This window comes from Schistocerca serialis, chromosome 9 (genome assembly GCF_023864345.2).
Source record: "Schistocerca serialis cubense isolate TAMUIC-IGC-003099 chromosome 9, iqSchSeri2.2, whole genome shotgun sequence".
Taxonomy (NCBI): domain Eukaryota; kingdom Metazoa; phylum Arthropoda; class Insecta; order Orthoptera; family Acrididae; genus Schistocerca; species Schistocerca serialis.
Window position 1 is genome coordinate 275,363,699 of NC_064646.1, and position 1,153,433 is coordinate 276,517,131.

A 1,153,433-nucleotide genomic window follows, 5' to 3' on the forward strand; every position below is an offset into this window, starting at 1 on the left:
CATTTGAACAATGACTTCGGCCCAGCGCCTAAAGCTGGATTTTGTGATTGACATGAATCGTATTGTGGGTGATGTACACCTGCCAGGACTGCAACACAATGCCTCTCACTCGACAATTACACCGATTTTGCAAGATGTTTTCGAGCCTGCAACAATAAGTGAGGTTAGGAGTGTGCATGACTCCAGCTATCAAATGCCTTTGTTCCCACCACATGTGTTCTTCCTCATCAACTGTGTAGTTACCTCTTACAGATCTCCGTGCAGTGCGGGACCTTTGCTGATTTCTGCAAATGCTTTGTTGGACAACCTACCACCGCCAGGACAACGATTTGCTACTCCGCAATCCGTGCAGTACCACACAGACACCTGCCACATGGCCGGAACTACTTTGTTCACAGGTCTACCTCCTCAGCATCCGACCACACCCACACCTTCCTCGGTTCAGCATCAGCACATGCCTTCCTCCTTCGATACCCCGGCCTGCAACAGGAACAATAATTTGTTATCTGTGCCTGACCTCCATCCCTCTGCTACGCCTCAGTGTTTTTTGCCATGGCATTCACCTTATCCGCACACTGTTTTGAGTGGAGTGACTATGAACAGTGAACATTCACACATTCCATCCCACGTTCGACATCATTTCCGACACTGTGCTTCCAGACAGCCAACACCTCCACAGCCTCCCTGTAACACAGGTGGCCCCGGCTCTGATCATACGTTGAGCTTTCCGCAGACTAACACGAGTTCTCAAACTTTGAACTTTTTCTCACCTGTCGCCCTCATGCCGGCTCCACTCGAGCTTCCGCTACCGTTCTTGACACATCTCAGTGCCTCATCCGCATTGGTCTTCTGTGACGCATCAATCCAAACACACCCGCAACATGTTGAGCTTCCGCAACCACAATCGACACATTACGGTGTCTCACCCGCTTCGGACTTCCATGTCGCAATGGATCGCGCTCAACCACAATGTGTCACCTTTATGCTGCCACGTGAACAGCCGTCATTGCCACATCCCCTGGAGGCACACACTCCTGGAATACTACAGCAACAACAGCTCGATTCAGGCAGTGCCCTGACGAACTCAACTCAACCTGTTCTTCCGAACATTCTACAATGCTTACCGACGCTGCCACCATTTAATCCCAACAGAGCAATAACCTGGTTCAAAATTGTGGACAAAGTGTTTGACCATTACAAACTCGACAAGTCGTCCAGGTTTCTGTGCCTCATCATCCACCTGCATGACCAGGAGGACTTGATTACTGACCTGGTTGATGCCCCGGACTCATCTAACCGGTACACTCTAGCCGAAAAGACAGTTCTACGTCGGCTTGCATGCTCAACTGAGGCAGCAATACGGCAAGTGCTCCACATCGAGCAACTAGGCAATCATAAACCTTCACAGCTCTGGAGACAGATACGTGCCCTGGTCAGCGCTGATCTATTCTCTGACACAGCTCTCCTCGCCATCTGGTCAGATAAACTATGTCCTCACATCCCCTTTGCTCTGGCTCAAAGGTCTCCTGAACCTGTCGAGCAAAGAATGACAATTGCTGACAAGCTACACGATGCATCATTGCTCTATTTCGCCGGCCAATGCCTACCTGACAAGTCTCAGGTTCAGGCTCATCGCTCTGCGGCTGTATGCGGCTGGGGCCGTACTGTGCTGACCGTTCCGCTTGCTCTGGGAAGCAGTAAACAAGCACCAGGGACGTCACCGGCTCGACCCATGGTCACGCCCCCTCCTGCAACCAAACCTGCTGCGGCCACTGAACCTTGGCCACCGACACTGGCAACAAACTTTCTGTAGGAAATGCAACCGCACTACCTGAACTGTTACTTCCACACACTGTTTGATGAGGCTGCACGGTACTGCAGACCACCCTGCTACTTCCCAAACGCCAATTGCAGGTAGGTCCAGGTGCTGCCTCCTGCACACAACATGACAGAGACCCCCAGTGCTCAATTCTGTCTGGGAACGACCAGATAATCGCGGACGACTTCACATTAAAGACATTTCGTCAGGATACCTTTTCCTAGTGGACACAGGCACCGATGTTTCGCTGCTGCCTACGTCCTTAGCATCGTCAAGCATCCACCCTCATCATATTCCACTGCAAGCCATGAATTCAACTAAACTCTGCAAACTGCAAACTCGAGTGGACTTTTTAAGTGTGCGAAATTGACAAACCTATACTAGACATTGATTTCTTGCGACACCACAAACTTTCACTGGACCTTGTGCGAAACACCGTGTTTCATCATCCGTCCAAGACTCACTTCCCCTGTGCTCCTTCGAGCAACCCCCACCCCAACTCATCAGTCTGGGCTCATCTCATCCGTACATGCTCGTGTCTGTCGACGACTTTACAAGAAACCACGCACAAGTGCCTTGTCGAGCTTGAACACGTCACTCGCCTACTCAAGGAAAACTTCAAGCTCTCCCTCTGGCTCCACAAAACACAGCTCCAGCTCTCCGATGCAGCAAAGGAATTACAGACACTACAGCAAGGACAAAGTAAGGTCAGTATGTGCGCCGAATCTGCTTGCAATCTCAGCAATCGAGCCTCCATGTGTTTACCTCCCGCTACCCCTCGCAACTGTGCTATCAAGACTGCCATAATGTGTACTGACAGTTCCGCAGGGACACACCCTCCTAAAACGGCAGCGTTTGACACTCAGCTGGACACAAGCGCGCATGCGTGACGAGCCTCACGTGTTCCCAAACTGACGGCTCCTACCCCGCCCCTCGGGGCCAGCACCTCAAACTATGCAACTGCAGCTCCTGCGCGCCACTGTGCGACTGCCCTTTACAACACAAACATTGCACTTGCACCAAGTGTTTTGGCCGCGACCATGCTGCCGCAGGCCGCACCCTTGGACAATGGACTCACTAATGGCTCACAAGCTCTACCGAGCTCACCCGACCACGGTGCCACTGCTTCGGGCTGGCGGCCATCTTGTCGCATTGACTCCTGGGACACTTTGCCACCTCGGCTCCTGTTGGATCCGCCAAGTGGCTCTGAACTCCACAAGCATGCCTCGCCTGCCCCACCCGCCACACATTGTAAACAAACCACCTCCCGTGCCGCCGGCATCATTTCCTTTGTCGCCACTGACACGGTTCACAAGCTTCACCTCATGCCAGGCCTCCCGATCTCCAGTAAACCACGTCGACTTTGTCCCGAGCACCTCTCCGACCTTAAAAATTAGATTTCTGAACTACTAAGCTCTGGCGTCATTGAACCCTCTGCCAGGAGCTGGTCTACGCCCATACATATGACACCCAAGAAAGACGGGTCCTGGCGCATGTGTGGAGACTACCGTCAACTAAACACACGAACAATTATGGACACCTACCCCATACCCAACATTGCCGACTTTACCAATTCCCTCACAGGTGCGACCACGTTCTCTGTCATTGATTGCAAACGGGCCTACCACCAGATCCCCATGGCACATAGACATAGAGAAGACAGCAATCACCACCCCAATTGGGTTATTTCAGTTTAGATTCATGCCCTTTGGTCTGAGAAACGCAACCCAGACCTGGCAACACTTTATCAACAAAGTGCTATTCGACCTAAAATTCTGCTTTGCATATCTTGATGACATTCTTGTGTTCAGCTCCTCCGTCGAGGACAACATTCTACATGTGAAAACTGTTATGAACACTCTCGCAGCAGCAGGCATCGAGACCAACCAGGACAAATTGCAGCTACATCAACCCGCTGTCACTTTTCTTGGTTTTCGGGTCTCTGCCGATGGCATTTCACCGCCCCCCTGAGAAGGTACAAACAATACTAAACCTACCCAGACCTTCATCATTCAAAGAGCTCCGGCACTTCCTGGGGACGGTTAATTATTATCGCCAACATCTACCTCGGGCTGCGGAGATTCAGGCTCCACTGACGGACACCTTGGCAGGCACCAACACTTCTGGATCTAGGCCCGTTCCATGGACCCCTGCTATGACTGAGTCTTTCACTGCCCTCAAAAATCTTCTCGCCGAGGCCTGAACCATCGCGCATCCTCATCCCAATGTGCAGCTTTTCATCACCACAGACGCGAGCGACACCGCCATCGGCGCTGTCCTTAGCCAGACAATCGATGGCCAAACTTCGTCTCTGCAGTTCTTCTCACGCAAGCTCACCAATGCACAACGGAAATATTCCGCTGTCAGCTGGCGGGTTTGTAATGGCTGCGGCCATTACAAACCCGCCAGCTGACCCACCTCCTCGCTGCTTCAGATACATGGACTTCATATCTCAGTTCACCACCGATGTCAGACACATAAAGGGTGCTGACAATATAGTTGCTGATTTCCATTCACGAGTCGATGCCGTCTATTCGCATTTAGACCTCTCTGAACTGCCTAACCTCCAACCTGCTGACGAGGAAACACAAAACCTGATTTCAGACTCTACTTCTTCACTACACTTCGTCCGCACCACCTTCCCTGGCATTTCTGGTGAGATCTGGTAGGACAACAGTACGGGCGCGTTACGCCCCCTCATCCCAACCACGCTCCGTCCAGCTGTCTTCAACGCATTGCATAATTTAGCCCCCTCTGGTGTTCGTGCATCCGCTGCCTCGTAGCGGAGCGCTCTGTGTAGAGTAACGTCAAGAAGGACTGCCAGCAATGCGCTCGCTCCTGCGTCACGTGCCAACGCTGCAAAGTACATAAGCACACTTCACCCCCCCTCGGCACCTTTTCAATCCCTCCTGGGCATTTCCAGCATATTCATATTGACATTGTTGGCCCTCTCTCCCCCTCTAACGGCTTTCGTTATGTTCTCTCGTCTGTCGACCGAACAACTTACTGGGTCGAGGCTGTCCCCCTCCCCAATATTACGGCAGAAACCGTTGCTCTAGCTTTCGTCGAATCATGGGTATCGTGTTTCACGAGTCGACGCCGTCCATTCACATCACGACTGACCAGGGCAGACAATTTGAGTCGGCCCTGTTCAACGATATTTTTAATATTTGCGGCATCTGGTGCATCCATATCACAGCATATCACCCGCAAAGTAACGGGCTAGTCGAGCGCTGGCGCCGCACTTTCAAGGCGGCTCTTCGATGCCACGACTCTCTATCGACAGAGGCCCTTCCCGTTGTGCTACTCGGCATTCGTGCGATTTGTAAGGAAGACCTTAAAGGCACAATAGCCGAGTTCGTATACGGCCAGAACATTGTTCTCCCTGGCAAACTTGTGAGTCCTTCCGCTTCTCTCCCTCAGTTTGACTTATCTTCCTTTATGGACCGCATCAGACACCACTTCATCAACCTCCATATCCCTCCACCTGCCAGCCATTCCCGTCCTAAGGTTCACGTCCCGAAATCTCTGGACAATTGCGAGTACGTCACGTTCCGAGATGACACTGTCCATGCTCCCCTCCAACCTCCATATACCGGCCCATACTGAGTTCTCCGGAGCTCAGCCAACACCTGTGACATCCAGATGAAAGATTCAGCTGTTACAGTCTCTCTTAACAGACTTAAGCCTGCTCATGTCGAGCCTTCTTCTATCCCCCTTCAGGCCACCCAGATGAAAGATTCAGCTGTTACAGTCTCTCTTAACAGACTTAAGCCTGCTCATGTCGAGCCTTCTTCTATCCCCCTTCAGGCCACCCAGATGAAAGATTCAGCTGTTACAGTCTCTCTTAACAGACTTAAGCCTGCTCATGTCGAGCCTTCTTCTGTCCCCCTTCAGGCCACAACCATGCCACTCACTGTCGTGGCTCACGACGCTCTGACCACTCCCTCCACGTCGGACTTACACACTCGATCGAGTGACTTCCAGTTCCAATTGTCGAGCTCTCCTCTGACCTCGCCCTCTACTCTGGCCTCACACAGTCCATCGAGTGACCACATGCTCCCCACGTCGAGCTTACCTACGATAATGCCCTCACCACTGGGCCCTTCGCCGGTCCCTTCGACCTCTCCACTGTCGCCTGCCTGGCCCTGTTAAGGCTTCTCATGCCCCCCCATCTTGAACGTGCCCTCGCTCGAGGTGTTTGTGCCTGTCCCCCCGGACATAATCCACATCATCTCAGTAATGCTGCGCAATTATACACTGTTCGTTGCACGTTTCTCTCCATCCAGTGCTCATGACACAACCTCCTCCATTCCCTGCCACCTGGTGAAATGTGTTCCCCTCCCACCAAACTTCGACCTGGACATGCTTCATGTGTTCGCCACGCCCACCGGAAACATCGTCGTCGTCGCTCCGTTCCACCCACAAACGCCGGCCTACCTGTCGCCGCACGACCAGCATGCCCAGTACGACGCCTGGCTCGCTTCGACGACTTCCAGGTTCGGTGGCTGAACCTTCCTTCACGACATCTACTCACACAGCTTATGTGGCGCCAATAAGGTCGACACCAGCATCGATATGCGTTCGTCTTTAGACTCTGAGCATTGTCTTTGGACTCCGAGCATTGTCTTTGGGCTGTTCCGCCATGTTCAGTTCTTTGTGAGCCTTTGATGTGTTCAGGTGAATAAATGAACTACTGTTAAATGGGTGTTGTTTGGTGTAACCAACCCAAACTTCCACCTCAATAGTATGAGGATTGAGCACTGTGTAGTCTGTAGTCTTTGTCAGGACAGGTTTTATAGGTGAGGCCAAGGGGCTGTGTGAGAGGTGAAAGACACCTGACTCTAGAAGGTCATTGGTCACTGTCTTGGTCACTTGCAGTAGAGAAGGAGCTAAGTGGTATGACTTACGGGGCACTGGTGAACTGGGAGAAGTAATGATATGATGTGTTGGGCTGTTACAGATGGCATGTTGGTGGGTGGTGTTTGTGCATGATATAGAGAAGGTGCAATATAAGGTCAATGGACTGAATGCTTAGGTCAAAGTCACAGGTTGGTACCTGTGGTTGCGGTGCTGTGTTCGAATGAGTCAGTGGCATACCTTTCTGGTGACAGGTTGGTGGGATACATTCGTCACATGTGTTGGTGACTACCATCTTCTTGTACTGTTCAAACACGTGAGCAAGATCTCTGAAAGCATTCTGAATACGGAGATACAGGTTTCTGTTATCTGTATGATGCATATACAATTCCTGATGAGTGTTATGGTAATGCTGACACATCATTGTGATTGTCTCAATGAGTGTCATGCATTCTTGAATGGTGGCCAAGCATTCATTATTGACAATGTTAGTTGGTCCAGAGGTGCGCACTGGGCTGGAGTGAAAAGTCCTGGAATGTGGTGTCAGCTCACATGGTGTCTAACAACTGCTTGCATGAATTGTGGTGAGAGACAAAAGTGACAGAGAAAGTTGATCCTCCACGAGTGGTCTGCTTACGTCAGTTGTGAGGAAGGCCCACGAACAGTGCAGATTTTTACTGATTTGCAACACATGATCAACCTTTCCATATGCTGATATTACAGAGTTGTTGGCAGCTCAGAGTTGCATCAGTGGTGTGTGGTTAAACTTTGTGAACATGTCTTTGGACACCATACTAACATTGGAAGAGGTCCATTAATAAGAACAAATTGAGCAGTTTTACCTACTCCCCGTACTTCGTTCTTTTTCCCCTTAGAAGAAGATGTCGATGCACCAAGAGTGCCGTCCACATTTACAAGTCCACCCTGGGATGCTCTCTGGGTTCTCTGGGAGCTCAATAGATGGCAGCACAGTAAGTCACGTGACCCAGTTGCGCGTGACCTTGAGTGTGCGAGAGAGAGCGCTTGAGTTGTGATCAAGGATATACATTCTGCCGTGTGACTGATCATCCATCACCGAAGACATACATCTGATACAATGCATGAAAAGGCAGCTTATCAACTGTGTACCAGCTGATGTGCCTAAGGTGGTCTGCCCTTGGCAATTGGGAACCCACAGGGAGGCTGGCAGTTGTGTGCAGTGTCACCGAATTATGCGTGGTGCATCGAGGTCAGGAATTATAGTGTTCTGTGCTGTATAAGAGATGCTGTACATATCTTGCTGGACCGTACCCTAGGTTACAGCGGAGTCAGCTGTTCTTGGCTTCATTTGGCACAACATGACACGTGCTTTTGGATACTGCACTCTCATGTAGTGTAACATTACAGTGTTGTTGAAGTTCATATGGTGGCAGTGTTGTAGCACTATGAACAAGCTATCCTCTTCGCTGAGTTTTATGCCTAGCAGTTTAGGTTCATGTGTGATTATAGCTAGTTGCAGTTGCAGAAGCAGCTTAACATGATGCAGAGTGGCAAGAATATATTATCTGGCATGAGGTTTGTGTCTAGTAAAGCTCGTCATCAGTTCCACAATTGTGGGAGAGTTTTGTCATGTAACAGTTTGTTGTATGTGGCCTGTCACAACTGTTGTCCTGTAGCATGGGCCAGGCATTGCAGTAAGGCAGATATAGCTGTTGTATATTTATTATGCGTGGGGGGGGGGGGGGGGGTGCAAGCATGGTATTGCTAATGATGTCAGTATGTTAAGCCAGGTAACAGATCAAAGTGACAAATCCGATAACTGACAAACGAATTCCCATTGATGCAAACACAAATTCCGCTTATGCAAACAACAGGACTGACTACTGGAGACACAACAGGGACAGTTTAGGTTGGTTAGAAAGTCTCCAGAGGATAGACATCTTGACTGACTGTGATGGTCTGGAAAGTGCATTAAGGATACGATAGCAGAAGTTCTTGCAATACTTGTGCCATAGATGCTGAACACGTAATTACTTCTGGTAGATGAGGAGACCAGCATCTTAAATCATCTGAGGTGGCAGCTTTGCAGCTATAGATTATGATGCAGCTTGTGTGGTTGATGCAATAATCCTGGAATGTTTGAAACTCAAGTATCAAGCCAGGGAGGAATATGTTGGTGCTGCATCTTGTTCAAAGTCTAATAAAAAATCAGACAATGATGGCCATTGTTGTGGTGCGGCAGTTGCAACAGCTTTAGGCTGCATTGCTTGCACACATTAGCATGATTCAGGTCTAGTCACTGTAAGTCGATTAAAGCACTAATAGCACTGACAGTGCACATAGGAGATGGAATCCATACAGCATCATCATGTGAAGCAGTTGATGTGTCCAGCATAGGAGATGGTTGCATTGTTTATGCATAATGGAACAAAATGAGTAAAATTCCATCCAGCACAGTTGTTGCATGAGTCATGGATCACCAATGAGGTAGATCTCCACTTTCCCTTTTTAATCACTACTGCTCTAGCAGTTTTCCATATTGCAGGAAACCTACCTATTCGCAAAGCCTCATTTAGTAATGGCACTGTGAGTGCACCTACCAGCCACATGACCTCAGAGTAAACACCATCCAGACTAGGTGCCTTTGTAGTTTTGAGCATGGAAATGGCAATAGCAACTTTTTCTTGAGCAAAAAGTGTCACCAACATCTGATAGTCATATTCATTATCTAGTACACTTCTAAGTTATGCATGAATTTCAGTCTCTATGTTAGTGTTATCATCAGGAAGTAGGGTGGTTAGTAGATACTCTGTTGTTTCATTCCATCCAACAGCCATTGAGCCATCCTCTGTACAAACTGTGAACATGACAGTAGGTTCTGTAATCTTTTCAGTCAATAGCTTATATGGTCTTCCCCATACATAAAATTGCAGTTGCCTTGCAGAAACTTCTTCCAGTATATTCTTTTAGTTTCCTGAAGCAATATTTTGTAGCACATCTTAATTGCCTTGTATTCATGGAGCCTCTCAGTACGCTCCGATTGTCCTGCAGCACAATGATACGGTCTTCTTCTTGATATTATCCTTTGCCTCAATTTGGGGCTCCATGGGAATGTAGCCTTACTTTTTATGATTTTATTAGGGATGTTAATGTCTTGTGCTCTTTGCAAGAGTTCAGTTAGTAGCTGTGCACCCAAGTCTACGTGTACCAGCCATCCAGTCCATTTTCCTGATGTCTAACCCAATCGTGCTTTCCTCCACTTGTGTCCCTCTGTTACTGCCACTTTCCCCTTTGATGACAATTGCATTATGTTCACTGGATGTTATGTACTGGAGCACTTGCCAATTTTTAATCTTAGCTGCTGCCATGCGGTTTGCTACAGGGACATCTATGTTAGTGGCTACACCTACTCATCCCTCGAATATACTCGGCTGGCCTTCTAGATTTACAACAATGAGCTCCAGTTCCTGTATTGCACCCTCTAATATCTCACCTCATTTGTCAGTTTGCCTACTGTGCCACAGAGAAGATTTTGCATTCGCATCTGTTGCCACAAGGAGACATGCACCTTGGCCACATAGAGCTACCGCTCTGAGTTTATCTACATAAGGTCAGTGGGATGAGAATACAGCATGTATATGCTTACTATAATCCACTTTGTCTGTGTGTTCTTCACTTCTACTGTGACCATGTGCTTGTCACATAGCTGAGCCTCCTTAGTCACAGTGAATTTCCTACCTGTGATAACAATGGTAGACATTGCCTCATAGTGCACAGCAACTGTTAACATATCTGCAGATAAAAGTGGGAGTCTATAGTTTCTACAGTATATTATACCAACACTCAGCTCATCAATTAGTTTTCGTATTTCAGTCACAGCCAGTTCACTTCTCACAGTATTTATCTGTAGTATCTGCATCCTTCTGTGTGTTTCAAGTGTAAACACAGCACTTTGGAGAGGGGAGGGCCGGGTCAAAGAAAACATGTCCATATGATTTTACAAAATCCATCTGTAAATGCTCAATGTTGAATTGTTCATTTCTGCTGTGAACACCTGCCAAAGAAGGTTACATAATGGTTTAAACTTTGTTGGAAGATTATTTACTCTCAAAAGAATCCTCTCCAATGGTCCAGATATCGGATACGTAACGGATTTCCCTTTGTGATGTCAAGCTCTGATAACAAGTGAGAGAGCAACCTGCAGTACACTGGGATCCTCCAAACGACTTAACTTCTAAATTATTAAAAATAAAGTTAATGATAAGGACCCAGCATTGCCAAAAAGCTATAGACCTATTTGCTTACTAAACATCTTCCCCAAAGTTCAGGAGCATCTGCTCTGTCACTGGTTGCAGGAGCACAGGGAGCTCTTGAGTCTAGGCCAGTGTCAATATGGACTCAAAAAAAGGGAAGTGTATAGCTGATGCAGTTAACAGAGCTCTTCATATTGCAGAAAATATGAAAGTGAAGTATGCAGTTGTGCTCATGATTGACATTTCAGGCACATTCAATAATCTTTGGTGGCCTATGATGTTTGCATGCCTCCAGGATCTTGGTGTCCCCAAATGCCTATATAACAGTAGATTATTGTAGCAGATGTATTGTGCAGTGGACTGCAGGGAAGAACAACGTAATCAGAAAAGTTACCAAGAGCTGACCTCAAGGTTCCTTAAGTGGTCCACTATTCTGAGTTCTTATTAAGAAACCCCTATTACATCTGTTAGATCGGGCAGATGCTGTGGAAGGCGGTGTTGCGTATGCAGATAATATCCTAGTAGTTGTGTTGGCAGACACCAGTGTGAGACTTGAGGAAAATGTGAATGACATGCTTGCACAAAAACAGCATTGGTGCAAGGGCAATGAACATACTATAGCTGTTCATAAAGCAACATGCGTACTTCTGAAGGGAAGACCTTCTCCTGCCAGAAATCCCCAAGGCTTGAAGGAATTCCTGTAAAATGCAGCACTGCTTATGGATATTCAGGAATTCTTCTAGATGAGAAAAGAAACTTTCCAGAACATGAAAATACGTCACTCAGAAAGTGGCTAAAATTATGCATAAGACTGCCCATGCTGGCACTTCTTTTAATGCAGTCATATCACAATGCTATCTTCAGTGCCACAGTGGGCTTTGCTGCCAGCATCTGGGCACATCGCCTTTGACTAAGCAGCTACAAAACAATGCTCCGACGAATTCAGCAGAGCACACTTCTGAAGCTCACTGGGACCTCTAGCACTACTCCTGACAAGGATTACTGGTGATTCTCAGGATATGTCTGATGTGTATTGTGGTACATTACAGGACAGCACTGTATTGGTTGGGGCATGGACAATGTGATCGTGTGTACAAGACCATAGGAACTTGCATTACTGATAAGACATTTACAAGCCTGGACAGTAGATGAATTGCAGTTTGACTGGGACACTAGAAACACTGCAAGGTAGGTTTACAATATATTCCCAAGCATCAGGGACACGCTCAAACTGCATGACTTCGCCCCTACTCTAGGTATGGTGCACCTATTAACAGGTCACGGTCCATATCCCAGACATTTGCATCAAATGGGATGTAGTAAACCAGTCTATGAATGTGGAGAGGAAGGCTCTGCTGATCATGTCATTCTCAGATGCCCCTTTTTTGGGTAGAGAGAGACTGCAGACAGTTTGACTATGATCTGCAAACAATTGTAAGTGACCAAAGTTTGTAGACTACAGTTAATACGATTCCACATAGAATATCTAAATGGCAGCTGCTAACTTTCTGTCTATAAGATAAAGTGGACAATCTGAATATCAAAACAATGTCAACAGATCACAAAAAGCATTTCCTCTATTATAGATAATAACAAGCACATATAAATTTAATCAAGAGAAATTTTGATACACAGATATAAATAAATAAAGAACATTTTTTTAAAAAAAAAGGTAAGAGAAAAGAAAGAATGCTACTGCCGCCCATACAGGTGTGCATAGACTGAGGATTGCTGACACTCGCAAATAACAGCGTAGGCAATGCACAGTGTTGTAGCAATACTGGGTTTAGAAGTAGGTGTAGTTGTAGTTTAGTTAGTTGGCAAACCTCGAGTTATTCTGAGGCTGCCATTAATATATCTAGTAATAGGAGCTGGAAATTATTCGCTTGGAACTAGAGTTAATTCCTTTTATTTTATTTTTCTTGTCTTTTAATTGATTTTTATTTTCAATTTTCTGTTGTTGTTTTTTTTACATTAATATTAAAAATGGTTCTGTAACATAATTTATATACAAATATAAATCATTGTATGTCACCATGGTTATTGAACATGTACAACCCATTTAGAGTTTCCATATAACACGTCAAAAGTTTTTAGCAATAAATTATTTTGAAAGATCTCCACTGTGTAAGAGATTCACTAATAACATAGGTGACATGGTTATGATTAATAATGCTTTACTCTGACTGAGTACAGTACAACTATACAGTGCAATGTTTTACACCAAACTGTCCTCATGTCTGCCTCTTGCAAATATCCCACTGTGTGGCTAAGGCTCCTTGGTCAGCAATATCGTTGGCATTGCCATCCCCACTTATACACCGAGGCAGTAGGATACACTAGACTTCACCTGGATAATGAGATTTCCAGACCTTAAACTGGAGTCCAGCAAGGAGATGATATAAAATCAAAGTTGTTATAGCACCCCTGGAGAAAGTCTTCAGCTCCTTAAACTGAGGAAAAATAAGAATAAATACATGTTAACGTCACATACCTAAGCTTCCTTAAAAGAAGTCTCTGCTGCATGTGTTGTTATCTACTTTACACAATACTCCCACTGCTTACTTCTGCTGAATAAATACGTTCTGCTTTAGGTGCACTGCCCCAAATAACAAGGAGTGACAATACACAAAATAAGCTAACGCTCGATGCCCCAGCAATATGGTTTTTCGTAACTTTCATTCCTTTCACTATAAATACGAGTTTTTGTGCGATTAAGACTTAAACTGTTTTCTATAAATCAATTGTAGGCTTGTTCAACTGTCATTTGAGCTTTATCTGGTAATATTTTGATTAGTATGTTTGTATCATAAGGAAACACATTTATTAATCCTTAAAAGTCATTAACTGAATTGACTGACAATGTACTTGTATGTGAGTAGAGTAGACTCAATAATGATCCTCGTGGATATTACACAGTATTTTCACCCTATGACATAGTCTGTCAATGTGACTCTCTACTTTGTTATGTGATTATGATCTTATCTGTAAAAGAGGGATGCTATTAATGCCATACCATTTTGGTTTTACAAATCGACTTTTGTCCATCCACATAGGCAAACACTTCAAGTCATAGTATATACCAACAGAATATTTTTTCTTGTGTAGATCTGCCATGATTGAATCTGTGAGGTCTTGCACTGCTTCCTCTGTGGATAATCCTTTATAAAAGCCAAACTAGTAGGTAGTTAACAAGTTTAAGTGTAAAAGTATAGTTGACAATGCACTTGATAAATATGTACCTATTACAACAGTTCATGATGGGAGGGACTCTCCAAGTTATTCAGTAACTGTAAAGAAACCTCTAATGAAATGGCAACTACTCCACAACAGTTGTTAAATAAAGCACAGAGCTATATTGCACTACAGCTGTTAAACAAAGCACAAGGCTATAGACAGAGATATGCTGAATGGAAGTCATCTGGTAGTCAAGAAGGTGATTCTTGAAGCTTTCAATGACTGCTCTCATAAAACCAAAAGAAATTCTGGGAAACTGTAAAGACTCTCAGTGGTATACATATTAAATGTCAGTGGCATCATTAAAGAGATAAAGTCATTAAACATGGCTCCAGACCCACCAAAGTTAATGTCCAGAGCCTCCTCACTGATGAGACAACAACTGAAATTGAGATTAGTTGTTCTGGAGGAATTGGAATGAGGAAAAATCCCGACTCCTACTTTAGAACAGTGCTGGAGACTAGTGCTCATTATGTTTGCAATGAGGTAATTTGAACAGAACTACCTCTTCTATGCTAAAAAGCATGTATTCTGAAAACATTCATCATGCAAAACTCATCCTGCCAGGCGATATCCCAAAAAGCCATGGCTCAATGTAATCAGGTATATGCACAATTTCTTGCCTCCTGAAAAGAATTTGGTTCAGTACCACAGTGATGTTTATTCATGAAAGTATGTTTATATAAGTGTAGCAAAACAAAGTTTATGACTGGATCAACAGTTTCTTGTAGGGAGGATCCATCATGTAGTTTTGAATGGAGGATCAACAATAAAAGCAGAAATAACTGCATGTGTGCCCCAGAGAAGTGTATTGGGATCCTTGCTGTTCATACAGTATATAAATGACCCGAAACACTATTAATAGTGCCCTTAGATGTTTTCCAAATGAAGTAATTATTTATAAAGAAATAATATCTAAAAAAAGAATCGCGAATATTCAGTAAGATTTTGATAAAATTTCGAAGTAGTGCAAATAATAGCAAGTTGTTTTGAATGTTCAGAAATACAAATGATGCCTGTCATCTGGGATCCAAGGTCATAATTGGGTCACTCCAGCAACTGGCAGAGACATTTGAGAAGACCAGCCTTGCATATGGAGTTTCAACGAAGCTGACAATGCACACCATTGTCCACAGAACTGATCATGTCCTCTGGTTCTGAGTCGAGTGGAAGGATTGAACCAGAAACTTCGAAGGTTCTGTGACAAGCTAGACTGCAACTTTTTGGACTTGTGGCATAGGGTTGAGAACTGTAGGGTGCCCATAAATAGCTCATCTTCATCATTTGTGAGTGGCTAGATTGGACTGAGGAAAAAATGGACTTTGTGACAATTGGAGTTTGTACAGGCACTGATGACTGCACAGTTGAGTGCCCCACAGGCTGCTACTCAAGCAGCTAACGTCCACAGCTTGTGTTCTAGTGGCTAGCTTTGCTGCCTGTGGATCATGGGGTCCCAGGTTCGATTTCCGTCCGGGTTGGGGGATTTTCTCTGCCCTGGGACTGGGTGTTTGTGTTGTCCTCATCATTTCATCCTCCTCCTCCTTCTCATCTTCATCATTTGTGAGAGTGGCTAGACTGGACTGTGAAAAAAACTGGACTCTGTAACAATTGGAGTTTGTACAGGCACTGATGACCACACAGTTGAGTGCCCCACAAACCAATCATCATCATCATCATCATCATCATCATCATCAGGTAGCTGATTGTGTGAGGGGTGCACACAAGGTTTTTTTTTTTTAGATTAGGTGATTCTCCATCCAATCCAGATAATGATAGCAGTATGAAACCTGGAAGAATCAGTGTAAGATTAAAACAAGTGCCTCCCACAGGTAAGAGTATTAAAATCCTAATGGTAAACTGATGAATCTTTTGCAACACAGTGCCAGAGTTTGAAGTGCTTATGAAAAGCAATGAAGCTCACATAATACTAGGTGCAGAAAGCTGGTTGTAACTCAAAATTGTTAGCAGTGAGATTTTTGGGGAAAATTTAAGTTTATGTTGAAAGAATGGGCAAATGGGGAATGGGGGTGTAGCATGTGGTGCATTTGTCGCAGTAGACAAGAAACACACACTCACAAAGATAAACATTGAAGCTGCATGTGAGATTGCTAGTGCAAGAGTCAGTATCAGGGGTGGACATAAGATGATAATTGGATCCTTCTATCACCAGCAGGCTCATCTTCTGATGTAACCTAAAACTTCAGAGAAAATCTGTTCACTTGTAGGTAAGTTCCACAGTCACACTGTAATCATTGGTGGAGACTTAAATCAGCTACAGTTTTGTTAGTGATGGGTGTGATAAACATCCTGTGAAACTTTACTAAACGCCTTCTCTGAAAACTGGCTACAGCAGATAGAACCCCAGTCATGATGTAAAAATATATTTCATCTATTGGCAACACGCAGATTGGTTGGTTGGTTTAAAATGAGGGAAAGGGACAAAACTGCTTGGTCATCAATCCAACAAACAGACCTGACCTCTTGGAGGATGTCCACAGGGCAAGAGCATGTAGAGGAACTCTGGCTCAAGTTTAAAAGAATAGTTGATCATGCACTAGACAGATATGTACCCAGTAGAACAGTTCATAGTGACAGGGAAAATCCTTCGTATACAGTCACCATAAAGAAACTTCTAAAGAGAGAGAGATCAGAGCATAATAGGTGTAAAATGAAGTGTAGGGCTATAGATAAGGATATGATGAGTGAAACTCATTTGGCTGTCAAGAGAGCAATGCATGATGCCTTCAGTGACTACCATTGAAGAATATTGTCAAGTGATCTTTCATAGAACCCCAAGAAATTCTGGACATACGTAAAGGCTGTTAGTGGCACCGAAGTTAGTTTCCAGTCCCTAGCGAATGAGACAGGAACTGAAATGGAGGGTAGTAACACAAAAGCTGAAATGCGTAATTCTTTTTCAAATCTTCCTTTATGGAGGAAAACCCAGGACAATTGCCCCAATGTCATCCCCAAACTACTGAGGAGATGAATGAAATAAATATTAGTGTCAGTGCTGTTGAGAAACAGGTAAAATTGTTAAAATTGAACTAAGCTCTAGGGCCCAATGGAATCCCTGTCAGATTCTATAGCAAATTTGCAGCTGAGGTAGCTCCTCTTAAACTATAATCTATCATAGACTCCGTGGCCAAAAAGTCATGGCCAGTTCTTGGAAAAAAGTACAGGTCACACCAGCCTACAAGAAGGGCAGTAGAAGTGATGCACTGAACTACCATCCAGTATTCTTCACATTGATTTATTGTAGAACCTTAGAACATATTCTGAGTTCAAAACATAATGAGGTATCTTAAATAGTATGACCTTCACAATGCCAACCAACAAGGATTTTGAAAACATCAATCAAGTGAAACGCAACTCACGCTTTTCTCACGATATACGGAAAGCTTTGTATCAGAGGAATCGGGCAGATGCAGTATTTCTTGATCTCTGAAAGGAATTTGACTCAGTACCACACCTACGCTTATCATCAAAAGTACAATCATATTGGAGTATCAAGTGAAATTTGTGACTAGATTGAGGACTTTTGATCTCTGAAACGAATTTGACTCGTTACCACACCTACGCTTACTATCAATAGTACAATCAAACTGGAGTATCAAGTGAAATTTGTGACTAGATTAAGGACTTTTTGGTAGGAAGGATGCAGCATGTTATCTTGGATGAACAGTTATTGTCAGCTGTAGAAGTAACTTCGGGTATGCCCCAGGGAAGTGTGTTGGGACCCTTGCTGTTCATGTTATATATTCCTGACCTTGCAGACAATATTAATAGTAAAATTAGGCTTTTTGCAGATAATGCAGTTATGTATAATGAAGTACTATCTGAAAGAAGTTGCATAAATATGCAGTCAGATCTTTATAAGATTTCAAAGTGGTGAAGACACTGGCATGTTGTTCTAAATTTTCAGAGATGTAAAATTTTGCACTTCACAGAACAAAAAAAATGTAGTATCCTATGACTATAATATCTATGAGTCACTGCTGAAATCAGCCAATGTAAGAGGGTGTAACACTTTATAGGAATATAAAATGGAGTGATCACGAGTTCAATTGGGGGTAAAGGTGGTAGCAAGACTTCAGTTTGCTGGTAAAATACTTGGGAAGTCCAATCAGTCTACAAAGGAGATTGCTTACAAATCACTCATGTGACTGGTTCTAGAACATTGCTCAAATGTGTGGAACCTGCAACTGACAGAACTAATAGGTGATACTGAATGTATATAGTGAAGGGTAGTATAAATGGTCACAGGTTTGTTTAATCCATGGGAGAGATACTGAAGGAACAGAACTGGAAGACTCTTGAAGACTGACGTAAACTATCCTGAGAAAGTCTACTAAAACATTTCATGAACTGGCTTATATGATTACGAATAAAGTACAATCTCCTATGTATTGCTCACATAGAGATCAAGCATGGGAAATCTAGAATGGAATGTAGCAAAATTATTCACCATATAGTGGAGATGTTGAGTCGCAGGTAGGCACAACAAAAAGACTGTCACAAATAAAGCTTTTGGCAAGTAAGGCCTTTGCAAAAAAAAAAAAAAATCACACACACACACACACACACACACACACACACACACACACAGAAACACAAATGCAACTCACAAACGACTGCAGTCTCTGGCAGCTGAAGCCACACTGTCAATATATATGTGTGTGTTTCTATTTTTGACGTAGGCCTTACTGGCTCAAAGCTGTATATGTGACAGCCTTTTTGTTGCACCTATCTGCAACTCAGCATCTCAGTGAACAGTGTGAATATGTCAGCCAGTATGACGCTGTGAAACTTGTTTTTCTTGTCTTAATTAAACCTCATTAATGAGGATACTTCATCTGGCCATCACAGTCATAGAAATAATTCCTTATGGGGCCCAGTTGAGTAAGGAACATTCAAATGAAAGGGTATGAAATGTCATAACAACCAAAGTGATTGAAATTTGCAGATGCCAACTTGGGTGAAGTAGTGAGACACGTAGGGATGTGAACGCAGTGTCCGTCTTGCTTATGCACATGACGCAGGGCAAAAGCAGGCAGTTGTGTGTTCAATGTGTGAGGTCCAATACCCATCAAATTCCTTGAGCATGGAAAAACCATTAACAGTGACATGTACTGTATGACACTCTACATCGTATGCAATTCCATTAAGACCAAACGCCCTGGACTCCTCACAGAGGGTGTGATTCTGATCAACAATAACACATCTCCAAGGTCACACAAAGTGTAATGGCTACGTACGAGTGGGATAAGTCTGAGCATCCATCCTACAGCCCGGACATGTTGCACTGTGACTTCTATGTGTCTGGGACACCATAAACATCTCAAAGGGAAGCACTTCAAGTTGGATGATGAACTGGACACAGTGGAGGACTGGCTCCTATCACAAGGGAATTTTGAGGCTGGTGAAACATTGGGGCAATTGTGCTCAGGCCTCTAGTGATTACTTTTGAATAAAAACTTCAATTATATCCACAGTGTCATTTCGTACCTTTTCTTTTGAGCACTCCCCATATTTCAGTAAAAACAGTTGGATTTATAAATGAATTATCAATCAGTATCTGAATATGTTTTGTATTCAAGTTGAAAAATAGATGATAGACCTGGCTGATTCCTTTGGAAAATATTCTGTTTATTTTTCAACCAAGTCTTGCTTCTCTGTCCAAGATTGCTCACTATGTGTAAGCCTAATACTGTTTTTAACTACTTTGCTTATAAAGGAGCCTACATGTGAGTTTTTTCTCTGTTCTATTTGTCTGTAATAAAATGGTACTTTATTTTTCAATTTGATCTTATTTAACTTACCTTCCAACTCAACTAACATATCTTTGGGTCTGAAAGTGCCATAATTTATTGTTCCTATGTAAGACATGGTAGAAGCAGCTGGGTGCATTAAGTCTAAACCATTGTTTATTTAACTAAATTTTGTATGGCAATGCACAGGTGCAGAAGAGTAGCAGACTGTGCCCCGTGCCCTAAAGCCATTTCCCAAGTTGTCAGTCTATTATTCCCAATTTTTTCCACCTGGGAAGGAATGCCAATGTTACAGAAACTCTTGTGGGGCAGTATGGGTTCAGACAGCCATTCCCTTGGTTCACTGGCTTGACAGAGGCTGAACTGTTTAGATCTACACTCCTGGAAATGGAAAAAAGAACACATTGACACTGGTGTGTCAGACCCACCATACTTGCTCCGGACACTGCGAGAGGGCTGTACAAGCAATGATCACATGCACGGCACAGCGGACACACCAGGAACCGCGGTGTTGGCCGTCGAATGGCGCTAGCTGCGCAGCATTTGTGCACCGCCGCCGTCAGTGTCAGCCAGTTTGCCGTGGCATACGGAGCTCCATCGCAGTCTTTAACACTGGTAGCATGCTGCGACAGCGTGGACGTGAACCGTATGTGCAGTTGACGGACTTTGAGCGAGGGCGTATAGTGGGCATGCGGGAGGCCGGGTGGACGTACCGCCGAATTGCTCAACACGTGGGGCGTGAGGTCTCCACAGTACATCGATGTTGTCGCCAGTGGTCGGCGGAAGGTGCACGTGCCCGTCGACCTGGGACCGGACCGCAGCGACGCACGGATGCACGCCAAGACCGTAGGTTCCTACGCAGTGCCGTAGGGGACCGCACCGCCACTTCCCAGCAAATTAGGGACACAGTTGCTCCTGGGGTATCGGCGAGGACCATTCGCAACCGTCTCCATGAAGCTGGGCTACGGTCCCGCACACCGTTAGGCCGTCTTCCGCTCACGCCCCAACATCGTGCAGCCCACCTCCAGTGGTGTCGCGACAGGCGTGAATGGAGGAACGAATGGAGACGTGTCGTCTTCAGCGATGAGAGTCGCTTCTGCCTTGGTGCCAATGATGGTCGTATGCGTGTTTGGCGCCGTGCAGGTGAGCGCCACAATCAGGACTGCATACGACCGAGGCACACAGGGCCAACAACCGGCATCATGGTGTGGGGAGCGATCTCCTACACTGGCCGTACACCACTGCTGATCGTCGAGGGGACACTGAATAGTGCACGGTACATCCAAACCGTCATCGAACCCATCGTTCTACCATTCCTAGACCGGCAAGGGAACTTGCTGTTCCAACAGGACAATGCACGTCCGCATGTATCCCGTGCCACCCAACATGCTCTAGAAGGTGTAAGTCAACTACCCTGGCCAGCAAGATCTCCGGATCTGTCCCCCATTGAGCATGTTTGGGACTGGATGAAGCGTCGTCTCACGCGGTCTGCACGTCCAGCACGAACGCTGGTCCAACTGAGGCGCCAGGTGGAAATGGCATGGCAAGCCGTTCCACAGGACTGCATCCAGCATCTCTACGATCGTCTCCATGGGAGAATAGCAGCCTGCATTGCTGCGAAAGGTGGATATACACTGTACTAGTGCCGACATTGTGCATGCTCTGTTGCCTGTGTCTATGTGCCTGTGGTTCTGTCAGTGTGATCATGTGATGTATCTGACCCCAGGAATGTGTCAATAAAGTTTCCCCTTCCTGGGACAATGAATTCACGGTGTTCTTATTTCAATTTCCAGGAGTGTATATGCAAACAGTGCACACCTTGGCTTGCAGCAGTCCCCAACCTGGCTTAAATGCTTCTAAATCTCATAAATTGCAATAAAAATGATCAGTTTGCATGCTGATCACGTGCTAGTAGTGAACAATATTATCATTTAGCAGTCAGCCTGTATGTCATCCATTCAGTCCAGAGGGTAACAGACTTTGAATTACAACTCATCATCCCATCTGTAGTGGAAGTTGTTGATTAGCAAACAATAGTAACAGGAACTGCAAAGACAGTGGAAGGAGAATATATTTAATTGTGAAGTTCTTAAAGTAAAACAAAGGGGTTAATTTGAGAAAATGTTATGCACCTTTCCTAAAAGCTCAAAATTTGCAAATGACAAATGACTGTTTCTAGTTATCAAATGTGTCATTAACATCAAAGCACTAGAAAGCATGCAGTGGTATGTGAATTGCATTGACTATGCAGCCTGCTAGGATTACACAAAAATACAAGTCTTCTATGAAATAATTACATCATACACTTTTCAATCATATTTCTTGTTGAAATACGAAATTGTTCATTCTGTTTGAGGATGCTTCTGTTAATTTTTCTTTGGATTTTATTAGTTACAAGTACCTGCAGAAACCAACTTCCTGGTGAGGACAGGCAGGAAGAGCAATAGCAATGATAAGAATAGAAGAGTGCACACACGCTCTGTCTCTATATACATGAATTGAAGTCACTGCTCTTCCATCTAAACATTTGGTCTTATCTCAGGAACTGATGTACAGATTCTGGCTAATAGAAACATTGATTCGTGAGGGAGGTTAGTGTACTTAATTTACAAATATTTTGAGGAAATTTTCTGAATTATGATGAACTGAAGTCCCTGCTTGCTGTGAAAACGGTGCCATTGCCACCTACCATTACATTCACAAGCCTAGAGAGTGGCAACAGCTTGAAGACAGCAACAAAGCTTGACCGAATTCCACACCAGGCCTCGTGCTCTAGTGGTGAAATGCATGCCTGGAAGTGAAAGGTTGTGGGATCAAATCCCAGCTGCACTTTTTTTCCCACACTACCTTTTAACTTAGCATTCACCTCTCAAATTTGTGGAGATCTGCCAGAAATGCACGTTAAACTATAAGTCCCGTTCCCTGGCCGGATAACTAGTTACAGACATGAAAGTTGCCTTAGTGAAATCTGGTCGATTGTAATCATTTAAGAACAACTGCTTAGTGAAAAATGATGTCAATTCTAAATCTGTGGTTTTCAATTTTTTATGTGGAAAGTAAAACATTTTCAAAAAAAACTGCAGGATCAGATGCGGTTTTGCTTCATTTATGTAAAAAAAAGTTTTTCAGTAGTACAGCAGATGACTCAACTTTCAGCTTTCTTTGAATAAACATAGACTTAAACATAATTATTTGTGTGGTAGGGTGACTATGTCTGCCATAAAAGGTCTGTGATAAAGAATTGCACAGTGAGTCTCACCAATGCATCAGTGCATATTAAGCTTTGCAACAGGGGAGCTGTCATGGGCTGTCTCTTTCTTTATTTTACTCACACACGCACGCGCGCGCACCTGCTGTGAAAATGGTGCCATTGCCACCTACCATTGCACACACACACACACACACACACACACACACACACACACACTCTTTTGCATCCATGATTCACATAGATTATTCACCCTGTATTAATCAGAGAATCAGAGTAATTACATAATGATGTGCTCCTGTAACTGCTATGAGACGTAACGCCAAATGCCAATTAAATATCAAGCAGATAACATTCATGCCCCCTGAGAACTTAACTGGCATCTGCTGTTTAAATCATTTAAGTTATATGAAAGTGATAATATTCAGTTAACTACAGTTGTTTTGCAAAGTCAAACAATGGAAAACCCAAACTGGAATACCAACAATATTACAAAAAGGATAGACTGTTACTCACCTTAAAGATGAAAAGAAAAGGAAACACACACACACACACACACACACACACACACACACACACACACACACACATATTCATACAAGCAGGCGCACCTCATGCATACACCTCTCTAGCTGCTGCAGCCAGAATGCAGTGTCATCATGTCGAGTGGAAGCAGCAGTCTGGAGTTGGGGGCAGGGAAGGGAGAGGGACAGCACGTTACGGGTTGGGGGAGAGGTGTCAGCACTGCCTGAAGGAGTGTGCAGGAGCTATATGGTGTCCAGACAAGGTTATGGCTCGCGTCGAGAGGCTGTGGGGCAAATAAGGGTGTGAGGGGGAGGCATGGGGAGCAGAAAAGGAGAGCAGCAGAGAGGCAAAAAGACCAATGGTGCTGGCACAGAGCAGAAAGCTATGAGGGTGGGGGACATGAATTTGGAGGAGGCGATAGGACAGAGGGGTTGGAAACTACTGGGTGAAGGATGAGGCCTTAGGTCAAGGCCACGGTGATTTCAGGAGTGGAGAATGTGTCATAAGGATAACTCCCACTGCGCAGTTCAGAGAAGCTGGTGGTACAGTACAGGATTCAGATAATCTGGATTGTGAAGCAGCCATTAAAATCGAGCATGTTATGTTCTGCTGCATTTTGTGCCACAGGATGGTCCACTCTTCTCTTGGTCACAGTTTGGCAATGGGTGTTCCTGGTAGACAGAAAGTTGGTAGTCCTACTAATATAAAAAGCTGTGCAATAATTGCAGCAGAGTTGGTATATGACATGGCTGCTTTCACAGGTGGCTGAGCCTCTGACATGGTTTGATAAGTATGAGAGGATAGGAATAGGAAGTGCTGGGTGTACGGATTGGGCAGGTCTTGCACCTGGAACTTCCACAGGGATGTGATCACTGTGGCAAGGGGTTGGGACTGGGAATGGCACAGGGGTGGATGGGCAATGAAATATCACTTTAGAGTGGCTGCGAGAATCTTGGTTAGGATGTCCCTTATTATCAGGGCATCAATGTAGATAATCGAAGCCCTGACAAAGGGTGTGGTTCAGTTGTTCCTTTCTGATGTGGTATTGGGTAAAAAAGAGGGGGGGAGGGAGGGGGAGTGCTCCTTTGTAGCTGTTCCTGTGGTAGCACCTGTCTGTGAAGGCCTTTGTGAGACTTCCAGCATATTGGGCAATGGAGTTTTTGTCACTGCAAATATGCCATCCATGGGGGACCATACTGTATCGGAAGGATTTTTGATGTGGGAGGGATTGTACCTGTCAAAATGCAGGTACTGTTGGTGGTTGATGGGTTTAATTTGGGCAGAGGCATGGATGGAACTATCACAGAGGAGGAGGTCAACACTCAATAAGGTGGCACTTTGGATTGTGGGGAATCAGGTGGAGTGGATCAGAGAGAAGGTATTGAGGCTGTGAAGGAATGAGAAAGGATTGTCTTGGCCCTGAATCTAGATAATAATGATATTGTCAATGAATGTGAACAAGACCAGGGGACCGGGATTTTGGGAGGCTAGGAAGGCTTCCTCTAGATGATCCAGAACATAAGCTGCCATGTTGGTGCCCATGGCTGTGCCACGGATTTGTTTGTATACCTTCCCAACATGCAGCATCCTGGAAATAAAATTACACTACACAAGTCATCCAGCCATAGATAATTTGTGCTACACAAGTGAAGCTGGAGTGTGTCACTAGCAAGAAACTAAATACAAGTTTTTGTGCTATGTATTATGCATAATTGGTTAAATATCAGTGCTTTCAGTCTACACACAATTTATTTCCCTGTGTTTCTGCATCATGGTTTATCTATGTTTACAATTTGTTTATTTTGTTTTTAGGTTTATAAGTATGATTTTGAAATTCCTAGCACTACTCTATACCATTATTCAAGCAGAAACAAATCTACTAATGTTGCTATTCTAAAACAGAAAATGACATTCCTAACCAGCATATGTCCAAAATATTGTAATTATCTGTAACAATCCACTTAGTATTTTAATAGTTGCTACTTTACCTTTATTGTGAATTTATTTTGATTTATCTGAAATGGTAGAGAACCTGAAAGACCACATTAAAATGTTGCTGTTTTATTTGTTTTCACACAGAAAATATTACTGAAATGCATATTTAGTATAACAAATTTATTCACATTGTTAGTAGCTAACAGTGAACTTTCCAGTAAATAACAGAGTGAGACAAAGACGACAAATCAACTGCACTGTACACTTTCAAATAAAATTTTAAGTACATTAACAATGTTAAAGTTTAATGAAACACAACTTTAAGCAGTATACAGTAACAACCTGTTTACTTAAAAACAAGGAAAATACAGAAAAAGAAAATAATTTATAAATGTATTAAATTCATAAGATTTTATTTACACTCAGTTGTTATTTTCTAGAGTTTTGTGCAGTTACCAATATGGTATATTCTAACAGCAAACACTGTTGCAAAGCTCTTCGGTGTGAACTATTCTGAACCACAACACTGTGCTCTTGGTAGCAAAACAGGAAGATGTCAAAAGGAAGTAGATGAATTATCATCAGTTATGCATAAGTTTCCTTGAATCAAGCTTTAATTTATCTCCCACTTCTATGAAATACATGCTGCTCTTGCTAATGTGAGAGTAAGTACACATGTGACACCAGAAGCAACTTCAGCCGTGGAGTGCAGATCACAATGAATGCTAGTGGTACAGTCTGCACGGTATGAAGAACAATCCTACACATATGCTGTACCTTCCATGACTGCTACGTAGCAATATTTAATGAAATTGTTGTCTTTATGGGGTCTACTTTCCCCACCTGCTATCATTTGTATTCATCACTCTCACACATCTCATATGTGCAATATATTTTAAGTGAAGGAAGACATTAAGTACAAGAAACACAACAATCATTTTTCTGCAGATGGTAGCAGGAGAGATTCCAAGCGAATTTTCTTAGATGTCGAGCAGTGTTGGTTTTGTTTCACGAGCACATTTTGTCACGGACTGTATGAGTTTTACAAATCCAGTGTCCTTTGGTTTTTCAAGACCTCTGAGAAGCCTGTTCTTCATCACAGAGACAAACTCACGGTTACTCAGTTGACCATCCACTGTAAAAAAATAGGTGAAATCACTTTTAGAGTTTTTTGTTTTTACAAGTAATATTGTATTACAACGATCACATAACAGTAGAGGTATTCAAATCATAAACAATGAACAAAACAATTCTTAAAAGCTTTCCCAGCAATCCTGTGACATACTGGGTTGTTGGGTATCTTGCTGGATATCAGCGTCATTCAAGCACAATGTGTGACTCGAGATCTTCATGATGAAAGAGCAATTTAAAATGGAAGGGGAAGGCTGTAGGTAAAAATACTGGACCCGAACACTCGATGAGCATCTGATGAAGGTAATAAGTCACACTGCCGAAATACTGTGCATGAATGATGGTGAAATCTGGCATAATACCTAACACCTCACGATATCAATGAATAACACACATTTATATCAAGTTTTTTACTATGGTGTTTTGATAATAAAGAACAGTTCATTTATCCAATTAGAATCATTTTATTTTCATAGCTGTTCACTTGAAAAATTAAGTCACTGATTCTAGCAAGGACTGTGATACATAATTGTGTTACTGAACAAAGCTAGACAACCCAAAACCCAAAATTTTGAAATTATGTATATTAATTACAGAAGACCCTTAAGCATGTGTTTTCCTTCAACACTGTAGGTGCAAAGAAAATAAAAGATGATCTGCATCTACTGCTTTCACTATCTTCAGCCTATCAAAATTTTTTATAGTGATGGTAGTAGTTTTATTTTCAATGAAAAACATTTGCTACCATAAAATAGTTTAATTGTGAGGGCAGACAATGAGCAGTGGGAGTATTTGAAAGTTTATTGGCACAGAAAGTTTTATGTGATTGTATGCAACCACACGAGGTACTAATTTTTCTTTTATGAAGTTTACATTAAAATACCATCAATTACATGATGAAACTATGAAAGGCTCTTTTTTAACACGACCAGATAACCCTACTTCCCTATTATTTTCACTATCAATTTCCTTCTACTATAAAAGTTCCTTGTCTTGAAGCAGGTAGGAGAAAGCAGAATGAAGAGGAAAATGGAATGAAGGGGAAGAGACAGAAGGAGTTTTGTGGCAGACAGAGTTCATCCATGTGCAGCCCAAGGTAGCTGCAAGTTGTGTCCGCGGTTAGAGAGTAGGGGTGTGTTTAGGGATTTTTTTTGGGGGGGGGGGGGGGGGGGAGGGGGCGCAAAGAGAGAGAACTGTGGAGATGGTAAGGAGGCGGCTTATCGTCTACATATAGTAACTGTAAAGCAGGGAGAAATATGAAGCTGCTGGTTGAGGGGGAAGCAATCTGGAAAAGAACAGTGCAGGGCACTAGGAAAGGGGAAGAGATTGATGGAAGGCATTTACAAGGTAGCACCCATCTGTGATAGCCTTGGCAGTCTCATTATCTTATTGGTTATTGGGAGAGGAATTGCCTAATTGCTTACGACTGCACAAGCCCTCTCTGCAGATGGAAAATGGTAGTGTAGAGTAAGCGGGAGAGAGAGAGAGAGAGAGAGAGAGAGAGAGAGAGAGAGAGAGAGAGAGAGTTGAAGCAGACAGAACAGGATGTGTTGACATTTTAGATGGTTGTGGACTGAGGATATTGACTCTAAGGTCAAAGCATTAAAACCTCATCAAGGAATCGAACACAGCTGAGAGATTTAGGAATTTGGGTGGCTACAAAGGGCTCCTCCAAGGGGTCATAATGTGAGCTGACATTTGCAGTGCTGCCCTTCACAGGAAAGTGCTTTTGGGTGAGGATACAATTGTTCATGCATACGTGGAATTATGCAGAATCTTGCAGCAAGCAGGATATCAGAAAAGTTCATGGTCAGCCAATTACTAACTATGCTACAGAGGTCTATTTTTTGTTCATTTCATTATGATTTATTAATAAAGCATAGGCAACACAACTTCAGTGTCCTATGATTTCTGAAAATCATCAAGATTCAGATGTGCGATTTATTTCATCTCACTAAATTACTTATGTATTCCAGTTATTAAAGGCACTCATGAATACAGCTGTAACCATTGTCTATGTTAGCATAGAAGTTTTTCGCTATCATCAACTCCTTCAGATTTCATCTTGTTTCCTCCTTTTGCATCCATTTTATACTTCCTGGGTTTTTCACACACATGTGGATGTATTTTTGCAATTTTTTTTGGACGTAATTCTATGTTATTTACGTAATTTTTCACATTTTTTCCACCACCATGGATCCTTGCTCCTTCCATCTGCATCAATACAGAAAAATTTCCTTATTCCTAGCCAGAACCCAGTCCCATATACTGTTCCTGCACTTTTGCTTGGCTTGTGGAATCCCCCCAAATGACCTTACGATCAAATTACCCATCTCTACCTCCTTCCACAATGATCTGCATCTGTCCAGTTTCCGCCAATCCTTAGCCCTCACCAACACAGTCCTGCAAAACCATATCTGCCAAGCCTACAAAACCATATCTACCAAGCCTAAACCTTATTGCAGTACCTTCTGTCCACCCGTAAAATTATCCTGCTATGCCATCCCAAATTCCTTGAATCCATAACACACATTGAAGCTCTTGCCCCACAGGAACTAGAGCAACATACACACCACTACCTTAAAAAGCTCTCCACCCTGCTCACTTCCTCATGCCTTGGAGTACCATTGTCCACCAGCTCTACAATAACCTCTAAACCTCCACAACGTCCCCTCATAGCTGACAAACTTTGTCTTGCAGACCTACTACATTTACCTCCAAAACTCCCTCCCACCACCACACAGAATCAGAACCTAACCACAGCCACAATACAGTTGTGAACCTTTCCTCCACAAGTCTTAGCCCCACAAAAATATCAGTTCTTTCCATAGAACTCACCTTTTGCCCCACTCCCAAATTCAATCATGCAGGACCTGCTAAAGACCTCCTTTCCTTCTCCTGGTCCCTACAATGGAAACAAAGACCATGGTTGAACCCTGCCTAACTCAGTTCACTCCTCCATCCAACCATGATCCACCCCCACTGCCCCCAAATCACCCCTGTTAACTTTCCAGGATTTCTTAATCTTGAGCCTTGCCTCACCATCATTCTGGAAAACCCTCAACATGCAGACAAACCTTACATCTGCAGAAAGAACCGCAGTCCACCATTTCAAACCTGATCCCGACATTATAATCCTACCTGTGGACCAACTCTCCACCACTGTTGTTTTGAACTGCAAGGATTACCTGGTGGGATTACATGGCAGAAGGACTCTGCCAGCTGTCAGATATGTCCACCTACAAATCTTGCCACAGTGACACTATTCCACAAATCCAGCAGGATCTCCAGTCACTCTTCAAATCCTAAGGTCCATCCCAGAACCCCTCCATGGAGTCCATCTCTCAGCTCACCCCTACCACTCCCTGCAATGCTACCTCCTACAAGCTTCTGTAAGTCCATAAACCCACCGAGCGAGGTGGCGCAGTGGTTAGACACTGGACTCGCATTCGGGAGGACGATGGTTCAATCCCGTGTCCGGCCATCCTGATTTAGGTTTTCCGTGATTTCCCTAAATCGCTCCAGGCAAATGCCGGGATGGTTCCTTTGAAAGGGCACGGCCAACTTCCTTCCCCATCCTTCCCTAATCCGATGAGACCGATGACCTCGCTGTCTGGTCTCCTTCCGAAAACAACCCAACCCCCATAAACCCAACCAACCAGGATGCCCTATTGTGGCTGGTTACTGTGCCCCCACTGAGAGAATCTCTGCTCTCATAGACCAACATCTTTCAACCTGTTAACCAAAACCTACCCTCCTCTATACAAGGTACCAACCATTTTCTCCACCGACTCTCCAAATTTCCTGTCCCGTTACCACATGTTCATCAGTATTGATGCCACCTCCCTTTACACTAACATCCCTAATGCCCACGGCCTTACCACAATTGAACACTACCTTTCCCAATGCCCAAAGGATTCCAAAACAACAACCTCCTTCCTAGTCACCTTGACCAACTATATCCTCAACCATAATTACTTTTCCTTTGAAGGCATTACCTACAAACAAATCTGGGGTACCGCAATGGGCACCCACATGGCACCATCCTATGTCAACCTATTCATGGGCCATCTGGAGGAATCCTTCCTAAACAACCAGTATCCTAAACCCCTCACCTGGTTTTGATTCACTGACAACATCTTTGCGATCTGGATCGAGGTAGAGGACATCCTATCCACATTCCTCCATAACCTCAACAACTTCTCCCTCATTTGCTTCAACTGGTCCTACTCAACCCAACAAGCCAGCCTCCTAGATGTTGCCCTCCACCTCAAAGATGGCTACATCAGTACCTCCGCCCATATCAAACCTACTAACCACCAGCAATACCTCCACTTCGACAGCTGCCAGCTTCCATACCAAGAAGTCGCTTCCACACAGTGTAGCCACTCATGGTATCACATCTGCAGTGATGAGTGGTCCCTCTCGAAATATACCAAGGGCCTCACTGGCTCATTGAAGCTTTCACAAACTGTAATTATCCTCCCAACCTTGCACAAAACAAATGTCCCGTGCCTTATCTTTCCAGTCTCCCATTATCTCCCAAAGTCCCACCGTCTGGCTACAAGGGAGCATTCCTCATAATTCAGTACCACCCAGGACTGGAGCAACTGAAACACATTCTGCGCCACTGTTTTGACTACCTCTTGTCGTGCCTTGAAATAAGAAATGTCCTGCCCACTATCCTTCACACCCCTCCCACAGTGGTATTGCACCATCCACTAAACCTACACAACATACTTGTCCATCCCTACACAACCCCTGCTCCCAACACTTTACCTCATGGCTCATACCCCTGTAATAGATCTAGGTGCAAGACCTGTCCCATACACCCTCCCACCCCCACCTACTCCAGTCCAGTCACAAACATCACCTATCCCATCAAAGGCAGGACTACCTGTGAAACAAGTCATGTGATCGACAAGCTAAGCTGTAACCACTGTGCTGCACTGTATGTGGGCATGGCAACCAACAAGCTGTCTGTCCGCATGAATGCCCACCAACTAACTGTGGCCAAGAAACAAGTGGACCACCTTGTTGCTGGGAATGCTGCCAATTATGATGTTCTTCATTTCAATGACTGCTTCACAGCCTGTGCCATATGGATCCTTCCCACCAACACCAGCTTTTCTGAATTGTGCAGATGGCAACTTTCCCAGCAATATATCCTACATTCCCGTAAACCTCCTGGTCTCAACCTTCATTAGTCATTGTCCTCACCCATCCAGCTCCTCCCCTGTTCCCATTCCAGCACTACACAGCCCTCATTCCACCATCATACCCAGTCTTTTTACTTATCTCCCTTTCCATTTCGCCTCAGCCCCCTCCTCCCTCTTCCATACCTGTCTCCTGTCCTCCATCTAACCTCCTGATTGCACAAGCTACCCTCCTTCTCCACCTCGTCCCTGCACACTCCTCAGGAGAACTTCACTGTCAGCCATCCCTACCCTACTATCCCTCCCCCTCCACACCCCAGCCTCCTCCTTACCCCCACCAAGTTGCCACTACCATGATGCACTGTTGCTGCTGCTCACAGTGTGGCTTCAGTTACCTGGGACTGCAGTCGTGTGTGTGTGTGTGTGTGTGTGTGTGTGTGTGTGTGTGTGTGTGTGTGTGTGTGTGAATTACAAAAACAACTGTTTCCATTTTAATGCACATAGCTATATTATTGTATTTGATGGAAATATTTAAAACATTATGGAAGATCAATTAAAAATTAATACAGTCATTATACTGTGTCTCATCCTGAAGCAAAGCACACTGCACAAAAAATTAGTCTGCCTGAGAGACATCATGCTAATACCACGTAACACTAATTTTAACATTGATATTAGCCTCAACTTGGCAAGGAAGAGAGTCTATAAGGTTTTTCAGGGTCATATAACTGGCTACAGCCATTCACTGATGTGCCATAGAGTACCTTTGTGTTCATCAAGTGCATATATGATGCAGCCCTGTGAAGACGGATGCTGTCATCATGGAAGAAGAGTGTCTACAGCATACTCCTCATGAAGATTTAGAACAAAGGGCAACATTTGGTCACTGAGAATGCTTAAATAAATATCCTGATTTATGTTGACACAAGCCTGAATGAATAGGAACAAATCATGGTACAAGAAACAGCCCCTAACCATCACAGAACCACCTCCTCCCTCAACTATGGCCTTAACAAAATTCTAATTCAACAGCCCTTTGGGTCTTTGGTGAACTTGATGCCTTGTACCATTTGAAAATAAACTACTACTTATCAGAAAACACAGTATGCCTCCAGTCTGTTACTGTCCAGTGTGGGCCATTTAGGGTGTGGAGGGTTATGTGCCACTGTGAGCAATATGTTTTTAGAGGTACTTGACTCCAAATGTCCAGTCACACAGTTCCCTTTTAAATGTTCCAGGAACTGATGGCAGTAATTCCTGTTGGTTTTGAAATACTGTGACTGGTAATGTGTGACACTCATCTGCAGCCCTATCAGTTAGGACAGGGTTTCATGGTTGTGAGTGGTACACTACTACTTGTAGACATGCTGGACAGTCCACATTGATACATCAATAAATCAGGCAACTTAATTCACAGTGTGGTCATGGGCACATCCAAACAGAAGTGCTCCTTTCTGCCACTCTGCCACATTGTCGACCCATCTTACTGCGCTGATTGCATACCACTGACTGGCACATACACCCATCACAGTCGCAACATCGATCAGCGATGCTTCACATGTCCACTTGGTACCAGTCTTACAACAACTACAACCTTACAAACTTTCAACTGAAACTTGTTTTTATCCTGTTACTAGAAGGCGCTGAACCCAGTTAACAAAGGATAAGTTTAAACAAAAAAAGAAAGAAAAAAAATTGGTACCCCAATTGCAATTCTGAGCAACGATTCTAGATGCAAACCCATAAAAAATGTCATTGGTCATCCATGAGCAATTCACTTTTCTGGAAACGTTTAATAAGGAAAATTTTGTACATTTCCCTGGTTTCTGTTTTTTTTCATGCCATTCAGAATAAAAGCAGTAACATTTCGTACTTCTTAATATCCAAAACACCTGAAATTAATCAAACCACAACCTGTTCAAATAACCAAACAATCTCACTCCAGTTGCAAGATTTTGGTACAATGATGATTGATGATGATCATGTCTCTCAACCCTTCCATAATTTCTGTTTCCTGCATCAGACTTTCTTGCTTGAGCAGTTTACGCTGGTGGAAGTAATTTTGTGCCACAAAGTGTAACAGTTTAGCAGAGAATCCCAAAAGTTGTATTTGTTCTCCATGACACGTATGAATGTGGAAGTTAGTGAGGTGTCAATCTGGCAAATAGTGTACATGTTCTAAAAATTCATACTTTTATTTTTATCATCTAATTGGTACAGGATACTTGCATTATTTGGCAGTTATTTTTCAACCTTTACAAAGTAATAAATAAGTAGAATCCCTTTCATATTCTGGAAAATTGTGTCCATAACCTTTCCAATAAAATCAACCTCATATGTTTCGGAGTAGGCTCATCATGTTTTAGCCGATTATGATTTAATTTCTTCTTCTTCTTCCTTGGCATTTGTCCTGCATGCTCGTGGGGTCCACTGTATTGGCTCGTTGTCGCCACTTCTTGCGATCTTGTGCCTGATCAGGGTGAAGGCCTGAGACCTTGAGGTCTTCATGCAGGTTGTCAAGCTATCACTGCCTTGGTCATCCTGCTGGCCATTTCCCATTTACATTTAGGTTGAAACTAGTCTTTGTCACTGTTTTCTCGTCTGCTCTAAGGACAAGCCTGTACCAATGTAGGTGGCTTTCTTTCATTTTGTCTACTATTGGTGCACCACTGTACAGCTTGCGAACTTCATTATTTGTGACGTGGTCATGCAATGTTAATCCCGATGTCCACCTAAGCATTTTCATCTCCATCACATCAAGTCTTTGCTCTAATTCCTTTGTTGAAGGCCAGCATTCAGCCTCATACAGTGCAACTGGATGGATTACCGATCGATGTACTTTTGATTTGAGCCTGTTTCGTGTTGCATAGTACTGCAGTAACAGAAAACCATTTGAGCCACGCGCAGCCAAGGCAGTTAGAGATTTCTGCAGTGAGATTTCCATCGGCAGCAATTGTCGAGCCCAGGTACTTAAAAGTCTTTGCTGTTGGGAGGTCAATACCATTGATTCTGATGGTTATAGAATCATTTAAATATGTGAAAAGGTAATATGTTTTCAACACATTGAGCTGTGGTCCTACATCTGGAAGGTGGTCATTCCGGGCTTGAACTTGAAGTTGTAAATCATTCTTATCTTCACTGGCCAGTAGCACATCATCAGCATACAGTAACATCCAGGGTGAGGTTTCCCGCAGATTTTTTGTGATGGTATCTATGACAGTTTTAAAGAGTAGCAGGGAGAGAGTAGATTCCTGATGAACTCCCTTGGAAATAGGGAAGTCATCAGATAGTCTGGCAGCTGACTGTATCCGGCTCCTCGGGTTCTGGTAGAGTAGTCTGACCCACCCAACGAGCTCTTCAGGTACTCCATGCTTTCAAAGGGCAATTATGATTTAATGTCTGATTGACAAAAAGGTAATTAGAAACTGAGGCCAAGCCTGGCTGGGTTGAGGACAGGGGAGGAAATCAGTTTCCTCCTTTTCTTGGTGGAAACTGTAAGAAACTTAAATCTGTATGGTATACAAAGATTTGAGCCCAGTTCCTTGACAATCTAAGTCTTATGGCTCTAACACTATGCCACCTCACCCAGTTTCAATGATTGGTTTCATTGCTACTTCATTCTTCGTGGGAAGGGGTGGACCCCACTACTGATACACAATAGCAAATTGCAAGGCAATCAGCTGACTTCTTTTTAAAATGGTTCATACATTGTCAAATAATGAAGTTTTTAAATTTGATAGCTGTTCACATTTAACAAATTCTGAAGCCATATTTCACAAATTTTTTGTATTTAATTGTTCAAATAGCAAATGCTGAATTCTTTCTTCAGATGTCTATGGCACCCAGTCATTTCATATTAGTTCCTCACTGAAACTTTTCAGCATACCCTCATATGCTCTTGGCATAGTCTAAGAAACACTACTGTTTGCAGACGTATCACATCTGTGAGCTCACAGTTGACTTAATGAACTAAGATAAAGCTAGACAAAAATTTTGAAGCCAGCAAATGAACCATATTGTCATTTTTTTATGTGAGCAGTTTCTTAGCACACTTGTTAAATATGGAAATGAGAAGTTATTACATTCCAGCTACCAACTTCAACTTCACTGTCATGATTAATTTCAATTAATCACTGCAACTATGAAACCTGAGTTTCAATGTCACCCACTGTGTGGGTTGTGAGGCTGCGGCTGTTATTTCTTGGATACAGGAAGGAGGTGGTGGAGATAAGACAGCGGGTAGGAGGATGTGAACAGAGAGAGGGGAGAGTGGGTGATGGACAAAGAGAGAGGGGAAAGAGAAAATGGACAAAGTAAGGGGGGAGATGGAGAGTAAGATGTATATCCAATTCCCATACACATTAAGCAATTGCAAAACTTTGCCAGGTTCACTAGTAGTAGTAGTAGTAGTAGTAGTAGCATCAAAACGAAAATTCTTTCAAGTAAACTAGAAAATTATAAAACAGAATAACTGGCCAGCACTACCTTCCGGACAAGTGTCAAAATGCTGATAGACACACATAAAAGTACACACTTTATCCCAGTTTTCAAAACTAATAATTCCTTCCCTGTGGAGCAAAGTACGATAAACTGTAGAAAGCCCCATCTATAGTGATAACAAAGGTTAACAGTTTGACATTCAGATTTCTTTTCCTTTTTGTAAATTCTGTGTATGTTATAATTTTCTGTGATCAAGTGTCATTACTGAAAAGAACCAAATCAATAAAAAATAACTGGTATCAATGTATTTAAGTCATAGGGAAAATTCAATACTTATGCAGCAAACACCCATCATAGGTAACAAGAAGAGACTCTTATCTTCTTAACTCATATTTTAAAATAGTTGATACTTACAGTTTTCATCAAAAATAGTAAATACCACATCTATAACATGGTCAGACAGGTCAACATGTGCAACAGTTTTGGCCACATGTTTTAGAGTTGCTGTGAAATGGAAAGACATTCATTAGCATTTGATTTTAGAGTTCTATACTTTATAACTGGTAAAGTTAGACACTTGAATTAAGGTTCTAAGGAGCTTATATTAGAAATGTTTATAAACTGTGAAAAGTATAATAGTATCTCTCCTCTAACAACATTGATGCTGTTTGGTTTTAATCAATAATTCATTAATGAAAAGTTAAAGTTACATATTTTGAAGATCTTAACGGAAACGAATGTTCAATCTCAAGATAGAATAAGATTGTAGCTCTCTATACCAAACACTATTAGCATTTTTGCTACACTTGCATGTTAAGATACAAATCTCTGTCAGTTACCTTGGTCAATTGAGGCACCAGCAATGTGATAGAAAGTTAGTGCAGTGTCCACATCATTTATATTATTCAAGAAATGGAAAAACTTGAGATAATCATCTTTGCTTATGCCTTTTGCATTTTCTTTGAACCTGTAATGAACAACAGTACTATGAAACATCAGTATAAACAATGATTTTTATCATTACATAATTCATGATTGAAAACATCAAATATTTGGAATGAAGTTAACAAGTGTGTTCTTACGCTTTTTTAACCCTTTTCAGCATTCTTGTTTTCTTTTTTTGGGGATAACCAGCATACGCCAAAAGTAATTCAGTGAAATCAGCCTCAGATATGTTGCCGTTTTCATCAGGACCTTTCCTTAGAAACTGAAAGCGAACATAAACTAATGAGTACTTCATGCTGGTAGATAGATGGAACTTTCACTGCATATTTAAATATTGCTGCACTCTCCACTGAAGATTTTAAACTTAACACCAAACCAAAAGGAAATAAGCTGAGGTCCAAATCACCGATTATGATAAAACTGTCTACATTACTATGTAAAAAGAACCCAGGTAAATGCATAACAATACAACAGAAGGTTGAAGCACTAGAATTAATTAGAATTTTTATGAGATAGTGTAAGATCAACATGTATCTTTCTGTTCTGAGATGCCTTTTGATATTCACAAACACTGCAGGTGGAATATGAAAAACGTGCTTCACGACACAAAAAATGCATGGCTTGTATTATTTCTAAAAGCAGGTACTGGCTTGTTAGGATTTGAGGTTTGTTTCCAAAATTTATGAGTATTATACATGTACAAAATAAAGGTAAACCCACAGCTGAGAGAGAGCAGCAACTATTTAATTGAAAATAGAGTACTGTAAATCTTATTTATGATGTCCTGCTTCTGACAGTGGGTAAAATATTTCTGAATAACGAGGCACACTACATTTATCTTTTCCTTTAAAATGAATCTTTTGATGAATAAAACACTATGCCTACAGTTATCTTTAAAGAAACATTTTAATGATAAGCTATAAAACTGAGCACCTGTATCAGCTGCTGATAGCAATGTATTTCATTTTATTAGCAGAAGAGGCATATTAATATGAAGTATTACATTTTTGCTACTTTTTAAGATCTTAATTTCATCTTCAAATTAATGTAGAGTGACTAAATATCTCTTGTCTGAGCTGTCACATAAGTGTTGGGCAAAAATCACTGTGCAAGTTTAAGTGTAATATATCAGTTTCCATTGGACAGGCCAGTACACTATGAATAATAAAACATGTAATGTTATCAATATAATAGAGGGAAACATTCCACGTGGGAAAAATTATATATAAAAACAAAGATGAGGTGACTTACCGAACGAAAGCGCTGGCAGGTCGATAGACACACAAACAAACACAAACATACACACAAAATTCAAGCTTTCGCAACAAACTGTTGCCTCATCAGGAAAGAGGGAAGGAGAGGGGAAGACGAAAGGAAGTGGGTTTTAAGGGAGAGGGTAAGGAGTCATTCCAATCCCGGGAGCAGAAAGACTTACCTTAGGAGGAAAAAAGGACAGGTATACACTCGCACACATGCACAAATCCATCCACACATACAGTCTGTATGTGTGGATGGATATCTGCGTGTGTGCGAGTGTATACCTGTCCTTTTTTCCCCCTAAGGTAAGTCTTTCCGCTCCCGGGATTGGAATGACTCCTTACCCTCTCCCTTAAAACCCACTTCCTTTCGTCTTCCCCTCTCCTTCCCTCTTTCCTGATGAGGCAACAGTTTGTTGCGAAAGCTTGAATTTTGTGTGTATGTTTGTGTTTGTTTGTGTGTCTATCGACCTGCCAGCGCTTTCGTTCGGTAAGTCACCTCATCTTTGTTTTTATATATAAAAAACATGTAATGTGTAACCCAACTGATATAAAATTGTCTGAATATTTGCAAACGTTTGGCTCCAGAGCAATAATTGTAATTTGTATAATACTGAACTGACTTCATCGAAACAACTGCAACTAAAATCACACAGGCACCTGAAAATTCACAGAAGCATGAGAAGAAAAACAAGAACAGAAAACCAGGCAGGTGCAACTATTTGCTCAATATAATATGAAATACTTTTCATAATGCTTTATGAACTCTTATCGCATATTTGAATCAATTCATCAAACTAAAATTGATAATACATATATCCCTACATGCATAACACACTGAACATACTGTGCACATAACAACATACTTCTGCACTTTCTCCCATTATGGAACAATAACCTGATGCAAAGCAGCAGCTCAGGATGATCAAGCACTCATTCTATAGAAAGAGGCAAAGAATGGTAAACCCACTCCATCTACGAAAAGGTCTTTAGAGGCAGAACATAAGCACTGCACTGCTTTGTTCAGAAGAAATAAATAACATAAAATAAAGTTGGTAATAGAATATAATAGTTACATTTTTAAGAGGAACTTCGCAATTTTCACTCAAGCTACTTCTTTAAATGGAATTTATGTCTCCTTTTTCTGCCTTTTCACATTCTGATCTGTAGTGTAACAGGGCATTTTATCAAATATTCTGGTCAACTATGGGTATTTGTATCAGCTAAAGATGACTGTGATAGTGGGCATTTGTTATGTAATGTATAAAACAGGAGCAGATACTGTGCACTCCGGTCTGTGTTAGTACACAGGGTGCATGCAGTGGAACAATGAGGGCAGTGGTGAGCAGTCACACAATGCACGGTGTTCACTTGCTGTACAATGCTACATGTATGCTTTGGCACTTAGGTGGTGTTATGGATGGCTCCGAGTAAGAGGGCTGTCGACAATGTCAACATTTGTGAATATCCAGATTATTTAGTATCAGCTGGGTTACACATTACATGTTTTAATTTTCATAGTGCACTAGCCTGTCCAATAAAAACAAATGAATCACCTTTCTATTAAAAAATAACTTTGATGAACGGCCTTTGTTAATGTTTGGTTAAATTATTTTGAGTAACCATCGTTGGGATCTGTCATTGTTAGACTCAAAGACTTTAAATACAGACGAGTGCAAATTAGAATTGGGAGTTTATTTACACTCCTGGAAATGGAAAAAAGAACACATTGACACCGGTGTGTCAGACCCACCATACTTGCTCCGGACACTGCAAGAGGGCTGTACAAGCAATGATCACACGCACGGCACAGCGGACACACCAGGAACCGCGGTGTTGGCCGTCGAATGGCGCTAGCTGCGCAGCATTTGTGCAACGCCACCATCAGTGTCAGCCAGTTTGCCGTGGCATACGGAGCTCCATCGCAGTCTTTAACACTGGTAGCATGCCGCGACAGCGTGGACGTGAACCGTATGTGCAGTTGACGGACTTTGAGCGAGGGCGTATAGTGGGCATGTGGGAGGCCGGGTGGACGTACCGCCGAATTGCTCAACACGTGGGGCGTGAGGTCTCCACAGTACATCGATGTTGTCGCCAGTGGTCGGCGGGAGGTGCATGTGCCCGTTGACCTGGGACCGGACCGCAGCGACGCACGGATGCACGCCAAGACCGTAGGATCCTACGCAGTGCCGTAGGGGACCGCACCGCCACTTCCCAGCAAATTAGGGACACTGTTGCTCCTGGGGTATCGACGAGGACCATTCGCAACCGTCTCCATGAAGCTGGGCTACGGTCCCGCACACTGTTAGGCCGTCTTCCGCTCACGCCCCAACATCGTGCAGCCCGCCTCCAGTGGTGTCGCGACAGGCGTGAATGGAGGGACGAATGGAGACGTGTCGTCTTCAGCGATGAGAGTCGCTTCTGCCTTGGTGCCAATGATGGTCGTATGCGTGTTTGGCGCCGTGCAGGTGAGCGCCACAATCAGGACTGCATACGGCCGAGGCGCACAGGGCCAACACCCGGCATCATGGTGTGGGGAGCGATCTCCTACACTGGCCGTACAACACTGGTGATCGTCGAGGGGACACTGAATAGTGCACGGTACATCCAAACCGTCATCGAACCCATCGTTCTACCATTCCTAGACCGGCAAGGGAACTTGCTGTTCCAACAGGACAACGCACGTCCGCATGTATCCCGTGCCACCCAACGTGCTCTAGAAAGTGTAGGTCAACTACCCTGGCCAGCAAGATCTCCGGATCTGTCCCCCATTGAACATGTTTGGGACTGGATGAAGCGTCGTCTCACGCGGTCTGCACGTCCAGCACGAACGCTGGTCCAACTGAGGCGCCAGGTGGAAATGGCATGGCAAGCCGTTCCACAGGACTACATCCAGCATCTCTACGATCGTCTCCATGGGAGAATAGCAGCCTGCATTGCTGCGAAAGGTGGATATACACTGTACTAGTGCCGACATTGTGCATGCTCTGTTGCCTGTGTCTATGTGCCTGTGGTTCTGTCAGTGTGATCATGTGATGTATCTGACCCCAGGAATGTGTCAATAAAGTTTCCCCTTCCTGGGACAATGAATTCACGGCTTTCTTATTTCAATTTCCAGGAGTGTAGTAGCTTGAAGTAGTTTTCATGATCTAATATTTCAACATCACCGAGTGAGGATCGAAGTCTAGAAGAAAAGGAAGTTTACAAAATGTGGTGGGATGGAGTAGCTGGACCACCAGAACAATTTCTAAGGACAACTGTTCATCTGTAAGATATATAACAGGTAATTGACAGGTCTAACATGGTGATAACGTACCAAGCACAGACAGCAACTCAAATGTGACACTGCAAACCCATCTTTTTCACCAGAGATCATCATTAAACTACACTGTCCTTGGTACTGAGAAACTAATGACAAAAATAAATTTGAAGTAAAATCCGAAATACACAAATGATGCAAGCGACAATACTAGTGTCCAAATGGACTCTTCACATCCATAAATGAGCTTACAAATTATCAGTGCACCTTCCTTGTGATGTTCACTGGATATACAACCAATAATTACAGACAGAGGAAATGTTAATCCTTTCAACAGCCTCATACAATTTGCAAAAAATAGTTTATGATTCTGCTAGCTCTTTCACACTTTACAGTTATACCCCTTTAAAAAGTTACTTTTGGCAGTGTATTTCCACATGCTTAATGATAATCAGGATGACAATGAAATATAGAATCTTAAGGCTATTCATTCTTATCAGTGCCTCAGTTGAAAAAAAAATTACTATAATCTTTACCATTTCTTAACCTTCTTTAAATTGTTATCTTGACTGTTGCTAATGATGTCACCAACTGTGTGACAATTACCATTTATCTTTGACTGGTGATCAACTTCCATATGTAATACATGATAACTAACATTATATTAAATTAGCTGGAAGGTAGGACACAACTTTAGCCTGAGTGCCAAATGGCTCTGAGCACTATGGGACTTAACATCTGAGGTCATCAGTCCCCTAGAATTACTAAAACCTAACAAACCTAACTAACCTAAAGGCATCACACACATCCATGCCCATGGCAGGATTCGAACCTGCGACTGTAGCGGTCGCATGGTTCCAAACTGAAGCACCTAGAACCGCTCGGCCACACCGGCCGGCCTTTAGCTTGATTTTCATTACACATAAACAGCAGTCAGTAGGACCAAACAACATATAGGACGGGGAGGGGAGCCAAGGCAGCAGAGAGAGGTAGGTGAAAATGATCAACTTTGGCTTCATACTATCTTCTTCTTTTTCCTCCTCCTCTTCTATAAGGAGCAGAATTGTTCACCTACCAAAGTGTTGTGGTACAGTTTGAGTAAATTGAAAGAGGCATAGAATGTCATAAATAATGAACATGTTCTTTCATCTATTAAAGAGAGCAGCAATTTGAAAACTGATACTTCCACTTTCTTTTACTAATAGCACTAAACTTAAGGAGCCACTGTGATGATTAGGTACTTACCTCAAGACTCAGTATCTCTCTCTGTAATTGTTGTTGGAACTCGAGAAATTTCTCAATAGTCAATTTCTGGTCATGGTTTGGTCCAAAGAAATATGTTGTCAGTGCAGAATTCACACCCTACAAATGAATTTCATGACCATAAGTAAAATGGATCAAAAAATTTTATTTTGTGAAAATGAATAGGAAATTATGACTGGCTTAACTTTTTATTAAATTTTAAACTTATAAAAATTCAAATTAACATTACCAAACAAACATGACTGTGTTGTTGATGGTTTATTTGATGCACTCTGCATTAGTTATTAAAACAATTAGAGGTTTGATTTCCGAATTACAAATCCATATCATGCCTTCTACAGCAAAGGCAACAATAAGAAGGAAGGAGGTATAGAGTTTATAATGTCCTGTCAATGACAAGATTGCTAGAGACAGAGAGCACACCTAGATTAGGGACGATGAAGGATATCAGTATATCCTGACATTTGTGTTAACAGGCTTAGGTAAATCAAGGAAAACCAAACCTGGAGGGCCAGATGACAATTTGAACTACCTTCCTATGAAATGAGAGACCACTGTATGAGACCAATATGAAATTGACATCTGGTATTAACAACTCGGCTTATCTTCAGGCTACGTACAACAAGCATTATGCATGTGCATTTGAGTACTTTAAATTAGCTAAGCTGCTTTCAAATAATACAAACAATAACAACATAATGATATAGTAGTATCAGATTACACAATTTGAAAACATCTGGTCAAGCTGTATATTCCTTCTACAGATTAGCCATCACAGTTCATACCAGGTATCTGTACAGGCCAGGTGTAAACATAGCATGAAAGTGCCATGATGCTGAAGAAATGATGTTGAGTGCATCCATGACTTTATGACTTAAATGACTGATCAAATGTTTAAAATAACTAATAAAAAAAGTCTTGGAAATTTATGCTGAAATCTGAGAGCTGTATGCAGGCAGCAAGGTGAGTTAAGTGACTCATTTCTTAACAGAGGCTAGCAGGAGATAGCATAGGTCAATTGTATATGTGTGCACACATATGTACGTATATGCATGAGAGAGAGAGGGGGGGGGGAGAGAGGGGGGGGAGGGAGAGAAAGAGAGGGAGGGAGAGAAGGGGGGGGGGAGAGAGTGAGAGAGAGAGAGAGAGAGAGAGAGAGAGAGAGAGAGAGAGAGGGGGGGGGGGTCTGCAAAATCACTGTTTCATGAAAGAAAAGTTCACCGTGACTAAGCATGAAAATAAATATGATGAACAGGGCACAGCTCGTATGATCTGATCCAAGTTATTTCTGTTTGAACAATGGAAAGTCCATGTCGGAATATCAAAAATATTATGAAAAGGATAGACTGTTACTCACCATAAAGATGACATGCTGAGTCGCAACACACACACACACACACACAAGGAAGCACATCTCATGGACACATGAGCACTATCTCCCACTGCTCCAGCTCACATATAAGTCTTTTCATTATGCCTGTCTGCAACTCAATGTGTAATCTTTACAGTGAGCACAAATCTGGCCTTTTCATAATACTGTTGTTTCTATCTGCACTACTAAGAAGAAACTACAATCATGTACCATTAAAGGTAAGAATATTAGTTTATTACTGTTGTCATACACACATAAATAAAACAATTTACCAATTAGGAACCAACATGCATTATTTATCTCAGTGCAGTTTGTTTCTAGTCTAATATGTATAAACAGAGGGTGACAATATTTTCTACTGGGAAGAAACAAATACAATTTACTTAATGCTTAACATATCATGAAAAGTACAAACGTATAATCATATAACCTTGAAAGTGTTTCCAGTGTTGGCATGATCCCTATGTCGGCTGCCAATGCTCGTCTGCTGTCGAATGAGTGTAGCCACCTTTTCAAATTCTTCTGAATCAACATCCCCATCACCATTCAGATCGAACATACGGAAGGCAATCTCAAAATGTCGCCGTGATGCTGCACGATAAGAAAATTATAGTGTAAGCATAGAATAAAGCATGTAACAAGTAACCAATCACTATGCAACCCAGTCATAGTGAGAGACTGTGTTGACAATTGTACTGTACTGTAAGGATACCCACAGATGCTTAGACTTAAACCCTGCTCACAACACACACACACATACTATGACATTCTCAGTACATAATATTCTTTTATTTTTTTATAGCAAACTAGCAACAAACATGATGAATATAATGATTAGTAGATATTCTTCCCAATTCATTGGATATGTCAGGATTTAATATATGTCACTGCGAGGCAACTTGATTGTTGCTGAAAAAAGAATAAAAAAAGGGGGGGGGGGGGCAATTTCACCTAATATCTGAAGAGAAGAAGAAGAAGAAGAAGAAGAAGAAGAAGAAGGAGATGAAGAAGGGGAAAAATCTGAATGAATATTTTTCAGGTATAGCAAATAAAAGAAAAAGAACAAAAAAAAATTCACTAGATCAAATGTTACGGTGTTCTGGCAAAAAAATTATATGGCACGTACAATGGTGGTGGTACCCATCACATAGTATAAATATCAGGAAAACAGGACACAAACATTAATAAATATGTAGATGAAGTGCTAGTCTGCACACTTAAAGAATGTATAAGCAGTTAAAAAGCCCCATTAACTGACATAATTATTTTTGATACCATCAATGACTTTCCACAAAAAGTGAGACATGGGAGAAAATTGTTTTTGCTGATTACAACACTCCAGAAGTCTTAATAGAGAAAGACAATAAAACCCTACAGGTTGTTTATAATTAGTCACCATCATGCAATAAAGTTACACTGAATATAAAAATCAGACAGGGTGAATTTCTGCTTATATGTGGAAAATAATTCTGTAAAATGAAATGTAGATGAAAATTTCATACACTACATAACAAAAGTTTTAGGAATTAACACTCACTGTCACCTGAAATGGAATGAACACACAAGTACATGAGCAAAGAAGATGTCAGCAGTATGCTATCCTCTTATATTTTTGTGATCACTGTGTAACAGACAACACTTTATAGTTACATACTATTCCTAACCACACTCCACGTTTAGCTATGGAATCATTTTTTGGAGTCCCATACACAAAACATGCAGAGTGTCTTCAAAACGACAGTAAACGGCCATTAGAATAATAACTAAAATTAGTAACTGAACTCACTCTAAAGATATGTTCTAACAGCTGCAGTTCTCCCTGCACCATGTGAGTATATCTACGAATTCGTTATGTACATCAAGAAGAACATCCATAATTATCTCACAAAGAGCAGCATTCATGAACAAGAGCCAGACTAAAATTGTACAATAAACTGTCCAAGGAGTTTAAAGAGAGAAATAAAATTTAATTACTTGAAAATCAGTAAAAGCTTACCTCTTAAATAATCCCTACTAAAAAAAAATCAAGGATTATTTAGATAATACAGAACAGAAAACGATAAAAATTAACACTATTTACTAATGAACAACTGTCATTTTATAGTAAACTGTCATAGTTTAATGATTCTTACTGTAAAATCATATGCTTAGCGTCTGTGATGGACTGTTCTAAACCTTTTCCATTTTCTGGAGCTCAAAATTTAAGTCACTGTGGTGAGATAGGTGACGTACTGACTCAGCTTTTTCAGATGGGTGAAAGGGACAACATGAAGAATTCAGTAGAGTGGCAGAAGTATCATCAGCGTCCTGATGCCAGCTGACAAAGTTTGTGTGTGTGTGTGTCACGGACAGTTGTGTGAGGTAATAAAATGAATAGTGTTACAAGTATTTTTATTTTTGCAAGATGAATGTATATAATAATTTTGTAAATGATCTGTGGAGGAATAAACAACTATCTACTTGATTAACTAACTAAATCACTTCGTTCTGTATGAAAATTTGCACAGGACAGCAACGTATTTTTTGAATCCTAATCACACTCTTGAGATTTTACACAGTTTATTAATATTCTGCAGATTTAATCTCTTGGCAAATGGTAGATAGAAGTATCTCATTTGTTTATGTATTTAAGAATCAATGAATGTGGCATTTGCACTGAAAAATAAGAAAGATCAAGGATTAATGCTCCATTGGTGATGAGACTACAATAGAGCAAATATCAGCTCTAAATTCACAAGGATGGGGAAGAAAATTGGCTGTGTGTTTGTCAAATGAATCTCCCCAGTATTTGCCTTCACTGATTTGCGGAAACCACAGAAAACATAAATGTATAAGGAGGAGGAGAGAGTTTGAGCCCTAGTCATCCCAAATGGGAGCCCAGTGTCTTAAGTGCTGCACCTCTTCATTCAGTTTGACCTGCTGAATAAAGACTGTATGCAAAGTTGTAAATTACTAAACAAGAGTAGAGGACCTTCTGCCCATGATTATTCTTGAGAAGTAGACTAGCCTGGTAGGAGGCTATCCTGACTGTGTAACATCCCACCAGCTAGTGAGAAGTTAAAAATGGTTTAAATACCTGAGAATATCTTGCCTTCGGTGTCCCTCCACGACTGCGTACATGAGCTAAAATATGCTTGTTCAATAATTACAGGATACCATAATGGATTTCACTACAATGATGTAGTGCTCAACTGAAGTAAAGTAAGTACATAGATTTATTCACTTCAAAACCTGTATCTTATGAGCTCATGATCAATCTTCGATGTAATAAGTCTTCTTGTTACTACTAGAGCTTACCGATGGTAGCACATACTACACTGGCGATATTAAATAGTCTAGTCGCAGTAATTTGATAGAAATACATGTGTGAGGTCCACTGCATTGTTCAACACTAATACTCAACACAGTATGAATATAAAGTCACATATCATTCTGCCTTTTGCGATATTAAGTCAAACTGTTTAACACTCTGAAATAATCTGTCACTGCACTGTTCTAATATGCTGTTTTAAACAATGTCCAACACACGAGTTGCTCTATTGTAAATCCAAATTCGAATCATGCACAAAGAACGTATCTGAACTGTATGCACAGATCTGTCCTCTAGTGGGTCCTACACTCATCTGCCCCAACAATACTCGAGGTCGAATATTTATACTCTTCCTACAAAGTTGTTGTTGTGGTCTTCAGTCCTGAGACTGGTTTGATGCAGCTCTCCATGCTACTCTATCCTGTGCAAGCTTCTTCATCTCCCAGTACCTACTGCAACCTACATCCTTCTGAATCTGCTTAGTGTATTGATCTCTTGGTCTCCCTCTAAGATTTTTACCCTCCACGCTGCCCTCCAATGCTAAATTTGTGATCCCTTGATGCCTCAAAACATGTCCTACCAACCGATCCCTTCTTCTAGTCAATTTGTGCCACAAACTTCTCTTATCCCCAATCCTATTCAATACCTCCTCATTAGTTACGTGATCTACCCACCTTATCTTCAGCATTCTTCTGTAGCACCACATTTCGAAAGCTTCTATTCTCTTCTTGTCCAAACTGGTTATTGTCCATGTTTCACTTCCATACATGGCTACACTCCATACAAATACTTTCAGAAACGACTTCCTGACACTTAAATCTATACTCGATGTTAACAAATTTCTCTTCTTCAGAAACGATTTCCTTGCCATTGCCAGTCTACATTTTACATCCTCTCTACTTCGACCATCATCTGTTATTTTACTCCCTAAATAGCAAAACTCCTTTACTACTTTAAGTGTCTCATTTCCTAATCTAATCCCCTCAGCATCACCCGATTTAATTTGACTACATTCCATTATCCTCGTTTTGCTTTTGTTGATGTTCATCTTATATCCTCCTTTCAAGACACTGTCCATTCCGTTCAACTGCTCTTCCAAGTCCTTTGCTGTCACTGACAGAATTACAATGTCATCGGCGAACCTCAAAGTTTTTACTTCTTCTCCATGAATTTTAACACCTACTCCGAATTTTTCTTTTGTTTCCTTTACCGCTTGCTCAATATACAGATTGAATAACATCGGGGAGAGGCTACAACCCTGTCTCACTCCTTTCCCAACCACTGCTTCTCTTTCATGCCCCTCGACTCTTATAACTGCCATCTGGTTTCTGTACAAATTGTAAATAGCCTTTCGCTCCCTGTATTTTACCCCTGCCACCTTCAGAATTTGAAAGAGAGTATTCCAGTTAATGTTGTCAAAAGCTTTCTCTAAGTCTACAAATGCTAGAAACGTAGGTTTGCCTTTTCTTAATCTTTCTTCTAAGATAAGTCGTAAGGTTAGTATTGCCTCACGTGTTCCAACATTTCTACGGAATCCAAACTGATCTTCCCCGAGGTCCGCTTCTACCAGTTTTTCCATTCGTCTGTAAAGAATTCGAGTTAGTATTTTGCAGCTGTGATTTATTAAACTGATAGTTCGGTAATTTTCACATCTGTCAACACCTGCTTTCTTTGGGATTGGAATTATTATATTCTTCTTGAAGTCTGTGGGTATTTCGCCTGTTTCATACATCTTGCTCACCAGATGGTAGAGTTTTGTCATGACTGGCTCTCCCAAGGCCATCAGTAGTTCTAATGGAATGTTGTCTACTCCCGGGGCCTTGTTTCGACTCAGTTCTTTCAGTGCTCTGTCAAACTCTTCACGCAGTATCTTATCTCCCATTTCATCTTCATCTACATCCTCTTCCATTTCCATAATATTGTCCTCAAGTACATCGCCCTTGTATAAACCCTCTATATACTCCTTCCACCTTTCTGCCTTCCCTTCTTTGCTTAGAACTGGGTTGCCATCTGAGCTCTTGATATTCATACAAGTTGTTCTCTTCTCTCCAAAGGTCTCTTTAATTTTCCTGTAGGCAGTATCTATCTTACCCCTAGTGAGACAAGCCTCTACATCCTTACATTTGTCCTCTAGCCATCCCTGGTTAGCCATTTTGCACTTCCTGTCGATCTCATTTTTGAGACGTTTGTATTCCTTTTTGCCTGCTTCATTTACTGCATTTTTATATTTTCTCCTTTCATCAATTAAATTCAATATTTCTTCTGTTACCCAAGGATTTCTATTAGCCCTCGTCTTTTTACCTACTTGATCCTCTGCTGCCTTCACTACTTCATCCCTCAGAGCTACCCATTCTTCTTCTACTGTATTTCTTTCCCCCATTCCTGTCAATTGTTCCCTTATGCTCTCCCTGAAACTCTCTACAACCTCTGGTTCTTTCAGTTTATCCAGGTCCCATCTCCTTAAATTTCCACCTTTTTGCAGTTTCTTCAGTTTCAATCTGCAGTTCATAACCAATAGATTGTGGTCAGAATCCACATCTGCCCCTGGAAATGTCTTACAATTTAAAACCTGGTTCCTAAATCTCTGTCTTACCATTATGTAATCTATCTGATACCTTTTAGTATCTCCAGGATTCTTCCAGGTATACAACCTTCTTTCATGATTCTTGAACCAAGTGTTAGCTATGATTAAGTTATGCTTATAGTATAATAAAATAATGGAATAGATGATAATAAAATGCGTGGCTTTTTAAAATGTATTGAATTAATGAGATTAATTTTTCGGCGTGAATGACAAGCACAATAAGCTGAGCTATGCCTGGAAATAAGTCCGTATTAGTTCATATTATTTTGCAGGGCGGAGTAGTTTCTTTCTCCGCTGTAGATTTGTGCTTACCATTCTTTATAATACTACGTTTGGTCACCGCGTTCACCTTTGAAGTCTTGACCGTGTTCCTATTAAGCTTATCGGATCTTCGTAATTTTCCAAAGTACACAGGTGGGCTTCAGTTATTGTAATTATTGTACTATTTGAAATAACAACTCACACGACCTTTCTGTTAATAAAACAATACTGTATTTTTCTAAACGGTGCACATATGAAATCCACACTCCTCACTTATTCATAGCGACCCCAAAATGGCGGTCTACAATTACTCGCTAAAAAATTGACGTGCTTCTCACTCTTTCACTAGCTGAGCGCGAATCCCTCCTTCCTCCTACCAGAAAAAATCCTCTGTTTATTAACAACTGAAAGTCAAAAAATACATGACGGTAGGCATAGGCTCTATGATGGGCTACCGCTTCATCTTGTCTCTTTGCCTTTAAGGAAGACGAAAACATAAAGGAAATGCAAAAGGTTTATCACATGCTCTGTGCAAAATTCTATAAGGCGGCTTCCTCTTTCATTTCTTCCCCCCAATCCATATCCACCTACTATGTTTCCTTCTCTCCCTTTTCCTACAGACGAATTCCAGTCACCCATGACTATTAAATTTTCATCTCCCTTCACTACCTGAATAATTTCTTTTATCTCGTCATACATTTCATCAATTTCTTCATCATCTGCAGAGCTAGTTGGCATATAAACTTGTACTACTGTAGTAGGCATGGGCTTTGTGTCTATCTTGGCCACAATAATGCGTTCACTATGCTGTTTGTAGTAGCTAACCCGCACTCCTATTTTTTTATTCATTATTAAACCTACTCCTGCATTACCCCTATTTGATTTTGTATTTATAACCCTGTAATCACCTGACCAAAAGTCTTGTTCCTCCTGCCACCGAACTTCACTAATTCCCACTATATCTAACTTTAACCTATCCATTTCCCTTTTTAAATTTTCTAACCTACCTGCCTGATTAAGGGATCTGACATTCCACGCTCCGATCCGTAGAATGCCAGTTTCCTTTCTCCTGATAACGACGTCCTCTTGAGTAGTCCCTGCCCGGAGATCCGAAAGGGGGACTATTTTACCTCTGGAATATTTTACCCAAGAGGACGCCATCATCATTTAATCATACAGTAAAGCTGCATGTCCTCGGGAGAAATTACGGCTGTAGTTTCCCCTTGCTTTCAGCCGTTCGCAGTACCAGCACAGCAAGGCCGTTTTGGTTAATGTTACAAGGCCAGATCAGTCAATCATCCAGACTGTTGCCCCTGCAACTACTGTAAAAGCTGCTGCCCCTCTTCAGGAACCACATGTTTGTCTGGCCTCTCAACAGATACCCCTCCGTTGTGGTTGCACCTACGGTACGGCCCTCTGTATCGCTGAGGCACGCAAGCCTCCCCACCAACGGCAAGGTCTATGGTTCATGGGGGGAGGTCCTACAAAGTAATACTGGTTATAATAATGCAAAACATAATTTATAATATGAAATAGTTTAACAACATTATCAAACACTTTATAACATTCCCTACTTTGCTAGAACAAGTTTAACACATGTTCTAAACACGTAAAAAATCACATTAATATTGAAATTGCAGAAATAAGCATTCTAACAATGCTGAACAATCAATTATCTATATTTCGTTGATTAGTCTCGAGATTTAATTCCTACTATTTACAGATGATGAGAACGAAATATATTATTCTTTTATCTACACATTTTCCATATATTAATTTCCTGAATCTGATTGTTTATGGTACAAAGGGTATTGTAACTACTATTGTTTTGTACTGCTATTATTCTTCTAAAAGCCTTTTTCCTATTATCGAAAAGTAATTGAATTTAATTATAGCTGGAGATATAAGGGTATTGACCTCGTAATACATAATGCAGGGGTGGTAACCATAAGCCTGGAATGTTACAACACGAAGGCAAGTTGAATGAACAACAAGTGTTATTTGTTCAAAGTGTTGAAGAAAATATGTGACATTATGATTTTTAAAAAAACTATTAAGGTGATACTACAGTGTCACATATTTGCAAATATATCAACAACTGAAAATCTTTATTCTTTTACATTGACTTGAGATGCCATTACATACAGCACAAATATCAGTAAAAGTTAATTAAAGGCACTGTCTAAATTGACTGGTCACAACGGAGAAAGGGAAAATACTGTAGTTATCCTTGTAGTCAAGAAAATGTACAAACTGCAGTTTATAAACAATTCACGTTATATTTGCTTCCACGAAAGGAACTGCTTACTGAGTTTTCATCAGTTTGGCTTTCAGAAATGGCAATGTATAAATCAGGCCTTGTGTATAGTTTTATATGAAATCTATAATGCATTCAATGAAAGAAAACACACAACACTAGTATTCTTTCATACAGGCCTTTGACCTCATCAACCAAGCACTACTTCTAGGGGAAAGAAAACAGAACTAGACAAACAATGCAATGGGTGGGTTAAATGGTATCTTTTGGACAGAGTTACAAGAAGTCATATTTACCTTACAAATGGTGAAAGTACTTAGTCAAACGACTAAGTACTAAGACAAAGAACTAACCAAGGTTCTATACTCAATGCAGTTCTGTTAATTACATTTATAAATGAACTGCAGGAAGGCTTGGTAACCAGCTACAATGGGGCGGCCGGGATGATTGGGTTTGTGAATTTTAGGAAGAAGGTAGAAGGTAGGGGTGCAGGGTGTCGGTGGGGTCAGGAGGTTGATGGAGTCAGGTGAAAGGTTTTGTAGGGGGCTTAAGGTTCTGAGGATTCCTTGAAGCTCCGCCTGGACATCAGGAATGGGATTACCTTGGCAAACTTTGTATGTGGTGTTGTCTGAAAGTTGACGCAGTCCCTCAGCCACATACTCCCGACGATCAAGTACCACGATCGTGGAACCCTTGTCCGCCGGAAGAATGACGATGGATCGGTCAGCCTTCAGCAGTGGTGATGTTGGGAGTAGGATTAAGGTTTTTTAAGAAGGATTGAGAAGCAAGGCTGGAAGTCAGAAATTCCTGGAAGGTTTGGAGAGGGTGATTTTGAGGAAGAGGGAGTGGGTCCCGCTGTGACGGAGGAGGGAACTGTTCCAGGCAGGGTTCAATTTGGATAGTGTCTTGGGGAGTTGGATCATTAGGAGTAGGATTAGGATCATTTTTCTTCGTGGCAAAGTGATATTTCCAGCAGAGAGTCCGAGTGTAGGACAGTATTGACGAGGGCTGTTTGGTTGAATCTGGGAGTGGGGCTGAAGGTGAAGCCTTTGGATAGGACAGAGGTTTTGGATTGGGAGAGAGGTTTGGAGGAAAGGTTAACCATTGATGCCACTTCCTTATACACAAATATTCCGCACGTCCAGGGCCTCGCTGCGATGGAGCACTTCCTTTCACGCCAATCACTTGCCACCCTACCTAAAACCTCTTTCCTCATTACCTTAGCCAGCTTCATCCTGACCCACAACTTCTTCACTTTTGAAGGCCAGACATACCAACAATTAAAGGGAACAGCCATGGGTACCAGGATGGCCCCCTCGTACGTCAACCTATTCATGGGTCGCTTAGAGGAAGCCTTCTTGGTTACCCAGGCCTGCCAACCCAAAGTTTGGTACAGATTTATTGATGACATCTTCATGATCTGGACTCACAGTGAAGAAGAACTCCAGAATTTCCTCTCCAACCTCAACTCCTTTGGTTCCATCAGATTCACCTGGTCCTACTCCAAATCCCATGCCACTTTCCTTGATGTTGACCTCCACCTGTCCAATGGCCAGCTTCACACGTCTGTCCACATCAAACCCACCAACAAGCAACAGTACCTCCATTACGACAGCTGCCACCCATTCCACATCATACGGTCCCTTCCCTACAGCCTAGGTCTTCGTGGCAAACGAATCTGTTCCAGTCTGGAATCCCTGAACCATTACACCAACAACTTGACAACAGCTTTCACATCCCGCAACTACCCTCCCGACCTGGTACAGAAGCAAATAACCAGAGCCACTTCCTCGTCCCCTAAAACCCAGAACCTCCCACAGAAGAACCACAAAAGTGCCCCACTTGTGACAGGATACTTTCCGGGACTGGATCAGACTCTGAATGTGGCTCTCCAGCAGGGATACGACTTCCTGAAATCCTGCCCTGAAATGAGATCCATCCTTCATGAAATCCTCCCCACTCCACCAAGAGTGTCTTTCCACCGTCCACCTAACCTTCGTAACCTCTTAGTTCATCCCTATGAAATCCCCAAACCACCTTCCTTACCCTCTGGCTCCTACCCTTGTAACTGCCCCCGGTGTAAAACCTGTCAAATGCACCCTCCCACCACCACCTACTCCAGTCCTGTAACCCGTAAGGTGTACACGATCAAAGGCAGAGCCACGTGTGAAAGCACCCACGTGATTTACCAACTGACCTGCCTACACTGTGAAGCTTTCTATGTGGGAATGACCAGCAACAAACGGTCCATTCGCATGAATGGACACAGGCAGACAGTGTTTGTTGGTAATGAGGATCACCCTGTGGCTAAACATGCCTTGGTGCACGGCCAGCACATCTTGGCACAGTGTTACACCGTCCGGGTTATCTGGATACTTCCCACTAACAGAGATGGGAACTTGCCCTTCAGTATATCCTCTCTTCTCGTTATCCGCCAGGCCTCAACCTCCCCTAATTTCAAGTTGCCGCCGCTCATACCTCACCTGTCTTTCAACAACATCTTTGCCTCTGTACTTCCGCCTCGACTGACATCTCTGCCCAAACTCTTTGCCTTTACAAATGTCTGCTTGTGTCTTTGTATGTGCGGATGGATATGTGTGTGTGTGAGTGTGCGTGAGTGTATACCTGTCATTTTTTCCCCCTAAGATAAGTCTTTCCGCTCCCGGGATTGGAATGACTCCTTACCCTCTCCCTTAAAACCCACATCCTTTCGTCTTTCCCTCTCCTTCCCTCTTTCCTGACGAAGCAACCATTGGTTGCGAAAGCTAGAATTTTGTGTGTATGTATGTATTTGTTTGTGTTTCTATCAACCTGCCAGCGCTTTCGTATGGTAAGTCACATCATCTTTGTTTTTAAACATATTTTTCCCTTCTTTTTTTAAAAAAAGAGGCTTGCAACTATCTCTTGTTCTTTGGTTTCCAATTATTCTAATTGCTCTCTTTTGTAATTTGAATATTTTAATTGCCTCAGTCGAGTAGCCTCAAATTTCTATACCATAGCTCAATATAGCATTGAAGTATGAAAAATACACCATGCACACATCATCTTCAGTTATTAGTGGCTTAATTTGTCTCAGAGCAAAAACAGCACTGCTAAGTTTATTGCTTATATTGGAAATATGATCTTTCCATCCTAAACAACTGTCCACAGTGATCCCTAAAAATTTAGCACTTTCAACTACTCTTACATCTAGCTCTTGCAAGAGAAAAGGAGAGGGATAAGAGGCAGAAGAAACAAGGTGCAAAAGGAAAAGAATCAGAAAAAGATAGAAAAGGAGAAGGTAGGTGCAAATGACGAACAACAAAGTGGAAGAAACGAAGTTATCAAAAGAACAAGAAAACAAAAAAGAAGAAGATATCTTGTTCAACAAATAGTGCGTACAACTAAATGCAGCAGAGGTCACATGCAATATACTTGAAGAACCATACAGCACATATGTGAAAAATATCAAGAAATATTATCAACATGAGTGATTGGATCATTGGAATGTATATAGCAAGATTTTATAATAGTATCAACAGAACTAAATAATGTGCAGTGACATGAAGATTTTAGTATTAAAATGTAGAAACAGTTTCTTAGGAGTAAATAGTAATGGATGAGAACATAAATTATTTTGCACACCAGTTTTTTGTACAATTGCTGTGAGACTTGTGTGGAACATTGAATGCATATTATAGTGAACAGTGATGTGCATAATGTAAATGAATTAATGGAGATTTCTGAAATGAACAGCAGTGCAGTTAACACTCTAGAATGTCGTACTTAGTATTAAATATGTAAACAGTAAAATGTAAGTAGTGAATGAACTTCAATGCACTAGATGCAGCAATGATGTGTGTACATTTCATATTTCCCATTTGGCCCTATGTTTACACATAAGAATATCAAGTGTCATTTTGCCTGTGTTTTGCAAGGACTTTTGCAAATTTTGATTCAAGATATCAGTCCTAAGCTTTAAACATCAGCCTTTATGAAAGTTGGAGCTACAGAGGAGACACTGTGTTATAATGTGCTATGGTATGTGACATATCCTTGGACAGTGCACCTGACTTGCGTCATAGCATTGCCAAGACTCTAGGCCACAAATATTTGTTCAGCATCTCCATGCACCAGCCTGTATCACATCATATCATTTTAATCCACTCAGCTGACAACACAGATTGGCATGCAGACTGATTTATTTTGTCCTTTACTGGGCAGGGAATAAATTTTCTATGAGTATAATATTATAATCAAGAGTAATATGCCACTGGGTGCTTGAAAAAGTATGATGCTGAAAATCTCCAAATATTCAAAGACGTCAGTGCATAGTTTTTAATGCAGACAATTATTCCATACCCTCTTAGCTGTTGTAGTGAACAGTGTAAGAAATTGGGGGGTGAGGAGGAGGCAACAAAAATGGTAAATATTTGTGATCCGTAAAGTTATTGCTAACAAATGAGCATATGCTGCATTTTATTATTTAAATATATTCATAAACCATACTGTGACTCAAAATAGAGATTGTAAGAAATTTTTCACAGAATAACAAATGACCTACTGATGCCCATAGCCAATGACACTTTCTGAGAAGCTCACATGCACAGATTTCAATCAATAGCCTGAGAATCATGTAGCTGTATTCCCTGAAATGTTGTTACATAATAACACTTACAAAAATTACAAATAAATTATATCATTCGGGCTCTTGAAAGGAAAATGCATAAGACTGGAACAATTAAGTAACTCGACATATAATTTTATGTGAATGTAGTTCATAGATCATTTCAGCAAATTAAAATATGAAATAAAGAGCTACCAGTAACAACCCCCATCAACTGCCGGCTGGGCTCTTTATTTATCAACATTTTCTAGCAGGAGCACCAAGGGAGTTACTACTACCCCTCCCCCTGGGGAGGAAAAAATTACTACTTCCTGCAGATAAATGGTGCTGCTTTTATCACAGACAATCCTCTGTGGGTTATTCTTCTCTGTGGCACGAGTTCTGTGTAGCTGAGGAATAAATCAGTTTTATCACTGCAGGTCAGTTATCTTACTTGGAAGACACTATTTTCACAAGTCACTTCAAATTAAAACAGCAGAAGAAAGCAATTTATAACTGCCATTTAATACTGTTTTGTCTTGAGGAAATTTTATTTAATGAAGCAATCGATCTGAAACAAATGGCTACACTCATCACTTCACAAAGCAATGTTTTCTGATATGTACTAAAGCAAAACAAGTATATATTTTTTAAAGAGATGCCTTCCAAGAATGGTCAGTAAGAATGCTACTATAATATATACAAACACTGCAATAAACATCACAATTTAAGCTGTAGTGTATTACTGCAGATCTACTAGTTTTTCTGTTACCTACACAAATTCATTTTATGCTGAAAATCCAAAAATATTGAAGAAAAGTTTATCTTTTTCATTTGGACAAATGTGTAATCTTACTAATTGAAGTACATAATGGACAGGAATATAATGACACAGAACAACATAAATTATGTTTGTAAATTCAGTAAAGTAATTGTAGTTTCCAACATAGGCATGTTTGTAGTACTATGCCACACAAAACCAATATATTGCAAGAATGCTTGGAATCACCAATTTCTTTCCTTCTTTCTTTCTTTCTTTCTTTGTACCTGTGAAGACCATTTCCACTCAAGACAGCAATGCCGTAATCATGGCAGTCTGATCACACCAGTCACATTGTCACAGTGTTCAATAATTTTTTGGAATGAGAAGATGACACTGTTTAGCACAGAAATTACAAGATGGAAAACAGTGGAGTTATGGTACAAAATATGTAAACTACTCATTCTTAAAAATAGAATTGAAAACATACATTTTCTTATTGTAACATTTATTTACCACAGATTAAAGCCAAAATTACAATCTGCCCATAAGATTCAGTCTTGTAAGTAATGAAAAGGAAAAAGAAATATGAAAGATAAAAAAGAAAAGGCCAATGAAATGACTAAAATGAGAATCATTATTTCAGATTTTATATAAAATATGCCAATACAGAGCCTGGTTCAGAATCTTAGATTAACAAAATAAATACAGGATGATGTTCCTCTGAGCATTTAGTTAATTTCATATTCCACTACGGTTCATTAAGTGCATTCTGACTGTCCATACTTCCATTAGTAAATGGAACTTTCAAACTTTTGTTTAGTGGTGTAGTTAATTGCGGAAATAACTGACAATATTTAGGAAAACCATTGCCATGATTCATTTTGGTCAATAGGCGTTTTCCACCCACTACAGGATCAAACCAACCACTGCAGTATCAAACAGTGGTATCAATCGACAGATGGATCACAAAGAGGTCACATTGAAAAATGTTGTATGGTCAGCCTCATTGTCTACAGGTTAACTGCTTATTGTTTGGGAAATAAGCAGCTGACAGGTATGGTTACACTCAGTTAACAGAACAGAGAATTTTATTTTCTGTGACGTGTTTGTAAATAATTTGCCGCTAAAAAGGGACACTCCAAAGTTAGTTGTTCGCATGTACATAAATTCACAATGAAGTGCTATGACAAATACATGTTTTTCCCCCAGATACCAAAAACACATTATATTACTGAGCAGGCTGACCCTCCCCCTTCCCCTTTACTAGCAGTAACATCTGGTAAAGTTGAAAATATGTTGACACATAGGTGTTAATCAGCTCTTCAATCAGAGAAAACCTATTACCATAAAATTATGGGACAGAATTGCTGCCATATTTACCTTCAAGAGAACTGTTAGTTCTGCTGACATACACCTATAAAAGCATTTACATTATCAAAGCTTTTGGAACTAATAGTTCCTTCCTCAGGAGAATTACAGAAGGTTAAAAAGGTCACTCAAATTCTGATATGAGGGGGGATATATATAGGGAAACATTCCACACGGTAAAAATATATTTAAAAACAAAGATGATGTGACTTACCATACGAAAGCGCTGGCAGGTCGATAGAAACACAAACAGACACATACATACACACAAAATTCAAGCTTTCGCAACAAACTGTTGCCTCATCAGGAAAGAGGGAAGTAGAGGGAAAGACGAAACGAAGTGGGTGGATATCTGTGTGTGTGTGTGTGTGTGTGTGTGTGTGTGTGTGTGTGTGTGCGAGTGTATACCTGTCCTTTTTTCCCCCTAAGGTAAGTCTTTCCACTCCCGGGATTGGAATGACTCCTTACCCTCTCCCTTAAAACCCACTTCCTTTCGTCTTTCCCTCTCCTTCCCTCTTTCCTGATGAGGCAACAGTTTGTTGCAAAAGCTTGAATTTTGTGTGTATGTATGTGTCTGTTAGTGTTTCTATCGACCTGCCAGCGCTTTCGTATGGTAAGTCACATAATCTTTGTATATATATATATATATATATATATATATATATATATATATATATATATATATATATATATATATATATATATATATATATATATATACACACACACACATAATAGAAGGAAACATTCCACGTGGGAAAAATTATATATAAAAACAAAGATGAGGTGACTTACCGAACAAAAGCGCTGGCAGGTCGATAGACACACAAACAAACACAAACATACACACAAAATTCAAGCTTTTGCAACAAACTGTTGCCTCATCAGGAAAGAGGGAAGGAGAGGGGAAGACGAAAGGAAGTGGGTTTTAAGGGAGAGGGTAAGGAGTCATTCCAATCCCGGGAGCGGAAAGACTTACCTTAGGGGGAAAAAAGGACAGGTATACACTCGCACACACGCACATATCCATCCACACATACAGACACAGACACAAGCAGACATATTTCAATATATGTCTGCTTGTGTCTGTATGTGTGGATGGATATGTGCGTGTGTGCGAGTGTATACCTGTCCTTTTTTCCCCCTAAGGTAAGTCTTTCCGCTCCCGGGATTGGAATGACTCCTTACCCTCTCCCTTAAAACCCACTTCCTTTCGTCTTCCCCTCTCCTTCCCTCTTTCCTGATGAGGCAACTGTTTGTTGCAAAAGCTTGAATTTTGTGTGTATGTTTGTGTTTGTTTGTGTGTCTATCGACCTGCCAGCGCTTTTGTTCGGTAAGTCACCTCATCTTTGTTTTATATATATATATATATATACACACACACACACACACACACACACACTGAAGTTTCATCTGGAGGCCAACAATTCTGTCTCATACTTTTCTTGTCTTCTTGAGAGAATTTTCATTTTGAAACAAAACCTAATACCATTCTCTCTTTCTTTCATTCATCTTGTTATATGAAGAATCTACAGAAATGTGGACAGTGTCATAATACATAAATTAATGAAGAAAAGTTGATTTTAAGAACTGCATTTATGATGAATTGCCGTCAAACTGTTATAAACTACTTATGCTCAACAGACTACATGTTTCATAGGAAAATTTGAAAGAAACCCACAACGTTTTAGATTCTACTTCCTTAGTTTTAGTAATCAGTTGCTGTTTATCTGCTATTGGCTGCTTATTACTTCTATGGCTACACTGATATTTACTGGGTATAGCTGTTCCCCACAGACAGTAAGAACAGTAATCTGCTTGTAATGAACATCGTTAATTATACAGCTATTCAAAGTCTTAAATTCCACATTCTAAATCATTAAATAATTTGTAGGAGAGCATAATACAAAATAGTTTTACTTTCCTTTTGAATTTATGGGGATTTCCAATTTATTACGTTATGAGTGATGAGAGCATTTTATGAGCTTTACATTAAACACAGTGCATCATGTGAAACCTACACAATGAGGCCAGGTCTATATGAAATTTGTTTTCAAGTCCAGTGTTAAGGCTGTGGAAATCACAGATAATCTGAAACTACTTTTTTTACATCCCAAAAAGAGCTATGAAGGAGCAAATGTACTACGAAATTAGTATATTAATTCCAAAATAGCTGTAGAGGTCCCAGTACAATGTTGGGTTACCTTCTCTACAAAGTATTCTTACTGTTAATATTTGCTGAGTCAGACTTTTGCTTATATTAGCTGCACTGTTCCAGAAGATAATTTCATGTGGTGACAGGTACTGAAAATATGCAAAATAAGCTGGTCTCCTGATGTTCAAGTCAACACAATGAGATAAACTTCAAGTGCAAAAATGACAAATTGGCTTTGTTATTAATTAATTGCCCCCCCCCCCCTCTCTTTTTCTTTGTTCCAGCTTCCCCTCCACCTACTACCACTTTCAGACAGGTGCTCACAGCCTCCACCCCTCCTCTTCCACAATTCTCCCTCTCAGGCAGGCAGACAGTCAGTAATCAATACTGGCAGTTTCCCCCACCACCACACTTGAAACAGGGCAGGGCAATGGCTGCCTCACAACAGTGCATCTACAGATATGTGTCATGTCAGTCTCTGAATAACTGTGTATGTGAACAGCAAAGTACATTGACTGCCAAGTTTGCTTTGTGGAGCAGTTAACACTTAATTAGCTACACCCTGTTACTGTGCAAACTTCCTTATTCCCCTTGTCCAAGTGTGTGGTAGGGTTTTGAAAGTGGGAGAGCAGAGAAGTGTAAGTGGTTTGCAAGAGATGAGAAGAATTCACTAAATTTTCAGCAAAGTTTTGTCATGCACACCCTGTTATGGTTTTCAACAAATAACACATGGTACAATTGAAAAGAAGTGATACTACTGTGTTTTTATGATAGGGACTGTACTTGATTAAAAAGAAATGGACTGAGAAGAAAAGTGAGGAGTAGGTGGGAGGGAATACAACAGTGCTCAACTTAAAGAGTTCCCACTACATCGCCACCCTGACACAATAAATATGTGACAGCACATCACAGGTACTGCCCACAGTAGAATTTAACAACAGTAATGTCATACATCTTTATGAAGTCAACTACCAGAATTACGTAAGTATGTTTCCTATATTCTGAATCCTTTTGCTATCTTCATCATATAACTGGAGGCTATCTGCACACATCAATCTTTACACTTAATATTCAATTTTATGCAGGAAATTTATTAATTGCTACAGACCTATACAGAAGATATATAAGATAATATTATTTCACAATATTTATGATTATTATTATTATTATTTTCTATTATTCCCATTTAAAGAGAGCGTTTGTACTTGAAATCCTTTATGATGATTGTTTATGTTTTTTCTGTTTTTATTATTATTATTATTATTATTACTGTTTCTTTATTTTGGCTAGCTGCAGACAATGTTGCTTCAACCATCTCTTTCCTTAAGGTTTAACTAGCACTCTGTATTCTCGTATTTGTTTTTTGTGAGTCTCCTTTTTATTCATTATATTAAAGATCAAAGAACACACTGAAATTAATGTTATACACAAAATATTTTTTTTATTTATAATTACAGAGTGTTGCCTTAAATGGAATACCTTGTCAGTGCCCACATAAACTGTTCACAATTGTTTTTGTCCCTTGGCACTTAGAAGGCAAGGTAGAGTCAGTAATTCAGTTACTGAAAGAAAGAACCATTAAAATTCTAACACACAAGTCAAAGTTATTAGATGAACGTATCTAAGAATCAGTTTTTTTCCTGTGGAATTCAGGCAACTATGTATGATGAAAACAGCAAAAGTTGACTGTCCTAAAGTACATTGACAGTTTAAAAAAGTAAAATAATTACTTCATTGCTTTTCTTATGTCCCAACACCATTTGTTCAGCAGCACAGCCATCATACAATCATTATGGAGAGAATAAAACAAATATGTTTCATAAGAAATGTACAAAACTTTAAATCAACAGAAATACACAGACTGGTATCTTCTTGAAAGATCACACTGTTGCAATAGATTTGTGTTAGTAACAGTGAATAATTATGAAAACTGTTGCCAACAATGTGGCACAGTAGATCACACAAACCATACAAGTTACTATAGTCATACTTAAGTTAGCAAGATCACTTTTAACTTCATACTTAATAACGACTATAGCAGGAGAGTTCTAGCAGAATGCTTCTATTTTTTGGTGAGTGATCTCCTTTACTCTTAAAATACTTGATAATGAGTAGTTGTAGGAAGGGGAAAAATCTCTTGATCAATGGCACTAGATTTGGCTAACAACTTTCAATTACGTGAACCTCTACCTGACCTGACAACACAAAATTTTCTTAACTGTTGTCATGTGCATTGAGGAAAACAATGACAAATTGAGAACAATGATGTGACAAAAGCAACTAACAGTCAGCCAGCTGTTTACATGTTAGGTTTATCCTTCCTTTTCATGCTGTGTACAAGGCTTCATTTTAAAATCTGCAGTTATAGATAAATTTTTGACGAAAAATGAGCTACCAGCTAGGAGCTACCAGAATAATTAGATTTTATCATAGTGGATTTTCTTCATCCAAATATCACATCTCTAATTCCACATACAGATTAACTGATAATTGGAAGTTTTGGGAAAAATCTTGTACTGAAGGACACTTTTTCCTTCTGTTTTAAAATGTGTAAGATTGCCAATATTAACTTACAATTTTTCTTGAAGCAATAATTCAATACTGTCATAGTCATTAGGTTAATTGCAAAGGCCTGATTATAAAGGATATCAAAGCCACATTTGCTGAGTTTCAACCGAAAATTTCTGAATGACATAAATAGTTAAATGATATTTCAGATATTGCTCATAATTTTAATTTTTATGGTATCGAATTACTGGAGACTTATGACCAAGAAATGTATTCTTATTGGCTATATGAAATTTTTCATGGACAATTAGGAACAAGGGTAACACAAAATTCAAGAAAAGATAAGGATGAAGTAAAGAAAAAGTTATGACTGCTTAAAACAAAAGTATTTTGGGAACAGAGAGGGGAAGTCCAAAATGTGGCTATTACATGGGACCCAAACAAATCACAGATTATCTGAATAACATATATGTATAATGAAAGTAAAAAAGGAGGCAGAAGCAACAATTTCAACTCATTTTCAACAGGCTTGCCTATCATGAAATGGGCCAAACCTCTCGGTGAAGACTGACAGTTACAACTGTTTTCATGAACAGTTTTATGATAATCTTTGTAGACACACAATAAACAATATTCAGTGTATCTGCAGGACAATTTAAATGAGTTTTATTTGTACTTCTTTACACATATTATAATTAATGGGTTGAATACACACAAAAAGGATCATTAAGATTCATGTCCCATAGACGACGATGTCATTAGAGATGGAGCATAAGCTTGGATTGAGGAGGAATGGGAAAAGAAATTGTGTGTGTTCTTTTCAAAGTAACCATCCCAGAATTTGCCTCAGGCAATTTAGTGCATGAAGATCTGAACTGCCACTCTCCTGAATGTGAGTACACTGTCTTACCATCTCACCACATTGCTCACTGGGTGATATGACTGAACAAATTTATCAGTTTTCAGTTAAATAATACAGGGAACTGCACCTTGGATATTGATGGCTGAAGTTAATAGCTGGAACCTTATAATAGATAGTCATTGTTCACCAGGCTACAAGTGTGCCTGTAACTACTGGCATAATGCAGTAGCGTAACAGTTGCTACCTCATGATATACTCTGTAAGTGTACATCCCAGATATCATAGAAAATTAAGTCACAGTAAGAAAAATAAAAGTCTCAGTTAAATACATGAGTACAACAGGTAAAACTGAACATAATTTGTGGTATGAGAAAATAACATTTTGGTGAAAAGTCTCATAAAAAATCTCTAAAATACATACTATCAAGTCTAACAAAGTTCGGTTTTCACAAATAACTATTCTACGTATATTGTGTTTGAATCACCTGCTGCATCTGATTCAATTTGTCTCAAAACACAGCATGTGATCAGTTCTTGCAAATAGCAATGTATACAGGGTGTTACAAACAGGGTGTTACAAAAAGGTACGGCCAAACTTTCAGGAAACATTACTCAAACACAAAGAAAGAAAATATGTTATGTGGACATGTGTCCAGAAATGCTTACTTTCCATGTTAGAGCTCATTTTATTACTTCTCTTCAAATCACATTAATCATGGAATGGAAACACACAGCAACAGAACGTACCAGTGTGACTTCAAACACTTTGTTACAGGAAATGTTCAAAATATCCCCTGTTAGCGCAGATACATGCATCCACCCTCCGTCGCATGGAATCCCTGATGCGCTGATGCAGCCCTGGAGAATGGCGTATTGTATCACAGCCGTCCACAACTCGAGCATGAAGAGTCTCTACATTTGGTTCCGGGGTTGCGTAGACAAGAGCTTTCAAATGCCGCCATAAATGAAAGTCAAGAGGGTTGAGGTCAAGAGAGCGTGGAGGCCATGGAATTGGTCCGCCTTTGCCAATCCATCGGTCACCGAATCTGTTGTTGAGAAGCGTACGAACACTTCGACCGAAATGTGCAGGAGCTCCATCGTACATGAACCACATGTTGTGTCGTACTTGTAAAGGCACATGATCTAGCAGCACAGGTAGAGTATCCTGTATGAAATCATGATAATGTGCTCCATTGAGCGTAGGTGGAAGAACATGTGGCCCAATCAAGACATCACCAACAATGCCTGCCCAAATGTTCACAGAAAATCTGTGTTGATGACGTGATTGCACAATTGCGTGCGGATTCTCGTCAGCCCACACATGTTGATTGATAAAATTTACAATTTGATCACATTGGAATGAAACCTCATTCGTAAAGAGAACATTTGCACTGAAATGAGGATTGACACATTGTTGGATGAACCATTCACAGAAGGAGGCCAATCAGCTGCTGATAGTGCCTGCACATGCTGTACATGGTATGGAAACAACTGGTTCTCCTGTAGCACTCTCCATACAGTGACGTGGTCAACGTTACCTTGTACAGCAGCAACTTCTCTGACGCTGACATTAGGGTTTTCGTCAACTGCACGAAGAATTGCCTCGTCCATTGCAGGTGTCCTTGTCATTCTAGGTCTTCCCCAGTTGCGAGTCATAGGCTGGAATGTTCGGTGCTCCCTAAGACGCCGATCAATTGCTTCAAACGTACCTTCGTTATGAAAATCTGTCTCGATACAAACGTACCGCGCCACGGCTATTGCCCCGTGCTAATTCATACATCAAATGGGCACCTGCCAACTCCGCATTTGTAAACATTGCACTGACTGCAAAACCATGTTCGTGATGAACACTAACCTGTTAATGCTACATACTGATGTGCTTGATGCTAGTACTGTAGAGCAATGAGTCGCATGTCAACACAAGCACCAAAGTCAACATTACCTTCCTTCAATTGGGCCAACTGGCAGTGAATCGAGGAAGTACAGTACATACTGACGAAACTAAAATGAGCTCTAACATGGAAATTAAGCGTTTCCGGACACATGTCCACATAACATCTTTTCTTTATTTGTGTGTGAGGAACGTTTCCTGAAAGTTTGGCCGTACCTTTTTGTAACACCCTGTATGAGAAAGCATGGTGTTTGAAGGATTCATGGAGAGGAATTTCAAAAACAAAACATACATGATGATAATTCAACAATGAGATTTTCAGATGATGAATTCACTGCTCTTGAAATCGGCACCAGTGACTACCAAAATTTCCAATATCTGATACAAGCAATAACTAACTTGAACGTATCATAGGTCGGTTCCAAACACAAGTGACTTCCAGTGTGGCACAATTATTGGGGCATAATTGATTTTTTTTTATCCTGTGAACAGTTTATAGCATTGATGTGGCAAGTGATTAGAGCGATAAGACAGATATATGGATTCATGTAACTAATGAGGAAGTACAGATTAGAAATGGGAAGACAAGAAATTTGTGGCACAACTTGACCTATAGAAGGGATCGGTTGATAGGACCCATTCTGAGACATCAAGGGATCACAAATTTAGAATTTGAGGGAAGCGTGGGTGATAAAAATCATACAGAGAGATCAAGACATGAATACAGTAAGCAGATTCAGAAATATGTAGGTTGCAGTAGTTATTTGGAGATGAAGAGGCTTGCACAAGATAGAGTAACACAGAGAGCTGCATCAAACCAGTTTATGGACCGAAGACCAGAACAACAATGACAACATGGATTCAGCAGTCAGCTAAGTGCATGGTTCACTGAATAAGTATGAGAAAGCCTCACAGTCTCACAACTGAAACAAAGGATAAATACTTCTTGAACATAGGTGACACTGACCACTCAACAAGAACCACTTTTTAGCACAACAGTATCCTATAAATGAAGAATTTACACCAGCAAGGTACTGCCGCAAAACATGCTGTGTCTGACAGCACTGTTCAGAATGACTCCACGTAAAATAACTTCTATGTTTCTCATTCACTATGGCAGCTATCATTATTAATCAATGACAGAAACCTTCCTCCCAATGACACATCATCGTAAATGGAGACGGACGAATGCCAAAGGTAACAATATGTTATTCACTTCAAATTGTGAAATCATCAAGGTCCAATGTAGTGATATTTAACCTGTGCACTGTAGCGCCCTGGTGTGCCATGACTGACCACCTGGGGTGCCATCGATTTGCTTCATAGTTCGTGGCATAGAAGACAGTTGATGAAAATTTCATTTCTGGTGTCCATCTGTGTGGCATCAGAGGAATTCCTTTTTAGATGCTGATCAGCCTGCGTAAGCAGTCATAACATAGAAGCTGAACTATTGCGTGTTATACTTAGCACCTAAACACAAGTACAGAAAATACAATGGTAGCTACTTAGATTTTGGTTTTGCATGCACTGCTGTGAACAATGAAGGGCATCCTCAGTGTGTTTTGTGTTTGAAAATTACTTTCTGTTCAATGTATGCTACCTAGCAAATTAAAGCATCATTCAAAAAATGTTCATAAGAATGACATGGTCAAACCAATAGAATATTTTTCTAGAAAACTGAGTCAAATGAAAGAATAAGAATCATCATTTTCTAAGCAGATAGGAATATCGATTAAAGCACGTCTAGTGTCCTACAAAGTAGCTTAGCGGGTAGCAAAATGTAAGAAAGTCTACTTGATTGAAGAACTAATTCTACAGTGTGCTACTGAGAAAGTGTCCATTATGCTTGGAGAGTCCATGGCAAAACAGCTTTTGTCCATTCCTTTGTCTGGCACTACAATTAACCATCAAATTCAAGATTCAGGAGAGGTTATTCGTGAACAAGTTATAGAAAAAATTAGAGGCTGGAATTTTGGTATGCAGCTTGATGAGGCCACTGATAGCAATAGAGATACTCACTTAATTTGCTAGGTGCATTTTAAGGTGATTTTTAAGACAACTTTTTTTTTTGTACAGATAACCAAATTAACTGGGCTCTCTGTGTTGATGTGTGTACTAATAATGTGTGGTCCATGTTGGTTGGGGGGGGGGGGGGGGGGGGTTTAGAGTGGTCTACAAGCAATTATTTGCAACACTGCTCCCAATATTATGAGAACCCATTACACCATCCATAAAGAAACACTTACTTCGCAACACATGAGTGCTGACCTGAATCAAATACAGTACTGAAAACTGTCATAAATGTGGTGAACTTTATTACAACTTGTCCACAGAAAGCTTGATTTTTTTGGACAATTAGTCACAGTATGGGCAATGAACATACATCTCTCTTCTTTTATAGCAGCATTCATTGGCTTTCCAGGGGAAATGTATTGTCATGCTTTTTTTAAGTTAGTCAAGATGTTTGTTCTTGCCTGGCAGAAGAAAATCATATCAGCACTAAGGGTTTTTTAGACACTGACTCAACTAAAGTTTGGATGCTTATGTGATATATTTGATCAGTTAGACTAACTGAAGAAGTCTCTGGAAGTGAAACTCATTTCATTCGGGTTATTGACATAATTTCAGCCTTCAGAAAGAAGCTGGTTGTTTGAGAAAGAAGAGTGAACGATGGAGGAGAAATGAAATAGGTTTCAGTGGGTTCAAAATTCCTTCACAGTACTGCAGAAGAGTAACAGTTGGTAGAACTTTCAGAGATTCTTCACTAGAAATGAAGATTTCACAAGTGACATTGCAAACATTTTGATATTCAGTAAGAAAAGAGTTTCCAAGCTTGAGTATGAAAGTATTGAAGGTATGAATTCCTCTTGCAACCTCCTATCTTTGTGAGAGTGAATTTTTGGGAGTTACAGTCATTAAAACTAAGTACAGATCAAAACTTTGTGTGGAGAAGGAAATGAAGATAGCTGTATCTCATTTGATGCTAAGATTTGACAAGTTGGGGAACAAGAAGCAAGCTCAAGCATTGCACTGAGATGAGTAGTATTTTATTCACAACATTTTTTATTAATTTTTCCAGTTTTTACACAGTAACCTATAGGGGAACCATGGATACAACATAACTGGTCAAGGGAACCACAAATTCAAAAAGGTTGAAAAACCATGGGTACAATGTAATGGAAAATGAAAACTACAGATATCCATTTGGCAGTGCCATGATGCAGTAAGGTGGTATCTATAACCCACCACGACACACACTGCTGCATCTCTCATTGTGTGATACATACTGCAGTAAATTGCTTACTCCAAAGCAGTCCTAGCACAACACTGACATTTGACAATGACCAAACCTCATTTTCCAGACTGTTCACAACACCTACAGATCATTCTCTAGCCTTCACACTGACTAGTTAAATTCCAAAATGAATAATTGCGCTGTTTGCTTGTCACTTAAACATGAACCTGTACAGAGTCAACAAGACAATCCTCTCTACCAAAAGCAGATTCTTTCTTGGTAATGTCTTGCAATGAGAAAACTCTTTGGCAAAGTCTTTACCAGTAACTAACTACTCCATCAATGCAATAGTGAAAATAAATTAAAAATGATTGACAAGTTTAATAACTACAACTATATGATTCCATTCTTTGGGAGTTGGAGTGCTGGACTAGCACACAGTTTGAATCTATTAAAGGACTTGTATATATAAAATTCCCATTTCTAAACAACCTAAAATTTTCATGGCTTATTTCACACAAACGAGGGAAGCAAATGTGAATAAATTACTTTTTTCTTTAACTTTCTTCTTTCAAATTTCAGTTGGTGCACAAGCATAAACAAAATGCAATACTGAATGAGTTGTAGACTGTTGAGTAGGTCCTTCCTCTACGTACTCCCCTAATGCACTCTATTCCTGCAAGTGTTATGGTGCAACAAAAGTAGAAACATACCTGATACCACTGAGTCCACTTCAGCTTGTGAAATATGCACTGTTATGAACTTTCACCAATACTATAGCAAACTCACTGTCAGTTGATTGGTGTATACTGTACTTCACATGCAACAGTTACGTGCAAGAACGATGCCATAAATCCATAATGAAGACTGTTATGGAAGAAAGACCTACTGCAATTTTGCTCACTTAGTCAGCTTGGACATAAGAAAAAAAGGAAGAACGGGTAGGAGGGTAGAGAATTTTAGAATTCCACAGCCAACAAGTAGCTCCTCAGGTGATTAAAAATCAATCACATTGTTATGGAGAACCTAGGACCAAGCAGTGTGCATGAAAAGTGTGTCCCAAAGATGGTTACAAATCTGCAACAGAGTAAATAAATACAGATTTAAAATTTTGTTCGTGCTCTCAGTATCAAGTACTGACTTCTTGAAAAATCATGAGAGCGGAAGGAATGTGGAGCCAACTCAGCAGTAAGAAAACAAAACAGCAGTCAAAATAGCAAACTGGCATTAAATTGCACCTTGTTTGGCTCCTATATGGCCCGGGAATGTTCTGGTAGCCTTCTCAGCTCCTCAAATAGGCTTAATTACACATACACACACTGAAATTTTGTAACTTCATGTAAGGTGTAGTCCTCTACAATAATCTTAAGACACACAAAGCAGCATCAACATGCAGCTAATCCATTGGCTCACATGAAACATGTCTAATCATCTCATCTATAATTGAGACATAGCAGTCAGAAACTTCCATCCAAATATTGTTGTGATGAAGAGGAAAGTATTTCACATAAATTGTGCAGTTGTAAGAAAGTGTGACATGGTAAAAGACATCTACCATGAATATGAGAAAATATAATTTCACTCTGTAGTTCACTGTTGAAAAAATAAATAAGTTTTCTCAACAATTTTGTACTAACTTGTCAGCCAATCACACACTGAAAGACACACATCAGTAATAGAAATAATAATAGCAATAGTCCATTTGATATTGTGCACTACATAACTACAGTAACAACAAAACAAATGAAATTATGTATCTATGGGAGTGTTCACAACTGTTCTAGCAGCTGGCACATCTAGATCAGTTCATAATAGGAAACACCAATATGCATAATACAAAGAAATGCAGTATTAGTATAATGTACCTCATAAATAAAAGTAAACACTGTATTAAATAACTGTAAATGCCCCAATTTTTTTGTGTAAAATGCAATTTAGGTAAGCCTTTAGGCATTAACTGTATTCAGGTCATCAAGGGGATCGAAATGATTCAAAACTGGAACAAATGGAAACAACTTCAGAATTTAAAATGTGACAGTAGTAAATATGTAGTGGCACTGAAGAGAATTCTCGAAACTAAGCAATTTTTACCCATAATATTTTGGTATATTGCTCTGATTCACCGTACATGCTAAAACTCAACCTAGTACTAACAAACTGTCAATTTCTTAAGGTAAGAAACAGAACTTTTTCAGTATGATGATAGTGCTTAAATATGTCCATTTAATTTTTTACAGTGAAAATTAATTTTTAGCTACCCTGATTTAATAAATAAATACAGTTTTTGTCATTTCAGCAGTTGAAAGTTACCAACTTTAAAACTTTTGTTTAAAAAAAGATTAGAAACGAACACATTTACTTCTTAATCAATAGCTTATCCTAGTAATTTATCCTAAGTAACTAGGTGTACTTACAAGAAAAACAACTACTACCATAATAATAATAATAACATAATTCTGATCAAATGCTGTGGAGACAGAATCCAGCCTTAACTCTACTTGACTGATTTTTGGAGACATATCAGTGACAGTGTGTCAGTAATATTCTAAAAGGGGAGATTAAATGAAAGATTGCATTTAATTCACTGTTTACTTTTATTTATGAGGTACATTATACTAATACTGCATTTCTTTGAATTATGCATGTCAGTGTTTCCTATTAGAACTGATCTAGATACTGGTTACTGATGGCTGCAGAAAGACTTTAGTGTACCCAAAGTTCATGAAAACAAAGCACAATTGTAATTAGGATGAGGCAGAAAACATTTTTCACATATTTCACAGTAAATCAAATGGGTGAATGTGCTCTCTTCTAATGTTTTTTAAGCAAAAAGTAGTTTCTAAATGAGTTATCAATATCCACTGCGAAAATAGCAAATGATTAGTTTACTTAAAATTGAAATTGGAAGGAACAGTTACTTCTTCGCTAGAAAACAGGGTAATTTTAATCACATCCATAATATTACAAAGAGGCCATTTCTTTCTTTTGAAACCATTCCATTTCTCACTGTCAGCAAGATTTTTTGGTGATACAGAATCAGTTCCACTAACTGACACGAATTTTATATCATCTGTCCACTTGATTTTAACCCATTTAACTTTCTTCCAGCTTTCAGCAGATTCCAAGGAATGTGAGATTCAATATTCAACCTGTCATTAATGGCTGCTCTAAACCCATTTCTCTAAAAAAAATCTCAGATATAACATTTTCAATAAAAGAGCTGGTGTGTTAAATATAAATTGTAATCAAATTTTTGTCAATGTGCACAATATAATACTGATTGTGTATTCATTCCATAGACATAAAATTAACTAAAGAATAAAATGTAACTTTAGAATGGACTATTCCTTGCACTAGGATATATATATTTACCAACATATGATGGAGACATAAAAGAACATGTCTGTTAATGTGTCCACTGTCATACATACCAGGTGTCTCCCCTAAGAGTCGCCATGCTTTTTTTCTCTGCTGTTTTGGCACACACTTGCAATTTCATTTTTACAATGTACTGCTGGAGTCAGCCCAAACAAATATTGCTCATTGCATGAATGTGATGCCTAGTGTCAACAAAAAGTCTTATCTTTCTTTCCCATTACAAACAAAATTATTTTTAAAAGTTGAATTTTATGCGAGCATTTGACTGAGCAGTGCCAAATTAGTCTAGCATGATATTTTTTCATCATTATGTATTAAGAGTGACAATAAACTAAAAAGAATAACCAGTGCTCCAACAGCGACAGCACTGCTCTGGTCCGCGCTGCCTGCTCAGTCACTGTCGTTTTACTGGTTATCCTTCCTGGTTTACTGTCTCTGATAACACATTTTGATAAAACAAGTATCACACTAGAGTAATTTGGGTATGTAAAATTCCACTGTAAAAAAATTTTGTATGTAATGGGAAACAAACTATCACTTTTCATTGAAAATGGGCTTCACAATGAAGATACGATAACTGGTGTTTGTTTGGGCTGATTCCAGCTACACATTGCAAACATGAAATTGTGGATATCTGCTGAAATACCAGCAAAAACTTGCCTGATGACTCTTAGGAAAGACTCTCTCTCTCTCTCTCTCTCTCTCTCTCTCTCTCTGTGTGTGTGTGTGTGTGTGTGTGTGTGTGTGTGTGTGTGTGTGTGTGTGGTTTATTTGTCCTTATAAGATTTTTCCAATTTGTCCTTATTCTATAAACCAAGGAAAACTAACAACGTTTGCGTACTTGTTTGTCTCAATAGGATGTCATGAGATGCACCTGTGGCTGCACTGGACGACCAGCACAACGCTGCTTCTCTCGCTATCGCAGCACACTGCAAATGGCGAGTGTAGCAGCAGCTGTTGTGACCTATTGTTTTGTTCTGGGTTCTTTTGCAGTGGCCAAACTTCGTGCAGCTGATGCTCGGTTTTCTCTAACTTATCTGAATGTAACAATAGATGAACCAAAACTACAAGTAAGTAAAGAAATGTTACTACTCAACATGACATTCACAATCTTTAAATGCTGATAAAGAGTTTTCTGCTAATTCTCACAGTTGACACTATAAAATACCATACTGTGAATATTCCAATAGTTTTCTCCCCTTTGTGGGCAAGGTACATAAGAAAGTAAAGATGATTTAATTAGGAAAAAAAGAGCCCATAGAGTAATTGCCATCAGTCAGTCTGATGGATACTGTAATAATGTCTTTCTTGTTAAAGAGTACTCTGGCACAATATCATTGTGTTGCAGTTTCCAAACCACCAGAAGGCAACAGTATTGTCAACTTCTGTCTCTCAATGCACAGTAATTTGTTACCAAAAGAAGAGCAATACAAAAATTGATATCAACATTTAGATGTCTCCTGTTCATCATAGCACCATTGAGGAAGCTGAACAGTAATCATTTGACCCTGCATATTGGGCAATTTACTGGCAACTAATGAGTCAGTGCAGTTCAGTTTGACATCAACACAATCTAAATATCACCAGAATACAAATCATAACAGAGTGAACAAAGAATACAATTTCGGTGTTGTTTCTCATATTGATGTACAAGATATACGAGACAGCTGAAATACTCTCAAACTTCAAGCAAAATGAAATAATTCCAATTCCAGTGAAGGCAAGTGCTGGCAGGCGTGAATATTATCTAACCATCATTTAATAAATCATGGTAAGAAAACAATGATATAAATTAGCTACAGAAGAATAGAAAACCTATAGAAGCCAACTTCAGGGACTTTTAATTTCAGTTCTGGAGAAATGTAGCAATACGAGACAATACTGCTCCAAAAACTTATCTTAGAAGGTAAACTGAAAAAAATCAAATCTGCATTTATAGTTTTTGTGGACTCTGGTAATGTTTTCAACACTCTTCGAAATTCTGAAGGTAGATGAGGTAAAACACAGGTTACATAAAGTTATCTACATCTTGTACGGAAACCAGAGTAGAGACATTAGAGTCAAAGGACATGAAACGAAATCAGTAGTTGAGATGGGAGTGAGGCAGGGCTACATGAGTAAAACAAGGGTAATGGAATGTAATAGAAGAAAATCAGGTGACACTGATAGAATTGGATTAGGAAATGAGACACTGAAACTAGTCTATGAGTTTTGATATTTGGGTAGCACAATAACTTATGACAGTTGAATCAAAGTGTGTATAAAATGCAGACTGGCATTTCTGAGAAAGATGAATCTGTTGACTTTAATATAAAGATTTTTCTGATAATATTTGCATGGGATGTACAGAAGTGAAATGTGGATGATAAATAGTTCAGACAAGAACAGAACTGAAGCTTTTGAAAAGGTGTGCTGTAGGAGAATGCTGAAGCTCGAATAACAAATGAGGAGGTACTGAAATGAAGTGAGGAAAAAGAAATTTATTGCATAGCTCAACTAAACAAAGGGACTGATTGATAGCACACATTCTGAGTCATCAGGAAGTTATCACTTTGGTAATAAAGAGAAGATTTGTGGGTAAAAATTGAAGATGGAAACCAAGGCTTCAATAACCTAACCAGGTTCAAGCAGATGTAGGTTGCAGTAGCTATCCAGAGATAATGAGCCTTGCACATGATACACTACCGTGAAGGGCTGCAGCAAACTGTTCTTCTGACTAAAGAAGTTATTATCATCATCATCATCATCATCATCATCAAAAACAACAACAGATGAATTCCTATGTAACTGCATCTACAACATACGTAGAGGCCTTCAGATATGACACACAACTAATGTACATGTTTAATACCTTAGTGGCAGACTGTAGCTGTACAACATAGTGACATTAATAGCATCATCAGGAGAATGCAAAATAAGCTTGAATGAAGAATAAGTAATTTTATTTAGATAAACAGCAGGGCAATGAAAAAATGGTTTAAATGGCTCTGAGCACTATGGGATTTAACTTCTCAGGTCATCAGCCCCCTAGAACTCAGAACTACTTAAACCTAACTAACCTAAGGACATCACACACATCCTTGCCCGAGGCAGGATTCGAACCTGCGGCCATAGCAGTCGCGTGGTTCCAGACTGTAGTGCCTAGAACCGCACGGCCACACCAGGGCAATGAACAAATTATGACAGACAAGGCACTGTTGGCAATCCAGTTTCATTTCTCTGGGAAACATATCACCTGTTGTAACTACCATAATACTATACTGAGAAAAATAGGCAGCTTATATAGATGAAATGTTATGGAACCATATAAACGACTGTTAGGTGGAAGGCTTCAAATGCATTACAACAAGTTGTTTAACATTAAATGACTATATATAATCTTCACTTCAATTATGTTCTACTCTTCATGCCCCCCACTTTAAGTTTTGGTTTTGTGCAGCCTATGCATGTGTGATTATGGCTGATTAATGTTAGTGGACAAATACATATTTTTAGAAAGATTTTGGTCAGAATCACTGACAACAAGTCTAGTCAATGTTGTAAATGTTGGTTTTGATTTTATGTGGAAACATTTCACCAGCATAACACACTTTTCACTACAGGACACAAATGCAGTTTGGGAAACAGAAAATTACAACTATAATTATGACCCAGGGTATTTGGAAGAAATATATGAGATGAGACGTGAACGTGTATGGGAAGTATGTGTCGACAAAGGATTGAACACCAGAGGACAGCCAAATGCCTGGGAATTTTTCATTGACAAGGATCACCATCTGGTCTGGTGTAGTATCTTCAAGGCTGCTAGTTCAACATGGATGTATCATTTCAATATATTAGGTGGGTACAGAAAAGTATAAGTCACATCCATTATTTTGACTGAAAACTAAATGACTTGGTGAGAAATTTAGCATGTAGTTGTACCACTAACTGCTCTAATTCAAAATTATAGGTACTTACTTTATCTTCATGTATTTTTTTTCATTTTTGTCATTAAGAGAGAGCGACTGGGGGGGTTTGCAGGTGAGGGAGGGGGGGGGGGGGGCACGAGAGAGGGGGACACAGTATTTTCTGCCCCCCTCTATTGTAGTGGTCTGAGCCACCATGTAATCTTTAGGTTGTACTCAAGTTTCCATAGGCCAGCCTATAACCCAAGAGTTTGTTAACACTTTACTTACAGACTGTAAACACGAATGACTTTAGTTCTCCAAACATCTGACCATAGGTCTTTGTAGTCAGTTGAGGGATCAGTAAAACATGATTTTGTTATTTTTTGAAACAGCTGTTACATGATCTACACATGGCTGAATAATCTGGGAATCAAAGAGGACGAATGATCTGGGAATCAAAGAGGCTGACATGACTAGCGTTTTTACTGATCTACTTTCACTTAAACACGAACTGTTTTTGCAAAAGGACAAACTCAGCTCTATTTGGCTTCAGATACCATGTTCAACCAATCTTACAGACACCGTCAGTATAATTTTTATTCACTGGCATGCAGAGTTCTCTGTATAACTAATAGCTGATACGTATGAAATATCTATAGCATATTTAGAATACAGCACTCACAATGCCTTGTCATGACAAACAACTTACATATAATACTGATCTCAGCACAGGCATTGTATTACTTCTGCTGACAACAATGTTTTAAATGCAATGCGCTTTATGACAGTGTCTAATGTGGATTGTAGAAACTTGAGTTTAGCTTTGATGTAAGAACATTGATGGTTTTAGTGACAAAATGGTACAATAGTGGAACCATCGAATCATCCCAAGAGTTGATCCCTTTTACAAGCAAAAGAATTAAAGATGTTTTATTTTATCATATTATTTTGTCCTTCATTGAATACCTATAAGATAAATAAATTCCCTGGAAATGTAAATTGTAATTACTTTTGAAGGTAGTTTTTGAGTCAGAGGCAGAAATTTGCAGTACTATTATTTGAAATAACAGGAACATAAATAACAATATGAAAAATGCTCTCTAAAATGTTGTAAGTGTGTATACAACACTAAAGAAACATTCCTTTTTTTATCTAGCTGGCTACAATGAGAGATTTCTAAGGCGAACACGCAAAACACCAATGAGCCTTGCACGTGCTCGCTTTCCACGACCATCTGTTCAGCAATTGCAAGAGACACTTCCACACGCACTTTCATTCCTGATTGTCAGAGAGCCTTATGAACGCTTGCTTTCTGCTTATCGTAACAAGATAGAGGGGGCAAAGAATCCTTACTACCGAAAACTTTCAAAACATATTGCTCAGCACTATCGGTACAAGCAAGATCCGATGACAGATGTGCCAGAAAGTGTAAGGTGAGTAGCAGCATAAAGTTATCCTTACAAAATAATAACTAATAACAAAATGTATACAACAGCCTCCTAGTGCAACACATTAAAAAAGACGTTTAGTCCACTAAATTGCTTGTCTTCAATGCACTTTTTAAAAATAAATAAGTAAATAAATTAAAATATTCACAAAATAAAGATCAAAAGCAACAAAGAACTCCTGCTAGGTGATTAATTGACGAAACATACTAGAAACTTTGTATTTAGTGGAGATGATAAACAGAAGTATAAATGTGAAAACTCAGAAATTTGAAACATTTTGATTACAGGTCAGGTCCCACATTTCCAGAATTTGTTGATTACATCATCAACAGCAAAAAGTTTGATGAACATTGGGCACCTTATCATTCATTCTGTACTCCATGCCATGTAAACTTTACAGTTATTGCAAAAATGGAAACACTAGATCGAGATGAGGAGTATATCATCCATAAGGCTGGTCTACAAAGACTGCTGTTACCTTCCCACTACCGTTATAAGCCAAGAACTGCAATCAACAAGGCAAGGTATGTACATCCATTGTTCACTAAATCATTGCATAAAATCTGCAGTGGAACATTTTAACAGGGAATTTTCTATTTCATTTGTTACTTTTAATAGAAAAATTTGTTAAATAGGTCTTACAAACATTATTTTACATGACACATTATTATTTCTGATTGAATCAGTGAGATACAAACATCACTTGAATGTAAGCTGAACCTTTGTGCTGTACATTCAAGAGGAAAAGCTATTCTTCTAATATTTTTAAAAACATCTAATTTGGAGAACATACATGGATGGGAGTGATGCTAGTTCCCCCTCCATCATCCCATCTTTCTCTTGGTAGTAGCACAATGTGGAAACAAGAGGCACCTTCACTTACTATGCAAAATATTATCATTTCATTTCTTAACTACAGGTGTTCAGAAAGCTGAAATTTTGAAAACACTCTAGACACAAAAACTAGCCAAGTGCAAGTAGGACTCACACATTGACAGTTATGTACAAACTTAATTATGTATCATATAGTTCATCCATCGAGGTCTCAACAATTTTTGGCTGTTATCAATATTGATAATGCCACGATATTAGTGCCAGGAATTCCAAGACTGTGTCAAAATATCTACAGCAGTTCCTCACTCTAGCCCGGACGTAACTTCAGTTTATATATGTAGAGAGAGAAGATTTTATAAAATATCTTTTATTTAATTACTGAAACATGACTACAACTTACATTTTATGTTTGCATGCAGTGATGTCTATCTATTGTGCTTTTGACAGACGATGAGTGCCATGTATGTTCAAATTGCAAAAGATATTTTTTACTTGATACAATTACAATTTAAAAAGTTTCAGATTCTTTACTTTACATGTACTGTGATATTTTGCTTCTTGCCGAATTTCATGTTTCTAAGTTAACGGGAAGTACCCTATAGGTTTTGATGATCGTTTTCAAGTATCAAAATATTTTACATAAATGGTCATATCTTTTGACTGAAATGACTTAGAAGCTTACAATTTTTACACCGCCAAGGGACCATAGACATTAGTATGTGTCATAAATTTGAACTAGTTATGAATCCTCATTCCTGAGGAAAAGCGTTGTTAACAGGCAGGCACGCAAGCAGACAGACAGACACACAGAGGGACAACAAAGTGATCCTATAAGGGTTCCCTTTTTACAGACTGAGGCATGGAACCTAGAAACAAGTGTATGTGGATTCCAAAACATTTTGATAAAGAAGGTGAAGCATTTTTAAGATAACTGTAACTTATAATGAGGCCATGATACAGCACTACATCCTGGAGAACAAATTGGAGTTGAGATGTACAAGAAAAGACGCCAAAATCATGGCTAGAATTTGCCTATTATCAGAGAAAGTTCTCAGAATTGTCTTTGACATTTAAAAGATGTGTCGGTGATTTTTTTCCAAGACAGAGGGATGACGAATTTAGTGTTCTACTGATAACTGCTTACTGGTATGAGAAATACTTACTGCAGCAAGTAACACTAACAACTTATTCTCATTTCTTGATAATTGTCTCCACATAAATCTGTGGTCCCAAAAAAAACCACAAACTTGGGTGAAATTAATTGGATACCTTGCATACCACCTTGGCTTACTCCCATGTGACTAACAGAAGTTTGGACGCCTTAAAGGAGTATGAAAGGGAAATAAGTTAACGATCCAGTAGTAGAGCAATACAGCAGTAAGTGAATGTTAGAGTGTTCTCTACAGAAGTATCTCCAGTGGAGACATTATATGAGAATAAATTATGTGAACAGCCCTTATGCTTTAGAGGTATTAGTTAGGAAGAGTATCACACAAATTTTTCATACTTTATGCCAACATCCATTCGTTTCCTGAATTTCAGGACTACCATATATATTTAGGGCTGTGACACACACTCTAATACCACCTTTCCACACAATGGGCATAGTATTTTCACAAAACAAACGGACCAAGATCTGGTAGAGGAGAATGTCTGCTGCATAGCATAAATAGTATTCAACTGCAGAGCAGCATTAGTTTACAGTACTGGTACTGTTTGGAATGAAGATGTTGCAGGAAGTACTCTTAATATCATTTTAACAATTTTTAGATTCTCTCTGTCACACTCATGATATTCATGAAACACCTGGTTAACTCACAAGAAATTAAAATGGAGACACTAAGTATGTGAAGGAAAAAGGCAGCAGAGTTCTTTAGGAGAAGAGTCTTTCAAGAATCCAGTTACAAGTTACAAATTTATAATGTACTTTCTCTCAGAACAAATGTAAATAAAAATTGTTCCATACACCTGAGGTAACAAACTGCTGTGCTGGTAAAGAAGATAATACCAACTAAACTAAATTCTTTAGCATTAATGGCATTCCAAATAAAGTAAATCATATTTCTTTCTTGCAGGGATGGGAAAGCTACAGCTGCACTAGTGGAAAAGTACTACTCACAACTGACAAAAAAACAAATGGAGAAGTTACACAAAATCTATGGTACTGATTTTGAAATGTTTGATTACAATGCAACGAAGTACTTCACTTTTACACAATCTGAACTATAGTTATGTGTCTACTGCATTACATCAAATCATGGAATTAATAAGAAGAGACACTTTGCTTCTTGCTTTCTAAATTATTAATCATTTACGGGAAATTAGGTAAATATTACTGTTACAGATGCTATTCACAATATTTGTACACTATACACCCCAAATCAAAAGTAAATAACCATGTTATTAATATTTGTGCCTGTTATACTATAAAAATTATTGAAAAGTTGAAAGTCGTCATTAATGTTTTCAGTCTAATATATGAACAACTTCACTATGTTGCAATATATTTATGAACACTAGAAGAGCAGAGTCAGTTTGTCAATAAGATGACTGCACCACATTAATGATTACTTCAGCTTTAATTTGTCTTTGTGTCTTTTGTAAAATAGTTGAGTCACATGGAGAGCAAATACTTGGATTAACCATTCCAATCCTTTTGGACCAAATCACAGCAATTACGTTTGCAATAAAAATAAAATGATGATGAGATAGATTAAAATAACAACACTACATTTTTAAATGATAAAAGAAGTAAAATAGTTTTCAGAACTGGTTATTGTGAGTGTAACACCTTCTAAGACAGCCCACCACTTAATTCTTACAGTATGACTGAAATTTTTTCAGCTGAACAATGTTCAGCAATTTATGTTCATATTACAAAACAATTAAAATTAGTGAAGTGTGGCAACATTAAAATGTCCAAAATGTAAATGAAGAGGTCTACAGTATGGCATTTTGAGAGATTCATCCATGATTACAAAGGAAGATAATATCGGTCCCTTACTCCTGCTGAATTAGTTATATACAGTACAAACCATTTTAAAGTTTGTTAAGTGCTTAATGGTTTAAGCATATGCAGTACTTCAATTCCTTTGATACTGCACCACATTAATAATTACTTCTGCTTTCAGTGATGATTGTTGTTTGCAAGCACTATGCAGTCCTTGCGAGTTTGACCGACAATTTTCATGGGTTATTATAGATAAAATATTCCCTACATTTAAAAAAAAAACATAATAATAGAAGTGAGTAACAAAAAATTTTGGATTATTTTGCTCCCTCCAGCCATCAGTTATTTACACTATTGCTAGCCACTTTGCAGTATGTGGAGGAGGAGAGGTTACTTCAGGTATCATTGTCATTTCCCTTTCTTTCTCTTCCCTTTGCAAATAGTGGGTGGGAAGAAAGACAGTTAAGCGTATAAGACAGATAAGCATATAAGAGCTTGAATTTCTCTTGTTGCCTTTTACATTCTTCAGACAATATTATACATTTCAGCATATAGTACACTAAAGAAATGTAAAATATTTGTGATAATATGAATATCATCATCTAAATAACAGTGCTTGTTCCTGAATATTCATTTTGTGTAGCTACAGAAAAAAGACAGGCAAATTTAAAACACAGTTATGGAAACAGTGCAGCTAATTCAAGAGTTTATCCAATGACTTTACCCAATATCTTCTACTACATGTGCATTTTTCCTTTATTGCTTTGTTCTGTATGCTTTCTTCATAGCGCAAAAAGTGTAATTGTGTAGACAGTGCATGACATTTTTGATATAACACTGATACAAAGTAATGGAATTTTGCTTCCAATTTGACACTGTTACACTGTAGTTATTTGAAAGGGGCTTACTAAAACATACATTTAACAATATAATTTTGTTGTCAGTGTAAACCACTCCTCTATATTGTTTATCTTAAACTAATTTCTAAGTTTTCAACTTCCTCCCTAATACTACCTAAGTATATTGTGCCGTGGAAAAAAAACGTATTGTACCGGATGTTTTTCAACAATTAAACCATTACATTAAGCTAAAATAGAGATAGTAGCATATTTTTATCTCAAACTGGTATTTCCCACTATAATGCAAGATGATAATGCACTTAGATTCGCTGTTTCCGATAACCTTGGATACTGGTGATGATAGATATGTTAGTCTGTGGTGCACATCAGTTCAACATCTCATTAATTGATATGTGACATACACATTCTTTACACTGGAAACTGAACAGCAAACATGCCCAAAAGAATAATATATGATGACTGTTCCTCAAAATGTACACACAATGCAGCAACATTCTGAAAACTATATTACTTCCAGTTAGAGAAAAATCTTGTCCATCTATTGTAAAAGCATTTGAAAGCCACAACTATATACAAGAACTGCATAAAAATGTAACACAAACTGTCACTGTTTAGTAATGATATTATCTAGTATTCTAACAAAAATAATTCAATAAGTATTTTAGAAAAAAACTTTGATATTTTGGTGTACCAAAACTTTGTTTAAAAACATTTCTACATTTTATATCTGAATGTACTAAAAGCTCAAATGGAGGCAATAAAATTGTTTTAATCACTGAAAAATCTACTTTATGGTAGTGAAAAAATTAACAAACTTCAATAACTTGAAATGTTTCCAAACTTTTTGTTATAGGATGATACGCACAAACACAGGGGGAAAAAGAAATATATGGAAACTCAAATCTGTATTTTATTTGTATTGTATGGTGTTTGGTGGTAGGCAGCAATAAGGTTAATTCAAGTAAAGATCATATGAACCACATGGTAAAAATGTTTGGTACAGTATAAATGTATCCATTAAAATTCATTTAATTGTGTACATGAGAACTGATCATCACTCAACAAATAGAAGAGATGCTATGCTACCAAGTACATAACTACATCACCTTCTGGATTTTCAATTAATCTGTGGAAGTTCAGTAGTGAACATGAATGATAGTGTTGATTATATATGAATGTCAGCACTATGGGGTTCAGGGTGTTTAGAAATGAGATGACCATGTTACTTAACAAAATAACAAAACTCCTTTCTGATGTGACTTTTGGGGAAACAAACATGAATGAATAGATGGCCAAGGCAGCAACAAGATTCAGAAGAAAAATGCACAAAGTGTGACTGGCTAGGCTACTGACAAGAATAATACATGAAAGAGGGACACGGATTGGATGCATGCACAAGCTGTAATTGTGAGTTTAGTCATTATTAGAATAACTGCTTTCTACAAAGCTCTAAAGTCACATGAGATATGTGAAACAAGACCCTTGTCACCTAATTAAGGATCAAGTTGCATAATTACCCTTCAGTATATCTGGATGTCTTTGGGGTTGGGTATATGAATGTAACTACATTTATTAGGGAAAGAGCAAGAGCTCAAAAGCTGGTGTGAATGCTCTTTTCTTTTATATGTGTTTCTGTGACAAACAAATTAGTTTGCTATAAAAGAATCATTGCCTTTCCCTTATTTTACATGTTGTTCCATTCAGGAATTTCCATTATTATTTTACTGTAAATGAGAATGGTGTAAAATGTGGATAATAGCACTCATACATGAGATGGACCTCACTGTGCTTTGATGATATATACATCATCAACCATAAATGTGGTTGATCACCAGAGCCACAGCAGTCTCATGAAATCTATCATCATCATCATCAGTCTGTTACCTTCATCATAGAGTAAAACAACTATAGCAATTTCTTCTACTATGACTCCACAGCTTCTAATGCCAATTATAGCATTGTTTCAGTTTTGGAGAATTGTCTTCCTCTGAATACTTTCTAATTTTCCAAGTTCCTTTTGTATCACTTATCCTTGAACTTCAAACAGCCCTATTGAAATCCCAAAGAGGTTTTTCTCTTTCTTTCCAACAATGGAAAATCCAGGATGGAATGTAATAATACTATGAAGAGGAAAGTTGCTTCTTACATCTCCACTACATAATGGGTAGCAATCTTTCCTTTTCATAACATTATCGTTATTCCATCCTGGATTTTCCTTCATTTGATTTTAATTATCAGTTCCTGTTTTATTTTCTTAACACTTTAGTGTTTATTTGTTCAATCAAATTTCCACTGCATCTTCCCACATCCCCACAAAGACATTTTCAAATAGGCTAATTTTGTTTATTTCAGCATTTTTCTAAATTTTTTTTTTTGCTTAAAACTGTCACTTTCTCTTCAGTAGTTGCACTGTTCCAAGATTTTCCTTCCATTTACTTTCTTCATGCCAACAGTTGCCTAACTATCTGTGTTAAATAGTTGTTCCTTTTAGCCACGTTTGCATAACTTCCTTTTGTCTAAGATGCTAAACCAGTTTCTTAATTTTCTGGTATATCTCCCAATTCTATAATAAACTGTTACAATATACATTTCTTTCACTAGCGAAAAAGAGTGAACTATGTGTGAGAATGCAAATTCAGGCTGCACAGAGCTCTGTGGCAGACTAAATGAATCTGTATGCAGTAACTCATCTAGAAGTTGCACAAGGTCATTGCAGAATTATTGAATTAACATGAAGACAACAGCAGCATCTGTCAATGGATACAAAACTGCATGTTACCGGTTCTCTTTAGCAAGATGGTGACAAGCATTGCAGGATCATCTAATGTCTAAGGGAGGGCAACTGTCATATCATCTAAATAGAATATGCTTTAAATGGGATATGCAATGAAAAGGTGCCATCATCAGAGTCATGAATGATCTATAATTCAATACAAAAATTTAGTATGCCATTATAAGTAGACATCATCTTCCTTGACACTCTTGACACTTTGCTTTAATATTTCTTATCTGAAGTTTTGTAACATTGGAATAAAATACAAATATTAACGAGGCTTTGTCTACTGGGGAGTTAAAAGCACAGTGACACTCTAGCAATGATATTTCAGAGCTGTCTAACAATTAAGTTCTTTTCATTTTTATTTTGTGGTCAACTGACCAAATGTATATACTTCAAATATTACAGAAAAATACTACTGAAACAATATTTTAACTGAAAGTATGGAGAAACTGGTTCTTTCTTTTATAGCAATATATGAACAACACTACATCTTCAATGTGTTCAAATATATTTCTCTGTTTTTTACATTTATTGTAGCTGAAGAACATAGAAACTAAAGTTTTATTTCTACTCTTCCAATAACAAATTGTGAAAATCTGCAATTCTCAGCATCTCACTTACCAGTGGCAATGTTAAAAAATGGCAACCTGAAGTAAAAATACACAGAAAAGGTGAGTAATAAAAATATATATATATATTTAAAAACAAAGATGATGTGACTTACCATACGAAAGCGCTGGCAGGTGTTTCTATCAACCTGCCAGCACTTTCGTATGGTAAGTCACATCATCTTTGTTTTATATATATATATATATATATATATATATATATATATATATATATAAAAATCCTGCCCTGAAATGAGATCCAACCTTCATGAAATCCTCCCCACCCCACCAAGAGTGTCTTTCCACCATCCACCTAACCTTCGTAACCTGTTAGTTCATCCCTATGAAATCCCCAAACCACCTTCCCTACCCTCTGGCTCCTATCCTTGTAACCGCCCCCGGGTCAAAACCTGTCCCATGCACCCTCCTACCACCACCTACTCCAGTCCTGTAACCCGGAAGGTGTACACGATCAAAGGCAGAGCCACAAGTGAAAGCACCCACGTAATTTACCAACTGACCTGCCTACACTGTGATGGATTCTATGTGGGAATGACCAGCAACAAACTGTCCATTCGCATGAATGGACACAGGCAGACAGTGTTTGTTGGTAATGAGGATCACCCAGTGGCTAAACATGCCTTGGTGCACGGCCAGCACATCTTGGCACAGTGTTACACCGTCCGGGTTATCTGGATACTTCCCACCAACACCAACCTATCCGAACTCCGAAGATGGGAACTTGCTCTTCAATATATCCTCTCTTCCCGTTACCCACCAGGCCTCAATCTCCGCTAATTTCAAGTTGCCGCCACTCACACCTCACCTGTCATTCAACATCATCTTTGCCTCTGCACTTCCGCCTCGTCGGACATCTCTGCCCAAACTCTTTGTCTTTAAATATGTCTGCTTGTGTCTGTATATGTGTGGATGGATATGTGTGTGTGTGCGAGTGTATACCCGTCCTTTTTTCCCCCTAAGGTAAGTCTTTCCGCTCCCGGGATTGGAATGATTCCTTACCCTCTCCCTTAAAACCCACTTCCTTTCGTCTTTCCCTCTCCTTCCCTCTTGGAATGACTCCTTACCCTCTCCCTTAAAACCCATATCCTTTTGTCTTTCCTTCTCCTTCCCTCTTTCCTGACGAGGCAACCATTGGTTGCGAAAGCTAGAATTTTGTGTGTATGTTTGTGTGTCTATCGACCTGCCAGCGCTTTTGTTTGGTAAGTTTCATCATCTTTCTTTTTAGATATATTTTTCCCACGTGGAATGTTTCCCTCTATTATATATATATATATATATATATATATATATATATATATATATATATATTACTGAAATCATGGACAGAATAATCTGAGCATATCCTCTCTCTCTTTGACAGAACATTGTGGTCCACCTGTGTAGCAATGAGATACTTAGCCAATCACAGTGTGGATTTCAAAAGCACAACTCTACTGAGTCATTTATACAATTTACTGAGTACATATAAAAATCTTGAAATGATAAAGTCTCATCAGTTGGGATTTTCTGTGGCTTCCTGATGGCATTTATTGCACCAATCATTATATTCCATTAGATAAGTAAATTTTTTATGCAATACATAGTTCAGCACAAGTTTGGTACAGTCATTACTTAAGAAACAATGTAGAAAGTTACCCTACATTCTTTGAGTAATACAAAGAGAGATGCCACATCATACTCATATGGAGAAAATGTAATGGGAGACCCACAGAGGGCAATCATTGGTGCAAGCTAATTTTGTGTTAATGATCTGCCATCTTATTTAAATCAGGAGACAGAATTAGTTCTGTTTGTAAGTAATATAAGCATTATTTTGAACCTGAGCAAAGAAGCATCAAGATGAAAAATAAATGATACTTTTGTGAAAGTTACTAACTGGATTCGCACAAATGGGCTAACTTTAAACTTTGGAAAAAAAGAAAAAAAAAACAAAAAAGAAAACAGTTCATCCAGTTTTGTGCTGCCAAAAACATCCCTTTTGCTTTTAACCTAGAGCATCCACAAGAAATAATAAGCAGGGTGGAAAATACTACATCCTTCTGTGTGCATATTCAGGGGAATTTAAAAGTGAAAAAAGTGTACAGCAGACTCACTAATATGTTAAGGTTTGGCTACTTTTGCAGCAAGAATAATTGTCATCTTCAGAGATTTAGAAGTCAAAGTTACCATATTTTGCATATTTTCATGCACTGATTTCTTATGGGATAATATTCTGGAAAAACTCCTCACATTCACAAAAAGTATTAATTGTGCAAAGGAAAGTAATTAGAACAATGGGTGGAGTTCATACAAATACATTTTCCAGGTATCTCTCTAAGCAAGTGGGAACATTAACCTCAGCCTCATAGTACATCCATTCACTTACAAAATTCTTTTTATCAACAAGCCATCTGAAGTTGAAAGTAACAGAGATATTCACACATACAACATTGCAAAGAAAACTGATGTGAATTACCCTTTAATGCAACTAACTTTGGCACAGAAAGCTGTAAAACTGACAATCTAGCCATGGGAATAAAAGTCTAACGATCAGCAGAAGTCTTTTCAAATGTGGATTAAAGATGTTTTTCCTTAAAAACTTCTCCTACATCGTAGATGAATATCTAAACAGAAAGAGTCATTTATACAGAAAAAGCCTCTAAATGTCTAGTATGTAGAAGAAACAAATATTTTAAAAAAGTAGGTAATGTACAGGTCTATGATGGAATAACAGCAATATGAAAAGGATAGATTATTACTCAGCACATAGAGGAGACATTGAGTCAGACACAGTCACAAAGAAAAAGAACACCAGAAATATTTTCAGTTTTCAGACAGAGTCCTTCTTCAGATATAAAATTCACACACATTCACAAGGCTCATACATTTGTACAACAAATGAGTTGTTTAAATGCGACAGTCTACTACTGATGAAGGACTTTGTCTGAAAGCTGAATATATTTCTAGTGTTCTTTTTCATTGTGCCTGTCAGTGACTCAACACCTCTTCTATGTGGTGAGTAGCAATGTATCCTTTCCATATTATTTTTATTCCAGTATGGGTTTTCTTGCCATATTTTTCTGTCTATATATGAAGGCTAATGCCAGGAACTACTGACACAGTTTTTCACTAATAAATAGACTTATACAGAAGAAAAGTTTATGTATATAATTTATTACTAATACACCATTAAGTAACTAACTAACTTGCAGTTCCTTGTACAAGTGAACCACACAGAGTTTAAGGATACACTGAACTGTTTGCTGATGTTTCTAAAGATGAACAGAATTAAAATAGTCACAGTACAAAATAAGGACCATGATTCATTATTCCAACACACAAAACACGACAGTAGCACATATTAATGACAGCGAAAAGCCGAGGAAAGAATCTACAATTCACAGACAGGTGTATATTTTCAATTCAGAACATGAGCTTATGTAAAAATCAATACACGCAGACACTAAAAGTGACTCACAATTGATGTGAAAGGATGGGGGAATGATTTGAAATAACAGACTGCAGAAACATTACATTTGACACCTTAGGTTTCTGACATATCACAAACACTTCCACATGGAAATATCACTGTCAGACATTAAGAAAGAAGGAAGGTAGATTGGGATTTAATCTTCCATTGACAATGAGGTCATTACAGACAGGGCACAAGATCATACTGGGGAAGGAAACCAACTTCGACTATATCCTTTATAAAGGTACAATCCCCACATTTGCCTTAAGTGATTCATGAAAATCCCAGAAGTATAAATATGAATGGCTAGATGGGAATATGAAAACCAATGTTCCTAATTGTAAGTCCTATGCTTTATCACAATGACATCTTGTTTAGAGTGCCAGACTGAAATATTGTAATACGTGTATCTGATGGGAGTCAATGATGACAATATAGCAATGGAAATAAAATATCAGTGTGCTTCATTACGCTGTCTGCTACAACTGAGAGCTGCACAAGTTGCCTCTCCTGGGAAATGGCAACAATTTAAAAAAATTAACTTCTTTCAGCAAACATAAATTTTCACCTTAGTTCCTTTGCCTTTTTTCTTTGAAGTTCCAGTATCATTCTTTCTCTTGTTTCCATGTATTTAAGAAACCTATTCAATATTCTTCATCATCTGATCATTTCTCATTATTTCCCCAGTGAACATACTGTTTTGTCTACCTGTCTCCTAAACTTTATCATTCTGCATTTCTGTATTTTATTCTCTTAGTCAGTGCAATTGGCGCAGCAGTAGGAATTATTTATACACCTAACCACTCATAAATATACTTAAGGCTATTTGCAAAATTCATAGTGAGCATTTCGTATTGCTGCTCTAGCTATAGACTCACCTGAATACAGAAGATAAGCTCACTTGCTTCCATAGCAGTTTCTCAAGCAGACACACACAAAAATAAACATTTACATATCACAACACTAGGGAATTTATTTACAAACAAGACAGCACTTACTTGATAGGACAGTAAGCAGAAATATGTAGTCAGAGAATGTGATCAGACCAGCACTTCCAAGCTTGTAAAAAATGCTGTCCTCATCTAAGGCAAGTTCCAGTTTCATATGGACATTCTGTGAAAGATATTTGCTATTAATACTCCATACTGTGACAAATTCACAGTGTATATCATTTCTGCAGAACAAAAATGAAGCTGTCTACATATAAAGTTCAACTCAAATTTCCTCACAGCAGAGAAATTTGGCACGTTAACTGTATGAAAAAAAATTCCAAAGGTGCCTATGATTAAACAATATTCCAAATGTTTTACAATGAAGCACAATGTTCAATAGTGATAACATCGCATAATGTGTCATGCTCATATACGACACTGCAAAAAATGTAATGTGGAAGTTGATTCTTTCATAAAAGCAGTTTCTGGGTCCACCAGTTCATTATCTATTACTTAAATTATCATTTTCTTAATCAATAAAACCCAATTATTAAACAATGCACAAAAGAGCTGAGCTTTATTGAGAACATGAAGAATTATTAAGCCTCATTAAATTTTTGACTGCTTATTGTGATGTTGCTAAACTATAAGACAGAATTGTTGGCCAATACTTATTTTCAGGACACGAAAAATGTAATACTGCTGATAGACACATCTACAAGTAAAAGTGATGCCTGAAGATGAGGCCCCACTACAAGTGGGTGGGTGTCAATCCTGTGTTCTGAGTGACTTGTCGTTCCTTTTTAACATTGCCCAAAATATCCCACTCTCCTCCCCAATGGAGTAATTATTAGTTCTGAAAGTCCTTTTACTTTTATGGGTGTTTATTGCACCACTGTACATTTTGCTTCTTCAAGGTAACTAAAGGAGAGAAATTCTGTCTCCTTGCTCATTAGCTTCCTAGTTTGAACTTTGCAATTAACGTTAAAAGTTTTATACAAAGAGTCAAGTATGAATTGTCATTTAAATTGGAGACCTCATTGATGCATATTTTTTATAGCATCCTGCTTAATAGCTGCTAATACTTCTTGGAATTTTCATTTGGAATACAGCATCTGAAGATTTATTCTCAACATCTGGTGCTGTTTACAGGCATCATTTGAACAAACAATATGAAGAAATTCTAAGATACACTGTTCAGCCACAAGCACCTTTCCCCATTAGAGCACGCCCTCTGTGACAAGAGCAAAAAGATGCAATAGCAAAACTGTAATGTAATGATACTGTCCAAAGCAATTATAAGAATGAGATAAAAATAGCTGTCATTAAATGTCATCAAAAAAGCTTATCAGTATACACACCTTATGCCACACACAGTACAAAGATGGGAATTATGTACTTGCTCCTATTTGCCACTTAATCACTACTCCCTTTCACTGATTTTTACCAGTAAGGTATTTGACCTAAAATGTTTATTAAGAATTTACTGGGACCTTCTACAATTAATCCGTTTAAGACAGTACTCATTTCACTCTACATCTATACTCTGCAAACCACCGTGAGGTGCATGGCAGGATGATTTGATGTGTGTTTCTAAAAAAATAATTTTGGGTGGTTTATAGAGTAAACTATAATCATAAACTTTCCAGTTCATCCTCAGCAGCAGCAATTAGCAAACTCAAAATTATGAAACTGTATTTTCTTCAATTTCACCTCTAAGGAAATAACTTTCAACAATCCAGCATAACTATGGCAACACAATGAAGTAGTGTAGCCAAAAACTTAGGTATGTTTAAGAACTTGTAGCTGAAAAATTCAGTCGCACTGTTGACATTTCACAAAACCCTTGTATGAAGGCTTATATTGTGGCATTTTGTTATTATACACAGGTGATTTCACACTATTACAGATAATTGCTTCTCTCTATTTGATGACAAATTGCACAATTGTTGCACCTTTTACAGAACATGAAGTGAGAAATGCATTTGTGCATCGCAATTTTCATTATCTTATTATGTCATTGTTAGACTTGTCATGGCTTGCTTTTGCATAAGAATTTTGGGAAATAGCAACGGTTTGAATAATTTCAGCACAAACTATGTAATTTTTTTTCCAAATTCAGGAAACACACATTTCTAGTATTTAACATACTCACACACTGCCAATTTGAACATTTATGTGCCACTCTACCACTTACGTACTAGCAACCTGAACAACTATGATCACTTCAGATGAAAAAGTTTACAAACCCAAACACATTAATTTCATCCCCTATGTAGTTGAATCACTTATTTGACTGACATCACTTTCTGTGCTTGTTTCAGTTTCAATAGTGTTCTGTTCAAATTTGAACTCATAAAATTTTAAGAGCATGAACTGTTGTCCAAATTGAATTAGATATCCTATTAACAACAAAAGTTGATCTTTGTATTAAAGATACAATGAATTTTGGAGAGATACTTCTACAACTATACCTTTTAACATAAACTGACCCTTCAATGGATCTCAAGTACACAATTTTCTCTTTTGCAAATCATTTTCCGTGAACAAATGCAAAGAAAGTATTATCTCACTAACCTGCTCACATTAAAAATACTCTAAATAACACTAAATTGCTGTTGCAGCATTGATATCTATTTGTATGTCATTTTATTGAAAATATAAATGTATTTTATATGAGGGAAAGGAGGGTAAGAAAGTGATGGAACAGAAAACAAACAAAAATTCACATGAATATGTTAGCCTCTTACATTCAGTCACAGCATTAAATATCTGCTGATACTCACCAGCATTCATTATGATACATTATCCAATTATGGGCTTTATGTTAGTGCACACACATTAAAGATGATACTGATAAGGCAAAGTGACATAAACTCATCAAGGATGAATTACTCCTCCATTATGTAGAAATGTGTAATACAACTAAATATGTGCTTCCTGCAGCTTCAAGAGTTATGGTGGTTATGATAAGAATGATCATTAAAGAAGAGTAATAAGTGCACTGCTAATAACACAGACACACTGTGGTTTACTACAAATTTTATTATTTCATGATTTATGCACAGCTGTTATTTTCTCAGCAACTGTTTTATATATTTCAGAATAAAATTCAGTCATCACTTGTGAAATACATTTTCTAATTGTGCAAATGATGACTGAAGTTTATTATTTCAATTAGAGAAGCTATTATGTTATTTTAGTATGTATGCTTAGACATTACACTGCTTTGATAATAATTTGTTATTTACTGAATTTTATTAAGAAATGCTACAAGGTTTGATAGATGCCTAAAGAAAATGCACAAAATTTATGACTGTAGAAATAACTAACTATAGAAAGCAAGTCAGAGTGAATTTGCTACCAGAAGCATTTCTACAAGCATCCATATCATTCTTATAGGAAAATGCAATTCTTGAATGAGTGACAATGAGGGTGTCATACGAGGAAATATAGTTGTGACAGATCTAATGCAAGGAATATAATCTGTGAGACTTCCAATTTGACAAGTGTTTGATAGTATTGAAACCTGAGATTAAATTAGGTTTGATGTTACTGAATAGCCCATGCAAATAAATAAGCTTTGTCATGCTGTTTAATGAGAATGAATTGTATAGATGAGTAAATTATATCAAGCACAAAATTTTCAATCAATCATCATTTTATTCTTTTCATAACTTTAAAATTTTGTATCTAAAAGGTTAAAATATTTATGACAAGTGTCACAAGAGCAGAGGACACACAAAATCATAGTATTTATAATCCAAACTGAGTCAGTGATATGGACATTATCAGTTTTTAAAACATACTGAGGAAGGAAACAACTCAAAATTCTGAATACACATCAATTGTAAAAGGCTGACTATGCACTCCAAAGCTATGATGATTTCTCTGTGCATGGAGTTATGTGAACATGCATTGGCTTCCTTGTAGTGCACAACTAATTTCAGTGAATATTCAGACATAGTTTGCTTCCACAAAAGCATAATTAAATCTGGAGCATTGGTAATGTCCAAGTACGGAAACATTTTAGGGGACACCACCAGATACCTACTATTGTTTCTGTAGGTAATTCTGCAAACATTTTGTCCAATCTTGGTTGGTTAATTATTTGTAAGTTCCACACATCAAAACTGTGACCTCCCACTATGATGTAGAATAAGTACATTAGCACACTGCACTTCAGGGAACTCTTTTTAGTTACTTTACCACATATATTAATCTGATTTTAAACAGAAATCAGTCATCAGTCTAAGGATTCATATGAACATAATAATCTTTACTGGGCATTGTGCTAATGGAGGTGGTGAGCTACTGCCAACTTCTCATCTGAAAATCAGCTCACCCAGCCAGTTAGGGGGGCTTAAATTTGAACATGTCACTTAAAGTGCCAGAGAATACTCCTACGCATAACATCAAACTTTGATTACTAAACTGGTACATCACTAAGCTAATCAAAACAATGGACTTGCAGTTTTAATTGTAATGGCAAAATACTTTCCACTCAGAAATCACTTGCAGATATGAACCAGAGTATATTACATTTCTTTTAATTATATCTTGCTAACTTTGCATAATGGATCCAAGCAATATATTTCTGTAACTTCATTATTCATTCTACATATGAGTAACATTAAGGCTATATGGAAAAGTACTAACAGAGGGAGAAATTGTCTATTCTAGAGTCTAATTTGCCAGATGACCAATTTTCTCTTCCCCCACCTAATCGGCAACGGGAACAGAGGCAACTTCAAATAAAAAGCTACTTAAATGTAAAGAACCATTTGATCAGAGTTGCATTACAAACTCTGGTAGGTTTAAGTAGTACTCATGCTACATAACTAGAACTCAACATCATGTTTTTCTTGCAAGTTTGTCTTTTGCTCTTCCCAAAATCTCAATTAAATAATTACCTTTGTTTGATGCTATGCATCTATAAACAAGACACCCATCTCTACTTATTCAATCAGTCTCCAAAATTTGGACAGTAAGTAAATGAATTATGCCATTACCACAAGCCACATTTTTCTCCTCAGAAAGTTTTATGTAAAAAGATTTCAAGTTCTCATTTATTACTGAAAGATAAACCAGAATTGATTGATAACATCAACAACATATCAAGAGTCTCTGCTGATGCACCATGGACATGTGACATCAGCTGCTCAAGTAATTAACACTGAAATTCACCAACAGCTGTGTACTTAAAATGTTATTTTAAATTATTTTGACTACCAGTTTCGGCATTCCACTATGCCATCTTCAGGTCCCATATGCATCTCTCAAAAATAAATGATATTATCATACAGTGCCATATATTCATGGATGTCTTGAAGTCAAAACCATATCCCAGATGCTTCATTCGAAGCACTTGAGTTGCACTCAAGTCTTCGAATAAAGAACTTGGAATTTGGTTTTCAATTTACTATGTCCAGTAACATATGGCACTGTATGACAATATTGTTTATTTTTGAAAGATGCATATGGGGCCTGAAGATGGCATAGTGGAATGCTGAAATTGGTAGTCAAAATAAAATAAAATAACATCTTAATTACAAAGCTGTTGGCAAATTTCATTGATAATTACATACCAAGAGGGTTTTTTGTGGTAAAAAGAAACACATACTGAATATCTTCCTGGAATCCAATGATATATAAGAGTTATGTTTTCATCATTTTTAACTATATCATATTCTCAGTTATAAATTGCAACAGGTCATCTTTTGCTTTAAAATAGCTATCCCCAAAGCCACCCACACACTCCACCAATGTTTACTCAAAAACTGATTGACATGGACCTGCATTCGCTGATAGACACTTGTCTCTCAGCCCCATCAGTTAGGATCATTATCCAAATGCATTTCTTACGCCAAGTTAAATGGCTGCAAGTGGTACACCAAGCCTTGTAGACACATTGCACAGTTTTCATGTATACAGCAACAAATCAAGCAACTTCAGCTACAGTGTGTTCATGGACACGTCCAAAGCCAATATGACCTTTCTGATATTCAGTAGTGTCTCCATGTTAAACTATTTTACTGTGGTGATTTCATACAAACGTCTGGTGCACTTATGTGCGTGTGCATACTTGCATGCACCCACATACACTCCTGGAAATTGAAATAAGAACACCGTGAATTCATTGTCCCAGGAAGGGGAAACTTTATTGACACATTCCTGGGGTCAGATACATCACATGATCACACTGACAGAACCACAGGAACATAGACACAGGCAACAGAGCATGCACAATGTCGGCACTAGTACAGTGTATATTCACCTTTCGCAGCAATGCAGGCTGCTATTCTCCCATGGAGACGATCGTAGAGATGCTGGATGTAATCCTGTGGAACGGCTTGCCATGCCATTTCCACCTGGCGCCTCAGTTGGACCAGCGTTCGTGCTGGACGTGCAGACCGCGTGAGACGACGCTTCATCCAGTCCCAAACATGCTCAATGGGGAACAGATCCGGAGATCTTGCTGGCCAGGGTAGTTGACCTACACCTTCTAGAGCACGTTGGGTGGCACGGGATACATGCGGACGTGCATTGTCCTGTTGGAACAGCAAGTTCCCTTGCCGGTCTAGGAATGGTAGAACGATGGGTTCGATGACGGTTTGGATGTACCGTGCACTATTCAGTGTCCCCTCGACGATCACCAGTGGTGTACGGCCAGTGTAGGAGATCGCTCCCCACACCATGATGCCGGGTGTTGGCCCTGTGTGCCTCGGTCGTATGCAGTCCTGATTGTGGCGCTCACCTGCACTGTGCCAAACATGCATACGACCATCATTGGCACCAAGGCAGAAGCGACTCTCATCGCTGAAGACGACACGTCTCCATTCGTCCCTCCATTCACGCCTGTCGCGACACCACTGGAGGCGTGCTGCACGATGTTGGGGCGTGAGCGGAAGACGGCCTAACGGTGTGCGGGACCGTAGCCCAGCTTCATGGAGACGGTGCGAATGGTCCTCGCCGATACCCTAGGAGCAACAGTGTCCCTAATTTGCTGGGAAGTGGCGGTGCGGTCCCCTACGGCACTGCGTAGGATCCTACGGTCTTGGCGTGCATCCGTGCGTCGCTGCGGTCCGGTCCCAGGTCGACGGGCACTTGCACCTTCCGCCGACCACTGGCGACAACATCGATGTACTGTGGAGACCTCACGCCCCACGTGTTGAGCAATTCGGCGGTACGTCCACCCGGCCTCCCGCATGCCCACTATACGCCCTCGCTCAAAGTCCGTCAACTGCACATACGGTTCACGTCCACGCTGTCGCGGCATGCTACCAGTGTTAAAGACTGCGATGGAGCTCCGTATGCCACGGCAAACTGGCTGATACTGACGGCGGCGGTGCACAAATGCTGCGCAGCTAGCGCCATTCGACGGCCAACACCGCGGTTCCTGGTGTGTCCGCTGTGCCGTGCGTGTGATCATTGCTTGTACAGCCCTCTCGCAGTGTCCGGAGCAAGTATGGTGGGTCTGACACACCGGTGTCAATGTGTTCTTTTTTCCATTTCCAGGAGTGTATACATGCACTCCAGTTCACTGCAAAAGGACACATGTCTATTTGGTATCAGTTTTACACTATCTATATTGCTCCAAAGTAACCACTGTGCTTTTTTAAAGGGGTTGTTAAAACACACATCAAAAACAGTTTTGCATCACCCCGGTTCCCAGAACTCCTGAAGATAGACGTTGACTGTGGATACTGTATCACAGACATAGTCCCTCTGACTATTCAGAGATGTCACTAAACCCGCTCAAGGATGTAAACAACCACATATGAGCAGCACCTATTAGATGGAAGGGATCTGGCCGATGATCAGTTCCAGTTATTCTACCAGAAAGGAGGTGCTCGGCTCATGTTGTCTGTAGTTCAGCCATGCCTAGATGGTAAAAACCGCAGTTGGATCGTGCCCTCATTGTTACTTTGGGTGGGGAAGGGCTCTCAACAAGGAAAATGTCCAGGTGTCTCCGAGTGAACCAAAGCGATGCTGTTCAGACATGGAGGAGATACAGAGAGACAGGAACTGTCAATGACATGTCTCTCTCTCTCTCTCTCTCTCTCTCTCTCTCTCTCTCAGGTGCCCACGGCCTACTATTGCAGAGGATGACCACTATCTACGGATTATGGCTTGAAGGAACCCTGACAGCAATGCCATCATGTTGAATAATGCTTTTCATGCAGCCACAGATGTTGTCTTATGACTCAAACTGTACGCAATAGGCTGCATGGTGTGCAACTTCACTCCTGATGTCCATGATGAGGTCCACCTTTGCAACCACAACACCATGCAGCACGGTACAGATGGACCCGTCAACATGCCGAACGGACTGCTCAGGATTGGCATCACATTCTCTTCATCAACGAGTGTCACATGCGCCTTCAACCAGACAATCATCGGAAACATGTTTGGAGGCAATCCAGTCAGGCTGAACGCCTTAGGCACACTGTCCAGTGAGTACAGCAAGGTGAAGGTTCCCTGCTGCTTTGGGGTGGCATTATGTGGGGCCGACGTACACCACTGGTGGTCATGGAAGGCGCCGTAATGCCTGGAACTCTTGGAACAAAGGTGATGCAATAATTTTTTTTGATGTGTGTATTTTAATGTGGTGAAATTTGATTGAACAATGCAAACTCCAGGTAGGAACAGGAATCAACTTTCCTAGCTCTGAAATGTTTTCCTACAATTTTCCACTGCTCTTCTCTTTACAGTCGTCTTAACAAAATGTTTAGTGATGAACTACTGTGTCTGTAAAACAGGAAGTTGAAAATCCCTTAGCCTAGTAATGAGAGAGCATTTTCTCAGTCAAACTCATGCCGCTTCTTCAACATAGTTCAGTTTCAGTCCATTGCATGTAGTCATATGTTTTTCCTGTGAGTAGATTCCATTCACGAAGTGTGCTTTTAAAGAGTCAGAAAAAACACCTATCTATCTACATTTACATCTCTTCTGCACAAACCACTCTTCAGTGTTTGGTGGAGAGTACCTTGTGTTCCAGTGTCACCTCCTCCTTTTCCTGTTTGCGGGAAGAAAGATTACTTGTAAGCCTCCATGTTGGCTCAAATCTCTCTCTGTTTTCAGGTCTTTTCATAAAATATGCATAGGAGGGAGAAATATAATGCTTGACTCTTCTAGGAATTTGAACTTTAATAGTAAACCACACCATGATGCAGGTAGCACCTGCAACTGGAGTTGGTTCAGCAATTATGTGATGCTTTCGTGCTTACTACATGAACATGTATTGAAATTCATTGCTCATCTTTGGATCTTTGCTATTTCCTCTATCAATTCTATCTGATGCAGATGACAGACTGACAAGCAATATCCAACTCATTAGTCACACAAGCTTTTTTTTAAGCAACCTCTTTTGTTGATGGACCTCATTTCTTGAGGATTCTTCGAATGAACCTCAGTCTGGCATCTGCCTTAATTGGGATTAGTTTTACATGGTTGTCCCACTTTAAATAGTTCAGTACACATAACTCTAGTTATTTTATGGAAGTAACTGCTTCCAGTGATTGTTTTGCAGTCGGGAAAACATATAATAATGGGCTTTTCTATCTATGCATGCACAATACATTACATTTGTTTAAACTGAGTGTCAACTGCCACTCTGCCTCATGGAACTTTTGACATTGTCTGCAGGGTTATTTAAATTAATTGTGAATAGTAATGGTCCTCTAACACTCCCTTGGGGTATGCTCCAAGTTACTCTTATGTCTCAAGACTTATCTCCATTGAGAATTAAGTGGTGTATTCTGTTTGCTAGAAACTCTTGAATCCAATTACACAGTTGGCCTGATATTCCATAAGTCCATATTTTGTTCATTTGTTGCCCATGTGGAACAGTGTCAAATGCCTTCTGGAAGTAAAGGAACACAGTACTGCCTGGGCACCTTTATCTGCTTCTTTCTGGGTCTTGTGGACGATCAAAGTGAGCTGGGTTTCACACAACTGCTTTTTAGAACCTATGTTGATTGCTAAATAGCAGATTTTTGGTCCTCAGGAATGTCATAATACCCAAGCATAGCCTTTAAACCTGTCCTTTGGCCTCAAAAGGACTTCCAACCAAGTATTTATTTGGGTTCAGAATAGATGGAAGTCAATGGGTATCAAATCTGGTGAATGTGCAGATGTTATTCAATTCGTATTTCTGATTCATCAGTTTTCTCATAACCAAAGCACCTTTGTGGGCAGTTGCATTGTCCTAACAACAAATATTTTTTGTTTTTGCTTTTCGTTTCAATACAACCACTGCTCACACATTTTTGCATCCAACAGATTGACAACATTTGTGCAGCATTCATCAATTATAGTTTTATCCTTCGCAAGGAAATTAGTACAAGCAATTATGTTAGGTTTCCAACAAAAACTGACTGTAACTTATTCAGTAGAGGATAAACACTATCTTTTGTGGTGAAAGATCACCAGCTTCACATCAGTTACATAATTTTTAAAATAAATATTTAGCTTTTACTGGGTGCTTTTATAGTTTGAATCTTAAATTAGTAGTAGTAGTAAGGATGGATGGAGTGTGTGAATGCAGGGGAGCTGACTAAGGTTCGCAAACAGCTGAAAAGAGCATTGGCTGAGGTCAGTTGTCTGCAGGCTGCTGCCTTGGGGTGTAGTGGTGGCAGAAAATCTGGTGTGTCACATACGACATCTCAGGTGTCACTTGTTTCCTCCACAGGCTCTGCTACCATTCACCCTGTGAATGGACAAGTAGTTGCTCCTTCAGCAGGATACAGGTGCATGGGAGAGGGATTTGCTACTTTTTGGGATCTCCAACTTTAGGCACATTTGGAGCCCCTTAAAGAAATAGTATCCAGGGCTGGGAAGAAATCCCATGTGTACACTGTATGTTTGACATGGGATCCGATCTGAAATGAGGAGGTGGCACCGCCCATAACTATCAAAGGTGCAGGATGCAATTATCTGCACACTGTGGCTCATGTTGGCACCAATGATTCCTGTTGCTTGGATTCTGAGGCCCTTATCAGCTCAAATGGGCAGATAGGGGAGGTGGTGTCGTGTGCATCGTGTGTGTGTGTGTGTGTGTGTGTGTGTGTGTGTGTGTGTGTGTGTGTGTGTGTGTGTGTGTAGAGGGGGGATGGGGAGGGGGTGGGGGAGGAAGAGTTAGGCAAAAGTTTGATGTCCTCTCATGAATACTCACCAGTTCAAAAAGAGGGAGCAAAATCAGATCATGTACAAAATAAAGGCATTTAGACTGTCAAAATTTTATCCCTACCTGAATTTACTGGCCTCCAGGAAAATTGTCAAGCTCAAATTATTCTCAAAACTGAAAGATGGGCAAAACTTGAAGTAGAAAACTCTAAAATATTTAATGAGGCATGGAACATACATCAGAAAGAAGACAATTAAAAGCCACAGAAGTGTTCATTATCTGGACACAAGCAACCAGCCCAGGTGAACTCAAGTTAACCTTTGTATGTTTATACCAGCTACCTAATTCTGTGGTAGCAGTTGTAGAGTCATTCAAAGAAAGTCTACACTCAGTAGTGTGGAAGCACCCCAATCATGCAATATTAGTTGTAAATGACTTTAATCTACCGGGTATAAGGTGGGACATATACGATCTCATTGCATGTAGAACAGACAGAAGCAGGTAGAACAGACAGAAGTAGTTCTGAACATGTTTCCTAAAATTTGCTTTCAACAGCTAGTTCGACAACCCATGCACAATGAAAATATTGTAGACTTCATAGCTACAAACATTCCTGACCCTATTGATGATATTAGTATAGAGATAGGGATTAGTGATCATGATGATATAGCAATGAGGGACATAAAAGTTAATACACCCATCCAGAAGGCTATAAGAGTATTTACAATGGAAAGAGCAGATAAGCAGTGTTAGCATCCTACTTAGAAAATGAAAGGACATCATTTAGTTTCAGCATGATGGGCACAGAGGAAATGTGGGCAAAGTTTCAACAGGCTGTAAATCAAGCTCTGGAGAAGTATGTTCCAAATAAGTGAGTTAAGGGATGGAAAAAACCCACCACAATTTAATAACAAAATTCAGAAAATGGTGGAGAAGATGAGGTTGTTTCACTCTTGGTTCAAAAAAAGGATGTAGAAATATCAACATCTGAATATTAGCAGAAATTTGTACACCTATAAAAAGGTCAATGCAAAAAGCATACAACTGCCACCATCATATTTCAACAAAAGATCTTGCTGAGAACCCAAGAATAATCTAGTCCTACATAACATCACTAACTGGGTTGAAGGCTTCTGTCCAGTCACATGTCAACTAGTCTGGTGTGGCAATAAAAGAAACCAAAATGAAAGCTGAAGTTTTAAATTTCACGTTTAAGATATCATTCACACAGGGGCATCATACAGGCATACCATCGTTTGACCTTTTCACAGACTACTATTGGACGACATATTAATAAGTGTCCCTGGTATAAAGAAGCAACTATAGGAATTCTTGTTGTATATGTTCGAGAATTAACCATGAATGAACGTCCTGCACAGACATCTACACTGCTGGCCATTAAAATTGCTACACCATGAAGATGACGTGCTACAGACACGAAATTTAACCAACAGGAAGAAGATGCTATGATATGCAAATGATTAGCTTTTCAGAGCATTCACACAAGGTTGGCGCTGGTGGTGACACCTACAACGTGCTGACATGAGGAAAGTTTCCAACCGATTTCTCATACACAAACAGCAGTTGACCGGCGTTGCCTTGTGAAACGTTGTTGTGATGCCTCATGTAAGGAGGAGAAATGCGTACCATCACGTTTCCAACTTTGATAAAGGTCGGATTGTAGCCTATCGCGATTGCGATTTATCGTATCGCAACACAGCTGCTCGCGTTGGTCAAGATCCAGATGAGTGTTAACAGGATATGGAATCGGTGGGTTCAGGAGGGTAATGCAGAACGCCGTGCTGGATCCCAACGGCCTCGTATCACTAGCAGTCGAGATGACAGGCATCTTATCCGCATGGCTGTAATGGATTGTGCAGCCACTTCTCGATCCCTGAGTCAACAGAGGGGGACGCTTGCAAGATAACAACCATCTGCACGAACAGTTCGACGACGTTTGCAGCAGCATGGACTATCAGCTTGGAGACCATGGCTGTGGTTACCCTTGACACTGCATCACAGACAGGAGCGCCTGCGATGGTGTACTCAACGACAAACTTGGGTGCACGAATGGTAAAACACCGTTTTTTTGGATGAATCCAGCTGTTTACAGCATCATGATGGTTGCATGCGTGTTTGGCGACATCGCGGTGAACGCACATTGGAAGTGTGTATTTGTCATCGCCATACTGGTGTATCACCCGGTGTGATGGTATGGGGTGCCAATGGTTACACGTCTTGGTCACCTCTTGTTCACATTGACGGCATTTTGAACAGTGGACGTTACATTTCAGATGTGTTACAACCCGTGACTCTACCGTTCATCTGATCCCTGCGAAACCCTACATTTCAGCAGGACAATGCACGACCGCATGTTGCAGGTCCTATATGGGCCTTTCTAAATACAGAAAATGTTCAACTGCTGCCCTGGCCAGCACATTCTCTAGATCTCTCACCAACTGAAAACGTGTGGTCAATGGTGGCCGAGCAACTGGCTCATCACAATACGCCAGTCACTACTCTTGATGAACTGTGTATCGTGTTGAAGCTGCATGGGCAGCTGTACCCGTACACGCTATCCAAGCTCTGTTTGACTCAATGCCCAGGCGTATCAAGGCTGTTATTACGGCCAGAGATGGTTGTTCTGGGTACTGATTTCTCAGGATCTATGCACCCAAATTGTGTGAAAATGTAATCACATGACAGTTCTAGTATAACATATATGTCCAATGAATACCCATTTATCATCTGAATTTCTTCTTGGTGTAGCAATTTTCATGGCCAGTAGTGTAGAATTCAGGACAGCTGTTACAGCTTAGCCTGTAGACCATATGACTGGTTTCACAGGTAGCCCTGCCTTTGATGGGATAGGTGACGTTAGTAACCGGACTGATGTAGGTGGCGGTGCGAGGATGTATGGGACAGGTCTTGTATCTAGATCTATTACAGGGGTATGAGCTATGAGGTAAGGGATTGAGAGCAGGGGTTCTGTAAGAATGAACAAGTATGTTGTGTAGGTTCGGTGGATGGAATACCACTGTGGGAGGGGTGGTAAGGGTAGCGGGCAGTCACCACAACCATCATGCTGTGGTACTGCTGCTCGCAGTGCGGTTTCAGTTGCCCGAGACTGCAGTCATGTGTGTGAGTTGCTTTTGCGTGTGTGTGCGCGTGTGTGTCTATTGTTGACGAAGGCCAATGGCCGAAATCTTTAATTGTGAAAGTCTTTTGTAGTGCCTATCTGCAACTCAGCACATCCGCTACATGGTGAGTAGCAACTTTGTTTCTCATAATATTGTTACATCACAGACAAAGGTATCATCAGGAATGCTCCAGAGAAGAGTGACAGGACTGCTCCATTCTGTACATACATAAATGATATAAAGGACAGGATGAGTAGAAATTTGTAGCTGCTGCTGATGCTATTGTATGTGAGGAAGTGTTATTGTTGAGTGACTACAGGAGCATGCAGCATGACTTATAAATTCTATTTGGTGTGGTGAATGGCAGCTTGCTCAAAATGCAGAAAAATGTGAGTTAATGCAGACAAGTATGACACAGTCATGTTGATTAAATGGCCAGGTTCAAGTTTGTAAAAGTGATATGAGATGGAATGAGCACATAAATACATTAGCAGGGTAGGTAAATGGGTTATCAGAAGAATTTTAGGAAGGTGTAGTTCATCTATGAAGGAGGCCACATATAAAACTCTAGTGCGACCTATTCTTGATGAACTCAAATGTGAATCACTGGATGGAAGATGACATTCTATTCATGAAACACTATTGACAAAATTTAGAGAACTGATATTTGCAGCCAAATGAAGAATGATTCTACTGCTGCTAAAGTACATTTCACCTAAGGATCACAAGGACAAGATAAGAGAAAGTAAGGATTGCATGGAGGCATGTAGACAGTCATCTTTCCCGCACTCAATTTGCAAATGGAACAGGAAAGGGAATTACCTACAACATCCCCCCTGCCATCCACCATACATTGGCTTGTCAAGTATGTATGTAGTGACAGACGTAATTTATTGAGACATTACTTAGATGAGAGCTTCATTTTCACATTTGCTTTTATCCAGCAGTCAACAAATTCAGTGCCCATCTTCTACTGTCTTCGCATAATTAATACTTAATGTAAAATATGCTATTCTCTCTCCTGATTTTATTATGCTATTACATATTTCATACACATTTAACTGCTAACTATACAACTAAGCCTGTGGTTGCAGTTACAGGGCCATCTTTGCATCAATCATCTCCAAGTACTGCCGCATTGAATACATATGCTCATATTTTTAATGCTCAGAAATGAAGCAGCACATTCTTTACAAACCTTCCCCAGCTTACGATGAATTTCTATTGGTGAGAAACCACACAAAACTAAGAATTTTATCATGGCAGAGCATTCCAGTTCATTATTTTGAATGAAATAATGCAACATGACTAATTAAAAAGTGAGAGCAACAAACTGTTCCACAAATCAAGCTTTAATTTACTTACCCTGTTGTGCAACATGTGCCAACATAACAAAATTAAAATTTTATGGGTTTGAATGCCATCTCTGAAAGTCCAAGAATTTTTCGTCTTATCCTCATGAACACTTGTTCTTTGTATGCAGCATTTATTTCAATTCCACATGAACTATTTCTGGTATCAGATGCCATGAAGGTTGAATGGTCGCGGAAGAAGATGGGCTTAGATGACCTTTCGGGGGCATCATCATGGCCACCCAATACTGTCATTGCATGGCAAATGCACTGCTGTCTCCCACCATGTGAATACGGCAGCCTGTAGCATTCCACACAGCCTGTATATAAGTGGCCATCTGGTGCACAGCTAGTTAGTTCCATGCTCACATCTGAGATTGTTGGATCTAACTTCAGTGTTCTAGGACTGCTTGATAACCGTGCTGTTTTTTCACTTGGTTACCCTCTTTGGTTGTGTTGAAGCCTTAGTTTAGTGCATCATTGTCATTTAGGTTGTTTGTCCTTGTCCAGGTCTGCTGTTTGTCCGTAGTCTAAATGTTGCATTTCACTTGCCTGCCATTAGTCTGAGTTACTCTTCTGCAGGTGCTTCTCCTGCCCTGTGGCTCTTCCGTTTCTTCCAGAACTACAAAGTGCATATCGATATCTGCTACCCATGGATACAGCACTATTTGCCTTCATAATTTACAAGAAAAATAATCATAATCTGCATGTCTGACTTTCTGCATGATGAATTTGTTTCTTCCTGTCTATGTACCTGTTTTTACCCTTCAACTTGCAGCTCTATTATCACTTACAACATAAAGGTTTTTTTTTTTTTTTTTTTTTTTTTTGAGTGATATTTTGCAGTTCCTTTAGTATTTTACAAAATGCAGCCATTCTCATTTTTAGTTCCATTTTCTATTTGTGTTTTTGCTGGAAGAATGTGTTATGGACAAACACACTGCTGTTCTCAACAAATTTTTTAAACATGAGTCTCCTGAAAAATTGTCTTACTTTTGCATTAAAATTTCTTTTTAATCTGTAATAGTGACATCTGCAGTCATTTATCAGCTTTTGCAATTCTTAACAGAGGCCTGCAACCTAATAATTAAAATGTGAGCATGTTGATGCACAGACTTTAAAGATTTATATGTACATGTTAAAAAATCTGCCTACAATATGTAGTTTAAAATGAGGCGGGTGGAAAATAGTGGTGAATAGCAGGGTATGAGAATAAATGTTTAAAAAATGAAGGCAACAATATTCACAATGGAAATGGGTAATAATGTGAGGAATGGCAGATAAGAAAGATTTTATGATGCAGAATTAGTCATGTCATCATATGTGATGAAGTGTGAGGAGGGGGGCACAGCAGATTGGTAGAAGATGAGGAAACTATACCTACATTTTTTAGTACGCAGTTATGGGAAATATTGGAAAGCTTTGCAGCCTTACATGGTGCTACAACAACAGCAAAATATGAAATGTTTACTAGCTTTTTAAATGCTGGTCTGGAGAAATGCAAATAGACTACACTAAAAAATGAGGCTGCCTAAAAATGGCATATGGATCGAGACAAATACTAAAAAAGATTGAGAGGTTGGAATGAAGTTGGTTTGGGAGCTGTTTGGGGGCATAATGGCAATTAAAGATGCTTCAATAGGCAACCTGAATTGACAAAAGGGAAGATAATGGCTAACAGTTTATATCAAGATAAATTCAAACAATGAGTTGCAGAAAAAAGGCCTGCTTTGCTGGCAAAATAACTTGGAAGCAGACAAGGTGAGGTAATGCAGCACATCTCCAACTGTAAATTAAAGACACTGGAAAATACAAAAGAACACCCTTTTCAGACACTGGATTTGCCATTTCATTACACTACTTATCTTCTAATAATTCCCTTTGGAGATATTCACAAGGAGTGGTAATTGTTGCTAATAATAACAATCAGTTTCGACTGAATTGTGATGTATATAATCACAACAGATGATAGGAAAGTAATTTCCAAGTACATTTTCCCTCATTTTTTAGGACTCAACATGGGTTCTGTATTCTGGTGTGTAGGTCTTCAGCAACCTCCCATCTCATAAAACAAGAAACTGAGAATACCTATAAATGCAAAAGAACATTTGGAACATAAATTATTAGCCACAATGTTCACAAATAATCTGATTATTTAGATTCAAGGAATGACGATTCCTGTTGACTGCATCACAAGCATTTTAAAAAAGTGTCCATATGGAATACAGACAACAGCTGTTCTATAATAAATATCAATTTGTTCAATCAGACATTAGGTTGTAAGTATGAGATATACAGCAGCTACTCATATAAATAAAGAAGCAGTGTGTGTTTTATTTTTTTAAAGCGCGATCTGTTTATGAAAATTTAATGGTACTTAATAATTTACACAGTTTCTAACAGCTGCTCTACCTTTTTAACAAGTAACTTGACTCATTATACATCCCTGAACCCTGAAGGTTCTCCTTCATGATGGGATCTACAGTACATTATGAAGGACTGACTGCATCAATGAAGAAGTAGAAGAAATCAAATAAGAGAAACACATCACAAAACTTCAAATGTTCACAAACATAAGAAACAAAAAGTGAGTGCCAGTGTGAAAAGGATGGAAAATAGTTATAGCATTACACAGATGATTTCTCATCTTCCTGCATCATGTATTCCACTTTATTCCCCAGTACAATCTTTGTGGCTCTAATTGCAATGTTCTCTCAACTCTAAGCAGCTTTAAATACAGTATTATGTTTTTCAAGCACAAATTTTCTCTGTCACACAGGGCAGGCATTTATCATCCACTTGTACCAATTTCCTTCTTCCCACAAACATTTCTCTTGGATGACTCAGTAAGAATACAATTTACAGGACCAATAAGAAGAAAATTTTTGAACAATTAAAAGACAGATTACCTTATACGCTATCAGTAAGAAATGATCCATTAGTTTGATGTGCTGTTCTAGATGATGAGTTGAATCAATGAAGTAATGTTTTACATTTGTTTGTATACTGTATACAAAAAATTTATTCTACTTCATCTGCAGAATAAGTTTTTTTTACGTGGTTTTTTTTCAGACAATCATATTATCTGTGTTTCATTTGAAGAGAGAATTTTGAACACTTTATCACAACAAAAGTCTTCGGTGAACCATGTAAAAGACTGCCAGAAGTTTATGAAATATCTGACACTAAATCAAGAAAGTGACAATGTGGCATTGCAAGATCAACTACTAAAAGTTTATGAAATATCTGACACTAAGAAAATAGCAAAATGAATAATACGATCAATTTTTGCAAAATAATTTAATGGGATAGATAGAAAATCTACTCAACAAGCGGCAGTAGAACACACACATAAAGAAAGGTTGTAATTAGGCAAGCTTTTGGAGCCAGCACCTCTTTCCTTAAGTCAGAAAGGTTGAAGGATGGAAGAGGGCTGGAGGAAAAGAACCAGAGAGGTCTAGGAAAAAAGTAAATGCGAAAACAAATTTGTCAGTAATTTCTGGATAAGAACTGAAACAAGTTTGTGCACCACTTTCTGACTGTTACATAGGTTTACCATTTCACTTCAGGAGTGAAACAGCAACACAAACTGTGAATGAATGACAATGGCCCTGCACCAATGAAAGAGAAGTCGGTTTAATCTGTTGGAAATATTAGTCAGTTGCAGATGCTGGAGGGGAGGGTGGGGGATGCTGATGGAAACTAACCAAACCTTCTGACTGAGACAAAAGTCATCTTCCATCAGGACTATGCAAATGCTCACAAAGAGGCCCTTCAGAAAAGGGAAAACTGAGGAGCACCCATCCCATTCACCAGATTTAGCACGGAATGAAATTTTCACTCAGCAGCAAAGTATGCACTTATATGAAACTTCCTGGCAGATTAAAACTGTGTGTCAGACCGAGACTCGAACTCAGGACCTATGCCTCCCGCGGGCAAGTGCTCTGCCAACTGAGCTACTAATGCATGACTCATGACCCGTTCTAACAGCTTTACTTTCGCCAGTACCTCGTCTCCTACCTTCCAAACTTCAAAGAAGCTCTTCTGCAAAACTTGCAGAACTAGCACTCCTTGAAAAAAGGATATTGTGGAGACATGTCTTTGCCACACCCTGGGGGATGTTTCCAGAATGAAATTTTCAGTCTGCATTGGAGTGTACACTCATATGAAACTTCCTGGCAGTAACTGTGTGTTGGACTGAAACTCTGGACTTTTGCCTCACACAGGCAAGTGCTACAAAGGCAAAGATCCCGAGTTCAAGTCTCAGTCTGGCATAGAGTATTAATCTGCCAGGAAGTTTCAGATTTAGCACACTTTGATATCCACATGACTGGAAAAGTCTCGAATTCAATGTGGATATTATGTAGTTGTAAATGAGTATTTTGCAGACCTTTGAGAATTGCATTTTCACTGTGGAGGAAACTGTGTACAGATTGCACTGGCCTGAAAGATGGATATATTGGAGCAACAAGCCAATTTTAAAACACAGTTCTCATTGCTATGACAAGAGCTTTTCACACTGCCTTTGTACTGTTTGGATTCAATTAGGATCTCCAACAGAGAATTGGTAATACTTTGAAGTACCTGTTCAACAGTGAAATATTTCTTCCCTTAACAGCTCTTTGCAAGCTTTCTATTTAATTTTTTCTGTATTCAGAGCAGAGCAGAGCAGAGCAGACTGCCATATGTAGCAGAGCAGACTGCCATATGTATGTTCTCCCTTTCTCTCTCTCTTTCAGTTTCCCAACACCGGATACACATTGACTTACATTTTGTGTTACATAAATGCTTTCATGAGTTTATTGCAAGTTTTATTATTCTTAGTATGTCATTTTATGGTAGCTTTAAAAAGCAGTAATGTGTTAGATTGACAGAACATTATGTCATATGTTGTTAAACTACCAAACTACAGTTTAGAATCCAATTTTTTGTTCTCAAGTAATGTATTTTCATAACGTTTGTAATAGTGTAACAGATCTCGAATGAAGCAGCTCTAGGGTCTTTATAGTTACTAAACTTAATTAAAATATAAATACTTAATGGCAGTAGATTTTGTATAAATGCCAATAGTACAGCAATCTGACTAAGATATGCAGGGAACTGTTAGCAAAAATATGTCCAAATGCTGTACAAATGAAAGCTAGAAGTGCACTTTAAACAGAAGCCTATTGCACTCAGGTTACATTGGAATTAATCATAATTACATCATGCCTAGGAAGAGTGTCTTCAGTGTGCTCAAAGCTGCAGGTTGATCTGTGCTTTGGGATGACAGTCTAGTTTCCTAGCAGAAACCTACAGCTAACCTCGCATATGGTTTTGTGGACTATCAACTATATAGACTCAGCAAGCAACACTAGTCTGTGAGAAACCATGACAAAAGGGATATATCATCAGAAAGATTGTGCAAGCATTATGCTAAGTAATCATTAAATGGAAGAGCTTACCTTAAAATCCTAGCAAGAAAATTTAAAAGTTTTAACAGCTTTTGAACAATGTTTTCAGTGGGTGAAGTACTGATGCCAAAGTTAAATTAATTCGTGTCTGAAACTGATGAGAGAGTTGTCTGCTATGTTCACGTGTTTATGTTAAATTGTTTAATGCTAATAAAGTAATAAAGGAAAAAGCCATTCCTGAGCATGCAAAGAAAATAATGAAATGTGAGTTCTTTTCAATAAATACCTCATCATGGTTCTGGAAAGATACAAAGAAAAGGTAAAAGACTCATTACACTGACAGAGAGAAAGAAGTTAGAATAAAACAAAGTTGCAGACACATCAAGAGATATAGGTAGGTTTTTACTGTGACACACAGATGAGAAATAAAAGTGAACCACATTATATGAGTCAAGCAGTAAAATAGAAAAAGAACAGAGGATCATTCATTACAAAGACACTTAACTGAACATGTGTCAAACAAAATACGTTAAGACCAAAATGTTGTCCATAAAACAATCAATTAGAAAACATATTACTAACTGCAAATATAAAATGTATTTAGAGCCCAGCCAGAGAACTAGACTGAAAATGATAAATAATCAAGCCCAAACTCAGAACTACATTATTTTCTTTCCTGTGGTCTGCAGTTTCATCTTACAGATATTGGCCAATTCTTGTTTCCACTTAACTGAGTTATTGCTCAAGGCATTCACAGATAGCAAAATTGGCCAATTTATTTTACATAATCTCAGGAGTATAATAGTAAAAAAGAATTTTTTCTTTGGCAGTGCAATTATTCTGTCTCCAGGCAGCAGAATAAGGACCCCCCCCCCCCCCTCCCGCCCTCTGTCGCACCCCCCCCCCCCTTCTGACACACACACACACACACACACACACACACACACACACACACACACACACACACACACACACACACAAGTTAACCCACTGAACAATTAAAATACATGAAACGTGCATTTATTTCAATAACAGAATATTCTATATGGAAACAAGCAACTCATTTTGTTGCCTAAGGGTGGGCAGAAACATGTTGCTTAACATTAAGAATGTTCAAATACATACACGAACACACACTCCTGGTAATGTTGTGCTGTTAGTGCATGTTGTCATCTGTACTGACAATGGCAGGATAGGTTTGGAAGAACAATGTTGTGGAAGAAGGCATAGAGCCAGGGTAGGAAGATGAAACAGGACAGCATGTAGGAATGCCGGGATGACTCTTAGATGTGAATGGTGGCACAGGCGTGGTCACGCATGGAGGGGGGCCCAAGTAGGAAAAATAACCACAAAAATGTAAATGGAAGGATGGGATATCTGGCATGGTGGATTTTGCTCCTTTATTAGTACACTGTAACAGCAAACATTCCAGTTTTGAACAGTTCTTCAAAGTGAGGAGAAGTACATTTAAACAGGTTAAGCCCCAGAGTGAACCTAGAACTGAAGCCTGCAAGAGTCAGTACGTACAGTCTACCTCACCTTGTCTTGATCACAGAATAAACCAAAAGAATAAGTTTTCTTGTGTAACTCTGAAAGAGCATAACGTGTGAGCTCATTTATGGCTTTCTCCATAGAGAATTCTTTGCAAAAGCCAAACTGAGATGCACTGGTACTACATATTTGAGTCTGCCAGAAAATGTCCTGACTAATTTTACAAATGGCTCAAGGACACACTTACCAAGTCAGCATAAGATTTTAATCCTCAATTACAAACACCAACATAGCCAAACTAGTGTCCACTTCTTAATTCATATTGGTTTTTATAACTGCCTTAATGGTTGTATTGTTTAACTGGTGTCTCTCTGCAGTGTAAAAGGTGTCTGACATAGAAAATTTAATGTATTGGTTGTTTATTACTAGAAACAACGTTTGGTAGCACTGTGCAGAAATAAAAATTTAATTTGGTGATCAATGGCTTCAATGTGTCGTCACTGTTGCCACAGTTACCATCTGGAGTTTAGTTATGTTTTCCAATTTGTTTCCTACTAATTATTCTATAGGTGTTCTACTGCAATCATATTTTTCTTCCTTTTATTCTCTTTAGTACCTCAACACACAATGGTAATTGGTCTAACAGGTGTCCATCAGAATTAGACAACACAACACCACACACACACAAATGCAACTTGCACATAAATGACCACAGTCTCTGGCTGATAAGGCCCTGCGGCCAGAGAGCAGTCTTTCATCAGAATTCACACACACACACACACACACACACACACACACACACACTGCTACACAAATGCAGCTCTCGCACACGTGGCCATAGTCTCTGGCCGCAGGGCCTTATCAGCCAGAGACTGTGGCCATTTATGTGCAAGTTGCATTTGTGTGTGTGTGTGTGTGTGTGTGTGTGTGTGTGTGTGTGTGTGTGAATTCTGATGAAGGCCTGCTTGCCCGAAAGCTTTTGTTTGACAATCTTTTTATTGTATCTATCTGCAAATCAGCATCTCTGCTATATGGTGAACAGAAACTCTCCTTTTCATAATACTGTCATTATTCCATCCTGGATTTCCATTATAACTGGTGTTACGCAACTCATGAAATAAAGTTTCTATATGATGATCGGTCTTACTGATCACTCTGATTTATTCAGACCTATATTGGCTAGGTTTGTGTGAACAATGCTTCCCAGAATGGTGTGGCATACATTACAGATGTAAACAAAACTGCCAATTGGGTACCCTATGCCAAACTGTCACCTTTCTTTTAAAGACTTTCCTTGCATTTACTTCCCTTTCAGAATTTTAGATGCTAGAATACAGTCCATCTTCACCTCAAGCTATTTTTCATGGTCACAGTGCTAGACTATGATTTCACATTTAAATATCTTGCTCTGTAAATGTAAGGCACATATTTGGGTATTGCTGGGGCTAGGCTTCAGGCATTTAGTTTTACATTGAGTACATGGTTCTCTAAACGATTTATCTAGTCTTTTTATCTTCTTCAAAACTCCTTCCTTTGGCAATGGTAGTGCTGCCAGTTTACATAAATCTTCTTTCTTGTATCTATTTTGGCTGTGGATTGGTAAAAATGTTTTGCAAAATGGATAAAAAAGAAATCCCTGAGGCAGACCATTCTTTTTATCTTTTAATTTATACAAATGATTATTCACCTCCTGTCTCCTCTCCCTTTTTTCTGTTTTTCCCATTTCTTCCCTAGACTAGCACTTTCACCAATCACACGACAATGGCAGCAACATATGTTTGTGTGTTTATATCTTCCTGTTCTAAAGAATAGCACCAGTAAAAGACATGGTCATACAATCAACTCTTACTCTTTTTTGTGGCTTCATACCACACAGCATCAGGTCTGAAATATGAGCGCAGGCTTGCCATCTTAATTACACACATATGTGTGTATTTTTGTAAGTTTCGTATTAAAATTCTCCTCTTCTTCACTGTATGCTGAGCATAAGTTAAGCCAGGAACCCCCTCCACTGTGGTAATATAGTTGACCTGCACTCTTAATATAAGTCTGTACAGAGATATCATTCTACTACCAGATGGTTTGTAGAACTCCCACTAATTTCATCTCTTCTGGTTACAATTTTTCAGTGGTGTCAGAATCAAAAGCAGAAATTTATTCACAAAATGTTCATTGGCATTTGAACTGTTTATTCTTTCCAGATGCTTCACAGTCTCACTCGCTGTTGTTGCTTTCTCAAAGATTACGTAGGTCATCGTCAAGACCAAAAATGAAAAACTCCAGATATCACGTATTTGCATTTCTGTTCTTAGTGTATGTATGATGAAACTACATGGTAAAAGCTTCCTGCTGATCATTAATCGTTTTGCATGGGATTTTTGTTGTTTTCAATTTTTGAAGTAAAATATCAAATTAGAACATGGTTTACAGGATTATTTATCAATCAAGAGTGGTGTCACTGAATTTTACACATTTTCTGGAGGAAATTCTTCCACATATCTTCAACTTTCGCAGAAGTTTGAATTTTTGGACTTTCTCCCCAAATGTATTTCTGATTGCTATTTCACTGTGAAATCTTTTTTAAAGCAAAAATTACAATATGGATACAAAATTGAGACAAGACAGGAGTATGAATGGTTTGTAATAGTGGAATGGCATGTAATAAGACACTTGTGATGGGGAAAGCGCAAGAGACAAGTGCTGTGGTAAATATACAAGCAACACAAGTTTGAAAGGCTGTTGTGATCTCATGTGCCAGTGACAGTGAAGGTGGGAGTGAATATGCCTCGGAAATTTTACTGAATTGTGCTCGAAGTGTTTATGTGATTTACAGGTACCAGCAATTGCAAATATGTGAGTGGATGCTCTATAGTTAATGTACAAGCTGTAAGTGTATGCAAGAAATATGACAGATGAAGGAGAACGCTTGCACATTGTGTAGCTTTTGCACAGTGGTTCTAGAAATGTGAAGCAACATTAAAGAGTATTAAAATTTTATTGGGTGACTAATTTGTAGTGTCTGTGAAATTTTCTACAGTGAGGCAGTGTATTTCTCAGCATTCACTTTTTCGTCATTTTTCAAGAATGATATCAACAATACACCATTAAGCCATCATAATGTTCCTTTGGTAGGGGATCACTGTTAGCACATGGCAATATAATATCAGTTACTTATCACCATTCATCACCCTGTCTTAGAAATAAAATATCCTGTCCCTTGGAAGCATAGAAAGGCATGCTTTGAGAAAATGCACCATAAGTTGCTCAGTAAGCTCAACATGCTTCAAATAATGAAAATCAAATGTTGTGTGCTATGACCTTGAGGAACAGTGTATGTCAGATACAGCAACTTCTCATGGTTTATTACTGTAACTGTATCATAATGCATTTCCATGTGATTCCTTTCAGCAGTCATATACAATCACATCAAAAATTTCTTGAACGATACTTTACTTACTGTGTCATTTCCATGTAGTCTGCTGAGGTTTCTGGCTGCTTTGTAGTCATGTTTAACCTAGTACAAAAAAGTAGACATTTTTGGCTTATGTCCGTGATGTGTGTGTATGATCACATGGTATGCTAGCACCTACTGACTCCTTATATGTAGGGAAATGGCCCTGTTACTTTCCAATGCAACCACATTATTGGAAAATATCCAGCTTATGCCATTTACAAATCATACATTTCATGGGCAGTGACCTGATGTCAAAAAGTTTATCTTTATAGAGTGTACTGCCATTCCTTTTGACAGGAAAAACAGAAGCAACACTTTTTATGTTAGTATCAGAGTTGTGATATGTCATGTACATGGAAATGTAACACTTCATAATCAAGCACAAAATTTTAGATTTATTACGACATATTGTACAGAAAACATAAATAATAAAACAAATTGACTTTTATATTGGGTTAACTGAATTTGTCATTGGTGATTGACAGATCGTGGCAATAATATCAAATAGGAAACACTTTTCTAATGTTCTGCAAAAATTGTATTTATTTGACCACAAACTCATAGGTCACAACTGGATATCACAACCACAGATTAAATGACATGTGACTTAAACAGATAAATAAAAAGATGAGATACAGACTATTTACAACAGAAAGTATTACTTTCTTATGTTATGCAGAAGCAGTCATGTTTAAGAAAGCACTACAAATATTTTTTTTTTTTGTTATGTGAACATTATGTGTAACAAAAGATGAAAAAATTGAATTTACTATTATATTTAAACATGTGTAATTAAACTTAGTTTAACAGAGAGGAAAAAGGAAATCGTGATTCATCACTTACAACTAAGCTGGCATTCTGTGTAGTATGTTTTTTATTCCAAGTGTCTCCAGTAGGATCATATTTTCTTAACAAAATGTAAAATGTTACAATAAACCATTAAAAAAACTGTTATAAAAGTGTGGGCTTCGATGAGCAGTGAGTTAAAAAATGTTATTTTTAATATGCTACTCACCATATGGCGGAGATGCTGAGTCGCAATAGGCACAACAAAAAGATTCATACAATTATAGCTTTCGGCCATTAAGGCCTTTGTCAGCAGTAGACACACATACTCACACGCACATACACAAACTCACGCAAACGCAACTTGCACACGTCTTCAGTCTCAGAGAGCTGAAACCACACTGTGAGCAGCAGCACCAGTGCATGATGGGAGTTGCGACTGGGTGGGGGTAAGGAGGAGGCTGGGGCAGGGAGGGGGAGGGACAGTATGGTGGGAGTGGTGGACAGTGAAGTGTTGCAGTTTAGACGGAGGGCAGGAGAGAAGGTGCAGAGGGGGCAGGGGGCAAGTAGCAGAAAGGATAGAAATAAAAGAAATTAAAAGACTGGGTGTGGCGGTGAAATGACAGCTGTGTAGTGCTGGAATGGGAACAGGAGGGGGCTGGATGGGTGAGGACAGTGACTAACGAGGGTTGAGGCCAGGAGGGTTATGGGAACATAGCTTGTTGGTTGTCATGCCTGCATAGAATGCAGAACAGTGGTTGCAGCTTAGCTTGTCAATCATATGACTGGTTTCACAGGTAGCCCTGCCTTTGATGGGATAGGTGATGTTAGTGACCGGAATGGAGTAGGTGGTGGTAGGAGGATGTATGGGACAGGTCTTGCATCTAGGTATATTACAGGGGTATGAGCCATGAGGTAAGGGATTGGGAGCAGGGGTTGTGTAAGGATGGACGAGTATATAGTGAGGTTCGGTGGACAGCGGAATACCACAGTAGGAGGGATGGGAAGGATAGTGGGCAGGACATTTCTCAATTCAGGGCACGACAAGAGGTAATCGAAACCCTGGCGGAGAATGTAATTCAGTTGCTACAGTCCAGGATGGTATTGAGTTATGAGGGGAATGCTCCTCTGTGGCTGGACTGTGGGACTTTGGGAGGTGGTGGGAGACTGGAAAGATAAGGCACAGGAGATTTGTTTTTGTACAAGGTTGGGAGATAATTAGGGTTCATGAAGACTTCAGTGAGATTGTCGGTATATTTCAAGAGGGACTGCTCGTCACTGCAGATGCGACGACCATGCGTGGCTAGGCTGTACGGAAAGGACTTCTTGGTATGGAACGGGTGGCAGTTGTCGAAGTGTAGATATTGCTGGTGGTTAGTAGGTTTGATATAGACGGAGGTACTAATGTAGCCATCTCTACATCTACATCTACATCTACATCTACATTTATACTCCGCAAGCCACCCAACGGTGTGTGGCGGAGGGCACTTTACGTGCCACTTCATTACCTCCCTTTCCTGTTCCAGTCGCGTATGGTTCGCGGGAAGAATGACTGTCTGAAAGCCTCCGTGCGTGCTCTAATCTCTCTAATTTTACATTCGTGATCTCCTCGGGAGGTATAAGTAGGGGGAAGCAATATATTCGATACCTCATCCAGAAACGCACCCTCTCGAAACCTGGCGAGCAAGCTACACCACGATGCAGAGCGCCTCTCTTGCAGAGTCTGCCACTTGAGTTTATTAAACATCTCCGTAACGCTATCACGCTTACCAAATAACGCTGTGACGAAATGCGCCGCTCTTCTTTGGATCTTCTCTATCTCCTCCGTCAAACCGATCTGGTACGGATCCCACACTAATGAGCAATACTCAAGTATAGGTCGAACGAGTGTTTTGTAAGCCACCTCCTTTGTTGATGGACTACATTTTCTAAGCACTCTCCCAATGAATCTCAACCTGGTACCCGCCTTACCAACAATTAATTTTATATGATCATTCCACTTCAAATCGTTCCGCACGCATACTGCCAGATATTTTACAGAAGTAACTGCTACCAGTGTTTGTTCCACTATCATATAATCATACAATAAAGGATCCTTCTTTCTATGTATTCGCAATACATTACATTTGTCTATGTTAAGGGTCAGTTGCCACTCCCCGCACCAAGTGCCTATCCGCTGCAGATCTTCCTGCATTTCGCTACAATTTTCTAATGCTGCAACTTCTCTGTATACTACAGCATCATCCGCGAAAAGCCGCATGGAACTTCCGACACTATCTACTAGGTCATTTATATATATTGTGAAAAGCAATGGTCCCATAACATTCCCCTGTGGCACGCCAGAGGTTACTTTAACGTCTGTAGACGTCTCTCCATTGATAACAACATGCTGTGTTCTGTTTGCTAAAAACTCTTCAATCCAGCCACACAGCTGGTCTGATATTCCATAGGCTCTTACTTTGTTTATCAGGCGACAGTGCGGAACTGTATCGAACGCCTTCTGCAAGTCAAGGATAATAGCATCTACCTGGGAGCCTGTATCTAATATTTTCTGGGTCTCATGAACAAATAAAGCAAGTTGGGTCTCACACGATCGCTGTTTCCGGAATCCATGTTGATTCCTACATAGTAGATTCTGGGTTTCCAAAAATGACATGATACTCGAGCAAAAAACGTGTTCTAAAATTCTACAACAGATCGACGTCAGAGATATAGGTCTATAGTTTTGCGCATCTGCTCGACGACCCTTCTTGAAGACTGGGACTATCTGTGCTCTTTTCCAATCATTTGGAACCCTCCGTTCCTCTAGAGACTTGCGGTACACGGCTGTTAGAAGGGGGGCAAGTTCTTTCGCGTACTCTGTGTAGAATCGAATTGGTATCCCGACAGGTCCAGTGGACTTTCCTCTATTTAGTGATTCCAGTTGCTTTTCTATTCCTTGGACACTTATTTCGATGTCAGCCATTTTTTCGTTTGTGCGAGGATTTAGAGAAGGAACTGCAGTGCGGTCTTCCTCTGTGAAACAGCTTTGGAAAAAGGTGTTTAGTATTTCAGCTTTACGCGTGTCATCCTCTGTTTCAATGCCATCATCATCCCATAGTGTCTGGATATGCTGTTTCGAGCCACTTACTGATTTAATGTAAGACCAGAACTTCCTAGGATTTTCTGTCAAGTCGGTACATAGAATTTTACTTTCGAATTCACTGAACGCTTCACGCATAGCCCTCCTTACGCTAACTTTGACATCGTTTAGCTTCTGTTTGTCTGAGAGGTTTTGGCTGCGTTTAAACTTGGAGTGGAGCTCTCTTTGCTTTCGCAGTAGTTTCCTAACTTTGTTGTTGTACCACGGTGGGTTTTTCCCGTCCCTCACAGTTTTACTCGGCACGTACCTGTCTAAAACGCATTTTACGATTGCCTTGAACTTTTTCCATAAACACTCAACATTGTCAATGTCGGAACAGAAATTTTCGTTTTGATCTGTTAGGTAGCCTGAAATCTGCCTTCTATTACTCTTGCTAAACAGATAAACCTTCCTCCCTTTTTTTATATTCCTATTAACTTCCATATTCAGGGATGCTGCAATGGCCTTATGATCACTGATTCCCTGTTCTGTACATACAGAGTCGAAAAGTTCGGGTCTGTTTGTTATCAGTAGGTCCAAGATGTTATCTCCACGAGTCGGTTCTCTGTTTAATTGCTCGAGGTAATTTTCGGATAGTGCACTCAGTATAATGTCACTCGATGCTCTGTCCCTACCACCCGTCCTAAACATCTGAGTGTCCCAGTCTATATCTGGTAAATTGAAATCTCCACCTAAGACTATAACATGCTGAGAAAATTTATGTGAAAGGTATTCCAAATTTTCTCTCAGTTGTTCTGCCACTAATGCTGCTGAGTTGGGAGGTCGGTAAAAGGAGCCAATTATTAACCTAGTTCAGTTGTTGAGTGTAACCTCCACCCATAATAATTCACAGGAACTATCCACTTCTACTTCACTACAGGATAAACTACTACTAACAGCGACGAACACTCCACCACCGGTTGCATGCAATCTATCCTTTCTAAACACCGTCTGTACCTTTGTAAAAATTTCGGCAGAATTTATCTCTGGCTTAAGCCAGCTTTCTGTACCTATAACGGTTTCAGCTTCGGTGCTTTCTATCAGCGCTTGAAGTTCTGGTACTTTAACAACGCAGCTTCGACAGTTGACAATTACAATACCGATTGCTGTTTGGTCCCCGCATGTCCTGACTTTGCCCCGCACCCGTTGAGGCTGTTGCCTTTTCTGTACTTGCCCAAGGCCATCTAACCTAAAAAACCGCCCAGCCCATGCCACACAACCCCTGCTACCCGTGTAGCCGCTTGTTGCGTGTAGTGGACTCCTGACCTATCCAGCGGAACCCGAAACCCCACCACCCTATGGCGCAAGTCGAGGAATCTGCAGCCCACACGGTCGCAGAACCGTCTCAGCCTCTGATTCAGACCTTCCACTCGGCTCTGTACCAAAGGTCCACAGTCAGTCCTGTCGACGATGCTGCAGATGGTGAGCTCTGCTTTCGTCCCGCTAGCGAGACTGGCAGTCTTCACCAAATCAGATAGCCACCGGAAGCCAGAGAGGATTTCCTCCAATCCATAGCGACACACATCATTGGTGCCGACATGAGCGACCACCTGCAGATGGGTGCACCCTATACCCTGCATGGCATCCGGAAGGACCCTTTCCACATCTGGAATGACTCCCCCCGGTATGCACACGGAGTGCACATTGGTTTTCTTCCCCTCTCTTGCTGCCATTTCCCTAAGGGGCCCCATTACGCGCCTGACGTTGGAGCTCCCAACTACCAGTAAGCCCACCCTCTGCGACTGCCCGGATCTTGCAGACTGAGGGGCAACCTCTGGAACAGGACAAGCAGCCATGTCAGGCCGAAGATCAGTATCAGCCTGAGACAGAGCCTGAAACCAGTTCGTCAGACAAACTGGAGAGGCTTTCCGTTCAGCCCTCCGGAATGTCTTTCGCCCCCTGCCACACCTTGAGACGACCTCCCACTCTACCACAGGTGAGGGATCAGCCTCAATGCGGGCAGTATCCCGGACAACCACAGTCGTAGTCCAATCAGGGGATGCGTGGGACGAGCTGGCCGTCCCCGACAAACCCCCATCCGGACCCCCACAGTGATGCCCATTGGCAACAGCCTCAAGCTGTGTGACCGAAGCCAACACTGCCTGAAGCTGGGAGCGAAGGGATGCCAACTCAGCCTGCATCCGAACACAGCAATTGCAGTCCCTATCCATGCTAAAAACTGTTTTGCAAAGAACGTCTGAACTAATCTACAGAGAGCGCAAACAAATCGACAAAATTTAAACGGTTATTAAAATACAAGATTGCCTAGTAAATGCAGTAATGCTGCTACTTGCGTACTGCTGACACTGCTCGGCGGCGGAAGGAGACTACGCGAATTTACACTATTCAGGTACTAAAACGCGATGCTACACTCTCAAATACTATAATACGCCCGAAATTTATGAATTCAACAATGCAAGTACCAAAAACACGCAAAGAAATTAAGAATTAAACTATGTAACAAATGAGTGAGCTAGGAGTATACGACTTGCTGCTGCAGCTGCTTATCCAACGGCGGCAGGGAGCACACTGATTGTGACAAACCGACACTGGCCATTCAAAACAAAAACAGAAGACAAACGACTACGCGAATTTACACTATTTAGGTACTAAAACGCGATGCTACAACTCTCAAATACTATAATGCGCCCGAAATTTATGAATTAAACAATGCAAGTACCAAAAACACGCAAAGAAATTAAGAATTAAACTATGTAACAAATGAGTGAGCTAGGAGTATACGACTTGCTGCTGCAGCTGCTTATCCAACGGCGGCAGGGAGCACACTGACTGTGACCAACCGACACTGGCCGTTCAAAACAAAAACAGAAGACAAACGACTACGCGAATTTACACTATTCAGGTACTAAAACGCGATGCTACAACTCTCAAATACTATAATACGCCCGAAATTTATGAATTAAACAATGCAAGTACCAAAAACACACAAAGAAATTAAGAATTAAACTATGTAACAAATTAGTGAGCTAGGAGTATACGACTTGCTGCTGCAGCTGCTTATCCAACGGCGACAGGGAGCACACTCTGAGGTGAAGGTCAACACCTAGGAAGGTGGCTTGTTGGGTTGAGTAGGACCAGGTGAAGTAAATGGGGGAGAAGTTGTTGAGGTTATGGAGGAATGTGAATAAGGTGTCCTCACCTTCAATCCAGATAGCAAAGATGTCATCAATAAATCTGAACCAGGTGAGGGGTTTAGGATTCTGGGTTTTATAGAAAGGATTCCTCTAGATGGACCATGAATAGGTTAGCATGGAATGGTGCCATGCGGTGCCCACAGCTGTACCGCAGATTTGTTTGTAGGTAATGCCTTCAAAGCAGAAGTAATTGTGGGTGAGGATATAGTTGGTCATGGAGACTAGGAAGGAGGTTGTTGGTTTGGAATCCATAAGGCATCTGGAAAGGTAGTGTTCGATAGCAGTAAGGCCATGGGCATTAGGAATGTTAGTGTACAGGGAGGTGGCTGGCATCAATAGTGATGAGCAGGGCACCATGTCGTAAAGGAACAGGAACTGTGGAGAGTTGGTCGAGGAAATGGTTGGTATCTTTCTTTTTGTTGTGTCTATCACGACTCAGCATCTCCGCTATATGGTGAGTAGCAACTTTCCTTCTCTGGTATTGTTACATTCCATCCTGGATTTTCCATGGTTTGATTTTATTTTTAATAAGAAGTTAAATGCGAAAATTTATGCATAACATAAAAAATTGATGCCTTCTTTCATAAACACACTGTATTTGTATGATACACGTTATTTTATCTGTGGTTGCAACATTCAGTTCCCACCTAATGATAACTTGAGAAGTCAAAAGCCAGTTCACAATCATAGAAACATTATTTTGCAGAACATCAGGAAAATGTATCTATTTAATAACTTTATATATGTATATGTTAGGGATGTGTGTAAAGACTGATTACCATTGTTGAAGCAGGAGAAGGTAGGCCACAGCCTACAATAATGAAAAATAATAAAAGTAATGTAATGAGTTTATGAAATAAATTAAATGAGGTGGCACAGTCATAACACACTCCACTTACATTCAGGAGATCGATGGTTCAAATTCTTGTTCACTTAACCAGATTTAGGTTTTCAATTATTTCCGTTCATCGCTTGACACAAATACCAGTCTTGTTCCTCTGAAAAGGGGTATGTGCTCCATCTATTATGACATTGTTGGTGGGACACTACATCCTAATTTTACTTTCTTCTTTTCAATGAAATGCACAGAACATGAGGGAAGGCAACCCTTCACCTGCAGATGAATGATGTAGGTATCAGGTCCAGTATATCCTTAATACTGCAATGTTACAGCTTGTGTGGGTGGTACAAAGGCATTAAGTCTTGAGAAACTGTGTGTACTGAAGATTATATTGGATGATCTGCTGGCAGAAACAATCAATAGTGTAATTTACACTTATGTGATCACAGGATTTGTCAGGTTTTCTCACTAGACTGCCGCACTGTTATCCTAGGACCAAAACCGGTAAGACCAATAATCAGGTACACACAAACTTATAGTTTCTTAACACTAATGCGTCCCTACCATCCACTCACATTGATGCTGCTGCAATGTGAAAATTGGAAAGAAGACATTCTTACACTAACAGTAGATATAGAACTCCGAAACCAATCTCCTTCACAAGCAATGTGTTGCTGTAGAGAAGATTAAGCTTTAGTTTAAGAATAGCTCATTAATTCACTACGAACATGAAACCAATTAACTGTCACACATCTTGTAATGCAATAATAACAACATTCATCTGCATGTTATTGGCTGCCTTTCCTCGTTTCTTGTTTGTTGTTGCCATCTTGGAATTTTCATTGTCATGCTATTCTTTGGAAACTCACAAAAAATTGTTGCTGATACTGTTAGGAAGAAGGAAATGGACAGAAATGAGCAAATGTAGCAAACGTAGGCAAAAGTCTTTCAGAGCACAATATAAAGACATTTACCATATGACTACAAGCGCAAGGAGAACCTTTTTTTTTTTTTTTTTCCCTGGCAAAGAGATTGTACTGATAACGATGAAATTTCATTGTTACGCAATAATCTAAGAAAACTGTTAACTCAATACAAGAATGTATTTCCTTATACTATTTTTTAAAGTAATCATTATGTTTATTTAGTTCAAATGAGTGAAGAGAAAAAACAGCACAGTCTGACATTCTTTGTTTTGAACAAACTGTCATAAACAGAAATTAAAGCAAACTTGGTGAAGTTTTATAAGGAGTAAACTTTTTCATTTTCAACAGTTGTCAAGTAGGTTGCTGAATTCAAAATTTCTTTTGAACATAACACATGTAAATGGCATTCTAAAATAGCAACCATAGATGAAAATGTTGTGACTCGCCGATCTTTCAAAGTGCCGCCGCGCAGTTACGCACGTCCCCTACATGAGGCGCTGTCTGTGGGCCATGCAGCAGCAGCGCCACCTAAGCGGCCAGCCAGCCAGCCAGTGGCCGCTAGACTTGGACTCAGTTATAATTTGACTGTTAAAGTGTATACACGTCTCACTCTGTTTACTTGATCTGTGACTTTCATGTATTGCGTCTTCCTTGAAATATATTTGTTCCACTTGAAGTTATTACAATTGGCGACAAGGTAGTGATTTTTCTTTTCCATCATTCACCCACATGTTTCCATGGCTACTTCAGAGCAACTATTGCAAGGTCTCATAGAACAGCAAACACTTCTCACAAATGTGATTTGTGATTTTGTCGCAGCATCAAATGCGGGGCGTCTCTCGTCGTTGTCTCTACCTACTTTTCCTCCTTACAACGAGACGATGGAAGACTGGTCTGATTACGAAAAAAGTCTTCGGCAGCACTTCTTGGCATTTCATGTTGCAGACGAACAAACATGTAAGTCTTTGCAGACGGACAAACATGTAAGTCTCTGTTCCTTTCATGGATTTCACCTCAAATGTATCGGTTGTTGTCGCAATTGGCTCCTTTGAAAGATCCTGCGTCTTTGTCCTTTGCTGAAATGTGCTCACTTCTGTCTTCTGTCTTTCAAAACAAACGCATGTGATAGCCTCTTGTGTTGCCTTTTATCATCGTCAAAAACAACCAAATCAAACCTATCGCACCTGCGCTGCTGAACTTCATGGCCTCAGTAGAAAGTGTCAATTTGTTACTGAAGTTCACAAAGAATCCTACGCCGATTCCATGGTACGGGATGCTATTATCCGATCGGCGCCCGACAAAGAAGTTAGGCAACATGCCCTTCAGTTGGCAAATCCGACTCTAGATGAAGTCCTATCCACTGCTCAGTCTTTTGAAATTTCTCACACCGCTGGAGCGCAAATAGAGGCATGGGGCGACGTTGGGGAAATACAACTTCTGTGCGATGTTGACGAAATGTGTGGCGTGTCCCTGCCGGCCGACATGGCCGCAGTACGCTCCCAGGCACAGCCTCGGCCTAACCGTAAACAAACCTCTAAGAAACTGCAGCAAAACCCACGGCAACTTCCTTCATGTCCGCAGTGTTTTACGAAACATTCACGAGAAGATTGTCCACAACGTTGGGCCGTGTGTCACAAATGCATAAAAAAGGGTCATTTGTCATCCATTTCCAAATCCGACTGCATACATGATGTTCATGAACACGATGCTGATTCTGATTCTGTGTTGTCTGTCAATTGTACTTCTTCCCTTTCAGGGAAGTTATTCCTCACTGTCCAAATACTTGGTCGAGATGTTCGCATGCAGATGGATACTGGTTCTGCTGCCACTATCATCAATTCCCAGACGTATCTTCAGTTGGGTTCTCCAATCCTGTCACCTCTCACTAGGCAATTACGAACTTACAATAAACAGAAGATGTTTCTCTGGGGACAATTTGATGCTGAGGTATCTTACAAATCTGTTGCTCGCACTGTTCCCATATTTGTGGTCAACCATAGATACGCACAGAATCTTTTTGGTTTCGATGCCTTTCACGTTTTTGGGTTCTCCATAGATGACTGTCAATATCGTCTCTGATGCTATTCCTTATGCTCAATTGGATTCCTTGTCGACGACATTTTCGTCCCTTTTTTCTCCTGGGTTAGGCCGTGCAAACGACTTTGAAGCTCATATCACACAAACCCACTGCTCGGCCTAAGTTTTTTCGGGCTCGGCCCATTCCTGTGGCCCTTCGTGATCAGGTCAAACGGGAGCTGAATCGTCTCACTGCTTCAGGGGTCTTGCTTCCTGTCACTTCCAGTGAGTGGGCCCCTCCTGTCCTTGTCGTTGCTAAGCCAAATGGTGATACTCATCTCTGTGGCGATTTCAAAGCAACTGCAAATGCTCAATGCCTTATCAACACTTACCCTATGCCTCGACCTGAATAATTGTTCACAAAACTTGCTGGAGGTCAGTATTTTTCTAAACTTGACCTGTCAGAAGCTTCTCATCAACTTCCTCTCGAAGCTGTTTGTCGGCAGTTTCTGGTCCTTAACACGCCTTTCGGCCTCTACCAATACCAACAATTGCCATTCAGGGCTACCAGTGTCCCTGCTCTCTTTCAGCAATTCTTGGAACAATTATTGCTCACTGTCCCTGGGTGTATAAATTACCAGGATGGCATTGTTGTCACTAGCTCCACCACTGATGAACATCTTCAAACTCTCCACACACTTTTTCATGTCTTACAGACTGCTGGTCTTAAGTGTAATCTTCAGAAATCAAAATTTTTTCAGGCATCTATCACGTACTTGGGGTTTCAACTCTCTCGGGATGGTATTCGGCCACTTCAGCAAACTGTCACTGCGATCAATGCCCTTCCTCGCCCTACATCTGTTAAGGAACTGCAGGTCTTCATGGGGAAGATAGCATACTATCACAAGTTTTTACCATCTGCTGCTTCGGTGGCTCAGCCGTTGCATCACCTGTTGCATAAAAATGTGGCTTTTCACTGGTCCGTGTCATGTGATGCGGCTTTCCAGAAATTGAAGACTATGCTGAAACAGGCCCCGTGCCTGGCTACTTATTCATCTGGCCAACATCTTGTTCTTGCCATGGATGCCTCTCAATATGGGGTCGGTGCAGTCCTTGCGCACCATTTTCCTGATGGTTCTGAACAACCCATTGCGTATGCCTCCAAAACGCTCACGGATGCCCAACAAAAGTATTCTCAAATTGAAAAAGAAGCTTTGGCCATTATTTATGCTCTTCATAAGTTTGGTGTTTTTCTCTATGGATTCAAATTTCATCTTGTTACGGATCACAAACCACTTGTTTCCTTGTTCCATCCATCAACGTCACTTCCCGACGAGGCTGCACATAGCCTCCAGCATTGGGCTCTTTACTTGTCTTGTTTCAATTATGAGATTCATTTCCAGCCGACGGGTCAACATGCGATTGCTGATGCACTGTCTCGCCTTCTGGCATTCGATAGGGACGAACTTTTGTGTTTCCACCTGGATGTTGCCGAGCAGCGGGTTGTGGATGGGTTCCCCATACCGGGGATCGGCTGGCGGCTGCTATAGGTTCTGACCCTACCCTCTCCTGGGTTTTCTGCTGTATTCAGAAGGGTTGGCCAGATTGTCCGTCGACTAAGACTTCTGATCCGTTTCGGAACTACTACGCTTTGCGTTACTGCCTCACGGCTAGGGATGGTGTTATCCTACTTTCCACCGAAAATGCTTTGCCGCATGTTGTGGTACCTGCATCTTTGCGTGCTTCGGTCTTGCGCCTCCTTCACCAAGGGCACTGGGGTGTCTCTCGCACAAAATCTGTGGCGTGCTGTAATGTGTACTGGTCCGGCATCAACTCTGAAATCGCACACATGGCCACTGCCTGCGGCCCTTGTGTGTCACAGGCCGCCGCCCCGAAGTCATCTTTGTCACTGTGGCCTTCGCCTGAGAAGCCCTGGGAGCGTATTCATGCTGACTTCGGGGGACCTTTTTTAGGTACTTATTGGCTACTCGTAATTGACCCCTACTCTAACTTTCCTTTCATTGTCCGTTGCACGTTGCCTACCACCGCGGCAACCACGAATGCTCTAGCTCGCATTTGCTCTTTGGAAGGCCGTCCCTCTACTCTTGTTACTGATAATGGTCCGTAATTTGCCTCTTCCGATTTTGCAGATTTTTGTGCCCGTCATAGCGTCATGCATGTCATGGCCCCTCCGTTCCATCCACAGTCAAACGGTGAGGCTGAACGTCTGGTCCGCACATTTAAGGCTCAGATGAGGAAACTCCTGACTTCTTCTGCTGATGATGCGCTTCTCCAATTTCTGGCTTCTAACTGTTTCACCCCCACGGACGACCACAGGCCGGCTGAGCTCTTACATGGCCGACAGCCCCGCACGCTACTTCATCTTCTGCGGCCTTCTACCTCACGGCCGCGGGTGCCTTCGCTTGGCCGGTTCACCGCCAATGACCTTGTATGGGTACGGGGATATGGCAGGCGGCCAAAATGGAGTCCTGGCCGCATCTTACGACACTGTGGCCAACGCCTGTATGAAATCCAGACAGACACGGGTGTTGCAGTGCCTCATTCGGACCAGCTTCGGCCTCATGTGCCGGCAACGCCTGTTCCAGATGCCGCTACACCACCGTCGGGTCTACCTGACACTCGGGATACTGGAATTTCTCATTACTCACCATCATATCGGTGCCAGCACAAGAACTGACGCCACCAGGAGACGTGCCCATGCAGGAACCAGACGACCATCATCTGTCGGAGCAATGCTACTTGCCTCCTTCTCCTACAGACACGGACACATCGCCCATGTCTCCTGTTATAACAACCGGACTTGCCGCAACGGGCAGAGTGGTGCACGAGGCCCCAGCATATTCGACCCCCACGTTTCCTGTCATCTCGACTCGTTATCATTGGGGACACTTCCGTCCGTGCGGGAAGCCGCCTCCTCGGGACTTTACGGCCAGTCAAACAATACCTATGGGCATTAGCAATCTACAGGCCACCTCCATCAAGACCTGTGCAAAAAATTCAAAGGGGGGAAAAGTGTTGTGACTCGCCGATCTTTCAAAGTGCCGCCGCGCAGTTATGCGCGTCCTCTACATGCGGCGCTGTCTGTCAGCCATGCAGCAGCAGCGTCACCTAAGCGGCCAGCCAGCCAGCCAGCGGCCGCTAGACTTGGACTCAGTTATGATTTGACTGTTAAAGTGTATACACGTCTTACCCTGTTTACTTGATCTGTGACTTTCATGTATTGCATCTTCCTTGAAATATATTTGTTCCACTTGAAGTTATTACAGAAAAAATCAAGAAATTCCATAGTTTAGTACTGAATAATACCAAATGTACATATGGAGATAGATGACAGAGCATTTTACATGAATAATCAACTATGAGAAAGCTCTCTGGAACTCCTGTTGCATTTCTTAAATGCAGACCAAAAGCAATTGCGAAAACATTTTTGTCAAAAATGTTTGCACTGTTTTAAGATGAATCAAACTAATCTTGTGTTCTGGTTTGTTGCTTTTTGCCATGAGTTAGATGCAGACCTATTAGTCCGCACTGCAAAAAAAAAAAAAAAGGGGGTAATCAAATCAGAGTATGGAAGCTGGTAGCTCTTAATGAAAAAGGCAAAACTGATTTTCCCATCAATATAAAAGTATGCAGAAAAGGACATTTTTTATGGTACCATTTAATATGGTTTCTTCACATTCCGTTCATGGATGGACTAGGGGAAGAATGTTTGCTGGTACGTCTCTGTGTGAGCTGCTGTAAATATAATTTTATATTCAGAATATCTGTGTTGTCAATACTTAGGGGCCGAAGGATATTCAGAGTTCACACATTTAAGCAATAGTCTGATGTGGGCCACGTAAGTGTTTTTAAGTTATCTATTTCATAGACAAATAGCAGTTTCCCTGTTCCTACCAGTAGAATGAAGCCTGCTATTTGCGTTATCTAAATCTGAGTTTATATACCGTATAATTATTCCACTTCATGCATCTACATATTTTTACTTCCTGGTGTATTATGACATGACCGACTACCTGTGACTCATTTATTATGCAGTAAAAGGCTATTACACACTATTTGTTATTTTGTGAGTAATACAATGTTTCTAAACATTAATAGCTGATAATTCTCACTTCAAACTGATTTTTTGTCACAGTCTCACTACATATTATCACAAGTTTTAAAATTTGAAACTTCCCCGTACATAGCTCCATCAGCTTTAAAAAGTCAGAGTACAACAAATACTTTTCACTATGTTATTAACGTACAACATGAAAAGTAATGGTCCTTTCACACTGCCATGGGACATATTACATATTATTACATAGAGATCTCCTTTTCCAGAAACAAGTGCTGCATTCTGCTTTTAGTTAGTATTCAGTTCAACTGAAAACCTATATTTTTTTAGTTGAAGTCAGTGCAGTAGAGATTCAAAAGTGTAGACACACGGTTTCTAGCATTAAGAGTGCAGTGTGACTTACATATGATCAATGTTTTCAGACTCCACGCTTTCTTCCATGGAACAGCTCAGTTTGTTCAAGATAGATCATTATGTTTAAACTTGGACTATGTTCTACAAACTCGCTACAAAGAGAAAGAAGTGATATTGAATAATAATCAACTGATCAGTTTACCTGTCCCTTGTTTTATACATGGGTATGACCTGCACCCTTTTCTAATTGGAGACAAAACTGTTCTGTTCAAGGCAAATCTATACACTGTGGCCAAGAGGAACTAATTAACTAAAAAAAATTATTTAGTACCTAGTGGAGATTCCATCAGATAATGAGGCCTCGTTGAGAACAGAAGGGTTGCACTGGGAAAATGAAAGAATACAGGAAAATTACATAGCTGCCAGACAGATATAGTCATCTGCCGAATGCCTTTATCTGCTGGTTGCAAGGAGTTTGCTTTCTATCTGCAACACATGCTCATTTCTCTGCCTTCTGTGATGATCCAAAGAGAGTTTCATTACATTTGTCATCCATGAGTATAGCATTTGTATCTAGCATATGAGGCTATTATTTGGTATGCAGAACTATTACGAAAATGTAATTTAACTGTTTAAGAGATAGAGGGGCTGGCCAGTACTTACCTCAGCTCAGTACAGCCAATAGATACACATAAAACAGAACTGAAAATTTACATTCCTAGCTCTCGGAACTTTGTTCCTTCATCAGGGAGGAGAGAGGGGAAAAAAGGGAAGAAGGGAAAGTGGATTCAGTTACTCACAACCCAGGTTATGAAGCAACAGGGAAAGGTAAACAGGGAGGGTAGCAAGGAAGGAGGCATGGTTGTCAGAGGGAAGCCAAAGATATTCTACTGTAAGTACTGTGCCAGCTTCAAACCAAAGAGGATGCATACAGAAGTAAAGAGGTATATAGTATAAAGATAAACACAACTATGTACGATGAAAAGATGCGTGAATGGCTAAAGAGGAAAGGGAAAGAGGAGAAGACTGAAGAGTGAATGGGAATGAGGTTGTTTAACGTAGGTTCAGTCCAGGGGGATGGCGGGATGAAAGGATGTGTTGGAGTGCAAGTTCCCATCTCCGCAGTTCAGAGGGACTGGTGTTGGGTGGGAGAAGCCAAATGGCACATACGGTGTAGCAGGTTCCTAGGTCCCTAGAATTATGCTGGAGGGCATGCTCCGCTACTGGGTATTGGGCATCTCCTAGGCGGACAGTTCATCTGTGTCCGTTCATGCGCTCAGCCAGTTTGGTTGTTGTCATGCCGATGTAAAAGGCTGTGCAGTGCAGGCATGTCAGTTGATAAATGACATGTGTAGTTTCACACGTAACCCTGCCTTGAATTGTGTATGTTTTACCAGTAGCGGGGCTGGAGTAGGTGGTTGTGGGGAGATACATGGGGCAGGTTTTGCAGCGGGGTCGGTTACAGGGGTAGGAACCGCTGGGTAGAGAAGGTAGTCTGGGAATATTGTAGGGTTTGACAAGGATGTTACGGAGATTAGGGGGGCGACGAAAGGCAACTCTGGGTGGTGTGGGGAGTATTTTGTCAAGGGATGATCTCATTTCAGGGGTTGACTTGAGAAAGTCATATCCCTGGCGGAGTAATTTGTTGATGTTTTCGAGGCCAGGATAATATTGGGTGACAAGGGGGATGCTTCTGTGTGGTCTGGGGGTAGGAACATTGTTGTTGGACGGGGAGGAATGTATTGCTCGGGAAATCTGTTTGTGGACAAGGTCTGCAGGATAGTTGCGGGAGAGGAAAGCACTGGTCAGGTTATTGGTGTAGTTGTTGAGGGATTCGTCACTGGAGCAGATACGTTTGCCACGAATACCTAGGCTGTAGGGAAGGGAGCGTTTGATGTGGAAAGGATGGCAGCTATCAAAGTGAAGGTACTGTTGTTTGTTTGTGGGTTTGATATGGACAGAGGTGTGGATGTGAGCTTCAACAAGATGAAGGTCAACATCCAGGAAGGTGGCTTGGGTTTTGGAGAAGGACCAGGTGAAATTCAGATTCGAAAAGGAGTTGAGGTTATGGAGGAAATTAACCATGCCTCCTTCCTTGCTACCCTCCCTGTTTACCTTTCCCTGTTGCTTCATAACCTGGGTTGTGAGTAACTGAATCCACTTTCCCTTCTTCCCTTTTTTCCCCTCTCTCCTCCCTGATGAAGGAACAAAGTTCCGAAAGCTAGGAATGTAAATTTTCAGTTCTGTTTTATGTGTATCTATCGGCTGTACTGAGCTGAGGTAAGTACTGGCCAGCCCCTCTATCTCTTTGTTAGTATTTGTTTCACATCTTATATGAGATTTTCCATTAATCATTTAGATCACCTATATGGTCCACATCCTTCATTGTTTTGTCCCTTTTGTTAGCTATCACTTACGTCTGTCATCTTAACACTTACTCTTCTTCAGTGTTTTATATATACATAAATAAATATTTTCGTCACCAACTGTGCTAGTTTCATCTTCCTCCTATTATCTTGTTCCGTTTATAGTCCTCTTCTCTTTTTTATTTATTGATTTATTTATTCAACATTCCATAGTTTTAACGTTCGTTATTCGCTGTTTCCCAGCCAACAATCACTGCCAACAATCTCTTCCACACCTACCAGTAACATCCATTTCCGTCGATTTCTTGTTGCTGGCGATATTTTTGTGCCATTGGCTATCTTTCTCTGCCACAAGAAAAATTTTTTGGGACATTTCTGCCCCACCCGCGATCTTTTTTGCGGCACGCGCGATCTCTTTTGCGGCACGCGCGATCGCTTTTGCGGCACGCGCGATCGCTTTTGCGGCGCACGCGATCTTTTTTCGCCACTCGCTATCTCTGTTTTTGAGCTACGTGTTTTTTCCCCTGATCTGGACATACTTGCTTGGTCTGCTCAACTTTTTCCGTAATTTTCTTATTTAGTGGTCTTCCTTTGGTATTGAACATTACCAACACAATTTCTTTCCTTCTCGTCCTTCCCTCTGTGTTTTACGCCTTCTTATGATTACTATTTCAACTTTAGTTATTTAATTTCCCTACCCACCACTTACCCACTATGTACCCTAATCCTATACCACATTATTTACATTCACTCCGGAAACATGCATTCACCGTAGCCAAACTGCAATCCCACATACTTTTCCTCCAGTCCTGCTTAACCTTTGGAATTACCCCTAAAGGGCTTACCTTAAAAGTTCCCATCTCCGGGTGCAATTCCTCCTTCCACCAGTCTCTCCTGGACTTCCAGAACCTTCAATCCTTAGCCCTTACCCAACTTGTCCTGAATCTCTACACTACTTCATGTAACCACCACTCCCAACAGCTCCTATCTCTCTTCAAAGTCCTCCACCTCTCAAACCCTTGCTTGGAGAACACACTGAGGAACATCATCCTAGAAGCCAGCTGCAAACTTGAGTTCCATGCCACACACCACCTGAAAAAACTATCCACAGTGCTAGTGCAACACCTAAGAAGTGGGGTCCCTCTCCCTATCCCTCACAAACACCAACCACAACAGAACCTTCAACAAACCCCCCCTCATAGCCAACAAACCTAGCCTAGCCACCCTACTCAATCTCCCCATCCCAGCACATACCCCACACAGACCAAATCTCAACTATAACCACAGTCAAGTGCCACATATCACCAGTCCCAATTCAGTCCTAAACCTCTCATCCAGATCCCTCTCTCCTCCAGAGACATCTGTTCTATCAAAAGGCTTAACCTTTAGCCCCACACCTAAATTCAACCACACTGCCCTGGTTAAAGATCTCCTCTCATTCACCCGGAACCTCAACTGGAAATATCACTTCACTACCCAAACACAGCCCCCAAGTACTAGACCCAGTGTTGAACCCTGTCTAGAACAGTTCCAACTGCCTTCTCAAAGGGATCCTCCTCCCCTCCCCCAAAACCATCCCTTGCAGACATTTCAGGAATTCCTCACATCCAGTGTTGCCTCCCAGTCCTTCTTGAAGAACATCCCGACAACCCCCAACATCACCCCAGCTGAATCCCGTGCCATTAAGGAGCTGAAAATAGACCGCTCTATTGTCATCCTCCCGGCGGATAAAGGCTCCACAACTGTCGTACTTGACCGTGTGGAGTATGTGGCAGAAGGACTGCATCAACTCTCTGACACCTCAACCTACAAAGCTGTTACCCAGGATCCCATTCCCTCCATCCAGACTGAGCTGCAAAAAATCCTAAAAATCCAAGGTCCCTCACAAGGCCTCACAACGGCTTCCATAGACTTACTCACTCCACCTGAGCCACGTACCCCTACCTTCTACCTATTAGCCAAAATCCACAAAGAGAACCATCCTGGCCGTCCCATCGTAGCAGGCTTCAAATCCCCAACCGAACGTATCTCAGCTCTGGTAGACCAGCACCTACAACCTATCACCCGCAGACTCCCATCCTACATCAATGACACAAACCACTTCCTTGAACGCCTCAAATACATTCCCACTCCTCTTCCACCTGAAACCTTTCTTGTCACCATAGATGCTACATCCCTTTACACAAACATCCCACATACCCATGGTCTCTCTGCCCTTGAGCACTACCTCTCCCAACGCCCACCCGAAGATCTTCCAAAAACCTCGTTCCTTATCACACTTACCAACTTCATCCTCACCCATAATTACTTCACTTTTGAAGGCCAGACCTACAAACAAATCAGGGGAACGGCCATGGGAACCAGGATGGCTCCCTCCTATACCAACCTCTTCATGGGCCGCATGGAGGAGGCTTTCCTGAAAACCCAACAGCTGCTTCCCCTGGCCTGGTATAGGTTTATAGATGACATCTTTGTGGTCTGGACTCATGGTGAAGAAACACTCCTTAATTTCCTCCATAACCTCAACTCCTTTTCGAATCTGAATTTCACCTGGTCCTTCTCCAAAACCCAAGCCACCTTCCTGGATGTTGACCTTCATCTTGTTGAAGCTCACATCCACACCTCTGTCCATATCAAACCCACAAACAAACAACAGTACCTTCACTTTGATAGCTGCCATCCTTTCCACATCAAACGCTCCCTTCCCTACAGCCTAGGTATTCGTGGCAAACGTATCTGCTCCAGTGACGAATCCCTCAACAACTACACCAATAACCTGACCAGTGCTTTCCTCTCCCGCAACTATCCTGCAGACCTTGTCCACAAACAGATTTCCCGAGCAATACATTCCTCCCCGTCCAACAACAATGTTCCTACCCCCAGACCACACAGAAGCATCCCCCTTGTCACCCAATATCATCCTGGCCTCGAAAACATCAACAAATTACTCCGCCAGGGATATGACTTTCTCAAGTCAACCCCTGAAATGAGATCATCCCTTGACAAAATTCTCCCCACACCACCCAGAGTTGCCTTTCGTCGCCCCCCTAACATCCGTAACATCCTTGTTAAACCCTACAATATTCCCAGACTACCTTCTCTACCCAGCGGTTCCTATCCCTGTAACCGACCCCGCTGCAAAACCTACCCCATGTATCTCCCCACAACCACCTACTCCAGCCCCGCTACTGGTAAAACATACACAATTCAAGGCAGGGTTACGTGTGAAACTACACATGTCATTTATCAACTGACATGCCTGCACTGCACAGCCTTTTACATCAGCATGACAACAACCAAACTGGCTGAGCGCATGAACGGACACAGACGAACTGTCCGCCTAGGAGATGCCCAATACCCAGTAGCGGAGCATGCCCTCCAGCATAATTCTAGGGACCTAGGAACCTGCTACACCGTATGTGCCATTTGGCTTCTCCCACCCAACACCAGTCCCTCTGAACTGCGGAGATGGGAACTTGCACTCCAACACATCCTTTCATCCCGCCATCCCCCTGGACTGAACCTACGTTAAACAACCTCATTCCCATTCACTCTTCAGTCTTCTCCTCTTTCCCTTTCCTCTTTAGCCATTCACGCATCTTTTCATCGTACATAGTTGTGTTTATCTTTATACTATATACCTCTTTACTTCTGTATGCATCCTCTTTGGTTTGAAGCTGGCACAGTACTTACAGTAGAACATCTTTGGCTTCCCTCTGACAACCATGCCTCCTTCCTTGCTACCCTCCCTGTTTACCTTTCCCTGTTGCTTCATAACCTGGGTTGTGAGTAACTGAATCCACTTTCCCTTCTTCCCTTTTTTCCCCTCTCTCCTCCCTGATGAAGGAACAAAGTTCCGAAAGCTAGGAATGTAAATTTTCAGTTCTGTTTTATGTGTATCTATTGGCTGTACTGAGCTGAGGTAAGTACTGGCCAGCCCCTCTATCTCTTTGTTAGTATTTGTTTCACATCTTATATGAGATTTTCCATTAATCATTTAATTTAACTGTTTGTAAAATAAACAAATAACCACAGTAAAATTACTTCACATTTTGTGAGAAACAATGTTTTTGGGGACAAGGTGATCATCCTGAAATTGGGAAATGAAACTTCTCCTTGAACCAAGCACAGCCCTTTGACAACCAGCCGAGGAAGAAGTTGAAAATGATATGCATTGGGCCGTAGAGAAAATATTGCACCAATGAAGTGTTCATCCATGTGAAGTGAAGCAAGTCACTTATAAAAAAGGACAGTCATGAGCATAGTTTATTACTCTACTGAGTTAGTCTAGTCTGATTAACAAATTCTGGTGACAGGTACTGCAATCACTGAATGATAATGTAGGAACACACAGAAAATGCTTCCATTTCAAAGAAAAAGTTGGAAGCTGCTAATCTATTTTATTGTTATAATTTGTGGATATTTTAACAATAGGAGAGAATGAGTAGTCAGAGATACAGTTCAAGGGAAACTTTCTTTAAAACTTATTTTTCATTGTTTTTTGTTTTCTGTTATAGTTGGGCTCACACTCAAATTAAATGGTGATTATTTTTGAACACAATAACAATTTTCGAAAGACTGACAATATCATGTTAGAACGCCATAGAGATATTTTTGTTTATAAGTGGATATCAGTTGTATCAAGTCGGAACATTTTTAAGTGGGTTTAGATTTGTAGAGCACAGGCCACATGGTGGAGCCTGAAACATCAAGTTGTTCAGTATTCTCTTCTGCAGAAAACTGTATCTTTTCTGGAAAAGGAAACAGCAGTGTGAAGCAACGTTTAAAAACAACTTCGAGTGTTTTTAGTCGGAGCATAGAATATTTAGAAAAAGACCTCTCAAGTTAAATGGAGTTTTGTGGTTGGAGTGATATAGAATACATGTGTTCCATTAAAGCAGTACCTAGTTCAGAGGTAAATGAGAATACTTTTTGTAAGACTATTAGTGTGTCAGCTCATAATTACTCAAATTTTTGCTGCAGAGGAAAATTAATTAATGAAAAGATAAATAAAAAGTTTAAAGTGAGAGCAGTACTCTACAACTTCAACAAGCAGAGAAGAAATAGATGCTAATTTTAAATGGAACAGTGGTTTCATAAATTTTGAAGATTTTGTGTTATTTAAAATTCGTAACAAAAGTATGATCACTGCAATAATCTCTTATTACAAAAGATAAATGTAACTGGATAGATAAAAAAAACTACTCACCACACGGTGGCAGGAGAACACACACATAGAAAAAGGTTTTATTTATGCAAGCTTTCAGAGCCAGTGGCTCCGTCTTCTGGCAGGAGGGTTGAAGAGGAAGGGAGAGGGGTGAAGAAAAAGGACAGGAGAGGTTTACAAATTTGGGTGGAGTTCAGAAAAGTCACTCAGGAAGGGTTCTGGTGACTTTTCTGAACTCTACCCATTTTCCTTAACCTCTCCGGTCCTTTTCCTTCACCCCTCTTCCTTCCCCTTCAACCCTTCTGCCCGAAGAAGAAGCCACTGGCTCTGAAACCTTACAAAAGTAAAACCCTTTTTTTATGTGTATGTTCTCCTGCTGCCACTTGGTGAGTAGCTCTTTTATCTATCCCATTACATACAGTGTCAGAAACAGATTTTTTCATTGCTGTCCTCTTACAATAGGACAGTTTTGCGTAGAGCATAAAAGTTATTTTAAATATTATATTTACAATTCCCAACAAAAATAGTGAAGCACACTGGAGAGGAAGAGGAGGAGCTTCAGAGGAAGAGAAGGAGCTTCAGAGGGAGAGGGAGAGGGGGAGGGAGAGGGGGAGGGGTAGGGAGAGGGGTAGGGAGAGAGGGAGGGAGGCGGAGGGGGAGGCAGAGGGGATAGCAGAGGGGTAGGGGGAGGGAGAGAGATGGAGAGGGGGAGGGAGATGGAGAGGGGTAGGGAGATGGAGAGGGGTAGGGAGATGGAGAGGGGTAGGGAGATGGAGAGGGGTAGGGGTAGGGAGAGGGAGAGGGAGAGGGAGAGGGAAGAGGATAAGAAATGAAACTTGATGGGTTATTACAAATTCGAGCAAATTTTACAAGGAACTTGGCAGTTAAGCCCACTTATCAGTATGATATTGCACTCCTCTGGCCTGGATCATGCACTGATTAAGTTGGGAAGGATGTAATAAAGACAAGGTATTCTCTCTCAAGTCTCACAACTGTTATAACCGGTCCTTGATATCCTGGATACTGGCACTGGGTTGGAGCTGACATTCCAACTGGTCCCACACACATTCTATTGGAGATGGATACAGGGATTTTGCTGGCCATGAGAATACATCAACATCATGTAGATAGTTCATAGACACATGTGCTGTGAGGATGAACATTGTTCTGTTGAAAAATGGCACCACAATATTGTCATATAAGAGATAACACAAGAGGCGCACAATGTCTGTGGTGTACCATTGTGTCTTCAGAACTCCCTCAATCATTACCAGCTGTGACCTGCTCTCATCACCAATGGCTCAAGAGTAAAGCCTTTGCATCTCTTTGAAACATTGGAAGAATGGGACCTCCCTGCCAGATGCCACCATACTCACTGATGATGATGATCAACTGAGGTAGTGCAGATCCACAATTATTTGCAGGCTACAACCCAATTCTACTTATCAGCAAGCTGCGCTTCTCTGTCATAACATCACTCCAAAAGCACCCATTTGTGTTTACAGATGGCTGACGCAGATGTGAAGGGGTTATGATGTTTGTGTATAATATGCCAATCACCCCGTGTAGTGGTCAGAAATGGTTGACTGGAGCCTTGATGATGAGTATGCCTTCCCTCACATTCCATGCAGTACAATATCAGCCCCTGTCACATCTGAATGCCCCACAAATTCAGATACGACACAATTTCAGCAGTTGGCCAAATAAAGACCCACAATGGTTCCTTTCAAACACATCAGGTGCTTATAAAAGTGTGTCATATGAGCATGCAGCATCTCCATGTCCTCTTATATGCCGTACCAGGACCAGTAACAACACTAACCACGAACAACATTAAAGCACTCTGAGGATAATTCTGTCACAAGGATTGTAACTCTCTATCATTTACATACTTGCTGATGGCATGTATGCACATGAATTTACATTAACATCTGACCATGTCTTCTGGATGCTTTACTTTTTTGCCAGGCAGTGTATTTTTAAATGATATGTTGTTTCTGAAAAAAATCTGTCTGCCATAATGAACATAGTGCAACAGAGAATCAATCTTGTATCACTGTCCAGCCATTATTGCTTATCAAATTTTCTTAATTCTGTGTCTAAGACCAGAATAATGATCGAAGTATTACAATTAATATAAAATTATCTAGAGCACATTGAATTTCTTGTTGTTAATAGAAATACAATTTAAAAGTAAAAGAAACAGAGGAATCTCCTTATATGACTTCTACTAAACACAACCAAGTGCTTCTTATATTATGAAATTAACAGAGATTAAATTGAAAGAATCAAACAATATAGGAAAATATAGATTGCTACTTACCTTAAAGACGACATGTTAACTGCAGACAGGCACAATTAAAAAGACACTTACACATTAGCTTTAGGCAACAGTCTTCATCAGAGAAAGAAAGAGAAATACACACCATTCATTCACACAAACAAGCACACCTCATGCACACACGAGTGCCAACTCCAGCAGCTCAGACCTGAATCTGCAACTTAATGTGTCATCTCCACAGTAAGTAGCAATCTAACTTTTCCTACCTAGTTATTAAACTGGAAGAGGTGAACAAAAGGTAATCAATCACGCTGGGGTCAATCATACAAGAATAAAAAATTATAAAATGAAACCCATAATTTTTTGTTCCATATTTTTACTGAGGTTGTTAGGATGTAAAAAGGAACCCAACACTTCCCACCCTCTTATCTCACCTACAGCAACAAACGTTAAAAATATGTTTGCTGGTCAGTTTTCTCGAAATTAATCATTCATTTCTGTAGGCCTTAGTTAAAGTACTGCTTCAACACTTGGTAGTCTCAGTCTTTTCATCTCGTAGATCCTCCCATATAAGAGTTATTTTGTTTTATTATTTGTGTATATGTGTTTGCTTATATTATATCTCTATGATAACCATCATCTTTTATATTCTCAAAACAATACACATCTTCATAAACAATATGGCAACTACCACTTAATAATATTATAATTTATCCTGTTAACATTGCAAAAAACTAAATAGTAAACCATTTATGGTGACCTAGAGCTGAGTTGTGAAAGATTTAACAGTAATCACACACTTTTGCTCAGACAATATGAGGATAGTTTAAATGAAAACCTTAAAAATTTAAAACAAAAATATAGAAAATGATGCAAAAGTTTCAGAAATGTTAACAGCAGTACCCATTGTTTGAGAATGATAGATGGAAGTAAGATACATTGGAAGTACACCAAGTAGCAAGGACAGTGCAAAGATGAAACTTCCATTGCTGATATACATCAATGAAACAGAAATGTGCTGCACACTTTAAGTAGTGATTGCATAAAAATATCTGAAATCCATTGCAGAATGGGTATGCCATGTGGTGATACATGTCTGCCACTGCAGCAGTAGAACTATGAGTACATCAAGCTTAAAAAACAATGACCATGTCTGTACACCTGATGCTTCATGACAATGCCGCACTTATACAACAGTGATGTCATAGAGCAAGACATTATCAAAGACAATTGGCATTTAACTGTGAAGGAAATAGTTATGCATTTGTGACTCTTAAGAAACCTTTCCACAATATAAGATGAAATACAATGTGTGTATGGTGAGATGAAGGGGGTAAAGTAAAAGACAGATGAGTAATTCACATCTACAGAACTCATTTCAAGTAATGAAAATGAAATGTCATGAATGACAAGCTTGTGTTGAGAAAAGTGTAGGACAGGCTTGCTACTTATTACCACTGTTATTAACTTGTATATTGAAGGAGTAATGATGCAAGCAAACTTTGAAAGAACAATAGAAGTTTATGCGAAATAGTTACCACTGCTAAAATTAATTGAGGATGGAGAAAAGAGGGAACACGTCAGCTGTCAATTGGCATATGGAAAGAAAGTTCCTTTCAACAAAAGAATTCTATTAGTATGGAACTGAGAAAGGAGTCCCTGTAACTGTATGTCTGGAGCCCTGCATATAATAAAATAATGCTGTGCAACCTAACATCAGCAAGAAAACTTATGGTGACAGCTCATTCTTTTTCTGATAATGATGGTAAATTTTTGAACCCCTTATGTATGGGGACCAGTGGTGAAAAGTGTTATGTACACAGATCTACATAAAGAGTTCATTCTATCTCTTAACTAGAGCGAAACAATAATGACCTCTGAGTTCAGATAATGGCCTGTGCATGATCATTGGCATCATACTGTCAGTCATCTGTTGATATCATCCAGCATATGAAATCTAACATTCTGTTGTACATCCCCTACCTGACAGAAATGTTCATATCTACGAGTCACTGTCAAAGGCAATGGAGCGAAACATTATTGACTGATGAAGAAATGTAAAAATGTGTTCATACAAAAGACACTTTTAACAAGCTACTGCCATACTTTGAAACTAACGAAATGTGTGTATAATGCCTTGTAATGTTGTAATTAGTTCTCTGAACCAAAAAAATGCAGATAAAAAAATTAAGGATTCATTTGAACCAGTGTATATTTGACATCACTGTCTCGTAAAACTGCAACTATTCCTCACAAAGATGGAAAATTTCAGTGCTTGTAACTGCCTAAATATGGATTAGTTTTAAAAAATCTAAATATTAAAGACACATTTTTACTTTAATCAGGGCAGACTCATGTCTCATGCTCTTAATATTTACTCTGTGTCCTTAGCTTCTCAGATATTCTTTGATCCTTAATCAGCAGGATTCCTCCAACCAAAATTTACCTCCAGAGACAGAATAATTATTCTGCAAATAGTTGTATGATGAATGATCCAGACAAAGAGGGGCAAGAGACTGAAAATTAGTAAACAGTAAGTAGAGACAAAACTGACTACTTTAGAAGAAAATCAATTGTAAGTTAATGAAAATCAAGTTTTTAAAAAGAATGCTTCAGTGCTACACTACGTGATACAAGGAAATTTAATTACATTTTATGAGTTAGTATTTATCTTCTGTATTAGTTATGAATATTTAATAAACAAAGATGAAGGTAAAAAGTAGTAAGGATTTTGAATGCTGTCAACTCTGATTCAGGTGACTTACCTTGGGGTCATACCTCTTATATTGGTCAAGGCCCAATCCTATGAACAAAACAAAGATAAGAAAAGTTTGAGTGATCACAATATTTGAAGTACAAATATAAAAGATAAGTACATTACAGGTAACACTCTCATTTACTGAGAAGAAAGGAAACTTCAAATAACAAAAGCTACAAGCTTTTTTAAGGAGTGGGTAAAATTAATTAGGCTAGCTAACAAAATTTGATAACTTCCATCTCCTTCAAAATGTAGTTTTCTTAAATTTTATGAATAACATTGTTTCAAATTTTAAATATCTTATATGGAAAGTTATAAAACTTGGATGTAAAATGCAAAACACACACACACACACACACACACACACACACACACACAGAAGGGTCATTCTCCACCAAGTGGCCTAATTTGAGGAATCAATGACCACATAGATCTTCCCTTTGTAATAACAAGTAAGCTACACAAAATTTGGAGCTCAAGATACACAAAAATTCAAGGTTGTGGATGACTTCTGATGGATAACTGCACATTGACATGTGAGCTCTATGACAGTTTTGTTTATATTTAAGATAGTTTAAAACTGAAACTAATTGTAACCACAGAGATGCTACTTGTTATCAGTTCAACGTAGTTGTAGCAGTTATCTGTGAGTATTTTAGAAGTAATCAACGTGCCATTACATATTTTTGCATCAAATTTGTGCCTCCTTTGATGTTACAATGCTAAAAATTATTATTTCATATTTTCTTTGTTATTGTTCTTTACAAATTGCAGGTTTTATGTACTGTAAAAGATTTAATTTGTTTTGAAGATCCACTAAACAAAGTTTAAAAAATGAGCTAGAAACTTCTACTGTCAAACATTTGCAAACTTATTATTTCATTTAATGTTTGATAGATTTCATTGTTGATTAGTTCTTTAATATTTTAATTCATCATCTATATCTAATCATAACCAATAAATTATTACAATAGAGACCCAGGATAGAAATAATTCAAAAAGGAGACTCTATACATGATGATTACAAATTTACTTTTTTACACATTACAATTTTGGAAGAGCCCCCACCTAGGTGGCAGATAAGGGAATGCTCATCAGTAGCTCCTAACAGTTGATGGGTACAATAAGTGCACCAAAAAGGCATGAGGGGGGGTGGAGAGGAGGGGGGGGGGGGAGAACAGATATCAAATGCAACTACGGAAATCCCAGCAAGCCGGTAGTGGATAAACCACAAGATTTCAGACATGGAACAAGCATAGGAAAAAATTTATATAGTGGAATACTACATAACTCTCACAAGGACTAAGATCTAATACACTGAATGTACACATGCTGACAGGAAAGGTGGGGCAAATGGTGGACTTGATGGTTAGTAGGAGACTGGATACTTTAGGATTCTCAAAGACCAGATGGAAGGATAGTGGAAACAGAATTAAGGAACATGTAGAGTCTCTATTGAAGTGGGAATGAGGAAGAAGGAAGAAATGGAGTGGCAGTAGTTACCATATAGTGGTGAAAAGAGAAGGTTAATAGAGTAAGTGACAGGGTGATGAAGGTCTATATGACAGGGTCATGAAGGTCAAAGTGAAAGAACAAGAAATGGGTATGGAAATTCTGGAAGGATATGCACCACAAGTTGAAGGTCCTGCTGAAGAGGAGGAGTACTTTGAAGAAGAACTGCAGACAACTAACTGGACAGAAGATCAGGGCAATTAATGGGAGATCTATATGCACACATGGGAAGGAACGAGAAGCATATGGAGGAGCAAAGGGGGTGGAAGGGTGAGGAAGGTGAAATGAGGAAGGATGAAAATTAAGACTTTTGTAAAAGAAATGGACTAGCAGGTAACAAAATCTGATTTAAGAAGAAGGAAAGTCTAAAGATAACATGGTAAATATGCAATAAACTACATGATATGTGACCAACCAGGCTGAGAGGGGGGGAGGGGGGGGGAGGGGAAGAGGGGAGGGGTGGTCATGGTAATATATTCTGTAACCTTAGGTAGTGATATGTCTTTTAGTTGTGACAAAACAATTAATGAGGAGAAGGCACCAGAAAGACAGGAAAATGGGATAAGAATATGGAAGTTGAATAAAGAGGAATAGTGCAAAGAAGAATGTCAGAAAACAGTAAAGAGAAACACACTAAGATATGATATGCACTCAGCAGAGAGCAAATGGGGAAGATGTGAAACACTGATGGTGAAAGCAGTAAAAAAGGTGTGTAGAAGAATAGGTAATAAGAAAAGGTAGAAATAAAAACACTGGTGGAATGAGAGAGTAAGAAAGGAAAATGCAAAGAAAAACAAAGCATTATGTTTATGGTTTCTAGAGAGAACAGAGAAAGCAAGAAAGGAATACACTGAGAAGTAGAAGAAAAGAAGAAGAAGAAGGAGGTGGCTGAGAGATTGGTAGCAGTGGAGGAGAGAGAACGGATGGAAGAGTGGACAAAAATGACAAAGAGGACAGTGAGGGGAGTAAGAAGGTTCTCTATGGAACAGTTAAGATTAAGAAGAGAAGTGTGATGGAAAATGTCAGGGCGATAAATAAAGAAGGAAATGGAGGAGGAGTTGGTGCAACAGATGGAAGAGAGACTGGGGAAGGGGGGAGGTGAGAGTAATGATAGAACCAGAAGGCAGGTGTTAGGGCAACAGTGGTGGGGGTGGGGGTTGGCAGGAGTATGAGAGTGGTGGTGTGTGTGGTGGGTGACTTTGATAGGAAGGGGGGATTATGATGATGACAGGGGGAGAGTACGAGGGTGACAGGAGGAGGGCAGTATAACAGTGATTTGGGGGGGGGGGGGCGGGAGGGGTTAGATGGTGGGCGACGGGAGGGTGTCAGAGTGGCGGCGGGGCGCGAGCTTAGAGTGGCGGCGGGGCGCGAGCTTAGAGTGGCGGCGGGGAAGGGAGCTGCGAGGGCGACGGGGCAGGAGCTGCGAGGGCGACAGAGGGTGCTGCGAGGGCGACAGAGGGTGCTGCGAGGGCGACAGAGGGTGCTGCGAGGGCGACAGAGGGTGCTGCGAGGGCGACAGAGGGTGCTGCGAGGGCGACAGAGGGTGCTGCGAGGGCGACAGAGGGTGCTGCGAGGGCGACAGAGGGTGCTGCGAGGGCGACAGAGGGTGCTGCGAGGGCGACAGAGGGTGCTGCGAGGGCGACAGAGGGTGCTGCGAGGGCGACAGAGGGTGCTGCGAGGGCGACAGAGGGTGCTGCGAGGGCGACAGAGGGTGCTGCGAGGGCGACACATGGGGAGTACAATGAAACAGTAGGCGCGGAAGGGAGATGGTTGTGTAAGAATCATGCAGTAGAGTAAAGGGGTACATGGAGGTTTAAGAATGATACCGAAGAGCATGAAGATAATGGTGGAGAGTATAAACATTACAGGGAAGAGTATAAGAATCCCAGATGAGAGAAAAAGGATTTGTGAGAGAATATACACATGTTCAGAGGAAAGTGAAGATAACGTGAGGAGTAGTTGTTGTTGATGTTATTGTTGTGGTCTTCAGCCCAAAGACTGGTTTGATGCAGCTCCCAATGCTATTCTACCCTGTGGAAGCATCTTTATCTCCAATTAATTACTGCAACCTACATCCTTCTGAATCTGCTTAGTCTCTTGGTCTCCCTTTACAATTTTTACCCACCATGCCTCCCGTCAATACTAAATTGGTGACTCCTAGATGCCTCAGAACATGTCCCACCAACCAATCCCTTCTTGTAGTCAAGTTGTGCCACAAATTTCTCTTCTCCACAGTTCAATTCAGTACTTCCTCATTAGTTACGTGATCGACCCATCTAAGCTTCACCATTCTTCTGTAGCACCACATTTCTAAAGCTCCTATTCTCTTCTCCTCTAAACTGTTTATCATCCATGTTTCACTTCCACACATGGCTACACTGCATACAAATACTTTCAGAAAAGACTACCTGACCCTTAAATCTATACTCGATATTAACAAATTTATCTTCTTCAGAAACGCTATTCTTGCCATCACCGATCTGCATTTTTTTTATCCTCTTTACTTCGACCTCCATCAGTTATTTTGCTTCCCAAAAAGCAAAACTTATCTACTACTTTAAGCATTTTATTTTATAATAAAATTCCTTGTGCATCACCTGATTTAATGCAACTACATTACATTATCCTTCTTTTGCTTTCATTAATGTAGATCATATATCCTCCTTTCAAGACACTGTCCATTCCATTCAACTGCTCTTCCAAGATCTTTCCCATCTCTGACAGATATACAATGTCATTGGCAAACCTCAAGGTTTTTATCTCTTCTCCCTGAATTTTAGCTCCTTCTCCATTTTTTTCTTTATTTCCTTCACAGTCTGCTCAAAATATAGATTGAACACTCCCTTCTCAACCACCGCTTCCCTCACTGCCCCTAGACTCCTGTAACTGCCATCTGATTTCTGCAGAAATTGTAAATAGTCTTTCGCTCTCTTTATTTGATCCCTGCTACCTTCAGAATTTGAAAGAAATTATTCCAGTTGAACATTATCAAAAGCATTTTGTGAGTCTAAAAATGCTGTAAACTTAGGTTTGTCTTTCCTTAACCAACCTTCTCTAAGATCAGTCGTACGGTCAGTACTGCCTTGTGTGTTCCTTCTTTTCTATGGAATCTTCCCAGAGGGTGGCTTCTACCAGTTTTTCCTTATATCTATAGAATTTGTATTAGTATTTTGCAACCGTGTCTTATTCGACTGATAGTTTGGTAATTCTCATACCTGCCAGCACCTGCTTTCTTTGGAATTGGAATTGCCATATTCTTCCTGAAGTCTGAGGGTATTTTGCCTGTCTCATACATTTTGCTCATCAGATGGAAGAGTTTTGTTATGTCTGGCTCTCCCAAGGCTATCAGTAGTCCTAACAGAATGTTTTTTACTCCCATGCTCTGTCAAATTCTTCACTAAGCATCATATACCCATCTCATCTTCATCTATGTCCTCTTCCATTTCCATAATAATGCCATCACGTACACTCCCCTTGTATAGACCCTCTATACCTCCTTCCACCATTCAGCTTTCCCTTCTTTCCTTAGGACTTGTTTACCATCTGAGCTCTTTATATTCAAACAGGTGGTTCTTTTCTCTCCAAAGGTATCTTTAACTTTCCTGTAGGCACTGTCTATCTTACCCCTAGTGACACATTCTTCTACATCCGTACATTTGTCCTCTAGCCACTCCTGCTTAGCCATTTTGCACTTCTTGTTGATCTCATTTTTTAGACTTTTTTATTCCTTTTTGCCAGCTTCATTTACAGCATTTTTATATTTTCTTCTTTCATCATTTAATTTCAATATCTCATGTGTTACCCAAGTATTTCTACTAGCCTTCATCTTTTTACCTACTTGATCCTCTGCTGCCGTCACTATTTCATCTCTCAAAGCTACCCATTCTTCTTCTATGTATTCCTTTCCCCTGTTCTTGTCAATTGTTCCCTAACACTCCCTCTGAAACTCTCTACAACCTCTGGTTCTTTCAGTTTATCCATGCCCCATCTCCTTAAAGTCCCACCTTTTTGCAGTTTCTTCAGTTTTAATCTACAGTTCATAACCAATAAACTGTGGTCAGAGTCCACATCTGGCACTGGAAATGTCTTACAATTTAAAACCTGGTTCCTAAATCTCCGTCTTACCATTATATAATCAATCTGAAACCTTCCGGTGTCTCCAGGTCTCTTCCATGTACACAGACTTCTTTCTTCTGCACATGCCTCACACCATTACAGAGCCTCCACCAGCTTGAATAGTCAATTGCTGACATGCAGGGTCCATGGATCTATGAGGTTGTCTCCATACCCATACACGTCGATCCACTCGATACAAAATGGAATGAGACTCGTCAGACCAGGCAACATGTTTTCAGTCATCAACAGTCCAATGTCGGTGTTGACAGGCCAGGCGAAGTGTAAAGCTTTGTATCGTGCAGTCATTTAAGGGTACACAAGTGGGTCTTTCACTCTGAAAGCCCATATTGACGATGTTTCATTGAATGGTTCAGATGCTGACACTTACTGATGGCCCAGCATTGAAATCTACAACAATTTGCAGAACGGTTGCACTTCTGTCTCATTGAACAATTCTCTCCAGTCATCATTGGTCCTGCTCTTGCAGGATCTTTTATTGGCCGCAGCAATGTCGGAGATTTGATGTTTTACAAGATTCCTGATACTTACAGTACATGAGTGAAATGGTCACACGGGAAAAAACCCACTTCTTCACTACCTCGGAGATGCAGTGTCCCATCGCTCGGGTGCTGACTATAACACCATGGTCAAACTCACTTAAATCTTGATAACATGCCATTATAGCAGCAGTAACCGATCTAACAACTGCGCCACACACTTTTCATCTTATATGAGCGTTGCCAACTGCAGTGTCATATTCTGCCTGTTTACATCTCTGTATTTGAATATACATGCCGATACCAGTTTCTCTGGCACTTCAGCGTATTTCTTCGATCTCTTCATCATCTATGGAGCTATTTGCCATATAAACTTGTACTATTGTGGTAGGCGTGGGTTTTGTGGCTATCTTGGCTACAATAATACAGTAACTATGCTGTCCATAGCAGCTTATCCGCGTTCCTACTTTTTATTCATTATTACACCTACTCCTACATTACCCCTACTGGATTTTGTATTTATAAACGTGTACTCAGCTGACCAGAAGTCCCTTTCCTCCTGCACTGGACTTCATTAATTCCCACTATATCTAACTGTAACCTAACCATTTCCCTTTTTAAATTTTCTAACCTATCTGTCCAGTTAAGGGATCTGACAGTCCACACTCCGATCTGTAGAACACCAACTATGTTTCTCCTGATAATGACATACTCCTGAGTAGATCCCACCCAGAAATCCAAATGGGGGACTATTTTATCTCTGGAATATTTTACCCAAGAGGATGCCATCATCATTTAACCATAGAGTAAAGCTCCGTATCCTCGGGAAGAATTATGGCTGTAGTCTCCCCTTGCTTTCAGGTGTTCACAGTACCAGCACAGCAACGCAGTTGTTTTGGTTGATATTATAAGGCCAGTTCCATCAATCATCCAGACTGTTGTCCCTGGAACTACTGGAAAGGCTTCTGCCCCTCTTCAGGAACCACACATTTGTCTGGCCTCTCAACAGTACCCCTCCATTGTGGTTGCACCTATGGTACTGCAATCTGTATTGCTCTGGCACCAACAGCAAGGGTCCATGGTTCATGGGAGGGGACAGGGTGGGGGCTGGGACATGAGGAGTATGACGATAATTTAGAGGTATTAGGGGGATTTGCAGACACTATGAGAATGACAGGATGGAGTTCAAGTATGAGGGGTATGTGAAACAGCATGAGGGTGACAGGAGGAGAACGTATGCAGATGACAAGAGTTTATGATGAACAGAGGAAGAGGATGAATACAACAAGAGTGAGGATGAATCTGATCGAGTTAGAGAATAAGGGCTTGGGACACTACGAGATGACGCTTCCAAAGGGAGAGAATATTGGGACAGGGTGGAGTGGGTGGGGGGTGGGAGAGTGGAGGATGAGGATGCTGCATGGGGAGGGAGAATGAGTATTACAGTGAGGAAAATATGTCAGTGGTGAGAGAGAGATGGTGCGGATGTAGAGGGACAAGCAAGAAGTTGACAGGTCCAGTTGCTGTGATGTCAGAGAAGAGAGAGACAGTGACAGAGAGAGAGAGGGGTTGGGGGGGGGGGGGGGGGGAGTGCAATAAAGAAGAGAGAATGGATGGAAAAATCAGGATTACAGGGACATGAGGTTTGAGAAGATTCGGAAAGAAGCAATAGAGTTTTCCAAGCGACTTGAATGGGATTGAAAGATAAGAGGGAAGAAGATTGGTGAACAGACAGAGGCTCAAAAATGATGCAGGCAGTAGTGGGGACTATGTTTGACGGACGGAGAAGGAGAGTAAGTGATATGCAACCCTTCTTTAAATTCTGTATTTTTATCAATTGTGAATGCAGGTACATATTACAGAAAACTTCCATGTTTCTTGGATGGGTTAAAAACAATACTTTGTACAGAAAATATAAGTACATTTAATCTTTGTGGCAACCTTTCAGAAAAACTACATAGTCTGTTGAATGATTGGGTCTTCTGCCATTTGATGGTGTCATTGCAGGGAGCACCTGAAGAAGACATTAAGTCACACTGTCAAAACATCATGAGGGATGATGCTAATGACCAGCAGAAGACCAAATAATTCAACACATCATCTATTGCCTGGAAAGCCTACAGAATTACAATTTTACAGTAATTACAATAGTGATCCTGCATTATGTTTTACTCATCTTTCACATCCCTGTAACAAGAATAGAATGGAATGGACATGTCTTGAAAGGAGCATATAAGATGAGCATCAACAAAAGCAAAACAAGAATAATAGAATGTAGTCTAATGAAATCAGGTGATGCTGAGGGAATTAGATTAGAAAATGAGATACTTAATAAAAGTACACAGGTTTTGCTATATGAGCAGCAAAATAACTGATGATGGCTAAAATACAGAGGATATAAAATGTAGATGCAATGGCTAGAAAAGCGTTTCTGGAAAAGAGAAGTTTGTTAACATCGAGTATAGATTTAAATGTCAGGAAGGAATATGTTGCAGTAGTTACTAAGGGGCTAGCACAGAATAGAGTAACATGGAGAGTTGCATCGAACCAATCTTCAGACTGAACACCACAACGCCGACGAAAACGCCGACGATCATCGCTCCATATTAATTACACAGGCCAATGAAAAAATTTTTTTAAAAACCTTTTTTTTACTTTGATAGCTGATCTTCATAGATTTTTATGAGGTGAATCCAAATCTAGCCTTAGTTTTTTTGTATCACCCATAGTTTTTGAGCAATATTCTTTTTATTATATAGTATAAAAATCCTATGCTATACGGTGAATGGGGAAATTAATGAAAAGCTTTGTTACAAGATAAGCATGGTTTGTATTTACAGTAAGCTACTTAAAACAATGATATGTGTTAATAGAGGTTTCACTTGTCAGCCGGAATTGGTTTGTATTTTCTTTCTCTTTTTTCTTTGAAGCTTCTTTTGTAGCTTTTTCTACGATCGGTCGCTTGCTGAACTTCTCGGAGAAGTGATCAACAGTAGTCCCCCATCATGTTGGTGTTTCAGCGGCCTTGGTAGCGTTTTTCCATCACTTTAATGTCCTGTTGAAAATGCTCTCCTTGCTCCTCACTAACATCTCCCATATTGTACGGGAAGTAATCAAGGTGACTGTTCAAAAAGTGAACTTTCAGGCCCATTAAACATCCTAAAGTTTTAAACTCCTTTAACACTGTAACACTGTAGCTATAATAGTAACATATTCTGGGTCTCTTTCATGTCCTAAGAACTTTGTAACAACTTGTTTGAATGATACCCATGCTTCTTTCTCATTTAAGGTCATTGTGGATTCAAAGTTACCATCAATTTTCTAATGTCAGGTACGACAAAGATGCCTTCTTTTAGATGCATACATGTTACCATTGTGTAATAAAACAACCTTTAAACTAGTTTTGGACGAATCAATAAACAGCCTCCAGTCTTCCTTTTTGTATTCAATACCAAACTCATTCATCAGACTGGGAATGTCTGAGCAGTTCACTAAATCAGCTTCTTGTTGAAAAAGCTTGGAAAATTGCTGCTCTCTCTTCCTATACAAGTATATGCTGGTTCCAACTGCCAATAAGTTCTCTTCTTTAAATCTAGAGCCAAGAAATTCAGCTTTTCTTTGGTTAAGTGCAGATCCCTAATCAAATCGTTAAGCTCTATCTGAGTAAACAATTTGGGCTCTAGACTTTCTGTACTACAATGGAATTCATCATCATCTGTTTCATCTAAATCAGATTGTACATCAGAAAATACTTCTGTTGGAATAGAATTTATATCATCTGGTGGTTCAGGAAATGGCAAATCTACACCATGCCTTACAGGCCAGATGGCAGGTGGAAGGTTAGGGTAGCTTATCACCTTCTTGTTTTTTGAATTATGGCCAATAATATCAACACTGCAAAAGTAGCAATCACTGGAATGATTTCTTGGCTCCCTCCATATCATAGGAACAGCAAATCTAAAGGCTTTTTTTCTCCTTTTTGGACCATTTTCTCAGATCTTCAACACATACATAACATACCTTATGTGGTACCCAAGATTTATCTTGATCACCATGTTTAGATCCAAAGTACGATAGATAAACCTTTTTCACAAAGTCTGTAATGTTTCTTTGGTGTTTTTTAACCACAAATTCACCACAAATATAACAAAAACTGTCAGCAGAGTTTTTACAAGCATTATTAGACATTGTACTGAGCACATGTACAGGAAACGGGAACGTGAGGTTAGGCTGACAGTAAACAAAACCCCATCTGTTAACACAAAAATCGAATCCCCCTTTTTTGCCAGCAAATGTTTTTCAACAGTCCCACCAACATCATCTACATTCATTACGCCTCCTTTTTAAATTATTTTAACTATATAAAAGCTGTTAAATTCTTTAAACAACACTTAATTTAATAAATTTAACTATAAAATGTGAAGAAACGGTGGGTGACACTGTTTTTTAAGTATCATATTTGGATTTCCAACCCTAAAAACATAAGAATAAGGTATTTTCAGCAAAAAAGTTTTTCCATCATTGGCCTGTGTTATTTTTTGGAGTTGTGATTCTTTTTCGTCAGTGTATTAGGAAATTGCAACATTGGTATATAAACAACAAAGCTGTAATTTTGCACATGTAGCTCTTCCAAATTTCTGTAAAACATTGCTAACCTATTAAGAAGCAGAAAAGCAAAAGCCAAATGGAATAAAACCACATATAATAAATAAGCATGGAAAAGCCACACTGTTAACAATACAACAGGATTTATACTACAGTAGTCACAGTAACTGAAAAGTAAACACAGAGTCATCCCAGTTTTTCAAAAGTTAACTTTTCCCTCAAGTGGAAAGCAGAAGCAGAGAATTAATAATCTGCTGGAAACATTTTGATGAAAAGGCATCTCTCCCAGGGTTTAACAATGAGGGGGAAGAGGAGGAGAAGGATGCAGGTAAGATACAAAGCAAGTTCATCTGATAACTTACATGATTCAGTGACTCTTATTTCAGAAAGATAACTGAAGCAATCAGATGTCATTATGCATAAACCATCAACTTCATTCCAGTGATTTAGATATGAAGCAGAAAGATTGAAACATGAAAAACAAAGCCGGCCGGAGTGACCAAGTGGTTCTAGGCGCTACAGTCTGGAACCGCGCGACCGCTACGGTCGCAGGTTCGAATCCTGCCTCGGGCATGGATGTGTGTGATGTCTTTAGGTTAGTTAGGTTTAAGTAGTTCTAAGTTCTAGGGGACTGATGACCTCAGATGTTTAGTCCCATAGTGCTCAGAGCCAGGAAACACAAGCATAAACTATTTCTCTATTCTTACACTACTGTGTCTCAAATCCACTGTTTTTCCTTACTTATGCTCTTTTCACTTCCTTTGGTACATATTGTTAAGTGATTTCCTTGATATTCAGCCATTATTTTGACATTACCAATAGATGAATACGGAAGAGAAATTTTATCAATTGAGCATCTATTTTCCAAAATATTCAAATGTTTAAAAGGTAAGCAATAAATATTAAGGGGTAAAATTTGTAAGAACACAGAATGGACTGATCATATAACCTCATGTGCAAGTAAAGCTGTTGGCAACTTTGGTTCATTGACACTGGGAAAATATGACACCAAAAAAGACTACTTACAAAAAAACTGGAGTGACCAATCCTAGAATACTGCTCAAGTTTGTGGGATCATTGCAAATAGTACTAGCAGGAGATATTGAACATATAACAGGAAGGTAATACAAATGCTCACAGGTTTGTTTGATCAATATAAAAGCTGTAAAAACCTGAGCTGGTAGAAAGGGACCATGAAGACAAGTTCAGACTAATTACAGCACATATTCGTATTTAAGCAATCCTCCTCTGCGCACTACATATGAAAATGGAATGGGAAGAAAGATAATTGGTACAATGGAAGGTACCTTCTGCTATGCAATTCAAAGTGGTTTACAGAGTGTATATTGGTAGATAGTTGTTAGTCACCATAAGCTGAGTTGCAGATAGACACTACAAAAATGTTGTCACGTATATAGATTTCAGCCAGTAAGGCCTTTGTCAAAATTAGATCTCTCTCTCTCTCTCTCTCTCTCTCTCTCTCTCTCTCACACACACACACACACACACACACACACACACACACACACACACACACACACACACACCTGCAGTCTCAGTCAACTAAGGCTAAAAGTGAAGTGCTGCTGGGGAGCAGGCAAGGACAAGGTGAAGAGAGGGTACAGCAGCTATGTGCAGTCAGGAGGTTAGACAGAGGGCAGCAGTGGGGGGGGGGGGGGGGGGGGGGGGGGGGGGGGATCGTGGAATAGGACAGAAGTAAAAAGACTAGGTGCTATGGAGGAATGAGGGCAGTGTAGTGCTGGAATGGGAACAGAGAAGGGGCTAGATGGGAGAGGACAATGACTAACAAAGGCTAAGGCCAGGAGGGTTATAGGAATGTAGGATATATTGCAAGGAAAGTTCCCACATATGCAATTCAGAAAAGCTGTTGTTGGTGGGAATTATTCATATGGCATAAGCTGTGAAGCAGTAACTGAAATGAAGGATGTCATGTTCGGCAGCATGCTCGGCAACAGGGTGGTTGATTTGTTTCTTGGCCCCAGTTTGTCAGTGGCCATTCATGCAGACAGACAGCTTTTGGTTGTCATGTCCACATAGAATACAGCACAGTAGTTGCAGCTTAGCTTGTCGATCACATGACTTGTTTCACAGGTAGCCCTGCCTTTGATGCAATAGGCAATGTTTGTGACCGGGCTGGAGTAGGTGGTGATGGGAGGATGTGCGGGACAGGTCTTGCATCTAGGTCTATAGGTCTATTACATGGGTATGAGCCATGAGGTACGGGGTTGGGAGCATGGGTTGTGTAGGGATGGATGAGTATATTGTGTAGGTTTGGTGGACAGTGGAATACCACTGTGAGAGGGGTGGGAAGGGTAGTGGGCAGAACATTTCTCATTTCACAGCTTGACGAGAGGTAGTTGAAACCCTGGCAGAGAATGTCTTTTAGTTGCTCCATCCCTAGGTTGTACTGACTTATGAGGATGCTCCTTATGAGGAGGCCAGACAGTGGAACTTTGGGATATGGTGGGAGACTGGAAAGATAAGGCACAGGAGATTTGTTTTTGTACAAGGTTGGGAGGATAATTATGGTTCCTGAAGACTTCAGTGAGATCCTCAGTATATTTGAGAGGGGACTGCTCGTCGCTACAGATGTGACGACCATGGGTGGTTAGTCTGTATGGAAGGGACTTCTTGATATGGAACTGGTGGCAACTGTTGAAGTGGAGGTATTGCTGTTTGTTAGTCAGTTTGATAGGGATGAGGTACTGATGTAGCCATCTTGAGGTGGACGACACCATCTAGGAAGGTAGCTTGTTGGGATGAGTAGGACCAGGTGAAGCAACTGGGAGAGAAATTGTTGAGGCTCTGGAGGAATGTGGATAAGGTGTCCTCACCCTTGATCCAAATCGCTAAGATGTCATTAATGAATCTGACACAGATGAGGGGGTTTAGGATTCTGGATGTTTAGGAAGGATTTCTCTAGATGGCTCACGAATAGGTTGGTATATGACAGCACCATGTGAGTGCCCATAGCAGTATCCTGGATTTGTTTGTAGGTAATGTCTTCAAAGGAAAAGTAACTGTGGGTGAGGGTATAGTTGGTCATGGCGACTAGGAAGGAGATAATTAGTTTGGAATCTGTTAGGCACTGCGAATGGTGGTGTTCAATAGTGATAAGGCCATGGGCATTACGGTTGTTAGTGTAAAGGGAGGTGACATCAATAGTGATGAGCAGGGCAAAGTGTGGCAGGGGGACAGGAATTGTGGAGAATCAGTGGAGGAAATGGTTGGTATCTTTTATATAGGAGGATAGGTTCCGGATAATTGGTTGAAAGTGTTGGTCTATGAAAGCAGAAATTCCCTCAGTGGGGGCACAACAACTGGCCAAAATGGGGCATCCTGGGTGGTTTGGTTTCTGGACTTTAGGAAGTATATAAAAGGCAGGAGTGTGGAGAATGGTATGGGTGAGCAGAGAGATGGACTCCGGGGAGGTATTCTGTGATGGGCCTAACAATACCAACTTCATAGATGTAGCCTTAAAAATACTTTGGTAGCTGTTCAGTAATTTTTTTTTTTTTTTTTAAAGCAATCACCGACTATTTTATCCCCTTTATGGTGGAATTACCAGAAATGCTGAAACACAGTTTTTATTTTCTGACTAAGAAACCAAATACCAGTTTTTGAAGTTCCAGCTTCAAAATTCCCTTAATAGCGACATACTTTCAAAAAGTCTTTCATTCTCTATTTCACCCCCTTAGGAGTGGAATTTCAGAAATTCCTTCTTAAATGATGCCTTCAGTATAAAATCTACAGCCTCTCCAAACTCCAAGTTTCTATCCTTAGGAGGATTGGGCTGGGCAGTGACGAGTCAGTGAATCAGTCTGAGCCTATTTCACCCCCCTCAGGGGTTAAGCTTCCAACAACAGTGAACTCATATTTTTTTCATCTCGAACCATGAAGCCAAACATCAACTTCAAAGATATTGCTTTAAAAATGCATCCACAATGGAACACTGGGTGTTCCACTTATCTTATGACTGCCTGTGCAACGCGGTAGATGCCTGGCAGTGAGCGCTCCATTGACTGGTGATCAGATGCCGTGTCGCCCGTCTACTGCTGCAGTACCACTTGACTACATTTAAACCATACACAAACAAATTTTGTACTCACCCATGTCACATATGAAGATGCTGAAACTGCCTGCCATTATTTTCCACACATTTCTGACATCTACTCAAGAAATTATTAATCAACGATGTAATTCTCTCTGAGATATTGAATTAATTGATTCATAGATACTATACTTGAGCTCCTTTATCGCGTGAGGATTTGTTGTGTATGCTTTGTCCTTCAGAGCACCCCATAAATAAAAATCGCACAGAGTTAAATCAGGACTTCTAGTGGGCCAGATTTTGTTACTAATCACTGGTTCATCAAACACATTACGAATTGTGTGCAAAGAAACACTGGGCATATGAGCCCTAGCCAAATTCTGTTGAAAAAAATGCGAAGCTTCATTCTCTTTCAATCAGTTCATTAAAAACACTGGCAAAATGTTTTGGTCATTAAAAAAATTGAGCCTATTATTCTGTCATCACTAACTGTGCACCACACCCCTATTTTCTGATCATGAAGGGGCTCCTCATGAAGCACTATAGGTCTATCGGTGCTCCAATGTTGACAGTTTTTGGAATTAACATACCCAGGTAAATGGAACCAAGCCTCGTCTGAAAACAGAATGAGGTTCGAATCCATTTCACCACCATGCACTTGTTTTAAAACCCATTTGCAAAACTTAAACCCATGCACAGGATGACTAGGTCGAAGTTCTTGAGCTACTGATACTTTATAGGGTCTTACCCCATGCAGCTTAGCACCTCTTTGTACAGGGGTGTAGGAAATTTGTGTTTGCTGCAAAAGACATCCAAGACATTTTAGGTGAATTTTCCAGGTGGTACACAGTGTCACTGAGATGAGTTTCTATGAGCACTAAATGTCATCATTTATACTTGTTATCTTGAATGCTTTCCGTTTTATGAAATTTATTCACTAATTTGAGAACTGCATACGACTCTGAACTCTGACACCTGGATCCTTTGTTTATACTATCTCCAAACAGTACAAGTGGACTCTGTACGCACATTCGAATCATAAATAAGCACTGCTAGAACTGAATAATTTGCTCTTGCCATAGCTGCATTCGCAAACTTCAGTGTTACACTCATGATGCCTGTTTCACTGCTCGAATGACACAAGCTGACAAGGAGCATATGCCTGTACGGCCTTCAGGCTCCCCCCCACCACCTTTCAGCCCCCTCCCAAAAAAAAAATTTAAAAAAAATTAGGGGTGGGGGAGGCATACTGCAGTTCTGTGGGATCCATTCGACTGGCAGGCACATCTTCCATGGCCGGCCTGGGCAGGCAGTCATCAGATAAATGAAATGCCTTGTATTTTCATAAAATATTTCACCCCCTTAGGGTCTGAGCTTCCAAGAACAGTGACATGCACATGTTTTATTTCTAACAGAGAAGCAAAATACAAATTTTGATAGACTTAGCTTCAAAAATGCTTGCACAATGAAATATTTCCATAAAGGACTTTCACTCATCATTTCATCTCACAGGGTTAAATTTACAAAAATGCTGAAACACATATTTCTTTACTTCTGACCAAGAAACCAAATACAATTTTTATAGGTCTAGCTTCAAAATTGCATTAATAGCAACATTTTTGACAAAAAACCCTCCTTCCCCTATTTCACCCCTTCGGGTTGGAATTTCAGAAAATCTCTTCTGAAACACCTACGTCATAAGATCCACAACTTCTCCAAACTTCATGCTTCTACACCTAGTGGTTTGGGCTTGGTGGTGGTCAGTGAGTGAGTCCGTTTCCTTTTATATATAGAGATTTCACTAATGAGTATTTAAATCTGTAAGGAAACTGACCACACCTGAAAGACACACTGCTAAGTGACTGTGTATGTATGGTATTCTGTCTTACGGCAGGTCTTGTTATGGGTTAAGCCTCTTCCACTTTTGTCTGTCCATAGCCAGTCTTTTCATTTCTGAATATTTGCCTCCTTGTCCAGCTTTTTGATATCTTCTTTTTCCTCTTCCCCTTTTTCACTCCATCATTTTTTTCTATTCCTTCCTTCAATAAACAGTCCCTCCTCAAATAATGTCCAATCCAGTTCCATTTTCCCTTTCTGATGACTTTCAGCATCTTTCTTTCTTCTCCAACTCTTCGTAATACTTCTTCATTCCTTACTCGGTCTTCCCATTTCACTTTTTCCCTTCTTCTCCATATCCACATCTCTAGTGTCTCCAATCTTCTTTCATCTTCCTTCCTCAATGTCCTGGTCTCCGCACCATATAGTGCAATGCTCCAGATGTAACATTTGGCAAGTCTTTTCCTCAGATCTTTGTTTCGTGGCCAACAAAGTAATTTCCGTTTCCTCTTGAATCCTTCTTTTGCCATTGCAATTCTTTTCCTAATTTCTGTTGATGGGATGGATCTCTGAATTAATGCATGGTGCACTGATCTCCACAATTCTTCTTTATAATTCATCATAGTCAACTGCTAAGGAACAGAGAGACTGTTGGACAGGAATAATGACAGGCAATGATGGACAACATGAGACACAGTACATACATAACAGAGGTGGAATGGTGTATTTATAACTAAAGTTGGTACAGATTTCACCACAAGGAAAAGCAAGATAGCAGATATAAACATCATTTATGTCTGACACAGTCAGGTTGATATTGGACTCTCAGTAAGGAATATGCCCTCCTCAGGCACTAATGCACATTTAGTACCTGTTATTTCATGCTTGCTACCAAACTGTTGAGAAGCTCTTGGAGTGGGGGTATTGCCCACTCCTCTCTCAAGGCTCAAGGAATTGTTCAGTTCTTGCAGTTTGGGGAGGGGGTGTACATTGAGAAACACATCTGCCAAGAGCATCTCAGGCATGCTCTATAGGGTTAGGTCCGGAGAGCATGCAGGCCATTCCATACGTTCAATATCTTCACCTTCCAGTGTGTGACACCTCAGCTGTCCTGTTTGGGCAGGCACTGTTATTCATAAAAAGAAATTTGGGTTCCACCACACCCATAAAGACATGGACAATGTATGTCAGTGTTTGGTCATTGTGCATGATGCCTGCCCATATCATAACACCTAGGCCATACTGATAACATTCATGAACATTCTGTGGTATATAACATGTGCTTCTCTCTCTCTCTCTCTCTCTCTCTCTCTCTCTCTCTCTCTCTCTCTCTCTCTCTCCACACTAACTAAGGGGCACATGACACAGTAAACTGGGATTCATTGAAGAACATCACTCTGGACCATTGTTGCTGTTCCTAACCAACATGCTCCTTACATCAATGGTCGCTTTCTCGACAGTAGCAGGGTTGAAGTGGGATGCATTTAATAAGTTTATGAGCATACAAATCAACCTGCTTTAATAGCCCTGAAATGGTTCTGGCAGAGACAAGTGTACCAACAGTGGTCACAAGTTATGCAGCAATCTGCCTAAGAGTGATATGCCCATTCCTTAATGCAACTGATCCTCTTACAGTGCGGTAGTCCATATTTGACCACTGGCATGCTTTTGCATAGCATTTCCACTTTCGGCAGTTTTTTTAAATCATGACATGACGCTTCTGGGCACACCAATATGGTGTCAACGTTAGTGACACTTTGACTGGCTTTATCTGCGCTACTGTTTATCTACAATCATAAGCATGCAAATGACATCTTGCGGATATGACACTGTACCACACGGAATGTTGCACTAATTGATTCTACAAAAACCTTCACCAGACACCGTACTGCATGAACTGTTGAATGCAAACAGAGTGTTTGTGCACAGGCTCTGCTGCAGTTTAACACATCCCACCCTACACATTTCCTTTCAATTTCATTGGTCAAGTATTCTCAGCAATTGGCAGCTGTTGGCAGCTGTTCTGCATCTGCGGGAACTGGCAGCAGTTCTGCAGCAATTGTCAGCTTTTCTGTAGCAACTGGCATTGTTCCCTAACAATTGTCAAGCAGTGTATTTACTGACTTAATAACAGACACAATTTCACTTTGCTCTTAACAGTGGTCTCCCTCTGCCAATACACTACCCTCTCCCAAGCAGATACTTGCTTTCTACCCCACAATGTGCAACATCACTACTCGGCCAACATCAGGACGAGATACGTATAATCCTTGCTGTCCATGCCTCTCGTTGTCCTTGCTCTCCCTTTCCCCTCACCTCGTCTTAGTCCATCATTTACTCCACCAACCCCCCCCCCCCCCCCCCACACACACACACACACACCACCACCAACAGACAAACCTGCACTTAATTTAAAGTGCAGTGCGCAGGCAGGGTAGTTGCATGTGTATGGAACTGTCTGTGTGCTCTGAATAATTGAAGTTTGTCAGTTGAGCAACCAAGTTCCAGTTTCCAGTGCCTCCCCCATATGGAGATTGGTTACATGCCCTTATTTGTATCGCAAACTGAATTCTGCCTAAGAGAGAGCCATCAATTACAGAACTCAGCTCTTCATCAGAGTTCGTATATGACTCGAACTCATGACCAAGTCGATGAGAGCTTCATCTTCCCACGTTTTTAAAATGAAATACACATTTGGCAGGAAGGAGTAAGTGTATTGACATAATGCCACACAAAATGTGGTATTTAAACTTGACGCATAAGGTGTATATGAGTAGAATTTAAGGACTTCAAATTTGGAATAATACACTTGGAGAAAGAAGAAGACCAAGTCTTTGGCTGAGTCACTGATTGTGACTGTTGTCCGAAAGAAACAAACAAGTCTACAAAATCAGTTGTTTGAAAATACCGAGTCATTGACAATGATAGTTACGTGAAGCTAATAAGCAGAGGATAACACACTAGGTGGTCTATCAACATGGAAGACATTTGCAGATGGTCACATCATTATTTTATATTTTGTGTCAAATTCTCTTTTTTGACAATTTTTCAATAGCAAGGAGAGGATTACATTTACAAACTACTGGTTTCGGCCTTTTCCAAACAAACAGCTCCGGCAGTACTTTTTCTGGTGAGCTATCATTTTCTTTCAAGGATGCTATAAAATCCACTGCCTCATGTTTGCATTTAGCAGTGGCAGCTTGTGCAAAATTTTGCCAATGTGCTACAATATTACAAAAATAAGCAGACTGTGTTTCATTAGGTCATCATGATAGGTGTGACTAAATACTGTTGCAATATTAGCTTACATAATGTACTAAGATCATGTATACTGTTGATATATTTACAACTTCCACTATGTTTTTTATTACAGCATTAATATGTACTAGAACTTTCACTCCTCCAGTACACGATGCATCACAGTTCCTGAATAACAAACATTATGGAATTATGGAAATCAGTGCGCCACACGTTAATTCAGAAGTCAGTCACTCGGCAATGTGTCTTTCAGGTGTAGCCAGTTTCCTTACAGACTGAAACACTCATAGGATTACAAACATCACATCTGCAGATCCAACTCTTTTTGGACACTTTCATACTAAACTTCCTCGTGTACCCCCTTATGCTACCGCATATAGCCTTTTGACTGGCAAGGGTAGTAATCGTAAATAAATCTAAATTTTATAATGAATAGTTTAACATTATAAGGGAAAAAAAGGGGAGGAGGGTTATAGTAGTGGAATTAAAACCTGAGCCAACATATTGCCAATCTATGCTCTTGAGCATTGTAATGACATGTAAAATGCTACTAAAAAGATTCGTCACACTCTATTTGTATTTCTTCAGTGTTTTACCTTTTCATATGGCCTACTCACATATAATATTCAAGAAATTAAAGCTCTCATTTTTCTCCTCAAAAAATCTACTGGAAAAGGCCCTCTTTGCAGACCATCTACAGAATTTTTCACTTATGCTGGCACAAAGCTTTACACACACTTCCAAAGCAAATTACTGGTGTGGTACTGAAGCAAAGTAACACCCTAGTGCCAGCCGAGATGATGTTCCGTCAGAGCACGTACAGTTAAAAACAGACGGCTGCTACCTTTCTCCGAGATCTTCATAGTGGGACTCGCACCATTTCCACACTTGACAATGGTATATAGTTATCACAGAGAGAGCGCTACAAAATGTTTTCCTCTGTTTTATTTGCATAACATCATGCATTCGAACAGAAATGGCAAAATTTGTGTGTGTTTCCGGCTTGCATTCAAAGATACATGGCATGATTTTAGTGCAATATTTACAGTGTACAGCAGCACATTAACATATGATCACTCGCCACCACTGGCATTTAGTATTTCATCTTTAACATGTGGTTATTCATTCCTCTAACACTGGAAATATGTTAACATTTAGCCAATTTTTCAGAATTTTTTCAAATGTTGAAATGATGATGTGTAAGGAGTAAATGCTCTGGTTTCACTGCCGATGTGCAACAAAAATAGAAAATTCGACAATACAGGGTGGCACAGGGAAATGGGAAATTTTGAAGTAATGTAATTTGCTGTAATAAACACAGGAAAAACATTTTTCTTTTGACAAAAGTGCATTTATGCAGTATTTAATATATGTTTTCATTATGAAATGCACAAACTGTCTCTTCACTTTTTAAAGATATCAAAAAGATGTGCTCCCTTTGGTGTTCGCATTCTAATACGCTGTTATGGAAACTCTGGGATGCTCAGTGGGTATGGTAGTGATGCCTTGGGGTATGGTAGTGATGCTTTGGGGTATGGTAGCGATTTCATCTTCAATCTTGTTTCAGTTCATGAATAGTTGCATGATATGTGCGCTTCTTTGGTTTTAAGATGTCTCCACAGGAAGAAATTAGACACACTATGATCAGGGGATCTCGCAGGCCATGAAATGTCACTATTACATGAAATTACATGCCTTTCACTGATTGTTGGGCAGTATGTGCCTTGGCTCCATCCAGCTGAAAATATGTTTTCAATGTCTCGATGTACAGAATATCAGTGTACAGAATGTCTCAAAAGCATATCAACGTACTGAGCGGATGTTACGTATTGCTGCAACACTATCCTACACTCAAAAAGGCTACAACACCATGACATGATACAGCACACCATACTGCAACCTTGGCACTGTGTAATGAAGCTTGTGAAACTCTCAAAGATTTTCCTGTGGCCACAAAGAGAAATTCTGTTTGTTAATGTATCCATTACAGCGGAAGTGGGCTTTATCTCACTTCCGTATGTTGTTAAGAAAATTGGCAGACTCAATGATTTTAGCTAACAGCCATTCACTAAATTCTGTATGTGACACAGGGTCCTGTACATTTAATTGCTACCCAGTCTTTAATGTGTAGAGTATTACTTGTACTCTTCATCATCCAATCACTAGCAGGCATGCATGATGTTGAACATAGTGGCAAGAGCTCCTCTCAATGGAAACAGCTGCAAAGTTCTCTGGGGTATGTACTGTCCAAATTCTGCCTGAAGGCTTCTTTTTCAAGGTTGAATCAGTTTCTTCAAAATTATGCCCCCCTCATTGTATTTGCATGAGCAAATGGGCCATGTCCAAGATGAACTAGCTGGTAACACTGTCGAAATACCTTCTGGGCAGTAGTCACATTATCATGTTGCTTGTAAAATCCTTTCACAGCGATAAAATGTTTTGTGCCATTCCACTGCTGCATGCTTATTTAATGGCAACATACTTACAATTACATATTAGTTCCAAACAACTTTCAGTGCTAGTGTTGACAACACTAATGTTCAAAATTTCTACTTTTCCTGTGCCACCTTATATATTAAGTTTAAACATCAGATGCACAAAGAGAAAGTATGAAACATAGAATGCAAGAAGTATGTGTAAAATGAATCGGGAAGATATTTTTGTATTAAAATTTCCATACATTATGAAGACTAATGATACGCGGTTAGATGCAAGGACACAGTGAACCATATCAAACAACACAAGAGAGTTGGTTTTTTTTCTGCTTAGCAACTACATTCATCTGTTCATGAACAGTCATAAATATTACTGGGAAACACTGTTTCTCTTTTGGACTGTTGGCCTGTCATCAGAGCTCTTGGTACATGGCGTGGTGGCAGTAGGTTAGAAGCACTGTATGAAAAAATATATTTATATAATAGAAGGAAACATTCCACGTGGGAAAAATTATATAAAAAATATATTTACATCCACAATAGCTTTAGCATTCACAATATTCACCATTTCATTCAACAATAATAATCGAAAATTTGCCTTGGGAGTAAAATTTGCCTTGGGAGTAAAATTTGCCTTGGGAGTAAAATCTGCCTTGGGAGTAAAATCTGCCTTGGGAGTAAAGCAATATATGAAGGAAAACTGGAAAAAAATGGTTCAAATGGCTCTGAGAACTATGGGACTTAACATCTGAGGTCATCAGTCCCTAGAACTTAGAACTATTTAAACCTAACTAACCTAAGGACTTCACACACATCCATGTCCCAGGCAGGATTCGAACCTGCGACCGTAGCGGTCGCGCGGTTCCAGACTAAAGAGCCTAGAACCGCTCGGCCACTGCCGCCGGCGAAAACTGGAAAGTAGCGCACAATAATTTTATAACCAAAATGTTTAATAGGTAACAAAACAAAACTCATAAGTGAACTTACATCTTTTATCTACTTTTCTACATAGTCACCAATGTTCTGAACACATTTCTCCCATTGTGGTAACAATTTGAATATGCCCTGTTTGTAGAAGTCTGTTTGGTTGGAGTATAGATATCTGAGGACTGCTGATTTCACTTCTGCATCTGTTGCAAATCGTTGGCCGGCCAGAAATATCATCATGGGACCAAACAGATGAAAGTCTGACAGTGCAAGGTCTGGACTGTAAGGCGGAAGCTGGAGCACCTCCCACCCAAATTTGGTGATTTTCTCATGAATAGGAGCAGTAACATGTGGCCAAGCACTGCCACAAAGAAGTTTGACATTGTCAGCTTTACTGTTTTATTTATCATGAAGGAGATAATGCAACTTAACTAAAGTTTTAATGTAGGCTGCAGCATTTGTAGTGGTCCTGTGTTCAGCAAAACCCACCACTAATACACCATGCATATCCCAGAACATTGTCACAAGCACTTTCCTGGCAGACTGAATTGCTCTGAATTTTTTTCATACATACTGGCCCAGATCACAGAATAAATAGACTGACTGTCCTTTACGGTGTAATAGTCAACTGCATATATAGTTTTTCCATCAGACAACAGGTGCCGCAGGCAGAGCTATGGTGGTCACTGACTGATACATGTCACAGAGCTAGTAATGCTATTTCTACAGTGAAGTGTTTGAGGATGGATTTGTTGGCATTTAGCAGAAGGCCAGTGCACTGCAAGCTGAGTGCATTTACCCCAAAGCTGACTGTAATTGAAGAATGAAAGTCACCGATTAACTTTTGTAACTCTACAGTCAAAAATTATTTCTGCTGTAGGGATACTTCTTACAGTTATGTGTGGAATAAATAAATGAAATGAACAGAAAGTGGATGCTTATAAACATTTCCACTGATGCAGTGCTTGTGTGCAAGTTGCACTGCCATAAAGGCTTTCTGATAAATTGTCACATTTATGCAGTTTCATGGTTTACACATTTGTCACCCTGGATTATGGGGGTAAAAGTATCTCCATGTGCTATATTACACTAAAAGCTCTCAAATTCTTCTCAACTTCTTAGAATTTTGTGCTGATGCTAGTATAAACAAAGAACAGGTAACTGTCAGAAGCCAACTGGTTTTCAGTTCGAAGTCCTATAAAACATTTGTTACAGGTGTCTCAGTAATTTGTTTCTTGCTTCACTCTTTACTGTTGTTAATCACTTGCCAATAAGATCATAGTGATTCTCGGTGATTCCTGTTTATCAGATTTTAGGAACAGTATGAATAAATTTATCTGAATACAAGCAATCATCCATGAGCTGCAGTGCTACACAACTGTGGATGGTCCAACTATACAGGCACCCACCACTGTTTTGTTTCCTGTGTTTTACATCCGACTGTTCCTGCCTGACATTAAAATGAACATCTACAACACCACACACTGATTTCACTGCACCATATAAAAATTAAATTTATGAGTAATATGTGCAGACAGCTCATTACAACTGCTATTCATGTAAATGATTTGAGCACAGTTCCAGTAGTAAGTACAATGTGAGTACAATTGCGTGTCTGTCCTGACACTATCAACATTAGCCTCTATTGTGCATAGTGGATGTATTGGCATTAACTAAATTATAATGACCATAAGTTTTCTCACTTAGGCAGTAAACAAGCTCAAGAAAAAGTTTTGGCTTCCTTTGTAACTATTTCTTTAGCCATTTTTAACCACATTTTGCATCTGATTACAATTGGATGTAAATGCCAGTAATTTCATCTATGCACTGAACATCTGTGTATTCAAGAATGCAATTTAAAAAATTATTGTGATACTTTAAACATCTTCAATATACTGTCAACACATCTACTACTGTCACGAACAGTACTGTTTTGCTCAGATTAAACACGTTATCTCCTTTGAGTTAAATGGGGCAGAATGATGAAGGAAATACAATGAACTGGATTAGTGTAGTGTACTGATTTTTTATTTGTCACTTCAACACAATGTCAACAAACCACACAGCTTTTCATATCTTAAGTTCTGAGAAAGTTTTAAGAAACTTGTCTTTGAATATAGTTCTGCAACTTTAACATAATTTGCATTTAGCAAATTGATTTAAAATCCTCAGTTAAAGAAAAATTCTTCCCAGCAAGCCAAAGTTAGGAAACAGGGGCTATGTCTGGTGAATAGGGTTGGTGGAGAGATAATGCAAAGCCCAATCCATGCACTTTCACCACTGCTATCACTGATGTGTGGAATGATGCATTATCCTGGTGAAACAGCCCATTTTTGCATGAGGACCTTGGTCTTTCTTCAGCTTCAGACTATCCAATAATTCAGCATGATAGGGTCCAGTTATGATTCTGCCTTTTTCCAAGTAATCTAGGAGGATTATTCCTTGGGAATCTGAAAAAACAGTGGCCATCAACTAACCAACTGACAAAATGGTCTTTGCCTTCTTTGGTGCACTTTCACCAGCCTTGGTCCATTGATCTGACAGCCATTTTGACTCTGGTGTGAAATGATGGAGCCAACAGCAGTCACAAATCAGTGCAAGAAGTCTTGAACATAGTGATTAGACACAGCCAGACATGAATGAAATGTTGTGTTGGATGCACTTTTAGTTGACTGTGAGCATTTGCGGCACCCGCCTCACATACAGCTTCTCCATAGGCACTTCTTCTAGCAGGACATTATGCACTCACTTAGCTGACATGCCTACAGTCTCAGCAATATCACGAATTTTTATTCAGTGCCCTTGCATTACCATATTATGGATTTTGTCGATGGTTTCCTATGTGGCCAATACAGACACCTTTACGCTGACATCACTGAAATTCTTGGTATGATCCTCGGAATATTCAAACTTACCAAAATTTAAGATGCAACAAAATTTCTTTTGTGGGAATTTACCAGACTCATCAAACCACCCTTGTAACTGTCTCTCAGAGAAAATGCAAATTATATATTCATATTTCATTAATAACCTTGATAGTTTAAGCAGCATTAGTTTTATAAAAAGTAATTTTTCGTCAAGGGTTTGCAAACAGATCTCTATACTTTCAAACTTTTTGCACTATTCTAAATACTTTCATTTTCAGATCGTTACATAAATTAGCATGCATACAAGAGGCTGTTCTACATTAAATATCAGTCCTTAAATTCTGAGAATGTTGTGTCTATGCCTGGTTGATACTAAGCAAACAAACATTAGCGCAAACCGCATTCTCTCATCTGTAAATGGTAGGTAAGTTTGAGCAAATGACATTCAGTCGTGTTTGAGTCATAGTTCACTCACTATCCACAATGCTTCCAATTTTCTAGAAAACATTCAGAATCAACCAATTTTTAATCTCTTCCTTTAAGGTAACGTTTTTGCTTTTTAAGTGAAACAAATCCTGTCTAAAATGTTATTTTCCCTTTAGTGCAAGAAACAACTTAAAAGTGAATGCATTATTTCAATGTTTGCAAGTCTGTGCATAATGAAATTCTCATTCTGTCATGTTCCTTCCATTAATTATCATGTAAATGCTCATCAGACAGACACCGCATAATAGAAGAAATGGCAGAGAGCACTAATGAATTGCTTCCTTGAGCCTGGTTTTCACCAGAGTGAGGTGTAAATGGTGGGTGATCACAAGAAAATATTCAATTATGTTCAATTCGCATTCATTTGCTGGTGGTCAGCTAGTTGCTGGTCTTTTAGTGAAGCATCAAAGGAAACTCGTGTCTTCTCTGCTTTGGTGCTAGCATTTTCCACTGTTTTGTTTGTGAACAGCTTTTTGGTGATTTATCAGCAATTAATGCTCTGATTTTAAATTTCCTCCTCGAGTGTAATGAGGAACAGGTGAAAAGCTTCGACTGATGTATGTGCAAAGATTCAGAGTTATGCTAAACAAGGCTGGAGCTGCAATTCAGCTTTAAGTGTGCTATCTTCACACAATTCGCAATTACGTAAGAATTCATACACCTACATACTTATTTAACTACTCCTTTTTGCTTCCTTCATCAAAAGCAGCACGCAAAATAATCGTTCCTCTACATAAAAGATTCACATCTTTTTTATAACTAGTGCTGTTATTGTGCAAAATGTGAGAGGGTTATTAAAAAAATATGTACAGTTAGCAGGTTTGGCAAGTTATGCTCGTCCTCTTGTGTTATATCCTGTGAACAGTGGTGATCTGTCTAAATGCTAGTTCACTTTTGTTCACTTCCATATGCTGCTGTGTATACCAGGCTTTACGCTAGTTCACTCATGTTCACTTTCTTTCACTGTAGTATGTACCAGGCTTTAGAACAAGGAAATGATTTCATATGATGATTTTTCCTTAACTAGGAACAACAGTCATAATACACGTTTAAATAAAATCATTGCCACCATTAATCAGACTAAGATTTTATCATTCATTTGTTTTACTATCGCAGTTTCAGCTGTGGAGCTATTTTAAGGTGCAAGGTCACAACTAAATACTACTACTTAAACTGTATTGTTTATTAAATATTTTACATTATGCCTCGCACTTCATTAGCCATATGTTTCATAGGTTTCAATTTTCACCCTGCACTTGAAAATGTCCTTACAGCTGAAATCGCAACAGTGAAATAAATGTCAAATGGCAGCAATGATTTCAGTTAAAAGTATCATATGGCTTTTGTGCAGCATGTACAGTTGCCGCATTATATAATCATGTAATTTCAATAAAATTTGAGCAGTATTGAGTCAAAATCCACTTCTGAACTCTTTCTTCATCTTTGACGGTAAATCTGAATTTTTTAGTTCATGACTTGTCTGCCTGTTCCTTCCATGATTGATGTATTAGCAGGTACTTGGTAAGGTAACTTGATCTGCTAGTGACTCAGAAACTAGCCAGTAAAAAGTGACTTGCGGCTGCTTGCAGTCGGCCAAGGTTGCCACAAATTTCATTGAGTGGAGTGCCATCTAGCAGTTGATGCCACAAGGCTGTCACTGCCTGGTGGCTGTTCCCTGATGAGGGTTGCCTGCCAGAGTGCACATTCAGTCAATCTGTATTTTGTGTGATCTGGGGTACTGGAGAACCAGCATGTTTTCACTCCATTGAAGCCTGCTTGGTTTCTGACATGTAGTGGGATGCTCACGACTCATCAGTGACTATTCCCTTCAGAAAGTCATGCCCTCCTGCAGCATAATGTGTTAAGTGACCCAACCCTGTCGTAATTCACTGGCGCTTCTGGTTGTCTGTCAGGTTCTTAGGCACCAACAAGAACTAACTTCATGAGACTTCAACATGTCATGAACAATAGCGTACACCACACGATAGGAAATATTGAACTGCTGTGATAATGTTCGCAGTTTCACATGCCAGTCATTCAAAACTGCTGCCTCAATAGCTCCAACATTTCACAGGGTTGCAGCTATTACCAGCTGCCAGACTGGGCAAATCACTATGGTTCACGCGGCCCTCTTGGAAGAATGCACATCACCTATAGACACTGCTGAGGTCCATACAGTTACCCCCTTTGCGAATTTCACTCGGTTTATGCCTTTTGGCCTACAAATATTGAACTACACTTCGCTGCTCTTCACAAATGGATGACAGTAACAAGTGTGCCATGTATGTTTTGTAGCCCAGGCTTCTCTTGCTAGAGTTGCAAATGAAATAAAAACACCCTCTGCAGCAAAAATTTCAAACTGTATCATCATGAAATTTCAACATTCCAGCTGCAATGCCATGAGAGAAAAAAAATTATTGAATAAGACTTTCCGATCTTGCCTTGTATTACACTGTTGTAAACTTATACAGACAGCACACACAATTAAACAGCATATGGCTCCACGGCCTGCCTAAAGAACCCACACACACTGGCACAGATGGCACAGCAAGTACTGCACCATGTGCCAAACAGCTGTATATAAGCCAGCACACCAGGGCTCTTGCCAGACTAATGTTTATTCGACAGATGTACGCTCCATGCTAGACTGTGCATTAATGTACTTCTTGATTAAGTGTGTTAAGCACTAAGTACTACTTCATTCGGTGTCTTAGGATATCCCTCAAGTGGAAACTGAATAAAGTTACAGTCTGAAATTCTGATACTGTGTTTGTGCAACATTACAATACACACCATTCAGATTATCTGTAATTACATGCAGTTTCTAGAATGTTAAACCACTAACACAAACATGGTAGCCCTGACAATCAGATGCCGTTGACAGGAGGAGGAGATATGAATCAATGAACTACAGAATTAAAATAAAGTTTAATGAAGAGCATCTACAAAGAAGGGAGCAGAACATTTTCTGTTTAACTCAACATTACAAAATGGATTTGGAATGCAAAACTTAACTCACATGCAACAGAAGTTTGTGAACACCGATGAAAACATCGGCAGTGCTTGTGCAAATATGCTACCAGCTTTTTTTCTTTTTTAATGCTAATTTTCATTGCAATACTGAAGATGCCGTATTTCTTTTTTACCTATTCACTCAAGTTTCTGACTTTCCAGTGCTTAACTGTGTCTGTCTAAATAAAGTTTTATTAGAGTGCGCATGACTGGTGGAGATTTGCACCACACTGCCTGTCAGGTACAAGATTTAAATTGTTTCATATTATGTCTAATTTTCCTTGTAAATTGATTTTGAAATTCTTTTTTAATAATTATTTATTGTATAAAGTTTAATTATATATTGGGATGCTCCAAAAATTAACTTTATTTTGTAAAAATTAGTTTAACTGTCGATAAATTTATCACACAATATGAAAATGGGTATTATTCTATTACAGTATATAATTTCCTCTTCAGGCTCAGATGTGGTATGGGCCGAACAGATGAGGCAACAGCAAAACTTATTTCTACAACTAATGAACATCTTAATCAAGTTTGTCTGAACTCATCAGATGATGAAGAGGAAATTATAATTCAAGATGATGTAATTCATAATTTGGATTCTGAACATGATTTCAGTGACAATGAATGTGATTTAGAAGACCATGCAAATTTTTTTGTGAGGACAGATGGTATCACTCTGGAGCAAAAATTCCATACAAAGGTCAGTAAAAAACACCGAAAAAGAATATCCTAAAAATTTTTCCTGGTCCAAAACGGAACACCAGGGGTTCGAGGTCAGAGAAGCAATGTGTCTCATTCATGATAGATGATAACATGATTGATGAAGTAATTATATGAACTAACTTATATATAATTCAGAGCACAGCTGACACTAATTATTCCACATACAGTAACCACAGAGAAGTAACGAAAGGGAAAATTATGGCACTATTGGGTTTACTCTATACTGGGGAGGAGGGGGGGGGGGGGGGGGGGGAGCAAAATAAGCTAACACCCACAAGAAAAATCCTTGATTTACACAAAATTGTTCAAATTACTACAACCCTAGTGAATATATAACAACTATGAAAAGCTAGAAAAATTCCAAGGCAGATGCAGCTTCATGTCTTACGTCCCAAACAAACCTGTCAAGTTTGGCATGAAAAATTATGTTCTATGTGATGCTTGTGAAGCTGAAACTTTCTGTACTTCCAACTTACAAGACTGCTTTGGGAAACAATCATATGGGCCTGTCTGTCAATCAAATAAACCCACTCATGTTCCAAACAGATTGACAGAGCCAGTTTCAGGATCACACAGAAATCTGACAACTGATAATCGATACACCAATTACTCGTTAACATTCTCTCTCCTCCAGAAAAGTATCACTACTATTGGTATACTGCCTAAGAATAAAAGAAAAGTGCCTAGACAGTTTCTACCACACAATCAGCATGCAGTTGCTTGTAACATTTAACATTTGTGCCTTTCAAAAAGCTTTAACTCTTGTCTCACACGTAAAAAAAAAAAAAAAAAAAATTTGTTGCTACTTTCAACAGTGCATGGTGGAGCTTGGATGAAAAGAAAGGGAAGCCTATGATAATTTTAGATTATAATATGACAAAAGGAGAAGCAGACACCGCGGATGAGTTATGTGGCACATACACCATTTCCAAGTGACAAGGAAATGACCATTGGCTTTGTTTTAAGCATTACTCAACATAGCAACAATAAATGCATTCCTAATTTACAAAGCCAATCATCAAACAGTCAGTAGAAGAACATTTTTGAAGAATTTGGCTAATCAGATGAAGAAACCATACCTAATTAACCTAATTATTGAATCAACTACTGTGTCACTGCCACTACACTTGAAGACTTTTTGAGGAGGTGTAGCCCACAAGAGTGGGAACTAAAAGAACTTCATCAGCAAGAAAGAGAGGAAAATGTGCACTTTGTGGAGGAGCTAAGAACAAATTTACATCTACAAAATTCAGTACCTGCCATTGTTTTGTGTGTGCAGATCACTAACACCACAATTGTATGTCAGAGTCGTGAATGTGGAAGCAAATACCATTATTATGAATAAAATCAATGTATGTGACAAAATGTGTAAGAAGTAAATATATATTTCCGTTCATTTTATGGGTTAGATGGTTTTGTCACACGCAGGCCTACTAAAAATTATAATAGTTCTGTTTTTCTTAGCAGTAAATACTATGACCTTCAGCTACATTCATTCAAGAAAGAGTAGGCAGGCTCAGTTGCAAAATGGTTTTCTATTTACTTAATTTGTGATGCATTTCCCTATCACAGGAGCATTATCAGACATCTGGGGGAAAAACATGTTTTCTCAGTACAAATTTATGAGCCAGGAATAAACTATAAAGCTGCATAGTCACTTAAATAAAGCTGATTTCTGGCTCATAAATTTGTACTGAAGAAACTTTTTTTTCTTCAAGATGTCTGATATTCTTTTGAGAATGAAGTGCATCACAAAATAAATAAATAAAAAACAATTTTGCGACTGTAACTGCCTGTTTCTTCTTGAACATCTCAAGATATTGCTGTACCATTAGCGAAAAGATGGAGTGGTGTGATTTTTTGTTACATTTTCTGCTTTATTGTGTTTTGAAATTTACTTAAGTATCTTATATGTAAAGATTACTGTTCAATCTCAAAATAATGTTACATTTCTTTTCTTTATAGGCCTAAAATAATTTTTGTAACAATGCAGACACCATTAAATGTTAAGTGTCTACCTTTATACTAAACATTTTTATGACAACGTTCAGTTTTTAGCTACTGTCTAGGTTTATAATTCAGAAAATACAGTGGTACCAAATCTGCAGCACATTGCTGTCAAAAGTCTTAATAATTGGTGCCAATGCATGAGCATTAAATACAATGATTAAAAAGGCATAATTATTATGATCACAAGCTAGGCAGGCTTTAATATTTCAGGAAAGAAATGTGTTTTTGCCTACCTGAAACATTTCACTAGGAGAGCAAATGCAGTTAGTTTCCCGGAATTAACGTACAACACAATATAAAAATTAAAAACATTCTTCTAGTTAGAAGGGAAGGAAACAAAACAAAACTGTCACTTTATTTCCCCTTCCTCCTGACACCAATCCCAGTGCTTAGTGTAATTTTGTTTATCAGGTACATAACATTGACATTTCTTTCCTGTATTCTAGTTGGCTAAATACGTGTGATTTGTAAGGATGTATGTGGCAGGACTACATCACAAACTAACATCAAAAAGCTACAGGATAAATGCAATAGCTTCATTTCACAACTTCCATTTTTTACCATCGGGCTGTTTGAGGCCAGGAGTCATCGATCTCAAGAAATCATCTGGTGTCATGTAGATTTCATGATTTTCTCCACTGGGATGAACCACCTGGAGGGTAGCAAAATAACGAAACACCTTGTCCGGAGTGGAGTACTGCCGTATGCGATTCTCATATTCCATAATCTGCAGACACATCAAGGCAGGGAGGAACCGTGGGTTGGTTAGGAAGCCAGAAAGCAAAATCAGTCAAGTTTAGTATTTGCTGAACTTCAGTAAATAAGCTATGAAGGTAAGTCACAACACAGGATGAAAACTCATATACAGCAGTTAAAAACACCACTTACTGGCATCCAAAAGTGTCATTACATGCCACACAAAATTCCACATTATGTTTGCTTTGGACACAAATAGATCTGTACATTTCACATATTTCAAAATCATTTTTCTTCAAGCAGACACAAATATATAACAGTTTTAAAGGGGGAAGGGGAGGAGAAACTGTTTTCTGGAAAAGAAGACGCAAAATAAAACACAATGTTTACAATGATACCGCTTTGTAGTTTATCACTGTAGGAATGGACCCATAAATTTTCTTGAGAGTCCTTTATAAACTGTTAAGTGAAGCTGATGCAATACTGCTTCTAATAAAAAATGCAACTGTACATTGTGTTATTTACAGCAGGCTTGATTCTTTTAACGACCAATAAACTTCATTATTCTGCAGTTCCTGCAAGTAACCCATGAAATGGGTATATGAAGAGTTGACAGAAGGTACAGGTGAACCGAACAACTAGCACAGATATTTCTGTAACACCCAACTTTTCATCTTAAATTAGCACCAGAAATAGTCATTTGTTCACAGGAAATTAAATGATTATACAATAGTCTCCTGAGTGCTAGATTGTTTGTTGTGACATCTCTTCATGGTGTAGTATTAAGTAATTAATAATAGCAGAAGTACAGAAACAGCAAAGAGTTTTAAGTGTAGAAAGAAATACTTGTAAATGCAAACACAAATTACTCATATTCAAACTTCATTTCTGAAATAATGTTTCATTCTACTTAAGGAGATAGAGGCGAGGAAGGACAAAAGCATTCCCAATTTTCTGTGTTTAATGCTCATTAGTAGACTAGACAAAATTGTGTGCAGAACACCCAGATACTTTCTAAACTGTAAAACATTATCCATTTATTAGGTATTGCAATCATTCATTCATGTCTTTAGCTGTTATGAATTTATACTGCGAAGGGTGAAATGTGACTGGAATAAAAAAATACCAAGCAAAATCACAAACTTCAATGGCATTACCCATCACTCACTATGGAATGCAGTTACAATATTTATGGAGCAAACTACCAACAAAATAAGCTTTATGAATCCCCAGGTTTTGGCTACATCAACTTAATAAACATTTAGTATAACAAGAATGCATACATGCACACTACATAATACAATTTCATGGCCACACATTTTCAATAAAGCAAAAATAACACAAACAACAGAGATTTTAATGTAATGCCAAGAGGTATAATTATATTCAATAACTGGAACAGAAGATTCAGGTGAAGTTTAGTTGCTGCTTGGAAAAGTACAGTTTCTTTTTCTTTTCTTCATACTGTTCCCCTTCAATAACAGTAAAGATGAGAAAGATAAGCAGTATTTATTTATATCTGCACTAAATTAGGAATCACCACAATTTCTATTTTCTAAATTACTGGAACTCATGTCGTCATGTCATCATTGTGTACCTACTTTTTGCCACATTTTGTAAATGAATTATAGTTTGTACGTCAATGAACACTTTGCCTTATGGAACCCAAACTGCCAAAACAAGCAATGGTTCAATTCCAGAGTAGTTCCAGAAGGACATGTTTCAGCTCTCATGTACTGCTGGAGAGAGAATTCCTAAAAAATTGTGAGACACTTAAAAAATAGCAGTAGTAACTCATTATGAAGTTTGATGAATGTTAATTTTGCTTCAATGAAATCAAAAAGAAAGGTTGCTTCCCCCAGTATCTCAAAAGTCAATTTCTTTCTCTGGAATACTGAAGACTATATTTATATTCTCCAATTAGTCACAATGTTTTTGTGACTCCGCTGTGGGGTTAGACAAAGAGTGAGGTATAGAAAATTTGCCATGGAAAAGAGCAGGTGAAACATACTCCACATCTTACAAGTTATACTATTACTTGCAGTATCAGACAACTGTCTTTACTTGTAGAGTCAGACAACTGTCTAGGCAGACCCCCCACCCATTCATTCAAAATAAGCAGAAAAAACTATTAGCTCAATATCTCAAGTAAATCTGGGAGAGAAAGGATGAATTAAATATGGGAGCATGTTCATGACGCCTAATTCATGGGGCTTTCTGAGAATATTTCCCTCTGAAGTTGTTTTATTTTTATTATTATTATCATCATCATCATCATCATCACACACACACACACACACACACATTATTTACAATAATAAACACAGCAACTGTGTTCAACAGCTTGGATTTCTTATTTTAACACAAGTCAGACACTTCCCAACCATCTAGAACAGTGTGATGTATAGGTGGAGAATTCGTGCAGATCCCAGTAAAGTGGCTTTTTGTAGTTGGCAGATGGATATTTTGTCAATACCAATGGTTTTCAAGAACCCACTAAAATCTTATGGTGCTGTTCCCATGTGTTGAAAACCACTGGGACCATCGCGTTCACTGGTTTACACCTGAGTTGCTGTAGTTCAATTTTCAATTCCCCATACCAGCTTTTATGAGTTGTTTTTCACTGATGGTGCTATCACTGATATGGTAATGTCAATGATCCCTCCTTCTTCACTTCTCCACAGTTGTGATGTCTGGTGTTACTGCTGTTGTTATTATTATTACACACGTTACAGGACTTTTATCAGACCACGCGTTTACATTCATGACTACTTGTTCTTTCTGTTCTTCCAGTACTCCTTCATTCGTTCACTAAAGGCTCTCTTCCTTTCTTCCGTCCCCGGGCTTTAGGTGCTGTTTTCTCTGACATCACATTTTCCATTGTACACCTTGTATCTATAGATGCCTTTGTCCATGACATCCACTAGATCTATCTGAGCTCTTTCCAGCTCAACTTTGACTTGTGTCATCCACAGTGTAGTGGTCTTGAGTCTCTGGATGTACCTGAGGATTCTGTTAGTGAGTCTGGTCTGTGGGAGTCTGCTTATGTGTCCATAAAACTTTAGTCACCTCTTTCTAATGTCGGCTGCGATGTTGGAGAACTTCTCTGGGGTGTCCCTGGAGTGAAGCCTATATCCATCGTCCATGAGTTTTGGCCCAACAATGTTCCTAATGATTTTTCTTTCTCGTGTGATAATGTTCTCAAGGTCGGCCTTTGTGTGTAACATCAGTGTCTCACTGGCGTATAGCACCTCAGGTTTAATTACAGTGTCGTAGTGATGAATTTTGGTGCAGGTGGACAAACATTTCTTGTAGTATATACCTTGTGTTCTGTATAAGGCTCTCTTCATTTTCAATAACCTAGTGTTCTGGGCAATTTTCTCCTTTCCTGTTGGTTCGAGTACTTCACCTAGGTACATAAAACTGTGTGACCCTGTTGATCTTGCCATACTTTGTGTTCAAGTCTGGAATGTTTAATTTTGTACAGAAGAACTCAATTTTATGGAAGTAAATCTGTAGTCCTACTTTTTCTGTGCACCCTTTGAGTACTTCTATCAGTCTGATTGCTGTAGTTTTGTTATCTATGAGTAGTGCCAGATCCTCTTTGAAGGCTAGACAGCCGACTTCCAGCTTGTCCTTGGGTCATCCAAGTCACACTGGCTTCCAATGGCCTTGCATTTGCAGCTCTTTCTCCCATTCCTTGATGACCTTATCCAGCACTAGGTTGCAGCTCTTTCTCCCATTCCTTGATGACCTTATCTAGCACTAGGTTGAAGAGGAGTGGTGAGAGTCCGTCACCTTAGCGAACGCCTGTCTTGATCTCAAAGGGTTTGCAGACTTTCCCCTTGAACTTCACCTTGGATATCGTGTCTGTCAGTGTCTGATCAGTCGCAGCGTCTTGCCGTCCAAACCTTGTTCATGTAGAATGTTGAACAATCACTGGTGGTCGATGGAGTCATATGCCTTCTTGATGTCAACAAAGGTGCATATGACTGGAATGTTCCTGAGGGCTTTGATTTTCAGGGTAGTCTTCAGACTGAAGATTTGTTCTGCACAGGAGCGACCAGGGCGGAAGCCTGCCTGGTACTCGCCAATCTTATGTTCCAGTTGGTTCCGTGTTCTTTAGAGTAGGTACGCTGAGAGTACCTTGTGTGTGACTTGTATTTGTGAGATTCCCCTGTAATTGTTCACATCTGTGGGGTCACCCTTTTTGTGCAGAGGGTGGATCAGTGCGCATTTCCAGTCGTCTGGCAACTTTTCTGATGTCCATACACCTGTGATGATCTGTGTAAGTTTTCTGAGTGAGTTTGGTCTGAGGTTTTTCAGTAGTTCGGCCACTACGCTGTCTTCACCAGATGTCCTGTTGTTTTTGAGGCTGAGGATGTGCCTGTGGACTTCCTCTTGTGTCGGGGGTAGTGAGTCTGTGTGTCTGTCTGTAAGTTCTTCCTCTGGAAATCTCTCTGTGGGTTCTGGACAATTGAGAAGTTCTGAGAAGTACTGTGCCAGCACCTTACAGTTCTCCTTATTTGTCAGTGCCAATTTTCCATCACTATTTCTAAAGCAGAGGTTCGGTGGTGTGTATCCTCGGATGTGCCCTGCAAACGTCCTGTAGAAGTATCTTGCGTTGTAGTTGCAGAAGTTGTCCTCTATAGCTGTTTCTTCGGGTATTTCCTCTTGGATTGTCTAATAATTTTTGCTGTTATCGTTTGTGTTTCATTGAACACCTGTAAATTTTCTGGGGACTTGTTACTATTGTATTTCTGGTATGCCAATTTCCTGGTGACAAGTGCATTCTCCACAATCAGTGTCCCATGATGGATGCTTGGTGTTCTTCTTCAGAGGAATGAGGGCTTGTGCTTTTTCTGTGATTTTTTTTTGTGGAAGTTTTTCCAGTTGTTTTTCCCAAGCCTCTTTCACTCCAGAGTCAGAGCTCTTTTTTGTGTCAAATTTCAGTAGGGGAGTTTTCTTACAGAAAACTCTCTTGGGGGTGAACTTGACTTTGATGCGTGTTAGGTAATAGTCAGAATCAACGTTGTCTCCCCTGCATACCTGTACGTCATGGACCTCTTTCTGTCCTGGGTGTGAGATTGCCACATGGTCTTTTATAATTGCAATGACACAATATCCCCAGAACCTACAGTCTAAATTATTAATGATCTTAATAACTTACAAGTACAGCTGACAACTCACCAATTAGTAAAGACATTTGGTCATCAAAAGGCACAAAAACAAGACTGACAACTGACTAAAAAGCATAACAGCACTGCAGTTCTCCAGCTTGGCTTGAGTGAGGGGTTGTATTGGGTGGAATCAGAGAGAACAAGGCCCACTGGGGCACCTTGAAGCATGATGTTTGCCAATGATGTTGTAATCTGTGAACCCACCCAGGAGGCACTTCAAGACAAGCTTGAACAGTGGAGACCTATAGAGGAAAGGGGAATGAGAATTAGCAGGATGAAAACATGAATATATGTGTACCAAGGACGCCAAAGATACATACATTAACCTGCAAGGAGAACAACCAACGCTGGTCAAGAAATCTAAATACCTAGGGTCTTACATGCAAAGTGATGGAGGGCTGGAGGCCGAAATACAGCACAGAATAAATAGTGGATGGATGAACTGGAGGAAACTGAAGCAGAGTCCTGTGTGATAAGAAGGTTAGCTGCAGAATGAAAGGAAAGCTTTACAAGTTTGTGGTGAGGCCTGCGATGCTGTATAGCGCAGAAACTTGGCCAATTACAAAAGCCCAAGAGAAAAAGATGGAAGTGGCAGAAATGAGAATGTTAAGGTGGATGAGTGTGGTGACACAAAAGGATAGACTAAGGAATGAGTACATCAGGGGAACAGTGAAAGTGGGGCCCATAGGGAAGACGATCCAAGAAAGTAGGCTAAGATGGTATGGACATGTGCAGAGAAGAGGGGAGTACTATGTAGGAAGAAGAACTGAAGACCTAGAAATCGTAGGACCAAGGAGAAGAGGAAGACTGAAACTGAGATGGAAAGACAATGTAGCAGGGGACCTACGGGAGAAAGGATGACTCAGAGAAGAAGCACTGGATAGGCATTTATGGAAGAGAAGGATCCAGCAAAGCAATGCCGACCCCACGAGTGAAAAGAGGCTGAGATGATGATGATGATGATGATGATGATGTGATGATAAAGCACACTGGGGGCTGGAGGGGGGGTTAGGAAAGGCTGGCTGATGACTGCAAGTGAGAGGCTGAAGGTACATGGCACAGGAATGTGGCACAGGTACCTGCACCAGTGAGTTCATGTAATGCATGATGATGATGATGATGATGATGATGATGATGATGATGACGACGACGACGACGACGACGACGACGACGACAATGATGTAGAGGAGTGACTTTAGAGGGGGAGACTGAACAGAGGAAGGGGAGACTGAACAGAGGAAGGGGAGACTGAACAGAGGAAGGGGAGACTGAACAGAGGAAGGGGAGACTGAACAGAGGAAGGGGAGACTGTAGGGATTAGGGTGTATGTGCAGTAGGAGTGAAGTTAGGGCCCTAGGGCAGGAGTAGAAGTGGGTATGGGGGCATTGGGGATTCAGAAACTGATGCCAACAGGAGTCTGGAATTAAAGGATGCGTTGCAACTGTTCTCAATCTCTGCAAGACCCCTGCCCCACAGTCATCTCTACTTCTGCCCTGGATCCTACGTTCAACTCAGTCGACAACTGTGTACGTGTAAATGTAAAAAGGATTCATTCAAAAACTAGCAACATTTTCAGTCTTGTTTGTATGCTTTTCAATGACTCAGCACCTATACTATTCAGTGAGTTGTAATCTTCACTCCATCAACTATTTACATTCCACCATGACTTCACATTGCCATATTTATTAATGTAATGATCTTCCTAGATTTTATAGCTGACACTTCACCAGATGACTGCCCACACAACAGCTTTCCCTTCATAGGTGTGAAGTGTAATATTAAAACAATAAATGTGGAAAATATAGTTGTTCAAAAGTTTCAATACTGAATAATTTCCGCAAATCCAAAAACTACAGGGTGCAGCAAAATATCCTCCCTTATTTAAAGTTCAAATAAAAAAACAGAGGGATCAAAACAAAGAAACTGTATTAACATGAACAATGTCTGTGGAGTGGGAAGTTTTGTTTACGTGCACTGTGACAGCTAAATACTGGCATAGTGATATTAAAACAATGAAGACTGAATAAAACATTGAAAACACAGAACTGATGTTCGATTAGTGTAAATTGTAATCTATAATGAATTACAAACATGTTGTGGATGGGTGAAGAGCATGTTACACTGTTGAATAACTTCTGTTCGACAGTCATTCCACTGTTCCTGCCAAGTGTGCTTATAGAGACACTTGCTGATTTCCCTTTATGGGACAGTTCCAGCTCAGAAAACCATTAGCTTATGGTTAGCAAACTTTGGAAGTAGTGGTGACATGATTAAAAAAAGAGGAGGAAGTCCAAGCAATGTTCGAAATACAGAAAACATTAACACAGTGCTCATTTTAACAGTCTCCAAAGAGATCAGCTTGGGAACATGCTAGAGCTCTTCATTTATCTCATCGAAGTGAGAGTAAAATTTTTCAACAGGACTTGCGCACTTTCATCTCTACAACATGTTTGTTATTCAACAACTGTTTGAAGGTGATTTTGACAATCACATGAGATCATGTGCAAACATCCTTGGAAGTAAACTTGAAAATGCTGCAGTCCTTTACAGTGATGAAGCACATTTTTATTGACTGTGACATGTTAACTGTCAAAATTTCCAGTATCTGAGTGGACAGAAACCTCATGAGCTGCATGAAAATGCATAGCATAATGACTAAGTAACTGCAACATGCGCAGTTGAAGAGTCAGGACAAATGGACCTTACTTTTTTAAGAGGATGATGCTACTGGGACAGTAAACTCTCAACTATAACATGATCAACACTTTTTTCACACCAAGACCCAATGCATTCCAGACTGACTAGGTATGTTATCAGTAGGGCAGAGACACTGCTCACATAGCTGAAATTACTCTCCAAGTGCTAAGACAGACGATTCCCACATGTGGTGATGTCCCCTCGACAACATGATCATTGGACCTTACACCCAGCATTTTTTTTTTTTTTTTTTTTTTCTATACAGGTATCTTAAATCTGAAGAGTTCAAACATCAGCTGAAGACTTTGCCAGCCCTAAGAAATGTTACACGAAAAAATTGGTCTTATTCCTTAAGCAACACTCATTACAGTGATGTAGAATTTCTGAAGTCACATACAACAATGCAATGATTGTGGAAGATATCACATGATTAACACACTGCTTAAAAACTGATCAATTCTCACTGTATAGACATCACTCATGTTAATACAATTTCTTTATTTCTATTCATGTTTTTTATTTGAATTTTAAATTAGAGAAGATGTTTTCACATAACTGTCCTTTGGTTTCCCACATCATGTCAAAAATAATATTAGCAGCACAAGTTGTAATGTGCCATTATGTATCTTCACCTGACCGGGTGATGCATCATAAGTACCATACACGTAAAAGCTGTGACAAAGCAAATTGGTAACTTTTCCCACCTTTGTTTATTTTTCAGATCTTGTGCATTTTGTAAGTATTGTACATTTTGGAAGTATTGTACATGTAGGAAGTGTTTCAATACATCAAAACATCAGCAAAACTGTTTCCCACTTAGATTCATTATCCAATGTAATGTTTCTGATGTGCTGATTCTAATGGTGCATTTAGTTTTACTGAGAAATGAGTTAATCAGAAATTACACCTAACTGCAGATTCTAGCACAATACATAATAAAATGAACTGTACTGTGATTTCTGATCATAGTGATACCACTACTTATTAAGACTGTTCATTCAACATACAAATAATGTACTCCAAATTCTCTGAAACTAATTAATTTACAAATTCAATTTACATATTCAATTTAAAAAGTAGCTGCATTTTCCACTGCAGATTTCGTCTCAGTGCTTGTTAGATTCTGACCGTCACCATTATAATTTTCTCGACCTGATTTTTATGCACCCTGTGATGTACTTCATTATCTGATTGAGCCATTAATTAGGATTTCTGAATAACTTGCAATAATTTTTATGTGATGCTTGTACCCTTAAGTAAGATATTCCCAATGCAGATGCATGAAGTGATTCCACAAATTTTCTAAATTCTTAAATTACCACAATTTGTAAATCAAATTTTTATCAATACTTATAATCCATTTTGAGTAACAAAATTTAACCTGGCCATTTTTGGAGGAAATAATTGTGGAGTTTCTGAAATAACAATCTGTTCAAATGCTAGTCTTTTAAACAGTCGGATGTCACTCGAGATCAGCAGTCAATGCCTCCTGATTGAGGTTGCAAACAGGAAACATTTACATCTACTCCAGGAATTTACTCATGCAATAGCTATGCACTTGTTGTTCACAGAAACATGTACTGGCAACTGCAAAAACTCAGTAATATCAATGTGCAAAAACTTTCAAGTGATTTTTGTAACTCAAATTAATGGATATTTTGTCTGAATTGTATTTTGGTTATTAGTAGGCTTGAACTGTCATTGTCATTTGTACAAGCTCTTGTTGAGTGTGGTGAGGAACTGAGCTAAGTAAATTATTGTAATGTACTTTTACCTGAAGAATTACTATATGTCGATACTGTATGTGAACTGTAACGTTTGAGGTAAATATGAATCATGTTCTGTGCTAAACTTAAATATTTGGTTAGTGATATTTTAGGACTACTACTGCTTATCAGACAGTGTTTCATTAACTTATGCTGCAGTGACCTCACAATTTATCTGAGTAATTCTCCCATTGGACTCTTGGTTGTTTGCGAGTGCTGACCTGATTGTAAGTGTTAACAATTTCATGAAGTTGAAAAACTGCTGATCGTCCCACCAATATGGCCTTTGAGGATTATAAAATTTGTGAAAAAGTGAAGCTAAAATTGCGGTGGTGGTTTTTTTCCCGCAAACACTGTCAAATACTGAATAAGATTTTGAGCTTCAAGACAACAGACTGACATGCAACCAGACAGAGACTACAGAAAATCTGGTCTGTGCTTACAGACCCAAACCCCATACAGCAAATGGATTGTCGTAAGTGCAACTGTTGGTTGAACTGAAGTTTCAACTCATCTCCCCATCTCAGTGCTCATTCTTTTGAAATGAAGACCAGAATACCAACATACAGCAGAAATTATTCTGACTAATATATCACTATTTTCTGGTCTATTCAGTAGGATTAACATGAAAAGTTCAGTTGTTCATTATAACAGTAATTGAATGCTTTGACTTTCTCCCTGAAATCCTCCTCATGGTCTCCAATAAAGCTGCAGAGTTTGTGGAGCATTTATGATATTCAGATATGGCTCCCACAGTCTGTTCCCTCTTCCGTAATAAGATGGCTGTGGACATTATTCCAGCCAGTAAGTGCAATTCCAGCCATCAATAATGACTATGTAATGTCCTCAACAGCTTACACAAAAAAATTAAACAACAGATTCATAAAAATAAAAAATTATGCATGAAACGGTAGCTTGTGTTGGTAATTCCAAAGTAGCAGTACTCATTAAGTCTTGCTTCTGTGATCCATGGGTTAGCATTAGTGTGACTGGCATGGGAATTCCTAGATGTTTCTTGAAGAGCAACACACAAATTTCCTCATTACTAAGGTCTGACAGGAAGCTCAGAGGGCTGAATGAGGAGTTGTCTGGATGCATAGACATAGACAGTGACAGTGACACTGACACAGGACTGTACAAAGAACAGTCACATCAAAATACATGCACCACACTTAGAAGACACAAAGTTTTATTTATTTAGTACATATGATAAACGTAATTCCTTCTTTTTACAATTTGGTTGGCCCTACTGCCTAATGAAGACATATAAAAACATTTTTGATTTTACATGGGATGGTAGTAAGTGTTTATAAAATTCAGTGTATTATCAGTGGTTCAGTGGCTACATTAGCACTTCAATCTCATGATGTGTGTGTTCCCAACTATACTGAAACCTTTGACATCAACGACTTCTTAACAGCCTCTGTTCTCTGAAGTCTTCTCACCAATTCCAGTTGTTTACTGAATTGTGCAAGTGAGAACCCTCACTGCAACATACTCTTTGTCCCCGTAACACCCCTGACCTCAGCCTCTACTGGTCACCATCTTCCACCTGTTGCTACGCCCTTCCCTACTCCCGCTCCAGCCTCATACATGCCTTCTAAACCCTCAGCAAACATACATAGTCATTTCCCATCTCTGCTTCTCTTCTCCACCTCCACCCTTCCCCAGCACAGCCTCTAATACTGCACCTCACAGACCACCATCCTGTCCCCACCATATCTCTGTTCACATCATCACAGGCAGCACTAGAGTATTTTCCTCATCCCTATCCTTCTAGTGTGTGTGTGTGTGTGTGTGTGTGTGTGTGTGTGTGTGTGTGTGTGTGTGTGTGTGTGTGTGTGTGTGAGAGAGAGAGAGAGAGAGAGAGAGAGAGAGAGAGTTAGCTGAGGAAGAACACTGTTCAAAACCTTAGTGATAATTTAAATCTTGTTTGTGGGCCTATCGACTGCTCAATGCTGCAACTGTACCTTGTGTGGTTACCTTTATTTCTCCCATTCCACTCAACATTTTATTAACTTTCACTACCATGAACAGACTGAAGCTACTATTGTTTGCAAAATGTTTCTGAACTGTACACACTGAAACGTCTGCACAGAAGATAGCTGCACACAAATGTATCATCAGTTGCAGACTTTACAGGGCAGTTTGCCTCTGATTAAAAAATACTTTTCTGTTTTCTCTCTTTTCCATATAATGACCTACTTCAAAGAGGACATTGTAGTATTTACGATGCAATACAAAATTGTGACACACTGAAATGATATGCTGACTGGAAACAATGACCTACATAAGCATGCCCACCAGTCAAATTCATAGCTCCTAAATGCTACACAGGTTCTGTTTTTCTCATTATAAAAGGCTAGCACTAATCAGACACAACAACATGATGGAGAAAGATAACTTAGAATGGTGGCTATGGGAGACAGAGAGAGCTGAGAATTATTAAATTTCAGGTGTGCAGCCTCCTAAACCCTCTTCCTTCTCATAATATTTCAGTACATTCCTGTTGGTCACCTTGAGAGTGGGCCAACATGTAGAAGATGGCCAAAAGAGAATACAGTCAAAATATTAGAAAAAAAAAAATAGGGTTCATGTTGGTTCGCACCTGTATTTTAATGATTCAATTACTGTGCCATGAAAACATGAAGATACACACAAAGAGAGCTGTGTTTAAGATGAGATAAGCATACACTGTAGTATCAATTGGACAAAAGAACTCAGACAAACCTGATGGATAGAATTTCATTTTTGACACATGTTGTCTTTTTCGCAGAGTTTTTACTTCACAAATAATCAGAAACATCATATTTAAATAATTGTTATGAAGTAGGTTTGCATATACTTTTACCATGAAAGTTGAAGGCTGGACTACAAATCTTCCTGATAAATATCAATGATACATTAAAAGTAACAGAAAGTTAGAAGTTCAGCTGAAAGTATAGCCATTTCCATAAGTTAGCATAAATTGCAAGCACTTGTGAAAATATAAAAGAAAACAGTTATAAAAACAAGCCTCTGCATATTTCACAAACCAGGTATGACCCTAAGTTTTATGTTATTATTACCAAAAATGACCTCAAACAATAATGTATATGATACTAACATAAGCTCATCAGTGATTTTCCCCTTGAAAATGTAAACAAGAGCTCTGTTAATAAGCATAAGACAAACTGCCAGCTGACATATTCTAATGAACACATTGATACTTGTTAAGACAACTGAGAAATCCATTCTTGAAAATAAGTCAAAAAAGTGATGAGATTAAAAAAACTTTTCACTAGAATTAAAAGAATGGGATGAGAATCATGCAGATTAAAATACCCAATGTGCAATGTTTTGATGACTCAATTGACTGACAATCATAAATTGTGGACTGCTGTTAACTTATGTTGTCCACTCAATATTTTCAATGAAAGATGTATCTGCAGTAATCTTTTGGGAATATAAATTCAAATAAAGAAGGGCTGATCATTAATATGCCTCAATGAGACAGAGAAGAGTAAAATCTGAATGTTATAAAATGAATGGGTGCACAACACACGGAGATATTCTTACACATGGTTAGTGATACCATTACCTTCAGGCTGCTTTGCACCTGGACAGATGGATCGCATGAAATCATCTGGGGTCATGTAGATCTCCACAACATCACCTTTTATGACTTTAACTGTTGCAAAGTATCGGAAAATTTTGTCTGGCGTTGAGAAGTTACGTATCCTGTTCTCATATTCAATTATCTGTGAACATTTGATAGTGTAATGTACCAACATTTTGCGCCCAATTTTTTTCTGTATAGTGAAACCTAATCCATATTATGACAATAACTTTGGGGTATTCCAAACACGAACAAACTATCATCAGCAAGGAAAAACACTCTACACATCAAGCAATGTGAAACTTCATAAGTCACTGTTTAAGTAGATAAACTACTTGGTATCAGTAAATACATTGGACCTAATGTACAGAGACACAGTGCTGTATCAGAAGGAACACTAAAAAGTTACAAACAGTGATTACAGACTACAGTGATTACAGCTACTGCATGCACAAATGCTCCAAATAATGACATGTGAGCACTGAATGACAACACAATATTCAGTATTGCTCCAACACAGAGCTACAAACAAAATGATCTACAGCAAAAATTACACAGACAAGTTTTACAACAGTGTAATTAATACACATTAATAAGCACCCATGATCAAAGATCTACAGCACTACACAGATAATTTTTACAACAGTAAAAGTAATACATATTAAAAAGCAGCATATGATTTCTTTTTAAGTACAGCTTGACAGATTTATAACACACAGAATCATAGTATGAAACAATGGAAAGTCCAGGATGGAATAACTACAACATTGTGAAAAGGATAGGTTGGTACTAACCATACTTTGGAGACAGTGAGTTGCAGACAGGCACAATGAAAACACTGCTATACATTTATCTTTCAGCCAAAAGGCCTTCTTCTGAAGTAGAAAATGCACACACATTCACACAACACAAAAACACAAACTTTAACATGACCATTGTCTACGACCACGACAGCCAGAGATAGTGGTCATTGTGTGTGTGTGTGTGTGTGTGTGTGTGTGTGTGAGAGAGAGAGAGAGAGAGAGAGAGAGAGAGAGTTGAGTGAATGTGCATGGGAGAAGGCCTTCTGACTGGAAGCTAAATGTAAAACTGTCTTTTCGTTGTGCCAGTCTGTAACTCAATTCTCCTCTATATGGTGAGTAGCAGTCTCTCCTTCGCACAATACTGTTGATTCCTAGTATAAAATTAATTGAGAAGAAAATTTACTTGAGAAAATTATGAGACAGGGTGGGCTTCAGGGAAAAATTCTTGCTACAGTGGACAGGCACACACAGAAGTACATACTCTTACCCTAACTTTCAGAACTTGGTTACTTTCTCACGAACGAAAGAGGAATAGGTTGGGTACAATTAGAAGGAAAGGGCACGCCACTTACATGTCGAGATGGGAGGGTCCTACCTGTTGTGAGGATGAGGAAAGACCATAGCCCAAGTGATCTGCCCTTTGTTTCTAACCTTACACAAGCAATTCCTTCCTCCCTGAGAAAGGAACTAAGTTCTGAAAGCTAGTATAGTTTCTTGTACATTTATATGTATCTATTATCAGTACTAAAAATTTCACCTTCTGGAAATAAAGACTAGCCAATCATAATGTCAAATGAGTAAATCAAGGCACTTAAGATAAAATTGTCTTAATATATTATGAAGTTCAATACACGGAGGACAAGGACAAGCACTTATGAATAAAACTATGGCAAAAGGATCAGTTTGGCAACATTTCTTTGTATGTATTGAGTTTCACTGCAGTTACTGCTGTTTCCCTCTTCTACATCTATATATATACTCTGCAAGACACTGTATGGTCCATGGCTAAGGGTGCCTCGAACCACTAATAGTCATTTACTTCTCCCACTCACAAATGAAGTGAGGGAAAAATTACAATCTGTATCCCCCTCTAAATTTCTCTTAACTTGTATTCGCTGTCTTTAAAAGGAAATGTTTGTTCGTGGCAGTAGAAGCATCCTGCAGTCAGCTGCAAATGCTGGTTCTCTTAATTTTTTCAAAAATGTTTGGTGAAAAGAACATCACCTTCCCTCCAGGGATTCCCACTTGAGATCACAAAGCATCTCTATTCTGTAACACTTGTGTGTTGACCAAACCTACCAGTAATAAACCTATCAGCCTGCCTCTAAATTGCTTCAGTGTATTTCTTTAATGTGACCTGGTGAGGATTTCAAAAACTTGAACAGTACTCAGGAACTGACCATAGTGGTATTCTACATGTGGTCTCCTTTGGGTGATTTCATCTTAAATCATACAGTTCATGTCAATGCGAGGTCATGAATCTGTCTGGGGAAAATATATATTACACCTCCACACCATAAGTGTTAAGAAATAAAGTATTTCCATTTTATCTTGATTTCGGTAAAGGGTACAGCCCTTTGAAAAATGATTATTTTGTAAATAACTGTTACAACAGTAGAGGGAAAAAAAACATAAGTAATAAACCAGAAGTGCTGGAGAACTGGAAGATGTTTTGTGTTAAAGCTCGTCTTAGTGTGTTGAAATTCCACTGACACCCACACACTTATGGGCTTCATTTAACTTACAAATTTAAGATGAAAATATGAAATTTAATTTAACTTTTCCTAATATATATATATATATATATATATATATATATATATATATATATATATATATATATATATATTTTCTAATTTGGAAAGTCACAGAACACTATCTTTTGTGTCATATTACCAGATGGTACTGATGTAATTACAAACAGTATCTTCTCTGTTCCAGCTATCTGTATGATGTAAATATTTATTGCTAAAAATGTAAAAAAATTGCATTTTTACAAGTTTTTATGAATTATTTACTCAGAAACCCAAACCTGTAAACTTTTAAGAGTTACACAAAATATTGTTTGGTTGATATGTTAGCAGTCAGTGTGAACACAGGGTGCAATATATTTCTGCGTAAAGTGTTAAAAAAGTTTTCAACATTCTATATATTTCGCATCACTGAATTTCTAGTGTAAAATATGCTTGTTGGCAACACTGTTTCCAGTGTTCTTCTGTTTAAAACAAATGAGTGAGAACTTGCACACAAACCATTCTGCATCAAGTTTTGGGTCTGGTTTGAACTTTTTGTTAGATGCAATGTCAGTGAGGAAATACAGTAGTGAAAGAGTGAGGTGGTTGGACTATGAAAAAGAGACTCAAGAAGGTGGTGTTTAAAAAAAATGAAAAACATTTCACAGTTGTTGGAAATCTGTCAGAGTTATTGCTAAAATATCTTGGTCCGAAAAAGCAATGGTATCAGCATCACATCCATTGTTCAGCAATTGCTACACCCGCTACAAGAAGAAATTTAGTGAGAACCGACCTGAACGATCAGCATCACCTGACAGTGAAACTGAAGAAGACAGAGCAGATGTTCACATTCCTGAGTGTGAAGTTGTCGATGCACTGAATGTTAGCATTTCTGCTGTAGCCTCTACTATATGCCCCCTTAAATGTCCAGGAAAGGTAACAAGCACAAAAAGAAAACAATAAATAAAAAGAAAAGTGGAAGAAATTGAAACAGGTTTTACACAAGCAACATCTTCAAAATTTTGTGAAGCGTATAATGTAGTTGCACTTGGTGCAGAACCTGAAGAAAGTGATATGTGCACAAAATGTGATAAGTGGTATCAAAACTTAACCTATACTGAGAAAGTACAGACACTGATACCAGGTAGCTACTTTACGCACTAGATACTGAAATACATACCCACCTCACATTTGATTTCAAAAGCTCAAAAAATAAAGAATGAGAAAGGTATTTGGGCATGCCCAGATTCTTACTGTGGGCATCCATTGCTGGATGATGTTCTTACTGTTGCTCTGGAATATTACCTAAGTGATGACAAAGATTACAGCGAGCGAAGCCCTAATCAAGCTGATGTTATCTCTAATAGTGAAAACGATAAAAAAGATTAAAAGGTAAACAGATATATGACAAGTTCAATAAGAGAAGTATATCTCCTAATGATAAAGTAGAACTGAAATTTAAAAATTAGTCACACAAAATTCTACTCCTTATGACCAAAACGGGTAAAATGCCAGCCAGTGAAGGACGTAGGCACATGTATTTACTGCACTAATTTCAAACTTGTTTCTTTCACCATAAGAAGTATCACAGGAAAGAAGTACACAAAGATGGACCTGATGCTTTTGGGTATGTGTCATGAGCTGCAAGATAAATGTTGGTGTGTAATGTGTCCTAGTGCTGAAGTGATGACTGTTGAAGCATTCCACCTTCAGGATACTGACAATGATGTAACCTATGCATTGTGGGAGGGAGGAGAGTTGGTGAAGAAGACAGTAGAGCCACAGAAGTTTGTTAAAGAGGTTAGGCATTGGGCCATGGAAGGAAAAACTCAACATCATATCTGAAGGATTCAGAGAGAGCCCATAGCAGAAGTAAAATCATCCACATCTCAGAATACTGACACATTGGACCTTCATTTCGACTTTGCTGTGAACTGGTTTGTTGCTTTGCAGAACAAAATTCAAATTTAGCACTGGCAGACATCGCAGGTACCAATATTCACATGTCGCTCACTTCCTCGGAACATCACACTGTTTTGCTTTTGTCAGGAATGATCTCATTCATGACAATGCACATGCACGCTACACTGTCAACATGATAGTTGATGACATAGCATCTAGAGGCCATGCATTTCCTAAACATGTGTATATGACTGATGGCACAGCATCTCATTTTAAAAACCGCTTTCAGCTTTATGAGCTTTGTCAGCACTGTTGTACACGAATTAAGACAAAAAAAGGGTTATTTTCAGCAACAGGTCATGGAAAAAATGTATGTGATGGGGTATGAGGTCTCTGTAAACATCTTGCAACAAGATTTAATCTCCAGCATGAAGTTCTTGATGTTATAGCGATACTACTGGATTTACACACACCATATCAACATTAGTAACAAACATGAAACTCTTAATTCTAAATAAAAGTACGTTATGGGGATTTTGTTTAATAAAAGACAGAAGGGTAGTCTGCTACAAAGCTAATGTTCAGAATTCAATCAAGTCACTACTGGATTGCATCCCGGAGTGGCATATACATTGCAAGAATGGTTCTCCATGAAATGCAGTCTGTTACTGTGTGTGAAATGCAGAGACATTAGAAAACTCTGTAGTGAGCCACTTCATTTCTTATGTGTATGACAATCGGTGGTGGGTGGGACAGATAACTGTGTCATGAGCTGCAAGATATAACTGTCTCCTTTATGACACCTCACGGCCCTGCGAATGCTTTCAAATGACCATCACCAAAATGTCAGTGTGCAGTTCCCATTTTCCATGTACTCCTCTTGTTGAATCATCCTTGTCTGAGTGCAAATTCAGCTTGGCTATACAAGTTTGGTGGGCAGCAGATGAAAAAAAAACAACTCTTTTCAACAGTGCAGTGTTAATTGTTACATTGTAAGCAATTTTAATGCATGGGAAGTCATGAAGAAGTAAAATCATGACAGAAGACAATAATAATTTGTAAATAATATCATAAAAAGAGAAATGGATATAAATATTATATACGTCACATATGATATAAAATGCTTTCGAACAAAATTATGAATTGTTTTTGCACTCACTTATAATGTTGTAAAGTAATTTTTTATTCAGAAATATCTGTTTTGCATGACATTTACTTAAAATCAGTGATCAATTTAAATAGATTTTTTGACCTTGAGAGCAGAGTTAAGTCTACCTAAAAAATTTCTTACATTTTGTGATTGTGTATTCCCGAAGTACAATGACCGACAAACATAACATGAAACTTTTAGAACATATAGGATGGGGATTTTGGAGAAAATTTCTAAATACACAAAAAATTTCAGAGTCTTTCATCTTTCTGTACAAATAGTTTGACAGTTTGAGAATTTCATGCATTAATGTCATAACTGACATATAGCAGCCCCTCCACTTCATCATTTCTCAAGACAGTTAACATCCTGTGACTATTCATACTTTCAAAACATAATTTAAAATAAATAAATAAAAAAGAGGTGGAGCAGGGAGGGGGCAAGCAAGCTCTGCAGTGTGTATGTGTTAATCATGTCTCATAGTATTGGGAACAAAGTATTTATTGAAAATAAATTCAGTTCTCTATAACTTTTGGTTTCTTTATTACAGTTTTTCAATTTTCCCTTTCATTACAACATTTTCACAAATACTATCATTTAGAGAAGTCTGTAGCGTTTTAACAAATCATCAGAAAATCAAAATATTGTAGTTTTGTAGATGTATCATGTGGATCTTCCACTACATATATTTTTTTCAGCAAACTTCGAAATAATGATGCGACACACTCGTTTTTGACCTGTATGATTTGAGATGAAATCGCCCCTTAGCAAATGAGCTACACTTTCCTTTACAAAAAAAAAAAAAAAAGTCAAATTCAACCATTTGCCTTCCCTACTATGACCTTGTGTGCTAATTCCATTTCATATTGCTTTGCAACATTTCACTTGGATATTTAATCGAAGTGATTGTGCCAAGCTGCTCAACATTAACACTTTATTAAAAAATTACAGTATGTTTTTTCCTATGCATCTTCATTAACATACATACATTTTTCTACATCTAGAGCTAGCTGCCATTCATCACACCAAATAGAAATTCTGTATTCTGCTACAGTCACTCAATAATGATACTTTCCCGTATGCCACAGTGTCAGCTGCAAACAGTCACAGATTACTGCTCACCCTATCCATCAGGTCATTTATTTATATAGCAAACAAGAACAGAACTATTACAGTTTCCTGGGGCACTCATTATAATACCCTTGTCTCTGATGAATACTCGTCATCAAGAAGAACCAACTGTGCTCCATTACTTAAGAAGTCTTCAAGTCACTCATACATGTATCTGGGAATCTATTCCATATGCTTAGACCTTTGTTAACAATCTTCAGTAGAGCACTGTATCAAATGTTGTCTGCAAACCTAGTAATATGAACCTGACTGTAGCCTTCATTCATGATCTGCAAGATACCATGTGAGTAAAGGGCAAGCTGTGATTTGGATGAGTGATACTTTCTAAATCTTAAATGCTCACAGCACAGTCATTTTTACAGAGACACTTTTCTATTCAGTTTTAAAAAGTCATTCCCTTTTGTTTACCAAACAGATATTCTTCCTTCAAGTGTTTACTCCAAATATGGCACACCCAATTACATTATACTGTACAGAATGTACTTCCACATTTACAGCAATACTGATTATAAAAACTACTCTGTATCTGATCAGAAGGTACTGAATTTTCAAGTTTACATTTAAACGGAAGTTAATTGAAATAAGTATAGTAAATAAAAGTTTAAGTTGATACTGCAGTTATTCTACAATTTTAAGTGTTTGATGTTTGATTGTTTCCCCAAATTCAAAGTTCAACAATATAGGAAAAGACAAATTGCTACTTACCATAAAGACAAACATTACGTTTCAGACAAGCACAATTAAAGGACATTTACACATAAGCTTTCAGCCACAGCCTCCATCACAAAAAGAGAAACACACACCATTCACTCATACGAGCAATCACGCCTCATGCACACATGACCACCAACTCTGACAACTCATGCCAGAATTGTGTGAATGAATCATGTGTGTTTCTCTTTACCAATGAAGGCTATGGCCAAAAGCTTATGTGTAAGTGTCTTAATTGTGCCTGTCTGCAACTTAACATGTCATCTTTATGGTAAGAAGCAATTTTTCTTTCCCCCTACATTGTTGATATTCCTATCTGGAGTTTCCATTGTCCAATCAAATTTCACCACATTAAAATACACACACCAAAAAAAGGTTTACATGACCTTGGTTCCGAGAGTTCTGGAACCTGTACAGGAAAATTGGAATAGAGATTAACATAAACATCATTTCCACTCTTTTTATTGTTCATGAAAACCACACATTGCATGCTGTACCACCGTATAGCAAGACCTTCAGAGGTGGTGGTCCAGACTGCTGTACACACCAGTACCTCTAATATCCAGTAGCACATCCTTCTGCACTGATGCATGCCTATATTCGTCATGGCATACTATCCACATTTTCATCAAGGCAATGTTGGTCCAGATTGTCCCACTCCTCAATGGCAATTCAGTGTAGATCCCTCAGAGTGGTTGGTGGGTCACATTGTCCATAAACATCCCTTTTCAATCTATCCCAGCCATGTTCAATAGGGTTCATGTCTGGAGAACGTGCAGGCCACTCTAGTCGAGCAATGTCGTTATCCTGAAGGAAGTCATTCACAAGATGTGCACGATGGGGGCGCGAATTGTCATCCATGAAGATGAATGCCTCACCAATATGCTGCTGATATGGTTGCACTATCGGTCGGAGGATGGTATCCACATATTGTACAGCCATTACGGCGCCTTCCATGACCACAGGCATATGTTGGCCCCACATAATGCCACCCCAAAACAGCAGGAAATCTCCACCTTTCTGCACTCGCTGGACAGTGTGGCCAAGGCATTCCGCCTGACCAGGTTGCTTCCGAACACGTCTCCGACCATTGTCTGGTTGAAGGAATATGTGACATTCATCAGTGAAGAGAATGTGATGCCAATCCTTAGTGGTTCATTCGGCATGTTGTTGGGCCCATCAGTATTGCACTGCATGGTGTTGTGGTTGCAAAGATGGACCTCGCTATGGATGTCAGGAGTGAAGTTGTGAATCATGCAGCCTATTGCGCACAGTTTTAGTCATAACACGACATCCTGTGGCTGCATGAAAAGCATTATTCAACAAGGTGGTGTTGCTGTCAAGGTTCCTCCGAGCCATAATCCATAGGTAGCAGTAATCCACTGCAGTAATAGCCCTTGGGCGGCCTGAGTGAGGCATGTCATCGACCGTTCCTGTCTCTCTGTATCTCCTCCATGCCCGAACAAAATTGCTTTGGTTCACTCCGAGACGCCTGGACAGTTCCCTTGTTGAGAGCCCTTCCTGGCATAAAGTAACAATATGGATGCAATAGAACCACGGTACTGACAGTCTAGGCATGGTTGAACTACAGACAACATGAGCCGTGTACCTCCTTCTTGGTGGAATGACTGGAACTGATCGGATGACGGGCCCCCTCGGTCTAATAGGTGCTGCTCATGCATGGCTGTTTACTTCTTTGGGCGGGTTTAATGACATCTCTGAACAGTCAAAGGGACTGTGTCTGTGATACAGTATCCACAGTCAATGTCTATCTGGGAACCGGGGTGATGCAAAACTTTTTTTGATGTGTGTATGTTCTCCCCTTTAAGTTTCTTTCGAAGTCACAGACTTAAACAGTTATTGGATTCATTTTCTGGCTATTTATAATATAGACAGTAGTATGAATCTGCACCACATTTGTGTTTATATTGCTTGTAGACACTCCATTGTGTATACATTATGCCACAGTTTTTATTTCATCTTTGAGGAACTCCACATTCTGAACAAGTGAAATGGGAACAACAATATAAATTAATTTACTTCAGAGATGCACTACACTGCAACCATAAATGAACATTCATACAACTCTTATCTTTCTTTTGACTTCTCTGAAATATTTTAATTACTTAATTTCTTTTTTATAAGTAGATGAAAAGATGTGTAATAAATACTTCCAGGAAATAATTTAAGACTACTGTTGCACCTGTCAGCTGTAAGACTACTTATAATAAAAAAAAGTAAATTACAAGCTTCATGCCATTAACACTGAAAACATTTTTACAAATATTAAATTAAAAAATAACTAGTTCTCACTGTTGGGGATCTTTCTCTCAAAAGTACACAGTACAGATCAAGAGGAAAATTACTAAAAGAAGCAGGAGTAGGATTTAGGCATCAGACATAGAGCATAAGGTTGGATCCGACCAGATGGGCAAAGGAAATGTTTCTAAGAAGTTTTCAAAGGAATCATCCTAGTATTCATTATCAGTGATTTAGAGAGCCCATGGAAAACTAAAACTGAATGGTCACAAAAGGATTTGACCTCCATTCAGCCTAAATGAGAGTCCACACGTCTGAGAAGAAGATTTAACTGATCATAATATGCCAGGAAATTCAGTAAAAAATGAATGTTTTTCTCAAGACGGTCTTCCACTAGCTGACATTTCAAATGAAACTGACAGCTCTGGAGTAGTTGTATGTATTTCCTTATAAATATTGAGCAATGAGGCATTAAGAATTGCTTGTCTACCCTGAATTAGTTACCATAAATGTGTATGAAAACTAATGCAACCATGAATATCACAAAGGAAGAAAAATATAATAACTACCAACAATGAATCATTGTTATGAAACAACATAATCATGGTTCACTATAATAAGGAAGCTGGTAAAACAGAGAGGGGTGAGAATGCAAGAACCTTTTAAAGGTGACTTAAGGCCCAACAAATCAGCCAAATTATAATGTATCTGGAAGGAATGACACCTTATCTGAACATGAATTTCAACTTGGTGCAACAAAATTTTTATTGAAAAACTGTCCAACCTCAATGATCCTGTGCCTGCAGCAATCTTAATTGATGAAATGTAAACTTCAAAACTCCTTCACCTGTCTACATTTTGAAGGCCATTCAAAATATAGACGGCTGAAGGTGATTTTACATTGCATATCTGAAGTCCCTCAACCATCTTGTACAAAGACTTAAGTGATGATGTCAGTGGGTCAACACAGTGACACAAAGGGATCATCTGTTGCAGAGCCATTCAGCAATGCGCACTGAACAGTGTGCTCACAAAATATCTGAGCCTGAACCAGCACTGTATTCTGTCACCAGATCTGCCACAGATTGCCACCTATCCTGCTTTCCAGTATAGTCAATAAAATCAGTTGTACACACACTTGTTTATTTTCAAACGATGAGTGTACAGAAAATTTTGCACATCTAATGCATATGGCAAAAGTCCCAAATTTAGTTGTGCCAACTTATGTACCCTCACAATATCCCTCAGTTAGAGAGCTGTTCTATAGCAAAATAGTGTCTTATACCTCACCCAGCAAAGTCTACAAGGGCTGGGAAGCAAAAAAAGAAGTTTATTGAGAATTACAGTGTTGTGGTATTGTGGCACATTTGATCCTTGTGGCAGGTGTATGAACTGTCCAACAGCACAGTAAATGCATGAAAAACTCCTTGGGGTAGAACAGTTAGGACAGGAGCAAGTGTAGAGCCTGATTCTCCTGAATAGCACCAAGGCAGCCACTGAGATTAACATACCTGTCCAAAGGACAGATCCCCATGAACAGTGTTACATACCCTCACTATACAATACACTGTGGAGAGGCTTAACATTTAATGCAAGACAATGTTGTGAAGTCTGATGATTAGGAACTTACTTACTACTAGTATTACTACCACTACACCACACCACCACCACCACCACCACCCCCCCCCCACCACCACCACCACCACCACCACCACCACCACCACCACCACCACCACCACCTTTCCTCTGCTTGACAGCCAAATACTTGAGATCATGTTTTTCCCATTACCAGAATTCAACTGGCTACTTCCAAGTCAAGCATGGACACAGAACTGTGCATCAATGACCTTAGCTATATAAGTCAATAGAGATCATGTTTTCTGATAACGCTCTAATAAATGGCAGGAATATAGTGGCCACATTCTTGCTCGTTCCTTAGTCTTAGCTCAGGCCCTACTTCTGACATGAAGAGTGTAACACCCATTCTTTACAAATACATCATTGAAATGTTCAGTTTTGTATTTAGATCTCTAGAACAAACAGAATGTGTGTCCAGTTTAAAGTCATTTCAGGAAACTCATTTGGCTGTAGATTATATAGAAGCATATGTATATTTTAGTTATCTAGTGGAAAACAAATTGCTCTAAGCATAACAAGCCTCTCTCTTCACTGAATCATACAGCAACGGTAGCTCTCTAGGTCTAGTTTAACAGCAGAAGTCTTTTAATTGGAATGTGTGTTGGTGAAACTGCTGCAAGATATCTTTCACGGATAATCATATCACATGGCTGTCAATGGAACAACAGCAAAAAATATGACAGTTATGGACATCAAATATCAGCATTTCATTCCCAAAACAGCAACATACACCGAAGAGAGAGAACCTGTAGTAATATCCATTTTTTCTCCTTTGCACAAAATTGACTGGTGGTCTAATTTTTAATTTGGGGCACCTGTGAGCTTCAACTTCTCATGAAGGATGCAATCAGATTTAACTATTTACCAGGTATTTCACCAATTTTATGCAGCACACTACATGTAGAGTCTTAATAGTTGGGGGGGGGGGGGGGGGGGGGGGGGAGGCATAACAACGAAAGGTGTACGCTCAACAGGATTTCAGGTCATCAGAGTAACTGATAATGGTGACTTTATTTGTTAGCAGAGAGCTTGCACTTAATGGACATGACAATGTGGCAAAATAGACAATAGTGCTATTCTGTTACTGATTTGTGCTGATACGAGGTCATGAATGCATTTTTCTTTCCCCCGTCTAGATCTGTCCTTTAAAGATAAGAAAGAGTAAATTTTATACATCATTATTTGTAAACTGAAATACTTAAAAAAAAATTCCAAAATTTGAAGAGAAAATGTTGTGAAATGAGGATCCCACTGAAATACTGTATACTTTAGTCTTTGCTGATGACCAGATGCTGACAGCTTAAGACAAAGACCATTCCAATTACACATTGAGGAATCTGCACAAAGAATGCTCACAATGAGATACAACAATAAATACAAAAGAGACAGAGTAGATGGTAGTGGTGAAAAAGACCAAGGATTCTGCAAAATTAAAAATTTCTGGACATTTAAATACCTGCATGTAGCTTATACAATAAATAGAAGAAGCACACAAGACTTCACAAATGAAACTGAGCAAGGAAAAAAAAGTAATTGGCCAACTTAACTCCTTGCTAAGGAGTGACAAAATTACAAAGAGAATGAAGATCTTACTGTACAGTCAATCATAGATAGTATTATTACATATAACACTGACATATGGGAGCTAACCAGAAAAGAGAAAAATAAATTGATGTTCCTTTAGCTGGATTTTTGATGAAGAAGTTGTCATCTCTCTAGAATGTAACATGACAGAAATGATATGACAAGGAATTACAAGAGAGCTCATTACCTTCAACAAATGGATGATAACTGATGGTCAAAAACAATCTATGAATTCACATCAACTGAGTGAAGAAAATTTGGAAAACCAACTACCAGATGGATGCAAGATGTTTAAAATGCATTGAATCCAAGGGGTCTTCAGGAAGAAGATTACATCTTTGCAGTTACAGCTGGAACAAAAGGATTCCCAATACTGTTCTTCCCAAACAGTTTTGCTCTGGAGATTATGAAGATGTCAGTTTTGTTTTTGGAAATGTATAAGTGGAATCAGCCTAAACAAATACTACTACTGAAGGTGTTTTATGTAATGGGCACCATCAACAGGATATATCATTTTGGTTCTCATTAAAACAAAATGTTGCTTGAAGTATAATTTTATGTGACCATTCAATACAGCCCTCAAATCTGTCTGGTGAAACAAACAATATACATATAGAGACTGCAAAGCATAAATAATCAATATTTCCACCTCAGTATGGCTGCTTGTGATGGAATTTTAAATATCTTACTCAGTTCCTTATGGATACACCAATTAAACTTCATGTTTTGATGTTACTTTGACTTAAATCTAAGGTTGAAAGTTGTATCAGAATTACTTCAGATTGCTTGATTGACTTAATAAATACAATTACACTTGGCACAGCATTTAGTTTAGCCAAATATAATTTTCTGTTGAAATTGCACAAAATGTCATGTGATTTTATACTTTACATCTTCAGAACTCAATACTAAGAAAAGATTTTTGGTAAATGCAGTACACATTAATGTGTATGGATTGGGGTGATATTTCATAATGTTTCTATGATGAGTAGTCAACTTCACACTTTTTTACCTTGAATCATTATTCTGTTAATGGAAGTCCCTTCTAAAGAACTCTATTGCAGCCAAATGAGCAGAGAATGAGGTGTAGAAATATTGGTGAAATATTCTCTATTTATCAGCCAAGTCATGGCATCATGCTGTCATAATATTTCGAGGTGATTTCTAGAAATCACCCCCATGCGAAGTGTCAGGTTCACATCCACCTGCTGCTGCTCAACCACAGACTGCTCTGTCAATGGCGCAAGGGGTGGATCAGTTGCATGCCTCCAGAAGAATTTTCATGGCTGGTAGTAAGGATGTCCCTAGCAAGGTGGACAGAGGGTCCAGGTATTGAGTCCTGGTGCTGCCAGTCTTTTCTGCCCACTGCCTACATCACTTTCCTGACATATTTTTTTAACGCCACATCCCATACAAAAGCTCAGTTGAAAACCACTGTCCTGGTTTACACATCATCATGTACTGTTATGTCTACTGCCTTTTTGCTGAGTCCTCTCCATTTGGCTCATTCCTCCCACCACTCTTCTTCCTCCACTTGCTGCCAGGTCACACATCTCCTTTCCACAGATATTCTCACTCCCATTTTCCACCGTATTCTTTGGCACCGTCTAGGTCTTTTTCCATCCATCTTTAATTCTCCCTCCCTGCCAGAAAATTTTTAAAAGTAGAAACTTGACTTAGGCCCTAAATGTTAGACTTCAAACATTTTCTGAGCCTAAATAAAGAGGATATATTTAATTGAACATATATTCATTTTTATTTTCATATTAAAACTAATCCAAATTATCATTTTCAATAACTAAAACTACTTCATGCTCAATGTCACTCACACACATTTACCACTGACTGCTGCCTCCTACATACATTCATTTCTGCCTCATAGAAAATGTCGTAATTCTATTTTCTGTTGTCACTTCCCTTCAGTATGGTGGCAGCTCAGGTAATTTGCTGACGACAAATTTTTACAAAGTCGGATATCACATCCTGTACTCATTATTGTTGCTGCTACAAAAAATGGGAGACTTAGTTTTTTTTATCTATGTCACTGTCAGTGGTGCAAACCAATGCAGCAATTTCTTGTAGGGATTCATGCTTCTGTTTAGTATTTTGGTAACTATGACTCCGAACATTCCAGAGGCACTCTCATGCCTCAGAGAGTGATGAATTCATAAATTTTGCTTCTTGTCCGCTCACATTTCGCAAAGAGACACGCATAAAGACAACATTCATAACATGCACAAACAAACACTAGTGCTGGCATTTAGTAGTAGCAGATCAGGAACAATGTTCCTTTGATCTATATAATCACAGTCGTGGAACACTGGTTTTGCATTGTCAAGATTTTGACAACATGCTGCAAAGATTGGTAGTCCAGTACTAGCTGCAAACAATGTTGCAGAACATGTTTTGAACTCATTATAAACATGTATTTAGAAAGCCATGGTGATGAAATCACCCATAGACAGGTAAACTGCATATTCAAGAAGGAAATCATTACAAATCTGTAAAACATTTTACTACCATACCATCAGCAAAATGTAAACAGTGCCTTTTTCAATTTTTTTTAACTTCAATTGTAAAATACCTATCTCTGTAATTTTATTAGCTTTCTGTGTATCCATAATTAAAGTGATAAATCCATAAGAGTTACTGACAATCTGTAAGAGATGGCAGCCATGTGGATGTGAAATACACAAAAATACACCAGGAAAGCTCAGACATAAAAGAGGAGGCAGTGGGCAGGACTGACAGACAGAATGAGCACTTGACACCCAGACCCCCCTCCACCCCACTGGGGGCGAGGGGGGGGGGGGGGTACTTCTACCAGCCACAACAACTCTTCTAGAGGCAAACAATGGACTTTCAGCAGGAGTCTGCTGCCCAGTGGATATATCTGAACAAATTTGATATGAAGCTGAGAAGCTGATATTTCATCTGAAGATGATAATTAAAAAACTCGTTGAAACATTGCAACAGCATGATACCATGACTCAGCTGGTAAGATGAGAATGTTTCTTCAATGGAATTCACTGAGAAAGCCTTCATTCCCACACTGCATAAGTATTATCCATACTCTCCCATCAGCAAAACGATGATGTGTTTAAAAATGCATCTTACAAGCTGGCAAGTAGAGCAAACATTCAAAGACCCCAGGATAATTGTTCATAAAAATAGTAAAATCTGTGAACTATTAATCAGTTAGCAGCCATCTAAAATGTACATCTTTTCTAAAAACTAACTATTCTGTCAAAATGCACAGTAAAAAGATAAGTGCTCATGTTCTGCTAGCATACAAGAGGAATACAAAAATGAATTACTTTTTTACCTTGCGATCTCTAAATCCAACTTTGGCCTTCTTCTTTTTCTTTTTAGCCTCATCATCATCCTCCTCTTCACTTTCTTCAGTTTCACTATCCTGCTTCTCCGAAAGGGCATTGTTGGACTTTTTGTCTTCACTAAGAATGGATTCTGCTTTAACTTCAGGAAATACCATTTTTTTTAGTCTGTAAAGTACAATGAAACAGAGCTGAATCAGTTAAAACACATTTCAGGAAAAAACTCAACAAATTTATATTTCTAAACCATTCTTCCAATGTGCCAGTCAATTTCAGTGGCCCTGACAAAATAAAATGCATGTTATAACTACTGAAATAACTTTGACTCAGAAACATTGTTTATATTATTTTGCAGCCATATCTGAATGAATGACATGCATACACAATTTAAATCTGAAATGTGTTTTACCCTACAGCTAAAAAATTTTAGAAAATAGGTCAGCAGCAATTTAATAAATTAATGTAAAGTATGGAGAATCATTCTTTCCAGTATTTCAGAAAATTTCTTCCAATACAGGGGTCTGCATCAAAGAAGTTGATATCATGTCCAATATAAAGAGTCAAAACATAAACAATCAAGATAGTGAAGTATAGGACAAATATGAGGACTGAGATAGGGACATAGTTAAGGTTTATGAATAAAATACCTCAGACCGACTCAATAGCTGTTTTTTTCCTAGAATTAGCTGTTGTTTCATAAAAGCCAAGTATGTGTTAGGAAATTATGTCTCACAGGCGTTACGTAATTGATGTCATTATGAAACTCAGCTTGTGTGGAAGTCACAAAACAGTGGACTGAACTAGGGAGAATAAGAGTTACAGATTGAGCTAGTGTAAAGGAATGAAGGAATTGGCTATATTATCTCAAGTTTGTCAAAATTGGTGGAAAGCTTTCAGTGAATATTAAACTTCATTGTAGTGGCAGAAAAAGGTACACCACACTCGTTAGTTCCCAGCCTGGCCTCAGATGAGCAAGCAGCAATTTACAAAATTTTCAGACTGCAAAACATTAACATTACTTTCACAACACACAAACTGCAACATACACTGAGGGAAATGAAATGATCGTGTGGCATTGATGGCCAGAAGGCTCCATCCAAGAAAAGTTCGGCCACTGGATGCAGGTCTTATTTTGAGTGACACAACATTGGGCGACTTGTGCATCAGTGATGATAAAATGATGGGACGGACACACACACACACACACACACACACACACACACACACACACACACACACACACAAATCAGGCTTTTACAAAAACAAAAAATTGTATGTTGTACACACAAAGACCTCTATGTATCCCAAACTCAGGGCAGCTAAAAAAATGCCAACCACAAATACAAATATACTGAATCAGCAACGGCTACCCACATAAAGAATGCTGGCCACTCATTCCACGATATAGTGAATGATTTTTATACATTACATAAAATGGACAAGGGACACCAAACTGACTTACATGAAGAATTAGATATTTTCATTCACCGCATAGTACCCAGCAACAGATTACTAAATGATAGGCTAGAAAGTAACAACATTAATTTCTTTAAAAAACATCTCAATAGCTGATTGATTATTTTATTGGGAGAAAAATATCTTTACCTATTAATCACACACATTTCACTGATGGGAAAAAGATCGCAACACCAAGGAGGAGTTGTGCAACATAAATGTAAGTTGGTAGGCATTTCTACTTCTGAATAATGATGTCTATTAAAATTTCAGGCCTGCCGTGTAAGAATGGCACTTGATGTGTCACTATGAGGCTGCAAACCAGGTTTGCTTTATATACACACTGTAACAGCCATGAGTGTTAGGTATGTTTGAGATTGGACATGGTGAGTTGATGTTAGTCAACAATGTCTTTCAGGCAAGACACCATTATCAAAACCTTACTGAGGTTGCACAAGGTCATATAATAAGAGCTATGAGAAGCTGGATGTTATGTCTATGATACTGCACAAAGACTTGACAGCAATGTAACAACTGTACATCATTGCTGGTGGCGATGGTAATGAAAATGTACAGTCACAAGAAGACTGGGTTTTGGTTGCAACAAGACTGGTTTCCAGATGGTCATCTGACACTACTGAAAGGAAAGACCATGGTGTTTGGTGTATGGCTCTCTGGCTCTCACGCATCATTCTGGATCTGCAGTAGCAATCTGAGCAGCAGTTGGTACCACAGTGAAACAATGAACTGTCACAAATTGGTTACTTCAAGGACAGCTCCGAGCCAGATGCCTTGTAGCATGCATTCCACTCAACCCAAACTGCCACCATTTGTGACTTCAGTAGTGTCAAGCAAGAACCCACTGGAGTGTTGTGTTTTCTGATGAAAGATGGTTCTGCTTTGGTGCTAGTGATGGCTGTATGTTGGTTAGAAGCTGGTCAATTGAGGGCCTGCTGGACACACTTGGCCTACACCAGTAGTTATGGTCTTGGATAAGATCAATCTGGTGATACAGCTAGCTGTGCTGCCATTCATTAACATCATTCCAGGGGTGTCTTCCAACAGGATAATGCTTCCCCCACACACCACTGTTGTAACCCAACATGGTCCACAGTGTGTCAACACATTGCCTTGGCCTGCTCAATTACCACATCTGGCTCCAACTAAGCACATATAGAACATCATCAAACGACAACTCCAGCGTCATCCATAAACAGCATTAACCGTCCCTGTATTGATGACCAAGTGCAACAAGCACGGAACTCCATCCCACAAACTAACATCCGAGACCTACACAACGCAATGCTTGCATGTTTGCATACAACATTCTGGTGGTTACATTAGTATTTAATGTACCAGTGATCTGGGATGTGGGAACAGGGATCCAAACAGGAATGGGAATAGAGATCAGGAGATGGTGTCAGCAGATTCACTGAGAAGTTGATTGAGAGAGAAGTGGGGTGAAGGTTGGTGTGAGTTGTGGGACAATACTTGGGGATAGTGATACGGAGAGAGGGAAAGGAAGGGAGAATAGGCGAGTAAGCAGAGAGGAGAGGGGAAATGGAAGTGAAGAGGGTACATGAGTGAAAATGGGTAGGCGGGGGGGGGGGGGGGGGGGGGATAGGTGTGAGGAAATGCTGACAGAAAAGAGAATGTGGTGAGGAAAAGGATACAGGGACAACACAGAGGGGGGGAGGGAGGTGGGTAACAGTGAGAAATGGAAAGAGAAGAGAAGTGAGGGGATGAATATTGAGAGGTGGAAGAACTAAGGGTGGGGGAAGGGCTGCAAGAGGTGGTCAGAAGTAAGGGAGTAGGCAAAAGTTACAATGGCAGTAAGGCTGCTGCTGCTGAAGAATAGTAATCATTGGCTGCAGTAGTAGTAACAGTAGTAGTAGTAGAAGATTATGTTGTAGTAGTACTAACTGACAGCATAAATTGTAAAAACTGGCACTATAGGAATACTCTTCTGGTAGTAAAGAATTTGGAGTTGTCATTTCTGATGACATATATTTCTGAACTATATGAGTCAAGTGTAGGAAAAAGGGACAAAAACCTCTGTGTATTATTTTTGTATTTTGTGCAAGATTTAAGTGCCTCTGGAATGTCAACTTGTATTCCCACTGATGCACTGGCCTTGAAAAAAGATTTTTAGAGTGAAACTTATCCAACAATATCAAGTTGTTTTAACAGAAAATGGCAGTGCTGAATAAAACTACTGAACCTTTCTCACCAATATTTCCATTCCACAATCAAAGCACTGATGGCTCAAAATGTGAGACTTATTTTTTCCCATTCTCTACGTTCTTTTTAATGGTTTTGGATGATTATATGTGGTAAAACATCACTATAAACACTAACAAAGGAATCAATTGATCAGTCACTTAAGTACTGGTATCTTATGAAAAGTTTTAAGTTACAAAAGTCATATGGCACTTACTTTTTGTAGTCAAGCAGTGTCAAAAAGAAACTGACTCCAATGAATGTAGCAAATATCTTTGTGGCCAGGGGTTCTGGAGTTGGACGGTGTCCAAAATCTTTGTAACCTCTCTTTTGTTGTTCATGGCCTTCTACTTGTGAGATGCACAATGATCGTGGACCTAGGTCTTCAGAGGACTGCAACAGGCGATGACTGTAGGTGCGAGCAACACGCACTGCTCGCCACATCCTAGATTACATACAAACATAGAATTAGGGCAACATAAAATATGTATGGAGTTCAACATCCTTTGACTTTGAAAGTGATTATTATTATTATTATTATTATTATTATTATTATTATTATTATTATTATTACTCCAAGGCTACAGATTCCAATGTGCAAGTATTCTGCTGTGATGCTACTTCAGATAATCATTAACAAGTTAAAAGTAACTTGTGTATAAAAGACTGTTGTCTAGAAATATACATCACCCTCACAATTGTTAGCTATAATAGTAATGGTAGCTGAAAAGATGGAACATATTGTGCTATTATGCCATCACACATCTGGAATGCAGTTATTGAAACTGATGTTCTTGTGGTCTTCAGTGCAAAGACTGGTTTTCTGAACCTGCCCAAGCCCCTTCACCTCTGAGTAACTACTACATCCTTCTGAATCTGCTTAATGTATTCATCTCTTGGTCTGCCTCTACAATTTTTACCCACCATGCTTTCCTCCAGTACTAAATTGGTGATTCCTTGATGCCTCAGTATGTGTCCTACCAAGCACTCCCTTCTTCTGGTCAGGTTGTGCAACAAATTTCTCTTCTCCCCAATTATATTCAGTACCTCATCATTAGCTACATGATCTACCCATCTAATCTTCAGTATTCTTCTGTACCACCACATTTCAAAAGCTTCTATTCTCTTCTTGCCTAAACTGTTCATCGTCCATGTTTCACTTCCATACATGGTTACACTCCATATCAAATATGTTCAGAAAGGCCTTTGTGATACTTAAATCTAAACTCGATGTTAACAAATTTCTCTTCTTCAGAAATGCTTTTCTTGCCATTGTCAGTCTACATTTTATATCTTCCCTACTTCGACCACCATCAGTTAAGTTTGCTTCCCAAATAGCAAAACTCATCTTCTACTTTAAGTGTAATTCCCTAGCATCACCTGTTGTAATTTGACTACATTCCATTATCCTCATTTTGCTTTGATTGATGTTCATCTCATATCCTCCTTTCAAGACATTGTCCATGCCAACTGCTCTTCCAAGTCCTTTGCTGTCTGACAGAATTACAATGTCCTCAGCAAACCTCTGAGTTTTGATTCTTCTCCCTGGACTTCAGTTCCTCCTCAAATTTTTTCTTTTGTTTCCTTTACTGCCTGATCAGTATAAACATTGAATAACATCGGGAATAGGCTACAACCCTGTCTCACTCCCTTCTCCACCACTGCTTCCCTTTCATGACCCTCAACTCATACAACTGCCATCTGGTTTCTGTATGAATTTTAAATAGCCTTTCAATCCCTGTATTTTAACCCTGCCACATTTAGAATTTGAAGGAGAGTATTCCAGTCTCGCAGGGTCAGTTTCGTCACACCTGTACCAATATTTCTCTGGAATCCAAATTGATCTTCCACAGGGTTGGCTTCTATCAGTTTTTCCATTATTCTGTAAAGCGTCTGTGCTAGTATTTTGCAACTGTAAATAATTAAACTGATAGTTCGGTAAGTTTCACGCCTGTCAGCACCTGCTTTCTTTGCAATTGGTATTATTATATTCTTTTTGAAGTCTGAGGGCATTTCACCCACTCACACATTGTGCTCACCAGATGGAAGAATTTTATCATGGCTGGCTCTCCTAAGGCTATCAGCAGCTCTAACAGAATGTTGTCTCCTCTCAGGGCCTTGTTTCGACTTGGAGGTCTTTCAGCACCCAGTCAAATTTTTCATGCAGTATCACATCTCCCTTCTCATCTTCATCTACATCCTCTTCCATTTCCATGATATTGCCCTCAACTACATCTCCATTGTACAGACCTTCTATATACTCCTTCCACCTTTATGTTTTTCTTTCTTTGCTTAGGACTGGTTTTTCCATCTGAGCTCTTGAGATTCATATAGGTGGTTCTCTTTTCTCCACAGGTCTCTTTAATTTTCCTGTAGGCAGTATTGATCTTATGCCTAGTGATATATGCTTCTACATCCTTACATTTGTCCTCTAGCCATTCCCACTTAGCCATTCTGCACTTCCTGTCGATCTCATTTTTAGGCGCTTGTATTCTCTTTTGCCTGCTTCATTTATTGCATTTTTATATTTCCTTCTTTCATCGATTAAATTCAATATCTCTTGTGTTACCAAGGACTTCTACTAGCCCTCATCTTTTTACCTACTTGATCCTCCACTGCCTTCTCTCAAAGCTACCCATTCTTCTTCTAATGTATTCCTTTCCCCTGTTCTTGTCAATTGTTCCCTAATGGTCCCTGTGAAACTCTCTACATCCTCTGGTTCTTTCAGTTTATCCATGTCCCATCTCCTTAAATTCCCACCATTTTGCAGTTTCTTCAATTTTAATCTGCAGTTCATAACCAAAAAAATGTGGTCAGAATCCACATCTGGCACAGGAAACATCTTGCAATTTAAAATCTGGCTCCGAAATCTCTGTCTTACCCTTGTATAAATCAATCTGAAATCTTGCGGTGTCTCCAGGTCTCTTCCAAGTACACAATATTCTCCCATGATCCGTAAACCAAGAGTTAGCGACGATTAAATTATGTTGTACAAAATTCTGCCAGGCAGCTTCCTCTTTATTCCTTTCCCCCTAGTCCATATTCACCTATTACTTTTCCTTCTTTTCCTTTTTCTACTATCGAATTCCAGTACCCCATGAATACATCGTCTCCCTTAACTATATGAATAATTTCTTTTATCTCATCATACATTTCCTCAATCTGTTTCTCACCTGAAAAACTAGCTGGCATATAAACTTGTACTACTGTGGGGATGTGGGCTTCATGTCTATCTTGACTACTATAATGCATTCACTGTGCTGTTCATAGAATAGACTCAGATAAGCTACTTTTATTCATTATTAAACCTGCTCCTGCATTAACCCTATTTGATTTTGTACTTATAACCCTGTATTCACCTGACCAGAAGTCATGTTCCTCTTGCCACCAAACTTCACTAATTCTCATTATAGCTAACTTTAACCTATTCATTTCCCTTTTTAAATTTTCTAACCTACCTGCCCAATTAAGGGAGCTGACATTCCACGTTCCAGTCCATTCAATGCCAGTTTTGTTCCTCTGATAATGACGTCCTTCTGAGTAGTCCTGCCTGGAGATCCAAATGGGAGACCATTTTATCACCAGAATATTTTACCCAAGCAGATACCATATACTAAAGCTGCATGCCCTCGGAAAAAATTGTGACTGTAGTTTCCCCTTGCTTCCAGCCGTTCACAGTACCAGCACAGCGAGGCCATTTTGGTTAATGTTACAAGGCCTGATCAATCAATCATCCAGACTGTTGCCATTGCAACAACTGAAAAGGCTGCTGCCCCTCTTCAAGAACCACATTTTAGTCTGACCTCTCAACAGATACTGCTCTGTTGTGGTTGCGCATATGGTGCGGTTAGATGTATCACTGAGGCATGCAAGCCTCCCCACTAACAGCAAGGTCCATGGTTAATGGGGAAGGGTGATGTTGAAATTGATATGGACCATGAAATCGAAAGCAAAAGAAGTTGTAAAAACTTCACAGATGATTATAATGGAATGGAGTGTAGGACCAGAAATGGCATCAAAAAACTAAAATTAAATCTTCTACAGAAGAAGATGCTACACAGATGATTATTATGGAATGGAGTGTAGGACCAGAAATGGCATCAAAAAACTAAAATTAAATCTTCTACAGAAGAAGATGCTAAGTAATATATTTCAAAGATTAACTGGAGGATAAAAGTAAAAAATTGAAGATTTTCTGGAAGAGGACAAGAGGCTGGCTACATGGCATTACGTTTCACATGATGCACAGATGGCAAAAAGGGGTCAACTGACAAACAATATTACATGTCGTACTGTAATCATGAAGTGGTATGTGATATCACATATGCCCAAACAAAAAGATACAACAATGACAACATTTGTTTTGCATCTATATTGTTTTCTGGAATGTAGGATGTGGTGAAAGACTGATCTGCAGCACAGCCTGATGTCTAGATTAGGTTGAATGGTGACAAGTTAAGAATAGGCGAAGTGGTATTGAAAGCTTCAGTCAATCTGCCAAATCTGTAGAAATTGGAAAAGAACAAAGTGTGGATTTCTTGAATACAAAATTCATAGTTTGTGCTTCCCTCAGTTAACCCTTAAAGGCCCTCTGGCTGCAATTGTGTACATTAACTTTTACTATGTCTTAACTCAAACGGGAGTATTTTTCCCCAGGTATACATTTGTAAATGTTCAAAGTTTTCATCATGTGAAATTGCTGCCAACTGCTGGGTATCACAGTGAAAATATTAGCAAATCAATGTTGCAATGTGTGACAGCTTGTGGCCCTGGCCCACAGAACACGTGAGTGTGGTTGGTTTGCTATATTCCACTGTATAATTGAACACTGTTATAGTTATTTTGCATGGTAATTATTGAATGATCATTTTATTTATTATGCTAGAGAATACTTTCTGATTAGTTATTTTAGTCCATAAGATGAAGCCAAGTGTAAAAGTATATTTTGAAAATGGCTACATATTTTTGTATAAATCTTGCATCAAGAGTCATTAAAAAATCACCTAAGAGATTACCGCATAAAAAAATGTTCCTTGCTCTAGAAAAAAAATCAGGTCTGAAAGGTTTAAAATGAGTGTATAGTGATAGTAATTTGTATGCCACAGGCATCACAGATGACACCGGTGGGAGGGGGGGGTCCCCTCTCCTCTTGTAGTATGAGGTATGAGGACCAAACATAGTGACAGAGCCCAATTTGGAGGAGGGACAGGGTCCCGCCAGAGTGACCAGTATGAGGAATGTCACAGACAGATGGTTCACTCCACTGACTGCAGCTTACTGCCCCTCCTCTCAACCATTCCTCCTCCCGCAAAGCTGCACGACTCTCTGGCACAACAGCAAAATAACATCCTGCAGGAGAATGGCGCATTGTGTCACATCATGTCTCCTGCAGGTCTCCCCGGCTGTTGGTCGTTTTCCCAGACTCTCATATGACCTGGTAACAATGCAGAATGATACAGGCTTCCCTTGCTGCTGAAGATGCAAGTTAGCCCAAACTGTTTGTCTCATTTTCCCTGCTGTGTACTTTTGTTACAATGTTTGTAGCGCATTAATGGAACTGTAGCAGATGAGAAACTTTAAGCTCTGAAGCTGCTGCATCATCTCCAGTGCCTTCAGAATTGCATGGAGCTCTATGGCAAATAAGGTGCTTTCATTGGAGAAACAAATTCTGAGGACTTGGTTGGGGAAACACTACTAAACAGCCAATGGAGCACTTTTGCTTTGAGCACAGCGTACACAGCTTTAAAACCATGATGTCAATCTACAGTGTTATAAAACAAAGGTTAAAACATAAAATCTGGTGTGCTATCTTTCTTAAAATTTGTTAAATTGAAAACAATTCTGGCCCTGTTTAGGACCCAGGTGGAAATCTGCTCCAAGCTTGATGTAACACCTTCAAATCAGACACAAATCCCATAGGGCCTCATTGTTTGCTGTTGATTATCAAAGAGTCTTTCCATTGGTGGACAAGCAACAGTATGCCTGTAGTGTAGATATTGCCTTATGGGCCTATCACATCATGAGGAGTTGTACCTGATGTTGAGCTGCGGCACAGCAGCCTCAGTGCAGAGGCTTGGTATGGGACTGTTTCTAAAGATGGCCAACTTATTTCCTTCATGGTGCTGCATGTCCAACATTTTTTTAATATGACTGTCTTGCAAATCCATATGTTACATACACATAATCGAGCTGTGATTGCACAAAGGCTCTGTAAAACTGGAGCAGACAGGTTTGGACTGCCATCCATAAACTATGGCTGATACATTTTAAAATATTTTCAGCTCTTAGTGACTGAAGTTTTCAGGTCCCTAAGTTCTGGTAATCAGTCAATCTCGAAATCAAATGTGAGGCACAGAAACCTCAACATTTCTTAAAATTAAAAACAATGTCCATTTTCAAATCAAAAGTTAAAAACAGAATGTGAAGGTTAAAATAAAATACACAAACTTCTCAGTTTAGATATTATTTTCATCTCTGCCCATTCCTTCAACCTTCTTACAGTCAACTGCAGTTGAGGAGTTGTCGTTGATAGGCTACAGCAAGAACAAAAGATGGACCAGTTGTCCAAAATATACATTAGACAAGACTTTTAACTGTCAACAGTACACTGTTAATAACAGCTCTGACTCTACCTTGAGGGACCCTGTTCTCTTGTTCAAAGCTGTGAGAGAGGACAACATCAATTCAACATTTAAAACAGTTTGGTGGGAGGAAGACTCACACAAAAATAAGAGAATGTCCTCGAAAGTTCCTTTCATGGAGCTGCCCAAGGATAATTTAAAATTAGTCTCTTACACACACACACACACACACACACACACACACACACACACACTGATCTTCCCTTGGCTAGAAGTGTTAATTCCTCCACATGTCTTCTGAAAGCACTGATGTTACACAGCAGTATGGAAACAATCATACTGATGAGCTTTTAATTTGCCTTTCACCTGGTCATTTCTCCATGATGGGGAGTTTTTAGCAGAGGGGCTTGCGGGTTACCTCACATAATATTCATACCAACAATAGTATGGTCATCATATGAAATATCAGATAGACTGACAGTTCTCGATCTGCTCTTTTCGGCCTGTTATTTTTGTCCCCAGCTTGGATTTTGGCAATACTGGAAACGTTTTTTTAACAGAAGAAATTTTCTTGTTCTCTTTTTCTGTCTGCCACGAGCGTTTATTCTTCTTCTCGACAGCACGTTCTGCCACGACAAATTGTTTTGGTTTTGGTAGTAGGCAAAGTTGTTTGTGTAACCACTGGTGCAGGTTTGCAGCCAGATTTACAGCTGCAAGTTGTTGTACACTGTTCAACTGTCACTGTCTTAGTACCAGCATCAGTCTTTGGTACTAGCTGCTTTAAGGCTGATGAGAATGATTTGACGGATAGAGGTGACTCTGTGGCCGGAAATGGCTTTTCACTTCAGTGTAGTAGGTATATTGGGTAACCCTGATCTACTGGATTTTTTTTCTCTTACTGGAATACAGGATATTCTTTACTCAAAACAGTCACTTTGGAACAATTGACACACATGGCTGAGGCAAATGCACTGAGCACCTGGTTCACTGACAGTTGAACCACATCATCTGCATGTAGCCTAACCTTTGCATATCATGGTGGTGTGCCAAAAGAGCTGACAAATTAAGCAGGTCATAGAGCCTAACTTAGAGGTGGGCAAAACCTGTAATGTAGTTGGGCTACTTCGAAGGTCAAAAATCAGAATCAAAGATGGTGTCTTCTCAAACTCAATATTAGTCTGTTTCATGAAATTTCTTGACTTTGATGACGTCTTTGCTTTGTCATTCCTACTGCAGTTCCTCGGCACCAATATCCATGATATCCTTAGAGGTTACAGCTCCCTTACAACAATTTAGTGCAGTATACAGCTCACTTTTGATAGCACACTCCCCCAGTGATTTAGCATTTAGTAGCTTTTTTAGTTGGCTACTCATTATTGTTTCAACCAAGAATCTTCTATTATGCAGCCTCTTGATAGATTTAAGTTATTGTTCACGTCTCTCTGAGGCTTTATAGACATTCCATGAATAGCTATCAAAACAACAGTCCACCCAGACAGAGGCCCACTTGCCTGTGTAAGCCTCATACAACTGTGGAACACGCAACAGATTCGCTTTTCAAGAACCATGCACCTCAATGCAGAACACCCTGATAGAATATACCTGTCCTTGCAATCTGGGTAGTTCAGCCAAGAGCTCCACTACCTGTGACACACAACGTTCCACCACAGGGCTATGCTGTCCAGTTGTATGCCCACAGCTTACAGTTACAAAAGACTGGTGACAGTCCTGAGCCCTAGATCAGGAAACACAAGCTAGCCAAACATGTACCCAGCTGATGAAGGCTAAGCTTCCTGAGGTGAAAAAATGGCTCTGAGCACTATGGGACTCAACTGCTGTGGTCATTAGTCCCCTAGAACTTAGAACTAGTTAAACCTAACTAACCTAAGGACATCACAAACATCCATGCCCGAGGCAGGATTCGAACCTGCGACCGTAGCGGTCTTGCGGTTCCAGACTGCAGCGCCTTTAACCGCACGGCGCTTCCTGAGGTGATTCCCATTTAAAACAACCTGGATGGTGGAAGGGGAAGGAGGAGGAAACATGAGGTTTTTCTGAAAATAACATGGACACGATGAGTATCACCTGGTGACAGTGATGGATGATGATGATGATGATGATGATGATGATGATGATGATGATTATGGGTTTAAAGGGGGTGAACATCTTGATAATCAGTTCCTAGTTGCAACTGAAATTCACGAAAAAAAAAAAAAAAAAAAGTGGAACAAGAAAGAAAGAACTGTCTACTTGTAATAAATCTTTCAATGAGAAAAGAAAAAGTCTATATGGAATAAATATGCCGAGTAGTGGCAAAGAATTAATTTATATACATTTGATAGGCATAAGAAATAATACCTCTGATTATTTTTGTTTCTAAAACAAAAGACAAAATCTTTCAATTATTATTACTTTGTTCTATCAGAGCTTTCAGAGGAATGTCTTTTAAAATGACAGTATACTGAACCTAATTGCTTTTATCATAAACAATTTATATTTGTGTAGTAATATTTTGCAGCAATTACCACTAAGATAATTGACAAAGGATAATGGTCATTAACTAACTTTTTATTAGAATTCTCACATTATAATATGTACCCTTTCAGACCAGCAACCCATCTGTTTTAAATGTCGAAGTCTGATGTTTCCTTGTCCAGTGACCATAAGTTACAAAATGACATTTTAATTATTATAATGACAAGAGTCATTATTCCTTTGAGGCTTTGCAAAAATTATTAAAAAGAAAGAAACCATAAAAGTACCAAGTCACATTAATATTAAAACTGAAATTCTATTTGAGAGACCACAACTCAAACCTGTAATAGGAATATTTATCTCATTTCACGAATGAGCCAACCTTTAAACTCCAGTGTTTATAACCTTGCCATCATAGATGAAAATTTTCATGGCCGTAGCTAAAGTAAAATGGTTAAAAGTGAGATACAACAACACAAGCAGTTAAAAACTTTAGCTGGTCACCAAATGAAGCTGCATGAAGGTTCATCATAATACTACTAAAATGAGGTGAAAATATTAATACTGCACAGACTAGAGAGTCAGTTAGCATCAACTGTTAGATAAATGACATACATACATAAGAAACTTAAAATGCATGCCGGTACAGAGGTAGACAATAGCTGGAGGCCACTCTGGGGCACACACTGCAGTGACAGCCAATCCTCACACATCCACCCAAAGACCAAATATTGAGGTGCATTAAATTTTACTATAAAATCCACTTACACTAAAGAAATGTTGTGAGGGTTGTGGTAGCCTGCCATTCCATGTGTATGCAGAAGCACATCCAACACTGTTGTTGACTTTCAATCAATCTGTGTAGATCAATGGTTTCCAACCTTTCTGAGACCATTACCTCTGAGTTAAACAGATATTAGGTAGTACCCAACCACCCCTGGTTTTCAACACCAACATTAGCGCATAATCAAACTTCATAGTACAATAATTTTTCTTTGAATACATTTGTTTTTAAGATGATGGAGATAAATCATATTTATTTTTTGTAAGTATTTCATTAAACCGTGAACTAATATGGTAATGAGACAATTGGTACTGCTTAGTTCTAACAAGAAATTTGTAGAATAATGTAGCAATTCTCAGCGCATTGTGAATACCACCTGCAACTCATCCTTGGAAAAGAATACTAACTATCCACATCAAGGGTACACACTTGTTACAAATCATGCTCTCTCTGCATCACTCCTCTACCTATCAATATCTGCTTGACCCACATCCTGCACCCCCAATTTCAAAGCCACCACAGTTAAAAAATGTGTGCACTGTGCACTACATTCTTACTGTTCCTAAATCACATGGCTGCTGCACTTCTTTTTTGTGAACTGGTAGAAACTAGAATACTTCATAAAGCTAATACTTTACATCTGTCCACTGCTACTTGAATGTAGTAGCCATTACTTAGTGTCGCTTTGTGCTTTCAATTAGTTTCTTTACATGTTGCAAAGTGAATAATGAAACAACTTCTGGTCCTTGCAGGAACTACATGCACCTCGGAGAAGGCACTTTCATGAGGTATCCAAGTGTATTTCATGTATACTGTGTACCTCAATTTTACTGTCACAGATGCATGAATCATGGTCCTTGCCATTGGTTGGGAGACTTGGATGTCTCAGCAATACATCTAGCCACACCATACGTGCAACCACAACGGAGGGGTATCTGCTGAGAGGCCAGACAAACGTGTGGTTCCTGAAGAGGGGCAGCAGCCTTTTCAGTAGTTGCAGGGGCAACAGTCTGGATGATTGACTGATCTGGCCTTGTAACAGTAACCAAAACTGACTCACTGTGCTGGTACTGCGAACGGCTGAAAGCAAAGGGAAACTACAGCCGTAATTTTTCCCAAGGGCATGCAGATTTACTGTATGGCTAAAAGATGATGGTGTCCTCTTGGGTAAAATATTCCAGAGGTAAAATAGTCTCCCATTTAGATCTCCGGGCGGGGACCACTCAGGAGGAAATTGTTATCAGGAGAAACAAAACTGGCGTCCTATGAATTGGAGTGTGCAAGGTCGATCCCTTAATCGGGCAGGTAGGTTAGAAAGTTTAAAAAGGGAACTGGATATGTTAGAGTTAGATACAGTGGGAATTAGTGAAGTTCGATGCCAGGAGGAACAAGACTTCTGGTCAGGTGACTACAGGGTTATAAGTACAAAATCAAATAGGGGTAATGCAGGAGTATGTTTAATAATGTATTTAAAAAATAGGAACATGAGTAAGTCACTATGAGCAGCATAGTGAACGCATTATTGTAGCCAAGATAGACACAAAGCCCACTCTTACCATATTAGTACATGTTTATATGCCAACTAGCTCCACAGATGAAGAAGAGATTGAAGAAATGTATGATGAGAAAAGAAATTATTCAGATAGTTAAGGGAGATGAAAATTTAATAGTCATGGGGGACTGGAATTAGATAGTAGGAAAAGGAAGAGAAGGGAAAATAGTAGGTGAATATGGAATGGGGGTAAGGAATGAATGAGGAAGGGGTAAGGAATGAATGAGGAAGCTGCCTGGTAGAATTTTGCACGAAACATAACTTAATCATAGCTAACACTTGGTTTAAGAATCATGAAAGAAGGCTGTATACATGTAAGGGGCCTGGAGACACTGGAAGGTTTCAGATAGATTATATAATAGTAAGACAGAGATTTAGGAACCAAGTTATAAATTGTAAGGTATTTCCAGGGGCAGATGTGGACTCTGATCACAATCTATTGGTTATTAACTGTAGATTAAAACTGAAGAAACTGCAAAAAGGTGGGAATTTAAGGATATGGGACCTGGATAAACTGAAAGAACCTGAGGTTGCAGAGAGTTTCAGTAAGAGCATTAGGCAATGATTGACAAGAATGGGGGAAAGAAATACGGTAGAAGAAGAATGGGTAACTTTGAGAGATGAAATAGTGAAGGCAGCAGAGGATCAAGTAAGTAACAAGATGAGAGCTAGTAGAAATCCTTGGGTAACAGAATAGATATTGAATTTAATTGATGAAAGCATCAAGGATATGAGACACTTCAAGTAGTCAATGAGTTTTGCTATTTGTGCAGCAAAATAACTGATTATGGCTAAAGTAGAGAGGATATAAAATGCAGACTGGCAATGACAAGGAAAGTGTTTCTGAAGAAGAGAAATTTGTTAACATCGGGTATACGTTTAAGTGTCAGGAAGTCTTTTCTGAAAATATTTGTATGGAAGTGAAACATGGCCAATAAATAGTTTAGACCAGAAGAGAATAGAAGCTTTCGAAACAGGGTGCTATAGAAGCATGCTGAAGATTAGATGGGTAGGTCATGTAAATAATGAGTCAGTACTGATTAGAATTGTGGAGAAGGGGAATTTGTGGCACAACTTTACTGGAAGAAGGGATCGTTTTCCAGGACATGTTCTGAGCCATCAAGGGATCACCAATTTAGTATTCGAGGGCAGTGTGGAGGGTAAAAATCACAGAGGAAGACCAACACATGAATTCACTAAGCAGATTCAGAAGGATGTGGGTTGCAGTAATTACTTGGAGATGAAGAAGTTTGCACAGGTTAGAGTAGCATGGAGAGCTGCATCAAACCAGTCTTTTGGACTGAAGACGACGACGACAACGACAACAGATGCACAGTACAAAGCATATCTGTAATAGATGGAGCTGGTGAGGAAGAATATGTTCATACATTCACTTCACGAGCTGTAATCTACACTTCATTGTGTCATGCATTACTGCCGGTATTTGAAAAAAATATATAATTATTGGTAACTTATGAAATCAGTATCACAGCCTTAAGAAATAGTAATAACAACAATTATTGTCTTTTAAAAGTAATTTAGTTTTTATGACAAAGCAAGCTGGGATCTCTTTACTTCCTGTCTTGTTTTGCCACCTGCCTCCTTAAATTATTTTTTTCTTTTTTGACTACTTACCATTAACATACATGAGTATAATCTGCATTTTCATAAAAGAGAAATGTTGGCTCTCAGTCTTAAGAAATATAGCACCAGACCTAATTTTGTGCTTCGTTTTGCGTACGTAATTAATTTCCTAATTTATTTTGACTATTCCTAGTTAATATCTTTTGTTATCCGGTGAAATCGGTAATTATTTCATAACTTAAATTCTATTGTTGACTTACAAACAAACATAAATTCTGTACTTATTATAAACATTTGGAAGAACCACACTAGGATTCTTTAGGTGTTTATTTGGCTCTATTCAAAACATGTTAGCAAAGCCAGCCCTTAATTAATTCCAAAATAATTACCTGTTTTATCAAAAGCATTATTTTGCATAACTACTGTATATCTGTTAATTTCATTATTTAAACAAATAATATGGCCTAGCCTTTACGATAGAAGGAACCGCTAAGGAGGACGAATGTTTCGATATCTTCAGTTAATTGAGTGAGTTATGTCATAGTTGTAATTTCTGTAAATTAAACATCAAACAATGTATATTTTCAGTACCTGTTATTGTGAGGAAATATAAAGGCCCGATTTTTGGTCCTGAGACAGTCCGTCCACAGCCGATTTTCAGACAAAAACCCTGTATTGGTTACATCAACAACAATGCATCAACTTAACTGTGTTAAAATAATGACAGTGTCTTTTCAATAGTCTCACACGTACCGTATTATTCTGCAAGAACTGTGTGGTTAGGTTTTTACTGATCATAAATGTTCAACAGTAAACTGTTGTAGCAGTATGCTGACGTTTGCCTGCAAACTACTAATGAGGCTATTCAAAAGTTAACCAATAGTGAACTGGCCATATAACTGTGTAATATTGTGGGGTTGTGAACAGTGAAAGTAAAGAACTGTGAAATGCAACTGTGTAACTGTCAGCTACATCATTTACAGTAGTCAGTGTTGAACTTCCACCCCCCATTTTTCAACCCCAGCCCGTATAACAACACAGTATCGACACCAAGGACTATCAATGAAGAAATAAAGCAGGCAAACATCACAGTAAGCAAAACACAGTCAAACAATTTTGTTTTCATCCCTCAGAAAATTTTGTTTTACCCATGAGAGGGTAATTACCCCCAGGGTTGGAAACCGCCAGTGCAGACGCATGTCGACTTTGGACTGTCGTGGAGAACCAAACAGAACGATGTCTGAGAATGGTGGTGTCAGCAGTTTCCTTAGGGCTGCAGAAGAGGCCCATCAGAATCATAGGGCTGGATACATATCATGGGGGTGCCAAGAGGGTACTCCATTAACATGAGTATCAGTGGTAGTTTGAGGTCTTGCATAAAACCTCCAATCATATCCAAGCTGGTCTATCCATTTTTGGGCGATTCTTAAACAGCCAGAACTCTTGTTTGTGAAACAGTTGAGTAACATGGATGTGTAGGCACCTGACACATTGTGACCACATAGTTTGCCAACAGTTGCTGACATCTGGCCTTCAGTGGTGGGCTACCAACTTCCAATAGGAGGTGGTTTTATAGAGCTCGTACAGGAATCTCCAGTTACTAACTTACGCACATTGCTGGCAGAGAGTACAAGCTCTGTACTGACAATGCTGCTCACCCATAGGCAACACATCCACCGTCCAAGTGGGATAACATCAAAGCTTTGCATAACCCCAGAGGAACAGTGTAGTCTGTGCCCAGGAGGAGCTGCTGAGAAATTTGAGAGTATCAAGTTTCCCCATGTGACTTGCCCAGAGCTGGTGTACATGTGGCAAACATGTTAACTTATTGTCGAATAAAAGGCCTAAAAATTTGAAAGTTTCCACAACTACAAGTAACTGATTACCACAGCTAAGTTCTGGATGTGGATGTGGTCCTGGATTGACAACCCAAGTTTTCATGGTAGAAAATTTATATCCATGACTCACGCCCCAGTTATGTACTTGCTGTACAGCCTCCTGAAGTTGGCACACAGTCACATTGAGACTGTGGGTCCCACTGCAGTCACAATACCATTGATTGTGATGGTGAAGAGAGTTACACTCAGGACTGATCTCTGAGGTACCCCAGTTTCCTGTAAACAGTGATTGCTGAATGTTCAACCCATCTGGAATTGAACGTAGGGTTAGGAAATTCTGAATAAAGACCCACTCACGCAATGTAGACAACATCTGATGGTGCCAGATAATATAGTAAGCCTTCTGCAGATCAAAAATGCAGCAATTAGGCATTGGCAAGGTTCAAAAGCATTGCGCACTACAGATTACAGTGAATCTATTAGTCTGTGGTGGAGCGGAATGCCTGAAAGCCACTTTGAAATTGCAATAAATGTTCTCTAGGTCCCAGGCACCAACACAGTCGTCAGTTGGTCATTCTTTTGGATAATTTGCACAGCCCATTTCATTGACGGATTGGTCAATAATGAGTCAAAATTTGAGGGCCTTTTCCCAGTTTCAGGATTGGCATAATTGTACCATCCCACTACTGGAAAGGTAACTCCCTTTCCCAAAAAAACAATTGAAAACCCTGAGCATTTGTTTTATGCTGTTGCGTTTAAGCATTTGATTTTGGATTTTATCACGTCCAGGTGTTGTCTCCAAACAATCAGCTAAAGTGCTGCAGAACTCCCAGTCACTAAATAGGACAATGTGCGATTTGAAGCCTTTTGCAAGGGGGATTAAATAGTTCTGATCCACCTGGCATTTCCAGGTCCGGAGGTTAGGATGGTAGCTATTGCATGCAGACACTTCAGCAAAGTGTGCCACGAAACACTCAGCAATGACCTCAGTATCAGCACAGATGTTGCCACAGAGGGAGGTGCCATGAACTACTATGGATGGTGAGCAGCCACAAATGAGGTAGATTTTGGTCCATCTTCAGACAGTGGGGTGTTGGCAATTAAAGATAATACATACAGTTCCCAACACTTTCTTGTTTTTATTAAAAATTGTGCTTTCACTTAAAATCTCCTAAATGCTGGCAAGTGTTCTGAGGGGAACATCTGTGTCACTAAAGTGATAGCTGCAGCTTTATCTTCAGACCACTATGGCACACATTTCTGGAAGGGAGAGACCAATGGATAGGGTATCATTGCTTTTGCAGTGTGTGTAACTCTGTCAATAGTACCTTGTACCACTCCCTTGATATGCTTATCTTGGCTGGTTTCAAAAATTGCTTTGGATGTGAAAGCTTGCCAGTTGGCCTTCTAAAGTGACCAATGTAGTGCATGTTCTATTGGTCAGTGGTTTGTGAATAGAGTGGTGGCACCTGGTAGTAGTTGCAGCAGTCGCTATGGACATACCACTGGATCAAAGGTGAGATGCTCGAGCTGCAAACTGTAATATCTGTGGCTGATTATGTTCCTTGGACCATACTGAAGGGTGTTATGTAGCCAGACTTCCAGGTCTGAAATTACTTGCTCTATTACTTGGCACCTGCTAGATGTAGTTTGGCCACCTCAAAGAGGCTTAGGGCACTGAAGTCACCCAGCAGGAGTAAGGATGGAGGCAGCTGTCCCATTAGCTCCACCAGCTCGTGATACTGTATAGATGAATGGCTACAGTTCTAAGGCAGTGGTTAATGACATTGGTTCACTGATGTTTACAGTAGGATTTTTTATTCTAAATCTACTTCTACATATACATAACTACTCTGCAAAACAGAATTAAGTGCCTGGCAGAGGGTTCTTCAGACCACCTTCAGACTATTTCTCTACAGTTTCGTTCTCGTAACAGCTCATGAAAAAAAATTAACACACTTTCCTTAGCACCTTCGATTTTTCTTTCTTATTTTATGATGATGATCATCATTTCTCCCTATGTAGGCTGGTGCCAACAAAATACTTTTACATTCAGAGGGGAAAATTCATGAAAAGTTCCTCTGCACACTGTAAATGCCAACCTGTTCCCTTATCGTACTCTTGACACACTTACTATTTTATGGTAATACAAAAGAAGCAGCCCTTGCTGGACTTTTTTGACATCCTCTGTCAATTCTATCTGGTAAAGATCCCACACCACACAGCAATACTCTAGCAGAGAACAGAGAATGTGCAGTGTAGGTGGTCTCTATAGTAGATTTATTGCTTCTTCTAAATGTTCTGCCAACTTAATTCAGTCTTGTGCTTGCGTTCCCTACAACATTATCTATGTGATAGCCCCAATCCAAATTGTTTGTAATTGTAATTCCTAGGTATTAGTTGAATTGACAGCTATCAGGTTTGTGCAATTTATTGTGCAACTGAATCAACGTATTTCTTTTAGTACTCATCTGAATGACCTCACACTTTTCCTTACTCAGAGCCAACTGCACTTTCTACACCACACAGATATCATGTCTAAGTCATTTTGCAATTGGTTTTGATCTTTTGTTGATTTCACTACATGATAAATGACAGCATTATCTGCATTAGGAACAGCACAGGCCCTGTAACACTTCATTGGGGAATGCCAGATACAATTTCTGCTTTGCTCCACGACTTTCCATCTATTACCGTGTACTGTGACCTTTCTGGCATGAAATCATGAATCTATTCACAGAACAGATGCGATACTCATCAGGAACGTAATCTGGTTGGAAGTCTCTTTTGAGGACCAGTGTCAAAAGCCTTCTGAAAATCTAGAAATATGGAACCAATTTGAGATTCACTGCGACAGCATCTACTACTTCATGTGTATAAAGAGTAGTTGTGTTTCATGACAATTTTTTTTCTGATTCTGTGCAGACTATTTGTCAACAGACCATTTTGTTTAAAGTATTTCACAATGTTTGAATGTAGTATATGCTCCAAAATCATACTGCAAATCGATGTCCATGATTTGGGTCTATAATTCATAAGATTATGCCTACTACCCCTCTTGACTATTGGTGTGACCTATGCAACTCCAGTCTTTTGTTGTGGATCTTTTGTCGAGCGAGCAGTTTTATATGATAGCTAAGTATGGAATTACTGTACCAGCATACTCTGAAAGGAACCTAACTGGTATACAACCTCAACCAAAAGACTTGCCATTACTAAGTGACTTAAGCTGCTTCACTACACCTAGGATATTTACTTCTAAGTTACTCATGTCGACAGCTGTTCTTGAGTCGAGCTCTGGAATATTTACTTCATCTTCTTTAGTGAAGGAATTTGGAAAACTGTATTTAGTAGCTCTTCTTTCGTGGCACTGTCAATGGTAATATTACCATTGCTATCATCCAGTGAAGTTATTGGTTGTCTCTTCCAGCTGGTGTACTTTATACATAATCAGAATCTCTTACAATTTTCTGGTACATTTTGAGACAGCGCTTTGGGACTATTAAATGCATCCTTCATAGAAGTCCATGTTAAGTTTCAGGCTTTAGTAAAACATCATCAGTCTTGGAAATTTTGTGTTCTTTTAAATTTGGCATACTTTTCTCATTGTTTTTGCAACAGTGTTTTGACCTGTTTTGCATACCATACGGGTTCAGTGCCATCTTTTATGACTTTATTCGCAATAATCTCTCAATTTCTGTTAATATTATTTCTTGGAGTGTAAGCCACATCTGGTCTACAATTACATAGTTAGTTTGCAATGAGTGGAGGCTGTCTGTTAGAAAGAGTCAAGTAAATTTTTATATGCTTTCTAAATAGATATATTTTGTGTTCATTTTTGGTTGATTTGGATGTTGGGATATTAGTCCCATTATCATGATCACATGGTCACTAATCCCTGCATCCCTCATGAAGTTCCCTATTTGCTCAGAATTATTAGTCGCTAAGAGGTCAAGAACATTTTCGCAACCATTTACAGTTTGAGTGGGCTCCTGAACTAATTGTTCAAAATAATTTTCAGAGAAAGAATTTAGAACAATATCTGACAAGGACTTATTCCTATCACTAGAATTGAACACACATTTTTGCCAACAAACAGAGAGTAGACTGAAATCACCACCAAATATATGTGTATGAGTGGGGCACATATTTGATGTGATACTCAGGTTTTCTTTGAACTGTTCAGTAACTGAATCATCCGATTTGTGGGGAGGGGGGTTAAAAGGAACCAATTATTACTTACTCCAGCTGTCAAGTCCCATACTAGCTCAAGGAGCTATGTACATAAAGTTCAATACAAGATAAACTACTTCTAACTGCAACAAACACATCATAACAGCTGTATTTAATCTATACTTTCTGACTACCCTTAGGCCCAAGGTAAAAACTTCAGCTGAACTTATCTCCAGCTTTAGCCAGCTTTCAGTTCTGATAATGATTTGAGCTTCAGTGCTTTCTATTAGTGCTAGGAGCTGTGGTTTTTTCCCAACACGGCTACCACAATTTACAGCTATAATGAAACTTCCTGGCAGATTAAAACTGTGTGTCGGACTGAGACTTGAACTCGGGACCTTTGCCTTTCACGGGCAAGTGCTCTACCAACTGAGCTACCCAAGCATGACTCACGCCCCGTCCTCACAGCTTTACTTCTGCCAGTACCTCGTCTCCTACCTTTCAAACTTTACAGTAGCTCTCCTGCGAACCCTGCAGAACTAGCACTCCTGAAAGAAAGGATATTGTGGAGACATGGCTTAGCTACAGCCTGGGGGATGTTTCCAGAATGAGATTTTCACTCTGCAGCAGAGTGTGCGCTGATATGAAACTTCCTGGCAGGGTTCGCAGGAGAGCTTCTGTAAAGTTTGGAAGGTAGGAGATGAGGTACTGGCAGAAGTAAAGCTGTGAGGATGGGGCGTGAGTCATGCTTGGGTAGCTCAGTTGGTAGAGCACTTGCCTGCGAAAGGCAAAGGTCCCGAGTTCGAGTCCCGATCCGGTACACAGTTTTAATCTGCCAGGAAGTTTCATATCAGTGCGCACTCCGCTGCAGAGTGAAAATCTCATTCTGGATACAGCTATAATACTTATTGTTGCTATGTCTACCCACACCCTGCGTTTGTCCTCCATCTTTCAAGACAGAACCCCTTTCTTTTGCTTTTCCAAAACCCTCTAACCTAAAAAAACTGCCCAGTGCATTCTATACAGCCCCCATTACCAATGCAGCTGCCTTCTGTATGGAGTTGACTCTTGACCTATTAATTGGAACCTGAACCCCACCACCGTATGTTGCAAGACCACAAATCTGCACCCTGCACAGTCAGAGAACCATCTGAGCCTCTGACTCAGACTCTCCACTCGGCTCTGCACTGAAGGCCCACAATCAGTCCTGTTAACAATGCTATGTTAACGTAGCTACAGATGGTCAGTTATGCTTTCATCTGCCCAACATGACCAGCAGTATTTACCACTTCAGCTAACAACCTGAAACCAGACAATCTCTTATGATCCAAAGCAACACACACTGTTGGGACCAACTTGAGCCACTACCTGCAGTAGGCTGCATGCTGTGTTCTTAACGGCATCCAGGAACACCCTTTCCACATCCAGAATGACTCCGCCCATTATGCACGTAGAGTGCAAACTGCATTTCTTCCACTCCTTGGTAGTCCTATCCATAAAGGGCCCCATTACATGCTTAACATTGGAGCTCCCATCCACTAGTAATCCTACCCTCTACGAATGGCCATACCTTGCAGGCCAGACGCTGCCTCTGACACTGGGCAAGCAACTGCATTTGGCTCAGGATCTTGATCAGCCACAGACAGCACTTGAAACCTGTTTGTCAGATGAACAGGGGAGGCCTTTCTACAGGTCCCCCAGAAAGTCATTTGCTGCATGCCACACTGAAATGAAATCCCACTTGGTCGTGGGTTCATGGTCATTCTCAATGTGGGCAGTAACACGAAGAGTCACAGTCCTGGACCAACAGGGTGATACATGCATGCACTGTTAGTACCATGGATCCCCAGATCTGGTCCCTTAAGAGTGATGCCCATAGGCAACAGTCTCACGCTGTATAACTGAAGCCAGCAGTATCTGGAGCTGCAAACTAAAAGTCACCAAATCAGCTCACATCTGACTACAGCAGTCACAGTATCTATCCCTACTAAAGGTGGTGGAACTAAACTGACATGCAAAAGTCGTGGGGTAGTGATATGCACATATACCAGTGATGCTAATATCATATACACAGGCTATAAAAGTACAGTGATTTGGTGGAGCCGTCATTTGTACTCGGGCGAGTCATGTGAAAAGGTTTCTGACATGATTATGGCTGCACAACAGGAATTAACAGATTTTGAATGCGGAGTGGTGGTTGGATCTAGTAATACGGGGCGTTCCATTTCTGAAAGCGTATGGGAATTCAATATTTCAAGATCCACAGTGTCGACAGTGTGCCAGGAATACCCTGTTTCAGGCATTACCTCTCACCACCAACAACACAGTGGCCGATGGCCTTCACTTAATGTCTGAGAGCAGCGGCATTTGCATTAAGTTGTCAGTGTTAGCAGACAAGTAACACTGCACGAAATAATCGCAGATATCACTGCAGGATGCTCAATGAACGTATCCATTAGGATAGTGTGGTAAAAGTTAGCTTTAATGGGCTATGGCAGCAGACAACCAACACAAATGCCTTTGCTTACAGCAGGACATCATCTGCAGTGTCTCTCCTTGGCAAGTGAGCATATCGGTTGGGTCCTAGATGACTGGGAAACTAAGGCCTGGTCAGATGAGTCCCAATTTCAGATGGTTAGAGCTGATAGTACAGTTCAAATGGTTGATTTAGGGAAGGAGACCAAACAGCGAGGTCATCGGTCCCATCGGATAAGGGAAGGAAGTCAGCCATGCCCATTCAAAGAAAACATCCAGGCATCTGCCTGAAGCAATTTAAGGAAATCACGGAATATCTAAATCAGCATAGCTGGGACAGGTTTGAACCATCATCCTCTCAAATGCGAGTCCAATGTGCTAAAAGGTAGTGTTTGAGTGTGGTGTAGGGCCCACAAAGACGTGGACCCAAGTTGTCAACAAGGCACTGTGCTAGCTAGTGGCGGCTCCATAATGATGTGGTCTGTGTTTACATGGAATGGAGTGGGTCCTATGATCCCATTGAACAGATCATTCACTGCAACTGATTGTGTTCGGCTAATTGGAGATCATTCACGGATTTCATGTTCCCAAACAATGACAGAATTTTTATGGGTGAGATTGCCATGTCACCAGCTTGAACGTTCTGGAAAATTCAAGTGAAAGATTTGGTCATCCAGACTGCCTGACGTAAATTTCATCAAACATTTATGCAACATAATCAAGAGGCCAGTTTGTGCAAAAAATCCTGCACTGGTAACACTTTCACAATCATGGATGGCTATAGAGGCAGCATGGCTCAGTGTTTCTGCAGAGGACTTCCAATAACTTGTCAAGTCCTCAGAACATCAAGTTGCTACACTATTCTGGGCAAAAGTAGGTCCAACATGACATTACGAGGTATCCCATGACTTTAGTCACCTCACTGTGTAGCCTAGACAGTTATTGAAGCCCCCACTCTGGTCACCAAAACACTACTGCACAACAAGCAAGATCTACAACTGTAATGGCTGTTCACACAAAAACAAATGCCTGTTGCAACACAAGCAGCAAAGATACACAAAACACAGTTATTAAAATGCAGAACTGTGACTGCTAGATTCACAAATACACAAGAAATTTAAGAATTTAAACAAAAATGCATACAGTTTAATGGGGTTTCTGAGAACCAGTCTCTTGAGTAGCCACTCCAACTGTGCACTAAGAAGCAATAAATAGTTGGAGCTGGACCAGATGGTGATGGTAGTCATTAAAGTTCTGATATTGCAGTGCCTGTTTAATTCCGAAGGAATGGGCACTGTTGTGATAAAGCCGTTATGAAATACACGAAATGTATTTGCAGTTGCAAATATGGACAACCATCAGCTGTACAATGGAATGATGACAATGAAAATTTGTGCCAGGCTGGGATTTAAACCTCATTTTCCACTTATTGCAAGTGGTCGCCTTACCATTTAGCTACCCCAACATGACTTGTGGCCAGACAAAAACTTCCATATGTCAGCCATGCATCTACAACCTGTACTCCAACAACCATTACATATATTCCCTGTACGGGAGACATTTTACTCGAAACCCACTCGCCCAGCATCAGTGGATAAATACAATGTTGCAGTGCCTGTATTATTCTGAATTATGATGCAATGTTCCTTTGCATATGCACAAGTTTGGACAGATAAATGGTATGGCGACCACTCGCAATAGGCAGAAAACCCAGGTTCAAGTCCCAGTTTGGCACAGATCTCATTGCGGTGGTGGTGGTGGTGGTGGTGGTTAGTGTTTAACGTGCCGTCGACAACGAGGTCATTAGAGACGGAGCGCAAGCTCGGGTTAGGGAAGGATTGGGAAGGAAATTGGCCGTGCCCTTTCAAAGGAACCATCCCGGCATTTGCCTGAAACGATTTAGGGAAATCACGGAAAACCTAAATCAGGACGGCCGAAGACGTGATTGAACCGTCGTCCTCCTGGATCTCATTGCCATCATTCCATTATACAGCTGATATTCCAACTGTGAATACATTTCATGCATTAAAACTCCACTGGATGGCCTGAGCAAGCAGTGAAGGGGAAAGAGGGGCTGAATAATGCTCCTTATGAATGTGAGGTTCTCCTTCAAGATTCATAGTTTCAACCTTGGGGAGGGTGGGAACTGGATCAACAGGAGTTGCAGAATTCAGTTGAACTTTGGAATTTTCCCTTCTTGCCCCTGTAAGTTTTCAGCCTCTGTGAGAATTTTCCTATCTTGAGTTCTGGGAAAGAAGAGGACTGTTCTTTTCTATGACCTGCTGAGGAGGGGGGGGGGGGGGGGGGGGGGGTTGAGTGAGCTGATATCACCTCCCCCAACAGAGGAAACAGTTGCCTAGGGCCAGGAGTTGCTCTTTGACACCTTGTCATCATGAAAGGTGTGAATTTTGACACAATGTTAGCAAAGTTTGACATCATATCAATTGAGTGGAGTCATTTAAACTTTTTCTCTGCATCGTGATAAGACAGGTGAGCATTTGTTTTACATCCCTTCATTTTCTTCTCCCACCTGACAACTTTAACATGTCCGTGAATGACAGATGTGGTGTTCTGGTTGTTTGCAAGGCTGCTCTCATGCATTGTCCTTCCATATGTTCCACAAGTAGCCTTGTTAGTACCGTGGGAGAATGTGTCTAAATCTCTAAACATCTCATAGGAGGAGTAAAATAGTGTCTGACGTCATACCTATACATTATGACCTTAACTTCCTTACATAAAACATGTTCACTGAAATGTAGGACAAAAGCTCCACAGTCCATCCTATTACCCTTAGATCCTCTCTCAAAGTGACAAACAAAATGTATTCCATAGCATTCCAAGTCAGCATGCAGTTCTTAATCTATTTGTAGTATTAGGTAGCAATGGAAGATGACACCTTGAATCCCACCGAGTTTGTTATGAGATGAGATGGCAAAAGATTTTCTACCAGTTCTAGAGCATACCAAGAACTGGGCAAACTGTCAGCCTCCATTTCCCCTTGTCTGACTTTCACCTTGTGGTGTGGCGAAAGGTGGAAACACCATGGAGTTGTAAGCCTCTGTACTAGTATCTTGCTCTCTATCTACCAAGACAGCTGTGTTGGCATAGTCACAGTGAAGGTGAGTTTGACCCATTTCATTGCAGTTCTTCTGTCATGATGCCACACATTTTGATCAGAGGCTCTCCCCACAGATTCCACACCACCACGTCGAAGGCTACCTGGCATAGTAGAGGTTGGGCATCTCAGTGCCCCAGATTGGCAAGACACCTATTCTTTGGCATATATGGGGATGTTACAGCTCGGGCATTATCAGTACAAACTCTGTGTTGTCAGGAGGGGCTACAACCATAAGGGTAAGTGACAAATCCCCTATGATGCATTAGCTAACACACTGGATTTTGGGTGCAAATATTAATCCACTCTAATAGTAGGTGCAGATCATAGCACACGGTGGATAGTTTATACTCCTGATAAGGTGTCCTGCAACCAATCCACACTTCCATGAAATTTAGAAAAGTAGAGGTCAAAGCCAAAAAGATCATAAATAATTATGGCAAAAAGATTGAGGGAAAGGTGCTAAAACTGACAGGTGTCTTACTAATAGCTGAATAATCAATATAAGAGCTTTACTAGGTGTAAGACTTAGTTTAGTTGCCTGTTGCAACAGGCACGAAATTACCAAATAGTCTATACCAGCCCCTGACACCACAGGTGGAATTATCCTTCAGGAACATGCTCCCATTTAGAGGGTGCATCACATTTATTAAGGAATGCTACCAGTTCCCAAGCAGTCTGTCAGCTGAGCTCGATGCCAAGATCAGTGGAACCAGTTCCACGCAAAGCTGACACCCTACACAGGTTTGGTATTGCTAACTGCAAGAAACTGATCACTGAATTTGGGGGTTGGTGATTTCAACGTGTCATTTTCTCCACAGTTAATTTCCGCGGCCACAGTTCCATATGCAGTGTTATTTTGCTATTCCCTTTAGAAGTAACAGAGTGAATGATTTAACAGTATTTGTGCTACTGAACAGTCAACTCTTGACTACAGCTTGTCCTCTAAATTAGAAAGAGCTCTTTTGTTTAATCACTAGATACTTTAATCCCTGGAGTTATTGATCACCTTTCATTGCTTTTGTTCAATTTTACACAGTCTCTTTGATTCTTTTAGTGGAAAATGACATAAAATGCTGGAAAAGTATGGTTCAGAAAGAGTTAATTGTTTGTATACACCATGTGCTTTGTAGATTTCTCCTCCGCAATTTCTTTCCAAACACTGTGATCAATTCATTATGTATAATTCTGCGAGGTAATTCTTTTTCCCTATGATTCGAACCTAAGTGGCCAGTATATTCTATTGTTAAGATCTGTTAATAATGGCCAGAATTTAAAGCACTCGTGGGACACTGATACTCACTTCCTTCTGAGGGGTCACCTGATATTAATGCATGACACAGCCGACAGATGCGAATAATTTTAATCATTGCCTGCATTGAAAGTGAAGATTCGAAGCCATGCAATAAGACCACAGGTAGCATCTGCATAAAAATAAATTTAACATACCAGACGATACACGTGTTCCTCTAATTCTTTTGAACACTGTACTACTAACCTGGTAATCATTTTACAAAGAGTTCTGTATCAGTTTACACATTCCCCTTCCATGACTTGAACTTCTTTACACTTTCCTTTCTGCCCTTAGTTTGCACTTTACATCTGCCCTATCGGCTGCTTCTGAACTTGTTGGGTTGGCTTTAAGCTTGTAGCATCTCGTGGATCATTTCACTGGTTTGCAAGAGTTGACTGTAATTCAGTCTAGTGGTCTAGCCTGAACTTGCTGAATCTGTTTGAAGTTGTGTAGCTACATTGAAAATTATGGTATCTCTATAACAGCCAGTATCATTCCTCATGTAATTTATATAACACCCTCATGAAAATAATGTTGACATTCCTCACATCAATCTCCATTCCTGATGTGGCACTTAGAACACTTGTCCATTTTGACAATAAAATTTTGCTTTGTGTATCTAGTTATATTTTTGTTCAAAGAAAGACAATAATAAAGGGATTTCTAAAATTGCGTTTTGATAAAGTAGTTTGTACATGAGGACTGATGAGTACCTATTTAATTATGACACTTAAATGTATTTTTAAGCATAACTACTTCAAGTAGTGAAATTTACTTACAAGAGATTTGTGAATACTACTGTACATAAAGAAAATAAAACTAATTGATAAAAGATAAAGTTCACATGATTTGTAAGAGCATGTCATTTGATCTAAATAATAGACTAAAGAAGATTATTACATATATCACACTGTATTGCAAAAAATAAATTTAAGTTTTGTCTAAAGGAAAACTTGCTCTACTTGTAGTAACAGAGTTTGCATTCTTTGGTTCATAGTGTCTTTATTCCATGTGACCTAAAAGTTCTCCTACTGAATAAAAGCATTAACCACACAAGAATTCCCTAACAGTTTTATTAAACAGTGACAATAAAGTAATAACTTTTATGTTATTTAGAAGAATATTGTAAATTTATACAGCATAATTAGTTGTACAGTATTGGATAAACACACGAGACTGTGTAAAGTACAGTACTGTGTAAAGTACAGTACTAATTAGCATAGCAGAACGCCAATCTCTGCCTTTATTTACTTTCATTATCTTTATTCTATGTGTACTACTTATAGCTTTTCATTAGATCATTACACATGTCTCGTGTTTGGGGAAATGAGGGGCAACAATGCTACTGGACACAAATAAGGAGCTTCTGAAAAGAAAAACAAAAAATTGCTGATTTCCATATTGGTCTCTCATTCTTGGCAGGCAATGACATGCATCACTTTCTCCCTTGTACTTCATGAACCTTTGCTACTTTATTTTTCAAATATGGGTCTTAAACCTCACTAAATAGCAATGCTGTTATATATTACACACTTGATCAGGTAACAAACATTATAGGAACTGATTGCTGTCTCATTTGAGGAACCATTTTTTGTTATCATCCAAAACAGATCTATTGAGAAAAACCACTGAATGTCTACATCTGTGTTCAATTCACATTTCTGCCATTTAAAATTCCAGCACATTTTACTATTGTGCTGAACTATTTGTTTCAATAGTGCATTAAAACTTCAATGAAAATGTCAATAGACAATATTTTAATCAAGCATCAACTTACAAATACCAATTGCTGACTGGCTAACACACATTTTATATAATTAACTAACTTCAATATCACAACATTTTCTTAACTGGAAACATAGCCCACTGTCTAATTCAACTGGATATGATTTAATTTTCTGTAACTTTCTGAATTTTCATAATTACGCTCTGTAAACAGGATACACAAATCTGAAATTTACAATGGAGTCTTTTACAAAACAGATCCCCCCCTATGATCAAGGCACACATGCTATTTAAATTTTATAGGAGAAATGCTGCTAGCTCTTTTTACACACTTTCAAAAACATGGTCATTAAAGTCTTCAGGCTTTCAAATGCTTCTATTGTGTCCCCACCTCTTTCTCTAACACATGTTCCTTCCTTTATTTCTGAAAATTTGCTACAATCTATACATGCAAGTGAAATTTGGTATCAACATTGTGTCTATACAGCTAACACTACCCTACAATTTCCAAACATATTTTGCATAAACACTTTGAAAATGAGATACTTGCTGTTAGCACCTAATTTATTCCTGTCGTCAAGCTGGCCTCAAATGATAGAATTTTCCTATCCCCAGCTATCTCACTTTCATTTCTTTGTATTCTATGACTTCTTACACATTTTCTTTTCTTATCGTGCTTCTTTCCACTTCCTTCGTTGCTGCTCCTTTTTGACTATTTTGTTCTTTAATTTCAGCCAGACTTTTCTTTACCTTTAACCTGGAAACTTCTCTCTGCATTCCATCTTTAATTTCCAAATCTCACCTGTCACTAACATTTCTTTGCATATTTGCATCTTGTCCTGGTCTCTACGTCTGTTTCTTACTCTAAGTTGATGGCAAGATCTAGAGGACATAATATATAAATGAATGACTTCAGTATTGTTTAAGTGAAATCCCTGGATGGAACAGTATGTAAAATAACGGAAAGGCAAAAACTCATCTATAGTGGACTGATGTGTGGAGCCTAGAACCACGTAATAGGAAACACTGTACAGGGTATCTTTTGACTCCTGCACTTTTTCTAGTAAAAGTACACACATAACCACACAGACACCCAAACAAACACTCCTGTGGCTGCCACAAGACATTATTGAAAGCTAGTGCCTGGGCTGAAGGAGAGAAGAGCATAGGAAAGAAAGGAGGAGGGGTTGCAGGAAAGAGAGACTAATTCTGATAGGTGACTCAGTGGTTGAACATAAAACTAAAGGGGTACAGAAGGTAGAGCATAAAAGAGATATAGAAAGAGGGAGGGAGGAAGGGGGAGTGGGAAGGGCATGGGAAAAAGGATAGGAAAGCGGTGATGAAGAGAGAGAGACTGGAAGGGGGGGAGAGAGGGAGAAGGGTGGAGGCCATATTGGGGGGGGGGGGGGGGGAGAAGAGTGGTGGGATAAGGCAGTATACAACCTGGATGGGGATGGGGAGAAGAGAGATGGAAAAGGTAAGGTGGTGCAATAGGAAATAGTTCAAAGGAGATTTAGGCCAGGGGAAATGCCAAAGTGCAGGGCAATTCCCGCCTGTTTTGTTTAGAGAAAATTATGTTGGAAAGAAATATCAAAACTGTCATTATAGTGAAGCAATTGTTGAAATAAAACTTCTTGTGGTATGCAGCAAGTTCCCCCATTGGATGGTAAAATTTGCAGTTTCTGACAGTCTGGCAGAGAACGATCATCCACATAGACAGTTGGATAGTTGTCATGTCCACATAGAATGATGTACAGTAATTCCAGCATAGTTGATACATAACATGGCTGCTTTCATATATGGCCTTTCCTTTAATTGAGTAAGAAATGCCTGGGACTGGATTGAGGTGGATGGGTGGGTAAGTGTATGGGGCAGGTCTTACACCTGGGCCAGCCACAATGGACTAATCCATGGGATGCAAGGTTTGGAACAGGATTGGAATACAAACAGACAATGACATTCTGTAAGTTGGGCGGGCAATGGAAAACTACTCACGGTGATGGGCGTGGAGTATTACAGGACATGAAGAGTCAGTTTAGGCCGTGGCGAAGAATGTGGACGAGCTTTTCCAGGTCGGTTGATCAGAAGAGTGCTGGTAAGTGGGTGGTTAACAGAATTACTGGTGCCAAGGGAGGAGATAGCATGGGGGTTCCCCCCCCCCCCCCCTCCCATGAAACACGGACCTTGCCGTTGGTGGGGAGGCTTGCGTGCCTCAGCGATACAGATTGCTGTACCGTAGGTGCGACCATATCGGAGGGGTATCTGTTGAAAGGCCAGACAAACGTGTGGTTCCTGAAGAGGGGCAGCAGCCTTTTCAGTAGTTGCAGGGGCAACAGTCTTGCTGAGCTGGTACTGCGAACGGCTGAAAGCAATGGGAAACTACAGCCGTAAATTTTCCCGAGGGCATGCAGCTTTACTGTATGGTTAAAGGATGATGGCGTCCTCTTGGGTAAAATATTCCGGAGGTAAAATAGTCCCACATTCGAATCTCCCGGCGGGGACTACTCAAGAGGATGTCGTTATCAGGAGAAAGAAAACTGGTGTTTTACGGATTGGAGTGTGGAATGTCAGATCCCTTAAACAGGCAGGTAGGTTAGAAAATTTAAAAAGGGAAATGGATAGGTTAAAGTTAGATAAAGTGGGAATTAGTGAAGTTCGGTGGCAGGAGGAACAAGACTTCTGGTCAGGTGAATACAGGGTTATAAACACAAAATCAAATAGGGGTAATGCAGGAGTAGGTTTAATAATGACTAGGAAAATAGGAATGTGGGTAAGCTACTACAAACAGCATAGTGAACGCATTATTGTGGCCAAGATAGATACGAAGCCCACACCTACTACAGTAGTACAAGTTTATATGCCAACTAGCTCTGCAGATGACGAAGAAATTGAAGAAATGTATGATGAAATAAAAGAAATTATTCGGATAGTGAAAAAGAGATGAAAATTTAATAGTCATGGGTGACTGGAATTCAACAGTAGGAAAAGGAAGAGAAGGAAACGTAGTAGGTGAATATGGATTGGGGGGTAAGAAATCAAAGAGGAAGCTGCCTGGTAGAATTTTGCACAGAGCACAACTTAATCATAGCTAACACTTGGTTCAAGAATCATAAAAGAAGGTTGTATACATGGAAGAAGCCTGGAGATACTGACAGGTTTCACATAGTTTATGTAATGGTAAGACAGAGATTTAGGAACCAGGTTTTAAATTGTAAGACATTTCCAGGGGCAGATGTGGACTCTGACCACAATCTGTTGGTTATGAACTGTAGATTAAAACTGAAGAAACTACAAAAAGATGGGAATTTAAAGAGATGGGACCTGGATAAACTAACTAAACCAGAGGTTGTACACAGTTTCAGGGAGAGCATAAGGGAACAATTGAAAAGAATGGGGGAAAGAAATACAGTAGAAGAAGAATGGGTAGCTTTGAGGGATGAAGTAGTGAAGGCAGCAGAGGATCAAGTAGGTAAAAAGACGAGGGCTAGTAGAAATCCTTGGGTAACAGAAGAGATATTGAATTTAATTGATGAAAGGAGAAAATATAAAAATACAGTAAATGAAGCAGGCAAAAAGGAATACAAAAATCTCAAAAACGAGATCGACAGGAAGTACAAAACGGCTAAGCAGGGATGGCTAGAGGACAAATGTAAGGATGTAGAGGCTTATCTCACTAGAGGTAAGATAGATACTGCCTACAGGAAAATTAAAGAGACCTTTGGAGAAAAGAGAACCACTTGCATGAATATCAAGAGCTCAGATGGAAACCCAGTTCTATGCAAAAGAAGGGAAAGGCAGAAAGGTGGATGGAGTATACAGAGGGTCTATACAGGGGCGACGTTCTTGAGGACAATATTATGGAAATGGAAGAGGATGTAGATGAAGATGAAATGGGAGATAGGATACCGCGTGAAGAGTTTCACAGAGCATTGAAAGATGTGAGTCGAAACAAGGCCCCGGGAGTAGACAATATTCCATTAGAACTACTGACAGCCTTGGGAGAGCCAGTCCTGACAAAACTCTACCATCTGGTGAGCAAGATGTATGAGACAGGCGAAATTCCCTCAGACTTCAAGAAGAATATAATAATTCCAATTCCAAAGAAGGCAGATGTTGACAGATGTGAAAATTACCGGACTATCAGTTTAATAAGTCACGGCTGCAAAATACTAATGCGAATTCTTTACAGACGAATGGAAAAACTAGTAGAAGCCAACCTCAGGGAAGATCAGTTTGGCTTCAGTAGAAATGTTGGAACACATGAGGCAATACTGACGCTACGACCTATCTCAGAAGAAAGATTAAGGAAAGGCAAACCTACATTTCTAGCAACTGTAGACTTAGAGAAGGCTTTTGACAATGTTGACTGGAATACTCTCTTTCAAATTCTAAAGAAGGCAGGGGTAAAATACAGGGAGCGAAAGACTATTTATAATTTGTACAGAAAGCAGATAGCAGTTATAAGAGTCGAGGGACATGAAAGGGAAGCCGTGGTTGGGTAGGGAGTGAGACAGGGTTGTAACCTTTCCCCAATGTTATTCAATTTGTATATTGAGCAAGCAGTGAAGGAAAAAACAAAAGTCGGAGTAGGTATTAAAATCCATGGAGAAGAAATGAAAAGTTTGAGGTTCACCGATGACATTGTAATTCTCTCAGAGACAGGAAAGGATTTGGAAGAGCACTTGAACGGAATGGATAGTGTCTTGAAAGGAGGGTATAATATGAACATCAACAAAAGCAAAGCGAGGATAATGGAATGTAGTCAAATTAAGTCGGCCGATGCTGAGGGAATTACACTAGAAAATGAGACACTTAAAGTAGTAAAGGAGTTTTGCTATTTGGGGAGCAAAATAACTGATGATGGTCGAAGTAGAGAGGATATAAAATGTAGACTGGCAATGGCAAGGAAAGCATTTCCGAAGAAGAGAAATTTGTTAACATTGAGTATAGATTTAAGTGTTAGGAAGTCGTTTCTGAAAGTATTTGTATGGAGTGTGGCCATGTATTGAAGTGAAACATGGACGATACATAGTTTGGACAAGAAGAGAATAGAAGCTTTCAAAATGTGGTGCTACAGAAGAATGCTAAAGATTAGATGGGTAGATCACATAACTAATGAGGAAGTATTGAATAGGATTGGGGAGAAGAGAAGTTTGTGGCACAACTTGACTAGAAGAAGGGATCGGTTGGTAGGACATGTTCTGAGGCATCAAGGGATCACCAATTTAGTATTGGAGGGCAGCATGGAGGGTAAAAATCATAGAGGGAGACCAAGAGATGAATACACTAAGTAGATTCAGAAGGTTGCAGTAGGTACTGGGAGATGAAGAAGCTTGCACAGGATATAGTAGCATGGAGAGCTGCATCAAACCAGTCTCAGGACTGAAGACCACAACAACAACAACATTAGTATTTTACCAGCCCATAGATATAGCTTAATACAAAGAGATTGGTTGATTTGGGCAAAGGGACCAAATAGCGAGATCATCAGTCCCATCGGATTAGGGAAAACTGGGGAAGAAAGTCAGCCATACCATTTCAAAGGAACCATCCCAGCATTTGCCCGAAATGATTTCAGGAGATCACAGAAAACCTAAATCAGGATGGCCAGACACGGGTTTAACCGTCATCCTCCCAAATGAGAGTCCAGTGTGCTAACCACTGTGTAACTTCGCTTGGTAATATGAAGAGAAATGAAATGTAGCTCGTACAAGACATATCAGTGTATGCATAATACATAACAAGGAGAGGACAAATGGTTGGCCACAGAATTGTTGAAGGACCCATCACAGCATTTGCCTGACAATTTAGGAAAATCATCAAAAAATTTAAATAAGGGTGTCTGGAAAGAGTATGGGACTCCATCCTCTCAGAATCTGGAACCAGTGTCCTCAAAAGTGCAAGACTCCATCTGGTTACACCTAAAGCACAATTCCCTTGTATTTGTACACATTTGGAGAAAACCAGTGTTTCACCCCATTTTCTATGCAAGGTGGGTGTCTTCTGCAGTTGTAATGTGTGTGTTGGTTCTCATTGCAGCATATTCACTATGCACATTATTAGTTCCTAGACAAGAATGCTTTAACTGTAATGTAGACCCTTAATGTCCTCCTTACACTATCAGCCTCTTATTTTCAAAAAGTTTCCTTTATCAGCATCTCAATACTTCCTGTAATATTATTTTTCATCGTAACTGTTCAACTCACAGTTATCTTGCCATCTTACTGTTGATGAGGCAAGGTGGTGTTTTTTAGGTGCATAGCACAACACAAATCTAAATCAAACATCCTGTTTCCAATTGTTCAAGTAATGTTACACACTAATTTGTGGAGAGCCAGAAAGAAGGAAGGGGATTTTCATAATAGAACACATTGAATGTATTTTCTTCAGTATTTAGATTTTTTTTAATAGGCCTATACAAAAGAAATATATTAAACTAGCTAAGCATTAATAAATGAAATTAACATCAAGAATAAATTTTTTATTTATGCAAATTACCATATATATGACGATTTCTTATAGGTTATATATAAGCAGAGTGTAAACCACTACCATGTCAGTAGCACTTCTAGACCTAATGCTGAGCACACATCTGTAGGGACTAGGACACATTGAACAGCTGCCCTTTGATGCCCTCATACTTAAGGACACCACAGAATCAGCCAAGTAACAGATAAAGATATGCACTACAATGACCTGCTAGGGGCCAACATCCACACTAAATGACAACAGAAAGCAAGAAACAGAATATCGACCATGAAGATCCTTTTAGATGTGCAAGATCTTGTGGGCCTGACTCCCATAATTTAATGGTGGTGTATTCAGAGGTTCATGTTTCACCCGTTTCACTTTTTCACAGAATAAAAAGAGACTCCCATTTAGTGTCTGTCCAACTCTTTCTTTTGTAAACTCTAACAATTGTGCAAGCACAGCGTACAATGTGCACTTATCTTGCGAATTCGATTTACATTAAACTATTCTTTTAACTACAAGCCAATGTATGTAATTTTCTCTGCTTGCTCGTTTACTATCTGTCACACAAGGTTAATTCCCGATTTCTTTTTGTTCAAGTGTAGTTTCCAGTAAAACAAACTTCAATACCATCATCTTCTGTGAAAGCTCGCCGGTCTTAGAATGTAGGTAGGCTGTTTCATTGTTCACGTACTTTGCAAACGCCTTATTCGTTAAGTTCGCAAAATTATTGCCTACGTTTGTCACTCCAGTGCTCAACTATGTGGGAACACAGTTAGGCCTACCTGAATTTCAGTTTAACATACTTCCAGGGAAAATAAAGTCTTTCATCGACGAAATTATTTATTAGAATCCACGTTGACTGTACGAAATGTGGGTGGTGTGCACAAGTGTCAACTTATTTGTGAGCTTTATATTTGCAAGTTATCTTCTGTAAACTTTTTACAACTCCGTCCGATATGAAATACTTCATAATTAAATATTAACTCGTATTGTGTAGTAGCTTCGCTATGCAAAAATACTGTTTCTATTAACTAAACGTCCACAAAACTGACATAGCTGTTATTATACGGGGATTGCATAACTTCAGCTTTCAACAAGGTCAATAACTTTATCAGTATTTGTTGAAGCTGCAACACGCAAAGAAGCACAAAAATAATAGTCATTACGAATAGAGAATATTCGTAAGTCAATATACGATCATGCAGCAACAGTTTCTCTGTGCTTACGTTGATTCCCTGTTGCCTCCTGGTCCTTCTTACAACTCTACTGCTATTCTGCTACTGCTAAACTAAACACGCCTCTCCACAGATCTTCACTATACAAGCCAGTCAATTACGCATTTCTTTGGTTGTATTGCGGCAGGAGAGGGACAATATAAATGTAATCAAGTTTAAAATAATTGACGAAAAGTGATATAGTAGATAGTATCAGGTGTCACGTGTTTGTCATATTAGTTACCACTATGCTGCTTCACATATTTGTCAAATAAGAGCTCTGTTTTGCTTGAGCGAAATTGATCATATAAATAGAGCTAACTCTAGTGATAATAGTGATTAATATGCTTGATAAGTTTGAGCGAAATTAATGATCGAGAAACCGGTATTTAATTATTGCTATATGCTTTCGATTTTGCAATTTAGCAATTACTGAGCAATGACTTGAGTACCGGTACACTAGAAAAATTTATTTAGCAGCTAAAGATTAATATGTGTATAACATACTTGCATTGATAGCATAAAACATTTCATCTGTATCTATACTCTGCAAATCACTGTAAAATGTACCCCAAAGGTTACATCCAATTGTAGTACTTTTCTTCCCGTTTCATTCTCGCATGGAGCACGGGAAGAAAAATTGTTTAAACGCCTCTGTGTGCGCTATAAACAGTCTAATCTCTTGTTCACGTCCCTTTGGGAGCGATGTGTAAGCGGTTGTAATATATTTTCACCTTGTAATTACATTGTAGTCCAAATCCCAAAGCGGGGCCGTCAGTGAAACACAACACTAACACTGAAAGCGTTTATTACGGTCTCCAACGTGCAGCCAGAACAGAACTGAATTCCTGAACGGAGAGTGCAGCAATTTATACAAACATCGAATGCCCCAGAATGCTGGTATTTATGCAAAAATAAAATGTTACAGGATATACAAGCATATTTCAAGAACCTACCAGAAATGGTAAATACTAAATAAAAAATAATTGCTTGTGGTTGGGTTTGCACCACCGACCTGTAGCACGCCAAACAACGGCGCCAACAATTACTCCACACTGCACGTAGCACAGCATTGCTCCGTCTTCGGGAGAAACAATTGCCCGCTGTTTCCGAAGTTCTCATTGGAGTCGACTACAGCATCATAGATCTTGCTTGCTTCGTATGTCAGCCCTGCCGGTTCGTATTGTCCGATCGTGTTACATACTCGTTGCTATGATGAGTATCGAAGGTAGTCCTCCCCGTCGAAGCTTCACAGTCTTCGAATGGGTCACTAGTTTCCTTGAACTTCCCATTGTTCATCTGCGACTCTGGACTGTAGTAGGACTTCGTACGGAGGACATGGACAACGCTTCGCGCTTTTATCTTCTTTATAAAAGGTCATAACTCTCTACTTCATATGTGACGTCCGACAAATGGTGAAGGATTCGATACAGTACAAAGTAGCGCTTTAGTAACTTTTCCAGTAGGCCTACTTTCCGGACAAATGTAAAAATCTATACCTAGTCTCCTGACCTGTATTTGACTGTCTGGTGCTTGGAGTTATATCTTTCTCCTAGCCATCCAGGGTCCGTATGTGAACCATCCGCCTTGCTTCTTCTATCTTGGTGACTAAGTGTTTCGTGAAATCATCCTGATTATTGTCCAATTGAAAGCGGAGCAGTGTACATGTTCTCATTTCGATCTTGTGACCATCAAGCAATAAGAATGCCGTGGAGCCTGTGGTGTCTTGCTTTGCTGCGTTGTATGCTAATGTCATGATAGACAGTGCTGTATCCAAATCTCTCTGCTCGATCTCAGTATCTCAGTGTACATCAAGAGCATTTGTGCAAACATCTTATTAAAGCTTTCTGTGACATCATACGACTGTACACGGAATGCAGCAGTCATCCTGTGGATGATATCATAACATGACATTGCTTCTGATATTAGCTTCGACTGGAAAACTTTTCCACCATCAGAGATCAAAACCTGGGGTTCTCAGTGCTCTAAAATAATGACTTCTACAGGGTGAAAAGTATTTAAACCGACAAACTCTAGGAGGTTGTAGGGGACATCAGAACAAATATTTTTGCCTAATGTCATTTTTTCCTATAAGGAGTATTGAAACCGGTAGAGTAAGATTTCTCTGGCGGCAAATTAGTTAAATCAACAAACACTTTTCCATTTTTTTATGACCAAGAGACAACACGTTAATACAAACCAATTTCAATTACAGTAGATTTTCGAAGACGCCTCCATTGACACGCAAACAAAGGTTACACCGTCGGATCGTGTTCTGTCTGACACAGGCAAAAACCCCAGGAGTATTCTGAATTGTTCCTGCTGCTGCTACTACTATCCGAGCAATCAGATCCTCTTCTGATGCAACAGGAGTTCCGTAAACAAGGTTGCGCATCTCTCCCCACACAAAAAAAGTCCAGAGGGGACATATCTGGGGATCGAGCAGGCCATGGTACGGGACCACCTCTGCCAATCCACATTTCTGGGAACCGTCAGTCCAGGAATTGATGCACATGACAACTGAAATATGCCGTCGCCCCATCATGTTGGAACCACATGCGTTGTCATGTAGGGAACGGGACGTCTTCCAGCAATTCTGGCAATGCTGTGGTGAGAAAATTGTAATAGTGCCTGATATTTAATGGCCTAGGTAGCAGATATGGCCCAATTAAACAGTCTCCATTATCACCGACCCACACATTAACAAAGAACCGCACTTGATGAGCGCTAGTAACCGTGGCATGTGGATTACCCTCACTCCAAACATGCGAATTGTGTATGTTGAAGACTCCATCACACCCGAACGTTGCTTCATCGGTAAACAACACAGAGGATGGAAATGTAGGATGCATTTCACATTTTTCCGGGTACCACTGGGAAAACTGTGCTCTGGGTGGATAATCAACTGGTTCCAGGTTGTGGACACGTTGTAAGTGAAATGGGCATAACAATTGCTCTCGAAGGACTGTTCTTACATTCGTCTGATTTGTCCCCATGTTACTTGCAATTGCACAAGCACTGATTGAAGGATCCCACTCCACAGGCTGCAAGACAGCTTCCTCAAACTGCAGCGTTCTTACCGTGCGACGGCGTCCCTGTCCAGGTAATCTGCTAAATGACCCGGGCTCACGCAGACATTGGTACACATCAGCAAAGGTCATATGATGCGGGATACGGTGATTAGGATATTGTTGTTTATAAACCCGCTGTGCAGCTCGTCCGTTGTGATGCACTACGTAGAATGCACCAACCATGTCAGTGTACTCACTCCAGGTGTATCGCTGCATTAGTTAACAGAGACAATGCACTACTACACTGGTGGACAGCAGTTGCATACAACTGAAGAGCATAATATGCCCCCAAGCAACTGAAGATCGTAATACAGCCTCTAACAACTGAAGAGCGTAATATGGCCTCTGCCGGTTTAAATAATGCCCATAGGAAAAAATTACATTAGGGAAAAATATTTGTTTAAATGTCCCCTACAACCTCCCAGAGTTTGTCGGTTTAAATACTTCTCACCCTGTATATGGAACTTTGAAATTTCCATAGCTCTGGCAGTCAGCAGAATTTTGTGAAAGCATAGCAGGTGAGGCAGTAGTGCAGACTATTGTCCATTGATTCCCATCTGTCATCTTCGCGAATCTTCCCAAGAGATCAATTCGAAGTCAGTGGAATAAGACTTTTACATATGGGATTGGTATCAGGTGGCCTGGATGTAATTACAGCAAATGCTTCTGTCACTGACACTCCTTATAGTGGCTCAAATAAGGTCAAACAGATTGGTAGAAGTCTGGCCAGTGATACATGCATCTGATTCTGTCTAGAAGTTTCACAGATCCCAGGAGACCAGATGTTGGAGTTTCATAGAAAAACTTCTGAGTAACTTCTGTAACAGAACTGGAATGATGAGCAACAATTTCCACTCAATCTGCTCATAGTTCCTCTTACACAATGTTTCATTTATTAATTGGAATTCTCCTTTGGTCACCTTGTCCTTCTTCAAGACATCTGTGGTTTCCAACTATGCTGGATCTTCCTTCTCTTCAGCAGCAATGTCGGTTAACTCAGGGGGACCTAAGATTCTGTCCACACTTCTGTGTTCTGCCAAAGGATTCCTTGAAAGGCAGTCACTGTCCTTTTGTCTGTGTCTGCTTTCTGTACTACTGTAACATCATACTCCTGAAGTGTCAGTGCCATCTTGCCAACTGACCATGCGGATCTTTCAGGTGGTCAGTCAGCACAGAGAATGGTGGACCATTACAATGGTGAATAGTACGCCAAATAAATACAACTGAAATGTTGAGCAGTTCATCTAGGACTTACTCTGGAAGCATAAACTACCACTTTGCTCTTAATTGCACTAGAACTGCCATCTATCCCATAGCTGTTACTTTCTGTGCAAAATTCTCGCCTGGCATTCTCGTCATTCAGTACTAGGACTGGAGAAGATGTTAGTGCCTCATTAATGACAAGGAATGATTTCTCTTGCATCTCATTGCAGGAAAATTTGGTGTGTCTCTGCAGTAATTTGTGCAAGGGATATGTCTTGTCACAGAAGTCCCCTATTAATCACCAGTAGTATGAATACATTCCAAGAAAACTTCTCACATCATGAATGAGTCAGAAAATCTATGATTGCTCTTATTTTCTTTGGTTTGGACATAAGTGATCCCTGTTCACTTGGTGCACCAAGGTTTTACACTACTGGCGAGTAAAATTGCTACACCATGAAGATGACATGCTACAGACATGAAATTTAACTGACAGGAAGAAGATGCTGTGATATGCAAATGATTAGCTTTTCAGAGCATTCATAGAAAGTTGGCGCCGGTAGTGACACCTACAACGTGCTGACATGAGGAAAGTTTCCAACCGATTTCTCATACCCAAACAGCAGTTGACCGGCGTTGCCTGGTGAAACGTTGTTATGATGCCTCGTGTAAGGAGGAGAAATGCGTACCATCATGTTTCCGACTTTGATAAAGGTCGGATTGTAGCCTGTCGCAATTGCAGTTTATCGTATCGTGACATTGCTGCTCGCGTTGGTCGAGATCCAATGACTGTTAGCAGAATATGGAATCAGTGGGTTCAGGAGGGTAATACGGAACACTGTGCTGGATCCTAATGGCCTTGTATTGCTAACAGTCAAGATTACAGGCATCTTATCCGCATGACTGTAAAGGATAATGCAGCCATGACTCGATCCCTCAGTCAGCAGATGGGGACGTTTGCAAGGCAACAACGATCTGCACAAGCAGATGGCGACGTTTGCAGCAGCATGGACTATCAGCTCAGAGACCATGGCTGCGGTTACCCATGACGCTACATCACAGACAGGAGCGCCTGCGATGGTGTACTCAACGACGAACCTGAGTGCACGAATGGCAAAACATCACTTCTTCAGATGAATCCAGGTTCTGTTTACAGCATCATGTCGGTCGCATCTGTGTTTGGCAACATTACGGTGAACGCACATTGGAAGCGTGTATTCGTCACCGCCATACTGACGTATCACCCGGCGTGATGGTATGGGGTGCCATTGGTTACACGTCTCGGCCACCTCTTGTTCGCATTGACGGCACTTTGAACAGTGGACATTACATTTCAGATGTGTTACGACCTGTTGCTCTACCCTTCATTCAATCCCTGTGAAATCCTTCATTTCAGCAGGATAATGCATGACCGCATGTTGCAGGTTCTGTACGGGCCTTTCTGGATATAGAAAATGTTCGACTGCTGCCCTGGCCAGCACATTCTCCAGATCTCTCACCAATTGAAAACGTCTGGTCAATGGTGGCCGAGCAACAGGCTCGTCACAATATGCCAGTCACTACTCCTGATGAACTGTGGTATCGTGTTGAAGCTGCATGGGCAGCTGTACCTGTACATGCCATCCAAGCTCTGACTCAATGCCCAGGTCATTATTACGGCCAGAGGTGGTTGTTCTGGGTACTGATTTCTCAGGATCTAAGCACCCAAATTGCATGAAAATGTAATTACATGTCAGTTCTAGTATAATATATTTGTCCAATGAATACTCGTTTATCATCTGCATTTCTTCTTGGTGTGGCAATTTTAATGGCCAGTAGTGTATATGTTGGGTGACAAAGAGGCAATTTTTTGAATTCACACAGAGGCGTGTAGATTGAACACACTTCAACATGTTTGTCAGCCAGCTTATATGTCCTCCAAGTGTGTTAGAAGAAACAACAATCTCATACAGATATCATATATTCGAAGATGGCTGAAGCGTTACAAAATCTAAGCAACATAACTATAAACTCACAGAGGTCATCAGGAGTTGTGAAGGAAGTCTTTCCCCAGACAGCCTCTCCTACCTCGATTTGCCAGTATCCTGCTACATGTCCATAGTTGGAAATACTTGTTCCTTCCAGTCAGTCTAGGGTGCCATTGATGTGCAGCAATGGATATACATCTCTCTCCAAGATTTTGTTGAGTTATCAGTATTCAATGCAGAAACATCATCTACATCTACATCTACATCCATACTCCGCAAGCCACCTGACGGTGTGTGGCGGAGGGTACCTTGAGTACCTCTACCGGTTCTCCCTTCTATTCCATTCTCGTATTGTTCGTGGAAAGAAGGATTGTCGGTATGCCTCTGTGTGGGCTCTAATCTCTCTGATTTTATTCTCATGGTCTCTTCGCGAGATATACGTAGGAGGGAGCAATATACTGCTTGACTCTTCGGTGAAGGTATGTTCTCGAAACTTTGACAAAAGCCCGTACCGAGCTACTGAGCGTCTCTCCTGCAGAGTCTTCCACTGGAGTTTATCTATCATCTCCGTAACGCTTTCGCGATTACTAAATGATCCTGTAACGAAGCGCGCTGCTCTCCGTTGGATCTTCTCTACATCTTCTATCAACCCTATCTGGTACGGATCCCACACTGCTGAGCAGTATTCAAGAAGTGGGCGAACAAGCGTACTGTAACCTACTTCCTTTGTTTTCGGATTGCATTTCCTTAGGATTCTTCCAATGAATTTCAGTCTGGCATCTGCTTTACCGACGATCAACATTATATAATCATTCCATTTTAAATCACTCCTAATGCGTACTCCTAGATAATTTATGGTATTAACTGCTTCCAGTTGCTGACCTGCTATTTTGTAGCTAAATGATAAAGGATCTATCTTTCTGTGTATTCGCAGCACATTACACTTGTCTACATTGAGATTCAATTGCCATTCCCTGCACCACGCGTCAATTCGCTGCAGATCCTCCTGCATTTCAGTACAATTTTCCATTGTTACAACCTCTCAATACACCACAGCATCATCCACAAAAAGCCTCAGTGAACTTCCGATGTCATCCACAAGGTCATTTATGTATATTGTGAATAGCAACGGTCCTATGACACTCCCCTGCGGCACACCTGAAATCACTCTTACTTCGGAAGACTTCTCTCCATTGAGAATGACATGCTGCGTCCTGTTATCTAGGAACTCCTCAATCCAATCACACAATTGGTCTGATAGTCCATATGCTCTTACTTTGTTCATTAAACGACTGTTCCATTCTTCTTCAAAAGTCCCCAGTGAAGGACTGTTTTATCATCTTACAACATCTTCTTCACTTCCCTGCATATTATCTCTTGTTCAGCCAGCAACACTCTGCACAAGTGCTGACTAATTGGTAGTTGAATGAAATGAGCGAATGGCATCACTAGCCGGGAGGCCCCATCTGGGGGAGTTCAGTCGCCAAGTGCAAGTCTTATTTCAATCTACACCACATTGGGCAACTTGTGGCCAGTGATGAGGATAAAATGATGATGAGGACAACACAACACCCAGTCCAAGAGCAGAGAAATTCTCCAACCTGACCGGGAATAAAACCCAGCCAAGTAGGCGGACATTGGTAGGTGATCACCAGTGTTAATACAGTATTTTACCATGAAGCACTTGGTCAGTCTTTTCTCCTCTCTGGATTTGAAAGTGTCTGAAAATAGGTGCAGAACACCTAATACTTGTCAACATTGTTCCTCAATCAGGCCAGATCCTATTGGCAGTTCAATAGTAACTTTCTCCCCTGAGTCATCTGTAGTCATAGTAAAGAAAGAGTCTTTGTCAACGACACTAAGCCATCCTTCCTGGGCTGGTTCACCTGTTGCTATATACATACTTTTTGGGATGAGTTGTGGCTGCTCATGATAGATAGTGAGCCAAAGTTCTCCTTGATCACTTGTAATGCAAATGATTGTTGCTGCCACATATATTTCTTTCATGAGCCTCAGTAGTATTTTGCAATACAAAAAAGTGTCACAGGTTAACTGAGCATCCAAACAGATGACATGAACTCATCTAATTGATTATGGTAGGATAACTATGTCTTCAATGGCAAACAACGACACAGAACAGACTTCATTATGAATGTGTGTTGGAATGGTTGTCAGTCTGGAGCTCTGATCTTCCACAGTCTACGACTGCCTGTGATGCTTGCAAGAAATCCCATCTGAGAATAACATTATGAGTACATTCTGCTAAAATAATGGTGATGCTGAGTTGCAGATAGGCACAACAGAAAGACTGTCACACAGTAAGCTTTCGGCTAACAAGGCCTTTGTCAAAAAAGACAACAAGCACGCGTACGCGTGCACGCACACACACACACACACACACACAACTAGTACACACACGACCACATTCTCTGGCAGCTGAAGCCAGACTACGAACAGCAGTGAATGATGGGAGAGGCAGCTGGGTGGGGGTAAGGAAGAGGGTGGGTCAGGTAAGGGGAGGGATAGCAGGGTAACAGGGGAATGGTAAAGTGCTGCTGCCGGAGTATGCAGGGATGAGGTGGAGAGAGGGTAGAACAGTTAGATCCAGTTGGGGGGTGAGACGGTGGGTGGCGGAGAGGGGGGGGGGGGGAGCAGAAAAGTACGGAAGTGCAGGGTCCAGCAATAAACCATCACTCATTCCTCATTTTAACGATTTGTCACAGAAAAACTTAATATGATGGAGAAAAATTACTTTTATTTATGAAAAATACATACTTTGCCATTTTGGAGTATTCGGTTTTAAAAATTATATCTACTAAATGACATCCTCCTTTGTTGGCACAGTGATGAAGTCTGTCCCAAAAGTTCTCGATACAGCTTCATGTCATTTTTCTAGGATTGGCTGCCACTTCTTGGTTAATGGCCTCTTTAAGTGCTTTCAGTGTTGTGGGACGATGTTTGTACACTTATCCCCAAAGAAAAATTCACGAGGTGATAAATCAGGCGACCTTGAGGGCCACATGATGTCTCCTCCTAAAGCAACAAGATGACCAGGAACCAATTCGTGCAACACTTCCATAGAACGCCGAGAGGTGTAGGATGTTGTTCCATTTTGCTGGAAACACACTTCTTGATCTTGATGATCTGCAATAAACTGGTTTAGCCTAGGTTGGAGGCAGTTGTCCAGCAAGTGACTATAACGGTTTAAATAACTGTTACCATGTGGCCACCTTCTTCAAAAAAATATTATCCCCACACAAAACATTCAGCAATGGCACACCAAACTGTCACATGAGGGCTGTTTAGTGGCTGCTGATGAGGGTCTTCAGCAGCCCAGTAGTGGAAATTCTGTTTGTTTACAGTTCCTGATAAGTGGAAATGGGCCTCATCCGAAAAAATAAACAAAGTGTCAGGTGGAATGTTTTGAAGAATTTCTTCACATGCAGCTCTGTGAGTTTCACAATCTCTTTCGCTTAGTTCCTGGGTAACCATCATTTCGAAGGGGTGCATATTAAGTTCTCTATGAAGAATTTTTCTTACACTCCTATCAGGTAATCCCAGGGCAGCTGCATGTTTAAGTGCTGAATGAATTGGTGATTGTTGCACAGATACTCTCACACGCACATTTTCCGGCATTGTTGCAGTCCAAGGATGGCCAATAGGTTTTCTTTTCAGTGCTGAACCAGTCTTTCAAAAGTTTGACACCCACAGTTGAATAGTTTTTCTATCCAGGACACGATCATGTTGACTAAGTTCAAATCGTCTCCAAAATGCTCACTGAGTACTAATCACAGAACCACCATTACGAATAAATTCCTCCACAAAAAATGCTTGATGCTCACCAAGCCACAGTATGGTGCACACTGAAAATGGCATGTATGCTGCTTTCAAACAAAATACACTCCACATCAGTATCCTCACTACAACTCACACGCTGATTACATCAAATGCAGGAGGTTTTATTGCTGGACCCTGTAAAAAGACTGGATGCATTGGTGGAATAAAGGGCTGTGTAGTGCTGGAATGGGAACGGGGAAGAAGCTAGATGGGTAAGGACAACGATTAACAAAGGTTGAGTCCTGCACGGTTGTGGGAACATAGGTTATGGGAACATAAGATATATGGCAGAGAGAGTTCCCACCTGCACAATTCAGGAAAGCTTTTCTGAATTCAACGTTTGTTAGTCATTGTCCTTACCTATGTATCTTCTTCCCTGTTCCCATTCCAGCACGAAACAGCCCTCTATTCCACCAATGCACCCAGTCTTTTTACTTCTGTCCTTTTCTGCTGCCCCCCATCCTCTCTCCCCTACCCCCAGTCTAACCTCCTGACTGCACTTAGCTGCCCTACCCTCTCTCCTCCTCATCCCTGCATGCTCCCACAGCAGCACTTTACCATCCCCCACCCTTACCCTGCTATCTCTCGCCCACCCCACCCTTGCCTCTTCCTTATCCCCACCCAGTTGCCTCTCCCATAATGCACTGCTGTCCATAGTCTGGCTCCAGCTGCCAGAGGCCATGGTCTTGTGTGTGTGAGTTGTGTCTTCATGAATGTGTGTGTGTGTGTGTGTGTGTGTGTGTGTGTGTGTGTGTGTGTGTGCTGTCGTTTTTTGACAAAGGCTTTGTTAGCTGAAAGCTTATTGTGTGACAGTGTTTTTGTTGCACCTATCTGCAACTCAGCATCTCCAGTATATAGCGAGTAGCAACTATCCTTATCATAAGATTGTCACATTCCATCCTGGATGTTCCTGTTGGCTGGATGTTTTTCCCATTTACAACCTTCAGCACAATCCCTTTCATATCATGTAACGTAGCCTGCTTTAGCTAACATTGATAAACGTTTGACATTACAGAAAAGGAAGCCCAAGAGACAACTAGATTGTGGGCAGGTTGGCTGTTGATGATGACATCAAAAAGATTTCCTGGCATCTTGGTGACTTTTGTTCATGGAGCATTTTCATCTGTGGCAGCTTCACATCCATAGATGGTCACCTCACCCTGATTTCAATGGCTAGGTGACGTGCTGGTACCTCTGTATGGTGGCATGGAATGGCTATAGCATGCCAGAGTATGGCAATTGGCTTCATCCAACAGCTGACTATAATTGTCCAAAGTTAACTGGTGTGGATACAGCTGATGTAATGGTTGATGTTGTGTGGTATAACAGGCAATGAACACATGTCTTCTCTCTCTCCAGTAGTGTACATTTTGTTGGATTCCGTACAATTCAGTTTCACATTGTGGCATAGGGCCAAAACATTCTGTGTGTAGGACTGTGTCATTTACCAATGACACTGGGCACTGTTCTTCAGTTGTTCTGCTAAGTGGACTTGGTGCTGATTGTCATCAAACTTTTCTTCTGCTTGGCCTGGTATTTGTTGCAGTGATTGAGCTTCACTTTTTTGTTCTAAAATCACTGCTGGGCTGTGCCATCCAAGTAAAAGTACACGTTTGCCAAACACATCATGTCATCCCATCCATTGTATTTGGCAACTTGGTCAAGACAGAACCATTGTCTCTGCAATACAGTGATGGATGTCTAATTTGCAGCTGACTTACTGCTGTTTTAGAATCCACTTGTCTCCTGAACATACTGATATTAAGAATAATGTACTTTTTGTACTTCAGTTCCTGTCCATGTAGGTTATCGCTTTTACATTATGTAGTTGGAGCCGTGGTGATGTAGATACTTTGAAATACCTGGCATCCCCACCAAAGAATGTCCCATTGAAACCACACTCAAGTCCATGTCTGAAAGGGCCATCAATGAGATACAACACTTAGCACTGAAAGCATGTTTGATAGACCACCACCTCATACTCATCACAGAACTGAACTGCTGGGCTGAGGATGCAGCTATTTAGACAAACATAAAATATCCCAAGATGCTAGTGTCCATACAAAAATCAAATGTTGCAGGATATACAAACATTATGTACTTCAAGAACCTCCTAGGAATGGCAAATACAGAATCAAAAAATAATTGCTGGTGGTTGGGTTTATACTACCAACCCTCATCACACCAACCAATTGTGCTAACAACTCCACCACACTGCATGCACCATTGGTTGCAGCACTATTCCAAGATTCCTCATTTAAAACTTGTTCTTGAAACTTTTGCAAGTAAATTTTTATGGTATAGTGTCCACCTATCTTCAAATATCTGCCAGTTCAGTTGTTTTAGCATCTCTGTGGTTCTCTTCCAGAGGTCAAACAAATGATCATTTGTGCTATGCTTCTTTGTAACTGTTCAGTATCCCCTGCTAGACCTGTTTGACATGGGTACCATGCACTTGAACAATATTCTGGGATGGGTTGCACAAGTTCTTTGTGAGCTATCTATTCTGCAGACTGATTCCATTTCCCAAGTATTCTGCTTTACTTATGACAGCCTGATGTGATTGTGCCATTTAATATCACAACAGACTGTTGTGCCCAGGTATTTGTATGAGCTGGCAATTCCAATTGTGACTCATTGATATTGCAGTCATCAGATACAGCAATTTTTTTTCTTTTTTTTGTGAAATGCACAGTTTTATATTTCTGAACAATTAAATGAACTTGCAGTTCTTCACACCACTTTGAAATTTTATCAAGATTTGACTTGATATTTGTCCAAGGTTTTTCTGACAGTATTTTATTATATATTACAGCACTATGTGTGAAAAGTCTGAGGTTGCTGTTAACCCTGTCTCCATCATACAACATGCACAACAAGTGTCCCAGCGCACTTTCCTGGAGCATGCCTCTAAATAATTCTCCATCTGTTAATGAATCTCCAGGAAATATAACATGCTACTTTCTTTCTAAAACTAAATCCTCAATCCAGTCACAGATTTTGGTTGATATCCCACACAGTCAGATTTTTGTTAGTAGAAATCAGTGTGGAAATGAGTTAAATGCATTTTGAAAGTCAAGAAATATTCATATAACTGACTGCCTTTGTCTATGGCTTTCAGGATGACATACGAGAAATGCACAAGTTGAGTCTCACATGTCTGATGTTTCCAGAATCCATGCTTCTTGGTGTGGGGTGGTGGCTTTTGTTTGAGATACTTCATTACATTTGAGCTTAGAATATGCTCTGCATTTCTACTACAGAAGGATGTCGAGGACACTGAACAGTAGTTCTGCAGGTCATTTCTGCTATCCTTATTGCAGACATATTGTTTGTTGTTGTTGTGGTCTTCAGTCCTGAGACTGGTTTGAAGCAGCTCTCCATGCTACCCTATCCTCTGCAAGCGTCTTCATCTCCCAGTACTTACCGCAACCTACATACTTCTGAATCTGCTTATTGTATTCATCTCTTGGTCTCCCTCTACAATTTTTACCCTCTACGCTGCCTCCAATGCTAAATTTGTGATCCCTTGATGCCTCAGAACATGTCCTACCAACCGGTCCCATCTTCTTGTCAAGTTGTGCCACAAACTCCTCTTCTCCCCAATTCTATTCAATACCTCCTCATTAGTTATGTGATCTGCCCATCTAATCTTCAGCATTCTTCTGTAGCACTACATTTCAAAAGATTCTATTCTCTTCTTCTCCAAACTATTTATCGTCCATGTTTCATTTCCATACATGGCTACTCTCCATACAAGTAGTAACCAAGTAATACACAAATCTGATCCAAGTAACACAAATATCGCTTTATTCATAAATATCTGAACAGTAATGGAAATAAGCCTCTTGTGACTCCACATATAACAATACAAATGAACCACAGAGAAGGTGCAACATACATGATACACAGAACAATTGGTATGAGCAGTGGAAACTAAAAGAACATAATGATGGTGAGTCAGCAATGCTCAACACATGCTTAGGCATGAGTCACTGGTGTGGCAGAGACCATGCCATGTGTATGCTTCCTACAGGCAGCCTCTAGGGCTGATCCATGCTGATTTAAGTTCGCATGCATGGTGACACTGCACTTGGCACAGTCACACACAGTAGCAGCAGGATATGGCACACTGTATGAAGGGGGCACACAGGCAATGGAGGAGATGCTGGTAGCCTGATGAGAGACACATCCGTCTGATATGGAGTTGTGGCAGCTGGTGCTGACTCTGGGGGCATGATGATGTGCTGGGTGAGCACTGGAGCACAGGGTTGGAATGCATAGGGGGTGTGGGCATGCCAGAGGGTGGTGAGGCCATGAGGAGCCTGATGACACAACTGGGGAGGAGAGTGCCATTTCCATCTCTGCATCATCACCAGCAGACAGGTCCCAGTGCAGAGGAGATGGGGCTAGCTCCACCAGCAACAATGGCAGAGGCAATGATGATGATGGGGGGGGGGGGGAGGGGGGGGGTTGGTGCAGGTGGCCCAAACAGAACAGCAGGCAACAAACCTGACCCCAGAGATGGAGTGGCACCCAACACTGGGAAGCTGGGATGAAGCTGGGACCCCAGGGTGGTGCACATGGAGGAAGCAGCCAATGGGATGTGGGCACCTCCACAGCAGGCGATGACAGGCTCGAGGCGGAGGCTGAATCCGCGGACTGGTACCTTCTGGCAGTGAGCAGGGGCACAGCTAATCAAAGTTGTGCATCATGAGCCCATCGGCTGTACAGATGTCACAAAGATAGGATACCCAGCAGTGGACAATAGTGGTTGGTATCCATTTGGGCCGGCAACCAAACCCTCACACCCACACCGATGATCCTGCGCGAAGTGACCCAACAAACCCGATCATGGCAGGTACAGTGCAAGCTACAGTAGGTGGAGGAGCATTCATGGCTGCCAGCCATGAAGCAACTCAGCTTGGCTCCACTCCCCCATAGGTGTGAAGTGACAGGTGCTCAGAAAAATGAGAAGGACATCGTCTGGCAAAGAGTCCCACATCAGATGTTTTCATTTGGAAGTTGAACATATGCACTAGTTATTCCACCTCACCATTTGATTGAGAATGGCAGAGCTGTAACATGACAAATGCCATGATGGGAACAAAACAATTGAAGATGTGAGAAACGAACTGGGGTCCATTATCAGAGACTTAGATACAGGGAAACCTCTCAGTAGAAAAAACCTTCAAAAGTGTATGAACTGTGGCCTCAGCCAATGTCAAAGCATACTGGAGAATGTAAGGAAACTGGGAATATGCATCCACAACCAAGAGTCAATAGGAATTGAAGAAGGGACCTGCAAAGTGTACATGAATACATTCTGTTAGCAGGGTGCCCTTTTCCTCCAATCCACTTCACCCAATTCGTCAATCTTGATTCAAAACCATATTCCTCTCCACTCTTCCCTCATCCCTCCTCCAAACATCTACCCACACAAATCCCTTCCTCCCACCAACTTTAAATGCTACATTCCCATGGTACCCTTATCCCATGGTACCTCATCTATGTACCTATTTTGATCACTCAGCACATCAGTTTTTCCATTTTGCCTTACGCAACTGTCTCTCTGCTTTCATATATTCATGTCTGTAACTCATTTATCTGTGTCTACCTTTTAATGAATCACCAAATCATCTTTTTACATTTTAACTTATGCAACTGACAATATGACTTTTTATTGCACAAAATGTATCCAGCTTTTATATTATGTCTTCAAAATTGTTGCGTGGCAAATTGCACTCCCTGACAGCACATCCCCTGCCCATACAGGACAGAGAGGATGAAATAACAAAAAGGAAACCATCAGATTAAAGCTTCCTATTTTGTAAGAAATGCATTCATGCCTTACCGTTTGGGCAGATACTGTGTTCATATAGTTTTGTCTTTGTGATGCCGGTGTCCCTTCTGTTACCACTATACATAAAGCAATGGTATAGATCATTTTTTACATGGATGCATCTGATCCAGTTGTAGATCATCCCTTCCTTTGGGTTCACCTACCTCTTCACTTTCCTACAATCATAATATGGTACAGACCATTATTTCCATGGATCCACCTGTGGATCCACCTGACCACGGATTAGACCATCCCCTTTCTACAGGTCCACCTATCCCTTACTCTCCAACACCTAATAGCTGGTTAAAGTCAGAAGGCTAATGGAAAACTTGGTCAGGCAAATTTGTAAGAACAAGAGTGTTAAGCTGTGCATACAGTTTCGAAGATTTTAGATAGGATGGACCTAATTTTATGCAAGTGAATGGAGTTCATGGTCAGGCCAGGGAAGGTGATTAAAGTTTCATTGGGAGAGGATGTGAAAGGAGTGGAGGTGTATTGTTTTGGGATTGTGAAAGTATAGTTGTGGTAGAGTACTGGAATCAGTGAGCAGGGGGGGGGGGGGGGGAACCAGGGGGTGGGTTGTGTCAAGTTTATGGATATGTAGGATATTCAGAAGTGTTCAAGGTGGAAGCGTAGGCTGAGAAATTTTATAGGCTGGTAGAGGATGTGGGTGGGGAAGGGTAAGCAGATCCAAAAGGCTAGGTAAAGTTCATGGCATTGAGGATCTGTAGGTTATGATAAAAGGGTGGTGGAGCAGAAGTCCATGCCACATTGTCACAGCAGAGGATGGTCGGAATCAGGGCTTTATTGATGTGGAGAATTGTGGAACTGTGCAGTCCTCATGTTTGGCTGGTTGGTGGGTCTAGTACTTTTAGTCTATTGTGGACTTTTTGTTGAATTTGAATGGTTAGTAGATTGGGCTTCTACATTAGTCAGCAATCAAATATTAGTCTGAGGTATATAGTGTGTTAGTTAACTGGGTAGGATGGTCATAAATGGTAAGGCAGTGGTGATGGGGGAGGGGGGGGGGGGGTGGTTTGGGTGGTTCAACCTGTAATTATTGCCTTGGTTTTGCTTTTGGCAGGGTTGATTTTGGGGAGCCACTGGTTCCACCAGGAAGTGAAGTGATTCAGGTGCAACAGGAGGGATTGTTGGGATTTCTGGAGGATAGGTAGAGGAAGGCAGTGTCATTGGCATACTGGATGAGATGATCAGGAGGAAGGGGCTTTGACATATCGGCACTGTTGAGGAAATACAGGTGAGGTGAGAGGACAGAAACATTGGGGCATACCTATTTGGGGCTGCTAGGTATTGGAGTTGGTGTTGTTGATAGCGACATAAGATGGGCAGTTAGAGAGAAAGCATGTGATGAGGTGGACATAATTTTTGGGAGTTGCATAGATCTGGAGCTTAAAGAGGAGCCCAGAATGCCATATATGGTCATAAGCTTTCTCAAAATCTAGGGAGACAAAAATGATGGATTTCCAGTTGTTGATTTGGTGGGACAGGATATGAGTAAGGCACAGGAGCTGATAATCAGAGGAAAAATTGAGATGGAAGCCACATGATGGACAGGAATGGGTAGCCATTGTTGTAGGAATTAATCGATACGTCAGGATAGAGTAGACTCAAAGATATTGTTAAACACAGAAGTGAGTCTGATGAAATGGTAGGTGAAAATGTCAGTGGCAGGTTTATTAGGTTTGAGGAAGAGGAGGATTTGAGAGGTTTTCCATGGCTCAGGATAGAAACTTGTGTGTAGGATTTCCAGGAACAACAGAGAACAGTCTTTCAGGTTTTCCATAGGTTATGCAGTTGAGCTGTGCTGCATTTGTGATGTAGTATACATTGAACGCCTTGTGTTATTATCAGAGAACTGAGTTCTGTCTGTGGGATATTGTTAAGGTACTGGAAGCTAGGAGTGAGGGGTGGGAGGGCATACTGGTAAGCTCATGGACTGTCAGGAATAAGGAGTAATCGAAGGGGGGGGGGGGGTCTTCGGGGAGTCTTCTGTGATGGTGAAGGTGTCAGAAGAGAGGTGAGATGCAAAGTGTGGTCTGACGCCATATTTGTTTACAAATGTAACAGTATACATGTGATGTGTTACGACAGCGAAAGGAACCTGTGACCACTGGAGGCAGTGCCACTAAGTTCCTCCAAAAAATCATAACACAACACACACACAAATGTCATACTAACTAATGTAAATCCACCCAATGATGGAGGTTTAAACCTTTGAAATGCATCATGGAAATAAATAAAACGGTGACTGGTAGCAGTAATCTTGTTGTTTCGTTTAGTATTAACTTTTCAAAAATTGAATAACTTTAGGAATTCAAGTGTATAAGAGAACAAATCATTTATCCTAATATTTTCTGCATCCACATTAAATTTTGATCTTTGTTGAATGTTAGTTTTAGTCTAGTTACCCCTAATGCATTAATATTTACTTCACAGTTTTGTCTTAGTATAAGTATTTTTTCTTTAATATTGCTAAATAGTATTTGTACAAAATGCAACAGCATAATTACATGTGACAAAATCTAATTTTGTTGTTGTGAAAAGTGACCTTTTTCAGTTTTTTTCAAGATGAGTTAGTATTAGCTTTTGCCTAAGAGAATGCCAAGTGTTCTTCTCAGTTAACTTCAAATCAGTTAAGGAGTCTTTTTGACGTTTCTATTTTTTTTCCAATTCAGATTCTGACAGCCTTGCTTATCTTGCAATTTTCTCATGAAATAATTCACATATGTGATTAGGGAACATTGGATTCTGAAGCTGATACACTGAAAAATGTTGTAGGAAATACCCTGGGAGCTGTGTCCACTCCTAAAAAATCGCCAAGACCATCAGCAGTATCAGCTGAGCAGCAAGTCGTATACTCCTAGCTCATTCATTTGTTACATAGTTTAATTCTTAATTTCTTGGCGTGTTTTTGGTACTTGCATTGTTTAATTCGTAAATTTCGGGCGTATTGTAGTATTTGAGAGTTGTAGCATCGCGTTTTAGTACCTGAATAGTGTAAATTCGCGTAGTCGTTTGTCTACTGTTTTGTTTTGAACGGCCAGTGTCGGTTGGTCGCAGTCAGTGTGCTCCCTGCCGCCGTTGGATAAGCAGCTGAGCAGCAAGTCGTATACTCCTAGCTCATTCATTTGTTACATAGTTTAATTCTTAATTTCTTTGCGTGTTTTTGGTACTTGCATTGTTTAATTCGTAAATTTCGGGCGTATTGTAGTATTTGAGAGTTGTAGCATCGCGTTTTAGTACCTGAATAGTGTAAATTCGCGTAGTCGTTTGTCTACTGTTTTGTTTTGAACGGCCAGTGTCGGTTGCTCGCAGTCAGTGTGCTCCCTGCCGCCGTTGGATAAGCAGCTGAGCAGCAAGTCGTATACTCCTAGCTCACTCATTTGTTACATAGTTTAATTCTTAATTTCTTTGCGTGTTTTTGGTTCTTGCATTGTTTAATTCATAAATTTCGGGCGTATTATAGTATTTGAGAGTGTAGCATCGTGTTTTAGTACCTGAATAGTGTAATTTCGCTTAGTCTCCTTCCGCCGCCGAGCAGTGTCAGCAGTGCGCAAGTAGCAGCATTACTGCATTTATTAGGCAATCTTGTATTTTAATAACCGTTTAAATTTTGTCGATTTGTTTGCGCTCTCTGTAGATTAGTTCAGACGTTCTTTGCAAAACAGTTTTTAGCATGGATAGGGACTGCAACTGCTGTGTTCGGATGCAGGCTGAGTTGGCATCCCTTCGCTCCCAGCTTCAGGCAGTGTTGGCTTCGGTCACACAGCTTGAGGCTGTTGCCAATGGGCATCACTGTGGGGGTCCGGATGTGGGTTTGTCGGGGACGGCCAGCTCGTCCCACGCATCCCCTGATCGGACTACGACTGTGGTTGCCCGGGATACTGCCCGCATTGAGGCTGATCCCTCACCTGTGGTAGAGTGGGAGGTCATTTCAAGGTGTGGCAGGGGGCGAAAGACATTCCGGAGGGCTGAACGGAAAGCCTCTCCAGTTTGTCTGACGAACCGGTTTCAGGCTCTGTCTCAGGCTGATACTGATCTTCGGCTTGACATGGCTGCTTGTCCTGTTCCAGAGGTTGCCCCTCAGTCTGCAAGATCCGGGCAGTCGCAGAGGGTGGGCTTACTGGTAGTTGGGAGCTCCAACGTCAGGCGCGTAATGGGGCCCCTTAGGGAAATGGCAGCAAAAGAGGGGAAGAAAACCAATGTGCACTCCGTGTGCATACGGGGGGGAGTCATTCCAGATGTGGAAAGGGTCCTTCCGGATGCCATGAAGGGTACAGGATGCACCCATCTGCAGGTGGTCGCTCATGTCGGCACCAATGATGTGTGTCGCTATGGATCGGAGGAAATCCTCTCTGGCTTCCGGCGGCTATCTGATTTGGTGAAGACTGCCAGTCTCGCTAGCGGGATGAAAGCAGAGCTCACCATCTGCAGCATCGTCGACAGGACTGACTGCGGACCTTTGGTACAGAGCCGAGTGGAGGGTCTGAATCAGAGGCTGAGACGGTTCTGCGACCGTGTGGGCTGCAGATTCCTCGACTTGCGCCATAGGGTGGTGGTGTTTCGGGTTCCGCTGGATAGGTCAGGAGTCCACTACACGCAACAAGCGGCTACACGGGTAGCAGGGGTTGTGTGGCGTGGGCTGGGCGGTTTTTTAGGTTAGATGGCCTTGGGCAAGTACAGAAAGGGCAACAGCCTCAACGGGTGCGGGGCAAAGTCAGGACATGCGGGGACCAAGCAGCAATCGGTATTGTAATTGTCAACTGTCGAAGCTGCGTTGGTAAAGTACCGGAACTTCAAGCGCTGATAGAAAGCACCGAAGCTGAAATCGTTATAGGTACAGAAAGCTGGCTTAAGCCAGAGATAAATTCCGCCGAAATTTTTACAAAGGTACAGACGGTGTTTAGAAAGGATAGATTGCATGCAACCGGTGGTGGAGTGTTCATCGCTGTTAGTAGTAGTTTATCCTGTAGTGAAGTAGAAGTGGATAGTTCCTGTGAATTATTATGGGTGGAGGTTACACTCAACAACCGAACTAGGTTAATAATTGGCTCCTTTTACCGACCTCCCGACTCAGCAGCATTAGTGGCAGAACAACTGAGAGAAAATTTGGAATACATTTCACATAAATTTTCTCAGCATGTTATAGTCTTAGGTGGAGATTTCAATTTACCATATATAGACTGGGACACTCAGATGTTTAGGACGGGTGGTAGGGACAGAGCATCGAGTGACATTATACTGAGTGCACTATCTGAAAATTACCTCGAGCAATTAAACAGAGAACCGACTCGTGGAGATAACATATTGGACCTACTGATAACAAACAGACCCGAACTTTTCGACTCTGTATGTACAGAACAGGGAATCAGTGATCATAAGGCCGTTGCAGCATCCCTGAATATGGAAGTTAATAGGAATATAAAAAAAGGGAGGAAGGTTTATCTGTTTAGCAAGAGTAATAGAAGGCAGATTTCAGACTACCTAACAGATCAAAACGAAAATTTCTGTTCCGACACTGACAATGTTGAGTGTTTATGGAAAAAGTTCAGGGCAATCGTAAAATGCGTTTTAGACAGGTACGTGCCGAGTAAAACTGTGAGGGACGGGAAAAACCCACCGTGGTACAACAACAAAGTTAGGAAACTACTGCGAAAGCAAAGAGAGCTCCACTCCAAGTTTAAACGCAGCCAAAACCTCTCAGACAAACAGAAGCTAAACGATGTCAAAGTTAGCGTAAGGAGGGCTATGCATGAAGCGTTCATTGAATTCGAAAGTAAAATTCTATGTACCGACTTGACAGAAAATCCTAGGAAGTTCTGGTCTTACGTTAAATCAGTAAGTGGCTCGAAACAGCATATCCAGACACTACGGGATGATGATGGCATTGAAACAGAGGATGACACGCGTAAAGCTGAAATACTAAACACCTTTTTCCAAAGCTGTTTCACAGAGGAAGACCGCACTGCAGTTCCTTCTCTAAATCCTCGCACAAACGAAAAAATGGCTGACATCGAAATAAGTGTCCAAGGAATAGAAAAGCAACTGGAATCACTCAATAGAGGAAAGTCCACTGGACCTGATGGGATACCAATTCGATTCTACACAGAGTACGCGAAAGAACTTGCCCCCCTTCTAACAGCCGTGTACCGCAAGTCTCTAGAGGAACGGAGGGTTCCAAATGATTGGAAAAGAGCACAGATAGTCCCAGTCTTCAAGAAGGGTCATCGAGCAGATGCGCAAAACTATAGACCTATATCTCTTACGTCGATCTCTTGTAGAATTTTAGAACATGTTTTTTGCTCGCGTATCATGTCATTTCTGGAAACCCAGAATCTACTATGTAGGAATCAACATGGATTCCGGAAACAGCGATCGTGTGAGACCCAACTCGCCTTATTTGTTCATGAGACCCTGAAAATATTAGATACAGGCTCCCAGGTAGATGCTATTTTTCTTGACTTCCGGAAGGCGTTCGATACAGTTCCGCACTGTCGCCTGATAAACAAAGTAAGAGCCTACGGAATATCAGACCAGCTGTGTGGCTGGATTGAAGAGTTTTTAGCAAACAGAACACAGCATGTTGTTATCAATGGAGAGACGTCTACAGACGTTAAAGTAACCTCTGGCGTGCCATAGGGGAGTGTTATGGGACCATTGCTTTTCACAATATATATAAATGACTTAGTAGATAGTGTCGGAAGTTCCATGCGGCTTTTCGCGGATGATGCTGTAGTATACAGAGAAGTTGCTGCATTAGAAAATTGTAGCGAAATACAGGAAGATCTGCAGCGGATAGGCACTTGATGCAGGGAGTGGCAACTGACCCTTAACATAGACAAATGTAATGTATTGCGAATACATAGAAAGAAGGATCATTTATTGTATGATTATATGATAGCGGAACAAACACTGGTAGCAGTTACTTCTGTAAAATATCTGGGAGTATGCGTACGGAACGATTTGAAGTGGAATGATCATATAAAATTAATTGTTGGTAAGGCGGGTACCAGGTTGAGATTCATTGGGAGAGTGCTTAGAAAATGTAGTCCATCAACAAAGGAGGTGGCTTACAAAACACTCGTTCGACCTATACTTGAGTATTGCTCATCAGTGTGGGATCCGTACCAGGTCGGGTTGACGGAGGAGATAGAGAAGATCCAAAGAAGAGCGGCGCGTTACGTCACCGGGTTATTTGGTAACCGTGATAGCGTTACGGAGATGTTTAATAAACTCAAGTGGCAGACTCTGCAAGAGAGGCGCTCTGCATCGCGGTGTAGCTTGCTCGCCAGGTTTCGAGAGGGTGCGTTTCTGGATGAGGTATCGAATATATTGCTTCCCCCTACTTATACATCCCGAGGAGATCACGAATGTAAAATTAGAGAGATTAGAGCGCGCACGGAGGCTTTCAGACAGTCGTTCTTCCCGTGAACCATACGCGACTGGAACAGGAAAGGGAGGTAATGACAGTGGCACGTAAAGTGCCCTCCGCCACACACCATTGGGTGGCTTGCGGAGTATCAATGTAGATGTAGATGTAGATGAAGAACCATCAGACACCACCCTCCAATTCAGCTCATGCCAGACGCCTCTTTATACCAGCCTTCAACTATTCAGCCCACAGAAACCTACGATAATATTTTAAAAACACCTTCTTTTACTTATGTTCTACTTTTTAAATTTGTAAACATCATGCATGCCTCCATTTGGACCATGTATATTCTCAAATTTACGATCTTATCCTTTTTTTCGATCTTATTTGAAATGTCTTAAACTCTGACTATATAGTAGTATACATTGTGCTAACACAGTTATCCCTTCGATTAAAAAACAAATTTCATAAAATTATTGTACTACAAAAAGATATTTTTTTTGTTATATGAATATATGTTATAATTTTTCTATTGTGCTGTTGAGTAAATGTCTTTTTTTCCCCCCCTCGATTTAATGTTCTAAGTTTCAATCTTAGTTCGAATATATCTTTACTGATGTACTTTGGAAAGATGTTTACTGGGTGCAGTTTGCTTGCATGTTGTGCATGCGGTGGGAAGGAAGGAAGGAGAAATGTAAAGTTTCTGGAGTTGCATACAAATGAAATGTATTTCACTGAGTGAACATTGTAATTTATGGTAGCAAGGCATCTAGGACTATTAAATATGAAAATTACATATGAGTCAGTTTTGTCATCTACATTATTCTACAAACCTGTCGACCTATAGGGCCTCCAGACCTACAAGAGAAATGGCTTCCAGGCAGAAGAAATTCAAACAATGGATTTAAGGAGATCCTCAAGAAACGAGATGAGTATTTTTTCTTTAAAACTACCACTAGACCTATCAAACAAAATTGTAACTCCATGAACAATTATTACAATTAACAGTCATCCAAAGTGTGTAACAGAGGAGTCATTAAACTCTGTACAAGACTTTTTTAAAGGGAGAAGTTTGACAACTCATTATAAATATAATCAATGAATCTGAGTAGATGACAGGATAAAGGAAGCTATTAAAGGACAGAACATAGTAAATAAAAACAAAGATGTGGATGAACATGCACAAACCCATGGGATCAAACCAGTGGATGTTCAGAAAGTGTCCACATTAGAATAGGCTTGTAGGGACAAGAAACTTAGGGTTAAAAAGGTTTTGAAGGAAGGAAAGGAAAGATGTTGGGAAATATTCACCCAAAGCCTAGAGGAGGAGAGAAGTGGAAACAAGAAAATGCTATATGGATTGGTAAAAAGCAAAAGATCAGATAGAAAATGCATTAACATGATAGAAAGAAAAAATCTGAGTATAGTCCAGGATGCAGAAGGGATCAGAGAAGAGATGAAAAAATACGTCGACACATTACTGATTGGGGCAGAGATAATAGAAGAGAAACAGTAAATAAAATATTTACCAGAACCTTAAATGATAAAACCACCTTACAATGCCTTGAAGCAAATGAAAGGAAACATGTCAACTGGGTCAGATGAACCATGGTGCAGGGAAACAGTAGCACAACATAGACAACATATTTATTCATTTTTCATTATTAGATGGGCATTTTGTTAGAAAAGGGTGTATGGCCTTTCAGACCACGATTCACAGATGTTAATACTAAAGATTTTTGTACTCAAACAAATGTTATATACAGTTACAGACTATATAGAAACGTTAATCCAATGGCAATAGAGAGTGTTTTAAACCTCATTAAGGAAGAAGAGCAACAGGACATTTACAGTGCCAATAACATACGTGGATCATTCAATAATTAAAAAGACAAATTGGTCTGGGGAAAAAACTGTTAGTAGGGCAAGTTTTGTACCTCTATTGCTTTAAGTTGGCATCACTGTGCTAAGCCCTGATCAGCTGATGTATCAACATTGTTACGTTAATAACCTCAAAAATACATTTCAAGACGACAAGTCCGCTTGAAACGTTCACATTAGTTCAAAACTGTTCAGCTATTTGTTTTTTACTCACTAAGTGTGATAAACCAGTGACTGTATACTGTAGAATGTCTAAAGTTTATGGTGAAGGTTGTATGAGTTGTGCAAATTTTTACAAGTGGGTAGAGCAGTTCAAAAATGGTCACGACTCAGTGACTGACAAACACTGTTCCGGCCGACCAGTTGCAGTTTCAACTCCCTCACTTGAAAGTCAAATTGATGACATTATTTATGCTGACTGCCATGTGACTGTGGAAATAATAGTTGATAAGGTTCAAGTTAGTACTGGTTCAGTTCGTAACATTATTTCTAACAAGCTGAAGTACTGTAAAACACGTGCAAGATGAGTCCCAAAGAAGTTGACACATCTACACAAGGAAACTGGGTTGAGAGTGTGCACAGAGCCAAGGGAAAGAGAATGTGAGAACTTCCTCAACAAAATTTTAACTTGTTATGAAACTTTGGTTCACTATTATGAGCCAGAACCAAAAAGACAAAGCATGGAGTGGAAACACAGATGAACCAGGGTGCAGGGAAACACTAGCACACACATAGACAACATATGTATTCTTTGTTCATTACTAGATGGGCATTTTGTTAGAAAAGGGTTTATGGTCTTTCAGACCATGATGCACAGATTTTAACACTAAAGGTTTTTGTACTCAAACAAATTTTATATACAGTTAAAAAAAATTCAAATCCCAAGCCTCAGCAGGAAAAGTCATGTTGACAGGGTTTGGGGAGGCTGAAGGACCAGTTTGTTGTGATTATCTCTGAGAGCTTTTAAACAAGTTGAAGGCATCCATGAGAGAGAGGTGTGACTCCCCAGCAAGACAACGCACATCCTCATATTGCTCAACTAACCCATGAAACCGTCGACAAAGTAGGCTAAGAAGTACTGCCTCATCCTACTTACAGTCCTGATTTAGCGCCTAGTGATTTCCACTTGTTCGGTGCACTGAAGGAGGCATTACATGGGAGGAAATTCCAGGACAACGAGGACATGAAAAAGTTTGTGGGAAATTGGTTCAAACATCAAGATAAAGAGTTATTTGCACCCAGAATAAGAAAGCTTGTAGCCCATTGGAATGAGTGTATAAATGTTCAAGGGGATTATGTTGAAATGTAGAAAAAGTATTGTTTTGTAAAAATAAATGGTTATTCACCTCTTTACTTATTGAATGACCCTCGTAGATAACAAATATAATGCTTTCCTTAACACATTTCTCATGCTCTTTGAGAGTTGCTTTTCATTAGAACATTTTAAACAGTGTACTAGCAGTAAAAGGCAGCCCATGTGGCTGACTCGTGGGATAAGGATATCATGTAGAACAAAGTGGGAATTTTATCAAACTGTTAGAAGTAGTCACAATTAAGTTACAGTGGCCCATTACAAACAGTACTGTAAGGTGCTGAGAAATGTTATTAGGAAGGCAAAGAGTATGTGGCATGCAAAGAAAATAGTAAATTCACAGGATAAAGGGAGTGTCTGGTACGCAGCACAAGGTCGATGATATAAAGTCAGTTCATGGTAAAAATATTTCTTTTACTGATAAATCAGATATATGTACAGCATTTAACGATCATTTTCTAAGCATTGCTGGTGAATTAAATAAAAATTTAGTTTCTACAGGGAATCATATAACTCCCTTGGCAAATGTCTTTCTGAGATTGATGTCTAAAATGTCTGTGATTCAGACAAGGGGGAGATTGAGTCAATAATTAAATCACTGAAGACTAAGGACCCTCATGGTTATGATGGAGTGCCTAGCAGAATATTAAAGTACTGTGCTGCACATGTTAGCTCAGTATTTAGCCATATTTGTAATGTTTCCTTTAAGAATGGTCAGTCTCCTGAACGATTAAAGTACTCAGTAGTAAAGTCATCTTATAAAAATGGGGAAAGAGATAATACAGACAATTTTAGACCTATTTTTATGCCATCAGTGTTTGACAAAGTTATTGAAAAGGCTGTGTACATGAGAATAATTAATAATTTTATTTAACATAATTTGCTATCAAATGTACAATTCAGTTTTAGAAGAAATCCTATATTCTCTTTTCTCTGTGAAGTATTGGATGGATTAAACAAAAGGTTTCAAATGCTAGGCATCCTGTTTTGATTTAACTAAGGTGTTTGGTTGTGCTGATCACAAAATATTGCTCCAGAATTTGATCCATGTGGAATACGGGGAATAGCTCACAATTGGTTCACCTCTTACTTTAATAACAGACAGAAAAACATCATTCTCCACATAATGGCTATAATGTGAGGTTTGAGTGGGGTACGGTTAAAGGGGGGAGGGGGAGGGGTTGCCGTAGGGATCATTGCTGGGGTCACTTCTGTTCCTTATTTATACAAATGATATGCCCTCTAGTATTTCAGATGGTTCTAAAATATTTCTATTTGCTGATAACACTAGCTTAGTAGTAAAGGATGTTGTGTGCAAGATTGGCTTGGTTTCAAATAGTGTAGTTCATGACAAGTTCATGGCTTGTAGAAAATAAACTCAACTAAATCACAATAAAACTTAGTTTTTACACTCAACTCAACATAACCTGATATTTTAATTTTACAGAATGGGCATATTATTAGTGAAATTGAATAGTTCAGATTTCTAGGTGTTCAGGTATATAGTAAACTGTCGTGGAAAGCCCACATTCAGGATCTTGTTCAGAGACTTAATTCTGCCATTTTTGCTATTCGAATGTTGTCTGAAATAAGTGATAGTTCAACAAAAAAGTGTTCTTCATTTTCATTCACTTGTGACATATGGTATTATATTTTGGCATAACTCTTCCCATTCTCAGAGGATATTTTTGGCTCAGAAACAGACAGTTCATCCTGTAAGTGGTGTAAGTTCATGAACTTCTTGTTGACACCTGTTCATTAATCTAGGTAATCTGACAGTGGCCTCTCAATATATACATTCTTTACTATCATTTCTTGTTAACAATATCACCTTATTCCCATGAATTAGCAGGTTTCACTCAGTTAATATGAGGCAGAAATCCAATTTGCATTTGGATCGCACTTCCTTGATTCTTGTGCAGAAAACCGTGCAGTATACCGCTGCATCCATAATCAGTAAACTACCACAAGAATTCAAAAATAGTAGCAGTAATCCATTAACTTTCAAATTGAAACTGAAGAGTTTCCTTGTGTGTCACTCCTTCTATTCTATCAAGGAGTTCTGTGAAAAATTAAGCTGATTCCTGTGTTAGATTGTTCATTGTGTTTACATAAACTTATGGATTGTTTTTTTAAGTTCATAAACATTTTATTAGATCTGTTGTTACTCTTATGTTGTATTTTCATGTGCTGACACTTTCCATGCCCTTGGAGATTTACTCCTCAATTTGGTCCTGCGGAGCTAGATGTGAAAAGTAAAAAACATGATCAAGGTAGCAGGCATCCAAGGAATACAGTAACTACCTCTAACAGTGGGAGTCATTTGGAAGGAAACAAAGTCTCAAATGACTGGAACAGGGGCTTGTAAAACCACTGTTCACGAAAGGAAGTAGGAAAAGTGTTTTAATTACAGAGGAATCACCCTGTTATGACACTGTCTTAAGATAGTGGAAAAAATGATCGAAAAAAGATTAATTTTGTTGTTAGAAAACCAATTTGAAGAGGAACAACATGGATTCAGAACTACAGGAACAACAGACCTCATATTTGTACTGAGACAGTTAATGGAAAAGTATTGGGAAAAGAGTAAAGAGCCCTGGATTTGGAAGAAGTATATGACAGTGTGTTAAGGTGTTAAATCTGGGAGTGTTTAGAAAAACTAATGGTTCCAACTTCCTAACAAGGGAGATGAAACTGCTATATGAAGGCAAAAAAGTTGTGTGCAAGTGGGTACTGACAGAGCAAACTGGTTCAGGTCAGAGAGAGGAGTGCAACAGGCTAATGTACTTTCCCATTACTTTAATCCTCTTATGGATGTGATTATAAAGGAAATTGAGGAGATAGGAAATGGTGTTGTTGGTGTTTTACACTTTGCTGATGATGTAGCTATTTGGGGAGAAACAGGACTAGAGGTACCAGTACAGTGAAGATGATATGAATGGAACTCCAAGTTTAAAGAGTAGCAGCTGACAGAAAGCAAGAGCAAGCATCTAGCAATGATTATGCAGTGGACATATGCCCAGGCAGCCTGATTTTGGATGGAGAGAAAATTATATGGGTGGAAGCTTTCAATTACCTGTGAGACAGAATATCAATGAATGGAAATGGTGTATTAGAGGTATAAAACAAAGTAAGAAAGGTATCTAATTTTTTCATTAACTGGGGAACCTTGTGGGGGACAAGGGAGTTTCTGCAAGAGAAAATGTTTGAAACATACCTCCTGCCAATTATGCCATACAACTTGAGCATGCTGCAAAGTTAGCAAGACAGATTTGAGCAATTTACAAGTATGTGAAATGCAATTTCTGTGATCAGCCTTGCAGAAGATTAGGAGAGACAAAATTAGGAACGAAGACCTCTTTCAGTGAGAGACTGAGAACTGCATGGTTCAAGTGGTTAGGACATGTGAAGAGGATGAAGGATAACCACCTGCCAAAAAATACCTAGATAGAAATGTGCAAGGGAAAAGACCAATAGGGTGACCCAGAAAAAGTTGGCTGGATCAGGTTAAGAAACATCTGAATACTAGAGAAGGAAACTGGGAAACAATATCAAGACAACAAGTGTATCAAGATAGAGTAAAATGGAAGCAAATTGTTCCTAAATACCTTATCCTGCCCACTAGAAGGGTAAAAAGAAATAGAAGGATCTGAGTAGTGATTCTGTAGAGAAGTAGTAGAAAAGTGTAGTTTTAAGACTTTTCTAATAAATTTGCTTTAACTGTTCCGGAATATTTTATTTATGGTCTCATAGAAGTTACTTTCCAGTAATCCCTTATGTACTATGTATTTACAACCAGGATAATACATTATTAAAACTTCATTATAATGGACCTGTTGCTCCAGATTATCTTTCATTTTCTATTACTGTGTTTGTCATATGGTCTGTATATAACATTAAGCAAGTCTTTAAAAGTAAATAGAAAGTGTATAGTGCTGTGATGGTGAAACTGGCTTGTTTGAAAGACCCAGTCAATTTCCCCTCCCAATCTGCGCTTGTGCTCCATCTCTGAAGACCTCATTATCAGCAGTATCAATAGGATACTGCTTCTCGCCTTACAGAATGTAAAGTGTGTGGTAGAGCCATGGGTGTCCAGCAGAAATTTGTCAAATGTGAGACAAGATTCTAAAATTGCCATTGTTTATATAACTGATTTAGTGAGTTTGAAGATTTGTCTTTACTGCAAAAATTAAGTTTGACAGAAAGTACACAAAACTTATTGTATCTCAAGTGCTGAGATTGATTCACACAATATGTTTTTGAAGGTGGACTACTGTTGTATCTGAAAAGTAAGCACATTTCATTATGTGACTCTTCAAGATTTCCTGGCAGATGTGGTGTAAATAGTCTTCACATGTTTGCCACTGGATCACGTTGTGCAAATTCCACAATATTTCCTTGGAGCAACTGCCCGACATCTTCAGGTGGTTCAACCTTGCTGGTGGCTAGGTATGACTGACGTCAGTTGTACCTAGCCACCAGCAAGGTTGAACCACCTGAAGATGTCGGGCAGTTGCTCCAAGGAAATATTGTGGAATTTGCACAACATGATCCAGTAGCGAACCCGTGAAGACTATTTACCACATTTCATTAGTTTATGCAAAGTACACAAAAGCATATACAGTACTTGAGCTAGTGGTGAGAGGAAATCAAATTAGTTCCATGATGACTGGTGAAATAGTTTTAAGATTTCATGACACATAGTTCTGGGTACACTTACTGTTAGTCAGTATCCTCAACAGGTTGATGCTATTTTGCTCATGCTGTATACACTTATCAAAGTACATCTTTTTACATTATCAGTATCATTAAAGAAGGCACTTCTTTCAGATAATAATCTGAAATTACTTTCTCATCTGCTTATGTCCGAAACATCATTTGAGCTAGGAAACGAAAGTTGTGAATATTCAAAAAGATATTTTTATTCATATACCGGTCCAAATAGCCCGCCCAGTTGGCCGTGCAGTCTAACGCATGGCCTTCCAGGCGGGAAGGAGCGCCAGTCCCCGGCACAAATCTGCCTGGCAGATTTGTGTCGAGGCCCGGTGAGCTGGCAAGTCTGTGGATGGTTTTTAGGCAGTTTTCCATCTGCCTTGGCAAATGTGGACTGGTTCCCCTCATTCTGCCTCAGCTACAATATGTCATCAATTGCTGTGAAAACAAGTTCTTCACATACTCATACGCTACCATAACAAACATAGGGGTTACACTTGTCTGGTGTGAGACGTTCCCTGGGGGTCCACCGGGGGCTGAACCATACAATAACTCTAGGTTCGACGTGGGGCGGCGGAGGGGTGAAGTGGACTGCCGTAGCCATCGTGGGGTTGCGGACCACTGCGGCTGTGGCAGGGATGGAGTCTCTCCATCATTTCTAGGTCCCCGGTTAAAATAACATAACATAACTGTTCCAAATAATGTTACCTGAAATATTAAAAATATGAATGACCCAAAAAACACTGTTAAACATCAACAAGAAATGTGGAAAAGGTTCCTTTGATTAATATTTTTAAAAATTGTTAGGGGAAAAATGCTTATTCAACTATGCTGCCAAACTTCATTTGCTTACAAAACTACTCATCTGATCTTTTTACTGTTGACTGAAATATTGTAAGTTAAATATATATGTTATTTAATAGGATAAGTCTATATCATGATAGTCCTCCTGTCTACAATTTTGACACTTTACCACTCTGACTGTGTACAAGAATGACATATGTTAAACATTTAGCAAACTCATTAGCAAAGTATTTTCAGATTTTCAATGCTTTAACATGTTTCTAAGTTTCCTTCACACTACAATAACAACAAAAAACTTAACACACATAATTAAGACCTACTTTGTCAGTGGTCTTACAACACCATATGCTTGAGCAATGCAGACAAAGACCGTTGAGCCTACATCTGTGTATACAAGGATTCAACATAGATGAGCAGTATATAGCTCTTTATAAGCACAATAACTAACAACTCATGGCTTATTGGTGAATTATTTATTTTCACGGTAGATCTAAGCATCTGAAAGTTGGGAGCAGCAAAAGTACTGGGTGGAGGGTGTAATGTAATAGATCAAGATGAATGAATAATGGGACACAACACATTTGATTTATAAACTAAATGATAAACTCTTTGTAACACATGTAAATGTTAATGAACACATTTTTATTTCCAAGTAGCTTATAAGTGGCATTTTATGAACACAGCACAAAAAGGACTAGGTTCAGCATAATGTAGATTCAGATAGATACAACTGAATTGGATCCTCCTGATCTAGTATGAATGTGGTAAAGCAAGAGTCTGTTGTGATGAGGATCATGATGAAGTCATGATGTAGATAAAGACAGTAGTCTGCCATGACATATGTCGTGACAGTAGGTGATGGATACAGGTTCACATAGAAGAATACCAGTTGTAGAAACACCAAATAGGGGGAAGGCCAGCGTCACAGGAGGCAAAGCCTTTGAGGGTGATAGCTAACTGATTAGTGCAGATTGTTCTGTGTATTTTTGATGGATGCCCACTGAGATGCCAAGAATGGTGAAGGCCATTGTCAAAGGAGGGAAAGGCTCCAATGGTGATACCTGGCAAGTTAGCATGACATGCCTAGTGTGAACTCTGGAAGAGCAGGCTGCTGGGTGCAACCAGAGATGCTCTCATGGATGGGCTACTGCTCACAGCTGGCACAAAGTGTGGAGTATGAGCCTGAGCTTATGCTGCCTGCTTGTTGTAAGTAGTGTCTTAAACAGGCAGCAGGTGGAAGGATGTGTGTGCAGCATTTGACGAGCATGTGCCCCGCAGGTGTAACATAGTGCAGTAATTGCAAAGCCATTATTACCGGTGTGCACACTGATTGTCACTGAGGTTGGCACCTCTGGTGATGTCTTGAGTGGTTAATGTGTTAATAGCTGTGCTTATTTTTGTGGCCTGTGTGGTGCCAAACATGCTGTGTAATTGTGTTGCTCAGCATTTGTCCTATCTCTAGTGCAGAATCACCTGAGGCTCTGGAGCAGACTACATGCTGATCACAAGGGTTGTGCCAGTAACAGAGGAGGAGGAGATTCGTGTTTTATGTCCCATCGACAATGAGACCATTACAGATGGGCCACTAACAGAAGTGGCCAGCTGTAGCTGGATATATGGCATTCCTTCCTGCTTAAGGAAAAGCTGGTGATGCCATCTTGAAATTAGCCACAGATCTTACGTCCCCTCCACCATGGGGGGAGGTGGAGGGGGAGGGGGGGGTGAAAGGACTGCCAACCCAATGATGAGGAATGAGGAGCAGTGTTGATAGGCATCCACAAGAAAGCGTTGCCTGCCCTCATCAATGTGGTGGATGGCAAAGTGTGTGGGGTCCTCTTCATGGCTGTAACCCTTTTCCTGAAATCTGGGTTCCAGAGTTATGAAGTGGTTGTGGTTGTAGAGGAACCAGGTGTGGCTACAGAGGATATTGGTAAGATGCCTGAAATGAGAACAAAAATGCAGGAGTGTGGTTGCAGTGATGAGAATATGATATGCTGTGCCATCCTTGTGAGGAAGGCTGGCCATGGCTGCATCATTTTAATGAAGCCACGATGCTGTGGGAAGAGCATTGGATGCAGCTGGAGGAGGTGACAGGAGAATGATGGTGCTGGCAAGCTGGGTCTACCTGTGGTGTTCTGTACGTCTTTTATGGACTGTATGAACTGCCTGTCCAACATATGAGAGGCCACATTGACATGCATGCATTCCATCTTTAGGCCACAAGTGGCCCATCGGGACCATCCAGCCGCTGTGTCATCCTTGGCTGAGGATGCAGATAGGAAGGGCTCTCCCAGTCGTTACGATACTTTTCTTTGATCGGAGAAACTACTATTCGGTCGAGTAGCTCCTCAATTGGCATCATGAGGCTGAGTGCTCCCCAAAAAATTGCAACATCATCACATGGTGGCCCGGATGGTCACCCATACAAGTGCTGGCCATGCCCAACAGCACTTAACTTCGGTGATCTGACAGGAACTGGATTATCCACTGCAACAAGGCCGTTACCCACATTCACATGGATTCTTGTAAAGTCCATCCTTCCAGAGCATCAAATCATTTTTAGTGAAAACCAATAGTGCACTGTCTTTGGTGGAGGATGAAAAATCACATTTACTTAGTACTTGCTGAAGATTCATCCGATTTTGATGATAAGCTTCCCACATATGGCAGGAAAGCCATGTCTTTAAATCTTTCAGTACATTGCTTATGGCCACCTTTGGTTTCATTCATAGTGCCTTGTGTGTCTGCTATGGCAAATCTCCTTTGGCTTCAAAACACTCTCTTTAAGTATAGGAGTTTGTCCTGCAGACTGTTCTCATCAGAACAATGTGTGCATTGTGAACTAAAGTTCTGAGAACACTCATTGTCTGCAGAGGATGGTGGCAGCTATTTGCATGTAAATATAAATCTGTATGCATCACATTCCAATACACTTATGTCCCAAGGTGCCATCATCTTTGTACTGAAGGAAAACATTCAAAAATGGAAGGCATCCCTCCTTTTTAATTTCCATTGTAAACTGGATTTGTGCATGGATAGAATTCAGATGTTTTAAAAATTCTTGTAATGTGTCTTCACCATGGGGCCACACTACAAATGTGCCATCAAATTTGTCCAAAATATTGAGGGCTTTAAATAGCCTTTTCCTCAGTTTCTTCCCTAAATAAATCAGCCACCAAAGGAATAAGGGACTATGCATGGTGATACCACCATTCTGTTCAAAAATTCATTATTAAATAAAAAGTATGTTGAGGTCATTACATGTCTAAACAAAGCCTAAATACCTTTATCAGTACTTCTGTGATATCTGTGATAATGATTCTAAAAGAAGAATCTTTGTGAACAAAAACATCACATCACAGCTGACTAATAGATCAGAACTGTTCAGTTTCAATGATTTTAGCTTGCCAATGAATTCTCAGAGTTCTGCAAGTGATTATTACATATTTCCATAAGAGGCCTTTATAACAGCGCCAAGTGTGTAACGCTTATAGTTTGGAGAGTCAATGTTACTCACTATTGGATGCGTAGGAACTTCTTTCTTATGGATGAAAATGAATGTGTGTTTGAATTGTTTGTCTTGTGCACTGTCTTAGGGTGAGGAGCACTGGAGGCTCTTGAGCAGACTGGATACTGTTCACTGGTATTGTGCCAGAAGTTGAAGTGGCTGGCCTATGACGGGATATATGCCACATTGATTGTTTGTCATATAAATACATGTTGTATGCTTAATCTTTTTTATAATTTGAAGTTGAACAAAAAACATGAAATGACAGTATACAAGGTGTGATTGGAAAGTTTTAAAAATGAATCTGCTACTGCTTACAGGTTTGGCGGACAGGTACACGGAGGGTGGGGAGTGAGTCATTGCCTTGTCCTTGAAATGCCCTCTTACAGGAAACTGTATTTCCTTTATTCAGTTCACTGTGGCAGCTGTTAAGGTGCGGGTCTGTTAGGGCTTGTTGCCAGATAGTGTCTGCATGAAAATGGACATAAAAATAGAGCAACGAGTTTGTGTGAAATTTTGTTTTAAAACTGGGAAGTCAGCTTCTGAAACTTACAAACTATTAAAAACAGATTTTGGAGATAATTGTAAGACCCCATCAAATGTTTTTGTCTATTACAACAGATTTAAAAATGGCTGTGAATCATTTGAAGATGAACCACAGTCTGGTCGTCCTTCCACCTCAAAAACGAATAAAAATGTTGTAAAAGTTCGCCACTTAGTGCACTATGATCATAGACTTACAATTAGGGAGTTGGCTGATGAATTTAATTTAAGTTTCTATGGAGTTCGGTCAATTTTAACTGAAGATCTGAACATGCATCAAGCATCCACAAAATTCGTTCCAAAAGTGTTGTCAAGTGACTAGAGACAATACCGACCTGAAGTGTGCCAAGAACTGATTAATCATACTAAAAACAATGCAGATTTGTTAAATAGGGTAATTACAGATGATGAATCATGGGCATATGGATATGATCCTGTAACCAAAGTGCAGTCTTCGCAGTGGAAGACTCTAGCTTCACCATGACCAAAAAAAGCACGACAAAGTCAGTCGACAGTGAAGACAATGTTGGTGATTTTTTTTTATTCACTGGTATTGTGCATCATGAATTTACCCCTGGAGGACAGACAATTAACCAGCAATACTACAGATGTGTCCTTGAGTGTTTGCACGAAAAGGTGCGGAAAGCCTACATTGTGGAAAGACAGGAGTTGGGTGCTACACCATGACAATGCTCTGGCTCATCATGCCTTCTCCATCGTTGAATTTTTGACCAAATTCAAAATTCCTGTGCTTCTGCAACCGCCATATTCCACTAATTTGGCCCCTGTGGACTTCTACCTGTTTCCTAAACCGAAATTTTCACTGAAAGGGAAGTGATTTGACTCGATTGAAGACATCCAGGCAAATACAGAGAGTGTCCTTAACACACTTCAGGAAAAAAATTTCCAGGAATGTTTCCAAAGGTGGAAACACCATTGGAGTCAGTGTGTTTAGTCAGAAGGGGACTATTTTGAAGGAGTTGCATCACAGTAGCATGTAAGTACCACCATTGTAAAGTTACAAGCCCATTCTTAAAACGTTCCAGTCATACCTCGTATGATTGGAATTTCAGATACAAATGTTAGAAAAATGAAAGCTTAAATAATTATATCCCTAATTAAGAATTTATAATTTTAGTTATTAGAAAAACAATGTAAGAATTGATGAAATGCAAACTTATTAGATCTCACTAACATTCTATTATTTTAATTGTTAGTGATACACACAATGTGAGTTTTGGTTTGAAGAAATGCAAACTTACTAGATCTTATTATGGAAATTTTAATTTTTTATTACTATTTGTAATTATAAGAAAATTTAAATGTTTTTGTCAATAAAGCATGTACTTATTCACAGTGTTAAAATATTTTTATACTTCTGAGCATGCATCTGCCAACCAGTACCAGTATTTGCAGAAGAGTACAAGTCAATATAGGGCAGTGAATATCAGGTTGCATCTGTGTAATCTTTGTTTCACAGAAATGTGCTTAAAATTTTATGAAATGAGCAAGTGAACTTATTTGAGATGTATAAGTTTTTATTTAAAAATTATCCAGTCACAAGTGACAAGTAGAGTGGTGGCAAAATTCAACAGGAATGGCTTCAGACCTATTTTATTGCAACAAACAGATACAAACAACTAATTCTCTCAACAACTGGATATACAAGTTAGTATTATTTTACTGGCTGCTTGAAGAGACTAACATTGCACAAAGTTTAATAATAATTTTGGAGCAACAGCAATTAATATGCTGATTTCATCAGTAGTGTAAGCAGGGGATGTTACAAAAGACAAGTAAATTACATAGCCTCTCCAGCCTTTTTGCTTGTTTCCTCCATTGTCATGTTTTGCTCCACTTCTCAGTCAGCAGAAACCAGTAAAAATCAAAAGATTTTGGTCAAATAGGATATGTGATTCAGAATCTGCTATCTAATCTCAGAGATCCTACAATACCGTAGCAAAGTAGCAGCAAGAATTTTATATTTTATTGTTGAATGTTAGTGAACTGTGTAGATGGCAGCTGCCTGAACTGAGAGCACTGCTGCCACACAAACCACATTAGCAATAGATCTCTGTTCAGAAGCAGAAGTTTCCTTAGGATGCTACTTAGACAAAATGACATTGTGACAACAGAATGCATTTACATAGTCCAGGGAAAGGGTTGTTCTTATAGACAGAATATAGAAACATGAGAATAGAACTCCTGTACCTCTCCTGGTTGATTTTTAAACCATCTCTTTCTCCTGGTCAGTTTTTGCACCACCTCTTTGCCTTTGCCTCTGGCCAGGGGTCTATCCTGCTACCCATTTGATGCATCTACTCTCATGAGTCAGTTCTCTAGCTGTTTGAGGTAAGTTTAAGAAAAGATGTTCTGTACAATCTCATGCAAATATTTCTCCCTAGCCTCTATTTAATAACATGAATGTGTAGCTGGCAAGTGGAAACCTCCTCCTATTAGTATAGCATGATTGGGAAGTTTACCTGCAATATTCTTCAGGTTTCTCTGAATCATTCTGCCACTGTAGCTGCTGAGACATATGTCTACAAAAACCCATATGCAATGTTTATCCTCACATTATTTGCATTCAAAGTTTGTAATAACTTCCCCACATACTATTAAGTTTCCTACATCAAAAAATACATACCTTTGGTGTACAGCATGGCTTTGCAATACATTTTTCAATTAGAGTTTAAGATTTCACTATTATTTATTTCTGGTTTCTGTCAGCTTTCTATTCCTAATCTATATGGTTATTATTACTGTCAATAAATAGGAGTATTTATAATACCTTACCACAGATGCTCTTGCAGTTAAGTAATGCAAAATTTTCTCTTTCTGATCTGTAAGGAGAAACCTTTCCATTTGCATGTAATTTGGCTCACCTACACCTTTCTTTGATTACAAAAGTTCATCATTGACATGTTGACTGCTACACACACAGTGTTGGACTTTTCATCAGCAGGCTAGGCCAGGCTATGGCAACAGGCACGGGGCAGTACTGTGGCAGCTGGAGATTCCTCTAGACCAAAAAAGCAACCATGTGTAGACAACACACACTTTTGTATCTGAATAATCAGTTCCTTATCTAGTAAAGAGGGCCTTACAATTCTCCACATGATTTTAGATTGTCACAGAACTATCTGAGATTCTGATGTAAACCCTACATTAGGCTCAAAGCCACTGGACCACAATAAAGTCTGAGTATGATACTGCAATTTGAAGGTGGTGCTTCCATCTGTATGCAATGCTAGCTGCCTTGACTTATTAAGCCAGTGGTATAAAGGTATCAAGAATTGTCCTTGAATGCAGGTTGCAGGGGTCATGTGTGTCAACATGAGGTACTATGTCCAGTTGGTTGCACCGAGTGTATTCAATAGCTACCAACAGAGGCCCCCCCCCCCTCCCCTTATCATCTGAGGTGGGGCCTCTTAGCAGACAAGTGTCCACTGTCCTTCCTCTTCAACCAGTCAAATATTTTTCGGAAGTGCTCCTTTAGCCAACTAAAATTATAGATCCTCAGTGCTTGTCCAAACTTTACATGAAATTCACCCACAGGCCCTACAGACAAAGAATTTTGTGCTCAATCTGATGTGCTTCTGTCAGTGAGCAGCTGTGGGTTTTCTCAGCCAACAATACCATACAACATTTATGCCTTATATCTTTTGCTAAGGAATATGGGACATTAGTGCTGCCAGTACCCTCATTTGCTTTCCACCCAGATATTTGTGAAGTTAGCATAGTCCAACATTTCCAGTAATGCTGAAGGTGCCATAGCTTTTGCCACTGTAACTCACGGGTATCTTGAACATGTTGATCTTGATCATCCCTGCTTTTAGTTGTTTCCAAACAGTGGACTACTATCCTTGTGTTAGCACATCAAAAGTACAGTATCTATCCATTCCTCACTGTTGAGAACCATGTGATTACATGTGATTTTGTGCTAATCAAAGCAATTAGAGAGTAACAGAGAAACTACAAAAGCTCTACTTTGTGGTCCAGATGGGCCAATTGGGGCCAACCAACTGCCGTGTCACCTTCTGCAAGCACCATCATTTGGATTGAGTACTGAGGGGCCCAGGGTTACCACACTGCTCTCTTGGCTGTTGTTGGCTTTCTTGACCTCAAGCCACTACTTTCAGTAAAGTAGCTTCTCAAATGGCATCATGGGGCTGAGTGTACCCTGTTCTATTCCTCCCACCAAGGACAAATCCCTGACAGTACCAGGAATTGAATCCAGATCCCCTGCATACAGCCAGACAAGTTGATCACTGAACTATGGAGTCATTCAGAGAAACTACAAGGAGACTGTTATAAGTAGAGATCAGACTGCAGGGCTGTTGCACTGTATGCAGTGCAAAGCTACACTGCTAAAATCATGATCTACAAAGAATTAACACAAGAAAATGGAAATGAACCATGATGCTTCTAGACAGCAGTAATGATAACACACTAAGTTCTTCTTTGAGAACTGAACCTGAAGTTACTGAGAATGACACTGACACTACTGCATTGCACACTGACTGTGCAGCTCTGTAGGTTTCAGAAAAAAAAACTAGGTAAGAGTTTTCTGTTGCTTGCAGTATTTTTGGGGTGAATATAGGCAACTATCTTGAAGGAGTTTCATCGAATTTACAAAATTTCAGGTGAAATTTCAGTTAATGTGCAGTGTTGCTTATGTTACATTGCAAACTAAACGTCTGATTGTGTGCCCTCTGGTATCAGAAGGTGAATATTCTTAAACAAAAGGACTGAATGAATAGTATGTATGTAACTCTTTGAGCCGAGAGAACTAAAGTAAAAGAAATGAAGATTCTTGCAACCATCATTTCTACATCTACATCTGCATCTATCCTCTGAAAACCACTGTTGGACGGTAAAATTCATTCTACCATTCCTGTATGGAGCATGGGAGGAATGCTTGTCTGAATGCCTCTGCATGTGTAGTAATTATTCTAATCTTATCCTCATGGTCCCTGTGTGAGCAACACATAGGGGATTGTAGTATAGGCCTAGAGTAATCATTTAAAGATGGTTCTTGAAACTTTGTTAATAGACTTTCTCAGTGTAGTTTATGCCTGTCTTCGAGAGTCCTCCAGTTCAGTTCCTTCAGTATCTCTGTGACACTGTCCCACAGATTAAATAAATCTATCATTCATGCTGCCCTTCTCTGTATACATTCAGTACCCCTGTTAGTCCTATCTGGTATGGATTCCAGAATCAGCTGCACCAGTGATTTATAAGTAATCTCTTTTGTAGACTGATTGCACTTCCCCAGTTTTCTACCAATAAATTAAAGTCTACCACCTACTTTTTTCATGACTGAACCTATGTGCTCATTCCATTTCATATCCTTACAAAGTGTTGTACCCAGGTATTAGTATGAGTTGGCTGATTCCAACAGTGTCTTGTCGATATTTTAGTCATAGGATGCTACATTTTTTTCATGTTGTGAGGTGCAAAATTTTAGATTTCTGAACATTTAGACAAGTTGCCAATCTCTGCGCCACACTGAAATCTTATCAAAATATTTATGCAGCTGCTTTCAGATAGTACTTGATTACAGATAACTGCATCATTTGCAAAAAGCATGATTTTTACTATTAATATTGTCTGCAAGGTCATTAATATACAACATGAACAGCAAGGGTCACAACACACTTCCCTGGGGCACATCTGAAGTTACTTCTACATCTGATGATGACTCTCCATTTCACTAAATTCCAATTACTCTGCTTCATCACATAAGACAACACACTCAACTTAAATATAATTAGCCTTTTTTTACCTCTAAAGCAAATTCATTTCCTGGATTTATCTTAGATGTCATTTTGTACTGTGTGCTGAGCATTTTTTATCTTTGGAGATGACTTTTGTTTTCTTAGAAATTTTGTAATGTACGTGAACTCTTGACCACCACTGTTTCTTGATATTATATGTAGTCTTCTCTTGGCTGTACAAAATATTTTTAGCTCTTAAACCCAAGGTTTGGACACAGTTAAAATACTTACCTGGCTGATTATTTACCATATCAACTTTAAGTCCTCATATAACTTTAAGCTATGCACACACACACACACACACACACACACACACACACACACACACACACACACATACAGTTCATTTTTTATACTTGCCATTTTAGCATCATAACTTGTAATAACTTGTTTGGCAAACAAGCTGATCAATATATTAATACTGATTCTGTTTGTTTCAACAGTGAATTGTAGGGAAAATGTGGTTAGCTATAATGCTTTGGATGTTTCACAAACTCAGTTACTTCATAAGCTAAGTCAACAAATAAGACTTCGCTCATTAAGTACGAGGGCTATTTGGAAAGTAAGGAACAATAGGTCACAAAATGGAAACCACAGCGAAAATCAAAACTGTTTTATTTGCAATGGTTAGCTACACTTTCCAGCTACTTCTCTACACAGTCGCCACTCAGACTTAGACATCTGTTGTAGCATTGTACCAGCTTTTCAATTCCCTCATTATAGAAGATAGTCACCAGCGCTTTTTGACAATTTTCTACTCTGGACTGCAGCTCATTGTCTGTGTCAAAATATTGTCTTCATAGCCAGTGGTTCATTAAAGCAGATATGCACCTCAGGGGTAGCCAATCTGTGGAAAGCTTCATCAGATTGTTCCTTACTTTCTGAATAACCTTCGTATTTTTAAGGCCTTATATAGACTTGTATGAAAAATATGACTACATGATCTTTTAGATGTGTGAGTCCTCTACTGCTTATGACAGTATTGTGGGTGATCAAACACTTCCCATCAAAAACGCTGCAGGAGCATCTTCATTGCCCCTACAGAGTATGGCCGAGAATTGTCATATAGAATGAACTGCATGACAGTTATGTTATGTGGATGGCATAGCTTCAGGTGAAATCTTTCGCCAGGCCCTCATACATGGCAGGAGACACTAATTTATAGCCATATTTATGTTCTCACTGTGAGCTCAGAATGGAAAAGAGTGACATGAAGCAATCGATGGGCATACTAGACACAGTGTCCAATGCATCTGTGCTAAGCTTTATCAGATTTTCACTGTATTTTCCATTTCGTTACCAATTTTTCCTTACTTTCTGAATAACCTTCATTATTTTTAAGGCCTTATATAGACTTGTATGACAAATGTGACTACATGATCTTTTAGATGTGTGAATTCTCTTCTGCTGACGACAGTATTAAGTTATCTTCCAGTTTTATTTAACTAAGAAATAGTTTACAAAATTGATACTGAATTTTCTTAACATTTTTTGTAGACTCTTGCCTGATATAAACTACAATATTAGCCAGATACAAATTATCATGGCACTTGCAACTAGTAATAGAGGAATTCTCAATCCACAGTTGAACGATGGCATTCTAGAGGAGAGTGATAGTACATGGGGAGCAGCCATTGTTATCATGCCAAAGAAATCTTATGATGACAGGGGTGAAGAAATATAGGTTTTGTTGCAATTACCAACAACTGAATGCAAGAAAAGTGTCAGGTGCATATCCTACATTGAATATAATGGAAACATTGGACAACCTAGGTCAATTTAAATACTTCTCCATGATGAATTTAAAAAGTGAATATCGACAGTTGAAAGTTGTTCCAGAAGACTGGGTGAAGACTGTGTATACCAGCCTATGGGGTCACTATCAGTGTTGACAGATGTTTGGACTTAAGGATACACCAGCTATCTTTCAAAGATTATCAGACGGAGTGCTAAGGTGATTAAAGCCTTGTCAGTGTATGATCTATTTAGATAATATTATTATGTTTTTTAAAGGTTTAGAGGAACACACACAATGGCTGGAAGAAGTTTTTAAGAGATTTTGTTTGGCATATTTAAGTTATATGTAGAAGAGTGTCATTTCATGTCCACAAAGTTAAACCATGTAGGTCAAGCGATTAGCCAAGACAGTGTGAAGACTGACATAAGATTAATATGGGCTGTCCATCATCTCTTATGTCTGCAAATAATGAAACAACTCAAATCATTTTAGGTCTATGTAATTATTATAGAAAACTTGTCATGGGATTTTCTGAAATCTTTAAACTGTTAATTTCCTTGTTAAAAAAGGTCTGAAATTCTAATGGACAACCAAATGCCAAACTGCATTCAAGAAATTGAAAGAGATGCTAACAACTAGCCTGGTATTAACATTTCCAATTTATGGAAACAAATTTAACCTATCCTGTGATGCAGGTAACAGATAATTGAATGTATTCTGAGTCAGGACATAAATGGCAAGGAAAATCCAATAGCATATGCATCAAGGCAGCTGAATAAAGCTAAACAGAATTACTCAACCACAGAGAAAGATATGTTGAGTGTCATATATGGTATTACCTATTACTGTTGTTATCTGTACAGTAGGGAATTCAAAGTCATAAGAGATCAGGCAGCATTAAAGCTAACCACAACAGGCATACATTTTCAGGAAAATCTATGTGTTTCTTCATTTACTTGTCAATAGTTATGAACATGTTTGTCCTAATAATTAAATTTAATTAAAATTAGTAAGTAGTCAAATAACATGAAATTCACTAAAACTTCTTGCAAATACAGGTGGTTTTTCAAAATTGTATTATCTCTCAAATGTCATATAAAAATATGATCAGTGATAAAAGACAAGAAAAGAAAAAAAAAATGGAGCAGGAGCCAAGCCGTCACCTCACAAATGTTTGTCTTACTATGCTCGAACCCTTATCGCTTGACCTCCAGAAAAGCTGACCAATGGCCTTCACTCCTTTCGTGACAACACCACCGTACCTAACATGAATAAAAATCTAATTCTTTGAGGGATGTCTTACTAGTGGTCTGCTGCTTGATTCCAGTCACCATCATCACTATCAGTACACATTGAGGAAAAGGACCTTCTTACAGTTGTTTCTTCCCTCACTGACGAGGTTCGCCTACCAGCCCCAACAATGTTGACATGCTTCTCTTTTTCAGAAAAGAATTTATTGTTGTTGCAAGTCTGTGTATTTTATGTACTGTACATCTGCTACCATCAGTTATTTTGCTGTTCAAATACTAAATCTCATCTACTACTTTTAGTGTCTCTTCTCTAACCTAATTTCCTTATAGCTATAGAATTAAAATGCCTGATTTATTTTGTCTATATCCAATATCCTTGTTTCACTTTTCTTGATATTCATCCTATTATCTGTTTTAAAAATGATACCCAATCTAAACATCCTGTGAATGTTGAAGTTCTTTTTATTACTGTGCATGTTAATATAAATTGGAGGGAAATTTCATTTTATGCAAGACACAATAATTTTATAGTTTTTCCTTCACTCATATATGTTTCACCATTATTTGTGCTATCTTCAGTGGGTTTATTTGTTTATTTCCTTTCTGAAAAATTGGTGTTTCGTGTTAACCTTTAAAGAAACTTCTGATACAAAATATTTACATTTGTAAAATGAGCTCTTATTATCAAGTATTTTAAAGTAGTGCACATACAGTACTGAGTTGAGACATATATAAATCAGCCAAGGCATTCTATACTGTTATTTTACAACAAGACTAAATGTTCTAGTTTTATAGCAAATTTTGAAATCAAGTAGGTGTATGCATTTCTTTACACACCACACATGAAACTGTCGTTTGTTTATGCTGGTAATTTTAGATCGGCTGCACAATTTACAGCTTGTCATCTGCAAACAAACATGCTGCAAGACAAATGGACACCACACAACCATAACCATAACAACATGTAATGGTGGCAGAAACTCTATGCTTGGTGAACAAAAGCATATATAATGACAGCAGCAAAAGAAATAAGCATATTACTTTGGCACAAATACAGGAAAACACACCACAACATCAAAAAAATGTAAGTAACATGCTAAAGAATCTGATATATAGCAATTCTCAGTTTTAAATGCATAAAAACAGAAAATAAACAAAATATTTTGCTGTTTGCAGATGACAAGCAGTAAATTGTGTAGTGGATCTAAAGCTACCAGTATGAACAACCAGTAGCTTTTCGTGAAGTGTGTAAAAAATATATATAGATTCACTTCATTTTGAAATTTAGTATAAGAATAGAACCTTTAGACATACCATAAATGAACACCATAGAATGACTCAACTCACCGATACATATCTCAGCTGTGTACTGTATAAAGATTAATGTAAAATATTTGACAATAGTCACTCATGTTACAAATGTAAATATTTTATACAAGTTTCTTTAGAGGTTAACATGTAACAAAAGTTTTGCAGAAAGAAAATGAACAATAAACCCATAGGAGATAGCAATAAAGTGTTGAAACAAGTCTGGGTGAAAGCAAAAACTACAGAATGGGTTCCCATCTAAGATGGAATTCCTCTCCAGTTCCACTAAGCAGTCTGTTTGTTCTATTGATTTTCCAACCCTTTTACCATCTCTGACAGTACTACAATGTCATTGGAAAATCTCAAAGTTTTTATTTCTTCTCACTGAAAAAAATTCTTATTCCAGATTTCCCCCTGATGTCTTGTAATGTTTGCTCAATGCACAGATTGAATAACATGGGAGATAGGCTACAAAAGTATATTTGACTTTTAATATGTCTGTTCTTCCTAAATATGTAATGATGAGCTTTATGTAGTTTAAAATCCATATGTACCAAACTTTTAAAGTGTTTTAAATGTCAGGATTTTGAACATGTTGCACTAGCATGGAAGGGTCAGACAAATTGTGGTGAAGCCACCCACGAATTTGGCAGTACACATAAATTTCCACTATCATCTATAAATTTTGGGGAGTCACCCAGTCTGGAGGTGAGATTTTTCTATTTACTTGGAGGAGAAGACAACTCAGGAAATTAGTGTGACCAAATGAGCACCATGTAGTGAAGCAGAAAAGACTTAAAAGGCACACCAGACACATATCTTTACAACATCAAATGCTGACACAGGAAGTTAGCAAGCTGACAGACTGAGACCAGTGATGGAGAAGAAAACAAACATGTAACCGCAAATGTACTTGATGAGGCACAAAGCAAATTACTTCCTTGAAGCAAATGCCAAAGGTCACAAACAGTGTACTGCAAACCACTCCTAAGGAACGAACAAAGACTGAATAATCATCATATGTACAATAGTTAAATATCCATCCCATCTTTGAAAGTTATGAATGGTGCAAAAAGCAGTACATCTAAAAGACTGAACCCACAGGTACCAAATTTCTCAATTCCAATTTTGTCTGACAACTGAACAGGTGCTGTGGAATATGAAGTTTGTCTCTTGGACCACTGAGCTCTTCATTCAACCCACCATCTGGTTTAGGTTCCCAAACACAGTGGAAGGATAAAGTGAAAGACAAAGAAAAAGCTCTCCACTATGATGGCTCCCATACTGCAGTGGAACAGAAATGATTCAGGTCCCATGTAGAGGGACTGAAACTCCTAGCTAAGCTTGTGTTTCCAAGAAACAATTTTTAGCTCACTGACATGCCTTGCTAAAGGGATTTCCCCCCACTGCAGTAATGGCCTTACTGGTGAAAGGGCCAAAGAGGGGGAGGGGGGGTGGTTGTGTTTGTGAGTAACACATATCACTCCTCTAATAAACTGATAGTTACTGACCTCTAAGCAGTTACTGTTGAAAATCATGGGGCTCTTTACTTACCGCTATAAGAGACACAGGATTACAAAGCTCTCAAAGATAATACAACTCCCCCAATCATTCATCATACTGGGAGACTTTGCTGCACACAATATGTTATGGAGTTCATCCTCTACCTGTCCAAGGGTTTTAGTTTTAGAAGGTCTCATAATGTACCAGAAGCTGCGTATCCTCAATAATGTCAACCACATATATTTGTCCTTTTTGAATGACTCCAGCCTGACATCTAGATTAGATAAATGTAGTTTCCTTGAGGCAAAAGTGCTGTATATAGGCAATATATTAAGCAAAGAAGCTCACTAGTCTATGCTGGTACATATAGATACTGTAGATGGTCTACCACCTCTCAAAACTGTCAAAGAATTGGAATAATTTCCAGGCAGATTCAATTACTACACAAAATTCATCCTCAATGAAGCTGACATTGTGCATCCAATTAACTATCTGTGGAAGAAAGGTGTCAAATGTTGTTAGTCAGCAGCCTGTCAGACATCTTTTCTGCGTCTAAAGCAGTGACTGAAATCTGTGATACTGGTACAGTCTTGACATATTAAAATGCCAGCAGTTAAATTGTTACCTAAGTTGCTATAAGGGGCTCAGGTAAACTACTCCAGATAGAGAAAAAAGTCTTAGCTGTAGTTTATTGAGTCAGGAAATACCCTGCATATATCTTTACAGTGCCCATTTTCTACTGACCAGAAACTGCTAAACATGTCATTCAGTTGGAAAGACTGGGCAGCACTTACAACAGTCACCTTATGCCTCACCAATTACCATTATGATATTTACTAAAGACTCATCTATCAGTATGCCAGTGCTAGTTACCAATGTGTCCAGATGATGAATTCAACATGAATGAGGCCACATATTTGTCACAGACAAATTTCCAATCACTGACCATAAACTAGCCCCAATAATGCATTGGATACATCTTTGGCCATGTATTGTTCAGTTGCTCCATCAAAGGCACAGTGGAATGTCACACATTTAGGCACTAACTCATCACAATGTGTGTGGGTGAGGTACTGACACTGACACTGAATGGATGTTGTGGACCTGCTATGCATTCACAAAATACCCTGTCCTAAACCTGAGTACCCTTTGCAACCTGTTCAAGGGTGCAATGAGACTGCTGATTATAATAACAGTGCCAAGATGTACTACAATTCAGGCAATTTCAGTTATCTTTACACTTGGGAGAACATTCCACACAATAACATCTGACAACAAGCATTAATTTATTAGCATACTGTTCAGGTACTCCTGTTAGTGCAAAGGCACCCAACATCCAAACACTTCTCCTTCCTTTGCAGTTTGTATAGTATCTAATTCCAAGATGAAATGGTGCTTCACAAGATTTCAGATAAAATCTTGATGAAAATGTTCTTTACATGGCTTTACAATCACTTTTTTCTGTTTGCAACACTTCAATTGTAACAAATAGATAGGAAATGTATGCCTTTGGCACAACAGGTAACTTTTCGAACTAAAGGATAGTTACACTGTGGGAAGAATTTGTAGAAGTGAATCATTCAAAGAGATGAGTAGAGAAGAAAATATTTTTATAAAATCTGTCTCATAATTAATATCCCATCCCCATGTTTGTATGTGGTTGCTCTCTTGATTCAGAGTTCTCTTCCTCCCTTCTCTGTCTGCCATCACCATTTTATAAATTAACCTACACATCCAATACATCAAAATTGATCTGTTGCTGTTGTATCCACCCACTTTGCTTTCTTTCAGGCTCGTATTGTAAGTAACATTTAACTACTGTATCTCAGTAGGATGTATATACACTATACATTTATTTACATCTAATTGCATTTACATTGCAAAATAATGTATTGTTTAATAAGACAGTTAATTACATAAATGAAACACACATTGCAGCTGTTTCTCAATATATTTGCTTTCAGTAAGAATGTTAGCTATGTAACAGTGATATTTAAATAAAATGAAAAATATGATGCAAAAGCTGAATGATTGTAGATGATATGTTAGTGATTCGATGAACAATTTCCACCAAGCTACTTCTTGCCAGTGGCATCATCATATTGATTCTTAAATACCATAACGTGTTGACGATAATTTTCTTCATATGACTTCACTGCTGTCTTTGCTCGTTTGAACCATGCATCAACATTAGGATATTTCTTGATGTTAAAACCAACAGCCTGTAAACAGTAAACTCAAATTAATTAGTTAATGCATTTGTATAACTAAAAAAGGATACCTTGCAGATATACTAATGAGCAATCAACTAAATTTCAAAAATTTCTGCTCAGATTTATGTTTTGAACAGACTGCTTTACAGTTTTTAGACTAAATATAATTATTATTTCTGTATACCATTTGGCACATAGAAATTTTGAAAACATTATCGCACAAACAGAATATTGTTTATGTAACCTGACACTTCTTATGCCAACAGTAGCATTCTGAGATGATTTTAGTGTACATGTAGAGGACAGAAGGACAAAAGGGAGAGTTCCTTGAATTTAGTAAACACTTATGAGCTACTTCCAACAACTGTTGATCCCTAACTGAAACTATTATCACAAACATAGATAGCAGGAATTTACAAATTAAGTGTAGCTATGCAAAGTTAGCAGATTACAGTGCACTAATTATGGAACTACACACAAAGGCTATGAGCAATCAGCAGTGAAATATACGGCAATCAAATTATGAGTTCCACAGAAGAGTTGTTACAAAGGGAAAACTTGTTGCACTCAGCACTGCACAGTCTGAGATTGACTGTGGACAGAAAATTGAAGAAATGGTACCTAATGAAACATTAAATTGCTGTTCCAGAGACTTGAAAACCTAGTTAATGATGTGTTTGCACTGATACCTAAAAAAGTCATATGGTCAAATCAAAAGAAAGACAGAAAATTATCAAAGAAAATATGGGATGACTATAATTAAAGTGCAACTGCTCACATAGGTCTAGTGTGGGCTGTAATTATCATATGACAATGAAATTAGGTAGACATCTACTGTGTTCGGGTGGAGCCAACTGCAGATTTGGCACTGTGAACTGTCTGTATGACAGTATGACATCTATACTCTCAGTTGACAAGCCATAGTGTGAGTGAACAGCATGGCTGATGAGAAGAGGGACTGTGCACTGTTAGTGAAACTACACACATCAAAAAGTTTTGCATCACCCTGGATCCCAGAACTCCTGAAGGTAGACGTTGACTGTCAATATTGTATCACAGACACAGTCCCTTTGACTGTCCAGAGATGTCACTAAAACCACCCAAAGATGTAAACAACCATGCATGAGCAGCGGCTATTAGACGGAGGGGGTCCGACAGCTGATCAGTTCCAGTCATTCCACCAGGAAGGAAGTACACGGCTCCTGTTGTCTGTAGTTCAACCATGCCTAGATGGTCAATACTGTGGTTTGATCATGTCTGCACTGTTACTTTGTGCAAGGAAACACACTCAACAAGGGAAGTGTTCAGGTATCTCATAGTGAATCAAAGCGATGTTGTTCGGACATGGAGATGATACATAGAGACAGGTACTATTGATGACGTGCCTTGCTCAGGACACCCAAGAGTTACTACTGCAGTGGATGACCACTACCTATGGATTATGGCTTGAATGAACCGTGACAGCAATGCTACCATGGTGAATAACACTTTTCGTGCAGCCACAGGACATCAAGTTACGAGTCAAACTGTGCGAAATAGGCTGCATGATGCACAACTTCACTCCCTATGTCCACGGTGAGGTCCATCTTTGCAACCATGCTGAATGGACCACTCAGGATTGGCATGATGTTCTCTTCACCCATGAGTGTCACATATGCCTTGAACCAGGCAATCATCGAAGACATGTTTGGTGGCAACCTGCTCAGGCTGAACGCCTTAGACATCTGTCCAGTGAGTGCAGCAAGGTCAAGGTTCCCTGTTGTTTTGGGATGGCATTATGTGGGACTGACGTATGCCGCTGGTGGTCATGGAAGGCACCGTAATGGCTGTACAACACATAAATGCCATACTCCAACCAACAATGCATTCATATCAGCAGCATATTGTCATGGCATTTGTCTTCATGGATGACAATTCACACCCCCATTGTGTACATCTTAAAAATGACTTCCTTCAGGATAACAACATCACTCGACTAGAGTAGCCAGCATGTTCTTCAGACTTGAACCCTATTGAACATGCCTGGGATAGATTGAAAAGGGCTGTTTATCGAACAACGTGACCTACCAACCACTCTGAGGGATCTATGCTGAATCGCCATTGAGGAGTGGGACAATATGGACCAACATTGCCTTGATGAACTTGTGGATAGTATGCCATGACGAATACAGGCATGCATCAACGCAAGAAGACGTGCTGCTGGGTATTACAGGTACCAGTGTGTACAGCAGTCTGGACCACCACCTCCGAAGGTCTCACTGTATGGTAGTATAACATGCAATGTGTGGTTTTCATGAGCAATAAAAAGGGCAGAAATGAAGTTTATGTTGATCTTGATTCCAATTTTCTGTACAGGTTGCGGACCTCTCAGAACCAAGGCAACACAAAACTTTTTTTGATGTGTGTACTTTATGTGAACAGCAGCAGTTGCATTACTAGATTGAGAGAGTATCACCAAATGAAATGTATGAGGAGAAACATGATGTCATTATTTGTTTTAAACAAGACAATAATGAAATTTGAGAACACAGGTGAGCGTAGTGTAGAGGAAGGCACTCTATCCCAGTGGAAGTTACGGACAAGGCTGCCGTTGCTGTAACTGATCATACAGTAGGTGCTGCAGGTACTACTAGGTTCAAGCAGTGTCAGGAGGTTGTCCATCCCATGGTCAACAGTACAGAAAGTTTTTTGGTCTATTTTACACTGGTACCCATACAAAATCCAGACAGTCCGGCAACTGAAAACTCAGGACTCTTAGCAGCATTCTGAATTTCCTCTTTGGTTGCTACTTTAACAATATGGATCTTCATTATATTAACATTAATTATTATAGATGTAATATTTCTTTAAAAATACTGAAACTATAAAGATATATCTAAAAACAAAGATGATGTGACTTACCAAACGAAAGCACTGGCACGTCGATAGACACACAAACAAACACAAACATACACACAAAATTCTAGCTTTCACAACCAATGGTTGCCTTGTCAGGAAAGAGGGAAAGAGAGAGAAAGATGAAAGGATGTGGGTTTTAAGGGAGAGGGTAAGGAGTCATTCCAATCCTGGGAGCAGAAAGACTTACCTTAGGGGGAAAAAAGGACGGATATACACTCGCACACACACACACACACACATATCCATCCACACATATACAGGTGTCTGTATATGTCTGGATGGATATGTGTGTGTGTGCGAGTGTATACCCATCCTTTTTTCCCCCGTAAGGTAAGTGTTTCCGCTCCCGGGATTGGAATGACTCCCTACCCTCTCCCTTAAAACCCACATTTATTTATTTATTTTTATTTATTTATTTATTGTTCCGTGGGACCACATTTAGGAGAAGTCTCCATGGTCATGGAACGAGTCAATACATGAAATTATAACACGATTGTAGAAACAGATAAAATGAAACAAGTCGTTAGTTTAAATAAAGAAAATCAAGAATGTAACACTGGAATTTGCTTAATTTTTTATCTCTTCCAGGAGCTCCTCGACAGAATAGAAGGAGTGAGCCATGAGGAAACTCTTCAGTTTAGACTTAAAAGTGTTTGGGCTACTGCTAAGATTTTTGAGTTCTTGTGGTAGCTTATTGAAAATGGATGCAGCAGAATACTGCACTCCTTTCTGCACAAGAGTCAAGGAAGTGCATTCCACATGCAGATTTGATTTCTGCCTAGTATTAACTGAGTGAAAGCTGCTAACTCTTGGGAATAAGCTAATATTGCTAACAACAAACGACATTAAAGAAAATACATACTGTGAGGGCAATGTCAAAATTCCCAGACATCCTTTCGTCTTTCCCTCTCCTTCCCTCTTTCCTGACGAAGTAACCGTTGGTTGTGAAAGCTAGAATTTTGTGTGTATGTTTGTGTTTGTTTGTGTGTCTATCGACGTACCAGCACTTTTGTTTGGTAAATCACATCATCTTTGTTTTTAGATATATTTTTCCATGTGGAATGTTTCCCTCTATTATATTCATATCATTAATTTGAAACTATAAAGAGATATAATTCAATTAATTACCAAGTATTTCATTTACACTGAAAATTTTTCTGTGCAAATCAGGATGTCTTGATTATTCAATGTATTATGGCATTGACTGAAACTGATGACATGTGGCTGGACAATATTCCATGGGGTGACAAGGCACATTTTACACCATGGGATGCAGCGAACACACAGAACTGCCAAATTTGGGGTACTGTTAAATAGCATATTTTTCATGAAGGGCCATTGCACTTGCCATATGTGACTTAGTGGTATGGATTCATAAGTACCTTTATTTACAGTCCATTCTTTTTTGAAAAGAATACACCCAGAGAGCCTGTCAGGAGTACCATGATGTCTGCACCTTATGGAGACCTCCTTGCACAGCACATGATTCCTGCTTCGGAAGAGCATACCTGTGTGGAAACCACTGGTTTTATGTAAAATGGGGAAACACTTCATGTCACTTGCCCAGTTAAAGAACAGCTGGATGCAACCTTCCATGAACGTGTTATCTCCAGAGGTTTTCCAGATGCATGCCTGCACAATCACCTGATCTGAATCTATGTGACTTTTGGTTCTGGGGATATCTAAAGGAATACACTTACCAGAGATGCGGTGGCCTATAGCTAATATGAAAGCCAGTGTATAGGAATATATTACTCAGATTCCACCAGAACTGCTGCAAGCAACTGTTGATCACATCATTTTGTGGATGAACATCATGTCTACATCTATGGTGCTTGTTTACATCTACATCTACATGATTACTGTGCAATTCACAATTAAGTGCCTAGCAGCAGGTTCATGGAACGACCTTTAAGTTACTTCTCTACCATTCCACTTGTGAACAGTGCATAGGAAAAATGAGCACTTAAATCTTCCCATGCAAGGTGGACACCAACAAAATAATTTCACACTGAAGAGACAAAATGGAAATTTCATGAGAAGGACCTGTGTCGGCAAAAAATGCCCTTGTTTTAATGACTGTCACCCCAATTTGTGTATCATATCCATGTCACTCTCTCCCTTATTTTTTGATAATACAAAATGAGCTGTCCTTCTCTGAACAAATTGCGTAATTGTTGGTTAATGATAAAATCATCATATGTTATGTCTTTCTCACTTCTTTGATCTTTTCTGCCCAGGTCCCATTCCTAATCCATTACATATCCAAACATTTCTATACATCTTTCTTGTATTCACATTGCCAGATTTGCAGCTGGTGGCCAAAATTGGAATCAATTTTTGACCACACTAAACTGGTTTCACATAAACATATTAGAATATCTATCAAATTTCTCTGCCATACAATAATTAAAGCCCAGATTGGACCTCCATGAGTAGCTGCACCTTAATTATAACCAGATAGTACATACCTGAACTAGCTAACTGAAGAAAAAATTGTTCTTATCTTGAATGACCTGTTCAAGGTGGCCACAGACTTTGAAACAACGTGTGCATTTCATTGTAATTAATTAAAAGCTGGAAAGTTATACAGAAGAGAGGTAGAGGAAGGAAAGAAGAAGAACAACAATAGAGTTATAATAGAAGCCTACAACCCACATGAAGCAGACTGGAATCTAACAAATAGCCATGGGAAAAAGCCTACCTTCTCCTTAAAAGCTTGCAGTGTCAATAATTTTATCAACTACTTCACTGGAGTTATAGAAAACACTATATATGACATTGCATGCTGGGTATAGCTCCTGTTGTGATTATAACACATAAAACATACCATAAAATGGAAAACTGAAAGAAAGTGAAACCTAATGGCATCTGAAAATAGTGAAAGCACACAAATCTTCAAAGAATGAAGATATTTATAGGATAACCTGTACAGATCTTAAGGAAATTATTTTGAAATATTTCAGCCAGTAACCAGAGCAATAAACAATTTCTTATTCACTGGAATCTTCCCAGACTTGAAATTGGCATGGTCAGTACCATTTTACAAAAAGGGAGACCAATGCTTTGTGTAAAGTTACAGGCCAAATTAAATTATTCCACTCATAGCCAAGTAATGGAATCAGTAATGAAAAACCAGATTCTGGACTGCTTTGAGAAAAACAATTGTGTCTGTGCTGCACATCATTTTTGAAAGGGAATAACAGACTGCAGATGTCAATCCAAGAGGTAACATCTCAGGAGCAGAAGTTAGAATACAGTGTTCTGCAAGGTTCTGTCATTGTCTTTCTTCTTTTATTTTCATTTTTGTAAATGATATAAGCCAATTTGCTGATAACACTACTCTTATTTCCAAAGAAAATAAGTTTCAGTCAGTACTGGAATGAGATGTGTCAGTCAGAAAGACCAAGGAGTGGTCCATCTCATAGCAGACAAACACAAAATAAAAAAACTAGGCATGTGGTGCTCAGCCTCAGCAAAAATATGTGCTAGGGCTATCTACAAATCATTGAACTTTGCAATAGGTCACATAATTTCATGGAATGGACACAATGAGCTTGTATGCTGTGGCTAAGGAATGATGCATAAATACTAACATATTGTCAGGTACTGCTAAAACACAGCATTTCACAACTTCAGTAAGAATAATAATGTCTTACAACATGAACTTGCAGCAAAGCAAGCTAGGATCAATTCCCATTTTGTTCTGTTATTTTCTTCCTTAAATATCATTTATTTATTTATTTTAATTGTCATTAGTGTTAGTGAGACACATACCGTAAGATAGAGCTGCCATTTTGCTATTCCAAGTATAAGACCAAGCCCAACTTTGCTAAATTACATTAGTCAGAATAATTTCCTAATTAATTTAAACCATTTCAAGAAACTAGTTTCGCTAAATTTCAGTTCAATTAGCTAGCAGTAATTATTTCCTATTCCAGTCGCAGTGGTGACATGTAAACAGATGTAATTACTATATTACTGATAAAGTTATGAAAATAACCCATAGAAGTCCTTGTTGTTGTTGTTGTTGTGGTCTTCAGTCCTGAGACTGGTTTGATGCAGCTCTCCATGCTACTCTATCCTGTGCAAGTTCTTCATATCCCAGTACCTACTGCAACCTACATCCTTCTGAATCTGCTTGGTGTATTCATCTCTTGGTCTCCCTCTACAATTTTTACCCTCCACGCTGCCCTCCAATACTAAACTGGTGATCCCTTGATGCCTCAGAACATGTCCTACCAACCGATCCCTTTTTCTAGTCAAGTTGTGCCACAAACTTCTCTTCTCCCCAAACCTGTTCAACACCTCTTCATTAGTTATGTGATCTACCCATCTAATCTTCAGCATTCTTCCGTAGCACCACATTTCGAAAGCTTCTATTCTCTTCTTGTCCAAACTATTTATTGTCCATGTATCACTTCCATGCATGGCTACACTCCATACAAATACTTTCAGAAACGACTTCCTGACACTTAAATCTAACAAATTTCTCTTCTTCAGAAACGCTTTCCTTCCTATTGCCAGTCTACATTTTACACTCCTGGAAATTGAAATAAGAACACCGTGAATTCATTGTCCCAGGAAGGGGAAACTTTATTGAAACATTCCTGGGGTCAGATACATCACATGATCACACTGACAGAACCACAGGCACATAGACACAGGCAACAGAGCATGCACAATGTCGGCACTAGTACAGTGTATATCCACCTTTCGCCGCAATGCAGGCTGCTATTCTCCCATGGAGACGATCGTAGAGATGCTGGATGTAGTCCTGTGGAACGGCGTGCCATGCCATTTCCACCTGGCGCCTCAGTTGGACCAGCGTTCGTGCTGGACGTGCAGACCGCGTGAGACGACGCTTCATCCAGTCCCAAACATGCTCAATGGGGACAGATCCGGAGATCTTGCTGGCCAGGGTAGTTGACTTACACCTTCTAGAGCACGTTGGGTGGCGCGGGATACATGCGGACGTGCATTGTCCTGTTGGAACAGCAAGTTCCCTTGCCGGTCTAGGAATGGTAGAACGATGGGTTCGATGACGGTTTGGATGTACCGTGCACTATTCAGTGTCCCCTCGACGATCACCAGTGGTGTATGGCCAGTGTAGGAGATCGCTCCCCACACCATGATGCCGGGTGTTGGCTCTGTGTGCCTCGGTCGTATGCAGTCCTGATTGTGGCGCTCACCTGCACGGCTCCAAACACGCATACAACCATCATTGGCACCAAGGCAGAAGCGACTCTCATCGCTGAAGACGACACGTCTCCATTCGTCCCTCCATTTACGCCTGTCGCGACACCACTGGAGGCGGACTGCACGATGTTGGGGCATGAGCGGAAGACGGCCTAACGGTGTGCGGGACCATAGCCCAGGTTCATGGAGACGGTTGCGAATGGTCCTCGCCGATACCCCAGGAGCAACAGTGCCCCTAATTTGCTGGGAAGTGGCGGTGCGGTCCCCTACGGCACTGTGTAGGATCCTACGGTCTTGGCGTGCATCCGTGCGTCGCTGCGGTCCGGTCCCAGGTCGACGGGCACGTGCACCTTCCGCCGACCACTGGCGACGACATCGATGTACTGTGGAGACCTCACGACCCACGTGTTGAGCAATTCGGCGGTACGTCCACCCGGCCTCCCGCATGCCCACTATACGCCCTCGCTCAAAGTCCGTCAACTGCACATACGGTTCACGTCCACGCTGTCGCGGCATGCTACCAGTGTTAAAGACTGCGATGGAGCTCCGTATGCCACGGCAAACTGGCTGACACTGACGGCGGCGGTGCCCAAATGCTGCGCAGCTAGCGCCATTCGACGGCCAACACCGCGGTTCCTGGTGTGTCCGCTGTGCCGTGCGTGTGATCATTGCTTGTACAGCCCTCTCGCAGTGTCCGGAGCAAGTATGGTGGGTCTGACACACCGGTATCAATGTGTTCTTTTTTCCATTTCCAGGAGTGTATATCCTCTCTACTTCGACCATCATCAATTATTTTGCTCCCCAAATAGCAAAACTCTTTTACTACTTTAAGTGTCTCATTTCCTAATCTAATATCCTCAGCATCACCCGACTTAATTCAACTACATTCCATTATCCTCGTTTTGCTTTTGTTGATGTTCATCTTATATCCTCCTTTCAAGACACTATCCATTCCGTTCAACTGCTCTTCCAAGCCCTTTGCTGTCTCTGACAGAATTACAATGTCATCGGCGAACCTCAAAGTTTTTATTACTTCTCCACGGATTTTAATACCTACTCCAAATTTTTCTTTTGTTTCCTTCACTGCTTGCTCAATATACAGATTGAATAACATCAGGGAGAGGCTACAACCCTGTCTCACTCCCTTCCCAACCACTGCTTCCCTTTCATGCCCCTCAACTCTTATAACTGCCATTTGGTTTCTATACAAATTATACATAGCCTTTTGCTCCCTGTATTTTACCCCTGCCACCTTTAGAATTTGAAAGAGAGTATTCCAGTCAACATTGTCAAAAGCTTTCTCTAAGTCTACAAATGCTAGAAACGTAGGTTTGCCTTTCCTTAATCTAGCTTCTAAGATAAGTCATAGGGTCAGTATTGCCTCATGTGTTCCAATATTTCTACGGAATCCAAACAGATCTTCCCCGAGGTCAGCTTCTACTACACTCCTGGAAATTGAAATAAGAACACCGTGAATTCATTGTCCCAGGAAGGGGAAACTTTATTGACACATTCCTGGGGTCAGATACATCACATGATCACACTGACAGAACCACAGGCACATAGACACAGGCAACAGAGCATGCACAATGTCGGCACTAGTACAGTGTATATCCACCTTTCGCCGCAATGCAGGCTGCTATTCTCCCATGGAGACGATCGTAGAGATGCTGGATGTAGTCCTGTGGAACGGCGTGCCATGCCATTTCCACCTGGCGCCTCAGTTGGACCAGCGTTCGTGCTGGACATGCAGACCGCGTGAGACGACGCTTCATCCAGTCCCAAACATGCTCAATGGGGACAGATCCTGAGATCTTGCTGGCCAGGGTAGTTGACTTACACCTTCTAGAGCACGTTGGGTGGCACGGGATACATGCGGACGTGCATTGTCCTGTTGGAACAGCAAGTTCCCTTGCAGGTCTAGGAATGGTAGAACGATGGGTTCGATGACGGTTTGGATGTACCGTGCACTATTCAGTGTCCCCTCGACGATCACCAGTGGTGTACGGCCAGTGTAGGGGATCGCTCCCCACACCATGATGCCGGGTGTTGGCCCTGTGTGCCTCGGTCGTATGCAGTCCTAATTGTGGCGCTCACCTGCACGGCGCCAAACACGCATACGACCATCATTGGCACCAAGGCAGAAGCGACTCTCATCGCTGAAGACGACACGTCTCCATTCGTCCCTCCATTCGCGCCTGTCGCGACACCACTGGAGGCGGGCTGCACGATGTTGGGGCGTGAGCGGAAGACGGCCTAACGGTGTGCGGGACCGTAGCCCAGCTTCATGGAGATGGTTGCGAATGGTCCTTGCCGATACCCCAGGAGCAACAGTGTCCCTAATTTGCTGGGAAGTGGTGGTGCGGTCCCCTACGGCACTGTGTAGGATCCTACGGTCTTGGCGTGCATCCATGCGTCGCTGCGGTCCGGTCCCAGGTCGACGGGCACGTGCACCTTCCGCCGACCACTGGCGACAACATCGATGTACTGTGGAGACCTCACGCCCCACGTGTTGAGCAATTCGGCGGTACGTCCACCCGGTCGCCCGCATGCCCACTATACGCCCTCGCTCAAAGTCCGTCAACTGCACATACGGTTCACGTCCACGCTGTCGTGGCATGCTACCAGTGTTAAAGACTGCGATGGAGCTCCGTATGCCACGGCAAACTGGCTGACACTGACGGCGGCGGTGCACAGATGCTGCGCAGCTAGCGCCATTCGACGGCCAACACCGCGGTTCCTGGTGTGTCCGCTGTGCCGTGCGTGTGATCATTGCTTGTACAGCCCTCTCGCAGTGTCCGGAGCAAGTATGGTGGGTCTGACACACCGGTGTCAATGTGTTCTTTTTTCCATTTCCAGGAGTGTAGTTTCTCCATTTGTCTGTAAAGAATTAGCGTTAGTATTTCGCAGCCGTGACTTAGTAAACTGATAGTTCGGTAATTTTCACATCTGTCAACACCTGCTTTCTTTGGGATTGGAATTATTATATTCTTCTTGAAGTCTGAGGGTATTTTGCCTGTCTAGTACATCTTGCTCACCAGATGGTAGAGTTTTTTCAGGACTGGCTCTCCCAAGGCCGTCAGTAGTTCTAATGGAATGTTGTCTACTCCCGGGGCCTTGTTTCGACTAAGGTCTTTCAGTGCTCTGTCAAACTCTTCACGCAGTATCATATCTCACATTTCATCTTCATCTACATCCTCTTCCATTTGCACAATATTGTCCTCACGTACATCGCCCTTGTATACACCCTCTATATACTCCTTCCACCTTTCTGCTTTCCCTTCTTTGCTTAGAACTAGGTTTCCATCTGAGCTTTTAATATTCATACAAGTGGTTCTCTTTTGCTCCGAAGGTCTCTTTAATTTTCCTGTAGGCAGTATCTATCTTACCCCTAGTGAGATAAGCCTCTACATCCTTACATTTATCCTCTAGCCATCCCTGCTTAGCCATTTTTCAATTCCTGTCGATCTCATTTTTGAGACGTTTGTATTCCTTTTTGCCTACTTCATTTACTGCATTTTTATATTTTCTCCTTTCATCAATTAAATTCAATATTTCTTCTGTTACCCAAGGATTTCTACTAGCCTTCGTCTTTTTACCTACTTGATTCTCTGCTGCCTTCACTACTTCATCCCTCAGAGCTACCCATTCTTCTTCTACTGTATTTCTTTCCCCCATTCAAGCCATTTGTTCCCTTACAGTCTACCTCTGGTTTAGTCAGTTTATCCAGGTCCCATCTCCTTAAATTCCCACCTTTTTGCAGTTTCTTCAGTTTTAATCTACAGTTCATAACCAATAGATTGTGGTCAGAGTGCACAAATGCCCCTGGAAATGTCTTACAATTTAAAACCTGGTTCCTAAATCTCTGTCTTACCATTATATAATCCACCTGAAATCTGTCAGTATCTCCAGGCTTCTTCCTTGTATACAACCTTCTCTTACAATTCTTGAACCAAGTGTTGGCTATGATGAAGTGGTGCTCTGTGCAAAATTCTACCAGGCGGCTTCCTCTTTCATTTCTTAGTCCCAATCCATATTCACCTACTATGTTTCCTTCTCTCCCTTTTCCTACTACCGAGTTCCAGTCACCCATGACTATTAAATTTTCGTCTCCCTTCACTATCTGAATAATTTCTTTTTTTTCGTCATACATTTCTTCAATTTCTTCATCATCTGCAGAGCTAGTTGGCATATAAACTTGTACTACTGCAGTAGGCGTGGGTTTTGTGTCTATCTTGGCCACAATAATGTGTTCACTATGCTGTTTGTAGTAGCTTACCTGCATTCCTATTTTTTTATTCATTATTAAACCTACTCCTGCATTACCTCTATTTGACTTTTTATTTATAACCCTGTATTTGTCTGACCAAAAAAAAGTCTTGTTCCTCCTGCCACCAAACTTCACTAATTCCCACTATATCTAATTTTACCTATCCATTTCCCTTTTTAAATTTTCTAACCTACCTGCCCAATTAAGGGATCTGACATTCCACGCTCCGATCCGTAGAACGCCAGTTTTCTTTCTTCTGATAACGACATCCTCTTGAGTAGTTCCCACCCGGAGATCTGAATGGGGGACTATTTCACCTCCAGAATATTTTACCCAAGAGGACGCCATCATCATTAACCACACAGTAAAGCTGCATGCCCTCGGGAAAAATTACGGCTGTAGGTTCCCCTTGCTTTCAACCGTTTGCAGTACCAGCACAGCAAGGCTGTTTTGGTTATGTTACAAGGCCAGATCAGTCAATCATCCAGACTGTTGCCCCTGCAACTACTGAAAAGGCTGCTGCCCCTCTTCAGGAACCACGCATTTGTCTGACCTCTCAACAGATACCCCTCCATTGTGGTTGCACCTACGGTATGGCTATTCATTTAGCCAATTTCCAAAACATGGCAGAAACATCAACATTTGATTAGTTTCCAGATAACTTACACTTTTGTGGGTAGTGTTGTTTAGTTAGCTATTTTTGCAGTTTTCATCATCAAGGCTTACTTCAGTCGAAACTCTTATTGTAACATAAAGTTCACACCAAAACCAATTTTTCTGCACTACTCAATTAATTTCTAATTGTATTATTGAAATTGTTTATTTAACAATGTGAAACTTTAGTAGCCATTTTTGCGAATCTATATAAGCACTGGACCTGAAGCCATTTTTAAAGTCAGTCTGTTCTGAGAGTGGAATCTGTGTCAGTCACAACAGCAATAAGGTAATGATGCAATGACATGTTGTTATGAATAAGAAGACAGACAGTGACAGGGATAATAAACAATGACTGCTGATTAACTGTAATATAAAAGTGCTGCATGTATTGTTCATTGGAGTGAGACTGCTGTTGGTTGGTTAGATTATAATGCATAGTGACTATTGATGTGTAATTAGAAGGTGCAATATGTGCATGCTTTGTAAACTAGATCTACCTGCATAATTAAGACACAGACTGGCCATAATTATTTTAGTGAAGGGTCTGACATTTATGGAAGTAAAACTGGTAGAACCAAATGTGTGTGTGTTGATCACATTATTGGATACAGATAGTGCTGTACCCAACCATAATTACAGCCAATTTCTCACCATGACTGCTGCCACCAAGGAATTACAAGCTGATTTTTGACCAGGTATGTTGCAAACTGTCCTCAGATACAGAAGAAGAGCTTAGATCATACATAGCTACAAAAATACTAGCACCAATGATCCACATAACAATCCTCCATTATCTTTATCTGTACCAGTATTACATATCATACTCTGAGTACAGACATAATGGCCAATATGAAAATAGTGATGATCACTGTCAAAACCTCTACTGATTCTGTAAACATAAATCACGTAAAGCCAGCTTGCATTCTTCACACTTGATGCCTTAAGTGCTAAGGATAGAGGTATGAAGGTGGGTTTGTTATTTCTGCTCTCTCAGAGCTTGTGATGCAACGCCACACAAGTGCCTAATAAATGAAACATAATGCATAGTGCTGGATGAAGAGCCATCCACCAACACAGAAGTAATAACTGATGTGGTTCAGGGATTTGTAACAGGACAGTCCCGTTCAGGTAATAATACTTGCAGTCCCAGACTACTTGCAGATGATTGGTTGTCTGTAAGGATGAATTATTTAATAAGAGTTGTGGCATTGTACAGTTATTTCTTGAGAAAATATCAGCTGGATGTAAAAGCTGCCATCTATCTATAAATGTGGAGAAATGTAAACTTCTGCAGTTTACAAAATATAAAAATTGTAGCAGCCTTATATTATGTGATTAATGAATGCCATTTAGTCTGACTTATTATAAAAGTAGCTGGGAATAGCAATATATAAAGGTATTATCAAAACCAGTAAATAAATTTAGTTTTTGTTAGACGTGGGATTACTTGTAAGATACTGAAAAAAGAACAGTTTGTCTATAAACAAGGTTTATTATAGAACAGTTATATGCCTTATACAGAATACTGCTCAAGTGTGCAGTATCTACTTTAGTTCAGATTAAAAGGTGACCTCAAACATATACAATGTAGGATGGGGCAAATAGTCACAGGCATGTTTGACTAGTGCGAGAGAACAGAAATATTGACAAATTGCAGCTGAGAGATGTTAGAAGAATGTACAGTGAGTATCAAGAAAACCTCCTTACAAATTCAAAGAATGAGGTTTTGGGATGGAAACTATGAATACTGAATGTACAGTTCTTGGGTCTGACACTAGATCACTTTTTGTGGATTTGATAGTATTTATCTGAGGCAACTGGTTGACATACTTAGATGGTTGCTGCTGATTAACCATCAAGGGAATATAGTGGATTTTATATAGTGTGCTCCAGCAACTGTTCTAAGAGCAGTATATTCAACAGAAGTGTCAGAAAATTCAAATTTTCTTCAGCGCCCTTTGCATTTATCTACTAGAGGTATGCTGACAAAACTGGAGTAATAACGGCTTGATCAGAGGTACACAAGCAGCTGTTCTGGCACTAGTCATAGTATTATTCATCTTAAGATCACGTTTGCAAGAACAGCAGTAATAGAGTGTGCACTGAAAGTTGCCTTCAAAGCATTATGGCACATGATACAGCAATACTGAAACTGCATGCATTGCCATAGCCCAAGGGTGGTACTGAAATGAAATGATCGCATGGCATTGTTGGTCAGTATGTCCCAGTTAGGTTCGGCTGTCAAGTGTAAGTCTTATTTCAGTTGGCACCACAGTGGGTGACTTGCGGCCAATGATGAGGATTAATTGATGATGAGGACAACACAACACCCAGTCCCTGAATGGAGAAAATCTCCGAACTGGCTGGGAATTGAACCTGGGCCCAATGCATGGGAGGCAAGCATGTAACCACCCAGCTAAGCAGGCGAATTAAGGGTGGTACTTATCATATACGAATCCTTTTACTAGAGAAGAGGCATAAAGGACATCAATAGATGTTGTGTGATGCCTTCACATAGCAATTCAACTTGCACAGTGACTCATATTACTATAGACCAGACAACTCAGTATGAGTAATGCATCCCATTGGCCATTGCTTGACAAGCATCAGATGGAGACCAGAATCATACTTGCTAGGGTGTGTGGGTTGAAATCCTTTAACCTAGAGTGTCAATGAATGTTTAATTGGATGTAAGTTTGGAAAGCGAGATAGTCAGTCTAGATACATGATGTCTTCATGGATACAGGTGCTTTTCCTTTGGGTTGATGCCGTGTTATCTGTCAGGAAAAACGTGCTGTGGCACACATGCTCATAATGTGATTTTGAAGCTGTCATATCTGTCCATATGACTTAAATACTGGTATGCCAAACACAAACAATATACAGTCACAACCAGTTGATCAAGACATCTGCACACACATACTGTTGTCTGCACTCATAAGTCTGGCTTCAGCTGCCAGAGACTCTGGTGATGTGTGTGAGAGTTGTGTCTGCATTTATGTGTATGTGTGTTTTTTGTCTGTTTTTGACAAAGACCTTGTTGGTTGAAAGGTCATTAAGTGACAGTATTTTTGTTGTGCTTATCTGTGACTCAGCAGCTCCAGTATATGATGAGTAGCAATTAACCTTTTCATAATATTGTTACATTCCATTCTGGTTTTTCCATTGTTTGGTATAGTAATGGTAGATGTTTGTAGGAGAAGTGGCTTATCATCCATATGACATAGCTGAGTGTATTATGTGAAATGTTAACACTATTGTATGTGTAAGAGCAGCGCAATACATGTTATGGCATGTAGTTTCTTTAGCAACCTGTCAGTATTTAGATTTCACCTTAGTTTACAATCGCTGTGATTATAAAAGAATTCATTTAAATGATAAACTCTAGAACACATAGTATTATTCACAATGTTTTCACAAACAGTACTTACATCTGCAGTACCAACTGATGTCAAAATTGCATAATCAGCAATGGTCATTGATGTACCAGCTACCCACTGCTGTCCCTCAAGAAATGTATTCAAGAATTCATAGGCTGTCTCCAATTCCTTTAGTTTCACAGGATCAAATTGTTTTGCTCCCCAGAACATTACAGGATACTGTTAACAAAATGATTTGTATTATGCCAAATGAAGAATAATTTAAATTAGAGACAAATACCTTTTAAAACTCTACACCATCATCATCATCATCATCATCATAAGTCATTTGTCATCTTACTGGGGTCATTCTGTTAATTTTCAACACTTTATTTCTAATGTACTAAAACAATAAATATAAGAACTTTTGAACTGATTATGTGACTTAGTTGTTAAATTTGTTTAGTTTTCTTTCTGATGGATTGATTATACATTATTACGATCTTCAAACCAAGTTTGACTCCTTCTTTCGCTACTAAGCTCTTCCATTAGTTGTTGTGCTTGTTTGACTGAAGCAGAGGCAAATAGTGCAGTGCCATCAGCAAACTGAAGGTGAGTCAAGTATACTGCTTTGAAATGTATTTTTTTTTTTTTTTTTTTTTTCAATTTATGGGTGTGAAGACATCCCCTAGGTCTATTGACAATATGTTTCATTATATGGAATATCCTCTCCTGACTATTCCATCTTCTGAATTTCCTATTATAATTATGAAATCTGATGGAAACCATAACAGCACTGATCAGTTTTGGGATAATTGTGTACCTCTAACAACATTGTGTACATAATTTTATAAACTCCTTTTGTATCACTTTGCCTTCAGCTTTAATCATTTCTAGTGAAACACCATCCTCTTGAGGCACCTTCATCTCATGATATCTCCAATAGTTTTCTACATTTCACTTTAATTACTAATTGCCTTTGTCCCTTGATTACCTCTTGAGCTTTAAAAACATTTACAGAAATCTTCAAATTATTGTTCAGATTTCTTCTGTTGGTGGCTTCTGTGATATTTCCCACATTAACTCTTTGAACATGATGTCTATTCAAAATAGTTTTCTGTTTTTAGTTTTAATTCTCTAAATGTTTCCAGTTGGTCCTCTAATCAAAGTTGCCTTACACCTTTTCATACCATCTTGAAGATACTATACAATTTTTTTAAATTTAATTCTGCATATTTTATGTCAGTATTATCACTTGTGTGTAATTCTTGTCACCTCTTTAATAGGTACCTTGTTACATTTGAGATTTTCTTTTGTTTAACCTTCTTGCTACTTGCCAACTCTTTTGCTATGTGCCTAAGTAACCCTGTTAAATAATATCACATATGTCTCTATTATCTTTTAAATTATGAGACAAAACTGATGGCCACTACTTAAAGAGGCAATATTTGTAGTACTGCTGATAGACACATACAAAAGTAAAGGTGATAAAAGTACACTAGCTTTTAGAATTATTAGTGCTGCCCTCAGGGAGGGGAGGGGGTGGTTTGGGCAAGATTAAAAAGGGAACACATGCCAATGAGAGCAAGGAGCAAAAGAACACACCCATAGTGAAAAGGAAGATAGGCCAATAAACTGCATTTTCCAAGATGATGGAGTTATCATTTAATGTAGTCTAATATATCTCCCTATTTTTATTGTAAATTTTCATAATCTACATCTCTCATTTTCTGCCTGAGGATATATTTTCTGTCCAGCTTTTTATGTAATTTCATTGTGCATCTAACTAGTCTATGATCATTTGGAAATTGAAATAGTTTCAGTTGACTTGAGTGGACTACGTCACATTATTTTTGTAATAATCAGTCAATGATTCAGGACATATCTTTTTGGCATTCTTAAAGATGCTGTACTAAACCTACATAAATAACTGCAGAAAAGTGAATCACCTTTAATTAGAGCCCTCTTCACTTCTCTTGGTGGTTTCGAAATTTTTTGAGGGATTGTTCTAGAATATTGACTCATGTTTCTGAGCATAACTTGTTAATTGCTTCTCTCTTTGGTTTCTGTGAAGAATTCTCTATGGAGGAAGTCATATAGTAACTAACATACAAAGTCCTGGTAGAGATAAACAAGAAAAAATATCCTGTTAGGATGCTCTGTGATTTTGCCAAAGCCATTGATTGCAAGGAGCACAAAATTCTATTTGGAAACAGTAAAATATTGTGGTATCAAAGGCATCCTTCTAGCATCAAGAAGTATTACCTTCATTGTAGAAAGCAGAAGGCTGTATTTGTAGACTGTCACATACATGGAACTGACAGCAGAAAAGGCAACAAAAATATACATTGGACCACATGGGACAGTACTGAGTACACTCTTTTACTTAATCTTTACAGTCAGTCATCCAGTGATTTTTAAAAAATGTCCAACTGTAATGTTTGTTGGTAGCATAAGCATGTGACTCAGAGATCCATACTGAAACTTAGCTCTCAAGCGCTAGTCTCATAATGACTCACAATGTGTAATTCTAAACATGCAAAAATTGATCTGCAAACACTGGAAATAGACACTAATGTCCATATATTAAATGATACACCATAAGTAATGTTTCTTTGATGTCCAGTTGGATAACAAGGGAAAATAGTCAACACATAGAAAAATTAATCAAGAACCCCAGTTCACCAAGTTTCTCTGTTGTGGAAGTAGTCTATCTCTCACTCAATTGATGTAAAGGCAGGGGTGTTGGTCCATTTGGTATATTTTGATTTTTTGTTGCCCCATGGAAGTATTTTCTGGTGCAGTGCACCTCCAGCAAATACAGTATGTATTCATCAGAAGTGAACAGTGAGAATATTGTGTAAAGTGGACAAATGTTCATCTTGCAGAGATCATTTCAATGATATTGGTATTCGTACATTCACTTCCCAGTACATTTACTTTGCAATAGTTTCTGCTGTTGAAAATAAAAATAAGTTTCAGCCAAAATGTGATTTCACAGTTAGAACAGACGACACAGTACAGCAGTGGTATTCTAGTGTAAAAGAATCCAGCGAACTATTATCTAACATAAAGCATGAAGCCAAATATCCCCACCAATTCAAAATAAATTTAAAAATGTGCCTCATAAATGAAAATTCTTATTAACTACTCTTCTCATTGATAGAACCTAAACAGAAGCTTTTAGAAATGTTTACATTCCTAAGGTCACTATTGTTTCTGATTTAACCTAAGACACTCTTTCTCATACCAGCCTCTAAGTCTTTCCTGACTCAGGGTTCTGGGTGATTTTTCCATAACTCTCTCAATTTTCTAAATGTCACCAGTCCTTTTCCTTTATCCATCATCCTTCTCATTCAACCCTTCTGCCAAAACAAGGAGCCACTGGCTCCAAAAGCTGGCACATTTCCTTAACTTCTGTATGTTTCTGCTCCTCATTGTAAATGTGGTGAAGGGAAGTCCTGGGAGAAATACAAAAAGTGGAAGGAGTAAAGGTAACAACTCACTGTTTAGTTAAGGGGTGAGCAGTCAAAAATCACATGAAAAGATGGGAAACTTTCAACCAATATCTTCCGTTGGAGTTAACTAAATCAGAAAACTCTCTCTCTCTCTCTCTCTCTGACACACACACAGACCTATATCATCCCATCTAACTACATTGCACTGATAATGCAGCTTGACTGCAGTGAGGCATTGTTTCTGGTGGAATGCGTGAGAGGAGAAAAGAGGTGGGGGAAGGGGGAGGGGCACAAGGGTGGTGACAAAGATAGCTGATGGATGAGAGAGTGAGATAGCCGGAAGATGGATAGAAATGTGGCATGGTGAACTCGCTCTGGCACAGGCATGAAGGGAGCTGTGTGTGGCACATAGAAAGTGTAGAAATGTAGCTCTGCATGTGTGTGTGTGGTTTTTTTTCTGCATCAGTTAGCACTAAAGAAGGGGTTTTCATCTGGAGGTTGAAGTGCCTATGTTTACTTACAAATATGTTGTTTTTGGATGGACTCCAACTTGAGCAAAGACAATTTTTTTCTTATTTTACCAAGCCATATTTCATTGTAGTTACAGCATTGTCAGTGGATTTCATTTTCTTTCTATTAACAGAGAAATTGTTCTTTGAAGCAGGAGACTGTCTGATAGCTTAGCAACATTTTTGATCTTGTTTATGTGCCTCTTGATTGCTTGATACCTCAAATATGAGGGGTGCTCATAAGTCATATGTTTGAAAAAAATTAATCCTGCTTTTCTGTTTGGGTCCATATGACCCAAAATGGTTATACATTTGATTTCTTATTATTTAAGTATCAAAATAACTTTATGAAATTTGGTGATTTTGTCTGAAAGTGGAAGGACACTATGTAGTTAAATAAGATTTAAAATATTTTAAGTCATCTGGTCATAAACCTAAAGAGTTACATATGTAATGTTTGGGTCAATAAGACACAATATTAAAATGACTATTCTAAAGTTAAATACTTTCTGGTTGCCTTATATTTTTATAGCAGTAATGGCTTTCATTGTTCATACTTACTATCAACATTCAACAATTTAACAAAGGCGCTGCATCTACTACAATGGACATGTTATTATGACTTTTCAACTCATCGAATTATCCATTGTTTCTGCTCAGTTTGTGTTCTCTATTGTTTGTGATCAGTCTGAATTGTGACATTGTGGCGATTACATCATTGACTGATGCTGAGTTGGAAGAATTAGTAAATAGCTCAACAGACAAAGGATCACTTTCCAAGTTCGAAGATCATGTCAGTAATGCATCTGAAAGTGAGTGTTCTGATGACATTGATGAAAGTCTACAGCCTATTCAAAGTAGTGTACAGGCTCTATTTCTAAAAACAGGAATACAGAATGGCAGTTGCAACTACTAGCACAACACGACTGCCTACCTGCTTTGAATGTCATGAGGAGTACCCCGGGAGTTATCCAGGTATGCAAGCAGTAGAATAAATGATGTATAAAGTTCATTTGAAGTATTATTTTCTACAGCACTTCAGAGTGAAATAACAGATATGTCAAATATTGAGGGGCAATGAGTTTATGGTAAACAGTCAACAAACATTGATGATTCCCTTTTTCACGCATACTTTTAGGACTCCTATTCATTGCAGGTGTGTATCATCACTTGAGGCATCCACAAAAAGTTTGTGGGATAAGGATACTGGGCAGAACGTATTTGAAGCCACCATGTCCCTACGAACATTCTGTAAAATATCACACATCTTGCAATTTGATAAGAAATCTGCAAGAGAGGAAAGATGACATACTGAAAAACTCACCGCAATTCACAGTGTCTGGCAGAAGTGGTTAGAAGTCTTTCCTAAACTGTACAATCCAGGGGAAAATTTCATCATCAACGAGCAGCTGGTAGCATTTAGAGGCTGCTGTCCATTCAAGCAGTAAATCTCAAGCAAATGGGCAAAATATGGGAAAAGGATATGAACTTTGTGTGACAGCAAATCTTCATATGTACTGAAAGCCCAAATTTATACAGGAAAGGAGAGTGGAGTGGCACCAGAAAAAATCAGGGAATGAGAGTAGTTGCTGATCTTATCTCTGATTTGCAAGGTCAAAATGTAACATGTGACAATTTTTCACATCATACAAGTTGGGACAGTTGCTTCTGAAAAGGAAACTGACAATGTTAGCAACCATACATAAAAATAAGCCACAGCTTCTACAAAATATGGCCAACAAGGAATTTCACAAATGACACTATGGCACTCAATTATATTCCTAAGAGAAATAAGAAAGTTGTACTAATGAGCACTCTCCACCATGGTGGGCAAATAAGTGACAGGGCTGATAACAAGTCAGAAATGATTTTAGATTATAATTCAACCAAAGAGGCTGTAGACACTTTCAATCAACTAAAAGGTACATATACATGCAAATGAAAAATCAATAGATGGTCCATTATAGTTTTCTACAATATTCTTGATGTTGCTGCTGATAATGCATGTCTCTTGTGGACTTCAATTGACCCTAACTGGAGTGCTTGAAAACTGACTAGAAGGAGAATATTTTTGGAGGTAGGTGGAAAGTTACTGATTCCAGAGCACATTGCATTGAGGAAGCATTGTCCAAGAACAGAAGGTTCTTTGAGAATGGTCAGGAGCATCCAGAATCCTGAAGGAATGGCAGATGTGTCTAAATCAGTAACAACAAGAAACTCTACTAAATCTGCACAGTGTAAGTTCTGTCCTTCAAGCAATAACAATAAAAATAACATGTTGTGCGGAAAGTGTAATAAACATGTATGCAAAACACACGTCCTCTACTTGTGTCCAAACTGCAGTGAATAAGAAGGAAAGAAAGTGATATGGGCCAACAGGAAGATGGTTGTTGAGAATGATTTTTTGGTGGAATGTCTGTTGATCCTAATATACCTTGCATGAATATTAAAATAATAGATTTTCGTAGCGACATTCTGTGTATTATTATTATTATTATTTTCTTTCTCAGACGTTATGTCTGGTTAAAAATGGCAAGTGACACGGACCTTGATCAAGCATGACTTCTTTTTAACTGTACGGTATATGTTACATTGCATTTAGGAACTTTCAGGTAATTGAACATGTATCAATAATTACAGATTTCTGTAGTTGTATACATATGTTTCAATGTAGCTGTATTGTGTTGATGTACTGGTGGATATTGTGTGGTATGACTCCGGTAGTTGATAGTATAGTTGGTATAATGTCAACTTTATCCTGATGCCACATGTCCTTGACTTCCTCAGCCAGTTAGATGTATTTTTCAATTTTTTATCCTATTGTCTTCTGTATATTTGTTGTATTGGGTATGGATATTTCAATTAGTTGTGTTATTTCTCCTTTTTATTGGTGAGTATGATGTTTTATCTGCTATAATGGTTCTGTTCCAGTATAATTTTTATTCATCATTCACCAGTACAGTGGTGCATACTTGTATGTGGGAACTTGTTGTTTTATTAGTTTATGTTGTATGGCAAGTTGTTGATGTATTATTTTTGCTACATTGTCATGTCTTCTGGGGTATTCTGTATTTGCTAGTATTGTACATCCGCTTGTGATGTGATTTACTGTTTCTATTTGTGGTTTGCAAAGTCTGCATTTATCTGTTGTGGTATTGGGATCTTTAATAATATGCTTGCTGTAATATCTGGTGTTTATTGTTTGATCCTGTATTCCAATCATGAATCCTTCCATCTCACTGTGTATATTGCCTTTTCTTAGCCATGTGTTGGATGCGTCTTGATCAATGTGTGGCTGTGTTAGATGATACAGGTGCTTGCCATGTAGTGTTTTCTTTTTCCAATTTACTTTCTTTGTGTCTGTTGATGTTATGTGATCTAAAGGGTTGTAGAAGTGGTTATGAAATTGCAGTGGTGTAGCCAATGTATTTATATGAGTGATTGCTTTGTGTGTTTTGCTAGTTTCTGCTCGTTCTATAAAGAATTTTCTTAAATTGTCTACCTGTCCATAATGTAGGCTTTTTATGTCAATAAAGCCCATTCCTCCTTCCTTTCTGCTTAATGTGAATCCATCTGTTGCTGAATGTATGTGATGTATTCTATATTTATGGCACTGTGATCGAGTAAGTGTATTGAGTGCTTCTAGGTCTGTGTTACTCCATTTGATTACTCCAAATGAGTAGGTCAATGTTGGTATAGCATAGGTATTTATAGCTTTTGTCTTGTTTCTTGCTGTCAATTCTGTTTTCAGTATTTTTGTTAGTCTTTGTCTATATTTTTCTTTTAGTTCTTCTTTAATATTTGTATTATCTATTCCTATTTTTTGTCTGTATCCTAGATATTTATAGGCATCTGTTTTTTCCATCGCTTCTACAGTCGCTGTGGTTATCCAATATATAATCTTCTTGTTTAGTGTGTTTTCCCTTGACTATGCTATTTTTCTTACATTTGTCTGTTCAAAAAGCCATATGTATATCATTGCTGAATACTTCTGTTATCTTTAGTAATTGGTTGAGTTGTTGATTTGTTGCTGCCAGTAGTTTATATCATCCATGTATAGCAAATGTGTGATTTTGTGCTGGTATGTTCCAGTAATATTGTATCCATAATTTGTATTATTTAGCATGTTGGATAGTGGGTTCAGAGCAAGGCAGAACCAGAAAGGACTTAATGAGTCTACTTGGTATATTCCATGCTTAATCTGTATTGGCTGTGATCTGATATTATTTGAATTTGTTTGGATATTAAGTGTGGTTTTCCAATTTTTCATTACTATGTTTAGGAACTGTATCAATTTAGGATCTACTTTGTATATTTCCAATATTTGTAGTAACCATGAGTGGGGTACACTATCAAAAGCTTTTTGGTAATCAATGTATGCGTAGTGTAGTGACCTTTGTTTAGTTTTAGCTTGATATGTCACCTCCGCATCTATTATCAGTTGCTCTTTACATCCTCGTGCTGCTTTGCAACAGCCTTTTTGTTCTTCATTTATAATTTTGTTCTGTGTTGTATGTGTCATTAATTTCTGTGTAATGACTGAAGTTAATATTTTGTATATTGTTGGTAGGCATGTTATGGGGCGATATTTAGCTGGGTCTGCTTTGTCTGCTTGATCTTTAGGTTTCAGATAAGTTATTCCATGTGTAAGTGTATCAGGGAATGTGTATGGGTCTGCAATGTAACAGTTAAATAATTTAGTTGGATGTGAATGTGTTGAGGTGAACTTCTTTAGCCAGAAATTTGCTATTTTATCTTTTCCAGGGGCTTTCCAATTATACGTAGAATTAATTGCTCGGGTGACTTCATGTTGCAAAATTATCACTTCAGGCATTTGTGGTATCATCTTATATGTGTCTGTTTCTACTTGTATCCACCGTGCATGCCTGTTATGTTGTACCAGGTTTGACCATATGTCACTCCAGAAGTGTTCCATGTCTGTTATGTTTGGTGGGTTGTCTATTTTAATGTGTGTGTTATCTATTGTCTGATAAAATTTCTTTTGGTTTGTGTTGAATGTTTGGTTTTGTTTCCTTCTATTTTCACTTTTTTTGTATCTTCTAAGTTGTTTGGCCAATGCTTGTAATTTCTGCTTCTTTTCATCTAATTGCTCTATCGCTTCTTGTTGTGAGATTTTACCTAACCTTTTTAGTTTTTTTTTTTTTTTCTGACATTTCATTTCTTATAAATTGTGTTAGCTGTCCGATGTCTTTTCTCAGCTTTTCTATTCTGATCTGTAGCCTGTGTTGCCATGCTGATTTTGTGGGTTTCTTCTGTGTGTTGGTTGGTTCTCATCTCTGCCTAGTGTGTATATTTAGTGTAGTGAGTGCTTCTATATAAACCAGTAGTTGTAACTCTTCCATAGTTGTGTTTTCATTTATTTTGTTGTGTATGATTGTGTTGATAGTTTTTATTGTTGTTTCGACTTGTGGGTTATGTGGTGGTCTATGCAAGAATGGCCTAATGTCTGTATTTGTGTCTTTGTATTCTATATATGTCAGCTGAAATTTCTCTTCTATATCTAACATGTGTGTCACTTCGTGTTCTATTTCTGCTTGTACTGGTGGCTGTCTTAAGATTTCGTTTTCCTCTGATTGTTTAATTGATGAATGTTGGTCTTTGTTTGTTTGCTCTGGGATGTTTGAGTCCATTACTGTATTTTCTTCTTCTTCTGATTGCACATTATTTTGTTCCAGTATTTGTTGTACTTGTTGTTTGATGTTTTCTAATTCTGACTGGGGTATCCTGTTATTTTTTATTATTACACTGATCTGATCAGCTAGTCACTGTTCTGTTAAAATTTTAATTCTGGGTATATGGTAATAAATGTTGTGTATACTTGTGATCTGTATCCAGTTGTGTTGGTTCCTAGGTTTGTTGCTTGGTAGTATCAGAACATGAGGTGTTGATTAACTTCATCTGACCATCTCATCTTCTGTCTTTTTTTTCCTTCCAGGTTGGTTGCAGGAAGTATATCCTGCAAAACACCTCTATTAGAATTTAAATCATTTTCCAGTTGGCTAGCAGTGTCGTTACCATTGTGGGCGGGCATAGGGTTCAAGCATCATCCCCGACCATGACGGTGCTTGTCCGAGGCTTCTTTAGTTCTGTCCTGAACCAAGTAATCACCCTAAAAGGGGGGTTAGCCCTATTAGTGGTTTGTTCTTTTCGTCGCCTTTTACGACTGGCAGAACATACCGGAGGCCTATTCTTTTCCCGGGCCTCCACAGGGTTTATTATTATTACTATTATTATTATTATTATTATTATTGCTTTGATCATTAACAACATACTGTAATATAACAACAATGCCTTTGGCATATAACAGTATGGAAAATACATGTGAGTAGAAGTTTTTTTCAGCTTTTTATTATGGCGGGTCATATTGACCCAAACAGTACATTTGTTTAGTAAATGTGAAAAGAACAGCATAGTTAAATACTCAATGGATTTCTTGTTGAGCTGAACACATTTGTGGCATCTTTGTTCCAGCATCATTAACCCACCTAAAAGTCTTGCAGAAACAAGATTTTATTCTCAACTTTCCTTTGCATTTGGAGATCAGTTATTGCTTGAATTTGTTGAGAAGTTGTACTTTGCCATTATGATTTTATCATGTTGTAAGTAATCAATAAGCAGGATTCCATCTTTATCCCAAGAGGCACATGAGAGCATCTCGCCTACTGATCTTAGTGTTCTGAACTTCTTTGGATATTGTTAGCCACTGTGTCTCCATTATACAGTCTTTCTTTGGTCTCTGGATCATTCTTGTATATCCAAGTTTCATCCACTGTGATGAGAAAATCCAAAGACCCCACAGGATCCTGGTAAAACTTGACAACATGGACTGTAAAGCAACCATTCATTCAAGCTTTTGGTCTGTATTGAAACATTGTGGAACCCATTTGGCTGAGAGCTTTCTCATATCCAAAATGTCACAAATAATATGACCTCCATATTCTCAGGATATTCCCAGGGTCTCTGCTATCTTTTTAGCCATTATCCTCTGGACATCCAGGATCACAGAATTAACAGCATCTACAGTTTCCAGAACTGTGACTTGAGTTGGCCTTCCAGGATGCTTATCCTCTTCACTTTTCAAATGCCCTGTTTTATAAGTAGCAACCCAATTCTTGATAGCAGAGTAAGAAGGGCAGTTGCTGCCCAATGTACCAGACATATCATCGTAAATTTGTTTGGCCATATCCCCTTTTAAACAAGATACTCAATCACAGCATGACTCCCTTTCACTGTGAATTCTCTATTTTTTTGCAACATATTTATTTCAAACCTGCACAGGAAGAGAGAGAGAGAGAGAGAGAGAGAGAGGGATAGTTACTGCTATGCAATTACTGTCACATGTAATGTAAAAAACAACATTTAACACAAAAACATCAGAATGATTCTATACCTATTTTAGCTAGGAAAAGCCAAAGACTTATCAGCAGCTACTCATAATCTCTGTGTGTTCTGAAAGTAAATCATCATCAGTGCACTCATTGCTGAGTGTCATGATCCCATGATCCAAGTGTCTCCATCTTGGGTAGTTACCCACTTTCTCTTCCATCATCCTGCTCTTCCCTTCAGTCTTGTGTTGTCAGTCTTTCCTTCCATAAGTATTTTTTCTAGACTTTCTGCATTTCTTCTCAGAGTATAGCCAAAGAACTGGAGAATATTTTGGTTCAATGAGAGGAAAGCCACCAGGAGTTTAAGTTACTTAATAGTGTACATATTAGTTCTTATTTTGTTCTGTTTTATATGCAGCATCCTGCACCAGCACCAAAGCTAAAATCTGTCAATATGCTGCTTGTCTTTGCCCTTGAGGGTACACGTTTCATATCCATAAAAAAAGACAGAAAAAAACAAGTATTTTGACAAGCTGGATCTTTGTAATGTTCCTTGTCACTGTCCTGCCAGATATCGGAGAACTTCTTCATAGCCCTCACCCTAGCATAATCAACCATCTTTATCATCATTACAATTTCCTGTATGGTAGGTGGCCGTTGCAAAACAGCTCGAAGAATGTCCAACATCCAAATTCTTTAACTAACCTGTAAGTTGAAGAGGAGCAGCAGCCTTTTCAGTAGTTGCAGGGGCAACAGTCTGGATGATTGATTGATCAGGCCTTGTAACATTAACCAAAATGGCCTTTCTGTGCTGGTACTGCGAACGGTTGAAAGCAAGAGGAAACTACAGCCATAGTTTTTCCTGAGGGCATGCAGCTTTACTGTATGGATAAATGATGATGGCGTCCTCTAGGGTAAAATATTCCGGAGTTAAAATAGTCCCCCATTCGGATCTATGGCGGGGACTACTCAAGAGAACATCATTATCAGGAACAAGAAAACTGGCGTTCTACGGATCGGAGAGTGGAATGTCAGATCCCTTAACCGGGCTGGTAGATTAGAAAATTTAAAAAGGGAAATGGATAGGTTAAAGTTAGATATAGTGGGAATTAGTGAAGTTCGATGGCAGGAGGAACAAGACTTTTCGTCAGGTGAATACAGGGTTATAAATACAAAATCAAATAGCGGTAATGCAGGAGTGGGTTTAATAATGAATAAAAAAATAGGAATGCGGGTAAGCTACTACAAACAGCATAGTGAACTCATTATTGTGGCCAAGATAGACACAAAGCCCACGCCTACTACAGTAGTACAAGTTTATATGCCAACTAGCACTGCAGATGATGAAGAAATTGATGAAATGTATGATGAGATAAAAGAAATTATTCAGGTAGTGAAGGGAGACGAAAATTTAATAGTCATGGGTGACTGGAATTCGAGAGTAGGAAAAGGGAGAGAAGGAAACATAGCAGGTGAATATGGATTGGGGTTAAGAAATGAAAGAGGAAGCTGCCTGGTAGAGTTTTGCACAGAACATTACTTAATCATAGCTAACACTTGGTTCAAGAATCATGAAAGAAGGTTGTATACATGGAAGAATCCTGGAGGTACTAGAAGGTATCAGATAGATCATATAATGGTAAGACAGAGATTTAGGAACCAGATTTTAAATTGTAAGACATTTCCAAGGGCAGATGTGGACTCTGACCACAATCTATTGGTTATGAACTGTAGATTAAAACTGAAGAAGCTGCAAAAAGGTGGGAATTTATGGATATGGGACCTGGATAAACTGACTAAACCAGAGGTTGTACAGAGTTTCAGGGAGAGCATAAGGGAACAATTGACAGGAATGGGGGAAAGAAGTACAGTAGAAGAAGAATGAGTAGCTCTGAGGGATGAAGTAGTGAAGGCAGCAGAGAATCAAGTAGGTAAAAAGACGAGGGCTAGTAGAACTCCTTGGGTAACATAAGAAATATTGAATTTAATTGATGAAAGGAGAAAATATAAAAATGCAGGAAATGAAGCAGGCAAAAAAGGAATACAGACGTCTCAAAAATGAGATCGACAGGAAGTGCAAAATGGCTAAGCAGGGATGGCTAGAGGACAAATGTAAGGATGTAGAGGCTTATCTCACTAGGGGTAAGATAGATACTGCCTACAGGAAAATTAAAGAGACCTTTGGAGAAAAGAGAACCACTTGCATGAATATCAAGAGCTCAGATGGAAACCCAGTTCTAAGCAAAGAAGGGAAAGCAGAAAGGTGGAAGGAATATATAGAGGGTCTATACACGGGCGATGTACTTGGGGACAATATTATGGAAATGGAAGAGGATGTAGATGAAGATGAAATGGGAGATAGGATACTGCGTGAAGAGTTCGACAGAGCACTGAAAGACCTGAGTCAAAACAAGGCCCCGGGAGTAGACAACATTCCATTAGAACTACTGATGGCCTTGGGAGAGTCAGTCCTGACAAAACTCTACCATCTGGTGAGCAAGATGTATGAGACAGGCAAAATACCTTCAGACTTCAAGAAGAATATAATAATTTCAATCCCAAAGAAAGCAGGTGTTGACAGATGTGAAAATTATCGAACTATCAGTTTAATAAGTCACGGCTGCAAAATACTAATGCGAGTTCTTTACAGATGAATGGAAAAACTGGTAGAAGCTGACCTCGAGGAAGATCAGTTTGGATTCCGTAGAAATATTGGAACATGTGAGGCAATACTGACCTTACGACTTATCTTAGAAGAAAGATTAAGGAAAGGCAAACCTACGTTTCTTGCATTTGTAGACTTAGAGAATGCTTTTGACAATGTTGACTGGAATACTCTCTTTCAAATTCTAAAGGTGGGTGGCAGGGGTAAAATACAGAGAGTAAAAGGCTATTTACAATTTGTACAGAAAGCAGATGGCAGTTATAAGAGTCGAGGGGTATGGAAGGGAAGCAGTGGTTGGGAAGGGAGTGAGACAGGGTTGTAGCCTCTCCCTGATGTTATTCAATCTGTATATTGAGCAAGCACTGAAGGAAACAAAAGAAAAGTTCGGAGTAGGTATTAAAATCCATGGAGAAGAAATAAAAACTTTGAGGTTTGCCAATGACATTGTAATTCTATCAGAGACAGCAAAGGACTTAGAAGAGCAGTTGAACGGAATGGACAGTGTCTTGAAAGGAGGATATAAGATGAACATCAACAAAAGCAAAACGAGGATAATGGAATGTAGTTGAATTAAGTCAGGTGATGCTGAGAGAATTAGATTAGGAAATGAGACACTTAAAGTAGTAAAGGAGTTTTGCTATTTGGGGAGCAAAACAACTGATGATGGTCGATGTAGAGAAGACATAAAATGTAGACTGGCAATGGCAAGGAAAGAATTTCTGAAGAAAAGAAATTTGTTAATATCGAGTATAGATTTAAGTGTCAGGAAGTCGTTTCTGAAAGTATTTGTATGGAGTGTAGCCATGTATGGAAGTGAAACGTGGATGATAAATAGTTTGGACAAGAAGAGAATAGAAGCTTTTGAAATGTGGTGCTACAGGAGAATGCTGAAGATTAGATGGGTAGATCACATAACTAATGATGAAGTATTGAATACAATTGGGGAGAAGATGAGTATGTGGCACAACTTGAAAAAAAAAAAGGGACCGGTTACTAGGACATGTTCTGAGGCATCAAGGGATCACAAATTTAGCATTGGAGGGCAGCGTGGAGGGTAAAAATCGTAGAGGGAGACAAAGAGATGAATACACTAAGCAGATTCAGAAGGATGTGGGTTGCAGCAAGTACTGGGAGATGAAGAAGCTTGCACAGGATAGGGTAGCATGGAGAGCTGCCCTCCATTTTGCCAGTAAGCACTGCCTATCATTTTTCTTCCCTGAAATCCGCAGTCTGACCCAGAGAGAAAGCCAATACCTCTGCAAATTTCTTGGAACAGGATCCTCCAGCCTCTGAATCCTGTAGCAATGCATCTTCGAAGGCTGGCTCTTGGCAGCCCTTTCCTTTGTTTCCTCCTCCCCATTCCCCTTTGTGACTCCTCTCCAATGGAATGTTTGTGGCATTATATCCAACAAGGAGGAATTATGGCTGCTCTTGGAATCACAGCATCTGGTTGTTTTCTGTCTCCAAGGAACAAAATCACATCTTCGCAACCACTTTGATCTCCCATGTTTCCTTCCAGTTTGCTTTGACCTTCCTCCCAATGACAGCATTCCATCTCATGGGGGTGTTATGCTGCTCATCCAGGATGATCTCCATAGCCAAACCATTTCACTGAACACTGACTGCAAACTGTTGCAGTCTGCATTTTCCTTTCTCGCTTCAACTTTTTTCTTTGAAATGTCTACATCCCTCTGTCATTCACTGTCACTAGGGCAGACTTCCTCCAGATTATTGGTAGACTTCCTCACCACTTTTTTGCCCCCTGGTGACTTTAACATGCACCATCCCCTCTGGGGCTCTTCAAGATCCTGTCTGAGAGGTGCCTTCTTGACTGACCTTTCTAATCAACTCAACCTCATCTGTCTTAACACTGGAGCTCCCACATTCTCTCCAGACTCCATGTACACTTATTCCAATCTGGACCTCTCATTCTGCCCTGCCCAGCTTGCCTATCATCTCAAGTGGCCCATTCTCTCTGACACGTACTCAAGTGGCCATTTGCTGTGTGCTCTCCATTTGCTGACTCCTACCACTCCTACGTACAAATCAAACCGACAGTTTTCTAAGGCCAACTAGGGCTTCACTCCTGTCTCGCGACCTTCAATGAACAACAAAATGGTTCAAATAGCTCTGAGCACTATGGGAGTTAACTTCTGAGGTCATCAGTCCCCTAGAACATAGAACTACTTATACCTAGCTAACCTAAGGACATCACACACATCCATGCCTGAGGCAGATTCGAACCTGCGACCGTAGCAGTCGCGTGGTTCCAGACTGTAGCACATAGAACCGCTTGGCCACACTGTCTGGCTCAATGAACAATATTCTCCCAGCATTCATGACTAGGTAGAGTACCTTATGAACATCATCCTTAATGCTGCGGAGCGTTCCATACCTGGCACTTCATCTTTACCGCCCCTTGTCCCGCTCCCCTGGTGGACTAAGGAGTTCCGTGATGTGATTTGCATGTGGAGATGTGCTCTCTGCATTTTTTACTGTCATCCTATGATAGCAAACTGTATTTGATATAAAGAGTTGCGTGGACAGTGTCATCACATTCTTTGGGATAACAAAAAAGCTAGCTGGATTTCATTTACTAATTCCTTTAACAGTTTCACTCTCTCTTCTATCATGTGGGGCAATCTACATTGGCTATCTGTGATCAAGTCCATTCTCTGATTTCTGGCCTGACCATAGCAGATAATGACATTGTGGACACTATTGCTTTCTCAAACACCTTAGACCGCTATTTTGCGGAGATTTCAAGCTCCACACACTAACACCTCACCTTCCTTCCTCAGAAACGTGTGCAAGGGGCTCAGGTGATACCATTCTCCTCCCAGAATCGTGAATGTACAAAGCTGCCTTTACTTTGAGGGAGTTAGTCATTGTCTCCTTCTTGTTGTACCTACAATAGAAGCACCTTTTTGCCACCATCCCTGACAATCAGACTCAACCAAAGACCAATGCTGAACCCTGCCTGACTCAGTTCACTAGTTCATCCAACTGTGATCCACCCCCACTGCCCCCTAAATGCTGCCATTAACTTTCCACATTTCTTAAACTCAAACCTTGCCTCATCATCAATCCCTAAATCCCTTGACATGCAAGCTAACCTTACACTGTTCTGAACCACAGAGATTACTTGGCAGAAGGACTCCACCAGCTGTCATTAAGCCATCTACAAATCCTGCCATAGTGAGCTCATTTGAGAAGTCCAGCAGGATCTTCAGTCTTTCCTCAAATTCTAAGGCCCATCCCAGGACCTCTCCCAGGAGTACATCTCTCTCCTCACTCCTACCAGTCCCCTCACTCCTTTTACACGCTCCTTAAAGTCCATACATGCAACCACCCAGGATGCCCCATGGCAGCTGGTTACTGTGCCCCAAATGAGAGAATTTCTTCAGCCTGTCATCCACAACCTACTCTCTTACATAAAAGATACCAACCATTCCCTCCACTGACTCTCCACAGATCCTGTTCCTTTACCACAAGCTGCCCTACTTGTCATTATTGATGCCACCTCTCTTTACACTAATGTCCCTAATGACCATTGCCCTGCTGCTGTTGAATATTACCTCACCCAGTGCCCAATGGATTCCAAACCTACAACTTCTTTCCTAGCCATGATCAACTACCATATATCATCACCCTAATTACTTTTACCTTGACGGCATCACCTACAATGAAATCCAGGGTACAGCAATGGACACCCATATGGCATCATCCTATGCCAACCTATTCATGGGCCATCTAGAGGAATCCTTTCTAACCACCCAGAACCCGAAACCCTCACATGGTTCAGATTCATTGATGACACCTTTGTGATCTGAATTGAGGGTACGGACACCATATCCACAGTCTTCCAGAACCTCAGTGCCTTCTCCCCAATATGCTTCACCTGGTCCTCTTTAACCCAACAAGCCACCTTCCTTGATGTTGATTTCTACCCCAAATATAGTTACATCAGTACCTCTGTCCATATCAAACCTACCAACCACCAGTAATACCTCCACTTCAACAACTTTCACCCATTCCATACCAAGATGCCCCTTCCATGCAGCCATGGTCATTGCATCTGCAGTGACAATCAGTCCCATTTGAAATACATTGTGGGTCTTACTGAGACCTTCACAGACCATAATTACCCTGACAAACTTGTAGAGAAACAGATCCCCCATGTCCAATGCTTTATATCTCCAGCCACCACCCCCACTTCCCAATGTACCACTGTCTGCCCATAGATAGTGGGCATTCCCATCATGACTCAGCACCACCCAGGACTGGAGCAACTAAATCACATTCTCCACCAGGGTTTCAACTAACTCTGAAATGAGGAATGTTCTACTCAGTATCCTTCCCACCCCTCCCACAGTGGTATTGTGTTGCCTACCGAACCTACACAATATCCTTGTACAACCCTACCCTGCTTCCAGACCCCTTGCCTCATGGCTCATATCCTTGTAATAGACGTAGATGCAAGACCTGTCACTTACATCCTCACACCAGCACCTATTCCAGTCTTGTCACAAGCATCACGTATCCTACCTGTACCTGTGAGATGAGTCACGTGATCGACAAGCTAAGCTGCAACCACTGTACTGAATTCCATCTGGGCAGGACAACCAACAAACTGTCTGTCTGCATGAATGGCCACCAACATACTGTGGTCAAGAAACAGCTGGACCACCCAGTTGCTAAGCACGTTGGCCAACCCAGTGTTCTCCATTTTAATGACTGCTTCACAGCCTACACCATCTGGATCCTTCATATCAACACCAACTTTCCTGAACTTCAAGGTGGAAACTCTCCCTGCAGTATATCCTATGTCCCTATAACCTTCCTGGCCTCAACTTTTGTTAGTATTGTCGTACACCCACCTATCCCATTCCTGTTCACACTCTGGCACTACACAGTCCTCTATTCCATCTGCATATCAGTTTTGTGACAAAGCTGCCTGATTTATGACTGTGGAAGACAACTAGAAAACCATTATGGAACTCAACCTCCAGGTATTGAATGTACCTCACAATCCACCAACCTATGAAGGAAGGGTCAGAGCAATGTCAAATGTTGATGTCACTTTACCAAATATGCAGCAGCATGCTGTGTGAAAGGCTGGAAGGATGCGAGTGGAATGACATTGAGTGACCACAATATCATACACTATACCATCACTGGAATGGAAATCCAAGACTCCACAGAAAACACACTTAAAAGGCCCAAATAAAAGCTCAAGAACACTAACTGGGAAGAACTAAGAAGAATTTTTCAGTGTCCAGGAAGTCCATCACTGGGTGATAACATAGACGTTAAAGCCCAAGAATTGACACTGGCTCTACATAGAGTGATGGAGTCATCGATAACTGTCAGCAGAGGTCTTCTAAAGGAGTACTTTGCATCTGGACCGAGATGCTGCATAAATTAAGATGCTAAACATGAAGAGTCAGGGAGCTATAACAGAACACCATAACCCAAGAAGAAAAAGTCCAAAGGTTGCATAGATACACATATGTCAAACAAGATTTTAAGGAATATTTGTGGAAAACAAAAAATGGAGTGATGGAAGCAATTTGTGGAGGCTAACTTAGAAATCGATCCCCGGGTGTACGATATAACATAGTCTGGGAGAAAGTACAATCTCCAACAGTCTCATCCATGCTCAGAAGGAATGATGGGCTGATATCAGAAAGTTGGGAAGTCAGCTGCCCTGCTAGGGGAAACACTACTTCCTGATGATGAAGAAGAAGGCAATAGCGTAAGTTACAGAAAATGTTGTGGGAAGAATATAGAAACAATAAACTTGTGTACCCCTTTGCACAAGAAAAAATTAGATAAATAATTTTAAGACTGAAAAAGTCAAAATTTCCAGGACCAGACAGCATCCCTGCTGAAGTAATACTAGTCTTATGTGACCAATTAGATAGTTACTTCTGTGATCTGACAATGAGTGTCTCTAGCAAGGAAGGGTCCCTACACCATGGAAGAATGCTGAAGTGGTAATGATTAGTAAAGGGAAAAATAAGGACCCAATGAAATCCGAATCCTACATACCAATTTGTCTTTTGAATGTTCTTGGCAAGATATTTGAAAAACTATCATACAAAAGATTACACTACGGGTCTAGAAGAGGCAAGTGAACTGAAGACGGAATTAATAAGTCAATTTCACTAGTGACAGGCACTCATTCTACGTGTGCTCTAGAGATAACCTACAATGGCCATCCTTCTTTGGTCGCCCTAGAGATTTGGAGTGTCCAGAAGCGCCGTATAATTGCCTGAGAGATTACTGCCACAGGTGATATGCTTCTTTAACATGCCCAGGAAAGAAAGTAACGATGTCAATAATAAAAGGCTGCCCACAGGATCAGTGTGCAGTCCAGAGTTTTGGGATGTAGCACTGGAGTCTACACTGCAGAAGTTACATGACAGCTGTAACATAAGTGGACTGGTGGCATTAGCAGATGACGTGCTGTTCGTTGTAAGTGGTGACTCTGCAAGAATCATAGAAGACAAATGTAATGCGGCCCTCCACGAACTTGGAGGCTGATGTTAAAGTGTTAAACTGTCGCTAGCACCACATAAAATAACGTAACTCTTGCTGAAATGGAACTTAATAAGAAACCCTAAAATAAAATTAAATGATGTAACGGCTAGGAGAAGCGCAGCAATGCGATATCTAGGGGTATTTCTGGATGAACGTTGTAACTTTGCACATCTTGTAGAAGAAGCAGGCAGAAAAGGTACAAACATGATGAATAAAATTATATCCATTGCAAATACGCAATTTCGGCTACCCTTGAAGACAGAGTATACCACCAGACCTGTATATGTTAGCATCAGTCATGGGGTATTGTGAGAGCGTTTGGGCTCATAGATTGCAGCTAGTGAAGCCAGCCTCAGTAGTGAGAATATTTGAATGAGGTGTGCTACTAAGATTAACGGCCGCCTACTGCAAAAGACGCTTTGTTAGTAATTCTGGGAATATGCCCACTGGACTTGGAAATTAGGAAAAGGGGAGTCTTCAACTGGCTAAAGAATGGTAATCAAATGGAAGTATGAAGGGTGCTTTGAACTGAGGCCAGTTCGAAAAAGGCAATTAAAGATTATGAATTACAACTGTGGCAGGGATGAATGGGACACTTCAGGCGCGGGCAGGAGAATTTAAAATTTCTCCCTAACTTCAGGGTGAGATTAAAAGCGATATTTCTTAATCCATAGAGTGTTTGATACATTACCTGACTGCCCATGGCCCTTAAGCCACGTATCTATCGAAAATCAGAAGACAAATGAATGATAGCTGTGCCTGCGCCAGTGTTGGGACACCGGAACACACACTGTGGAACTGCATTCTCTATGAAGATGCAAAGGGTATTAAGGATGTTGGATCCCATAGCAGCACCAAGGAGGGAGTCGACCTGATGCATCTTGGATGATATTGCAGCCGCAGTATCCAGGAAAGCCACGGAAGACTTCACGAGGTGTCCAACCACAAGTTATCATATTGCCATCCAGGCTAGACACATACTCTGCAGATAGAGGGAAGATAATTGATGTCGGCGACCACCGACTTAAATATTGTCCCAAGAATGAATACTGTATCATGGAAGTGTGGACTTTAAGAAGTAACAGTGATGGTGGTTTGCTTGCAGTAGTGGAAGCGGTGCTGACATGCTGCCTGAATCCCACGGAATCCGGCAGACTATGGTAGTTGACTGGCACAGTATGAAAGCAGATCCAGTAGTGGAGACAACCATCTATAAGCTAAATGCACCAAAATAAATGAACAAACAGAGAAAAAATTTTGTAGTCAGAACGAAATTTTCACTCTGCAGCCGCGAGTGCACAGATATGAGACTTCCTGGCAGATTAAAACTGTGTGCCGCATTGAGACTCGAACTTGGGACCTTTTCCTTTAGTGGGCAAGTACTCTACCAACTGAGCTATCCCAGCATGACTCACGACCCACCATCAGGCCTTCAATTCTGCCAGTACTTTGTCTCCTACCTTCCAAATTTCACAGAAGCTCTTCTGTGAACCTTGCAGAACTAGCACTTCTGGAAGAAAGGATATTGCGGAGCCATTGCTTAGCCAAAGCATTGGGGGGTGTTTCCAGACTGAAATTTTCACTCTGAAGCCGAGTGTGTGCTGATGTGAAACTTCCTGGCAGATTAAAACTGTCTGCCACACTGAGACTCAAACTCGGGACCTTTTCCTTTAGTGGGCAAGTACTCTACCAACTGACCTATCCAAGCACAACTCACGACCCATCATCAGAGCTCCAGCTCCGCCAGCACCTTGTCTCCTACCTTCCAAACTGCACAGAAGCTCTTCTGCAAACCTTGCACTCCCATAAGAAAGGATATTGCAGAGACACGGCTTAGCCACAGCCTGGAGGATGTTTCCTAATTGGAATTTTTACTCTGTAGCGGAGTGTGCACTGATATGAAACTTCCTGACAGATTGAAACTGTGAGCCAGACCGAAACTCGAACTCGGGACTTTGCCTTTCAGAGGGCAAGTGCTCTACCAATTGAGCTAGCCAAGCAAGTTTCATATCTGCACACACTCCACAGAAGAATGAAAATTTCATTCTGGAAACATCTCCCCTAGGCTATGATTAAGCCATGTGTACACAATATCCTTTCTTCCAGGAGTGCTAGTTCTGCAAGGTTCGCAGGAGAGCTTCTGTGAAGTTTCGAAGGTAGAAGACGAGGTACTGGCAGAACTGTAGCTGTGATGGCGGGTCGTGTGTCGTGCTTGGGTAGCTCGGTTGGTAGAGCACTTGTCTGCGAAAGGCAAAGGTCTTGAGTTTGAGTCTCGGTCTGACACACAGTTTTAATTTGCCAGGAAGTTTCAAATTCTGTAGTGCTTGTAGTAGATTAGTAACTAGGTAATTGGTTAAGGGTTTTAACATAGTTTTGTAGTAGTAGAAGTAGTATTTTTTAAACTAATTTGTTACCATCCAAGGAAATGTGATTTGTATGGCCTATTTTAGCTTTTCAGATAATAGGCTGTAATTATGAAGAATAAATAAATAACTAATGCACACCCACAGTCTTTTTACTTCTCTCCTTTCCCATCTGATGAAGCTCTGGCATACTTCTTTGGTTTTTACATATACAACTCCATACACAGTCAGCCTATCTGAAATTGGGCATGGACAGTGGTATGGTACCATTATTGATGTCCTGGGGTTACCCAGTGATCTCTGTAGTGGACACTCACACTTATGACATACACTGGAGTGGACTCTAGTAGTCATCACTGGTAGGAGTGGACATATAATTTTTGAAATACACTCCTGGAAATTGAAATAAGAACACCGTGAATTCATTGTCCCAGGAAGGGGAAACTTTATTGACACATTCCTGGGGTCAGATACATCACATGACCACACTGACAGAACCACAGGCACATAGACACAGGCAACAGAGCATGCACAATGTCGGCACTAGTACAGTGTATATCCACCTTTCGCAGCAATGCAGGCTGCTATTCTCCCATGGAGACGATCGTAGAGATGCTGGATGTAGTCCTGTGGAACGGCTTGCCATGCCATTTCCACCTGGCGCCTCAGTTGGACCAGCGTTCGTGCTGGACGTGCAGACCGCGTGAGACGACGCTTCATCCAGTCCCAAACATGCTCAATGGGGGACAGATCTGGAGATCTTGCTGGCCAGGGTAGTTGACTTACACCTTCTAGAGCACGTTGGGTGGCACGGGATACATGCGGACGTGCATTGTCCTGTTGGAACAGCAAGTTCCCTTGCCGGTCTAGGAATGGTAGAACGATGGGTTCGATGACGGTTTGGATGTACCGTGCACTATTCAGTGTCCCCTCGACGATCACCAGTGGTGTACGGCCAGTGTAGGAGATCGCTCCCCACACCATGATGCTGGGTGTTGGACCTGTGTGCCTCGGTCGTATGCAGTCCTGATTGTGGCGCTCACCTGCACGGCGCCAAACACGCATACGACCATCATTGGCACCAAGGCAGAAGCGACTCTCATCGCTGAAGACGACACGTCTCCATTCGTCCCTCCATTCACGCCTATCGCGACACCACTGGAGGCAGGCTGCACGATGTTGGGGCGTGAGCGGAAGACGGCCTAACGGCGTGCGGGACCGTAGCCCAGCTTCATGGAGACGGCTGCGAATGGTCCTCGCCGATACCCCAGGAGCAACAGTGTCCCTAATTTGCTGGGAAGTGGCGGTGCGGTCCCCTACGGCACTGCGTAGGATCCTACGGTCTTGGCGTGCATCCGTGCGTCGCTGCGGTCCGGTCCCAGGTCGACGGGCACGTGCACCTTCCGCCGACCACTGGCGACAACATCGATGTACTGTGGAGACCTCAAGCCCCACGTGTTGAGCAATTCGGCGGTACGTCCACCCGGCCTCCCGCATGCCCACTATACGCCCTCGCTCAAAGTCCGTCAACTGCACATACGGTTCACGTCCACGCTGTCGCGGCATGCTACCAGTGTTAAAGACTGCAATGGAGCTCCGTATGCCACGGCAAACTGGCTGACACTGACGGCGGCGGTGCACAAATGCTGCGCAGCTAGCGCCATTCGACGGCCAACACCGCGGTTCCTGGTGTGTCCGCTGTGCCGTGCGTGTGATCATTGCTTGTACAGCCCTCTCGCAGTGTCCGGAGCAAGTATGGTGGGTCTGACACACCGGTGTCAATGTGTTCTTTTTTCCATTTCCAGGAGTGTAGCAATCATACAAGAGCACTTCATGTGACACTGCAGTCAGCTCAGGGTGCACTAGCTAACTGATATTCGCTCACTATCTGAGCTCACCTTGGCCTAAGTAATCACCCAAGACTGCCACCATTGCCAACTAAACCTCCCAGTCAGCCCATCTCCTGACTCTATTTCCCAGACTTCCACATCTGCTCACCAGCAATCTTCTACTTTGTGCCCAGCTTGGTTTAGGTGTGACTTCTGCACACACCAACATCCACCATGACAAGACCACCACTGCCAATGGACTTTATGGCACTTATAGAGTCTGAGCCACTGCTAACAATTGTGAAAGTTGACACGTCGCTGGAGGAAGATATCCCTGAGGTCCTGCCATTGTCACTAGTTGTTAACGAGCCATTGGCTGGGATGCCCGTCTCCTCTGCTCCCTGCATAGTTGTTCATGAATCCAACCTAGGCACCCCTGTTCCTATGGATGAGTAAAACGAGAAGGTATTTAATATCATACCACTCCAATAATGTGGAGAGGAACACAGAGTATGACCACAATATTATCTGTATGGCTCTCAGTTCTGCCTTTGGCAACCAAACGTTTAGGAGACATGGCAGACATATCAAGCAGAGATGACTATTAGCCCTCTATGAGAAACAAGTACCATGCACAGTGGGTGATCTTACAGATCATATTTCACTACTGAAGCTATTGTTACACCAATTCTCAAATACAGATTTGACCTTGCTTTCTGTACCTGGACTTTGATTTGGATCACTGTGTAGTGTTGTGTAAGACAAATCTGATTTTCATTCATCAGAGCTGAGTTGGACTTGTGACAGTCATTTGTTATCAGTCAGAGAGAGAAGTCTGATTGTGGGATGTGGTTCAAGGCCACCCGCATGGCAGCCGGTGAGGCCGGCAGCAGAAGATGGTGAGCGTTTGGTCAGCGGTAGATCGCTCCACGTGGACCACTCAGATTCAAGCGGCTGGCTGTTCCATGACTTCACGAGGGTTTACCCCATTCCAGCACACGGCTTGAAGACAACGCTTAATCCACGTTTGCATTTACTGCACACAAACGCAAACTAGTACAACAAAGTACAATACGGGAAATGAAAGGGGAATTGAGATGAATCATCCGCAATGCTGATACGATTTATACGAATTTTACATCAAAAGATATTAAGTAAACAAGTCTGCAACATGTTTTGTTTATGTTTTGAATCAGTGTAGGTATAGAGTAAAGTGGGAGCTCGTTTTAAAGATCTTGTCGAAACGCGACAATTGACAGACATGTATAATTTGCAGCATTAATACATCACTGGTAAAACACCAATTATATTAATTTGCTGCTAATAATTAATTAAAACAAATAATACAAGACAGATACACAAACAACAAGGTAGTGTATGGTAGCGGGTGTCATTATACACATTTCAACATGATTCGTTTATGATATTTGCAATTAGTATGATGTGTTGCCCTTTTTATTAATAAATCTTGCATAGTTTTGGCCATTTTTGTTTAACCTTTGGATACATGTAAATTATGATCAGCATTCAGAAAGAGCGCTTAGAATCCGTGCAGAAGAATAGTATTGTTTAGTGGCACAAATCGGCAAAAACTATTTTCGCACTCTGCAAAGATAATTGCAAAATATTAAAACATTAATTCTGGTTAAACTATTGCAGCTACAAATTTCTGTAACATGTGTTTAGTGATGGGAATTTGAGGAGGCATATAATGGTGCAAACATAATTAAGATTGCTCTTCTATGTAAAATATTATGCAAAGAAGTGGTGGTCAATGGAAAGCAGTTAGGTGACGTAGCTTGAGGAATTTCGGATCGAGGGTATTTAATCGGAGCTGAGACAAACCTCCAGGTCAGAGCCCTGTGCACCCTGCACACCTTTGCTGACGTCGGACCTGTGTTGCTCGACGCGACAGTATGGTGACGCTTTTACGATTCCAGAAGTGTTGAACTTAGCTGAATTTTGCATGTGCAACCAAATGGGAGATATAATTATCACAAAGAATCTGGACTTAGGATATTTTCAATGTAGAGCACAGTAGGGACTGGGTTTTTTCATGTGTTGTGTCTTTTGGTGATTGTTTTTGTAAGCAAATGGGACTTTGCTCCAAAATCGTACCTGTGGGACTCTGTTTACATTCGATTGCTGAAGCACTACTGTAGGACTCTATTTTTGAGGATTTCGAATTGTGTTTTGGGATATCAACAGGACTTAGTTTCCACGTTAGACTCTAATTATTTTCACCAGGTTTAGGTGGTGGATTCTGAAACAGTACCATTGGACTTTAACGGTGTTTAAATCAGTCGCAACTTTGAATATTTTGTGGCATCCGACACTTACGCTTTTGGGCCAATGTCAAGTGAATTTTACATCATCGGCATTAGGCCATGTTTTAGTGAACTGATCGTTTGCTAAATTTCAATCGACGTTATTCAGCATTCAGCAATTTTTATTGAAATAAGCTTGTTCAGTATCGCTATTAGAAGATCGAACAATAGTTAAAATGGCACGTATCAGTTAGGAAGATACCACCAGTGAACGTAACACATGCGTTCGATTCGTCATTCGACTTCAGGCTCCAAGACTTGTACATTTGTACTTGTCAGACAGCAGAGATCATACCTGAGTTGCATGACAAGAGTCAGAGAGCAAAAGCATTTACAGCCCCATTCCCACTCCGCCAACTGTCTCAGTTGGGGGCTCATCCCAGATTGAAGCATTTGCAACCCTAGTCCCATTCCACCGACCATCGTAGACTCAAGCTACTTCTGATCTTAACATTCACTTTTGATTGTATTTTTGGTTATCAATGTATAGTCGCTCTTTGTGGCCGAGCGGTTCTAGGTGCTTCAGTCTGGAACCGCGCTGCTGCTATGGTCACAGGTTCGATTCCTGCCTTGGGCATGGATGTGTACGATGTCCTTAGTTTAGTTAGGTTTAAGTAGTTCTAAGTCTAGGGGACTGATGACTTCAGATGTTAAGTCCCATAGTGCTCAGAGCCATTTAAACCATTTTTTTATAGTCCCTCTTGGATTCCATGTCATAAATGTTTTATAGCTGCTATTTGCCTAGTTATCATAGGACTATGACACGTAAATAATCATTTTGTTACTTACCATATACCCTCATCTATAACTCAAAGTGTTGTCTGTAATGACTAGTACTATTAATCACATAGCTAATATGAAGGAAGACCTCAGAGGACTGGCAGTTGTTGCAAATGGTAAATAAATGTAATTTTTTTCTTGCAAATAGGTGGAAAGATCGTTTCTTATTCAGTTATATGACCGGTAAATAAATACTGAAAATATAATACTTGTAAAATGTCTACGAATATGTGTCCAGAGTGACATAAAGTAGAATGTCTAGCTGCAGGAAAAGCACATATGGGACACTGATTCAGTGGAAAAATCCTAAGAAAATGAAATCCACACATCAAAGAGGTAGCTTATTTAAAATAGCCCTGCTTAACCAATTCCTCAGTATTGCTCAGCAGTCTTGAACTTTACCAGGCAAGATTAGATGAGGGGATACAGGAGATCCAAAGAAGAGTCATGATTTCGTCGACGATTCATTTAGTCAGCACGAAAGTATCGTGATGAAGCTCATCAAACTCAAGTGGTAGCACTAGAAGAGCGGTGTTTTATATTGTAGAAAAGTACGAGTATATGAGTAAAATTCCAATAACATTTGTTTGTGATTATGAATGATAGTTACAGTGGTGACATATACCAGAATAACAGTGTTATTTATCTACAAATCCTTGGTAAAAGCCTTCTGATATGGCCTGACTCATACAGTTTACTGGCTCATTTTGACTACTTTCCAGTCACATCACCACGACAAGTTAATAGCTATCAGTATGTCAAAGGTAGTTTGTTAATAATTAAATTTTGCTAGAAGTGTGCTTTATCTCTATATACATTCTCACATAACATGATAAGTTGTCTTTATTGGTTAATTCAAACATAGAATTCAAACAAGAGACAAGCCTGGCAACTTTTCTCCCACTGGTATGAATCATATGAAATTAAGATCATTGCAATTTGGCATCGAAATTTACAACACCCATTTTGCTGTATTTTCACATACTGTAATATTTTACACATGCACAAGCAAATACAGAATATCTCAGTGAAGTGCAAATTATCTCACCTCTCTGAAAGAAAGAAACCATTATCATTTAGTGTTGGGACTGTATGTTGAGGATTCATTTTCAAAAACTCTGGTTTCAGATGGTCACCTGCTCGAAGACTGGTGAACTTCATGTTCAGCTTCACACCTATATCCTGAGCCACCATTTGAACTGTCATGCAAGGAGCACTGCCTGGCCAGTAGTAAAAGTCCATGGATGTCATTGTGAGTCTGTAAAAGTGAAAAAAAGACTTCAAAGAACATGAAACTATGACGAAGCTGCTAATAGTTTTTGTACTGGTAAGACATGTGTGAGATCATTTTGGAGAGTGCACTTCTTCATAAATTGAATCTTTTCTAGAAAATTGTTGCAGGAGTATTTTTCATCCCAAAAAATTAGAGTGTTTTCATGCATCGCTCATTTATTCATTGTGTTCCATAGGTTCAATAAAGAATGATAACCTTCAGAGATGGGGTCACTCTTTGCTGCTTTGGATCACGTTCAGATTCCATCATATTGTTTCAAACGGTCCCTAGTGGTTCCATCCTTTACACAAGAGCAAAGGTTTTGGTCATACTACACTCCAGAGGAGAACCAATTTGAATAGATGGCAGGTTCATCGTGTCCTTAGAGGTTGGATGAATCATCCAGAGTGTGTCATCAATATCAACATTTTCCAACACAATCGGCCCATTGTTCATTGCACTCTAAACCGTCATTTTCATCTGTGAAATATGTGTGAGAATCAAAGCCCCAAGGGAAGGGATGGTTTATTAACATCTTTGATGCCACCCCCTGAGGCTTTTTTGTGTTGATTCTGAGTGGTGGTGTGTCTGAAATGTTTTTCTCCTCCCCCCCCCCTCCCCCTCCGCCCAATTAAGAAAACCACGTGATTTCAAAGCTGGGCATCACGGTTCTGACCTCCATCACAAAGGAATCAAGAGAAGGGATGAAATATAGGTAAGAAGGATTGTGACAACCTTCCCATCAAGTGACATAGCCACAGTGCTGTTGGACAAACTTTGGTGAAATTTGATGCTATGTGAGATTAGTAACCCACCTCACATGAAATTCTGATCTCTGGTGTCTTTTTCTGTATGTGTCAACACACTGCTGTCCAAAGCATTGTCAAGCTGGAGGGTGATGTTGTATGGCACCGCACCTTTGCATGATTGTGGAGAAAGGTTGTAGACACCTTTGATACAAATTTCAACCTTCCACATTGCAATGGGAGACAAGTATGGGGTTTCTATAAACTGACACTTTAATTCTGTTGCACATTGTATATGATCAAACAATTTGTGGCAGTGGCTAATAAAGTATATTTTTAATTCACTTGTGAATGGCTTAGAATTACCAATTTCATGTTTTGTATTACTTGGTAGTTTGTTGAATATCTTTGTACCAGACTACTTAATTCCACTTTGAAACCAACATAATTGGCTGAAGATCACATGAAACTTCTTTGTCTCTTATTCTAATTGTAGAAATTACATTTTGGCCAAAACTGATGTTTATTATCAGTTTCAGTAATAGAAAGTTATAAGGAGTAAAACGTCTGGGAAGTGGGTGTAAGAATTCCAAGATAGTTAAAGAGACCTCTGCAAGATGTCCACTTATCTACTTTACACAATATTCTCATAATTGCTCATTTCTGTTGAATAAACACTATTCTTGCTTTATGTTCCCTACACCAGAAGACAATTCCATAAGACAATGTGGAGTAAAAATAAACATAGTGAGCCAAAACCTTCGTCTTTACATCAATACAATGAGAGATAATTCTTAGTGTAAAATATGCTGAACTGAGTTTCTTCTTTAGTTTCCATTTTAGCTTTTCCTCCATTTGGACTCTTAAGAAAATTTACACAAAATTGTAATGTGGCTCATCAACAATTCTAATCTGAAATTCTTTTTTAGCTTTAGTAAATGGTATAGTACATGATGATACAAATTTTCAGTGAATTATCTGACAGTGAAAAAATTTACAGTACTGGTATTCAGTAAGTATTTATTTTTTGAACCACACTGACATGTTGATCAATTTGCACTTCAAAATAGTACATTGTTGGTTAAAAAATAGATGCCCAGTAGCATATGAGGGGGTACCCCAAAAAAATGGAATTACTTATCAAAACAAATTATTTTCAAATTGTGTACAAAACAACTTTATCCTTTTCAAAATACTCTCCATTACAACTAATAAATTTGTCCTACCAGTGTTTCCACTGTTGGAAACATTTTTTTGTAGTCATCTTTAGAAATGACTGACAGCTCCTCCCTTGGGTTTTCTCCTTCACTTCCTCAATGTTGTCAAATCAGAGTCCCTTCATGCGCCTTTTCATGCACAGAAATAAGAAAAATTCACACACTGCCATATCAGGTGAGTAAGATGCTTGGGACAGTGGAACCATGGCATTTTTAACAAAAACTGTCTAACAGAGATGGCTGTGTTGCAGGTGCATTGTCATGGCGGAAGAACCAGTCTGCTGTCTGCCACATTGTGTCTGTTTTGATGAACACCGTTGCTCAATCTTTTTAAAATTTCCAAATAAAAGGTTCGATTGATGGTCTGACCTGGGGGAACAAACTCTGAATGAGCTACACCCTTGGCATCAAAAAAGAAAAATCAGCATTGTCTTGATGTTTTATTTGACTTGATGGCATTTTCTTGTACGGGGTGACAATGATGTCTTTCAGTGGCTTCACTGTTGCTTTGTTTCTGGGTCATAACCATAGCATCATGACTCATCACCAGTAATGACCTTGTACAGGAAATCTTGATCAGTTTCAAGCTGTTTTTTCCAAGCATGTCATGTTTCAACTCGACGTTCCTTTTGATTGTCAGTCAGAAACCAAGTAACAAATTTGGCAGCAACCCTCTTCAATCCAAAATCTTTTGTTAAAATTCGCTGAACTGCACACCAAGATAACCCACTAATCTCTGACAGCTGATCAATTGTCAGACCAACAGAACAAGCCAGGTAGAGAACATAGGTGGTACTGAACTGGCAATGAGTTGCGCTATACACACCTAGTGGCAGAAATGCTTACTACATAAGCTCTGCCCACAGCAACGTTATTCCGTTTTTTTTTTTTTTTTTCAGGTACCCCCTCTTTTATGGACTCATATTGTGTCTGACATAGTTTTACAAGTGACAATATTAACATATTAGCATAAGTTCTTCACATTTACATTGACCATCTGCAGTTGGCTGACTGAAACTTATTACATCTTAATGCCTAGTCAGGTCTGAGTCCATTGAAAACATATAATATTTATTGCAGATCCAGATTTCAATAGCAGTGTGGTTATTTTCAGTGCTAAAAGACATATAAAGAACCTGAGTTGTTTTGGAAATCAGCCTTATGCAAATACAATTAGTTTATTTTTATATTTACTCAGACAAGTTTCGATACCAATGTGACATATTCTGTGAGTCAACTTTTTATTTCTTAAAATTACATCACTAACTGAACTGTATTATTACACATCGGTTTTAGTGCTCGTTTTCGCTGTTTTGTACTCAGTGAGTACGTCGTCAGAAGTGTTTGCTCAGATCACATTTCGACACATTTTGTGTAAGTGCATGTGAGGTGAAGTAGTGAGTGGAAATTTGTGAAAAACTGAATGAAAACAATGCACTAAATGGCAGTTGATTGAGACACCAACCAGGGGCATGAAACAGGAAGAAAAATTTTTCAGATGACATGCTGTCAAAAGAAAAAAAAAAGAAAGAAAAAAAAATGAAAATGAGCACTAAAACTGATGTACAGTTCAGTAGGCGATGTAATTTTAAGAAATGAAAATTCCACCCATAGAAGATGACACATTGGTACCGAAACATGTTTGAGTAAATATAAAAATGAACTAATTGTGTTTGCATAAGGCTTGTGGCAACACTGACGTGCCATAACATCCATGGCATGCAAAAACGCTTTGGGCCAAGGTGGCCATTATGTTCTGTCTATGTGATACTTTCGATGTGTAATGACGTATATCTGAAGCATGACAATAAATGTTCTCATTGTTTTAACAAGTCGATCAACGGGTTGTTATTTATAATGATAAGGACCCAAAATTCCACATTGGTGACCCCGATGACAGTTTGTGACGCTCTTCCCATGTTCTATGTGAGTTCAATAACAATAACAATCATGTGTGTACAAGTGAACCACCTGTATCGTCATGTGGCCTACGCAACGAGGTGTACTGCCGTACGATTTCTACGGTCATAATCTGACCATGCCATCCACCTGCACTACGCATGGACACTATACATCGAACATTTCGAGGCCCTCCGTCCTGCGAGTGGATTGCAATACCACAACACTCACAGACAACGCGTACGTACCGCCCGCCATCTTGCCTCAAGATTGTTCTCTCGAACATACAGGACAAAGTGTGAAAACAGATCCGGACATTCCACTGCTAATGTCACACGCTCAGGGATGAGCAACTCCCCTCAGAACTTTGCACCAACTTTCGAAGCAGTGCCACTACACGACTGCTACATCATCCGTGCCGCAAATCAGTTCCGCGCCTGGCTACGCACAGCCTCAATTTTCTGATTGAACTGAACAGTGTATAGTGAATGTGACCTCTCCTAGTACCTCGCCCACTTTTGCTAGACATCAGATAGCAATAACGACCGATCTGAGGGGTGTAACAGTTTAAACAGTTTACGGGGCCCCGGGCCCTACCCCCCGCCCCGCCCCCTCCCTCGCCCCCCGGCAGACGCCATATTGACTGCTCCCACACCTGTGGCTGTGGCTCTTACACACCCAGTGGTCGTGGATTCCAAACCAACTAAGTTACCTAAACTGCCGACTTTTGCAAAAACGCAGCCCAACACATGGTTCGTGTTAGTCGATTCTATTTTCGCCACCACAGGCATTGACTCAGAAGAATCAAGCTTCGTGTTTTTGGTGAGACATTTGCATGACCATTTGTATTTGATTAGCGACATTGTGATCAGCCTGCCGCCTTCACCGAGATATACGAATGTGAAACTCGTCTCCAGACGAGATTATTCATCATATCATTCATGAGGAACACCTGCACAACCTCACCCCATTGGGACTATGGCGACGACTCCGCGCCCTCACACCTGTGGATTTGCTACCCGATACAGCGTTATGGTTGATGTGGCTTGTCAAAATGCAGGAAGCATTACAACTATAGCTCCTGCCGCTCACCAACAGCACCTTGGATGAGAAGCTTTCAGTCATGGATCGAGCTTTCAGGATTATTAACAGGCGAGTGCACAGCGTGAAGAGTGGGGGTAGCGATATCAACAGCACGCCACCCCCCCCCCCTCCCCCTTCCCCTTCCAGGATTCGGGCGAACTCGCTTTCTCAGCGCTCATGCTATGACAGCGGTGACATCTACCCGCCGTCGTGGGGAACCAGATACAGCCTCCACGACATCCGCCATGACAACCGACACACTGCACTGCAGCACTCCACAATGGACACAGCCGACACCAGGAGCTCTACATTACCCCCACCTAATGCAGCCTGGCCGCTGTGTTGGTTCCATGCCAACTTCGGCAATGCGGCCAGGAAATGTCGCAGCCCTTGCGCAGCAGGAAACGCAGCTCACGAGGTGCCATAGGTGCAGCGTCTCACGCACAGGAAAAAAGATGCCTTACAGCAACAACAGCATCTAACACGGTAAGCGCCGACAGTTGTCCATTCGCTCTTGACCTCGTCTCAGGAACTAAATTCCTCGTTGACAGTGGTGCTGATACGAGTGTTCTCGCACCTAATGTGTTAACTTCCTTGCCCAGACTCACGCGGCTAATGACTCTCACTCAAAGTGTTAGGTACGGCACCTTCAACGCTCAACCTGTCAAAAGACTCGAAGCTTTCGTGGACTTTTCATGTGGCACAGGTGACTTGTCCGGTGTTAGGCATTGACTTTCTGCGACACCATAAATTTTCGCTAGACATTCCATGAAGTACATTAGTCCACCAACCTTTGCAGAAGACTATCGCCTTTATGGCCACTGCGTCTGTACCAACCATTCAGTCAACAAACATTTACATTTCACTATTACAGACCGAATGTGCTCTTCTTGCAGCCAAGTTAACTAGTAAAAGTTGCAACTGCTACTACAACGACAAGAAATCAGTGAACTCAAGCAAATGCAGGCCAAGCTCATCTCCCTTATCGAGCGTACCGAACAGACATTACAGAACATGAAATCCGAAATCGCCTCACTTCCAGGTATTCGCTCTTCTCACAAACCTGCGTGCGCTCAAATCATTGACTCATTGCACGAGTGTTCAAACGCTAATGACGCACCCCGCGCGCGTAGAATGTTGTCAATCATGAGCGGCGCATGTGACAAACTCAGTACAACTGAGGGCCCTCCAGTCAGACACCGACCACGACCCCCGAATCCACACAAAACTCAAAGCAGTGAAAGCAATCATCTCGGACCTATTAAAAGCAGGCATTGTACACCCATCCTCCAGTGACTGGTCGTCACCGATTCATCTCACACCAAAGAAGGATGGTCCCTACAGACTCTGTGGCGATTATACACGTCTCAATGACCGCACAATCATGGACAATTATCCAGTGCCAAACATTCAGGACTTCGCTTCTCAATTGGCCGGCGCTAAAATTTTCAGTGTGGTAGACTGTGAGAAAGCATATCACCAAATACCAATGTACGAACAAGATATCCCTAAAACGGCCATCACCACACCATTCGGCCTCTTCGAATACGTTTACATGCCTTACGGATTGAAAAACGCCGCCCAAACCTGGCAGAGGTTCTTAGATACAGTGTTACGACCCCTACCTTTCTGCTACTCGTACCTGGACGACATTTTGATATTTTCTTCCTCTTGGGAGGAACAAAATCTTCAAATCTGGGCGCTGTTTGACACATTACAATCCCACGGTGTGATCGTCAACAAAGACAAATGCAAACTGAGGCAGGATTCTTTCGTTTTTCTGGGACACAGTTTCAGCCGATGGCATCCGGCCCACACAAGAGAAAACAGACATTATCAAATAGCTGCTGATACCAGAAACATACCATGAGCTCCGCCGGTCCTTACGAATAATAAATTTTTTCCGCCGCCACATTCCAAGAGCCGCAGAACTACAGGCCCCCTCACAGACGCACTGCGCGGGCCACAAACGCCAGGCGACAGGCGCCTGCCGTGGACAGAGGTCATGCGTGCGTCTTTCAAAAAACTCAAAACCGCACTCGCGGGAGCCATCACGCTTGCCCATCCACACCCAGATGCAACACTTTCGCTCACCACGGACGCTAGCGAAATATCTATCGGCGCAGTACTTCAACAGCACAGAGGAGAGGTGGTGCAACCTCTTAAAGTTCTTTTCAAAAAAACTTTCTCCCTCTCAGTGCAAATGGTCCGCTTTCGACAGAGAGCACTTAGCTGTCTACGAAGCCATCAGATATTTCCGCGAAGATGTCGAGGGACGCCCCCACACGATCTTTGCAGACCACAAACCTCTCGCCCAAGCACTCACAAATCCTCCAGCCGACCCACCGCCTAGGAGGTTCCGTTATTTCGACCTCATTTCACAATATACAACTAATGTACAATACGTTCGAGGATCCGACAACATAGTCGTTGATTATTTCTCCCGGATCTTGGGCATATCTTCCTCAATCGACTTCGAAGCTCTTGCTCGAGCGCAAACAAATGGTGTCTCCTTGGCGAGCCTTTTATCTGACAATAATCACTCTCTGCACCTGGCGCACAAGATGATCACCGGCACACGCTCGGAGCTATGATGTGACACTTCCACTGGCGTGCCAAGCCCCCTCGTCCCCTCCTCTTTGCATGGCTCGGTGTTTGACGCACTGCACAGCCTCGGCCACCCGAGCATTTGCGCAACTACGCACATCATCGCCGAGCGTTTCGTAGGGCCTTCGCTTCACAAAGACTGTCGCGACTGGTGTAGCACTTGTTTTTCGTGCCAGTGGTCCAAAGTCGGACGCCACTCCACACCCCCCCTCAGGGGTCTTCCGCTCTCCTTCTGGAAGACTCCATCATATCCACATCGACATTGTCGGCCCCCTTCCCCAGGTGGATGGTTACCGATACTTGCTTACTTTTATCGACAGAACAACTAGATGGGTCAGGGAACCCCTCTAGCCGATATTTCGGCCGAAACAGTCGCCAACGCTGTCCTCTCCACATGGGTCGCTCGTTTTGGCTGCCCCAAAACCATTACTACATACCAAGGTCGTCAATTCGAGGCTGTCCTCTTCACAAAAATGTGCGAGCTCTTCGGCGTCGGCCGCATTCGCACGCCAGCCTACCACCCCCAATCAAATGGCTTAGTGGAACGATGGCACCGCACATTAAAGATGGCGCTAATGTGCCACGAGGAACGGTGGTTACATGCCCACCCGTGGGTACTGCTAGGCCTCCGTTCTGTATATAAAGGTGGCCTGCAGTGCTCAGTGGCCGAACTGTTCTATGGCGAGCCGTTGACCCTACCAGCCGAGTTTGTCGAGCCTTCACCACTCCAAGATACCATCGAATACCCAGTGCTAATCTAGAACATACGACAGACGATACGAGCGCAGAGAGCACCCACTCCGAAAGCACATACTCCGCCTAAAACATTTGTGCACGCCGATGCTTAGGGACGATACAGTGCGCGTCGCTCTGCAACCCCCATACACAGGCCCTTACAGGGTACTTAGGCGCTCGTTGAATACATTTGACGTCTGTATCAAAGGCAAACCCTCGATAGTGTCAGTGTCTCGACTAAAGCCGCCGTGGATCACTGCAGACAACACCTCCAGTGACCCGACGCCACCAACCACGACGGACGATGACCTCCACACTGCCGCTTCCTCAAGGGACGACACGCCGGCCATGCCCCCTTCCCCAACGCTGGGAACCCTCACTGGGCAGAGACCAGGGTCCACACCCTTCACCCCACCCTCTCCTGCTACGCCCGTCACACACTTCTCACCAGACATTCAACAACCCACTACCATCGCCATCGATGTCTCACACTTTGCACCATCTGACATCTGTATAACTACCACAAATGATTCTCTCTTAAACATCCACGCTCCCTCCTCCCCCCCCCCCCCCCCCCCCGCTCCGCCGATGATGAGACACCAACTTTCCGTTCTCCACTCCTCACTGATCCCCAATTCCTTAGATCCTTCCTTCCCACATTCAACCTTTCATTGAAGCCATGGGGACACTGTATGTGTTGTACCCCGTGTCTCCGTCTATTCTCCCCACTCCCTCTGTCATCTCCTCACGAACCAGTCGCCACATACTCACACTGGTGTGGCACCGTGATTACATTTTTCCATCCAAAAGGGCTCGAACCCCGGCCCCGGCCCGGCCCCGGCCCGGCCCGGCCCGCCCATTTCCTCCTCCGGACGAAGACGGCGCAACACGTGCACCATCCCCCCACAACCCCCACAAGAGCCAGAGCCTCGTGCTCCACACTGCAAGGGGGGGGGGGGGGGGTCTGTGGCAACACTGATGTGCCATAACATCTCTGGCGCACAAAAACTCTTCGGGCCAAGGCGGCCATTATGTTCTGTCTATGTGATACTTTCGATGTGTAATGACGTATATCTGAAGTGTGACAATAAATATGCTCATTGTTTTAACAAGTGGATCAACCGGTTGTTATTTATAACGATAAGGACCCAAAATTCCACAGGCTGATTTCCAAAACAACTCAGTTTTTTAATCACAAATACGGAAGAACGAAAAGAGGAGCTTCAAATATTAGTGAAATGAGTATATAAAGAACCAATTACAAAAAGGTTATGTGCATGCCTTATTCTATGTACAGTAGTATAAGCTTTAAATGTACATCAGTGATCAAATATGTGCTAATAAGTGTAAGTTTCAACATTTAAACCATTTATATACACATGTGGCGTCTCTGGTGCAGAGTGCCCTATCGTTGGCACCTTCCTTTTTTGGACTGGTTGTTCTTGTGTAAACTTTCAGCATGTAGATGTGTAACAGCCATTCTTTGTTATATGTACAAGTGACCAGTAAATGTGTATTCAATATTAAGTGTGTTATCTCTCAACTAATCTTCCGTGATAATCACAGTGGTGGCCCTGGCACGATCATCGTCTCATCAAGTGTTATTTGTGCTTGTTTTCGTCATTCTCAAACATCATATACCAGACTGCATTTTTTCCACCACAATGGATGTACCAATGTCTTTCAGTGCGAGGGTAATGGGTCCCATCAACTATGCCGCTTGCGACCATGAGTGAACAAGTGTACCATCTGCTTTGAACTCGGTTAAAAGTAAATAGTTATTTATCCCTGGCCACGCCAGCAGCCACCTAACCTTAACCAGTTCAACATGGCCACCGCCTGGTGTGGCAGCACAACAGCCACAACATGGACAGTGCTTGCCACCTAACCACAATGTGGACGACCTTCCAGTTAAAGACACTGTGGTTTATCCTTCACATACATCATTACCTTTGGGATGGCTTGATGTGCCAACAAAGTTCCAGGACTGTGAATCGAACATTTCTACACATGGCGTAGCACATTCTAATTTACATAGTATCACAGCACCTCCCGCCGCACACTGTTTCAGTGACGACGGTTGTCTTGACTGCATTGGTTTCTGTGACTGTCACATCGTGGTTGCACCATGATCGCCTCCCGCTCACTTTCGTAACAGCACCAGCCATTCCACCCATGCCGGTTACGGGTCCGCCACCCCATTACTCCACCATAACTGCCTCCCCTCTCTCTGTTGCATTGGTCCTGGCTGTTACACCTGCACTGTGTTCTTTGTCAGACTTGCCAATTGGACACACCTTGCCAGTTTATACGCCCACTCCCTCCATATCATGTGCTGCATATGGCCACTACCCCACCCAGACCTCAGGCAATGCACCGTTCACCACTACTGCACTCCCGGTGTCAGAGGCATCCTGCTCTGCCCGCATCAATCATCATCTGCCAGAGCTGCCTCAACATGTGTTACCAGGCAGGTTCCCTAAGCTTCCTGCATTGCAAAAAGACAACCCAAAAACTTGGTTCGCCTTGGTAGACCACCACCTGGACATCCACAGCATTTCCAATGACGGCGCAAGTTTTGTCTGCCTGGTGAGCCATCTCCATGCACATACGGACTCATCAGCGACTTGCTCCTCTCACAGCCCACCTCACACAAACATTCGATGGCTAAATCACTGCTTATTGAATGCCTTTCCTGCCCTCCAGCAGTGGCTATCCATCACATTATCCAAGAGGAACATCTCAATTACCGCACTCCTTCACAATTTTGGCAGCACCTATGTGCATTAATCGATGACCAAGCATTGTTTGACACTGCCTTTGGACTTTGTGGATGGTCAAAATGCCTTTGGATCTGCAGCTTCATCTACTGTCTCACATCACTGATCCACTCAAGGTTTGGTTACACAAGGCGGATCAGGCTTATGCCATCATTCATCAACGATGCTGCCTGTCACTACCGACATCTCGTCCACCCTCAATTGGCTCACCTGTGCCTCTGGTTCCGCACTCTGCTGGCAGATGCTGGTGCGCTCACCTCGGCGCCTCAGATGCCCTTCAGGAGCTGCCACCTAGCAGCCTACAGGATTTACTGTCAGTGGGCTCCTGACAGCCTCTGACCTCGCCCAAGCAGTGGCCCAATCGGCTACTGGTCCCACTGCAGTCAGCTGCAACCCCCACCCACACTGAATCATCCTCCAAACTGGCCTACCCACTGTGCTGGTTCCACGCTACTTACGGGGATGCCGCTCGCAACTGCCGTGCACCCTGCACCTATCCAAACAAGACTAGCAGGCACGTTTAAGTGCCACATCCCACCATTTACGTTCACGGTGCCTATCTTCTGACGCTGCACCACTCACTTCAGCGACTTCACGCCTCTATGCCACAGATATCTCGACTGGTATCCGCGTTCTCGTCAACACTGGCGGCTGATGTTAACATCATACCAGCCAAGCACGATGTCGACGCGCTGTCCCCCTCTACCCTCACCTTGATTGCTGCCATCCATTCTCCTATTGCATTCCAAGCCTCCATCAAGATGTCACTCCACCTCTCACCAGTTCACGCCTTACCTTGGACCTTCCACACTGCCGATGTCAATAAACCTGTGATTGGGTTGGCCTTTCTACACCATTATGAACTTTCACCAGACCTGCAGGCCACTGCACTCCACCACGTGTCTGGCTCTACAGTTCCATGCACACCTAAGTTCAGCACCACTCCACTCTCTGCCTCCTTGGCTACACTTTCGATGTGTAGGGACCGATGACCGTCGCAGTCTGGTCCCTTTAATACCACAAACCAACCAACCTTTCCATGTGTGGTTCCCTGGTCAAGTGCATAACCACACAGCTCTCTGATTTGTTGTATGTGCACTCCCAGATTGATGAACTCTGCACCCAGAAAGATGACTTAATTGCCTTCATCACCTCTGACAAATTTTCACATGCACAGCATACCATACATCGCCTATCTGCAGGCCCACAGTGAGGCGGCCCTGCACATGCCTCTACAGCGTCTTCTCGCCAACCTGCTCCAATGTCGAGCATTCCACTGACTGTTGTTTTCTTCACATCACTGCGGATGAATCTCCAAGATGCTCCTGTGTGCGCCCCTCCAGATTCTTCGCACTGCTTCACTCCTGCATCGCGCCTTGTGTTGCCAACTGAAGCTGACGCCCTGCCTATGTCACCCTGATTCATCAAGGAGAGTGAACTAATGTTGCCTGTGGGTACCTTCTTGGTCCCTCATGTTGACTTCCCTATGCAATTATCGGCCATCAATAATGGCACTTGCTGTAAGATATGCACCACTGATGGCTGACCTGTTCGTTATAAGGCCAGGCGCCTTAACACTTCCAAACTTTTGCACACTATGGAGATTATTCGGGCATCCTCCATTCCCCCGATAGCAACTGGTCTTCCCATGTTCACCTTGTTCCCAAAAACGATGGCTCCTTATGCATGTGTGGGGACTACAAGTCCCTTAATGCCAGCACCATTATCAATAACTACCCCATACCATACATCCAAGATTTCACACAGTTGCTTCATGGTTCTACCTTTTTCTCTGTATTAGATTGTTCCAAAGCATATCACCAGATTCCTGTGCGTTCACCGGATATTCTGAAGATGGCCATCACCACACCCTTCGGCCTAGTTGAATACTGTTACATGCCTTATGGATTGAAAAATGTTGCTCTCCCTCTGTATTTTGCTTACGCTTACTTAGACAACATCCTTACCTTTTCCTCCTCTGCTGAGGAGCATCAAGTTCACCTCGCTTCAGTTCGTTCGGACCTCACTGCCAATGGCGTGGTGATCAACCATGATAAATCTTAACTATGTTCCGCATCTGTTACCTTCATTGGCCATTCCATCTCTGCCGACGGCCTCCAACTGACGAGTTCTTGTGTCGAATTCCCTCTCCCTGACAGCTCTATCATTTTCTGAGTATGGCAAACTTTTACCACCGCCATATTCCTGAAACTGCCTTCGTCCAAATGGCCCTCACCGACACTCTCTCTGCCAAGCACACCACTGGAAAATGGAAGTTGGAGTGGACACAGCCTATGTTTGACGCTTTTGGTAACCTTAAAACTGCCCTAGCTAAATCCGTAACACTCACCCACCCTGACCCTGAGGCCCGTGTCTCGATCATGACTAATGCCACTGTCTCAGCTGTGGGTGCTTTTTTTACAGCAGCACACTGCCAACTCCACCCAGCCCCTCCGCTTCTTTTCCAAGAAACTGACTAAGAGCCTGTGCAAGTGGTCAGCATTTGACTGTGAGCTGCTCACAGTGTACGAGGCTATTAAACATTTTCATAGTGACCTTGAGGAGTGACCCTATACCGATCACAAGCCACTCATGGATGCTGCTTCTAATCCTGTTGAAGACCTTCCACCCTGGCGTTTCCGCCATTTGAACTAAATCTGTCAGCACTCTTCTGATGCATGATATATCTGTGACATGGAGAACATTGTGGCAGACTACCTTTCCTGCATCTGCGTGTTAACTGCATCACTGGACCTAGAGGAGCTCGCCTGACTACAAGCTGATGACGATGATATACAGCAACTAAGGTCAAACAATGGCTCATCGCTCTCTGTCCAGCCCCATATACTGTTACCTGATTCAGCAATCCCTGTCCTTTGTGACACATCTATAGGTGCACTTCGCCCCCTGGTCCCCACCACCCTTTGTCATTGGGTCTTTACCACCTTGCATGGCTTAGCTTACTCCGGGACACAGGCCATGACGTGGCTGGTTACGGAGTGCTTTGCCTGGCCTGGTGTGAAGCACGACTGTTTCACTTGGAGCCATGCATGCGTTCCGTGCCAGTGCAGCAAGGTTGGCAGGCGAGCCCAACCTCCTCTGGACATGTTTAACATCCTGAACGGGCATTTTCAACATGTCTATATTGACGTCATTGGTCCCCTTCCTCTGTCTGAGGGCTACAGATATATCCTATCAGTTATCGATCGTGTGACCCGTTGGGTTGAGGTGGTCCCCCCTTACTGACATCACGGCCGAGTCTGTCGCCCATTCCTTCAACAACGTGGGTTGCTCACTTCGGCTGTTCCTTATCTCTCACCAATTTGAATCCACCCTGTTCGCACGACTCTGTGTACTCTGTGGCATCGCCAAGCTTCATACCACAGCTTACCACCAGCAGGCGAACGGCCTTTTTGAGTGGTGGCACCGAAGACTACCCTAATGTGCCACGGGGGCCTATGGTCAGAAGCATACTCTTAGGAACTTTCAAGCACATAAAACAGATAAGGTAGTTCTAATTAAACACATATTTTCAGTGGACAAGTATTTGTTCCACATATTTACGTGATGTTGTTGATCAGCTTTAACATCAAACTGTCTAAGTTACAATGTAGTATTGTATGAAAGCTATGAGAGAAGACATTATAGAGCAGAAAGATCTTAGGTCTCTTAGACGCCCTGCTGCTGATAAATAGCTTATAACACCATTTCCGTCTATTAAACAAATGAAACTCCAGGTAAGAATATCAACAATATAGGAAAAGAGAGATTACTACTTACTGTAAAGAAGACACATTAAGTTGCAGACAGGAACAATTAAAAGACACTTGCATAAAGCTTTTGGGCACAGCCTTCATCAGCAAAAAAGAAACACATGCCACCCATACAAACAAGCAAGCACATCTCATGCACACAGGACCGGGCATTCTGAGCTGAGATGCTGGAGTTGGTGCTCATGTGTGCAAGATGTGTACTTTCTTATTTATGTCGATTCCAATCCTTCAGATATATTCCAAATTTAACACTGTTTCAAGAAATTTTTATTAATTTACGTTTTTTGAACAAGATTTTTTGTTATGAGATCTCAGGCTCTGGATACAAGATTTTTTTGTATTTTTAAACTATGTTCAGTGTAAAGCGTGCAGTAATTACTGATGCCATTGGTTAGTTCACACTATTATCACACATGTGTGGTTTAGATAGTCACCTTATTTGTTTTGTGTACATAAGCTTTTAAAACTATAAAATAATAAATAAAATGACAAAGCATATGAATTATAAAATAAAGTTAATACATGTTGTTAATCCATCTGACATGTAATCCATCATACTAGATTAGTATGTCATACACTGAAACTAGCTCCACTACGCCTATTTATAGATTCATATAGGACAGTATTAAAAAATTATTCACAAAATAATAAAATACAGGTCACTTACGTTAAAAAACACAAGAAATTAATTACAAACTGATGTTATTTTGTTTGACTGTTTTGTCGATTTCTTAGTGAGGTTTTGTACTGGGTTGTACATGTATGGGTGGTTTTTAAACACTGAAATTTCTCATATGTTTCCTATCAAAGCCCACCAAAGTACTCCCAGAAACAATTTTTTTTAGCTGAAATATTTGGTTAAAACATAACCTTACAGCAATAATATACCTCTTTAGACACTGAAACATCAGAGAAAGAGTAATGAGACTACTGAGTTTCTGAAGACTTATGGTATAATTGCAATCTCATTTTTCTTACAATACGTTTTTGAACAGCAATATTTCCTAACTTGCAACATTTTGGGAGAAGATAAAGTGCTCTTTTTATTGGGAACTTTAAAATGCAGCATATTATTTCTGTGACATACACTTATTAGTCAGGTCAAAATATTGTGTGTATGTGGTCTTATAAATCCGAATATTTATTCCAATACAACATTTGTGTAAAAATTTTTGTATCGTGGTAATCAACGAAATGTTAATTTTATTTTAACCTAGAAGAACAAGAAAAATACATTTTGAAGGTTGCTCTTCCAATTTGATGTAACTATTGTGATAGACTAAAGGGACAAAAATGCGTTTGTGTTAGGAGTGATACTGAAGCAAGTGCGTTGTTGCACCTTGTTTCACCATGTTCCATTTAGTGCACTTTGGCACTGACACCTGTTTCTGTTTTCACAAAAGCATGTACATTTTTACAAGAAGTACAAAGCAAACACACAGAACATTAGCAAGCCCTATATTCCCTACCTAAGAAAGGAACAATATACTTTGCAGAAGCCACCACAATCAGAGAAGCACAAAAAAAAAAAGTAAAAAGAAAGCCAGCTTCCTGCCTTCTGCCTGCGAAAGGAAGGCTTTCCTCAACTGTGAATATGCGTTATTGGCAAAGTGTCATTTCTACAGTTGTATTTCATCCTAGTAGCAAAGTCAATTACGGAACAGTTGTGTATTGTCAAAATCGTTCAGGTGGCGACATTACGTTTAAATCACACAAGGACTGCTAATATTTTTAAAAACATCAGGAATCCGATGTACCGATTTTCAAGAAAATATCGCTACTAGCCCTCGATGTCTCGGAAGAAGCTTCGAAATATTTCGTTAAATCAATGTACCATCTTATGAAAATATCGGCGCGCATTGTAAATATACGTCCGAGTTTAGAGCTGTATATTTATGTATTGCATTATTATTATACGAGGGCAGTTCAATAAGTAATGCAACACAAAATTTATTTCTCGGCCGATTTTGGTTGAAAAAACCGGAAATTTCTTGTGGAATATTTTCAAACATTCCCGCTTCGTCTCGTATAGTTTCATTGACTTCCGACAGGTGGCAGCGCTGTACGGAGCTGTTAAAATGGCGTCTGTAACGGATGTGCGTTGCAAACAACGGGCAGTGATCGAGTTTCTTTTGGTGGAAAACCAGGGCATCTCAGATATTCATAGGCGCTTGCAGAATGTCTACGGTGATCTGGCAGTGGACAAAAGCACGGTGAGTCGTTGGGCAAAGCGTGTGTCATCATCGCCGCAAGGTCAAGCAAGACTGTCTGATCACCCGCGTGCGGGCCGGCCGTGCACAGCTGTGACTCCTGCAATGGCGGAGCGTGCGAACACACTCGTTCGAGATGATCGACGGATCACCATCAAACAACTCAGTGCTCAACTTGACATCTCTGTTGGTAATGCTGTCACAATTGTTCACCAGTTGGGATATTCAAAGGTTTGTTCCCGCTGGGTCCCTCGTTGTCTAACCGAACACCATAAAGAGCAAAGGAGAACCATCTGTGCGGAATTGCTTGCTCGTCATGTGGCTGAGGGTGACAATTTCTTGTCAAAGATTGTTACAGGCGATGAAACATGGGTTCATCACTTCGAACCTGAAACAAAACGGCAATCAATGGAGTGGCGCCACACCCACTCCCCTACCAAGAAAAAGTTTAAAGCCATACCCTCAGCCGGTAAAGTCATGGTTACAGTCTTCTGGGACGCTGAAGGGGTTATTCTGTTCGATGTCCTTCCCCATGGTCAAACGATCAACTCTGAAGTGTATTGTGCTACACTTCAGAAACTGAAGAAACGACTTCAGCGTGTTCGTAGGCACAAAAATCTGAACGAACTTCTCCTTCTTCATGACAACGCAAGACCTCACACTAGTCTTCGCACCCGAGAGGAACTCACAGAACTTCAGTGGACTGTTCTTCCTCATGCACCCTACAGCCCCAATCTCGCACCGTCGGATTTCCATATGTTTGGCCCAATGAAGGACGCAATCCGTAGGAGGCACTACGTGGATGATGAAGAACTTATTGATGCAGTACGACGTTGGCTCCGACATCGACCAGTGGAATGGTACCGTGCAGGCATACAGGCCCTCATTTCAAGGTGGCGTAAGGCCGTAGCTAAAAGATTGGGGAATAACCTGGTGTATTTCAATGCTGAATAAAACAACCCCTGTTTCAGAAAAAAAATGTGTTGCATTACTTATTGAACTGCCCTCGTATATTCCTTACATCAAACAGCTAGCAGCCTGTTTACCCCCCTTAGAGCAAGGATTTCAAGGAAACCGATGCACGTTCACGCTTAGTGATAACCACTTTGCTAACAGTGGTAACTGCATCAAAGTGGCACAATAAAAGTTGTCCAATGTATATGTCGTTTGGTTTCGCCACGTATCGGATTTACCCAGAACACCTCATGTCGACTTCCCTGTTTTATCATTTCTGTAAATTCTGGCGACCTAGCAGTCGTATCGTCAAAATGGCGGATTGCATCAGCATTTCCCCTCACACGTCTCGTCCCATCGCAAAGACCAATCCTGTCATTTAGATTTTTGTTCATCATTTTCAGCAACTGTTTCTGGTCGTCCTTCAGCGTTGGTAGCATCCATCTGTAGGACAATTTTCGCATTTTGAAGCCTTCGTGCAGGATTGTGTACACAGATCAAACGGAATATCAGCTTTGGAGGCGGTTTGTATCACATTCATTCGGCGATCCTCCAAAGCAACTTTCTCCACTTGCTAAATCATGTCGTCACACTGGGTGGTGCGACCTCGAGATTGTCTTGGTTTGTTGTCACATGACGTTCTGCTTTCTTTGAACTATCACATCCGTCAATACACATTAGACACAGCCATTTATCACCCAACTGGTGGGAAATTTCAGGCGGTGTCACACTACACAAATGGAGAAAAAGATTTATTACACACTTTTCTTGTAATGAAAACGTTACCATCTTCGACAGAAAAACCAGTCGTCACTCTCGCCACTGTCCCTAGTTTCCCTCCCTGCTCACTGATCCTTGTCCTCTGCCGCTCCTCCACCACCATATTGCCCTGTCAGGGCTCTCTTCCCCTTCCAATTCTCTCCACACACTCCCTAAGTCTTGATTCGGAACTAGATCCCACTCCACTCTTCCCCCATCCATCATCGAAACATTCGCCCAAACACACCCTCTCTCACATACTATCTTTAAATGCTACGTTCTCATGATACCCTTCCCCCTGGCATTCTATACCCACTCATCTTCAGTCATCTATGTATCTCTTTTAATTAGTCACTCATCGACCTTCCCGATTAATTTCCTGCCACTGTCTATCGTTTTTTTTTTATCTTTGTGTACGACTCTCATTTTCCATTCATGTGTATCCATATTTAAATTCATCACTGAGTCAATCTTCTACGTTTTAACTGATGTAACTGGCGTTCTGTCTTGTCAAATGCCATGTCCAACTTTTTTTTTTTTTTTTAATTTTCGTCTCATGTGGCTGAAGAGCGGAAAATTGTATCCACTAGCAGCCTCCCCGCCCTGCCCATATGGCGACAATAAGGAAAAAAAATCTCGCCACTGTTGCTAGAGTTTTGTGTGCCATACAGTCCTGCAATCTGCGTCACGCATTCACAAAGATTGTGTACGTATTGTAAAACAAACCACATGTTTCTATCTGAAAAAAATCAGAGGTTTTATAACTGGAATGCAAATCGTACATGTTCTGTACCCGTTAGTCATATTTGGTACTGGTTCCACGCACTTGAGGGGATTCGAAAATGGGATGCACAAATTATTTGTAAGCCATCTCCTTTGCAGACTGACTATTTTCCCTCTATCCTGCCAATGCACCGATGACTCCAACATGCTTTACGTATGACTGAGGCTATGGGACCATTCCACTTCATGTTTCTACGAATTATTAAGCTCATGTGTTTATATAAGTTGACTGATTACAATTGTGAATACACTGATATTTCTGTCCTAGAATACATCTACATCTACATCTACATCCATACTCCGCAAGCCACCTGACGGTGTGTGGCGGAGGGTACCTTGAGTACCTCTATCTGTTCTCCCTTCTATTCCAGTCTCGTATTGTTCGTGGAAAGAAGGATTGTCGGTATGCCTCTGTGTGGGCTCTAATCTCTCTGATTTTATCCTCATGGTCTCTTCGCGAGATATACGTAGGAGGGAGCAATATACTGCTTGACTCTTCGGTGAAGGTATGTTCTCGAAACTTTGACAAAAGCCCGTACCGAGCTACTGAGCGTCTCTCCTGCAGAGTCTTCCACTGGAGTTTATCTATCATCTCCGTAACGCTTTCGCGATTACTTTGATTTTACATTCCGAAAAGCCTCAGTTTTGAATTTCTGGCCATTTGAAATAAACTGGTAGTCTCTGCGTCACGTTGAAGTCTTATCAAGATCTGACAGAAATTTTTTGCTGTTTTATTCAGATACGAGGGTAAGTCCATTATTATCCGCAATTTAGTTATATTTTTGTTTATTTTGGTAGTACTGTCGTTTTACATTGATAAGCATGCTTATTGTTGTTAATCTTTGCAATTTTCAAGCTGCTTGGTTAGTTTCGTTACCGCTGTCGTGCTGTTAATCATGACTACTCCTCTGTCTATTTGCACCAAAGAAGAGCAACGTTCAGTGATGCGTTTTTTGTGGTCGGAAGGCGTATCAAGGGCCGAAATTCATCGCAGACTTTTGGTAGAGTATGGGAACAGTGTTTCGCCACAACGGAGTGTCTACGAATGGATTGAATAATTCCGAAATGGTCGCACAAGTGTTACACTCAATGAAGGAGCCGGACGACCATTTACCGCCACAAATGAAGACACCATTGAGCGTTCAAGTGAAATGATTCTCTTCGACAGACGATTAGCATTGACGAATTGGCACGTCGTCTCCAAATTAGTTACGGTTCTGCCTACGAAATCATCCACAACAGTCTTGGGTTTCATAAAGCTTGTGCAAGATGTGTCCCAAAACAACTCACACAGTAGTATAAACAAACACGCTTGAACATCTGCAAAAAAACATTTGGATCGCTATGGTAACGAAGGGGACAACTTCTTATACAGGATATTTACTGGTAACGAAACATGGATCCATCATTAAGAGCCGGTGAGTAAATGGCAGAGTATGGAACGGAAACATCCAAATTCGCTGTGCAAAAGGCTCAAATGGCTCTGGGCACTATGGGATTTAAAATCTGAGGTCATCAGTCCCCTAGAACTTAGAACTACTTTAAACAAAACTAACCTAAGGACATCACACACATCCATGCCCAAGGCAGGATTCGAACCTGCGACCGTAGCGGTCGCGCGGTTCCAGACTGAAGCGCCTAGAACCGCTCGGCCACAACGGCCGGCCAAATTCACTGTGCAAGAAAAAGCTCGAGACCCAACTGTCAGCAGGAAAACTGATGCTTACGGTTTTTTGGGATGCACAAGGTCCAGTACTGGAACATTATGGGGAAAGGGGCACAACAATAAACAGTGTACGTTACAGTGAGATGCTTACTGCCAGGCCGAAGCCTGTAATTTGAAGCAAACGCCGAGGATTGCTGTCAAATGTGTTGTTGTTGCACGACAACGCCCGTCCGCATACTGCTGAAACGCTGCAGGAACTCAAATTTGAAGTACTGGATCATCCTCCATATAGTCCCGATCTTGCCACTTCCGAAAAATGGCCCTGAGCACTATGGGACTTAACATCTGAGGTCATCAGTCCCCTAGAACTTAGAACTACTTAAACCTAACTAACCTAAGGACATCACACACATCCATGCCCGAGGCAGGATTCGAACCTGCGACCGTAGCGATCACGCGGTTCCAGACTGAAGCACCTAGAACCGCATGGCCAAATCAGCCGGCCGCCACTTCCGACTGTCACTTGTTTGGCCCACTCAAACAGGCATTAAGGGGCCGTCGATTTGCCTCGGACGAAGCAGTGAAAGAAGCGGTGCATTCCTGGCTCGTAGCTCAACCGAGAACCTTCTTTTACGAGGGCATCAGGAAGCTTGTACAACAATGGACCAAGTGTCTTGAAACGCAAGGAGACTATGTCGAAAAGTGATGTTCTTGTAAGTTTCCTATTTGATTACAATAAAATTTTATAACTACTTTGCGGATAATAATTGACTTATCCTCGTAGTATTACATTAGATGTACTTTTCCGTCCAACTTACCTATAGTGAGGGGATCCTCATGGATGTAGAATATGTCGAGAACCACAACATACAATCAACATTTACAAAGCAGAAAAGATATGTCAATGTACCTCCCATAGACCCCAACGGCGTGCGGAATAAGTCAGAACCGAGCGGTCTTGGGCGCTGCAGTCATGGACTGTGCAGCTGGTCCTGGCGGAGGTTCGAGTCCTCCCTCGGGCTTGGGTATGTGTGTTTGTCCTTAGGATAATTTAGGTTAAGTAGTGTGTAAACTTAGGGACTGATGACCTTAGCAGTTAAGTCCCATAAGATTTCACACACATTTGAACATTTTTGAATAAGTCAAAACATCTTAAATATATTTTCAGTTAAAAGTTAGCAACCAGTTAGTCACAAAACATGTAAAATGTACAATACATTGAGGTGCATATCATAATTCTTAGGCTATTGTAGCCACGCATCATTGAAGAGGTAAATCAGTCTACATCACTTGTTTTCATTCAACACATTACTGCGCTGGAGATGAACATAAGTCATATTACACATCATACTCAGATTATTTGATATTATGAATACAGGGGTTGGACAAAAATATAGAAACACCATGTGAAACGAATACTAGAGCATCACTGGAGATGCTAGCCAAGTCTGCAGTTGGCACTGTTCTATTTTATCGCGAACGGCACCTTTGCAATGCCCTGAATACTTTGCAAGTATCAGTGGTGGTCAGAACAATGTTCTGTGTACTTGGGAGTGCGCTATGTCGGAGCTAAGTGGATTCCAACGTGGGCAAATTAGTGGTGTTTGTGTGGTGGATGCTTCTGTAACCACGGTAACGAAGTGTTTGGTGTTTCAAGAGCCACCAATAGAAGATTTATATCGCACACAGGAAAGGTGAAAAACCAGAATAGCAGGGCGGGCTGAAATTCTTCAGCCTAACAGGAAAACGTGTTGCCGAAGCCATAAGCCATGAATCTTAGACAATAGACGAATGGAGGAAACTTACTTGTCGAATGCGGCTTGTTTCTCACTTTCTTCAACTTCTGGTAGAGTTTACGTATGGAGTACGCCGTTTCAATCCTGCGATGCAAACTGCTTGCTGCCAAGAATGAAACTTGGTAGAGATTAGGTGATGATTTGAGAAGCCCTGTCGTGGTATTCCATGAGGCCCAGGGTTACTACACAAGGTCGCATTACTACTAACAATTATGTGATCATTTTGGCTGATCAGATCCGTCCCATGGTGCAACAGTTGATCTCCATGCAGTGTTCCAAGACGACAGGACCCTGTTCACACAGCTCGCATCGTCCAGTGCTGGTTGTTTGAGCACAAGGATGAACTGTCCCATATTCCATGCCCCCATGGTCACGAGATCTCAATATTATTGAGCCTTTGTGTTCTACTTTGACGAGAAGGGTGTGTGGTCGCAATCCATCACCATCATAATTACACTATGTGATCAAAAGTATCCGGACACCTCGCTGAAAATGATTTACAAGTTCGTGGCGCCCTCCATCGGTAATGCTGGAATTCAATATGATGTTGGCCCACCCTTAGCCTTCATAACGGCTTCCACTCCCGCAGGCATACGTTCAATCAGATGCTGGAAGGTTTCTTGGGGAATGGTAGCCCATTCTTCACGGAGCGCTGCGCAGAGAAGAGGTATCGATATCGGTCTGTGAGGCCTTGCACGAAGCTGGCGTTCCAAAATATCCCCAAGGTGTTCTATAGGATTCAGGTCAGGACTCCGTGCAGGACAGTCCATTACAGGGTTGTTATTGCCGTGTAACCACTCTGCCATAGGCAGTGCATTATTAACATGTACTCGATCGTGTTGAAAGATGCAATCACCATCCCTGAATTGCTCTTCAACAGTGGAAAGCAAGAAAGTGCTTAAAGCATCAATGTAGGCCTGCGCTGTGATAATGCCACGCAAAACAGTAAGGGGTGCAAGCCCCCTCCATGAAAAACACGACCACACCATAACACCATCGCCTCTGAATTTTACTGTTGGCACTACACACGCTGGCAGATGATGTTCACCGAACATTCGCCATACCAACGCCCTGCCATCGGATCGCCACATTGTGTACTGTGATTCGTCACTCCACATAACGTTCTTCTATCGTTCAATCGTCCAACGTTTATGCTCCTTACACCAAGCAAGGCGTCATTTGGCAATTACCAGTGTGATGTGTGGCTTATGAGCAGTGGCTCGACCATGAAATCCAAGTTTTCTCACCTCCCACCTAATTGTCGTAATGCTTACAATGAATCCTGATGCAGTTTGGAATTCCTGTGTGATGGTTTGGATAGATATCTGCCTATTACACATGACGACCCTCTTCAACTGTCGGCTGTCTCTGTCAGTCAACAGACGAGGTCGGTCTGTACGCTTTCGTGCTGTACGTGTCCCTTGACGTTTCCACTTCACTATAACATCGGAAACAGTGGACCTAGGGATGTTTAGGAGTGTGGAACTCTCGCGTAAGACGTATGACACAAGTAATATCCCAATCAACTGACCACGTTCGAAGTCCGTGAGTTCCGTGGAGCGCCCCATTCTGCTCTCTGTCGATGTCTAATAACTACTGAGGTCGCTGATATGGAGTACCTGGAAGTAAGTGGCAACACAATGCACCTAATATGATAAATGTATATTTTTGGGCGTGTCTGGATACTTTTGACCACATAGTGTATCTATTTTGCAGGAATAATGGTATAATATTCCCTTGAAAACCATACAGGATCTGTATTTATCCATTCCGAGGCGACTGGAAGCTGTTTAGAATGCCAAAGATTTTCCTACTCCGTGTGAAGTATGGCTATACGTTATCTTTTGGTATTCTCATACCTTTGTCCACCCATTGCATATAAATCTGTCGGTTCTACTAAATTCATTAGTAGAGTGGAAGAAGTTGGCCACCAATAAATCCTTTAGGCTTCACTGAAACTGAACTTTACTAGCAGTTAAACTTGGCATGTACCCGTGGCCTAGGATTAGCGTCTTTGATTCATAATCAAAAACATCTTCGGTCCCGGGTTCGATCCCCGCCACTGCCTAAATTTTGATAAATAATCAGCATTGGCGGCCGAAGACTTCCGGCATAAGAAGTCAGCCTCATTCTGCCAACGGCCTTGTCAAAGAGGGCGGAGGAGCGGATAGAGGTTCAGGGCACTCTCTTGTCCTAGGGGTGGGAAATTGCCCCTAAAGGCGGAAGAATCAGCAATGATCAACGACATGAGGATGCAGAAGGCAATGGAAACCACTGCATTAAAGAAACATAACGTGTATCCACAGGACATGTGGCCTGTAATTGAAGAAGTGTCATGATGATCTCTCCATTGGCAAAAGATTCCGGAATAGCCCCCATTCGGATCTCCGGGAGGGGACAGCCAAGGGGGAGGTTACCATGAGAAAAAGATTGAATAATCAACGAAAGGATAACGTTCTACGAGTCGGGGCGTGGAATGTCAGAAGCTTGAACGTGGTAGGGTAACTAGAAAATCTGAAAAGGGAAATGCAAAGGCTCAATCTAGATATAGTAGGGGTCAGTGAAGTGAAGCGGAAGGAAGACAAGGATTTCTGGTCAGTTGAGTATCGGGTAATATCAACAGCAGCAGAAAATGGTATAACAGGTGTAGGATTCGTTATGAATAGGAAGGTAGGGCAGAGGGTGTGTTACTGTGAACAGTTCAGTGACAGGGTTGTTCTAATCAGAATCGACAGCAGACCAACATCGACAACGGTAGTTCAGGTATACATGCCGACGTCGCAAGCTGAAGATGAACAGATAGAGAAAGTGTATGAGGGTATTGAAAGGGTAATGCAGTATGTAAAGGGGGACGAAAATCTAATAGTCATGGGCGACTGGAATGCAGTTGTAGGGGAAGGAGTAGAAGAAAGGGTTACAGGAGAATATGGGCTTGGGACAAGGAATGAAAGAGGAGAAAGACTAATTGAGTTCTGTAACAAGTTTCAGCTAGTAATAGCGAATACCCTGTTCAAGAATCACAAGAGGAGGAGATATACTTGGAAAAGGCCGGGAGATACGGGAAGATTTCAATTAGATTACATCATGGTCAGACAGAGATTCCGAAATCAGATACTGGATTGTAAGGCGTACCCAGGAGCAGATATAGACTCATATCACAATATAGTAGTGATGAAGAGTAGGTTGAAGTTCAAGAATCAATACGCAAAGAAGTGGGATACGGAAGTACTAAGGAATGACGAGTTACGTTTGAAGTTCTCTAACGCTATAGATACAGCAATAAGGAATAGCGCAGTAGGCAGTATAGTTGAAGAGGAACGGACATCTCTAAAAAGGGCCATCACAGAAGTTGGGAAGGAAAACATAGGTACAAAGAAGGTAGCTGCGAAGAAACCATGGGTAACAGAAGAAATACTTCAGTTGATTGATGAAAGGAGGAAGTACAAACATGTTCCGGGAAAATCAGGAATACGGAAATACAAGTCGCTGAGGAATGAAATAAATAGGAAGTGCAGGGAAGCTAAGACGAAATGGCTGCAGGAAAAATGTGAAGACATCGAAAAAGATATGATTGTCGGAAGGACAGACTCAGCATACAGGAAATTCAAAACAACCTTTTGTGACATTAAAAGCAACGGTGGTAACATTAAGAGTGCAGCGGGAATTCCACTGTTAAATGCAGAGGAGAGAGCAGATAGGTGGAAAGAATACATTGAAAGCCTCTATGAGGGTGAAGATTTGTCTGATGTGATAGAAGAAGAAACAGGAGTCGATGTAGAAGAGATAGGGGATCCAGTATTAGAATCGGCATTTAAAAGAACTTTGGAGGACTTACGGTCAAGTAAGGCAGAAGGGATAGATAACATTCCATCAGAATTTCTAAAATCATTGGGGGAAGTGGCAACAAAACGACTATTCACGTTGGTGTGTAGAATATATGAGTCTGGTGATATACCATCTGACTTTCGGAAAAGCATCATCCACACAATTCCGAAGACGGCAACAGCTGACAAGTGCGAGAATTATCGCACAATCAGCTTAACAGCTCATGCATCGAAGCTGCTTGCAAGAATAATATACAGAAGAATGGAAAAGAAAATTGAGAATGCGCTAGGTGAAGATCAGTTTGGCTTTAGGAAAAGTAAAGGGACGAGAGAGGCAATTCTGACGTTACGGCTAATAATGGAAGCAAGGCTAAAGAAAAATCAAGACACTTTCATAGGATTTGTCGACCTGGAAAAAGCGTTCGACAATATAAAGTGGTGCAAGCTGTTCGAGATTCTGAAAAAAGTAGGGGTAAGCTATAGGGAGAGACGGGTCATATACAATATGTACAACAACCAAGAGGGAATAATAATAGTGGACGATCTAGAACGAAGTGCTCGTATTAAGAAGGGTGTAAGACAAGGCTATAGCCTTTCGCCCCTACTCTTCAATCTGGACATCGAGGAAGCAATGATGGAAATAAAAGAAAGGTTCAGGAGTGGAATTAAAATACAAGGTGAAAGGATATCAACGATACGATTCGCTGATGACATTGCTATCCTGAGTGAAAGTGAAGAAGAATTAAATGATATGTTGAACGGAATGAGCAGTCTAATGAGGACACAGTATGGTTTGAGAGTAAATCGGAGAAAGACGAAGGTAATGAGAAGTAGTAGAAACGAGTACAGCGAGAAACTTAACATCAGGATTGATGGTCACGAAGTCAATGAAGTTAAGGAATTCTGCTACCTAGGCAGTAAAATAACCAATGACGGACGGAGCAAGGAGGACATCAAAAGCAGACTCGCTATGGCAAAAAAGGCATTTCTGGCCAAGAGAAGTCTACTAATATCAAATACCGGCTTTAATTTGAGGAAGAAATTTCTGAGGATGTACGTCTGGAGTACAGCATTGTATGGTAGTGAAACATGGACTGTGGGAAAACCGGAACAGAAGAGAATCGAAGCATTTGAGATGTGGTGCTATAGACGAATGTTGAAAATTAGGTGGACTGATAAAGTAAGGAGTGAGGAGGTTCTACGCAGAATCGGAGAGGAAAGGAATATGTGGAAAACACTGATAAGGAGAAGGGACAGGATGATAGGACAGCTGCTAAGACATGAGGGAATGACTTCCATGGTACTAGAGGGAGCTGTAGAGGGCAAAAACTGTAGAGGAAGACAGAGATTGGAATACGTCAAGCAAGCAAGTGCTACTTTGAGATGAGGACGTTAGCACAGGAAAGGAATTCGTGGCGGGCCGCATCAAACCAGTCAGTCGACTGATGACCAAAAAAAAAAAAAAAAAAAAAAAAAAAAAAAAAAAAAAAAAAAAAAAAACTTGGCTGCTAGCAAGTTACTGAACATGTTTTCCTGAATAACACACGCTTTTCTAGACCAAAGGAAGTGATTTTAGATCTTTGTGAAGTTTATTGTTGTTTCGAGTACCGATTCCACGAACTGAGCTGTTGGTTTTAAAAAAAGGGGTATAGTACTTTCGATAAATTTCAGTAAGGAATAAATATATTGGGGAGCAGTATTCCTGTTTCCTAGAAAAGGGCCCTGCAGGACGTTTCTGCGTCCGCTGCACAAAGCAAGTACGCTAGCGTTTTTATTTTTATATCGCTTATGTCTGACAGCACTCCCATCGCAAATAAAAATTTCTTCAGACGATTCAGCTGTTGAGTGTTGTCCTTCTCCAAGGTGAAATTTTAGAAGCTGTACTCCTATGAGCTTAACATTGCCAATCTCTTCTATTTGCTTGTCGTCATATTTTAGGTATATGCTGGAGGGGGGGGGGGAGGGGGGGAAGTGGACCTCTCACAAGTTCTGGACCAAGTTTTGAATTGTATATACTATGCATTTTCAAAGTTTAGTCACAATGAACCGACTAGGAACCATTCATTAACGTTCTTGAAAATTTCAGTAATGGTCTTTCTAAAACTCAACTTTACATTTTATATATTGTGATGTTTATATCGCCTAGAAACGAAAAAAATTTGGCATCTAATAATGTTTCTGATGATAGATCGTTGATATTCACAATAAAAAGTAAATATCCCAAGATGGACGTGGAATACCACAGTTGGATGATTCCTGACAACTTATACAGGACTCTTTCCTACTGACACTCTTTGTTTCGTGGCACAGAGATACAGCCTGAACCATTTTGTATCATTTCCTGTTATGCTACAGCATTCTGATTTACTTAAGAGGCTATTATGTCTTATACAGTCAAATGCTTTTGACATGTCACAGAATATACGAATAACTTGTAAGTTATTGTCCAAAGAATTAAGTATATTCTCCCTGTATGTGTTATTACGCTTCGAATTGTCAGAACCCTTTAGAATTCCAAACTATGGCTTTTACAATATATTATTTGAAGTGAGGTGGTTAAGGAACCGCTTATGTATTTCCCCTTTCCAAAATTTTATGTAGTGCTGGCAAAAGAAAAATTGGACGGAAGATTGGCGGTATTTTCTTGTCTCCTTTCCTATACAGACGCTTAACTTCAGCATATTTCAGCCAAACAGGAAAAACGATAAATTTCTGGTTACATAAATAACTGAATGTGTTACTAAATTCTGAAGAATATTTTTAATTCACTTTGTTGATATTTTATCGTAATCACCACAATTATTTGATTTGAACTATTTATGGTGGACCTTACTTGCAACGGTGTAGTAAAGATCATATTCATATTGCTGGAGTTATCTGTAATCGTTGGTCTGAGATATTCCGTGGTAGCATCTACGAACAACTCCATCTTTTCAATAACAGTTGTGAAATGTTTTTTAAACTGTTTTGCATTGTTGCATACTTCTGTTATCAATGTATCATCTGCTCTTAGTACTATGTGCCCCTCTTCATCTCCGATTCTACCAGTCACCGCTTTTACCATTCCCTACATTGTTTGAATTTTGTTACATGATGTGACTATTCTCACCATGCATTTGCTTTAATGTCTGTATTTTCGTGTGCAATATTTTGTAGAATTTGCCCCTAATGAGCTATAGCATTTATATCAGAATTATTTCGGATTCGGATTGACAGATACAGCTTCCTCTTTGTCATACAAGATAAATTTATTCCTTGAGTAATCGGTGGCTTCTTAGTAGACTTTGGTCTAATCTGGGTGACTTTTGGCGGAAAAAAGCATTCAAATAAAGTAAGAACATTATTAATGAAAGTACTGTACTTTACATTCATGTCACACTAGCTCCTTTCTTTGTGGAATTTTCTAAAATAATTTTTGACTTAAGTCTTCTGACTACCCTTTTGAACTCTGATCTAGCAGATTTTGTATTCTGATCAGTAGCATTAACGAAAGGAACTGTATGTCATGATCTGAGAAGCAACTGAATATTATTTATGTAATGTAATTTTGTTCATTAGCCCATTATATATGGATATCATCAATGGCTGGTTTTGAGCGATTATCTAACCTAGTTGAAAAGTTTACCGTAGAAATAAGATTGAATGATGAAGTTACTGACGGAAATAAATTGTAAGTGGAAGAGTTTTAAGAAAATCGATATGAAACCCACCAGAAAGTACGATTTTTTTTTCTGTGCATTGGGCTCTTGAGCTTCGATGTGATTGAAGAACAGATTAAAATTACCTGTTGGCACCCTATACACTTACTATTATAAAGGATTCCTCATAGATTTATTGCAGACAACTACACCTACTGCAAAAAATCTTAGGTAACTACACTCCTGGAAATTGAAATAAGAACACCGTGAATTCATTGTCCCAGGAAGGGGAAACTTTATTGACACATTCCTGGGGTCAGATACATCACATGATCACACTGACAGAACCACAGGCACATAGACACAGGCAACAGAGCATGCACAATGTCGGCACTAGTACAGTGTATGTCCACCTTTCGCAGCAATGCAGGCTGCTATTCTCCCATGGAGACGATCGTAGAGATGCTGGATGTAGTCCTGTGGAACGGCTTGCCATGCCATTTCCACCTGGCGCCTCAGTTGGACCAGCGTTCGTGCTGGACGTGCAGACCGCGTGAGACGACGCTTCATCCAGTCCCAAACATGCTCAATGGGGGACAGATACGGAGATCTTGCTGGCCAGGGTAGTTGACTTACACCTTCTAGAGCACGTTGGGTGGCACGGGATACATGCGGACGTGCATTGTCCTGTTGGAACAGCAAGTTCCCTTGCCGGTCTAGGAATGGTAGAACGATGGGTTCGATGACGGTTTGGATGTACCGTTCACTATTCAGTGTCCCCTCGACGATCACCAGTGGTGTACGGCCAGTGTAGGAGATCGCTCCCCACACCATGATGCCGGGTGTTGGCCCTGTGTGCCTCGGTCGTATGCAGTCCTGATTGTGGCGCTCACCTGCACGGCGCCAAACACGCATACGACCATCATTGGCACCAACGCAGAAGCGACTCTCATCGCTGAAGACGACACGTCTCCATTCGTCCCTCCATTCACGCCTGTCGCGACACCACTGGAGGCGGGCTGCACGATGTTGGGGCGTGAGCGGAAGACGGCCTAACGGTGTGCGGGACCGTAGCCCAGCTTCATGGAGACGGTTGCGAATGGTCCTCGCCGATACCCCAGGAGCAACAGTGTCCCTAATTTGCTGGGAAGTGGCGGTGCGGTCCCCTACGGCACTGCGTAGGATCCTACGGTCTTGGCGTGCATCCGTGCGTCGGTGCGGTCCGGTCCCAGGTCGACGGGCACGTGCACCTTCCGCCGACCACTGGCGACAACACCGATGTACTGTGGAGACCTCACGCCCCACGTGTTGAGCAATTCGGCGGTACGTCCACCCGGCCTCCCGCATGCCCACTATACGCCCTCGCTCAAAGTCCGTCAACTGCACATACGGTTCACGTCCACGCTGTCGCGGCATGCTACCACTGTTAAAGACTGCGATGGAGCTCCGTATGCCACAGCAAACTGTCTGACACTGACGGCGGCGGTGCACAAATGCTGCGCAGCTAGCGCTATTCGACGGCCAACACCGCGGTTCCTGGTGTGTCTGCTGTGCCGTGCATGTGATCATTGCTTGTACAGCCCTCTCGCAGTGTCCGGAGCAAGTATGGTGGGTCTGACACACCGGTGTCAATGTGTTCTTTTTTCCATTTCCAGGAGTGTATTAACTTCCAAGCTATTAATATACAATAAGAACAACAAAGCTCCCAACACACTTCCCTAGTGTACACGTGAAGTTACTTCTACATCTGGCGACGACTCTCCATCCAAGACAACATCCTGCGTCCTTCATACCAAGAAATCCTCAATCCAATCACAAATTTCTCTTGATACACCATAAGTTCGTACTGTCGATAGTAGGCTTAGGTGTGATACTGAGTTAAAAAGATTTTCGGAAGTCAAGAAATATTGCATCTACCTGCCGGCTTTGATCCATGGCATTCAGGATGCTATTTGACAAAAGCGCAAGTTGGGTTTCACATAATTGATGTTAACGGAATCCAAGATGTTTGATTTGGAGGAGGTTTTTCTGTTCGAGGCATGTCAATATGTTTAGGGTCAGAATATGTTCTAAAATTCTACAACAAATGGATGTCAAGAACACTGTACGGTAGTTTTTCATATCACTTCTGCTATCCATGTAAACGAGTGTTAAATGTACATTCTTCTAATCATAGGGCATAGTTTTTTGCTCAGGTGATAATGGTACGAGGATCACTGCAAAAGAAATGCACGCTATTTTTGTAAAAATACAGTTTTCATTCTGCATACGTGAAAGTTTTACAGTGTGTAGATACATCCTTCCCGCTTGTTTTCAAACTTAGTTCAACCTGTTCCCGTGAGTGGCGCCATCACAGGATGTCTTCAAGATGGCTGCTGCGCTTGACGTTCGTCAGAAGCAACGTGCTGTCATAGACTTCCTGTGCTGTGAAAACTAGACAGTGGGAAATATCCACAAGAGGTTGAAAAAGGTGTATGGAGATGCTGCTGTCAATAGCAGTACAGTTAGTCGGTGGGCAAGCAGGTTACATGCTGAAAGCAGGCACAGCAATATTGAGGATTGTCTTCGCAGCAGCAGGCCTCGTACTGCACACACTCCAGACAATGTGCAGAGAGTTAACGAATTGGCGACTGCTGACAGACGCATCACAGTGAACGAATTGTCACACTTCTTTGGGATACAGGAAGGAAGTGTTTGCAGAATACTGAAAGTGTTGGCGTTAAAAAAGGTTTGTGCCAGGTAGGTTCCCAGGATGTTGACTGTGGCTCACAAAGGAACAAGAAAAACGGTATGCAGCGAACTTTTGGAACAGTAAGAGAATGATGGAGATGAATTTCTTGGAATAATTTTGACAGGTGATGAAACATGGCTCCATCATTTTTCACCAGAGACGAAGAGGCACTCAATGGAGTGGCATCATGCAAATTCACCAAAGAAAAAAAAATTCAAAACCACACCTTCTGCTGAAAAAGTTATGGCTACCGTGTTTTTCGGTTCCGAAGGACTCTTGCTTTTGGAAATCATGCCAAATGGAACCACCATAAATTCTGATGCATATGTGACGACACTGAAGAAACTTCAAGCTCGACTGAGTCATGTTCGACCACATCGGCAAAAGCAGGATGTTTTGCTGTTGCGCGACAATGCACGGCCACATGTCAGTCAAAAACCCATGGAAGTGATCACAAAACTCGGATGGACAACACTTAAACACCCGCATTACAATCCTGATCTGGCTCCATGTGACTATCATCTCTTTGGGAAACTGAAAGACTCTCTTCGTGGAACAAAGTTTGAAGATGATGACTCCCTTGTGCACGCTGCCAAACAGTGGCTCCAACAGGCTGGTCCAGAATTTTACCGTGCGGGTATACAGGCGCTGGTTCCAAGATGGCGTAAGGTAGTTGAGAGGGATGAAAATTATGTGGAGAAATGAAAATATTGTTCCTAAAACTTTCAAACATGTAGAATAAAAGATAGATTTAATAACAATAGTGTGTATTTTTTGGAGTGACCCTCGTAGTTAATATGAGGGCTAACTGAAATCCAAAGTCTTTGTAGAATAACACAGGGATTTCATCGGGTCCTGGAGCCTTGTTCAGTTCTACTATTTTGGTTTTTTTTGACGCCACTGATACTAATGTCTACAGCACTGTTGGCAGCGATGCGTGAAGTACAATGTGGCAGTACTTCTGTGTCTCCCTTAGCACAGGAATATTTAAAACCAATGATCAGCATTTCACATCTTGCTTTGATATCGCCATTGTGTCACTTGACATAGAGCCAGAATGTCTTTGGCTTTTGTAAGAGATCCTTTGCTAATATTCTGTCATGGTAGTTGTCTATGGCTACAGGCATTGCCCTCTTGACGGCGAAACGATTTTCATTCAGTATCTCCTGATCTATAGCACTTTGTTTTGCACGTATTGCGCTGTAGTGTCTGTTTTTTTAGAAGTTGCTTTGTAAGGACTGTATACCATTTAGGGTCCGTCTCATCACAAACCATTCTTCTAGTTACTTATCTGTCAAGTGCATGGTCAATTATTCTTCAGAACCTATCCACTGTTCTTCTACATGCTCTTCTCTACAGCTGAATGTTTGGAGTCACTCAATGAGATACAACGGTGAGCATATAAAACCTTCTACTGGGTTAACTGCCGTTTATACTTTGTTAATGGTTGCTGCTCATGGGCACTGATAGCAGTTTCGTCTTCAAAGACGTCTGGTCTATTTGATGCATTAGGGGTAATAGGTTTTTATCGTGAGTGGGCATCCGAAGTCTCTGTTGTAAGACAGTTTTCAGAGAACGCATTTAGTAATGTTTCGTAGAAGGTCTTTTCACGCCCAACACTTACAAAACTGCAATCATCCCAAGCGATTGTTGGATGATTAAGGACTTTAGTGTATTTGTGTTTAATGTTTTCAGTTGTATTACATACGAATAAATCATTGAAAAGTGTGCATTTTGATCCATTGTAAAGTCGTGTTGATTTGAATAAACGAATTAACAGATTAAGCAGCGCTAATGATTAAACAAAAAATGATAAGACTTTGGCAGGAGGGGAAGGGAGAGGAGTGCGGAAATGGCAATGTCGAAGTTGTCGTCGACACCTTTTACCGCTGTTCCTATCCCATTCACAGTATAATGCTTTCAACTATGTCTTTTATATCCTAAAGCGAACCAACCAAATATGGTGTTTTTACGAGACGACTTTAGACATGTCTCGTTTTCATTAGTACTAGCGATGAAAGAAGACTGTCAGTTCAGCATATTCTTCTTAATAAAGGCATGTTTCTCTCTACGTTTACGATGTGAATGATTGCTTACCTAATAGGAGGAACGGCTGCTGCAACTGCTGCTTGGGCGCTGGTGCTAACTGATGCGGTCACTCTTCTCTGCACTCATTTTAAGTTCACCTACTATCAGTTTGCGAATGTATGATACCGCGTTATCATTGCGTCATTGTTATGAAGCTGAGGTGTGTCATTCGACTGATAGCCAACGGAGTAAACACGTAATTTTGACACAGAAAGAGATAAGATTTGTGGAACTGTCACCAACCACTACCTGGCGACGGTGCGTTACCTAAAACCAGCTGACATCTAAGTGTGCCGCCGCTTGTGGAGAAGACGTTGCCGTGTTATTTGTCGTAATGGAGTTTCTGCGATCCACAGCCTATCCATTAAAGCTCGTTTACGATCACTCACAACATTTCACTAATTTGGAAAATTTGAGCCCTTCTCTGACAAGTCGGGTGGAAGATCAATAATTTAATGGCGGATAACCAAGAAAGCACAACTCTAAAATAATGATGGACGCAACTTATGTTTGCATTGGGTACTGGCACTGACGAAATTTCCGCAGAATTGCTGAAAAATTTGGGCAACAACAAAAAAGAACAATTATTCAGTGTAATGCAAATGCAAATGAGCGTTTGGCGTCATTGGCCGGGAGGCCCCTTGCGGAGCAGGTCCATCCGCCTTGGTGCAGGTCTTATTACATTCGATGCCACATTGGGGGACCTGCGCGCCGGATGGGGATGAAATGATGATGAACACAACACGATACCCAGTCCCTGAGCGGAGAAAATCCCCGACCCAGCCGGGAATCGAACCCGGGCCCATAGGACGGGAATCCGTCGCACTGACCACTCAGCTATCGGGGCGGACATTCAGTGCAACAAATGACTGCTGCGAAAGAGGAGTCAGGCCACAGGACTTCACACAGTGTATAACTGTTACCATATCTAAAATGGGAAATGCAGGTGATTGCACCATTTATAAAACACTAACAATGTAAGCGCATGCCTCCAGTACATTCATTAACACATTTAAAAGGAGGATAAAAGGAAAAGTAGATAAGTATATTGAAGAAGACCAATTTGGATTTAGATACGGCAGAGGAACAAGAGATGCAATTTTAGACTTGTGCGAGCTATTGGAGAAGATGATGGATATAAACAGAAGAACTTACCTTACCGTCATTGATTTAGAAAAAGCTTTTGACAATGTGAACTTGGAGCTACTATGAAAATCATGGGACTTGACTGGAAGGACAAACGAACGATTAATCAACAGCTCCAGACCAGAGAACAGCAATGAACATCAATAAGGAAGAGGAAGAGGCCAGGATTAGAAAAGAAGTTAAACAACGTTTTTCTCTATGGGAATAAAAGTCAATGATGATAGTTTTGTTATATTTGCTGTGACATCGTGATAGTTGCAAACCCCGAATAAAACATTAATCGAATGTTGCAAGTCCTATCAGACACTCTTAAAATATGGAAATTAAAAGAGAAGAAACGGAAGAGAAAAATAATGGTAATACGGAAAAATATGGAAGAAATTAAAACCAGTATAAAAACTGATAATGTCAGAACTGATTGGGTGAAACAGTTTTATTATCTCGGAAGTGCGATCACAGAGGAGAATACAATGAGATGACAAAACTCACGGGATACCTTCTAATCTCGTGTCGGACCTCCTTTTGCCCGTCGTAGTGCAGAAACTCGACGTGTCATGGACTCAGCAAGTCGTTGGAAGTCTCCTGAAGAAATGTTGAGCCATGCTGCCTCTATATGCTATCCTTAGTTCTGTGTTCCACTGCTCACGTAGAACTAATAGGGGTGGAAAAACAAACCTGAGACGGAACTGAGCTGTACTGAACGCAAGTTCGAAAGAGAATAGTAAGATTGGCATTATGTTGCTAACAGCAAGTACTGCTAATGAATGGAACAGGTTTGTTTCCAAACAAGACATAGCAGACATCATTTATATTGGCAGTGTTGTTCTGATGTATTCAGTACATCCGAAATACTGAATTGTGTGTAATTTGCACCTATATCTATTAATTATTTGCCTAGTTCTTTGAAAACTTCACCAGGAACAGCATTACGAGGACTCATGTCCTTGGCACACATTGCAACACACTTCCATGGTCGGCCGAGGTGGCCGAGCGGTTATAGGCGCTACAGTCTGGAACCGCGCGACCGCTACGGTCGCAGGTTTGAATCCTGCCTCGGGCATGGATGTGTGTGATGTCCTTAGGTTAGGTTTAAGTAGTTCTAAGTTCTAGGGGACTGATGACCTCAGATGTTAAGTCCCATAGTGCTCAGAGCCATTTGAACAATACTTCCATGTTATACTGTTATTCATTACTTCCAGTTTCCCTGAAAGAGCTGTGTCAGTGAGGGTTTTCTTACAGATGTGTTGCTTTAAATGAGTGGTTCCTGACTGGAAACACGGTAATGCAAAGCAGTATATGTACAATATGTACCTGCTCGACTTGATGTTTCCATCCACAACCAATCAAAATTTACTCTACACTTCACTGATTAAAACCCCCCTATTTACTTACTCAGTGTGTATGCATTGGTTTCAGTCTTACTGCTCACTGCATTGGCTTCCTCATGCTGCAAGATTATTTTACATAAATGAGAAGACATTGCTGAATGTAGCCAAGCACTATAGATATGTTGAATTTCTCTGGAATGAAACATTATCTAGGGCTGATGAACGAAACTTCTGACTTCTACTTGAATAGGGCATTGCAACAACTGAATAGTGTAGGATTTTGTACACTAATTGACCTCTCGATTATGTCCCATAAACGTTCGATGGGATTCATGTTGGGCGATCTGGGTGGCCAAATCATTCGCACAATTGTCGAGAAAGTTCTTCAGGCCAGCGCGAACAGCTGTGACCCGGCGACATGGTGCATTGTCATCCATAAAAAATCCATCGTTGTTCGGTAACATGAAATTCATGAACGGCTGCAAATGGTCTCTAGGCAGCCGAACGTAACCATTTCGGGTCCATGGCTTCGCGGAGTCTGCGCCACACTCTAAACCTATCATCAGCTCTTACCAATTGAAATCTGGACTCACGTGACCAGGCCACGATCTTACAGTCATCTAGGGTCCCATGGATATGGTCACGAGCCAAGGAGAGGCGCTGCAGGGAATGTCGTGCTGTTAGCAAAGGCACTCGAGTCGGTCGTCTGCTGCCTTAGTCCATTAACGCCAAATTTCGCCACACTGTACTAACCGATACATTCGTCGTACATGCCACATTGATTTCTGCGGTTATTTCACGCAGTGTTGCTTGTCTGTTAGCACTGACAACTCTTCGAAAACGCCGCTCCTCTCGGTCCTTAAGTGAAGGCCCGTGGTGAGTGGTAATGCCTGAAATTTGGTATTCTCGGCACACTCTTGGGAAATACGGAAGCGTCCGATCTAACCCGTCGGCTTTGACCCATGACGTCACAAATATAGCGGAAACGACAATTCCAATATGGCGGATATAGAAACGTTGCATACGTATCACAAAGACGAAAACACATAGAAAAACAACACACACAAAGGTTTCACAAGAACAATCTGCTAACATTGATAGCAAACAAAGATAATAATAAACAAGTGGTACTCAAGGCCAGGCAGGGGGGGGGGGCTGCGCCCCCCCCTGACCCCCCCCCCTCCCCCGCCAAAAAAAAACTCCCAACCTAACCTCGTATTCAGGGCTACGCTACAGATCAATGTGTAGGTCAATCAAAAGATAAAAAAAAGAAACAAATAAAAAAAAATAAAAAAATATTGATTCATTAGACATAACGAGTAGCGACAAAACATATAGACCATAAAGATTGAACAATCTAATGGCAAACTGATAAAAGCCTCATAGACGACGTTAAAACAAAAAGTACAGTAAAAAGGTAAACTATATATTACAGGCCCTAAAACTCCTACTAAGGTAACGTCAACGAGGCAACATCTACAAACAAGCCACACTCACAAACCAAACTCCGCGCCGTAATGACGTCACACACCACAACACCCTTACGTCACGGGTCAAAGCCGACGCGTGAGATCGGATGTTTCTGTTGATCCCACTCTTGACACTAAGAATCTCGGAATATTGAATGCCCTAACGACTGCCGAAAGTGAATGTCCCATGCGTCTAGCTCCAACTATCACTCCCCTTTCAAAGTCTGTTAATTCCCTTCGTGCGGCCATCATCACGTCGGACACCTTTTCACGTGAATCACCTGAGTGCAAACGACAGCTCCGCCAATGTGCCCTTGTATACCCTGTGTAATCCCATGACTATTGTCACCTCAGTGTATACATTAAGGGAAGTGAAGAGATGGACTCCATTAGCAAGAGACTAAGAGAAGCATTTTAACTAGTAAACATATCAACATAGACGCCAGAAAATCTTTTGCAAAAATCTTTTGTATTGAATACACTCGAGAGGTGGCACGCTACTCTCACACACTAACAACACTGTCACTTTTTATGCTTTCATTGATATTCGTAGGAAGTCTGTAGCGTAGATCTTCAGTATGTGTAAGATTTTCTTTTTGTTCGCTGTATTACAGTAATTTCATTAAAATGCCAAAAGCTACCAGAGATGGGCCAAATGCTAGAGCTGCAGCTTATGCAACTTTTGGTAATTCGGTAGACAGAGAAGGGACAACTGAACAGCGATCCTCTCACAACACTGATTTAATTGAGACAGATAGGATAGTGCCTTACAGGATTGATCAGGGTAATTTTTCGGTGTCAAACATGGAACAAGGAAGTACAGTTGGGGATTCTGACAGCGAGTCTTTAGGATGTAATTTGTTACAACAGTCAGCTGCACCCACAGCTGTTAATCAAACTGGGACAGTCTCTACTCCTTCCAGCAGTAATGCAAAAGATGAGCACAAAGATCTTTTGCAGATACTATTATCAGAGTTTAAAAGCATTAAGGAAGGCAATAAAAGTTTTAGAGAAGAGATGAAAGAAAGTGTTGTTGTTGTTGTTGTGTTGTTGTGGTCTTCAGTCCAGAGATCGGTTTGATGCAGCTCTCCATGCTATTCTATCCTGTGCAAGCTTCTTCATCTCCCAGTACCTACTGCAACCTACACCCTTCTGAATCTGCTTAGTGTATTGATCTCTTGGTCTCCCTCTACGATTTTTACCCTCCAAGCTGCCCTCCAATGCTAAATTTGTGATCCCTTGATGCCTCAAAACATGTCCTACCAACTGATCCCTTCTTCTAGTCAAGTTGTGCCACAAACTTCTCTTCTCGCCAATCCTATTCAATACCTCCTCATTAGTTACGTGATCTACCCACCTTATCTTCAGCATTCTTCTGTAGCACCACATTTCGAAAGCTTCTATTCTCTTCTTGTCCAAACTGGTTATCGTCCATGTTTCACTTCCGTACATGGCTACACTCCACACAAATACTTTCAGAAACGACTTCCTGACACTTAAATCTATACTCGATGTTAACAAATTTCTCTTCTTCAGAAACGATTTCCTTGCCATTGCCAGTCTACATTTTATATCCTCTCTACTTCGACCATCATCAGTTATTTTACTCCCTAAATAGCAAAACTCCTTTACTACTTTAAGTGTCTCATTTCCTAATCTAATCCCCTCAGCATCACCCGATTTAATTTGACTACATTCCATTATCCTCGCTTTGCTTTTGTTGATGTTCATCTTATATCCTCCTTTCAAGACACTGTCCATTCCGTTCAACTGCTCTTCCCAGTCCTTTGCTGTCTCTGACAGAATTACAATGTCATCGGCGAACCTCAAAGTTTTTACTTCTTCTCCATGAATTTTAATACCTACTCCGAATTTTTCTTTTGTTTCCTTTACTGCTTGCTCAATATACAGATTGAATAACTTCGGGGAGAGGCTACAACCCTGTCTCACTCCTTTCCCAACCACTGCTTTCCTTTCATGCCCCTCGACTCTTATAACTGCCATCTGGTTTCTGTACAAATTGTAAATAGCCTTTCGCTCCCTGTTTTTTACCCCTGCCACCTTCAGAATTTGAAAGAGAGTATTCCAGTTAACGTTGTCAAAAGCTTTCTCTAAGTCTACAAATGCTAGAAACGTAGGTTTGCCTTTTCTTAATCTTTCTTCTAAGATAAGTCGTAAGGTTAGTATTGCCTCACGTGTTCCAACATTTCTATGGAATCCAAACTGATCTTCCCCGAGGTCCGCTTCTACCAGTTTTCCCATTCGTCTGTAAAGAATTCGCGTTAGTATTTTGCAGCTGTGACTTATTAAACTGATAGTTCGGTAATTTTCACATCTGTCAACACCTGCTTTTTTGGGATTGGAATTATTATATTCTTCTTGAAGTCTGTGGGTATTTCGCCTGTCTCATACATCTTGCTCACCAGATGGTAGAGTTTTGTCATGACTGGCTCTCCCAAGGCCATCAGTAGTTCTAATGGAATGTTGTTTACTCCCGGGGCCTTGTTTCGATTCAGGTCTTTCAGTGCTCTGTCAAACTCTTCACGCAGTATCGTATCTCCCATTTCATCTTCATCTACATCCTCTTCCATTTCCATAATATTGTCCACAAGTACATCGCCCTTGTATAGACCCTCTATATACTCCTTCCACCTTTCTGCCTTCCCTTCTTTGCTTAGAACTGGGTTGCCATCTGAGCTCTTGATATTCATACAAGTGGTTCTCTTCTCTCCAAAGGTCTCTTTAATTTTCCTGTAGGCAGTATCTATCTTACCCCTAGTGAGACAAGCCTCTACATCCTTACATTTGTCCTCTAGCCATCCCTGCTTAGCCATTTTGCACTTCCTGTCGATCTCATTTTTGAGACATTTGTATTCCTTTTTGCCTGCTTCATTTACTGCATTTTTATATTTTCTCCTTTCATCAATTAAATTCAATATTTCTTCTGTTACCCAAGGAGTTCTATTAGCCCTCGTCTTTTTACCTACTTGATCCTCTGCTGCCTTCACTACTTCATCCCTCAGAGCTACCCATTCTTCTTCTACTGTATTTCTTTCCCACATTCCTGTCAATTGTTCCCTTATGCTCTCCCTGAAACTCTGTACAACCTCTGGTTCTTTTAGTTTATCCAGGCCCCATCTCCTTAAATTCCCGCCTTTTTGCAGTTTCTTCAATTTCAATCTGCAGCTCATAACCAATAGATTGTGGTCAGAATCCACATCTGCCCCTGGAAATGTCTTACAATTTAAAACCTGGTTCCTAAATCTCTGTCTTACCATTATGTAATCTATCTGATACCTTTTAGTATCTCCAGGATTCTTCCAGGTATACAACCTTCTTTCATGATTCTTGAACCAAGTGTTAGCTATGATTAAGTTATGCTCTGTGCAAAATTCTACAAGGCGGCTTCCTCTTTCATTTCTTCCCCCCAATCCATATTCACCTACTATGTTTCCTTCTCTCCCTTTTCCTACTGACGAATTCCAGTCACCCATGACTATTAAATTTTCGTCTCCCTTCACTACCTGAATAATTTCTTTTATTTCGTCATACATTTCATCAATTTCTTCATCATCTGCAGAGCTAGTTGGCATATAAACTTGTACTACTGTAGTAGGCATGGGCTTTGTGTCTATCTTGGCCACAATAATGCGTTCACTATGCTGTTTGTAGTATCTACCCCGCACTCCTATTTTCTTATTCATTATTAAACCTACTCCTGCATTACCCCTATTTGATTTTGTATTTATTACCCTGTAATCACCTGACCAAAAGTCTTGTTCCTCCTGCCACCGAACTTCACTAATTCCCACTATATCTAACTTTAACCTATCCATTTCCCTTTTTAAATTTACTAACCTACCTGCCCGATTAAGGGATCTGACATTCCACGCTCCGATCCGTAGAATGCCAGTTTTCTCTCTCTTGATGACGACGTCCTCTTGAGTGGTCCCCTCCCGGAGATCCGAATGGGGGACTATTTTACCTCCGGAATATTTTACCCAAGAGGACGCCATCATCATTTAATCATACAGTAAAGCTGCATGTCCTCGGGAGAAATTACGGCTGTAGTTTCCCCTTGCTTTCAGCCGTTCGCAGTACCAGCACAGCAAGGCCGTTTTGGTTAATGTTACAAGGCCAGATCAGTCAATCATCCAGACTGTTGCCCCTGCAAATACTGAAAAGGCTGCTGCCCCTCTTCAGGAACCACATGTTTGTCTGGCCTCTCAACAGATACCTCTCCGTTGTGGTTGCACCTACGGTACGGCCATCTGTATCGCTGAGGCACGCAAGCCTCCCCACCAACGGCAAGGTCCATGGTTCATGGGGGGAAAGTGTTAGGGAAGAGATTAAGCGCTTCAAGGATAAGAAGACACAATTTAGGCAAGATATACGTGAGCGGTTCAACCCTTTAATACATAATCTACAGTAGAGAGTTGAACATTTTCAAACGGCCGAAATCTTATGGTTAAAAAAGCAGGACAGCCAGTTTGGAACTCAGATACAAGGCCTTCGAGAGCAATGTGCATCATTTAAGCCTAAAGGAATAGTTATCTTAGAATAGTTAAATACAGTTACCAAATAGGCAGACGAACTTTCTGTTACTGTGACCCAAATTACAAGCAGTAGACAAAAATTCTGATGTTACACAACCTATTCTCTTTGCAGAGTCGGATTAATATCTTTCTCTTCATCGTTTCAAATAAAGGAAGATGATCATTAATGAACGGCACAAGTCTGATGTAAGGAAACTACACGACCGGCTGTCCGGATTGAACGGAAGATCAGTCACGGGCATACTTTGCTGGCCGAGCGGTTCTAGGCGCTACAGTCTGGAACCGTGCGATCGCTACGGTCGCAGGTTCGAATCCTGCCTCGGGCATGGATGTGTGTGATGTCCTTAGGTTAGTTAGGTTTAAGTAGTTCTAAGTTCTAGGGGACTGATGACCTCAGAAGTTAAGTTCCATAGTGCTCAGAGCTATTTGAACCAATTATTTGAACCATACTTCGCGTTTCAGTACTCCTGGCGAACTTTCTTATTTGTTCCATGTAGGTGTACTGACACGCGAACACAGTGCATTACGCAGACAAAATCGCGCAGATGTCTCACATAGCACGAAAAATAATTTGCCCTCTCACTACGCTGACTCATTTGATTACAAATACTTTCTTACAGTTCGAAAGTTTAAAGTTTTTCGAAATTCTGCCAATGACACACACCCCAAAGAGTGGCTCCATCAATTCCAATATCATCTCCATCCTTCATGACCAATTGGTCATAAACATGAATACATGTGTGGTGATTTGGAATCTGAACCAGCCGCAAGCAATCTCACAAGAATGCCAAACGGAAGTTGAATTTTATCACGTATTTTTGTCGGAATACTGGTCTGAAGCAACACAAGGCAAGAAGCAAAATAGTATCATTATCCTAAAGAATTTTGAACAGACTGTTCCAGCCCGGCAAACTATTTGCAGCACATGATAACGCAAGAATCGCTTCGTATCGAGTCCATACAGTCCCTCTGAATTAATAAGAATTTGAAACTTCCTGGCAGATTAAAACTGTGTGCCGGATCGAGACTCGAACTTAATAAGAATTTGTTAGACTAAACTATCGACACGCTTGTGGCACATTGTTTTGGCAGGACGCTGTCAAGATGACAGCGAGGATTTTCTAAATTTACTGCAAAAACTCGAAGTTGATAGCGAGCAATTTTACTCGCTAAATAAATGCAGAGACGGTAACGGACAAAATTTCTAATCACAATGAAACAGGTTAGATGATGGGTATTCTGAGAAACGGAACAATTATGAACAGAATAATGATTTTTCTAATAGTCACGATCAAAATTATTAAACCATTGACATTCAAGAGATCAGTCGTACAATCGCAGCCATTTCACTCAGAGGTCGTGATTTTAGTAACCAAAGAAGTTACGGCAATAATGGTGATTGTAGCAGAAATCATTATAAAGAAAGAAATAACAGTTTGGCGTGAAAGACGAAACTTTAATTCCAATCGAAAAACTGAGAATGCTGATTTCAGATCAGATGACTATCATTACAACCAAACACGAGACAGTTCGCGTGATCGTCACAGTTATTGCGGAAGAAATAATCAGTAGAGGAGCGATCGTGGAAATTTCAGTCGTGAACGATAAGCTGAAGTAGTTCAGATTAGAGCACATGACACTAATGATAATGTTAAACGTGCCGAGCCATCACAGTTATGACTGATGGCACAAACGGCAAACAATTCCTTTGTCGATACAGAGAATTCCTCCAGTCGTACCAAAAAGCATACATTGTGAACCCATTAGTGAACAAAATGAACAATGTGAGCTTATTAGTAACCAAGATGAGGAATAGATGTTAGATGCAACCGTCCATAATCCTGTTATAGAGGCTGTTGAAGACCAAGCACTAAACGTAAGTGAAATCAGTGTTTTTGACTGGATAACTAAGTACATGCCTTGATCAAATGATAGTGAATGTGAAACAGAAGTACATCTACAAATAGTAGGGAACATAACTAATGATACTGCAGTGGATTTTGTTGACACTTCCTTAGGAAAAACATTTTCTGACATGGATTCAGAGCAGAGGCGAATAAATTTTGTCCAGTTTGATGATATCAGGGACACCTTGTTGGAAGAGAAGACAGACAATCAGAATATCTTAATCCATCGTATAGTGTCAGTTTATGTTGGACAGGTTTCCTTATTAGCGGTAGTCCTTTTTCGTTTATCAATGAGTAGCTTTCAGTAAATGTCAGGGATCAACTGTTTGTCCAACATTTCCACTGCAACGAACCAAAATTAAGGGTGTAATTACTACTAAAACTGTAGAGGTCAGAAACCAAACACGTTTGGATTTCATTTGCCAAGGTCATCACTTCTCTGCTAACTTCTTAACTGTGCCACTTTTTACTACACGAATCTACATCTACATAAACCCCAGAAGGCACTTAATGGAGTGTGGCGGAGGGTACTTTTTGCACCACTAACTGACCCCTCCAACCCTCTTCCACTCAAGAATAGCGCGTGGGAAGAATGAATGTCGGTAAGCCTTTGTATTGTCTTCAGTTTCTCGAATTTTCGAATTTTCTCCTCATGGACATTACGCGTGACGAATGTAGGGGGAAGTAATGTGTTGTCCGACTATTCCCGGAAAATCCTCTCTCGAAATTTCAATAGCAAAACTCCCCGTGATGTACAACGCCTCTCTTGTAACGTCTGCCAATGGATTTCGTTGAGCACGTCCGTAACGCTCTCGTACCGACTAAGCGATCCCGTGGCGACATGTGCCGTTCTTCGTTGCATCTTCTCTGTCTCTTTTATCAGTCCTGTATGGCAAGTATCCTAGATAGATGACCAATACTCAAGAATGGGTCGAACAACCGCCTTACAAGCCACTACCTTCTTGGATGAGTTAAATACCGTTAAGATTCTTCCTATGAAGCCGAGTCTGGCATCCGCTTTTCCCACTATTTTATGTGGTCATTACACTTACGGTCGCTCCGGATAGTTACTCATAGATATTTTACGGCAGATACTGTTTCCAGAGGTTTGTCATCAATAGTTTTGCTACACATTAGTGGATTTTTTTTCCTATGTATGCGCAATATGTTACGTTTATTTACGTGCTGGGTCAACTGCCAGAGCCTGCACCATTCACCAGTTCTCTGGAGGTCATTCTGCAAATCATTACTATCTTCTGGCGTGGCTATTTTCTTATACACAACCGCATCATCTGCGAACAGCGTTAGAGAACATCTGACGCTTTCTACTAGATGAATTATACAGGGTGTTACAAAAAGGTACGGCCAAACTTTTAGGTAACATTCCTCACACACAAATAAAGAAAAGATGTTACGTGGACATGTTTCCGGAAACGCTTAATTTCCATGTTAGAGCTCATTTTAGTTTCGTCAGTATGTACTGTACTTCCTCGATTCACCGCCAGTTGGCCCAATTGAAGGAAGGTAATGTTGACTTCGGTGCTTATGTTGACATGCGACTCATTGCTCTACAGTACTAGCATCAAGCACATCAGTACGTAGCATCAACAGGTTAGTGTTCATCACGAACGTGGTTTTGCAGTCAGCGCAATGTTTACAAATGCGGAGTTGGCAGATGCCCATTTGATGTATGGATTAGCACGGAGCAATAGCCGTGGCGCGGTACGTTTGTATCGAGACAGATTTCCAGAACGAAGGTGTCCTGACAGGAAGACGTTCGAAGCAATTGATCGGCGTCTTAGGGAGCACGGAACATTCCAGCCTACGACTCGCGACTGGGGAAGACCTAGAACAACGACGACACCTGCAATGGACGAGGCAGTTCTTCGTGCAGTTGACGATAACCCTAATGTCAGCGTCAGAGAAGTTGCTCCTGTATAAGGCAACGTTGACCACGTCACTGTATGGAGAGTGCTACGGGAGAACCAGTTGCTTCCGTACCATGTACAGCGTGTGCAGGCACTATCAGCAGCTGATTGGCCTCCACGGGTACATTTCTGCGAATGGTTCATCCAACAACGTGTCAATCGTCATTTCAGTGCAAATGTTCTCTTTACCGATGAGGCTTCATTCCAACGTGATCAAATTGTAAATTTTCATAATCAACATGTGTGGGCTGACGAGGATCCGCACGCAATTGTGCAATCACGTCATCAACACAGATTTTCTGTGAACGTGTGGGCAGGCATTGTTGGTGATGTCTTGATTGGCCCCCATGTTCTTCCACCTACGCTCAATGGAGCACGTTATCACGATTTCATACGGGATTCTCTACCTGTGCTGCTAGAACATCTGTCTTTACAAGTACGACACAACATGTGGTTCATACACGATGGAGCTCATGCACATTTCAGTCGAAGTGTTGGTACGCTTCTCAACAACAGATTCGGTGACCGATGGATTGGTAGAGGCGGACCAATTCCATGGCCTCCACGCTCTCCTGACCTCAACCCTCTTGACTTTCATTTATGGGGGCATTTGAAAGCTCTTGTCTACGCAACCCCGGTACCAAATGTAGAGACTCCTCGTGCTCGTATTGTGGACGGCTTTGATACAATACGCCATTCTCCAGGGCTACATCAGGCATCATGGATTCCATGCGACGGAGGCTTGATGCATGTATCCTCGCTAACGGAGGACATTTTGAACATTTCCTGTAACAAAGTGTTTGAAGTCACGCTGGTACGTTCTGTTGCTGTGTGTTTCCATTCCCTGATTAATGTGATTTGAAGAGAAGTAATAAAATGAGCTCTAACATGGAAAGTAAGCGTTTCCGGACACATGTCCACTTAACATATTTTCTTTCTTTGTGTGTGAGGAATGTTTCCTGAAAGTTTGGCGGTACCTTTTTGTAACACCCTGTATACGAGGGCCGGAACTTAAGTAGTGCAACTATTTATTCACAACCGATACAATAGAGTTACATGTTTGCACCTATTACTGTCCTTCAAAGTAGTCACCAGCGTTGTATAAAACCCGTTGCCAGCGATGTGGAAGGTGTAGTATACCGTTAGCAGAGCCTGTTCTGTTGATGGTGCGAATGGAGTGGTCTACGGCCTGTCGAATCTCTGGAACAGTTCTGAAGCGAATGCCACGAAGTGGTTCCTTCATCTTCGAAATCAAATCAAAGTCACAAGGACTTAAGTCCGGGGAGTATGGCGGGTGGTACAGCACTTCCCACTCCCATCGACCGAACAGAGCAGCCACAGCTTGCGCTGTAGGCGGCCGAGCATTGTAGTGCAAAATGATGGGTGGATTCTTCAGCAAAGCTGGTCGCAGGTGATGCTCCAAAAACGAACAGTAATACTGTGCATTGACGCTCTGCCGTGGAGGAACATAACGCGTTAGGATAACACCATCACAGTCGTACGCGGGACTCACCATAACTTTCACCATACTCTGATGCACTTTCGACTTTCGCGGCGACCCATACAGACGCCATTCGTTGGATTTGCGTTTCAGTTTTGGTCGTACGGTGTGGCCCATGTGTCATCCAGTGTTACGATACGGTGTAAGAAAGCCTCTCCTTTGCGCTCATAGCGCTCCAAGTGCGTCTGAGCAGCGTCTTAACGCATCCATTTCTGCATTTCCGTCAAGTCATGCGGAACCCATCGTGATGCAATTTTTCGCATGCCCAGGCTTCCTTCAGGATGCGAAGCACAGTCGTATGCGCTAAACCGGTTTCGTGGGCGAGCTCACGAATCGTACGGCGTCGATCGCTGTCCACTAACGCGGCAACAGCATGCAGGGACGACTGCCCGATGCATGTCTGCCACAGACTGCCGACCTTCGTTGAAGGCTTTAGTCAACGTGCCACTGTTCTGTACGGCAATGCCGATTCTCCGCATGCCTCCGCATACACTGTCATGCTGTATGACCTCTGGCACATTCAATCTTGATCAAACTCCGTTGTTCCTGTTTCAAAAACATAGTGACACCGTTACGTTAAACCGCTCGCTCACAATTGACCGTGTTCCCCTCGATTGTGGGCACGCCGGTGACGTGGGACTGGTAGTCCATTTGCTCGGAGGAAAGGTAGGTATGTCAGCAACGTGTGCTATCAACGACACTAGTAGATTCCATCCCATAGTGTCTCCACAACAGTGTTGCCACTATTTAAGTTCCAAACTACGTATATTTTAAACAGGAATGGTCCTATCACACTTCCTTGGAGTACACCAGAAATTACCGTTAGAGGTCGATTTTGTTCCGTTAAGAGCGACGTGTTGAGTTCTATCCACAAGGAAATCTTGAATCCAGTCTCAAATCTGCTCCAATACTCAAAACAGGAGATTTTCCCTCTCCATGAACGTCATAATTCTTGAGCATAAAACATGTTCAATAATTCTATGACAGACTGACGTCAACAATATAGGTCTATAATTGTGTGCATTTGTCCTACGGTCCTTCCTAAAAACGGGAATGACCTGCGCTTTCTTCCAGACGCTAGGTACCCTTCGTTATTCAAGCGATCTACGATAAATTACTGCTAGAAGGGAAGCAAGTTCTTTCGCATAATGTTTGTAGAATGTTATAGGTATCTCATCTGGTCCTGACTCTTTTTGACTACTAAGCGATAATAGTTGTTCTTCTATTTCGCGATCTGTTTTCTCAATACCTGCCATTTCGACGTTCCTACGACGATTGAAAGGAGGGAACGTGCTACGATCTTCCGCGGTATTTCTGAAAGTATTTCTGCCTTCTCTCGTCATCTTCCGTTTCGATGCCAATATGGTCACTGAATGAATCCGAGGTGAAGTTCTCTTCGTTTTCGTATCTGTTTTCAAACACGGCTATTATACCGTGGTGAGGCCTTTCCCATCCCTTAAGACCTTACTCTGAACATATTTGTCTGTGGCACATTGCACGATTTCTTGGAATTTTTTCCATTTGTTTTCCACATGCTCGTTATCATCCCTGAATATACGATGCTGACTGCTCAGATACTCTGAAATTAGTGTCCTGTCACTCTTGCTAAGCAAAAATATCTTCCTACCTTTCTCAACATTCCTTGTCAGACTCGTTGTCATGGATCCTGTCACAGCCTTATGATCACTGTTACCTTCCTCTTTGTTAACTGATTCGATAGTTTCAGGTCAGTTTGCTGCCAGGAGGTCTTAGTCATTAACCTCACGAGTTGGTTTTCCGACTATGTGCTCAAAGTAATTTTCGGACAATACATCTTCTATACCTCGGAAGTTCAAACCGCCCCCTGTTACAACGGTATGATCAGGAAAATTACTAACGATATTTTGCAAGTTCTGTCTGAAGCGCTCTACCACTACAGCTCCAGACTCAGGAGTTCTATAAAAGGATACGATTACCATTTTTGACCGGTCTTTGATACTTACCTTCACCCAGGTTAATTCACAATCGAAATCCGTGATAACCTTACTAGATTTTACCTAATTCTTTACTGAAATAAACACACCGCCACCATTGGCGACTAACCTATCTTACGACAAAAATTCCAATTTGAACTTGGGATTTCGTTGTCATTAACTTTCGGTTTCAACCGACTTTCTGTTCCTAATACTGTCTGTGATTTATAACCTTCAGTAAGCGGTACTAATTCCGGAACCTTTCCCTGGATGCTCCTGCAGTTTCCTAAAATCATATTAATCTTCTCTACCTCTGATCTGCGAAGACGAACGTTCCCTGGGAACATTCTGGCCAATATATCGGGCAAATCGTCTTTGATCCCAATGGAGGGTTTCTCTAACCTAAAAAAGCCCCATGTGCACACCACACGTACCCTGCTACCCTAGTAGCCGCTTCCTGCTTGTAGTGCACCCTTGACCTATTAAGGGGAACCTTACAGTTCTGTACCCGATAGCGGAGCTCGCGAAATTCGCATCCGATACCGTCGCAGAATCGTCTGAGCCTCTAGTCTAGACCTTCCACTCTGCTCCAAACCAAAGGACCTCGATCAGCCCTGGGAACGATGCTACAAATAGACAGCTTGCTATGCTAGTTGCCTTCACTAAATCAGCCGTCCACTTAAGGAAGCCGATGATGCCCTCAGAATCCAAGCGCCAGGCGTCATTCGTGCCGACGTGTGCCACTATATGCAGCTGGTTGCACCCAGTGCGCTAGATAGTTGCTGGCAGCGCCTCTTCCACATTACAGACGAGACCCCCTGGCAAACATAACGAGTGCATGCTGGTACTCTTTCCCGCCTTGCCTGCTATTTCCCTGAGGGTCTCCATCACCTGCCTAACGTTGGAGCTCCCAATGACAACGTACCTACCCTCTGCACTTTTCGGGTCTGAGCAAGAAATCGGCCGCTGGCTAACAGGAGAGGCATCTGGCGCTGGGTCAGAGTTATCATCAACACAGGGTAGCACCTCATACCTGTTGCTAAGGGGTAGGGACCCAGCCATGTGGCATGCTCCCTCTTTCGCCTTCCGTTCAGCGACACGCGAACCCGCCACTGCCTGCCACCTGCCCTTGAGTGAGAACGGAGCGATCAAATGTTGCATATCAGAAGATGCAGTGACACCCAGGTCATCAGCGGATTCCGAAGCACCAGAGATGTGGCAGGTTTCGTCCCCAGCGCACTGATGCCGCCGCAACTTTGAACATAAGCCAGAAGCACGTCGACAGTAGCAACTGCTGCTTCCAGCCGTTTATGGACAGCAGCCAATTCTCCTTGTGTCCACTCACAACAAGCACAGTTCCTAGGCATATTGTAGTTTGTAAAAATAGATATAAGATCTCAAATGGCGCTACTGAGTTTGGAACATACGCAAAATATAAAGAGGAGAATAAAGAAACACTAAAAACTGCTTTGCAGAGTTCTCACTATGCCCTGAGACGGCAAACTCTTAATCATAAATAATTTTCTCTACTGAAAGTGATGTATCTACAATTACCTGTTACTAGAAACTCTGCTTACCGAAACCTTACACAAGGATATGCACACAAAAACAAAAATTTACAATATGATAATGGGTGTCGATTTGTTGACTAAACACAAGGCCAGACTGAATTTAAATGTTCTCAGGCGAAAGCTGTACTTGATGGCAAGTCAATATATTTGCAGTTCGAGGACTCTGTTACAAGACAGGAAGTTCGAAATTTTTATCTTCATCAAAATCACAACCTTCCACTGAAGCTATTGGTCATAAATGAAGTACTTCTCAAGAAATGTAACAGCCTTTTGATGTGTCTGAAATTATACTTGATAAAGTAGACAGTGTAGAGGATACTTCTGAAGTAGATAGGCAAGAGTTATTCGATATCTTCCAGTCACATTCAAAATCTTTGTCAACAAACCTGGTACCATATGACATTTTCTGTATGATTTTAACGTCAAGGGACATACAAAGTTTTTTGTTCCACCTCACGCTATTCCACTGGTATACAGGGAAAGAGTAAAGAATCAGATACAGTCCATATTAGCTCAAGGTCTCATTGTACCTGCCATGTTTTTACAACACTGCACTTCATGTTATAGAAAAACGAGATGAGTCAATACGTTTAGTGTTAGATTCCAGAGATATCAATACCATTGCTCTTCCTGAAACAGACCATCCTCAAACATTGGAGGAATTGATACAGAAATTTCATGGTGTAAAGATGTTATCTACTTTAGATCTCAGATCCAACTTTTGGCAAGTATGACTGGACTCTGCTTGTAGGAAATATACAGCTTTTCTTCGCTTTGGTACCTATTACCAACTTCGTAAATTGCCCTTTGGATTTAAAATTTCATCTTCTGGCTTTATTCGTGGATTAAACTCTATTATTACCAATGTTGATGATATCTCCATTTCGGAAAAGTCATGCTTAGAACATAACAGTCTTCTTAATTCACTGCTACAAAGTATTTTCTGGGTTTGGCATCACAGATAATTTGGGAAATTCACAGCTTGGCAAATCTCAAATTAAATTTCTTGATCTGAAAAAATGCCTGTACCTACAATTAAACACCAACTCAGAAGGTTCCTAGGACTCTTTAATTTCTACCATTGCTTCATTAATCTGAACTTGACCACTTACAGATTGTGTGCATTGACTGGTAAGAATATTGCGTGGCACTGGGACAAGATAGCTTAGGATGAATTTCAAAGTTTGAAGGGTGCACTTCTTGTTGCACCTATATTATATCACACAGATCTGTCATGTGACTTTTGTATTTTTACTAACAGCTCCAAATTTGGACTTGACATGCACGTTTTTCATCAGTGTGGAACATGATATCATTACACAAAGGACTATTGCACTTGCCAGTCACATTTTATCTAAATCGGAACATAATTACTCTTTGACCGAAATTGAAGCTTTAGCAGTGTTCTCGTCTATTGATAAATTCCGTTACTTCTTGTTTGGCAGCCACACCAAGGTATTTACTTATCACCATGTCCTTCAGTTTCTGATGACTGCTAAGTTAAATCATGATTGTCTCAAACGTTGGACCTTTGCCGGAGTTCCATTTTGCCATTGTTTTCATTCCAGGAACACAAAACACAGTAGCTGACACTGTGTCTCATTCAGCTGTTGCTCTTGTCAAAACAACTGAAGAATATTGTCAGAAAAATAGCCTCAGTATCTTTTACACTCAGACAGTTGCAATTGATTATTACATTTCACTAACATTTGCTGACCTCGCTAAGGAAGAAGATAAGGATCCTGTATAGAGGGAATCAAAGAGAAATAGGTTGACAGAGACAGTACAGCTGTGAGACAATTTTATCTGATGCAGAACAATATTCTTTTCAAATGTAAGAATCTTAAGAGTGAATTATGGGTAGTATGCGTTTCTGAAGACTTGTTGAACAAACTTGTGTGGTATATACACCTTAATGACGCCCATTTTTGGGCCCAAATCGGTTTTTACAAGTTTTGTGGTCCATGTTCTTTTTTACAATTTGGAGAAAAGAAAGTGTAGCTATGTCCAAAGGCAAAACCTCCTACTATATCCCACTCTGCTCCACTGTTTGCCATAATCCCTAGTAAATTAAAACAACTTGCAGCTGTTGATTTATTTGGATCCCTTCCCAGAATAAAAAAAAGTTTTTGTGGCAGTAGAACTTACATCAAAATATGTGTCATTTACCCCAATACTTAGAGCAACAGCAAAGACTGTGTCTACATAGTTTGGTAAATAGTTTTTGGAGAAAGTTGGTCACACAGAAAAAGTAATATCTGATAGTGGACCTCCGTTCTGATCCCAGCATTGGTTGCGTACATAACATCAGAAGAAAATTAAGCATCTTCAGACCCCTGTGAACACCTAGTGAAGGAGCTTGGGAAACTCTTTTGATTGTATTGTCACTGCAACCACAACGCTTCGGATACATATCTTCATTTGTTTCAGAAGGTACTGAATGAGTTACCAAATAATTCTATACGTTTGCCCCCTCTTCTGGTTTTAAAGAACAAGCAGCCACCTGACAGAATCAGAGAAATTGTACCATTACCCAAACAGAGAAGCCTACATCATCATGAGGTGATTCATTTAGTCTCAGCCAAGATTAAGGGAGCTGCAGAAAATAGGAAGAAATTGCAATGATGCAAGAATATCGAACGATTTTATACAAGAAAAAAAAAGGTTTCCGGTGAAGTCTCACCACCTTTTCCGCAAGGGAAAATGACTGCATCATAAGTTATTTCTTCTATGTAATGGAACATTTCTCATACGCCACATTATTCACGAAAATGCTGTGGAAGTGGAAATGATGAGTATATTAGCTAGCAACTGATGTCTCCTCAAGCTGGATGTTAACTATTTCTCTCTTATTTCATGGTGCACTCCACTTCTTTTACTGTCCTATTCAGGTAATATGTGTAAATAACTTTCTCTTTCTATCCTGGTGTACGTATAGTGAAATAAGTTTTGAGACTGGTTGGTCTTTCACTGCAAGAAACTATTTTTCTAACTGGTGTTAAATGTAATTTGCTGTGAACTTTTGGTACTTTGTGAATGATGTTTCAGAAGTCTTTTTGAGATGTTTGAAAATAGTTACATGAAGCTAACAATCTTCAGCTATTGACTGCAGTATGGAAAAATGACCTTTCAGCTTCAAATGGATATGTATATTGCACGAAACTGGACACAGTGCAAAGATTGACAGATACCGGTTATAGTATGACATTTATGTGAAAAATACTGAGACCAAAAGGTTAAAAGTGATGTGCTTGTGATGTAGCTGTACTTGTGTGACGAAATAAGATGTTCATATTGCGCAATAAGTTAAATGGTACTTATGCAGTGCAGTACTGAAGGGATTGTATGTACTGAACTCTGATGAGATGTTCTTAAGAATAAGTATTTCAGGAAGCCAATGAGCAGTAGATGATGATGTCATTTCAGTAGTGGTGATGTACGTCATTGTTTTTATGGATTATTTTTTCAGGTAGCCAATGAGGGGTAAGGGAAGATTTTTGTCTCGGTAATGACGTTTTATGCGCTTTAATATTAACTTTACAGGTGCACTGTGTAGCCGTGGAAACAAGAACCAAAATACATTTGACATCAACATTTTCTTTCGAAACTGTGTTTTGTATGTATGTCTTTATGAGGAATTTACTCAAAAGATAATAGAGCTACGACATGCTTGACACCCGATCTTTGAATTTTCGGGAACTTGCAGCTTGTTATTGAAAATATAATTAACATGTTACTCTTTTATCACCAGGAATGACAACTGTTTTGTGGTGGTAATGATACCAGTGAATTTGACACATCCTAAGATGATGCACTTTTTTGCTCCAATAGTATAAGCTATTGACTGGTCCATGAATGGCATTACTTGTACTCTAATAAGATCTTCTATTCTAAGAGTGTGTATTCAATAATTAGCTATTTTGATGATCATCATACATATTCCTGATTTTATTGTACATGAGATATGTGGTAATTACCATTCTGACCAGATAGATAAATGTATGTAACTTAAGAAACCGTATCCAGGTCTTTTCATTTATGTGAGGTATCTCAAAAATGGAGATACGTATTGAAGATTGAGATTTGATACTAGATTGATGATTAACTGTTTACTTGTCTAAGCAGTTGCTTGAATGACACTAGAACATTACTGTGAAGCCTTGTAAGCAATTTATATGATGCCCATGTTATAAGATAATCATTTCTACTGTATATATCAGATAAGGATTTTTGAATAAGCACATGTAACCACTCTGTCTACAGGCCACAAGTGGCCCAGCGGTACCATCCGACCGCTGTGTCATCCTCAGTGGAGGATGTGGATAGGAGGGGTGTGTGGTCGGCACACCGCTCTCGCGGTCGAATAGCTCCTCAATTGGCATCTCGAGGCTGAGTGCACTCCGAAAAATGGCAACAGCCCATGGAGGCCTGGATGGTCACCCATCCAAGTGCCGGCCACGCCCGACAGCGCTGATCTTCGGTGATCTCACGGGAACCAGTGTATCCACTGCGGCAAGGCCATTGCCATTGAAAAAGGCACATGTACAGAAAATTATCATTTCTTTCAGGACAGTTCATTTTGGCACTGAAATGTACGTAAACTTGCTGTCGAATTCATTTATAATTTTGTTTCATGTTTTCTGGACACACGTGAGTTATGATCTTATTAACGTGCACACACTAAGCTTAATGGAAAGAATTATGCTGGATGGCTTCATGGAACTTGCTGTGGCACTATGTTGAGTGTCATACCACGTCTCAGCTAATGAAAGATGGATCAATGGAAACACTGTTCATTATTGCAGTTCTACAGCAATGATTTTAGCTCTTCAGATTCTGGGTTGTCAGTGGATGTTGTGACAAGACACATCATTCTCCCAGAGTCTGCCTGGATAACATACTTTTTTTGAGCTCTGTGGATTTTCAGTGAAGAAATTGAAGGCAAAGTACTATTCTCCATGCGTCTGACCCAGGAATATGTTCATGCTACCATATTGGTGCTACTGTGATATGTGTGTGTCTCACTAAACAGTGAGGTATGTGACATTTTTCGGTGATTTTTTTTCCTCCTATTGCATGAGCTTGCCCTCATAGGTTTTCTCAATAGTTTTGAACAGAAAATTGTAAACACTTTTGTACCATACCATTAATGTGTATGAGAATATTCACTTGTCTTTAGAAAAGTTTTTGAAAGATTTGAACAAACAAGTGTAACTGCTTTGTAACGTTTTGTACCGTGTTGCAGGAAATGAGTGTATGTTTCTTACTTCATTTGAATGGGCAGGAGTTCTTACTTGTCCTTATTGGTCTTTTTAAACAGCTGTAGGGCCTATTGTAATGACTACGTAATGCTTTATACCTTATTGTAAAACTGTATGTATCTGTGCTAACGTATCTGACTAGATTACTCATTTACCACAGCAAGCATTTTTGTACCATACTGTAAATGTGCTTATTTTTCTTGATTTATTTGAACTGTTAAGAATATTCACTTGTCTTTATAAGATTTTCTGAAAGATTTGAACAATTTTGTACCTGTTCACTGATACTTTGAATACTTTTCCATCCACCCCAGGTACTTGTAACTACACATATTGCACCATGCTTTTGTGATTGCTTCTTTTGGAGAATTTTTTGTATCAGAAAAAAACATTGTGCAAAATTCTTGTTTAATGGGGAGGGGTAATGAAAGGAGGCTGCCTATTTGCCATGACGATTTTCAGTAAGGTTTGGCAATAAATGTAAATGAAGTTGCGAATTTGATAAATGTTCTCAACCTCTGTAATATTGGCATACTCATATGCTTTGTAAGACTATATTTGAGACCAGAGAAGTGGATCAGAGAGGTTAACTTAGCTTTGTCAGACTAAGAGTGTAGCAGTAGCAGTGTGTGTTGGACAGTCTGGCAATGTACTTGTTTTTTAAAAAAGAATGGAAGCTGGCCTGATGTGTGGTGGAGGCAGCATTATTTAAAAAGGATTTTATGATAATACGTTTTGAGGAACAATATTGAGCAAATGAGGTTATATTAATGGAAGGATGATAAAAGTCAACTTTTAAGGTAATCCAGTTTATATATATATAATAGAGGGAAACATTCCACGTGGGAAAAATATATCTGAAAACAAATATGATGAGACTTACCAAACAAAAGCGCTTGCAGGTCGATAGACACACAAACAAACTCACACACAAAATTCAAACTTTCGCAACAAACAGTTGCTTCATCAGGAAAGAGGGAAGGAGAGGGAAAGACGAAAGGATGTGGGTTTTAAGGGAGAGGGTAAGGAGTCATTCCAATCCCGGGAGCGGAAAGACTTACCTTAGGGGGAAAAAAGGACAGGTATACACTCACACACACACACACACATATCCATCCGCACATACACAGATAGAAGCAGACATTGGAATGACTCCTTACCCTCTCCCTTAAAACCCACATCCTTTCGTCTTTCCCTCTCCTTCCGTCTTTCCTGATGAAGCAACTGTTTGTTGCGAAAGCTTGAATTTTGTGTGTATGTTTGTGTGTCTATCGACCTGCCAGCGCTTTTATTTGGTAAGTCTCATCATCATCATCATGTATATATATACACGCAAAATTCAAGCTTTCGCAACAAACGGCTGCTTCATCAGGAAAGGGGGAAGGAGAGGGAAAGACGAAAGGATGTGGGTTTTAAGGGAGAGGGTAAGGAGTCATTCCAATCCCGGGAGTGGAAAGACTTACCTTGGGGGGAAAAAAGGACAGGTATACACTCGCACACACAAACATATCCATCCGCACATACACAGACACAAGCAGACATTGGAATGACTCCTTACCCTCTCCCTTAAAACCTACATCCTTTCGTCTTTCCCTCTCCTTCCCTCTTTCCTGATGAAGCAACCGTTTGTTGCGAAAGTTTGAATTTTGTGTTTGTGTTTGTTTGTGTGTCTATCGACCTGCCAGCACTTTCGTTTGGTAAGTCACATCATCTTTGTTTTTAGATATATTTTTCCCACGTGGAATGTTTCCCTCTATTACATTCATATATATGAGGGAAACATTCCACGTGGGAAAATATATCTAAAAACAAAGATAATTTAACTTACCAAACGAAAGCGTTGGTATGTTGATAGACACACAAATAAACACAAACACACACACAAAATTCAAGCTTTCACAACCCACAGATTCTTCATCAGGAAAGAGGGAAACAGAGGGAAAGTCGAAAGGATGTGGGTTTTAAGGGAGAGGGTAAGGAGTCATTCTAATCCCGGGAGCGGAAAGACTTACCTTGGGGGAAAAAAAGGACAGGTATACACTCGCACGCACACATATATCCATCCGCACATATACAGACACAAGCAGACATTTGTAAAGGCAAAGAGTTTGGGCAGAGATGTCAGTCGATGCGGAAGTACAGAGGCAAAGATGTTGTTGAATGACAGGTGAGGTATGAGCGGCGGCAACTTGAAATTAGCGGAGGTTGAGGTCTGGTGGGTAACAGGAAGAGAGGATATACTGAAGGGCAAGTTCCCATCTCCGGAGTTCTGATAGGTTGGTGTTTGTGGGAAGTATCCAGATAACCCGGACGGTGTAACACTGTGCCAAGATGTGCTGGCCGTGCACCAAGGCATGTTTAGCCACAGGGTGATCCTCATTACCAACAAACACTATCTGGCTGTGTACATTCATGCGAATGGACAGTTTGTTGTTGGTCATTCCCACATAGAAAGCTTCACAGTGTAGGCAGGTCAGTTGGTAAATCACATGGGTGCTTACACACGCGGCTCTGCCTTTGATCGTGTACACCTTCCGTCCACCTAACCTTCGTAACCTCTTGGTTCATCCCTATGAAATCCCCAAACCACCTTCCCTACCCTCTGGCTCCTACCCTTGTAACTGCCCCTGGTGTAAAACCTATCCCATGCACCCTCCCACCACCACCTACTCCAGTCCTGTAACCTGGAAGGTGTACACAATCAAAGGCAGAGCCAAGTGTGAAAGCACCCATGTGATTTACCAACTGACCTGCCTACACTGTGCAGCTTTCTATGTGGGAATGACCAACAACAAACTGTCCATTCGCATGAATGGACACAGGCAGACAGTGTTTCTTGGTAATGAGGATCACCCTGTGGCTAAACATGCCTTGGTGCACGGCCAGCACATCTTGGCACAGTGTTACACCGTCCGGGTTATCTGGATACTTCCTACTAACACCAACCTATCAGAACTCCGGAGATGGGAACTTGCCCTTCAGTATATCCTCTCTTCCCGTTACCCACCAGGCCTCAACCTCTGCTAATTTCAAGTTGCTGCCGCTCATACCTCACCTGTCATTCAACAACATCTTTGCCTCTGTACTTCCGCCTCGACTGACATCTCTGCCCAAACTCTTTGCCTTTACAAATGTCTGCTTGTGTCTGTATATGGGCGGATGGATATGTGTGTGTATGCGAGTGTATACCTGTCCTTTTTTCCCCCTAAGGTAAGTCTTTCCGCTCCCGGGATTGGAATGACTCCTTACCCTCTCCCTTAAAACCCACATCCTCTCGACTTTCCCTCTGTTTCCCTCTTTCCTGATGAAGCAACCGTGGGTTGCGAAAGCTTGAATTTTGTGTGTGTGTTTGTGTTTATTTTTGTGTCTACCAACATACCAACGCTTTCGTTTGGTAAGTTACATCATCTTTGTTTATACATATATTTGTAACTTCGTAGCTTCCCACTGTCAGACTATCATGTATGGTTGAAGTTTACTATAGAAATGGTCTTATCTTATAGTTGAAACAAGCGTCAAGGGTGACAAATTGTACACAGGAGGGCTATTAAGAAATATTTTGCTCCCTTGTCTGTGTGTGAGAACTTTATGGAAAGGTGTATTGTTGTTATGGCTTAATGAAGCACAGTTCAACTTTGATCTTTCTTCTCATTTATCAGTCGTTAGGATTAGTTCTCCATTTCCATTTACTTTTTTGACTCTGTTCACTGGCCCCAATTGAACCGCTCTGTCAGGATGGTCAATAGGGAGCTAGATCAGCTGCTTCAGGCAGCTACTTTGTCAAGCATAGGTTTGGTTCCTGTTGTTGGTATTGGTAGGTGGGACTTCACAAGACATGGGCTGCATCTCAATAGGAAAGGGAAGGGTAAACTGACTGGGATGATAGCAAAATCTTTAAAGGGGGGCTCTGAAACTCATGGGATTACTTTTTTAGGCTAAGATCAGTACCCAGTAATCCTACATTAATTGAAATTAAGCTTAATGAAAAGTTCAGACAAGCAGGTACTAGTGATGTGAAAATATCACAAGATTCTCATAACAGTACAGTGAAAAATAATGTTAATATGTGACAAGATTCACATAAAAGTACAATAAAAAGTAATGTTAATATATCAGGGGATTAAAAAAAAGTAGATGAGCGTCTTGTTTCAATTCAATTCAATTTATTATCATCCATTTTATCATATACATGATATAGGAATTGTCATATAGAAGGAAAGAAAGAGAAATAGAGAGAGAGAGAAAGAGCATGATTTATATTTTTAACAATTAAGGGAAATAACATTTTGTTAGTTACACTTTACATATTTTGTCTTCTTTTTACATGAAAGATGAGAAAAAAATTTACAAGGTTTATACAAAGAAAAATTCATTAAGGGGAATAACATTTTCTTAATTACACTTTAATATTTTTGTTAGTTAAACTTCACATATTTTGTCTTCTATTTACATGCAAGTTGGAAAAAACGAAGGATTATGCAGAAAAATCAAAAGGTTATCACATATCGTACTGCCTCAGTGCGAAACACGACTTACCTTTTATCACCAACGACTGGCTCTGCTGAGAATAAAATTAATTGTTGGAAAGGCGGGTGCCAGGTTGAGACTCATTGGGAGAGTCCTTAGAAAAAGTAGTCCATCAACAAAGGAGGTGGCTTACAAAACACTCGTTCGACCTATACTTGAGTATTGCTCATCAGTGTGGGATCCGTACCAAGTCGGGTTGATGGAGGAGATAGAGAAGATCCAAAGAAGAGCGGCGCGTTTCGTCACAGGATTATTTGGTAAGCGTGATAGCGTTACAGAGATGTTTAGCAAACTCAAGTGGCAGACTTGCAAGAGAGGCGCTCTGCATAGCGCTGTAGCTTGCTGTCCAGCTTTCGAGAGAGTGCGTTTCTGGATGAGGTGTCGAATATATTGCTTCTCCCTACTTATACCTCCCGAGGAGATCATAAATGTAAATTAGAGAGATTCGAGCGCGCATGGAGGGTTTCCGGCAGTCTTTCTTCCCGCAAACCATACGCGACTGGTACAGGAAAGGGAGGTAATGACAGTGGCACGTAAAGAGCCCTCCGCCACACGCCGTTGGGTGGCTTGCGGAGTATAAATGTGGATGTAGATGTAGATGTTGGAAGAACACGAAAACTTCTCAGTCGGAACGAATCATGCCTGAAAGAAGATAGACGAGTAACGAAACGTTATCTTTTTTCTGAGTCCATTGAGCATAACACATTGGAGAAACACAAAATCTTCCTTATCCACTTGAATCAGGAACAAACTGCGTGTGGGAACGCTACACATGTGAATAAGAAAACTTTTCAGACAGTAATGGAACCGTACTTGCAGTCTCACAGAATATTCGTCACTCAGTTAATGGATACGTATGATATGCAATAGTCCTGCCTCAGAGCATCATGGTATGTGGAATCGTACCATACAGTGCCTTCACTTTTCTAGCGTCAGGTGGTATGTACGTAAGAAGATGGGTAGTGATGTGATGGACAATGTGTGGATCAGCCCAAGACATGGTAAAGGTGTATAGCCACAGAAAGGTTCATTATGGGTGACATGAAGCAGACATGTGAAGTACAACATACGTTTTTGTAGGGAGACTCAGAAGTCGGAAGAGTGGCCCTATGTGGCGTTCATCCTGGCGTCGCCAGATAGGGTAGGAAACAGTAGGAGCATATGGCATCAGACGCCAAGTTCTGGCTGTTTCAAAAGGATTCATATGATATGTCAAGGATACATCTTCTACATGAATGAAGATACTGGGTGGTTACAATTAAACTGCAGTTACTCACAGACGTCCAGTGTGGGCTGTAATTATCATATGATACGATATTCTAGTGAGTTAATGTAGAACCAACTTATACCGAAAAAAATAAGTTCTAATTTTAGCCACCAGGTGCAAATCTGGCACTGTGAATGCGAGAAAGACGTGTAGAAATGTTCCCATATACAGGGTGTACATAAAGTCTGGGAACACTTTCAATTATTAATTGCACAAGAACCAAACATTGTACAGATATCATACATATGTCATTTTGAAGAGAAACCCTGAAAGTTATTTTTTTTTATGTGTACCGCCACAGCGTAGTTTGGTAATTTGCCGTTACTCAGTGCAAGTCGCCGCAAACATGGCGAGTTCAGGAGCGGAGCGAACTTTCTGTGTCTTGGAGTTCGACAAAAAACAAGTGTGCTACAGCTGTTCAACGGATGTTTAGAACCAAGTACGGTAAGAAGCCACCAACAAGGAAGGCCATTTACCACTGGCACAACAGATTTGATACGACGGGTTGCTTGTGCCTGGCAAAGAGAAGCGGAAGTCCCAGTGTGAGTGAAGTGAACGTGGAGCGCGTAAGAGAAACATTCATGAGTCCAAAGAAATTGGTGCGTCGTGCATCCCGTGAACCCGAAATGGGTCAATGACAGTGTGGAAAGTCCTGCGACAGAAGCTGCTTATGAAACCATTCAAATTGGAGCTAGTGCAGAAGCTCAATTACGACGACAAAGACAAGCGTTTTGAGTTTTGTTCACAGTTGCAACAATTTAATGACGATGGAGATGGCATTGTTGATAGCTTAATTTTTAGGGATGAACGTCAACAGGCATAATTGTCGAATCTGAGATACAAAGCATCCACACAAATGCACCGAATTTGAGCGTGATTCTCCAAAGGTAGATGTTTTTTGTGCCTTGTCACGTCGAAACTGTATGGCCATTCTTCTTCGCCAGAGCAGTCACTGGATATTCCTACTTGGACATGTTGCAGCAATGGCTGATGCCTCCAATGCAATCGGACTCCTCGTTCATCTTTCAGCAGGATAGGGCTCCACCCTATTTTCATTGTGAAGTTCGTGGGTGCCTGAACACGGAGCTACCTCATCGACGGATCGGCTGTGGACAGCTGTTTCATGAAATGGCCTCCCCGATCACCAGGTCTCACTCTGTGTGACTTTTTTCTGTGGGGGCACATTTCAGATCTGGTGTATGTACCGCCTCTACCATGTAATGTAGCAGAGCTCTGGGAGAGCATATGGGAATCGACTTCCATAGTCGAGGATGCCATGCTGGGACGGGTACTGCAAGATTTGGATTACCGTATTGATGTCGCATGTTTGTAAAAAAAAAAAAAAAAAAAAAAAAAAAAAAAAAAAAAAAATCAGTTCAATATATATGGCATCTGTACGATGTTTAGTTCTTGTGCAATAAATAACTGAAAGTGTTCCTGGACCTTATGTACACCCTATATAATGAATTAAGAATGGAACATCAACAGAAAGAAGCAAACAAGTGATGAATAAATAATGTTGATTGCTGTTTAACACAGTTTATTCAATATGAGCAGCAGAGACATCAGTGAGCTGCTGCATCCATAAAACGACATGATGAACAGTTGCTCGTAGCAATTCTATTGGGATCTGAGCAATGTGGTCCTATAAACTGGCCTTCAGATCAGTTATAGGCCAAAGATGACTCTGGTAAGTGCATTCTTGTAGATATCCCCAGAGCCAAAAGTTGCATGGGTTCAGATCAGGGGAACGTGTTAAACATGCATCTGGAAAAACTCTGGAGTTAACACATTTATTTAAGGATGCATAAGCAGATTTTTCTCAGGTTGAGTGACTTGAGGTGTTACCCCACCTTGCATGGAAACAGTGGTTTCTGCACAGTTGCGCTCTTCCAAAGCAGGAGTCACCTGCTGCATAAGAAGTTCTTGATAAAGTGCAGATGTCACGGTACTCCTGGCAGATTCTCTACTTGTATTAACTTCAAAGCAGAATGGACAGAGAACAAAAATGCTTGTGAATCCACACCTTGCAGTGACATATGAAGAGTGCAATGGTTCTCTGTCCACAACACACGATATAACAGTATCTCAAATTCGTAAGTTCTGTGCATTCACTGCTCCCTGTAGTGTACAATGTGACTCATCACTCCATACAATGATGCCTGGGCACATGTCATCACTTGAATCTGTGCCAGAAACCGAAGAGCAAGTTCAGATTGTTGCTGTGGATCATGAGATTTCAGTTGCTGCACCGTCTGGACCTTGTATTAGAACCAGTGTAAACAGACAAGAAAATATCCATACTGTTGACCATGGGATGGGCAATATTCGTGACACTGCAAGAGCACTAGCAGCGTCTGGGGAAATGTGTTGCATGGTCAGTTACAACAACAGCAATCTCATAACCAGCTTCCACCAGGATAGGACGCCTTCCTCTTCCAGGGGATACATCAAGCTCATCTATGTTTTTGAATTTCATTATTACCTTCTTTAAACCATTTAATGAAACCAGGTCTCTCCTTAGACCTTTCAGTCGGCGATACTCTCGCAATGCAGCACTGTAATTGCTGCCATTTACATAAAATACTTTTACCAACAATGCAGGTTACTCTTTTGTCAATAACCATACTGTTCACTCACGGCATGGCTTATCAAATAACAGTGCGGATGTAGTATCAGCATACAAATAATGTACGATGTCAAATTGGCACTTGTTGGTCATAATTGGAGCTAATTTTTTTCAGCGTAAATTGACATAATTGCAGCCCACGCTGGACCTACATGCGCAACTGCACTTTAATTATAGCCTCCTGTAGAAACTGGAGGGTGAATTTTAAGTTTCACATGGGACTACAAAGCTTTCAATTCCAAAACATCCATTTGACTTCACAATCGCAACTAATATCTTTTATATCCATGCGCATACACCAAATGTACTTTCTAGAACTACATTTGGGATCAAAGTTTTCATTTAAATTTCACAAATGTTCAGTGTAGCCTCCACCAGATGCATGACCAACTCCCTGGTGACAATCAAACTCATCTCACATTTTTGTTAGCATGACTGGAATTATTGCTTTCCCTGCTGTTGGTGAGTTGCATTGCAGTCCACCCGAAGTTGTCGAAATGGGAGGTATATAAACAGAGTCTTTCACAAGCCCCCACAAAAAAAAGACATACTGTGAGATCAAGCCACCTTAGTGTTCAATAGTGCTAGGCAAGAACTGCATGTACCTTACTGCAATAGCCGACCCTGGGGATGGAGGGCTGGCTACGATGTCACGATGGCAGGCAGCAGAGGTTTCACATGGGGTAGCAGGCTAGTGGAGACCCAGGGAGGTGCAAATTCATATTTTATTTTCTACTCATACATTAGTGCTCATCTGTGTGGGGTAGCAATCATGCAGCAACTTCACTGAAGAAGACCGAGTGGCTGTTGAAATATCAGCTAGTGTTCAGCCAGCTGGTTGCAATATGTGCATACGAACTGTTTTTAACGCTTGAGCTCAGTGCAGGGCGATCCCATTGCGCAAGCCTTACAACAAATACTCAGCACGTGTGGCACATTAAGATAGCCAGGAAATCTTGCTGTGGTAGCCGTCTCTGAGGTGGATAACTGCATCCTGACACTTATTGGTACACAGTGCTGAGGCGCGCCCATAGTGATGGCAGAAGATGACTACAATGTACGGAAGGTGACCAGTTGCTCCCTCAGGCAGTAGTTTGTCACTGATGGAGTGAGCCTAGAAGGTCCACTAAGCAATGGTACTAAGTCTGGAAGGCGGAATTAGTGATGGACGCTGGTACTGCAACAAAGACTCGAACTCGTGCCTGCTGCTTGTGGCTCCATGTCATCTGCTCGCCTAGCGTAGCCCCACACAGACTGGTAGAACTGCTCGGCTGTGAATGAAACTGCTAAGAAAATAATAGCTATTTACAGAAGATAGCAATGAACATGTTACCCTTCTGGACACATTCTCGGTAACACCAGAGAAATATCGTGATGGAGAAAACCCCTTGCATGTTCTGAGCATTACCATTGCACTGGCAGGTTTCGCCAAGCAAATTCGGCCCATCTCACAACAATTCAGTAGCTCTGTTGCTATAACAAACATGACAATACCATGTGCTCACAAACTACCAGCGGCTCCTACAATACTATACCACATATTCTCACAGATTTGCCCATAAAATGGTCGCAGCACTACACGACCAATCGACCAATACGTCACTGAGATGTTCTAATTGAATTTTACCTACTGAAATTGCTATTTTACTATTTATCTATAATCGACTCAATGAAATTTTGGGTAATGAATGTGTGACCAAGTTAGCTCGACCAGGGAGTACGTTATCGACAGCCACATAAATCGGCAACTTACAACATGTGCTTAGGTAAATATTGCGTAAGGTTAAAACTACCCTAGGTTTATAACATCAATGATGTAGATGATACAGTCTTGTGAAGTCAAATTGATGATTTTGAAACATGTCATGCAATCACCTTCGTACTTGCACACACACTAGTAGAGGCAACACTGAGTAATGTTGGGTATGTCTACAACATAATATAACACATTCTGTTGGCGTTAGTAGTGGACTAAACAGAGTTCGAGAGGTCTTTTGACATCAAATTCAAATGCTAACTAACGAAACTGAGCAATTAAACCAATCCTTCACCCCCCTTAACCTATTGTTATGCTAATTGATTTATGACCCCCTGGGGATTGATTTATGACCCTTTAACATTTTTTAATGTTTGGATAATAAGTTGCCGTCTCTTTATCTAAGAATAGATGACGAATGCAGCTAGCCTCTAACTCTGTGTAATGTCTTGTCTGTATAGACGTGTATCTGTTGCCTTTAAGATCCCTTCACCTTCACACATAAATCTATACAGTAGAGTAAGGGCCTCCCATTTCTTGGCTGATCCGTGATAAGACAGGCGAAAAGTTAGACTAATGGAGGATTATTAGTATTATCTCTATTTTCATTCGCTCTCTCTCTTTCTCTCCTTTATCTATGTACAGTTTTTAATATAATATTTCATTACTTGAAATCAGCAAAATAGAATCTTTGGTGGAGTCCTTCGTCTTGGTAAACAGCGGCTGGCTTGCGTAAGAGATCTTTAAATTTATTATTACTGTTAAACACTGCAGTCAGTCGGGAGAATCAATTGTATGGACAATTTGTTCCTTTTACGAAAGATTGCGATTTCCAGATGTGTACAAAGCCTTTTTGGACGATTTAACACAGACTCAGTGATTGCAGGCTCTCTTCGACACAGCTGAAACTTCCCCACTAATTACAGGGCCAACGTGATCATCAAATGATTCAGAAAAAACTCATTCGTTCATTCACTCCAGAACAAAAAAGTCACAAACCTTATTTATGAAGGAAATTGTGTATTAAATCCATCTCCATTACATATCCAGATCTCTGGTGATTCCATGCCTTAATTATTTTCCTTTTACAGTCTCTTCAAACAAACCACTAGCGGCACAAATGTTAATTGGCTCGCTTTAGCGAGAAGGAAAGCAGAATATGTATCTCTCAGAAACACGTCAATCCCTCAACAGATACTACAGAAGCTGTCCTAGTTACCCCTCTAACAACCATGGAGAATGCATATATGCATCTCTGTTATTTCAAAGAATAAACGCACTAGAAAATACTTTGGCGTCGTCGAGCTGTCGCCGCATATGTTACGAGAAAATCAGATCAGATAACTTTTCCAAAGTGAATGAATGTGGATGGTTTGATTGAAAATGATTAATTGGTGCGTGGTAGAGGGTATTTTCTGTGGGGACATTACAATCCTCTGGGAATAACGCAAATTTCTGAGAAACCTTCAACCCCTTCCCTTCCTCCTCCTCCTCCACCCCTCATGGAAAAGGGGCACTTTTTTGTCACCTCTACATTTCAGTTCTGAGCCACGTTTGCCCTCTAGGGATATCCCCCAGCGCTCTCCTCCCTCCCCCACTTCCTTCCTCCCCTCCCTCACATGGAAACTGGTGGGAAAAAGACTCAATCTGTGCTGAGCTGCTGCAGAGGAAGGATTTCACGACACGAAACTCAAATCAGTGTCAACTGATGTAATAATATATTGTTCAATTCAATTCTTTATTTAATCAATTTATGAAAGGCAGAGCTCCTCCCCTCCCCACTACAACTTCGGTAGAGCTCACATCTCCACCCACACCCCCCCTATTTTCCATGATGTAATAATTGAAAGCAACAAGGAATGGAATGAAATGTGATATATTATACGCCATTTTGGGTCTCCCACGTGTGTGTCATCCACGTCTGCTGGCTGGGTCACTGAACACCAAGTCCACACATCTGCATACTTTAGAGATCAAAAACTGGACAATGTTCTAATTACAGATTATGATACTAAATACTGTTTGAATATCACAAAACTAGTCCTCACATCTACACAGTGTTAGAAACGATACTAAATACCGATTGCATATGTAGGAAGATCATAACAGGCCCTTCATGCCATGAAAGTGCTGACAGCTCCGTTTCCTGGGGAAGCCTTTGGGCTAATGGTAAGTCATGAGATTACAAGTGTCAGCATCTGCCACTACCATCGCCACATGGTAGCCAGCAGAACTACCAGGAGACTGCACGTGTATGAGGCTCCTGTCATCTGCACCAAATATGCACAGAGAAATCACTGTCGGGACCACACAGCACACTACAGAGAAACTGCTGTCAGGGATCACACAGCCTGCCGCCACTGGACCACAAACACCAATACTGGTCCGACTTTTTGTGTGCCTACCCGCCCAAGTGACATTAATTTGTTCTTGTGGCCCCAAAACAGAGCATCAAGAGGTGGCATTCCTTTGATTAAGATATTCCACACTCCTTTCCTGTCTCTGTCTCTCTCAAGTGGTTACTTCTTGTTTGTGAGAACACCTGCATGACCCAATGTTTCCGTCCCTCATCAGAATACGGTTTTGATATTGGCAAATACTGAATCAGTGAATGTATATAAAGCCTCCACCCTCCTCTTTCATTCTCATGGTGTGATCATCCATGTCAGCATCATGTTGTTCCATCTTATTGGCGTTCCCAGTCTTTGTTGTGCCTGTTGCTTGTGTACTATTTGTTAACATTACAAGATGAAACGTTCAGCCAGCAACAGCAGCGGTGCTAGTGGCAAACGCTCTGGGGAAGGAGAATTACCAGATAAGAACATATTCAAATAGCACAGCATTGACAATACTCACACATGGTGGGGATATATTTATTTACACACACACACACATTTACACTAAAAATATTTATATTACTGGTATTACAAATGAGTCACGTTATTCCACAGACATATATACACAATCTTCATCTTCTCTCATTCACACGCCACTCTCATCAAGTTAGTAAGGGATAGTTTCAACCCTATCATCACAAGTGACTTGTTTATCATCATGAGCTGACAAGCGGATTTTAGACTGCAGTACAGCGCACATCTTATACTGTCGAGACTGAATAATAATTAGCTGCAGCATGTGGCTGTGGTGACACACCACAAACACCTCTGCACAGGCACTGAAAATAGTCTTCTGACTGAAGGGCCCTTGATGCCACGTGGTACATACCCTTTGCCCACCTCTGAGTGGCGCCTTCCAATGTGAAATATGCTTACATCTTGAATCTTACACCAACAAACTCCACTTTCGGTGACCCAGTTGCTGTGTCTTTCATTAGACCGATAACCTACTTGTTCTGTGGAACAATACTGTAAGGATTATTGGTCGTGTATGAAGATGTCTCGAATTCTTCACTGTGGCATCTCATTACTTCATACAGCTTGAAATTCATCACTCAATAGATGATGCTACATTCATCAGTACAAACTAACTTAGGATCAGCGAAATGAGGTTTCGCAAACTCATGATGAAAGTACTACATATGGAATTTGGTTAGGTCTTGTATGCAGATCCCCACAGAGATAGATTTCGTGAATTCTTCGGCAACCTTCGTCACCTCCACAGCAACAACATTCAAATTGAATATTTTGACCCGTTTAAAATTTGGTCTGGCGATGTATTATCTTACGCACCAACGCCCATCCCATTCGGTTCTAATCAAAAATTAACGATTTTTCCTGAAATTTTCCATTCTTTTGCCGAAAATTGAATTATTCATTAATATAAATTATCTTTCTCAAAGTCATATGTTACAGTAGCTCTCTGTTTCGTGTTCAGGTCAGTGTACTTGTCCAGTCAGGGGGATTGGTTGAAGGAGATAGCGTGGGTTATTCCAAGCAGCCTCATCTTCAATTTCAGACTTTGCTGGAGATTATGATAGTGAATAATGTATCTCCACTTGTTCCTCAGGAACGTCATTAGCTTTACGGTGGAGCCTCCTCGCGCAACTAATAGCTCTGAACACAGAGGCATATGAGTGTGCACATCATGCCAGCTAATAGGATATGTGAGTTTTGCCACCTCCACATATCCCACGTTAGAATCAGCCGCGATACTCTCGATTTTTCCACCTAATACCTTGCATTATTCTTCAGGGACCATGCAACTCGCTAGCCGGCAGTAATAGTTGCACGGTGTGCCCGAATAGGTTTTGACTTCCAAGTACATGATGTAACTCGAATCAGGGAATGCATGGAACCTCTCTGCCATACGTGTTATTTTCCTTGGCGCACTTATGGATCATTGACAAAGTCCCTCTTGAAGCCCTTACTGAAAGAAAAGCAGCATGTCAGCATTGGTCAACAGTTCGATCCTGTGCTTTGTTCCCATGAGCGTAGCGTCTCAAGACAATCAGAGTGCTGTATGATAAAATGCGGGATCCAGAGAATATGTGGTCATACATACACTCCGGAATTTCTCGAAAACTTCAGTGAGCAAGCGCACGTCTGGTTGCATGTGAAGTTTTGCGTACTCTCCTAAAGTGGAGGCGTTGAATCCCTGCAAGACATTCGCAGTATGCCCATGCTCTCGATTCGTTATAACATCGCCTGTAAGTTTGCTGGAGAATGTAGTTATGTCAGGTACTCTGGTTTCATTGAGTTTTGCCATATAATCCAGATACTCAAATGGGAAAACCCTCTTCCTAGTCACAACTTGAAAGCTTCATCGGGAAATGCACCTCGTGTGATGTATATAACCTTCTGAGGCAGAGTTTCAAGTTCCTGGAGTGATGGCTGCATAAGACGTGGCAAATTGAGAAAGTGGAGCGTAATTCTCGGCGTCATTCGTTTGGAGAATGAAATACACTCCTGGAAATGGAAAAAAGAACACATTGACACCGGTGAGTCAGACCCACCATACTTGCTTCGGACACTGCGAGAGGGCTGTACAAGCAATGATCACACGCACGGCACAGCGGACACACCAGGTACCGCGGTGTTGGCCGTCGAATGGCGCTAGCTGCGCAGCATTTGTGCACCGCCGCCGTCAGTGTCAGCCAGTTTGCCGTGGCATACGGAGCTCCATCGCAGTCTTTAACACTGGTAGCATGCCGCGACAGCGTGGACGTGAACCGTATGTGCAGTTGACAGACTTTGAGCGAGGGCGTATAGTGGGCATGCGGGAGGCTGGGTGGACGTACCGCCGAATTGCTCAACACGTGGGGCGTGAGGTCTCCACAATACATCGATGTTGTCGCCAGTGGTCGGCGGAAGGTGCACGTGCCCGTCGACCTGGGACCGGACCGCAGCGACGCACGGATGCACGCCAAGACCGTAGGATCCTACGCAGTGCCGTAGGGGACCGCACCGCCACTTCCCAGCAAATTAGGGACACTGTTGCTCCTGGGGTATCGGCGAGGACCATTCGCAACCGTCTCCATGAAGCTGGGCTACGGTCCCGCACACCGTTAGGCCGTCTTCCGCTCACGCCCCAACATCGTGCAGCCCGCCTCCAGTGGTGTCGCGACAGGCGTGAATGGAGGGACGAATGGAGACGTGTCGTCTTCAGCGATGAGAGTCGCTTCTGCCTTGGTGCCAATGATAGTCGTATGCGTGTTTGGCGCCGTGCAGGTGAGCGCCACAATCAGGACTGCATACGACCGAGGCACACAGGGCCAACACCCGGCTTCATGGTGTGGGGAGCGATCTCCTACACTGGCCGTACACCACTGGTGATCGTCGAGGGGACACTGAATAGTGCACGGTACATCCAAACCGTCATCGAACCCATCGTTCTACCATTCCTAGACCGGCAAGGGAATTTGCTGTTCCAACAGGACAATGCACGTCCGCATGTATCCCGTGCCACCCAACGTGCTCTAGAAGGTGTAAGTCAACTACCCTGGCCAGCAAGATCTCCGGATCTGTCTCCCATTGAGCATGTTTGGGACTGGATGAAGCGTCGTCTCACGCGGTCTGCACGTCCAGCACGAACGCTGGTCCAACTGAGGCGCCAGGTGGATATGGCATGGCAAGCCGTTCCACAGGACTACATCCAGCATCTCTACGATCGTCTCCATGGGAGAATAGCAGCCTGCATTGCTGCGAAAGGTGGATATACACTGTACTAGTGCCGACATTGTGCATGCTCTGTTGCCTGTGTCTATGTGCCTGTGGTTCTGTCAGTGTGATCATGTGATGTATCTGACCCCAGGAATGTGTCAATAAAGTTTCCCCTTCCTGGGACAATGAATTCACGGTGTTCTTATTTCAATTTCCAGGAGTGTATGTTTCTCTACACTCTCAGGCAGGTCACTGAATTGATCCTTCTTGATACCAAAACTAGCCAAGTGCTCAACACAAAATGAGCATCATACCAGCTTAAATTATGCTTGTATTTTGAGCTGTGTCATGGAACTTCCCCGTAAGCTGACAGTAGCCCCCATGAGGAGTTTCCACTTTTCTATCAAATGGCAACCCACAAATACGGCAGTCAACCAACCACCTTAATGCACAAATCTTCATTCTCCTTCGATTTGGTCATGGGAATGTTGTCGCTGTAAAGCTTATTAGCCTCCCACAATAGTGTTTCAAGCTCAGTGAGAAGCAAAACCACATGATTACCCCTGAAATAAGATTTGCATTGGTTAAAAAGGAGGAGACTAGTGTTTAACGTCCCTTAGGCCAGATAATTAGAGATTGAGCAAAAGGTCGGATTAGGGAAGGGTAGAGATGGAAAGTGGCTGTGGCCTTTCGAAGGAACCATTCCAGCATTTGCCTAAGGCGTTTTAGGGAAATCGCGGGAAATCTAAATTAGGATTGGCAAACGTGGGTTTGAACCATTCAGTTCGTTAACTGCTGCGCCACTTCGCTTGGTATTGGTTAAGACTCAGAATCGTAGGACAATACCACTTAGTACACAGCCAGCTATGGGACATGTTTTTCTGTGAAGGTAGTGTGTTAGGCTGTACAGCCACCTTTACAGTGTGTCACAGGAGAGAGGAGGCATTTGTTGTCGGCATACACCACAATGGGCATCACTCCTCATAGTGAGCGTTATTAAATTTCGTTAATTTTGTTACATCACTACAATGGTCGTGACCGTATACTCTGTCACCCAAGTGAGTGGCTGCTCGAAATGTAGTACAGTTGTCAATACCTAGCGCAACTCTAGTATTTTTCTGTATGTTTCTGTGCCCATATCAGTTTCATGTAGCCCCCCCCCCCCCTCCCCCATGGCACAGAGAAAGTTCGGGATGCGATCAGGATAGAGGTTGTATGTGGACCCACCACGCATTACAGCAGGGATAGAGGTCGAGGGTGGAACCACCTCATGCTATGGTTGGGATAGGTTTCTAAGGTGGATCCACCATGAGTTATGACCAGGGATAGGGTTCAGAGATAAATCCACCATTGTTAGGGCTGGGATAGTGTCTGAAAGTGGATCCACCATGTGTTATGGCCAGCATATGGTTTGGAGTTGGATCCAGCGTAGTGTTTGAAGGTGAAACCACTCACTGTGTGTCTGGACCGGTATCTCAAGATGGATACTCCGGCGGTAGGTTTGGAGTATGGCCTGGTGGCCCCAACGTGAAATTGATACAGGCACACACATACAGAAAAATAGTAGAGTTGCGCTAGGTGTTGACAAGTGTACCACATTTACAAGCAATTTTAGAATACGTGGCGAGAAGTGATGCCATGATCACATGACCAGAAGTGACATAAAATCGGTAAATGTACAAAAATTGACGGAAAATATGTATAAACTGAAGGAAAATACGCCAAAATGCAGAGGAAATTGAGAGAGAATGAGGGAGTACTTACATGTCTGTTTGGTGCAGGAACATTCGTGTACATGGGAACGAGTATGTGACAGCAAGAGAAATAGGAGAAAAAGTTCGCATGGAGGCACTGGGAATCAGGAATGTTGTCATTATTAGTGAATGGTGGTAAGATGGCTGGAATATGTTTAACGTGGATAATCACCAAATGTAGAGTAATAATTTGTATATATCGGATCATAACCCCAGGTGTGACCCAAAGTTATTGGCAACCACCTTATAGATTTTTATACTGTGTCCTTAGCTAAATAGCATTGTATTAGTAGCTTGGGGGCTGCAATATGCAACTACAGGATAGATCACATGTTTGACTTTGTGCAAGACTGTTCATGTGTTATGAACTCTAACAAACAGTATTTACAACGTGTTTCTCTGTAAAAATGAAATGTCGTGTGACGAGGGCCTCCCGTCGGGTAGGCCGTTCGCCTGGTGCAAGTCTTTCGATTTGACGCCACTTCGGCGACTTGCCCGTCGATGGGGCTGAAATGATGATGATTAGGACAACACAACACCCAGTCCCTGAGCGGAGAAAATCTCCGACCCAGCCGCGAATCGAACCCGGGCCCTTTGGATTGACAGTCTGTCGCGCTGACCACTCAGCTACCGGGGGCGGACTACCGATCACAACTATGCGGTGTCAGCTAATAAATGCCTTGCAGAATAGTTGCTGCATTGTTTTTAACAATGTTCTGCTGTATGTCTATTGAGGTGATAGGGTTACATACAAGTTGACTGGTGTCTTTGATGTTTTCCTGGAAAAGAGAACCAACTGCCTCTAAATTGACATGGATCTATCTTAAAGGATGATAAGAAGTAGATGGAGTGATCGGCTGAGAGGTGTTGTAACAAGGTATGATTGAATGGTGGACTGATGATGCGTTCTAGAGAGAGGGAGGTGTTGCGGCAGGTCATTTATCACACATTCAACCATTTTTTGTGTGGTTCTATTGGGGTGTATCAGTTGTGTGATATAACCTGCATTCGACTCGTATACAAATTCATGATCTGTGTGTGACTTGGAGCACTATCTACCTGCGATTGTTAGCAGCTGACCTCTCCATAGCAAACTCAGCAAAGGATTTCCAACGTACTACGTGTGCTAAATCGTGTTCACCAGACTGATAGAAAACCTATTTTGGCACCCTCCTCTAGACAAACAAAGATTTATGTAGGGTAGTCCGTTCCCCTGCTGCACCTTGGATATAAACGGAGTCTTCATTTCATAACTGCGGTGATTCTAAGTTAGTGGCAGCAGTTTGTGTGATATAACAGTCATGTGATATAGACTGTGTAACAGGGTTCATGACATGTGCACATATGTATGACCCTCACAAGGTAATAGAGGGGGTGTTTAGCAATGTTACAGAAATTGAGAACCATGCTCCAATGTCACTGGCTGATAGAATCAAGAGATTGATGCGATGAGATGTTTTGTTGCCATGACAACTCATCAACAGTGGTGGTATGAACCTCGAGTAACTGATTAAAACGTATTGAAATCATGGAGAACTTGATGAAGTTGCGAAAATTGATGGGAAATACGTAAAACCGATAAAAATACCACAAAAAATGTGAAGGGATGAAGGTATTTACATGCTCACCTGAATTTATAAGCCGGCCGCTGTGGCCAAGCGGTTCTAGGCGCTTCAGTCCGGAACCGCGCGACTGCTACGGTTGCAGGTTCGAATCCTGCCTCGGGCATGGATGTGTGTGATGTCCTTAGGTTAGTTAGGTTTAAGTAGTCCTAAGTTCTAGGGGACTGATGACCTCAGAAGTTGAGTCCCATAGTGCTCAGAGCCATTTGAACCTTTTTTTTTTTTTTTTTTTTGAATTTATGAAAATCATTCCATTCCTCCATCGATGGAATTGACAACTGATGGTGCATACTGTCCATGCTCTATGGGATTACCTGTAGGAAACCCCCTTGTGCCGCATGTGATTATACACTGTAACTCATAAAGATGAAAGATGCAGTGTCCCAAGATTTGGGACTGTCATGCTGACTACCACCTAGGACACTGAAACAGTTGTCATATAGCTGGGTGCAATATGCACCACCAACAGCATGAATCAATGCTCAGGGTCTCTTCAAAAACCGAAAAAATGAGACATCTGCTACCCCTGTCACTATGGAAGATGAGATTAAATGCAGAAGTCTTCGCCTTCAGACAGCTGTTTGGAAACGCTCTGAAATGCCGCAAACTCTCCCAGTTTTCATGTGTTCCGATGTTCTGCAGAAAAATAATGTATCAAACTGGTTATGAAAGAACAAGCTGGAACACTCTCTTGTGATTGATAGTTTGTGGAGTATGGTCCTCCTACAATATGGGCGACAAAGTTTTTCACTGGTCTGTGCAAGCTACTTCAATCACTAGCCACCTGCTCCAATGGGCCAATCAATATCTGTATATTTAACAGGATCACCACATACGCTCGATGTCAACACACAGACGGTATTTGTTTCCGGTGTGTCAGAAGAGAGGGACATGGTAATATCTTATTGAGTACTCTACTGGATGCCATTAGTAAAGTTTTTCTAGTTTGCAGTTTTACCCCATTGGATGTTATAAAAATAATGAGGAGAGAGATAGAGAGTCGCCCAGGGTGGCAGAGCGGTTCTAGTCGCTACAGTCTGGAACCGCGCGACCGCTACGGTCGCAGGTTCGAATCCTGCCACGGGCATGGATGTGTGTGACGTCCTTAGGTTAGTTAGGTTTAAGTAGTTCTAAGTTCTAGGGGGCTGATGACCTCAGCAGTTAAGTCCCATAGTGCTCAGAGCCATTTGAACCATTTTTGAGAGAGATAGAGAGAGAGACTGTGCTGTCAAGGCAGTCTCTGTCACTATTACACTGTTATATTTCTAACATAGTAACCATGGGAAATTGATAAAGGAGATCAGGACATATACAGAGTGATATTAATAGACTGTCATTCGATATCGATGAATTGTAGGTGTTATGCTTCTGAATTTCTTTGTGTAGTCCATGTATACATTGCATGATTGTGAATTTCATTCTGTACATTAGTGTGCTATTTTTCTTGTTATGATAGCTCTGAACCTAGTCAGCCTTCTAAATAAATGCACAATGCTGTCAGAAGATGATGCAATGTTTGGAGGGGTCTGTGACTTGGTGAGGAACATCCCTTACTCATGGAAATCATTTGAATTCAAACATTGTTTATCGAAGGCAGAAGATTCATGAGAATATGTTAGGTAGGAGATACTCTGACGAAAGAGGATTTAAGAAGTGAGCTTTATACTGCCTGTTCTAAGTGCTCATATTAAAACCTCTCATATACGTCTCACAAAGTGATTGCACTGAAAAAATTAGGAGCTGATATGAAGATTTTTACCAACATACAATCAGCAGTAGAAGTCCTGTCCTTTGTTTTCTTGATAAACAAGAGCCAACATTCTTCTGTGAGTCTTGTGTTCCTATAAATGGGTGGAGTGACATCTTAATAGGTACACTAAATTTACATTTACATCTATATGCTTGCTTTGCAAGCCATCATACAATGTGTGGCATAGGTTACCCTGTACCACTACTAATCATCTAATCCTTGCCTTTTCTATTCCATTCACAAAAGTATTGGGGGAAAAAGACTACCTATATGCCAATAGTGGAGCTAGGTCAGCGCCAGTGCGTTTTGTTAGTGTAGTTTTCCTACATCAGGGGCAGGTATGCACTCAGGGGCAAATCTATTGTTCTCCTTTGATTGACAGGTACTTAACCTATTGTTCTGTTAAGTGGTTTTCCAAGTTACTGCACTTAACCTATTGTCCCCCCACCCCCTCCCCTCCCCCTTCAGAAAACCTCCCCTTGCTGCTAAAAGTACACTTTCAGGTCTGAGTTATTGGAATACCCCCTGTCACTACTATCAGTTTGATTGACTACTTAATTGAATTGATCAATTAATTAACCTGTCCCCCTCTGGTAAACCCCTCCCCTCCCAACCTCTCCTCCCTCCCGGAAAATGGCGGGAAAAACACTCAGTTGATTGGTCATTTGGAGGGAAATCGATCGCTCTGTATGGAATATTCTTTAAATAATTTAGACAATCTATGGAATATATGGAAAGGTATAGTGTTTATTTATTTATAAAAAGTTCGGTTTGTAGGGGTTGGATTTCTCTTGCTCATCATTCTCTGCTGTTTGGAAACATCTAGGTCTTACAAGAAGCAGTTACATGGAGCAAACATATTGTATAACCTAATGTTTGGCACTGTACTTTGGGTGTCTTAACCTAATTTTGGGCCTTTCTCAGCACTTAACCTATTGTTCTGTTAAGTGGTTTTCCATGTCACCCCCATGTTATTAAAATACTGTACCACCTTTGGTACCAAATTAAGTAATTAGTTATCTCCTCCCACCATTTCCTGGTACACTTTTCGAATTTAACATGCTTTTGAATGCCATTTCTCGTGCATTCTTCTCTGTCATCCACCCCTATAAACTATTGTACTGCGTTTTACATAAAAATTATTCAAATTAACTTAGTGTTCTGCACTTAAGCTGCTGTTCTGCTCCATGTCACACCACGTTGATATAAAAATTTATGCAGATTAATTAAATCGATATTTTTCACATGTATGGGGAAGGTTTTTTTTTAATTTGCAGCATCCTATTGGTCTTAGAGTATTGTTCGTCTGTATGATTGGGGTGGGGGGGGGAGGGGCCTTACCAGTTGGGTCTGATTCAAGTGATTGAGAAGGTCCTAAGAAGAACCGCAAGATTCGTGACTGGTACAGTTAGCCATCGCAAAAGCGTTACAAATCTCATTGACAGTTTGAAATGGGACACACTTGCAGATAGACGACACGCTAAATGGAAGGGGCTGCTCACTAAATTCCAAAATTCGCTGAGGATGTAGAGCATATATTATTACCACCAACTTTCATATCGCGCAATGATCACCATTCAAAGATAAGGGAAATTATAGTTCATATTGAGGGATACTTCGAAAACACATCTCAGAATGTTTCGGTTTGCAGGAAGGATGAGAGGAGACATATTGTTCAGCATCCTAGTATTTACCCCAGCGACATTTAAGAGCCGAGTCCTTCTAAGAAGGATAGGATAACTTCTGCGAGTCTGCTTTCCAGCACGGCGAGCGGTGGATTGGTGGACACGTGTGGTGCAGCCCTGACATGTGGGTGGAGGTTTGCAACCCAGTGGCAGCTGTTCACATGCGACCTTGAGGCGGAGACATCACGCGCTTGGAGAAGAGAGTGAAACATTCTACACCATTCACCCCCGACCGACAGGTCTCAGCAGGATTAGTTCAGGAGCAGAGGTGATGTTTGGTGTGTGGGGTGCTCAATTGAGCGGTCATCAGGGCCCATACAGAGTCCCAATTTTTACAGAGTCCCAATTTTTACGTAGTCCAATTTTTACGCAGTCCAAACTTGCCATGATGATGATGATGATGATAATGATATGATGAGGACAGCACAAACACCCAGTCCCCGGGCAGAGAAAAATCCCCAACCCGGCCGGGAATTGAACCCGGGACCCTATGATCCGGAGGCAGCAACACTAGCCACTAGACAGTTCAGGAGCAATATACCAGAATTCTAAGTGACTTACTTACACCAGCATGACAAGACAAGTGAGATACGGAACCCAGTTAGCGTCGGATGTCTTCCGACATTTGACGGTGGTTACTACCAATTTTGCTATCGGAGGAAGCCTCGAGAGACGTCATGGAAGCATCTGTAACGGTTATATGGCGAGTGCAATCCGACTGCAGGAAAAAATTACTTATCATGCAAGGGGGCTCTCATAGTCAATTTAATTAATTATCTTATCAATTTGACATCAATGATGTGCTGCTAGGAGGGTGGAAGCGAGGGCGAGAATACCACAGATATGATGCGAGAGCTGTAGCGGTAATCAGGCATTTCTTTGTTGCAGCAGCATCTTTTATCGAAATTTTAATCTCCCGCCTACACATGGTGAGATAACCATTGTAACAAAATCAGCTATATTACTGAGTTTATAATATATTACGACTTTTCTGTGCTGTTAGAGTGAGAGACTAAATACGTGACAAGCATTTGTTTACTTTAAGAGAGTTCGAAATTGACAGTTGTTCTGTGACAGATGTAGAGCATGCTATCAGCACTCCATCTAGAGCCAAAGTTGAGTTTAATGTTCTACCCCTATGATACAGGACGTGGCAGATATTAAGAAGATAAGAAAATATATTTTTATACCTGATGAGAGAATTCTTAGAAGGAAGATACCCTACGCCATAGCGTTGAACAGGATTTTCACAACAAGTACCGATACATGAGCGATGTGAAAATGTGTGCATGGCCTGATTTCTTCTGTCTTCGAAAGTAACTCGTACAAGAGGGAGGAACCTACATTTCTCGCGATAAATTGACAAAATAACATCCCCATTTCGGATTTTTTAAACCGAGGAGTCTGTATCAAAGGTGGAACTGCAATTAGTCCAAGTCGCGCCACATTGTGCCATGGTCGGCAGCATGAGTGGTCATGAGGGGGTCGGGCGACCTTAAAGGCTGTCGCGAACAGCAGTTTCTCGGCTGGCTGGCTCTCCAGTTATACAGTACATGACGCTGGATTAGACTGGAGGTGGCTGGTCAATTTATTTTTTCGTCTTCAAGTAAGATAATGAGCACTACAATTGTAAAGAATATCGTAAGATATATTTTCCATGCTTCTGTTGGCTAAGATGTGACTTGCGGCTCGTAAATAAGAATGTGTTTCGTTTCCAAATGATGTTGCTACAGGAGTCCTGTATATAGGGGAGGGTGTTACAGGCGCTCTGGCACAGTGGGTCGCTGTTCTGGGTCGCTGTTCTAACATTATTAGCCATCCTAATGTTCCTCCCAGGAGCTATTCATTTGTAGATCGGCAGGAGGCTATTCTCCTGTACTTCAGTGATAGCTTGCTGTCCTGTTATTATTACCCATCCTTCCCATGAATGGCTATTGTCTAAACTGGCTGGAGCAACACTGTAGTGGTACACTAACAGCGAAAATATCCTCTCCACGTCCAGCAGTTATTGACGAGACTAGATGGAGCTATTGTCTATTGCTCGATCAATTCCAACTACCCCTGGCCAACTAAAATTGTTTAAATAAACAATATTCGACACTGAATACAAAAAAAAACTCATGTCCGTCTATCCGACAGCTCAGCACAGACTGAAACTCCCTCACAAGCGGAGGGGGAGAGGGGAAGTGGGGATGGCCCACTGTGATGATGGTGGTGTTATGAACATAGGACAGTTGGTCCCCAAACCTCACAGTAAATACAAAAAATTTGATATTTCCAGCAATAAATTTGAATTTCCCATAATTTTTTCTGATAGGAGTGGAATGTCCTCTGTTGGTGACATTCCTAACTGTTTAAATAAATAAACAGGGTGAAATTGTTTAAATAAATACCATATTGATCCTCCCAGTCCAGCAGCTCAACACAGACTGAGTTTCCCTCCATTTCCAGGGGTGGGGGTAGGTGCGAGAGGGGAGGGAGGAGGGGGAAGGGGTGGGTGAGGGGTGGGTGAGGGGTGATGGGAATAGGGACCCACATGCTGCTGGCGAAAACCCATGCCATTATCAGGGTTTGGGAGTAATTAATCGATCAATTAATTAATTTGCATAATTAATTTGATATCAATTAGATATCGTATGTAGCATCTTAGTTCCTTTGGCATGTTCATTTTAATATAGATTTTAAAATTTGTCCATTTTATTACTATTTGTTTTTAAATAAGCTGTGATTCCTCATGACTTTTGTATCCGTATCACAGATGTTCTGAAGATAAGTTTACTATAAACATGTAAATAGAATTGAGGTGCTAAATATCTTGTGTTTAGTAAAAATTTATTTATCCAGTGACCACAGTAGCGGCGTTTAATATATATAATTTAAAGATAATGCTTACTTTTTTCCCTCAGAAACAGGATATTCGTCAATCGCACTTAACCGTCACCATAAAGTGGAAGGCAGGTAGTGCTTGCAAGAAAATTTTTATCGATATTTACTGGAATTTGTAGGCTCAATATTTGAGATGAGAATTAGGTGCATGCTGCAGTAACATAACAAGAACTACATCAGAACTACATACTTCTTCAGCCACTAAGTAATGGGTGTTACCACTTCACCCTTATCATCTAGACGTAGACATACACACCATTTTGTTTCCAGAACTACGTCTATAGTCTGCAAACCGCTGTGAAGTGCATGGCAGAGGCTACGTCCCATTATACTAATTATAGTGTTCCTGTCCCATAAACCTAAGGACTGCGGAAAGAATGATTGTTTGAATGCCTTTGTGCGTGCTGTAATTGTTCTAATCTTATCCTCACAATCCTATGTGGGCGATACAATGGGGGTCGTAGTATATTCCTAGAGTCATCATTTACAGAACTCAATTTTTCTGGATGAAAAAAGTTTTCTTTTATGCTATAATGCCTTTATGTAATTTTGTAATGATTTTATATGCAAGATTTATACAAAATATGTACCTGTTTCCAAAGTATACTTCTTTTAATTTTGAAATATTTACTGTTGTAATAAATAAACTGGGCATTCAATAATTACAATGCAATATAACAATAGCAGTAACAGTCATTTATAGAATGGAATATAGCTAAGCAACCATTTTCGTACAGTTTGGCAATTACAAGCTACTATGTACTGCTACACTGAATAGTTGTTACTTTTACAGTGAAGCACTTGCACCTACACATCGTAAAAAGATTGAACATTAAAATAAGTTTACATGAGGTTTGCATTAGGGAAAAATATTTTTGTTCCAACTTAGAAACAGTAAAATTTTATGTACACAATTGTTGCGAATGGGTCTGAAAGGGTTAAAGCCGGTTCTTGAAACTTTGTTAGTAGATTTTGTCATGATAGTTTACGTCTATCTTCAATTGTCTGCCAGTTCAGTTTCTTCAATATCTCTGTGAAACTCTCTCACAGATAAAAAAAAAACCAGTGACCATTCGTGCTGCGCTTCACTGTATACGTTCAGTATCTCCTGTTAGTGCTATCTGGTACATGTCCCACACAGTTGAGCAATATTCTAGAAGGCTGCATGAATGATCTGTACGCAGTCTCCCTTGCAGACTGATTATACTTCCGCAGTATTCTGCCAATAAACCGTAGTCTACCACCTGCTTTACGCACGACTGAGCCTATTTCATATCCCTACAAAGTGTTACACCCAACTATTTCTATGAACTGGCCGAATCCAGCTGTGATTCATTGATATTATAGTCATAGGATTCTACGTTTTTCGTTTTGTGAAGTGCACAGTTTTATATTTTTGGTCATTTAAAGCAAGCTGCCTATCTTTTCACTACTTTAAATCTTATCGAGATCTGACTGAACGTTTATGCATCTTTCTTCAAACAGTACTTCACTACAGATAACTGCATCATTTGCTGAAAGTCTGAGGTTACCACTAATATAGTCTGCAATGTTGTTGATATACAGCATGAATAGGAAGAGTCGCAACACAATACACTGGGGCACATCCGAAGCTATTTCTACATCTGATGGTGACTCTCCATACAAGATAATATGCTGTGTCCTTCCTATCAATACGTCTTAACCCAGTCATAAATTTCGCTTGATACCCCATATGATCGTACTATTGACAATAAGCATAGGTGTGGTACTGAGTCAAATGCTTTTCGGAAATCGAGAAATACTGCATTTACCTGCCTGCCTTGATCCAAAGCTTTCAGTGTGTCGCGTGAGAAAAGTGTGACGTGGGTTTCACATGATCGATGTTTTCGGAATCCGTGCTGGTTGGCGTGCAGGAGGTCATTCTGTTCAAGATACCTCATTATGTTTGAGCTCTAAACTTATTCTAGGATTCTACAACAAATCGATGTCAAGTATACAGGACGGTAGTTTTGTGGCTCACTTCTACTACCCTTATTGTAGATGGGAGTGATCTGTGCTTCTTTCCAACAACGGGACACGTTTTTTGTTCGATAACCTACAATAGATTATAGTTACAAGAGGGGCTAACTCAGCCGCAAATTCAGTACCTAATCCGACAGGAATTCAATCGGGCCCTGGAACTTTGCTCAGTTTTAATGATTTTAGTTGTTTCTCAACACCACTCACGCCAATAAATATTCATTTCACTCATCGTTTCAGTGGTACGAGGATTAAATTGGGACAGTTCTCCTAGGTTTTACTTTGTGAAGGAACATTTAGGAATGGATTAAGCAATGAAGCTTTTCCTTTGCTACCCTCAAGTTCAGTTTCGGTCTCATTCGCTAGGAAATGGACAGTAACTTTGGTGGCACTAAGACTTTATATACGATCAGGATTGGTTGGTTGGTTGGTTTGTGGGATTAAAGGGAACAGACTGCGATGGTCATCGGTCCCTTTTTCCAAAAAATTAAAACCGCTCAAAGAGAATAAAAACGAACAGCAGGAAAGACGTCAGACGACACGGGACAAGAAAGACTCCGACAGAGATCAGACAAAACAAATTAAAACACACAGAGGGTGACGGTGGTTGGCCGACCATAGAGGGAAAAAAGAGGAAAAGCCAACCACCAAGAACACATGAAAAACTCAGTTTAAAATCAGAGGCTAAAAGCCAGAATCAACACTAAAAAACATAAACACTCAGATGAAACGATAAAAACCCCCTGCTCGAATAAAACGCATAACTAAGTCCAGCATGGCAGAGTCATCTAGTAAAAGGGCAGGGAGCGTATCAGACAGCGCAAATGTCTGCCTGAGCATAGTTAAAAGCGGACAAGTTAATAAAATGTGCACCACCGTCAAAACCGCCCCACAGCGACAGAGAGGCGGGTCCTCACGACGCAATAAATAAATGTGAGACAGTCGGGTGTGGTCAATGCGGAGCCGACAAAGAACAACTGAATCTCTGCGAGTGGCTCGCATGGATGACTGCCACACACGCGTCGTCGCCTTGAGAGAACGGAGTTTGTTTGGCATGGGCAGATTGCGCCATTCAGCGTCCCAAAGCGAGAGAACTTCACGGAGGAAGACTGCCCGCAAATCAGTCTCTGGGAGGCCAATGTCCAGGGGGGGTTCACTGGTGGCCTGTCTGGCCAGGCGGTCAACATGTTCATTGCCCGGGATACCGACATGACCGGGGGTCCACACAAAGACCACAGAGCGGCCGCAACGGCAAGAGAATGCAGGGACTCGTGGATAGCCATCACCAGATGAGAACGAGGGAAACACTGGTCGAGAGCTCGTAAACCGCTCAGGGAATCGCTACAGATGACGAAGGACTCACCTGAGCAGGAGCGAATATACTCTAGGGCACGAAAGATGGCGACCAGCTCAGCAGTAAAAACGCCGCAGCCAGCTGGCAATGAATGTTGTTCAGAGTGATCCCCTAGAGTCAGAGCATAACCGACATGACCAGCAACCATCGAGCCGTCGGTGTAAACAACTCCAGAGCCCTGATACGTGGCCAGGATGGAATAAAAGTGGCATCGGAAGGCCTCTGGAGGGACTGAGTCCTTCGGGCTCTGTGCCAAATCGAGCCAAAGGCAAGGGCGAGGCACACACCATGGGGGCATGCGCAGAGGTGCCCGGAAAGGAGGTGGAACTGGGAAAAACCCAAGCCCAGAGAGGAGTTCTTTGACGCGTACGGCGATCGGACAACCCGACCGGGGCCGACGGTCTGGCAGATGGACGACTGACTGTGGGAACAGGACACGGTAATTTGGATGCCCGGGCAAGCTAAAAACATGGGCAGCATAATACGCCAGTAAATGTTGGCGCCTCAGTCGCAGTGGAGGGACACCTGCCTCAACAAGTATGCTGTCCACAGGGCTGGTGCGGAAGGCACCAGTGGCAAATCGGATCCTGCTGTGTAGTATTGGGTCCAGCACCCGCAACGCAGATGGGGATGCTGAGCCATAAGCCAGGCTCCCATAATCCAGACGGGAATGGATTAACGCCTGGTAGAGCTGCAACAGGGTAGATCGGTCGGTGCCCCAGTGGGTATGGCACAAGCATCTCAGAGCGTTTAGATGCCGCCAACATGCCTGTTTAAGCTGCCGGATATGAGGCAGCCAAGTCAACCGGGCATCGAAAACCACCCCCAAAAACCTGTGTGATTCCACCACTGAAAGAAGTTCGCCGGCAAGATAAAGCCGCGGCTCCGGGTGGACAGTAAGTCGCCGGCAGAAATGCATAATGCAGGTCTTGGCTGCTGAAAACTGAAAACCACGCGCTACAGCCCAAGACTGCGCCTTGCGGATTGCGCCCTGTAGTTGACGTTCAGCAGCTGCAATGCCAATAGAGCTATAGTAAAGGCAGAAGTCGTCAGCATACAGGGAAGCAGAGACAGGATTGCCCACGGCCGCAGCGAGCCCGTTAATGGCTATTAAAAACAGGCAGACACTTAAAACAGAACCCTGTGGCACACCGTTCTCCTGGACGTGGGAGGAACTATATGAGGCCGCGACTTGCACGCGGAAGGTACGAGACGACAGAAAATTGCGGATAAAAAGCGGCAGAGGACCACGAAGACCCCATCCATGAAGCGTAGAAAGGATGTGATGAAGCCATGTCATATCGTACACCTTCCGCATGTCGAAAAAGACAGCGACCAAGTGCTGACGGCGGGCAAAGGCAGTACGGATGGCCGACTCCAGGCTCACCAGATTGTCGGTGGCGGAGCGGCCTTTACGGAACCCGCCCTGAGACGGAGCCAGAAGGCCCCGAGACTCCAGTACCCAATTCAAGCGCCGGCTCACCATCCGTTCAAGCAACTTGCAAAGAACGTTGGTGAGGCTAATGGGACGGAAGCTGTCCACCTCCAGAGGGCTCTTTCCAGATTTCAAAATGGGGATGACAACGCTTTCCCGCCATTTCGACGGAAACTCCCCCTCGACCCGAAGACGGTTGTAAAGATCGAGGAGGCGCCGATGGCAGTACACTAAAAGGTGTTTCAGCATCTGACAGTGGATGCCATCGGGCCCAGGAGCGGTATCAGGCAAGCAGCTAGGGCACTGCGAAATTCCCACCCACTGAATGGAGCATTGTAAGATTCTGGGAAGTGGGTGCGAAACGAAAGGCTCCGACGTTCCATCCGCTCTTTAATGGAGCAGAAGGCCAGTGGGTAATTGGAAGAAGCGGAACTAAAAGCAAAATGCTCTGCCAAGCTGTTGGCAATTTCGTCAGAGTCTGTACAAACTGCTCCATTCAGTGAGAGCGCAGGGACGCTGACAGTGGTCCGATTGCCATAGAGGCGTCGGATCTTGGCCCAGACCTGCGATGGAGAGACATGGAGGCCAATGGTGGACACATACCGCTCCCAGCACTCCTGCTTGCTTTGGCGGATAAGGCGGCGGGCCCGCGCACGCAGCCGTTTGAAGGTGATGAGGTGTTCAATGCAGGGATGTCGCTTGTGACGCTGTAGCGCCCGCCGGCGATCTTTAATCGCTGCAGCGATCTCAGGCGACCACCAAGGCACAGTCCGCCGCCGAGGGGACCCAGAGGAACGGGGAATGGCAGATTCAGCGGCAGTAACGATGCCGGTGGTGACCGATTGAACCACCGCATCAATGTCATCATGAGAGAGAGGCTCAATAGCGGTAGTGGAGGAGAACAAGTCCCAGTCAGCCTTATTCATAGCCCATCTGCTAGGGCGCCCAGAAGAGTGACGCTGTGATAGTGGCAGAAAGATCGGAAAGTGGTCACTACCACACAGGTCGTCATCCACACTCCATTGGACAGACGGTAAGAGGCTAGGGCTACAGATTGAAAGGTCAATGGCGGAGTATGTGCCATGTGCCACACTGAAGTGTGTGAAGGCACCATCATTTAAAAGCGAGAGATTGAGCTGTGACAATAAATGCTCAATGGTGGCGCCTTGACCTGTTGCCACTGACCCACCCCACAGAGGGTTATGGGCGTTGAAGTCGCCCAATAGCAAGAAAGGCGGCGGCAATTGGGCTATCAGCGCAGCCAGGACATGCTGCGAGACATCACCATCCGGTGGAAGGTAAAGACTGCAGATGGTAACAGCCTGTGGCGTCCACACCCGAACAGCGACAGCCTCTAAAGGTGTTTGGAGAGGGACTGACTCGCTGTGCAGAGTGTGAAGGATATAGAGGCAGACGCCACCAGACACCCTTTCATATGCTGCCCAGTTCTTATAATAATCCTGATAGCCATGGAGGGCGGGGGTTCACATTGCTGGAAACCAAGTTTCCTGAAGAGCAATGCAGAAGAAAGGGTGAAGGCTGATAAGTTGGCGGAGCTCAGCTAGATGGTGGAAGAAACTGCTGAAGTTCCACTGGAGGATGGTATTGTCCATGTCGGACAAAGACGTGACAGGACTGGGAAGGCAGCTTACGCCGCTGGGTCACCTGCTGCCTCCGATGGAGCACCCGTGCAAGTGCTATCCATTGCGTCTGAGGGACCGGCGAGAGCGAGGTCCTCAGTGGACGCAAGGATCTCCACCTCATCGTCAGACACAGAGCGTTTAGGTAGTGGTGGAATAGGTGCCACCGCAGGTGTCTTGGTCTTACGGGTCTTCAAAGTCCTTTCCTCTCGCTGTTCCTTTGGTTGCCGTTGTTGAGAGGGCTTATTGGAATCAGACTCCAGGACCGAAGAGGATCGTGAAGCCTGTCGACCAGCGACCTGTGGCTTCTTCAGCCACTGGTTGGCGTCTGCTGTGCCGCTGGTAGGAAACTGGGAAGGGAGTGACCCAAGGGATCCCTTCCGAGCGAGAGAAGCCGAAGAAGACTTACGCTTCTCCGGCTTAGAAGTGGGGACTGGTGTCCCCAGTGGTTTAGTAGGTAGATGGTGTGGGAGCAACAGCGAGAGAAGGGGCCCCCATCGTCAAGGGGGCAGGTGAGGTCCTCTGACTCTGAGAGCTGACTGTATGTCTTGCAGCTGAAGGAGCTGGAGCAGGAGTGACAGTGGAGGCATAAGATGACATCATGCGCACAGGATGTAGCCGTTCAAACTTCCGCTTAGCCACAGTGTAGGTCAGTCGGTCCAGGGTCTTATATTCCATGATTTTGCGTTCTTTCTGTAAGATACTGCAGTCCAGCGAGCAAGGGGGATGAGGCTCTCCACAGTTGACACAGACGGGAGGCGGAGCACATGGAGTATCGGGATGAGATGGGCGTCCACAATCTCGACATGTGAGGCTAGAAGTACAGCGAGAGGACATGTGACCGAACTTCCAGCATTTAAAGCACCGCATCGGGGGAGGGATATAGGGTTTGACGTCACATCAGTAGACCATCACCTTGACCTTCTCTGGTAATGTATCTCCTTCAAAGGCCAAGATGAAGGCACCGGTAGCTACCTGATTGTCCCTCGGACCCCGATGAACGCGCCGGACGAAATGTACATCTCGGCGCTCTAAATTGGCGTGCAGCTCGTCATCAGACTGCTAAAGTAGGTCCCGATGGAAAATAATACCCTGGACCATATTTAAACTCTTATGTGGGGTGATGGTAACGTTAACATCCCCCAACTTGTCACAAGCAAGTAACCTGCGTGACTGGGCAGAGGATGCCGTTTTTATCAAAACTGACCCAGAGCGCATTTTGGACAAGCCCTCCACCTCCCCAAACTTGTCCTCTAAATGCTCTACAAAGAACTGAGGCTTCACGGATAGAAACGAGTCACCATCAGCTCTGGTACAGACGAGATACCTGGGCGAATACATGTCACTGTCATTCATTGCCTTTCGTTCCTCCCATGGTGTGGCCAGGGATGGGAACGATTTGGGGTCATAAACATTAGATTTAAAATGAGCCCTCGAACGCTTAGAGACTGCTGGTGGCTGGCCGCCAGCGAGAGATGATGTACCACACTTCATTGCGGGTCATCTGCCCTGATGCCACCTACTCCGACCAAGGGCCCTCCCCATGGGCGCCACCCAGCCACAGCAATAGCCACCTGGCAGGATGGCCATTGCCGGGAGTCCTGATGCCCCAGGGAGATGGGCATCTACTCCTTGGCATACGTGGGGAGTTAATGGCGCAGGCATCAGTAGAGCGATCCCTGTGTTGTCAGGGGGCTACAACCAACAGGGTACATGACAGCCACACCACAACGGACTGGCTACCGTACTGGATGTTAGGTGACATGTGGTCCATGGTCGCCGTCAGTGCAGAAAGTGGCCCTGCACATTGCTTGGCAGAAGGGCACGCAGGAGCGTATCCATGCCCAAGAGATGTAGAGCGGGCAGGACTGCAACGCAACGACGAATAAGCTGGCGAAAGTTCTCAACGCAAGATGGACACAATGCACCAAGCAAGGCGCCCTTCCCCAATCGGCTCGCTCTTCGGAAAAATTTTGAGATATGGAGGTCAAACCCGACAGGGGACCATCACATAAGGCCGAAACGTTTGAGACACCTTTTAGTCGCCTCTTACGACAGGCATGAATACTGCGGGCCTATTCTTACCCCCGAACCCGCAGGGGGGTACGATCAGGATTTCTTTGGGTTTTGTGAAAGACCATTTGACGATATTCTGCTGCGGTACTCACTGAAGGCTTCAAGCATTGGTCTCTTGACAGCTAAATGCGTTTTATTCAGCGTCTGTCAATCTACAGCCCTCTGTTTTTTTTACACCTATTATGCAATCTCTGTTTCACAGCTATTATGCAATAATCTCTGTTTCTTTAGAAGTTTCCTTACAGTGACAGTATACCACGGAGGATCCCTCCCATTATGAACTTTTCTACTAGGTACGTATCGATCCAGTGCATGGTTAAAAAATTTTTTAAACTTGAGCCATAGTTTCTCTCCATGCTCCTGCTCTGTGCTGAAGTTTCAAGTTCCTCATTGAGATATCACACTCGTGATTTTTTATCTAGTTTGCTTAACATATATATATTTCTGCTTGTTTTAGATGACTTTTTTACTTTGGAAATCATTTTTGCGACAACTGCGTCATGGTCGCTGATACCAGTTTCGATGTGGACATCCTCAAAGAGGTCAGGTCTGTTTCTTGTCATTACATCCAATATATTTCCATCATGACTGGGGTTCCGAACTATCTGTTCTCAGTAGTTTTCAGAGAAAGGGTTTATTAATGTTTCACAGGATGTCTGGAGGGCGACAGAAGGATCCAGTTATCATTTTACGCCCATCCCCGATACTGAGTCTTGCCCAGACAATCTCACATGCAACTTCAGTTACTCTCTCGGTGTATTTGAGTTTTTTGTCTAATGAGACATATACACTACCTCCATTTCCAATTGTCCATTCTTTCGAGATACAGTCAAATTTTCCCCAAAACTTCACTGCTATCAATTTCAGGTTTCAACAAGATTTCTGTACCTAGTATTATGTGAGCTTCACTTCTTTTCAGGAGCATTGCAAACTGCGGCACTTTGTTGCGAACGTCTCGGCGGCTAACTTCTAGGAATTTAATACTCGCAAGGCTCATCTTCTCAAATTTCTCTACCTCTCTCTGGAATGGCCCAAGTATGACCTCAGATCTCAGAGGATACTTGGTACAAAGTGCTCCACAATCTGCAACTGGTTGCTCCCTGTTCCCTCAATGGCTAACAGAACAGCTTCTTCAACATGCCCCCAGGCATACACACCGTGTGTGCCTCGGTCTTTCCTTGCCATTGTTCCCATTTCCCTAAGAGGTACCATTAGTCGCTGGACATTTGAACTGCCACGATTAATAGGCCTCCTACCATTTTCCGTTTGGTTCCCCTAGAAATCGGACGAAATAGACTTCCCCAAAACAGGTGAACTGAGTCACTGGCTCAGTTTCAGTTTCAGTGAAAGACAACACCCTGAACTTGTTGCTTAGGAGGATCGGTGCAACACCCTGAGTTCTCCCTGGTCCCCAACCACCCTGTGCAGGACACATAGCTCTACCATTGAAACGCCACTTGCTATCAAATGAACTAGTAATAACAGATCCTGTACTTTCTGCAGGGGAGACAGGATCCACTGGAGAGGACAGTACTTCAGGTACCACATGACTCTTGGGAGCTCTTCCAATGCAACGAATCCCAGCAGCTGCTAATTCTTTGAGAATAGTCAGCGCGACTGCCAGCTGCTTACTAATGTCAACCAATTCTTTCCGTGTTCGAGAACAGCTTTCACAGTGGGGTTGTATTTTGACTGGTGTGATATATCACAGGGCAGTGAATAAATAACTTTAAATTAAGCTCGCTAATTATGTTTTGAGCTAAAAAGTTGCTAATTCCCTATAAGAACTGAAGCAAATACAGACCACGGGATTTCTAGTAAGGCAACAGAAAAACCTGTAGTAAAAATTACTAGCTTCATAAAACTGTCTGATTTAATTACAGTTATTAGCAAACTCGAAAACAGAGTTAATTTACGATAAATGTAAATAATACGTATGGCTACTCCACTTTAATGGCACACTAGATGTAACACAATATGTTGGTTAGAGTTTCTCTGTCTGTATACCGAAAAGAGAAGGAAAAGCTGCACTGTAGCTGATCTGATGAGTACAGAATAGATGTAGGTTTGGAGGCACCTTCTGCACTCTACAGTACTCTGACATAATCTTAGAGTACTTAGTTTATCACTGAAGCATGTACGACCAAAGATAACAGTCTTATCTGACTGCTTCTTAAAATAGACGTTTATTGAAGAGCTAAAGTCTATACTGGGATACAAAGATACCGGGTTCTCGCAGGTAATGAATGGATTTTCCCTCATTTTCTGAAGTAAGTGATACTTTGGTGTTTGTATTGTGGACTTAAACCGGTTATCAGCACTTTTCTTAGTTATGAAGCAGCTACAGCCACGGGAAATACTGACAGGTGTGACACATATTCTACTACATTTAGCCGGTATGAAACATTGTGAAATCTTGCGCGAACTTTCAACATCTAATATATTATTATTCCAGCACATGCCAGACATAATTTATTTTTCCAGTGTTGTATTTGAAGTAGTGAAGTACTTCAAAACGGGTTCTGCAACACTATTGCTGGTGACTGCTGACCAATTGCTCAGAAAACAATTACAAATACCTTCGTAAAATTCACGGGTTAGCGATCACACTTTAGGGTAACTCAGACCGAGATAACACGCCAACCACCTCGTCCATCTTCTCGACAAACTGATTCTTGCCAGCTACTCTTTCAAAAGTCTTCCATTTTCACATTCCCTTGTATTATTTCTACAAAAACTTGTAACTATGAGAGAAAGACTTTAAAACACATAAATAAATACTTAGTTATCTTCCTCCTGCTGAAATCCTGCATAATTTTAAAAGTAAACTGTAGCAGTGTTGTAATGTGGGAATGGCTGTTTGTAGGTGTTGCATGATCATGTAACAGTACCGTCTCTTTGCTTTCCTTGATTGCAAGATTTAACATTAATTAATAAATCATAACAGTGCTACAGAAGAAGGCTGAAGATTAGATGGGTAGATCACATAACTAATGAGGAGGTACTGAATATGATTGGGGAAAAATCTGAGGCACAACTTGACTAGAAGAAGGGATCGGTTGGTAGGACATGTTCTGAGGCGTCAAGGGATCACCAATTTAGCACTGGAGGGCAGCGTGTAGGGTAAAAATCGTAGAGGGAGACCAAGAGATGAATACACTAAGCAGATTCAGAAGGATGTAGGTTGCGGTAGTTACTGGGAGATAAAGAAGCTTGCACAGGATAGAGTAGCAAACCAGCCTCTGGGCTGAAGACCACAACAGCAACAACACAACAAGTGAAATAGCAGTACAGGCTGGATGCAAATTAATTAAATTAATCGTTGAAAATGATAGCTATCGGAGGAACTCTGGCCAGTGCGTATTTAATGTTCAACATTTTCTGTAAAATAAAAGAACACAAGTAAGCAGCCCGCCGGGGTGGCCGAGCGATTCTAGGCGCTACAGTCTGGAACCGCGCGACCGCTACGGTCGCAAGTTCGAATCCTGCCTCGGGCATGGATGTGTGTGATGTCCTTAGGTTAGTTAGGTTTAAGTAGTTCTAAGTTCTAGGGGACTGATGAACTCAGAAGTTAACTGCCATAGTGCTCAGAGCCATTTTGAAGAAGTAAGCACTCCTAAAACGTGTAAAATATCATATTGTGTAAAACCTAACGTAACTGACTTCAAAATCACTTAAACTTTATATTATGTATTTTTTACACCTTTTTCAAAGAAATTCTTGATTATTTCCCGTTCACCCCACCCACTGGGCGAAATTGTATAAGGCAAATTTTATTGCACGAACGTTGAAATTATTAGGAATACAAACTTGAAACTAAGGCATGAAGTCATTTAATGAGCAATTTAGACTGAGGAATACAACTCTACAAAATATTCGTTAGCAATAAGAAAATATTTTAATGTTGTTGTTGTGGTCTTCATACCAGAGACTGGTTTGATGCAGCCCTCCATGCTACTCTATCCTGCGCAAGCTTCATCTCCTACTGCAACCTATATCCTTCTTAATCTGTTTAGTGTTTTCATCTCTTGGTCTCCCTCTACGATTTTTACCCTCCACGCTGCCCTCCAATACTAAATTGGTGATCCCTTGATGCCTCAGAACACGTCCTCCCAATCGATCCCTTCTTCTAGTCAGGTTGTGCAGTGAATTCCTCTTCTCCCCAATTATATTCAGTGCCTCTTCATTAGCTACGTGATCTACCCATCTAATCTTCAGCATTCTTCTGTAGCACCACATTTAGAAAGCTTCTATTCTCTTTCTGTCTAAACTAGTTATCATCCATGTTTCACTTCCATACATGGCTAAACTCCATAGAAATACTTTCAGAAAAGATTTTCTGACACTTAAATCTATACTCGATGTTAACAAATTTCTGTTCTTCAGAACTGCTTTCCTTGCCATTGCCAGTCTACATTTTACATCCTCTCTACTTCGATCATCATCAGTTATTTTCCTCCCCAAATAGCAAAACTCCTTTACTACTTTAAGTGTCTCATTTCCTAATCTAATTCCCTCAGCATCACCCGACTTACTTCCACTACATTCAATTATCCTCGTTTTGCTTTTGTTGATGTTCATCTTACATCTTCATTTCACGACACTGTTCATTCCGTTCAACTGCTCTTTCAGGTCTTTCGCAGTCTCTGACAGAATTACAGTGTCATCGGCAAACCTCAAAGTTTTTATTTCTTCTCCATGGATTGTAATTCCGACTCCGAATTTTTCTTTTGTTTCCTTTACTGCTTGCTCAATATACATATTGAATAACATCGGGGATAGGCTACAACCCTGTCTCACTCCTTTCATAACCACTACTTCCCTTTCTTGCCCCTGGACTCTTAACCGCCATCTGGTTTCTGTACAAACTGTAAATAGTCTTTCGCTCGCTGTATCTGAGCCCTACCACCTTCAGAATTTGAAAGAGAGTATTCCAGTCAACATTGTCGAAAGCCTTCTCTAAGTCTACGAATGCTAGAAACGTAGGTTTGCTTTTCCTTATACTATCTTGTAAGGCAAGTCGTAGGGCCAGTATTGCCTCTCGTGTTCCAACATTTCTATGGAATCCAAGTTGATTCTCCCCGAGATCGGCTTCTACCAGTTTTTCCATTCGTCTGTAAAGAATTCGCGTTAGTATTTTGCAGCCGTGACTTATTAAACTGATAGTTCGATAATTTTCACATCTGTCAACACCTGCTTTCTTTGGGATTGGAATTATTATATTCTTCTTGAAGTCTGAGGGTATTTCGCCTGTCTCATACATCTAGCTCACCAGATGGTATCGTTTTGTCAGGGCTGGTTCTCCCAAGGCTATCAGTAGTTCTAATGAAATGCTGTCTACCTCAGGACCTTATTTCGACTTAGGTCTTTCAGTGCTCTGTCAAATTCACCACGCAGTATCATGTCTCCCATTTTATCTTCAACAACGTCCTCTTCCTTTTCCAGAATATCGCCCTTAAGTACATCGCCGTTGTATAGGCCCTCTATGTACTCCTTCCACCTTCCTGCTTTCCCTTCTTTGCTTAGAACTGGGTTTCCATCTGAGCTCTTGTTATTCATACAAGTAGTTCTCTTTTCTCCAAAGGTCTCTTTAATTCTCCTGTAGGCAGTGTCTATCTTACCCCTAGTGATATATGCCTCTACATTCTTACATTTGTCCTCTAGCCCTCCCTGCCTAGCCATTTTGCACTTCCTGTCGATCGCATTTTTGAGACGTTTGTATTCCTTTTTGCCTACTTCATTTACTGCATATTTATATTTTCTCCTTTCTTCGGTTAAGTTCAATATCTCTTCTGTTACCCAAGGATCTCTATTAGCCCTCGTCTTTTTACCTATTTTCTCTTCTGCTGTCTTTACTATTTCTTCTCTCAAAGCTACCCATTCTTCTTTTACCGTGTTTCTTTCCCCCGTTCTTGTCAATCGTTCCCCAATGCTCTCTCTGAAACTCTCTCTGGTTCTTTCAGTTTATCCAGATCCCATTTCCTTAAATTCCCACCTTTTCGCAGTTTCTCCCGTTTTTATCTACAGTTCACAATCAATAGATTGTGGTCAGAGTCCACATCTGCCCCTGGAAATGTCTTACGATTTATAACCTGGTTCCTAAATCTCTGTCCAACCATTACATAATCTATCTGAAACATTCCAGTGTCTCCAGACCTCTTCCACGTATACAACCTTCTTTCATGATTTTTAAACCCAGTGATTAATTTGTGCTCTGTGCAAAATTCTACCAGGCGGCTTCCTCTTTCATTACTTACCTTCATTCCATATTCACCTACAACTTTTCCTTCTCTTTCTTTTCCTACTATCGAATTCTAATCCCCCATGACTATTAAATTTTCGTCTCCCTTCACTATCTGAATAATTACTTTTATCTCATCAAACATTTCTTCAGTCTCTTCGTTGTCTGCGGAGCTACAGTGGTTGGCATGTAAACTTGTACTACTGTGGTAGGCCTGGGTTTCATGTCTATGTTGGCTACAATAATGCGTCCACTATGTTGTTCGTTGTAGCTTACCCGCGCTCCTATTTTTTATTCATGACTAAACCGACTCCTGCATTACCCCTATTTGATTTTGTATTTATAACCTTGTACTCACCTGATCAAAACTCTTGTTCCTCATGCCACCTAACTTCACTAATTCCCACTATATCTAACTTTAACCTATCCATTTCCCTTTTTAAATTTTCTAACCTACTTGCCCGATTAAGGGATCTGACATTCCACGCTCCGATCCGTGGAACGCCAGTTTTCTTTCTCTTGATAACGACGTCCTCTTGAGTAGTCCCCGCCTGGAGATCCGAATGGGAGACTATTTTATCTCTGGAATATTTTACCCAATAGGACGCCATCATCATTTACCCACACAGTAAAGCTGCATGCCCTCGGGAAAAATTACGGCTGCAGTTTCCCCTTGCTTTCAGCCGTTCGCAGTACCAGCACAGCAACGCCGTTTTTGTTAATGTTACAAGGCCAGATCAGTTAATCATCCAGACTGTTGCCCTGCAACTACTGAAAAGGCTGCTGCCCCTCTTTTAGAGACCACACGTTTGTCTGGCCTCTCAACAGATACCCCTCCGTTGTGGTAGCACCTACGGTACGGCCATCTGTATCGCTGAGGCACGCAAGCCTCCCCACCAACGGCAAGGTCCATGGTTCTTGGGGGTGGGGATATTTTAATGGCACTTTGAAAAATGTACAACTATTTCAATGCTCAATACTGAGTTACTGTTACGGTTATTTTATCGAATTCCATCGGTCATGCACCTGGTGTATTTTCTGGCTTGCGAGAAAGACAATATAAGACTCCTAGTAATAAATCCCATAACGCTTTCCTCCTTATCTGGATAGTTTCTTTGTCAAGTCTGTGTGGTGATCCATTTCTTTCTACTAGTTGACTGGTTTATTGACTGACAATGAGATGTGTCATTGTTGAACTAAAGATTCTGCTCTCCATTGACTTCAGGTATATTACCTGCTCGTCTTCTTGTTCTGCAGTGAACACATTTTTTAATTGAGCACCTAATTTGTCATCATGTCTATAGTTGGGAATTTTTCTTACCTTTACCAACCTATCCTTTGAACGTTGATTTCGGTATATTAAACTACTTAGATGCTTTTAAAAGTCCCTTTTCAGATGACAAAATGGATGAACTAGTATTTCCATTGATTTAATGTCCCACTGCTGTCTACCGGTCTTTCTAATGTAAATTCACACCATCTGAAAAAGCTAGGGACAAAAGAGATGTATAGTTCTAAATCTACTTGCATCAAAAAATTATTGACATAACAGGATACTATCGCGTTCTGTCCCGTCCAATTCCGGCCCAAGAGCACATTTCAGATTAACAACTCGTGTAGAACATAATAACTGACGCACTGAAACTAATGTATGGCGAATGGCACGTACTTTAAGATGACGTATCATTTATGTGCGTGAATTAACAATTGACGGTTTATATCGCGTTGAAATTTAATCAAATCTGTAAAAACACAACTGGAAACGTGAATGAAAGCCATTCTCTTATAATTCGCACTCCAAACCAAGTCAAAATGGCTGCAGTACCTTCCCCAAGGAGATGACCTCCCTTCCATTCAGAGACCTATCTAGGCCCACATGTCACGAGGCCAGGCTGCAGCACTCTTCAATCCGGAAAACGGCACAATCCCGTTGTTTTCCGTTCTAAATAATTATGAAAGCACAGGTCTAAGGTAAGGCACAGTATATACAGGGTGGTCCATTGATCGTGACCGGGCCAAATATCTCACGAAATAAGCGTCCAGTGAAGAAACTACAAAGAACGAAACATGTCTAGCTTCAAGGGGAGAACCAAATGGCGCTATGGTTGGCCCGCTAGATGGCGCTGCCGTAGGTCGAACGGATATCAACTGCGTTTTTTAAAATAGGAATCCCATTTTTATTACATATTCGTGTAGTACGGAAAGAAATATGAATGTTTTAGTTGGACCATTTTTTCGCTTTGTCATAGATGGCGCTGTAATAGTCACAAACATATGGCTCACAATTTTAGACGAACAGTTGGTAACAGTTAGGTTTTTTAAATTAAAATACAGAACGTGGGTACGTTTGAACATTTTATTTCCGTTGTTCCAATGTGATACATGTACCTTTGTGAACTTATCATTTCTGAGGACGCATGTTGTTACAGCGTGATTACCTGTAAATACCACATTAATGCAATAAATGCTCAAAATGATGTCCGTCAGCCTCAATGCATTTGGCAATACGTGTAACGACATTCCTCTCAACAGCGAGTAGTTCGCCTCTCTTAATGTTCGCGCATGCATTGACAATGCGCTGACGAATGTTCTCAGGCGATCTCGGTGGATCACGATAGCAAATATCCTTCGACTTTCCCCTCAGAAAGAAATCCGGGGACGTCAGATCCAGTGAACGTGCGGGCCATGGTATGGTGCTTCGACGACCAATCCACATGTCATCAAATATGCTACTCGATACCGCTCCAACCGCACGCGAGCTATGTGCCGGACATCCATCATGTTGGAAATACATTGCCATTCTGTCACGCTGTGAAACATCTTGTAGTAACATCGGTAGACCATTACGTAGGAAATCAGCATACATTGCACCATTTAGATTGCCATCGATAAAATGGGGGCCAATTATCCTGCCGCACCACCCATCAAGGTCGCTGATGTTCCACTTGTCGCAAACATCGTAGATTTTCCGTTGTCCAATAGTGCATACTATGCTGGTTTACGATACCGCTGTTGGTGAATGACGCTTCGTGCTAAATAGAACGCGTGCAAAAAATCTGTCATCGTCCGGTAATTTCTCTTGTGCCCAGTGGCAAAACCGTACACGACTTTCAAAGTCGTCGCCATGCAATTCCTGGTGCATGGAAATATGGTACGGGTGCAATCGATGTTGATGTAGAATTCTCAACACCGACGTTTTTGAGATTCCCGATTCTCGCGCAGTTTGTCTGCTACTGATGTGCGCATTAGCCGCGACAGCACCTAAAAACACCTACTTGGGCATCATCATTTGTTGCAGGTCGTGGTTGAGGATTCACATGTGGTTGAACACTTCCTGTTTCCTTAAATGACGTAACTATCCGGCGAACGGTCCAAACACCTCCATGATGTCGTCCAGGATACCGAGCAGCATACATAGCACACGCCCGTTGGGCATGTTCATCACAATAGCCATACATCAACACGATATCGACCTTTTCCGAAATTAGTAAACTGTCCATTTTAACACGGGTAATGTGTCACGAAGCAAATACCGTCCGCACTAGCGGAATGTTACGTGATACCACGTTTGTGACTTTTACAGCGCCATCTATCACAAAGCGAAAAAAAGTGGTCTAACTAAAACATTCATATTTCTTTACGTACTACACGAATATGTAATAAAAAAACGGGGGTTCGTACTTTAAAAAAAAACGCCGTTGATATCCGTTTGATCTAGGGCAGCGCCATCTAGCGGGCCAACCATAGCGCCATCTGGTTTCACCCTTCAAGCTAGACGAGTTTCGTTCTTTGTAGTTGTTTCGTTTGATGCTTATTTCGTGAGATATTTGGCCCGGTCACTATCAATGGACCACCCTGTATACAACACAGACTGCGTGATCTCTCGTACACCATTCTGAGATAAGCACATTTTTTCACGTGTTGTCATTATAGTATAATTGTGTCCGGTACTGGGTTTCAAGTTTCCGCCAACATCACAACTTGTTAGGTTTCTTTCGAATTAAGAAAATCATAAGAAATCTGAAGTATCTTACATATGGTGTTCCGATACCTAAATATAATTTCGAAGTTTGTCGTTTTCAAAAGTAGACACTGACATTCGCTGTACCTATAAAAATTTTCGAATACATTACTGATCAGTGGATCAAAGCAGGTCGTGTTTATCGTGAACTGCACTGGATAGCAAGTGAACTCTTTTCAATTGAAGAAATTGTAAAAACAAGACAGCAAAAAAAGAAATAAGGTTTAGAAACATTCAAATGCTGACAAGAAGAGAAATAATGAGTCATCTGAAAGGATTCTTTGTGAGGAAATTCTTGAACAAGAAATTATACAACGAGGTTAGTAGGTTTATTTTTCGACTTGGAAATAATTTTTCAGTGCGTCTTGCAATTTATTGGAGCTACCACTAGGTAACAGACTGTAGCTGGTTAAGTGCAGTGAACGGAAGCACTCCAATGATAATTGCTGGGTATAAAAAACCTATTGCACAACGTGTGTATGTTTTTAAACCCGAAGCAGCTAGAAATCGACACTGTGGAGGTGAGAAGCGGGTTTTTAATCAATCACTCCTTGTTTATTCCGTACTCTAACGGAATATGGAAGTCTTCTGACGTTGGTGTGAATGGCTGGCTACAAAGGTGTGGATATTGAGATTACGAGAGATAACTCTAGGCACGTTTGGAACGCCATTGATAAAATGCCAATCCAAAGAACCGACTGATGTACTGGCTAATCTAAAATTCGAGTGTTTTATCACTCAGTCAACGTAATCTCAATCACTGGGAATACCAACGGGTATAACCCATAATGTCTATGCATCTGGCTAGTATCCAATGTGGTGCAATCTTGCGATATCTTAGTGACATCTAAATTATTACCATTCAGTAAAACATCAACTAATACCAGATACATTGTAATTCTAAAGTGAGACATGTACAATGAACAAAATTTCACTTGGCAAGACTTACAAAACTATTCAAGGCTGCTGCTCAAAAACGGTTTTAAAGGACGGATGGGGCGGGTAAGAATGTGAGTCTGTAGCATCTGTCACAGATGCTACAGTTGTGAAAACTGTTCAAATGTGTGTGAAGTCCTAAGGGACGAAACTGCTGAGGTCATCGGTCCCTAGACTTACACACCACATAAAGTAACTTAAACTAACTTATGCTACGAACAACACACACACCCATGCCCGAGGGAGGACTCGAACCTCCGACGGGAGGGGCCGCGCAATCCGTGTTATGGCGCCTCAAATCTCGCGGCCACTCGCAGCGGCTACAGTTTTGAATGGTAAATCGTCTATTAAAGAAAGGGTGTGTGAGAAATGTTTGACATTGTCTCGGTGATTTAGTTTGTTATGTTGAATTGCAACAATATTTAGACTTAAGTGTCCATTTCATGGCCGTTGATAAATTGTTCCTAGTTAATTCCTTGTCACTAAACCTTTAAAAGACACACCGCATGCAGTTCAGAGCTTGTATGAAGATTCCTTCAAGTACATGTCCAAAAGATGGCGACAAACAGGTAGAAGAGGTTGACAGAATTAAATAATTGTAATTAGAACTTGATGATTACTTCAATTGGGGAATGCATATCACAGAACGCCTGACCCCCTAAAGAAATCTTTATTTGCAATGCAGGCGTTGTCAGATATAGGAGATACAAAAACAAAAAAGATAGCTTACTTCTATTACTTTCACTCTATAACATTATGCGGGATCATTTTTGTGGTAATTCATCAACCCAATTTAAGTTTTCTGAGTGCAAAAGCGTGTAATACGACTTATTTTGTGTTGTGACTCAAGAGGAAATTCACAGGCGTGTTGCTAGATTTGTTACCGATAGCTTCGAGCAGTACGAATGTTTTACGGAAATGCTGCCTGAACTCAAATGGAAATCCCTGGAGGGAAAACTACATTCTTTCCTAGGAGCACTAGTGCGAAAATCTAGAGAAGCAGTATCTGAAGCTGACTGCAGAACGATTCTACTGTCCCCAAGGTATATTTCGCATAGTAAATGAAGTTAGGACTCGTACGGAGGCGATAGACAATCGTTTCTCAAGCGCCCTATTTACGAGTGGGACATGAAAGGAAGTGCATGGTAGTGGTACAACGCACCCTCCGCCACGCACCATACGGTGGCTTGTGGAGTAGCTATGTGGATGTAGATGTAGATACCACTGGATCTATCTCCAGAATTGTATCCGTGTTGAACACATAGTTCGAGAGCATCACATCATAGACACTGAGTGTGCGATAAACTAGCTCTTTATTAAAAAAAAAAAAAAAAAGGGGGGGGGGGGATTTTAATTCTTTAAAGAATCGGGGCTGGAGGTTACTGGTTTTGAAGAATCCGTTTGCGTCTCAGAAAACTCTGACCATAACCTTCCTGACAGATGAAATCGGTTTTGCATATTTTCGTTTATGGGTACCGGATTTCCCTTATTATTTTGCATACCGTTAAGTTTTTAGCACGAAGTGGTGGGTGGATAAATGTTTCATCCAAAGCATAAGACTGTCGCGCTAAAGTGGTCGAACCCTTGCTCTGACAATCAGTTTCGTAAATCATTTTGGCCGACATTCAGGACATGCACAAACAACTTGCACAAACATTTCTATAGTCAATTCTATATATAAAACGTACCGTACATTTTCTTCAGGTATTCCTACGCAGTCAGCTACACCACGCAACTTAGTTCACCGATCGTCCAGAAAGGATGAAGATATCAAAAGCAAGGTAACCACAAAAATAAGGGAAATAATTACAGATACAGTCAATCCACAACTAGAAGAGGGAACAGACATAAACGGCATATGCGAGTAAATGGAAAAAATTACGGCAGATGTCACGGAGAGTGAAAAGGCTTACAAGAAAAAGACACGAAAGAAATATTGGCTAACAGACGAAATTTGGAATTATTTGAAAAAAAAGAAGAAAATATAATAACGAAAGAGTGGCCGTGCGGTTCTAGGCGCTACAGTCTGGAACCGAACGACCGCTACGGTCGCAGGTTCGAATCCTGCCTCGGGCATGGATGTGTGTGATGTCCATAGGTTAGTTAGGTTTAAGTAGTTCTAAGTTCTGGGGGACTGATGACCTCAGAAGTTACGTCGCATAGTGCTCAGAGCCATTTTTTTTTTTTTTTAACGGAAGAAAGACGGGCAAATATGACACGGAGAAAGACATAAGAAAGGAGATAAGAGCAGCAAAAAATGACTGGTTGAAACAACAATGTGAAGATTTGGAAGGACTGCAGATAATACACAACGACTTCAGCTTACATAAGAAGGTAAAGGAAACGGCTGGTATATGTCGAAAAAAATCTTCACAAATATAGAAAATGATCAAGCAGAAATAGCAGAGGCGACGGCCAAAAGAAAACTATCTGTGAGGACAATATTGATAATCTTTTTGCATATGAAAGACCTGAAACAGAAAATAAAGTTGACAAATGTCTATCTGGTCCTGCCATCACAATTTTCGAAATCAGAAGAGCAATAGGAAAGGCAAAAGATAGGAAAGTAGTTGGTCTAGATCAGATACCAGTTGAAACGCTGAAACTATTAGACAATAACAGTATGTAAGTTGTCCAAAAGGTATTTATTAGTATTTACAACACGGGTTAAACATGGTTGATGTCGCATTTCATCCATTTGCCTTAGAAGAGCAATGAAACAAAATGCGGAGATGACAGACTAATTAGCCTAATAATCTATAAGCTAAAGGTATTTCTCAACATCATTCAATATAGAATCACTGCGAAGTATGAAAGAGTTATGGGATCACAGTTTTGATTTAGACGGGGTCTAGGTGCGAGTGAAGCATTGGTAGCAATTCAAATATTGGTTCAGAAATGTTACGATCAGAGAAAGGATGTAATGCTGTGCTCCTCTTTAATCTGTACTCGGAACGTATGTTCCAGGAGGCGCTTGAAGACTGTGAGATGGGTATCAAAGTAAATGGGATATGGCTTAACAACATACTCTTTTCTCGCGTCAGTGGGGGCAAATAGCAAACGTGTAGTTAACGTATTGAAAGAAAGAACTAGACTTTAATAGCGCCGTGTCTAGGTCAATATCCTCAAAATTCTCCTCGAAGGGATCTGCAACAGTCGGAGCTAACAGGCTACCCATTGCAACGCCAACCGTCTCATCTTAGCACTGGCCGTTGTACAGATAATAAGAAGACGTAAGACTGTGCCTAAGTAGCTCCACTACGCCACTTGCAAAGAATTGACCACTAGGTCCAAGGGGTCTTTAAGATAGGCACGTTCGTAAATAGCGCCACCACATCAAAACTGACCGTAATGTCACCCTCACTAAGTCGAAGTATGTTAATTCGGCTGATAACATGCTGACTTTTTAATACAATGTTCGCAGTGTCGCACATGCGAGCTCTTGTTACTGTTGCTACGCATCAGCAGGAAAAAGTGCTTCCTCACGCTTTCTTTTAGAATTACCAGTTTTTCTACCGCGTCCCTTTGCTGAATTATTCATAGTGTTTTCACAACACATTTTACCGTCAATGAAGATACGCAAATAACAGGCTACAACTTGTGTAACACATTTTGCTCTTTCTCCATTAATCTTGAACAAGTCATAGGAGTTACCTCTCATGCCTTTAGTAGCATTTGCAGCACCTACTGGTGTACAAAATTAAAGCAACAAAGAGAAATTTTACAAGGTTACGTATATCTTGCCACAAAACTGTGTAAACAGGTAATAGTAAAGAAGAAACAATGTAAAGAACACAGAACGTAAACAACTGTAAGATGCATAATAGGAGACAAAAAAGTTCTTAAGTTGCACACACATTCCGACAACTGGTTGATGCGCTCAGAAAGGGGTGTTACCACGTCTGGCTGCAATACAGGCCTGACAACAACGGGGTATGCTGTGAGTGACGTCCTCAGTCTCATGTTGAGGCAATAACACTCATTTTTCCTGCAGAGCTGCTCGCAAGTCTTGGAGAGTGGTTGGTGTATGCTGATGTGGCCCGCCCGGTTAGCCGTGCGATCTAACGCACGGACTTTCCAGGCTGGGAAGGAGCGCCTGGTTCCCGGCACGAATCCGCCCGGCAGACTTGTATCAAAGCCTGGTGAGCCGTTCAGTCTGTGGATGGTTTTTAGGCGGCTTTCCATCTGCCTCGGCAAATGTAGGCTGGTTCCCCTTATTCCGCCTCAGCTACACTATGTTGGCGATTGCTGCACAAACAAGTTCTCCATGTATGCGTGCACCACCATTACTCTACCACACAAGCATAGGGGTCACAACACTCGTCTGGCGTGAGACATTCCCTGAGGAGTGGGGTGGGGGGGGGGGGGGGGGGGAGTCCACCGGAGGCCAAACCGCATAATAACCCTGAAAGAGTAGTTCGGTGTGGGGCGACGGAGGGATGAAGTGGACTGCAATAGTCGTCGTGGAGTTGTGGACCACTGCGGCTGCGGTGGGGACGGAGCCTCTCCATCGTTTCTATGCCCCCGTTTAACATACATTACAATACTGACATGATACAGCCTGTCTCCCTAGCGCATCCCAGACGCGCTCTCTGGGACTGAAATCGACAGAGCAAGCTGACCACGCCCAATGTGCAGTATCTTCCGTTTCCAAGAAAATATCAACCACCCGTGCTCTATGAGGTCGACCATTATCGACCATCAATACAAAGTCTGGGCCCACACCACCTCACAACAACCGCACTTGAGGTCGAAAGATCTCGTCCCGATACCTGGCAGCAGTTAAATCTTGCCGATTCACCTGTATAATTTCATGAAGAGATGTTCCAGCGGTCAACATAATCTCTGCCCACACCATTAAGATTCCTCCTCAATATTAGTCTCTTTCCACAATGTTGTCCGCCTCTGTAGCGTAGTGGTAGATTTACCGCCTCCACACAGGGGGCCCGGGTTCGATTCCTGGCTGGGGACTGGGTGTTGTGTGTCCTTCATCATCATTTTCTTCATCATTGACTTGCAAGTCGCCGATGTGGCGTCACCTAAAAAGGACTTGCAATACGGCGGCCGAACTCCCCCGAATGGGGCCCCCTGGCCAACAATCCGTGCGATCATTTCATTTCCACAATGTTTGGATTCCGAAATCGTGTCTCACGTTCCCTCCAGATGCGAATGCGTCGAGAATCAGTCTCCAGACCAAATCGGAACTCATCTGCGAGAAGAAGATTGGACCACTGTTCGACCGTCCAGGTGGCATGTTGACTATTCTACTCTAGACGTTCCCTCCTGTGAAGACGCATCAGAGGTACAGTTACAGAAGGCCTCTGACAATAAAGGCTTCTCTGCCGAAGCCTTCTGTACACCGTTTGTCTCGATACAACACGTCCAGTGGATGCTGCGAGGTGAGATGTCAGTTTCCGTGCAGTACTAAGGTTGTACTGTCGTGCCCCTACGCCAAATACGGCCAAATAACGGTCCCCTCCTTTTTATATCACTTGTGATCAGCCCTGCTCTGGTCTTCAGGATGCAGTTTCAGTCTGGATATATCATCGCCACATCCGAGAAACAACGGAAAGATTCACATTAAGCCTTCGGGCCACATCAGTTTGCAACTGTCCCGCTTCCATTCTTCCTATGTCCCTCCACCACAGAGAGTCTGGTAGGTGTCTTCTCTGTCACACACTGCACCGTCTGTGACTGTATATACAGTAATTGTGGATGTGGGACTACCCGGCAAACACTACCACGTTTGACAGGTGCCCTGACATCATCGTTGACGCGGTTGTCCATTGACCGGAATGCCATCTTCCGTGAAGAACACAGTTTTACGGACATCTGGTGACATTTTGTATGATTATACCGTGTATTAGACACAACAAGGGGAAATAGCGATTTTTTGCTTTAATTTTGGACACCAGCGTAGTGTAATCCCTGTTCACTTAATGCCGAGCGAAGAAGAAAATAGAATTTGTCCAAAACTGGCGCTTAGCCCCTTTAGGACAATAACCGTTCAATTGTTGTTTTTCACAGTAACTAGCGCGCTGCCAGTCGCAGGTTGCCGGCGATGGTGCCGGCAGTTTTCAAATGGAAGACTTAAAGTAATTATCAGCTTGAAAAAATAAAGTTACGTACTCAATTTTTTGTTTGTAGCAAGTACAGTGGACAAAACAAAACTATTTGCACGGAAAATGGCTAAGTCTCACATTGGGCATTCTCGGGGTGTACAGCCTCGTCACAAATTGTCGCAATGCTTTCGCCCCGTTAATGTCTATGCTGGGTTATAGCGGCAACATATTGTCATTCCAGCCAGACGTACTGTGCACAACACTGAAATTAATACTAATTCAAAATTATACACGGAAGTACAGGATGTCGACAGCGATCATTAAATGTGTAGCGACTTCACGGCTAACACTACATGCCATCCGAAGGAGGTGTTAGTGTGGCCATGTAATTAGCTCAGTATCAAAGTACGTGACCGTCACTCTTTCAGCCAGAGTTTGGTTCTGCCATCTGGTCAACATTTTATGTCCCCGTCGTTGTAGGTGCCAACAGACTTTCTGTAGTAGCTTATCTTGTCTTGATGACTACAGCACTGGTGCGTATTATTTATAGTCCTTAGGAGAATTATTTTAGTACGAGCTAACAAAAATTGTATCACAAAACTCACAAAATTTGAAGCAAAATTCATCCAAGTTATTTTAAGGGCATGGGAGTGAGAGAATATTATTGTTTTGAGGAGTAAATGATTGTAGGTCAGTCAGGCTTCTAGCAAAATTTCATCATTTATGAAGCTCTTATTTCAAATGTAGGAGAGAGTAACTAATGGAATAATTATTCAACTCTTTGGCAAGAATGAAACTGGTCATTACATACTTTTTTTTCAAATTACCCACTGAAATGTAAGCGCCAAGCTCAAAAACAACTCTTTGCCCTTTTGTTTGGGACCTCTTAAAGTCTACATTCACGCTCAATTTCGGAGGCAATCAGGTAGAAAGCAAGTTTCCGAAGTCTGTTGGCGTAAGTTACTTCCAGAAATAGCGGACAGAAGGGAACAGCAAAAATATCATTCAGATGAAGCTGAGTAAGAGAGAATAAATGTTTAAAGATGAGTTCATAAGTTTTGGTCTAGGAGTGAAATTATAAATATCCTGGGCAAAATAAGTTAAACTATTCAGCGTAATGGGTTTGAATAAGGCGTTTAAATTATGTCACAGAATATTCCCAAAAATCCGGTTCAACGTGTGTTCAAATGGTTCTGAGCACTATGGGACTTAACTTCTGAGGTCATCAGTCCCCTAGAACTTAGAACTACTTAAACCTAACTAACCTAAGGACATCACACACATCCATGCCCGAGGCAGGATTCGAACCTACGACCGTAGCGGTCCCGCGGTTCCAGACTGCAGCGCCTAGAACCGCTCGGCCACCCCAGCCGGCTTCAACGTGTGTGAAAATGTGAAAGAGATAAACAGATATGAAATTGTACGATCTTCAGTCGACATGACAAGAGAAGAACATGGTTCGTTTCTCCTTAATTTTCAAGGAAAACAGAAGCAGCTGAAAAATGCTCTTCTCAGAGCACAAAAATGGCTACCATGTTCCTCATTAAAATATGCTGACAAAGAAGCGGGGAACCAGGGCCTCAGTCCTCATTCCGCCTAACCCACCAAAAATGTTTGGCATGTGAACATATCCGTGCTCTTTTAACGTAACATTCTAAATCTTATTCCCCCTTTGCCTCTCTCTGTAGTGAAGTCTTCATACGTAGCATCTTGCTCCCACTGCTGCTGTCAATATATGTCTCTCTCTCCCACTGTCTCCTTCTTCTCCCATTGGTATTTAGTCTGGTCTGACTGTCACTGTCTTCATCTCTTTCTCTTTCTCTCTTCCCTATCACTGCCTCCTTCTCTGCCACATTCACTGCCTCTCTGTCCCATTACCATTGTCCTTGTCCCATTCTTTCTTTCTCCCATTGCCACTGTCTCATTCTGTCCTTCTGCTCGTATTATGCTGTCTCATCAACCACTGTTTGTCTCCTCTACATGCAAGTCCTTGGGGATGGTTTGTTTAACACGTGGGTGTAGGGGATGGGGGGAAGCGGTCAAATGTTGTCGTGTTAAAATTCGCCAGTCTGGCAGTCTGGGGAGCGGGAGGGTCCAGAGCCATCCGCCCTCTCCCCAAACCTATGTATGGTCTTCTCTGTTTTCCATTTACACCATCTCATCTCTCGTTTGCTCCCACTGTCCCACTGGTACTATTTCCATCTATGTGTCTTCCTCTTCTATTGGCCCTGTCTCCCACTGACCATCACTATCTCCTCTCTCTTTAGCTCCCCACTGTTATTGTCCTACCCATTTCTCTTTCTCTATCACTGTCATTTTCTCCCTACCACCATGTCTGTCTCCTCTCTCTTTCTCGCCCACCTATCTTGCAGCATAAAGAAGCGCAAATATGTTCACATGCCAAAATTTTTTGTTGAGGTAGGCGGTGTGAGGACTAAGGCAGATGGTTCCCCATTTTCCTGTCGAGTCTTTTAAAGAGGAGCATATTTGCCTTTTTTGTACTCTGACTGGAGGATTTTTCAGCTGATTCCCTTCTTTTCCCTGTTAGAGCAGAGTGTGCTCCTTATACACATTATAAAACGAATTCTGTAGGTCAGTAAAGGTTTGAGAATTTATTTATACCCTACGATACATTTACATACTTTGACACATGTAAACAAGAAATAAGTAAGCATAATACACAGAAGAGCCAAAGAAACTGGTACACCTCCATAATATGGTGTAGGGCTCCCACGAGCACGCAAAAGTGCCTCGGCTAATATTTGAAGTAGTACTGGAGAGAATTGACACCATGAATCCTGCAGGGATGTCCATATATCCGTAACAGTAGGAGGAGGGGGGGGGAGAGAGGGGGAGATCTCTTCTGAACAGCACGTTGCAAGACATGGTGGTGTCAGTGCCTCACAGCGGGCCACGCCGCGTCGCAAGAACAACGCACAATAATGTTGACATCTGGGGAGTTTGGTGGCCAGCGGAAGTGTTGAAACTCAGCCACTTTGTAGCAATTCTGGACGTGTGGGTGTCACATTGTCCTGCTGGAGTTGCGCAAGTCCGTCGGAATGCATAACGGACATGAATGGATGCAGGTGATCAGACAGGTTGCTTACATACAGAGTCGTATCTAGACGCATCAGAGGTCCACCAGCTTCCCTGCTGACATGCAGGGTTCGTGGATTCATGAGGTTGTCTCCATACCCGAACATGTCAATCCGCTCGAGACAATTTGAAACGAGTCTCGCCCGACCAGGCAACATGTTTCCAGTCATCAACAGTCCAATGTCGGTGTTGACGGGCCCAGGCGAGGCTTAAAGCTTTGTGTCGTGCAGTCATCAAGGGTACATTAGTGGACCTTCGGCTCCGAAAGTCCATATCGATGATATTTCGTTGAATGGTTCGCATGGTGACACTTGCTGATGGCCCAGCACTGAAATCTGGAGCAATTTGCGAAAGGGTTGCACTTCTGTTACGTTGAACCATTCTCTTTAGTCTTCGTTGCTACCGTTCTTGCAGGATCTTCTTCCGCCTGCAGCAATTTCGGAGATTTGATGTTTTACCGGATTCCTGATATTCACGATACACTCGGGAAATGGTCTCACGGGAAAATCTCCACTTCATCGCTACCTGTGTCCCATCGCTCGTGCGCCGACTATAGCACCACGTTCAAATTCACTTAAATCTTGATAACCTGCCATTGTAGCGGCAGTAACCGATCTAACAACTGCGCCAGACACTAGTCTTATTTGCCGGCTGGAGTGGCCGAGCGGTTCTAGGCGCTACAGTCTGGAGCCGCGCGACCGCTACGGGCGCAGGTTCGAATCCTGCCTCGGGCATGGATGTGTGTGATGTCCTTAGGTTAGTTAGGTTTAAGTAGTTCTAAGCTCTAGGGGACTGATAACCTCAGAAGTTAAGTCCCATAGTGCTCAGAGCCATTTGAACCATTTTTTGAACTAGTCTTATTTAGACGCTGCCTATCGCAGCGCCGTATTCTGCCTATTTGCATAACTCAATTTGAATACGCATGCCTATACCTGTTTCTTTGACGCTTCAGTGTATAAGATTAACACAAAACAGTCTCCAATCCAATGCAAATTCACTTCACACTATTGTACATAAAACTGCAGTACATTTTTAGGCTACAACAAAAGTTTACCAGAAAATGCGGTGTTTGATTTGCAGGTACAAAGAATTTCATCTTACAAAATAATTTTTTAAATTACTTACGCCGGCAGATGGCAACGTCGAATAATATCCAGCTGAAATGGCGGCTAAAAACATTGTTTGATGACCTAATAACACTCTCGATGACTCCAGAAGCCCTGCCATGCGTTCACTACGTCAGTTGAAACTCCATTCGCGCCTCAGACCTGGTGTTACGTGCATATTTTACGTCCGTAAGTAAGGTAAATTTGAACCTCTGGATCTTGGTAACAGATAGTGATATCGACAAAAGTTTCACGGTTCACGTAGAACTTCGTCCTAAGAACACACGATAAAAATTTCGACGATTTGCCATGAGTAGAAACTTTGGAAGTGGCCATCTCCGCAATTGGTACTTCTGTATTCAAAAATCATGGATTTTCTCAGGAACTGCCCATGAACAAATGGTGCTTCTATAAACCGCCTGAGCCGGCCGAAGTGGCCGTGCGGTTCTAGGCGCTACAGTCTGGAGCCAAGCTACCGCTACGGTCGCAGGTTCGAATCCTGCCTCGGGCATGGATGTGTGTGATGTCCTTAGGTTAGTTAGGTTTAATTAGTTCTAAGTTCTAGGCGACTGATGACCTCAGAAGTTAAGTCGCATAGTGCTCAGAGCCATGAACCGCCTGAGGCCAGTCCTAGACCACAATTATTGCAAAAGAACCAATTTACCTGCACTGGAGATAGTGTGTACTGCCTAAATTTTGACTCTGTACTTTAGGATAGCTACAGTATGCCCGTCTTCCAAAAGGTACACAAGCGCTATCCAAAACACTTGACCCATTATCTATGTGATCGATAGAACCTGATATTTGACCCTGAAAAATCGCCTTTTCTGAGTGCGGCCTTTTGGAACGTATTAGTACCGTGCACGAACTGACTCAGTAATTTCGGTGGTCTGCGGGTATGAAACTACAAACGCAAGATGAAGGAATGCAGTGTAATTTGTCTTACTGCAACTAGAATTTAATTTAAGAAAATGGTCATTAATGTTCTGAATTTACATTATTTTTAATTTACCCACAAGATACTATCATTAGTGAAAATGATTTTGAGTGCAGAGGAAACATGCCGATTATGGGAGTGTTCGCTGATGTGAGACAGCTAGATTATGACAAAAGTTTCATGCAATATTCGTTCCACAAATTTATTTAGAGCGAATGCTGCATCACACTCTAAAATGTTTTGCTGAATTTGCAAACAAATGTGTTTCTTTGTAACTAGAATAATGAGAAAGAAGATAACTTTACATATATACTGCAAGAGGATCTACTTCACGTACAATATGTTCATATGTGGCACTTAACGCGTTTTAAAGACAAAGAAGCACAGTAATACGAAACTAGAATATAGTCTGAAAAGAGACTCTTATTTTCTTTGCTGTGAACTAAAGTAGTGGCTTTTTTAAAGTGATCACTACTTTTCCATTAGCAAAAGTTAGTACATCTATGTGTATATGTTAGTACACTATAGTAAAACTATTCAGATATGAAGTTGATTAGAGCATATTTCATATGTGTTGTTAATTAAATATTTTTATATTTTACATTTTTTCAATGCAAAGGAATACAATCATCGCTACTACTTGGACAGATACATTTTAAAGTCTATGTGTCTGCAAAGTCTTTTAATTTTGTTTGTTTACGGAATAGCCAAAAGGTAGCATTCTCTATGTAGGATCCAGACACTCTTATATGGTTCTGTGTACAGCAGTCGCCATTTACTATTTCTTTATTGTAAGGCTGAAGATTTCGGATATGATTTTAGCAACATGGTTTCTCCAACTGAACATTCCTGTACATGCCCTAACATTTTGTCATAGGCATTATTTCGAATTGTAGCGACTCTGTGAGTACAGTCTATGTATTCCTCGCCTTTTCTACTGCCGTTAATTGTTCTTTTCGGAGGCGTGGCAGTTGGTTTCTCTATTGGTCATTAAGAGACTGAAGGGTGTAAGGGGGCTGTGTAAATTGGTAAGTTATTTACTATGTCCTCAAATGGTTCAATAAATTCCACGCAACATATATGTTGTGTACTCGCACACGTTCTCAAAATACACTCTAACACAAAAGAAACGACGATCCACGAAGGAATTACCCAAATGGGATAGAAATAGATAGATGTGATGTACAAGTACAGACAAACAAATGATTACAATTTCGGAAAAATTTGTGGTTTATTCAAGAAAAAGTGTTTCACAAATTGAACAAGTCAATAACTTGTTGGTCCATCTCTGACACTCATGCAAGTAGTTGTTGTCCTTGATTGACAGAGCTGTTGGATGTCCTCCTGAGGGATATTGTGCCAAATTCTGTCCAATTGGGGTGCTCGATTGACAAAATCCTGGGCTGGTTGGAGGGCCCTACCCATAATATTCGAAATGTTCTCAGTGGGAGAGATATCTGGCGACCTTTCTGCCCTAAGTAGGGATCGGCAAGCACAAAGGCAGCAGTAGAAACTCTCGCCACGTGTGGGAGGAGGGGGTGGCATCATATTGGTGAAATGTAAGCCCACGATTGTTTGCCATGAAGGGCAAGAAAACGGGGCAAAGAATATCGTCGATGCACCGCTATGCTGTAAGAGTGCCACGGACAGCAACCAAAGAGGTACTGCTATGAAAACGAATGGCACCCCAGATCAGCATTTCTGATCGTCTGGCCGTAAGGCGGGCATCAGTCGATACCCCACCAGTGTCTGGGGCGTCTCCAGACATGTGTTCGCTGGTCATTGGGACTCAGTTCAACTCATCACTGAAGAAAATTCTACTCCGGTGAATGAGATTCCAGGTCAAAGACGTATCTGGAGACGCCCCAAACAGCAATGCGGTATCCTCGCGATTGTCACCTGCCATAAGGCCTGACATTCAGGGATGACGATCTGGGGTGCAATTTCTTTCCATAGCAGGATCCCTTTGGTTGTCATCTGTGTCACCCTCGTAGCACATCAGCACATCGACGGAATTCTATATCCCGTTTTGCTGCCCTGATGGCAACCACCCTGCACTTGCATTTCACCAAGACAGTGCCTGCTCGTACATGGTGAGAGTTTCTACTTCTTGTCTTCGTGCTTGCCAAAACCTACCTTGGCCACCAAGTTCGCTGTGTCCCTCCCCAGTTGAAAACGTTTGGGGCATTATGGACAGGGCCCTCTAACCAGCTCATGATTTTGATGAACAAACGCGTCAGCTAGACAGAATATGGTACGTTGTCATGAGGACATCAAACATCTCTATCAATCAATGCCAAAGCGAATAACTGCTTCCATAAGGGCCAGAGGCAGACCAACGCTTTGTTGACTCGCTAAGTTTGTGAAGCTCTTTCTCTTGAATACATCATCCAGTTTTCTTGAAATTTTAATCATTTGTTTGTCTGTACTTGTACATCACACCTGCTGATTTCCGTCCCATTTAGATAATTCCTTCGTGGTTCATCCCTTTTTTATTTTTCCTTAGAGTGTATGCTAAATTGTGTCACTTTGTGGATGAAATTTTGATATCAAAATGTGTTTGATGTTACAATCCTGCAGGAAATCTTTCCATTTTTTTCATGTATAGTTTGAAGCATTATCTGTTAGTAACATGGCAGGTGTACCAACTGTCGGCATGTAGTCCGTAAAATTTCTCCTCATGACGAAAGGCACTCTTCTAATCTTTATTGCATACAGCTTGACATCTTACATGGTCATATTACAGCTAAAGCTTCCGGTTCAGTAACCAAATACACACAACCACACTCTGAAAGTCTTCTACTTGCAAAAATAATCATATTTATTTCAGGCATTTGAAACAGTACTTAAGTACTTAACTCCACCTCGTGCAGAGATTACTGGACCAGCAACATCGAAAGGTGCAAGAAGTTGAACTGGTAATGTGGGGTGTAGTTCTGTGCAGTAGCACGCATTTGTAAATTCTGCTCCCTTAGAGATCCAACATGTTTTCAACAACTGTTCTACATATCTTTGCACATTAGGAAAATAACAAGGTTCACATTTCTTAGACATTTTGATGCACCATAGTACCCCCAAATATAACGTGCATGTCAAACTAAAGTCCTTCAGCAGGCTTCAGGTACATGCACACACACACACACACACACACACACACACACACACACATACACACACACACACACAAGTTATTATTTTGAGTATTACATCTGTAAAACAATACGTTGTTTATTATTTTGATGTGTTGCATGAGTTGCACAGATGGATGTTGACTTTCTACCATCAGGGATTTGCATCTTGTGGCGTGGTCATGTTACCACATGTGGCTGGATAGTATTGCGTACAATATGTGTCTTTCATTAAGAGAATTCTGTAATTAATCATTTTTTCGGATAAGTCAACAAGATCAGTCAGACGTTGTGGTAGACGTGACAAAAGTCTGCTAATGTATTATCTCTATCTTTTACGTGCATTATCTCAAAACCATATTCTTGAAGAAAAGCTGTCCATACAATTGTTCTAGCATAAAGTAATCTGCAGGTTAATAAAAAGATCAGTGCCTACTGATCACACAATAGCTTAATGTGTCTGCCATAAATATCATAGTTAAATATCTTACATGGCCATATTACAGCTAAAGCTTCCAGTTCAGTAGCCAAATACACACAACCACACTCTGAAAGTCTTCTACTTGCAAAAATAATCATAATTATTTCAGGCATTTGAAACAGACAGACTCCGAGTCCAGACAAACATGAATTCATGCCAATTCAGAAATCTAGGTTCATGCAGGGATGACACAAGATTTCAGAATTTGCCAAAGCATTTTTTTAAATTAATAAAAATCTGACTGACATTTGTCTGTCCAGCACCCTACTGCACTTACAGTGCTGGTCTCATAGGTAGCTGTCATTTTCTATGGAGTAACTAAAATGTCTGAGGGTACAAATATGTAGTTGGAATTTCAAAACTATTTAGGTTTACAAGACTTTCTACTTTAAATAAACATATTTTGGTATCACTAGCGTTAAATCTTGAACACACAGATGAAACAGTAATCATCACAGAAAAAACTGAAAAGAAATTCTGATATTCAGATATATGAGCAAATATGTTATCTTTCTGTTTATGATTATTTTACAACCAATTTACATCTAAAGACACACAAATAACACAAGATCAAAGCAAAATTTTGCTTTTGTACTGGAGTACAGTGTGATGAAAATTGAAACATGGAGAGATTTGCAGTCCAACATTACATTCAATAGACCCCTGTGCTCACATTCATTTCCTGACATACCTGAATGGGAATCCTTCATAACAACACAGTCTGTGAAAATAATATGATAAATGGATGCAGCAACTCATTTTCACAAAAGCAGAGAACTGCTATATTTTCAGATGCTATGTAATATGCATCATCATCATATGCTTCGATTACATCATCTATAGATCCGTCAAGGGTTTGTAAATCATTTTCTCCAACAGTTTCTCCTCCTCACTGCACATTTTGAACAACAAAACAAAAGAAAAGCACAGAAAATGCGCGAAACATTTAGAACTCGAACGTCACCTAATACCTACGAAGCAAGAGACAATAATAGAGGTTTGAGAAACCATGACATGTTGAAGTGATACCACTATCATCATCTACAAAGCCTGCAGACATCACAGATGATTCTAGGAGCCGAAAACATACGTTCAAAACCATAGAAAGTCATCATCACTGGTGTGACATAATACTACATATTCACATTTCCTGCAAGCGCTATAATATTATGTCAGCCACATGCTAAGTGTTAATAAATTTTATAGTTCTGGGCTATTGAGCAGTTGATCTGGTACAAAACATGGAAAAATGACCAGAGACCAATGAAAGCCTTTATCTATCGCTTTGTCTTAGTAGCTGGGAAATTGTTAATCACATTAATTTTGCTTCCTGAATGAGAGATAATGTGTCCTAAAAATTTAATTTATTCTACACCAGACTTAGATTTTTGGAGGTTGGCTGTGACACCAGCCTGTGAAAATTTACACAATGTCCTGTCAAATAAATCATGATGCTCCTCCCATGTAGTGGTAAAAATTATAATCTTGCCTACATACTGTGTAACCTTATCCAGCATGTCTGTTCCTAGAACTGTATCTAGAGCAGCAGTGAACACTCCAGAACTTACATTCCCCAGTCCAAATTAAGAAAGGGCCTGATAGCCTTAATCAAACCATGTTAAGTAAATAAATGAAATAAATACTTTGAGTCCAAATGGTAATACAAAGAAATAGTAGCTCCTGCCAGCATGGAGAGAACCTGTATACTTTCTAGCTTTTTTGGATTATAAGACCTGCCAGTAGGAAATCTAAGATTGATGCTAGTTAAAAATTTCACACTGTGAAATATATGCAACAACGTGTCTAAACTTTTGGGTTGTGTGTGAACTGGCACAATTATTTTGTTAATGGCACCTGCATTCAGGACTAAATGAAATTGGTCATTGGTTTATTTATTGCCAATAAAGGACTACAGTACAGGACATTAGATGCTTCAATGACATTCCAACAAAACATTCAGTTTATTTCTCTACCAACAGCCTCTCATTTCACCCACATAATGGACCAGGATTTTTGGTAAAACATATCAAATGGCATCATGTTCATACAGTACAGATAGGTATTTATTACACCTGATTTCTCGTCAAATACATGTAAATACTTCGTAAGTATCTTACTTAGTTTTTGTTGTTGCTCTGAACTGTGACAGATTCATTCCATTACTTTGTCATGGTAAGAACCTTGGAGAATAATTCACAGGTGCAGCCTTCCATTTTTATAATTTTACCTTAATTCCTTGGTGATACTTGCTATATACTGGGGTTTGCGTTATATCAACTATGATATTTTTGCATTTGGTACATAAATAGCATTTAGCCAACGAGAAGTCTAATTTTAGATCATTTTATTAAAAAAACTCCATGCTTAGCATTCTACTAGGAGACCCTTCAAAATTAAGAATGGTCGTAACAATACTTTGAGTCCTATTATGACATCTACTTGTGTTTGACATTTGACATGTTGCGACTTTGCACCTAAAGCACTAGTTACACAGCTCTTTGTTCATCACTTTAATCTTATTGAGCCTGTGGAGTGGCCGTGCAGTTTGAGGCGCCATGTTATTGGACTGCGGGGCCTCTCCCGCTGAGTCCTCCCTCGGTCATGGGTTTGTCAGTTGTTCTTAGCATAAGTTAGTTTAATAAGTTTGGAAGTCTAGGGACCGATGACCTCAGCAGTTTGGTCCCTTAGGAATTCACACACATTTGAACATTTGAATATTATTGAACATGTTATGTGACATAAAGTTAACAGAAGCAACTGTGTCTAAAAAACTAAAGGTAGAAATTTTTTTAACTATGGCACCAAGTGAAGCCTGAATGGGCACCTGTGTGTTATTAGAACATGTGTGTTCATCTACACTCAGTTCATCTCATTCTGACTCAACAGTTTTATGTGATTCCTTGATTACCCTCACCCTGTGAAGTGATGACCATCATCAAAAGCTTTATGAGGTCAGAAGTAGTTTGATGAAGCTTCGTTATTGTTTGTCGGCTGCCGTACATTTTTCACTTCAAATATTCTGACAAGCCATGATTCTGCTAGTTACAATCAGGTGGACCATTATATATATAACATTGTTCAGCAGGTGAGTATTACTCACATTTCTTTGGTTCAGATTCATATTATGCGAATTCTAGTAACTTTTACTGTTGTTCCCATATAACTGTCCGCCTCCATTACCTTGGTAACCACGATGATACCGATTATTGTATTTTATCCTGCTGTTGTGATTCAAGTTCGGCCGGCAGTAGTTGCATATTGAGCGACATTCCCGGGTGGCGATGGGCGTGACGTCACATGTTGTTCGGTTCAAACTAAGGTGTTACTATGTGCGGACAGTTGGTATGGTGGCAGCACGTTATTGTAGGTGTTGCTGTTATTATTACTGAACCCTTCGTATTCATGTATCAAGTCCATGGCGGCTTGAACTGATACAAAATGTTCTAAGTCATCGTCCTTGACATGTTCTAATTTCTCACAAATGTCTGTAAGCAACTTTCCTTTCAGAATTCTTAACACATATTCGTGAGAAATAGGCTAATATCTATGGAAACTAGTATGTTTAGTACGGAAGGACTCTGTTTTAATACTTGTTTCCTTAGTTTTTCCTGAAGCCATCTTGACCAGCACTTAGATAGAAATGCTCTTTCAAATTGTTTGTATGTTTGGTAAAGTTCTGCCATGTCCATCGCAAAAAGGGGGCCATCATTCTGGATGTATCCTGTTGCAAAGCCGACATTTTGTTCTGCAGTCCACGATTGGGTTAGCACACCTTTGAAAAGCTTCATGACGACAATAGAATGTGGTACAAATTTATCATTGGACTGTTTTTGTAAATCAGCTGACAATTCTTTTCTTTTGTGTTGATAAATAGCTGAAGTACGTTTGATGTTCAATTCTAAGACCATTTATGTTTTCTTCCAATGCTAGAAGACTTCGTAGTAGCAGTGCAATCGGATCAGTTGGTTGATAATTTATTTGCACATTTGGTTCACATGAAGCATCATCCATTCGAACACTTACTGCTTGTGAAGCACCATCATGCTGAACAGTGAGTTTACATAAAGAACTGTGTAGGTCACCATGACATACGCATAAAAGATTATCGGTTGAAACATTTGCATCACTTTGAGAGCACATTCCTAGATTGTGTTCTGCGCTGCTTGAATTTTCAACTTCCGTGTTAGCGAAGTCACATCATTCAGTGTTAAATTTTAACCCTCTAACCGGAACATCTTTTACTCGGCGGTAAGATGGAACATCGGTCTGCTAGACCGCTAGGACATTTAAAGTGTATTTTTCTCTATTTTTATGACTTTTCCGCACTTCTACGTTGCTTCTCTCTCTCTTTAAGGTGTAATTAAACATAATAATAGGTTTTTGAACCATAATATTTGTTAAAATACCAGTAAATTCAAGTTTATTACTAGGAAAAACTTTAATTTGCAGTGTTTTGTTGTTTACACATTACTCCTTTAGAAATACTTTTTTTTTACATTATTATAGTTACAACACAAAGAAAATGAATACTAAAATGTAATGCAAAGAAAAAATTTAACTTTTATTTTTAATTGCACAAGTCTTGCACACTTTTCGTGAACACTCCAAGCACGTTGGTTCTTCGCAAGAAATACACTTGTAGGCAGTTTTCCTCTTTTTTTGATATGGACAAAATCGACAGGTTTTTCTTTTACCAAGTGTGTCCGTCGGACACTCATCAACTCGAACAACAAATTTATTCCGTTGGCTAACGATTTGCTTTTCTTTTGCTGCCTCTTCTTCTAAAGATGAAATAATACTTTGTAGCTCTTGAGGCAGATTGGAGATTGCCAGTCGGGATTTTACGAAATCGTAGACCAAATATAGAGAAACTCTTTTCAGGAAATCAAAACGTGATACGGTTTTCTTCTCTCCAAAAAGTCCATAAAGTATACTTGCGTTTGATCCAGCCATGGCCACCATGTGGTAAAAAATAGCCAACGGCCACCTTCTTGTTTTGCGATTAGTAGAATAAACACTGCACTTCATATCTAGCGTGTCTATTCCACTTTTTGTGGCGTTATAAAAAGATATGATTTCAGGTTTATCATTTGAAACGTCAGTGTAATTGGAATGATGCATTGACGAAAGAAGTAGGACTGCCTTATTCCTTTTTGGGACATAAGAAAGCAGAGTCATTTCTTTCGTAAAGCCATAAAGGCTGGACCCAATTTCACGATCGCTTCTTGCTTGAAATTCTGCTGGTATCTGGGGTCTGTTTCTTTTTAGTGTCCCAACTAATGTCAAATTGTGAGCTAGTAGCTCCTGGGCAAGTTCCACAGAACAAAACCAATTGTCGCAACTAATATTTCTGTTTGTGCCATACAGCCCTTTAGATAGGCGGATTACAGACTGCGTGGGAATGCTCTTTTTCTTTTCTGCTGTAGAAAGTGTGGCTCCATCACAGCCTTTGCCGGAGTAGATGTAGGCATTGTAAATATATGCATTGTGTGCATCTGCCAGACCCATGACCTTAATGCCATATTTAGCCGGTTTATTCGGCATATATATACGAAATTTAACCCTCCCTCTGAAAGGCACCAAAGTTTCATCAACTGTCAAATGCGCTCCAGGGCTATAAATTTGTTGGCAGTTCCAAATAAACTTATTAAATATGTCTGTAATGGCAGCAGCTGGGTCATATTTTTCCCTCTGTTCCCTCGTGCTCGAGTCATCGAATCTAAATGCCCTAAGCAATATTCCTAATCGCTTTTCTGTTATTATTGATCGAAAAATTGGCCTCCCCAAGACCGAAGTGGAAAACAGCGAGGTCATAGGCTCCCTCGCAGATTTGAATATGCTGCAAAGAACTGTGACTCCAATCACAGCGTTCACTTCCTGCACAGTAGTGTCTCTGTAAGCTACACTTTCTTTTAGTTCAATAACAGAACGAATTTTGGCCAACTTTTCATTAGTATGCTTTACAATCGTCTCAATCATGTCGTCAGTAAACAAAAGGCGCCACACTTCACCTGGGAGTGGGTTTTTCCCCACGGTAAGAGCAGGCCCTTGTATCTTTGATAGCCGTACCTTTATTATATTGGATGCTGCTGTTCGCGTCTTAGAGCGAACAGGAGTTGATGACCATGTGAAACACTTGTTTCTTCCGTAGTAAGAAACTGGAAGACGACTCTCATCTAGAGTGTCATCAGAACGCGTAGATGAGCTAGCAACATCAGCAGGCTTCTGTGGAGTGATTAGTCTGCTTCCACCAGAAGTTATGTCAGACTGTGGTTGCTCTCCAGTTTCTTCGCGAACTGCGGTATTTTCGACTTCAAATATTTCTCGAATAGTTTCATCATCGCGATCATCATCATTGGGAGAGTCATCGTCATTATCTGTTTCATTGCGAGGATCTTGGATAGTAAGGTCCTCATCTGGAATGCATGATTCATCTGAATCCACTTCCGAGTCTGATTCTTCAAGGTAATTTTGAGAGCGTGCAAGGGCTACAATTCTTTTCGACCGATTTGAAACATATTTCGGACCTTCCATTGTAAACCTGCAAGGAAAAAGGGAAAAATGAGTTTTAACGAAATTTAATGGGGATAATTCTATCGCTGTAATAAGTTTGCGCGGTAAATTGGAGAATGTGTGTGAAAAACGGAAAGAGGAAAAATTAAAACGTTAAATACGAGTTGTTACACTTTTTTCTCGTTCTTCTATGAACACAAAAGTATTAAGCATCGTGTGGTGGCAAAAATTTCAATCAAATAGATGAAATGTTGCTACACAGAAAACAGAAGAGTTCAAAGAGTGGAACATCGGTCATACAGACCGACAAATGCGTGATACTTTTAGGAACACCGGTCTGGGAGACCGGCAAAAATTTGACACTTTTAGGAACACCCGGTCTGTCAGACCGGGAGGGGAATGCATTTTTTCGGAACACGGTCTCACAGACCGACAATACGTAACAAAAATTCTACTTACTTGAAAACAATGCATGCGCCGACAATACGTTGTTGGCCAGCTGCGGTTCGGGACCCGACTGAAGATTACTGGGCTTCTCCCCACCCTCACGAACAATGCAGCGCCGTTAGCATTGTTAATGTCAACTATGGCGGTATCTCAGACCGATGTTCCGTTCAAAGGGTTAAGCTATTACTTTCTTCTGTAGCCATTCTTGTTCTTTCCTATTTTATCGTAACATGAAACTTAAGCAAAAAAGTTTAATATTACGACATGAAAAAGTATCTTCTGCCATTACATGAATTATCTTACAAGAGCATCCATCTTGTGTCCAGCAAAAATTGTTGTATGATAAAATTTACGTTACATATAGTTAAGAATTTTTTTTCATTTATAATGAACGAAAATATCAATGTCGAAAGCTCTACGCACTTTGTTGTTGTTGTTGTGGTCTTCAGTCCAGAGACTGGTTTGATGCAGCTCTCCAGGCTACTCTATCCTGTGCAAGCTTCTTCATCTCCCAGTACCTACTGCAACCTACATCCTTCTGAATCTGCTTAGTGTATTGATCTCTTGGTCTCCCTCTACGATTTTTACCCTCCAAGCTGCCCTCCAATGCTAAATTTGTGATCCCTTGATGCCTCAAAACATGTCCTACCAACCGATCCCTTCTTCTAGTCAAGTTGTGCCACAAACTTCTCTTCTCCCCAATCCTATTCAATACCTCCTCATTAGTTACGTGATCTACCCACCTTATCTTCAGGATTCTTCTGTAGCACCACATTTCGAAAGCTTCTATTCTCTTCTTGTCCAAACTGGTTATCGTCCATGTTTCACTTCCATACATGGCTACACTCCATACAAATACTTTCAGAAACGACTTCCTGACACTTAAATCTATACTCGATGTTAACAAATTTCTCTTCTTCAGAAACGATTTCCTTGCCATTGCCAGTCTACATTTTATATCCTCTCTACTTCGACCATCATCAGTTATTTTACTCCCTAAATAGCAAAACTCCTTTACTACTTTAAGTGTCTCATTTCCTAATCTAATCCCCTCAGCATCACCCGATTTAATTTGACTACATTCCATTATCCTCGTTTTGCTTTTGTTGATGTTCATCTTATATCCTCCTTTCAAGACACTGTCCATTCCGTTCAACTGCTCTTCCAAGTCCTTTGCTGTCTCTCACAGAATTACAATGTCATCGGCGAACCTCAAAGTTTTTACTTCTTCTCCATGAATTTTAATACTTACTCCGAATTTTTCTTTTGTTTCCTTTACTGCTTGCTCAATATACAGATTGAATAACATCGGGGAGAGGCTACAACCCTGTCTCACTCCTTTCCCAACCACTGCTTCCCTTTCATGCCCTTCGACTCTTATAACTGCCATCTGGTTTCTGTACAAATTGTAAATAGCCTTTCGCTCCCTGTATTTTACCCCTGCCACCTTCAGAATTTGAAAGAGAGTATTCCAGTTACCGTTGTCAAAAGCTTTCTCTAAGTCTACAAATGCTAGAAACGTAGGTTTGCCTTTTCTTAATCTTTCTTCTAAGATAAGTCGTAAGGTTAGTATTGCCTCACGTGTTCCAACATTTCTACGGAATCCAAACTGATCTTCCCCGAGGTCCGCTTCTACCAGTTTTTCCATTCGTCTGTAAAGAATTCGCCTTAGTATTTTGCAGCTGTGACTTATTAAACTGATAGTTCGGTAATTTTCACATCTGTCAACATCGTCTTTCTTTTGGGATTGGAATTATTATATTCTTCTTGAAGTCTGTGGGTATTTCGCCTGTCTCATACATCTTGCTCACCTGATGGTAGAGTTTTGTCATGACTGGTTCTCCCAAGGCCATCAGTAGTTCTAATGGAATGTTGTCTACTCCCGGGGCCTTGTTTTGACTCAGGTCTTTCAGTGCTCTGTCAAACTCTTCACGCAGTATCTTATCTCACATTTCATCTTCATCTACATCCTCTTCCATTTCCATAATATTGACCTCAAGTACATCGCCCTTGTATAAACCCTCTTATATACTCCTTCCACCTTTCTGCCTTCCCTTCTTTGCTTAGAACTGGGTTGCCATCTGAGCTCTTGATATTCATACAAGTGGTTCTCTTCTCTCCAAAGGTCTCTTTAATTTTCCTGTAGGCAGTATCTATCTTACCCCTAGTGAGACAAGCCTCTACATCCTTACATTTGTCCTCTAGCCATCCCTGCTTAGCCATTTTGCACTTCCTGTCGATCTCATTTTTGAGACGTTTGTATTCCTTTTTGCCTGCTTCATTTACTGCATTTTTATATTTTCTCCTTTCATCAATTCAATATTTCTTCTGTTACCCAAGGATTTCTATTAGCCCTCGTCTTTTTACCTACTTGATCCTCTGCTGCCTTCACTACTTCATCCCTCAGAGCTACCCATTCTTCTTCTACTGTATTTCTGTCCCCCATTCCTGTCAATTGTTCCCTTATGATCTCCCTGAAACTCTGTACAACCTCTGGTTCTTTCAGTTTATCCAGGTCCCATCTCCTTAAATTCCTACCTTTTTGCAATTTCTTCAGTTTTAATCTACAGGTCATAACCAATAGATTGTGGTCAGAATCCACATCTGCCCCTGTAAATGTCTTACAATTTAAAACCTGGTTCCTAAATCTCTGTCTTACCATTATGTAATCTATCTGATACCTTTTAGTATCTCCAGGATTCTTCCAGGTATACAACCTTCTTTCATGATTCTTGAACCAAGTGGTAGCTATGATTAAGTTACGCTCTGTGCAAAATTCTACAAGGCGGCTTCCTCTTTCATTTCTTCCCCCCAATCCATATTCACCTACTATGTTTCCTTCTCTCCCTTTTCCTACTGACGAATTCCAGTCATCCATGACTATTAAATTTTCGTCTCCCTTCACTACCTGAATAATTTCTTTTATCTCGTCATACTTTTCATCAATTTCTTCATCATCTGCAGAGCTAGTTGGTATATAAACTTGTACTACTGTAGTAGGCATGGGCTTTGTGTCTGTCTTAGCCACAATAATGCGTTCACTATGCTGTTTGTAGTAGCTAACCCGCACTCCTATTTTTTTTATTCATTATTAAACCTACTCCTGCATTACCCCTATTTGATTTTGTATTTATAACCCTGTAATCACCTGACCAAAAGTCTTGTTCCTCCTGCCACCGAACTTCACTAATTCCCACTATATCTAACTTTAACCTATCCATTTCTCTTTTTAAATTTTCTAACCTACCTGCCCGATTAAGGGATCTGACATTCCACGCTCCGATCCGTAGAATGCCAGTTTTCTTTCTCCTGATAACGCACTTCTCCTGATAACGCACTTTAGGATAAGGAAAATACTTCTTCTGTCCTTACCTTAAGTAGTGACATGTTGTGATTCCCATCACAGTTCCTGTTAACTTTTTTCTTAAAAATTCTTCTATTTTTCATTCCATGGAGTGAAATCTTTCATTTCCATAGTAGCAATTTTCATGGTTCCAAATATATATTCTACAAGAAACGTAAAAGAAACAGTGTAAGACATTTACAAGTCATGTTATGGTGTTGCCATTACAATCCCTTCTCTCTTTGGTAAATGATTAATTGTTATTTGTTTTATATGATCACCAAGAAGAAAAGATGGAATTATCTTGATGTTGGAAGTGGGTTTAAAATTGACATTTAAAACGAATGTTGGAACAGAAATATTGCCTTGTGGTGGCGCTCGGTCTGCGATCACACAGTGGCGACACGCGGGTCCGACATGTACTAGATGGACCGCGGCCGATTTAAGCTACCACCTAGCAAGTGGGGTGTCTGGCGGTGACACCACAACATTACTTCCCTAAAACTTGACGAGACCACAAAAATCGATAGCAGTCGACAAAAGTGTGTTTTAGAAGTAGGGCCTACCCGTCATTTTGACGTCATTTCTTAGTAAGCTTCGAGCGAAATTTGGTTCACTTAGTCGTGCAATCGCGCCCGGTATAGACAGAAATGGAGACGCTTAACTATACAGCAATCCATTAGATGTCTCTACAGTGTCGTTGCTATGGTACTTTATCAGTCCAGGGTGCCCATTTCTGCTGTTTAGCTCAGGAGAAGCCAATTCACAAGAATGTCACTCTTTTTACGATTTTTTATAATTAAATATCATACGTGCCGTATACCCTGTTCAAAAAGCCTTCGGGACGTTGTTAATATGAAAGTTAAGTTGCATCGCATCGCAGGCATTTTCAAGACTGACGACGAGATGATTTTAGAGATGCAACATTTCCTGAACGGCCAAATGCACGACTTCTACAGTCAATGTCGCTGCATCATACATCGTTACGAAAGATGTGTCACAATGAATGGTGAATATACACTAAGGTGACAAATCATGGAATACCGATATGAGCCTATACAGATGGCGGTGGTATCACGTCCAAAAAGTATAAGAGGGCAGTGCATTGGTGGAGCTGTCATTATGCCCAGATGATTCATGTGAAGGGGTTTCCAATGTGATTATAGTCGCACGATGTGACTTAACGGACTTTGAACATGGAATGATAGTTGGAATTAGACGCATAGGACATTCAGTTTCGGAAATCGTTAGGGAATTCAATATTTAGAGATGCACAGTGTCAAGAGTGTGCCACGAATTTTTGTGTACCTCTAACCATGGATAACGCAGTGGCTGGCGTCCTTAACTTAATGACCGAGAGCAACGGCGTTTGAGTAGAGGTGTCAGTGCCAACAGACAAGCAACAATGGGCGAAATTACCGCAGAAATCAATGTGGGACGTACGGTGACCGTATCCGTTAGGACAGTGCGGCGGAATTTGGAGTTAACCAGCTATGGTAGCAGGCGATCGACACAAATGCCTTTGCTAACAGAAAAACATCGACTGCAGCGCCTCTCCTGGGCTCGTTACTATATGGCTTAGATCCTAGTCGACTGGAAATCCGTGACCTGGTCAGATGATTCACGATTTCAGTTGGTAGGAGCTGATGGTAGGGTTCAAGTTGACTGTGTTTACATGGAATGGACTGCGTCCTCTTGTCTAAATGAACCGATCATTGACTGGCATCGGTCTTGCTCGGTTAGCTGGAGACAATTTGCAACCAAAGAAGGATGGAATTTTTATGGATTACAGTGCCCCATGTCACGAGATCACAATTGTTCATGATTAATTTGTAGAACTTTCTGGGCAGTTCAAGCGAACGGTTTGGCCACCAAGATCGCCTGACATGAAGCCCATCGAACATTTATGTGACATAATCGAGAGGTCTGTTAGTGCACAAAATCCTGCACCGGCAAAACTTTCGCAATTATGGACCGCTATAGAGACAGCATGGCTCAATATTTCTGCTGGAGAGTTGCAACGACTTCTTGAGTCCATGCCACATCGAATTGCTGCACTATGTCCGGCAAAAGAAGGTCCTACACTATACTGGGAAGAGTCTCATGACTTTTGTCGCCTCAGTGTACAGCGAAGGGAAAACGCCATGACCAAGTTTTATGGGCGCAGTTTCATTAGTCAAGACATTTAAGTTTCCCCTCCAAGTGCAAAAATAAATAAATTCCTGGGTGAAGCCATTCCTGAGCAAGCAATATAAATTAGGACGTGGGAGTAATATGGCGATCTCAGATACGTTTCAAAGCACTAGATCATCTACGTTTTGGGACCCTCAACGATATATTTTTCTCTACTTTTCGTTGCTGGTGGATACTAGTGATCTAGTATCTTTAGTATTCTCTCAACTTTTCATTCATGATAAAGTACTCTCGTTGTGAAATTTTAGCTAATTGTTGTTTACTCACTCTACCAACTGGGTTCCAGTGAGCAGGGCCGGCTCTAGGAGTGGAGGTGGGTTGGGGGGTGGAGAATCGCGAACCATGCCACCGCAAAGAGCAGGAGACTTTTGGGGGAGGCAAAATCTTAAATTTTAATATGGTTCCAAAAGGATGAATTAAATAAGACAGTGAAAGTTCTGCATAAATGAATGTATGTGAGAAAAAGCTGGAAATACAAACCTTACATAAAATCTTGCGTCATCTACGGTATTTTGAAACAGGTGACAAATGAAGCGCTGGGGCATGTGCGTCTTTCAAAACAGCAACACTTGCTAGCGGCAACTGTTGTCACCTAAATTTGTATCACACACCGACAAAACATTTGAAATGTACCTACATCAACTTGAAAGTCCCTACGGAAGCGGAAAAGTCCATAATAAAGAAATAAGAATAAATTATTGAATATAATAGTCTAACAGCAACGCTAAACACTTACAGCAGCTGTTGCTGTTGTGGTCTTCAGTCCTGAGACTGGTTTGATGCAGCACTCCATGCTACTCTATCTCGTGCAAGCTACTTCATCTCCCTGTACCTACTGCTTAGTGTATTCATCTCTTGGTCTCCCTCTACGATTTTTACCCTCCACGCTGCCCTCCAATACTAAATTGGTGATCCCTTGATGCCTCAGAACATGTCCTACCAACCGATCCCTTCTTCTAGTCAAGTTGTGCCACAAACTCCTCTTCTCCCCAATTTTGTTCAATATCTCGTCATTAGTTATGTGACCTACCCATCTAATCTTCAGCATTCTTCTGTAGCACCACGTTTCGAAAGCTTCTATTCTCTTCGTGTTCGAACTATTAATCGTCCATGTTTCACTTCCATGTATGGCTACACTCCATACAAATACTCCCCGAAACTACTTGCTGACACTTAAATCTATACTCGATGTTAACTAATTTCTCTTATAGCAGTATTGATAACAAAAAAACTTCGTTATAAATACGCAGTATCATCAATGACTGCACCGTGCTGCACAGCGTTTCGAGGCCAGAAATCAGACGGCGTTCAGCTTAGGCCGTAGGCGGCGGCAACACCGCCTCTTAACAGCGCAGGCGCGACTATCCCTAAGCCTCTTCTGCGGTAACCCCAGCGTACAAACGGATAATAGCAACCTACCAACTACGGACCGATCACGCCATGTCACGCGACCGTGGGGCAGTTTGCCTCAATGCTGCCAAAAATACGGCAGTCGTACTTCACCAAACGGTGCACAGTCCTCCACCACAACATCACTGTTACAGGCGTCCAGTTCCCATGGTCCAAATGGTTCAAATGGCTCTGAGCACTATGGGACTTAACATCTGAGGTCATCAGTCCCCTAGAACTTAGAACTACTTAAACCTAACTAACTTAAGGACATCACACACATCCATGCCCGAGGCAGGATTCGAACCTGCGACTGTAGCGGTCGCGCGGTTCCAGACTGAAGCGCCTAGAACCGCTCAGCCACCCCGGCCGGCTCCCATTGTCCCTGAATATCAAATATCTAGGTATCTGAATGAATAAAAAACTGCTTTTATATCGCCGTGCAGAATACATCACGTGAAAAGGAAAGCGTTATATGCACTCTTCAACAACATGGAACTGAACTTAGAAACCAAGCTGCAGCTGTACTGGGCCGTGTCCACCCTTCTCTCATCTATGGCTCCTCTGTGTGGGCCACAATTAGTGCCTCTGGGATGCAGACCCTCCAGCACTTGCAGAGTAAGGTGCTTCAGTGGAGCCTGCATGCCCCTCCTCTCACGAGGATTATTACCCTCCATGAGGAAACAAACATGGTAACTCTAAAGATGTCCATTCTAGAGAAGGCAAGGCATCTCTGTCATAAAGTGGATGCCTTGCACGACACGGTCTCTGGCTTGACCCATGCTGGCACCATGACTCCTTAGCACTGGCACCGCCATCCTGTTCCTCTTACCATACTCGAAGAATCAGGACCATGGCTAACAATAGCCTGGTTATGGCCACTAATAAAGTGTCAGCCTTGATACAGTCACTCATTATGTGGAATCCATAATACGAGCACCAATATCAGTACCTGTGTAGCCTGCTATCTTGAACTTCCACCGTAGGAGGGCGGTATGGGACTTCAAGTCCCGCCATCACACCTTCAGTGTGCCGTCCAACAATAATGTCACTGTAGAAAAGAAAAATTTTACACTTAGACTGAGATCCACTGGTGACGCTGTACCCATACCTACCGTAACAAAAAAAAAAAAAAATAATAATAAAAAGTCTTGCGCAGGCAGCAGTGCGCTCACTTGCCAGATGGAAACAAAAGAGGCTGTTTGTCATGTCGTGTCATAGTTCCCTGCAGAATAGTCGCCGATGCCGCCTGTGCTGCACGCACCGCCTGCTGAATGAGCAGCTCTGGCACAGTGAGTTACACAGAATGAGCAATTGTCATGTAAGCAAACACTCGTCTTTCCACAAACGAAGATTGCTATGCCAAACAATAAGAGCCTGGAAAACCCCAATGGAAGTGGCAAGCCAAGACGTCCACAGACTGGGTAGAGATGCCTTACACGGCCGCAATCCGAATCTTAGTCTCCAGAGATGAGGTTGCCACTACCTGTGAAACTGCCTCGAAAGAACCTACCACCTCCAGTAACACTACAACTCCTGTCCTACGTGTGAAATACACAGGGGACAGGACGTGGACTGACTTGGAAGCCATCATCATTGAGGTGACATGTGGAGATTACTGCGCAAGGATGGCGACGGTAGTTTATTATCATCGTTCTTTGCCCCCAAAGGCCGAGGAGCTTCTGCCTGAACACCCAGTCACCGAGAATGCGATCGGGGGCCTCAGGTGGAGCGATACTGCGAGGGTGACCATAAGTGGCCTTCCCTGGCTCGCATCAACACGGGATGTCATTGGGATGCTGAGCAAGCTTGGATTGTATAGTGTGGGCTGACAAATGGGAAACGGCCACCAGTCTACCTGTTTGTAGACCCTCCTCACACAAGAAGAACGAAGGCACCTCTGTGTCCGGAGGCTGATACGGTTTGAAGTCAAAATCGCACGAATGTTCCTGAACATGGAAAAGACTGAGCAATGCTTCCATTGCCAGCAACTGGGCCACGTAGTGAAACATTGCTGTAATGCCAAGGCATGCGCAAAGTGCGCACCTGCTCCCAGCCACGAGCCGCCCTTCCCACAACTGTGGGGCAAAGGCGCAGCCAGCTTTCGTGGCTGCCCATACATATTGGGCTGGCGCTGCGCAAGGAAGTCCAGACGCAGGCGCAGAAGGAAGGCTGGACCTCCTGCCCCTGCTCTACCATCGACACTACGAACGCCCACCCCAGAATCGGCGACGCCGATGACAGAGCATCCAGCGACCCACAAAGGATGGCGTGGGCAATCAGACACTGTCAGAGCAATTCGTGACTGCCTTGATGATAGCCATGGATGAAATCCAGCTGGCGAATGCCGCCGCCGCTGGGACCGGGCCGCACGCTGTTCCCACGACGAGGAAGCCGAAATGCACAGACCAAAGAAGAATGCAGCCAGCGTCCACGGCCCTTGCACATCTGCATTGTGCCGGCAAAACTGCTGCAAAGCAATCGGTTGACACGTCAATACCTGTCTGCCCCTACATCGCCTGTACAGCTGGGAAATGATGGGGTGCCGTTCACCTTCAGCGCCAATTAGGTCTCCCCTCAGGAGAGGGTGGAGGCCGCCACACGAGAGACGCCTGCCTCCCCAGTCACACCACACTGGGCGACTGGGATAAATGGCAAAACCGAGAAGAGGTTGCGGGGAGGGATGGACAGCATCTGTAAGGGAATTCTGCAATCACTCCCGGATGCTACTCGCTCACAGAATCAGACACCAAAAGAAAAACATAAAAACTAAGGCTTCACAGGTACAGAACCCCAACAAAACCAAGCCTTCACAGGCACGGAATCCCCCTCTCTAGTGGCGGCTGGGTGGCGAACTTATGTTCATATAAATTACGACCATATCCTCCAAAGCGAAAAGAAAAATAAATTGTGTCCCAGCAGCACAACCTACCCCCAATTGATGCGCTAATACACGGAAAATCAGCGAAGCCGAAGGTCCTGTTCGCAAGCCGTTGGACCTGTTCGCCAACAAAGAACGGACGGCAGTGCTACGTCAGGCTGCAGTCTCACGAAGTGTTTGAACTCACCGCTAGTAACTACGGACATATACGCACTTGAAGTGACAATGTTGTGGAATTGTGATAGGGCCTCAGAGTACAATTCCGTCTGGCACATGTTTATAGTCACATCTTGTGTGAACTTCAGTTGAGAGAAAAACGTGTTTTTCTACTCACACCTCCAGTCTTTGTTACTCTGCACTTCCCGGATGTAGCAAAATAAATGGAAAAAAATAAAATATGAACTTCCCGTCACATGGCATAGCCTTTTGAATCGGTATATTCTGGTGAAGCGGCGTTTACTTGTGGAAAGATGGATGGCAACCTTCCCCTACCACTCCCTCTCCTTCGATCTGCCATTAGTACCACTTACATTGCTATTCTTCTTGCCACGTTCCTCTAAATTAATTTTTTCTGCTTTTCCTCTAACTTAGTTTAAGTTTTCCCTCATTCCCTCTTCTTTATCGATATTGCAACCATAATCAATAGAGATCAATATTAAGAACATACGGAAGAAAGCCGGCCGCTGTGGCTGAGCAGTTCTAGGCGCTTCAGTCTGGAACCGCGTGACCGCTACGGTCGGAAGGTTCGATTCCTGCCTCGGACATGGATGTGTGTGATGTCCTTAGGTTAGTTGCGTTTAAGTAGTCCTAAGTTATAGGGGACTGATGAACTCAGAATTTAAGTCCCATAGTGCTCAGAGTCATTTGAACTATTTGAACGGAAGAAAGATATCAAACCCTATTTCGTAGATGAAGCAACTAAACTGCGCTGCAGGAACTGTTTATTCAGTTTCGTCGTATTTCACACTTTATTTGGGATTTAACTTTTCGCTATAATAAATGATAGTGCTTTCAAAATTGATTTTTTTTCGTCGTAAATAATCGTCGTCGCATGTCGGAAAGAACGCCTCCTCGATACCCAACGATAGCCATTTTTCCTTTATGTACTGCGGATGTATTTTTAGTCTCTGGCAATTTATGCACTTTTTTCTAAAAAATAAAGCACCTATATGTAAGTCACTCGCTGTCCTATTATCTTTCATTTCGAACAACAAATGCATCGAAATACCGCCGACAATGCAGTACTCAGCTGCGCTGGTTGCTACAGGTCTCACGCCGTCAAATGGTTGTTTCTGGTACTTTGGAATTCCTGCAAGAGAATGACTTCGCACCCAACGTTGAGTCTAGTATTAAGAATTCCATTAACACAATCGATGATAGTGGCAAGTGGAGAAAGAAGTTTTTTGAAAGTTTAAGCTGATTAACCGTCGCAATACTGTATTCCCACCTTTTGAAAATATCGTAATCTAGTCATGTACTTCATATTTTAAAATGTTGAAAAAAATATTTATTTTTTTAATGATGTCTTATACCAGATTCCGTAATTGTTTTATAGTTTTCATTTAAATGTAACCCAAAAATTTAAATTTTAGCAGTAAATGTGATTTTCGCAACAAATGCCATATCGATATTTTCAATTTTAGGACCCTTCTTACACATCCATATATCTTTAAACAGTATGTTGTGAATAAAGCTTAACGTCAGTTATCGAAATCTCTATTTTTCTTAATTTTTTGTGGTAGTCATAAAGTACCCCTTCTCTCTATGTACTCATTGCGGAAAATGCTTTGGTACTGAAAGATTGTGTTGAAAGCTATTTTCAGACCTTGGAGCCTTATCACACCTCAGAGCTTATATAAAAAGAATGTTGTTGGTAAAAAATAATAACAGATAGCGACGTTTTTTAAAATTTTTGTGGTGGACATAAAGTACCACCACCCCCATCGATAGTATGCGCTATGGAAAAAAAGTTTGTATTGCTGGTGTTAAAGCATATATGGTATCAACAAAGGTACAGGCACCACTGTGTGGGCTGAAAACAGTGTCTACTGTACATGAGCTAGCTGAATGTTTGGATTTCAGCGAAGTCGTACAGGAGTTCACTGATGCCAAAGCAAGAAAAATATCTGTGTAATATTGTAATGTAGGTGTGTAAACATACCTTAATGATTAATTTAGTTTTGATTTATTTATGTATTCGTGCTTTTACATTCATGAACTTAATAAAGATTTGTTGTAGGGTAGGCCTACATTTGTTCCTTCTAACAGCGAATACGTTGCCAAATGTCAAAGGCTTGTGAAAACCCGTCGTTGGAGATGCTAGTTCATATACGACAGTCTTTTTCTTGTTCCCCGAGACCCACACTTCTACTCGGAACTCGTTAACATAATTCGGAAATTCTTGACGAAATTTTGTGCCTTTTGCAACTTCTGTCAACGTATGCGATCTACCACCGTTCAGCTCTGCAGTGAACAGTCGTTCGGGGGCCAGTAAACAGGTGTCCATTTGGTTCAATGTCTTTATGGTGTGCTGCGAATATGTACCGCATGTGAAGATAAATGCCTGTGTAAATGGGTGCCTTCACGAAACCTGTCGCACCCGCGCGTCATTTACAACACACCAAGTAATCGGTACGAAACGTAAACTGTGAGCTTGGAAGTACTGAGAGTACAGTAGTTTCTGCGTGGTATTCTCTCCGCAGCAGTCATGATGTAGGATGGACGGATTTAAAATTATTGGTCGCCAAACAGCTTAGTCATCAGCATCCTTTAACATGAAGGTGATACTGGTGAACAAAGAGAATTCTTCTTGAAACAGAAAGTAAAGAGCGGTCACGACATTCCTCCCACTGAAACGCACGCTCCCCTCTGATCAGGGAATGAAAAAACTAAACAGATTTTAATTCGATGCTCTGCAAGTGACATAAATCATTACTGATTGACATAAGTAATTTCGGAGTTGTAACTCAAAACGCATTACACTGTAAACTTTTCACTACTGTGTGTATCACTGTTTGCTGCCCCATCATGGCTCTGGTCTTAAAAAAGTTTTCACGTCAAAAAGACGTATGAGTAAGTGTGATATGTGACAGTAAAATGTCATGGATTAAAGACGGAGTGAAAAGGGCGATTTTTGCTGAAAATCCAAAGATGGGGAGGGGAAGGGTGCGTTTGAAATTTTCGCACGACGCGCAAAACCCTGGACCCGGCCCTGCCAGTGAGTAAGGTTTTCATTTAGACCTTAGAGAACGTGGCTTGGGTCTTGCAACACTCCTATCAGGTGCAGTTTCTGTACATTTTTCAACTTAGCGTTAGTGATGACGTTATTCATTTAATTTTGACAAGGGTGAGGACAACAGTGATGTTGACACCAGTGACGCTGGTCCACTTAATATACTGAATGACTGTGACACTGAAACTGGGCCGAAGTGCTGATGATGTGATGATGTTCAGACTTACGAAAACAATTTAGTTGGTAAAATGAGGAATCTGGTCGTAAATTCTTGCAGTGTTTGGGAGAGTACCACAGATAAACACCGTGGCCACAAAATATATACTGGGTGGTTATAATTAAACTTTTCCTATTTAACACGTTATAACACGGAAAATAATTACTGTACCAGACTTGGTAGCATTAATTTCCAGAGTATGGGGTGCAAGATTTCATGCGACACAGCGGCACAGTCCAGTTCCAACTATGGCCAGCATGTGCCGTGATCAGTCATCGTGATTCATAGTCTCATACAGCTGACCAGTCGCACTGCACTTGTTGATGTGTCAACATGAGCTTGGACAAAAGGAGCAGGGCGTTATTAGTGAAGCTCTATTATAAAAACAAAAGAAATGGTGCAGCTGCACTTCGATAATATCACTGGCTCAAAGGATTACAGAAGGGTCCTCTTTCTCCACCTGCTGTGCAGAGCATGATGAAGATGTTCGAAACAGCAGGAGAACTGGGCATCGCTCCAGGACGGGGCTGATGCCCCGGTTGCACTACAAGTGGCTGATGAAATCGCTGTTGCTATGGCAGACAACGCTGCGTGCAATTCCCGATCGTCAGGTAGTGCGCGTGCTGTGTCACGACAGTTGAATACCCCGTGATCCACTGAACGGAAGGTGCTTCTAACCATTCTTAAATTGTATCCGTACAAGCTCCATATCGTAAAGCAGCTTGCTCCACAGAACACACAAAAACGTGGTGACTTCGCTCTACACTTTCTCCCAATCCAGCTTGACACATTCCACAACTTCGTGCATGTCATTGATTGTTAATTTCCTTTTTAAGTGTTGTGGGATTAAACACTTTAAACTGTCATCAAATTTGTTAACTAAATAAGAATTTAAATAATCATAGAATTCATGGAAGTTGTTCTCACTAGTAGATTCAAATTTGAATAAAGAACAGTGGCTAACAATTTATGAGTACCACTACCAAAAAATCTGTCTTCCTTTCTATGTTTAATTTTACTAATTAGTAAATGCACAGCTTCATAGGATTCCATAATACCAAGATTTGAATATTTTGCTTTTTGAATGAAAACATTTTCAATATTCACAAAGAAACTAATATAAGCCTGAATAATTGTCTACCTCTGTATTTTAGTTGCAAAAGTACTTTTTCAAAACTGTAGGAAAGTCTGAATCATCTATGCTTTTAAAATAGCTTTTTAAGGGCTCACAATTTTTATAAAAGCCTTTCTACAGCAGGTGTGAGGGATAACCATCTAGCATTTACATGTTGCAGGATTTCAGCCCATTCAACATCAACAAATTCAAAAAATGATTTTAACATTTCCCTTCATTTGGCAGAACAGGAAAAGTGACTGTATGTTTTTAATACTAACATTTCAACATGTACATATCCTAAACAATTGCATGTGCGTTTCATGGCTTTATGGAGCATACAGTTAAAACAACTGGCTTTGAGGACTTTTTCATTCTCATTACTTAATAGTTCCATGACTGAACACTGCTTGCCATAATTTATATAGGCAATTATATGATGACATATTACTGACATTCAAATTATTTGACTTCAGTGAGTATTTTAACAACCTATGGAAAACCATTGCAGTTTCATCCACGTGTTCTACGAAATTCAACAATTTTTTTTTGAATTTCACTATAGGGGTCAAAATATTCTGTTCCAACTGGAAACATTTTCCTGTTTAGGTGACTGGAAGGTTCTGTTTTTTAAGGGAAAGAACATGCTACACCTTTTGCGGCCATTTAAAACTTCAAAAAATCGTTCACACTGCTTGGGAACCAATACATTCATTATGATCATTTCAGCTCTAGTTCACTTGCAAGATAGTTTGATTGCACAGTCCAAGATGCTATAGCTTAGATTGTGTGCTACTGTGTGGTAGACTAATGGAAGTTCACCGGCAATGGTTTTCACATTGTTGTTTCTTAGGCCTTTGCTCAGGTGAGGAGACCTGAAGAAAGTAGTTATCTTGGATGAAGTATTGACATCATTTGTATTATTTTGTGGCCTACAAGCAAATATAAGGAGCACAAATCTCTTACAAACCATACAGTCAACAGGTCTGTACACTGTAGGCAGTAGTACCTATTATAAAATAATAGGCTTACTATGTTCAGAGAAAAAACTCAATTTTTGATAGTTTTTAATTTTAATTTTTAAGTAATTGTGCATCATTTCTTTGAACCCCTCCAATCCACCTCCCTTGTTCAAGAAATTGATATGACTTACCACCCCATCACACCTTGCCAACTAAGAGTCTGGCTAGGCTCTTGATTTCTATACCATTGTATTTTTGTTTTTTTCTCTATGACTATGACATATGGCCTACAAATTGGAGTAAACAGTATTGGAACTTTTGGGAAACTGTAAAAGTGAAGAATAAGATGATAATATGAGACAGCCATTCATAAGTACTACATAAAAAGTGGGTAAAGGTTTCTGGTTATGAGACTTATAAAACATATTCTTATGAGGAATTAAATCAGAGGCACCTACTTAGTAGCATGACTTTCAGTCCAATAACACTAGTGGTGCATCATGTCTTGATTTCCACAAGATGTCCATATCAACGAAGAGATATTCTGATCTATAGGCACCCCAGCAATATCAAACTTCGCATATTGCTCAATGACATCCCACATTTGCTCAATGGGACTGATACCAGATGATTTGGAAGGGAAGATTGAGATTGGAAGTGGGTCATACAGAGCACCTTCTTATGTTTGGAGTGGTTCTCAAACCATCCTGCTGTAAAAATGCTCAATGACAAGCATTGAAAGAAAATTTAACTTGCTCATTCTCTTTTGGACGCCAGGAAAACACATTGTCACATAAAATGTGAATGTATATGAATCTTTAAGATGTGAGAAAGCAGATAATATGATCATATGATGGGACAATTAGTTGCTTCTCACAAAACACTGGAATTTCTGGTTGTTTGGATGTGAAGAGTGGAGTTCAGTTTGGAAGTTTTCTCTCACAACACCAACACTGGAAGTAGAATGCAAATAGGTTAGAAGAAGATCCCCACCCACCTCTTTGGCATACTTTGAACAGAATAACCATAGGAAGAGATAGCATGGCCAGTAATAAAAAAAGAAAAATTAATTGTGTGACCTGTCAGTCCTTGTTCTCTGATGTGAACCATATTTTGTATGACTCAGTATGTCTTCTGTAAAACTGCAATTACTTTGATTGTGGTATCCATAAAGCATTATGAGAGAAGTATTGTAACAGATAATGTTCCTGACCTTTCTGCCTGTTCACTTGTTTTGCAGATCAATTCCAGTCCTGCCCCCCCCCCCCCCACTCCCCTTCTCCCCAGTCACCACAGATATGGGTTAACCAAGTTTCCTCCATTGTCCTAAAATAAAGCACTCATGCGATCCCACCCATGAAATTTTTTACAAGGTGCAAAAACTTCAAGCTCGATGATGAACTGTGGAATTGTTGCCAAGTAAGACAAATACACAGAGAACTGTGAGTCTGCCATAATTTCACAATTAAATACATTAATTTTTTCTGTAGTTGTTAGACAAATTTGTCAATGTTGTCTTGTGCATTGGTATTCTTAGATGCTGCTGAAATTCTGTTAGGGAGTGCAGGAGTAGGGAATCTGGAACTGACTTTCTTTTGAAAAAAGACAAAATGTTTCATCATAATAAATTTATTTTAAGCTTTAGATAAAAAGTTGTAATACTTCAGAAATACTGCATGTTGTTTGAACAATGTGACACAAAGAGATTACTTAATGAGCCTAGTGGCTGATATATTTTGCATCATATCTCAACACCATAGCAAAGGTATAAAAATATACAATTCTAAAACCTACAAAAATAATCACAATAATCAACAATTACTTCAGTCATTTTTCAGTATCTACCTCCATATGCAGAGATAACCAACAGACTGGTATACATATAAATCTCCAGAAATGTGCAGATACAATTGTTTAATCAACAGCTGGAGACATCTTTTCAAATAATTGTAAACTCATAAGCATCTGCTCATAATGAATGATATTTGAAAAGTATAACAAGAAACTGATAATTCTTTTCTTAAGAGCACACTTGTGGCACTGTAAACATGTGTAGAATGTGTTTTAATCAAAGATGTAGAAATAATTTTAAGTCACACAAATACCAATAACCACCAACATAACAACAAATAATTTCTCTTTCTTCATAAACATGCAGTTATCACAACGCACATATTGAAAATGTTTTCTGTCTAAATTGCATGCAATTCCTTACAAGATGAAACTTATATTATGTGATCAACCTCACATGATGCATTCAGGATAGGCACAAGCACAGTTCAATTGATGTGTTTATTTTCTGTCTCATTGTTTTTTTTTCTATGCTCTATAAATGTTCTGTGGTGCCCCATTTACATAATTTAAAGAAAGAAGAAGATTAAAGCAAATGGATAATGGTGAAGAGGAAGAAATGAGAGACAGATGATTAAAAAGAAGTTAAAGAGAGATTTATGGTAGAAAAGAATTCAAGTGAAAGGACAATTTCGTATTTAACTTCCAGTATGTGCTCACATCAGAAACTGTTAAGCAAATTAAATGTTTATTTATAATGAAATAAATTTGGGCACCACTCACTTATAAGTGCTCTGAGCCTTATCAATCCTAGTGCCAGGCCTAAAGGCATTACATGCTTTCTCATGGTAATTCATATTACATTTGCAGATTGCATTATTGTTGCTTGACGTTGAAAACTATTCTGAACTAAGGAAGCTTTTGCCTTATTGTGGTTCACACATCTATAGTGATAAACAGTAAAAAATGTTTTTTCTTTAAGAAACACTATATAGAATCTACAAATTTTCATGGATATAAAACAATCAGCTACTAAAGTACAAATACAGTAGAAAAAACATATTTTGATCACAGGCTGAGTAGCTTGAATGTACATCCTGGAGGCCACCTGAGTTGCATTTGTGGTATTAAGGCCACTCATACAACAGGTAGCCGACAAGCACACTTGGCAGTGGAAGTTGCGGTACAACCTCTGGCAGCCTTTTCCCCAGCCACCTCCTTAGAAACAGTCGTGCCTGCAACCAAAATCATTTCATAATATGAGATTCATTCAGGATTGTATAAAAAATTAGAATTCATTATCTCTTTGTGTGCCAGGTTAATTACTATTTGTTTGGTGCACTGGCCAAACTGGACATGAATTTTTGGCATTTTCCACACAAATTTACATTACGGCCAAAATGATTCACCAAACAGCTTAAGTATCATCAAAACTATAGAAACAAAATTAATATCAGTCTGATTTAATTACATTTACATCTCAATCCTTTCCCAGTCGATTTGTATACAATGAATGTCAATTTTAACACAAAATGTGAATGTAACAAACAGACTGCAAGTGGAGTTGTGACATGTCTGAATTTTATTAAAGGAAAACTGATATACTTTTAACAAATACAGAGAACACTACAGCTGTATATATGATAGAAAATGGACGAAGATGGGGACCACTAGATGACAGATTCCATATCATACATAGGGTATGTTTCCAGTAAAATAAGTACACTTATGAGGAAACATTTTGAAACAATCCTTTATCCTCCAACTAAAACACTGGTGCTTGCTGATTCAGTGAGAATGGCTTTTCACAATGTGACACAGAAATTTACAGGATTTCACATGGCTTTGTCAAGTCTTATGTAGGGTGAACCAAATGCACAGTTCAGGGGTGTGTTATGAATCTACAGCATACTCACCTCTTTCAAACCAGGAAATCCACTATTGTGGAACATTGTTATTTCCACAAGTCATTTAATGGAGAATAACAAACAGAAAATTGTGGGCCATATATCCAACTTTTGAGACTTGATCATCAGGGAATCATGGAAAATATGACTTTTGAAAAATCACATCAATTGGAATGGCGGTCTCCAGCTGGCTACTGCATAATATCTTCTCATGAGGACACTCACTTCCCTAGTAATCTGCATTTTTTTATACTGGTTCAGCAAATAAGGTTGATCCATTTGCTATCATAAAAATTAGTGTTAGTACAGCTCATCCATATGAGAATACTGAGCAACAGCATTGGAGCATTGTGAGAATAAGTAAAAACTACACCTCAGGCTACAATGAAGGGGCTTTTGCCTGTGTTTAACATCATAAGGAGTGACATTCATTGAGCAGAATGCTTGGCAAGCAATTGTAGAGAATGACTGTACGAGTCATTTCAGAGAATTTGACACTGAGATGATTTGTCTGCCAATGACAAGAGGGCTGGTGCATGAAATGATTAAGTTACATTAAATGGCTAATGAGATAGCTCTGTTAAGGGCAGTGGTATATATTATTCACAGAAGATTGATTATACAGGAAAAAATAACAGTAATAATAAATAGTTGTTACCAACTGGCAATGTTGTGTAAGACCTTTACCACATATGGCACTTGGAGCAAGTCACCAACATACACTAGAGAAACATGTGTTCAGATAATTTCTGTGGCTCAGCAACTTGTGAGTGCAACATGCATGGTACCAATAGAAAATTGAATATATGATCTCAACGTACTTTTACGAGGTTACACCTGCCAATATTGGAAATGTTTAAAATGATTCACAGTAAGAGTATTTCACAATAACACAATATAAGCAGTATTCAGCACACTTCTAAATTAAGCAGAACTTGTGGTTATCTCAATTACTAAGGCATATTAATTTTAATTTTTTTCCCAACAATTTTCTGTACAAGGTACAATAACGTTGCTTTTGTTTACTGACCTGACTAAGAAGTGGGAGTGGACTCCTGGCCAAGCTGATGAGAAATTCTTTTTGTTCCTCTGTAAGGGCTGCTGATCGCTTTATCATACATGGATCAAAGCTCTCTGCTGCTGATGCTAGTTGAAAGAACAGTCCTGGAGGTGATTTGGACAGGTTGTGTAGAGAGTTCAGTATTCCATGGGGGTCTCGAAACTGTGTCTTCATCACAACCTGCATTGTGAACAGAAGAATACTGATCATGATCCTTTCCTCAAGTAATCACAAAAAATATTTAATACTTTGATGTTAGTTAGTTATGATTATGTACCAGAAGTAACAGGGGGAGTTTGCATATAAAAAAAAAGGTTTGGGAGGAAATTAAAGGTGACAGAAAGTAATCTCTGGAAGGATAAAATAAATTAAAAATAACAAATAAAATAAGAAATGAGGTTGGAAGGCATCAAGGGGAATTGAAATGGAGGAAGACAATTGATAAGGAGTAGTTTGATGCCTGAAAGAGGACAGAGGCAAAGGAGAACTGGGGCTAGAGAAGATTCAGGCCAAGGGGATTTTGTGGTCTTGGAGATTGCAACAGAAATATTTTTTATCGGTGCAGTTCACAGCTGCTGAAGTTGAGAGAAGCATCCTGACAGCTTGAGTCATGGAAGAACTGTTGAAATCAACCATCTTGGGAAGGATAAATCTTCATTAGCAGGGCAGTATTACCATACAAAGAAACATATCATATTAATAATCAAATATATTTTAATACAAACCTTAGCCCCATATCTGAGCAGTAGTGCAACTATCTCAGGAGACACATGCTCTGACGAAGCAACATATTCAGACAGCACAGGCCTTAAACTTGACCCACCATCACTTTCAACCAACAAATTAGGATCTGCACCTGCTGTCAACAACAGACGCAAAAGCTCTTCTCGGTGTGGTATGTTTTCCGCACATGCAACATGCAGAGGGGAACCAATTATGGGAGAACTGGCATTCACCTCTGCTCCTGTAACAATATGACAATACTGCATTCAGAATGTTATTCAATGGAAAAAATGCCACCTATCAAAGAACAGTAAGAAATAGGAAGAGGTGCAAGTATTTTGATTGTGTTTATCATGTAGATAAAGATTTATTTTACAGTATTCATGTTTAGCAACTGAATATTTATTGTTTTAAAGCACATATATTTTACCATGTTACGTTAGGCATTATCAGTGTTCTACAAAAAGAATAAAAGGTATAGTTGTTTAACTACACACCAACATATTTTTGTTGAGTTGCGTAGTGTTTTTTGTCAGTACACTTAGGGCGTCTTCCTATTTATACTGTTGAATGTGTAATGTTTCTTGTCAGCACATTTAGGTTAGCTTACTATTTACACTATTTACAAAACATAACAGTGTGTTTTAGCATTTTATTTTATGTCTACTAATATTTTTGTTCATGTACTGTCTCTTGTATAAGCACTACATGATGTTCATTGAGTGCTTACAAAAGAGTGAATGTGCACATCAAAAGAACAGAAGACAGAGAATTAACTGCTAAACCACAATCCTATAATAGTAAATAATGTAAATAGTAGGAGAACATAAATATACCACCAGGAAAAATACAGTGATAAGTCACAAGAAAATATACCTCATAAAAAAACATGTCATCACTTTTGTTTATTTTTACAGGTCCTGATGATACCTGACAGAAATAGATGAAGCATATTTGGTTGTTGAACTGAGGCCAGAACAGGCTGAAAGGCCTAATCTGCAAAAGGCAGAAGAGGAGGAGGAGGAGGAGAAGAAGAAGAAGAAGAAGAAGAAGAAGAAGAAGAATATAAACATTGTAGCAGGAACTAAGGAAGAATGTCTGTAAATATAAACAACACTAGTATTTTAATAGTACCAATATATTTTAGTCTTCTGAGAGAACATTAATTGGAATCAGACCCTTATCAAATAAATATATGTCATTATAGTCATTTATGGGTCATACACACATTCTTTATTAATTCACACAGTATGGGATGCTTTAGTAATACGTTAAAACTAAGATGTAATCCAAATTATTACTGTATATCACAAAAGACATAAGAGAGACAGGATTTCCGCAACCATTTAAAGTGATACAAAAAATATCCTTTTCAAAGAAGATTAATGGAAAATATGAAAGTAAAAAAAACAGAGAGGAGCCTCAAGGAAGCAGAATAAAAAATTGAAAATACTGAATTAACAGAATATACAACTTCTATAATGAAACTGGATAGGAAAATACACGATAAAGTGAAATTTCTGGAGGAAGTTGGCATACCAGTTATTTCTGAATTACTAAACCTTCTATGTTTATATTATTCATTCTAATACTCATAAATACCAAAGACCCATTTCTGAATATTATTTATTAAAAAATTCAAATTAGAGGATTTGTACATAGTCCAGCAAAATAATTACCTGCTTCAAGGAGAATTCGGACAAGCTCTGGATCACCTCTTAGAATGGCCAGATCCAAAGGAGTTGGCTTCTGGTACTCTGGAGGAAATGATGCTCGAGCTCCTTGTTTCAGTAGAAGATTTACTGTAGCCACATTTCCTGAGAGCACAGCATAGTGGAGAACTGTACGATAATCATGTCGTTCATCCGTCATTGCATTTACATTAGCTCCAAATGACAGGAGTAACAATACAGACTCCATTCCCTAGAAGCAAGAGTGAATGCTGCTCCTGAGTGACAGTCTCTCATTTCTTTGTTAGTGAAGTTTAGAGCCTAAAATGTGTGAAACTCTGGATTTACCCAAGGTCAATATTTTAAATGAAGAATATTAATTTGAGAAGCTTGCAAACAAAACTTAGCTCCCTCCAATGATCTTAGAGTTAATGAGACATTAAAATCCAACACTCTTTTATTCCTTCAAACAAAAAATAAAATCTCAAATCTTTAACTTATAGTTGAATTCCAGGTTATTCTTTGAAGTAACACTCTAAAAATCTATAACATATTTATTACGCAGAAGTGAGTGATAAGCATATGGTATTTACAGCTAGCTGATTTTGAAATTTAGTTTTGATTAAACAGCCATGCTACAAAATAAAATTATGTGATATTCTGTTTCAAGAGTCACTTTCAGATTAAGAATGCTAAAAACTCCGGTGTCTCACCAGCAACACATTTTTCTTATTAGCTGACCATATGGCATCTTTGAATTCTTCATAACAGTGTAGGAAATAATGTTTCTAGTAAAATAAGACTACTATTATAATTCAAACATAATTTTTCTCAAGCTCATCTATTTTTTTGGATAGACTATATAAGATCATAAATCCTGGACAGCCACAAAACATGTGAACCAGTATGTAATTTTATCAAAGTAGGTTCTTCTGTTTTCCTTAGGTAATCATGCATCAGACCACTTTCAATTGCTACATTCCTTCCTCACAGATAATTCTAGTAGTGCTTCCAGAAACTTCAATAAGCACTACAAAACACGGTCTATGTTTATGATTCCAGCACAGATGTATTGATGTTAAAGTGATAACACAATATAATACACACCAACCTGTGGCAAACGAGCAGCTTTCATAAGTGGAGTTAGGCCAGCACGATCTCGTGAGTCTGGATTAGCACCAAAAGACAATAGAAGCTGCATAAATTCAACATCAAGTGGTGATACGAGATTTATCTCAGAACCAAAGAAGTAACGCTTGTTGGGATCAGCTCCATGTTCTAGCAAAATCCGTGCCACATCTGCATGTCTGTAATGTCATTACAATGAAAATCTGGAAATCAGTCAGGTTATGCATTATATGTACTGAAAACACAAAAAACACTGTGCATGCTTATTTTGGGGAAAGATTATTGAATACAATTAGATTGTGTGTAATACATCAAAACAACTATAAAATATTAAAGCTTATCAAAAAATAAATTAAACTGGTGCTAAACAGCTTACAATGATTATCATATTTTTGACTTTGTTTATAGCATTTTTGTACATAAAAATGAAGTTCTCTATAATTGGTATCTGATACATGCACACAAATGAGTGTAAAAGCAAATGTGGCAGCCAAGTGGGGAAAAAGTAAGCTGCTTCTTTCACAATTGTTGATAAATACAGTTGGCAACGAAGAATAGTTATGTTTTTGTAAAAACAGTCCTTTACAGCTGTGGCAATGAAGTAACATGTTGCCCTTCCATAATTAAAGAATTTTATGATTTAAAATAGCATGTTTTCCAATAGTTTAATTGATTTGTTTACCTAACTGTATCACATGAAAGTGCTCACTATAAAAATATAAGTTTTTGGGGTCTGAATTAAGAATATGACCCTCTCGGTTGTTCTCTGTTCATTTCTTAAAATGTCAGTCAGCATAATGACCAATTTCAGAGGTGCCACATAGGGGTACTTCAACTGATTGCTGGGTCTCTTGACAATGGTGCTGGCAAGAAAGAGTGCTTACATTGGGCTAATTAACTGCAGAACAAAACCCCTTTGACTGAAAGGCCTGACATTATCAGAGTACAGGTTTTGTTTCAAATGGCTTATGAATGCACCATCTTGCAAGGATTCATCTGCCCTTGCAGATGCTAACTTCTTCATCAGATCATCAATAAACTTGAACATAACTGTCTTTTCTCACATATACAATCTTTCTGAAAAAAATCACATTACTTGAAATAACATGTAGTGCGTAAAACTAACTGCAACTTAGTTTCAATCACAACAGGAACCTTGGGATGAATAATTAACACAGGATCATTCATACGATTCACTTTTATATCCACAATGAAGGAATTTTCATCTGGGGAGGGATGAAAATGTGCTCACCAGCTGTCTCATGTCACAGGGAATGCTACATCAATGTGGAATGTGCAGCTCCCTTAATTTTGATGTGTCCTGAAAGCATTTGACACACTTTAATAATTTAAGAGATATCCCTCAGATTTTTCCATACTATTAGTCATAAGGTTCTCTAACTTCCATTCAAAACTGAAGTAGCCATTTATACGAATGATTTAAGAGGAGCCTTCGAAATGAACATTTGAGATCTTTCTATTGCTTCAGATGTTCATGATGATTATTCATGAGAACTTCTTTTTTACAAGTTGTGCAAAGATTTTTCTGTGCTCAGGAGCCAAAAGGCGCTTAGCAAATGCAGCAAACTATTGATGTTGCATAACTAAATACTCTGACAGAAATTAGTCTCAATTTTGCTGCCACAAACTTGATGGCATACTTCTGGGTGTTCAGCAGATTTTCTTTCCATTTTATAAGTATGCACAATGTTTTGACAACCAACCCAGTCATCTTCTTAAGGTGCTGTGAGTTGTGCTGTTATATGCACTTGCTATCTGATTACAACCAGATTGTGAACTACTGTTGCTCTCACACCACTATTTATAACTGATTGTGAGTTCAACTCCCTAGTCTGATTGGAGTCAAAGCAATGCATACACATAGTGGCACAAATTGCAACACCTGAAGAATATGGCTGGATTGGTCCTTGAAATATAGTGCATAATATGGAAACAACAGCTCAGCTGAGCAACCAGAAGTACACCATTAATCAGTAACACTGGGAAAACATAAGAGATCATGGCACAACTTTTATTTGAAAATTAATTATGTAAATGTTTTGGAATATATACAACCATAAAAACAGAAATATTTGTGGCCAAATAGATAATTTTTTCAAATTACAAAGTAATTATTGAAAAAAAAAATATGAAAGGTAACGATAATAAAAAATGGGATATTCAATTTTGAACTTGTAAGTAGCTATAATTAATTACAAACTGAAACTAAACAAAATATTGGGAGAAAGGTGAGGGATTATTGGCTATATTGTGACTATTTTAATATGGATATACTTTCATATATTCTCACAATATTACAAAATACAATACAGTACTTAGTTGAAGACTAATTTAGGTCATATAATATTAGTTCTACCTGTTACGGATGGCAAGACGCAGAGGCTCATCGCAGAGAGTGGTGCGTGGGAAAGGATCATCAGTAGGCTCACGGTAGTCGACGCGAGCTCCTTGCTGCAGCAGTAATGATACCAGTTCTGTGTATCTATTGGACACAAATGTGAGGTAAGTGTACAGCTAGCTAGTGGTACAAGAAACATCAAAATTCCATTGTCAATATAATTCCCACAGTGACAATTTTGTTCTATATAAAAGTGTTAACATGCAGGTTTTTTAACAAGTATACAGAAAAATGTGAAACTTGTCCTTCAGGTATACTCATTACTAAATGACTGCATGCAGATGCTACTTTTTTAGTTTACTGTATGTCTTATGATGATTCTGATCAGTCTGTCAGATCTTTGGAAATTATGGCACTTTTCCTATCTTGCCTTTAGTTCCCAACAATGACATTAATGATAATGTAAAATAAAAATTCCTAATTTTAAATTATTTAACAAACAATTAAACAATTTTTGGCTGCTCTTTCTTCAGTGTTACACATTTATGTAAGTTGTATTGTCAATATAGTATTTCATTTGCGTTTATGAAGGAGAGAAGAAGTATAATTGGTCTGTCAGCGAAAGAATGTGTTTATTATGTAAACAGTACACTTCTTTGTTGAAAGTCTCCTTCTTGGTCCATTCACATCATCAAACATTTTTCCAGCAAGTAAATTCCACCCTTGCATTTTGATTCTTGATGGTGTGCAAATACCCATGTACAGTAGCCATATCCTTCTCATTGTGATAACATTTTTAGACACAATTTTCTTTATATGTAATAGTAGTGTCCCAGACAGATGTTTCAACTTTTGATAATTCAGATTATTTAGTTTTTCCCACTGTCAAAACTTCTTTTTGGTTGAGATCAAGGTCTTAGTGAAAAATTTAAATTATTTTTTTTAAATTAACTTATTAAATTTTTGCAACCCAGGCTTCTTCTCAAATATTTTTCATTCAATTGGTCCAGAAAACTTTTGTGGCATTGACTAGCTATAGTTTTATCCTTCACACAGCATTCATTCAGGAGAACCCTTTTTGCATCTCAAAAAGCATTGGTTAACCTCTCGGGCACATGAAATTGACTTCATCTCGTTTTGCACACAGCTCAGGGGGTTCCATCCACTACTTCAATTTATGTTTCATTTCTGGTATAAATTAATACCACAGTAATAAAATTTGTGTAGAAATTCAGTTGGAATGCTGAAAAATCCACTTATGTATTTAGTTTTGACCAGCATTCAACAAATATGACACCTTGTGCAAAACTATCTAATGGTTAACTCTCCAGGTAAAAAGTGTCACAGTCTTTCATCCAATATGCCTGTGGCATCATCTATTTGCACATTAATTTGCTCATTATCCGATACTGTACCTTGCACTTCCTTTGCATTTTCATATATGGTTGCTGTTTTGGGATGTCCCCAACATGAATCAACTTCTCAGTAAATTTGTCTCTGATTTCAGTTGCTCATATACAAACCATTGAAAATGAATGAGCAAACTGTTTATAAGCCTTCTCCAATGTTTAATGAACTTACATTAGAAAAAAATTATTTATGATATTCCAGTTTGTTCATTTAAATGGAACACACAAAACACAGTTGCTTTAAAAACAGCCCTATACCTAAAACTACAGGACATGTAACACGCTTTAGCAGGTTGTTTAATACATGTATATCCTAGAATGTGGCTTCTTTATGTTCTAACATTAAACACTTAGTCTTTCTAAGAAGTTATTTTTATCCTAATATACACTCACGCTTTTAATTATTTTTTGAGACAAAAGAAATGTTGATAAGACCACAGAACAGCCACGAATACATGTATAGCGAAACAACTGTCAAAATACCACATTTTTTGCGATGTCTCTGCAGGATGTTCCACAAATAACACCACATACAATTCTTAAAACATTCTTTTGTATTCAGATATACTCTGTACAATCACATTATGTGACCACCTGTCAAAAGTCTGAATAACCAACCTTTGTAGCACATACCACTGTGAGATGTTCAGGAAGAGAGCCACTGAGGTTCTGGAAGATACTGACAGGGATGTGGAACCAAGCTGACTTTAGTGCCATGGCCAGTTGTGCTAAGTTTCTGAGTTGAGGATCCATGGTATGTACAGCTTAATTGAGGTGGTACCACAGATTCTCAATTAGGTTTAAGTATAGGGTGTCTGGTAGCCAGTGGAGTACAGTAAACTCATTTTTATGCTCTTTGAACCACGTATGTACACTGTGGGCTGTGCGACACGTTGTATCGTCCTGTTGGTAGATGCCATCACACCGAGGAAAAAAACCTGCATATAGGGGTGGACACAGACCCCAAGGATAGATGCATACTTCCTTTGATCCATTGTGCCTTCCAGGATGATGAGATCACTCCAGATCATATCACTCCCTCCTCCGGCCTGGACCCTTCCACCGACTGTTGCAGGATGTTTGCTTTCAGATGTTTCACACCATACATGCCTCTGACCATCTGCCTGATAAACCATGAAACATGATTCATCTGAAAAGGTTACCTGTTGCCTCTTACTGGATGTCCAGTTGCAATAGCGGCATACACAGTCCAGCCTTTGTCACTGATAAATAGCACTCAACATGGGTGCATGAACTAGGCAGCTGCTGCAGAGGCCCATACACAGCAACATTTGCTGAATGGCCACTAAGGAAACACTGTTGGTAGCCTCTAGGTTCATCTTGGTAGGGAGTTGCTCAACAGTTGAATGTCTGTTCGCCCATACACGTCTGCAGCCATCATTCATGCCTGTCATTTATGGCTCATGTTGCAGCACAGTTGCCTCAGTATGTTTTGAATAGTGCCATTTTGCCATGCACAGTATATGGCTGTACACGAACAGTTTACAAACACAGTTGTTTTGGAAATTCTTCCAGCCTTGCCCCAAATGCCTATGATCGAGACCTCTTGTACATCAGATAAATTGTGCTGTGACACATTGCAAGAATGGCACTGTTTTCTGAAGCCCCCTGACATGCATTGTATAACCTACACTGCTAGTACCGTCACCAGACATCTGTGCGTGGTTATTGCATGTTGACGTCAAACATAGTGTGGTGCTCACATTAATGTGACTAAACCGTTTATTGTCCCTGAATGCCTGCTTTCCTCTAGAAATGATTCTGCAACCCTAAACCATTCATCAAAGATAAAAAATGGACAAATAGGGGAACTCAGTACAAATTTAAATCAAGTTAGATTTCCTAAAAAAGGATCCTATTAATTTTTTCTCTAGGACTAATAGTATCCATGTTTCAGGGGATATAAAATTACATATTATTAAAAATAATGTTTTGATGGTATAAAATTAATGATTACTGTTAAATGAAGTGAGTTAAGAACAAATATTGAATGTGTGTATCACATCTAAGTGCAATAGAATCATATTAAGGACGTCTAACAGGTTAGAGGGAGGTAGGGGTGAAGGGTAGAAGTGTAAGTGACTTTCCTTATTTATAGTTCTGCAAACTGAAGAGCAAGAAGGTGATTCCCCACTCCACCTACCCCACTAAGTCACAAGAGCCAACTATAGGGTGTTTCACACAGTTGTATTGACTATTTGCAGAACACCTTACAAATCACTGATGACACAATGTGGAAACATGCCCAGGTCACATTTACTTTCTGCACTGTGCACTGAGTTACTAATAATACTAATGCAAAAAACAAACAATGGAAAATCCAGAATGGAATGTAACAATACCAGAGAAGGAAAGTTGCTGCTCACCATATAATGGAGATGCTGAGTCGCGATAGGCACAATAAAAAGATTCACACAATTAAAGCTTTCCACCATTAAAGCCTTTGTCAGCAGTAAACACACATACACACATGCATACACTCACATAAATGCAACTTGCACACACATCAGCAGTCTCAGAGAGCTGAGACCACACATTACCCCTAGAGAAAACATTACCCCTAGAGAAAAAATCAATAGAATTTTTTTTGGTAGGAAGTTTCATGTAGTTAAATTCTATGTCAGAGAAAAATTTATCTAGAAGCTGCTTTTCAGTTATTCAAGAAAGACATAAGGAAGTGACCTTTAAAAGCCACACCACCCAAAGCCCGTCCAAATGTTCACACATCACAGGTGGGGACTTCTAGTATGTTGTTCATGGCACTCCCCTATCACTGTAGAAAAATTTGTGATGACATGAATTTTTTTCCCCTAATTTTTCTTCATTGATTGGACAACCCATTTATAATGGAAACATGGTGAATAAATTGATTTCTTCTCTTTTAGCTCGTATATGTCTGTAATACTGTATGCAGCAAATGTATCCAAATTAAGATTAAACAATAAATCTGTGGTTATGATCTATCTTCAGAGGCAAAAACTGAAGACTATCGGTTTTTTGTAGTTCATTGCTCAAATAGGTAGACGTTTTTCTGCATTTAGCCCTATTTTATCATTATATTTATGATTATTTACAACTAATTAACATATGAATAGATGATGTCCTGCATATATATCCTCTGAACTAGTGTTATACACTGATAAGCAAAAACATTATGGCCACTGCCCACCATGAGGTTGGATGCTGCCTGGCGACATTGCAGGTGCATGACATGGTAACAAAATTGTATAAGTGGAGCAGACACAGTTGGGTAACCATCCTAACAAAGATATACACTGGAAATTGGGAAATACATTGGGATAAGTGACTTAAAGAAAGGGCAGATTATTATCATGCAGATCCTCCAAATGAGTATCTTAAAAACAGCAGAGCTCATCAAATGCGCTAATGTTGTGAGCATCTACGGAATGAGATAGGACAGTGCAACTAGCACTAGCCACTAAATGGTTAGACTTCAGGTACTCTTCACAGAATGGGTTCAGAGACTTGTCTGCTCCTTAAAATAGGATGGATGATCTGTGGCATCTCTGCTGGTGCACACACAAGTGTTTCAGAACACACTATTTATTGTACATTGTTGAACATGGAGCTCCGCAGTAGATCACCCCTACATATTCACATATTGACTCAATGACATAAATTATGATTGCAGGGGACATGGAACCATAGGGATTTGCCCATTGATCAATGGAAATATGTTGGCTCTTCAGGTAATCACATTTTTGCTACACCTGGTCAATGGTCACCTCCACAAATACCAAAATTGAGCTGAACAGCAACTCAAAACTTGCAGGGTGCCATGGATGCAGGCTGATGGGAGGAGTATTATGCTACGGGAGACATTCTCCTGCACATGCATTTGACCTGTTTTAAAAACTGAAGACATGCTGACAGCTGTGAACCACATGCGCCGCTTCACACTTGATGTCTTTCCCAATAGCAATTTCATCTTTCAGAGGTATACCGGGTGATCAAAAAGTCAGTATAAATTTGAAAACTTAATAAACTACGGAATAATGTAGATAGAGAAGTAAAAATTGACACACATGCTTGGAATGACATGGGATTTTATTAGAACCACCCCATATTGCTAGACGCATGAAAGATCTCTTGCGTGCGTCGTTTGGTGATGATCGTGTGCTCAGCCGCCATTTTCGTCATGCTTGGCCTCCCAGGTCCCCAGACCTCAGTCCGTGTGATTATTGGCTTTGAGGTTACCTGAAGTCGCAAGTGTATCGCGATTGACCGACATCTCTAGGGATGCTGAAAGACAACATCCGATGCCAATGCCCCACCATAACTCTGGACATGCTTTACAGTGCTGTTCACAATATTATTCCTCGACTACAGCTGCTGTTGAGGAATGATGGTGGACATATTGAGCATTTCCTGTGAAGAACATCATCTTTGCTTTGTCTTACTTTGTTATGCTAATTATTGCTATTCTGATCAGATGAAGCGCCATCTGTTGGACACTTTTTGAACGTTTGTATTTTTTTTGGTTCTAATAAAACCCCATGTCATTCCAAGCATGTTTGTCAATTTTTACTCCTGTATCTACATTATTCTGTGATTTATTCAGTTTTCAAATTTATACTGACTTTTGATCACCGAGTAAGTAACTGTCCATGTCTCTGAGCTATTTCTGAGTCACAGTGGCTTGAGGAGCATTGTAGTGAACTTGATGTCTCACCGACAAAATTCGCCTAATGTATATCCTACGGAACCCATTTGGGTCACTGTCGGGTGCCACCACCACATATGCAAATCAACAGCTCATTATTTATGCAAATTACACAACCTGTGCATGGATATTGAATGTCTCATACCTCCACAAACCTACCAACAAACCATTGGATCCGTGATATGTAGAATCAGTGATATATTTCATTCCAAAGATGGACAAACAAGCTATTATGCAAGTGGCCATAATGTTTTGGCTCATCAGTTTAACATTTACAGCGTATGGTATAGACTAAAAGAATTTATTATTATGCTGATAATAATGGATGTTTCCCTATACTAACCCATGCTCAGCAGCTAAATGCAGAGCTGAATAACCACATTCATCCCGGGCGTTGACATCTCCACCTCGCACCAGTAACAGAGTAGCAGCTCCAGAATACCTTTGCCACACTGCATAGTGCAGTGGTCGCAGACCCTGGGCAGTAACTGGCTCATTTGCCTTGGCTCCTCCAGCTAGCAACAGTCGAATTTCATCCAGAGGTTCCATCCGCACGATGCTGTCTGCCAGCTCGCGCTGAAGGCATTCTGTCCTCATTGCTGCAAATGCTCACTACCTGCTTGGTGAAGCAACTGAATTACTCATGATGCTAGAGGCAACTGTGAATATACACTAAAAACTATTTAAAATAAGTTTTCCAGCAAACAGGAACTAAAAGAAAATCAAACTGAATACGAATCTGTAAGAAAATGAAGGTACCTCTATAAGGAATATACACATCTATCAACCTTGAGTTATTAGCACCTTATGTTTTCATTTAATTTCACTCAGCTCATTTCACTTTCATATTTCAGTTCTGGGATATGGACTTTGCTTCTGTCTTCCTTTATATTTAATGCCCTAATTTTAGCTCCCGTTGACGTACTGTGTCACATTAAATCAAAGGTTAAATAGATTTCCATTTTTTCCTTTAAATGTCTAAGTCTTTCCATTACATTAACATTTACAGATGCAAAGATTCAAAATTGATCTCTCAAGATGAAATGTATAATTATTTCAGACAGAGGGAGCAAAAGTTTGAAAGATTTTCGGGGAGAGTAAGAATAAGAAATGGATTAAATGTTTGAATTTTATAAACCTCTTTCATCATCAACTAAAATAAAGATATCTAGGTTAATTCACGAGGGCTGAAAAATAAATCCACTCACTCCTGCCTATAATTTCTGTGCACAAGGCTAGATCCCAGGAAATGAAGAAAGGCTTTCATGGTAATACCAATTGAGTCAACCAAATACTCAACTATATAGGTACTGTGAGACTACAGGGAGTAAATGACTGCATTTTGCCTTGAATATTAAAGATATATATATATATAGCTTACAGAACAGTCCATGGGTGTACCAATGGTCCACTGATGAATTGACCTCCTGGGGGTGCACGGCCAACTTGAATCCCCTTTCCCTTTGAGACATTCTGTACATTGTCCGTGCCCAAGAGCATGTGTCGCCAGTTGTAGAGGCAACTGCGACAATGTCTGTGGTCCAGTTGCTGTGGTGTGGGTACACTCTGTCTGCCTTTGCTACTAGAATATTGTGTTTGCTGAGTGTCTTCCTAATAAGACATAATGCTGGTTCCCAAACCTTAATAAGATTATACCAGTAGTGCCAGTCGATAATATGCACCAGTCCCTGGTGCATATTTTAGTAGTGGACTGCATAAAGAACAACTCAAGGGAGGAAGGGATATAAGTTGGCAGTGCACCTTGAGGAAGTCAGTTTGTCAGCACTCCTGAAGATGGCGGAATGTCTGATCACCAAAATATTGTGCCTTTTGAACACTAAGGGATGGCAGTACATCTGTGGACTGTTCAGTCAACAAATATGCTGACAGAAACTGAAGAATCACAGGCATAACAGACTATTCAAAATGTAAGAACTGGAATCAGTTCTGTGAGTGGCTTACAGTACAACACCTGGGTTTGATTAGATTAATATGTAAATTTTGAACATTTTCTAAAGTGTAGAATAGTAGTACATTTTTGACTCAGCTATTTATAGTTTTTAAACAACAGTAAAAGAAGAGATAACCACTCACCATATAGATGAGTGGCAGGCAGGCACATAAACAAGGCAAAAGTTGTAGCTAAGATTTTAGATAACATACTTAAAAAAATGGTTCTCTCATTATTCTCTCTCTTCCTCCAGTTTATCTTGCTGTCCCATGTCCCCCAAACCATGGCTCCTATTTCTTTGTGTACTACTTGTGATTTCCTCTGCCTGTATAAGAGTAAGAACACTTTTCATTCCTGTTCCCTTGCTGCCCTTTTCTTCCTAGCCCTTTCCCTTCTTCGAGTCCATCTGCCAGAATTCATTACCTAGTCAGTCTGCAGTGGCAGCTGTGTGTTTCTATTAGTCATTTAACTGTTATCTTGTTGAGATTATGGAGCACAAAAGCCTCAAATCACTCCTACAGCAGACTGCACACCTGAAAACCTGACCCTGCCGACAGCAGCAGTACTGTAAACCTTCCTGCACAAGTAAATCCATGGGAGAATGTTCTTCAACTTCAATGAGGCCTCTAAGGCTACTTAGATGCACAACATGTGGTTCACAAATACACCTTTTCCTTCTAATGTTAACCCTTCAGGGTTGAATTGCAGTTTCATTATTAAGCTCATTATATTATATTTGAACACTTCTTGCAGTAGAATCTTCTTCCATAAAGAAACATACTAAACATCACTTTCTTCACTATTAAAGTCAAAAAATTTCAATCATAGCACAGAGTCATGTCAAATACTATTTATTTATATGCAATTTTCTTTTCTTCCAGCCATAATATGCCGACTAAAATGTTGAAAGAATCATCAGAAAAGGCAGGTTTTATTGCTTCACCAGAAGTCATGATTTATATAGTTTTTAATTCTTAAACTTAGCTTGATTTAGTTGAACCTTCAGTGAATGGGACACCATTTCAAATCTTATATGTTCAAAGAAGGTTTTGGATACTATTTTTGTAACAAATTACCTCAGCTATCATTTCTAAAGGATTTAAATGTGCGATACACATGGGGACTAGAAATTATGAAGTATTTATGGTAATTGACATTTGGAGCTGAATGGTCTCAAGTACCATACTTTTACAAGGTATCTTAGAATTTTTTTTCCAATATTATTGTACTTTATAATGTATGGGAAACAGATGTGCTGTAAGATGATTGATGCTGTTCATTGTGAAGAGACAAGGCTAATATCCAATGCTTACTGAACCAGTAGATCCATCTAGGCTGATGAATTGCCAGTTTCAGCCATGTGGTGGCTACTCTGAGAGTTCTGTTTTGACAGCATAATCCATCATCATCAGGAGTAGCTCTCAAATACATATCACATATAATACAGCATGTATCAAAAAGAATCACCCAATTTTTAAAAAATCATATGTTATTTGAGATATGTGTGTGAACAACATATTGTTGCAAAGAGCAAACTTAAGAGTTTTACATGGTTCCATCTAGGTAGCAGTAGTGCAGGAATTTTTAAATCAGGATTATTGAATGATGAATCAGTTGCACCGGGCCAAATGATTCAGCTGTACATTACAGCCTCCAAGGTCACTGGTCCTGACTGTATGTGATTATATCTTGTGGGTGTTCATAAATGACTCTGTTCATGTGCATCCATTACCAACAACAGTGAATGAATTGAGACCTCACATAACAAAAGCTGTGGAAACTGTAAATCAAGACATGCTCACTGCAGTGTGGGAACAATTTGAATACCGCATTTACATATGCCGTGCATCACAAGTGGGGCATGTTGAACATCTATGAAAAGATATGAATTTTTTTTTAAATTTCCCATTCATCAAAAAACAAAATTCATTGTATAAGTTTATTAGTTTCAGAAAAATAAACGTGCCAAATCAGATGATTCTTTTTGATACTCCCTGTATAACTAGTTGGACTCAGAGCTCCATAATGCATTCCTTATACAGATCTGAGATATCACTCACATAGATTTCGAAAGTGACAAAACACTGTAAACAATTATCAACTCTCCTTCGGAACAGGTCTTGGAAGGCCGAACAGTACCAACCAGCAACCGTGCCATCCTCAGCCAACAGGTGTCACTGGATGTGGACAGAGAGGGGCATGTGGTCAGCATACCGCTCTCCTGGCTGTTGTCAGGTTTCATGACTAGAGCTGCTATTCATCAGTCAAGTAAATCCTAAATTTGTCAGTCAAGTAGCTCTTCAATTGGCCTTGCAAGATCTGAATGCATACTGCTTGCAACAGTGCTTGGCAGACTCGGACAGTGGCCCATCCAAGTGCTAGGCAAGCCTGACAGTGCTTTGTTTTGGTGATCTGATGGGAACCGATGTTACCATTGTGGCAAAGCCATTGGCCAAACACTGCAAACAGTAAGTTATATTTCCAAAGGTGTTTATAAACCTATTTTAATTGTGTTTTAAATATCCTGGTACACCAGTTCTTAACCATGACACATCATAATTGGTCCAAAAAGGGGAACATCCAGGACTACTCTGTTACTTTCCCCAAGCTACTCTCCCAAACATTGTGTTTCTCATAAGTTTATGTGTGACATAGAATTTTATGCTACCCAAAATGAATTTGATTGATCTGAACATTGTCACAGGGAGAAATTTCTCCTCCAATAGGAGCCTCTCAGTCTGCTCTAGAAAACCAAGGAAAAATTTTCACAATACTTACCTAAACAAATAAAATTGAAAAAGGAAGTGTATTTATGTTGGTATCAGTACCTCGACCCTCTCTGAAATGTATTTAGCAAAATCTCTAAATCAATGGAAAAGAAAATGTAGAAGAAACCTGCTTTACACTGCAATTTGTGGATGATGAAGCTATGATTGCCAATGAAAAAGATGATATAAAATATATGGTACAAAAAATTCAGGAAGATGTAAATGATGGATTTTACAACTTAATGCGAAGAAAATAAAATATCTTGCAATAGTGGCAGAACTGTCTAGAATCCAACTCATTACAGAGTAAATTACAGCTTCTAGTAGTTATCCATATTTAGAAATAAGTAAAGATGATCAAGAAATTATGAAATGAATAACTCAGGCTAGAAGACTGATCATTTGTTTAAATGGAATCCTTGGGAGTAGCGAAATAACAAAGAAATGGAAATACATTACCTATGAAATTCTAATTAAAAGTTCCTTGTCATATGAGGCAGAGTCATGAAGAGGTACAAAGGATGAGGAGAGAAAGTTGAAGTTCACCAAAATAGATGTGTTCAGATGACCACTGGGAATATCCAGACAACACAAAATACATAACAAATAGGATCCATTATGAATGGATGTAGAAAGGCTATTAAAACCTGACATGGAATGGAAACAGTTAATGTGGTACCATCATGCCCAAAGGATAGATGAATCCATGTTACCTAAGAAAACTAACCTGTGGATAACACCAAACTGCAGAAAATGTGGAAGGCTTAGAAAAACTTGGAAAGAAGGAGTTGTAGAAGCATTGAGATCAAGAGATTTATTAGAAAATAAAAGCAATGATAGAGATTCCTGTAAAGTGGGCAACAGACAATGCTACAGGTATTCTAAACCTGATGTAATGAAAATCAGGATATATAGATTATTGGAGCAGTAATGTTGCTGATACAGTAGCCAAGGGCACTTGGAGGGACTGCAGTTGCAAGCAACACTTGTCTCCTTGCATATCAAACCATTTGCTAGTGGAATGAAAAGTGGTTCTCCATAACAGAGAAAATGTGATAGACCACCAATTGACCACAGCCACATCCTTCCAATTACATAAAAGAAAGGGAGACCATGATTTGGCTCTGAGTACAGCATTTTCCTATGACACACAACTACATCTTTGGATGACAGGATCAACTGCTAAACACTGCATTCTCTGCTACATTAAGTTTACACTCACTGTGATTTAGTGGTTGACAACAGGACAGCTATAGATTTCCAAAGGACTTTCTACCATTTTAACTGATGAAAACGTATATCTTGTAAATTTTTAAAAGTATTTTGTTGAATCTTGATTTTTGTAAATTAGCACAGAGAAAATTTCAACTTGTAGTAATAATTTGACATTTTATCCAATTATTATCCAGCCACACATTAATGTGATGCCAGTTTATTTCTGTTATCTTAATAGTTTTCTTTCTGTTACTATGTATTCAACTTGCACATAGTTCTAAAAGAGTTAATATTTGTGTTTGATCACATACAAATGTTTGTAATATTTTAAGAGATGTTTTTTAATAATTGATTTTAAATTTCAGTATTCTCACATAGGTGATTCAAGAACAGTTTCAGAAGATAGTTGTTATGAGCTATCTGGTAGTCATCTTCAAAATAAATCACCAAACCCAACTTAAGCTTCTAATCAGGCTGTTACTAAATGGTTTAGATAAAAAGAGTAATACCTACCCCACCCTTATAAACATGAAAACACACACACATACACATACACACACACATGCACACAAACTCCTGCATTAAGTGAACCATATCAAGAAGGATGAGGTTCGGGCATATGAAATGAGTTAAAAGAAAAATTATCTTCCTAAGTAAGTTCCTTTTACTATCAACCGTAGTTTTGAACTCCCACTAAAGAAAGTTTAACATTGTTGCCAGGTAATACAATCAATTGAAGTGATATAAAATTATTTTATGCTAAGCTGTTCAGGAAAATTAGTTCTACTTTTCACTTCAGAGTACTTCCTGCAACACTTTAACCTACATGCAGAATGTGTTTTGCTTGCTCATTCCTCCTGTATTCCACAGTTTAGTATATGATAATTATATTACCACATAAAGTATGGTTCACGATATTACATGGAGTTATTAATTGGTGTGCAGAAATCTTTTACATAAGTTTATATGTTCTAAAAAATATGTGTTAGTTAATATAGTACTCTGGAAATGGTGAGTGGATCACAACAGCAACGAGTGCAGCAGAAGATGGTAAATCATAATTACAAGAAAACCTGTCGCTTTTCTAAATGTAGAAAGAATGATTATGTTGTATTAGAAAGTCATTTACAGAGTGCTACCAAGAAAAATATTTAGAAAAATACTACCAGTAAATGATCAAAAACAAGAAGAGGGCTTGTTTTCTTAGAAATGTGTAGGAATCATAGATATTTCTAATTCATACAAATTTTCTGACTGTGCCAATAACAAGTGATATGTTACACATCTTCAGCAACACACTTATGAACACTCAAAGAAAACTGCTCAAAGTGAGTGTAGTTATAACATCCGTAACACATTAGCGAAAGTAATCAAACTTCAATGTATGCATATTTTATTATTTATTTATATGTGGACTGTTTATTTTATTATTTCTGTGCACCTCCTCCATGTATGTAAAAATATTTAAAATTGTGTCATGAAAAGTGGAAAGGTACAGTTAACAAAAGCACTTACTTTTATAATTTGAAAACGATTCATTCATACTAAAAGTGAGTAGCAGTTATACAGAGAATAATGACCCTACTGTCTGTAATAATTGTATATTGAATGACAGTCGGCTCACTGACATGTGATTTTACTTGATTTTATCTGCAAATAGCCACCTATTTCGTATTTATGGGATTTCATGCATTTGGAAATATTACTGCTATTTGGTTGTCACAATAGATTTTTTCCTGAATTTGTGTACTTTATAATTTCCACTACAACGTTTTTAAAAAGCTGGTGAAACATATCAGGATATACAATTGCATTGAAGTTTAATGGAGTAAAATGTTTTCTGCAAGGTACAAAACTCACAATTTAAAAATATTTCAATATATGTCTAGACTATTTCATTAACAAATTTATGCATTGTAATAACATGCCTAAGAATGGATCTCTACTGACTTAGTTAATGAGCTCTGTGTATGTATTTCTGCGGGTTTTTGTGCGAGGAAGTGGCCTACACAATGAGCTTGGCAGTGTTAATGACATTGTTCTTAAAATAAGTGTCTGTTGTGTTGGTACATTTGCTGCTGCCCACCTGTCTGTGGTCTCATCGGCCAGCTGGAAAGCATCCATGGCATAGCTGAGAAGTGCCATCAGCAGTTCAAAACGCCATCAGTGCAACTTCCTGATGAAATACTACTTAAAAGTAATTGCAGCATGCAAGTATCTTCACATCATGCCCTCCCTCTTCTCCCTGAGTTGCATTCAAAACTAGTAATTTTCTCAACATTATAAATAATCCAATGAAAATCCAAGTCATGCCTTCTCCTTTCTCAAATTCTGATGTTTTGTACATAACTTCTCAAACACCAAGTGACATTATCCACCCACTAAACTGTTCCCAGTATATCTGTATGAGCAGAAAAATTAGAAATCAAAAAGCCTCCTTTCCTAGATGCATTGCAGAATTAATTGGAGATTTTTCAGTCTGATAATGATGTGTCTGAAATGCAGATGCCTGCTGAAATTGTTGCTATTCCAGTTACATACAACACATTCTATGGATTCCAGCACAAAATCGCATACCATGAAACTCTTTGATCCATAAAAACAACTTGAAAAAACTGTTTTCTGTATTTTGTTTCCATGTGTTATGTTCATTGTCTAATTCCTGATGAAGAATGTTCAGGGATTTGGAAAGAGTAAAAAACAAGTCTCTCATTGTTGAAATTTTTGTAGAGTTTGCAGCCTGATGAACTGTTTAAAGTACTGTTGCAATGAATGTATTTACTACTGTCCTCCTCAATTTTGTTACTGTCCTAAAACAGAATACTTATCACAGCAAAGTTTCCTCAGTCAGTGGTCATTAATCAATTGATTCTTGTTATAAGGGAAATATGGATGACTGAATGTATTTTATGGAGACAGGTCCGCTTGATAGAGAATGTTTTTTGCATGTTAACATTTTATGAATTTTACAGATGAGGGGCAATACTAAGAAAAGGAAGTGTATTGGTGATGACCTCACAGTACTATCTACTGCAGTTATTTAATCAGAGCCCGCATCTCGTGGTCGTGCGGTAGCGTTCTCGCTTCCCACGCCCGGGTTCCCGGGTTCGATTCCCGGCGGGGTCAGGGATTTTCTCTGCCTCGTGATGGCTGGGTGTTGTGTGCTGTCCTTAGGTTAGTTAGGTTTAAGTAGTTCTAAGTTCTAGGGGACTTATGACCACAGCAGTTGAGTCCCATAGTGCTCAGAGCCATTTGAACCATTTAATCAGAAAATATGAGACTCATGGGACTTTGACATGTAGGAGTCTAACCAACCTTCAGAATATAAGTCCAATATGTAACCACAGCTCTGGGTATTATTGTTCAGCACCATTTATATATAAGCTTTTATGATGTCAGTGGCAGCTAGGTTTACTGATGGAAGTACTTTTGCATTTCTCCTTTAGTTGATAGTGTTCTTCACTTACATATTGTTAGTTCAGTGAAACCTGTTTCTTTTACAATACTTCAAAAGAGAAATGGAGATCATTCACCTAGGAAAATTTGTGAGACAGGAAAGAGCCTTGTGAAGTAATTTCATCTATTACAAAAGCTACAATGGCTAATAATGCTATACAGATTTAATGAAGTACATGTAATACCTCAACAATCAAGATAATATAGAAATAAACATTGGCTAAATATGATATCTGGCCACTTTGGTTCAGTTCATTTGTCTGGCAACTGTCAAAGAAAACTTGAGTGCCATGTGCTTGGAGGCTATTTCTGTGCCATCTCAAGACATTAGGGAAGCTCCACAAATAACTACCAAGGTCATGCTCTTGGGGAAGCCCTGCCACTGAACAGTGAGAGGACAAAGAACTGATGCATTGCCTCTCACAGCCAAGCACTGCTGATTTATTTTTTATGTTTTTGTTACACAACTTACTTATTTTCAGGTTCATGAATATCTCATTTCCAATTTACTAGCCATTTTTATAGTTCAGACTTGTTCAGACTGTCATTTTACATTTTTTTTATTTGTGACATTTCCATCAGGTCTATTAAAAACAAATCTTGCTGTCCAGAGTATGTGAATTGTATCACAAAACGTCAGGTCCATGGTTCAGCATTGATTCCCAGTTAGAAAAACCTAATGGTTTCATATTTTTTTGTTCTGATATATTAAAGAACTACCAACAGTGATACTTTTATTTCATTTCACTTCAAGTATGATGCTTAACTCCTTGAACGAAGAAACAGACCTGAAATACATAAATGTATAAATGGTTCATGACAGTCCCCCACCCCCTACCTTTTTGAAAAGGCTGTGACTCTCAAATGATATCTGTAATGATCATGCAAGCATATATAACTAATATGTCTCTGAAAGATATTTTAGAGTAAACAGTGTGTATTGAAATTTGTCTATGTATGTGCAGACACAAGTGCAAGTCCAAAATAGTTGTACAGGTGTGTTATGTAGCCTGTGTACATGATGGTCCATAATAGGATTATATGTCATCTTTTTATGCTTGTGCAAAAATGGTTTTTAAATGACCCTCCTGATCCATACACCTCTAAGAACAAAGTGTAGTGTGCATATGCCAAGAGTACACAACATGTCAGCATGTGTTTTACTGCCTTTAAGATGCATTCCAGTTGTCTTCACATATCACTTTTCTTCTGTATTTCACTACAACAACATAAAAATAGTCTTCCACTTCTGAATCACTTCCCCAAAACACAAAAAAGAACTATGATGTTGTGTGAAATAACAGCAGTCTTCTAGCTTTGATTATAACTTAGTATTGAGAAATACAGCTTCCACAGTATCCAAAAACCAACACACACTTCAGCTGTCACATCAACTTACCCAGCAATTAGCTACAGACAGGAGTAAGACAGACAGTTCACTGCAAGAGCTCAGACAACGCAACTGGCAGCTGCGCATCTGGTCCAGGTATTTATAGAGCAGGCACACGCAGACGCAGCCAACATGACATGGACTTCCCTCTTCCCCTCCATCTCTCCTCCTCTTGAAGACAGCTTCCCAGTATCCACATGTGCAATCGTGCGCGTGTGCAAACACTCACACACACACACACACACACACACAAAATCATACACAAAAATCAGCATGCCTTAATACTTGTGAGCTTACCTAACAGCATGGCAACATAATGCATATATATTGTTGTAGCACTGTGTTTATTAAAATAATTGTTGATGAACAAATATTTTCATTGTTGTATTACATTTAATGAGAGATGGATCATTTTCCTTCAAATACAAATGCTTTGCACACCTTTAATCATCTTTATATGCAACTGGTGTTGTTAAAGTCAGAAAAAAAACCAAGGCAAATGTCACTGAGTACAAGAAAATAATACAAGATAAAATATACTGCATAGTTAAATGAATGATAACAACAATAAATAATTATTTAACAGAGAAATTTTAAGTTAAATTCACTGCCTAGTTAAGTAAACAGCAGAGACAACAAATAATTAAACAGAAAAATAACAATAAGTACACAAGACAATAATAAAATAGCTCACTGCATGCCTTATTGTTCATTCTCATAAGAAATGTGGGTCATTTGTTACAAACTCAAAGAACTCTTGATCAGAGTAAAATGTATAGTACTATTGAAAGCGAATGCTCGAAATTTTCAAACGAAAAAATATAGTGTTCCTATGGTACAAGTATTAGGAGAGCTTCTCATCATTTTATCTTTGAATAACATACCATTAGTACTAGTTAAAGAATAATAATGCATGCAGATGGCACTACACTCACAAAAGATGGAGACTCAAAAAGACTGGAATTAACTGTTTCTCTACATATGAGAGAGGATGGGACATAATTTTGAAAAGAAAAAAAAATCGATCTGCAATTGGAAACAGTGCAACAAGCAAACCATATGCATACAAAATGTCACAGTCTCCTAAACTCAGTAGTTACACTTGAGCTATATCAATCATGTTACAAGAAGGGCAATTGTCAATTGCACCAAAGCATAACACTTTTCCAAGTTGGCAGCCGAGCCTACCCCTTGTGGTCTCCCACCACCAATGTCATATGAAAATTTTTTATAACTATCAGATTATATTTGTCTTAGTTTTTAGATTCCGTTTCAGAGGAAGTAGAAGATTACTGATATAAATGAGACAGGTAAAGGTTGCACCCATGTGATTTGCTTCAAAATAAGCTTTAGCACATTTCTAACTGGGATACACTTTGAGACAGTAAATGCAGATATGTTTTACTATAGCCCAATCTACCCACACCACATATCATACTGCATAATAAGACAGGGGCTGCAGCCCAAGTCTTATTCACAAGTTAATTAAGCTACAGAAGAAGATTCTCAGGTATATCATAATGTATGCACAAAATAAGTTGGCACTTTTGTGGAGGGAGTCAGATGCAGAGATGTCAACAGAAGTCAGCTGCTGTTGTCTTATTTCAGATAGGTGCCACACTTAGTTACCTAACAATATCGTTTGCAGTAGCATCTTATAATAGCATTTTCTACTTCTGTTAAACTTATATAAAATCATTTACATGACTCTTCCCACTGTATATATTCTGTTCTTTGGGGTCTACACTAATGCATATTTATAGTAGGAAAATTCTGGTAGAACATAAATACTTTAGGAGTAAAGGAGGCCACTAACCGAAAAGTAGAAGCATTAAGTCATCGACAGGCACACACAAAAGAGAAGGAAACCTTAGCTTTCAGGGTGATCCTTCCTAAAGCTAAAGTATCAACACATGTGTGAGCCCTCCCCCTCCCCCCCCCCCCACACACACACATGCACATGCACATACACACACTTGTCTGTGCCAGTGCCCCAACATAGTGCCACCTGCCTGCACAATTCAGTGTCCAGCCAGCACTGTGTAGGGGCACAGGACAATGTGCATGTGTTTTGCATGTGTATTTGTGTTGTAGCTCAAGAAAGGATTCATTCTGAAGGCTAATAAGTTTTTCTTCTTTTTTCTGCTTTTTGGTGAGTGGTCTCCTTTGCTCCTTAAGTGTGATAAGACGGGGGCTGCAGTCCACGACTTATTCACAAGTTAATTAAGCTACAGAAGAAGATTCTCAGGTATATCATAATGTATGGACAAAATAAGTTGACACTTTTGTGGAGGGAGTCAAATGCAGAGATGTCAACAGAAGTCAGCTGCTATTGACTTATTTCAGATAGGTGCCACCCTTAGTTACGAAACGATACTGTTTGCAGTAGCATCTTATATTAGCATTTTGTACTTCTGTTAAACTTATATAAAATCATTTAAATGATTTTTAGCACTGTATATCTTCTGTTCATTGGATTCTACACTAATGCATGTTTATAGCAGTAAAATTCTAGTAGAATGTAAATACTTTAGGAGTAAAGGACACCACTAACCAAAATGTAGAAGCATTGAGCCACTGACAGGCACACACAAATGAGAAGGAAACCTTAGCTTTTGGGGCGATTCTTCCTCAAACTAGAGTATCAACACACGTGTGAGCTCCCCCCCCCCCCCCCCAACCACCCTCCATCCACACGCACATGCATGCACACAACTGCGCCTGTGCCCCTACATGGTGCCACCTGCCTGCACAATCCAGTGTCCAGCTGGCACTATGGTGAGGCACAGGCTCATATGTATCTGTTTTGTGTGTGTATCTGTATTGTAGCTCAATAAAGGATTCATTCTGAAGGCTAACAAGTTTTTCTTCTTTATTGTATGTGTCTGTTGACAGCTCAATGCTTCCGCATTTTGGTGAGTGGTCTCCTCTGCTCCGTAAGTATTTACTAATGGATATCTGTAGTATATGCTGCCTGCCTTGTGAAGTTAGTGGCAGATATCGCTCTACGGAGACCTCAGCCCCCCTCCCTCCCTCCCTCTCCCAATGTGCCACATTTAATAATGTGTATAGTAAATTGACCCCTGGACAACTCGGCACCAACAAATATAGAGTGATATATAGCCTCACTATATGTATTTGAACAATTCAGTAATTGTTAAGAAGAAATATACTCCTTTAAAGATTAGAAAAAACAATATAAAACCCTATGTAATAAGATGTATGGCCACAACTGGCATGCAAAAATGCTTGAATCCTGCTAAGAATCATTGAATATAGTCAAAGGAATTGGATGATCAGAAGTCTATGCTTTTCCTCATGCTCTGGAGATATGAAGAGATCCTGCTGCTGGAAAGAGTTTCAAAATGGGTCAGGACTATGTAACACATTTTTTGTTCTTGCAGTTCTTGCCACACAGGTTTTCATTAACATTGTTTTCTAGTGTAAATTAAGACTACCTATTGATTTTTGAGCAGTGGTCATTTTAAATGCCATCTTATTTGACTATGGTCACACTGTGGGTAACCAGTTTATGGTAGACTGTGTCTCCATGGCCTTGCAGACATGATTCATTGCATCGAGGGTGTTAAAAAAGTACCTTGATTTGGATAAAACTGCTGCAATCAATCAGGCATCATGGGAAACATTGCATTGGTGACAGAGGTTTTGGTCAACTATTGCAGGTTATAGTGACCAATAGACAGGGCACAGTACAGAAAATCACAAATTTAATGGTGGGCAGCCATACCATGTAAAACAATTTTGCTATGGGGTATGGAGGCAACTGTTCCATACAAGTACCTATATTTTTGACTTATCACAGGTCATACAGATTAGTGTGGTGCAGGAAAACTGCTATCTCAAACCATTCTCTATTAAGATTTTATACCAGCTGAGCAGGATGGCTAGGAAACAGTGTTTCCCCAATGGAAAGCTGCTGAATGTTCACTCAGGATCTTAGAATTATTAAATAAACTTTATGACATTCCTTAGCACTCAAAAAATATACACTGATAAAACTTCCACACAATTAAAGAGTAAATATATTATTCTCTAAAAACCACAGAACCAAGTACCAGCAGAAATAACATTAATGTAAAACAGAATGATACAATCAAACAGGAACTATTAACATATTGTACATCAAACAATATAGGACATTACAACAGCAAAACAAATCTCATTCGGTCCTTGCCCATAATATGAAGTTATTAAAGAAAATCTTAAACTATTCACCAGATATTTTTGTCATTAACTAATACCAATAGGTGACCACAAAAGGTGAACTTTAACCATCTTTATAGTAGTGCATTAGAGGAAATAACAACATCATGTAGCTTACAGTCTAAGAACAATATGCTGTCATCAACAAACAGCTATTGATCATTGGCATTTGGTTAACAGTAAGTAGGAACAAAACAGTAAAATAGTCTCGAAAACTTAAGCCCAGAAAATCCATGTACCACCACAACAGGACATCCAACTTGTAGTGCTTCGAGAATTTCAGCATAAATTCTAGAAACACTCGGCCTTCCACCATCTTGAACGCATGATATTTTAGATGTGAGAGTGGGATGATAGAATTTTGTCTACTCGGATCACATGTTTGTGTGTGCAGGTTTGAAGTTTGTCGTGAGAAGACTGTAGACATGGCGGTCGAACGGCACCGACAAGTACTTTTCAGTCGATCCATGGAAGTTGTAGTGAAAGAGCTAGGAAGAACTGAGGAACTTCTGGGTTATTCCATGTTAATCATATCAGTGACCATTGTTATAAATAACACAAACATTTGAGATTCAGAATTCTGAAAAAAACTCTCGTCTTGGACTTGCTGGAGGTGAGATGTATTTCATGATTTGTTTGTAATAGAGTTATGGTTGTTAAGCCAACTCTTTTCTAAAATGGACTTAAATCTGTTTCTAATGTGAGACAATACGAGTGACTTACAAGAAGTCAAATGTTTATATGCAAAGTGTGAATTTTGTTCTTTATGAAGCTCAAATATACCAGTAGTTGTTGAAAAGTATTCTTCAAGTATCTAATTATTTTGCAGGTAGAGAGAGAGTCTTTACGATTCCTGTACCTAGCATCATTCTTCGGAGAAGAAGTTCATAGAGATTCCAGAAGCCGGCTATCGAGAGAAGAAGATCGGCTGCGTACGCCAAGTAAGTCAATTCATATAAGAGAAGTGGGAAGGCTGCAATCCAACTTCACACACTCTTAGTCAACTAAATCATTAGAATGTGGTGACCGTGACAGGACAGAAGAAAACACGAATTTTGAGATGAAAATGAGATAAGAAGATATCATATGTTGCCACAGCAACCGAGCATAATGAGATGAAAGAATCATTCCAAGAAATTGAATTAAGCCCAAAGTATCAGATGGAGAAAATTTGTGAATGTAAAAAAAGAAAACATGTAAGAAAGTCACAACGTTAAAAACTGGAGAGAAAATCTTGACATATTAGACTAAGAAGAGATACGCCTAGAATGATTTGACCAAGAAGATCCACACACATGGCAGGGATGCAGATGCGGTAACCAACCTACATCCACCGCCACCAGTACCACCTTCTGTTCACCAGTACTGACCTGCTGCCACATCCACCCACTTATGCAGTGAGAATGCTACACTGGGTGAGCCTGAGATAAAAACTTTATTACTCTAGCAAGAAGTGTTATAAAATACAGTGGGGTGAACTTTTACTGTGTAATTAGTATAACTGAAATTTGTATTAAATGCTCACAAGAGCTAAAGCCTATAGAAGCATGGACAGTATACAGCAAATTGGAGAAACTTCAGAACCAGCCATGGTTATGAAAATTACCAAAGAAGGGCCTGACTGGTCTGAGTTATTTAATCTAATTAAAGCTCAGAGTATTCAATTAGGCTTAATGAATTCTTGATTAGAAAATCAAAGTCTTAAATTAGACTCAGTAAATATTCAATTAAATGATAAATTAGATGATCAGAGTACAACTTTAAATGCTCAGAGTGAAGTTCTAAATAACCAAAGTGAAACCTTGAATAGTCAAGCAACAAATCTAGGTTTGTTCAATGCCAAAGTTGACACACAGAGCAAAGAATTTAGTAATCTATGCGAAGGCATGGAGGTTTTAAAGACTGAATTTGACACCCTAAATAATAAAGTACCAAAACTGAAATTAGATTTAAAGAAGGGATTGACTGATTCTTTAAACATTCATGTAAAGCAAATGTTTACTGACTTCAATCAAAAACAGAAGGATAATTTACAAGATCTGACAAAAAGATTAGAATTGAGCACTGAGGAGAAATGTAATAGTGTAGAATTAGAGATTAATAAAAAGTTAGGATCATTGGAGGATGTACGTAATGCTAAGTTTAATTCTGTAAAGCAGGGATGGCATGCTTTGGAAGAGAACATTGATAAGCATAGTGAATTAATGCCTGTCATTCAATTGCAAATTACAGGTACATGAGTAGACAGTGTAGAAAGAAGCTTCAAAGAGAAGACAGCAAACTCTGATATGAAAAATGTAAGTAGTCTGGAGGAACAGGTAGAAGAAATTATAGATCAGAAAGTCACTGAGAGAATAACATCCGGGAATACATCACCTATGGCTTCTTCTGATCTTACTGATACCAGGAAGGGCATAGATGAACTCTGGAGAGAAGTCAAACTTATCCAGGAACAAGTAGAAAAACTAACAATTTCACCTAATGTTGTGTTACCTAGTGAAGTGGTGATTGCTTTGCACAAACAAAATTTAACAAGAAGAACTGGTCTGCACTTGCTCAAGTGAAGTTAATATCAGATCAATGAGATCTGGGTAGAGTCATCTATCCCCCAGGGACCTTAACATTCTGAGTTAACAGGCAGAGTGATGACTGTCGGGTCCCGAGTTGTTTTTGGTGTTTCTTCCAAAATAGTTTTTCCGCACCGAATTCCTTTAAAATCTTAAACTACTCTGTAGTCTATTCTTAAAGTCTTAAACTATTACGTATTCTTAGTGCTTGAAGACTGAATAAGACTACAAGATAAAAAACAATCCAAGAGAATCACATATAGTAAAGAGATATTTAAATGAAATAAAATGAAAAAAAGTATTATATGTAGGGAAAATATAATATAATATGATGAACTGAATGACTGTTAGACTTTAGTGTATAATTTTCTATTTTATATATAATATTTTATACCTTTTATGAGGTATGATGTAGACAGGAGGGTTTCTATCAGTTTTGGAAGGGGTGTGTATTGTGGATAAAAGCATGATTTACGAGAACACACAAATCATGGCTAACACAATACGCACATCACACCTTTCAGACAACCCTCACAAACAAGTGTGCCTGATTCTTCACCATTTGCCATTTCCATAGGGTTGCTAATATTTCCTTTGGGGACCTCAAGGGTGAAGGTGGGAATGTCCATTACGTAGGAGATGATTTAACACCAAACCTCCTCCGGTGTCTCACTCACGTACCTGAGGGGTAAGGATCCTGGGGAAGGGGGGCGGCAAGGGTGTCCTGTCTTTGGGGCTATCTTCTTTCTCTTCTTCGATCTTAGTAACCATTTCTATTTATTTCCTTTCTTACTTCTCATGTGAGGACCTATCTATTTTTTCTCTCTTTCCATATTCATCTACTTCTATTGCAGAAGTCCTTCCTGGTTTCCATGGTTTCCAATAACCTACATCTCATCTTCAGATAAGATGGCCAAAGAATCAGACTACATGCACACACATCCGCATACACACAAAATTACATTTATACACAAACATTAAAATTACAGGGTAGAAACCAGTCGTGATATGACAACTGCCAGATATTGTAGTGGAAAGAATATGTGTACATAGGGAAACATACACATATAGGTATATAAACACTATGACGGTTCTACATCACCTATTTATATTCCATATCGCATCTACAAAAGAAGGAGGCATGAGTAATGAAAGAGAATGCAAGCAAGATTGGAGTTAATAATGATGCTTATTTAAGACAAGTCAGTGAAATACTCTGATAAATTGATGAATAAGAGGATAGTGAGGCTTGAATTATAGGTAGACATAGTATATACTATGGGTATAGCAGTTGAGAAGTAGAGAAGGACTCCAGGGATTAAATGATGTATTGTAAAGGTGAATGTGAAGTGTAAAATAGATTCGTAGCTTTACTAGAAAATAATTATAGTATACACAGAAATGTATACTAGGGTAATGAATCATGGGGCCTACTCAGAAGGAATAAGGGGGGCATACCTGGCATTTACTGAGTGTAAAGCGCAGGCATACCTACATGGAAATAGGACGACCTGTAGCCTGAAAAATAGGAATGTTTTATAAAGGGGCGTACCTACCAGAACCGAAAGAGGAAGTGCCCTCGAAGGTCAACCCACACACAAGGCATAGGTACTGATCCTAGGACAAGGGGACACTATCATGACAGAAGTCACACATTTTATAGGGATTATTCTGGTAAGTTTGAATTCTATGCACAACTAGCGTTATTACGTTTTATGGAAGTTTACAACTGTCAATAACACTTTCATTTTACCCAGAGTTCCTCCAAACTACACAAAAATACCACAATTAGTACATGCTTAGGAAAGGTAGTACAAAAAGATGAAAACAGAAAGTAGATTACTCATGTGTCATGAACACCTGGAGTTTCAATTGCAGAGATAGCAGAAAAAAGAAAAAAGAATTATAGTCCTCGTGATTGTTAAAAGAAAAAAAAAGTGTACTGTTGAAATGTCAACTGTTATTATGTGTGATATTAATGTACATAATTATTGTATACAATATCACGTGTTCGATCTGAGGGGGAAGGGAGGGGGGGGGGGGGGGGGGGAGATCTGTAGTGCTTCGAGAATTTCGGTGTAAACTCTAGAAACACTCAGCCTTCCACCGTCTTGAACACATGATATTTTAGATGTGAGAGTGGGATGATAGAATCATACCTACTGTGCGTCACATGTTTGTGTGTGCATGTTTGAAGTTTGTCATGAGAAGACTGTAGATACAGCGGTCGAATGGCACCAACAAGTACTTGTCGGTCGATCCATGGAATTTGCAGTGAAAGAGCAAGAAAGCACTATGGAACTTCTGGGTTATTCCATGTTAATCATATCAGTGACCATTGTTATAAATAATATGAACATCTGAGATTCAGAATTCTGAAAAAAACTCTTATCTTGGACTCGCTGGAGGTGAGATGTATTTCATGATTTGTTTGTAATAGAGTTATGGTTGTTATGCCAACTCTTTTCTAAAATGTACTTAAATCTATTTCTAATGTGATACAATATGACTTGCTTACAAGAAGTCAAATGTTTATATGCAAAGTGTGAATTTTGTTCTTTATGAAGCTCAAATGTTCTGATAGTTGTTGAAAAGTATTCTTCAAGTACCTAATTATTTTGCAAGTAGAGAGAGAGTCTTTAAGGTTCCTGTACCTAGCATCATTCTTGAGAGAAGAAGTTTATAGAGATTCTAGAAGCTGGCTATCCAGAGAAGAAGAACGGCTGTGTATGCCAAGTAAGTCAACTCGTATAAGAGAAGTTGGAAGGCTGCAATCTAACTTCACATACTCTTAGTCATACAAATCGTGAGAAGCTCAACAAATAAACATTACAGGATCAGAGACAGAATATATACCATCTCATTGGCTGGTTAAGAGCAGACAAAACTCTTGCAGGCTGCTTGCAATAGCAAACCTATCACACAGTAGCATGGAAAACAAGTGCACTGATTATCAGGCTTCTACAAAAAACAAAGAAATGAAATTAGTTTACTCAAGTAAAATAGAATTCAATTTGTGCACCTAATTAGGAGTTAAAATGTGTACAATTGACAAAACACAGGAATCCAAACTGATTCTTTCACAAATGTCGTACTTGGTGGCAAAATGTGTCAACCCTCCCAAAATAGCATCTTTCATAATTGCAGTCTCTACCGAAGAAATATGGAAGCAGTCATTCATACAGAGCACAAAGTGTGATTAACACTAGTGAGTAAAGAGTTGAAAATGCCCACGGACATAAATTCAAAATCCAGTGCCTAAGTGAAGGCACTGTATGACATTTTTAATGAGCAGTGACACCAACACAGTCTACCAAAGTTCATAGTTCCAGTGCACCATAGAAACAGCTGTCAAACTTTGCTAATGAATGCCTTACACCTCACAGGTTGTCCACATACCGTGTCTCCTCAAAAGGAGGTGACTAAGCCAGCCTGCAGTGCTTACTCACTCCCATCACCTGCACCGGTCTCTTGTCACTGCCACCCACAGAGCTACTGCCAGCTTCACAGTCTTCTGCACTACCTCACAGCCAGCTCATTGACCTCCAGCTCTCTCCAACTTCCACCTTTCATCCAGTGTGCTGCTTAAGAGCCTTTTCCATACCACAGAGCATGCTACCTCCAGCAGTCCACCAATGTCACTGGAGTTGTGGATGATCAAGGCAAGGGTACAGGTCAATTGAACTGATGATCACCATAGAGTTTGATGGAAGGGTACAAATACAAGGAAAAACATGGGAAATGTAACTTGCTTGCTACCAAGAGACCATTCAGGCAGGTGGTGGAGTTATTCACATATGATTATGAATACCCAGAATGAGATAATGTGACTTGTACATCTGCCGTCTTCTTTCACATGAGAATGGCTACAGATACCTACCTGTATGATCTGCTTCACCCATTTACTTGTCTAAGGCACACCTGGACAATCTGTACTTTCAATAAGACAATACACCATACCATCACTCCCAAATTATTTCAGAATTGTTAGAGGAACACCCTGCAGACATATGAAGTTAGCTGACTTCAATTCTATCAAGAGAGATGAACATGCCTAGGATTGATTTCTGACAGATCGTTGTGCGTGATGGTCGAGAGGTCATGACTCTGGATAGCTTCACAGTGCTTTTCTGGCTCAGAGACAGTGCTATGGTGAGAACTGGCTGCAATAAATGAGACTACACAAACACATTCTGCTCTTCCCTGAATGAATTGTGCATGTCTCTCATCGGCTGGTCAAAAATTTTATGATTGACCACTATTTGTCCCACTATAGAGGCGCAAGAAAATATAAATGTTTCCACAGCACATGACTGTATCAAAGAGGCAATCTTAAGACATAATTGTCTTTGAAATGAATCTAATTTACAATGTATATAGGAGGAGTACATGAATAAGTGTATAACACTGCAATCCTTCCATGGAACCCATTCCTTGAAGTTACTTCAGAAAATTTTCACAAGATGACAAACACTATTTTTCAATAACCTGACAGTTAAAAAGCACCCTCCAATTATCAGAGTAAATCAGTGGCAACAAATCATATTCCTCTCTGCGTGTTTTGTATACGATGTATGTTAATAGACTTGTTCCAGGATGTCTTCAATTGTTCCTGGCACTTACCAATAGACAAGAACAGTTACAGCTGAGAGAACTGCCTGTGCTTGGACACCATAAATAACTGCAGCTGGTGAACTGAGCAGGCTTGGACACCACAGGTAACTGTAAGATTAATAGATTTTGTAGTTTTCTTGTAAATCATTGAAGGAGTTGGATATTGTTGCTTTACACTTAAGAAAATAACTTCATGCAGTTATACATCACATGCACATCATTCTTAGACAGTTAGTAAAGTATGAATCTGACTGACTGACTGATTACTGCCTACGAAGTGTGAACACCTTCAAGTATATTTATTAATTTAGGCTTGTCCAACTTTTTTCTTTGTGGATGTTTGTTAATATTTTTTATTTTTAATTTAGTAAAAAGTAATTGCAGTTAAAGTAATTGGAGTGACAATTAGCTACTGTTTATTATTTATTAGGATAAGTGTTGTGAATCACACTGACACACTAAGTGCCTATCCCTCTCTCCTTTCCCGTGCACATCTCTGTAATCTTTAGATCAGTGCAGGAGTTGGTACTGCAAGGTCGAGGTGCAGGTCCATAGATCAGTTCTGGAATAGGTCGCAGTTTGTTACTACCATCTCCTCCCTCCCAAAACAAGAATTATGGACTGACAATTTTTATTCACCATTGATCAATTTACAATGAAAAATGCTTTTTCATTGTTGTATAGTATAGGAAGTAGTGTCATATACTGGTACATGATAATAAAATTAACTAATGTCAATTAACTGTAGTACACATATCAAGCACCACAATAATAAAACATGCTACAGGAAGATTTCTAAGAGCTTGTGTCCGCAACACAGATTATGAAGTAGTATGGTATACACATTGTGCAATAATAACTAGATAGAGCATACAGTGCATAATATACAAAATGTTGTTGTTGTTGTTGTTGTGGTCTTCAGTCCTGAGACTGGTTTGATGCAGCTCTCCATATACAAAATATCAAAGCATAATTATGTGAAATATGAACATAACACATAATGATACAATAGAATGATTGATTGATTTATTTATCCATCTTTAAGCATTTTTCATGCAATTGATGTCGTCATTTTACATACATTATATAATTACAAAATAAGTCATACATTTTTAACATTCTGAATGAGTAAATTTGCTTTATACTGCACATGTTTAGTAGTCATTAAACATAAATGTGTCATGCAGAATGAAAAAAGGAGATACTGTATGTGTAACACAATAGACATGCTAACAAAAACATTTTAATAAATATAAATGAGACAGGCTTAATACATGTTAACCATTGGGGAAAATGCATTATGTAAATAAAGCACAACGGCATGGTACAATAACAATTTCAGAAGAACAATGTGTAATAGGGTGGTCAGGTCATACAGAAGTTTTAATAGATTATATCATTTTTATTACATACTTTAAATTCTTCTATTGTGTAGAATGCTTTGTGTCCAAGCCACCTTTTTGTAATATTTTTGAAGACATTCAGTGATACACTGTGTGCTGTAGGTGGTAGCATGTTAAATAATTGTATCTCTGTGTATGTGTAACTGTTTTTGGTTTTTTAAACTCTAGTAACTGGGATGTCCATCATCTGCCTTTGGCGTGTGTCATGGCTATGTACAGACTCACACAGTTTATAGCTTTCTCGGTTTTCCTTTATGTACATTAAGCAACTGAGAATGAACAGTGATGAGTCAGTATTTTTAACTCTATGAAATAGTCTCTACATGATACATGGTTTCTCACCCCAGCAATACACTTAATGGCCTTTTTCTGCCAAAGAAAAATTCTTTTTGCCCCAGAGGCATTGCCCCATAACAGCACTGCATACGTGAGGTGGCAATGAAAAAAGGCATAATAGGCATTTAGCAGTAGCTCGTCCGTCACACAAGTCCTGAGCTTAGTTAGCAGATAGGTGACTCTGGATAACTTTTTGCATACATAATTGGTGTGAGTTTCCCAGGTTAATTTTGGTCCAGATGAATGCCAAGAAGCTTAACTGAGGAAATACAGTTGTCATTGTTACATAGGCTGAAAGAATGTTAACAGTTTTAGAGTGGTTAATTTGTAATTCATTTTCTCTGAACCATACACTGGATATTCTGAGTTGTTATGCACTTTTGTGCTTGAGTATGTCCAGAGCCCTATCTACTGTAAGAAAGGTGGTGTCATCTGCATATAGTATGGACTTACAAGGCATCATATTGGACGAATCATTTACATAAATTATGAAAAGCAAGGATCCAAGCACAGACCCTTGTGGCACACCTCGTGTTACATCCAGTGTGTTTGATTTGTTTCTGTTAAAATGTACTATTTGTTTTCTCTCGCTCAGATAAGACGAAATCAGAGATAGTACTTTGCCTTCAAAACCATACGAGCAGAGCTTATTTAATACAGTTCTGTGGTTGGGACTAAAGGAAACTGCTAAATGCTAATATCCTCCTCAGACATGTCAAGGAATCCTTTAATATGGTAAAGTGGGTGATCCAGTACCCAGCTGCACCATTTATTTTAAAATAAATCTTTCGATCCATAGACTGAACACAGACTGGTGATTCGTTAAAAATTTTTAGTAAGTTCACTTTGTGAGAATTTCTACTTCTTGCTAATCTGTGTATTGGTACATCTAGATTAGCCTTAGCTCTGGTGTTGTGTTCGTAAGTTTCCCTCCTAACATCAAATTCTGAAACATTATTTTTAACATAGAGCACACACAATTAAGTATCAAATTATGATTTTGAGTACTCTGGGCCCAGAAAAAAAGATGAGGACAGTGCTCCATGCGTCCTGTTTTACAGATTATACGTAGGACTGTTTTCGGATTTTAAAAATATTCTTGATGGGAGGGGAGTGTCCTCATACCCAAGACATTTTTTCCACATACATGATTGATATGTTCTTCCCAGTGGAGTTTGGAGTCGATGTAAATACTTAAATTTTTACTGATTTATTTTCTGTTTCATTAGACATTCCCATAAGGAGCTGTTGGATTTTAATGGAATCACACATGAGTTTATTAGCTGCTAGAATTTCTTTTGTTATACTATTCAAATCAGACATTCCCCACTGTGGTAAGTAGTGTTGTATCATCTGCATATAATATTACTAGGCAAATCATTGACTGCTGTAGTGAGGAAGAAGGGTTCCAGAATAGACCCTTGTGGAACACCTGTGCTGAGTTCCATTGAGGAGAAATCTACGTTTCTGACTGAGACAAACCGTTGTCTGTTGCTTAAATATGAATGCATCACAGCCAATTAGCTACGTTACCACACACCCCATAAAACTCCAGCTTCCTTATTAATATGTCAACAGAAATGCAATCAAATGCTTTGCTTAGGTCACATAATAGCAGTGATACCATGTTTTGTCTCCAAGAGCTGTTAAAATTTGATCTACAATTTCCAAAATGGCTGCTGTTGTGTTTCTCCTCTTGCAAAAACCAAACTGACTGTTACATTGGAAATCAGCTGCTTATTTGTGTGAGTAACAGCTCCTCAAATATATTTGAAAATATTGGCACAATTGAAACTGCCCTTTAGCTTTGGGGAAGGTTTTTGTCTCCTTTTTTAAAAGCGGATAACTTTTCATTCCTTGAGTGATTCCAGAAATACTCCAAATTCTACACATTTGTTAAAAATAAAAGCTAATGGTTTAGAGACTTGAGTGTACTGCCTTTTTAATGACATAATTCGACAACCAACAGCAGTCCATACCTTTAGAATTTGAAAATTTGCAAACAGGTTTTGTAATATCAGCAGATGTGATAGTACTCCACTGAAATACCTGGTGGCTGGGCAGTGGGGCATCAGTTAGGTTCATTGTTGATGAACTTGTCGCTTTCATATCTTTTCCTTTTTCTTTCACCGAGTTTTAGAGATTTAATTCCTCAGGATCTAGTAGGGCTGCATGTGTGTATTTTGATGTGTCCCCTTATTTTATTATTTGCTGTGCTGCCTTGCTTATGCGTATGATACAGTATGACCATGTTCTCTCCTATTTCTGCAAATTCTTCAGAAAACCAGTTCAATCTTTTATTTTTAGGTACACTTTGAGATCTAATTTTTGTTACTGGAGAAAGTTATCAAAGGCCATTTCTTCTTCTTTTTTTCCTGACTGGCAACTATATACAAAGTCCCTGTTTGTATGACATAGTCTCTCAATAAACACTTTTTCTGTACTTCTCCTTTTTCCTTCTTACCAGTACCACTTCAGGTTGTTAGATTTCAATAATCGTCTGTTATACAGTGTGAGGAGTAAAGGCACATGATCTGCCAGACCTCGTCCTGCAAGTCTGGCTATGAAGTTTTCCTTGTGGATATTCTCTATAATGTTGTCTATGCAGGCATTCTTACATGTAGGACAGTTATTTTACAATATAAGTCCAATGTTCTTAGCATATTGAGAAATGTCCTTGTGACTTACCTATCTCTACTTGCCATTTATATGTTAAAATCGCCATATATAGCAATTCTTGACTTATTTTTCAAGATTTTTTAAACTATTAACTCATATTTTTCAATAAACAAATTTACATCTTCACCTGGAAACCTGGACAGTGTAACTGCGCCTATATTTTGATTTTCTAGTTTTACACAACTAAATTACCCATCCAGTTCTGAGTAACATGTAGATAAATAAATTCTGATAAATTTTACTTCTTCTTTGACAAAAATTCCAGCCCCACCATTCTTTCCCTGTTTTCTACACATTATGTCTGTAAAAACATACCATTACGGAACAAATATACGAGGGTAATCCCAAAAGTAAGGTCTCCTATTTTTTTTATAAGTACATAGACCTATTTATTTCAGCAATGGTTTACATCAGTTTAAAGCTTGAACATTTAGTTATTTTTCGACATAATCACCATGTCTGTCTATGCATTTTTGTAGACGCTGTGGCAGTTTTTGTATGCCCATGTCACACCAGCTCGCTGCCAAGTTATGAACCTCTTCGTTCACCTCGTCGTCGGAGCTGAATCGCTGGGACCACAATTAACACTGACAGGCACTGTTAGACTCTGAAAAAACTCAAAACGGGCAATTCAGAACCGGAGAAGTGGAATGTTGAGCAAGGGCGTACACATTCTCCATGACAACACTCGCCCACACATCGCTCGGCAAACCGTTACTCTCCTGCAACAGTGTCAGTGGAACATGATCACCCACCCACCCTATAGTCCTGACTTGGCACCCAGTGACTATCACCTGTTCCCTAGGTTAAAAGAACATTTGGCCGGAAAGTGATTCAGCTCCGACGACGAGGTGAAAGAAGAGGTTCATAACTTTCTGAACAGCATGGCGGCGAGCTGGTATGACATGAACATACATTTTCAGCCAAGATGGCGGCAAGTGATGTTGTTCGATCATGTGAAGTGTGCAAAAAAGATATTAAAACGACAGATATAGCGCTAGTTTGTGGATTATGGTGTAATAAAACCTTTCACAACGAGTGTGTAGGCATTAGTAACAGTGAAGCTCGTACAGTAGCGTGTTCTAAAGACCGAATTTGGTTTCACTGTGTGTCCTTCGGAAAGAGATTAAGTAGCGAAAATTTACATGAACCTGAAGTGCAGAAACACAAAAGTGATATTGAAGTGAACGGTGACGTAAAATTATTAGAATACTTGCAAAATATACTCAAGTTAACAAATATAATATCGGAAGATAACCTATCAATGAATAAAAAGCTCGATACAATTATCAGTGCTGATTCTAAGATTGAAGAATTGCAGTCTCCAAAATATAACGTAAACATATGTGAAAAACCACTTGTAAACGGTGCTGACTCCTTGGAAAGTGGTTATAGCAAAGTAAGTGAATTTGTGCAGGAAAACATTGGTGCTGCAAATGGTAAACAAACGGATTTGGCGGCAGATAAACATAAACACCATATTGTGGTTAATGTGCCGTGCAACCCGTCTCATACATCCAAAACAACTGTTGGTGATCGAGAAAACGGCGCTGATGAATGCTGTAATAATGTAAGTAGTGACAGAAACTGTCCAAATCCCTTTCTACAACAACGAAAACAGATCATTCCAGACGAAAAATCTCCAACCATAAATTGTAATCAAACTGATATCATGGAATCAAACGAGTGTTTTGATGTAAACAATGTATCGGTCAACAAAACAGGATCTGGCGTTAATAAAGACGAAAATAGTCTCTACAACTCTGCAGATTCCTCAGAAAATAAACTCTCACACAATACAGAGTGGTGTGTAGTAAGTTCTAGGAAAAGAAGTTTTCGCCATAGGGACAAGAAAACCCCAACAGCTTCTGCAGAACAACAAACAAATAACACAGCGCTAAATACAGATATACCATGCAAACTGCCACAACAATGACTATCAGATCAACTCCTCCAACCAATGCCATCTCAGTAGTTGGAAATTCAAGTGTTAGTGACAGGAAAAATAAAATAATAGGCACTGGTGATGACCAAGGAATGCTGTATGGGGAAAAGAGAGCATGGTTTCGTTTAGGAAAGGTGAAAAGTGGAACGACAGCAGAAAACGTAATTAACTTTTCGAAGAAAATCCTACCAGGTCATAGCAACTTTCACGTAGAAAAATTGGAATCTAAGGGTGTAAATAGTAGTTTTAAGATTGGTGTAGAGTTTCATCTAAAAAACAAGCTATTGGACACTGCTGTATGGCCCAAAAATGTAATTATGCGTTTTTTCTTCCGGGGACCATCCGTTATGCCAATAAAATAGATTATGAAGTTAAAATCAAGGATCACTGCACAAGAATGTTTCTAGTACTGAAAACAATACGCCTATAATCATTGCAAGTGTAAATGTGCAGTGCATAAGAACCAAAATGGATCTCCTATCATTTTTTATAGAAGAAATTAAACCAGATGTTTTATGTGTTTGTGAACACTGGCTAGCTGAAGCAGAAGGTGATTTCTATAAATCTGTTGAATACTTAGACATGGCCAGTGCTTGGTTTCGAAGAGCTGCAACCCACGGTGCGGTCTCTGTGTATGCCAGCAGAGATCAAAGCATCAAGGAAATTGATTTAAGCAGTTTTTGTGTAGATTTTGATCTTGAATTAGCTGCACTGTTATTAACAAATATTGATTTAGATGTTGTTTCTGTGTACCATTCACCAGATGGTGAGTTTGAGAATTTTATTGGACATATGGAGAACTATTTGTGTTACCTAACACGCCTAAAGTCAAAAATCGCACTGTGTGGAGATTTTAACATACACATAGGTGATGGAGATGCCAGAGAGAGGGTCTTTATGAGATTAATTACCAGTTATGGGTTGTTTATTGCAAATAAGCTCCCAACAAGGGGTGGTGCATGCCTGGACACCATAATCACCATAATCACATCTGGGATTATAAACTCAGTGTAGTTGAACCTATGATAGCAGATCACTGTGCACTAGTAATGGAAATCAGTATGAGGAGCGAACTGCAGATAAGCAATGACATTCAAACTACACATTCAAAAGAAGATTTGTTAAAGAAGAGAGACTAAATGATCTCAAAGCAGCTCTGTCTTGTGTAAACTGGCAGCAGAAAATTGCAGAGTTAGTAGGCAGTGATTCTTTCTTATGTCTGTTCCAAACCTTAAAAGCAATATTTGATGACATGTTTCCGGTAAGACCAGTGAAGAATCCTCTGGACAGATCACAAGGCAGGCAGAAATTATCAATGTGAAACAATGGTAGACCGTCGAGCTCAATAAATTGAAGTGTATTGTAACAATGTGCAAGGACCAAATGAAATCAGCTTTAGACATTCCAGCTAAAGAATTACATCACTGCAACTACCTAAACGCTTATAGGAAGGCAGTAGAGGAAGCAAAACAGAAATACAATGATACATACATTAAAGAGGCCCAAAATCCTTGTAAAGCTGCCTGGAATCTTGTAAATGAGAACAGAAAGAAGACTACCTCCTGCTTAAATTCGTGTAGCCCTGATGACTTCAATGAATATTTTGTCACAATAGTGAGTGAAATTCCACACTCTGACCTAGATCTGACTGCAAACATAAGAAATGCAGACAGTTGCAGTATTCAAAATTGGAAGGAAGTACACCCTGAAGACATGATAAAAATTGTGAACTCCTACAAACACTCAGAAAGTGTAGACTTCTATGGCATGTCCTGCACACTGCTAAAGAACATTATTGCAGAATTAGCTCAGCCACTAGCCATAGCAATAAACAAATGTCTATCTTCTGGTGTCTTCCCAGACTTCCTTAAACTGGCATGCACAGTACCAATACATAAGAAGGGGGATCATTGTGAGGTGTCCAGCTTCAGACCAATCTGAGTGGTACCAGTACTAGCCAAAGTTACTGAGTCTGTGATGCACCGCCAGGCACTGAATTACTTTGAGGAAAACAACTTATTCCAAAACACACAGCACGGATTCCGCAAAGGGAGATCAACAGTGACAGCCACACTGGACTTATTAAAAACAATTCGTCAGAGTTTTCAAGAGAGAGAGAGAGTGTGGCACTAACACTCTGTGACCTCAGCAAAGCCTTTGACTGCATCTCACACACAACACTAATAGCCAAGTTAAGATGCTATGGTGTAGGAGGTGTTGTTCTATCAACACTCCAATCTTATTTGGAAAACCGAAAGCAGGTAGTATCAGTGCACGGAGCAACTTCTCTTGAACACAAACTGGAACATGGAGTGCCCCAAGGATCAGTCTTAGGACCTCTCCTATTCCTCATACATGTCAATGATATGAGCTGTAATAGTCAAATGTTGCAGTTTGCAGATGACACTACCCTTATTGCCAAAGGACATACAGCCGCAGAAGCTCTTGGTGCATCAAATTTGATGTTTTAAGAAATAAAAGAATGGTTCGTAATAAACAAAATGAAGATCAATGAAGAAAAAACCCAACATTTGATATGCAGTCTAACCAACATTGAATACCAGGAAAACATGGAGACTGTCAGACTATTGGGCTTCAAGATTGACAGCAAACTTTCCATGAATGATCACACTGCATATGTATGCACCAAACTTTCTCATGTGATATATCTCCTGAGGAAGCTGAAGAGGGTAATAACTGACCAGTTTCTCACAATAGTCTACCATGCACTCTTCCACAGCCACATTAGATATGGACTGTTGTTGTGGGGACACTCCTCAGGCAGCAAAGATGTGTTGCTATTACAAAAAAAGCCATCAGGATCATATCCTCTAGCAAAAGACTGGACCACTGTAAGCCTATTTTCACTGGGCTAGGCATAATGACTGTTTTTAGCTAGTATGTGTTTTTCTGCCTCATGTATATAAAAGAAAATCAAGGGAATTTTAGCATAAGACAAGAAATACATAATCATGACACTCGCTGTAAGAAGAACATTGAAGTGCTAAGGTGTTGCCTATCAAGTACACAAGACAGCTTTCCAACAGTCGCCCTAAAAATGTACATTCAACTGCCTCCAGAAGTGAAATCCCTGCCACCTGAATTATTTCGGAAAAAAATTTCTCAGGACTTGAAACAACATCCACTATATTCCTTGGAAGAGTTTTTCAACAGCGGTTCTAGTGAATGGACAAAATAATAAATATTGTTAATAAATATTGTTATGTTTTATATATAATTTTGCCTAAATTTAATCTTCTTTTTATGTTAACTGCACATTTAATTTTGTGTTTTACTTAAAGTACATATTTTGCCAAAATGAAACTTTGTGTGTGTGATCTACATGGACTTGTAAACATTTTGCTTTATGGTATTTTCATTTGCTGCTATGAAGTTTTACTTTCCAGTTTAGTTATATTTCATTCCCGCTATGTTCTATGTGTTTTTGTGCACTCCATAAATATTTTCTTTTATTTGTAATATAAATTTTGTATATGGTGTTGTATAAATGTTAGTTGATAAACATTGTGTTTGTGACGCAGTCTGTCCAGCCATGGCTGGTAAATGACGAAGATATAGTAATAAAAACTGCCACAGCGTCTACAAAAAATGCATCAACAGAAATGGTGATTATGTCGAAAAAATAGCTAAATGTTCAAGCTGTAAACTGATGTAAACCACTGTGGAAATAAACAGGTCTATGCACTTATAAAAACATAGGAGATCTTACTTTTGGAATTACTCTCGTATTTAGGCCTACTTGTTCTTGGGTTAACCACTGCTTAGATATATATATATAATATCAATGTGCTTAACGTTACACAAATGTTCTAATTTTAAATGCTTATTTCTAATGCAACATATGTTAATTTGTAGAAAAGTGAGTAGTTTGCCTCTGTCTGCATTTCTCTGGGAGCTATTTGTCTCAATACTAGGCTCAGTTAATGCTTTAATTCTAGTGCACTATGACGGTATGTGTTCTGATAGTCACATACCCATTCTTCTGGCTGTTGGATCACTTTGTTAGATTCTTTCTCTTGTGAGAGAGCCTCTACTCCTACCAAACATCCTCTGGTACCAAAAAATTTGGCCCTTTTGTGTGGGCTTCCTGTTCCTTGCGCTTGTTTCCGTGAGTCCAGGTGCTGCATCTGCAGCTGAAGGAAGATCTGCTGCTGATGTTTGCACTGCTGTTGCTGTTGATGCTACGCTACTGATCCTGTGGTTGGTGGCATCTCTTTTGCAGATTACGTTCCCCCTTCTTTTGCAGATGATGTTTTCTTTGATGGTAAGGTCACAACTTCAGCAGATGAGGTAATTTTAGATGAATCTTGTGTTTCCACCTGTTGGTCAGTTGGTGAAGCATTTTTCTATTTCTCAATATCAGTCTAAGAAAATGTTTTCGTCTCTCGTTGTGATTCCATATTCAGGATAATTTTAGGTTTGTTTTGCTTGTTTTGATTTCGGATGTGTTCTCTTCTTTTATGGCAAAGAAATCTTTTGCCAGAGTTGTTTTAAGTGCATGCCATGCTTGGTGAAATATGTTCTTTCATAGGCACGCAATCGAAGAAAACGTGCATCTGAAGACGCTTTACACACACTCCTGGAAATTGAAATAAGAACGCCGTGAATTCATTGTCCCAGGAAGGGGAAACTTTATTGACACATTCCTGGGGTGAGATACATCATATGATCACACTGACAGAACCACAGGCACATAGACACAGGCAACAGAGCATGCACAATGTCGGCACTAGTACAGTGTATATCCACCTTTCGCAGCAATGCAGGCTGCTATTCTCCCATGGAGACGATCGTAGAGATGCTGGATGTAGTCCTGTGGAACGGCTTGCCATGCCATTTCCACCTGGCGCCTCAGTTGGACCAGCGTTCGTGCTGGACGTGCAGACCGCGTGAGACGACGCTTCATCCAGTCCCAAACATGCTCAATGGGGGACAGATCCGGAGATCTTGCTGGCCAGGGTAGTTGACTTACACCTTGTAGAGCACGTTGGGTGGCACGGGATACATGCGGACGTGCATTGTCCTGTTGGAACAGCAAGTTCCCTTGCCGGTCTAGGAATGGTAGAACGATGGGTTCGATGACGGTTTGGATGTACCGTGCACTATTCAGTGTCCCCTCGACGATCACCAGTGGTGTACGGCCAGTGTAGGAGATCGCTCCCCACACCATGATGCCGGGTGTTGGCCCTGTGTGCATCGGTCGTATGCAGTCCTGATTGTGGCGGTCACCTGCGTGGCGCCAAACACGCATACGACCATCATTGGCACCAAGGCAGAAGCGACTCTCATCGCTGAAGACGACACGTCTCCATTCGTCCCTCCATTCACGCCTGTCGCGACACCACTGGAGGCGGGCTGCACGATGTTGGGGCGTGAGCGGAAGACGGCCTAACGGTGTGCGGGACCGTAGTCCAGCTTCATGGAGACGGTTGCGAATGGTCCTCGCCGATACCCCAGGAGCAACAGTGTCCCTAATTTGCTGGGAAGTGGCGGTGCGGTCCCCTACGGCACTGCGTAGGATCCTACGGTCTTGGCGTGCATCCGTGCGTCGCTGCGGTCCGGTCCCAGGTCGACGGGCACGTGCACCTTCCGCCGACCACTGGCGACAACATCGATGTACTGTGGAGACCTCACGCCCCACGTGTTGAGCAATTCGGTGGTACGTCCACCCGGCCTCCCGCATGCCCACTATACGCCCTCGCTCAAAGTCCGTCAACTGCACATACGGTTCAGGTCCACGCTGTCGCGGCATGCTACCAGTGTTAAAGACTGCGATGGAGCTCCGTATGCCACGGCAAACTGGCTGACACTGACGGCGGCGGTGCACAAATGCTGCGCAGCTAGCGCCATTCGACGGCCAGCACCGCGGTTCCTGTTGTGTCCGCTGTGCCGTGCGTGTGATCATTGCTTGTACAGCCCTCTCGCAGTGTCCGGAGCAAGTATGGTGGGTCTGACACACCGGTGTCAATGTGTTCTTTTTTCCATTTCCAGGAGTGTATTTTCTGTAGTTTCCTATCAGTGTTTTCGGTTTCTTTGTTTACACACGAAGTATGAATTAAATCATAGCGTATGGGTATACTGCAGAGGATGAAATTTTCATTTGCTAGCCTGTTGAGGGCCGTTTCTTGTGTGCTGATAGTCTGTTTTGCATTCTTATGATACATAGTGTTAGACCCTCCCAGTAACATAACGACGTCGTTCCCAGTTAGAACTCGGATAGTTTTTTGCAGTCTTTTACTACCTCACACATAGGTATCCCAGGTTTTACGAAGGATATCACACTGAAGTTTATTTCACTTAGTTTCTGCGAAATATTACGCCCATGGCGATCGGAGAGGAGCAGTAATTTAATTTTTCAATCACTCATGGCACTGTATTTGTGTAGGTCTGTTTCTGCTACCCACTTTCGTGCCGTTATTTTGCATCTCTGGCATTTCGAAGTGAAGATTTACTGCATCAATCGAAACACTGTTTTTCCCTACGCATCAGTTTCCATATCGCTATTTTGTTCGCCCAGAAGTGCTGCGAAACTGTTTTTTGTAGACACAAAAGATGTGGGCATTTGATAGCTTTGGTTCACTCGAGAGGCTATTTTAGGCACAACGTAACAGTTCTTATGTTCGTTACTTTGACTTGAGGTGTGGACAAACAAATTTGCTGCTGAAAGATCCTGATGAAGAGCTACGACAAAACGGTACCGACTTTTATTCCAGCACGAAACTTCGCAACTGCAGTTGCTTGACGATCACACGTTTTTGTTCCACTGTTACAAGCTTTAGTTACCTTACCCTCAACCCAAAGTGCTAATGTACCAAATATGCCTAGGGTTTTAATAATAATAACAATAAAAGGTTTTACTATAATAATAATGACAAAAGTAAAACATTTTAATGCAGTAATAATAATTTGTTTCCATTAGTACCTCACACTGGCATGAGATCCAAGAAACTGCAGATTAGAGGAATATAGCAGTCGGGAAAAACTATGTCTATTAACTGAGAAGTAGGCCTGCGTGTGTCACACAATTAGTTTAAAAACTTCAACGGTAAAAAATTTTGACAATGTCATAATTTACACAATATAAAACTGAAGTATGCACCCATAATTACCAGCATTTCACCAAGCACTGCAACAATGATCACATACTGTGTGCACACTATGAATATGTGTGTGTGAATGAGAGGAATGCTGTTTGTTTCAGACATTTCCACATACTTTTGGGAAGTGAGCCGTGTGGATTTTTTTCCCCTTTGAAGATGTTTCCCTTAATATATACTTTACTCAACTTCCTGTGCTTTTCTAGTGCTATCTGTGGTATCATGAACCATTGAGATTCACTGTTTACAGCAGGTATGCCGAAGCTATACCTTCAGCCTATGCTCGTCTGGAATGTTACTGGACAGGCTGCTAGCCCATCGACATAGGCAACGTCATAAGCCAGCAAACTGGAAAGTGTCTGGTGTTCAATACAGAGTGGATCAAAAAGGACTTTACAACTTTGGAATGATCAAGAAATTTATTGAGATAACTGACACAATCGATAGATGTGTCATTTTGTCGCAAACAACCTCAAGCCTGATTCACATAGTGCACCAGTACCCCATTCCGTCACCAAGAGCGCCAGCATTCTGCACAGTTAAAATGGCTACTTTAATCAGTGTGAAGTGTGCTCCCTTTGGGTTTTGCTTTCATGTAACGAATTCTGCAACAACTGTCCAGGGTAAATTTTGCACCAACTACTAGAAGGAATATCCAAGCATGTCTACAATTTACTCTTGACACAAGAACTTTTTTGAGGTCCCTGCGACATGATAAATCACTTGGTTGCTAGCGTGTTGATGATTATGTCGAACAGGTTACAGAGAACTTCGCCCGCAGTCCACAAAAATCAACACGATGCGACGTCCGTCTCGTAAGACTGACATTCCACAAATGACTGTTTGCGAGTACTGTGTAGACTTTTACACTTGCAACCATACAGATTCACAATGACATAGCACCTTAGTAAAGTAGATAATGTTGCTCCCGGAGAACTACGTGTGGAAATGTTGCAATGGATAGTGTATGACGAGACATCGCAATAATCTGAAGGGATGATGGTGAACACCCACAACTGCAGAATATGGGGCAGTGAAAAGCCACATACAACTGTCGAACACGTTCACGACAGCCGCAAAATTAATACATTTTGTGCTCTTAGAAAATTGAAAGTATACGGCCTTTTCTTCTTCATAGAGAAAACTGTCGTTAGTATTGAGTCTCTGGATAAGCTTGAAAACTTTTTAATTTCACAGATCGGCGAAGATGACCGAGATCGGATAATTTACTACCAGCAAGACGGTGCATGCATCACTTTCTGACAGAAGTTCGAGGTTTCGTCGATAATCGCTTCCCAGGTTGGTGAATCGGCAGTGAAAGGCCAATAACATAGCGACCTCGCTCCCCAGACTTTACAACAATGGATTTCTTTCTCTGGGTTTCATTAAAGACCACGTGTATGTTCCTCCCATAAACAGTTTAGCCGACCTGAAATATCGAACCCATGCTGCCGATGAACAAGTTGCGCCCGATGTGCTGCAAAGAGAGTGGAAAGAACTAGATTACTGTTTGCCACTTCGCAAATGACCGTCTCAGAACCACAATGACACTTGACATTTTTACGTGAAACTTGACGATGTTTGCTACAAAATGACACATCCACCAATTCTGCAAACTATCTCAGTAAATTTCTATATTGTTCCATAGTTACAAAGTCTTGTTTAACTCAGCATGTGTATCTTGCATTTGCTAGAATACCTTGGCATTTTTGAGACTTTCAGTCTTTATGCTGTTCTATTCTCTGAAAGCCAGCTATGAAACTTGGAATCTGATACATGTAAAAATATAAACACACCTCCACTAAACTGATTTTAGGAGTCTCATGACATCTGTAAGTGCCCCTCTCCCCCCTTGGATACAAACCCAGGTCCCGCAGGATACTGTCATACTTTGTGCTGTTGTCTGACTCATACCCTGCCAAGTATTGGCAGCAGTAATCTCACATAATGTTTCAGCAGTTGCGACCCATAATGTCTTCATTTGCTGATCATCCAAAAAACTAGGTGTTTGGTGCTCTTTCAAATTATTTCACACTGTTGCGCCACAGCTATAGTATTGTACCTACCATTGCCTAAAAGTAATAACACACTTTAAAGTTATAAATGAATGAATTAATAACTTTGTTACAGGTCCTATTACAATCTGATGTCTCTTTTTTTGTCCAATCTTATATGATTTACTCACAACAAGCAGTAGGCTACTTTTAATGCTACTTTCTCTACGCCAGTACTTTGTCTGAGTGCTGACACAATGGGGTTGCAGAAGTAAGTTTAGGGCTTTAATGTCCCATTGCTAAAAAAAAGTCATCAGACACAGCAGATAGACTGAGATTGGACAAGGAAGGAAACTGGCTGTGCCCTGCGAAAGGAACAATCCTGCCATTCACCTTCAGCAATTTTGGAAAATCTCAGAAAGCCTAAATCTTGATGACCAAATGGGGATCCACACAATGTCATAGAGAGAGAGAGAGAGAGGGAGGGACAGACTGGTTCTCACTGCCCAATACAGTGCTGGTTCTACAACATGTGATCTGTCTGCTTCACATCAAGTATCTGCACCAAACGAGAAGTAATACAAAGAAATAATTAACAGTTTCATTGAAGTTTGTTAATGACATTTATTCATTTTCTATCATGGTACTATGCACTATAAATTCCAAATCCTTTCTCAAAAGCTACTGGCCCATTCAGCAGCATAATTAATTACTCCCCTTCTTTGTATTGCAACAAATGTTCCCCTTCAAGTCTCAGATAACTCTCACGTATGCTCAAAACTGATTCATCAAACATTTTGAAACAAACAGGCCCAAAAGCGAAACACTACGTTCAGTACCTACTTCACAGTGTTGTTATTATGTCACGGTATCTATAGTACTGGAAGTGCCTGTACACAAAATACTGTTGTTGTTGTTGTGGTCTTCAGTCCTGAGACTGGTTTGATGCAGCTCTCCATGCTACTCTATCCTGTGCAAGCTTTTTCATCTCCCAGTACTTACTGCAACCTACATCCTTCTGAATCTGCTTAGTGTATTCATCTCTTGGTCTCCCCCTACGATTTTTACCCTCCACGCTGCCCTCCAATACTAAATTGGTGATCCCTTGATGCCTCAGAACATGTCCTACCAACCGATCCCTTCTTCTGGTCAAGTTGTACCACAAACTTCTCTTCTCCCCAATCCTATTCAATACTTCCTCATTAGTTATGTGATCTACCCATCTAACTTCAGCATTCTTCTGTAGCACCACATTTCGAAAGCTTCTATTCTCTTCTTGTCCAAACTATTTATCGTCCATGTTTCACTTCCATACATGGCTACACTCCATACGAATACTTTCAGAAATGACTTCCTGACACTTAAATCAATACTGGATGTTAACAAATTTCTCTTCTTCAGAAACGCTTTCCTCGCCATTGCCAGCCTACATTTTATATCCTCTCTACTTCGACCATCATCAGTTATTTTGCTCCCCAAATAGCAAAACTCCTTTACTACTTTAAGTGCCTCATTTCCTTATCTAATTCCCTCAGCATCACCCGACTTAATTAGACTACATTCCATTATCCTTGTTTTGCTTTTGTTGATGTTCATCTTATATCCTCCTTTCAAGACACTGTCAATTCCGTTCAGCTGCTCTTCCAGGTCCTTTGCTGTCTCTGACAGAATTACAATGTCATCGGCGAATCTCAAAGTTTTTATTTCTTCTCCATGAATTTTAATACCCACTCCGAATTTTTCTTTTGTTTCCTTTACTGCTTGCTCAATATACAGATTGAACAACATCGGGGACAGGCTACAACCCTGTCTTACTCCCTTCCCAACCACTGCTTCCCTTTCATGTCCCTCGACTCTTATAACTGCCATCTGGTTTCTGTACAAATTGTAAATAGCCTTTCGCTCCCTGTATTTTACCCCTGCCACCTTTAGAATTTGAAAGAGAGTATTCCAGTCAACATTGTCAAAATACTAGCGGCCTGAAATCGTTCGAGTAATAGTGACATCTACAGATTCAGTTCAACGGAGACCAGTTATCATGATTATTTAGACGAGTAATAGGTAACGAGTTTTTGTGGCACCACACCACTAAACAGACGCATCTTGCTGACTTCCAAGTCACGTGATCGTTCAATTTCTATGTTTGAATACTCTTACAGGTTTAATGTAACGGTACTGTCATAACGACGACATCTCTCGAAACTACAGCTAATGGGAGGTGTATTTCAGGTTAAGCCATAATAATGCATACAGTCATAACATGTTGTAGCCATGCATTCTTGCTAATAAGAATAATCTCCTTATTCACCATCACTGTTGCGTCACATGTGTGAGGTCTCACAAGAAATGAAATGCGTACAATGTGGAAGCTATTCCTCTTTGGGTAGTAATCACACAAAACTATTTTATTCACATTCATAGTTCTGATCTTATTGTGAATTTTTCACTAAGTTATCTTAAAGATGCAAGAAGTTGACGATTGTTGATGTTGTTGTGGCGGTCTTCAGTCCGAAGACTGGTTGATGCAGCTCTCCATGCTACTCTATCCTGTGCAAGCTTCTTCATCTCCCAGTACCTACTGCAACCTACATCCTTCTGAATCTGTTTAGTGTATTCATCTCTTGGTCTTCCTCTACAATTTTCACCCTCCGTGCTGCCCTCCAATACTAAATTGGTAAACCCTTGATGCCTCAGAATACGTCCCACCAACCGATCCCTTCTTCTAGTCAAGTTGTGCCATAAATTTCTCTTCTCCCCAATTCTATTCAATACCTCCTCATTAGTTATGTTATCTACCCGTCTAAGCTTCAGCATTCTTCTGTAGAAAGCTTCTGTTCTCTTCTTGTCTAAACTATTTATCGTCCATGTTTCACTTCCATACATGGCTACACTCCATACAAATACTTTCAGAAAAGACTTCCTGACACTTAAATCTATACTCGATGTTAACAAATTTCTCTTCTTCAGAAACGCTTTCCTTGCCATTGCCAGTCTACATTTTATATCCTCTCTACTTCGATCATCATCAGTTATTTTGCTCCCCAAATAGCAAAACTCTTTTACTACTTTAAGCGTCTCATTTCCTAATCTGATACCCTCAGCATCACCTGATGTAATTCGACTACGTTCCATTATCCTCGTTTTGGTTTTGTTGATTTTCATCTTATATCCTCCTTTCAAGACACTGTCAATTCCGTTCAGCTGCTCTTCCAGGTCCTTTGCTGTCTCTGACAGAATTACAATGTCATCTGCGAACCTCAAAGTTTTTATTTCTTCTCCATGGACTTTAATACCTACTCCAAATTTTTCTTTTGTTTCCTGTACAGCTTGCTCAATATACAGATTGAATAGCATCGGGGAGAGGCTACAAGCCTGTCTCACTCCCTTCCCAACCACTGCTTCCCTTTCATGTCCCTCGACTCTTATAACTGCCATCTGGTATCTGTACAAATTGTAAATAGTCTTTCGCTCCCTGTATTTTACCCCTACCACCTTCAGAATTTGAGAGAGTATTCCAGTCAACATTATCAAATGCTTTCTCCAAGTCTACAAATGCTACAAACAAGGGTTTGCCTTCCCTTAATCTATTTTCTGATACAGGGTGGCGCAGGGAAACGGGAAATTTCGAAATAACGTCATTTCCATGAATAAATTCATAAAACTAGTAATTTATTAACGAAAGTGAATGTATTCAGTATGCCATTATTCAGTATGTCTTTACAATCAAAATGTCCAAAAGTGTCTCTTTACTTTTTAAAGATGACATCGGATAAATGTGCTCCCATTCGGCGTTCACACTCTAACAGCCTGTTATGAAAACTCTGGAATTCGCGGTGTAGCAAATTTTGGGGAATGGCAGTGATTTTGTTTTCAATGTTCTCCTTTAGTTAATGGATTGTTGCAGGACGTGTACGGTACACCTTGCCTTTAAGATATCCCCACAGGAAGAAGTCGCACACACTAAGATCAGGGGATCTCGCAGGCCATGCAATGTCACCGTTACGTGAAATAATGCGTCTTCCAAACAATTGACGAACTGCTGCCATCGATTGTCGACCAGTGTGTGACGTGGCTCCGTCCTGCTGAAACCACATGTTTTCGACGTTAAGATTAAGTTCGTACAGTCTCGGTGTAAAGAATGTTTGAAGCATTTCAACATATCGAGCGGATGTTACTGTCACTGCACTACCATCCTCACGTTCAAAAAAATAAGGGCCGATAACACCATGACATGCTACAGCACACCATATTGTGACCTTGGCGCTATGTAGTGGTCGCTGGTGAAACTCACAAGGATTGTCCTGTGCCCAATAACGAAAATTCTGTTTGTTCACGAATCCGTTCAGGTGGAAATGGGCTTCGTCTGATATCCATAAGTTACCAAGGAAATTCGCGTCCTCGTTGATTTTAGCCAATATCTGGCTACTAAACTCCATACGTGACGCTGGGTCTCGTTCATGTAAGTGTTGCACAATCTGCAACTTAATCCCTAGCGAAGATGCATGCTGTCGAACGGAGCGGCGAGGACTCGATTGCAGCTTTAACAGCTGCAATGTTCTCCGGGGTACGTACCGTTGGAATGTCACCTGGGGGTTTGTTTTTCAAGGCAGATCCTGTTTCTTCGAAATTACGCACCCACGTTGTAATCACATGCTCAGATGGGACACGTCCATGACGTCCAAGCTGGTAATGCTGTCGAAATGTTCTCTGCGCGGCAGTCGCACTATCACCATTTTTGTAAAACGCTCTCACAGCTACTGCACGTTCCGCACCAGTCCAGTTCTCCATGATTGCTAAATGGCAATGCGTTCACATCAATTGTGCAAAGTTTCGAACATCTGCCGCCGCTACAGTGCTGCCAACTGTAACGTTCAAAATTTCCCGTTCCTCTGCGCCACCCTGTATAAGTCGTAGACTCAGTATTGCCTCAAGTGTTCCAACATTTCCACGGAATCCAAACCGATCTTCCCCGAGGTCGGCTTCTACCAGTTTTTCCATTCGTCTGTAAAGAATTCGTGTTAGCATTTTGTAGCCGTGACTTATTAAAGTGATAGTTCGGTAGTTTTCACATCTGTCAACACTTGCTTCCTTTGGGATTGGAACTATTATATTTTTCTTGAAGTCTGGGGGTATTTCGCCTGTCTCAGACATCTTTTTCACCAGTTCTAATGGAATGTTGTCTACTCCTGGGGCCTTGTTTCGACTTTCAGTGCTCTGTCAAACTCTTCACGCAGTATCATATCTCCCATTTCATCTTCATCTACATCCTCTTCCATTTCCATAATATTGTCCTCAAGAACATCGCCCTTGTATAGACCCTCTATATACTCCTTCCACCTTTCTGTTTTCCCTTCTTTGCTTAGAACTGGGTTTCCATCTGAGCTCTTGATATTCATGCAAGTGTTTCTCTTTTCTCCAAAGGTCTCTTTAATTTTCCTGCAGGCAGTATCTATCTTACCCCTAGTGATATACATCTCTACATCCTTACATTTGTCCTCTAGCCATCCCTGCTTAACAATTTCGCACTTCCTGTCAATCTCATTTTTGAGACGTCTGTATTCCTTTTTGCCTGCTTCATTTACTGCATTTTTGTATGTTCTCCTTTCATCAATTAAATTCAGTATCTCTTCTGTTACCCAAGGATTTCTATTAGCCCTCGTCTTTTTACCTACTTGATCCTCTACTGCCTTCACTATTTCATCTCTCAAAGCTACCCATTCTTCTTTACTGTATTTCTTTCCCCCATTCTTGTCAATCGTTCCCAAATGCTCTACCTGAAACTCTCCTCAACCTCTGGTTCTGTGCAAAATTCTACCAGGCGGCTTCCTCTTTCATTCCTTACCCCCATTCCATATTCACCTACTACGTTTCTTTCTCTTTCTTTTCCTACTATCGAATTCCAGTCACCCATGACTATAAAGTTTTCGTCTCCCTTCACTATCTGAATAATTTCTTTTATCTCATCATTCATTTCATCAATCTCTTCGTCATCTGCGGAGCTAGGCGGCGTATAAACTTGTACTACTGTGGTAGGCATGGGCTTCGTATCTATTTTCGCCACAATAATGTGCTCACTATGTTGTTTGTAGTAGATTATCCGCATTCCAATTTTTTTATTCATTATTAAACCTACTCCTGCATTACCTATATTTGATTTTGTATTTATAACCCTGTATTCACCTGACCAGAAGTCTTGTTCCTCCTGCCACCGAACCTCACTAATTCCCACTATATCTAACTTTAACCTATCAATTTCCTTTTTTAAATTTTCTAACCCACCTGCCCGATTAAGGGATCTGACATTCCATTCCACGCTCCGACCCAGAACGCCAGTTTTCTTTCTCCTGATAACAACGTCCTCCTGAGTAGTCCCCACCCGGAAATCCGACTGGGGGACTATTTTACCTCCGGAATATTTTAGCCAAGAGGGCGCCATCATGATTTAACCATACAGTAAAGCTGCAAGCCCTCGGGAAGAATTACGGCTGTCGTTTCCCCTTGGTTTCAGCCGTTCGCAGTACCAGCACGGAAGGGTCGTTTTGGTTAGTATTATAAGGCCAGATCAGTCAATCATCCAGACTGTTGCCCCTGCAATCCCTATATCGATTTCTTCAAGATGTTTAAGAACTTGTCGGTAGCCCGTCATACAATCACCGAACAGGCAAATAATAGGCCATAAAGCCGGTATTACTATGGTGAAATTATCCATTATGGCATATGGACAATTTCAACATACTTCAGCGCTTGTGTTATACTCGTGTAAACAGTGAGGATAATAACTCTCGAATAAAGGCTCTTTGTAGCGCCACTTGATCTTACAAGGGAAACCTCCCCCATCGCCCCCCCCCCCCTCCAGATTTAGTGGTAAGATGACCCAGCCCTAGTGTACAGCCCGTCAAAAACTGAGCATGAAAAAGGAAAATAGGAAGGTGTATTGATCTGTGAAAAAAAAGCAGAGTAGAAACAGTGAAGAGTTCAAGAACAATTGCAATAAAGAACAGCTTCAGGCAGCAATGGCGCCTTGGTTAAGGGTCATGGTATCGTACTATCGTACTGCCAAGTGGGTGAGCCGTGTTCAAATTGCCTTGTGACACATTACTGTTTTTTTTCATAACATTATGAACTGTCCGTCTGGTCACTGAAATGTTTGTTCTCTTTCTGTAGTCTTGACAGTTGTCATACTATATATTTGGTTATAGAATATGAGTCATGTGGAAAGAATACGTTACCGTCGCAAGTGAATGTCATGAATAGTGAGAGCAGGCGAGATACCACATAGAAGTCTCACAGAAATGAATAAACGGCTGTGAACTATGTTACAACAAAGGAATTCAAGGGTCAAGACTTCCAAAATGGAACGCAACTTCAAAAATGTTAAAAACATACTTTTTGACGGAGCACAAGAAATTGTGTGATTGTGGAACTGTTGAGTCCGTTTGTTGCAACTAAGCCGGCTGTTGTGGCCGAGAGGTTCTAGGAGCTTCAGTCAGGAACCGCGCTGCTGCTACGGTCGCAGGTTCGAATCCTGCCTTGAGCATGGATGTGTGTTATGTCCTTAGCTTAGTTAGGTTTAAGAAGTTCTAAGTCTAGGGGACTGATGACCTCAGATGTTAAGTCCCATAGTTCTCAGAGCCATTTGATTTTCTGTTGCAACTTACGTGACAAACTATTACGTTTTCATCATTTCCTTGAGAGTGACCACATTCACATTCATACGAACACCTACATCGGTCAAGGAGGCATATCTCACTCACTGACCAGTGTACAAATTAGATGCGTCGATTCCTATCGTATGACACACGTACTGTCACTAATGCCATGTATGACACACCAGATGTGTTTTCCAGTGGATTCGGTTGACTTGTCGCCTTGTCATCAAACGTTTGCGGTTCCCATTCGAAAGCTACTTCCTTTCGGCTACTAATAGAGTAGTTGTGTAGAATGAACTGTCATTATAGGTCCCTACCTTACACGTCGCTGTTGCAAACGGACGTTACACCACGACACTGACACAATTTGAATAAAGTGAACAGCGAAAAAAAATTGGCACGAGGGAACTTTAAACACAGTTCACCTGCGTGGTTGGCCAACGCCTTAACCACAACGCCACTGCTTTTTCTAACAGTTCTATATTTCACTTGGTGTTTTTGGAGTGTTCACTGTTTCTATTTTGCTTTTTTTTCCTCATAGGCAGTACACCTTCTTCCTGTTTTCACGCTTGATCTGTGTTCAGTTTTTGACGGGCTGTGGCCTGGGCCATCTTTCCACTAATCTGAAGGGGCTGCGATGAGCAGTTCCCTTTATCAGCACATTCGCTTGTCTTACAGAGAATTCTCTCCTGATATCGACGAGTCAGAGTTAATATTATAAATTACTCAGCCTTGGTATGGCACTGTACTTTCATTACTGCGGTTGTTGTGCTCGATCGGAATCTACATCTACATGGATACTCTGTAAATCACATTTAAGGACCTGGCAGAGGGTTCATCGAACCACCTTTGCAGCTCTCTGTTATTCCAATCTCGTATAGCGCGCGGAAAGAACGAACACATATCTTTCCGTACGAGCTCTGAGCTCTGACTTCCCATATTTTATCGTGATGATCGTTTCTCCCTATGTAGGTAGGTGTCAACGAAATATTTTCGGATTCGGAGAAGAAAGTTGGTGATTGGAATTTTGTGAGATCCCGTCTCAATGAAAAACGCCTTTCTTTTAATGACCTCCAGCCCAAATCCTGTATTATTTCAGTGACACCCTCTTCCATATTTCGCAATAATACAAAATGTGCTGCCCTTCTTTGAACTTTTTCGATGTACTCCGTCAGTCCTGTCTGGTAAGGATCTCACACCCCCACACCGCGCAGCAGTATTCAAAAAGAGGACGGACAAGCGTAGTGTAGGCAGTCTCCTTAGTACGAGGGCAGTTCAATAAGTAATGCAACACATTTTTTTTCTCGGCCAATTTTGGTTGAAAAAACCGTAAATTTCTTGTGGAATATTTTCAAACATTCCCGCTTCGTCTCGTATAGTTTCATTGACTTCCGACAGGTGGCAGCGCTGTACGGAGCTGTTAAAATGGCGTCTGTAACGGATGTGCATTGCAAACAACGGGCAGTGATCGAGTTTCTTTTGGCGGAAAACCATGGCATCTCAGATATTCATAGGCGCTTGCAGAGTGTCTACGGTGATCTGGCAGTGGACAAAAGCACGGTGAGTCGTTGGGCAAAGCGTGTGTCATCATCGCCGCAAGGTCAAGCAAGACTGTCTGATCTCCCGCGTGCGGGCTGGCCGTGCACAGCTGTGACTCCTGCAATGGCGGAGCGTGCGAACACACTCGTTCGAGATGATCGACGGATCACCATCAAACAACTCAGTGCTCAACTTGACATCTCTGTTGGTAGTGCTGTCACAATTGTTCACCAGTTGGGATATTCAAAGGTTTGTTCCCGCTGGGTCCCTCGTTGTCTAACCGAACACCATAAAGAGCAAAGGAGAACCATCTGTGCGGAATTGCTTGCTCGTCATGTGGCTGAGGGTGACAATTTCTTGTCAAAGATTGTTACAGGCGATGAAACATGGGTTCATCACTTCGAACCTGAAACAAAACGGCAATCAATGGAGTGGCGCCACACCCACTCCCCTACCAAGAAAAAGTTTAAAGCCATACCCTCAGCCGGTAAAGTCATGGTTACAGTCTTCTGGGACGCTGAAGGGGTTATTCTGTTCGATGTCCTTCCCCATGGTCAAACGATCAACTCTGAAGTGTATTGTGCTACTCTTCAGGTATTGAAGAAAAGACTTCAGCGTGTTCGTAGGCACAAAAACCTGAACGAACTTCTTCTTCTTCATGACAATGCAAGACCTCACACAAGTCTTCGCACCCGAGAGGAGCTCACAAAACTTCAGTGGACTGTTCTTCCTCATGCACCCTACAGCCCCGATCTCGCACCGTCGGATTTCCATATGTTTGGCCCAATGAAGGACGCAATCCGTGGGAGGCACTACGCGGATGATGAAGAAGTTATTGATGCAGTACGACGTTGGCTCCGACATTGACCAGTGGAATGTTACCGTGCAGGCACACAGGCCCTCATTTCAAGGTGGCGTAAGGCCGTAGCATTGAATGGAGATTACGTTGAAAAATAGTGTTGTGTAGCTAAAAGATTGGGGAATAACCTGGTGTATTTCAATGCTGAATAAAACAACCCCTGTTTCAGAAAAAAAATGTGTTGCATTACTTATTGAACTGCTCTCGTAGATTTGTTACATTTTCTAAGTATCCTGCCAATAAAACGCAGTCTTTGGTTAGCCTTCCCCACAATATTTTCTATGTTTTCCATCCAATTTAAGTTGTTCGTAATGTCAGGTTCGAAGCGTCAACAAAGGAAGTGAACATGAAGAGAGACAGTTTCATTTCGAAGTAGAAAGTATGAAGATAAGAAAGAGCGTTTCTCACGCAGATGTTGGAGAATAAAACCCGTGGGAGGTTTTTTACGGTCTGAAACTACAATCGCACTCACTCGAACTTCGAAATTATATGGTAAGTGCCGTATATCTTTGTTACCAGTAGTTTCTCTACGAATACAAATCTGTAGAAGGAATTATACATTTTTCAAACAATGTTGTTTCACACTAAAATTAATCCTTTTTGTTAGGTATTGTTGAAGATGAGGCTTAGACAATAAACATGTAGGAATACCTCTGCCGGTTGGTGTGGCCGAGCGGTTCAAGGCGCTACAGTCTGGAACTGCGTGACCGCTACGGTCGGTTCGAATCCTGCCTCGGGCATGGATGTGTGTAATGTCCTTAGGTTAGTTAGGTTTAAGTAGTTCTAAGTTCTAGGGGACTGATGACCTCAGAAGTTAAGTCCCATAGTGCTCAGAGCCATTTTTAGGAATTCCTCTCATTTTCATGTGCTATTTCCAGTTTTCATTGTTCTGGTGCGGTCGAAGGAAGAATCAAATTCATGTTTATATCAAGTTTTATATGTATACTTCCAAATATAATTCCAAATGATCAAAAAGAACTACCGCTAACCTACTACCCGTTTCTTTTTCAAGTCAGCAAATAGCGATTGGGAACTATCAAGATCTCCCGGCAGGGACGCAGACTTGCCAAAATTTCTGAGGGTGCATATCAGTGAGGAATGCAATATATGCTTGTGCATGCACAACTCGCGTGGCGTAATTGCCTTATGGGCCAAATACATACGGATTTGGTAAACTACGTTTACGGGTACCCTTGACCAATCAACTGTTAAGTTTACGTCAGTGCCATCATGTGGGAGCACACTGCGGCAGACTTTTATCCCCGTTCGCTTGGTATAAACCCCGCTAGATGATGGCCCATTCCTCAGATGTCCCAATCCACTCACTATATAGTAAAATTTGATCTGACGTCAGTATATGTTGTAGCTATACTGACAGAAAAACATATTTTGTGGGTCTCTGAATGATTTATAGTATATTAAGTTTTGAATTTTATCCTACAGTAGTTCATTTGAGGAGCTGAGAATCACAAGGGTCTAAGGCACATCACCGTTGATTTTGTGTTTATAGCTTTATTCAAGCTTCTGAAATTTGTTGATTTTATGGTGGTTCAGGTTTATCTGTGCTGTAGGCTCACATTCTAAATATGAAGATTCACAAAAAGCTGTCTCACAGGTTTCTCTGATGTTCACTTAAATGTGGGATCGAAGACGGTGTGCTTCAGGCCCTTACAGATCTCAGCACCTCATTTGTATTCTAGTCAAGTGAACATGTTGCTAGACATTACTACTTGAATTAATCATTGTTTACTGTGCAGGTATTGGCTTTCATGTGCAGTGTAAACGTGTACTATGTTGAATCGGTTTCTTAAATGCTAATAGAAAAATAAAGGTATGAGGACAGGTAGCGAGTCGTGCTTGAGTAGCCCAGTCAGTAGAGCACTTGCCCATGAAAGGCAAAGGCCCCGAGTTCGTGTCTAGATCGAGTCGCCCTTCGGCAGGCTAGCGGCACGGACGCGCCGGCCGGAGTGGCCGTGCGGTTCTAGGCGCTACCGTCTGGAACCGAGCGACGGCTACGGTCGCAGGTTCGAATCCTGCCTCAGGCATGGATGTGTGTGATATCCTTAGGTTAGTTAGGTTTAATTAGTTCTAAGTTCTAGGCGACTGATAACCTCAGAAGTTGGGTCACATAGTGCTCAGAGCCATTTGGCACGGACGTCTTGTTTACATCCTCGCCGTGCAGCTCGCTCGCGTACTTGTTTGCGTGATTTTGCCGCCTTAGCGCGCTGTATTTCCTTAGAAAAAGAATGGATTATGCCCACAGAAAATCGACACTGATGATCAGCTTTCCGCCCGAATACATCCGACTAAAAGCACTTGAAATTGAACACTTTATCAGAGAAGAACTGAAGATTGATTGCAACGATCTTGTTGACATCCATCTGTCTGTAGTGAGCAGTGTGGTATATCTGAAATTGATTAACAAAGAACTAGCCTACGTGACAAAATCGTGTCCAGCGTCCAGCAATCGCTCAACCCTCTTCTTTGTACTAGCTATTGCCGGCCGATGTGGCCGAGCGGTTCTAGGCGCTTCAGTCTGGAACCGCACGACCGTTACGGTCGCAGGTTCGGAATCCCGCCTCGGGCATGAATGTGTGTGATGTCCTTAGGTTAGTTAGGATTAAGTAGTTCTAAGTTCTAGGGGACTCTTGTTGTTAAGTCCCATAGTGCTCAGAGCCATTTGAACAATTTTTTTACTAGCTATTAATGCGGTAACACCCCTTCTGTCTACAGCATAAGCTACCGCGTCCTTCAAAGCCATTGTCTCAACAAACAGAACGATAACAATGCACATTATGTGAAAACAATTTCACCGAAATCTTAAACCACACCGCTATTACGTTCAATAAAAATAACTATTGAGGTAGTCCTTAACATTCGGCTTCCTTGTATCTCGGATTATTCTTTACTATTGCTCGATACTGGCAAGCAGATATTTTAAAACAATTGTTGACGAATGGAGTGGGCGTATTGTAACGTGTCACTTGTAAGAAAACATGAAAGCAAGCCACAAAGACAGGATGTCATTCACAGTATAGTGCGACTGTTATTCTGGAGAGTGCCTTTGACTTGGCCATAGAAAGGCAAGGAACCGGGCAGTGCGTTGCTTCGTTGCCTTTGCACAAAGACATCTGAAGCAAGTAGATATGTTTTACAGATCAGAAAATTTAGCTTCCATATCAGTGTTTTAACAGTTCATTACTTTTTGATAAAGGCAGGTGAGGAATATTTATTTTATTCAGTTTTTATCAAACTAAAAATTCTGCGGGTGCGGCGCACTAACAAAGATTATGTAAGTGGGTGCTCGAGACCCGGCGCACTTAGGTTGTCGGCGCGGATGGCTACCGGTATCTCTAATCTTCATAACTGTGAAAATCTGAAACGATTACATAAACGAGCGATGATATCTGTTGTAAAATGACAACAGATTAATGAAATCTCTGGTTATCAAACAAGAAACAACGTTGCCTTAAAATAACCTTTTCACGAGTTCCAAACTTATCGTCCTCAGGTTAAGATATAGAGGAGGTAATTCGTCGAAACGTAGCCTAAAGACGACGCTGACGACACTGGCTGACAACACGAGATTTCACTCGTGAAACTCGCCAAAAATATGCATTTTTAGAGAACTAACTACGAGGGTCGTTTAATAAGTAATGCCCCAAATTTTCTTTTTTTTTCTCACTGTGTTTATTGCTAAGAGTCAGAATTTGGTGACAATACATCAATATGTCTTGTCCATGTACTGTTTTTCTACGTAGTCTCCATCACTTTCTATGGCCGTACGCCAACGTTGTGGAAGAGCATGTATTCCCTGCTGGTAAAAGCTCTTGCCCTATAGGCGTAGTCATGTTTTCAGTGCATTACTGACATTCTCGTCATCTTCAAAACGTGTTCCCTGTAGAGAATTTTTAAGCGGCTCAAAGAGATGGAAGTCTGAGGGTGCCAGATCTGGACTGTAGGTGGATGAGGCAATGATGTCCAACCCAATTTGGCGATGTGTTTCCGGGTTCTCAGACTTGTGTGTGGGCGTGCATTATCGTGTTGGAGCAAAGTTTCTGCTGGATTCTTGTCCGATCGAACATGTCGAAACGGTTCTTGAGTTTATTCAGAGTCTTTACATGTTGTTGTTGTTGTGATCTTCAGTCCTGAGACTGGTTTGATGCAGCTCTCCGTACTACTTTATCCTGTGCAAGCTTCTTCATCTCCCAGTACCTACTGCAGCCTTCTGAATCTGCTTAGTGTATTCATCTCTTGGTCTCCCTCTACGATTTTTACCCTCCACGCTGCCCTCCAGTACTAAATTGGTGATCCCTTGATGCCTCAGAAGATGTCCTACCAACCGATCCCTTCTTCTAGTCAAGGTGTGCCACAAACTCCTCTTCTCCTCAGTTCTATTCAATACCTCCTCATTAGTTATGTGATCTACCCATCTAATCTTCAGCATTATTCTGCAGCACCACATTTCGAAAGCTTCTATTCTCTTCTTGTCTATACTATTTATCGTCCATGTTTCACTTCCATACATGGCTACACTCCATACAAATACTTTCAGAAACCACTTCCTGACACTTAAATCTATACTCGATGTAAACAAATTTCTCTTCTTCAGAAACGCTTTCCTTGCCATTGCCAGTCTACATTTTATATCCTCTCTACTTCGACCATCATCAGTTATTTTGCTCTCCAAATAGCAAAACTCCTTTAGTACTTTAAGTGTCTCATTTTCTAATCTAATTCCCTCAGCATCACCCGACTTAATTCGACAACATTCCATTATCCTCGTTTTGCTTTTGTTGATGTTCATCTTATACCCTCCTTTCAAGACACTGTCCATTCCGTTCAACTGCTCTTCCAAGTCCTTTGCTGTCTCCGACAGAATTACAATGTCATCGGCGAACCTCAAAGTTTTTATTTCTTCTCCATGGATTTTAATACCTACTCCGAACTTTTCTTTTGTTTCCTTTACATATGCCTATGAATTGGTGGTTGATCCTCTTGGCATCACGTTCACGAGAATGACGCCATCACAATCCCAGAAGACTGTCACCATGACTTTATCATCACACAGGGTTTTCTTGAATTTGTTCTTTTGTGGTGAATGAGGATGATGCCACTACATGGACTGCCTTTTCGTTTCCGGCGCAAAGTGATGCACCCAGCTTTCGTCCCCCGTAACGATTCGTGACAGAAAGGCCTCTCTGTCGGGTCTCAAAACGCTCCATGAATTCAGATGAAATAGTCTTTCTCTGAATCTTGTGGTCCTATGTGAACATTCGTGGTGCCCATCGTGAGCATCTCTTTAAATACATCTACATCTACATCTACATTTATACTCCGCAAGCCACCCAACGGCGTGTGGCGGAGGGCACTTTACGTGCCACTGTCATTACCTCCCTTTCCTGTTCCAGTCGCGTATGGTTCGGGGGAAGAACGACTGTCTGAAAGCCTCCGTGTGCGCTCTAATCTCTCTAATTTTACATTCGTGATCTCCTCGGGAGGTATAAGTAGGGGGAAGCAATATATTCGATACCTAATCCAGAAACGCACCCTCTCGAAACCTGGACAGCAAGCTACACCGCGATGCAGAGCGCCTCTCTTGCAGAGTCTGCCACTTGAGTTTATTAAACATCTCCGTAACGCTATCACGGTTACCAAATAACCCTGTGACGAAACGCGCCGCTCTTCTTTGGATCTTCTCTATCTCCTCCGTCAGACCGATCTGGTACGGATCCCACACTGATGAGCAATACTCAAGTATAGGTCTCAATCATTGCAGACGCACTTCCAATGCTGACCGGCAACTGTAGAGCCAATTGTCGAGTTGTGATTCGCTGGGCGGCACGAATAATGGCATCCGCATGATTCAGCATGTCTGGTTCAGTGGCTGCGACAGGTCGTCCCGAGCGTGGCTGATCATGGAGCTCTGTTTCTGCATTTCCTGAGGCTGTAACCTTCTTTACCCATAGCCCAACTGTACTCCTATCAACTGCAGCAACGCCATACACTGCACACAAACGTTTATGGATGTTCGCTACGGTTTCTTTTTCTGCACACAAGGATTCAATAACAGCACGCTGCTTGCAACGTGAGTCGTGTGTAGACGACATTTTGACGCTGTACTACGGCTCTGCCATCTGCCGTAACGGTTCGATACTTCTCCGTCACACAGAACAAACATCAAATGTGAAGCAGCAACACGGACGTTTGTCTATGTATATTGATGGCTTCTATAACTTATTGAACGACCCTCGTATATTTAAGAACATACGGGGTAGAAGCTACACAGTGTACATGAAATCAATGAACTGATCCAAGTCTTCCATTCAATCTCTCGTGGATCCGTATGGAGTCTAGCCTGACGACAGCAGGCAGAAAGCAGGGATTTTATATTCCACATTTAAAAATATATTCACGAAAGAGGATTCTACCTTACCAATGCTTAACCAGCACACAAAGTCATAAAAGAGCGATATTGATATTAGCACGCCACTATTGAAAAACACCGGCTGCGGCAGACCTCTCCGTTCTGCTGCCAGCATCACCAGTAGTGGAGCTCTCACCCAAACCTCCAGATGTCAGACACTCGGATCGGTACCAGACGTTGTGTGTCGATAGAGTATCACCCGAAACTCCGATTTAGTTCGTACTGTGTGTGCTGCCGTCCAGCAGAACAGGCGTAAAAGTTAATTAAAAGCAACACCAGAGCCACCAAGCACAGGAAAAACATAAACGTGAGTAATTGATCTGTATAGCATCCGTGGGGAAGTTGGTAGTTTGTTAGAACGTCGTACCAACTACCAAGGGTCGTGGGTTCAAATCCCAATGACGACAAGTTTTTTCACTGTGTTATGTGCGGAAGTGTTATTCAGATTGTAAATTTTAAGTTGACAAACCACAATAACTCGAAAAATAAGCTTCACACGAAAAACCTGTGTAGAATACTTGATTATTTTCGAGGGGGACATCAGCTGGTGCTAAAATTAGCCCGCTACCCCAGTCCCATGGAGGTGGAGTGGGAGGCAACTTTAAAATTTCAAATGGGAACCCCCCAGTTTTTATTGCAGAATCAGATTCTACATAAAAAGATACGTACATTTTGTCTTAAACATTTGTTTTAATTCTTGGTAGTTGGCGCTGAAATTCAAGAAAATCCATGATCTCATTTTTGCGAAGAAAATGGTTACGGATAAATAAAAGATATTTATTCACTTCGTAAATTTTGATTCGCTAAAACTAAAACACTCCCTCTCTCCCCACAGGGTGGGGTTTGAGAGAGAGGAATTATTTACAAATGTTGACCCAAATATTGTATTAATTTTTTTTCTGCATATTCGGATAAGTGACATGATTTCCACGTGCAGAAAGTTGCTGCATCGTGCGAAGGTCGAGTGACAGGTAAACGAATTCCAAAAACTATTGTTGCAAAAGAAGTCTGAGATATATTTACCGCTCAGGTTGCTGAACATTTTGACTTCACAGGGCATCTCGTCGCTGCAAATTAATTGAATTCTGAAAAGTGTGCAAGTCAATTTGCGCAACCGTTTCTGCGCAGGTATTACAAAATATATGCCTTTCTTGATGCAATAAGCTGAGAAAAGAACTTGGAATACTATACACGAGGAATAAGTTTATGATTCTCATCAATGCTCTTCCACTTCCGCATTTCGTGTTCCCTAATGATTTGTAGAAGTATTTTAGTGAAAAAAATGAAACTCCTGATAGCGCTTGTTCCTATTTCGCTACCGGTGAAAACTCTGAAGAAGAGCGATCTTTCTCTGCTCTGCAGCGAACAGAATTTTTTTGCGAGGTATAATGATATAATGAGTCAATTGCGGCAAATAGCAGAAGCAGTACTACCCATAGAGGACTTCCTAAGTTGCGTCGTAGAGTTCAGCGTATGCTTCATTGACAGTCTCTGTACAGGAGCGGAGAATGGATTTTCATGCAAACATTCATCGTAAGGTAAGGGTATTTCCGTATTGAAATTATTTTATTCTTCATTTGTAGCCTTTTTATGTTATTTATTTGGAACTTTGTAAGCCATCTTCCTGTGAACCTCCTAGAAAAAACTAAACGAACTGCCACTGATCGGTATAAGTCGGTAGTCTTCGCGGCTATGACGTCGTATTTTCAACTGCTGCCAGCCGCAACTTTCACAGTTGCACTGTAGCTGCTCGGTGAACGTGCGTCTAAAATTGGTTAATAAAGCATTTAGCGATCCTCGCCATGGTGGTACCTACAATTCCGAATTGTCAAGTTCGCTGGTGCGACCCAGCGGCAAATTATATGCTGCGGAAAAAAATCACAACACCAAGAACGAGTTATGTGACATTACAAAACTGGTAGGTATGTTTCTACATGTGAAAGACTATATCTAGTCAAATTTTGCCACGCAGTCTAAGGCGTCCCCTCGCCCCCCCCCCCCTCCCCCCGTCGGAGATTCGCGTCCTAAATGGTTCAAATGGCTCTGAGCACTATGGGACTCAATTTCTGAGGTCATTAGTCCCCCAGAACTTAGAACTAGTTAAACCTAACTAACCTAAGGACATCACACACATCCATGCCCGAGGCAGGATTCGAACCTGCGACCGTAGCGGTCTCGTGGTTCCAGACTGCAGCGCCTAGAACCGCACGGTCACTTCGGCCGGCGATTCGCGTCCTCCCTCGGGCTTGGGTGTGTGTGTTGCCCTTAGCGTAAGTTAAGTTAGATTAAGTAAGCTTAGGGACCGATGACCTCAGCAGTTTGGTCCGATAAGACCTTACCACAAATTTCCATATTTTCATAAGACCTTATCAAATTTAGCGCCAGACACGTCAGAGTGGCGTTAGTAACGCCACTTAGAAGATCCAAATCAGATTTGCATTGTATACTCGCTGTAACGGTCGTAATCGTTAGTTACCTTTGAGGCGAACGTGGTGAGTTGATGTTAGTCAAGAATGCATTTAAAACGACAAAGACTCGATTTTCAACACTTCACGGCCTTTGAACAAGGTTGTGTAATAGTGCTATGAGAAGCTGGATATTCCTTCTTTGATATCGCAGGAAGACTTGGCAGGGATGTAACCACTGTACGTGATTACCGAGCGAGGTGGCGCAGTGGTTAGACACTGGACTCGCATTCGGGAGGACGACGGTTCAATCCCGCGTCCGGCCATCCTGATTTAGGTTTTCCGTGATTTCCCTAAATCAGTCCAGGCAAATGCCGGGATGGTTCCTCTGAAAGGGCACGGCCGACTTCCTTCCCCATCCTTCCCTAATCCGATGAGACCGATGACCACGCAGTCTGGTCTCCTTCCCCAAACCAACCAACCAACTGGAAGCGATGGTCTCGAGAATGTACGGTCGCAAGAAGAAAGTCATGTGCCACTACCAAGACCATCGTGTTCGGCGTATGGCTCTGCATCTGAAGCATCAGTCTGAGCAGCAGTTGGCACCGTAGTAACACAACGAACTGATACAAATCGGTTACTTCAAGGATAGCTCCGAGCCAGACGCACGTTAAAATTTTTAGGGCGTGCCACGGGGATCTACTGCCAACTTTCCACGAACAAAATTCTCCCAGCTAGTTCTTCTGACACCTTATGTCAGATTCATACCTCTGTTTTTGTTGCCTGTATTGCATGAATCAGAAATCTCTGTCACACAAAATTCGTTGCTATATTCTTCTCACCCTCCTAAATTGAAGATCTGAAAGCTCTGAACTCCAAGGTTTGAACTGTGCCGTATTGACTTGTTTCTTCAGTGATACAGGCTTTTCTATCGCTACCTGCTTAAAACTAGACTAAACTGAACTCCGCCCGAATAGGCCGTGAAGGCCCAACGGTACCGACCGACCGCCGTGTCATCGTCAGGCCACAGGCGTCACTGGATGGGGATATGCAGGGGCACGTGATCAACACACTGCTCTTCCGGCCGTATGTCAGTTTACGAGACCGCAACCGCTACTCCTCAGGCAATTAGTTCCGTCCAAGTGCTAGCCCAGCCCGACAGCGCTTAGCTTCGCTGATTTGACGGGAACCGGTGTTACCACTGCAGCAAGGCCATTGGCCTTGCTACCAACTTAGCTTTAAATAATTCGGAGACTTTTTCGTCACCATTGTCCCCGCTCAAATATGTAGAACATCTTCCGAAATAAGCTACCCATTAGAAAGAAAAAACGGAGCATTTGGAGCTTTATCAACAATCATTCTCTCCACACGCCATTCGTGATTGGAACAGAAAATGTGGAAAAAGATAGTGGTACCACAACGACCCTTAATCACACACCCTAAGGTGGGTTGCGGAGTATAGATGTAGATGTTGACTATGCATTTCACAAACTTGACCACCGAATTCCATTACGTTATGTCTTGACTCGTGGATTAAGCTGAGCTCCTGCAGCAACCACATCAGTCGAGACCTCTTACTTCATCTCCATGCGCACCACATCCTGTTCCAAGGTAACTTTACAAACCGACATTTGTTGCTTGAGAAATCCGTGTTGGAAATCTGCCGTTCCTACCAGGTACTGTCGCTACCTGTTCGTAAACAGAGGCTCTGTTACCCATTCCTCCATGTCCCATTTTGTAGAAACTGGTTTCGATAACACTCCCGCCCATTCTGTTTCAAACCCTCCTTTAAAATTCAGTCCCGTGATACCCCTTATTACTTCACTTCCCCAGTAGCCTCCCATCAATAAGGCTGCTTTCATCAGCGTAGTCCAGAAATCTCATCATGAACATCACTACATACACTCCTGGAAATTGAAATAAGAACACCGTGAATTCATTGTCCTAGGAAGGGGAAACTTTATTGACACATTCCTGGGGTCAGATACATCACATGAACACACTGACAGAACCACAGGCACATAGACACAGGCAACAGAGCATGCACAATGTCGGCACTAGTACAGTGTATATCCACCTTTCGCAGCAATGCAGGCCGCTATTCTCCCATGGAGACGATCGTAGAGATGCTGGATGTAGTCCTGTGGAACGGCTTGCCATGCAACTTCCACCTGGCGCCTCAGGTGGACCAGCGTTCGTGCTGGACGTGCAGACCGCGTGAGACGACGCTTCATCCAGTCCCAAACATGCTCAATGGGGGACAGATCCGGAGATCTTGCTGGCCAGGGTAGTTGACTTACACCTTCTAGATCACGTTGGGTGGCACGGGATACATGCGGACGTGCATTGTCCTGTTGGAACAGCAAGTTCCCTTGCCGGTCTAGGAATGGTAGAACGATGGGTTCGATGACGGTTTGGATGTACCATGCACTATTCAGTGCCCCTCGACGATCACCAGTGGTGTACGGCCAGTGTAGGAGTTCGCTCCCCACACCATGATGCCGGGTGTTGGCCCTGTGTGCCTCTGTCGTATGCAGTCCTGATTGTGGCGCTCACCTGCACGGCGCCAAACACGCATACGACCATCATTGGCACCAAGGCAGAAGCGACTCTCATCGCTGAAGACGACACGTCTCCATTCGTCCCTCCATTCACGCCTGTCGCGACACCACTGGAGGCGGGCTGCACGATGTTGGGGCGTGAGCGGAAGACGGCCTAACGGTGTGCGGAACCGTAGCCCAGCTTCATGGAGACGGTTGCGAATGGTCCTCGCCGATACCCCAGGAGCAACAGTGTCCCTAATTTGCTGGGAAGTGGCGGTGCGGTCCCCTACGGCACTGCGTAGGATCCTACGGTCTTGACGTGCATCCGTGCGTCGCTGCGGTCCGGTCCCAGGTCGACGGGCACGTGCACCTTCCGCCGACCACTGGCGACAACATCGATGTACTGTGGAGACCTCACGCCCCACGTGTTGAGCAATTCGGCGGTACGTCCACCCGGCCTCCCGCATGCCCACTATACGCCCTCGCTCAAAGTCCGTCAACTGCACATACGGTTCACGTCCACGCTGTCGCGGCATGCTACCAGTGTTAAAGACTGCGATGGAGCTCCGTATGCCACGGCAAACTGGCTGACACTGACGGCGGCGGTGCACAAATGCTGCGCAGCTAGCGCCATTCGACGGCCAACACCGCGGTTCCTGGTGTGTCCGCTGTGCCGTGCGTGTGATCATTGCTTGTACAGCCCTCTCGCAGTGTCCGGAGCAAGTATGGTGGGTCTGACACACCGGTGTCAATGTGTTCTTTTTTCCATTTCCAGGAGTGTAGATCAAAGCACACAATGTATTTCAGACCTGTATTGTAACCGCTTTGCAAATGTTCAAATGAGTTATAAAAATTAAGGTAAGGTGAAGAGCACTGCAACTGGCAGCTAAGAACTCCCCCCGCTCCCCAATTAATTGTGGAATGAAATGAACAATATGTACTGTGTGTCCCTCCTAGGAATCATCAGGCGGATTTTCTCTGGTGTTTGGGCAGATATTTGCAGTTTCGTTTTTGTAACGTGTAGCAGGAGTCAGCCCAAACAAATAATGATGTGTACGACTTCGTACACAATAGTAAGGAGATGTGGGTACAGAGTGGTTTGGCAACGATCATCATAGGAAGGTGGACAGAAGCAGAAATGATTATTTAACAACTAACCCAGGAAACAGAAGAAATACGAGGTGCAACAATGAGACTGATTTGGAAAAAATGTTGCTTACTGTTTTAGTTAAGTTTAGTGTTGTCTCCTTCAAAGTAGTTCCCTTCTGATTGCACACACTTTTTTTCAGCGCTTCTGCCATTGATGGTAACATTTCTGGAGCTCATTTTCTGTAATATCCTCCAAGATCCTCGTCACAGCTTTTTGTACATCTTGTGTTGTTTGAAAATGGTGTCCCTTGACTGCCGTTTTGACTCTTGTAAATAGAAAAAAATCGCACGGAGCGATATCTGGTGAATAAGGTGGCTGTAATCTTCGATCAGATCGTACGAGTTCACGCACCCTGGCCCAGTTGACATCCGTTCGTGAGGTTGATGGTCGTCCACTGCGGTCTTCTTGTTCAACATTCGTTCTGTCTTCACTAAACATTTTATGCCAACGAAAAACTTGAGCTCTTGACATAATCTCCTCTCCAAAAGCCTTCTGCAGTTTACCGTAAGTTGTCGTCGCATTTTCACCCAATTTAACACAAAAAGAAATGGCATACCGTTGCGCATTATTATGCGGTTCCATTTCCGTGATGAGAGACACAAGCATGTGTTAACTTATTACAGCACAACTCAAGACTAAGCAGTTGTATCGATGTGCCACTTGGACCGGAAGCAGCTTATAGACCAAGGTCAAAGATATTGTGCTTACGCAAGTCTATAAGGTTCTCACGTCTTGCAAAGAAAATCAGTTTCATTACTTTATTGTCGTACCTCGTACTTAACTTGTACGAGGGTATTTCGGAAAGTAAAGATACACCGTATGCCAGAGGAACAGAAGAGTTTTGGCGAGCAAGTTGGCAACACTGGTGTTAACCTTGAACCGTTAGCTTTCTCCTCGCGGTCTTTCGGCAGTTGAACGTTGCTTCTGGTTGGAGTAGGTCGTGTTTAAAATGGCTGCGCCGATTCAGAATCCCGCCAAATGCGAAGTGCGCTCCATCATACGTTTTCTTCATGCAAAAGGTCAGCAACCAGTGGATATTCACAAAGAAATTGTTTCTGTTTATGGGAACATTATGAATCGACAAAATGTAACGAAATGGTGTCGTGAATTCTCTGAAGGTAGGACCGATGTTCATGACGAACAAAGAACAGGTCGGCCATCTGTGATCTCTGATGCCCTTCTTCGGAGAATGGAGAAAGCAGTTCGTGCCAATAGACGTCTCATATTGAAACAATTGCAGCAGATCATACCGGACGTGTCAATGACAACTCTTTATGACATTGTGACTGTCAAGTTAGGGTACAGGAAATTGTGTGCGCGCTGGGTTCCAAAACTGTTAATGGAAGAACACAAAAGGAAAAGGATGGGCTTTGCACTCGACTTCCTCACACGCTATGCTGAAGCAGGCGATGAGTTCCTTGATCACATTGTGACAGGTGACGAGACGTGGGTTTATCACCATACACATGAATCCAAGCAACAATCAATGCAATGTCGCCATTCGAATTCACCAAAAGCCAAGAAATGCAAAACGTCGATTTCAGCGAAGAAAATCATGGCTTCTGTTTTTTGGGACAGACAATGCATTCTTCTGTTGGAATTTATGCCTCCTGGAACGAGAATTAATGCTGCTGCATATTGCCACACTTTGAAACGTCTTCGAAGGGCAATTCAAAACAAACACAGGGGAATGCTGACAAGTGGAGTCCACTTGCTTCATTGCAACGCTCGACCTCACACAGCGCTCGTAACCAAAGCACTACTCAAACAATTCAAATGGGACATATTGGACCATCTGCCATACAGCCCGGACCTTGCGCCCACCGACTTCCATGTCTTTCGTTACCTGAAGTCACATCTTGGTCGAAAATCATTCCACGACGATGAAGAGATCAAAGATGAAGTTGAAATGTGGTTCCGACAACATGACTTTCTGGATACAAAAGCTTGTGTACCGACTTAACAAATGTTTGGATAATGGGGGTGATTATGTCGAAAAATAACAGATAATCCAGTTAATAAGATGTAACTGACGTTTTCTAAATAAATGTTCTATTTAAGGACTGCGAGCCACTGTATCTTTACTTTTCGAAATACCCTCTCTAAACATAGTAAGACTCTTTAGAAATGATACAACAAGAAATAGAACCCATCTCTCAATGTCAAGGTGGCAGAACATCCCTAAACTGAAGCATGATGATGACGTCGTTGCCATGGTAAGGTGGCGTCTGTACAGCGAAGTGGCTCTGAACGCAGGTGGGCTGAACCGGTGTTGTCGACCGTCCTACACAGAAGCGCCAAAGAAACTGGTATAGACAAGCATATTCAAATACAGAGATATGTAAACAGGCAGAGTTCGGCGCTGCGGTCAGCAGCGCCTTTATAAGACAACAAGTGTCGACGCAGTTGTTAAACTGGTTACTGCTGTTACAATAACAGGTTTAAGTGAGTTTGAACGTGGTGTCATAGTCGCCGCACGAGCGATGGGACACAGCGTCTCCGAGGTAGCGATAAAGTGGGGATTTTCCCGTATGACCATTTCATGAGTTTATCGCGAATATCAGGAATCTGGTAAATGGTTCAAATGGCTCTGAGCACTATGGGACTAAACATCTATGGTCATCAGTCCCCTAGAACTTAGAACTACTTAAATCTAACTAACCTAAGGACATCACACAACACCCAGTCATCACGAATCCGGTAAAACATCAGATCTCCGACACTGATGCGGCCGGAAAAAGATCATACAAGAACAGGACCAACGATGCAACTCTTCACCAAATTGCTCCAGATTTCGATGCTGGGCCATCAACAAGTGTCAGCGTGCAAACCATTCAACGAAACATCATCGCTATGGGCTTTCGGAGCCGATGGCCCACGCGTGTACCCTTGATGACTGCACGGCACAAAGCTGTACGCCTCGCCTGGGCCCATAGACTGTTGATGGCTGAAAACATGTTGCCTGGTCGGACGAGTCTCGTATCAAATTGTATCGAGCGGATGGATGTGTACGGGTATGAAGAAAACCTCATGAATACATGGACCCTGCATGTCGGCAGGGGACTGTTCAAGCTGGTGAAGGCTCTGTAATGGTGTGGGGCGTGTGCAGTTGGTGTGATATGGGACCCCTCACACGTCTAGATAGTACTCTGTCAGGTGACACGTAGGTAAGCATCCTGTCCGATCACCTGCATCCATTCATGTCTATTGTGCATTCCAACGGACTTGGGCAATTCCAGCAGCACAATGCCACACCCCACACGTCCAGAAATGCTACAGAGTGGTTCCAGGAACACTCATCTGTGTTTGAACATTTCCGCTGGCCACCAAACTCCCAAGACATGAACATTATTGAGCATATCCGGGATGCCTTGCAGCGTGTTGTTCAGAAGAGATCTCCAGCCCCTCGTACTCTTACGGATTTATGGATAGCCCTGCAGGATTCATGGTGTCAGTTCCCTCCAGCACTACTTCAGACATTAGTCGAGTCCACGTCACGTCGTTCTTCGGCAGTTCTGCGTGCTCGCTGGAGTTGTACACGATATTAGGCATGTGTACCAGTTTCTTTGGCTCTTCAGTGTATTTCGTTATATACAACTGGAGTTGCTGAGAATGGATGAAATACATGCTACATTACTGATCCCGTCAACACATATTGATAAAACAATTATCGCACTAGTCACATCTGGGACCGCTCTATCTAATGAGAACGAAAAATTCCGCTTTAAAAATCAATTTGCTTCTAAAGGGAAACAAACCGACGTTTTCCGTTGACGCCGGGCATCGCATGAAACATTTTACGAGCAGTGTTAGCTTTTGATGATTCCAGCATCACGTTACAAAAACTAAATTGTAAATATCCGCCGAAACACCATAAGAAATCCACATGACGACTCTTAAAGGGTAGTGCTATATATAGGGTCGTGCCCCGGATTCACATGGGTAGCACAAAGTACCTGGATGACTTATGTGACCTAACGGTATTATGACTCTGCGCAACACAATTAAAGGATCAATTTTTCGAAATGCTGTAATTGTCCCCTTTGCGACGCTTAAGTTTGAAATTTGACTCAAAAATGTCTACAACCTTCCTCTGTATTCGTGCAAAAGCGAGGCGCCCGTCAGCGACATTTCCGGGGTTGGCTACGCTTGAGGCAGCAAGACGACGACACAGGCGAAGAGAAGGACAGAGCTCAGAACTTCAAATGACGTGGGTTCATGATGTCACATCAGCACCAAATGTCACCACAATTCTGCCCAACGCTACCGTGAATGTGTCACACGATGTGAATCACTCGGTTTTCTTATCCGTGGCTGCGGTAAACGTTTCAGAGACACAGGCGATCAAAATCGACACGAAAATGCCTTAGGGGTTGCGTAAAGTTCATCAATGAAACCACCACTTCCCTCGGGACGTTGATTCCCACACATTTCTCGGCCGAAAACGACACTGCTGCTACCTTACGGATGCTTCAACCCTTCTCTAAGGACGTCGTGGGCCTGTATAGCCACTGACTATGATCACAGTGTTTTGGAGTACAGTGCGACCTCAATGTGCGCTCCGGTGTATAAAGTGGAACTGTTAGGGACTGTTAAAACCATTCTACGAAATCTCAACGCAATCTACCTGAAGCAGCAAAAGGGCATATTTATTTTCAGCCTTCCTGTTTGTCGCTCTGCTGTGACGTGATTAGAAATTTTTGCGACATCGCCATGCGTTTAAATATCTGGGCGTAACGTTGCAAATCGATATGAAATGGAACGAGCGTGTGAGAACTCGGTAAGGAAGGTGAATGGTCGGCTTCGGTTTATTCAAAGAATTTTAGGAAAGAGTTGTTCATCTGAAAAGGAGATCGCATATAAGACGCTTGTGCGGCCTATTCTTGAGTACTACTCGAGTTTTTGGGATCCGTACCAGGTCGGATTGAAGGAAGACGTCGAAGCAGTTCAGAGGCGGGCTGCTAGATTCGAGAAATTAGCGCTCATGTGGAGGCACATAGTCGTTTTTCCCTGGGTCTGTTTGCGAGTAGAACAGGAAAGGTTATGACTAGTAGTGGTACAGATACCCTCCGTCAGGCCCAGTGCGGTTGCTTGTGCAGTATCTATGTAGACGTAGATGTAGCCCCACAGAAGGGAAGGAATGCAATCGGTGGCTCATCACGAGACTGTTCATCAGTACAAAGCTATGTTCGAGGACACGACGCAACTCAGATCGCCTGGCAACGCGGGCGCCGAGACGTTGACAACTGGTTGGTAACGCGTTGCAAGGATTGACTGGTGAGTCACTCTGCAGTCGCGCCTTCTGCGGAGTTCTACTTAACTACACAGGCAGTGATTATCTGACTATCTGTTGCCATCTCACGTCGCCAACGAGTTGCGTTTGACTCGCTCCGTCTGCAGAGGGCCTTGGTGACTCCTACGACCCCTGATCGAGTATGCAGTAGTTGCTAGGGGCAATGTTGTCATTATACACATACGGCGGTTGCAACGAATTCTGAACAGAGTTCTGCCACTGGCTCTCCACCTACTGACAGTGTACTGCGACTCAAAGACCGATATCGAGAAACTGCATGGAAGTTCTACTAGCAGACAGACTGCTAGCTCCGCAAATGTACACGTCAAGAACCTGGATAACAAATGCAACTACTGTCGCCGCACTGCCTTTGGGACTAATATGTTGAGATACTTAAAAATCAATAAATAAAATAAATTAGAACAAAACTGTTTCTTAGATGGCAGTAATAGGTTTCACCAAATTTGCTACGAATAATGGCAGCCATATGCAACATCCAGACATAAAACCACGCAAGCAAATTAAAGATAAAATACAAAGTGTTAAAGCTTAATTTTAAACTGGCAGTTAAGAGTTTCGAGTACTGAAATAGCGTCGATCGTCATCACCGTCTTTCTCAGTAGAGCACCAGTAACAGCAGAACGGGTCGGTCAATAGGGCTCAGTGACTTCGAATGTGGATTAGTAATTGGATGTCACCGGAGTAACAAATTCACCAGAGACATCTCAGCCCTTCTAAAGCTTCCCAAATCGACTGTTGGTGATGTATTGTGACGTGTAAACGCAAAGGAACTACTAAAGTTAGATCAAGACCAGATAGACCTCATGTTCTGATGACAGGGACCGTCGAGCATTAAAGAAGGTGGTCGTAAAAAATCGCATGAAATCAGAGGAATGAGTTAGTCGTGAGTTCCAAACTGCTACCAGCAGTCCAGGTAGTGCAATAATCGTACTTAGGGACTTAAAACAATGGGATTAGTTGGTAGAGCAGCTCCTCATAACTCAAACATTTCTGTAGTCAGTGCTGAGCGACGATTGAGGTGTGTAAAGAGTGACACCATTGAGGTAGTGAGTGATTAGAAAACAGTAATCTGGAGTTGTGAGTTACACTATATCTTGAGGCAATCCGATGGAAGTGTCTGGGTTTGGTGAATGCCCGGAGATCGTTACCTGGCAACATGTGGATGAGCGACAGTGAAGTACAGAGGATGGTTCAAATGGCTCTAAGCACTATGGGACTTAACATCTGAGGTCATCAGTCCCCTAGACTTAGAACTACTTAAACCTAACTAACCTAAGGATATCACACACATCCATGCCCGAGGCAGGATACGAACCTGCGATCGTAGCAGCAGCGCGGTTCCGTACTGAAGCGCCTAGAACCGCTCGGCCACAGCGGCCGGCAAGTACAGAGGAGGTGGTGTTCCGATAGAGAAGTGTTTTACACTCCTGAAAATGGAAAAAAGAACACATTGACACCGGTGTGTCAGACCCACCATACTTGCTCCGGACACTGCGAGAGGGCTGTACAAGCAACGATCACACGCACGGCACAGCGGACACACCAGGAACCGCGGTGTTGGCCGTCGAATGGCGCTAGCTGCGCAGCATTTGTGCACCGCCGCCGTCAGTGTCAGCCAGTTTGCCGTGGCATACGGAGCTCCATCGCAGTCTTTAACACTGGTAGCATGCCGCGACAGCGTGGACGTGAACCGTATGTGCAGTTGACGGACTTTGAGCGAGGGCGTATAGTGGGCATGCGGGAGGCCGGGTGGACGTACCGCCGAATTGCTCAACACGTGGGGCGTGAGGTCTCCACAGTACATCGATGTTGTCGCCAGTGGTCGGCGGAAGGTGCACGTGCCCGTCGACCTGGGACCGGACCGCAGTGACGCACGGATGCACGCCAAGAACGTAGGATCCTACGCAGTGCCGTAGGGGACCGCACCGCCACTTCCCAGCAAATTAGGGACACTGTTGCTCCTGGGGTATCGGCGAGGACCATTCGCAACCGTCTCCATGAAGCTGGGCTACGGTCCCGCACACCGTTAGGCCGTCTTCCGCTCACGCCCCAACATCGTGCAGCCCGCCTCCAGTGGTGTCGCGACAGGCGTGAATGGAGGGACGAATGGAGACGTGTCGTCTTCAGCGATGAGAGTCGCTTCTGCCTTGGTGCCAATGATGGTCGTATGCGTGTTTGGCGCCGTGCAGGTGAGCGCCACAATCAGGACTGCATACGACCGAGGCACACAGGGCCAACACCCGGCATCATGTTGTGGGGAGCGATCCCCTACACTGGCCGTACACCACTGGTGATCGTCGAGGGGACACTGAATAGTGCACGGTACATCCAAACCGTCATCGAACCCATCGTTCTACCATTCCTAGACCGGCAAGGGAACTTGCTGGTCCAACAGGACAATGCACGTCCGCATGTATCCCGTGCCACCCAACGTGCTCTAGAAGATGTAAGTCAACTACCCTGGCCAGCAAGATCTCCGGATCTGTCCCCCATTGAGCATGTTTGGGACTGGATGAAGCGTAGTCTCACGCGGTCTGCACGTCCAGCACGAATGCTGGTCCAACTGAGGCGCCAGGTGGAAATGGCATGGCAAGCCGTTCCACAGGACTACATCCAGCATCTCTACGATCGTCTCCATGGGAGAATAGCAGCCTGCATTGCTGCGAAAGGTGGATATACACTGTACTAGTGCCGACATTGTGCATGCTCTGTTGCCTGTGTCTATGTGCCTGTGGTTCTGTCAGTGTGATCATGTGATGTATCTGACCCCAGGAATGTGTCAATAAAGTTTCCCCTTCCTGGGACAATGAATTCACAGTGTTCTTATTTCAATTTCCAGGAGTGTATGTGGTTAGGGTGTGCACCCTTTCTCGCTTAAGGAAACGCTAAATGCGGAAGGTTATGAACATACTTTACAGTATTAACGACTGCGTACATGAGTGCCTACAACAGAGGAACATTTCGGATATTATGATTGTATGTATCAGCATGACACGTTTGTGACGCAATGGTTTGTGGACAACGTTCCTGAAATGGATTGGCCTTACATGAGTCCTGACCTAAACCCGATGGAATACCTGTGGGTTGACTTAGAAGGTCGACTCGCACCATACCTCAGCGTCCGGCATCACTACCTTCTCTGGTTTCGGCTGCCGAGGAAGAACGAGCTGCTATTCCAACAGAGACGTTCAGACAGTTCGTTGAAAGTGGCTCCAACTGTCACAAAACGAAGGGTGGACACACCCTCTATTAATGTCTGTTAAAAGGTGGCCGGGGCACTTTTGGTCAGACAGTGTCTTCAGAAACGCGACAAATTTAATGTGATCAGATTTATAGGTTGTTAACATATTAAGTGTAGTTGTGGTGAAATATTATGTTAAACGGTTAAAATACAACCACGACTTAGAATCTAACTAGTTATGAATAAAATTAAACAATTACAATGACTCTCCGTGTAGGCTACCTCTTCGTCCCGGACAACATATGGAGCGCTGCACCCGGTAATCTTCCCTTATTGCTCAATGAATACGGTTTTGTGCTGTGTCCGGGCGTGCAGTCGATGTTCAAGATGAAATATGAAGTTTACTAAGCGAAAGGGAAGTACAATATACAATGAAGAGCCAAAGAAACTGGTACACCTGCTTAATACCGTGTAGGATCCCCGCAAGCACGCAGAGGTTCAGCAACACGACGTAACATGGACTCGACTAATGTCCAAAGTAGTGCTGGAGGGAACTGACACCATGAATCCTGCAGGACTATCCATAAATCCGTAAGAGGACGAGGGGGTGGAGATCTCTTCAGAAAAGCACGTTGCAAGGCACCCCAGATATGCTCAATAATGTTCACGCCTAGGGAGTTAGGTGGCCAGCGGAAGTGTTTAAAGTCAAAAGAGTGTTCCTAGAGCCATTCTGCAGCAATTCTGGACGTGTGGGATGTCGCATTTTCCTGCTGGAATTGCTCAAGTCTGTCGGAATGCACAGTGGACATGAATGGATGCAGGTGATCAGAAAAAGCGTCCTTTCTGATGGTACGTACGTGTCACCTGTCAGAGTCGTATCTAGATATGTTACGGAAATGCTCCAGGAACTCGGGTGGGAGTCTCTAGAGGAAAGGAGGCGTTCTTTTCGTGAATCGCTACTGAGGAAATTTAGAGAACCAGCATTTGAGGCTGACTGCAGTACAATTTTACTGCCGCCATCTCACATTTCGCGGAAAGACCACCAAGATAAGATAAGAAAGATTAGGGCTCGTACAGAGGCATATAGACGGTCATTTTTCCCTCGTTCTGTTTGGGAGTGGAACAGGGAGAGAAGATGCTAGTTCTGGTACGAGGTACCCTCAACCACGCACCGCATGGTGGATTGCGGAGTATGTATGTAGATGTAGATGTATCAGGTGTCCTATATCACTCCAACTGCACACGTCCCACTCCATTACAGAGCCTCCACCAGCTTGAACAGTCCCCTGGCTGACATGCAGGGTCCATGGACTCATGAGGTTGTCTCCGTGCCTGTACACGTCCATCCGCTCGATACAATTTGACAGGAGAATCGTCCGACCAGGCAACATGTTTCTAGTCAACAACAGTCCAAAGTCGGTGTCGACGCGCCCAGGCGAGGCATAAGGCTTTGTGTCGTGCAGTCATGATGTTTCGTTGAATGGTTCGCACGCTGACACTTGTTAATCGCCCAGCACTGAAATCTGCAGCAATTTGCGGAAGGGTTGCACGTCTGTCGCGTTGCACGATTCTCTTCAGTCGTCGTTAGTCCCGTTCTTTCAGGATCTTTTTCCAGCCGCAGGGTAGTGGGAGATTTGATATGTTATGGGTTCACGATATTCACGGTACACTCATGAAATGTTCGTACGGGAAAATCCCAACTTCATCGCTACCTCGGAGATGCTATGTTCCATCGCTCGTGCACCGATTATAACACCACGTTCAAACTCTCTTGATAACCTGCCATTGTAGTAGCAGTAACCGATACAATAACTGCGCCAGGCACTTGTCGTCTTATATAGGCGTTGCCGACCGCAGCGTCGTATTCTGCCTGTTCGCATATCTCTGTATTTGAATATGCATGCCTATAGCAGTTTCTTTGGCAATTGTAATCTTAATCTCCCCAACACCACTCTTAATACTTTCAAAAGCTTCGAGACACGTAAGATATAGAAAAGAAATACTTTTAACTTATCTTAATTTTCTCTTCTTGTTGCTGGCTGCAGTTATTGAGTCTAGGGGTACATTCTTGCTGCTGAAATTTTTATTGAACGTGTGGTTTCCTGATGACTAAATAACTGATAAAGATTTGCCTGTACATTTCTTGAATTTTATTCTTTGTCACATTTTTCAATATCACACCGTCTTTACAATTTCCACTTAATATTCCAAATTACATTGTTAGGTCGATCATAAAAATAAATACGTCTGTCTCCATCAAAGGCATACCCACTACTCCTAACATTTTGCAGAACTCGCAATATCCAAAAAAGTTTACAAAGCAAAAGAGTTTACAAACTTTCTTGACAAAAGAATTGTCATCACCGAGTTATATCATTATTTTATAAATGAATCCAGAAATAAATTTAATAATCAGCATTAGACTATGCAATTAATAATATGATTTTTAAATACGCCAGATATTTCGTAATGTCATATATTTTTAAGAGAAGAATAATTTTAACTATACATACAGAGTGAAACACATTAATTTCCTTTTATACATTTTAATCTGAAATATAATACATCGTATACAAAATCATATATTTTTTTTAATTAAACAACTGAGAGAATGTTCACCTATACAAGAATCGATAGTATCAATGGTATCGGTTATTTCTATGAAAAGGTAATGTTGGAGGAGGGTGCCCCATTACACACTTCAGTCTTTTGTCCGCGTTCACGAATGCTGATTGTTGTCGGCTGATACTCCCAAGTAGTTACGGCCACCTGCATTGTGAAAGATGAAATGACTCGTTGCTGCTAGTTACAAAATGTTACTTTTTTCACAGAACTACGATTTACAGCCGATGCAGGTTAACGGCATCTTCTTATTGATATTAATTCTCGACACAACAGTTCAAAGATATATCCTGTATCCAAAGGTAGTAAAATGCAGAGATGTACGTTGATTTACATTTTAAGTTTCTCTATGCTCGTTACAACAATTTCAATAGGCATAAATTTTAGAATTAACAATTTGAATGGGCATAAATTAATTAAATAAAATGAAATATACTTTTTTAGAATTTAACGATTTAACAATGAGATAAAAAGAAATTTTGAAATCAGTTAGGATGTGGCAGAAACTCATGCACAAACGTTAAGTACACGTCTATGACTTCAAATGGAATCTTCAACGATGTGTCTGAGCTCACGTTGCAAAAATGAGAAAATGAATAGATCGATAACTCTTCGCGATAGCGAATAAGGAGATCGATAAAAGACAGAACAAAATCCTGCTCCTCTAAATACTTTGCACTTTCGACTGCTAACTCCTTCGCCGACGCAACGAGGTTAGCCCGTGTGTCGGACGCGGTAATGGCTGGCTCGTGTCTTTGGCTGGGCTCGGACAGCGACCTCCCGTGCAGCGTGATCAAGGGCAGCCTCTGTTGTCTAGCCGATGTTGTGGGCCGTTCGGCGATCAACGGCGATAGGGACTCCGCCAATAGGCGGCGTCCAGCCAGGGATTTCCTCTGACGCTTCTGGCGAAGCGCCACGGGGCGCTCTGGCGGAAAGGTGTGGGCGGTGGGGCACACGCTGGCACTTCGACAGCAGTCAGCTGCTCCCGTCGTGTCAGCCTCACATTCGGGAACGGACCGAGAGCCGAGGTATCCTATACCTGTGTATGCATTTGCATCTACACTCAGGCTCTACATTACGCTGTGTCACTACCGTTCTTCAGTTTTCCTGAGCTCTACAACTCGTTCATATGTGGAGGAATGTTCACTCAGTTATTCAAACAAACAATTGGGAAAACACGAAGAACTTAATGCGAAGGCAGAAGTGTGTGTGTGTGTGTGTGTGTGTGTGTGTGTGTGTGTGAGAGAGAGAGAGAGAGAGAGAGAGAGAGAGAGAGAGTAGTGTAGGAAGTGACAACTGATGCAATAGGAATAATCACTATACAAGTTTTTTGAAGGTTATTGGTTAACTTGATTACAATGACTGACAAAGGGGAGGAGGAAACGAAATGAAACTCCACAGCATGAAAGGGTATATGATGCTATTTCAGTGATTACAGTATCGAATCAGATCTACAGAGAACAGGAGTATCAGCCCACTTATCAGCAGGACATTGCACAACCTCTGGCCATGATGCGTACACTGATTCGGTTGGGAAGAGTGTTATAAAACCGTTGTAACCTCTTCTGAAGCAAGAAGGTCCACAATTGCTATAGTGAATCCTTAATACGCTCGATTTCGGTGCTGGAAGAGAGTTCAGTTCTAGCTTACGAGTGTCCAACCTTCTAGCTTACCTGGGGCGCATTGGAAGAAGACGAGTACTTTTCAGCCACACATAACACAGTGATTTGCAAAAGAGCTCCCAAGATTTAATGTGTCCTAGAATCTGTACCAAGTGACATCCACTATTCTAGTTTGTGGTGTCTGATTCATCAACTCCAAGTTTTGCAGTTGCAGGTCTGCTTGACCTTGAGACGGCACCAGTGCTGTTTTTTTTTCCTCTGTTCCCTCAGTTCAGTCCAGGCGAGCGTACAGTGCAGAGCAACTCAGCAACGATGTGTACTCCACAACAGAAAGTGCAGTGTGTTATTTGGCTTGTGAAAACTGAGGTGAAATAGGGGCTTGTGTTTTCCCAGCAAGATGGCGCCCCACCTCATTACAGTAATCTTATGCATGCGGCTCTTGACGGTCGTTTTCCAGGAAGGTGGATAGGCAGGGCTGGCCCAATACCTTGGTCACCACGAAGCCCAGACTTCACCCCACTAGACTTTTTCTTTCGGGGCCACATAAAAAGTATTGTGTACAGTGAAAAGATCAGAGATATCAAACATTTACAGGAAAGAATCGTCGCGGTTGTTGAGGCAGCTATACCTGAAATATTGGTGAATACGTGGCAAGTAGTGGAACATCGTCTCGACGTGTGCAGGGCAACAAATGGATCCCACGTTGAAGGCTACAAACATTAAACAAAATTCTATTTCATGATATGTAATCATTGATGTAATTTTTCATTAATTTCCCCATTAAATTTATACTTAAAACTAGGGAGTTCTTTTTCAAACAGCCGGTATTTCTGAAATGATAATTAAATCGAGACCCTAGCTGCAAACAAGGGTTGATATACATCATTGGGGACATGTTGAAAATGTGTGCCCCGACCGGGACTCGAACCCAGGATGTCCTGCTTATATGGCAGACGTTCTATCCATCAGAGCCGCCAAGGGCACAGAGTATAGTGCGCCTGCAGGGACTTATCCCTTGTACGCTCCCTGTGAGACCCACATTCCCAACATGTCCACACCACTACATTCGTAGTGCGCCTAATAGATGTTGCCCATCACACTTATTACTCTTGGCAGATTAATCTACCATGTCCCGTATGAGTTGAGGCGTAGCGTGTGTGTTCACACAAGAAGGTCAATGGCTGCGCAGCCATATTTTAACTACATATGAAGGTATTATCTGTTCCCAAAGGACAGAAACTATTGATGACCGTGCAGCTTCTCTAGAATGAAATGATAATTAAGTCGACACCCTAGCTGCAATTATCATTTCATTCTAGAGAAGCTGCATGGTCATCAATGGTAACTGTTCTTTCGGGAAACATCTATTAGGCGCACTACGAATGTAGTGGTGTGGACATGTTGGGAATGTGAGTCTTACTGAAAGTGTACAAGGGATAAGTCCCTGCAGGCGCACTATCCTCTGTGCCCTCGGTGGCTCAGAGGGATAGAGCGTCTGCCATGTAAGCAGGAGATCCCGGGTTCGAGTCCCGGTCGGGGGACACATATTCAACATGTCCCCGATGAAGTATATCAACCTCTGTTTGCAGCTAGGGTGTCGATTTAATTATCATTTCATTCTAGAGATGCTGCACGGTCATCTTTCGGGAACAGATACTACCTTCATATACAGGGCTATTACAAATGATTGAAGCGATTTCACAGCTCTACAATAACTTTATTATTTGAGATATTTTCAGAATGCTTTGCACACACATACAAAAACTCAAAAAGTTTTTTTAGGCATTCACAAATGTTCGACATGTGCTCCTTTAGTGATTCGGCAGACATCAAGCCGATAATCAAGTTCCTCCCACACTCAGCGCAGTATGTCCCCGTCAATGAGTTCGAAAGCATCGTTGATGTGAGCTCGCAGTTCTGGCACGTTTCTTGGTAGAGGAGGTTTAAACACTGAATCTTTCACATAACCCCACAGAAAGAAATCGCATGGGGTTAAGTCGGGAGAGCGTGGAGGCCATGACATGAACTGCTGATCATGATCTCCACCACGACCAATCCATCGGTGTTCCAATCTCCTGATTAAGATATGCCAAACATCATGATGGAAGTGCGGTGGAGCACCATCCTGTTGAAAGATGAAGTTGGCGCTGTCGGTCTCCAGTTGTGGCATGAGCCAATTTTCCAGCATGTCCAGATACACGTGTCCTGTAACGTTTTTTTCGCAGAAGAAAAAGGGGCCGTAAACTTTAAACCGTGAGATTGCACAAAACACGTTAACTTTTGAGAATTCCGAATTTGCTGCACGAATGCGTGAGGGTTCTCTACCGCCCAGATTCGCACATTGTGTCTGTTCACTTCACCATTAAGAAAAAATGTTGCTTCATCACTGAAAACAAGTTTCGCACTGAACGCATCCTCTTCCATGAGCTGTTGCAACCGCGCCGAAAATTCAAAGCGTTTGACTTTGTCATCGGGTGTCAGGGCTTGTAGCAATTGTAAACGGTAAGGCTTCTGCTTTAGCCTTTTCCGTAAGATTTTCCAAACCGTCGGCTGTGGTACGCTTAGCTCCCTGCTTGCTTTATTCGTCGACTTCCGCGGGCTACGCGTGAAACTTGCCGGCACGCGTTCAACCGTTTCTTCGCTCACTGCAGGCCGACCCGCTGATTTCCCCTTACAGAGGATCCAGAAGCTTTAAACTGCGCATAACATCGCCGAATGGAGTTAGCAGTTGGTGGATCTTTGTTGAACTTCGTCCTGAAGTGTCGTTGTACTGTTATGACTGACTGATGTGAGTGCATTTCAAGCACGACATACGCTTTCTCGGCTCCTGTCGCCATTTTGTCTCACTGCGCTCTCGAGCGCTCTGGCGGCAGAAACCTGAAGTGCGGCTTCAGCCGATCAAAACTTTATGAGTTTTTCTACATATCTGTAGTGTGTCGTGACCATATGTCAATGAATGGAGCTACAGTGAATTTATGAAATCGCTTCAATCATTTGTAATAGCCCTGTATACCCTGTATTTCTGATTGCAAATATTCAGTTTATCATAACTTTACACAAACGGAATTTTATGGAATTTTTTCACCTATCGTGTTAGAGATGCTCACCTCTTGGGCCGTCCGCCCCAGTAGCTGAGTGGTCAGCGTGACGGATTGCCGTCCTCTGGGCCCGGGTTCGATTCCCGGCTGGGTCGGAGATTTTCTCCGCTCAGGGACTGGGTGTTGTGTTGTGTTCATCATCATTTCATCCCCATCCGGCGTGCAGGTCGCCCAATGTGGCGCCGAATGTAATAAGACCTGCGATATGGCGGCCGGACCTGCCCCGCGAGGGGCCTCCCGGCCAATGACGCCAAACGCTCATCATCATCACCTCTTGGGCCGCTATTACATTACTTTGGGCTGCGGGATGCGCCTGTTCTATCTGATTCTACACATGTTCTATCGGGGACAGATCTGGGGCTCTTGCTGGCCATGGGAGACATCAACATCATTTAGACCTTTCATAGAGACAAGCGTCGCTTTTGGACGAGCATTATCGTCTTGAAAAAAGGCACCACAATAACGTATAAAGTCTTAGAATGACTGTGGCGTACAGTTATGCCGTCAGAGCTCCCCCAATCATTACCAGCCGCGTCCTGAATTTATAGCCAATTGTTTATCACTAATGACGCCATGACTAACACTTTTGTGCCACTCCAAACCATTGGAACAACGGGAGTTCTTCCTAGGCTGCCATCATATTTGCCGACGGTCATCTGGAGTAGTGTGGAATCGCAATTCATCGCTGAACGCAGTGCGTTACATTCATCAGCAGCCCTCGGTTCCTGCAACACTTCAAATGGAGCCGTTTGTGTTGTGCTAACTGTAGGTTGCGCATGGAATGGTAATTCTCTAGTCATGCAGCTGCTTGTCTGCGACTAATGGTGCAGTATGACACAGAACTGTTGTAGGAAGAACGTTATTTGTTCCCAGACGACAGGTGTAGGTGTGAAGGAATTATTTCTTGCTTGGTACACAAGAGGACAGTCTTCCCTTGGGTGGTCAGAGGTGGTCAACCGGAACCTTGACGATGAGTGTGCCTGCCCTTGCTGTTCGCCGGCCGGAGTGGCCGAGCGGTTCTAGGCGCTACAGTCTGGAACCGCGCGACCGCTATGGTCGCAGGTTCGAATCCTGCCTCGGGCATGGATGTGTGTGATGTCCTTAGGTTAGTTGGGTTTAAGTAGTTCTAAGTTCTAGGGGACTGATGACCTCAGAAGTTTAGTCCCATAGTGCTCAGGGCCATTTGAACCATTTTGAACCTTGCTGTTCATCATCGGGTCACCATCACATCCAAATGCCCCCCAATGCTGTCTCACTCCAGCAAACGGTACTTTCCTGTCTTTCACATTGGTTACTCAACATCTGACGCTGTTCGTGTTCCTTATACAGGGTGTTCAAAAACAGTGTCGAATACTTAGAGAGGTGGTAGACTCATCGAAACAAGAAAAATAAGCCCAGTAAACATGGGCCCAGAAATATATACTTTCCAAAATAAACGCATGTTCATAGGAATGGGTGCGTGACACTTGGTTGTGAATATTATCAGAGATGTTGCAGTGGCGCTCCATCAATTGCGTCGGCAGGGTATTATGCTGTCTTACTCATAGTGCTCTACCTACCATTAGGTGGTCTGCAGTCAGTTGAGTGGTTCAAGTAGTGTTGTAGGCTACTTTAGTTTTCGTGTTTTATTGTACAGCACTGTCAATCCCAGGTACATATCATGGTGTTTCACCTTCCACCAAATGCGTATTCACTTAAGCGTTTACTGTTGTTGCACTGTTTGTATGTACAAGTGGTGTAGCACATTTACATTTTCTTTCTTCCACCACTTGTTGGCAGTAAAAGCCTACTACTCGTCAAGTGAAATGGCGGATGTGATATCCTGCTATGGTTCAGCAAATTGATGTCGCCTGCAAGCCTGTGCCCTCCACACTGAAAAATACCCACAGCCCAGAGTCCCTCTGATAAGCTGTTCAGCAGACTTTCCCATCGTCTGAGGGACATAGCTACCCTGGCACCTCAGAAGACTGACAGTGGAAGGCCCTGCACAGTCCGCATGCCTGAAATGGAGAAGGGTGTGCTATGTTCGGTGGAAGAAACCCCTGGGACCAGTGTGCGACGATTACCACCAGCAGAAGGCGTGTGTCAGTCTCTTATCTGGCGGTGGTAGTTCATGAACAACTGCTGTACACATATCATCTACAGCGCATTCAGACCCGAAGGCCACAGGATCATCATGGCAGACGGCGGTTCTGTCAAAGGCTGTTACAGAAGTGTGCCACAGATCTACTGTTACATTCAAGATTTTGTTTACCGTTGGGGCTGGGTTCGTAAGATATGGTATCGTAAATTTCCATAACCAGCCTTTATGCGCAGATGTGAATCACCAAACAATTCAGGAAAGAGTGCAACACCGATTGTCAGAACATATGGACAGGGGTACTTGGCGATAGATTAATAGTACCATATGTACTGCCACGATGGTTAACTGGGGCGCATTATCTGGACATTTTCATTAATATATTGCCTACCTTGCTGGAGTTGTTCCTTGCAGCAACGAATACAAATGTGGTTCACGCATGATGGCGCACTAGCATCTCGTCACGGCTCACACGTTGGCCTGCTCGTTTCTCAGACCGCAATCCCGTAGACGTTTGGTTATGGGGACATTAAAGGAAATGGTCTACGGCACGTCAATGGATGATGTGCAGACACTGCATGGTTACGTCTTCAATGCGTGCCAGCAGGTACAGCAACAACTGGGTATACTTCAAAGGTAGCGTCATTCCCTATGCCGCAAGGCAGAGAGGTGCATTGTCATGAATGGACGTCACGTTGAACACCTCCTGTAAACACCTGTTTCTCGCAGAAAGTATGCATTTCCAGACCCATGTTTATTGGACTTATCTCAGAAAGTATACATTTCCTTAATTTTCTTGTTTCGATGAGTACTACCATCTTTCAAAGTATTCAATACTTGTTTTTGAACACCGTGTATACCCTACCAGGCCTGGTAACAATATCAGCCGGCCGCTGTGACCAAGAGGTTCTAGGCGCTTCAGTCTGGAACCGCGCGACCGCTACGGTCGCAGGTTCGAATGCTGCCTCGGGCATGGATGTGTCTGATGTCCTTAGGTTAGTTAGGTTTAAGTAGTTCTAAGTTCTAGGGGACTGATGACCGCAGATGTTTAAGTTCAAAAATGGTTCAAATGGCTCTGAGCACTATGGGACTCAACATCTTAGATCGTAAGTCCCCTAGAACTTAGAACTACTTAAACCTAACTAACCTAAGGACATCACACACACCCATGCCCGAGGCAGGATTCGAACCTGCGACCGTAGCAGTCCCGCGGTTCCAGACTGCAGCGCCAGAACCGCACGGAGATGTTTAAGTCCCATAGTGCTCAAAGCCATTTGAACCATTTTGGAACAATATCAAAAACAGAATGAGATTTTCACTCTGCAGCGGAGTGTGCGCTGATATGAAACTTCCTGGCAGATTAAAACTGTGTGCCCGACCGAGACTCGAACTCGGGACCTTTGCCTTTCGCGGGAAAGTGCTCTTCCAACTGAGCTACCGAAGCACGACTCAGGCCCGGTACTCACAGCTTTACTTCTGCCAGTACCTCGTCTCCTACCTTCCAAACTTTACAGAAGCTCTCCTGCGAACCTTGCAGAACTAGCACTCCTGAAAGAAAGGATATTGCGGAGACATGGCTTAGCCACAGCCTGGGTAATGTTTCCACAATGAGATTTTCACCTTGCAGCGGAGTGTGCGCTGATATGAAACTTCCTGGCAGATTAAAACTGTGTGCCCGACCGAGACTCGAACTCGGGACCTTTGCCTTTCGCGGGCAAGTGCTCTTCCAACTGAGCTACCGAAGCACGACTCAGGCCCGGTACTCACAGCTTTACTTCTGCCAGTACCAATCATAGAGATTGACAACATTACATACCCGTCGATGGAGCGTACGCGTACAAGGCTACCCTGAGATCTACATTGTCTTCTGGTTGCTTCATTTTTCTTTTCACTCTGTGTATACATACAAAAACTAAATTGTACACAAGGTGCGAAGTCTTTTTCAACTTAACTTATCGGTAACAACATCGCAGTGGTTGTAAATACAGTAAATTTGTGATTGTTCACTGCGTGTTATCCATGTCAAATATCGTTATGTAAATGATTTCTGGACGAATAAACTAACAAAATCACACCTTAGAGTGTCATGTACGGTAGGGACATAGTAAGAACGATTGCTTAGTTACTTGACAAAGACAGGTGCGGACCCGGCCGTTGCTAATTTTGGGCACATGAATAGATAGGATCGCGTTTATAGAAAGTGGTGGTCGCTGATGTCTGGTGATCGAAGCGCACACGACATACACCTAAGTAGCGTAAGTTTCCATATTTTTAAAGAAGAATTTCATTTTTTCTTTGAAGGGTTACAGTTTTTCTATATAGAGTTTTAGCATTTCGAAGAAGACTTGTAATAAATGGAAGAAGTTTTATTAATTTCTGACAGAGGAGCAGTTAAGTTTCTGGAAGACGAGTTTCTCTGTGTTTCTGAAAATAGGTTCTCCGTTTTTCGAGGAAGAGATTGGTTAGTTTCCGTGAAACTTTGCTAGTTTTCAAGAAGTCTCTTTTTAGGTTTCAGGAAGAGATTTGTTTCGCAGTTTTTGTTATCTTCAGTTTCATGACTTTCTTCCCTATTTCCATGTCAGTTATGTGGTACCAATAGAGCTCTTTTATCGAAGAAAGCTCTGCTCACCTGTGCTAATCTACTTATGTGCGACAGGAATGCTCTGTTACGTCAACTGCTAAACAGAACTATTTCATTTACTCCGCTACTGTGTCAGTTATAATGTGCGTTTCTGTTAACAGGTCTGCCAAGTTCATCTTTTGGATTCGCAGTTCTAGTATTTTTTCTGTGTTTGCAGTTAAAATTATAGGATATAGGTTCCGCCTCTTATATAAAATATTGTTTTATCTTGTTACCCAGACATGTTTCGACACCTCTGTGCCATCAGCAGTGGGTTACATTTATACAGCATCCGTAAAAAGTGAACATATTTTAGGTCGTAACTGATATAACAAAATGAGGCCTCAAGACAGTTCTTGTTCGTTTTTGTCCTTACTCGATTTTACGTTATATGGTTTCGCACGACCATCTGTATGGTGTTCTGCACTAATAGCTTGCATTTGCAAACCAAACGATGTAAATGTGAGTTTGATCAGCAACTTAACACGTACCTTGATCTTTTAAAATGTGATTTTAGTGTGCAGAAGATTTTGTGTATATATTTGTTATTCCTCACCTTTCATTGCGACTGATCGTTCTTCTTTCTCGTTCTGATGGCACTGCACACACATATTAAATGTACGGTACTTTTTCTGTTAGGTCCATTAATGTTTTAAACAATGTCCCTTTACAGAGTGTAGTGAACTCATTTAAAACTTCTTTGCCTTCTGCTATTACCTTCTGTATGTGGACTTTTTCTTCTATTGTCTGTTTGTGGTACAGACTATAGCTGGATTTCAGTACTTTTAAATCTGTTGCTATTGTTGTTGGATGGTGGTTTTGTGCTGTTAGGTGGTCAGCAAATGTGCTAATGGCACTGTTACTTTTTAGGGCTCTGAGGTGTTTTGAATATATTGTTTTAAAGTCCCTACATGTTTGTCCTGTATATACTGATTGGCAAATGTTGCATGTGAATTCACATATTCCTCATATGTTTAATTTATCTGTGGGTACCTCCTGTGTTCTCAGTTTTTTTTCTGTACTGTGTTGTCTGTCCTGTATCCTATTTGAAGTCCCTGTTTCTTCACTATATTGCCCATTCTGTGGACAATTTTGATATTATGGGTAAGTATGTGCCATTTTGTTTAGTGTGTATGTGTGTTCTTGCACTGTTGTATATTGTATGTGATTATTGTTTGTGTGTTTTGTTGTTCTGTGTTGTGTAAGGTTTTGTGTGTGTATGTGTGTGTGTGTGTGTGTGTGTGTGTGTGTGTGTGTACGTTCTTTTTCTGTTTACAGATCTGTTGGTTTAATTTCTCTACCATATGGGACTTGTAACCATTTTCCTCCGCTATTTGTTTTATTGTGTTTAGCTCATGTGCGTAATTCTGTTTGCTTATAGGTGTTCTGTTCAATCTGTGGAGCATGAATATGAAGCTTGCTTGTTTGTATGCCATATGGTGGTTCGGCAGATTGTGAATGGCGGTGCTCGTTGTTGTTGGTTTCCTCAATATCATTAAGTCACAGGTGTTGATTGTTTTTCTACGTTGAGATCTAGAAAATTTAGTGTGTTGTCTGTTTCTGTTTCTATTGTGTATTTTTATGTGTAAGTTGTTTGTTTCATTGTGTAGCTGTTCTATGTATGTGTGTGGTTCATCAAGCTGGCATATTATGTCACCGACATAACAGTACCAGCGTATAACTTTGTATTTGTTTGGTGTTATTACGTGTGTGAAGATTTGTTCTTTAAGTTGATCAGGAGTATCCTGCCGAAGAGGCCAGTAACTGGTGATCCTACTTGGCAGTCCTTCATGTTGGGAATAAAATTCTTTGATGAACATAAAGTAATTTTGTGCTGTTACAGGCTCGAGTATGGTTGATCTTTCATTAATGTGTGAGTCTGGTGTGTTTCCTTGTTGTTTTACTCTTTGTATTATGATGATGTTTGTTTTATTTGTTGGAACCAAGTGTAGATTGATACGAAATCAAATGATATGAGGCTTTCTGTGTCTGGTATGTATATGTTCTTGATTCTACTAGCTCCACTGAGTTTTCTAGGTTCCTGTTGTTTTGAAAAGTGTATTTTTTTCTGTAGTAATGTGTGTGTACGTTGGGCTAGGTGGTATTATGGAGCATTTCTGAAGTTGATGACTGATCTTAAAGGGGTAAGTTCTTCGTGCACCTTTGGTAGGAATTTTAGAGTGCGTGCTTTTAGACTTTTTGTGCCGTTCTTTTTATCTGGCCGTTTGAGAATGTATTTTTCATGTTTTGCAGTGTTTGTTGGAAGTTTCACTGGTACCTTTCTCTTGGGTCAGTTTGATGATGTGCTTGTACTTCAGAAACACTGATGTTTTATCTATGTATTTCTCATTCACAATCATAGTAGTATTCCCTTAGTCTGCCTTTGTTAACATAGTTTTCTTTTGTTTTAATTTTGTTTTAGTTTCCTTACTGGTTTCTTGTCGTTAGAGATTACGGTGGATTTGTGTGTTCTGATTATCTGTGTTATTTCTGCAGCAACTAATTCTTTTGTTAAGTTTCCGTTAAATTTTGGCATACTCAGTCTTTCTCGTTCTTTTATAATTTCTTCAGATTCTGTTATGAGATCTTCTATTGTTTTGTGCAATATGTGTTTGTTAATGTTGTATTTTGGTCCTTTTTCCAGGAGACGTTTTTCTTGTTTGATGAGGTTAACGTCAGTTAGTTGGATGATTCTGTCATGGAACTGATGTTTTTGATTGTAATGACTGTTTGTAGCGAGTGTGCTTGTGCTGTTTATGATTCTGTTTAGTTTTTTTTGTTTTGTTTTGTTTCTCCTGTTTCTCTTGTACCATTTTGTGTATGTGAGCCTTTCCTCTGTCTATTGTTTTCTCAAACTGAGCTGATATTGCGGATTTATTGGCCAGTTATAAATGTGTTTTGAAAAGTTCGTTGTTGAGCAATGGATTTTTAGCGTATAGTTCCCTTATTTAATGTTTTAGCCACATAATCTCTGCCTTCCTTTCCACTTTACTTGGTGGAGATGACATGCTATTCAGAGAATATCTTATATAGCCTGGAATTACATTATGAGTTACACAATTTTTGTTAAACTGTATGTTCAGGTTGTCTTCTGAAGTTTCATTAAAGTTTTTCTGTCCTTATTGTAGAGCTTGCTGGGGAATGCCTGGTTGGGTGACGAAATATTCATCTTTCGGGTATGCAGCTCTTGTTTTTTTTTCGTGTTTGCAGTTAAAATTATTGGATATAGGTTTCGCCAGGTAAAAATAATGACACAAACCAAAGGCACTCGCTCTAAAATTCCTACCAAAGATCCACAAAGAACACATCTCTTTAAGACCAGTCATCAACTTGAGAAACGCTCTGTCATACCACCTAGCCCAACATACATTCACATTACTAAAGAAATTACACACTTCTGTAAACAACAGGAATCTAGGAAACTAAATGGAACTAGCAGTAACAATAAAGAACGTAGATACACCAGACACAGAAAGCCTCTTATCATTTGATATCACATCAATGTGCACTTGCATTCCAATAAATGAAACTATTAACATCATCATACAAAGACTAAAACCACAAGGAAATACACCAGACTCACACATTCAAACTTGTAACAGTCAAAAATCGTCGCAATTCTCGATTTCTGAGATTAAACTGTCTATATACACAATTAACTTTGTACAGAGCTCTCGGTGTTCGAGCCCTACCCTGGGTTATCTGTTTCTAAAAAAAAAAAAAAAAAAAAAAAAAAAAAAAAAAAAAAAAAAAAGACGTGTTTTTCTTGCAGGCAGAATTCTTGTAAGTATTATTGAGGAAAATATGGACCGTAGAAGCCTAGGTCCGACTACAATAAGCATGAAGAAATTTGAATCCAGTTGGTCTTTAAAGGATGTTAATAAATTCCAGACTGGAACTCAGTAAGAAAAAGTCAAGGGCCACTTGGATCAAGTCGACATATCACGAATTCTCAAACTTTTTTGAGATGCTTTGGGAGGACAGTAACGTAGAGAGATGGTAGAGAGATTTTAGAGTTCACTGCAGTCCTTGTTGGGGAAACTTCATCTCACAGCGTATTTTTCCGTGTCCCAGGGGCTGTTCATCAGGAGAGGTGAATGGCAAAAGCCATTTATCGTTTGAAAATGTTTATGTTCAATGATGAATTTGAATTATCACCACAAAGAGAAAATGCAGTTTTTAGTAATTTTATTTTCATTGTCAGTATGTACGTCGCAGCGTTTTCTGCCTCTTCTGCATTTTTGTATTCTTACTATACTTTATAAATATCAGGTTGTCGGTTATGATACCTCTCGTGTGGTTTTAACAAAGTGAAAAACCATTTCTACATCTACATCTACATCCATACTCCGCAAGCCACCTTACGGTGTGTGGCGCAGGGTACTTTGCGTACCTCTATCGGTTCTCCCTTCTATTCCAGTCTCGTACTGTTCGCGGAAAGAAGGATTGTCGGTATGCCTCTGTGTGGGCTCTAATCTCTCTGATTTTATCCTCATGGTCTCTTCGCGAGATATACGCAGGAGGGAGCAATATACTGCTTCACTCCTCGGTTAAGGTATGTTCTCGAAACTTCAACAAAAGCCCTTATCGAGCTACTGAGCGTCTCTCCTGCAGAATCTTCCACTGGAGTTTATCTATCATCTCCGTAACGCTTTCGCGATAACTAAATGATCCTGTAACGAAGCGCGCTGCTCTCCGTTGGATCTTCTATCTCTTCTGTCAACACTATCTGGTACGGATCCCACACTGCTGAGCAATATTCAAGCAGTGGGCGAACAAGTGTACTGTAACCTATTTCCTTTGTTTTCGGATTGCATTTCCTTAGGATTCTTCCAATGAATCTTAGTCTGGCATCTGCTTTACCGACGATCAACTTTATATGATCATTCCATTTTAAATCACTCCTAATGCGTACTCCCAGATAATTCATGGAATTAACTGCTTCCAGTTGCTGACCTGCCATATTGTAGCTAAATGATAAGGGATCTTTCTTTCTATGTATTCGCAGCACATTACACTTGTCTACATTGAGATTCAATTGCCATTCCCTGCACCATGCGTCAATTCGCTGCAGATCCTCCTGCATTTCAGTACAATTTTCCATTGTTACAACCTCTCGATATACCACAGCATCATCCGCAAAAAGCCTCAGTGAACTTTCGATGTCATCCACGAGGTCATTTATGTATATTGTGAATAACAACGGTCCTACGACACTCTCCTGCGGCACACCTGAAATCACTCTTACTTCGGAAGACTTCTCTCCATTGAGAATGACAAGCTGCGTTCTGTTATCTAGGAATACATGTCTTTTGAACCTGTCATCTTTTCATTCTTTGGTCCTGATTTTTTTGATTCGAAAATAAAAGTGGTGAATGCACTGAATCATGTGGTGGAACCATCAGACGAAAGTACTAAGAAGGTTGAAGTAGGTGTTGATGAAATACCTGAAATCAACAACAATGGTCGAACTGTTTGTTATGAAGAAAATAGGACTATTTTTCGCCATATTTGACTAGAGAGACAAGTTCCTTACAATAGATCCTTTGCAGTGGCATTTCATCAACGCTCTGCACCTAGTGAATAAACTGAAAGATGTAAATAATTATGTGGCAAAAGAGAGACGAGAAGCTCATGATTTACAGGAAACGAGAAGCAGAAGCAGTGTGTGATTCAGGTTGAATCCAAGTAGCGTTGGAAGTTTCTACGGCGTATAAAAAGAAACTTTACCAAAGAATAAAGATTTATAATAGAAAATTTGACTTTGTCATCACATTTGCCTCACAATCATTATACACAGTCAGGCAGATAAGACCGGCCACGGCAGGTATATCCAGAATGAATAACTATGTTGAAGTTTTCACCAGGCGTATAATATGGTGATTTCTTTGACGTTCGCAAATAAATTTTATCGTTTCTAGTCGCCGACTTTCGACGCCGAATGTCTTTCATCTAATGGAACTATATCCTTTTTTCTGCTTTTGAGAAATCTACAACGACGTAACAAGTATGAGACTTCATCAAATAGTATCAAGATAACTGCGCAGTAAATTACTGTCCGACCGTCAGCAGAACAGTTTCGACAAACGTCTGCCCTATTACACGTAACTCACGTACAGTACGTGTGTTTATTAGTCATACTGAGTGCCAAATGTTGAAACTGTGTATTGCAACACGCTATAAAGTGATTCTAGATAAACAGTACTGCACGCTGAATTCCATCTGAAGTTAAAGACAGCTCAGGCCTACACTATGTGATCAAAAGTATCCGGAGACCTGGTTGAAAATGACTTACATGTTCGTGGCGCCCTCCATCGGTAATGCTGGAATTCAATATGGTGTTGGCCCACCCTTAGCCTTGATTTCAGCTTCCACTCTCGCAGGCGTACGTTCAATCAGGTGCTGGAAGGTTTTTGGGGAATGTCAACCCATTCTTCACGTAGTGCTGCAATGAGGAGAGGTACAGATGTCGGTCGGTGAGGCCTGGCACGAAGTCGACGCTCCAAAACATCCCAAAGGTGTTCTATAGAACTCAGGTCAGGACTCCGTGCAGGCCAGTCCATTACAGGGATGTTATTGTCGTGTAACCACTCCGCCACAGGCCGTGCATTATGAACATGTGCTCGATCGTGTTGAAAGATACAGTCGCCATCTCCGAATTGCTCTTCGACAGTGGGAAGCAAGAAGGTGCTTAAAACATCAGTGTAGGCCTGTGCTGTGATAGTGCCGCGCAAAACAACAAGTGGTGCAAGCCTCCTCCATGAAAAACACGACCACACCATAACACCACCGCCTCCAAATTTTACTGTTGGCACTACACACGGTGGCAGATGACGTTCACTAGGCATTCGCCATACCCACACCCTGCCATCGGATCGCCAAATTGTGTATCGTGATTCGTCACTCCATACAACGTTTTTCCACTGTTCAATCGTCCAATGTCGTTACACCAAGCGAGGAGTAGTTTGGCATTTACCGGTTCGATGCGTGGCTTATGAGCAGCGGCTTTACCATGAAATCCAAGTTTTCTCACCTCCCGCCTAACTGTCATAATACTTGTAGCGGATCCTGATGCAGTTTGGAATTCCTGTATGATGGTCTGGATTGATGTATGCCTGTTACAGATTACGACCCTCTTCAACCGTCGGCGGTCTCTGTGCTGTGCTGTACGTGTCCCTGCACGTTTCCACCTCACTATCACATCGGAAACAGTGGACCGAGGGATGTTTATGAGTGTGAAAATCTCGCTTGCAAACGTATGACACAAGTGACACCCATGCACCTGGTCGCTTTCGAAGTCCGTGAGTTCCGCGGAGTGTCACATTCTGCTCTCTCACGATGTCTAATGACTACTGAGGTCGCTGATGTGGAGTACCTGGCAGTAGGTGGCAGTAGAATGCAGCTGATATGAGAAACGTATGTTTCTAGGATGTCCGGATACTTTTGATCACAGAGTGTATGTTAAGTGGCATTTCATGCCTTCGAGAGTCGTCGGTGTTTCCTGATAAATCTCTTGTTTTAATTTTTACCACAGATAAAAATGTAGAAGTGTTAAGTTTGATGCGCGTGGAGGCCATTTTGCGTTTCCTGAACGAACGTTCCAATGCTCGTCAAATGTTCTCTTAAAAGGGTCTGTCATTACATGTGCGGAATGGGAGGGACATCCGTCGTGTTGGTGGGAAACTAACTGCCTTATGTCTAGTGTGATGTCTTCCAGTAACTGCGCCAGGAGCAACTCGACATACTTGAATGTACTTAGATTCCCATCAGTAAAACAGGTACTAATGTTGCGGGTCTTGGAAAACACGCACCAATTGTTTTTATCCACTTCTTTGAGTCAGCGTGGATTTTCAAATGGTGCTTACAGTATACTGCGAAGACTGACTTGCCATGGTATGTAAACGATGCTTCTTCCTTGAACAAAATTTTACATAGATATGACTCATCACTGTAATCAATTCTGGAAGTCATTGCCATGAAGCTGTAGATGCACAGGATGTGAAGATGATGAAATGCGATGGAATGTAAGGTTCGCAGAAAACCCGTTTGATTTTCCGATATGCCCCTTAGAGATATTTGCATGGTTTGTTACTGCTGCTAAAATGTTAGTTTCATTACTTTCATCAGCGGCTCTTCTTTTTCCTTGGCGTATTTTATTCTCCACACTTTCAGTTTATAGAACTTTTTAAAATAATGTTTGCAAAGACAGATCGTGAGTGGTTGTCACGAGTTGGATACTCTTCACCATACAACTGCACCCCTGGTTTAATAGTATGACGACATTCGCCACAAACGATATTCACTTTTTCGACTGTCGTGTTCACTGTGAATGTGTCAGTATCTTTATGAGCAAGGTATCTGATTCCTATAACGGCAGAACACAGGGCCGTGGGCTTCAAGTGCACAGATACACTCAATAACTATAGCTGAGTTACTTGTTTACTTGCATTTGGTATAATAGAGCAGGCGTTTGTTCCGACGGCGACACAGTGGCTCGAGGCGCTGTTATCTTGATACTACTCGTATTTGATCAAGTCCCATACACATTAGTTGCTGAAGTTCCCTTCGAAGCTTCCATCAAATTACACAGAAAAAAGGACATAGTTCCATTACAAAAGAAGCAACCTCGATTCGGCGACTGTGGGTGGTAAACTGAATTATCGAAGGTAATACAACAAATTTAACAATGAAGTTGTAAGTAACTTATTGGTCAGCTGCTTCAGTATAATATAAATTTTAGATAAAAAGTAAATGAGGTTTTTATGTGCCTCTTGTTTCCAATGTGGGGGCGTGGTTTCCCGTTTTCTTATAGAGCCCAAATTTCACAAAAGTCAGTTTTTCGTAAAATTTAGCCAAAATAGGAGCTAGCACTAAAAAATTTAATCTGAAGAATAATTGCCACACTAACGCCCCCGTAGAGGTTATTCGTTAGAGCTGACGCAACCCGCGTCCCACGCCTGTTTCGTCCGGAATATATGTCGTGGCGCGGATGTGGTTGTGACGCATGTGTGGCGTCTGTTGGCGACCAGCGTCCACTGCGTCCAAGCCCAGTCGCCGTTTCAATGCCAGGCGCCGTTTCCCCTCGTCTTTACGACTTTGTCGTCTCGCTGGCAGGAGTTACAGCCTTCCGAAATTCTCATTCAGTGCTCTTTTCAGTCTGACTACATTTTTATAGGTTTCGCTAAATCTACATCTACGTCTATGTTCTGCAACATTGGAAAATGCATGGCAGAGGGCATGTCCCAGTGCATCAGCTATTAGGGTTCCTTCACGTTCCATTCACGTGTCGAACTCGGGAAGATTGATTATTCAAAAATGCGTTCGTCTGTGCTGTAACTAATCTAGTCTTGTCGTCGCTATCCCTATGTGAGTGATACATAGAGCTTCTAGAATATTGCTAGAGCCATCGATAACTACCGGTTCTCCAAACTTTGCAAATAAGCTTTCTCAGGATAGTTTACGTCTATCTTTAAGAAACTGTTAGTTCAGTTTCTTCATCATCTCTGTGACACTCTCCCATGGGTCAAACAAACTTGTGACTGTTCGTGCTTCCCTCCTCCGTGCAGGTCTAAGCTCAATGTCTCCTGTTGGTCCAGTTTGGAACAACATTCTACAATGGGTCGCACGAGTGAATGTAAGTAATCTACCTTGTAGGCTGATTGCATTTCCCCAGTATTCTACCAGTAAAACAAAGTCCACCACCTGCTTTACCCACGAATGAGCCTATGGGATCATTCCATGTCATGTCTCCACAAAGTGTAGCACACAGGTATTTGTAGGAGTTGGCCGATTGCTAGTGTGAACCATTGATACGAGTGGCGTTTGAAAAGTCCATGCAAAGCCCGAGAGATGGCACCACCGGCGCGCATCGAGGTCATGTTTAGTTAGTAGCATCTTTGGAAAGAACACACACCAAGTTTCAGCCATATTGGTCTATTTCTTTGTTTTTGGCGTTCGTGTGAATCAAGGAAGTCAAGAGATTGTTAAACAATGGACGAAGAAGAATTTCGTGTGGTGATTAAACATTACTTTATGAAAAGAAGAACGCCTCAGGAGACCAAAGAGAAGCTTGATAAATATTACGGTGACTCTGCATCTTCGATTATAACAGTTTATATATAAGTGGTTTCAAAATTTTCGGAGTGGCCATATGGGCACAAGTGATGCTGAACCTTCTGGACGCCCTGTGGAGGTTACGACTCCTTGATAAAATCCATGATATGGTGATGGATGACAGAAGAGTTAAGGCGCATGAGATTGCTAGTGCTGTGGGCGTCTCGAATGAACGGGTACATAATATTTTGCATATACATTTGGACATGATAAAGCTATCCACAAGATTGGTTCCGCGGTTGCTCACACTTGACCAAAAACGGAATCGTATGAAGTGTTGCAAGGATGGTTTGCAGCTGTTCAGGAAGAATCCGCAGGACTTTAAGCGTCGTTTCGTCACTGTGGATGAAACTTGGATACATTACTATACTCCTGAGACCAAACAACAATCTAAACAATGGGTTACGAAGGGAGACTCTGCACCAAAAATGGCGAAGACTAGTCCTTCGGCCGGAAAGGTTATGGCGACTGTCTTTTGGGATTCGCAAGGGATAATCCTCATCGACTATCTGGAATCGGTAAAACTATTTCAGGTGCATATTATTCATCGTTATTGGACCCTCTGAAAACCTAGCTGCAAGAAAAACGCCGACGATTGGACCGCGAAAAATTCCTTTTCCATCACGACGATGCACCAGCACACACCTCAGCATTTGTGGTTGAAAAATTAATGGAAATAGGATTCCAACTCGTTTCACATTCTCTATTCTCCAGACTTGGCTCCCTCGGACTACTATTTGTTCCCCAGTTTGAAGAAATGGCTTGCGGGCAAAGATTTTATTCAAAGGACGCGGTGATTGCAGCAACTAATAGCTATTTTGCAGACTTGGACAATTCCTATTATTCGGAAGGTATCAACAAATTAGAACAGTGTTTGGACGAAGTTTATAAGTCTAAAAGGAGACTATGTCGAAAAATAAAAAAGATTTTCCCCAAAACAAGTAAGTAGTTTTTATTTCTGCACGGACTTTTCAAACGCCCCTCGTATTATAGCCATGAGAACTCAAACACAAAAGGTTACGAACGTGATTATCCACAATGAAATATCTATTAGGTGTCAAAACTACACACCCTATTGGACAGCGACAACAGGTGAGGAAAGGACCCCTCCTGAAATTACGTTAGAGGCCAGGGCAGGTAACCGGAACACTAACGGCCACAAGGCAGAAAATTTCGCTGGTACACTTGAATTTGAAATATGGTAATACAGTTAACCTCACCCAAAAGGAACACTGCCTGAATTTACGTCAGTGGCCAGGGCAGGTAACCAGAACACTAACGGCCACAAGGCAGAAAATTCCGCTACTGCACTCGAATTGTAGTCAACCATTATAGTTAATTGCACCGCATGGCGGCTAAATTTCAGCACTAGTAACACTCGGGGTTGCTCACAGGAAAACCTCCCCAATAGCGAACCACTGAAACGAAGCACACAACATGAATGCACGTGGCTTGGGTAATTGAAACCACTACTCAACTGTGACGTCCTGCGTCGATGAACCACGGAGCTCGTAGCGATCGGACAGCTCCACACACGCTCTGACACTGCACAGGGACCGCCAGCGGACTCAGCCGAATGCACCGCGCGGTACGCCAACATTCAAAACAAATTCTCGGTGGAAATGACATCAACTACACACACAGTTTGACAAACACTTGCACGAAGACTTGAGCGACTCTCAGCAGTGGTTGTAGAATCACGAAGGCAAATCGGGAGTCAATTCACACACACAGCCAACCCATAAACGATCGGTGAGCCAATTCACGTCGTCCAGTAGGACGACCGACCGACGATCCATGAAGACCGTCCCCGGCTCAAGTGATGTGTGGTGGCTACTGTCGGGCGAGACATGGACATCCAAGCCTCACTGTTGCTCCAACCCTACTGAACTAGTGCTGCGCTCCGGCTCCACATCTGGCAGGTCCGAACTGCCCTACTGGCACATTCCAGCTGACTGGCAGCCCGAACTAGTGACCCGAACTCCCCTACAACAGACAAAGACCGGGAAGTAATATCTGCCAAGCAAAGATACTACGAGAGGGGGTATATCGATACGCACTGCTAGCGCCTGTCACGGTCAGGCAAAGCAGCAACTCAGTGACAGTAGTAATTTAAATTAACGTAGTGAGGTGGAAGTACGTTATAAACAGGGTGTAAAATACATGATGGCGAGAACACGAGCCACACACGGCTCAATGTATACCTTTCCACTTGTTTTAATTGCCCTTTAAACTTATTAAATCTTCATTGCCACAACCACATCTAGGTCACTGACGCTAGTTTCGATGTGGACATCCCCAACGAGGTTAGGTCTATTTGTCGACATTAAATCCGATATATTTCTATAATTAGTGTGTTTCTGAACTATCTGTTTCAGGTCATTTTCAGAGAACGTATTTATAATGTTTCGCAGGATGTCTTGTCGCACCCGTCACTAATCTATAATTTTTGCAGTTGATTGTTGGGTGATGAAACTCTCCACTCATTATTACATTATGGCTGGAGAATTTACGTACAAGTGAACTGAGGTTTTATCTAAAGTTTATGGTTACATCAGGAGATGAGCCTGGTGGGTGACAGAATGATCTAATTACAATTTTATGCCCACCCCGGATGTTGAGACTTGCCCAAACAGTGTCACATGTTTGTACAGACATTTGAAGTTCATTTATCCATGTGTGCAAAAAGTATAACCCAGTATACAAATATTCATTAGTTTATTTATTTTCTCAGAAGCATACAATGTAGAGGACACATATACACAACTTAACTAAGAATAATAGGAAAATTTTTCTGCATAATTATCCACATCATCCTGTAACTATTCAATGCAGTTAAAACCACAACGATTTTTTTGCCACCTCCTTATTTTCATCACTCACCTGATTCATTGTCGGTCGATAGCGTACTGCTCAATTCATCTGTCTTTCACTATGATCATTCTGCCGGAAGGCGATTTCGATGTAAACTAATTGATCACTCCAACTTTCAGAGTGTGATATGATGTGGGCCATGTGAAACGAGATACGAAGAAGTTCTCTTGTGTAAACCTAAAAACCGGGAAAAGAATTAATACTCTAACCTTCACGACAGATTAATCCTAATGTATTATCACTAATAAAACTAGCTATTGTTGTAGCCTGAATATTGTAAATCTACGTAAGACGATAATAAAAATAAAGTGTTCAAAAATGGTTTAAATGGCTCTGAGCACTATGGGACTTAACATCTGTGGTCATCAGTCCCCTAGAACTTAGAACTACTTAAACCTAACTAACCTAAGGACATCACACACAACCATGCCCGAGGCAGGATTCGAACCTGCGACCGTAGCAGTCGCGCGGTTCCGGACTGAGCGCCTAGAACCGCTAGACCACCGCGGCCGGCAATAAGGGAATGCAGGGTTTGTCGGCGAATTCCTCTAATGAAATCTTCTTAGATTATCAGCTGAGTCGTGACATCCTGTCGTAGCAACGTTTCAAAGCGTTTTTTACTTTCATATGCCGCAACGATACGACGCCGCATCTCGGATGATAACCTGAGAAGATTTCATCAACAAAACTAAAGCTATCAGCAACCTATAGGTTGGGTTAAACACCACAATGCTTGACTAGCCAAGGTCCTGTTGGACGTGGTAGACCGTTGCCTCGAACTTAATTACGGAACAGTCTAGATCGCAAAGGCTCGTTTATTACGACGTGACCAGTTTCAATCATCACATGATCACTTAGTTCCAGTAACATGGATGTAGAGGAATTATGGGCAAAGTACGAGGGCAGTTCAATAAGTAATGCAACACATTTTTTTTCTCGGCCAATTTTGGTTGAAAAAACCGGGAATTTCTTGTGTAATATTTTCAAACATTCCCGCTTCGTCTCGTATAGTTTCATTGACTTCCGACAGGTGGCAGCGCTGTACGGAGCTGTTAAAATGGCGTCTGTAACGGATGTGCATTGCAAACAACGGGCAGTGATCGAGTTTCTTTTGGCGGAAAACCATGGCATCTCAGATATTCATAGGCGCTTGCAGAATATCTACGGTGATCTGGCAGTGGACAAAAGCACGGTGAGTCGTTGGGCAAAGCGTGTGTCATCACCGCCGCACGGTCAAGCAAGACTGTCTGATCTCCCGCGTGCGGGCCAGCCGTGCACAGCTGTGACTCCTGCAATGGCGGAGCGTGCGAACACACTCGTTCGAGATGATCGACGGATCACCATCAAACAACTCAGTGCTCAACTTGACATCTCTGTTGGTAGTGCTGTCACAATTGTTCACCAGTTGGGATATTCAAAGGTTTGTTTCCGCTGGGTCCCTCGTTGTCTAACCGAACACCATAAAGAGCAAAGGAGAACCATCTGTGCGGAATTGCTTGCTCGTCATGTGGCTGAGTGTGACAATTTCTTATCAAAGATTGTTACAGGCGATGAAACATGGGTTCATCACTTCGAACCTGAAACAAAACGGCAATCAATGGAGTGGTGCCACACCCACTCCCCTACCAAGAAAAAGTTTAAAGCCATACCCTCAGCCGGTAAAGTCACGGTTACAGTCTTCTGGGACGCTGAAGGGGTTATTCTGTTCGATGTCCTTCCCCATGGTCAAACGATCAACTCTGAAGTGTATTGTGCTACTCTTCAGAAATTGAAGAAACGACTTCAGCGTGTTCGTAGGCACAAAAATCTGAACGAACTTCTCCTTCTTCATGACAACGCAACACCTCACACAAGTCTTCGCACCCGAGAGGAGCTCACAAAACTTCAGTGGACTGTTCTTCCTCATGCACCCTACAGCCCCGATCTCGCACCGTCGGATTTCCATATGTTTGGCCCAATGAAGGACGCAATCCGTGGGAGGCACTACGCGGATGATGAAGAAGTTATTGATGCAGTACGACGTTGGCTCCGACATCGACCAGTGGAATGGTACCGTGCAGGCATACACGCCCTCATGTCAAGATGGCGTAAAGCCGTAGCATTGAATGGAGATTACGTTGAAAAATAGTGTTGTGTAGCTAAAAGATTGGGGAATAACCTGGTGTATTTCAATGCTGAATAAAAAAACCCCTGTTTCGGAAAAAAAATGTGTTGCATTACTTATTGAACTGCACTCGGATGAGCAGATTGTAATCGTGGTCTGGAGAGTTATGTGCCTAGTAAATGGATAAAGAATGGAAAATACCTACCACGGTTTAATAACGAAATTCGCAGGCTGCTGAGGAAGCAGAGGCTGTTGCACTCTCGGTTCAAAAGGGAATGCACAAATGCCAAGTGAAGATTAGTAGTAATTCAAACGTCTCTGAAAAGGTCTGTGGGCGAAACATATAACAGCTACCACTGTCACACGTTAGCAAAAGATCTAGCGGAGGGCTCGAGAAAATTCTGGTCGTATGTGAAATCGCTGGGGTCTGAGACTTAATTTCGGTCCTTTGTTGACCAGTCTGGTGTGGCAGCTGGAGAGCAAAACGAAGGCCGATTTTTAAATTTCACGTTCAAGAAGTCGTTTACACAGGAGAGCCATATAAATATACCATCATTTGACGATCGGACAGACTCCCGTATGGATGACATACTAAGAAGCATATCTGGCGCGGAGAAATAACTGAAAGATTTGAAAGTAAATAAACCACCAAGTCAGGAATGTAGCCCAGTTCGTTTTTCCTAAGAATACTCTACGGCAGCGGTTCGCCAATTGAAAGAAGTTTACTGTTAATGAAGTAAAAGATCCACGCAGTGGACGCCAAATGAGAAAGCTACTCCTTATGTCTCTGATCTAGACTGCCATAAAAATGCGAAGGAACTGTTAATCAGAACTCAGGGAGAAGTTGTAGTCTAATTCTCAATCGATTTATTGATCTTAAACAAGACAAGACAACAAAATTACTAAAGAATCATCATATAAAAAAATATTTATTTAACAAAAGCCTTACTAAAATGGGATCTATGGTGGACGAAGTGATCTGCTGGGGATCGACACACAACACTAACCAGAACACTACTCACTTTATCTCACTTCATACACGTGAATCCAGGTTATGCCATCAAACTACGCCACCATCAAGATCAGTACTAGGTATAAGTGCGGATGTCAGAAGGGAGATATGAAGCGCCATCCTCACGAGTATGAGTCCAGTATCTTTCCACTGCATCGCCTCGGTACCTGACATAGTTATGTCGATTAAATTAGGCAGAGCATTGCAAAGCGATATGAAACGAAACGAGCATGTAAGGACGATAGTAGGAAAGGCGAGTGATCGACTTCTGCTTATCGCCAGAATTTTACAAAAGTGTAGATCATCTACTACAGAGGAGATCGCGTATAGAACGCCGGTGTGACCCATTCTTAAGTACTGCTCGAGAGTGTGGGATCCCCACCAAGTCGGATTAGAGGCAGTACTGCTAGATTTTTTACTGATAGATTCGGTCAGGACGCAAGTATTACAGAGATACTTCGCAAAATCAAATGAGAATCTCTGGAGAGAAGACAACATTCTTCTTGCGAGACACTACTGAGAAAATTTAGAGACCGGAATCAAGCTGACTGCAGAACGATTCTACTGGCATCAACGTATGAGGGTCGTTCTGAAAGTAATGCCTCCTCTTTTTATTTATGGAAGTACAGTAGATACATAAATCACAACAGAACAGCTAAATAGAACAATATTTCTACAACAGACTGTCATTTTTCCACTTAGTCACCACCATTCGTTATGCACCGTTGCCAACGATGAACCTGAGCCTGCATCCCGCGTGTGTAAAAATCGGAACGAGCTGAGGCTAATCACTTCTTTACAGCTTTGACAACAGCATCCGAGTCTTGAAAACATTCGCCACATAGTCCATCTTTCAGAGGCCCAAAGAGATGAAAATCTGAAGGGGCTAAATAGGGACCGTACAGTGGATGTGGTAGGGCAGCCCCCCCCCCCCCCCCCCCCCCACGAATTTTGCAATGAGTTGCGCGGTCGCAAAACTGGTGTGGGGCCTGGCGTTATCATGTTACAAGTGAAAGTTAGCGTTGTTCTCTGGCTTTACCCTGGAAATTTTGGCTTTCAGCTTAGTCAGTGTCGACATATAGCGTGCTGGACTGACGGTTTCTCCAGGCTCCAGGACATCCAAAAGAACCACACCCTGGCTATCCCAGAAGACAGTGCACATCACTGTGCTTGCATACGGCTATTTCTTGAATTTCTTCTTTGATGGAGAATTCGCATGTCGCCATTCCATGGACTGTTCAAATGGTTCAAATGTCTCTGAGCTCTATGGGACTTAACATCAGAGGTCGTCAGTCCCCTAGAATTTAGAACTACTTAAACCTAACTAACCTAAGGATTCGAACCTGCGACAGTAGCGGTCGCGCGGTTCCAGATTGACGCGCCTAGAACCGCTCGGCCACATCGGCCGGCTCCATGGACTGTCTTTTGGATTCCGGTTTGTAGTGGTGACACCACGTCTCATCTCCGGTGACGATGATATTCAGAAAATTGTCACCTTCAGCTTCATATTGGTCCAGCAGGTCCTGACAAATTCACATCCGATGAGTTATTTGTTCTTCTGTAGGCATCCGTGGGAACCATCTCGCACAGACCTTGGGATAACTAAGATGTTCCAACATTTTTTCCAAGGCATTACAGCCGACATTCAGCTTTCTACACTATTTTCTGTTCGTTATTCGCCGATCAGCATGGGTGAGTTGACATTCATTGCGAGGGATGACATTTGTGAAGAGTCGATCGGGACGTGGCTTGTCGTGCAAACCCTTTTCACCACCTTGAAAATGCCGTACCCGTCGCATCACATTGCCCACGTTTAGTGTATCATCTCCATACACCTTCAGCAAGCGTCGCTGGATTTCAATCGATGCAGTTTCTTCAGCAGTGAGGAATTCAGTCACATATCGCTGTTTTGTACGCCCATCCATATCAAACTCCATTTTGGAACTCTTCTCTCCTGGCGCCAACAACCGCAGAACAACGGAACCACGTGCGAATGAAAGAGGAAGGTTCAAGCATTAGCACTATACCAACGACATCTAGCGCGGGCATCAAAAGTCACAACAACAAAATCGGAGGCATTACTTTCCTAGCGACCCCCCCACATTTTGCGTATGAACCACGAAGATAAGATACGAGAAATTAGGGTTCGTACTAAGAAGTATAGACACTAGTTTGTCCCTTGCCCCATTCGAAGAGAAGTGGTACAAGGTATCCTCCGCCATGCGCTACGTGGTGGCTTGCAGAATATGTACAAGGTGACAATTATTGAACTGTGTGAAATAAAATTGTTGTAACTTCTGAAAGGTTTTCGTTAGGGCGTTCAAACTGCACGCCTGGCCGCGGAGCATGATGGGAATTAGTATGCACATGCGTGGTTTGGCTTAGCGACGAAGCTCGCTTTCATTTGGATGAGTTCGCCGAATAAGCAAAATTGGCGCATTTGGGCGACTGAGAATCCGCATTTCGCGATCGAGAAGTCTCTTCACCCTCAACGGGTGACTGTGTGATATGCAATGTCCATTCACAGAACAATCGGTGCGATATTCCTTGATGGCACGGTGACTATCAAACGATACGTGAAGGTTTTCAAAGATGATTTCACCCCATTCTCGAAAGTGACCCTGATTTCGACATGATGTGGTTCATGCAAGGCGGAGCTGGACCCCATCGAAGCAGGAGAGTATTTGATGTCCTGGAGGAGCACTTTGGAGACCGCATTCTGGTTCTGGGGTACCCAGAGGTCACTGGCATGGGCCTCGATTGGCCACCACATTCTCCGCATCTGAAGACATGTGACTCCTTGTTGTGGGGCTATATTAAAGACAAGACATACAGCAATAACCCCAAAACTGCGCTGCTGAACTGAAAACAGCCATTAAGGGGGTCAGAGACAGTATCGAAGTTCCGACTCTTCAGTGGGCCATGCTGAATTTCGCTATTCGTCTGCGCCACATCATCGCCAATGACAGCAGGCATATCGAACATGTCATAACCTAAATCCGAATACCTGTAGTGACATTTGCATGTTGAATAAAGTATGTGAACGCCGTAGTTTGTAACTAATTTACGTTTTTTTTCATATAGTACAATAATTGTCACCCTGTAAGAAGATGTACAAGACACCGTTCAGTTAGGTGGGGAAGAATTTCAAAATGAACGAAATGGGGTATCTGATACGTCTGCCGCCGTAAACCACCAGCAAACGATACAGGATCCCGCTGTTCGACCATGTCATTCGTTGTTCGCTTGCAGTCAACCTGCGTTTTTATCAAGACAATACACCACCTAACATTTGCGATTTAAGTTAGAACAGTTTCAGAAAGTCTCTATGAATATGAGGGTGTCCTTACGAAAACACTACGCGCGTTAAAAGCCAAATATTTAAACAAATAAGTGCGTTACATGAAGGTGGAATTTTTTTCCACGTAGGCTGTATTTATTTAGACGTCTTCTTCGATCCACAACTAATTTAGGATCTCAAGCTTTAAACAAATGATGAGCTGTATAAAAAACACGTTACCGGCACGAAATGGGAACGCAATAATATAAATGTAACATAATGGGAAGATAAGTTGCCTAGAACAAAATGTCATATGTTGAAAATGGGAGCCAATTCACATGCGTTTCCGTTGGGTTTGCACTTAAAGCGAGAAAAACATACAAATATACAGGGTGTACATAAAGTTCGGGAACACTTTCAATTATTTATTGCACAAGAACCAAATATTGTGCACATATCATACATATGTCATTTTGAAGAGAAACCCTGAAAGTTTTTTTTTTTTTTTCATGTAAACCGCCACTGCGTAGTTTGGTAATTTGCCGATCATCGTTAGTCGCAAATATGGCCGTGCTACAGAAGGGGGCAGCTGTTTAATGAAATGTCCTCCCCGATCACCAGATCTCACTTCGTGCGACTTTTTTCTGTGGGGACATAAAGATCTGGCGTATGTACCGCCTCCACCACGTGATGTAGCAGAGCTCCGGGAGAGAATACGGGAAGCGACTGCCACAGTCGACGATGCCATGCTGGGACGGGTATGGCAAGAATTCGGTTACCGTATTGACGTCTGCCGGGTCACTCATGGTTCGCATATCGAATGTTTGTAAAAAAAAAAAACTTTCAGAGTTTCTCTTCGAAATGCAATATGTATGACATCTGTTCAATGTATAGTTCTTGTGCAATAATTAATTGAAGGTGTTCCCGGACTTTATGTACACTCCGTATAACGCTGACCAAAGAATAAAGTTGAGGTCAGATTAACAATTTCAGATATCTAAGCGCGTATATTTATTCGCAGACTTAAGCAAAAACAAATAAAAAATAATAAATAATAAAAATATTAAAAACAAATGGTGGTATGAAATGAGAACATTGCTGCTACATTGGTTTTGATTAGTTGTAAGCAGGATGTGACTAAAGTTATCAAAGAACCTCTTGTTTTGTAGGCCAGCTTTTCCGTTGATGAGTTCACTTTTTAAAAACGACTAAAAATTTCGGTCTCTTCCAGAATATTTTCTTTGCATGGTAAAGGATTTGGAACTTACCGTTCAAGTTTCAGAGCTTATGTTGTTTGTGACGTGCAACGTTTATTCCCCCTAGGGTTCTTACGTTCTTTAAAACGAATCCGGAAATTTCTCCCGTATTTCTCGGTGTATGCCATCTCACAATCGTCGCTGATCTACAAAACACAAAGTTACTCGATGATTTTACTCACATTCTGCTCACAGCCAATCAAAACCAAAGTAGCAATACATTTCGTAGTTTCCACACTGACAATTGGTATTCTTTACCAGGCAGATAATGTTCACTACATTAGGTTGAAGTCTAAAACATTTATTTCTTCCCAGTTCTTCTTCTATTGCACAACTTTATGATTTTCACATATATCATGATGCTGTAACATTTTTTCCTCTACCAGTGTAAGCAGGACAAAAATTTCAGGTGTTCACAGTTATTCATCTTGGCTTTCTGACATTACATTTCTGGATGCCATTTCCTTTCCGCCCATTACATTTATAAATAAATTTCCACGTGCACTACGAGAAGTAGGCCTCGTAATTCCCCATTCTTATGGCAAGGGTCCAAGGATGTTTATCTGTTTCATCCCACGCAAGCTCTGCAGTACGTGGAAATCCTGGGAAATATTTTTGTGCTATCCCAACAGAGGATAGAAACCAGGGCAGATATCTTTTGACGTGTCTCGTAATGAGGTGATTTGCTAATCCCGTACATTAAACTCTGGCTGTTGTAGATCATTTATCCTGTGTGGGACACAAGAATCGCTGCATTCCATTCTAAACTCAGTACATTTGCTGTGTTTTCTTATGTTTTAGTAACAGCAATACACCAACAGGCCAATGAACTCTCTAGCATCAACACAGAAGACAAGCTGTTCAGTTGCCTTGTATGCCTGCATAAGAGCGGGAATAGCAAAAATGGAAGCCTAAGATAGACAAGTTCTTGTTAAAAACGGTGTAAGGTAGGGTATGTTGCTTATCACTCGTGTTGTTCAGCTTGTACGTGGTAGAATTTATTTTGTGTAATGATCTAATACGAAACTATGTTTTCAGTAACATTCCTTGAAAATGCGCCCCTCTACGTAAAGTTTTGACGCATGATGTAATTTATAACTCAGTCTGGCCACGTTTCATAAACACATTCAAGCATAGGTAGTTATTACTTTGTGCAACAGGAAAGAAATGGGGAATAAATGGATACTCGATAGGATTTTAAGATCGCAGTTACTGCTACCAAAGCCGGCCGGAGTGGCCGAGCGGTTCTAGGCGCTACAGTCTGGAACCGCGCGACCGCTACGGTCGCAGGTTCGAATCCTGCCTCGGGCATGGATGTGTGTGATGTCCTTAGGTTAGTTAGGTTTAAGTAGTTCTAAGTTCTAGGGGACTAATGATCTCAGAAGTTAAGTCCCATAGTGCTCAGAGCCATTTGAACTGCTACCAATTACGTAATTTGACTCGGAGAACATACAACTCTCTGGCTACGTCTGATAGAGCTACACCTGTCCACGCAAAACCTGAAACATAAAGACGTGCAACAGCCACGTCGAACATGATCAGATAAGCAGCAAGCAGTATCGGAGTCTCTAACCACCACTTACTTCCCAAGCTGTAAAACATGCAAGGAATAGAAAAAGATTTCTACTGATTGCAGTTCTGAAATAATGATTTAAATAAAGAGGTTTTTAATATAACACGTTTTTAAAAAGGAGTAAAAGGTATAAAATAATTTCTCCTAGCCCCATACAGATTTGTAAACCCATATCGGTAGTCCTGAAAATTTGCGATTGTGGATTTTGAACAGCTATGACAATACTTGTAAAATTTAAAACTAAAAACTGGGGCGCATACAATGAACATTGACGCGTGAATAGTTCACCTAACTCACAAACAATTTTATTGCTCTGCAAATGATATGAACTACTATGTGAGTTTTTCAACGGCAGGTACTCTCTACGCACGTTACTATTATCTACTACAAGCATCCCACGGCTTTCGCTCTAAGTTTTACAACTATTGTCATAGCTATTAAAAATTCACAAGCACAGATATTTCAGGACTACTTGTATGGGATTTAGTCCGCTTTAAAATATGTTATATTAAAAAGTTTTTTATTTAAGTAATTATTTTCTGCCTTTTAGTCTTGTATATGTGAAATTTTTCAGTCGGTTCCAAACATTTTGATGAAATTACAACAAACACATGTTGTAAATTTTAGGCTTATTTCAGTTTCTCTTCACCCGAGCGAACCAATATCTTGCTTTATTCTGCGTACATCTCACGAAAAGACCGTGAAGATAAAAATAATCGAGCTCACGTGGAGACTTAAGCAACAATCGTTCCTACCGCGAACAGTTGTGACTGGAAAAGGAAAAACGGGGAAACAGCAGTGGTACACAAAGTACACTCCGCCACACACCAGACCTGTATTGTCAACCATTCTGAGCTATATGGTAAGTTTCAAGTCTCTGACTCATTGAGAAGTTAGTTTAACATCAAGTGCAAAATTTGCACCGGACAGACAGACAGAAAAACAAAGTATCCTCTGCCACACACCAACCAAGAAAGTGAGTGAACACTGCATCGTCATCCAGTTCTGAGCTTTACTGAAAGTTTAATCTCTATCTCATCGGAAAGTTCATTTAAAATCAATTTAAAAAATGTGTACCGAACAAACAGACAAGAAAGCAACCTTATAAAGACGTTTTAAAAAGCTAATGTTGATTGCATCTTTGTATCGTATTGACTAATGTTCCGGCTGAAAGAAGAGTTTTGATTAAAACTCGTTCTTGAAATTAAGAACAGTTTGTAAAATATATAAACTTACACGTCTGTATTCTAATCTTTGAACATGAGTCCATAAGGGACATGGGAATGAAAATAAATAGCAGAATCTTCAGTTAAATTTATGAGTATTACAATTCAATCTTTAGCCATTGGCACACGAACCAGTACAACTGTCTTTACTTTGGGCACGTGGCGTACAGGGCCACCACATCTATATTATTAAACGACAAACCTGCGGCAAGATTCCACACGAGGTGCCTTATCTAACGGGTTCCAGGGTCAACAAAAATTTTATTTTCAGTATTTCACACAGTTAGTGAGCAAATTTAAAATATTGCCATACTCTACACATAAAGAGGTATAATCTTATGTTAAAGGCTTAACAAAAACTATATCTAACACAGAAACTGTGTATATGTCATGAGGCAGGGTAATTCGTGATGCGACAGCTACCCAAATTATATTCATCCAGTATTTCAGAATACACCTATAGACATCCAAAAATTTCTAACATTTAAACTTTTTCTCGATTACTCTCCTCAAAATGACGAAAAGAAAAAGTTTATCGCTTGCTACATTTTCGCTGTTCATGTAATAAATCTGTGGCATCATGCATGATGTCTCCACATATTAGTTCTTTATTGATAACTCTAGCCTGGAAGAGCAGCTGAACGGAATGGACATGGTCTCGAAAGGGGGATATAAGATGAACATCAACAAAAGCAAAACGAGGATAATTGAATTTAGTCCAATTAAGTCGGGTGATGCCGAGGTAATTAGATTAGGAAATGAGACGCTTAAAGTAGTAAAGGAGTTTTGCTATTTGGGGAGCAAAATTACTGATAATGATCGAAGTAGACAGGATATAAAGTGTAGACTGGCAATGGCAAGGAAAGCATTTCTGAAGAAGAGAAATTTCTTAACATCGAGCATAGATTTAAGTGTCAGGAAGTCGTTTCTGAAAGCATTTGTATGGAGTGTAGCCATGTATGGAAGTCAAACGTGGACGATAAATAGTTTAGACAAGAAGAGAATAGAAGCTTTCGAAATGTGGTGCTACAGAAGAATGCTGAAGATTAGATGGGTTGATCACATAACTAATGAGGAGGTATTGAATAGAATTGGAGAGAAGAGAAATTTGTGGCACAACTTGACTAGAAGAAGGGATCGGTTGGTAGGGCATATTCTGAGGCATCAAGGGATCACCAATTTAGTATTGGAGGGCAGCGTGGAGGGTAAAAATCGCAGAGGGAGACCAGGATATGAATACACGAAACAGATTTAGAAGGATGTTGGTTGTGGTAGGTACTGGGAGATGAAGAAGCTTGCACAGGATAGAGTAGCATGGAGAGCTGCATAAAACCAGTCTCTGGACTGAAGACCACAACAACAACAACAACTCTATTCACAACAAATTTTGCAAACAATAACCATGTACAATGAGGTGAGAAAAGTTATGGGGATAGCACTATGCACATATAAAAATGGCGGTAATATTGCGAACACAAGGTATCAAAGGGCAGTGCTTTTGGGGGAGGTGTCGTTTGTACTCAGGTGATTCCTGTGAAATGTTTCCCACGTGATTATGGCCGCTCGGCGGGAATTAACAGACTTTGAAGGCGGAAAGGTGGTTGGAACTAGATGCATGAGGCATTCTCTTTCGGAAATCGTTAGGGAACTCAACATTCCGAGATCCACATTGAGAAATACGTACTGAACTCTCTTTGTTGAGAAGTATTTAGAGTGATTACACTCCTGGACTGACATTCTACGAGCATACATTTTATTTACTAAGTAACAGAACGCCGTCTATGTTACTAACGGCGACAGATTGCTGTCGTAACCTACACATTAGGAGATTATCTTACCTTAAAGGTTTGGCACCATAAGTCAAGTATTATCTGTGAATGTGTCGCGAGGCAATGTAACACAGCGCGCGGATTACTCGGAACACATTCATCCAGTATTTGAGAATGAGAGCACTTAGCGACTTATAATAAACTTTACACACCATTTCAAATCTTTTCTAAACTTTTCTCACTCACATTTCCCACAAAAAATAAATAGAAAAAGTTGATCTCTTACTATGTTTACATTGTTTTGGAGTAAAATGTAAGCATCAGGCATGATGTTTAAATTTAATACTATTATTGTTATTTTAACTGCTAACTATTCGCAGCACATTTCGCTTCCATACGTACCACTGAATTTACTTGTAAAGTAAGGAAGTCATCGTACCCGAGCGCGAGCTCTGCTCCACAAATCGATCAGAGCCACGGCGCTGGTGTATGTTTACAAGCGACCTAGGACAAGGAAGCGGACTGTGTTTGACATTGTGCCAAAAGCTCCCTGGAACTGTGCTCTGAGAGTGCTCAAAGACTTAATGCACTCGCCGAGACTTTTATGTCAGAAGTAGGTGAAGACACGCTAGGGACCAGTATACACCGATAAGCCAAAACATTATGACCATTGCCCAGCGAGGCCTTAGGTGGTGCTTGGTGGCCTTGCAGGCATGTGACGCGGTAACAAAAGTATGTAAGCTGAGCAGACACGGACGGAGGATCAACCTAGTGAAGATATGGACTGCACATGGGTAAATCCATTGAGATAAGCGACTTTGTCAAAGGAGAGATTATTTTTAAGCAAAGCCTGTCAACGAGTATCTCGAAAACCGCGAAGCTGGTCGAATGTTCACGTGCTACTGTCGTGAGCATCCATGGAAAGAGGCAGATGGACAATGAAACAACCACCAGGCGTCATAGGGTTGGACGTCCAAGACTCTTCAGAGAACGTGCGGTTCGGAGGCTTGTCTACTCTGTAAAGTAGGACAGATGGTGATCTGTAGCACAGTCCTGATCCACGCACAGGTATTTTGGAACACACTGTTCGGCGAACATTGTTGACAGAGAGCTCCGCAGCAGATCACCCCTGCGTGTTCTCATGTTGACTCAACGACATCGTCAGTTACGATTGCAGTGGGCAGGGGAACCATCGGGATTGGATTGTCGATCAGTGGAAACGTGTCTGTTCTTCGGATGAACCGCAATTTTGTTACACTAGGTTGATTGGGTCGTCTCCACAAATGCCCTCGTCGAGGTTAACGGCGGCTCGAAACGTGCAGCGCACCACGGGCGCAGGCTCGTAAGAGCAGTATTATGCTATGGGAGACATTCTCCTGCGCTTGCATGGGACCTGTGGTAGTAATTGAAGACACGCTGACAGCTCCATCACTTCAAGCTTGATGTCTTCCCCGACGGCGATGTCATAGGTCAGCAGTATAATTGTCCAAGTCCCTGAGCCACATAATGCCACCCCAAAACAGTAGGAACCTCCACCTCGCTGCACTCTCTGGACAGTGTGTCTAAGGCGTTCAGCCTGACCGGGTTGCCTCCAAACACGTCTCCGACGATTGTGTGGTTGAAGGCATATGTGACACTCATCGGTGAAAAAAAAGTGATGCCAAACCTGAGTGGTCTATTCGGCATGTTGTTGGGACCATCTGTATCGCGCTGCATGGTGTCGTGGATGCAAAGATGGAGCTCGCCATGGACGTCGGGAGTGAAGTTCCGCAACATGCAGCCTATTGCGCACAGTTTTATTCGTAACACGGCGTCCTGTGGCTGCACGAAAAGCATTATTCAACATTGTGGCGTTGCTGTCAGGGTTCCTCCGAGCCATAATCCGTAGGTAGCGCTCATCCATCGCAGTAGTAGCCCTTGGGCGGCCAGAGCGAGGCTTATCACCGACGACAGTTCCTGTCTCTCTGTATCGCCCCCACGTCTGAAAAACATCGCTTTGGTTCACTCCGAGACGCCTGGACGCTTCCCTTGTTGAGAGCCCCTCCTGGCGGCACTTCCAATGCGGATGTGATCGAACCGTGGTACTGACTGTCTATGTATGGTTGAACTAGAGACAACACGAGCCGTGTACCTCCTTCTTGGTGGAATGATTGGAGCTGATCGGCTGTCGGACCCTCTCCGTCTAATAGGCGATGCACATACATGGTTGTTTACATCTTTTGGCGGGTTTAGTGACATCTCTGAACACTCAAAAGGACAGTGTCTGTGATACAATATCTACAGTCAACGCCTATCTTCAGGAGTTCTGGGAACTGGGGTGAAGCAAAACTTTTTTTGATGTGTGTAATACAACAAAAGAAATAATTTAAATTTCTGTCAACAGATATTCATTTACCAAAGGAAATGACGTAAATTTATGTTAATGGATATTCATTTACAGTATAATAGCACCCGTCTTGTAAATATGTTTTCGAAGCCACTTTAAATTTTTTTAAATGTAAGGATGTAGAGGCTTATCTCACTAGGGGTAAGATAGATCCTGCCTACAGGAAAATTAAAGAGACCTTTGGAGATAAGAGAACCACTTGTATGAACATCAAGAGCTCAGATGGAAACCCAGTTCTAAGCAAAGAAGGGAGAGCAGAAAGGTGGAAGGAGTATATAGAGGGTCTATACAAGGGCGATGTACTTGAGGACCATATTATGGAAATGGAAGAGGATGTAGATGAAGATGAAATGGGAGATACGATACTGCGTGAAGAGTTTGACAGAGCACTGAAAGACCTGAGCCGAAACAAGGCCCCCGGAGTAGACAACATTTCATTGGAACTACTGATGGCCTTGGGAGAGCCAGTCCTGACAAAACTCTACCATCTGGTGAGCAAAATGTATGAAACAGGCGAAATACCCTCAGACTTCAAGAATTATATAATAATTCCAATCCCAAAGAAAGCAGGTGTTGACAGATGTGAAAATTACCGAACAATCAGTTTAATAAGCCACAACTGCAAAATACTAACACGTATTCTTTACAGACGAATGGAAAAACTAGTAGAAGCCGACCTCGGGGAAGATCAGTTTGGATTCCGTAAAAATACTGGAACACGTGAGGCAATACTGACCTTACGACTTATCTTAGAAGAAAGGTTAAGGAAAGGCAAACCTACGTTTCTAGCATTTGTAGACTTAGAGAAAGCTTTTGACAATGTTGACTGGAATACTCTTTTTCAAATTCTAAAGGTGACAGGGGTAAAATACAGGGAGCGAAAGGCTATTTACAATTTGTACAGAAACCAAATGGCAGTTATAAGAGTCGAGGGACATGAAAGGGAAGCAGTGGTTCGGAAGGGAGTAAGACAGGGTTGTAGCCTCTCCCCGATGTTATTCAATCTGTATATTGAGCAAGCAGTAAAGGAAACAAAAGAAAAATTCGGAGTAAGTATTAAAATCCATGGAGAAGAAATAAAAACTTTGAGGTTCGCCGATGACATTGTAATTCTGTCGGAGACAGCAAAGGACTTGGAAGAGCAGTTGAACGGAATGAATGGTGTCTTGAAGGGAGGATATAAGATGATCATCGACAAAAGCAAAACGAGGATAATGGAATGTAGTCGAATTAATTCGGGTGATGTTGAGGGTACTAGATTAGGAAATGAGACACTTAAAGTAGTAAAGGAGTTTTGCTATTTGGGGAGCAAAATAACTGATGATGGTCGAAGTAGAGAGGATATAAAATGTAGACTGGCAATGGCAAGGAAAGCGTTTCTGAAGAAGAGAAATTGGTTAACATCGAGTATAGATTTAAGTGTCAGGAAGTCATTTCTGAAAGTATTTGTATGGAGTGTAGCCATGTATGGAAGTGAAACATGGACGATAAATAGTTTGGACAAGAAGAGAATAGAAGCTTTCGAAATGTGGTGCTACAGAAGAATGCTGAAGATTAGATGGGTAGATCACATATCTAATGAGGAAGTATTGAATAGGATTGGGGAGAAGAGAAGTTTGTGGCACAACTTGACCAGAAGAAGGGATCGGCTGGTAGGACATGTTCTGAGGCATCAAGGGATCACCAATTTAGGAGGGCAGCGTGGAGGGTAAAAATCGTAGGGGGAGACCAAGAGATGAATACGCTAAGCAGATTCAGAAGGATGTAGGTTGCAGTAGGTACTGGGAGATGAAGAAGCTTGCACAGGATAGAGTAGCATGGAGAGCTGCATCAAACCAGTCTCAGGACTGAAGACCACAACAACAACAACAACAACATAGTTTCTTTTATTTCCTTGATGTAGTGGGGAAGTTTATTGTATAGTTTTTTGCCAGTTTGCGCACTACATGACGTGCGTAGCCATCTAATGCCATATACCTGCACAAACCTATCAACAAATCGTTAGATCCCAGATATGCCGAATCGGTTATGTGTTTCGTTTCAAAGATGGACAAACAAGCTATTAAGCAGGTGGTCATAATGTTTTGGGTCGTCAGTGAACATAAGGACATATCGAGATTTCAATCCCGAACCATGATGCAGCGATGAAAAGGAAGAAAGCTGTGAAAAATATGCAAAAGAATTTAATAGTAATATTTGGCGAATGTCATTCAAAATTAAATGGAAAAAATTACACCGCTGCTGGTATTATTAACATACAATTGCCACGAATAATTTAACTGGCACAGTCACATTTGTTTCTAACGAAATGACTGGTTTCTGCCGACATAGGGCATCCTCAGATTATGAAATAGATGCTGTGTGATTCATCCCCAACAATGCGTAAACCATATTGTATGTGTGTGTGTGTGTGTGTGTGTGTGTGTGTGTGTGTGTGTGATGACCTGTAATTAGCAATGTGGTTTGCACAGTGGTGGGGCTGAATGACAACCAGTATTTTGTAATATGAGAACCAGTAATTTCGTTGGAAATAAATGTTTCTGTCCTGGATAGTTATTATTATTATTATTATTAAGCATTACAATCCATGAAGGCTTTTTGCTGCAGAATGGACAATGTTGAACCACTTTGCTCTGTCTTTACAAGTAATTTGCCACTGTCTGTCATGTCCTAGTTTTCTGAGATCGTCTTGAATATTGTCCAAGTATCTCATGCGTGGGCGTCCAAGAGGTCGTCTTCCGGTGGGAATCTCTTCAGTCACTTTCTTGATGGTCCTGTTTGGTGGTGCTCTGATGACATGCCCTATCCATTTCAGTCTTTTGGCTTTAATTTTGGCCACTATATCGGAGTCTTTATATAATTTGTAAATTTCATTGTTATTTAGCAATCTCCATTCATCACTGATCCTATCTCTTATGGGTCCAAATATTTTTCTCAAAATTTTTCGTTCAAATACTCTTAATCTGTTTTCCTCTTTTTTTGTGAGAGTCCAGGTTTCAGATCCATAGGTGAGTACTGGTATAATCAATGATTTGTATACTTGTAGTTTGGTGTTCCTAGAAATTAACTTGCTTTTGAAAACTGTCAAGAGACTATAGTAGCATTTGTTAGCCTTCTGAATTCGTGATTCTATTTCAATTTTTATGGAGTTGTCAGAGGTTACTATTGTACCAAGGTAATTAAATTCATTTGTCTTTGTGAAAGCTGTGTTATTGATTTGCAGTACATTATTATTTGATGGATAGCGGGATAAGATAAAGTACATTGTTTTGTCTGTATTCAGCTGGAGGCCTGTGCCATTTGTGGCTTTAATTAATTGTGCTGTAAGAAGCTTCAAATCATTCTCACTGTCAGATAATAATGCAATGTCATCAGCGTATGCTACAATGTTAATTTTGCTTTCCAGTTGTGCTCCAATTTGTAGTAGCTTTACTTTTTGGATTATTCTATTGATTACTATGTTAAAAAGAACTGGTGAGAGTGAATCCCCTTGTTTGACTCCAGTTTTAACCTCAAAGTCTTCAGAAAGTTTGCTAGCTACTTTTATTTTGTATTTTGAGTTTAAAGTGCAAGATTTTATTAAATTTATCAATTTGTTAGGGATGCCAATCTGCCTCATGCACTTCCATAAATATTCCCTGTTGATACTGTCAAAAGCTTTTTTAAAATCAATGAAAAGCATATGTACATTTTGATTGAATTCATATTTCTTTTCACCCAACATCCTTAGGACATATATATTGTCAATAGTCGATCTGTTAGGTCTAAATCCACATTGGGCATCATCTAGGGAGTCTTCAACGTAAGGGCTTATCCTTGCTAACAGTATATTTGTCAGAATTTTATATGTTGTGTTTAGTAACGCAATTCCTCTGTAGTTTGAACAATTTGTTGGGTCCCCCTTCTTGTATATAGGGCACACAACTACTTCTTTCCAATCATGTGGGACCTGTTCCTGCTTCCAGATGTTGGTGATGATTTTGTGTAAGCAGTTTACAAAAGGAAATTTACTGAGCTTCCATATATCTGTGTCTATACCATCACTTCCAGGAGCTTTATGTCTCTTCAGCTTCTTGATGCTTTCTTTAATTTCTGCTAAGCTGGGCTCTTCGTCCGATGGGTCAGCAGTAAGATATTCATTGTCATCTTCCTGAGAGACGCTTATAGTTGGAGCATTTAGTAACTCATTAAAATATTCCTTCCATCTGTTAGCAATGTCACTTCTTTCTGTTAGCAAGGAGCCATCTGGGTCTGTTATGAACTGTCCATAATTTTTTATATTCCCACTTTTAAACATATTTATGCTCTTGAAAAATCCTCTGGAGTCTGTGGTACGGTCATTCTCAGCTCTTTTTAATTTGTAATTCATAAAATCCCTTTTCTTTTTCCTAATGAGTTTCCTGGCAAGTTTCTGTTTCTCTTCAAAAATAAGTTTGTTTTGTGTTATTGGTTTTTGTAGGAATTTTTCCCTTGCTAATTTTCTATCTTCGATAGCGTTCGAGCACTCGGCATCAAACCAGGGGTTCTTAGTTGTAGTAAAATGTCCCAAAACTGAGGTAGTTGCTCGTGTGATATTTTCTTTCAGAGCGTTCCAGGCTTGATTAGTATCATCATTGTTAATTTTACTTTCCACTTCAGGTTTGTGTGTTTCTAATTCTCTAATGTACTGGTTGAGAATGTTTGGGTTTTTCAGTTTCATTGTATTAAACCTAGGAACACCATTTAATTTAGACCATTTATGTCTTGAGAGTGAGATCTTGAACTTGGCTTTTACAAGAAAGTGATCCGAATCACAGTCTGCTCCCCTTTGACTTCTGATATCATGTATGCATTTATGATGTTGTTTTTCGATTAATACATGATCAATTTGATTTTTTGTGATGCCATCTCTTGAAGCCCATGTTTGTTTATGTATATCTTTATGTGCAAAATATGTACTTTTGATCAACATGTTTTTGGAAGTGGCAAAGCTAATAAGTTTTGTTCCGTTTTCATTACTCTGCTGATGTAGACTATGAGGTCCAATTGTAGGTTTATAATGATTTTCATGTCCTAACTTGGCATTGAAATCTCCTAGAATTATTTTAATTGAATTTTTCGAGAATGTATCATATACCTGTTCCAATTTGTTGTAAAATTCTTCTTTAATATTGTCCTCTTTATCCTCTGTTGGAGCATGGCAATTTATAACATTTAAAGTCTTATATTTGCATTGAATCGTAATGTGAGATATCCTTTCATTCACTGCCTCAAATTTCCTAATAAAAGGTAACAATTTGTTGTTTATTATAAATCCTGTCCCTAGTGCATGTATTTGTGTATCATTTCCCCCATACATTATTGTATACTTATTTTTGTTTATACTTCCATTACCCGTCCATCTGGTTTCTTGTACTGCAACTAAATCCATTTTATACCTTTCAAGTTCCTGTATGACATTTATCAGTGATCCTGATCTATAGAGACTTAATACATTCCATGTTCCCATATTCATAACCTTTAAATTTTGCAAGTTCGTCATCAAGTTTGGTGGCCCAGCATTCTTGACATTCTGATTCGTAGCAATCCATTTTCTCCTACAGGATCCTGTGATAGGGTCGCTGGCCCTAAGCACAACCCCCAACCTGGAGGACCAGGGTCTTGATTTCGGGGATGCCTACCCCTAGAGCAGTTGCTTTCACTTCAGCTAACGAACTTGCTCTGCCCGGCCTGTTGGTCCGCGGGAGGTATTTGATTTCCCTCCTACCACCCATATCTGGGAGGCGTTCCCCGATCCGCCACCAGGGGACGCGCCCTCTAGGAGTTACAGGCTCTCCCGAGGGCCTGGATAGTTAAGTTATTTTAAAAACAGTCAGGGAGCTCAGGTCGACAGAACTGTTGTTCTTTTCATATTTTCCACTGTCAAGATGGATGACGGACAATCTGTATGTATTGTTGCACAATAGAAAAGAGTTGATGGTTTGATAATTCTAGTATATTTCCATCAAAGAATGGAACATTTTTGTTGCGGCTGGATTGTTGGTAAGCTTGATTATTCCAAGGATTGTATAAAGAATTTCAACAATGTACAGGTCATTGTTGACAGACGTCTTAATTTGTCATGGTGTCGACTGCGACTGAAAATGGAAAACATCGAGTTTCATGCTGTCATTAATCATTTTCGTTTGTCGCATAAATCAAAACAGAACTGGATAAAATTCACGCGGATTCTTCACCACCATTGAACACGATTTACTTTTGGATTAATGAATTTACACGTGGTCGACAAGCACCAAAGACGATGTGCGCTCCGGCAGTCTAATTGAAACCGTTGACAAAATCCACGATATGGTAATGCAAGACAGCCGAATAAAAGATCGTGATAATGCTGAGACTCTAGGTATCTCAACTGAGCGAGTGCATAATATCCTGCACGGAAAACTGGCTGTGAAGGAGCCATGTACGAGGTGTGTACCTGAATTGCGCACAGTCGACCAAAAGAGCATCCGGCACAACATTTCAACACAAAGTCTGACGACGTTTTATAGCAATCCGAGAGGCTTTTCCCACCGATTTGTAAATATTCACGAAACCTGGATCCATCATTAAAAATAAGAGTCAAAAAGGCAGTCAGAACAGTAGACAAAAACTGGTGAAAATGCACTGAAGAAGGCAAACACCATTTCGTCAACTGGTTAGGTGATGGTCAAAATTTTTTTTGGGATCCCTGCAAAAAGGCAGAACCATAATTGCAGTGTATTATACTTCATTGCTGAAACTTGAGTTGACTGAAAAAAGACCAAGGTTGGAATGCAAGAAAGTGCTCTTTCTCCAGGGTAACGTACCATCCCACAACGGTGATGACAACGGCAAAAGTGCATGAACTGGGCTTTGAATTGGTTCCTCATCCACCCTATTCGCCAGACGCAGCCCCCAGCGGCTTCTTTCCGTTCGCTAAATTGAAACTTTGACTAGCTAGGAAGAAATTTTCATCAAATGAATCAAATCAGGAAGTGATTGTTACAATCAAAGAGTGTTTTGCTGAGTTTGTCAGAACCTATTTTTCCAATGGGATGAAAAAGCTGGAAACTATGTCGAGAAGTAAGGTGGATTGTTTATGAAACAAACCGTTTTCTTGCTTTTTTACCAGACTTTCCAAACCAGCCTCGTACTTGGTGCAGCCAGAAAAATTTCAAATTTATTCCCGACAACAGACTCCCAACTAAGGTACGAGCATATGGGATTGGTTCCCGAATATGTGAGTGGCTCGAAGACTTCTTAAGTAAAAGAACCTAGTACGTTGTCCTCGATGGTGAGTGTTCATCGGAGGTGAGGGTATCATCTGGACTGCCCCAGGGAAGTGTGGTAGGTCCGCTGTTGTTTTCTATCTACATAAATGATCTTTTGGATAGGGTGGATAGCAATGTGCGGCTGTTTGCTGATGATGCTGTGGTGTACGGGAATGTGTTGTCGTTGAGTGACTACTGTAGGAGGATACAAGATGACTTGGACAGGATTTGTGATTGGTGTAAAGAATGGCAGCTAACTCTAAATATAGATAAATGGAAATTAATGCAGATGAATAGGAAAAAGAATCCCGTAATGTTTGAATACTCCATTAGTAGTGTAGTGCTTTACACAGTCACGTCGATTAAATATTTGTGCGTAACATTGCAGAGCGATAAGAAGTGGGACATGCATGTAATGGCAGTTGTGGGGAAGGCGGATAGTCGTCTTCGGTTCATTGGTAGAATTTTGGGAAGATGTGGTTCATCTGTAAGGGAGACCGCTTATAAAACACTAATACGACCTACTCTTGAGTACTGCTCGAGAGTTTGGGATCCCTATCAGGTCGGATTGAGGGAGGTTGTTGTTGCGGTCTTCAGTCCTGAGACTGGTTTGATGCAGCTCTCCATGCTACTCTATCCTGTGCAAGCTTCTTCATCTCCCAGTACCTATCACAACCTACATCCTTCCGAATCTGCTTAGTGTATTCATCTCTTGGTCTCTCTCTACGATTTTTACCCTCCACGCTGCCCTCCAATACTAAATTGGTGATCCCTTGATGCCTCAGAACATGTCCTACCAACCGATACCTTCTTCTAGTCAAGTTGTGCCACAAACTTCTCTTCTCCCCGATCCTATTCAATACTTCCTCATTAGTTATGTGATCTACCCATCTAATCTTCAGCATTCTTCTGTAGCACCACATTTCAAAAGCTTCTATTCTCTTCTTGTCCAAACTATTTATCGTCCATGTTTCACTTCCATACATGGCTACACTCCATGCAAATACTTTCAAAAATGACTTCCTGACACTTAAATCTACACTCGATGTTAACAAATTTCTCTTCTTCAGAAACGCTTTCCTTGCCATTGCCAGTCTACATTTTATATCCTCTCTACTTCGACCATCATCTGTTATTTTGCTCCCCAAATAGCAAAACTCCTTTACTACTTTTAGTGCCTCATTTCCTAATCTAATTTCCTCAGCATCACCTGATTTAATTCGACTACACTCCATTATCGTCGTTTTTATTCAACTGCTCTTCCAAGTCTTTTGCTGTCTCTGACAGAATTACAATGTCATCGCCGAACCTCAAAGTTTTTACTTCTTCTCCATGAATTTTAATACGTACTCCGAATTTTTCTTTTGTTTCCTTTACTGCTTGCTCAATATACAGATCGAATAACATCGGGGACAGGCTACAACCCTGTCTTACTCCCTTCCCAACCGCTGCTTCCCTTTCATCCCCCTCGACTCTTGTAACTACCATCTGGTTTCTGTACATATTGTAAATAGCCTTTCACTCCCTCTATTTTACCCCTGCCACGTTCAGAATTTGAAAGAGAGTATTCCAGTCAACATTGTCAAAAGCTTTCTCTAAATCTACAAATGCTAGAAACGTAGATTTGCCTTTTCTTAATCTAGCTTCTACAGGGTGTTTCAAAAATGACCGGTATATTTGAAACGGCAATAAAAACTAAACGAGCAGCGATAGAAATACACCGTTTGTTGCAATATGCTTGGGATAACAGTACATTTTCAGGCAGACAAACTTTCGAAATTACAGTAGTTACAATTTTCAACAACAGATGGCGCTGCGGTCTGGGAAACTCTATAGTACGATATTTTCCACATATCTACCATGCGTAGCCATAATATGGCGTAGTCTCTGAATGAAATTACCCGAAACATTTGACAACGTGTCTGGCGGAATGGCTTCACATGCAGATGAGATGTACTGCTTCAGCTGTTCAATTGTTTCTGGATTCTGGCGGTACACCTGGTCTTTCAAGTGTCCCCACAGAAAGAAGTCACAGGGGTTCATGTCTGGCGAATAGGGAGGCCAATCCACGCCGCCTCCTGTATGTTTCGGATAGTCCAAAGCAATCACACGATCATCGAAATATTCATTCAGGAAATTAAAGACGTCGGCCGTGCGATGTGGCCGGGCACCATCTTGCATAAACCACAAGGTGTTCGCAGTGTCGTCTAAGGCAGTTTGTACCGCCACAAATTCACGAAGAATGTCCAGATAGCGTGATGCAGTAATCGTTTCGGATCTGAAAAATGGGCCAATGATTCCTTTGGAAGAAATGGCGGCCCAGACCAGTACTTTTTGAGGATGCAGGGACGATGGGACTGCAACATGGGGCTTTTCGGTTCCCCATATGCGCCAGTTCTGTTTATTGACGAAGCCGTCCAGGTAAAAATAAGCTTCGTCAGTAAACCAAATGCTGCCCACATGCATATCGCCGTCATCAATCCTGTGCATTATATCGTTAGCGAATGTCTCTCGTGCAGCAATGGTAGCAGCGCTGAGGGGTTGCCGCGTTTGAATTTTGTATGGATAGAGGTGTAAACTCTGGCGCATGAGACGATACGTGGACGTTGGCGTCATTTGGACCGCAGCTGCAACACGGCGAACGGAAACCCGAGGCCACTGTTGGATCACCTGCTGCACTAGCTGCGCGTTGCCCTCTGTGGTTGCCGTATGCGGTCGCCCTACCTTTCCAGCACGTTCATCCGTCACGTTCCCAGTCCGTTGAAATTTTTCAAACAGATCCTTTATTGTATCGCTTTTCGGTCCTTTGGTTACATTAAACCTCCGTTGAAAACTTCGTCTTGTTGCAACAACACTGTGTTCTAGGCGGTGGAATTCCAACACCAGAAAAATCCTCTGTTCTAAGGAATAAACCATGTTGTCTACAGCACACTTGCACGTTGTGAACAGCACACGCTTACAGCAGAAAGACGACGTACAGAATGGAGCACCCACAGACTGCGTTGTCTTCTATATCTTTCACATCACTTGCAGCGCCATCTGTTGTTGAAAATTGTAACTACTGTAATTTTGAAAGTTAGTCTGCCTGAAAATGTACTGTTGTTCCAAGCATATTGCAACAAACGGTGTATTTCTATCGCTGCTCGTTTAGTTTTTATTGCCATTTCAAATATACCGGTCATTTTTGAAACACCCTGTAAGATACGTCGTAGCGTCAGTATTGCCTCACGTGTTCCAATATTTCTACGGAATCCAAACTGATCTTCCCCGAGGTCGGGTTCTACCAATTTTTCCATTCGTCTGTAATGAATTCGCGTTAGTATTTTGCAACCGTGACTTATTAAACCGATAGTTCGGTAATTTTCACATCTGTCAACACCTGCTTACTTTGGGATTGGAATTATTATATTCTTCCTGAAGTCTGAGGGTATTTCGCCTGTCTCATACATTTTGCTCACCAGATGATAGAGTTTTGTCATGACTGGCTCTCCCAAGGCCGTCAGTAGTTCTAATGGAATGTTGTCTACTCCCGGGGCCTTGTTTAGACTCAGGTCTTTCAGTGCTCTGTCAAACTCTTCACGCAGTATCGTATCTCCCTTTTCATCTTCATCTACATCCTCTTCCATTTCCATAATATTGCCCTTAAGTACATCGCCCTTGTATAGACACTTCATATACTCCGTCCACCTTTCTGCTTTCCCTTCTTTGCTTGGAACTGGGTTTCCATCCGAGCTCTTGATATGCAGACAAGTGGTTCCCTTTTCTCCAAACGTCTCTTTAATTTTCCTGTAGGCAGTATCTATCTTACCCCTAGTGAGATAAGCCTCTACATCCTTATATTTGTCCTCTACCCATGCCTGTTTAGCCATTTTGCACTTCCTGTCGATCTCATTTTTGAGACGTTTGTATTCCTTTTTGCCTGCTTCATTTGCTCCATTTTTATATTTTCTCCTTTCATCAGTTAAATTCAGTATCTCTTCTGTTATCCAAGGTTTTCTACTAGCCCTCGTCTTTTTACCTACTTGATCCTCTGCTGCCTTCACTACTTCATCGCTCGAAGCTACCCATTCTTCTTCTACTGTATTTCTTTCCATTCTCGTCAATTGTTCCCTTATGCTCTCCCTGTAACTCTGTATAACCTCTCGTTTAGTCAGTTTATCCAGGTCCCATCTCCTAGACTGTGGTCAGAGTCCACATCTGCCCCTGGAAAGTCTTACAATTTAAAACCTGGTTCCTGAACCTCTGTCTTACCATTATATAATCTATCTCATACCTTCTAGTATCTCCAGGCTTCTTCCATGTATACAGTCTTCTTTTATGATTCTTGAACCAAGTGTTAGCTATGTTTAAGTTATGCTCTGCGCAAAATTCTACCAGGTGGCTTCCTCTTTCATTTCTTCCCCCCAATCCATAGTCACCTACTACGTTTCATTCTATCCCTTTCCCTACTATCGAATTCCAGTCACCTATGATTATTAAATTTTCGTCTCCCTTCACTATCTGAATAATTTCTTTTATCACATCATACATTTCTTCAATTCCTTCGTCATCTGCAGAGCTAGTTGGCATATAAATTTGTACTACTGTGGTAGGCGTGGGCTTCGTGTCTATCTTGGCCACAATAATGCGTTCACGATGCTGTTTGTAATAGCTTACCCGACTCCTATTTTTTATTCATTATTTAACCTACTCCTGCATTACCCTTATTTGATTTTGTGTTTATAACCCTGCATTCACCTGCCCAAAAGTCTTGTTCCTCCTGCCACCGAACTTCGTTAATTCCCACTATATCTAAATTTAACCTATCCATTTCCCTTTTTAAATTTTCTAACCTACCTGCCCGATTAAGGGATCTGACATTCCACGCTCCGATCCGTAGAACGCCAATTTTCTTTCTCCTGATAATACATACTATTGTAATACGATATTGACGAAATACATACTATTGTATAAATAATCCATCAGAGCTGCTTTTTTATGTTTTACTATCTGAGTACCTGTCATTTCCACTGTTTGTATGTATTCCAATCTTCTGTCAGCCCATCTCCTCCTCTCTCCTCTCTCTGTCAATCTCCTCCATCCCCCTCTTTGTCCATCTTCTCCTCTCCCCTCTCTCTGTCCCTCTACACTATCCATTCTCTGTCCATTTCCTCTTCCTACACCATCTGTCCATCTCCTTTATCACCCTCTCTGTCGGTCCATCTCTCCCTCTCTCTTTCTTTCTCCACGTTATTACCTACACCACAATAGGATGTCGCTGTTTCTTACCCCTACAATATTTCTTTCCACATTAAAAGTAATATGTGTATAAAATTTGATTGGAATCAATCCAAGGGTTTAGGAGGAAAGTTTTATCCATGGATTTGCCCGCTTACACACATGTCACATATATTTAACGCATTTCATCCGTATTTGTACACGTATTTCACCAGTATCTCTTGCGAATTTCGCCCTACAGTTCCACTTTCACGTAGTTCAATGTTTAACACCTCAAATCACCTGAAATCAAATGTGTCATACAGTGATATAATTTTGCAGGTAAATTCAGTGGTATATGTGAATACTGACAGCGAAATGTGTTAGGAATGGAGTAATTACTAAAGAAGTAATAAATTAAAACTTCACGCATGATGCAGCAGTTTTTCACGCATTTCAGTTGTTGGCATCATATCTTCTGAACTATGTGTCGTGCAATGATGTAGTATTATAGGTACATTCAGTGGCATATGTGGTTACTGTATGCGAAATGTATTGCGAATAGAGTTGGTAGTAAAGAAGTAATAAGATTAAACATCATGCATGGTGCGGCAGTTTTTCATGCAGCTCAGTTTTTATAGTGTCATATCTCCTGAACTATGTGCCGTACAATGCTATAATTTTGGAGGTACATTCAGTGGTATTTGAATACTGCCTGCAAAATGTGTTGCGAATACAGGTAGTAATAAAGAAGTAATAAATTAAAACGTTATTCCTGATGTGGCAGCTTTACTGAAAGAACACCGAAAACGCAGCAAGCGATAAGGAGAAATATTTTTCTGTTATCAACAATTCTTTTAGCACTCACTATCATTGACGCTGCAACAGCCTTTTGGACTCAAGTTCCCTCCTTTCCACTAACTGAATTGAGGTGATCGGATCTGTTTGTGCTCAGGTCGTCAAAGTTGGTCATTGAAACGTTAGCATTATTTAAGTTCTATACATAGTCTACGGAACTTCCAACAGGCCGACAGAGTGCATCGGGAAACGCTGATTATTTGCAGAGGCTTTGACCGGTGCGGAGATGGATGAAATATACAGCTGTGGTTAATACCGAATTTCGGGATGACGCAGCAGGGAGAGAAGCAAGCAGAGAATTTCATCTGAACCCCTTTGTCTTCTTTGGAATCTATCCAAACGGATCCTCCTTGGCTACGGCTTCGGTTTGGGAGGTTGCGTTTTCTGAGCGAGACGATAAAAGCTCAGCTCTCTATGATCTTGGATTTTAATTGTTACTCTTACGTTGTGTGTTACTTGCAATGAGTGATGGTTGACAGGTATTTTTATAATATTCCATGTTTTAAGTAATCAGATAATTATTATCGGCTTCTTGGTTCGATTTTCGGATGACCAGTTTCGTGTTTTCTATCTCTCGTGTGAAGTCGCACCGTACTCTAATTTCTTATAAAATCAGAGATTCCTATAATTGATTCCACGGAATTGTTCGCAATTCGGAGAAGGGCAATAACATTTCACCTTCAAATACGTCAGAGCCTAGTGAACCCCTGTAATATTGAATTAAAATGGTTCAAATGACTCTAAGCACTATGGGACTTAACATCAGTCCCCTAGACTTAGAACTACTTAAACCTAACTAACCTAAGGACATCACACACATCCATGCCCGAGGCAGGAATCAAACCAGCGACCGTAGCAGCAGCGCGGTTCTGTTCTGAAGCGCCTAGAACAGCTCGGCCACTGCGGCCGGCAACATTGAATTAAATCTTGAGGATGATGATTTGTTTTATACTAACACGTAGGTAGATAGATAGGTAGCTAGATAGATAAACAGACAGATACATAGATATGATTCTTGGTTTTCTCAGGAGATGAAGTATTGTACATTTTTCTGTTGTGGATAAAAGACATAATTATTTTCTGTTTCAGTATTTCGGCTGAGAAGATGGAAACCGAAATATCGAAAGAGGAAGAAATGATGTCTTGTATGAAGGAGGTAAATAGATGCAACGATAGAAAACTTATCATGCATTGGTATTCAAAGTGTTGCTTTTCACTTACGCTAACGCTCGCGACGTATTATAACATGCAGTGGAGTCGTCTGTGAGAAGGTATAGAATCCAAAAACATAAATTTTCAGAATTTGAGATTATATGAAATCTCATCGATTAATTTGTAGGAAACCTTAAGGCAGACTTCAGTTGAATGGCAAAATACAAAATTCTGTTCGAGGAGAAGAATATCGCTTACGGAACGTTTACGACGCCACAGCTTCGACAAACTCGACTCGTTTGCAATCTGTAATTAAAGGTTAAAAGCACAATTGACGCCGAGAAAAGCGCAGATGAATGAGAACATGAGTTTCCAACTACGATGCTAAAAAGAATCAGTCAGTCTTATAGGTCCATAGCTGTGGAAATTGTCTGTAGTATTTTCAGGGACCAAAGAAAACATAAATCAAAGTGTGTGGAAGACGAACTTCAGCACGATTTATTTCTTCTACGAGTTTGCTGTTCTAGTGCTGCAAAATCTAGAGCCCTCCATCCACACATCAATGAATAGTGACTGCATTTGTGCTGGAACAAGTGTGGTTTGTGAACAGTTTTGTTAATTTAAATTTTTCAGTTATTGTAATGTGAAATATGGCAAAGTGTGACTGTATTTATGCAATAGCTCAACATGAAAACAAACTTCTTTTTTTTTAATGTTGTTAACAACTTATGTGAGAACAAACATGTTTTAGTGGTGATGAAAAGGTCTTGACGTGATGATGAGATTAAAAACATTACCATCCGTGTGACGTTGTACTGCCATGCAGAGCAACTGACGAAGTCCATTCCATTATTAGTCACGATTTGTACGAGTGTAATGTTTCTTTCCCGACAAAGGTGATGTACGAGCTACAAAAATAATATGGATGACGTGTGTAAGTATCATGAAAAAAGCGATGGTCAACATTTTTCCTTAAATCTTTGTAGGTACGTGAGTAGGGTACTGCAACTTATATTGTCTGATCAAAATATCCAGACACCTATTGGTCAGTGCAGGGGCTGTGTCCACCATTCGCCTTCATGACGGCCTGAACTCTGCTGGAGACACTTTCATCGAGGTGCCTGGATATCTGGAGGAATGGCAGCCCATTCTTGCCCAATAACCGTAACCACATTGGGAACTGGGGTCTGGAGGGGAGTCGACGTTGTAAAGGGGTTCCTATGGGTTCAGATTGGGAATCTGGGCAGGCCAATCTGTTTCAGGAATGTTATTGGCTACAAACAACTGCCTCACAGTTGCTGCTTTATGAGAGATTTAATTAATTAATTTATTTATTGTTTATTTAGTCTGACCAGAATAGGACCTTCGGTCCCGTAAACTGACACATGGTCGGAGAAGCGGTGTGCTGACCCGCATCCAGAGACGCCTGTGGGCTGAGGATGACACGGCAGCCGGTCGGTACCGTTGGGCATTCATGGACTCTTCGGACGGAGTTTTTAGATTAATTTTATATTAGGACCTTTAAGGCGCTCTCTTATATCTGACCAGCGTCAACACATACAAAAAATATTACAAAACTTCTGAATAATAGTAATAATAATAATAATTATTATTATTATTGTTATAACTAATATTAAAAATAATAATTATTATAATAGTAAAGGGCGTTTAAAATGATATAGATTAGCTTAGCACATTTGAATTTAGTACGAGGGCAGTTCAATAAGTAATGCAACACATTTTTTTTCTCGGCCAATTTTGGTTGAAAAAACCGGAAATTTCTTGTGGAATATTTTCAAACCTTCCCGCTTCGTCTCGTATAGTTTCATTGACTTCCGACAGGTGGCAGCGCTGTACGGAGCTGTTAAAATGGCGTCTGTAACGGATGTGCGTTGCAAACAACGGGCAGTGATCGAGTTTCTTTTGGCGGAAAACCAGGGCATCTCAGATATTCATAGGCGCTTGCAGAATATCTACGGTGATCTGGCAGTGGACAAAAGCACGGTGAGTCGTTGGGCAAAGCATGTGTCATCATCGCCGCAAGGTCAAGCAAGATTGTCTGATCTCCCGCGTGCGGGCCGGCCGTGTACAGCTGTGACTCTTGCAATGGCGGAGCGTGCGAACACACTCGTTCGAGATGATCGACGGATCACCATCAAACAACTCAGTGCTCAACTTGACATCTCTGTTGGTAGTGCTGTCACAATTGTTCACCAGTTGGGATATTCAAAGGTTTGTTCCCGCTGGGTCCCTCGTTGTCTAACCGAACACCATAAAGAGCAAAGGAGAACCATCTGTGCGGAATTGCTTGCTCGTCATGTGGCTGAGGGTGACAATTTCTTGTCAAAGATTGTTACAGGCGATGAAACATGGGTTCATCACTTCGAACCTGAAACAAAACGGCAATCAATGGAGTGGCGCCACACCCACTCCCCTACCAAGAAACAGTTTAAAGCCATACCCTCAACCGGTAAAGTCATGGTTACAGTCTTCTGGGACGCTGAAGGGGTTATTCTGTTCGATGTCCTACCCCATGGTCAAACGATCAACTCCGAAGTGTATTGTGCTACTCTTCAGAAATTGAAGAAACGACTTCAACGTGTTCGTAGGCACAAAAATCTGAACGAACTTCTCCTTCTTCATGACAACGCAAGACCTCACACAAGTCTTCGCACCCGAGAGGAGCTCACAGAACTTCAGTGGACTGTTCTTCCTCATGCACCCTACAGCCCCGATCTCGCACCGTCGGATTTCCATATGTTTGGCCCAGTGAAGGACGCAATCCGTGGGAGGCACTACGCGGATGATGAAGAAGTTATTGATGCAGTACGACGTTGGCTCCGACATCGACCAGTGGAATGGTACCGTGCAGGCATACAGGCCCTCATTTCAAAGTGGCGTAAGGCCATAGCATTGAATGGAGATTACGTTGAAAAATAGTGTTGTGTAGCTAAAAGATTGGGGAATAACCTGGTGTATTTCAATGCTAAATAAAACAACCCCTGTCTCAGAAAAAAAATGTGTTGCATTACTTATTGAACTGCCCTCGTATTAACAGAAGCGGAATTGGTAAAGGTAGAGGACAAGATTGAAATGACAGTGACCGTGGCTGTTAGGAAAGAATAGGATAGAAATAGAAAACTCTGCCGCCAATGGGTTAGGGACAAGCTATGGGAGAGGAGAGGTGAACAGAATGAGCTCAACAGAATGTAGGAGGGATGGGTGTTGTATCGGAGAGGTAGCTATTGAGATAGAAGATGGACTGGTTAGCTTTCTTTTGAAGTTTGAAAGGAATTTAATTTCTCTGTTATTTTGTGAAAGAATGTACTAGAGTCAGGAACCTGATACAGGAAATGATTTAGAGAAGATTGTTGTGCTATGTGGTGGTACAGAGAGAATTGTTCTTTGTTGACAACGAGTATTTCTGCCGTGCTGTTCAGATAATAGAATAAGAGTTGAAAACAAATAAGAGGGAGTGTAATTGTTGAGAAGACGATAGAGAAAACATAGAATATGGTAGTCTCTACGCTTATCGGCTCGTAGCCATGATAATTGTTCGCAGGCTGATGTGATACGCTCGAAAAAGCGTACGTCACAAATGCATCGTACACAAGCATTCATCGTCAGTTCCAGACTTCATGAGTTTTCGTACGAAAGTGCTTGGAGAATGGCAGGCATCACTATAATCTAGTATGGGTAGTATCAGTGTCTCTATCAGCTTCTTTTGAAACTCGAAAGGAAACACTTTTTCGTATTTCAGTTCTGAGTGAAGCGACGCTGACACTTCTTTACAGGCTGCTATTGTGTGTTCAGTCCAGTCTAAAAGATTGTCCAGAATTATCCCCAAGTTCTTTGCAGGAGAAATAAAAAAATATTTCTGTGCCGTTTAGGATTAGTGGTGGAAGAAATCATCTCAACTGAGGGATAGTAAGTCTTTCGTGAGCGATTGAGATCGCTTGCGTTTTAGATGGGTTAAGGCCAGATTCTCGTTCAAATTAGCAAAAAAAGGCAAAGTTTGGTAATTTTTTTGACACAATGAAAATACATACAAAGGATCTGTTTGTGGATTATCATTCATCATACTTTGAACTTCATTTTTGATTTTCAGTACGAAAAAAAGAAAAATTGGCGCCCAGTCAAGGGCCTGCGAATTTAAAATACTCAAACTGCGTAGAGTGTAGCCCCCCCCAAGAGTTATCTGAAATCAAAAATGGATAACACCAGTCGATACTTCATTAAATTTATGGGAGTTTGTACCTAACGACAATGAAATAATCTTAAATTTAACGATACTGTCCTAATTCGAAATTTGAGTTCGATTTTTGGGACTTTTGTTAACCCTCTATGGGTTCACAAAAATATTTAATATTGGCAAATTTCATATATTATAGATATAAGTTCCCAAGAAAAGTGTTTGGTTTTCGGGGTTCAAAGGTAAAAGTTAATAGGTTGATCCGTTTTTTTTTAATTTTTTGCTGCATGCAGTTTTGACAAATCGCATTTCTATAAAAACCTGTTTAAGGTTTAGGAAAAATTTTTATATGTACTGTTAGTTCAATTCGCATAAAACTACATGTTATTATATATTTTTTATGTCGTTGAACACAAATTTGAAGTTAGATTTTCAAAATTCAAAATGTCTAATTCATTATGGCGGACCGAAGATTATGTTTTGACCAATTCTGACGACCAACAATTCACCGAAAAAAGTGTTTTCAATACCTATATTTAGTCTGCAATTACAAGATCAATCCTTCCTCTAACTCGAAATGTTCCTGGAGAGAAATTCTCTCGTTCTTCTTGGCGAGAAAAGTCTATGTGGCTGAAATGGATATGCTGCGTTCGACAGCCTGCACACGTCGTTCATCAGCTTTTTCGGTGTATTATGTTTGCGTGGATGCTGCAACATAAATCATTTTGTAAACGTGCTTCACGACACGATCTACTTGAGCCGGCCGTCTCTGGCTGAGAGCGTGCCACGGCAGTTGTCACTGCTTCGAGAGGTGGGCTGTAGAAACTATTGTGATGTACGCACGGATTGAAAAACCTTTTCGTCCTAACATTCTGCACATATATCCCTTAAAAATGCAATAAAAACCGAATTTTCGACCATTTTGAATGAGAATCTGGCCTTAAGTTTTAAACATAAGCTCTGTGCCCACACTGATATGGCAAGTAAATCGGCATGTACGTGCTGGATGGGCGTGCACATGTTTGTTTTGGACTTGCGCTTAGATATACCTGAAAGTCGTCAGTTTATAGATGATATTTGTAGTTGGGGAGAATAGTTGACATATCATTAACATGTAATGAGAATAGTAGTAGACCCAATACTGATCCCTGAGGAGATCCTGATTTTTACATCCCTCCATTGTGACCTTTTTGTTCCAGTCACTACACACTGTTGTCGAGATGTAAGGTGTGAGTGCAAAAAGGTTATTTGATGTTACATAATTAATAAGCTGTTCGGGAACAATGCAGTCTAAAGCCTTGGATAATGACGGTACAATGCAAATGGGCCTGTAGTCGAAGGACTGTTTGGCAGATTCCTTCTTGAGTAATGGTTTTATGAATCCCTTCTTCCAGGCTGTGGAAAGATGCTGGACGTCAGAGAATGGTTAAAATGTCCGTTATTTTGATAATCTACTCGAAGACTGATCAATTGCATTGTTATATTGTGATGCCCTGCAACTGCCGAACGCATTCGCACAGATGACTTCCGGACCGCGTTGGGGCTTACTGGCTGAAGAAAAAAAATTCGGCTGTGTCAACACTGTCGATTCCCTTGTGTGTTGTTCAAGTAATGATATCGGCATGACGAAATATTCATTTAGATCCTCAATAGGGACTAGAGGTTCAGCTGCAGATTTCGGTTTGCCTATTCCTAGACCTCGTAGATTTTCCCATAGGACGGCAGATTTGTGAACGTCCTCAGTTAGCGAGTGGGCACATTTGCGCTTTGCGTTCCTTCACAAATTGACTAGCTGGGCTGTCCTGCTTATACGATCTATCATTGTTTCCGAACTGTACCCCTATTGCTAGCAGTACACATTGTTGTAAAAGGTGTTCTTATACTTCTGAGTTTAGCGTTTTCCTAAGCGCAACAAGGGAACCAAGCCACAACAATGAAAAACACCCCCATAACATAACACCATCACCTTCTCCGTCTACAGTTTTCGCTCTACACATGACGGCAGGTTACATTCTTCATGCGTTCGCAAAACCCAAACTTTTCCATCGTATTGTCAAAGGGTACAGCGTCCCGTGTCCGTCAACACATGAGGACTGTGTGGTCTTGGTTTAGCTGTCGGCTTCACAGCCATTGCACCAACAGTCAACCTGGGCAGATTTCGAAGAACTGATCATGATGGATTTGCTACTCAGGTGACATCCACTGACTTGTCCACGTCCAAAGTCATTGAGTTATCCTGACCGATCCATTCTGTTGTTGCTGGTTCTCTGCTGACAGCAAAATACTTCCTGCCTTCTTTTATACTCTGGTGACATGTACTGATCAATTCCGCACTACGTATGGGTGTCCGGATACTTTTGATAAGAAAGAGTATAAAATGCTTTATTTTTTTTTTTTTTGAAAAGTCACGATTTCGTAAAATAGTTGTATGTCACTTTAATAAAATTACTAGCTTCAGTGAAGCAACAGACCATCTTCAGGATGAAGAACAACATTAATTACAACTCATGCGACGAGAAATAATCATTTATACCACCTTTGGTAGCACAACCTTTAATTAATGTCGTTGTTCATACCTCAGCATGGTCCGATGCGTGACTGAAGCTGGTAGTTTTATTAAAGAACGGACACGCGGGTATCACGACAAATTACGATTTTTCGAACATAATTAAAATCTGTAAAGAGCTTCAGCTTAAGATTCCGTACTGAAACTAGCAGATATTCCATCCGACGTTGTATCCTTGTGAATACCTGTAAACTTCAAGCAATTTCAGCCTGTTTTACAAGATTCTTGATTCTGATTTCTGTATTTCAGTGCTACGACATACGAACTGGGGCAATAATCTTCATTTTCGGCTGTGCAATAACATTTGAAAAAAAGTTTAATAATTGACCATCTTTGTTCCCATATCGACAAGAGCCATCAGAAATTATTGTTACATGTCACACGCCCACAATTATTTATTGCTCTTGTTTGACAGCCAAATCAGATAATGTTTCTCTCTCACTCTCTCTCGGTGTGTGTGTGTGTGTGTGTGTGTGTGTGTGTGTGTGTGTGTGTGTGTGTGTGCGTGTGTCTGAGTGAGTGAGAGAAAGAGAGAGAGGGCGTAGCAAAAAATCTGAAGATGCTTGTCGTTGTGTCTTGCCGGAAGGAAGCCATATAAAAGGTTTACACCTTACTAAAGACGTCATTTCTGTGACGTTTCTAGCACAACCTTCCGGCATTTCTTAGACGGAGAAGATACTGCTGAAATACCTCTACGTCGGAGGTTGTGCTTCGAAGAAGGCCGCCCGCTTCGCGGAATTTCTAAAAACTGCCGCAACTCTGCTTCTGCAATAGCAACTTGGCGCACGGCGTGTCGATAACAGGAAATAAGCTGAGCTAGTGCGCGGATTTCCGAAGGTTCCGGTTCCTGACACTTGCCACTTTATCGACGGACAGTCTCCGTTCGAAAATAGCATTCTCAGTCGTGGAATAACTGCTAGTTTTCGAAGTAATGAAGACGTCTGTCTTTCCAACACAACATTTTTATAGCATGGTCCTTTCTTTTTATCGGTGTGTAGTTCACATATCATGAATGCAACATCTTATTATACTTGATGAGCCAGAACATTATGACCACCTGCTCAATAGCTTGTTTTTCCGTCTTTCGAACGAAGTACGGTCTAAATCGAAGATTCGGAGACCCGCTATATATGTACAACTCAGGCAGTAGCAACAAGTTAAGTATCATACAATAAATGGTGCCTCGTCAGGCTGTGACCACCCATTTCGTGCCTCTACATCACTTTTCCACAGACTGAGTGCTTGTGGCATCTCTCATTGCTTCTCGCCTCTGTTAACTAACGTATTCTCCACTCGACATCACTATAACAGTTTATTCAGTTGCACTGACGCATTCATAATTAACATCATTTCGGGCGGTTTATCCTATTCCACATCTAACTGGGCTTCATTGGTCATTTCGTACACTAATGAAATGAGATCTCATTCAGTTACTAACTGCCCGTTAAAATACACTTTCTCTCGTCCCCAAAGCTTAAAACTTTGAAAGTATAGACGGATGAGCGACTCTACTGTGATAGGAAGAAATGAGACGGCGTTAACCGTTCTTGATGCTTTCAGTATCATGAAAATCAACACTCCACAGATGTTTCTTCAGATTAGAAACACATTCTAGTGGAAAAGTCTAAAAATACGAAGTCAGATGAAGATAAACGGGGAATAGGGGGGCGGGGAGGGGGAGGGGGAGGCCGATCAAAGCAAAGCCGTAATTTTTGCAGCCTTAATTTGAGACATGAGCAAAGGTCCACTGTCCTCCAACAAAAGGATCCCTTTGGTCAACTTTCCACGAAGTTTCGTCCTCGAATACAATATTTTGCTCCTGAAAACGGAATCCTTGACTTTTCGGTCGAGTTCTGAGGACGAAACTGGTTCATTCATGGGGACCCGTTGCGACATTATTTCTTTGACTGCTTCTTGGTTCAGGACCATACAAGTGCAGGCAGATAACCAACCAAAAAAGTCCTTTATAGCATCAGCATGGACTAAAACGTCTCTGGATGTTTCAAATTCATTTCGGCGCCCAGAAAGCTGAAAGCTTCCTCAGGTCTAGGATATTATTAATAATAAAACCAACATGTTCGGCTATCGGTCTGGCGGATATTTTCTGGTTCTGAAGAATCAACTGGTGGTCAGCGCGTAATTTGTTGCTGAGCTTTCTGCTGTTAGCGAACCGCTCACTGCAGGGTTCATCTTCAACGGTGAAATGTCCAGTCCCGAAACATCCAGTGCCGTAGGACGGACGGATCTTCCCTAGTGTTTTTGACATTTCAAAATGAATGCCATTTGCAGACTCCCATGAGTAAAGAAGAACTTCCTGACGACCCGTAATTCCAAAGACGTGACTCTTGTTTGTGTCTCTGATGCTTCATCTTCTACCTGAAATTAATAATAGTTACAAGTAAAGATATGCACAGGTGAATGTATTCGCGATTATATCCACAATAATAACTACTTTGCTGTTAAAAAATTAAAGTACGGTGTCACTTTCACAATTTCTGTCTACTTTTGTGTTATAAGTGTTCGATAATAATGATTATTACTGTTTAATTCACTGTTATTAGCAATTCGGTATGGACTACTGCTATACTGGCTTGAATGTGCAGTACCATCCACACGACAGGTAGGTTGTTGACATCTGCAAGCGCTAAAGATAGCGATATGACGATATCCAGACTTTCCACACAATTAGTTAGTTACATGTTCCATAGATAATTTGAACGATTCTTTTACCGAGATGACGTGGAATGAGTCATTCTTACGTCTGGGTCACTCCCGTTAAGTTGACATTAACAGAGGTCATTTACCGGATTAATGAAACCTGCCACAAAGTGATCTGAATCTTGACCTAGGTCAGTCCGTCCATTGGAGTCTTCGATTCATGGTCTGAATCCTGCTTGTGTATTACATTAAATAACGTTCGGTATAAAATCAGTAATGTTTTCAAGTTTTGTCTCAGAAATAATTACAAGTACACGTTGCAAAGCTTACTACATCGAAATGTATAGCACATAAACGTAATTTAAAATTACAGTGAATTAACGATTATTTTATGGCCAACATTTAACAGTACGCAATATGTGACGACAGTTTGTAATAAGAGTTCATTCCCCTTCCCAGTGCTAAGGATATATTTAGCGGATAATTTCACAAAGTCTCTTGGAGTATCTAAGAGGTGGCCGCTGTGGCCGAGCGGTTCTAGGCGCTTCAGTCCGGAACTGTGCTGCTGCTACGGTCGCAGGTTCGAATCCTGCCTCGGGCATGGCTGTGTGTGATGTCGTTAGAGCCATTTGAAGTAACTAAGAGGGGACTTCAAGAAGAAAGTTACAGATCAATATGGCAGCCCAAGTAGCTTCCATTGAATGTGCAATACACTTCAAAGTGACACTATTTTTCAAAAAAAGTCACTAAGTCTTTATAAACAAGCGTCTGAACATTGTTCCAATCGTTTAATTTCTCGGTGATAGAACTCCACCACTTGATCACGGAGCCATTCGAGAACCGCTGTGTAAACGTTGTCATTGTCGGAAAACCTGCGACTGCTGCGAGTCAATTCCTCAACTGCCTCGATACTGTCGTCAGTGGTCGTTATCGATGGCCTTCCTTCCCGATTGGCTTCACCCACTTCTGTGTGACCTTGGTCAAATTGTTGGCACCGTTTCACTTCCAAGGTGAATCTGTATGCAGTTTAGACGTGTTGATCACAATAACCGTATCGGGTATAGACGTGTTGACCACAGTAACAGTATCGAGTGTTTCAACTTTGAAGTACGCTTCCAGCTGACGCGCCATTTCTGGGGTCCATGAGAAATACGAGTGCGGCAACCCTCGGATTCGTCAAGAGCCCTCGTCAAATCAATACATAGTTGAAAAGGTACCCACTAAAGGTCTTAACTTTTGTCGTGTGCTATCGAGAGCTTGCATGTATTTAAATGCAGAGTCAAGAATAATTTATTTTACTTGTCTGAAATAGTTACTCGCTGCCTGACGGAGATGGCTGCTGGCACTCGTGAGACATGCAGTGTCACGTGCTGTGACGTACACGCCATTGCCTGTCTTCCTCGTGGACCTCGACCCGCACACAGAGCAGAATTGAGTTTGCAGGAGACCCACAACATGAACTCTCTTCTGACAATGCGCCACACCTTCTGCACAATGGTTTAATTCTGGAACAATATGCGTAATTAATTTTATGATATCCTCTCGCTCGACAGAAAATTGTAAATTAAAGATCATATAAAGTCAGTTGTGAAGGAAGTGTCTGGTCAGCAGTACAAGGTCGAGGATATAAAATCATTTCACAGTAAAAATATTTGTTATTGTTGTTGTCTTCAGTCCTGAGATTGCTTTGATGCAGTTCTCCATGCTACTCGGTCCTGTGCAAGCTTCTTCATCTCCCAGTACTTACTGCAACCTACATCCTTCTGAATCTGCTTAGTGTATTCATCCCTTGGTCTTCCTCTACGATTTTTACCCTACACGCTGCCCTCAAATGCAAAATTTGTGATCCCTTGATGCCTCAGAACATGTCCTACCAACCGGTCCCTTCTTACAAACTCCTCTTCTCCCCAATTTTATTCAATACCTCCTCATTAGTTATGTGATCTACCCATCTAATCTTCAGCGTCTTCTGTAGCACCACATTTCGAAAGCCTCTATTCTCTTCTTGTCCAAACCAGTTATCGTCCATGTTTCACTTCCATACAAGGCTACACTCCATACAAATATTTACAGAAACGACTTCCTGATACTTAAATCTATACTCGATGTTAACAAATTTTTCTTCTTCAGAAACGCTTTCCTTGCTATTGCCAGTCTACATTTTATATCCTCTCTACTTCGACGATCATCAGTTATTTTGCTCCCCAAATAGCAAAACTCATTTACTACTTTAAGTGTCTCATTTCCTAATCTAATTCCCGCAGCATCACCCGACTTAATTCGACTACATTCCATTATCCTCGTTTTGCTTTTGTTGCTACAGTCTGGAACTGCGAGACCGCTACGGTCGCAGGTTCGAATCCTGCCGCGGGCACGGATGTGTGATGTCCTTAGGTTAGTTAGGTTTAAGTAGTTCTAAGTACTAGGGGACTGATGACCACAGCAGTTAAGTCCCATAGTGCTCAGAGCCATTTGAACAATTTGAACCATTTGCTTTTGTTGATGTTCATCTGATATCCTCCTTTCAAGACACTGTCCATTCCGTTCAACAGGTCTTCCAAGTCCTTTGCTGTCTCTGACAGAATTACAATGTCATCGGCGAACCTCAACGTTTTTATTTCTTCTTCATGCACTTTAATACCTAATCCGAATTTTTCTTTTGTTTCCTTTACTGCTTGCTCAATATACAGATTGAATAACATCGGGGACAGGCTACAACCCTGTATCACTCCCTTCCCAACCGCTGCTTCCCTTTCATGCCCCTCGACTCTTATAACTGCCATCTGGTTTCTGTACAAATTGTAAATAGCCTTTCGCTCCCTGTATTTTACCCCTGCCACGTTCAGAATTTGAAAGAGAGTATTCCAGTCAACATTGTCGAAAGCTTTCTCTAAGTCTACAAATGCTAGAAATGTAGGCTTGCCTTTCCTTAATCTATTTTCTAAGATAAGTCGTAGGGTCAGTATTGCCTCACGTGTTCCAACATTTCTGCGGAATCCAAACTGATCATCGTGGAGGTCGGCTTCTACCAGTTTTTCAATTCGTCTGTAAAGAGTTCGCGTTAATATTTTGCAGCTATGACTTATTAAACTGGGTTTTTATATTTTCTCCTTTCATCAATTAAATTCAATATTTCTTCTGTTACCCAAGGATTTCTACTAGCCCTCGTCTTTTTACCTACTTGATCCTCTGCTGCCTTCACTACTTCATCCCTCAGAGCTACCCATTCTTCTTCTACTGTATTTCTTTCCCCATTCCTGTCAATTGTTCCCTTATGCTCTCCCTGAAACTCTGTACAACCTCTGGTTCTTTCAGTTTATCCAGGTCCCATCTCCTTAAATTCCCACCTTTTTGCAGTTTCTTCAGTTTTAATCTACAGTTCATAACCAATAGATTGTGGCCAGAGTCCACATCTGCCCCTGGAAATGTCTTACAATTTAATACCTGGTTCCTAAATCTCTGTCTTACCATTATATAATATATCTGATACCTTCTAGTATCTCCAGGATTCTTCCATGTAAACAACCTTCTTTTATGATTCTTGAACCAAGTGTTAGCTATGATTAAATTATGCTCTGTGCAAAATTCTACCAGGTGGCTTCCTCTTTCATTTCTCTCCCCCAATCCATATTCACCCACTATGTTTCCTTCTCTCCCTTTTCCTACTCTCGAATTCCAGTCACCCATGACTATTAAATTTTCGCCCCCTTCACTACCTGAATAATTTCTTTTATTTCATCATTCATTTCATCAATTTCTTCGTCATCTGCAGAGCTAGTTGGCATATAAACTTGTACTACTGTAGTAGGCATGGGCTTCGTGTCTATCTTGACCACAATAATGCGTTCACTATGCTGTTGGTAGTAGCTTACCCGCACTTCTATTTTTTTATTCATTATTAAACCTACTCCTGGATTACCCCTATTTGATTTTGTATTTATAACCCTGTATTCACCTGGCCAAAAATCTTGTTCCTCCTGCCACCGAACTTTACTAATTCCCACTATATCTAACTTCAACTTATCCATTTCCTTTTTAAATTTTCTAACCTACCTGCCCGATTAAGGGATCTGACATTCCACGCTCCGATCCGTAGAACGCTAGTTTTCTTTCTCCTGATAACGACGTCCTCTTGAGTAGTCCCCGCCCGGAGATCCGAATGGGGGACTATTTTACCTCCGGAATATTTTACACAAGAGGACGCCATCATCATTTAACCATACAGTAAAGCTGCATGCCCTCGGGAAAAATTACGGCTTTAGTTTCTCCTTGCTTTCAGCCGTTCGCAGTACCAGCACAGCAAGGCCGTTTTGGTTAGTGTTACAAGGCCAGATCAGTCAATCATCCAGACTGTTGCCCCTGTAACTACTGAAAAGGGTGCTGCCGCTCTTCAGGAACCACACGTTTGTCTGGCCTCTGAACAGGTACCCCTCCGTTGTGGTTGCACCTACGGTACGGCCATGTGTATCGCTAAGGCACGCAAGCCTCCCCACCAACGGCAAGGTCCATGGTTCATGGGGGTAGGTAATATTTATATTACTGATAAGTCAGACAATATGTACAGTATTTAACAATCATTTTCTGAGCATTACTGGTGAATTAAATAAAAATTTAGTTTCTACAGGAAATCATATAACATTGTTGGCAAATGCCTTTGCGAGATTGATGTCTGAAATACTCCTCTGTGATACAGACAAGAGGGAGATTGAGTCAATAATTAAATCACTGAAGACTAAGGAGTCTCATGGTTATGATGGGGTGCCTAGCAGAATATTAAACTACTGTGCTGCATTTGTTAGCCCTGTATTTAGCCATATTTGTAATTTTTCTTTTAGGAATGGTCAGTTTCCTGAGCGATTAAAGTACTCAGCAGTAAAGTCGCTTTATAAAAAGGGAGAAAGGGGTTATGTAGATAATTTTACACCTATTTCTATGCCATCAGTATTTGCAAAAGTTATTGAAAAGGCTGGGTATGTAAGGATAACTGATAATTTTATATCACACGATTTGCTATCAAATGTACAGTTCGGCTTTAGAAGTCGTTTAACAACTGAAAATGCTATATTCTCTTTTCTCTGTAGTGTACTGGATGGGCTAAACAAAAGGTTTCAAACGCTAGGCATATTTTTTGATTTAACTAAGGCATTTGATGGTGTTGATCACAAAATATTGCTCCAGAAGTTGGACCATTACGGAATACAGGGAGTAGCTCACAATTGTTTCACCTCTTTCTTTAGCAACAGACAGCAAAATGTCATCATTCACAGTGTTGAGAATGGCTGTATTGTGCGTTCTGAGTGGGGTACGGTCAAGTGGGGGGTGCCCAAGGGATCAGTGTTGGGGTCACTCCTATTCCCTATTTATATAAATGATATGCCCTCTAGTATTACAGGTAACTCCGTAACTCTAAAATATTTCTGTTTCCCGATGACACTAGCTTGGTAGCAAAGGATTTTGTGTGCAACATTGGCTCGGTTTCAAATTGTGCTGTTCGTGACCCAAGTTCATGGCTTGTAGAAAATAAACTAACGCTAAATCACAGTAAGACTCAGTTTTTACAGTTTCTAGCACACAATTCTACAAAATCTGACGTTTTAATTTCACAAAATGAACATATGATTAGTGAAACTGAACAGTTTAGATCTGTAGGTGTTCAGATAGATAGTAAGCTGTCATGGGAAGCCCACGTTCAGGATCTTGTTCAAAGACTTAATACTGCCATTTTTACTATTCGAACGATATCAGAAGTGAGTGATCGTTCGACACGGTAATTAGTCTACTTTGCTGATTTTCATTCGCTTAAGTCGTATGGTAATATATTTTGGGGTAGCTCTTCCAATTATAAAACGATATTTTGGTTCAGAAACGTACGGTTCGGGCAATAAGTGGTGTAAGTTCACGAACCTCCTGTCGACCCCTATTCACGAGTCTGGGTATTTTGACATTGGCCTTTCAATATATATATATTCCTTACTGTCATTTCTTGTTAACAATATTAACTTATTCCCAAGAATAAGCAGCTTTCACTCGGTTAATACTCGGCAGAAATCAAACCTGCATTTGGATTGGACTTCCTTAACTCTTGTGCAAAAGCTACCTCTCGAATTCAAAAATCTTAGCAGTAATCCACGCGCTTTGAAGTCGAAACTGAAGAGTTTCTTAATGGGTCACTCCTTCTATTCTGTCGAGGAGTTCCTTGAAAAATTAAGCTGATTCTTATCGTATTGTTGGTTGTTTTTACTTAAACTTATGGACTGACTTTTTTCGGGTTCATAAACATTTATTTTTATCTGTTATTACTTTTACGTTGTGATTTCATGTACTGACACGTTCCATGTCCCTGGAGATTTGCTCCTCAATTTGGTCCTACGGAACTTGACGTGTAAATAAATAAATAGAAAACTATGACAGTCTATAGTATATTAAAATGTGGTCAAGATCCGTCTCTACGTTATTAGAATACGGAATGTGGTTTACGAGGTCCCAATTGAACAGACGTACATTCCAGGCAGGAGCAAACTTACCGTCAGAATTCGAGCATAGTGAACGGGTTAAAGTGGTTACGATGTTTAGTATCCACGGGCGCGGATAACATCTACATCTACGAAATTACTCTGCTATTCACAAAAAAGTGCCTGCCAGAGGGTTCAATAAATCACCTTCATGCTGTCTCTCTACTGTCCACTCTTGAACGGCACGCGGGAAAAACGAGCACTTAATTTTTTCCATACGAGCCCTGATTTCTCTTATTTTATCGTGATGATCATTTCTCCCTATGAAGGTGGGTGCCAATAGAATGTTTTCGCAATCGGAGGAGGAAACTGGTGATTGAAATTTCATGAGAAGATCCCGTCGCAACGAAAAACGCCTTTGTTTTAATGATTACCACTCCAATTCACGTATCATGTCTGTGACACTATCTCCCCTATTTCGCGATAATACAAAACGAGCTGCCCTTCTTTGTACTTTTTCGATGTCATCCGTCAGTACTGCAGTACTGCACTTTCTAAGTGTTCTGCCAATGAATCGCAGTCTTTGGTCTGCTCTACCCACAATATTATCTATGTGATCGTTTCAATTTAGGTTATTTGTAATTGTAATCCCTAAGTGTTTAGTTGAATTTACAGTCCTCAGATTTATGTGACTTATCGCGTAATCGAAATTTAGCTGATTTCTTTTAGTAATCATGTGAATAACTTCGCACTTTTCTTTATTCAGGGCCAATTGCCACTTTTCGCACCTTATAGATATCTTATCTAAATCATTTTGCAAGTAGTTTTAATCATGTGATGACTTTACACGACGGTAAATGACAGCATCATCTGCAAACAATCTAAGACGGCTATTCAGATTGTCTCCTATGTCGTTAATATACCGGGTGATCAAAGAGTCAGTATAAATTTGAAAACTGAATAGATCACGGAATAATGTAGATAGAGAGGCACAAATTGACACACATGCTTGGAATGACATGGGGTTTTATTAGAACCAAAAAAACACAAAAGTTCAAAAAATGTCCGACAGATGGCGCTTCATCTGATCAGAATAGCAATAATTAGCATAACAAAGTAAGACAAAGCAAAGATGATGTTCTTTACAGGAAATGCTCAATATGTCCACCATCATTCCTCAACAATAGCTGCAGTCGAGGAATAATGTTGTGAACAGCATTGTAAAGCATGTCCGGAGTTATGGTGAGGCATTGGCGTCGAATGTTGTCTTTCAGCATCCCTAGAGATGTCGGTCGATCACGACACACTTGCGACTTCAGGTAACCCCAAAGCCAATAATCGCACGGACTGAGGTCTGGGGACCTGGGAGGCCAAGCACGACGAAAGTGGCGGCTGAGCACACGATCATCACCAAACGACGCGCGCAAGAGATCTTTCACGCGTCTAGCTGTATGGAGTCGAGCGCCATCCTGCATAAACATCGTACGTTCCAGCAGGTGTTTATCAACCAGGCTGGGGATGGTGCGATTCTGTAACATATCGGCGTACCTCTCACCCGTCACGGTAGCAGTTTTGCTGTCCAGTGCCATCTGTTGGACATTTTGTGAGCTTTGTTTTTTTCTTTGTTCTAATAAAACCCCATGTCATTCCAAGCATGTGTGTCAATTTTTACCTCTCTATCTACGTTATTCCGTGGTTTATTAAGTTTTCAAATTTATACTGACTTTTTGATCACCCGGTAGATAAGGAACAATAGAGGGCCTATAACACTTCCTTGGGGAACGCCGGATATTACTTCTGTTTTACTCGATGACTTTCCGTCTATTACTACGAACTGTGACCTTTCTAACAGGAAATCACGAATCCAGTCGCACAACTGGAGTCTTGTGCATCCGGACAATGAACTTGAGGATGTGGATAGCATTCCAGTCCACCCAGACATTTAGTTACAAGAACAGAAAACATGGGAGATTTGCATTGTCACATAACAAGATATCAAACCATCATATGGTACAGATTTTTAATCGAATGGGAAGGGGTCAACGGCGATAACATTCCCCCCCTCCCCCACCTCGTATACCTTCGGTTGTATTTGTGTTCCTTCCTTCCAGAGTGGGCAAAGCGCAAGCGCCCTGAAAACTGTGCATTGTCAAGCTGACTAATAAATTCGGTCTTGGTGACAACCGTGTCACAGAGTGGGTGAAAAGGGCTGGGTGCAAGCGTAACTGGTACGAACTGCAAATCGCTTTCGGATTTCGGGCGTCCCGTGTTGCGGTTGGGGGCCACCGCGCGTGCTCAACCTTGGCGGCTCTTCCGGCGGCAGGTTAGTTACCCGCTGGCTCGGCGCATCGCAGAAACAGCTCTCCTGCTGCCAGCTGACCGGTATAAATAGAGCGACCTACTGCGCGCCGCCTCGCCTCGATACATCACATCACGCGCGCCCCGAAAACAAGCCGAGGGCTCTACCCGCGTGCTGGGACGCGCTGCCTTTTGTTTACAAAACACCGAGTACCTACTTTCCGCACCGCGCACGCCTTAACGCTCGAAATACTACGCACTTGTCTCTGCTTCGTCTGCCATCGAATGTTACGCAGCAGCATCGACAGAGGAGGCTGTCTTTCTGGCGCGCAATAAGCAATTTGCGTCTGTGCGCTGCTACGTTCTAGAAGTGACAACCACTCGGAAATCGCGGAGTCGACTTTTTCCCCGTCGTACCAACACCGACTCAAAGAAAGGCTTCGGGGCTTGTTGGTGACGTCACGTCAGCTAGGCACGGCGAACGCCAGGTCTGTTTGCAGGCAGAAACGCCTGGGCGAGCTTATCACTATAAATCTCTTATTTTTGGACAAAATGTTTGGTATTGTTTTGGATTCTGCTGTTTTATTTAGATGAAATATTTTCTTACTATCGTAAAGCTACAAATGGAGAATATAGTTCTGTATTACTGAATCCTATCGAAGCAAACGTAGATCAATATGAGAAGATGCTTTGCCCCATTGCAAGCTTCAGAAATTTTACATTCAAGTAACTATATTTACTTGATCCATTTTGCTATCGAAACTTACCCCAACCCCGTTACAATTAACTCGTTTCTTTTATTTATTTATTTATTTTCGTTTGACATCGTTACTGGAAATGTGAACTAATTTACATGTGTAAATGTCCAACTGTCGCCAGTCATTAGATTACACTCGTTTTCAACGAAAGGAATTCTAAACAAGAAACAAAATAGCTTCATACATCGAAAATACTGCTGAGCTTAAACTTTTTTAAACATGCACATTAGAAAAGATAAATATTCTCCTCTTGATCTGAAAGGAGAAACTTCATAAGATAAAAAATTTTATTTGATACAGGAAGTATCGCTCTTTTGCCTCTTCTTCTGTCTCCCACCCCCTCCCCCAACGTGCACAATCGCAAGATATATCACTAACATTCAGTGCTCCTCACCCCATAGTCAACCAAGATACCTAAAGAAGAGCACCAATATGTTCACAGTTTCTTGTAAAAGCAACCCAGTACAAACGTAACTTTCTCAGATTTACAAATAAGGTAAAGAAGCACGAATTCTGTTGCTGCTGGATCATGAAGTTGTTTTTGTTCAAATGGTTCAAATGGCTCTGAGCACTATGGGACTCAACTGCTGTGGTCATAAGTCCCCTAGAACTTAGAACTACTTAAACCTAACTAACCTAAGGACAGCACACAACACCCAGCCATCACGAGGCAGAGAAAATCCCTGACCCCGCCGGGAATCGAACCAGGGAACCCGGGGTTGTTTTTGTATGTCAATCCTTAAAACAGGTGGAAATTTAAGTTCAGGAGTACACTATTTGTTAAGAGGTGTAATGAACTGCACAATTAATTGATTGCAGAAATCTCTCAGAACAATGTATGTTGGTCAACTACCGCCAATGGTTTCAAGTTTTCCTGTGTCAGAGAGGGAGACACCACCATTATGGGTGTGCCTGCAACAGACCTGGCGTTCGCCATGCCTAGCTGACGTGACGTCACCAACAAGCGCCGAGGCCTTCCTTTGAGTCGGTGTTGGTCGTACCCGCACAGAGAAGTCAACGAGGGAAAACATCTTGTCCACGGCTGCTGTCGCTACCCTCTTTACCAAAACACTTCTGTACCTTACTATTGGATGCTGCCAGCAGAAGCACTTTTGACGATTCATTTATGATGCGATAAAAATTTGTGAATGTTGTTTTGATGGACAATTATTGCGCAAGCTGGTGGCGCATAGGCCAAGCTTTGTTGTGCCGGCAGCGGACTGCTCAAGTGGGACAATGTTTCGCGAAGCCTGTTGGTTGGTAGAGGCAGCGAGGAAGAACATTTTGAAATTTGAAAGTAATGCTTTACAGAGAATATAAAAAGGGGTTAGAAGAATGGATTAAACAACAAATTAAGAAGACTGATTTTGAAACATTCTCCCTGTAGAGTCGTCTAATCATACAATGAAGGCTTTCACGACCGGGTGTTTCAGCTGCCGCGAATTCTTCCGGGCTGTATGGCCGTGGTCCATGGAACTCTTCTGTCCCTGACGTTTCGTCCAAAGCTATGTTGTACATCTTCGGAGGGGCTCCTGGTTGTGCTGAGTCTTGCCGACTGACCAGTTGGACGTCGAAGGACGGCCTAAATACCGTGGAAAGTGGGCGTGGTCTGGATTTCACATGAAAGCAGGGATAAACCTTGTCGAGGATAAAATATAACTATCAAAAAAAAATGGTTCAAATGGTTCTGAGCACTATGGGACTGAACATCTTTGGTCATCAGTCCCTAGAACTTAGAACTACTTAAACCTAACTAACCTAAGGACAGCACACAACACCCAGCCATCACGAGGCAGAGAAAATCCCTGACCCCGCCGGGAATCGAACCCGGGAACCCGGGCGTGGGAAGCGAGAACGCTACCGCACGACCACGAGATGCGGGCAAAATATAACTATCGATCATAGTACATCAAAGATAAAAACTTCTCATTGATTCTATAGCGCCACTGTCCATATATCGCTGAGTTTCATAGCTTCTTCTTTTCTGTTAAAATTATCCCCATGTTTATATAGTTCGATGGCTCCTCTGTATAGCCGTGGATAATAGTTCGTCATAGTACATAAAACTTCAGTTTTCTCCGCTCAGGGACTGGGTGTTGTGTTGTGCTAATCATCATCATTCATTCTCCAGCTGCCGTGTAGTAGCTAAGACGTTATTTTATTTTATCTTAAAGGCTATCAGTTTCGCATTCCACTATGCCATCTTCAGGCCCCATGTGCATCTCTAAAAATAAACGATAAAGTCATACAGTGCCATAAACCCCTGGATGACGTGAATTCAGTCGTTTCACTAGTGCTTCAAGCCGGCCTGGGTGACCGAGCGGTTCTAGGCGCTTCAGTCTGGAACCGCGAGACCGCTACGGTCGCAGGTTCGAATCCCGCCTCGGGCATGGATGTGTGTGATGTCCTTAGTTTAGTTAGGTTTAATTAGTTCTAAGTTCTAGGGGACTGATGACCTCAGAAGTTAAGTCCCATATGGTCAGACCCATTTGAATCATTTTTTAGTGCTTCAAATGGTTCAAATGGCTCTAAGCATTATGGAACTCAACATCGGAGGTCATCAGTCTCCTAGACTTAGAAGTACTTAAACCTAACAAACCTAAGGACATCACACACATCCATGCCGGAGGCAGGATTCGAACCTGTGACCGTAGCAGCCACGCGATTCCGGACTGAAGCGCCTAGAACCGCTCGGCTACAGCGGACAGCTCACTAGTGCTTCATTCGAAGACTTGATAGCAACTTCTTCTGGATGACGGCCTTCGCTTGGTGGTTAGCAGCAGTTAGTTGTCCGTCGTTGGCGTTCTCCCTGGACATGGAACAGACAGAAAAAAAAAAGGCGCAGGATTAGCCGAGCGGTCTATGGCGCTGCAGTCATGAACTATGCGGCTGGTCCCGGCGGAGGTTCGAGTCCTCCCTCGGGCATGGGTGTTTGTGTTTGTCCTTAGGATAATTTAGGTTAAGTAGTGTGTAAGCTTAGGGACTGATGACCTTAGCAGTTAAGTCCCATAAGATTTCACACACATCTGAATATTTTTGAAGAGAAAAAAAAGCATTTAAGTACACAATGCAAACCTTACAATTACAAAAAATGGTTCAAATGGCTCTGAGCACTATGGGGACTTAACATCGTAGGTCATCAGTCCCCTAGAACTTAGAACTACTTAAACCTAACTAACCTAAGGACATCACACACATCCATGCCAGAGGCAGGATTCGAACCTGCGACCGTAGCAGTCCCGCGGTTCCGAACTGCAGTGCCTAGAACCGCACGACCACCGCGTCCGGCTTACAATTACAAAAATAACAAACATTCAACGTCATACACGTATAATATACTATTGCCGGCAAACTAAAAGATAGGAAACGAGGTGTAATTGTTATACCCGTTGGCGTCTGCAAGAGGGACGGGGAGAGGGGAGAGAGGATGGGGTACGTGCGCCTTCCTCCCTGCCCAGAATCTGAAATATGAAGTTTTTATTTATATATTGAGTGAATAACGGTTAACTCCCTGGGGTGTTCAAATGGTTCAAATGGCTCTGAGCACTATGGGACTTAACATCTATGGTCATCAGTCCCCTAGAACTTAGAACTACTTAAACCTAACTAACCTAAGGACAGCACACAACACCCAGCCATCACGAGGCAGAGAAAATCTCAGACCCCGCCGGGAATCGAACCCGGGAACCCGGGCGTGGGAAGCGAGAACGCTACCGCACGATCACGAGATGCGGGCCCTGGGGTGTAAAATGTCTTTTGCGTGTCATCTATAAGATTTAATTTTTGTGGCATGTCACATCTAGAATCTTACAAGCTCATTTATACATAAATAAATGGCAGTTTAAATATCTTAGCCCGTCGGAAAAATATTTGGAGGTGCCCATGTCCCTGCCTCACGGTCGTCTACAGTACTCGCCACAGACAGGGGCTGGCTTTCAATCGTTCTTGTTCTGCATAGAATGGGAATAGGCAGGTGATTAGTTGCGCTGTAGCTCATCATCTATACTCATTGTTACCGACCCTAATTGACTCTGGCTGCGACGGCTTTCACCGATACGAACTACTCACTGCACACCCTTCACACGATCGCTCGAGGAAATGCCAGTGAACGTACGTGCTCAGAGACGAAGCAACCCGTGCGTCGTGAACCCACTTGCTGACATCGCGCTTCTTTTCGATACTGCGATATAAAATGTTCCACGAGCTAGGCTTCATTATCTAGCAAAAAATTCACTGTTTGTTTATTATCATTTACAGAAAGATTTGTTTCGATGCCTCAAACTTACTATGAAATATTAGGGATGTCGTCATTTACATAGACTGAATCTTGGAAGAAGGGTCTGGAACAGTCAGTACGGGAAGGAGCGGGATACTGAAGTATTGAGGAATGATCACATGCGTTTTGAACTTCATTAAAGCTGTAGATACTGGGATAATCAATATCACAGTAGGCATTTCAGTTGAAGAGCAATGGACTTATCTAACAAGGGCAATCACAGATGTTGGACTGGCAAACTTCGGTACAACGAATGTAGCTGCGAAGAACCCACGAGTAACAGATGCAATACTTCAACTGATCGGCGAAAGTAGAAAGTTAGAAAGTACAAATATACTTACGGAGAGAGATGGATACAGCAATATAAATTATCAGGATTGAAATAAACAGAAAGTGCAAGAAAACTAAGGCGAAATGGCTGAGGAAAAAATGTGAAGAAATCGAAAAAGTACAGAAGGGCAGATGCAGCATATAGAAAGGTCAAAACAACTATCGCGGAAATCACATGCAAAGGCGTCAATATTAAGAGTACGCTGTGAACTCACTTGCTAACCCCATAAGAAGGGAACAGATACGTGGAAATACACTGAAAGCCTCTACAAGGAGGAGGTCTTGTCTCATGACGTGGCAGAAGAAATGGAAGTCAATATGGATTACATGTCCAGTTGGACTGGCAAACTTCGGTACAAGTCCAGTATTAGAGTTACAATTTAATAGAGCCTCTGAAGACGTTCAAAGAGATAACGTGTAGGGGATGGATCACATTTCTTTTGAATTTCAAAGTGTCAATCAAACGGCTATTCAAGTTGGTATGTGGAATGTATGAGACTGGCGATATACCATCAGATTAGAAGCCGCGCGGGATTAGCCGAGCGGTTTAGGTTCAAAAAATGGCTCTGAGCACTATGGGACTCAACATCTGAGGTCATCAGTCCCCTAGAACTTAGAACTACTTAAACCTAACTAACCTAAGGACATCACACACATCCATGCCCGGGGCAGGATTCGAACCTGCGACCGTAGCGGTCATGCGGTTCCACACTGAAGCGCTTAGAACCGCACAGCGGTTTAGGCGCTGCAGTTATGGACTGTGGATCTGGTCCCGGCGGTCCGAGTTCTCCCTCGGGGGCATGGGTGTGTGTGTTTACCCTTAGGATAATTTAGGTTAAGTAATGTGAAAGCTTAGGGGCTGATGACCTTAGCAGTTAAGTCCCATAAGATTTCACATACACCACCACCATCAGATTTTTGGAAAAACATGTTCCACAAGATGCCGCGGAGAAAAAGGGCAGACAACGGCGAGAACAACCGCATAATCATCTTAACAGCTCATGCATCGTAACTTGCTGACAAGAAGAATATGCAGAAAAATGGAAAAGAAAACAGAGTATCTGTTAGATGACAATCAGTTTGGCTTTCGGAGAAGTTAAGGCACGAGAGAGACAGTTCTGATGTTGCGCTAGATAGTGGAAGCAGGACTTAAGAAAAATCAGGAGGCCCGCACAGGATTTGTCGACCTAGAAAACTAGTTCGACAATGCAAAAAGGTGCAAGATGTTTAAAATTATCAGAAAAACTACAAAAAGACGGGTAATAAAGAATATGGATAAGAAACAAGAAGACAAAGACCGAAGTGCTCGCATTAAAAAGGGTTTACGACAGGAATGCAGCCTTTTGTCCCTACTGTTCAGTGCAAACATCGAAGAATAAATGAATGAAATAAGAGTTCAGGACTAGGATTAAAATTCAGGGTGAAAGGATATCAATGATAAGATTAGCTGATGACATTACCATCCTCATTGAATGTGAAGAATTACAGCACCTGTTGAATGGAATGAACCACTCCATTGAGTCACGGAATATGGACTTAGGGTAGACCAAAGAAGGAAGAAAGTAATGAGGTTCAGCAAAAACGAGACTAGTGAGGGACTTACCATCAAAACTGGGGAATGAAGAACTTCTGCTACCTTGGAAAGAAAATAATACATGAGGGCAAAGCAAGAAGGACAAGAAAAGCAAACTTGCAGAGGCGAAGATGGAATTTCTGGTGAAAAGCGGATGGTGATCGTTTCTCCCTATGTAGGTCGGCGTCAACAAAATATTTTCGCATTCGGAGGAGAAAGGTGGTGATTAGAATTTCGTGAGAAGATTCCTCCGCAACGAAAAACGCCTTTGTTTTAATGATGTCCATCCCAAATCCTGTATCATTTCAGTGATGCTCTCTCTTCTATTTCGCGATAATACAAAAGGTGCTGTCCTTCTTTGAACTTTTTCGATGGACTCCGTCAATCCTGTCTGGTAAGGATCCCACACGGGGCAGCAGTATTCCTGAAGAAGACGGACAAGCGTAGAGTAGACAGTCTCTTTAGTTGATCTGTTAAATTTCCTAAGTGTCCTGGCAATGAAACGCAGTCTTTGGTTAATCTTCCCCACAACATTTTCAATGCGTCCCTTACAATTCAAGTTGTTCATAATTGTAACTCATAGGTATTTAGTTGAATTTACGGTCTTTAGATTTGTCTGATTTATCGTGTAACCGGAGTTTAACAGATTTCTTTTAGCACTCATTAGGATGACCTCAGACTTTTCGTTATTTAGGGTCATTTGCCAATTTTCCCACCCTACACACATATTTTCTAAATCGTTTTGCAATTCGTTTTGATCTTCTGGTGACTTTACTAGTCGATAAACCACAGTGTCATCTGCAAACAACCTAAGGCGGCTGCTCAGATTGTCTCTCACATCGTTTATATAGACAGGCCAGCAAAGGGCCTATAACACTACCTTGGGGAACACCAGAAATCACTTCTGTTTTACTCAATGATTTTCCGTCAATTTCTGCGAATTGTGACCTAGTTGACAGGAAATCACGAATACAGTCACATAACTGAGACGATATTTCATAGGCACGCAATTTCACTACATGATGCTTGTGTGATACAGTGTCAGAAGCCTTCCGGAAATCCAGAAATACGGAATAAATTTGAAATCCCTTGTCAATAACACTCAACACGTCGTGTGAGTAAAGAGCTAGTTGTGTATCAGAAGAACGATGTTTTCAAAATACGTGTTGACCTTGTGTCAATAGACCGTTTTCTTCGAGATTCAAATGTGTGTGTGAATTTCTAAGGGACCAACCTGCTGAGGTCATCGGTACCTAGACTTACGCACTACTTAGACTAACTTATGCTAAGAACAACACACACACACCCATGCCCGAGGGAGGACTCGAATCTCCGGTGGGAGGGGCCGCGCAATCCGTGACATGGCGCCTCAAACCACGCGGCCAATCCGCGCGGCTTCTTCAGGGTAATGCATAATTTGCGAACACAATATATGTACCAAAACCCTGCTGAATATCGACGTTAATGATATGGGGCTGTAATTTTGTGGATTGCTCCTACTACCTTTCTTGAATATTGGTGTGACCTGTGCAACTTTCCTGTCGTTGGGTACGGACTTTAGTCGAGCGAACGGTTGCATATGATTGGTAAGTATGAATCTATTGCATCAGCATACTCTGAAAGGAACCTAATTGGTATACAGCCTGGACCAGAAGACTTGCTGTTATTAAGTCATTTAAGTTCCTTCCTACTCCCAGGATACCTACTTCTAGGGTACTCGTGTTTTTTATTCGAATTCTGGAACATTTACTTCATATTCTTTTGTGAAGGCATTTCAGAAGGCTGTGTTTAGTAACTCTGCTTTGGCAGCACTTTCATCGATAGTATCTCCATTGCTATCAGGCAGAGAAGGCACTGATTGTGTCTTGCTGGTAACATACTTCACATATGAGCAGAATCTCTGTGGATTTTCTGCCAGGTTTCGGGACAAACTTTCGTTGTCGAAACTATTATACTCATCTCGCATTGAAGTCCGCTCTAAATTTCGAACTCCTGTAAAAGATCGCCAATCTTGGAGATTTTGCGTCTGTTTAAATTTGGCATGTTTTTTATTCGTTGTTTCTGAACAGTGTTCTGACACATTTTGCGTGCCAAGGAGAATCAGTTCCGTCGTTTGTTCATTTATTTGGAATAAATCTCTCCATTGCTGCCTTTACTATTTCTCTGAATTCAGGCAAAATCTAGTCTGCACTTACATTGTCAATTTGGAAGGAGTGGAGATTGTCTCTCAGGAAGGCGTCCTGTGAATTTTTATCTGCTATTTTGAATAGGTATATTTTTCGTTTATTTTTGGAGAATGTGGGGGGTTACAGTATTCAGTCCCGCTACGACAACCCTCTGTTCGCTAACCCTGTATCCGTTTTGATGCTCGTTATTAACTCAGGATTTTTTGTTGGTAAGTGTGTTTTCACAATCGTTCATTATTAGCGTGGGCTCATGAACTAACTGCTCGAATTAATATTCAGAGAATGTGTTTAGCACAATTCCGATGTTTTATGGGTACCTCCGAAATTAAATACGTATTTTCGCGAACGTATTGAGGCTAAATTAAAGCCACCACCAATTATAATTGTATGAGTCCGGTACGTGTTTGAAATCAAATTCAAGCTTTCCTTGAACCTATCAGCAATTGTATCATCTGAATTGGAAGGTCGGTAAAAGGGTTCAATTATTATTTTATTCCGGTTGCCAACAATGACCTCTGCCCGTACTGACTCACAGGAAGTATGGTTCAAATGGCTCTGAGCACTATGGGACTCAACTTCTGAGGTCATTAGTCCCCTAGAACTTAGAACTAATTAAACCTAACTAACCTAAGGACATCAGAAACGTCCATGCCCGAGGCAGGATTCGAACCTGCGACCGTAGCGGTCTTGCGGTTCCAGACTGCAGCGCCTTTAACCGCACGGCCACTTCGGCCAGCACAGGAAGTATCTACTTCAATTTCGCGACAAGTTGAACTACTTCAGACAGCAACAAACACGCCACCGTCAACTGTGTTTAACCTGTCCTTTCGGAACACCGTTAGGTTCTTCGCATAAATTTCGACTGAACTTATCTCCGGCTTGAGCCAGCTTTCAGTGCTTATGAAGATTTGAGTATCAGTGCTGTCTATTAGCGCTTGGAGCTCTGGTACTTCCCCAACACAGCTACGACAATTTACAACTGTTTTACCGATGGTTCCAGTATCTACGTTCTTCCTGTGTTCGACCTGCACGCTTTGTCACTGAAGCCCTTCTTGTGTTTTCCCGAGACCCTCTAATCTAAAATACCGGCCAGTCCACGTCACACAACCCCCTGCTACTCACGTAGCGGCCTCCTTCGTGTAGTGAACTTCTGACCTATTCAGCGGAACCCGAAACCAAAGTCGAGGAATCTGCAGCCTACACGGTCGTAGAACCGTCTGAGCCTCTGATTGAGACCCTTCACTCGGCTCTGTAGCAGAGTTCCGCAGTCGGTCCTGTGGACTATGCTGCAAATGGTCAGCTCTGCTTTCATCTCGCAAGCAAGGCTGGCAGCCTTTATCACTTCTATTAGCCGCTCGAGACAAGAGAGAACAAGAGAGAATCTTTTCCGATTCGAAATGACACGCATCATTGGTACTGACTTGAGCCACCACCTGTAGTTGGCTGCACCCTGTGCTCTTCATGGCATCTGGAAGGACGCGTTCCACGTCTGGAATAACTCCACCCAGTATGCACACGGAGTGGACATTGGCTTTCTTCCCCTTCTTGCCAGCCATGTCCCTGAGGGTCCCCATAATGCGCCTAACGTTGGAGCTCCCAACTATCAATAATCCCGCTCTCTGTGATTGCCCAGATCTTGCAGGTTGAGAGGTTTCCTCTGAAACAGGACAGGCGATGGCATCTGGCTGAGCGACAGTGTCAGCCACAGACAGCACCTGGAACCTGTTCGTCAGACTAATCGGGGAGGCCTTACAATCGGCTCCCTGGGAAGTCTTTCGCCGCCTGCTGCGCCCCGGGGTGACCCCCCACTCGACCACAGGTGAGGGGTCAACCTCAATGTGAGCAGTAACTGGACTGGCCACCGGTGAGGAACGATTGGTGGACTCGGATGTACTGGACATCTGTTGGATCCCCACAGCTGGCCCACAACAGTGGGCAGCTTCAATCTGTGTAACCGAAGCCATCACAGCCTGAAGCTGAGAGCTAAGTGACACCAACTCGGCTCGCATCTACACATAACGACCACAATCCCTGCCCATATTAAAGACCGTGGAAAACTAAACTACCCAGATAACGCACTATTGGCACGTGCTGCAAAACTCTACTGTAGAACGTGCTGTGAAGCTCTACTGTAGACACTGACGAAAACGCAGGATCTGTTTCTAATAAATTAGATTAATACGCAAAGATTCAAAAACCTAACTACCGAAGCACTCAGGTGAAACTAAATAATTCGCACCTGATTAGGAACTTGTAATATGTTACAAAATCGGTATACTTTCCGGCGCAAACGAAAACGCGCGAACTGTGACTATTAGCTATTAAATTAACACGCAGAAATCCAAGAAACTAAACTATCAAAGCACACAAATGAAATTATACAATTCCCTCCTGATCAGGAACTCATAAAAGTCACAAAATCGGATAATTTCCATGTTGCTGCCTGACTCTTCGGAACCAAATGACACATCATTGCAGTTTGGTGCGGTAGCGTAGTCCATTGTTTTCTCAACAGATCTTGCCGTGCGTTTTCCAACAATGACAGTGTAGCAATGGATGAAGTACGATTGTCGTTTGAGTAGTGCAAGGCCGTATTGAAGTGGTTCTGGAAGTACGAAGACATAATGGAGGTACAACTGCAATGGTGTAATGTGAACGGAACGCAGCCGCCAACTCATACAACAACAACAACAACAACAAAATGGCTCTGAGCACTATGGGACTTAACTTCTGAGGTCATCAGTCCCCTAGAACTTAGAACTACTTAAACGTAACTAACCTAAGGACATCACATACACCCTTTCCCAAGGCAGGATTCGAACCTACGACCATAGCGGTCGCGCGGTTCCAGACTGAAGCGCCTAGAACCGGTCGGCCACCCCAGCCGGCCTCATACAACAGTTTTTCGTATTCGGGATAAATATTAAGCGGACGGTGCCGTTTAGGATGTGCATAAGGAAAGATCTGGTCGACCAAAAACATTAACAAGTTCAGTTTCCAGCGCTGCTGTGTTTCAACACTTTATTTGGTCACCTCAAAAATCTGTGAAACAGGGTGCACAAGAAAGTGGAGTGGAAATCAAGCGTACGACGAATTCTAAAGGCTGCAAAGTGGAAAGTGTACATTACAAGACTGCTGAAAGCTGTGAACGAGGACGACCTGATCGAAGGATGGCGTACTGCGAGTGGTTTGAAAGGATGCTTCATGAGGATGAACGATTTTGCAGGGATGGTTATCTCGTCTGATGAGGCGGAATTCTAACCGAACGGTACTGTAAACCGCCACAGCTGTGTGTACTGGGCTCAGGAAAATCCTCACGTTCACATGGACAAATATTAATCAACCGGGTTTTAATGTGTGGTGTGGTCTTCAAATGGCTCTGGCTCTGAGCACTATGGGACTCAACTGCTGAGGTCATTAGTCCCCTAGAACTTAGAACTAGTTAAACCTAACTAACCTAAGAACATCACAAACATCCATGCCCGAGGCGGGATTCGAACCTGCGACCGTAGCAGTCGCGCGGTTCAGGACTGAAGTTCCCAGAACCGCTCGGCCACCGCGGCCGCCTTGGTGTGGTCTGTCATCTCACAGTTTGATTGACCCATTCTTCTTTGAACGTACCGTAACTGGTGAAGTGTCTCTTTATTTGCTACGAACATCGATTTTACGTGTCATCCGAGAGATGTATAGAAATGAAAAATTTTTGCCTACAACAAGACGGTGTCCCGCCTGACTACCAAAGAGGTGTCACAGCCTGTTTGGATGAAGATATACCTGGACAATGGATAGGTCGAAGAAGAGCTGTTGAGTACCCACCACGGTCCCCAGACCTTACCTCTTGACTTCTACCTATGGGGCACCTTGGAAAAAGAAATTTATCAACAAGAGCCAGGTACAGTGAACGAACTACGAGGAACCATCGAGCCGTCCTGTGCGGCTACCACACTGGCAGCACTGACAGCCGTAGTTCGATCAACTTCAATGGCATCGACGTTGTTTGGTTGCTAATAGGGGTCACTTTGAACAAATACGAGGGTAAATCAGTTATTATCCGCAATTTAGTTACATTTTTGTTTATTTTGGTAGAGGCAAAGGTGGAAAAATGGGCTCCTGCTGGTATTATGGGGCCCCTACATATTTGGAAGTACAGGCCACGAATTCTAGCGTAGAGCACATGAACTACTAAAAATAGTTGCCAAACTTCACTGTACAGTGCGCAGACGTAGTAGCTGTCATGGTTTGTGAGTAGTTGTGCTGTGAATTTTTTCGCTGTCATCAAAAGTTTGAAAGGTTAGTGTTTACTTGAATAAAACTCAAATTTCTAACATGTTATTAGTAGAACTAAGGTAAGGTACGTATTTGGCTTGCTGTTGGGATACCGTTTTACGTTAATTAACATCGGTTGCGAACCAGAGTAACCGTAGGCAAGATGGTGAGGGTGGATATATGGGCCCCTTTTGCTGCTGGTATTATGGGCCCCGTAAAATCAATCAGATATTGCTACTCTTTATGTTTCAGATGCCTCGAACACATCTTGTACCCCCAAAAAACCGAAACGGCAATCGTGGGACAAAGCAAATATGGCAAATGTTATTGTAGCTATTAAAGAGAAAAAAATGGGGTTGAAAAAAGCGGTTAAAGTGTACTCTGTCCCTCGTTCTACGCTCCAAAGGCTTTCCACCGGTTTTACCACAGGGACTTGAGGACGAACTGGTTAAATATCTTCTCATTATGGAATCCAAATTCTACGGCCTTACCAGAAATGACGTCAGGCGCATGGCCTACCAGTTTTGCACAAGAAATAAAAAGTTGGTGTTTCTGTCCCTGATGTTCACGACGTTGTATGTCTATTTTGTGAAGGGATTTTTTCAAAGGACACAAAAGGTGAACTTTGGGTCCAGTGTATAGCCTGTGAGATGTGGGCTCGAAACGAATACGCTGGATACGAAAAAGATGTTTATGTGTGTGACTATTGTAAATAGGCTAGGCGTAGGCTGTGAAAATCATCCCACCAGTAGACTAATTAACAATGTTCAGAGTGAATCTTTCTTTCATTATACATAAAAATTAAATAAAATTACATTTTTCAAATTTTTGTTTCTTTTTATTTCAAACTACCTTGGTGCCCATATTACCAGCACAAATCCTTGATGCAACAAAATGCAGAGTTTCCGAAAAAAAAATTTGTTTTAAGTATTAAAAAGTTGGACCAAAACATGTCGTAACTATTGCAGGACATACTAGAGAAATGTTTTATGTTAATTTTAGGTGATTATACTAAAAATAAAAGGTGTTATATAAAAAAAACAGAGTGGGGCCCCATTTATCCACCTTTACGTCTAGTACTGTCGTTTTACTTTGATGACGCATGCTTTGTTCATTTTTTGTCATATCTTTGCAAATTTCAAGCTGCTAGGTTAGTTTCGTTATCTCTGCCGTTCTGTTAATCATGGCTGCTCCGCTGTCTATTTGCACCAAAGAAGAGCAACGTTCGGTGATCCGTTTTTTGTAGTCGTAAGGCGTATCAGGGGCCGAAATTCGTCGAAGACTTCCGGTACAGTACGGGAACAGTGTTTTACCACAACGGAGTGTCTCCAAATGGATAGAAAAATTCCGAAATGGTCGCACAAGTGTCACCCATAATGAAGGAACCGGACGACCGTTTATCGCCACAAATGAAGAAACCATTGAGTGTTCACGTGAAATGATTCTCTTAGGCAGACGATTAACTATTGACGAAGTGGCATATCGTCTGCAAATTAGTCACGGTTCTGCCTACGAAATCATTCACAACAGACTTGGGTTTCATAAAGTTTGTGCAAGATGGGTCCCAAAACAACTCACACAGTTGCATAAACAAATGCGCTTGGACATTTGCAAAAAACATTTGGATCGCTATGGTAACAAAGGGGACAACTTCTTAGATAGGATCATTACTGCTGACGAAACATGGATCCATCATTACGAGCCGGAGAGTAAACGGCAGAGTATGGAATGGAAACATCCAAATTCGCCGTGCAAGGAAAAGTTCAAGACACAACCATCCGCAGGAAAATTGATGCTTATGGTTTTTTTGGATGCACAAGGTCCAGTACTGGAACATTATGGGGAAAGGGGCACAACCATAAACAGTGTACGTTACAGTGAGATGCTTACTACCGGGCTAAAGCCTGCAATTCGGAGCAAACGCCGAGGATTGCTGTCAAAAGGTGTTGTGTTGTTGCACGACAACGCCCGTCCGCATACTGCTGCCCACACTGCTGAAACGCTCCAGAAACTCAAATCTGAAGTACTGGATCATCCTTCATATAGTCCCGATCTTGCCCCTTCTGACTATCACTTGTTTGGTCCACTCAAACAGGCATTAAGGGGCAGTCAATTTGCCTCGGGCGAAGCAGTGAAAGAAGCGGTGCATTCCTGGCTCGCAGCTCAACCGAGAACCTTCTTTTATGAGGGCATCAGGAAGATTGTACAACCATGGACCAAGTGCGTTGAAACGCAAGGAGACTATGTCGAAAAATGATGTTCTTGCAAGTTTCCTATTTGATAACAATAAAATTTTATAACTACTTTGCGGATAATAATTGACTTACCCTCGCAGAATAAACTTCCCCCCGCGCAGGAGTTTTAACGGTATATGATTTTGCTCCGTTGATATTGACTATCAAAGAGTGTCTACATTTTTCTGGACGATTCTGTATTATAAAAACTGTATATATGTTACACATCTCTTCCTATTCCCTTGACCGATTTCAACTATAGTCGTTACACATGTCACTTACGGTTTGGAAAGAATCGCTTTGATAGCAAGAACCACCTACTTATCGAGCAGCGGTTGGGGTGAATGAGAAGTGCAGCCCACGACCAGTTAACACTCATACTTTACTCATCTAGTATTTGAGAATGAGAACACTTGGTTACCTGCAACAATCTTTGCAAATAATTTCAAACCTGGACGAAATTTGTTCTCGCTGACAGCCCCCACAAAATGATAAAAGAAAAAACAGTATGTAGCTTAACGCATTTTCGCTGTTCACGCATACTGCATGAACCATTGGGTTTAAATTTATTACTTCGTTGCGTTGCTACTAACTCTGTTCGCAACACTTTTCGTAGACAGTATCCACCTATGTCGCTGTCTGTACCTACAGAAATTTGTCACTGTACGACGCGAAGTTTAGGAGATATGGCGTCAGAAAATCTGCCTTATCGTATCGGTTTCATTTATTACTTCTTTACTACTAGCTCTGTTCACAATACATTTGGCAGACAGTAGCCATATATACCACTGGATGTAACTGCAAAATTATATCATTGCACAGCATATAGTTTAAGACATCGTTTCCCAACCTGTGGTTTGCAAACCCCAGGGGGCTCGCAAAATATTTCAGGGTCTTCGCCAAAAGTCTTTTCCATAACGGCAAGTTTCGAGGTTAGGCCTATAATTGTTTCCTTAATTTCTGCGGCATTGTCAATAATAATAATAGTTAGCCAGTGCATTAGTTGTACACTGGTGAGGAAGTATCATATGATAACAATCATGCTGTGCATGTTTTAATTTAATATGGAGATGAAATGTTATATTTGACGACGCCTTTCGGATACATTTTGACGTACCTCTTTCCATAATTGGAAAATGAAAGAGTTGTATGAATATTACGAACCGAGATGGCAAGCCAGTACTAGGGAAAGAGCAGAAATCTGAAAGGTGGAAAAACAAACTAGAGGACAGCATAACGGTAAAAGAAAAGGAAGTAGGTCAAGATGAAATGGGAGATATATAGCGAGAAGACTTTGATAGAGAACTGAAAGACGCAAGTGGAAACAATGCCCCTGTAGTAGACGACACTTCCACAAAATCCTAGGAAGAGCCAGCCATGACCAAACTATTCCACGTTGTGTGCTAGATACAGGGAAACAGGAAAACACCCACAGACTTCAGAAAGAATATAACAATTCCAGTTCCAAAGAACGAGCGTGTTGACAGGTGTGCGTACTACCCAACCATCTCTTTAATAAGTCGCGGTTTGCAAAATATTGACATGAATTATTTATAAAAGAATGGGTAACTAATGGAAGCCGACCTCGGAGAAGATCAGTTTGGGTTCCGGGGAAATGTGGGAACATGTGAGAAAATACTAACAATCACTTAATCTAGGAGATAGGTTGAAGAAAGTCTCACCTAAATTGACAGAATTTGTTGATTTAGAGAACCTTTTTTCAATTTCGATGGACTACACTCCTTGAAACTTTGAAACTAGCGCGGATAAAATACAGGTAGCGAAATATTATTCACAACTTGTACAGAAACTGGATGCAGTTATAAGAGTTGAGGACTTGGAAAGGAAGACATAGTTGACAAGGGTGTGAGCCAGATTTGTAACCTATCCACAATGTTATTAAGTTTATACATTATTCAGTCTATGATCAAACCAAAGGAATAATTTTGAAACGGAATTAACGTTCAGGAGCAGGAAATAAAAATTTGCTGATGGCATTATAATTCTGTCAGAGACGGGAAAGATTTGGAAGAGCAGTTGAATAGAATGGATAGTATCTCAAAAAGAGAACATAAGACGAAAATCAAAAAAGTTAAACAACTGAAATTAAATCTAAACAGTTAAATCAGGCGATGCTGAGGGAATTAGATTTCGAATTGAGTCACTAAAAGTAGGACTGAGTTTTCGAAAGGAAAATAACTGATGATGACCGTAGTAGATGAGACATAAAACGTAGAGTGGCTATAGCAACAAAATAATTTGTGAGAAAGAGGAATTTGTCGACATCTAATTTGAAATTAAGAGTTAGAAAGTCTTTTCTGAAGGTATTTGTCTGAAGTGTAGCCTTGTATAGAACGCAAATGTGGACTGAAAATTTGTACCAAGGCAAGGAACCAAACTCTGGTCTCCCGCTTACTAGGCAGGTGAGTTAGCCAGTAAGGGAATTTGGATTGAGGAGGGAGGCATGCCAGTGTCACCCGTGCAACTGTGTGAACCTCTGAGCCGGGGTTGCTTAGTGGCTAACGCACCTGCCTTGTAAGCAAAAAACACGGGTTCGATTGCCGGTCATGGTGCAAATTTTCACTCACCACTTCAGTCTATATACATAAAATCATATCTGTTTGAGACTAGTAAAGTCTCTGAAATTGTGTCATTTCATTAGGAAATGTGGGCGATAAGCAGTTCAGACAAGAGTAGAATAAATCTTTTGAAATATGTTGCACTAGAAGAATGCTGATGATTAGATGGGTAGATCTAATGACAAATGAGGAGGTACTGAATCAAATCAGAGAGAAAAGAAATTCAAGGCACAACTCGATTAATGGAAGAGATCGTGAGGCATGGGAGAAATTTGGTAATGGAAAGAAGTGAGGGGTAAAAATTATAGGTGGATACCATGGATTGAATACATTAAGAAGGTTCGATGGATGTGGGTTGTGGTACTATTGCAGAGGTGAAGGGGCTTGTGCAGAGAGACTAGCATGAAGAGGTGCATCAAACTAGTCTTTGTACTGAAGATCACAGCAGCATGTTTCATGTAAGTTATACCAAATAAATCCAAAATTGTCTTTATGGGTCTGAGGTATTCATTTTAAACAGGAAGAGAGAAGCCAGCAGGAAAATTTTAGGTCCAGATTTTACTGAAAGAGGAACTTACAGACTAAGAGCAAGTACAGAAACTGAAAATTATACCGACGCCATTTGTATAGGAAAAATGTTGACTAAAAATTCCATGGGCAGCCAGTAAGCCTTATCACAGTTGGAAAGTCAATTGCGCCAATTCGTTAGACAGCTGCAGGACACGACAATATTATGACAATGACGTTTCCTCGTCGATCAGCTACTGCCTACCATACTGGATATTTTTAACCATTCCCTGACATCCAGCATCTTCCTAGTAGATTAGTAAACCCATAAAACCTCTTCAAAGAAAAAATCTGCCAAAGAACCTTCTTACTACAGGCCCATTTGCATTTATGAGGATTATCTAAGGTCTTATAAAGCATAGTACACAATCAGCTTACCAATAACCTTCTGGATGGATAACAATCTGGTTTCCAGGAAAATCTTAGGATGACGATTGCTCTTATAGAAGTACTGACAAACTGAAACGAGCTATGGAGAAACAAGAGGCTATTATTGTGTGCTTTTTGGATTTCAGCACAGCTTTCGACACTGCCGACTTCGATATTCTACACTCCTGGAAATGGAAAAAAGAACACATTGACACCGGTGTGTCAGACCCACCATACTTGCTCCGGACACTGCGAGAGGGCTGTACAAGCAATGATCACACGCACGGCACAGCGGACACACCAGGAACCGCGGTGTTGGCCGTCGAATGGCGCTAGCTGCGCAGCATTTGTGCACCGCCGCCGTCAGTGTCAGCCAGTTGGCCGTGGCATACGGAGCTCCATCGCAGTCTTTAACACTGGTAGCATGCCGCGACAGCGTGGACGTGAACCGTATGTGCAGTTGACGGACTTTGAGCGAGGGCGTATAGTGGGCATGCGGGAGGCCGGGTGGACGTACCGCCGAATTGCTCAACACGTGGGGCGTGAGGTCTCCACAGTACATCGATGTTGTCGCCAGTGGTCGGCGGAAGGTGCAAGTGCCCGTCGACCTGGGACCGGACCGCAGCGACGCACGGATGCACGCCAAGACCGTAGGATCCTACGCAGTGCCATAGGGGACCGCACCGCCACTTCCCAGCAAATTAGGGACACTGTTGCTCCTGGGGTATCGGCGAGGACCATTCGCAACCGTCTCCATGAAGCTGGGCTACGGTCCCACACACCGTTAGACCGTCTTCCGCTCACGCCCCAACATCGTGCAGCCCGCCTCCAGTGGTGTCGCGACAGGCGTGAATGGAGGGACGAATGGAGACGTGTCGTCTTCAGCGATGAGAGTCGCTTCTGCCTTGGTGCCAATGATGGTCGTATGCGTGTTAGGCGCCGTGCAGGTGAGCGCCACAATCAGGACTGCATACGAACGAGGCACACAGGGCCAACACCCGGCATCATGGTGTGGGGAGCGATCACCTACGCTGGCCGTACACCACTGGTGATCGTCGAGGGGACACTGAATAGTGCACGGTACATCCAAACCGTCATCGAACCCATCGTTCTACCATTCCTAGACCGGCAAGGGAACTTGTTCTTCCAACAGGACAATGCACATCCGCATGTATCCCGTGCCACCCAACGTGCTCTAGAAGGTGTAAGTCAACTACCCTGGCCAGCAAGATCTCCGGATCTGTCCCCCATTGAGCATGTTTGGGACTGGATGAAGCGTCGTCTCACGCGGTCTGCACGTCCAGCACGAACGCTGGTCCAACTGAGGCGCCAGGTGGAAATGGCATGGCAAGCCGTTCCACAGGACTACATCCAGCATCTCTACGATCGTCTCCATGGGAGAATAGCAGCCTGCATTGCTGCGAAAGGTGGATATACACTGTACTAGTGCCGACATTGTGCATGCTCTGTTGCCTGTGTCTATGTGCCTGTGGTTCTGTCAGTGTGATCATGTGATGTATCTGACCCCAGGAATGTGTCAATAAAGTTTCCCCTTCCTGGGACAATGAATTCACGGTGTTCTTATTTCAATTTCCAGGAGTGTACTTTTCTTCAAGTGCTGTACGTTTCTTCCACTCATCCCTTACATACCGCCAACAGTGTGTAATGATCGGAACAAAGGGGTCACAATAGAACAATGTATTATCATGGGTCCCACAAGAATCAGTGTTGGGGCCACCACTTTCCTCATTATATATCAATGATGTGTCGACTATTATCTCCCACTGTCAACATCATTTATGCGCTAACAACCTTCAGTTATACCAAAGTGCAAGTCATACAAATCTTCACGCTACCATCCAGAACGCAAATTCTCACTTACTTGGGTTATCAGAATGGACGTAGAACATAGGTTTGAAAATTAACCCATCTGAAATGCAAGCAATCTGAGTGGCTCACAAAAGATTTATTACTCTTCAGTTCAGAAAACCTCTTCCATCCTTAATCCTAATCAGCACCGAAATATCCCATTCTTCTTAAAGAATTTGTGGATAGTTCTGAACCATGACTTAGTCTAGATTGAACACACAAATGCATTCTATAAGATGTCAGCATCAGTTCAGCCACTACAGAAATATAAAAAGAAATTCGGGTAGTCACTAATATTCCCAATCCTTGATTATACTGATACTATTCTCGACGTTTATATCCAATGAATGCATGTGTCTGATACTTTCGTGATGTACGATATTTCGACCATATCGTTCCTGCCTATGAACAATTATCGTGGTTACGTGTCCATAACCGTAGAGATTGTCATATTTTGTGTTTGCTGTATGTCTTCTCAGTCATTGTATTCCTTCGTATCTATCTTCAATCCTTACACTAATATCTGAACTACATGCAGATATACTCGTTCTCAACAAAGCAAAATCCCCTATATTCCACTACACAACAGTGCCATGTTCTCTAAATCGTTTCCCGTATGAAAAACCCGACTTTGGAACAATCTTCCTCAGAATACAGAGGGTCCAGAAAAATGTAGACGCTCTTTGACAGTCGATTTAATGGAACAAAATGACATACCGTCACAATTTTTGGACGGGGGCCCGCTGAAGTGTTGACCGAACTGCGCCTGTCAGTGTTGCCGGTATGATAGCCACACAAAAGGACGCCTCGACGGTTCCTCTTGGCTTGTTCAGTGTAGCTGGGTTCTGATGATAGACAAGAGTCAAGAGATGTAAGGTCTTCAGATCGTGCTGGGTGCTCAACAGCACCTCTTCGACCTACCTATCGTCCAGGTAGATTTTCATCCAAGTAGGCTCTGACATCTCTGGGGTAGTGAGACGGAGCGCCATCTTGCTGCAGGTAAACTCTTTCATTTCCAAACACCTCTCGAATAGCAGGTAAAATCGATGTTTGCGCCATATGAAGATACATCTCAACAGTTACGGTACTTGCAAAGAGGAATGGGCCAATCAAATCGCGCGATGACAGACTACAGCACACATTACCACCCAGCAGATTAACATGTTCGTCGATGAGAACGTGAGGATCTTCAGGAGCCCAGAACACGCAGTTTTGGAGATTTACAGTACCGTTCAATTTGCACTGCAGGTAATTTCCAAGAACGCTTGCAAACGATATATATCGAACCCGCGACTGTCGCGGCGGAAGATATCGATTTTGATTACAATGACGACACATAATCTGCGGCAAAGAATTTCGCTTCGAAAGACACCATTGACATATGATACGTGGTAAATCTCGTAGAGATGACCGAAGCAGCTAGTTTCCAGTAGTGTTAGTGTCACGTGGCGTGATTTGAGTCCTAGATTGAATACCGTTGAAACATGTTTAGATTTGTGTTGGGAGTACTATCTGATGCTGAATAACGACACTAGAAATTGCGTGGATTGCTGTGGGAGGAATTGCATCAAATTTAGTACATAAAGTAGCGATTGTGAGTTCCCATTACAGTTGTATTGTAGCAAATGACGGAAAAGAACAAGTGTAAGGAAAAACACATGGTTTGATAATTGTAAAGTAACAATACAGCAGAGCATCATCTTGGTTTCCTGCTGAACTAAAAATTGTGTACTGGAAAACACAACGTCGGAAACTGGACTGTTTGTGACTATTACGGTTTCTGTCGAGAAGTGTGTTACCTAATTGTGACAAACGGAAGGGGTCCAATAGATGGTGTAAACAAGAGTGTCGCACAATACAACACGAAAATAGGGGAAAGGACGACTTCACAAGAACAGATTTGGGTATTCGGAGGCTTAGAAACAGACTCAAGAAAATGTTTCATTGTGAAAGTGCATTCCAGGGCTAAACAAACTTTAATGGCTCTTATTAAGAACTTCATCTTGCCCAGGACCAAAATCATTACACATGGATGGAAGGCGTATAATACTTTGAAGGAAGAGGGATTTCACCATGAGTTTGTAAACCATTCTGTCGATTTCATATCTTCTGATGATCCATTTGTGCACTTACAGAACGTCGAGCGATTATGGAAATCCCTGAAGTCATCCATCAAAAGGATGACTGCGAAACCGAGATCAACCGTATATTTTTGAATAAATCTACTTCCACAATTTGCGCTTACGAGGTATAAAACTTCCCTGTGAGACTTTGCCAATTTTCTCAAGAGATACTGCGAGAGTGTACGCCGGCTATGGAAAAAAGAACTTCTATCAGCAGCATACTCACCTTGCGCTGTTGTCCAGGATAAACATATCACTGAAGAGCCAGGTAAGTGAAATTGCATTTAATGTCGTCTTTGGACGATTTTCATTTATTGTTTTAGTCGTTGCCAACTCTATAACCAAAGTCCACATCGTTCGCCTTTTGTCGTAGGAGTTTCGACCGCTGTAAACAAAATCGATATCTTGCTCCACGACTGCAGCGCGTGCGATGTATATATCGCTTGCAAGCGTTCTTGGAAACAAACGAATTGCGCCTTGTCAGACCAGATACCGTCTCCGCAAACCGTTCATCCTCGCGAAGCATGCCTTTAAATCACTTGCAGTACTCCATCTTTCGATCCGGGCCGTCCTTGTTCACAGCGTGCAGTGATTTTGGAATTTACATTTTTCACTTCCTACCTTTCAGAATTAGTCGTACACTTGATCGACTTACCCCGCTTTCGCGTGCACCCTGCTTCACAGATTTCTCAGGCGACCTAGTAAAATGTTGCAACACAGCAACGCTTGAAAATGGACCTGTTGACGGTTTCGGTCCGCCAGACCTTTAGTTATGGACATCTTGAACAGTACCATCGGCTTCAAATTTATCCCAAATACGATAAATTATTATATATGTTGGCGGCTGAGTTCCATACACATTACGCCATTGCCGTTTCACCTCCATCATGTTTTCGTAGTTTTAGTGTCACTGCAGTACGGCTTCGCGTGTCTCAAACGACAATCTTACTTCATTCATTGGTTCGCTACCATGGAAAACGCACGCCGAGATCTGTTGAAAAAAACCGTGGACTACGCAACCGCACAAAACTGCAACGATGTCATTTTGTTCCGAGGATATTAACTATCAAAGATTGTTTATATTTTTCTGAACCCCTCAGTCTTAGAGAAATTAAAATCCTTCCAAACGTCAAAAGGCAGCTAATGGCTCACCTACCACAACAGCTCTCTCTCTCTTCTTGCAGCTCACTCTCGTCAACAGTCGCTACCCACCACTTTTCCTCCCCTTGTCTACAGAGTTCTCTATTGAAATTCTCTTTTTTCCCAGTAGCCACTGTAACTTCCATTTCAGTCCTGTCCACTGCCATTATACCTTCCACTTCATGTGATATCAAAAAAGGCAACAAGTGTGTTAAACTAATCAACGTCATTCTAAATGCCCCATTATTTTATAATAATAATAAAGTTTGGAAGGCAGGAGACGAGGTACTGGCAGAAGTAAAGCTGTGAGTACCGGTAGTGAGTCGTGCTTCGGTAGCTCAGTCGGTAGAGCATTTGCCCGCGAAAGGCAAAGGTCCCGAGTTCGAGTCTCAGTCGGGCACACAGTTTTAATCTGCCAGGAAGTTTCATAATAATTAGTGTTGTCCGCCCCCGGTAGCTGAGTGGTCGCTGACACGGTAGCTCAGTGTGCTCGGTCAGAGGGTTTGTTGACCTCTGCAATAAAAAAAACTGAGTGAATGGATCAACGACGAACCTAAACGGACGTCATGGGACGTCCGCCCCGAACAAGTAGAACAAACTGTAACGAACAAAATGAGATAAAAAAAGTGGGCAGCGCGTCGATTTCCGGCTGATTCGGAGATTTCCACTCGGCGAACGGTCTATCCGACGGGAGGCCCTAGTCACACGACATTTACATTTTTTTTTATATTAGCGTTACTATAATTAGTATTGCCAGTTATTACTTTTTGTCAATAATGCAAATTATTATTGAGTTTATTATGTAATAACTAGTCAATATCATTGTTACAGGGAGACAATTATTGAACTATATGACAAAAAACGTAAATTAGTTATAGACTACAGCGTGCTCACACTTTATTCAACGTGTAAACGTCACTACAGATATTAGGATTTAAGTTATGCCATGTTAGATACGCCTGCCATCATTGGCAATGGTGTGGTGCAGACGAATAGCGAAAACTGCGTAATTCGCAGAAGTGTCGGAACATCGATGCTGTCGATGGCCTCCTAAACGGCTGTTTTCAGCTCAGCAATGGTTTTGGGGTTATTGCTGTACACCTTGTCTTTAGTATGGCCCCACAAAAAGGAGTCGCAAGTGTTCAGGCGGTGGCCAATCGAGGCCATGCCAGTGACCTCTGAGTAACAAAGAGCTGAATGCGGTCGCCAAAGTGGTCTTCCAGGACATCAAACATTCTCCTGCTTCGGTGAGATCGAGCTCCATCTTGCATGAAACACATCTTGTCAAAATCAGGGTCACTTTGGACAACTAGGATGAAATCATCTTCCAAAACTTTCACGTATCGTTTCGTAGCCGCCGTGCCATCAAGGCATTCTCACCGATTATTCCGTGACTAGAAACTACACACCACACAGTCACTCGTTTGGGTGAAGAGATTTCTCGATCGCGAAATGCAGATTCTCAGTCCCCCAAATGCGCCAGTTTTGCTTGTTGACGAACCCATCTAAATGAAAGTGGACTTTGTCGCCAAACCAAACCATACAGCGCATACTAATTCCCATCATGCCTCGCGGCCAACCATGCAGTTTGAACGTCCTAAAGCAAACCGTTCAGAAGTTTTAACGATTTTATTTCATGTAGTTCAATAATTGTCACCCCATCATTCTTCCATTATTTTATCAACTTTTTAGTGTTACTGTTATTATTATTATTACTGCCAATCATTATTTTTATTAATAATGTAGATTATTATTATTATTATGTGCGATTGGACCCATACGGATCACGCAAAGCTTTTCCGATTCAATTTTTTAATTCTCCAAACTTCTCTCATTCTTTCTCCATGAATTCTCTTTCTTTCCTCTGTCCATTTTGTCCCCTGTCTCTTGCAAACTTCATTCTCGGGTTGTACTTTCCTACTATTGATTTTTTGCCTGTATACATTTCTGTTTATAACTTCTGAAGAATTTATTTGTGCATTTGCTAGATCTGTTTTGGTTTCTTGTATCCAGGGTATGGTTTTCAATTTTTCAATGTATATTAAAATTTTGTGGGAGATTCTGGGTGTTGGGAGTCTGTGGATATGACCGTAAAATTTTAGTCTTCTTTTCCGGATGTCTGCGGCGAGGTTAGATAATTTTTCTGTAGTTTTCCGAGACTGTAACCTGTATCCATCTTCCGTTCTTTTTGGGCCAAGAATCTTTCTGATAATTTTGCGTTCCTCTTTCAGGATGCCTTCCAGGTCGCCTTTTCTATGGAGTGTGAGTGTTTCGCTGGCATATAGTGCTTCGGGCTTGATTACTGTATTGTAGTGTCGTATTTTTGAGTGAATGGAGAGACACTTTTTATTGTAGATGTTGTGGGTTTTCCAGTATGCTCTTTTCAGTTTTTGCAGTCGAACTTTTTGTGCAGTTTTCTCTCCCCCTGTGGGTTCTAGGACCTCGCCTAAGTATTTAAAGAATGGATCTCTCTCAATTTGTCCATATTTTGTAGTCAGTTTTTGAGTTTCAAATTTTGAGCAGATGAATTTGGTTTTTTGGAAGGAAATTTGTAGCCCAACTTTTTCGGCGCATTCTTTGAGAATGTCTATCTGTTTAATTGCTGTGGTCTCGTTTTCTGCTAGAATGGCCACGTCATCTGCAAATGCCAAACATGAAATTTTAATACCATCTTTAGATCTTCCTAGTTGTATAGGCTTCCAGTAATTTTGATTCTTCAGTTCTTTTTCCCATTCTCGGATGACTTTGTCTAAGACAAGGTTGAAGAGGAGTGGAGACAAGCCGTCACCTTGTCTGACGCCGGTTTTGATCAGAAAGGGCTCTGATATTTCACTCAGGAATTTTATCTTAGAAGTTGTGTTTGTGAGCGTTTCTTTGATAAGGTTTAGGGTTTTCGGATCGAGTCCTAGCTCCTCAAGGATAATAAAGAGAGATTGCCTATCGATTGAATCATAAGCCTTTGCGAAATCAACAAAGGAACAAATGATCGGACTGTTTCTGACTACTTTGTATTTTAGTGTTGTCTTCAAATTGAAAATTTGTTCTGCACAGGATCGGTGAGGGCGAAAGCCAGCTTGGCATTCACCAATACTGTGTTCGAGTTGTTCTTGTGTTCGTTGAAGAAGACAAGCTGAGAGGATTTTATAAGTGACTTGGAGAAGGGAGATTCCTCGATAGTTGTTTATATCTGCCATGTCTCCCTTTTTATGCAGTGGATGAATTAGGGCGCATTTCCAATCTTCTGGTAGTTTTTATGTCTGCCAAATGTCTGTGATGATTTGAGTGAGTTCTTTGAGGGAATGTAGATTATTATTATTATGATTGTTATGTAAAATTTTTTGTAAGAATTGTTGCTGGTCAGATGTAAAAGATGGCCATTAGGTCCTAACCGGCCAGGTTAAATAAGCAATCCGTATCGTTATTTATACTAATATTATAAATGCGAAAGTCGGTCTGTCCGTTGTGCTTTCACCGCTAGACCGCTGAATCGATTTTGACGAAATTTGCTACGAAGAGAGCGTGAACGCTGAGGAAGATATTTATCAATTTGAAGAATATAGCGCGAAATATGGAAAGATACTCACTCATTGAAAAAATTATTTACTGTTTGACTTTTGAACTTCATCATATTTATGAAAATGTTTTTATTCTTTGATATGTTCTACACAATACCATTCAATGCAATGAATACAATATAATCCTTATAAATCTTCGACGAGTTTAATCCATATTTTCATATTAATGTCAATCACAAGCCCGTGGTATTTTAGCCGCCGAGCGTCACGGGTTCCTCGTGACTTCTAAGTTACGAGACGAATTTTTGAAGTAGCTTGTGTTCATATGGTTAGTATTATAGACTCTCCATCATAGGATATTTTCCGTATTGCGCCTGGATGTGTGTGTAGTTCTCATCAACATTTTTATCATCATTGACGCACAAGTCGCCGAGGAGGTGTCAAATAAAAAGACTTGCACCAAACTCTGTAATATCCTGACAGGCGCCCCTCGGCCAATAAAGCCGTAAGCACATTTCATTTCACTGATATGCCAGCGCAGTCGCAGGCAACAGCTAGGATACAATGTTCATACAATAATAACGTGTTTAATGCATACCAATCCTTACTAGTATTATAAATGCGAAAGTAACTGGATCTGTTACGCTTTCACGACTAAACCGCTGAATCGATACCCATGAAATTTGCTACGAGTTAGTTTGAGCCTTGAGGGAGAACATAGGCTACTTTACAAAGTGTGAAGTAAAAGATACTAATTTGAAGAATATTACGTGAATTAAGAAAAAAATATTTACTTTTGAAAAAGCTATTTAGTTTCCACTATTTAACTTCATCATTTTTGTCAAAGTGCTTTTATTGGTTGATTTGTTCCGCGTAACATGATTCAACGTAATCAATACAATGCTTGTTCACTTCTCAACGTGTTTAATCCATAGTTCCATACTAACAACAATGTTATTAAATGCGAGAGTAACTCTCTCTGTTACGTTTTGGTGACTTTGTCACTAAATCGCTTCCGATGAAATTTGGTATGCAGGTAACTTGAATCCTAGTGAGGATTACAGGTCATTTTAGACAGCTGTATCTATTCGAGTATTATCGCAGTCTACCATAAAAGTCGCGACACTATTTTTTGTTCCACAATGCGATTGCTGCGCACCAAGCGGCCAGGAAGTTACACCATTGCATTCGGGGAGATCTCGTGAAAACGAAAGCGAATCGTAATTGTTTGCATTAGTCTGTAGAATGTTTTTACAAATGGGAGCGTGTATAGAGTAATATGTTGCAGCAACAACAAGAAGAAGATGCCACATTTGTCGTTTTTTAGGTTTCCTAACGAACCGAGGGAGTACGAACAGCTAGTTTACAGAACAGTTTATTTACGACTTTCTTTTGACGTACAGATATTTACTGGAGAGTTTAGTGTTTTTAAGAACAAAAAAAATTGCTGATTAATAGCACAAGACCTAATATTTGGCAGAAAGGCGCCGTACGTCTACTCAAAAACGTGAATTGTTTTTCACTACATTTCCAGTCAAATCAGTGAATGTGGAACATAGGAAACGTGTATGGAATGCAATATCTACATTATTTAGCTTAGCAGACAAGCTACCACAGCTGTAGCTGAAGAAAAAACCACACATACGTGATGATAAAAGAGCAAAAGCAATAAAACTATTTCCCAATACAAAGGAAACCAATTCCACAATGTTGTTGCTGCACCTGAGCCACAAACGGCAATAATCTTCAAAACATTCGCTTTTGAATCAAAAGTAATTACTTTTACAAAGATATTTGTGGATCAGAAAATCGAGTGAAGTGTAACACTGTGTGAAACATTAGGCTCCCTACAGAGTTGTTACGTGTGAAGGAAAATGCCTATCATAATGAGAACAGCCAACAGAAGAAATGGATGAAAAATGTGTTTATATTCTCTTATTTTCAGCGGAATACGCTGCAGTTATAGACGGATTGGAATGTATTTCTTCATCATTAAGTTGTAGCTTATGTCACTGAATTAGGGAGATTCGGCTGCTTTTACATGTATTTCATGATCATTCGCGTCTGTTGATAATTTACTACTGTTTGAAACGCGAAAATGTAACGGCTATTTCCCTAATTAACTAGAAAAAAAATTCAGAAAACTGATTTTACGGCTGCTTTCTCGCCGCTTGGGGCGCTAGTGTCGCAGCAACTGTGTCCCGATTGTGTACGTTAGACTGTGGTCATATTAACATTTTTAAATATGAGTGTCCCGATTGAATATGTTAGACTGTGGTAATATTAACATTTTTAAATATGGTGTACGTGAGTGGGATGCAGCCGACGCTGGAGCATTAGTGGCGACTCTTGGTGTTATAGATTATTCTGTGGCAGTGCATATTCGATGTTTTTGTGCACGCTGTTTACGATATTGAGTTGCTGCTCCACCTGGCATAGCTGGAGAGTTTTCCTGGGGATACAAGAATAAAATCCGACGGTAAGCCCGAGAACCATACTTAAAACTATTACGAAAAGCCTCGCAAACGTTAAGTCTTATTTAGTGCATACATCATTCTAAGAGAGCTCGAGCTTCGAAAGTTATTCGAATCCAATTAACCTCAGAGCAATTCAGGTTCACCGTAACTTGTATGCAGAACGTTCTAAGTGCTGCATAAATGGTAGAACAGTCACACGCCCGTAGCATAGGGCATCATGCGTTTGTTATAGCTTCCGATACGTTTGAAGACTCACGACGGCGTCTTTTAGAGGCAGTACGACAAACAGATAGGCGTACCTTTACATATGGAACGTGAGAGGCCTTTGGTGAGGCTGCATTTGATTAATATTTATTAATTGACTGTGTTAATCATAACTAAGTCGGTTATTTCCAAGAATGATTGCCTATCGAACGCGTGGGCTCCTAACGATATATATCAAACGTGCGACTCGATTTCGACCATATGATTCCGGTGGCGCGAATTAATGGCAAACGTGTAGTGCGTTGCCAGGGGGACAGATTTTTTCGTTTCTGGTGTGAATAGCAATAAGCGAAAGCGTTGCAGTTTCGAGTATCGAGTGTTCCTCGTTTATATAGCGTGGAAAGTTACATCTCTTCCGATATCTATATTTCTACAACTTGAGGTTGCCTGGAAATTTGACTCTACTGATACTCTCCTGCTATTATCTGATTGACATAGCAAGAATGTACCCAGGTTATGGGAAAAAAAATTGCTGCTGGCAGCTAACACAACACGAGCAATAATGCTCGAATAAGACGTGGCTGACGAGTAAAGTAAGTAAAGTTACTACTCGTACTTTCATTTGTTATTAATTATAACTTAATAAACATTCGTCCTTTGTCGTTGCTCTAGTCAATATCCATAACTCAAGCCACCAGAGTCGTGTGGTCGATGTAGAGTCGCACGTCGGATGTACATCACTAAGAGCACACGCATTTGACAGGCAATCATTCTTGGAAATTACCAATAAGTTATATTATGAGATGGATAAAAAATGTAGACACCATAATGCAATAAAATGGAAGAAAAAAACAGTTGGTACGCGTTGCTCCGTTGGCAAAATTCCTCATACAGCACTAGGTGAACGAGAGGAATCCGTAAAAACTCTGCTTCTATACGAATATAAAGAGTGGAGGCATCTTGTAAATATAATTAGAAAACATAGTGCATGCTTTCAGATTTGACATACACCAAAATAACAGAAGCACATTCTTTATGTACGTACTTACTAGCACTGAATACATTTTATTATACATACGTCTCTAACCACTATATGCACAGACATTTGGAAATTACTAGCTTGCTTACTGACCATCACTCATTACAATAAAACCACTGACATGCCAGCGCAGCCATGGGTAACAAATAGTAAACAAATAATAAAAGACTGGAACCAATCAAATTAAATAGACAGGTTCTGGAACTCTGCGAAACCCGCAGAAAGCTACAGTTGAAACAATAAAAAGGATCGCTGCGGTAAAAGAGAATCTGGAGGAAGCAGCAATGATTCAGTTTGATGTACCAAACACTAAGATTTAAGGCAGTTAATTCACATCTGGACAGCTGGCCTGGTAGAAAACTCAAAGAAGACCGGAACAACTTGGACTGGCGAGCGGGAAAAAGCCCATTCTGTGAGAATGAAAGTGATATTTTCACAAGGAAAAGCTAAAACAACCGTCTGAAAATGTCCCTTGAACTGTCACACAAGACCATAGTTATCGTTTTTCTATTTTCTGTACCGAAAGTTTAAAACCCTTCCCGTCTTGTTCTGAGCACATTCCTGACCTGTACTCCTGGACTTCTACCCCGAAGTATTTCTGCTGTTGGCAGTTATTCGCGGGCTTCCCAAGTTCCGTGTTCTGTGACATGTTTCACAGTAGGACTCTGCTGACACACCCTATCTTTGGAGCGTCCTAAGAACACTGATGAAAGAGTATCAGTCCCGATTCCCATCTCGCTATACATCGACCAGCAAAAGTTTTGTCTGAATTATACCTAGCCAACAAAGGTAATTGAGGCAGACATAATATGACAAAAACAGACAAATTAGTCCTTTCTTAACCGGATTCAAGCAAAAAATTATTTTCTAATTATTCAAAAGCACAACTTTTTAATACTGAAATTGCAAAAATATTGTTTATTTTTAGCAATAATAAGATAAAAAGATTTTTTAATCACGAAGTGTTAGCAAGACATGTGAAACACATGTAATGTCCTACAAAATTCATGTTTTTTTCCTTAAGTAATATTTACCTCGACAGTGTCATGAAGATTTTTGGTCACTGCGCAACACACTAAAGACTTAATGCACACAAAAATTTTAGATTTAACAGCTCTTTCACTAATCTGATATCACATTGCCATTTGAAAACCTGAAGTTGATTTCATTTCCTTCTATTCCCATCATATTAAAGGGAGTGTGCGATTTTCCTTTTTTTTAACGATGATTTGTCTAAATCATGTTTTGCCTTGGTAATGCTCGGGACGCACCGTTATCAAGGAAAGGGACTGATACGGTAGATCTGGGAAGTATAATAGAAACAATGAAGACAAAAATAGTTCGTCTACTGACATGGTAACTAGGCGAAGTAATCATTAGAACAAAATGAATCACGTGGAAAATGCACAGCAAGGAACTGACGAGAGGCGCAGTTCTTGGCTGCACTTCATACAATATGTGAATGACAGTATCAATCAGATTGCTCTTGTAGAGCCAAGCGAATGATGGATCTCTGTTAGCGAGACGTAAACAGTCCGACAACAGCACCTTTCTGCTGTCTATTACACCAGGCTACTGGCTACATTGAAGGTCACGTGATCGGCCTCTGTGAAGGACAAGCTGAAGCAGTGCGTAGCATATCGCTGTCGGCGTCTGTAACTATCTAACAAGAGAGCTGCTCTGCAAAGTAAACGTCGATGAAAGGAGCCGTGATGCAAGCGAGAGTTAGAACAGGCCTAATGGTGACCTTGTATGACACAGCATAGCGAGGCACAATGTTACGGACAAAGTAACAGACTCGAGATAATCCGAAGAATCTACGCAGGGCTCTGTGTTATTCTCCATTTTATAAACGATACACCATACAACTTGTTAACTGCAGAGACAAAACCTGTCTCTTCAATAGAGGACATCAACCTCTACCTGATTACTCTGCTATTCACAATAAAGTGCCTGGCAGACGGTTCAATGAACCACCTTCAAGCTGTGTCTCTACCGTTCCACTCTCGAACGGCACTCGGGAAAAACGAGCACTTAAATTTTTCTGTGCGAGGCCTTATTTCTCTTATTTTATCGTGATGATCATTTCTCCCTATGTAGGTGGGCGCCAACAGATTGTTTTCGCAATCGGAGGAGAAAACTGGTGATTGAAATTTCATGAGAAGACCCCGTCGCAACGAAAAACGCCTTCGTTTTAATGATTGCCACTCCAGTTCACGTATCATGTCTGTGACACTATCTCCCCTACTTCATGGTAATACAACAAGAGCTGCCCTCTTTGTACTTTTTCGATGTCATCCGTCAGTCCCATCTGATACGAATCCCACACCGCACAGCAATACTCCAGAATAGGGCGGGCAAGCATGGTGAAAGCAGTATCTTTAGTGGACCTATTGCACCTTCTAAGTGTTCTGCCAATGAATCGCAGTCTTTGGTTGGCTCTACCCACAACATTATCTATGTGATCGCCCCAATTTAGGGTATTTGTAATTGTAATCGCTAAGTAATTAGTTGAATTTACATACTTCAGATTTGCGTGACTTATCGCGTAATCGAAATTTAGCAGTTTCTTTTAGTGCTCTTGTGAAAAACGTCACATTTTTCTTTATTCAGGATCATTTGGAGATTTGCAGAAAAGAGCTTTTACGATACTAGAGGAATGAAAAGGTAGTTTAGAAACATTTATATGGTTTTAAATTACAGGAAGCATTATAAATGAGCTTTAGAGATACAAGAACAAATCATTACAATGTTGCAGTCAGGAGGCTGAAGTTATGACAAAATGTCTTAAATAAAATTTATATGAGTCTGCTTAAAGATGTATAAATAAACAGAAAGTACTCAGCTGCACAGTTTTTTTCAGTATTAAGCCCAGTTTACACGACGACACTAGGTTGCAGGCAACTGCGCTACCGGCCGCTGCGCATGCGTGCCGCGCGTTTGCGCAACTCGTCGGCGAAACTAAACACTTACGACATGTTCCTACTTTGACGACACTAGTTGCGCGAGTTTTGAGGTTATGTGTGTTCGTAGAGTGTAGACAAACTGAAATATGCGACGAGGAACGGAGATGAGAGTTCGCTTTTTCGATATCTATGCTTTGTATAGGTGTTTGTGGGATTTCAGTGATGCTGATTACAAAAGTAAGCAAAATATTGCTGCTCCTGAGACCTTCACATGCGATCAGAACACAGAAAATTTGACAATATCTGAGCTGCAGGGCAACTAGAAGCAGATATACAACTGAATTAAGAAAAATACGAGCAAATGTAATTCTAGCTGTGGAAATGCTCTCGACTACAAGACTAAAATCCCGTCGTTCGAGTTGGCCGACTCTTTTCTTCGAGGAATATTGTTGACAGGAGGGAAGGCTACACAAATCAAGAAGCTGCATTCTTTATTCAGTATTCATCTATTTAAAACGTCGAAGCAGTGCTCTCCATTCACATATGTTTGAATTTTGAAATACTGCCACTGCACAGATCTATCTTCAAGAGAGTAGTTTGCAATCCATTCCCTGCTTAATGTGGCCTGTTCGAATAATTACTGCTGTTAATGTTAATAATTATTACTGTTAATGTTAATTATTGCTGTTAATGAAAAAGTGTCATCACCAACTAAATCCGCATTTTATAGCATGCCGAGTGTGCTCAATTGTAATGCACGCAATGTGATTTGTAATTTCAGTTCTGGCGAAGTGTTCATGCATTACAGTATCTTTATTTCTTATCGCAAAATTAACACTATTTAAAAGAAACGTGAACAGTTCTGGTGACATTCTAAGATAATTAAAATAACTTCTTGGGTCTTCCATTACAGTGTGATGTGCAGCTGCCAGGACTTTGTAACCTCCCCACAAAATTTTATATATAATGAAAGACAATACTTAACACAAATGGGAGCCTAGTGTAACCTCCCCATCGTAATTTTATAAAAAATGACAAAATTATTTAGAACTGCTAATGGACATTGCTCTATGCATAACCTGCCCACAATGAAATGTACTGACAATGGCAACAAAAATGTGAAATTCGCAATCTGACTCAAATATAAATTCTTCACAAAAAATTAAAGTCCATTCAGTGATAAGAAAATTCAATTAAACTGAAATATCGGTCTTTGGCCCTGTGTAAAACAATCAGAATTAAAGTCTTACCTCAGAATAACTGGATGTCAAATTTCTGCTCTTATTTCTGCGCACGGCTTGGAGGAACTGCATTGCAAATAATAATATACCTTTTTTCTGTGAATTTACTGAAATTTTTCTTCAAAAGAAGTGGAATGAAATGGGAAGTGCAACGAAATCTTTAGTTCAATAAAAAAAATAAAATTTTTTGAAAAATGCTTTTGAAATCAAAATTATTATTGGGGGACTTGTTAGAGATTGATTACAATAAATAAGTTTTACATTGTCTAATGATTATATTAATTAACAGTATACCTCATTCAGCATCTTGACCAGTGTTGCCGACCGCCTACATCACACAACCGCACTGGGCTGCTACTACTGACCGACCGCTCTGCATGACGACTACTTGCGTACTGCACGCGACGACTACTGACAGAGTACTGCCCTCAACTAGACAGAGCTACAGACTCGCAACGACTGACTGACAGACTGAGAACCGCTCGCAACACTCGCGCGGTCAAGCGCATACTCTCTGGTCACAGATGCTACAATGCCTCGCCATCGCTGCTATGTTACATACGTGTTTCATAATCCTCCACTGGGGGGGCAAAAATTTGGCAGCGATGGTGAGTCATTTGGACTTGCCAAGCGCGGCAAAATTTTTCTTTAATTAACAAAATCCTACAACTTACAGAATATTTAAATGTTGTGCACACGCACTAAGTACAAAATATATCAGACAAAGACAAAATGTGAATACAAAACATAGTAGCAAATCAGAAAAATGTATATACAAATTTTTTGACAGATAACAAAGTGCACAGGCACTGAAAAAATTCTTTAGTATATTCAGAACAAATAAACAGACTGGCAAAAAATATTATGTTGACAAGTGACATGAGTGCACATGCACTGTAGTTCAGAAAATAAAAAAATGTATATACAATATAAAAGACAAGAGTGTACATATACTGTACTTCAGAACAAATCGAAAAATGTCTTTAGCATTTTCGCAATAAATAAACATAATGGCAAGAAAATCATGTCCAAAGTGCACATGCACTGAAAAATGTCTTTAGCATTTTCACAACAAATAAACATAATGGCAAACATCATGTCGACCAGTGACATAAGTGTACTCGCACTGGAGTTCAGCGAATCGAAAAAAATGTATAACCTACGAACAGAAATGATGTTACCAAAAAATGATTTTCATTATGTGACAAGAATTAGGATAGGAAAGGGAAGGATTGCATCATGTTTGTAGCACTTTAGATTGCACACAGCTGTTCTGAAAGTCCATATCTTTCCACAGAAGTACAACACCAAGTGACACAACTTGAAGTTCTTTTCCCATCAGAATTTATCAGTGTAGCCAAGACACTGAACTGTCGTAGTAATGTTCCATGTTTTCATTTTGGCAGTACATTAGGTACACCAAACAGTGGGACCATAATAACGTCTTCATTGCTCACGGTGGTGGACAGCATGTCGTGTCAACACCACGCTCTTACAAGGCACACCAACGTAGAATTAGTGCAAAAACCAAATATAGTGCTCCATGATCACTAGGATAAACAGGACAAATGGACATTGCAGTAATTTAGGGTAGTCAGCTTATGAGGTGAAGGACATCAAGTCACATAATATGGACAATTACAGACTTAATTAGCAGTTTGTGGCATTCATAGCCCAGTTATTGAACATTTCTGTACCAAGTATGTAGTATTACAGAAAAATGTTCATTAATTGTTTTACATAGAATCAGTAGTCTTCTTTTCCTAGTTACAAAATGTAGCATGGTTAATTAATCATTTGTCATTCCAATATAGTAAGAATCATTAGTCTTCTCCTAATTACAAAGCATTATTAAATAGTCACATTCATTTCCAATTACAAAGTATGAACATTGAAAACAAGAGTTAATTAATGGCATAATTAATAACAATTCATCGAGTGACATTAATTATTGGCACTCAGTGGCCACCAAGTATTGAATAGAATAAAACATAGTTCATCATTCAGTATTATTCAGATCATTACGAAGTCATTATTAAAAATCAGCTAATTAGTCATAGCATTAATAATCATGGGCATTATAAGTAGTCTCATTACAATAAAACATTGTTCCTCATTCAGTAGTATTCAGATCATTACAAAGTCATTATTAAAATCAGTTAATTACAATCATAGCATTAATAATCATGGGCATTATAAGTAGTCTCATTACAATAAAACATTGTTCCTCATTCAGTAGTATTCAGATCATTACAAAGTCATTATTAAAATCAGTTAATTACAATCATAGCATTAATAATCGTGGGCATTATAAGTAGTCTCATTACAATAAACAGTGGCAGTTATTAGCTAGTGACAAAGCATTATTTTATATATATATATATTTTTTTGTCTCATTAGGAAGTCATTACTCAAGTGACATACTATTCAGAGTTGATCAGTATTATTCAGAATTATCATAAACTAGTGACATTATGTGGGACTGGTAATACCTCTTTTAGCAATGCATTGCGTTGGGATCGATAATTAATTGGTGAGGCATAACACTATTTGCTTTTGACCTATTGCTGCAAATGAGGATAGGTAACGTCATTCGTCATGAGTCAGCTGTAGCAAGATTATGTAACAAGGCAGTATGTGTGATCACATTTATAAATGATAAACACAAATGGGTAAAATACAAAAAAAAATGCAAGTACTAGAACAGGTATAATAAGTAACAGGTTTAGTAAGTATCATGAAAAGCTTCTCCTGGAAAAAATACAAAAACGGATTATTGACCTGAAAGAAGAAACGCACACTATGCTGAAAAGTAGTGAACTTCGAATTAACAGGTAGTGAAATGTGTACAAAATGTGTTCCATAGCTGTCCTTTCCAAAACTTTCCGTCATCCTACTATGCAATATAACACCTGCTGTCAAAGCAAACTGCAACAAATACTTAAATAACTACATAACATAAATACATAACTTCAACATTATCCTCATCTGTAAAGAAAACTTCATTATCCATATCATCATAACTTCACTATTATCATCACCTGTAAAGAAAAACTTCATTATTCATAATACCATTTCCTTCATCATTATTCATCAGTATTCATTATCATCTGCAAAATATAACTTCCTTACTCAGTATACAACTATTCCTTATCTCTAGCATATTTCATCACTAAAAATAAGATGTGTAGTTCAGTCTGACAGCCTGCATCAATCACCTTGTATTCTGAAAGAAAAAATTAGTTAAGACTGCTATTCTGTGATGAGTATAGTATATTCTTGTTAATGCCTGCCAATCCTGATCCATTTACTCTTCCTCATAAAGTTATTGCATCTTCTTTCGTTTATTCCGTAGGTGAAATTCCCATTTCTGTTGAATAAATTTCTTACACGCACCATTTCTTACTGAAATTGATGAACAAAGATTAATGTCCTGCATTTAAATCATATACCCACTAAATAAGGACTGGTTTATGGTAACATACTTAAGCATACAGCATAACATGACAGAAAACGTAGTATGTCAAAGACATTGACAGTGTTCAGATGCAAAAATGTACACAGAATATCACAATGCAGCAGCAAAAGAAAAAATGTAAAACAGTCACGATGTTGAGATATCATAGAGCAAAAAGCAAAAAAAAAAAAAAAAATCAAAGTCGACTGGTGTGTGTTATATCTTAACTATTTCACAGTGCATATAAACAAACTGGAATACAATCATACATAAAAAGACAAAATGTGACGTTCGTTGTGTTCAGCTTGTATGTAGTGTAGTTAATCGAGGCGAGAATTAAAGACTTTAATGGAGAGAGAATTTGATAAAATTAATACGTCATTACATAGAATTGTATAATTATTCATAAAATACGTAAGTTCATTTAGAAAAATATGCACGGTCTGATGTGTAACGACAAGAAAAGCGACCTGCTAACCTTACCTTGCCGGGCACTTGCCAAGAAAAAATACGATAATCATCAGTAATTAGTCACGTGAAATAATTGCATTAGTAAATGGCATCATAGTGTGTTGAATCATACAGTGGTTTCACTCAATAAACGGTTTAATGTTTGAGATATGGTGATTGCCTTTCGATTTTCTAGTTCTCAAAGTTTCGACGTGTACAACATTGGGGTGAGGGATGCTGCGAATCCGATACGGACCTGCGTATAGAAGTTCAAATTTACTGCACTTACCTTTTAATTTGCTGGATAAATAGTGTGTACGTATTAATATCTTCTGTCCAACGTGAAAGTCGCGGCGTGTACAAACCTGTTTTTGCTGTCTTCTCCGGCGCTCTGCGGCACGTTTGATGTTGTTCAGCGCAATGTCAATTATTTCGTGGTGTCTTAGTCGCCTACATTTGGGTAATTTTACTAATTCTTTAATTTTGTTCGGTGGTTCAACGTTTTTCAGTATAACAGTCGGAGATAGCATAGTGGATTCATTTGGAATGGAATTAATTACATCTTGGAATGAGAGTATGTGTGTATCCCAATCAATATGTCTTTTGTGGCAGTATATTCTACACAGTTTACCAATTTCTTTCATTAATCTTTCACAGGGGTTCGAAGAAGCGTGGTACTTGGATATATAGATCGGAGAAATGTTTCTAGCTCGTAACATGCGTGTCCATACGCTACTACGAAATTGTGATCCATTATCAGAAATTACTTTCATTACATGCCCTACATGAGATAGAAAATGTTTTACAAATGCTTTCGAAACAGTTTTAGCAGTAGCTTTGCGTAACGGAGTGAAAGTAACAAATTTTGAAGTGAGCTCAACAGCGACAAAGATGTAGCAAAAACCTCTGTTAGTTCTGGGAATCGGACCAAAAATATCTACTGCGGCCATGTGTCTTAATTTAACAGGTATAATGGGATATAAAGGAGGAATATGTGAAGTGGTGTCTGATTTAGCTTTTTGGCAAATTTTACAAGACGCTAAAACTCGTCGTATACGTTTCTCCATATTGGTAAAATAACAGTTCTGTCTCAGTATAAGAAAACATTTTCTTGCTCCGTAATGTGCGTAACTTAAATGAGTGTACCAAATTAGTTTGTTAACCAGTTCGTCAGGAATGCATAATAACCAATTGTTGCTGTCAGGATGAGAGTGGCGAAACAGAATGTCATTGCGTACAGTGTAGTGGTTCCTAATCGTAACATTATTCTTATCTAGCCAAAGGTGTTTAATTTCTTTCCACACGTTGTCTTTATTTTGTTCTTGTGCTATGTCCTGTAATGACGATGAAATAAAGTTTTCAAATGCAACTTGCTGAATGTACATGACACTGAAATTTGTTTTGCAGAAGTTGGTTGCTACGTCTTGCTGATTGTTGCCGAGAGAACGCGATAGTGCGTCTGCTATAACATTTTGTGTGCCGGGAATGTGAACAATTGTAAAATTAAATTCTTGTAAATAAAGTTTCCATCTACTTAACCTGTCGTGAGTAAATTTAGCCGAGAGTAAAAATTGTATCGCTCTGTGGTCTGTGTAAACGGTGGTATGTCTGCCATAAAGAAAGTGCCGAAATCTCGTAAAAGCCCATACAACACATAATGTTTCAAGTTCTGTAACAGAATAATTTCGCTCAGCAGGTGACAAAATGCGGCTTGCAAATGCGATGTTTTTAATTACTGTAGAACCATCTTCTTCTATTTCCTGGAAAATGTGTACGCCTAAAGCGGTGTTGGAACTGTCGGTAGCAATGGAAAAATTTCTAGTAAGATCGGGGTGCGATAAAAGTGGAGCATTCAACAAAGCATGTTTCAAATAACATTCTCGTGAACAAGATTCTGCGTGTGAAAATTATTGCTTACGTTACTGGAATATGCAATCTGTACTGTGTCTGGTCAAATTCTATCGTACGTGCTGTTATTTACGGGAGAATATTGTGGCATATCCACTATATGAACTGCTTTGTTATTTCTTACTGACGTGTTACGCTATGGATGACACCTATTGTCTGTTTCATTCATGATTATTTGTTGTTGCTGATGTTGTTGCTGCTCATAAGATCGACTGTTATTAAATGTACGCTGAAAATTGTGCTCATCATTTTTTTACGTCTGTCGTGATAGTAATTTCTATACGGTGTATTGCGATACGAGTTGAAATAGTGTGTTATCTGTACGTAGTTATTTCTTTGCTGTCGTGCGTTACTATTTGTTGGATCTGTGACTATACGTGCACGCGGCGGAACATTAAAGCCTGGTTGACCTTGTAGACTGCATTGTTGGTTACGTATGCTAAGCGGTTGACTTTCATGCTATTGTGGTGAAAAACGTCTATTGTTACCAAAAAATGCGTTTGCTGTTAATTTTACACATACTGATGATTACGATTTTATCCGTTATTAAAATTACGCTGGTTCTGGAGTGCCTACTGAAAATTGTCACATTCGGTAAAAGTTTGTCACATCGGGTTTTCATTACTCGTTTCTTAATACTAGGTAGAGCAATAGTTAAAGAGCAGTTTGGATAGATATAAAGGATAGTAGAAGAGAAGGCAGCAGTGCAGAAAACTAAAGATGAAACAGCACTACTACAGCTCGGGGCCCTATGCTCGCTACGGCACATATTCATTAAAGCGTAATGAATCCCCTGAGGTCTATTACGCACTGCAAATAAATTTTAGCTTTTGCGTTGCAAGCAATAGCGGTAAAATTCCAAAGGCAAATTGTTGTATCCGTGCTAATTCCAGTTTCTGCATTATAGGCAATGCTGTTGTAAATACAAAAATAAATTGTCGCATCTGGTTCAAAGCTAGCTTCTGCATTACAGGCAATAGCGGTGAATGTACAAAGATAAATTGTCGTATACAGTGCAAATCGTGTACCTGTACGCTGTCATTATTAAATTCCTTACATTTTCTTACAAATGCAAATTGCTCGAAATCTACGTTCTCGTCACTCAGTTGGATAACACGTTCAGGTTTGTGTGTGAATCTGGTCGTCTGTGTCATTTCGGATTTCAAGTTGCGTAGCTTTTCAGATTTTAAGTCGCGTGGCTTTTCGGATTTTAAGTCGCGTAGTTGCTGTAAATTGCTCACATTATACACGCTGCGTGAGTCTGACAAATGTTCATAAAGTGGCGTCTGTTGTGGCATGTTATTAACTGAAATGTTTTTCATCTCTGTTACTTCTTGTTGTAAATTTGATAACTTCCTACGTAACGTGTTGTTAGACGAATCGATCTCATTAATTGCCTGCTGTAAATTTTGAAATTCAGGCGTTTGGATAAATGAAACCGGTGCAGTATCGTCTGATTTATTGTCATTAGTATTTTCGATGACATCAATACGACTGGCCAATTCATCACATTTTTCAGACAGCATTTTAACCTGATCATCGGTTTTAGAATCAGACGCATTAATCTGTTTTTGCAACTTACGCGTAGTTTCATTCAGTTTTTTAACGTCAGATTTGACGACCTCGCAATCCTGTGTTAGATCTAATTGTTCGAATCTGTCTGTCACTGTTTGAATATTTACTGTGTGTGTATCTGTTTTTGATTTAAGATCAGAAATTTCATCCCTTAATTCCGCGTTCAATTGTTCTATGGTATTAATTTTGTCGGACACTGTAGTAATATTATTGTCTACATACGTTTTTGCTTTCGCAAACATTTTACGTTTGTCTTCTTGTCTTTGTGCAGTGATTGTTTCCATGACTTGTCGTTTTACTTTGTTTTGATCTTGAATAAATCTGCGGAAACGCGTATCACTGTTCTGTATGTGCTGATTAAAGCGCTCGTTAATCTGAGTGTTCTGCTGTTCGAATTTCGCGTCTATCTTTGCGTCCATAGTGCGCGAAAGTTCTACCGTCATTGCTCTAAACTCGTCCCGTAATTGTGTAGCTTTTTCAGAGCATTGTTTAGCGACTCCGCTAATTTCGTCTCTGAGTGTTTCTGTTGCAGCTGTTTGCAATTCCCTTAATTCCTGAGCAACAGACTTAATTTCTTCGCTACTTTTCTTTGAGCTAGCCTCAATTTCCTCGCGCAACTGTTCCTTAGTGTCATGACACTGCGCGACAACGGCTCTAATTTGTTCACTAAGCTGTCTGGAATTGTCGTCTAATTTTTCATTCTGTTGTCTGACCTGTTCACTAAGTTTGTCTTGTTTTTCATCCGACCGTTTTGAAGTGCTGTCTATTTTTTTATTCAACTGTTCGTTCTGTTCACTAAGTTGTTTAAAATTGTGTAGCAAAAATGCCATAATTGGATCCGATAGAAAATTAGCATTTCTGTTCTCTGTGCTAATGAATACTGGATCTGGAATTGTCTCATTTTCCGTAACCATTTGGTTATTCTGAGATTTACAAAAAGGTTTGTCAGTCGGATGTACACTGTCAGACATTATTTCGGAATTAAATAAATCCGTCGTACTTTGTGTATCCTGTTCATTTTCATTACACAAATTTGTCTGTACGTTACTTGAGTTTTCCAAACCGATTGTGTTAGACTCGGCAGCGCTCATTACAATAGAGCGTCTCGCGTCATCAATTGTCGTCAAATTAACAGACGAGACAATTGAGTTCGTTTGTTCATTATCAGGGTAAAAGTCATCACTAGTGGTTGGAATGCACTGATTGTTAGTGAACGCAGGATTGTCATCATTACGCTGCGTATCACAATTACTATCGGTCACGTTGTTTAAGTCGGTAATTTCATTCACAATACTTCGCGATACACTATTCACAGTCTTTCGCGGCATTTTTGCAATAGTCACAATTATTCACAAAACAAATAAGCACAATGCAAAAGCAACACACAAATACAACAGAGCAACGAATTGCCGTTCACCTGTAGAAAGAAAGTCACAAGTTAATAAAAGCGTTGCGCCAAATCCTAATTATATTTAAGCAAATGAGAGCAGATATCTGACTGTTGCTCAAAAGACTCTCAACGAAATACGATCCTGGACTGGGTGTCGCCAAGTGTAACCTCCCCACAAAATTTTATATATAATGAAAGACAATACTTAACACAAATGGGAGCCTAGTGTAACCTCCCCATCGTAATTTTATAAAAAATGACAAAATTATTTAGAACTGCTAATGGACATTGCTCTATGCGTAACCTGCCCACAATGAAATGTACTGACAATGGCAACAAAAATGTGAAATTCGCAATCTGACTCAAATATAAATTCTTCACAAAAAATTAAAGTCCATTCAGTGATAAGAAAATTCAATTAAACTGAAATATCGGTCTTTGGCCCTGTGTAAAACAATCAGAATTAAAGTCTTACCTCAGAATAACTGGATGTCAAATTTCTGCTCTTATTTCTGCGCACGGCTTGGAGGAACTGCATTGCAAATAATAATATTCCTTTTTTCTGTGAATTTACTGAAATTTTTCTTCAAAAGAAGTGGAATGAAATGGGAAGTGCAACGAAATCTTTAGTTCAATAAAAAAAAAAAAATTTTTTTGAAAAATGCTTTTGAAATCAAAATTATTATTGGGAGACTTGTTAGAGATTGATTACAATAAATAAGTTTTACATTGTCTAATGATTATATTAATTAACAGTATACCTCATTCAGCATCTTGACCAGTGTTGCCGACCGCCTACATCACACAACCGCACTGGGCTGCTACTACTGACCGACCGCTCTGCATGACGACTACTTGCGTACTGCACGCGACGACTACTGACAGAGTACTGCCCTCAACTAGACAGAGCTACAGACTCGCAACGACTGACTGACAGACTGAGAACCGCTCGCAACACTCGCGCGGTCAAGCGCATACTCTCTGGTCACAGATGCTACAATGCCTCGCCATCGCTCCTATGTTACATACGTGTTTCAACTTTCATTTCATACATGACTCAGGGACCCACAAAACGATGAAACTGAAGTGTATACTGGTGTCGCCGTGTCTACAGTCATATATGAAACCACTTGCATGCAACTCATTCCACGCAACGAGTGGTCGTGTAAACTAGGCTTAATGAGTTTTGATCTCTGCGGGTCATCTTCAGCTTTGCAGGATGTTGCAGAATAAATGTATGTGTTTTAAGAATTTGTAGCATTTATTACAATCGACTTACAATTATAAAGAAATGCATCAAATGGAAGAGCAACTCAAACAGTTTCTGTTACAAGTGTTCTTTCTGAGCACTAATCGCCACACATCAAGTTCTTCCCAAAACTTGATCAGTGTGTCTGGAGTAATTGCTGTAAGAATGCTGTTTCTAAAGCTGGGTAGATCAGATGGCAGCAGAGGCACAAACACATGATCCTTGTTAAAGAGCCTTCAAAGGTACAAATCACGTGGCGTCAGATCGTGTGTGAAAGTGGAGGTCTTGCAAAACAAGCATCGTCACCCGGCCCCTTGCGGCCAATCCAGTGGTAGGGTACAACGTCCTTTATTTTACAAATTCGTCTTGATCATACAAACTTTTTACACTTCACTATTACAGGTGTCGGCTACTGTCATCTTCAGATCTGTCACAAACTAAAACAGGGTGATGGTTCAAATGGCTCTGAGCATTATTCGACTTAACTTCTGAGGTCATCAGTCGCCTAGAACTTAGAACTAATTAAACCTAACTAACCTAAGGACATCACACACATCCATGCCTGAGGCAGGATTCGAACCTGCGACTGTAGCGGTTGCTCGGTTCCAGACTGGAGCGCCTAGAACCGCACGGCCACTCTGGCCGGCAAAAAACAGGGTGTAACCAACCAAGTTCAGTCTGCTGACGCTAAATCTATAAAAGGCCTGGTGCTACATAAGAAAGATTAAAAGTGTTTACATAATTAACAGCCATATATACCAGCCATACGTACCATAAAATATTCTGATGTAATATCAACGTCAAACTAAATATGTAAGTACATAGTAAGTGCTGGTGCCGGCTGGAGTGGCCGAGCGGTTCTAGGCGCTACAGTCTGGAACCGCGCCGCCGCTACTGGTCGCAGGTTCGAATCCTGCCTCGGGCATGGATGTGTGTGATGTCCTTAGGTTAGTTAGGATTAAGTAGTTCTAAGTTCTAGGGGACTGATGACCTCAGCAGTTAAGTCCCATAGTGCTCAGAGCCATTTGAACCATTTAAGTGCTGGTGATGATCAGAATGCGTCTGTTATCTATACAGAGCAACTGAGGGCAGCAGAGGGCACTATAGCCAGGGTACATGATTAAAAAGACAAGACCGTCATACAGGGAAGCTGCGAGGCGGCGCAATTGAGATCCTACTCCGGGTGTATTATCGACTATCGACTCTCTAATTAAGAGTCATTGTTTCATTAATTATCTTACACTTACGGTTTAATTGTTTTGTCATGCTGGAAGATTTCTTTTTATTGATGTGATTATTTTCTTCAACTATTTGTGCTCGCTTTTACACAATTGTATGTTTTACTTTGCCCGGTTCTAGGTGCGCAGTCCGGAACCGCGCGACTGCTACGGTCGCAGGTTCGAATCCTGCCTCGGGCATGGATGTGTGTGCTGTCCTTAGGTTAGTTAGGTTTAAGTAGTTCTAAGTTCTAGGGGACCGTTGACCATAGCTGTTAAGTCCCATAGTGCTCAGAGCCATTTGAACCATTTTTTACTTTGCCAGGCTAGGAACTCCACATTATTAGTATTTGTGCTTTCTGTGTGGATTTTAATTATGGATCTAATTCCACGTTTAGTATGTCAGCGCATGTTTCATTCTCAGATAACGGCTACGCGTACTGCATTGTAACCATTACATTTACGATATTAGTTAATCATGTACCCTAGCTATAGTGCCCTCTGCTGGCCTCAGTTTATTTGCGTAAATACTAGAAGCATTCTGATCATCACCAGCACTTACTACGTACGTAACTACATGTTTAGTTTGACGTTGATCCTACATCAGAATATATTATGGTATACAGGATGGTCCATTGATCGTGACCGGGCCAAATATCTCACGAAATAAGCGTCAAACGAAAAACTACAAAGAACGAAACTTGTCTAGCTTGAAGGGGGAAACCAGATGGCGCTATTGTTAGCCCGCTAGATGGCGCTGCCATAGGTCAAACGGATATCAACTGCGTGTTTTAAATAGGAACCCCCATTTTTTATTACATATTCGTGTAGTACGGAAAGAAATATGAATGTTTTAGTTGGACCACTTTTTTTGCTTTGTGATAGATGGCGCTGTAATAGTCACAGACATATGGCTCACAATTTTAGACGAACAATTGGTAACAGGTAGGTTTTTTTAAATTAAAATACAGAACGTATGTACGTTTGAACATTTTATTTCGGTTGTTCCAATGTGATACATGTACCTTAGCGAACTTATCATTTCTAAGAATGCATGCTGTTACACCATGATTACCTGTAAATACCACATTAATGCAATAAATGCTTAAAATGATGTCCGTCAACCTCAATGCATTTGGCAGTAAGTGTAACGACATTCCTCTCAACAGCGAGTAGTTCGCCTTCCTTAATGTTCGCACTTGCATTGACAATGCGCTGACGCATGTTGCAAGGCGTTGTCAGTGGATCACGATAGCGAATATCCTTCAACTTTTCCCACAGAAAGAAATCCGGGGACGTCAGATCCGGTGAACGTGCGGGCCATGCTATGGTGCTTCGACGACCAATCCACCTGTAATGAAATATGCTATTCAACACCGCTTCAACCGCACGCTAGCTATGTGCCGGACATCCATCATGTTGGAAGTACATCGCCATTCTGTCATGCAGTGAAACCTCTTGTAGTAACATCGGTAGAACATTACGTAGGAAATCAGCATACATTGCATCATTCAAATTGCCATCGACAAAATTGGGGCCAATTATCTTTCCTCTCATAATTCCGCACCACACAATAAACCGCCATGGTCGCTGATGTTCCACTTGTCGAAGCCATCGTGCCTTTTCCGTTGCCCAATAGTGCATATTATGCCGGTTAACGTTACCGCTGTTGGTGAATGACACTTCGTCGCTAAATAGAACGCGTGCGAAAAATCTGTCATCGTCCCGTAATTTCTCTTGTGGCCAGTGGCAGACCTGTACACGACGTTCAAAGTCGTCTCCATGCAATTCCTGGTGCATAGAAATATGGTATGGGTGCAATCGATGTTGATGTAGCATTCTCAACACCGAATTTTTTTAGATTCCCTATTCTCGCGCAATTTGTCTGCTACTGATGTGCCGATTAGCCGCGACAGCAGGTAAAACACCTACTTGGGCATCATCATTTGTTGCAGTCGTGATTGACGTTTCGCATGTGGCTCAACATTTCCTGTTTCCTTAAATAAAGTAACTGTCCGGCGAACGGTCCGGACACGTGGATGACGTCGTCCAGGATACCGAGCAGCATACACAGCACACGCCCGTTGGGCATTTTGATCACAATAGCCATACATCAACACGATATCGACCTTTTCCGCAATTGGTAAACGGTCCATTTTAACACTGGTAATGTATCACGAAGTAAATACCGTCCGCACTGGCGGAATGTTACGTGATACCACGTACTTATACATTTGTGACTATTACAGCGCCATTTATCACAAAGCGAAAAAAGTGGTCCAACTAAAACATTCATATTTCTGTACGTACTACACGAATATGTAATTAAAAAATTGGGGTTCCTATTTTAAAAAACGCAGTTGATATCCGTTTGACCTATGGCAGCGCCATCTAGCGGGCCACCAATAGCGCCATCTGGTTTCCCCCTTCAAGTTAGACGAGTTTCGTCCTTTGTAGTTTTTTCGTTTGATACTTATTTCGTGAGATATTTGGCCCGATCACTATCAATGGGCCACCCTGTATATGGCTGATATACATGGCTGTTAATCATTAAACACTTATTATATTTCTTATGCAACACCAGGCTTTTTATAGATTTAGCGTCAGGAGTTTGCTACATCCTGTTTTTGTTTGTAACAGATCTGAAGATGGCAGTAACCGAAATCTGTAACAGTGAAGTGTAAAAGTTTGTGTGATCAAGACGGACCTGTGAAATAAAGTACCAAAATACGATCACGGATTCTTTTTCAGACTTTACGTCTTCAGTTGATAAAAGGATACAACGTCGTTAAGCAATCACTTCCTGAGTTACGCTAGAGAGGCGGCGTGTCATCTTGCTGCCAAATAAAGTTCTGTGGTTGAGCTTCTTACAATTGTGGAAAGATAAGAAACACCAGCTGCAGTTGTTTCACCGAAAAGGAGAGACCCATGGATATGGCACAAAAAACATTCAATTTACAAAAATCTCGTTGCAGCTTACCATCTTGTGGCGATTCACTGACCCCCAGATGCGCGCACATAGTGTGTGTTCACATTTCGATTCACCAATGAAGACGATATGATCGTCGCCATGCAGCAACATTTCGTTTGCAAAGTTGGCATGTAAACCGTACTCTGTAGGCTTTTGAGCTTGTAACAGTTCAAACGATAAAGACATAGTTGCAAGCGACTCCTTAAAAGTTTCCAAGTCTCCACACTGACGTCACTGGAACTGTAACTTCACAGTCTGGCCTTCCTAACTGATTTCTTGGGTCTACGCGTGAAAGAGTCTCACTCAATACATTCCTCAGTCATTCTGGTCGTTCCATACTTTTTTCTTTGGACACAGGTATATAAACAAATCTATTTGAGCTGCTCCTTCATTTGATATATTATTTACAATAGTAAATTGAATGCAATAAATGCTACAAGCCTTTAAACCCTTTATATTCATTTTGAAACACTGTGTATGTAGTGGCGTGGGCAACCCGCCATGTCTATATGGGAACTACTGGGCTGTTCTGACACTTATTTCCGATACAGTCGCGACGTGTTGCTGACGCAACTATATAGATCTCAAGATGATCCACGGATATGGAAACTAGTCATGCTGTAAGAAACTGGCAACTGGGATTGAAAAATAACAAATATAAATCATTTTTGTACATGTGTTTCAGAACACCCTGGGGCTGCTATAATACTGAAACAATAAGTGCTCTTCGATAACCTGGAACGATGTTGTGTGCTGTTCGGCGGAAGTACTGGTACAGTAAAACTATCTGTTTAATTTTAAAGAGCTATTATAACTCACAGGGAAGCTTTTTCAAATAATTGAAAATCATGAATCTCTCACTATTATAATTATGTACATCAAATTTTCAATTTCAAACAGTTAAGACCACAAATGCGGTGATATATGTGTTCCAACACAAGTCCTAATCTAGAAATGTGCGTTATATCTGCGAGCATTGCCTTATGAACTGAAAGGGATACAGAAATAGGGTCTACTTTAAAAAAATTTGAAAAAGAATGCTAATATTAATAGTTTCTCTAGCACTGAGGTCTTCATACACTTTTCAGACTAACACAGGGATTTGCTGAAAAATCTGGGTTGTGTTGTACGTATGTTAAGAATAGTTGTTCTTCAGTTATGATTGTTCCAATCTAACTAAGAATAATTCAGTCTGCTGCATTGAGACTGACAAAGCAGGAACCCTGGCTGCACGGGTAAAATTATGAATATGTGTGTGTGTGTGTGTGTGTGTGTGTGTGTGTGTGTGTGTGTGTGTATGTGTGTATGAGTGTGTATGTATGTGTATGTGTGTATGCCCCAAGGCCTACATTTATTGTGTTAATAATATCATTAGCCCCTCAGTAATTACCGGGTGATCAAAAAGTTAGTATAAATTTGAAAACAATAAATCACGAAATAATGTAGATAGAGAGGTACAAATTGACACACGTGCTTGGAATGACATGGGGTTTTATTAGAACAAAAAAAAATAGAAAAGTTCAAAACATGTCCGACAGATGGCGCTTCATCTGATCAGAATAGCAATAATTAACATAACATAGTAAGACAAAGCAAAGATGATGTTCTTTACAGGAAATGCTCAATATGTCCACCAACATTCCTCAACAATAGCTGCAGTCGAGGAATAATGTTGTGAACGGCATTGTAAAGCATGTCCGGAGTTATGGTGAGGCATTGGCGTCGAATGTTGTCTTTCAGCATCCCTAGAGATGTCGGTCGATCACGACACACTTGCGACTTCAGGTAACCCCAAAGCCAATAATCGCACGGACTGAGGTCTGGGGACCTGGGAGGCCAATCATGACGAAAGTGGCAGCTGAGCACACGATCATCACCAAACGACGCGCGCAAGAGATCTTTCACGCGTCTAACAATATGGGGTGGAGCGCCATCCTTCATAAACATCGTACATTCCAGCAGGTGTTTATCAGCCAGGATGGGGATGATGCGATTCTGTAACATATCGGCGTACCTCTCACTCGTCACGGTAGCAGTTACAAAACCAGAATCACGCATTTCCTCGAAGAAAAAAGGCCCAATAACGGTAGATGTGGTAAATCCAACCCATACCGTGACTTTCTCGTCGTGCAGTGGAGTTTTCACGATAGTTCTAGGATTTTCGGTAGCCCAAATTCTGCAATTGTGGGCCTTGACAGACCCTCGGAGCGTGAAATGAGCGTCGTCGGTCCACAACACGTTACTCAACCAATCGTCATCTTCCGCCATCTTTTGAAACGCCCACACCGCAAATGCCCTCCGCTTCACTAAATCGCCAGGTAACAGTTCATGATGCCGATGGATTTTGTACAGATAGCATCGGAGGGTACGCCTAAGTGCCAACCAAACAGTAGTGTATGGAATGCCCGTGTTAAAATGGACCCTTTACCAATTGCGGAAAAGGTCGATATCGTCTTGATGTATGGCTATTGTGATCAAAATGCCCAACGGGCGTGCGCTATGTATGCTGCTCGGTATCCTGGACGACATCATCCAAGTGTCCGGACCGTTCGCTGGATAGTTACGTTATTTAAGGAAACAGGAAGTGTTCAGTCACATGCGAAACGTCAACCACGACCTGCAACAAATGATGATGCCCAAGTAGGTGTTTTAGCTGCTGTCGCGGCTGATCGGCACATCAGTAGCAGACAAATTGCGCGAGAATCGGGAATCTCAAAAACGTGCGACTGCACGAGCGCTGACTTCCCCGTGCATAGATGAATCCGCTACAGTCTCCATTTCTTCCTGAACTGTCTCAGCAGCATAACGCCTTGTGCTCGATCAGCCACTAGGGGATCTATCGTCTAAACAACCTGTGGCTTCTAACTTCGAAATCATTCTCGCCACAGCTGCATTTGTCAATGGACCTTTACTCGTTCGAATCCCCTTCCTATGGCGATAGGATCGTAACGCTGAACTAGCACATTCCCCATACTGATAATACAGCTTCACTAAAAGCGCCTTTTTAGGTAACGTCAACATGCTGCGACTGCTGGCGCATCTGATTCTCTCTCTCATTGCAGCTCGTTTTATACACGATTGCCATTCGCAGTCACTGACGTTTTGCTGTCCAGCGCCATCTGTCGGGCATTTTGTGAACTTTGGTTTTTTTTTCTAATAAAACCCCATGTCATTCCAAGCATGTGTGTCAATTTTTACCTCTCTATCTACATTATTCCGTGGTTTATTAAGTTTTCAAATTTATACTGACTTTTTGATCACCTGGTATGTTTCAAATATAAATATTGTTTGTAGAAATCTACGACCCTGCATAATACAGCAATACAGCGCTGCTAAAATGATTCATTCGTTTTGAAAACATTATATTTTCTAAAATATTACGTGCACAAATATGACTGATGTATGAATGCAAATATAATCTCACCAAGTTTGCATTTTGCTCTCTACAAATGTTCTGAGCGCGCTTCTGGTCACCGACATACTTCCAAGGGGTAGTCAGTTTCGTCCCATAACTTACGTAGTAACATCCTATCGATGGTCATCACGGCAGTGTCGGTTTGTTCTCTGAGCTGTTTCCAGCGTTCTTGGCAGTGAGGGTACGTAAACACGGTCCTTAACGCACCCACAAAAGAAAAAGTCACATAGCGTTAGGTCAGGTGACCTAAGGAAGTTCGTCGCTTAGGTAGCGATGAACTTCGATGCTTAAATGGGGGTGACTTGTCTTGTTGCAAGATGAAACACTCATAATCTGCAGTCAGTTGTGGAAACAACCACAACTGCAATATATCAGGGCAAAGGTACCCGTCACAGCTTTCTCGCAGAAGAAAAACTGCACAGACGGTTTCGTCTGTGGCATTCCACAGAAAAAATTGACTATCGGCGAATCTCGTTCATGCGCGGCTGTTTCATGAGGGTTTTCAGTGCACCATACTGTGTCGATTAACCTTTCCAGATAAATGAAAGCTTACTTCGTCGCTGAATATCGGCTTGGTAGCGAAATATTCATGGTCAAGAGCTTCCGTCATTGTGATGCAAAACTGAAGGCGCCGTCCATAATCTTCCTCTTTTAATTGTTGTACGAGCTCCAGACGGTGCGGTTTGAAATGTAGTTTGCTGTGATATTCCAAGTTCATGGCTCGCTCGGACCGTTTCTTAACTGCATACGAAACTTTCCCTCACCCTCTCCACGGTTGCATCTGGCACACTTGGTAGACTTGTACTTTTCTGTTTACAGAGACAACCAGTGTTTCTAAACTGTCGATAACAACACACAGTGCTTCGTTTACCCAGCGGTTCATCCCTATAATTCGTTTAGAATGCACTCTGCACTGTTGTAACAGATAAACATCCCGCATATTCCAAGAAACGAAAATCCTTTTTTTGCTTTGTCCCCGTTTTGTCAAGGCATAACTGGTGGGCACAACTCGAAATTGGCGAGGTTAAGCACCTATTCATGCACCAATCATATTTCTACATGTAATACTTTGAAAAATATAGAACTTTGAATCATACACTGATTAGCCAGAACATTATCACAACCGACCTGCTACCGATATAACCCATCCAGGCGATAGCAGCGTCACCTCACCAGGAATGACTGCTAGTCGGACACACCCACGGTGCATGCAGTACCAGTGACCGTACTGTCCTTGTGTAGAATGGGGAAGACGCGCGATCTATCTGAGTCTGATCGAGGGCGGATTGTGACGGCCCGGAGACTCGCCATGGGCGTTCATGGGCGAAACTGCACGACTTGTCAGGTGTCTGAAGACTGCAGTGGTGATTGTCTTCTGGGCGCTGCAGTCCGGAACCGCTGCTCTGCTACGGTCGCGGGTTCGAATCCTGCCTCGGGCATGGATGTGTGTGATGTCCTTGGGTTGCTTGGGTTTAAGTAGTTCTAAGTTCTAGGGGGCCGATGACCTAAGATGTTAAGTACCATAGTGCTCAGAGCCATTTGAATTTCTTCAAAACTTGGCGAAACCAAGGTGAAACCACGTCCAGAGGTCGTGGGATTGGGCGGCCATCCCTCGGACGTCGTAGGCTGGGCAGACTGGTAAAACAGGACAGGCGGCAAACTGTGGCAGAACTAACGCCAGACTTTAATGCTAGGCAGAGTACAAGTGTTTCTGAACACACAGTGAACCGAACACTCCTAACTATGGATCTCCACGGCCGACGACCCATGCATGTTCCAACGTTAACGCCACGGCATCGGCAACTATAACTGAAATGGGCACATGACCATCGGCAATGGACGTTGGGCGCAGTGTCAGAGCGTTGCATGATCTGATGAATCCCGATACCTTCTTCATCATACCGATGGGAGGGCGCGATCCGTCGTATTTCAGGGGAACAGCTCCTTAACACCTGTACTGCAGGTTGGAGACAAGCTGGCTACGGCTCCAGCTGCTAGTCAGACACAATGCTTTGAGGAACATTCATGTGGGCATACATGGGTTCAGTGTAGCTCGTGCAAGACGCTGTGGCGGCCAAGGAATATCGTACAATAGTTGGAGACCACGTACAGCCCTCCATGACCATCATGTTTCCCCATGGCAATGGTATTTTTCAACAAGACAATACGCCATGTAACAAGGCCAAGAGTGTGACGGAGTGGTCCGAGGAGCTCCCCAACTCGTCAGATCTGAACCCGATCTAACACATCTGGGACGTGATTGAACATGACGTCAGAGCTCATCGCCCTCTTCCCCGGAATTTACGGGAATCAGGTTCAAAAAAATGTTCACATGTGTGTGAAATCTTATGGGACTTAATTGCTAAGGTCATCAGTCCCTAAGCTCCGCCGGGACCAGCCGCACAGTCCATGACTGCAGCGCCTAAGACCGCTCGGCTAATCCCGCGCGGCCGGGAATTAGGTGACCTGTGTCTGCAGATGTGGTCCAACTCTCTCCGGTGACCCACCAAGGCCTCATTACTTCCATGCTATGATACGTCGCCGCTTTTATCTGTGCCGAAGATGGACATACCGGCTATTAGATTGGTGGTCATAATGTTCTGGCTGGTGAGAGTATATAGCAGCGCTGTATGACTTGTCCATACCACTCTACGAAATAACTAAATAGTGAGTAAAGTATTGGTTGCCCCCTTAAAAGAGCACACTTATCGCTCTGGAGTGCTGTAGACCTCGAATGAATGACATAGCGTTTCGATCCAGATAGCCTTGAGCAGCTTAATGTATTAAAGAAAAATCAAGTTTGTGTACGTCGTCAGTTATGTCTTGAGGACTATTCTCAGCCAGTGTATTGACCTTAACATTTTCCAAAGTTGGCCGATGAGCGGTAGAGTGTTGTACCACCACTTATACGGCTGCCGAATGTGGTTTTTGAACAATGGGAGACATCGAAACCTACGACTGTTAGTATACGTGTTCATAACTTTTTTGAGTCATCAGTCTACTGACTGGTTTCATCTGGCCCACCATGACTATCTCTCCTGTACCAATTTCTTCATCTCAGATTAACATTTGTACGCAATTTCCTCAATTATTTGCTCGATATATTACAGTCTCTTGTCTTCCCTTTCAGTTTTCACCCTTTATAGCTCCCTCTAACGCCATGGAAGCTATTCCCTAATGTTTCAACACACATCCTATCATCCTGTCTCTCTTTCTTGTAAGTGTTCTCCATGTGCTTCTTTTCTAGCCAGTTCTGCAAAGAACCTCCCCATTTAGCAGTTCGTACAGATTATAAAAAAGTATGTACGTTCCACATCTCTCCTAAATCACTGGACAGATTGAGCCAAACTTGGTACACATACCACTTACCTTCTGGAAAGAATCGCTGAGGCGGTAACAACCATCTGCCTATCAAAGGGGTGCAGGTGAGGGTGGAAAAGAAGTGTAGGCCACAATGCGCGAATACCCAGAATTTATTTGCCCATTGCAACCTCCCCACAAAATTTTAAGATAATATTTAAATGTGAATTAGACATCGTGCTAAGTGTAACCTCCCCGCAAAATTTAGAAAATGAAAATATTCAAATGGTATTGAAAATAGTGCCAAATGTTAGCTTCCCACAATAATAAAACTCAATGATAATAAAAATGTGCAAAAATGTTAAGTCCCCACAAAATTAACGTTAAGATCAACCTGATAAATTTTATAAGGGCAGCTGCGCTGACTTTAGGCCCTGTGCAATAATTAACCTGATAAATTGATTCTGGGAGGAAAAGCATAGGATATATTGTTTCCATTGGAATGATTATTTTCTTAAAAACGATTGGTTTGAAAACAAAATTATTATTGGGGGATTTCTTGAACAAATTAATTACAATTAACATACATTACATTATCAGATGTGCGCAATGCTGCTTCATTACCTTATTTAACAATATACCTCGTCCTGAATCGTGACCAGAGACCCATGTCGACGCCCGCCGACTCCTCACACACAACTCCGACAGGAAACTGCTAACTCGCAACTGAGCTACATGCTCTCGCGACTCGCTACGTACAACAACTGCACTCACGCGCGGTCAAGCGCAGACTAGCAACGATAAACAACTCTCTGGTCAGAGATTCTGTCATGCCACACCATCGCTGGTACTGAATACATACGCGTTTCATAACCCTCCACTGGGGGGGGGCAAAAATTTGGCAGCGATGGTGAGTCATTTGGACTTGCCATGAGCAACAAATTTTTTGAGAATTAATTATCTTTACAATTACAGCATATATACAGATATAGAACATGAAGTAAATATGGTGCACATGCACCGAGTACAAAACATATTAGGCAATGACAAAATGTGAGTACAAAACATATTAACAAATGACATAAGTGCACACGCACTGAAAAACTCTTTAGCATTTTCACAACAAATAAACATAATGGCAAAAAATCATGTTGATAAGTGACACAAGTGCACATGCACTGCAGTTCAGAACATATCAGCAAATCAAAATGTACATACAATGAGTAGTAATCATGTTATAAAATGACAAAGGTGCACACGCACTGAAATTCAGAATATATCAGCAAATCACAAAATGTATATACAATAAGTAGAAATCATGTTAGAAAAATGACAAAAGTGCACACGCACTGTAGTTCAGAATATATCAGCAAATCGAAATGTACATACAATGAGTAGTAATCATGTTAGAAAATAGCAAAAGTGCACTCGCACTGTAGTTCGAAAAAAAATGCATAGGCCATGAATACAAATGATGTTAGCAAAAAATGATTTTCACTATGTTACAAGAATTAGGATAGGAAAGGGAAGGATGGCATCATGGTTGTAGCACTTTAGGTTGCATGCAGCTGCACTGAAAGTCCATATCTTTCCACAGAAGTACAACACCAAGTGAGACAATCTGAAGTTCTTTTCTCAGAAGTATTTATCAGCGTACCCAAGACACTGAAATGTCGTAGTAATATTCCTTGTTATCATTTTGGCAGTACATCAGGTACACCAAACAGTGGGAACCAAACAGTGGGACCATAATAACGTCTCCATCGCTCACGGTGGTGGACAGCATGTCGTGTCAACACTACGCTCTTACAAGGCACACCAACGTAGAATTAGTGCAAAAACCAAATAGTGCTCCATGATCAAGAGGATATACAGGACAAATGGATATTACAGTAATTCAGGGTAGTTAGGTCAGAAAGTGAAGGACATTAAGTCACATACTAGTCTTCATTGGGAATTACATTAGTAGTTTGCGGCATTCATAGCCCAGTTATTGAACATTTCTGTACCATGTATGTAGTATTACAGAAAAATGTTCATTAATTGATTTACAGACAACATTGTCGTTGGTTATTTCAATACCGTAATCAGTAACGTTCATTTCCCAGTTACAAAGCATAATCAGTAGCATTCATTTCCTTGTTACAAAGCATAATTAGTAGCATTCATTTCCTTGTTACAAAGCATAATTAGTAGCATTCATTTCCTAGTTACAAAGCATAATCAGTAGCATTCATTTCCTAATTACAAAGCATAATCAGTAGCATTCATATCCTAGTTACAAAGCATTATTAATCATTGGTCATTTAAATACCGTAATCAGTAGCGTTCATTTCCCAGTTACAAAGCATAATCAGTAGCATTCATTTCCTTGTTACAAAGCATAATTAATTAATCATTGGTCATTTCAATACCGTAATCAGTAGCATTCATTTCCCAGTTACAAAGCATAATCAGTAGCATTCATTTCCTTGTTACAAAGCATAATTAGTAGCATTCATTTCCTAGTTACAAAGCATAATCAGTAGCATTCATTTCCTTGATACAAAGCGTAATTAGTAGCATTCATTTCCTAGTTACAAAGCATAATCAGTAGCATTCATTTCCTTGTTACAAAGCATAATTAGTAGCATTCATTTCCTAGTTACAAAGCATAATTAGTAGCATTCATTTCCTAGTTACAAAGCATTATTAATCATTGGTCATTTCAATACCGTAATCAGTAGCATTCATTTCCCAGTTACAAAGCATAATCAGTAGCATTCATTTATTTGTTACAAAGCATAATTAGTAGCATTAATTTCCTTGTTACAAAGCATTATTAATTAATCATTGGTCATTTAAATACAGTAATCATCTCAATACAGTAATCAGTAGCATTCTTTTCCCAGTTATAAAGCATAATCAGTAGCATTCATTTCCTTGTAACAAAGCATTATTAAACATTGGTCATTTCAATACAGTAATCAGTAGCATTCATTATTCAAGTGACATATTGTTCATAGCTGATCAGCATTACTCAGAACTCTCTTAAACTGGTATCATTATTTGGGACTGGTAATACATTTTTTTTGTTAGCAATGCATTGCTTTGGGTAATTATAGGGGAAAGCAAGAAAAAAAATTTGCTTCTGGGTTGTTGCTGTAAATGAAAATGTGTAACGTCATTCGTCATGAGTCCGCTGTTGCAAGATTATGAAACAAGTACAGTATATGTAATCACATTCATAAATGACATAGATTTAATGAACAACTGCTTATAGCACATTAATTTCATAAATAATTTCTCCGGCAAAAATATACAAAAAATGGATTATTAAGCTGAAAGAAGAAATGCATTTTATGCTGAAAAGTAGTGAACTTCGAATTAACAGGTAGTGAAATGTGTATAAAAATGTGTTCCATAGCTGTCCTTTCCAAAACCTTCCGTCATTATACTATGCAATATAACACCTGCTGTCAAAGCAAACTGTAACAAATACTTAAATAACTACATAGCATAAATACATAACTTCAACAATATCCTCATCTGTAAAGAAAAAACTTCATTATCCATCACTTCATTATCATAACTCGATTATTATCATCACCTGTAAAGAAAAACTTCATTATCCATAGTATCATATTCTTCATCATTATTCATCAGCATTCATTATCATCTGCAAAAAAAAAAATCATTTCATTACTCATTACATAACTATTCCTTATCTCTAGCATATTCCACCACTAAAACTAAGATGTGTAGTTCTGTCTGACAGCCTGCATCAATCGCCTTGTATTCTGAAAGAAAAAATTAGTTAAGACTGCTATTCTATGATGTGTATAGTATATTCTTGTTAATGCTTGTTAATCCTGATCCATTTACTCTTCATCACGAGGTTTGCATCTTCTTTCGTTCATTCCGAAGGTGAAATTCCCATTTCTGTTTAATTTATTTCTTTTACACATCATTTCTTTCTGAAATTGATGAACAAAGATTAATGTCTTGCATTTACATCATATACTCACTAAATAATGACTGGTTTATGATAACATAATTAAGCATACAGCATACCATGACAGAAAACGTAATATGAAATATATATATATATATATATATATATATATATATATATATATATATATATATATATATATATATATAGACAGTGTTCAAATGCAAAAATGTACACAGAATATCACAATGCAGCAGCAAAAAATGTAAAACAGTCACGTTGAGATATCATAGGGCAAAAATGTCAAAGTCAACTGGTGTGTGTTATATCTTAATTATTTCACAGTGCATATAAACAAAATATGAAAACAATCGTACATACATAAAAAAAATGATGACAAGAAATGTGACCTTCTTTGAGTTCACCTTGTATGTTGTGTAGTTAGTAGAGGCGAGAATTAAAGACTTTAATGGAGAGAGAATTTAATAAAATTAATATGTCACTAGATAAAATTGCATAATTATTCATAAGATACGTAAGTTTCTCTGGAAAAAATGTCCACAGTCTGATATGTAACGACAAGAAGAGCGACCTGCTAACCTTACCTTACCGGGCACTTGCCAAGAAAAAATACGATAATCATCAATAAGTAGTCACATAAATATAATTGCAGAAATAGTCATAAATGTGTAAATTCATCTGGAAAAATATGCACGGTCTAATGTGTAACGACAAGAAGAGCGCCCTGCTAACCTTACCTTGCCGGGCACTTGCCAAGAAAAAATACGATAATCATCAATAATTAGTCATGTGAATATAATTGCATAAGTGATCATAAAAATTAGTAAATGGCATCATAGTATGTTAAATCATAAAGTGTCTTCATTCAATAAAGGGTTTAATATTGGAGACATGGTGGTTGCCTTTACTTTTTCTGGTTCTCAGAGTTTCGACGTGTACAACATTGGGGTGAGGAATGCTGCGATTCCGATATGGACCTGCGTATAGAAGTTCAAATTTACTGCACTTACCTTTTATTCTGCTGGATAAATAGTGTGTACGTACTAATATCTTCTGTCCAATGTAAAAGTCACGGCGCATACAAACTTCTTTTTGCTGTCTTCTCCGGCGCTCTGCGGCACATTTGATGTTTTTCAGCGCAATGTTAATTATTTCATGGTGTCGTAGTCGACGAGATGTAGGAAAGTTTACTAATTCTGTAATTTTGTTAGGTGGTTCAACATTTTTCAGTATAACAGACGGAGATAGCATAGTGGATTCATTTGGTATGGAATTAATTAATTCTTGGAATGAGAATATGTGTGTGTCCCAATCAATATGTCTTTTGTGGCAGTATATTCTACACAGTTTACCAATTTCTTTCATTAATCGTTCACAAGGGTTCGAAGAAGCATGGTACTTGGATATATAGATCGGAGAAATGTTTCTAGCTCGTAACATACGTGTCGATATAGCAGAACGAAATTGTGATCCATTGTCAGAAATTACTTTCAACACATGCCCTACATGAAATAGAAAATGCTTTACAAATGCTTTCGAAACGGTTTTAGCAGTAGCTTTGCGTAACGGAATGAAAGTAACAAATTTTGAAGTGCGTTCAACAGCGACAAAGATGTAGCAGAAACCTCTATTTTGGATGTAATGGAGGAATATGTGAAGTTGTGTCTGACTTAACTTTCTGGCAGATTTTACATGACGCTAAAACTCCTCGTATACGTTTCTCCATGTTGGTAAAATAACAGTTCTGTCTCAGTATAAGAAAACATTTTCTGGCTCCGTAATGTGCATAACTTAAATGAGTATACCATATTAATTTGTTAACCAGTTCGTCAGGAATGCATAATAACCAATTGTTGCTGTCAGGATGAGAGCGGCGAAACAGAATGTCATTGCGTACAGTGTAATGGTTTCTAATCGTAACATTATTCTTATCTTGCCAAAGGTGTTTAATTTCTTTCCACACGTTGTCTTTATTCTGCTCTTTTGCTATGTCCTGTAATGACGAAGAAATAAAATTTTCAAATGCTACTTGTTGAATGTACATAACACTGAAATTTGCCTTGCAGAAGTTGGTTGCGATGTCTTGCTGATTGTTGCTAAGGGAACGAGATAGTGCGTCTGCTACAACATTTTGTGTGCCGGGAATGTGAACAATTGTGAAATTAAATTCCTGTAAATAAAGCTTCCATCTACTTAGTCTGTCGTGTGTGAATTTAGCCGAAAGTAAACATTGTATCGCTCTGTGGTCTGTGTAGACGGTGGTGTGTCTTCCATAAAGAAAATGTCTAAATCTGGTAAAAGCCCAAACAACACATAATGTTTCCAGTTCTGTAACGGAATAATTTCGTTCAGCAGGTGAAAGAATGCGACTTGCAAATGCGATGTTTTTAATTACTGTTGAGTCATCTTCTTCAATTTCCTGAAAAATGTGTACGCCTAAAGCGGTGTTGGAACTGTCGGTGGCAATGGAAAAATTTCTGGTAAGATCTGGGTGCGATAAAAGTGGTGCATTCAACAAAGCATGTTTCAGGTTCATAAATTCAGAATGTGCTTGTTTATCCCAAGACCAAATAGTGTTTTTACCTGTCAATTGGCATAATCTAGGTGTGTCTAAAGCAGAGTGATGAATAAATTTAGAGGAAAAAAGTTAATTAAGCCCAAAAAACTGCGTAGTTGCTTCTTCGTTGTAGGAACAGTAATGTCACATAAAGCTTGAAGTTTTTCCGGATCAGGCGCAATGCCTTCTGCTGAAATTACGTGTCCAAGAAATTTTATAGAAGTTTTACCAAAGTGCGATATACTAAAATTAACTGTGAGTCCTTGTGCATGAAAAGTTTGTAACAGACGTTCAAGAATCATATTGTGTTCAGACCAGTTAGCTTCTGTGATAAGAATGTCGTCTACGTACGTCGTGATTCTGTCTTTAAGTTCTGTCGGAAGTATTGTGTTCAAAACGCGAATAAAAGCTGCAGAACAAATAGTTAAACCGAATGGTAATTTGCAAAATTGATAACAGTCGCCAAAACAGAGAAATGCTGTGTACTTTCTACAGTTCGGATGAAGCTGAATTTGCCAAAATCCCGATTTCAAATCTAGTGTGGAATAAATAGCAGTACCATGAAATTTCTGTAGAAGTTCCTCTAGTGTCTGTGGTCGATCTGTTTCATTAATAATTACGTCATTGATGTGACGTGAATCAAGCACGAGGCGAAGTGAGCAATCTTTTTTCTTAACAATATGTAGCGGGTTTATGTACGGACTAACTGCTGGTTCTATAATTCCTTGGTCGAGCATATCTTGCAACTCTTTTTTAACTTGTTCTCTGTGGATATATGGAATGGGATAATGCTTTGCTTTAAATGTGTCGTGCTGTTTGACTTGAAATTCATACATAAAACCGGACATAGCACCAGGAATGTTGTCAAAAACTGGAGCTTGCTGTAAAATAATTTTGTGTAGTTGAGTGCGTTCGTCGTCTGTATTTGCACTGCTTTGTTTAACTTTATCAGAAATCATCTGCATTACGTCGTAGTCAGCTTCGTCTGGAGTGTTATAGTTATGTACGTACGTATCTGTGAACAAAGTGGAATTACAGTCTATGCCACGTGATACGGAAATGACCTCTGTGCGATTAATTGTTTGTTCTTCTGCAGATAATGAGTGCTGAAATTCTAAAGCCAATTGTACATTTTCATCCTTCAACATTAAATAGGAATTTTGAAAATCGATAACTGCGTCGTGTTGTACCAGAAAATTCGTACCTAAAATAATGTCTGTCGTCAATAAAGGAATAATCCAAAAATTTGAGTGAAATGTGTGACCTGCAATACAAAATGATAAATGTGTCTGTAATTTAACGTCTACTCCTTTACTCGATACTGCTCCTTTCACTTTCGTTTTGCCTAATGGTAATGTAGGATAGGTATTCTCTTTGTTACACTCGTTAAAAGTTTCTTCATTTATTACTGACATAGGTGATCCGGAATCGATTACTGCTGAAAATTTCGATGAACCAATTTTAATTTCGATGACAGGATGTGAAACGGTTTTCTCAACAACTGGTCTTTCCTGTAAAAGAGTGTCTCGGATGTCGTCGAAAGTAATAACATTTTCGTGAACAACATTCTGCGTGTCAAAAGTAGTGCTTGTGTTATTGGATGATTCGACCTGTACAGTATCTAGTCAGATTCTATCTGACGTGTTATTATTTTCTGGAGGATGTTGTCGCATTTCTACTATTTGAACTGTTCTATTATTTCTTCCAGACGTATTACGTTCTGGATGATACCTACTGTCGGGTTCATTCATGAGAATATGTTCTTGCGGATGATTTTGCTGTTGGTAAGACCGACTGTTATTATATGTACGCTGAAAATTTTGCTCATTATTTTTACGTCTGTCGTGATAGTCATTCCTATACGGTGCATTGCGATAGGAATTGAAATACTGTCTTTTCTGTACGTAGTTATTTCCTTGCTGCCGTGCGTTACTATTTGTTGTAGCTGGGACTATACGTGCACGCGGCGAAACATTAAAGCTTGGTTGACCTTGTAGACTACATTGTTGGTTAGGTATGCTAACCGGTTGGTTTTGTTGCTATTGCGGAGAAAAACGTCTATTGTTACCAAAATGTGTTTGCGACTGCTGAAAATTTTGCACATACTGATGATTAAATTTTTCTCTGATATTATAATTTACGGCGATAGTTGTCATTACGGGAGTGTCTAAGGAGAACTGTATCTTTCGGTAAATACTTGTCTTATCGGGTTTTCTTTAGTCATTTTTCTTAATTATAGGTAGAGGAATAGTTAAAGAGCTGTTTTAATAGATATAAAGGATAGTAGAAGAGAAGGCAGCAGTGCAGAAAACTAAAAATGAAACAGCACTACTACAGCTCGGGGCCCTATGCACGCTACGGCACATATTCATTAAAGCGTAATGAATCCCCTGAGGTTAATTACGCGCTGCAAATACATTTCAGCTTTTGCGTTACAGGCAGTGGCGGTAAAAATTCAGAAGCAAATTGTAGTATCCATGCTAATTCAAATTTCTTCATTACAGGCAATGCTATTGAAAGTACAAAAATAAATTGTCGTATTCAGTTCATATCGTGTATCTATGCTCTGTCATTATTAAATTCCTTACATTTTCTTACGGGTAAAAATCGCTCGTAACCAATTCATCATATTTTTCAGTCAGTATTTTTGCCTGATCATCGTTTTTACTGTCAGAAGCATTAATCTGGTTTGTAATTTACGTGTGGTTTCGTTCAATTTTTTAACGTCAGCTTTCACGACATCGGAATCCTGTGTTAGTTCTAATTGTTCGAGTCTGTCTGTCACTGTTTGAGTATCTACTGTGTGTGTATCTGTTTTTGATTTAAGATCAGAAATTTCATCACGTAATTCGGTGTTCAACTGTTCGATGGTATTAATTTTGTCCGATACTGTAGCAATATTGTTGTCTACGTATGTTTTTGCCTTCGCAAACATTTTACGTTTATCTTCTTGTCTCTGTGCAGTGATTGTTTCCATGACTTGACGTTTTACTTTATTTTGATCCTGTATGAATTTGCGGAAACGCGTATCACTGTTTTGTATGTGGTGATTAAAACGTTCGTCAATCTGAGTGTTCTGTTGGTCGAATTTCGCGTCTATCTTTGCATCCATTGTGCGCGAAAGTTCTGCTGTCATTAGTTTAAACTCGTCGCGTAATTGTGTAGCCTTTTCAGATCATTGTTTACCGACTGTACTAATTTCCTCTCTAAGTATTTCTATTGTAGCTGTTTGCATATCCCTTAATTCTTGAGCAACAGATCTAATTTCTTCGCTACTTTTTCTTGAACAAGCCTCAATTTCCTCGCGTAACTGTTCCTTAGTATCATGACACTGCGCGGCAACGTCTCTAATTTGTTCACTAAGCTGTCTCGAATTGTTGTCTAATTTTTCATTAAGGTGTTTGTTCTGTTCACTAAGTTGTTTGAAATCTTCTTTGAATTGTTTGTTATTTTCACTAAATTGTTGTTGTAGCAATCTTGCCATAATTTGTTCAAAGTCAATATTACCGGCTCTATTCTCTGTACTGTTTAGTGGTGTACCTGCAATTGTCACGTTATGTGTGACCATTTGGTCATTCTGTAATTTACAAAAAGGTTTGTCAGTCGAATGTACACTGTCAGTCATTATTTCGGAATTAAATAAATCTCTCCTTCTTTGAGTATCCTGTTCATTTTCATTAGAAAAATTCGTCTGTCCGTTACGTGAATTTTCCAAACCGGGTGTATGAAGCTGGGCAGCGCTCATTGTCGTCAAATTAACAGAGGAGACAATTGAGTTCGTTTGTTCATCATTAAGATAAAAATCATCATTAGTGGTTGGAACGCACTGATTGTCAGTGAACGCAGGACTGTCATCATTACACTGCGTGTCACAAGTACTATCGGTCAACTTGTTTAAGTCGACCATTTCACTCATTATACCTCGCGATGCACTATTAATAGTTTTTCGCGGCATTTTTACACAAGTCACAATTATTCAATAATGAAACAAAGACAATACAAAATGCAACAAACAAATACAACAGAGAGCAACGGATTGCCGATGATCTGAGGAAAGAAAGTCACAAAATTAGTAAAAGCGTTGCGCCAAATGCTAAGTATATTTTAGTAAATACGAGCAGATATCTGGCTACTTCTCAGAAGATTCTCAAAGAAATACGATCCTGTTCCGGATGTCGCCAAGTGTAACATTCCCGCAAAAATAAATGAAAATATTTAAATGAGAATTGGACATCGTGCTAAGTGTAACCTCCCCGTAATTATTTTTAAATGATATGAATTGAATGAAAATGCAAATAGAGCCAAATGTTAGCTTCCCACAGTAATAAAACTCAATGATAATAAAAACTAACGTTAAGATCAACCTGATAAATTTTATAAGGGCAGCTGCGCTGACCTTAGGCCCTGTGCAATAATTAACCTGATAAATTGATTCTGGGAGGAAAAGCATAGGAAATATTGTTTCAATTGGAATGATTATTTTCTTAAAAACGATTGGTTTGAAAACAAAATTATTACTGGGGGATTTCTTGAACAAATTAATTACAATTAACATACATTACATTATCAGATGTGCGCAATGCTGCTTCATTACCTTATTTAACAATATACCTCGTCCTGAATCGTGACCAGAGACCCATGTCGACGCCCGCCGACTCCTCACACACAACTCCGACAGGCAACTGCTAACTCGCAACTGAACTACATGCTCTCGCGACTCGCTACGTACAACAACTGCACTCACGCGCGGTCAAGCGCAGACTAGCAACGATAAACAACTCTCTGGTCAGAGATTCTGTCATGCCTCGCCATCGCTGGTACTGAATACATACGCGTTTCACCATTAACTAAGAATTAGAGTCTTAATGACTTGCAACAAATTTTACACACAGTGTCAAATATTTACGAAACTTTTTCTCGCTGATAATTCCCATAAAAAGATGAAAGGCAAAAGATTTATCGCTTACTACATTTTCGCTGGTTATGCAGTAAAACCGCCGCGTCACCCATGACGTTTTAATCTGTTACTTCTCTGCATTTGCGACGGTTGTGCAGGCAGTATTCACATATTCCACTAATTGTACCTGTAAAAGTATATCATTTTACAAGTCATATTTTGTGAGATATGACGCCATAAACACTGAAATCCGTGAAAAACTGCTGCATTATGTATGACGTTTCAATTTATCACTTCATCGCTATTAACTCTGTTCTCAACATATTTCGCAGACAGTAGCCACTTACGCTGCTGATGGTGACTACAAAATTTTATCACTGCCGGTACACACTTCAGCAGATAAGACGTCATAAACATTGAGCTGCATGAAAACCGAATTCGTTGGAGATAAAGATGAACTATGTGTAGAAATATATATGAGAAATGTTAAATAGTTGTGAAATATGTTAAATATATGTGAAATACAGGGTGGTCCATTGATAGTGGCCGGGCCAAATATCTCACGAAATAAGCATCAAACGCAAAAACTACAAAGAACGAAACTCGTCTAACTTGAAGGGTTAAACCAGATGGCGCTATGGTTAGCCCGCTAGATGGCGCTGCCATAGGTCAAACGGATATCAACTGCGTTTTTTTTTTAAATAGGAACCCCCATTTTTTTATTACATATTCGTGTAGTACGTAAATAAATATGAATGTTTTAGTTAGATCACTCTTTTCGCTTTGTGATAGATGGCGCTGTAATAGTCACAAATGTATAAGTACGTGGTATCACGTAACATTCCGCCAGTGCGGACGGTATTTACTTCGTGATACATTACCAGTGTTAAAATGGACCGTTTACCAATTGCGGAAAAGGTCGATATCGTGTTGATGTATGGCTATTGTGATCAAAATGCCCAACGGGCGAGTGCTATGTATGCTGCTCGGTATCCTGGACGACATCATACAAGTGTCCGGACCGTTCGCCGGATAGTTACGTTATTTAAGAAAACAGGAAGTGTTCAGTCACATGCGAAACGTCAACCACGACCTGCAACAAATGATGATGCCCAAGTAGGTGTTTTAGCTGCTGTCGCGGCTAATCGGCACATCAGTAGCAGACAAATTGCGCGAGAATCGGGAATCTCAAAAACTTCGGTGTTAAGAATGCTACATCAACATCGATTGCACCCATACCATATTCCTATTCACCAGGAATTGCATGGCGACGACCTTGAACGTCGTGTACAGTTCTGCCACTGGGCACAAGAGAAATTACGGGACGAAGACAGATTTTTTGCACGTGTTCTATTTAGCGACGAAGCGTCATTCACCAATAGCGGTAACGTAAACCAGCATAATATGCACTATTGGGCAACGGAAAATCCACGATGGCTGCGGCAAGTGGAACATCAGCGACCTTGGCGGGTTAATGTATGGTGCGGCATTATGGGAGGAAGGATAACTGGCCCCCATTTTATCGATGGCAATCTAAATGGTGCAATGTATGCTGATTTCCTACGTAATGTTCTACCGATGTTACTACAAGATGTTTCACTGCATGACAGAATGGCGATGTACTTCCAACATTATGGATGTCCGTCACATAGTTCGCGTGCGGTTGAAGCGGTATTGAATAGCATATTTCATGACAGGTGGATTGGTCGTCGAAGCACCATAGCATGGCCCGCACGTTCACCGGATCTGACGTCCCTGGATTTCTTTCTGTGGGGAAAGTTGATGGATGTTCGCTATCGTGATCCACCGACAACGCCTGACAACATGCGTCAGCGCATTGTCAATGCATGTGCGAACATTAGGGAAGGCGAACAACTCGCTGTTGAGAGCAATGTCGTTACACGTATTGCCAAATGCACTGAGGTTGACGTACATCATTTTCAGCATTTATTGCATTAATGTGGTATTTACAGGTAATCACGCTTTAACAGCTTGCTTTCTCAGAATTGACAAGTTCACAAAGGTACATGTATCACAGTGGAACAATCGAAATAAAATGTTCAAACGTACCTACGTTCTGTATTTTAATTTTAAAAAAACCTACCTGTTACCAACTGTACATCTAAAATTGTGAGTCATATGTTTGTGACTATTACAGCGCCATCTATCACAAAGCGGAAAAAGTGGTCCAACTAAAACATTCATATTTCTTTACGTACTACACGAATACGTAATAAAAAATGGGGGTTCCTATTTAAGAAACGCAGTTGATATCCGTTTGACCTATGGCAGCGCCATCTAGCGGGCCAACCATGGCGCCATCTGGTTTCCCCCTTCAAGCTAGACAAGTTTCGTTCTTTGTAGTTTTTTCGTTTGACGCTTATTTCGTGAGATACTTAGCCAGGTCACGATCAATGGACCACCCTGTATATTTGACGTGCATATCCAGATGAAGTCTCAGATAATAAATTCCTCCTAAAATTCTGGATATGTTTCAGTCCAACTTGGTACAGAGACTACTTATTATCTGGAAGCAAATGCTGTGGGGATAAGAACGAACAACATCCTTCTAGGGTAATAGAGATAATGTGGAGAGAGTAGGGGTTACCAGGAGATGGGCAGCTAGAGAAGGGGAAGAAGAAGATGGAAAGAGAAAGGAAAAAGGAGGAGTAGAGAGACAGGAAGAGGAGTAGATTTAGAGAGAGAGGGAGAGCAGGAGATGGATAGAGATAGGAAGAAGGAGGAGATGGACAGACAGAAGGTGAGAACAAAATTACAAGTAGAGGGGGGAGCAGGAGATGAACAGGAAGAGGGAGAGGAGGAGGTGGACACAGAGAGGGGGAAGGAGCAGGTTGGCAGAGAGGGGAGGAGCACATGAACAGAGAGATGGGGGATGAAGAGATGGATACAGGGGGAAAGGAGGAGATGGATGGACAGAGAGAAGGGAACGAGAAGATGGTCTAATACAAGACTGGAATAAATACACTGGAGGAGAAAAACCGCAAAAATTAATGTACAGTTATGTATGCGCGAGACGGAAGATGGCGAATGTGAAATGCAGGTTTATTAATAACCGGTGTAACTGCCAGAATATTCAGTGCAAACATGCAAACGTGCATGCATTGTGTTGTAAGCTGCCGGACGTCAGTTTGTGGGATGGAGATCCATGTCTGGAGCACTTGGTCGGTCAATACAAGGACGGCTAATGCTGGTTGTGGATGATGCTGGGGTTGGCGCCCGGTGATGACCCATATGTGCTCATTCGCGTTAGAACTGGTAGTCGAGCAGGCAAAGGCAACATATCGACATCTGTAGAACATAATCTGTTACAACAGCGTATATGGGTGAGCGTTGCCCTGTTGGAAAAACACCCCTCTTGGGTGCTGTTCATGAATGGCAGCACAACAAGTCTAATCAGCAGACTGACGTTCAATGGTTCAAATGGCTCTGAGCACTATGGGACTCAACTTCTGAGGTCATTAGTCCCCTAGAACTTAGAACTAGTTAAACCTAACTAACCTAAGGACATCACACACATCCATGCCCGAGGCAGGATTCGAACCTGCCACCTTAGCGGTCTCGCGGTTCCAGACTGGAGCGCCTAGAACCGCTCGGCCACTGCGGCCGGCTGCAGACTGACGTACATACACTATGTGATCAAAAGTATCCGGACACCCCCTAAAACATACGTTTTTCATATTAGGTGCATTGTGCTGCCACCTACTGCCAGGTACTCCATATCAGCGACCTCAGCAGCCATTAGACATCGTGAGAGAGCAGAATGAGGCGCTCCGCGGAACTCACGGACTTCGAACGTGGTCAGGTGATTGGGTGTTACTTGTGTTATATGTCTGTACGCCAGATTTCCACACTCCTAAAAGTCCCTTGGTCCACTGTTCCCGATGTGACAGTGAAGTGGGAACGTGAAGGGACACATACAGCACAAAAGCGTACATGCCGACCTCGTCTGTTGACTGACAGAGACCGCCCACAGTTGAAGAGGGTCGTAATGTGTAATAAGCAGACATCTATCCAGACCATCACACAGGAATTCCAAACTGCATCAGGACCCACTGCAAGTACTATGACAGTTAGGCGGGTGGTGAGAAAACGTGGACTTCATGGTCGAGTGGCTGCTCATAAGCCACACATCACGCTGGTAAATGCCAAACGACGCGTGAACATTGGACGATTGAACAGTGGAAAAACGTTACGTGGACTGACGAATCACTGTATACAATGTGGCGATCCGATGACAGGGTGTGGGTACGCCCGGTGAACATCATGTGCCAGCATGTGTAGTGCCAACAGTAAAATTCGGAGACGGTGGTGTTTGGTATGGTCGTGTTTCTCATGGAAAGGGCTCGCTCCCATTTTATTACGTCGCACTATCACAGCACAAGCCTACATTGATGTTTTAAGCACCTTCTCGCTTCCCGCCGGCTGGAGTGGCCGAGCGGTTCTAGGCGCTTCAGTCTGGAGCCGCGAGACCGCTACGGCCGCAGGTTCGAATCCTGCCTCGGGCATGGATGTGTGTGATGTCCTTAGGTTAGTTAGGTTTAAATAGTTCTAAGTTGTAGGGGACTGATGACCTCAGATGTTAAGTCCCATAGTGCTCAGAGCCATTTGAACCATTTTTTCTCGCTTTCCGCTGCTGAAGAGCATTTTGGGAATGTCGATTGCATCTTTCAAAACGATCGAGTACCTGTTCATAATGCTCGGCCTGTGGCGAAGTGGTTACAGGACAATAACATCCCTGTAATGGACTGGCCTGCATAGAATCGTGACCTGAATCCTGTAGCACACATTTGGGATGTTTTGGAAGGCGGAGTTCGTACCAGGCCTCACCAACCGACATTGATACCTCTCCTCAGCGCAGCACTCCGTGACGAATGGGCTGCCATACCCCAAGAAACCTTCCAGCACCTGATTGAACGTATGCCTGCGAGAGTGGAAGCTATCATGAGGGATAATGGTGGGTCAACACCATACTGAATTCCAGTATTACCGATGGAGGCCACCAAGAACTTGTAAGTCACGCTCAGGCAGGTGTCCGGATACTTTTGATACTTAGTGTATTTACAGTCAGGGTACCTGGGGTAACCACGATAATTTTCCTGCTGCTACTCCGAATCGCACCCTATACCATAACTGCAAGTGTAGGTCCAGTGTGTATAGCACACAGACACATAGTTTGCAGGCCCTCAACTGGGGTTCTCGTGACGAACACACGGTCATCACTGGTGCTGAGGCAGAACCAGCTGTCATCAGTAAACACCACAGAGCTCCACCCTGACCTCCAATGAGCTCTCGCTTACACCACTGAAGTCGCAAATGACGGTGGTTTGGGACGGTTGAAATGCGCGCGACGGGGCGTCTAGCTCGGAGCTGTCTTAAGTAACCGATTTGTAACAGTTTGTTGTGTCATTGTGATGACAACAGCTGTTCTTCGTGCTGCAAATTCAGTACTATGCGCCAAGGCCATACGCCAAACACGATGATTTTTCCTCTCAGTGCTGTCACGTGCCCGTCTAGAACCTGGTATTCTTGCGACCGTACTTCCCGGTGACCACGGCTGCCAGCAGTCATGTACAGTAACAACATTACTGCCAAGTCTTCCTGCAGTATCGCAGAAAGAGCAGCCAGCTTCTTGTAGCCCAATTAAACGACCTCGTTCAAACTCAAGGAGGTGTTGATAGTGGCCTTTGTCGCTTCAAGGCAAACTTGACTAACATCAAATAACAATGTCCAGTCTCAAAGATAGCTAACGCTCATGACCGTTAAAGCGTGTATTTAAAGCAAACCTGACTTTCATCCTCATAGTGGCGGTTCTAGCGCCACTCTTACGCGGCTGGCACGGTGTTTGAACAGACATCATCTTTCGGATCTAGAAACTCGCCTACCAAGTTTCGTTCGTGTCGTACAATTCTGTCTCGGTGTTGCGATTTCTTTTCGTAACTGTATGTGGGGCGTTTGAAAAGTCCGTGCGAAAATAAAAACTACCTACGTGTTTGGGGCAAAGCTTTTTTATTTTTCGACATAGTCGCCTCTTAGACTATACACTTCGTCCAACGCTGTTCTAATTTGTTGATCCTTTCCGAATAATAGGAATTGTCCAAGTCTGCAAAATAGCTATTAGTTGCTGCAATCACCTCCTCATTCGAATAAAATCTTTGTCCCGCCAGCCATTTCTTCAAATTGGGGAGCAAATAGTAGTCGGAGGGAGCCAAGTCTGGAGAAAAGGGGGGGGGGGTGTGTGAAACGAGTTGGAGTCCTATTTCCATTAATTTTGCGACCACAACTGCTGAGATGTGTGTTGGTGCATTGTCGCGATGGAAAAGGACTTTTTTTGTGCTCCAATCGCCGGCGTTTTTCGTACAGCTCGGTTTTCAAACGGTCCAATAACGATGAATAATATTCAGCTGTAATAGTTTTACCCTTTTCCAGATAGTCGATGAGGATTATCCCTTGCGAATCCCAAAAGACAGTCGCCATAATCTTTCCGGCCGAAGGAATGGTCTTCGCCTTTTTTGGTGCAGATTCTCCCTTGCTAACCCATTGTTTAGATTGTTGTTTGGTCTCAGGAGTATAGTAATGTATACATGTTTCATCCACAGTGACGAAACGACGCTTGAAGTCCCGTGGATTCTTCCTGAACAACTGTAAACCATCCTTCCAACACTTCACACGATTCCGTTTTTGTTCAAGCGTGAGCAATCGTGAACCCATCTTGCGGATAGCTTTCTCATGTCCAAATGTTTATGCAAAATATTATGTACCCGTTCATTCGAGATGCCCACAGCACTAGCAGTCTCATACTCCTTAACTCTTCTGTCATCCATCCCCATATCATGGATTTTATCAATGATTTCTGGAATTGTAATCTCCACAGAGCGTCCAGAACGTTCAGCATCACATGTGCCCATATAGCCACTCCGAAAATTTTGAAACCACTTATAAACTGTTCTAATCGAAGGTGCAGAGTCACCATAATATTTATCAAGCTTCTCTTTAGTCTCCTGAGACGTTTTGCCTTTCATAAAGTAATTTTTAATCACCACACGAAATTCTTTTTCGATCGTTTTTTGACAATCACTTGATTCACACGAATACCAAACACAAAGAAATAGACCAATATGGCTGAAACTTTGTGTGCGTTCTTTCCAAATATGCTACTAACTAAACATATCCTGGAGACGCGCCGGTGATGCCATCTCTCGGACTTTGCAGGGACTTCTAAAATGCCTCTCGTACATACCGGACAACGCCGGATACTCAGCTGGTAACAAATAAGGCTTTATAACTTTGGATTACGTGACAGATTTCGGGACTGCGAGTCTCATCTAGAGTTGCACCTGCTCACAGTTCTCATTTCCTGGCGTATAAAACATTATCTTGCCTATCTGTTACGTCATGAGGCAATTGCCGATTTCATACCTCTCTGTATGGCGCGGTGTAATCGTTTGCATAATCAGAGGCTCGCCCGTTTAGCGAGAATGACAGCAACTGCCGCCTGAAGAGGGCACCGCAGCCGACGGAATGACTTTACCACGCCTTCAGCAGATACCCGCTGCATGACACCAGGTTATGCGTATAGCCAACGATCAAGCAGATCGTCATCCCGACTGGCGGCAGCCAGTCGAGCGGGCTGAGTGTACTTACCCGTGAGAACGTATAAACAGTCCGCCGGGCCTCTACAGCCAGTCTAGGGCCAGTGTTCAGAGTGTTCACGGCACTATCAGTCCATGGTTGTCGTCCACGCTAACAAGCCAATGAGCGATATCGCCCCAGGAAGTCATCTCGGAAGATGTTCTTGTTGTTGTGGTCTTCACTCCAGAGACTGGTTTCATGCAGCTCTCCATAGTACTACATCCCGTGCAAGCCTCTTCATCTCTGAATAACTACTGCAACCTGCATCTTTCTGACTCTGCTTAGTGCATTCATCTCTTGGTCTACCTCAACGATTTTTACCCTCCAAGATTCCCTCCAATACTAAATTAGTGATCCCTTAATGTCTTAGAAGGTGTCCTACCAACCCGTCCCTTTTTTTAGTCAGATTGTGTCACAATTTCCTCTGGTCCCCAGTTCCATTCAGTGCCTCCTCATTAGTTATGTGATCTACCCATCTAATCTTCAGCATTCTTCCGTAGCACCACATTTCGAAAGTTTATATTCTCTTCTTGTCTAAACTATTTATCGTCCATGTTTCACTTCCGCACATGGCTACACTCCATACAACTACTTTCAGAGAAGACTTCCTGACACTTAAGTCAATACGCGATGTTAACGAATTTCTCTTCTTCAGAAACGCTGTCCTTGCCATAGGCAGTCTACGGTTTATTTCCTCTCTCCAAAAAACAAAACTCATCTACTACTTTACGTGTCTCATTTCCTATTCTAATTCCCTCAGCATCACCTGATTTCATTCGACTACATTCCATTATCCTCGTTTTGCTTTTGTTGATGTTCATCTTATATCGTCCTTTCGAGACAACTGCTCTTCCAGGTCCTTTACTATCTCTGACAGAATTACAATGTCATCGCAAACCACCAAGTTTTTATTTCTTCTCCACGGATTTTAATTCCTACTCAAAATTTTTCTATTGTTTCCTTTACTGCTTGCTCAATATACAGATTGAATAACATCGGGGATAGGCTACAACCCTGTCTCACTTACCTTTCATGCCCTCTACTCTTACAACTGTACAAATTGTAAATAGACTTTCGCTCCCTTTATTTTAATCCTGGCACCTCAGAATTTCAAAGAGAATATTTCAGTCAACATTGTCAAACGCTTTCTCCAAGTCTACAAATGCAAGAAACGTAGGTTAGCCTTTCCTTAATCTATCTTCTAAGGTAAGTCGTAGGGTAAGTATTGCATCGCGTGTTTCAACATTTCTGTGGAATCCAAAGTGATCTTCCCCGATGTCGGCTTCTACCAGTTTTCCCATTCGTCTGTTAGAAATTAGTGTTAGTATTTTTCAACCATGACTTAATAAACTGATGGTTCGGTAATTTTCACGCCTGTCGACAACGGCTTTCTTCGGGATTGGAATTATTATATTCTTTTTGAAGTCTGAGGGTATTTCGCCTGTGTCATACATCTTGCTCACCAAATGGTATAGTTTTGTGATGGCTAGCTCTCCCAAGGTTATCGCATTTTTTTTTAATTCTTTCTTAAACCCACTCTTGCATTACCCCTATTTGATTTTGTATTTAGAACCCTGTATTCACCTGACCAGAAGTCTTGTTCCTACTACCACCGAACTTCACTAATTCCCACTACATCTAACTTTAACCTATCCATTTCCCTTTTAAAATTTTCTGTATTATACATTCAATCCAGCATTTGTACGTAATTTTGTTAATGACAACAATCTCCTGATAATGATGACAATATACATTTTTCCAGAACTTCCTATTTGCTTTCAAAACGAATATCAAGTATTATTAGCAAATTGGACAGAATGATATACACATACACACAACCAAGTCCCTGGGAAGCACTAAATTGTCCGATAATTATCCGGATGCATATAAAAAGGGTGGTATCAGACATTTCGTATGAATTTTGGGGAAGGCTGTATCGCTATAACGTCACTGTGGAATTTTGGTATTTTTGTCCGTAAACAGAACCGGCTGTGAGTTCGATGGACTGTCAACGTAAACAAACGTCAATGGTACCTCTTCCCGGTCGTGCAGCGCTTCCTACGTAAATGTTTGACACCGAACTGGTCGTAACAGACTTTTCGTAGAAACAATAATCTCTAGGTGGCTTGGAGGGAAAGTTCTGTATATCGTCCCGAAAACTTTCACTGAAGTGCATTTGGTGAACTATCATGTCCGTTATGCTCGCAACGACTCTTCCTTGCCCCTGTATTGTGCCTCAGGAATTGTGCTGCCAGCCTTGCTGTTCAATTTGTATGTTAATGACATCACAGACTATATTTATAGCAACCTCAGGCTTTCCGTAGATAATGCTGCTATCTATGAAGAAGTATTGTTTGAAAAAAAAAACTGCACAGACATTCAGGCATATCTGGATAAGATTCCAAAGTGGTGCAAAGATTGGCAACTTGCTTTACATATTCAGTAATGTTAAATTTTTACTTCCACAGAATGAATAACGTAGTATCCTATGAATACAGTATCAGTGAGCTACAGTTGAAATCGGCCGATTAATACAAATACCTCTGTAACAATTTGTAGGAATGTGAAAATGGACGATCACATAGGCTTGTTTGTATGTAAATCAAATGGCAGATTTCGATTCATTGGCAGAATACTAGGGAAATGCCATCATTCTACAAAAGAAATCGCTTACAAAACACTCGCCGGACCCATCCTAGAATACTTTTGAAGTGTATGGGACCTGTACCAAACACGATTAACAGGGGATATTGAGTGTATTCAGAGAAGGGTAGTACGAATGGTCACAGGTTTATTTGATTCACAGGAGAGTGTCATGGAGATGCTAAATGATCTGAAGTGGCAAACACTGATAGACGGCAGCTATCCGGTGATGGTCTAGGTTTTGTACACCAAACTTGAAGTGATGAATCTGGGATTATACTACATCCCCGTAAGTATCGCTACCGAATCGCGAAGAGAAGACTAGGACGATTACATCGCGCACGGAAACGCTTAAAAGTAACGATTCTTCCCTAGCTCCATACGGGAAGGCAAGGGGAAAATTCCCTAATAACTGGTGTAGTGGGGAGTACCCTCTGCCCTGCTCTTCACTGCGGCTCTTCACTGCGGTTTGCAGAATATGGATTGCCGCACGGAGTGGACGCGAGGTTTGAGGCGCCATGTCACGGATTGTTAGGCCCCTCCCGCCGGAAGTTCGAGTCCTCCCTCGGGCATGGGTGTGTGTGTTGTTCTTAGTGTAAGTTAGTTTACGTAGTGTGTAGGTCTAGGGACCGAAGACCTCAGCAGTTCGGTCCCTTAGGAATTCACACACATTTGAAAATTTTTAGAGTATGGATGTAGATGCGATGTTAATCTGTCAATCAAGGCACACACTTCATCTGAAACCAATTTACAATGAATTTATGTCATTGTAATTTTACCTTTGTACAGCGTACAGTCTTTCGACCGCGTATAATATTCTTCCCAAGAATCACAACCACTCTGGTCACTGACATTTTGTGTGAATGGAATAGAAGCTCGCTGTGAAGTCGCGTTCCCAGGACCGGACAGCGGGTTTTGTTTTCATTTACTCTTGAAACGGCGAAGCTGAGTTTTGGTACATTATAAACGATATGGCACCCTTCCAAATGACCTGTGTTACTAGAATTATCCGTGACGATGTAAGTGTTGGCGTAGTGCCAGTGTGTGCAGCCTCTGTTTGCTGGCGCCCCTTACAAGATTCTCTTGCTAGAGTGCAATTTCAATACTCACATTCATTCTTAAACCCTATCTCATTTCATTTGGAATCCAAATGGTACTGGTGCATCAATTTATCAGAGAGACCGCCCTTCTTCCTCAGGCAAACTGTTTCACAGACTCCAGCATTCATTGACGAGCTCTGTGTTGCTTTTATTCAATCCTGCACCCACCATCTGCCTTCCTAGACGTCCATTTCTCCGGAAGAGTCCAGCTCGCATTCATTAGACCAGGTCTTCCCAAACTTGTGTTCGGCAGAACACTGGTGTTGCGTGGGAAGCGAATAAGAGCTCCGCGAAAATGGCGTTTCAGTTTTAGATATTTTGTCGATACTAGTTATTTTTTAAAATTTTATTATGGTTTCTGTGTTATTGGAAATGATTTGAAATTCAAGTAGTCACTAAATAAAATAAGATTTTCTCATTTTTAAACATTAAATTGACCAAAATAAACAATACCTGGATTCTCAAAGTGCACCGAAAGAGGAAAAGTATGGGAATCCGTGCATACATTTACGTTCGAACATACTAGTCCATTTGAAAAATTTCGACTGAACTGAAGAGATGACAGACAACAAAAGCTGGATCGAGACTGCGCCACTGTCATTGTTAAGGAAATGATGGGGAGTCTGTCAACAATACTGACCTTCTAATGCGGCTGCGTCAGTATTGTTTATTTATTTGAATGCGAGGAGCGGTAGCGTCAACAGTGGCACGTAAGATAGTTTAGGAAGTGGAACACAAGCTAATGTCAAAGTTGATGATGTGATTCACAACTTTATTGAAGTCTACAGAACACTCATTCCTTGGAGTCCAATAACGACAGACAGAAACAACAGAAGTAAGAGAAACTCCGCACCCAAAACACCGCCATATAAGTTACGTGAGAATGACATATAGCATCCATGTGAATTGCGGCAGTGGACAAATCTGACGAAACAAATCGAAATCTGGAATTTATCCCACGGAAAGACCTTCTTACCATTTCCCCGTCGTCCCTCTCTATCCGAAGACTCGTTTCGTGCGGGTCTCCACGCTAGTCTTTCCCGGGCATTACTCTTCATATCTAAATAACTACAGCAACCTACGTTCTTTTGAGCCTGCTTACTATAGTCAAACGTTGGTCTCGCTCTACACTTTCACCTCCATCCCCTCTACTACCAAGTTAACGATTCCTTGGTGCCTCATAATGCGCCCTATCAAACAAATCCCTTCTTTTAGTCAAGTTGTGCCATAAATTTCTTTTCTTTTCTCCTCAACTCGGTTCTACATCTCTTCGTTAGTTATTCGATCCATCGATCTAATCTTCAGCATTCATCTATAGCACCACATTCCAAAAGCTTCCCCCCTGTTCTTGTCTGAAATACACTCCTGGAAATTGAAATAAGAACGCCGTGAATTCATTGTCCCAGGAAGGGGAAACTTTATTGACACATTCCTGGGGTCAGATACATCACATGATCACACTGACAGAACCACAGGCACATAGACAAAGGCAACAGAGCATGCACAATGTCGGCACTAGTACAGTGTATATCCACCTTTCGCAGCAATGCAGGCTGCTATTCTCCCATGGAGACGATCGTAGAGATGCTGGATGTAGTCCTGTGGAACGGCTTGCCATGCCATTTCCACCTGGCGCCTCAGTTGGACCAGCGTTCGTGCTGGACGTGCAGACCGCGTGAGACGACGCTTCATCCAGTCCCAAACATGCTCAATGGGGGACAGATCCGGAGATCTTGCTGGCCAGGGTAGCTGACTTACACCTTCTAGAGCACGTTGGGTGGCACGGGATACATGCGGACGTGCATTGTCCTGTTGGAACAGCAAGTTCCCTTGCCGGTCTAGGAATGGTAGAACGATGGGTTCGATGACGGTTTGGATGTACCGTGCACTATTCAGTGTCCCCTCGACGATCACCAGTGGTGTACGGCCAGTGTAGGAGATCGCTCCCCACACCATGATGCCGGGTGTTGGCCCTGTGTGCCTCGGTCGTATGCAGTCCTGATTGTGGCGCTTACCTGCACGGCGCCAAACACGCATACGACCATCATTGGCACCAAGGCAGATGCGACTCTCATCGCTGAAGACGACACGTCTCCATTCGTCCCTCCATTCACGCCTGTCGCGACACCACTGGAGGCGGGCTGCACAATGTTGGGGCGTGAGCGGAAGACGGCCTAACGGTGTGCGGGACCGTAGCCCAGCTTCATGGAGACGGTTGCGAATGGTCCTCGCCGATACCCCAGGAGCAACAGTGTCCCTAATTTGCTGGGAAATGGCGGTGCGGTCCCCTACGGCACTGCGTAGGATCCTACGGTCTTGGCGTGCATCCGTGCGTCGCTGCGGTCCGGTCCCAGGTCGACGGGCACTTGCACCTTCCGCCGACCACTGGCGACAACATCGATGTACTGTGGAGACCTCACGCCCCACGTGTTGAGCAATTCGGCGGTACGTCCACCCGGCCTCCCGCACGCCCACTATACGCCCTCGCTCAAAGTCCGTCAACTGCACATACGGTTCACGTCCACGCTGTCGCGGCATGCTACCAGTGTTAAAGACTGCGCTGGAGCTCCGTATGCCACGGCAAACTGGCTGACACTGACGGCGGCGGTGCACAAATGCTGCGCAGCTAGCGCCATTCGACGGCCAACACCGCGATTCCTGGTGTGTCCGCTGTGCCGTGCGTGTGATCATTGCTTGTACAGCCCTCTCGCAGTGTCCGGAGCAAGTATGGTGGGTGTGACACACTGGTGTCAATGTGTTGTTTTTTCCATTTCCAGGAGTGTATGTATCGCCGGCGTTTCATTTCCGCACAAGACTATGCTGCCGCCAAACGCCTTTAGAGAAAGACTTCGTAACACTTAAATTTATATTCGTCGTTAACTCATTTCTCTTTTTCAAAAGTGCTTTTCCTGCCGTAGCAAGTCTGCATATTATATCCTCTCAACTCTGTCGATCTCCATTTATTTTGCCACTCAAATAGCAAAACTCATGTACTGTTCTTACAAGGGGACCGTACGAACTTCACCTCACCGTTTTGATTCATATTGACAGGGTATGTAAGGCACGACTAGAAATTCAACATATGCAACATATGTAGCCAGGAACACGCAACACCCAATCGTTTTAGAGAAAATCGAGTTTGAAAATTTTAAGCTTGGTTATATACGTTGAATGATTACTAGCATTCAAGGAGTCCGAAAATGAGCGAGTAAGCAATTAGTTTGTGAGCGTGAGGTCCTTGCATCGAATCTGCCTACCACCACTTTTTTTCCATACCCACGAACTGTACTGGAATAATCCTTCCCGATATACTTCGCTGGTACAGCCTTATTTTTACATGCTGGAGAAGAATCTTAGGAAACGACTATAAAATTGCGAGTACATCAACGAACTGAATGGAGAGATAACTTCTAGAGCAGATGGCATAAAAATTCATACGCCATACACCATCTATCATCATTGCCAGTATTCGGTGATATGTTTCGATACGCCGCTACAGTGTGTCGTTAACACCCAAGTTTGAATTGTAATAGACACACTGAAAAATCATGCATACGCAAAAAGTCGTCGTTCATCACAAGTGGTGTACGTGGCAGTAAATATTGCTTTCCATGTTTCTACGATCAGTATTATCCTTAATCGTGCAGTATTCTATAGGTTACACACCACACCTGTCAACAATCTAGATAAAATAATATACACTGGATCGCCAAAGAAACTGGCATAGGCATGCGTATTCAAATACAAAAAATGTGTGTGAAATCTTATTGGACTTAACTGCTATGGTCATCAGTCCCTAAGCTTACACACTACTTAACCTAAATTAGCCTCAGGACAAACACACACAACCATGCCCGAGGGAGGACTCGAACCTCCGCCGGGGCCAGCCGCACAGTCTATGACTGCAGCGCCTTCGACCGCTCGGCTAATCCCGCGCGGCTATTCAAATACAGAGATATATAAACAGGCAGAATACGGCCCCTGCGGCTGGCAACGCCTATATAAGATAAGTGTCTGGCACAGTAGTTAGATTGGTTACTACTGCTACAACGGCAGGTTATTAAGATTAATGTGAGTTTGAACGTGGTGTTATAAACGGTGCACGAACGATGGGACATAGCATCTACGAGGTAACGATGAAGTTAGGATTTTCCCGTGCGACCATTTCACGAGTGTACCGTGAATGTCAGGAATCCGGCAAAACATTCAAATTTCCGACATCGCTGCGGCTGGAAAAAAATCCTGCGAGAACGGGATCAACGACGACTGAAGAGAGTCATTCAACGTGACAGAAGTGCAGTCCATCCGCTAATTGCTCCATATTTCAATGCTTGGCCATCAACAAGTGTCAGCGTGCGAACCATTCAACGAAGCATCATCGATATGGGCTTTCGGAGCTGAAGGCCCACTCGTATACCCTTGAAAACTGTACGACACAAAGCTTTACGCCTCGCCTGGGCCCCTCAACACCGACATTGGACTGTTGATGCCTGGAAACACGTTGCTTGGTCGGACGAGTCTCGTTTCAAATTGTATCGAGAGGATGGACGTGTACGGGTATGAAGACAATCTCATGAATCTGTGGACCCTGCATGTCAGCAGGCGACTGTTCAAGTTGGTGGAGACGATGTAATGGTGTGGGGCGTGTGCAGTTGGACTGATATAGGACCCCTGATACGTCTAGATACGACTCTGGCAAGTGACACGTATTTAAGCATCCTGTCTGATCACCTGCATCCATTCATGTCCAGTGTGCATTCCAGCGGACTTGGACAAATCCAGCAGGACAATGCGACACCCCACACGTCCAGAATCGCTGCTGAGTGGCTCCAGGAACACTCTTCTGAATTTAAACACTTCCGCTGAGCACCAAACTGCCCTGACTAGAACAGTATTGAGCATATCTGGGATGCCTTGCAACGTGGTGTTCAGAAGAGATCTCCACCTCCTCACACTCTCACGGATTTATGGACAGCCCTGTAGGATTCGTGGTGTCAGTTCCCTGCAGCATTACTTCAGACATTAGCCGAGTCCATTCCACGTCGTATTGCGGCACTCCTGCGTGCTCGCGGGGGCCCTAGACGATATTAGACATGTGTACCAGTTTCTTTGACTCTTCATTGTAAATGACATGACTATACTGATTCGATTGAAAATTCTGGTGTATGTTTTTTATTTCCAATCTTCCAATGAAGAAATCTTTTTCTCCTTTTTTAGGATAGCTATTGTGTAAATAACTAATGAGTATTACATTTCGATAATTTGCACAGTCATTATAAATCTGTTCTTAGAATTACGTGGGAATTAAAATAAATACTAGCACCGAAATTTGATGCAGAGACCTCGCGCTTATGAATCTAAACGCTTACTCGCTTGCCTACAGGCTGCTTGATTATTTGCGACCATACAAAGTATAAAGATGCCTAAAATTTTCAAACTCGATTTTTTCGGAAACGGTTTAGAGTTGCGTCTTCCTGTTTACGTATGTTGAAGTCGTAGTCGTGTCCTGCACCTGCTGTCAACATGAATCAAAACGGTGAGGGAAGCTGGTGGAGTCCCCTTGTTAGTATCTCATTTTCTAATCTTATTCCCCCCCAATGTCGCCTGATTTACTTCGACCACTTAGCACTACCCTTGTTTTACATTTGTTGATCTTCATGTTACAGCTTTTGATGGCACTATCCATTCCGTTCAACTGCTCAAACAAGTTCTTGGCTGTCTTACAGAATTATAATGTCTTTGCTAAACCTGAAAAAGTTTTTATTTCTTCTCCTTGGAGTTTAAGTCCCTTTTCAAATTCGTCCTAGCTTTCCGTAGCTACTTACTCAGTATACTGGTTGAATAACATAGGGCTATGCTACAACCATGTCTCATGCCATTCTCAAATACTGCTTCCCTTTCGAAAGGATAAGTATTTGTTTTTAACTTTGTAACCGGACGTTCTTCCTGCCTCGAACGTCATGTAATATTAAGGAAGAAAATTCTTGTCTGAGAAACATGTAACGTTTGTTGCGCGTGTTACAGTTCGTTTAAAAAGCATACTCAAAATGAGAAAGTATATTAAGGCAATACAAAAACTCGATTTGTGTCTGGTTCACCTTCAAGCGTAACCATTAAGTACACGACCGAGTCTTATAGTTCCCATAGGGAATGTGAAGAAGTAATTAGACTAATACACTGTTCAGATAACAGGAATACAGCCGGGTGGCGTCATTTAGCAGTCGCCGATTTCGACAGGAGCACTCCCTGTCATTTTCAAGGCAAAACTGCTCCGAGTAAGCGCTGTGCAAGGTAATTTAAACCCTCCATTATCAGAGAAACCAGGAAAGGTAACACTCACACTCAAATTGCAAACACTACGCCATCACAAACCAAAGATGACCAACATCACAAGTTACCGATAGTGAAATTAGTAATCAACGGATGAGGTAGCATAAATTGTTTCCCTCTGTTTTTTGGCAAGGGAGACAGCAGGATTCCATGCAGAATCTGAACAAAAACCATAATCTCTATTTATAAGGTTACTTGCTATTTTAATTTCATCAGCTCCCTTAACAAAACTATGCCAATACTTGGAGTGCGTGCCTGACTCTCCGTGTTTTTATATTCCATAGGAGATCCCGCGACACTATCGAAAACTACTGACGTCGATCATCTTTGCTTTGTGATGAAGCTAGTGCTTACAGAGTGTGTGTGTGTGTGTGTGTGTGTGTGTGTGTGTGTGTGTGTTACCTTTACGGAGTTTCTCTGAAAACCAAGGTTCTAAATTCCCTTGCACAGCGCCTACTCGCCCTGAAAATGGCAGGTTATGCTCCTGTCGAAATATCGGCAGTTGTCGATGACACCACACGGCTGCATTCCCGTAAGTTATTTGAACATTGTAAGCACCGAGAGAAACTGAGGTCTCACTGACTAATGGACTGCTTGGCAACTGCTAAGGAAGAGACATTCCTGGACAGGAATAATCACAGGCAATAATGGGCGACATGAAACACATTACATCTACATCTACATCTACATGGATACTCTGCAAATCACATTTAAGTGCTGAACCACCCTCACAATTCTCTATTATTCCAATCTAGTATAGAGCGCGGAAAGAATGAACACCTATATATTTCCGTAAGAGCTCTGATTTCCCTTATTTTATCGTGGTGATCGTTCCTCCCTATGTAGGTCGGTCTCAACAAAAGATTTTCGCATTCGGAGGAGAAAGTTGGTGATTGGAATTTCGTGAGAAGATTACGTCGCAACGGAAAACGCCTTTCTTTTAACCTTTTCCAGGCCAAATCCTGTATCATTTCTGTGACACTCTCTCCCGTATTTCGTGATAATAGAAAACGTGCTGCCTTTCTTTGAACTTTTTCGATGTACTCCGTCAGTCCTACCTGGTAAGGATCCCACACCGCGCAGCACTATTCTAAAAGAGGACGGGCAAGCGTAGAGTAGGCAGTCTCCTTAGTAGGTATGTTACATTTTCTAAGTGTCTGCCAATAAAACGCAGTCTCTGGTTATCCTTCCCCACAACATTTTCTATGTGTTCCTTCCAATTTAAGTTATTCGTAATTGTAATACCCAGATATTTAGTAGAATTTACGGCTTTTAGATTAGACTGATTTATCGTGTAACCGAAGTTTAACGAATTCCTTTTAGCACTCATGTGGATGACCTCACACTTTTCGTCATTTAGTGTCAACTGCCAATTTTAGCACCATTCAGATATTTTTTCTAAATCGTTTTGCAGTTTATTTTGATCTTCTGATGACGACAAATCGTTTATGTAGATAAGGAACAGCGAAGGGCCTTTAACACTACCATGGGGAACGCCAGAAATCACTTCTGTTTTACTCGATGACTTTTCAATTACTATGAACTGTGACCTCTCTAACAGGAAATCACAAATCCAGTCACATAACTGAGACGATATTCCGTAAGCACGCAATTTTACTACGAGCCGCTTGTGTGGTGCAGTGTCAAAAGCCTACCGGAAATCCAGAAATATGGAATCGATCTGAAATCCCTTGTCAATAGCACTCAACACTTCATGTTAATGAAGAGCTAGTTGTGTTTCACAGGAACGATGTTTTCTAAACGCATGTTAACTACTGTGTGTCAATAGGCCGTTTTCTTCGAGGTAATTCATAATGTTCGAACACAATATATGTTCTAAAATCCTGCTGCACATCGACGTCAACGATATGGGCCTGTAATTTAGTGGATTACTCCAGCTACCTTTCTTGCATATTGGTGTGACCTGTGCAACTTTCCAGTCTTTGCGTACGGATCTTTCGTCAAGCGAACGGTTGTATATGATTGTTACATGCGTAATAGAGTTGGAGTGATATATTTACGACAAAAAATGGTACGAATTGCACCACATGGAAAAGCAGAGTAACAGACATTAATAATGTTCATGTTTGACACAGGTGAGACTCCCAACATAAAGGTCGGTAAGGAATACACCTTCCTCGGACACTAAAGCGCATTTTGCAACTGACTAACAAACTGCTGAGGAGTTCTTACAGTATATTGTCCCACTCCTCTTTTAAGGCGGTCCTCAGTTTCTCCACGGTTCTGGAAGGTGTTGTTCGTTGAGAAACACGTCTGCCAAGAGCATCCTAGGCATGCTCTATATGGTTTAGGTCCGGGGAGTACGCAGACCGTCCCGTAAGTTTAAGTGTGTCCAACACCTCATCAGTCCTATATGGGCGGGCATTGACGTCCATAAACAGAGCTTACCCTACCCCTAAACAGACGATCATGACCAGAATAATCTCACTGCAATACCGCTGTGCTGTAATGACACCTTGCGCGAAGATATGCAGCGGTGTTCGGTCATTGTGCATAATGCCTGCACACACCATAACGCCTAGGCCATACCGACGACGTTCACGAACATTTTGTGGTGTGTAACGTATTTTCCTCTTGTGTCCACACTCACTGATGGCGAGAACCACTTGCCACAGCAAAGCGGGATCCGTCAGAGAACGAATAGAACATCACTCTGGACAGCCGGTCACTGTGGCAGAGCGGTTCTAGGAGCTTCAGTCCGGAACCGCGCTGCTGCTACGGTCGCAGGTTCGAATCCTGCCTCGGGCATGGATGTGTGTAATATCCTTAGGTTAGTTAGGTTTACGTAGTTATAAGTCTATGGGACTGATGACCTCAGATGTTAAGTCCCTTAGTGCTTAGAGCCATCACTCTGGACAGCTGTTGCTGATTCCAAATAACATGCTCCTAAGCCAACGAACTCTTTCTCGTCGACGGTGTGATGCAGTGGGATGCATTTAACAGGCTTCCGAGCATACAAACCAGACTGTTCCGGCAGAGACGTGCGTACCTGTAGCAGCTGCCTGGGAGTAAGACGTCTGTCTATTCATTTTCGCCACTAGGATTACATATCGATCCTATTGCGGCGTGCTTGTCCATCTGCGACCACCGACATGCTATAGCGTAGCATTTCCACTTACAGCGGCCTTTTTTTAATCGCGAGATGACATTTTTGGACACAGCTATTACTATGGCCACAGTAGTGAAACTTTGACCAACTTTGAGCCATCCAGCTGCTTGACCACGAACATAAGCACTCAAATAATGTATTTCAGACATATTGCCGTAACACGCGGAATGTCGTACTACACGCTTCCACAAAACCGTACAGCATGAACTGTTGACTGCGTACATAGCGTTCGTGTACAGGCTTCCCTGCAGTTAACGTACTATCATTGGTCGTGAGTTCCGCAGCAATTATCGGTTGTTCCATCGAAGCTGGCAGTTTTTCCATAGTAATTATCAGCAATCATCAAGCAGTTTAATATAACAGCATCTGTGGAATTACGTTACTGGTCATTAAAATTGCTACACCAAGAAGATGAAGTGCTGCAGACGCGAAATTTAACCGACAGGAAGAACATGCTGTGATATGCAAATGATTAGCTTTTCAGAACATTCACACAAGGTTGGCGCCGGTGGCGACACCTACAACGTGCTAACATGAGGAAAGCTTCCAACCGATTTCTCATACACAAACAGCAGTTGACCGGCATTGCCTGGCGAAAAGTTGTTGTGATGCCTCGTGAAATGCGTACCATCACTTTTCCGGCTTTGATAAAGGTCGGATTGTAGCCTATCGCGATTGCGGTTTATCGTATCGCGACATTGCTGCTCGCGTTGGTCGAGATCCAATGACTGTCAGCAGAATATGGAATCGGTGGGTTCAGGAGGGTCATACGGAACGCCGTGCTGGATCCCAACGGCCTCGTATCACTAGCAGTCGAGATGACAGTTATCTTATCCGCATGGCTGTAACGGATCGTGCAGCCACGTCTCGATCCCCGAGTCAACAGATGGGGACGTTTGCAAGACAACAACCATCTGCACGAACAGTTCGACGTTTGCAGCGGCATGGACTATCAGCTCGGAGACCATGGCTGCGGCTACCCTTGACGCTGCATCACAGACAGGAGCGCCTGCGATGGTGTACTCAATGACGAACCTGGGTGCACGAATGGCAAAACGTCATTTTTTCGTATGAATCCAGGTTCTGTTTACAGCATCATGATGGTCGCATCCATGTTTGGCGACATCGTGGTGAACGCACATTGGAAGCGTGTATTCGTCGTCGCCATACTGGCGTATCACCCGGCGTGATGGTATGGGGTGCCATTGGTTACACGTCTCGGTCATCTCTTGTTCGCATTGACGGCACTTTGAACAGTGGACGTTACATTTCAGATGTGTTACGACCCGTGGCTCTACCCTTCATTCGATCCCTGCGAAACCCTACATTTCAGCAGGATAATGCAAGGCCGCATGTTGCAGGCCATGTACGGGCCTTTCTGGATACAGAAAACGTTCGACTGCTGCCCTGCCCAGCACATTCTCCAGATCTCTCACCAATTGAAAACTTCTGGTCAATGGTGGTCGAGCAACTGGCTCGTCACAATACGCCAGTCACTACTCTTGATGAACTGTGGTATCGTGTTGAAGCTGCATGGGCAGCTGTACCTGTACACGCCATCCAAGCTCTGTTTGACTCAATGCCCAGGCGTATCAAGGCCGTTATTACGGCCAGAGGTGGTTGTCCTGGGTACTGATTTCTCAGGATCTATGCACCCAAACTGCGTGAAAATGTAATCACATGTCAGTTCTAGTATAATATATTTATCCAATGAATACTCGTTTATCATCTGCATTTCTTGTTGGTGTAGCAATTTTAATGGCCAGTAGTGTATTATTCAAATCATCCCCACATCCAAACAACTTGTAGTGAAAAAAAATTCACCCTGTTTCGTAGTGCATTCCCGAGAACAGATATAGATGTAGCTATCATCGCAGCAGAAGTGGGACTCTCTTCGTGGAACGGCTGAAACTAGAGCGACTTTTCTCTCGGCGCTCAGCGTCGTGGTGCAGACTGCAGAGGTTGTTACTTAACAGCTGCTGACGTCAGGCGGTGAGCGAGGCGCACATTTCGGCCTGGCCGCCCCCGCATTACGGCTAGGCGGGCCTCGGCCTGCTTTGCTCCTAGGGCTGCACTCCTTGCCACATCCGTGGATCGCGAATGAAATACGCCACTGCTTGTATTCCACAAAAAAGTCTGTGGTATATTATTTCATAATCGATTACCGGTTATTGAAGCAAAGTGGATTGTGGCACCTACCAACAGTCTCGTTGAATCTAACTTAAATTGATATAATGTAAATTCTACTTTTTATACAAAAGACACGTTTATAACAACAGCACAACATCGCTGATTGTTTACTGATTTCATAGACACCATACAATCCTCCTGAAATTGTGTTTTAGCATTTCTCGAAGAAATCCATATATCGAATTTGAAACCCATTAATTTCGTCACTATGAATTGAGGATCGGTAACAACTGTGATTATAGGGTAATGGGTATCATGGGGGACATACTCATTTCGCTAATTCCAAAATTGTGTAACGTATTGACGAAAACAGTTATGATGAAATATTAACATTCAGTTAAATGACTATTTCCAAAAGTTACATTCATTCAACATATGCTAGAGAACAAAATATAATGCGTTAGGCACACAACTGTAATTCAAATGCATCACGTAAAATAATATTAATAAAATATTAATCATAATATTAAATTCTCCGTAACTTCAGAAAAATTACAGCTCCGCAGAATCTAAGACTGGTTTTGATTCAGCACAAAAATTCCTTTAAGTCGAGACATTTTACCCATCATTTTACAATCGTTTCGAATTTCGCAAAAATTGAATTTATTTTATTTTGCCAAGATGGCAGATTCAAATTGATTTCTACCACGTGAATACAGATTTCGATTAATTTAATATACAAACAAAAAACTCTGATATTTTAAAACTAGTTGGCCGTGGTGGCTGAGTGGTTCTATGGGCTTCAGTATGGAACCGCGCGACCGCTACGGTCGCAGGTTCGAATCCTGCCTCCTCGGGCATGGATGTGTGTGATGTCCATAGGTTAGTTAGGTTTAAGTAGTTCTAAGTTCTAGGGGATTAATGACCTTCGATTTAAGTCCCATAGTGCTCAGAGCCATATTTTAAAACTAACAGAAACTAAAATAGTGCTAACCGTCGGGAAGCTTAATTCTGCTATGAAGTACATATTTATACTTCGTTTCGTGAACCCATATCCCCTAAACTTATGAGGAGAGATATGATTATACACAAATTTTTGAAAGGTGCCAGAAGGCAGTTTTTGTGAGATGATGTAGAGGTAACTCATTGTGACCATCGGTGCCGATATTTCTGTGAACGTTTTTCAAAAGTGTTTTGGCAACAGTGGAAATACTGGTCGACAGCTGTTGTTACTGTGAACTAGGATTTTGAACTATGTTTACAAAATAAATATTGTGAACTGTGTTTACGAAATAAACAGCATAGTATAAATACTTGGTTCTGATTTATTAATATTTACCTAGGACAAGTAAACCCTGGGACGAAACTTGTGGAATGGAGTGCAAAGCCAGTTTAAGTAATCATCTGTTATAAATGAAACCCCTAAGTCGAATTTGTGGCGTCAATGGGGGCTAAGAATTTAAGTTTTTAATGGCCTCGAATTTCGAAAATGCCACAGTTGTCCCATCGGAAATTTCTGGTATCCATTATGTACTCTGTAAATAGAGTGTTTCTCAAAAGTTCATGTTGGAAGAGAAGCCACCCATCAGTCCTCTGTTGGTTCTCCTTGAACCGTAGCAAGGCTAGTGCGTGCAGTAGACATTGCTTTCAGCGCTGCCAACTTACGAATATTGTGTCAGAATTAACGAATCAGGATCATGGAAGAGGTTTTTTTTTAATATCTGAGTTTTTGAACGGAAATTGTTACGTTCTTTCCTAAAAATTCGTCTTCAATTGCACGTTAATGTAAAACACTAATAAATTTTAAGGTTTTTCAAGAGTGTGCAGTGTTCAGTTTTCGACTAAATACAAGAATGCAGTTAATTTCTTTATGTCACATCAATACGGGGTGCAAATAATCTGTCTCCAAGCTTAGATTAGTCTCCATTCCTCATATCGAACAACAATCTTACAGGACTTAAGTTGTCAGGTCTCTCTAAAAGGGACATAGGGAAGTTAACATTCAGCTTTCATTTTTTTCATTTGCTCGTTTCGTTACCTGTTAAAAATGCCTAACGTACAGTATAAGTAAAAGTTTCGCAGTGAGTGGCTCCAACGTAAAGGACAGGATCGGTAAAAAAGAAAATAGTTCTGGTGAATTGTTTCTAGAGTGCAAATTTTGTCAGTGCATCAGAGGTAGCAATAACAAATATTGTCTGAAAGTACTCCGTCGTCAGGCCACGAGTGGCCTACCGGGACCATCCGACCGCGTGTCATCCTCAGTGGAGGATGCGGTTAGGAGGGGCGTGGGGTCAGCACACCGCTCTCCCTGTCGTTATGATGGTATTTTGACTGAAGCCGCTACTATTCGGTCGAGTAGCTCCTCAATTGGCATCACGAGGCTGAGTGCGCCCCGAAAAATGGCAACTGCGCATGGCGGCCTGGATGGTCACCCATCCAAGTGACGGCCACGCCTGACAGCGCTTAACTTCGGTGATCTCACGGGAACTGGTGTAGCCACTGCGGCAAGGCCGCCGTTGCCAAATATTGTCTAAAAGCTCACATAAATTCAATTAAGTACATTAAGAACTGCAAATGCCTTACGCCAACACGCAAAGAAGTTACTAATATCCCAAAGGGAAAAAGTGAGAACGAAATCGTGTGAAATTATATATAGCACTTTTTGTTGCTGAGCAAAGCAACCTGTTAACTGTGGGTCATTTAGGGCATCTCTTGAAAAACGTGGATAGTGATTCTGAAGCGATTAAAGATACGCAAATGTATCACACAAAATGCTCTATGATTATAAAAAATAATCTCATTCCTCATTTTAAGGACGATCTTATGCGTGATATTGAAGGCGGAAAATTCGGTCTGCTTTTGGACGAGTAAACTGATATTATTGTATAAAAAATACTTGGCATAGTAGTAATATACACTCTAAGACAAAAAACGACGCACCACGAAGGAATTATCCGAATGGAACGGAAATCAGTTCGTGATGTTTTGCGCTGGTTCGTAGCGTTTTGTCTTGCACGTTGGTAACCCCGTTGCTATAAGTTTATTTATGGATTGTCATTTTTTGTTTGTATTTCACTGTTGCTATTTGAGTTCACATATTCACAGTTTGTCTCTTGAAGAAAGTGACTGGAGCTGTGGACCCCAGAAAATGGGTTGTCAAGCATCGGAACATTGTCGACGTTTCGGAGGCAGCCAGAAACATTTGCGCCATATATGAGGATAATGCCATTGGACAGGGCACGGCAAGAAACTGGTTTTCTCATTCTAAGGAAGATTGTTTTAACATTAGTGATTCTCCACGTTCCGAAATATCTTCGAGGTTTGATGAACTAATCCACAATGATCCACGTCAGTGCACTCGAGACCTGGCAGATGTGATGAACGGCGATCATTCCGTCATCGTGCAATATTTGCATGCAGTGAGGAAGGTTCAAAAATCGTGGTATGGGTACTACATGCTCTAAGCCAAAATCCCAGAAATCAGCATGTGGTCCTATATGCACCGCTGCATGCTCGTCGTCAATTCGCTCTTGAACAACATGGCCCATTTCTATCCTGTATCGTCACTGGTGACGATAAATGATGTCTTTATCTTAACATAAGAAAGAGGAAGGAATGGGTGAACCCATACAAAGAAGGAACTCCTCGTACAAAGAACTGTGCACATCCACGATAGATAATGTTATGCATCTGCTAGAACAGCGACGTTGTAGTGTACTACGAATTAATTCCCCGAAGTGTAACCATCAGTGCTGACATTTATTGTCAACAACTGAGAAGTCTTCCAGACGCAATCCAAGGGCAGCAACTAGGAAGAAGTAATGCTACTTCACGATAACGCCCGCCTGTATTCTGCTAGAGTGACCAAAAATACGAGGGTAATCCCAAAAGTAAGGTCTCCTATTTTTTTATAAGTACATAGACATGTTTGTTTCTACAATGGTTTACATCAGTTTTCAGCTTGAACATTTAGCTATTTTTCGACATAATCAACATTTCTTTCGATGCATTTTTGTAGACGCTGTGGCAGTTTTTGTATGCCAATGTCATACCAGCTCGCCGCCATGCTGCTTAGAAAGTTATGAACCTCTTCTATCACCTCGTCGTCGAAGCTGAATCGCTGGGAGCACAAACGCTGACAGGTACTGTGAGACTGAAAAAATTCAAACGGGCGATTCAGAAACGGAGAAGAGGAATGTTGAGCAAGGGCGTACACATTCTCCATGACAACGCTCGCCCACACATCGCTCGGCAAATTGTTGCTTTCCTGCAACAGTTTCAGTGGAACATAATCACCCACCCACCCTATAGTCCTGACTTGGCGCCCAGTGACTATCACCTGTTTCCTAAGTTAAAAGAACATTTGGCCGGAAAGCGATCCAGCTCCGACGACGAGGTGAAAGAAGAGGTTCGTAACTTTCTGAACAGCACGGCGGCGAGCTGGTATGACATGGGCATACAAAAACTGCCACAGCGTCTACAAAATTGCATCGACAGAAATGGTGACTATGTCGAAAAATAGCTAAATGCTCAAGCTGTAAACTGATGTAAACCATTGTAGAAATAAACAGGTCTATGAACTTATAACAAAACAGGAGACCTTACTTTTGGGATTACCCTCGTACTATAAAGGAGCAGGGGCCAGTCTAGAAGACGGTCAACGGGAGGGGGGGCTAATGGAGGTGGGGGGGGGGGGGGAGGAAGTTTGGGGGACTGGAATGTGGCTTAACAAAAGGAGAGTTTGGGTCCTCTACCGACAAATTGGTAAAATTTGGTGTTGCTTGAAGTAGTTTTTGGTAACTGTTTTGGAGTTCAGGGTAATAAATGTGTATTAATAAAAAATAAGACGCCTATTTTAACTGATATATATTAGTTTAGGTAGTAAGCTATTTGACGCTCTTATTCTTTTGTTAATACATTTCAACCTATATTTCTACATAATTATAACCAAAAATTGAATCTGTTGGAGTAATATATTCGCTGATTTCTGAAGTCATTTAATTCGGAGTAATATGATACTCCGTGGGGGGTGGGGGGGGGGGGGGGGGAGCTATAACACGCATAGCCCCCCCCCTTCCCACCGCCCCTGTAAAGGAGTGAGGTTGAGAAGTCATTCCGCGCCCACTTAATTCACCTGATCTTCCACTCTCAGACTTTCCCCTTTTTCGCTCTTTATTGAACAACCTTCACAGACTTTTTTTTCACATGAAAATGCGCTCCAAACATGGCTCGACCAGTTCTTCACCTCAAAACCACGTGACATCTACAGCTGCGGAATCGAAAAGTTACCCCAGCGTGGACAGACTGTTGTAAACAGTGGAATAAATATATTACTGGTGACTAAAGTCACTGTTATGTGTATCTGTTGTATTAATTAAACTTATGTAAAAACACTACGAACTTTTGCACCAACTCATTTCATGTACAGACAAACAAATGATTACAATTTAGAAAAATTGGATGAAGTATTCAAGAGAAAGAGCTTCACAAATTGAGCAAGTCAATCACGCGTTGTCCCACCTCTGGACCTTATGCAAGCAGTTATCTGCTTGGTATTGATTAAGAGAGTTGTTCGATCTCCTCCTGAGGAATATCGTGACAAATTCCGTCCAGTAGCCGCGTTAGATCGTCAAAATCCCGGGCTGGTTGAGGACCTTGCCCATAGTGCCCCAAACGTTCTCAACTGGACAGAGATCTGCGAACTTGCTGGCAAAAGTAAGGGTTGGCAAGCGCGAAGACATGCAGTAGGAATTCTCGCCGTGTGGTGGCTGGCATTATCTTGCTGAATTGTAAGCCTAGGATTACTTGCCATGGACAACAAATTGGGGCGTAGAATATCGTCGACGTGCCGCTGTGCTGTAAGGGTGCCGCAGATGACTACCAAAAGGGAACTGCTGTGAAAATGATTGGCGTCCCAGACCATCACTTCTGGCAGTTGGGTAGGCGACAGTCGGACTGATATTCTACCGCTGTCTATAGCGTCTCCAAATACGTTTACGGCCTGTAACCTCATTGATTGGAATAACGTTGTCTTCGGTAATGAGCCCTGCTCGAAATGAACCCTCATAACTGCACTCCAGACAGTGGTGGGATACCAGCTTGACTGTCGCCAGCCTTGCCCCGACAACCAGGAGTGATAGTCTAGAGTGCCATTTCTTTTCATAGCAGGACTCCTTTGGTTGTCATCCGCCACACCCTAGCATCAGTACGTCGACGATATTCTTCGCCCCATTTTGTTGCACTTCATGGAAGGCCATTCTGGGCTTACATTTTTGTAAGATAATGCCAGTCTGTCCACGACGAGAGTTGCTATTGCTTGTCTTCGTGCCTGCCAAAACGCTACCTTTTCTCTAATACAGGAATCCATCTCCAGCAATGGAGGCCCAGATCAAGGATTCCAACTGCAATCTGTGTCCAGTCACTTCTTACTGAACTCTACACTTTCCCTCTACCTGTGGGTCCACTTATGTACACCTCCATGGTCCATGCCTTGGCCACAACTTCGTCTGGACTTATCGCAAGACCCAAAAGGCTCAGTCCCAACTGAGGCCCTCCACTGGCAATTTTACTCTATTCTTGGCGAATTCCAGGGCTCAGAAATAGTCTACACTGATGGATCAAACATCTATCGCGCTCTTTGGAATATCTGCTCCTGCGCCAGTGAAGCCTTCCTCATCTGTAGTGATTCCTTAAGCAGCCTACAAGCTCTCGACCAGTGTTTCCCTCGCCATCCTTTGATACTGACTATACAGGAGTCTCTTTACGCCCTAGGCAACACTGGACGTTCAGTGACTTTCATTGGACCCCAGGACATGTCGGGATCTTGGGAATGAATTTGTTGACCACCGGGCCTGACAGCCCACCTGTAAACCAACTCTGGAGATTGGCCTGCTGCAGACTGATCTTCGATCAGTCTTCCGCCACAAAGCTTTTGCGATGTGGGATACTGAAAGGCGCACTCTCAGTACATCAAATAAACTACATGTTATCAGGGAGACAACGAATGTGTGGCAGTTATCCATGTAAACCACTCGCAGGGAATCCATTGTCCTTTGCCAGCTCCCCATCGGACATACTTGGCTAACATAAGGTCACCTCCTCCGTCGAGGACCCACCTCGGTGTTGCTGCGGCTCTAAGAAGACTGTCGACCACATGTTGTTGGACTGCCCAATTTTGGTCGCTCTGCGGAGGACTTTTAGCCTTCCCCGTAACCTGCCTCCAGTATTGGGCGACAGTGCCTCAATGGCTGATGTTGTTTTACGGTTTATTTGTGAGGGGGGTTTATCACACTATCTACGGGTGGGTGTCTGGCCTTCTCTTCCAGGCCTCCACACTCCCTCCATTTTAACTCTTCCTCACTCTTTCTTGGCTGTTTGACTTGATGTTCTTCTCGTTCATATGTGTATTCATCTCGCCTTCTCTTTTAGGCTGGACATTTTAGTGTGCTGCAGAGTGGCTCGCTCATCCTTTTTTATTCTTGTGATCAGCCAGCCATGGCCATCCGCTACATTATTTTAATACCTTCTACTGCTTTTCCTTTGGTTTACTTTTCCTCTTTTGGTTAGCTTCTTTAATTTTCTCTTTCTGTGTGGTTCCTAATTAGTTTTCCGCCCTTTTCCTTTCCCCAATTCCTTTTGAGAATTGTTTTAATTTGAGCCTTGTTTGCATGAGGAAAAAGGGACTGCCGACCCTGTAGTTTGGTCCCTTTATACCCCAAACCAACCAACCAACCGTATCTTGACCCAAAAAGCTAGCCAGATATCTCCCTAACTGGGAACGTTTGGAACGCTAAGATTAGGGCCCTCCAACCAGCTCGGAATTTTAGCAATGTAATGCGCCAGTTGGACAGAATTTGGAATGATTTCCCTCAGGAGGACATCCAACAACTCTGTCAATCAATGTCAAGCCGAATATCTGCTTCCGTAAGAACCAGACGGGGACGTTATTGACATGTTGAATTTGTGAAGCTCGTTCTCTTGAATGAATAAATAATCCAGTTTTTCTAAAACTGTAATTACTGTTTGTACATGTACATCACATCTACCGATTTTCATCCCATTCGGATAATTCCTTAGTGGTGCATCTTATTTCATCCCATTCAGATAATTCCTTAGTGGTGCATCTTAGAGTGTATAACAGCAAGATAATGAAAATAAACACTACATTTTTAAGCCTCGCGCCATTAACCGAATGTACTGCAGAGGGTATTGTTTGCACAGTTAAAGACACCTTGTCGGAATTTAGTTCGAACTACAAAAATATTATTGGCATCGGAACAGACAATGCTAGTGGTATGACAGGACTAAATAATGGCGTACAAGCAAAACTACAGAAAGGAATTCTATTACTCATCTTGGAGCGAAGCGTGTGCCACATCATTCGGCTTGCTGTTCTCAAGCTTCAGATGGGAGTTGGCCGAGAGATTTAGAATTTATAGTTTTGGAGACATGTAACTGGTTCGCTCAGACATCGGTCGACAAGACTGAATATAAAGAACTGTACAGAACCATTAAAGAAGGTCACGACCCGTTAAAAATCGCTACGGATTGTTAAACTCTGTGGTTGCCGGTATATTCGGTTGTAGACAGAATGCTGAACCAGTGAAATGATCTGAAGATGCATTCGAGATATCTCGCCGAAATTGTACTGCTGAATTATTATGTCGTATGTACAAAAGTAAAAACAATTTGGCTTTCACGCCCTATATTAGAAGGCTTGCAATAAGTCAACAAAATCTTTGAAGCTTAAAATGCTGACCCATGTATTATATTATATATTACACTATATTATTTATGCATTTATCAATACTAATCGGGTTCTTGGTCTCTAAAGTGGCTGTACCGCATTTGCAGATTGATCCCCTAACTGTAAGTATCGAAGATTACTTGGACCAAAAAGCATGCCTTGTTATCGGATTCGAATCAAAGATAAAGGACAGAAACGAAGAAATTCCATAATGGAGCAAGCTGAACGTGAACTTCGTCAACGATAGATTAAATTTACGATAAATTTAACACATCAGCTCCGTTAGAGGTAAAATAGTAAATTATCTGCAATTAATAAAATAAACCATACGTATTATTAACCAGTTTTCAGCGTCTTGTTATTAAGAACAGTATAATTTTTCTGCTAGTTCCAGATAATCTGATAATGCTGAAGTGCTTCAGAAAACTAATTTGTCGTCTTACAAAAATGTACTGAAGGTTCACAAGGAATCGTTAATTCGTCTGTTGGACCATTTGCAATATTCACATATCCAAATATAGCTTAAAGAAATGTAATAGAACTTTATAAACTCTACGCTGTGGAGAGAGGTATTATTTAGAATTTTGGTCAGAGGTTAAAACAATATGAAGATTCACTGGAAAAAATCAATTCAAGAAATTGTGTGGTACTACTTTTTCCATTTCGTTGTTGCCTTATCCGAATGCTGACGTCGAAACGGCTTTTGCTGTTATAAAAATAGTAAAATGTAAACTAAGAAATAAAATAGCGCGATCACGACTAAAATGGAGTGACAAAACTTACTAATCATTCGAATTGTCTCTTAAAGTAATAAATATGATCGAAACAGTGAAAAATTACAGTAAGCTTTCACTTCTACTGTTCCTGCTGTAAACCAAGATTTCAACATTGAAAGTGACGGTGATTTAGATTTAATTTTATATTAAATTGGACTTTTAGATGTGACTCGAAATGAGTAACTAAATTCATTGTAAAATATTGTACCTATTGCACCCTTATTCTGACGGATTTTACTGTCAAAAGAAAATATTCTAACGCATTTTTGATGGAAACTTCCAGTGTAGTTAACGGAAAGTTAAAAATTATCGTTGGTAACATTGACTGTTTGTGTAAACTACTTAAGCCTGTCGAGTATGATACTGGGCCATGGACACAATGTGCTTGGTCGCGTCAAAGACATGAAAGCTGATAGCATACTTAATTGCCGCGTGGTCTGGGCGCCTTGTCATGGTTCGCGCTGTCTGAGGCACCTTGTCATGGCGCGGCTTCCCCAATCGGAGGTTCGATTCTCCCTCGACCATGAATGTACGTGTTGTCTTTAGCGTAAGTTAGTTTAAGTTGGATTAAATAGTGTGTAAGCCTAGGGACCGATGACTACAGCAGTTTGGTCCCATAGGAATTTACCACCACCACCATACTTAATTATCAGGGGAGTGAAGGGATGATGTCGTGAGTGATTTATGCAGAATGTTTCTTACGTTGATCATTTCAGTAAGTGGGAGAACTACCTCTGGTAATGGATGTACGTGTATAAAAGGTAGATTTTGATTTCAAAAGTGTTGATATTCAAGCATTTTACAAATTAACGTTCACTGCCGCAATTTTCTCTCTTTTAGTGCCTTAGGAACTACCGTAGGGATTTTGATTCGGTTTTCATTAATAGATAGACTTATTCACGAGGAAGATTTGAATGTATATGTTACGGCCAAAGCTCGAAGTTCGGCCAAATCGCGAATTAGCCGGCCATTTCGCACTTTCGGGGATTGACCGAAGCCCGATTACTTGAAAGAATCAGCGTACATCCGACTTTGGCCAGGCATTTCGCGAATTGGCAGGAGATTCCTGGCCAAAACGCGATATGATTGCACATACGTTGGGAAATCCCTGGCTAAATCACACTGCGTACTAGACTTGGCCAGTGTTTCTATGTTTCGGTACAGTGTATCGATACGTGGAGCTGTCTCAGTGTTTCGAAACGGCTATGTTTCACTGTTTCGAAACAGTGGTGTTTCATACCGCTCTGTCTCTGATGCCGGGACCAGATTCGATCTCGAGCCAGACACAGAAACCGTATCGCTGTTTTAAAATAACGCTGTTTCAGTCCGCTTGTGCTTGGAAGGTACTAATTGTGTCGAAACAGTGACGTTTCATTCCGCTCTTGTCTCGGACGAGATTCGGGCACGGTACAGATACTGAAACACATTTAACATCTCACTTCATGAAACACTTTCCAGTGTGTCGAAATCTTTTTCACACACGACAGCACGAAGCTCAAGGTTTCCGAAAATAAAGCTTCATTTCTAATTGACTGCCCTATTCCGAAATGGCGTAATATCTGCTTTATAAACACTAACAAATAATAAAATAGCGCACATTATTCGCATTCAAAATAATAAAAGTGTGAAAAACATTCAGTTAAATTACACGTCTCTTATAACATACACGTGCTGCAACTACAGTCGAGCTTGATAAATGTATGAAGATGCCACTGATACACGAATCACAAGATCCATTGCTGTGGTGGAAAGAAAATTATGTGTTGTTTCCTACGCTGTTTGAAATAATGAAACGACGTCTTTGTGTTGTGGCCACCTCTGTTCCATGTGAGCGCATATATTGAAAGCAGGGGCAAACAATAACAGACAGACGATCCCGTCTTTCAAGCTAAAAAGTATCAAAAATGATATTTCTAAACTATAACTTGGAATAGGTACAGTAGATCTACACAGAAAGGAAACAGTAAAATTTCAGATGATTTTGTTCTTCTCTGGCAAATATGCACTGAATTTGTATTTGACTGGATTTTGTTTACTCCACTAAATCTTAGATGTAGCTACCTTATAAGAACATTTTTCTCAGATTTGTTGCACGCAGAAGACACTTCCGTATTTGCTCACCATTCAGTGAGTTTAATTAATTTTTTTGAGTACATTTATTTATTTATGTGTTCAAGAATAATTATCTGATTTATATATATATATATATATATATATATATATATATATATATATATAAATGTTTGTCTATTGTAAATGTGCTATGTTTGGTTATTACACAAATAGGCATCTTAATACTTGTGTATCGTAGGTAATTCTCAGGCAAACCAACAACAGTACTTTGATACTTTTGTTTTTGGCTTTCAGATGCTGTGATAAAAATTTCATTTCGACAGCAACTTAACTTTATCTCTGATTTTCTGGGGAAGTTTGTAATATATGATAATATATCTGATTGTTGTGAGTACTTCAGGGAACTCCATATACCTGTACTTCAAACAAACTTCCTTAACAATGATACAGCTCTCTCAAAGGCATTACACTGTATGAATTGCTTTAAATTTTAGTCTGGATTTTATACTTCAAGGAAACATACCGAAAACAATGGAAAATTTAACTGTGAGTAAGAAAAGTGTGAGTGGCACACTATAAATATTAATTCAGTGCCTCGCTTCCCAGCATGCTATCTCAATAAATTATTTCCCATGATATGCCTTTTGAAGAGCACATACAGATCATCACTCATGAAAACTATCAAAATTAGGCACTAGAATACAGGGAAACGAGTTTGTCAAAATCTGTTACGTCAAACATACAAACTCTGATCTCAGCCAAGTGAAAATATGAAAGTCACATGACACGAAAACAGCGCATTTGCTGTAGGAAATACGAGACTGCCAAGACACCTAAGTGAAATTTTCATACTTTCAGCGATATGATTGGCGCTCTCGCACCTTATTTGTGTTTATATGACAATATTTGAACAGTAGACACTCAATATGATATTATGTGTGGGCCTATACTATTACGAAACACGAACTGTTTCACTGTTTCGAAACATTATATTGTAATGTCTCATTTGTTTCGAAACAGTTATGTGTTTCAGTTTGCCCATGTCTACCACGTCTACTGCGTACCCTGATAAGGCAACAATGTGCGGTAGGCAGCACTTCTCTCTCTGTGTTAATTGAGTGGTAGCTGCTGCTTTACGAAGGTCCTGCCGCTGCCCATTGTTTTCCTTCCTGACAAATTGGAGTAATTGTGAGTACTGTTACGTTTTCTGGTATTTTTGTCTGTAGTATTTGTGCATCTTTCTGATGTGGCAAGGGAACGTCGGTTAATTATGTGAGCTGCTTTTTTGTTTGTATTTTTTTTAACTTTCTCCCACTTCGCTCATTTATAAAGTTTCATGAAATGTGATGTACCGCCCCCCCCCCCTCATTTAACGTCTACCCTGGCCATTTTAAATAGAAAATATATTTGCTAAACATATTTAAAGCTTGTCTTTCATGTATTACTTTTTTGCTGTGAAAGCGGACGAGGAAATGATAACTAAGTTATTTTAAGGTTCATTATAACAAGTTTAATTAAACTGATTGTTTTGATAGCTGCCAAATGGCTCTCTAGGATCGTGGTTTTTTTTAAATAATTTCTTAAAATAAGTAAATACAAGTTAGGCGGCGATACCGCCCTTCCTAATCCCTCACTCACTCCATCGGCATTCGTGTTCGTCCTTTACATCTACATCAACATCTACGGTGTGTAGTGTACCCATTACCATAACCAGTCGTTTCCTTTTCTGTTCCACTCACAGATAGGGCGAGGACAAAACGAGTGTCTTTATACCTCCGTATGAGCCGTAATTTCTCGTATCTTATCTTCGAGGTTCCTACGCGAAATGTATGTTGGCGGCAGAAGGAACTTTCTGCAGTCAGCTTCAAATACTAGTTCTCTAAACTTTCTCAGTAGTCTTCTTCGAAATGAATGTCTTCTTACCTCCAGGAATTCCCACTTGTGCTCACGAAGCATCTCTGTGAGACTTGCATGCTGATCCAACCTACCGGTAATTAATCTAGTAGCTCGCCTCCTAATTCCTTCGATGTCTTCTTTCAGTCCAACCTGGTACAGATTCCAAACACTCGAACAATGCTCAAGAATAGGTCGCACTTAAGTCCTATATGCGGTCTCCTTTACAGATGAACTACTCTCTCCTAAAATTCTCCCTGTAAACCGAAGTCGTCCATTCGCCTTTCCTACCACAATCCTCAAATTCTCGTTCCATTTCATATCGCTTCGCAGCGTCACCCTACAATAGCTTATCTTCGATACCTTCCTGTGCACCACAGCATCATCAGCGAACAAGCGCAGGCTGCTGCTCAACCTGTCTGCCAGATCATTAATGTATACAGGAAATAGCAACGGTCCTATCATACTTCCCTGGGGCACTCCTAATTATACCCCTGTCTCCGATGAACACTCGCCGTTCAGGACAACATACCGGGTTCTATTACTTAAGAAGTCTTCGAGCCATGTTTCTGGGAGCATATTCCATGTGCGCGTACCTTCGTTAACAGTCTGCAATGGGGTACCATGTCGAATGCTTTTTGGAAATATAGAAATATGGAATCTGCCTGTTATCCTTGATCCATAGATCGCAGTATATCATGTGAGAAAAGAGCAAACTGGGTTCCGAACGAGCCATGCATTCTAAAGCAGCGCTGATTCATTGACATGAGCTTTTCGGTTTCTAGGAAATTTATTCTATTCGAACTCACAAAATGCTCAAGAATTCTGCAGCAAACCGATGTTAAGGATGTTGGTCTATAATATTGTGGGTCCGTTCTTTTACCCTTCCTATATACAGGAGTCACCTGCACTTTTTTCCAGTCGCTTGGCACTTTGCACTGGACGAGAGACTCGCAAACTGAGTAGGCAGCCAATAATGTAAAACCGAACTGGGGTTCCATCCAGACCTGGTGACATATGTTTTCAACTCTTTCAGATGTTTCTCTACGCCTGGGATGCTTATTACTAGGTCACCTATACGGGACTCTGTGTGATGGTCAAAACGACGGTACGTTTGTACGATTCTCCTACGTGAACGATTTCTTATCTTAAACGTGAAATTTAAAACTGCGGCCTTCCTTTTGTTACCCAAACCAGACAGGTCAACGAGTGACTTAATGGAAACCTTAGACCACTTAGAGATTTTGCATAGGACCAAAATTTTTTCGGGTTCTCCGCCAGATCTTTAGGCAGGGTGTGATGATGGTAACTGTTGTATGCTTCGCGCATAAATCTTTTCATAGACGCACGAATCTCTACTAATAATCTTTGCCTGTCGTCATTTGCGCGTCCTCTTTTGAACTGAGAGTGCAATAGCCTTTGCTTTTTTAGCAATTTCCAAATTTCGTTATTCCTCTACTGTAACCTGTACAAAACACTCTACTAGCAAACGTTAGAATATACAGGTAAAATCTTTTTGTTTGTTTCTAACCTTGATTAGAAACTCTTCAACAAAAACATGTGTTTATAAAGGAACTGTATTAAACACTTTTTTAAGACGTGGAAACACCTTGCTGTAAACACACCAATCCTGAATAGCTCCTAGTACTGATGTTTATAACCGTCGGACGACCGACAAAATGGTTTCTGAGAATAATAGGCCTAACTGTTTTAACAGATCGGTAAAAGAATTGACCTTTTACTGAAACAGACTAATGCCACTGAATGTTATTATTCATATGAAAGACAACATTGTTTGTACCATCTTCCAAGCCTTATCGTTACGTACCTTCTCAATTTCTAAATATATATGATCACTAAGAGAATTCTTGTCAATGGCCTTGAGCTTAACTTCCTTTCACAAAAGGTTAGCCTCTCTGCGAGACTTTTGTTTCGACTTCTCAGCAAGCCAATCAATACACACATAAAAGTTTTGGTACCAGTTCCTTTTAAACACAATAACATACATTTGTGTACTGCAGATTATCACGACTCTTTCTCAACTGACACGCGTGAATTCGGCCGCTCTGGTAGGGAACTTGTGCGGCACGCCTTTCAGATCGTTGAATCTCGGACATATGCCCATATAATGCATTTAGTTCAAATCATAGTCTACGTAAAGATTGGGGCATATTGTCTATGCTGGGGATTAATTTTATAAAACAAAATGTTATCTTTTATAATAATGGCGGTTTTCTGAACTAAGAAAGCTAACGAGAGGTTTTAATTGTTCTCCTCCCTTAAAAAAGAATTGGTGAGGTTTTCACGGGTTAATTACCACCATTTTAACTCATATAATTAATGGACTATCCTTGAATCAGTAATCGAAGATACCGGTACTAACTACATTGAAGAGCCAAAGAAACTGGTACACTTGCCTAATATCGTGTAGCCCCCCCCCCTTCGAGCATGAGCATGCAGAAGTGTCAGAATATGATGCGGCATTGACTCGACTGATGTCTGAAGTAGTGTTGGAGGGAATTGACACCATGAATCCTGCAGGGCTGTCCGTAAATCCGTAAGAGTATGAGAGGGGTGGAGGTCTCTTCTGAACAGCACGTTGCAAGGCATCCCAGATATGCAAAATAATGTTCATGTCTCGGGAGTTTGGTGGGTAGCGGAAGTGTTTAAATTCAGAAGAGTGTTCCTGGAACCAACCTGTGGCAATTCTGGACGTGTGAGCTATCGCATTGTCCTGCTGGAATTGCCCAGTCCATCGAAATGCACAATAGACATGAATGGATGCAGGATGCTGGATGCCGTGTCAGAGTCGTATCTAGACATCTCACGGGTCCCATATCACTCCAACTGCACGCGCCCCACACCATTAGTCCGCAGCTCGTGGTCGTGCGGTAGCGCTCTCGCTTCCCACGCCAGGGTTCCCGGGTTCGATTTCCGGCGGGGTCAGGGATTTTCTCTACCTCGTGATGACTGGGTGTTGTGTGATGTCCTTAGGTTAGTTCGGTTTAAGTAGTTCTAAGTTCTAGGGGACTGATGACCATAGCTGTTAAGTCCCATAGTGCTCAGAGCCATTTGAGCCATTTGAACCACACCATTACAGAGTCTCCGCCAGCTTGAACAGTCCACTGCTGACATGCAGGGTCCGTGGATTTACGAGGTTGTCTCCATACCCGTACACGTCCATCCACTCGATAGAATCTGAAACGAGACTCATCTGACCAGGCAACATGTTTCGAGACATCAACCGTCCAATGTCGGTGTTGACGGGCCCAGGCGAGGCGTAAAGCTTTGTGCCCTGCAGTCATCAAGGGCCCACGAGTGGGCCTTCGGCTCCGAAAGCCCATATTGATGATGTTTCGTTGAATGGTTCGCAAGCTGACACTTGTTGATGCCCCAGTATTGAAATCTGCAGCAATTTTCGGAAGGGGTGCACTTCTGTGACATTGAACGATTATATTCAGTCGTCGTTGATCCCATTCTTGCAGGATCTTTTTCGGGCCGCAGCGATGTCGGAGATTTAATGTTTTACCGGATTCTTGATATTCATGGCACACTCGTGAAATGGTCGTAAGGGATAATCCCCAATTCATCGCCACCTCGGGGATGCTGTGTCCCGTCGCTCGTGCGCCGACTATAACAGCACGTTCAAACTCACTTAAATCTTGATAACCTGCCATTTTAGCCGCAGTAACCGATCTAACAAATGCGCCAGATACTTGTTGTGTTATATAGGCGTTGCCGACCGCAGCGCTGTGTTTTGCCCGTTTACATGTCTTTATATTTGAATACGCATGCCTATGTCAGTTCCTTTGGCGCTTCAGAGTATTTGGTAGTAGGACCTAGCCTGATCACATCTAATGGCACTCGATTTCAATTGTTCTTATCATTGTTCCTTAAGCTCACCCATGGCTACTTCAAACGGGAACGATATTCATGATGAAGGTAGGATACATGCAAATTCGGAAACGACAGCCGGCCATTATGGCTGAGCGGTTCTTGGCGATTCAGTCCGGAACCGCGCTGCTGCTGCTACGGTCGTAGGTTTGTATCCTGCCCCGGGCATGGATGTGTGTGATGTCCTTAGGTTAGTTAGGTTTAAGTAGCTCTAAGTCTAGGGGACTGATGACCTCAGATGTTAAGTCCCAAAATGCTTAGAGCCATTTTTTTTTCAAACGACATTTGGTATGAAGAGCAGATACCTGGACACTTTGAATTCGCTGGTGCAAGAAAAAGCAAATTGTGGTGTCACCGCCAGACACCACACTTGCTAGGTGGTAGCTTAAATCGGCCGCGGTCCATTTAGTACATGTCGGACCCGCGTGTCGCCACTGTGTAATCGCAGACCTAGCGCCACCACCAAGGCAGGTCTCGTGATACGAGAGAGCACTCGCCCCAGTTGTACGAGAACCTAGCTACCGACCAGATGTACGAAGCCTTTCTCTCTCATTAGCCGAGAGACAGAATAGCCATCAGCTAAGTTAATGGCTACGAACTAGCAAGGCGCCATTAGCCATACAGTGATTGTACTTAAAGTCTCCTGTGTATCGTCAAGATCGATGTACCACCATGATTGAGTAAAGTTAAGTATTAAACCTGCTCCGTACTTTTCTTCCTAACATTAATTACGTATCCTGTTCCAGTACTTCACGCCCGTCTGCGTTAGTCTAGCTTGCCTTTTCAGCCATCTCAACTTCACGGTGTCGGCCCAGATACCGACACAACATTGGCGACGAGGGAAAAGAGTTCTTTCTGATTGCTTACATTTAATTGTGTCATGGCTTCGCCACATTCTCCAGATGTACTGTCCGAATTTTATCGCTTGCAGAATCAGCAGACGCAGGCGTTACTGGATGCCCTTGGACAGCTCGTCCAGGGTCAACGTGCCATTCAAACCGATGCGGCCGCTGCCGCTTCTTCGCTACCGCTGCCACTAAACGCTGTTGCACCTCCCTTTCGACCATACGTGGCAGCCGATGAGACCTGGCACGAGTGGTCTCGCCAGTTCAACTTTCATCTAGCAGCCTACAGAATTCAAGGTAAAGAGCGGCAGCCGTTTTTGCTTTCTTGTGTCGGTGTGTCCACATACCGTGTGATAGTGAAATTGTTTCCCCGACGCGACGTAGCAACTCTGTCCTACGAGGAAATTTTGTCTGCATTAGATGCCTATTTCAAAGAAACAGTTAATGTGGTTGCAAAACGGTATACGTTCTTTCGTACAAAACGTACGGCCGGTCAAACTAATAGGGAGTGGGTAGCAACATTGCAAGGACTTACTAGGGACTGTGCCTTTGAATGTGACTGTGGTCTCTCTTATTCAGATACAATGGTGCGTGATGCAATTGCACAGAACGTTTCTGATGTTCGCATACGGGAGCAAATTTTGAAACTAGTTAATCCCTCCCTTCAACAAGTGATAGACATATTGGATAGACAGGACACACTAGACTGTGCTCAGGAATCTTTTGAAACTTCGCCAGCCGTGTGTAACATTAACCGGCCCACTGGACGCGCTGCGCGGCCCGGTAACCGGGCCTCGCGCACGTCCGCACAGCTGCCGCCGCGCGCTAAGCCACGTGTGCCGCGCCAGCCCACAAATGTAGTGAAATCGTGCCCGCGGTGTGCTACTAGACATTCGCGTGAACATTGCCCGTCACGCCAAGCTATTTGCTTTTTCTGCAATAAGAAAGGACATGTTCAAAGTGTTTGCCAGAAAAAGCTCAGATCAGACAATCACAATCATTCCAGGCCCTTTGCTTCGCGCCGGAATCGAACCAAGGACACTGAGGCTCGTGGACCTTCGCCTATGGACATTCATGTCGTTAATTCCACTTCGTCCAGTGACACTTTCTCTAACAGTGACTGTGATCGTCCCACAAAAACTGTGCGTCGACGTCGCCGGAAATCACGTCAATTAGCAAGTGATTCTGTACCAGTGTCTGTTCCAATTGCACAAAACAGTCGCTCTTGTCGTCAGCAGAACAATAAACTTTTTGTGGACTTAGACTTTGAAGGCAAAGTGATACCATTCCAGCTCGATACCGGAGCTGCAGTTTCATTGCTCAATCACGACACGTACAAACAACTGGGCAAACCTCCATTGCGTTCCGCAAATGTTAAGCTAACTACATATTCCGGACAGAAAATTCCTGTGTTAGGACAGTGCAGCCTTCTTGCAACATACAAGGGACAAACAAAACTTGTGTCATTTTACGTTCTTCGTTCTTCTTCTGCGGTGAACTTGTTTGGTCTAGATTTATGTCAGTTGTTTAACATGTCTATTGTAAATCAGGTGCTATCAGTGAATCAAACTGTGCCTTCAGACAGTGTTTCTAGTGTATGTGAAGAATTTGCAGACATTTTTGCACCGGGCTTAGGTTGCGCTAAAAACTATGAAGCACATTTAGAACTGAAGGTAAACGCGCAACCGAAATTTTTCAGGGCGCGCAATGTTCCCCACGCATTGCGTGATGAGGTCACAAGAACATTGAACAATGTAGAATCACAAGGTGTGAGTGAATGTGCGCAATGCCTCTTTCATTTCAGCTCCGCTTCATCGCTTACGCCGTACAGGTGTTCCGTTTCTCTGGACGACGGAATGCGAACGCGCCTTTCGCCAGTTGAAATCGGCGTTGCTTTCTAATACTTGCCTTACGCCATTCGATCCCCAGAAACCCCTTTTGTTGATGGTAGATGCATCGGATTTCGGGATCGGTGCTGTGCTTGCGCACAAAGTTGGCTCCCATGATCGCCCTATTGCCTTTGCGTCCAAATTGCTCTCGTCTGCGCAAAGAAATTATTCACAGATAGAGAAAGAAGCTTTGGCTCTCGTGTTTGGTGTTACTAAGTTCCATGATTTCTTGTATGGTCGTCACTTTACCATCATCACAGACCACAAACCTTTGACATCGCTTTTTCATCCGACCAAGCCTGTACCTCCACGTACAGCGCAGAAATTCATTCGCTGGTCTATTTTCCTCTCGCAGTACCGCTACGATATCTTGTATCGGTCCACTGCTAAGCACGGAAACGCCGATGCGTTGTCCCGTTTGCCTGTTGCTGAGGATAAAGCATTCGATTCTTCCGAACTTGCTTGCATGTTCATTGATTCGGAAACCGATGAAGTGGTCGAATCGTTTCCGATTGATTTTCGTCGTGTCGCTACAGCCACAGCTGCTGACCCTGTCCTTGCTACTGTTTTACGTTTTGTTGCTACGCAATGGCCTTTGTCAAAGTCTCGGATCGAGGATCCGTTGGTTCGCCGATTTTTTGCTCACAAGGAGAGACTTTTTGTTCGACGTGGTGTTTTGTTGTTGCGTTCTGATAATGATCAGTCCAGAGTCGTGGTCCCACGTTCGTTACAGTCCTCTTTTTTACGGCTTCTTCACCACGGACATTGGGGTATAGTGCGAACGAAACAACTTGCTCGTCAGCACTGTACTTGGTTCGGAATCGATGCTGCGATTACGAATATGTGTTCTTCGTGCCCGGCGTGTGCCGAACAACAATCCGCACCGCCGCGGAAAGTCTTTGCGTGGCCAAAAGCCACTTCCCCTTGGCAACGCTTGCACATTGATTTTGCTGGTCCATTCTGGAATGCTCGATGGTTGGTTCTGGTCGACGCCTTCAGTAATTTTCCTTTTGTTGTCCGGATGTCTTCCACGACGTCCTCCGCCACCATCCAAGCGTTGTCTGCTATCTTTTGCATTGAAGGTCTTCCGCAGACTATTGTTTCCGACAATGGCCCACAATTCATGTCCGCAGAATTTCAGTCATTCTGCCAGGCCAATGGTATTCAACATCTGACATCCGCGCCGTTTTCGCCTCAGTCAAACGGTGCCGCTGAACGATTGGTCCGGACTTTCAAGTCACAGATGTTGAAATTGAAAGAGTCGCATTCTCGGGAGGACGCATTGTTGCTCTTTTTGTCTTCGTATCGCTCTCAGCCCCGAGATGGTCGCTCGCCGGCTGAGTTGCTCCATGGTCGTCCTCATCGCACCTTGATGTCTTTGCTGCATCCGCCGCATCAGGTTCCTGTGCAGCGGCAGACTCCTGCTTTTGCTCCAGGCGACGTTGTATTTTATCGCAACTATCGAGGTTCACGGCGTTGGCTCGCAGGGCGCATTCTTCGCTGCCTCGGCCGCGCGATGTATTTGGTTTTGGGGGCCTCTGGTGAGGTGCGTCGGCATCTCAATCAGCTGCGCCTCTGTCGTCGCTCGGGTTCTGCCGCTCCCCGTCTGCTTTCAGCGACGGTGCCGTCTGGTCAGCGCCCTGGGGACCCATCTACTGGCTCGCCTCATCCCCAGGTGTTACCGACGATGCCTTCCATTTTGCCCCATGGCGACGCGCCGCCGCCGCCGCAGCAGCAGCAGCCGCCGCCGCCGCCGCTTGTTCTCCAGCCGGCGCCGCCCGCATTCGACGCTTCGTTGCAGCCGCCAAGCGCCTCCCAGGGTCACGCGCCGCCGATCGCTTCCCGTGACCAGCTGTCCTCCGCCGTGGAACTCTCGCCCGCTCCGGACCACATGACGTCATCACGCGTCGGCTACCCCGACGCAATGGAGGTTGATCCTTTGGTCCCTCCTGTCTCTTTACGGGCGCATACACCGCATGTTGACGTGCACCCTGGACTAGTTTTTCAGGCGTTTCCTAGCTCCCCTCGGACCGAATGGCCGGGTGCGGGTGGCACAGCCTCGCCTGTTGTTAGGCTCCCCACCTCATCGCATACGTCAACATGTGGTCCTCCCCACGGCGGGCGGAAGCCTTATCACACGACCGTTCGCCGATTTGCGGGGGAGGAATGTGGTGTCACCGCCAGACACCACACTTGCTAGGTGGTAGCTTAAATTGGCCGCGGTCCATTTAGTACATGTCGGACCCGCGTGTCGCCACTGTGTAATCGCAGACCTAGCGCCACCACCAAGGCAGGTCTCGTGATACGAGAGAGCACTCGCCCCAGTTGTACGAGAACCTAGCTACCGACCAGATGTACGAAGCCTTTCTCTCTCATTAGCCGAGAGACAGAATAGCCATCAGCTAAGTTAATGGCTACGAACTAGCAAGGCGCCATTAGCCATACAGTGATTGTATTTAAAGTCTCCTGTGTATCGTCAAGATCGATGTACCACCATGATTGAGTAAAGTTAAGTATTAAACCTGCTCTGTACTTTTCTTCCTAACATTAATTACGTATCCTGTTCCAGTACTTCACGCCCGTCTGCGTTAGTCTAGCTTGCCTTTTCAGCCATCTCAACTTCGCGGTGTCGGCCCAGATACCGACACAACACAAATAATAGTGGAATAAAAACAAAAGATAATTACTGTTCTTTTATAGACGAAATTGAACAAGCCAAAGCAAAGCAGAGAAAAGAGAGTGGTGGCTGTCGTCGACTAAGAAACTATGGCGTTATTGAAGTTGATGGAAACTTATTGGACCAGTAGCAGGCGACAACAGCGCTAATTTATACTATGTCCACACAGAAGAACTGTTCGAAATACTGCACGACACTCCCTTGAAAATAGAACATGGAGGTAGCATACGGATGGAAAAGGAACTGTAGTTTAAGTAGAAAAATGTCACCAAAGAGGTCATTACTTTGTATCTTCACTTATGCAAACCTTTTCAGGCTTAATTTTCTAACTCACAGACAGGTTTGTCCCTGTGAACTCCGGATAATTCCGCTACGCAGCGCTGCGTCAGTGATAACCGCGCGCTAGGCGGGCAGAACTGTACAAACCTATGGTTAATCTGTTCTTCGTGCGGCAAAAATGTGTAACTTCAACATTTTTACAAAATATTTGCAGTGCCTGTTAGCAACTAAAATTTTGACAGTGCATTTCTTTCGTTGTCTTCTTCTTGTGTAAAAAAATTCAGAGTAGGTTTCGACATGTCTTATTGGACCATTCCCTTGTGAGAGTCTTCGACTCATCCAAATCATGAAAAACTGTTGTTTTCATCAAGTAATTCAGCAGTCGCCATACGAAGCAATGTTTGGCTGTAAAGCAAAAGTGGGGCTGAGTACTTCAAATCTGTATAAAAAATTGTTGACAACATGACAGAGGCCTTGAGAAAGTCGAACAAGAAATGGAGGACGCCATAAATGTAGGTACTGCTCCCAACAATGAAACTGTCGCCGTGGGAGTCGAACCATCGGAAAGTCGAGACCAGTTCCTTGACAATAACAAAGTGAAAATATTTTGTGTGGATTGTGAAGAAGAGTGTAGAGCAGCTCATTGTTGTATATCTTGCGCCAAAGATGTGCATGGAGTTTGTGGAAGAAGTAATGAAGCAAGGAAGGATATGGAAGGAAAAGTACTTGCAAACTATGTTATAATAAACAAGAAATCAGGGAAGAGCGGGGAGGAGCTCACGACAATTTGTGAGCACAAGGTGCTTAACTGCATAAAAATTCAGATACAAAATTCCCATCTGGAAAAGTTGGAGACAATGTTCACATCAGTATACCAACTGTTGACAGAGGTCGCGGATATCCTAGAAGCGTTCTTGCAGTTGTCATGAGCGTTGTAGGCACTTTCTACAAGCTGGGAACAGAACATTGTTTTCTCAAGCAACTATATTCTAGAAACGAGTTCTCTAGTCCGCACGAGGAACTGCTCAAGCTGGAATCCGTGGCCAAAGAAGAAGAATCATTACAAACCATATCGTCTTAAGTCACTGACCAGTTGCCAAGGATACAATCGATTCGATTGCTCTACTAAATGCGCCACAAATAGCTGCAAATGCAGAAATAAGAAAATATTGTGTGATTCCAAATGTCACAAAAGCATAGCTTGCTGTAATAAGTGTGTACTGGATGTACAGGGTTATTACAAATGATTGAAGCGATTTCACAGCTCTACAATAACTTTATTATTTGAGATATTTTCACAATGCTTTGCACACACATACAAAAACTCATAAAGTTTTTTTAGGCATTCACAAATGTTCGATATGGGCCCCTTTAGTGATTCGGCAGACATCAAGCTGATAATCAAGTTCCTCCCACACTCGGCGCAGCATGTCCCCATCAATGAGTTCGAAAGCATCATTGATGCGAGCTCGCAGTTCTGGCACGTTTCTTGGTAGAGGAGGTTTAAACACTGAATCTTTCACATAACCCCACAGAAAGAAATCGCATGGGGTTAAGTCGGGAGAGCGTGGAGGCCATGACATGAATTTCTGATCATGATCTCCAGCACGACTGATCTATCGGTTTTCCAATCTACTGTTTAAGAAATGCCGAACATCATGATGGAAGTGCGGTGGAGCACCATCCTGTGGTACGTTTAGCTCCCTGCTTGCTTTATTCGTTGACTTCCGTGGTCTACGCGTGAAACTTGCCCGCATGCGTTCAACCGTTTCTTCGCTCACTGTAGGCCGATCCGTTGATTTCCCCTTACAGAGGCATCCAGAAGCTTTAAACTGCGCATACCATCGCCGAATGGAGTTAGCAGTTGGTGGATCTTTGTTGAACTTCGTCCTGAAGTGTCGTTGCACTGTTATGACTGACTGATGTGAGTGCATTTCAAGCACGACATACGCTTTCTCGGCTCCTGTCGCCATTTTGTCTCACTGCGCTCTCGAGCGCTCTGGCGGCAGAAACCTGAAGTGCGGCTTCAGCCAAACAAAACTTTATGAGTTTTTCTGCGTATCTGTAGTGTGTCGTGACCATATGTCAATGAATGGAGCTACAGCGAATTTATGAAATCGCTTCAATCTTTTGTAATAGCCCTGTATTTAAAAAGATTTATAAAATGAATAGATTGTATAAAGATTATATTTTTATAAGTAAGATTAAGAAAATGAATAGCTTGGATACAGCTTAAAATTATACATATTCATCCACTCTTTATTTATCTTCAGATTCTGGCCAATTTGTCTACAAACTGGTCGGCCAGGTACCGAACTCAAGATCATTAATAGTAGACACTCGTAACAATGGCTTTATCTAAGGTCGAAAGATTTAGGGCACGCGGTCATTGTTAGAAACAAATACGACCAATGGAGGTTAGGTCTGCTGCTAATTAAACACCGATTGCCGAAAATTAAACTGTGATTATAATTTAATAGAGAATGTACAAAGTTAAAAATTATATACTGGGGTGAAGTGCGGGAGTCGGGCGTTTTCGTGTCGGTTAAAACACGGCTTTCAATGGTGGGAGGGAGGCGACGCATAATGAGTCATTCACTTTGGTACCGCCCGTTATTTCAGCAGCAATGCAATAGTGGACGGAAGACCAGAGCATCGCATGTTTGCGTACGATAGTTTTATCCGAAATGCTGGATCTGTCGCTGCAACACGGCAAGTATTTTGTCGGCATTTAAGCAATATGAACGCACGGTGGGTTGAAGCTACCATAGCAACAGAACACTTCCTTAAGAAGAAGTCGGTATGTGCTGATAAAAAAAGCGAGGACACCTGAAAATATCGTCATTGAGAGATAATCCTGACGTCAACACTCACACTACCTACGGATGAGCCGTGAATCAGTGAGAAAAATGTCACATCCGTACTAGGTACAGAAGGCTGGTTGAAACTGAATTGATAGCAGTGAGATTTTTGGGAAAAATTTAAGTGCTTTTCGAAATTATAGGCTAATGGGAACTCGAGATGCTGTACTGGTCGCAGTAGACAAGAAAAACTCAAATCCATCGCGACAGATATTGAAGGGGCACGCGAGATTGTTTGGGCAAGACTCAGTATCAAGGGTGGCCATAACTCACGTCCTGTAGCAACCGAAAACTTCAGAAAAACTCAGTTTGTTTGCACGTAAGTTCCCTATTTATACTGTAATTATCGGTAGTTACTTTAATAGTGCAACAGTCAATTGGGAGAATTATAGTTTAGTTAGCGGTGGGCGCGATAGGACATCCCTTGAAACATTACTAAATGCTTTCTCTGGAAACTTTCTAAAGCAGATAGATCGGAAGCTCATTGGTGATGGAAATATATTAGATCTAAAGGCAAAAAATCGACCAGATATCTTTGAGGATGTCAACATAGAAACTGGTACGAATGGACATGACGCGGTTGTGGCAACAATGATTACCAAAATGAAAATGACAGCTAAAACAAGTGGAGAGACATATATATAGCCGACTATATAAAAAAGCAATAGAGTCATATCGCAATGAGAAACTTGAAACTTTTAGCATAAGGCAGGGAAATTTAGAGAAACTATGGCTCGGATTTAAAAGAATAGTTGACCATGCATTGGATAGATGTGTACCCTGTAGAATAGCTCATAATGAAAGGGACCCTCCATGGTATGCAGCCGCCATAAAGAAACAGAGACTAATACATAATAGGCGTAAAATAAAACATAAGGCTATAAATAGAGAGATACAGAGATACTGTATGAAATGCGTTTGGCTGTCAAGAAAGCAATGTGTGAAGCCTTCAATGACTACCGTAGTCGAATATTGTCAATTGATCTTTCACAAAACCCAAATACATCCTGCTCGTTTGAAAAGGCTGTTAGTGGCTCCAAAGTCATTCACGAATGAGACAGAAACAGAAACTGAAGGTTGCAAAGAAAACGCTGTAATGCTTAACTCAATTTTCAAACGTTCTTTTACAAAGGGAGGCACAGGAGAATCGTACGACTTTAATCCTTGCACCACTGAAAGCATGAGTGGAATAAGTGTTAGTGTCAGTGCTGTTGAGAAACAGATGAAATCGTTACAACTAAACAAAGCCCCAGGGCCGGGTGGAATCCCTATCAGATTCTGTACTGAATTTGCGGCTGGGCTACTCCTGTTCTAACTATAATCTATTGCAGATATATCGAACAAAAATCCGTCTCCAGTAGTTGGAAGAAAGCACAAGTCACACCTGTTTACAAGAAGAGCTGTATGAGTGATCCACAAAACTACCATCCGATATCCTTAACATAGATTTATTGTAGAATCTTAGACCATATTCTGAGCTCAAACAAATTGGAATATTTCGAAAAGAATGACTTCTTCAATGTCAACCAACATGGTTTTCGAAAATGTGGATCATGCGAAACCCAACTCGCTCTTTTCTCACATAACATAAAATGTGCATCATGGGAAACCCAACTCGCACTTTTCTCACACAACATACTGGAAACTTTTGATCAAGGCAGTCAGGTAGATGCAATATTTCCTGATTTCCGAAAAGCGTTTGACTCAGTATCACGTCTACGCTCATTTTCAAAAGTGCGATCATGAGGGGTATCAAGTGAAATTTGTGACTGGATTGAGGACTTTTTCGTAGGGAGGACGCAACATGTTATCTAGCGTAGAGAGTCATCGCCAGACGTAGAAGTACCTTTGGGTGTGCCCCAGGGACCCTTGCTGTACGTGTTGTATATTACTGTTCTCGCGAACAATATTAAAAGCAACCTCAGACTCTTTGCCGGTGACGCAGTTACCTATAGTGAAGTATTGTCTGAAAGAAGCTGCATAAATATTGTCAGATCTTGATAAGATTTCAAAGTGGTGCAAAGATTGGCAACTTGTTTTAAATGTTCAGAAGTGTAAAATTGTGCACTTCACAAAATGAAAAAAACGTAGTATCCTATAACCACAATACCTGTGAGTGACAGTTGGAATCAGCCAAATCCTACAAATACCTATGTGTAACACTTTGTAGAGATGTGAAATGAAATAGTCTCAGACGTGGGTAAAGAAGGTTAATAGACTTCAGTTTATTTCTAGAATACTGGGAAAATGCAGTCAGTCTACAAAGGAGATTGCTCACAAATCACTCATGTGACTCATTCTGGAATATTGCTCAAGTATGGGGGACCCTTACCGAGTAGTACTAACAGCGGATATTGAACGTATACAGGGAAGGGCAGCACGAATGGTCGCAAGATTGACGCGTGGGTGAATCTCACAGAGATGCTGATAGAGTGAAGTAACAGACTCTTGAAGATAGACGTAAACTATACCGAGAAACCCGACTTACAAAGTTTCAAGAACCGGCTTTAAATGATGATTTTAGGTATATACTACAACCCTCTACCTATTGCTCACATAGGTATCGTGAGGACAAGATCAGATTAATTAAATCACGCAGAGGCGTTTAAACAAGCAATCTCCACGCGCTCCATATGTGAATGGAACGGGAAGAAACCCTGATAAGTGGTACACTGGGATGTACCCTCTGCCATGCACTCACAGTGATTTACAGAGTATACCTGATGGTTATAATTAATCTTTCCCTATCTAACACGTTATGACACCGAAACTAATTAACATACGAGTACCAAACTTAGTACCATTAATGTCCAGATTATGGGGTGCATGATTTCCATGCGTTACAGCGCCACCGTCCAGTTCCAACTATGGCCACCAGGTGCCGTCATCAATCATCGTGATTCATAGTCCCACACATCTGACCAGTCGCAGTGCACTTGTTGACGTCGCAACATGAGCTTGAACAAAAGTACACTACTGACCATTAAAATTGCTACACCACGAAGATGACGTGCTACAGACGCGAAATTTAACTGACAGGAAGAAGATGCTGTGATATGCAAACGATTAACTTTTCAGAGAATTCACACAAGGTTGGCGCTGGTGGCGACACTTACAACGTGCTGACATGAGGAAAGTTTCCAACCGATTTCTCATACACAAACAGCAGTTGACCGGCGTTGCCTGGTGAAACATTGTTGTGATGCCTCGTGTAAGGAGGAGAAATGCGTACCATCACGTTTCCGACTTTGATAAAGGTCGGATTGTAGCCTATCACGACTCCGGTTTATCGTATCGCGACATTGCTGCTCGCGTTGTTCGAGATCCAATGACTGTTAGCAGAATATGGAATCGGTGGGTTCAGGAGAGTAATACGGAACGCCGTGCTGGATCCTAACGGCCTCGTATCACTAGCAGTCGAGATGACAGGCATCTTATTCGCATGGCTGTAATTGATCGTGTAGCCACGTCTCAATCCCTGAATCAACAGATGGGGACGTTTGCAAGACAACAACCATCTGCACGAATAGTTCGACGACGTTTGCAGCAGCATGGACTATCAGCTCGGAGACCATGGCTGCGGTTACCCTTGACAGGAGCGCCTGCGATGGTATACTCAACGACGAACCTGGGTGCACGAATGGCAAAACGTCATTTTTTCGGATGAATCCAGGTTCTGTTTACAGCATCATGATGGTTGCATCCGTGTTTGGCGACATCGCGGTGAACGCACATTGGAAGCGTGTATTCGTTATCGCCATACTGGCGTATCACCTGGCGTGATGGTATTGGCTGCCATTGGTTACACGTCGCGGTCACCTCTTGTTCGTATTGACGGCACTTTGAACAGTGGACGTTACATTTCAGATGTGTTACGACCTGTGGCTCTACCCTTCATTCGATCCCTGCGGAACCCTACACTTCAGCAGGATAATGCACGACCGCATGTTGCAGGTCCTGTACGGGCCTTTCTGGATACAGAAAATGCTCGACTGCTGCCCTAGCCAGCACATTCTCCAGATCTCTCACCAATTGAAAACCTCTGGTCAATGGTGGCCGAGCAACTGGCTCGTCACGATACGCCAGTCACTACTCTTGATGAAATGTGGTATCGTGTTGAAGCTGCATGGACAGCTGCACCTGTACACGGCATCCAAGCTCTGTTTGACTCAATGTCCAGGCATATCAAGGCCGTTATTACGGCCAGAGGTGGTTGTTCTGGGTACTGATTTTTCGGAATCTATGCACCCAAATTGCGTGAGAATGTAATCACATGTCAGTTCTAGTATAATATATTTGTCCAATGAATACCTGTTTATCATCTGCATTTCTTCTTGGTGTAGCAATTTTAATGGCCAGTAGTGTAGCAGGGCATTATTGGTAAAGCTCCAGTATCAAATGGTTGAAATGGCTCTGAGTACTACGGGCTTAACTGCTGTGGTCATCAGTCCCCTAGAATTTAGAACTACTTAAACCTAACTAACCTAAGGACATCACACACATCCATGCTCGAGGCAGGATTCGAACCTGCGACCGTAGCGTTCGCGCGGCTCCAGACTGTAGCGCCTAGAACCGCTCGGCCACTCCGGCCGGCGCTCCAGTATCAAAACAACAGTAATGCTGCAGCTGTGCGGAGCATGATGAAGTTCGAATCAACTGGAGAACTGGGCGTTGCTGCGGGAAGAGGCAAACGACCGATTGCACCACAGATGGTTCATGAAATCGCTGTTGCTATGGCAGACAACGCTATGCGCAATTCCCGATTGTCAGGCAGTGGGCGTGCTGTGCCACTGCAGTTGAACATTCCGTGGTCCACTGTACGGAAGTTGTTTCGAACCATTCTATATCGTACAGCAGTTTGCATCACAGGACGCACAACGACGTGTTGACTTCGCTTTCCACTTTCTCGCAAGGATTAAGAAGCTCATTTTTCTCTGTCGGGCGAGGTGAACACACAGAATTGTCGAGTGTGGGGATCTTCACCTCCAGTCACTATTCATGAAGTTCCTCTGTATGGTGAATGTGTCACCATATGGTGTGGCTTTACGGCTACGTTCACCATTGTTCCATTCTTTTCTGAACAGGCTGACCATGAAAGACCAAAGACGTGCAGTGTGACTGGCCAGCGTTACTGCTATATGCTTCGCCAGCATGTCGTACCCGCCCTACAGGGAACAGACGCAGTGGACTCAAGAGTTCTCATTCAAGATGGGGCCCTAAATACATTTGGAAACGACGGAATTATCAGCCGCTCGATCCAAATGCTGGGCCGACACGATCACCTGATATCACTCCCTGTGATTTCTGGTTGTGGGGCTACCTGAAGGACAGGGTTTACCAGGGGAGTATTCATGCATGTGCTGATCTGAAGCATATCAAGAGAGGTAGCCAGCACACCTACGGACATGCTTCGTTCTGCTGTGCAGAATGCAATCCTGCGCTTTTAGACTCTTCTGGACACTGATGGGCGCCATATTCAGCCCCTTTTGTAGCAGTAATGGTAGCGGTATGCAATGGTATGATGTACCGTAGCAGCACATTAAAAGTGTTTCTATTGAATTGATTCTGCATTACTTCTCTCCCCCATCTTGTTAACATTAATGCTACCAAGTTTGGTACTCGTGCGTAATTATTTTCAGTGCTTTAACATGTTAAACAGGAAAGTGCAATTATATCCACCCGGTAGATGTAAATGTAGAAAAAGCTGGTTGTGAGGCAGGTCAAAGATAAGAATTTCCAACTACGGGAAGACTTCGCTGTGTACATCCAAGTGATCTTTAAGGCGAGACAAATGCAGTAGTATTTACCAGAACTCTCTCGATCCGTTTAAAAGTCCAACTCCTATGTGTAAAACAACTTCAGACTTCTGATTTCCTTACAGATCAGTTAATGTGTTAAATATCAGAGCTTAAGAATGTAAGTGAGAAAAAGTTGAGAAAAAGTTTGAAAATATGCTTGAAGTTTGTTGAAAGCCCTAAGTACTCTCATTCTCAAATACTGTTACCTGCACGCTGCCTCTCGACGAACACACCGTCTCTGTGATACTTCCGTTATTGACTTAAATTTGTTACGTTATATTATGCCTCTTAATGAGTGGATTACATAGCATTTCAAATTCTTAAATTCGGTCAGTAATTACACGAAATATTGAAAATGGAATCAAACTTTTGTTGCCCCTGGAAACTGTTAAATACGCAGCCTGCGACGTTTCTGTGTTCAGTAACAGTCACTTAGTGATACAGATGTGCGACGAGGCACATTTTCACTTGAATGAGTCAGTAGTTGACAAACAGAAATATTGCTTTTGGATCCCTGAACAGCCTTGCGTAATTCACGAAAGGCCCCTTCACTCCCCACGTGTGACTGAGCTGTGTGCTGTACCAGCTGTTGACGTAATCGAGTTTTTTTTTGTTGACGACGGCGTAACAGTGATTTGAATGAAAATCAGAGGAAGCCCAAAAATCGACTAAAAAAAATAAACGCTCTTGACATAATGTCGTCGGGAAGGGATGTCAATGACCACCTCCTGTCCTGTTGAATCATTGCTGAATCTTATTACGGATGAGAGCATCTATGAGATAAACATGTGCGCAGTCATTAGCGACATACCGCTATGCTGAAACTCTAGCACTATTCGGCCTTTTGTCATGACAATGAGCGCCTGTTGTGCTAGTGTAACTCAGTAGTTTTCTATTCTTTCTCCGCTTTATTTGTCCGCCGTGTCAAACACCGTTCGGAGGAGCACATGAACGGTGCGTGCCTCGTGTTGTCCTCCGTTCGTGTCTCCGTTCTGCGGTGTGTCGCCACGGCACATCAATTGTGTGTCCCGTGACGCGCTCATTGACCCCTGTTTGAAGCGCTTTGCCAGTCCGTGCTTACGAAACCACGGGGAGCACGGAAGCCGCGCAACACCTGCTACACGCGACATGCCAAGAATCTGGCACAGTGCGAGCTAATCTTTCCCTCCCTCCCTCATCCAATCCTCTCCCTACTCACCTCTGCCCCCTTCCAATGCCTCCTCGGACGCCTCTCCCCTACTCACACCAACCGTCTCTCCCACCACACAAATATTACACGTATTTGTTTCATTATTAGTATAATGATACGCATCTTATGGTACTGACGAACGTTAGTACACAATGCGTGAGGGGAGGAAAGAGGCGCATTTCAAGAGACGATTCTGAAGGGAAAACAATATACACTACTGGCCATTAAAATTGCTACACCAACAAGAAATGCAGATGATAAACGGGTATTCATTGGACAAATGTGTTATACTAGAACTGTCATGTGATTACATTTTCACGCAATTTGGGTGCGTAGATCCTGAGAAATCAGTACCCAGAACAACCACCTCTGGCCGTAATAACGGCCTTGATACGCCTGGGCATTGAGTCAAACAGAGCTTGGATGCCGTGTACAGGTGCAGCTGTCCACGCAGCTTCAACACGATGCCACAGTTCATCAAGAGTGGTGACTGGCGTATTGTGACGAGCCAGTTGCTCGGCCACCATTGACCAGACGTTTTCAATTTGTGAGAGATCTGGAGAATGTGCTGGGCAGGGCAGCAGTCGAACATTTTCTGTATCCAGAAAGGCCCGTACAGGACCTGCAACATGCGGTCGTGCATTATCCTGCTGAAATGTAGGGTTCCGCAGGGATCGAATGAAGGGTAGAGCCACGGGTCGTAACACATCTGAAATGTAACGTCCATTGTTCAAAGTGCCGTCAATACGAACAAGAGGTGACCGAGAAGTGTAACCAATGGCATCCCATACCATCACGCCGGGCGATACGCCAGTATGGCGATGACGAATACACGCTTCCAATGTGCGATCACCGCGATGTCGCCAAACACGGATGCGACCATCATGATGCTGTAAACAGAACCTGGATTCATCCGAAAAAATGACATTTGCCATTCGTGCACCCAGGTTCGTCGTTGAGTACACCATCGCAGGTGCTCCTGTCTGTGACGCAGCGTCAAGAGTAACTGCAGCCGTGGTCTCCGAGCTGATAGTCCATGCTGCTGCAAACGCCAACGAACTGTTCGTGCAGATGGTTGTTGTCTTTCAAACGTCCCCATCTGTTGACTCAGGGATCGAGACGTGGCTGCAAGATACGTTACAGCCATGCGGATAAGATGCCTGTCATCTCGACTGCTAGTGATACGAGGCCGTTAGGATCCACCACCGCATCCGTAGTACCCTCCTGAACTCACCGATTCCATATTCTGCTAACAGTCATTGTATCTCGACCAACGGGAGCAGCAATGTCGCGATGTGATAAACCGCAATCGCGATAGGCTACAATCCGACCTTTATCAAAGTCGGAAACGTAGTACTACGCATTTCTCCTCCTTACACGAGGCATCACAGCAGCGTTTCACTAGGCAACGCCGGTCAACTGCTGTTTGTGTATGAGAAATCGGTTGGAAACTTTCCTCATGTCAGCACGTTGTAGGTGAATGCTCTATAGCATGTCATCTTCGTGCTGTAGCAATTTTAATGGCCAGTAGTGTAGGGATTAGTGACGATAATATCATAGCGGCGATGGTTACTAAAGTTAATAGATCCATCAAATAGGCTAGAAGGGTTTTTATGCTTGAAACAGTAAACATTTATTACACTGAAGAGGCAAAGAACCTGGTACACCTGCCTAATATTGTATAGGGCCCCCACGAGCACTCAGAAGTGCCGCAACGCTATGTGCCATGGACTCGACTGATGTCCGAAGGGCCGGCCGCGGTGGCCGTGCGGTTCTAGGCGCTGCAGTTCGGAACCGCGGGACTGCTACGGTCGCAGGTTCGAATCCTGCATCGGGCATGGATGTGTGTGATGTCCTTAGGTTGGTTAGGTTTAAGTAGTTCTAAGTTCTAGGGGACTGATGACCTAAGATGTTAAGTCCCATAGTGCTCTAAGCCATTTGAACTATTTGATGTCCGAAGGAGTGCTGGAGGGAACTGACATCATGAATCCTGCAGGGCTGTCCATAAGTCCGTAAGAGCACGAGGGGGTGGAGATCTCTTCTGAACAGCACGTTGCAATGCATCCCGGATGTGCTCAATAAGGTTCATGTCTGGGGAGTTTGGTGACCATCGGAAGTGTTTAAACTCAGAAGAGTATTCTGAAGCCACTCTGTAGCAATTCTGGACGTGTGGGGTGTTGCATTGTCCTGCTGGAATTGCCCAAGTCTATCGGAATGCACACTGGACATGAATGGATGCAGGTGATCAAACAGGATGATTACGTACGTGTTACCTGTCAGAGTCGTACCTAGACGTATTAGAGATCCCACATCACTCCAACTGCACACGCCCCGCACCATTACAGAGCGTCCACCGGTTGAACAGTCCCCTGCTGACATGCAGGGTCCATGGGTTCATGAGCTTTTTCCATATCTGTACACGATCATCCGCTCAATACAATCTGAAACGCGACTCATCTGGCCAGCCAATATGTTTCCGTCCTTCAACAGTGCAACGTCAGTGTTGATGGGCCCGGGCGAGGAGTAAAACTTTGTGTCGTGCAGTCATTGAGGGCACACGAGTGGGCCAGCGGCTCCGAAAGCCCATATCGACGATGTTTCGTCGGATGGTTCGCGCGCTGACATTTGTTGATGGCCCAGCAATGAAATCTGCAGCAATTTGCGGAGGGTTGCACTTCTGTCACATTGTACGATTCTCTTCAGTCGTCGTTGGTCCCGTTCTTGCTGGATCTTTTTCCGGCCGCAGCGATGTCGGAGACATGATGTTTTACCTGATTCCTGATATTCACGGTTCACTCGTGAAATGATCGTACGGGAAAATCCCCACTTCATCGCTACCTCGGGGATGCTGTGTCCCATCGCTCTTGCGCCGACTATAACACCACGTTCAAACTCACGTAAATCTTGGTAACCTGCCACTGTAGCAGCAGTCCGGATCTGTTGATTACTTTTCTTAGCTGTTTCAGTTGTTTCTCAACATCACGGATGCTTATTTCTATGTCCTCCGTACGGGAGTCCACGCGAGGGTCAAACGATCCTCATGCTCATTTTTTAAACGTGAAATTTAAAACTTCTGCATTTCTGTCTTCTACTTCCACACCAGACTGGTTGAGGAGTGACTGGATAGGAACGTTCAATCCACTGCGCCAGACACTTGTCTTGTTTCCGCGCTGCCAACCGCAGCGCCGTATTCTGCCTGTTTACACATCATTGTATTTTAATACGCATGGCTATACCAGTTTTTTTTTGGCGTTTCAGTGAAGTATTGTTCTTGGAGAACAAAAGGAAATCATTTTAGGTCCAATACGACGGACGTGAGGCATTATGTGCAATGTTTAAACTTATTGTATATCGCGCTCTAGAGAAGTATGCGCCGAGTATGTGGACGGGAAATCCACCGTGGTTTAATAAGGAAATTTGGAAAATGTTGAAGAAGTAGAAAGTGAGAGAGTGTTTCTCTCTCGATCAAAAAAAGTGCGTAAATGTAGACTGGCAAAAGTTAGTAGAAATTCTTGAGTCTATAAAATGATCATACATTAGAGAAAGATCTTGCCGAAAACCAGAGAAAAAATTCCGGTCGTACGCAGAATCACGAAGTGGATTGAACGCTCCTATCCAGTCACTCCTCAACCAGTCTGGTGTGGAAGAAGAAGACAGAAATGCAGAAGTTTTAAATTTCACGTTTAAAAAATGAGCATGAGAATCGTTTGACCTTCGCATGGACTTCCGTACGGAGGACATAGAAATAAGCATCCGTGAATTTGAGAAACAACTGAAACAGCTAAGAAAAGTAATCAACAGATCCGGACTGAACTACAATTCGGTTTTACTCTTCACTTGGGCAGCGCGTAGACTGAAGCATTAGAAATATTCTGAAACGCCTGGGCATTTTATTGTTGGCCATATGGATCGGATTCGCTGGCTCAGTCGGATGCGTTGCTAATTGCAATTTGTGAAGCATAGAGAGGAGGAACTGCAATATCGGGGACTGCTTGGCGGCTAATGAAAATATACCAGACTATGGATGCAAATTTCTGATAGAGACCGGACACATGTGCTACTATTAAGGAAGTTACGTAATCTCCCTTCGTCAAACTTTGATTCCCTGAGTGCAGGATGATAAGGTTCAAATGGCTCTGAGCACCATGGGACTTAAAATCTGAGGTCATTAGTCCCCTAGACTTAGAACTACTTAAACCTAACTAACCTAAGGACACCACACACATCCATGCCCGAGGCAGGATTCGAACCTGCGACCGTATCAGCAGCGCGGTTCCGGACTGAAGCACCTAGAACCGCTCGGTCACAGCGGCCGGCCCAGCATGATAAGGGTCTCATCATTAGCAGAGTCTACGTCAGAGCTGAAAACATATAGGGGTGTTTCTCATCATATCCAAGCGTAAACTTGGAACTAATGCTCTCCTGTTTATGGGGTCCCGTTTCCTTGCTCCTCTCTCTCCACTGCATCGAGCCGCTGATTGTTGTTGTTGTTGTGGTCTTCAGTCCTGAGACTGGTTTGATGCAGCTCTCCATGCTACTCTATCCTGTGCAAGCTTCTTCATCTCCCAGTACCCACTGCAACCTACATCCTTCCGAATCTGCTTAGTGTATTCATCTCTTGGTTCCCCTCTACGATTTTTACCCTCCACGCTGCCCTCCAATGCTAAATTTGAGATCCCTTGATGCCTCAAAACATGTCCTACCAACCGATCCCTTCTTCTAGTCAAGTTGTGCCACAAACTTCTCTTCTCTCCAATCCTATCAAAACCTCCTCATTAGTTACGTGATCTACCCACCTTATCTTCAGCATTCTTCTGTAGCACCACAGTTCGAAAGCTTCTATTCTCTTCTTGTCCAAACTGGTTATCGTCCATGTTTCACTTCCATACATGGCTACACTCCATACAAATACTTTCAGAAACGACTTCCTGACACTTAAATCTATACTCGATGGTAACAAATTTCTCTTCTTCAGAAACGATTTCTTTGCCATTGCCAGTCTACATTTTATATCCTCTCTACTTCGACCATCATCAGTTATTTTGCTCCCTAAATAGCAAAACTCCTTTACTACTTTAAGTGTCTCATTTCCTAATCTAATCCCCTCAGCATCACCCGATTTAATTTGACTACATTCCATTATCCTCGTTTTGCTTTTGTTGATGTTCATCTTATATCCTCCTTTCAAGACACTGTCCATTCTGTTCAACTGCTCTTCCAAGTCCTTTGCTGTCTTTGACAGAATTACAATGTCATCGGCGAACCTCAAAGTTTTTACTTCTTCTCCATGAATTTTAATACCTACTCCGAATTTTTCTTTTGTTTCCTTTACTGCTTGCTCAATATACAGATTGAATAACATCAGGGACAGGCTACAACCCTGTCTTACTCCTTTCCCAACCACTGCTTCCCTTTCATGCCCCTCGACTCTTATAACTGCCATCTGGTTTCTGTACAAATTGTAAATAGCCTTTCGCTCCCTGTATTTTACCCCTGCCACCTTCAGAATTTGAAAGAGAGTATTCCAGTTAACGTTGTCAAAAGCTTTCTCTAAGTCTACAAATGCTAGAAACGTAGGTTTGCCTTTTCTTAATCTTTCTTCTAAGATAAGTCGTAAGGTTAGTATTGCCTCACGTGTTCCAGCTATTCTACGGAATCCAAACTGATCTTCCCCGAGGTCCGCTTCTACCAGTTTTTCCATTCGTCTGTAAAGAATTTGCGTTAGTATTTTGCAGCTGTGACTTATTAAACTGATAGTTCGGTAATTTTCACATCTGTCAACACCTGCTTTCTTTGAGATTGGAATTATTATATTCTTCTTGAAGTCTGTGGGTATTTCGCCTGTCTCATACATCTTGCTCACCAGATGGTAGAGTTTTGTCATGACTGGCTCTCCCAAGGCCATCAGTAGTTCTAATGGAATGTTGTCTACTCCCGGGGCCTTGTTTAGACTCAGGTCTTTCAGTGCTCTGTCAAACTCTTCACGCAGTATCTTATCTCCCATTTCATCTTCATCTACATCCTCTTCCATTTCCATAATATTGTCCTCAAGTACATCGCCCTTGTATAAACCCTCTAAATACTCCTTCCACCTTTCTGCCTTTCCTTCTTTGGTTAGAACTGGGTTCCCATCTGCGCTCTTGATATTCATACAAGTGGTTCTCTTCTCTCCAAAGGTCTCTTTAATTTTCCTGTAGGCAGCATCTATCTTACCCCTAGTTAGACAAGCCTCTACATCCTTACATTTGTCCTCTAGCCATCCCTGCTTAGCCATTTTGCACTTCCTGTCGATCTCATTTTTGAGACGTCTGTATTCCTTTTTGCCTGCTTCATTTACTGCATTTTTATATTTTCTCGTTTCATCAATTAAATTCAATATTTCTTCTGTTACCCAAGGATTTCTATTAGCTCTCGTCATTTTACCTGCTTGATCCTCTGCTGCCTTCACTACTTCATCCCTCAGAGCTACCCATTCTTCTTCTACTGTATTTCTTTCCCCCATTCCTGTCAATTGTTCCCTTATGCTCTCCCTGAAACTCTCTACAACCTCTGGTTCTTTCAGTTTATCCAGGTCCCATCTCCTTAAATTCCCACCTTTTTGCAGTTTGTTCAGTTTCAATCTGCAGTTCATAACCAATAGATTGTGGCCAGAATCCACATCTGCCCCTGGAAATGTCTTACAATTTAAAACCTGGTTCCTAAATCTCTGTCTTACCATTATATAATCTATCTGATACCTTTTAGTATCTCCAGGATTCTTCCAGGTATACAACCTTCTTTTATGATTCTTGAACCAAGTGTTAGCTATGGTTAATTTATGCTCTGTGCAAAATTCTACAAGGCGGCTTCCTCTTTCATTTCTTCCCCCCAATCCATATTCACCTACTATGTTTCCTTGTCTCCCTTTTCCTACTGACGAATTCCAGTCACCCACGACTATTAAATTTTCGTCTCCCTTCACTACCTGAATAATTTCTTTTATCTCGTCATACATTTCATCAATTTCTTCATCATCTGCCGAGCTAGTTGGCATATAAACTTGTACTACTGTAGTAGGCATGGGCTTTGTGGCTATCTTGGCCACAATAATTCGTTCACTATGCTGTTTGTAGTAGCTAACCCGCACTCCTATTTTTTTATTCATTATTAAACCTACTCCTGCAATACCCCTATTTGATTTTGTATTTATAACCCTGTAATCACTTGACCAACAGTCTTGTTCCTCCTGCCACCGAACTTCACTAATTCCCACTATATCTAACTTTAACCTATCCATTTCCCTTTTTAAATTTTCTAACCTACCTGCCCGATTAAGGGATCTGACATTCCACGCTCCGATCCATAGAATGCCAGTTTTCTTTCTCCTGATAACGACGTCCTCTTGAGTAGTCCCCGCCCGGAGATCCGAATGGAGGACTATTTTACCTCCGGAATATTTTACCCAAGAGGACGCCATCATCATTTAATCATACAGTAAAGCTGCATGTCCTCGGGAAAAATTACGGCTGCAGTTTCCCCTTGCTTTCAGCCGTTCGCAGTACCAGCACAGCAAGGCCGTTTTGGTTAATGTTACAAGGCCAGACCAGTCAATCATCCAGACTGTTGCCCCTGCAACTACTGAAAAGGCTGCTGGCCCTCTTCAGGAACCACATGTTTGTCTGGCCTCTCAACAGATACCACTCCGTTGTGGTTGCACCTACGGTACGGCCATCTGTATCGCTGAGGCACGCAAGCCTCCCCACCAACAGCAAGGTCCATGGTTCATGGGGGGGGGGGGGGGGGGGGGGAGCCGCTGATAGCGAAGTAAAATAGGAAATACAGGGACACTACAGCAGTGGTGAGAAGGTTACTTCTGACACTTCGAGTTCTTGCTGCTGGGTACAATTAAGCCAATTTGAAGTTCCAGTTCAAAGTATTTACTGCATAAATATTTAACATCAGCCCAAAAGTTTTCCAGGCTGCGGTGAAATCCCTGGAAAGCTACACTAAATTAAATAGCTGAATGGCATTGTTGGCCGGGAGTTCACACCTGGATAAGTTTGGCCGCCGAGTTGCAAGTCTTCCCAGCTGACGCCAAATTGGGCGACTTGGCTGTCGATGATGATGAAATGATGATGAGGACAACACAATATCCAGTCCCCAAGCGGAGAAAATCTCCGAGGAAGCTGTGAATCAAACCCAGACCCACTGCATCACAGCTGCGCGGAGTGGCCGCGCGTTATAAGGCGTCTTGTCACGGACAGCGTGGCCCCTCCCGTCGGAGGTTCGAGTCCTCCCTCGGGCAAGGGTATGTGTGTTGTTCTTAGAATAAGTTAGTTTAGGTTAGTCTAAGTAGTGTGTGAGTCTAGGGACCGATGACCTAAGCAGTTTGGTCCCCCAGGAATTCACACACACACACACACATACACACCCACACACACACACACACACACACACACACACACACACACACACACATACTGCATCACAGCCAGATCTGTGGATCACTCAGCTATGAGGGCAAATAAGTAAATTAATGACCATTTAACGTCACTTTCTCTGGATAACGAAACGCTTATATCACGCTTAACAATTAGTTAATTGTCTCAGAATACGAGACTGCGTGCTAATATCTGAAAATGCACACGTGTTTGTTTGGTGTGGTGTGTGGGAGGACCTTATATTGTCAAAGGCTTTTAATTAGATTTTTAATTTATTTTTTGTTTAACTTCAGCCTCCAAACTCTAGAAAAGCGTGGTTGGATGTTGCGCGAGTTTTGAACTGAAGTAGAATTTTCCACACTGCTGACTTTGGACAGCAAATTCTCTCACCCACGTACAACAGTGGAAGCAGCTAATTGTTATTATATGGACGATTTCAGTGTTCTTTTATTTTCTCTCGTTGATGAAAACTATGAAACAGAGTGGGGCTCGTTACGGAACTGTGACATCAGACATATCAAGTGTCCCAGAATCACTCCTCTTCTTCAACATGCATTCATCGCGAGTACGAACGAAGGCTTTTTATTTTGTTCGGGTTTGAGTTTGTTGTTTCCAGGTTATTCTTATTTGCGGAAAACGGTAGATCGTTCCGCTCTATTTTTTTATTCCACGGAATTAGCCAGACAGAGAAAAGTTCTGACGTTGGACCACTCTGCCAAAGTGTTAACGGAAAGACAAATCTGAACGAGTGTGGAAAACTTAATATTTAACAGTGAGTCGTAGTAAAACAACACACCAAACGACCACAGTCCCAGACAGGCTTACGACCGTTGCACGTCTTCCCGTCTGGGGTACCTGGAATGGGGAGACTCTAGCGCCTATGTACGGAAGGTTGCACAGGTGTAAAGGCACCTTGCAGGTATTCAGTTCAGAAACTAAAAATATGACCTCCAGCAACATTTTGACTTAATTTAATTTCAAAAGCAACAAAGGTGCAAGGAATTAATAGGTTCGATTATTGTTTTGGCAGAACCGACACCACGGTTGGTAGGCCTACTTGAGTTATTACATTGATAAATGTGGCCGTTAGATCCAAAAGGACAAATCAATAAGTTAACAGCAATTTTCTACTATCCTGGCTACTTTTAACTGAATGCAGACTCCTTCAAACAGCTTAGAACGCACATAACTTCCGTGTTTCCAACATCAACATTGGCCGAGCGCCTTAAGACACTTCGGCCGCGCAGAAAATGCGTGACGCTATTTCTGTCTTCAGGGCCACGCGGAAAAGGCCGTTTCCTCGAGAATTACAAGGCTGGTGAGAAAGCTTCCGTTCACAAAAAGTCTAACTGCTTTTGTTATATTTCCGTAAACAACAGCGTTGTCAAGACTGCATTGCCTGACAACACAAATGGAGCACCCAGAAGGCATGGTCGGTAGCGCATTAGTGTTGTTCGTGTTTTGTGTTGTTACCAGGCCTGGTAGGATATACGACAGGTGTCAAAAAATTACTTGAATTATTTTTTTGTATTTCATTGCGCTCGTGCTTGAGATTGGTGTTGGCAGTGCCGGAGAGCTCTGACCTTGAATGACGTAGTACCACACGCGCCAGTCGCCTGGCTGTACGCAGTTGGAGGAAAGCAGGGAACGTGTTCGGGCGTGTTTACTGTACACAACATGGAACTCTAGTTCAAAAATCGTACAAATGGCTCTGAGCACCATGAGACTTAACATCTGAGGTCATCAGTCCCCTAGAACTTAGAACTACTTAAACCTAACTAACCTAAGGACATCACACACATCCATGCCCGAGGCAGGATTCTAACTTGCGACTGTAGCGGTCGCGCGGTTCCAGACTGAAACGCCTAGAACTGCTCGGCCACTCCGGCCGGCGGAACTCTAGTTGCAGCAGCGCGCGTGACTTAATTTTACGTTTTATATATACTTAATTTTACGTTATATATATATAACTCCATCACAAACATTACAAATGTTGCAGCAAGCCATGAAGAAACACAGGCCTTTGAGTGGCATAAAAGATTGTGAAAGGGTAAACATTACCTTGCGGATGCTCCACACCTCAGAATGCCCTCAACTTCGAAGACTGAAACCAATGTCAACACAACTGGGGAAGACTGTCGTTTATCATTAACAAAGATTGCAGACATTATGAATATATCCTACGGATCATTGTTATGAAATGTTCTAGGGTATAGAAAAGCGGCAGCAAAGTGGGTGCCTCGTGTAATCAGTGACGAACATAAGGCACACCATGTGATGACGTGTCAACAATTGAAGGGAAGGCTTCAGCGAGAGAACCAGATTTTTTGGGCAAAGACATCACATTTCACGAATCCTGGTTTCATCATTATGACCCAGAGACGAAACAGGACAGTGCCCAATGGAAACATCCATCATTTCCAAGACCCAAAAAGGCCAAAGCTGAATCTGCATCTTGTCTTCTTCGATTAGCAAGGCATTGTGGACCATCACGTCTACGTACTATCACTGCAAACTACTATTGTGATGTATTGAAGGGGTCATTAAGAAGGAAATCTGGAATAAAAAGACTTGCTCAAACGAGATGGCTCTTTCATCAGGATAATGCACAGGCTCATCGCGACATCAAGATTCAAGAAACAATCACTGAGTTATGTACTGAAGTGATGCCACATCCACTTTATTCACCGGACCTGGCGCCATGTGACTTCCACCTATTTTCGGCAGTGAAAAAAGAGCTTTGGGGTCGTTATTTTCAGAGTGATCGAGAACTAAACAATCAAATTTCGGGTGTGCTCAACAGACAATCAAAAAGGGGCTTCAGCGAGTATTTTGAACATTGGACTGAACGCTGTGATCGTTGTATTGTGACCAAGGGAGATTAATTTGAAGGTATATAACGAAATTTGAATAAAGGTGAGCAGTATTTTCCACAAAATAAATACGAGGTGCATTCAAGTTCTAAGGCCTCCAATTTTTTTTTCTAATTAACTACTCACCAAAAATCGATGAAACTGGCGTTACTTCTCGACGTAATCGCCCTGCAGACGTACACATTTTTCACAACGCTGACGCCATGATTCCATGGCAGCGGCGAAGGCTTCTTTAGGAGTCTGTTTGGACTACTGGAAAATCGCTGAGGCAATAGCAGTACGGCTGGTGAATGTGCGGCCACGGAGAATGTCTTTCATTGTTGTTAAAAGCCAAAAGTCACTAGGAGCCAGGTGAGGTGAGTAGGAAGCATGAGGAATCACTTCAAAGTTATCACGAAGAAACTGTTACGTAACGTTAGCTCGATGTGCGGGTGCGTTGTCTTGGTGAAACAGCATACGCGCAGCCCTTCCCGGACGTTTTTGTTGCAGTGCAGGAAGGAATTTGTTCTTCAAAACATTTTCGTAGGCTGCACCTGTTACCGTAGTGCCCTTTGGAACGCAATGGGTAAGGATTACGCCCTCGCTGTCCCAGAACATGGACACCATCATTTTTTCAGCACTGGCGGTTACCCGAAATTTTTTTGGTGGCGGTGAATCTGTGTGCTTCCATTGAGCTGACTGGCGCTTTGATTCTGGATTGAAAAATGGCATCCACGTCTCATCCATTGTCACAACCGACGAAAAGAAAGTCCCATTCGTGCTGTCGTTGCGCATCAACATTGCTTGGCAACATGCCACACGGGCAGCCATGTGGTCGTCCGTCAGCATTCGTGGCACCCACCTGGATGACACTTTTCACATTTTCAGGTCGTCATGCAGGATTGTGTGTACAGGACCCACAGAAATGCCAACTCTGGAGGCAATTTGTTCAACAGTCATTCGGCGATCCCCCAAAACAATTCTCTCCACTTTCTCGATCATGTCGTCAGACCGGCTTGCGCGAGCCTGAGGTTGTTTCGGTTTGTTGTCACACGATGTTCTGCCTTCATTAAACTGTCGCACCCACGAACGCACTTTCGACACATCCATAACTCCATCACCACATGTCTCCTTCAACTGTCGATGAATTTCAATTGGTTTCACACCACGCAAAATTCAGAAAACGAATGATTGCTCGCTGTTCAAGTAAGGGAAACGTCGCCATTTTAAGTATTTAAAACAGTTCTCATTCTCGCCGCTGGCGGTAAAATTCCATCTGCCGTACGGTGCTGCCATCTCTAGGACGTATTGACAATGAACGCGACCTCATTTTAAAACAATGCGCATGTTTCTATCTCTTTCCAGTCCGGAGAAAAAAAATCGGAAGCCTTAGTACTTGAATGCACGTCGTAGTTCCGGTTATTTTTTGACACCCCCTCGTACAAGAACAACTTCGGATGTTCAGTGATCACTGCGAAGGACACGGTGACGCCTCGTACGTGTGTGAGACTGCGTTATGAACATCGCACGGAATTTTAAATGGGCCTGATTGTTGGTCATGATTTGACCAGTTTGTTGAATTGTGTGATATACAGAGTGAGTCACCTAACATTACCGCTGGATATATTTCGTAAACCACATCAAATACTGACGAATCGATTCCACAGACCAAACGTGAGGAGAGGGGCTAGTGTAATTGGTTAATACACACCATAAAAAAAATGCACGGAAGTATGTTTTTTAACACAAACCTACGTTTTTTAAAATGGAACCCCGTTAGTTTTGTTAGCACATCTGAACAGATAAACAAATACGTAATCAGTGCCGTTTGTTGCATTGTAAAATGTTAATTACATCCGGAGATATTGTAACCTAAAGTTGACGCTTGAGTACCACTCCTCCGCTGTTCAATCGGAGAGCACCGAATTACGTAGGGATCCAAAGAGAACGGTGGTGGACCTTAGGTACAGAAGAGACTGGAACAGCACATTACGTCCACATGCTAACACCTTTTTATTGGTCTTTTTCACTGACGCACTTGTACATTACCCTGAGGGGTGAGGTACACGTACACACGAGGTTTCCGTTTTCAATTACGGAGTGGAATAGAGTGTGTCCCGACATGTCATGCCAATAGATGTTCAATGTGGTGGCCATCATTTGCTGCACACAATTGCAATCTCTGGCGTAATGAATGTCATACACGCCGCAGTACATCTGGTGTGATGTCGCCGCAGACTGCCACAATACGTTGTTTCATATCCTCTGGGGTTGTAGGCACATCACGGTACACATTCTCCTTTAACGTACCCCACAGAAAGAAGTCCAGAGGTGTAAGATCAGGAGAACGGGCTGGCCAATTTATGCCCGTGTTTGTTACAACACGCAACTGAACGTCGGAGGTTCCAAGCGTCAACTTTAGGTTACAATATCTACGGATGTAATTAACATTTTACAATGCAACAAACGGCACTGATTACGTATTTGTTTATATGTTCAGATGTGCTAACGAAACTAACGTGGTTCCATTTTAAAAAAACGTAGGTTTGTGTTAAAAAACATACTTCCGTGCATTTTTGTATGGTTTGTATTAAACAATTACACTAGCCCCTCTCCTCACGTTCGGTCTGTGGAATCGGTTCGTCAGTATTTGATGTGGTTTACGAAATATATCCAGCGGTAACGTTAGGTGACTCACCCTGTATAAGTTTGTGGGGCATTCGGATGTGACAGTCACCCAATGTTGGACTGTATGGGAACTTCAGGGCAGGCATATTCGTCGTCAACGTTCCATTCGACCAAGTCTGGCCACAATAAAGGAGTATCGCCTTAATGTGCCACAAGCATAACTCCTTCAGATCTGCGAATTCTGTCCAAGAGCAACTAAAGGACTCCCTGCAACACTCCTTGGCGTCCCACACCATTGGTCGGCGACTAGAAGCAGCCGGACTAGTGTATTACCGCCCTACGCATAGGATGCCATTAACATCACAACATAGAACAACTGCGCTTGGAGTGGTGTCTTGACCAAAGCACGCATTGTTAATGAGTGGTGCAGTGTGTCTAGCGATGAATTACAGTGCGGTGCTACCCCAGATGACTATCAACAGCGAGTGTGGCGGCGACCTGGGGAGAGGTCCCATTCTGTCAATGGTTTGGAGAGGCACAGCGATATCACTACTGGCATCAGGTTAATGGAGACATCGGGTATGATTCAAATGGTTCAAATGGCTCTAAGGACTATGGGACTTAACATCTGAGGTCATCAGTACCCTAGGCTTACAACTACTTAAACCTAACTAACCTAAGGACACCACACACATCCATGCCCGAGGTAGGATTCGTACCTGCGACCGCAGCAGCTGCGTGGTTCTGGACTGAAGCACCTAGAACCGCTCGGCCACAGCTGACGGGTATGACTTCAGGTCACGGCAGGTTCTGATTGAGAGAACTCTGAGGGCATATCGATACGTGACAAACGTCCTCCGTTCTCAGGTGTTACCCCTCACGGGACACTATCGTGGTGATATTTTTCAACACGACAGTGATCAACTACAACTGGCACGTGTCTCTATGAGCTGTGTGTTGATGTTGAGCTACTCCTTTGGGCAGCAAGAGCCCTTGGTGTGTCGCCGATGGAATACGTGTGGGACCAGTTCGGATGTCAGCTCTGTCCCAGTGCAAGTACCCAGTAGGGTATCAAGTACCAGTTACAAAAGTTGTGGGCCAGCTTGCCTCAGGAGAGGATATAACAGCTTTGTGACACCATTCCCAACCGAACCAGCGCGTGCATCCAGGCAGAGGGAGTGTAATTCACACTGATAAGTGGGTTCATACTACCAAGTTCTTTGTAAATTTGTCTCGATTTTGTAATCACTGGAATAACATCAAATATCCTCTCAACCAGTGAAATGCCATTTCGTTCCTTCCTCTCCTTCTGAGTACTTCACATTCTTTTTATCAGGAAGAGTAATTATCAGAACGTGTTTTGAAGTGTACCATACAGGGCCGTCCATTGATCGTGACCGGGCCAAATATCTCACGAAATAGCGTCAAACGAAAAAACTACAAAGAACGAAACTTCTCTAGATTGAAGGGGGAAACCAGATGGCGCTATAGTTTGCCCGCTAGATGGCGCTGCCATAGGTCAAACGGATATCAAACGCGTTTTTTAAAATAGGAACCCCCATTTTTATTATTATTCGTGTAGTCCGTAAAGAAATATGAATGTTTTAGTTGGACCACTTTTTTCGTTTTTTGATAGAGGGCGTTGTAATAGTCACAAACATATGGCTCACAATTTTAGACGAACAGTTGGTAACAGGTAGGTTTTTTAAATTAAAGTACAGGACTTAGGTACGTTTGAACATTTTATTTCGGTTGTTCCAGTGTGATACATGTACCTTTGTGAACTTATCATTTATGAGAACGCATGCTGTTACAGCGTGATTACCTGTAAATACCACACTAATGCAATAAATGCTCAAAATGATGTCCCTCAACCTCAATGCATTTGACAGTAAGTGTAACGACATTTCTCTCAATAGCGAGTAGTTCGCCTTCCGTAATGTTCGCACACGCATTGACAATGCGCTGACGAATGTTGTCAGGCGTTGTCGGTGGATCACAATAGCCCTTCAACTTTCCCCACAGAAAGAAATCCAGGGACGTGAGATCCGGTGAACGTGCTGGCCATGGTACGGCGCTTCGACGACCAATCCACCTGTCATGAAATATGCTTTTCAATACCGCTTCAACCGCACGCGAGCTATGTGCCGAACATCCATCATGTTGGAAGTACATCGACGTTCTGTCATGCAGTGAAACATCTTGCAGTAACATCGGTAGAACATTACGTAGGAAATCAGCATACATTGCACCATTTAGATTGCCATCGATAAAATGGGGGCCAATTACCCTTCCTCCCGTAATGCTGCACCATACATTAACACGCTAAGGTCGCTGATGTTCCACTTGTCGCAGCCACCGTGGTTTTTCCGTTGCCCAATAATGCATCTTATGCCAGTTTACGGCACCGCTGTTGGTGAATGACGCTTCGTCGCTAAACAGAACGTGTGCAGAAAATCTGCCATCGTCTCGTAATTTCTCTTGTGCCCAGTGGCAGAACTGTACACGACGTTCAAGGTCGTCGCCATGCAATTCCTGGTGCGTAGAAATATGGTACGGGTGCAATCGATGTTGATGTAGCATTCTCAACGCCGACGTTTTTGAGATTCCCTATTCTCGCGCTATTTGTCTGCTACTGATGTGCGGATTAGCCACGACAGCAGCTAAAACACCTACTTGGGCATCATTTGTTGCAGATCGTGGTTGTCGTTTCACATGTGGCTGAACACTTCCTGTTACCTTAAATAACGTAACTATCCGGCGAACGGTACGGACGCTTGGACGATGTTCAGGATACCGAGCAGCATACATACCACACGCCCATTGGGCATTTTCATCACAATAGCTGTACATCAACACGATATCGACCTTTTCCGCAGTTGGTAAACTGTCCATTTTAACACGGGTAATGTATCACGAAGCAAATACCGTCCGCACTGGCGGAATGTTACGTGATACCACGTACTTATACGATTGTGACTATTACAGCGCCATCTATCACAAAGCGAAAACAGTGGTCCAACTAAAACATTCATATTTCATTACGGACTACACGAATATGTAAAAACAAAAATGGGGGTTGCTATTTAAAAAAACGCAGTTGATATCTGTTAGACCTATGGTAGCGCTATCTAGCGGGCCAACCATAGCGCCACCTAGTTTTCCCCTTCAAGTTAGACGAGTTTCGTTCTTTGTAGTTTTTTGTTTGATGCTTATTTCGTGATATATTTGGCCTGATCACTATCAGTGAACCACCCTGTATACGTGGAAGAGGCCTGGAGACACCGGAAGGTTTCAGATAGATTACGTAATGGTAAGACGGAGATTTAGGAACCAGGTTTTAAATTGTAAGACATTTCCAGTGGCAGATGTGGACTCTGACTACTATTTATTGGTTATGAACTGTAGGCTAAATCTGAAGAAACTGCAAAAAGGTAGGATTTTAAGGCTATGGGACCTGGACCTGGATAAACAGAAAGAACCAGAGGTGACAGAAAGTTTCAGAGAGAGCATTAGGGAACGATTGATAAGAACAGAGGAGAGAAATGTAGTAGAAGAAGAATGGGTAGCTTTGAGTGATGAAATAGGGAAGGCAGCAGCGGATCAAGTATGTAAAAAGACGAGGGCTAGTAGAAATCCTTGGGTAACAGAAGAGATATTGAATTTAATCTATGAAAGGAGAAAATTTAAAAATGCAATAAATGAAGCAGGCGAAAAGGAATACAAACGTCTCAAAAATGAGATCGACAGGAAGTGCAAAATGGCTAAGCAAGGATGGCTAGAGGACAAATGTAAGGAGAGGTAGAGGCGTGTATCACTAGGGGTAAAGGCCTGGGCATCTATCGTAAGGGCGTACTTTTTCGAGGAGACGAGTCCTGCTAGTTCTGTCACCTGCACCGCCACTAGCAAATGCTATCAGCCTTTTGCGCACCAATGTCATTCCAATCCTTCAACAGCTTGGATGTGTGCTTAGGATTATTTTCACGCAAGATGGCGCTCCTCAGCACATTGTACAATCAAACGGCTGCTGCAAAGGCATTTTGGAATTTCTGAATGCAGACAAAAAAAAAGTTTTACGTTTCGCCAATTTATGTGTTATTTCTAGCCAAATTCGGTGTTACTTTTGGGGAATTTTGCTGTTATTTTCTGACAGCTTAGTTTTCAAGTACGTTCATTATATTTGTCGGATTTAATTGTTTCTCAGTATTATTTTGAAAGTAAAAAATGTAATTAAGTTATGTTTATTGACATTTTATATCTGATTTATTGAGAAACCTATGCGTAAACCTCTTAAATCCAATCAACGGAAGTACAAATACACTCCTGGAAATTGAAATAAGAACACCTTGAATTCATTGTCCCAGGAAGGGGAAACTTTATTGACACATTCCTGGGGCCAGATACATTGCATGATCACACTGACAGAACCACAGGCACATAGACACAGGCAACAGAGCATGCACAATGTCGGCACTAGTACAGTGTATATCCACCTTTCGCAGCAATGCAGGCTGCTATTCTCCCATGGAGACGATCGTAGAGATGCTGGATGTAGTCCTGTGGAACGGCTTGCCATGCCATTTCCACCTGGCGCCTCAGTTGGACCAGCGTTCGTGCTGGACGTGCAGACCGCGTGAGACGACGCTTCATCCAGTCCCAAACATGCTCAATGGGGGACAGATCCGGAGATCTTGCTGGCCAGGGTAGTTGACTTACACCTTCTAGAGCACGTTGGGTGGCACGGGATACATGCGGACGTGCATTGTCCTGTTGGAACAGCAAGTTCCCTTGCCGGTCTAGGAATGGTAGAACGATGGGTTCGATGACGGTTTGGATGTACCGTGCACTATTCAGTGTCCCCTCGACGATCACCAGTGGTGTACGGCCAGTGTAGGAGATCGCTCCCCACACCATGATGCCGGGTGTTGGCCCTGTGTGCCTCGGTCGTATGCAGTCCTGATTGTGGCGCTCACCTGCACGGCGCCAAACACGCATACGACCATCATTGGCACCAAGGCAGAAGCGCCTCTCATCGCTGAAGACGACACGTCTCCATTCGTCCCTCCATTCACGCCTGTCGCGACACCACTGGAGGCGGGCTGCACGATGTTGGGGCGTGAGCGGAAGACGGCCTAACGGTGTGCGGGACTGTAGCCCAGCTTCATGGAGACGGTTGCGAATGGTTCTCGCCAATACCCCAGGAGCAACAGTGTCCCTAATTTGCTGGGAAGTGGCGGTGCGGTCCCTACGGCACTGCGTAGGATCCTACGGTCTTGGCGTGCATCCGTGCCGTCGCTCCGGTCCGGTCCCAGGTCGACGGGCACGTGCACCTTCCGCCGACCACTGGCGACAACATCGATGTACTGTGGAGACCTCACGCCCCACGTGTTGAGCAATTCGGCGGTACGTCCACCCGGCCTCCCGCATGCCCATTATACGCCCTCGCTCAAAGTCCGTCAACTGCACATACGGTTCACGTCCACGCTGTCGCGGCATGCTACCAGTGTTAAAGACTGCGATGGAGCTCCGTATGCCACGGCAAACTGGCTGACACTGACGGCGGCGGTGCACAAATGCTGCGCAGCTAGCGCCATTCGACGGCCAACACCGCGGTTCCTGGTGTGTCCGCTGTGCCGTGCGTATGATCATTGCTTGTACAGCCCTCTCGCAGTGTCCGGAGCAAGTATGGTGGGTCTGACACACCGGTGTCAATGTGTTCTTTTTTCCATTTCAGGAGTGTAACACAGCAACCAACCAATGCCTACAGTTTTTCGAAAGAAAGCGTTGTAATGACTTCCTAATTCTATTCTGAGACACTATAGAGCGGAACCATCAACACTTCACTTTAATGTGAAAACTGCCAATGGGGCGTTACGTGTGGCTGGTTTACTTGTTACGAATGTACTCGGCACAACAGTTTGCAGGAGTGTGTAAGTTGCATTACTTCTCTGGGTTTGGAATGTCGTACATTACTTTTATTTTTGTTGCAGGTTTGTTAATCACAATAAGAATAATGCAGGTTCCCTTTATTCTGTTGTATGTCTATAATCCGTTCGTCATAAGAATAAACCTGACGTAAAGAAACACAAACGCGATGATTGGTCAAAAGCCGTAGCACACGTACACTGGCGTTGTTACACTTTTGGAAGTAGGTCCTACTTATGTATTAGATATCTTATTACTAAGTTACGTTAAATGAAACTTTAACAGCCATCAACGTTTTTCTTAATCTCGCTTTAGCTATTTAGTTTTTATTTCAAAAATCGTGTACAGTCACAGCCTCTGTAGCGTTGTGCTCTGATTGTTGCACTGTTAAATGCTCAGTAAGAAAATGGATGAGGCTGCTTTCTGTTCCGTAGGGAAACACGCGCGTGGAACACGATTCAAAAGTGCCGATAAATAGGCTATTCTTAATGTTTTTCATAAATTCACAGAGATAATCGCCTTTGAGGTTTTCTCAGCGTTGTATATAATATAGTTGATACACAGACTAACATCGAACGGGTAGCGCAGTCGGTAGCGTGATGGAAAGGGAATCAAATGCCGTTGTTCGTGCGTTGGTTCAAATTTCTTACTGTTTTTTTTTTTCACGTTCAATTTGAAATACCTACATCTCGTAATTATAAAACTCATCATCATTTTTTATGAATAACGCATGCCTTCTTGTTTCTAATTACATATTAGGCGCAAAATTCCCGTTTCCATTTCAAATACAAAGTCTTAATTATCTATGTTTTATGAACGACTGTTCACAGAAGTTGTTTAAATTAAGAAAACAATAGAATTTAATTTTTAGGGCAAAAATGAAAAACCAAATCCTCTTTATATGGACTGTGTCCATCGTTTTGTACCACAGAGGTATATAAGTATTGTAGAAATATGAAAACCAATCATTTTTACAGCTTCGAGCACATCATCCAAATGCTGCATTTTTACATTTGCTACTGTACCATTACAGTATGAACCCAACAGAACTGATCTATAGCCAAGCTGCCGGATTTGGCCCGAGAAGTAACAAGGTTGTTAAGCTGCCGGACGTACTGGAACTAATGTACGCAGCTTTTTCACACGTCACTGCCGAACCCTGGCGGAATATAGAATGGCTCGTCATGAAAGAAGAGAAAATGCTGCGCCTGGTTGGCTTCGTGGATTCTGTTGTTGATAGGCTCGTTGTCAACGCAGCAGGTAACACTTCCAGAACTGAAATGTATTTCTCGGATTCGGATAAGGAAGGAGCTAAGAGATTACCAGACGACTGACTATAAGTTTCAATATTTAATTATACGGTGAAATCCTTCAATACTCTCTTACGTTACACGCAGCTTATGTAGAAAAATTACCCGTGTGGTTAACACAGGAATTTTCATCATTCTTCTATTTTTTAAATTACAATAGTACGTTAGCTAAAAACGATAACGTGTTGCGGTTTTCGTCTAGACGTCTAAGGAGCGTATTATAGGAGATTTGCAGTGTATTGTTTCATTCCGCTTAAAAATTAAATCACATTCCAAGGTATATTGCTCCTCTGCTCGTCTCTTTTTAAGTGTGAATTGCAGCTGGCAACGTCACTGCAGGCTAGCTTTACCAGCTGACCTACCAGTGCTGTTCAAGTTAAATGCTCCGGTAAAGGTGTTGTCCCGTATTATCGCTAAGTCGATGTGCGCGTAACGCACAGCACAAAACTTACCATTATTATCGTACTTGACAGTACTGGAGACAGCTTGGCTACAGTCCCACTTGAAACGGAAATCCAATGAGGTGCCAGCAAACGCGGAAGAATGTTTACATCAGGTTTATTCTTATGATGAACGGTTATAGTGTGGGTCCTCTTCTTACCGAGAAAGTGAATTCGGCAAATTTGCAAAGATACTTTTTATGCTTCTAGAGTGGCTAATGAATTTTTTTTATTTTCCTCTGTATTTATTTTTATATTTCATTTAAGCTAGTATATTTCGTGGGCTATTATCATCCAATAAATATAAAATTTACTTTAATTGGATATATCATAAAAATTATTTCAGTTCAATATAATCTATTATTTTCGTAGATACGATGCACGTATACGAGGTGATTCCATGATGAAGTTATAAACATTCGGGAATGATGGAGAAGGGTAGATATATCAATCTGAGGTAAAGGACTCTGGTCTGGAAACGACCGAGTCGAAAATCGTTTTGACACATCTGACAGTGGTCGTGTTCTACTGCAAGCTCTTTGCTTTCCATATTTTGCGAGGAGGTAGTATGAGGCAAAACATGAAAAAATTGTCTAATAAACATGGCCCTAAAATGTGTACGTTAACAGCTATGAGCACAAAGATGTGTTTCACAGTAGCAAAGATTAAAAAATGGTTCAAATGGCTCTGAGCACTATGGGACTTAACTTCTGAGGTCACCAGTCCCCTAGAACTTAGAACTACTTAAACCTACCTAACCTAAGGACATCACACACATCCATGCCCGAGGCAGCAGGATTCGAACCTGCGACCGTAGCGGTCGCGCGGTTCCAGACTGTAGCGCCTAGAACCGCTCGGCCATCCCCGGTCGGCAGCAAAGATTAAAAAGTGTTCATAATCAGTAAGGTATGCCCTTTACAGCCCATGTTTACTAAACAGCTTTTTCTTGTTTTGGTTCATACTACCTCCTACCAACAATGGTAAGCAAAGACTTGCAGTAGAAGAGATCCACCGTCAGAGTTATCAGAACGATTTTCGCATATAACTTTCGACTCAGTCGTTTCCAGATCAGGGTCCCTTACTTCAAATTGATACATTTACCCTTCTCCATCAGCCCTGAAAGTTTAAAACAACATCAAGGAATAACCTTGTGTACTGCAGCACGTTGACAATATTGACTGTGCGAGTGATCAAGACTCAATTAGAAGTGAAGCTTTACAAGATGACATACTCCATTGCAAATATATAATAAACTTTCGATTAGTTTACTTTTACAGTGATTTTTTCTGACAATTGAGTGTCTGGAGACGATCCTGACAGCGGTGGGATGCCAACCTTACTTTCGCTCACCAGGACTGATGGTCTGGAATGACATTTCATTTCATAGCACGACCTCTTTGGCATCCAAGGCACCCTTACAGCACAGCGGTACATAGACGATATTCCACTCCCCGTTTCGTTGCCCTTCGTGGCAAGCCATCCTGGACTTACATTTCAACAAGATAATGCCAGCCCCCACGCGGCGAGAGTTTCCACTGCTCGTCTTTGTGCTTGCCAAACATTACGTTGGCCAGCAAGTTCGCCGGATCTCTCCCCAATTGAGAACGTTTGGACATTATGGGCAGAGTCCTCCAACCATCTCAGGAGTTTGACGATCTAACGCTCGTGTTGGACAGAATGTGGCACGATATCCGTCAGCAGAAGATCTAACAAATCTGTCAATAAATGCCAAGCGGAATAACTGCTTGCATAAAGGGCAGAGCTGTAGCAGCGCGTTATTGACTTGCTCAATTTGTAAAGCTCTTTCGCTTGAACAAATCATCGATCTTTTCTGAAATTGTAATTATTTGCTTGTCTGTGCATGTGCCAACGGCCTCGCCGCAGTGGTAACACCGGTTGCCGTCAGATCACCGAAGTTAAGCGCTGTCGGGCTAGGCTAGCACTTGGATGGGTGACCATCTGGTCTGCCGAGGGCTGCTGGCAAGCGGGGTGCATTCAGCCCTTGCGGGGCAAACTGAGAATCTGCTTCATGGAGAAGTAGCGGCTCCGGTCTCGGAAACTGCCATACGGCCGGGATAGCGGTATGCTGACCACATGCCCCTTCATGTCCGCATCCAGTGACGAATGTGGGCTGAGGGTGACACGGCAGCCAGTCGGCCTTCATGGCCTGTGCGGGAGGAGTTTAGTTTTTTTGTCTGTACATGTACATCGCATCAACCGATTTCCGTGCCATTTCGATAATTCCTTCGTAGTGCGTCTTCCTTTTTCTTAGGGTGTATATTACTTTATCACTACGTCTTCTCGACTGTAGTACGAGGGGCGTTCAGAAAGTAAGCTCCGATCGGTCGCGAAATGGAAACGACTATGAAAATCCGATAAAGCTTTGCACAGATGTGTTGGGTAGTGTCTCTAGTATAACCCCAGTTAGCATCACGTCGCTCTTCTCATTTCTGAGCTCGCAGTGAGTGCGTAAAGATGTCTAGAAAATAGTGTCTGCCGCCAAGTACGAGGGCCTGGTGAGAAATTTCGCCTGAAGCTATGCAGCTAACATTACATAACTGTCGTGCTGTTTCTTCTTCAAGACAATTCTCAGCCGCATTCTGCAGGGGCAATGAAGATGCTCCTGCATCGTTTTCAAATGGAAATGTGAGATTACCCACAATACAGTCCGCAATTGTCTACCTCTGAGTTTCATCTCTGGTCACATGAACCGCTGTCTTTGAAGACAACATTTTGACACAGACAACGAGGTGTAGGCCAGCGTGGAGAATTGGCGGAAAGCACTGGCGGCTACCTTCTATGATGAGGCTATTGAAAAGTTGGTACAACGCTATGACAAAAGTCTAAGTCAGAACGGCGACTACGTAGAGAAGTAGCTGAAAGGTGTAGCTAATTGTTACAAGTAAAACATTTCTGATGTTCACTGTGGTTTCAATTTGGCAATCAATCGGAGCTTACTTTCTGAACAGGCCTCGTAGTTCAGGCAGGAAGGACAGCACTGTGAAAGCTCCAATGTCTTGTCGCACTACACCACTCAAAGTGTGTATTGACCATGGAAGCCAACTGCCCTGAGGACAACTCTAGACATGTAACAATGACTTATATTTACTGCTGTCATAGAAAGTTGGTTTTTCACCAGACTGTTAACGGATTTGTAAACCTTCAGAATATATACACTGCATTGTGTACGCTCTCTGCCACATCGTTATTAACGTAGTTTATCATTATCATCCTAGGTTTGAAACAAGAACTTTGGACAAGTGAACACAGACTTGGATGGCTCTCTGGTCGTAAGAGTTGGCAGCCTAGGTTGAAGGAGTAGCCCAGTGAGTATGAGTGTTTCCTTCACCTCTCTCTAGAGTACATGTCTTTATACACTACTGACCATTAAAATTGCTACACCAACAAGAAATGCAGATGATAAACGGGTATTCATTGGACACTAGAACTGACATCTGATTAGATTTTCGCGCAGTTTGGGTGCATAGATCCTGAGAAATCAGTACCAAAAACAACCATCTCTGGCCGCAATAACCGCCTTGATACGCCTGGGCATTGAGTCAAACAGAGCTTGGATGGCTGCCCATGCAGCTTCAACACGATGCCACAGTTCATCAAGTATAATGACTGGCGTATTGTGACGAGCCAGTTGCTCGGCCACCATTGACCAGACGTTTTCAATTGGTGAGAGATCTGGAAAATTTCTAGCCAGGGCACCAGTCGAACATTTTCTGTATCCAGAAAGGCCCGTACAGGACCTGCAACATGCGGTCGTGCATTATCCTGCTGAAATGTAGGGTTTCGCAGGGATCGAATGAAGGGTAGAGCCACGGGTCGTAACACATCTGAAATGTAACGTCCATTGTTCAAAGTGCCGTCAATACGAACAAGAGGTGACCGAGAAGTGTAACCAGTGGCATCCCAAACCATCACGCCGGGCGATACGCCAGTATGGCGATGACGAATACACGCTTCCAATGTGCATTCACCGCGATGTCGCAAACACGGATGCGACCATCATGATGCTGTAAACAGAACCTGGATTCATCCGAAAAAATGACGTTTGCCATTCGTGCACCCAGGTTCGTCGTGGAGTACACCATCGCAGGCGCTCCTGTCTGTGAAGCAGCGTCAAGGGTAACCGCAACCATGGTCTCCGAGCTCATAGTCCATGCTGCTGCAAACGTCATCGAACTGTTCGTGCAGATGGTTGTTGTCTTACAAACGTCCCCATCTGTTGACTGAGGGATCGAGATGTGGCTGCAGGATCCGTTACAGCCATGCGGATAAGATGCCTGTCATCTCGAGTGCGAGTGATACGAGGCCGTTGGGATCCAGCACGGCTTTCCGCATTACCCTCCTGAACCCCCCGATTTCATATTCTGCTAACAGTCATTGTATCTCGACCAACGCGAGCAGCAATGTCGCGATACGATAAACCGCAATCGCGGTAGGCTACAATCCAACCTTTATCAAAGTCGGAAACGTGATGGTACGCATTTCTCCTCCTTACACGAGTCATCACAACAACGTTTCGCCAGGCAACGCCGGTCAACTGCTGTTTGTGTATGAGAAATCGGTTGGAAACTTTCCTCGTGTCAGCACGTTGTAGGTGTCGCCACCGGCGCCAACCTTGCGTAAATGCTCTGAAAAGCTAATCATTTGCATATCACAGCATCTTCTTCCTGTCGGTTAAATTTCGTGTCTGTAGCGCGTCATGTTCGTAGTGTAGCAATTTTAATGGCCAGTAGTGTAGTTTTCGGAATTTTACTAGCTTCGCCATTAAAAATTTATTTCTCCGTAGTAATTAATTCATCTTTCAATTGCTGAACTTTGGAATAGAGGTAAGAGTTTCATCTGTCAATGTCACATTTCCCGACGCTTTTGCACAACAAATCGTTCTAAAAAAAAGGTGCGTTTTGTTGAGGTACTTAATGCAGCCCGTCAAGTAAACTGCATATTTTCGTGGTACACAAATATAAATAGGAAAGCCAGTAAAAACTGTACGCTGGCTTCATACACATGACAATTAATGTAGTACCTGCTTGTGTACTTCTATGAACCAGTCATAGCATAGGACTCATGACGTCATGCAAATGTGTTGTGGTGTTACAGCATAACACTGAGAATGTTTATATCAGTATTTGTTCAGTAATATTGTTATTGATTTGTGTTATCGGCCGCGGTGGTCTAGCGGTTCTAGGCGCTCAGTCCGGTACCGTGCGACTGCTACGGTCGCAGGTTCGAATCCTGCCTCGGCCATGGATGTGTGTGATGTCCTTAGGTTAGTTAGGTTTAAGTAGTTGTAAGTTCTAGGGGACTGATGACCACATATGTTAAGTCCCATAGTGCTCAGAGCCATTTGAACCATTTAGCACATTGATTTGTGAAATGGAAACAAAGGCGAGGCCAAAAGCTGCACAAGGTGCAAGTTTAGTGAGACTTAATTAGAAACAGTTCCACTCTCGCAATGAGAAATAGCGCCACGCGGTTAAATCAACTCATCCTTCCTCGAGGAGACCTCGGCTGCGGACCCTCGGAGAGCTGGAAGCTCCGTTTGACCTATGGCAGCGCCATCTAGCGGGCCAACCATAGCGCCATCTGGTTTCCCCCTTCAAGCTAGACGCGTTTCGGGCTTTGTAGTTTTTTCGTTTGATGCTTATTTCGCGAGATATTTGGCCCGGTCACTATCAATGGACTACCCTGTATTCGTTCAGTGGTGTCACTTTTTGTCGACTAAGACTCAAAACATTGAAATTGTTTTTCAAAAAATATTGGATTTGAGGGACACACACACGCACACACACTCACACACACACACACACACACACACACACACACACACACACACGTACGTTCACTCCGTTCTCCCGAGCGGTGACGCACATGGTTTGTAATGTTTCCATAAGGTGAGGTTCAACAGCAGGAAAGTATTTTATAAAATGCATTTTAAGTATCAGCTGTTTATCGCCCCATTAGTTTCCAGTTTCGGGTATTAATCGTCATTCAGGATGTAGTGTACAACAGATTAGTTAAAAACATTCCATATTCTTTTGAAACTGAACCATATCGAAGTTATCCACAATTTTATAACCAGCTTTCTTAGAATACTGACAAGTCCTATTTTTTGTCAGACATTCAGGTATCACAGGAGAAACAAGAAGGTTTTTCTTGTTTCTCCTGTAATGTCTGTATGCTTGACATATGACTGTCAGTATTCTAAGAAGTTGTTCACCATTAGTCTACCTCACCTCCTGCTTTTCTTCGTTGATTGGTACATAGACTTTTCGATTTATTTTTCCGTAAAACGGGGCTATCTCTGTCTCCACGAATTTCAGAAACAGGCGACATGTTTTCTTTCATACAATCTCCAATGATCCTGTGCACACAAATTGTGTCATAATTGGTTATTTTAGTGTAATTGGACTCAGCAGTGATGTATGATACTTCAGCTGCGCTACTTGAACAATTAAAGATGATTAAGTTGGTGAATACAGTGGGAGCAGTCTCCACATTTACAGCCTGGAAGACCAGTTTGATGTGGTCTGTCGAGTATAGGTGTAGGGGAGTCGGTACGAGGTAATCGTCCGATGTGATTGACTGCGGTCTCGCACCGTAAACTCGGCAATAAAAAGGCAGCCCCTGCCAGCGACGCTGGTGTCATATGCGCATGAGAGGGCGTCGGGCGCGTTTTGCAAGCTGCCGCCCGCCGCCGGCGCGCAGTGCTTTGAGCCGAAGCCAACACGCGGAGGACGGCGCGCGCCCAGAATAGATCCTTTGTCGTGCTTGCGCTGCGCTGCGTGGACCCCATCCTCCGGTGGGTATTAAGCACGCGTCGAAACCAGTCTACGACGCACGTTAGACCGGCACACGTAAACACAACAGGTAGCTCTACACACAGGCGTCCGCGGAAGGGGGGAGAAAGAGTGCAGGAGAGGGCAATGGACCCCTCCGTCTGCGGTATAGTCTTGTCAATCTTTACAGAATTCTGACGCATTTCTACATCTGTACGCCATAAGCAGACATATGCTGTGTGATGGAGTACCCTATGTTTATTACTCACTAACGCTTCCTCCCCTGTTCTAGACTTCCAGTTGAGAGTGGTGCGTGGAAAGAACAGTTGATGGTAAGTCCCCATGCAAGCTCGCACCTCTCTAATCTAACCTTCATTGTCTTTTGGCGAATTATGCTTAAGCAGAAGCAGTAGTAGCTACTTACAAGCGTCCGGTGAGGGGCGTAATTATCGTATGGTAACGAAACTTCGTAGATTTTCTAATGCGTTAATGCGGAACCGATTTACGATGGAAAAAAAATTAGTTCCAGTTATGGCCACCAGGTGCAAATCTGGCGCTGTGATTGCAAGAAAGTTGTGTAGAAATGTTGCCATATATAATGGACGTGAGCAGAAAAGGTCAAACATGAGAGAAAGGCATAATGCTGATTTTGTATCAACCACCACTTACAGAGTTTGTTGAATGTGAGCACCGGAGAAGTCGACGAGATGCGGTACAACGCCAGATTTGAGAGACTAAGCACGGTATAAATTGAGCATTTTATGATGGAAATAGCTCAGAGTGACGTCGCAGCTGTGGAACAAAAATTGGAGGTTTTCGAAATGCCTACATTAACGAATAGAATTCTGAACTTTTGGAAGAGTTGTGGGTGTAAAGATCATATTTACGGGGCAACTGTTGGTTCTTTGCTGTAACAAATGGCAGTTTCATTTTTTCTTTTATAAATAATGTCGCACCACAGAATATTTCATTGCACATGTTTAAATATTTTAAAGGTACTACCAGGCGAGTTCAGAGTAGATAATGTTAACTCTGGGCTGGTGTGCCGATCGGAATATCAATAAGGCATACCACCAATGTAACAGGTGTCAGGGCAAGCTACAAGCATTATCACACCACCTCAGAGCGAAGCAGGCAGAAACACACATGTTGCCAGGCTACATAACAATGCACTGTGAGGTCCTATGCAACTTCAATACCAAACGTAGGTGTGAATGACTGCGCTCTACCAGAATAATTATTGAATTACCACAGCAAGGCAGTGACGTGTCTGATAAACGAGGGTAAATGCACTCGTCATACACCCAGAGCCGCCGTGACATTGAAGTGGGCCCGGTCCTTTAAGTAATGAGGCTTTCGGAGCTCAAAGACACATTCAGTTGTGCTGCCATCTGTCCTTGTCACTGGAACCAGGGGGAATGACGGTCGACTGAGCTGCAGTGAAACCACGACGAGCTGACTGATAGCCTGCGTGCTGCCTGTTTGCTGACTTCGACCCTGAAATGAAGCCAACCTGAATGCATACCGCAGCTGTGGTCTGCGGCTACTATTTTCTGGGTCGTTACATATGAGAATATTGGTGTGCATCGACGCCTCCTATAACATGAGTAATGACAGATGATATGCAAGCCGTTGATTTCCACACCAACTAGTTGTGGTGCATTCACGCAGACTCCTGGTTGGTTCGTAAGCATCTTGGTCGATCCACGGTGGATGACCAGGGCCTGATTTTCAGGACAACCGACATCCTAGATCACTGTCAGCAGTCTCCAACTGAACGTGTGACGGGCTGTTTCTCGAGAGCACAGAGGTGACGTCTCTTTCTCCCCCCGCTGCCATCAGCACAACAAGCCACTGTGAACCCGACTTCCGAAGCAACGTCACTCCTCGCTGATGAGGCATCATCACTTCTTCGCAGCACGCGAGTTTACTCCGAGCCGCCAACAGCCACCCCGAAGAAATAACTCTGTACACTTTATACGATAATTAAATGTTATTCCAGAAATCACTGCGAAACTGTCACATTCGGGCGTGAACTGGACCACTCGCCCAAACTCTGCTAGGCCTCCTGTTCACGATGCGACGCCAGCTCCCTGGGTCACAACAATTAGTTTGTTGTCTATTTCATTCCAACACAAAATCTGTTGTCGGATCCATTATTTGGCTTTCGTTTTATTTGTATTTGACTGTTGTCACAGCTCTAATGCCATAACCTGCAATATAACACTAATACCCGCCTATATCATTCAGTTGACGCCATACTGGAAACAGAACAACTAACTACAATTTCTGTTCCGATACTGACAGTGTTGAGTGTTTATGGAAAAAGTTGAAGGCAATCGTAAAATGCGTTTTAGACAGGTACGTGCCGAGTAAAACTGTGAGGGACGGGAAAAACCCACCGTGGTACAACAACATAGTTAGGAAACTACTGCGAAAGCAAAGAGAGCTCCACTCCAAGTTTAAACGCAGCCAAAACCTCTCACACAAACAGAAGCTAAACGATGTCAAAGTTAGCGTAAGGAGGGCTATGCGTGAAGCGTTCAGTGAATTCGAAAGTAAAATTCTATGCACCGACTTGACAGAAAATCCTAGGAAGTTCTGGTCTTACGTTAAATCAGTAAGTGGCTCGAAACAGCATATCCAGACACTACGGGATGATGATGGCATTGAAACAGAGGATGACACGCGTAAAGCTGAATTACTAAACACCTTTTTCCAAAGCTGTTTCACAGAGGAATACCGCACTGCAGTTCCTTCTCTAAATCCTCGCACAAACGAAAAAATGGCTGACATCGAAATAAGTGTCCAAGGAATAGAAAAGCAACTGGAATCACTCAATAGAGGAAAGTCCACTGGACCTGACGGGATACCAATTCGATTCTACACAGAGTACGCGAAAGAACTTGCCCCCCTTCTAACAGCCGTGTACCGCAAGTCTCTAGAGGAACGGAGGGTTCCAAATGATTGGAAAAGAGCACAGATAGTCCCAGTCTTCAAGAAGGGTCGTCGAGCAGATGCGCAAAACTATAGACCTATATCTCCGACGTCGATCTGTTGTAGAATTTTAGAACATGTTTTTTGCTCGAGTATCATGTCGTTTTTGGAAACCCAGAATCTACTATGTAGGAATCAACATGGATTCCGGAAACAGCGATCGTGTGAGACCCAACTCGCTTTATTTGTTCATGAGACCCAGAAAATATTAGATACAGGCTCCCAGGTAGATGCTATTTTTCTTGACTTCCGGAAGGCGTTCGATACAGTTCCGCACTGTCGCCTGATAAACAAAGTAAGAGCCTACGGAATATCAGACCAGCTGTGTGGCTGGATTGAAGAGTTTTTAGCAAACAGAACACAGCATGTTGTTATCAATGGAGAGACGTCTACAGACGTTAAAGTAACCTCTGGCGTGCCACAGGGGAGTGTTATGGGACCATTACTTTTCACAATATATATAAATGACCTAGTAGATAGTGTCGGAAGTTCCATGCGGCTTTTCGCTCTCTGTAGTATACAGAGAAGTTGCAGTATTAGAAAATTGTAGCGAAATACAGGAAGATCTGCAGCGGATAGGCACTTGGTGCAGGGAGTGGCAACTGACCCTTAATATAGACAAATGTAATGTATTGCGAATACATAGAAAGAGGGATCCTTTATTGTATGATTATATGATAGCGGAACAAACACTGGTAGCAGTTACTTCTGTAAAATATCTGGGAGTATGCGTGCGGAACGATTTGAAGTGGAATGATCATATAAAATTAATTGTTGGTAAGGCGGGTACCAGGTTGAGATTCATTGGGAGAGTGCTTAAAAAATGTAGTCCATCAACAAAGGAGGTGGCTTACAAAACACTCGTTCGACCTATACTTGAGTATTGCTCATCAGTGTGGGATCCGTACCAGATCGGTCTGACGGAGGAGATAGAGAAGATCCAAAGAAGAGCGGCGCGTTTCGTCACAGGGTTATTTGGTAACCGTGATAGCGTTACGGAGATGTTTAAAAAACTCAAGTGGCAGACTCTGCAAGAGAGGCGCTCTGCATCGCGGTGTAGCTTGCTCGCCAGGTTTCGAGAGGGTGCGTTTCTGGATGAGGTATCGAATATATTGCTTCCCCCTACTTATACCTCCCGAGGACATCACGAACGTAAAATTAGAGAGATTAGAGCGCGCACGGAGGCTTTCAGACAGTCGTTCTTCCCGCGCACGATACGCGACTGGAACAGGAAAGGGAGGTAATGACAGTGGCACGTGAAGTGCCCTCCGCCACACACCGTTGGGTGGCTTGCGGAGTATAAATGTAGATGTAGATGTAGAATTTGTGGTATTATTTGTGAACCTTAGCTGATAGTACTGAGAGTTTCAGGGAGAGCATTAGGGAACGATTGACAAGAATGGGGGAAAGAAATACAGTAGAAGAAGAATGGGTAGCTTTGAGAGATGAAATAGTGAAGGCAGCAGAGGATCAAGTAGGTAAAAAGACGAGGGCTAGTAGAAATCCTTGGGTAACAGAAGATATATTGAATTGATGAAAGGAGAAAATATAAAAATGCAGTAAATGAAGCAGGCAAAAAGGAATACAAACGTCTCAAAAATGAGATCGTCAGGAAGTGCAATATGGCTAAGCAGGGATGGCTAGAGAACAAATGTAAGGATGTAGAGGCATATATCACTAGGAGTAAGATAGATACTGCCTACAGGAAAATTAAAGAGATCTTTGGAGAAAAGAGAACCACTTACATGAATATCAAGAGCTCAGACTGAAACCCAGTTCTAAGCCAAGAAGGCAAAGCAGAAAGGTGGAAGGAGTATATAGAGATTCTATATAAGGGCGATGTACTTGAGGACAATATTATGGAAAAGGAAGAGGATTTAGGTGAAGATGAAATTGGAGATATGATACTGCGTGAAAAGTTTGACAGAGCACTGAAAGACCTAAGTCGAAACAAGGCCCCAGAAGTAGACAATATTCCTTTAGAGCTACTGGTAGACTTGGGAGAGCCAGCACTGACAAAACTCTACCATCTGGTGAGCAAGATGTATGAGACAGGAGAAATACCCTCAGACTTCAAGAAGAATATAATAGTTCAAATCCGAAAGGAAACAGGTGTTGACAGATGTGAAAATTACCGAACCATCAGTTTAATAAGTCACGCTGTAAAATACTAACGCGAATTCCTTACAGACGAATGGAAAAATTGGTAGAAGCCGACCTCCGTAGAAATGTTAGTACACGTGAGACAATACTGACCCTACGGCTTATCTTAGAAGATAGATTAAGGAAAGGCAAACCTACGTTTCTAGAATTTGTAGACTTAGAGAAAGCTTCTGACAATGTTGACTGTAATACTCTCTTTCAAATTCTGAAGGTGGTAGGGGTCAAATACAAGGAGCGAAAGGCTATTTACAATTTGTACAGAAACCAAATGGCAATTATAAGAGTCAAGGGGCATGAAAGGGAATCAGTGGTTGGGAAGGGAGTGAGACAGGGTTGTACCCTATCCCCGATGTTATTCGATCTGTATGTTGAACAAGTAGTTAAGGAAACAAAACAAAAATTCGGAGTGGGAATTAATTAAAATCCATGGAGAAGAAATAAAAACTTTTAAGGTTCGCCGATGACATTGTAATTCTCTTAGAGACAGCAAAGGACCTGGAAGAGCAGTTGAACGGAATGGGCAGTGTCTTGAAAGAAGGATATAAGGTGAACACAAAGAAAGGAAAACGAGGATAATGGAATGCAGTCGAATTAAATCGGGTGATGCTGAGGGAATTAGATTAGGAAATGAGACACTTAAAGTAGTAAATGAATTTTGCTATTTGGGGAGCAAAATAACTGTTCATGGTAGAAGTAGAGAGGATATAAAATGTAGACTGGCAATGGCAAGGAAATCGTTTCTGAAGAAGAGAAATTTGTTAACATCGAGTATAGATTTAAGTGTCAGGAAGTCGTTTCTGAAAGTATTTGTATGGAGTGTAGCCATGTATGGAAGTGAAACATGGACGATAACCAGTTTGGACAAGAAGAGAATAGAAGCTTTCGAAATGTGGTGCTACAGAAGAATGCTGAAGATAAGGTGGGTAGATCACGTAACTAATGAGGAGGTATTGAATAGGATTGGGGAGAGGGGAAATTTTTGGCACAACTTGACTAGAAGAAGAGATTGGTTCGTAGGGCATGTTCTGAGGCATCAAGGGATCACCAATTTAGTATTGGAGGGCAGCGTGAAGGGTAAAAATAGTAGAGGGAGACCAAGAGATGAATACACTAAGCAGATTCAGAAGGATGTAGGTTGCATTAAGTACTGGGAGATGAAGAAGCTTGCACATGATAGAGTAGCATGGAGAGCTGCATCAAACCAGTCTCTGGACTGCAGACCACAACAACAACAGCTGATAGTGCTACTGCAATAAGCCCCTTGCTATAGCGTCGCTTTAGCTGCGTCTGTGAACCTAGCGTTACTCAAGTTCTTGTGCTTTGTCTTTTCTACCTATGGACTTTCGAACCATTCCATATTTGTTGTTGAGGGCAAATATACGGTCAGCCTGGGAATGGCGCGCCTTTACCTGGTTGGAATGTCAGTGGTCAGGTCGTAAGCCAATCCATCTGAGCAGGCCCTCAAACAATCCTATGTTAAATGTAGCTTGTAATCTTTAGAATTCCTCGGCATTTCCGCGACTTCTAATTGTCATGTTGTTTTATTCTACGAAAGATAATTGTGAAATTTGGAAACTGACGAATGTAAAATAATAAACGAATCTACAGGAATGTGTTTGGTGGAATGCGACACTCGTTGCTTCCTCCCCTTTCTCGACCTGCACCACCTCTGTGACCTTTTCACACTTACTAGAAGAAGGACCTACTGTATTTTATGAGTCTTATCTGGGATGGGTCCCAGATTGACGAGCAGTGCTCAAGTATCGGTCGAAAGATGGGTTTGGTAGCTACCTCCTTTATTGGTGGTCTGTGCTTCTGAGGATTGCAATTTTGTCACATGATGATATGGTTGGAGACCGTGGCTGTTATTTGAAGACAAAAGTTGATGGTGTTGAGACAGCAACCAGCCACAAATTTATTTTCAGTTCCTTTATTCAAAAGGTATCGTTAACCGGTTTCGAATCATTACGATTCATCTTCATATGGTTTTAATGCTTGGGTCTTTGCCCTGAGCAAGAGATTCGCGAGTAAGCTGAGGAAGGGGCTAATGCAGTAGAGTACGAACACACACTGTATAACCGTACTGGGATTCCATCCGACCTGCGGATTTATTTTTTTCAGCTATTTCAGATGCTTGTCAACGCCTTGGATGTCTATTTCTATGTGCTCGCCGTAGGAGTCTCTGTGGCGGCCGAACGATGGTAGGTCTGTACGATCCTCCTACGTGAATGGTTTCTTAAACACGAAATTTAAAATTCCAGCATTCCCTTCAGTGTATGCTATTACTACACATCAGACGAGTGACTGGATAGAAGCCTGTAACTTGCCTAGCTGTTTTATGTAGGACCAGAATTTTCTCGGGTTCTCGACAAGGTCTTTCGCTAAGGGATGATGGTAGTTTTTGTTGAGTTCTTCGTGCATGGTATATTTACTGACACGTGTATTTAAACTGACAGTGTACAAATCAGTTTAACTCAAACTTCTATCAGTTTCAGTTTGGGGGCTAGAAACGTTCAAAGTTTTATGAGTGGACGAAACATGCTGGACACAGCTGTGCTCAGATGGATATTCTGGTGGTCAATTTGAGTTAATCCTTCAAATAAATGCCCATTTTCTTTTATGCACTTCTCAGTGCACCTACTAAACGACCTGCGGACGAGATGTAAAGCCGCCAGTGTTACGGAACAAGCTTCCTCGATGCGCTGTGTGAAGCGATCTGTGACTGTGGGTTGGGTGACATAAACACGATTCTCTAGATATTCCCACAATATGAACACTACTGATGTTAAATTGGGCTACTCCCGAGGACAATGGCGTCCGCACAATCACGATTCAGCATTCACGATTACAGATTTAGCAATCCGGGCTGCATGGCTTCTTAATGAGATGTTAAGATGAGAAGGGGAAGATGGTGTTCGTTCAGTCTTAGGCTTTTAAGAGTCACTTCTATAGACCAGTCTGAAGGCAATTTTTGGAGTGTCTTCTGATTCATTTAATTGAATATTGGGTCTTGTATGCACTTTCAAATTGAAAAAAAACTTAAAAATGCAGCTTCTAAAGTGCATTTGATTAAGATTTAATAATGTCAGTTGACATTAAAAAGTGGAAAACATGAAAGTAATTCAGGAAATCCATTAACACGATCAGATGTGAAGCTGCGTAAGCCAACAAGTCTAATATAAGGCATCAGAGTTAAATAAGTTTTTTAAAAGTTTATTTCGTGTATATCCACTATGAGGCTTACTGCTCAACTTTGTTTTTCGGTACACAATTCGAATTTATCAGTTCTTTTTTTCCCAATTCCAGACTTTTTAATTTTCACTGTCAGCCTAACATCGGTATACAAAAAAAAAATCGTTTTGCAAATATTTTCTAGTTTTATTTCATAATTCGTTGGATACATTGTATTTAATAATATACAGATATCGTTTAGGGCCATTGACGTACATAGTTGATGTAAATACATTTTCTTTAATGAAATATTCTAAACTTACAATTCACTAAAACAATATCCACTTCAGAATTTAAACCCGCTATTGAGTGTTTGATTTAGGATTGACAAATCTTGTTTAAATGCCCTCTTTCGCGTCTTTCTAAGGTTATCCTATTCTAGAATGTTTGAACCGTAAATACGTAATACTTTCCCAGATTCAGTATCATAGTTTTATGGTCCCACTACTTGAGACTCCAAAAATGTGTACTTTTACTAAAATAACATGTTAGTCGATGAAACGTTCTAATTATAACATTTAACATTTCATAAAATTCTTGGCTTTCGTAGACCCAAGTGTGAGCCAAAACTTCCGCTCCATAAAATAGAATCACTAGTTATAACAATTTAAGAGGATGCAGCATATGATTGAACGAATTTACTTCACTGCGTAATGAGCTTATGTAATTTTTTTACTTTTTGTCTCTCTTGCGCTAATATCTGAAGTGTAATAGCGTTATATTATAACATTTTGTAATATCTGCCCTACGCGCTTATTAAAATAGTCGTAACGCACAAACTCAGAGACAGACTTTAGCGTTTCGCTTGTAAAGAGCGGGTACGCTTGATAAACAAAGGCCGCAACTCTTGCCACCAATAGTGAGCTGGCGCTGGGGGGAGCTTGAGCTTGGTCGTAAACGGAGTTGCTTTGCTCTTGTTAGGTTTGATTGTCTCCTTTAAGACAGGGCATCGTGGTCGATTTTGTCCAGACGGCTTTCGAGGTGCCTAACAGTGCAATGCCATCGGCGTACAGGGCGATTTCCCATCCCATCTGCTTCTGTACGTCGGTCGTTGTATACAGGGTGTTACAAAAGGGTACGGCCAAACTTTCAGTAAACATTCCACACACACAAATAAAGAAAAGATGTTATGTGGACATGTGTCCGGAAACGCTTAATTTCCATGTTAGAGCTCATTTTAGTTTCGTCACTATGTACTGTACTTCCTCGATTCACCGCCAGTTGGCCCAATTGAAGGAAGGTAATGTTGACTTCGGTGCTTATGTTGACATGCGACTCATTGCTCTACAGTACTAGCATCAAGCACATCAGTACGTAGCATCAACAGCTTAGTGTTCATCACGAACGTGGTTTTACAGTCAGTGCAATGTTTACAAATGCGGAGTTGGCATATGCCCATTTGATGTGTGGATTAGCACGGGGCAATAGCCGTGGCGCGGCACGTTTGTATCGAGACAGATTTCCAGAACGAAGGTGTCCCGACAGGAAGACGTTCGAAGCAATTGGCCGGCGTCTTAGGGAGCACGGAACATTCCAGCCTATGACTCACGACTGGGGAAGACCTAGAACGACGAGGACACCTGCAATTGACGATAACCCTAATGTCAGCGTCAGAGAAGTTGCTGCTGTACGAGGTAACGTTGACCACGTCACCGTATGGAGAGTGCTACGGGAGAACCAGTTGTTTCCGTACCATGTACAGCGTGTGCAGGCACTATCGGCAGTGATTGGCCTCCACGGGTACACTTCTGCGAATGGTTCATCCAACAATGTGTCAATCCTCATTTCAGTGAAAATGTTCTCTTTACGGATAAGGCTTCATTCCAATGTGATCAAATTGTAAATTTTCACAATCAACATGTGTGGGCTGACGAGAATCTGCACGCAATTGTGCAACCACGTCATCAACACAGATTTTCTGTGAACGTTTGGGCAGGCATTGTTGATGTCTTGATTGGGCCCCATGTTCTTCCACCTACGCTCAATGGAGCACGTTATCATGATTTCACACGGGATACTCTACTTGTGCTGCTAGAACATGTGCCTTTACAACTACGACACAACATGTGGTTCATGCACGATGGAGCTCCTGCACATTTCAGTCGAATTGTTCGTACGCTTCTCAACAACAGATTCGGTGACCGATGGATTGGGCCCCATGTTCTTCCACCTACGCTCAATGGAGGACGTTATCATGATTTCATACGGGATACTCTACCTGTGCTGCTAGAACATGTGCCTTTACAACTACGACACAACATGTGGTTCATGCACGATGGAGCTCCTGCACATTTCAGTCGAAATGTTCGTACGCTTCTCAACAACAGATTCGGTGACCGATGGATTGGTAGAGACGGACCAATTCCATGGCTTCCACGCTGTCCTGAGCTCAACCCTCTTGACTTTCATTTATGGGGGCATTTGAAAGCTCTTGTCTACGCAACCCCGGTACCAAATGTAGAGACTCTTCGTGCTCGTATTGTGGACGGCTGTGATACAATACGCCATTCTGCAGGGCTGCATCAGCGCATCATGGATTCCATGCGACGGAGGGTGGATGCATGTATCCTCGCTAACGGAGGACATTTTGAACATTTCCTGTAACAAAGTGTTTGAAGTCACGCTGTTACGTTCTGTTGCTGTGTGTTTCCATTCCACGATTAATGTGATTTGAAGAGAAGTAATAAAATGAGCTCTAACATGGAAAGTAAGCGTTTCCGGACACATGTCCACATAACATATTTTCTTTCTTTGTGTGTGAGGAATGTTTCCTGAAAGTTTGGCCGTACCTTTTCGTAACACCCTGTATAGAGGAAAGCACGATTCCCAGAATCGAACCCTGTGGCACCCCAGACAGTACTAGTTTCATGCTGTAGCAGTGATCGTTGTTCCTGGGGAAGATTCTACTCTCAGTTAAGAACGAATCAATCATTCTGAGAGTAGGTTCTGGGAACCAAACCAGTACCACTTTTATGCTATTACATTGATTGCTGTCCCTGACAAAGAACCTGTTCCATCAGGAACGAATCAGTCATATTAAGTTTACGACTGGAAACCCAGTCAGTACCAGTTTCATCGTACAAAAGTTACGTTCAGTCATCTTCAGCGTATGTCCTGGAAACCGAGCCATTAGCGGTTTTATGTTGCAGCAATGATTGCATGTTCCGAAAAACCTATGGAATCTAATTTAAATAGGAAACTGTCACGCCAGAAGTGCTCCAAAGCCCATACTATATCAAGGAATCTAGCGCTCTCTCCCTGATCATTCGCAGTACAGGTGTACTCAACCAGCAAGTGCAAGTACGTGAACGCGCGTTCGTATTCAAGCGCAGAACTTCGCCAGAGGGTCCTATGAGTTTGGGAAGTCTGGATCTGCGAGGAATTGATGTGGTTTGGTGGGGAAGGCGAAACACTGCCGGATACAAGAGTATGTGCAGGAAGACCATCCCCAGAACCCAGAAGTTTAGTCGTTCTAAAGACGGACGAATCGTCAATTTTATACACCGCCGGTAAAAAGCCCTCAAAGACAAGGCCATTCTATTGACAAGTGATGTGACTGGTAGTTTATCATTGTAGGAGTAAATGATAATAAATTCAGACCAAATGAAATATACATGTCACAGTAAAGGATGCCAAAAGAGTCACATCAACACTCAGTGCGGTAAAGCTGCGGTGTATTCTCGCGTGCAAATGATCGTAAAGCTGCCGAATGGTATCCTGCGATAGACTGCCTGCGATAGAAACTTCTGGTGATCTCGCTGACCAGGGCAGTTGTTATACGAGCGCTGATCGACAAAGACTGACACTGATTTTTTTTCACTGGTGTTTATTAGTCCATTTCAATGTTTAAGTGAGCTTTGTCAAAGTACTCATCTCCTACTTGAATGCACTTTTTTTATAGCGCCTCTGACAGTCTTCCAACATATGATGTAGGCCATTCTTTGCCAGATCCTTGAAAATTACCTCCCCTTTCTTGAGCACTGCTTCACTGTTCTCAACCCGAATGCCCAGAAGCTTTGCCTGTAGTGATGGGAATAAAGATATATCACAACGTACAAGATCGGGGCTATAAGGCAGATGCGGTACGCAGATAATGTTGAGTTGAGGCAGAAGCTGCGTGGCATGGGTTGCGACGTGAGACAGCGTATTGTCATGATGGAGTCACCACCCAGTCCTAGAAAGTTCTGTCAGTTTCCGTGTAATGTGCTTCTTTACTTAAGTCAATAATGGCATGTAGTATGCTGCTGTAACAGTAGTATATGGAGGAACTGCATGCTGATAAATCATTCCATGACAGTCAGAAAATGTGGTCAACTTTCTCTTTTTGGTGATGGAGCATCTGGCGATTTCAGCACTGTGCTGGCTCGTTTTTCTTCGGGATCATATTGGTGCAGCTGTCACTTATCACCGGTGATAATCGATTAAAGAAACGCATCCCCTCCATCAGAAAAAAGAGACGCAGCACCTCACGACTCGTCTCCATTCGCACAGGCTTTTATTTGGGAGTCAACAGACGTGGCATCCAATGGGCACCCCAATACGAGTCATATGCAGATGATCATGCATAATCAAAAAGACACTGCCATATGAAATTCTCAACACTTCAGTGAGGTTACGTAATGTTATCCGCCGATCCTCACGGGCTATTACAACAGGTGTGTTGATGTTGACTTCTGCCACAGCAGAAGCCGAAGCACTGTGCCCACCTTGCTTAACACAGAAAGTCAGCCCTCTTTAAAGTACTTGAACCTCCTAAACACTGTTGCACGAGGTAGTGCATCTCCACCGCACGCTTGCTGCGGCTTTTCGTTGAATTTCAAGGGCCGTATGGTTTAAACGAACACAGAATTTTATTGCGCCACATTGCTCCTCTCGGGCCTCCTCCATTGTTTGGTATATGAAATGCAAAATTGTCTACAAAATAGAACACTACTACCCACCTGCCGATACGAGTGTGCTACCGCCCATGGACATTATGTATGGAAACCCAAACTTTTCAAATATTCATGGTACAGATAGGAAATGATCACGGGAGCTGCTGGAAACAGTCAGTCCCAGGTTGTAGTGTAACGACGCGTATGATTCAATGATTTTGTTTGAAATATAACCATGTGCAGATTTCGTCACCTACGTCGTTTACAAAATACTTCAAAAAATTATTTAAATTCTTTTAAAGTTCTCTATAAAAGATTCTTGAACGAAACTGTAATTAAAACACCTTCAGTTGAGTCGTTTGTGCAAAATTACGTCACTCAGTCCAACCGATTTGCGCGAAACTTTTGAAATTTAGAGGTCGTTTGTTTCTTCTTGGAAATTATATTCTTGTAAGTTATCTTATTTTTCCCATATTAAAATCAGACTGTAAAACCTTTAAGATTAACTAATCGAAATCAAACTCTTCTGAAAATTAATATATTGGAAAAATTCAGTAATAATTCTTCCTCAATATAACTCTTCATAAATAATTCTCGAACACGTATTTAAGCTTTAGAGGATACACGGTTTTATTGTCTTCGTATATGCTACATGCAGATGTGAACATCAGACTCGACAAAACAGAACTGAACAAAATTCAACATGAACTAAACATTCTGTGACGTCATTACAATGGAAAATTACGAATTTTTATTTATTTGAATGTTGGAGGTTCGACGCAACAACCTGGTCAGAGGACCTTCGGCTGCTCTTTGGCCGTTGACCCGCGGCGTCTAGTGGCCAGCAATTTTCTTTCTGGTTCTGGCAGTGAAGATGCTGTTTCCGCGAGTTGCGCTGCTCTCTCCAAACATGAAATATACAAAACAAAAACACAGAACTTCAAATATGTTACAAACATAACAAAATATTACAAATACATAAACAAAACACTAAATTGTACTTATATTTATCTGCAAACTGAGCTGATCCTTGTGGATGGGTGACGCTTTAATTTCGCGTCCCATTACAAGGTTTCATTTATCAGCCCTCGTACACTATGAAGCCTCCATATGTTGCCATGCACGGTCCTCCTGTAAAAACATATCATCATCTAGTCGAAGAGGCAGCCGTTGTGGCCGAGCGGTTCTAGGCGCTTCGGTCTGGAACCGCGCGACCGCTACGGTCGCAGGTTCGAATCCTGCCTTGGCCATGGATGTGTGTGATGTCCTTCGGTTAGTTAGGTTTAAGTATTTCTAAGTTCTAGGGGACTGATGACCTCATAAGTCATAAGTCCCATAGTGCTCAGAGCCATTTGAACCATCTTGTCGAAGAAATGGCTGTAGTAGGGGGTAACAACCTGTGGAATGTAGCAAGCACTGTTTAGTTTATCCTCCAGAAACACCAAATGTGATAGCGAGCTAAACTGATGGCTCTCCACACCATGAAGCCTGGATGGAACATCTTTTTCATGGGCACATACATTCCGGAATAATCACCATGTCTACGCTATACACGTGTACGTACATCACTCGCATACAGAGAGAACCTACTCTCACGGCTGAAGACAACAGAGTGCCTTTCCACTCTCCAGTCGACTCTTTCACGACTGCAAAGTAGTAGCTGTGATTGGCAATGTTATTGCATCAGCGGTGGCCTGGCCAGAGGCATCCGTGATCTTAATTTTGCTACGAGCAGACGGTTCCCAATGGTTCTTGGTAACAAATCAGGTGCAACATGTGCCCAGATTTCTTCCCTGGGTGATGTCTGATCAGCCATTGCTGCTCCCAAAATTCGTTGATCTTGACGTGCGCCTATACTACGCGGACGTCCAGGCCTTTGGGCCTGAAGATGTTCCACAGACCATTGCTGAAAGCAACGACACGTCACCGATACACTGTGGCCAACATGTACAGCAACCCGTCGATGCGTTTATCCAGCTTCCTGCAGGCCCACAATGCGACTCCAATCAAATAGCTAAAACTGTTCAACAGGAGAACGTACTCGTCGGCGGGGCATGGCTGTACCCTAGAACGAATGTTACACACACTGTTCATCTCTAAACAGCCGACACAGCCAAAAGAGGGCGCTCAGACAGGCCTCTAAAGCGCCATCTGATCGTCGATGTTGGTGACAAATGAATCGCTAACACTATGTAAGGTGGCTATAATTTCGCACCTTACAAGAACTCATCCTATGGCAACGGCCTTGCCGCAGTGGATACACCGTTTCCCATGAGATCACCGAAGTTAAGCGCTGTCGGACGTGGTCGGCACTTGGATGGGTGACCATCCAGACTCCATGCGCTGTTGCCATTTTTCGTGGTGCACTCAGCCTCGTGATGCCAATTGAGGAGCTACTCGACCAAATAGTAGCGGCTTCGGGCAAGGACACCATAACAACCGGGCGAGTGGTCTGCTGACCCCACTCCCCTCCTATCCGCATCCTCCACTGAGGATGACTAGGCAGTCGGATGGTCCCGATAGGCCACTGGTGGCCTGAAGACGGAGCGAGTACAAGAGCTCATCCACATACTTGGCCATGATCTACAAACACAATTATATATCATGTGATAGGTTGTACATCGTATATATGAATATGTAAATGAGACTGACATTGTCACGTACGTCTTATAAATAATTGTTAACGCTTATTGCATGAAAGGTGACGGAGTGTCTTTGTTATAAAAACGGCATAATGAATGATTGCCTATACTAGCAGAGGTTGGAACGCCAGTGGAGATGAAACGGCAGGCAGAACTCAAGCTCTGGGTGGAAGGCCTGCACAGGTGTTGAACCTGCTTAAACACAGGAAGTAGCTGGACAGACGTCGTGGCACCCGAGCTCTGGAGCACAATGGGGTGACGGCTGGCCGCTATTATAGTAGGGGCCGGAAGGATAACCGGATAATACTTCCGAACGCTGGAAATCTTGGACGCAGGTGAGAGGAACGAAGAAGCGGCACCTCGGAAACCACACAGGATTTTTACTCAGAAGCGTACTATTGTACGAGTATAGGAGTTTCCTCGCAAACTATCCGCGCTGGACGACAAAAGAGTAAAATATGGTTGGTCGGCGTTCGGAAGAAACTGTAGAGAGGGAGAATATTCCGTGGTTTCGGGAATGTGATTAGTTTTCGGAATTACGATGGTGGGGAGCCAAGCCTTGCTGGGAAGCCACCGCTGGAGAGACGAGGTCTCCCATTGTGAGCGCCCGTGTTTGACGGTGGCTCGATATCAGCTTTGTTGCTATGGACGGACTTGCTGTCTTTGCTCTCAGTAGAGTTTATAGTTAGAGCAGTTAGGCACTGTACTGTTGCAAACCTATACGATTCTGGACTTCACCTCCGGGTCGGAAGCCGTCGTTCAGAACGCAGCATTCAGTAATTATACTAACGTTGGGACGTTACCTGAACTCCGTCCTTGTGGCTGGGAGTTCGCTTTTCTCGTCTGTAGAACACAGAGAGGAGAAGACAGTATTAGACTATATTAGTCAGAGGACCGCCTTCTGCCGTCCTAGTGTTTGAAAGAGTTTATTTGTGGCTGGAGTTTTTCCATCGCCGCAGAAGAGTACGAGAACCATCACTTCGACGCACCGGACGCAGCACATACGGTGATATCGCGAATAGCTTCGGCTTATTAGGGCTATAAAAGCTAAACAGCTGTGATCACGTTGGTTTATTTCCACTGAGGTTCCACACCACCATAGATCATCTTTGAAAGAAGTGTCTTCTATTGTTTGGTACGTAGGTGATGTCAGTCATTTTGCATCATTGATATTAGACCGCGCAGTCATAATAAGGGGCAGAGTTAGGCAATCGATTAATAATTTTACTTAGGAAATATAGACATTTGTCAGAAAGGGTGTTTTTTTTTAAATCTGCAATAAACGTATAATAAGAAACAACGTTTATCATTTAGTAGTATTAGTTGCCTTCATCATTCATTTATGTTTACATTGTAATTAATGGAATTAAGAGATCCTAAGATCTGCTTCAGGGGGTAGTCAGACAGGACCAAATCATCATTTTAGCGTTTATTATTCTCCGTTGCGCACATTCATTTTACACACGCCTGGAGTAGCATCTTGGAACTACAACCACTCGGTATGCACATATTATACCCTGCTACCACAGAACACAGCCCTTGAGGGTGTTATATTATTTTATTTATTTATTTATTTTTTAGCAGTGAAATAAGACGCTACTAAGGCCCAAACCGATTTTATTCAAATGGCACTGTCCATGGAAATCTTCACATAAGTAATGCTATTTGTTCGTAAATATTGTAAAGCATGCAACACAAATGTGACGTAACGGTTCGTCTGGTAGGTTGTTTGAACAGTAAATGATATAAAAATTGAAGTTCATTCGCTTCGCAATGGTCATGGAGTGACACAAATGCCTGTGAACATTGCTCTGCAACCTGGCTCAGGATACTCGCCTCATGAACAACCTTGCCACGCAGCAGCTGTTCGCCGCGCATTATTTTTGGACTCACAGGCTCGTGGTAGGGGAACGGAAGAGGGAAACTGCCACAAGTGATGCGTGTCTCTCCCTAGAGGCCGTTGGCACCCGGAATACGACCTCAATAACGAGTGCATCCACAACAGCAGTTCAGTACCTACACACTATCTTCGCCAGACACTCCCACTGGCAAATTCTATGGTCTCAAAAAGATTTTATGTGTCAAATAGGCATACATGCATGGCATTCTTCATAGACACTGGTTCTAACATCAGCACACTACCTGCCGGCTATGCACCGGATGGTATTTGCCTGCAGGTTACCTAGCTAATTATGATTTGCCTAGTACTGCTTTTAGAAAAAAAAAATACTTTTAGCAAGTGTGTGTCTTTGGCTTGAGAAAAGGTACCGTTACTCAAGAGAAAAACATGTGCTAACAAATAAATCAACTGGTAATGCAAAGACTGTGATCTTGCCAGTCAAATGTTAGGAAACTTCGAGGAGGAGCTTTGTGGAATGTCGGAGTGAGGACACTGAACTACACTCCTACTGTGAGACAGTTTGATGTTGGGACTGAGATGAGGCACTTTGACTTCTGATAGAAAGTTTCTCAAGACTTTGGTTCTGAGGGTCAGCCATGATGATCACACCAAGACATTGCTGAAAGACATCTAAGGTACCATCTGACCAGAGCTGCAGGAACATACGAGGGCAGTTCAGAAAGTAACCTCCGATTGGTCACAGTGCGGGTTGTGGGGGGAGTAGCGACGCCATCTGTGCGTTCACGCACTCAACAGGTCAGTCGGCATCAAGCCGTGGTCGAGTGAACGTCGTACCTGCGCTAGTTTAGTTTTTGTGGCAGTTTGAAATGGGTGCTGCAATAGAAAACCCCGCCAAATGTGAAGTGCGTGCTGTCATAAGGTTTTTTACAGCCAAAGGATATTCTGCAGCAGCTATTCATCATGAGCTTTGTGCCGTGTACGGACCAAGAGTTATGAGTGAAGGAGTTGTCCGTGAATGGGTACGTTTATTTAAAAGTGGACGAGAAAACGTTCATGATGAAGAGAGGAGTGGTAGACCATCATTGGTGACTGACGAACTCGTTCAGACAGTTGATGCAAAAGTTTGTGAAAATCGACGTTTCTCAATGTCGGAGTTGTCTACTGGTTTTCCACAGATTTCTAAGACTCTCTTGTACGAGATAGTGACAGCAAGATTGGGTTACCGTAAGTTCTGTGCACAATGGGTGTCCAAAATTCTTACCGACCACCACAAAATTCAAAGAATGGCCTCTGCATTAGACTTTCTGTCACGTTATGAGGACGAATGAGAACCATTGTTAAACAGAATCGTGACCGGTGACGAAACCTGGATTAAGTACGTGAACCCTGAGACAAAAGAACAATCAAAGATGTGGGCACATTCAAATTCGCCTACCAAACCAAGAAAAGCCTCACAAGATTTTTCTGCCAGAAAACTGATGGCAACGGTGTTTTGGGATGCCAAAGGGGTGTTGTTGGTTGAATTCATGGAACGTGGTACGACCATTAATCAAGACGTGTACTGTGAAACAATAAAAAAGTTACGACGGGCTATACAGAACAAACGCCGTGGTATGCTGACTTCCGGTATCGTTTTTTTGCACGATAACGCCCGTCCTCACTCTGCTCGCAGAACAACGGCCCTTCTTGAGTCCTTCAAGTGGGACGTTATCAACCATCCACCTTACAGCCCAGACCTGGCGCCAAGTGATTATCACCTCTTCATGCATTTGAAGAAATGGCTCGGGTCACAGCGGTTTGATGATGACGAAGAGCTCAAAGATGCGGTCACAGGCTGGCTCCAGGCACAAGCGGGTGATTTTTATGCAGAAGGAATTTCAAAGCTTGTGAAGAGATACGATAAGTGCCTCAATCGCTATGGAGACTATGTAGAAAAATAGTGCAAAGATGTAGTTGTAAGATGTATATATTAAAATATTTTTATTTAACTTGGTGTATTTTTTTAAATCAACCGGAGGTTACTTTCTGAACGGCCCTCGTACATAGCAGCGTCTCTCTGATAACTCATGTGTGCAGCCACTCAGTACTATCACACTATTTACATATAGGCAGGTCATGAATATATCACAGCGGTCCTGGAAAAGTCTGTCTGATTTTCTTCCAAAAGAGCAACCAAAACCCAGGAAACTGTCCCTGGAATAATTAATACATGTATTATTGTTTTGATCGTGATCTTAGTGTGTGATCAAATAATGTTAATTGTTTCAGAATAAGTAACTTCAATACGAATATATACTTTAAATTTAGAAGTGATTCAAAGATAGATAACTTATGCAATTAAAGGCACTTACAGAATAGGGGAGACTGGGGCACATTGATGTTGTTAGCAACTAACAATTTTTAATAAATCCATTTTTTAAATAGTTTGTTTTTCTTTGCAGATGTTAATAAAATGACCTTTTATGAAATTGTACGTAGGAGTACAAACTTTAATTTTAATACAATAACAATGATTTTGCGAGTTTCAAAAGTTAATGTAAAAGTGTCATTTTGTTACAGTACCGCATAAGGTGACTTTGACCATGGGGCAAGATGATAATATTGATAAAAGTTGAATATACTTTTATTTCCGGAAAGTATAAGGCAGTTTATAAATGAATTAGACATGGCCATGTATTTCTTAGCTCATCATTTTAATTTAGCGATAGGATTTTTGTGTTAAAAATTAATATAACTCTGGAGTACAGTTAATCAATAAAAATTTTCCTACTTCTAAGTTTCAGTAGTCCTCATCCCATCATATGTATCATTTGCAACGCTCTGTTTAGTCTTGTGGAGAGTCAACACAGACTTCATCACATGCAGGACACCTTCTTAGGAAATTTTTCTTTGTTGTTTTAAATGTTCTTGTTCTTTGGCATGTGCTTCATTACGAACCAACATTGGTTGTTATTAAAACATTTGCCTTTTGTACTGTCGCATTTTTTTTTTTTTTTACACATGGTCTTTCTGTAGGTAAATTCTGAAATCGAAAATACTCCGACACTGTTTTGCCTTAAGGGGAGCAGCACTGGTTGAAGATTTTGGTTCTTAATTTTTCTCTAGTTTATTTTCGTCAGGAGATTCATTTGAAGTTTTTGTGCTTTGGTATTTAGATGTTGCAGTCAGTGCAGGATAGTTTTCTGTTTCGGCGTAGTCTGTGACAAGATCGCGGTCTGTGGTTTTTGCTGCAGCAAAATCGTGCTAATTAAACACAAGGGTATGATGAGGATTTATCTTATATTGTTTGAAACCACTAAATGCTTTACTGATCCTAGCTGCTTTGAACAAGTCCTGCTCATTAGGTGATGAGATTGTCAACTGGCCCCAGTCGGCCACATTAAAAATCTTTTAGTTTTGAAGTAGCATTAACAGGAATAAGTCACTAATAACTAGTGATAGTGAAATTCATATTGTCTATTTTTCATCTATAAAAATAACCAAATATCTTACAAGTTATTACACAAGACCTTGCGTTGAATCTCTTGAAATTATAACACTTCTGGCAATATCATAGTAATTACCTAACGCACACTGAACTCGTGTCTGCAGTTTCAGTGCACGAGTTCTGGAAGTCTCATTATGTGAAGCATTTGTAATATGGTACGAGAGTGTTACTGTGGTGATAGCAGACATTGCAACATACCCTCTTGCAGTCTTAGAATCAGACATATTTTGAAGTTTCAGTTCTCTGATATACTAGGGCTTGGTTGCTTTCTTGTACCCAGTCGAGATACTACGAATTCAAGATAAATAACATTACTATAGTTCTTTAGGGAGTAAAATAACTGATGATGGTCGAAGTAGAGAGGATATAAAATGTAGACTGGCAATGGCAAGGAAATCGTTTCTGAAGAAGAGAAATTTGTTAACGTCGAGTATAGACTTAAGTGTCAGGAAGTCGTTTCTGAAAGTATTTTATGGAGTGTAGCCATGTATGGAAGTGAAACATGGACGATAACCAGTTTGGACAAGAAGAGAATAGAAGCTTTCGAAATGTGGTGCTACAGAAGAATGCTGAAGATTAGATGGGTAGATCACATAACTAATGAGGAGGTGTTGAATAGTATTGGGGAGAAGAGAAGTTTGTGGCACAACTTGACTAGAAGAAGGGATCGGTTGGTAGGACATGTTTTGAGGCATCAAGGGATCACAAATTTAGCATTGGAGGGCAGCGTGGAGGGTAAAAATCGTAGAGGGAGACCAAGAGATGAATACACTAAGCAGATTCAGAAGGATGTAGGTTGCAGTAGGTACTGGGAGATGAAGAAGCTTGCACAGGATAGAGTAGCATGGAGAGCTGTATCAAACCAGTCTCAGGACTGAAGACCACAACAACAACAGTTCTTTTCTCGAACAACTCAGTAATTAAAACGTTTGGCGAGAAAAATCTGCAGCTAGACTTCTGACTCAGCAAGAAATGTCAACCGAAATTTACGGTAGCAGACGTATCAGGACCAGGTTGCCTGACTCATTTCAGAATTTCACCTCATGCCAAGAGCGGCTGTTTAATCGACAACGCTTCAGAAGGCGTCTCACCTAACAAGAGAGGTATAAGACTCATCAGCTAAGGAGTTTTTACTCAGCTGCTTTAACAGTTCCCGTCAATCAATTCAGGGAAGTTGTGAAACACAACAAAAGACATTTTATCAAGACTACTCCAGTCCCAAGAGTATTTACACGTCTGCAGAAACTACTAATAAATCGCCACATAATTCGAACCTCTGACAGTCCTTGGGCATCCCCTTGCATTTGCTTCCATGGGGACTATGTGGTTACAAAATGGTTCAAATGGCTCTGAGCACTATGCGACTTAACTTCTGAGGTCATCAGTCGCCTAGAACTTAGAACTAATTAAACCTAACTAACCTAAGGACATCACACACATCCATGCCCGAGGCAGGATTCGAATCTGCGACCGTAGCGGTCACGCGGTTCCAGACTGAAGCGCCTTTAACCGCACGGCCACACCGGCCGGCATGTGGTTACATCCGGGAACGAAACGCGAAATGGCTAATTTCTAAGAATTTAACGGCTTGTTAGCAGTATCACCTCTTTCTTAAGAGGTACAGGGTGTCCCAGAAAAGCGTATTCGCTGTTTTACAATTCATAACTACAATACTTTTCTTCCCCTTTTCTGGTGTGGTGGCTTGAAAAATGGCTGAAGGCAGGCTGAACCTTGAACAAAGAAAGTTCATTCTGAAGTGCTACTAGAAGATTGAAAAAGTAAGTGAAGTGCAAAGATAGTTCAAAATGAATTTTCAATGAGATGCACAAACGCGACTCACAAATACCCGTCTGCGAGATAAGTTTGAGGAAGAAGGAACTATCCTAAATACCCATAAGATCCACTGTGGAAGACAGCGACCATCCACTGGCCTCGCAAGAGAAAGAGACGTCATCGAAAGGTTTCAGCAATCTCCGAGAAAGTGTGCGGCAATCATCTCGTGAGACGGAGTTCCCAAAACGGGTTTCCATCGCATACTGAAGCATGACCAATCGAAAAATTTTATTCCGAGATTACTACAGGCTCTGAATGAGGGTGACCATGACTGGACAATGGAATTTTGTGAATGGTGTCAAGTCAGATGTGCACAGGACAAACACTTCCCATACATGGTCGTTTGGAGTGATGAAGCCACTTTCAAGTTAAACGGTTCACTTAATCGTCACAATTGCACCTACTGGTTTACTGAGAATCCCCCATTTGATGACTGGACCTTTCTTTTTTTTAGCATACAGTGGCTGGTGAAAATTACCTGAGCTTACTACAGGAATACGCCATGCCATGCACTGAAGAGTTGTTTCAGGATGGAGAATGGTATTTCAAGCAGGATGGAGCACCTCTCCATTACCATCGCGATGTAAGGGCTTAACCTTGATGAGCACCTACTGGACAGGATAGGACGAAGAGGCAGGACTGAGTACTTTCCACACTCACCAGATTTGACACCTATGGATTTTTTTCTAAGAGAGCATGTGAAGCACAGTGTTTATAGCGACCAGCTACAATCAATGAGTTTAAAGCAGCCACTGAAAACTAAACTGGCAAAATATCAACTCCAACGATTAGGAAAGTGTCGCATTCCATCGGTCACCATTATCAGCTCTGTCTGGACCACAATGGCCAACAATTTGAACACTCTCAATAAATGGCTGGTTTCTACATTTGCTCATATTATTTTGAATTTTTAAATAAATGTTAGTATTACAGTCATAAAAAGAGAGCACATGTTTTTGGGACATCCTGTAAATGGCATCTGACAGCTGTCAAGCCCCCAACTAAGTAATAGCACAAGCACCATCTACTCCAGAAGAAATGACGCCAAGATTGCTTCTACCAACACCTCACAAACAACTATGCAAGAGAAAACACGATAAATACATTCAAGCTTGTTTTAAATATGCACACATCTTGGGCAATGCGCACTTAGAACAGAGAGGTTGTGTAGCAGACTAAGTGTTGCCAAACAATAATTGTGTTCAAATGCACTCGAGATTTCCCAATATGCCACAGAGCTCAACACAGTATCTACTGCTGCTCGAATAATCACGTAACATTCGTCTCACAGGGCACAAGAGCAAGTAACCGTCTCAAATCAAAAAATTGCCACAAGAACAAGCTGAAGATCTGCTTGAAATATGAGTTTCGTGAAACACAGTGGAAATGGTAATAAATCCTACCATTGTACAAACTCCTGTTGTATTTGAATTGATTTACAGTAAGAGTTCTCATGCAGTATTGATGGTTGTTATACATAAACATTTCTTATGATTTTTTTATGTAAAGCTAACAAAGTCGAAATTATTGTTCTTCAAAAACAGTACTCGACTCTGAATCCAATACAATGTTTTGTTTGATTAGTAGTATCTAACGTGCTTTAAAACGAGATGATAACATTCAGATGAAACAAGGGAAAAATTAATTGGGAATTGAGTGCCTAATGAAAAACAGTAATTCATATTAGAGCTGTTATTGCAACTGTGGGGATAAATAACATTGGCAAGACACATTGCAGATATAGCACCGACAGACATCACTAGACCGAAGAGTGAACTGAAGCTAGGAAATTAGGTTAATTGTGATTGTGATCATTTATTTATTAGTGGTTGTGTTTTCATATGATCCGACTCACCCAGACAGCTGTGCATTGTAACTTACCTGCAACAAATAAAGCCAATGTTCGTCTCTGAAAATGTACTCGACAGGCAACGCGAGCTATCAGCAATCGGAATGTAACCTGCGTAACACTGTGTCGTGTTGTATGAGTGTCAGTTTCACTGCCATTTAAGCCCTCAACGGATAACTTTGAACATGGCTGACGTTTGCAGCAACCGTATACACAAATCTGAAAAATATGTAAAAATCTGCCAACCGGTTGCATAGGTTTTCTGTATACCTTGACCAGGTTTCGTCACCTCTAAGGGTGACTTCATCAGAAGGTAACGTAATTACATGAAGAACATATCGTCAAAGATGTACAGTGATTTAAGAGCTGAGTTGCTCAAGTCATACATTAACATATAAGACATAATGTTCTTCAAATGTCAAACACTAAAATATAAGTAACACCGGTGTGGTGTGTGGAGACCCACAACAGATCGTTACATGAAAAACTTAACACTAATGTTTGGATAAGCTATCTGACCGTGTATTTGAATATGGAAAACTACAGGAACAAATGAACGTGTAACAATGAATACCTAAGCTATCTGACAGCGTATTTGAATAAGAATTTTCAAGTGATACAGAATCTGACTTGTGCAACGGAATTTACTGGATTAGAGTACACGACATGTTGTGGTGTGTTAGTGTCTCTGTTTTGGCCCTAAGTTTTGCACTCACCTCATTAGATGACTATCTTTTTCCAAGTGGTTCACAGCAATTCGCAGCAGCTGGGGCTAAAGCTTATTGTTACTAAGAATGATTTTAATAAAAAGGAGTTTGATTGGGTCCTGTTAACTATTAAATAACTTGTAAGATGCGATTTCCTAACAATCATGAGCCTGACTCTGCCACTGCACTTTACGCTATGCTTGCGAATTTTACCTTGAATTCCATTGTCAAGCCATCAAAATCTCTCCTGGCTATATAAATGAAATCAGGCCATTAGCATGGTAAGATCTGCCATCACCGACGTGAGTGCAGCGTGACACGTCTTCTGTCTTCGAGCTCTCGAGCAACACTATTGAAATTATACTCTCACACACAGACCTCGTCTTACAACAATGCTTAGAATCGCGCTCCCATGTTCCGCTCTCAGATTGTTACTGTCGGTATCTGAGTGCTTATTTATTTCCAATCTTACACAATGCAAAGAATAGCCTTATGTAGGCTATATTCTTTTCGATACTCAGTGTAATATTTAGTCAATGTGATGGAGAGTTCTGACACACTCCTTACAGCATGTTAACATGCGGATTCGGGAAGGGGAGAGGCACCGGCCGTGCATCGAATCCACCCAGTAGATTACCGACGATGGTCGGTGTGCTGCCCAACCTGGATGCGCTTTTAGGTAATTTGCACATCCCACTAAGTGAATACCAGATTGGTACCCAAGTCTCGCCACAGTTAGACGATTCGCAAACATTTAAAAAACTTTCACTCACTTCGCATGAATTACACTAAACGCAGGCAGTTGGTTACACATATTTCATCTCTTTGGGTAACGGGATGGCGGACAGGAAAGACAATTGACCACCCCTTAAATTAAACATTCCAAATCCCTTAATAACCAAGTGGGCCGAAGACACAAGAAAATAAGTAGTAGTTTATATATGATACTGCAGTATGTGTTTAACGGTTATATTTATGATTAAAATCCATAACATACTAAAAACGCTATGACACATCATGGCGATAGTACCAACAAAAGTCAACTGACCGTGCAGTAATCGGAAGCTAGAGTAAAGCCTGTGACCGCAATTATCCAAGCAGTTGAAGTCACAATCAAGCACAGCACTAGTAAACAATCAAAACGAATGACTAAAATGAGGACGCTACAATTATATTCACGTGAAATCAGATATCAGTATGTGATGTTCCTCACTTGTTTCTTTGGAGACGCCATACTGAAGTTAATCGTATTTTGTTGTTTCTGAATTGTGTGTCATGACAGTACGCTGTTTCAACACAGTGGCGCACTGAAGATTTATCATGTCAGTCTTGGTATTTGTTATTACAATTAAATATCAGTTAATGACACATTGGCGATAAAAGTTTTAGGAGATACTAAGATAAACGTTAATAATGCTCAGAGCTATACATCATCACCATGGTCCTGTAGTTAGAAATGTGCAGTTATGGAGTCGAAGGCAGTAGTTTGGTGTTCTGCTACATGCTAACTTTTTTCTTCACATTTTCAACACATTCTGTAACTTTCTTATTCAAGTAACAGAAGTATGTTCTGCAATATTTGATGCTAATTACACATAGGAGTACGCTCACTTAGAAATGATTTTCTTTGGCTTTCTGACTTAAGTCTGATAAAAAAACAAAAGATGAAATTTCTGCGAGCGGCAAAGACGTTTGTACTCTTGCTTGTCTCAAATATTTAGACTTTTTTTCAAAGTATATCAATACTTCCGGCCGTGGTTAGGAAGGAACCTAAGAACACAGTTTAAACTGCTGCAAGTGAACTGAGCAGCAATGACATTTATATTTTTGTTTCTCACAAATATTAGGCCGTTTTTCCGTATACGTCACGATTTCTGAGGGTGCGGTTAGGCAAGAAGCTAAGAGTACAGCTTAAATTACTGCGAGTGAAACGACCATTTGGTTGTTTAAGCTGACTGGAGTCATTGTTATTTATGTATCGTTTGACATAAACACTTGGTCATATATGATACATTGGATAGTTAAATTACTCCAGCTGAGGAGCTAAGCAAACAATCAAATCAAGTTTTATGTACATTAGTTATAAAATGGATATAAAATATACAGTAAAATGAACAGCATTCAATCTGATGGTTTTTTTTTTTTTTTTTGTAGCTAACTTTAATGTTCACCAACTATTCGTCTTAATGTACAACTTGCTATTCCTCTTACTGGCTCCTCTCACAACCTATTTTTACAAGAGTCACAAATAGAAGAAATTCATTCCTGAGAGAGCACACACTTATATGCACATAACATCGAATATTGCATAACATACGTCTGTTACTTGATTGAGGAAGTCCGATTGTCTTTCACAAATGTCAAAATGGATGCAAACCTACTTCATTCCGTTTCGTAAGTCAACAGCCATAGCCATAAGACCACAGTGAATACATACTACTCTGAGTATTATTATTGTCATCTCAAGACCTTCTAAAGGCTTTTACCGCTGGTGTGTCGTTAACTGATATTTAATTATAAGAAATCGTACCAAGAATGACATATCTGTGATAAATCTTCAATGCACCGTTGCCTTGAAACTGTCGTAAGACACAAATACGACGAAATGCAATGTGAGAGTATAGCTTTCCCCCTTAGGCCGACGCTGTGGCCGAGCTGTTGTAGCCGCTTCAGTCCGGAACCGCGCTGCTGCTACGGTCGCAGGTTCGAATCCTACCTCGGGCATGGATGTGTGTGATGTCCTTAAGATAGTTAGGTTTAAGTAGATGTAAGTCTAGGTGACTGGTGACCTCAGATGTCAAGTCCCATAATGCTTAGAGCCATTTGAACAATTTGAACCTTAGGCCGAACAAGAACTTAAATTCATAACGCTTCTCATACGTGACATACTAATTGTAAATCAGTATCTATTCATTACGAAATAACATATACAAGTTGTAATATCTTACTGTCGACAGCAAATAGGTGATACAGCGATACAACAGAAACCAGGTTTCAGGCTTGGTATAGTAATTGCATCTTTGACAATTCGCGATGCTTAGAGCTTTTTTTTTTTTTTTTTTTTTTTTTTTTTTTTTTTTTTTTTTTTTTTTTTTTTTTTTTTTGCAATTGTCTTTCTTTTCTTTCTGATTGCCGTATAGAGTAGATGCAAGTATTACTTAGTTTGTTGCTATTCGAAATAATAACCACTGTTTGAGTCAAAACTGCTTTTATTTCAGTCTTGATTATACCAACGTTCCTTCCCTGATAAACAGAATTTGAAAATATAATATTCGGCCGTTCAAACTGAGTTGGAGACGTACGTCTGATGACGCAAAGGTCAGGCGCTTTCAGCAATTTATCGTCAAGTTTACTATTGTTTAAACTGAACTGCACTTTCCAGCGAAGCCCGATAACCTTGTTGGCAAAGTATCCACGGTAATGTAAGTTAACTTATGCGGTCAAGTGCCACTGAGAAAACTGCTGACTAACAGTGCACTTTGGCCTGTGCTATCTAGAACTGATAAAATTTAATAATGGACAACAACTTAGGTTAAAGGGTCTCAGGAAAGGTCAAAAAGGGCTTCAGTTCCAAAGGGTGCAGGACGAACACAGGAAGAAGGTGAGCATCGCAACATCAATATTGTAGTTGTAAACGGTCGTGGCTATTTTGGGAAACAACCAGAATTCCAAGCGCTAATAGAAAGAGCACTGAACCTCAAATCGTAATAGATATCGAAACCTGGCTAAAGCCGGCAATAAATTCATGCGGAATTTTTCAGAGGACCTAACGGTGTTGAGAAAGTATAGATTAAGTACAGTTGATAGCGGCGTCTTTGTTGCTGTTGGAAGTAGTTTATCTTGTAACGAAACTGAAGTAGCTAGTTCCTGCGACGTAATATGGCTAGAAGCTGTACTTAACAACTGGAATGAACTAATAACTGGTTCTTTTTACCGACCGACTGACTTTGATGATTTAGGTGCTGAACATTTCAAAGAAATTCTGCAGGTTTTCGTGGTCATTGTCACTGAAATTAAGGTCTTCTGGGTTGTTAGACCGCGTCGTGTTTCTTCAAACACTCGACGTTTCGACCCCTTTGCTGGGACCTCGTGGTGTGCACTGTAGACTATCCAGTCTACAGTGGACACTACAAGATCCTCAAGAAGATCCCAGCAGAGGGATCGAAACGTCGATTGTTTGAAGAAATATGACACGGTCTAACAACCCCGAAGATTTTAACTTCAGTTCAAAGAAAACATGAGTCTCATCACAAATAGGTACTCCCTCATACAATTATAGGTGGTGGTGGCTTCAGTCTACCCTTGACATGTTAGCGAAAATGCTTATTCAAAGCTGGTGATAGATATAGTAAAACATCGTCAGAAATTGTACTAAATGCTTTCTTCGAAAATTATTTTGAGCAATTAGGTCAGGAGCTCACTCGAAGTGTAAATGGTTGCGAAAACATGCTTGACCTATTAGCAACAAATAATCCTGAGCAAATAGGGAGCATCATGATGGATACATGGATTAGTGACCAAAGGTCGTTGTAGCGAGACCGACCCTCACAACATCCAAATCGACTAAAAGAAAATGCAAAATAATATCTACTTTAAAAAAAGCAGATAAAATTTCACTTGACGCATTCCTAAACAGTCTTCACTCCTTTCCAAGTAATTATGTAAGTGTAGACGAAATGTGGCTTAACTTAAAAGCAGTAATGTCTGAGGTAATTGATCCATTTATACCGAATAAACTAATAAGATGGTACAGATTCTCCATGGTACACCAAACAGGTCAGAACATTGTTGAAGAAGCAACGAGAAAAGGATATCAAATTTAAAAAAATACAAAATCTCCAAAATTGGCAAAGTTTTACTGAAGCTGGAAATATAGTGCGGACTTCAATGCTAGATGTTTTTAAAAGATTCCTCAATGAAACTATGTTTCGGAATCTGACATAAAATCCGAAGAGATTCTAGTCGTATGTGAAGTACATCAGCGGTAGGACATAATCAATACCTACACTGCACTATATTGCCGGTGACAGCGCCATAATTCCAGGATCCAAATTGAGAATAACTGCCAAAACGAGTATCTTAGAAGTAGATATCGTCGGTATAGTGAAGCAGTTAAAAGCACTTAATAAAGGCAATGCAATAACCTCGTGCTTAGCATTCACATGCAAACGCTCGCTCGACGAAAGATCTGTACCAAAAGACTGGAAAGTTGCAGAGGTCACATCGATACTCAAGAAGAGATATGGAAGTAATCCGCTGAATTATAGACCCGTAACACTAACGTCGATTTTAAGCGGAATTTTGGAACATATGCTGTGTTCGACCCTTACGAATTACCTCGAAGGCAACGATCTATTGACACTCAGTCAGTACGGATTCAGAAAATAACGTTCCTGTAAAACACAGATAGCTCCGAATTCGCTATCGACAGGGAATCTCAAATTGATTCCATATTTCTAGATTTCCAGAAGGTTTTTGACGTCGTTCCTCACAAGAGACTTGTAATAAAATTGCTTGTCGATAGAGCATCGCTTAAGATGTGCGACTGGATTTGTGATTTCCTGTCAGAAAGTTTACAGCACGTAGTAATCTATAGAAATCATCGACTAAAACAGAAGTGATATTTAACGTTTCCTAATTAAGTATTATAGGCCCTCTGCTGTACCTAATCTACATAAACGATTTAGCAGCCAGTCTAACAGCCCTCTTAGATTGTTTGCACACAATGCTGCTATTGACCATCTAGTAAAATCATAAGAAGATCAAAACCGAATGCAAAACGACTTAGACACGATGTCTGTATGATGCGAAAAGTGGCAATTGTCTCTGAATAACGAAAAGTGTGAGGTCATCCACATGAGTGCAAAAGGGATTTTTTTTTTTTTTTGGCGGGACTCATAGAAAATGAAACAGGTGTACTACAGAGACTGCCTATCGTACGCTTGTTCGTCCTCAGGTAGAGTGTTGCTGTGCTACGCTTACCAGATGGGATTGATGGAGGATATCGAAAAAGTTCAAAGACGAGCATATCGTTTTGTACTATCCGAAACAGGTGCGAGAGTGTCACAATTTGATAAGCGGTTTGGGATGGTAATCATTAAAATAAAGACGTTTTTCGTTGTGGTGAGATCTCTTCAAGAAATTTCAATCACGGACTTTCTACTCTCAATGTGAAAATACTTTATTGCCGCCAACCTACATAGGGAGAAATTATTACCCTAGTAAAATTAGAGAAATTTGGGCTCATGCAGAAAGAATGAAGTGTTCATTTCTCCCGCGCACTGTTAGTGGAACGATAGAGAAATAATCTGAAACTTGTTCAAAGAACCCATGCCAGGTACTGAAGTGTGAAATGCAGAGTAGTCATGCAGATGTGGATGTAGATGTTAACAGGAAATGTCAAACGTAGAACCCTACATTTAAATGAGTACACCATTCTATTAAGCAAAGAAGCGTTACCTTTCAATGATTATTTAAAATTTCATGCCTATATCAAAATCTAATTAAAGCACGAAATAAGCGCTGTAGCTGTCGATTTGGGTTCTGGAACTCAGTGTAGGACAATTACGAAATTATATGTACCGATATGTAAAAATTGTGTAACGTGAAAATTAGTTGTGATTTTTTTCCTTGTTCAGCGGCCATCTACTGAGACGAGCTATGTGGGTATGGTAAAACAGAAATAAGGAACAATACAACAATAAAATACCAAGGAGGCAGGAAAAGGAAAACCTCAACAAAATTATTTTTTAAGAATCTGTAAATAAAACTCTGTTACAATAATAAAGGTAAGGTAATCATTGTTTGTGTGTTTATCTTTGTGTGTTGTAATTTCATATCAACACAATAAGTGATTCATGATCCACAGTAATTTTCAAAAATATTTACACAGAAATTGTTGTTAATAATTATGTCAGATATCGATTTGCTGATTAGAAGATGGCTTACTTTGGATGTTACATGAGCGAAATGGAGCTGCGTTGTTAGTTCGTTTTTGTGAAACAAGCATTTTCGTTACAAGTTTTGACAAAGGTTTAATAATATTCAATTATTTGTATATTAAGCTCACCAGAGTGGAAAGTAATAGATAAATTAATATCCACCAACTATGGCACGGAGAAAATAGGAAACGTGTCTATCATAGAATCTATGGCGCATAGTGATCACGATTCACAAGTAGGCGGCAGTGAATTCACTGATCTGGCAATAATTAACGAGGAACCTTTAGCATGTGAAATGGAACCAGAAATGGTAAGCGATGGACTAATTCTGCAAACGAGCCGTAATCAGAATCCGTTTGTGCAATTATACCAGCGACTAGAGGTAATGCAGAAGTCTAGCTTTGATAATTTATCGGCAAAACAAGACGAACTTCAGTCAAACCTAGATTCAGTTTTCGTTCTGTAGACCCAAAAAATAAAATGATTCTCGGGGGTGTGGAACATGTCAGAAAGTATAACGTAAAAACATAAAACATTTGAATATAATACTTACTACCCTGATCATTTGTCAGGTGATAGTCGAAATAGGTTAAAGCAATATTTACAGAATTAACGCGCTGTCAGAATGAAGAAACAAATATAGAATTTAAATGTCTGGACAGTGATCACAGAGTGATACGCATTTCAATTTCTTTGATGGTATTGTATTGTATTGTATAGAACTGGGAACCTAGAAACGATGGAGAGTGTTCGTCCCCACCGTAGCCCTCAGTGGTACACAACCCCACAACAGGCTACAGCAGTCGACTCACACCGCCGCCGCCCCACACTGAATCTAGGGTTATTGTGCGGTTCGGCCCCCAGTACCCCCTCGAAAGTCTCACACCAGACGAGTGTAACCCCAAAGTTTGTGTGGTAGAGTAATTATGGTGTACGCGTACGTGGAGAAAGTGTACGAGTAGCAATCGCCGACATAGTGTAACTGAGGTGGAATAAGGGAAACCAGCACGCATTCGCCGAGGCAGATGGAAAACCGCCTTAAAAACCATCCACAGACTGGCCGGCACACCGGACCTCGACACCAATCCGCCGGGCAGTTTCGTGCCACGAATCGGCACGCCTTCCCGCCCGGCAGGAAGTGCATTATACTGCTCGGCTAACTGGGTGGGCAAGTACTTTGATATTTTACACATTTATATCCAATTGTAAATAATATTAGGTTCGTGCATAAGTTCACAGCCTTTTTGTTTTGCATGTTGGTAGTTCTGGTTGCTATGGGTTTATTTATCGATTTTCCTTTTTTATTTGTAGTTCACTGTTGCTGTTGCGTTTACATATTGCCATTTTGAATTTCGAGATAGTGAGTGGAACTGTAAACACTAGAAAGTGGAGTACCAAAGGGAGAAATCGTAACATTTGCGATATATTCTTCAAATGGCTCAAATGGCTCTGAGCGCTATGGGACTTAATATCTGAGGTCATCAGTCCCCTAGAACTTAGAACTACTTAAACCTAACTAACCTAAGGACATCACACATATCCATGCCCGAGGCAGGATTCGAACCTGCGACCGTAGCAGTCGCGCGGTTCCGGACCGATGCGCCTAGAACCGCTCGTCCACCGCGGCCGGCGAGTTATATAAAGAGGTGACAGCAGTGGAGGCAGACAGAAAGATTTGCGCCGTGTCTGGAGATATGGCATTGGACAGAGAATGGCAAGAAATTGGTTTTCCCCATTTTAAAGAGGGTCATTTTGACATTAGTGACTCTCCACGTTCAGAAAGACCTTTGGTGTTTGATGGAGATTATTTAAAGTCATTAATACACAATGATCTATGTCAGTGTACTCGAGAACTGGCAAATGTGATGAATTGTGATCATTCCACAATTTTGGTAAACATTTTTGGAAAGCAGTTATCAATTAATTGTTATATTTTGACTAAAGTTCAGTCTTGATCACATGTTTTAATGATATAGATAACTGGTTTCGGTTCTTTCTACAAAACCATCAGTTGACTGCGTAGCAGCGAGGAGAGCTCCGCCTACCATCCTAAGGGATCCATGGGTCTGATGACGGTTTTGTAGAAAGAACCGAAACCAGTTATCTATATCATTAAAACATGTGATCAAGACTGACCTTTAGTCAAAATATGTGATCATTCCACCATCGTGAAACATTTGCATCCAATGGGGGAGATTCAACAATCGGGTTTATGGGTACTGCATACTCTAGGCCAAAATTACAAAAATCAGTGTGTGGCCATATGTAAACCTCTGCTTGAATGTCACAAGTGGGCCATGAACAACACTGACCATTCCTATGCTGTATCGTTACTGATGACGGCAAATGGTACCGTTATGTTAACACGAGGAAAAGAAAGGAATGGTTGAGCCTAAACATAGCAGCAGATCCCTGTACAAAGACCTGCGCGTATCCACATCTGGTGGAACAGCGGCGTTGTGGTGTACTATGAATTGCTTCCCTGAGATGTAACCATCACTGCCAACATTTATTATCAACAATCAAAAACGTCTTGCAGACTCAATCCAAGAACAACGACCAGGATGACAGTGTCAAGTGATGCATTTTCATAATAACGACCCCCCGCATTCTGCTAGATTGTCAAAAAACACTACACTGAAGTTGGGTTGGGAAGTCATTCCACACCCACCATATTCACCTGATCTTACGCCCTCAGATTTTCACCTTTTCCGCTCTATACAAAACAACCTTCAAGGAACTTCCTTCCTACATGCAAATGAGCTCTGTACATGGCTCGACGAGTTCTTCATCTCAAAAGCATGGAATCGAAAAGTTACCTCGGCGTTGGCAGACTGTTGTAAATAGTGAAGGAGAATATGTTATTGATCACTAAAGTCTCTGTTACGTGTATCTGTTGTGTTATTAAGCTTATGCAGTGCTTGATTTCTGATGGTACACACCGGTTTGCTGTACCAGTACCTTTGACGAATAAAAAAACAGAACCGCAGATTTTAAGATGTGGTGTGGTAGAACATTACTAGTATAAATGTTGTGTTGTTGTTGTTGTTGTAGCCGGCCGCGGTGGCCGAGCAGTTCTAGGCGATTCAGTCCGGAACCGCGTGACTGCTACGGTCGCAGGTTCGAATCCTGCCTCGGGCATGGATGTGTGTGATGTCCTTAGGTTAGTTAGGTTTAAGTACTTAGGTTCTAGGGGACTGATAACCTCAGAAGTTAAGCCCCATAGTGCTCAGAGCCATTTGAACCATTTTGGTGGTTGTTGTAGTTTTCAGTCCAGTGACCAGTTTGATGCAGCTCTCCATGCTACTCTATCCAGTGCCAGCTTCTTCATATCTCAGTAACTACTGCAACCTACATCCTTCTGAATCTGCTTAGTGTATTCATCTCTTGATCACCCTCTGTGATTTTTACCCTCCACGGTGCCCTCCAATTCCAAATTGGTGAGCCAATCCCTTGATGCCTCAGAACATGTCCTACCAAGCAATCCCTTCTTATAGTCAAGATGTGCCACAAATTCCTCTTCTCCCCAATTCGATTCAGTACTTCCTGGTCTACCCATCTAGTCTTCAGCATTCTTCTGTAGCACCACATTACGAAACCCTTTATTCGCTTCTTGTCTAAACTTTTTATCGTCCATCTTTCACTTCCATACATGGCTACACTCCATACAAATACTTTCAGAAACGACTTACTGACACTTAAATATATACTCGATGTCAACAAGTTTCTCTTCTTCAGAAACACTTTCCTTGCCATGGTCAGTCAACATTTTGTATCCTCCCTACTTCAACAAACATAAGTTTTTTTGCTCCCCAAATAGCAAAACACATCTACTACCTTAAGTGTCTCATTTCCTAATCTAGCTCCTCAGCATCACCTTATTTAATTCGACTACGTTCCATTATCCTTGTTTTGCTTTTTCTGATGTCCATCTTATATCCTCCTTTCAACACACTGTCCATTCCGTTCAACTGCTCTTCCAGATCCTTTGATGTCTCTGACAGAATTGCAATGTCATCAGAAAAACATCAAAGTTTTTATTTCTTCTCCATGGATTCTAATTCCTACTCCGAATTTTTTTTTTGTTTCCTTTGCTGCTTGCTCAATATACAGGCTGAATAACATCGGGGATAGGCTACAATCCTGTCTCACTCCCTTCCCAACCACTGATTCCCTTTCATGCCTCTCGACTCTTATAACTGCCATCTGGTTTCTGTACAAATTGTAAATAGCCTTTCGCTCCCTGTATTTGACCCCCGCAACCTTCAGAATTTGAAACAGAGTATCCCAGTCAATATTTTCAAAAGCTTTTTCTGAGTCTACAAATGCCAGAAACTTAGATTTGCCTTTCCTTAACCAATTTTCTAAGATAAGTCATAGGGTCAATATTGCCTCACGTGTTCCAGCATTTCTAAGGAATACAAACTGATTGTCCCTGAGGTCAGCTTCTACCAGTTTTTTCATCTGTCTGTAAAGAATTTGTGTTAGTATTTTACAGCTGTGACTTATTAAACTGATAGTTTGGTAATTTTCACACCTGTCGACACCTGCTTTCTTTGGGATTGGAATTATTATATTCTTCTTGAAGTCTGTCTCATACATCTTGCTCACCAGATGGCACAGTTTTGTCAGGGCCGGCGCTCCCAAGGCTGTCAGTTCTACTGGAATGTTGTCTACTCCCGGAGCCCTGTTTCGACTTAGGTATTTCAGTGCTCTGTCAAACTCTTCACACAGTACCGCATCTCCCATTTCATCTTCATCTACGTCCTCTTCTATTTCCATTACATTGTCCTCGAGTACATCGCCCTTGTATAGACCCTCTATATACTCCTTCCACCTTTCTGCTTTCACCTCTTTGCTTAGAACTGGGTTTCCATCTGAGCTCTTGATATTCATACAAGTGGTTCTCTTTTCTCCAAAGGTCTCTTTATTTTTCCTGTAAGCAGTATCTATCTTACCTCTAGCGATATATGCCTCTATATCCTTACATTTGTCCTCTAGCCATCCTTGCTTAGCGATTTTGCACTTCCTGTTGATCTCATTTTTGAGACGCTTGTATTCCTTTCCGCCTGCTTCATTTACTGCATTTTTATATTTTCTCCTTTCATCAATTAAATTGAATACCTCTTCTGTTACCCAAGGATTTCTACTAGTTCTCTTCTTTTTACCTATTTGACCCTGTGCTGCCTTCACTATTTCATCTCTCAAAGCTACCCGTTCTTCTTCTACTGTATTTCTTTCTTTTGTTCTTGTCAATCGTTTTCTAACGCTCTCTCTGAAACTCTCTGTAACCTCTGGTTCTTTCAGTTTATCCAGGTCCCATCTCCTTAAATTCCCACCTTTTTGCAGTTTCTTCACTTTTAATCTACAGTTCATAACCAGCAGATTGTGGCCAGAGTCTACATTTGCCCCTGGAAATGTCATACAATTTAAAACCTGGTTCCTAAATCTCTGTCTTACCATTATATAAACCGACTGAAATCTTCCAGTGTCTCCAGCCCTCTTCCAAGTATACAACCTTCTTTCATGATTCTTAAACCAAGTTATGCTCTGTGCAAAATTCTACCAGGCGGCTTCGTCTTTCATTCCTTACCTCCATTCCATATTCACCTCTACTTTTGCTTCTCTTCATTTTCCTACTATCGAATTCCAGCCCCCATGACTGTTAAATTTTCATCTCCCTTTACTATCTGAATAATTTCTTTTATCTCATCATACATTTCTGCAATCTCTTCGTCATCTGCGGAGCTAGTTGGCATATAAACCGGTACTGATGTGGTGGGTGTGGGCTTCTTGTCTATCTTGGCTACAATAATGCGTTCACTATATTGTTCATAGTAGCTTACCCGCGCACCTATTTTTTATTCATTATTAAACCTCCTCCTACATTACCCCTATTGGATTTTGTATTTATATCCCTGTATTCACCCAATCAGAAGTCTTGCTCGTCCTGCCACTGAACTTCACTAATTCCCATTATATCTAACTTTAACCTATCCATTTCCCTTTTTAAATTTTCTAGCCTACCTACTCGATTAAGGGATCTGGCATTCCACGCTCCGATCCGTAGAACGCCAGTTTTCTTTCTCCTGATAACGACGTCCTCCTGAGTAGTTCCCACCCGGAGATCTGAATGGGGGACTATTTTACCTCCGGAATATTTTACCCGAAAGGACGCCATTATCATTTAACCACACAGTAAAGCTGCATGCCCTCGGGAAAAATTACAGCTGCAGTTTCCCTTTGCTCTAAGTCGTTCGCAGTACCAGCACAGCAAGGCCGTTTTGGTTTATATTACAAGTCTAGATCAGTCACTCATCCAGCCTGTTACCCCTGCAACTTTTGAAAAGGCTGCTGCCCTCTTCAAGAACCACACGTTTGTCTGGCCTCTCAACTGACACCCCTCCGTTGTGGTTGCACCTACGTTACGGCTATCTGTATCGCTGGGGCACGCAAGCCTCCCCACCAACGGCAAGGGGTTGGGTTGGATTGTTTGGGGGAGTAGACCAAACAGCTAGGTCATCGGTCTCATCGGATTAGGGAAGGCAGTTGGCTGTGCCCTTTTAAAGGAACCATCCTGGAATTTGCCTGGAGCAATTTAGGGAAATCACGGTAAACGTAAATCAGGATGGCCGTACGCGGGGTTGAACCGTTGTCCTCCCGAATGCGAGTCAGTGTGCTAACCACTGCGCCACCTCGCTCGGTCCAACGGCAAGGCCCAAGGTTCACGGGGAAGATAAATGTTGTGTCCGCACTTATAAAATGAGCAGAAAAGCATTAAAATAACGTTTTCAGAAGTTTAAATTTCAAAAACACCCGGCCCCCGCTCCCTCCTCTCTGGAGGGTCACAGTTCCAGAAGCTGCTTTTTTTACAATGTAAGCACTGAACTTACAGAAAAACGCTACAAACTTATGCATCAACCCTTTTGTATTATAGTTTTAAGTGATGTCCTTAGGTATTGCTAGTAGATGGTTCTGAACCATATAATAGTAAGCCCATGGACATGACTCATATACTATGCTACTGACGTTCACATACGTGACGAAAGTTTAACTACACTAGATTAGAGGTATCTGCTTTTTGACAGCTATTTTCCTTATCGTTTTAGTGGAGTCATACACACAAGTATTCATGCTTTTGAAGCAAGAACAAAGATGCCCTTAGTCGTCTATGTGTACGTAAGTCAGATTCAAAATCGTGTGCGTGTCTGTCAGTACAGAAATACACACTTAAACCGTCATATAAATCACTAGAAGTGAGAACATGTGTTCATTACATTCCGTACAAATGCTGTAAACAGTCAAGCTCTAATCTATACAATATATTTGAGGTCCATGTGGGGACAAACAGAATGATGTTTGTATTAAAAACCCAAGCGAAACGCAAGATAAATGCTATCATGGACCATATGCAGAGGTCCTTGACTAAGGTGAAGCTTTGAAACACTTCTCTAATCGACACTAGCAAACCAATACGGACGCAAGACTAGTATTCACACAGTGAACTGTGATTTTCCACTTACGTTATCTGAACCTGTCGTGCGATGTGAAAGACTCAAAAGTTTAGAAGAGTAGGAAGAACTGCTATCACAAATACTCACACGCGAGGTCTCTGTGAAGTACAGGAATTACTGCAGACACAGTGTTTCAAGCACACGACAATGTTGACGGTACTCCGCCCGACTGTCGAGGCGGAATGCCACGCGTGAATACCAGCTGTGAAAATACGTGGTGTCATGTTTAAAACATGCCTTACTAAAACACTAAAGCAGTGCCTGTAGTGGACCATGAAAATATACGTATTACTAATCATCCGTAGTATTTACTACCAATTATAAACAGTGCAGTTAATTTAGACTGTTAAATGAAGTACATAGGCAATGAACTGTGAACATGCTTACCAAAAACCAAAAACAAACCTTAGTCCCCACAATAAACAGGGATCTCTATGCATAAATAAAATGTATATATATTTGATAAATTTATCTTTAATGTAAAATACAAAGTTATTTTTGTACTAACAAGATTCTATTACGGAAAGGCATAGTATAAGTTTTGTGTCACACCCCACTAACAGAAATGTTCAACTGTTTAATGTACCCTTATTTTATGAGCTGCACAACCAACCTATCCTGAGACTTGGAACCATTTACCAAACCACCAGGCTACTCGTCTCATTTCTTTCCTGCCTACAAAGAGTCCAGACATCCATCACCGATATTAATCTTCCTGTTGGGTTCCACATCACTTCAGCTCAACAGAAAACCACATCCACAGCCATTAGCAGCCAGATCCTTATAAGCCAAACAATTTATCCTTGCAACATGGCCAGCAAAACTCTTGTTATACAACAAATGGTAACAGCTTTTAAAATATTTGTAACAAATAAAATTTTCGCTGTTCAACCATAAACGCGACAGTAGAACTACAGGAAAATGGAATATTCTTTTTAGGTTCTATAACCACAACAATAATTATTCTCATATGAATGTGTTAAAATCCCGTCAAACGTATAACCATGAACTGTCTTCATGAACCAATAATCATATGAATTTACTATTAAGTGTTTTCAGAATCAACAACAAAAATTGTACCTCGGTATTTGACTACCAGGTATGAACTGTGTAAATTACGGAAAAGAATCTACCACAAAGATAATTCAATGAGAGTCATGTACAAACAAATCGCAAATATCAATGGTACGATTTTACACAAGTTGACAATTGTTGAAAACGTAAAGTTTGGAGACCTGCCTAGGTGTTGCGCTTGAGTTTTCCGTGGACTATGCCTAAATAGCCCTTCAGGGACTCACACCTAGTGAGTACGTGGCTGGCGACCACGGGGTCCCGAGCTGAGTCCTGGCATTGCTTCCACTTACTTATGCCAGGCTCCTCACTTTTATCTTTCCTATTTGGCCACCCTCGGCCAACTCTTGTTCTTTTCCGACCCTGACGCTATTAGGTTTCGAGGGCTAGGGGTCTTCCATTTCCAACCTATACTTCTACTGACCCGAATATCTCCCGGGATATGGAGATTACCTTCTATCAAGTGCCAACGGCCTTCTAGGAGGGCGGATGAGCGGCTAGAAGGAAGGGCACTCTCTTGCCCTTGGGGTGGGAAACTGCTCCTAAAGGCGGAGGAGCCACAAGGTGGCCAACGGCATAGAATGGAGAAGGCAACGGGAAACCACTCCATTAAAGACCCGGGCGGGTATCCCAAGTATCAACAGCTTATGATGGAAAGCTCTTTGGTTAAATTCTCCGGAGGTAAAATAGTCCCCCATTCGGATCTCCGGGCGGGGACAACTAAAGAGATACCAAAATCCAAAAGCATTAATGTAAGAAGGATAGCAACATGGAACGTCAACTCACTTCTTAAATGTGGTAAACTGGAAAACTTGAAAATGGAAATGAAACGAATGGATATTGATGTACTGGGAGTCTCAGAAATGAGATGGCCAAACGCTGGCGACTTTTGGTCAGGGGATTACAGAATCATACACACTGGAACAGCACAAGACAGTCCCGGGATTGCAGGAGTGGGAATTATCCTCAATAAAGAGATGGGGTTAAGAGTAAAAGGATTTGTTCAACATAGTGAGAGGATAATTTATGTCCGATTGGAAACTAAACCAAGAGACACAATCATAATCCAAGTATACATGCCAACTACGAGGCACAGGGATGATGAAATCGACATGATGTATGACCACCTTGAAGAAGTAATTGGCAGAATTAAAGGAGCAGAAAACCTTTTCATCATGGGAGATATGAATGCCGTTGTTGGGGAAGGTAAAGAAGAGGATGTGACAGGGAATTTTGGATTAAGATTAAGAAATGAAAGAGGGGATAAACTTGTAGAATTCTGCCAAAGAAATAAACTTTGCATTACAAATACCTTCTTTAATCATCATCCAAGAAGAAGATATACTTGGAAAATGCCTGGAGACATTAACAGATACCAAATTGACTTCATATTAGTGAAGCAAAGATTTAAAAACCAAGTTAAGGACAGCAGATCATATCCAGGCTGTGATGTGGAAAGTGACCACATATTCGTTATGATGACGACTGAACTAAAATTCAAAAACATTAAAAGAAGAAGTACATGTAAATGGGATTTGACAAACCTGAAAAACGAAAATACACTGAAGCACTATCAACTAGAAACAGACAAGAAAACAAATACACAGGGCTGCAATGACATCCAAAGCAGCTGGGAAAAAATAAAAACTGGTATTTTAGAAGCAGCAGAAGAAGTAACAGGAAAAGAAAGGACAGAGAAAAGGAAGGAATGGATCACTAATTACCTACTAAATATGATGGAAGAATGAAGGAAATTAAAAAATTCTGTGAAGAAGGAAGACCGAGAGAAATACAAGAGTCTGAAAAACAGAATCAACAGAGAGGCAAAACAAGCAAGAGAAAAATACCTTGATGATCTCTGTATTTCAGTTGAGGACAACATGAGCAATGGAAATATCGACAAGGCCTATAAATGTGTGAGACATTGCTTTGGAGACAGAAGAAACAAGTGTAGGGCTGTGATGGATGAAAATGGCAATATGTTGGATGACGATGATGAAGTTGCAAGAAGATGGAAACAATATACAGGAAAACTGTACAGCGGACCAGACCTGTCTGAAAACATCATGGAAGAAGAAACAGAAGTAGATGCACACAACATAGGTGAACCTATATTAAAGGTAGAGTTTGAACTAGCTCTGAAAAAATTGAAAAACAACAAATCGCCTGGTATAGACAATATCCCAGCCGAACTTCTGAAATCTGGAGGAGCAAAACTGAGTCAGGAGTTGTATAATCTTGTTTTCAACATGTACGAGCAGGGTAAAATTCCTACAGACTTTGAGAAAAACATTATGATCCCCATTCCAAAGAAGGCAAATGCTACAAGATGCGAAAATTATAGGACACTCAGCCTAGTTACTCACGCCTCTAAAATATTAACCTCAATTATCCTAAAACGCATAGAACAAAAAGTTGAAGCTACACTCTCCGAAGACCAGTTTGGATTCCGGAAAGATAGAGGAACCAGAGAAGCAATATTTGCTCTAAAACTAATGATAGAGAAACGACTAGATAAGAACCTGAAAACATACATAGCTTTCGTAGATGTAGAGAAAGCCTTTGATAATGTTAAATGGGATAAAATGTTTGAGGTACTCAAAAAAGTAGGAATGGACCATAAAGATAGAAAAATGATATGGAACCTGTACAAAAACGAGACAGCAATTATCCGTGGACAGACAAAACAAGAAGAGGTGCAGATACGGAAAGGTGTCCGACAAGGTTGCGCACTATCCCCTGTTATCTTTAACGTGTACATTGAAGAGGCGCTGAAAAAAGTAAGGGAAAATTCACAGACAGGTGTAGTAATTCATGGTCAACGAACAGATATGATAAGATATGCCGATGATATAGCTGTCCTGGCTGAAAGTGAAGAAGATCTTGTAGTCCTACTGAATAGAATGGATAAAGTTGTGGGTGAAGAATATAATATGAGAATTAATAGAGCAAAAACAAAAGTAATGGCATGCGACAAAGAAGATCAAGTGAAAGTCCAAGTTCATGTAGGCAATGAACTGCTTGAACAAGTGGATAAATTTACTTATCTGGGCAGTAATATTACCAGGGATGGAAGGAGCAAGGCAGAAGTGAGAAGTAGAATAGCTCAAGCAAAGGCTGCTTTTAACAAGAAGAAAAACATATTAACATCTAAGAGCATCAGCCTTGAAACCAGGAAAAGATTTTAGAAATCATATGTGTGGAGTGTGGCATGCTATGGGTGTGAAACATGGACTCTCGGTACAGAGGAACAGCAGAAGCTAAATTCTTTTGAAATGTGGTGCTATAGACACATGCTCAAAATAAAATGGATCGACAAGGTCACAAACGAAGTGGTTCTGGAAAGAGCGGGTGAGAAGAGAAGCTTCTGGAGTTTCATTGTTAAAAGAAGAGTGCAATTTACAGGCCATCTATTAAGACATAAAGGACTCCTGAACACAATCATAGATGGATATGTCGAGGGAAAAAGACCAAGAGGAAGACCACGACTGAGGTACATGGATCAAATAGTGAAAGATGTGGGATGTAACACCTATAAAGAAATGAAGAGAAAAGCTGAAAGACGCACAGAATGGAGAAAAGCTGCCATTGTAGCTGTTGCAAAGCAATCCTTGGATTGATCACTACAGAAGAAGAGATGCCTAAATAGTGGCGCGATATGTTAAATTTATTCCCAAGCATTGCCAAAGCAATCCACACTTTACTGAAGCTGTACAATCGCTATTTGTCTCATATAAACATGACCAAGTTCGTCACAAGCTTTTAAAGTAAAAGTATACAGCCAAGCTTATATACTGCTAAAGTACCTTCGTCAAACTCTATTTAAATAACATTCCATGAACAGCAGCAATCTATTTGAATCCTTATGACCATCCATGGTAAAATAAATATTTATAATGTACTGTGTATTCTAACAACTGTTAACAACAATCAGAATTAAATGTGAAAGTAAACTCAATGTTGTAAGTAAGATAATAGAGTGTATACTACACCCAACGTTCAAGAGGGCAATATAGAGTTATTTTATGAGTAATCCCCCTTACACTGACCAAGAACATAAATTCATAACGATTCTCACATGTAACATACTAACTATTTATCATTTTGTATTCATTACGAAATAATATACACATATTAAAATGTATTAGTAGCGATGCCAAGCAAGTGGTAGAGTGGTACAATAGAAATCAGCCTTGGTATAAAAACTGTATCTGTAATAGTCATCGACACTCTGACATTGTTTTATACATGTCTTTCTTCTCCTCCTGGATGCCGATTAGAGTAGATGTAAGTGTTATGTGGTTTGTTACTACCTGAAATTATAACCATTGTGTAAGTTAAAAATACTTTTATTTCAGTCTTGATTATACCAACATGCCTTTCCTGATAAGTGAAATCCTAAAGTACAATATTTAGACATTCAAATTGAGATGGAAAAGGTATGTTTGATGATACAATGGCCATGCACGTTCAGCACTTGATCATTAAGTATTCTATTGTTTAAACTGAACTTGCATCTTCTAACAGGGTCCAATAACCTTGTTATCAAAGTATTTTTACATGTGTGTGGAAATATTAGTTAAATTATGCAGTCAAGAATCATCGACTGAACTGCCAACCAACATTGTACTTTGGCATGTACTATCTGGAACTGATAAAATTTAGCAAAGGAGAATGACTTAATAGGAAATATTAAAAGTTAAATCCTATATTAAAAATGATTCCACCATTCTGTTAAGCAAAGAAATTCAGCTCCATAGAATTCTTGAAGTGTTTCCTTTTGATGATTATTTTATATTTCATAAATATATTAAAAGCTAATTAAAGTAGAAAAGGAATGCTTCAGCATCTCCAAATTGGTGAGCACGGGGCGTTATGTGACCAGATTCGAATTCTGAGAAATGCCAAAACTCCACTGTAATGTCAGTCATCAATCAGAGATTTCAGAAAAGCAAGGTGGTTAGAACATCCTTCTGTACTTTGCTGCAATGAAATCTCTTTTCTTTAAATGCTATCACATCAATTTACTGTCTTTTGGAATTTTACACTAGTTTTGGTTTTTTTCTAAATGAAATTTGTGCGTGCAGTATTTGTGGTTTTCAGCTAAGTTTTGAACATTAATAATTAATAAAGCACTTTAGTATCCTGGATCGGTTTTCTCATGTGCACTGACTGAAGTAGATAAATAGTAGCTACTCTACCTAGAAGTTTGAACTTGGTCATCTTACCTAACTCATCAACTTGCCCCTGTGTCATCTGCTTTAATTACCAGTCCAAGAGATGATCCAGACATTCGTAACTTTATGGAAATAAAAGCAATTACCATATAATTTAAAAACGTTTATGCAACTGACATGACTGTTTTCCTGTTTCAGATGTTGCAGCATCAATCAATATTTTACAACTAAGAAACTACAAAAAATATTTTCTAAACTTACTTAATATGGTAGGAGAGACTGAAGCAAGATGGGATTACTCAAAATACTTGAGGTAATAAATACAACAATCATAGTCAGAGGTTTTTGAAAAAATTAAGATGTAATTGTACACTATTACAGCGAAGAGTGTAGTACAAATATATTTGTTTTATCTGTTCACTTATGTATGACAGTGCCCTCTTTAATGTAACGACAATAGCCAACAAGGGTTTACTAGTGGGGCTTGATGAGTCAGTCTTTGCGTAGCCCACAAACATGAACTGTTTCATTGTCTTCATCTTCTCCTCTTTGCACAGGAGCGATAAACCCATCTTTTGCATACCCAGCACTGAATACATCCGTTAGTAAAGTGTGAGCACTTGTTTGGTAGAAGAGACGTGTTTCAAAGTACCAAAGATGAAGAAGTGGTTATAGCTCTTAAGGTATGCGCTTTAGAGCCCATTTATACTTAGATTTTTTTTGCGCCTAGTGTTGTCTACTTTGAACTGTACACATTTATGCTGACGTGCAAAGATACGTCCAGTGTAGGGCTACGTGCAGGTGATTATTATTGTTAATATTTAATTTTTGTGCTGTAACTGACTTATGTTTTCATTTTATTTTATATACTGAAGCGCCAAAGAAACTGGTATAGACATGCGTATTCAAATACATAGATAAGTAAACAGGCAGAATTCAGCACTGAGGTCAGCAACGCCTATATGACAACAAGTGTCTGGCAGAGCTGTTACATTGGTTACTGCTGCTACAATGGCAGGTGATCAAGATTTAAATGAGTTTGAACGTGGTGTTATAGTCGGCGCACAAGCGATGGGACACTGCATTTCTGAGGTGGCGATGCAGTGGGGATTTTCCCATATGAACATTTCACTAATGTACTGTGAATATCAGGAATCTGGTAAAACATCAAATTTCCAGCATCGCTGCAGCCGGAAAAAGATCCTGCAATAACGGAACCAATGACGATTGAAGAGAATCGTTCAGAGTGACAGAAGTGCAACCCTACCGCAAATTGGTGCAGATTTCAATGCTGGGTCACCAACAAATGTCAGCGCGTGATCCATTCAACGAAACATCGTCGATATGGGCTTTCTGAGGCAAAGGCCCAGTCGTGAACCCTCAATAACTGCACGACACAAAGCTTTACTCCTCGCCTGGGCCCCTCAACACTGACATTGGACTGTTGATGTCTGGAAATATGTTGCCTGGTCAGATGAGTCTCGTTTCAGATTGTATTGAGCGGATGATCGTGTACAGATATGGAAACAAGCTCATGCACTCATGCACCCTGCATGCCAGAAGGGGACTGTTCAAGCTGGTGGAGGCTCTATAATGGTGTGGGGCATGTGCAGTTGGAGTGATATGAGACCCCTGATATGTCTAGATTCGACTCTGACAGGTGACATGAACATAAGCATCATGTATATTCATCTGCATCCATTCATGTCCATTGTGCATTCTGGTGGACTTGGGATATTCCAGCAGGACAATAGCAGTGGGACAATGGTGTCACCACCCCACATTAGATTGTTGCCAAATTTATTCAGGATGGCGGATCCAAGATGGCGGCAATAAAAGAGGCAACATTGCAATGACATCATGGCAGGAAGTTCAAATTTTGGCGGGAAAATAGGTCAGTTGGTCTACCTCCACTAATTTAAACCCCTCCCCTCCTCCTCCCAAGAAAACGCCGGGAAGTTCAAATTTTGACAGGGGAAGAAAGGGCGCTTGAGCTACCTCCACTAACCTAAGAAAATGGCAGGAAAAAGGTCACTTAGGCTACCTTCACTAAGCTAGGTCATCCGACTGCCACCTCTTTGTAGGAGTTGGTGGGGAAAGGACTCAGCATGTGCTGGGCTGCTGGAAAGGATCGACATAAGTCATTATTTTGCAGGCAGTCTTTATTTAAACAATCTGAGTCAGTAGCTCCATCCAGTGTGTTCACCATGAGGTCTGGAGTCAAACTGACCTATTGCATAGTACTTCCACCAGAGGGCGTTATCATCCCTTCCATGACATAAACCAAGATGGCGGTCTGTGGGAAAAATGGCGGGAAAAGTACTCAGCCTCCTCTGGGCTGCTGGAGAGGAAGGAGAGTACTTTACTTATTTTGGAACAATTTATTTAGGGATTGATTTCATGTAGTTTATGGACTGATTTCATGTAGTTTATTTATTACACTCACACATAACACTCGCTCTAATGTGCTTGAGGTCACAACACACAGCCTACAGACCTACAAACCACTCATAAGTCACCGAAATAATGCAGTACTCTGATGCGCAGACACGAAAACAACTCGTAAATCGTCAAAATAATGCATGTAAAACGCTCTGCAGACATGCTCACTAATTCTAAACTGTCCAAATAATGCATAGCACAGCCTACAGCCCTGTTCACAAACTAATGCAACAGACACGTCCACTACACTTGAAATTGTCAAAATAATGCGTATATAACGCTCTGCCAACACGCTCACAACACTTAAACAGCCTAAAATAATGTAGTGCACAAACACGCATTGCACATAAAAAACGCTTTCAAACTATCATCAACCGCAACGTATCAGAGGCTCCAATGCGCGCATGTGCCACCACTGCCAAGGGCCACCGTTAGACAAACACAGGAGCATGAGCCATTGCTCTCAGGCTCTTGTCGCCTACAGCCAACAGGTAAAAGTCGCATCTAAAAAGTGGCTCTGAGCACTATGGGACTTAAAATCTATGGTCATCAGTCTCCTAGAACTTAGAACTACTTAAACCTAACTAACCTAAGGACATCACACAACACCCAGTCATCACGAGGCAGAGAAAATCCCTGACCCTGCCGGGAATCGGACCCGGGCGCGGGAAGCGAGAACGCTACCGCATGACCACGAGCTTCAGACAAAAGTCGCATCTGTTTTGAGGTATACAGTTAGAATTCTTCAAGTGTTATACTGACATCACACGTCTATGCAAATAAGAGCCAAGTCACCCTCTGGACATGCATGTGTTTACCATTGCTGGCCTGATGCTTCTCTACTTGCAGCCCAGTGAAGATCTAATTGCCAAGCAACTCACCCTCGCACATGCAGCTAAAAGGTTTTCAATGTTATACTGACGTCACAGGTCATGCTATAGGAATCTGTTCCAATGCTCCCAGAATAGCACAGGGTGCACTGTTCCTAGTGATCCTAATGAGACATGCGAGCTGTGTCTAGCCGCGCACACGTTTACCTGCCCAGCATGGCTGACACATCGCCACAAGATGTTCACATAGCAACTCACCATCGCAGGTGCATCTAAAATGTTCTCAATGGCTATATAAATAAGAGCCAAGCTGACCTCTCAGAAATTGTAAATTGTCACAGATATAACTTACGGTCGCATTTGTAGGAGCTTTCGTGATGTCTCAGCTTGTCTGCATGGAAATTCTTCTCCTAACAGAACCGGTTTACGAAACTAGACCAGAATAACGCCTAATGCATTCCTCCTAGTGGTCCTGACGGGGCAACCCGTCCATCACGTGTTACCCTTCCTGGAAATCGGTAAGTTCTGCTTTCAACAAACATCTCCGGAATGCAAACATTTTCACCGCTATATAGAGGCACAAAGGGTGTCTTGTGAATGAATGGAGCATTATGATCAGCTCTTACTGAATTTACCCACCAAATTACTGATACAGCCAGTGTGGAGGCACTGTCTGCCTTTTTCTTTCTGCAGACGAAACTTTCAGTCGCAAAACTATTTTGTAGAGATCGCCATATTGCACTGACAATTAAACCCTGCAAAAGCGGCCTACAGATTATCAAATATGGAAAGATTCTTACTCAATTACCCTGCTCTGTGACTGAGGATGGAAGGTTGAAGATTAGAGTGTGGAACTTATCCCCGACCCAACAATATATCACCACATACCGAGTCGATGTAGTATACATACAGTTCACATTCTTTGCCATACAAAATCCCCTTTTTGCATCATTCATATAGCTATCGACCTATAGATGCTTGTACATATAACGTGAAGACAGACAGCATAAGCACATCCACTGTAGTGTTCAATTACACTGCTCTGCCACTGAGGACAGAAACTTGAATATTAGAGTGTGAAACCGATCTCCAACACAAAAATATATCACCACATACCATGTCGATGTAGTAAACATATGGTTCCTCTCCTTCGCCGTACAAAATCGCCCCATTTGCATCATTCATATAGCTACCAACTGCCAGACACTTGTGTATATACTGTGAGGACAGAAAGCATAAGCACATGCAATCCCCACAGCACTAGATATTTTCCTGCAAGGTTGGGTGGTCATCCACTGCAGCCGATGGTCACAAGTCATTCGCTCCTGGTGCATGACCAGAGTACCCTCAGTGGACCGAAATCATTCTTCAAACTGTTGTAATAAGATGGGCTTGTTTCCCCTCAGCACAAAGGCGTTACTGCGTCTTTGCTTGCATTCTACACCTATCTCCAGACTCTGGGATTACAAGAACATGTGTAATTTCACATGGTTTGTCGGAATATCACACCATTTACGCGATACTTCTCGATATCGCTTACATACCAGTAGTACCGCTCACACAATATAATTCCGAAGATATGGACAGGAAATTATTTCTCTTGAAACCCGAAACTTTAGCGAGGTGTAGCGTGCTGTTAACCACTGAGTAACTAGAAACTTATCCTGTCTGTGAAGACCTTTATGTGAGAAATCGAAAAAAAAGAGCAAACTGATATTTCCACTTGTGAATACTGATGTCAATGATGTAACAGATTCTAAATCATTCTTATAATTTACAAAGTCAGCTAAGGTGTTTCTTGTGTCTAAAGAACGAGCAAATGTGTCTTCCACCCGTCTTTCACCTGCTGGATGCACACAGCACAATTGACTTCCCCTCAATTACCTAAAGGGGCGAAATATGTAGAAGCAGTCAACTGGATAATTTACATGGGAGGGAATAATGGTCCAGTGCAAACACACGTCCATATTGAGTCTTCTCAAATTTCCACGCGATCACGAAAGCTAGCCAACACACACTAAATATTAGTCTGCTATTCGGCCGTCTAGAGGACACCATTGTTAAGTCAGCTACAATCATGCATCGCAACAGACCTCTCCATTTGGACAGCTTCTCCTGTTAGTCGGAAATGTGAATCATTTCCACCACAGGCGACTGGTACAGACTGAATCATCCTAGGAAACCGACCACATATATATTTTATCACTGTACTTACAGTTAAATATTATGATTGCAGTCTCAATTGAACGACATGCGACAATGAGCGAAGTATCGGAAATACACCCTGCTGACGGCTGTGGCTCTCGAAATAGAAAACCATTCTTATGACCTGACATACGAGTCATAGTGTTATCACACTAATCCACATCAAATCCATAGCTTCCTTATGACTGGACATAGTCAGTCCCTTTGCACATGTCGGAACACACACACATACTTTATAAGCCTGATGCTCAAGGTGAACCTATTACACATCCCCTACTACTAAGTATAATACCCCACCAATAACTAACTAACCTAAGGACATCACACAACACCCAGTCATCACGAGGCAGAGAAAATCCCTGACCCCGCTGGGAATCGCATCCGGGAACCCGGGCATGGGAAGCGAGAACGCTATCGCACAACCACGAGCTGCGGACCCAGTCCTATGTAAAATGGTTGTTAGTAACGGAGAATACCTCTTAAAGGAAACAGATAAATACATAGCAGCGGCGTCCAACCTGTGAAATTACACATCATGCCACCACTACTCTGTAAACAGCATATCTGTCATGCAGATGTATACACGGGGATCGCAGTGTCTAGCAAACACCTTTCGCTAACTTAGAATCATCTTAGTTATGAAACTGAAGTCTCGATTTTATACCCAAGATGCGACATGGGAATGGCGTACTCCGCATAAATCTTCATGTTTAGAGGCATGTGTCGAAACAGGAGGGTCATATTTCATCACACATGAGAGGCAAGTCCTCTGATGACTGAGAGGTTTGCTGTTATCGATCGCAAGTAAACAGTGCTCTAAGTCAAGTACAGGACACGTGGTTGTATACGAGTCTTACATAGGCATCCAGTCACCTCCACCCAGATGTTCCACATTTGCAGTGTGTTTGCTCTGTTTTCTGTATGTCTGTGTATGTGCATGTGTCGCGGACGGCGTTTCGTCTCCACTATAATGGCTGGTGTCCAAGTGGCAGTTATAGACAGCACAGACCAGAACCATTCCAGATGGATAGCCAGTACCGAATATCGAAGATTTTACATTCAGTGTCAACAGTAAGTGTAGAGTCTTGTACTGTAGGGAAGCAAGAAAGAGGGCATTGTTATGGGTGGCTGGTATCCTCTTTCTAAAACACAAATACAAACATGGATTAATAGGTTCTTTATTTACATAACTGAACGTGTTTACTAAACTGGAATAGAGTCCATGTATTGGGGTACAAGCTCATCAGGAATAGTCCCCTTGCAGACACTATCGGAAATCATGCTACTACAAACTTCAGTCTCACTGCTGGTGAGCTACAGGTTCCACTATCACCACTAACCCGGTCGCTGTGTACTGTCGTAGCCTGAGTGAGTCCCTCCTGCCAGCGGCAGCGGCCTATAAACGCACTGTCGAGAGGGCGTTGACCGTGTATTGCTTGATGGTGTGTCTCTGGCCTATCTTTTGATAGGCACACTTGATGCACTGCCTACTATTGATCTTCATGCTACATCTTTGCCGACTGGTGCACTGGTGACAGCTTACTCCAGCACAGTAAGCACATCTTTTCTATATTGGACTTAGTTTTTGTTTTCTACCAGATATCTGTGGCACTAGATGATGTTGCTAAGACAGCCATCTGCACACCATTTAAACTATTTAAATTTACCTGAATGCCTTTTGAACTTTGTAATACTGCCCAAACATTTCAGCAGTTTATGGATGAAGTCAAATGTGACTTGGATTTTTGTTATGTGTATATTGATGATGTCTCAGTCGTGTCAAACTCAGAAGAAGAAAACCTGTTACATTGACAACAAATCTTCACTTATATACATGCACATGGCCTGCTTATTAGCCCATTGAAGTGCGTCCTTGGAGTAGCTGAAGTATAGTTACTAGACTATACTATCAATGTGCAAGGCATACAGCCACTGCAAGAGAAAGTGGAAGCTACATTTAATTTTCAACAGCCTATGACAGCTAAAGAATTACAACCATATCTCGGGGTAACCCATCAGTCTGTTTGCAATCGTGTCCTCCTAGCTACACCACTCAATAAATTCTTGCATGATTCACTGAAGCCAAAGGTCAAACTCCAGTGGAATAGTGAGGACGAGTTGGCACTTACCAACCTGAAGACTACCATTGCAGAAGCTACACCGTTAGCACAATCAGTTCCACAGGCAACTCTCATGCTGATGGTCGACGCTTCTGCCACTGCAGCAGGTGATGCACTGCAACAGCAAATAGAAGAGCACTGCTGGCCCTTAGCCTTTGTCTTGTGTGATAAGTTATCGCCATCTCAACAGAACTGGTCGACCTAGCATTGCAAACTGTATGCTGCTATTAAGAAATTTCGTCACATGTAGGAGGGACAGCACTTCACTCTCATGACATAACACAAGCCTCTATCATACACTTTCCGCCAGAGTATTGAGAAAGCATCACCACATCAGCTGTGACATCTCAGCTAAGAATATATCAGACAAAATTGTTCACACTGAAGGACAACTGAATGTGCCAGCTGATGCCCACTCTTGTACTGAAGTGATCACTGGTGCAGTTGGTTTTTAAGCTCTCGCCACAGCGCAACAATCAGACAGTGAGCTGTGAGATTTGTTGATGCAATCATCAGGCCAACAACTCTTCCATCTCCACCGTCTATGCATTGCTGTATTATGACATCATCAATAACAAACCACAACTATTTGTGACTATTTATTTCGCCAAAAGGCAGTCGCCTCTTTACATAACGTGTTGCACCCTGGAGTATGGGCCACTACTAACATGATGAAGCAAGCTTTTGTCTGGTCGCATTACTAGCATTATGTGCGACAATTCATGACCTGTCAGTGGAATAAAGTAATAAAGTTTGCTGGCACATTAGGTCATCTCCTGGCACATTCCTTCATTTTAATCATGTATTTGAACCTGTCCATCTAGACCTCATATTACCTCTCCCACCACCGAAAGGATATACCTTGTGCCATACAGCTATCAATCGTTGTACAGGCTGGCCTTAAGTGTTCCTGATCGCAGACATTAATGCACTGCTTTCTTCTGGGGATGGATCGCCCATTTCAGTGTTCCTCTGCTAATTACAACAGACCAGAGAAGTCGAGTCGTATCTGTTCAAATCATTTGCCATCCTACTGGATATAAAGCGGATTAGAACTACAGCTTACCACCCAGTAGTGAACAAATTGTTTAGTTAAATGCATGCAGTGCCAACTGAAAGTGTCGCTTTGGTGTTGCGACTCGCAGCAGTGGACAGAGACATTTCCCATCGTCCTTCTGGTCCTTGCGGGTCTCCATGCATCGCTGAAAGAAGACCTGAAAGCCACAAATGTAGAATTTGTTTATAGGCAACTGATACGACCACCTGGCGAGATCTGTGCTGACCTGCCAGACGACTGCATTGACCTATCAGACTTTGTACAAAAGCTCTCTACACGAATCCAGCAACTGCGCCCCATTGCTCCAAGGGGCTATCATGTCTACATACAGCACAACATAGAGTATGGGAGCAACTGCAGCCACCTTACTGTGTCATCAGTAGGGAAGACAAGACATTCAAAGTCAATGTGATGGCTATGCTGATCATTATCACTGTCGACAGGCTTCAATCAGCTTTCCACTGACCTTACACTTGTAGAATTCACCCACACACACCAAGAACTCGATAAATGCTCGAACTGCTCCACCACCTATCACAGATCAGCCACAATGGATGTTGAGGCTACCTCCAATGTTCCACCTGCAGCCTATGGCACAACCTGTTTCTGTTGACCAGTCTGGATGGCACGTCTGGTTCAACAGAAAATATCGTTGAACCTGTGGGGAGGAGTGCAATGCATTGTTATGTTCAGTGTAATGCTATGCACAAGTGATTACTGTTTTTAATGATACCTTTGGCGCAACCATTGACTTACGTTTTCTTTTTTTTATACATATGTTTCATTCTGTTGTTGAATAGTAGCACCCATCTCACAACACTTCCTGCAATCGTGACGTCATTTTTATGTTACTTGGAATATCACGAGGACCACCACAATATCGACAATCGATTCGGCAGGCGCCAAATTTACTATGGCATATTTAGCTGTTCTGTAGTATAACATGGCATTACGCCGTTCCAGGGCAACGGCGCATTGAAAATGTATCACAAACGCGCCACCTTTATCATTAAACATAAATTAATAATACGTCAACGATATAGGCCTTCAAGAGATACTATGGTAACTGAGACTTAAGACAAACATCAGACGAATCTGCTGTAGCGTAATGGACAATGTCGGAGTTTACGGAGTCAAAGATGTAGATTGGCATCTACTACACACTAACTTTTTTATCTTAGTGTTGTTAACACGTTCAGGGCCATTCTCATGAATATAATACCAGTATATCTGTAATATTCAATGCTATTTAACAGTTCCGTCTGACTAGAGAACAAAAGACGAAACAAATATTTGGTTGTTTATTTCCGAATATGTGGTGATTTCTGAGCATGTGGCTAGGCAGGAACCTAAGAGGACAATTTAAACTGCTGCGAGTAAATCGATGAGCAGTAACATTTGTATTCCCCTTGTCACAAATATTTCCTAGGTAACAATCATCTCACAAGTTCTCCTGCAAATCAATGGCACTTTGTGTTGGCATACTTCTGTCGCTAAGGATATGATTGAGTTGTTAACCATTGAAGAGAGGACCACATCAAACGCTGTCGAAAGTCGATAGCAGTTCCAGCGGTCGTCGATATTGCGCAGTAAGTCAAACTGACGTCGCGTTTGCAGGAAGTAGTGTGAAACAGGTGTTACCCGTGATGAATGTAAACGGACTCGTATGGGTTACGATTTAGTTTTTATGCTTCAGTTGGTCTCGCAAAAACGCCATTAAGTATCACACACTCTGTATAATATTTTTTCATTGAAGTTTTTAGACAATTGTTTATAAAACAAAAGTAATGCACTGAAAGTCAAATTAATTTTCTCATAATGGCTTGGAACCTCCCGTAAGCATATCTCAGTTTGAGGAATAATCACGGAAATAATTTGTTTTGCAATGTAAAATAAATAGCTGTAAGTGGTAGAAGAAGTCTCCAGTTACCAGCTTACGAAATGTTATTTCCAACATTATTGCTGTAGTTTCCCAATCAAAAAATCTAAAATCTCCCTTTGACATCCATAAAATTTGCAAACAAAACGCCCCGTCACATTGTATTTCTATCACCTCTGCTATTTATTTACCGTTTTAATCATAGTCGCCTCTCATCACAGGAAACGCAGCATGACTTGCTGAGCAGAGATATGCGTAGGAGATTGCTTGAACAATGAGGCAACGTGTGGAGACGAGAACACATTACACGTACGTGCGTTCTTTCATTTCTGCTTTTTCTGCATGCGCTTTTGTTCCCACGCGTCTACGATTGCGCAGGAGGTAAGAGGAATCATTGTGGACGTATGTTTAGTTAAATATTGTACTGGTGGTGTAGTAGCGCATAAAATTAAAGTAGGTCACCTAGTGACACGAGTAAACATATGACTGTTACGGTGCAAAAAAATCCAAAAATATGTGCAACGACTGCAAAAGAAACTGTTTATGATAACTGTATAAATTCACTTTTTCACGCTGGTGATAAAAACCTGTATACTCTGCAGTAAGAGAAGAGTAGCTTGGTGCTTTCCTGATCGCATCAAGCAAATACTGGGACGTTTATCACCGGAAAGCCGTATATTTGACTGCTGTGGTCACGTCAGCATGTCACGCGTAGGACGGAATCCAGGTAAGAGGTAAAGAAGTAGCCAATTCGCTGGTGCCTCGAAAGACAGACGTTTAGTGTAAAATGCTGGTTCTGCTACCCGACTATTTTGTATTGCTCGTCAGATTGAATAACTGTGAATAGCTTATTTTTTCCATAACATGCTTATTGCAGTAAATTGATTGTAGCAGCCGGCCAGCGTGGCCGAGCGGTTCTAGGCGCTACAGTCTGGAACCGCGCGACCGCAACGGTCGCAGGTTCGAATCCTGCCTCGGGCATGGATGTGTGTGACGTCCTTAGGTTAGTTAGGTTTAAGTAGTTCTAAGATATAGGGGACTGATGACCTCAAGTTAAGTCCCATAGTGCTCAGAGCCATTTGAACCATTTGATTGTAGCATCACATTCTGTCCCCACAAACACGAGTGTACAGTGGTACATAAACATTCTATGTGGCTAGTGTCTGTTATTATAGTTACTCTTTGACGTGAGTGATATAGACGATTCAATGCCTTCCAGCCTTCCACGCTTGCAAGCTATCCTGTATAGATGTGTTTTATGTGGAAATAAATGTTCAATTCTACCAGGTACCACATATTTGGTGACCCCGGCGATAACACAACACGGCCGCGTCGGCTTCAGCGTTTCGCACCGCATCGTAGGTGAAAGTTCCTTACTTTCGCGTCAGCCGCGCCGCGCTCATTCTCGCACGAGAAATGGACAAGACGCCAGGCACCACGGCTACGTGCAGCACAGTGAACGGGGTTAAACCCCCGCCGTTCTGGCAACATAATCCGGTGTTTCGGTTTCCGCAGCTTGAGTGACAATTCGTCCTTGCACAGATATCAGCAGACGAAACGCAGTATAGCTATGTAGTCGCAGCACTAACAGAAGATTTAACTCAACAATCAGGCCCTGAAGACCACGAAGAATAAGAAGGCACATTAACTGTTTATATAATTGCTCTCCAGTTCGCATTGTCGTCATATACCATAAATAGAGAGCTGCGTGCAAGCACGATCTTTCGGTTTCCGCTCGTGCAATCTGTGTAATTTTCTGGCAGTGAGCTGCCACGTCTGAAACATTTCTGTGCAATTCCAAAATAAGGCTGGCTACAGACGATTTGACCTGTCAGCCCAAAGACCTTGTAAAAAATAACTAGACTCACTGATAACGCTGCAGTCGCGGGATAATTTGAACCTTCGGCTGGACGCTATTATAGTGGTTGTAATCTGCTGTGTTGTGTAGTACTGTTGTTTATGAAGACCCTGATTCAACGTTGTATATTTGTTGGTGATGAAAAATATTATTTAAAGGCAAGAAAACATTTTATTAGCTTTGTAATTACACCCTGGATACGAAAAAAAGCACATTTACTGTAAGAAAAAACACAGAAGTTACACACAAGCCAAGAATAAAGATATTGACAGCATAGTCATGGAGCAACACATAAATATAGACGTCAAGGATTTTTTTCTTTTCTTTTAACACTTCCTCCAAAAGAAAAAATCATGAAATTATTGCTTTGTCTCTTGCATGCCAATTTCTGAACATAGAAAATTAAATCGAACTCGTTCAAGAGGTTTCGTCAAAATATCTGCCAACTGGTTGTGTCCATCAATGTGTTCCAAGAAAATCTCACCGTTCAGATATCTTTCACGAACATAGAAATGTCGGACCTCTATATGTTTAGAACGTCGATGATATTCTGGATTTTTTGCCAACTTCAATGCACTAGCATTGTCAATGTAAAGAGCTGGAGGCTGCCCCGACATTTCCACTAGTTCTGATAGCAGACGACGTAACCAAACTAACTCTTTCGCTCCTTCACTAACTGCAATTATTTCCGCCTCGGTTGTGGATGTGGCCACTACTTTCTGCAACTGACTTGTCCATGACACTGCACCACCTGAGTACTTTGCAAGAATTCCAGTTGTTGAGCGCCTTGTCCGGTTATCACCTGCGAAATCTGCATCAGCGTAAATCTTTAACTCTTCTTTTTTATTATATACAATTCCAAAATTTAAGGTCCCTTTCAAATACCGGAAAATGCGCTTTACTCTATTCCAGTCTTCAGTGGTTGGTTTCTCCATAGCTCGAGCAGCTTTATTGACTGCAAAAGTGATGTCTGGACGAGTTACTGTTGAAAGGTACATGAGACAACCAATTGCTTCACGGTAGGGTACAGATGACGAAACTTCTTCGTTTTGATTATTGTCCTCACGTCCAATAGGAGTTGAGAATGTATTGCATTCTGCCATTCGAAATCTTTGCAGAATTTCTTCTGTGTATTTCTCTTGACTTATCATTATTGCTCCATCTTCATATTGCTTTATTTTTATGCCAAGAAAATTGTCAAGACTGCCAGTTGTTATTTCGAATTCATGTTGTAAAACATCCATAAAAACAGCAATTTCTTTCTTGTTACTGCCGACAATCAGGCCATCATCAACGTAGATTGCCACATAAAGGCTATTTCCATTTTATCTACGATAAAATAGGCATGGGTCTGCATCACTGTTTGAAAAACCAGCTTTCTTCATGAACTCAACAAAACGTTTGTTCCAGCAACGTGGCGCTTGCTTCAACCCATAAAGACCTTTTTTTAAGAAACATACTCGGCCTGTACCATCTTCGAAACCTTCTGGTTGTTCCATATATACTTCATCTTCAAGTATTCCATTCAAAAAAGCTGTCTTTACATCGAATTGTTCTAGCAGCATTTTCTTTGAAGCAGCTACAGCCAACAGAGTTCGTATGGTGTCATAACGTGCCACAGGGCTAAAGGCGTCGTCATAATCAATTCCTGCTTTCTGAATACAGCCTTTTGCAACCAATCTGGCTTTAAAGCGAGTACCTCCATTGACTGCGACCTTTCGCCGTAGAACCCAGCGGTTTTGCAATACTTTGGCATTCTTCGGACGGTCAACCAGTTTTCCTTAAGTGATTGAAGTTCTTCACTAATAGCTTGCATCCATTCTTCCTTCTCGTTTGACTGCAATATTTCTGAAAAACAGTTTGGATCTTTGTATCCAAGTGCATCAACTTTTCTTGCCATACAAAATTCACCACTTTCCATCCAGGTTGGTTTTCTTCGTTGTCTTTTATTCTTCTGTTTCTCTTCATTAGAAGATTCAGCAGCTTCTGCTTTTAGAAATTCTGTTAATTCTTTATTTTCTTCAGATTCACTCGACTCTTGACTTTCTCTAGAATCGAGAGTGCCAATTTTTTTTTAGTTTGGTTTCCTCCAGAAGTGTACAGCCTAGGAGATTTACATTGGTCATCTTTAGATGAATTCGGATCATTAAATTCTTCCCGAGGGACTTCAAATTCACACGATCACTATGTAAATCACAAACAATTTCTGGCTTAAATTTTACATCGTGACTCAACACCACTTTTCTTTTAGATGGAATCCAAATTCTGAACCCATCTTTGTCATTAACATATCCAACAAGTCGTCCAAACACTGCCTTATCATCAAAATTGGAACGGAATTGTTTGTTAATGTGAACATTGCAGCCTGTACCAAAAATTCTGAGATGATCAAGTCGTCGTACTGGTCGATTAAACCATAGTTCATAAGGGGTTTTATTTTCAACTGAAGATTTTCCAGTACGATTTATTAGGTAGACTGCTGTGTTACATGCCTCTGCCCACAACCCTTTAGGTAATTTACTCGGATTTAGCATTGACCGGGCAGCTTCAACAATGGTCCTATTTTCCCGTTCAGCCACACCATTTTGTTCAGGAGTGTAAGGAGGAGGAATCAGTAACTCTATTCCCCTGTCTGCAAGCAGTTTACTGACATTCTTATTGTTAAATTCTTTGCCACCATCACATCTAAATTGTTTGACAACATGTCCATTAGTTCGTGCTTCGTTTAAAAACTGCTTAAGCACAGTACACACTTCACTTTTGTGTCTTAAAAAGAAAATTCGACGAAATGTACTAAAATCGTCTTTGAAACATACATAATAATGCTTGCCTCCAAAAGATTTCGTGCTCATTGGTCCATTTACATCCGCGTGGATTAATTCACCAGTACTGGTAGCGCGTATTGTTCGTGTTTTGAATGGCAGCCTATGCATCTTTCCAACCGCACAGCCGTCACAAAATTCACTCTTGGTATCTTCCACATTAATGTTCATTCCTTTTAAAATATTCTTCACATGTTGTTTATTCTGATGAGCAAACCTTTCATGGTACACTTGCAATGTTTCGGATGAAGTCATCAAGCTCATACGATTCATTTTTGCATTTCTAACAACACGCATGTTCAACACAAAGTCCATTTTTCACATAACCTGTCATAACAATATTGCCACTGACTTGTTTTCGAACACAGACATTATTATAACTAAAATTAGTACTGTAGCCTCTGCAGGCAATGGCTCTCACAGAGAACAGATTAGCACTTGCATCAGGGACGTATAAAACATTGTCCATTCTAGCATTGTACCATTTATTGTTTCGTCGGATTTGGATGTAAACTGTTCCTTGACCGTACGCACACATTTTCACATCTTGTTTTCCTAATGAAATTACTTGAGGAACATCAAATTCACTATACGAAACAAAATATTGTTTGTTGAGAGTGATATGATTTGTAGCGCCACTGTCGCAATACCATTTATTTGGGTCACTGTGATTACTGGTACACACACCCATAGCGTATGAAGTAAATGCAGCGTGTTCACTGTCTCGCTTCTTCTCTTTTCTTTTATTGCTTTCACGAGTGTTCTGTGGACACTCTGCTGCCCAGTGACCTAATTGTTTGCATTTATTACACGGAAACTTCTGTTTTAATTGTGACTTCGTCATCTTTACTTGCTGATTACTTGTTTGCCGTTTTCTTGTTTTAGAAACGACAAAAGCTGCACTTCCATTAACGTCTTGTTCACGCAGTTCAATAGTACAGAGTTTTTCAATCAATAAATTCAAGCTTTGCTTTTCTGTCGGTATCGTATCCCAGAGATCCTTAAAATTGTCGTAGTCTTTTCCCAGTGTAGACAAAATTCGACCATTTAAGATTCTTTCAGATAGCGTATTTTCTTCATGTTTTAATAATTCATCGTTCAGGTCCACAAATAACTTTTGCAGTTTGGCCACATGTGCACTAATATCTTCCGATTCATCACGTTTAACACGGAAAAATGTTTCAATCAACATATTCAAACGCTGAGTACTGCTACGTTCAAATCGGGCGCGTAATTTGTCCCAGATTTCTTTAGCGTTCTTGCACGTTAAGACGAGTTCTGCAACAGGTTTACTTAGCGCACTTGCTATAAGACTTATTGCCTTTGCGTCGTCCTTGAGCCATTCCACATACGCTTCTTTTTGTTCACTTGTCGCATCTTGCGGCAACTCTACACGTTCACGTGTACCGTTAATAATATCTTCTAGTCCATATGAACGTAGCACCATAGAAATATGCCGTTTCCATTTGGCCCAGTCGTCAGGTCCTTCAAGCTTATCAATGCTGACCTTATAATCGCCGCTAGCAGTCATGTTTCTTTACAGACATACGCTCATTTCAAATATTGTTTTAATTAAACTGTGTTGTTTGCCTTTACACGTGTACTGGGCCCATAACCTGATGAAAAATATTATTTAAAGGCAAGAAACATTTTATTAGCTTTGTAATTACACCCTGGATACGAAAAAAAATCACATTTACTGTAAGAAAAAACACAGAAGTTACACACAAGCCAAGAATAAAGATATTGACAGCAGAGTCATGGAGCAGCAGTTGGGACGTACATACAGTATTTGTTACTCGTAATTGTACTGTCTGTACGTTCCAATCAAAAGAAGTACAATGGTGAAGAGTCGTGCAGCGATTAATTGTACAAATAAATTCGAGAAAGGAACGAATATTACATTTCACAGGTAAGTGAATATTTTAAGTTGTTTTGTATGTCAGTGCACTTGCTTAATAAATGTTTTTGTAACACAGTATTAGTATAATGTCTGTGCATCTATTTGCAGGTTTCCTTTCTTAAAACCATAGCTGTTACAAAAATGGTTACACGCTGTCAGGAGGCAACATTTCCGACTGACAGAATACCATTTTATGTGTTCTGATCATTTTGAAGAAAGTTGGCTGATCTGTAGTGTTTTCATCGTCTAGGTTAGGTTGAAACTTGATAATTTGGTCGTGAGTTGCCAAAGCACAATGCCATATATAACGCACTTCTCGTCATAAAATCTAAAGCAGAAAATACACTCCGGGAAATTGAAATAAGAACACCGTGAATTCATTGTCCCAGGAAGGGGAAACTTTATTGACACATTCCTGGGGTCAGATACATCACATGATCACACTGACAGAACCACAGGCACATAGACACAGGCAACAGAGCATGCACAATGTCGGCACTAGTACAGTGTATATCCACCTTTCGCAGCAATGCAGGCTGCTATTCTCCCATGGAGACGATCGTAGAGATGCTGGATGTAGTCCTGTGGAACGGCTTGCCATGCCATTTCCACCTGGCGCCTCAGTTGGACCAGCGTTCGTGCTGGACGTGCAGACCGCGTGAGACGACGCTTCATCCAGTCCCAAACATGCTCAATGGGGGACAGATCCGGAGATCTTGCTGGCCAGGGTAGTTGACTTACACCTTCTAGAGCACGTTGGGTGGCACGGGATACATGCGGACATGCATTGTCCTGTTGGAACAGCAAGTTCCCTTGCCGGTCTAGGAATGGTAGAACGATGGGTTCGATGACGGTTTGGATGTACCGTGCACTATTCAGTGTCCCCTCGACGATCACCAGTGGTGTACGGCCAGTGTAGGAGATCGCTCCCCACACCATGATGCCGGGTGTTGGCCCTGTGTGCCTCGGTCGTATGCAGTCCTGATTGTGGCGCTCACCTGCACGGCGCCAAACACGCATACGACCATCATTGGCACCAAGGCAGAAGCGACTCTCATCGCTGAAGACGACACGTCTCCATTCGTCCCTCCATTCATGCCTGTCGCGACACCACTGGAGGTGAGCTGCACGATGTTGGGGCGTGAGCGGAAGACGGCCTAACGGTGTGCGGGACCGTAGCCCAGCTTCATGGAGACAGTTGCGAATGTCCTCGCCGATACCCCAGGAGCAACAGTGTCCCTAATTTGCTGGGAAGTGGCGGTGCGGTCCCCTACGGCACTGCGTAGGATCCTACGGTCTTGGCGTGCATCCGTGCGTCGCTGCGGTCCGGTCCCAGGTCGACGGGCACGTGCACCTTCCGCCGACCACTGGCGACAACATCGATGTACTGTGGAGACCTCACGCCCCACGTGTTGAGCAATTCGGCGGTACGTCCACCCGGCCTCCCGCATGCCCACTATACGCCCTCGCTCAAAGTCCGTCAACTGCACATACGGTTCACGTCCACGCTGTCGCGGCATGCTACCAGTGTTAAAGACTGCGATGGAGCTCCGTATGCCACGGCAAACTGGCTGACACTGACGGCGGCGGTGCACAAATGCTGCGCAGCTAGCGCCATTCGACGGCCAACACCGCGGTTCCTTGTGTGTCCGCTGTGCCGTGCGTGTGATCATTGCTTGTACAGCCCTCTCGCAGTGTCCGGAGCAAGTATGGTGGGTCTGACACACCGGTGTCAATGTGTTCTTTTTTCCATTTCCAGGAGTGTATCTATTAATATAGTGGGCAAATCTTCGAGTATTTTGATGAATTTTGCGTACATCTATCGTAAATGAACTACGAAAAATGCTAGGGGTCCAGTAGGTAACTTTTAGCTAAGGCAGATTCCATGTAGTACGTAAGATAAATTCATTAACAGTGACTAGTTGCTGTTTGTTCATAAATTAAAAAGTGTATTGTAGTAACGTATTTAAATGAGGCATTATGTTTGTGACCTAACTCAAGGGAAGGCATTTTATAACCAAAAGTGATGTATAAATATTCGAACTCCGCGCGTCAGTTTACCTCTCTAATGGCCGCCGGCCAGCTATTCAATTTGTCCGCTCTTCACAGTCGACCACTCGTGCGGTTGTGTGGGCCTGTGTCAGCCTGACAAAATCAGATATGGCATTCACACAGCCTGATGTTAGCACCCGATTTTGTCAGTCGGCTCTTAGCTTTTGCTAAGAATACGTGCACAAGTACATCGCGTCTCTTGTTCTATCAAAACAAAAGAAAGTTGGCATTATTCTGGTAGCTTTACAAAATCAAAATACTCTTCGCTTTAGAATGATATCGGCCGAAATACGATTACTGAAACGAAAGCAATTTAGTCATATGACGTTATTGAGGGAAGTGGATACTTAAGATTTTCCAATTACGTGCGAATGGACTACGGTACGACAGTGTCTTGGTGACACTGTTGATTTCGAAGCAGGGCCGTGAGAGAAGCTGCCTAAGAAAGATTAAATGTCACTTTAAATTTTTTGACTACTGGAAGACACTACGCATTTCTTAAATACAGTACTGCAATTTCTCAAGTTAGTTTCAGAAATAATCCCTGAAACGTGTGGATCAATATGCAAAGTTCTGAGGAACTACATACAGGTAAAGAAAACACTTTCTCAGAACGTAAATCATTTATTTGGAGTTTATTTAACGTGAAAGGATGTTTTATCTACATCTATGATCTGCAAATCACAGCGAAGTGCATGGCAGAGGATACGGTCCATTGTATCACTTAGGCCTATTAGAGTTTCTTCCCATTCCATCCACGTATGAAGCGCGGGACGAATGATTGTTTGAATGCATCTGTTACTGCAGTGATTATTCTAATTAAGTAGATTATTAATCTAATCTTATTTATTTGACTGTGTCTTATCCTCACAATCCCAATGTGAGCAACATGTACGAGATTGTATATTCTTAGAGTGATCAGTTATAGCCGTTTCTTGAAACTTTGTTAATAGACTATGGTACGTACACCTAAGAAAACAATTTGTCATATGTTAGAACACAAGCGCACCAGATGTCGAATTTGAATGCGGTGCATTATGTCTGGTGACCAATAACGAATCACAAAGATTCTGGCTGGTTATTGACTGCACTCTCTACGTCCAGCCCCATATGTGCTCTTTTTAAATTTAAGAGAATTAATTATAACCAAAGTTTCAACCTTTCAATGGGCTGCATTTGACTTGTTTGCTTATGCCAGACACTTTGTCAGACCTTGTATAGCTGTGTAGCCTGACAGATCTATTGTCAGGTCTGTAGCAGGTGGCCGCACCATCCGACCACAGCGCTGTTGTACAATAACCCTCGACAGTTATTTGAACTTCACTGCCTGAAGGTAGCGTGTACGTGCATCATGACTTATCACTACTGCTATGAAGCAACAAGTCATTATGGAGTCCTTAGATCTCTATAAGAACTTCAAATGTTTGTGGGATGCTTCTAATAAGCAGTACTGTAACAAGGATGCTAGAAATAAGGCACTACAAATCCTTGCAGAGAAACTAAAACCAGTTGCAAGAATTAGAAATGCAGATGAAGGCCACACTCTGCATTATGTACAAGGAAAGATGTGCTATAGGTGTCATACGAAAACAGGAAAGAGTAAGCAAGACGGCACAGTCTTTACTTTCAGCTGGGGAAAGAAATAAAAATAAATATACACATAAAAAAAATTTGGCATCACCCAGGTCCCAGAACTCCTGAAGATAGACGTTGACTGTGGATATTGTAACACAGAGACAGTCCCTTTGATTGTTCAGAGATGTCACTAAACCCACCCAAAGATGTAAACAACCATGCATGAACACAGTTTACGTTAATTTTCATGATTCTTCCAATTCAGTCCCTTCAGTATCTCTGTGATCGATTAAACAAACCTGTGACCATTCATACTGCCTTTCTCTGTACACGTTCAGTATCTCCTATTAGTCTTACTTCGTGCACGTCCCGTGTCTCACACACAATGAGCAATATTCTAGAACCCGATTTGTAAGCAATCTCGCGTATAGGCTGATTGCCCTTCCTTAGTATTCAACCCCGAAGTCTACCACCTGCTTTACCCATGACTGAGCCAATGCGATCTTCCACTTCACGTCCATACAAAGTTTTACGCCCAGGTATTTGTATAAGTTGGCCGATGCACACTGTGACTCATTGATATTATAGGACACTATGTTCATTCGTTTTGTCAACTGCACGATTTTACATTTCTGAACGTTCATAGCAGGCTCCCAATCTTTGCACCACTTTTGCAATCTTATCAAGATTTGACTTAATATTTACGCAGTTTCTTTCAGATAGTACTTTATCGTGGATAACTGCATCATCTACAAAAAGCCTAATGTTACTAATAATCATTAATATACGACATGAACAGCAAGGATCCCAACACACTTCCTTCTACTACCCTTCTTGCAGACAGGTGTGAACTGTGCTTTTTTCCAAGAACTGGACACAGTTTTTTGTTCAAAGGATTTACGACAGATTAAAGCTAGAAGAGGGGATAACTCAGCAGCAAATTCTATTCAGTATGGTATTTATTGTGTACCAGTATTCATAATGCAAAGAAGTCATTCACAGTGTAAACACGGTTTTCGGATTCTTGTCCGTCTACTTTACCTTTTGCAGGAGAACTGCGTGTATTGAAATAATTGTGTGTGTGTGGGGGGGGGGGGGGGTTGGGGGGACTGGTGAACAGCACATATTGCTGGAAGGACTGAATCTGTACTTGCCTGTTGATGATGATGAAGTTGACGGTGAGAGCACGGGATGATAGCAATTAAATTTGTCATTGATGATGGTACAGTGAGCTTTTCTAATTATTCATAAAAAATAACATTAGGTATTAATTTTTATGCAATGCAGCGTTGAACATCATTCAGTTCTCATAACTAACAGTAGCACCAACAGCCCGCCCGTATGCATCTATGTGGTTTTATACACACATCAAAAAAAGTTTTGCATCACCTCAGTTCCGAGAGTTCCGGAACCTGGACAGAAAATTGGAATAGAGATCAATATAAACATCATTTCTGCTCTTCTTATTGCTCACGAAAACCACACATTGCATGTGGTACTACCATACAGCAAGACCTTCAGAGGTGGTGGTCCAGATTGCTGTACGCACCGGTACCTCTAATACCCAGTAGCCCGTCCTCTTGCATTGATGCATGCCTGTATTTGTCGTGGCATACTATCCACAAGTTCATCAAAGCACTGGTGGTCCAGGTTGCCCCACTCCTCAATGGCAATTCGGCGTAGATCCCTCAGAGTGGTTGGTGGGTCACGTCACCCGTAAATAGCCCTTTTCAATCTATCCCAGGCATGTTTCATAGGGTTCATGTCTGGAGAACATGCTGGCGACTCTAGTCAAGCGAAGTTGTTATCTTGAAGGAAGTCAGTCACAAGATGTGCACAATGGGGGCGTGATTTGTCGTTCATGAAGACAAATTCCTCGCCAATATGCTGCCGATATGGTTGCACTATCAATCGGAGGATGGCATTCACTTATCATACAGCCATTATGGCACCTTTCATAACCACCAGCAGCGTATGTCGGCCCTAGATAATGCCACCCCAAAACAGCAGGGAACCTCTACCTCGCTGCACTCGCTGGACATTGTGTTTAAGGCATTCAGCCTGACTGGGTTGCCTGCAAATACGTCTCCGATGATTGCTTTGTTGAAGGCATATGTGACACTCATTGGTGAAGAGAACATGATGCCAATCCTGAGCGGTCCATTCGGCATGTTGTTGGGCCCATCTGTACCACGCTGCATGGTGCCTCCGAGACACTTGGACACTTCCCTTGTTGAGAGCCCTTCCTGGCACAAAGTAACGATACGGTTGCGATTGAACCCGGTATTGACCGTCTAGGCATGATTGAACTACAGACAGGCACGAGCTGTGTACCTCCTTCCTGGTGCAATGACTGGAACTGATCGGCTGTCGGTCCCCCTCTGTCTAATAGATGCTGCTCATGCATGGTTGTTTACATCTTTGGGTGGGTTTAGTGACATCTCTGAACAATCAAAGGGACTGTCTCTGTGATACAATATCCACAGTCAACGTCTATCTTCAGGAGTTCTGGGACCTGGGTGATGCCAAATTTTTTTTATGTGTATATTTATTTTTATTTCTTTCCGCAGCTGAAAGTAATGACTGTGCCGTCTTGTTTATTCTTTCCTGTTTTCTTATGACACCTATAGCTCATCTTTCCTTGTACATAATGCAGAGTGTGGCCTTCATCTGCATTTCTAATTCTTGCAACTGGTTTTAGTTTCTCTGCAAGGATTTGTAGTGCCTTATTTCTAGCATCCTTGTTACAGTACTGCTTATTAGAAGCATCCCACAAACATTTGAAGTTCTTATAGAGATCTAAGGACTCCATAATGACTTGTTGCTTCATAGCAGTAGTGATAAGTCATGATGCACGTACACGCTACCTTCAGGCAGTGAAGTTCAAATAACTCTCGAGGGTTATTGTACAACAGCGCTGTGGTCGGATGGTGCGGCCACCTGCTACAGACCTGACAATAGATCTGTCAGGCTACACAGCTATACAAGGTCTGACAAAGTGTCTGGCATAAGCAAACAAGTCATATGCAGCCCATTGAAAGGTTGAAACTTTGGTTATAATTAATTCTCTTAAATTTAAAAAGAGCACATATGGGGCTGGACGTAGAGAGTGCAGTCAATAACCAGCCAGAATCTTTGTGATTCGTTATTGGTCACCAGACATAATGCACTGCATTCAAATTCGACATCTGGTGCGCTTGTGTTCTAACATATGACAAATTGTTTTCTTAGGTCCGTTAGGGTACCAGTGCATTACACCTGGCATGTGTGGCAGTAGGAACTATCTGTGGCCCACAGTGTGTATTGCAGGCACACAACACTGTAAGAATTTCTGATTTGTTCAATTTATCTAACATTTTATTTATTTTGTAAACATGGGTGTTAAAAGATATTATTAGAATGTCATGGATGATTTTGGGTGACTCATAAAAATTATAAGACGGAGCATGTGGCAGAAAAACAAGGCTGTTTTGCTTTTAGGGTGTATTGATAATTTTACTTTTGTAGTTAGATGGTCCAAAAGTAAAATCATCAGTATACCATAATATTACACACAATTGAAGAAGAAAGGACTACAACAGTTGGAGGCTCTTTGCAAATTTATGTATACGGTTGACGTTTCACATAACTGCTGTGATATCAGACAACACTGACTGTACTGTGTGGGAAAATTATTTCAAAATCATTATCATTCAAAAAAAATTTTTAGTAAGTTAAGTCTCTGTTTGAAAGTGTGTATTAGATGCTGACTCTGGGATAGTGTTTTAAACCCAAATGTAGTGCATTAATATTTATTTGTTATTTATTCCAAAAGCCATGCTTATGTGCACTTTTGTCATTAATAAATGTAATCAATCTAATATACACTGATTTCCCACTGCAGCACTAACAAGTTATGTACTATAGGCCTCCTACATCATTCATCTACAGGACTGAGATTGTTTCTCCATGTTTTATTTTTTCTACTCAGCAATTACTTTGTGGTGTTTGACATTTTGTAATTTCACAAGGTTAATTGTATACACTTGACATCATCAGTGAAGCAAACTAAATATGGTTCAGTATAAGGAAAGTAGACTAATTAAAAGTGAGCAATATGCTCGCCATGAAAAATTCTGTCAGCAGGGTATCAAAAAGTTCAGGATTAGCCTTGGACCTTGCACTTAAAGACATGACATGCAAAAATGTAAAGGATTCCCAAGAGATATTGGCCTTCCTATCATTAATCTCAGATAATAAAGCTAAAGACATGCTTGATAAAACCCAGAAAACTACAGACATACAATGGACCTTCTTGGAACATAAATTACATATTTTTCTCTAGGCACTGGAAAATCAATAATGGGATGAAGCTTACACGAAAAACAGTGTAGATGGTAATTCCCCTAAATTCTGCACATTGTTCATATTAATTTTTGAGGAGCTGTTTCGAAAAGTAGCCACATCAACAGCAACACCTAAGGAAAATAGATTGAGTGTTAAAAAGTACTCTCAGACACTAAAACGTTTCAGTTCTTTACAAAAGCATTACACTAGTCCACACTGTCTTGATTGCTATCATGTATATAAAAATACACAGAAGGATACTGCATGCTCCAAAAATATCATTCAATGATGAAATAATAAATAAAGCCGAAAACAAAAGCAAAGTAGTATGAGATGCCATAAAACATGAAACTGGAGAAGGCAGACACAAGTTTAATAACATGCAAGTGAAAGATAGGGTGGAAGAGTAGAAATTCCTCTGTGATTGGCAAATTTTGTAAATGACTATTACTCTGGTGTTTGGCACTGAAAATGGCTCGCATAGCGTTCACAATAATGTTCTTTCCCACAACAGAGTTTGAAGTCAGGGAGACAATACAGGAATTGAAAAATAAGAAATCAGTAGGAGCAGGCATAGATAAGGTTTCAGTCTCTGTTCTGAAGGTGGACATAAACAGCATAAAAGCCCAATCCCACTACCTAAATGAGTCCTTTAGTTCAGGTACTTTTTTCAGAATATCTAAAGCATGCTTGAGTCATGCCCCTACTAAAGAAAGGTAATGTGGAAAGTATTGAAAATGACAAGCCAGTTTCTCTTCTGTTTGCATTCTGAAAAATAATTAAATAAGTCATGAAAGATAGATTAATGAGTTACATGAATAAATACACCCTTTTCAACAAATCACAGTTTGGATTCAAAGTAGGAGTAGTACAATATTGGCCTTTACAAAGTTCACCAAATTGTACTTGAAACTTGTGACTAGGATGACTGCATTACTGGCATAGTCTTAGACTTGTCCTAGAATTTTGACACTGTTGGCCATAAAATACTTCTAAACAAGCTAGAAGTACCAGATGTAAGAGAAATAGCAAGTGGGTGGTTTCAGTATTATTTGGAAAACAGGGTGGAAAAGGAAAAGATCGTTCACACATCTGCTGATGTTAAACTTTTAGTAAAACAATTTTCAGACAAGGAACATATAAACATAAGTGTTCCCCATGTTAGTGTATTGGGTCCAATTCTGTTTTCACTGTATGGGGTGTCCCTTGTAAGAATCATCAGGCACATTTTCTCTGGTTTTTCAGTAAATATTTGCAATTTCATTTTTGGAATGTGTAACTGGAGTCAGCCCAAACAAATACTGCTCATCACATCTTTTGTGCGACAGAAAATATATGTTTGTTTCCCATTGCAAACAAATTGAGTTTTAAAGAGGAATTTTAGATACCCATTCGATAGAGTAGTCCAAATTAGCGAGTGCAGTATTATTGATGTGTATTAACAGAGACAGTGAAATAAGAAGAATAACCAGTACTCCAGCAACAACAGCACCACTCTGGCCCACACTGAATGCTACCACCATGCAGCAGCACTGATCAGTCACTGCTGAATTACTGGTTATTCTTTGTGTTTTAATATTTATTTATTTATTTATTATCATCACAATGATCACATTTGTGATATAGGGTTTGCCAGGATACATTTTAACAGCTATATGGTATCTTTACAAATTTTTTTTCTATTCTGAATTCATATGAATCTATCTTATGTTTAATACAATATACAACTAATAAGTGTTTTTATAACATAATTTCTTATGTGCTTGACAGATCTGTTCCTTGATGTTGTGATTTCATTTGTCACATTTATGATATCACATATTCTTATACAGTTGAGCAGAGCTATTCACTTATACTGTAATGACATTTGTTAAGCATGTGGTTCTTAATCTTTGTATGTGCTTGGCAGACATATTCATTGATGTAATTTCATTTGTCACATTAACTTAAACATATATTCTTATACAGTTGCGCATAGATATTCATTTATGCTGTAATAACATTTGTCAAGCATGTGGTTCTTTATATTCTGATACAGTTGAGAATAGAAATTCACTTACACTGTAATAACATTTGTCAAGCATGTGATTCTTTATAACAGTTCTAAATTTATCCTCATTTTCCAGCTCTTTGATATGTTTTGTAGTGCATTAAAAAGTTTGATGCGTTGATTACATACATATTTCTGAATTCGGATCCTTGTTACAGCTTTTAAGTAGAGATCTTTATATTGCCGTGTATCATAATTATGGTAGTCTGTATTGGTTTTCATTTTGTCCTGATTTCTGTTGATCACCAACAGACATTTCAGAATGTATAATGATGGAATTGTTAAAATTTTCAATGCTTTAAAACGGGGTCTACAATATGTTTGAGGTAGGCTCTGGGTCATTATCTGAATAGTGCGTTTTTGTATTTTGAAAATCTCATTTAGACAACAATTTGTTTTTCCCCAGAATACCATCCCATAGGACGTAATTGACTGAAAATAGCCAAAATATACTAATCTGGTACAGTCATTACTACAAATTCTTGAAATTATTCTAAGTACAAAACATGCTGAATTTAGTTTTAGCGCTAAGCTCACCACATGGTCCTTCCAGCTTATATTCTCATCAATGTGCATACCCAGGAATTTTGCACACTGTACTCTTTCAAGTTGTTTGCCCTCCATGGTGGGCTTTAGGTCATCATGTTCACTTATTTTTCCATATTGCACATAATTAGTTTTTTTTGCATTCAGTGTTAGCTTGTTTGCACTAAACCATTTTTGTATTTCTTGTAGGACATGGTCCATAGTACTGCGCAATGACTGCTTCATATCATTAACTATTAAACTATAATGGAAGGAAACATTCTACGTGGGAAAAATTATATATAAAAACAAAGATGAGGTGACTTACCGAACAAAAGCGCTGGCAGGTCGATAGACACACAAACAAACACAAACATACACACAAAATTCAAGCTTTCGCAACAAACTGTTGCCTCATCAGGAAAGAGGGAAGGAGAGGGGAAGACGAAAGGAAGTGGGTTTTAAAGGAGAGGGTAAGGAGTCATTCCAATCCCGGGAGCGGAAAGACTTACCTTAGGGGGAAAAAAGGACAGGTATACACTCGCACACACGCACATATCCATCCACACATACAGTATGTGTGGATGGATATGTGCGTGTGTGCGAGTGTATACCTGTCCTTTTTTCCCCCTAAGGTAAGTCTTTCCGCTCCCGGGATTGGAATGACTCCTTACCCTCTCCTTTAAAACCCACTTCCTTTCGTCTTCCCCTCTCCTTCCCTCTTTCCTGATGAGGCAACAGTTTGTTGCGAAAGCTTGAATTTTGTGTGTATGTTTGTGTTTGTTTGTGTGTCTATCGACCTGCCAGCGCTTTTGTTCGGTAAGTCACCTCATCTTTGTTTTTATATATAACTATTAAACTAGTATCATCAGCAAATAACATGACTCTAGCTTTTCTCTCTGACACCTGGAAATCATTAATGTAAATGAGGAACAGCAAGGGGCCTAATACATTTCCTTGGGGTACTCGTACGGTGACCTCCCTTAGATCTGATCTTAGTCTAATTTTTTGGTTAATTTTTGATGCTGAGATTTCAACCACCATCCTCTTTTCCATATACGACTCAAACCACTTTTTACTGGTCCTCTGATACCTACACCTTCAAGCTTTTCCAAAAGTACACTGTGGTCAACAGTGTCAAAGGCTTTTGACAAATCTAGATTTATCCTGACTACACTTTTTCCCTCTTCCAATTTACTGATTATTTTTTTGGTTTATTCCAGTACAGCTGTTTCGGTACTGCTTCCAGCTTGAAATCCATGATGATCACTGTTTATCAGATTGTGGATATTAAGATAATGTGTGACTCTATATTTTATTAGTATCTCTAAAACCTTAGAGAAAGTTGGGAGAAGTGAAACAGGTCTGTAGTTTTCTATTTTAAGCTTATCACCCTTTTTCAACAGGGGAATGACTTTAGAAATTTTCAGTTTCTGTGGAAACACGCCCTCAGCCATTGACAAGTTTGCTATGTGCGCCAATGGTTTCGCTATTTGATTAGCTGTTTTCTTTACTAGTGTTATTGGCACCTCATCTACTCCAGCTGACCTCTTGGACTTCGGACTTTTAATCACTTTTAAAAGTTCCTTTTCGTTTGTTGGGACTGCCATCATACTGCTGGCTGCCTTGGGTGCTGCTATCTTAATCTGCTCCCCAAAATTCCTACTTAATGTCTGGGGTATATTTAAAATGTAATTATTTATATAATTAGGCATGGCATATTTATCTACCATTTACTCTCCTCATCTTTTAGAATAATTTTCTTATCTTTGATAGGTAACCTGGTTTCTTTTCTCACAATTTCCCATACTATTTTAGTTTTATTTCTGAACTGTTTTATTTCCATGTCCTTACTTAGTCTCTTTGCATTTTCAATTACTCTGCGGTATATGTTCCTATACCTTTTTACATGTTCCATAAAATCAGTATCTGCACACTCCCTCAACTCTGAATTCAGCTGTCTAAAGCGCTGCAGTCATGGACTGTGCGGCTGGTCCCAGCTGAGGTTCGAGTCCTCCCTTGGGCATAGGTGTGTGTGTTTGTCCTCAGGATAATTTAGGTTAAATAGTGTGTAAGCTTAGGGACTGATGACCTTAGCAGTTAAGTCCCATAAGATTTCCCACACATTTTTTTAATTCAGTTTTTTTTATGTTTTCACATGATTTCTTAATGCCAAGAGTCATCCAAGAATTTGACTTTATGTGTCCAGTAGACTTGATTCTGGTCAGTTTCTTTGGAAAACACATCTCAAAGTTCATTATATAAATCGATGGAAATACGCTATATGCCTCATCTGTACTTGTTTGTTTCATAACATCTAACCAATTTTCATTTTCTAAGATACTTATGAACTGATGACAGCTGTCCACAGAGAAGTTTCTTTTGTAAATATTATTTACACATTTATCTTCCTTTGACTTACAGGGATTTCAATGGTGAGAGCATTGTGGTCATACAATCCTAAATCTATGTTTTGTTACCTTTATGTCAGTTGTTGACATATTTGAGAAAATGTTATCTATGAGGCTATTGGAGGTGTTTGTTATTCTAGTTGAATTGTTTATGAGTGGTGACATGTTGAAACTCTTTAATATGTGCAAAATTGCCTTTTTGTTGACTTTTCAACTAGAAGATTAATATTGAAATCACCACAAAGAATAATCACAGTTTCTTTTTTGTAAAAAGTATTTAGCAACAATTCTAATTTATCAAAAAGACTTCTATGTTTCCACATGGTGACCTATACACTGTTATGACTATGACTTTTTTCATCAGGCCATATAGCTGGACAGCATCTGCTTCAAAAAACTTTTCAATACTTAAGTTCTCTGCTTCACATATCTTTTTAAATTCTAACTCTTGTCTAAGGTAAATATCAACTCCACCACCTTTTTCAATTTTCCTACTATAATGATTTGCCAGTTTAAATGGATTAATATGAATACTACTGATTAATGGTCCTTACACCAGTGTTCAGTAATACACAAGACATCAGGTTGGATGTTACTTACTGCTATTTCGAGTTCACAATATTTGTTCTTGAGGCACTGCACATTTAGAGTCATAATCTTTAGAACAGGGGAGTGAGCACCGATGGTATTTCTCCTTCCGTTTAACACTGTTAACTTTTCATTAAGGCCAGATACCAAAAATCCTGTTGTACCACAGGTTTCTTGTTTCTGTTACTTTTCCTACTTGAAATGGATGATGCTGATTGATTGTTTAAACTAGCTGTGGCAGATGATGACATTTTAATATTAACTATAGCAGGTGTTGATGTTTTTAGTGCTTCAGCAAATATCGCTCTTGTTAAGGTTTTCATTTCTTCTGCTTCTGCCCTCATTTGAAGTGGGATTTTAGAGAACTTTTCTATTGATATACAGGTTATTTCTTCTAGTATCTTTTCACCCATCATCTATTTCCCATAATAGTTCCTTTGCTGTCCGTGCTTCGTGACATGATTTCTCTCTGAGCTGTTTGCATCCACTAAATTTATTATTTGTTGACGTTATTTCTTTGTTTGCACATGATTCCTCGATTATATCATGTCTATGTGGCACACTTACAACGAGAACCTTTAAATTTAGATCTGACAGCTTTTTTTACAGTTGTTTGAAGTGTCCTTGTCGCTAGTTGCTTTCATTTTTGTATATGTCATTTGCTCCACCTATTAGCACACAGCATGTTCCAGTCTTAACTAAGTTTTCACAATTATTTACTGTTTCATTAAGGGGAGTGCCAGGTTTGACAATGCCTGTTACTCTAAATTGGGACTGCCGATCATTTATTATTTGTGCCACACCCTTTGCATGACTGTCACCTAATACACAGACTTGATATTTGTTGTTCTCCAAGTGCCCTCGTTCCGTTGGTTTTATAGTACAATTTGAAGAAACATTTCTCTCGTTAGAACACGCAGATGATCTAGATTCACTTTCACTTGTCTTATTTTTTGAGTTCACATTTCGTCCTGTCGTGTCTTTATTACCCGTTTTTCTTTGCACTCTATTTACTGACGATTTCATACCGTCAGAAATATTTCGTTCACTACGAGTAGAAGTTTTGTTTGAAACGAAAATTGCTAGTATGTTTTCATTACACTCGTTTTTTAAATCGTCATCTTTCCGTTGCTTTATCAATTCCTCTAAATTATTTACGTAACGATTTGCAAGCACAAGGTCTTGCTGAAGCGATGCAGTAACACTTTCTTCTATGCAGTTATTGGATCTTGACAAAGCTACCGTTAGTAGATCGCAGCATTCCCTGCCACAGTCACATTTCGCGCCCCATTCTTCCGTTCCCACGAATCACTTTGCATGAATCCATTTTTGCGATACTGCACATAACCTGATATCTTTCGCGATGTAGTTATTGCACTTTATACAATTTGCACTCGATATGTAGCCGTTTTCTGTGGAACTATTTATACACACTTCTACACGCGACGCCATCTTTTTTCATGGTACTTCCATGTTAATATATAGCAGTAAAACAAATAGCACACTCAACTAATTTGGAACCACTCTGTTGAATGGGCATGTACAAGTCTGTTTTAAAAATCATTTTGTTTCCAATGGGAGGCAAACCGACACTTTGCATGTACACTGTGAGTCATATGAAAGACATGATGAGCAGTATTTGTTTCTGCTCAATCCAGATACACAGTGCGAAAAAGAAATTGCAAATAACTGCTGAAACACCTGAGAAAATGCACCTAATAACTCTTAGGAAGGACACCACTATATCAATGATTTTGCAGATAGTTTAAGATATGGAGAAAAAGTTTTCTTTGTTGATGTCAGATGATTCACTGGGGTAACTTTTTGATTCTGCGACTGTAGTTTTGAGAAGAAATTGTTGAGCCATGTTTGGACTGCATTTTCATCCAGAAGGGAAGTTTCTTGAAGGCTGTTTAATAGAGAGCGGAAAAGGTGAAAATCTGAGGGTACAAGATCAGGTGAATAAGGTAGGTGTGGAATGTATTCCCAACCCAACTCATGTATGGTGTTTTTTGTCAGTCTAGCAGAATACGGATGGGCATTATTGTGGAGTAGCATCACTTCACACAGTATTTATGGTTGTTATTCTTGGATTGCTTCTGCAGGATGTCTTAGTTATTGCCAATAAATGTCAGCGGCGATGGGTACATCTCGGAGTAGCAATTCCTGCTACTCCACACCATTGCTGTTCCACCAGGTGCATAGCATTATCTATTGTAGATGTGCACAGGTCTTGTTATGGGGATTGCTGCTTTCTTTATGCTTAACCTTTCATTTATTTTCCTTAAGTTGGCATAAAGACACTATTTCTCATCACCATTAACAATACATGATAGGAATGATCGGTGTTCTTCATGGGTCAGTTGGCGATGAGGAAGCAGAGATACACATATGGCCACCCACTGATTTTTGAGATTTTGCCTTTAGAGCATGTGCTACTCATACACATAATTTTTGAACCTCCCTCATTGCACACAAATGTCGCACGTTGGTGGACTGATCACAGTTCATCACATTTGCCAGTTCTCGAGTACACTGACGTTATCATTGTGGATTAATGCATTTAAGCGATCTTCATCAAACCTCAAAAGTCTTCCTGACCTTGGAGAGTCACTGTCAAAACAAACCTCCTTAAAGTGAAAAAACCATTTTCTTACCATGCTCTATCCAACGACATTATCTCCAGACATGGTGCAAATGTTTTTGGCTGCCTCCACTGTTGTAACCCCTCTGTGGAACCCAGACAGAAGAATATATCACAAATGTTCCAGTTTCTCCACATTGCATTCCATTTTCTAGTGTTCACAGCTCCACTCACTAACTCCAAATTAGAAAATGACAATATGTGAACTCAAATAGCAACGGTGAACCACAAATAAAAAAATGACAATGGATAAATAAAACCAAAGCAACCATAATACCACACATGCAAAACAAAAATGCTTCGAACATACATAACAACCTAATAAAGCTAATGTCTTGTGGTGACATACTATTCTGGCAAACACTCAGTTCTTACTTTGCGGCTTCTTTTCTGTGGGTCAAAGGCACAAACCATGGACACAACTTTTAAGTTGTAGAAAAGGGCCATAAGAATTGGTAGCGCCGTAAGAATTGGTAGTTGTTTGGCTCATTCTCAAGACTATTTAAAAAAAATGGCTATCCTTAGTGCACGAAATGACCACATCTACAAATCTGTTGTGCATATCAGGGAAAACATTACCAAGTATTTCACAATACATCTATACATATTCATCACACAACAGTCAGTTTGGACTTGAAAAACACTCAACATTTTCCATCATGGAATAAAATTTAGAATAAATTGCCCAAGGAATCTTAAAAGATTACTGAAATACATCTGTTTAAAAACACAGCTAAAGCATTCTTCATAAGTAAAAATTACACTATTGGCCATTAAAATTGCTACACCATGAAGATGACGTGCTACAGACGCGAAATTTAACCAACAGGAAGAAGATGCTGTGATATGCAAATATGCAAATGATTAGCTTTTCAGAGCATTCACACAAGGTTGGCGCCGGTGGCGACACCTACATCCTGCTGAGATGACGAAAGTTTCCAACTGATTTCTCATACACAAACAGCAGCTGACCGGCGTTGCCTGGTGAAACGCTGTAGTGATGCCTCGTGTAAGGAGGAGAAATGAGTACTATCACGTTTCCGACTTTGATAAAGGTCGGCTTGTAGCCTAACGCGACTGCGGTTTATCGTATTGCGACATTGCTGCTCGCGTTGGTCGAGATCCAATGATTGTTAGCAGAATATGGAATCGGTGAGTTCAGGAGGATAATACAGAACGCCATGCTGGATTCCAACGACCTCGTATAACTAGCAGTCAAGATGACAGGCATCTTATCCGCATGACTGTAACGGATCGTGCAGCTACGTCTCGATCCCTGAGTCAACAGATGGGGACGTTTGCAAGACAACAACCATCTGCACGAACAGTTCGTTGGCGTTTGCAGCAGCATGGACTATCAGCTCGGAGACCATGGCTGCAGTTACTCTTGACGCTGCGTCACAGACAGGAGCGCCTGCGATGGTGTACTCAACGACGAACCTGGGTGCACGAATGGCAAAACGTCATTTTTTCGGATGAATCCAGGTTATGTTTACAGCATTATAACGATCACATCCGTGTTTGACGACATCGCGGTGAACGCACATTGGAAGTGTGTATTCGTCATCGCCATACTGGCGTATCACCCGGCGTGATGGTATGGGGTGCCATTGATTACACGTCTCGGTCATCTCTTGTTCGCATTGATGGCACTTTGAACAGTGGACGTTACATTTCTGATGTGTTACGACCCGTGGCTCTACCCTTCATACGATCACTACGAAACCCTACATTTCAATAGGATAATGCACGACCGCAAGTTGCAGGTCCTGCACGGGCCTCTCTGGGTACAGAAAATGTTCGACTGCTGCCCTGGCCAGCACATTCTCCATATCTGTTACCGATTGAAAATGTCTGGTCAATGGTGGCTGAGCAACTGGCTCGTCACAATACGCCAGTCACTACTCTTGATGAACTGTGGTATCGTGTTGAAGCTGCATGGATAGCTGTACCTGTACACGCCATCCAAACTCTGTTTGACTCAATGCCCAGGCGTATCAAGGCCATTATTACGGGCAGAGGTGGTTGTTCTGGGTACTGATTTCTCAGGATCTATGCACCCAAATTGCGTGAAAATGTAATCACATGTCAGTTCTAGTATAAGATATTTGTCCAACGAATACCCGTTTATCATCTGCATTTCTTCTTGGTGTAGCAGTTTTAATGGCCAGTAGTGTACTTAGATGGCTCAGAATATAGGTTAATAATAAAATGGGACAACTACAACAACCTGACACAATACAGTACCTAATCATCATGAAATGCTTTTTCAAGAAAATCACGTGTCAAGATCAGAACATTATACACTTAAGATCAACCGAATGAGGAAGTGCAGCTGCTAAGATACTGACATATTTGGGAGGATGTAATTTGCTCTGCCCAGCCATCCTTATTTAGGTGTTCTGTGATTTTCCTAAATCATTTCAGGCAAATGTCAGGATGGTTTCTGTGTGGAGGCCACAGTCAATGACCCATCTTATCCTAATAAATCATACTTATACAGGGTGTCTACGTGGACAAGGAAAAAAAATTCCCGGATTTTTCCCGGATTTCCCCGTTAAAAATACACTTTTTCCCGATGAAAACACACTTTTTCCGTGTTATTAAGTGACGGTATATTTTCCCTCGGAACTGCAAAACTTATCAATCCTTTAAATGGCTATGTTTTTATACACGGGCGTAGAATTTCCCGGCACTTTAGAAAACGAAACTCAGGGGAGAAAACTCCTTTTGGAAAGATTTTTGATGTGCAGCAACGTGTACGTTGCATATTTTCATATTGCGGAAGTGTAAATTTGAATTCCACCAAACACTGCATGTTACTTTCCGAACCATTGTTATCGAGATTGCGATGCGCTTTTGTAAGCCAGTCATAGCTCATGTCACGAGATCCCACCAGCCGATGACAGCGGATATTCAGACCACAGGCCACGTGATGTATTCAGCTAATAGCAACAACACTGTTAAGTAGCGCGGATACACAAACAGGAAAAGTTAATGTTTTAAATTAATATACATAGTGTTGTTACAAGAAAAGAAAAGCTTTCACATATAACATTGGTCTCTAAGGTTAATAAGCTGCAAGAGAAGCTAAGCTTTCACATATAATGTTGATATTTTTTGCGCGTTTTACACTTTTTTATATCACACAAATGTGCCAGTAAAATTTTTAGCCGAGTCCAGTGACTTGTCTCTTGGAGCACTACATCAATTTGCTGATAATAACGACATGTATGACCTTCTAGGCTTTAAATACTTCTAAATGGCTCGTCATCAAACGCTCTGCGATTCAAGAAATTCATCGTACATTCTCGCACATAGTTCAACTAGCGTAAAAGGAAATTTACTTTAAAAGTAACGCTATTCAAACCATCATTCGCAATCGTATGTCCAGATTCCCAATGAAGTAGGCCTCGAGCTGATATTAAGCTTTTCAGTTGGGTTTCGGGATGTAAATTTTCTTGGAGTACCAGTACTGTATTAACTAATTTTTATTCTTTATTATGGCATAATGCCGTACATGCTAGAAGATGAAAACGTGCACTTGAAATGCAGCGAGCAATTGAAATTAACCAATAGTGTGGAACTAAACACTTTGTTTCAAACAGATTGACTGCCTCAGCGTAAAAGATTAATAAAAACCAAATTTATTTAGCAAACCGACAAAAATAACTTCATTGTTCTACAAAGCGATTAATGCATGGCTGTCAGAAAAGTAGAAATAAAATAAAATCTGGAACTAATAACGAATATTAGCTTTCCGTAATTATGTGAATGTATTTTAATTCATTTGATAGCTCCCGTTCACAGAAATCCATTTTGTTGGACGTGAGAGCAGTAAACGGAGAGGAAACAGCAAAATCACTAATTGTAAACACGGGTCACGTGGAGACTACACACTTCCCCACTATAACTCAATATTTCCGAACCGGGGCGATACTAAGATAGTGGCGATGCCCCCTTCCCCAGCTCAGCTCACTCCATCGAGCGTTTGAGATACGGCGTCAAAAATTTGAAAAAATCGCATTTTCAAAAATATGTTCATTTTGTAGAGCACATCTTTCTGAAGAGTCTGATACATAAAACATATATGTTCGACGAAATGTAAGACATGTTATTTGGTCTTAACTGTACTAGAGTGCAGTGCCACCCCACTTCACACAGCATTCTCCTATCGCACGTCACTGTATTTCGCTCCGTGGAGCTGAAACGTGTATATTTCTTACTGAATGCCATCGAACTTTATTCATCACAGTGGAAATTAAAATGTCCTGTGGTGCCTCTCCTGCTCGCGCAGTCGCCCGGTTTGACATCCTGCCCCTCAGAAAAAAACAAAAAAAAAACTCGCAATTAATACTGGATGGTATTATTTGCAGTCGGGAGAACAAAAACTCTTCAGAAAATTTGCGCTCTTTACTGCCTATTAGTCAATAACTTTCTGTTCTGGGTGACATAAAATTAAATATAGGGTACATAAAATAAGTAAAATGAGAGAAGCAATACAATCCTTAGCTTCTAGCATTGTTTTCTCTCTAATCTTGCTACAGCTTTACATGGCGTGATTTCCTTTCTCTGAAAGAATCTATTACCTCATCAAACTTCGTCAAACGTTTTGCTACATAGAAAATCGAAATATCGCTGTCTAATACTGCGTAAGTTGTTAATACGAATAGTACCCAAGGCCGGTGTGGTTTCTCGATCTGATTACGTCTGTTTGGCCACTAACTGCTAGATAAAACAAAATAGTCCTTTCTAACACTGCAGAAATTGTAACACACACCAAATAAATGAGACTGTTTTGGCACAAATCGTCATTTTTATAATACGGCAGAATATAATTCCCCCCCCCCCCCCCTCCATGAACCATGGCTCTTGCCGTTGGTGGGGAGGCTTGCGTGCCTCAGCGATACAGATGGCCGTACCGTAGGTGCAACCACAACGGAGGGGTATCTGTTGAGAGGCCAGACAAACGGGTGGTTCCTGAAGAGGGGCAGCAGCCTTTTCAGTAGTTGCAGGAGCAACAGTCTGGATGATTGACTGACCTGGCCTTGTAACAATAACCAAAATGGCCTTGCTGTGCTGGTACTGCGAACGGCTGAAAGCAAGGGGAAACTACAGCTGTAATTTTTCCCGAGGGCATGCAGCTTTACTGTATGGTTAAATGATGATGGCGTCCCCTTGGGTAAAATATTCCGTAGGTAAAATAGTCCCCCATTCGGATCTCCGGGCGGGGACTACTCAAGAGGACGTTGTTATCAGGAGAAAGAAAACTGATGTTCTACGGATCGGAGCGTGGAATGTCAGATCCCTTAATAGGGCAGGTAGGTTAGAAAATTTAAAAACGGAAATGGATAGGTTAAAGTTAGATATAGTGGGAATTAGTGAAGTTCGGTGGCAGGAGGAAAAAGACTTTTGGTCAGGTGAATACAGGGTTATAAATACAAAATCAAATAGGGGTAATGCAGGAATAGGTTTAATAATGAATAAAAAAAACTAGTTGTACAGGTAAGCTACTACAAACAGCATAGTGAACGCATTATCGTGGCCAAGATAGGCACGAAGCCCACGCCTACTACAGTAGTACAAGTTTATATGCCAACTAGCTCTGCAGATGATGAAGAAATTGATGAAACGTATGATGAGATAAAAGAAATTATTCAGGTAGTGAAGGAGGACGAAAATTTAATAGTCATGGGTGACTGGAATTCGAGTGTAGGAAAAGGGAGAGAAGGAAACAGTAGGTGAATATGGATTGGGACTAAGAAATGAAAGAGGAAGCCCTCTGTTAGAATTTTGCACAGAGCATAACTTAATCATAGCTAACACTTGGTTCAAGAATCATAAAAGAAGGTTGTATACATGGAAGAATCCCGGAGATACTAATAGGTATCAGATAGATTATATAATGGTAAGACAGAGATTTAGGAACCAGGTTTTAAATTGTAAGACATTTCCAGGGGCAGATGTGGACTCTGACCACAATCTTTTGGTTATGAACTGCCGATTAAAATTGAAGAAACTGCAAAAAGGTGGGAATTTAAGAAGATGGGACCTGGATAAACTGAGTAAACCAGAGGTTGTACAGAGTTTCAGGGAGAGCATAAGGGAACAATTGACAGCAGTGGGGGAAAGAAGTACAGTAGAAGAAGAATGGGTAGCTTTGAGGGATGAAGTAGTGAAGGCAGCAGAGGATCAAGTAGGTAAACAGATGAGGGCTAGTAGAAACCCTTGGGTAACCGAAAAAATATTGAATTTAATTGATGAAAGGAGAAAATATAAAAATGCAGTAAATGAAGCAGGCAAAAAGGAATACAAACGTCTCAAAAATGAGATCGACAGGAAGTGCAAAATGGCTAAGCAGGGATGGCTAGGGGACAAAAGTAAGGATGTAGAGGCTTATCTCACTAGGGGTAAGATAGATACTGCCTACAGGAAAATTAAGAGACCTTTGGAGAAAAGAGAACCACTTGTGTGAACATCAAGAGCTCAGATGGGAACCCAGTTCTAACCAAAGAAGGGAAAGCAGAAAGGTGGAAGGAGTATATAGAGGGTCTATACAAGGGCGGTGTACTTGAGGACAATATTATGGAAATGGAAGAGAATGTAGATGAAGATGAAATGGGATATACGATACTGCGTGAAGAGTTTGAGAGAGCACTGAAAGACCTGAGCCGAAACAAGGGTCCCGGAGTAGACAACATTCCATTAGAACTCCTGACGGCCTTGGGAGAGCCAGTCCTGACAAAACTCTACCATCCGGTGAGCAAGATGTATGAGACAGGCGAAGTACCCTCAGACTTCAAGAAGAATATATTAATTCCAATCCCAAAGAAAGCAGGTGTTGACAGATGTGAAAATTACCGAACTATCAGTTTAATAAGTCACAGCTGCAAAATACTAACGCGAATTCTTTACAGACGAATGGAAAAACTGGCAGAAGCCGACCTCAGGGAAGATCAGTTTGGATTCCGTAGAAATATTGGAACACGTGAGGCAATACTGACCTTACGACTTATCTTAGAAGAACGATTAAGGAAAGGCCAACCTACGTTTCTAGCATTTGTAGACTTAGAGAAAGCTTTTGACAATATTGACTGGAATACTCTCTTTCAAATTCTAAAGGTGGCAGGGGTAAAATACAGGGAGCGAAAGGCTATTTACAATTTGTACAGAAAGCAGATGGCAGTTATAAGAGTCGAGGGGCATGAAAGGGAAGCAGCGGTTGGGAAGGGAGTGAGACAGGGTTGTAGCCTCTCCCCGATGTTATTCAATCTGTATATTGAGCAAGCAATAAAGGAAACAAAAGAAAAGTTCGGAGTAGGCATTAAAATCCATGGAGAAGAAATAAAAACTTTGAGGTTCGCCGATGACATTGTAATTCTGCCAGAGACAGCAAAGGACTTAGAAGAGCAGTTGAACGGAATGGACAGTGTCTTGAAAGGAGGGTATAAGATGAACATCAACAAAAGCAAAACGAGGATAATGGAATGTAGTCGAATTAAATCGGGTGATGCTGAGGGAATTAGATTAGGAAATGAGACACTTAAAGTAGTAAAGGAGTTTTGCTATTTGGAGAGCAAAATAACTGATGATGGTCGAAGTAGAGAGGATATAAAATGTAGACTGGCAATGGCAAGAAAAGCGTTTTTGAAGAAAAGAAATTTGTTAACATCGAGTATAGATTTAAGTGTCAGGAAGTCGTTTCTGAAAGTGTTTGTATGGAGTGTAGCCATGTATGGAAGTGAAACATGGACGATAAATAGTTTGGACAGGAAGAGAATAGAAGTTTTCGAAATGTGGCGCTACAGAAGAATGCTGAAGATTAGATGGGTAGATCACATAACTAATGAGGAGGTATTGAATAGAACTGGGGAGAAGAGGAGTTTGTGGCACAACTTGACGAGAAGAAGGGACCGGTTGGTAGGACATGTTCTGAGGCATCAAGGGATCACAAATTTAGCATTGGAAGGCAGCGCGGAGGGTAAAAATCATAGAGGGAGACCAAGAGATGAATACTCTAAGCATATTCAGAAGGATGTAGGTTGCAGTAGGTACTGGGAGATGAAGAAACTTGCACAGGATAGGGTAGCATGGAGAGCTGCATCAAACCAGTCTCAGGACTGAAGACCACAACAACAACAACAACAACAACAACAGAATATAATTCACGAAGGCCAACATAAAATGCCTATTAGGCCTACTACAAGCAAAAAGCTTTATGTTAGAAAATAGTTTCACATTTCATTCATACGCTCAACTTTCTCGAGTATGAGATCGAAAAGTAGTAGTTCGAGATTTTTATACAAATTTGGAATCTTCATATTCTTCCGTAATTTGTGTGGTGTCCCCGTTTCTTCTCCTTGCTCTCTCTAACAATCTTGTCATGACTAATTCTGGAACTATTCCTGCCTTTGTCAAAACTTATTCGCCGGTTAACTGCACTAACCCTGCCAGAATCCCTGGTTTCATTATACCTGATTATTCTCCGGTTAGGCGTCTTTATTTCGTACAAACCATTTTCCGCCCTGCTTCTAGAATAGAACTTATGCGGCTGCTAGATGGGGACTGTACAACTGGCCCCTACTAGTGTAGCGATCTGGCCAAAAACTTTCTGACAAAATTTCATTTTCCTGGATCCACCGAGAAGATAATATGTAATCTTTCGTACCTGTTATTCCTGTTGGTCGTTTATTTCCACTTTGGTAGTCTGAATCTATGGATTTCCCTAGTAATTATAACAACAATGATCATTCACAAACCCAATCAACAACATAATCAGACAGCGATTGGCGTTCATTTGCTCGACTTTACTCCGCTCCGATTGTATAGCCCGGTCCCCTTTTGCCTGCAGGGAAGTTTATTTTTAGATGCGACGAGGATTCCCCTGACAGAGACGTCATGTACACTTTACACGCATTCAAAAATCAACCTTTTTTTTCCACAATTGGACCAAACTGCTGATGTCATCGGTCCCTAGGCCTACATACTACTTAATCTAACTTAAACTAACTTACGCTAACGTCAGCACATACACCCATGCCCGTGGGAGGATTCGAACATCCGACGGGGGGAGCCGCGTGAACCGTGACAGGTCGCCCTAAACTGCACGGCTACCCCGCGCGGCTTATGTTTCATTCAGAAATCAACTTACAGAGTGTGTTCAAAAACCAACTGGGATGCGCATCAAAATCATATCAGTAATTGATAGACCAACGTGCGCTGGATGCCAGGCGCTTTGTGAAACAAGGTTTTTTCTGCTCAAGAATATGAATTTTTCGCAACCGCCACCCACCCACATATATCCGGGCTCGCTGCGCATGCGTGAATCTGGCACCTTGGGCGCGGCAGTAAAATTTTCCCGGTTGCATCTAGTTGCTTGCTGCGAGTGCTTACACAGCTAACAGCGACATTTCTGTAGCCAGAAACGGGAGAACGTACTACCTATAAGCCACTCAACTGCGTATGCGCATGAACCCACTCGTAACTGCAGTAGCGGGATACAGTTATATCCTTTTTTAGAGTACTGATTCTTACCAGTCAAAATTACAAACATGTGATTGAAAACTAAAACAACGAAAAATTCCCGGAATTCTAAAAAAAATCCCAGGATTTTCCCGGTTTTCTCCCGGATGAAAAAATTCCCGTGTTCTTCCCGTATCTCCCGGTTGTCCCGGGTTGTATATACCCTGTTATATATTCTGAGCGTGCATTTATATTTTGAGTTATTGATTATCATCGTATTACCATGAAAGTTCCTATACCAATGAGAGATGATCCTCAGGGGGTAAATAAATAAATTTAAGTGGTATGCTTTGCCTGGTTTTGTAAATAATCAGATTTTAATTGTTTGTTTAATCTGGATGGGCAATTTATTGTGCAGTTTTATTCCCATGAAGAAAATGCTGTTTCGTGTGAAATTTTCACTCACATTTAATTTCATAGAGTTTTTTCACTCTTAAAGTAGAAATTAATGCTGTTTGTTTTCTTTGCATTTAGTACAAGTTTGCTGCTTAATGATCAATTATAAACATCCTTTAAGGTTCCATTTGCTGTCTCTTCTTGGAGTTCTAGTTTTACCTGCGGTTACAATGTTGCTGTCATCAACAAAAAGAAATTTCTCCCCTCCCCATGTTTAAGAATGTCTGGAAAATCATAGATATACATGGTGAAGAGAAATTCGCTCACTCAGGCTTTGCAGTGCGACTCCTCACGTGCCAGTGATAAAAAAAAAGTCTGTCACAAAATTACGTCCAGCGAGTATATTATGGAGCAAAAGGACATTAAATAGTAGCAATATGGCAACACTGTAACCACATGTATGGTAACTACCACTGCTAGCTGCTGTACAGTTGGTCCAGTGGAGCCGGCACGGTAGCTCAGCGTGTTCAGCCAGATGGTTAGCTGCCCTCTGTAATAAAACAACTGAGTCAATGGCTCAACACTGAACTTGAATGGATGTCATGGGACATCCGCACCGAACAAAAAAAAGTGGATAGAGTTTTGGGTTAGCATGCAGGAGGTGGAGGTTTCGATCCTGGGTTGGGGAGCGCATTTTTTTATTTGCTTATTTCATTCTGACGTTTCATATTGTAATATACACCATTTCTTAGGTCACTGTATCCTAAATTTACAACATTATGTAATGCTAAACATAACAAATACGTGGTTAGGCAAACAAGAAAGAGACAGTTGAAACAAATGACCTATCATAGGATAGAATAACTACAAAAACAATATCAATTTTGAGATGCTAAAAATGATAGCACAGTACAATAACACAACATCTATTGTCATTTATACTACATCTAATATGAGCACTCAGATGTAGCACATTAGCAACCAGTGACATTAATAATGTCCATATTAATGACCATTTGACCTTCGCAACAGAATATATTGTCCTGAGAACAACAGGTCCTCAAAGCAACCTCCTTGCACATCCAAACATTGCGCAACCCGCCGGATCATACAGCTCTGGACCCTTCACAGCAAAGCTGTGTCCATAGTAACAAGAGCAGCATGAACATGCGCTACCAATTCTTCCACCTTCGTCGGCAAAGTAGACTACACGTGCTCCTTCAGGTGTCCTCACCGGAAGACATCCAGTGGATTGTGGTCAGGTGAATGCAGTGGCCATACATGGAATGCAGTGGACCTCCATGTCTGAGCCATCTCCCCAGAAATGTTCTGTCCAAATAAAGTCACACATTAATTCCAGAGTGTGGAGATGCACCATCATGTTGGAACCATATTCTCAGCCAAACATGTAGTGGAACATCTTTCAGTGCATCAGTCAGGTAGTTTGAGCGGATTGCACAATACCTTCATGCAGTCAATCGGTCAGGCAACATGTGTGGGCTCAAACACCTGTCACCCAATTTTACAGCCTAGACACTGATACCAAAGCGAACTTGCTAGCCACGGTCGCGAGTGACATGCAGGTTATCCTCACACGAATGGTGAGCATTGTGCATATTGAAAAAACCCTCATGACTGAATGCTGCTTCATCCAAACATATTAAGGTGTTCACGAAGTCATCGTTGGCTTCCTGTTGTTGTTGGAACCATTCACAGAATTGCACCCGCTGATGGCGATCTGCAGGATGCAGGCTATAACGATATGTTTACATATTGTGTATACATAAACATACAGTTATAAATGTCCCCGTTCGTAGTCGCTAATTATAACAATACGTTTACTTTTGTGCTATAACATCTAGCTATAATCAGCGGTGGAAATATATTTGCGAACGCCGACCGTGTGCGGCTGTTTCTTGTTGGATCGTCTGATCAGTCGGAAGTTGCATTGCAGAAGACAGTAAATGCCTATTCAAAATATAATTATTTTTGGATAGCTCAACATAAATTTCCCAAGGGACCGTAGTTTATGCAGTAGGATATGGCGCGGAGAAAATATTCCGCCGCATGCAACTTCTGTCCGATTTCGACGGAAGAATTCGTGACTGTGAACTCTCTATTTGGCAAAAGCATAAAGAAAATTAAATAACTTCATGAAGGAGTGAGACATAGATTCTATACTAAATAAATAGTCCATACAACAGCTCCATTTAACTCTGAATTAATGGCAATTAATAGATCTTAACACTGCAATGAAGGATTTAACATGGATGCCGTTTTGACTGGCACTTCTCTTCTCGTAATGAAAATACTTCCTTTGACGTTTTTACATACACGTCGCACAATAAATCTACTGCTGTGCAGTATTGCACTTTTAGTATTGCACTTTTACTTTACATTAAAATAATAATATTTTTAACAATAATAATACGGCGGCAAGAAAATCAAGGAGATTACCAAGATTCACATGTCGCCGTTAACATTATGGGATTGAGTACTTTACAGTACATTGATCAAACACAGTATTCCTGTCATTTGATTAATAGGATTACACAAATATGGTGACTAATACAATTCTTAAGGTAAAGATACACAAAAAAATTTAAAAACTAAGAGAGTAAATCTACAAAGTTATACATTATGCTCATTACAGTTTTTTTTTTCGGAGTTCATAACGACCTCCTTTGTGGCCTCAAGTTATTGTCCAGAGCTCATAGGCTCTTTGCTCCTGAAAGAAAACACATAGACATTCACCTTTTTATATACACATAATTCTCACACATGGAATTTCTCACACGTGTCCATTTTTATATACATATAATTCTCACACATGGAATTTCTCACACGTGTCCATTTTCCATCGCTCACGAGTTGTCATGATTTTTACGCTTTCATTGTTTGTGTATTTGACAGGTAAGTTAAAATTTGATTCTTCTCCAGGTGGAGCCTATCCCTTGAGAAGTTGGATCGCTACTTTGCGTTCTCCGAGTAGAACACTTTTCATCAGCTCTGGTCGGCGAGTCTCGCTCGCACGTTAGGTACACACATTACATGTAAGAAAAAATATAAATACCCATTAGTCTAAGAACTAAGCTTAAATCTAATTTTAGGACTTGGGATTCATAGGAATTCGACTTTGTCACTATTCGCGTGTGGTTTGGCTGTTCGCATTTCATTCACGGGATATAACATTAGCATAGTATGTGATATGTTGTGAACTCATATAAGAGTCTTTTATTTTGGGAGCGACTTTCATGGAAAGTCCGTTTCGTCGAACTGCAGCGGGATGCTGTGCTAGTACATCACTTTAAATTTAACGCGTTTGTTACGCCATTGGACGTTGACACAGTCTGATTGTTAGAGCTGAATCGCAACTCGAGGCGCTCACTAGCCTCCACGCGGTATTTGAGCTTTTCCGCGCACGGTTCAGTGAACACGTTGCGTCGATGGTGTTGTGGTATTTTGTTGTTTGCTGAGCTGGTGCGGAGGGACGAGGATTACCGGGGACAGAGACTCCATTGAAACCATCCGTGTCTCCACATTTTCCAGCCGATTTTGAAGATTTTAAGGTAGGCTAGTGCTCGCGCTTTGCAAAGCATTTAACACACTTGATTTCCGATGCACCGCACGTAATCACATCACCGCCTTCGGTTACACAACCGGACTATCACTGTCCGTCGGCCTATCTGCACATTTAACGCTTTTTATCATCATCGTGAATGAAATTATCACTTATAACAACGACGCATTGTTTCGTGTCTGTGGCAGACTTCCACAGCATTTTAAGCCTTCACTTATACACTACTATGTACACAAATTTTTTACAGTTTATAATCAAATAGTTTGTCTCACTTTGAAGCTTGCTAATTGAGAGCTTCGATTATCATGTCCACTTCAATTTCTGTTGCTTTGTTGGTAATTTCCTTAACATTTCGCTTTACATTGTTCATCATCTTTCTCTAAGACTAATTATGCTTTTAGTTCACAGTCACAATACATTAGTTTCTCCGATCTGTTTGCAATTATTATTATTATTATTTTAATTCATTTGAATCGTTCTTTCTATTCATTAGATTCATTAAAGTTATCACTGTCATTTCAACAAAAATTTCCTTTTTACTAGATGTGAGGATAGTCAAATTTGATCGCCCCTTCACATGAGAACAGAACACCATTCAAGAAAATATTCAAATTCCTTGTCACGATCTCGGTTTGCGTCTCGGATTGACTTTAAAAGGAAAAATAAAGACATTTCAAAACTAGCTTTTCCCGATTTCGTTCACGCGTTTCCTTTTGAAAATCGTATGCCAAACAAGCCTTCCAGGTCAACCGCATTTCTCAATCTGTGACGTCAAGTCTACGGGACGCGTTTAGGCACTTTGTAAATAATGTCCAAACTCAGTTACTATTTGTATGTTTTATCACCATGATCCCACTAATTATACATTTCAGCATTGGGTCTGATAACTGCTTGCTGTTTAGTGTGTATCTCAATGACATCTTAATCGTCAACAGCGACCGCAGCAGGTCTTCCAGAAAACATTTGCACTTACATACTACAATCGTAGAAGTGGAAGATTGGTCAGCTTCGAAAGAAGCCCTTTCCATGACGTAGGTCAGAATTTATTTGCACCACTTCATCTTCTAGATGCAAAACAGGTTTTCTTTGTACCCTCCTCCAATGGTCCCATAGATTATCACCAACTATTGTTTTTGCCTCATTGGTGTCTTTATTTACACAAATTCAGAAGAAAGACATTGATATAATAGTACATAGAAGAAGAAATCTAGCAAACAACTCCTTGTTCCTTATGACTTAGAAATTAATTTTCCTTTGCGCCGTACGTCTGCGTGCGCGCTGCAATTAAGAACTAGCTGCTTTGTTTTGCCGGCGGTTTCATTGTCATTTTATTCTCGCTTTGACGCCTGCTTGCGCTACACTGCATTGACCTCTATACATGACCTTAAGTCATCATTGCTTTGTCCTGTCACTTTACGCTCTTAGTATTTATTTCACTTATGGCTTTGAATGTATCTGACCTGCGTATTGCAATTACAATTAATGCTACTTTGTTTATCTAGCTGAAGGATAGCGCTTTCGTGGTCATGTTGGTACTTACATTGTATCTCACATGCTTCGTAAACATTACGTTATTTTAACGCAGAGATGAACCTGTTCCAGATTTCTATGTACATTAGAACTTATCTAGACATAGCTGACTTAGAAACTAGTAACTTGATTTCCTTTTTAGTGCGATCAGGAACCCTTGTCCTTGACGAAAATAAATTTCGTTTCTCGGTCATTGCTCCTTCGACTTACAAAAATATATCTTACATACTATGTTTTATTTTCACTTTTTTACATTTCATATCGCAGAAGCCGGGTTGTGAGGCACATCCTTCGCTTTATATTTCATTTTTCTCTCTTAAATATTATCTTCTTAAAACCAAATCTTAAAACTAGAGTTCTTGGAGTTGATTACTTTCTTTTTCAAATAAGATTTTTTTTTAATCAGCTTGTCTGTACTTAAATTATGGCTCAAGATAACATATTTTAAATTCTCTGCTGTATAGCAAGATAAACTCACTGTCGTGTAATTTATTCTAACCATTTTTTTTAACGAAGTCAGATCAGTTGTCACTTAGTCACTAGCGGCTAACCTTCTCTTGCCATTCTAAAGCTTTCTTTTTGACTTATTCTATAGCATGATACTTTTTAAGATCAGAGTGATGGTATAACCCTTTTATTTTTCCATTTGCGGGATCAGAAATCAGATGATAACCTGTGTGCGGTATATGAAGGATCTCATGAGGTCCCTCAAAAAGACTTAGCCATTTTCGATTTTTGCATAAGAGCAACGATGGTTTAAAGTGTGTTTTTAGCAATACCTTTTCGCCTACTTTATATATTAACATCTTATTAATATGTTTGTCATACGCCTTCTTGCGTAAATTGGCTTGGGTGGTCAACGTTGTTAGAGCTTGTCTTATTCTGGCGTCTAAACTAGCGCTTGTGTTGTTACACAATTGAATTGACCCATTCATTTTTCTCTTGGTCAGAAGACATCAACTCACCCGGAGTGAAACCAGTAGACAGGTGTGGTAGATTATTCACAATTTCCTCGAAAGGTGACACAAAGTCAACCCAGCGAATCTGCTAATTTGGTATATACGTACGAATAAAACGATTAAACTCCTTGAACACGCGCTCAATTGGGTTCGACTGCGGTCTAAACATAAGGATTTGCCTAATTTGATGACTAGCAAGGGAAAGTCTCCATCTTTTGCAGACAAAGTTAGACCCATTGTCTGAGAGAATTGATTCAGGTTTTCCGAGTCTAGGAAAGTAATCACGTTCTAAACGATTGATGATTAGTTGAGTGTTGCAGACCTCATAGCATACAATCTCAAACGTTTGGTAAATAGATCAATGACAGCTACAAGGTAGCTTAGTCCTCCACGACCTCGTGAGAGGGGTCCTGCCAAATCTATACCTAGGTTTTGCCTAGGTTTCTCTGTGATAATACGATTCAAAGGCAGTATATTCGAAAGATTAAAAGGTTTTGCCTTTTGGCAAATGATACAGTGTTTCTAGAGTTTGTGAATTCTGCTATGAGGGTTAGGGATGTAGCAGTACTTTGCTATTTTACGCTTACATTTTTCTCGACCAAAGTGTTTACCAGAGTAAGTGTTCTAAATATTCCTGTGGAATGCATACTAGTCAATTATCTGATGACAATGATGTTCGGTGGAAAAGAACTTGATTATCAATTTGTAATATTTGCACATGCGATGGGTAGGATTAGTTTCGATGATCTGTTTCACACCTCTCCATTTTGGATCAGTTTCCTGCAATTGGAGAGTCTGGTTACAAAGATCAAGAAAATATTTCCGATGTATTGGATCCTTCATCAAAAGAATTCTGTAATTTGACATTTGTTCCAAAAGTTCAGTACTGTCCGAAGAGCCTTCAGGCATGCGAGATAGAGCATCCGCAATAATGTTAACTTTGCCTTTTATATAGATTATTTCGAAGTCATATTCCTGTAAGAAAAGACACTACCTCGTTAAGCGAGGATGTAGGAGTTTACACGTCAGAAGAAAACTAAGAGCCTGATGATCAGAATAGACTTTGATTTTCTTGCCATTGATGTAGTAGTTGAATCTCTTGAAAGCCCAAACTACTGCAAGAGCTTCCAATTCAGTAACAGAATAGGATCGTTCAGTTTCTGTAAGAACCCTACAAGTTACAAGAGACAAGAGAAAAATGAGTAGCTGTTCTGTTCGGTCGCCAGTTATAACGATATGTTTACGTAATGTGTATACATAAACATACAGTTATAAATGTCCCCGATCGTAGTCGCTAATTATAACAATATGTTTACTTTTGTGCTGTAACATGTAGCTATAATCAGCGGTGGAAATATATTTGCGAACGCCGACCGTGTGCGGCTGTTTCTTGTTGGATCGTCTGATCAGTCGGAAGTTGCATTGCAGAGGAGAGTAAATGCCTATTCAAAATATAATTATTTTTGGGTAGCTCAACGTGAATTTCCCAAGGGACCGTAGTTTTATCATGTATTTACCAGTAGAATATGGCACGGAGAAAATATTTCGCCGCATGCAACTTCCGTCCGATTTCGACGAAAGAATTCGTGACTGTGAACTCTCTATTTGGCAGAAACATAAAGAAAATTAAATAACTTCATGAAGGAGTGAGATATAGATTCTATACTAAATAAATAGTCCATACAACAGCTCCATTTAACTCTGAATTTATGGCAATTAATAGATCTTAACACTGCAATGAAGGATTTAACATGGATGCCGTTTTGACTGGCACTTCTCTTCTCGTAATGAAAATAATTCCTTTGACGTTTCACATACACGTCGCACAATACATCTACTGCTATGCAGTATTGCACTTTTAGTATTGCACTTTTACTTTACACTAAAATAATAATATTTTTAACAATATTAATACGGCGGCAAGACATGAGCGTTCGACTCAAGTTACAAGAGACAAGAGAAAAATGAGTAACTGTTCATCGAGAATATCTCGTACATCCAAAAAAAAAATGTGTAAAAGTGTTCTTCTTCTGTCCGTTTTTCGCGCCGCGGTTTTCAAAGTGAGTAACGGTAACTCAATGTATCTCTGACAGCGCTTCGACAATAAACACGTTACGTCACAGGACGTTCACCTTTTACATTCTCGCAACATTATTTGCTAACTGTAGCTGTTGCCGAGCGACTGCTCGATTAGTGAATGATTTAAAATGATAAGGCAATCACATAATGTTACAAGGTGTTGCATGGAAGCATAATGATAGGGGTGCAGCCCTTGCTCGTACAGCACGTTAACGACCGTGCATTGCGAGACATGCAGCTAGCTGCCTTGCTACGCTACATGTACTTTGCTGAGGTTCTTGATGGATGACTCCAGTATAGCTTCCTCAGTAGGTGGAGTATGGCCACTCCGTGGAAGACCTCTGTCACGCGATGGTGGAAGGAGAGAATCTGACTCCCAAAGGTGCAGCTCCAGATCATGAAACATTTGTACCTGGATGGCATCAACAAGGATATCTAGCAGCATGTTCACGAGCAACAACACCAGCCCAGTTATCAGATGCACCAAGGACCAGAAGCATATCCACATATTCATCATTTGTGTATATCATACGTCTGCCACACTGGTTTAGAGGTTTACAGTGAGAATATTTGATACGTGTATGCATAAACATTGCAGTCTGTCACAGGCACGTTACTCTGCTCGCAACAAGTCTCTGTCTGGTGGACAGCGCATAGAATATAAACATGCCGTCAGTCCTGCATGCTGTTCCACCTAATGCGCATTAACCCTCTGACAGATATTCTTCTGCATGATTCATCCCGACACCGCTAACTGTAAAATGTTCGGTTTCGAATTACCCTATTTCCCTAATGGTAATAGACGTGATGTTTCCACAATATATTGATAGAATAATAATAATAATGCAACAGTAAACGATGCAGAAAATAGAACTGAATTCAGGAACATCATCAAAAAACATAAATTTGACACCACAACACAGAAGAGACCAGGATGCAAATGGACAGCGGAGCGAAAGAAACAACACGGTGAACACATGAAGAAAACTTGGGCTCAGAAAAAACATAAAAAATAATAATAAAGGAATTCAAGTTCAAATGCTCTCTTAAATGGGAATAATCGAAAATAATAATAATAATAATAATGCATTGAGATACACACTAAACAGCAAGCAGTTATCAGACCCAATGCTGAAATGTATAATTAGTGGGATCATGGTGATAAAACGTACAAATAGTAACTGAGTTTGGACATTATTTACAAAGTGCATTGCTAGTCCTACTGATAACATAAGGCCCTAACGAAATGTAATAGACATCAATGAGGCAAAAACAATAGTTGGTGATAATCTATGGGACCATTGGAGGAGGGTACAAAGAAAACCTGTTTTGCATCTAGAAGATGAAGTGGTGCAAATAAATTCTGACCTACGTCATGGAAAGGGCTTCTTTCGAAGCTGACCAATCTTCCACTTCTACGATTGTAGTATGTAAGTGCAAATGTTTTCTGGAAGACCTGCTGCGGTCGCTGTTGACGATTAAGATGTCAGATACCGTACCACCTGGACTACATTTACCAAATACAAAACATATGCTTCAACCCAGGATCGAACCATCGACCTCCGGCATAGCAACACAAGATCCTATCTGCTGCACCAACTGTACAGTAGAAAGAACAACTGCTGACAGAGGTAGTTACCATACATGTGGTTTCAGTGTTGCCAGATTACCACTCTTTTAACATCATTTTTCTGCCAGATGTACTCGCCGGCCGAAATTTTGTGATAGACATTTTTTTATCACTGGCATGTGAGGAATCGTGCAGCGAAGCCCGAGTGTGCAAATTTCGCTTCACCTTCTATATTAAAAACAATACTGATTGTCAAAAGCTGCTCTCAGGGCCTCCTACATTAATATACAACAAAAAATCTGGCGTTATTTGAAGCCCATACTATCTCTATCTTTGTGTTCTGTTTTTCAGATATGATTGAAAGCAGCCATTCACTCATTGGCAATTCCCCTTATCCATAATGATTCTATTTTTTAACAGAATTTTACGGTCAACAGCATCGAAGGCTGATAGATAAAAAAAATATGCTTTTGACAGATTCATCTTTGTATAGTTCATCAAGTACCACTTTTATTAATTCTGTACTTTTGCTACTCTGGAAACAGAAATGTGCATCTTGGAGGATGTTATATTCATTCGAGTAATTCATTTTTCTGCCTTTCATAATAGATTCTATTATTTCTGAGAATGATGACAGCTGAGAAATGGGCCGATACCTTCTGCATCAACTTTCCTAAGTAGAGGTGCAGCTCTTGTTGTCTTAAATATTCCGGAAAGTTACATGAGCTGAAAGACTGACTTATTATGTCAGTTAACGGGACCTTGTCTATACATTCTCTATACTCAGATGAGAATAACAAATTTGGGTGGCAGTTAATTGTTTACAGAAAAGCTGCAATAGTAACAAGAAACCAGAGAACAAGCTTAATTGCACCTTTTGTTTTGTTCACTATTGTCACATTGCACTACAGATGACAATTATGATTGCTAATATGATTTCTTTTCATCATAGGCTTTGTTTCTTTGTGCAGTTTTTTCGTAATATGCAAAAGAATGTCTGCAACTAATAGCAAAAGTGAGCAGCACAGCAGTAAAGCTATTATGGACCTGCAACATGAACTCAGTACTACAGGTTAATGGAAAACCTTCCTGAGGAATTCAATACTGGATTGCACAACTATTGCTGTGGCCATATTTGGGGTGTGGATAATAGTGAACTGAGAGTACTGCCCCTTTCAATGTCTAATTGTCAATCACTTTGTTTTCCTGATCCAAGTATAAGAAGACTGATTGGCATTTACAAATCATACACTTGCTGACTCCTTTTTTTTTCTTTTTTTTTTTTAATTTTTGTATATTTTGCTGACTTCGTACTCTGTTGTGGGTAGTAACAGTGTTGTAGTTTCACCATAACTTTTTACTGGAACAACATTTGATTTTTGGAATTTTTGCTGTAGTTTCCCTGTGATACCAGAACACTATACATTGGCAAAATTTGCTAGTTTCTATGGTCATTTATCAACTTACTTCTGTCATTTATTTGTAAGTTACTGAGTTTCTGTTTTTTCCCATTTCTTATTTTACATCTTTCTAGACTGCTTTGCTTTTATCTTTAGCATTAAATATTGTTTTGTTATTTTCTTTTTTGCAGCGGGCAACACCTTTCTGTAAAGCTTTTCATATCTTTGATAGTTGTTTAAGAACTCGTGTTTAGTATGGGCTTTTCTAATGGAACTGAGATGGTGTGGGAGGACTTTGCAATACCTGCTACTATCCTCTTGTTTTTAATGGGAATCACTGTTGATGTGGATGTTTTTGGAAATGATTGCTTGAACTTCAGTTTAAATTTTGTGGAGGACTTACATAATTTTGCATCCACAAAGTTATTTTCTGTATACATTTCTTCCCAGCTTTGGTTTAGCAATACTTTCCAAAAATTTTGAATTTCAGTTTTTGAAAGAGATCTTCTGGACGTCTGCTGTCTGGTTGACTTACCCAACACAGTTTTTACTTTCATTAGTTTGCAGAAATGATCACAATCTATACTATTTCACATGTGCAACACAGTATTCCCTATCTTGATGAACTGTTGACCCACTGCCACTTGCCAAAACTAAGAAGAAAGTTTATGATACTGTTGCTGGTTTCATTCATGATACTTGTGTATATATTTATGTCTCCTTATAATATTATTTTGTGGTCATTCCATGTTGATTTAACCATTCAACCAGAAGGAAAAAATAATAAGAAGAAAAAGTAGTAATAATCTACCAAATTTTAACATTTTATTCCTCTCTGTTTCCATTATATGGTACTTCAAACTTTTGAAGTTAAAGTTTTTTATGTATCATCCAAACAATGTGATATTTGGAGATTCTTTGCTCTATAGTGTGCAGTTCGTAGGAGAAAAATAAATAAAATAAAAAAAAAAAAAACATCTCATACCTGTAAGTAAAAGCATTTTCTGTATTTTATATTTCTTTTGCAAAAAAGTAAGGCTCATCATCACACTGAATATGACACAAAGGGAAAATTGTAATCATTTTTGTGCAAATAATTCTTAAAGCATGGGCTATCACTTGGGAAAATAAAATTAATAGAATTTTTGTTCTTTTGTTTTTTTCTGTGAGAAGCTAAAAGAAACTATTTTTCAAGTGCCCCGAGTAGTAGAATTTTGAACTTCTGAAAATTTAAGTGAGTAAACTTCAAATTCAATAACAGAATTTAAATGAGCTTAAGCTAATGTAATTTTCTTAACAGCACTACTCACAGTAGAATTAATTTATAACAGTAATTTTTTTCTGAATAGAGCATATACATTCCTGAAAATTGGTATGTTCTTCCAGTTAATGTTTCAGGACATTTAACAAAAGCAAGCATATGAGGATTGAGGACCATGCAAATAACTTCTCGTTTGGGCCAAAGAAATGGTGCTAAAGGTCCTGAAACAGGTGTATATTGTGTGGTAACATTATGTGTTGTTGTATTTAGTTACATGATTATCGCAGAGTACCACAGACTGAAATATTTACAGGCTACATATGTTGATGAGATCACATTTTCTTCTCTCACAAAAGATGCAAATTATTCTTTCAGTTATATTTCAAGGTGGGCTCTGCATAAGTACTAATCATCCTTGCTTCCAAATTCCCTAAACAATTAAATGGCTTAAAATTATCTAAGTTTGTGGTTCCAATAAGTGTCTGAAGTTTTGCGGCTTAAAATTATCTAAGCTTGTGGTTCCAATAAGTGTCTGAAGTTTTGCAAAGCGCTGTATTACGTAAGAATGTGCATGATTTACAGATTCTTCAACAATAAATTAAAACTATGGTGATGTAAAATAACAAAACTGGAAAGAATGCAGATAGAATTCAATTTCCCAGGAGCTTTTTGTAAAAATTCCTATTGTGCTAATCTTTTAACTCTCCCTCTTACGCCAGCACACTCATTTTTTCCTGTGGCTAATTGCAAAGAATGATCACTCACCACAAAAAGCAAAATCATGTTGTTGAATACATGGGTTTATAAAATTAAATTTATTTTTTTATTGACCTACAGAGCCATCAATGAAATCGTCTTCATCTTTTCTTCGATGAATTCAGTCACAGTTTCTTGAATGTTGTTAACCATGCAGATGTCATATTTCATGTCATAAGATATAACATACACATTTATATAAATTTTACCTTTATTTTTTAGGTAAATTATAACAGAATGGGAGTGTCCAATAGTATCATTTGGCTTTGTCCTGGTTAGTAAAAGAGTTATTTTCACTAAGGTCCATCGATACTGTGGTAATATTTACACAAGATGAGTCTCTCGGTGTCTTATACTGTAACATTTTGATTGAAATTTGGTGACAAAAGTGTATGGAACAAGTTATTTTCCAATTTAGATGAAAGACCCCCAATAAAATAAATAATCAACCATTTTCTTTTATACTGTTTTTCTTCTGCACTTTCAGCATCTTTTATACTTGGTAACTCTTTAGACTGTTCATCAGTCTGGTAAAAAGTTATTACTAAGTCAGTTCCTCCATGTTTTAGCTACTTTCCTCTTTCCAGGTTTGGCTCTTTTAAAAAGATTCAATTCTTATTGCAAGAAGTAATCAGGAACTTGAAAAATATTTTGAATTTTTCCCAATAACAATTCAGTGATGCTGGTACAGTTAACAACTGAATTTGTTTCTTCTTTGTAGTTTAGTATAAATTTCTCTTTATGTTATGAAGCAGCAAGTCCCTATCAACAGCTTTTTCTTCTACAGTATTTTCTAACAGAGTAGCATTTTCTGGCACTTCAACATCTAATGCAACTTTTATTTGCCTTTTTTACATCTTTCTCTAATTGTAAGAGATTTTCCTTTTGCATATTCCTTTCTAGTCTTCATTAAATTTCAAAGGTGAGTATACTACTTCTGTGAAAGTAGCATTTAAAGAGTTCATAGATTAGAAAATGTGGCCACCAACATGCAAGTATTTGCAGTTTTTCACTAGGACTTATGATACCATTTTAAAAACAAAATAGTATTTATTAAAAAGGATAGTGATACTGAAAACATACAGTTGTAAATACTTATTTGTATTACAAAAACAAAAAATTACAAAGGATCAAGAACGCAATTCCAAAAACTATCCTAAGTAATAGCACGTGCTTTGAGCATTACTTTGGAAAAAAATAAAAACAAATAGAAATTATCCTTTCCCTTTGTGTGGCATTCAGTGTAATCATGATTCATGTTATCTGCAAAATAAAATACAAAAATGTAAATATACACTGTGTGATCAAAAGTATCCGGACACCCCCAATGTCATACGTTTTTCATATTAGGTACATTGTGCTGCCACCTACCGCCAGGTACTCCATATCAGTGACCTCAGTAGTCATTAGACATCTTGAGAGAACAGAATGGGGCACTCCGCAGAACTCAGTCAGGTGATTGGGTGCCATTTGTGTCATATGTCTGTACAAGAGATTTCCACACTATTAAAAATCCCTAGGTCCACTGTTTCCAATGTGATAGTGAAGTGGAAATGTGAAGGGACATGCCCAGCACAAAAGTGTGCAGGCCAACCTTGTCTGTTGACTGACGAGAGACTGCCGACAGTTGAAGAGGATTGTAATGTGTAATAGGCAGACATTTATCCAGACCATCACACAGAAATTCCAAATTGAATCAGGATTCACTGCAAGTGCTATGGCAGGCAGGAGGTGAGAAAACTTGGATTTCATGGTCGAGCAGCTGCTCATAAGCCACACATTATGCCAGTAAATGCCAAATGATGCCTCACTTGGTGTAAGAAGCATAAACATTAGACGATTGAATAGTGGAAAATTGTTGTGAGGCGTGACGACTCACGGTACACAATGTGGCGATTCAATGGCAGGGTGTGGCTATGGCAGATGCCTGGTGAACATCATTTGCCAGTGTGTGTAGTGCCTACAGTAAAATTTGGAGGTGGTGGTGTTATGGTGTGGTCGTGTTTTTCATGGAGGGGGCTTGCACCCCCTGTTGTTTTGCGTGGCACTATCACAGCACAGGCCTACATTGATGTTTTAAGCACCTTCTTGCTTCCCACTGTCAAGAGCAATTTGGGGATGGCAACTGCATCTTTCAGCATGTTCAAGCACTGTTCATAATACACGACCTGTGGCGGAGTGGTTACATGACAGTAACATCAAGGACTGGCCTGCACAGAGTCCTGACCTGAATCCTATAGAACACCTTTGGGTTTTTTTGGAATGCCAACTTTGTGCCAGACCTCACCGACTGACATCAATACTGCTCCTCAGTGCAGCACTCCATGAAGAATGGGCTGCCATTCCCCAAGAAACTTTCCAGCACCTGATTGAATGCCTGTCTGTGAGAGTGGAAGCTGTTATCAAGGCTAAGGGTGGGCCAACACCATATTGAATTCCAGGATTACCGATGGAGGGCGCCACGAACTTGTAAGTCATTTTCAGCCAGGTGTCTGGATATTTTGATCACATAGTGTACATCCTTTTTTGTCTTGATGACTGTATTTAAAGGTATGAGATACACAGGTCTGCAGACCCAAGGTTTTCGATGAGTACATGAACAATTTATAACGGAGTCCCTGAGGATCCAAACTGCAGATATACACTTGAAGACAAACACTTTACAACAAGAGTTTACATGCCCACCGTTCATGTGAAGGCAGGCTTCAGCACATCTCCATATCAATGTCCAAACACATTCAGAAATCCCAGGTGTGTTTCAATTGCATTGTCAACCATCCACATGGAGTTCATCGACGCTATCAACAGGACTGGAATGCATTATAGCTTTTAAATATCCCTATACAAAGAAAACCCAATGGGTTCAAGTTGGTGGGACCTGGTAGGCCTTGATATTGGTGAACCACAACTGATGTACTTGTTATCAAAGATTCATGCTATGTATTCCTGAACTACCAAACGGAAGTGTGCATTTGTACTATCGTGCATGTACCACATACATATCCTTTCATTATTAAGAAATATTATTCAACTGTAGTCTTATACATTAGCAGTGTCATAACACTGACATGACAATATTTGTGCATGTGCCAGTTTGGGAAAGATAATTGGCTTCCAGACTTTTGACTATTAGGATTATTTGCTTGTTTTAATGTTCTGTACTCAACCTTTTCATTCGCTTCTATAATAATCAAACACCCTGTACACCTGATTCTCCCTCTGTATGTGGATGATTTTATATTGTTGAGTTTTGTATATCTATTGCAGTGCTCCATGTTGCAAATTACATAACATTGCCCTTTCTTTTTTACTGAAGTTTTGATGATTGTTAGATCTGTTTCAGTTCCAGTGTTATTTGTCCTTGTGGCTTCTTTCTGGTTCTGATGCCCAATAAGCAAGCTTCTTGAATGATATTTTCATTCCGCAGCAGAGTGTGCGCTGATATGAAACTTCTTGGCTGCTTAAAACTGTGTGCTGGACCGAGACTCAAACTTGGAACCTTTGCTTTTCGTGGGCAACTGCTCTACCAAGCACGACTCACGCCCTGTCGTCACAGCTTTACTTCTGCCAGTATTTAGTCTCCTACCTTCCAAACTTCACAGAAGCTCTCCTGCGAACCTTTCAGAACTAGCACTCCTGGAAGAAATGATATTGCAGAGACATAGCTTAGCCACAGCCTGGGGGTGTTTCCTTAATGAGATTTTCACTCAGTGGAGTGTGTGCTGATATGAAACTTCAACTTGGGACCTTTGCCTTTCTCGCGGGCAAGGTAGGAGATGAGATACTGACAGAAGTAAAGCTGTGAGGACAGGACGTGAGTCATGCTTGTGTAGCTCAGTTGGTAGAGCACTTGCCCGAGAAAGGCAAAGGTCCCGAGCTAGAGTCTCGGTCTGGCACACAATTTTTACCTGCCAGGAAGTTTCAGCAAGCTTCTTGTTTTGTTGGAATCTATCTGTTGTGAGTCGACAGGAGAAGTTTCTACACCTATGAGCAAAATTTTAAACAAAGTACTTGTTGTCTGGGTTAATTCTGAAAAGGGCCTAGCCTTCCTACCAATAACATGTATTTGACCATGTGTGACCTGAAACTCACACAAAATGTATTCACTAATTAACTCAACCAATCTCCCCTTCCTAATATCGTTCAGTTGTAGACCTTGCCTTTTGAAGCCCCATCTGTCAATAGTCTCAACCGGTACCAGTGTAACATGCCTGAGGTCATTGGAGTCATCCTCAGCCCTGCAGTAGCAAGGTTTACAGCTACTTTAAGGCAAGGTCAATAAAGATGCTGGAACAACTCAACAATGTGCAGTTTGTCCCCCAAGTCTGGGAAGCTATTCTTTCCAAGCCAGCACCTGTATCATATGCCCGGTTCCTATCCAAACTGTGGATACAAAGGCTGTAAGTCCTCTATCACTTGACTTAGCCCTACACTAGCTTTAAAAATGCTAGTGATCTGGTACCTTGACCCAAGCATTTCCTGCAACTGAGAGCCTACAGCTTGCCAATGGCTCTATTGTACTACCCTACATGGAAGAATTTCACTCTAGATACACAGTAAATCCCATTTCGCAATAACACAGTGTGTGGCAGCCATGTTTCGTCCACACTGTGACAGAACATCAGTAGTGGAATACAAAGTCCACAGGAATATCTGTCAGTGAGAGACAAACATAAGAATAAATTGTGAAAAATTTGCTAGTAAAGTTTTTTTAATTACTGAGTCATTACTAGGCTAATAACACATCGCCATAGCTGTTTTTATATTTACAATATACAGAATTCATACAGTGAATGTAAAAACTATTTAGGCACCTTGATGTTTATATCTTGATGCTCATTCAAGAGACAAATCACTGAAACAACAGGGACACAGTGTGGGGCGGCGGGTGGAGTAATATAATAAATGTTTTGTATTTATGCTGTTTGCCGTTCTCAACACTGGCTCTCTAACTACAATATTGGCAACCAGAAAGTGATTAGCAAAACGTGAAGCCTTTCATTAGAATTCCTAATGCTCACTTCATCTGAGAAATACATTTATAGCTATAGCTTACAGCTCTGAGGAAAGAGGAGATTGTCTGGGATTCATAATCAAAAACCATTCTCTCTAAAATGTTCACTATATTCTGAAAGTCTCAGACCAAAAAGAATCCACACAATCTAACTACCAGAGCAGTTCAGAGTCTAATGCGCTGATGCCACTATAACTGTTCAAATTAATTGTTTAAGTGAATGCTCGCGATAATTTGATGATAATGTTCATCAAACGCCATGCTAATAATGGTAGAATGTCTGTCCTGCGGCGGCACGTGAAAATACGACATACGTAAACTAAAGATAGATCATTAACGTCATCCCAAAATTAACACTTCACTCGAAAACGATTTCATGGTTACGCGTATCCCGAGTAACTTATTACTGCATCCGAGGCTGTTTATATCAACGATACCGACGCGACGCGACTACCGGCTCAGGTGGTGCGCTAATCAGCATCTGGAAAGAACTGAGGCTTTCTTCCTCTTGCGCAGCGTTCTTACATATAAAGCCGCGGTGTGGACGGCTAAGGGAACGCCTGATCAAATCTGCTCTCCCAACTAGCCGCTGGGCTAGTAATGCACCACTTTAAGTTATCGAATAAATCATTGCTTCCTTTGCTGATGGCCAATGAAGCTTTCAATTTAATTGTGCAATCAGCACACAATTAAATAATCATAAAAGTCTGACGTGGCTAAGTCAAAATATTTTGGGCGAGAGAATTAATTTAATTACACTACACGCAGTAGACGAGCTCTGAACTTGCTCTTTGGAGATACGCTATAGCTGTAGTTTTATAGTTATTCTGTTGAAACTTCTCACATTTTTATGATTATAGCGGATCTCCCTTCTACTTAAATTTAAACATCCTAGCTTTATTTATTCGCCTACTTAATCTATCTTGCTTCCTTAATTTCTAAGACAAAAACCAGAAAATCATGAATTTCAACTCAAATTTTAATTTGTGAGATCCAGAATACAGTTTCTACTAAATTATTATGCAAAAGGGATCTAAATATAAATTTTTAAGTTTCTAGCTCTTTTCTGTTGGGCCAATGATTTTTGCAGAAAAACATCCAAATTTCGAAAATGGTTAAAGTTATTGAACTGTTATCCAACACATATTGATTTTGTATTACTCCTGACATGCTAGAAACGTTTCAGGTTATTTACTTCATTTTAAAGTATTGCGCAATATTTATGGCGTCAGAGCTAGTTACAGCGGGTTACGCTGGCACACAATGGAGAGACTGATGTGAATTTTATAAGGCGTGAGTATGTTGCTTCCCTACAACAGGCTACAAATTTAAGTGTTAAGGAATTTGTTTTCCGCTTCAAGTGAAAAAAGTTGAAAATGCAACAGTTTCTAAATGCCCCGCAAGTATTTGAAGGTATAACAAACAGTAATCATGTAATGTTTCTACAAAATAATTTGGGATGAACGCTCTTCATGGGTAACTCTTCAAATAAAAAGTGCTTCTGAGGCCCTGTAATGTTACAATGCACTGCAGTAACAAAATGAAAGAACGAATATAACAAGGAAACTGTCTATACTCCACATTAAATATTAATGTCTTAATTTAGATAATAAATCTGCAGGGGTATTGAACTGACGAAACTGTAAAAGTTTGTTCAGCAAAGATCTTCATTTGGATGCTTACTTATAGTGAACAGTGCTTTGGCAACCCACCAATTATGAGGAAAAAAATTCCTAACAATTTATTTGGGCCAACAGTCAGCAATAATACCAAAACTAAAATCAAGTCTGGTGTTCTAGTTAGTCAATCAGTTTCATTTTCCACGGATCATTTGTGTGATTAATCGTAATGATGTAGAATTAGTCATTTTACATTCATATTACATGTCCATTTGTAAGTATGACTGCATGCTGAAGATATGCAACTATTTTATTATTATTATTATTATTATTATTATTAGTGCATATGTGAGATAGTAATTCCTACCCACCAGTTCTTACACATTATAACAATAGATAAATAGTTCCAATGAAAGTAAGGAGGTGTCAAGGATAAACTTTATCAGTTTGTTTACAAATTTAACTTCATTGTGTGTCACACATTTTATATCACTGGGTGAGTGATTAAAATTTTTGGTTGCAGCATTGTGTACCTCTTTTTCTGTTGAAAGTGAGCGTACTGTGTAGTAGTGAATGTCATCTTTCTTCTGGTATTACAATTATGTAAATCGTTGTTCAGCAACTCCTTAAACAGATGTCTATAAAATGATTGTAGGTGACCACCACATATTATTTGTACAGCACATATTTGAGCAATGAAGACTTTCTTTCTTAAAGATGAGCTAGCCCAGAACATTTTTCCATATGACATTACTGAATGAAAATGTGCAGTATATGTCAACTTGTTGATTTGCCTCCCTCCAAGAGTTGCAGTGATTCAAAACGCAAATATGGCTGAACTAAGTTGCCTTGGGGTTCCAAAATGTGTGTGTTTTTTTTTTTTTTCTTTTTTCAATTTAAATTCTCACTAGCATGGACACTTAAAATTTTTGAAGTTACCACCCTTGTTATTATTTCCTCACCATGTATTACACTTTTCGTTGGTGTGGTACCTCTAGATAGTATAGAACTGAATATGTTTTTGTAACTGAGAGTCAGACACCTGGCTGAAAATGACTTACAAGTTCGTGGCGCCCTCCATCGGTAATCCTGGAATTCAATATGGTGTTCGCCCACCCTTAGCCTTGATGACAGCTTCCACTCTCGCAGGCAGGCATTCAGTCAGGTGCTGCACTGAGGAGAGGTATTGATGTCAGTCAGTGAGGTCTGGCACGAAGTTGGCGTTCCAAAACATCCCAAAGGCGTTCTATAGGATTCAGATCAGGACTCTGTGCAGGCAGTCCATGATGTTGCTGTTGTGTAACAATACTTTTAAAAACATTACTTGCCATTTTTTCTATTGCTGTATGTATGTTTAGACTGGTTACAATACTAGTGTCATCTGCAAAAATAAGTGATTCTTCTTGTTGTATATTAGATAGAAGATCGTTTACATACACAAGAAACAATAGTGGACCTAAGACTGATACCTGGGGAACCCTATAAATGAATTCTCCCCAGTCAGAAGAATCTCCCCTGCTTACACTGGTTGAATTATTAAGTACAACTTCCTGCATTCTTTTAGTTAGATATGACACTATCCACTGGTTGATTGTTCCATCAGTTCAATAAAACCTTAGTTTATAGAGGGTGTTTGAAAAGTCCTATTACAGACTTGTAGGACTTGTAGAGGAGAGTGAGTAGATAATATTTTGATTTGGAACCCATTTCTGGAAATGTACCAATGTGCTACAACCATCTGAAAACATGTTGGTAACGTGACCACTTTTACAAGTAATTGATTAGATGTGACCCAGTACATCACTTGTTTTAAAATTTCACTCGTTAACAGGAGAGAAATTGCATTTGTACTCACTGAAAGGTTCTCTCCAACATGATGCAGTATGGCCTCTTCCAATTTGTATGTTCAGCATCTCTTTGGAGCACTACACCTAATGGAGGTGAAGGTACCATTTCTAGAAGCCATTCCATAATTTTAGCAAAAAGTGTATGTGGTGAATGTTGTGGAAAATAATCTCAATAAAGGTGATGAGCATCTCTTCCATTACCATGAGCTTTGCCATTCAGAAGGATCATGTTGGTGTATTCTGCAAATGCGTAATTAGCCATATTAATTTAATTCACACAGACACATGACTGAGGCTTGAACCAGGCCAGAGAGAAACTTCCTGGCAGATTAAAACTGTGTGCCGGACCAAGACTCAAACTTGGGACATTTGCTAGTGCTGCAAGGTTCGCGGGAGAGCTTCTGTGAAGTTTGGAAGGTAGGAGACAAAGTACTGGCACTGAGTCATACTTGGGTAGCTCAGATGGTAGAGCACTTGCCTGCGAAAGGCAAAGGTCCCAAGTTAGAGTCTTGGTCCGGCACACAGTTTTAATCCGCTAGGACATTTCATATGAGCACACACTCTGCTGCAGAGTGAAAATCTCATTTCAGGCCAGAGAGGTTGGACAGACATCAAATGACATCAGCCGATCCAACGTAACCACCCTTCAGCAATCCTACCCTGTTTCATATCTACATCTACATCTACATTTATACTCCGCAAGCCACCCAATGGTGTGTGGCGGAGGGCACTTTACGTGCCACTGTCATTACCTCCCTTTCCTGTTCCAGTCGCGTATGGTTTGCGGGAAGAACGACTGCCGGAAAGCCTCCGTGCGCACTCGAATCTCTCTAATTTTACATTTGTGATCTCCTCGGGAGGTATAAGTAGGGGGAAGCAATATTTTGATACCTCATCCAGAAACGCACCCTCTCGAAACCTGGACAGCAAGCTACACCATGATGCAGAGCGCCTCTCTTGCAGAGTCTGCCACTTGAGTTTGCTTAACATCTCCGTAACGGTATCATGCTTACCAAATAACCCTGTGACGAAACGTGCCACTCTTCTTTGGATCTTCTCTATCTCCTCTGTCAACCCAACCTGGTACGGATCCCACACTGATGAGCAATACGCAAGTATAGGTCGAACGAGTGTTTTGTAAGCCACCTCCTTTGTTGATGGACTACATTTTCTAAGGACTCTCCCAATGAATCTCAACCTGACACGCGTCTTACCAACAGTTAATTTTATATGATCATTCCACTTCAAATCATTCCGCACACGTACTCCCAGATATTTTACAGAAGTAACTGCTACCAGCGTTTGTTCCGCTATCATATAATATCACAATAAAGGATCCTTCTTTCTATGTATTCGCAATACATTACATTTGTCTATGTTAAGAGTCAGTTGCCACTCCCTGCACCAAGTGCCTATCCGCTGCAGATCTTCCTGCATTTTGCTGCAATTTTCTAATGCTGCAACTTCTGTGTATACTACAGCATCATCCATGAAAAGCTGCATGGAACTTTCGACACTATCCATTAGGTCATTTATTATTGTGAAAAGCAACGGTCCCATAACACTCCCCTGTGGCACGCCAAAGGTTACTTCAACGTCTATAATGTCTCTCCATTGAGAACAACATACTGTGTTCTGTTTGCTATAAACTCTTCAATCCAGCCACACAGCTGATCTGATATTTCGTAGGCTCTTACTTTGTTTATCAGGCGACAGTGCGGAACTGTTTCGAACGCCTTCCGGAAGTCAAGGAAAATGGCATCTACCTGGGAGCCTGTATCTAATATTTTCTGGGTCTCATGAACAAATAAAGCAAGTTGGGTCTCACACGATCGCTGTTTCCGGAATCCATGTTGATTCCTACAGAGTAGATTCTGGGTTTCCAGAAATGACATGATACGCAAGCAAAAAATATGTTCTAAAATTCTACAACAGATCAATGTCAGAGATATAGGTCTATAGTTTTGCGCATCTGCTCGATGACCCTTCTTGAAGACTGGGACTACCTTTGCTCTTTTCCAATCAATTGGAACCTTCCGTTCCTCTAGAGACTTGCGTTACACGGCTGTTAGAAGGGGGGCAAGTTCTTTCATGTACTCTGTGTAGAATCGAATTGGTATCCCATCAGGTCCAGTGGGCTTTCCTCTGTTGAGTGATTTCAGTTGTTTTTCTATTCCTTGGACACTTATTTCGATGTCAGCCATTTTTTCGTTTGTGCAAGGATTTAGAGAAGGAACAGCTTTGGAAAAAGGTGTTTAGTATTTCAGCTTTATGCGTGTTATCCTCTGTTTCAATGCCATCATCACCCAGAGTGTCTGGATATGCTGTTTCGAGCCACTTACTGATTTTACATAAGACCAGAACTTCCTAGGATTTTCTGTCAAGTTGGTACATAGAATTGTACTTTCGAATTCACTGAATGGTTCACGCATAGCCCTCCTTACGCTAACTTTGACATCGTTTAGCTTCTGTTTGTCTCAGAGGTTTTGGCTGCGTTTAAACTTGCAGTGAAGCTCTCTTTGCTTTCGCAGTAGTTTCCTAACTTTGTTGTTGAACCATGGTGAGTTTTTCCCGTCCCTCACAGTTTTATTTGGCACGTATCTGTCTAAAATGCATTTTACAATTGCCTTGAACTTTTTCCATAAACACTCAACATTGTCAGTGTCGGAACAGAAATTTTCATTTTGATCTATTAGGTAGTCTGAAATCTGCCTCCTATTACTCTTGCTAAACAGATAAACCTTCCTCCCTTTTTTAATATTCCTATTTACTTCCATATTCAGGGATTCTGCAACTGCATTATGATCACTGATTCCCTGTTCTGTGCTTACATAGTCGAAAAGTTTGGGTCTGTTTGGTCCAAGATGTTATCTCCACGAGTCGGTTCACTGTTTAATTGCTCGAGGTAATTTTCGGATAGTGCACTCAGTATAATGTCACTCGATGCTCTGTCCCTACCACTCGTCCTAAACATCTGAGTGTCCCAGTCTATATCTGGTAAATCTCCACCTAAGACTATAACATGCTGAGGAAATTTATGTGAAATTTATTCCAGATTTTCTCTCAGTTTTTCTGCCACTAATGCTGCTGAGTCAGGAGGTCAGTAAAAAGAGCCAATTATTAACCTAGCTCAGTTGTTGAGTGTAACCTCCATCCATAATATTTCACAGGAACTATCCACTTCTACTTCACTACAGGATAAACTACTACTAACAACGACAAACACGCCACCACCGGTTGCATGCAATCTATCGTTTCTAAACACCATCTGTGCCTTTGTAAAAATTTCGGCAGAATTTATCTCTGGCTTCAGCCAGCTTTCCATACCTATAACGATTTCAGCTTTGGTGCTTTCTATCAGCGCTTGAAGTTCCGGTACTTTACCAACGCAGCTTCGACAGTTTACAATTACAATATCGATTGCTGCTTGGTCCCTGCATGTCCTGACTTTGCCCCCCGCACCCTTTGAGGCTGTTGCCCGTTCTGTACTAACCGAAAAAACTGCCCAGTCCACGCCACACAACCTCTGCTACCTGTGTAGCCACCTGCTGTGTGTAGTGGACTCCTGACCTATCCAGAGGAACCCAAAACCCCACCACCCTATGGCGCACCCTGGCAAACATATTTGCAAACAGCTATAGCACACAAATGGTTCTTTACCAGACCTGGGTTCCTATTCTTTCTACACATCCTAGAAGTTTGTAATGGAAATTTCTGAACAAGGTCACATAAAATACCAACCAGTGCTATCTTGTTATTTAATGATTGTAAAATTTGGCGAGTGTTGTCTTTGACTTTTAATACCTTTTCTAAGTAATTTTGACAAGTTTCTGTAATGTGAAACTACTGCACAATCTTTATTTGTTCTTGCTGACACATACATCTCCCTTTTCCTTCCACAAGTTACTTTAATCCTTCTAGTGATTCAAGGTATGTGGCCTGTTAATCCCCTTTGTGATTAGATTATGCAGAAAGCTATTTTCAAATAATGATATGAATTGACTGTGGAATAGATTAAATTTTATGTCAACACCTGGTTCATTATAAATTTCATCCCAGGTCATCTCTTCTAAAATGCTCGTAAAAGCATTTGGCCTTGAGTCACTAATTATTCTAACTGATTTCCACTGAGGAGTATCTGTGTTGTAAGGCACAATCTTATTTATCCTGATGAACTCTGCATCATGAACAAAGTGAGCATTTGTTTCTGGGTATACAGTTATTTTCTTGTGTTGAACTTAATCAAAGAAAACATTAATGGTTAGGGCCTACCATCTGTATCCACCTGTGTTGGAAAATTAATTACTGAGATAAAATTTCAAGATCCAAATAAGGTTTCCAGATGACTTTTTGTATTAAAATCCTATAGAAAATCTACACTGACATGACCACAGACTGTTAACTGCTTGTTGCTGTCTGCAGATAGCATAATATTGAATCCATATGCCTCATAAACAGTTCAAAATACCACAGGGGGTATCTATTGCATTTACAATTAAAAGTGGACTCTTTTTCAGTATTAATTCACAAGCATGCACTTCTCTGTGCTGGTGAGTATAAAATCTATTTGTTTTCATGTCTTTAAATGGATATTTGTCTTCATATATGTAACGACTTCTCTTTTTCCCATATAAGATGCTAGAGGTTGCCAGTGTAGCTTTGGAGTGTGGGTAGTGTCAGCTAATGCCATGTTTTTAGTTTTTATATTGGGTTTGTACAGGAACTGTGAATTGTTATGGCATGGGTATGTTATTAAATCTAAAAGTCTGACTGCTTGAATGAACCAAAGATAACAGGCTTATGCTCATTATCCATCAGATATATAACATTATTTTTGGTTGCCGTAGTAACAAACATAAATAGTGATTAAAATTTATGTGAACTTGGAAATATAAGAAATTCATCTTCCTTACAACACTTACTATTTCTCAAACGAGAGTAAGCCTGCAACATAATGCTCCGGCCCCGGACTGAATCCATCTGGCGGATTAACAGTAGGATCAGATGTGTTGCCCAACCAGGATGTGGTTCTAGATGGTTTTCCACATCTACTGAGATAAATACTGGGCTGGTTCGCAAGTCCTATGTCGGTTACATGATTCACAAATGCTTTCAAAAACATTGAGAAATTTGACCCCACAATGTACTTTAGATGCATACAGAAGGATACACGGATTCCTTCCCCTGCTCAGCCTTTGGGAGTGGCAAAATTTTCATAATAATAGTCTACATACAGGCATGGTAGTTAGAGGTACAATACCAGTCCCAGCAGTGGCAGCATATGGGGCACTGGAATGGTTGGATCATTGAAATAAGAAATCTTATACCTCATCAATTACAAAATACACAACTCTGCAGAAGTCTGGCAGCAAATGCAGATCTTTCAATGTAAAGGCTAAGAAATGAATTTTAATAATTGAAAATACACTGTACTGAGGTGTATCAGCATTAGTTGAGCTGAGAGTGTACAACATGACCCACAGGGATAGAATAAAGTAAATCGTCATTGAGAGGTCTGCCTGAGTGTGTAAAATCTTATGCCTAAGTGATTCTTCTTCGTGGCTCTGCAGCCCTTGATGGGTCTTGACCTGCTCTAGGAAAGCATTCCAGTCAACCTTGTCCAGTGCCTTCTGTCTCCATCCTCTGACACTAATGATTGTTAGATCTTCTTGTATATCATCCAAGTATTGAAGTTTTGATCTTCCCCTGCTTCTTTCATATTGGGTTTAGTAGCAGCAATATTTTTATTTGATTCCCTTGTTCCATAAGGAAAACATAGTCAATCCATTTCAGGCAGTTCATTTTAATGAATTTTGTTCTTTCAAGATCTTTGTATAATCTATAAAGGTCGAAATTGTGTTGTCTACACCATATGCCACATTCATTAGTTGCCCCGTAGGTTTTGCATAATACCTCCTGTTCAAAATGTCCTATTAACTCTTCACATTGTTGTGTCAATGTCCAGGTTTCTGAGCCATATGTTAGTACTGGTCATATTAATATCTTATACAGTTCACATTTTGTTCTTCTGGACAGATTTCAGTATTTACGCTATGTGGCCAGCATATAATAGGATTTGTTAGCCAATTTTGTGCAGTTATTTATTTCCAAACTAATCTCATTCCATGCTGTTACCGGTGTTCCCAAATTGACAAATTCACTAACAAATTCTATTTGTGCCTGGTCAATTTCTAGCATCGTATTTAGTTCTGGTCTAAGTTCTGTCCTTGAAATATCAACCTGCACCACTCTGTTCTATATTGTGACTATATTGTTGATCTGAGCTGACCTTATTACCTTCTCTAGTGCTGTATTAAAAAGGATACATGAGACTGCATTCCTTTGCCTCAGTCCACAGCTCATCTCAAAACTTGGTGTAAATACCTTTGTATCCATACTTTACATACCACTCTTTCCATAGTCAAACTTACGAGGTGTATTAACTGTTGTGGTATGTTGGTTCTTTCATGACTTCTGTAAGTTTTTCTTTTTATACTATCATTTCCTGCTTTAAAATCAACAAATACATGATGTGTTTCTGTATTGTATTTCATAGTTTTTCCAGTATTTGGCTCAGGTTGAGCGCTCGGTCAGTAGTTCATTTGGCAGATCTAAAACTTGCCTGATATCTCCTAGCCACTTTTACATTTTACACAAGTGTAAACCTGGGAGGAGAATATGTTATATATGGTGTTCAGTGTCATAATTCCTATGTAGTCTGTACATTTCAGCATGCCGCCCTTTTATGTATAGCACATATTACTTCCATATTTCAATCATGTGGGATGGCTTATTGTGTCCACATATCTGAGATCAGAGTGTGTAGACATCTAAGTGGATGATTTACACCACACTTCATAATCTTGACTGGCAGTTATCAATGCCAGGTGACTTATTGTTGGCTAGTTTCTTGATTGCTTGCTAAATCTCTTGCATTGAGGTGTCCAAGTTTCCTCTTCTTTCACCTATTAGTTTTCAGTCAGTTACTATACTAAAGCATTCTCTGAGTATAGTAATTCCTTAAAGTGCTCTGCCCAATAGTGTAACATCCTGTGTTGCTATTAATTCAGCATTTTTCCTTTTACATTACGTTTTTTTGGGTTAAAAGTCCCTTCTAAGCTCTAATTAGACCCTTCCATACAATTTCCTGCTTTCATTAGTCTTTTTCATTAAGTCAGTATCCAGTAACTGCCTTCCAAAAGCCTGCCTAAATGATATTAAATATAATTAGTTTCTGCAACTTTGGCCTTCTTTATTGGTATTAGGTTTTTCAATTGATATATATAGGTGAAGTCATGTTTGCGATTTTGTGTTCTCTGCACTTGTGCCTTACTTGGTTTTCTGTACTGGTATCGGACTTTTCAGCTGTACAGGTCAAGTCATGTTTTTGAGTACAGTTTTGTCAAAGTCGACATGTGGTATCAAAGACACTGCTGTATCTGAATATGCAGAGTCATTTTTCCTTACTATGAATTTTGTGATGGTGTGGCATTCTTCCCCCAAAAATTTAGTCACTCAAAATTCTAAATCAATCTCATGGTTAACTCCAGCTACAAATCAGCACGCACACTTAATAGTCTGAGGGAGTATGCAAAGCATAATACAGCGATATAGCTAAGCCTTAGATGTTACAGAAAAATCTTTATGAAAGATATATGTGCTGTACCAAAGTTGAACAATGACATGTTTATTACTTGAGGCAGTAACAAAATAAATTCAATTTGGAATGTAAAAAGTAACAACTTGGGTAAATGTAAAGTGGAAAACAATAAGCTCATTATAAAAAAAAAGAAAGATAAGTTATCAAATATCCCCTTTCCATGATATTTCTAATATATGTATTCATCACTATACAAATACAATGCAAAACATGACTAAGAACTTGTAAAATGCAAATAATGAAAACATAAGTTATGAGAACTTAAAAGAGAATTTTTTTGTGCACTGTAACATATTCAGAGCCAAAAGGGCCGGAAATGAGATAAAAAAAATTCATGTCAATTTTATGGCATTCCTGACTAGGAGACTGGTGTATTCCCAATAAACAATAAAAACATTATAAAAAAGACTATTCATTTAACATACAAAATTATAGACTGGTATCACAGCTGTTGTGATTTTCTAAAGTAATTGAAAGAATATTGTTTGAGATGGTTAAACTTTCTGAACAAATACAAAATACTCACTGGAGTTCAGAATGGTTTCAGAAAGAACATGTCAACTGAAACAGTTGTATATCTCATCTCAGAACAAGTTTGCACTGAAGAAGATAAGGTTTAAATAACTTAAGGGTTATTTCCAGATATGTCAAAGGTACCTGATATTATTAATTATGACCTGTTACTGTTATTTGTAGGTATATCAAAGGTACCTGATATTATTAATTATGACCTGTTACTAGAGCAACTGTATTGATATAGCATCTGGGAAGTTGCCCAAGTCATATCTCTGTGACAGCTATTAAAGAGTTAAATATCTCATGACAGTAGACAGTATTCCTCAACATACCAGGAAGTTAACTATGGTGTGCCTCAAGGTTCTCTTTTGGGTCCTCGGTTCTTAGTCTTCATGAATGATTAACAAACCACGTAATAAGGGCACAGGCAATCCTTCTTGCTCACAATACAGGCCTCTTTATCAAGGGATCAAGTGTAGCAGATTTACAAGAAAACATCTCTGTAACAACAGAACAGGTGGGGAAATGGTTTAGGGACAACAATATCATTGTAAGGAACTGTATTGATAAAACAGTTCATGGATGAATACCCAACGTCAGTATATGATGGGTACAATATTTTGGCAAATGAATACATTGCCATTATCAGATCTCTAATGAACTGACTGCTTAGGAGGTGGCTTGGCACTTTTATCTCTTCTCTCTCTCCATTCCAATATGCCTCTATTGTCTGCTGTCTGCACCCAGGGATCACCACGTGTCTGGCATGTCCTCCCACCATTAAATCTGTGGTTTGCACCCATGGGCATGTGATAACAGCGTCTTACCTGTTGCTCTGCCTGTCCCTGATGTCGTTTCATTGTGGCGTCTAGCCTCTTCTTCTTAATCAGACTAAGTGCAGGTTCCAAGGCCTTACTAAGGGTGTAGCCACTATCACAACTCATCAGTGGTTTACTTATTCAAATCTCGATAGACCGACATTTATCAGTACCTTAGTCTGGTCATAAGTCATTCCATGTTACTTTGATAGGCAATGTTCCCCAACCACTGATTTTTTATACTACAATCTAGAGTGCAGTTGGTGTTTTCAGAAACAGTCTTCGACAGTATGCACTGTTTGAACTACATATGTCATGCCACATTGGCATGGTATCTGATAGACCTGGACTTCCATAGGTTGAAGTCGTCTTTGAAACTACCAACTATTGCCCATGTTTTAGCTGGCGGATGGAAGACCCATATTCACTTGGTGTTTCCGGAGAATTCATCCAATCTCACTGGCTGTGCACCACAATATGGAATAGGTGCTACAGCTGCATACTTCTGAGGTTCTTTTTCTATTTCCACAGGTTGTACCATCAGTGTAGGATGTAGGGCTCTCTTGAGTTTGCCACTCCAGCTGTTCTTCTGGAACACTGCCCTCAGATATTCAAATCCTTTGTTGAAACATCCCTTGTTGGAGAGGGTGTGAGCCCCATGTACCAATGTTTTCAGCACTACATTTCCCTGCACTGGAGGGGGGGAGGGCGGGGGAGGTAGCAGCTGTCCATGTGTAGCTATTGTCAGTGTGTATCTTCTTACGGCACATGCTGTGTGCTCACCACAATTTGTGAATCATGTTGAAATCTGTTTTATGTTGTGTCATCTGTCATGTGTATTATGTCAAGAAATTTCACTTTTTTATGTGCATGGTGTAAGAAAACTTATTTTTAAGCATTTCTTTGCAGATAATGAGTTACTTATTTTCAGTTAACAAAAATGTTCAAATGTGTGTGAAATCTTATGGGACTTAACTGCTAAGGTCATTAGTCCCTAAGCTTACACACTACTTAACCTAAATTATCCTAAGAACAAACACACACACCCATGCCCGAGGAAGGACTCAACCTCCAGCGGGACCAGCCGCACAGTCCATCACTGCAGCGGCTTAGACCGCTCGGCTAATCCCGTACGGCAATTAACCAAAAACACTTATGTGAAATGGCAAACAAATATGAATTTAAAACATAAAATAACAATATAAATAATGAACTTTTAGATACTTGAACTAGATATGCTGAAATACTCTGACAGCGCATTGTGTACAGCTTATTTTCCAAAAATGGTTTTCAGAAACCAGCTTTATTACACATGGGTGGATAAGATGTGAAAGTTTCTTTACTTTATAATGAAGCAAAGTTTCATTTTTCATAGTTAAATAATAGTGGTGGGGTATTTCACAAAATTGCAGATTATTACAGAAGTTGATTATACAGTTTTTTCAAGGATACTAATTACATTTTGACTTTTATGTGAAACTCATTTTTTTACATCATTGTTTTGTAGATATTCTCTGTACACTTAATATGCCACATTACCTTTCAGGATGTCTTGGCTGAAAAAAAGTATATATTATATTAATTTGACCCCTGTACATAGTGTGCAAGATTCATCAATAGCATTTGGGTATGTTCCCTTGCAAATGAGGGTTCCCAGGCCTTACTAAGGATGTTGCCACTATCATAACTGATCTGTGGTCCCCTTACTTGAATCTTGATAATTATTTAATGACACAGTCCCAGAAGATAGACATCTGTGGAGAGCTTTAGAATTGTCATAACCCATTCCATGTATTTCTGAAAGGCAGTGTTCCGTGAATGCCAACTTATCAAGCCCACTGCACTAGGCTGAGGTTGTCCTTGACACTACCGACTGGTGACGATGATGGCTGGAAGACCTTATTACTTGAACTTTCCTGATAATTGGTTCTGTCTTTCCAGATAATGCACAATAAATTGGAATAAATGAGCTCCATCCTTCCAAGGTTTCTCATCTTTTTTTGCTTGTTATAAAATCAGTGCTATCACGATAACAAAACCTATGAAAGTGAGCATCTCTACCAGGGAGAGGGCAGCTATACAAGAATTAAGAGAAGATCCAGGTATCCTGTTCTTACCAGCTGACACAGGCACAACTGAGGTCCTATCTCATCAGAATTATGTTGAGAAGATGCAGGGCCTGCTAGCAGATAGTGCATAATGGAAGACTGACACTGATCCTGCTGAGAAGGTGGGGAGAAAGACTGGTTCTTCTCAAAGAACCCAGCTTGCCAGACAAAGTTGTTAAGAAGTTAACAATGGAGAGAACTGGTTCCATCGAGACTTAATGGATTTCTGAGCGTTCATAAAGATGGAGTAGCTTTACATCCCATTGTTAGCAACATGGGATGCTAAATACCTGAAGTATTTGCTTAGCACTTACATTGTAAAATGTCCACATCACATTCAAAACTATGTGTATTTTGTTGAAAGACAATGACAGAGTTCACAAGGGATCAAAATCCTTAAGATTAAAGTTGTCAAGTTGCATGTTTCACCAGAGTGCCTTTACAAGAATCCTTGGAATTTATTGGCCAGAAATATGACTTGGAGATGACCAACATTTTTAAACATGAAACTCCCTAGCAGATTAAAACTGTGTGCCAGACCGAGTTCGAGTCTCGGTCCGGCACACAGTTTTAATCTGCCAGGATGTTCCATATCAGTGCACACCCCACTGCAGAGCGAAAATCTCACTCTGGATTTTTAAACATTTCTTGATCTTGACATAGTACCTTTTTTACTGTGGTTTCTGGCCTGGAATCAGCCTAATAGAAACCTACCTGTTTTTATCAGTATGTCGATGACACCTTTGTCATGTGGCCAGATGGAAGAGACAAGCTGAATTGTTTCCTCATACATCTCAGTTCCATAAACCAGAACATCAGTTCTACCTTGGAAATATATAAAAGAAACCATGTTCAAATAAATTTAATTTTATAAACCTTTCTCTTCATCAAATCTGTTCTATTATCAGTGCTGGTTGGGTATTATGTGCAACTAGCAATGTAAAATCTGAATGTGATGGAAAAGAACTGACAGTTAAAAGATTAGCACAAAAGGAAAATTTACAAATTTCCCAATGAAATCATATGCTATCTGCAGAAGATTTGTTTCAGTTTTACAATGTTAAAATCACCAAAGTTAAGTTTTTTTTATTGCTATAGAGTCTGTAAATCAGACAAACTGCAAAGCTACAAACACTCCTTGAACCAGAAGTTCCCACAACATTGAACCATTAGATTATTTAGGGAACTTAGAAGCAAGGAGGACCCTTAGGGATGCAGAGCCCTCCTTGAACCCGGAAATGTAGTTTATGGAACAAATTGGCATCTTTTGGGGGAAAAGAAAATTTGATCCGATCAAGACATATAGCTTGTAAAGTGTTGAATCTGTGGTACTTTGGGATAATCAGTGAAGTAACAACAACACAACATGATGTTACTGTCCAGTTCACATCCTTTAGAACCTTTGCCATCATTGCTTTGGCACAAATGAAAAGACGATTGCACAGTTGCCATTCCTGATGTGCTTGCTATTGTTGAACGTTCAAAAACATCAGCTCGAAGAACTTAGAAATTGTCATAAAAAAATTACTGTTATAAATTATGTTCATTGTGAGTAGGATTTTTTTTTAAAAATGAATGAACTTGAGCTTTTTTAAATTCTGTTTATTGTTTAACCATTTAACATTTCAGTTATGTCAAATGTACATAGTGCATGAATAGTAACTAAATTTGAAAAATTTGAATAAATTCAACATTTACAACACTAATTTACTGAAATTTATACTTTACAAATATTGTTGTATAAGAATGTGTATGCGTACTTTAAAATTCAATGTAGGCACCTGTGACATCAACCAATTGTTTCAAATGACCAGGTTTGGAATTCACTGTCATCTGAAAGAAGTTGGTCTGATATTGCTGATAACGTCCCAAATCCATGCTTACAATGCTTCCAGTGTGTAATGTTTCACCTGGCACACCTCACAGTTTGCCTAGCCCCATAAAAGAAAGTCACATGGTGTTAGATCTGGAGTTCTTGCAGTCTATTCGTGAGGTCCGCATCTTCCCAGCCAATATTCTGGAGACTCCTCATCCAGCCACACACAGACAACATTTGCAAAGTGAGGTGATGTTCCATGTTGCATAAAAATAATTTTTCAGTTCTATCCCATGCAGATACTTCGGGCAAACACAATCTTCAAGCATCTGCCAGTAGCATTCCGCTTTCATTGTCACGCAAGATAAATGGCATAATAACATTTGTAGCAGTCATACTACACAGTCACTGTTGGGTAAGACTGCACCTTCTCCAATGTCACACCAGGAAGCCATTCCGTCCAATAATGGTAATTGTGTCTGCTGATAAAACTTCCCACATGGAATATGGTCTTGTCCCTCCAGAGAATGTTATTAAACAATTGTGCCAACCCAACATCAACTCCCTGTATTCCTACTGCAATCTTAGTCTTCTGGTGCCAGTTGTTGCATGTAATGAGGTTTTTTTCCATATTCCATAATTCAATTATTTATTCAAGATATGACATACTGTGTACCTTGCGAGTCCACTTTCATTGCTGCCTGGTGTGCTGACTTCAAAAGGCTGCATAAAAACGTTTCCTGCACCATTTCCACTTTATCATCATATAAAGATGTGACTGAATGAGCAGTTTTCTTGCCTCTTTTACCAAGCCAGTGATCGTTAACTTTCTGTGACAATTCTTTATTGTGTGTAGAGGAGATGCGGTACTCTACCATCTCTACAACAGTACGACGGAATTCCGCACTTCATACAGTGCAACAACTTGTGCTCGCTGTTGAAAAGTTGGCCATCTATTCAGTTGCTTTTTGCAGCTCCTCTCACAGCAACTGCACTGCAGAAAACTTAAAAAACTAGCACTCACTGAAGGGAAGAAACAGGAAGGGGAGAGAGTGATGGAGATACAGAACAAATGCTGAGGGTTGAGCACAAGTCTGGCCTGACAGCCAGATGTTTGCAGTTCTATTGTCAGTATGTTCCATGAACCAGCTGACAAATTCCTGCATAGTGACTGCAGAAATCTGTATCTTATTTAAGGACCCATATGTACACAATATTTCGATTATGATTCCATTGATAGCAAAACTTTTACAGCCATTTTATAATATATAGTTACTTTTGAGACACCCTGTACATTTTTCAGGACCCCAAATCTTTCAGTAATTTATTTTAGGTTCTCAAAAAAAAAAATAATTGAAAGCTATTATTTATTACAAAAACAAAAAGGGGGCATTCCATACCAAGTGGTCCAGGAAAAAAATTATTTGGTGCTTGATCATATCAGAAAAATTTGACGTTGACTGGGTGAATTCCCTGATGATCAAAACTATATTTACAAAATTTTTCTGTTTCTCATTTAGAAACGGCAGTCATTTTTGTTTCAGGCCACAAGTGTTTTTTCCCATTTGCAAGCATCTGTCTTTTTTAATTATTCAGTAATGGGTTGCCTAAGCCTTTTAAATAAAAAATCATTCAGTTCAGCACACACCAGCCTACAAATCAGAACCATTATCACCTATCTGAATATATTCCTCAATACATTTTGAATAGCTCAAAATTGATTAGTCACAATTTTTAAAAAACAAAAACTCAGTTTTTGAACAGCAGTTTTCTAAAGAGAAAGTAATTTCTCAGACTTCATATTTTTGTGCTTTTAGACTACATAGCAGAGTTACTTTTTAAAGTGTGTCAGTGGTTGAGAAACTTACACTAAAAAAACACACTATTTAAAAAAAATGATTTTTTTGTATTTTTTCGTATTTTGGCCAGAAATATCTTTGTTAGGGGACCAGGTAGAAATCTAGAAATTACACACTTAATAGATCTTTAAGATACCAAACTTCAGTTTAAATTTCAACTTTGAGATTCAATTGAAAGTTATGAAAAAAATTACAAACATTAGTCAAAAATACATTCCTTAACTTCTGCATCACCTAGGCTAATGGAATAAAGTACATCAATCGTATAATTTAAACACGTCAAACTAAACCAACTAATGATTATTTGTTGAGACAATCCTCTGCTGAAAGTTTCAGCAGGCTGGCAGACAGCAACTGCTAGTCTGTACAGACTCATAGGCAAGTCTGTACAGTTCTGTGCATTGTCTTCTCTCTTCCATAAACATCTGTCCTCACACACTCAGCTCTTGAATCATGCAGTGCAAAAACGGAGTCTCAGTGTTCTATTGGTGTTATTATTAACTGAGCTTCTCATAAAAGTATGCAGGAGAGTTTTCTAAAGGCTATTTGAGTTGAAGATTACAGCAAAGAAGAAAAAGTGTTGTTTTACTTAGATGTTGTTAAATCAAAAAATGGTTTAAATGGCTCTGAGCACTATGGGACTTAACATCTCTGGTCATCAGTCCCCTAGAACTTAAAACTACTGAAACCTTACTAACCTAAGGACATCACACGCATCCATGCCCGAGGCAGGATTCGAACCTGCGACCGTAGCGGTCACGCGGTTCCAGACTGAAGCGCCTAGAACCGCACGGCCATTGTTAAATCAACTTGCAAGTACCATGAAATGAAATACTTAAAAAAATTTCATCATCTTTTTGACAAGTCTTGCTTGGAAATTTTTAAGAAACATAAGAAGTCTGTAACAAAAAGTCTGGAAAAAATAATTTTTGATCATTATTCTAAGACTAAAAGCCCTTTTATCAGTACAGTATCACGATATGCAAGTTTTAAAAATTCACCAACTAAATATGATGATTTGATAGAAAAGCTAAAATCTAAATACCATATTTCAGACAAAGAGAATAAAATTAAGATTATCAGTTTACTGCTTAATTCTTGAAGTTGAGCAAAATGATGAATTTAATGTGTGTGAACATTTGGTTAAATTAACTAGGCATTTAGTAAAAGAGCATGAATTTTACCTGTATCACAAAAGAAAAGTGATCTAATTTGATGGATGGAAAACCAATTGAAAAGGTTATGAGGTTTTATAAAAATGACAATAACAGCTATTTGATACCTGGGAAAAACAGTTGTGTTCTGTGGCAGGAAATGGTACATAGGTTCAAAGACAAAAAAGGTTAATATTGTGTAATTTAAATGACTATTCACTGAATTCAAAAAAGAAAGTACTGACATTGAAATTGTAAGGTCAGAATTGTGTGAGTTGAGACTGAAATGGTGTATTGTTGCAGGGACATCTTGCACCCATAATGTTTGCATTTGTCTGTATCACCAAAATATAAACTTGATGATTGGTGAGGTCAATCCTATAGTTGACTATTAGGACTTTTTGGAAGTTCTGTTATGCAATATTGACAGTTACAATTGTATAATCATGGGACAATGTCAAGATTGTCCAAGCAAACAATATTTACTTGACATGTTTGAATAATTGGAAGAAGATGATTTGATGCCAGACAATACATAATGCTCAATGAATGTTTGGAATACTACTGTACAATGTAGCCTCATTGACGTAGACACTTTGTGCATTATCCAGTTAGAGCCCGTATATTGGACAGTGTTATCGCTACTGCAATGGCATACCGCGAGCAGTCCAGTATCAATAACAGCTTCATTCAGTTTGTGTTCAGCACTGCAATAACATGCCTTGTAGAGGCACACAATACTTTGATAGTGTCAGGACAGTGGCTTTATTTTCAGTGGGTCATACACGGCAAGATGTTGCCGATTGGTTACATGTCTTTCAAAGTGGTGTGACCAAGGTGCGGAGAAAGTACAGAGACAAGGGAAATGTGAACGATTGACCTCGGAGTGGTCAACCTCATATGACAACACCAGTGCAGGATTGTTTCCTCCAACTTTTGGCATCCAGGCAACCAGTATCAGCTGCCAGAAATATTGGAAATGACTTCTCCGAAGTTTTGCACTGAACCAATGGAACTGATGCAATCGAAGGACCTAGGCTCTTGCACATCAATATTGGACTATTGCAGAATGGAGTAATGTCATGTTTGCTGACAAGACCAGGGTTGGTTTGCGACCAGACACTAGGCGTGTTAGGGTTTGGAGAAGTGCTAGACAATACCAAGAATGGCAATACATTCGGGAAGTAAATCCGTTTGTAGGTTGAACTGTGATGTCCTGAGCAGCAGGAAGATGTGTCGCAAATGGAGCCTCAGGGATACCGGGTGACCTCCCTGAGTAAGTAGCCTTACACCGCGTGGGGTATTCGTGGTGTGGACCTTGTAGATCCCCAAATCTCATGGGACTAATATGGAAACGAGTAAAGAAAACATAGAAAAACAAACTGAGGGGCAAACTGAGACCTCAGATATCCAAACATCGGGGTCAGTACCAATGGAAGTCACTCTCACTACTGAATCAGGGTCTAGACCTGAGCCAGAAGTGGGAACTGTAACCGTGAAGCTGGACCAGATTAAGATCAAAGGCTTGTCCGTGGTCCAGAGATTGAAACTACTCAGGGAACAGAGGAAAGAGGAAGGGAAAGAATGGCTTCCTAAAGACAAGTGGAGGGAATTAACAGGACTTGAACTTGAGTCCCCCCAGGAAGAAACTATCTCAGGCTGAAGGGGGTAAGCAGACCCCCACTACATGAAAGACAGGTAGCAAGTGGATAAGGGAGGAATCAAAGACTCCCTCCTCCCTGGATAAGCGAGTCCAGAAAAAAACCGAGGCAAGAAATGGGGAACCAGACCTATAGTACTGCAGTCTCAGTTTCTAGGATGGCACTTATCCAGGAAGGCTATCCACTGGTGGCTATCACCTCACAGCAGGAGGAATTGGTACAGATGACCCTCTTTGAAAAGATTGGGGGAACCCTGGCCAGGACCCAACTTCAGGAGGGTCTATCTAGATTGTGGTGCCCTCATTTTTGTCTGTGAGGGGGTGCACACGGTGGAATGGCTCAAGGAAAAGGTGCCCATTATATCACCATGGGAAGATGCAAAACTGCTGGTTAAGATGGCAGCGGAGCTTCTTAAGACCACAAAGATATGAATATGTGTACCAAAGATCCTTAAGGAAGTCTCTCCTAAGACACTGTTCAGGAAAATAGGGGCCCAGAACCCAAAAGTCTCGACAGAAGACTGGAGAGTGATCAACCAGAAGGTTGCACCAGAAGGACGAATCCTGGTTGTGGAGGTCGGGGATGAGTCCCTGAAGGTGATGCGGGCGCAGGACCTGAAATTGTTTTTAGGGTTCTTGCAGGTCACTATCAGGGTTCTCAAAGACCTCAAAGATGGCAGCAAGACGGAGACTGGAGGTGCTGCAGATTAATCTGCAGCACAGTAAAGGGGCCTTTGCTGCCCTGAGTTGCAGCCTGGGGAGGCAGGAAGTGGACGTGGCCCTGATACAGGAACCCTATTTATATAAGGGGGCGTATTCAGCCTTGGTGGCACTGTAGGTAAGCTGATTTATGCTAGAAATCTAAGAAACTCCAGAACATGCATCCATGTAAGAAATGGAATTTCTTTCGTGCCAATGATGGATTTCTGCTCTAGGGACTTAGTGACCATTAAAATGCAGCAATGTGAGGAAGGTATCACAAGGGAAATTGTTTTGGCTTCAGAATACCTTCCTTACGAAGACAGCTCTCCTCCTCCCTAGGAGGTGAGGAGACTGGTGGAGACTTGTCATTGGCAAGGTGACCAACTGCTGGTGGGATGCGATGCCAATGCCCACAACCTAATGTGGGGCAGCAAGGACACCAACACTAGAGGTGAGTACCCTCTTGAATTCCTTTTAGCTAACAACTTAGAGATCCTGAATAGGGGCAACTAACCTACATTCAGGAGTAGCAGAAGGGAAGAAGTAATTGACATAATCTTTAGTTCCATGATGATGGGCAGCTATGTCAAACAATGGCATGTGGTGTTGGGGCCATCCTCATCGGACCACATGTACATTAAATTCAAGGCTGAAATGGGAATCAGACAGACCATGGCCTATAGGAATCCCAGGAAAACAGACTGGGAGACTTATAGGAGGGACCTCGATTTAGACTTATCGGATATTAAAACCTCAATAAGGAATCCAGTAGAATTTGAGGAAGTAGCAGAGGCTGTTACCTCTCCCATAGTGACCTCATATCAAGACAACTGCACAATAACCTAGAAGTGCACAAATAGGAGTGTGCCTTGGTGGAATAACAACTTAGAAATCCAACGAAAACAGGTACGGAGACTGTTTAATATTGTGAGACGTAAAGGACAACGGGCTCAATATTGTGAGGTCCTTGTCAGCTACAATCTTGCAATCAGACAAGCAAAGAAGGCATCCTGGGAGGTATTCTGTGAGGAAGTGGAGAACACAGCTGCACAAACCAGACTTCACAAGATTCTCACTAGAGTACCCACCAATCCAGGAGGTACATTGAGGAAAGTGGATGGGGAATAAACAAAGACAGATCATGAGATGCTGGAACTGCTCCTCAAAACTCACTTTCCTCAATATGCTCTGCTGGACAACACAGTCCAGAATGTGATCCAGAATGTGAAGCACATGAAGAGAGGACTGGGAATTGGCCAAGGAGTGTGTGAACATTAATAAAATCGAATGAACAGTGGGAACATTCCAACCGTTCAAGTCACCTGGCCCAGATGGAATTTTTCCAGCTCTCCTGCAACAGGCAGGAGAGAAGCTCATAAGAGTCCTAGACAGGCTGTTCAGCGTTAGCTTTGCAGTAGGAATCATTCCCAGTGCTTGGAGGGCAGTGAAGGTTGTCTTCATTCCAAAGCCAAGGAGAATTGATCATACCAAGGCAATGAGACCAGTCAGTCAGTCCTCCTTCATTCTCAAAACATTGGAAAAACTCGTTAATGTATATGTTGGGGAGAGGAGGCTAAGTAGGGCCCCTCTACATTCAAACCAACACACATATCAACCAGGTAAATCATGTCATTCAGCTCTCCACCAACTTGTTGACAAGGTGGAAGAAGCACTTCACTTCCAAGCAGCCCTCTGCATCTTCCTGGATATCGAGGAGGCCTTCAGTAACACAACCTTTGATTCCATGGTAAGGGCAGCAGAGGTGCATGACCTGGGGACCTGGGGACCACTATATGCAGGTGGACCAGGGCCATGCTTAGTGGAAGGAAAGTGGAGGCTACCATGATGAATGAAAAGATGGTAATTAACACCACTAGAGGCTGCCTACAAGTATTAGTTTTGTCCCCTCTATTGCCTCTATTGTGGAATCCAGTGGTGAATGAACTCATTGAGGGATTAAATTCCAGACAGTGCTTCTGCCAAGGGTACATAGATGACTTTGTCATATTAGTACTTGGCAAATTTACTGACACAGTTAGAAATATGGCACAAGGAAGTTTGGACATTGTGCAAAATTGGTGCATCAAACAGGATCTGGGGTTAATCCTAAGAAGACTGTTGTGGTGCCATTTATGAAGAGACATTTTCAACGCTCAAGTTGGAATCGAAAGCTCTTCAATGAAACTCTACCCGTGAAGGGGACAGTGAAATATCTAGGGGTAACCTTAGATGAGAAGCTAACATGGACCCCTCACACTAAGAGTATTTGCTCCAAGGCAAAAAGTACTCTAGTGAGTACTAGAAGGGCTTGTGGCAAAAACTGGGGCCTAAGTCCCAGTGGTATGCGCTGGATATATACCGCAGTGGTCAGACCTAGGATTTCCTGTTGGGCCATAGTGTGGTGGAAAAAAAACTGTCACAAAACAGATTCTAAAGCTATCATCACTCTGTATTTCTTCTGCGGCCTCTAAATGACAATCTCCGTGATATGCCTCGTCCTCACTACACAGAAAATCACTGTCATCTAGTACACTAAGTAACTGTTCCTCTGCCAATTTAACAGTTTTCCTGCTCCTTTTCACATAGGAAGGTCTAGGTGTTGGTTCATTATCCGCCATTACGAACAATATACGTTCGATAACTGACCACACAAAGCAAAATTTACGCGATTTGATGCTAGCTTAGACGCTGCAACAAGACTGAGTAATCCGACAGTGAGCATGGACGCTTATAAGTGTCAGCCGAACTGGCTCGTGGTTTTCATTTTTTTCTTTATTGTCATTTTGAAACCTTATACAGGTAGGCCGGCAGCAGCAAAACTACGCCGCTCTTCGGCCACAGATATTACAATTAGTACATATGAAGACATAGAAAAACAAAACAAAAAGGTGGATAAAAAACAGTAGACACACAAAGTAAAATACATGGAGCTGTTCACAGGCGTAGTGAAATAAAAAACGTTCAGCACTTGTACACGAACGTAGATGACAGAAATGACACATGTGAACGATGGAGCACGGACGGTGAAACACGAAGGCGCGCGTGCGCACGCACACACACACACACACACACACACACACACACACACACAAACAAAATAAATCCGGGGACCTGCCAGAGGGGAAAGTGTGGGGGTGGGGGTGGGGGTGGGGGTGAGGGACGAGGGAGAGGGGGAGGGTGGAGATGACAGAGGCAGAGGAGAGGAGAGGGGAGTGGGAAGGAAGGTAGGGGGGTAGGGGAAGCCTGCGGGGAGAGAAGGGAGAGAGGGTGACCTTGGGAAAAACACACGGAGAGGAATGGGAGGATCAAAGTTGGTAGGAGGGGTAGATGGAGGGGATGAGGGCATCATCAGGGAGGGGGAGTTGACGGAAGCCACCTTGGACAAGGTTATGGAGGGTAGAGAGAGATGGAGAGCGGGTGGGATGTGGGAATACAGGCGTGGCAGGAGACGGGGGTGGGAAAGGATGGGAGAGACAAGCGGGTGAGGGGGATCAAGTTTGCGGGAGGTGTAGAGGATCTGTATCTGTTTGAGGAAAGGAGGAGGTGTGGGAATGGAATTAGGTCATACAGGACCCGCATGGGGGAGGGGAGGCGGATGCAATAGGCGAGGTGGAGCGCATGGCGTTCCAGGGTTTGTAAAAGGTAGGAGGGACGGAGATCCAGGCGGGATGGGCATAGCAGAGGATAGGGCGGATGAGGGATTTATAGGTGTGGAGGGGTCCAGACCCCATGTGCAGCCGGAAAGGAGCTTGAGGAGGCGGAGTTGGGAGTGTGCCTTGACTTGGATTGTCCGGAGATGGGGGGGTCCAGGAGAGGCGACAGTCGAGGGTGACGCCAAGGTACTTCAGGGTGGGGGTGAGGTTGATAGGACGGCTGTAGATGGTGATATAGAAATCGAGGAGACGGAAGGAAGCGGTGGTTTTGCCTACAATGATCGCCTGGGTCTTTGAAGGATTGACCTTGAGTTGAGCAACCACTGGTTACACCAAGTGGTGAACAGGTCAACATGGGATTGGAGAAGGTGTTGGGAGCATTGCAGGGTGGGGGCGAGGGCAAGGAAGGCGGTGTCATCGGCATACTGGAGAAGGTGGGCGGGGGGTGAAGGCGGCGGCATGTCGGCCGTATAGAGAAAGTAGAGAAGAGGGGAGAGGACGGAACCTTGGGGCACACCGGCGGAGAGGTAGAAGGTGTAGGAATCCGTGTTATGGATTATGACAAAGGAAGGACATTGGGAAAGAAAAGACCCGATCAGATGGATTTAGTTAATAGGAAGGGCGTAGGTTTGGAGCTTGAAGAGGAGAGCAGAATGCCATACACAGTCATAGGCATGTTCAAGGTCGAGGGAGAGGAAGATGGCGGAGCGACGGGAGTTGAGTTGTTCGGAGAGGATGTGAGTGAGGTGAAGGAGAAGCTCATCGGCAGAGAAGGACGATCGAAAGCCACACTGCGTAGTGGGAAGGAGTCAGTGCTGGTGGATGCGTCGGGTGAGGATGGATTCCAGGACCCTGCTGAAGACTGAGGTTTATCGGGTTTGAGGAACATCAGGATCCGGGAGGTTTCCCACAGGTCGGGGTAGAGGCTGGCCAGGGTGGAGAGGAAGGAGGCGGGAGCTTCACGGAGGTGACGATAGGTAAAACGATCGTGATCCTGAGTGGTGTTGTGTTTCGTGCGGAGTGTAATGATGATATCCTGAGTAGTGATTGGGGCGTTGAGTTCGTTGTATGTAATGTTGTCCAAGTACTGGAAGCCAGGAGCGAGTGGAGGGGCAGAGGTGTCAGTTCGATTGCGGACATCAGGGAAGAGGGAGTAATCGAACTGGGGATCGTCAGGGAGGGTAAAGATATCGGAGAGGTAGGAGACAAAGTGATTGGCCTTACTAAGGTTATCAGGGAAGGGGTGGTCATCATGAAGGAGAGGGTAGGTGGGGGGGGGGGTGTTAGATCCGGTATGGCGGCAGGAGGCTGACCAGTACTTAGATGAGTTGATAGGTAGGGTAGCATTAAGACGGGTGCATGTCTGTCGCCAGTCCCGGCGTTTCTTAGTCGTAAGGAAGTTTCGGACGTGTCATTGTAGTTGCCGGTGGCGTCATAGTGTGTCCCGGTCACGCGTATGAAGGAAGGCATTGTAGAGATGGCGGGATTCACCGAGGAGGAGGACGGCCTGTGGGAGTAAAGTGGGATGGTGCAGGTGGATGGCGACGGTAGGGACGTGGGCCTCCGTGGCCTCAGACAAAGTCTGCTGGAGGAAAGAGGTGGCATGGGTAACATCATCAAGGTGGTGGTAGGCGAGGGGGTGGCCATCGACCTGGGTAGAGAGGGTATCCTGGTAGGCATTCCAGTCGACACGGGAATAATCATGGACATATTTCGGGGGAGGGTCAATGCGAGGATCAGGACGGGGGCAATAACTGACTGAAATGGTGAGGAGGACAATGAGATGGTCACTGCCAATGGGTCGTGGCTTGTTTTGATGCTTATCAGCGTCAGCCACAGTGGCTCATGGCTTGTTGTGACGCTTATAAGCGTCAGCCGCAGCGAAAGTGTTAATGTGTATTTCGTCTAACATGAGTGTCACAAAACAATCATGAGGATTCATTCAGGTTTGATACTTTCTCCCTAATGTAAACTAGAAAGTTTGGACAGTTAGGATCAACATTAATATTTGCACAGAGGTTTCTAATAGTACTAGGATGAGGCAGAATAATATTTTTAGTGCTCGGTATGAATCTGGAAGCGTGGCTTGAAATAAAAAACAACAAAGAAGCAAATACTAAAACATGTGGAGAACACCTATGTTTCTCAGGAGGCTTAACTGAAACTGGCTTCTTATGAATCAGCAGCAGGTTTAATTTTCCCCTCACATTCTAAGTTATCTACACTCCTGGAAATGGAAAAAAGAACACATTGACACTGGTGTGTCAGACCCACCATACTTGCTCCGGACACTGCGAGAGGGCTGTAGAAGCAATGATCACACGCATGGCACAGTGGACACACTAGGAACCGCGGTGTTGGCCGTCAAATGGCGCTAGCTGCGCAGCATTTGTGCACCGCCGCCGTCAGTGTCAGCCAGTTTGCCGTGGCATACGGAGCTCCATCGCAGTCTTTAACACTGGTAGCATGCCGCGACAGCGTGGACGTGAACCGTATGTGCAGTTGACAGACTTTGAGCGAGGGCGTATAGTGGGCATGCAGGAGGCCGGGTGAACGTACCGCCGAATTGCTCAACACGTGGGGCGTGAGGTCTCCACAGTACATCGATGTTGTCGCCAGTGGTCGGCGGAAGGTGCACGTGCCCGTCGACCTGGGACCGGACCGCAGCGACGCACGGATGCACGCCAAGACCGTAGGATCTTACGCAGTGACGTAGGGGACCGCACCGCCACTTCCCAGCAAATTAGGGACACTGTTGCTCCTGGGGTATCGGCGAGGACCATTCGCAACCGTCTCCATGAAGCTGGGCTACGGTCCTGCACACCGTTAGGCCGTCTTCCGCTCACGCCCCAACATCATGCAGCCCGCCTCCAGTGGTGTCGCGACAGGCGTGAATGGAGGGACGAATGGAGAAGTGTTGTCTTCAGCCTTGGTGCCAATGATGGTCGTATGCGTGTTTGGCGCCGTGCAGGTGAGCGCCACAATCAGGACTGCATACGACCGAGGCACACAGGGCCAACACCCGGCATCATGGTGTGGGGAGCGATCTCCTACACTGGCCGTACACCACTGGTGATCGTCGAGGGGACACTGAATAGTGCACGGTACATCCAAACCGTCATCGAACCCATCGTTCTACCATTCCTAGACCGGCAAGGGAACTTGCTGTTCCAACAGGACAATTCACGTCCGCATGTATCCCGTGCCACCCAACGTGCTCTAGAAGGTGTAAGTCAACTACCCTGGCCAGCAAGATCTCCGGATCTGTCCCCCATTGAGCATGTTTGGGACTGGATGAAGCGTCGTCTCACGCGGTCTGCACGTCCAGCACGAACGCTGGTCCAACTGAGGCGCCAGGTGGAAATGGCATGGCAAGCCGTTCCACAGGACTACATCCAGCATCTCTACGATCGTCTCCATGGGAGAATAGCAGCCTGCATTGCTGCGAAAGGTGGATATACACTGTACTAGTGCCGACATTGTGCATGCTCTGTTGCCTGTGTCTATGTGCCTGTGGTTCTGTCAGTGTGATCATGTGATGTATCTGACCCCAGGAATGTGTCAATAAAGTTTCCCCTTCCTGGGACAATGAATTCACGGTGTTCTTATTTCAATTTCCAGGAGTGTATCAACTCAAAAATGATGTCTTGAAGATAATTTTCTTCCTTTTTGTATACTAAACTTTCAACAAATATTATGATATTGTCTAACTCATGGATATTATTTACAGTTTTTGAAACTTTCTTGGAAGTGATTTCACAACTCTTAATGTATATGCTTACGCTGAATTCCTGATTAATAATTATGTACAAAATATGATGTGGTATTCTTTCAGTGTCTACATAAAAAAACAGTATATATGAATCTTTCACTGCTTTTGACTACTTTTCACTACAAGTAACAGAGTCAAGCTTCTTCATCAGTTCCTGAAATGAATTGAGGGAAAACTTCTTATATTCTTCTAGAGATTTAATACTGTCCTCTATGGATGCTCTCAGAGCAGCAGCTTCCCTTTTCTCCTGTTTTTCAGAAGGAGATTCTCTGGTTTTTGTCATCACTTTCGAAATATACGAATGACAGTTAGTAAATTTGCTTGGGACTGCATTTTGTCAGAGTTGTGGCTTGCTTAGTGGTACGGTTATTGTAGCCCCAGTTTTCCAGTCTACTGCTTGTGTTTCCCACAGTATATCATCTTCACAGAATGCAAATGGCAGACCTACAAAGCGAAAAATAATATACTACATGCATGTCACTGAAACTTGTACTGATACTCTAACTTCAACTGCCATATACTTTCGTCGATAAGTACGGCTTAAAATGAAAGGTCCCCTAGGAATGAATTTCTCTCTTTTGATCACAGATAACCATTTTCCTTCGTGTATTCTCATCGGCTGGAAATTTAAAAATGTGAACCTTCTTCTTCACATCATAATTACCGTCACAACCAGGAACACAACACTTATTCACCATGGTGGTGATCACTTCTGAACTGCTGCAGGCAGTATACACTTAAAACAGCAGTAAAGCAATTCCAATCCCTTAAAGCATTTATTGATGGTTCTGTCAACAGTTGCAATATTTATTGGTTACCGATACTTTAAATAAAGTTGCTGTTCCCTGTCAATGAAATGTTGAAACTGAAGAGAGCTTCCAATGACACTGTGGCATCCACAGTTAAAGCAGATGAAGAAATTCCAGCCTTGGTCAGCTTTATATATCCCCATAGACTTGTCCATTCCTTCCACAAACCATCTACTAAAAATACTTGCTGGATTCCTGAGCATCATATACAGGGTGATTATAATTAAAGTTAAACTTTCAAAATGCTGTAGAAGTAACACCACTGGTTAGAATGATGTCAAATTGTAACAGAATATTATCGGAGAAGGGGTCAAAAATAAGGCAGAAGAAAAAAAATAGTGTGAAAATTGATCAATAGATGGTGCTGTATGTGTCATAATACATAGATGAAAGCATCTGTCATGTGCATGACCCATTGAAGTTGGTTCAAACATGCAGAGTACAAGGCTTTTCCTCCTTTCACATCAGTGACATTCACCATGACTGTCTCAATACAGCATCATGCTCTGCTTGTAAAGCTGTGTTTCAAGAATGACGACTGTGCACACATTGCTTTGCAGAACTTCAGGACACTGAAGGGTTTGAAAAATGCGTTGGTTTGATGACTGCCATAGGTCTGGAGAAAATGATTCAGAAGTTTGAAAAGATGGGTTCTTTTGGTGTGCAACCTGGTAGAGGGAGGAAACAAATTGATTCGACATCAGTGAAAGCAGTGACCACAGCAATGCAGGAGAAGACGAGTGGTGGTGCCCAAACGTGTAGTGCATGGAGAATTTGCCCGAACACTGGACATACCCATGAGCACAATACCTAAAATCCTTCAAAACAGCCTTCTTTGTATCCATGCTACCCATGTGCACAAGTTGCTTCCTGTTGACCTGCCAGCAAGAGAGACCTTTGATTTAGAATTTCTTGCTCACATGGAACTGGGCAATGACTGGACATGGAAGATCTTGTGGACAGATGAAGCCCACTTCCAGCTAACAGGATGTATCAATACACAGAATTGTCGAATATGGGCAACGGAAAATCCATCACAGGGCCATATTTTTTCGAAGAGAGAGGTGCTTCCAGTCCTGTCACCTGCACCGTCACTGGTAAGGGATACAAGTGTCTTTTGTGCATCCACATCATTCTAGCTCTCCAACAGCGAGGATGTGTGGATGGGATCAGTTTTATGCAAGATGGCACACCTATGCACATTGCAAATCCAGTTAAGCAGCTGCTGAAGCGCCATTTCGGAAATGCTAGAATTATCAGCCGCCATTTCCCTACAGCCTGGCTATCCCAATCACGTGATCTTAATCTGTGTGACTTCTGGCTATGGGGCTATCTGAAAGACGTTGTGTTCAGTGTTCCAATTGCAAATGTGGATGCATTGAAGGCAGGTGTTGTGCAACACATTCTGAACATGACCTCTGAAACACTTCGATCAGTTGTGGAACATGTTGTTTCTCGATTTCAACTCATTGCAGAAAACAGTGGACAGCATAGAACATGTTTTGTGCCAGTCACACAGAAATTAATAATCCAGTTTGATTTTTGGCCTCAGGACAATCAAAAACCAATGTGAGTGGTGCTTTTTATGTGGTTTTTGGTCTCAGGGCAACTAAAAATGATTTTTCCCATCCGATGTGATATGACCTTGCCATGGTGGATCGGCTTACGTAACTAACAGTATCACATTGTACATCCATGCACACCAAGTAGTCAAATGTATGCCTTAGGCATTGTTGTATGATTCATTTGTCATTTGTAGTCGACCACTATTAAATTATGATGCTTACAGCATCATCTTTTGCTACATTTTGCAACTATTTATTTTTCTTCTGCCATATGGTTTCCCCCTTGCAATTTGATGTCATTTGGATCAGCGGTGTTATTTCTACAGCAGTTTGAAAGTTTAACTTTAATTATAATTACCCTGTATTTATAATCAAAAAAGCACCATCAAAAACATCAGGAAGACAATATGTAAACATTTACTCAGGATTTGAACAAGACAGTACTGGCAATTTATTAAGTCTGAAGTGGAAAAGAATTATCCAGTAATATAATGTGTTTAAAGTTCTATCTTTCTGGATTTTCATTTTTATTGCCACTTATTGCTTGACGTTGATTTGTACACAACTAGACTTGTATTTTGATGAAAGCAGTTTTCACTGATTTTACTTTCTGTTTACTCATTAATGTGACATGCAAATATACATACTGGGTATGAATAGTAATAACAATGAGCAATATTTTTCATCCACAAGCAGGTGTGGGTCAAAAATTAAACTATATAGCTTCTAAAGCTGAAAGACTACTCTTTCTAGATATAACAAGATAAAAAAGATTAAAGAACATTTGGTTGAGATAAGGGTCCCCCAAAACTACCCAAAATTTGGCACCCAAAACATTTTCATCAAATTGGCAGGTGTATGTATTTTGATAGAGAAGGACTGAGACTACTCTGCAAAGCACAAGAAGACAGCATGGCTGCGTGCCATATTACCAATATTTGGCTGAATCTGTTGATAAAATTTTGATTTATGGCTGGTTAAAGAGGAACTCTCCAAGTTCCACAATGAATGTTCTGCCATTTTTGAAGTACAGCTGTCAGTAATATATTTTAATTCAGCACAGAAAGTTATTAAACTGTACAGAAGCAAGGACTTGTAAGTTAAAGAGTACCTTCCATACAAGTAATCCAAAGCTGACACACTGACTTGCAAGTAGGTGGTGCAAACTTGGGACACCTATCTATAAGAGGCTGTAGTAATTGAACAAAAGGAGGTGTCAAACTGAAACTTTTTACATATCTATCCAAGACATTGTCGAATCTATTCCAATAATTTTTCTGAATTTGGAAATGGTTGAGTGGGAACCACCTCTAAATAATGGTTCACTTGATGTGGAATGACCCAGCTGTCAGTAAAATGAAGTCAAATAAAGCTCACAGCATTGTTTACCTGAAAGCTGGGAAGATTTAACAGCTTGATCTGGAACTGGCACAGATGGTTGGTTTGTTTATTTATGAAGTCAAAAGCAAATAACATACAACCCATATATACACAAATAATAGAGAAACTGAGAGAAGTTGGGAAGCAGAATTGGTAAAATCACATGGTAAGAAATGGAAATAGCTGTGAAGAAGATGAATGGGGGGGAAAGTCCCAGGACCTGATGAAGTATCAGTGGACATGATAAGAGCAACAGGTCCAGTGGCAATGCAGTGGCTGTTTAGAGTACTGTCAAGTGTGTGGAGAAATAGTACAATACCTGACGATTGGAGAAGAGGAGACATTGTTCCCATCTTCAAAAAAGGCAATAAAAGACTTTGTAAAAACTGCAGAGGAGTAACCCTTATCAGTCATACAGCCAAGATTTTTAAAGCGTTTTACTAAATTGAATAAGTGAAAAGATAGAAAAGGAGCTGAGTAAAGAACAGCATGGGTTTAGTAAAGGTAGAAGCATGATCAACCTGATATTTTCTATCCGTCAACTGATGGAAAAAAGTTGGAAGTATAACAAAAGGGTGATAATGGTTTTTATAGACATAGAAAAGGCATATGACTCAGTTAACAGGGAAAGACTCTGGGAAGAAATGAAGAAGATAGGTATAGAAGATGGATACATTAATGTAATAAAGACAATGTACAGAAGACACAATTGTAGAATTAGAACACCATTGGGGAACTTTGAATACTTCGAAACAAGGCAAGGACTTAAACAAGGAAGTATTCTATCTCCTGCACTTTTTAATGTTGTGATGGAGGGAACGAATAGGGCAGTTAAAGATATAGTAAAAGAAAAAGACAAGAAGATGATTTTTGCAGACAATATGGTAATACGGGGCGATAAAGAGGTAGATGTGCAGTTACAACTTGATGCATTCAAGGAAATAATGAAAAGGTATGGATTAAAAATAAATAAATATATGAGTGAAGTAATGGTATTTGGAAGAGACAAAGGGATCAATGGGAATATTACTTTGAATGGAGTACCCCTCAAAGGGTTAGACAGTTTCACTTATTTAGGCAGTGAAATATCTAGTGATGGAAGAATAACTAACGAAATTAATAGGAGGTTACACAAGGAAAGCAATTTCTACGAAATAATAAAACATCTGATTTGGAATAAGGAGGTTTCAGAAAAAGCAAAGCTCCTTATGTATAAGAGTTATTACTTTCCTATTTTCACCTATGGAGGAGAAACATGGACAATGACAGAAAGGAAATGGAGCAGACCGCAGGGGAAATAATATTCCTCAGAGCAGTTAAGGGAAAAACAAGAATGGAAGGAGTAAGGAATTTAGATATTAGAAAGGACCTTAAACAAGAAAGTATAAGAGAAGAAATCGAAAAAATGAGATTAAGATGGTATGGGCATGTTAAGAGGATGCGTGGGCAGAGACTTCCCAAAATTATGGAAGAATTTAAGATGGATGGAAAAAGACCAAGAGGGTGCCCAAGAACACAGTGGAAAATGGGGGTAAGAACATCTGTGGAAAGGAGAGGTGTGACCTGGCAGCAAGTGGAGGAAGAAAAGTGGTGGGAGGAATGAGCCAAATGGAGAGGACTTGTCAGCACCCAGACCCGGCAGTAGCTGGAGCGGATCCAGATACAACAACAACTTGTATACACAACTTCACTAAAGGCAAAATGTGAACATTATACATCTTAAACAACTGGAAACTGTAACTTGGCAACCTCAAGTGGACTGATCATAGCTTTTGTTTACTCTTCTGTGGTACACAAGACTGGGTCTTAGCTGACACTGCAAGAAGTGGTCATTCAAAGTCCTACATTCACAAAACTCAGTTTCTACACTGAGAATCCGTCTTCCTGACATCATAATGAATTTGCTTGAGTGACATCCAAGCAGCTTGATCTAATGAATATTTTTTCACCACCATAGGAGAAGTCAGAGAGATGTTTTGATTTGTATATAGTGGACCGGATAGTAAAAGTGGGGATGTAGCAGAGGACTAAGACGATAGTCTTGCTAGCACCAAAGAAGGAACTATACGATTTGATACACTACTACCCAGTACTGCTGCTCTACCAAGCATTCCAGAATCTTTAGAACATGGCAATCATGGCAAAAATGTGATCGATTACTAATCTATTGACAAACCAACACTATAATTACCAAACTTTTCATTTAAGCAAATGACTAGGTGATGGCTATAGACAGCTTGACCTCCTTGCAGGTTCAAGAAAAAATGGAAATAATCAGTGTTTATAATGAATCTATAAATTTTGCAAGTCCAGGCAAGGTGAAAGTCAGTACATTTCACTTAACGACAATGAGGAAATTCAATAATTAAATGTGATGTGGCAGCACTCCACAATTTTGGAATATGTGGGAGAGACTTTCAATCACACTTTGATTTTCAAACCCACTGCAGAAATAAAAAGAGTGAATATTATTGATTTTAAAACTATCATGGCACACACGCCAGCAGAACGCAGGATGCAGATACACTTGTTGACAGAACACAGTCTGCATAGTGAGCAGAATGCATCGTGTAGTTTGGCAGAACTCTTTTCTTTATTTTGGGCAAAAACAAAACAAAAAATATTACATCTAAACTCATAGAGACATGTAAACTCACTATCTTCGCGGACTAATTATAACAACTTTAGTAGCATCAATATTTTGTACTGTGAATAAATTCATGAAATAGCAACACGATGCCTCAGGCAAACTCTTATGCATAAATACACTCACTATTTGGTATAGCTCACAGTCAGAGACAAAATGTTGGGAACACAAACAGAGCTAAGAGAAAAAATCCTTGCCTTCTTGTGCATGTGGAGCAGGGAGCAATATATGTCTAGGACACCTTTCCTCTGTATATCAACATGTGGAGGGTTGAGGAAACCAAGAAGAACAGTGCTTGGCAAAATATACAAGTGACCTACAGAACGCAGATTTTCACCACACCAGCACACAAGTGGCATTTGGCAACCTGCCTTTTGTGGTATAACCAAGAGAAATGAATGACAAGGTTAAGACAAATCAGTAGATGTGGAATTTACATTAACATAGTGTGATACACTGTGTGAAAGACAAGAGCCATGCTACCTATTCTGATGCCACCTGCAAGGCAGAATATATTTCATTTGCTAATGACAAAGCCACTGTACCTGCAAAAGTTTGGCGGCACATTGGTCATACAATTTTTTGTATGTTCCTTGTCTCACACTTGATGAATTTTTATATTGTTCCACACATATGATATAGAGTATCTCTCTCTCCCTCTCTCTCTCTCTCTCTCTCTCTCTCTCTCTCTCTCTCTCTCTTTCTCATGAAAAATTTGCAAATGAGGGCAGCCTTTATATAAAATTAAAATTAGTGTTTTACAAGGCAAAACATATGTCTTCAAAATAATGAACAATATAACATCTTAATGAATGCCAGGTTTAAATTACGGTATTTAGGATTTAATTTGACTGCGAATAAAATGTTATGATTGTGAAAACCCAGTAAACAGTAATCTCCTGATTATCCACATGTGGATTACCTGCACATACTTCAGCAGTTTTGAAAAAAATGAAAAACAAAGCCTGAAATATTCTTTTATAATTAGAATGAATATTTTTGTTTAGCATTCAAATTCCTGGTGGGTAAGACGTAGAAGGCAAAAAGATCAAATTACTGGTTAAATAATGATAGCTATGAATGGAGATATGAGCTGCTATGTGAGCAGATATGGTATCTGCTGGAGGTAGAATGAAACAACTAAGTGATTAGTACTCAGAGTTGCTGAAATGCATTGATCTGTCATTAGAAAAAGTAAGAAAAAATTCGTTTCACTATACTGCTGTTTGACTCTGCAGAAAATGAGAACTACTGTCAGGAGTAAGTGAAAAAAAAAATAAAAAAATAGGGCAGTTACTTCCCGAAAGTGAATTGATAGCAATTGATATCACATACAGGGTCTGAAGAGTAATTTTGTAAAAGTTACAGTCTCCAGCAAGTAATTAATAAGTAATGCAGTGGGTTTCAAATGTGAGATGTAGTATGTTTTGTAAATGCAATAAATAGCAGTTTCCAGTAAAACATGGTCATTTTGGATTATCTGTGTTTTTCGGATATCCATATTAACCTGGATAATGGAAACATTGGTGTATATATTAAGGTATTCAGATGAATCACTTGTTAATTTTTCATTTATTCCGAGTTCATCCTTATAACTGTTAAAAAGTACAGTATATTCATAATAGCCTTGTTTGATTCTTTGTTTTCTTGTGATTTCTTTTATCGTCACCATGCAACTCTCTTATCAATGATGTGTTAAGGTACAAGCTCCAGTTTATGTTTATGACATCATCTCTTTCCCATTTATGCCAATAATTTGAAATAAGATGTTATTCAAGCATTTAGAAAACTTATACAGGAAACATACATTTCACATTGATTTATGGTTTATATTAGTTGTTGTTGTGTTGTGTCCTGAGACTGGTTTGATGCAGCTCTCCATGCTACTCTATCCTGTGCAAGCTTCTTCATCTCCCAGTACCTACTGCAACCTACATCCTTCTGAATCTGCTTAGTGTATTCATCTCTTGGTCTCGCTCTACAATTTTTACCCTCCACGCTGCCCTCCAATGCTAAATTTGTGATCCCTTGATGCCTCAAAACATGTCCTACCAACCGATCCCTTCTTCTGGTCAAGTTGTGCCACAAACTTCTCTTCTCCCCAATCCTATTCAATACCTCCTCATTAGTTACGTGATCTACCCACCTTATCTTCAGCATTCTTCTGTAGCACCACATTTCGAAAGCTTCTATTCTCTTCTTGTCCAAACTGGTTATCGTCCATGTTTCACTTCCATACATGGCTACACTCCATACAAATACTTTCAGAAACGACTTCCTGACACTTAAATCTATACTCGATGTTAACAAATTTCTCTTCTTCAGAAACGCTTTCCTTGCCATTGCCAGTCTACATTTTATATCCTCTCTACTTCGACCATCATTAGTTATTTTACTCCCTAAATAGCAAAACTCCTTTACTACTTTAAGTGTCTCATTTCCTAATCTAATCCCCTCAGCATCACCCGATTTAATTTGACTACATTCCATTATCCTCATTTTGCTTTTGTTGATGTTCATCTTATATCCTCCTTTCAAGACACTGTCCATTCCGTTCAACTGCTCTTCCAAGTCCTTTGCTGTCTCTGACAGAATTACAATGTCCTCGGCGAACCTCAAAGTTTTTACTTCTTCTCCATGAATTTTAATACCTACTCCAAATTTTTCTTTTGTTTCCTTCACTGCTTGCTCAATATACAGATTGAATAACATCGGGGAGAGGCTAGAACCCTGTCTCACTCCTTTCCCAACCACTGCTTCCCTTTCATGCCCCTCGACTCTTATAACTGCCATCTGGTTTCTGTACAAATTGTAAATAGCCTTTCGCTCCCTGTATTTTACCCCTGCCACCTTCAGAATTTGAAAGAGAGTATTCCAGTTAACGTTGTCAAAAGCTTTCTCTAAGTCTACAAATGCTAGAAACGTAGGTTTGCCTTTTCTTAATCTTTCTTCTAAGATAAGTCGTAAGGTTAGTATTGCCTCACGTGTTCCAACATTTCTACAGAATCCAAACTGATCTTCCCCAAGGTCCGCTTCTACCAGTTTTTCCATTCGTCTGTAAAGAATTCGTGTTAGTATTTTGCAGCTGTGACTTATTAAACTGATAATTCGGTAATTTTCACATCTGTCAACACCTGCTTTCTTTGGGATTGGAATTATTATATTCTTCTTGAAGTCTGTGGGTATTTTGCGTGTCTCATACATCTTGCTCACCAGATGGTAGAGTTTTGTCACGACTGGCTCTCCCAAGGCCGTCAGTAGTTCTAATGGAATGTTGTCTACTCCCGGGACCTGGTTTCGACTCAGGTCTTCCAGTGCTCTGTCAAACTCTTCACGCAGTATCTTATCTCCCATTTCATTTTCATCTACATCCTCTTCCATTTCCATAATATTGTTCTCAAGTACATCGCCCTTGTATAAACCTTCTATATACTCCTTCCACCTTTCTGCTTTCCCTTCTTTGGTTAGAACTGGGTTCCCATCTGAGCTCTTGATGTTCATACAAGTGGTTCTCTTCTCTCCAAAGGTCTCTTTAATTTTCCTGTAGGCAGTATCTATCTTACCCCTAGTGAGACAAGCCTCTACATCCTTACATTTGTCCTCTAGCCATCCCTGCTTAGCCATTTTGCACTTCCTGTCGATCTCATTTTTGAGACGTTTGTATTCCTTTTTGCCTGCTTCATTTACTGTATTTTTATATTTTCTCCTTTCATCAATTAAATTCAATATTTCTTCTGTTACCCAAGGATTTCTATTAGCCTTCGTCTTTTTACCTACTTGATCCTCTGCTGCCTTCACTACTTCATCCCTCAGAGCTACCCATTCTTCTTCTACTGTATTTCTTTCCCCCATTCCTGTCAATTGTTCCCTTATGCTCTCCATGAAACTCTGTACAACCTCTGGTTCTTTCAGTTTATCCAGGTCCCATCTCCTTAAATTCCTGCCTTTTTGCAGATTCTTCAGTTTCAATCTGCAGTTCATAACCAATAGATTGTGGTCAGAATCCACATCTGCCCCTGGAAATGTCTTACAATTTAAAACCTGGTTCCTAAATCTCTGTCTTACCATTATGTAATCTATCTGATACCTTTTAGTATCTCCAGGATTCTTCCAGGTATACAACCTTCTTTCATGATTCTTGAACCAAGTGTTAGCTATGATTAAGTTATGCTCTGTGCAAAATTCTACAAGGCGGCTTCCTCTTTCATTTCTTCCCCCAAATCCATATTCACCTACTATGTTTCCTTCTCTCCCTTTTCCTACTGACGAATTCCAGTCACCCATGACTATTAAATTTTCGTCTCCCTTCACTACCTGAATAATTTCTTTTATCTCGTCATACATTTCATCAATTTCTTCATCATCTGCATAGCTAGTTGGCATATAAACTTGTACTACTGTAGTAGGCATGGGCTTTGTGTCTATCTTGGCCACAATAATGCGTTCACTATGCTGTTTGTAGTAGCTAACCCGCACTCCTATTTTTTTATTCATTATTAAACCTACTCCTGCATTACCCCTATTTGATTTTGTATTTATAACCCTGTAATCACCTGACCAAAAGTCTTGTTCCTCCTGCCACCGAACTTCACTATATCCCACTATATCTAACTTTAACCTATCCATTTCCCTTTTTAAATTTTCTAACCTACCTGCCTGATTAAGGGATCTGACATTCCACGCTCCGATCCGTAGAACGCCAGTTTTCTTTCTCCTGATAACGACATCCTCTTGAGTAGTCCCCGCCCGGAGATCTGAATGGGGGACTATTTTACCTCCGGAATATTTTACCCAAGAGGACGCCATCATCATTGAATCATACAGTAAAGCTGCATGTCCTCGGGAGAAATTACGGCTGTAGTTTCCCCTTGCTTTCAGCCGTTCGCAGTACCAGCACAGCAAGGCCGTTTTGGTTAATGTTACAAAGCCAGATCAGTCAATCATCCAGACTGTTGCCCCTGCAACTACTGAAAAGGCTGCTGCCCCTCTGCCTCTCAACAGATACCCCTCCGTTGTGGTTGCACCTACGGTACGGCCATCTGTATTGCTGAGGCACGCAAGCCGCCCCACCAACGGCAAGGTCCATGGTTCATGGGGGGTTTTATTAGTTATTACATTACAATTTTATTAGTTATTACATTGTAAAGACTGCATCTCTACACAAACTTCTTTGAGCTGAATCATATCTCCTCTTATGATTTTGGTCTCAGTTATTGCTTTTAATATATTTTTGAAAACGGAATTCATAACTAGTCACAAAAACTAATTTATGTACAGTTCAAAGACCTTGTTCTGTTCATACATTTAGAGATATTGCTATATTGTCATTTAAGACATGTGGAGTTAATAGAATTTTATGAAAAACAAGTTGAAGACAATACTGGAGAGTCCTAAGTGGAGGAAAGGTGATAGTTCAGCATATACTGAGGCAATCACAGGCATGTTAACATGAAAATTATTGCCAAGCTTTTGAAAAATGTTCTTTTTTGATAGTACTTTTTTTGTTTCTTTTTTAGTGGTATTTAGAATATTTGATTGAAATCTGTGTATATTGTAATTCACTTTTTATGCACACAAAGAATTAGGAAAATTATCTTTAGGATTAGGAGAAATTGAGGAATAAGAAGTTAAATTACACTTTTGTTCTATTTATTTATATTTAAATTCAACCATGACTAAACATCACTGAGAAAGTGATGTCATTGCCATCTGCCAATTACTAGCAGAAGTACTTCAGCCATGTATGAAGCAGAGTAAGTGTGCATTGACCAGAGAAGATAGAGTTGGCTATTCCACTTTCACTTTGTGGCAGCTGAGAAATTATTAATATCTACAGTAATATGACGAATAATTTTGTCCCGAGGAAACATTCAGAAGAGCTGTAAACATTAAATTCGCCTTACCTCTCTTTAAGTTTATTATGTATATATCCAATTTTCATGTGAACTATTTACCACCACCACAATTAAAAAAATTAGTAATGAAGAAAACGAACAAAAGAACAATACAAAGCAATTCATGTCTTCTCCATAAACGTAGTTCCTCCATAACCATTAAAAAGCTGCTCTACAATATTTGACTCCACTGGTGTGTGTCTAGTCTCATTGGCAGGAAAGCCTTAAATCTGGATTCCACATTTTGTCATCGTGACAATCATCCAACACAGGCAACGAGTAGTTATTTGGGCAGGGCTGCACAAATTCAACTTATATTGTCATATCCTTGTGACCCTAATGACTATAACTTTCTTAGCACACACCACAGGTTTGATTTGTTTTAACTTACATAATCCTCTAGTGACCAAGTTTCTTGGTCTTCAGCTTTGATTTTGGTCGAATTTTTGTTTCTTTTATCACCACAAGCATACTAACTTTGCACTTGAAGGATGTCTTCCAATGTGAATTGAAGGTAGTACAATTTTCTTGTAGCACCTTGCTGGTTTTTAGTATAGCATCTTCCCTCAGTTCATTACATCTTTCTTCAAATGAATTAATAAATTCTTTTTCTAATAATTTTATTATCTCCTGTCAAAAGTTGAAATCGAGTTTTCTCAATAGCTATGTAGTATGTTGAATTCTCGGCATATTGAAATGGTGGTACCACTTGGCACCATTCAGTAGGGTTGTCAATACTAAGCTTAGCAATGACTGCACAGCCAAATCTCAATTAATCCTCTTGATCTGTCCATTGCATCTAGTGAGTCCTCCATTATTAAAATGTGTTTCATTTCCTTCTGTCCTGGGGTATTACTTGAATTCTTGAGAAGTAAAGCAAGTCACACAGTTCAAGACTGCCCACACCCAGGGGTAAAGGGCGGGGAGGAGGGCACACATCCCCCCCTCCCCTGCCCCTTAGCTCTCAGAGACACCAATGTAGGAGAAGACAGATTCTTGCTTACTGTAAAGAAGACACATTAGGTTGAAGACAGGAACAATTTAAAGACACTTACATGAAGATTTTGGCCACAGTCTTCATCAGCAAAAGAGAAGCACACACCATTCACACACACACACGCAAGCACACCTCATGCACACATGACCACCATCTCCAGCATCTCGAGCTGGAGATGGCACTCCAGTCTAAGATGCTGGAGTTGGCTGTTATGTGTGCATGAGATGTGCTTTTGTGTGTGTGTGTGTGTGTGTGTGTGTGTGTGTGTGTGTGTGTGTGTGTGTGTTTTGCTGATGAAGGCTGTGGCCGAAAGCTTTATGCAAGTGTCTTAATTGTAACTGTCTGCAACTTAACGTGTCTTCTTTATGGTAAGTAGCAATCTGTCTGTTCCTACATTGTGGATATAGTGTAGTCATGTGTTTTTCTTTCAAGAAAATGATTTAAAAGCCGGTGTTATGCAGGTTTTTAATGGGATCAGAACTGGAAATTTTTTATGGCTACTTACAAGTCGCTATTCATCTTCCAAAATATTAAGGTACTCTATACCCTCGGGTACAAACTATCATACAGGCACCCTTGTATCAGTTGGTAATTACTAGGACTGCGTTTCTGAAATTAGTTTTCTAGATTCTGTCTTACTAATGGCTTCTGCTGATTTTGTTGTCTTTCTTGAATATAGCCAAGAAAACTTGGTAAATGCATAATTAATACTTAGAATCTAGTTGTATCTTGTGTCAGTTGACAGAAATGGTCCCAGTTGATTGAAATGATCCAATATGATACATGTTATATAACAGCTCACTCTCATTGAATAAAGAGTAAAGGAAACTTTCCTTCTTTCTTATTCACAATCAAGCATTGTACACAATACAAAATCATTCTTTTTCACCTTGTCAGTCACATCTTAGTATATAAGAATCTTGTTTTCCTTCCTTTTTAGTTCCCTTAACAGCATAACATACTTTCTTATGCACAAGCATGATGATTTGATGCTGCATAGTGTACGGAACACTGAAGTCTCTATTTTGCCATTGGATTTGAAAAGAATTCCATGTCTCGCTAAAAAGTTTTCACAAGGTTGTTCTTTGCGAATGTTCTTGACTGCTGGCAAAGCATCGTTTCTCTCGAGCTTCCCTGATCTGAGCTGGTAAAGCATTTCTGAAAGCAAACAGTGGATTTACACAGCAGATTAGAGCATCTACATGTTTCACCCTAGGAACATGCCAGAGTTCAATAGTGCAGGAATACTCTTCTAAGACTAAGGCCCTTCTTGCTATTTTTAGTGCAAGTGCTTCTAATCCATGGTCTTTTGTACTGAAACATGATCTGTTACAATTTAAAAATGTAATCCCAGTAACTACACCAAGAATTACTTTAAGATATTAACAGCTGCCAAGAGTTCAAGCTCATAACTATTGTGTTTTTCTGTTTTGGGGTGATGTTCTTTTACTTATGTAAAAAGCTAGATGAAAGTTATCATCTGGAGATTTTAGTAATAACACAGCTCCAAAGCTTTCTTTGTTAGCACCTCAGTGTAGCTCAGTATTGTATTTTGGTTGTAGACTTTTAAAGCTGGATCTTATGAACAGATATCTTTGTATGCTCAAATCTGCTTGACTTCAAACTTATCTTCTCGATTATTCCTCAGTAAATTACTCAGGCATTTGACAACTGTAGAGTAATTTGAGATGAACATCATAAAATATACGGTTAGTTTTGGAAAGCACATCTTTAATTTTCAAGTCATTATCAGTGTTGGATACATAAAAAAGTTTGATAGCAATTTCATTTTTCGAGCCACTGTCTATAGGTTTAATAATGAATAAGAATATAGGAATGTTGGTAAGCTACTATGAAAAGCACAGTGAACACATTATCGCAGCCAAGACAGACAAGAAGCCAGGCCTACCACAGTAGTACAAGTTTATGTACCAACTACATCTGCAGATGATGAAGAGATTGAAGAAATGTTTGAGGTAAGAAAAATGATTCAGATAGTGATTTAATTGTGATACAAGACTGGAATTCGACAGTAGAAAAATGAAGAATAGGAAAAATTATAGGTAAATATGGACTGGGGGAAAGAAATGGAAGAGGGCATCCGGTAATGTTTTGCATAGAGCATATTTTAATCATCACTGACATTTGGTTTAAGAATCATAAAAGAAGATTGTATATATGGAAGAGATCTGAAGACATCAGAAGGTTTCAGATTGATTATATAATGATAAGGAAGAAATACAGAAACCAGATTTTAAATTGTAAGACATTTCCAGGTCCAGATGTGGACTCTGACCACAATTTATTGGTTATGAACTGTAGATTAAAACTGAAGAAATTGGAAAAAAATAGGAAATTAATGAAATGGGACCTGGCAAGTTGAAAGAACCAGAGATTGTTGAGGGCTTCAGAGGGAGCATCAGGCAGTGATTGACTAGAACAGGGGAAAGGATTACAGTTGAAGACAAAAGGGTAGCTTTAAGAGATGAAATAGTGAAGACAGAAGAGGATCAAATAGCTAAAAAGACAAGGCCTAGGAGGAATCTTTCAATAACAGTAGAGATACTGTATTTAACTGATGAAAGGAGAAAATGTAAAAATGAAGCAGGCGAAAGGGAATACAAACATCTAAAAAATTGAGATTGACAGGAAGTGCAAAATTGCTAAGCAGGAATGGCTACAGGACAAATGCAAGGATTATGAAGCATATTTCAGTAGGGGAAAGATAGACACTGCCTACAAGAAAATTGTGGAGGCCTTTGTGGAAAAGGAGTTGTCTGAATATCAAGAGCTCAAATGGTAAACCAGTCCTAAACAAAGGAGGGAAAGCAAAAAGGTGGAAGGAGTATATAGAGGGTCTATACAAGGGAGATGAACTTGAAAGCATTATTTAGAGAGGGAAGTGGACATATATGAAGATGAGATTGGAGATGATATACTGTGAGAAGAATTTGACAAAGCTCTGAAAGATCTATGTTGAAGCAATGACCCAGGAGTAGATGACATTCTGTTGGAACTACTGATAGCTTGGGAGAGCCAGCAATGACAAAAATTTTTCATCTGGTGTGCAAGATGTACGAGACACGCGAAATATTCTAATATTTCAAGAATAATGTGGTAATTATAATTCCAAAGAAAGCAGTTGCTGACAGGTGTGAAAATTACTGAACTGTCAGTTTAATTATCCATGGTTGAATGATACTAACACAAATTCTTTACAGAAGAGTGGAAAAAATGGTAGAAGCAGACCCCAGGGAAGATCAGTTTGGATTCCAGAGAAGTGTAGAAATATGTAAGTCAGTACTGACCCTACAATTTATCTTTGAAGATAGATTAAGGAAACGCAAACCTACATTTATTGCATTTGTAGACTTAGAGAAGCATTTGACAGTATTGACTGGAATACTCTCTTTGAAATTCCGAAGGTAGCAGGGGTAAATTACAGGGAGTGAAAGGCTATTTACAACTTGTACAAGAAACTGATGACAGTGATAGTAGTCAAGGGTCATGAAACGAGAGCAATGGTTAAGAAGAGAGTGAGATAGGATTATAGCCTGTCCCCAGTGTTATTCAATCTGTATATTGAACAAGCAGTAAAGGAATCCAAAGAAAAATTTGGAGTAGGAATTAAAAGTTCATGGAGAAGAAATAAGAACTTTGAGGTTTGCCAACAACATTGTGATTCTATCAGAGACAGCAAAGGACTTGGAAAACCAGTTGAACAGAATGGAATTTTTTGAAGGGAGGATATACGATAAACATCAACAAAAGTAAAATGAGGATGATGGAATGTAGTCGAATTAAATCAAGTGCTGCCAAGGGAATCAGATTAGGAAGAGAGATACGAGGGCGATCAAATTTTGTTGTTGTTGTTGTTGTGGTCTTCAGTCCTGAGACTGGTTTGATGCAGTTCTCCATGCTACTCTATCCTGTACAAGCTGCTTCATCTCCCAGTACTTACTGCAGCCTACATCCTTCTGAATCTGCTTAGTGTACTCATCTGGTCTCCCTCTACGATTTTTACCCTCCACGCTGCCCTCCAGTACTAAATTGGTGTCCCTTGATGCCTCCGAACATGTCCTACCAACCGATCCCTTCTTCTAGTCAAGTTGTGCCACAAATTTCTCTTCTCTCCAATTCTATTCAATACCTCCTCAATAGTTACATGATCTACCCTTCTAATCTTCAGCATTCTTCTGTAGCACCACATTTCGAAAGCTTCTATTGTCTTCTTGTCTAAACTATTTATCGTCCACGTTTCACTTCCATACATGGCTACACTCCATACAAATACTTTCAGAAACGACTTCCTAACGCTTAAATCAATACTTGATGTTAACAAATTTCTCTTCTTCAGAAACGATTTCCTTGCCATTGACAATCTACATTTTATATCCTCTCTACTTCGACCATCATCAGTTATTTTGCTCCCCAAATAGCAAAACTCCTTTACTAGTAAGTGTCTCATTTCCTAATCTAATTCCCTCAGCATCACCCGACTTAATTCGACTACATTCCATTATCCTTGTTTTGCTTTTGTTGATGTTCATCTTATACCCTCCTTTGAAGACACTGTCCATTCTGTTCAACTGCTCTTCCAAGTCCTTTGCTGTTTCTGACAGAATTACAATGTCATCGGTGAACCTCAATGTTTTTATTTCTTCTCCATGGATTTTCATCCCTACTCCGAACTTTTCTTTTGTTTCTTCTACTGCTTGCTCAATATACAGATTGAATAGCATCGGGGAGAGGCTACAACTCTGTCTCACTTCCTTCCCAACCACTGCTTCCCTTTCACGTCCATCGACTCTTATAACTGCCATCTGGTTTCTATACAAATTGTAAATTGTCTTTCGCTCCCTGTGCTTTACCCCTGCCACCTTCAGAATTTGAAAGAGAGTATTCCAGTCAACATTGTCAAAAGCTTTCTCTAAGTCTACAAATGCTAGAAACGTAGGTTTGCCTTTCCTTAATCTTTCTTCTAAGATAAGTCGTAGGGTCAGTATTGCCTCACGTGTTCCAACATTTCTACGGAATCCAAACTGATCTTCCCCCAGGTCGGCTTCTATCAGTTTTTCCATTCATCTGTAAAGAATTTGTGTTAGTATTTTGCAGCTGTGACTTATTAAACTGATAGTTCGGTAATTTTCACATCTGTCAACACCTGATTTCTTTGGGATTGGAATTATTATATTCTTCTTGAAGTCTGATGGAATTTCGCCTGTTTCGTACATCTTGCTCACCAGATGGTAGAGTTTTGTCAGGACTGGCTCTCCCAAGGCCGTCAGTAGTTCTAATGGATTGTTGTCTACTTCCGGGGCCTTGTTTCGGCTTAGGTCTTTCAGTGCTCTGTCAAACTCTTCATGCAGTATCATATCTCCTATTTCATCTTCATCTACATCCTCTTCCATTTCCATGATATTGTCCTCAAGAACATCACCCCTGTATAGACCCTCTATATACTCCTACCACCTTTCTGCTTTCCCTTCTTTGCTTAGAACTGGGTTTCCATCTGTGCTCTTGATATTCATGCAAGTGGTTCTCTTTCCTCCTAAGGTCTCTTTAATTTTCCTGTAGGCAGTATTTATGTTACCCCTCGTGAGATAAGCCTCTACATCCTTACATTTGTCCTCTAGCCATCCCTGCTTAACCATTTTGCACTTCCTGTCGATCTCAATTTTGCCTGCTTCACTTATTGCACTATTGTATTCTCTCCTTTCATCAATTAAATTCAGTATCTCTTCTGTTACCCAAGGATTTCTACTACCCCTCGTCTTTTTATCTACTTGATCCTCTGCTGCCTTCACTATTTCATTCCTCAAAGCTACCCATTCTTCTTCTACTCTATTTCTTTCCCCCATTTCTGTCAATTGTTCCCTTATGCTCTCCCTGAAACTCTGTACAACCTCTGGTTCTTTCAGTTTATCCAGGTCCCATCTCCTTAAATTCCCACCTTTTTGCGGTTTCTTCAGTTTTAATCTACAGTTCATAACTAATAGATTGTGGTCAGAGTCCACATCTGCCCGTGGAAATGTCTTACAATTTAAAATCTGGTTCCTAAGTCTCTGTCTTACCATTATATAATCTATCTGAAACCTTGTAGTATCTCCAGGGTTCTTCCATGTATACAATCTTCTTTCATGATTCTTGAACCACGTGTTAGCTATGATTAAGTTATGCTCTGTGCAAAATTCTACCAGGCGGCTTCCTCTTTCATTTCTTAGCCCCAATCCATATTCACCAACTACGTTTCCTTCTCTTCCTTTTCCTACTGTCGAATTCCAGTCACCCATGACTATTAAATTTTCGTCTCCCTTCACTACCTGAATAATTTCTTTTATCTCATCATACATTTCATCAATTTCTTCATCATCTGCAGAGCTAGTTGGCATATAAACTTGTACTACTGTAGTAGGCGTGGGCTTCGGTTCTATCTTGACCACAATAATGCGTTCACTATGCTGTTTGTAGTAGCTTACCCGCACTCCTATTTTTTTATTTTCGAGTCAAATGAAAACCTTAAATATTTTTTAAAATATTATTTATTGTGCAGAAGTGGTACAAACCTGTATCACTTTTCAACATAATCTCCCCCATGCTCAATGCAAGTCCTCCAACACTTACAAAGTGCATAAATTCCTTTAGAAAAAAATTCTTTTGGTAGTCCGCACAACCACTCGTGCACCGCGTGGCATACCTCTTTATCAGAACGGAACTTCTTTCCTCTCATTGCGTCTTTGAGTGGTCCAAACATATGGAAATCACTTGGGGGCAAGGTCTGGTGAGTATGGTGGATGAGGAAGACACTCAAAATGCAGGGCTGTGATTGTTGTATGGGCAGTGTGGGGCCTTGCATTGTCATCCTGCAAAAGGACACCTGCTGACAGCAATCCACGTCGCTGTGATTTGATTGCAGGCAGCAGATGATTTTTTTAGGTGATCTGTGTATAATGCACTGGTGACAGTGGTCCCTCTAGGCATGTAATGCTCCAAAATGACGCCTTTTGTTGTCCCTAAAGTGTGTCAGCATAACCTTCCCTGCTGATGGTTCTGTTCGAAACTTCTTTGATTTTGGTGATGAGGAATGGCGCCATTCCTTGCTCGCTCTCTTCATTTCCGGTCGGTGGAAGTGAACCCAGGTTTTGTCCCCAGTAACAATTCTTGCAAGGAAGCCATCACCTTCTTGTTCAAAGTGCCGAAGAAGTTCTTCACAAGCATCAACGCGTCATTCTCTCATTTCAGGAGGCAGCTGCCATGGCACCCATCTTGCAGACACTTTGTGAAACTGGAGCACATTATGCACAATGTGATGTGCTGACCCATAGCTAATCTGTAAACATGCTGCAATGTCATTCAGTGTCACTGCAGTTTTCCTTCACTATGGCTTCAACTGCTGCAATTTTCTGCAGAGTCACAACTCATTGTGCCTGACTTGGATGAGGAGCATCTTCCACAGAAGTCACACCATTTGCGAACTTCCTACTGCATTCGTATACTTGCTGCTGTGACAGACATGCATCACCGTACTAAAGCTTCATTCGTCAATGAATTTCAATAGTTTTCACACCTTCAGTACGCAAAAACCGAATAACAGAACGCTGCTCTTCCTTGGTGCAAGTCACAAGTGGGGCGGCCATCTTTATATTGATACTGCGACGGTATGCATGCATCTGCACTATGTTGCCACCTACAGGCCATTCTGCACGCTGTTTGTAGCACGCTTACCAACTTACAGGATAACGGTGCAAAATTTCGATTTGTTATTCAAATTTTAGGTTTTCATTTGACTCACCCTCGTACTTAAAGTAGTTGACGAGTTTTGCTATTTGGGCAGTTAAATAAGCGAGAATGGCCAAAGTAGAGAGGATATAATATGTGGACTGGCAGTGGCAAGTAAAGCATTTCTGAAGAAGAGAAATCTGTTAACATCAGGTATAGATTTAAGTGTTAGGAAGTCTTTTCTGAATGTATTTGTCTGGTGTGTCGCCATGTACAGTAATAAAACATGAACAATAACCAGTTTAGATAAAAAGAGAATAGAAGCTTTCAAAATATGGTGCTACAGAAGAATGTTTAAGATTAGATGGGTTGATCATGTAACTAATGGGAAGTACTCAACACAATTGGGGAGACAAGGAATTTGTGGCACAACTTGACCAAAAGAAGGGATTGGTTGATAGGACACATTCTGAGACATCCAGAGATTACCAATTTAGTATTTGAGGGAAGTGTGGGAGTAAAAATCAGAGGGGAAACCAAAGGATGAATACAGGAAGCAGATTTAGAAAGATGTACGTTGCAGTAGTTATTTGGGTAGGATAGAGTAACATGGAGAGCTGCATCAAATTAGTCTTTGGACTGAAGACCACGACAATGACGGCCACTATCTACATACAATTTATTGAAGATTGCTCCCAATTCCACTAATGAAAATGAATCTTCAATAAACGATTTCGTAGCATCAAGTTTGCCAGCATTTGACAAAAAAGCAAAATGAAAAAAATTCTCAAGCATTTATGGTTTTTCCGTCATCTGGAACTGCTTTGAAAATTGACTTGGGTAATGATTTAATGGCTTCAACGAATGGGAAAGCTATATTTTCATTTACTTTTTTGATTTCACCTGATGATGTCATTCTCTGATATGTTATCAACTTGCTTCACTCTTCAAAATGTTCCAAAATTGCAAATAGTGAATGCTGTACAGTATAATGTCTCAAAATTAATGTGAAGATAAACCAGTCATTGTGAGTTACAACTCAACAGACAACATTTAAATAAGTTTCATGTGTGAGTTTTTGTTTCAACAGGTACTACTACTTTCATCACAACATTTCAAAGTTATCCTTGCATCATCCTGCAACTGTTAATCATTGATAAAAAGAGAATTCTTGTCGTAGATATGAAATCCATTGTCACAGGCAAAAAGGCACTCAGGAAAGTTTGCCGTAAATGCAGATTAGGCAGCCAAAACAGTGTCACTGCTCATTCAGTTGATTCTGGTTGTGTTCCAGAAATTTGTAGGAAAGACTACTTCAGACTTTCACATAAGCTATTTATCATCACGATGTTTATGAACTGTAATAATTAAAACAAAACGAAACAAATAAAAGAAGAACACAGTTTGACTCTAATCTTCTCCATGAATGTAGTTTATCCATGACCATACAAAATCCCTGCAATATTTGGCTTCTTTACTGTGTCACTAGCCTCGTCAGTACGAAAACTTGAAATCCCCATCTGAATCCAACACTATGCAGGGTAAAGTAAAATTGTACGGCACAATTGGCTGGGAGTCCCTAAAGAGGGATGTTGAGCTGCCTGTTTGAAGTTCTTTCAATGGGGCACCACTTCAGTGACTTGTGTGTTCTTAACCTATGAAGTAACCTTCTAGGGAAAGGGCACCTAAGGTTTAACGTCAGAGCGAAACTATGTGCTGTTCCTTTGTATCTCCATGTTGCTGAGAGGTGAAGGCAGACTGAAAAATTTCCATGGTCCAACCAGGATTTGATTCCGTAACCTCTCTGTTTCCACTTATTTGTGTTAGCACTAGACCACAAGGGCTCGACATTGCGTATGATGTTTGACTATTATGGATGCAAACAATGGGGGTGAGTACAGGAGAATGAAACAAACAGATAATCCTAATAAACATCAGTCTGGAAACCAATCCTTTCCATAATATGATGTATGCACAAGTACAATTATGCCAGTATTACAACACTGTTAATGTCTCAGTGTACATTTATTTCGAAACACTACAATTGATGCATAAAATTACAAAGTGATAAACTATCCTTATTTGACTACCATATTACCAGATACCTAAATACCGGTGTATAACATTTCGAAAAATGTATTGGTCATGCCTCATCAGTACCATGGCTTTCCAATATCCCCCAACTTGAACACAGTGGATATTTTTCGTGGGGATAGATAAAAGCTTTGGTTTATTCCAGTGCTGTTGATACTGCCCATGAACTCCAGGTATACATTGTGTATGGTTGTCAGAGCATTTAGAACACACCTGGAATTCCTGAAAGTGTACAGGCAGCGATAAGGAGATGTGGTAAAATGTTTGTCTTCAAGTGCATATCTGCAGTTTGGATCTCAAGGATTCTGTTATAAGGTGATCATACAATGAGGTGACCTCCTAGTATCGTATTGGACATCCCTTTGCCCAACTTAGTGCAGCAACTCGGGATGTGGCATGGACTCAACAAGTCATTGGGTAATGATTTAATGTAGTGAAGTGGAAATACTGAGCCATGCTGCCTGTATAGCTGTCCATAATTGCGAAAGTGTTGTTGGTGCAGAATTTTATGCACAAATTGAGCTCTCAATTCTGTCCTATGAATGTTCGATGGGATACGTGTTGGATCTGCGTGGCCAAATCATTTGCTCAAATTGTCCAGAATGTTCTTCAAACCAGCTGCGAACAATTGTGGTCCAGTGACATGGCGCATTGTCATTCATAAAAATTCCATCTGTGAATGACTGCAAATGGTCTTCAGGTATGTATACATGAACATTTCTAATCAATGATCAGTTCAGTTTGACCAGAGGATGCAGTCTACTCTGTGTAAATACATTCCACGCCATTATGGAGCCACTGGCAGCTTGCAGTGCCTTGTTGACAACTTGGGTCCAGGGCTTTGTGGTGCCTGGACCACACTCGCACCCTACCATCAGCTCTTATAATCCGAAATTGGGACTCATCTGACCAGGCCATGGTTTTCCAGTCACATAGGGTCCAACCGATATGATCACAAGCCCAGGAGAGGCACTGCAGATAATGTCACGTTGTTAGCAGAGGCACTCTGCATTGGTTGTCTGCTGCTGTAGCCTATTAATGACAAATTTTGCCACACTGTCGTAGCAGATATGTTCGTTGTACAGCCCACAATGATTTCTGCAGTTATTTCACCCAGTGTTGCATGTCTGTCAGTACTGTCAACTGTACGCAAAGGCCACTGCTCTAGGTCCTTAAGTGCAAGCCATCGGTCACTGTGTTGTCTGTGACGAGTAGGCTGTTGTCGGATCCAGGCCTGGACCCAGTCAAACACCTCATCGTCTGTTTCGAATCGATGTCTGCGAATAGCTTGTTTTAGAGGTCCAAACATTGAAAGTCACACAGTGAAAGGTCAGGACTGTACGGTGGATGTTCCAGTGTTTCCCACCAAAGTTGCTGCAATGTTGTCTTCACTGCATTGGCCGTGTGTGGGCGGGAATTGTCATTCAGGAGGATAATGCCAGTAACTGATAAATCTCGTCCACAGTGATTCTGCAGTTGTCCAAGACTAAAGCATTCACTTTTGTAACCATTTCTGATGTGATGACACGATGAGCCTGTCCAGGACGAGTATCTTCTTCCAGTGACATGCGCCCCTGAAGGAATCATTTGCACCATTCCACAACACTTGAATGACTCGGACTATACTCACTGTACCCAGCCTTCATCCGTCGGTACATTTCACGGCCTCCACCTCCCTCTGCCACCAAAAGTCGAATAACTCCTCACTGTTCCTGCTTACTCACCTGCACGTTCGGTAGTGGACGATAACTTGTGTGACCACCTTCTCTTCGACGTGAAACCACACTGGCACAATGCAACATCAAATGCTGTGCATGCATCAGTCTCTCTACCAATAGATGGCGCCACCATACCCGCAGTTACGTAGTGCCACCTTACGTGTAGGGGCAAAGGTAGACGCACTGACCAGGTTTCATTTACATGAACATCATCTGACAAATTTTGTTTGATGTGACTGAAGTTAGGTTGGTGAAAATTCAGATACTGCAAAATGGATCATTTGCTTTAAGGAGAAATCCACTTGCGGCAGAGACATGGAAGCAAATTTGTATATTTCCGTGTGTGTCACATGACTATATAGCACATAAGTGGTTAGGATTGTTTTCAAGTTAACACACCAGTCCACATGCACGCCAATGCATGCACACACACCCACACATACTAGCTGTTCTGTCGCTGTCTCTCTCTCTCAGCCATCACTGTCCCCCCTTCCCTGACCCCCGTTGCAGTAATGAAAAGTCAAAATGTTAATCTTCTTTATGTGTCTGCCATCCACTCAACACCTACTCTACACAGTGATTGATAACATTTATTCCCATTATTTATAATTCGACCATTCCATTTTGAAGCATCTTGTTTTCATACATAAAAATGTTTGGATTTCGGCCTGTGATACTGTATTGTCACTCCACCTTGTGTTATTAAGTTGTCTTGAGTCCCACATTTAACTTTCTTGTCAACTGATGAAACTGACTTACAAAGTTTACCATAATTGATAAATGATGGGTACAAACATTTTACTGCTAAAAAAAAGTAAAGATTTTTTATGATTGAATACGAGTTAGAATACATATCACAGCCTCTGATAATTGTTATGCCACAAACTTAGCTTGGACACTGTCACAGCATTGACTACATTTGAAAATGTTCCATTTGTTACACCACAAGTGGCTTACCAAACATGAAGATTTATGTTTCATACTAAGTAGAAACTAACAAGTTAATAATACCCAGGTAATTGTATATTATACGAATTCTTCCCGTTGACAGTTAAACTTAGAAAAAGTCCATGTCCAAGTAATAAATGAAGTTGTTAATGATGCAGTGGCAATGAACATATGAAAATCATTTTCCTTCATGTGCATTCTGTTTCTTTGTAAGCTCATGAAGGCTCCAAACATTGCTGAAAGTAGTTAGGCAGCAACTTTTAGAAAAAAAAGTTCTGAAGTAACTTAAATATGTTTATCAGAAGGTACAAATCAAACCTTCAATGTAAAAAGAAAAATCACTTAAAAGTTTTTATTCTATGGCAATATGATCAGCATTTGACAAAAAGTAGGAGGCAGTGTAGTTTTATATATTTGTTTCCCATTGCTTACTGGGAAAGTGGTATCATATGTGTATGAACATATGTATTTTTCTATGAATATTGATAAATTTGTTTTTCAATGGCTCTTTATTACAATAATTATTCATATATCACCATAAAAAGTATGGGTCTACAACACTGTTATGTTCGCACACAATTCCACATAGAAAATTTAGTGTTTTGGCTACTTTACAGCTTTTCTTTACTCCAAAATGAAGTTATTCCAATACACAAATCAAGTGAAAGATAGAAAGTCAGTAAAACAACAGATATTCAAAATAAATAGTGAACTGAATAATATAACATTATAATTTGTCATGTAAATTGATTATAATCATTTTCTGATAAGCATTTACAATTTAGCCTATTATTAACATACAAGACATTTCGTAGCAAATGCGAAATACATGGCAGTTATGTACAAAAACCAGTCCTGTTCTGATGCTATAAGTATTAATTAATTCTACAGCATAATATAAAATAGTCTTTCGAAATTTTGTTTCCTGTGTGTCTAATGTAACACTTGTCATTCACCCGCGGCCTGAACAAACTGAGTATGTGGTAAAAGTAACTTTTTATCACAGTAAAGAATGATGAAGATATTTATATTGCAATGTTTTACATATTACCAATATGCTTTATAAAAGTACCATTTAACAGTCTTTGCAAATGGTATTGTGCTGCAAGAGTACCTGTAAACAAAGATTGATAAGGCACCAGGGGCCCTGAATCATGAAATGTGAATCCTGTTCACAAAAAAATCTGTTACCCCAGCATAAATCTCCAGTAGTGTCACAATACAACAGGCACCATATGCTACATTGTATAAAATAATGAGCCATTGAAAAGCATAGCTGGCTGAACAATATGGCTAAAATTTGCATAAACATCTTCCAATATTTCAACTGTGTTGCAGTATGATGAAATGTGTCACATGCAACCAATACAAAAATACTTCATCCAGTTTCTTATCTTTTTCTCCATCATTCAAAATTACATTTGAATTCATGAAAATGTATTACTAAATATTTTGGCATATATGTTTTCTACAGCTTTATACGAATTAAGACTACCTATGCATACCTCATACACACACATTCTTGCATCTGACAATAACTCAAGAAAAATATTGACACGTTTTGAAATACAACAACATATTGTTTAATAAAATAGAGATTTTTCCCAACAAACAGCAAACTGAACAAAATACACTATATTATTACCAATGCTGTAGTGAAGTAAGTGTCATTAAAGATGTGAAATCTGATTGTCTTTTGAATTACTCCTGAGTATGGAAAAACTTTACTGCAAAGGACTAGAAATAAGCTGCTGTTTAACTGCAGTAACAGACATTTTGTTACATAAACATGTACCAATGATTTGCTAGTAATAATCTGATATAATTCACTTAAAACCACAGGATAAGGGCAGATGTTTAGTTTATTAGTCTGCTTTTCAACTGCACCTTGTTAACTGCTGACTCATTTCATGCTGCCAGATATACATTTTTTGCTAACTATTCATGTGAGACATGTACAGATCCCACAAAAGATGGGACATTCACTAAGTATGCAATAGAGCCAAAAATGTTTCATTCTGACATTGAAACACCTTCAAACAAAGGGAATAAACTTTCCTTAAAGTAACGTTCTTGCTGCAGTGGTAGCAGCACAAATCATACTGTTATTTTTGTTTTCAAATTTACTGTTCTTAATTTTTGCAATGCAGTGCTTTGATGCTAATTTTATAAAAAAAAGTATATGAGGAAAATGGATTTATGGTCTGCTTATATACCAGTACCATTATGTAGTTTTATTTACCCTACTACAGTATACTTGATTTTATAGAGGTTATAATGTTACTTGACAGCTAAAAGATATTCAAATATATTCATATATTATATTTTCACTGTATGAGCTGGAATGACTCTACATGCTTCACATGAAATACCAAAAACTGAGACAGATGCTGATAATTTTTCTGTGTCACAGCTGTATGTGTCACCATGTTGAGAAGAAGCTCTGCTGACACTGAACAACACTCTGCTGACACTGAACAACATAATCAAGATAACTACCAGTGGAAAAAGAGAGCAAAGAGTGACCCAATACACCACATGTAATTTCAAGCTGGTTTGTGACAACCGTTTACTAACAATACACTTTGAGGTTTATCAGTTTCATTTTATTTCAAACTCTAATTTTAGTGGAGTACTAAGTACGTTGAAAAGTGGGAAAATTGTTCCTGTTTAATTACAAGAGGACAGATACAATTTTAGAGAGTTTCATTTATATTACAAAGTTGGCCGACATACTCTGCTGACTTCTGTCTTTTCCAGTCAGGCTACTGATGAGTGATGACAGTTTAGAGAAGTTCCTCGTGTGTAATTTATTTGTAAATCTTTCAGAAAAAAGAAGTAACATTGTGTGCATTTCCAAAAGGGCAAGAAGATTGTTAGATCATGATCGTCCTCATAAGCTTCCTTCCTCACCCCTAATACATTCATATTGCTATTGAATCTTTGATAATGACTGAATATTGTAACTGAATTATCAGCAAATGAATGGTTTATATGCAGCAGCAGAATTATTCAGAAAATCACATTTGAAATATTGATATTCTCTCTAGTCCTTATCCTTGAAATATGAAAAAAAGAATTGTTAATGTCAGAGAGACAAACTGAAATTAATGATGTAATTGGCATGTATTGGCTATACATATTCAATATTATCTGGGCAGCAAATATCAGAAATGTGGTACTTCATGAACTTGTCAATGGCCAATTATCTTCATGAACTTGTCAAAGACCGATTATGATAGGAACAGTTGAGTTAACCAGAAGTTAATCACTAAGGTAAGAGGTAATAAAACAATTTTATAACCCACTAAGTGTTCTCCAAATTAATATCATCATACCAGGCTTATATGTAGGTCTGGAAGTTTGATAACTGTAAATTAGCCTTGCACAATGAAAACCTATAGTCAACCTCAAACAGATATAAAACAATCACTTTATATTAATCCCATACACAATAAATAATCAACAAGCACAAACATACTGAATGGCATACATCTCTGAGGCACTAACATATGCTAGTAAATCTCTGATACAAACTGCACAGTAGCAGACAAAATAAACCATCAATATTAACATCTTTTTCATTTATGCCCCTAACCTGTTTTTACAAGCAATCACTGATACCTGGTCATAACAATAGTTCAAACTTTGTACTAGTATGTCAGATAGCCTGTAACACATTATGTTACAGTACAGTACATCACAGTAAAGAATCACTGAAGCAGCAATCCTCAGAAATATAAAGCAAAAACAGCCCTATTCAATGTCTGATACCTGAGGCAAGTTTGACAATAAATAACCTCCCCTCCCCCACATGTGCTGTCAAATACAGAAAAAAAAGAATTGTTTAATTTCAGGTTTTTTTTCATAAAAAATGTTTTTTCTTCACAATCAGAATAAGATAAAGAAAGAAAACAAGCACAAGACAGTATCTGCACTTTTTTTTAATGTGAGAAAAGGTTGTACAGTTGGGAGAGGGGAGCACAGAACATTAAAATTTGAGATAAGTTCGAGTAGTTTATCATGCACAGTAAAAGATGAACTTGTCACACTGAGTTCTAGAATGTGAGCAGCATCCAATTACCACATCCCTATACATGTTATTATAGACTGGTTTAGGTCTCAGCTTTATTTCAAATTTTAATTGCTATCAGCAGAATCCTTTTAGAACTTTTATTTTAAATACATTCAATTAATCATTTTCTGAAATATCTCTGCTATATTTTCCTCCTTTCCGTTATCATGAGAAGAAGTTGTTATGACTCAAATGTGGAAGATTCCATTTCAGAAGTTCAATATTAATTAATTACTTCTGCACATTTAGCCAACCCTACCCCAGCTATCACTTTGCTTTCTAGAGCTTTTTCCCTATCTTTAGGCTTTTTTTTTTTAAGATTTCATGTTTGACGTTCAGTAAATTTTATCAGATACTAATGACTTTGATAAATACTGAATAACTAGTTTCATTCTATAAAAAAGATAAACACTTTTTTTCAGTATGAGGTATTTGACAATCCACTTGTTATAACAGTGAATCATAAGTCTATATATACTTACACAATACCACTCGAACAGAACACTTCAAGCTGTTTGTATAAAATCAACCTCTCTCTGTCAACAGACCAAAGACAACACACAGTTCAGTTGCTTATGACATTTTAACAGGCTAGTAAAAACTATCCAGCAAGCAATAAAACAAATACTGAAAATATTATCTATGTTTCTACTTAAGAGTTAATACTAGTTTCACATATACAGTTTCACTTACAAATGCCACACAAGACACATTCTGCAACAAATATTGGTTGCTGACTACACAACAATTCATTTTGAATATGTTACAATTGAATACTGAGTTCATTGATATCTCTGAAAAGCATTTACCGACTAATCACCATCACAAACTGAAACAACTGTCAATGGCATACTACTTCTCTGAGTTGTTAGCCATTTCCATCCTTAAATTAATTGCCATCTTCAAAAATCCAGTGGCCTGCAGTTTTCTCTGTGGGTATTCAACAGTGATAAGATAAAGCATAACAACAAAAAAAGCAATGTAACAAACAAAAGCCTCTACTTTTAGAACACGATTAATACTGCAAATTGAAATTTTTCAGTTCATCATCATCATCATCATCATCATCATCATCTTCTTCTTCTTCTTCTTCCTTTAAAGAGTCAACCCACACTTCACTCATACTATGTTGCAAAACATTTTTCAATTTCAACTTCAATATGTTGCTTTAACTCCAAAGGTACAAGAGACATTAAAAGTACCAATTGTCCAAAACTTTTTTAAAACTAGGTGTAACACAAAGTGTCTTGAAATAATTACTGCATTTTCAAGGTTGCTTACTGGACTATCATACAAATAATTTTAAACTTTTATAAATATTATACTGGTTGACCGCCCAACAGAATGTTACAGGTAATGCCAACAATGCTGCAGCTACGTGTACCCCTTTAAATATTTCAAAACAAACCAAAATAAACACTTATTGCCTCTACAGTTACTTAACATCCAATACAATTTCCTGTCAAAGGCCAACAACTACTTATAACTTCCCTATTATAAGTAGACACTTATTCCAGGAACAGAAGCATGCGAGTAGTGTTATATTGCAACCACTGAAAATTGCAAGCTGACATCAACATACCAAAGAATGGTGCTCTGGTACAGGACAACAGTATGTACATGTAATATCATTTGGTGTATGCTGTTCCGACATGTTTACACAGTACTCTTCAGGCTACTCCAACAATGTGCAGAACTCTAATAAAAATAGTTCATATATGAAAACATTTATTACCTTCCATACAAATGTGCCTCACACAATAAATATGGTACAGCAGAAAGCCATGACCATTCAATACTTAGAAAAATTATCAGTTAAGTACTGCACTGTCATCATTAATGGTGAGCAAAAAGCCTTCATTGGCAAGAAGCCACGATTAACATATTTGTGCTAAGTCATTTAATAACCAAATACATTAAATGTACAATGAAGAATACACTATAGAGAATGAGTAGACCTCTCAGTTGCACAGAAAATGCTGTTTTAAAAACACAAAAATTCAGAAGACAGTCCATCAATTCTTTAAAACAGAAATCATGGCTAGTATGTAACTGTTTAGCCATAAACCACTATGGATACTCACAGTTGTGATATTTGTCTACCAATAGCCACCAAATTACTTTGACTTCATGACTGGTCATGGCTATCTTTCATTCAATATTATATCCTCATCTGGACATTCACAAATGTACTTTGTGCCCATTTGCCACTGACACATGAAACAAATTTGTAACAACTAAAATGTTTAACTGTTACAAGATAACTGAGAAAATACGAAACAACATTAATCTACAGACTAATGCTTAATGTCTCCGTTAATTATATTTCAGATCAGCAATAAAAAAAAGAGTAAAGTTACAAACGAGATTCACATCACACAAATACAGTAGCAAAAATGCATGCACAGTTAAGGTGACATATTCAGAGAAAAAACTCTGCAAGAAAAAAAAAGGAAACCTAATAAATATATTTTCTATGCGCAACACAATTTACAGCATAGAGAGGAAAAAATTAAAAAAAATCTGTCCTATCTACCCTCCCTTCCAGTTAAGTTCATTAAAATGCAGGAATATACCAGCAAAAATTCTTCCAAACTGCATTAAAATATTTCTTTCACTAACCTACAATGTTTTTGTCTCTTGTGATACTATTTACGGTACAGCACGAAATGTATAACCTACTCAAAATGATGCTCCAGTTCTTCAATTTTAAACACATCTCCTCATACTCAAAAACAAAACTCGAGAAATATTACATTCTTTTAACTTATATGGTTCTAAAAAGTAGAAATTATGTGAACAGCTGCTTATAATAGAACTTACATCTCAGTTTTTAAGTGGTAAAACACAATGTCCGAGTCACAAATGGCATGAAGTCTGAAAATGAACAGGGAACTAAATATCATAGCATGTCTGCTGTCAGGCTGTCTACAAGTCAGGTGAGACTCACCAGCCCATACCAATATAGTGCTCTGGTTCAATTATCTGAAGTCTTCCATCCAACAGAGGCAGTTGTTGGCACAGTGACAGTTCCAGATGTCTGTTGTTGCTGCTGCTGCTGCTGTTGTTGTTGTTGCTGCTGAATATGGACCTGGCCAGGAGCCGGCAACTGCTGTTGACCTTGGCCCATATCAGGCAGTTTGTAGTGCAATAGCATGTACGAAGGTGGCTGTGCATGTGCCGAGGCAACTGGCGTAGCTCCAGAATTTGAAACACGGCCCCGCCGTCTCTGTGGAAGTATGCCTCGCCGTGCCATGTAGAAACGTATTGTCGAGATTGGAATATTAAATATGTCTGAAACATTCTGGAAGGTCATCCCTTTCTGCACACACTCCGCTGCCTTTTGCAGTTCTTCTTCTGAACGGCGAACTCGCACTGTGGGAGTAGAATGCTGTAATGCAGCTGAAATGTGACTAATATCCTTACTGTCAGCACTGTTGCTGAGACTGCTGTTCCCACTGGGCGCTGGCAATATGGCTGCAAACTGTGGCATAGATTGCTGCATTTGAGCCTGTTGCTGTGGCTTCAGGACACACATCACATTCTGCAGTGCTAGTGCTGAACCCAGATCTGTAGGGACAATGAAAAAAAAATTTATTTGATACATATCCTCAGATAATATTTTTTTACAGCTTAATGAAACAAGAAATATTAATGTTTAAATGATGTAAAGACCTGGAATGTCAGTTTTCAAAATATCATAATCAGAACAATAATTTAATTGAATAACAGACATCAAAAAAGTGCAATAAATACATAAGTTTGTAAATAAAACTATTACCATAATCTGGAAAAGAGGAATAGAATATTCGGTACAAGATACATACCTCTCTGTGAAAAGTAGGCCACCAATTATGCTCTTATGAAGTCATGGGTGGTGACAACAATACAACAGTGTCAATGGTTTCTTTAGGATCTGAAATAGCTACTGCTTCCTTAAAATCTATGTTAACAATGAACTAAGAAACTATTTCCTACAGCTGCAGGAAACAGTGTAACTCTCATTTAATACTCAGCTTTTGTGATTAACTACTCAGTCTTTGAGTTTAACAAATCCATTTCCCTTTCTTGTCATACTGCATTTGTTATACAAAACCTCAGGTACAATAAGGAAAACTTATTTACTTTTTGTAAACATACTAGTTCTTGACCACACTATTTCGAGTCTATCTGATTTACCTGTACGAGGTATCAATGTCTGTATCCACTAATGAAGGTAAGTAAGTTGTAAGAGATGTAGATTTATTCTGCTGTTAATGATGAAACATATTTTTGATTAACATTAGAACTGATATTGTGACCTTCAAAATTTGCAACTACTAATATTCTTCATCAACATAAATATTATTTTCTGTGCTCCCTCTGTGCTGTATGTAGGGAATATAGATATGGTGCCCTGTTGACTTATAGATTGTCAGCAATTATGAGAAGTTTGAAAAAAAGTAACAGTAAAAAAACCAAAATTAAAAGTAAGGAGAAAATCTGACAGCCAAATTGAAAGAAATAAGATATAAAGTGGACAAATTTTGTTACTTACAAGGGAACCTCCCCATCGCACCCCCCTCAGATTTAGTTATAAGTTGGCACAGTGGATAGGCCTTGAAAAACTGAACACAGATCAATTGAGAAAACAGGAAGAAGTTATGTGGAACTGTGAAAAAATAACCAAAAATACAAACTAAGTAGTTCATGGTTAAGATATGCAACATCAAGGACATCGGAAACGCAGGAGCGCCGTGGTCTCGTGGTAACGTGAGCAGCTGCGGAACAAAAGGTCCTTGGTTCAAATCTTCCATCAAGTGAAAAGTTTAATTTTTTATTTTCAGTTTATGTGACAAACTCTTATGTTTTCATCACTTTTTTGGGAGTGATTATCACATTCACAAGAAACCCTAAATCGGGCAAGGTAGAAGAATCTTTTTACCCATTCGCCAAGTGTACAAGTTAGGTGGGTCGACAACATATTCCTGTCATGTGACGCACATGCCGTCACCAGTGTCGTATAGAATGTATCAGATGAGTTTTCCTGTGGAGGAATCGGTTGACCTATGACCTTGCGATCAAATGTTTTCGGTTCCCATTGGAGAGGCACGTCCTTTCGTCTACTAATCGCACGGTTTTGCGATGCGTCGCAAAACACAGACACTAAACTTATTACAGTGAACAGAGACGTCAATGAACGAATGGACAGATCATAACTTTGCCAAAATAAATAAAAACTTTTCGCTGGAGGGGAGACTTGAACCAAGGACCTATCGTTCCGCAGTTGCTCACGCTACCACGAGACCACGGCGCTCGTGAGCTAACTGTCTCCATGATATTGCCTATGTCGCCCATGGGCTACTCAGTTTGTATATTTTGCTTATTTTTTCACAGTTCCACACAACTTCTTCCTGTTTTCTCAATTGATCTGTGTTCAGTTTATCAAGGCCTATCCACTGTGCCAACTTATAACTAAATCTGAGGGGGGTGTGATGGGGAGGTTCCCTTGTTAGACATTTCAATTACAGCACACTACAGAAGCAGCTTTAAAATCAGGAAAAGAATTTGAACTCCTAAATGTGCTTTCAGTGAATGAAAACAACTCCCAGCGAAGAAGCTTAAGGTGCAACAAAGTTGTGCAGGATGCCTGCAAGCATTATATGGACAGTGGACAAGTCTTTTTCAGTGATTTTTGTCTGCTAACAATAACATTCCACTTGTCAAAACTTTATTTACTGGTATGTTTAAGGCCTAGCTCATCATCAGAATATAATGAGAAAGGGCTATGCCCAAAATGTGTCAATAAATGAAGTTTTAACAACATGTTGAATGTTGATCTTAGCAACTGAAAAAGATATGATTAACATTCTTAGACAAGCTGCTTAGTGTAAAAAAAGAAAAGAGAGAAACTAAACTCCACCCTAACAAGCCATGAGGACCCAACAGTACCAACTGACCGCAGTTTTATCCTCAGCCCACAGGCTTCACTGGGTGCTGATATGGAGAACCATGTGGTCAGCACACCGCTCTCCTGACTGTATTTCAGTTTATGATACAGGAGCAACTACTTCTCAATCAAGTAGATCCACAATTTGCCTCCATCCTAGTACTAGCCCAGTCCGACAGCCCTTAACTTCAGTGATCTGATGGGAACTGGTGTTACCACTGCGGCAAAGCCGTTCCCATGATGTTTAGTATAGAACGGGGGGAGGGGGGGGGGGCAATTTGTCAAGGCATTTATGTAGAGAGAGCTCTTATACAGCTGTGCATGCTGAATACTGTTCGAGACTGACACAAAGTGCTTGGAACCAGTGGATATGTGCCTTTGTGTTAATCTAACATGGCACACCTAGACAGAAAGCAGAAGCAATGAAGACATTCCAAAAGAGAACAGTGAACTAAGAAATATCCAAAATATAAATTGTTTTCCATTTTTTGTATCTATTAGCTCCAGTAAATTTTTAACAGTCATAGTGCAATAAGAAATGCTAGGAAAGAAAACCAAGAAGTAAAAAAAAAAAAAAAAAAAAAAAAAATGGGTGAATAGTCTACTGAGAGTAACAAAACGCTAAAATTATCACGAAATGAAGAAAACAGCACAATATAGGGAAGAATGGTTGCAGTGATAAGGCATAGGCTTTAGAAGATGAACTTCCTTTAACCGAAAACATTCAAACACACACACAGTAAGCACAATGAGGATTAAAACCAGAGGAAGACGAAGGTACTGTTAGTAATTACCTATCTTCCATACTAAATTTTAAGGCGACAAATTAAAATCTTGATACAGTTTTTGGTGGTCTTACACACACTTGATAACCTGTGCATCAGTGAAGCATTAACTCAACTGCCCCAACAGTTACTGAGCTTCTCTCTCCAGAAATATTGACAAGGAGTTCCCAAAATTCCAACTCTACATTTATGTTAGTAATTGCTTGTGGTAGCCACAGAATGAGCAAAGACCCAACTGTGACGTTTCAATGAGTGATATAATCATAATCTTCTGGCAAAGCGGCAAGATTCTGCAGATGCTGTCCTACTTATATCTGCAGCTTGCCCCCTCTTCACATGGCTTCAGGAGGCTGGTTTCACATACACCAATGGGCATGGGGGGGGGGGGGGGGTTGAGTCGCATTGCAGGGGGAGGAGGAAGCACCATTCACATCTGTCAGAGCATTCTGGTCCTGTCTCGCAAGGGTGAACATGCTCTCAAAATATCGCTATCAGTGGATTCCATGCTGCACTCAGTGGGTATCCGTCATATCCGCTTACTAGATTCTCATGAATGCGAATTTAGATGGACTCTTATGGTGCTATCCCAATAGCCGGTGGCTCAGCAGAGCACCAAGGTGTTCTTGAAGTCAAATGTCTGATCTTCATTGATGCTATGTTCTGCTGTCATTGATTTCTCTGTCCGTCCAAGCCTCACATACCTGATATGCTTCTCACAGCGTTTAGAAATACGTCGCTGAGTTTGTTAATGTACTATTGTGATACTGTAAATTCCTGTTGTGCTGCTGAAGAACTCGGGATCTACCGGAGGCAGTGAGGAAATGGCTCTATCCCAGTGTCTATATGGATTGCCCTTGACACCAGAATGAAGTGGTGCCTCTACAGCCAATACTCAACACCATCAATTTGCACAACTATAGACAGGCCAAATATCTGGCGATACTCCTAGAACCCCTTGTGGGGCACTGCTGTCGTCATGTGAAGAACTCAGCAGATTTTGTGAGAATGCTTAAGGCATGCAATAACAAAGAGATGACCTCCTAGTGAACATCAATGTCACTTCGGTCTTCACGAAAGTACCTCTGCAAGACTCCTTGGCTCTGCTGAATCAACATTTCGAGCCTCTTTGAACATACACTAATGACCACCTACTTGAAGTGAATTGGAGAGTTTTATGAACAGACAGATGGAGTGGCCATAGGATTCTCTCTTGCTCCACAGATCACAAATCTATACATAAACACTTTGAGAAGTTGGCCCTCCAAACTGTTCACCAAAAACTCCAGCACTTGCACTGCTATGTTGCTGATACTTTTGCGATTTGGGAGCATGTCAGGCAGGCACTGGATGAGTTTCTGGACCACCTTAACAGCATCCATGAAAACATCACCTTCACTACAGAAATAGAGGAGAATGGCTGTCTCCCGTTTTTGGATATACTAATAAGGAAGAAGGCAGATGGCAAACTAGGCCATTAAGTATGTCTGAAGAAGACTCTCACAGACCTGTACCTGCGTGCAACAAGCTGCGGCCATCCAGCACAGCAGCAAACAGTACTGTCAACCTTGGTATACAGTGGCGCATGTCATCTGTGATTAAGAAAGCCTGTCAGACGAACTGCAGCATCTGAAGGAGATATTTCACCAAAGAAATGGGTACAGCGAAGGGCAGATTAGGAGGGCTTTCAAGATGAGATGGGTTGGGAAAAATCGGGAAGAGGAAGCAGAAGACAAGAAACTCACTTTTCTTCCATACTTGGGACTGCTGTCAGCCAAAATTGGGAGGCTTCTGGAAAAATTGAACATAAAAACCACCTTTTGACCACTGTTGTTGTGGTCTTCAGTCCTGAGACTGGTTTGATGCAGCTCTCCATGCTACTCTATCTTGCGCAAGCTTCTTCATCTCCCAGTACCTACTGCAACCTACATCCTTCTGAATCTGCTTAGTGTATTGATCTCTTGGTCTCCCTCTACGATTTTTACCCTCCACGCTGCCCTCCAATGCTAAATTTGTGATCCCTTGACGCCTCAAAACATGTCCTACCAACCGATCCCGAAGATAAAAGAGTGGCTTGGCTCTGTGAAAGACACATTTAAACTCAATGTACTAGGAATTTACAGCATTGGTTACGGATGCAGTTAGCAGCACATTGGACAAATGTGGCTATGTATTTCTAAATGCTGTAAGGATGTATCAGGCATGTGCGGCTGGGACAGAGAGAAATCAGCGATAGCAGACCAGAGCATCAAGGAAGAACACACATTTGACTTTTAGAACACCAAGGTGCTCTGCTGAGCTGCCAGCCATTGGGACAGTGTCATAAAAGAGACCATCAAAACTTGGAGTCACAAGAATCTTGTAAACAGAGATGAAAGATACCAACTGAGTGCAGCACGTAATCCACAAATAGAGATGGTGTGTCTGCTATCCCCATCATAACAAATTAAACCCTCACCCTGCCCACTAGCCTCTCTGTATGCAGCCTCCTGCAGCCAGGAGGAGGGGGAACACCACACAGATAAGTAGGACAGCATCTGCAAAAACTTGACACTTCGCCAGAAGATGATGAGTACGTCAAATGTCGAAACATTACAGTTTTATACTACTGACAACCGACTAGAAACTAGAGAGCTTTTCATCATCTGTATACACTGGGAAAGTCTACATTCAGTTGCAAACTTGACTTCAGAAAGATTGTTCCAGATTCATATTTCTGAACAGCTCTTAGCCCCAATACATTTTGTGAGAATTAAGGACGAAATATTAATACCAGTTCTGAGATTGTTAGTTTTCTGTTCGAGTTTAGATAGTCCCAAGAAAGGAGTGTGCTTACGCTTACTGTCAAGATTTCTTTTATATTGCTACGTCGTGGAAGAACATAAGCTGAATTTCAAAGTTTGATATTTATTTATCAAAATATATTCTTATGTGCTTATCTCTAACATTAGTGTCTGATTTTTACACACTTTTCACTGCATTAAAAAGGGTAAGCCGATAATGGCCTTCTTAAACTTGCTTATGGAAAAAGCAAAATATGATGTACTTATAAAAAAAGAGTGAATACATAACAAGACAAATATCTAAATACACTAGAATGCCAAATACTGATCATCTGTTGTACTTGTTACACATTACCAGTACAGACATTATAAGAAGTACCAACTGTAAAGCGATTGGTGTTCTTTAGCTCTGCAAGAAATGATGCATAAATAAAATTGCAACATAAGACATAACAGCAAAGGCTAATTACGCTGCAGGTTATATCAAACTACTTCAATTTGTTTTTCATCATTACATTAGCTATTGTCATTTTAGCGTCTACTGAAGTAAATATATCTTCAAAGCCACAACTCTTGATAGAAAAACCATGCTTAGTTACAAGAGGCTAAAGTAGAATTCAATAAAGACATAATATAAAATGCGTGGTTCACAGCACAGTTATTAACAGTGTTATTAGACAGATACTGTCAAACATAAGTTCTGTTCTCAAAGCAATCTAGATCCAAGACATTACTGTAGCTATATTGTGTAATTATATGCACAAATTTGACTCAGGAAAACATGCAGGAAAATAATAAACTAAACGTATGAATTTGTAATATATGGTTACTCTGACTTATCAAGTGCAAAGATTTGTCTGGTGATAGAGTAATGAACCCTGTAACATGAATGTGTCATTCACAGATATTAGACCAGTTATGAGCTTTGAAGTTTCACATAAATTTTCTAAGATGTGAATGATGACAAAGGATTCACAGTGCATTATTTAAAATACAGTATAATAAAAAGCAGCTTTTATTTCTGTAATATACAAACATTCTTCCCCATATATACTCCCAAAGTCACTGCTTGCACATTTATTAGTTCAAATCCTCTGAATCATATGTATTTCCATTCTAGCAGTGTCTGTAAAATAGGCAATGGCAAATGGATGCTTTTTGTAAAAAAGGAGGCATTTGATGTAAAAATAAAAAAATGTTTGAATATCAAAACTAATATCAGAGACAAATACATACGAAAACCACACATGCACTATTCTGTTGTTTTCTGCCTTTTCTAGTCTTTTTACTCTTTCACCAGTTGCAGTCTCTGTTATTTATTTCCACAAATGTGCCACTATTCAAAGAAATATGAGGGGACACTCCATTGTTTTGTGTGACTGCCAATTCAATTGTTCCCATGATAACTAAACATAAGTATTTGTTGAGGATCTATAAACACAGGCACTGTGCCATGTGTGTGTCCTTGTAGTACTTAGTTTGTCCGTTTCCTCTAATCCTCTCTTTTTCATCCTCTCCAGGTGAAGAGAACTACTTATGAAAGTAGGTTTTCCTGCCAGTCTTTTGCCACCTGATATAGCATAAGCTCTGTTTTCTGTCGTCGTGATTCTCTTTACTGAAGTGTATATAGTGTCTGACAAACATTATTTTGCTTAGAATTATTTTCACAAAAAATTATGTTTCAACAAATATCATGTAACCCCACATCCTCCTAAAGGATGATGACTGAATGGAGCCAATTTTCTTATCATCATACTGAAGTATTTTCTTTCAGTGCTAATAAATTTTCTTCTTATGATATTTCACCGTGTAAAAACTGAATATGAAGTTAGACAATGGCAACTCTGTGTTCGAACATCAACAATATCAGGAAAAAGACGGAGTGCTACTCACAATAACGGTCACACACTGAGTTGCAGACTGAATGTGTAACAGTCTATTCCTTGTGCGTCTGTAACTCAACATGTCCTCTTTATGATGAGTAGCAATCTTTTTCCTTTTATTGTTAATACGAAGTTCAGGGTTTCTAAGTCTACATTTACTGTCACACTCTGCAATCTAGCCACATATTATCAGCACCAGATCTTTCAGACTTTTTTATTGCTACCATTTGATCATTAATCTATTTTGGATGAAGGTAGGTGCATCAAACATTTAAGTGATTTTGGAAACATAATCCTCATTAATGTTGTCCTCAGTATATTTTACTCATCCTTATCCTTGTAATTAAATCGAGTTGGTGTCTTATTTCAGATAATTGCATTTTACAGTGTAGAGCAAATTATCTCATTACCGCAGTTGGTAAATTCTTTAGAGTAAACTTATTGAATCAACCTTGACCCAAAACTTAATTACTGCTGATCATTTGCAGTTTTTTTTTTTTTTAAGCTGATTCCATACCTGAAGTGCAATACTGAAAATCCACAAAATACTTTTCTATGACTGCCATAAACTTTTCACAAACACACACACACACACACACACACACACACACACACACACACACACACACACAGAGTATCTCTTTTAAAGCTACACATCCTTTCTGCTGTCAAATAGGTGTAATTCTGACAGACACATGCCCAGTGAAGAGAATATATGTTATATCAATTCATCTTTCAGATCCATCAGTTTTCCAAATATCAAAGCACCTTTGTTGAAAGGTGCATTATTTTGATAAGCTATCCTGTTACCTACTAAAATCCGCAACAGATGTTGCTCTACTCTTTGTGAAATAATCAGCAAGAGGTATCCCTTTGCATCTCATAAAACCTTGGCCGTAACTTTTCCAGTCACTGAAATTGGTCTGGCCTTTTCTGGTACTTCAAGCAAGCAATTCTTTTACTGCCATTTCATTTCATTTCTACTGTGAACTGGCAAGAATTTTGTGCATAAAAGTGTGTCCCTTATTAATTCTTTGCATAGACTGCACCTTAATTCAGTGACATGTCTATGGCATCATCACTCAAACTGAAAAAACTGTTAACTGCCATCATTCTAAAACCTTCAGGAAGATGGATATGATAACAAAGATAAAGCTAAAACAACAATTGTTGATACGATGTCTGGCTGCTTAAAAAATGGACGGATCAGCCACTCTTGACAACACATTAAAAACTCCTACCTAATAATTTAAGGTACAAATCGGATAGCCCCGAGATTCTTAAATACAATGCCATATTCATCTCACTGCCTGCATACCAAAAAGGGCAGATCTTAAGATAAATTAGGCTCTGCCCTTTAACCCAAAAATGAAACCCAGAAAGTTAAAATGTATGGTACTGGAAGTTGTAGACCATAACTACTGTACATTTGGTGGTCTTCTAGCCCAAATAAAGAAGCCATATGCAATTAGAGAGTCTGTAGATGAGTGTGTCCCATCTGTAGGTGAGTGATGACACCTGTTGCCAGTATTTATCTTTACCAGCTGTACGTAATTATCTACTTTGAGCCACTATTCTTCTCACCAATACATGACTCTATACCTTAATAGCATGTAGGGAGACCGCACATTGAATCAAGATATATTCTGTGCATTATTTCGTGGCTGTCACACCTGCTACTTTGTTTACCTGAATTCCTTCATGCTTTGTTACATATCAGAATAACACCTCATTGGCATTTATGAGGAGAGAAAGGGAGTCTGAGATATCCTGGACTATTTTATGTTCCAAGTACATGTTTTATACAGACAGAAAGGGTACTCATGAAGTCAAAGCAAATAAGGAGTTACTCAGCACACACGTCTTGTCAGCTTCAGCAGCATCAAGACTGGATACCATTGGATCTCACTATATGTAAAACACAAATGGCTTTAATCAAACAACGGAAAATCCAGAATGGAATGTAACAATGGCTTTACTAATCACAAATGGCTTTACTGCTCGTAGACAATTTATGAAAACAGATTCCACAGCACAGCACACTTGAGTACGAGGTAGCACATGAAAAGAGGACAGTTGAAAATGAAAAATGTCCTTATAAATTAAAGCTCTGAGTCAGCCAGACACAAACATATCTTGATTGGAGGAATACTGGTGATTAGTCACGGAAATCTAGTTCAGTTTTTGGCCCAGCAGAAGTTTAACCCACCGAATGATCCATCAATGCTTAGACTATTTCTTTTTGAAATTTTGTAGTAGCCTCGAAGGAAAGTTAGGTTTTGATGTCTGGTCAACATTAAGTTAAATTGGGCTAGGAAGGAAACCAACTGCAACTTTCTCGGAGGACCAGTTCTCGAGGATAGCCAGGTGAGCATATGAACCACACTTCTCCTGTTTTGAGTCCAGCACCTTAACTGCTGTATGGATTTTCCTGTCAGCTTTTCACTCAGATTACTGAGAGCCTGTGCACACATAGCAATGAAGTATTTCATCGAAACATTATTTTGCTAACTGCTCAAGGTCTTAAAATCATAGTTCATAAAGTTTAAAATGTTTTGTTACATTCCTTAGCAACATGTTACATCAGCGTTAAACATTGTCATATAGCAACAGTAATAAAAGGAATCATCACAGAATATGTAGACAGTTTCTGAATTCCAACTAAAAATAGCACCTCATTTCAACATGAGCATGAAAAATACATAAAAGTGAAAAAGAAGAGAAACCATGCAAACATATAGTCAATTTCTCTAAACACACACACACACACACACACACACACACACACACACACACACACAAAATAATTTACGTAATTTTTTGTTTGTTTAATTGCAGTTTAATGACCACAGTCTCGGTACACATTGAAATCCCCATGCCACAGTACTGCAGCATGCCACCATGGAGCAATAACAAATGGTAAACTGGAGTATTGTGTGCAGTAATTCCTTTTAAGCACGAGCAGAAATATTGTAGTTGTCATGGCTTATTTAGTAGTTTCAATTGGTCTGGCAAAGCTACAAAATTTCTTCTGCTGCCAAAAACAGATTACCACTTGACATCCTACTTTATCAGTGGACTGTGCTATTTCATTTTGGCTCATCTACTTGTGTTCTTTGGTTGTGTGGTGTGAGGATTTCTTTTTATACTAAGACTGTGCAGAAATGTAACAGCAAAAAGTCACAAAATTAATTAAGTAACACTATTTTTTCCAGCTGGTAGCTAAAACTTTATGGCTTCACCTCATAGCAAACTCTTTTCAAGACAACTTCAAATACTTCCCCTTTACACCAATTTCATATAAATATTAGTATCTGCACAGTGTGCAGCTACTGTTTGTAGCTAGGTTTCTTTATAAACATGCTGAGGACACTGGCTTCCAAGTCGGCATTATGTCAGCATTTTAACCAGATAATGTAATTTGAAGATTAAGAAAGTAAGGGTGGGAAGACACAGAAGAGAAGTTGCATGGACTATCTCTATAATCTAGGATGTTTATTAAAAATACAAAGATTGGAATGCCTTAGCTTCATTTGATATGATTGATTTGTGATCCAACATGTAATGTTTCTCCATAAAATAAATTAAAATGTTGGTATGGGTGGTTGTCTAGCTGATGCAAAACTTGAACTTGAAAATCCCAAGTTCAGAAGAATTCATGCATGCATAAATCTTTAGGATCTGTGAAGCTTACAAATGCTACAAGCAGCTTTAACAAAGCATGCATACAACTAGTAGAAAGCACAAGAAAACAACACTTTAAATTATTTATCTACTTATAGTGATCATGTTGGTGCTACAGAAATTAGGAAAGATCCTTGTAATCACAGTTGCAAAACAAACTGAGCTCACCAATTACTTCTAAATGGTGACAAAATAAATATACACGACTAAGGAAGATGTTTGAATTTGTCACTTTATTGTTTTTAATATTATTCAGTCAATAGAAAATCTAAAAGAACTAAATATAAATAACTTCAAGTTTATATGGTTCCAAAAAACTTGATACAAGATATCAAATACAATAGTTTGTGTTAAAAGTTATGGATAATATTTACAAAGTTTCCATTTGTGCTTCACAGATCTTAAAAAAGCGCAAGCACGCACACACACGCGCACGTACGCGCGCGCACACACACGCACACACACACACACACACACACACACACACACACACACAGTGGCAGAGGTGGATACTCTTGAACGCACAACGTTCTTTACATTCAATCAGAAAAACAGAACCAATAGCAGACAGTGTTTCTGAAAATTCAAATTAATGCCTCACTCGGAAAAAAACACCTTTTTTAACACAGTGTTTGGATGCAACAGACAAGTAACATCAACAATGATTTACTGTCATGACAATGACAGATTAACATTCCTAACAAGTGAACAACTTGGTTGGGGGAAGGCAAGGGCATGTCATCTCCAGTAGGACCATTCCTAGTAAAGCACCTCTTGCTGTGGACAGTTTTGCTTTTAACAGATTGACATGATGGACAGAAATGTCAAAATATGCACTTGGTGTACAATACAGTCATTTGATTACTGGCAAAGTATATCAGCCTGAGGTACAGAGTAGTTAAACTTTTAATTTCAAACTAAAAAGAGAGCTAGATGTTTTGAATGGCTGAATGCCAGCCAGGAGAAAAAAAGATGCTACAAAGGATGCATGACTCTGTTGACACAATACTGTAGTTTTCTTTGAAACTAGAAAGATGACACTGACTGATTAATTTCTTCTTGTCGGGCACAAACACCTCATTAAATTCCAGGAAACACACAATCATTATGAGACACTGTGTGGGCATGGTTGCGCTTCAATTTATTCCAATTCAAAATGAAGATGAAAATACTCTCTGATAAGGGTGGGTTGCAAACAGCCTCACAGGAGAAGGAATATGAGTATCTACTTCAATAAACAGAACTGTATAAGCATTATTATTGATCTACATGACATTTCTCAAGTACACTCAACTTTCTAAACTGCAGTGGTGTTGAAATTACATTTAAGTTCACTTTGCCTTCTTCTTTCGTGAGAGTGTGAAGCAATTTTTTTTTATCAGCTTTCTGTAATTCTACATTTAATGCAGAAAAATAAATTTTTTTCACCTCATGGTTCCTTTAGAAAGATATGCCATATTCTAATATTATGGCAGAGTTTCACAGTTTTGATACGATATCACTGCACAATGCAGATACTACTTATCCCTTTACTTTTTTCTGCATGCATGTCTTGGGAAAAATCAGTTTATAGAAAAGAAGACATATGTGACAACAGACTGATGATGGTCTTATGAGCAAGTGTCACAACCAATTTCCCAGTAACTTTGCTCAGTGGAAGAGGAGTCAAAATAAGTGAATACATGTCTTGGTTTATCTGTAGATATTCAATCCTTTCTGAAAAAATGATCATCAAAGTTTTCAACATAATTTAGAAGCCTTTTAGAACAATAAGCTCAGCCCAATTGGCGACATGGCCTCTCATTTTTTTGTGTCTTTTGTTCAAATCCCGATTATTGTTTATATTTATTTTATTTTATTTTTCCATTTATCTATCCATGTCCATAGAAGGTTACTACAAGAAATGTTTCTTATTGAGTTAGGGGATACAAGGGCATTATAACTGGTTTTCACAATAAGTGTCATACATAGAGTGTAGACTGTGCGTCATGGTATTTTTAGGGGTTACAATTTTTATATATTCGCATATTCTTACATTAGTTCTTAATTATTATTATTATTATTATTGTGCATATGGACCCTGTCTGATCATGCATAAGTTTATGATTCACCTTTCTAATAAGCCCATATAGCTTTCATTCTTTCGCTATGTGCTTTCTTCCTTTCTTCTGACCACTTGGTCCCTGATCTTTTATGGACTTCATTCTCTGGCTTTACTACCCATCTATTTATCTTATGACACTAAAGTTTCCTGTCTAGTATGTCTGATGTTCCTATCTGTGACTTTTCCAAGTCATATTTGACTTCTTCTGTCCATGGAATGTTCTTCAGTTTTGCAGTGTATGTCAAAATCTCGTAAGTTAGCCTTGAAGATGGGAGTCTATGAATGTGTGAATAGAATTTCAGCCTTCGTTTCCTGATATCTGCGGCAAGGTTGGATAGTTCTTTTGTTGCTTTGCGTGATTTGAGTCTATACCCCTCTTCTGTTTTATCTGGTACCAGCATTTTCCTCGTGGTCTTTCTTTCCTCCTTCAAGATGTTCTCCAGATCACCTTTTGTATTAAGTACTAAGGTTTCGCTTACATGCAGCACTTCAGGGTTAATCACTGTATTATACTGTTTGATCTTTGTATGACTGGACATACATTTCTTGTTGTAGATTTCACATGTCCTCCCATATTCTCGTTTGAGCTTCTGTAACTGAACGTTCTGTGCTTCCTTTTCCAACTCTGTTAGTTCTATGATCTCACTGAGATATTTGAAGTGTGGAACTTGTTTGATCTGCCCATATTGTGTGTTCAGTTCCTGAATGTCAAATTTAGTGCAAATGAACTTTGTCTTCTCGAATGAAATTTGTAGTCCAGTTTTCCCAGTGCATTCCTTGAGGACTGTTTGATCGTTGTATTTTCACAGGCTGCTAGTATCGCTAGGTTGTCTGCGAAAGCTAAACAACTGACCTTGCTGTCATCATTCTTTTGCCCAAGTTGAATGGGTTTCCAGTGGTCCTGGGTTTTCAATTCTTTCTCCCATTCTCGGATGACTTTATCCAGAACAAGGTTGAAGAGCAGTGGTGACAATCCTTCACCTTGTTGCACACCGGTCCTTATCTCAAAGGGCTCGAACAATTTTCCCATGAATTTCACTTCTGACTTTGTGCCCATGAGTGTTTGCTTGATGAGTCTTAATGTCTTTCGATCAAGTCCTTATTCTTCTAAGGTGCTAAAGACGGACTGTTGATCGACCAAATCATGTGCCTTCTTGATCTAAAATTTAATTCTTATATTTTATTCTTATGTTTATCCTTCATGAAGATTTGGTGCCTTTCGTTGGATGATACTGATTGTAGAAATATTTGAAACATGGAAATTCCAAACAATATGACTATTGCGTGAGGGCAGGGTTGCCACAGCAACATTTCTTCATATGAATCTCACTGGTAAAGAAACATTAACCCTACTGAAGATTGCATGTGTTGGTAATAATTTCATGGCAGACCAAGTGAATGGATCACTTTTCCAAAAACATTTGTTATGTAATTCTTAGGTGAGTAAGAACAACATTATTTCAGTATACACTGTAAAACATTCGTGTAGTAATCTTCAATGGATATGGGTAGATAAATGAATAGCAAAAATTTTAATAATAATAATAATAATAATAATAATAATAATCGAGTTTCAAACAAAGGGTGCAGAAGTGTGAAGTAATGATGCTAGCTGTTGTGCCACCACTTCCATTGAACAACTTACTCACTAAAACACGCCCAAAGTACCATGAAAACTTTGTGTTTTTCTCAAAAAAGTACTTTCGGATAAGCCGAGACACATGTTCGCTTATTTTCACCCCTCTTCCACTGAGCAAAGTTTCTGGGAAATTAGGCTATGGCAGTCGCCGCATTCTCACACATGCTGGAGAGAGCATTTGTCATAAGATAAGCCTGTGACAGAACAGTACCTGAAAACTGGGATTTCTGCTCCTCACAGGCACTATACTACAAATTTTGCTGTGTCAGTATACCTCAAGGACCAGGTCTAAGCTTCAACAAACCACTAGATACTCTCTACTTGAATAGCAGTTTAGTCTTCATACAACCAAATTCGTCACTATACCAATCATAGAATTAACACAAAAAAGGTGAAGGAGGCTAATCTCATCTTAGATCATACAGGTCAAGAGCGAAAGTCTCATATCAGTGTTTCAAAGCTTGCTGAAAGAAAAATGTGTGTGAAGTTCTGCATGACATCTATCAAAAAATAAAATATTTTCATTTCCTGTTGACTTGTTAAAACATTACAGCCCTATCGAAATGTGGGTATTTGTGAAAATGTCTTAACAAAAGGGAGAATTAAAGACATTGAAATTACAAAAACTAAAAGTGAGAAATATCTGAAATTATTTAAACTTTGTTCACAGTATTATCAGACATGATTAACACATACACACTTCTGAGCTTTCTTTTCATCATTAATTCGTAAAAGCAAAATAAGAAAATTTTTAGGTTTCTGCAAACTTCAAAATTGTGTTTTGCAGATATGAATATTCATAGGATGTTAACTATTTTGAAAAATGATTATGTGGAAAATTAATTATCATTAATGCCTTAACTTCATAAACTACCCACAGATTTCTTCATAAAAATGAGAGAATCTAAAAATCATTCATTCTTCTTCTTAGATTACATTCGCTACAACCCCCATCCTGAATATCCTAAAAATTCCATGAGATATTATTTGGAAATTATACTTATGGAAGGTACTGTCAGAGTGGGCAATATTACTTGGTGCAAAATGTGATTTTTATATTAGTCCTATTGGGAGGGGGGGTTTGTGTGTGTGTGTGTGTGTGTGTGAGAGAGAGAGAGAGAGAGAGAGAGAGAGAGAGAGAGACCTAATTTTCAACATACTAAGACGGAATGTCGGAATGTTAAAGTCAAAAGCCTGCCATGTCTCTAGTAGTTTTTGTTTACTAGTTATATATTTTTTTAGTTTTCCACAGTATGAAGAGTTATTTACAAAATATACATTTTTCACAGTCCTGGACTATTTAAAAAAAAAAAAAAAAATTAATCGAGAGAAACTGAAAATATTCTATTTCTCAAAATACGCGCGCGCGCGCCCACATGCACGCACACACACACACACACACACACACACACACACACACACACAAGTATATATCTAAGTCCACCAATATTTTTTTTTTCCAGTGAAATTCATGATCATCATGATTATTAACTGACATTCACTGTATGATTTGAGATGAAATCACCCAAGAGGCAAAGACATTAATGAGTTTCAAATGTTGTGAACAGTTACACCTCGAGACAGACAACTGTCGCTTGTGGTAGTACACAAAAACAAACCTAAATAATTTTTCACAATTTAAAAAAAAAGTGTCGTACCCAGTACCTCAAAGTGTACACTATGGGTGCAAATAAACACATTTCAGTGACATCTAGTAATGGAATGTTACAGCAAAACAATCTCTTGAATTTTGTTGCACTAGTGCAAGTATTATTTGTTTAAGCAATGAGATCATAATACAGAGTGCACTTACAGGAACAGTGCGTCAGTATGAAAGTTCAGATACAAGTGATTGACAAAATTTTGATGTTATTGTCAACTAATATCATAAATTGTAGAAATAGCATCATGTAACAACTTAAGTTGGTGTTCAATTTATTCTTTTCTGTGTGGCTGGTTTCAGTCAAAGACCATTATCCAGCAACTACTGAACACACTTCATGGATACCTAAACTGGTTGCACAATAAAGAAAAAACTGAGCAGCAGGTTAATGTGTTAAGTGATGTCATTTCTACAATTTATAAAAAATAACAATCGTGAAAAACTACTTATCTCAAGTGATATCGTGAAAAACTGCTTATCTGTCATCCAGAAAAGTTACTGGATTCTAGTCTGGGAATGCTGCAAACTAAGAACCTGGAAACTTGTGCGTTAAACAACTGATCTTGCGCAAAGTGAGTGAGTCAGCCAATTCTGCATGTAAATAACGATCTGAAGACAAATGTCAAAATATATTTAAAGTTACATACAAAGTTATCCTGTAGCATGTCACAACAAACCTGATAAGTACTTGACTGAGTTCCACAAAGAGGAACTGAGGCAGAATAAAGGTTCTTGTGAAATCAAACACACAGTTATAAGGTTGAATTTAATAGCAGTTCACTTACAATATAAGGACTGCACAAGCAAATATGCAACAATTCTGCTTGCCTCCCTCACCATCATATCTGTCTACATAATATTCCTCAACCAAATGTTGTGTTGTATCATCTATAGCAATAAGCCAAAGGACATCGTGGGAATGACATTACAGTCCTGCTGGCAGCTTGCTATTACTGGCACACTGTTAAAACAACACAGCTTTGTTATAGATATATCTTACAGAATGCCTATATTTTTATCAGTCATCTCTTATTATGATTCTGTATATTTCATGGGATGATGTCTCTCCTGACTACTGGTAAAAACTGTATACTCTTCCATGTGCTCCTGAGATTGGCTTTGAAGAGGTAATACCGTGACACAAAAGCTAATTGGTGATTACCAAACACCTGAGGCTGGTCAGTAAAAATTATCAGCCATGAGTGTCAACAAAAGGAAATACCTCTAGTAAATCACACTGATGATTTGTTCTGTAAAGGTTATAATAAACAAAATTTAATTGTATCTCAGACATAAACTCCCTGGCAAATTAAAACTGTGTATTGGACCTGGATTTATTAACATGGAACCTTGTATTTCATGGGCAATACACTTACTGATGGTACTGGTCTGAACTCATTCAATAAAGTGTTGTCCACAAAAGGCCAGGTTTTTGGTCCAAGTCCTAACTCAGCAAACAGTTCCAGTATGGTTTGACATCACGGCAAACACCAGTGAAAGAGGAAAGCACATCCTCTAAAATTTATTATATTGGCCCAAATACAAACCACACAATTTTTAAAGGAGGGGGGGGGGGGGGGGGGGGGGAGAAACTGCAGATTTTTTGTCACATTTATAAGATATTAATATAATAGAAGGAAACATTCCACGTGGGAAAAATTATATATAAAAACAAAGATGAGGTGACTTACCGAACAAAAGCGCTGGCAGGTCGATAGACACACAAACAAACACAAACATACACACAAAATTCAAGCTTTCGCAACAAACTGTTGCCTCATCAGGAAAGAGGGAAGGAGAGGGGAAGACGAAAGGAAGTGGGTTTAAATATGTCTGCTTGTGTCTGTATGTGTGGATGGATATGTGCGTGTGTGTGAGTGTATACCTGTCCTTTTTTCCCCCTAAGGTAAGTCTTTCCACTCCCGGGATTGGAATGACTCCTTACCCTCTCCCTTAAAACCCACTTCCTTTCGTCTTCCCCTCTCCTTCCCTCTTTCCTGATGAGGCAACAGTTTGTTGCGAAAGCTTGAATTTTGTGTGTATGTTTGTGTTTGTTTGTGTGTCTATCGACCTGCCAGCGCTTTTGTTCGGTAAGTCACCTCATCTTTGTTTTTATATATAATTTTTCCCACGTGGAATGTTTCCTTCTATTATATTGATATCATTAATTTGAATCCAACAATTGTCTTTAAATATGTCTGCTTGTGTCTGTATGTGTGGATGGATATGTGCGTGTGTGCGAGTGTATACCTATCCTTTTTTCCCCCTAAGGTAAGTCTTTCCGCTCCCGGGATTGGAATGACTCCTTACCCTCTCCCTTAAAACCCACTTCCTTTCGTCTTCCCCTCTCCTTCCCTCTTTCCTGATGAGGCAACAGTTTGTTGCGAAAGCTTGAATTTTGTGTGTATGTTTGTGTTTGTTTGTGTGTCTATCGACCTGCCAGCGCTTTATAAGATATTAATTTAGATAAGTTAAACACTAGCATTTGTATCTTAGTTGTCACTGTTAACTTCTCTATCTGAATTTATTTTATCACTAACAGTATTTCCATCACTGTTCCAAAATATGTTCTCCTTGGCTATCATTCACAGCACTACACGTTCAGTGCTTCTTGAACCCTTTGATGATAAAATCTGATAGTGTGTGCCATGAAGAGTGGCTCCACTCACACATGATGTTAACTGACAGTTTAATCTTGCTGGATGAAGAAATTGAAGTTATGTACAATCAAACAGAACTGCTAGAAACAGCAATTAACAACGATATTTTTATGAATGCTTGTGTGGGTACCCACCACGATGCAAAATGGGTAGGCAAATTTGGATTGGAAAACACGAACAGTGGGGACCAAAGATTAGAATTTGTGAACATTACGAACACATAGTTCAAAGTTCGTAACAGAAAAGGTATACATGGAGAGAGTGCTGGATATGAAACAGATTATATTCCAGGCAGTCCAAGAGGCAAACACCAAATAAAATCTAGTCTTGCCTACCAGGTACTGACATTGATAGTGATAATGTAATAGTTATAATCAACTACAATACTGAACTTAATAAGCAATGAAGTGCAACTGGAGTAAGCGATGTACAGAAGGGCTAAAGAATTAGCACACCTGAACAATCTAGACTGGAGACAGACAAGATAAATAAGGAAATTGTTAAGCTGGGAGGAAACATGATGTGTCACTGAAAGGACACAATATGAACTACAGAAGAATAAATTGAAGGCAATGACACTACAGTTGAAGCAAGAAATAGTCGATTTCATAAAAGAATGGAAAAAGTTGAGAAAAAGTAGACTGATACAGAAAAATCAATGAGCAAATAACTACTACCAGCCACACAGAAAAAGGTAGACGAATGAGACAAATAAGTAGGGAGATAAAAGACGACCTAAATAAGTAGGGAGATAAAATAAGACCTAAAAAAAAAAGGAAGCAGACAAGATGCACTCAAAAATTAGATCACTACAGTTTGAATGCAGAACTTCTAGCAACATAGCCAAGGATGAAAAAAGATAGCATTTCACTTGAACCTGAAGACGTAGAAGACAGGCAGAAAGATTAAACTGAAGAACTATATGATTATGAAGATGTCAGAGATGATTTAAATTACATAAGCACAATGACAGAAGTGTAAAATGAATTCATAACACCACAAATTACCTGGTTAGGATTCAACAATGCTTAAAACAACTTTAACAACAACGAAGTCAATGGAATAGACAACATCTGTGCTGATTTATTAAAGATTACTGGAGACGAGGTGAAAAAACTATTGTACAATTTTGTGTTTCTGCTACGAGTATGGAACACTACCAAAGGAATACAAAGTACAATAATTTCCATATATAAGAAAGGAAATGCCAAACACTCTTCAAATTATAGGACCTTAGTTTCATGCTTCAAAAATTCTATTCATTATTGTTAAGGAAATTTGTTTTATTTTATTTATTAATGCGTTTGTCCGTAGACCATTCAGTACGACAGTATTGGACATTTGAGACACATTACAGTAATAATGTACACATGCATAAAACATACACAAAGTTCAAATGGCTCTGAGCACTATGGGACTTAACTTCTGCGGTCATCAGTCCCCTAGAACTTAGAACTACTTAAACCTAACTAACCTAAGGACATCACACACATCCATGCCCAAGGCAGGATTCGAACCTGCGACCGTAGCGGTCGCGCGGTTCCAGACTGTAGCGCCTAGAACTGCTCGGCCACTCCGGCCGGAATACACAAAGTTGAACAGTGTTAGGCGAGGATACAGAAAGGACGTTGGCCACGGCCTTAACAATGAAACCACTTTAGCAATGGGAAAACCATGGGAAACTCAAGTCAAGGTGACCACATGTGATATGACCCCCACTCCTATCAAATGTGAGTCCAGTGGATTAACAGTGACTTTGCCACCTTACTCAGTACGTGATATGAAAAGTGGGATAGCAGGAAAATATCACATTCATTAACCTAGCGGAGGTTTCTGGTAGACTGGACTGGAAAATACTGTTTGAATAACTGAACAAAATTAAAACAGGTTGATAACAAAACAGTAATCAGAGTACAGAAATAAAAATCAATCATGTTAAGAAAGCGGCTAGAATAAGAACAGGTGTTCTACAAGGCTATTCCCTCTCACAGTAATTATTTGTAGAAAGTGCTATACAAACAATGAAAAGTTCCACCAAAAGGATAAAAATTAATGACAAACAAATACATTACATTCGGTTTGCTGCTGATGTAGGATTATTACAGATACTGGAAAGGACATGAACTACAAGTTAAAAATTTTAGCTAATTTCTTGGGAAACCACAATTGAAAAACGCAAGACCAACACTAAAACAGAAAATACAGTAAAGAACTGCAATGACCAACAAACTTACAGAAATAAGAGCAATTTACTAACGAACAACCGCATTACAAATAGATACAATAAAGAAATTCATCAAGAGCTTTTTGGTTATTTTAAGCTATGGTTTTGAAGTGTGGACTCTGGGGAAACAGGAAACGATTAGAAACAATAGATATATGGATAGAAAAGAGCCGTGACAACATCCTTGACTGAAAGAAAATCCAATTAACAAACAATAAAAAAATTGGAGAACAAAGTACACTGTTAACATGATACTGAGAAGAAAAATCAAATTAATAAACACACAATTCGACATAACAGCTCCATAAAAAGGAAAATTTCTGGTGACAAACAAGAGGCAGGCCCAAACTGTCTGTATTATGAAGTGCTATCAATAAAAGGAACTGCAGAAACTACAACAAATAATGAAGCTGGCAAGGGACATAAGAGGACAGTTCCATCAAGGTGTTGAGCGAGTGCGTGTTCCCCTTCTAAAAGCTAATCAGACTTTTAATGGCTTGTTTGTGATGACAAAAAACATAAGTCAAACTTTAGGGTTTGACTAGATTTGTCATCATGCAACTACTTTAATCTTTACTTCAGTGTCAGGTGATGGACATCCAAAACTAGCATAGCACTCTGACTGAACAAAACAGCATGTCTGCAATTGCAAACAGTAGTTAGCCTTTCGTCACTAATTCTGTTGTCATCTAGTCTGTTTCTTGGCATGTCACAAAAGACAGATATCTCATTGGGGTTGCAGATCTTGTGTAGAGAGTATAAGTGGTGGTGGTGGTGGTGGGGCTGCATTTTGATTATCAGTCTCTGGAAATTTAAGAGTCTCTCGGTATATTCTTCTAGCAGCTTCTTTCTCAGAGAGGTTGTACCAACCAACATTCCCACAGAATTTTGCCTGTGTTGTGTTTAAGGTCTTCTGAAGTCTGTAACTGGATTTTGTGTATCCCATCTCTCCATTTATCTTGTACAAAAGAAAGAACCCTAGACTTAAGTTGTGCTTATTCCTATTTTGTGGCTGTCTGCAGGATTTGCTTGATAAAATGGCAGTTCATAGCATTCCCTAAAGCAATCTAATGCTGCACATTAGATTCACTCGAAATCATATTTTTGCCAGTTTTTCTACAGGGTGTAACAAAAAGGTACAGCCAAACTTTCAGGAAACATTCCTCACACACAAATAAAGAAAAGATGTTATGTGAACATGTGTCTGGAAACGCTTAATTTCCATGTTAGAGCTCATTTTAGTTTCGTCAGTGTGTACTGTACTTCCTCGATTCACCGCCAGTTGACCCAATTGAAGGAAGGTAATGTTGACTTCGGTGCTTGTGTTGACATGCGACTGATTGCTCTACAGTACTAGCAACAAGCACATCAGTACGTAGCATCAAAAGGTTAGTGTTCATCACGAACGTGGTTTTGCAGTCAGTGCAATGTTTACAAATGCGGTGTTGGCAGATGCCCATTTGATGTATGGATTAGCACGGGGCAATAGTCGTGGCCCGGTACGTTTGTATTGAGACAGATTTCCAGAATGAAGGTGTCCCAACAGGAAGACTTTCGAAGAAATTGATCGGCGTCTTAGGGAGCACGGAACATTCCAGCCTATGACTCGCGACTGGTGAAGACCTAGAACAATGAGGACGCCAGCAATGGACGAGGCAATTCCTCGTGCGGTTGACGATAACCCTAATGTCAGCGTCAGAGAAGTTGCTGCTGTACAAGGTAACGTTGACCACGTCACTGTATGGAGAGTGCTACGGGAGAACCAGTTGTTTCTGTACCATGTACAGCATGTGCAGGCACTATCAGCAGCTGATTGTCCTCCACGGGTACACTTCTGCGAATGGTTCATCCAACAATGTGTCAATCAACATGTGTGGGCTGACGAGAATCCGCACGCAATTGTGCAATCACGTCATCAACACAGATTTTCTGTGAACGTTTGGGCAGGCATTGTTGGTGATGTCTTGATTGGGCCCCACGTTCTTCCACCTACGCTCAATGGAGCACGTTATCATGATTTCATACGGGATACTCTACCTGTGCTGCTAGAACATGTGCCTTATCAAGTACGACACAACATGTGGTTCATGAACGATGGAGCTCCTGCACATTTCAGTCGAAGTGTTCGTACGCTTCTCAACAACAGATTCGGTGGCTGATGGATTGGTAGAGGCGGATCAATTCCATGGCTTCCATGCTCTCCTGACCTCAACCCTCTTGACTTTCATTTATGGGGGGCATTTGAAAGCTCTTGTCTACGCAACCCCGGTACCAAATGTAGAGACTCTTTGTGCTCGTATTGTTGACGGCTGTGATACAATATGCCATTCTCCAGGGCTGCATCAGCGCATCAGGGATTCCATGCGACAGAGGAGGGATGCATGTATCCTCGCTAACGGAGGACATTTTGAACATCTCCTGTAACAAAGTGTTTGAAGTCATGCTGGTAGGTTCTGTTGCTGTGTGTTTCCATTCCATGATTAATGTGATTTGAAGAGAAGTAATAAAATGAGCTCTAACATGGAAAGTAAGCGTTTCCGGACACATGTCCACATAACATATTTTCGTTCTTTGTGTCTGAGGAATGTTTCCTGAAAGTTTGGCCGTACCTTTTTGTAACACCCTGTATAAGATGTACTCATCACATTAGAGTTTAAAATTTGACTATTGCCAAATTCCAAAGATATTATCACTTATTTGTGAAAAGTAAAATTTACTCTTTAGTTAGAGAAAAACTGTAACTGTCCTACTGTACAAAATAACAGCACTGGGAATGTAGCAATTACAACTACCTAAATGAAAAATCAACAAAGACTTCTATTGTTGGCTCATTTTGAACAGTTATATCCTACTTCAGCTGCATGTACAGAATAAAAGGTTGTATTCATCAATATATTTAAACAACAAAAGTACAAATATACGAATTTTGAGTAGTCAAAAAAGCCTATCAGTCGGTTGGTCAGTCAGTTCATCCAGCAACTCAATGTTTTATTAATTTGTAGGGTTCTGTACCTCAATCGGTAAAAATAGGATCCTTATAAGATCTGCTTTGTCCCAGTGTTAAGACACCTTTTTCTCAGGATCAGTTAGAGTTACTAAGTCAAAAGCTATGTCAAGTACTAAGATCTACAGTCCCTTTGTGGTGTAAATAATTTACTCTTCTAAATCAATGCTATCAAAACATACATATTTTGATACTCGCAAAACCTATGTACATACATGCTGAGTCTGGTTGTCTAGCGGTGAAGCGTGTCTGTGGAAACTGAGAGGTCACAGGATCAAATCTCAGTTGGATCATGGATTTTTCAGTCTTTGTTTTAACCTAGCCTTTAACTCTTACTAATGTGAGAAGTCACCATAAACAACACACGATCTGAGTTCCACATTAAGCTGTAGGTTCCTTTTCGCTGGTTGGATAATTAGAGTAGATTACGGACACACAAGTCACCCACGTTGCATCCAGTATAAAGACTAGCACCAGGCCACTGAGCCATATGAAATTGTATGTATTTAAGTTTGTACAGAACCCTCAGAGAATAAGTCAAAGTCACACTTGTGCTGTTTTTTCTTTCTTCTCTGGCTCTGTAATAACTCCAATCTCAAAATGTGAACTACAGTGCTGAAGTTATTAAATAGTTTGAGAACATGATCTTATTCAGAATATACATTGAAATTAGTGACCTAGAATGTCGACCAGAATTCAAACTGACTCTGTACCTCTCGGACAAAGTGGTCACTGCCACCACACTCCTCCCTGATACAAAATAAAATAAGATCGAGCAACTCTGTCAGAATAGTTATTAATAATGAAATATGATTTAGTGTTCTTTTGAATATCGTTACCAAGAGATCTAACATATATGGACTAGAGTGATATAATACTGATAAAAATTACAGTCACCATAAACAGAATGATTAATTTAGTAGCAGTTGCACGAATGAAAATGTTCTTTCATCAGTGGAAAGAATTTTTTTGTTACATAAAATATTCTTAATAAGAATGAGAAATCAAAATCAAACTTTACTAATAAAACCCAACACATTTGCTATTCAGGTAATCATCCACAGTGATAGTAGACATCATCCACAGTGATGTTCAAGCACAACTATTTAATTAGTCAGTATTTTGGAGCTGTATGATACATTGTTATTACAGGTCTGCCTTTTGGATTCTTTGCAATGCAGTTTTAACTATCTTGTTAGACACTGAAACATTGACAGAACACTAGATGTTCTCTGAGAACACTGTTAACTTACACTAGCATAATACAATGAAACCTAATTCAGATGCTCCCACCTAACACACTTTCTTGTGTAAAACATTTCTTGATTCCGGACTCACAAAAACATATATAAGAGCCTATTATAGAGTATCTCGCATTTAAACTGCCGATCTCCTGCCTACATGTGCTGACCCTTTATTAATGGCACATTTTCACGAAGCTACAGGTAAATTACAAAAACCTGTTAGCTGGTGAGGGTGGTATAATCCAGTAACACAAGGGAATGGGCTGTTTGTTGTTAAGAACTGGACATGGGAAACCTCCTTCCTAAATGTAGCTCTGATTTCTAGCTGCCTACCACATTCCACTTGCAGGTAAAACAGTCTGACATTTCTTATCACACATCCAGTTGTAACAAAGTGTGCAGTCAGAAAACAACAGTATCATTTGTGAAACGTTAAGCGATGCACAACAGCTGTGCAAAATAAGAAGAAAACATTAAGTGGTCAAGACTTTGCAAATCACACAGAGGTAAAACTGAAACAAGGTACTTTTGGCAAACTGAAGAACTTTGAACATATTGCTTCTGAAAAGGAAGAAGTACCAAAGGCCAAAGCTTGTATATATTCTGAACTCGAAAATGGTTTAATTCAGAGAATACATCAACCTAAAGCTGTGTCAATGCTTGTAAGTAGGCTAATAATTAAAGTAAATGCTACAGAAATTTCGAGGAAGAAGAAAACAAAAACTTTTTCTGTCCTCAGGTCAACTCGACAGGCTTAAGGGAGATGCTGGAATTGTTCACCAAGGAATTTGTGGCAAGGATGATTCAGAAATAAAAAACATACATTACTGCCTGGAAAAAACAATGTCTGACAACATGGTACGGAAAATTGTGCCATTTAATGTAGACAAATTTGAACTGTTTTTCAAATTCATGCCTAACAAGTCTTAAACTGTCTGAAATGAAACTTGCCTTGGTGGAAAGCACAGCAGACCGAGTGATGATACTTATTTGCACTAATGCTGACTACATGGAGACGATCTGAAGCTGCTCATAAACAGTAAAGCGACAAATCTTTGTTGCCACAAAAAAGTGCAAGTAAACCTATCAGAGATTAGCCTGAAAATGTATCACTCACATAGAGATCATGAAGATGAGATTAGAATAATTACTGCATGCACAGAGGCATACAAACAATCATTCTTCCCACACTTCTTATGTGAATAGAACAGGAAGAAACCTTAATAGCTGGTGCACTGGCATGTACCCTCTGCCATGCATCTTATGTTGGTCTGCAGAGTAGATGTGGATGTAGAATCCCAAGGACAATCTGTTCCATGGCTAAAAGTGCTTGACACAAAATAATATGCTGCCTGTTGACAACTGAACTTTATTTTCCTTCCGTCCAAGTTGACCCAGCAAACTATAGTCGATGGGTCAAGAATTGGAAAAATGACAACACACTTAACGCAAGCACTTTCTTCAGTAGTATCTATAACACATTAACATGCCAGAATCTGTGAAGACACTGAGTCTCCAGGATACACAGTTCAATTTCGGCTGTATATGATGATGGGAAACTTTTAGGCAACTTATCAACCCCCTGTAATTTTTGGGGAATTTCTTTTAGTTCAACCAGATGACTGGTTCAATGTTGTAGACATGTGAAAAATCAACTGTCATTGTTACCGATTATGATGAAGACTGGCAGATAGCCCATAATAAAGAAACAAAGCAACATTCAATTTCAAGACTTTCAGTTAATTTTAATGTAACGACATTTCAGATACACAAGATTATAAAAGATGATGATGCAGAAGATAAAGAGTCCTAAAATGTAGTAGAGGTAGAATGCAAATCATAATATGTTTTTTCTAAACATCAGTTCCAATATATATTAATTTGATCTTCAGAGAAGTCTTAGCAGCAAACGTTGAATCATCTGACAAAATTAACTATATGCTTAATGGCATAAAAAAGTCTCTGTTTAAAGATCAGTACAGACTGAAGCCACAGACATTTCATCATTTTTTCTTTTAAGCATAATTTCTGTGTGCCAGAAGAGAATCATCAAAAGTCTCTAAGCCCAACAGCTTTACTTGCTGTACAATAACATATGTTCTGATGACCAAAATAGGGTATTTCATAAATACAGTAAATATATATGGAAGGAGTCCAAACACTGATATTAGCACAAAATTCACAATAGAAGTGTAACAGTAGGTGATTAAAGAATCACCTGCCAAAATAAATATGTTCAAGAGCACTACCAGGTACTGCTGATCAGAAGTATGCGAAAACTAAATGAGAAGACTATGAATGAACAGGATATGAATGTAATATATAATAATAACACACAAAAATACAGGTATTGTACTAAGGATATAGAAGGAATGAAGAGACTCAAAAACTTTAGGTGGCAATCAAACAATAGTGGGACTTCCACAATAAATAATTGTTCTGGTACAAAACAGGAGTTCCAACTCAAACACATTACAGAACTTAAATAGCTGCATACTGTAAAAAAATGAATGTTATTACATTCATTAAAATACATTTTGTTTCCCCTTTCCAGTCGAAAAGCGCATCAATTCTATCAAAACTGGTTACTTAGGTTCAAGTTTAAATGTCCATTTTATTAATGAATAATAGTAATAGTTCAATTCTGCTGATCTTATGACACATGAAATTCTGAAGCAGTTATTGCTTCCACTTGACATTTCACTTCATTGATATTGTAATTTGAAGTCATAACACTTGGGGAACCATGTTAAAACTGCCTCCTAACAAGAATAGAGGGAGTTGCAGGCACTATCGTGATGCCAGAGTCATGCCCAGAACATTTGCGGCCACTAATGTCAGTTCTGTGCAAGGCAACAGGTTGAGCAAATACTTGGGGAGCAGCTGGTACAATGGATATTCCAGAGCCAGCAGGGATGGCGATGCTGGCAGGAGTAGTAACCTGTGACCTAATATAAGGTTGCCCATATTCATTAAGTGGCGCAGTCCCAGAAGCTCCCTGCAAACGACAGCTTCGCTTCGCCGTTGTAGAGAATGCACTCCGAATGTTCCATCGCTTCATCCAGTTACGCAGTGTCTTGCGTGGGATGCCGTGCTCCTTTGAAGCCCGGTACACACTGCCTCCACCTTTGACATCCATCAGCGCCGCCCACAGGTTATCGTTGGTGTACTGCCGATAGGGGCGCACCCGTGGTAGCCACAGTGGAGGTGCCGCTGTAGGAAACACTGTGCATCAGAGGAAAGGGCGCAGTCGCTCTAGGTGGAGGGGGAAAGACATTCACATGCAATTACAAAGGTCCACTTTCATATAAATCTCTTTCTATGGTGACAAGTCTAATTACATGCAGGCTGTAACAGAATCAAAACATCCAACCAGTTAAAAAAAAAAAGCTGTTACAAAAGCTGAAATTTTCTACACAGATGCACTGCTAATGGGAGATACTGTGGAATGGAATGTATCATAGAAGATGGAGGTGTTCTGAACAGGGAAAATCTATTCACAAGGGGACCTCACAGTCTGGCCCTGTCCGATTTTCTTCGTAGTTACAGGATTTGAAGGTCAGTGCCCAAATGGCAATTTCCTAAAGCAGTATGGAGCAGTTCCCAAAAAATTATTATTTCTTAAATAAGTTGCCTTTGAAGATTAGAAAATTTCTGAGTGCTGCTAAGTACAAAACATCTGTTAAATACCAAAGATTATGTTCGTAGCTTGGTGTGCAACATGACAGGATTGTAATAATTTAGTTGTTGGTTCGGATTCTCACTAGTGCTATACATAACTTCCTTAAATTCCACATGATGCATGGAAATATTAATTAAAGGGTACAGAATCACAATTTTCAGATAAATAACATTTTTATTTTTAATTACTATTCAAATTAAAATGTAAATATTCACAATAAATTAAAGTTTGGTATAAAAATGTGAAACATCAAATTGGAAATCAAATACTTTTTTACTGCTAGAGACTGAACAGTATTACTGACGCATTGAATTCTTTTTACTTGAAAAGGTATTTTACATGTCTGTAACAAAATGTTATGTATTTTCATATGGACACTAACTGAAAGAAAAAATGCTGTTTTTATAAAGATATAGGATAAAATATGTACACTACTAGCGAGCTTCAAATTGGTGAACAGTATTACTGTATTACAACCTTATCATGAAATGCACTGAGCTACTAAGAATTTGTTAGTAAACTACATATTTTATATTTAACAGTGGTCATAAGTCATATAATCTTCAAAGTTAATTTATTTGAGTTGTTTTTTAGAGTTGTGTTGTTATGCTTTAGGAATCTGGCACTGACCTTCAAATCCTCATAAGTATAAAGAAAATACAAGAGGGCCGCTATAAGAGGTTCCGTTGTCAGTTCCACACTGTTCACATAAAGATACTGCAATGTTTCACACCTCCCTCTCTTTTACGCCTGCAGTTTCAGTTATAGTATTTGTCTTTTCCACCCTCTGTTTCCTTCCCTGCCCCCCCCCCCCCCCTCTCACCTCCTTTGCTTCCTGAACACTGAATTTCTTATTCCCTGAGTTTCTAATTGTCCTATTTGATGCACCAAACTTCTCAGCTTTATCTGCTGTTGGCATTTTCCAGTTCATCCACAGCAAATCCTGTTATTCTGTGTTTCCCATGTCTGGGCATCAGTGATTTTTCTATTTGTTTAAAAAAGTCTTGTCTCGCTTTCTTTATTTTATTCTGCAAAAATAGCTGCGAGTTACAGAAACTTTTGCATCTTTTACATTTGGAGAGTTCATCTTGATTGGTTACACTTTGTTAGATAAGGCAGTGTATTTTTGTAAGACAATGCAAGCATATCATTAGCAGCGAGCAATAAAATATGTAAAGAAGTGACAAGGTTTTACTTTAGGTTTTGGCAAGTCGTGACACTACTGTAACTCAATTAAAATTTTGAAGTATATTACAACAAAATGAGTAGTGTTCAATTAATCAATCTACAGCATTCTGCAGCACACCTGTTCATGTAAACATGTAGAGGGTAGCTAAAAAGTAAATGAAAATCTAGGGAAGACAAAAAGAAAAGGCACTGAGGATCAATTGTGTAACACTAAATTAAACTTTTGTATTGAATTTGTTATCCTTTGGAAATGGGGTTCAAGTTTTTGGGCTGCATAAAGGCCTTGCTTTGGCTGAGAAAACATATCCTGTGTATATATGTGGAATCATAACATAGTACGACTAAATGCACTGCAGATGTCAGTTTGTCTGATAATCTCACTTTTGTGGGTATGGTTTTCAAGACACATCTGTCTTTCTTCCTTTACTGGTCTGACCCACAGATCATAAGTATTTGTTTGTTACCATACAATTTTCAGTCTTATAATCACAATACAACCAATCTTTATCACACATTGTCCATTTTATTTCAACATCCACTTCATACTGAAAATAGTCCTTATTCTTCAGACAAAATTTGCAATGTAAAGAAATGACATCTGAAGATGAGTAAGGATGAAGAAAAATGTTTGGTCCACTAAAAAGTATATGCCGTGGGTATGGTAAAGAGCAAGTGCAGTATTACATTTACAAAAAATACCCACATTTTCACAATTCATCAGAAAATAACAATCCTCCTTGCACAATCAGCCATCACAAATCAAGAGAAAGGAAGGAAGATTAGGGTTTAAAGTACCACTGAAAGTGAGGTCATTAGTCAAAGACATCAACTTTTGGTTAGGGAAGTGTGTGGTAGGGAATTTGCTGTGTTCTTTTCAAATGAACCATCCTGGCATTTGCCTTAAACAGTTTAGGAAAAACACTGAAACCCTACTTGAGAATGATGAGGTGAGGATTTGAACTGCTGTCCTTCCAAATGTGAGTTCAGTGTCTTCCCACTGTGTCATCACATTTGGTTGATAAATGAAGACCTGCAGACTACAACAATATAACTGACAGTCTCAATTATAAAGCAGTTACTTAACAATACAGTAAACCTCAATGAAATTTTTCTCATAAATATTATGATAAGGAAAAATTCTTCCTGAAAAGAAGAAAGGTAACTATAGTTGAGGCATTGAGAGGTTGATAGGCATTAGATCTGAAGAACAACATTGTCTGCACGCTTAGCAATATTTTCAATTGTGTTAATGTACTATCAATCACTGAATTCCTGAACTTTATGGCAAGGATTTACATTTATTCCTTCCATTATTTATTGGGAATGTTAAAAACCTATCGTAAAAGAAAATAATAATCACTAAACTTGTTAATGCTGTGTAAGGTGTAAGCACTTAGAAATATTAGACTGTGTTCTGAATTTGTATCTCTCTTTCAATATTCTTGAAAAGAATACTTGTAACTAGTATTTACTAACAGGTAAGGGTAATTATTTAAGGTACAACAGAGATTTGTGTCATTTAGTTTCACAACAAACATGTAATTCTATTTTACAGTGAATGTAAAACCATTTTTGTGTAATTTACTGAAATGTTCCACAGGCCCTACTTTGAAGTAATTACCATTTTTTATGTTTGGCATGTTGGAGATCTCATTAGTCAGAATGAAGCAGTTTTATTTTGCTCTGAATCCTCACTTTTTTTTTTTTTTTTTTTTTTTTTTTTTTTTTTTTTTTTTTTTTTTTTTTTTTTTTTTGCCAAACATGGCACTCAATATATTCTGGTGACTACACTGAAACAATACTCTGAAACAATACTGTACCAAGATTACTTTATACCTGTAATTATGAGAAACTTATGAAGTTGAGATGGTCAACATTGTGTTACAAGCTTTTTCACTTCTGTACCAGTTTAGCTGACTGAGTATGTAGGGAAGGACTGTTAGGACACCAAAACGCAAAACCACAACAAAACGTAAAAGTGGGCAGACACAGAGGGAAAAAATGCAACTGCTGTAGTTGGTACTAACTTTATGACCAGTGAGACAACTGTTTCATTTGGTAATGTGTTGAAACTTCCAGAATCTATTCTGAAGCCTGAGTGTATGGTGAAAATCCACTGCTATTACTAACATTATTGGTAAAGCCCAAGTGGCAGCCTGTTAGCCAAAATGACCAAACAGCCTACTCAATCACATAATATGGCTCCTTGCAAACCCGTAATTGTTCAGAATGTTGTTGAATGCTTCAGACACACACCAAGTGCTTACTCAATTTAACTCCCCTGGGTGATATGTCTCGTACAGCAACACTCCTGCTGGAAAGACAGGGATGATCCCTTTGACTTTTTTCACAGTAAACTGATAATAATGACACACACAGTTACCATTAGTAATATTGTCTTCCTCTGCATGTAACACTTAACATTTCCTAAGAACACATAACACTTCACCCTATTCTTAGATGTTTGCGTAATTTAGTTGGTTATAATTGTCTACCATGTGATACAGGTCCCACTTCAGAGAGAGTGCATTTCTTTTGAATAAAAATCTGTTCAGTGACAAGCCCTGATGACAGAGCATACTTTTGTTACTTTTGTTTGTTAGAAATGGAGAATTACTTTCTTACTCTTAAGCATTACATGAGTAAATGCTTGCCTACAGAGTACATGCAGCACTTAGAAACATACAAGTTATTAAAGTGGATGGCAAGTTCTAGAAATGCAATGCAATAAAAAAATTGAATTAAATTAAAAAATCTGAGGTGAAGTTCTTATCACATACTAAAGCAAATATCACCATGCATAAACACAGACTAATTTTCCGTTTCTGCTGTTTCCAGACTACAAAATAGTAAAGACACAGTGACGAAAAAATGTTAAAGTGATTAAACTATCTAATGCTTAATCGTCTCTTAGCTAAAACAGATATAATATTAAATAACAATAGCTGTAGGACAAACGAGACAGTATCCGTATATCATAAATAATGAAGAAAATTTTGTTAAAAACGTGTGTGCAGGCACACCCGCGCGCGCGCCCACACACACACACAGACACACACACACACACACACACACACACACACACACACACACACCTCCCCCCCAATGTACCAGTGCTAAAGCTGACGACTTCATAGCAAAAAGACAATTCTTTTGTTCCAATCTTTATTGCAATACACAGAGCATTTGTTTACATAATTGCACACATACAATACAATTCAATTCAGTTAACATATTTACATGGAAAATTGTTCCTAAAACATTAATTAAATGGAAAATTATGTACAACACAACAATACTGTATACTATACAAATAAATACCAAATAAAAATGCAAGCAACCTCATAAATTCACTTACGTATCTACTTTCTTTTTACATATATGAGTACAAATATTCTTTGTGTCCTTCACTTTTAAAGAAGTTATTTTTTTATACGCTTAATAAATAAGAAATACATTATTAAGTAGGCATGGAATGTTTACAGGAGTGGTCAAAAATGCCACATCTCTACATGCAAAAGCATGGAGGATTAATCTTTCCTTTAAGTTTAAACACAATTATTCATTCAATTTCAAACCAAATAAAAAGAATTCATGACTGTATACATATATGTACTTTGCAACCATTAACTATGACACTGCCTGTCTGAAATATACATAAAGAAATGCCAAAAATATTTTACTTACAAAAATTACAGCACTTTACATGAAATTAAACACACTTCCTACACCTGAGGATCAGCTCACATAATATCTTACTCACACATTAGGAACTCTTTCAGTTATAAATGCTTATGAAAAAAAGAGTGTACAAATTTCTATACGATTTCTGGAACTTACAAAAAGCCTCTAAGAGTATAAAAAATAACTGTGAAAGCTATATGACAAATGTAAGGAAGTATTAGCTTTTTTCAGTGAAAACACTCATTAAGCCACAGGCAGGAAGTCACATGCATCATGTCTGACACAAAAATAGTCATCACTTATATGAGGTAGCAAGACACGCAGTATAGATTCACTGACAGTTAACTGCGTAACAGTTCTAATAATAGGCTGCATTTCAAAGTTACATTATCTAGTGATTAATATGTACAACTTTCTTTGCATTTGGAGTCTACTGGTAACTACCAGCTTTATTAATCATAAGAATATCAACTGGAAGAAAAATGGTCTATTGGCAAACAGCACATGACTCCTGCATCAGGAACATTCTGAGAATCCCAAAACCAATAGAGAGAAAAATATTAAAGATACATATCCAATCATTTGTTTTTAAGTGCACACCAATACATAGTAAGTATACAATAGTAAGTACACAGATAGCAGAAAACATGTCTGCAACCTTTTTTGTAATCGCTCAGGTTCCTCCATCCATAACACAACACATCCTTTGTAAGGAACTTCTTTTCTAAATTATGCCACCAAATATGCGAAAGTGTTATAGAAGACTGCTGACAGAGGAGGAGGGAATGAGATTTGAGGCAACACTTACAAAAATTATTGAAAAATTGACAAAGTGCTACTTGAGATTAATTTCAGAGTTGTCTACCCATAAAAGGAAATCCACTATAACTTCCCTGATGACTTACTCAAAACCACTTAAGTGACCTGAAATACGGAAGACATTTTACACAGATCATCCAATAATCTGAGCACAAGGAGAATATCAAGGGAAACCCAAAAAGCATAAAAGAGACTCATTCTCTTCTTACATTATCATATTAAACACAGATTGTTACAGAAAACTCAGACACATAGCTACTCATCAAACCAAAGATACAAATATTTGGTGTACTTTAGTTAAGAACATAACTGGCTCATCACTGTTAGCAAGAAGGCCTCAATAGTTAAGTAGAAGAAACTGAGTAGGAAATAATAATGACGTTACATTTTATTTTTTATCGTAGAAGTCTTTGGAGTACAGTAATATAAACTAAGGTGAGGATGGAGGGTACAATTCCACGAAACTTACACATCCTTTCCCAACTGGTGGTAGCGAATACTTCCCAGAAAAATTACTACTTTGATATCTAGGAACATTTTGCAGTGCATCTACACAACAAAAATATCCAATTTCTAAATTGTATATCATTCACCAGATAAATTCTTTCACTTAGAAAATTCTTCTTCCTATACATATTCTTCATATGTATGTGGGCACTGAAGTTTCTTCTTGTAAATGGCATTCACAAAGTTTTAACAACAGTAAAGCATATGTTTTGCATATTAAAAATCAGTAAATAATGATGGACAAAACAAGGGACAATGTAATGAAGGCCAATTCATGGGTATATATATATATATATACAGGGAAACATTCCACGTGGGAAAAATATATCTAAAAACAAAGATGATGTGACTTACCAAACGAAAGTGCTGGCAGGTCGATAGACATACAAACAAACACAAACATACACACAAAATTCAAGCTTTCGCAACCTGGTTGCTTCATCAGGAAAGAGGGAAGGAGAGTGAAAGACGAAAGGATGTGGGTTTTAAGGGAGAGGGTAAGGAGTCATTCCAATCCCGGGAGCGGAAAGACTTACCCTAGGGGGAAAAAAGGACAGGTATACACTCCCACACACACACACACACACACACACACACACATCCATCCGCACATACACAGACACAAGCAGACATTTGTAAATGCAAAGAGTTTTGCCTTTACAAATGTCTGCTTGTGTCTGTGTATGTGCGGATGGATATGTGTGTGTGTGCGAGTCTATACCTGTCCTTTTTTCCTCCCTAAGGTAAGTCTTTCCGCTCCCAGGATTGGAATGACTACTTACCCTCTCCCTTAAAACCCACATCCTTTCGTCTTTCCCTCTCCTTCCGTCTTTCCCTCTCCTTCCCTCTTTCCTGATGAAGCAATCATTGGTTGCAAAAGCTTGAATTTTGTGTGTATGTTTGTGTTTGTTTGTATGTCTATCGACCTGCCAGCACTTTCGTTTGGTAAGTCACATCAGCTTTCATAGAAATTATATTTTTTGGGCAACATGAAACTGGAGATCAGTAACACATTGGTTCAAGTCTACAATTCCCTTTGGACATGAATGAATTAGTCTGTGAAATCAGAGCTCGCTGTCTCTCTTTGCTGGCAATAATATGCAGAGTGATTTCAGTCATGAGTCATGGCCAGTCACTTTCTATAATGGCATGCAAACAGAAGAAATCAAGAAAACTAATCACTCCACCAAAACGAGCAAGACTCTTAAGTTATGCCTCAGCAAGGGACACAAAGAGAGTTGAGGTATGCATTACTGGTCTACTCAATGGCAACAAAATTAAAGGATTGTTTCAAATGGGAGGTCAGTTTCATTGCGTAACCAGGAAATTTAGTCAGTTCTACTAACAATACTCTGGAACAGATAACTGTTTTGTATGGGAGGAACTACCAGTTTAGTTACTGCAGCTGAACTGAAATTTTCTGTAATTTGCACGGATTTAAGTTCAACAGTTTAGTATTCATATAGGGCCTACTGACATTTCCAACACCCAAATGTAAGTTTGAAAGTGGATGTAAACAGTGAATTACACTGCAGCTTTGGGTGATTAGTATATGGTACTCTTCCATTATGCAGTGGCTACTATGCAGTAAACTTAAGTAAACTATCTTGCTGACGATCACAAGGTGAAACATTGCTAAAACCTTCCAAAAGGTGGTGTTAATATATATTTGCAGTCAGTGAGTTGCGTAGGAGAAATATTTTGTGGAAACACAGCATACCAGCATTCAGGTTCTTTAAGATTAGTTGGGTACAAAAGTTTTAAAAAATTTCATTTACACAAAGGGGCGCATAAGGCAATCATTTCTCTCTCAGTTATTCATAAACAATTTTCTAGCCTGTGCACTTATACCATATCGATCAAGGTGTTAAGATTCCTGCTTATGACCTAATATGTATGCATGTGTGCAACAGTGACTGCTGTTGTTATTTCTTTAGATTATATAATTCAACCTGAGTATCTATTTATCAGTTTTTAACTGCACTTTCATAATATTTAAACATTCACAAGCAAACAATCAAACTGAAGATTTTGAATTAGTATCATACGGCATTCAGCATAAGCCATTGAGACTGGTGATACGCAAAATTTTTCAGAAATAGGAATAATTCTATTGTCATTGAGTACTCCCTGTTGTAAGACTTCCGAGAAAACTCATATAAAATAAAGACACCTCCAGCCTGCTCAACCTGCAGCAGCCCTGGACTGCTAAAATTGCATTAATAAATGTAAGGCACTATGAGCACTTAGGTCTGTCTTTAGCAGGATAAGAAAGATTTATCTTAACAAAACAAGGCAAAACTATTTTCATTACAAATACTCAGAAAAATATTTGGCAATTATGCATTATTACTTTTTTACTAGTAAAGATGACTTCAATAATAAGACAATGTGTGGGTGTATATTATTTCTGAAGTTTATTTTATCAGATAAATTTCTGTCAATCAATAATCTAGTAAGTAAAAAAAGCTAAATTTATAGGTTGTTGTGCTTTCTGTTCCCCAGAAACAGTAGGAATGCATTTTTAGTTATATGGTGTTTGCTTGGCTTGTGAGTGTTACAATGAACACCTCTCTTGATATTTTGTCAAGGGCTGAAATATTTCGCCTCATTGTGCTTTAGATAGCAGTGTGTGTGTGTGTGTGTGTGTGTGTGTGTGTGTGTGTGTGTGTGTGTGAGTGAGAGAGAGAGAGAGAGAGAGAGAGAGAGAGAGAGAGAGAGAGAGAGAGAGAGGGGGGGGGGGGGGGGGGGGGGAGGGAGGAAGAGAGAATTTCGCTAATGTAAAATGTGCTAACTTGACTTTCACAAAGTTTTTTAAGGTACAGATGAAAATTTTTGAATATTCTCATAGCTTACTCATAGGTTTTAATATTAATTACAGTCCAGTAATCATGCAAAAAACAAATTTTGTAAGGGCAACTCCCAAAGAATGTAACTTTCCTCCCTTTCTACCATAAGCATATTTGAGCAAATAACTGCAACAGACATCAGAAAAGAATGTTTACATGAAGAACAAACAGAACAGAAAACGATAAAACAAGGAAATAAATTTATGGAAACATGGGCAGATCACAATTTCATATCAACAAATTAAACAGTTATGGAGAGAAAACAAACACAAGAACATTACATGTTACTTAGTAATTAAATATCAGCAAGAAATAGATGTTCCTTGTACTGTAAACCATCTGGGGGAGGGGGGGAGGGAGATACCGCTCAACACAAAAGGCTGCATCCTCTTACTGTGTGGCAATGTTTTGAAAATGATGAATACCTAAAATAGGCAAGAAATCCACTATTTTATATATACTAAGCTCCATCTGAACAGGACTTGAAGGCCCACTGGTACCGAGCGGTCACCGTGTTGTCATCAGCCCACAGGTGTTTCTAGCTGAGGATATGGAGAGGCATGGGGTCAGCATACCACTCTCCCCACTGCTGTCAGTTTTCGTAAGCAGAGTTACTGCTTCCCAATCAGGTGACTCCTCAATTGGCCTAACAACGGCTGAGTGCACTCTGCTTGCCAACAGCTCTCAGCAGACTGGATGGTGACCCACCCAAGTGCTAGCCAAGCCCGACAGCACCTAACTTCTGTGATCTGACAGGACCTATGCTACCACTGGGGCAAGGTCCTTGCTTAAAATCAGTGACACCCAAGCTTTTCTTAGGAGACCTTGTTTTAGAAACAACAAAGATATGTTAGGTAACTCCAGCTTACATAAAGAACTATGGGAAAAATAGATGCATTAATCAGCCCTGGAATCTCTGTGAAGAAAGACAAAGAGCAGGAATAAGTATAACTATCAAATAAATAAAACAACACAATAAACCATTAAATTGGTAAAGTATTCATTTGGAAAATGACGACAACACAGTTAACAAGATGTTTTTATCATCTGGAGTAAGAAATGTGTTAAAAATAGAAACCTGAAATTCTGCAAGTCTGAAAATGGCAGTGTAATTTCCAAAGTAAGTCAAGTGTTTCAAACAGAAGAGAAAAAACGAACATCTCCTACCAATTCACCTGTTTAAATCTTAACCAAAGAGTCTTGTGTAATCGAGAACAAACACGGAAAACGTTCATCTCAGCTCTGTTTCAGTCACTATGACATAATAGATTATAGTGGCAACCTAGCTGAAATTAAGGTAAATGAATATCAATAGCACACACCTTTATGAAGAAAAAGAATAAATTTGTATATTGCTGTTCACCTCTTTTCACTCAGTTTTATCTGTTACCTTATGAACAGTACTGATTTATTCTCTCAGAAACTGTTACAGATGACAGGACACAATGCTCTATGGTAACAGTAAGAGCAGAAAGTAATGGTCTAATCCAAACAGAATAAAAGCATACCTTGCAATAGCCAATATCTGTTACACGTCTTGTGCAGCTCATACCAAGAATAAGACCCTAAACTTTCAAACATTGCCTCTCAGAAAGTGACCAGTAGCTGTCATTGAAAAAAATTTAAAGTATTTTTCACTCCTTTAATCATAATTTTCCATCAAATTTTACACTTTATGTAGTAGTGCCCCATTTACTTGTAATTAAATTGTAACAAAGGACATTAGATAAGTTTTTTTTGGAATGACTTATGGTACAGATGAGGAAATAGTTACTATGTGTGAGAAAACAGTTTCTGAGAAATCTCCCTTGATTGTGTAACTGCAGGGGAGGAAGGCACATGAATTCAATAAGGAAAATTCCAATGACATTTAAAAGAAAGACCAAAATTGTACACACAGCACTAAGATGTGCACTAGCATTGGGCTGAAGACATTTACAAATGCCATCATCATAAATGTCACCAATAACTATAAGACAAGCACCTGTCTTGGGAAACACAATTTCAGCATAATGGCACTCTTCACCACAATTAATAGCTTATATAACGTCTTTCTAGCAAGTTCCTTCTTTTGAGAATTATTTTAGTAAGGAAGATGGCAGGAGGGATGAGGCAGCCAGTGGTGTGTGTGTGTGTGTGTGTGTGTGTGTGTGTGTGTGTGTGTGTGTGTGTGTGTCCATCTTGTAGGGCACTCCCGAGTGTACACACATGCGACTATTCAAATCTCGGCAATTGGAGAGAGAGATTTCTTCCCTCCACTCATCTGGTTCAAGTTATTACAAATGTATGCAAACTTGCATATTCCGACATCTTCACCTAAATGTATTCCGTCAATATACTTTTTGATTCCTTGCCACAGAAATACAGAATACAAATATTTTATTTCATTCATAATACACGCTTGATTTCACTTTTCTTTCAAAGAAAATCAAATAACTGCTTTTAAGAAAATAGCTTCTACGAGAACACTTCCTTCAAACAGCTGGAACAGTTATTACCCAAACTAAACAATTTGTTTCAACTATACTCCCATATTTTTGATTTTCATAATTATTTTGCTGAGCATCGCAAATACTGTTCAAAATCATAGACTCTTGTCATCCAATTTATAGTTTACAAGAAAACTGTAATAGAAAGACCTATCATGATTCGAACATATGAAAGTCTATCAAATCTGTTTTTATGCAGTAATATTTATGAGGTAGGTATTTAATTTTGAACATTGATTAAATACTTTATCAAAAACAAATTGAAATACGGTTTATCTCAACATATCAAATGAAAACAGCACGAAGTACTGACATACTGCAATGCAACACAATTCAGATGCATATCAGAAACTTTTTAACTCTAATCATTATCTTAAACTATCATTACCAGGATCTAAGACAACATGTGAAAATTAGCTGCCATAAATAAGTGTCAAGCAGCCACTCCACTCAATTTAAAATCATCGTAACTAACTTCTAATATAAATGCATCTCCAAATTTAAAGAAGGCATACTTATAAGACCACAAGACAAAGTGGAAAATTTCTGAACACTACTCATCTTCTCTCCTGTCACCCTCTCCCTCCCTCCAACTCCTAGTATTTCCATATGGAGAAAACAAACACCTTACACTGCTCTGATAATTAACAAAGAAAGATATACAAAGGCCTAGCTTACATTCATACACACATGGGATTCATAACCACTTACATTTCACTGAACTAATGACCTATACTACAATTGTCAACTTTTTATAGGTGTCTGTTCCAGAAGTATACAGTTAATCCAACCTGATCGTAAAACACTAATAATACAGACACCAGTTTTCAAGAACTGCTGTTTCACACGCGCATACTTAAAATGTTTATATTACAAAAAATACTCTCATGAACGATTTTACAACTGTGAAACCCCACAAAGCAACTGCTTTGAATGCCATGTCATGTACTACTTTGCACAGTGAGTGAACAAAAGTATTTCATAAGCACACTCCTGAGACTCATTAAGAGTAGTCCAAAGTTGCTTACAGGCAATTCTACTTCAAAAGCAACATATAGTTCAATTACAAAAACATTAAGTTTTCAAACTGACATGTAAGTGTGGGTAATATTGGAAATAAACAGGACCAATTTTAAATAAGGTTCCAACATTATACAATAAACCAAACCAGTAACTCTACACCAACTGTTACACCAAACTGCAGTGGATGCCCTGCTTTGTTTGCTCGATTTCTATATCATCATGATCTGGGTCATCATTTCTGCCTTGAAGGCATTCTAATTCAACACGTTTCCTTTAGAATGGTGGTCTGTTTAGTCAATCCTTTTCTTCCTTAGTTTTATTATGACAAAAAAGAAAAAAAATAGAAATAATCATTTATTGCTTATTGTTTTCCTACCATATATTTCCTTTTCCCATATCCACTACTCTTTTTGCAATCAGAAGTGGAGGTGAATTACTATATCGTTGTCACCAGACACTGTCAACACAGGATGGAACAGCAATGGCGCAACTCTCTGTATTTCTAACCTATACAGTTTAAGTGACCATCATATTAAACATAAATTAATGGAATTCTGCTGTAAGTGCTGCCATGTGTGTATCATATATGACTTTCAGATTCAGTGTTTTTACACAGTAATACATCATGGTTATTGAAAATTTTTCAGCCTGGAATTCATCTGGATTTCCTACTCACAATAAGAAGGAAATCTGGGCCCCCAAGTCCCAGTGTAGCACAAATTTTCAGCAGCCATTTCAGATTTAAGCATTTCTGAGTATACTTTACTGACATCACTTCACTTCAGTGAATTAAAAGCAGTTCATTTCTGTACAAGGGGAGAATGGAAATCTGATACAGGAGAAGGTAAAATCATAAGTGAGGCAACTGAAAAATTCATGACAGACATTCCATCCATAACTAGAAGACATTTTACCCCTCCCCTTATCATATTTCAGGCTAATTGCATAAAATTTTAGTTACTAGTGCCTCTGTCAACACTGCCAACCATAGGTTTAATTTATAAACTTTTGTTAGAAGTTCTGCTTTGTTTTTTTACTACTCTCCCTTAAATTATGACTGGTTTTGTTACCTGATAACACAAAAAATTGGTAATTGAGGGCACATTTTAAAATATAGTAGGCATAAAAATAAATGCAAAAGTTTCTTTTCCAGTCACTTAACACTCATAGCGAAGCTTAAAGAAATTGCAATACAAGTAGTAGAAAGGCCCTTCATATCTTTCCCTTCATGCAATGAGTTCTCAGTCAGACCAATTTTCAAGTATAAATACTACAGAGTCATGACATGGCAATTTTTTTTTCCTTGTTACAAAACTTAAAAGTCCACTGGATCATAGTGCATTAACACCAGTTTCACTAAGAGGGGAGTCACAAGTGATCAGTTGCTGATGTTGCTTGCCTGTGTGGCAAACCCCAAGGAATGCCCAATCTTGCCAGTGCATCACTCAGCTGTAGTGCATTGAGGTCAGAAATCCTATCATTGGCAAATAAGGGTGATAATCCTTGGGGAGGAAGCCGCATTCAGCCTGTTGCTACACCCAATGGATCCTGTGACAATAATTTTACAATCACCACTCTGGTAACAGTGTTTAAAGCTGCAACAGATTCATCAAACTTTTCTACTCTTAAACTACTCAGAATATTTTATAAAATATACTCTCTAAGTTGGAAGTGAACATTTAAATTTCTTATGATGTTTAGAATTTAAAAAACAAAATCTCTTAATAAGAACAAATGAGACAAAGATGCACATTAGGATAAAAAATTAATACTGTAATACAATATACAAACACACAGAGGTTTTTTTTCAGTTTTGGTTGCAAAAATATCCCCTTTAGATAAAAATAAACGTATGAACAGAGAAATAAAAAAAGTTAAATGTTACAAGAAGATGGTTAAGGATAGGTAAGCAAATTAAAATCCACACTGTTACTATGCAGACACTTCTTGTCTTATCATTTCTCTGTATACTTTGTTTCTTTACACTGAATTTTGAGAAACTCATTGTTCCTTTCTCTCACTTAACTCTCTTTCAATTCATTTTTTCTTTAATTGCTTAGCTAAACTCAGTGGGGCTACTGCCTAACAGAACACAACTTTGGCAAACAACAGTTATTTTATTCTAAACTAAGACAACATTAGATGACATTATTGAAGGGGCATGTGCTTGGTACCCATCTCTCGGCACATTAATGGTAGCCAAACAAAAGATCTCTTGTGGTCATGATTTCTGTTCAGCTTCATGATGCTCTGAAAGGTGCTAGCCTTGTAGGCAGGTTGAGGATAGAGGAGGTGTGTATGCTATGATAGCCTGAAGTGGGAAAACAAAATTCTGCAACTCTGAAAATGGTTACACTTCTATACTTTTCCTATGAGAATAACTGATGTCTCTGTTGACAGAGAAAACATGTTTCCACTAAAGAATGACTCGTGAGACAATTTCTTTTGTACACCTCTTCACTCAAAACAAAAATTAAGCATCATACGAAACAATTAGTGTTATGAGGCTGGTTGATCAGGGCACATCTTGAATCCATACTCTTAAATGGTTGGTAATAGTAATACCAGTCTATCAATACAAAATATGTTGGAAACAATATACTAAAATTTGAGAAAAGCACTAACACAAGTACAGAATGAAGAATGATCTACACTACTTTGTTGTGTCTAATTTTAGCCCAGGAAGGGTAAAATATGTTTTATTGGTTGCATGCTGTCCACAGCTGCCATACTGTAGTATTTATTCCACAGATAGTTTTGGCCACTTGCAAGCAATACATATAATGTAAATGAATAGTACACCTGTCATATCAGCATGGTGTCCATTCCAAACCACTGTGGTACACATACAGTGTTTTAAACTTGCATGTTAATTTTTGACATCAGACATGAATAACATAAAACACAAGCACTGACATAGACACAGCTTGGTGCATTTGGGTATCTGGCTGTGAATTAGTGTGTGTACTTACTAGAAACAGTATGGTAGCTCAAAAGATAGTTGCGTGTTTCTGTGTGCCACACAGGTACAGGCGAATAGTTGCATTTCCACACTACTGTTATTGTTTACATTTTGGAATTAGTATCATTGCAACAAACTGCTCAAGAATTTTGAACTAGGCAATACAGCTTGCGTACATTGTTCACTCTGTCAACATGCCTCACAGTATCATTTCAGGTTCACATTCCCACTGTCACCAAGTTAATAGAGATTATTAACAGATGCAGCTAGAAGTTAGCATCATCATTCAAACATTCATTATCATAAGACACAAGATATTGAATATATGACTTGTACTGGTCATTTACTGTCAACATCAACTGATGGCCCTTGGAACAGCTGGTTGGAACTTGCATTGTATCATCACAGGAACTCTCATCATGCATTGAATTGAGGGGAGACACTGTGCACTGTTGGTGAAACTGTTTTATGTGAACGGCAGCAATTACCATGTTGCACCAACACAGTACCATTGACTGAAAGGTCTGAGGAGAGGTCCGATGCCATGAAATGTTTTAAAGAAGATGACAATGAAATTCAAATTAAGGGTGAACTTGTTGTGACACCTGGAACAGGACAGTAATCTACACCTGGAACAGGACAGTAGTCTACACTTGCAGCACATGTCCCAGATAATGCTAGTGCTCATGCAGTGTCACAAGAATTGTCCATTTCATGGTCAACAGTAGAAATGTTTTGCTACCTATTTTTCATGGAACCCATACAAGATCCAGACATTGCAGCAACTGAAGCCTCATGATACATAGCAATGTTCTGAATTTGCTCTTTGGTTTCTGGCAAGTATTGAAGTAGATGACATGTGGATCAGCAATATTCTATGGAGGGATGAGGCACATTTTACACTACAGGAGCAGTGAATACTCAACTGCCAAATTTTGGGTACTGTTGTGATGAAGAGTGCTGCCCTCACAATATGTGACCCTGTGATGTGGATTCACAAGCATCTTTGTTCTCTGTCTGTTCTTCTTTGAAGAGAATACATCGATAGGGCCTGTCAGGTGTGCTGTGACATCTCCATGTTTTCAAGACCTCCTTGTACAACATCTGATCTCTGATTTGGAGCTCATGTCCATCGCCCAGAAGGATTTGGTTAATTCGACTTTCCATCAATGTATTATCTCCAGATCTTTTCCAAATGTATGGCAGGCAAGATCACCTGATCTGAATCCATGGGACTTGTAGGTCTGGGGATATCTGAAAGAAAATATATACCTGCAACACGTTCAGTCTTACCTGATCTAAAGGCCAGTCTACAGCAACACATTGCTCAGATTCCACTGGAACTGCTGCAAGCAACTGCTGATCACATCATCTTATGGATGCAGCATCTTGACATCTCCAGTCCTCATATTCAACAAATTGTGTAAACGGTGGTTAAAATAACATCAATATGATGTCCTTCTCACTTGTCTGACCTTTTATGCCCACATCCCAATCATAATCCATTACATACGGAAACATTTCTAGCATTCACAGAGCCAGATTTGCATCTGGTGACCAAAATGAAACGATCTGCCCTCCCCCCCCCCCCCCCCTCCCCGCATAATCAGTTCTGCAGCAATGCATTATAATACCTACCCAGTTTTGCTACTTACCACAATTACAACCCACAATTGACATCTGTGAGAAGCTGCAGTTTAATTATAACCACCCGACATTTAATGTTTAACAGCAGCAGATTTTGATTTCAAAGATGTTCACTTTTGAACAGACTGCTTTTATTTTGGTTAACAATAACATTTTTTTGTTTCACAAGGTTTATTCTTTCAGTCCCTCTATATTTGTGGGCATGCAGGTGACACAAAACTTCTTTTTACAGCAGTTTATACTGTACTGTGGTACTTACGTGTCTGAATAGTGCACTGGACTTGCCAGGCATTATATGGTTCTTATGTTAACACACATCGAAATGCTGTGTGTGTGTGTGTGTGTGTGTGTGTGTGTGATGAAAACTGTGTTGACAAGGCACATGAGGTGTGCTTACTTTATTTTACTTTATACATGTAGCTTGAAAACAGTTAACACACGAAATGAGTCGCGAAGTCTGAAAACAATACTGTTCAACAGAGTGGAACAATGATTATATGTTCCTCATGATTTTAAAATGCTTTGATAGCATACCCACAGAAATAAAATTTCTTACAAGTATCCGAAATGTTGTTATAGGAAGGAGGTTACTGTTTCCCTTTGATAACTCCAATAAAACATTAAGTTATTTAAAAGAAGTAAGCAGGCAAATGCATACCAGGAAAGAGCTAGCATATAGTCACAACAGGGAAAAAAAAGAATATGGAAACATAAAGCAAATGGCCTGCTAGTTATATCTCTGGACCAAACTGATACATGGAAACCAGCAACACTACAACTTAAGAGGCATCTGTAAAGATGGCAGACAGCAAGTTCAGACGCAGATTCAGAACCTGAATAGTGGCTGATATTTCCTACTATGCACTATGTGATAAAACTAAGATTTCACCCCAACTCTGATTGGTACTTGCTGTGGCCACCAGAAATTGAGTACTCTGCACAAGAAGCTTCATGAAGGTGATATGGATGCAAATCAAGGAACCATATTTCTATTCCTCACTGCTTATAATAAGAAAGAACTCCACAAGAGATACTGATGTTATAACTGAAGAGGAACAACTCTAAAATAGTCCATTCTGGGTCGTGGAAGTGTATGGCAACAATTCACCATCACGTAACACAGTGGCTGTTAGGTGCTGCAGACACTTCCAGGGTGATCAAACTACTATGAAAAACAAAAAATTTAGTGGTAGACCATCTATTTGTGAAGAACTGGAAACTGCAAGAGAAATCAAGGCTCTGGGGGGTTGAAGACTAGTGTATCACAATTGAGGCAATAATGGAAAAGTGATAAAGCAGTTGTGGATCATTTTCCAACATCTTCCATGAAATTTTGAACATGAGAAAAGTCTCACCCTGCTGGGTGACAACTGTTTGTACCCACTATCCCTCAAGCCAAATAACCGGAAATGTTGGCTTTGTGTCAGGCCATTCCAGCTAATATCTTATTTGCCTGATCACAATGGTTGAGTACTACATGTATCATTATAACCCTGAAACAATGGAGCAAAGCAAGGCGGAAGTGCAGATTCATCCCTGCCAAAAAAAAGCAAAATCCTAACAGTAATCAGGTTTGATGATGCTGAGTGTATTTTTGTATCTGTCATGGTGTGATGCTAACAGATTATGCTCATAAGGGGCAAACTGTCACAGGAGCATAGTACTGAATCTCTTGACAATTCAGAAAGATAATGAAGAATCATGGAAAGCTGTTCAAGAGGATGTTTCTGCTCCATGACAGTGTCCCAGCTCATTTTGAGTAGAACAAAGTAACACATGCTGCTTATTGGACTATCAAATTTTGCTTCACCCCCTTGCTCTCCTGACATGGTACCCAGTGATCTTCTGCCCTCAGGTGACGAAACAAGCCAATTTTTGAGGCGGAACATGTCCTTAACAGGCAAAGGGCAGATTTAAAGAATTAAGGTCACTGCTGAGTCAGGCATCATTGACAAAATGTGTTGTATTGATGGGTGAACTTTTAGATAAGGAATAACGACACCAAGTTTCATAATCACAGCTTGATTTTGCTTTCTTTCTTCTTCTTGTTCTTTTTTTCCAAGGAAATAGTCAAAACTTTAATCTACCCCTCATACAGTGAAGACCCTAATTTGATGAATTACATTCTCTTCAAAGATTGTGGCAGACTTATTTTGGAACACGAGAGCAGATATTTTTGCATTCAGCAAAAAGTGGAACCTGTTAGCCAACAAAAGTCTATGAAAGTGCGAATTTCAGAATATTTAACTGTAGACTTATTTACCTTTGGCTGAATGAATAGATCATGTCTGGTGACACTGCCAAGACACTGACAGTCTCCTGTTAACAAACATTTAAGGACCTAGTAATTATAATTTGTACAATCGGTGTTTGTGGAGTAGGAATAGTGAATTATGTTCTGACATACAAAAAACCTACAAATAAAGGCAAATAGAAAAATGAGGCTCCATGTTTTATTTTGTAGGTTTTGTAGGGCCAATCCTCAATAGAAGTTGCATGTCAATTGTGTCATTACTCAACAGTTACATAATTTATTTTAAAAAGTGAATATAGGCATTGGTTTCCATAAACCAAAGGAAGAATTACAAAGTAATTATCTTTATGAAGGTAGTAAGGAGTCTATACCACCCTTTTTACAAAACTGCTCTCAGTATTCTAGGAGTATGGTGAGGAAATCTGGTGGGGGAATTGCAAGCACCATTGTGCTTTCTCACAGCATTCAAAACATGCTGTATGAGATTTGACCAGAGAATCAAAATGGCCACTCCATGCACTAAATTGTCTGCCTATTTTACATATTTGTCCAAGAGACAAAACTTGTGTGGTGAAAATTGTCATCTTGAAAGATGAAATCATTGCGTACTTCTCTAACAGAGACTTTCTTAAGAATTAGTAACTTAATTTCTGTAGCACAACTGCTGCACAACAGCATAAACCATGTGATAATTATATACACAGGATGTTTCAGCACAGCAATTGCACATTTTCAGGGGGGGGAGGGAGGGAGGGAGGGAGGGGGGGAGAGAGAGAGAGAGAGAGAGAGAGAGAGAGAGAGAGAGAGAGAGAGACAGAGAGAGAGAGAGAGACAGACAGACAGAGAGAGAGAGAGAGAGAGACCTAGGCAACAGAAAGTCGTCTAGCAACGCATGGTCGGAAAAGCTTTTCTGGCAATGGTGACTAAAAGAAAGGAAGAACATGAACAGGTCTTTATCATTAAAACATCCGCTGTAGACTGATGGAACAGAAGCAAGATGCAAACAAAATTTATTCCTGAAAATTTTTATACAAATATTTGAGGAATTTTTCACAAGAGCATTTGTTTTAGAAAATTCTTTCCAACTTCTAACTGCTTTACACATTTGTCAACAGAGTTTTGCTTGGTTTGGCCACATACCAAGTCACAGATAAGAATAATAGCAACTGATCAGCAGAACTTTCTACCAGGCCAGTTATAGTGCCCACAAAATCTTAATTATTTACAGTTGAAAGTGTAGCAAGTATAGCACATTCCCCAACACAAATTTCCTTGTAGGCATTTATGAGCGTGTTTTGTCTTGAATGTATGCAAAGTATAAAAAATGTATTCCATATTCATTCAAGAGAGAATATTTGTGCAAGTCCAGTAAGCTTATGTCTGGAAATCATAACTGACAGAATAACGACTTGTTGATCAGTATCATTGGCTAAACCAATGGAATTCGTCATTTCTTGAAGAAGTCATTTTAATACTTATTTTGTTCTGGCACACAGAATTACCAATTTTATGGTGATACCAGTACAACTTCAATACAGAAGGTTCTGCCAACAGTTTTAAGTGCTATGATTAATAACACTACTGTAGCTAATGCCCTAAATGCAAGGACGAACAAAACCACCAAAAAACAAGCAGTGAAATTATGTTTTTGACAGCCCATACCATTGTACAGAGAAAAGACTTGACGCTAGCAAAATGGCCCATACTTGACGTATCTGTGTTTTTAAACGTATGATTACACAGGTTTTTTTCTAGTTTTGACCCATACTAAGTCTTTAAACACAATAAAAAGAAAAAAACATGACAAAGAAAGAGATATTTTTGCAACCTCTATACACAAAACCACAAATTTGAAATCTGTAACTTGACAAAGATGTTGGCAAGTCTAACTAAACTCATTTCCACAACTTTACCTTAGCATGTCCATTTGCTGAATCCTTCAGTTTCAGCTTGACGCGGTAGTGGAGTGTGGTCATTGGTACACCGTGATGGCGGGCACAAGCCCGGATTGATGCGAACTTTCCTTTGCGGAAGTCTTCTACAGCCTGGTCGAGTGCGTGGGGGGCATACTGCTTGTGTGGTGGCCTCACAGCTGCCATACCCCCCCAGTGCAGGAAGTGGGCGTATGCAGATGCTGGCGACGGTGGCAGAGCATACTGCAGCACTGCCCACAGAGCGACTGCGTTAGTGGGCACCCGCACCGGCTCACGGGGCCATTTCTTCCAGTACATACAGTGCATGCAACCAAAAGGCACTAACACACAAAGCTAGGTGGTCAACTGTGAAGTGGTATAGCAGGACTGCATGCATATACAATAATTTGTAAGCAACAGAAACTGAGATGTGGCATGAAATAAAGATGATTTGCTTTCTACAGAAAAGAAGAAAGATAAAAATTTTGACTACCACTAATACATGTCAAGCACAACAAGTATCTACTGATGTTACTCTACTGGTTTTAGTTGACACAGCGGAACAATCTGATTAAATTCTGCCATGGCCTGTGTAGTTAGGTGCCACTTCCATTTTTGTCCTTCAGTCTCTCATTTGAATGATAAGTTGCACTGCAACATGTCAGAGCAATTGCACAAAAGAGCAAATTTCAACTGTATGATTCATCCTCTGGTTAAGTAACTAGATAAACCCCATCCGCATAAGTACACACAGTGAGAAACTGGGAAAGGAACTATCACCGTAAGCATGCCATCAGGCTTGCAAACCAAATGCTGAGTGTCATGTTAGCTGGAATTTTTATCTTCAACTATAACTGTTTTAATGACAGTGGTCTTTTTTTAGTTAACACTCAGATATGTAGAGAAAGCATTTGTTTATTTTTAACCTTAGGCAGTATCAACAATATACTTTATGTTTTAAAAAATATTTATTGTTTCTAATGAGTAGTTCTGCAAGATTCCATGATTGTTTTAACTTTTAACTTAACCCAAGTGACTCTTAGTAGTAGATGTGGCTTTCCACAAGGTACATCATATTGAATATTTTCTGGTTCGACACCCTGCCTACACACAAGTTTCTCTTTAAAATGTATGCTGTGAATAAAAGTCACGTATAATGAAACTGGCATTTTTTTACATTTTTTGTGGTGGTTACAAAGTAACTAATGCGCATAATTGGAAATGAGCTGGTATTACTAAGAGTGAATTAAAAGATATTTTCATGTTCTGGAGCCTTCTTGCACATCAATAACTCAAAAAAGTATACTCTTAATGAAGGTTAACAACAATTAACAAGTATTTACTTTTTGTGTACAGTACCCGCCTCACGCCACCAGGCAGTACTTATTATTGAAAACATATTGGTATTGCTAGGATTCCCACCTCCCTGAAATATCCCCCGTGTGACTCCCAATAGCTCCTATGTACATTTCGATAAATGAAGGTTTTTATGTTTGTTGAGGCTTTACTGTGACGGCTTAGCATGTGAGAAACAAACTAGTTCTGGCTAAATACTGAAGGAACCCAGCAGAGATGGAACAGAGATACGTGTCAGGTTTCAATAACACTTAAAATGAAGACACTATAGTTTTTCGTTGGTTGAATCAGTTTAAAAATACACCAGAGCAGTTTCAATAATTCCAATTTACAAAGTAAGAAATTCTTACTGAAACTACTGCCTCGTCAAACTTCCCTGACCAAGCAAAGGGAGCATGTTAACAAACATAACTGAACTTCAATCACTCAGACTCATTAATAATCAGTTGGTTGACTGCACCATTGATGCATAAGTGCCATATGCATAAATCATGAGTGCTTACTGTTAAATGTTACCACAAATTTAAAGCAGTTATCAGAAAGGCTACAAAATATAGCATAACTGAATAGTACATAGCATATTAAAAAAATAAAAGGACCATCTTAGAATACAGCACTGGGAGCCTAACAAGATCAATAGATGAAAACTGCATGAGATTTTAAGTGAGAAGAAAGCAAAGTCTCTTAGGGAGGGCTTGATGATCTACAAGGAGCATTTGACTGCACAACAGACAAAATTAATGATTAAATTTGGACCACCCATGAATCACAACTGAACATTTTTCCTTCAGACAATTCACAGAACACTTTCATAACAGTAAATAAGCATTTACTGAAATCTGTGATGCACAAAATTTAAAAAAAAAAAAAATCATGAAGCCATTTTGGCTAATGGATCTCGCACTTTGTTTACAACATCAACCACAGCGTATCTGTTGCAGGAAAGAACTGAGACTGCTAAGATTGGGAATTTCCACTGAGGCTTTCAGAGAAATAATCAAAATCAAGAAGCCTTCCTAGCAATAACGGCAGTAACAATTCATTCTGAACAAGACAATCCAGTGGTTAAGAGAAGGAAGGAGCAAGGAGGAAATTTTTGACTAACTATTCTGATAGGTTTTTCACAAATTCCTTAAATCATCATATGAATGCCCAGACAGATCTCAGTGTTACAGGTGAAATTAATCTGAACATTTTCCGAGATGGTTAGTTCATCTTTATTCACTAGGTAAGGAAATACTACATACAACACATGAAACTTATGAAGAACCAAGGGGAAAAAATAGCAAAAGTAGTGCTTGAAGACTTTTTTCTGATTATTTCTGTCATTTGTGCACATATTGAAAAATTAAGAAGAGAAATAATATGACTACACTGCTTTTCACAGAGAGCTGTAATAATTTCATTTCTCATGTTAACCAAGCAGTTGAGTTTCATCAAAACGGCGTTACCATTCTGTGTATCTCACATCATTTTTGCCAAAAAGATGATAGTGAAATCCATTGAAATGTGATATTCTGATGAACTTCTCAAATGGAAAACCAAGAAATTTAAATTAGTAACAGAAATAATAACTAAAAAACAAGAAATGAGACAGTGAATGCTAATACAATGACTTTGGGAGTTACAACTACTAGATACTTAAAACATTGTGTTAGGTGATCACCTCGCTCATCAAGCACTGCTGGTAATCACATATACAAAATGAAATTATCTTTATTGGTTCTCGTTTGCTCCAATGTTTTTATTTTCATTCTCAGTTCTTCTCCCCACATCCATCCCCCCCTACACCCCCACCATCAATCAATCTTTCAACGTCAAATCATTGTAAATGAAAGAAATCTTTTATCACCTAGTATTTGCTTTAAGCTTTCTAAAATATCTGAAGAGCACCACTACCATATTATACCATAACCAACAGCAACAATGTTATAGCTATAAAAAAAGAAGTTCCAACTGAAGATTTCTGCTAGCATCAACTTACTCATTTCATAGGTAGATCAATAATGAGCATGTTATAATGATAGAGAAATGGACAGTCAGTCAATGAGGTGATTTTTTGGCATATCCAGCAAAGATACACAAAATTTAATAACAAGCCATGGTGTAGAATTTTTGAAGTAAAAATTAAAAATGTACAAATAATATGTGCTTTATAGAGTCACTGGGACAGATACTGGTCAAATAATATTAATATTATTAAATGTTTATCCCCAGTAACAATTCATCAGATATGTAATATTGAACAATCTGCATTCTAGCCAAACCAGAGATTCAGTTCCCCCAAAAATTAAAAGGCATTATGAAATTTCATTTCTTTACCTTCGAGGGCAAGGAAAAAAAGATAAGCCTCAATTCTAACAGCTTTAGATTACAATTGCTTGGTCACTGTGTAGTAATCTCATAGGACATTTGATTTCATTAAGTAATGTCTGTATCTTTCCACGACGCAAAACTGCATGGATATTATAACAATGGCAGGTGGAGGCAAGCTTACAATCCAGACCTCATATCTGAAAATCCTTTCAGTGAAGCAACTATGGAAGCACGAAACAATATCATTTTCTCTATAAGGGAGAGACAAAGCAATAAGTAGACAAAAACCATAGAAAGCTTGTATCTGAAAAGAGTTGGCCATAAAGCTCAGAGAATCCTGTGACACCTAAGCAATGATCCAACAAAGACCACTGCACATCATAGTATGACTGCCAACCAAATACCACATCAGATACTGCTGAACAGAAAGGCAACCCACAAATCACAGAAACAGAAACTGCAAAGAGATTAGTGACCTCACATCATCATTCAGCATGGAAGAATTTGAGAAGGCTGTGATATACAAGCTTGGATGATATACAAACAAAGCAAATTAAATACTTTGGCTTAACAACAAAGAAACGGTAAATACTTTGGCTTAACAACAAAGAAACGGATTCTTCAACTTTTCAACAACTGTGTGAGCAGAAGCCATAGCCAAAAGATATGGTGGAGGAGCTGAGTGATTGCTTTGCTGACACCTGGTAAAGAAGGAAATAATCCAAAGAATTTTAAACCAGTCACACTACTATTGCTAGAAAGATTGATTTTAAATCACCTCTCACCTGTAATTCTCACCCCTTACTTATACCTCAGCAACCTGAATTCCAACCCAGCGAAAGCTGTACCGGACAGCTGCTAAATGTCACCCAGTTTATATAAGACAGGTCTGAAGCTCTTAAAGATGACAGTAGTAGTATTAGTTGACATATCAGCAGTGTATGACACTTTCATTCACCAGTTACTACTAACCATGATCTAAAACCTAACTGAGGATTTCAGACTAACTAGGCTTGCTGCTCTTTTGCGGAAGTGCAGGTTCTCTGTTGACTTCCAAGAACCAGTGTAGCCAATGGAGACTACAGAAAAATAACCTCGCGCAGGGAAGTGTGCTGGCACCAATACTGTTCAACATATACATGAATAACCATCATATAGCATCCAATAGCTGAAGTTTCTTTGCCTGCCGATGACCTTGTTCTAGCCACTCAGAGCACAGATTTTGAATCAGTTGAGAACACCCTCATGAGTGCTCTTAACTACAGCACAGAGCAAATTAAACCAAATCTCACAAAGATGTGTGTGGTTTTCATCTGAGGAACAAAGATGCTCGTCGCAAATTAAAGTTGATATGGTCAGCCACCTAACTCTAACAGTATGAAACCCCAAAACATCTAGGAGTGAAATTCGATAGATCTGTTACTTTCAAGGAGGACTGCATGGACTGCAAATCAAAATTTTCCACCAGGAACAATCTTTTATGGAAACAGGCCAGATCATAGATGGGTAGTCAATTTGAAACACTATGAACTGAATAGCACTCACTGCCTCCTGTTCGAAGAGAAATAGCAAGGACAAAAAGGAAGTTGGGCAGATGAGACATTCTCTGTATGCGCACAAATCACACCCGCAATGACTGAAGTCAAGTAGGAGTCCTAAGAACATCAACAACACTTAGAACCACTGCTGAAAAAGCTGGGTTTAAACCACGTAGGGCTATGACCTACCTCCTCCCTGGCTGGAAAACAGTTTCAGAAACTCTACTTCCTGGCTATGATGAGAAATGGACGATTTGAAAGTCCCTGAACAGAAAGATCTGGAATTGGCAGATAAAAGGTTAATTTGGCAATATGATCAACATGATTAGCATGACTGTGGAGAAGACCAGACTGTTCGTCATATGCTTCAATGGCGACAGTGTCCAGCCTCCTGCACAGAAGATGAACTTAATCAAGAGACAGAAAATGCGTTGTGGCCAAGTTTTGGGTGAAAGTAATATAGTCATACAGAATACAATATTATGTTTCTGTTGCAAGAATACATCAATTTTAGTATCATTCCTTGCTGGTCATTTGTTATTTTACATTTAAATAACTGCCTATATCAACACTTACGTATTGCACAGCTGTTTAGTGCTGTTCAAGAAGAAAAAGTTGCACCTATAAGACAAAAACAACTTGAATTTTGTAGAGAAGACAATCCTGCAACATCCTTATAATTCAGCGAACAGATTAACAATGTGAAACATGTAAAAAAATGCCACCCTCTAAAGAATAAAATAAAACACCCATAAAAAATGGATATGGCTCAAATGTAAACTTGCAATAATAAGAGAATAATGGCTGATTTCTACAAATATATATTACATTATTAAACACGAAAATTTAAAAACAGAACACTAACAAGGAGAGGTCCCCAGCAGTGGAATCGACTTTCTAAAGCGATCTATACAGTGATGTAGGTTAAGTTAATGGGTATCACACTATGCATCTATCGACCACGGTGGCCCTAGTTTGCGTGTAGTCGATGGAGGGCAATTTGAATTTTGCATGATGCTCAACAGCTTGAAAAAAAAAAGTAGTTCTGTATGCACTTGTTGTCTAGGAGTAATGGATAAAGTAAGGACTTCACATGCAGAAGTTGTGGGTCTTCAGGTGTTTTAAATATTTTTATTTTTAAATCTTTATCAGAATGGCTTTGATCATTATTTGTAGTCAACTAATTGGTTTACATGTAACTTTTTATTTCTATTCCTTTGTCACTTCATTTCAAACACTGCATCAACTTTTTCATTTGCTCTCACTGTTCTACCTATCATCTTTTGCCACTTAGACATGAGATCTTAATTAATTTTATGCAATAATTTCGATTTCATTTCTTCCGTTTCATCATTAATGCATTCACTGTTTCTATTCCTCATTTTGATTGAATTTTGGTTTACTTATAATCCCCTTCTTTCGTTTAAATCTTCATATGCATTATTTTGTCTATAGCGCAATATGAATTTTTATTTTAAGTGTTTGTAAGTGGATAAAATAAAAAAATGCACATACCGTAACGAAAAAAACATTTTTCACACCACAGCAGAATCAATATAAATAGATTGTCATTAACAATGTAGGAACAGACACACACATGACATGTTAAATTGCATACAGGCACCGTTAAAAGACAGTTACACATTAAGCTTTTGACCAAAGACTTAAGCAGAAAAAGAAGAAACACACACCATTCATTCACACAAGCAAACACATCTCACACATATATGACCACCAACTCCAGCAGCTCGGAACAGAATAAATTCTGAGACAAGCTGCTGGAGGTGTACTTGCTTGTGTGAATGAATCGAGTGTGTTTCTCTTTTTCTGACGAAGGCTGTGGCCAAAAGCTTATGTGTAAATGTGTTTTAATTGTGTGTGTCTGCAACTTAACATATCATCTGTATGGGAAGTAGCAATCTATCTTTTCCTACATTGTCCATTTTCCTACCTGGAGTTTCCACCATTGTTTTATTTTGTCTTTAAATGAAAAACTTGATGTTATAATTACAGTGATATGACAAAGGAATAGAAATTAAAAAGTAACACTTAACCCAATTAAATGAATAAACATAATAATCAAAGTCATCTCCGTAAAAATTAAAACTTTTTTTTAATGCACCTAGCAAAATTTGAATCCACAACCTGCATGCGAAGCCCGTATCCTAGCCATTATGCTATGCACTCACTTGAAACAACATTACTATTTTAAAGCTACTGAGCGACAAGCAAAACTCTGAATTTGTTTCGTCGATAACTTGCAAATGAGAGCCCACCAGGGTGAATGGCTGTATTTCCTGGTAAGATTATCTTCAACAGTACTAGAAATAATGGAAGAAGTAAATTTAACAATTCACTGTACAGCTGGGTGGTCAGCGGGTGTACAAACAAGACTGACATCACCCGAAACTTTTAACATCGAAAATGTTTATTAGATACCGATCAAACCCTTTAGTACCTTAACTACTTGAGACGCTGTTAACTTTACTCCTTCCATTGTTTGTACTCTACACAGGACTTTCTATTCTCAAATCAATAGCACTAAATTAAAGAGTTCTTTTATTATTCTGCAGCACTCTTTAGTCTGACAATCTATTTATGAAGTCAATGGCACATCATTCTTCTCTTCGAAATTTGTTTCCTTAAAATTGTTAATACATTCCAGATAACAAATGAGTTCTGGAGCAGAAATAAAATTAGTCCCTTAATACTGACTTATCCAGCATACCTTAAAATACTAGCCTTCTCACTTTTTTTGGTCATTTATTCTCTTGCAATCTGCATAGAACAAAACTTTACTCAATAAACCATAGGATACAAAAGCAGTGCAATGTAGCACTTAGCTTAAAAGCACAATAGGCTGGTTTATTCTTCTCACAATATAGTCAGTAAACCAACAACAAAATCTATTATTTTTCAGACTATCTGTTGTGAAGAGTGTCAGAAATATCAATGTCCAATTAAATGGCGAGATTAGTATAATAACCCAAAATAGTGCTAATACCAAACGTTCAAATACAATACAGTAACAGTATTTTTGAAAAAGAGTTTAATGCACATTACTGAATTTTTGGTTCTATACCTAAACATTACACCAACATGAGAAATGGTAGTTCTAAATTCTTTTCTATTTAGTCCACTTATATTGCTATACTTTTTGCAAAATACAGTATGAGAGTATGAAATGGCCACATGGGTAGGAGGGAGTGAAGAGATGGATAAGAGTAGATGGGCAGAGAGAAGATGAAAAGGAACTAATTGATAAATAATGAAGTCACCAAGGAACTTGCAGACAAATGATATGCAAGAAATATTTTAAAGGAGGTTCCAGGCACATTATGTTGAAGAAATTCAATCTTTGTCAGTAGCACACTGAAAGTTACGAATTACAGATATGCTGATAATTTATAATTTTACCAGATTTGCCATTACTTGCTTTCATTTAACTAACCAACTATTTTCTCACAGCAATCCATTAACTTTGTTCCAAATGTTTTAAAATTAAAATGTTGAGCTACACAGAAAATGGTGTAAAACAACTGCAGAATAGTCCACTGTGCTTCGGCTAAGTAAGGACGCCAAACTGCAAGGTTGACTGTTTCCACATTTGAAACAGCAGTATGAAAGAGCCAGTTTACCTCCTAATCACGCCACAGTAACAAGCAAATTGTATGCCACTTTCCTGCTTACACCACAGTAATAGTTGCTGATTCATATTTATATAAACTATAGAATGTTGGGATTACAGGTATACTATAGACTGTGATAAAGTTTACTGTGAACTTCATGAACTGGTACCACGCGAAATCATGCACTACCTAATATGTTCTAAAACACCATGCATAAAAACAGCATTCTTTTGGGGCTCATACATTGGGTTCTAATGGTGACAGAATGGTAAGGTCAAGTGTTTTGGATAGCCCTTGGGCTAGGGACCATTTGGATAGCCAGCACAGGAGTCATCTCAAGTGTCAATATCTTACAGTACAGGGACAAAGTATGAATATTACACACTTTCTTCTGTTTAGGCAAATCGCGCAAATCAATTGGTTCTTGGTGGACCTTAAGCGGATTATGGAGGCATCATTAGTTCAGGGGCGGTTCTTCAGAAAACCCCAACCGCAAAAAGGGATCTTTTGACCATTTTTTCATACCAAAACCTGCCACTAATTCCTGGACGGCCACACATGGAAAATGGTTTGAGGGTCAAAGTTACTCTACTTGTACACGTAAAATACGCACGTAAAAGTACAGTGTGAGGCAGAAACATGGTTCATAAAGTGACATGGTGTGGAGAAATGTACTGTTAAGTGTTTCCATTATCATCGGAAGGGTTCTGGTAGCCCCATGTTGCAGTACTGAAGCACATGCAATTTTTTTGTGCATGTTAAGTCAGGTCTGATGTGTAAATTTAGATTTGCATTATCTGAATTGCACATAAGTAAATATCAAAATTTTATTGACCCACAAAGTTCTTTTGATATGAGTGACATGTCCTGCTGTGGCTGGGAAAAGAAGGGAACCAATGAAAAAGGCTCCTACTGGTGCACAAAAAAGGCAAATATGCTCTTGTTTTAAAATATTGACTGAAAAGTGGGGTACTGTAACAGCCGCACTTCTCCCAGGTGTGAATGGGCAAGATCCAGTGATAATGAGACACAAAAGACAATGACAACGAGGAGAGAAGGCAGCATTGAGGGGGAATGAACGACGCATTAGCAGTAAGAGAGAGAACAAGAGGGAGACTGTGACAGTGAGAGAAGACTGTAGTAAGACAGATTGAAGGAAACCGTGAGAGAGAGAGCCACAGAGATAATGACGATGAGTTGGGGTGAGTGAGTGAGAATGCACAAGTGGAAATGGACAGGTATGAGTGACTTAACTGCAATTAACTAGTAGGTTTGAGTGATTTACAGCTAGGAGAGCTTGTGGGAGTGAGAGATGAGTTACACGTTACATATTTGCCTTTATTGTGCTTCTCCAATAAGAGCATTTTTCTGCTGGAGTATTTTACTGGAACATTATTTTTAAGGCCACTTAAGACAGTAGTGCATTACTTCATGCAGAAGAGGACGCTATGTTTCTGATTTCTGCACTAGGAAAATATCCTGAGAACAGCAACAGGTTTCTCTTGATAAAATCCAACAAAAAGTTAACCACCAAAGTACAAAGTCACATTAACAGACCTACAAAAGTAACTACAAAATTTTTACTGTATGTCAAATAAGTCTACAAACTGAACACATCTGCTTAACTGCTTGCATACCAAAAACATGTCCCAAGAAGAACATACTAAAATAAAGGCTGTAATTGTGAATGGTGTGTCTGTGGTTTCTCTTATTGAGAAAAACTGTAATATAATTTCTTTAATTAAGTGTTTCATGAATATGAAGATGATATGTACCAATAACTGTCTGTAGAATTGGAAAAACACCATAATCCGTATGCAAAAACAAGTATCTAATATCACTTTTTTCTGTTAAATTATACATAGAATATACAGCACTGTTTGCCCTAGTTCTAGCTACTATTCTGCAAATCACTCAAGATGTTGAACATATTTTATGCCTGAATTATCACCTTAATTTAATGCTAAGTAGTTGTTAAATGTATATCTTTGAGGATTTTGAATGCATACGTGGTCTGGGGAATCCAGCCCATTCTCTTTATTCACTGGATCCATACTGTTACAGACAGAAGTGGAAAGATCTTTGTTTCTTGAGTTTCAAAATACTTGATAAATTGCCACAAACACTTAATCAACAGGCACACATTCACAGAGTATCTGAACAGTTGTTCAAGTGCATCTATGCAATTTTGTCAGCTAGAATGCAACAGGACATGCTACATGGAGTTTGTACCTCAAGTGCTAGAAGACTCTTTCTGTTCACAATATGTGCACAAATGCTTTAGTAAACAATGCAGTAAGATATGCAGCAAATGGGCCCATCAGTTTTAGGGAAGTGGTTCTACATAAAAAATCATGATAAAATTAAGAAAAAAAATTACAGGTAATTACTGTGTTACACAAATTTGCAGGCAATTCTCAACATGAGCACAAATAGTGCAGTGTGCATTGATAAAACAATATCTTTCCTTTACCATCCTTGTAGTATGTTGTACAACAAAACACATCTCCTCTTGTCCTCACGACAGTTGGGTCCTTTCCAAAATGTGTTCCAAATGAACTACCCCTTCTTCCATCTCACACCCCATTACTCCCTGAAGAAAAACTAACAGTTAGGAATATTTCCTTTTACATTCAAATGTGTGCATCAGCAGTACTGGAATTTCACATCCTAAAATCAAGTACTGCCCAGTCAAACAGTCCCTCTGTAATTTTATAGTTTTTCGAGGATTGTTGTTATATTAATGACAAAGGGGAACTACAGAAGCATACTAATAGAATTTCTTAACACAGGATCCAAGAGTGGAACAATAAAGACATACAAATAATGGTATAGTAAAAGCATCTTCAGCCATGACTAGTAAAACAACCATTTGGATATATAAGTTGATCGATACGGTCTACACTTCTGGCGCAAATGAGCAACAAACGAAATAAATAAGCTGTTTTTTATTCCACCTGATAAAAGCACTTGTAAAATAAATTTGTGAACTCCAGTTTGAAGTCCTAGTATATTTTGTTTACTCACCTGATATTAATCTTTTGGAACTGCTTTAACTTTCCAACAATAGAAACAATTTCAATCTCTGGTTTACACAAATAATATAACAGGCTGTACGTAACCAGCGAGTGAAGATGGATGTTCTAATTGTTTGATATGGGTTATGAATCAATAGACAAAGTAAAAACTGAAGGTCGTGCACCTGCCTGAAATATGACAGTGACCACGAAAAAAATGTACAAATTGTGGGGGTTTGTATGCATTGTTCGATCAATAGACTGCTGAGTTTTGTTCCGTACTTTCAAGAACTTTATGTTCACTTCTACAGTAAGGGAGTCTACAGCAATACGAAGTTCAACCACTTCCCACCTATTTCGTGAATCAAACATGTAAAATATTGCTATAGATATGAATAATTTGTGGTTTAATCACTGCTAACACTACCGATAAGTATAGTTTCAGTGCATGGTTTGTTCTTATGCTTGTAAGTCAAATTTTAACTGCACTGTTGTATTTACCATTATTTTTTGTCACTCTTGTGGGAAGTGATAATTCTTATGAAAATTTACATTACTTTCATCGGACCATGTTAAACAAGCTATCTTTGTTGAAAGAAGCTTCACAACCATATCAGAGTTTTCACAGTATGGATAATTAACTGAAAAAACATTTTAAGAATATCTTAAAAATTTATTTACAGTTGCGTTATAGTCTGCAACAATATAGTAACAATATGTACATAAAACAGTTACTCCTTACACATAAAGAAAGAAGACAATACATTACATATGAAATGAAAAATAACTGATAAAATTTGGAACAGTTATGTACAAAAGTTCAACTTTTCACTCATATGTCTAACATTTTCAATCTGACATCTCTACTTAGGTACAAAATATATAAAATATTAAAATTTACTGTCCACAATATATCACATCAGTATCTTCTTTATAAGTTAAACTGTCAGTCTTTCAGCTCATTTGTTAACTACCATAACAAATAATATAAAACAATGACTGTTCAGTTATTCTGCACAAAACGACTTCCTCATTCTAAAACAATTTAAGTACATAAAAGAATGAAAACTAAAACATCATTCGTGAAATTATATATACATTCAGTTCTATAAATTTTCTTCCAAAAGCACTTTTTAATAGACGTACTTGACAATTATTTCTTCCCCATCACAAATTTAGCACACCTTTATTACAGTGGCATGAACAGAGATAACCATGAAACAGCTTTCGAGATTCAAAATATAGTAAAAAAAAAAAAAAAAAAATATTTAAGACACACGAAAAATATAAATTTTGAAAAAATAATAGTGGAAGGGAGATACACATTACTACAAAACAATTGACAGCATTTATATTTTTCATAACTTCACATCACCACCATTCTCTTATATCCTGAACAATTTCCTTCCAGAGTTACCTCCTCAGCTCTCAGAGAAAATTCAATGACTCTTAAAGCTTGAGTTACTGTCTTTATTTCAGTTAGTAAAATCACCATATTACTCTGGTAGATTCTTCAAAGAAGCTTAGCTTTTTTTCTGAAATCAGTTGCCTAGTACAGGTACAGTCTCCCTGGAAGTTCAGTATTTCCTTAATATGAAAAGTTGGTTCTGAATTCCAATATTTAAAAACTACAGATATTTTTATAAGAAACCATGGAGAGAATTTAAATAGGACAGAATTTAATTCGACATTGGGGTATTATTTATGAGTCTTGACATTCTGAACAGGTTATTCTCATTTTCTTCCATTTTCCAGCCTTGTTTCAGTATTCCCTTATCTTCCTTTCCTTTCTTCAAAATTTTAAAGGAATAATATCTGCTCCCCATTGATAATGAGTAAGTGTAACATTTTTTTACCACTACTGTCATTTTATCTTGTCTGAGAACAGTCCTTTCAGTTTTATAACTGCATATGGTTTTACCAATTCACGATCATCTGCTCTCATATATTCCCTTCAGTGTAACCACAAACAATGTATAGCATGATAAGACAATTACTTGCATAACACAATGGTTTTATTAAAGTGAAACAGAATTTTAGTTAAATAAGATTATGGGAAAGAAACACACAAATTTTAATATTTATAAAAATAAAGTGGGAATATATAATTTACAAGATATTTGAACAACTGGAGAAGTAGCAATCACATGCAGCAGGAAATATTGTACGTAGTGGTATAACACTACTGAAGCAGGAATTTCTCTTGATTACACAAAGTCACTTTCGGATGACAGGTCACTAAGACTTAGGCGCAATATCATTTCTCCACCATTTGTAAATGCGCCTTTGTATGTAATACTCATGTGCAAAGAGAAAAGGTGGGGGGGGGGAGGGGGGGGGGGGGGGAAGTTTGAAGGAGAGAAAAAGAGTAACTGACTACTTCATCTGAATTAAAAACCTTTTTTAAAAAAGAAGTTCAATTGTATCACCTTCACTGACCACGAAAATACTAATAAGAGTAACTATTTTCAGGCAACATTTAGCACCTCGATTGTTGTTCTAGATTGTCCCTCCAATTCTTGTGCACATTCTCAAGTGTATAATTTTTGTATACATTATTTCACTGAATATCCACATGTTATATTTATCTACTGTATCCATGAAACTGCTCATATCTGTATTTCATGTCAGTTACTTTACATCTAAGTAAAAAATTATTTAGGCGGAGTACTTGGAATCTACTGTTATGTCCCAAATATGGTCATTTGTAAAAACAGAAACTAAGTGAATATACAACCACATCCTATCATCAGCTCAAATTCTGTGTAAAACACCATACAGACATCATTTCCCATTACAATTTTTATTTTTTCAGGCTTTTCTCATCTGGAAAAGCTCTGAAGCCATTGTCCATTGTTTCTTTAAACTTTCAGATAACACTCATTTGTTTCACTGCATCACTGTGAAATCACCTATTAAAGCAATTCAGAAATATCACTCAATCCATTCAGATAATTACCTGTAACTGCAGGAAAATTAGAACAGTTGGACAGACATTTGATGTAGCATCAGCTGTGCTTGAACCATCTTTTTCAATACCTGCATTAGGTATTCACTCACTATTAAAGATGCACATTTGGCATCCATTACTGCTGTCAACTTCCTTCTTTTACAGTACTAGGCACTCTTACACTCATGCACGCACACTCTTTGGGTCCACAGTTATACTGACTATAAGCAGCTGCCTGCCAAATGGATGTAGGGGGTGGGGGGAGACAAGTTTGCAGCAATTGAAAAGTGGAAGCTATGCATGGCAAAGAGGGGTAGAGAGATGTACAGAAAGCAGGAAAGAGAACAAGAGGAGAAAGGAGGCTCTTAGTAGTGGTGGTGGTGAAATGAAGATCAATTGCTGCTACAATCACATAGAGAGAGAGAGAGAGAGAGAGAGAGAGAGAGAGAGAAAGCTCATTTGAAAGATGGTATAATTTTCTCAACTATTATATGTATGTATATGCCACTCATTTATCAGCTGCAGGTGTCTTTTTTGTACTGTTAGTTTGTTGTTTCATCACAGAATTTGCATTATTGTGACATATCACAATTATGAACAAATAAATGCCCAACAGTGAAATAGAATTTCTGTAAACACATTCCATATAATAATAATAATAATAATAATAATAATGGTAATTTAAAAAAATTATTAACAACTGTACTTGGAACCCACAGCTGTACATTACCAAGTGAAAGATACATGCTAATTACATTAAAAGCAAACAAAATAATCAAATTTAGCAAGTTTACAAGTACAAGATTGATCTGGTTAGATTTTTTTATCAAATAAAATTTTTCTACACTTGTTTCTGCCCACTTACAATGAAGCCACATTCTGTAACTGTTGGGTCTTCTGCAGCTTACTAGTAACAGATACTGACCAATTTTAATTTCAACGTGTTCATTGCTGTTACGGATAAGGTCGCTTGAGTTCTGAGTAAGCAATTAATTATTGCCTCAATACTATTCATTGACCTTAAAATGCAGCTTCGATATTAAAGCAGGTTTAACACAAGCAGCATCCATATGTGCTTTAACAAAATACTGCAACTATATCTAAGACAGTTCAAGCAGTGAAATTACTTTTCCTGTGTTCACTCTTACATCTTTTTGATCTGGAATCCGAACTTTACGAATTGATATAAAATGGTACTGTGAAATCAACAGCAATCAGTAAAATGCTTTAATAATTGCTACCTCTCCAGTAAAACAGTATGAGTTACATACATAAATTTATGGTAACTTTAAGTAACACCTAAATTTCTATCCACAAACTCAGAATCATAATTTGCACCTTATAGAAATGAAATAATGCGTAGGCAACACTTCTGATACAAATCACAAATACTGAATGGCAGTGTTATCTCTAGCTTATGTAAACTTAGGAATACTGAAAAAATATCATTAAATACAGAAACTTAGAAAAGTAACTGAATGACAACACGACTGTGCATCTTCAGTTAACATGTAACACACATGATAAAATTTTATAAAACACTTATTTTATACAGTGGTTGGCCCCATAAGCTACAATAGATGGGTTAAGAGAAATGATTGTCAATTTTACAAATAATCCCATCTAAAATGCTCGAAGACTTTTTGTTATATTATTTCATGTAATGCGTTTTGGATCTTGCTGTCTACAATCTGTAATATAAAAATAAATAGTACTATGTATTCATTACCAGGTAACAGCGAAAACACCTAGAACTTCCAAAATTAAGTTGTGTCAGTCTATAGAAAATCATATGGTGAAGCAATGTGTCAACTGCCACTTAGGCTCAATAGTTTACACAGGTAAGAAGTTCCAGCAGAAAGAGAAAGACCATTAATCAGGTGTGTGTTTCATTGTGCTCCCCCCCCCCCCCTCCCACGCCCCCATATTTTGAAAGGTAATGTAACAATGCAATGACAGAAAAATATATGTATGAAGTGTAACTAAATATAGTACCGCATATTTACTTCATTTCAAATATCATTCAAACTGTTAAACTTATAATTTAACGTACATTTTACCTAATATGCTGTTACAACTACAAAAACTATTCTTGTTTATCGTAAAAGACTGATACAAAACTAAATGTTGCCAAACAATGTATCGAAAATGTACATATGTAAAACACTAAACAAATGTAAACTGTTTGAATAAAAAATTGATATATTTTGGAGAGACACCCACTATCTTGAGAGGTGACATGAGTAATTAGCACAACACCTGCAGAATGATCAGTTGCAGTGCAGTCACCAGCGACACTGATGGCCCAGTCAGCAGAAGAGTAGTCCAACAAATACCATGAGAACACGAGACAAACAGTACGCATTGCACCAACAGCAATTCCTGAACAATTTCAGGTAAGTGAAGATATGGAAGTGCAGCACAAAGCACTGAAAGAACACCTCTAAATATTCTGTAGGACTTGAAATTGTTACATATAAAAACTGTCAACACTGCAACAAACCACCCCTCAGTCATTCAGAATGCTGGTGATTGAGTTAATAGATGAAAGTTCAATAAGGAGGAAATCATATATGATCATGTAGCAAATTTGATAAATTTTTATTATTATGTTTAGTTAGACCCAATATGTACTTGGTGCTGTCATTTGAACTCTTGATCTAATGTGCATGTTGTTTCACTGTACTATTAACATGTTTCCTGATATAACTGATGTAATTTTAGATTTAACCTTTCTACAATTCTGTATAAGACCAGAAAATAACAAAAAAGAGCCGCTTGTACTCTTACATGTGTAAACTTTCAAGCTAAATTGGTAGTTGATGTCTTACTTAAGCAAATGATTACATACTGACACTGAACTTTAGTTTATATTATTTATTTGATATGTGAGGTTTCATTGTTCTTAGTTGTTAATGTATACACAGCACTTCTTTTTTGTGTTACAGTTGCTTTCAACAACATATCAGAAATTGAAAGACTGCTAACTTAATACGAATTAATATAATAAAAAAATTCCTAAGATACACAGAATCATCTGTTAAAAGTCATTATCATGGACCTTTATTAGGAATTTACTTCCATCATTGATAAGATTGTCATTTAAAAACCTCTCACTTCCTACAGCAGAAAGGCACAGGATGTCAATGAGGGTTAGAATATATGATTAATCAGATAATACACAAGTGTCCCTTTATACTGGTGCACGAGGAGAATATCACAACTAGTGGTAATAACACAGCCCTATTGCAGTGTAACGTTTCTGCTCAGGACTGCAATTGCACAAACTGTATTTAATATGTCATAACATAAAGGACGAGATATTCATATAGAATTTGTCTCCTTCCTAATTTTTTTCCCTCAACTTAAAGCAAAAAATTGTGTAACCCAGTTTGGTGTTTTCGATCTCTTTACATAAACCCACCACCCCCAATTTACAAATTAGGGAATTATGATACAATGGATACTCTGAAGTGACCGCAACACACAATAAAACTTAAGGTGTCTATGACAGCATAACAGTTACATTTTACTATAAAAACAACAAACTTCTGAGAGGGAATATGTCAATTACATCCACAAGGTACACACACCACGAGGCAAGTCCTGGAAAATACAGGATCAAGTGAAAACTTCAGAAGGTGGTGGTAATTTAATATCTGGGCTTGAAATGCTGTATAATGCCAACAAACAACAGCTTCAGAAGGTATCATACAATAATTATGAGACTGAAACCAATAATAATTCCAACAGACACTAAAAGACTGAATGGTGCCAGCACAGCTAATATTCAAATTCTCAACAAAAGTTTCAATATGTCAGTATGTCAAGAAATGTTGGCTTGTTGCTTGAAGTATTTGTTGTACCAAAAGTATCCAACTTGCACACCAATAAATGAAGATAAATGAGGTGCTTGTTGATAATTATAAGCATATAAAGGCCAATTACAAGTTATGAATCACATGAAGATAATTAACCCTTTGCGTACCAATAGTTTACATCTGATACCCATTCTTTTTAAAGTGCTAATGCCTTTATCATGAAACCACCAACGCTGTTGCAAGACAGACATCTAGTAGTATAATGAGGTAATTCTACGAAGGTAGTGCATTGTAGCAGTCATTTATGGCTTTCAAGACAACAGTTTGTATGGAGATGTGATTGTAGAAGATTGTGAAGCAGGGTTTTTTGATAGTGGCTACACTGAGATCACTGGCATTGAAAGTATATCTAAATTCATTGTAATATAAATTTGAGTCTATTACTGCTTTTATGAGTGAAGTGAAACCACTAGTGTTGTTTGTAGTTTTGATATAAAATGTACTAAATTTTAGGCTCAATTTTGCTAGTTTTAGGCATTATGAGTTCATGGAAGTTTCAAGATGTGTGTGATTCTTGTCTAAGAAAAATGCAAATTTGCTTTCAAATATATTACATGAAATGACAGGTGGTTGGAAACTATGTGCTAGTGGTTCCAAAGTCAAACAACTTTCTTAAAAAATTGATTTTTTACTTCTGGCCAATTTTCTCTGTATTTGTTGCTTACAATTATAACACTTTTGCGAAAAATTTTATAATTATACATGTTTTCATATTGTTGGGACTCAAGGTGTTTAATAAGGCTGAGATACAGTAAATGATTTCTGGAAATATAACAAAAGACACTGTGTTAGTTCAAAGAATATGCCAGCCAGGTACGAAAATATATTGGTTTATTGCAAGCCATGCTCATAAAATCCAGTTTTCACTCCCAGAAACAGTTATTAATAAAAGATAACTGAAATCCATTTCCTTCATAGTGAATGCAAGGAAATGACGAATAGTGTGTTGAGATGCTCTAAACAGAGCCCCAAAGAAGCAGTCAGTAAAAACTGCAAGAACCACACAACATTAATGTTGTGACATGACTATATCTGTTCCAACCTCACATTTTAATTAAGACAACCTTCCTTGTTCTTTTTCCCTGAGCCAACTAATGACATTTCACATTGTTTTCTAATAGTATGTTCTTGAACCAACGTAACTGAACAAACTCTTAAATGAAACTCAGATTTTCTCATATGTATTCATATCAAAATTTAATATTAAAGTGTATCCTAAGCCAAATACTGCCTATGCTGTTTAAAAATACAGGTATTGCTACAAACATTAAGATATCACAGAAGAAATTATGTGCTCTTATCAATCACTAAGCAAAAACTGCTGTCTATAGTGAATCCAACAACAAAAGGCTGAAGGAAGTAAATTCTACTAGCAGAAATAGCAAAGTGAGTATTACACCCCACACTTTAATTTACAATGTAGCGGGTGGTAGGAAAGAACACCAAAGAGAGGAGAAGGCAGCAGGAGAGGGTTGGTGGGGGGAGGGGGGTTCCTACCAAGTCACAGAGGAAACGAGACATGTACATATAGCAAACAGCCTTTTTCTTAATACAGTTACTCCTGATTATTCATTTATATAATATTTGTGAATTTAAAAAAAATAACATAAAATAAATGCGACATTTTTCTCTAGCAAACAGCAATAAACAACTCACCACATGACAATAAGTGTCACTTCCATTGAATAAACAACTGCCTATGACAACACAGTACCACTTCCATTATTATTGGCTAGCCTGTTCTGTGTAAATTGAAAACAATCTCGGTTTTTCTCAGTTAATCGGCACATAAGTGTCAACGAAGCAAGTTCATCGAAATTTGTAAAACAGATGATGGAGAAACGAAAGAAATCTGTGTTGACATTAACACAAAAATTAGAATTAATTGGAAGATTTGAAAAGGGGGAATCTACTGCAAAACTAAGTGCTGGTTATGGTATTGGAAAGTAGACTGTTCATGACATTAAAAAAGAATAAGCAGAAAACACAGGATTTTGTAAGGAAACGTGATTCTAGTTTTGTACATCTGCATGGTTTAACCAAAAACGGGCAGGAGATCTCATTGTTTCAGGTGCGGTGTGTGCCAGAAAAGATTCCTCACCCCCCCCCCCCCCCCCCCTCCCTTTTCCACAAATCTCTAGGATCAGAGCGAAAATTCAGTGTCTCAACTGCATGACTAACCAGTTTCAAATAATGTCACAGTATTCACAAACTTACTGTGCAAGGAGAGAGGCTTAGTTTAAATATTGCAGCAGCTGATTCCCTCCAGGATGAGTTCCACAAATTTGTGGAAGAAGGGAATTTCACACCAGACCAAATTTATTATGCAGATGAAAGTGGTCTGTATTGGAAATGTCTGCCAACCAGAAGCTCTGCTTTTTAAGAGCAAAGTTCGTGCTCCTGAACATAAGTCTAAAGTAAGCATTACATTACCACTAATACTTCTGCGAACCACAAATTGAAATTGCTAGTGATTTGACAGCTAAGGATCTCCCTGTGTAATATCATAATAAGAGAGGAGCATGGATGGGTAACAAAATTTTCAAAAACTGGTTCTACAAACATTCAGTACAAATTCAGCAATTTCTAGGGTTGCCACGGAAAGCTATTCTATTGCTTGACAATGTCCCTTCACATCCCAATAAGAGGATTCTCGAAACAAAGAAAAGGGCAGTGAATATGAAAGTTGGGGATGAAAACAGCAACCTTGTTAGTCACTATACCACACTGTAATGTATTGACACTCTTTTAGATTATATGGACCACAAGGGTTTCAGTACAATGACATTATTGCTCCAAGAAATATTCGCAACTCCATGTGAAAAAATATGTCAACTCCTCTCAGAAGCAGAGCAACATCAAGGCTATTTTAAGAAATAAACAGGCTTACAGAACACGGATAAACTTTTGAACAAAGAATACGTGCTTGAAAATATCTTGATTGTTTACGCTTTTCAATTATTCATGCATCTTCTCCTCCATATTACCCCCAATAATCAGGAGTATACTGTATTTTCCTTGAAATTTCTCACCCACTTCAGATAAAATTCATACGTGTAATTATTGATCTACTCCAGATGGTACGTCACTGGTTCATAGCACGTGGGATACAGTAGTGCTGGAAACTAAACTCACTTTTCTGTATCAAGAACAGCAAACACCAGAACAGGAAAAAATGTTGCAAATGTAAAGTTCCTAGTTTTCATAACTTGTGAATACTCTGATCATCTGGATAAATGGAAAAGAAAAAGCAAAATGGATAAAGGAAAAAAATAAATAGTACCTGACATCATTAGGAAATGAAGATACCAACCTTAAGCATTTTCACAATTTTTTAAAGAAATTTTGTACAAATTGTCTAGATCACAAAATATACAGCAAAATTTGATAACTAGTTTCAACTGTTCACACAACTGTCCTCAGATCTAAGAGAACTAGCAGAAACAGAAAACTACTTTAGACAGAATTTACTTAAGTCTTCAGGAATAAACATATTTCAAGGTAAAGTAACGTACATGAACTAATGTCATACTAATCATGATAAAGATAGCAAGGTCAGTCTGCATCGTCTGCATATCTTGGTACTGGAAAATAAAGGCAGCTGTCAGATGAATGTGAAACATAATCAGTTTTATGGCATTACAAACATAGGGAAGTAATAACATGAAAGTTATAACAGACAAATTCAATAAGGTGCTGGCCACACCAAAGAGGTGAAGTGTTATTCTAAACCTATAGGATAAAAGAAAGAAACAATTTCACCATAGATTAAATCAGTATAAAAGTACTAATAAGCAGAGCACCAACTGGCATTGTGAAGGGTCTATAGGTGTGTGTGCTAATGCGTTTTCCTTCTCTTTTGTGTGTGCCTGTCAATGACTCAATACCTCCACTATTTGGCGAGTAATCTCTTTTACTCCTAAATTATTTGCATTCACCAGAACTACTGAACTTGTCTGTGACCTGTTTTAATCCATAAGCAGACTTATAGCTGTGTGTGCATGCGAAAGGTGAACGAGAACTGTCGTGGAAGCAGGCAATGGTGTGCAAGTGCATGTGCAGTTACAAACACATTACATAAAAGAAATATAATTGTAATAACACAGAATAAAAGTAAGGAGTAAGAACAAGGAAAAAAAAGAGAAAAACATTTAACCATCTAATGGTGACACTGTAGTGATTAAGTCGTGACCCATTAAGAGAGAACCGTTGCTAACAAAAGGCAATACAAATTTTGGCATTTAAGCACAAAATAACAAAGGTTGATAGACTGCCAGTGTGAATGAAGCACCACCTCCCAACAGCTGAACACAATGGAGACCGACATCAAGCACACATGAGTAGAGGGATGCAGGAAGACTGAAGTGTAGATTGTAGTCATGCGGGGCAGCACACATCACAAACATATCTCCAGTATATACTAGGCACATATAATTAAACAAGTTCATCGAAAATATTGAAGAAATAGGACTGATTAAATTCTCACTGTTCATTTAGTATAAGCCTAGGTTTTTTCTTGCAACAACAAATTTTGAATTCCTCCAATAAATCAAGCATCCTTCCTTTGGGGGCACATTGCACAGCACCTCCATACCATGTCCAATATCCTGCACTGTATGTCCCTCAGCAGCCATGTAAACACTGAAGGCCGTTTTATTCCGGGAGTATACATATTCCCTAAAACAAGTATGAAAAGACTGGATTCATATGGCCAATATAAAACCAGTCATTATTAAATTTAATTTTATACACACTGATTTTTAGCCGTATTTTGTTTAGGATCAAATTGGTGCCAATGACATCTTGTTTATTTAAGTTGTTTGGAAACAAAACCTAATGTTCTTTTATGAAAGCATTGTTCAATATTATGTGCCACAGCTGTTTAAGGCGATTTTTACAAACCTAATTTTAAACTTACAATTATTGTTGTTAGGCAAAGCACTATTACTATTGTATGAAAGCTTTTATTTTTCAAGTTTACTGTAAATATTGGTTACATTAGTTGTCGAGATTTGTAGCCACTGCCTCCGACAGCCCATCTTTGATACTTGTTTTAAGGGACATGCATACTCACAGAATAAAACACCATTCAGTGTGCACATCTCTGCAAAAGGATGGGGATGGTATAGAGGTGCTGCACCATGTGCCCAAAGAGAGGATGCTTGATTGATTTGAGGAATTAGAAATTTGCAATTGTCAGGAAAAAATGTTCTTATGTTAAATGAATGAAGATAGTTTTACCAGGACTATTTGTTCAATATTTTCAACTGATTTGTTCAATTATATGTGGCTATTATGTACTGAATATATTTGTGACATATGCTACCCCCACAACTGCATTTCACACTTCTGTCTCCCTTCTCCATCTGCTAATGCATGCTTGATGTCAGTCTCTGTTGTGTTCATGTTCTGGGAGCTGGTACTTTGTCTACATTGGCAGCTTCTCAACCTTTGTTTGTTATTTTGATTGCTTCTTCTTAATATCTTTTATTCTGTACTCAAATGTTAAAATTTATATTTTAAGCCTTGGCATTTTACATTAGTTACATATATTTGCCTTCTGTTAGCAACTGTTCTCTCTTTAGTGGTCATCACTAACTCACTACACTTTCAACATTAGATTCTCAGATGTGTTGTGTGTGTGTTTTTTTCTCACCTTGTTCTTAGCCCTTACTTTTATTCCATATTATTATCTCTCTTTTTGTAATATTGTTTGCAACAATGCTTACTTGGGGACAGCTTACCTGGAAATTCTGATCGCATTTCACAAGCATGCACAGCTATTAGTCTGCTTAAGGATTTGTGGTTGTATATCGTAGGGCGATAACAACACACTTTAAATGTCATTTATACATTTATTTAGCACTGAAGTAAGCAAGAACAACATGGCAGTACAAAGATGCCAGAGTCCAAAGATATGGCACTTTACACCAAAGGTGCCACATATTCAAACAAGTCACAAACAGGGTTGATCTATTTCGCATACTTGTATATTTCATCATCTTGGTTTCAACAGGTTACATTTTGTAATGATTAAGTGCAAAAAAATTTGTACTCCAGTGTAATTTTAGTAAATTATTATTCAAATGCTGTCTTATCACAACTTATATATTTTATGCTGATTTATTTTCAGTATCTGTAATGAAACTGTTTCTTTTATCCCTTTTCCATCTTGTCAGTATATCCACACACTTATTGAAGTTGACTCCTGTATGACAATGGTATGTCTTTTGCATTCAGTACTCACCTACGTCTATAATGCCGCAAAATTAATTATGGTTCATGTTCATGTGACAGCTGCTTTTCCTTTCTTACATATGGCCTAAGATAAGCAGACAAAATGACTGATCTTACTGTATAGATTGATAGTGTCTTCACCATGATTGGCATGTCATTACTTTTAGCACATTCCTTTACTTTGAAGTATGTATATTCCTGAAGACTCGGTTTTACCTAAAGCAGTTTTCTGTTTCTGCTTGTTCTTTCAGATCAAATTTAATGTTGTACATAGTTTGCAGTCTAGAAAATTAAAACAACTGTGTATTTTTTTAAATTTTCTGTAAAGGAAAAATTATTCCAAATCTTAAATTACGATGGTCACATGGTGGCACAGATGAATCAACAGTACAAATGGGCTACTAAGTGAGACTCACACTCCAATGTATTAACGGCCCAGTGCTGACAATTAGATCAAAGATGATACAGATATTTGTTTGTGTGTGTGTGTGTGTGTGTGTGTGTGTGTGGGGGGGGGGGGGGGGGGGTATTAATGAGGAAGAATACTTTCAGACCAAAACAGCCCATTGGTGACAATGGACCAACTTAAAGAGCTGTATGTAAATAGGAAATAGGAGATCAGATGGTTTTAAAAGAGGATGCACATGAACAAGGTTGATGAGTAATGGACAGTGGAGCAGTCAGAATACATGAAGACTAGATGCTTAGCAAGAGCCAAGGTGGTGAGCGACAGTCTGCTCCACTCACTAATATTACAAATTGGTGATACTGGTTGCCAGACTCAAGAAAAATGCGGCAGTGAAAAGAAATGCCTAAGTCCATGCAGTTATTTGAAATTACTGGTGTGCGTGATTAGAGATGACCTCTTTAATCTTCTCCTCCCCCTTACCCCACTACAGTTTTAACCAATCTCATGTTTTTCTATGAATTTCTGTCTTACTATGTTTGCGATTGCCCACCTCCCCGACATTTTCCAAACCTAACTCTCATTTTTAACCAACTAACTTCTGGCAATATGTTATTAGCACTCAAGATTTCGAAACTTAGCATTGAATCAAGTTTTACTGCTCAATCCTTTCCTACACAAACAGAACAAAACTGTATAAAAGACCAAGAGTTGGCATAGACATTTGTCATTCAGAGACAGCATAACCTTAGGACTGAGGTACTCACAGACATGCTTGCACAGTTCAGGAGGGGGGGGGGGGGGGGGGGAGGAGTGCTGCCTGCATGAGGAAATGCTATAGTTTGAGACCTGAGCCAGACATTGACTTAGAATGTCAGTAAGCATTACTTTGTAAACATTATCTACAAAAATTTACATCACTGCACTCAACTGTCAAAATTTCAAAACGCAAGTCTTGATAATCGCCATCTAAGTTATCCATTCTACTTGCATCAGATCATGGGTTACTCGATGCCTTAATTTTGGTAGAAATTATCATTTAAGTATAAGTGGTAGCCTAGTGAGTCATCTGTTATACATTCCACAAAATGTAATATAATAGCAGTTTTAGTGTTTTATCAATGATGTGTTACACTTCTATGAATGACTATAGTTCAACCACTACAAGGCCCAGCATAAGATTTCTTCTTTGCTGGAACGTAATAATATGTACTATTGTTTTCCTCGTTCCTTGTACAGTGCATTCTTATATTTTTAAAACCTATAAAATGAATGTGAGAAGGCTTCATACAGAAATACAGATGAAGATTAAAAATGTGGTTCATGATACTTGCACTTAAGCTGACTAGGAACAAACAACAACCACAGCCTTTACTAAAAAAAAAAGAGGACTTCAACATTGACAGTATGATTTCAACTTTAAATAATAATAGTGAATTCGGAAAGAAGTCTCTCTACAAGAATCCACGGGAAAAATAAGAATTTCCCTTGGAAGGTAGACAGAGGCTAACAGAAACCCACAAACATATGTAATTCATGTGCAGTGGAACTTTCTGAAATAGTTTCAAATCCACTTCCACCCACATATTCTGGCCTCACACTGTCACGCATCCTTCCATCGACGGTAACGTGGTTGAGAATGGAAATGTGTGAAACATGCCGTACACATGGCAGGGCACCGTCTGCAACCACTGCAGAAAGTGACTACCTTGCGAGACGCATTCTCCGCCTGTCGTCGGCCTGTGTCTCGTTGGCGCATCCGCAAATAGCACCCGCGGCAACGGCGGCGCACGAACCTTGAAAGGCCCTCTCGACGCACCAGTGCGTGCACCACACCCGTGTCGTCGAGCCATCCGGCAGACCCTGCCAACCGAGTCACTATCAACCACCACTAACACAGAAATGGCCGCACCTAATTAGAAAAAGTATCAGCAAGATTCTTTTAACTTTTGTAGATGACAGGCAGTTGCAGTAGAGGGACACCTTAGTACCTTATGAAATCTGAGACAATTTAATGGAATCAGCATTTAAGGAATGCCTGAAACTGCTAAGCAGAAAGTGACCAAATGGTACAAAATGAATTTCTACAAAAAGTGCGATAACTGTGTAAATTTTTAAAATCAAGTGTCTACAGGCATTTTTATTATTTATTTTGAAAGCATACTCATAAACTTTGTCAGAAAGGCTAATATGATTAAAAATTATTGGAATCATACGATCAATGTTTTGATCTCTACAACAAATACAACTTCCTGAAGATATGAAATAAATATTTAATTTTAATAGACTTTGTATGTTGTTTATTTTGCTTTGCTCACTATCACTAACAGCAGCATAATACCATGCTTTATTCCCCTATCTTTGAAAAAGAATTCTGTGGGTAAATTTAAAAACTTGCCCGCCACATGTCAACCTAACTTATTCTACACTTATCTTTTCCCTCCAAGGCTGAGAGAAAGAAGTGCATTTTAGCTCCATCTGGCAACATACAATATGAACAAATGCCAGTAAGTTGTTCTTAAATCAAATTCCTGTGTCATATACTGCAGGACACACTTGAAACTAAAATGGAACATGTCTAGAGATACATCAGTAGTATACAGAACAAACTTGGCATATAAATTGTATTTCTGCTTTGGATCATTTAAACGCAGTCTGTAATACTTAATAAGCAGAAGATATTTTTTGTAGTCTTCCTCACCCACAGTGACTTTGCTAATGATAGTAATGGCATTAAATCATGAATAAATTATAAACAAATTGTTACCAGAGTTGCCTGTCTTACAATTACTGTATCTCTCATTATTTCCCGACTGCCTAGCAGCTTTGTCCACTATCGAATAGAATGCTTTCAAACTGTGGTACAGATCTTTTTATATTTGAGAGAGAGAGAGAGAGAGAGAGAGAGAGAGAGAGAGAGAAGGAATACTTTCAGTTGTGTTACTTTAGATCTTTTCAGTCAACACTGATCTAATCAGAATAACAACAACTCATTAAGTTTTTGCTCACCATGGTTTTCATGAGTAAGAGACGTTGCTCCTATATATAGACAGAAATTGTTGTCACACTGTTTTCGTCACCTACTGCCTATTTCCTTTATTAAAGGACTATGCAGACAGTCTGTAAAAGTTATGGGAAGACCACCACCCAACATATAAAACTAAGTCCCCTGAATAATGAACCCAATATGTTACTAGTGTGTTTAGTAATGGCACCAATTAAGTTGCTGTTTGTGTAAGAGCAAGACTGCACATTTCAGATGAACACTCAAACACCACTGCTTCATTGTTCTGGTGTGACTATAATCGAGAGAACAAACTCCAAATAATAGACAACCTTCTGTAACATAAAACCTTCTATACAAGTATCTTATTGAAGTCTTGTACAACATTTTCTGTCTAGGGTTTTCTAGTTCAAAATAATATCTCCCAAGTCAATGTTCTACGTAATGGATATAACAAACTAACTAAAATTTGGTGTTTTTTTAAAAAAGCAAAGGCAGAAAGGAAAAAGAGGAAATTCAGTCTTTTTAAGTGAGTAATATTAAGACGACAATAATCTTAGTAAGTAAAACTTGTATTGGCATCATAAGCATTTCTAAGGGAAAGGGAAAATAAGGGCATATATGCTGTGTAACAAAATAAACTGAAAGCAAACAGAACAAGTGCATGTGGTTTCAGAAATTTTGGAAATGATATGAACATACCAACTAGTAGATTCAGAAGCTAAGTTACTGTTAGTCAACCATTACTACATAATTAAAGGAAGACAAAGCAACTGAAAGTCTATGTGTAGAGAAAATACTGACAAACTACCAAGAGGTTAATTTACAAACATTTCCAATATTAGCTACAATGAATGATCATTTCTACACATTCCTTTGTGCATAAAATGCTATACTATGCCAAACAAAAGTTCCAGAATTTTTTTAAAAAAAGCTGTCATCTTTGAATTTTTTTTTAACAGGTGTAACTTGCTCAGAACAAACCTCATCTATTACTTCAAACAAAAGTGATGGCTACGTTTTGATTTGCAGTGTTACTTATTATAGCAAAAATATAATAAGCGTAAAATATCATGAAGTAGTTATATTTACAGCAGGTTTACAGAGAATAATTCAATATTTTCTCTCTTAAATCCATGAAATCAGACTGCTACGATACATAACAAAACTGACTTCTGATTTTTCTGGCAGCAGTTTCATTATAATAATGCAATAAACTAAGAAAAATGCGAATAATATAATCTTACCTACAAAAGACAACAGTTCAGGAAACAGGCGAGTTCCCTGCAACCGTATCACAGTATTGCACTGCACGGAGAATCTTCATTTTTTCCACTGTGTCTGGAACTACTGTCACCAGTCTGACCAATCCAAGTTGAATGGCATGATGACAGTTATTTTAAAAATCCACTTGTGGGCTGAGCTTCCCGTCAAACTCACGCCAACAAAAGCTTTGTCACTACTGGCGTAAAAAGATTTACAGGTATTTGTCCACGTGTAAGTTAGCATATCTGCTTTGCAGATTAGAGACCTGCATTCCTAATTCTTGTGGAAATATATGTGGAAAATATATATGGTTTCATAACTAAGTAAGAGGCTTTTTAATACTTATCAGTCTCTTCAGAAATACTATTTCAGAACTCCAAATAAATATTAAAAAGTACAGAGGGGCTCTGCTTTTGTTCAGATTTGTAATAGCTTTCTTTCATTTTCTTTTTATATTTAGGCCAAAGGAAGCATCACAAAATGAAAAATCAAGAAATTATTTGAGCAAAGTAAAAGTATAGAAAATCTAATGTCAATCATATCTATAATCACATGGGGGGAACAGGTAACTTACGTCTACTGTGCTGCCTTTATCTATGTCAAGTGAATTCGTGGGGTGCATGACAGTCACAATGAAAATAAGCAAATTGTTACAGAAACTAAATGTGTTGCAGTAGTGTCTACAACCATCACAAAAGAAGGATGCTTTAATGTCTATCACCAACAAAAAACTGAAAACAAGATGTAAAAATATTTGAGTTCATACATGACCTCAACATTTAAATTTTTTATTCCAGTGTTTACACTATATATGTACCTTTTACAACGTGACCTTTGTAAGTACTTATTTAGTGCTTTTTTCCAAGTTAATTTTATAGTAGCCACAACTCATCTGCTCACTTTTTCTTTACCCATAAAAATGTGTTTCACACATTCACAGATGAATATTTCATTACACTGAAAATACATCATCACAAATTGATTACAGCAGTGTACTCTGGATTTAATGTAACATGGAGACACACAAATCACATTAAATGCAATGAAAGAAAATTAACATAATATACTATAATAACGTCGAGCAAGTCAAAGTACTGTAAAATTTATACACCCAATGAGTGGTGAAAAAAAAGTACTGTTTGCTCACTACACCACTTACCTGAAAAAAAAAAAAAAACCATAGTTCTCACAAAATAAATGCAGTAAAGTATATACTTTCTGAGGAATCCCTCTTAAGGGAGACTGAGGTTCACAAGGACTTTTCATTTCACTGGGATAATGAACATAGCTACTACATATTTGTATCTGTTTAGCCAGTTTGAGAGTACCTTTGAGCCTAAGCAATGCAAATTTCTTACATACTGAAACCATAAAGAGTGACCTATGAACACATTATATTTAACACTAAAAGGCAACATTCTAAGTACCTAACAGTCCACACACAAAACAAACACCTGGGCTGCAAGCTAGCAGTCCTATTCAACAGTTAAGTTACAGAAATTCATTCTGTTTTGGAAAAAATACTAATAGTGACTATCAACAGAAGAAACTTATACTTCATGATCGAGACAAGACGGTAAGAGGAGAATACAAACACCAAAAGGAATGACAACTATTTTGTTCTCCTTCAGAAGAGTTGGGAAATTTTCAGATTTAGATATAACACCCCCCCTCCCCCCCCCCCCCCAATAAAGTAATTTACTATTGTATGTCTTTCCTCTTTCATACTACAGCTTTCGTAAATACCTTTCAGTTCTTCAGGTCCAAGATCCAGTCTTAAACATTTAAGTGCTATGTTGTCTCTAAACACAAAATACTTTAGTCTATCACTGACAAACTCGAACACATCCTCTTGTTGAAGCTAGAGTTATTTGGAAACATCTACAGAGAACATCATTTAGTACAATAAAGTATATTAACTGGCATATACTAATCAAACTCAGGAATTAAAGTATCTAAAACAGCTTCAAAAAATTAAAACTACATACAGAAAAAAATATGACCCCATTCTTCGTAGGGAAACTGAAACAATTAACAAACACAAGTTGTCTTCACACACGGCACAAGTTAATACTGTTTTTATTTGTACGATATTGACAACCACGTATTCACTCGACCAAAGACTTTCTATATAAAACCGAAGATCGCACAGCTCATGAACTGCAGCAAACAGTCTGCAAGAAATATATATCAGTGCAAGGCAACTAGTAGAACTATTAGAACTGACTGCTGAAGGAAAATTTGCAGTAGTGACTTTGCTATCATGACTGCAAGAGACAGTAAGCACTGGAAGAAGCGATAAATTGTAGCAGAATACTGCTGTGTACCATTAATAATTCTGATGGAGAATGACTACAATGTGTCTTGTAAGGGGGGTTGGTCAACTTGAAACATTATGAAGGATCATGACTGCTGTACGGTTTTGGGGGAGGGAGGGGGGAATCTCTGCACTGAACACACATGCTATTGCCAGCTGAATAGCTGTGCAAGTGTAAATTTTAATAGGTTTACGAAAGGAGGAAACAAATCAGTATTTTGCCCAATTTGCAAATAAGAGCTATTTTGCTACACTTCCATATATTTCAGACCTTACTGGGAACTCTGGCATCCACTAACAACTGCACTCAAGATGACCACACTTTGTTCCCTCCAAAATGGAACTCCACACCAGATTGTAATGGTGTACTGAATATCATTACTGAAATGAAAGACTACAAGATAAGATGTTCTCAGATGAATCCCAGTTCAGTATAATGAGCAATTCGAACTGTGTGAGAAGAAAACTAAGAATATATTACCATATTAAAACTGTTTAGAACATTAAATAATGACGGACATGGACTCTTTGATTTACAAGGTGGTAGTGGTGATAACAATCAGAAGAGCCATGTGTATTTGGTAATGAGTTTCAAGAGTGGAGTTTGGCATAATGTCAATTACAAAGTCATTAAAGACCAAGTGAAAGTTCGGATGGATCACTGAGCCAAGTAGTCATTTGCCTTAATCAATTGTCATAGGGTCACTCACTCACTGGACCCCCCCCCCCCCAAAAAAAAAAAATTTAAAAAAATGGTTGGACAAAAATTTTAGCTCCATTCCACTCAAATGAGAGGGCATTGTGCAAAGCATTGTACTTTGGCTAAGCTAACACTGCTGTTGCAAAATTATAGCGCATTGTGGTTCACTTTTCTAAAGTGCTGTCGGACCTGATTATCATTTTCACGGATGTCAAACTATCTAGAAATACACAACTGTCCACAGTCCGAGATATTAAATAATGAGACTAACACTTGCATGGAGTGCTTGGCGTGCTTTCCAATCTGAATCCCACGAAACAAAGGAGACAAACCATACAGACGATACTGCCTTCTAGGGCACTCCATAATTAGCAAACAACATAGGGACAAAAAGGATAACACACCCACAGAACTTCAAAACAGCTTTATGGACATTACACTGGAAGCGAATTGTGCATTTCTGTCTCTGGCTACTGCCAACTGACACGCACTGAGAAGCAACACATGAGAGTGTTCCCAGTGTAGTTTTCTGTGTCTGGCCACAAAGGAAAATTCATGCTGTATTGTGTATATGAAGGCAGAACATTCTTTAAATGTTCTGATGATCTTTTACCTCAAAGTATCACTGTTAATGATACCATCATCATAAACTATAATTGTTCCTTAGTAATTTCAAAACATAGTAATTCACCACTGTGTACTACAAAATTAGTGTTACATCAAATACAGGTGCTAAACTCATGGTGAATGTACATAATGTACGTACAGTATAAAAGAATTAATGCCAGAAAGGGTAAAGTAGGCACTCAATCCTCACACTTTTGTGAAAGATGGACAATAAATTCAACTTACATCTAAAAGGCCTCAGTATTTTTGCAAGTACTCACACACTGTAACTGTCATTTCAGTTTTAGATGTGAATGAAGACTTAGTCATTCAGTAATAAACAAAAGAATCTTATTTCACATTATCTGCCGATCTATCCTCCTAGAGCAATTAGTAATCTATTTGACATGGCAAAATTAAAATACAAACCATCACAGTGGACAGATACAGACTTTCAAACGTACAGAGAAGAATGCACTCAAATCTGATAAGAAGGAAGGAAAAAAAAATTGCAGATATAAATTTTATCACCTCTGGTAGTCTTTCCAAATTCTCTGGAAAGACACAATGTACTAACTTTAGGCTAAAATTATCACGATTTTAGAAAAACAAATGCAATAAATACTGGAGAATTGTTTAAATAATGCTGTACACCATTTTGCTCCCTGGGACTTGCCTAATTGTAAAGATATAGTCATGAGCAAGGTACAACTGTGACCAACATTAAATACTAAACAAAATGAACCTGAATTCAAGTAACAGGATATAAAATATTGTACTCAAAATGAAAAAAAAAAAAAAAAATTTTAAAGTTCTTAGCACAATATATTCATTTTCTGAGAGAGATACCTACCCAATTTGTATTTCAAATTCAGAGGCAGCAGAATATTATACCACAGCCCTAAACTTGAAAAATATTGAAAACACACACACACACACACACACACACACACACACACACACACACACACACACGGCGCATGGATACATAGTCATCCCACACACAAAATGTGGCATTATGGCGAAATAAAATTCAGGCAAACCATATTGGAAAGCAAAGATGGTAGAAAGCAGTAACATTTAATGAGACTCATTTCCACAGTGACAATACTACTAGAAATCTATACATTCTTTTTATCTTCAAGCAAATCTAAATTTTGTTGTTGTGATTAAAACACAGTATCAGGGTAGCAAAAAAACAAAATTGTTTGTTATCTGAATACATTCAACAACACAAAGAACCTCTTTCAAGAATTAATTTTAAATGGAATTTATGATGGGCAATACTTCCAGTATTTGTGGCTGCTTCCCTTGTCTTAAGATTTGAAACAGTAAAGATATTTAAAGGTAAACAATCTGATCTGATTTCTTTAATACTTTAACCCATTTTCCATCATGACAACTGACAAAAGGACTGCTTTCAATTATGATTTTATGTTCTAATTATGTAGTCATTCTTTTTCACTGTCAGTCTGAGTAAGTCAAAGACTCCTATTTCCACTGCCTTAACACATTTAACTTAAACACATCTAATACTAGAAAGGAAAGTGCCTATGAGTATCAGAGAATAATCTCGTCCAGAGGACAAATGCAGAAGGGACAGAGTGGGAGGAGGGAAAGGGTGAGGAGAATAAAAAGTTGAACTTGTTGGTATCTTCCATCCAGTGACCACCAGCATGTTTATAAATGGGCAACAATGCAAACCTTGGAAATACAGAGCAGTTTTAGAATTACATGAGTGCCCAACAAAATTAAATTACAACTGAATGTCACAGAGTAGTACAACATGAAGAAGATGATTATATTTTCTAACAGTGCCACTCATATTTCAGCTGATTAATAGTGGAAAAATGCAGTAACCTATACCAGCCATATATTTTATACAACTGTGGAGATGATGTTTTAGTAATAATCATATTACTATTGAGAAACCCTCAGTGGGGAAAAGTACTAAATAGTTTTCCTACCTTTTGATGTTGCTCTCAGCTGCTGCTTCCTGCTGGCACTGTTGAAACCCTGAATGTTTAAAGAATGAAACCAAACCCTCTGGCCATTTTCAATATTGTGCATGGGATTTATCGCATAACACCCACAGAAGTGGAAGTGAGTGGTTGTGACAGTAAAGGTCTCAAATAACTACTGGTTCGAAACAAAATCGGCAGTTACTTCCTACGCTAAAATAGGGAAAGTTATATACTCCACATGCTTCAACTTGAAACCAAAAGCTAATAAGCTTTTTCAGAAACTGTAATAAGAACTGATATAAAAAAGAATATTATAAATAACTCACATCTTGACATGCATGATTTGCTTACGTGCTACTATGCCAAAGTTATACACACTCTTCATAAATATACTATCAGTTGCTACACCTATTACAATAAATGGGACACATACTTAACAAATGAGGGAGGGTGCAAGTTAACATGACATGCTTTTTAACTCACAATGGCTAGAATTGTTTGCTTTCTTTCTGTAACTCTACAGAAAAAAGTAGACATCGACAGAATTGTTTTCTTTCAATGTATTTAACTTTTTAAATTATCTTTAGCCGTTTTGGTATGCACATTTTAACTTAGATTACTATAACAAAGCGTGTCATCTCACTGCAACTTGCACTCTCCTACTGGAGCTCACAAGAGTGTAGCACCAATATCAGAACCAGGAGAGCTACACTAATGCTGAAATTTGTAATTTTGCAGTTGTGATCTACTACAATGACTTTCCATTGACTGCAATTGTAATCTTTTATTCGTTAAGTTGTAGCTACAACTTACTGCAGCTTTCCACATATTGTACAGGTATTTTGCACAACATGATACTGACATATCATACTTAGCACTTTAAATAGTGTACCAGATATGGTGCTTGGTATCTCTCAAAAACCTGATAGGTACTGGAAGACTCTTAACAGTTCTATTTACCTACAGCTCACAAGTGGAAAAAAAGTTTAGCAGAAATGTCACCAAAAAAACATATTGCCATGTTTCCTGAAAGTTTGAAAAATTCATGGAAAGAGAAAAATGCAGAGGACCAACACTGGGAGGTTTGGATGAATTCCAAAACTAAAAGGTGTGCTGTAGCCACATAAACAAACATTTAATGTATCATATACGGTACCAAGAATGTACTTAAAAGTAAGAAGCAAATTTTTGTCAGTATTCATTTACCAATATACGGTCAATCCATAAACAAATAAGAACACAAAACTTGCGCAACGGGAAAGCCCACAATCAAACTTCAATACTTTTTAAGTCACCAAAGCAGTGTCTTACAGACACCATTAAAGGAGGTTCACAAAGGAACTGTCAACTGATTCTCTGAGACACCACAAAGACCAAAATGAAGTATGGTATAGATGGCCTCTTACTATTAATGTATCAGAAATTCATAAATTGGGCTCTCTCCATAGCAAACTGACATGTATTTTCCAAAAAGCTCAACTAACATTTTATAGGCAACCCTATTTATCCTTCGGTTTTGTTTTTCTCCTGCCCTTTTGGGTTAATGTCAATTTCTCTTGTAATCACTCTCTTCTATCCCCACTACATTCTCAAATGTTTGTCCCTAACTTGGCGTATCCACTGCTTAAGACAGATGCTGACTGATCTCTGGGCAATCCTCATCAACTCTTGGTCACTGAACCCTACCATGCACAACATTTCCTCCCCCCCTCTCCCTCTATCTATCATGAACTCCATGTTTTCCACATATCTTGCACTATTTCTGAAGGTCATTCACACAACAATTCATTTAGATGATTTAAAATCACCATAAATCTCTGGTTTTATATGGAAAACCTCCCATTACATCTTTGCCATCCCCCTCCCTCCATTATTCTCCAGGGTTTATGGATAACCATCCATTAACCCTCTAGCGACCTTCAAAAAAATCCTAGAACTTTACTTTCTTGCTTTAAAGGACCTTCAGGCACACCATTAAATTACCCATTCATTTCTACCCCAATATTGTATAATAGATAAATAAGTACATATGACTACACAATATTTTCAAAGACATTATGAAATACGCTTTCTTCTGCAGTTCATCTGAAATTTCAAAACTAATGTGTAAGACACAGGTGAGGAATACCAACACTTCGATTTTGCTGAAAAGAAAAACTTAATTCTGTAGCTGGTACAAGGATTCTCTCTTCCTCTCGCATTAATACAATGAGCCAGTGTACCAACCTTTTTTATAAGAGTAAGATCTTAATAATGATATATTGTTAATGATCATAAAAGTCATCTCCTTCCTTACATTTTGCCTTCAATACCACAAATGAAACCACAAGGAGGTGTCTGCTATCTAGAGGCCAGATCATAAAGAACAGTGTGAAGAATGACAGTAGTTTTACACCAGAATATCCCGAATAAATAATAATGATCAGAAAAGTCTTCACTTCAAGTGAAGATACTCAAGCACACATACTTAGTACTCAAACAAATATACTGGGATTGGTATTCTCCCAGCACCAGAAAAAGAATGTATCAGTGCTCTTATGTTCTGAAACTGGAAACTACACCCTGTGACATGCAAGTATTACTGAATTTTACCTGTTGTTGATTTTTCACTGTTGACCGCATGGTGAGAAGAAATGATGGACTGCCCTGATGGACCAGGTACATCCAGAGGAGATGGTGGAGGGTCTTTGCTGTCCGAATCATCCTACATGACACACACAACAGTTTGTTATTAGAATAACCATATTTCATTGCACTTAAGAAGAAAGAAGGACTTGCACTGATTATTGGAATCAGAATTCTTCCTATGACACTATCACAAAAAGACCATTGACACTTACACTGGAACCTAAAACACATACAGTGTAGACCACATTGGTCAACACAAACTGCCAGTATTATAAAAGCAGTAGCTGTCATATCACTCCTCAATCAGAAATGCCTAAAAAGGAGAAATTCTTCCTACGACACTATCACAAAAAGACCATTGACACTTACACTGGAACCTAAAACACATACAGTGTAGACCACATTGGTCAACACAAACTGCCAGTATTATAAAAGCAGTAGCTGTCATATCACTCCCCAACCTCTCTCTCAGGCAGATTTTTTTATATAAATATCATTTGCTGTCAGTGAGAGGATGCAGGGGGGGGGGGGGGAGAGATATGGGGGGGGGGGGGGGGAGAGAGAGAGAGAGAGAGAGAGAGAGAGAGAGAGAGAGAGAGAGAGAGAGAGAGAGAGAGAGAGATATATGGGGGGGGGGGAAGAGAGAGAGATATGGGGGGGGGAGAGAGAGAGAGAGAGAGAGAGAGAGAGAGAGAGAGAGAGATATATGGGGGGAGAGAGAGAGATATGGAGGGAGATAGAGATATGGGGGGGGGGAGAGAGAGAGGAGGGGGAGGGGCACGAGGGGGAGGGGCGCGAGGGGGAGAGTGGGATGTGGAGAGGGTGGAAGGAGGGGGTGGGGGGAGAGTGGGGGAGGGGGGAAATATCATAAACACTTGTCATCACATTGCTGCATGAGGTGTGAAGAAGTGTCTGCTACTCAGTAACTGATGGAAAAGTACCTTGAGTGAGGGCAGAGCCATAGAGCCATCTGTAGGTAATCTGCAAGAGAGGATTTACACTGCTGGTTAGTTAAGGGGGTTAATGAACTAAACAGTGAGGGCACTGAATTGTAACAGCATGTAGGAGTGATACGAATGAACACTGAAAGCAGTACTGATGCCACAGATGAGGAATAATGTAAAGCGGTGAAAGTGTATTAGCCAGGCCAGTCTGCAGATCACAGAGCAGATGAGGGCTGACTCACAATTCATCTGCGGCAAGAGGCACCTCTCCCCCATCTGATCTCCTGACAATAGTAAGACAAGGTGAGACAATCATCACAGTAGGCAGGTGGGTGAGTGTGAGCAGTAGTGCGTCCCTTGGGGTTCATCATATAGTGTCTCTTGCACCACCTTTCCACCCCCAATATGGTATAGTCAAAATGTCAGAGATGGGAATAAAACCAATGTTCTAGGAGGAAGCAGAAAAAAGGCTGTTCAATTCCTCTTTTGTAACCAACTAGTATCAAAGATAAAGCATTCTCAATGTCTTGTCTCTGCTGAGATGCTCTATATTAAGGGGCACTCCTAGAAAGTAAAATATGGTGTTGAAGAAAAATGGTTTAATCACATCTGTTGCTGTGGTCTTCAGTACAAGGACTGGTTTGATGCAGCTCTCAATGCTACTCTATTCTGTGCAATCCTCTTCACCTCAAAATAATCACTGCAACTAGATCCTTCTGAATCTGCTTACTGTATTCATCTCTTGGTCTTCCTCTACAATTTTTACCTCCCTCCCCTCCCACACTTCCCAACAATACTAAACTGGCAATTCCTTGATATCCTGGAAGTGTCGTATCAACTGGTCCCTTCTTCTAGTCAAGTAGTGCCACAAATTTCTTGGCTCCCCAATTCTATTCAGCACAACCTCATTTGTTATGTGACCTACTCATTTAATCTTCAGCACTTTTCTATAACATCACATTTGAAAAGCTTATATTCTTTTCTTGTCTAAACTGTTTATCGTCCATATTTCACTTCCATAAGGGCTACACAAAGACTAATACCTTCAGAAAAGACTTCTTAACACATCTATATTTGATGTTATCAAATTTATTGTTTTCAGAAACGCTTCTATTGCCACCGCCAGTCTATATTTTGATTCCCCTCTACTTCAGGCATATTCAGTTATTTTGCTGCCTAAATAGAGAAACCTATCTACTACTTTTAGGCATTTCCTTATCTAATTCCTTCAGCACCCTCCGCTTTAATTAGACTACATTCCATCATCCATGCCTTGCTTTTGTTCGTTTTCATCTATTACCCTCCTTTCAAAGCACTGTCTATTCCTTTCAAACTGGTTTTCCAATTCTTTCGCTGTCCCTGAGAATTACAATGTCATCGGCAAAGCCCACATTTTTTACTAACTCTCCCTAGACTTCAAGGACTTTAATTTCTTCTCCAAATTTTTCTTTGGTTTCCTTTACTGCTTGCTCAATGTACACACTGAATGCCACCAGGGATAGGCTACAACCCTGTCTCACTCCCTTCTCAAACACTACTTCCCTTTCACACCTCTCGACTCATAACTGCTGTCTGGTGTCTATACAAGTTTAAAAACAGCTTTCCCTCCCTGTATTTTATCTCTGCTGCTTTCATAATCGCAAAGAGAGTATTCCAGGCAATATAGTCAAAAGCTTTCTCTAAGTCTACAAGTGCGCAAATTTAGGTCCTTTCCTTAACCTATCTTCTAAGATAAGTCATTGCATTAGTACTGCCTCATGTGCTCCTACATTTCTCCTAAATTCAAACTGACCTTCCTCGAGGTCAGCTTCTACCACCTAGGCAAGCTCCAAACCTTTCGTTTGTGTGCCTATCGATGAAGCAACACTTCCGCCTTTCAGTGAATTGTCTCCTTTATTCCTAAAAATTTGTAATTTTCAACCAGACCTTTCTGTACATTATTATTCTTTAGTATAGAATTCATGTTAGTATTTTTCAATCATGTCTTTTTAAGCTGATAGTTCAGTAATTTTAACATGTGTCTGCAATTGCTTTCTTTGTAATTGGAATTATTACATTCTTCTTGAAGTCTCACGATATTCCACCTCCAACGTACATCTTGCACAGCAGATGGAAGGGTTTCGCCACGGTTGGCGTTCCAAAGAATGGCATTAATTCTCCCGTCAGAATGTTGTCTACTCCCAGAGCCTTCTTTCGACTTAGGTCCTTCAGAGCTGTATCAAATTCTTCTTGCAGTATCGTGTTTCCCACTTCATCTTCGTTTACAGCCTCTTCCATTTCTATATAGCTTTCAAGTTCATCTCCTTTGTATAGATCCTATATATACTACTTCCACCTTTTCACCCTTCCCTTCTTTGCTTAGGTTGGTTGGTTTTAAAGGGGTGGGGGGGTGGGGGGTGGGGGGTGGGGTGGGGGGTGGGGGGGGGGGGGGGGGGGGAAGGGACCAAACTACTGAGGTCATCGCTCCCTTGTTCCTAATAAAACAATGCCACAAGTGTGAGAATAAAATAGACAAGACACATAACACAAAACGGAAAGAAAGGAAAGACCACAAGAATGAAGGAAAGTCAACGAACACTAAGAGGAACAAAAGAGGACCAGAGAACAACAGAGAGAGGCAAGAAAGAGTTAGAAGAGAGTAAAACAAGGAAGCAGATTAAAGCCAGCCACCCTGCAACACATTAAAACCTTCACCCTAAAAGCACTAGGGTGGAGGACACAGAGGGACAAAGGACAGGCACGAAAACTCAGATCGAATGATAAAACCCACCCTCATGGATGAAACGTAAAACCAAATCAGCTGATGAGGCATTGTCTGCTAAAATCAATGATAACAAGTCCAGCAAGCGAAGATGAAATCGCAGGGCGGCCAAAGAGGGACATAGCAGAAGAATATGGGCCACTGTCAACTGGACGCCACACTGACACTGAGGTGGGTCTTCACAGTGCAGGGGGTAGCCGTGGAAAGCCCATGCATGACCAATGCAGAGCCTGCAGAGAACCACAGAGTCCCTGCGAGACACCCTCATCAAGGACTTCCACACATTCGTGGTCCCTTTAACAGCTCCTAGTTTGCTGTGCATACTGAGATTTTGCCATTCCGTCTCCCAAAGCTGAAAAACCTTGCGGCGTAATAACGAACGCAGGTCAGTTGCGGGGATGCCCATCTCCAGACGTGGTTTCCATGTAGGCTGTTTAGCCAGCCTGTCAGCAAGTTCATTTCCTGGGATTCCAATGTGACCAGGGGTCCAGACAAACACCACTGAACGACTGGACCATTCCAAGGCATAGATGGACTCCTGGATGGACGCTACCAAAGGATGACGAGAGTAGCACTGGTCGATAGTTTTCAGGCTGCTCAGGGAGTCAGTACATAAAAGAAAAGACTCCCCAGGGCATGAACGGAGATACTGAAGTGTACGAGAAATGGCCACCAGCTCTAATGAATACACTGCAGCCCTCGAGTAAGGAAAGCTGTTCAATATGGCCGCCGTGCACGTAGGCAAAACCAATGCGACCATCAGCCATCGAGCCATCAGTATAAACCACTTCAGAGCCCCAGAACACGTCAAGAATCTAGAGGAAGTGACAGCGGAGAACGGTCAGGTTGACGGAGTCCTTAGGGCCATGCAAAAGGTCCAGACAAAGCTGCAGCCAAGGCGTACACCACGTAGGAATAAGTGAACGGACCGCAAGTAGAGATGGTAAAGGGGAGGACTCCAGTTTGGGAGAGAATGAACCGCACGCAAACCGCAATCGTTAGCCCAGACATGGGCCGCCGATGCAGAAGATGGACTGCTGCGGGGCGGGAAAAGGAGACGGTAATTCAGATGCTCAGGGGAACTACGAATGTGTGCTGCGTAACTAGCGAGCAGTTGTGCATGTTTGATCTGCATTGGAGAGACACCAGCCTCGACCAGTACGCTGGTCATCGGACTCATCCTAAAAGCTCCTGTCGCTAGCTGAACCCCACAGTGGTGCACAGGGTCGAGCAAATGCAACACTGAAGGTCCTGCCGAACCATAAACCACACTCCCATAGTCAATTCAGGATTGTACGGTGGCTCTGTAGAGCTGCAGCAGTGTAGAGCGATCTGCACCCCAATTGGTGTTGCTCACACAACGGAGGGCATTGAGGTGCTGCCAGCACTTCTGCTTAAGCTCACGAAGATGAGGGAGCCAAGTCAATCGAGCTTCGAAAACCAGTCCTAGGAATCTATATGTCTCCACGACAGTGAGTGGATCGTCAGTAAGGTAAAGTGCTGGTTCCAGATGAATGATACGACGCCGACAGAAGTGCACGACACACGACTTTGTGGCTGAAAACTGGAAGCCATGGGCTAGAGCCCATGACTGTACCTTGTCGATGGCTCCCTGTAGGCGCCGCTCAGTAACACCAATATTGGAGCAACAGTACGAAATACAGAAGTCGTCTGTATACAGAGAAGGTGAAACGGAGGGCCCGACAGCTGCTCCTAGACCATTAATTGCCACTAAAAATAGAGAGACACTTAATACAGAGCCCTGCGGGACTCCATTCTCCTGGATATGGATAGAACTACGGGAGGCACCAATTTGGACACGGAAAGTACGGAGCAACAGGAAGTTTTGGATGAAAATTGGGAGCGGGCCCCAGAGACCCCACTCATACAATGTGGCAAGGATATGATGTCGCCAGGTCGTGTCGTACGCTTTACGTAAGTCTAAAAAGACGGCAACCAGAATGTTGGTAAGGCTGATGGACCAAAAGCTATCCACATCAAATAGGTTTTTACCAGGTTTGAGCCATGGTGCTCTCCCGCCATTGCGATGGAAAGACGCCATCGCACCAGATCTGATTGAAGATGACGAGATGTCACTTGTAGTCAGATGAGCGATGTTTAATCATCTGGCTGTGGATCCGATCAGGCCCAGGAGCTGTGTCAGGACAATGTGCAAGGGCACTGAGGAGCTCCCACTCTATAAATGGATTCACTGCAGCATATAGTGAATGAGAGGACGTTCCCTTCCTGCTGACGTTTCAGTGTGCGAAAGGCTGAGGATAAATCTCCGACGCAGAGGCTCGAGCAAAGTGCTCGGCAATCATGTTTGCGTAGGTAGATAACATGCCATTTATGGTAACATGGGGACACCTGTTGGGGCCTGGTACCCGAAAATATGTTTGATCTTTTCCCACACTTGGGAAGGTGACATATGGCACCCAATGGTCGAGACATCTCTTCCAACACTCCTGGTTCCGTCTTAGATAAGGTACTGAAAGCGGGCACAGAGCCATTTAAAGGCTGCAAGGTGCTATACGGAAGGGTGCCGCTTATGCTGCTGTAGAGCTCGCCGAAGCTCCTCAATTGCTTCAGCGACTTCCAACGACCACCAAGGGACTGCCTTATGCCTCGAGCACCCTAAAGAGTGAGGGATTGCGTTTTCAGCTGCAGAAACAATTGTTGTCACCTGCTCAACCATCACATCAATGTTGCTGTGTGGGGGAGATTCAATGGTGACAGCAGAGGTAAAAGTTTCCCAGTTCGCGTTGTTTAAAGCCCATCTGGGCAGGTGTCCATGGGCCTGATGCTGGGGCAGTGACAGGAAGATGGGGAATTGGTCACTACCACACAGGTCATCATGTGCTCTCCAGTGGATAGATGGGAGAAGTCCTGAGCTGCAAATTGATAAATCAGTGGACGAGTAACTACCATGAGCCACACTTAAATGTGTGGTGGCCCCAGTGTTTAAGAGGCAGAGGTCAAACTGAGACAGTAAAGTTTCGACATCTCTGCCATGGCCAATAAGCATGGTACCACCCCACAAGGGATTATGGGCATTAAAATCTCCCAAAATTGGGAAAGGTTTAGGGATGTGATCAATCAGTGCAGCTAATACATTCAGGGGTACCATCTGGAGGAAGATATACATTGCAGACAGTTATCTCCTGCGTCGTCCTTATTTTGACAGCCACAGCTTCAAGAGGGGTTTGAAGGAGCACACGTTCACAACAGAGTTTAGGACATAAACGCAAACTCCACCTGACACTCGATTATAGTCACTACGGTTCCTGTAATATCCCCTATAGCCACGGAGGGTAGGGGTCCGCATTGCCGGGAACCAGGTTTCCTGGGGGGCAATGCAGATAGCAGGTGTAAAGCTTAACAATGGCCATAGCTCAGCCAGGCAGTGGAAAAAACTGGACGGATGACGTCGTCATGAGACTGGGAAGGCATGGAACATTCGATGAGGCAGTTTATGCCTCAGGGTCACCTGCTGCCACCAACTTTTTCCTGAACAGTCTGTATCCATTTTGTCTTAGGGTCTGGCGAGATCTAGGTCCTCAGCAGACGCCAAAATCTCCACCCCATCCTCAAATGCAGAGCAAGTAGGTAGCGGTGGTGTGGGTGCCACCGCAATTTCCTTGGTCTTAGGGGTTTTCTTTTTGGATTTCTCTCACTGCTCCTTGGGTTTCCATGGCTGGGAGGACTTCACTGGCTCAGTCTCTGAGACTGAGGATGAGTGTGAAGCTGTATAACCAGCTGCTTTTGGGCTCTTCAGCCACTGGCGCGTGTCGTCTTTCCCACTAGCAGTAACCTGGGAAGGGAGTGACCCAAAGGACCCCTTCCTAGTGAGAGAAGCCGAAGAAGACTTATGCTTCTCCGGCTTAGAAGTGGGGACAGATGCCCCCAATGGTTGAGGGGGTGTTGCTCCCAAAGTAGGTGGTGCAGGAGGAACAGGGAGGGAAATGCCCCCCACCATCAAGGGGGCAGGTGTAGTCTTCCGGCTCAGAGAGGTGACTTGGGTTGGCGGAGCTGATGGTGCCAGCATTGTTGTAGCGGCAGTGTAAGACAATGTCATACGCACAGGATGCAGGCATTAAAATTTTCTCTTAGCCTCAGTGTAGGTCAGTTGGTCCAGGGTCTTGTACTCCATGATTTTCCTTTCTTTCTGGAGAATCCTGCAGTCTGTCAAGTGGTGCTCTCCGCAGTTGACACAGATGGGAGGGGGGGCACATGGAGTACTTGGAAGTGGTGGGTGTCCGCAATCTCGGCACGTGACGTTGGAAGTACAGCGGGAAGACATATGGCTGAACTTCCAGCACTTAAAGCACTGCATTGGGGAAGGCATATAGGGCTTTACATCACAGCGGTAGACAATGATCTTGACCTTCTCGGGCAATGAAGAAGGCACCGATGACAACATGATTATCCCTTGGACCCTGGTGGACACGTCGGATGAAATGTACATCTTGCTGCTCTAAATTGGTGCGCAGCTCATCGTAGGACTGCAAAAGAAGGTCCCTGCGAAATATGATACCCTGAACCATACTTAAGCTCTTATGGGGCGTGAGGGCATGATAGTTACAGAAACATCCCCCAGCTTGTCACAAGCATGTAACTCCTGCGACTGGGCGGAGGAAGCTGTTTTGATCAAGACTGACACGGACCTCATTTTGGACAAGCCCTCCACCTCCCCAAACTTGTCCTATAAATGCTCAACAAAAAAACTGAGGATTCATCATCATGAAAGATTCCCCATCAGCTCTCAAATATACAAGGTGGCGAATAAGATCCGCTGTTATCCTTAGCCTGATGTTCCTCTCATGGTGTGGCCAAGAAGGGGAACAATTTGGGGTCATACTTCTGTGCGTTGAATTGAGCTCGTGATCGCTTAGAGACTGCTGGTGTTTTACAACCATCAAGAGATGATGGACTACGTTTCATCCCATGTCATCTGCCCTGATGCCACCTACTCCGACCAGAGGCCCTCCCCAAGGGCGCCACCCAGCCTGCAGCAAAGGCCACCTGGCAGCATGGCCAATTTCTGGGAGTCCCGATGCCCTAGGGGGATGTGGGCATATATCCCTTGGCATATGTGGGGAGTTAATGGTGCAGGCATCAGCAGAGCGATCCCTGTGTGGTCTACAGGGTACATGGCGGTCCCACCACAATGGACTGGATATCAGGTGCAAAGAAGTCCATGGTCATCGTCGACACAGAAAGTGACACTGCATTGTGCATGGTGGAAAACGCACCCAGGTCTTCGTCCAAGAGATGGAGAATGGGTGGGACTGCAATGTGGTGAGAAAGTGGTCTAAAGATCTCAATGCATGATGGACACGATGCACCTTGTAAGGTGCTCTTCCCCAAATGTCTCGCTCTTCGGAAAAATTTTGAAGAATGGAGGTCAAACCCTACAGGGGACCATCACATAAAGGCCGAAACATGTGAAACTCCTTTTAGTCACCTCTTACGACAGGCAGGAATACCTTGGGCCTATTCTAACCTCCGGACCCACATGGGGGCTTTGCTTAGAACTCGTTTACTGTGAGAGCTCTTGATATTTATACAGCTGCTTCTCTTTTCTCCAAAGGCCTCTTTAAATTTCCTTCAGGTGGTATCTTTCTTTCACCTAGTGAAATATGCTTCTAAATCCTTACATTCGTCCTCTAGCCATCTGTTCCTGCACTGCCTGTCATTCTCTTTTTCAGATGTTTGTATTCCCTTTTGCCTGCTTCATTTGTTGCATTTTTGTATTCTATCCTTTCATCAGTTAAATTCAATACCTCCTCTATTATCCAATGATTTCTATTAGGCATGTTCTTTTTACCTATTTGATCCTCAGATGCCTTCACTATTTCATCTCTCAAAGCTACCCACTCTTCTTCTACTACATTCCTTTCCCCTGTTTTTGTCAATCATTCCCTAATGCACCTTCTCAAACTCTCAACAACCTCTCGTTCTTTCAGTTTATCCAGGTCCCATATCCTTAATTTCCTTCTTTTTTGCAATTTCTTCAGTTTTAATCTACAGTTCATAGCCTATAAATTGCGGCCAGAGCCCACATCTGCCCCTGGAAATGTCTTACAATTTAAAATCTGGTTCCAAAATCTCTGTCTTGCCATTATATAATCAAGCTGAAACCTTTTGGTGTCTCCAGGTCTCTTCCATGTACACAGCCTTCTTTCGTGATTCTTAAACCAAGTGACAGTGATGATTACATTATGCTGTGTGTGTGGCTTCCTCTTTCATTTCTTTGCCCCAGTCCATATTCACCTACTATTTTTCTCTTCTCCTATGTTTCCTATTATGAAATTCCAGTCCCCAATCACAAATTTTCATCTCCCTTATCTATCTGAATAATTTCTTTAACCTACTTATACATTTATTCAATCTCTTCATTATCTGCACAGCTAGTTGGCACATAAACTCTTACTACTGTAGTAAATGTGGGCTTCATGTCTATCTTGGCTATCATAGTGCACTCACTATGCTGTTCATAGTAGCTTATCTGTATTACTATTTTCCTATTCATTAATGAATTACCCCTACGTGAGTAATTAAAACAGAGTACAAGACAGATGACCATGGTAGTCGGCAGATGAGGGAGGGTCAAAGGCTCCTGGGCCCAGCATATGACAGGAGGCACCCAAACTGCCCTAACCTTGCCTTGCTCCCAAAGCAGTTTATACCAACAGATCTGACAATAAAAACTAGTTTCTCAGAGGAAACTAAGAACCAGTTCAACTGGCCATAAGTTATCTGCCAACATCAGAGGCAAAGAAGCCAGAAGACCATGCTTGGCTTTGAGAGTCTGAAAGAAGGGTGCATTTCCTCCAGCTTGTAATATATGGTTTCTAAAGCTCCACCATCACAACATGGACTTGGGGCTCATTATACAACTACAGCTTCCGGGAGCGACAGGAAAAGGAGCACCATGCGCCCTAGTTTCCCTTATAGTGCAGATTTTTTTAGAAGGGACAGCAGTCCATCGGATGGTGTTCCATCTCTCCAAGCGAGTATAGGTCTTATTTGCACTCACAAATGAACACCTGAGGTTATCAAAGCAAATGTTGGGTGAATAACAGATTCTCTGGTCAAACAGGAAGCCAGTTCATTCCCCGGGACACACAACACATGGGACCCACAGAAAGACAAGATACCAATATTATGAAAAGGATAGCTGCTACTCACCATATAGCGGAGATGCTGAGTCAAAACAGACCCCCCCCCCCCCCCCAGCCCAAACACACACACACACACACACACGACAGTCCTTGGCAGCTGAAGCCAGCAGGTAGTATGACAGAGATCAAACAAAAGATTGTGAATAATAGTTATCACATTGTGACATAACATCAATCAATAGCATGGAGACTACTTATTGAGCTACAACAAACTAAAATTCATTCAAGGCAGCTCTGTTTAATAACATTTAAGGCTCTGTTAATGGCTATTAGTTCTACCATATAACCCCTTCACATTCTGGCAATGTATGTTGTTCCTGACTAGTGGGAGATGGAAAAGGATATTTCACTCTATCCATGGTTTTGGAGACATCAGTGCATGTAACCGTAGCACTCCGAGACTCCTGGAGAACTGAGAGGAACAAACGTCAGAAGGTCATGGGGGCAACAAATGTTAGGTCCTTGAAACAGATCGGCCCTACTTTGTGGTTTAGGTAATACACAAGGAAGAATGCAAGGGAATACATTGGGATTACATTCCAAGTGGTATAACCAAAAGGTCCTGGCAGGAAGGCACATTCGAATACGGGAAGTCATTTGAGTTTAAGTGTCTGAGGGTCAACAATCCTGCACAAGCAAGCAAGAGTTGTGCCATCGCAGTCTTTCAAGGTGGCATGCTTTAATACTTTGATTAAAATACTCAAGCTTTCAATACTTGGCTTTATCATCGCCATCAGGAGTTAAAACCATAGACTTCTTATATAGATGCAAAAGCAGCATCTGGAACCTTCCAGGGCGAGCGGGAGTCGCACACAAGCAGAAGGCAAGGCAGGCAACTCCCACTGGCTCCGTCCTGTTGTGGGACCGAGTGATATCAGATGATGCAAGCAGCCAGCACCACATTTGAATCTGTTGCTCCTGCATCTCAACAAGCATCAAGGTCCGTCTTTCCTTTCACTTGCTGTTCGAAACCCGCCCCAATACCACATCTAGTGAGTGTACCTGTGGTCTCCATTAACACTGTCGGTGTTCTTCTGATTTTGGCCGCTTCTTTTATAAAAGAATTTCAATATGATGGTGTTTGAGCCAAAAATCTTGTCTTTCCACACTTTGTTTTATGCCCGTTTTCCACACAATGTTCAGCCACAGGCGACTTCTAAAGTTTCCTTTGTTTAACATGATGCTCACCAACAGTGCAAATAGTCTGACCTCTGTAAATGCCTCTTACATTCGCAGGGGACACCATACACACCACAAACTCAAAGACCTATGTTGTCTTTAATGGAGTATAATGTATCTCTTTATCTTGGAGGCCGGCCGGAACACTTGTCTCGGTCCATGTCCCTTCAGCACATGTCGTATCTCGCTATTAGTTCCAACACAGTAGGGAAGGAATGCAGCTGGCTTGGCCTCTTACACTGATTCAGCTGGTGTTTCATCGGTGGCACCTGAAAGCTTTTGCAGTTTCTCCCTTGCTCTAACTATTCTCTCTGGACATGCACTTCAAATGCTGAAATTCAGACTCTAAATGATCATGTCAGAAATACTCTTTGCCCATTGTACTAGTGTTCAGGGCTGCTTTCTTGTGTACAGGGTGTTCAAAACTGTTGCCGGCCCTTGTCACCATCTGACATTACTCGACCCCGCGGCAGAACAGAGCCATTATCTAACTTGCCTTCTGTGCATGTGCCATTCTGGCCCTCTCTGAAAGGTTTCAGACACTGCCATTACATTTATGCAAGAAGAACACCATGCTAGCCCTGGCAGTAAGTGTTTCTAACTCAGATGATGGCAGAGACACCTATCGAAAGCTCAAGCACTTTATTCAAAGCGATGCGGCTTGTAAACTGAGAAGATTTTATCAAAGCATGCCACCATATCATTCCTCTACAGTGAGGGCATAATGGACCATGTGTGACTGCTAGAAAAACTGTAAAAGAAGAAATCACATGTGCTGAGTTCTTTAGCATTTTACAATACTGCCAGGACAAGGACACAATTGCTCACTTTTCTGTAGTCGGATGCTGTTTCGAACTGTTGCAGTGGATAGAATTTTGAAGAATTCTAGTTACACTATAGTGAGACAGCAAATAAGACAGAACCTATGAACTTTATGTTAACGCCAGAAACCTACTCGACTGTCATCTACTTCTAGCATCAACCTTGTTGCCCTTTGCTGGGAGTGGGCAGACATAGCCACAGCAGTGCAACAGCGTGCGAGTTTGTGCAAGATGACATCTAGGCAATGTTCCAAGATTGACTGCTTAACTCGCGGAGGTGCCAATCTGGTGTCCAATGAGACCCATATAATAACTGTTAATCTTTCCTATCATGAACTGAACAATGGCTCTGTTGCAGCACTGAGCAACAGCCTTAATTTTTCTCCAGCACTAAGACATCTGCCAATATTGAATACTGTTCATGGAATAGAGCAGTGCATTAGGTATCTCTTGCACAATGCAGCCCAGGATGTCAAACTATCCACTAGCTGTATTCTAGAGAAAGGCAAGTCCACAGAAATCCAAAATTAGCCAGGAGGAACGACATGACTTATGCATATTACATGAGAAAGAGGACTTTTTTGTCTTGCCAGCCAAAGGAAATGCCACTGTGGTCCTGAACACCGAACACTACAATTGGAAGGTGCTGCATTTGTTATAAGATGGCACATACTGGAAGCTCAGTCACAACCCGACATAAAACACTGTCAAAAATATATGGAAGTTAATAAAGAACTCTGGTAGGCCAGAAGAAGTGACGAAGAAATTAATGATACATGCTGCCAGACCTTCCAGGTTTTATGAATTGCCTAAGATACACAGAGGAAATGTTACTCTGAGACCTATAGTTAGTGTAATCAGTTCATCTACCTACTTCACATTGTTAACTCGCACTCATTCATTGACACTCTCAGGAAAAGGAAGATAGGTCAAACACCATAATGGTTAGTTTGGATATTCTCTCTCTTTTTGTGAGGGCAATAGTACGAGGCATGCTGGATCTTCTGACTCAACAGTTTCTACCTGAGATCGTCAAGGTGTTCTGCCATGCATTAACAACAATTTACTTCCTGTACTGCAACAAATATTATGAGATGATGAATGGCACCGCCATGGGATCCCCGCTGTCTTCAGGCACTGTGTATTTTTTCATGGAACATATTGATAACCAAGCTCTAACTCTGAGGTTGCATCCATCTCGCTTCTTATGGCATGCTCACACCACCTTCTGCATATGGTCTTATCATAAAAAATACCCTACAGCAGTTCGTCAACCACATGAACTGTGTCCATCCCAACATTGAGTTTACTGTCGAGTTAGAGAGGGATAACTAGCTTTCATTCTTGGATGTTGTAGTTGAGTGGAAGAGAGGAAGCCGGCTAGGTGTACAGGAAAACCTATGTAAACTGACTGATACTCAAACGCCATTAGTTTTCACTACCCTGTACACTTCAGTACCCTGGGCAAAGATTAAGCCCCTTTTACATAATTGACTTTCTTGCCTCAATTGACGACTTAAGACAAGTATGTCTGCTGCAGCAACCCTGGCATTTTGTTCCTGTAGTGAGTGTGGTGTCACCGCCAGACACCACACTTGCTAGGTGGTAGCCTTTAAATCGGCCGCGGTCCTTTAGTATACGTCGGACCTGCGTGTCGCCACTATCAGTGATCAGACCGAGTGTCGCCACACGGCAGGTCTAGTCTAGAGAGACTCCCTAGCACTCGCCCCAGTTGTACAGCCGACTTTGCTAGAGATGGTCCACTGTCTACATAAGCTCTCATTTGCAGAGATAACAGTTTAGCATAGCCTTCAGCTACATCATTTGCTATGACCTAGCAAGGCGCCATATTCAGTTACCATAATTACTTCAGGAATGTATTCTGAACAGATAATATTGTGAATCATGTACCGTAAAGAGCGACGTTCATCATTAATGGATTAAAGTTGAGTATCAAACTAATTACGTCCGCTTTCTGAATTCTCTTTCCTTGTCATGTTCCAGACCTCATGTCAGTATAGTTCTTCCCTCCTCACGCCAGCCTGCATGAGCTAAAACGCGTGCATTTCGGCCTCCACTCGTAACATGGTGTTGGCTCTTCTGCTAACACAAAATTGGCGATCAGCAGTAAAAACGGTGTTCTTAACTATACTGACATATGTTGTTGCGACTGCCCTGATTTCGTTGTGTAATGGCTTCGCCACAATCTCCAGATGTACTGTCCGAATTTTATCACTTACAGGATCAGCAGACGCAGGCCTTATTGGATGCCCTTGGACAGCTCGTCCAGGGTCAACCTGCAATGCAAATCGATGCGGCAGCTGCCGCTCCACCACTAACGCAGCCACAACACACAGTTGCACCGACCTTCAGACCTTTTGATGCTGCATTGAAAAGCCAATTTGGATTCCATCTCACTGCATACAGAATTCAAGGTAACGAGCGGCAGCCTTTTCTTTTGTCATCCGTCGGTGTGCGAACCTACCGTGTGATAGTCAAATTATTTCCCCGACACGACGTAGCAACTCTGTCCTACGAAGAAATTTTGTCTGCATTAGATGCATATTTCAAACAATCTGTCAATGTAGTTGCAAAACGGTATACCTTCTTTCGTACAAAACGTACGGCAGGTCAGACTAATCGGAAGTGGGTTGCAACCTTGCAAGGCCTTACTAGGAATTGTACTTTCGAGTGTCAATGTGGACTCCCTTATTCAGATACTATGGTACGTGATGCAATTGCACAGAACGTTTCTGATGTTCGTATAAGGGAACAGATTTTGAAACTAGTCAATCCCTCCCTTCAACAAGTGACGTACATATTGGATCGGCAGGACACACTAGACTTTACTCAGGAATCATTTGAAACTTCGCCAGCCATCAGGTTAACCGGCCTGCCGGGCGAGCTGCACGGAGCAGTAAACAGCCCTCTTTCCCGGCCGCGCTGCTGCCGCCAGGATCTCAGCCACGTGTGCCGCGCTGGCAAGCAAATGCAGAGCTCAAATCATGCCCGCGGTGTGCTACTAAACATTCGCGTGAGAATTGCCCGTCATGTCAAGCTATTTGCTTTTACTGTATTAAAAAGGACATGTTCAGAGTGTTTGCCAGAAAAAGCTCAGATCGGAAACTCAAAACCATTCCAGGCCTTTTGCTTCGTGCCGGAATTGGAATCGAACCAAGGATACTCAGGCACGCAAAACTTCGCCCATGGACATTCATGTCGTTCATTCCACTCTGCCCAGTGCCACTCTCTCTAACAGTGACTGTGTTCGTCCCACAAATAGTGTGCGTCGACATTGCCGGAACTCCTGTCAAGTCGCAAGTGATTTTGTACCAGTGTCAGTTCACGTTGCACAAGACAGTCGCTCTTGTCAGCAGGAAAGCGAACTTTTTGTAGACTTGGACATTAACAGCAAAGTGATACCATTCCAGCTCGATACCGGAGCTGCAGTTTCACTGATCAATCAAGACACTTACAAACTGCTGGGCACACCTCCGTTGCATAGCTATCCAGGTCAAGAGATCCCTGTGTTGGGACAGTGGAGCCTTCTTGCAGTATACAAAGGACAAAAAAAACTTGTGTCATTTTACATCCTTCGTTCTTCTTCTGCAGTGAACTTGTTTGGTTTTGATTCATTTCAGTTGTTTAACTTGTCTATAGTAAATCAGGTTCTATCAGTGAACCAGACTGTGCCTGCAGACAGTGTTTCTCGTCTATGTGAATAATTTGCAGACATTTTTGCACCGGGCCTCAGTTGCGCTAAGAACTATAAAGCACATTTGGAACTGAAAGTAAACGCGCAACAGAAATTTTTCAGAGTGCACAATGTTCCCCATGCATTGCGTGATGAGGTTGCAAAAACATTACACAATTTGGAATCACAAGGTGTAATTGAACGTGTGCAGGCTTCTCTCTGGGCATCACCCTTAGTAATTTTGCCAAAACCTTCGGCAATGGTGTTCGCTTACAGAAGGACAAATGTGTGTTTTTTGCTCGTGACTTGCCATACCTGGGACATGTACTCAATGCCCAAGGCATACGTCCCAGTCCCACGCACCTCCGTGCCATACAAGACTTGCCTTCGCCACAGAATTTGAAGCAGCTACAGAGTGTGCTGGGAAAAATCAATTATTATCACAGATATGAGCCACATGCCTCTTCCATTTCAGCTCCGCTTCATCGCATACGCCGCAAAGGTGTTCCGTTCGTCTCGATGACGGAATGCGAACGCGCCTTTTGCCGGTTGAAATCTGTGTTGCTTTCCAATACTTGCCTTACACCATTCGATCCCCAGAAGCCTCTTTTGTTGATGGTGGATGCATCGCATTTCGGGATCGGTGCTGTGCTTGCGCACAAAGATGACTCGCACGATCGCCCTATTGCCTTTGCGTCCAAATTGCTCTCGTCTGCGCAAAGAAATTATTCACAGATCGAAAAAGAAGCATTGGCTCTCGTATTTGGTGTTACAAAGTTTCACGACTTCTTGTATGGTCGTCACTTTACCACAATCACAAACCACAAAGCTTTGACATCGCTTTTTCATTCGAACAAGCCTGTACCTCCACGTACAGCACAGAAATTCATTCGCTGGTCTATTTTCATCTTGCAGTACCGCTACGATATCTTGTATCAGTCCACTGCTGAGCACGGAAACGCCGATGCACTGACCCGTTTGCTTGTTGCTGAGGATAGGGCATTCGATTCCTCCGAACTTGCTTGCATGTTCATTGATTCAGAAACCGATGACGTGGTCGAATCGTTTCAGATTGACTTTCGTCGTGTAGCTACAGCCACAACTGCCGACCCTGTCCTTGCTACCGTTATGCGTTTTGTCGCTACACAATGGCCCTTGTCAAAGTCACGGATCGAGGACCGATTGGTTCGCCGATTTTTTGCTCACAAGGAGAGACTTTTTGTTCGCTGTGGTGTTTTGCTGTTGCATTCTGATAATGATCAGTCCAGGGTCGTGGTCCCACGTTCGTTAGAGTCCTCTGTCTTAAAGCTTCTCCACCAAGGACATTGGGGTATAGTGAGAACGAAACAACTTGCTCGTCAGCACTATACTTGGTTCAGAATCAATGCCGCGATTACAACTATGTACTCTTCTTGCATGGCGTGTGCCGAACAACAATCAGCACCACCACGGAAATTCTTTGCATGGCCAAAAGCCACTTCCCCTTGGCAACACTTACACACTGATTTTGCTGGTCCATTCTGGAATGCTCGATGGTTGGTTGTGATAGATTCATTCAGTAATTTTCCTTTTGTTGTCCAGATGTCTTCCACATCATCTGCCACCATCCAAGCGTTATCTGCTATCTTTTGCATTGAAGGTCTTCCACAGACAAGAATTTCAGTCATTCTTCAAGGCCAATGGTATTCAACATCTGATGTTCGCGCCATTTTTGCCACAGTCAAACGGTGCCGCTGAACAATTGGTCAGGACTTTCAAGTCACAGATGTTGAAGTTGAAAGAGTCGCATTCTCGGGAGGACACGTTACTGCTCTTTTTGCCCTCTTATCGCTCTCAGCCCTGAGATGGTCGCTTGCCGGCTGAGTTGCTCCACGGTCGCCATCATCGAACCTTGATGTCTATACTACATCCGCCGCATCTGGTTCCTATACAGTGGCAGACACTTGCTTTTGCACCAGGCGACGTTGTCTACTACCGCCACTATCAAGGTTCACGGCATTGGCTCGAAGGGCGCATTCTTGGCTGCCTCGGACACGCTATGTATCTGGTTTCGGGGGCCCTTGGTGAGGTGCGCCGGCATCTCAATCAGCTGCGCCTCTGTCGTCGCCTGGGATCTGCCGCTCGCCGTCTGCTTTCAGCGACAGTGCCGTCTGGTCAGCGCCCTGGGGACCCATCTACCGGCTCGCCTCAGCCCCAGGTGTTACCGATGCTGCCTTCCATTTTGCCCCATGGCGACGTGCCGCCGCCACCCGCCTGTTCTCCCGCCGGCGACGCCCGCAGTGGACGCGTCGCTGCAGCCGTTGGTCGCCTCCCTGGGTCACGCGCCGCCGATCGCTTCCCGTGACCGGTTGTCCTCCGACATGGAACTCTTGCCCGCTCCAGACCATATATCGTCTTCGCCCGTCGGGTGCCCCAGCCCGATGGAGGTTGACCGTTCGAGCCCTCCTGTCTCTCTACGGGCGCATACAAGCATGTTGGCGTGCACCCTGGAGTAGGTTTTCAAGCGTTCCCTAGCTCCCCGCTGTCCGAATGACAGGGTGCAGGTGGCACAACCTCGCCTGTTGTTAGGCTCCCCACCTCGTCGCATACGTCAACATGGGGTCCTCCCCATGGCGGGCAGAGGCCTTATACCACCACCGTCTGCCAATTTGCGGGGGAGGAATGTGGTGTCACCGCCAGACACCACACTTGCTATGTGGTAGCCATTAAATTGGCCGCGGTCCATAAGTATATGTCGGACCCGCATGTCGCCACTACCAGTGACTGCAGACCGAGCGCCGCCACACAGCAGGCCTAGTCTAGAGAGACTCCCTAGTACTCGCCCCAGTTGTACAGCCGACTTTGCTAGAGATGGTTCACTGTCTACATAAGCTCTCATTTGCAGAGACGACAGTTTAGCATAGCCTTTAGCTGCATCATTTGCTACAACCTAGCAAGGCGCCATATTCAGTTACTATAATTACTTCAAGAATATATTCTGAACAGATAATATTGTGAATCATGTACCGTCAAGAGTGATGTTCATCATTAATGGATTAAAGTTAAGTATCAAACTAATTACGTCCGCTTTCTGAATTCTCATTCCTTGTCATGTTCCAGACCTCACGTCAGTATAGTTCTTCCCCCCTCACGCCAGCCTGTGCGAGATAAAACGCGTGCATTTCAGCCTCCACTCTTAACACGGTGTTGGCTCTTCTGCTAACACAAAAGTGAGTCTTGTCCATTTTGAGCACTCATTTTTGTTTGTACGTCAGCGCCAAAATTGCCCGTATTGTGGGAGCTGTCTACTGTGCAGTTTGGCATCTGAATGGTGAAAGTCAGGTTATAAGGGACTAGCCTTTTTTTCAGAAAAATCTAAATGTAGTAACCAAATATAGGAACAAGCAATGACAACAGAGTTTATTAATGACTGAAGAAGAATTCACAGTGGAAGTTTTTCACAGATGTTGCGTAATAAATTGTTCACATTACTGATGACTGAAACAATACGAAAGGCATAATCCTAAATTTCGGAACATATACATTTATCTGCTCGAGAAAATATATTCTTGCAAACACATCAGGCAATATGTAGAACACAGTGAACAGCGCCTTTTTGATTTATCCTTTGTATCTTGTTTTCTTAGTAACAACAAAAATTACCTTCCCTGTCCAATAATTTTGACTTTTTCACTGTTGAAATAATTTCCATTAAACACATTTATCTATTATGTTCTTATTTATGTGTAGTGCAGGTTTTTTTTTATATATGAAAGGTAAATACTTTTTGCTTTTAGATTTTTGTCCCTATCTTAGACTAAGAAACACATAGAAAAATATACTAGGACATTGAGTAACTTTCCAATGTGCCACGAAAACAAAGCAAAGAACGTAACAGAGATTAAGAAGACACAAAAGCACAAAATCCATTTCCGTAATAAAAGTCCAATCCCAAAGAAAGCATGTGTTGACAGATGTTAAAATTACCGAACTATCAGTTTAGTAAGTCACAGCTGCAAAATACTAACACGAATTCTTTACAGACGAATGGAAAAACTAGTAGAAGCCGACCTCGGGGAAGATCAGTTTGGATTCCGTAGAAACACTGGAACACGTGAGGCAATACTGACCTTACGACTTATCTTAGAAGAAAGATTAAGGAAAGGCAAACCTACGTTTCTAGCATTTGTAGACTTAGAGAAAGCTTTTGACAATCTTGACTGGAATACTCTCTTTCAAATTCTAAAGGTGGCAGGGGTAAAATACAGGGAGCGAAAGGCTATTTACAATTTGTACAGAAACCAGATGGCAGTTGTAAGAGTCGAGGGACATGAAAGGGAAGCAGTGGTTGGGAAGGGAGTAAGACAGGGTTGTAGCCTCTCCCCGAAGTTGTTCAATCTGTATATTGAGCAAGCAGTAAAGGAAACAAAAGAAAAATTCGGAGTAGGTATTAAAATTCATGGAGAAGAAATAAAAACTTCGAGGTTCGCCGATGACATTGTAATTCTGTCAGAGACAGCAAAGGACTTGGAAGAGCAGTCGAATGGAATGGACAGTATCTTGAAAGGAGGATATAAGATGAACATCAACAAAAGCAAAACAAGGATAATGGAATGTAGTCTAATTAAGTCGGGTGATGCTGAGGGAATTAGATTAGGAAATGAGACACTTCAAGTAGTAAAGGAGTTTTGCTATTTGGTGAGCAAAATAACTGATGATGGTCGAAGTAGAGAGGATATAAAATGTAGACTGGCAATGGCAAGGAAAGCGTTTCTGAAGAAGAGAAATTTGTTAACATCGAGTATAGATTTAAGTGTCAGGAATTCATTTCTGAAAGTATTTGTATGGAGTGTAGCCATGTATGGAAGTGAAACATGGACGATAAATAGTTTGGACAAGAAGAGAATAGAAGCTTTCGAAATGTGGTGCTACAGAAGAATGCTGAAGATTAGATGGGTAGATCACATAACTAATGAGGAAGTATTGAATAGGATTGGGGAGAAGAGAAGTTTGTGGCACAACTTGACGAGAAGAAGGGATCGGTTGGTAGGACATGTTCTAAGGCATCAAGGGATCACTAATTTAGTATTGGAGGGCAGCGTGGAGGGTAAAAATCGTAGAGGGAGACCAAGAGATGAATACACTAGGCAGATTCAGAAGGATGTAGGTTGCAGTAGGTACTGGGAGATGAAAAAACTTGCACAGGATAGAGTAGCATGGAGAGCTGCATCAAACCAGTCTCAGGACTGAAGACCACAACAACAACAAGTCAGTTTGACCAAAATAGGTTATAGCTTCTGATGTCAGCAAACCCTACCATTGTCCGTTGTCTCTGTGCATGTGCAATGTGCAGCATACTCAGAAATTTAGAACTCCAACCTCAGCACAATCTATACTCACTGACATCATAGTCACACTAATGACATGGTTAGTTGCTGACTTTCATGCAGGCACGAAAGACGCATGCACTTCGAGTAGTTGATTTTGATCAGAAAGTTGATTGTGTAAAAACTGGCTATATATCTGACAACAAACATTTAGAGTCTCAATTTCTGCACCTGAAGTACATCTTCAGAGAAAATAGTTACATCAAGAAAGAAATTGCAAAAGCTTCCAGGTGCCGCCAACAAAACATGCCTAGTGAATTGGTGAAAGTTGACAAGCTGCATTCCTTTCATACTGTGGAGAAACTCTTAGTAAGATAGGATGCATGCTGAAGAGACATGGGCTTAGACCAAGGTGTTCCGGTCTGCCTCCGAGATGAGAGAGATGTTATGCCCCATTACAGACAACATAGGTCTTTGAATTGATGGCATGTATGGTGTCCCCTGTAATGTGGCAGCATTTACACATGTTTCTAAACCAAGAATATTTATCGAGCAATAGTTGGTACCATTGGATTTGAACACAGAAAATCCCCACTTCACAAGGAGACTCTACAGGATTGCCCCAGAAGATGCCAGTGACCAATGATGATGTACTGAGTCCAATAATTTCACAGCTGGAAGTGCTGTGAGCTATGAACCTGGCAACCGCAGAACAATCAGGAACAGTCACGCCCTGGTAAATACAGAACAGAGTAATGTGATCAGAAATTGATGAGGTGTGGGAGAGAAAGAAGACACATTACACTTTCACATGATGCTAGTGTTATGTTGGTGAATATAGGGCAGCCATTCCAGCATTTTATTAAATGTGGATCACCAAAATTGGGAGTGTGTGGAAACATCCATGCACTGAGTACCCAGGAAGAGTTCTGGATCAGGAGGACTGTTGTATAATAAAACAAATGCATCAATCCAATTTTCACGGGAGAAAACTGGAAGCCAAGGGAAAGGGTCCATACCAGAGGGAATCCTTCAAATAGCTTCTTGGAGCTGGGGTTCAGCCAAGACTATAGACTGGAAACGAAAGCAAATATAGAAGTCATCGATATACAATGCAGGGATAACCACTATTCCGATGGATGTCACTAGCCCACTGAAAGAGATGAAGCAGAATCTAACACTCAGAATCTAACACTCAGCACATGCCTTGAGGGAAGATGTTCCCTCAGGCACTTTGAAAGATGAGTGACGTACCAACTAATCCGAAATGATTGGGGGGATAAAAGCTGGTGAATAAAAATCAGCAGAGCACCTTGAAAGCACGAGTCACAAAGGTCAGCAAAACGTGAAGCCATCACATGTCATATGCTTCATGTAGCCAATGAGACAATGGCATTTCAAAAACTGCATGTCAACTCACCTACACTTCACAGCTCGACCATCATGCATTTTGCTGAAATTTTGTGTGAAAATGTCCCCATTGTTCACTGGTAAAGTCTAACATTCATTGAAGCAATACTAAGGTATATTCACTTGTTTTGACTCCATGTGCGCCTTTGCACAAAGCGGTTGTGAATTTCTGGCAACTCTGAGCTGTCTCTGATAATGTTTTGTTGCAAAAATTAAATTTGGCCATCTTGTACAACTTTATACAGTCTATGAAGAAGAAGAATAATGCAAAGCCATATTCAGCAAGAAAATTTTAGGCAAAAATCACCCAAAAAACTTGGCACCTGAAAAAATTTCAGTTTGGCTTGTTACATTTCATCTCAGGGATTGAAGGTATGGTGAACATGAAACTTGGCATGAAACTCCCAAATGTTTTTGTAAACAGAACATAGGGTGTATTTGACGCTTCTTTTACAAAACCCGTTTTCTGTTAAAGTTTCAGTCTCATTTGAAACAAGACTTTTTTTTAAGCACCCCCCCCCCTCCTCCTCTGAACAGCAGCAGGTTCCATTTCCAACATGAGGTAACAATGCTGCATAAATTGAGGCAAAGTAGCCAGAAAAATCGTGCTGTGAATAAAGTTTTAAATCTGGCTTCTTATATCTTGTTGATTACAGGTATAATAAACACGAAACACACTAACATGTCATTAACTTACTGCTTTCCAAATTTCTGCAAAATCAGTCAACATTTGATATTCGCAAAAATGATGAAAGCAGACCATATTCAACTTGCTTTTACAAAATCTGTTTTCTATAGACTGACTTCATCCAATCACAGTTGGAAAGAGCATGTCTTCAAAGTACTCAGGAAATCGTGCCCATTTTTCCAACGTGCACTAACAATACCTGTAAATGACTGACTAATTTAAGGGAAAGTGTCACATTAACGGGCTACATTTCAACAACCTGTTGACTGTGTTTTGTTGCATGTATTTTTAATTTGTTAATTGACAAGTAATATCTCACTATATTATCTTGATACTCAGTGACACTGATTACAGTTAACACCGTGATCGTATCTCACATGCCATCTACCGTGGAAATGGCCAAAGTAAATAATCAGTAGTCTTCCAGCAATGAACGAAGGAGATAAAAGTACTTAGTAAATGGATTTGGAAGCAGACAAGTAGCACCACAAGGCACTGGAACCTAAATTAAGAAACTAAATTACGAGCTTGGGATCCTGGATGAAGAAACACCTGTCGCTGGTATTGCACAGCTAACGAGTGTGAGCCCTACAGCAATGGGATTGCCAGTTCATGTTTCTGAACCAGTAGTGACATTGTCACTTCATTACTAGATGGGCATTCTGTTAGTAAAAGAGTGAATGGCCTTTCAGACCATGATGCACAAATTTTAACACTAAAAGGCTTTTATACTCAAACAAATGTCACATATAATTACAAACTATGCAGGAAAGTTAATCCAATGGCAAAAGAGTTTTTTAAACCTCATCAAGGAACAAGAGTGGCAGGATGTTTAAAGTGCCGATAACAGAGATGATGAATATAATGCTTTCCTTAACACATTTATCATGCTCTTTGAGAGTTGCTTTCCATTAGAACATTCTACACAGGGCACTAGCAGTAAAAGGCAGCCCGGGTGGCTGACTAGTGGGATAAGGATATCATGTAGAACAAAGTGGGACTTATATCAAAATGTTAGAAGTAGTCGCACTAAAGCTACAGTAGCCCATTACAAACAGTACTGTAAGGTGCTAAGAAATGTTACTAGGAAGGCAAAGAGCATGTGGTATGCAAAGAGAATAGCTAATTCACAGGATAAAATTAAAACCACACGGTCAGGTGTGAAGGGAGTGTCTGGTCAGCAGCACAAGGTCAACGATATAAAGTCAGTTCGTGGTAAAAATATTTCTGTTACTGATAAATCATACATATGTACAGTATTTAATAATCATTTACTGAGCATTGCTGGTGAATTAAATAAAAATTTAGTTTCTACAGGGAATCATATAACTCTCTTGGAAAATGCCTTTCTGAGACGGATGTCTAAAATACTCCTCTGTAATACAGACAAGGGGGAGATTGAGGCAGTAATTAAATCACTGAAGACTAAGGACTCTCATGGTTATAATGGAGTGTCTAGCAGAATATTAAAATACTGTGCTGCACATGTTAGCCCTGTACTGAGCCATATTTGTAATTTTTCCTTTTGGAATGGTCAGTTTCCTGAACAATTGAAGTACTTAGTAGTAAAGCCACTTTATAAGAAGGGATGAATGGATAATGGAGACAATTTTATATCTATTCCTATTTCATCAGTTTTTGCTAAAGTTATTGAAAAGGTTGTGTATGAAAGGCTAATTGATCATTTAATATCACAGGATTTGCTATCAAATGTACAGTTCGACTTTAGAAGGCGTTTAACAATTGAAAATGCTATATTCTCTTTCCTCTGTGAGGTACTGGATGAGTTAAACAAAAGGTTTCATACACTAGGCACAATTTTTTCATTTAATGAAGGTGTTTTATTGTGTTGCTCACAAAATATTGCTGCAGAAGTTGGACCATTATGGAATACGGAGAGTAGCTCACAATTGGTTCACCTCTTACTCTAGCAACATACAGCAAAAGGTCATTATTCAGTGTTGAGAATGGTTGTGGTGTGGGGTCTGAGTGGGGTACGGTCAACTGGAGGGTGCCCAAGGGATCAGTGTTGGGGCCACTCCTGTTCCCTATTTATATAAATGATATGCCCTCTAGTATTACAGGTAACTCTAAAATATTTCTGTTTGCTGATGACACTAGCTTGGTAGTAAAGGATGTTGTGTGCAACACTGGCTCAGTTTCAAAAAGTGCAGTTCATGACGAGTTCACGGCTTGTAGAAAATAAACTAATGCTAAATCACAGTAAGACTCAGTTTTTACAGTTTCTAACACACAATTCAACAACACTTGACATTTTAATCTTGCAGAATGGGAATATGATTAGTGAAACTGAACAGTTCAAATTTCTAGGTTTTCAGGTAGATAGTAAACTGTGATGGAAAGCCTACATTCAGGATCTTGTTCAAAGACTTAATGCTACCATTTTTACAATTCGAATGGTATATGAAGTGAGTGATCGTCCAACACGAAAATTTGTCTCCTTTGCCTAATTTCATTCGCTTATGTTGTATGGTATTATATTTTGGTGCAACTCTTTCCATTCTAAAAGGATATTTGTGGCTCAGAAATGGGCGTTTTGGCCAGTAGGTGGTGTAAGTTCATGAACCTCTTGTCGACCCCTATTCAGGAAAAAACCAAGTATTTTGACATTGGCTTCTCAATATATATATTCTTCACTGTCATTTCTTATTAACAATATTAGTTTATTCCCAAGACTAAGCAGCTTTCACTCAGTTAATACCCAGCAGAAATCAAACCTGCATTTGGATCAGACTTCCTCAACTCTTGTGCAGAAAGGTGTGCAGTATACTGCTGCATCCATTTTCAATAAGTTACCACTAGTATTCAAAAATCATAGCAGTAATCCATGCGCTTTCAAATCAAAACTGAAGAGTTCCCCCCCCATGATTCACTCCCATTCTGTCGAGGAGTTCCTTGAAAAATCGTGCCAATTTTTGTTGTATTGTTTATTTCATTTACTTAAACAAATGGCTTGACTTTTTTCGGGTTCATGAACATATTATTTTTATCCGTTACTACTTTTATGTTGTAATATCATGTACTGACACGTTCCATGACCTTGGAGATTTGCTCCTCAATTTGGTCCTACAGAACTTAACGTGTAAATAAAATAATGTCACCATGGACCAACACATTATAATGAGATATTAACTGTCAGTTTAAAAATAAAAAACCACTTGCAATAAAATATGGCGAAAAGGTTGTTGCAATGGTACATTCCCTCAAATACATTAATCATTTTTTCAGGCTTTGTTAGCACACATAGGAAAACTGAACACTGTTTTCTGAATGCTTGAGAACATGATCACTCCAACGGTGATTAATTTGAAACCAATTATGGAAAACAATTTTCTAAAAGCAAATCGAACGTATCTATCTTTGCCATTTTTACGAAAATCAAGTTTGAACCAATTTCACAAAAATTTGGAAAGCAGTAAGTGAATGTTATTTTATATTGGAAAGCCTTATGCTGCTAAATAGTTGTATCCAAAAGTTTCACCTTTATCATGCCTTTAATCAAAAAAATGTAAGAAGCTTTATTGGCAGCACGAGGTTTCCAACTACGAGGGTAAGTTAATTATTATCCGCAAAGTAGTTATAAAAGTTTATTGTAATCAAATAAGAAAAATACAAGAACATAATTTTTCGACACAGACTCCTTGTGTTTCAACGCACTCGGTCCATCATTGTACAAGCTTCCTGATGCCCTCATAAATGAAGGTTCTCAGTTGAGCTGCAAGCCAAGACTGCACCGCTTCTTTCACTGCTTTGTCTGAGGCACATCGACAGCCCCTTAATGCCTGTTTGAGTGGATCAAACAAGTGGTAGTCAGAAGGGGCATGATCGGGACTATATGGAGGATGATCTAGTACTTCAAACTGGAGTTATGGAGTATTTCAGCAGTATGGGCAGCAGTATGCCAACGGGCATTATTGTGCAACAATACAATACCTTTTGACAGCAATCCTCAAGGTTTGCTTCAAATTGCAGGCTTTAGCCTGGCAGTAAGCATCTCACTGAAATGTACACTGTTTATTGTTGTGCCCCTTTCCCCATAATGTTCCAGTACTGTGCCTTGTGCGTTCCAAAACACCGTAAGCATCAGTTTTCCTGTGGACTGTTGGCTCTCTAACTTTTTCTTGCATGATGAATTTGGATGTTTCCATTCCATACTCTGCTATTTACTCTCCGGCTCGTAATGATGGATCCATGTTTCATCACCAGTAATAATCTTGTCTAAGAAGTTGCCCCCTTCATTACCATAGCAATCCAAATGTTTTTTTGCAGATGTCCAAGCATGTTTGTTTATCCAAACGCGCTTGGAGTTTGAGTCATTTTGGGACCCATCTTGCACAAACTTTATGAAACCCAAGTCTGTTGTGGATGATTTCAAAGGCAGAACCATGACTAATTTGCAGACGATGTGCTACTTCGTCAACAGTTAATCGTCTAACAGAAACATTTCACGTGAATGCTCAATGGTTTCTTCATTTGTGGCATTAAATGGTTGTCCAGCTGCTCCATCATGCATAACACTTGTGCGACCATTTCAGAATTTTTCAATCCATTCGCAGACACTACACTGTGGCAAAACACTGTTCCCGTACTGTACCGGAAGTCTTCAATGAATTTAACAGCACGGCAGCGATAACAAAATTAACCTGGCAGCTTGAAAATTACAAAGATATAACAACAAATAAACAATCAACATAGAAAGACAGTACTACCAAAATAAACAAAAATATAACTAAATTGTGGATAACAATTGACTTACCCTCGTACTTTGCCTCAATTGATGTAGCACTGTTAGCTCGTTTTGGAAATTAAACCCACAACTACTTCTCATTTGAAGGGAAAGTGTACAAAACAAATTTGTGGCACAGCCATAGGCAACTGCATGGCAACCTTCTATGCCAACCTTTATATGGGTTTTCTAGGGGAGACCTTCCTAGCCTCCCAAAACACCAAACCCCTAGCCTGGTTCAGGTTCATTGATGATATCTTCATGATCTGGACCCATGGCCAAGATACCGTATCTTCATTCCTTCAAAACCTCAACGCTTTCTCTCCCATCCATTTCACATGGTCCTCCTCAACCCAGTGTTGATCTCCTCCACTCTGATGGCTCAGTCTGCACCTCTCCATATTAAACCTACTAACCACCAACAGTACCTGCATTTTGAGATCTCTCATCCCTTTCATACCAAAAAACCCCCTTCCATATAGCCTCACTAGCCAGAGACGGTGTATCTGCAGTGATAAAAAGTCTCTTGCTCAGTATGCTAAGGATCTCACCACAGCCTTCACAGACAGGCATTATCCACAGGCATTATCCCCCAGATCTAGTTAGCCAACACGTCTCCTATGTCATTTCCTCTCACAACCCCAATCCTCTCACCACCTCCAAAAACCAGCCACAAAGGAGTGTCCCCTTCATAACCAAGGACAACCCCAGATTGGAACAACTGAACCACATCCTTCGTCAGGTCTTTGATTACCTACCCGAGATACTTCCCCCCCCCCCCCCCTCCTAAAGTGGTTGTTCCATCGCCCCCCCCCCCCCAATCTCCACATCATCCTAGTCCATCCCAATCTCAACCCCTTACCACAAGGGTCATCTCCCTGTGGAAGACCCAGGTGCAAAACCTGCCCAATCAACCTACCCAGCACTTCCTATTCCAGTCCTGTCACAGGTTTATCCAACCACATCAGGGGCTGGGCCACCTGTGAAAGCAGCCATGTCATTTAGCAGCTCTGCTGCAATCGTTACAGTGCTTTTGATATTGGCATGACTACCAACCAACTGTCCACCAGGATGAATGGCCACCACCAAACTGTGGCCAAGAGCAAAGCAGACCACCCTGTGGCACAACATGCAGCTGAACATAACACACTTGCTTCACTATCCGAGCCATCTGGATCCTTCCCTCCACCACCAGACAAGAGTGTAAGATCCGTCCAGCAGATGACAGGCGACAGGTTGCTGCTTCAATTAGAAGTTCCATTCCAGATGCACTGTTATTGGTACAATTCCTACAAGTCACATTCAACTGATCTGCAAGCACACACTTATCATTTGCCTGTCAACTGAATAATAAGTTGCACATTTTCTTCAGTTTACAGCAAAAACTTGTAGAAACAGCGTTACTATAAATTATTCATTCATTTTGAGAAGTTCTACAGTTTCCAAAGTACTACAAGTAAAAAGATAACTCAGGCATGAATAGAACCATAAACTCAACAACTATGAATTTTACCCACCATTTGGCATTACCACTACAGTGCCTTGACAAAGTGGTGACAAAGGAAGATAATAGTTTTGGCAATGGGATATGTGAGATGTTAACCTGTTACAACAGTGTAGCTCGCATTAAGAAGGAATCATGGAAAAGAATCGCCATGTAAACAGAGCATTGTGTGTTGGTACTGACAATTTAAGTACACTAGTTACATCTGTAAACAGAAAACTACTAGTCAACATAGTTTGTCACGTGCCACCAGGGAGAGAGTGGAAAAATTTCATAAGCAGTCAAAACAAAAATGAACAGTCTGTGCAACCACAAACTTGAATACTGCAAGAATGATTTTTTGATGGCAATTACATTTCAAACCATACTGTCTGCAGCCTGTGCTACAATAAAGACTAGAAGATTATGGCCACTGCCTCCAATTTGCATCACAATGCAGGAAGCACTTGAGGATGGACATTTCACTTCCGAGCTGATATGCAGTGACAAAGCAACCTTCCAATATCTGGAAAGGTTCATCGCCACAATGTGTGATGTACTGAAAATCCTCAGGAAATTTTGGTACATGAATGAGATTCGCCAATGTGCAACATCACAGATGATGCTGTGCGAGCCATTTTTCTCTTCTGTGAGAAGACTGTGGTGGACTCCTCTCATCATCTGGATAAGTTGCAGTTGTGGCTGTGTACACAACTAACTGCTGATTCTGAGAAATTCATCTTCCAACAAGACAAAGCACCCCCTCATTGGACACTGATGTTTGTTAGTATCTAAACAATGAATATCCACTTAGTGGTTAAGATGATGATACTCTGTTCTATTGGGGCCCCCACGCTGCCTGAGCTAACGCCTTGTGACTTTTCCATTGGGAATACATTAACAACCTTGTTTACATACCCCTACTGCCAAGAACACTAACAGCAAAGAGAATACATCAACGATGCTGTGATGAGCACTAATAGGATGTTACTACATGAGGTAGAGAATGACCTTGACTACCACTTGCTTGCATGTCATGTGACCACATGGGCACTAGAGGAATATTTGTAGAGAGTAAAATGCAATCTTGGTGAACTTACAGTTCTATTCATGTGTCAGTCATATCTGTACATGTAATACTTTGGAAAACAAAGAGTTCTGAGAATGAATTAATAATTTGTCATACCCCTGTATACTGATTAAGTTTTGTTTGTCCCCTGGGAAAAGTGTGAGTATTTCTCTCTAGAAGAATAACTTATTACCATAAAGATAAACACCACAACAACGAAATTCATTTGACTGAGGGTGGGATACACAATTTAACTGAATTAAATTCGTGATTTATCTCATAGGTGCCAGAGGTAAGACGTTTTCTGTATCTTTGTCATCTATAAATGAGCAAGTGTCTCCATAATTTACTTTATAATAAATCTCCCCCATGAACCATGGACCTTGCCGTTGGTGGGAAGGCTTGCATGCCTCAGCGATACAGATAGCTGTACCGTAGGTGCAACCACAATGGAGGGGTATCTGTTGAGAGGCCAGACAAACGTGTGGTTCCTGAAGAGGGACAGCAGCGTTTTCAGCAGTTACAGGGGCAACAGTCTGGGTGATTGACTGATCTGGCTTTGTAACATCAATCAAAATGGCCTTGCTGTGCTGGTACTGCAAACGGCTGAAAGCAATGGGAAACTACAGCCGTAATTTTCCCCGAGGGCATGCAGCTTTACTGTATGGTTAAATGATGATGGCGTCCTCTTGGGTAAAATATTCCGGAGGTGAAATTGTCCCCCATTCGGATCTATGGGCGGGGACTACTCAAGAGGACGTCGTTATCAGGAGAAAGAAAACTAGCGTTCTACGGATCGGAGCGTGGAATGTCAGATCCCTTAGTCAGGCAGGTAGGTTAGAAAATTTAAAAATGGAAATGGATAGGTTGAAGTTAGATATAGTGGGAATTAGTAAAGTTCGGTGGCAGGAGGAACAAGACTTTTGGTCAGGTGAATACAGGGTTATAAATACAAAATCAAATAGGGGTAATGCAGGAGTAGGTTAAATAATGAATAAAAAAATAGGAGTGCAGGTAAGCTACAACCAACAGCATAGTGAACGCATTATTGTGGCCAAGACAGACACGAAGCCCATGCCTACTACAGTAGTACAAGTTTATATGCCAACTAGATCTGCAGATGACGAAGAAATTGATGAAATGGATGATGAAATAAAAGAAATTATTCAGGTAGTGAAGGGAGGCGAAAATTTAATAGTCATGGGTGACTGGAATTCGAGAGTAGGAAAAGGGAGAGAAGGAAACATAGTGGGTGAATATGGATTGGGGGATAGAAATGAAAGAGGAAGCCACCTGGTAGAATTTTGCACAGAGCATAATTTAATCATAGCTAACACTTAGTTCAAGAATCATAAAAGAAGGTTGTATACATGGAAGAAACCTGGAGATACTGGAAGGTCTCGGACACATTATATAATGGTAAGACAGACAATCAGGAACCAGGTTTTAAATTGTAAGACATTTCCAGGGGCAGATGTGGACTCTGACCACAATCTATTGGTTATGAACTGTAGATTAAAACTGAAGAAACTGCAAAAAGGTGGGAATTTGAGGAGATGGGACCCGGATAAATTGACAGAACCAGAGGTTTTAGAGAGTTTCAGGGAGAGCATTAGGGAACAATTGACAAGAATGGAGGAAAGAAATGCAGTAGAAGAAGAATGGGTAGCTTTGAGAGATGAAATAGTGAAAGCAGCAGGGGATCAAGTAGGTAAAAAGATGAAGCCTAATAGAAATCCTTGGGTAACAGAAGAGATATTGAATTTAACTGATGAAAGGAGAAAATATAAAATTGCAGTACATGAAGCAGGAAAAAAGGAATACAAACATCTCAAACATGAGATCGACAGGAAGTGCAAAATGGCTAAGCAGGGATGGCTAGAGGATAAATATAAGTATGTAGAGGCATATATCACTAGGGATAAGATAGATACTGCCTACAGGAAAATTAAAGAGACCTTTGGAGAAAAGAGAACCACTTGTATGAATACCAAGAGCTCAGATGGAGACCCAGTTCTAAGCAAAGAAGGGAAATCAGAATGGTGGAAGGAGTATATGGAGGGTCTATACAAGGGCGATGATCTTGAGGACAATATTTTAGAAATGGAAGAGAATGTAGACGAAGATGAAATAGGAGATATGACACTGCGTGAAGAGTTTGACAGAGCACTGAAAGACCTAAGTCGAAACAAGGCCTCTACCATCTAGTGAGCAAGATGTACGAGACAGGTGAAATACCTTCAGACTTCAAGAAGAATATAATAATTACAATCCCAAAGAAACCAGGTGTTGACAGATGTGAAAATTACCGAACTACCAGTTTAATAAGCCCCGGCTGCAAATACTAACATGAATTCTTTACAGATTAATGGAAAAACTGGTAGAAGTCGACCTCGGGGAAGATCAGTTTGGATTCCATAGAAATGTTGGAACACGTGAGGCAATACTGACCCTACAACTTATCTTAGAAAATAGAATAAGGTAAGACACACCTACATTTCTAGCATTTGTAGACTTAGAGAAAGCTTTTGACAATGTTGACTGGAATACTCTCTTTCAAATTCTGAAGGTGGCAGGGGTCAAATACAGGGAGCGAAAAGCTATTTACAATTTGTACAGAAACCAGATGGCAGTTAGAGGCAAGGGGCACGAAAGGGAAGCAGTGGTTGGGAAGGGAGTGAGACAGGGTTGTTGCCTATCCCCGATGTTATTGAGTAAGCAGTAAGGGAAACAAAAGAAAAATTTGGAGTAGGAATTAAAATCAATGGAGAAGAAATAAAAACTTTGAGGTTCGCTGATGACATTGTAATTCTGACAGAGACAGCAAAGGACTTGGAAGAGTAGTTGAACGGAATGGACAGAGTCTTGAAAGGATGATACAAGATGAACATCAACAGGAGCAAAACAAGGATAATTGAATGTAGTTGAATTAAGTCGGGTGATGCGGAGGGAATTAGATTAGGAAATGAGACGCTTAAAGTAGTAAATGAGTTTTGCTGGGGAGCAAAATAACTGATGATAGTCGAAGTAGACAGTATGTAAAATGTAGACTGGCAACGGCAAGGAAAGAGTTTCTGAAGAAGAGAAATTTGTTAACATCGAATATAGATTTAGGTGTCAGGAAGTCGTTTCTGAAAGTATTCGTATGGAGTGTAGCCATGTACGGAAGTGAAACGTAGACGATAAATTGTTTGGAAAAGAAGAGAATAGAAGCTTTCGAAATGTGGTGCTACAGAAGAATGATGAAGATTAGAAGGGTAGATCACGTAACTATTGACGAGGTATTGAATAGAATTGGAGAGAAGAGAAATTTGTGGCACAACTTGACTAGAAGAAGGGATAGGTTGGTAGGGCATATTCTGAGACTTCAAGGGATCACCAATTTAGTACTGGATGGCACTGTGGAGGGTAAAAATTGTAAAGGGAGACCAAGAGATGAATACACCAAGCAGATTCAGAAGGATGTAGGTTGCAGTAGGTACTGGGAGATGATGAAGCTTGCACAGGATAGAGTAGCATGGAGAGCTGCATCAAACCAGTCTCTGGACTGAAGACCACAACAACGAACATTATGATGTTTAAATAAAACAGAAATGTGTAATTTCAAAGCACACGATATCCTATATTAGTTTACATATTTGTTTTATATTTCATTATTTGTTTGACGTTCTCCTCAGTTGGCATGCAGCAGTTTGGAGTTTGTCAGCAGTAGTCCCTGTATCACAGCAGATACTGCATGGAGCTACGAACACTGCATAGACTACCAAGGAGGCCTTTGGTATAGTAAATTACATCTGTCAACAATGAAACTCAAGAAAATAATATCAATAATGTTCATGTTGAAACTGCTTGCAAACTCTGAGTTAGAGTGAGCTTAGTATATGCTCGATATACATCTTCGCATGCAAATATAAAATGAATGTTGATTGTTATATGTAACTGTTGAAAATCGTTCTGAAAAAAGTAGAACATTCAGTAGTCAAGGTATCATGGAGAAACTCATACCAACAATTATAATGTTTTTTTGTCACCCAAATCCTTTCAAGGGGTATTCAGTTCCCTGTAGTAGACAGGCAATAGATGAGGTACAGAATCAAAGTTGTGGTGGAGGTGCTGTTACCTAAACGAATTATCCGAAGTGTTTTTTAGTAGTAAGAGCAGAAAATGACAGCGGCACAGATCATAAGCTTAACTGGGATGGACAGATTAAATTTGGTATAAAAATGATGTCAATCACTTTGTACAATTTAAAATAACTGAGGAGTTTATTCCACAATCTTTCTGAAAACTTTTCCTGGAGCTCTTCCATCTACTCAGGATAGCCATACGCATGTAAGATTTATAATTAGTCACTTGGCAAAGACAATGCTCGATAGGCAATAGGCAAGTTTATGACAGTAAATGATTTTACTCGAGCTTTTGTAGTCACTCAATGCTCAGAAAATGCACAATGAAACCAAAGGCTGGAGTTATTCAGACCTCAAAGTTTGGAAAGTAAGCGCCATTCTAGTGTGGCTTTAGTATTTGTGCATGGAGCACCACCACTGTGACATCTGCACATTCTCTGTTTCACCAAGAGTCCAGCTGTGGCAATATGAACCATGTTCTTTTGCACATTTGCTTGTCATAACCTCAAAATAAGAATGTGGTAATAGAAAATCCCACAAATGTAAAGCCTGAGCAGTAATAAGATTTCTTTTGTTGCTGAATGTTTCAGTAGCAAACATTTATCATCAACAGTGTAGTGAACACAGCCCAGATGTTATGAGTGAAGAGGTTGTGCAGCAACGGGGCCAATTTTTAAGAAGTGGTAGAACAAACATTCATGATAAAGAGAGGAGTGGTAGGCTTCCTTATTTTGAAGCAGTTCAAATGGGACAATCTTGATCACCTCCCATACAGCTCAGACTTGGCATAAGTGATTTTATTATCTTTGCTCACATGAAGAAGTGGCATGCGTCATAGAACTATGATAATGACGGACCTCAAAATGCTGTGAAAGACTGCTTATGTGCCCAGACAGCAGAGTTTTATGAAGAGGGAATTTGCAAATTACTAAAGCATTATGACAAACTTTTAAATCTCAACAGTCACTCTGCTGAAAAATAGCAAAAAGCTGTAGTTTCAAGATGTATACAGTATTAAATTTTTTCTATAAGAGTTTTTTCTTTACAGCCAAGCACAGGTTATATTTCAAACTAACCTCACATAATAACACACTGAGGTGACTAAAGTCGTGGAATACCTCCCAATATATTGTGTAGGGCCTTCTTTCACCTGGCATAGTGCAGCATTTCGATGTGGCATAGGCTCAAAGTCACTGGAAGTCTCCTGCAGAAATATACAGCCATGTTGCCTCTAAAGCTATAACTGCAAAAGCATTGCCTGTGCAGGATGTTGTGTATGAACTGATCTCTCGATTATGTCCCATAAATGTTTGATGGGATTCATGTTTAGTGATCTGGGTAGCCAATCATTTGCTTAAATTGTAAAGAATGTTCTTCAAACCAATCGAGAACAGTTGTGACCCGGTGAAATAGCAGACTGTCATCCATTAAAATTCCATTGTTGTTTCAGAATATGAAGTTCATGCATTGCTGCAAATGGTTTCCAAGTAGCCAAACATAGCCATTTCCTGCCACTGAGCTGTTCATTTGGACCAGGAGACCCAGTCCATTCCATGTAAACTCAACCCATACCATTATGGCGCCAGCACCTGCTTGCACAGTGCCTTGTTGACAACTTGGGTCCATGGCTTCATGGGGTCTGCACCATACTTTAACCCTACCATCAGATCTTACCAACTGTAATTAGGACGCCACTGACCAGGCCACAGTTTTCCAGTCGTCTAGGGTCAATTTGAAAGGGTCACGAGCCCAGATGAGGCGCTGTAGGCGATGATGTGCTATTAGCAAAGACACTCACATTCGTCGTATCCTGCCATAGCCCATTAACACCAAATTTCACTGCACAGTGTCCTAACGGATACGTTGATTGTACATCCCACTGATTTGGGTGGTTATTTCACACAGTGCTGCTTGTCTGTTCGTATTTACATCTATCTCTACACAAATGCCACTGCTCTCCGTTGTCGGCCAGTGCATTGTACATGGTGAGAGGTAATGCATGAAATCTGGTATGGCACTGTGGATCTCAGAATATCGAATTCCCTAACAATTTCTGAATCTGAATGTCCCATCCAACAAACTTTTACCATCATTCAGCCCGTTGATTTCCATTTTGCAGCTATAGTCACTTCAGAAACCTTTTCACATGAATCACCTGAGTACAAACCACAGCTCCGCCGATTCACTGCCCTTCTATAACTTGTGTGCAGGACACTACCACCACCTGTAATTGTACATAATACTATCCCATGACTTTTGTCATCTCAGTGTAGTTTATCCAAATATCAAAATTTTCTGGAATACCATTTGAACCAAGCTTTGTAATTACATGAAACAACAATTCATCTAACAGATGTTTTAATAACTAAACTACCAAATAGAAAAGGTGAGCACCTTGTCTGTGAGAGGTGGAATCAAGTTCAATCATTGTCGGAGTCTCTTGGCCAATTTTATTATCTAACTAATTTGAGAGAGAAGCCCAAATGAAAAACAACTCTCCGTAGCATTTAAGAAAGCATGGGAAAAACCAAATCAAGGAACTAGCTGTTTCTGAAAAGGACAATATTATCAAGGTCACTGATTGCAGGGTCTTTAAAAACAGCCGTAAAGGATGAAATGTCCTGGTGAAAAATTGGGTTCCTCGAGCACTTAACAATAATACTCATACTAATCCTAACAACAACAACAACAACAACAACAACAACAACAACAACAACTTGTCAAGGAAGCAAAATGGGAAAGAAGTAAAAGTAATGTAGTGAACAATGATGATATCAAACAGCTTCCTTAATGTGCCAAAAGAAGAGTGATTTTGATGGATGAATTGCTACTACAAAAGGAACACCAAAATGAAAAATATCAGTCTTGATCATGAAGGACTACACCGATGGAGGACCAAATGAAAACTGTATTTGATACAGGAGTGAAGTGAACCTTGCAGTGAGAGACGTGTTTGAGTGTAACAGGACTAGATGGAGAAGTCTGTATTTTCCCATTATTAGCTTGTAAAGATTAGGTGCTATAGTACAAAAGGGGAAAATGGAGACGAAGTTCAACTGACCTTCAGTATATTGGGGTTACAATTTGGCAACTTATGTTAGTATTTGTGGAGGTAAACTTACCACTATGGATAGGTAAATTTTATTTAAACAATAATGTGACAAACCACATGAAATTGGCACTTTTAATGAAGCAGTGCAATATCTGTTGACTTTTAGCAACATAATGCAAAATTGGTGGTTTTTAATGAATTGTCAGCAAAAATATAACCTTCCCATTCTTTCCAGACAACGAACATTGTCATTCTGAGGATATCAGTAACAAATAATTGCTATTTACTGTTGAAATCAGCTACCTACTTTTTCATTAAAGCTGATAGCAGCATTACACTAGTTTATAACCCGTGTTAAAAAGTAAGACCAACAAGTGTTTTGTGTCCATTCATTGTCAATTTTAGTGACTAAACACTACTGTGAGCAATTGATTTGTGGTAGTCATGGTTGAATGCTGTGTTTCATTACGACTAAGCATACTTTTGTAAAAAAGTACCAGTACTTTATATGTAAATACATCATGCGATATAATGTCGATTAGGCAAAACATTTCAGCATTCGTCATACGAGGGCAGTTCAATAATAATGCAACACATTTTTTTTCTCGGCCAATTTTGGTTGAAAAAACCGGAAATTTCTTGTGGAATATTTTCAAACATTCCCGCTTCGTCTCGTATAGTTTCACTGACTTCCGACAGGTGGCAGCGCTGTACGGAGCTGTTAAAATGGCGTCTGTAACGGATGTGCGTTGCAAACAACGAGCAGTGATCGAGTTTCTTTTGGTGGAAAACCATGGCATCTCAGATATTCATAGGCGCTTGCAGAATGTCTACGGTGATCTGGCAGTGGACAAAAGCACAGTGAGTCGTTGGGCAAAGCGTGTCTCATCATCGCCGCAAGGTCAAGCAAGACTGTCTGATCTCCCGCGTGCGGGCCGGCCGTGCACAGCTGTGACTCCTGCAATGGCGGAGCGTGCGAACACACTCGTTCGAGATGATCGACGGATCACCATCAAACAACTCAGTGCTCAACTTGACATCTCTGTTGGTAGTGCTGTCACAATTGTTCACCAGTTGGGATATTCAAAGGTTTGTTCCCGCTGGGTCCCTCATTGTCTAACCGAACACCATAAAGAGCAAAGGAGAACCATCTGTGCGGAATTGCTTGCTCGTCATGTGGCTGAGGGTGACAATTTCTTGTCAAAGATTGTTACAGGCGATGAAACATGGGTTCATCACTTCGAACCTGAAACAAAACGGCAATCAATGGAGTGGCGCCACACCCACTCCCCTACCAAGAAAAAGTTTAAAGCCATACCCTCAGCCGGTAAAGTCATGGTTACAGTCTTCTGGGATGCTGAAGGGGTTATTCTGTTCGATGTCCTTCCCCATGGTCAAACGATCAACTCTGAAGTGTATTGTGCTACTCTTCAGAAATTGAAGAAACGACTTCAGCGTGTTCGTAGGCACAAAAATCTGAACGAACTTCTCCTTCTTCATGACAACCCAAGACCTCACCCAAGACTTCGCACCCGACAGGAGCTCACAAAACTTCAGTGGACTGTTCTTCCTCATGCACCCTACAGCCCCGATCTCGCACCGTCGGATTTCCACATGTTTGGCCCAATGAAGGACGCAATCCGTGGGAGGCACTACGCGGATGATGAAGAAGTTATTGATGCAGTACGACGTTGGCTCCGATATCGACCAGTGGAATGGTACCGTGCAGGCATACAGGCCCTCATTTGAAGGTGGCGTAAGGCCGTAGCATTGAATGGAGATTACGTTGAAAAATAGTGTTGTGTAGCTAAAAGATTGGGGAATAACCTGGTGTATTTCAATGCTGAATAAAACAACCCCTGTTTCAGAAAAAAATGTGTTGCTTTACTTATTGAACGACAATCTCTGCATCTTTCATACTGTGAACGATGTAGGAAAATACAGATTGCTACTGACTGTAAAGAAGACACATCAAGTTGCAGACAGGTACATTAAAAGGCATTGGCATATAGCTTTTGCCCACAGCCTTCATATTAACACACACACACACACACACACACACACACACACACACACACACACATATATTCAAAATCAGCGCCATAACAAACACAAGCCCAATGATGGACAAGTGAGCAATGACAATAACACGACACCTCTCACTGAGTGTGTTGTCAGACGTGTATGCTCAGATCACATTTTTGCCACACTTTGTGTAAGTGCATGTGAGCTGAAGTAGTGAGTGGAAATTTGTGAAAAACCGAGTGAAAGCAATGCACTAAATAGCAGCTGATTGAGACACCAACCAGGGACACGAAACAGGATGGATAATGTAAGTAAGAAACATAGATAACCTTTACCTTCAAAACAGCTCTCCACAAATACACAATAATTTTCTTCGTAGCTAATTTGCAGATGACATGCTGTCAAAAAAATGACGAAAACAAGCACTAAATTCAACGTATAACAATACAGTTCAGTTAACTATGTAATTTTAAGGCGAGTGTCAAAACAAACCAAAGTAAATTGCAAATACTGTGCTTCTTAGGCCTACAGCAGTTAAATTATTACAAATGTGACATTGTACTTTACAGAAATAAAAATTTGACCCACAGAAGATGACACATTGGTGTCGAAACATGTCTGGGTAAATATAAAAATAAACTAATTGTGTTTGCATAAGACTGATTTCCAAAACAACCCAATTTGTATTTACAATTCCTGAAGGAGAAGAACAGAGTATATAAAGATTTTCACCTTTCCTGGAACTCGTGGCTTTTCATAACCACTTACATGGCAGAACACTTTGAAGAAATAATTAAATTCTTCTACTGTGATAACATGCAGGAGTAGTCTGATGGAGCTACCAGATGTTGAAGTGAACTGGATTCTTTCGGAGGCCTAGTTTGTTAATGAACATACCAATGACATAACCAATATGACTGGCTTCTTAGAGATTTTGATATATCACAAGACATATTAACTTAATTCAAAGTTAAAACAGTTTGAAGAATGTTTCAGTATTATGGGTAAACGAATTTCTGGAGATGAAACAAATGAAATTTAAAACAGATAAATAGGCAAGTGCTTCATGAAGAGGTGCAGCAGGGACTGAAATGCTGGCTTGCATCTTCAGATGAGGTTGTCAACTCTCGTGGCCATAGATCAAACAACTGTCTTCAAAGCCTCCATGGTTTAACCCAAAGACAACAAGCTTAAACCCTGTTAATACAGAAATGGCAAGGGTCTTTCAGTCTGTGCCTGTGTAGTTACTTGAATGATGTATAAATCTCTTCAGAATTCCTTGAAAAGTAAATTTCCATGTAACCAGGAATGTTGGCACAGTCAAATATCTGCAGGCAACAGCAGTTTATAATCAGCAGTCTGTGGTTGTGGCACTTAAGGCTATTCAGATTCTGTGTTCCAATGTTGACAGTGAGAGGCTATTTTATAACTACAGTGAAGTTTTGATCAGCAGCATAATCTCTCAGAAGATAATCTAGAAATAATAACAATGCTGCCATTTGAAAAACTGGCTGCAGTGTTTGGCTGCAAACTCACTTGCCTTGCATTATTTTTTCATTTACTTATCAAATGTAACAAAAAAGGTTTTTTCCCTTTTTCCTTCTCAAGTCAATTAATATACATGTCATGTGCACGGCATAATAAACATAATAATAGCTATAGTTTCATTTTCAACATAACATTTAAAAAGTGTTAAATTGGATGAAAGTAATTAACCAAAAAGAGAAACTGGACGGGAACCCCCCCCCCCCCCCCCCCCCCCCCACACACACACACACACACAAACACACACTGCAAAAAGTAACGCCAAAACTGGCCAAAAAAATCAGGTTTTTTTCCATAACCCTAGTTACATGGTTTTGTTGGATTTAGTATGGGAGTCAATGAGAGCTAATACTGTTGGGGAAGATCTCTAAATAGAGAGGTTTAACTAAAGGAACTGTCATAAACTGTAAGTAGCTGGAAAAATTATAACAGGTAAAGATACTACAACAATCAGAGAAGTGGAAATCCTACAAGCTAGAATAGCTTTAGGTGAGAAAAATGGTAAAACGAACTGGAAGCAAAATTTAAGGAGCCAAGTATTTGAGGAGGAGGAACAACTAAAACCTCTACTAATTACCAATTCAAAGAGTAATTATGCCGATTCAAGACAGAGAAAGCTGTACTATTTTATAAACCTCTATACCCTACACACGCACACATACAAAAATTGTTTGAAGCGAAGACATGGTTAAAAAATAAATGCTTCACTGGTTAAAAAATAAATGCTTGACTGTGGAATTACTGAGCAGTCAGAGAGAGCTTTTTTGTAGTGTGGTGGTTTGTAATGCTGCAATAATACCTGTACCTCATAGCAAGCAGCATCCTAGAAAAACTACAGATAACTCAAAGATGTTACTTGCGGATGTCAGTTGTCTCAACTGCACGTTCCGAGCCCTTACAAAGTGTGAATGTGATTGTATCGTGACTTCTATCTACGGACAACATATTGAAGAAAATTTTTCCCTATAAATGGACCAGAATAACTATATTTTGTTAAGAACAACAGTATTTAGCATTAAAGAATATCTTAGAATGTTAGAATGTGTGAGGTTTTATGTTTCTTGTTCTTTTGAAGGGGACTCGTTCATCTACTGGGGCTGTTATGCAACCAATGTAAATAATGGTGAGGGGCCCACACACTCAATGCTTGGTGTCTTTCCATTGGGACATTGCTGGCGTGCAGTCACAAATGTAATGACGTGAAATATATCTTTAAACAATGATTTTTATTGGGCCAACCATCAGAAAAAATTCAACACATCCTGAGTTATGTAAAAACAAAGTTTAATGATTATATCATTCCCTAGAGTGTGGACTATAAACAGTAACTTTTACAACAAGATTTTCAAGCAAGCAGTGTCTGTCAGCATATTAGCTTGCAAAAAGGAAACCCAATGGAGGTATCAGATACTTATCTGAAGGCTCGAAACTTGAACAAGAGCATTGAAGTACGAAGATACACACCTGTGCCAATGGAAGGAATTGAATTTTAGCAAAATTCAAAAATATGAGGTACAGAAGTACACTCAATGTGAATGCTGGGTACTGGCAGGTTCTCTCAGAAGCAAAATCACATGCTAATATACTATTTTATTTGGGGCAGTTGTTATTATTTTAAAGTTCTTTTGTATGGCCTCAATGCATTAAGCTTTAAGAAAGACCTATTGGAAAGGTGTTCCTTTAGGTTGATGACGTGCTGGTAACATCCAAAAACTGGGGAACCCACACAGTGATATTAAATTCCTTGCTTGAAAAACTGTCTAAGAAGGCAACCATTGTTGAGTTTGCAGAAGTCCACTTTGGATGTACTGAGATCAAATTCCTAATTAACATAATGAACAGGGCGTTTAGCAGAGCCAGAGAGAATGGTCTTGATCAAAAACTGCCACTCACGTTGAACAAATAGCAACTGGTGTCCTTTTTGGGAATGGTACAATTTTATAGAAGCCAAGTGCCAGGGCTTAGCATGAACTGTATTTCTAAGAAGGCCTTGCTGAAACTCAAAAGCACTGTGGCTGCTTGAAATGAGGAGTGCCAGAAGGAGTCTGAACACATAAAAAAAGATGAGAGTCAGTCTCAATTCTTGGAGTATTCACATGTAATAAAGAAGTTCTGTTTGGTAACTGATACGTAAGGTTACAGGTTTGATACTGAGATATTTCAAGAGAGGTACAAAGGGGAAATAGTGTTTTTCTTGTTATATACGGCAGCAGCAGATCACACAAATGGTACCATTACTGGTTTCTGCTTATTACCAAGTCGTCATCAGATGCTCTGTTGAAACAAAGAAAAAACTAGGAAATTAAATTACAAATCTAATTTCTATACTTGCTTGAATAAGTTGTAATTCACAAACTCAACAGGCCTGGAGAGCAGTGTAGAATGTACATCTAAACACAATAACTGGTGGAACTGGTTGCTGTTAATTGTAGCTTTCAGTTCCAATAATCAGAGCGCAGGTAAGTTTACCCTACGAGTTTATTTCATTGAAGAGTTACTGTATAATATGTTAAAGGATGTATAGTTGTGTGTAGAAGTTAGTCCGATTTGTAATTTAGTTTCCCACTATTTTACAATTTCCCTTTTTCATTCATTTTAAACTGATCATATGACAACAACGTCCATGAACTATGGACCTCACCATTGGTGGGATGGCTTGCATGCCTCAAAGATTCACATAGCTGTACCACAAGTGCAACCACAATGGAAGGGTATCTATTGAGAACTGAAACGAAACAAAACAAATGTGTGGTTCCTGAAGAGCGGTAGCAGCCTTTTCAGTAGTTGCAGAACAGTCTGGATGATTGACTGATGTGGCATTGTAACACGATCCAAAACGGCCTTGCTGTGCTAGTACTGTGAACAACAGAAGCAAGGGGAAAACTACAGATGTAATTTTTCAGTTCTACTGTATAGTTAAATGATGATGGTATCCTCTTGGGTAAAATGTTTCAAAGGTAAAATAGTCCCCCATTTGGATCTATGGATGAGTACTACTCAGGAGGATGTCATCATCAGGAGAAACAAAACTAGCATTGTACGGACTGGAGTGTGGAATGTTGTATACCTTAATCATAGTGATAGGTTAGGAAAACTAAAAAGGGAAATGAATGGGTTGAAGCTAGATATAGTGGGATTTGTTAAGTTCGATGGCAGGAGGAACAGAACTTCCGGTCAGGTGAATACAGGATTATAAATAGAAAACCAAATAGGAGTAATGTATGAACAGGTATTGCAGGTAGGCTACTATGAACAGCATAGTGAACGCATCATCATAACGAAGATAGGCACAAAGCCAACAACCACCACAGCAGTACAAGTTTATATGCCAACTAGCTCCACAAATGAAGAAGACATTGAAGAAACGTATGATGAGGTAAAAGAAATTTTCAGATAGTTAAGGGAGATAAAAATTTGATTGTGATAGGGGCCTGGAACTCGACAGAAGGAAAAAGGAATAAGAGGAAAAGATGGTGAGTGAATATGAACTGGGGGAAAATAATGAAAGAGGAACTCAATCTGGTAGAACCCTGCACAGAACATAATGTAATCACTGCAAACACTCGATTTAATCACAAGGAGGTTGTACACATGCACTCTGACCACAATTTACTGGTTTGCACTGTAGATTAAAATTAAAGAAAGTGCAAAAAGGTAGGAAATTAAGGAGCTGGGCGTGATTAGGTTGAAAGAACCAAAGGCCATTGAGAGTTTCAGAGGGAGCTTTAGGCAACGATTGACTAGAACATGGACAACAACAACATTTCAACAGAAGACCAGACTCCCTACACAACCTAAAAATGGATTCTGACCTTATCATCCTTCCCCACCAGACAAAGGTTCCACCACTGTTGTGATGAACCGCAGTGACTACCTGCCAGAAGGTATCCGACAGTTGTCCAACACCTCCACCTACAAGCTCTGCCAGTGACCCCTTTCCTGAGGTCCAATGTAACCTCCAATTCCTGTTAAAAACCTTAGGCCCTTCCCAGAATCTCTCCCCTGAATCCATCTCCCTACTAATCCCAACAATAGCTCACATACCCACCTTCTACATGCTCCCCAAAATCCACAAGCCCAACAATCCACAAGAACATGGAACAAGAGTACAGTACTAATGGGTAGCTTTCAGAGGTGAAATAGTGAAGGCACCTGAGGATCACATAGGTAAAAAGAACATGCCTAATAGAAATCCTTGTTTAACAGAGGAAATATTGATTTTCACTGAAGAAAGGAGAAAATACAAAAAGTCAGCAAATTAAGCAGGTGAAAGGGAATACAAACATCTGAAAAAAGAGAACGATAGGAAACGCAGGAACAACTAAAGAGGAGTGGCTAGAGGACGAATGTACGGATTTAGAAGCACATTTCACTAGGGGAAAGAAAGATACCACCTGAAGGAAATTTAAAGAGACCTTTGGAGAAAAGAGAAGCAGCTGTATAAATATCACGAGCTCTCATGGAAAACGAGTCCTAAGCAAAGAAGGAAAGTCTGAAAAGGCGGAAGGAGTGTATAGAGGACCTATATAAGGGAGATGAACTTGAAAGCTATATAGAAATGGAAGACTGTGTAAATGAAGATAAAATGGGAAACATGACACTGCAAGAAGAATTTGATACAGCACTGAAAGATCTAGTTGAAAGAAGGCCCTGGGAGTAGACAAAATTCTGACGGAACTACTGCCAGCCTCAGAAGCACCAACCATGACAAAGATGTATGATGGAGGTGAAATACCCTGAAACTTCAAGAACCCAATAATTCCTATTGTAAAGAAAGCAGTTGCTGACAGGTGTGAAAATTACTGAACTATCAGTTTAGAAAGTCACAGTTGCAAAATACTAACAGTACGTCAAGTTCTGGTTGAAAATTATGAATTATTTAGGAGTAAAGGAGACGACTTACTGAAAGGCTGAAGTGCTGCTTCGTCAATTGGGCACACAAACAAAAGGTACGGAGCAAAGCTAGCTCTTGGAAGGCATTTCCTTTTTCTAGCTGTAGCAAACACACACACACACACACACACACACACACACACACACACACACACACAGGCCATCTCCCTGTATTTTCTTCGATCGACTGCCAGCTCTCTTCTGGATCACAGTGAATGTAATGGGGTGTTGTTGGGTGATGTAGGAGGAAGGGATGGAGAGAGGTGGGAGGCAGGCAGGGGATTGATGGGAAGTGTCTAGCAGCTCATGGGAGAATAGGGAGCCATAGAACTGGTAGTGGTGGAAAGGATCCAGATGGCATGTGTTGTGAAGCAGCCATTGAAATCTCACATGTTGTACTCTGCTGCATGTTCTGACACTGGGTGGCCCACCTTATTCTTGGCAACAGTTTGGTGGTGACCATTCATTCTAGTTGACTGCTGGTTGGCTGTCATACCAATGTAAAACACTGTACAGTGGTTGCAGCAGAGGTGGTACATAACATGGCTGCTTTCACGGGTGGCCTGGGCTATGACAGGATTGGAGTAGGTGGTGCTGGGTGGGTGTATTGGGCAGGTCTTGCATCTGAGTCTTCCACAGGGGTTCAAATCCCTGTGGCGGGGGACTGGGAGTGGGAGTGGCATCAGGAGGGACTACAGTGCGTACGGCGAGAAGAGCTCTGACAGTTGACGCGGCCTTGGCACATGTGCTTCACGCATCCACAACAATCAATCGGATCGTAAGCTTTTGTTTATGTTTATGTTACTGTGGCAACTTCCCAGTGTTGCCGTAGTGCTGGACGACTGCTGCTGGCTTGCTGCCCATCTGTGCCGAATACTGGCAATTGTGCTGCCAGCTGTCGGAGCACTTCTCTCGGCGTTGGAGTATAGGATCTTGTGCAGGTTGGGTGTTCGGTGAGCACCACTTTGGGGGGGATTTGAAGTATCTTAGGTTAGATGCACCTCATTTCAGGGCATGATGATAGATATCAAAGCCCTGATGAAGGATGTGGTTCAGTCGTTCCAATGCGGGGTGGTATTGGGTGACATGGCAGGCACATCTTTGCGGATAGTTCTTGGGATGGATGTGAGGATCAGATACGTGTGAGGATATGGCATGGGGAAAAACGTTTCTGAATTAGGTCTGGAGGGCGTTGCCTGTCTGCAAAGCCCTTTTGTGAGGTGTTCAGCAGACTGGGTGAGGGAGTTATCATGGCAGATGCATCTACCACTGGCGGCCTGGATGTATGGGAGGTTTTGGTGTGGAAGCAGTGTCGGCTGTCAAAGTGCAGGTAGCGTTGGTGATTGGTGGGTCTGATGTGGACAGAGATGTGGCTGGAGCCATTGAGAGGAGGAGATTGACAGCTAGGAAGCTGGGATGGATGGAGGAGGACCAGCTGCAGTGGATGGGAGAGAAGCTGTTGAGGCTGTGGAAGGATGAGGATAAGGTGTCCTGGCTTTGGATCCAGATTATACCAGGGTGTATATGGGGACAAGGAAAAAAAAATCCCGGATTTCTCCCGGATATCCCGTTTAAAAAATACGCTTTTTCCCAGGCGAAAATACACTTTTTTTGTGCTAAGTGCCAGTAAGTTTTCCGTAGATTTTCCCTCAGAACTGTAAAACTTATCAATCCTTTTAATGGTTAACGTTTTATACAATTGCATAGAAATTCCCAGAAAAAAAAGAAAAGATGGGACAAAGAAGTTTTTGAGAGACTTTTAATAAAAAAAAGAAAAAAAAAGAAATAAAATAAAGAAAAAAGAAATAAAATAAAAAAGAGATAAGTTTTGGAAAGACCTCTGATTTGCAGCAACATATACGCTGCATATTTTCGTATTACGAAAGTATAAATTCGAATTGCACCAAACACAGCGCGTTAGTTTCCGGAGCGTTGAAACCGAGGTTGCGATGTCCTTTTGTAAGCTAGTCATATCTCAAGCCACGAGATCTCGTCAGCCGATGACAGCAGCTATTCAGAGCATAGGACACTTGTTATAGTCAGCCAATAGCAAGATTACTGGTTACATAGTGCGAACACGCAAGAGGAAAAGTTAACGGTTTACATTAATGTACACAGTACTGTATATCTACAAGAAAAGCTAAGCTTTCACATGTAATATTGATCTTTTTTTGCGTGTGTTATACTTTAAGACACATAACACAAATGTGCCAGTAAAATTAAAATTATGACATAAATGTCTCGGTTCGAAATTCTTGTATGTGGCTGGTCCTCAAACTGTTCAGTTTCGAACGCTCTGTGATTTAGATATCCATCCCACTTTCTCACATGTAACATAATTCATCTTGCGTAAAAAGAAATTTACTTTGAAAGTAACGCTTTTCTAACCACTGTTCGCAATACTATCTGGAGACTGTTAGAAATAGGTTCGATTTACCAGTTGGCAGAGAGCGCCAGAAAACAGGCATTATTGTGCGTGTGCAACTGCAGTGGTGTAGGAAGCCCGTATGTTCGTGTGTATAAAGCACTAAGAGAGCTTACATTACACCATAAAAGAAACAGTGCATCAGAGGATACTCCAAAGAGCACCAGAATTTCGTAAACCATACTAAAATGCATAATTCGGCTCGAAGTGCAAATTGGCTTTTTCCAGATTCACAATGAAGTAGGTCCCATCTGATATTAAGCTTTTCAATGTGGTTTTTGGGATGTGAATTTTCTTGGAGTACCAGTTCTCTACGATCTCATTTTTGGTTCTTTATTATCGCATAATGCCATATATGGCAGAAGATGATAACGTGCACTTGAAATTCAGCGAACAGTTGGAACTAGCCAATACTGCAGAATGAAACACTTCGTTTCAAATAAAATGATTGCCTCGGCAGAAAGATTAATAAAGCCAAATTTCTTTAGTAAACTTGCAAAAATAACTTCACTGTTCTGCAAGGCGATTAATGCTTGACTGCTACTAACTTGGAAATAAAATAAAATCAGAAAACTGTAACTAATAATATATTTTTACCCTCCGTAATTATGTGAATGTATTTTAATTCACTTGATAGCTCCCAGCCACAGAAATCCGTTTTGTTTTCATTTGACGTGGGAGCTGTACACGAAGAGAAGCAGCGAAATCACTTAAGGTAAACACGGGTCACGTGGAGGTTAACCCAATCCTCACGACAACTCTGTGCAAGCGTGAATCTGGCAGCTAGGGGGCGCAGGAAAAATTTTTCTCGTTTGTATCTGGCTGCTTGCTGCTACTACCGATACAGCTAACAGCCAAACTTCAAGTAGCGGGAGAAGGTACTGCTTATACGCAAGTCAAATGCGCATGCCCAACAGACTGCTGGCAATTGGTCAAATGAACCTAATGTGAACAGTTGTGACGTCATGCTCATTGCAAGCAGTTTATTGTTACGAAGAATTACAGTCTGCACCCTACGGCTTTTGACATATTTTTGCTATTTGCAGATGCTTGTGCATGCACGGCTTTTTGTTGTTGTAAATTGCACATTTCTTTTGCCATTAAAGTTTTATTTTTTTCCCTCTCATTTATATTTTATTGCTGCAGTATCATTCTTCAGTAGCAGGATACAATAACATTCTTTGCTAGAGAATCAATTCTGCAGTCAAAATTACAAAAATTTAACTGAAAGCTAAAAACAATGAAAAATTCCCGGAATTCCGAACCCAGGTTTTTCCCGGTTTTCTCCCGGATGAAAAATTCCCGGGTTTTTCCTGGATTTCCCGGGTCGTATACACCCTGTTATACAGATATCATCAATAAACCTGAAACAGACCAGGGATTTGTTTCCTCTAGGTGGCTCATACAGAGGTTGGCATACGACGAAGCCATGCTGGTGGTCATGGCTGTGCCATGAATTTTGTTTATATACCTTCCCTTGAAAGGTGAAGTAGTTTTGGGTTATGATGTAGTTGCTTAGGTGTACAAGGAATGAAGTGGTGGGTTTGGAATATGCAGGATGTGGGAGAGGTAATGTTCAACTGCCGCAAGGCCATGGGCATGAGGGATGTTGGTGTATAGTGAGGAGGCATCAGCAGTGACGAGTGGGGATCCAGGAGATAAGGTTGTGGGGATGGTAGAGAGCCAGTGCAGAAAGTAGTTGATATCTTGAATTTGGGAGGCTAGATTTTAGGTGATTGGTTGGAGATGTTGATCAACAAGGGCTGAGATTCTTTCGGTGGGTGCACTGTAACCAGACACAGTGAGGTGCCCCGCATTGTTAGGTTTGTGGATTTTCAGGAGCACGTAGAAGTGGGTGTGCAGACTGTTGTTGGGGTGAGTAGTGAGATGGATTCAGGGGAGAGATTCTGGGAAGGACCTAAGGATTTGAGCAGGGACTGGAGGTTACATTGGGCTTCTGGGATGGGGTCACTCTGACAAAGCTTGTAGGTGGAGATATTGAACAACTGGCAGCAACCCTCTGGCAGGTTGTCACTCCAATTCATTACAACAGTGTTGGAACCTTTGTTTGCTGGAAGGATGATAAGGTCAGGATCTGTTTCTGGGTTGTATAGGGCAGTGCCTTCTTCAGCTGAAAGGTGTTTGTTCTTAGGGAGGGACCTGGGGCAGGATGGTGCAGCCAGGCTGGAAGTTAGGAATTCCTTGAATGGGACCAGGAGATGTTTAGGTGGGAGTGTGCGAGAATTAGAGTCCTGCATGACCGAGTAAGCGAGCACAAAATACGAGATGGGACGAGCATACCCTAACTGGATAGGCTGCCCGCACTAGTTCTAGTGACCGAGCATAGAAGCCGTGACCGAATACGTAGCATTTACTTCAAACACATTACACGTGTCATTATCCGTGTGAGACTGCAGCCAGTATGGGCTTCTCATTTGCAGTGTGTCTCTCTCTCTCTCTCTCTCTCTCTCTCTCTGTAATCATGCACCGCGAGGAAGCCAGTGCAGTAACACGTAAGATTGAAACCAATGTTTACACATTGAAGAAACGGGAAGGTCTAAAAAGCCAAGTATGGAGCACATGTTTGTTGGTTGTAGACGAAAACAGTGCGTCTACTGGGTACCTATCGTGCATAAACTGCTCCACATTATTGTGTTTCCAGTCGGGAACCACTCATTTAAAGAAACACAGTTGCTAGAAACCTCACAAAGATACAGCTCCTTCAGGCATACAGGCAGTAATAAAAAATAGTATTACAGCAAAGTGTGTTGCAATGTGTGCTAAAGATATGAAACCTTTTAATGCTGTTTCCGGTGAAGGTTTCAGAGAACTAGGCCTAGAATTAATACATCTAGGTGCGCATTATGGAGACGTTAACGTGGCAGATGTCATGCCACATCCCTCTGCTATAAGCAGACATGTCAAAGAACAAGCTGATGCAATACGAAACAGCACAATGCCTTCTGTTATTGCGTAAGTTATTAATAAAACGTGCTGCGACAGTTGATATGTGGACTGATTCGCATAATCGGGTGCACTATTTGACGCTGACAACACATTACATTAACACAGATTGGTCACTTGTGAACAATGCTTTATTTACAACAAAATTCCCGGACGTTAAGAAGACGGGAGTAAATATTATAAAAGAAAGTGCTCTATGATTTTAGCTATGTTACGTACCCATTCTTGGAAACATTACTTTTGTATTAAAAGAGAGAGAGAGAGAGAGAGAGAGAGAGAGAGAGACAGAGATAAATACATTTTGTGTGTGTGTGTGTGTGTGTGTGTGTGTGTGTGTGTGTGAGAGAGAGAGAGAGAGAGAGAGAGAGAGAGAGAGAGAGATGCTTTGGATTTGTACAGTGCAGTGCAGTGCAGAGAGCCGGGGCGAGGCGAGGTGAGACGTCAGCGGTGACCGGTCATGCTCGGTTATCCGCGTGTCCGGAATCCGGACATCAGACATGGGGCGAGTACGTGACCGAGCAGAGTCGTGTGGGGCCGGACACTAGCGGCTCGGTCACCCCGTCAACAGGCGAGCTGTGACCGGTCATACATTGAGCGTTGCAGCACTCTAGCGAGAATCACAGTTGGATTGTGATATGAACAGGATCAGACAAGGTCTGATGTTGGGATTGGATTGGCTTTGGCTGGAAGGGTTGGTGGCATAGTGGCATAGAAGCATTTCCAGTGAAAGGAACAGGAAAAGGAGAGTAGGTGATTAACAAGCCCAACATGCCTAAACCTGGTAGTATGGCTGAATGCGAGGCCTTCGGATAGCACTAACTTCTGTGGGGCTGATGATTTTACTGGTGAGGTTAACAACAGTGTTCTGAGATTGTTTCAGCTCTGTATTTCATGGAGTTTTGGTAGGAGGTTTTGAAGGATGTGGTAGGCTGAGGTCAGCTAGGCAGGGTCTGGGTGCTATGAGGGGCTGCCAAGGAGGAACACTGTGGGTAGGATGGGGATTGCATAGTGGTGCCAAGATGGGATTAGGAGGTCAGCAGGCTGAATAATTCGTGGAGGTGGTGTTTGGAATGATCTTCTAGGCATTGGAGTGTCAGAATTTCAATATGGTTGATGAGGTGTAGGTAGTGGAGATTGAATAGTAACAGTGTTTTGGGGAGGGAGTGAAGGTGATTCATGGATGCCTGTGCACGGAGATGTATTTTTGTAGAACTAGGTTTGTGAGGTACAGGGGCTGTCAGAATCTGACTAGATGAAGGTATCAGGTTTAACCATGTAGGAATTGTGAAAGACCTACCCTCCTAATCCCTTGCCCTACTGTGGAAACACTTCTTTGCTACCAACCCCTCCTATCAAAACTAATCCAATTGCAAGATCAAGTCCTGTCTATCTCAATTCATACCACAATTCACTGTGACTCTCCAACACTCCCACCTAACCATGTCCTCTTATAAGAATTCCTAACTTCCAACCTGTCCTCACCATACTTCCCCAATTCCGTCCCTAAGAACAACATTCCTTCAGCAGAAGAAAGGACTACCCTACACAACCTAAAAATGGATACTGACCTAATCATCCTCCTGTTACACAAAGGTTCCACTACTGTTGTAATGAACCGGAGTGACTACCTGTCAGGGGGCCTCAGCCAGTTGTCCGACACCTCCACCTACAAGCTCTGATAGAGTGATCCCCTCCGAGAAGTCCTACATAACCTCCAACACCTTCTTCCTTCCCATGACCTCTTCCCTGTATCCATCTCCCTACAGCCTGTACAGCCACCTTCTACATGCTCTCCAAAATCCACAAACCTAACAATCATGGGCGCCACACTGTAGCTGGTTACAGTGTCCCCACAGAAAGACTTTTGGCCCTTGTCGACCAACATCTCCAACCAATTGCCCAAAACATAGCCTCCTGCATTACAGATACCAACAACTTCCTGCACTGTCTCTCCACCATCCCCACATCCTTACCTCCCAGAGCCCTACTCATCACTGTTGGATGCAACCTTCCTATACACCAACATCTCTCGTGCCCACGGCCTTGCCGCACTGAACACTCTCTCTCCCAATGGCCAGCAGATTCCAAACCCACCACTTCATTCCCTGTACACCTAACCAACAACAAAATAACTCTTAACTATTTCACCTTTGGAGGGAACTTGTGGAACAGCCGTGGGCACCTGCATGGCATCGTTCTATGCCAAACTCTTTATAGGATACCTAGGGGAAACATTCCTAGCTTTTGAAAATCCCAAATCCCTGGACTGGTTCAGGTTTATTGATGACATCTTTATAACCTGGACCCAAGGCCACGACATCTCATCCTCGTTCCTCCACAATCTCAACACCTACTCTCCCATCCACTTCACCTGGTCGACCTCTATCCTTCGTGCCATCTTCCTAGATGTCGATCTCTTTCTCTCAGATGGCTCTATCCACACCCCGGTTCAAATCACACTGCTGCCACCCCTTCCACACCAAAAAAAATCTCTCCCATATAGCCTGGCCACCCATGGTAGATGCTTCACAGACAGGCAATACCCTCAGACCTAATTCATAAACAGTTTCCCATGCCATATCCTCACACACACACACACACACACACACACACACACACACACACACACAATCATCAGATCCATCGCAAGAACCACCCACAAGGAAGCACCCTGTTGTCATCCAATACCACCCCACACTGGAACTGAACTATGTCCTCCATTAGGACTTTGATTATACATCATCATGCCCTGAAATGAGGGACACCCTACCCCAGGTACTTCCAATCCCACACAATCTCCACAACATCCGAATCCATCATTACGCCACTCGCACCCCCAATCCTCTGCCGCAGACATCATGCCCCCAGAGATCATGCCCCTGTGAAAGACCTAGATGGAAGGTCGGGCCACCTGTGAAAGCAGTCATGTTATATACCAGTTCTGCTGCAACCACTGTACAGTGTTTTAGACTGTTATGACAAACAACCAGGAGTCAAACTAGAATGAACGGCCACTGCCATATTGTTGCCTGACACAAGATGGACCACCCAGTGGCAGAACATTGGCGGAGCACAACTGCAATATTTCAATGGCTGCTTCACAACCCATTCCGTCTGGATCCTCTTGACCACTGTCAGCTTCTCTAAACTGCGCAGATGGAAGCTATCCTTACAACAGCACATCCTTCGCTCCTGTAAATTCCACCATCCCCTGCCCCAGTGACCCTGCCCAATTTGTATCCCCACATCAGCTAGTTGGTTGCTATTACCTCACGCCCCAGTCTATGCAATCGCATGCTCAGTCATCCAGTCATCTGCCTTGCACTGCCCCCCCCCCCCCCCCCTCTCATCCCAGTACACTCACCTGGGCCAGTAAATAGTTGGCAGTGGACTGAGCACAAAGTAGAGAGACAAGGTTTTGTACATAAGTGCAAAGAGGAAGTGCATTCCAAAAGGTAGCCCAGCTCAGTACCTTTTGTTTTTGTGCCTATCAATGATGCAGTGCTTCTTCCTTTCGGTGAGTCGTCTCCTTTATTCCTAAATAATTCATAATTACTGAAGAATACTAGACTGGTAGAAGGCCCCTTGAGGAAGGTCGGTTTGGATTTCAGAGAAACATAGAAACACATGAGGCAATACTGACAATACAACTTCTCTTAGAAGATAGGTTAAGGAAAGGTAAACCTATGTTTGTAGCACTTGTAGACTTAAGATAATACTTTTGACTATGTTGACTGGAATACTGTTTTTCAGATTCTGAAGGTAGCAGGGATACAATACAGGGCAGTAAAGTAGGAGAAATAAAAAATATGGGGTTTGCTGATGACATTGTAATTCTCAGACAAAAGAATTGGAAGAGCAGTTAAACGGAACAGGCAGTATCTTGAAAGAAGGGTATAAGATGAACATCAACAGAAGCAAGACAAGAATAATGGAATGTTGTCAAATTAAATCAGGGGATGCCGAGGGAATTAGGAAATGAGACACTATTTTTTTCTATTTGGACAGCAAAATAACTGATGGTGCCTGAAGTGCAGAGGATATAAAATGTAGACTGGTAGCGGCAAGAAAAGTATGTCTGAAGAAGAGAAATTTGTTAACACTGATTATAGGCTCAAGTGATAGTAAGTCTTTTCTGCAGGTATCAGTCTGGAGAGTACCCTTTATGGAAGGGAAACGTGGACAGCAAAAAGTTCAGATAAGAAGAGAATAGAAACTTTAAAAATATGGTGCTACAGAAGAATGGTGAAGATTGGGTGGGTGGATCATGTAACAAATGTTGAGGTTCTGAAGTGAATTGGGGAGAAAAATTTGTGGCATAAACTGACTAGAAGTAGGGAGCAGTTGATATTACACAGTGAGACATCAGGGGATCACCAGTTTAGTATTGGAGGGAAGTGTGTGTGTGTGTGTGTGTGTGTGTGTGTGTGTGTGTGCGTGTGTAAGGGGGAGGGTAAAAATTGCAGAGCAAGACTAAGAGATGAATACAGTAAGCAGATTCAGAAGGACGTAAGCCGCAATAGTTATTCGGAGATGAAGAGGCTGGCACAAGATTGTGTAGCACGGAGAGCCACAGCAAATAAGTCTTCGGACTGAATACCACAACACAACAACACACAACATCATGACAACTTCATAGTAAGTCGAACTCAGTAGGCCTAACAATACCATTTATGTGACTTGAGGGTGGAACATACAACAACTAGAAATTAGAAGATGGGTACTTTGTTTCACTAGGTCAGTATGCCTAATTTGTGGGTAAATAGCTGTCACATAACAATTGCTTTTAGAGGTTGATTTATTGATTAATTGAGAGGGTTTATGGGACCAAATGATGAGGTCATCAGTCCAGCAATTCCTAAGTTACTCACAAAAGAAGTGGACAGATCCAGACAAGGGAATAAAATTATAAAATAATGAAGTTAAAACACCCACAGTAAAAGGCATAAAGGTGACACAAAATCTAAAAACTGGAAAAAAGAGCGGTCTTTCCATGGGCGAGTGGTCATGGGGTCCCAGACCGAGAAGATGTGAAGAGAGGTCCCAACCACAACCACCCCCTTCCCCAGGAGTAAAGGAAAACCTTATATCTGGAAATATAAACAACTTTCATGGAGGAAACTGAGGACCAGTCAACCATCCGTGAATCGTCCACCAATATTAAAATTAAGGTATCTGGAAGAACCATACTTAGCACGAAGGGCCAAAAGATGATGACATTCCGCCAATATGTGGGATACCGTCAGCCTGGCTCCACAAGCACACTGTGGGGGTGGTTTGTTACGCAGGAGAAAACAATGGGTGAGTCTGGTATGACCAATGCATAGGTGGCATAAAACAGTGGACTCCTTCCAAAATGAGTGGAAGGAAGAGCATCAAACTGCAGTAGAATCCTTGATTGTTTGTAGTTTATTACTGTGAGCAGTAGCGCATCAGATGTCATTCCCCTTTTGGGCAAAGAGAGATTTGACGTAGATCCGCATATCCACAGCTGGAATCATGAAAGGGAATGGGTGGTAAGTATCTGTTTCTCTAGCTAAATGGTCAGCCCGTTCATTCCCTGGGATGCCCACATGACTTGGGACCCAGAGAAAAACAACTGAGCAGGCAGTACAGCCAAGGGCAGAGAGGTCATTGATAGCAGAGACCAAAGGGTGACGAGAGTAGCATCGGTCAACAGCCTGCAGGCTGTTCATTGAGTCAGTACAATTTAAAACACTGTGGAGGGAGGCCTGACAAACTTAATGGAAGGCTCTGTGAATGCCTAAAAGCTCTCCTATGATCACACTACATGATCCTGGCAATAAATGATGTTCTAAGCCGTAGAAGACATGAAAGCCTGTGGTCTAGGCACTATCCAAGTGAAGGCATGGGAGGAAATACACAGAGCACATTCAAATGAGATGTAGATCCCAACAGACAGAAGTTAGGTGCATTCCAACTGGCAATCCCAGCCGGAGGGGGGGGGGGGGGGCGAGGGGGGGGGCGGGGGGTTCAGGAGGGAGACATCCCTTGTTTGCAAAGAGGGCAGGGTACATGGCATGGTCAGGGAATTGGCAAATGGTGATTGCGTTATAAACCGGAGTTGGTTCTGTCTTATCTGTACAGGGGGAGTCACCGCTTCTACGAGGAGACTCAATGGGACTTGTGCAAAAGGCATCAAGAGCTAGATGCACCCCACAATGGTGAACAGCATCAAATATTTGCAGAGTGGAAGGAGATGCTGAGCCGTAAACCTGACTACCATAATCTAGTCTAGACAAGACCAGAACACAGAAAAGATGGAGAAGAGTGAAACAGTCTGCACTCCAAGACGTATGGGCCAGGAGGCGGAGAGCATTAAGCGTTCGCATACATTAAGTCTTTAGGTGGCAAATAGGGGTCAGCCACGTCAGCTTTTTATCAAAAATAAGGCCCAAAAAACAAGACTGTGCTACAACATCGAGGAGCTGGTCACCTAAATAAAGTTCTAGATCGGGTTGTACTGTGAGTCGACGACATAAATGCATAACCCACATTTTGGAGAGAGGAAACTGGAAGCCATGGGAGATGGCCCACACAGAGGCCCATTGGAAGGCCAGTGCTCAGCGGATACTACCGAGTGGGAGAGGCACCAGATGCAAAAATCTTAGATGTACAACGCTGGGGTAACCACAGGCCCAACAGAGGTTACAAGCCCATTGATGGCTATGAGGAAGAGTGTGACACTTAACACAGAACCCTGTGGGATACTGTTCTCCTGAACCCAAAGGGGCACTGAATGAAGTGCCAACTCAAACCCAGAAGAGCCAGCAAGATAAAAACTCACAGATAAAAATCTGAAGGGAGCCACAGTGATGGCACCATGTCATTGCCTTATGTAGGTCAAAGAATACTGTGACAAGGTGTCGGCAGTCAGTAAAAGCCTGTCAGATTGCTGTTTCCCATCTGAGTAAATGGTCAGTTGGAGATCGTACTTCCTGGAAGCCACATTGATACAGGGACAAAAAGCCCCGAGATTAGAGTATCCAAAATAATCTAAAGCTAACCATCCTCTTGAGCAGTTTACAAAGTACATTTGTCAGACTAATCGAGCAGTAGCTGTCAAAAGACGAGTTTTTCCTGGGCTTAAGGACGGGGATAACTATACTGTCCTACCACTGAGATGGGAAAGCATCTGAGAGTCAAATGTGCCTTGTCTTATTGTCTTGAGTCTTGAGACATAGGTTTCTTCTTCTTCTCTTTCAGACGTGGAAGAGGGCAGGGCATAGAGGGAGTATAGGCATCTGCAAGATCCAGAACCAAAAGAGAGCGGGCAACCTGGGGGCGCACAGATTGTGCATCTCGTGGCCAAGTTGGTACGAGGTTTCTGGCCTGTGAGACACTGGGGAGAGGGGTCCCAGGAGGGAGGAGGGGCAGGGTGGGGGGGGGGGGGGGGGGGGGGGGAAGGGGGCGGCTCATCATTGGCAGGTGCCGAAGAAGAGGGGCACTTTCTTGGCTGCAGTGGAGGAGTGGCACCTGGACGAAAGGTCGTGGGAGCTGCAGGGGAGTGGGAGAGGTGAGGGGAATGAAGGCTGGGGTAAAGAAGAGGTATATGGGGGAAAGGATGGAACATAGGCAAAAGCTGAAAAAGTGACACTGGATGGAGTGTCTCGTATTTTTAGCGAGCCTCAGCATAAGACAGGCAATACTGGAATTTGTACTCTTGGCTCTTCTTTCCTCTCTTGCAAGCTAGGCAATCCCGCGAACAAGGGGAGTTGTGATCATAGCAACTGACACACATGTGGCGGAACACAGGGGTTTTCCTCATGGAGTGCAGGTCCACAGTCACCACATAGAGTCCACTGAACAGTGGGAAGACATCTGCCCAAAATGCAAGCACTGAAAGCACCTCATGGATGGTGGGACGTACGGCTTCACGTTACATCTGTAGCACAGAACCTTGATCTTTTCTGGGAGGGTATCCGCTGATAAGCCATAATGAAGGTGCCAGTAAGTATCAGTACGGTTCTCTTTGCGACACTTCTGCACACGTTGAAAAAATGAATGACACGTCAGTCCAGATTAGCCCAGGTTTCCTCATCAGTTTACAGGATGACATTGCTATGAAAAATCAATCCCTGGACCATATGGTGGGGGGTAGTGGACATTGGGACATTGACAAGACAATCCCAAGCACGAAGAGCTCCAAATTGGGTGGCAGCAGAAGCTTTGCTCAACAGGGAGCCCGACTGCATCCACTCCACTGCACCAAACTACTTCTCAATATGCTCCACAAAAAACTGGCTTTGTGGCAGTGAATGTATCCCCATCTGTCCTAGTACAGATGAGGTAGCGGGGAAAGTGTTTCATCCCAAGACGGCAAGTCTGGCCTCCTCCCATGGTGCTTTTAGGGGTAGTGTATTGACCACATGTGAGCAAAATTAGTCAATCACTGAAAAAGAAAACTCTTGCAGTACAATTGTTACAAGGCACATTGATTTACTGGGGGTCGTGTATTTGCAAGATACTGATCTGAAATAAGATATATTCAAGGAAATCAAAAGAAGGTGTCCGTACCAGAGTGTATGAAAGCAGAACCTGGATATGTAGACTTGGAAACTGAGTTTGAGGTTCTCTTTTGCAGGTAGAAAGAAGCACAAGGTAAAAATCGCTGATGGAAGAAGGGATGGGTGATTTTAGAAATAAAAATGAAGGGATTGCCTACAAGAAGAGTTTACATTCCAAAGCAATTTGGCACAATATACCAACACAATATATAAGTCACTTAGGTTCTAAAAAAAGTGTTGGTCACAACTGAAACTTATTTTTTCTAAGGGGAAGAATCGCTTTATGTTTAAGAAGCTACAAACTTCCAAAAATCTATCAGCACATTAAGCATAGAACACAGTTTGCTGATATATACCACAATACCATCGCATTTACGGGGTTTTGTAGATTTAGACATATACACACTACTAGCTAAGTAACCTTGGGCGAGTGACAGGCATTGCAGCTGTCCTAGTGTTCGGGCTAAGTATTTAAAGTTAAACACACTGAAAACAGCTACTAGTAGAACTGCCTTAAGAATTTATTTTGCAGGGTCAAACATCTGTAACTTTTTGCTGATAATGACCTACAATTTACTTCTGCGCAGTTCAAGAAAGTGTTGCATGAGAAGGGGCAAAACAAATTTTAGTACCCATGTACCATCCTAAGCACATCCTGATGAATGTGAAATGAGAGAATTAGGATATTCCTATTGTTGCAATCAACTTCCAAAATGGCCTAATTACAGTTTAGAGTTCAAAAGAACTTTTATGGTTGGCCACAGTTACAGTAGGATACGCTTTGTGACTACCACAAAAAATTAAAAAACAAACAGCAATCATTAAGTATTATTAAGTGTTGTTAAAATTTACTAATAAATTTTTTTTAAAAAGTAGCTGGTGAAATATAAGTAGATTTCTGAACCTAAAAATATCTTAGTAATATCAGCACGTGCTCTGCAATCTGCGAGGGGTATTTTATGACCACTAAAAAAAGTTTTGAAGGCCATCACATTGAGCAGAGATTATTTTAAAAAATAAAGTTTTGTAGCTAAAAGAGTGGGGGAATAATATGATGTATAGGAATGCTGGATAAAGCCAATCTGCTTTCAGAAAAAAATTACGTGTTTCATTACTTGTTAAATGAACCTTGTATCTTCATTCAATACTATGTAGCTGTGCTGTCCAGATAAAGAGTTTTTTGCACAGCAACTACAGCAAGTTTTATACAAAATGTTTACTATGTTCTCTTTCAGCACAACATCCCTTCACAGTTTCTCCTTCATGATTTCTGGTTCATTGTCAGCATTGCTTCCCTTTACTTCAGTTATACCCCTTCCCCAAAGTAAAACAAAACAAACTCCACCCCTCTGCTTCTCTGTCTATCCAAGCTTCTTTTATCCTAGATAAAGCAACCTGCCACTAAGTGCATGCTTACTCCTCATGAATATTTCTGACTTGTCTAACCAATAATTTTTATGAGCAAAGTTAAGAAAAACTGTAGATGTAAGATATGTATCATGTAAGACACAGTGTATACTACAGTTTTATTGGGCACGACTAAATGAGAAAATGAAAAAATAATAAAAATTACACCTAGACTGAGAACCGAACTCTTATAGTCAAGTATTCTAACACAAAACTCTACCCACTGCACCAACTAAGCAACACATGTACACAGTAAGATACTTGATGAACATGTGATTACATTGTCGCCATATTATCTTTCTTTGACATTCATTTTCTACTGAACATAAGCACACAAAAAAATTTTGTTACAGACATTTGTGTGTCGAGTATGCAAGGAATCGCACAATACTGTCTGAACACACAACAGTTACAAAATGATAGATTTTTATGACTTAATCAAAACACTGCACACCACACCAGAAAAAAATTTTATTAACAAAACATGTTATCAAGTGGATCGATTGTGAATGAATACAGAAGGCCTTACAGTTATTTAATTTATAATCAAAGGCAAAATGTTTACCAAAATACATATGCCAAAAGAGTGAAGATATTTAGTTAAGTACATTTACAAATGAAAGAAAGGTGTGTTGTGTAAAAGAAATCAGTTTTGGAAACGGAAACTCAAAATCCTTATGAGAAGATGATGGGAACAGGAATATGAGATAGAAGGAGGCATATCTGAGTGTACAAATGTAATACCAATTTGTACATGTACCAAAAACCAGGTTGCTTAAATAGATTCTTGTTGCAAAGGGTATCACAAATTGTTAGGAGGTAGTGGCCAAGGAATAAACATCATCACAGAAATTAATTGATTTACACTACAAATCACTCATATGACAAACTACTGAACAATGCCCAACTTAAAGATTTCCTTGGGAAGATTTGAAGTTGGAGGAGACAGCTAATGCTCGACAATAATGATCATGAAACTTTTCACAGGGATAACCTTTACAACAAAAGAAGAGATAGTACAGAGAGTACACACTCTGTAAATACATGTTAATGCAAAGCAGAAGGGAGTTATAGGAATACAAATCAGTCTGAGATATAAGGATGACGAAATTTGTAAGGACAAATGAGGCTGGTTAGGTACAACTACTGGTGATAAAGTTTGAATATTCTGATGGTTTATTTTAGGGAAATGGAAACTAAATTGGAATATGGGTTTAGTATAAGCTAGTCAAAGGCAATAAGCCTTTGGTGGTTGTATGTACAGTAATACTGGGAAAGGTTTGTACAGTAACTGATTTCAGACGAGTGGTTAATTGTTGTTGAGCTCACAGAAAAAGCCAAATTTGTCATAGGAGAAACTCACGTAGAGAAACCTTATGAAGCAGTTGACGCTTTGTCTACCACAGGAAGCTGGCAAGGGTTTCAGTTAAAGACATTGAGCTGAAGAAGCTAATGAATATAGCAACCAATTATTTTGCTTATTTTGGCGTGAGTGAGGACTCAAAGCAGAATCTGCTCAACTACTTACAGCAATAAATACCACAGGAGAGTTTTAAGTTTGAAGGGATTTTATGAAAACTGACGTCCACTCCCGAGTTTGTTTTGTTTCTCATTATAAATTAATAGTGCTACTGTGGAAACAATGGAATGACAGAATTTGAAATGAGGGCTGAACCTTTGAGAATGTTAGTTACTGTGTCTAGTTAGCACAACATATTGTATTCGCATTTTTAACATAGGCAAAAGATAAATGTATGAGGCCTGTTAAAAAATTCTGGAACTTTGTCCACAACATTTTTTCTGCGCTTTACCTTTTACTTATTATGCATGGTCTCCTTCAAAATACTCTCTCCTGCAATTCATACACCACTCCCAATGTCATTTTCACTTCTGGAAGCAGTTTTGGTACGCCTCTTACTGGATCGCGCGAAGTGCTATCTGCAAATTTTCTTTTATCTTGTCTAGCATTGCAAATATTTGTCCTTGCAATGGGGCTTTCAAGTTTGGAAATACAAAAGAAGTCCATAGGGGCCAGGTCTGGAAATAACGAATGATGAGGCAGCACAGTGATTTCATTTTCTGTTTTAATTTTTTGTGCTACAGTCACACACCAACAGGGTGCAGGTGCGTTACCTTGATGTAAGAGCCATGAATTATCTCGCCACATTTCAGGTGTCGCAACATGTCCTGATATACCAACAATTAACAGTTTGTCCCTGTGGCATGAATTCATGATGAACTAATCCTTCAAAGTCAATGAAAACTCTCAGCATGGCTTTGGCATTTGACCTGATCTGACTAGCTTTTTTGTTCTTTAAGAACCTTTCTATACCCATTGTGAAGATTGAACTTTGGTCTCAACTCATAACCGTAGACCCACACATCACCAGTTACAATTCTCTTAAGGAACATCACCTTCTGATTTGCATGATCCAAGAGCTCTTCACAGATTGTGAGGCAATGGTCGTCTTCACTCATGACAAACCTGGCGGCAACATGATGCATTCCAAGATACTGTGTCAGGATTTCATGAGATGATCCAACTGTAACGTTATATACTTCTGCAATTTCTCAGTCAGTCCGCCTTCAATTGATGTGTGCAATTTCGCTGCCATTCCTGACATCAGCATCGTCGGTAGTTGTAGAAGGGCATCCTGAACAAGGGTCATCTCTAACTTCCATGAAGCCATTTTTAAACTGTGTAAACCATCCATTACACTGAGTACACCTTCAGCATTCATCACTGTATGCTTTCTGCATAATTTGGTGTGTCTCTGAAGGTTTTCTCAAGTTTCACATAAAATTTAATGCAGACGCATTTTTCCTCTAACTCTACCATCTCGAAAATCGCAAACTGTGCGACACAATGTTCTACACAATATAGCACTGAATAATAACTACCAGACAACAATGAAACTTCCGGCAGTTACACATTAAACACAGGCGTGTGTAGGGATGCCAAGCACATTTCGCTGCAACACACCACTAGCGGGAAATTACCAATGTCCCGGAATTTTTTGAACGGCCCTTGTATTAAATTTCCTCCTCCTCCTCCTCCATCTAGACTGAAAATTATATTGTTTTTCTTTTAACATGTGATGGCATAGTTAATTAAGGTTGTGCCTTGCAGGAATAAATCAAAACACTATTACTTGTAATTGTGATAATGTTCCAGACTAAAATTAAAATATTTTAAGAATTCCCTGTTACAGTAACACACATGGAAGGTCATGCAATGAAATCTTTAATGCAAAATGTCATTGTCACTGTAAAATATTTGAACTTGTAATGAAAGCTGTCACTTTCGTAGGTGCTATATAATGATGTGTAAGAGGAAGACTATGTAACAGATTGATTTAAGGGAGGGTCTGCCTTGAGCAAACAATTTTTATCTTTTCTTTTATTTCCCAGATATGTTTTGCTGAAGTTTCAGCATCATCACCTTTATTCTCTTTCTTGTTACCAAATGCTGTGGTTTTCCTGGATTTGTATTTTTTATTGCGGTTGTTTTCTTTCAGTCAGTTATTTTTTCTGGCTTTTCCATTATCTTCAATGTGAAGATCTGCACTAAGTTACCCGTATGGCAATTAACATCCACCAGTACAGTGATGACCTATTAGCTGCCATACGATCATAAAAATAGAACCTGAGGTTCATGATTGGATTCCCCGTTAAGCTTATTAAGTGGAGTTCTTCACAGTGGAATGGGAAACTAGAAAAAAATGAGAAACTTTGAAAGAATACAACTGCAATAAGAGAACACACAAATCCAGAGAAACCACAGTATTTGATAACAAGAAAGATAATAGGAGCCCGCTGATGATGTTGAAACTTCAGTAAAACATGTCTGTAAAATGAACCAAAAGTTAAAAATTGTATTTTGCTCAAGGCGGACCCTCTCCAAAAACAAATTTATTTGTAAGCAAACACAGACAACAGAGCTCCAACCTCAAGGCTATGTAATGTTCCAAAATCAAATCATATTTCACACTACCTTTAGTACAGATACAGTTAATGGAAGATACAAATGGGTTTGATATATTTTTATGCAATTTGTTCATAAATATTTTCTGTCCAATTCTCACATGGAGTATGAAGCATTGTCACGGTATTGCCACTAAGAATACGACAACAACGTTCCCTGAGTAGAGAGCAAAGTCATTTCTTAGTCACTGGCAGATGAGATTATATATAAGTACTGAAATTAAACCTAACACAGCATCTCATGAAAAGAAGTACAATTAATTGCATCACAAGCAGCCAGTTACACTTATTAATGACAAATTACAATGTACAGGAGAGGAATGGACGTTATAGGCCTTTTTTAACAGAAGTATCAATCTACGACTCATGTTGAGCAAACCTGAAATATATAACAGGAAATAGCTGTGTATACGCAAGAATATGTCCAATGGTAACTGTACACAAAACAACAATGTCTCAATACGTCGTCCTAGTCAAGTTGGGAACATTAAGTTGGTGAATGACTAAAAACAGCATATTAATAACTCTAGGCAATCCTACTCAACTATACTATAAAACCAAATTTCAAGCTCTGCTGTATAATTACCTGTTAGATGTTCCAATCAAATCTTATCAACATTAGCAAACAACAAGCAAAGTTTAAAATATGTGCTACTGTAGGAGACTGAATTAAAAGCTGTTGTTTCCCAAGGCTGCTAACACATGACAACACTGTTCCAGATGCTTTAATTAACATCCATCATTAAAGTGATGACCTATAAGCTGACATAGAATCTCAAAAATAGTACCTGAGGTTCATGATTGGCGTAATGATCATCTTGTCTCTCATCATCAACTTCTGTTTCTGCAAAGTTATCGTCCGTGTCTGGCTCTTGCTTTATGTCTTGTTTTATGTCCTTCTGTAAAGGAACAAACAAAAATACTTGACTATAACAATGAAGCAATCAGTAAGTGAACAACACACAAGCCACCACTACCATAGGCTTCTGCCAAGAGAACTGGCAACATAATAGCTTACATTTCAATGTTTACATGAACAGTGTATCACAGCTCGAAAAGTGGCATGGCTAATTTAGAGGTTGATTGAACTTTTTATGAATATACTTGCAATGTAATAACATAACCTAAAGTATTTGGATTACTGACATCAATAAATAAACATTAATTTTGAACCTCAATTCTCTGCAGTAAAAATTTACATCAACACTGTTGACAGCATGTTCATGTCCTTGATTTAGCTCTGTCATGTTACTTTAACCTGATTTGTTGGTGAGGGTCTGTTTGTTTACAATATCTGTTAACAGCACATTTAATTGCTCTTTCTGAATTCAGAAAAATTTCTTCCTATTCTCTGATAAGACACATGCTTCTAAGGGTGGTTGATTCTCAACTGACTGTTCTTTTCCTTTATTGTTATTACACACACACACACACACACACACACACACACACACACACACACACACACACACAAAACTATGTGTGCCTATCCATAAAACTGAGGTAATATCTCATCATGCAAGTTCAGTTTCAGACCAGGTAAATTTATTACAATCCTCAAACATTAAGACATTTTATTTTTACATACCAGGCGTGCAACATATCAGTTTCCTAGAAAATAAAGAATTGGTGATTTCATTCTATTTCGGATATGTTTCAGGATGCTAATTGGGACATTTGTCATGTGGTATCAGGCTTGTGCTCAGATCAGTTAGCTCCCAGGCATGTCGGTGAGAAACCCACTTCTCGCGATATCTTTTATTCTTTGGCAGGAGAATGTAAGTTGTCCTAAAATTTGTATAATACAAAATATAATAAATTTTATTGTGAACAAGGAGATAACTGTTATCAGTGCATGTGACTCTGAACTTTGGGAGACGTGTTTGATCTTCAGTGAACATTACGATTGTGCGTGTTTTTCTTGGTTTTTCCTCCAAAATACGTTATCTGCTTTTAGGGAGTTTGAAAAGGAGAGAGTGAAAAAATATGTTATACAGTCATTACGGTGTGTGTGTGTGTGTGTGTGTGTGTGTGTGTGTGTGTGTGTGTGTGTGTGTGTATATTTTGATGAAGGCCTTGCTGGCCACAAGCTTATTTGTGACAGCATTTTTGTTGTGCTTACCTGCGCGGCTCACCATTTCCGCTATATTGTGAGTAGCAACTTTCCTTTTCATAATATTATTACATTGCATCCTGGACTTTCCACTGTCTGATGATTCTAATTTTTAGGGTTCTACTGAATCCACTTAGTCCGAAATGGATCATGTCATGAGCTTTAACCCAGATGTTTTTGGAAACTGAAGTGCAGTGACCTAAAATCTTTCACAAGAGTTACTTTCTAAACGAGTCTGACCAGGCCGTCATAACTTATCAAAATCAGTGAGTTGTGGAGTCTGGTCTCTACCTTGCTTATGATATGACAGAATTAATTTATGAAGACTTGAACAGTGAATAGAAGATGGATGAACATTTCATTTCCAAAGTAAGGTCAACTTCTGTTTAGCTTTATTGCACAAAATGCATTTTTGACAACTGGCTTAAGGCCCACCCTGTACATGGATGTTGTGTCAAATTACAGCAGTTCATAACTGGTGGTTTCGAGTACTTACAAGCAACACACAAAATTTGCTTCTGTTCAGGGTCATCTGTCTGATACTAAATTAGTTTGTTAGTTACTTTTATGTTCCATGGTTCATTTTGCACAATAAATCATCAAGATGTGGAATGAGTCATTTTACATTCATGTTGCAAATTAATTTTTATATCTATTTATACTCTAAGCATCACCATATAATTAATTCCCCCCCCCCCCCCCCCCAAAAAAAAAAAGAAAAAAAAAAAAAATGAAAACAAGACATACAGATTGAGTTAGCAATTCCTACCCACCACCTTTTACACATTACAAACGTAGAAAATCTTCTACAGAATAGAAGGAGTTGTCAAGGAGAAACTTTTTCAATTTGTTTTCAAATTTTACCTTGCTATATGTTAAACATTTTATATCACTGCAGATCTACCTGAATTTCATAATAATTTTCTGATGATCTTTGTACACCTAAATGTGTGTATAAAAATTTAACAGCTACAGGAACCAACAGAAGATCTTGAATTCTCATTTTTCATCTTGCACATTCATTTAATATTTAGAAATATGATAAAAGCCTGAATTTGCAACACTGCAATAACAATAGTGATCAAAAGACCATGGAAAATCTACTACAATATACTGTATAGGAGTCTTACATCAGTAAAAGCTCATACAAGACTGTTCAGGATAATATCATCTGGCTTTCACAACTCATCAAAGATAACACTTACCAAATAACTGCCCAAACAGCACATTCTCCCATGTATAGCAGAGCTACCACTTTCATCTATCAGATCTCATATCAGTAAGAGGTGCAGTACACCAATGCCTATCATGGAACCTCATGAGGAGTTTAAAGCAAGGATAAGGGTGTGTGTGTGTGTGTGTGTGTGTGTGTGTGGTGGGGGGTTGGGGGTGGGGGGTTGAAATACACACAGTAATGTAAAACAGGTGAGAGGAACACTGGCTGGGAAGTGAGTGATGTGATAATCTGCACAGTATCCAACTTGACATTTATATACAGATGTGGGTCAAAGTAAAACTTTCTAAAAGCATCTGTTCAAAATATCCTCTCCACTTCATCTATCATGAGAATTCTCAACAGACTTATTGCATTGACTGCATGTTGCGTATACTAATACAACTCAAACTGGCGAGAAATATGACTTGTGTCTCAAATGATGGAAACAAAATGCAATATCACAATGTTATCTGGCTTTCCACTCACCTTCTCACACACAGCAGCACCATTGCTACTCCTTTCTCTCTCTGTTAGTCCACTGTCTAGCACTGGACCAGTTCCTCCACTGTCATCCTCATCCGCCGACCTACGAGGCCTCTTTGCTGGTGGTGAGTCCCGGTCACTTGGTGTTGCAGTTGACACAGATCCAGAATCCGGGGGAGGATTGGAACGAGGCACAGCTGCTGCTGTTGAAGTTGACTGATCAGACCCACACAGCCCCCGTATCTGCAATGCTTCGGCTGCCTCCAATAGTGAATTCAATTCATCCTGACTCACATTCACCTGGGGAAAAATATCAAATATGTTGATTGCAGCTTACCTGAAGTTTAATGTTGGCCAAATATTATTACTAACAAAAAAGTTTTTGAAAAGTGATTTTTTTAACTTAAGGAATATCAGCTTTCATGTCCACAAATAGCAGTATCACTGCAAAAGCACTTGAGAATACAGATAAATACCAACCTTCCAAAACAGAAGTGTGTGCCTTCCTACCAGAGGAAACAGTAACAGCCAAGCTACAACTAATGTGGAAAGCATTTATGTGGATCACCATACAACTGCAAATTACTTAGTCTGGACGGTTATGACAACACCTTGAGATAAAGTCTATGATTGGGCAAATAATACATATTCAGAAATTAAATTAGTTTTGGCATCCAGAAATAAGAGCACTACCACAAATGTCACATAAAATCCACCACATGCTACCACCCTTCAGAGTCATAAATGGAAGAAAAAAAAAAGAGGCATAACAATATAGAAGACCCTCTGTAATCATACAGGAAACTGGGAGTTTCAAGTAAAAACAGCAAGAAATTGAAGTTTTCTTGTGATATAACAGGTGAGATACTGAAGGAAGCTTACAGTTCAATGCCTCACTAAAGAAGGGAGTCAATCTCATGCAGAAGGAAGACAAAAATTATAAGGGGAAGGAAAAAAGTGGGAGGGGGGTGGGAATTAGCTTGTAAGGAAGTATAGGAGACCCACTAGCAGTACCCTACAAAGAGCCTACTGATCAGAGGACCTAGTATTGGTATCAAATAGTGATATACAGTAGGAAATTGAATGCAGCAAAGAATAAGTGAGATGATGCTGGATCACACCAAAATCTATTTCGTCAAGTGACAGGAAGATTTGGATTTAACAGCCACTCAGTACCATTCGAGAAGAGGCACATGTTCAAGCTGAATTAATAACTGGAAATGATATAGGCTAAGTCCTTCTCATAGTCATGTATCTAGCATTTATCTTAATCAATTTAGGGTAATCGCAGGTGAATTAATAAGTTACAAATTGTTAACTTCTTACTGTACTTCAAGAGAGAGAAAAAAATAGCAGACACTGATCACATTACAGTAAAACACAAACCTAATAATTAATAGTATAAAACTTTGCAGAACTTGAAGGCTGAAATGAAAAACAAAATTCACTCTTTCGTCTTGTTTTCAATATCAGCATCAGATAGTTTCTGGATGCTCACGGGTGATTCAAGTACTTTCAAAAAGATGGCTACAGAGCTTCATTCCAATAACTTCAAGTAATGCTATAATTTGAAAACAGATTAACTGAAACTGTACTTCTGTAAGTTCACAGATATTTTCCATGACAACAAATACTACAGTCTTGTGCATAAATTTCTTACCACCAAGTTGTGTCACATCTATGACATAATTATAATTGATTCAATTGTTTGAGATCAAGTCCTTATGAACTTCACAAATTATTTGGCTAAATGTGTGATGTCCAGAAAAACATGGTCTTTGGCACTTTCCATTTGTCAATGTATGGGATCATGTTTCAAATTTTTCCACTCAAATCTTTGAGATGGAATAAAATGAGGCAATGAAAAAATCTTCTACAATTGTGGTTTTTAATATCTTCTCTTAACATCACATCTACTATTGCAAAATCGTTGTATTCCAATGATTGAGCAACATTTTCCAAAGCAACTCCACTATCACCACAATGCAGCAACAGAAGCAGAGGCCAAAACTGCTCACAGTAGCAGCAGAAATAATGGCAGTAGAAGTTACCTGTTTCATGATACTGCCTTAAGAGTATACATCCATCTGCTTGCTTTTTTCATGTACTATATCTTTTGCACGTTTCTCTCTTCAGTTATCCAGTTACTCTTGAAATTCTACTTTCAACACTTTCTCTTTCTAAAATACATCTTCCGATGCAACTACAGCTTTTTATTGTAAACTACTTTTCTGAAAGTTATTTGTTGTCCCACGACAAGTAAATGAGTAAAGAAAAATTCATCTCTTGTATCCCCAGTTTTTCTGTATTTTATCATAATTCAGTCTTTGCATTGTCTTGGTTGTTTCCCGATAATTTTCCACCTGGTATTTTCATCTTATCTAATTATAGTTCAATGCTAGGTATTCACTTGAGCAAAAGCTTCTGTTTTTACTACTTTCCTCAGTTCTTAATTTTTGTGACATTTTCTGCTTCTAATACTCTAAACACCACCAGTATTTTCTCTCCATTTTTAAGTGTTTCCATTTCCTCCCCACTTAGTAACTTCTCCAAAGATTTCTGGCAGATATTCCAACTTTCTTTCTTTAGTTTCAGGCCATAACCATTAATTTAAAAAATTCATATTTAATGTTAATTACAGATTTCAGTTTTTTTCCCAGTAGAGATTTTCAGGCCTTGATAAAGACCATCACTAAATGTTCTTAAATTATAATAAACATTACTGACTCCACTGAATTGTCTTATAATTTCATTCCACTTTTTAATGCTGTTCAAGGTGACTGATTAGTCTGACATGCATTTAATTTTATTTCATGAATACGATTTAATTTATATCAGATATCGAAGTCTCTAACCTAAAGTTGTGTTTACAAGAAAAAACAAGAAGTGGAAAAAAATAAAAACAATCAGTTCATTCTTGTGTTGTCCTGACAGAATCAGCTCACACAAAATATGCTTGTGAGGTGTTTCATGTGATGGATGGTGCCTTCTGATACATATCATCAACAAAATGTCTAAATTTCAATTTTATGTGCCCCTGCAGCAACCTCAAACTAGTCTGGCTCAATATTTAGTGTAAGGACATTTACCTACCATTAAATTAAATCACAATGACTGTCATGATACACATGTAGAAAATGTATTGCAATGCACTTTCCAGTCTTAAAAGAGATTTCTTTAAAAACTACTCAAATATCCTTTTACATCATTTCAAAGGTTCAGCTGGTATGGAGCTGTCACAGCTGGCACTGGTACATTTCAGGATTTTAACTGTTTCATTATATGGGAGGCTGACTGCCACTACATCATTACAGATGCAAACAAATGAAAATACTGCTACTACTGTCATCCAAACATTATTATTAAATTAATCATTTTTACTTTCACCACCACTCTCAAACAAGTTGTGGGAATGCGGCAGGATCTTCAGCAACTGCCAACATACTGACAGCTGCAGTCCTGCAAAGAGTCTTAACATTTTACATGTATATCTAAAATAGTTATTTTTGTTATCAATATAATAGAGGGAAACATTCCACGTGGGAAAAATATATCTAAAAACAAATATGATGTGACTTACCGAACGAAAGCGCTGGCAGGTCGATAGACACACAAACAAACACAAACATACACACAAAATTCTAGCTTTCGCAACAAACGGTTGCTTCGTCAGGAAAGAGGGAAGGAGAGGGAAAGACGAAAGGAAGTGGGTTTTAAGGGAGAGTGTAAGGAGTCATTCCAATCCCGAGAGCGGAAAGACTTACCTTAGGGGGAAAAAAGGACGGGTATACACTCGCACACACACACACACACACACACACACACACACACACACACATATCCATCCACACATATACAGAAACAAGCAGACAGGTATTTACAAGCATTTCAGAGGGCATAGCTCTAAGCCACACTAGACACTACAACAGTTATTTCAAAAATTTTGTGGCCACAAAACTAATCTTATGCCAAATGGTGCAACAGGGTATAAGTACACCAATAGCTTCGCATGAATACATGCGAACTATTTTGTAATAGCCACATCTCACCATTTTCATTCTTCCAACTGAACAAAAATCTTGCACAGCTATGTAGTGCAGTTAACAGCTTTATAGTTTCCAATGTAGTACCAGTGTCTCAAAACATTACATATTGTTTTACACAATTCCCCATAATATTACGTTTCACGTGAAATCTCTGTTTCAGCTATTTCTTGCTCCACTGACAGTTAAGATATTTTGGAGCAAACGACCAGAATAGGAGAAGGTGGGGACATGAAAGAAAAACAGCAAGGAAGATGGAACAGATAGCTACATTCGATATTCCTCCTGACAGAACAGCAAAGGGAGAATAGTTTAAGCATACAGTACACCTTCTTCATTGTAGGGAGAAATACTGTTGGCTAATGTTCTTTTTACCATGAGATCAATGGGAACTGAGCACAAGATCAGATTCAGGGAGGTAGTCAGCTGTGTTCTCTTTCAAGGATGCATTTGTCATAAATGACTTAAGGAAAACACAAAATCTTGATGGCTGGAGAGAGATTTGAAGCATGATTCTCCCTAATGTGATTGAGTCCACTGTTTTAACCACTGCCACCATAGTGTTGTACATATCTTAAAGTAATATATCTAAATATGAACAACTATTCCAAAATAGAATTTGTGAGAAGAAAGCTGAGAAATTACTTTTCTCTATTTATTTTCAACAGTAATACACTGCCTGTGAAAAAAAGAAGCATCTCGAAGACACAGTCAGAAGTCTATTGTGATTTCGTGCAAGTACATACCACAGATGGTTATGTAAAGGATTAGAGCTGCAGTTCTTCGTGAAAAGTACTGGTTGGCTATAATTAAAGTGCAGCTACTCACGGAGGTCCAGTGTGGGCTGTAATTATAGTATTGTAGTGAACCTTAGTAGCAACGCTAAAGTGTTAAAGCGGAATCAGTTTATACTGCAAAACAAATTAGTTCCAACTCTGGCCACCAGGTGCAAATCTATGACATCTACACTATCATTTGACAAGCCATAACATGAGTGAACAGTATGGCTATCAAGAAGAGATACCATCCGTTGTTAGTGAAACTATTTTACATGAACTGCAGCAGTTATAGTACTGCATTGAGAGTGTCGCCGACTGAAAGGCTGGAGGAGAGGCCTGCTGCCATTAAACTGTTTAAGAAGATGATAATGAAATTAAAAAACACAAGTGAGCTAGCTGTGGCACCTAGAAGAGCAAAGTGTCCTATACCAGTGGAAGTTATTCGTTAGGTTACTTTTGTAACTGATCATGCAGCAAGTGCCCTGGCTAATGGTAGTGCTTGTGCAGTGTCACAAGAACTGACAATTCCCTGGTCAACAGTACGTAAAGTTTTACAGTTTAATTTACACTGGTATCCATACAAGACCCAGGCAGTGCAGCAGCTGAAACCTCATGATCCACAGCAACATTCTGACTTTCCTCTTCAGTTTCTGGCATGGATCAAAGTTGACAAAATGTGGCCAGGCAACATTTTATGGAGTGACAAGGCATGTGTTATACCACAGGGTGTAGTGAACACACAAAACTGCCAAATGTGGGGTACTGTTAAAGTGTCTGTTGTGCATGAAGGGCATTGCAGATGCTGTGCATGACTGTGGGGTGGATTCACAAGCAACTTTATTCACCATCCATTTTTCTTTGAAGAAAATACACCCATAGGGCCTGTCAGGTGCGCTGCGACATCTGCACATTATAGAGATGTTCTTGCTTTGGAAGAGTAAACTGTGTGATAACCACTCTTTCCATGCGAGATGGGGCACCACCTCATGTCACTTGCACACTGGGAGATCTGCTTAATGCAAACTTCCACAAACATGTTATCTCCAGAGGGTTTCAGATGCCTGGGCTGCAAGATCGCCTGATCTGAATCCATGCGCCTTTTGGCTCTGGGTTTATCTAAAATAAAGTGTTTACCAGGGACATGTCCAGTCTCTACCTGATGAGTGGTGACGTATACAGCAACACTTTGCTCACATTCCAACAGAACAGCTGTACACAACTGTTGATCATGTTGTTTTATGGACCCAACATCTCATCGTCACTGCTCATATTGAACAAATTGTGTGATCAGTAGCTAATAATAAAATCAACATCATGTCTCTCTCACTTGCCTGACCTTTTTCCTCCCACATTCTATTCGTAATCCATGTACGGAAACATTCCCATATGTTTTTGTTGCATTCATAGTGCCAGATTTGCAGCTGGAGGCCAAAATTAGAACAATCTTTTTTCCTGTTTAAATCAGTTTTGCAGTAACACATTGGCGTATCTACTAAGTTTCGCTGCCATACGATAATTACAGCTCACACTGGACCTCAGCGAGTAGCTGCACTTTTAATTATAATCACCTTGTAGAACGGCCACCAGTGTGCATTAGCACTGATTGTGTTTAGTTGTTATTACAATACTTGGTAGGGTATATTAGGGGTGTGAACAGTGTTAGATGTTAAATGATCAATGAGGGACACCAGAGATGCCACACCTGAGCCTCGTTGTGGGTGTCCATTTGCCATCATCGTCGAATCTTGCAATATCCAGATTTGTGGGGCATTCAGATGTGGTATGGCACTGCATGGGAATGTGAGAGCAGGCATACTCATCATCCAGCTTCCAAATGACCACATCTGACCTCACAAGGGAGAATTACCTTATTGGGCACCAGGCACATCATGAAACATTGTGTATTATCCTGCACCATTGATTGAAGACTAACAGCAGCTGAAGCAGGGATTTAACACCCCACATGTATGCTATCATTTACACCACAACACAAATGGCTGTGTTTAGAAAGGAGCCTGACTGGCAAACATGGACTGCTGCGAACGGCATCACTCTGCCTTCAATGACAAAATCATAGTTCTGCACTATCCCAGCTGACCATCATCAGTCAGTACATCAGCGACCTGGGAAAAATTCGCATTCTTGCAAAGTTTTGAAAAGGCGCAGCTGTGTTTCTCAAGCCTCTTAGTGTCGGAAACTATCAGGTGCAACTTCAGGTCACATCTGGTAGTGATTGAGGGGATTCTGGTGCAGAACAGTATATCACAGATGTCCTGGGTCCTCATGTGTTACTTCTCTCATGCCTGTCCCATAGTGCTCGTTTTCAACACGTAAATGCTTGTCCACACACAGCATAACTATGAGCTATCTGCACGATGTTGAGGTACTCCCGTGGTCCATAAGATCCACAGTTCTGTCCCCAACAGAACGTGTGAGGCCAGCTCTGGTGTCAATACCACAATATCAGTGCCAGTAGCCTGGATATCAAGAACACCAGCTTGTCTCACGAGAAAACAGCTGTTTTATGACAGCCAAATCATTTCATGCACCAAGCCACAGAGGGTGCAATGTCACACTGATAACAGGGCTCATACTGCCAGGTTCTTTGCTGAAGTAACATCATATGCCCTCACAACCCACAAAGTCTCATTCCATTTTCAACTTGCCTTCTGCATGCCATGCTTTCCTCTCTCTCTTTTGCACGCAGGTAGGCAGTGTATTTTGACCACTTTTGCTGTTTAAAAGTGTAAGTATTGATGCTAAAGAAACTACAACTTCTTTCCATAGAAGCCAAAGGTGTATGTACTTCTGTGATCGTAACGTCTCCCTCTTTAACACAAGTAATTTCCTCTTGAAGCATTTAACTTCACACTGATGTACATAAAACCACTTCCATGCACAATTACAAAAACTTATGCATCCAAAAACTCAACTTGCGCACAAAGAAGTTGCATGCAAAGTAAAAACTGAGATAGATCCATAGACAATTGAACACTTTTGCTTCAAGTGATCATGTGTGTTTCCTCAGTTTCTTGAAGGGAACTATATTCTTCAAATAAGCTGAGTCCTAGTTTCTGATTCTAACTGCACTTAAACTAAACATACGTACAGTTGGTGTGAATACTACGCAATTTTTACTAAAATCTGAGTGAGGTGACACACACAAATTTCTCATGAATACCAAATCATTGATTCTCCATTCCTTCCCAGTGCAGAGGATGAATCATTTAAGCTGTTACACTCACATATTACCAGAATTGTTTACACTTTTATCATTCCTTATACAAAAGATGAATTGAAAGAAAGTTTTTCTCAATTGAAATATAGACACTCATAGTAGCAATTTTAACTATAGATATGTTGATAATTTTTCCCTATGAAACCACAGTCACTTCTGCTGCTACAATTTTAAATCACAGAGATGAAAATCAACAGTTACACCGACCGACATCTGATAAGTGATTTCAAAGAAATTATAGTATCTAGAACACCGGACTTCTAGAAGTGGCCCTCGAATAGATAGAATCTAGACAAAGACGACTTGGAAGACCATGAACAAGATGAAAAGGCCAAGTGAAGGATAATGTGTACTAATGAGGACTGCAGTGGGAGGAGATGCTGAACCATAGACTGGGAGAAAAGAGAAGTTCGAAAGCGGCCATAAACTACCAGCTTAAGCAGAACGTTTCAGGAGGAGGAAGAAGAAGAATTCTGTTTTTAACAAAAATTAAATGCTGCACTATGCCAAATTCTGTGCTTTCATTTGGAAAGAAGGAAGTGCATATCATTTGATAGAGATACAATACCTCTCCATATAATGAAGTGAAAATTTCTGAAGGACTAAGAGAAGATATACAAGGGCTATCCAGAATGCAGCTCTCATTCAGAAACATCCATATAAACTGACACCTTCCTATTAATTTTCTTACATTATGTTTTAAGCATTGTTAATGATTTGCACATAGACACCAGCTATTGGAATGTAACTAGACAACTGACAATGCATACAGTATGTCTTTTGCATGTGGCCTTGTAATGTCTATCTGGAACAAGCTATTGCTTAGTATATAGATTATGCCACAAGTTCTCAAAATCAGTGAGTGCAGTCTTATGCCAGTACTGCTTTTTCAATTGACTCCAGTGTGTTTAAAGATCTGCAGCACATGTAAACAATTTCTGTGCTATTTCCACACCATAGCTCTCAACGACTGTAATTGTGCCAGTCTTTACTCTGTAGACAAACAACAGTCCCCACAGATGTGATGAATGCAAATTTTGCAGTATTTAAAATAAGCTCTCTAGTAATTCTTTTTCTAGTTTCCAATTTAGAACCATGTCTGGACTGTAAGGTGGATGTCCAAAATGTCTCATTCAAACTGAGGCAACAATTCCTTTTTTTGCCAGTGTCACCAAACGTTGTGGTGAAAATAATGTGACACTGGAACACAAAAGAGTATGCTACTTGTTTTGGATAGCTCTTCTCAGTTTTCTTACTGTATAATAGTACGCTCCAGAATCACATGTTTCTATGTTCCATAAAATCCACAAAGAATATTCCTTTACCATCCCGAGATAAGGTAGCCATAACCATTCTAGCTGAAAAAAAGTTTAATGTGCCGCCGTAAGTCCCCCCCCCCCCCCCCTTTTTTGGCTGACCAGGCAGTATGACCCCACACAACTGAGTATTGTTTCTATTGTTCACAAAGAAAATCAATGGCTCACAACCAGTCATTGTTTTGTTCAGTAGGCTTCTCCTTTCACATCACAACAAAAAAAGTCTAGCGAAGAAGTCATCTATTGAGTTTAGAGGTTGTGAGAAAATAATTACAAAACCCAACATATACAGAATTTGAGTGACTGTAATTTTAGTCTCACACAAAACACTTCAAGTAATCTACAGGAAATTAGCCCACAGCTGAGATACTGCGGAAGTCTGATTTCACTTTGCTGTAGTAGTTGTTGCTGCCTCCAAGTTTCTGTACCATTTCATTACTGACCACAGACAGATGGTCACTTTTCTTTTCATCATGAATGGCCCTGCTCTTGAACAAATGATACCACAGATGCACAACACCTGCAATAATCATGTTCAGTTTGTCCACAGCACAGTTTTCACGACAGCTATCAGTAGCTCTGAGATTTAAAAATTGTACTGCAAAACAGATTTGACATTTTTTTCAAATTGAATGCTGATTTTGAATGGCTACTCTAGGTAAATAAAAAGCATTGTGGCTTTCTTACTATTTCAGCTCCCAACACGCTGATCAACTGTGAGTCAGTGTAGCAACTGTTCTGTCCCCTCACCACTTCTCATGCTACATGAAAACTGCAACTTTTTACCGAACATCCCTCACATTTCTACATATTTGGCTGAGATGGAGATTACACTCTTCTCCATACTAAAGAAATACTTAAGGTCAATAGGAATAATCATAAACATGTTCACTGTCAGCTTTACAATGTCAAAGACCATCAATGTCTTTCACTAACACACCTAACTGAAGCAGCCAAGCCAAACATCTGTAACTGCCAATGAGTTACTCACGATAATTATTGTCATAAAAGCTGTGAGCTCTCGAACCTGGCCAATCAGAGACTGCCCATGAATTTATACGCCTGTAACCCAAAACATATAAAGTTAAAAGGTTAAACATTTTGTTTGAAAATCATCATGTGGGTGGGGAGGGGAAAAATTAGGGGGGGGGGGGGGGGGAGAAGAGAGAGAGAGAATGAGTAACAAATGAAGGAAACATTTCTTTCAAGAAGTTTTTCAAGGCTGTGGACCTGTTCCATCTAAATTATTAGTGAGTCTACCACAATCTGCATTTCAGAAAATCCAAGCAACAAGGATGCAGGTTTCATGTACTGTAAAACTGGAGTACAATGTCTTTTTAATAACTAGGTAATTTGATGAGGAGCCCAAGTTTAGATTAGACGCGAAATATAGGACGGCCTTCTCAAAATGGTTCAAATGGCTCTGAGCACTATGGGACTCAACATCTTAGGTCATAAGTCCCCTAGAACTTAGAACTACTTAAACCTAACTAACCTAAGGACATCACACACACCCATGCCCGAGGCAGGATTCGAACTTGCGACCGTAGCAATCCCACGGTTCCGGACTGCAGCGCCAGAACCGCTAGACCACCGCGGCCGGCGGCCTTCTCAAAAGAAGCATTTAGGGACACAAGAAAAACTGAATATGGATGGACAGATGGAGACTTTAACCATTCTCCTTTCAACTGCTTGCTAACCACTGAAACAACTCACTCTGCCTTTCAACTGAAGCACAAGCTATGCAAATAATACTGTTGTTTCTTAAGAGCAACACGAATGTCTCATCCTCTAGCACTGGAAACATTTACAGAATAGATATTTTATAGAGTGATACCACTGGTGAATATTGGTGCATATACAACAATGTGTATGTCCAGTGCTGGGAATAAAACTCCAAGTCATCATGTTTTGGTAACAATCTCTGTACTGAGATCATAACTTAAAGCACATTTAGAAGGCACTTAGACAGCCATGGAAATAAAGCAAAGAGCAATTAAAGTGTCAAAATGTATGGCTAACTGGAAAAGTGTTGGGCCTATTTCAATTATGCTGGGCAAATCTGAAATATAACTAACTTAATAAATATAGCTAACATAGTTTTATAAGGTTACTTGTAGACATTCCCTTCAAACATCGAGTGAATGGCTGATGCACCAGCACAAGAACAGTCAACCTCACTGGACTTGCTTCCAAATTTCACAATTTTCTTAATTGAGGTTTTCAATAGTCTTCAAAGAACAGTTGTTTACCTTCAGGTCACATACATATACAAGGGGGCTCACATTTAGCTTACTGTTATATGGAAACTGCTCGGAACCCCAAGTAATCTCGATACCCCCACAGTCACTTCACTAAACGAAGTGTGTAAATCATGGTGGAAAACTCATCAGCTTCAATAGTAGTTTATAGTAATTAATTCACAACAAATGGTTGGGCAACCTCTTCACTGAACATAATGAATTCTGTGATGCCTATTTATATATATCTTCCAATAGGCAGTCTACTGATCCTATGCTACAACTTCTCTGTCAGTTTTTCATGGCTTTTTACTCTTAAAAGCCGGCACGCAGGAACGCCTCTATGCTGCTGCTCCTCATCCACTTCCAATACATTTAAGAAATACATTCATGACACAATAACAATGTCAAACTACAAACACTGTTCGCAGGCACGCGCACACACCCGCGCGCGCGCGCCCACACACACACACACACACGCGCGCGCGCGCGCACGCCCACACACACACACACGCGCGCGCGCGCGCGCCCACACACACACACACACACACGCACGCGCGCGCGCACACACACACACACACACACACACACACACGCACACGCACACGCACACGCACACACAGACAGACAGAGAGAGAGAGAGAGAGAGAGAGAGAGAGAGAGAGAGAGAGAGAGAGAAATGGTTGGTGGGTTGGTTTAAAAGCAGGAGAAGGGACCAAACTACGAGGTCATCGGTCCCTTGTTCCTAATAAAACAATGCCACAAGTGTGAGAATAAAATGGACGAAACATATAACACAAAACGGAAAGGAAGGAAAAGCAACAAGAACGAAGGGAAAGCAACGAACACCAAAAGGAACAAAAGAGGACAAGAAAACAACAGACGCTAGAAACAGAAGAGAGTAAAACATGAAAGCAGATTACAGTGGCTGGCCAACCACGAAAATAAAAAGGGAAAGCCAGCCACTCTACAACACATTAAAGCCTCCACCCTAAAAGCACTAGGGTGGAGGACACAGAGGGACAAACGACATGCACTAAAAACTACATAGAAGTATAAAATCCACTCTCACGGGTGAAATGTAAAACTGAAGCTGCTGTAAAGGCATTGTCGCCCAACCACGAAGCCAGGGTGCTAGAAAAGTTAAAAGTCTGCCGCGGAGCGGCTAAAAGTGGGCAGTCCAGCAAGAGGTGGATGACTGCCATTTGGGAGCCACAGCGACCCTGAGGTGGGTCCTCGTGATGGAGTAGGTAACCATGCGTTAGCCACGTATGGCTAATGTGGAGCCGGCAGAGGACAACTGATTCCCTGGAAGAGGCCTGCATGGAAGACTTCCACACATTCATAGTCTCCTTAATGACACGCAGTTTGTTGTGCTTGCTGTTATGCCATTCCGTCTCCCAAAGCCGGAAAATCCTGGGGTGTTAGACAGAACACAGGTCAGCTTCGGAGATGCCTATATCCAGAAGGTGTTTCTGCATCGCCTGTTTGGCCAACCTGTTGGCAAGTTCATTGCTGGGGATTTCGACGTGTCCTGGGGTCCACACAAACACCACAGAACGGCAGGGCATAGATGGACTCCTGAATGGATGCTACCAGATGGTGGCGAGGGCAGCACTGGTTGACAGCTAGTAGGCTGCTCAATGAGTCAGTACACAAGGAAAATAACACGCCAGGGCACGAGCAGATGTACTCAAGAACATAAGATATGTCCACCAGCTCTGCAGTGAAAACACTGCAGCCAACTGGCAAGGAGTGCTGTACAATATGTCCTCCATGAACAAATGCGAAGCCTATGTGACCATCAGCCATTGAGCCGTCAGTGTAAACCACTTCAGAGCCCTGGAACACATCCAGAATCAAGAGGAAGTGACAGCGGAGAACAGCCAGGTTAACGCAGTCCTTAGGGCCATGCAAAAGGTCCAGACAAAGCTGCGGCCGAGGCGTACACCATGGAGGCTTAAGTGAACGGACCGCAAGTAGAGGTGGTACAGGGAAGGACTCCAGTTTGGGAGAGAAGGGACCGCACGGAAACTGCAATCGTTAGCCCAAATCTGGGCCGCCGATACGGGAGATGGACTGCCACTGGCGGGAAAAGGAGGCGGTAATTCGGATGCTCATGGGAACTATGAATGTTTGCTCCGTAACTGGTGAGCAGTTGCGCACTTCTGATCTGCAGTGGAGGGACACCAGCCTCCACCAGTACACTGGTCACCAGACTCATTCCAAAAGCTCCTGTCGCTAATCGAACAGCACAGTGGTGCACAGGGTCGAGTAAATGCAATGCTGAAGGCGCCGCCGAACCATAAACCACACTCCCATAGTCAATTCGGGACTGAACAAGGGCTCTGTAGAGCAGGAGCGGCGTACACTGATCTGCACCCCAATTGGTGTTGTTCAGGCAACGGGGGATGTTGAGGTGCTGCCAGCACTTCTGCTTAAGCTGACCAAGACGAAGGAGCCAAATCAATCGTGCTTCGAAAGCCAGTCCTAGGAATTTATATGTCTCCACTACAGTGGATCGCCATTAAAGTAAAGTGTGGGTTCTGGATGAATGGTGCGATGCCGTAGGAAGTGCATGGCACACGACTTTGCGGCTGAAAACTGGAAGCTGTGGGCTAGAGCCCATGCCTGTGCCTTGCGGATGGCTCCCTGGAGGCGCTGCTCAGCAACAACAGTACTGGAGCAGCAGTACGAAATGCAGAAGTCATCTGCATACAGAGAAGGTGAGACGGAGGGCCCGACAGCTGCTGCTAAACCGTTAAGGGCCACTAAAAAGAGACACACACTCAATACAAAGCCCTGTGGGACTCCATTCTCCTGAATATGGATGGAACTATGGGAGTCACCAACTCGGACATGGAAACTTCGGAGCGACAGGAAGTTTTTGTTAAAAATCAAGAGTGGTCTCCAGAGACCCCACTCATACAATGTGGCAAAGATATGATGTCGCCAAGTCGTGTCTTATGCTTTACGTAAGTCAAAAAAGACAACAAGCAGGTGTTGCCATCTGGAAAAGGCTGTTCGGATGACAGACTCAATGGAGAGAGAGAGAGAGAGAGAGAGAGAGAGAGAGAGAGAGAGAGAGAGAGAGAGAGAGATATCATGCTTCACACAACCTTCAAACGACTTCTCATGTGATGTATCCTGCAGAGGCAGTTGGTGTAGCAAGCCTACTGCCTGCTGATTGTAGTATACATCACTCTTCTGTGTCATACTAAATATCAATTCCTGGAGTGGCTGTTGCTTCTGTTTAATTATTCTACAAATTATTTTTCTTAATATTGTATTTCAGTTGTTTTCTCTTTTTTAGCTCTGATTTGCCTTGAAATAATTGAAAATCACATCCAAATTATCTGAAACATCTTCTAACAAAAACTGCTAGCTTTGTTATATCTCCTCCTCTTCCTCCAAGTTATGATGAGAAGCATGATTATATTCTCCATTTCAAAATCTGAGTGACCAAGTGATGGGATTCACAATTTTGACTCATTACTAGATTTTATATACCATTAGAACACTAAATTTTCTGGTAGGTGGAATCCTGCTTTTGAATTCATCCTGTTTCTGTAACAGCTTTCATTAGTAACTAAAGCTATGACTTCTTTTGGATCTGCAAAAAGCCAAAAACCATGGTGAGCCTTTCCTATCCTTCACCATCTTCGGCCCTCGCATGACAGACTAATGTAATATGGTGTCATTGTGCAACAGGATGTCTTTTGCACAGAATTGTTGAACGTTAGTAGGTATGACCAATTTTTCTTAGAATGCAATGTAATACACCCTCTTTACAAATATGTTTTGTCATTTACACATGAACATTCAATTCATTAGAGACCTTTTCTACGATTTCACACCAATCGATTTCACACCAGTCATTGTCAAAGTGACACAAGCAACTCAAACCACACCTAATCTTTGATTAATACATCGATCATACCGTTTACATGAAAAGTACAGAATATGGCTCAAATTCAGACAGAATTTCGTGTGTACTCTGGATTAGCGCCCAAGACCATGTCTTACTTTGTAACTGAATTTAAACGTGGTCGAAGAGCACAAGATCTGGCATGTATTTTACACCTGACAGAGGATCTTTTCTAAACAAATGGTTGACAAAGTTTATGACACTGTGACAGAAGGCAACCATATAAAAACAAGTGTGTGTCAAATAGTAGGCATCAAGAAGTTCCTAATGCCCTATATGAATGTCCAGATAGAAAGAAGCCAACACATTTGTTGACTCCACATCATTAAAGCTTCAAAAAGGAAGTTTCCAAATCGTGAATAGGGAAAATCAAAAGCACATTCTGAAGGACTTCTGGTGCTGTTATGTAGCTTTAGAAGAAATCATGATCCACCACTACACTCAGAACAGCCTAGTGCTGGTGTGAAAGTCCAACGAGAGGGGGAAAATGAGCAGAATCTGTCAACAGGAAAAGTGCAACTGACTTAGTTAGGGCTCTCGTGTTACCATCAAGAGTGGTATTTGAAAATGTGCGAACTAGTAACCAGCTCTTTAGCAGGAACAATATCCTTTGAATTGAATCAAAAAGGTGCTCTCATACCAGAACAAGGCACCTGTTCAGTAGCTCACATGGTCATAATCAAGAAACATATGCTTCCAATGGGCTCCAACCATGAAGTAAATTAATTACCAAATTGCACAAAATTGTCTTTGAAAGATGAGGAAAGCAGTCAATAATTCCATAATTGTGAATTTATTTTTTTTATCCATTTTTTTGCTCGAGTTCATTTGTGTTTACCGTCACACGTTGATTACTATCTACAAAATATGTATCCACTTCAGTCAATGGGACTTGGTACTGCAGCTGTAACACCAAATATTTTTTACTAATGGCACTAAGCCACAGCAATCCTCCCTTTCTGTCTACTAAATACACACTGCTCCTAATGGCACAGTGACTTACAGTAAATGTCACTGATTTTTTTTTCCTTTTAAGTATGCTATCTCCCTAATAGTACATAAGAGCGAAAAACATTTTCTACCGCAAAGTAAGAAAAAGTACTTACCTCCCCCTTGTACATAAAATCAACAAGTGCCTGCACCTCCCAGTGTTTCATGTCCTTCATGAATATGATTGGATGTTGACACGGATTGTTCACAAGCATCTTTTCAAAATATGTGCTGCATGCTGACAGCACGACTTTGTGACACTTTATCATTCGACCTTCACACGCAAGAGTGAGGTCGACAAAGTGTTCCGAGGAAAGAAGTCGTGGGAACACATTTTGCAAGTTAGTGGTATAACTATTCCACTTCACACAAAACTGCTGAGATGCAAGCATGATACTGAAAGCCTCCAGCTACGCGGTCAGTGATGACAGGGACAGGGCCAGTATAGACAATCACCTGTAACAATGAACATAATTCTTGATATCAGCCTGTAATCATTTAACAGCATAAATTGCTTTAGAAAATTACTAATGATGCTATACGACAATGTGAAGGGCATAAAACAGGTAACACAAAATTTAGGATCCCAAATGTAGAGCCCACATTTTTCTTCATTCACTGGTCTGTTCAGTTAGTAGATAACCCAGAGTCAAAGCAGTTACTAAAAACACACACACAAAATATCTTGGAGCACATCATGGTATATACTTCATAGCATCACCTACCATTTCAAAGAAACATTACAAAACCAAAATCTTACATATATAACTTTTGTTCTTTGCATCCTCCTATGAAATGAAGGACAGATCAAATTTTAAAATGTTTCCGTTCATTAATATCTTATATACACTGACAGAGAAAAAAATCACAACACCATGAAGAAGATGAGCAAGATAGATAAAGTTGGTAGGCGTGTTTCTGCAACTGAAAGATGATGTCTATTCAAACTAAGTGCCAGTCACGAATGTGTGGACCTAGTAGCACCACTATCAGGATGGAAATCAGATTTGTTTTAAATAGACCTGGTAATGTTAGTAAGTGGTAGTTACCTTTGAGATTCAACATAGTGAGGTGATATTCTGGAGAGACTTTAAGATGAAAAAGATGCCATTATCAACAGTTCACGAAGTTTGAAGCAGGTTGTGCAATACGGCTACAAGAATCTCTATGTTACTTTCATAATATTGCAAAAAGACTGCAGGAATATAGCCACTGTTCCATTATTCCTCTGATTCATATTCACTAGAACTGCTGCTGTTCCACAAGAAAGCATTACAGTGATGAGGAACTTAAGTGTCTCATGACCGGAGATTCAGATTTTATAAAAGATGATACTGAAGATGAAGATGAGGTAATTATTGCTCATAGTGACTATGACAGTGGAAATTAATGAGAATATGAGTTGAATAAAAATGAAGATGCTAACTGCCAAACAGGTTTTACTGGTGATTGCTTTGTAGAAAGAGACAAAGCTACTAAATAAAGGAAAACTGTTAGCTCAGACACAAGCAAAGCGAGAAATAAAAATGTGGTAAAAACTTTTGCAGGACCAAATGCTATGTCAGGCTTGTAACACCTGACATTTCTGGACTCAGTACAATACTTAGCACGGAAATGATTGATCACATTGTAAAATATACAAACAAATACATTCTGCTCAAACCAGAATTTTCTGACTATCAGAGAGAAAGAGATAGTAAAGAAAAGATAAGAAGTGAGCTACTGGTGTCCCTTGGTTTATTTTATCTTTTGAAAATAAAGAAAGCTAACCACACAACTGTACAGGAGCCATGGAATGCAAATGGATCAGGAATCGAAACTGAAAGAACTGTCACGAGATACAATAAATTATAAAACCAGATAAAAGAGAAGGACATCTGATAAGCTGGCTGTAGTACATTCCATTTAGGCGGAGTTTGTGACAAATTCCAAGGGTACGCACAAACTCTGAGTTTTAACCATTGATGTGAAACCTCATGCTTTTAGGGGTTGCTATGGATTTGTACAATATATTCCCAACAAAACTGCCTAACAAGGCATTAACGTATTTTCGCTCTCCAATGCAAAAACCTTTTTTCATAAGCTATCTTGAGGTATACTGTGGAAAGCAGCTTGATGTAGTCTCAAATTCAGATTTAGAAAGGGAGTCACACAGAGGAACCCAACAGGAATATAACAATGGACAGTTGACAGATAAGCTACCCCCTGGCTTTGTCACTATTAAAGAAAAATCTTCCATCTGTTGGTACACTCAGAAAGAATAAGCGAGAAATTCACTTGGCATTCTTGTCTAAAAAAAAAAACCTAGCAGCAGATTTGTCCCTTTTCATATATAAGAAGAATATGACAGTGGTTACATACATGCCGAACAAGAACAAGGCAGTTCCAACACTGTCAGCTATAGACGATTCCCGAAAGCCAGATTTATGTTACATTACAATGCCATGAATACAATTGACCAGGTGTGGCTCATATAACGAGAAGATGGCTTTAGCAATCTTTTTCATGCTAATGGGCATTGCGGGCATCAATACCTCAATCCTTTTTCACCAAAATGGAGAAAATCAAAGGGTTTCAAGAAGGATTTTTCTAAAGAACTTGGCTTATGATCTAGGGAAATCACATCTAATAGGAAAATCCAAAATTCCAAGACTTCCTAAAGATATTTAGCTGTGCCTCCAAATGTACTGGACAACAATTGAGCAAGTTGGGGAGCCTTGAGGCAATAATATTAACACAAAAATAAAGTGTGATTCACATAAGAGTTTTGTCTGCAGGAAGCATATAATTATTAGGTTACACATGTGAAAAGTGTGACGTTGCAACTGTAGACTCAAATGACTAGTGATCTGATATTGACCTCTCTCAAATTACTGAGTGGTGAACATGGTCTGCCTGTAACTTAATATAATATTGTTTTAGTAGGCAGTGAACGTCAATATATTTATTTTCAACACTTATAGGGAATCAGAACTGTCTTTTTAAACTGTATAATTTAGATGCTTAGATTTATATCTATGTTTATAGTAATAAGCGCCATTAACAGCCATATTAAATATTGAGACCTCCTTTTGCTTTGAAAGGAGTAACAGTTTAGACAGTTTTCTTGATTAGACAAGTGGTACTATTAGTTATTGTTATCAACTGTAGTGATAAAATACTTTTTGTATTAATTATACAAAAAACTTATTCTGATATTGTTAATATCAGTTTGAGTGGTAGAATATCTGCCTTTAAAAAAAAAAAAAACTAATTAATATCAATAGTAACATGAGTTTATAAGGGAATTGTTTTCGAACAGAAAAATGTATGTCGCACACTCAATGTCATGCAACTACTCCTGCACAGGAAAAGTGAGCGCCTGCTGGAGGATTTACGAAAAATTTTTCATTAAAATTATCTTGTAGCATAGAAGAGGATAACATTGTTATGTCTTAAATGTGATTCACGTCTAATATGAACTCCGTAACTGCACATAAAACCACCTTGCAACCAACAATCCATATCTTGTGGTTACATGTTAACCTTATCAGTTTTACATATACCTCTATTCCGGCAAGACATTTCCTCTTATAGACATTTACACAGTATCCTAAAGCAATGTAGGATAATATTCAAAATTAATTACAGGGCCTTGCTCCACAAAATTCACATTAATGACAGCTTTCATAAAAGAAGCACATTTCGAACTAATTTTCAACAAAAAAGTTATAATTTGCTTATTGCAGGCCTTTATGGTGCCTGCTTATACTACTTTGTTTAATCTCAGGGGTTGAACAACTTGTGTAGAAAACCGTGATGCAATTTGGCAGATCCCCTACTTTGCACAAATTCTATAGAAGAATTAATGCTCTTGGAAATTTGCCACCAGATTTTGTGCGTAAACACAGATGATGTTCAGGTCCAATGTTATTGAGTAACTAAAATATGCTACTGGAAAACTTACAGACCCTAAATAATTTATTCTTGACCAACAGAGGCCACATTCACCTCTCACATTTCAACAACAGAATGTAATACTGGTTACCCGTGAACCCAAGACAACTACACGTGTCGAAGGAACTCTCACAAAGTTCAGTTAGGTGTAGAGGTCACTTCTCCACCTCCCCCCCCCCCCCACCCCCCCACCCTTGCCCTTGAGTTAAGTATATACTTTCTCGAAAACAACAATGGTGAAAATGTGAATATTACAAAAGTTTTGGGACCAAGTTGAAATGTTCTGTTGAATCAAACTTACGGCAGCTGGCACAGACTCCAAAACGAGCACGCACGCACGTAGGAGAAACAGTCACTATTGCACAAAACTGTAGGGACAACATACAAGGAAAGCTAAGAAAAGGCTTGGGAACATCACTTGACCTACTCAGCCACAGACTCTGGCTGTCCTAGAAGTACTGATCTATACAGGTTGGTCAAAAAGTCTGGAATGCTTGCACGGAGTTGCAGGGTAGGTTGTGCTGAGAAATAATTGTTAAGAAAAAAAAATCTGATGCACTGTGCCGTTTCCAAGTTAATTAGAACTGAAGCCAGCCAATCAGGCCATTGTGTGTGCAAATTCAAGCAGCCTACCAAACACGATTAATGTCAGTTTTTCTCACTATGTAGATGACAGCAGACAAGACTGCTCAGTCTTACTACCATCCCATGTCCAATTTTTTGTTTTGCTCTCTTGCTCAGTTTCAGAAAACCAAACAAAGAACACATTTGGCAACACCATATCTGGCAGGTCACTTTAATTTGCTCATGCAATGGCCTGACTGGCTAATTTGAAAGCCAATGAACTCAAATGGTGCAGCATATCGAATTTTTTCTTAATAATTATTTCTCATCACAAACCAACCTCCAACACTATTACGAGCTTTTAAGGCTGTTTCTAACCACCCTGTTTAAAGTTTTTAAAATACAACCTTTTGTATTTGATAAGGAATGCAATCAGCTCCATGAAATTTTGCCCAACTGATGAAAAAAAGGGATATTTATTTTTAAACATTCATCTTCATCCTTTGTCACCAATTTAAATTAATTGTCCAAAACATTTAATAAAAGCCACAACAAGCAGGTACAGAGAGTCAAGGATATTAATAAGAAAAGGATGGTGAAAACAAAATATCACAATGGCTTCCAACATCATTTACTCAATTTTTTGGATAAATAATATAAGCCAGGTCATTTCTGATTCATTACAATTGTCTGAGGAACTAGGATTTAAGCTTATATGCCAAAAGATGTGAGTATGGTGCAACTGCTAGTCTAGCACACTACTGTATCGTCTTAAAAAGGCTCAGCACTTAGACAGTTATCTGCAGACTGTACAAGGTTTACAGTGATCACACCCAGGACTGCTACGGGCACAACACATTACATACACTGAAAACTCAGAAAATATTTGACAGCTTCTCTCTTAAATAGGCAGAGGATGAAACCAATGGTTACTCTGCAATTCACACTTAAATATTTGGCAGATCGTGCACAGAACTGCTTTCAAACTATTTCTCTACCATTCCACTCTCAAGAAGCTCAAGTGGGGAAAAAACCAACACTCAAATCTTTCCATATGAGCTCCGATTTCACTATCAAAGTGGGGTAATTTCTCTCTATGTGGCTGGGAGTCAACAAAATATTTTGACATTCAGAGGAGAATGTTAGTGATGCCAGTTTCGTGGAAAGATCTTGCCGTACTGAAAAAATGCCTTGTTTTAATTATTGCCACTCCAAACCACTTATTAAATCTGTGACACTCTCCCCCATCTAACAATAACAGAAAACTGACGGTCATTCTTTGAACTTTGATGTCCTTTGGCACTCCTATCTGGTGAGACTCCTGTACCACACAATAATACTGCAGAAGAGAACAGAGGCGTAGTGTAGACCCTGTTAGTGTAGACCCTGTTAGGTTTGTTGCATGTTCCAAGTGTTCTGCCAATAAAAATCTTCAGTTTGCCTTCCTCATGACATTTTCTGTGTTATAGTGCAAATTTAAGTTGTTTTTAATTGTGATCCATTGGTATTTAGTTGAATTGGCAGTCTTTAAGATGGTTTATCACATAACCAAAATTTTAAAGAATGTTTTTAGTACTCATCTATCTTGTTTACTACTACTACTGCTCCCCCCCCCCCCCACCCTCCCCCAGTCACCACCATAGATTGAGAGCTTTAGCTGCATTGGATAGCAAATGTTTTTCAAGATGACATTAGTAATTTGTGTGCAGATAACATCTGGACAGCAAAACAAGCTCAAACCACATATCTGTGTAAAAAAGTGAAACATGCCACGATATTTTGTGTCTAGTAACTGTAAAATACAAATAGATATGTGCAGATGGGCAAGTAAAGTGCTGCTACAAAAGTAAGGTATTGTGAATGTCTTGAGCTTTGAAGATCAGGCCTTCCTCTAAAGACTTTTTTATTATTCCTATTTACCTGGATGTAAGTTATTGTCTCTTCATAATCTAACCTCTCTGCAACCCCATGTCATCTTCTGCAAGTACTCTTCTGCTCAGTTTCAATGACACTAACAAAATGGTTTAACTTATAAACATTCTATCAGAGATCCTTCTTTTCGATTTCAATTCTCTCTCCCAACCTCACAAATCCCTCTACAAACTTTACTGTATCGTAGAACACTGGTCGTTCTTTCAGCATCTATCATTATCAACATTGCAAGTAACATCCACAATTGTTTTATAATTTAATGCCTTATTATCTCAAATCCACTAGGAGAACACTCCAGATCCACAGCTAAAAGGATCCAATAAAAAACATAAGAAATGAAAAGACCAAGCCTACTGACAAGTTTGCTGAAGAATACAGTGGTGCTGCTGCTACAAGTTGACACCACTTTGTGATTTGAGAGAGATCAGATTATTTTCATCAAACAAACACTTCAGGAGATTGCAGATGTTGGATAATTACTTTCTGACTTCTGGAAACATCGCAACAATTTACAGAACTGCCACTTAAACAGGATACAGCATTTTATATGGTTGGCTGCATCACCACCACTTAATAAATGTGACACATTCCTGTGGGGAGAAAGAGGAATATTCAATATGAGTCGTCAGCTTTGACCAGTGATGTAGGAAAAATTGCAGGGATAAAGAAGAACATACGATATGAGATGTTGGCTTTGACCAGTGATGCAGGAAAAATGCAACAAACGGCTTATACAAAATTGCAACTATAATGTGGTATCGGTGGCAATTTTTTCAAACAGCTTACAGATCAGTGTCACCAAACCCAGGCTCTTGTTAGTTACAGATTTGTTAGCTTCGCCAACTCACAACTAAACTATCACATTCCAACCTAACCTACACCTCGGGAAAAGCTGTAGATCAATCTGTCACCACAACCAAGTTTCTTTGTTAACACAGTAGTTGGCTTTACCAAAAAAACAATAAAATTCAATACAGTAGAGTTTCTATAATTTGACACTTCGCCAGCCCAACACGTCCAATAATCCGACACAACATGCCGAGATCATGTGATGTGGATGAGTGGGACCACTTCAATTGAACAGTTTAGTAAACAATACGTAGTCGGCCTCCAATTTTTGATTATTGCATACATTGTGCAATCAAATTAGTGCCCTCTTTTAACTTGCTTCGACAGTGTTAGTGAATGTTTCATATCTTTCATACAATGTGTCTCAAGCAGGTAGTGAAAAAAGTAAACAAGACATTGACTTTGGTTGACCCAAAATTATTAAAAAATTAAACACAGGAGAAAAAATTAACAATTCAGCTTTGTTCTATGGTGTTGGGTGTGCTACCCTCTATGACATTAAAAAGAATCTCAATAAAATTGAGGGGTTTGTGCACAATTTGAACAGCAAACGCAGTGGCAGGGAAGTGATACAAACTGGTGAGTACCAGTTGATAATTGAAGAAGCTTTGTAAACATGGTTTCTTCATGAACGTAGTAAACACACTCAAAATTCAGGACATTTTATCAAAGAAAAGGGAGATTTTTCTATAAAGAAATTATGAAAAAAGACTATTTCCATACAAGTACCAGATGGCTTGGTGAGTTTAAACAAGATTTGTTACATGCTTGCTAACCACAATATGAAAAGAGTTAAGTCTTTGTCCTAGTCAGATTTATAATGCGGGCAAAAGCAAATTGTTCTGGAAACATTTGTCCAACAAAGCATCCAGGCACAAAGCAGAGGCAAGTGCTCCTGGCAGAAAAATAAAGATACAGTCATGCTCTAATGCTAGTGGAACGCACAAACTTGAGCTGCTTGTCATAGGAAAATCAAAAACTCCCAAGGCGTTCAAAAACTTAAAACATCTAGCATTCAAGTATAAACACCAAAACAGGGCTTGGATAGCATGGGAATTTTTCAGTGAGTGGTTTCACGTGGAGTTCATACCATCGATCAAAGAGCTCCTCAAGAAGCAAAATGTGTCTCAAAGCGTTGTTGGTACTGGATAACTGCCCTGAACATCCACTATGGATCAGAATATTATCCAAACTGTTAAGGTTTAAAAAAAGCTTGCAGTATAGAGTAATTAGTAAAGTGGAAAATGTTATCGAATCATTAACATAAATAAATGTTAAAGATGATGTTTACAACCTTGCTTGGGCTTGGGGAAGTATTTCGACTAAATTGTGGTACGTGTGAGGGATAAACTATGGCCATTATCTTCCTTTATTCCTTTATCAAACATGCACAAAAAATGTTTTAAAGAACATAAACTTATTGAGAACCCATTAACAATGAGAAAACCATGCAGCTCCAAGAAAAAACTGACAATATCTGTTCAAATGATGCTGCAACACACATCTGTTAACATGTAAATGACTGGTTATTCGGAAACAAAGATGAAAATTGTCAGCTGATGAGTGATAAGATTATCCAAGACATGTTAACTACATATGACAATGAAGAACAATGGGAAACTTTTGACATTACAGACCATATGACATAACAATGCTGTGATTGCACTTAACATGCGTCATGTGGTGGAGGAAAATGACATAGAAGCAGCTGATGTTTTACTTTTAAGGAGGCTGCGAGAGAAAGCTATAAAAATCTCCTCAGTCGGGGCGAGGGGGTGACTGATGACTTCATATCACATAAGAAGCCTATTGATGAAGATGAACATAAAAACGATTAATACATTAAAATTAATATGTTTGTTACAAAAAAACGTATATAAAGTATTGTTAACATGTAATCTGAGTTCTACATAGTACTTTTCTTCTTGTTTTGTGAGTCAAATGTTTCAATACAAATAAAAAAACAGAGTTTTTCAATGAAAATCCAGTAATCTGACAATTTCTATACTCTAACATATCTCAGATCCATATGTGTTGGATCCTACTGTAAATGCAGCCCCTAACATTACATCACTAGTCAAATCTGACAACTATCAAATATTCCTCTTGACCCTCTTGTGGACTGTGCAAACAACTGGACTGATTGTTTTTTTCTGTCTTGCAAGGAACAAAAAAAAAAATACATGGAACACACACACACACACACACACACACACACACACACACACACACACACACACACAGTTAATAACTGATAACTTTTCATTATTTAACATGTTAACCTTTTTTTAATTAGAAGCCTCAACATGCAGATGAACATTTTACCAATTGAATGGGTATATCATTCTATTATGTCAAACAAGTGTTCAATAGAACTACTATGAGTAGATGTGGTGGTGGTGGTGGTGGTGGTGGTGGTGGTGGTGGTGGTGGTGGTGGTGGCAGCAGCAGCAGCAGCAGCAGCAGTAGCAGTAGTAGTAGTAGTAGTAGATGCTGTTATTGTAGTAGTAGTAGTAGTAGTAGTAGATGCTGTTATTGTTGTCAACAACCCTACATGAAGGAAGACAAGTTAGGCCTACGTAAGACGTGTAATCTCTCTCCTATACCACATGTAATAAAAACGGTTGAGACGGTTATGATGACAGTGTATTATGGCTGTACTACATTGGTAGCTGCTTCAAGATGTGGTTCTGCTGAAATTAGAAATCCAGTAGGGCTCACTTGCCTTGAGTGTCAACTCCGTTCTCTGTAAGCCTAAGAACAATTCCTCAAGTTAACATAAATCAATAATTTAAATATAACAGCTTTCAATAACCTAAAAGAGCAGCCCCCTCACACACACACACACACACACACACACACACACACACACACACACACACAATTGTAGCATGGCATCAACTTAATTTTTTTTTTTTATCCAATACTAATGCACAAAGCAATTGGTAATGTTTGCATAAAGGGCACTTGGGAAGATTCTGAAGTTTTAGTACTAAACCAACTTTACACATGGTAACAGCTGCAAAAGTGCAGAAGCATGGGATACTAACACGGTAGCATATGGATCTACGAAATGAATTTATAAGATTTATGTTATGGAGAAAGCACAGCAAGCAACATTGTAATAAGCGGAAAGAAAGAAAATTAAGTAAAATATGCGGAGCTTACACCAACTGAAAAGAGCATATCCTAAAATAATCTAATATTCTGAATTTATACTATTTGTGATATTTCCAATTACGGAAGCTACGACAGTGGTCATTTCTTTGATCTTTTTTTCGTAATTGATGACAGGATTCGTCTGACCACATGCTTCAGTCATGAACATTTTCACTGACTCCGAAGTTTTTCCCGAACCCTGGATTCTTATAAATACGTAACAGATTTTCTCAATCACAGAAAAATATTTATTCTGAAATTACGTCAATTCAAACATATTTATTTACTACTAACTGCTCTCTCAGCTATGTGCAACAGCGAATGAAGCGTTAGTCACTCAACATGTGCATCGAATTTGCTCGCATTACAAAAACACCGCAGTACAACCCAATCTCACACTCTTAGTACAGCTGTTCCGGCAGCGAAAGTATTTATTTATTTATTTTTTATTTATTTACAGATAACTGCTTCATACATCAAGAGAGCAGCAACTTTCATCTTTTACCACCGTTACGAAATTGGTGGCGCCTATTATGTTACGATCATGGCTGTTAAAATTAGGAATTTCTAATTTTCACTCATTTTAAGATATACCCTTGCCTAATTCACTCAACAAAATGCTGCCTCTTAATGCTGCTGCTCTAACACCTTTCTCCAGCTCCAGGGTACCGACGTCCATACAATAGTTAATACTACGAATCCGTAAACAGTTTCAGAAACTTCAAAAATATGACGATCATATGTTTTACTATGCACTGCAATAGAAATGTAAGAAATTCTGAAATTTTACTGACGGGGCCAAACACTGCTACGAGATATTTCTAACATTTTATTCTTCACTTATAAAATAAGAACAAAATAAAGAAAATATAGACACTGCAACACCGGTCAAGAGCTCGCGTCTGATTTTGTGCCACTAGCATGTCGTTCTCGCATAAGTCTTGTATTTCATCAATGATAGAGTCACTTCATGTATTATAACAAATTATGGGTTATGCCGGGAGCTAAGGAATTCTATACTACTTGTCATTTTCATTAACAATAGTCCAAGCATATATTTCCACTCAAAGAAAACTACTACTCAGGACATCAAAAAGTTGAATGCGTCTTTACTTATGTCAGATATACTTACTTGCGAAGATTCTACCAAAGAATTTCACGTACTAACCGCAACTTCAAATACCACACACTAATAACGCTAAAAACTGCAGTTTCTCCTTTTTGCTATTACATAGATCTACAACGATAAACAAGTGACCCATAAAACGGTACGGTGGTGATATCTAGGGATGACATTTGTGAACTTATAGGATATTGCTTCTTATGTTATCCCTGGAGTTTTTCAGTCTTCAGCAGAAGTCGCCGTAAGCCTCAAGTCGATAGATGACTGTCTTTGCGCGCCATCTCTTGTTATAATACACGAACTAAGATGGTAAAGACTACACGCAACTTCCTAACAGTTGCATATCGTCACGGTCTATCACATCAACACTAAAAATCTCCGAATGACGCCAAGCCACTTTCGATTTCAGACCGCGCCAGACAATTATTTACAGTTGTCTCTTCCCCCACCTTACTGCACGATCAGTAACTCTGCGCATTGACCATTGTCCTACAGCAGAAGGAGATCCAGCAGTTAGAATGTTAAATTTTATATTGTTTATGGTACAAATCGTACTCTTCCACCATTTTCAAGACAATTTTTTTTGGCTGTGCAGTCCTCTAAACAATTATATACGTTGAATATAATTTCAAATACATAAATTGTACACGGTAATTGCGTCATGGTAACACAAAGTTAGAATTGCGACAAACACCATTTCACGCGGTAGTCGACATGACACGGGAGAAGTATTATAATAATCATGGATAAACAGACTTGGACGTATTTTTTGTGCTTCTTAGACTTAAAAAATAAAGGTGCGTTAAAACTCCGCTACGTACAAAAAATCCCTTTTGCTCTTTCGCATAATTTTAACAAATTAAGTTCGTGTGAACTTTAAGGAAAAACGAAATTTTAATTTAACACCCTATAGAAGACGTAAAACAGTCAGAGCTCTGTATGGACAAGTAGGTGGCATATGGAAAAGAGATATGCGGTTTTCTTGTTTGAGAAAATGTTCGTGTATTTCTCTCAACAAATTTCAGTAATTCACGCAAATCCAGAATCAGCAGTCACGGCACGATTGCGAAGAATTTCGCATATTCAGCATTGCTTCGCCTAGCCTGGTCACAGGAACTAAATACGGTATGTTTTTAAACACATCAGGGCCGAATCTAGTTTGACAAAGGGAACCCGGTACTTTAACTACTCTAAGCCCGCATCTTTACCGTGCGAATCAATACACGGTGCTACACAAAGCGTACTATTTGTTTATGCTTCGTTTTTATCACTGTCACTAACATTACTATTATTATATTTGCTTTATAAATGAAAGCGAAACGGTTATGGTGTAAAAAATTCTCTTTAACTGAACTGCAGTAAGATCATCACGGAAAACTGAGCGAGTGGTCAACTTTATCTTCTACAGGTACGATAGGGGTATGGAGAAGTTACTGGTGCCTCCTTCAACACCAGATGCTCGAGTTTTTAAGCAGGTTTTTGGGAGATATTTTGCGACTTGTTGAAGTGCCCAAGACATGAGATTTTAGCAGCAGAACCGGAAGGTACAAACAAAAAATAGTTGGACACTCTGAAATGAAAGTAACGTAAAAATATGATGATGCCCGATTCAAGGCCAGAACATCACATGACCTGAAGGTCACTAACAAACGTTTTACAGGTACCAGCTGCTTCAAGTATTGGGTTCCTGGTGACCAGCGATAATAATACAAAGAATGCGTTAGAGAACTGGTATAAGCAGGACACGAAGTCTAGCTTGCAAACTTACAAATATATAAAGTCTCTCTAATTACATGTTTTTGGTATATTATTCCTTTGTACGACGAGTTGTTACAAATGAATCAGAAGTGTAGACGACGACAGAATCGGATCCGAACAGCCCTGTGGAGAGGCCACACTAACATTATGGTTCCTGAAAATAGACAACAGCCTTCGCAGTAGTCACAGAATCAACAGTTTGGATTATTGACTCATCTGGCCTAGTGACACTAGCCACCATAGCCTTGCTATGGTGGTGCTGCGAACGGTCAAAATCAGAGGGGCCTACAGTCGTTTCGTTTCCCGAGAACTTGCCGTTGTGCTGTATGGTTTAAAGATGATGATATCTTCTTGAATATTCTTGAAATAAAACGGTCCCCCATTCGGATCTCCTGCTGAGGCTACTCAGGAGAATGTAGCTGCCAAGAAAAACAAATCTGGCATTCTACGGAGCGGAGGTTGGAATGTTAGATCTCTTAACTGGTTAGGTATATTGGAGAATTTAAAAAGAGAATTTGATAGGGCGAATTTAGATATAGTAAGAATAAGTGAAGTGCAGTGGCAGGAAGATGAGGACCTCTTATCAGGTGAATATAGGGTTATCAACAGTCCTCTTGCTTAGCTGAATGGGGCCGGCATTGTAGCTCACAAGGGAACCTCCCCATCGCACCCCCCTCAGATTTAGTTATGAGTTGGCACAGTGGATAGGCCTTGAAAAACTGAACACAGATCAATCGAGAAAACAGGAAGAAGTTGTGTGGAACTATGAAAAAAATAAGCAAAATATACAAACTGAGTAGTCTATGCGCAAGATAGGCAAGATCAGGATAGTATTAGCTCAGGAGCGCCGTGGTCGCGTGGTTAGCGTGAGCAGATGCGGAACGAGAGGTCCTTCGTTCAAATCTTCGGTCGAGGGAAGAGTTTAATTTTTTATTTTCAGACAATCATCACCATACGATTTCTTACAGTTCGGAAAATATTCATTGACCTTGTTATTGAAGTCGTGAGCTACATTTGCTGGATTCATATTGCCCACGGAATACATCTCACGTATTTAATGCACTCTCGTCCAAAGTAGTGAACAGTCAACTGCCAGCCAGGGAGCCTCGTTAGCAGGAATACTCTCTCCTCCGTGCGCTGTAGTCGACTGACGTGTGTTTCGATGTTTGTTTAGGTGTAGCGTCCCCATACTACGGCGCAGTTGGCTCGCATCGGACGGACAGATAATAATTGTCTGAAAATAAAAAATTAAACTTTTTTCCTCGAGGGAATAATTGAACCAAAGACCTCTCTTAATCCGCAGCTGCTCACGCTAATCACGGAACCACGGCGCTCTTGAGCTCGTGTTATCCTTGATGGTGCCTATTTTGCGCATGGACTGCTCAGTTTGTATATTTCGCTTATTTTTTTTATAGTTCCACACAACTTCTTCCTGTTTTCTCGATTGATATCTGTTCAGTTTTTCAAGGCCTATCCATTGTGCCAACTTATAACCAAATCTGAGGGGGGTGCGATGGGGAGGTTCCCTTGTCAGTGTGTTCGGTTGGAGAGGCGCTGGCCCTCTGTAAAAAAAATAACTGATTAAAGGAATCAACGATCGACTTGAACGGATGTCCTGTGACGTCCGCCAGGGCCAAACGCAACGAACGTTATCGAACAAAATGAAAAAAGAAAACCAAAGGAAAACAAAAAAATGGTAACGTGCTTGCCTCCCATGCAGTGGGTCCGGGCTCGATTCCCGGCTGGGTTGGAGAATTTTCTCC

At 40.7% G+C, this 1,153,433-nt stretch overlaps 5 protein-coding genes, 1 non-coding gene and 2 pseudogenes across 14 annotated transcripts; 4 read left to right on the forward strand and 4 right to left on the reverse strand.

The window, feature by feature from the left end:
- Nucleotides 1-25,697: 25,697 nt before the first annotated feature.
- LOC126418931 (calcium uptake protein 1 homolog, mitochondrial) lies at nucleotides 25,698-564,046 on the reverse strand. 6 transcript variants are annotated; one of them, XM_050085962.1, is made up of 13 exons: nucleotides 564,043-564,046; nucleotides 211,584-211,811; nucleotides 207,682-207,859; nucleotides 178,070-178,235; nucleotides 145,154-145,191; nucleotides 117,301-117,357; nucleotides 91,406-91,520; nucleotides 44,840-45,000; nucleotides 43,020-43,136; nucleotides 37,397-37,521; nucleotides 37,154-37,281; nucleotides 36,729-36,818; nucleotides 25,698-26,722 (listed from the first exon to the last, which is right to left on the reverse strand). In XM_050085962.1, the coding sequence occupies exons 2-13, from the start codon at nucleotides 211,808-211,810 to the stop codon at nucleotides 26,568-26,570; spliced, it is 1,557 nt and encodes a 518-aa protein (XP_049941919.1). In that variant the 5' UTR covers nucleotide 211,811; nucleotides 564,043-564,046; the 3' UTR covers nucleotides 25,698-26,567. The 6 variants fall into 6 exon arrangements, with proteins under 6 accessions (XP_049941919.1, XP_049941917.1, XP_049941920.1 ...); XM_050085960.1 differs by lacking the exon at nucleotides 564,043-564,046 and adding an exon at nucleotides 246,663-246,762; XM_050085963.1 differs by lacking the exons at nucleotides 178,070-178,235; nucleotides 564,043-564,046 and adding exons at nucleotides 191,428-191,587; nucleotides 246,663-246,762.
- Nucleotides 62,119-84,275, forward strand: LOC126418933 (carbohydrate sulfotransferase 11-like). Its single transcript, XM_050085968.1, has 6 exons — nucleotides 62,119-62,673; nucleotides 74,424-74,636; nucleotides 77,169-77,406; nucleotides 78,613-78,889; nucleotides 79,192-79,428; nucleotides 81,814-84,275. Exons 2-6 carry the CDS (start codon nucleotides 74,430-74,432, stop codon nucleotides 81,965-81,967), a joined length of 1,113 nt encoding a protein of 370 aa, XP_049941925.1. The 5' UTR covers nucleotides 62,119-62,673; nucleotides 74,424-74,429; the 3' UTR covers nucleotides 81,968-84,275.
- LOC126419537 (glutathione S-transferase 1-1-like) lies at nucleotides 296,379-341,964 on the reverse strand. The gene is made up of 4 exons (XM_050086727.1): nucleotides 341,771-341,964; nucleotides 324,085-324,106; nucleotides 312,972-313,139; nucleotides 296,379-296,525 (listed from the first exon to the last, which is right to left on the reverse strand). The coding sequence occupies exons 1-4, from the start codon at nucleotides 341,962-341,964 to the stop codon at nucleotides 296,379-296,381; spliced, it is 531 nt and encodes a 176-aa protein (XP_049942684.1).
- Nucleotides 484,257-510,255, reverse strand: LOC126418932 (ankyrin repeat and SOCS box protein 14-like). The gene is made up of 8 exons (XM_050085967.1): nucleotides 510,185-510,255; nucleotides 499,739-500,011; nucleotides 493,300-493,425; nucleotides 490,906-491,101; nucleotides 489,804-490,047; nucleotides 488,127-488,365; nucleotides 487,372-487,581; nucleotides 484,257-485,669 (listed from the first exon to the last, which is right to left on the reverse strand). The coding sequence occupies exons 2-8, from the start codon at nucleotides 499,990-499,992 to the stop codon at nucleotides 485,562-485,564; spliced, it is 1,377 nt and encodes a 458-aa protein (XP_049941924.1). The 5' UTR covers nucleotides 499,993-500,011; nucleotides 510,185-510,255; the 3' UTR covers nucleotides 484,257-485,561.
- Nucleotides 564,047-573,833: 9,787 nt separating the features above from the next.
- On the forward strand, nucleotides 573,834-573,907 carry Trnat-ugu (transfer RNA threonine (anticodon UGU)). Its single transcript has one exon. It is a non-coding gene; the product is annotated as a tRNA-Thr (tRNA).
- A 213,826-nt stretch (nucleotides 573,908-787,733) lies between these two features.
- On the forward strand, nucleotides 787,734-787,851 carry LOC126420291 (5S ribosomal RNA; annotated as a pseudogene).
- A 20,311-nt stretch (nucleotides 787,852-808,162) lies between these two features.
- On the forward strand, nucleotides 808,163-808,279 carry LOC126420138 (5S ribosomal RNA; annotated as a pseudogene).
- A 147,469-nt stretch (nucleotides 808,280-955,748) lies between these two features.
- Nucleotides 955,749-1,150,093, reverse strand: LOC126419798 (protein bric-a-brac 1-like). 4 transcript variants are annotated; one of them, XM_050086985.1, is made up of 7 exons: nucleotides 1,149,922-1,150,093; nucleotides 1,138,466-1,138,805; nucleotides 1,121,819-1,122,115; nucleotides 1,118,792-1,118,902; nucleotides 1,051,729-1,051,840; nucleotides 1,013,950-1,014,200; nucleotides 1,006,474-1,006,721 (listed from the first exon to the last, which is right to left on the reverse strand). In XM_050086985.1, exons 2-7 carry the CDS (start codon nucleotides 1,138,739-1,138,741, stop codon nucleotides 1,006,695-1,006,697), a joined length of 1,074 nt encoding a protein of 357 aa, XP_049942942.1. In that variant the 5' UTR covers nucleotides 1,138,742-1,138,805; nucleotides 1,149,922-1,150,093; the 3' UTR covers nucleotides 1,006,474-1,006,694. The 4 variants fall into 4 exon arrangements, with proteins under 4 accessions (XP_049942939.1, XP_049942940.1, XP_049942941.1 ...); XM_050086982.1 differs by lacking the exons at nucleotides 1,006,474-1,006,721; nucleotides 1,013,950-1,014,200 and adding an exon at nucleotides 955,749-962,903; XM_050086983.1 differs by lacking the exons at nucleotides 1,006,474-1,006,721; nucleotides 1,013,950-1,014,200; nucleotides 1,149,922-1,150,093 and adding exons at nucleotides 955,749-962,903; nucleotides 1,145,262-1,145,343.
- Nucleotides 1,150,094-1,153,433: the final 3,340 nt, after the last annotated feature.

Coding starts and splice junctions, on each gene's coding strand:
- LOC126418933 (XM_050085968.1), top strand. CDS start 74,430: ATGAGATGCACCTGTGGCTGCACTGGACGACCAGCACAACGCTGCTTC. Junction 74,637..77,168: donor TAGATGAACCAAAACTACAA/GTAAGTAAAGAA, acceptor TTTTCACTACAG/GACACAAATGCAGTTTGGGA. Junction 77,407..78,612: donor GTATCATTTCAATATATTAG/GTGGGTACAGAA, acceptor TTTTTTATCTAG/CTGGCTACAATGAGAGATTT.
- LOC126418931 (XM_050085962.1), bottom strand. CDS start 211,810: ATGTGGCGAGCAGTGCGTGTTGCTCGCACCTACAGTCATCGCCTGTTG. Junction 178,236..207,681: donor TTGGATTTAGAGATCGCAAG/GTAAAAAAGTAA, acceptor ATGTGTCTGCAG/ATTATGGAATATGAGAATCG. Junction 36,819..37,153: donor TGGTGCCTCAATTGACCAAG/GTAACTGACAGA, acceptor TCCATTTCACAG/CAACTCTAAAACATGTGGCC.
- LOC126419537 (XM_050086727.1), bottom strand. CDS start 341,964: ATGGACTTTTACTACTGGCCAGGCAGTGCTCCTTGCATGACAGTTCAA. Junction 324,107..341,770: donor GGTTTCTTTCTTTCAGAGAG/GTGAGATAATTT, acceptor AGTGAAAGGGAG/TCATGCTGTGATTGAGTATC. Junction 296,526..312,971: donor CATCAGTTGGTACTGCAGAT/GTAAGTACTGTT, acceptor TACTGTTTACAG/GCTGTTGGTTTTAACATCAA.
- LOC126418932 (XM_050085967.1), bottom strand. CDS start 499,992: ATGAGGACAGAATGCCTTCAGCGCGAGCTGGCAGACAGCATCGTGCGG. Junction 491,102..493,299: donor CGTCTTGCCATCCGTAACAG/GTAGAACTAATA, acceptor ATGACATTACAG/ACATGCAGATGTGGCACGGA. Junction 490,048..490,905: donor AAGCTGCTCGTTTGCCACAG/GTTGGTGTGTAT, acceptor TCTTGCTTCTAG/GGAATGGAGTCTGTATTGTT.
- LOC126419798 (XM_050086982.1), bottom strand. CDS start 1,138,741: ATGCTTGCATCTCAGCAGTTTTGTGTGAAGTGGAATAGTTATACCACT. Junction 1,118,903..1,121,818: donor GTGCTGCTGTGTGTGAGAAG/GTGAGTGGAAAG, acceptor GTTCCTTTACAG/AAGGACATAAAACAAGACAT. Junction 1,051,841..1,118,791: donor ACGCCAATCATGAACCTCAG/GTACTATTTTTG, acceptor TGTGTCATGTAG/GATGATTCGGACAGCAAAGA.